Source organism: Scyliorhinus torazame, chromosome 5 (assembly GCF_047496885.1).
Source record: "Scyliorhinus torazame isolate Kashiwa2021f chromosome 5, sScyTor2.1, whole genome shotgun sequence".
Taxonomy (NCBI): Eukaryota; Metazoa; Chordata; class Chondrichthyes; order Carcharhiniformes; family Scyliorhinidae; genus Scyliorhinus; species Scyliorhinus torazame.
Window position 1 is genome coordinate 177,760,317 of NC_092711.1, and position 1,062,864 is coordinate 178,823,180.

At 48.8% G+C, this 1,062,864-nt stretch overlaps 19 protein-coding genes, 7 long non-coding RNA genes, 1 other non-coding gene and 1 pseudogene across 43 annotated transcripts in view; 12 read left to right on the forward strand and 16 right to left on the reverse strand.

Moving 5' to 3' along the window:
* Nucleotides 1-12,389, forward strand: part of LOC140422476 (uncharacterized) — a 12,966-nt gene extending 577 nt beyond the window's left edge. For 3 of the 7 annotated variants that reach the window (XM_072507490.1, XM_072507492.1, XM_072507494.1), the window contains 2 exons: nt 1-13; nt 7,880-12,389. The exon at nt 1-13 is cut by the window's left edge. In XM_072507490.1, the coding sequence (XP_072363591.1) occupies nt 8,043-8,969 (927 nt within the window). In that variant the 5' untranslated portion in view covers nt 1-13; nt 7,880-8,042 and the 3' untranslated portion in view covers nt 8,970-12,389. Of the gene's footprint in view, nt 14-195; nt 291-2,990; nt 3,120-7,879 lie in introns of those variants that run through there. The other 4 variants (XM_072507491.1, XM_072507495.1, XM_072507496.1 and 1 more) reach the window with 4 other exon arrangements.
* A 28,234-nt stretch (nt 12,390-40,623) lies between these two features.
* LOC140422563 (uncharacterized) lies at nt 40,624-56,023 on the reverse strand. Its single transcript, XM_072507576.1, has 2 exons — nt 54,707-56,023; nt 40,624-44,245 (listed from the first exon to the last, which is right to left on the reverse strand). Exons 1-2 carry the CDS (start codon nt 55,629-55,631, stop codon nt 43,356-43,358), a joined length of 1,815 nt encoding a protein of 604 aa, XP_072363677.1. The 5' UTR covers nt 55,632-56,023; the 3' UTR covers nt 40,624-43,355.
* Nucleotides 56,024-76,012: 19,989 nt separating this feature from the next.
* Nucleotides 76,013-81,541, reverse strand: LOC140422500 (uncharacterized). The gene is made up of 2 exons (XR_011947498.1): nt 80,683-81,541; nt 76,013-76,875 (listed from the first exon to the last, which is right to left on the reverse strand). It is a non-coding gene; the product is annotated as an uncharacterized lncRNA (long non-coding RNA).
* Nucleotides 81,542-81,560: 19 nt separating this feature from the next.
* Nucleotides 81,561-331,913, forward strand: LOC140422470 (uncharacterized). 2 transcript variants are annotated; one of them, XR_011947482.1, is made up of 2 exons: nt 81,561-81,754; nt 330,446-331,913. XR_011947482.1 is itself a non-coding variant. In XM_072507481.1 (2 exons), the coding sequence occupies exon 2, from the start codon at nt 84,861-84,863 to the stop codon at nt 85,968-85,970; it is 1,110 nt and encodes a 369-aa protein (XP_072363582.1). In that variant the 5' UTR covers nt 81,629-81,754; nt 84,506-84,860; the 3' UTR covers nt 85,971-86,523. The 2 variants fall into 2 exon arrangements, 1 of the variants encoding a protein (XP_072363582.1); XM_072507481.1 differs by lacking the exon at nt 330,446-331,913 and adding an exon at nt 84,506-86,523 and having other exon boundaries at nt 81,629-81,754.
* LOC140422495 (uncharacterized) lies at nt 142,588-144,772 on the reverse strand. The gene is made up of 2 exons (XR_011947490.1): nt 144,645-144,772; nt 142,588-143,546 (listed from the first exon to the last, which is right to left on the reverse strand). It is a non-coding gene; the product is annotated as an uncharacterized lncRNA (long non-coding RNA).
* Nucleotides 144,896-160,930, forward strand: LOC140422468 (uncharacterized). The gene is made up of 2 exons (XM_072507477.1): nt 144,896-144,965; nt 147,711-160,930. Exon 2 carries the CDS (start codon nt 148,087-148,089, stop codon nt 149,428-149,430), a length of 1,344 nt encoding a protein of 447 aa, XP_072363578.1. The 5' UTR covers nt 144,896-144,965; nt 147,711-148,086; the 3' UTR covers nt 149,431-160,930.
* On the reverse strand, nt 160,596-169,764 carry LOC140422503 (uncharacterized). The gene is made up of 2 exons (XR_011947502.1): nt 169,345-169,764; nt 160,596-162,372 (listed from the first exon to the last, which is right to left on the reverse strand). It is a non-coding gene; the product is annotated as an uncharacterized lncRNA (long non-coding RNA).
* Nucleotides 212,277-232,051, reverse strand: LOC140418064 (uncharacterized; the record flags this gene model as incomplete). The annotated part of the gene is made up of 2 exons (XM_072501491.1): nt 212,277-217,254; nt 230,407-232,051. A coding segment is annotated over one exon (1,071 nt), but the record flags the coding sequence as incomplete, so codon positions are not given.
* Nucleotides 280,494-286,807, reverse strand: LOC140422472 (uncharacterized). Its single transcript, XM_072507485.1, has 2 exons — nt 286,710-286,807; nt 280,494-284,218 (listed from the first exon to the last, which is right to left on the reverse strand). The coding sequence occupies exon 2, from the start codon at nt 283,855-283,857 to the stop codon at nt 282,904-282,906; it is 954 nt and encodes a 317-aa protein (XP_072363586.1). The 5' UTR covers nt 283,858-284,218; nt 286,710-286,807; the 3' UTR covers nt 280,494-282,903.
* Nucleotides 299,591-310,859, reverse strand: LOC140422481 (uncharacterized). 3 transcript variants are annotated; one of them, XM_072507505.1, is made up of 2 exons: nt 310,686-310,859; nt 299,591-301,126 (listed from the first exon to the last, which is right to left on the reverse strand). In XM_072507505.1, exon 2 carries the CDS (start codon nt 300,765-300,767, stop codon nt 299,922-299,924), a length of 846 nt encoding a protein of 281 aa, XP_072363606.1. In that variant the 5' UTR covers nt 300,768-301,126; nt 310,686-310,859; the 3' UTR covers nt 299,591-299,921. The 3 variants fall into 3 exon arrangements, with proteins under 3 accessions (XP_072363606.1, XP_072363604.1, XP_072363605.1); XM_072507503.1 differs by lacking the exon at nt 310,686-310,859 and adding an exon at nt 304,882-305,191; XM_072507504.1 differs by lacking the exon at nt 310,686-310,859 and adding an exon at nt 304,675-304,843.
* On the forward strand, nt 310,977-315,113 carry LOC140422478 (uncharacterized). 2 transcript variants are annotated; one of them, XM_072507498.1, is made up of 2 exons: nt 310,977-311,227; nt 311,986-315,113. In XM_072507498.1, exon 2 carries the CDS (start codon nt 312,304-312,306, stop codon nt 313,216-313,218), a length of 915 nt encoding a protein of 304 aa, XP_072363599.1. In that variant the 5' UTR covers nt 310,977-311,227; nt 311,986-312,303; the 3' UTR covers nt 313,219-315,113. The 2 variants fall into 2 exon arrangements, with proteins under 2 accessions (XP_072363599.1, XP_072363600.1); XM_072507499.1 differs by lacking the exon at nt 310,977-311,227 and adding an exon at nt 311,232-311,342.
* Nucleotides 315,274-406,636, reverse strand: LOC140422491 (uncharacterized). Its single transcript, XM_072507514.1, has 4 exons — nt 406,090-406,636; nt 403,896-404,998; nt 346,547-347,389; nt 315,274-319,692 (listed from the first exon to the last, which is right to left on the reverse strand). Exons 2-4 carry the CDS (start codon nt 404,640-404,642, stop codon nt 318,979-318,981), a joined length of 2,304 nt encoding a protein of 767 aa, XP_072363615.1. The 5' UTR covers nt 404,643-404,998; nt 406,090-406,636; the 3' UTR covers nt 315,274-318,978.
* Nucleotides 325,604-328,288, forward strand: LOC140422485 (uncharacterized; annotated as a pseudogene).
* trnan-guu (transfer RNA asparagine (anticodon GUU)) lies at nt 380,115-380,188 on the reverse strand. The gene has a single exon. It is a non-coding gene; the product is annotated as a tRNA-Asn (tRNA).
* LOC140422490 (uncharacterized) lies at nt 381,474-411,032 on the forward strand. Its single transcript, XM_072507513.1, has 3 exons — nt 381,474-382,293; nt 383,185-384,326; nt 407,049-411,032. Exons 2-3 carry the CDS (start codon nt 383,549-383,551, stop codon nt 408,212-408,214), a joined length of 1,944 nt encoding a protein of 647 aa, XP_072363614.1. The 5' UTR covers nt 381,474-382,293; nt 383,185-383,548; the 3' UTR covers nt 408,215-411,032.
* Nucleotides 411,033-425,690: 14,658 nt separating this feature from the next.
* LOC140418065 (uncharacterized) lies at nt 425,691-595,950 on the forward strand. Its single transcript, XM_072501492.1, has 6 exons — nt 425,691-425,850; nt 427,915-428,935; nt 430,790-430,916; nt 568,611-568,866; nt 589,319-589,418; nt 589,514-595,950. Exons 2-6 carry the CDS (start codon nt 428,265-428,267, stop codon nt 590,586-590,588), a joined length of 2,229 nt encoding a protein of 742 aa, XP_072357593.1. The 5' UTR covers nt 425,691-425,850; nt 427,915-428,264; the 3' UTR covers nt 590,589-595,950.
* On the reverse strand, nt 446,557-451,808 carry LOC140422501 (uncharacterized). The gene is made up of 2 exons (XR_011947499.1): nt 451,626-451,808; nt 446,557-450,069 (listed from the first exon to the last, which is right to left on the reverse strand). It is a non-coding gene; the product is annotated as an uncharacterized lncRNA (long non-coding RNA).
* On the reverse strand, nt 478,497-484,480 carry LOC140422494 (uncharacterized). 3 transcript variants are annotated; one of them, XR_011947489.1, is made up of 4 exons: nt 484,407-484,480; nt 483,815-483,940; nt 481,562-483,424; nt 478,497-480,880 (listed from the first exon to the last, which is right to left on the reverse strand). It is a non-coding gene; the product is annotated as an uncharacterized lncRNA (long non-coding RNA). The 3 variants fall into 3 exon arrangements; XR_011947488.1 differs by having other exon boundaries at nt 483,749-483,940; XR_011947487.1 differs by having other exon boundaries at nt 481,562-483,940.
* Nucleotides 569,957-588,515, reverse strand: LOC140422471 (uncharacterized). 2 transcript variants are annotated; one of them, XM_072507483.1, is made up of 3 exons: nt 588,106-588,515; nt 584,771-585,959; nt 569,957-572,186 (listed from the first exon to the last, which is right to left on the reverse strand). In XM_072507483.1, exons 2-3 carry the CDS (start codon nt 585,616-585,618, stop codon nt 571,214-571,216), a joined length of 1,821 nt encoding a protein of 606 aa, XP_072363584.1. In that variant the 5' UTR covers nt 585,619-585,959; nt 588,106-588,515; the 3' UTR covers nt 569,957-571,213. The 2 variants fall into 2 exon arrangements, with proteins under 2 accessions (XP_072363584.1, XP_072363583.1); XM_072507482.1 differs by lacking the exons at nt 584,771-585,959; nt 588,106-588,515 and adding an exon at nt 576,195-576,411 and having other exon boundaries at nt 570,603-572,601.
* Nucleotides 595,951-604,757: 8,807 nt separating the features above from the next.
* On the forward strand, nt 604,758-609,063 carry LOC140422482 (uncharacterized). Of its 2 annotated transcripts, none has more exons than XM_072507506.1 (2): nt 604,758-604,869; nt 606,408-609,063. In XM_072507506.1, the coding sequence occupies exon 2, from the start codon at nt 606,766-606,768 to the stop codon at nt 607,606-607,608; it is 843 nt and encodes a 280-aa protein (XP_072363607.1). In that variant the 5' UTR covers nt 604,758-604,869; nt 606,408-606,765; the 3' UTR covers nt 607,609-609,063. The 2 variants fall into 2 exon arrangements, with proteins under 2 accessions (XP_072363607.1, XP_072363608.1); XM_072507507.1 differs by having other exon boundaries at nt 604,762-604,869; nt 606,420-609,063.
* Nucleotides 609,064-659,487: 50,424 nt separating this feature from the next.
* LOC140422466 (uncharacterized) lies at nt 659,488-661,828 on the reverse strand. Its single transcript, XM_072507471.1, has 2 exons — nt 661,707-661,828; nt 659,488-661,036 (listed from the first exon to the last, which is right to left on the reverse strand). Exon 2 carries the CDS (start codon nt 660,945-660,947, stop codon nt 659,535-659,537), a length of 1,413 nt encoding a protein of 470 aa, XP_072363572.1. The 5' UTR covers nt 660,948-661,036; nt 661,707-661,828; the 3' UTR covers nt 659,488-659,534.
* An 87-nt stretch (nt 661,829-661,915) lies between these two features.
* LOC140422502 (uncharacterized) lies at nt 661,916-665,372 on the forward strand. 2 transcript variants are annotated; one of them, XR_011947500.1, is made up of 3 exons: nt 661,916-662,003; nt 662,549-662,748; nt 663,161-665,372. It is a non-coding gene; the product is annotated as an uncharacterized lncRNA (long non-coding RNA). The 2 variants fall into 2 exon arrangements; XR_011947501.1 differs by lacking the exon at nt 661,916-662,003 and adding an exon at nt 662,129-662,217.
* A 67,035-nt stretch (nt 665,373-732,407) lies between these two features.
* On the reverse strand, nt 732,408-740,952 carry LOC140422475 (uncharacterized). 2 transcript variants are annotated; one of them, XM_072507488.1, is made up of 2 exons: nt 740,801-740,952; nt 732,408-739,396 (listed from the first exon to the last, which is right to left on the reverse strand). In XM_072507488.1, exon 2 carries the CDS (start codon nt 739,045-739,047, stop codon nt 738,118-738,120), a length of 930 nt encoding a protein of 309 aa, XP_072363589.1. In that variant the 5' UTR covers nt 739,048-739,396; nt 740,801-740,952; the 3' UTR covers nt 732,408-738,117. The 2 variants fall into 2 exon arrangements, with proteins under 2 accessions (XP_072363589.1, XP_072363590.1); XM_072507489.1 differs by lacking the exon at nt 740,801-740,952 and adding an exon at nt 739,479-740,790.
* An 83-nt stretch (nt 740,953-741,035) lies between these two features.
* On the forward strand, nt 741,036-744,784 carry LOC140422474 (uncharacterized). The gene is made up of 2 exons (XM_072507487.1): nt 741,036-741,272; nt 742,581-744,784. The coding sequence occupies exon 2, from the start codon at nt 742,938-742,940 to the stop codon at nt 743,880-743,882; it is 945 nt and encodes a 314-aa protein (XP_072363588.1). The 5' UTR covers nt 741,036-741,272; nt 742,581-742,937; the 3' UTR covers nt 743,883-744,784.
* Nucleotides 744,785-776,434: 31,650 nt separating this feature from the next.
* LOC140422542 (uncharacterized) lies at nt 776,435-872,273 on the forward strand. Its single transcript, XM_072507567.1, has 4 exons — nt 776,435-776,576; nt 804,992-806,314; nt 853,468-854,158; nt 868,714-872,273. The coding sequence occupies exons 2-4, from the start codon at nt 805,329-805,331 to the stop codon at nt 869,632-869,634; spliced, it is 2,598 nt and encodes an 865-aa protein (XP_072363668.1). The 5' UTR covers nt 776,435-776,576; nt 804,992-805,328; the 3' UTR covers nt 869,635-872,273.
* Nucleotides 872,274-891,775: 19,502 nt separating this feature from the next.
* On the reverse strand, nt 891,776-894,914 carry LOC140422531 (uncharacterized). Its single transcript, XM_072507554.1, has one exon. The coding sequence runs from the start codon at nt 893,801-893,803 to the stop codon at nt 892,961-892,963; it is 843 nt and encodes a 280-aa protein (XP_072363655.1). The 5' UTR covers nt 893,804-894,914; the 3' UTR covers nt 891,776-892,960.
* Nucleotides 894,915-990,185: 95,271 nt separating this feature from the next.
* LOC140422547 (uncharacterized) lies at nt 990,186-991,633 on the reverse strand. Its single transcript, XR_011947513.1, has 2 exons — nt 991,368-991,633; nt 990,186-990,941 (listed from the first exon to the last, which is right to left on the reverse strand). It is a non-coding gene; the product is annotated as an uncharacterized lncRNA (long non-coding RNA).
* Nucleotides 991,634-992,778: 1,145 nt separating this feature from the next.
* LOC140422532 (uncharacterized) lies at nt 992,779-998,678 on the forward strand. Its single transcript, XM_072507555.1, has one exon. The coding sequence runs from the start codon at nt 993,130-993,132 to the stop codon at nt 993,970-993,972; it is 843 nt and encodes a 280-aa protein (XP_072363656.1). The 5' UTR covers nt 992,779-993,129; the 3' UTR covers nt 993,973-998,678.
* The last annotated feature ends 64,186 nt before the right edge of the window (nt 998,679-1,062,864 follow it).

Consider the following 1,062,864-nt stretch of genomic DNA (forward strand, 5'->3'; position numbering starts at 1 on the left):
TTCAGGAAGTAAAGTAAGGAAAAAAAACCGAAATTACAGGCCAGTGAGCCTAACCTCACTGGTAGGGAAACTTTTGAAAAAATTCTGAGGACCAGAATTGATCTCCACTTGGGGAGGAAAGGATTAATGAAGGATAGTCAGCATGGTTTTGTCAGGGGAGATCATGTCTCACAAATTTGACGTGACGTTTTTCAGGAGCTGTAGTACAATACGGTAGTACAGATCATGTAGACTACAGGGACTTCAGTGAAGCATTTGACAAGGTCTCACATGGGAGACTGGTCAAGAAGGTAAGAGCCCATGGGATCCAGAGCAATTGGCAAATTGGATCTAGAATTGACTTGGTGGCAGGAAGCAGAGGGTGATGGTTGAAGATTGTTATTCTGACAGGAAGCCCGTGTCCAGTGGTCTTCAATATGGATCAGTGCTGGGGCCTTTGCTGTTGTAGTGTACATTAATGATCTGGATGTGAAAGGAGGAGGTATGATCAAGTAAGTTTGCAGATGATACAAAAATTGGTTGTATGATAAGTAGTGAGGAGGAAAGATTAAAGGGTGATATAGTCGGGCTGGTTAAATAGACAGAACAGTGGCAAATGGAATTTAACCCTGAAAAGTGTGAGGCAATAAGACCATAAGACAGGAGCGGAAGTAAGGCCATTCGGCCCATCAAGTCCACTCCACCATTCAATCATGGCTGATTTCAACTCCATTTACCCGCTCTCTCTCCATAGCCCTTAATTCCTCGAGAAATCAAGAATTTATCAACTTCTGTCTCAAAGACACTCAACGTCCCGGCCTCCACCGCCCTCTGTGGTAATGAATTCCACAGACCCACCACTCTCTGGCTGAAGAAATTTCTCCTCATCTCTGTTCTAAAGTGACTCCCTTTTATTCTAAGGCTGTGCCCCCGGGTCCTAGTCTCCCCTGCTAATGGAATCAACTTCCCTACGTCCACCCTATCTAAGCCATTCATTATCTTATAAGTTTCTATTAGATCTCCCCTCAACCTCCTAAACTCCAATGAATATAATCCCAGGATCCTCAGACGTTCATCGTATGTTAGGCCTACCATTCCTGGGATCATCCGTGTGAATCTCGCTGGACCCGCTCCAGTGCCAGTATGTCCTTCCTGAGGTGTGAGGCCCAAAATTGCTCACAGTATTCTAAATGGGGCCTAACTAGTGCTTTATAAAGCTTCAGAAGTACATCCCTGCTTTTATATTCCAAGCCTCTTGAGATAAATGCTTTCTTAATTACGGACTCAACCTGCAAGTTTACCTTTAGAGAATCCTGGACTAGGACTCCCAAGTCCCTTTGCACTTCAGCATTATGAATTTTGTCACCGTTTAGAAAATAGTCCATGCCTCTATTCATTTTTCCAAAGTGCAAGACCTTGTTGAATTTCATCAGCCATTTCTTGGACCACTCTCCTAAACTGTCTAAATCTTTCTGCAGCCTCCCCACCTCCTCAATACTACCTGCCCCTCCACCTATCTTTGTATCATCGGCAAACTTAGCCAGAATGCCCCCAGTCCCGTCATCTAGATCGTTAATATATAGAGAACAGCTGTGGCCCCAACACTGAACCCTGCGGGACACCACTCGTCACCGGTTGCCATTCCGAAAAAGAACCTTTTATCCCAACTCTCTGCCTTCTGCCTGACAGCCAATCGTCAATCCATGTTAGTACCTTGCCTCGAATACCATGGGCCCTTATTTTACTCAGCAGTTTCCCGTGAGGCACCTTATCAAAGGCCTTTTGGAAGTCAAGATAGATAACATCCATTGGCTCTCCTTGGTCTAACCTATTTGTTATCTCTTCAAAGAACTCTTAACAGGTTTGTCAGGCACGACCTCCCCTCACTAAATCCATGCTGACTTGTCCTAATCCGACCCTGCACTTCCAAGAATTTAGAAATCTCATCCTTAACGATGGATTCTAGAATCTTGCCAACAACCAAGGTTAGGCTAATTGGCCTATAATTTTCCATCTTTTTTCTTGTTCCCTTCTTGAACAGGGGGGTTACAACAGCGATTTTCCAATCCTCTGGGACTTTCCCGGACTCCAGTGACTTTTGAAAGATCATAACTAACGCCTCCACTATTTCTTCAGCTATCTCCTTTAGAACTCTAGGATGTAGCCCATCTGGGCCTGGAGATTTATCAATTTTTAGACCTCTTAGTTTCTCTAGCACTTTCTCCTTTGTGATGGCTACCATATTCAACTCTGCCCCCTGACTCTCCTGAATTGTTGGGATATTACTCATGTCTTCTACTGTGAAGACTGACGCAAAGTACTTATTTAGTTCCTCAGCTATTTCCTTGTCTCCCATCACTAGATTGCCAGCGTCATTTTGGAGCGGCCCAATGTCTACTTTTGCCTCCCGTTTGTTTTTAATGTATTTAAAGAAACTTTTACTATCATTCCTAATGTTACTGGCTAGCCTACCTTCATATTTGATCCTCTCTTTCCTTATTTCTCTCTTTGTTATCCTCTGTTTGTTTTTGTAGCCTTCCCAATCTTCTGACTTCCCACTACTCTTTGCCACATTATAGGCTTTCTCTTTTGCTTTGATGCATTCCCTAACTTCCTTTGTCAGCCATGGCTGCCTAATCCCCCCTCTGATAACCTTTCTTTTATATGGGATGAACATATGTACTGTGTCCTCAATTACTCCCAGAAACTCCTGCCATTGCTGTTCTACTGTTTTTCCCACTAGGCTCTGCTCCCAGTCGATTTTCGTCAGTTTCTCCCTCATGCCCCTGTAGTTACCTTTATTTAACTGTTACACCTTTACATCTGATTCTACCTTCTTTCTTTCAAATTGCAGACTGAATTCTACCATATTATGATCACTGCCTCCTAAGTGTTCCCTTACTTTAAGATATTTTATCAAGTCTGGCACATAGGAGCGAAAGCAACAGGGTAATTGTTATGGGGGACTTTAACTTTTCAAATATTGACTGGAAAGGCTATAGTTCGAGTACATTAGATGGGTCTGTTTTTGTCCAATGTGTGCAGGAGAGTTTCCTGACTATGTAGATAGGCCAACGAGAGGCGAGGCCATCTTGGATTTGGTACTGGGTAATGAACCAGGACAGGTGTTAGATTTGGAGGTAGGTGAGCACTTTGGTGATAGTGACCACAATTCGATTACGTTTACTTTAGTGATGGAAAGGGATAGGTATCTACCGCAGGGCAAGAGTTATATCTGGGGGAAAGGCAATTATGATGCGATGAGGCAAGACTTAGGATACATCGGATGGAGAGGAAAACTGCAGGGGATGGGCACAATGGAAATGTGGAGCTTGTTCAAGGAACAGCTACTGCGTGTCCTTGATAAGTATGTACCTGTCAGGCAGGGAGGAAGTGGTCGAGTGAGGGAACCGTGGTTTACTAAAGCAGTCGAAACACTTGTCAAGAGGACGAAGGAGACTTATGTAAAGATGAGACATGAAGGTTCAGTTAGGGTGCTCGAGAGTTACAAGTTAGCTAGGAAGGACCTAAAGAGAGTGCTAAGAAGAGCCAGGAGGGGACATGAGAAGTCTTTGGCAGGTAGGATCAAGGATAACCCAAAAGCTTTCTATAGATATGTCAGGAATAAAAGAATGACTAGGGTAAGAGTAGGGCCAGTCAAGGACAGTAGTGGGAAGTTGTGCTTGGAGTCCGAGGAGATAGGAGAGGTGCTAAATGAATATTTTTCATCAGTATTCACACAGGAAAAAGACAATGTTGTCGAGGAGAATACTGAGATTCAGGCTACTAGACTAGAAGGGCTTGAGGTTCATAAGGAGGAGGTGTTAGCAATTCTGGAAAATGTGAAAATAGATAAGTCACCTGGGCCGGATGGGATTTATCCTAGGATTCTCTGGGAAGCTAGGGAGGAGATTGCTGAGCCTTTGGCCTTGATCTTTAAGTCATCTTTGTCTACAGGAATAGTGCCAGAAGACTGGAGGATAGCAAATGTTGTCCCCTTGTTCAAGAAGGGGAGTAGAGATAACCCTGGTAACTATAGACCAGTGAGCCTTACTTCTGTTGTGGGAAAAATCTTGGAAAGGTTTATAAGAGATAGGATGTATAATCATCTGGAAAGGAATAATTTGATTAGAGATAGTCAACACGGTTTTGTGAAGGGTAGGTCGTGCCTCACAAACCTTATGGAGTTCTTTGAGAAGGTGACCAAACAGGTGGATGAGGGTAAAGCAGTTGATGTGGTGTATATGGATTTCAGTAAAGCGTTTGATAAGGTTCCCCACAGTAGGCTACTGCAGAAAATACGGAGGCATGGGATTCAGGGTGATTTAGCAGTTTGGATCAGAAATTGGCTAGCTGGAAGAAGACAAAGGGTGGTGGTTGATGGGAAATGTTCAGACTGGAGTCCAGTTACTAGTGATGTACCACAAGGATCTGTTTTGGGGCCACTGCTGTTTGTCATTTTTATAAATGACCTGGAGGAGGGCATAGAAGGATGGATGAGTAAATTTGCAGATGACACTAAAGTCGGTGGAGTTGTGGACAGTGTGGAAGGATGTTACAAGTTACAGAGGGACATAGATAATCTGCAGAGCTGGGCTGAGAGGTGGCAAATGGAGTTTAATGCAGAAAAGTGTGAGGTGATTCAATTTGGAAGGAATAACAGGAAGACAGAGTACTGGGCTAATGGTAAGATTCTTGGCAGTGTGGATGAGCAGAGAGATCTCGGTGTCCATGTACATAGATCCCTGAAAGTTGCCACCCAGGTTGAGAAGGTTGTTAAGAAGGCGTACGGTGTGTTAGCTTTTATTGGTAGAGGGACTGAGTTTAGGAGCCATGAGGTCATGTTGCAGCTTTACAACACTCTGGTGCGGCTGCATTTGGAGTATTGCATGTAATTCTGGTCGCCGCATTAAAGGAAGGATGTGGAAGCATTGGAAAGGGTGCAGAGGAGATTTACCAGAATGTTGCCTGGTATGGAGGGAAGATCTTATGAGGAAAGGCTGAGGGATTTGAGGCTGTTTTCGTTCGAGAGAAGAAGGTTAAGAGGTGACTTAATTGAGGCATACAAGATGATCAGAGGATTGGATAGGGTGGACAGTGAGAGCCTTTTTCCTCGGATGGTGATGTCTAGCACGAGGGGACATAGCTTTAAATTGAGGGGAGATAGATATAAGACAGATGTCAGAGGTAGGTTCTTTACTCAGAGAGTAGGTGGGGCGTGGAATTCCCTGCCTGCAACAGTAGTGGACTCGCCAACACGAAGGACATTCAAATGGTCATTGGATAGACACATGGACAATAAGGGAATAGTGTAGATGGGCTTTAGAGTGGTTTCACAGGTCGGCGCAACATCGAGGGCCGAAGGGCCTGTACTGCGCTGTAATGTTCTATAGGTTCTATTACATAACACTAAGTCCAGAATGGCCTGTTCCCTCGTGGGCTCCATCACAAGCTGTTCCAAAAAGCCCTCCTGTAAACAGTCAATGAATTCCCTTTCTTTGGGTCCACTGGCAACATTATTTACCCAGTCAACCTGCATATTGAAGTCCCCCACGATCACTGTGACCTTGCCTTTCGACATGCCCTTTCTATTTTGTGGTGCATTTTGTGCCCCTGGTCCTGACCACTGTTAGGAGGCCTGTACATAACTCCCATTATGGTTTTTTTGCCTTTGTGGTTCCTCAACTCTACCCACACAGACTCCACATCATCTGACCCTATGTTGTTTAGTGCTATTGATTGAATTTCATTCCTAATTAACAAGGCAACCCCGCCCCCTCTGCCCACCTCTCTGTCTTTTCGATAGGTTGTGAATCCCTGGATGTTTAAATGCCAGTCCTGAACCCCCTGCAACCACGTCTCTGTGATGCCTACCACATCATAACTGCCAGTCACAATCTGGGCCACAAGCTCATCTACCTTGTTCCGTACACTGCGCGCATTTAAATACATTTTGGGAGGATGAAACGGCAAGGGAATATAAAAGAATGGAAGGACCCTAGGAAGTACAGAGGGTCAGAGGGACCTTGATGTGCCTGTCCATAGATCCCTGAAGTCAGAAGGAAAGGTAGATAAGGTGGTGAAGAAGGGATATGAGATACTTCTATTAGCTGAAGTATAGCATTTAAGAGCACAGAGGTTACGATGGAGCTATATAAAGCACTCGTTAAGCCATAGCTGGAGTACTGAGTGCAGTTCTGGTTACCACACTAGAGGAAGGATGGAGAGGATGCAGAGGAGATTCATAAGCATGTTGCCGGGGCGTTTCAGCGATGAAGAGACCCTGGTTAGGAGTTTCCTGGGAGCAGAGGAGGCTGGGGGATATGTGGTTTGGGCGACACAGTAGCACAGGTTTATGAAGGACATAGCTAGAGTAGATAGGAAGAAAGCTTTCCCCTTAGTTGTCAGGTCAGTAAACAGTGGGCATAAATTTAAGCTAAAGGGCAGGGGATTGAAAGGGATTTTGAGGAAAAGCATTTTACCAGAGGGTGGTGGGAATCTGGAACTCGCTGCCTGAAAGTGTGGCAGAGGCGGGAACCCTCATAACATTGAAGAAGCATTGAGATGAGCAATTGATAGGCCAAGGCAATGGTCCAAGTGATTGGGATTCATACGTGCTTGATAGCTGGTGCAGAAATGATGGGCCAAAGGGCTTCTTGCTCTGCTGTAAAACTCTCTGTTTTCATCGAATCCCTACAGTGCAGAAAGAGGCAATTGGGCCCATCGAGTCTGCACCAACCCTCCAAAAGAGCACCTCACCGAGGCCCAAGCCCCCACCCTATCCCCATAACCCCAGCTCATGTTTTTGGACACTAAGGGGCAATTTAGCATGGCTAATCCACCTAATCTGCACATCTTTGGAATGTGGGAGGAAACACGAGCTCCTGGAGGAAACCCACGCAGACACGGGGATAAAGTGCAAACTCCACACAGACAATCACCCAAGGCTGGAATTGAACCTGGCTCCCTCATGCTGTGAGGCAGTAGTGCAAACCACTGTGTCTCACCGTGTGTTATATGCTACAGATTAGATATATTACTGATGGTTCTGAAATAAAATACATTAATTATTCTTGTCTAGTACTGTAGCTACATTATATATTTCCAGTCAGATTTATAACCGACGAGGGCAGCACGGTGGCGCAGTGGTAGCACTGTAGTCTCACGACGCTGAGGTCCAGGTTCGATCCCGGCTCTGGGACACTGTCCCTGTGTAGTTTGCACACTCTCCCCGTGTTTGCGTGGGTTTCACCCCCACAACCCAAAGATGTGCAAGGTAGGTGGATTGAACACGCTAAATTGCCCCTTAATTGGAAAAAATGGATTGGGTAGTCTAAATTTTAAAAAAGAAAAAAAAAGATTTATAACAGAAGAGAAGGAGTCCATTGGACATTTTGCGTCGAGGCCAACTCCTTGAGCAATTCTGTCAGTGTCGAGTGGATCCCATTCTGTAACCCTGCAGCACCCATCCAATTTCATTTAGAAATTACTAATCATCTCTGCTTGACTCCCCTCAGAGTCAGCAAGTTCAAGGACATGATCAGTCACAACCCCCTGTATCTTAACCAACTGGAACAGTCCTAAACATCAAAACATTTTTAGTCCAGTAATATTGACATATATCTGCCTGTCAGCCTGCATGAAGATTTTCAGGTCTCCGTGTCCAGGACAGGAAGCAGTGAGCGGGGATCTGTCAATCAGCCTGAATCAGCACCTTCAGGAGAATTGGGAGGGTGAATATTAGATACAGCAGAGTGAGAATGCAGGGTGAGTGTGTGGGATGGAGATTTACAGATTTGGGAAATGAGAGAGGAAAGAATGTTCCATAGAGACTAGAATTGTCTGTTCTGAATTTCTATCCTGTACTGACAGAGATGATTTTTGTAAACTCCTTTTACAGGATATTAGAAGTGTTCCAGAGCACTGACTGTGGAAAGAGCTTTAACCAGTTACACAGCCTGAAAGAACATCGCACCATTTACAGCGGGGAGAGAAAGTACCCGTATCCTGTGTGAGACTTTAACTGATTTTCCGACCTGGAGAGACACCAGGACACCAGCAACATGGAGAAACGGTGGAAATGTAGGGACTGTGGGAAGGGATTTAGGTTCCCATCTGTGCTTGAAACCCATCGACACAGTCACACTGGGGAGAGGCCATTCACCTGCTCTGTGTGTGGGAAGGGTTTCACTCAGTTATTTCACCTGCAGAGACACAATTTCACTCACACCAATGAGAGACCCTTTAAATGCTCTGACTGTGGGAGTGGCTTCAAAAGCTCTCAAGAACTGATGTCCCACCAACGAATTCACACTGGGGAGAGGCCGTTCAGCTGCTCTCAGTGTGGAAAGGGATTCGCTCACTTATCTAACCTGCGGAGACACAGTGTCACTCACACCAATGAGAGACCCTTTAAATGCTCTGACTGTGGGGGTGGCTTCAAAAGCTCTCGAGAACTGATGTCTCACCAGCGAGTTCACACTGGGGAGAGACCGTTCACCTGCTCTCAATGTGGGAACGGATTCTCTCAGTTATCCACCCTGCAGAGACACCAGCAAGTTCACACTGGGGAGAGGCCATTCACCTGCTCTGACTGTGGGAAGGGATTCTCTCGGCTATCCATCCTGCAGACACACCAGCAAGTCCACAGTGGGGAGCAGTCATTCACATGCTCTGATTGTGGGAAGGGATACACTCAGTTATCTGGCCTGCTGGCGCACCAGCGTTTTCACACTGTGGAGAGGCCACTCACCTGCCCAGACTGTGGGAAAGGATTCACTCTGTTATCCACCCTGCAGAAACATCAACAAGTTCATACTGGGGAGAAGCCATTCGCCTGCTCTCAGTGTGGGAAGGGATTCAGTCATCCAGCCCACCTACGGAGTCACCAACGTGTTCACACTGGGGAGAGACCTTTCATCTGCTCTCAATGTGGGAAAGGATTTTGTGTTTCATCGCACCTGCTGAGACATCAACAAATTCACAAGTGAACAAGGGGTTGGATTCTGCTGTTAATATTTCTGCTCTTAATTACAGCCAGGACTGCATTATGGTCATTCTGTCAGTTGGTCAACGGGGAGGGTTGGAGGGTTTCTTTCTGCTGGACTGGCCGGTCTCATGACTTTGCCTCCAGTGGGCTGATGCTCTTTGAGCTTTGTTGTGAATACCTGGTTCCAAGTTTCACGAGGACCAGAGTGATAGGGTATTTGGACGTTGGAAGATATTTTGTTCCCATTTCTGTTTGGAACCCCCAAAGCATGCTATATTGCCACGAAGATGGGCTATGGTGGTTAATTAGTTATTTTGTTTAATTTTTCGGGTGTTTCTCACAAGGAAACTGTCAAGGTATGAGGGGCAAATTGTCTGTGGCAGATTGTGAACTTACAATAAAAAGTGTGACAATAGATAGACAATTGCTAGCATTTAAAATATTATTACATATTTACATCAAATATAAATTCCTTTAAGAAACAAAACTCCAACAGGAAACGTGAAGGAACCGTGGCAAGCAAAGTTTAAGATTCCCATTAGTTCAAAGGAAGAGGTTCATAAAGTGGGTAAGAGCATAGTAAGGCTGAGGATTGGGGACTTGTTTAGAATTCAGAAAAGGAGGTCCAAGAAACTGATGATGAGAAATTAGAATATGAGAGCAAACTCCGAATAGTCAACATGGAGTTAGGAATAGGAAATCATGTTTGAGCAACCTTTTGTAGTTTTTGAGGATGTTACTAACAGAATTGATAAAGGGGAGTCTGTGGACGAAGTACACTTGGATTTTCAGAAGGTTTTGATAAACACCCCCAGGAGGTTAGTTAGCAAAAGGAAAGCACATGGGATAGGAGGTAATATACTGGTGATGCAGTGGTTAGCCCTGCTGCCTACGAAGCTGGGGACCCGGGTTCGATCCTGACCCCAGGTAACTGTCCATGTGGAGTTTGCACATTCTCCCCGTGTCTGCGTGGGTTAGGTGAATTGACCATGATAAATTGCCCTTAGTGACCAAAAAGGTGAGATGGGGTTATTGTGTTACGGGGATAGGGTGTAAGTGAGGCCTTAAGTGGGTCGGTGAAGACTCAATGGGCCAAATGGCCTCCTTCTGCATTGTATGTTCTATGTTCTAAACCCCCACAACCCAAAGATGTGCAGGGTAGGTGGATTGGTCACGCTAAATTGCCCCTTAATTGGGAAAAATAATTGGGTACTCTAAATGTAATTTTTGTTTTTAAAAAATGTCAATTTAGATTCTCTGCCATTTCTCTATTCCCCCTACTATGGCGAGAAACATAAAAAAAGACTGGTAAAGCTCCTATAGGAATGTGAAAAGGGGGGGAAACGATTCGCAAAGACCAATGTGGGTCCATTCCAGGCAGAATCAGGAGAGTTTATAATGAGGAATAAGGAAATAGCTGAGAACTTGGAAATATTACATTGACTCTCCACATCCAAATCATTGTATAAACTGTGAACAGCTGGGGCCGAAGTACTGATCCTTGTGATACCCCACTAGTCACAACCTGTGAGAATGACCCATTTATTTCTGCTCTCTGTATTCTGCTGTTAGCCAATTCTCAATCCATGCCAGTATATTACCTCCTATCCCATGTGTTTTCATTTTGCTGACTAACCTCCTGTGGGATGTTTATCATAAACCTTCTGAAAATCCAAGTGTGCCACATCCACGGACTCCCCTTTATCAATTCTGTTTATAACATCCTCAAAAACTCCAAAAGGTTCGTCAAACATGATTTCCTATTCCTAAATCCATGTTCTATTTTCCCAATACTGATGTCAGGCTAACAGGTCTGTAGTTCACCATTTTCTCTCTCCCTCCCTTCCTGAATATAGGGCTGACATTTACCACCTTCCAATCTGCAGGAGCCATTCCAGAATCTATAGAATTGTGGAAGATGATCACCAATGTATCCACTATCTCTATAGCAACCTCTTTCAACACTCTGGGATGTAGAATATCAGGTCCTAGGGCTTGTCAACTTTCAGCCCCATTAATTTCTCCAATACAGCCTTCTTACTAATACTTATTTCCTTCACAATTTATCGTTCTCCCATGTCCCTTGGATCGCTAACTCCGAGAGATTTCTTGTATCTTCCTCAGTGAAGACGGACACAGAGTAATCATTTAGATTCTCTGCCATTTCTCTATTCCCACTACTATAAATTCTCCTGTCTCTCCCTGTAATGGACCCACATTTGTCTTAGCCAAATATTTCCTTTTTACGTACCTATAGAAGCTTTTACAATGCACACAAAACCACTACTGTTTGCAACTCTTACCAATGTTTGCTGCCCTCTGCTGTTTCTTAGCTCCACCTAAACAGTTTCCACATATTGTATTCCTGTTCTGAGATCCTCCCTTACTAATGTACTGACGCCACCCCTTGTTTTCGGCGCAGCATCACCTCTTTTTCCTTTTTGCCGCAGTATTAGCAAACGTAACGATCAGGCCTTCAGTCCCTTCATCAAAATCATTTATATAAATTTTGAAAGTTAAGGTCCCAGCACTGATCCCTGTGACACACCACTCGTTACATCTTGCCAACCAGAAAATGACCTATTTATGCCTACTCTCTGTTTTCTGGTAGCTCGCCAATCATTCGCTGTGAAAGACAGTTCTGGGTTAAAGCCTGCAGATTGGGAAAAGAAAAGAACGGAAACCTTGGGAATGAATAATCACTTTGGACTGGTTCTGAGACAATTAAGTTTCGACTTCTGGGGTAGAGTGGAGAATAATTGTAGAGTGGAATTTTAGATTGTGTAAAAGGGAAAAGTTATATTTTATACTTTAATGTGTAGGTTTCCTTCAAAAATAGTGATTAGTTAATGTTGCTTCTATTTTGTTTGTGCAGCAAAATCATCAAGAAGTCTTGTCATGTGATCCTTTAAATTGTTGACTGGGAATTAGATTTTTTAATATTGGTTACTAATCATCTGAGATCCGAATCCACAATTTTGACTTCCCATTTGAGCCTCTGGCACCTTTCTGTCTCTCTATTGCTCACATCAGTGACAGTCAGGCGACGGAGCTGAGGACTAATTTAGCTGGGGCCTGCGCTCCAGTTGGGAAATTGTCACGGGTGTGACACTAATAAAGAGACAGGAAAGTGCTGGAGGACTGACTGGAAAATGGACCCCCAACCAATCGGGGTTCGGCGGTGGGGTAACTGGAGCTGATGGGGCTGTGACCCCCAGGTTCTGTGCCCCTGTGTCCAATGTGGGGAGTCACGGGAGCAGGGTACAGGGGAGCTGAAGAGAAACATTTGGGTCTCGAACTTTGTGAACGTGTTTTTATTCTGGTTATTCTTTTACTCTGGTTGCCTTTGATCCTCAAGTCATTTTCTGATTTCTTTAAACCCATGTTCTGTTTTATTAATAAACTTGTTTCATTAAAAATATTTGGGATTTTTGGGGTCTTTTTCTGATTAAATTCATTCACTTTGGGGAATGTGGGTGAGAGGGGTTGGCAGACTCTTTACCAGAGAGTGAGCCCCTCTAAGGTAATTAGCAAAGGAGCCAGAGGGGCGGAGGAGACCTTTTCTTTTGACACACAATGTTTAAAAATGCGATTCAGGGATGAACTAATTGATGCAGGCTGTTTTAGGAAGTAACAAGGAATGTCAATAAAGAGGAACCTGGAGATGTGGTCTGTTTAGATGTTTAGAAGGTATTGTCCAAGATTGCTGCACAAAATAGGAGCTCATGGTGTGGGGGTAATATATCAGCAGCGATAGAGGATCGGTTAGCTCACAGGAAGCAGAGTGTAGGTATAAATGGGTCATTTCTGGGTTGGTAAGGTGTGACAAGTGGAGTATCACAAGGATCAGTGCTAGGCCCTCAACTATTTACAATCTGTATTAATGAGTTGGATGATGGGATTAAAGGATGGCGGCTAAATTTTCTGATGACGCAAAGATAGTTCGGAAAGTAATTTGTGAAGTGGACAAATGTTGCTAACTTTTGGTTAGCTCTTAATTTTGTTCTGTTTAATCACGTTTGCTCAAGAGTCGCCAGGTATCTTTCGACACCGGTACAAGGTTCAGAACCGAATACTGATCAATGATTCGACACACCAGTTAGTAAGTTCAAAAGCAATGCTCATTTATTTACACACAGTCAAATCTACTCATGCATAAACTCTACAAACTAAATGACCACTATTACTAAAGCCTATACTTAACTTCGGGCGCCCACTCAGTCAGAGGAATAATGGCCGTTGCTCGGTTCTGAGGTTGCTGGGTTGAGCTGTTTACAGAGTAGCAACTAGGAGCGTCTATCTCGTATCGTGCGTTGACTTGGGACTTACTTGGCCTGGTGCAGCTGCTAGGCAGGTCTCTCTCTTCAGTGAGAGCCGAAGCCAAAAGAGGGCGTTTCTCCCTTGGGGGATACCTTTTATACGGAAAAGGGCTTTGCGCGCTTTTGGGCAGGCCTTGAACTTGGCCTCAACTAATTGGGTCTTTCCCAATCATCTGTATCGACTTTCCTCCAATAGAGGGGTGGTTCCCTGATCGCTGGGCGTGTCCTGGTGACTGTCAATCTGCTTTGTCTTAGCTTCTTCTGGCGCCGGGGAGTCTGCCTTAACATTGTGTATCTAAATGTTTCCCTTTTGTCCCCGGAGATGGCTCATTAGTATGTAGATTGTTTGGTAGTTTCTGTCCTGTCTGAGAGCTTATGGTTCTAATCAACAGACAGAGCTTGCACCTGCTTGTTTCTTAGCATTGCCCAATTTTCCCTGCATTCTTTGCAGGTGTCCATTTTGTAATCGGGATGTGGCCATCTCAGATGGCTACACACCCTCCTTGTGATCCTCACCGCGAAGGATCACATTACTATGGTGTCTTCATCCTCTGATCACTGGGGCACCCATGCTTAGGCTCTACACTGTCCTATGCAACACAATTTTACCTAAACCATTTAAAATAAATTCATTATCATAAAATTCTACGGGGCGCTATGACATTAATACATGCATTACAGAAAAAACAAAACTGGAACCTCTAACTATTCTCAATAAACTATCCTCATTCAAACAATCCAAAAATACAGAAACAATCTATACATCTTAAACTGTACAAAAATAGCAGCACACAAATTTCTCTGGCCTGGCAGTCGGACACAGAGGTTTACATCTCTTTATTCCAGAGAATCCATCAAACAAATGGATGCTCTTTAATCCGTCCCAATGGGTTCCAGGGTCTGGTGAAATCCGAAAATGGGGGACCTAAATCTATACCGGGTGCGAGAGCGATATGCTCTCTTTCGCCATTTTTTGACTCTAAACGTTTGCACGACACTGCAAAGTATCGCCAGCACTAAGAGTGCTTCGACTACATATGAGAGTGAGTACCAGGTGATAAACTTATCACACCAGTCGGGGTACTGCTAGCAGTTGCTGGGCTAGTTATCTCGGGGTTCCGTGTATTACAGGGGTGAGAGTCATTTATGGTTTGTGTGGTCGGGGTCAGGGGGATAGTGTCCGGGCGCAACTGAAGGGATCCCGTTAAGATCCATGTGAACACGAAGGCTGTCTTCATCTTTGTCGGACTTCTTTGTCTTCCACTGGGGTTCCTGAGGTTCTGGAGTTCTGTGAACACAAGCATAATTTCTGTTATTATCTTGCTTAAGATCTCGTATGTTGGTCTGTCTGTCCTTTATTGCCAATTTCCCTTACTAATTGGTCACCATCTGTGACTCCCTCATTTTTTTTTTAAACCGAATATTTGGACTAGACATTTAAGAAAAATACTGTCGTACTGCGAGCCGCCTCGCAGCCTGTGTGATTTACCATCCCAATGTTTGAGGATGTAAATAGCATACGGAAGCAACCTAAGGGTTGCCAAAACCAAACAAAATAATTTTGAACGTAACAAGCCAAAATGGGTGCGTATGGGCCGCGGCAGGTAAGAAATGTGTGGAATCCCCGGGTAGGACGGTGATCAATGCCATATGTGCTCTACCCGAGCACAGCTGACCAGAGGGGGGTCCTCAGGCAGGGCGGGGACCAGTGCCGTTTCTCCACTGCCTGAGCAACCGGCAAGAACGGGTAAGAATGTGGTCGTCGTAGGGGGCTGCCTCTCGAATTAGGAGAGCAACTATGAGTTGTGTTCTGTAGACATACTAGTTCCTCTGAACTATTGGCTGGGACAAACTTGTACCTTTAACAAGGTTCTGGTGACAAACTAGTTCCTCTAACAGCCATTGGGCGTCAAAGAGGGTGGTGACGTGGGGCCATGAAAACTTTCCGAATTTACACACAACACTTAACGTTAACACTAACGAACAAACATTCAACAAACATGGTGCAGGTTCCATCAGAAAGGACACCGTATTTCTCCATCGGTTCCTTTTTCTGCATCATCTGGACACCTCACTGCTCAATAGAGAACAGGGTCGCAAAGGGATTCATTTGGTGGTAGTCAGACTCTAAGTCATCATCTTCTCCCGGCTGCCAAACTCTTGTCTGTAGTAACCGTGCTAAAGCTGCTTGGGGCGAATTGGGGTCCATCTCATTCCGGATGAGCCTGAACGAATTGTCTCGGTGCCAGAATCGTGTGTCGAGGTTGGAGCTACTATGCTTCAATCCATAATCATCGGGCGGTGGGTCTGGGTCAGGGGCTTTGATATAAGTGATCTCGAATGGGTCAGTAGAATCATGCTCAGATTCACAGGGAGTGGGGCCTGGTGCAGGGGTGTAGTCGTAACCTGATGTGCTGTGGCTATCGTCATTGTGATCGCTATCACTGTCGCTGCTGGTTGAGGGAAGGGAGAGGCGGAGTCGTGCTTCCGGGGGTGGAGTTGAAGTCGTGTCTGAGGGCGGGCTGGAGTGGTTGGGGGAGGGTAGGAATATGTCATCTGTGGGTGGGGCATGATCATCTGCTGCTGCGAGCAGGATGTGGTGTGTGTGGTTATTCTGTGAGCCATAAGCCTTGAGCTGGTTTATATGAAACCACGCAGACTTACCATTGGGATAGGTTATTTTGTATACTGAGGGGCTGACTTTGTCCGAAATGGAGTACGGTCCGGAAGATTTGGGGGAAAGGAATGAACTGGGGTTGTAAAGGGAAAGCATCACTTGTTGCCCTACTGTAAACTCAATGGCGTGTACTGTCTTGTCGAAACAAGCCTTGCTCTGTTTCTTCCTGGTTCCAAGTCTCACTGCTGCGGCGAGTTGGGTTGCCTTTATGTTCTGTAGTAGTTGTTTAACCGCGTTTTCATGTGTGAGGGCTGTATCTGCGGGGCTGGCCAAATCCAGTCCTAATAGATACTCAGTGCCTTTCATGGGGTGTCCGGTCATGAGGGTGTGGGGGGTGTATCCTGTGGATGTAGATACCGTGTTTCTTAAAAACATCAAAGCAAATGGGAGTACTGAATCCCAGGTGTTGTTATTCTGCTGTACCATTTTCCTGAGGGTGGCTTTCAATGTCTTATTCATTCGTTCTACAATACCACTTGACTGGGGGTGGTATGCAATATGGAACTTTTGTCTAATGCCAAAAATCATGAGGACGTTTTTCATTACATGTCCGGTGAAATGGGAGCCTTTGTCAGACTCTATACTGCGAGGGAGGCCCCATCTTGTAAAGATGTGGTGTGTTAATATTTTAGCCGTCGTCTTGGCCATATTAGTTCGTGATGGAAATGCTTCCACGCATTTTGTGAAGGTGTCTATGACCACCAACACATACTTGTAACCATTTCTGCACAGGGGTAGGGGTCCTATATAATCTATCTGGAGATTTGTCCAGGGTCCATTAACGGGGCGGGTATGGCTAAGTTGAGCCTTTTTAGCATATCTGTCCGGATTGTTCTGGGCACAGATTAAGCAATTCTCTACGTAGTGTGTGACATCGATTTTTAAATCAGGCCACCAGCAAAGCGGTCTGAGATGGGCTAGGGTGGGTTCAATTCCTTGGTGTCCATGATTGTCATGGAACTGACAAATGATCTGGTTCCTGTTCTGGCTGGGAACTATATAAAGGCCATCCTTTAAAATCACACTGTCGTGTGTGGTGATTGCATTTTTAAACTTGTCGTACGGGGCTGGGAAGGTTCCCTTTAAAACTTCCCTGAGTTTCTCGTCCTCTTTCTGGGCCTTCGCTAAATCTTGAATGTTAGTCTGTGAGATCTGAACTGCATGTACTGGGGTGCTTTCGGGGGGGGGTTCCAAAATTAACCATGCCTGGAGCCTGCCTTCGCTAGGGCGTCTGCTTTAACGTTACCAGGGGGGAAGAACGGTGATGACTGCGAACCTTAATTATTCCGTATTTCCTATCCTTCGCTGTCTCTAAGATTTGGCGGAGTAATGGGGCTGAGGGTAGGGGTTTACCGTCCGCGGAAACAAATCCTCTTGTTTCCCAGAGTGGTAGGAATTCTGTCAAACTATTGCAGACATACAAGCTGTCTGAGTAGATGTCTGCTGGGGTAGGGAACGAGTCTGGGTGGTCTACAATATACGCAATTGCTGCCAGCTCTGCTGCCTGCGAGCCTAAGTGTCCTGGCAACTTTAAGGAAATTTCATCTAGGGCGCATCCTGCGTGTCCTCCACATATATACCGCAACCGGTAATTCTCTCTCCGTTTAACACTGGATGAGCCATCCACATTTTTCTTCATGGGTGCGCACGTGTCTGTGGGCTGGGGTCTGTGGGATGTACTACCTGTTTTCCTGGGGGGTGTTTTGGGAATAAATGGGCCTGTGTTCTGTTTAGTGGTGATGATCTCACATTCATGAGGGGTGCCTGCATATACTGTAAATTATCAGCAAGGAAGGTGTGGGTTTTGGTTCTCTTTACCATGATGTCCCGTCCCTGTAAAAGAAGGGTCCAACGGGCTGCGTGGATTTGGCTGACTGTGCCATCTTTAAGTCGGCCGTCTAACAATAGCTGTGTCGGTGTGTGTTCTGTGAGGATGGTGATGGGGTTGAGTCCTGTAATGTAGGCGAAGTATTGTACTGCCCAAAAAACTGTGAGCAGGTACCTTTCACAGGCAGAAAATCCTTGCTCTACGGGGTCTAACATGCGTGAGGCGTATGCAACGGGGCGTAACTGGTCATGGCGTTCCATGGAGTTCGGTCGGTGCTTGCTACCTCGATAGCGTACGGGGAATGTGGATCTGGGACCTGTAGTGCGGGGGCTGTGCTGAGTGCTCTTTTTAAAGCATCCACGGCATCTGTATGCTGTGGAAGCCATTCCCAAGGTGCCTGCTTTTTGAGAAGTTCGGAAAGGGGCGCTGCTTTAGTGGCGAAGCCGTCAAAATAGTTTCGGCAGTAGCCAACCAATCCTAAAAATGACCGGAGGGCTGAGACATTGTGGGGCAGGGGCAATTTGATGATCGAGTCAATTCTCTTGTGCTCGATCTCGCGTTTACCATGAGTGACCACTGTTCCCAAGTAAATCACTTTTTCTTTCAGAATCTGGGCCGTCTTGGGGTTCACTTTACAACCAATTTCTTTTAGGGGTGCTAGTGTAGAATCCCAAGTTTCTTTACCCGTCAGTCTGGCCTCAATAAAAGTCGAGATGGATTTGCAGGTACAGCAATAGTTATTTTATTTAGCTTGCAAGCGTTCCTCAATTCTCAGGAGCACGAAGCACATTGTGCTCCATGGACTTCTGGAATCAAGTGAGGATATGGAACAAAGGAGTCTGTACTGATACATTCAAATGGCATCAAGTTTCACATACACGATGCCCATAGGTCATCCTATATCCCTCCTGACCTGTTGATCTATTCTGATTGGCTCACTTCCAATCCCTTCCTCTGGCCCCTATTACCCAGCATCCTTTTCTCCTGCTTTGGTGAACACACCTCTTCCTGCTTTTCCATGCGGTCTGAAATCCTTTGTCTGTGAACTCACCAGAATTAAACTGGCCTACCTCTACATTACATTAACTAATATCTCTAAAGTAACTATTTTATATCACATTCGTCATTCCCTCCTTTTAGCATTCCATAATAACCAAACTATCCAATCCATAGCTACGGTTCCTCACCTAAAAAGATCCGTCGCTGCATTTCCAATTCCTGGCTTAGCCCCCCCTCATCTGCTGCACCCTCATGGATTTTAACAGTTAAGATTTTAGGGGCGTTGATCTGTTCCAGTGCACCCCGCATTCTACCCAACACATATTTAAGGATAGCTAGGCCCACAAAGATGCAGCCGATAGCCACCACTAAATACATGGCCATATTTATCAACCAGTCCTTCCAACCCCCAAATCCCCAGTTACCCCAAGAGCCAGGATCCTGCATTCCATCCAGGTGATCCCATATGTGATCCATAAATTTAGTGATGTTAGCGGTCAAGTCCTGAACTCCCATGATACACTTGCCCTGCACTATGGCGCATACCCCACCCTCACGGGCCAGAAGATAGTCAAGAGCATACCGGTTCTGCATTGCAAACAACCGCAGCTGAGACAATTCCTTGGTTATTGCCCCGAGGGCTCCCAAGGTTTCATTTCCCAAGATGGTAAGGCCACAAATAAAATAATTCCTATCGCTGACAGCCAAGGAACCCCCCACACCTCCCAGTGTCAAGACGCTCAGAATCCCCCATCCGGCTGAGTGGCCCCGGTTGGGTGCGAGAACCTGAGGTTTTTTCCAGTTCTCGCAAAATTCAGCAGAGACTGCCCGGCGTGCTAACTGATTATGCAGCTTCCACGCCGAAGGGCAGGGGACTGTGGTAGGGACTAGAGTCCCTATAGCAATTTGGCGGGGAAATGGGGGTGACAAAACATTGGTCGCTGTGCCATTAAATAAAAAGTAGTATCCTTGCTCCGTGTGCAGGCTAGCATCACAATCAGTGTATCGGTTGCGTAAGGATCCCCCAGTAGCCCAGTTTATCCAGCTTCGAAACGCCCATTCGGGCCACCTAGCAATGCGGAAAGCCCTAGTCCCAACAGTGATATGAGAGACATTCGCCCAGCCACAAAGGAGCTGGAGGCCGGCGTTCAATGGAACGCAAGTGGTGTTGTAACAAACGCATTGGCCAGACGCCTGGGTGATATGGCACCTTCTGCCCGTACAGGTGGGGAACAGACATGTTATATTCGTGTCCACCTCTACCAGCAAACAGCCGTATCCTTCACTGCTGAAACAATTCTCGTACGACCGGGAATCCCTATTGGGAGTGAAGTGGCTAGGTATGTACGCCCTCCACCGTTGCAGCCTATCATATTGTGAATGGGAATTATCCCGAGGAAGGGGAAGGCAAATAGCCGGTGGTGCTGAACCCGGATCGTAAGGAAGAGTGACTTGCTCGGGCAGTGGCTCGGAATGCTGACAATGAACCACCGTTTGGGGAGTGCCCCAAAGCGGTGAAACAGAAAATAACCTAGACACTGCTGCGGGGTTCGGGTAGCAGACAACCCGTCCGTGGCCATACAAGCGGTGGTAAATCTGGTAGAAGAGATTCATACTACCCAGGTTTTCCTCAGTTCGGCCTTTAACTAACTTAAGTGTATCTCCCGGTAACCTACGTTCTAGCTGTACTTCCCTTCTCACACGCCCCGTCCTCTCTCTAGTCCCTCTCTCTTTCTCATAGCCTCTTCCTACGCTCTCCTGACGGCCTGATGTTACCTTTATCGCACCAATCTTAACACATCCAAAATCAAATTTACATGTATTCCAAAAACAAGGCAATGTCCATATAATATTCCCTTCCCATCGCCGGGACCGGTGCAATTCATGAGTCCTGCATTCTCCTTAACTTTGACGACCTTCCATGAGTCGATACCATGTCCTCGTATATGGGGGCAGCGAAGAACATCACCTTTGCATAGGTGATGTATCCTTGTAGATTGGTTGGGGTTACAAATATAAATAATATTCTCCTTTTCCATATCCATCGCCAATAACACTCCAAGCGAAGTGAGGCCAAATATCACACAGACGGTGCGTAGCCACTCCATCATGCTCCACACCTGGAAAATAGCACTGGAGAAGGGAGGCAGGTTAATCTGTCCAAGAAAATGAGGCCCATTATCAGAACTTAACTGAGCTGGTATACCGTACCGGGGAATGATTTCCCGCATCAAGACTTTAACCACAGTAGCAGCTTTATTATCGATAGTCGGATACGCCTCGACCCATCTGCTGAACACATCCACAATGACCAAAACATATTTATAACATTGACACCTTTCCAACTCAATGTAATCCATTTGGAGCGTCTCAAAGGGACCACTGGGCAACGGGGTTTGCCCCATCCCACAAGGGATACCTTTGCCGGTGTTATATTGCTGACAAATCAAACACCGATTACTGATACTCTGGGCCAACCCCTGCATTTTAGGGTGCCACCAAGTGTCCAGCAACAAATCACTAGTCCCCCGAGCCCCACAATGAGTTGCAAAGTGTACACATTCGATGACCCATAAAGCCAGTACATCAGACATACAAGTCTGATGTGCTGGCGTGGTCCATAAAGAGGAAACAGAATCATATGTACAACCTAACCGTTTCCACATTTGTTTATCACTCTCAGGAGCGTCCTCCTGTAACCTTATGACGTCTTGGATGGTTGGCATTGACTTGTCAGAAGCAGACATATTTATAGTAGATCGTTTAGTCTGACTTAACATTTTAGGCACCATCACTTGCTGAATTTGCGCGGCTGTCCGCGCTGCACAATCTGCTTGTTCATTACCAACGTCAACTGGGGTCTTACCATTTGTGTGGGCAGCGCATTTAATAACGGAAATCTGTGCGGGCATAAGGAGGGCCTGCAGTAAGTCATTAACTAAACCCCGGTGGGATATTTGACCACACATAATCATGTCAGGTTGTTCTGACGAAATGTCACTCAAATCGTCCCTTATTGTTGTAGTTTCCTGAATCAAGGCTAAACAGTCGTGACCATGTGCGTCCTCATGGACAGGGGGACCACTAAGAAAACAGGCTGGATTGATAGTGGTACAATATTTAAATGTCAGACGTGGATTGTTCAAAAGGTATATCTCATACCTCTTCTGACGAGCTGCGGTAAGATGCTGAGTCTGCAGTTGCCCCAATAGTGCGATTACCGAGTGGGAGCTATACACCGTAATATCCTGTTGCAACAGCTCTTGAATTAATTTGTCTATAGACGGAGCAGCTTGGGATTTCAGGGGGTATTGCCGAATGGAAGGTAGCTTCACATGATCCTTAATCATCACCTTAATAGGTGTAACATTTGTCTTTCCCACTTGTGATGGGTATTCCGCCCAGACCTGTGGATTGACATATTCCAACACATCATGTCCCCAGTGATGCTGCAGTCGAGTGTTAATTGTTTCAGGGACCTCAAAATATTTTATGGTAGTGCCGTCCGGCATGATTTGAAGTGCGTACTCTGTTGGATGCGAATGATCCACTGCCCTCCTTACCATAGGCCCCAAATCCCTGGCATGGTACTGGTCGTGGACCTGACGTGTAATATGAGGGCTTACCGAAGCTGACTGTGGCCATAAATGTGGTGATATTGTAACAAAATCAGCTGTACCTTCTTTTCCCGTGACTGTGGCTGTAACTTTGACTAGCCATTCGGTCCAAATTAATGGCCGGTATTTGTCCTCCAACTCCCTGTTTTGTCCGGTTCAGTCATAGGCCAGGGTAACGTGATGCAGTGAATGTTCAATGTCTAACGTCCACCACTGGGGGGTGATAGAAATATAGCACTGTTGTCTCATCCTCCATGATTTAACCATTACCCCCTCGTCTCCGCACTCTAGCTGTAGCTGGAAGATACACAGTAAATCTCGGGCCAACAAGTTACAGTCCAATCCAGTAGTCACTACAAACTGATGATCTGCAGACTTATTCTCGTAAGTGACTGTCACAGGTTCAGAAATAGGATACTCACACACCTGTCCTTAGAACCCCGACAATTGCTGCGTGTGGTCGGATAGTGGTAGTCGAAGTTCTGATTGCACAGAAGACATGGCTGCTCCAGTGTCGTTTACAAATGAGTGATGTTCATCTCCTATCTGCAGAGAGATAATAGGTTCCCTGTCCAATTGGAGAGTCCTTATGACTAAATTAGCTAGTCAATCCTGTGTTGGGAAAGGGTTTGCCTGGGAGAAGTCAGTGTATCTCGTCTGTCTTCCCCTTGGTGGGTACCCCCTCCTTCTGCTGCCTGTCTTTTAAAGGGGCATTCCTGTTGCCAGTGATCTGCACGGCCGCAATTAAAACATGCATTGCTCCCTCTATATCTGCCCCGTCATCTTCCCCCAGTAGACCAATGGCCCCTCAGAGGGGGCGGCGGTTGTAAAGCTGTTGATGCATACGGTGGGCCATAAAAAGGAGCTGAGGGTCCCTTTGGGGGGTTTGGTATCCTCCTAATCGGCAACTGTCTCCGAGTCTCATCAGGGGGCACTCTAGCTATTTCCTCTGGTTCTTCCAAGACTTCGACGTCCCTCCCTGTCACTAGAGGGAGTTCTTTCTCTTCAAAATCATCTGTTGCAGCTCCCTTTGTTCTGAAATTTGCGGTTTCCCCTTGGTTTGGAGGGATTTAGGTGGTATGCTTAATTGTTTTTGGTTAGGATCAAGCCCTTCTCTCGCTGTCCGAGATCTGGTCCTAGAGCTAACTGGGCTTGCGGAACAGAGCTCCTCTTTCTCTACTGATCGTGAAGATGGTAAATCAGGACCCACACTATCACCCAAAAGGGCTGGAGTTACTGGCATGATTGGAATCTGGGAGCAGTGACTGGATATCAATTATTATACTCTGGTGGTTCTGGAATTAGTGCAGACAATGCTACAGGTGCAGTCGGAACCTTTTAGTGACTTTTCTAAATTATTGAATTTATCATTTTCTGTCAATTCAAGGCCAGCCATTGAACTACGTAGCTCATCTTTTGTTTGACCCGTGCCTTTCCTGTCTCTACTTGCGCGTTTTTTGTTTTATCTTTTTTTTTCTTGGCAAACCGATTGAAAAGGTTCTAACAGTGTTTTTTTTTTAAAACTTAAAAATGTTTGAAAATTCAAATTGAATTACTGCAACTTGCAAGCTTAGCTCTGATCTCATCTCAGAACTAAATTTACGATTTGCTTAACACAAACTTGTATAACATTTACAACTTAATTAATTCTTTATCTTAACAATTTTTCTTTTAACAAGTTTTTCTTACATTCACAAAAATGTTGGCAAAGTCAACTATCATCTCCAGATTTACACTTTTTAAAATGGTGTCCGTGATCTTCTTTAAGTTTCTATTAATTCACAAATAAAATGAGATAAACATTATTTCAAGTAAGTAAAACTTAAGATTCTGGCAATTTCAATCAATTGCTTTCGAAAATAATAACTTTTATCAAAGAGGTGGAGAAACCCACTGGTTTCCTTTAATTAATTCAAAACGTAACTTTGCTGGAGTTCACTGACTCAAAGGAAAGGTATCCGATTACACTACAGGCTGCTGCTGTTATCTCAAGGCCTGAGTGAGAAGCACAGTCTGTCATACATACATAGAATACATAGAACATACAGTGCAGAAGGAGGCCATTCGGCCCATCGAGTCTGCACCGATCCACTTAACCCCTCACTTCCACCCCATCCTCGCAACCCACTAACCCCATCTAACCTTTTTGGTCACTAAGGGCAATTTATCATGGCCAATCCACCTAACCTGCACATCTTTGGACTGTGGGAGGAAACCGGAGCACCCGGAGGAAACCCACGCAGACACGGGGAGAACATGCAAACTCCGCACAGACAGTGACCCAGCAGGGAATCGAACCTGGGACCTTGGTGCTGTGAAGCCACAGTGCTATCCACTTGTGCTACCGTGCTGCCCTGTTTCTATGATTCACTTTAGATATGAAAGGTTGACCTATGAGGTGAGATTAAACTGTTTGGGCTTATATGCGCTGGAATTTAGAAGGATGAGAGGGGATCTGATCAAGGTATATAAGATACTAAAAAAGATTGATAAAATAAACATAGACCAAATGTTCCCCTTTGAAGGGCAATCTTGAATGAAAGGGCACAAATATAGATTGAGAGGCAGTAGATTTAGAACTACTTCTCGCAGAGGGTGTTGAATTTGTGGAACTTACTGCCCCATTGTGCGGTGGAACCCGAGTCCTTAAATGGTTTCAAGAAGAAGATAGATATATTCATGATTTTTAAAAACGGGTTAAGGAGCTATGGGGAACAGGTCAGGAGGTGGATTTGAGACCAGGATGAGATCAGTCATGATCCAATTGAATGGCGGAACAGGGTCAAAGGGTTGATGGGCAGCATGGTATCACGGTGGTTAGCACTGTTGCTTGACAGCGCCAGGGTCCCAGGTTTGATTCCCGGCTGGGGTCACTGTCTGTGCGGCTTTTAACTTTGGCTGCTGCTGTTAACCCTTTGAGAGACTTCTGCTTCAACCAATATGCAGCATTCCACACAATCTCAACTAGTCCTCAGAACTGCGCCCTTCGCCACCACAGTCCAAGGGTACAATTTTAGCCGAATCAACTATATATTTAAAACACTCACACATGGAGTTGAACCATCTTCAGATTTAAAAACAGTTATACTGGACTGAACCCTCACTACTGAAGTCCCATCAGCCTTAAAAACACTTATACTTGGAATTGAATCATCATTTGAGATGTCACATCAACCCAAAAACCTAACCCAAGCCGAATCACAGATTTAAAAACAGTTATACTGGACTGAACCCTCACTACTGAAGTCCCATCAGCCTTAAAAACACTTATACTTGGAATTGAATCATCATTTGAGATGTCACATCAACCCAAAAACCTAACCCAAGCCGAATCAACAATATGAAATCCCATCAATTAAATTGCTAATCCCCAGACTGACCTTTGATTTCGTCGAGACGATCTTTCCGTACCAACCGCGAGTGACCAGACTAATCAGACGATAAGAAGAGGGGAAAAATCAATGCGTGGTCATTTTCCAGTTCTACATTGTGGGCCCTCTTTCCCCATCCTCCTGTTCATAATCAGTCTAATTCTGATTTCGCAGTTGGTCAGAACCGTCTTGAGAAATCCTGGGTTTTCGGCACCAAATGTAGAATCCCAAGTTTCTTTACCCGTCAGTCTGGCCTCAATAAAAGTCGAGATGGATTTGCAGGTACAGCATTAGTTATTTTATTTAGCTTGCAAGCGTTCCTCAATTCTCAGGAGCACGAAGCACATTGTGCTCCATGGACTTCTGGAATCAAGTGAGGATATGGAACAAAGGAGTCTGTACTGATACATTCAAATGGCATCAAGTTTCACATACACAATGCCCATAGGTCATCCTATATCCCTCCTGACCTGTTGATCTATTCTGATTGGCTCACTTCCAATCCCTTCCTCTGGCCCCTATTACCCAGCATCCTTTTCTCCTGCTTTGGTGGACACACCTCTTCCTGCTTTTCCATGCGGTCTGAAATCCTTTGTCTGTGAACTCACCAGAATTAAACTGGCCTACCTCTACATTACATTAACTAATATCTCTAAAGTAACTATTTTATATCACATTCGTCACTAGGAGTTCGGCGAGAAGCAAAATGTGCTCTCCCTTTGTGTCTGTCTGTAGTAACAAGTTGTCTACATACTGGACCAGACAATCGGGGCGGGAAAATTTTGCTAATCCATTTGCCAGCTGTCGGTGGAAAATGGAGGGGGAGTTGTGAAAGCCTTGTGGAAGGCACGTCCACGTGTATTGTTGCCCTTGGAATGTAAAGGCGAATTTGTACTGGCACGCTTTAGCCAATGTCCAAAGGTTATGGGAGCTCATGAAATCGATCCCAAGGATATGTTCTGCTGTCTGGGGCAGATCAACTAAAACTACGGGGTGCTTGGTTGTAATGTTCCCTATCTGTATTGCTATAGGGGCTGTGATGTGTCCCTGTTGTAAATGGCCTGTAAAGCCGCTGAGTGTGATGGTGTCTGTTGTGGGCCACGTGTCTCTCTGAAACATCGTAGAGGAATTGAGTGTGGTGTGCGACACTTCTGTGTCCCAAAGAAATTCTACGGGTTGTCCCCGAACTTTGCCTGCTACTACCAGTCCACCGGACTTGTCCCAAAGGGTGTCGCAGACCCAAGTTGGGGAGCCCGAACACCGTCAGTCGGTGCCGTTCATGTCTGTACTCTCTGAACGGGCGCTAACGCAATGGATCGGCTTTGCCCTATTCTTGTTTAGGGTGCCTGTCTGTTGGTTTCTCTGCTGCTTCTGGGGTGCGTTGCACTCTCGTGCAAAGTGTCCTAGGTGTCCACAATTATAACATTCTTGAGGTTTTGGCTGGGGTTGGCTGTTCCTGCCTTCATTTACCCATGCGGGGTTCTGGTGCGCTTTAACTGGGTTCATTTCTGCCTGCTCTTCATCGGGTGTTATAAATGCGGTTTTGCCTGCAACTGATTGCCCCCAAGCGCGGGACAATCTCTTCAAAACCCATTTTTCATTGTGGGCCTCATCTGAGGGGTCATAATTTGCGCAAGCTTTTCGTCCTGCTTCTGTGGCGTGGGAGACTAGAATCCGGGTCCATTTGGCCATATTATCTGAGGACAAATGGGCGGGGGCTAACTCTCCAAAAACTGCAGTGAAGTGAATCCACAAACGTCCAGCAAACGCTGTGGGGTGGCCTGTCTTTTGCCTACACTTATTTAGGCCTTCTACAGGATCTCCTCTGTTAAAGCCGATCACATCAAGGATCGCTGTGTGCATCTCTTGGAGTGTGCCTCCTCCCAAATTCTGTGGGTCGGGAAGGGCTGCTACGACTGAAGGGTCGAGGCTCAAAACCGTGAGCTTCACTTGCTCCTTTTCGTCCAGGCTGCTTGCCTGTTGTTTGACATTCGTGAAAAATTGGTGGGGTTCTGAAGTGGGAAGGAACGGTGTAATTTTTCCACATGCGTCCCGTAATTGGGTCAGGGTTAACGGGGTTGTGTAAAGGAAATCTGCTTCTCCTTCTGTGGCCCTGCGGTGTGTGGTCACAGGATTCATGGGGGGGGGGGGGGTTCTGCCTGTTCGGTTGGGGGTTGGGGCGCTGTCCTTTTCTGGAGTTTTTCCTGTGTACATGTCCCATGTACGTATCTATGGGCAGTCTCGTTCAATTCCTGCCAATCGGGGCCGTTTTCTTGATCTAATTGGGGTCCGAATGTACTCTGAAATCCATTTTGCACGGACAGCAGAGATTGCAATTCTGCAATTTGCTTCCGTCACTTTGCGTGGTCTACTGAGCTTTGCCTTTGTTCCGTCGTGGAAGTATGGAGTGTTCGTAGGGCTGCTTTTAAATCATTGCACTGTTTCTGCAATTTCTCAACTTGCTGTTCTGTTTCTTGTCTTACCAAGATCGCACGTTGCGTGTCCTGGTAGGCCTTATCATATTGTGTCTGAAAACTATTCAAATGCGCGAGACAAGACTGATGTGCCCTCTTGGCATCATCCACCTCTCTGTCCCTTGCTGCTATCTGCTCTTTTAAATCTCGATTCTCCTTCTCTACATCCCTCACATCTACCTCGCTGGTTCTGTCTCTCCTCTATCTCTCTACGGAGCGTCCTAATGACCTCCTCTGTGCCTCGCAACTATGCCAAACAGGGCACGATTGCCATCGGCTTGCGAGCTTTTCCCAAGCTCTTCTTGTGTATCTCTGACAGATTCTCCCACCAAGTATGTCCTATACTCCCGGGTCCTGTTTCCTCATTATCACAGAATTCACTCCAAAGGGGCCATCCTTTCCCTTTGAGGTACTTTCTGATCTCTTCTTCCTAAACGGGACACTGTCCTACTCTACTGGTCGCTGCGACCTTGAATTCCTGGGGGTTCATAAGGCGTTCCATTGCCTTCATTGCCATTTTCTCTACTAGGATCTCTACCAAATTTGGAACGGGGGTGATAAAGTGGTGATGTAAACACGGGTACGGCTTACGCTAATTTCCGGCCTACAAAACTCCCGACAGTTTTTCGCAACAAAATCTCTTAGGTTTACCTTATATCCCTGTTAGTACGCATGCATTAACACACTTCCGAATCTCAGCGGCTTGATCGCTGTTTTGAAGCTTGTGGTTTTTATGTTCCCAATTGGATTCTAAATTCAAATTTTGGGTTCTCTCGGAGTAGTTAGGCCACTTCTTTATTTAAAAAAAATATATTTATTAAAGTTTTTTAACACAATTTTTTCCCCTTACAAACAATAACCCCTCGTAACAAAAAAAACGAGAAATCGCGCAGAGCAAGATATATACATGGCAAAATGATATATTTACACAGCTTTGTACACTGGCCCTCACCCGTACGTGCCAGTTTCCCCAACCCTTCATGTTATCTCTTGCTCATCCACCCTCCCAGGCAGTCCCCCCTTTCCCCGCCCCCTCCCCCCCCCTCCCAGAACGTCCCCCCCCCCCTCCCAGGACGTCCCCTCCCCCCCCCCAAGGTTGCTGCTGCTGCTGACCGACCTTCCTCTAACACTCCGCGAGATAGTCTAGGAACGGTTGCCACCACCTGTAGAACCCCTGCGCAGACCCTCTCAAGGCGAACTTAATCCTCTCCAACTTTATGAACCCAGCCATATCATTTATCCAGGCCTCCAGGCTGGGGGGCTTCGCCTCCTTCCACATTAACAAGATCCTTCGCCGGGCTACTAGGGACGCAAAGGCCAGAATGCCGGCCTCTTTCACCTCCTGCACTCCCGGTTCGTCCACTACTCCAAATATTGCTATCCCCCAGCTTGGCTTAACCCGGACTTTCACCACCTGAGATATTGCTCCCGCCACTCCTCTCCAGAACCCCTCCAGTGCCGGGCATGACCAAAACATATGGACATGGTTCGCCGGGCTCCCTGAACATCTTCCGCATCTGTCCTCTACCCCAAAGAACCTACTCAACCTCGCCCCCGTCAAGTGCGCTCTGTGGACCACCTTAAATTGTATCAGGCTGAGCCTGGCACACGAGGAGGAGGAATTAACCCTACCTAGGGCATCAGCCCACAGACCTTCCTCGATCTCGTCCCCCAGCTCCTCCTCCCATTTACCCTTCAACTCTTCTACCAGCGCTTCCCCCTCTTCTTTCAACTCCTGGTGTATTTCCGACACCTTGCCCTCCCCGACCCATACACCCGAGATCACCCTATCTTGAACTTCTTGTGCCGGGAGCAACGGGAATTCCTTCGCCTGTCGCCTCACAAAAGCCCTCACCTGCATATATCTAAAGGCATTTCCCGAGGGTAACTTGAACTTCTCCTCCAGTGCCCCTAGGCTCGCAAACGTCCCGTCGATTAACAGGTCCCCCATTCTTCCAATCCCCGCCCGATGCCAGCTCTGGAACCCCCCGTCCATCTTCCCTGGGACAAACCGGTGGTTACCCCTGATCGGGGCCCACACCGATGCTCCCATTCACCCCGGTGCCGTCTCCACTGGCCCCAGATCCTTAGCGTTGCGGCCACCACCGGGCTCGTGGTATACTTTGTCGGCGAGAGCGGCAGCGGTGCCGTCAGCAACGCCCCCAGGCTCGTTCCTTTACAGGACGCCATCTCCAACCTCTTCCATGCCGCCCCCTCTCCCTCCATAACCCACTTGCGGATCATCGCCACATTTGCTGCCCAGTAGTAGCTCCCCAGGTTTGGCAGCGCCAACCCTCCTCGGTCCCTACTGCGTTCCAGGAACCCTCTCCTTACTCTCGGGGTCTTATTCGCCCACACAAACCCCATAATACTCCTGCCTACTCTCTTAAAAAGGCCTTAGTGATCACGATGGGAAGGCACTGAAACACAAACAGAAACCTCGGAAGGACCACCATTTTGACCGACTGCACTCTACCCGCCAGCGAGAGCGGTAACAGGTCCCATCTTTTGAAATCCTCCTCCATTTGCTCCACCAACCTCGTCAGATTCAGTTTATATAGGGTCCCCCAACTCCTGGCTATCTGGATCCCCAGATACCGAAAGCTCCCCTCGCCCTCCAGAGCGGTAGGTCCCCTATCCCTCTTTCTTGGTCCCCCGCCTGTAATATAAAGAGCTCACTCTTCCCTACATTGAGCTTATAGCCCGAAAACTCCCCAAACTCCCTTAGAGTCTGCATGACCTCCACCATCCCCTCCATTGGATCCGCCACATACAGCAACAGGTCATCCGCATATAGCGACACCCGATGCTCTTCTCCCCTTCAGACCACCCCTTCCATTTATTAAACTCCCTCAATGACATGGCCAATGGTTCGATCGCCAATGCGAACAACAGGGGGGACAGGGGGCACCCCTGCCTCGTCCCTCGGTACAGTCAAAAGTACTCCGACCTCCGCCGGTTCGTCACTACACTCGCCATCGGGGCTCTGTAAAGGAGCTTAACCCAATTGATAAACCCTCCCCCGAACCCAAACCTACGCAGCACCTCCCAGAGGTACTCCCACTCTACTCGGTCAAAGGCCTTCTCCGCGTCCATAGCTGCCACTATCTCCGCCTCTCCCTCCTCCGATGGCATCATTATCACGTTTAAGAGCCGCCACACATTGGTGTTTAGTTGCCTGCCCTTTACAAATCTCGTCTGGTCCTCGTGGATTACCCCCGGGACACAGTCCTCGATTCTCGGGACCAGCACTTTTGCCAGCAACTTTGCATCCACATGGAGGAGCGAGATTGGCCTGTACGATCCACATTGCAGTGGGTCCTTGTCCCGCTTTAGGATCAAAGAAATTGTCGCTTCCGACATTGTCGGGGCCAGGGTCCCCTCCTCTCTTGCCTCATTAAAGGTCCTCACCAGTAGCGGGGCCAACAGGTCTGCGTACTTCCTGTAGAACTCCACCGGGAATCCGTCCGGTCCCGGGGCCTTCCCCGCCTGCATGCTCCCCAAACCCTTGCTCAGCTCCTCCAACCCAATTGGTGCCCCCAAACCAGCCACCTCTTGCTCCTCCACCCTCGGGAATCTCAGCTGATCTAGGAATCGTCTCATCACCTCTTCCCCCGCTGGGGGCTAGGATCGTCACCGTCCAGTCCCCCACCTCTTCTGTGTCCCATTCCCTTTTGGCCAGTGCAGCAGCAACCCTTCCCTCCCCCCCCACCCACTTCACCCCCTCACCTCCCCCCCGCTAGACCCCTGTCTAGCTTTTTTGCTCCCCCCATGTCACTCCCGTAAGTCAGCTGACGCCTGCTGACCCCGGCTTCCCCCGCCGTCCCATTGACCTCCCCGCGTGGGAGTCTCCCAATCCATATGCATTCCTTCATTCCCCTTCCCGCCTTTCTTCCCGCGTGCGGGAAAAAAAACCGCGCTTTCCAAAGCCCGCTCCGCCCCCTCTGGCGCAGCTCCTGTCGCGACCTTGTCTCTCTCCCCCAGCCCATGTAACATTTCCTGCGCGTGATTGACCCCCCTATATACAACAACCACCACACATCAAACCCCAAAACATCCCCCCTACCCTCACAAACCCTCAGTTAGAGTCCAACTTTTTGGCTTGTACAAAGGTCCACGCCTCTTCAGGCGTTTCGAAGTAATAGTGTTGGCCCTTGTATGTGACCCACAGTCACGCTGGCTGCAGAATTCCGAATTTCACTTCTTTCCGGTACAACGCCGCTTTGGCCCGGTTGAAACCCGCTCTCCGCTTTGCAACCTCAGTGCTCCAGTCCGGGTATATTCGGATCTCTGCATTGTCCCACTTACTGCTCCGCTCCTTCTTGGCCCATCTCAGGACCCACTCTCTGTCCGTGAACCGGTGGAACCTCACCACCATCGCCCTTGGCGACTCATTTGCCTGGGGCTTCTTCGCCAGCACACGATGTGCCCCGTCCAACTCCAGCGGCCTCGAAGGGGCCTTCGTGCCCATCATCGCCTCGAGCATCGTGCTCGCGTATGCCCCGGCATCAGCCCCCTCCTCTCTCAGGGAGACCCAGGATTCGCAGATTCTTTCTCCTCGACCTGTTCTCCAGGTCTTCGAGTCTTCCCGCCCACCTCATGTGTAGCGCCTCGTTCTGCTCCACTCTCACCGTCAGGCCCACGAGCTCGTCCTCGTTCTGACTGACTCTTTTCTGTACCTCCTGGATCTTAGCTTTGTGGGCCTTCTGGGTGATCCCGAGTCCTTCAATTGCCGAAAACATAGGTGCCAACATCTCTTTGCGCATCTCCTCGCGCTGGTCCTCGAAGCAGTGCTTGATGAACTCCTGCAGCTTCCCTTTGTCCCTGGCTGCCGCCATTTTGTTTTCTTTCCCTTGCTTCTCCCGTTGCTCCAGTGCCGCTCCTTTGGCCGTTACACTTCTGGTCCATTTCATAGAAGTTGGCAGTGTTTGCTTCACCAGTCTGCCCCAAAAAGTCTATGGAAACTCCTGAAAAAGGTCTGAGAGTCGGTTCCAGGCGGGAGCTGCCGAATGCGCGACCTACTCCTCCATGGCCGCCACCAGAAGCCTCGTCCCTGCTTCTTCAATGGACTTGGTAGATCCTTTCACAGTTGTTCCCTCCGCTGCCAGAACCCACCCTTGATAGAGTCAAGCCAGATTGCAGCTTTAAGCTTGCCCTTCCCCCGCCTGCATGCTGGAAGAGGCTCTGTTTATCCTGCAGTTAAAGCCAAATCTTTTACTGTCTCTGCCGGGTCTGGTATCCAAAAGACACAACATTCCTGGGGGACACTGTCAGGGGAATGCTGCAGTCTTCTTGCCACACCGGGAAATGTCAAACAAATGCCGTGGGGGCCCTGTAAAAGAGCCCAAAAGTCCGTTCCAAGCGGGAGCTGCCGAATATGCGACCTAGCTCTGCATAGCCGCACCCGGAAGTCGTTAGGCCACTTCTAAGTCGAGTCCAGTCAGATGTCGCCAGTAAATGTTGCTAACTTTTGGTCGGCTCTTAATTTGGTTCTGTTTAATCACGTTTGCTCAAGAGTCGCCAGGTATCTTTCGACACCGCTACAAGGTTCAAAACCGAATACTGATCAATGACTCGATACACCAGTTAGTAAGTTCAAAAGCAATGCTCATTTATTTACACACAGTCAAATCTACTCATGCATAAACTACAAACTAAATGACCACTATTACTAAAGCCTATACTTAGCTTTGGGCGCCCACTCAGTCAGAGGAACAATGGCCGTTGCTCGGTTCTGAGGTTGCTGGGTTGAGCTGTTTACAGGGTAGCAACTAGGAGCGTCTATCTCGTAGCGTGCGTTGACTTGGGACTAACTTGGTCTGATGCAGCTGCTAGGCAGGTCTCTCTCTTCAGCGAGAGCCAAAGCCAAAAGAGGGAGTTTCTCCCTTGGGGGATACCTTTTATACGGAAAAGGGCTTTGCGCGCTTTTGGGCGGGCCTTGAACTTGGCCTCAACTAATGGGGTCTTTCCCAATAATCTGTATCGACTTTCCTCCAATAGAGGGGTGGTTCCCTGATCGCTGGGCGTGTCCTGGTGACTGTCAATCTGCTTTGTCTTAGCTTCTTCTGGCGCCGGGGTGTCTGCCTTAACATTGTGTATCTAAATGTTTCCCTTTTGTCCCCGGAGATGGCTCATTAGTATGTAGATTGTTTGGTAGTTTCTGTCCTGTCTGAGAGTTTATGGTTCTAATCAACAGACAGAGCTGGCACTTGCTTGTTTCTTAGCATTGCCCAATTTTCCCTGCATTCTTTGCAGGTGTCCATTTTGTAATCGGGACGTGGCCATCCCAGATGGCTACATAGAACATAGAAAATACAGCACAGAACAGGCCCTTCGGCCCACGATGTTGTGCCGAACCTTTGTCCTAGATTAATCATAGATTATCATTTAATTTACAGTGCAGAAGGAGGCCATTCAGCCCTTTGAGTCTGCACCGGCTCTTGGAAAGAGCACCCTACCCAAACTCAACACCTCCACCCAACACCAAGGGCAATTTGGACATTAAGGGCAATTTATCATTGGCCAATTCACCTAACCCGCACATCTTTGGACTGTGGGAGGAAACCGGAGCACCCGGAGGAAACCCACGCAGACACGGGGAGGACGTGCAGACTCCGCACAGACAATGACCCAAGCCGGAATCGAACCTGGGACCATGGAGCTGTGAAGCAATTGTGCTATGCACAATGCTACCGTGCTGCCCTTAAGAACAAATAAATCTACACTATATCATTTTACCGTAATCCATGTACCTATCCAATAGCTGCTTGAAGGTCCCTAATGTTTCCGACTCAACTACTTCCACAGGCAGTGCATTCCATGCCCCCACTACTCTCTGGGTAAAGAACCTACCTCTGATATCCCTCCTATATCTTCCACCTTTCACCTTAAATTTATGTCCCCTTGTAATGGTGTGTTCCACCCGGGGAAAAAGTCTCTGACTGTCTACTCTATCTATTACCCTGATCATCTTATAAACCTCTATCAAGTCGCCCCTCATCCTTCTCCGCTCTAATGAGAAAAGGCCTAGCACCCTCAACCTTTCCTCGTAAGACCTACTCTCCATTCCAGGCAACATCCTGGTAAATCTTCTTTGCACCTTTTCCAGAGCTTCCACATCCTTCCTAAAATGAGGCGACCAGAACTGTACACAGTACTCCAAATGTGGCCTTACCAAAGTTTTGTACAGCTGCATCATCACCTCACGGCTCTTAAATTTAATCCCTCTGTTAATGAACGCGAGCACACCATAGGCCTTCTTCACAGCTCTATCCACTTGAGTGGCAACTTTCAAAGATGTATGAACATAGACCCCAAGATCTCTCTGCTCCTCCACATTGCCAAGAACTCTACCGTTAACCCTGTATTCCGCATTCATATTTGTCCTTCCAAAATGGACCACCTCACACTTTTCAGGGTTAAACTCCATCTGCCACTTCTCAGCCCAGCTCTGCATCCTATCTATGTCTCTTTGCAGCCGACAACAGCCCTCCTTACTATCCACAACTCCACCAATCTTTGTATCGTCTGCAAATTTACTGACCCACCCTTCAACTCCCTCATCCAAGTCATTAATGAAAATCACAAACAGCAGAGGACCCAGAACTGATCCCTGCGATACGCCACTGGTAACTGGGATCCAGGCTGAATATTTGCCATCCACCACCACTCTCTGACTTCTATCAGTTAGCCAGTTTGTTATCCAACTGGCCAAATTTCCCACTATCCCATGCCTCCTTACTTTCTGCATAAGCCTACCATGGGGAACTTTATCAAATGCCTTACTAAAATCCATGTACACTACATCCACTGCTTTACCTTCATCCACATGCTTGGTCACCTCCTCAAAGAATTCAATAAGATTTGTTAGGCAAGACCTACCCCTCACAAATCCGTGCTGACTATCCCTAATCAAGCAGTGTCTTTCCAGATGCTCAGAAATCCTATCCTTCAGTACCCTTTCCATTACTTTGCCTACCACCGAAGTAAGACTAACTGGCCTGTAATTCCCAGGGTTATCCCTAGTTCCTTTTTTGAACAGGGGCACGACATTTGCCACTCTCCAATCCCCTGGTACCACCCCTGTTGACAGTGAGGATGAAAAGATAATTGCCAACGGCTCTGCAATTTCATCTCTTGCTTCCCATAGAATCCTTGGATATATCCCGTCAGGCCCGGGGGACTTGTCTATCCTCAAGTTTTTCAAAATGCCCAACACATCTTCCTTCCTAACAAGTATTTCCTCGAGCTTACCAATCTGTTTCACACTGTCCTCTCCAACAATATCGCCCCTCTCATTTGTAAATACAGAAGAAAAGTACTCATTCAAGACCTCTCCTATCTCTTCAGACTCAATACACAATCTCCCGCTACTGTCCTTGATTGGACCTACCCTCGCTCTAGTCATTCTCATATTTCTCACATATGTGTTCAAGGCATTGGGGTTTTCCTTGATCCTACCCGCCAAAGATTGTTCATGCCCTCTCTTAGCTCTCCTAATCCCTTTCTTCAGTTCCCTCCTGGCTATCTTGTATCCCTCCAATGCCCTGTCTGAACCTTGTTTCCTCAGCCTTACATAAGTCACCTTTTTCCTCTTAACAAGACATTCAACCTCTCTTGTCAACCATGGTTCCCTCACTCGACCATCTCTTCCCTGCCTGACAGGGACATACATATCAAGGACACGTAGCACCTGTTCCTTGAACAAGTTCCACATTTCACTTGTGTCCTTCCCTGCCAGCCTATGTTCCCAACTTATGCACTTCAATTCTTGTCTGACAACATCATATTTACCCTTCCCCCAATTGTAAACCTTGCCCTGTTGCACGTACCTATCCCCCTCCATTACTAAAGTGAAAGTCACAGAATTGCGGTCACTATCTCCAAAATGCTCCCCCACTAACAAATCTATCACTTGCCCTGGTTCATTACCAAGTACTAAATCCAATATTGCCCCTCCTCTGGTCGGACAATCTACATACTGTGTTAGAAAAGCTTCCTGGACACACTGCACAAACACCACCCCATCCAAACTATTTGATCTAAAGAGTTTCCACTCAATATTTGGGAAGTTAAAGTCACCCATGACTACTACCCTGTGACTTCTGCACCTTTCCAAAATCTGTTTCCCATCTGTTCCTCCACATCTCTGCTACTATTGGGGGGCCTATAGAAAACTCCTAACAAGGTGACTGCTCCTTTCCTATTTCTGACTTCAACCCATACTACCTCAATAGGGTGATACTCCTCGAACTGCCTTTCTGCAGCTGTTATACTATCTCTAATTAATAATGCCACCCCCCCACCTCTTTTACCACCCTCCCTAATCTTATTGAAACATCTGTAACCAGGGACCTCCAACAACCATTTCTGCCCCTCTTCTATCCAAGTTTCCGTGATGGCCACCACACCGTAGTCCCAAGTACCGATCCATGCCTTAAGTTCACCCACCTTATTCCTGATGCTTCTTGCGTTGAAGTATACACACTTCAACCCATCTCCGTGCCTGCAAATACTCTCCTTTGTCAGTGTTCCCTTCCCCACTGCCTCATTACACGCTTTGGCGTCCTGAATATTGGCTACCTTAGTTGCTGGACTACAAATCCGGTTCCCATTCCCCTGCCAAATTAGTTTAAACCCTCCCGAAGAGTACTAGCAAACCTCCCTCCCAGGATATTGGTGCCCCTCTGGTTCAGATGCAACCCGTCCTGCTTGTACAGGTCCCACCTTCCCCAGAATGCGCTCCAATTATCCAAATACCTGAAGCCCTCCCTCCGACACCATTCCTGCAGCCACGTGTTCAACTGCACCCTCTCCCTATTCCTAGCCTCGCTATCACGTGGCACCGGCAACAAACCAGAGATGACAACTCTGTCTGTCCTGGCTTTCAACTTCCAGCCTAACTCCCTAATTTGTTTATTACCTCCACACCACTTTTCCTACCTATGTCGTTGGTACCAATGTGCACCACGACTTCTGGCTGCTCCCCCTCCCCCTTAAGGATCCTGAAGACACGATCCGAGACATCCCTGGCCCTGGCACCCGGGAGGCAACATACCTTCCGGGAGTCTCGCTCGCGACCACAGAATCTCCTATCTATTCCCCTAACCATTGAATCTCCTACAACTATTGCTTTTCTATTCTCCCCCCTTCCCTTCTGAGCCCCAGAGCCAGACTCCGTGCCAGAGACCTGACCGCTAGGGCCTTCCCCCGGTAGGTCATCCCCCCCAACAGCATCCAAAACGGTATACTTGTTTTGAAGGGGAACGGCCACGAGGGATCCCTGCACTGTCTGCCTGTTTGTTTTTTTCCCCCTGACTGTAACCCAGCTATTCTTGTCCTGTACCTTGGGTGTGGTTACCTCCCTGTAACTCTTCTCAATCACCCCCTCTGCCTCCCGGATGATCCGAAGTTCATCCAGCTTCAGCTCCAGTTCCCTAACACGGTCTTTGAGGAGCTGAAGTTGGGTGCACTTCCCGCAGGTATAGTCAGTGGGGACACTGGTGGTATCCCTCACCACCCACATCCTACAGGAGGAGCATGTAACTGGCCTAGCCTCCATCCCCTCTTACCTTACAGAATATAGCTGCTGTGTGGACTAACTAGATCTCCGCCCTCCGACTCTGCTCCCAGTCAGCTACACTTCCTGTAAACTCCTGGCTCTCTTCGCACTCTTTGCGGAAATGTCGGAAACAAAATGAAAGGAGCACATTACTCCCTCCTCACCTAACTCCCTCGGTCACCAAACTCTCACTATCGCACTCAAAAAGCACCAAATTCAGCACTCAGTGCAAACCTCAGCACTCAGTGAGGCTACACATAACAAGTCTGCAAAGGACATTAAGTGAGTGGACAAAACTTGACAGATGGAGGATAATGTGGGAAAATTATCCCACAATGTGAATTGTCCACTTTGGCAGGAAGGATTAAATAAAACAATATTATTTAAATGGTGAGACATTGCAGAACGATGAGGTATAGAGGGATCTGGGCGTCCGTGTACAGGAGTCACAATAAGTTAGTTTGCAGGTACAGCAAGTGGCTTGATTGAGTCCTTGAACAGTTTAATCTGGCTTTATCGAGTGAGTTGAAATCACTTGGGAAGCACAATGGAATGTTGTGTATGGCAAAGCGACTGGAATATAAAAGTCGGGATGTTTTGTTGCAGTTGTACAGGACCTTGGTGAGACCATATTTAGAGCACTGGGTACAGTTGGGTCTCCTTATTTCAGAAATGAGGTAATTGCATTAGAAGCAGTTCAGAGGAGGTTGACCCCCAGATTCCTGGAATGAGGGGGTTATCCTCTGAGGAAAGGTTTGACAGGTTGGGACTGTGTCCATTGCAGTTTAGAAGAATGAGAGAGGATCTCGTGTGTTTCAATAAGATCATGAGTGGAATTGGCAGAGAGATTGCTGAGAGAAATGTTTCCCCTTGTGGCAGAGACTAGAATTAGGGGACACTGCTTAAATATTAGGGGTCTTCCATTTAAGACGCGGATGAGAATGTTGTTTTTCTCCTGAGGGCCGTGGGTCTGTGAATCTCTCTTTCCCCAGGGAGTGCTGGAAGCAGGGTCAGTGAATGTTTCGGATTGAATTTGATAGATTCTTGATTGACGAGGGAGTGAAAGGGTGGAGGAAGGAAAGTGGAGTTAAGACCACAATCAGATCAGCCCTGATCTTATTGAATGGCAGAGTGGGCTCGAGGGGCCAAATGGCCTGCTCCTGTTCCTGAGCTGTAATATCAAAGTGCAGCAGCATTCCCATTACACTCTGGGTCGAAGCACCATCTCCAGGTAAATGCTCCCTGCTCTGCCCCAGATGCCATGGTCCCAGTCAGTGGAATGTGGAAAACCTCAACAAATCTCTGTGCTCGGGGAATCCCTTCTTATTACATCACAAAGTCTATGGAGACTGATTTAACCCAATCATTGCCGAGCTAACATTTGAACGGACCAATTACAAAGCCTGTCATTGAACCATCTGTACCCACCCAAGTCACGTCAAACTTGCAAACAATTGTCTTCCCCACACTCCGTCCCCGGTACAGGGAGTCAGCATTCCCATGCCAAGCAGTGAAAACATGGTGGCCTTGACACCCAGGTGTTGTCCAGGATTCCAGGCACTCTCGTTTTCTCTGTCCGCTGGGAGCTGTTTATCTCTCTATTCCCACACAGCAAGTCGTCTGTTCTCAGCTCTGCTCGACTTCTGCTGGGGTTTGGTCCCTTTTACACCTTTCGGATCAATAAAACATTTGGTCAGTGAAGACCCAAACCACAATTTCCCATCCTGTCGCCTGTCAACCATCCTTATCCAGAGCGTAATAAAAACAGGAGAAGTGTAACAATCAAATTCAAAATAAATCCTCAGCCAGTCATAGAATTTAATTTAATGTTCACTAATAAGCAAGAAAACCCAAAGTAGGGAGTCCCCCAGGATTCTTACAGCCTTAGAATAAAAGGGAGTCACTTTAGAACAGAGATGGAGGAGAAATTTCTTCAGCCAGAGAGCGGTGGGTCTGTGGAATTCATTGCCACAGAGGGCGGTGGAGGCCGGGACGTTGAGTGTCTTTAAGACAGAAGTTGATAAATTCTTGATTTCTCAAGGAATTAAGGGCTATGGAGAGAGAGCGGGTAAATGGAGTTGAAATCAGCCATGATTGAATGGTGGAGTGGACTCGATGGGCCGAATGGCCTTACTTCCACTCCTATGTCTTATGGTCTTATGGTCCACACCTTGAGGGGGAGGAGAACTCTCTCTCCGACCCCTCACTCAATTTCACTCCGTTATCTTCGAGTTCTGTTCTGGCTCCGCCTGCATCAACTCGATCTTTTCTTCCCCTCAAGGAATGCCGTGAGTTCTATGTCACTGGTGCATAAGGACAGATGCTTCAAGCAACATATCAAGCATGGATGTGAAAGATTCTCCAGCTCTCTCTTCCCCTATCTAACTGGTGGACAGTTCTTACTCATGATTACTTCTCAGAGACCCTTAATTGTCCCAATCAAAGTTTTCACCACTGGCCTGGCCCAGCATTTATTGGCCATTCCTCGATGCCTTTGGGAACGTGGTGGTGAGCTTCCTTCTTGCATTGCTGCAGTTCTTGTGGCGCTGATACATCCACTGTGCTTTAGAGATGGAATTCCAGGACCCAGCGGCAGTGAAGGAACGCTGATTTGTTTACAAATCAGGATGGTGTGGGGGAGCTTCTCCCAGGTGGTGGTGTTTCTCTGTGTCTGCTGTCCTTGTCCTATATGGTAGTGGTCATGAGTTTGGAAGGTACTGCCTGAGGAGCCTTGGTGAGTTCCTACTGTGTATCTTGTAGATGGGACACACACTGTGCCTTGGTGGTGGAGGGAGTGAATGTTTGTGGCTGGGGTGCCAATGAGGTGATCTGCATTGTCCTGGATGGTGTCAAGCTTCTTGAATGTTGGATCTGTACTCAGCCAGGTAAGTGGAGAATGTTCCATCACATTCCTGACTTGTAGACGTGGATAGGCTTTGGGGAGTCGGGAGGTGAGTGACTCACAGCAGGATTCCCAGCCTCTGACCTACTCTTGTAGCCACAGTATTTATCTGGCTAGTCCGCTTCAGTTTCTGGTCAATGGTAACCCCCAAGATGTTGACAGTGGGGAAATTCAGTGATGGTAATGCCATTGAATGTCAAGGGGAGATGGTGAGATTCTCTCCTGATGGAGGTGGTCGTTGCCTGGCACTTGTGAGGCTCAAATGTTACTTGCAGGACTGCTGAGCTTAGTTCTGATCCATTGGTGGTGGGATAGTTTAGCTCGGTCTAATACGTGCTGCTTACGATGTTTGGCATCCAAACAGTCCCGTTTCATTCATAATAACACTGCTTCCTCACAACATGAGGAATACATGAATAGGATGGGAATAGAAGGATACGGGCCCTGGAATGGGAATAGGATGGGAATAGAGGGAATTCAGACCCCGGAAGAGGAATAGGATGGGAATAGAGGGATACAGACCCCGGAAGAGGAATAGGATGGGAATAGAGGGATACTGACCCCAGAAGAGGAATAGGATCGGAATCGAGGGATACGGACCCGGAAGTGTAGAAGATTTTCGTTTAGACGGGCAGCATGGTCAGCACAGGCTTTAAGGCTGAAGGGCCTGTTCCTGTGCTGTCCTTCTCTTTGTTCTTTGTTTGTTGTCGGGGACCCGGGTTCGATTCCAGCCTTGGGTGGCTGTCTGTTTGCATGTTCTCCCCCAGGGTTTCCTCCGGACCCTCCATTCCTCCCACAGTCCAAAGATGTGCAGGTTAAGTGGGCTTATAAGGATAGGGTGGGGGAAAGGGACCTAGGTAGGGTGCTGTTGGGAGGGTTGGTGCCTCTCAGTGGGCCGAATAGCCTCTTTCTGCACTGTAAGGATTCTATTCTCTGGAATAGACTTCTTAGTGGTTTCTTGCAACTCAGTGCTGGGTCATTTCAGGTGATATTTAAAAGTCAACCACATTCTGTGGACCTGGAGTCACATGTAGTCCAGACCAGGTAAGGACGGCAGTTTTCCTTCCCTCAAGGACATTTGTGAACAACAATTGGCAATGGTTTCATGGTCTTCATTAGTCTTGTAGTTCCAGGTTTTTATTGATTGATCTCCATTGGTGGGATTTGACCCTGTGACCTTGGAGCATGAACCTGGGTCTCTGGATTACAATTCCAGTGACAATTGCACTCAGACACTGCATTCCATAAATACTCGCCCTCAACTGTCTAGATCACTTAATGCAGTTTCCCAATCTATCACTGCTAACAGACTCAATCCTGTGAGAAACACCCAGAGAAATTAAACAGAGGAACATCGAATGATCACAGCGCATTTCCATGGCAACCCAGCATGCTTTGGGGAGTCCCAGTTTTAAACTCTATCTTTTACATTCCAAAGATATTCTGTGATGCATACAAAATATTAAACTAGAAACTCACAACAATTCTCAAAAAAGCATCAACCTCCAGGAAGCAAAGTCACGAGACTGGTCTGTTCTTCAGAGAGAGACCTACTGACCCTCCCAACAATCAGAATGAACATGGTTCAGTCCTGGAAGAGATCAACAGCAGCAGGAACAGTAAAATCCAAAATCTGTAATCACTTGTGACCTTTCTGGTGTCTCCGCAGGCTGGATGACTGAGTGTATCCCTTCCCACACACACAGCAGGTGAATGGTTTCTCCCCAGTGTGAACATGTTGGTGTGTCAGCAGGTTAGATGACTTAGTGAATCCCATCCCACACTCTGAGCAGATGAATGGCCTCTCGCCCTTGTGAACCCGCTGGTGTATCAGCAGAGTGAATGATTCACTGAATCCCTTCCCACACATGGTGCAGATGAACGGCCTCTCTCCAGTGTGAACCCGCTGGTGTGACAGCAGATGGGATAACTGACTGAACCGCTTATCACACTCGGAGCAGGGGAATGGTCTCTCCCCGGTGTGAATGCGCTGGTGTGTCTGCAGGCTGCATAACCGACTGAATCCCTTCCCACACGCAGAGCAGGTGAATGGCTTCTCCCCATTATGAACTCGCTTGTGTGTCAGCAGGTTCCATGCGGTAGTGAATCCTTTGCCACACTCCGAGCAGGTGAATGGCCTCTCCCTGGTGTGAACCTGCTGGTGTCTCAAGAGGTGGGATAACTGAGAGAATCTTTTCTCACACTCAGAGCAGGTGAACGGCCTCTCCCCAGTGTGAACTCGCTGGTGTGTCTGCAAGTGGGATAAATGAGTGAATCCCTTCCCACAGTCAGAGCAGGTGAATGGCCTCTCTCCAGTGTGAACTCGCTGGTGTGTCTGTAGGTTGCATAAATGAGCAAATCCCTTCCCACAGTCAAAGCAGGTGAATGGCCTCTCCCCAGTGTGAATACGTCGATGAGTTTCCAGCTCAGACGGGAACCGACATTCCTTCCCACAGTCCCCACATTTCCATGGTTTCTCCATGATGCTGGTGTCTTTGTGTCTCTCCAGGTTCAGCGAGCTGCTGAAGGCTTATCCACACACACAAGACAGGCAATGTCTTTCCCTGATCCAAAGTATACCAAGTTTTTTTCAGGCTGTGTAACAAGTTAAAGCTCGATCCAAAGTTAGTGCAGTGGAACAGTCTCACTCGGGTTTGTATGTTGTGGTGCTTTTCCAGTCACACTAAGGTTTCAACTCTTTGGAGGCAAAACCAAACAGACAAACATTTCTCCTTCTAGACCGATGATAATCAGGTCCTGATGAATTGAGTGACCGAGTCAGATCTTGACATGAGATTTGGATTGACACGATGATCAGTAAATCTATTCTCACCTTCTCATCTCCTGTAAAAGGAATTTGCAAATGTCAATACAAGGTAGAACAAACAATCCTCATTGCTATGCCACATTCTTTCCTCTCTATTTTTCATTCTTTCATGGTACCTGGGCTGGGCCACGATGTTTTCCCCCATTCTTATTCGCCCTTCAGTAGCACGTGGTGAGCTGCCAACTTGAAGCTCAGGAGTTGGATGAGGCCATTTTGTCCATCAAACATTTTGCAAAATCCTCTCCCATTCCCTCAGCTGGCAGCCCAGCATGCGGTCAGACGGTATTAAAAATAATACAGTAGTGATATTGTCACTGGCCTAATAATCCGGGGACCCAGGTTAACGCTCTGAATCTCACCATTACAGACAGTGAAATTAGAATTCCAGTTTGGCGAATATTGTAAATATCCGGTTCCATGTCCCTTCGGAGGGAAATCTGCTGTCCTTACCCAGTTATTTTTTCCAATTAAGGGGCAATTTAGTATGGCCAATCTACCTACTCTCCACATTTTTGGGTTGTGGGGGCGAAGACCACGCAGACACGAGGAGAATGTGCAAACTCCACACTGACAGTGACCCAGAGCTGGGATCGAACCTGGGACCTCAGCGCCGTGAGGCACCTGTGCTAACCACTAGGCCACCGTGCTACCCTCATATTACAATATTAAAGAAAATAAATGTACTTTCCTAGAGAATCATCTGGGAGGTACCAAATGAGACTACACTTCCCAAGACAAGTCCTACTTTATTATACAACACCAGGTTAAAGTCCAACAGGTTAATTTGAAATCACTAGCTTTCGGAGAGTAGCTCCTTCATTAGGTGAGTCCTTCATTATTCACCTGAGGAAGGAGCTGCGCTCCAAAAGCTAGTGATTTCAAATAAACCTATTGGATTTTAACCTGGTGTTGTAAGACTTCTTACTGAACCCATCCGTCCAACGCCGGCATCTCCACATCATGGCTACTTTATTATAGTCTGCACCCTCCCTGGATTCACTTCCTTTCCCTTCAGTTGCTGCAAGTGACCAATTGAAGGTCAGAATGAGAAAAGCAATGGAAAGGGGGAGAAAAGAAAGTGTTTTGCTCACAGATGTGGGATGCCGGAGGAAGTTTCAGACTGTGTGAAGCTAGAGGAGCAGCAGCTTTGCTGGGCACACTGGAAGAATCTCCGTGCAGCTATTGGTACAGATCCCGGACTCTGATTGGCTAGAGGACGATCGCGCTTCCGGTCCTTTACGGATTTCTATTGGTTGCTCCATCTCATGGCAACTATCAGGGAGCGGGTCCCCAGCCCACGTGGGGACGGGGCTGACTTTTTCTCGTGTCGCTCTGAGCTGGTGTCCAATCCTCAGAATCTTGTTTCTGCGACCGGAGCTATCTCTCCCAATGGGACTGTGAAGTCATTGTGACGTCACAAAAGCGACCAGCCAGAATCAGCCAATAGGAATCACACCTCTACGATGACCCGTCTGGCTTCCAGTGCGCAGGTCCGGGCGTGGTCACGGAATCCCTGCCCGACCATTTGCGAACTCTCCTCCAGAGCAGGTTTCCAGGCAACTGGCTGACGCTCCGGCCAGAGCGAGAAGCCGCTCGGTGATCTCCGCTTCCCCCCGGCCCGGGATTGCCCAAGACCAAAACCGAGAGAAGTGAAGCTGCGTATGTGCAGGGCGAGCGCCCACCCCATGACCTTCCTGCTGAGGTATTGACCAATGGCAAGTGTCGGAGGACCAGAATGACTCGGGTCCTCCAGCCAATCAGAGCGCGGTCTTTGTGTAAATGAAGATTGAGCTTCACACATATTGAAACCTCCTCCTGTCTCCAACACTTTCTTTTCTCCCCCTTTCCATTGCTTTTCTCATTCTGACCTTCAATTGGTCACTTGCAGCAACTGAAGGGAAAGGAAGTGAATCCAGGGAGGATGCAGACTCTGGAAAGGTTGTTCCAGGTCTCTCTCTCTTAAAGACATTGACATCCTTTGCTGCCTCAACTTGACAATTTTGGTTTATTTCCAAATTTTCACAATTAAACGGCTGGTTTCTCCAGGAGATGGCTGACATTTAAGAGGACAGTAAACTAATATAGGATGTCAATTGTTGTTATATGGTATAAATTAGGTATATATTTTTTTGACTCTAATAAAGTATGTTTATTATTATTTCCAGTGTAATATATACTGTGGCATGCTGACACTGTGGAACAATCCAGTCAGTTCCATTCCACCTTGATATCCCCAATCCACTGCAAGTTTATTTACTTAAAATACCAATTTCATATTAAAGTCGTAAATCCACCCCACTGCCATCTCCCTTGTATAAAACGAATTCCAGGTCACGACCACTCGATATCTAAATAAACTCTTCCTTAGATTCTCCTGTTAACTCAAATCAGTAAATATGCTTATATGTATATGTTGAAGTGAGTTCCCAGTTGTTAGAGGTGAAAATATTCACACACAGGCCTTTGTGAATGAGTAAAGAAGCAGTTTATTATATCTGAGCTCTGAGAGAAAGATCTGAAAGCTCCCCAGCTTGGCAGCACTCTTTCCCACTTGAGCCATGGTTCGCATTGGGTTAATATACAGATTCAAGGGGCGGAATTAGTTGCATTCTCATTTGCATATCAATCAACTCTATTCACATCACAATTCATTACATGCAGTCAATCAATTTTCTTGGCATCCCAGTTATCACATATGTGGTTAAAGTGGGTGTTGTCTTACCTGCCTCTAACTTCATGCAAAAGTCACTCAAGATTAACATAAAGATATCTGTCTGCAGCTGGAGATCTTGAGCTATTGTGTGAAGTTATCAGTGGCTGTTAACATACTCCCTAGAAATACCCATGTCTAGTTCCCATGAGGTAGCCTACACAGCTTGCAACCCATTGTTCAGGAATGTGGCTAGTTCAGACATTTTGTGTCTTTAGTATTGCTATCTTAGCTAACAGCCATTTTGTGTCCCTTCTGATATTAGTAAACATTGTGTATACACTGTCTATTCCTACAAATTGCCTCTTCTGAACAGGCATCTAAGCCAATGAGTACCTTTTGTCTCAGCAGAACTATTCAAAAGTAATATAGGAGCAAAAATGTAGTTGCAGAGCCAACTATAATTTATATCATAGTCCAATATCAGAAAATGTCCCCCAACAATTCCTCCTTTTGGTCCTGGAAGAAGTTTACTGAATCCCAGATGATCACAATGATTCGATATGAGGGCAGCAGGGTGTGTTTTAATACGGCCTTTGGGGCATGTAACCTCCCTGATGTTCCATACGTACACCGTGCCTGTGATTCAAAGATCACCCCTCAAAAGAACCCATGTATGTCACGTTTAATGCCTTGATATCAATCATTCCTGCCTCCCTGACTAACTCTGCTGTCTGTAATTAAATGATGTTATTCATACCAGTTTGCAAGTAAGCTCATCTTACACTCCCACACTCTCTGCCACCAACTTTCACTCTGAAGTAGTTCCTCGTGTGGTTTTTTTCAAAGCATAGATTTTTTTCATTAACTGGTAGTAAAGCTTAACTGATTGACTGATCTTGAGTCTTCGTTCCCTCAGAGTTTCTGCAAGATGTGGGACCATCTCTGGCTCTTTATAATCCTAACTCAAATGATCCTTGCTAGGCCTTAGCTAGGTGGACCTAAGGAGAACAAAAGTTATAGCGATAGGAGGTTATGATGGTGGAGACGCAGTATTTTCCTTTTCCTCGTAAACTTAAAATGCATGGGGGCAGGTGTAATCTCTAAGGCACAACCATGAGTTCTGATTAACCCACATTCGTCCAACTCTCCCTGTCCTACCGGGTGGGGCACACTTTAATGTCCCCTTTCTGTTTACACCCCAAAGAACAAAGAAATGTACAGCACAGGAACAGGCCCTTCGGCCCTCCAAGCCCGTGCCGACCATGCTGCCCGACTAAACTACAATCTTCTACACTTCCTGGGTCCGTATCCTTCTATTCCCATCCTATTCATATATTTGTCAAGATGCCCCTTAAATGTCCCTATCGTCCCTGCTTCCACTACCTCCTCCGGTAGCGAGTTCCAGGCACCCACTACCCTCTGCGTAAAAAACTTGCCTCGTACATCTACTCTAAACCTTGCCCCTCTCACCTTAAACCTATGCCCCCTAGTAATTGACCCCTCTACCCTGGGGAAAAGCCTCTGACTATCCACTCTGTCTATGCCCCTCATAATTTTGTATACCTCTATCAGGTCTCCCCTCAACCTCCTTCGTTCCAGTGAGTGAGGGAGATCCCATATATTATTCCTGCGTATAGCAGAGGTCTCGGTGAGATAGTACCTGAGGGAGGTGTTAGCCCGTACGATTCCAATGTTCTCCAGTTGGTTGTGAGGGAATGGCCCTGAGTCCTGTGTGATGATCGGGATCATCAGGACCATCTCTAGCCCCGTTATCTCGTCCATTTTGCAGTTGAGGATCGCTGAGTATACTCTGGTTACTCTCTTCAGAGTAGTTGTCCAGCGTCCCTTGTCATTTGGCTAGCTTAGCCAGTTGAGGGCTGTCTATTCAAGCTGCCCCTGTCAGAGCCTTCCAGGTGTCTCCGTTTCTCGGTCGATGAGTATATTAATTATTGTTGATTGTCTTAGTGTGTGTCCCAAACACTGTTGTCCTATTCAATTGTATATCCAGGCCATCTTCTCATAGACCTTTCTCTGGTTTCTCTAATATTCCCTTCCTTATTCCTTTAACTTGTTCCACCTTTGCATTTATCCCTTGTATGTCGAGTGACTTTACCAGAGAAGTTTCTGTGTTAAGTCAAGTCACTGCATCATTGATTATGCCTCTTCTTACCCTGTGTAGATTGTCATGCCCTCAAAATCTAGTGGCACCCGTGTCATTGGCAGCCTGCTTCATAACAACTTTACTTAAAACACAATGCATATTTATTTCATATTATAAACAATACCTGAACCTGCGAGAAGTACAGTGACAATTTGTATACGCATCGGCTGTCTTTCCCCAAATGTACCTGCAGCCACACATTAAAATAAGTTCTACCATTGTTCCAGTCTCTGGCTGCTGGGATCAATATTCCGTCAATAAAATTATATAAAGCACCATAGTTCATATAGCTACCTTCATCCTGTGTCCGTTGTGAAATCAATGATTTCCTGCGCTCTTATTTGCTCGTAGTTGTATTGAGATCTCAAGAACCATCACGAGTCCCCACAACCTCCGCTGTCGTTCCAGCCTGTTTTGGATGTTTAATCTGAAAATTTAAAGGAAAAGTGTCCTGGTCGTCACCAGGTGTTAGGTGTTGTCCGTACTAAGCTTGTTCCTGTATGGGCCGAACACGTCTGTTATCCAGGGGTTAGTAGTTCTCATATTTTACAATCTTTTCATATCTATTTTCCTCGTGGTTGCGTGCCTGTTTCTGTTGGGCTTGAACCCGACCCTGACATGCTTGTGCCTGTTTAGTTAGCCGTTTGCTATAACCCAACTATCTCAAATCCCTGAAGCTACTGCAAATCGTGTTCCACTTGCAGTTACCTGTAAAGTAAAACACAAAAGATCCATTCTGCTTGGGACAGAGTGGGTTAGCTAATCTGAATATATCTGACAATTCAAAACTTAAAATTTGTAAGTTCCAATTAAAAATACATCTTCAGCTGTTTTTTAAAATTACTTTATCAGAATTACAAAGCCAGAGCTGAGTATGGACAGGGGCAAACCCTGAATCCAGCTCCTCGCCTGCTCCAAAAACCAATTCAAATTGAACCCAATTCATGGTCCCCGCAAGAGTGACATACCAGATCCAGGCATTAAAAAGCACGGGTCAATTCTCTGCTGGTTTGAAAAGGGGTGGAGTAAGAGTTCTCTACCAGACCTCATTTTGTCACCACCCTTCTTTTGTTTAAACAAGAAACATGAACATGGACATATTTTGTTTACCCATCTGTCCTTTACACTTAATTCTGCAATCTCAGAATTAATACATCTGCGTTGTGTCAGGGAAGTTTTAACGCTGGACTAATCCAACACCGGATTGGTCAAATGTATTTCAACTATCCTAACTTCCAATGAACACCATAAAACTAATATTTTCTTATTCTTACACACGTGATTTTATATCCTGATTAAAATTCTTTGTGTATCAAAATTACCCTTAAAATGTCAATGATAATTTTTGAAAAGAAAAATTTGTTAATTACACTCAAATCACTCAAACTATGATCTTTAAATCACAATTTCAGATGACACACAAATATCACCACACTCACAAAGGAAACCTAGCACTTCAGTGCTTTAACCAAAATTAGTTTGGTAAAAATCCTTATGGTTCCTATTCTAAAGTTCCAAATTATAAACTCAAGGTTACTTCTCAGAAGATAAATTTTAGCAGAGATATATGAACATTCATAAACCAAACACACACATTATCACAGCTCGCAAATATCATAGTTAACTGTTAGCCCTTTCTCATGGCTACAGATTCTTGAAGAGACAGCAATTTCACAATCACTTAATTAAAATACTGAACAAGATCCTCCATTCTCCTTCATCACAAAACTTTATCTATGTTATTCCATTTAAGTCAATTTCCACTAATTGATTTTATAGGCATTAGCTATTCTTAGAGACATATATGTTTTTACAGATCAACTGCTTGCTGTTAAATTTTGTACGGAACCTAAGGGGGCGGAGAACTTGGAACGATGCCAATTGCGTCTTTTACATGATCTAAAACTTTATTTATTCTGTCCTTTCATTTCACTCAAATGTCTTTCTTGTTCTTGAAACTGATTTCAATTTTCAATGTTCGCTATTTAACCAGTGTTTGAAAGAAATCTTACAAGTTTTTTTAAAACTCAAATGAATTGAATTACTGCTGAATTTATCTGGACGGCTTGAGTGGCTTAATCTCAAACGGAAATCCGATCTTGCAAATTTGAAACGATCTGAAGTTCTTCTCGACAAGAGCCCATTTGTTAAGTTTCTAACCATAATCTTGTATTTACATTACTCCCCTTTTTTTGTTTTGGGAGGGGATTTGTCATTCTCAGATATTTCTGAACAAAAAGCTTATTGAGCTTTTCAGCCCCTTTTTTTTTTTTACTATGCCACAGTCTGTCTTATTGAAATCCACCCGGCTTCCACATTTTATTAATTGGGTTACAATGCTTCTGGATGAGCAAAAGGGACATTGTACCTTCCCTCTTCATTCCTCAATGACCACGAGGTCTGACCTTTTGGATTTAACTTCATTTTATTTTATTTTATTTCCCTTTTGACATGTCTGAACTTTAGATAGTTTAAAATGTCCATCCCCAGGGAGCCTGTTTCTTTCCCGTCTCCTTGAGCCATTCCAGGAATGCTGCATGATCTTTTGGGCTAATTGAGTTAGATTTCCCGAATTCTGTCTTATGCCAGCAACTGTGACTGTGGTGTCCTGATTTCCCGCAATGTTTACAGTTCCCTTTCTTTACCCTACAGTCCTTAGCCATAATTGTAACAGTTTCCTGTGTATCTTTTGTCTGTTTGTACAATCTGTACTGCCGCTATCTTTTCTCGCTATATTTCTATGCTTAAAATGATTTGGTGTGAATGTGGGAGAGTGAGAGCTCAATTCCTTTAATTTAGCCTGTTTTTCTAATGGTGTGAAGGCTTTATATCTGTCGTTTACATTATTAGCGTAACGCTGCACGGGGACGCACTTCATTTCTGTCATTTGCTCTTCTAACTGGTGAACTAAGATGACTCCTACCTTATTTTTTTTGCCGGATCTCGCTTTTGTTTATCCCACCAGTTTCTTTGTTCTACGGGGGCTGCTTCGGGATCTCACCCATCTCTGATCATTGTTTTTTTGTATCAGAGTATTTTGCCTTGTGCCTCTCTTTTCCATGATGTGTTAACCGTGTCATATCTATCAATCGCGTATCCGGTGTACTAGGCAACTGTGCTCAGAGGCTTTTACCTATCATGCACTCCCGTAGGGTGGCGGTCCTGGCTTGTCGCGGTGTCACGCCAAATTCCGCGACTGTTAACACTCAACAGTCTGTGCGTCCCGGGTTCCCAAATAACTCTGGCCTTCACGTGAGAGGCCCAAATAAAATCTGACAAAATGCGAGCCATTCGAACCGTGGCATTACAAAATCGAATGGCACTTGACTATGTGTTAGCCGAAAAAGGTGGCACCTGCGCCCTGATTGGTGCGGAGTGTTGAACTTTCATTCCAGATAATTCAAAAGAAGTTAAAGATCTGGCAGCACACATTCAAGAAGAAGTCCGAAAGCTTGACACACCCTCAGATATCTCTATCTGGGAGAAACATTGCGGGTGGTTGGGAGCCACAGGAATGTCCATAGTACAGGGACTATTTTTCTTTTGTGTAGCAGGATTCATCATCTACGTAACATTCCTGTTGATCAAATGCGTTAGCCAACTATTCATGAAATGCAGGGCCCCACCAATCAGAACGATTCACATTAATCCCACTGCACCACCAGTTAATGAAATGGAACTAAAATATCATTCTTGAACCGTTACTAACCTATCAATTATTTGACTTAATTACTAATGCATTGCTAAAAGATTACTGAATCAGCAGAATCAAATTCAATTAATTGATTAATTGTTATTGAATAATAATAATTTTAAAAGAATTTTTGCTGCAATGCTTGAAATGCAAAGCTTGCACGCTCTATTGTTGAAGGCTGTTTTCAAACAAGGAAACTATCAAAGACAATATGAATGAGTTCCTCTTTGCGCTTTTACCTATCCTATCGTATTTCTCCTTCCTTTTATTTTACTATGACACATCTCACTTAATCTTTCGATCTATCAAAGGGAGGACTGAAGGAAACCAGCTATTTCTGATAGGTAAAAGGATCATTGATTTAGCCATTTTGTTTTAAATACAACCCAGTTTAAAAACCATTTTAAATGGTTTCTCTACTAAACCACAGAGTTTAATCAGTTTCATTACAATTTAAAAAAAACATAGCTTACAGAGAAATCTGCAAAGCATACAGAATTCATTTGAAACCTTTGCAGTCTAACTAGAAGCAATATTACAGGGGTAGGGACAGATGGACTCAGATTGATAACATTTTCCTTCAAGGTAGTGGTCCTGGCAGACATTTTCCATTCTAGAATCACTCTCTACTATTTGCCCAGCTGTCTACTATCTTTATTTCGTATTTTCATATTTCTACTCTAACCCTAAGTCTGCGCAAGCTGTTTTGCTTTGAGCAAGAAAACATTATTGTATTTTGAAAGTTCAGATCGTTTGTAATGCACATCATAAAACATCTAATCGGGTGGGGGGGGGGGCACCAAAACAGTTGCTTCATAGCTCCAGGGACCCAGGTTCAATTCCCGGCTTGGGTCACTGATTGTACCGAGTTTGCACTTGCCGTGACTGCGTAGATTTCCTCCGGGTGCTCCGGTTTCCTCCCACAGTCCAACGATGTGCAGGTCAGGTGGATTGGCCATGCTAAATTGCCCTTAGTGTCCAAAAAAGGTTGGATGGGGTTACTGGGTTACGGGGATAGGATGAGGGTGTGGGTAGTAGGTAGGGTGCTCTTTCCAAGGGCCAGTGCAGACTCGATGGGCCGAATGGCCTCCTTCTGCAATGTAAATTCTATTAAAATAGCAATTGACACGTTTCTGTCCTATATTAGTTATAGTTCCCTTAAATGTCCGCTAACTCCTGGGAAACCAGTCCTTTAATTATGAACATTAGGAAAGAGACCATCCTTTTAGCCAGACAAATAAATGTGTAAAGAGGGAGTGAAGGATGTCAGAATGGGCGACATGGTAACACCGTGATCAGCATTGTTGCTTCACAGCTCCAGGGTCCCAGGTATGATTTCCAGGCTTAGGTCACTGTCTGTGCGGAGTCTGCACGTTCTCCCTGTATCTGTGTGAGTTTCTCCGGATGCTCCGGTTTCTTCCCACAGTCCAAAGATGTGCAGGTTGATAAATTGCCCCTAGTGTCGAAAAAGGTGAGGTGGGGTTATGGGGATAGGGTGGAGGTGTGGGTTTAAGTGGGGTGCCCTTTCCAAGGGTCGGTGCAGACTCGATGGGCCGAATGGCCTCCTTCAGCACTGTAAATTATATGAATGAACATGGTTGATCCTGGATGTGATTAACATCAACACCGACAGCTGAATCTGACCCCGTGTAATCATCTGTGAACTCTTTGGTGTGACTGCTGGTGGGATAACTGAGAGAATCCCTTCCCACACACAGAGCAGGTGAATAGCCTCTCCTTGGTGTGAACTCGCTGGTGCCTCTGCAGGTTTGATAAATGAATAAATCCCTTGCCACAGTCAGAGCAGGTGAACGGTCTCTCCCCAGTGTGAACTCGTTGGTGTGTCGTGAAGTGGATTGAATGGTTGAAGCCCTTCCCCCACACAGTGCAGGTGAATGGCCACTCCCCGGTGTGAACTGTCTGGTGTGTCTGCAGGTGGGATGGCCGAGTGAATCTCTTCTCACACTGAGAGCAGGTGAATGGCCTCTCCCCAGTGTGAATGCGCTGGTGTTGCAGCAGGCTGGATGACTGAATGAAATTCTTCCCACACACAGAGCAGGTGAATGGCCTCTCCCCGGTGTGAACTCGCTGGTGTACCAGCAGGCTGGATGACTGAATGAAATTCTTCCCACACACAGAGCATCTGAACGGCTTCTCACCTGTGTGATGTCGCTGATGAATCAGCAGGCTAGATGACTGAGTGAATCTCTTCCCACATTGAGAGCAGGTGAACGGCTTCTCCCCTGTGTGAACTCGCTGATGTCTCTGCAAATTGGGTAAGTGAGAGAATCCCTTCCCACACTGAGTGCAGGTGAATGGCTTCTCCCCAGTGTGAACTCGCTGGTGTGTCTGCAGATTGGGTAACTGAGTGAATCCCTTCCCACACTGAGAGCAGGTGAACGGCCTCTCCCCAGTGTGAACTCGCTGGTGTGGCCGCAGGCAGGATAACAGAGCGAATCCCTTCCCACACTGAGGGCAGGTGAATGGCCTCTGCCCAGTGTGACTGCGCCGATGAGCTTCCAGTGCAGATGGAGTCCTGAATCCCTTCCCACAGTCCCCACATTTCCAGGGTTTCTTCATGTTTTGGGTGTCCTCGTGTTTCTCCAGGTTTGACGATCAGTTGAAGCCTCGTCCACACACAGAACTCGTGTGTGGTCTCTTCCCGCTGTGAATGGTATGATGTTTTTTCAGGCTGTGTAACTGGTTAAAACTCTTTCCGGTCAGTGCTCTGGAACACTCTCACTCGGGTGTGTGTGTCTCGAGGCTTTTCCAGTCACACTGATGGTTAAAATCTTTTGAAGCCGTCAGTACAGAGAAACATTTTCTCCTTCTAGATTTAACAGCTTATGATATTCTAGTCCCAGCGAATGGAGCGAGTCCACCAGATCTTGATGTGACGTTTGGTTTGAGATTTCAGTCTGTAGATTCTAACCTTCTGATATCCTATAAAAGATGTTTACAAAAGACATCACTGTCAATCCAAGACAGAAATTCAGAACAGACAATTCTAGTTTCTCTGGAACATTCTTTCCTCACTCGTTCCCCAAATGTTGTAAATCTCCGTACCACACACTCTCCCTCCATTCTCACTCTGCTGTGTCTAATATTCATCCTCCCAATTCTCCTGAGGGGCTGATTCATGAGGGATCCAGGCTCACTGTTGAAGAAGTGAAAATCTTCATCCAAGCGTCTTTTGATTAGATAAAGGGGGGGGGGGTCTAATAATAATCTTTTATTAGTGTCACAAATTGGTTTACATTAACACTGCAATGGAGTTACTGTGAAAATCCCCTAGTCGCCACACTCCGGCGCCAGTTCGGGTACACTGAGGGAGAATTCAGAATGTCCAATTCACAAAACAAGTGTCTTTTGGGAATTATGGGAGGAAACCGAGGAAACCCAGGCCGACACTGGAAGAAAGTGCAGACTCCATAGTGACCCAAGCCAAGAATTGAACCCAGGTCCCTAGCACTGTGAAGCAACAGTGCTAACCACTAATCATTTGTCTGACTAAAAGGATGCTCTCTTTCCTAAGGTTCACAATTGAACGGCTGATTTCTCCAGGCAATGGCTGACATTTAAGGAGACAGTAAATTAATACCGGACAGAGACATGTCTCGTGTTATATGGTACAGATTAGATATATTATTTATGGTTCTGTAATAAAATACATTTATTATTATTTCCAGTTGTGTAATATTGTACTGTAGTTATGTTATATATTTCCAGTCATCTCCTCCCTCAGAGGGTTGTTAGTCTCTGGATTTCTTTTCAACAGGGACCAGTGGGGTGTGGGGCTCATTGAATATATTCATGGATGAGTTGGACAGATTTTTAATAAGTTGTTATGTTTAAATCATTTTTTAAACAATGAGTGTTACAGAGTAACAGAAAAAATGCTGGAAAATGGGCACAGAGTGGAACAAGAGATATTGCCAACATAAATCCAAGCAACACATTGCAGAATTAATTTGGAACAGGATATTTGAGGGACCAGAGCCTCGAGATGAAATGCCAGATCAATTGAAGAACCAGTTAACAGGTTAGAATAGTGAGTGGGGAAAGAGGGTAAGATTATATAATAACAGAGGATAACAATTCAGTTTGTAAAATATTACAAACAGACTAACAGCATATACAAATTAAAATGAATAACACAACATAGATGACATAGAACTCCTACAGTGCAGAAGGCCATTCACCCCTCAGGTCTGCAGTGAGCCTCGGAAAGAACACTTCACTGAAGCCCACTCACCATTCTATCCTCATAACCCGGTGCATTGATCATGGTCAAGCCACCTAACTTAAACATCTTGGACACAAAGGGGCAATTTAGCGTGCGCAATCCACTTTAGCTGCACATCTTTGGAAAGTGGGAGGAAACCGGAGCAACCGGAGGAAACCCACAAAGACACAAGGAGAATGAGCAAACTCCACACAGACAGCCACCCAAGGCTGGAATTGAACCTGGGTCCCTGGCGCTGAGGTAGCAGCATTAACCACTGTGCCCTACTCCCGGCCTAAGTTAAATTGAATTCACTCATGGCAAGTCAGTCACATTGGAGCGTATGTATTTGAGATAGGAGTCCCATACTTTACCCAATGCATCAGACTCGGAATGAATTATAGAAATTGCATGGAGATGCATTCCATAATCAGCCTATCCCAGTTTTGGATCGAGGGAGACCTGACTGGTCTGCTTCTGTATTGAGCCAGATGAATGTTGGGTCCATCCTACCCCAATCCCTTATGAACCTAAGACGAGAGGCCAATTGATGAAGCCTGATTTTCGGGAGACCATACCCTCCCTTAGCTCCTGGTGATTGGAGCTTAACAAACTTGAGGCAAGGTTTCTTTTTGTTCCAGGTAGAGTCATAGATGTTTACAGCTTGGAAACAGGCCCTTCGGCCCAGCTTGTCCATGCCGGCCAGTTTCTATCACTAAGCTAGTCCCACTTGCCAGCATTTGGCCCATATCCCTCTATACCCACCCTGTCCATCTAACTGCTTTTTAAAGGAAAAAATTGTACCCGCCTCTCCCACTGCATCTGGCAGCCGTTCCAGATGCTCACCACCCTCTATGTGAAGAAATTTCCCCTCTGGTCTCTTTTGTATCTCTCTGCTCTCACCTTAAACCTATGCCCTCTAGTTCTAGACTCCTCTACCTTAGGGAAAAGATGTTGACTATATACCTTCTCTGTGCTCATTATTTTATAGACTTCTATAAGATCACACCTAACCCTCCTACGCTCCAGGGAAAAAAGTCCCAGTCTATCCAGCTTCTCCTTATAACTTAGACCATCAAGTCCTGGCAGCATCCTCGTAAATCTCTTCTGCACTCTTTCTAGTTTAACAATATCCTTCCTATAATAGGCTGACCAGAACTGTTCCTCATCATCCAGATGAGTTTTCTGCACTAAGGTTATGTCGACTTTCTCCTTAAGAAAGGAGAGGATCTTTTTCCTTCTGATAGGGTGATGGATGCCCCGTACATTCCCTGAGAAAATTTGCAGATTAACTGCCGCTATTAGTTAGGCGATAGAGAGACAGGAACAGATTTTCACGCCTCAATCGGGCGTGCGCCATTACCCCCTCCTCCAACTCTCTTTACACCAGAGGCACCAAAGTCTCCCCAAACTGCTCCTTTTACAGATAAAAGCCCCGTCTGTACCAGAGTAGGATAAAGTCAACAACACATAAATCCTCCCATAATAACAAAAATACAAAAGAATCACCACCACAATAGATCCAAGGGGACATTCCTCAATAAGACTGAGGACCCGGAGGATTAACCCCACGGCCAGACTGTCGTTACCCTCAGGATACCGTCTCCAAACTGAGGAGAAGAAAAGAAGGGCCAACAAGGGAATGGGGATCGAAGGTCCCTCCCGCATTTTATACCCACCCGTGAAGACCTGCATCCACCACCACCCACCCTTCAGCAATGGCGCCACTCGGTTCTGCCATGATTAACGCTCGGATAATAGTAGAAAGACACGGCCCCAGATAAGATAATATGAGTTCCTGTAACACTCGAGGAGAAGACATTCAATCAGCGCTCACAGAATAACAACTCCCTTCAACAGGATAAAAGATAACAAATTCAGGCAACAACACCACGACAGGGAAAGAGTCCGGATTAGAGCCTGAGTTAGTCTGAGCTGCAAACCATCACTCCAAATCCTTGTCCTTCACGGATTTAACGAAGGCCAAGGCAGTAGTGGGATTATCAAAAGACTTGACGGAGTTGTCAGATACAATTTTCAGGGTCTCAGGATAAAGCAACATAATTCACTCCCACAGCCTTGAGTTCCCTTCAAACTTCATCGAAGCCTCGATGCTTCGTTTGTGTGGCTGCCGAAAAGTCCTGGAAGAAGGAAATCCTCACTCCCTCATGGAGCCGGGTCCCACCTCACCTTACCCATCTCCAGGACCCTCTGGTGATCTTTCAAGTTGTGGAAGCGAATGATTACAGGCCTGGGATGAAAACTATCCCTCGGCGTCAAAGACAGGATCCGATGCCCTTTCTAATTTGAAACACCCAGGCTTCACATCTAGCTTGAGAAAACGTGGCAGCCGGTCCTCGAAGAACCTAACGGGAGCCTCACCCTCCACACCTTCTGGCAGCCGACAACTCAGATGTTTTTTCTCTGACCCTCGTTCTCCAAGTCCTCCAGGAGTCCCCCACATCACTCGGCCGGTTTTCCAAGGAGTGAATTCTTACCTTGTGAGGAGGCATCTTGCTCAACTTTCAAGAATTTCTCCTCGGTATCATCGAGTCTCTTTGTGGTGTTTTACAGCTCGGCCTCATGACCGCACAGATATTGAGTCAGCTCACTCAGCCTCTGGTCAATAACACGGAGAGCCGGTCCTCTTTCAACACCAAAGAGGTGGCTGTCGGGATAGTGGATACATTGGTGATCATCTTTCAAAATTCAATAGATTCTGGAATGGTTCCTGCAGATTGGAAGGTGGTAAATGTAATCCCACTATTTAAGGAGAGAGAGAAAACGGGAACCACAGACCCATTAGCCTGACATCAGTAGGAGGGAAAATGCTACAATCTATTAAAAAGGATGTGATAACATACGAATTAGGAGCAGGAGTAGGTCACTTGGCCCCTCGAGCCTGCTCCACCATTCAATAAGTTCCCGGCTGATCTGATTGAAACCTCAACTCCACATTCCTGCCTACCCCCCGATAACCTTTCATCCCCCTGCTTATCAAGAATCTGTCCAGCTCTGCCATAAAAATATTCAAAGACTGCCCTTTGAGGAAGAGAGTTCCAAAGACTCACGACTCTCCGATAAAAAAGTTCTCCTCTGCCTTAAATGGGCAAGTTATTACTTTTAAAGTGACCCCAGGATTCTCCCAGAAGAGGAAATATCCTTTCCACATCCACCCTGTCAAGGCCCCTCAGGATCTTTTACGGTTCAATCAAGTCACCTAAACCCCATTGGACACAAGCCGAGCCTGTCCAATCATTCCTCATAAGACCAGCCTCCAATTCCAGGTATGAGTCCAGTAAACCTTCTCTGAACTGCTTCCAACACATTTACGTCATTCCTTAAATGAGAGCGATACTGCACACAGTGCTCCAGATGTGGTCTCACACAATGTCCTGTATAACTGAAGCATAACCTACTTTTGTATTCAATTCCCCTCACGATAAACAATAACAGTCTATTAGCTTTCCTAATTACTTGATGTTCCTGTATACTCGCCTTTTGTGATTCATGCTCTTGGACACCCAGATCCCTCTGAATCTCAGAGCTCTGCAATCTTTCACCATTTCGATCATAAGCGTTTTTTATTCTTTCTACCAAGCTGGACAATTTCACATTTTTCCCTTATTATACTCCGTTTGGCAGATTTTTTCCCACTCACTTAACCTATCTAAATCACTTTAGTCTCCTTATGTCCCCTTCACAATTTACATTCCTACCTATCTTTGTACCATTGGAACATAGGAGCAGGAGTTGGCCATTCAGCCCATCGAGCCTGCTCCACCATTCAATATGATCATGGCTGATCATCCACTTCAATGCCTTTTCCCCCCACACTATCCCCATATCCCTTTGTGTTATTGGGATTTAGAAATCTGTCAGCCTCTGCTTTAAACACACTCAATGACTGAGCTCCCACAGCCCTCTGGGGCAGCCGTCAGGGATCATTTGTTTTGCAGCTTGGGGAGATGAGGTCATTGCTGGGTGGAACAAAGGAAGGCAGAAAGACATTTTAAAAATCTTTAGAGAGCAAATTTTGGAGAAAGATTTGGAGAGAGGAGTTGAATTCTAGGTCCACAATTCTCCACAGTAAAATAGATTGAGGGCTGTATCTTTGTTTTCCTGTTGTTTAATGGGAGATTGAGTAGTAATGTTGAAATGGGTAATTGTAAGCTGTTGTTTTTGGGTGTGAAGTTAAAATGTTTAATATTGTAGCCACAATAAAGTTTTATTTTTAAAATAACAAAGCCCTATTTCTTCATGCAATCACTCCTGGAGCGAATCAGTCCTTCCGCACAGTCACACAAATAAACTGAAATATTGGGGTTTTGGTCCAGTATCCTAGCCACTGTTGGGGTCTGGTCTGGGATCAGAATAGTGACCGATGTAAAAATTGGTTGGAGGCCCATTTCCCAGTCAGTTCTCCAGCACCTTCCTGCCTCCCGATTACTGTGACACACTTGACAGTTTCCCAACTGGGGACACAGGCCCCATTATTCTCAGCTAAATTGAGCCTCAGCTCCATAGCCTGACTGTCATTGACACGAGCTATAGACAGAAAGGTGCCCGAGGAACCAGTGGAAAGTCAAAACTTATGGCTCTAAATCAACACCTCAACATTTGTCAGTCAAATTCATTTATTATTTATACTGGGTCTTTAATGATTAGATTTAGGCACTGGAGGTAAAGGATTGGGTACCGAGGTACAATGAAAAGTATTTTTCTGCGAGCAGCTCAACAGATCATTAAGTACATGAAAATAAAATAAAATAAAATACATAATAGGGCAACAAGGTACATAATGTAACTACATAAGGCAGCACGGTAGCATTGTGGATAGCACAATTGCTTCACATCTCCAGGGTCCCAGGTTCGATACCAGCTTGGGTCACTGTCTGTGCGGAGTCTGCACATCCTCCCCGTGTGTGCGTGGGTTTCCTCCGGGTGCTCCGGTTTCCTCCCACAGTCCAAAGATGTGCAGGTTAGGTGGATTGGCCATGATAAATTGCCCTTAGTGTCCAAAATTGCCCTTAGTGTTGGGTGGGGTTAGTGGGTTATGGGGATAAGGTGGAGGTGTTGACCTTCGGTACGGTGCTCTTTCCAAGAGCCGGTGCAGACTCGATGGGCCGAATGGCCTCCTTCTGCACTGTAAATTCTATGATGATCTATGATAAACACCGGCATCGGGTGAAGCATACAGGGGTGCAGTGTTAATCAGATCAGTCCACAAGTGGGTAGTTTAGGAGTCTGGTAACAGCGGGGAAGAAGCTGGATTTGAACTGTTCTTGCGTGCTCTCAAACTTTTGTATCTGCTGTCCGATGGAAGGGTGAGTACGGGTGGAGGGTTTTAAAGTATAACTTTTTCTTTCTAACTAGTGTCTGCCTTGGCTCAGTGGGCAGCACTATCACCTCTGAGTCAGACGTTTAAGACCCAGTTGGGGTCCTGTGGACAAAAGCCAGTTCCAACATTCCTCATCCCAGCACTGAGGGAGTGCTGCACTGTCAGAACAGCCTTCTTTCAAATAAGATGTTAAACTGAGGCCCTGTCTGCCCCACTCAGGTGGGTGTAAAAGTTCTCACAGCCACTATTTTGAAGAAGAGCAGGGGAGTTAGCCCCGGTGTCCCGGTCAATATTTATCCCTCAATCAACATCACCAAAACCAGATCATCTGCTCATTATCACATTGCTGTGTGTGGGATCTTGCTGTGTGTAAATTGGCTGCTGTGTTTCCTACATTACAACAGTGACTGCACTTCAAAACCACTTCTTTGGCTGTAAAGCACTTTGGGACGTCCTGTGGGTGTGAAAGACACAATAGAAATGCAAACTGAAGATTTCTGTTATCTGATCTTGTTATCTGGAATTTAATTGATGTCAGCCACCCCCAACTTACCATTTAATAAATTCACTTTGGTTCAGACAAGACTTTAACCAATTGAGGCACATTCAGAATCCTCGGGATAGTAAATTTTAAAAGTTTATTAAATGAAAAATATTTACTGAACAGCTTTAAGACATTGACTTTTACAACTTCGTGTGGGTGATCAGTCTGTAGAAGCGTAACCCTCTCTGGCTCCTTCTCTGACAATAATTCTTGTGGAATTCAGCCTCGGGAGTCTGGCTCCTTCTTTTACAGTAATTTCCTTGGAATTTGACCTCGGGAATCTTCAGTACTTGGCCAGCAAGGAAGACCTTCAGAACCTCTACTTTTATCCACAAAGTGACCATTAACTCACGTCAGAGTTGGGCCTGTTGTAACATGATCATTCGTCAATTTGGTCACTAGATTAATTTAATTGGATCCCCAATTACTGACATCACCTTCTCTCATTATCTCAGACAGGAATACAATAGAACTGTTACATACTATCCCTTTATCTGATTCTATAAAATCCCTTATTCATACAGTTTCAAATTTTGAGGCTAATCTGAGTTTAAAGGCCTTTCTCACCAGAACATTTGTCTTCATTTCATATTCTTTACATACACAGCAGTTAAGCTTTGACATTATTACAGCAAATAAAACTTTGTCTTTCACTATAACTACTGATTCAAGATGGATTCATTAGTTGCAATTCGATTAAGGCTCCCGAGGTATTATTGCTACTGGCTGGTAGCTAATTAATACAGTAATCTAATTCATACATTTGGTTAATACAAGATACACTGGTTTAAAAAGACAGTTTGTGGAAGGCAATAGCTTTCTTTTTTACTAATCTTGATCAGGTTGAATAATAAGCTTATTCTTGAACCAGACTTGGGTAGAATATGATAGCCCGCTATTTAGAAAAATATGATAAACGATTTCTGCTAGCTCTGCAGTTTAGAAACATTTGGGTTTGTACAATCTTAATTTATAAAAGAACAATTCAGCCATTGCAATATTATCTATTATATTGTTTCGCAAATTATAAATTATATTGAATAATCAACTGTTTGGTGACTGGCTTCTAATATGAAATCAATAAGTGATTAATAAAGAAATGTTACATAATCTGTGTAAGAAGCTAGATGTTATAGTTTAAAATGGCTTCCTTGACCTTGTTACTTATAACCATGAATGTGGTGCAAAAGTGATGGAATTATAAAATTAAATGGATTTCCCAGTCCTACCTACAGTTTTGTACATTACAACAATGACTGCACTTAGCACTACACTCATTATGCTTTGTAGGAATCTATAATTTATGGGATCTTAACCTGTCGAACTACGCCAAGTTTGGGGGAAGCTTAGTTGATGAATCAAGTCCTGGCGCAATACGACAAGTTGTAAGATTTGTAATATTTCTGGACTATGCCAAGTTGTTCGATTCCTTGTATTATTCGACTGTGTAAAGTTGAAGGAATTTATATTATCTCTGCTATTCGGTTATCAGTAGCACTTTGCGAATACTGGAACTCAGCAGAAATTTCAGTTAAAACTTCTCAGGTGCCAAAAGAATTGTTTTATTTTGCAGTCGCTTGATTACAATTTGAAAGTCATTTAAAAGGCAATTCGTAGACAATTCGAAGCTTTCAGAGAATTACGGACATTATCTTTCTTTGCTTAGGCAGACAGCTCGAAAGTAACTTTTAAAAGGTCAAAGTCTGGCAATGAAACATGAAGAGAGAGAGAAAGCTAAACTTCAGCTAAACTCAAACTCAAAGTCAAAAGTGGACTAACATCACTGACACAGACTGTTAGACTGACAGAACCCCCAAAAGACATCTCTAAAATGGAGACTATTAAGGACAAAACTGACTAAACTAACAGAAAGACAACACAAAGACAACACAGCACAACACACACCAAAGACAAACACAACTACACACATTAAGGACAGACAACACACTAAAATGGCGGGCGGAAACTTTTCAGTTATACACTTTCATATCTGTCTTAAGTCATCTAATCACACCCCAATATAATCCTAATTGGTTTGGGTTAGACTCAAACACATTTGATTTGATGGCAAGCCGTCCATCTTCAATGTGCAACATTAGCTTTTCTGACCCAGCTGTTATCTGCATTCTGAACAATGGTGCCTTCATGTTGCTGTGTATTCAGTCCCTGGCCTTGACAATTAGCACAAGCAGTGTCAAATTGTTTTGCAACTGTGCTGTTTTAATGTCACACTGTCTTTGAAAATATGCATTTGCCAGAACAACGGACTTCAGTAAAAGTGAATTATGCTGTATAAATGGGTATTTAAAACTGGGGCCTAATATTTATGCTTAAACAGCTATCTTTTACCTATACTAGTTGTATTCGAAATACCTGGCTTCTACATGCTTCACCCGATGTCTATGTATTTACATTGTGTATTTATTGTATGTCCTATGCTTTTCTTGTATGGAACAATCTGCCTGGACTGTACGCAGAACAGTACTTTTCACTGTACCTCAGTGCACCTAACAATATATCTAAATCTAAAATCAAAATCTTTTGGAGGGGCTGTGATACTATACAAAAGGATTTTTAAAAATATTTTCCTCAAACTTGGTGCCCTCATCAAAATGTTGTTTTCCAATTAAGGGGCAATTTAGCGTGGCCTACCCCATACATCTTTGGATTGCGGGGGTGAGACCCACGCAGACATGGGTAGAATGTGCAAACTCCACATGGACAGTGACCCAGGGCTGGGATTCGAACCCGGGTCCTCAGCGCCGTAGTCCCAGTGCTAACCACTGCCCCACCGTGCTGCCCTGATTGAGCTTTAATTTTGAGTAAAATTGTGATTCTCTTCGAAATTCTCAATGAAAATCCAAACACACAATAACCTCATGTTTTTAAAACACAGGCAAGTTGTTGTGATCAGGAGTGCTCCGAAAAGGGTGCAAGAAACAGATTCAACTATTTCCTTCAAAAGGGAATTGGACAGGTCCTTGAAAAGAAAAGAAAATTTCTGGACAATGGGATTAATTGGTTGGCTCTTTCACAGATCTGGCATTAGCACGATCGGCCGAATGGTCTCCCTCTGTGTGACCTGAGCTTCGTGTGCTGTCAACATGGGTGAGAATAGTGGTAAAGGGACCTGGGTATAAATGGACCCGGGCGCCCTGTCAATAAGTCACCGAAGGATAACCTGCAGGTGCAGCAAGCTATCAGGAAGGTTAATGGGATGTTGGCCTTTATTACAAGAGGATTTGAGTACAGGAGTAGTGAAGACTTGCTTCAATAATATAGAACCTTGGTTAGACCACAGCTGGAGTACTGTGTGCAGTTTTACTCCCCTTACCTTAGGAAAGGTATTATTGCCACAGAGGGAGGACAATGAAGACTGTTCTGAGCAAGATCGGACTGTCCTATGAAGAGAGACTGGGGAACCTGGGCCTCTTTTCTCCAGAATTTTGAAGGAGGAGAGGGGATTTCATTGAAACCTACAAAATCCATAAAGGAATAGACAGGGTGGGTACAGATGAGATGTTTCCCCTGGTTGGGGAGTCTGGAACCAGAGGACACAATTTCGAAATAAGGGGGAAGCCACTTAGGACCGGTCTCGGAGGAGACATTTCTTTACTCCAAGGGTTGTGAATCTTTGGAATTCTCTACCCCAGAGGGCTGTGGGAGCTCAGTCACTGTGTGTGTTTAAAGCAGAGACTGACAGATTTCTAAATACCAATAACACAAAGGATGTGGGGATAGTGTGGGGAAAAAGGTATTGAAGTGGATGATCAGCCATGATCGTATTGGACTTGAAAACATTAGCTCTTTTCTCTCCTTACAGATGCTGCCAGACTGGCTGAGGATTTCCAGCATTTTCTCTTCTGAAAATATATAACGTAGCTACAGTACTATATTACACAACTAGAAATAATAATAAATGTGCTTTATTACAGAACCAATAATATATCTAATTTCTGTGGAACCAGCCCTTTAATTGTGAACACTAGGAAAGAGACCATCAGGGGCAGCAAAGTAGCACAGAGGCTAGCCCAGTTGCTTCACAGCTCCAGGGTCCCAGGTTTGGTTCCCGGCTTGGTTCACTTTCTGTGCGGAATCAGCACATTCTCCCCTTGTCTGCGTGGGTTTCCTCCGGGTGCTCCGGTTTCCTCCTACAGATCAAAGATGTGCAGGTTAGGTGGATTGGCCATGCTAAATTGCCCTTAGTGTCCAAAACGTTTAGGTGAGGTTATGGGGATGAGGTGGGTTTAAGTGTGGTGGTCTTTCCAAGGGCCGGTGCAGACTCAATGGGCCAATTGGCCTGCTTCTGCACTGCAAATTCTATGAATCCTTTTAGCCAGACAAATAAATGTGTCGAGCTGAGGGAGCAAAGGATGTCAATGTCTTTATGAGAGAAAGAGAGACCTGGGCCAAGCTTTCCAGAGTCTGCACCCTCCCTGTAATCAATTCCTTTCCCTTCAGTTGCTGCAAGTGACCAATTGAAGGTGAGAATGAGAAAACAAATGTAAAAGGAGAGAAAAGAAAGTGTTTTACTCACAGATGTTGGAGACAGGAGGACGTTTCGGTTTGTATGAAGCTTTGTCATTAACATAAAGGCCGCTCTGGTTGGCTGGAGGACCAGAGTCCTTCCGGTCCTCCAAGTCTTCCCATTGGTTGCTGGCCGTCTGGGAAAAAATGGACAACGGATGTCACGTGGTCAATGATGCCCTTTTGACCTCAATGCGAATAACCGTCACTGCGCATGCGCATCCTCTCATAGAACATAGAACGATACAGCGCAGTACAGGCCCTTCGGCCCACGATGTTGCACCGAAACAAAAGCCATCTAACCTACACTATGCCATTATCATCCATATGCTTATCCAATAAACTTTTAAATGCTCTCAATGTTGGCGAGTTCACTACTGCTGCAGGTAGGGCATTCCACGGCCTCACCACTCTTTGCATAAAGAACCTACCTCTGACCTCTGTCCTATATCTATTACCCCTCAGTTTAAAGCTATGTCCCCTCGTGCTAGCCATTTCCATCCGCGGGAGAAGGCTCTCACTGTCCACCCTATCTAACCCCCTGATCATTTTGTATGCCTCTATTAAGTCTCCTCTTAACCTTCTCTCTGACGAAAACAACCTCAAGTCCATCAGCCTTTCCTCATAAGATTTTCCCTCCATACCAGGCAACATCCTGGTAAATCTCCTCTGCACCCGCTCCAAAGCCTCCACGTCCTTCCTATAATGCGGTGACCAGAACTGTACGCAATACTCCAAATGCGGCCGTACCAGAGTTCTGTACAGCTGCAACATGACCTCCCGACTCCGGAACTCAATCCCTCTACCAATAAAGGCCAACACTCCATAGGCCTTCTTCACAACCCTATCAACCTGGGTGGCAACTTTCAGGGATCTATGTACATGGACACCTAGATCCCTCTGCTCATCCACACTTTCAAGAACTTTACCATTAGCCAAATATTCCTCATTCCTGTTATTCCTTCCAAAGTGAATCACCTCACACTTCTCTACATTAAACTCCATTTGCCACCTCTCAGCCCAGCTCTGCAGCTTATCTATGTCCCTCTGTAACCTGCTACATCCTTCCGCACTGTCGACAACACCACCGACTTTAGTGTCGTCTGCAAATTTACTCACCCACCCTTCTGCGCCCTTCTCTAGGTCGTTGATAAAAATGACAAACAGCAACGGCCCCAGAACAGATCCTTGTGGTACGCCACTTGTAACTGAACTCCATTCTGAACATTTCCCATCAACCACCACCCTCTGTCTTCTTTCAGCTAGCCAATTTCTGATCCACATCTCTAAATCACCCTCAATCCCCAGCCTCCGTGTTTTCTGCAATAGCCTACCATGGGGAACCTTATCAAACGCTTTACTGAAATCCATATACACCACATCAACTGCTCTACCCTCGTCTACCTGTTCAGTCACCTTCTCAAAGAACTCGATAAGGTTTGTGAGGCATGACCTACCCTTCACAAAGCCATGCTGACTATCCCTGATCATATTATTCCTATCTAGATGATTATAAATCTTGTCTCTTATAATCCCCTCCAAGACTTTACCCACAACAGACGTGAGGCTCACCGGTCTATAGTTGCCAGGATTGTCTCTACTCCCCTTTTTGAACAAAGGGACCACATTTGCTATCCTCCAGTCCTCTGGCACTATTCCTGTAGCCAATGATGACATAAAAATCAAAGCCAAAGGCCCAGCAATCTCTTCCCTGGCTTCCCAGAGAATCCTAGGATAAATCCCATCAGGCCCCGGGGACTTATCTATTTTCAGCCTGTCCAGAATTGCCAACAGCTCTTCCCTACGTACCTCAATGCCATCTATTCTAATAGCCTGGATCTCAGCATTCTCCTCCACAACATTATCTTTTTCCTGAGTGAATACTGACGAAAAATATTCATTTAGTATCTCGCCTATCTCTTCAGACTCCACACACAACTTCCCATCCCTGTCCTTGACTGGCCCTACTCTTACCCTAGTCATTCTTTTATTCCTGACATACCTATAGAAAGCTTTTGGGTCTTCCTTGATCCTCCCCTTCAGACTCCCCCTGTCCGTCCGTCCCCATTCCAGGTGGATAGAGAGGTTTCCCCGTCGCGGGGGACTATGGGAGATTCAGCCGCCAGTACCCATCCGGAGCCCAGTCTCCAAACACCTGGGACTGGGATTAAAGTGGGAGTGGAGGGCAGTGACCCCAGACACAAAGGACATGTCACTGCGTTTGTTTTCTACAGGGGACGTCACAATCAGTTTGTCAACTTCAGACACCTGGGTGACATATTGGGGAGAGCAATAGGTGAGAGTGAAACTGAACCCGAGAGTCAGCACCTTCAGGGGAGGAGAATTGGGGAAAAGCAGGAGGAGAATAGTGGGATGAATTGGTGATACAATTAACAGGGAGGGAGTGTGTGGAGACAGAGTCAGAGAGAAGCAGTATTTTCTGTCACATGATCATGAGCTTGGACAATTTTACCAAATAATTTGTGAAACCTGGATTTACAATGACCCCGTTAAACACCTTGGGAAATTTAATTACATTAAATGTGCTGTATAAATGCAAATTAATCTGTTATTGAAGGCTGTCACTTGGGCTCCTCCACTACCCTGAACACCAAGTCCCCGATCATGGACAGCATGATTAACCAGCTTATTCACACACATCAGACCAGCCCACCCATTCTCAGTGAAATTTGCTTTTCTCAGACTCCCTTGTAACTCTATCCCTGTTTTCACTGTGCTGATCTCAAGTGCGAACAAAGCATTTATTTATTTATTTTTAAATATATGTTTTATTGAATTTTTTTTCCAAACAACAGTTTTTCCCTCTTACAAAGCAAACGAAACAATAACAAAACAGAAATTTGTAACAATACACAGGTAACAAAACCCCATTGTCTATTGACCTAAACTAAACTAAAAACCCCCATCCGCGCCCCCCCCCCCCCCCCCCCCCCCCCCCCCCAGGTTGCTGCTGCTGGTCATCTGTCTTCCCTCTAACGTTCCCCTAGGTAGTCGAGAAATGGCTGCCACCGCCTGGTGAACCCTTGAGCCGATCCTCTCAGGGCAAACTTTATCTGCTCCAGTTTAATGAACCCCGCCATATCATTTACCCAGGCCTCCAGTCCGGGGGGTTTCGCCTCCTTCCACATGAGTAGGATCCTGCGCCGGGCTACTAGGGACGCAGAGGCCATGACATCGGCCTCTTTCGCCTCCTGCACTCCCGGCTGTTCCGCAACTCCAAATAGAGCTAACCCCCAGCCTGGTTTGACCCGGGCCTTCACCACCTGCGAAATCACTCCCGTCACTCCCTTCCAATACCCTTCCAGTGCCGGGCACGCCCAAAACATATGTGCGTGGTTTGCCGGGCTCCCGCCACACCTCCCACATTTGTCCTCCACTCCAAAGAACCTGCTCAATCTTGCCCCCGTTATGTGTGCTCTATGTAGCACCTTAAATTGAATCAGGCTAAGCCTGGCGCATGAGGAAGAGGAATTTACCCTGCTTAGGGCATCAGCCCACATACCCTCCTCTATCTCCTCCCCTAATTCTTCTTCACACTTTCTTTTTAGTTTGGCCACCGACTCCTCCTCCTCTTCCCTCATCTCTCTATAAATCTCTGACACCTTGCCCTCTCCGACCCACACCCCTGAAAGCATCCTGTATCCCCTGTGTCGGGAGCAACGGAAATTCCCGCACCTGTTGTCTAGTAAACGCCCTCACCTGCATATACCGCAAGAAATTTCCCCGGGGCAACTTATACTTTTCCTCCAATGCTCCCAAGCTCGCAAAAGTCCCATCTATAAATAAATCTCCCACCTTCCTAATTCCCAACTGGTACCAGCTCTGAAATCCTCCATCCATTCTTCCTGGGGCGAACCTATGGTTGTTCCTGATAGGGGACCCCACCAGGGCTCCCCGCACCCCTCTCTGTCGCCTCCACTGTCCCCAGATATTCAGTGTTGCCGCCACCACCGGGTTCGTGGTAAACTTTTTAGGTGAGAACGGTAGCGGCGCCGTCACCAGCGTCTCTAAACTCGTCCCTTTACAGGACTTTCTCTCCAGTCTTTTCCACGCCGCTCCCTCACCCTCCATCATCCATCTATGTATCATTGCCACATTGGCAGCCCAATAGTAATCTCCCAAGTTTGGTAGTGCCAGTCCTCCTCTGTCCCTACTACGCTGAAGGAACCCCCTCCTTACTCTCGGAACTTTCCCTGCCCACACGAAGCTCGTGATGCTCCTATCTATTTTATTAAAAAAGGTCTTGGTGATTAGTATAGGGAGACATTGAAATACAAATAAGAACCTCGGGAGGACCATCATCTTAATTGCTTGCACCCTGCCCGCCAGTGATAGAGGCTGCATGTCCCACCTCTTGAAGTCCTCCTCCATTTGTTCTACCAGCCGTGTCAGATTAAGTCTGTGCAAGGTTCCCCAGCTCCTCGCGATCTGAATCCCCAGGTATCGGAAGTTTCTTTCCACTTTCCTTAGCGGTAAGCCTTCTAGCTCTCTACTCTGGTCCCCTGGATGTATCACAAATAATTCACTCTTCCCCATGTTTAGCCTATACCCCGAGAATTCCCCGAACCCCCTCAAAATTCGCATAACCTCTATCATCCCCCCCGCTGGGTCCGACACGTATAACAATAGGTCATTTGCGTATAACGAGACTCGGTGTTCTTCTCCCCCTCTAATCACCCCTCTCCATTTCCTGGAGTTTCTCAACGCCATGGCCAGAGGTTCATTTGCCAACGCGAACAACAATGGAGAAAGCGGGCATCCCTGTCTTGTTCCCCTATATAATCGGAAATACTCCGATGTATGTCGACCTGTAACTACGCTTGCCGTTGGAGCCCCATAAAGAAGTCTAACCCAGCTAATAAACCCGTTCCCAAACCCAAACCTCCTTAACACTTCCCATAAATACTCACACTCCACCCTATCAAATGCCTTCTCTGCGTCTATTGCCGCCACTATCTCTGCCTCCCCCTCCACTGGGGGCATCATTATCGCCCCTAATAGTCGTTGCACGTTAACATTCAGTTGTCTCCCTTTTACGAACCCTGTCTGGTCTTCGTGCACCACCCCCGGGACACAGTCCTCTATCCTCGATGCCAGTACCTTTGCCAGCAATTTGGCGTCCACGTTCAATAGTGAAAAAGGTCTATAGGACCCGCACTGCAACGGATGCAAACAAAGCATTTATGTATTCAGATTATTACTGTGACAGGGTGAAACCTATCAGGAGGCAATGAATAGGCCAGTCACTGTTCTCATCAAACCACAAAGCTTAGGGGCTAATGGAGGGCTGTAATTATGAAAGATTTCGATACACATGGAGAACGTTTTCATTTGTAAGGGTAAGAGAAAAACTAGAAGCTAGGAATGTGAGATAATCTAATCAGGAATTCCGGAGAAATTGCTTCCCCAGAGAGTGGTGGGATTGTGGAACTCGCTACCACAGGGATTGGTGGAGATGAATAACATCAATATATTTATGGGGAAGCTGGATGAACAGAGAGGGAGAAATGAACAGACGGATACACTGATCAAGTCAGATGGGAAAGCATGAGAGGAAACTCAAATGAAGTATAAACACTGGCATGAATATTGGGCTGTTTCTATGTTGTATATTCAATGTAATTTAGCCTGGTATTGCCTTTAACTCTCACATAGTCGAGTCTGGGTTAAAGCGAAACAGTTTCACTCCCAGAAAAACATTTCAGTTCATTGTTTCCAACTATTGTCCAATCAGTGCCTCTTGTCAGCCAGGTGTTCGTGTGAGGAGTCAAGGTATTCAATTCAACTACAAAGATTTCCTGTAATTTGCACCAATATATCCAAGAAGAGCAAGTCTTTTTTTCAAATGGACTGGATTATTTAAATTTATTAGGATTTACTCAATTCTTTAAAGTGCTTAATTATCAGACAATCTGATTCAAATCGGAGAGTTTGTTTTATACAAGACAAAGTAGGCACATGATCAGCACCCCATTCACCATCTCCACCATTGAAACCCAGTGGCAGCAGTGTGTAGCATCTACAAGCGGCACAGTAGCACAGTGGTTAGCACCGTTGCTTCACATCGCCAGGGACCGAGGTTTGATTCCCGGTTGGGTCACTGTCTGTGAGGAGTCTGCACATTCTCGCTGTATCCACGTGGGCTTCCTCCGGGTGCTCTGGTTTCCTCCCACAAGTCTTGAAAGATGTGCTGTTAGGTGAATTGGACATTCTGAATTCTCCCTCTGTGTACCCGAACAGGTGCCGGTGTGTGGCAACAAGGGGATTTTCACAGTAACTTCATTGCAGTGTTCATGTAAGCCTACTTGTGACAATAATAAAGATTATTATTATAATAAAGAATATTATTACTATCTCCCAAGATTTATTTTGTAAGGGGCCTCTGTGGAGTTGAGGTGTCAATCAGATCAGCCGGGAACTTATTGAATGGTGGAGCAGGCTCGAGGGGCCGAGTGGCCTACTCCTGCTCCTAATTCGTATGTTATCACATCCTTTATAATAGATTGTAGCATTTTCCCTCCTACTGATGTCAGGCTAATGGGTCTGTGGTTCCCTGTTTTCTCTCTCCCTCCTTAAATATTGGGGTTACATTTACTGCCTTCCAATCTGCAGGAACTATTCCAGAATCCACAGAATTGTGAAAGATAATCACCAATGTATCCACTATCTCTACAGCCGTCTCTTTCAACACTCTGGGATGTAGAGCATCAGCTTTTGGGGATTTATTAACATTCAACCACATTAATTTCTCCAGTGCTACTTTTTCACTAATACTAATCTCTTTCAGTTCCTCATGCTCACTGGTCCCCTTGGTTCTCTAGTATTTTGGGGACAATTTCTGTATCTCCCTCTGTGAAACAGACATTGTTTAGTTTATCTGCCATTTCCTTATTCCCCATTATAAACTCTCCTGTCTCTGTCTGGAATGGACCCACATTGGTCTTTGCGAATCTTTTCCTTTTCACATTCCGATAGGAGCTTTTCCAGTCGGTTTTTATGTTTCTCCCCAGTTTGCTCTCATATTCTATTTTCTCTCTATCAGTTTCTTGGTCCTCCATTGCTGAATTCTAAACAAGTTCCCAAGCCTCAGGCTTACTACTATTTGGGCCACTTTATGAGTCTCCTCCATTGATCTGATGGAATCTTTAACTTTTCCTGTTCACCATGATAGCTTCACTTTTCCTGTTCAATTTTTGCTTCTTAAAGGAATCTATATTTTATATAAATAAAATGCTAGTGGTTGCCTGTCTATTGTCTATCGTCATACAAAGAACAACATAGAGCAAAGGACAGTACAGCACAGGAACAGGCCCTTCAGCCCACCAAGCTTGCTCAGATCATGATGTCTGACTAAACTAAAACCTTCTGTGCTTCCAGGGTCTGTATCCGTCTATTCCCATCCTATTCATATATTCGTCAAGATGCCTCAAACGTCACTATCACACCTGCTTCCACCACCTCCTCCGGCAGCGAGTTCCAGACACTCACCACCCTCTGTGTAAAAAAAATTCCCTCGCACATCTCCTCTAAACTTTGCCCCTCGCACCTTAAACCTGTCACCTGGTAATTGACTTTTCAAACCTGGGAAAAAGCTGCTGACTATCCACTCTGTCCGTGCCACTCATAACTTTGTAAATTTTTATCTGGTCGTCCCTCAACCTTCTTCGCTCGAGTGAAAACAATCTGAGTTGATCAAACCTCTCCTCATAGCTAATACCCTCCAGATAAACCTCCTCTGTATTCTCTCCAAAGCCTCCACATCCTTTAGGTAATGTGGTGACCAGAATTGGAGGCAATATTCCACGTGTGGCCTAACTAAGGTTCTGTACAGCTGCAGCATGACTTGCCAATTTTTATACTCAATACCCCGACCAATGAAGACAAGCATGCCGTCTGCCTTCTTAGCTCCTTATCCACCTGCGTTGCCACTTTCAGTGATTTGTTTACTGTAATTTCCCAATCTACCACAGACAACTTGCCCCTCATACCGTGACAGTTTCCTTCTGTGAGAAACACCCAGATAAATTAGACAAAAGAACCCTGTAACCACCACAGCCCATCTTCATGGCAACGTGGCTGCTTTGGGAACTAAATATCTTCCAACGTGCAAACACCTTTTCATTCTGTGCTCATCGTCAAACTTGGAACCGCAACTAGGTAATCGCAACTAGCCTCAAAAATGGAGGCAGAGGTGTTAGACCAGCCAGTCCAGCAGAAAGAAACCCTCCAATCATCACCATTCACCAGATGTCAGAATGAACAAAATGCAGTCCTGGATGTCCGTGAGAGCAGAAACCATAACAACGGAGCCAACATCTGTAATTTATTGTGAACTTGTTGGAGTCACAACAGGTGTGATGAATCACAAAACCCCTCCCCACATTGAGAGCAGATGAATGGTCTCTCCCCAGAATTAACTCGCTAGTGTCTCCGTAGTTGGGACAGATCATTGAATGTCTCCCCTGCTCAGAGCTTCTTCCAGGCGTGAACTCACTTGTGTTCCTGCAGGGCGTCTGGATATCTGAATCCCTTCTCTCATGAAGAGCAGGTTAATGGCTTCTCCCCTGTGTGAACTCGCTGGTGTGTCCACAGGCTGGATAACTGAGTGAATTCCTTCTCACACTGAGAGCAGGTGAATGGCCTCTCTCCAGTGTGAACCCGCTGGTGTGTCTGCAGGTCTGATGATTGAGTGAATCCCTTCCCTCACACAAAGCAGGTGAACGGCCTCTCCCCAGTGTGACTGCGTCAATGAACATCCAGCTGAGATGGAGCCCTGAATCCCTTCTCACAGTCCCCACATTTCCACGGTTTCTCCAGGGTACGGGTGTCCTCGTGTCTCTCCAGGTTTGTCGATCAGTTGAAGCCTCGTCCACACACAGAACACGTGTACGGTCTCTCCCCACTGTGAATGGTGTGATGTTTTTTCAGGCTGTGTAACTGGTGAAAGCTTTTTCCACAGTCAGTTCTCTGGAACACTCTCATTCGGGTGTCTGTGTCTCGGTGCTTTTCCAGCCACACTGATGTTTAAAATCTCTTGAGGCCGACAGACAAACATTTCTCGTTCTCGATTCAAAGTCCGGTGATATTCAGTTCCAAGGAATTGACACAGTCAGATTGAGACGTGACGTTTGAGATTTCTGTCTGTAATTCCTCCTCTTCTAATATTCTGTAAAAACAATTTACAAAACACATCACTGTCAGTACAGAATAGAAATTCAGAACAGACAGTTCTAGTTTCTCTGGAACATTCTCTCCTCTCTCATTCCCCAAATGCTGTAAATCTCCATCCCACACACTCTCCCTCCATTCTCGCTCTGCTGTAGCTAATATTCACCCTCCCAATTCTCCTGAAGGTGCTGATTCAGGCTGATTGACAGATCCATGCTCACTGCTTCCTGTCCTCGGCACAGAGATCATAACAAATAGGAGCTGCAGTTGGCCATTCGGCCCATCAAGCCTGCTCGTCTATTCTGCAGGATCATTGGCCGATCTATGTCAGCGATATTATCCGTGTTATTGACCAGAGGCTGAGTGTGCTGACTCAATATCTGTGAGCTCATGAGGCCGAGCTGTAAAACACCAAGGATCGACAATTCCGAGAAGAGAATCCTGAATGTTGAGCAAGATGCCACCTCGGCGGAGGCAAGAATTAAATCCTTGGAAAACCGGCGGTCAGAGAAAGAATATCTGAGTCGTCGGCCTGCCAGAAGGTGTGGAGGGCGAGTCTCCCGTTAAGTTCTTCGAGGATCCGGCTGCCACGTTTTCTCAAGCTGGATGTGAAGCCTGGGTGTTTCAAATTAGAAAGGGCATCGGATCCTGTCTTTGAGGCTGAGGGACAGTTTTCATCCCAGGCCTGTAATCATTCACTTCCACAACTTGAAAGATCACCAGAAGGTCCTGGAGACGGGTGAGGTGAGGTGGGACCTGGCTCCATGAGGGACTGAGGATTTCCTTCTTCCAGGACTTTCCGGCAGCCACACAAACGAAGCATCGAGGCTTCGATGAAGTTTGAAGAGAACTCAAGGCTGTGGGAGTGAATTCTGTCGCTTTATCCTGAGACCTTGAAAATTATATCTGACAACTCCGTCAAGTCTTTTGATATTCCGACTACTGCCTTGGTCTTCGTTAAACCTTGAATGGCAAGGATTTGGAGGGATGGTTTGCAGCTCAGACTAACTCAGGCTCTAATCCGGACTCTTTCCCTATCATGGTGTTGTTGTCTGAATTTGTTATCTTTTATCCTGTTGAAGGGAGTTGTTATTCTGTGAGCGCCGATTGAATGTCTCCTTCTTCTCTTCAAGTGTTCCAGGGACTCGGATTATCTTCTCTCAGTTACGGTAGATGGCCGTTTGCTTATTATCCGTCGTCTTTCTTCTATTATCCGAGCGTTAATCATGGCAGAACCGAGTGGCGCCATTGCTGAAGGGTGGGTGGTGGTGGATGCAGGTCTTCACGGATGGGTCTAAAATGTGGGAGGGACATTCGATCCCCATTCCCTTGTTGGCCCTTCTTTTCTTCTCCAAAATGAGGAGAAGGTATCCTGAGGGTAACGACAGTCTGGCCGTGGGGTTAATCCTCCGGGTCCTCAGTCTTATTGAGGAAATTCCCCTTGGATCTATTGTGGTGGTGATTCTTTTGTATTTTTGTTATTATGGGAGGGTTTATGTGTTGTTGACTTTATCCTACTCTGGTACAGACGGGGCTTTTATCTGTGAAAGGAGCAGTTTGGGGAAACTTTGGTGCCTCTGGTGTAAAGTGAGTTGGACGAGGGGGTAATGGCGCACGCTCGATTGTGGTGTGAAAATCTGTTCCTGTTCTCTCTGTTGCCTAACTAATGGCGGCAGTTAATCTGCAAATCTTCTCAGGGAATGTACGGGGCATCCATCACCCCATCAGAAGGAAAAAGATCCTCTCCTTTCTAAAGGAGAAAGTCGACATAGCTTTATTGCAGGAAACTCATCTGGATGATGAGAAACACTTTAAATTGAGACGGGATTGGGTGGGGAAGATTTTGTTCCTCCTCCAGTTCATCAAGGAGCAGGGGTGTGACAATCCTTATTTATAAAATATCCCTTTTAAGGTTGAAACCTGCACCAAGGACAAAGGAGGTGGATATGTGATCATTAGAGGTTTGGTGAATGGAGATGTTGTTTCAATAATGAATGTTTATGGATCCCCGATTGACTCCCTGGAGTTCATTACAAAGGCTGTTGCAAATTTTGCAGAATTAGCTTCGACTAACTCTTTTGTGGTTGGTGACTTCAACTGCCACTTAAATCCTCTGGTAGATAAGCTCCCGGTTACCAGGACCACCCCCCCCCCCCCCCCCCCCCCCCCCCCCCCCCCCCACACACACACACACACACACACTGCAAGCTAAGGCATTGGCCTCGGCTTGTGAGGAGGTGGGTTATGTGGATGTTTGGAGAACTTTGCACAACTTTTTTGTGTCAAGGACAATCCTACACCTGGTGTCCTCTTTCACCGTAGTGAACATCGATTGTGGACCATCTCCCATTTCTCTGGAATTTCTACTCGAGGGCTCACCCCCAGGTCGAGAATGTGGAGGTTTGCTGCCTCCCTGAGAAGAGGTACTTCATTTACTACACATTCTAAGAAAGTGTTTGAGTTCTTCCTTCTGGTTAACTCAGCCCCTGGTATTCCCCTCCATTTTATGGGAGACATGTAAAGTTTATGCTCAGGGGATTATCATTTCTTACACTGCTAATAAAAAGCACAGGATTCTGAACAACCAGCAGCGTCTGGGGTTTGTTTCCTGAAGGCCGAGCAGAATTATAAGGAGATCTTGAGGAAGCAAGCTATTGCTGAAGGAGGTTAATGTGGCAAGAATGGCTTTGGACTCCCTATTGACTCAGCAGATTGGGAAAAGTTTGCGAGGTCGAAGTTGTACGAATTTGGGAATAAACCGAACAAATACTTGGCCTGTTTGACAAAGAAAAAGATCAACTTGGAGCGATTCCTTTTGTGCGTCTTGGGGAAGGGAAAAGGGTTGTGAGGACAGAGGAGATAAACAGGGATTTTGGAAATTCTCTGCAGGATTATACAAGTCTGAGAAGTCTGATGATGTGCTGGTGGATATGGATCATTTATTCTCTTCCTTGAAGCTTCTGCAGACCTCAGAAAGCCAGTGTGAGTCTCATAATGTTCCCCTTTCTATGGGACATGTGTCAACGGCCATGAAGGAGCTGCAGCCGGTTAAAGCCCCAGGACTGGATGTCTGTGGGTGTGAGTTTTATCAGGGGTTTGAGGATTTGTTGTTGGACCCATTGGTGGGTATGCACTGTCACTCTTTTGACTCGGGGATGCTTAAACCGACTTTTCGTGAGGCTAATATCTCTTTGATTCTAAAGGTAGGCAAAGACCCAGAGGAGTGTGCCTCTTATTGGCCAATCTCTCTTTTGAATCTTGACTTGAAACTGCTATCTAAAGTTTTGGTGAGAAGGCTGGAGGACATCCTTCCATCAATTGTGCGGGAGAACCAGACTGGGTTTATCAGGGGGATGATTTTCCAGTAACAATGTTAGAAGGTTGCTGAATGTGATTCAGGCTTTTCAGAAATGTACAATGGATGGGCTGGTGATTTCCTTCGATGCAGAGAAAGCTTTTGCTCGAGTGCTCGAATTATCTGGTGTATACTGTTATGGACCAGGGTTTAGAAAACTCCAAAGTATATCATGGAGTTCACCTGACCTACAATTGTTTATTGATTTTGGTTCCGATGAGTACAAGGGCTGCCTTTCAGGTGTTATTCAACAGAGGCCTTAACCACTTTTAATCAAAACAAGCTTTATTCTACGAATTTAGTTAACATTTTTATAAACACACACAGTAAGCATTTTTATCAACTACAAACATAAATACCCCACACAGCTACAGTAATCTATGTATAACCCTTCATAAATTCCCCCCTTTAACTGTTCCAATTTAATAACAAAATCCCATAAACCAGTACCTCATTTTCAAAGGTGTGGCCCAGCACACAGCACTCAAGACCTCGTTTGGATGCTCTTGTTTCCTTTCCAAAACTGCAGGGATGAATTCTTTCCAGGAAGCAGTTATTTCTTTTCAAATTATCAAGCAGTCTGGAAACAGTTTTAAAAATGCAGATAGAGAGAAAAAAAAACTTATTTTTCAACCTGTGCTGTACAAACCAGTTCAAACTCAAAGCGGAAGTAAAACTCAGGGCCACAGCCCAGCTGCACCCACACAATGACATCACTGAAGCCATGTGATAAGACAGAAACATTTCTTAAAGGGACACTCCCATGACAATATGGTGCGAGGCTTCGGATTGGGTGAGGATTATAGCGAGTTGATTCAATTGTTATATTAAAGGTAAAGTCGCCAGCGTTGCAGATGACCATAGGCTGCTTTCCCCTTTGAGAGGTAGAGCTGACTGGTGGTGATTTAACCTGAGGATCAACACTCCTCAGATGAGGGACAAGGTGAGAAAGTGGTGCTTTCATGAATAACCTCAGCCGGAAATTAAATCCACCCTGCCCTCGCTCTGCATCACGAACCAACTGAACTAAACCGGCCCTTGTTATATTACAGGCTGGCAAGGGGCAGGGCTCATGGATGGTTTATGGTCGTCATTTATGAGCTTCAGGGAGGGTCAAGACAAACAAATGTGTCCAGCTGAGGGAGCAAATGATGTCAATGTGTTTAAGAGAGAGAAAGAGAGGCCTGGGCCTCTCCAGAGTCCGCACCCTCCCTGGATTCTCTTCCTTTCCCTTCAGTTGCTGCAAGTGACCAATTGAAGGTGAGAATGAGAAAAGAAATGGAAAGGGGGAGAAAAGAAAGAGTTTTACTCTCAGATGTTGGAGACATGAGGAAGTTTCAGTTTGTGTAAAGCTCAATCTTCAGTCACACAATGACGGGATTGGCTGGAGGACGAGAGTCCTTCCGGTCCACCCACTCTTCCCATTGGTGAACACCGCAACAGGAAGGTCAGGAGGCGGGCTCTCCCTTGCACATGCGCAAGCGGAAATTGGAGGTAAAATGTCCTCCTGTCTCCAACCTCTGTGAGTAAAACACTTTCTTTTCTCCCCCTTTCCATTTATTTTCTCATTCTCACCTTCAATTGGTCACTTGCAGCAACTGAAGGGAAAGGAAGAGAATCCAGGGAGGGTGCAGACTCTGCAAAGCTTGGCCCAGGTCTCTCTCTCTCTTAAAGACATTGACATCCTTTGCTCCCTCAGCTTGACACATTTATTTGTCTGGTTAAAAGGATGGTCTCTTTCCCAATGTTCAGAATTAAAGGGCTGGTATCTCCAGGAGATGGCTGACATTTAAGGGGCAGTAAATTAATATCGGACAGAGAATGTCCAGTGTTATATGGTACAGATTAGATATATTATTTATGGTTCAGTAATAAAGTACATTTATCATTATTTCTAGTTGTGTAATATTGTACTGTAGCTACGTTGTATATTTCCATCATCGCTTCTCTCAGAGGGTTGAGAGCCTCTGAAATTCTCTTCCACAGGGACCAGTGGAGTCTGGGAGTCAGTGAATATTTTCATGGATGAGTTCGACAGACTTTTTTAAACGCATTTTTCATATTGTTTTTTTTTTACCATTCGATGACAACAAACACAACAGAGTAACAGAAACGTTGGTAGAAAATGGGCACAGAGCAGAATTGGGCAGCATGGTAGCATTGTGGATAGCACAATTGCTTTACAGCTCCAGGGTCCCAGGTTTGATTCCGGCTTGGGTCACTGTCTGTGCGGAGTCTGCACATCCTCCCCGTGTGTGCGTGGGTTTCCTCTGGGTGCTCCGGTTTCCTCCCACAGCCCAAAGATGTGCAGGTTAGGTGGATTGGCCATGATAAATTGCCCTTAGTGTCCAAAATTGCCCTTAGTGTTGGGTGGGGTTACTGGGTTATGGGGATAGGGTGGAGGTGTTGACCTTGGGTAGGGTGCTCTTTCCAAGAGCTGGTGCAGACTCGATGGGCCAAATGGCCTCCTTCTGCACTGTAAATTCGATGAAGAGATATTGCCGCATAAATAATAGCAACATATTGCAGAATTAATTCAGAACAGGATATTTGAGGCACCTGAGCCTCGAGATGAAATGCCGGATCAATTAAACAACCAGTAATCGTGTTAATATGGTGAGAAGGGAAAGAGGGTTAGATTCTATAAAAACAGAAGGATAACCATGCAGGTCGCACACCCCAAAATATTGTGAAACAAACAAACAACATAGTCGACTTAAAATGAATAAGGTGAATTGAATTCAGTCATGGAAAACCCAGGAGGAGTAAGTCAGCTGAATTGGAGCCTATGTATTTGAGATATGGCTTCCATACTTTACACAATATATCAGACAGAGCAGAGTACAGATGTTAAAAATTCCATAGGGATGCATTCTGTAATCTGCCTATGTCGGTTTTGGATGGAGGGGAAGGTGTCGCTAATCTAGGAGCAGAGGATATTTTTCTGAGGTGCCAAAGGTCAGGATATTATATATTAGCTTTTTTCATTAGAATTGGTGATTCGCCCACCTAGGAGACCCAGGATCAGGGGTACAGGTCTAGATTCTAAGGCTCTCTCAAAAATATCTCCAACTCCCTGACTACATTTGACCAATAGGATTGAATCTTTACACAGCTCCATAGACAACGTATATAGTCACTCTCAACTACCAGGCACATTGGGGTAGAGTGGGCTCAAACCCGTGTCTAAGTCTAGACGTAATATTTAGACTGTGTAGTATCCTGGGGCTGGTTTAGCACACTGGGCTAAATCGCTGGCTTTTAAAGCAGACCAAGGCAGGCCAGCAGCACGGTTCAATTCCTGTACCAGCCTCCCCGAACAGGCGCTGGAATGTGGTGACTAGGGGCTTTTCACAGTAACTTCATTTGAAGCCTACTTGTGACAAGCGATTTTCATTTCATTTTTTTCATTCGTGAACCGGGTCTCCTTCATTTTACTGCAATTGTCTATCCTAACCCAATCCCTTCTGGATCCTAGACGAGAGGCCAATTAATAATAGCCTGATATTCAAGAGACACAACCCTCCCTTAGCTCCAGGAATTGGAGCTGAACAAACTTGAAGCACGGTCTCTTTTTATTCCAGATAAACGCACAAATCATTCCATTAATTCCCCTAACGACACTGGTTGACAGCAGTATGGGCAGCATCTGCCGAGGGTACAACAGTCTGGGCAACACATTCATTTTAATGAAGGCAATCCTACCTCGCCATGAAATCGGAAGAGCCGACCACTGGGCAAGGTCCCACCTAATAGTCACCATCAGCTGTGGATCGTTGTCCCCATAGAGGTGTCTGAAAGATTTTTAAAATCAATTTTGAGTATCCAATTTTTTTTTTTCCGATTAAGGGCCAATTTAGTGTGGCCAATCCACCTACCCTACACATCTTTGGGTTGTGGGGGTGAGACCCACGCAGAACGGGAGCATAAACTTTATACGACTCCCACAAAATGGAGTGGGAAATACCAGGGTTCGAGTTAACAGAAAGGAAGAGCTCAATCTCTTTCTTAAAGTGCGTAGTAAATGAAGTATCTCTTATCAGAGTGGCAACAAAACTCCACATTCTCGACCCGGGGGTGAGCCCTCAAGCATAAGATCCAGAAAAACGGGGGGGGGGTGGTCCACGATTAGGATGCTCCCGATGGTGCAAGAGGACACCAGGGGTCGGATTGCCTTTGGCAGAAAAAAGTCGGCGATTCCAGTGTGACATTGATGTGAGGGTGGAAAAAGGGTAAAACTGACAATGATGTCTTTTATAAATTGTTTTTACAGGATATTAGAGGAGGAGGAGTTACAGACAGAAATCTCAAACGTCACGTCTCAATCTAACTGAGTCACTCGATTCCTTGGGACCTGAATGTCTTCGATCTATGAATGCAGAAGGAGAAACGTTTGCCCGATCTGCCGGCTTCAAAATATTTTAAACATCAGTGTGAAAAGCACCGAGACACACCCACCCGAGTGAGAGTGTTCCAGTGCACTGAATTGTGGAAAGAGCTTTAACCAGTTACAAAGCCTGAAAAAACATTGCTCCATCCAGAGTGGGGAGAGACCGTACACGTGTTCTGTATGTGCACGACGCTTTAACTGATTGTTCAACCTGGAGAGACACGAGGAAACCCAAAACATGGAGAAACCGTGGAAATGTGGAGACTGTGGGAAGCGATTCAGAGTCCCATCTGCACTGGAAGCTCATCAGCGCATTCACACTGGGGCAAGGCCCTTCAGCTGCTCTCAGTGTGGGAAGGGATTCAGTGATCCATCCACCCTGCAGACACACCAGAGAGTTCACACTGGGGAGAGGCCATTCACCTGCTCTCAGTGTGGGAAGGGATTTAGTCATTCATCCACCCTGCGGATACACCAGCGATTTCACACTGGGGAGAGGCCATTCACCTGCTCTCAGTGTGGGAAGAGATTCAGTCGTTCATCCACCCTGAGGTCACATCAGCGAGTTCACACTGGGGAGTGGCCATTCACCTGCTCTCAGTGTGGTAAAGGATTCAGTGATCCATCCAGCCTGCGGTTACACCAGCGAATTCATACTGGGGAGAAACCATTCATCTGCTCTCAGTGTGGGAAGGGATTCACTCAGTTATACAACCTGAAGACACACCAGCGAGTTCACACTGGGGAGAAGCCATTCACCTGCTCTCAGTGTGTGACAGGATTCACTACTTTATCCAGCCTGAAGACACATCTGCGAGTTCACACTGGGGAGAAGCTACTCGCCTGCCCAGAGTGTGGTAAGGAATTCACTACTTTATCACTCCTGCAGAGACACCAGCGAGTTCACACAGGGGAAAGGCCATTCACCTGCTCTCAGTGTGGGAAGGGATTTATTCAGTTATCCCACCTCCAGAGGCACCAGCGAATTCACACTGGGGAGAGGCCGTTCACTTGCACTCAATGTGGGAAGGGATTCACTCTGTTATGCAGCCTGCAGAGACATCAGCAAGTTCACACTGGGGAGAAACCATTCACCTGCTCTCAGTGTCGGAAGGGATTTACGAGGTTATCCACCCTGAAGTCACATCAGCAGGTTCACACTGGGGAGAAGCCGTTCACCTGCTCTCAGTGTGAGAAGAGATTCACCAAGTTATCCAGCCTGAAGTCACACCAGCGAATTCACACTGGGGAGAGGCCGTTCACCTGCTCTCAGTGTGGGAAGGGATTCAGATATTCATCCAACCTGCGGAAACATCAGCAAATTCACACTGGGAAGCGGCTGTTGTAGAAGTGGGCCCAGGATGGAGGTACCTGCAATATAAATCTATATGTATATTAAATGTATAACGTATTGTTTTGTAGACACACACTAACAATGTATCGTCCTAGGTTAAAATGTCGTGTAGCAGCCTCTGAGGCATCATGAGGTAGCCAGCTGACTTGGCCACATTCCCTGTGAAGGAGATCGCACAGAGCTGAACTCCCCTTGCCTGTAACTCCCAGGCAGCTGCCTGTGAGGAATGGTGCCTGTAACACCAGTCCGTAATGTGGTTAAGACAAGAGAGTCTTATCAAGACGACTCAAGGTCAGTTGTTAAGGGGCCTGCAATATACCACGAAGGGACCTCTGTCTGTTTATGATCTCTGACCACACAGCCCCATGCTGCTAGTAACCAATAATTGTTGCGATTGGATTGTGTCCAGCCGAGGTGGGCTGTGTAACTGTTCGAATTGTATAAATATTGATGATTTTCTTTGTGCATTCAGCGAAGCGCATGGTGAGACCAGCGACTTGCTCCCCGCCAGTGTTAAATCAATAAAGTTTTTGACGTTTGGAGCAGACGCAAGTGTTGCGTGATTCTTTTGTATTTATTCCCGTTAACACCGTTCATCTTCTCTCAATGTAGGAAGGGATTTTGTGATTCATGGCATCTGGTGTGACACCAACAAGTTCACAGTTGATCACAGGGGTGAAAGGGTGTTTGGAAGTTGAAAGACATTTGTTTCCTATTTCTGTTTGGAACTCCCCAAAGCATGCCACGTTGCCATGAAGCTATGGTGGTTATGTGGTTCCAAAAGAGAAAATGCTGGAAAGTCTCAGCAGGTCTGGCAGCATGTGCAGGGAGAGAGAAGAGCTAACGTTTCGAGTCCAAATGACCCTTTTTCAAAGCTTTGACAAAGGGTCATCTGGACTTGAAATATTAGCTCTTTTCTCTCCCTGCAGATGCTGCCAGACATGCTGAGATTTTCCAGCATTTTCTCTTTAGGTTTCAGATTCCAGCGTCCGCAGTAATTTGCTTTTATCCAGTGGTTATATGGTTGTTTTGTTTAATTTATCTGGGTGTTTCTCATAAAAAGAAACGATTGAGGTATGAGGGACAAGTTATCTGTGTTAGATTGGGTCATTACAATTAAACGTAAGACGACAGGGAGGCACTCACTAGCAGTTCAGAAATTATTCCATATTTACATAACGTATAGATTCCTTTAAGAAACAAAAATCCAACAAGAAAAGTGATGCCACCGTGGCTAACAAGAAAAGTTAAAGATTCCATTAGATCAAAGGAAGAGGCTCATAAAGTGGCCAAAATAGTAGTGAGCCTGAGGAGTGCAAATTAGTTTTAGAATTCAGCAGAGGATGAAGAAACTGATAAAAGAAAATAGAATATGAGAGCAAGCCAGCAAGAAACATAAAAATTGACTGGCAAAGCTCCTATAGGAATGTGAAAAGGAAAAGATTAGCAAAGACCAATGTGGGTCCATTCCAGACAGAGACAGGAGAGTTTATAATGGGGAATAAGGAAATGACAGGGAAACTAAACAGTGTGTGTCTGTCTTCACGGAGGACGATACAGAAATTGTCCCCAAAACACTAGAGAACCAAGGGACCAGTGAGCACGAGGGAATGAAAGAGATTAGTATTAGTGAAAAAGCAGTACTGGAGAAATTAATGTGGCTGAAAGTTAATAAATCCCCAAAAGCTGCTGCTCTACATCCCAGAGTGTTGAAAGAGGCGGCTGTAGAGATAGTGGATACATTGGTGATCATCTTTCAAAATTCTATAGATTCTGGAATGGTTCCTGCAGATTGGAAGGTGGTAAATGTAACCCCAATATTTAAGGAGAGAGAGAGAAAACGGGGAACCACAGACCCATTAGCCTGACATCAGGAGGAGGGAAAATGCTACAATCTATTATAAAGGATGTGATAACATACAAATTAGGAGCAGGAGTAGGCCACTCGGCCCCTCGAGCCTGCTCCACCATTCAGTAAGTTCACAGCTGATCTGATTGACACCTCAACTCCACAGAGGCTCCTTAGAAAATACATCTGAGGAGATAGTTATGGGGAATAAGGAAATGGCAGAGGAGTTAAACAGGTATTTTGCATTAGTCTTTATGGTTGGAGAGACTTCAAATATTCCATTTATACTAAAGAGTATGGAGGAGGAATTAAATATCATTTCTAGAGATGCAGTATTCAACAAACTAATGGGGCTAAAGACAGATAAGAACCCTATCCCTGATAACTTACACCTTAGGATCCTAAAGAAATGCCTACAGAGATAGTGGATGTGGTGAGACCACATCTGGAGAACTGTCAGCAGTTTTGGTCCCCTTATTTAAGGAAAGATATTATTTTATTGGAGGAGGGTTAGAGAGGATTCACTAGGATGATCCCCGGTATGAAGGGATTGTTTTAGAAGTAAAGGTTAAACAGGTTTGGACTCTACTCATTGGAATTTAGACGAATGAGAGGTGATCTCATTGAAACATACAGGATTCTTAAGGAGCTTCACAGGGTAAATGCTGAGAGGAGGTTTCCCCTAATGGGAGTCTAGGGCCAGAATAAAGAGATGTGAATTTAAGACTGAGATGAGGAGGAATTTCTTCTCTGAGGGTTGTGTGTCTTTGGAACTGTGAGAGCTGTGGGGACAGAGTCCCTGTGTATATTTAAAGCTGAGATAGATTCTTGACCAGTGAGGGAATGAAGGATTACAGGGAAAGGGCAGGAATGTGGACGTGAGAAATGTTGGATCAGCCATGATCCTATTTATAGGCCGAACAGCCTCCTCTTTTTCCTATTTCATATGGTCATATGATGGTCTTACCCCCACCTACTGTCCCGATAACCTTTCATCCCCTTGCTTAACACAAATCTATCCAGCTCTGCTTTCTAAATATTCAAAGACTTTGCTTCCACTGTCCTTAGGAAGAGAGTTCCAAAGACTCAGTACCCAGTGCGAGAAAAAAAGTTCTTCTCTGCCTTAAAAGGGCAAGTTGCTACTTTTTAAAAATTCCAATTAAGGGGCAATTTAGCCTGGCCAATCCACCTACGCTGCTCATCTATGAGTTGTGGGAATGAGACCCACGCAGACACGGGGAGAATGTGCAAACTTTACACGGACAGTGACTTGGGACCGGGATCAAACCCGGGTCCTCAGTGCCGTGAGGCAACAGTGCTAACCACTGTTGTTTCTTTAAGATGACTTCAATTTCTAGATTCTCCCACAAGAGGAAACAGCCTTTCCACATGCAACATCAAGGTTCAATCAAGTCACCTAAACTCCATCGGACACAAGCCCAGCCTGTCCAATCGTTCCTCATAAGACCAGCCTCCAATTCCAGGTATGAGTCCAGTAAACCTTCTCTGAACTGCTTCCAACACTTTTACATCATTCCTTAAATGAGAGCAATACTGTACACAGTGCTCCAGATGTGGTCTCCCCAATGTCCTGTATAACTGAAGCATAACCTCCCTACTTTTGTATTCAATTCTCCTCACAATAAACAATAACATTCTATTAGCTTTCCTAATGACTTGCTGTACCTGTATACTCGCCTTTTGTGATTCATGCTCTTGGACATCCAGATCCCTCTGAATCTCAGAGCTCTGCAATGAATACAAAAGTAGGGAGGTTATGCTTCAGTTATACAGGACATTGGTGACACCACATCTGGAGCACTGTGTACAGTATTGCGCTCATTTAACGAATGATGTAAATGTGTTGGAAACAGTTTAGAGAAGGTTTACTGGACTCATACCTGTAATTGGTGGCTGGTCTTATGAGGAATGATTGGACAGGCTGGGCTTGTGGTCGATGGAGTTTAGGTGACTTGATTGAACCGTATAAGATCCTGAGGGGCCTTGACAGGGTGGATGTGGAAAGGATGTTTCCTCTTGTGGGAGAATCTAGAAATTGGAGTCATCTTAAAATAACAACTTTTCCTACATTGTACTCCATTTGGGAAATTTTATCCCACTCATTTAACATATATTTTTGTAACCTCCTCATGTCCTCTTCACAATTTAATTTCCTACCTCTCTTTGTAACATTGGAACATAGGAGCAGGAGTTGGCCATTCTGCCCATCGAGCCTGCTCCACCATTCAATACGATCATGGCTGATCATCCACCTCATTGCCTTCTTCCGCACACTATCCCCATATCTCTTTGTGTTATTGGTATTCAGAAATCTGTTAGTTGGGCGGCACGTTGGTGCAGTGGTCAGCACTGCTGCCTCACAGCGCCAAGGACCCGGGTTCGATCCTGGCCCTGGGTCACTGTCCGTGCGGAGTTTGCACATTCTCCCCATGTCTGTGTGGGTCTCACCCCCCAGTACCCAAAGATGTGCAGGGTAGGTGGATTGATACTGGTTCTTGCAAATCAGTCCATAATTTTCCATGTTTTTTAATTCTATCTGGAATAATTCATTCTATAAGCTTGTCCACCAATGATGTTAAACTAACTGATCTGTAATTGCTGGGGCTATCCTTATTGAACAAATGCATAAGATTTGTAATTCTCTAGTCCTCTGGCACCTCCAGCAAAGACTGGGAAATTATTGCCAGCTCCACTGTTGTTTACATTCTCACTTTAAAACTTCCTCCCTATCAATTAAAAATAGTAATAATTTTTATTATTGTCACAAGTAGGCTTTTATCAACATTGCAATGAAGTTACTGTGAAAATCCCCTCGTCGCCACACTTTGGCGCCTGTTCGGGTACACGGAGGGAGAATTCAGAATGTCAAATTAACCTAGCAAGCATGTCTTTCAGGACTTGAGGAAGGAAACCGGAGCACCTGGAGGAAACCCACGGAGACACAGGGAGAACATGCAGACTCTGCACAGGCAGTGACCCAAGCCGGGAATCGAACCCGGGACCCTGGCGCTATGGAGTAACAGAGCTAATCACTGTGCTACCGTGCCGCTCCAGCGACAAAGTTTCTTAGTCTGCTTCCATGGCCTGGGTAGCATCTGTATTCTTGGTAAAGTCAGACAGTGACTTCATTTTCATTTTGAATAGGGTGTCAGTTACTGTGTCTCATTCTTGAAAAGCCCCTTCTTCACATTTAAACAGGTAATGGTAAGTGGGGGGAAAATGATGCACAGTGACCCAAAAACAAGATACTGTCGACATTCAGATAAAAGCAAATTACTGCAAATGCTGGAATCTGAAACAAAAGCAGTAAAAACGCAAGTATTTCAGCAGGTCTGACAGCATCTGGGGAGAGAAAGGGAGCTAATGTTTCGAGTATGGATGGCTTTGACATCCAGTCATCCAGACACAAAACATTTGCTCCCTTTACTCTCCACAGATGCTGTCAGACCTGCTGAGATTGTCCAGCATATTCTGTTACTGGAGACATTCCCCGTCTGCCCAGTTCTATTTTGAAGTCAGCCCCTGAATTGTGTGGACATAGTTTCAGATTTCCACATTTGAGGAACAAACATTGAAATATTTGCTCCACACCCACAGGGTCTCATCTGTTTAAAGCCACAAACAGGAAGGTCCAGTTTTCTCCTGGAGTTTGAGACAAATCAGCTTAAAATGATGCAGAGTTTCAGCCAATGTGGGAGATCCTGGTTTATCCCCGCCCCTCACGCACTCTGATTGGTTGGAGGACCAGCTGCTCCCGTTCAGTCATCCAGGCCCGTCCCCTCTTCCTATTGGTCTGGTGCTGCCGTCAATCAACCTGGCATTGCGATGCAGAGCATGCGCAATGCGGCTGCTATAGTTCGACATCAGTACGCAGGCGCGGGAACGGAGTTTGGAGCATGCGCAATTCCAGTGTTGACCTCGGGAAGGGACTCCTTTGTCCCGGAGAAGCGGAGTCAGCGTCAGGCGGTGAGTGGGAGGATCCGCAAACCCTTCAGAATCATTGTCAGCTCCCTGGTTTGCAGCTGCCGGGACCAGGCCCAGGTTAACCCTCCTACTTCAGCGACTGGAGGATGGTTCACACCAGAGGAGGGGGGACAGTGAATAAGAGCTGACACTTTGGACTCAAATCAATGAGGATTCTGGGGCAAGAGAATCGCCGGTTGGCGGGCCCCCCCTCTCGATTCTCCGGCCCGGATGGGCCAAAGTCCCGCCGATAAATTGCCTGTCCCGCCGGCGTAAATTAAATCACCTACCTTACCAGGGGGACAAGGCGGCGCGGGTGGGCTCCTGGGGGGGGGCGCGTGGCGATCTGGCCCCGGGGGGTGCCCCCACGGTGGCCTGGCCCGCGATCGGGGCCCACCGATCCGCGGGCGGGCCTGTGCCGTGGGGGCACTCTTTCCCTTCCGCCTCTGCCACGGTCTCCACCATGGCGGAGGTGGAAGAGACTCCCTCCATTGAGCGCATGCGCCGCGGGAGATGTCATTTCTGCGCCAGCTGGCGGGGCAACAAAGGCCGTTTCCGCCAACTGGCGGGGCGGAAATTCCTCCGGCGTCGGCCTAGCCCCTCAATGTTGGGGCTCGGCCCCCAAAGATGCGGAGCATTCCGCACCTTTGGGGCGGCGCCATGCCCGTCTGATTGGCGCCGTTTTGGGCGCCAGTCGGCGGACATCGCGCCGTTTCGGGAGAATTTCGCCCCTGATCTCTGGAATGGAAGGAAACCCTGGCAGGTGGGCGGGGAGGATTCACAAACACCCGCTGGAGGCCCCAAACCCCCAATAAGAACCTGCAGGTCCCGAGTTTGCAACTCCCGGGGCTTGTTTACTTCTTGTGTGCCCAAGTGGACGGGGCATCAGGGTGCCAGTGACCAGGACAGAAAATGATTGATTAATTGATTTTATTCTCACTTTGCAAAGAGGCTTGAGAACTGAACCCAGCCAGAGTGGAGGCAGGAGGTAAACTGTAAGGAAAATAATTGTGAAGGTGCTGTGCTGGGTTTGACGGGCTGACCAACTCTCATGGTGAAGATTAACGGTGGTGTTTGCCAGAGCTGTTGGAACATAGAAGCGGTAAGGAACATGGTTCTGTGCATTGACAAAGATCCAATTTATAGGACAGGCAGCGTCCAGGCAGCATGCAGACTGGGACAGTGGACTCAGATGCATTTCTGTAAAATATGGGACTATTAGACACCCTGGGATTTTCTTTCAGCACAGGGAGCAAGAGAGTGTATGGGAGTAGGATTTACTGTTTTGCAGGTACAAATGAAGAAAATATGTTGTATAGAAAATAAAATTGTATGTTCAGGATTTCTCTATATATAACGCTTTGTAAACTTATTTTCCAGGACACGAGAATGGGTGGATTTACAGATAGGAAGCTCAAACTGAACATCACAGCATGATCTGACAGAGTCACTGAGTCGCCACGGCCAGAATATCATTAGTCATTGAATTTGGAAGGAGAAAGGTTTGCGTGTTCTACCTGTGTGACACCATTTCAAACATCATTGTGACTGGAAAAGCATCAGGACACACAATGGAATGAGAGTGTACCGGTACATTGACTGTACAAAGAGCTTTAACCAGTGAAACAGCCTGTAAAAAAATCACACGATTCGCAGCAAGGAGAAACCGTACAGGTGTTCTGTGTATGTGGAAAAAGCTTCAACTGACTGTCCAAACTGGAGAGATATGAGGAAACTGACACCATGAAGAAACCATGGAAATGTGAGGACTGTGGTAAAGGATTCAATTCTTCACCCCGGCTGGAAATCCATCGACGCGTTCACACTGGGGAAAGGCCGTTCAGCTGTTCTGTGTGTGAGAGGAGGTTCACTCAGTCATCTGCCCTTCGCTTACATCAGCGAGTTCACGCTGAGAAGAAACCATTCAGCTGCACAACCTGTGAAGAGAAATTCAAGTCTTTATCCATCCTCACTGAACACCAGCGAATTCACACGGGTCAGAAACCATTCATTTGCTTTGTGTGTGGGAAGGGATTCACTCAGGTATTCACCCTCCAGACACACCACCAAATGCACACAAACGAGGAACCATTCAGGTGCATCACCTGTGGAGAGAGTTTCAGCCAGTCAACTGACCTCAGTGAGCACCAACGCACTCACACTGGGGAGAAGCCGTTCACCTGCTCCGTGTGTGGGATGGGATTTCCTTGGGCATCCCAACTGCTGACACATCAGTGGGATCACACCGGGGGCAGACGGTTCTCCTGCTCCTTGTGTGGAGCTGGATTCACTCAGTCACAACACCTGCTGAGACACCAGCGAGTTCACAAATGACTGCAGGGATTGGAATCTGCTGTTTTGCTGCTGCTAATCACATCCAGGATTGATAGTCTGACAATATCTGGTTTGATTCTGCTGATGTTAACAATCTCTATAACTGGCTGCAGTTTAATATTCTGAAAATGTCACTGATTTTTGGGGCTGCAATGTCCCTTTTTAAAAGCCCCATCTGTGATATTTCTCCTTAATTCAAGAAATCTCAACAGAAACACATTTAGGGTAAAATTATGAACTTGTATTTCAATCCTAACTTGATCTTTGATGCAAATCAGTGTCTGAAAGGTTCCACTGATTAACATCTCCAATTACAAAGTGCAGATTAATCAATCTTACTGACGTCTTCAGTGTTATGTCCATTATGATATTAAATTAAATTGTTAAGGAAGCAAAACAAACAGTGAAACATTATACAGGCACTGTAAAAACGTACAGAAAAACTTGAACATCAACAATCATACTGATGAAGTTTGGAAGTCGCTGAGATGAATCATTTCTGACACAGCAGCAGCAACATTTCAGGAAGCGTAGTGGAGAACATGCCCCTGTCTACATCAATGGGAACGAAGTAGAAAGGGTCAAAGGTTTCCGGTTTTTAGGTGTCCAGATCACCAACAACCTGTCCTGGTCCCCCAATGCTGACACTATAGTTAAGAGAGCCCATCAACGACTCTACTTTCTCAGAAGACGAAGGAAATTTGGCATGTCACCTACGACTCTCACCAACTTCTACAGATGCACCATAGAAAGCATTCCTTCTGGTTGTATCACAGCTTGGTATGGATCCTGCTCTGCCCAAGACCGCAGGAAATTACAAAAGGTCGTGAATGTAGCCCAATCCACCACGCAAACCAGCCTCCCATCCATTGACTCTGTCTACTATTCCCACTGCCTCGGAAAGGCAGCCAACATAATTAAGTATCCTACGCACCCTGGACACACTCTCTTCCACCCTCTTCGGTCAGGAAAAAGATACCAATGTTTGAGGTCACGCACCAACCGACTCAAGAACAGCTTCTTCCATACTGCCATCTGACTTTTGAATGGACCCTGCCTTGTATTAAGTTGATCTTTTCTCTACACCTTGCTATAGCTGTAACATTATATTCTGCTGTCTCTCCTTCCTTCCCTATGTACGGTATGCATTGTTTGTACAGCATGCAAGAAACAATACTTTTCACTGTATACTAATACTTGTGATAATAATAAATCAAATCAAATTTGGCAAAGGTGGAACCGACAACAAAGACTGATTTGAGATCCACTCAGCAGAGATGACATCATATTGAAGCAAAAAGCAAAGTCGACCTGATGTGCAACATAAACCCAACAGCTAGAACACCGCATCACGTGAAAGTACCCAAGACAGTTGTGTAAACATCAGGGAGATCCTGTGCAAATAAACATTGGACCAGCCTCTGTCAATAATTCCAAGCTGCCTGTGACAATGGAAATCTACGACTGATGGGGTGAAGGGGGATCTTTGTCCGACCATCACCAAAGTTGCCCGGCTGAAATTGGCAGCTGGTGAAGTTCTTACCAACAGAAGTAAACAGATGTCCTGCTGGGTTGATCACGACTGTGAGCTGGACGTCTCCCAGACTCTGATTGTCTCCATTGCAGCTTCCATGGTTGAGTTGGACAAGGAACCCTCACCAGTTGAGCTGGAAAAGGCCATTGATTGCTGCGCAAGCAGAAAGGTACCCGGCAAGGATGGGATTCCAGCTGATCTGCTTACACACGGAAAGTCCCTTCGGCTGTCACACCTTCATGACCTCCGACGTCTCTGATGGGTGACAGGAACCATTCCATACGTGTGATGCAAAATCATCACAATATATAAAATCAGCAGTGACAGAGGAGATTCCAACAACTACAGGGACATCTCACTCCTTAACATCACTGGGAGGACCTTCACTAGGGTCATGTCTAAAAGATCCATCTACTTGCAGATTGATGTATCCAGAAGCACAGTGCGGTTTCTCTGCTGACAGGTCTGCAGTGAACATGATCTCCACACACCAGCTATAAGAGAAGTGAACAATTGGTATTTAATCTAAAATGTCTATGCTGAGAAAAGTGAAACGTTATCATTACTGAGTGAAAGTGAACCTTTCAGTGTGAATCACAATTTAATTGTACAATTGGAAAAGGCACCAAAATGTTTGATTCCCTCAAGACAAACTTCACCCTCACATAGAAACATAGAAAATAGAAGCAGGAGGAGGCCATTCGGCCCTTCGAGCTTGCTCCATCATTCATTATGATCATGGCTGATCATCCAACTCAGTAACCTGTTCCCCGCTTTCCCTCCACATCATTTGATCCCTTTTGCCAGAAGAGCTGTATCTAACTGCTTCTTGAAAGCAGACGATGTTTTGTCCTCAACTCTTTCTGTGGTAGTGAATTCCCCAGGCTGACCACTCTCTGGGTGAAGAAATTTCTCCTCATCTCTGTCCTAAGTAGTCTACCCCATACCCTTAAACTATGATGCATGGTGCTGGACTTCCCGCATTTACTCTGTCTAGTCCTGTTAGAATTTTATAGGTTTCCATAAGCTCCCTCTCATTCTTCTGATCTCCAGCGAACATAATCCTAACTGGCTGAATCTCTCCTCATTCGTCAGTCCAGCCATCCCAGGAATCAATCTGGTAAACCTTCGCTGCACTCCCTCTACAGGAAGAACATCCTTCCTCAGATAAGGAGACCAAAGCTGCAGACAATATCCCAGGTGTGGCCTCACCAAGGCCCTGTATAATTGCAACAAGACACCCCTGCTCCTGTACTCAAATCCTCCTGCTAATAAGGCCAGCATACAATGTTTCTTCTTTACCACCTACTGTACCTGCATGCTTACCTTCAGTGACTGGTGTGCGAAGACACCCAGGTCTCATTGCACATTCTCCTCTCTTAATTTATAGTTATTCAGATAATCTGCCGTCCTGTTTTTGCTACCAAACTGGATAACCTCGTATTTATCCACATTATACTCCATCTGCCATGCATTTTTCCACTCAGCTTGTCCAAATAACACTGACACATCTCTGCATCCTCCTCACAGCTCACTCTACCACCTAGTTTTGTGTCATCTGCAAATTTTGAGGTTTTACATTTATTCCCTCATCTAAATCATGAATATATATTGTGACTAGCTGAGGTGCTGGTACCGATCCTAGTGGTACCCCACTGGTCACAGCCATTCAGAAAAATACTTGTTTATTCCTCCTCTTTATTTCCTGCCTGCCAACCAGTTTCCTATCTATCTCAATATATTATCCCCAAACCCATGCGGATTAACTTTACACACTAATCTTTGATGTGGAACTTTGTTGAAAGCCTTCTGAAAGTCCAAATAAACCACATCCACTGGCTTCCCCTCATCAGTTACATCCTTGAAGAATTCCAATCGATTTATCAAGCATGATTTCCCTTTCCCAGGATGGTATGTTGCCTCCCTGGTGCTAGGGTCAAGGATGTCTCTGAACGAAGACAGGACATCCTGAAGGGGGAGGGTGAACAGCCAGAGGTCATGGTATACATAGGTGCTAATGACATAGGCAGGAAAAGGGATGAGGTCCTGCAGAAGGAGTTCAGGGAGTTAAGCAGTAAGCTAAGAAGCAGGACCTCTCGGGTTGTAATCTCAGGATTACTCCCTGTGCCATGTGCCAGTGAGGCTAGAAACAGGAGGATATTGCAGCTAAACACGTGGCTAAACCAGTGGTGTAGGAGGGAGGGTTTCAGATTTCTGGACCACTGGGATCTCTTCGGAGGCAGGTGCGACCTGTACAAGAAGCGGGCAGCACGGTAGCATGGTGGTTAGCACAATTGCTTCACAGCTCCAGGGTCCCAGGTTCGATTCCTGGCTTAGGTCACTGTCTGTGCGGAGTCTGCACGTTCTCCCCATGTGTGCGTGTGTTTCCTCCGGGTGCGCTGGTTTCCTCCCACAGTCCAAAGATGCGCAGGTTAGGTGGATTCGCCCTTAGTGTCCAAAATTGCCCTTCGTGTTGGGTGGGGTTACTGGGTTATGGGGATAGGGTGGAGGTGTGGGCTTGGGTAGGGTGCTCTTTCCAAGAGCCGGTGCAGACTCGATGGGCCGAATGGCCTCCTTCTGCACTGTAAATTCTATGAAGAAGGACGGGTTGCATCTAAACCCGAGGGGCACCATATCCTGGCTGGGAGGTTTGCTAGTGTCACTCGGAGGATTTAAACTAATATGGCACGGGGTGGGAACCAGAGCGTTAGCTTAGAAGGTGCCATAACTGAAGGGGAAATAGAGAACAAAAATAATAGAACATCACCCTCAGGCAGAACAAAAAAGGTGACAAGTGTGAGAAGGGAGGTGGTCAATGCAGGACTGAGGGTATTGTACCTTGATGATCGCAGGATACGGAACAAGGTAAATGAGCTTGTTGCGCATAATGAAATTGGCCGGTACGATGTGGGCATCACAGAGACGTGGCTACAAGGGGATCAGGGCTGGGATCTAAATATACAAAGTGCTGGTGGACAAGGATAAGAGTGGACCTTGGTTGAATGTGCTAAATTGGGGGAAGGCTAATTATAACAATATTAGGCAGGAACTGAAGAACATAGATTGGGGGCGGATGTTTGAGGGTAAATCAACATCTGACATGTGGGAGGCTTTCAAATGTCAGTTGAAAGGGGCAGCGCGTTAGTATTGTGGATAGCACAATTGCTTCACAGCTCCAGGGTCCCAGGTTCAATTCCGGCTTGGGTCACTGTCTGTGCGCAGTCTGCGCATCCTCCCCGTGTATGCGTAGGTTTCCTCCAGATGCTCCGGTTTCAGCCCACAGTCCAAAGATGTGCAGGTTAGATGGATTGGCCATGATAAATTGCCCTTAGTGTCCAAGATTGCCCTTAGTGTTGGGTGGGGTTACTGAGTTATGGGGATACTGTGGAGAAGTTGACCTTGGGTAGGGTGCTCTTTCCAAGAGCCGGTGCTGACTCGATGGGCTGAATGGCCTCCTTCTGCACTGTAAATTCTATGAAAGGAATTCAGGACCGGCATGATCCTGTGCGGAAGAAGGAAAATTTTGGGAACCTTGGATAACAAAAGATATCGTAGGTCTCATCAAAAAGAAATAGGAGGCATTTGTCCGGACTAGAAGGCTGGGAACAGACGAAGCCTGTGTGGAATATAAGGAAAGTAGGAAGGTACTTAAGCAAGGAGTCAGGAGGGCTAAAAGGGGTCACGAAACGTCATTGGCAAATAGGGTTAAGGAAAATCCCAAGGCTTTTTTTTAAAATAATATATTTTATTCAACTTTTTCGGCCAAACAAAACAGTACAAAGGTTTTTCCCCTTTTTACAACAGCAAAACAATATAAATAACCGTGACCGTATTTTAACAAATAAATAAATAATATATAAACTAAATGGCAACTGCCATAACAAAAATAATAGCTCTCCCAAATAATAAAATCAGCAATTCAATATACATAACCAAGTACCAATATCTTTACAAAAACACCCCTGAGGACCCACCTGGGCCCTCCCCCCCCCCCCCCCCCCCCCCCCCCCCTCCCTGGGTTGCTGCTGTTACCTTCCCATTTCCTTTATCATTCTGCGAGGTAGTTAATGAACGGTTGCCACCGCCTGGTGAACCCCTGAGCCGAACCCCTGAGTGCAAACTTTATCCGTTCCAGTTTTATAAACCCTGCCATGTCGTTTATCCAGGTCTCCACGCCCGGAGGCTTGGCTTCCTTCCACATAAGCTGTACCCTTCGCCGGGCTACTAGGGACGCAAAGGCCAAAACATCAGCCTCTCTCGCCTCCTGCACTCCCGGCTCTTCTGCAACCCCGAATATAGCCAGCCCCCAGCCCGGCTCGACCCGGACCCCCACCACCTTTGAAAGCACCTTCGCCACCCCCACCCAGAACCCCTGCAGTGCCGGGCATTACCAAAACACGTGGGTGTGGTTTGCTGGGCTTCTCGAGCATCTCCCACACCTATCCTCTACCCCGAAAAATTTACTGAGCCTTGCTCCGGTCATATGTGCCCTGTGCAAAACCTTAAATTGTATCAGGCTAAGCCTGGCGCACGAGGACGAAGAGTTTACCCTACGTAGGGCATCTGCCCACAGCCCCTCTTCAATCTCTTCCTCCAGCTCTTCCTCCCATTTTCCCTTCAGCTCATCCACCATGTTCGCCCCCTCATCTCTCATTTCCCTGTATATATCTGACACCCTACCACCCCCCATCCATGTCCCTGAGATCACTCTATCCTGAATCTCCTGCGTCGGGAGCTGCGGGAATTCCCTCACCTGTTGCCTCGCAAAAGCCCTCAGTTGCATGTATCGAAATTCATTCCCTTGGGGCAACCCATATTTTTCCGTCAGCGCTCCCAGACTCGCAAACGTCCCGTCCAGGAACAGATCCCTCAGTTGCACAATCCCAGCTCTCTGCCATGCTCCAAATCCCCCATCTATTCTCCCCGGGACAAACCTATGATTATTTCTTATCAGGGACCGCACCGAGGCTCCCGTCATTCCCCTATGCCGTCTCCACTGCCCCCAAATTTTCAGTGTTGCCACCACCACTGGACTTGTGGTGTATTTCTTCGGGGAGAACGGCAGCGGTGCCGTCACCAGTGCTTGTAGGCTGGTTCCTTTGCAGGACGCCATCTCCAATCTCTTCCACGCCGCTCCCTCCCCTTCTCCCATCCACTTACACACCATTGAAATATTGGCGGCCCAATAGTACTCACTTAAGCTCGGTAGTGCCAGTCCCCCCCTCTCCCTGCTACGCTGCAAGAACCCCCTCCTCACTCTCGGGGTCTTCCCAGCCCACACAAAACTCATGACGCTTTTCTCGATCTTCTTGAAAAAAGCCTTTGTGACCATCACCGGGAGGCACTGAAACACAAAAAGGAATTTCGGGAGGACTACCATTTTGACCGCCTGCATCCTCCCCACCAGTGACAGGGGCACCATGTCCCATCTCTTAAAATCCTCCTCCATCTGTTCCACCAATCATGTTAAATTAAGCCTATGTAAGGTTCCCCAACTCCTGGCTATCTGGATCCCCAAGTACCGGAAATCCCTTGTTACCGTACTCAGCGGTAAATCCTCTATTCCCCTGCTCTGCTCCCCCGGATCTACCACAAACAACTCACTCTTCCCCATGTTCAATTTGTACCCCGAGAATTCCCCAAACTCCCCGAGCGTCTGCATTATCTCAGGCATCCCCTCCACCGGGTCCGCAACATACAGCAGTAAATCATCTGCATACAATGATACCCGGTGTTCTTCTCCTCCCCTTAGTACTCCCCTCCACTTCCTGGAGCCCCTCAGTGCTATGGCCAGGGGCTCAATTACCAATGCAAACAGTAACGGAGACAGGGGACACCCCTGCCTCGTCCCTCTATGAAGACGGAAGTAGTCAGACCTCTGCCTGTTCGTGATCACACTTGCCACAGGGGCCCTATATAGCAGCTGTACCCTTCGCCAAAACCAAATCTCCTCAACACTTCCCACAGGTAGTCCCACTCCACCCTGTCAAATGCTTTCTCGGCATCCAACGCCACCACTATCTCCACCTCCCCCTCTGGTGGGGGCATCATCATCACCCCTAGCAGCCTCCGTATGTTCGTGTTCAGCTGTCTCCCCTTAACGAACCCAGTTTGATCCTCATGGACCACCCCCGGGACACAATCCTCTATCCTCGTCACCATTCCCTTGGCCAGGAGCTTAGCATCTACATTCAAAAGGGAAATGGGCCTGTAGGACCCACACTGCAGCGGGTCTTTATCCTTCTTCAAAAGTAACGATATTGTCGCCTCCGACATAGTCGGGGGCAACTTCCCCCTTTCCCTGGCCTCATTAAAGGTTCTCGTCAAGAGCGGGGCCAATAGGTCTATATATTTCCTATAAAATTCCACCGGGAACCCATCCGGTCCCGGGGCCTTCCCTGCCTGCATGCTCCCAATCCCCTTTACCACCTCCTCAACATCCATCTGTGCTCCCAGTCCCGCCCTCTCCTGTTCCTCCACCCTCGGGAATTCCAGCTGATCCAGGAAATGCATCATTCCCTCCTTCCCTTCCGGGGGCTGAGCCTTATACAACCTCTCATAGAATGTCTTAAACACCCCATTCACTCTCTCCGCTCCCCGTTCCATCTCTCCCTCCTCATCCCTCACCCCATCTATCTCCCTCGCTGCCCCTCTTCCTCAATTGTTGGGCCAGTAATCGACTCGCCTTCTCTCCATACTCATACTGCACTCCCTGTGCCCTCCTCCACTGTGCCTCTGCCTTACCCGTGGTCAGCAGGTCAAATTCCACATGTAACCTTTGTCTTTCCCTGTGCAGTCCCTCCTCTGGTGCCTCTGCATATTGCCTGTCCGCTCTCAGAAGTTCTCTCAGCAATCGCTCCCTTTCTTTACTCTCTTGCTTCCCTTTATGTGCCCTTATGGATATCAGTTCCCCTCTGACCACCGCCTTCAACGCCTCCCAGACCACTCCCACCTGAACCTCTCCATTGTCATTAAACTCCAAGTACCTTTCGATACACCCCCTCACCCTTAGACATATCCCCTCATCCGCCAACAGGCCCATATCCATTCTCCAGAGTGGGTGCTGTTCCTTTTCCTCTCCCACCTCCAGATCTACCCAGTGTGGAGCGTGGTCCGAGATGGCTATGGCCGTGTACTCCGTCCCTGTCACCTTCGGAATCAGTGCCCGTCCCAGGACAAAAAAGTCTATCCGTGAATATACCTTGTGAACATGGGAGAAGAATGAGAACTCCTTACTCCTAGGTCTGATAAATCTCCAAGGATCTACTCCTCCCATCTGCTCCATGAAGTCCTTAAGCACCTTGGCCGCTGCCGGCCTCCTCCAGGTCCTGGACCTCGACCGGTCCAGCCCTGGATCAAGCACTGTATTGAAATCTCCCCCCATTACCAACTTTCCCGCCTCCAGGTCTGGGATACGCCCCAACATACGCCTCAAGAAGTTTGCATCATCCCAGTTCGGGGCGTATACATTCACCAGAACCACCGCCTCCCCTTGCAGTCTGCCACTCACCATCACGTATCTACCCCCACTGTCCGCCGCTATGGTCTTTGCCTCAAACATAGAACATAGAACATAGAAAAATACAGCACAGAACAGGCCCTTCGGCCCACGATGTTGTGCTGAACCTTTGTCCTAGATTAATCATAGATTATCATTGAATTTACAGTGCAGAAGGAGGCCATTCGGCCCTTTGAGTCTGCACCGGCTCTTGGAAAGAGCACCCTACCCAAACTCAACACTTCCACCCAACACCAAGGGCAATTTGGACATTAAGGGCAATTTATCATTGGCCAATTCACCTAACCCGCACATCTTTGGACTGTGGGAGGAAACCGGAGCACCCGGAGGAAACCCACGCAGACACGGGGAGGACGTGCAGACTCCGCACAGACAGCGACCCAAGCCGGAATCGAACCTGGGACCCTGGAGCTGCGAAGCAATTGTGCTATCCACAATGCTACCGTGCTGCCCTTGAGAACAAATAAATCTACACTATCATTTTACTGTAATCCATGTACCTATCCAATAGCTGCTTGAAGGTCCCTAATGTTTCCGACTCAACTACTTCCACAGGCAGTGCATTCCATGCCCCCTCTACTCTCTGGGTAAAGAACCTACCTCTGATATCCCTCCTATATCTTCCACCTTTCACCTTAAATTTATGTCCCCTTGTAATGGTTTGTTCCACCCGGGGAAAAAGTCTCTGACTGTCTACTCTATCTATTCCCCTGATCATCTTATAAACCTCTATCAAGTCGCCCCTCATCCTTCTCCGTTCTAATGAGAAAAGGCCTAGCACCCTCAACCTTTCCTCGTAAGACCTACTCTCCATTCCAGGCAACATCCTGGTAAATCTTCTTTGCACCTTTTCCAAAGCTTCCACATCCTTCCTAAAATGAGGTGACGAGAACTGTACACAGTACTCCAAATGTGGCCTTACCAAGGTTTTGTACAGCTGCATCATCACCTCATGGCTCTTAAATTCAATCCCTCTGTTAATGAACGTGAGCACACCATAGGCCTTCTTCACAGCTCTATCCACTTGAGTGGCAACTTTCAAAGATGTATGAACATAGACCCCAAGATCTCTCTGCTCCTCCACATTGCCAAGAACTCTACCGTTAACCCTGTATTCCGCATTCATATTTGTCCTTCCAAAATGGACAACCTCACACTTTTCAGGGTTAAACTCCATCTGCCACTTCTCAGCCCAGCTCTGCGTCCTATCTATGTCTCTTTGCAGCCGACAACAGCCCTCCTTACTATCCACAACTCCACCAATCTTCGTATCGTCTGCAAATTTACTGACCCACCCTTCAACTCCCTCATCCAAGTCATTAATGAAAATCACAAACAGCAGAGGACCCAGAACTGATCCCTGCGGTACGCCACTGGTAACTGGGATCCAGGCTGAATATTTGCCATCCACCACCACTCTCTGACTTCTATCGGTTGGCCAGTTCGTTATCCAACTGGCCAAATTTCCCACTATCCCATGCCTCCTTACTTTCTGCAGAAGCCTACCATGGGGAACTTTATCAAATGCCTTACTAAAATCCATGTACACTACATCCACTGCTTTACCTTCATCCACATGCTTGGTCACCTCCTCAAAGAATTCAATAAGATTTGTAAGGCAAGACCTACCCCTCACAAATCCGTGCTGACTATCCCTAATCAAGCAGTGTCTTTCCAGATGCTCAGAAATCCTATCCTTCAGTACCCTTTCCATTACTTTGCCTACCACCGAAGTAAGACTAACTGGCCTGTAATTCCCAGGGTTATCCCTAGTCCCTTTTTTGAACAGGGGCACGACATTCGCCACTCTCCAATCCCCTGGTACCATCCTTGTTGACAGTGAGGACGAAAAGATCATTGCCAACGGCTCTGCAATTTCATCTCTTGCTTCCCATAGAATCCTTGGGTATATCCCGTCAGGCCCGGGGGACTTGTCTATCCTCAAGTTTTTCAAAATGCCCAACACATCTTCCTTCCTAACAAGTATTTCCTCGAGCTTAACAATCTGTTTCACACTGTCCTCTCCAACAATATCGCCCCTCTCATTTGTAAATACAGAAGAAAAGTACTCGTTCAAGACCTCTCCTATCTCTTCAGACTCAATACACAATCTCCCACTACTGTCCTTGATCGGACCTACCCTCGCTCTAGTCATTCTCATATTTCTCACATATGTGTAAAAGGCCTTGGGGTTTTCCTTGATCCTACCCGCCAAAGATTGTTCATGCCCTCTCTTAGCTCTCCTAATCCCTTTCTTCAGTTCCCTCCTGGCTATCTTGTATCCCTCCAATGCCCTGTCTGAACCTTGTTTCCTCAGCCTTACATAAGTCACCTTTTTCCTCTTAACAAGACATTCAACCTCTCTTGTCAACCATGGTTCCCTCACTCGACCATCTCTTCCCTGCCTGACAGGGACATACATATCAAGGACACGTAGCACCTGTTCCTTGAACAAGTTCCACATTTCACTTGTGTCCTTCCCTGCCAGCCTATGTTCCCAACTTATGCACTTCAATTCTTGTCTCACAACATCGTATTTACCCTTCCCCCAATTGTAAACCTTGCCCTGTTGCACGTACCTATCCCTCTCCATTACTAAAGTGAAAGTCACAGAATTGTGGTCACTATCTCCAAAATGCTCCCCCACTAACAAATCTATCACTTGCCCTGGCTCATTACCCAGTACTAAATCCAATATTGCCCCTCCTCTGGTCGGACAATCTACATACTGTGTTAGAAAGGCTTCCTGGACACACTGCACAAACACCACCCCATCCAAACTATTTGATCTAAAGAGTTTCCACTCAATATTTGGGAAGTTAAAGTCGCCCATGACTACTACCCTATGACTTCTGCACCTTTCCAAAATCTGTTTCCCAATCTGTTCCTCCACATCTCTGCTACTATTGGGGGTCCTATAGAAAACTCCTAACAAGGTGACTGCTCCTTTCCTATTTCTGACTTCAACCCATGCTACCTCAATAGGGTGATACTCCTCGAACTGCCTTTCTGCAGCTGTTATACTATCTCTAATTAATAATGCCACCCCCCCACCTCTTTTACCACCCTCCCTAATCTTATTGAAACATCTATAACCAGGGACCTCCAACAACCATTTCTGCCCCTCTTCTATCCAAGTTTCCGTGATGGCCACCACATCGTAGTCCCAAGTACCGATCCATGCCTTAAGTTCACCCACCTTATTCCTGATGCTTCTTGCGTTGAAGTATACACACTTCAACCCATCTCCGTGCCTGCAAGTACTCTCCTTTGTCAGTGTTCCCTTCCCCACTGCCTCATTACACGCTTTGGCATCCTGAATATCGGCTACCTTAGTTGCTGGACTACAAATCCGGTTCCCATTCCCCTGCCAAATTAGTTTAAACCCTCCCGAAGAGTACTAGAAAACCTCCCTCCCAGGATATTGGTGCCCCTCTGGTTCAGATGCAACCCGTCCTGCTTGTACAGGTCCCACCTTCCCCAGAATGCGCTCCAATTATCCAAATACCTGAAGCCCTCCCTCCTACACCATTCCTGCAGCCACGTGTTCAACTGCACTCTCTCCCTATTCCTAGCCTCGCTATCACGTGGCACCGGCAACAAACCAGAGATGACAACTCTGTCTGTCCTGGCTTTTAACTTCCAGCCTAACTCCCTAAACTTGTTTATTACCTCCACACCCCTTTTCCTACCTATGTCGTTGGTACCAATGTGCACCACGACTTCTGGCTGCTCCCCCTCCCCCTTAAGGATCCTGAAGACACGATCCGAGACATCCCTGGCCCTGGCACCCGGGAGGCAACATACCTTCCGGGAGTCTCGCTCGCGACCACAGAATCTCCTATCTATTCCCCTAACCATTGAATCTCCTACAACTATTGCTTTTCTATTCTCCCCCCTTCCCTTCTGAGCCCCAGAGCCAGACTCAGTGCCAGAGACCTGGCCGCTAGGGCCTTCCCCCGGTAGGTCATCCCCCCCAACAGCATCCAAAACGGTATACTTGTTTTGAAGGGGAACGGCCACGAGGGATCCCTGCACTTTCTGCCTGTTTGTTTTTTTCCCCCTGACTGTAACCCAGCTATTCTTGTCCTGTACCTTGGGTGTGGTTACCTCCTTGTAACTCTTCTCAATCACCCCCTCTGCCTCCCGGATGATCCGAAGTTCATCCAGCTTCAGCTCCAGTTCCCTAACACGGTCTTTGAGGAGCTGAAGTTGGGTGCACTTCCCGCAGGTATAGTCAGTGGGGACACCGGTGGTATCCCTCACCACCCACATCCTACAGGAGGAGCATGTAACTGGCCTAGCCTCCATCCCCTCTTACCTGACAGAATATAGCTGCCCTGTGGACTAACTAGATCTCCGCCCTCCGACCCTGCTTCCAGTCAGCTACACTTTCTGTAAACTCCTGACTCTCTTCGCACTCTTTTCGGAAATGTCGGAAACAAAATGAAAGGAGCACCTTACTCCCTCCTCACCTAACTCCCTCGGTCACCAAACTCTCACTATCGCACTCAAATGCACCAAATTCAGCACTCAGTGCAGTACCCGTTTCCCCACTAAAATAGCCATCCCCCTATTCTTCGCATCCAAACCCGAATGAAACACCTGTCCCACCCATCCTTTACGTAATCTGACCTGGTCTGTCAGTTTCAAATGCGTCTCCTGCAACATAACCACATCTGCCTTTAATTTCTTTAGGTGTGCGAGTACCCGCACCCTTTTAATCGGCCCATTCAGCCCTCTCACGTTCCACGTGATCAACCGGGTTGGGGGGCTCTTTACCCCCCCACCTTGTCGACTAGCCATCCCCTTTTTTACCCCGGTTCCCACGTACCCGAATACCCCACCGACGGTGCCCTCCCGCCTCGACCACCCCGCCCCATAACAGCTCCCCCTTCCCCTTAGCAGCAGCAACCCAGTTAGCTCCCCCCCCCTCTGCTAGATCCCCCTCTAGCGTAATTACACCCCCCATGTTGCTCCCAGAAGTCAGCGAACTCTGGCTGACCTCGGCTTCCCCGTTTGCCCTCGGCCTCTCACTGTACGAGGCCCCCACCTTCCTGCGTCCCTGTTCCCGCCTTAATTACCATAGCGCGGGAACGAGGCCCGCGTTTCCCACTCAGCCCCACTTTCCTACCCACCAGCGCCCACAGTTCCTCATACTACACCCCCCCCCCCAAATGAGGGGAAGAGAGAAAATTTACAGGATTAAAGAGTTAACAATTGAAAAATCATCCCCCCCCCCTTCCTCGTCCCACATAGTCACCCCACCACTTTGCCCCAGAAGCTCTTTCTCTCGCCAGACTATTCCAGCTTCTCGTCCACTATGAATGTCCACGCCTCTTCTGCCGTCTCAAAGTAGTGGTGCTTCCCTTGGTATGTGACCCACAGTCTCGCCGGTTGCAGCATTCCAAATGTCACCTTTTTGTGAAGCACCGCCTTAGCCCGATTGAAACTTGCCCTCCTTCTCGCCACCTCCGCACTCCAATCCTGGTATACGCGGATCACCGCGTTCTCCCACCTGCAGGTTCGAGTTTTCTTCGCCCATCTTAGGACTATCTCTCTGTCATTATAGCGGTGAAACCTCACCACTCTGGCTCGAGGTATTTCTCCTGCCCTTGGTCTTCGCGCCATAACTGGATACGTTCCCTCCACCTCCAAAGGGCCCGTCGGGGCCTCCGATCCCATTAGCGAGTGAAGCATTGTGCTCACGTATGCCCCGACGTCCGCCCCCTCTGCGCCCTCGGGAAGACCTAAGACTCTTAGATTCTTCCTCCTCGAATTATTCTCCAGGGCTTCCAACCTCTCCACACACCTCTTGTGCTGCGCCTCATGCATCTCTGTCTTCACCACCAGGCCCTGAATTTCATCTTCATTTTCAGCAGCCTTTGCCTTCACGACCCGAAGCTCCAGCTCCTGGGTCCTCTGCGCCTCCTTTAGCCCTTCAATCGCCTGTAGCATCGGGGCCAACACCTCCTTCTTCAGCTCTTCCACACAGCGCCGCAGGAACTCTTGTTGCTCCGGGCCCCATACCAAACAGCCACCTTCCGACGCCATCTTGCTTCGAGCTTCCCTTCCTTGCCGCTGCTCCGAAGGATCCACTGCAATCCTGCCGCTATCCTCTCCTTTGTCCATCAACGTCCGGGGGGGTTCCCTTCTATTTCACCGCACAGTGATTTTGGCCATTTAAAATTGCCGTTGGGTCTCTTATCAAGAGCCCAAAAGTCCGTTCCAACGGGAGCTGCCGAAACGTGTGGCTTAGCTGGTCATCACCGCACCCGGAAGTCTCCCAAGGCTTTTTACATGCACATAAAAAGCAAGAGGGTAGCCAGGGAAAGGATTGGCCCACTGAAGGACAGGCAAGGGAATCTATGTGTGGAGCCAGAGGAAATGGGCGAGGTACTAAATTAATACTTTACATCAGTCTTCACCAAAGAGAAGGAATTGGTGGATGTTGAGTCTGGAGAAGGGTGTGTAGATAGCCTGGGTCACATTGAGATCCAAAAAGACGCCTCGTTGGGCGTCTTGAAAAATATTGAGGTGGATAAGTCCCCAGGATCTGATGGGATCTATCCCAGAATACTGAAGGAGGTTAGAGAGGAAATTGCTGAGGCCTTAACAGAAATCTTTGGATCCTCACTGTCTTCAGGTGATGTCCCGGAGGACTGGAGAATAGCCGATGTTGTTCCTTTGTTTAAGAAGGATAGCAAGGATAATCCAGGGGACTACAGGTCAGGGGGCCTTACGTCAGTGGTAGGGAAATTACTGGAGAGAATTCTTCGAGACAGGATCTACTCCCATTTGGAAGCAAGTGGACGTATTAGCGAGAGGCAGCACGGCTTTGTGAAGAGAGGTCGTGTCTCACTAACTTGATAGAGTTTTTCGAGGTCGCAAAGCTGGTTGATGCAGGTAGGGCAGTAGATGTTGTCTATATGGACTTCAGTAAGTCCTTTGACAAGGTCCCTCATGGGAGACTGGTACAAACGATGAAGTCACACGGGATCAGATGTGAGCTGGCAAGATGGATACAGAACTGGCTAGGTCATAGAAGGCAGAGAGTAGCAATGGAAGGGTGCTTTTCTGATTGGAGGGCTGTGGACTCGTGGAGTTCCGCAGGGACCAGTGCTGGGACCTTTGCTGTTTGTAGTATATATAAATGATTTGGAGGAAAATGTAACTGGTCTGATTAGTAAGTTTGCAGATGGCATAAAGGTTGGTGGAATTGCGGATAGCGATGAGGACTGTCAGAGGATACAGCAGGATTTAGATCGTTTGGAGACTTGGGCGGAGAGATGGCAGATGGAGTTTAATCCGGACAAATATGAGGTAATGCATTTTGGAAGGTCTAATGCAGGTAGGGAATATACAGTGAATGGTAGAACCCTCAAGAGTATTGACAATCAGAGAGATCTGGGTGTCCAGGTCCACAGGTCACTGAAAGGGGCAACACAGGTGGAGAAGGTAGTTAAGAAGGCATTCGGCATGCTTGCCTTCATTGGCCGGGGCATTGAGTATAAGAATTGGCAAGTCATGTTGCAGCTGTATAGAACCTTAGTTAGGCCACACTTGGAGTATAGTGTTCAATTCTGGTCGCCATACTACCAGAAGGATGTGGAGGCTTTGGAGAGGGTGCAGAAGAGATTTACCAGGATGTTGCCTGATATGGACGGCATAAGCTATGAGGAGAGGTTGAATAAACTTGGTTTGTTCTCGCTGGAACGACGGAGGTTCAGGGGCGACCTGATAGAGATCTGCATAGACAGAGTGGATGGTCAGAGTGAAGGGGCCAATTACTAGGGGGCATAGGTTTAAGGTGCGAGGGGCAAGGTTTAGAGGAGATTTACGAGGCAAGTTTTTTACACAGAGAGTAGTGGGTGCCTGGAACTCGCTACCGGAGGAGGTGATGGAAGCAGAGACGATAGTGACGTTTAAGGGGCATCTTGACAAATACATGAATAGGATGGGAATAGAGGGATACGGACCCAGGAAGTGTGGAAGGTTTTAGTTTAGACAGGCAGCATGGTCGGCGCAGGCTTGGAGGGCCGAAGGGCCTGTTCCTGTGCTGTACTTTTCTTTGTTCTTTCATAAATCCATGTTGACTCTGTCCAATTCTGCCACTGTTTTCTAAGTACTCCACTATAAAACCTTTGATTATGGACTTTAGAATTTTCCCCACTGCCGTTATCCCGTTGATTGGTCGATACTTTGGCTTTGATCTTTAAGTCATCTTTGTCTACAGGAATAGTGCCAGAAGACTGGAGGATAGCAAATGTTGTCCCCTTGTTCAAGAAAGGGAGTAGATTCAACCCCGGTAACTATAGACCAGTGAGCCTTACTTCTGTTGTGAGCCTTACTTCTGTTGTGGGCAAAATCTTGGAAACGATTATGAGAGATAGGATGTATAATCATTTGGAAAGGAATAATTTGATTAGAGATAATCAACACGGTTTTGTGAAGGGTAGGTCGTGCCTCACAAACCTTATTGAGTTCTTTGAGAAGGTGACCAAACAGGTGGATGAGGGTAAAGCAGTTGATGTGGTGTATATGGATTTCAGTAAAGCGTTTGATAAGGTTCCCCACGGTAGGCTACTGCAGAAAATACGGAGGCATGGGATTCAGGGTGATTTAGCAGTTTGGATCAGAAATTGGCTAGCTGGAAGAAGACAAAGGGTGGTGGTTGATGGGAAATGTTCAGACTGGAGTCCAGTTGCTAGTGGTGTACCACAAGGATCTGTTTTGGGGCCACTGCTGTTTGTCATTTTTATAAATGACCCGGAGGAGGGCGTAGAAGGATGGGTGAGTAAATTTGCAGATGACACTAAAGTCGGTGGAGTTGCGGACAGTGCGGACGGATGTTGCAAGTTACAGAGGGACATAGATAAGCTGCAGCGCTGGGCTGAGAGGTGGCAAATGGAGTTTAATGCAGAAAAGTGTGAGGTGATTCATTTTGGAAGGAATAACAGGAAGACTGAGTACTGGGCTAATGGTAAGATTCTTGGAAGTGTGGATGAGCAGAGGGATCTCGGTGTCCATGTACATAGATCCCTGAAAGTTGCCACCCAGGTTGATAGGGTTGTTAAGAAGGCGTACGGTGGGACTTCCGGTGGCGCCCTCGAGGAAGCAGGTCGCAGGTCGGATCGCTCCCGCCCGCGATGGGCAAACGGACCTGTTTTGCAGGATTTCTTCGGGACCTGGCGGCCTGAATCGGTGGAGGAGACGAAAAGAAGAGGTTTTCCTCCCGGGGTATGGACAGTCGGACCAGAAGTGGTCGAGTGGAGCGGCGAAGTTCGAAGCAGGAGCAGCGGGGACCTCTGACCGAGGAAGCTGGACTTGAACTAACGGACATTTGGTTTGTTTTTCAGTGCTCTACAGTGGCGGCGGGTTGTTAACCTAACTTGTTTTGACTAGAAATGGACTTTTATTAAAAGAAGAAGCTGGACTTGAACTAAAGGACTCTGGGCTCACAGAGCTGTTGTGTGGCGGCGGTCCGTTAAATTATCCTGCACTGTAATATTTTATTTAAGATTGTATTCAACCGGGGCCTCTGATAGGGGGATGGGCTAGGGGCTGGGTAAGGGACTTGAAAGGGCACAGGGAGATACAATCAGGTTAATGGGTCTTTGGGGTGTGGGGGGAGGGCCCGAGCATTCGGGCGGGAGACAGCCAGGCGCTAAGGGCAGGGGTCAACGCAGTTAGCGTAGGTCGGGGGGCACCCGGGAGAGTAGGAGAAGGGGCGGGCTAGGGCCAAGCGCGGGGCGGACCTGGCAGGGCAAGCCTCGGGGGGGTCGGGAGGGGGGGGGCAGCCGGGAGGGAGAGCAGAGAAGATTTAAGAGGGTAAAGGGGGGGGGGGGAGGGATCAGAAATCCCCGGGGGAGATAGTTGCTTGCAGGGAATAGCATAGGAAACCGACAGCAGCAGCACCCGGGGGGAGGGGAAGTGGGGGGGGGGGGTGGTTAGAGCCAGATTAGGTTAGTTGAGCACGTGGGGCATGGGTAAATAGAGCTGGTTGGGGAAGTGCTTTATTAATATGTTTATTCTCTCCCACTGTTCGTTTTCAATATGTTAAGGCTTTTGTATATGGCCTTTTTTCTCTGTAAATGTTACAAATCTGTTTTAAATAAAAAATTTCAACAAAAAAAAAAGAAGGCGTACGGTGTGTTAGCTTTTATTGGTAGAGGGATTGAGTTTAGGAGCCATGAGGTCATGTTGCAGCTGTACAAAACTCTGGTGCGGCCGCATTTGGAGTATTGCACGCAATTCTGGTCACTGCATTATAGGAAGGATGTGGAAGCATTGGAAAGGGTGCAGAGGAGATTTACCAGGATGTTGCCTGGTATGGAGGGGAGATCTTATGAGGAAAGGCTGAGGGACTTGAAGCTGTTTTCATTAGAGAGAAGAAGGTTAAGAGGTGACTTAATTGAGGCATACAAGATTATCAGAGGATTGGATTGGGTGGACAGTGAGAGCCTTCTTCCTCGGATGGTGATGTCCAGCACGAGGGGACATAGCTTTAAATTGAGGGGAGATATAAGACAGATGTCAGAGGTAGGTTCTTTACTCAGGGAGTAGTAAGGCCGTGGAATGCCCTGCCTGCAACAGTAGTGGCGTCGCCAACACTAAGGGCATTCAAATGGTCATTGGATAGACATCTGGACGATAAGGGAATAGTGTAGATGGGCTTTAGAGTGGTTTCACAGGTCGGCGCAACATCGAGGGCCGAAGGGTCTGTACTGCGCTGTTATGTTCTATGTTCTATAATTGCGTTTACTTTCTACCTCCCTTTTTAAATAGTGGGGTTACATTAGCCACCCTCTAATCTGTAGGAACTGTTCCAGAGTCTATACAATCTTGGAAGATGGCCACCAATATATCCACTTTTCCTTGAGTCACTTCCTTAAGTATTTAGATTATCAGGCCCCGGAGATTTATCGACCTTCAATCTCATCAATTTCCCCAACACCATTTCTCTACTCTGATTTCCTTCAGTTCCTCCCCTCTATGAACCCTGCATTCCCCAACATTTCTGGTATGTTATTTGTGTCGTCCTTTGAGAAAACAGAACCAAAGTATGTATTGAGTTGCTCAGCCATTTGTCTTCACCAATCTCTTTCTCTTCACGTATCTATAGAAACTTTTGCAGTCAGTTTTTTATGTTCCATGCAAGCTTCCCTCGTACGCTATTTTCCCCTTCCTAATCAATCTCTTGGTCCTCCTTTGCTGAATTCTAACCTGCTCCCAATCCTCAGGTTTGTTATTTCTCCTGGCCAATTTGTGGGCTTATTCCTTGGATCTTGAAGTAATGTTTCAGAACTCACAAACTGTGGGAGGCTCCACCCTCTTTAAGAAGGTTGAAGCTTACCTGTGAAAGCTAATGTTCTTGCTTTATTTTTCTTCAGGTTTATTCCTGTGATTTGGAAAGGTGCCTCAAGGAGAATGGGGGGGAAACAGTCACAATTGGGCAAAGCTGAAACCCCCTTCCCAAAAGAATTGGAAAACAAAGTTTCAAATGGTGTTTGGTTCATCTTTGATCTGAAAAGAAAAGTCACCTAAAGTCAGCACAATTGGGCAGAGTTGGGAATGTTTGCAAACAAACCGAGAAGTTAACCCTTTCCACTGACAGCACGGTGATAATTTGCCTTTTAAAGATTTGGCTTTATCCCATTTCTTATCTTTCAAAACAGGGTGTTTGAGAACGGGAGATATGGGAGTTATCTCCTAACTGATTTCAAATATTTGTGTCTCTGATATACAAAGACAATATTGTGTGACTGCAATACTATTGGACAGTAAAGTTTCTCCAGGACTCCTGAATGAGACTGATAATAATTAATAGGATGGCCCACTCAGAATAAGATCGAGAAAATCACGTTACCCAATGGAAATTGGAATAACTCACCCCGGGGAGAGCTCAATAGAATAGATCAATGTTATATCGATGTACATTCTAGTGAAAATCAGTGTAGATCAGACAAATAAATTGATAACTTTCTCTTGGAGATAAATGTGTCCCTGCCTCTGAACTTTAAAAGATAAACTGAATTGATTGGCCATTGACTGAGGCATTGGAGCCATGCAGGGAGAGAGAAGTACAGATCCTCCGACAGAGATCCCCCCCCACCCCACCATCCCCAACCGCGTGCCAGATTTTTTGGTAAGATCACCTGAAAGTCCAAGAGTGACGTGTATGGCACATGGAGCCTGATACTGGGATACCAGTGTGGGTGTGCTGATGTGGAAATGCATGGTGAAGCTGGAAGCTGCACTGAAGAACGGGTCCCAGACATGCTCAGCTATTCGATAACAGAACAACATCGAGCGATTAATGTGGTCAGTAGAATGAGACAACATTTTAAATCATTATGATATTGACACATATTCCACTGGAAAACTGACTTTAAAACAATCAGAATCTAATTATACACACTTGTATCTGTCAGAGGGAGTGAAATTAAAGTGAAGAGGGATCGAGAATCTGGATTTAGAAAATATCCACAAGCTGGAGGTAGGTGAACAGAGAGCTGGAGAATCTTTAAAGTCCGTGCATGAACTTCTGTTTGAAGCTGATGTATTTTCTTTTTTTTAATTAAATATTTTATTGAAAATTTTTGGTCAACCAACACAGTACATTGTGCATCCTTTACACAATATTATAACAACACAAATAACAATGACCTATTTTATAAACAAAAAAAAATGAATAAATAATAAATAACAAAAATGAAAACTAGCCCTAATTGGCAACTGCCTTATCACAAGTAACACTCTCCAAAAATATAATTTAACAGTCCAATATATAATTATCTGTCGCAACGACCTATACATATTATACAGTATATATTAACAACCCTGAGAGTCCTTCTGGTTCCTCCTCCTCCCCCCCCTCCTCCCCCCCCCCCCCCCCCCCCCCCCCCCGATCCTGGGCTGCTGCTGCTGCCTTCTTTTTTCCATTCCGTCTATCTTTCTGCGAGGTATTCGACGAACGGTTGCCACCGCCTGGTGAACCCTTGAGCCGACCCCCTTAGGACGAACTTAATCCGCTCTAGCTTTATAAACCCCGCCATGTCATTTATCCAGGTCTCCACCCCCGGGGGCTTGGCTTCTTTCCACATTAGCAATATCCTGCGCCGGGCTACTAGGGACGCAAAGGCCAAAACATCGGCCTCTCTCGCCTCCTGCACTCCCGGCTCTTGTGCAACCCCAAATATAGCCAACCCCCAGCTTGGTTTGACCCGGACTCCTACTACTTTTGAAAGCACCTTTGTCACCCCCATCCAAAACCCCTGTAGTGCCGGGCATGACCAAAACATATGGGTATGATTCGCTGGGCTTCTCGAGCACCTCGCACACCTATCCTCCACCCCAAAAAATTTACTGAGCCGTGCTCCAGTCAGATGCGCCCTGTGTAATACCTTAAACTGAATCAGGCTTAGCCTGGCACACGAGGACGACGAGTTTACCCTGCTTAGGGCATCTGCCCATAGCCCCTCCTCGATCTCCTCCCCCAGCTCTTCTTCCCATTTCCCTTTTAGTTCATCTACCATAGTCTCCCCTTCGTCCCTCATTTCCCTATATATATCTGACACCTTACCATCCCCCACCCATGTCTTTGAGATCACTCTGTCCTGCACCTCTTGTGTCGGGAGCTGCGGGAATTCCCTCACCTGTTGCCTCGCAAAAGCCCTCAGTTGCATATACCTGAATGCATTCCCTTGGGGCAACCCATATTTCTCGGTCAGCGCTCCCAGACTCGCGAACTTCCCATCCACAAACAGATCTTTCAGTTGCGTTATTCCTGCTCTTTGCTACATTCCATATCCCCCATCCATTCCCCCCGGGGCAAACCTATGATTGTTTCTTATCGGGGACCCCCCCAAGGCTCCAGTCTTTCCCCTATGCCGTCTCCACTGTCCCCAAATCTTCAGTGTAGCCACCACCACCGGGCTTGTGGTGTAGTTCCTCGGTGAGAACGGCAATGGGGCTGTCACCATAGCCTGTAGGCTAGTCCCCCTACAGGACGCCCTCTCTAATCTCTTCCACGCCGCTCCCTCCTCCTCTCCCATCCACTTACTCACCATTGAAATATTAGCAGCCCAATAATACTCACTTAGGCTCGGTAGTGCCAGCCCCCCCCTATCCCTGCTACGCTGTAAGAATCCCTTCCTCACTCTCGGGGTCTTCCCGGCCCACACAAAACCCATGATGCTCTTTTCAATCCTTTTAAAAAAAGCCTTCGTGATCACCACCGGGAGGCACTGAAACACAAAGAGGAATCTTGGGAGGACCACCATCTTAACCGCCTGCACCCTCCCTGCCAGTGACAGGGATACCATATCCCATCTCTTGAAATCCTCCTCCATCTGTTCCACCAACCGCGTTAAATTTAACCTATGCAATGTGCCCCAATTCTTAGCTATCTGGATCCCCAGGTAACGAAAGTCCCTTGTTACCTTCCTCAACGGTAGGTCCTCTATTTCTCTACTCTGCTCCCCTGGATGCACCACAAACAACTCACTTTTCCCCATGTTCAATTTATACCCTGAAAAATCCCCAAACTCCCCAAGTATCCGCATTATTTCTGGCATCCCCTCCGCCGGGTCTGCAATGTATAGTAGCAAATCATCCGCATACAAAGGTACCCGGTGTTCTTCTCCTCCCCTAAGTACTCCCCTCCACTTCTTGGAACCCCTCAACGCTATCGCCAGGGGCTCAATCGCCAGTGCAAACAATAATGGGGACAGAGGGCATCCCTGCCTTGTCCCTCTATGGAGCCGAAAATATGCAGATCCCCGTCCATTCGTGACCACGCTTGCCACTGGGGCCCTATACAACAGCTGCACCCATCTAACATACCCCTCTCCAAAACCAAATCTCCTCAACACCTCCCACAAATAATCCCACTCCACTCTATCAAATGCTTTCTCGGCATCCATCGCCACTACTATCTCTGTTTCTCCCTCTGGTGGGGCCATCATCATTACCCCTAACAACCTCCGTATATTCGTGTTCAGCTGTCTCCCCTTCACAAACCCAGTTTGGTCCTCGTGGACCACCTCTGGGACACATTCCTCTATTCTCATTGCCATTACCTTGGCCAGGATCTTGGCATCTACATTTAGGAGGGAAATAGGTCTATAGGACCCGCATTGTAGCGGGTCCTTTTCCTTCTTTAAGAGAAGCGATATCGTTGCTTCAGACATAGTCGGGGGCAGTTGTCCCCTTTCCTTTGCCTCATTAAAGGTCCTCGTCAGTACCGGGGCGAGCAAGTCCACATATTTTCTATAGAATTCGACTGGGAATCCATCCGGTCCCGGGGCCTTTCCCGCCTGCATGCTCCTAATTCCTTTCACCACTTCTTCTACCTCGATCTGTGCTCCCAGTCCCACCCTTTCCTGCTCTTCCACCTTGGGAAATTCCAGCCGATCCAAGAAGCCCATCATTCTCTCCCTCCCATCCGGGGGTTGACCTTCATATAATTTTTTATAAAATGTCTTGAACACTCCATTCACTCTCTCCGCTCCCCGCTCCATCTCTCCTTCCTCATCCCTCACTCCCCCTATTTCCCTCGCTGCTCCCCTTTTCCTCAATTGGTGTGCCAGCAACCTGCTCGCCTTCTCCCCATATTCGTACTGTACACCCTGTGCCTTCCTCCATTGTGCCTCTGCAGTGCCCGTAGTCAGCAAGTCAAATTCTACATGTAGCCTTTGCCTTTCCCTGTACAGTCCCTCCTCCGGTGCTTCCGCATATTGTCTGTCCACCCTCAAAAGTTCTTGCAGCAACCGCTCCCGTTCCTTACTCTCCTGCTTCCCTTTATGTGCCCTTATTATAGAATCATAGAAGTTTACAGCATGGAAACAGGCCCTTCGGCCCAACCAGTCCATGCCGCCCAGTTTTTTACCATTAAGCTAGTCCCAGTTGCCCGCACTTGGCCCATAACCCTCTATACCCATCTTACCCATGTAACCATCTAAATGCTTTTTGAAAGACACAATTGTACCCGCTTCTACTACTACCTCTGGCAGCCCATTCCAGACACTCACTACCCTCTGAGTGAAGAAATTGCCCCTCTGGGCCCTTCTGAATCTCTCCCCTCTCACCTTAAACCTATGCCCTCTAGTTTTAGACTCCCCTACCTTTGGGAAAAGATGTTGACTATCTACCTTATCTATGCCCCTCATTATTTTATAGACCTCTATAAGATCACCCCTAAGCCTCCTACGCTCCAGGGAAAAAAGTCCCAGTCTATCCAGCCTCTCCTTATAACTCAAACCATCAAGTCCCGGCAACATCCTAGTAAATCTTTTCTGCACTCTTTCTAGTTTAATAATATCCTTTCTATAATAGGGTGACCAGAACTGCACACAGTATTCCAAGTGTGGCCGTACCAATGTCTTGTACAACTTCAACAAGACGTCCCAACTCCTATATTCAATGTTCTGACCAATGAAACCAAGCATGCCGAATGCCTTCTTCACCACCCTGTCCACCTGCGACTCCACCTTCAAGGAGCTATGAACCTGTACTCCTAGATCTCTTTGTTCTATAACTCTCCCCAACGCCATACCATTAACTGAGTAGGTCCTGGCCTGATTCGATCTGCCAAAATGCATCACCTCACATTTATCTAAATTAAACTCCATCTGCCATTCGTCGGCCCACTGGCCTAATTGATCAAGATCCCGTTGCAATCCTAGATAACCTTCTTCACTATCCACTGTGCCACCAATCTTGGTGTCATCTGCAAACTTACTAACCATGCCTCCTAAATTCTCATCCAAATCATTAATATAAATCACAAATAACAGTGGACCCAGCACCGATCCCTGAGGCACACCACTGGTCACAGGCCTCCAGTTTGAAAAACAACCCTCTACAACCACCCTCTGCCTTCTGTCGTCCAGCCAATTTTGAATCCAATTGGCAACCTCACCCTGGATCCCGTGAGCTTTAACCTTCTGCAACAACCTACCATGCGGTACCTTGTCAAAGGCTTTGCTAAAGTCCATGTAGACAACGTCTACTGCACTACCCTCATCTACCTTCTTGGTCACTCCCTCAAAAAACTCAATCAAATTTGTGAGACATGATTTTCCACGCACAAAGCCATGCTGACTGCCCCGAATCAGTCCTTGCCTCTCTAAATGCTTGTAGATCCTGTCTCTCAGAATACCTTCTAGCAACTTACCTACTACAGACGTTAGGCTCACCGGTCTGTAGTTCCCAGGCTTTTCCCTGCTGCCCTTCTTAAACAAGGGCACAACATTCGCCACTCTCCAATCTTCAGGCACCTCACCTGTGGCTGCCGATGATTCAAATATCTCGGTTAGGGGACCCGCAATTTCCTCCCTAGCCTCCCACAACATCCTGGGATACATTTCATCAGGTCCCGGGGATTTATCTACCTTGATGCGCTTTAAGACTTCCAGCACCTCCTCCTCTGTAATATGCACACTTCTCAAGACATCACTATTTATTTCCCTTAGTTTCCTAACATCCATGCCTTTCTCCACCGTGAATACCGATGAGAAATATTCATTCAGGATCTCACCCAACTCTTGTGGCTCTGCACATAGATGCCCTTGTTGATCCTTAAGAGGCCCTACTCTGTCCCTAGTTACTCTTTTCCCCTTTATGTATCTGTAGAATCTCTTTGGATTCTCCCTTGCATTATTTGCCAACGCCATTTCATGTCCCCTTTTTGCCCTCCTGATTTCCCTCTTAACTCTATTTCGACAATCTCTATACTCTTCAAGGGATCTACTTGATCCCAGTTGCTTATGTACGTCATATGCCTCCTTCTTCTTTTTGACCAGAGTCTCAATATCTCGAGTCATCCAGGGTTCCCTACTTCTACCAGCCTTGCCCTTCACTCTAAAGGGAATGTGCTTACCCTGCACCCTGGTTAACACATTTTTAAAAGCCTCCCATTTACCAGCCGTCCCTTTGTCTGCCAATAGTCTCCCCCAATCTACCTCTGCAAGTTCCTGTCTGATACCATCAAAATTGGCCTTGCCCCAATTAAGAATTTTAACTCTTGGGCCAGACCTATCATTCTCCATAGCTATCTTAAAACTAATGGAATTATGGTCACTTGTCCCAAAGTGATCCCTCACTAGCACTTCTATCACTTGCCCTTCCTTATTTCCCAAGACGAGGTCAAGTTTTGCCCCCTCTCTAGTCGGTCCATCCACATACTGAATGAGAAATTCCTCCTGAATACACTCAACAAATTTCCCTCCATCCAAGCCCCTAATGCTATGGCTGTCCCAGTCAATGTTGGGAAAGTTAAAGTCCCCTACTACTACCACCCTATTATTCTTGCAGCTATCTGTAATCTCCTTACATATTTGCTCCTCAATTTCCCGCTGACTATTTGGGGGCCTGTAGTACAGTCCTACCAAGGTGATCTCTCCCTTCTTATTTTTCAGTTCCACCCATATAGACTCAGTGGGCGAACCCTCGGATATATCCCCTCTAAGTACTGCCGTGATGTTCTCCCGAATCAAAAACGCCACTCCCCCTCCTCTCTTACCTCCTGTTCTATCCTTTCTATAGCATCTGTACCCCGGAACATTGAGCTGCCAGTCCTGCCCCTCCCTTAGCCATGTTTCAGTCATAGCTATAATATCCCAGTCCCATGTGCCCATCCATGCCCTGAGTTCATCCGCTTTGCCCGTCAGGCCCCTTGCATTGAAATAAATGCAGTTTAATGTAGACCTTCCTTGCTCTCTGCCCTGCTTTCTCTGGTCATGCTTTACACACTCTCCCTTCCTGCCTTTTGTTTCTGTCCCCACTGACTTCCTACATCGGTTCCCATCCCCCTGGCACATTAGTTTAAACCCTCCCCAACTGCACTAGCAAACACCCCCCCGAGAACATTGGTTCCGGTCCCACCCAGATGCAGACCGTCCGATTTGTACAGGTCCCACCTCCCCCAGAATCGGTCCCAATGTCCCAGGAATTTGAAACCCTCCCTCTTGCACCATCTCTCAAGCCACGTATTCATCCTAGCTATCCTGTCATTCCTACTCTGACTATCACGTGGCACTGGTAGCAATCCTGAGATTACTACCTTTGAGGTCCTACTTTTTAGTTTAACTCCTAACTCTCTAAATTCAGCTTGTAGGACCTCATCCCGTTTTTTACCTATATCGTTGGTGCCTATATGCACCACGACAGCTGGCTGTTCACCCTCCCCCTCCAGAATGCCCTGCAGCCGCTCCGAGACATCCTTGACCCTTGCACCAGGGAGGCAACATACCAACCTGGATTCTCGTTTGCGTCCGCAGAAACGCCTGTCTATTCCCCTTACAATTGAATCCCCTATCACTATAGCTCTGCCACTCTTTTTTCCCGCCCTTCTGTGCAGCAGAGCCAGCCACGGTGCCATGAACCTGGCTGCTGCCACCTTCCCCTGGTGAGCCATCTCCCCCAACAGTTTCCAAAACGGTAAATCTGTTTTGGAGGGAGATGACCGCACAAGGCGCTCCACAAGAAATGGCAGGAGCGGTTCGAGGAGATGGAGAATCGGTCGAGACGGAAGAATCCGCGGATTCTGGGCCTCCCGGAGGGGCCAGACGTGGGGGCCTATGTGGTCACCATGTTGAACTCGCTGATGGGAGCGGGGTCCTTCCAGGGGCCCCTGGAGCTGGAAGGGGCCCATAGAGTGTTGGCGAGGAGGCCCAAGGCTAACGAATCTCCGCGGGCGTGCTGGTGCGGTTCCATCGGTTCGTCGATCGGGAGTGTGTGCTCAGGTGGGCCAAGAAGGAGAGGAGCAGCAGGTGGGAGAACGCGGAGGTTCGGATATATCAGGACTGGAGCGCGGAGGTGGTGAAGAGGAGGGCCGGGTCCAATCGAGCGAACGCGGTGCTGCACAGGAAGGGGGTGAAGTTTGGCATGTTGCAGCCGGCGCGACTGTGGGTTACCTACAAGGACCGGCACCATTATTTTGAGTCTCCGGAGGAGGAGTGGGCCTTTGTTCAGGTCGAGAAGCTGGACACAGACTGAGGGTTGGGATGGGCGATTGGGGACTGCGGTGGATATGTTATGCCTATTATTGGTTTTGGGGGGGGGGGCCTTTGCATTGTTTTGGGTTTCTTTTTCTCTGTGTTTTTCTCTTTCGGGTTGGGGAGGGTGGATAGGGCGGGTTGGGCACTGTTTTGGTTGGTGGCGGGGCCTGGTAGGTGGAGAGCGCGGGCTTTTTTCCCGCGCCAAAGACTGTGGGGGGGGAACCGAGGCGGGGAAGCGAGGATTGTTTCCCGCGCTTCGAACGGAGTGGGGAGGGGAGAGCCTGTGGATGGGGAGCGGGAGAGGAGGGTGTGCCACACAATGGGAGGAGTCGAAGGGGAGGCGGGAGTGGCCGGGGTCAGCAGGACTCAGCTGACTTGCGGAAGTGCAATGGGGGGAGTAAACCAGCTAGGATGGGTCCTAGCCAGGGGGGGGGGCGGTAATCGAGTTGCTGCTGCTAAGGTCAAGGAGGAGCTGGAGCGAATGGGGGGGGGGTCGAGACGGGAGTATGCCGCTGTGGGGAACGGGCCAGGTGTGGGGTGCGGGCGCGTGGCTGGCCGAGGAGGGGTCATGGCTAGTCGGCAGGGGAGGGGGGCGGGTAGCCCCCTGATCCGGCTGATAACCTGGAATGTAAGGGGATTGAATGGGCAGGTTAAGCGGGCCCGCGTGTTCGCACACCTGAAGGGGCTCAAGGCGGATGTGGTTATGCTCCAGGAAACACACCTGAAGGTGGCAGACCAGGTAAGACTGAGGAAAGGGTGGGTAGGTCAGGTGTTTCACTCGGGGCTAGATGCCAAAAATCGAGGGGTGGCGATCTTGGTGGGAAAGAGGGTGTCGTTCGAGGCGTCGAGCATTGTGGCAGATAATGGCGGTAGGTGCATAATGGTAAGTGGTAAGCTGCAGGGAGGGAGGTACTGGACAATGTGTATGCTCCGAACTGGGACGATGCGGGTTTTATACGGCATATGTTGGGTCGGATCCCAGACTTGGAAGTGGGGGGCCTGATAATGGGGGAGACTTTAACACGGTGTTGGATCCGGCACTGGATCGCTCCAGGTCTAGGACGAGTAGGAAGCCGGCGGCGGCTAGAGTGCTGAGGGGGTTTATGGACCAAATGGGAGGGGTGGACCCTTGGAGATTTGCAAGGCCGGGGGCTAGGGAATTTTCATTCTTCTCACATGTCCAAAAGGCTTATTCTCGAATCGACTTTTTCATTTTGAGTACGGCGCTGATAGCGAGAGTAGAGGATACCGAGTATTCGGCAATAGCCATTTCGGACCACGCCCCGCATTGGGTGGACTTGGAGATGGGGGAGGAGAGAGACCAACGCCCACTGTGGCGCTTGGAGGTGGGGCTGTTGGCGGACGAGGAGGTGAGCGAGCGGGTCCGAGGAAGTATAGAGAGGTACTTGGAGACCAACGACAACGGGGAGGTCCGAGTGGGGATGGTATGGGAGGCACTGAAGGCGGTGGTGAGGGGAGAGCTGATCTCCATTAGGGCCCACAAGGAGCGGGGGGAGAGGGAGAGGCTTGTGGGGGAGATGGTGAGGGTAGACAGGAGGTATGCGGAAGAGCCTGAGGAAGGATTGTTGAGGAAGAGGCGCAGCCTCCAGGCCGAATTCGACCTGGTGACCACCAGGAAGGCGGAGGTGCAGTGGAGGAAGGCCCAGGGGGCGGTCTACGAGTATGGGGAAAAGGCAAGCCGGATGCTGGCGCATCAGCTTCGGAAGCGGGACGCAGCTAGGGAGATCGGGGGAGTTAAGGACAGGGGAGGGAGCGTGGTGCGGAGTGGGGTTGGCATCAATGGGGTCTTCAGGGACTTCTACGAGGAATTGTACTGATCCGAGCCCCCATGGGAGGAGGGAGGGATGGACTATTTCCTGGACCAATTGAGGTTTCCAAAGGTGGAAGAGGGACTGGTGGCGGGACTGGGGGCCCCGATTGGGCTGGAGGAGCTGATCAAAGGGATAGGAAGCATGCAGGCAGGGAAGGCACCGGGGCCGGACGGTTTCCCGGTCGAGCTCTATAAAAAATATATGGACCTGTTGGGCCCGCTGTTAGTTAGGACCTTTAATGAGGCAAGGGAGGGGGGGCTTTACCACCGACGATGTCCCGGGCACTGATCTTGATCCTGAAGCGGGACAAGGATCCCCTGCAATGTGGGTCTTGCAGACCGATTTCCTTGCTAAATGTAGATGCCAAGGTGCTGGCGAAGGTCTTAGCCACGAGGATTTAGGATTGTGTGCCGCAGATCATCCATGAAGACCAGACGGGGTTTGTGAAGGGGAGACAGTTGAACGCAAATGTGCGGAGAATTTTGAACGTTATCATGATGCCAGCGAGGGAGGGGGAGGCGGAGATAGTGGTGGCGATGGACGCTGAGAAAGCCTTTGATAGGGTAGAGTGGGGTACCTGTGGGAGGTGTTGAAGAGGTTCGGGTTTGGGGAGGGGTTTGTCAGGTGGGTTAGGCTGTTGTATGAGGTCCCGATGGCGAGTGTGGCCACAAATAGGAGGAGGTCCGAGTACTTTTGGTTGCACCGAGGGACGAGACAGGGGTGTCCCCTGTCCCCACTGGTCTTCGCACTGGCGATTGAACCCCTGGCTATGGCACTGAGTGAGTCGAGGAACTGGAGGGGGTTGGTGCGGGGTGGGGAGGAGCATAGGAGCTTTATGCGGATGACCTGTGGGAGGAATGCCAGAGGTAATGAGGATCCTTAGGGAATTCGGGGACTTTTCGGGGTACAAGCTCAATATGGGGAAGAGCGAGCTGTTCGTAGTTCAGCTAGGGGACCAGGAGAGGGGGACTGGTGAGCTCCCACTAAAAAGGGCGGAGAGGAGCTTCAGGTATTTGGGGGTCCAGGTGGCCAGGAGCTGGGGGGCCCTGCATCGGCTTAATTTTACAAGGCTGGTGGAGCAAATGGAGGAGTTCAAGAGGTGGGACGTGTTGCCGCTGTCCTTGGCGGGTAGGGTGCAGTCAATCAAAATGACGGTGCTCCCAAGGTTTTTGTTCCTGTTTCAGTGCCTCTCCGTGTTTATCCCGAAGGCTTTTTTCAGGCGGGTTAACAGGAGTATAATGGGGTTTGTGTGGGCGCGAGGGACTACGAGGGTGAGAAGGGTGTTCCTGGAGCGGAGTAGAGATAGGGGGGGCTGGCGCTGCCCAACCTCTGTGGGTACTGCTGGGTCGCCACTGCAACAATGGTGCGCAAGTGGGTGATGGAGGGGGAGGGGGCTGCATGGAAGAGGCTGGAGACGGCGTCCTGTGTGGGTACGAGTCTGGGGGCGCTGGCAACCAAGGAGGTATACCACGAGCCCGGTGGTGGTGGCGGGCCTCAATATTTGGGGGCAGTGGAGGCGGCATAGGGGGGAAGTTGGGGCCTTGGCGTGGACTCCATTACGGGGGAACCACCGGTTTGCCCCAGGAATAACAGGTGGAGGGTTTTCGGGGTGGCACAGGGCAGGGATAGGAAAGTTGGGGGACCTGTTTGTGGACGGGAAGTTTGCGAGCTTGGGTGAGCTGGAGGAGAAGTACGGGCTCCCCCGGGGAACACCTTCAGGTACTTACAGGTAAGGCCGTTTGCCAGACGGCAGGTGGTGGAATTCCCGCGGCTACTGCCACACATAGTACAAGACAGGGTGCTCTCGGGGGGTGTGGGTGGGAGTGGGGAAGATCTCGGAAACTTACCAGGTGATGCAGGAGGAGGAGGAGGCCTCGGTGTGGAGTTGAAAGGTAAGTGGGAGGAGGAGTTGGGAGAGGAGATCGAAGAGGGGACGTGGGCAGATGCCCTTGGGGGGGGGGGGTGAATTCTTCCTCTTCGCGCGCGAGGCTCAGCCTCATACAGTTTAAGGTGCTGCACAGGGCACACATGACTGGGACAAGGATGAGCCGGTTCTTTGGGGGTGAGGACAGGTGTGTTAGGTGCTCAGGGAGCCCAGCAAATCACACCCATATGTTCTGGGCATGCCCAGCGCTGGAGGAATTTTGGAAGGGCGTAGCGAGGACCGTGTCGAGGGTGGTAGGATCCAGGGTCAAACCGGGCTGGGGGCTCGCAATATCTGGGGTGGCAGAGGAGCCGGGAGTGCAGGAGGCGAAAGAGGCCGGAATGCTGGCCTTTGCGTCCCTGGTAGCCCGGCGAAGGATTCTCCTTCAGTGGAAAGATGCGAGGCCCCCAAGCGTGGAATCCTGGATCAACGATATGGCAGGGTTCATTAAATTGGAGAGGGTGAAATTCGCCTTGAGAGGGTCGGTACAAGGGTTCTTTAGGCGGTGGCAACCGTTCTCAGACTTTCTGGCAGAACGATAGACATTGGTCAATGGCAGCAGCAGCTCGGCGGGGTGGGGGGGGGGGGGGGTTTGCTTTATTTTTGTTTATGTTATTTACACTGGAGGGTCTGAGGGGATGTATACACCTGTTGTGTTAAGTCGGGGTGTTAATGTTAATTTATTATTTATGTACAGGGGGAGGGGTTTGTGGGGTTGCTTTTTTAGATTGTGTTTTGTACTTAACCCTGTTGGGGTTTTTTTTCTCATTTTGTTATTGATATTTTATGAAAACCTTTAATAAACATTTTTGTTATTTTTTAAAGGTGTGCTGACTGAGTAAATCCCTTTCCACACACGGAGCAGTTGAACGGTCTCTCCCCAGTGTGACTGCGTTGATGAGCTTCCAGCAGGGATGGAGATTTGAACCCCTTCCCACAACCTCCACATTTCCACCGTTTCTCCATGGTGCCGATGACCTTGTGTCTCTCCAGATTGGAGCCTCATTCACACACAGAACATCGTGTACAGTTTCTCGCTGCTGTGAATGATGGGATGTTTTTTCAGGCTGTGTAACTGGTTAAGGCTCTTTTCACAGTCAGCTCACTGGAACACATTCACTTGCATATGTATGTGTCTCGGTGCTTTTTCCAGTCACACTGACCTTCCCACAGATAGAAGACAAACATTTCTCCTTCCACATTCAGGGGCCGATGATATTCATATCCTGACAAATCAAAGGCTCTCAAAAACCTTGAGTTTTCTGTCTGTAAGTCTTTCCATTCCAATACCCTGTAAAAAGAATCAAAGTAGAATGAAACTCAATAGACAGCACAAAAACAGATCATTGTACCCAGTGTCAGTGTATATATTCCCCATGAGCCTATCGCTTCTCTCTGTCAGCAGGTCTTTCTATTCCTTTCTCTCTTGTGTCTGCAACTTGCTAAGTGCATTCATGCTGTTTTCCTCAACCAGTCCCTGTGGCACCAAGTTCCACACCCTCTGTATAAAGACATTGAATCTAACCAGTACTATCCTGTGTGGCCGCAGAGCAATGCTGCCTCTTTCCTCAATTTCCTGCAGAGGCTGAATCATTGTTGATGAAAAAGCGTTGAGCCCAGCAGCATTATTCTTGTCTGATCATCTCTGGAAAGCAGGCGTACCAGCAAAGGTAGCTCAGCCTTCACAACACTCAGAATAAAGCCGATACCTTGTCAAGGAACTGCAATGAACCACAAACAACTATTTGTAGGAACCACTGTCTGCCTATCCTCCGGTAAAACACCTTGAGATGTTAATGGCGATATGTGAATAAGATGAGGTGTTTCTTCATTCAAGTTTGTCAATTGGAATTCTACACCCTTGAAGGCTGTGGATGCTCAGTCGCTGAGTATATTCAAGACTGAATTCAAGAGATTATTGGATACAGAGGGAAAGAAGGAAAATGGCGACAAGGAGAAAAAGTGGAGCAGGCTCTATGTCCTCCAACTGCTCCTGTTTATTCTGCTCTTAAGTGGCTCTTGATGGACCGTGTCCTCTTTACATTTAGTAAAATGACCAATAACGATTTCGGATGTTATTTTGGTTCCATTCATGTTCCGAGAATCGTAGAGATGCATTGCACAAGAGGGGGCGATGGGGGTTGTTCAGCCCATCTTTCCTGTGCTGACGTTTAGAAAGAACGGACTTGTTCAGTCCCTCATTCCCGTTTCATGTCCCTCGCCATGCACCTTCTCATACTCAGGTAACTATCCACCTCTCTTTTAAAATTAATTAGTGAATCATATCGCTGCCTTTTCAGGCAGATCCTGGAACTCACTGAGTTTTGTTCAACTGCCATTGTGATACAGGTAGTTCAATTAAGGTTTTGCAGTGGGCAGTACGAGAGTATTTCAAAAGTATCAACAGAGAAATATGTTTGAATATTAAAATTATTGGATGGGAGGGTAGAGCTGGTCCAGGGATCAGAATGATTTTTCCCTTGGTCACTGGGACCCTGAAACCTCCACTTCCTGTTCCCTCACCAAAATGGCCGCACATGCGCCGTTTCTACCAAGTTTCTACTTTGTTTCTACCAAGATGGCGGCTGGTCACCCTGGGTCAGGGCGGCTGTCAATCTGGTCTGTCACCGAGGGGTAAATACGGGGTCTGTGGTCTCTTACTCGAGGCTTTAGGTCTTCACCGGTGCTTATGGACATATTCAGCCCTCTCCCGATCCCTGTTCCACATAATCTCTTTACCGCCTGCCGGAACCATCTCTTCCGCCTCAGTCCGTCACCACCACGGCCACCACGCATGCTCAGACCACCGGCTGATACTGCACCGGCGCACTTGACGCCTGTAATCATTGATAGGGGACTTTCTGACCCGCGAGGGCCTCTGGGTAAATGGATCACCATTTAATTGTGAATTGCTATCAGGACAAATGTTTGTCACCCCCTGGAGATTACGGGCTGAGAGGCAATAACCAAAAATCAATTCATAAAATATACAGAAATATACGATGGTCACCACTTTTCAGTTACTCATTCCAATCACTAATTTAATTGCTCAGTGTTTACCCACTATGTTTTCTGAATCAAGGGCAGGCCTGTCGTTAAGAGAAAAGGTTAGGAGGCCTTGTTCATTTGTATACTATCATCGAAGATTCTTTTAATTTCTTTAATCAATTGGGAGAAATATATTTTTCAAGATGGAAAGTGGTGAAAAAGCTATTGCCAATGCATCATCCATGGGACAGAGAAATCCACGTTATCAATCCACCTACTATAGGGCTCAGTATCAACTCCCTCCATCCACTGGTCCATTGTCTCTGCAGTGTGTACAGTTCACAAAATATGTTGAGGTGCAGAAAGTAGAATGAATGGAGAGATGGCTACAAAACAGAACTCTATTAAGAGGCGTTTCTCTTTTGCACTGGAATGCTCAGCTTTATGGTTCTCACCCTTTGAGATGAATGAATTATCCAGTTTGTGGGGACAGAGGGGTGGAATAATGTTCAGGCTATTGTGCAATTATCTTGGGAGTAGATTAATGCCTAGGACATTCTATTGCAACGGCCTCTTTAAATGTTTACCATTTACACATGGCACAGTGATTATGTTAGCACAGCTGCCTCACAGTGCCAGGGACCTGGGTTCAATTCGTGCCTTGGGTGACTGTCTGTATGGAGTTGACACATTCTCCCCACATCTGCGTGGGTTTCCTCCGGGTGCTCCGGCTTCTTCCCACAGTCCAAAGATGTGCAGGTTCGGTGGATTGGTCATGATAAAACCCCTTATGTGTAGGTTAGATGGGGTTGTGGGGATACGGTGGGGGAATGGGTTGGTAGGGTGCTTTTTCAGATGGTTGGTGCAGACTCAATGGGCCTTCTGTACTGTAGAGATTCTATGTTTCTATTTAGTTTATATACTGCCTCTCCTCATTCTTCCTTCCAAAATCCATAATTGACTGAATCGCTTTGGGATGCCCGGAGGGTGCTAAATGAACACAAAAACCTTTGTCCATTTTTGTAACTGATAACAATCTCAGCAGGATTGCAGCATCTGTGAAGAAAGAAGGGAGCTAACGTTTCAACTCTGGACCACTCATCGTCAAAGCTGCCTTGGGTGACTGTGTGGAGTTTGCACATTCTCCCTGTGTCTGCATGGGTTTCTTCCAGGTGCTCCGGTTTCCTCCCACAGCCCAAAGATGTGGTTAGGTGGGGTTATGGGGATAGGGCACGGAAGTGGTCCTCGGTCAGGTGCTCTTTCATTGGGTCCGTGCAGCCCTGGTGGGCCGAATGGCCCTTTCTGCACTCTAGTTGATTAAATGGACTAACTCCATATATGGTCCACGAGGAAGTTCTGGTGCAGTGGGACTGGGCCAGGGATTAGAAAACACCAAAGTATATTATGGAGTTCATCTGGCCTATAACTGTTTATTGATGTTGGTTATGATGAGCAGAAGGGCCTGCCTTTCAGGTTTTATTCAACAGAATTCTTAGGCACTTCTAATCAAAAAACAAGCTTTATTCTATGAATTTAGTTAACATTTTTATAAACACACACAGTAAGAATTATTATCAACTACAAACATAAAGACCCCACGCAGCTACAGTAATCTATGTATAACCCTTAATGAATACCACCTTCACTGTTCCAATTTAATAACAAGATCCAAGTAAAAACCAGAACCCCCTTTTCAAAGGTGTGGCCCAGCACACAGCACTCTTACTGGTAGAAGACTTGGTATTGATACTTTTGTTTCCTTTCCAAACAGCAGGTTTGAATTCCTACCAGAAAGCAAAGATCTCTTTTAAGTTATCAAGCAGCCTGGAAACAGCTTTTAAAATGAAGATAGAGAAATACTTCTTTCAACCTGTGCAGTTCAAAACAGCCCAAAACTCAAAACGAAAGTAAAACCCAGAGCCACCGCCCAGCTCCACCCACACAATGACATCACTGAAACCATGTAATAAGACAAAACATTTCTTAAAGGGTCACTCCCATGACAGGACCAAAATCCATGTTTAAATTACCAACAAAAAGATTGGATTAATCAGTCCGATTACTGTTTGTAGAATATGATTTTGAGCAAAATGGCTGTCGTGGAACAGTAACAACTTGTATTTGTATAATTCAATTAATATAATAAAATGTTCCAGGTTGCGTCAGAGGAAGTTCATAAAGAATAAATTGACACTGAGTCACAGAGGGTGATATTTGGGTAGATAACCAAAACCTTGATTGGAGAGGAGATTATAACAGGCATCTTTCAGCACAATAGCATAGTGGTTAGCACTATGGCTTCACAGCGCAATGGTCCCAGGTTCGATTCACGCTTGAGTCATTGTCTGTGCGGAACCTGCACCTTCTCCCCCTGTCTGCGTGGGTTTCCTCCGGGTGCTCCGGTTTCCTCCCACAAGTCCGAAAGACATGCTATTAGGTAATTTGGGCATTCTGAATTCTCCCTCTGTATCCAAAGAGGCGCCGGAATGTGGCAACTCGGGGTTTTTCACAGTAATTTCATTGCAGTGTTAATGTAAGCCTACTTGTGACAATAAAGATTATTATTAATCAGGAGAGGAGCTGGAGATGTTTAGATTTCATGCCTCAGCACTGCCACCAGTAGTGGAATAACTGAAATCAGGATGACAAGCCAGAATGATGAAAATGCAGATATCTCAGAGGTTTGTGCTACTGGAGATTATAGAGATAGGGAGGGACAAGACCATGGAGGAACTTGTAAACAAAGATCCAAATTTTAAAATCAAGACATTACTTGACCTGGAGCCAATGGAGGTCAGTGAATGGAACTTGGTGTCAGAAAGTACAAGGGCAGCCAGTTTAGGATAATCTCACGTTTCCGTGTGGGAGTGGGGTCAATGAGGATGGTCAGGAATGTATTGGAATCATCAGTCTAAAGGTAACCCAGGCATGGATGAGGGTTTCAGCAGGAGATGAGCTCGGATGGAGTGGTGACAGGCGAGATTATGGAGATTGAAATATCTGGTATTCGTGTTGGTGTGGATATGTGGTCGGACACTCATCTTGGGGTCAAATCTGACACGGAGATTGTGCAGAGTGTGGTTCAGCCTCAGACTGTTCCCAGGGAGAGGGATGGACTCGGGAGTTTGGAACACAATTTGTGGTGGTGACTGAAGGCAATGGCTTTGGGCTTCCCAATTTTTAATTGGAGGAAATTTAGGCTCATCCATACTGGATGTGGGAGAAACAGTTTGATAATTTAGTAACAGTGGAGGAATGGAGAAGGATGGTGGTGGGGTAGATGTGGGCGTTGTCAGTGTACATATGAAAACCAACACCGTGCTTTTGGATGATGTCACCTAGTGACAGCATGCAGATGAGAAATAGGAGGGGCCGAGGATAGATCCTTGGGGAACACAAGTACAAGGACTTCGGAGAGGAAAGGGAGGTTGGAGCTGGGGCAATAGTTGTCAATTACAGTGGGGGTCGAAAGTTCTTTTTTGGATGGGTGGTGACAGTGGATTTAATGGCGACATGAACTGAACCACATGAGAAAGAGAATTGTGAACAACATCAACTAATGTGGAGAAATTGGGTGATCAGAGTTTAGCAAGAATTGGGTCAAGAGAGCAGAAGGCAGGCCTCGTGGACAAGGTGAGCTCTGAGGGAGAGAGAGGTTAGGAGAGAAACTGGAGAAAGATGTGAGTTCAGGGCCCAGGCAAGGGGGGACTAGAGAGACAGTTTGACCTGGTGAGCTGGTGGGAAGAAAGCAGTAGAGGCAACTGATCAGATTGTTTCAATCTTAGTGACAAAAAAGCTCCAACAGCTCATCACACGCGTTGTTGGAGGAAAGGATGGAGGAGACATTTCAAAAGGAACTAACTTGTATAAAAGATATTGAAAAGATTTGCCAGCGTGTGTTTAACTTAATTAACTTTTACCAAGAATATTGACACCGATAACTGCAATGGAATTTATTAACAACAGAAACAGAATTCAATCCCAGCAGTCACTGTGAAGTCACCAATGTGTCAGCAGGTTGGATTTCAGAGTGAATCTCTTCCCACACACGGAGTAGGTCAAAGGCCTCTCTCCAGCATGAACTCTCTGATGTACAGTGGGATGAGATGATCGTCTGAATCCAGTTTCACAGTGAGAGCACCTGAACGGTCTCTCATCTGTGTGAACACTTTGATGTAGCATCAAGTCCCTGGAACATTTATAGCGTTTTCCACAATCTGGACATTTAAAAGGTCTCTTTTCAGTGTGAACTCGCCGGTGTGAAATGAGTTGAGATGATCGCCTGAACCCTGTCCCACACTGGGAGCACTTGAATGGTCTCTCGTCAGTGTGAACACGGTGATGGAGCATCAGTTCACCAGCACATTTATAGCACTTCCCACAGTCTGGGCATTTAAAAGGTTTGTCTTCACTGTGAACCCGCTAATGCGTCATGAGTTGGGATGATTGAATGAAACCTTTGCCACACTCGGAGCAGGTGAACAGCTTTTCCTCAGTATGAACTCACTGGTGTATCTGTAGGGTGTACGGAGGGAATCCTTTCCCACACATAGAGCAGGTGAACAGCCTCTCCCCCAGTGTGGCTGCGTTTGTGAATTTCTAGTTCATATGGGTAATTGAATCTTTTCCCACAGTCCCCACATTTCCATGTTTTTTTTTTCTCCGGTGTGACTGCACTTATGTCTCGACAGGACAGCTAATCGGCTGAAGCTTCGTCCACACACAGAACATGTGTATGGCTTCTTCCCACTGAGAACGGTGCTTTTCCTTCCATGTTCAAAATATATTCCGGTTCCGATAAACTGGGATATTCCATCAGATCCTGATGTGATTAGCACTGCTGCCACACAGCGCCGATCCTGGCCCCGGGTCACTGTCCGTGTGGAGTTTGCATATTCTCCCCATTTCTGTGTCTCACCCCCACAACCCAAAGGTGTGCAGGGTAGGTGAACTGGCCGTGCTAAATTGCTGCTTTATTGGAAAAAAATAATTGGGTACTCTAAATTTACTAAAAAAAAATATCCTGAGGTGATGTTTGATATAAGTTTCCAGAGGCAAATCCTCCCCTTGTAACACCCTGTGAAATAGATTTAAAATAGAAAAAAGGGAGCGAGAGAGAACCCACAAAAACACAAAGACAGGGGGCGAAATTCTCCCCCAACGGCGGGATGTCCGCCGACTGGCGCCAAAGTCGGCGCCAATCAGACGGGCATCGCGCCGGCCCAAAGGTGCGGAAGGCTCCGCAATTTGGCGGCCTAGCCCCAACATTGAGGGGCTAGGCCGACGCTGGAGGGATTTCCGCCCCGCCAGCTGGCGGAAATGGCGTTTGTTTCCCTGCCAGCTGGTGCGGAAATGCGGCGCATGCGTGGGAGCGTCAGCGGCCGCTGTCAGTTTCCCGGCGCATGCGCGGGAGCATCAGCGGCCGCTGTCAGTTTCCCGCGCATGCGCAGTGGGGAGAGTCTCTTCCGCCTCCACCATGGTGGAGGCCGTGGCGGAGGCGGAAGGGAAAGAGTGCCCCCACAGCACAGGCCCGCCCGCGGATCGGTGGGCCCCGATCGCGGGCCAGGCCACCGTGGGGGCACCCCCCGGGGCCAGATCGCCTCGCGCCCCCCCCCCAGGACCCCGGAGCCCGCCCACGCCACCTGGTCCCACCGGTAAATACCAGGTTTGATTTACGTCGGCGGGACAGGCAATTCCTGGGCGGGACTTCGGCCCATCCGGGCCGGAGAATCCAGCGGGGGGTCCCGCCAACCGGCGCGGCTGGATTCCCGCCCCCGCCCAATCTCCGGGAGCGGAGACTTCGGCGGGGGCGGGATTCACGGCGGCCAACGGCCATTCTCCGACCCGGCGGGGGGGGTCGGAGAATGACGCCCAGGATGTGAAATTGAGCTGAATGAATCTGGTAATTTGTGGGGCTGGGATTGGGAAAAAGTGGCCATGAAAACGGCTGGATTGTCATAAAAACCCAACTGGTTCAGTAATGTCCTTCAGGGAAGGGAAGCTGACACCCAGTGTGGGCCTACACTAGACTCTGGACACTTTGGGAACAGAAGGGGACAAATAGAAGTAGAGAGACAGGAGGTGAAGGAGACAGATTTTATACAACTACAACTTGAACAATAACTTTGACAGAATCTCAAACCCCCAACTTCCCCAAAGTAAGAGGTGTATATGAAAACCACCACCTCCAATTCACACATCGTCCTGACTTGTCTGACATCCAGAATTGGGTGAACAGACATTTCCTCCAATTAAACATTGGAAATAGTGAAGTCATTGAGTTTGCACATTCTCCCAGTGTCTGCGTGGGTTTCATCCCCACAACCCAAAGATGTGCAGCGTGGGTGGATTGGCCACGCTAAATTGGAAAATAATAAGTGGGTACTCTAAATTTATTTTAAAAAATAAATAGTGAAGCCATTGTCTTATGGCCCTGCTACAAACTCCACTCTCTAGTCACCATCCGCCTCCCTGGCAACTGTGTTTATTTTATCCTTTCACAGGGAGTGGATATTGCTGGGAGAAATCATTGCCCACTCCTAATTGCCCTCGAGAAGATGGTGGTGAGTTGTCTTCCCAAACCGCTGTAATACATGATGTGTAGGTTGAGCCACAGCGTAGCCAGGGTGGGAGTTCCAGGATTTTCACCCAACAACAGTGAAGGAACAGTGACATAGTTCCAAGTCAGGATGTTGTGTGGCTTGGAGGGGAACTTGCAGGTGATGGTGTTCTCATGTGTCTGCTGTTCTTGTCGTATGAGGTGGTCACGGGTTGAAAAGTACTGTCTAAAGAGCCTTGATGAGTTGCTGCAGTGCATCTTGTAGGTGGTACGTGCACTGTGTGCGACTAATGCAGATTTCAATGTCATATTTGACAAGATGAGCTTTTGACTACATATTTGCACCATCACTAAGACTGTTTATATCCAGCTCAATAATATTGCCCGCCCTAGCCCTCACCTCAGTGTGTCTGCTCTGAAACCAACATCTATGCAACTGTTATCTTTAAACTTGATGATTGCAACATACTCCTGACCAGCATCCCAACTTTTATCATCTGTAAACTTGAAAATAATTTGCTGCCCATTTTCACACTTTTACCAATTCCCTTTTCACTTGGCGCAGTCTTATCAACTGGTTGAACTGTTGATTACCAGAGGCAGCAGCAACACATCCAGCTCTACCTGGCCCTGCTCGCCTCTGCCTAAACTGGTCACTATTTCTGGATTGTTCCTGGAAGCAAGGACAACCCAGATTCTGTTCTTCATGATCATCTTCTTAAATCTCTCTCCTGACTTCAAACAAGTGCAAGGAGCTCATTGATTTCTTTGTCACTGACACTGAGATCATCCGTTCAGCTGAATCTACTCCCAAAAGTTATTTGAACTCGCCTGTGTCTCATTAGGTTTTGTGACAGCGTGAATCTCTTCCCACACATGGAGCAGTTGAAAGGCCTCTACCCAGTGTGAACTCTCTGGTGTGTTAGAAGGTCAGATGAAATAGTAAATCTCTTCCCACACTTGAAGCAGATGAACGGTCTTTCCCCAGTGTGACCACGTTTGTGTTTCAGTAGGTGTGATGAACTGCTGAATCCCTTCATACACACAGAGCAGATGAATGGCCGCTCTCCAGTGCGAATTCACTGGTGAGTGCGAAGGTTGAACAATCGATTAAATTGTTTCCCACACATGGAGCAGGTGAAAGGTCTCTCCCCTGAGTGACTACGCAGATGAGTTTCCAGTTGGGATGGAGATATGAATGCCTTCCCACAGGCCCCGCATTTCCAAGGTTTGTCTGTGGTGTGGATGTCCTTGTGTCTCTCCAGGTTGGACAATTTCACACCTGTAGATTTCAAATTTCCCATAAAAAGAGTTTATAAACATCATCATTGTCAATACTGAATAAAAATGAAGGAGAGACAATTCTCGTTTGTATGGAACAGGTTTTCTGCACTTCTTTCTGCGAAACAGTAAATCCTCATTACATCCATTCTCCCTCCTCCCTATGCTGGAATCCAAACCCCAGGGTGACAAACCAGCCCACATTTTATGGGTCATATTTGAATCCACTGAGATTTGCTGCTTGGGTGTCTGACTCGTCAACTGGACCTATGTAGAACTCTGTTCCAACCATTCTGGCAGCCAACCACCCCCTCCCTGGCCTCACATTTCTGTCAGCAGCCCACCCAACACCGCCCACCTCTTCACGCAGACCCATGCAGGCTTATCTTTAATTTTCACCATGAGAGTTTGTCAGTCTGCCAAACCTTTCTAACCATCTTCAAAATTCCTTTCCTTACAGTTTACCCGCTCCCTTCACTCTGGCCGGGTTCAGTTCTCAAATCCCTCTGTGCCGTGAGAATAAATCGGTAATTTTCTCTCCTGGTCACTGGAATCCTGATGCTCCGCCCACTCTGTTGTTTCACCAAGATGGCCGCAGCTGAAGCAAACAAGCCCCGAGAGCTGCAAAATCAGGATCTGTGGGTTTGGGGCCTCCAGCAGGTGTTTACGAATCCTCCCTGCCCACCTCCCAGGGTTTCCTTCCTTTCCAGAGATCAGAGTCCTCATTGATTTGAGTGCAAAGTGTGAGCTCTTATTTATTGTCCCCCCTCCCCCATCCTCTGATGTGAACCATCCTCCAGTCGCTGAAGCAGGATGGTGACCTGGGCCTGTTCCCAGGAGGGAGAAGCCCCGCAGATGCAAACCAGGGAGCTGACAATGATTGTGAAGGGTTTGCGGATCCTCCCTCCCATCGCCTGATGCTAACTTTGCTTCCGCGGGACAAAGGACTCTCCTCCAGACGAACAATAGCATTGCACCTCAAGGGACAGGGGTTCGTCTCAGTGATTTACAGGAGCGTTTTAGGGGTTACGGCGAAGTGGGAGGAAAAAATGGGTGTGGCGCTGGAGGAGAGGGTGTGCTGCGGAGGCTAAACGCCTCGACTTTGTGTGCGAGGCTGGGGCTGATACCGCTGAAGGTGGTGTACAAGGTGCACCTTACAAAGTCTTGTGGTCTTGGCACCTTCAGGTGAAGCCACCTAAGACAGAGTAAATAAAATTAGGAATATTCAGGAAGTGTCAATTCGTGGAGCATAGATCTCTCAGAGAAAACAAAGGAATAGATCAGAGTTTTAGCAACAGATGCTCTGAGCCTTGGCTGGAGTCAGGCAATGTTACTGAGGTGGAATCCAGTCTTCAAGATGATGTAAATATGTGGTTGGGAGCAAGTCACGGGGTCAAATATCACACCAACCATTTGGACAATCTCTTTCAAGCTCAATCTCAAAACAATGACCAGGGTGAGGGATGGAGTCAGTGGCTAATAAATGGAGTTTGTTACAGGGGCTGAATGCAATGTCTTCCCAATATTGAAGTGGAGAAAGTTTCTGCTCACCAATTACTTACTGTCAGAACTGTGTGTGCCTTGGAGGGGAACCTGGATGTGATGGTGTTCACAGACCCAATATCCTGGTCCTTCAAGGAGGCGGAGGTTGAGGGGTTGGGAGATTCTGTCAATGTTCTGGTTAGATTTTGGAAATATAAATTCCCTCTCCTTCTCCTTCTCTGCTCTCAATCTTTTCTCACTCTCCTCCCCCACAGAGGCCTGAAACTTTTCTGGCCCAGACCTGTGGAAGATTCCCTTCCCTGAACGACATCAGTGAATCAGTTGTTCTTTTGTGAACATCTGGCATTTTTCAAGGTCACCTTTTCCTAGTGCCAGCCTCACAAATGACCAGATTTCAGCTTTATTTCACAATCCACCTTTGTGTTTTTCTGGATTTTCTCTCACTCCTTTTTTTTTGTCTAAACTGATTTCACAGGATATTGGAAGGGGAAGGTTTGCATTTGGGAAACATCACATCAGGATCTGACGGAGTCGCTTAAGTTATCGTTACTGAATATCAGCAGGTTTTGAACATAATATAATATAAGAACTGGAAGCAGGAGTAGGCCATCTGGACCTTCGAGCTTGCTCCGCCATTCAATGAGATCATGGCTGATGTATTGTCGACTGAGCTCCACTTTCGCACCAGAACACCATAACCCTTTATTCCTTTATTCTTCACAAAACTATCTATCTTTATCTTGAAAACATTTAATGAAGGAGCCTCAACTGCTTCAATGGGCAGGGAATTCCATCGATTCTCATGGAAGGAAAAAGCACCGTTCACAGTGGAGAGAAACCATACATGTGTTGTGTGTGTGGACGAGGTTTCAGCCAATCTTCTGGCCTGTCAAGACACAAGCGCATTCACACTGTCGCAAAACCGTGGAAATGTGGGGATTGTGAGGCGGCATTTGGTTTCCCATCTGAGCTGGAAACTCATCGACACACTCACACTGGGGAGAGACCATTCATCTGCTCCGTGGGTGGGAAGGGATCTACTTGGTCATCAAACTTGCTGACACAACAGCGGGTTCACATTGGAGAGATGTTGTTCACCTGCTTTGTGTGTGGAAAAGGATTGACTGATTCATCCAAGCGACTGAAACAGCAGCGAGTTCACACTGGGGAGAGACCATTTGCCTGTACTGAGTGTGGGAAGGGATTCACTCATATATCCACCCTGCTGAGACCCTGTCAGTTCACACTGACAAAATACCTTTTAAATGTCTAGACTGTGGGAAGTGCTTTAAAAGCTCTGGAAAACAGATGTACCATCAACATGTTCACACTGATGAGAAACCTTTTAAATGCCCAGCCGATGTGAAATGTTATGAAGGCTCGTGGGAGCTGACGTCCCACCAATATATTCACACTGATGAGAGACCGTTCAGGTGCTCTCACTGCAGGGCTGGGATCAGGCGATCATCTAAACTCACTGCCCACCAGCGAATTCACACTGGGGAGAGGCCATTCATCTGATTGTGGGAAGGGATTCGTCCACCTTGCTGAAACATTAGTGGGATCATATTGGGGTGGTACAGCAGCACAGTGGTTAGCACTGTTGCTTCATAGCACCAGGGTCCCAGGTTCGATTTGCGGCTTGGGTCACTGTCTGTGCGGAGTCTGCACGTTCTACCCGTGTCCGCATGGGTTTCCTCCAGGTGCTCCGGTTTCCTCCCACGAGATCCGAAAGAGGTGAACATAGAACAATATGCAAGAGCAGCACGGCGGTGCAGTGGTAGCACTGCAGTCTCACGGCACCGAGGTCTCAGGTTCAATCCCAGCTCTGGGTCCCTGTCAGTGTGGAGTTTGCATATTCTCCCCGTGTTTGCGTGGGTGTCACCCCCACAACCCAAAAAATGTGCAGGGTAGGTGGATTGAACATGCTAAATTGCCCCTTAATTGGAACAGATGAATTGAGAACTCTAAAAAAAATGTAAAAACAGAACAATACAGCACAGGAACAGGCCCTTCGGCCCTCCAAGCCTGCGCCGACCCTGGTACCTGCCTAAACTAAAACCGTCTGCACTTATGGAGTCCATATCCTTCCATTCCCACCCTATTCATATATTTATCTAGTTGTCCCTTAAATGCCGCTACCGTACCTGCTCCCACCACCTCCCCAGGCAGCACGTTCCATATATTTCCCACCCTGTATAAAAAACCTGCTTTGCACATCTGTTCTGAACTTTTCCCCGTGCACTTTAAACCTATGTCCCCTAGTACTTGACTCTCCTACCCTAGGAAAGAGCATCTGACTATCCACTCTGTCCATGCCACTCATAATCTTGTAGACCTCTATCAGCTCGCCTCTCAACCTCCGTCGTTCCAGTGAGAACTGACCGAGTTTATCTAACGTGCTGTTGGGTAATTTGGACATTCTGAATTCTCCCTCCGTGTACCCGAACAGACGGCAGAATGTGGCGACTCGGGGCTTTTCACTTCATTGCAATGTTAATGTGAGCTTACTTGTGACAATAGAGATTATTATTATTAAAGACAGACCTTTCAAATGTTTAAACTGTGGGAAATTCTATAAAACGTCCGGGGAACTGATGTCCCATCAGCTTGTTCTCACTGATGAGAGACCGTTCAGGTGCTCTCACTGTGGGACTAGATTCAGCAACTCACTGTACACCAGCGAATTCACACTGGAGAGTTCCAAACTTTCCTCATAGTTAAAATTCTCCATCCCTGGTAACATCATCATAAATCTTCTCTGCAACGGGCAGCATGAGGTCCCAGGTTCGATCCCGACTCTGGGTCACTGTCCGTGGGGAGTTTGCACATTCTCCCCGTGTTTGCGTGGGTTTCGCCCCCACAACACAAAGTTGTGCAGGGTAGGTCGATTGGCCACAATAAATTGCCCCTTAATTGGAAAAAATTAATTGGGCACGCTAAATTTAAATAAATAAATCTCCTCTGCAGTCTCTCTCGGATGATCACATCCTTCATGTAATATGGCTGTGGTCTAACTGGTGTTTGATGCAGTTCCAGCACAATCTCCCTGTTCTCATAATCTCAACTCTCGGCTACCAAAGGAAACTATCCCACCTGCCTTCCTAAGCACTGAAGAGAGAGAGTGAGAGGCAGCTGAGAGAGACAGAGGGAGAGGGAGGAAGCAGAGGGAGTGAGAAGCACCAGAGAGAGAGAGGAACACCAGAGACTGAGAGAGGCAGGAGAGAGAGAGGAGAGAAGAGAGAGACAGTCTAGTCAGTAACAAAAATAAGTAATGGAATTGAGTTCAGCTACGGATCTGCATGAACTGACACCACTTTATTTACAGATTGACAAGGTAGTCACTGTACTTGAATCAATGTTATTCACTTTTGGAATTGAATGAACAAAGGGTCAGATTAACTATATCACAATCACCCAGATTCAAATAGGTCTGTTTAATACAGAACAGGATTAAACCCAGTGTCCAATATTACAGGTGTCTGTGGCTGTTTGATGCCTGGTTTCATTGTACAGCTGACGAGCCCACAGCTTCAGTGAACTCGTCTCCCCAGGGTCTGTTTCTAAACCCTCATCACAACATAATACCTGGTTAGCTATTTATAAATGGTCAGCCTGGTTGGACAGCTAACACAAAGCTCAACCAGAAACTATGGTTCTTCTTTCAACTGATTCCAGCTCCAACAAGGGGTCACAGCATCTCCAGCCTTCAGCTCTGTTACTGGGCTGTCATTGACATGAGCAAAAGAGAGACAGCAAGTTGCCTGAGGCTTAAATGGGAAGTTGAAACTTGTGACTGAAAACCAACTGTGTAAGATCTCTGAAAAGATCAGGAATTTTAAAAGATAAATTCTAAACCCAGTGAACAAATTAATGAGTCATGAGACAAAAACTTCAGGTTTTATGACTTTCCTGCAACAAACTAGAAGCAACAATGCCTAAACACTATTTTTATAGGGAACGTATCCCTTAAACTACGAATAGAATGTAGCCCTTTTACTTTTAAGACAATCAAAAATCACACTCCATGGTTTCGTCGCTGAGGTTGTCACTCAATTCTCCTGGAACCAGCCCAATGTGACTCTTCGTTCCTGTGTTTACTTCCATTCTGTTCCTTTGCCTGACTGGCAATCCTTAACCCCAGAAGTGTCTTTTGCAGTGATGGTTCTCCTGATGATATTCAGGTCCCGATAAACCAAGTGACTCTTCCAAATCCTGAAGTGGCGTTAGGTTTTTTTCTGCAAATCTTCATCTAATATCCTGTAAAAGGAATTTACAAATGGAAATTGAGAACAGGCAATTCTAGTTTCCATCCAACACTCTCCCTCCATTCTCACTCTGCTGTAATATTCATCCTCCTAATTCTCTAAAGGTGCTGATTCAGGCTGACTGACAGATCCCTGCTCCCCGTCTTGGAGAGGCCTGAAAATCTCCATGCAGGCTGCCAGACGGAAATATGTCTATGTTACTGAACTCAAAATGTGTGGAACATACAGACTGGATTCACTTCCTTTCTCTTCAGCTGCTGCAAGTCACCAATGTCCCCTCAGAATGAGAAAAGAAATGGAAAGATAAAGTAGACTTGGAGCAGCTGCTGCCTCTTGGGCATTCCAGAACGAGAGGTAATACTCGTCTTACAATACGCGGTAGCAAATTCAAAACAGTTTTAATTTAAAAAATTTTTTTTTTAGAGTACCCAATTTTTTTTTTTCCAATTAAGGGGCAATTTAGTGTGACTAATCCACCTACTCTGCACATCTTTGGGTTGTGGGGGTGAAACCTACGCAGACACGGGGAGAAAGTGCAAATTCCACACAGTGACCCGGGGCCGGGATCGAACCCAGGTCCTCAGCGCCGTAGGCAGCAGTGCTAACCACTGGGCCACAGTGCTGCCCTATTCAAAACAGTGTTGAGGAGAAGCTGCTTTTCCCAAGGGCTGTGAATCTGTGGAATTCACTACCCCAGAGTGCGGAGGAGCTGGGACAATGAGTACATTTAGGGAGAAGTTAGACAGATTTTTAATCGGGTTGAAGGGTTCTGAAGAACTCTCAGGACGGTGGAGATAAGGCCAGGATGAGATCAGCGATGGTCGAATGGCGGAGCAGACTCGATGGGCCAAATGGCCTAACTCTGTTCTTATATCGTATGACCTTCTGAAAGGGGCAGACATTGATTTGCTCCCAGATGTTTCCCAGAGGAGGAAGTTTTAATCTGAAACTCATTGTCCAACCTCCACATTGTGACATCACAAAGGTGCTCATCCTCTAAATCAGCCAATAGGAATCCACTCGCTCCGTGGTGACGTCACTGCATTAGTGCGCACACGCCAGCGCGCGGACACGCGAGTGCCGCCCCCACCCTCTGTTCCGTCTCCCCCAACACATCCTCGAGACGGTTTCCAGCAACCGGCTGACAGTTCCGGCTGTCGGTGATCTTTCCTCCCTGATCCGGGACTGCGCATGTCTCAGGGAGAGAGACTGCTGCGCATGCGCATGCGTCGGTGAGCTCACTTCCCCTGACCTTACGTCTCATGTGTTGACCAATGGGAAGACTTGGAGGACCGGAAAGACTCTGCCCCTCCGCCAATCAAAGCTCCCCCATTGTCTCGATGCGAAAGCTGTTGTTCCCCCCAACCCTGAATGAGCTTGAGCTGCACACAGACTCCTGTCTGCAACATCTGTGAGTAAAACACTTTCTTTTCTCCCCCTTTCCATTTATTTTCTCATTCTCACCTTCAATTGGTGACTTGCAGCGACTGAAGGGAAAGGAAGTGAATCCAGGGAGGGTGCAGACTCTGCAAAGCTTGGCCCAGGTCTCTCTCTCTCTCAAAGACATTGACATCCTTTGCTCGACACATTTATTTGTCTGGCTAAAAGGACGATCTCTTTCTTAATGTTCACAATTAAAGGGCTGGTTTCCCCAGGAGATGACTGACATTTAAGGGGTCAGTAAACAGGCCAAATCCGACCCAGCCAATTCCCTGTCGGAATACTCTCCATCATCAACAAAGTAATGGAAGGAGTCATCAAAGGTCCTATTAAGTGGCACTTATTCTGCAATAACCTGCTCCAGGGCGCTCAGTTTGGGTTCTGCCAGGGCCACTCAGCTCCTGACCTCATTACAGCCTTAGTTCAAACTTGGACGAAAGAGCTGAATGCCAGAAATGAGGTGAGAGTGACTGCCCTTGACATCAAGGCAGCATTTGACCGAGTATGGCATCAAGGAGCCCCAGCTAAACTGGAGTCAATGGGAATCGGGGGATAATTCTTCACTGGTTGGATTTATACCTGGCACAAAGGAAGATGATTGTGGTGATTGGAGGTCAGTCATCTCAGCTCCAGGACATCACTGCAGGAGTTCCTCAGGGCAGTATCCTAGGCCCAACCATCTTCAGCTGCTTCATCAATGATCTCCCTTCCATCATAAGGTGAGAAGTGGTGATGTTTGCCGATCCGCAAACATGTTCAGCACCATTCTCAACTCCTCAGATAATGAAGCAAATGAAGCAGTCCATGCCCAAATTCAGTAAGACCTGGACATTATCCAGACTTGGGCTGATAAGTGGCAAGTTACATTCATTGCTACAAGGCAATGACCATCTCCGACGAGAGGATCTAACCACCACCCCTTGACATTCAGTGGCATTCCCATCGGTGAACCCCCACAACCAACATCCTGGGGGTTACCATTGATCAGAAACTGAACTGGACTAGCCATATTAATACTGTAGCTACCACGGCAGATCCAGGGCTGGGAATCCTACGGCGAGTAACATGCCTCCTGATGCCCCAAAGCCTGTCCACCAGACATCTACAAGCACAAGTCAGGAGTGTAATGGAATACACTCCACTTTGCTGGATGAGTGCAGCTCCAACAACACGTAAGAAGCTCGATTCTATCCAGACAAAGCAGCCTGATTGATTGCATCGCCTTCCACAAACATTCAAACCTTCCACCACCGACAAACAGTCACAGTCGTGTATACCATTTACAAGATACACTGCAGTAACCCGGGAAAGGTTCCTCAGACAGCACCTTCCAAACCCACAACCACTACCATCTAGAAGGACAAGAGCAGCAGAAACCTGGGAAGTCCACCACCTGGAAGTTCTCCTCCAAGTTACTCACCACCTTGACTTGGAAATATATTGCCGTTCCTTCACTGTCCCTGGGGCAACATTCTGGAATTCCCTCCCTAACAGCACAGGGGATGTAGGGCAGCATGGTGGAGCAGTGGTTAGCACTGCTGCCTCACGGCTCCGAGGTCCCAGGCTCAATCCCGGCTCTGGGTCACTGTCTGCGTGGAGTTTGCACATTCTCCCCGTGTTTGCGTGCATTTCGCCCCCACAACCCAAAGATGTGCAGGGTAGGTGGATTGGCCATGCTAAATTGCCCCATAATTGTAAAAAATGAATTGAGTACTCTAAATTTATAAAAAAACAAATGAAAAAAAAACAGCACAGGGGATGTACCTACACCTCAAGGACTGCAGCAGTTCAAGAAGGCAGCTCACCACTACTTCGGAAGGGCAACTGGGGATGGGCAATAAATGTTGGCCTAACCAGCATTGTCCACATCCCCTAAATTAATTTTTAAAAATTTAATATCGGACAGAAATATGTCTAGTGTGTGTTATATGGTCTGTATTTATATATATTATTGATGGTTCCGTAATGAAATACATGTATTATTATTTCTAGTTTTGTAAATAGTACTGTATCTACATTATATATTTCCAGTCATACAGTCATTGCAGCACTGACAGAATCCATTTGGTAACTCAAGTCAATGCTGACTCTCTGTACAGCAATCCAGTCAGTCCCATTCCCCCTCGATATCCCTGTTCCCCTGCAAGTTTATTTTCTTCAAGTGACCATCCTATTTTATTTTAAATTATTGATCATCTCGACTTCCACAACCCTTGTGGGCAGTGAGTTCCCTGTCATGACCACTCCATGACTAAAGAAAATTCTTACTCCGAATTTCCCTATCTCTAATCAGTACTTATATGGAGATTCTCTACTCTTGTACAGGTTTTAGTGAGTTTAGATTTGTTGATCAGCACCGTCAGGAAAATTGGGAGGGAATGTAAGTGAATACAGTCTGTTTATTACACACATTTTTCATCCAGTAATATAGACATATATCTGTCTGGCAGCCTGCATGAAGATTTTCAGGTCTCTGTGTCCAGGACAGGAAACAGTGAGCTTGGATCTGTCAATCAGCCTGGTTCAGTGCCTTCAGGAGAATTGGGAGGGTGAATACTGGATACAGCAGAGTGAGAATGGAGGGAGTGTGTGTGATTGAGATTTAGAGCATTTCAGGGGAAGAGAGAGGAAAGAATGTTCGATAGAATCTAGAATTGTCTGTTCTGAATTTCTATCCTGTACTGACAATTATTACTATTGTAAAATCTGTTTGCAGGAAGTTCGAACGAGAGGAGTTTGAGGCCGATACCTCAAACTATATATCACGTCAAGAACTGACTGAGTCACTCAATTCTTGGGATCATCGGCCTTAGAATCTAGAAGGAGAAATGTTTGTCTATTCTGTCTGCTTCACAAGATTTTAAACAACAGTGTGTCTGGAAAAGCACCGAAACACCCCCCCCCCCCCCCCCCCCCCCCCCCACCGTGTGAGACTGTTACAGAGCACTGACTGTGCAAAGAGCTTTAACCAGTGACACAGCCTGAAAACATACTTCACCATTCACAGCAGGGAGAGACTGTATAGGTCTTCTGTGTGTGGACGACGCTTCAACTGATCGTCCAACGCGGTGAGACGCAAGATCACCCGGATCATGGAGAAACCATGGAAATGTGAGGATTGTGGGAAGGGATTTAGAGCCCCACACGAGCTGGCAACGCATCAACGCAGTCACACTGGAGAGAGGCCTTTCACCTGCTCAGTGTGTGGGAAGGAATTCACTCAGTTATCCATCCTGCAGACACACCAGCGAGTTCACACTGGAGAGAGGCCTTTCACCTGCTCTCAGTGTGAAAAGAGATTCACTGACATTGGCAGCCTGCGGCAACACGAACGAGTTCACACTGGAGAGAGGCCTTTCACCTGCTCTCAGTGTGAAAAGGGATTCGCTCAAATTGGCAACCTGCAGAGACACGAACGAGTTCACACTGGAGAGAGGCCTTTCACCTGCTCTCAGTGTGAAAAGGGATTCACTCAAATTGGCAACCTGCAGAGACACGAACGAGTTCACACTGGAGACAGGCCTTTCACCTGCTCTCAGTGTAAAAAGGGATTCACTGACATTTGCAACCTGCGGCAACACGAACGAGTTCACACTGGAGAGAGGCCTTTCACCTGCCCTCAGTGTGAAAAGGGATTCACTGACATTAGCAGCCTGCGGAAACACGAACGAGTTCACACTGGGGAGAGGCCGTTCACCTGCTCTGACTGTGGGAAGGGATTCACTCAGTTACACCACCTGCAGAGACACCAGCGAGTTCACACTGGAGAGAGGCCTTTCACCTGCATTCAGTGTGAAAAGGGATTCACTGACATTGGCAGCCTGCGGAAACACGAACGAGTTCACACTGGGGAGAGGCCGTTCACCTGCTCTGACTGTGGGAAGGGATACACTCAGTTATCCCACCTGCAGGCACACCAGCGAGTTCACACTGGAGAGAGGCCTTTCACCTGCATTCAGTGTGAAAAGGGATTCACTGACATTGGCAGCCTGCGGAGACACAAACGACTTCACACCGGGGAGAGGCCGTTCATCTGCACTGTGTGTGATAAGGGATTCACTGTTATTGGTAACCTTCGGAGACACGAACGACTTCACACCGGGGAGAGGCCTTTCATCTGCACTGTGTGTGTGAAGGGATTTGCTCAATTATCCAGCCTGCTGAACCACAATGCCACTCACACCAAGAGCAGGCCCTTTAAATGCTCTGACTGCAGGAGGGGTTTCAAAAGCTCACAGCTACTGATGTCCCACCAGCGCGTTCACTCTGAGGAGAGACCGTTCAGCTGCTCTCACTGCACAAAGAGGTTTAGAACCTCATCCAACCTGATGAAACACGAGCAAGGTCACACTGGGGAGAGCCCGTTCACCTCTCCGACTGGGAAAAGATTCACTCGGTCATCACTTGCTGAGCCACAATGTCACTCACAGCAATGAGAGACCCTTTAAATGCTCCGACTGTGGGAAAGGGTTTAAAAGCTCTCGGGTACTGAAGTCCCACCAGTGCATTCACACTGAGGAGAGACCGTTCAGATGCTCTCACTGCACAAAGAGGTTTCAAACATCATCCACATTGCGGAGACACCAGCGAGTTCACACTGGAAAGAAGCCATTCACCTGCTCTCACTGTGGGGAGGGATTCACTCAGTCGTCCAACATGCTGACACACCAAAGGATTCACAAGTAATGTCGGGTTGGATTCTGCTGTTATTCCTGCAGTTAATCACATCCAGGACTGAACCTGGTGTGGGTGGAGGGGTTTGTCTCCTCGCCAACTCCTGGTGCTCGGATGTGGCGACCCTGGCGAACTACTGCTCCCTGGACCTGGAATACCCGACTGTGAAGTGCCGCCCATACTACCTTCCATGGGAATTCTCTTCTGCCATCATCACGGCGGTCTACATCCCACCCCAGGCGGAAGTGAAGACGCCGCTTGATGAATTGTAACCGCTATAAATAACAATGAAGCCGAATACCCGGAGGCCTTGTTCATTGTGGCCGGGGACTTTAACCAGGCCAACCTCGAGTGCACTGCCAAAATTCCGCCAACACATCTGTCCCGACAGGGGCCCCAACATCCTTGACCACTGCTACACAAACATCAAGGGCGCCTGATGATCCATCCCCTGACTGCACTTCGGAAAATCGGACCACGATACGGTGCTCCTTCTCCCGGCGTACAAGCAGAAACTTAAGCGGGAGAATCCGGTTAAGAAATGCTGGTCTGAGGCAACAGAAGAGCTCCTGCGCGACTGGTCCATATTCAAGAACTCGACAGTTAACTGAAACGAGTATACCAGCACCATCACAGACTTCATCAGTAAATGTGTAGAAGATTGTGTGTCAAAGAAGGTAGTACATACGTTACCCAACCAGAAACCGTGGTTTAATCGATAGAGTTTCACTCCCGACTGAAGGCCACGTCTGAGGTGTTCAAGTCAGGCAACCCTGACCTGTACAAAAAAAAATCTAGGTATGACTTCTGCAAAGCCAACAGGGATGCCAAGAGACAACAGAAGAGCTGTCCAGACTGAGCTAGAATCATGGACTCTCATCGATTGTGGCGAGGCTTAAACAACATAATGCGCTAAAAAGCAAAGCCGAGTACCCCTTCCCAGCAAACTCAATGCATTCTATGCTTATTTCGAGCAGGAAACCAACAAACCTTTGTCATCTGCCCCAGCAGCCTTGGACACACCCAGGCCCACCGTCACAGCGTACAAAGTCAGATTGGCCTTCTTGAAAGTGAACCCTCTGAAAGCGGCGGGTCCAGGCGGAGTTCCTGCCATGCACCCAGATCCTGCGCGGACCAACTGGCGGGTGTGTTCGCGGACATCCTCAACCTCTCCCTACTCCGTTCTGAGATTCCCACCTGCTTCAAGAAGACCACCAGCATACCGGTGCCAAAGAAGAACCAGGCAATGTGCCTCAATGAATACCATTCGATGGCCTTGACATCGATCATTATGAAATGCTTAGACCACAGCTGGAGTAATGTGTGCAGTTTTACTGCCCTTACCTCAGGAAAGGTATTGCCACAGAGTACAGCAACAAAGTTTGACCAGACTTGTTCCGGGTTTGGCAGGGCTGTCCCCTGAAGAGAGATTGGGGAAACTAGGCCTCTTTTCTCTAGAGTTTCAAGGATGAGAGGGGATTTCATTGAAACTTACAAAATCCATAAAGGAATAGACAGGGTGGGTGCAGGTGAGATGTTTCCCCTGGTTGGGGAGTCTGGAACCAGGGGACACAATTTCAAAATAAGGGGGCAGTCACTTAGGACGGGTCTCGGAGGAGACATTTCTTTACTCCGAGGGTTGTGAATCTTTGGAATTCTCTACCCCAGAGGGCTGTGGGAGCTCAGTCACTGAGTGTGTTTAAAGCAGAGACTGACAGATTTCTTTCTCTTTGTTTAATAAATTATGTTTTTCTAATTAAGGGGCAGAGTGGCGAGGTCAATTCACCAATGCTGCACAACAAGTTCGGTTGTGGATCTGAGACCCACAAGGCACTGGGAGAATGTGCAAACTCCACATGGACAGTGACCCGGGGACAGGATCAAACTCAGGTTCTTGGTGCCGTGAGGCAGCAGTGCTAACCACTGGGCCACCGTGCCACCCAACTGACAGATTTCTAAATATCAATAACCCATATGGATATGGAGATAGTGTGGGGAAAAAGACATTGAATCATAGAATTTACAATGCAGAAGGAGGCCATTCGACCCATTGAGTCTGTACCGGCCCTTGGAAAGAGCACCCAACCTAAGTCCAGAACCCCACCCTATCCCCGTAACCCAGTAACCCCACCCCACCTTTTTGGACACTGAGAGCAATTTAGCATGGCCAATTCACCTAACCTGCACATCTTTGGACTGTGGGAGGAAACCGGAGCACCCGGTGGAAACCCACGCAGACACGGAGAAACTGCAAACTCCACACAGACAGTGACCCAAGCCGGGAATCGAACCTGGGACCCTGGAGCTGTGAAGCAACTGTGCTAACCACTGTGCTACCGTGAAATGGATGATCAGCTATGATCGTATTGAATGGCGGTGCAGGCTCGATGGGCTGAATGGCCTACTCCTGCTCTGACGCTCCGATGGTATAAAGATAGGTAGGAAAGTAAATTGTGAAGAGGACATACGGAGACAACAATGGATAGAGGTAGGTTACGTGAGTGGGAAAAGATCTGCCAAATGGAGAATAATGTGAGAAAATGTGAAATTGTCCATGTTGCCAGAAGAATAAAACAGTTTCTGATCTGAATAGTGAGAGATTGTAGAGCTCTGAGACTCTGAGGGATCTGGGTGTCCAAGAGCATGAATCACAAAAAGGGAATTGAATACAAAAGTAGGGAGGTTGTGCTTCAGTTATACAGGACATTGATGAGTCCACATCTGGAGCCCTGTGTACAGTATTGCTCTCATTCAAGGAATGATGTAAATGTGTTGGAAACCGTTCAGAGAAGGTTTACTGGACTCATACCTGGAATTGGAGGCTGGTCTTATGAGGAATGATTGGACAGGCTGGGCTTGTGTCCGATGGAGTTTAGGTGACTTGATTGAACCGTATAAGATCCTGAGGGGCCTTGACAGGATGGGTGTGGAAAGGATGTTTCCTCTTGTGGGAGAATCTAGAAATTGGAGTCACTTTAAAAGTAATAACTTGCCCATTTATGACGAATGTGATATAAAATAGTTACTTTAGAGATATTAGTTACTGTAATGTAGAGATAGGCCAGTCTCATTCTGGTGAGTTCACAGACAAAGGATTTCAGACCGCATGGCAAAGCAAGGAGGAGGTGTGTCCACCAAAGGAGGAGAAAAGGATGCTGGGTAATAGGGGCCAGAGGAAGGGATTGGAAGTGAGCCAATTAGAGTGTATGGATAGGTCAGGAGGGGTATAGGATGACCTATGGGAATCGTGTATGTGAAACTTGATGCCAATTGTGTGAGTAGTAGAGATCCCTTTGTCCTACAGACTCACTTGATTCCAGAGGTGTACGAAGCAAGATGTGCTTTGTACTTGCTGTGAATTGAGAAAGGCTTGCAAGCCAAATAAAATAACTAATGCTGTACCTGCAAATCCATCTCGACTTTTATTGAGGCCAGACTGACGGGTAAAGAAATTTATATTTTGTCATTTGGTGCCGAAACCCGGGATTTCTCAAGACTGTTCTGACCAACCGCGAAATCAGAATTAGACTGATTATGAACAGGGAGAGTGGGAAGAAGGGGCCCACAATGTATAGCTGGAAAATGACCGCGCATTGCTTTTTCCCCTCTTATTATCGTCTGATTAGTCTGGTCACTCGCGGTTGGTACGGAAAGATCGTCTCGACGAAATCAAAGGTCAATCTGGGGATTAGAAAATTAAACTGATGGGATATCATAATTGATAGTTCAGTTTTGGGTTAATTGTGTTGTTGACGACTGATGTGACTTCAGCAGATGAGGGTTCAGTTAAATAAGTGTTTTTAAATCTGAAGATGGTTCAATTCCATGTGTGAGTTCCGATTCGGCTTGGGTTAGGTTTTGGGTTGATGGGACATCTAAAACGATGTTTCAATTCCATGTATAAGTGTTTTTAAGGCTGATGTGACTTCAGTAGATGAAGGTTCAGTTAAGTAAGTGTTTTTAGGGCTGATGGGACTTCAGTAGATGAAGGTTCAGTTCAATAAGTGTTTTTAAATCTGAAGATGATTCAATTCCATATGTGAGTGTTTTAAATCTATAGTTGATTAAGCTAAAATTGTACCCTTGGACTGTAGTGGCGAAAAACGCAGTTCTGAGGACTAGTTGAGATTGTGGGGAATTGCTTGGATAAATTTCAAGACAAAGACATCCATAGAGCTGGATGCTGCATGTTGGTTGAAGCAGAAGTCGCTCAAAGGGGTAACAGCAGCAGCCAAAGTTATAAAGACGACAGACAGTGCTTCTCACTCAGGCCTTGAGATAACAGCAGCAGCCTGTAGTGTAATCGGATACCTTTCCTTTGAGTCAGTGAACTCCAGCAAAGTTACGTTTTGAATTAATTAAAGGAAACCAGTGGGTTTCTCCACCTCTTTGATAAAAGTTATTATTTTCGAAAGCAATTGATTGAAATTGCCAGAATCTTAAGTATTACTTACTTGAAATAATGTTTATCTCATTTTATTTGTGAATTAATAGAAGCTTAAAGAAACTCTGATACCATTTTAAAAAGTGTAAATCTGGAGATGACAGTTGACTTTGCTCCGGTATACATCACCGCAGCTAACTGCTCCCTCATTGGTAGCAGCCAACATTTTTGAGAATGTAAGAAAAACTTGTTAAAAGACAAATTGTTAAGATAAAGAATTAATTAAGTTGTAAATGTTATCCAAGTTTGTGTTAAGCAAATCATAAATTTAGTTGTGAGTTGAGATCAGAGCTAAGCTTGCAAGTTGCAGTAATTCAATTTGAATTTTCAAACATTTTAAGTTTTAAAAGAACACTGTTAGAACCTTTTTCAATCATTTTGCCAAGGAGCAAAAATTGCCATTATAAATAAGCAAATAAAAAAAAATATATAATTAAAAAAAAAGAAAGAGCCAAAGTATGAAAGCTAAAGAGTTAATTAGATTATGGAGACAATATTGTCAAGAGGAAAGAGATAGGATCATGTTATCAAGTTGGCAGGACAATGCCCTTAAAATGGGAATTCCAATTAGTGAACAGGGTTAAAAAAAAAAACATTACAGGTCTTGAAAAAGGAATGTGCATTAAAAAAAAAACGTGCAAGTAAAGACAGGAAAGGCTCGGGTCAAACAAAAGATGGGCTACGTAGTTCAATGGCTGGCCTTGAATTGATAGAAAATGATCAATTCGATGATTTAAAAATGTCAGTAAAAGTTCCGACTGCACCTGTAGCATTGTCTGCACTAATTCCAGAACCACCAGAGTATAATAATTTATATCCAGTCACTGCTCCCCAGATTCCAATCATGCCAGTAACTCCAGCCCTTTTGGTTGATAGCGTGGGTCCCGATTTACCATCTTCACGATCAGTAGGGGAAGAGGAGCTCTGTTCCGCAAGCCCAGTTAGCTCTAGGACCCGATCTCGGACAGCGAGAGAAGGGCTTGATCCTAACCAGAAACAATTAAGCATACCACCTAAATCCCTTCAGACCAAGGGGAAACCGCAAATTTCGAGAACAAAGGGAGATGCCAGGATTGAAAGAGAAAGATCTCCCTCTAGTGACAGGGAGGGACGTCGAAGTCTTGGAAGAACCAGAGGAAATAGCTAGAGTGCCCCCTGGTGAGACTCGGAGACAGTTGCCGATTAGGAAGATACCAAACCTTGACGCCAGGGCCCAGCCCACGATAGACGTTTATTTCCCATGGACACCCAGTGAGATGATGGCTATTATGGCTACAATCCCAGATAGAAAAGAATCTCCTGCTGCTTTCGTGGATTCCCTGAGAACTACCATCTCAATTTATCAAGCTGATTCTAGGGACCTCTGGGCCCTAGTCCAGCAGGTTTTAACCCCAGCAGAGTACCGCAATCATCTTAATCACTTGAATTATGCTAGCCACGCCGCACTTCAGCAAGCCCATGCGTTAGATTACGATAGAGGGACACAAATCCTGAATGCGTTGAATAGCACATTTCAAAAGCCCATAAATATTTCTGCTATCTTAGACCTAAAACCTAAGAAGATTGAAGAGCCAGAGGAATTTCTGGAACGTTTTAATGAAATCTACCATGGGCAGTCAGACGACTTGCCATATCAAAATGGTCAGAATTCCCCTCAATATTGTGCTATGTTAATGCATTGCCTACCACCTTCCGTGGCTACTGCTGTGAAATGTAATAACATGAATTGGACAGAGAACGACCCTTCCCAGGTGGCAAGGGCAGTCAGATTTTATTGGAAGGAGGGTGTAGGCCAGAAAGGAGGCTCAGTTACAAAGGTTAAGACTGAGTATGTAATGAAAAAGGATGATCTGTGACCCCAACAAGCGGCAGAAATGGTAGCTTACCAGCTGGAGCCCCAATATTGTGACTTTGGGTGGGTGGATCAGCGCGGGGGAGGATATCAAACCCACCCAAAGGGACCCTCAGCTCCTTTTTATGGCCCACCGTATGCACCAGCAGCTTTACAACCGCCGCCCCCTCTGAGGGGCCATTGGTCTACTGGGAGAAGAGGACGGGGCAGATATAGAGGAAGCAATGCATGTTTTAATTGCGGCCATGCAGATCACTGGCAACAGGAATGCCCCTTTAAAAGACAGGCAGCAGAAGGAGGGGGTACCCACCCAAGGGGAGGACAGACGAGATACACTGACTTCTCCTAGGCAAACCCTTTCCCAACACAGGATTGACTAGCTAATTTAGTCATAAGGACTCTCCAATCGGACAGGGAACCTATTATCTCTCTGCAGATAGGAGATGAACATCACCCATTTGTAATCGACACTGGAGCAGCCATGTCTTCTCTGCAATCAGAACTTCGCCTACCACTATCTGACCACACCCAGCATTTGTCGGGGTTCCAAGGACAGGTGTGTGAGTATCCTATTTCTGAACCTGCGACAGTCACTTACGAGAATAAGTCTGCAGATCATCAGTTTGTAGTGACTACTGGATTGGACTGTAACTTGTTGGCCCGAGATTTACTGTGTATCTCCCAGCTACAGCTAGAGTACGGAGACGAAGGGGTAACGGTCCAATCATGGAGGATGAGACAACAGTGCTATATTTCTATCACCCCCAGTGGTGGACGTTAGACATTGAACATTCACTGCATCACGTTACCCTGGCCTATGACAGAACCGGACAAAACAGGGAGTTGGAGGACAAATACCGGCCATTAATTTGGACCGAATGGCCAGTCAAAGTTACAGCCACAGTCACGGGAAAAGAAGGTACAGCCGATTTTGTTACAATACCACCACATTTATGGCCACAGTCAGCTTCGGTAAGCCCTCATATTACACGTCAGGTCCACGACCAGTACCATGCCAGGGATCTGGGACCTATGGTAAGGAGGGCAGTGGATCATTCAGATCCAACAGAGTACGCACTTCAAGTCACGCCAGACGGCACTGCCATAAAATATTTTGAGGTCCCTGAAACGATTAACACTCGACTGCAGCCCTGTCTATGGACAAATTAATCCGAGAGCTGTTGCAACAGGGTATTTTGGTCCCTTGCCAATCAGAATGTAACACCCCCATACTTGTGAGAGAGAGAGAGAGGGACTAGAGAGAGGACGGGGCGTGTGAGAAGGGAAGTACAGCTAGAACGTAGGTTATCGGGAGATACACTTAATTTAGTTGAAGGCCACACTGAGGAAAACCTGGATAGTATGAATCACTTCTACCAGATTTACCACCGCTTGTATGGCCATGGACGGGTTGTCTGCTACCCGAACCCCGCAGCGGTGTCTAGGTTATTTTCTGTTTCACCGCTTTGGGGCACTCCCCAAACGGTGGTTGTCAGCGTTCCGAGTCACCGCCCGAGCAAGTCACTCTTCCTTACGATCCGGGTTCAGCACCACCGGCTATTTGCCTTCCCCTTCCTCGGGATAATTCCCACTCACAGTATGATAGGCTGCAACGGTGGAGGGCGTATATACCTAGCCACTTCACTCCCAATAGGGATTCCCGGTCGTACAAGAATTGTTTCAGCAGTGAAGGATACGGCTGTTTGCTGGTAGAGGTGGAAACGAATATAACATGTCTGTTCCCCACCTGTACGGACAGGAGGTGTCATATCACCCAGGCGTCTGGCCAATGCGTTTGTTACAACACCACTGGTGTTCTATTGAACGCCGGCATCCAGCTCCTTTGTGGCTGGGCGAATGTCTCTCATATCACTGTTGGGACTAGGGCTTTCTGCATTGCTGGGTGGCCCGAATGGGCGTTCCAAAGCTGGATAAACTGGGCTACTGGGGGATCCCTACGCAACCGATATACTGATTGTGATGCTCACCTGTACACGGAACAAGGATACTACTTTAAAAAAAATGGTACAGCAACTAATGTTTTGTCACACCCATTTCCCCACCAAATTGCTATTGGGACTCTAGTCCCTACCACAGTCCCCTGCCCCTAGGCGTGGATGCTGCATAATCAGTTAGCACGCCGGGCAGTCTCAGCTGAATTCTGCGAGAACTGGAAAAAACCTCAGGTTCTCGCACCCAACCGGGGCCACTCAGCCGGGTGGGGATTTCGGAGCGTCTTGACACTGGGAGGTGTGGGGGGTTCCTTGGCTGTCAGCGATAGGAATTATTTTATTTGTGGCCTTACCATCTTGGGAAATGAAACCTTGGGAGCCCTCGGGGCAATAACCAAGGAATTGTCTCAGCTGCGGTTGTTTGCAATGCAGAACCGGTATGCTCTTGACTATCTTCTGGCCCGTGAGGGTGGGGTATGCGCCATAGTACAGGGCAAGTGTATTATGGGAGTTCAAGACTTAACCGCTAACATCACTAAATTTATGGATCGCATACGGGATCACCTGGACGGAATGCAGGATCCTGGCTCTTGGGGTAACTGGGGATTTGGAGGTTGGAAGGACTGGTTGATAAATATGGCCATGTATTTAGCAGTGGCTATTGGCTGCATCTTTGTGGGCCCAGCTATCCTTAAATGTGTGATGGGTAGAATGCGGGGTGCACTGGAACAGATCAACGCCCCTAAAATCTTAGCTGTCAAAATCCATGAGGGTGCAGCAGATGAAGGGGGGCTACGCCAGGAATTGGAAATGCAGCGACGGATCTTTTTAGATGAGGGACCGTAGCTATGGATTGGATAGTTCAGTTATCGTGGAATGATAAAAGGAGGGAATGACGAATGTGATATAAAATAGTTACTTTAGAGATATTAGTTACTGTAATGTAGAGATAGGCCAGTCTCATTCTGGTGAGTTCACAGACAAAGGATTTCAGACCGCATGGCAAAGCAAGGAGGAGGTGTGTCCACCAAAGGAGAAGAAAAGGATGCTGGGTAATAGGGGCCAGAGGAAGGGATTGGAAGTGAGCCAATTAGAGTGTATGGATAGGTCAGGAGGGGTATAGGATGACCTATGGGAATCGTGTATGTGAAACTTGATGCCAGTTGTGTGAGTAGTAGAGATCCCTTTGTCCTACAGACTCACTTGATTCCAGAGGTGTACGAAGCAAGATGTGCTTTGTACTTGCTGTGAATTGAGAAAGGCTTGCAAGTCAAATAAAATAACTAATGCTGTACCTGCAAATCCATCTCGACTTTTATTGAGGCCAGACTGACGGGTAAAGAAATTTGTATTTTGTCATTTAAGGCAGAGGAGAACTTTTTTCTTTCAGAGTTGGGAGTCTTTGGAACTCTCTTCCTCAAAGGGCAGTGGAAGCAGAGTCTTTGAATATTTTGAAGACTGAGTTAAATAGATTCTTGATAAGCAAGGGGGTGAAAGGTTATCAGGGGGAATGTGGAGTTGAGGTTACAATCAGATCAACTTCTTAAATGGTGGAGCAGGCTCGAGGGGCCGAGTGGCCTACTCCTGCTCCTAATTCTATGTTATCACATCCTTTATAATCGATTGTAGCATTTCCCCCCCATCTGATGTCAGGCTAATGGGTCTGTGGTTCCCCATTTTCTCTCTCTCTCCTTAAATAGTGGGGTTACATTTACCACCTTCCAATCTGCAGGAACCATTCCAGAATCTATCGAATTTTGAAAGATGATCACCAATGTATCCACTATCTCTCCAGCCGCCTCTTTCAACACTCTGGGATGTAGAGCAGCAGCTTTGGGGATTTATTAACTTTCAACCACATTAATTTCTCCAGTACTGCTTTTTCACTAATACTAATCTCTTTCAGTTCCTCGTGCTCACTGGTCCTTTGGTTCTCTCGTGTTTTTGGGACGATTTCTGTATCCTCCTCCATGAAGACAGACACACATTGTTTAGTTTCTCTGTCATTTCCTTATTCTCCATTATAAACTCTCCTGTCTTTGCCTGCAATGGACCCACATTGGTCTTTGTGAATCTTTTCCTTTTCACATTTTGCAGGAACTTTTCCAGTCGTTTTTTTATGTTTCTCGCCAGTTTGCTCTCATATTCTATTTTCTCTTTATGAGTTTCTTGATCCTCCTTTGCTGAATTCTAAAACAAGTTTCCAATCCTCGGTGTTACACTTATTTTGGCAACTACATGAGTGATAAGATCTTTTATTTTATCTTCAAAAATGAGCCCAAGATCTGGTTGATTGGAGGTGTCCAAAAATGCAACTTTATTGTTAATTATCCACCTTGATTCTCTTCCATAAAAATAAATCAAAATTCAGATCAAATAATACATCAAAACATAATAAAAAGAGTTAAACAAAGACATAAGAAAATATTAGGAAATGAATAGATGGTTCAGAATTTCTTAAAGCAGGAATACAGAACAAACTTTAGTCATGAAACTTTATTCTTAAAGAAATTCTTATCAATGGTTTATTGGTTTCAAATTCTCAGCTGAGGCTTCCTGATTTTATTCAAAAAATTCTGTCACTTGGAACATGATTTGTTATCCAGGCATTGGTCATTACTTAAGATTCATTAATGTCTATCAAATTAATTAAATGTCTACATGCTCCTGCCACATGTACCAATCCTCTGAAGATAAGGTGTACTGCATTAACCTTGTTGCTAAGGCTTTGCTACATTTTGTAAATGTTTCTGTTGCTAAGGCTGCGATACTTTTTTCATTGCTAGATGTATTTGTAGAACAATGGTTTATTCGTTACGAGGGCTTTTATGCAACTTTTCTTGAAACTGTGTTAAATTCTGACATATTAAGTTGCTGTGCAGCAATACTCATATTTTTTATGAAAAAATGACTTTGCCTTGTGGATATTCCATTTTCTGTCTGTATGTATACTGAATTTAAGAATTATACTGCATTGATTCTTCAAGGTACCAATAAATCAGTGAAGCAATAAATCTGTAATCCATTAATGAGCCTCTTCCTTTGAGCTAATGGAATCTTTAATTTTTCTTGTTAACCACGGTTGCGTCACTTTTCCTGTTGGATTTTGTTTCTTAAAGGAATCTATATTTTATGTAAATATGTGATAATTCCTTAAATGCGACTGCCTGTGTATCATTACACATTTTATTGTAAGTTCTCAATCAACTTGCCCCTCATAGCTTGACCGTTTCCTTCTGAGACAGAACCATGTAACCACAATGTAACTACCAAAGCCGATCTTCATCTGAACTGCATGCTTTGGGGTTCCAAACAGAAACAGGAACTGCATGCTTTGGGGTTCCAAACAGAAACAGGAACTGCATGCTTTGGGGTTCCAAACAGAAACAGGAACTGCATGCTTTGGGGTGCCAAACAGAAACAGGAACTGCATGCTTTGGGGGTTCCAAACAGAAACAGGAACTGCATGCTTTGGGGGTTCCAAACAGAAACAGGAACTGCATGCTTTGGGGTTCCAAACAGAAACAGGAACTGCATGCTTTGGGGTTCCAAACAGAAACAGGAACTATCTGTCATCTACCTTCCAAACACCCTTTCACTCTGTGATCCTTGTGAAATTTGAAGCCAAGTATTTGCCACAAGGCTCAAGAGCATCAGCCCACTGGAGGCAAAGTCGTGAGACCGGCCAGTCCAGCAGAAAGAAACCCTCCGACCCTCCCCATTGACCAACTGACAGAATGAACACAATGCTGTCCTGGGTGTAATTGAGAGTAGCAACAATAACAGCAGAATCCAACCGCTGTAATCACTTGTGACCTTGTTGGTGTCTCAGCAGGTACAAGGAAACACAGAATCCCGTCCCACATTGAGTGCAGGTGAATGCTCACTCCCCGGGGTGAACTGGCTGATGTCTCCGCAGGGTGGATAAATGTCTGAATCCCTTCCCACACTGAGAGCAGGTGAACGGCTTCTCCTCCGTGTGAACTCGCCGGAGGGACGTCAGGCTGGCTAATTGAATCTCTTCCCACACTAAGAGCAGTTCAATGGCCTCTCCCCAGTGTGAACCCTCTGGTGTGTTACAGGGTGAATGACTGACTGAATCCTTTCCCACACTGAGAGCAGCTGAATGGCCTCTCCCAGTGTGAATGTGCCGATGAGCTTCCAGTGCAGGTGGGGCTTTGATTCCTTCCCACAGTCCCGGCATTTCCACGGTTTCTCCATGTTCTGAGTCTCCTTGTGTCTCTCCAGGTTAGACAATTGAAGCCTTACTCATACAGAGAAGACATGTACAGTCCCTCCCCGCTGTGAAGCTCTGTAACTAGTTGAAGCTCTTTCCACAGTCAGTGCTCTGGAACACTCTCACTCGGGTGTGTGTGACCCAAAGAATCAAGTGACTCTGTCAGATCAAGATGTGATGTTTGGGATTTCTGTCCGTAATTCCTCCTTTTCTAATATCCTGGAAAACAATTTACAAAATACATCACTGTCAGTACAGGATAGAAACTCAGAACAGACAGTTCTAGTTTCCATGGAACATTCTTCCCTCTCTCATTCCCCAAAAGCTGTAAATCTCCATCCCACACACTCTCCCTCCATTCTCACTCTGCTGTATCTAATATTCTCCCTCCCAATTCTCCTGAAGTGCTGATTCAGACTGACTGACAGATCCATGCTCACTGCTTCCTGTCCTGGACACAGATTATAACAAATGGGAGCTGCAGTCAGCCATTTGGCCCACAGAACTTGCCCCATCCTTTAATGAGCTCAATGGCCAATCTCCCTCAGCACCATTTACACACACTACTCTCCTATTCCTTGGTAGCTTCAATGTTTCGGTGAGGGGGCCGGGGGGTGGGGGGGGGGGGTTGGGGGTTACAATCAAATCCAGTGACTACCTGCATGTACTTTGTGTCAGGTTAGGTCAATGCCCCCCCCCCCCCAACTTTTCATCCAGCAGCTTGTCCCCAGTAGCTCAGCAACAGAATGAGGCTGCGGGGAGAAGCCGGGCTCTTATAAAGGCGGAGCTAGAAGTTGGCAGATCCAACCAGGACCCGGGACCTGTCAGCCAATAGCCTCTCGGCTTCACAGGTACCACATTACCCCTAATACATACCACCACATTCACCCCTTGTTAAAAAAGAACCCGGCGGGGTGGTGGTTCGCATGGTGGTAAGGGTTTACAAGGCTGGCCCTGGAACAAATTTCGGACAGTGTTACTACAACTTTAGCCCTACACTGGGCTATGTACAAGTTTGTGAGAACTATTTACAATACGAGCAAAAAAAATTTTTGTTGCAACAACATTCTTGCTTTCTTGGTGTCATGCGGATTCCACGAGTCGAGCGGGCGGTCTGGTCTTTCTCGTCGATCACCTCAGCCCCGGTAGTGGTGCAGGTGCTTGCTCGGGCGTTGTCGTCTCCGGGAGCGTTTTCCTGTTTGTTCCTGTTTTACTCCTGGGCGGGCACGGGAGGAGGACCGATCCCCCCGGGAAGGGGGCGGTCGCGGGGTGCGCCGGTGGCAGGGAGGGGGTGATCGGTGTCGGGGGTGTGTGTGTGTTGCCGGCGGGTGCCAGGTGTCCGCAGGGAGACCGTGTCCTGTTGGCCGTCGGGGTACGCCACATCGGCGTACTGCGGGTTCGCGTGGAGAAGGTGGACCCTCTCGACCAACGGGTCCGATTTCCGGAGCAAGATGGGTCCTGGGGCCGCCAGCCAGGTCGGCAGCGACGTTCCGGAGGACTTCCTGGGGAAGACAAGGAGGCGCTCATGAGGCGTTTGGTTAGTGGTGGTACACAGCAGCGACCGGATGGAGTGGAGAGCGTCCGGGAGGACCTCCTGCCACCGGGAAACTGGGAGATCCCTGGACCGGGAAACTAGGAGATCCCTGGACAGTAGGACGGTCTTCCAGACCGTGCTGTTCTCCCTCTCTACTTGCCCGTTCCCCCGGGGGTTGTAGCTGGTCGTCCTGCTCGAGGCTATGCCCTTGCTGAGCAGGAACTGCCGCAGCTCGTCACTCATGAAGGAGGACCCCCTGTCGCTATGGATATACACGGGGAAACCGAACAGTGAATATGGTGCCAAGGGCTTTAATGACTGGCCGCTTTCATGTCGGGGCAGGGGATGGTGAAGGGGAAACAGGAGTACTCCTCCACCACGTTCAGGAAGTACGCGTTGCGGTCGGTGGAGGGAGGGGCCCGTTGAAATCCAAACTGTGGCGTTGAAAGGGGCGGGAAGCCTTGATCAGGTGCGCTCTATCCGGCCTGAAAAAGTGCGGTTTGCACTCTGCGCAGATGTGGCAGTTCCTGGTGACTGTACAGACCTCCTTCACAGAGTAGAGGAGGTTGCGGGACTTTACGAAATGTTAGAATCGAGTGACCCCCGGGTGGCAGAGGTCCTCGTGGAGGGCTTGGAGGCGGTCTATTTGTGCGTTCGCACATGTGCCGCGGGATAGGGCATCGGACGGCTCGTTCAGCTTTCCAGGACGATACAAGATCTCATAATTGTAGGTGGAGAGTTCGATCCTCCACCTTAAGATCTTGTCATTCTTAATTTTGCCCCACTGTGCATTATCGAACATAAAGGCTACTGACCGTTGGTCGGTGAGGAGAGTGAATCTCCTGCCGGCCAGGTAATGCCTCCAATGTCGCACAGCTTCCACTATGGCTTGGGCTTCCTTGTCCACTGAGGAGTGGCGGATTTCTGAGGCGTGGAGGGTCCGGGAGAAAAAGGCCACGGGTCTGCCCGCTTGGTTAAGGGTGGCCGCCAGAGCTACATCGGATGCATCGCTCTCGACCTGGAAGGGGAGGGACTCGTCGATGGCGCGCATCGTGGCCTTTGCGATATCCGCTTTGATGCGGCTGAAGGCCTGGCGAGCCTCTGTCGACAGGGGGAAGGTAGTGGACTGTATTAGCGGGCGGGCCTTGTCTGCGTACTGGGGGACCCACTGGGCGTAATATGAAAAGAAGCCCAGGCAACGTTTCAGGGCTTTGGAGCAGTGGGGGAGGGGAAATTCCATAAGGGGGCGCATGGGGTCGGGGCCTATTACTCCATTGCGCACTACGTATCCCAGGATGGCCAAATGGTTTGTGCTAAAAACGCATTTTTCCTCGTTATATGTGAGGTTCAGGGTGTTAGCGGTCTGGAGGAACTTTTGGAGGTTGGTGTCGTGGTCCTGCTGATTGTAGCCACAGATGGTTACGTTGTCGAGATACGGGAACGTGGCCTGCAATCCGTGCTGGTCAACCATTCGGTCCATCTCCCGTTGGAAGACCGAGACCCCGTTTGTGATGCCAAATGGGACCCTTAGGAAGTGGTATAGCCGCCCGTCTGCCTCGAAGGCGGTGTACTTGCGGTCACCTGGGCAGATGGGGAGCTGGTGGTAGGCGGACTTGAGGTCCACGGTGGAAAAGACCTTATACTGAGCAATCCGATTGACCATGTCGGATATGCAGGGGAGAGGGTACGCATCTAGCTGCGTGTACCTGTTGATGGTCTGACTAGTCGACGATCATCCTTTGCTTCTCCCCGGTCTTTACGACTACCACCTGGGCTCTCCAGGGACTATTGCTGGCCTGGATTATGCCTTCCTTTAGTAGCCGCTGGACTTCAGACCGAATAAATGTCCGGTCCTGGACGCTGTACCATCTGCTCCTAGTGGCGACGGGTTTGCAATCCGGGGTGAGGTTTGCAAACAAGGACGGCGGTTCAGACGACTTCCGGTGACGGCGGGCGGGAGGCGGCCGCACAATGGAGAGCTCCCGCTCGGGAACGGCATTTTCGGGGCTTTAAGCTCGGTCCCAGGGTCCGCGGAGGCGGCAGAAGCAGGGAGAAGGCACGGAGGAGACACAGTGAAGACACAGGAGGGAAAAAAACCCAAAGAAAAATGTTGAGGGTGAGCAAGAAAACGGCCGGAAAAAAACCAGCTGGAGGTCCGTTGGGGAGTGGAAAGGTCACCGCGGGGTCACCAGGAAAAATGGAGGCTGGAGCACCAGGGAAGGCCGCACTGCTTACGGCTGAAGAAATAACCAAGGTGATGGCTGCGGAATTTAAAAAGCAGTTGGCACAGATTGCGAAATGCATGGAGACGGTGAGGAAGGAGATGAGGGAGGTTTTGAGTGTGCTGGTGGAGGAGGCAGTTTCCCCGGTGAGGACGGAGGTGGCGAGCGCAGTGGCGGAGTTGCGAGAGCAAGGGGAGGCACTGAAGGAAGTAGAGGAGACGTTATTGCAGCACAGTGATCAACTTGCCTCGATGGGGAAAGAGATGCGGAAGGTGATGGATACTAACAAGGTTCTGCGAGGAAAAATGGAAGACCTGGAAAATAGATCCAGGCGACAGAACTTGAGGATTGTGGGGCTGCCCGAAGGAGTTGAAGGACCGAAGCCGACTGAGTATTTTGCCGCGATGCTGGCAAAACTATTGGGGGAGGGGGAGGATCCCTCCCGATATGAACTGGATTGGGCTCATCGGTCGTGGAGGCCTGTACCAAAGGCGAGTGAGCCGCCAAGGGCAGTGACTCTGTGCTTCCGTAGGTACAGGGTGAAGGAGAAGGTCCTGAGCTGGGCCAAGCAGAAGCGGGTGGTGCAGTGGGCTGGAGCTGGTATGCGTGTATACCAGGACTTTACGGTGGAGCTGGCAAGGAGGCGGGCTGCCTTCAACCGGGTGAAGAGGGCACTGTACATTAGCAAGGTGCGGTGCGGCATTGCATATCCAGCGAAGTTGAGGGTGACTTACAAGCTCAGGGACTTTTATTTTGGAACGGCGGAAGCAGCGGAGGAGTTTGCGAAAGCAGAAGGACTGTGGCAGAACTGACAAATTGAGGAATGGCCATGTGCCGATGTAACCTCATGACTGTATTTTCTTCTTTTTTCTATCACTGCGCGCAGGTGTAGAGACTAAAGGAGCCAATGTTGTATATATTTGGACAAGGGAAGGGATGGGACTTTCACTCAAAATGAGGGTTCTTTGGGGCGTATGTGGATATGCGGGGTTTGTGTGCTGAAAGGGGATCTTTGGGCTTTCCTGGGGCCGGGCAAGTGGGAAAGGGACCCGGGTGGGGGCCTCCATGCTGGCCAGTTTAAGCCGGCCAGTGAACGGGAGTGAGGTGGGGGGAGGGGCTGCGGCCATCGGAGCCTGGCAGAACAGGGTCCGAGTGGTCTAGCCGGGGTGGAAAGTTGGGGGGGAAGGAACCGAGGTTGGGGGGAGGAGTTTTACAGAAGGCAGTGGACGGGAGGAGTTGGAGAAGGGGGGGGGGGGGGGGGTGTTTACAACTCTTGGGTATCATGTACGTGGACGGGAGGAGCTGGAGACCTGGGTGGGGGGTGGGTGGGGGGGAGCTGTGTAAGATTAAGGGTGACTACGGGTAATCCCTGATTCCTTTTTGTCATTTGTTTTTTGTAAACATGCGGGTTGAGGTTTGGAGGTTGGTGCGTAGATGGGATCGTTGTTATTATGGGGACTGACATATCTTGCTGATTATTGTTTATTGTTGATGGATGTAAATGTGGGAGAAAATGTGAAAATGGAGGAGAATAAAAAAACATTTTTTTTTAAAAAGGACGGCGGTTCAACCTTGAGAGTTGCGAGGCCACAGATAGTGAGTGGGGGTATTGGGCCGCCGAATTGGAATGTTAGGATCTGACGGTTACATTGGAAGTCTAATCCCAGTAATGTGGGCGCGCAGAGTTGGGGCAGGACGCAGAGCCTGTAGTTCTTAAACTCCCTCCCTTGCACCGTTAGGTTTGCGATGCAGAACCCTTTGATCTCCACTGAGTGGGATCCTGCAGCGAGGGAAATCTTTTGCGTGCTTGGATGGATGGTCAGAAAACAGCGTCTTACCGTGTCTGGGTGAATAAAACTTTCAGTGCTCCCGGAGTCGATCAGGCACGGCGTCTCGTATCCGTTGACCAGCACCGTCGCGGCGTCTTCTTCGGACCCCGTGGAGCCGTCGATGCTGGGGTCCTTTATTGTCAACCAAGATGGTGGCGTCCATGAATCGCACGTGGCCGGGGGTGGACAAAATGGCTGCCCCCATGGGTCGCACGTGGTCGGGGGTGGACAAAATGGCCGCCCCCATGAATTGCACGTGGCTGGGGTTCACAAGATGGCGGCGCCCATCCTCCCCTCGTGGTGCCCGGGACCCAAAATGGCGATGCCCGCGGGTCGCACATGGGGCGCTGGGGGGTGTTCGGGATCTGTTGTCCTCGTTCTTCTCCGGGGATTGAGGCGACCCCCCGAACCGGCACACTGCCGCGAAATGGCCCTTTCTACCGCAGCTTTTACAAGTAGCTGCGCGGGCCGGGCAGCGCTGCCGGGGGTGTTTCACTTGTCGTCAAAAATAGCAGCGCCCCCCCCCCCCCGGGATGGTCTGGCGCTTTAACCGCGCACGCTTGCGGGGGGGGGGGGTGCGCCGGGGAGTTGGTCGCGACGGGGGTCCACTGAGCCCAAGGGGCTGCCGCGCGGTCGGAGACATAAGCGCGGGCATTTTGGGAGGCCACATCAAGGGAGGCTGCAAGGGCCCGTGCCTCTGAGTCCTAGCGACTCTCTTTCTAAAAGTCTTTTAGACTTGGGGAGAGTTCATACCTGCCACGAATGCATCACGAATTAGCAGGTCCGTGTGTTCAATCGCGTTCACCGGCGGGCAGTTGCAGCCTCGTCCCAAAATTAGCAGCGCGCCGTAGAATTCCTCGAGCGATTCTCCGGGAATTTGCCGTCTCGTCGCGAGTCGGTGGCACGCGTAGACCTGGTTTACGGGCCGAATGTAGATGCCCTTCAGCAATGCGAGCGCCGTCGGGAAATCCTCTGCGTCTTCTATAAGCGAGTAAATCTCCGGGTTTACCCTCGAATGCAGGACCTGCATTTTCTGCTCTTCCGTGGTCCGGCCGGGGGCCGTTCGGAGGTAGCCTTCAAAGCATGCTTGCCAGTGTTTGAATACGGCCGCCGAGTTCGCTGCGTGGGGGCTGATCCGCAGGCACTCCGAGGCGATCCGGAGCTCCATAGTCTTTTAAGCTCGCTTAATAAATTGTAGCGCACAATGACTTATGTGAGACGAGAAGCGATGGAAGTCGATCTAGGCTTTATTAAGCGAGACTTGTCCCCAGCAGCTCAGCAACAGAATGAGGCTGCGGGGAGAAGCTCGGGCTCTTATACTCCGCCATCAGGGCGGAGCCAGAAGTCGGCAGATCCAACCAGGACCCGGGACCTGTCAGCCAATAGCCTCTCGGCTTCACAGGTACCACATTACCCCTAATACATACCACCACAGGGAGCAAAGGATGTCAATGTCTTTAAGAGAGAGAGAGACCTGGGCCAAGCTTTCCAGAGTTTGCACCCTCCCTGGATTCACTTCCTTTACTTCAGTTGTTGCAAGACACCAATTGAAGGTCAGAATGAGAAAATAAATGGAAAGGGAGAGAAAAGAAAGTGTTTTACTCACAGATGTTGGAGACAGGAGGATGTTGCAGTCTGTGTGAAGCATCATTCAATCTTCATTCACACAAAGGCAGTGCTCTGATCGGCTGGAGGACCAAAGTCCTTTTGGTCCTCCCAGTTTCTCAAGAGCCAATACCTGAGCAGGAAGGTCAGAGGGTGGGCTCTCCTCTGCACTGCGCAGTTCCCTACCTCCCTTGGACATGCGCAGTCCCGGGCAGGGTGAATATGGAGATCACTGGGCGAGTTCTCGCTCTGGCCGGAAGCGTCGGCCGGTTGCCAGGAAACCTTGTCTGCAGTAGAAGGGAGAGGGGGAACAAAGGGAGGGGGCGGGGATCTCGTGTGCGCCCGCCGGTCCTGCGCACTGGAATCCGGAAACGTCACCGCGGAACAGAGTAATTCAGGCAGGGCTCCTTTGGAACGTTACAATGACTCAGAGGGGCGTTCCCAGCACACAGTTTCCCATTGGGAGCAGCACCCCTAGTCACAGAAACAAAATACTCCGGATTGGATAACAGCTCAGCGTCGAAAGGTCAAATACCCACCCACCCCGACGAGGGCCGAGGTCCGCCCCCTCATTGTTCCATGAGGGAGTTTGACCAATAGGAACCTGTGGACGACTGGACAGGCGCTGATCCGCCAGCCAATCAGAGTCTGGGGCCTGTGTCACTGGCTGCACGAAGCTTCCTTCACTATCTGCCCAGCAAACCTGCTGTTCCTCCAGCTTCACACAGACTGAAACTTCCTCTCACCTCTGTAAGTAAAACACTTCCTTTTCTCCCATTAAATTTATGTTCTTATTCTGCCCTTCAATTGGTGACTTGTTTAAATCCTCAGGCCCAGATGAGATGTTTCCCAGGCTGCTGTGGGAAGCAAGAGAGGAGATTGCAGAGGCTCTGACAACAATTTTCAAATCTCTGGTCACAGGAGCAGTGCCAGATGACTGGAGGAGAGATAATGTGGTTCCATTATTCAAGTAATGAAGTAGGGAAAATCCAGGAAATTACAGACCAGTGAGTTTAACGTGAGTGGTCAGGAAATGATTGGAAAATATGGGACAGAATTAATCTCTGTTGCGGAGGCAAGAATTAATTAAGGATAGTCAGCATGTCTGCGGGGGTTTCACCCCCACAACCCAAAGATGTGCTGGTTAGGTGGTTTGGCCATGCTAAATTGTCCCTTAATTGGAAAAAAAATAATTGGGTACTCTAAATTTATTTTTTAAAAAGGATAGTCAGCATGGCTTTGTCAAAGGAAGGTTATGTCTTACAAAGACCGACCCAAACAAAGACTGTAGCAGGTTTCTAAGCAGTAATAGCAGTGCCTCTGGTTCTGCACCAGAACAAGGAGATGGAGCAGAGGCTGTGGACAGGGCACGTTCTGCACAATGTCCTCTGCCAATTTGGAGACTTGGAGCCAGACCTCTACATGCTACTTGACAGTGGAGGAGACTGTCTGACAAGCCAGCCAATCCACCCAGCATCTCAATATACACCCTCATCAATGCCTATTAAAATCCTCATCTGATCCACCCGTAGCAGCACCCATCTCTGACCATACCCTCCAATGAACTGGCAAGCAAACTATATTTCACCCTGACCTGAATCCAGTTCCAGTGTTTTACCACAGTTGATCCCAACTCTATAGTGGCTGCTAAGTTTGTGCAGTGTCGCATCTGAGCTGGTGGCAGAGAGGGACAGATCAAATGGCTACGTGTCTTCATGAAGTGCTGAGCTGTTGCACTCTCTTTTAATCTTTGACCTGCTAGGGCTGAACAGGCAGCATTTTCACGATGGGCCGAAGAGCATCTTTCTGTGCTGTAAAACTCTATGACTCTTAAGTTTGTGGGTCTCTGAAAGCAGGAAATCAGAAGGAGAAATTTGGTTTGAAGGAAGTGGGCGGGGGGTTGGAAAGGAAGATATCTAAGGTGTACACTGTGTGGAGTTTGCTTGTTCTCCCCTTGTCTGCGTGGGTGTCCTTCGGGTGCTCCAGTTTCCTCAAACAATCCAAAGATATGCAGGATCGGTGGATTGGCCATGAACAATTGCCCCTTTAGTGTCCGAAAGGTAGGTGGGTTTAAGGGGATAGAGATGGGGAGTGGACCTGGGTCGGAGGGTCGGTGCAGAAGGATTCTGTGGATTCTTATTTCATTTGAATTTTCCGAGGAGGTGACCAAGTGTGTAGTTGAGGGTAGTGCAGTTGATAATAATCTTTATTGTCACAAGTAGGCTTACATTAACACTGCAATGAAGTTACAGTGAAAATCCCCTAGTCGCCACATTCTGGTACCTGTTCAGGTACACTCAGAATTCAGAATGTCCAATTTACCTAACAAGCAAGTCTTTCGGGACTTGTGGGAGGAATCCAGAGCACCCGGAAGAAACCCACGCAGACACTGGGAGAACGTGCAGACTCCGTACAGACTGTGACCGAAGCCGGGAATCGAACCTGGAACCATGGAACTGTGGAGCAACAGTGCGACCCACTGTGTTTCCTTGCCGCCCACATGTAGCCCAGAAAAACTTCAGTAAGGTTTGTGACAAGGTCTGACATGGGGGACTGGTCAAGATGGGATCCAGGGCAAATTGACACCAAAATTGGCTTCCTGGCAGCAGGCAGAGGGAGATGGTCAAAGATTGTCTTTGTGACTGGAAGCCTGTGTCCAGTGGTGTTCCACTGCGATCGGTGTTGGGTTCCATGGTGTTCGGAGCGTACATCAATGATCTGGATGTGAATGTTGGAGATCTGATAAGTTAGCAGATGACAAAAATTGGGGGGGTGGGAAATGGTGAGGAACGCCTCAGATTACAGGATGATATGGACGGGCTGGTTCGATGGCCGAACAGTGGCAAATTGAATTTAATCCTGAAAAGTGCAACAGGTCAAATTTGAGTAATCGCTCCTAACTCAGCAACTGGAGCTGTGTATATAGTTAATGTTAAATAAAATCAGTTTTTTGTTTTCTGTACAACTCAGTGTTATATTCTTCATTGTCCCTTATTAAATACCCATATCCCCACACTCTCCTGCCACTCAACCAATTTCCTAACCGTGTCAATAATTTGCCCTCAACTCCGAGGGCTTCCACCTTAGCTAACAGTCTCTTGTGTGGGACTTTATCAAATGCCTTCTGGGAATCCGTATAAATGACATCCATAGACATTCCCCTGTCCTCTACCTTCGTCATATCCTCAAAAAATTCAGGAAATAAGTCAGGCTGATCGAGCAAAGTTTTTCAAAGTGATCAGTTACCCCATACCTAATTATACATTCCAGCAGTTTCCCCACCATAGATGTTCATAATAATAATCTGTATTAGTGTCACAAGTAGGCTTACATTAACACTGAGGGAGAAGACAGACTGTCCGATTCACCTATAAGGACGTCTTTTGGGACTTGTGGGAGCACCAGGATAAAACCCACGCAGACACGGGGAGAACGTGCAGACTCCACACAGACGGTGACCTAAGCCGGGATTCGAACCTGGGTCCCTGGTGCTGCATAGCAACAGTGCTAACCATTGTGCTACCATGTCGTGTTCGGCTAACTGGTCTGTAATTCCCTTTTTTTCGCCTTCTTAAATATTGAATCCCTTCCCACACTAAGAGCAGGTGAATGGCTTCTCCCCAGTGTGAACTCGCTGGTGTATCCGCACTTCAAAAAGTGCAGTTTTCCAATCCAGAGGGACTACTGAACTAGGGAACTCTGGACGATTATCGTTGGGGCATCTACAATGTGCTCCCCGACTTCCTTTAACAGCCTCAGATGGAAACCGTCAGGTCCTGGGTATTTGTCACTCTTTAGTTCCATTAGTTTCCTAGTTAGTGATGGTATCGTTATGTTAATTGTATTAAGTCCCTGTCCTCTATCGACTATTAATTTCTGGCAAGTTATCCACTTTTCAACTGTAAATCCTGAGGCAAAGTAATTGTTCAACATGTCTGCCATTCCCCCATTATCACTGACAATATCTCCATTTTCAGCTTTTACTGGCCAGACATTGCTCTTCACCACCCGCTTTCCCTTTATATAACTAAACATTTCTTCTCAGTGATATTGATGTCCCTTGCAGGTTTCCTTTCATAAACCCTTTTAGTCGCTCTTACAAGCTGCTTTGTGACCCTTTGCTGGTCCTTGTACCTGTCCCATTCGTCTGGATCTGTACTATGTCTTGTATTTTTGTGCGCCCTTTCTTTTAGTTTTAAGCTGTCCCTAATCTCTTTATTTGTCCGTGGCTGGTTTTTTTTGTGAAGTGGAGCCTTTTCCTCTCAGGGGTATATACTTGCTCTGAATCTCGTTAAATGTTTCTTTAAATATTCTCCACTGATCCTCAGTTGTTTGACCCATTAACGGATCTCCCCAGTTTACCGAGGACAGTCTCTGTCTCATCCCGTTAAAGTCAGCCTTACCCAAGTCTAAAATTCTACTGTCTGTAACGTGCTTTTCACTTTAAAACACTACACTGAATTCAATCATGTTGTGATCACAGTTAGGCTACTAATTAAATTGGGCTCATTACTCATAACTAAATCTAATATTGCCTGTCCCCTTGTTACATCTGGAACATATTGCTGCAGGAAACTATCCCGGACACATTCCAGAAATTCACTCCCTTTCTGACAGTTGCTTGTCTGCCCCTCCCAATCTGTGTGTCAGTTATAATTCCCCATTAATACTACTCTGCCTTTGCTACACACTCGCCTAATTTCTGCCTTTATACAATCTAGTGCCTGAGAGCTAACCAGACGGTCGATACACAACACCCATTACAGTTTGAGATTTTTTTGTTCCTCAGTTCCACCCATGTGGGAGGGGATTCTCCGTCCTGGCAGCTGGCCAATGGGGTTTCCCGTTGTGGGCACCCCAATGCTGTCGGGAAGTCCGCGGGCATGAGTGCGCTGCCGGAAAGCGGAGGATCTCGCCGACGGAGAATCCAGCCCATAGTCTCCGCTGGATCCTTCCCCTCATTATATCCTCCACAGCAGATGCCATCTCCCAGGCGCTACACTCCTCTGGAGCATCTCGACAACAAGGACTCCGACATCAGACTCCTATTCATTGACTACAGCTTCAAATTCCGAGGTGTGCACATCACCAACAATCTGTCCTGGTCCACCCACGTCGGCACTACGACCAAGAAAGCACAACAGCGCCTATACTTTTTCAGGAAACTAAGGAAATTTGGCATGTCCACATTGACCCTTACCAACTTTTACAGATGCACCATAGAAAGCATCCTACTGGGCAGCATCACAGCCTGGCCTGGCAACTGCTCGGTCCAAGACTGTAAGAAATGACAGAGTCGTGAACACTGCCCAGTCCATCACACAAACCCGCCTCCCATCCATTGACTCTGTCGACACCTCCCGCTGCTTTGGGATAGAGGGCAGCATATTCAAAGCCCCCTCCCACCCGGCTTGATCACACTTCCAACTTCTTCCATCGGGCAGGAGATACAAAAGTCTGCGAACACGTCCAAAGATGTGCAGGTTAGGTGGATTGGCCATGATAAATTGCCCTTAGTGACCAAAAAGGTTAGGAGGTGTTATTGGGTTATGGGGATAGGGTGGAAGTGAGGGCTTAAGTGGGTCGGCGCAGACTCGATGGGCCGAATGGCCACCTTCTGCACTGTATGTTCTAACAGATTCAAAAACATCTTCTCCGCTGTTACCAGACTCCTAAACAACCCTCTTATGGACTGACCTGATCTCTTCACACATCCCGTCCACTGAGTAGTGCTACACTCCTGTATGCTTCACCCGATGCCTGTGTCTATGTATTTACATTGTGTATTGATGTTTGCCCTGTGTATTCTCATGTATGGAATGATCTGTCTGAACTGTACACAGAACAATACTTTTCACTGTATCTCTGTACACGTGACAATAAACAAATCCAATCCTCACCATGGAGGTGATAGTATTTCTAATCAGTGAGGCTACTCCACCCCCTCTGTCATATTCTCTGTCCCTCCTGTAAACTTTATAACCGGTATATTTGGTACCCAGTCCAGACCATCTTGCTACTTGTTTTTGAAACTGTGTTGAGTTCCCCTGAGGCCTTCCTCTCCCCCATCATTTGTTAGTTTAAAGTCCTTCTGACCTCCCTATTTATCCTTTCCACGAGGACACTGTTCCCAGATCGGTTCAGGTGGAGACCGTCCCAACGGTACAGATCCCTCCTGTCCCAATACTGATGCCAGTGCCCCATGAAATGGAACCCCTCTTTCCTGCACCACTCCTTTAGCCTCGTGTTTACTTCCCTAATTTTCTCATCCCTATGCTAATTTGCACGTGGCTCAGGGAATAATCCAGAGATTATAATCCTTGGGACCTGTTCTTTAGTTCTGTTCCTAGTTCCTGATATTCCCAAACAGGGCCTCTTTCCTAGTCTTGCTGATGTTGTTTGTCCCAACGTGGACCACAACAACTGGATCCTCCCCCTCCCTCTCCAATATCCTTTCAAGCCAGTTGGGCTACACCCTGTATGCTTCATCCGATGCCAGTGCTTATGTAGTTACATTGTATATGTTGTGTTGCCCTATTATGTATTTTCTTTTATTCCCTTTTCTTCTCATGTACTTAATGATCTGTTGAGCTGCTCGCAGAAAAATACTTTCCACTGTACCTCGGTAAATAAACAAATCCAATCCAATCCAGATGCCCCTCACCCTGGCACCGGGCAGGCAACATACCATGTGGGACTCTCGGTCCTGCTTCCAAAGGATGTTATCAGTTCCCCTAATTATAGAATCCCCGACAACTACCACTTCCTCCCCCCCGCTTGAATGGCCTCCTGTACCAGGGTGCAGTGGTCAGCTAGCTCATCCTTCCTACAGTCACTGCTCCGATACCCTGCCCCTCCGATTCCGCTCCCCGGAGACTCGGCTGCGAATCCCCGAGATAAGGTTTCTGTACTCACAGCTCCGAAACTCCGTCCCTCCGAGTCCGCTCCCCGGAGACTAGGAATGGGGAATAGGTATTGGAGACGAGGTATTGGGGAATGAGAGGAAGGAATGTTCCATAGAAACTAGAATTCTCTGATCTGAATTTCTATCCTGTACTGAGTGTTGACTTTTGTAAACTCCTTTTACAGATATTACAAGAGGAGGAATTGCAGACAGAAATCTCAATTGTCACGTCTCGGTCCCACAGAATCACTCGATACCTTGGGATCTGAGTATCACCGGCCTTTGAATCTAGAAGGAGAAATGTTTGCCTGATCTGTCGGCATCAAAAGATTTTAAACATCAGTGTGACTGGAAAAGCACCGAGACACATCCGAGTAAGAGTGTTCCAGAGCACTGACTGTGGGAAGAGCTTTCACCTGTGACACAGCCTGAAAAAACATCACACCATTCACAGCAGGGAGAGACCGTACACGTGTTCTGTGTGTGGACGAGGCTTCAACTGATTGTGTGACCCAGAGAGACTCGAGGAGACCCAAAACATGGAGAAACCATGGAAATGTGGAGACTGTGGGAAGGGATGCAGATCTCCATCAGACTTGGAAACTCATCGACGCATTCACACTGGGGAGAGGCCATTCATCTGCTCTCAGTGTGAGAAGGGATTCACTCAGTTACAGAATCTGAAGATACATCAGCGGGTTCACACTGGTGAGAGACCGTTCACCTGCTCTCAGTGTGGGAAGGGATTCACTCAGTTATCCAACCTTAAGATACACCAGCGAGTTCACACCAGGGAGAGGCCATTCACCTGCTCTCAGTGTGAGAAGGGATTCACTCAGTTATCCAGCCTGAAGAAACACCAGCGAATTCACACTGGGGAGAGGCCGTTCACCTGCTCTCAGTGTGAGAAGGGATTCACTGAGTTATCCCACCTGCGGACTCACCAGCGAGTTCACAACGGGGAGAAGGCAATCACGTTTTCTGAGTAGGGGAAGGCAATTAGTGATCCATCCCACCTGCAGAGTCACCGGCGAGTTCACACTGGGGAGAGGCCGTTCATCTGCTCTGTGTGGGAAGGGAATCCATTATTCATCGCACCTGCTGAGTCACCAACATGTTGCCAAGTGATTATAGGGGTTGGAGTCTGCTGTAACTGTTGCTGCTCTCAATATATACAGGACTGCATTTTTGTTCATTCTGATAGTTGGTCAATGGGAAGGTCGAAGGGTTTCTTTCTGCTGGACTGGCCGGTCTCACGACTTTGCCTCCAGTGGGCAGACGCTCTTCGAGCCTTGTGGCAAATACCTTGGTTCAAATTTCACAAGGATCACAGAGTGAAGGGGTGTTTGGAAGTGAGAAGATATTCAGTTCGCATTTCTGTTTGTATCCTCCAAATTCATGTCACATTGCCATGAAGATGGGCCCTGGTTACTTCGGGCGGGATTCTCCCATTGCCGACTCCGAAAATGCGTTCGCCGGTCGGCCAGAGAATCCATTCTCGCCCCGAAATCGGGGCGGCCCATTTTTCCGATGCTCTGCCCCCTCACAAATGGCGTGCTCCAGTGCCGCCACAATCGGGGGGGGGGCAGGGGGAGCCGTTCCGCTGGCAGGGGGGATTCGGCGGGGTGAATGGTGGGGGTGGTCCGGTGGCTGAGAGGGGGGTGACGGGAGGGGGGTGACGGGGGGCAGTTTTTGGCAGGCCGGGTCTGCGCGCGGCTGGCACCATGTTATATGGCACGGCTGCCGCATGCGGGCAACAGACCCGGCCATTCTGCATCTGTATCGGCAAGGAATGCCCGGGGCTTTACGTGGCGCGGCTGCTGGTCCCCCACCAGACGTATCATCGGGGGGGGGACACGTTTTGGTTGTTGCAGAATCGGAGAATCCAGCCCATGTTTTTTTTGTTTCATTCATCTCACAGAAAAAAGCTATCAGGGTGTGCGGGCCAAGTTGTCTGAGGGGCACTGGGAAACCACATTAAATGGTATGATGGGAGACAGACAATAGCTAATATTTAATGAATTATTATATATCTACCAGGGAGGGGGGGGGGGGTCAGGGAGCTCAGTTGGCTGGATGGCTGGTTCACAATGCGGAGTGACTCCAAGAGCAGGGGTGCAACTGTCGTACTGGCTGAGGTGATCCATGAAGGGTCCACCTTCTCAACATTGCCCCTCGCCTGAGGTGTGGTTACCCTCAGGTTAAATCACCAGTTATCTCACGCTCTCTCGATCTCTCTCTCTCTCTCAAGGGGCAGAGCAGCCTATGGTCCTCAGGGACTTTGGAAACTTTCATTTCACACATATACACCAAATATAGATTCCTTTAGAGAACAAAAATCCAACCGGAAAAGTGATGCCACCGTGGCTAACAAGAAAAGTTAAAGATTCCATTAGATCAAAGGAAGAGGCTCATAAAGTGGCCCAAAATAGCTGTAAACCTGAGGACTGGGAACTGGTTTTAAAATTCAGCAAAGGAGGACCAAGAAACAGATTAAGAGAAAATAGAATATGAGAGCAAACTGGGGAGAAACATAAAAAACGACTGGAAAAGCTCCCAGAGGAATGTGAAAAGGAAAAGATTAGCAAAGACCAATGTGGGTCCATTCCAGGCAGAGACAGGAGAGTTTATAATGGGGAATAAGGAAATGGCAGAGGAACTAAACAATGTGTGTCTGTCTTCACAGAGGAAGATACATTGTCCCTAAAACACTGGAGAAGCAAGGAATAAGTGAGCATGAGGGAATGAAAAAGATTAATATTGGTGAAAAAGTAGAACTGGAGAAATTGATGTTTGCCCTGTGTATTCTCATGTATGGAATGATCTGTCTGAACTGTACGCAGATCAATACTTTTCACTGTATCTCGGTACACGTGACAATAAACAAATCCAATCCTCACCATTGAGGTGATAGTATTTCTAATCAGTAAGGCTACTCCACCCCCTCTGCCGTATTCTCTGTCCCTCCTGTAAACTTTATAACCGGTATATTTGTCCAGTCCAGACCATCCTGATACTTGTTTTTGGAACTGTATTGAGTTCCCCTGAGGCCTTCCCCTCCCCCTCCATTTATTAGTTTAAAGTCCTTCTGACCTCCCTATTTATCCTTTCCACGAGGACACTGGTCCCAGATCAACTTTTCTTTAACATCCCACCTGTATGTTAGCCTTCGGTGACTTATTGACAGGACACCCAGGTCCCTTTGGACATCTACACTTTCTAATCTCTGACCATTTCAGAAATACTCTTCTCATCTGTTCCTCCTACCAAAGTAATAATCTTACATTTTTCCACATTATTTTCCATCTGCCATTTCCTTGTCCACTCACTAAGTCTGTCCAAATCCTCCTGTAGCCGTTTTACATCTTCCTCACAACACACATTCCCACCCAGCTTTGTGTCATCTGTGAACTTGGAAATATTACATTTGGTCCCCACATCCTAATCATTGTATAAACTGTGAACAGCTGGGGCCCAAGTACTGATCCTTGTGATACCCCACTAGTCACAACCTGCTAAGGTGAGAATGACCCATTTATTTCTGCTCTCTGTATTCTGTCTGTTTTTTGCCTCAATCCATGCCAGTATATTACCTCCTATCCCATGTGTTTTAATTTTGCAAACTGACCTCGAGTGGCAGTGGTTAGCACAGCGCCAGATACCTGGGTTCGATTCCAACTTCAGGCGGCTGTCTGTGTGGAGTTTGTACTTTCTCCCTGTGTCGGCGTGGGTTTCCTCCGGGTGCTCCGGTTTCCTCCCACAGTCCCAAGAAGTGCAGGTTAAGCGGATTGGCCATTCTATATTGTCCTGAGGTAGGGTTACGGGGATAGGCTGGGGAATTGTGTCTCGGTACAGTGCTCTTTCACAGGGTCAGTGCAGACTTGATGAGCCAAATGGCCTCCTGCACTATAGGGATTGTTGATTCTATGAGCTCCTGTGGTGTGTTTATCAAAAGCTTTCTGAAAATCCAAGTGAACTAAATCCACAGTCGCCCCTTTATCAATTCTGATAGTAACATCCTCAAAAACCCCAAATGGTTCATCAAACATTGTTTCATATTCCTAAATCCATGTTGACTATTCTTATCCAGGTGTCCATTTATCACATCCTTTATAATAGATTCTGGTATTTTCCCAATACTGATGTCAGGCGAACAGGCCTGTAGTTCACCATTTTCTCTCTCCCTCCCTTCCTGAACAATGGGGTGACATTTGCTACCTTCAATCTGCAGGAACCATTCCAGAATCTATAGAATTGTGGAAGATGATCATCAATGCATCCACTCTCTTTATATTATCACTTTTGACTGGTTCTGTGACACTTCAGTTTGGATTTCTGGTGCAGAGTAAAGTATAACCGTGGAGTGGAATTTTAGATTGTGTAAAAGGACAAGTTCTATTTTATAAATAAAGGTGGCGGTTTCTGGCAAAAAAAGTGTTTAGTTAACGTTGCTTCTAAGGCATCAAGGTGATGCAGTGGTTAGCACTGCTGCCTCACGGCACCGAGGACCCAGGTTCGATCCCGGCCCAGGTCACTGTCCGTGTGGAGTTTGCACATTCTGCTCGTGTCTGCGTGGGTCACACACACCCAGAACCATAAGATGTGCAGGATAGGTGGATTCGCCGCACTAAATTGCCCCTTAATTGGAAAAATTAAAAACAAAATGTTGCTTCTAGTTTGTTTGCTGCAGTAAAAGCCATAAAACCGTAAGTCCTGTTGTGTGATCCTTTACATTGTTGACTTGGAATTGATTTTTTAAAAAAAATTATTGATCTGTGCAGAGATCTTAATTCACAAGTTTTGACTTCCCATTTGAGCCTCAGGCAGTTTTCTGGCTCACTATTGCTCGTGTCAGTGACAACCAGGAGATGGAGCTGAGGCTGAATTTAGCTGAGAATAACAGGGCGTGCATCCCAGTTGAGGAAATTGCCATGGGCGTCGCACTAATAGAGAGATAGGAAGGTGCTGGAGGACTGACTGGGAAATGGTCCTCCAACCATTAGGATACAGGAGGGGGTGACCGGAGCTGGTAGTGACTTGACCCCCAGTATTCAGTGCCCGTGTCCAAAGTGGGGAGTCACGGGAACAGAGAAACCAAAGAGAAACCATTTGGGTACTGAACATTGTGAACATCCTTTTACTCAGCTTGCTATTTATCTTCAAGTAATTTTCTGTTTGTTTTTTTAACCATGTTGTTTCATTAATAAACAATTAACAGTAAAAATATTTGATTTGGCTGGATTTTTCATGATTAGATTGATGTAGTTCAGGGAAAGTGGGTGAGAGGTAGAGAGGCTCTTTAACAGAAAGTGATTCCCTCTAAGGTGATTGGCAAAGGAACCAGAGGGGTAGAGGAGATTTGATTTTTCTTTTGACATGTAAAATGGGGTTCAGGAAGTCAATTTTGATTGACTCATTTATTGAGGCTCCTTGAGGGAGTAACATGGGATGTCAATAAAGGGGAACCTGCAGATGTGGTTTATTTAGATTTCCAGAAGGTATTTCCCAAGGTGCCACATCAAAGGTCACTGCACAACATAAGAGGTCATGGTGTAGACGAGAGGGCAACATATCAGCAGGGATAGAGGATTGGACAGCTCACAGGAAGCAGAGAGTGGGTATAAATGGGTCATGTTTGGGTTGGTAAGATGTGACAAGTGGAGTATCACAAGGATCAGTGCTGGGCCCTCAACTATTCACAATCTATATTAATGAGTTGGATGGGGTTAAACTTGCTGATGACACAAAGAGGGATTGGAAATTAATTTGTCAAGTGGACTTCAGGAGAATGCAAAGGGCATCAAATAGGTTAAGTGAGTGGGAGCAAATTGACAGATGGAGCATAACCTGGGAAAATGTAAACGTGCCCACTTTGGCAGGAAGGATTAAATAAAACATTATTTAAATGGCGAGATTACAGAACTCTGAGGTACAGAGGGATCTGGGTGTCCTGGTACAGGAATCACAAGTTAGTTTGTCGTGTTACAACACCCTGGGCTAGTGCGCGGTCAATTCCAGCCCCACGTGCCCCGGAGTCACAGCACTAGTTAATTAACCAATAATTCTTATGAAAATACCCTGGGCTGGATGCTCCGCCGCCGGGATGCTCCGTTTTGCCGGCAGCCCGGGGGTTTCCCGACAGCGTTGGACTGCTGGCCCACAATGGGAAACCCCATTGATCAGCTGGCAAAATAGAGAATACTGACGGCATACTGAATCAGAAATCTGGCACGGTGGCACGGAGAATCCAGCCCCCTATGTCTTTGGCCCTTGGCTGCCCAATAATCAGTCACCATGGTTGCAAATGTAAACACAATTACTGTTTATTTATAACAAGAACAATAATAAAATATGCAGCAAACACAACTGATTAACTATGAACCAATTCCTAATTCCCACTTTAACTTGCCCCCAGCCTCTACACACACACATAGGCAGACAAACACAGAGGGGTTGAAAGGGATAAAATCATAAGTGAAATAAATTATTTTTTTTAGATGATGGTTTTTAGCACACCTTTGTTCACCGCAAGCTTGCAGATTAAAGTCTTCAGTTTACAGCCTGTACTGATCTTCTCTGTAGATTAATTTGTTCAGGTTCTCTGAGGTTTAGAAATGCAGTACTCACACTTTTCTGGAGAGGCACCTCATCTCTGTTCAAATGTTTCTTTCAGTTTGTGGTTTATATTCAGGTCTCCATGGTTTCAGGAATACAGCACCCACAGGCTATCTGGGAAGAGAGATAGCACTCACAGCTGCCTTCAGGGGAGAGAGGTAGTCAGTTCTGCCTCTTTTGTTGCTAGAATCAAACTGAACACTTGGGACTCTGAAAAACATCCCAGTGGGATCGGATCCAATCACCACCTGTTACCTCGGAGCACAGCCTTTTGGACCAATTCATTGGCCACCAGCGAATCAATCAAACCGAGTCCCAACCCCAATTCTCACACTGGTGCCTAAAGGTCTGCAGCTCCAGTTTAAACCGGCACAGACGCCTGGATTCTTCTGCTTGAATTAAAGATACAGGCTGCTTGCCTTAAAGTGACTTGTCCATTAATCATCCATGGACCAAAAATGTAACGGCAGAAATAATAGGGGAAATAAGGTTATGAAAAGAAAGGGCCCTTACAGCCGGTACAGCAAGTGATTAGGAAGGTGAATGGAATATTGTTGTTTATTGCAAAGGAACTGGAATATAAAAGTTGGGATGTTTTGCTGCAGTTGTACAGGGCCTTGGTGAGACCATGGGCTGGATTCTCCACTGGCGAGATTCTCTGTTGCACCGGCAGCGCACTCACACCCGGGGATTTCCAGACGACGGGCTGGCAACAATGAGAAACCCCATTGGCCACTGTTGGGGGGGGCGCCTCAGGATGGAGAATCCCACCCCCTATTTAGAGCACTGTGTACAGTTTGGGTCTCCTTATTTCAGAAATGAGATAGTTGCATTAGAAGCAGTTCAGAGAAGGTTGATTTCCTGGATTCTGGAATGAGGGGGTTATCCTCTGAGGAAAGGTTTGACAGGTTGGGAATGTATCCATTGCAGTTCAGAAGAATGAGAGATGATCTTATTGAAGCACATGAGATCCTGAGTGGATTGACAGAGAGAATGCTGAGAGAATGTTTCCCTTGTGGCAGAGACTAGAAATAGGGGAGACCCAGTTAAAATCGGAAATGTCCGAGCAGCCACTCCGTTCAAGGGCAATAAATTCTGGTCCAGCGACTCCCACATCCCATTACGGATTTACAAAACTCTCTCCACAAAACCTCACTCAATTTCACTCCATTATTGTCCAGTTCTGGCTCCACCTGGGGTAACATCTACTCCATATTTTCTTCTTGTGCGGGGAGTTCCAGGTTACTGGTACATTAGGACAGATGCTTCAAGCAACAGATCAAACATGGATGTAAAAGATTCTCCAGCTCTCTCTTTGTGGACAGTTCTTACTCAGTATTATTTCTCCGAAGCCCTTCATTGTCTCATTATCGCTTTAATTTCACTCCCACTTTGACCATGTCCAGTGTGTTTAATTCGATCCTGATTGTTGTAAAGTCAGTTTCTCTCTGGAGTGTGTCAATGTCTTGATGATGTCACAATGGTGTCTCAATCTCCTGGCCACATTAACCATTTCATCTCCTGCTGTGTCTCCAGTAGCTGTGTGTGTTGGGACCCGGTCTTCAGTCCATTTCACCATGAATCTAGGCTTGTTATTTTTCACATGTAACAAATCACATCTGTACACCCACACCGGTATCCCAAAATCATGTCACATATTCTTAACTCTCAGATGCGCTGAAGATCAAAGTGAGTGTCTGGCTGTCTTATCTGCCCTGTTATGGTGCTGATATTTCATGTCGTGGCCGGGCTTTAAAATGTGGATTTCTTTAAAACAAAATTCATGGGCCAGGATGCAAATATTTCCAGGAGAAAGTGATCAATTTATTAATCCCATCTAAACATTCCAGACTTTCACTAGAACACAGGTGGATACCAGATTGATATAGGTTTGCCTTTCAGTAGTCAATGGTCAGACGCCCTGTACCATTTGCCAAACTGGACTATTTGACGAACTGCGTGTTTTAATTAACATCCCTCTTTCCTCCAGTTGCTCTACTGTGGGTAAAATCCCTTCGGTTGAGGACGGGTTGATGGGTATCGTTTGGTACACGGTGGAACATTACCAGTGAATGATGCTGGTTCCATCTGTAATTATCCACAATCATTCTTATCTTTTGCCACATTGGATGTTCATAAAGCTGATCTTTCCTGATGGTTCTGATTGACCATGTTACTTTCACATTTTCAAAGCTTAAGGGAGAATTCAATAAGGATAAAATATCCAGACCCAGAATAGCCTGGTCCACTGGGCCTATCCAGACTGAAGATATCAGAGAGAGAGAGAGCGAGGGAGATGACTGGTGGTTTAACCAGAGGGTAACCACACCTCAGACGAGGGGCAATGTTGAGAAGGTGGATCCTTCATGAATAACCTCAGCCAGTACGACAGTTGCACCCCAGCTATTGGAGTCACTCCGCATCGTGAATCAGCCATCCAGCCAACTGAGCTAACAGACCCCCCCACCCTGTAGATGAACAATAATGCCTTAAAATATTAGCTATTGCCTGTCTCCAATCATACCATTTAATACAGTTTCCCAGTCTACCTCAGACAACTTGCCCCTCATACCCTGATTGGGTGTTCACCCAGATAAATTAAACAAAAACATGTAACCACCAATGCCCATCTTCATGGCAATGTGGCATGATTTAGAGGGATCCAAACAGAAATGCAAACTGAATATCTTCTCACTTCCAAACACCCCTTTACTCTGTGATCTTTGTGAAATTTGAACCAAGGTAGTCGCAACAAGGCTCAAAGAGCGTCAGCCCTCTGGAGGCAAAGCCATGAGACTGCCAAGTCGAGCAGAACAAAACCCTCCGACCCTCCCCATTGACCAACTGACAGAATGAATAAAATGCAGTCCCGGATGTAACTGAGAGCAGAAACAATAACAGCAATAGCCCCTGTAATCACTTTGAACTTGTTGGTGTCTCGGCAGGTACGAGGAAACACCACATTCCTTCCCACATTGAGTGCAGGTGAATGCTCACTCCCCGGGGTGGACTCACTGGTCTGTCTGCAGGCGGGATGGAACACTAATTGCCTTCCCTTACTCAGAGAACGTGATTGCCTTCTCTCCACTATGAACCCGCAGATGTGTCTGCAGGTTGGATGAATCACTGAATCCCTTCCCACACTGGGAGCAGGTGAACGGTCTTTCCCTAGTGTGAATTCGCTGGTGTGTCTGCAGGCTGGATAACTGAGTGAATCGATTCCCACACTGAGAGCAGGTGAATGGCCTCTCCCCAGTATGAACTCGCTGGTGTGTCCGCAGGTTGGAGAACTGAGTGAATCCCTTCCCACACTGGGAGCAGATGAAAGGTCTCTCCCCAGAGTGAACTTGTTGGTGACTCTGCAGGTTGGATGATTTACTGAATCCCTTCCCACACAGAGAGCAGATGAACGGTTTCTCCCCAGAGTGAATTCGCTGATGACTCTGCAGGTGGGATAACTGAGTGAATCCCTTCCCACACAGAGAACAGGTGAATGGCCTCTCCCCAGTGTGAACTCGCTGATGTGTCTTAAGGCTGGAGAACAGAGTGAATCCCTTCTCACACACAGGGCAGGTGAATGGCCTCTCCCCAGTGTGAATTCGCTGGTGTGTCTTAAGGCTGGAGAACAGAGTGAATCCCTTCTCACACACAGGGCAGGTGAATGGCCTCTCCCCAGTGTGAATTCGTCGATGAGTCTCCAGCTGAGATGGGAATCTGTATCCCTTCCCACAGTCCCCACAGTTCCACGGTTTCTCCATGTTTTGGGTCTCCTCGTGTCTCTCCAGGTTGGACAATCAGCCAAAGCCTTGGCCACACACACAACACGTGTACGGTCTCTCCCCGCTGTGAATGGTGCAATGTTTTTTCAGGCTGTGTAACTGGTTAAAGCTCTTTCCACAGTCAGTGCTCTGGAACACTCTCACTCGCGTGTGTGTGTCTCGCTGCTTTTCCAGTCACACTGATGTTTAATATCTTTTGATGCCGGCAGATTGGGCCAACATTTCTCCTCCTAGATTCACAGGCCGATGATATTCAGGTCCAAAGGTGACTCTGTAAGACCAAGATGTGACAATTGAGATTTCTGTCTGTAATTCCTCCTCTTGTAAAATCTGTAAAAGAAGTTTACAAAATTCAACATTCAGCACAGGATAGAAATTCAGAACAGATAATTCTAGTTTCTATGGAACATTCCTTCCTCTCACTCCCCAATACCTCGTCTCCAATACCTATTCCCCATACCTAGTCTCCGGGGAGCGGACTCGGAGGGATGGAGTTTCGGAGCTGTGAGTACAGAAACCTTATCTCGGGGATTCACAGCCGAGTCTCCAGGGAGCGGACTCGGAGGGGCAGGGTATCGGAGCAGTGACTGTCGGAAGGATGAGCTAGCTGACCACTGCACCCTGGTACAGGAGGCCTTTCAAGCGGGGGGAGGAAATGGTAGTTGTCGGGGATTCTATAATTAGGAGAACTGATAACATCCTTTGGAAGCAGGACCGAGAGTCCCACATGGTGAGTTGCTTGCCCGGTGCCAGGGTGAGGGGCATCTCTAACCGGCTTGAAAGGATATTGGAGAGTGAGGGGGAGGATCCAGTTGTTGTGGTCCACGTTGGGACAAACAACATCAGCAAGACTAGGAAAGAAGACCTGTTTGGGAATATCAGGAACTAGGAACAAAATTAAAGAACAGGTCCCAAGGGTTATAATCTCTGGAGTTTGACACGAGCCATGTGTAATTTGACACAGGGATGAGAAAATTAGGGAAGTAAACACGAGGCTAAAGGAGTGGTGCGGGAAAGAGGGGTTGAATTTCATGGGGCATTGGAATCAGTATTGGGACAGGAGGGATCTGTAACGTTGGGACGGTCTCCACCTGAACCGATCTGGGACCAGTGTCTTCGTGGAAAGGATAAATAGGGAGGTCACAAGGACTGTAAACTAACAAATGGAGGCCGGGGGGGGGGGGGGGGGAGGGGGGGGGGCTCAGCGGAACTGAACACAGTTCCAAAAATAAGCAGCAGGACGGTCTGGACTGGGTAACAAATATACCGGTTATAAAGTTTACAGGAGGGACAGAGAAGATGGCAGAGGGGGTGAAGTAGCCTTACTGATTGGAAATACTATCACCTCAATGGTGAGGGAGGATATAATGAGGGGGAAACATCCAGCGGAGACCATGGGCTGGATTCTCCGTCGGCGGGATCCTCCACTTCGCCGGCAGCGCGCTCACGCAGATTTCCCAACGGCATGGGGGTGCCCACAATGGGAAACCCCATTGGCCGACGGGATGGAGAATCCCGCCCCATATGGGTGGAACGGAGGAACAAAAAAATCTCAAACTGTAATGGGTGTTGTGTATCGACCCCCTGGTGGCAGTTCTCAGGTGCTAGATTGTATAAAGGCAGAAATTAGGCGAGTGTGTAGCAAAGGCAGAATAGTATTAATGGGGGATTATAACTAACACACAGGGAGAGGCAGACAAGCACCTGTCAGAAAGGGAGTGAATTTCTGGAATGTGTCCGGGATAGTTTCCTGCAGCAATATGTTCCAGATGTAACAAGCGGACAGGCAATATTATATTTAGTTATCAGTAATGAGCCCAATTTAATTAGTAGCCTAACTGTGCGCAAACATTTATCAAATAGTGATCACAACATGATTGAATTCAGTGTAGTGTTTGAAAGTGAAAAGCACGTTACAGACAGTAGAATTTTAGACTTGGGTACGGCTGACGTTAACGGGATGAGACAGAGACTGTCCTCGGTAAACTGGGGAGATCTGTTAATGGGTCAAACAACTGAGGATCAGTGGAGAATATTTAAAGAAACATTTAACGAGATACAGAGCAAGTATATACCCCTGAGAGGAAAAGGCTCCACTTCACACAAAAAAGCAGCCAGGGACAAATAAGAGGTTAGTGACAGCATAAAACTAAAAGAAAGGGTGCAAAAAATACAAGACACAGGACAGATCCGGACGAATAGGAAAGGTACAAGGACCAGCAAAGGGTCATAAAGCAGCTTGTAAGAGCGACTGAAAGGGATTATGAAAGGAAACTTGCAAGGGACATCAATATCACTGAGAAGAAATGTTTAGTTATATAAAGAGAAAGCGGGTGGTGAAGAGCAATGTCTGCCCAGTAAAAGCTGGAAATGGAGATATTGTCAGTGATAATGGGGGAATGGCAGACACGCTGAACAATTACTCTGCCTCAGTATTTACAGTTGAAAAGGAGGATAACTTGCCAGAAGTCCCCAAAAAATTAATAGTTGATAGAGGACAGGTACTTAATACAATTAACATAATGATACCATCACTAACTAGGAAACTAATGGAACTGAAGAGTGACAAATCCCCAGGACCTGACGGTTTCCATCCGAGGGTGTTAAAGGAAGTCGGGGAGCACATTGTAGATGCCCCAACGATAATCGTCCAGAGTTCCCTAGATTCAGGAGTAGTCCCTCTGGATTGGAAAATTGCACTTTTTGAAGTGCGGATACACCAGCGAGTTCACACTGGGGAGAAGCCATTCACCTGCTCTTAGTGTGGGAAGGGATTCATTTTTTAAGAAGGGGAAAAACTGGGAATTACAGACCACGAACAGAACACGGCATGGTAGCACAATGGTTAGCACTGTTGCTACGCAGCACCAGGGACCCAGGTTCGATTCCCGGCTTAGGTCACTGTCTGTGTGGAGTCTGCACGTTCTCCCCGTGTCTGCGTGGGTTTTATCCTGGTGCTCCCACAAGTCCCAAAAGACGTCCTTATAGGTGAAACGGACAGTCTGTCTTCTCCCACAGTGTTAATGTAAGCCTACTTGTGACACTAATACAGATTATTATGAACATCTATGGTGGGGAAACTGCTGAAATGTATAATTAGGGGTGGGTGAACTGAACACTTTGAAAAACTTTGTTCGATCAGGGACAGCCAGCCTGACTTAATTTACTAAATGTTTTGAGGAGGTGACTGAGGTAGAGGCCATGGAATGTCTATGGATGTCATTTATATGGACTCCCAGAAGGCATTTGATAAAGTTCCACACAAGAGACTGTTAGCGAAGGTGGAAGCCCTCGGAGATGAGGGCAAATTATTGACACGGTTAGGAAATTGGTTGAGTGGCAGGAGAGTGTGGGGATATGGGTATTTAATAAGATACAATGAAGAGTATAACACCGAGTTGTAGAGAAAACAAAACTTATTTTATTTAACATTAACTATATACACAGCTCCAGTTGCTGAGAGATTACTCAAATTTGACATGTTGCACTTTTCAGGATTAAATTCAATTTGCCACTGTTCTGCCATCTAACCAGCCCGTCCATATCATCCTGTAATCTGAGGCGTTCCTGTAGCCAGTTAAAGTGGCTCACTCCCGATTAGAATGGCCAAACTCTGATTTAAAATGGCAAATGGAAGAGGATGGGAAAATCAGCCAACAGGACTCAAACAGGCAGCTGCAGGTAAAACTGTGTATTCGCCTCTGGGGAGGCCAGACAGAATCGATACCTGCAGCCATCAACATAACAACACACCAGCCATCTGAATATAAATTAGCAATCCCCGGGAACAATGTGCAACAAATTAAACACACAAAGCCAACCCAGACTTTTCGGCGCCAGCAGGAGCCTACACAAAGAGAGGTGAATGACCACCCCCAAAACCGCCCATCGATCAAGGAATCGCTCCAGCATTGGAGAATATTGAACCAAGTGATTGGGACGAAGTCCGATCACTTGGAACCAGGTACAGGGTCCGCCCCGAAAGGCGGGAAGCCCCTGGGGACTATAAGAATAGAGTCCAAGTTCAAATCAACCCTTCTTCTCCTCTCTCCATCCTACCGCACCCTTCGAGACCCTTCGACAACAGCCGCTAGAATCGTTAGTCTTACTCCAATGCTCGCTACGAGATAGGCGCTCCTGGCTATCAAACTGTACCAGCTTTGAATCCCGCAGGCTCAGAACCCATACGAAAGGCCATTTGTTTCCCTGACCTGGTGGGCCATTTCCAAAGTTAAGTATTGGCCTGTTAGTTGTAGGAAGTAGCTTAGAAGTAGAATTAATGTATAAGTATTGATTACGGTATAAAATAAATGTGCGTTGATTTAACTCTTACTAAGTGGTGTGTTGGATTATTAATCATTACTCGGACTTGAACCACGTGGCGCTGTCAGAAAGATACCTGGCGACTCAAGAGCAAAGGTGATAGAACAAGAGCAATTAAACTAAGGCTAAAACGAGCAACATTCCTCACCATTTCCCACACCCCCAATTTTTATGTCATCTGCTAACTTATCATATCTCCAACATTCACATCCAAATCATTGATGTACGTCCGAACAACATGGAACCCAACACCGATCGCAGTGGAACACCATTGGACACAGGCTTCCAGTCACAAAGACAATCTTTGACCATCTCCCTCTGCCTGCTGCCAGGAAGCCAATTTTGGTATCAATTTGCCCTGGATCCCATCTTGACCAGTCTCCCATGTGAGACCTTGTCACAAACCTTACTGAAGTCGATATGGGCTACATGTGGGCGGCACGGAAGCACAGTGGGTAGCACTGTTGCTCCACAGTTCCATGGTTCCAGGTTCGATTCCCGGCTTGGGTCACTGTCTGTGTGGAGTCTGCACGTTCTCCCCGTGTCTGTGTGGGTTTCTTCCGGGTGCTCTGGGTTCCTCCCACAAGTCCTGAAAGACGTGCTTGTTAGGTGAATTGGACATTCTGAATTCTCCCTCCATGTACCCAAACAGGCACCAAAATGTGGTGACTAGGGGATTTTCACAGTACCTTCATTGCAGTGTTAATGTAAGCTTACTTGTGACAAAAGATATTATCAACTGCACTACCCTCAACTACACACCTAGTCTCCTCCTCGGAAAATTCTAATGAAATCGAATCCACAGAATCCTTCTGCACCGACCCTCCAAAAGAGCATACTACCCAGGTCCACTCCCCATCTCTATCCCCTTAAACCCACCTACATTTTGGACACTAAGGGACAATTGTTCATGGCCAATCCGCCTATCCTGCACATTTTTGGACTGTGGGAGGAAACTGGAGCACCCGGTGGAAACCCACGCAGACACGGGGAGAACGAGAAAACTCCACACAGTGTAGACCATAGATCTCTTCCTTTCAAATTCCCCACCCTCTTCTTTCAAACCACCTTTCCCCTTCTGATTTCCTGCTTTCAGAGACCCACAAACTTAAGAGTCATAGAGTTTTACAGCACAGGAAGATACCCTTTGGCCCATCGTGAAAATGCTGCCTGTTCAGCCACAGCAGGTCAAAGATGAAAAGAGAGAGCAACAGCTCAGCACTTCATGTAGACACATAACCATTTGATCTGTCCCTCACTGCCACCAGCTCAGATACAACACTGCACAAACTTAGCAGCCACTATAGAGTTGGGATCAGCTGTGGTGAAACACTGGAACTGGATCCAGGTCAGGGTGAAATATAGTTTGCTTGCCAGTTCATTGGATGGTGAGATCAGAGATGGGTGCTGCTATGGGTGAACTCAGATGAGGATTTTAATAGGCACTGATGAGGGTGTACATTGAGATGCTGAGTGGATTGGCTGGCTTGTCAGACAGTCAGTCCCCTTCACTGTCAAGCAGCATGTAGAGGTCTCACTCAAAGTCTCCAAATTGGCAGAAGACATTGTGCAGAACATGCCCTGTCCACAGCCTCTGCTCCATCTCCTTGTTCTGGTGCAGAACCAGAGGCACTGCTATTGCTGCTCACAAACCTGTTACAGCCTTTATTTGGGTCGGTCTTTATAAGACATAATCTCCCTTTGACAAAGCCATGCTGACTATCCTTGATTAATTTTTGCCTCCGCAACAGAGATTAATTCTGTCCCTCAGGATATTTATTTCCTGACCACTCACGTTAAACTCACTGGTCTGTAATTTCCTGGATTTTCTCTACTTCTCTTCTTGAATAATGGAACCACATTATCTGTCTTCCAGTCATCTGGCACCGCTCCTGTGACCAGAGATTTGAAAATTATTCTCAGAGCCTCTGCAATCTCCTCTCTTGCGGCCCACAGCAGCCTGGGAAACATCTCATGTGGGCCTGAGGATTTAAACAAGTCACCATGTGAAGGTGAGAATGAGAACATGAATTTAATGGGGAGAAAAGAAAGTGTTTTACTTACAGGGGTTAGAGGCAGTTTTTGTCTGTGTGAAACTGGAGGAACAGCAGCTTTGCTGGGCAGAGAATAAAGGAAACTCCATGCAGCCACTAACATGGGCCCCAGACTCTGATTGGCTGGAGGATCAGCGCCTGTCCGGTCCTCCACAGGTTCTTATTGGCCAATCTCCCTCATGGAGACAATGAAGGGGCGGACCTCGGCCCTCATCGGGGTGGATGGGTATTTGACCTCCCTACGCTGAGCTGTTGTCCAATTAAGAGTGTTTTGTTTCTGTGACCAGGGATGTTGCTCCCAATGGGGACTGTGTGCTGGGAACGCCCCTCTGAGTCATTGTGACGTCCCAATGGAGCCCTGCCTGAATCACTCTGCTCCGCGGTGATATCTCAGGGCTCCAGTGCGCAGGCCCGGCGGGCGAACTCGGCACCCACCCCCACCCACCCAATCCCATGCACCTCAGCAGACAAGGTTTCCAGGCAACCGGCTGACGCTTCGGGCCAGAGCGAGAAGCCGCTCGGTGATCTCTATCTCCACCCAGCCCGGGACTGCGCATGACCAAGGGAGACAGGAAACTGCGCAGTACAGAGAGCCCACCCTCTGACCTGCCTGCTCAGATGTTCCCCAATGAGAAACTGGAAGGACCGGAAAGACTCTGGTCCTCCAACCAATCAGAGCGCGGGTTTGTGTGAATGACGATTGAGCTTCACAACTACTGAAACGTCCTCCTGTCTCCAACACCTATGAGGAAGACACGTTCTTTTCTCCCCCCTTTCCATTTCTTTTCTCATTCTGACCTTCAATTGGTGACTTGCAGCAACTGAAGGGAAAGGAGGTGAATCCAGGGAAGGTGCAGACTCTGCAAAGCTTGGCCCAGGTCTCTCTCTAAGATGCCGGCGTTGGACTGGGGTGAGCACAGTACGAAGTCTTACAACACCAGGTTAAAGTCCAACAGGTTTGTTTCGATGTCACTAGCTTTCGGAGCGCTGCTCCTTCCTCAGGTGAATGAAGAGGTATGTTCCAGAAACATATATATAGACAAATTCAAAGATGCCAGACAATGCATTGACAGGAAGACATTGACATCCTTTGCTCCCTCAGCTTGACACATTTCTTTGTCTGGCTAAAAGGATGGTCTCTTTCCTAATGTTCACAATTAAAGGGCTGGTTTCCCCAGGAGATGGCTGACATTTAAGGGGACAGGAAATTAGTATCATACAGAGAAATGTCCAGTGTTGTTCTATGGTACAGATTAGATATATTATTTATGGTTCTGTAAAGTACATTTATTATTATTTCTAGTCTTGGAATATTGTACTGTAGCTACATTATATATTTTCAGTCATCTCTTCCCTCAGAGGGTGTTAATCTCCAGAATTACTTTCCCCCAGGGACCAGTGGAGTCTGGGAGTCATTGAATATATTCAAGGATGAATTGGACTGAATTACTTTTTTGAATTTAAAGTGCCCAATCTTTTTTTTTTTTCAATTGAGGGCCTCTCTCCCTTGGACATGTGCAGTTCCGGTCACCCGCTCTCCCGTGCGGTGGATAGAGCAGTTTCTTCAGCACGGGAGGGATTGTGGGAGCTGAGGCCACCATTACTTCTCCAGGAGCCCAGTCTCCAACCTCCTGCAACTGGGAGGAAAAGTGAGGGGGTGGACATTGACCTCAACATAACACAAAGTACATGTGGCGAGTAATTAGATTTGATTGTGACACCCCACCCCCCTCACCAAAACATCTTTTTTAAAATTTAAATTACCCAATTCATGTTTTGTCCAATTAAGGGTCAATTTAGTATGGCCAATCCACTTACTCTGCACATCTTTGGGTTGTTGAGATGAGACACACGCTGACACGGGGACTTTGTGTAAACTCCACATGGATCAAACCTGGGACCTCGGTGCCGTGAAACTAGACAGATTTCTGATTGACGAGGGAGTTGAGGGTCACGGGGAACAGGTAGGAAAACGGACTGAAAAATTAAGATGAGGAGTGAATTCTTCACTTGAGGATGTGGTGAAGCTTTGGAATTCTCTACTCCAGAGGACTGTGGAGTCTCAGTCATCAAGTATTTTCCAGATCGCGATTGATAAGTTTTGTGATGTTGAAGTCACCAAGGGACATGGGGGAGTGTGGGGAAATGGTGCTGAGCTAGATCGGCCATTGGGCTCTTTACAGGGTTGAGCAAGTTCAATGGGCCAAATAGCTGACTGCAGCTCCTATTTGTTATGGTCGCTGTGTCCAGGGCAGGAAACCGTGAGCATGAATCTGTCAATCAGCCTGAATCAGCACCTTCAGCAGAATTGGGAGGGTAATATTAGATAAAGCAGAGTGAGAATGGAGGGAGAGTGTGTGGGATGGAGATTTACAGCATTTGGGGAATGAGTGGAAAGAATGTTCCAGAAGAACTAGAATTGTCTGTTCTGAATTTCTATCCTGTACTGACAGTGATGTATTTTGTAAATTGTTTCAACAGGAGATTCGAAGAGGACGAATTACAGACAGAAATCTAATACATGTTGTCTGGATCTGACAGTCACTCAATTCCTTGGTACCTGAATATCATTGGCCTTCGAATCTAGAAGGAGAAATGCTGGTCTTATCTGTCAGCTTCAACAGATTTTAACCATCAGTGTGACTGGAAAAGCACCGAGACACACACACCCGAGTGAGAGTGTTCCAGAGCACTGACTGTGGAAAGAGCTTTAACCAGTTACACAGCCTGAAAAACCATCGCACCATTCACAGCGGGGAGGGACTGTACACGTGTTCTCTGGATGAGTAAGGCTTCAATTGTCTAACCTGGAGAGACACAAGGAGACCCAAAACATTGAGAAACAGTGGAAATGCCGGGACTGGGAAGGATTCAAAGCCCCATCTGCACTGGAAGCTCATCGGCGCATTCTCACTGGGAGAGGCCATTCAGCTGCTCTCAGTGTGGGAAAGGATTCAGTCAGTCATTCACCCTGCAAACACACCAGAGGGTTCACACTGGGGAGAGGCCATTGAACTGTTCTCAGTGTGGGAAGAGATTCAGACATTTATCTACCCTGCAGAGACATCAGCGAGTTCACACTGGGGAGAGGCCGTTCACCTGCACTCAATGTGGGAAGGGATTCTGTGTTTCCTTGTACCTGCTGAGACACCAACAAGTTCACAAGTGATTACAGGTGTTGGATTCTGCTGTTATTGTCTCTGCTCTCACTTACACCCAGAACTGCATTTCGTTCATTCTGACACTTGGTGAAGTGGGAGGGTTGGAGGGTTTCTTTCTGCTGGACTGGCCGGTCTCACGACTTTGCCTCCAGTGGACTCCAGTAACAAGAAAAATTAAAGATTCCATTAGATCAAAGGAAGAGGCTCATTGATAGATTACAGGTTTATTGCTTCACTGATTTATTGGTACTTTTAAGAATTGATATAGCATAATTCTTAAATTCAGTATACATACAGACAGAAAATGAAATATCCACAAGGCAAAGTCATTGTTTCAGATTAAAATATGAGAATTGCTGCACAGCAACTTAATGTGTCAGAATCTAACATGGTTTCAAGAAAAAATGCATAAAAACCCTCGTAGTGAATAAACCATTGTTCTACAAATATATCTAGTAATGAAAAAGTATTGCCGCCTTAGCAACAGAAACATTTACAGAATGTAGTAAAACCTTAGCGACAAACAAGGTTGATGCAGAACACCTTATCTTCAGAGGATTGGTACACGCGGCAGGAGCATGTAGACATTTAATTAATTTGATAAACATTAATGAATCTTAAGTAATGACCAATGCCTGGATAACAAATCATGCTCCAAGTGACAGAGTTTTTTGAATAAATCAAGAAGCCTCAGCTGAGAATTTGAAATCAATAAGGGGTTAGACCATTGATAAGAATTTCTTAAAGACTAAAGTTTGTTCTGAATTCATGCTTTAAGAAATTCTGAACCATCTATTGATTTCCTAATATTTTCTTATGTTTTTGTTTAACTCTCTTTATTATGTTTTGATGTTTTATTTGATCTAAGTTTTGATTTATTTTTATGCAAGAGGATCAAGGTGGATAATTAGCAATAAATTTGTATTTTTGGACAATTCCAATCAACCAGATCTTGGGCTCATTTTTGAAGATGAAATAAAGTGATCTTATCACTGATATAGTTGCCAAAATAAGTGTAATCCTGAGGATTGGAAACTTGTTTTAGAATTCAGCAAAAGAGGATCAAGAAACTCATAAAGAGAAAATAGAATATGAGAGCAAACTGGCTAGAAACATAAAAACGACTGGAAAAGCTCCTAAAGGAATGTGAAAAGGAAAAGATTCGCAAAGACCTATGTGGGTCCATTCCAGACAGAGACAGGAGAGTTTATAATGGGGAATAAGGAAATGGCAGAGAAACTAAACAATGTGTGTCTGTCTCCATGGAGGAAGATACAGAAATCGTCCCAAAACCACGAGAGAACCAAGGGACCAGTGAGCATGAGGAACTGAAAGAGATTAGTATTAGTGAAAAAGCAGTACTGGAGAAATTAATGTGGTTGAAAGTTAATAAATCCCCAAAAGCTGCTGCTCTACATCCCAGAGTGTTGAAAGAGGCGGCTGGAGAGATAGTGGATACATTGGTGATCATCTTTCAAAATTCTAGATTCTGGAATGGTTCCTGCAGATTGGAAGGTGGTAAATGTAACCCCAATATTTAAGGAGAGAGAGAAAACGAAGAACCACAGACCCATTAGCCTGACATTAGTAGGAGGGAAAATGCTACCATCTACTGTAAAGGATGTCATAAAATACGATTAGGAGCAGGAATGGACCACTCGGCCCCTCGAGCCTGCTCCACCATTCAATACGTTCACGGCTGATCTGATTGTAACCTCAACTCCACATACCCGCGAACCCCCCAATAACCTTTCACCCCCTTGCTTATCAAGAATCTATCCAGCTCTGCCTTCAAAATATTCAAAGACTCTGCTTCCACTGCCCTTTGAGGAAGAGAGTTCCAAAGACTCCCAACTCTGAAAGAAAAAAGTTCTCCTCTGCCTTAAATGGGCAAGTTATTACTTTTAGAGTGACTCCAATTTCTAGATTCTCCCACAAGAGGAAACATTCTTTCCATATCCACCCTGTCAAGGCCCCTCAGGATCTTATACAGTTCAATCAAGTCACCTAAACTCCATCGGACACAAACCCAGCCTGTCCAATCATTCCTCATAAGACCAGCCTCCAATTCCAGGTATGAGTTCAGTAAACCTTCTCTGAACTGCTTCCAACACATTGACATCATTCCTTAAATGAGAGCGATACTGTACACAGTGCTCCAGATGTGGTCTCACCAATGTCCTGTATAACTGAAGCATAACCTCCCTACTTTTGTATTCAATTCCCCTCACGATAAACAATAACATTCTATTAGCTTTCCTAACTACTTGCTGTACCTTTTGTGATTCATGCTCTTGGACATCCAGATCCTTCTGATTCTCAGAGCTCTGCAATCTCTCACCATTTAGATAAGAAGCTTTTTTATTCTTCTGGCCAACATGGACAATTTCACATTTTCCCACATTATTCTCCATTTGGCAGATCTTTTCCCACTCACTTAACCTACCTATATCACTTTGTAACCTCCATATGTCCTCTTCACAATTTACTTTCCCACCTATCTTTATATCATTGGAGCCAGAGTTGGCCATTCAGCCCGTTGAGGCTGTTCCACCATTCAATACGATCATGGCTGATCATCCACTTCAATGCCTTTTTCCCCACACTATCCCCATCTCCCTTTGTGTTATTGGGATTTAGAAATCTGTCAGTTGGGTGGCCCAGTGGTCAGCACTGCTGCCTCACGGCACCAAGAACCTGGGTTCGATCCTGGCCCCGGGTCACTGTCTGTGTGGAGTTTGCACATTCTCCTCAAGTCTTGTGGGTCTCAGCCGCACAGCCCAATTAGATGTGCAGTGTAGGCGAATTGGCCACGCTACAATGCCCCTTAATTCAAAAAAAATAATTGGGTAATTCTGCTTTAAACACACTCAGTGACTGAGCTTCCACAGCCCTCTGGGGTCGAGAATTCCAAAGATTCACAGCCCCCTGAGTAAAGAAATGTCTCCTCCGAGACCCGTCCTAAGTGGCTTCCCCCTTATTTTGAAATTGTGTCCCCTGGTTCCAGACTCCCCAACCAGGGGAAACATCTCACCTGTACCCACCCTATCTATTCCTTTATGGATTTTGTAAGTTTCAATGAAATCCCCTCTCATCCTTGAAACTCTAGAGAAAAGAGGCCTAGTTTCCCCAATCTCTCTTCACAGGACAGTCCTGCCAAACCCGGAACAAGTCTGGTGAAACTTTGTTGCGGTTCCTCTGTGGCAATACCTTTCCTAAGGCAAGGGGAGTAAAACTGCACACATTACTCCTGCTGAGGTCTAAGCATTTCATAATGATCGATGGCAAGGTCACCGGACAGTATTCATTGAGGCACGTTGCCTGGTTCTTCTTTGGCACCGGTATGCTGGTGGTCTTCTTGAAGCAGGTGGGAATCTCAGAACGGAGTAGGGAGAGGTTGAGGATGTCCGCGAACACACCCGCCAGTTGGTCCGCACAGGATCTGGATGCGTGGCAGGGACTCCGTCAGGACCCGCCGCTTTCCGAGGGTTCACTTTCAAGAAGGCCAATCTGACTTTGGAGGCTGTGACAGTGGGCATGGGTATGTCCAAGGCTGCTGGGGCAGTTTGTTGGTTTCCTGCTCGAAATAAGCATCGAATGCATTGAGTTTGTTGGGAGGGCTGCGCTGTTGCTGGAGACTACTCGGCTTTACTTTGTACCCATTATGTTGTTTAAGGCCTGCCCCAACCAACGAGAGTCCATGTCGGTAATCTGTGATTTTAGCTTCGTCTGGTATTGTCTCTTGGAGTCCGTGATGGCTTTGCGGAGGTCATACCTAGATCTCTTGATTAGGTCAGGGTCGCCTGTCTTGAACTCCTCAGACATGGCCTTCCGCCGGGAGTGAATCTCCCGATTAAACCATGGTTTCTGGTTGGGTAACGTACGTACTACCTTCTTTGACACACAAACTTCTACACATTTACTGATGAAGTCTGTGATGGTGCTGGCATACTTGTTTAGGTTGGCTGCTGAGTTCTTGAATATGGACCAGTCCACTGACTCCAAGCAGTCGCGTAGGAGCTTTTCTGTTGCCTCGGACCAGCATTGCACAATCTTCTTAATCGGATTCTCCCGCTTAAGTTTCTGCTTGTATGCCGGGAGAAGGAGCACCGTCTTGTGGTCCAATTTTCCAAAGTGTGGTCCGGGGATGGATCATCAGGCGCCCTTGATGTTAGTGCAGGATGTTGGGGCCCCTGTCGGGACAGAAGACGTGTTGGTGGAATTTTGGCAGTACACTCTTTATTTTGGCCTAGTTAAAGTCCCCGGCCACGATGAACAAGGCCTCCGGGTATTCTGTTTCATTGTTATTTATAGCGGTTACAATTCATCAAGCACCTTCTTCACTTCCGCCTGGGGTGGGATGTAGACCCCCGTGATGATGGCAGACGTGATTCCCGTGGAAGGTAGTATGGGTGGCCCTTCATAGTCAGGTATTCCAGGTCCAGGGAGTAGTAGTTCACCAGGGTCGCCATGACGGAGCACCAGAAGTTGACGAGGAGGCAAATCCCACCACCCACTCCAGGTTCAGTCCTGGATGTGATTAACAGCAGGATTTACAGCAGAATCTAACCCGTCATCACTTGTGAACCCTTTGGTGTCTCAGCGTGTTGGATGACTGAGTGAATCCCTTCACACAGTGAGAGCAGGTGAATGGCTTCTTTCCAGTGTGAACTCTCTGGTGTGTCAACAGGGCAGATAATCACAGAATCTCTTCCCACAACCAGAGCAGTGAATCAACTCTCCCCAATGCAAACTCGCTGGTGTCTCCGCAATGTGGATGATGTTCTACACATCTTTGTACAGCGAGAGCAGCGAAACGATCTCTCCTCAGTGTGAATGCGCTGGTGTTCCATCAGTACCTGAGAGCTTTTAAACCCACTCCCACAGTCGGAGCTTTGAAAGGGTCTCTCATTGGTGTGTGACATTGTGGCTCAGCAAGTGATGACCGAGTGAATCTTTTCCCAGTCGGAGAGGTGAACGGGCTCGCCCCAGTGTGATCTCGCTCGTGTTTCATCAGGCTGGATGAGGTTCTCTCCTCAGAGTGGATGCGCTGGTGGGACATCAGTAGCTGTGAGCTTTTGAAACCCCTCCTACAGTCAGAGCATTTAAAGGGCCTGCTCTTGGTGTGAGTGACACTGTGGCTCATCAGGTTGGATAATTGAGTGAATCCCATATCACACACAGTGCAGATGAATGGCCTCTCCCCCGTGTGAACTCGCTGGTGGCTCTGCAGGTTGGGTAAATGAGTGAATCCCTTATCACACACAGTGCAGGTGAATGGCCTCTCCCCGGTGTGAACTCTCTGGTGTCTCTGCAGGTGGGATAATCGAGAGAATTCCTTCCCACAGTCCGAGCAGGTGAATGGCCTCTCCCCAGTGTGAACTCGTTCGTGTCTCCGCAGGTTGCCAATGTCAGTGAATCTCTTTTCACTCTGAGAGCAGGTAAACAGCTTCTCTCCAGTGTGACTGCGTTGATGCCTTGCCAGCTCATGCGGGGCTGTGAATCCCTTCCCACACACCGAGCAGGTGAACAGTCTCTCTCCATTGTGAATATGTTGATGCCTTTCCAGCCCGTACGGGCCTTTGAATCCCTTCCCACAGTCCTCACATTTCCATGGTTTCTCCATGGTCAGTGATCTTGCGTCTTACCACGTTGGACGATCAGTTGAAGCCTCAACCACACACAGAACAGTCTATACAGTCTCTCCCTGATGTGAATGGTGTAGTATTGTTTCAGGCTGTGTCACTGATTAAAGCTCTTTCCACAGTCAGTGCTCTGTAACAGTCTCACTCGGGTGTGTATGTGTGTGTGTGTCTCAGTGCTTTTCCAGACACACTGATGTTCAAAATCTCTTGAAGCAGACAGAATAGGCAAACATTTCTCCTTCCAGGTTCAAAGGCCGATGATATTCAGTTCCCAAGAATTGAGTGACTCAGTCAGTTCTTGATGTGATATTTAGTTTGAGATATCGGCCTCAAACGCCTCTCGTTCTAACTTCTTGCAAAAAGATTTTACAAAAATCATCACTGTCAGTACAGGATAAGAAATTCAGAACAGACAATTCTAGTTTCGAGCGAACATTCATTGCTCTCTCTCTTTCCCTCAAATACTCTAAATCTCCATTCCACACACTCTCCCTCCATTCTCACTCTGCTGTATCTAATAGTCAACCTCACAATTCTCCTAATGATAATCTTTATTATTGTCACAAGTAGACATTAACACTGCAATGAAGTTACTGTGAAAAGCCCTTGGTCACCACACTCCGGCATCTGTTGGGAGGACACAGAGGGAGAATTCAGAATGTCCAAAGCACCTAACAAGCACGTCTTTCGGGACTTGTGGGAGGAAACCAGAGCACCTGGAGGAAACCCATCACTCCTGCAGTTGTGCCCTGGAGCAGAGATCATTGACTTCCAACCACCGTCCTTTGTGCCAGGTATGACTCCAACCAACGGAAAGTTTTCCCTCAGATTCCCATTCACTCCAGTGTAGATAGGGTTCCTTGATGCCATACTCGGTCAAATGCTGCCTTGAAGTCAAGGGCAGTCACTCTCACCTCTGGCATTCAGCTCTTTTGTCCATGTTTGAACCAAGGCTGTAATGAGGTCAGGAGCTGAGTGACCCTGGTAGAACCCAAACGGCGCTTCCATGAGCAGGTTATTGCTAAGCAAGTGCCACTTGGTAGCACTATTGATGGATCCAACCATCACTTTGCTGATGATGGAGAGTATTCCAACATTCCCTGGCTGGTTTGGATTTGTCCTGTTTTCCTTAAATGTCAGCCATCTCCTGGAGAAACCAGTCCCTTAATTGTGAAAATCAGGAAAGAGACCATCCTTTTAGCCAGACAAATAAATGTGTCAAGCTGAGGGAGCAAAGGATGTCAATGTCTTTACGAGAGAGAGTGAGAGACCTGGGCCAAGCTTTGCAGAGTCTGCACCCTCCCTGGATTCACTTCCTTTCCCTTCAGTTGCTGCAAGTGACCAATTGAAGGTGAGAATGAGAAAAGAAATGGAAAGGGGGAGAAAAGAAAGTGTTTTACTCACAGATGTTGGAGACACGAGGATGTTTTAGTCTGTGTGAAGCTCCAGCTCATTCAGGGTTGGAGGAACAACAGCTTTGCTCGGCAGAAACCTCCATGTCCAGCTTCCGCAATGAGACAATGGGGGAGCTCTGATTGGCGGAGGAGCAGAGTCCTTCCGGTCCTCCTATCTTCCCATTGGTCACAACTCAGCAGTAAGATAACCGGAGGTAATCTCCCCAGCACATGCGCAGCTTTCCCTCTCCCCGAGACATGCGCAGTCCCGCACCAGGGGAGATCACCGAGCGGCTTCTCGCTCTGATCGGAGCTGTCAACCGGTTGCCTGGAAACCGTCTCCGGGAAGAGGGAAGAAAGGGTGGGGGGCGGGGCTCCAGTGTCTGCGCGTCGGGCCTGTGCGCTCTAATGCAGTGACGTCTAGCGAAGCGGATGTATTAAGGCTGATTTAAGACGAGCTCATTTGGGATGTCACAATGTGGAGGTTGGACAATGAGGTTCAGACTAAAACTTCCTCCTCTGGGCAACATCTGGGAGCAAATCTATGTCTGCCCCTTTCAGAAGGTAATAAGATATAGGAGCAGAATTAGGCCATTTGGCCCATCAAGTCTGCTCCATCAGGATGAGATCATGGCTGATCTTATCCTGGCCTTAACTCGACCATCTTACCACTTCTCCATGATCCATCAACACATTAACAATTAAAAATCTGTCTCACCCCTCCTGAAATTTACTCACTGTCCCAGCTCCACCACACTCTGAGCAGCAAATTCCACAAATTCACAACCCTTTGGGAGAAGCAGTTTTCCTCAACTCTTTAGAATTTGCTACCTGTTTTTTTAAATAATAGTGCTGTTTAGCACTGGGCTAAATCGCTGGCTTTGAAAGCAGACCAAGGCAGGCCAGCAGCCGGTTCAATTCCCGTACCAGCCTCATCGAACAGGTGCCGGAATGTGGCTTTTCACAGTAACTTCATTTGAAGCCTACTTGTGACAATAAGTGATTTTCATTTCATTTCATTTTCAAAGTAGGCTTACATTAACACTGCAATGAAGTTACTGTGAAAAGCCCCTACGCGCCACATTTTGGCGCCTGTTCGGGCACACAGAGGGAGAATTCAGAATGTCCAAATTATCTAACAGCACGTCTTTCAGGCCTTGTGAGAGGAAACCGAAGCACCCGGAGGAATCACAGAATTTACAGTGGAGTCTGCACCAGCACCCCATCCCAGCCCAGTCCTCCACCCCATCCCAGTAACCTAAGACACTAGGTTACACTAAGGACTAAGGACAATTTATCATGGCAATCCACCTTTTATCATGGTCAATCCACCTAACCTGCACATCTTTGCACTGTGAGGAAACCGGAGCACCCGTACGAAACCTACTCAGACACAGGGAGAACGTGCAGATTCCACACGGAGACCCAAGCCAGAATCGAACTTGGGACCCTGGAGATTTGAAGCAACTGTGCTAACCACTGTGCTACCAGGCTGCCCATCTTATCATCAGCTTATTACCTCTCGTTCTAGAATGCCTGAAAGACGTGGTGTTAGGTGAATTGAACATTCTGAATTCTCCGGAGGGTGCCGAATAGGGGAGTTTCACAGTAACTTCATTGCAGTGTTTTTGTTAAAATTTAGATTACCCAATTCATTTTTTCCAATTAAGGGGCAACTTAGCGTGTTCAATTCACGGACCCTGCTCATCTCTTGGGTTGTGGGGGCGAAACCAAACGCAAACACGGGGAGAATGTGCAAACTCCACACGGACAGTGACCCAGAGCCGGAATCGAACCTGGGACCTCGGTGCCGTGAGGCCGCAGTGCTAACCCACTGCGCCACCCTGCTGCCCCAATTATTATTATCAAGAGGGAGTAGCCTCTCCAAGTCTACTTTATCTTTCCATTTCTTTTCTCATTCTGAGGGGACTTTGGTGACTTGCAGCAACTGAAGCGAAAGGAAGTGAATCCAGTCTATACGTTGCATCCATTTTGAGTTCAGTATTATAGACATATTTCTGTCTGGCAGTCTGCATGGAGATTTTTAAGCCTCTGTCCAGCCCGGGAGTGAGAGCATGGAATCAGTCAGCCTGAATGAGCACCTTTAGAGAATTGGGAGGATGACTATTACATATAGTAGAGTGAGAATGGAGGGAGAGTGTGGTGGATGGAAATTTACAGCTTTTGGAGAATGAGAAAGGAAAGAATGTTTTATAGAAACTAGAATTGTCTGTTCTCAACTTACATTTTACAGGATATTAGACAAAGAAACAAACATCCCTTCAGGATTTGGAAGAATCACTTGGTTTATCGGGACCTGAATACCATCAGGAGAACCATCACTGCAGAACACACCTCTGGGTTAAGAGTTGCCAGTCAGTCAAAGAAATAGAATGGAAGTAAACACAGGAACGAAGCATCGCATTGGACTGGTTCCAGGAGAATTGAGTGACAATTTCAGCGAGGTAACCATGTAGTGCGATTATTAAAGTAAAAGGAAGAAGTCTTACAACACAAGGTTAAAGTCCAACAGATTTGTTTCGAATCACTAGCTTTCGGAGCACTGCTCCTTCCTCAGGTGATTGAAGAGGTGGGTTCCAGAAACATATAGAACATAGAAAAATACAGCACAGAACAGGCCCTTCAGCCCACGATGTTGTGCCGAACCTTTGTCCTCGATTAATCATAGATTATCATTGAATTTACAGTGCAGAAGGAGGCCATTCAGCCCATTGAGTCTGCACCGACTCTTGGAAAGAGCACCCTACCCAAAGTCAACACCTCCACCCAACACTAATGGCAATTTTGGACACTAAGGGCAATTTATCATGGCCAATCCACCTAACCTGCACATCTTTGGACTGTGGGAGGAAACCGGAGCACCCGGAGGAAACCCACGCAGATACGGGGAGGATGTGCAGACTCTGCACAGACAGTGACCCAAGCCGGAATCGAACCTGGGACCCTGGAGCTGTGAAGCAATTTTGCTATCCACAATGCTACCGTGCTGCCCTTAAGAACAAATAAATCTACACTATATCATTTTACCGTAATCCATGTACCTATCCAATAGCTGCTTGAAGGTCCCTAATGTTTCCGACTCAACTACTTCCACAGGCAGTGCATTCCATGCCCCCACTACTCTCTGGGTAAGAACCTACCTCTGACATCCCCCCTATATCTTCCACCATTCACCTTAAATTTATGTCCCCTTGTAATGGTTGGTTCCACCCGGGGAAAAAGTCTCTGACTGTCTATCTATTCCCCTGATCATCTTATAAGCCTCTATTAAGTCGCCCCTCATCCTTCTCCGTTCTAATGAGAAAAGGCCGAGCACCCTCAACCTTTCCTCGTAAGACCTACTCTCCATTCCAGGCAACATCCTGGTAAATCTCCTTTGCACCTTTTCCAAAGCTTCCACATCCTTCCTAAAATGAGGTGACCAGAACTGTACACAGTACTCCAAATGTGGCCTTACCAAAGTTTTGTACAGCTGCATCATCACCTCACGGCTCTTAAATTCAATCCCTCTGTTAATGAACACTAGCACACCATAGGCCTTCTTCACAGCTCTATCCACTTGAGCTGTGCCACAGCCACAGGTGAGGTGCCTGAAGATTGGAGAGTGGCGAATGTTGTGCCCTTGTTTAAGAAGGGCAGCAGGGAAAAGCCTGGGAACTACAGACCGGTGAGCCTAACGTCTGTAGTAGGTAAGTTGCGAGAAGGTATTCTGAGAGACAGGATCTACAAGCATTTAGAGAGGCAAGGACTGATTCGGGGCAGTCAGCATGGCTTTGTGCGTGGAAAATCATGTCTCACAAATTTGATTGATTTTTTTGAGGGGGTGACCAAGAAGGTAGATGAGGGCAGTGCAGTAGACGTTGTCTACATGGACTTTAGCAAAGCCTTTGACAAGGTACCGCATGGTAGGTTGTTGCAGAAGGTTAAAGCTCACGGGATCCAGGGTGAGGTTGCCAATTGGATTCAAAATTGGCTGGACGACAGAAGGTGGTTGTAGAGGGTTGTTTTTCAAACTGGAGGCCTGTGACCAGTGGTGTGCCTCAGGGATCGGTGCTGGGTCCACTGTTATTTGTGATTTATATTAATGATTTGGATGAGAATTTAGGAGGCATGGTTAGTAAGTTTGCAGATGACACCAAGATTGGTGGCACAGTGGATAGTGAAGAAGGTTATCTAGGATTGCAACGGGATCTTGATCAATTAGGCCAGTGGGCCGACGAATGGCAGATGGAGTTTAATTTAGATAAATGTGAGGTGATGCATTTTGGCAGATCGAATCAGGCCAGGACCTACTCAGTTAATGGTATGGCGTTGGGGAGAGTTATAGAACAAAGAGATCTAGGAGTACAGGTTCATAGCTACTTGAAGGTGGAGTCGCAGGTGGACAGGGTGGTGAAGAAGGCATTCGGCATGCTTGGTTTCATTGGTCAGAACATTGAATACAGGAGTTGGGACGACTTTTTGAAGTTGTACAAGATATTGGTACGGCCACACTTGGAATACTGTGTGCAGTTCTGGTCACCCTATTATAGGAAAGATATTATTAAACTGGAAAGAGTGCAGAAAACATTTACTAGGATGTTACCGGGACTTGATGGTTTGAGTTATAAGGAGAGGCTGGATAGACTGGGACTTTTTTCCTTGGAGCGTAGGAGGCTTAGGGGTGATCTTATAGAGGTCTATAAAATAATGAGGGGCATAGATAAGGTAGATAGTCAACATCTTTTCCCAAAGGTAGGGGAGTCTAAAACTAGAGGGCATAGGTTTAAGATGAGAGGGGAGAGATTCAGAAGGGCCCAGAGGGGCAATTTCTTCACTCAGAGGGTAGTGAGTGTCTGGAATGGGCTGCCAGAGGTAGAAGTAGAGGCGGGTACAATTGTGTCTTTTAAAAAGCATTTAGATAGTTACATGGGTAAGATGGGTATAGAGGGTTATGGGCCAAGTGCGGGCAACTGGGACTAGCTTAATGGTAAAAACTGGGCGGCATGGACTGGTTGGGCCGAAGGGCCTGTTTCCATGCTGTAAACTTCTATGATTCTATGAGTGGCAACTTTCAAAGATGTATGAACATAGACCCCAAGATCTCTTTGCTGTTCCACATTGCCAAGAACTCTACCGTTAACCCTGTATTCCGCATTCATATTTGCCCTTCCAAAATGGACAACCTCACACTTTTCAGGGTTAAACTCCATCTGCCACTTCTCAGCCCAGCTCTGCATCCTATCTATGTCTCTTTGCAGCCGACAACAGCCCTCCTCACTATCCACAACTCCACCAATCTTCGTATCGTCTGCAAATTTACTGACCCACCCTTCAACTCCCTCATCCAAGTCATTAATGAAAATCACAAACAGCAGAGGACCCAGAACTGATCCCTGCGGTATGCCACTGGTAACTGGGATCCAGGCTGAATATTTGCCATCCACCACCACTCTCTGACTTCTATCGGTTAGCTAGTTTGTTATCCAACTGGCCAAATTTCCCACTATCCCATGACTCCTTACTTTCTGCAGAAGCCTACCATGGGGAACCTTATCAAATGCCTTACTAAAATCCATGTACACTACATCCACTGCTTTACCTTCATCCACATGCTTGGTCACCTCCTCAAAGAATTCAATAAGACTTGTAAGGCAAGATCTACCCCTCACAAATCCGTGCTGACTATCCCTAATCAAGCAGTGTCTTTCCAGATGCTCCAAAATCCTATCCTTCAGTACCCTTTCCATGACTTTGCGTACCACCGAAGTAAGACTAACTGGCCTGTAATTCCCAGGGTTATCCCTAGTCCCTTTTTTGAACAGGGGCACGACATGCGCCACTCTCCAATCCCCTGGTACCACCCCTGTTGACAGTGAGGACGAAAAGATCATTGCCAACGGCTCTGCAATTTCATCTCTTGCTTCCCATAGAATCCTTGGATATATCCCGTCAGGCCCGGGGGACTTGTCTATCCTGAAGTTTTTCAAAATGCCCAACACATCTTTCTTCCTAACAAGTATTTCCTCAAGCTTACCAGTCTGTTTCACACTGTCCTCTCCAACAATATGGCCCCTCTCATTTGTAAATACAGAAGAAAAGTACTCGTTCAAGACCTCTCCTATCTCTTCAGACTCAATACACAATCTCCCGCTACTGTCCTTGATCGGACCTACCCTCGCTCTAGTCATTCTCATATTTCTCACATATGTGAAAAGGCCTTGGGGTTTTCCTTGATCCTACCCGCCAAAGATTGTTCATGCCCTCTCTTAGCTCTCCTAATCCCTTTCTTCAGTTCCCTCCTGGTTATCTTGTATCCCTCCAACGCCCTGTTTGAAACTTGTTTCCTCAGCCTTACAGAAGTCTCCTTTTTCCTCTTAACAAGACATTCAACCTCTCTTGTCAACCATGGTTCCCTCACTCGACCATCTCATCCCTGCCTGACAGGGACATGCATATCAAGGACACGTAGTACCCGTTCCTTGAACAAGTTCCACATTTCACTTGTGTCCTTCCCTGACAGCCTATGTTCCCAACTTATGCATTTCAATTCTTGTCTGACAACATCGTATTTACCCTTCCCGCAATTGTAAACCTTGCCCTGTTGCACGCACCTATCCCTCTCCATTACTAAAGTGAAAGTCACAGAATTGTGGTCACCATCTCCAAAATGCTCCCCCACTAACAAATCTATCACTTGCCCTGGTTCATTACAAAGTACCAAATCCAATATTGCCTCTCCTCTGGTCGGCCAATCTACATACTGTGTTAGAAAAGCTTCCTGGACACACTGCACAAACACCACCCCATCCAAACTATTTGATCTGAAGAGTTTCCACTCAATGTTTGGCAAGTTAAAGTAACTCATGACTACTACCCTGTGACTTCTTCACCTTTCCAAAATCTGTTTCCCAATCTGTTCCTCCTCATCTCTGCTACTATTGGGGGGCCTATAGAAAACTCCTCACAAGGTGACTGCTCCTTTCCTATTTCTGTCAATCATGCAAGACGATACTGTTGAATGCGAGTCTTTGCAGGTAATTAAGTCTTTACAGGTCCAGACAGAGCAACTGGAGAGAGGGGTAATCACAGGTTCAAGAGATGTGAATTGTCTCAAGCCAGGACAGTTGGTTGGATTTTGCAAGCCTAATAATGCAGAATCGCCGAGCAGAAACTTATAGCCAATTTCCGCACACATGAGTACGGCCTCAACCAAGACCTTGGATTCATGTCGCATTACATGACCCCCCACCATCTGGCCTGGGCTTGCGAAATCCTACCAACTGTCCTGGCTTTTTCACACCTCTTTAACCTGAGGTTATCCCTCTCTCCAGTCACTCCGTCTGGACCTGTAAAGTACATTTATTATTATTTCTACTCTTGTAATATTGTACTGTAACCATGTTATATATTCTCAGTAATCTCTTACCTCAAAGTTTATCTTTGGAATTAGTTTCCTACAGGGACCAGTGGAGTCTGGGAGTCCTTGAATATTTTCAAGGATAAGCTTGACAGAATTATTTGTTTTATTATAAGTGCCCAGTCATTTTTTTCAATTAAGGGCCCCTCTCCCTTGGACATGTGCAGTTCCAGACCACCCATCCACCTGGGATAGAGCAGTTTCTCCAGCATGGGAGGATTGTGGGAGCTGGGTCCGCCATTACTTGTCCAGAGCCATCTCCAACCTCCTGAGACTCGGATGAAAAGTGAGGGGGTGGACATTGACCCCAACCTGACACAAAGTACATGTGGGTAGTCACTGGATTTGATTGTGACGCCAAACCCTCTCACCAAAACATCTTTTTTTAATTTGAAATACCCAATTCAAGTTTTTTCCAATTAAGGGCCAATTTAGTATGGCCAATCCACCTACCCTGCACATCTTTGGGTTGTGGGGATGAGACCCAAACAGACACGGGGAGAATGTGCAAAACTCCACACGGACAGTGTCCCGGGGCTGGGATCGAACTTGGGTCCTTGGTGCCGTGAAGTTAGACAGAATTCTGATTGATGAGGGAGTTGAGGGTCACGGGGAACAGGTAGGAAAATGGACTGAAAGTTAAGATGAGGAGTGAATTCTTCACTCGAGGATGTGGTGAAGCTTTGGAATTCTCTCCCCCAGAGGACTGTGGAGTCTCAGTCATCAAGTATTTTCCAGATCGAGTTGATAGGTTTCGAGATGTTGAAGTCACCAAGGGATATGGGGGATAATGTGGGGAAATGGTGCTGAGCTAGATCGGCCATTGAGCTCATTACAGGCAAGTTCAATGGGCCAAATGGCTGACTGCAGCTCCTATTTCCACTGGAAGCTCATCGGTGCATTCACACTGCTCTCAGTGTGGGAAAGGATTCAGTCAGTCAGTCACCCTGCAAACACACCAGAGAGAGTTCACACTGGGGAGAGGCCATTGAACTGCTGTGTGTGGGAAGGGATTCTGTGAATCATCCACACTGCGGAGACACCAGCGAGTTCTCACTGGGGAGAAGCCGTTCACCTGCTCTCAATGTGGGAAGGGATTCTGTGTTTCCTCATCCCTGCTGAGACACCAACACGTTCACAATTGATTACAGGGGTTGGATTCTGCTGTTATTGTTTCTGCTTCAATTACATCCAGGACTGCATTGTGTTCATTCTGTCAGTTGGTCAATGGGGAGGGTCGGAGGGTTTCTTTCTGCTGGACTGGCCTTCTCATGACTGATGCTCTTGAGCCTTGTGGCAAATTTCATAAGGATCACAGAGTGAAAGGGTATTTGGAAGGTAGATGACAGATAGTTCCTGTTTCTGTTTGGAACCCCAATGCATGCAGTTCAGATGAAGATAGGCTTTAGTGGTTACATGGTTCTGTCTCAGAAGGAAACTGTCAAGCTATGAGGGGCAAGTTGATTGGGAACTTACAATAAAATGTGCAATGATACACAGGCAATCGCATTTAAGGAATTATCACATATTTATATAAAATATAGATTCCTTTAAGAAACAAAAATCCAACCGGAAAAGTGACGCAATCGTGGCTCACAAGAAGAATTAAAGATTCCACTGGTTAAAGGAAGAGGCTCATTGATAGATTACAGATTTATTGCTTCACTGATTTATTGGTACCTTGAAGAATCAATGCAGTATAATTCTTAAATTCAGTATACATACAGACAGAAAATGGAATATCCACAAGGCAAAGTCATTGTTTCAGATAAAAATATGAGAATTGCTGCACAGCAACTTAGTGTTAGAATCTAACACGGTTTCAAGAAAAGCTGCATAAAAGCCCTCGTAGTGAATAAACCACTGTTCTACAAATACATTTAGTAATGAAAATGTATTGCAGCCTCAGCAACACAAACATTTACAAAATGTAGCAAAGCCTTAGCGACAAACAAGGTTAATGCAGAGCACCTTACCTTCAGAGGATTGGTACACGGGGCGGGAGCATGTAGACATTTAATTAATTTGATAGACATTAATGAATCTTAAGTAATGACCAATGCCTGGATAACAAATCATGCTCCAAGTGAGAGAGTTTTTTGAATAAATCAGGAAGCCTCAGTTGAGAATTTGAAACCAATAAGGGGTTAGACCATTGATAAGAATTTCTTTAAGAATAAAGTTTCATGACTAAAGTTTGTTCTGTATTCATGCTTTAAGAAATTCTGAACCATCTATTGATTTCCTAACAGTTTCTCATGTTTTTGTTTAACTCTCTTTATTAGGTTTTGATGTATTACTTGATCTGAATTTTGATTTATTTTTATGTAAGAGAATCAAGGTGGATAATTAGCAATAAAGTTGCATTTTTGAACACCTCCAATCAACCAGATCTTGGGCTCATTTTTGAAGATAAAATAAGAGATCTTATCACTCATATAGTTGCCAAAATAAGTGTAATCCTGAGGATTGGAAACTTGTTTTAGAATTCAGCAAAGGAGGATCAAGAAACTCATCAAGAGAAAATAGAATATGAGAGTAAACTGGCGAGAAACATAAAAAAACGACTGGAAACGTTCCTGGAAAATGTGAAAAGGAAAAGATTCGCAAAGACCAATTGGGTCCATTCCAGGCAGAGACAGGAGAATTTATAATGGGGAATGAGGAAATGACAGCGAAACTAAACAATGTGTGTCTGTCTCCATGAAGGAAGATACAGAAATTGTCCCAAAAACACAAGAGAACCAAGGGACCAGTGAGCACGAGGAACGGAAAGAGATTTGTATTAGTGAAAAAGTAGTACTGGAGAAATTAATGGGGTTGAAAGTTAATAAATCCCCAAAAGCTGATGCTCTACATCCCAGAGTGTTGAAAGAGGCGGCTGGAGAGATAGGGGATACATTGGTGATCACCTTTCAAAATTCGATAGATTCTGGAATGGTTCCTGCAGATTGGAAGGTGGTAAATGTAACCCCACTATTTAAGGAGGGAGAGAGAAAACGGGGAAACACAGACCCATTAGCCTGACATTAGTAGGAGTGAAAATGCTACAATCTATTATAAAGGATGTAATAACATACAAATTAGCAGCAGGAGTAGGCCACTCGGTCCCTCGAGCCTGCTCCACCATTTAATAAGTTCCCGGCTGATCTGATTGTAGCCTCAACTCCCACCACCCCCCGATAATTTTGCTTATAAAGAATCTATTCAGCTCCATCTTCAAAATATTCGCAGACTCTGCTTCCACTGCCCTTTGAGGAAGAGAGTTCCAAAGACTCCCAACTCAGAGAAAAAAGTTCTCCTCTGCCTTAAATGGGCAAGTTATTACTTTAAATCTGTCAGTTGGGTGGCACGGTGGCCCAGTGGATAGCACTGTTGCCTCACGGCACCAAGAACCGGAGTTCGATCCTGGCCCCGGGTCACTGTCCATGTGGAGTTTGCACATTCTCCCAGTGTCTTGTGGGTCTCAGATCCACACCCGAACTTGTTGTGCAGCATTGGTGAATTGGCCTCGCTACACTGCCCCTTAATTAGAAAAAATAATTTATTAAACAAAGAGACAGAAATCTGTCAGTCTCTGCTTTAAACACACTCAGTGACTGAGCTCCCACAGCCCTCTGGGGTAGAGAATTCCAAAGATTCACAACCCTCTGAGTAAAGAAATGTCTCCTCCGAGACCCGTCCTAAGTGACTTCCCCCTGATTTTGAAATTGTGTCCCCTGGTTCCAGACTCCCCCACCAGGGGAAACATCTCACCTGCACCTACCCTGTCTATTCCTTTATGGATTTTGTAAGTTTCAATGAAATCCCCTCTCATTCCTCGAAACCCCAGAGAAAAGAGGCCTAGTTTCCCCAATCTGCTTTCATAGGACAAACCCGGAACAAGTCTGGTCAAACTTTGTTGCTGTTACTCTGTGGCAATACCCTTCCTAAGGTAAGGGGAGTAAAACTGCACACATTACTCCAGCTGTGGTCTAAGCATTTCATAATGATCGATGTCATTGAGGCACGTTGCCTGGTTCTTCTTTGGCACCGGTATGATGGTGGTCTTCTTGAAGCAGGTAGGAACCTCAGAACGGAGTAGGGCGAGGTTGAGGATGTCCGCGAACACACCCGTCAGTTGGTCCGCACAGGATCTGGGTGCATGGCAGGGACTCCCGTCAGGACCTGTCGCTTTCCGATGGTTCACTTTCAAGAAGGCCAATCTGACTTCGGAGGTTGTGACGGTGGGCATGGGTGTGTCCAAGGCTGCTGGGGCAGATGACAGAGGTTTGTTGGTTTCCTGCTCGAAATAAGCATAGAATGCATTGAGTTTGTTGGGATGGGGTGTGCTGTTGCTAAAGATTCTACTCGGCTTTGCTTTTTAGCGCATTATGTTGTTTAAGCCCTGCCACAATCGATGAGAGTCCATGATTCTCGCTTAGTCTGGGCAACTCTTCTGTTGTCTCTTGGCAACCCTGTTGGCTTTGAGAGGTCGTACCTAGATTTTTTTGTACTGACTTGAACGCCTCAGACGTGGCCTTCAGTCGGGAGTGAATCTCCCGATTAAACCATGGTTTCTGGTTGGGTAACGTACGTACTACCTTCTTTGACACACAATCTTCTACACACTTACTGATGAAGTCTGTAATGGTGCTGGTGATGGTGCTGGCATACTCGGTTAACTGCCGAGTTCTTAAATATGGACCAGTCACGTAAGAGCTCTTCTGTTGCCTCGGACCAGCATTGCACAACCTTCATAACCAGATTCTCCAGCTTAAGTTTCTGCTTGTATGCCGGGAGAAGGAGCACCGTCTTGTGGTCCGATTTTCCGAAGTGCGATTAGGGGATGGATCATCAGGTGCCCGTGATGTTTGTGTAGCAGTGGTCAAGGATGTTGGGGCCCCTGTTGGGACAGGAGATGTGTTGGTGGAATTTGGGCAGTGCACGCTTGAGGTTGGCCTGGTTAAAGTCCCCGGCCACGATGAACAAGGCTCCGGGTATCCTGTTTCATTGTTATTGAAAGCGGTTACAATTCATCAAGCGCCTTCTTCACTTCCAGCTGGGGTGGGATGTAGACCGCCGTGATGATGGCAGGAGTGAATTCCGTGGAAGGCAGTATGGGCGTCACTTCACAGTCGGGTATTCCAGGTCCGGGGAGCAGTAGTTCGCCAGGGTCCGCAATTACAGCACCAGGAGTTGACGAGGAGACAAACCCCTCCACCCACTCCAGGTTCAGTCCTGGATGTGATTAACAGCAGAATCCAATCCAACATCACTTGTGAACCCTTTGGTGTCTCAGCATGTTGGACGACTGAGTGAATCCCTTCACACAGTGAGAGCAGGTGAATGGCTTATTTCCAGTGTGAACTCGCTGGTGTCTCCGCAATGTGGATGATGTTTGAAACCTCTTTGTGCAGTGAGAGCAGCTGAACGGTCTCTCCTCAGTGTGAATGCGCTGGTGGGGCATCAGTACCCAATAGCTTTGAAACACACTCCCACAGTCGGAGCATTTAAAGGGTCTCTCATTTCTGTGAGTGACATTGTGGCTCAGCAAGTGATGACCGAGTGAATCTTTTCCCAGTTGGAGAGGTGAACGGGCTCTCCCCGGTGTGACCTCGCTCGTGTTTCATCAGGTTGGATGAGGTTCTAAAGCACTTTGTGCAGTGAGAGCAGCTGAACGCTCTCCTCAGTGTGAACGCGCTGGTGGGACATCAGTCGCTGTGAGCTTTTGAAACCCCTCCAGCAGTCGGAGCATTTAAAGGGCCTGCTCTTGGTGTGAGTGACATTGTGGCTACGCAGGCCGGATAATTGAGTGAATCCCATATCACACACAGAGCAGATGAACGGCCTCTCCCCGGTGTGAACTCTCTGGTGACTCTGCAGGTTGGATAACTGAGTGAATCCCTTCCCACAGTCAGAGCAGGTGAATGGCATCTCCCCGGTGTGAACTCGTTCGTGTCTCCGCAGGTTGCCAATGTCACTGAATCCCTTTTTACACAGAGCAGTTGAAAGGCCTCTCTCCAGTGTGAACTCGTTCGTGTTTCCGCAGGTTGCCAATGTCATTGAATCTCTTTTCACACTGAAAGCAGGTGAAAGGCCTCTCTCCAGTGTGAACTCGTTCGTGTTGCCGCAGGCTGCCAATGTCAGTGAATCCCTTTTCACACTGAGAGCAGGTGAACGGCCTCTCTCCAGTGTGACTGCGTTGATGCTTTTCCAGCCCGTATGGGCCTTTGAACCCCTTCCCACAATCCTCACATTTCCATGGTTTCTCCCTGGTCCGGGTGATCTTGCGTCTCACCACGTTGGATGATCAGTTGAAGCCTCGTCCACACACAGAACACCTATACAGTCTCTCTCTGCTGTGAATGGTGTAGTATTGTTTCAGGCTGTGTCATTGTTTAAAGCTCTTTCCATAGTCAGTGCTCTGTAACAGTCTCACACGGGTTGTCTGTGTGTGTCTCGGTGCTTTTCTAGACACACTGATGTTTAAAATCTCTTGAAGCAGACAGAATAGACAAACATTTCTCCTTCTAGATTCAAAGGCCGATGATCCCAAGAATTGAGTGACTCAGTCAGTTCTTGACGTGATATTTAGTTTGAGATCTCGGCCTCAAACTCCTCTTGTTCGAACTTCCTGCAAACAGATTTTACAATAGTAATCATTGTTAGTACAGGATAGAAACTCAGAACAGACAATTCTAGTTTCTATCGAACATTCTTTCCTCTCTCTTTCCCTGAAATGCTCTAAATCTCAATCCCACACACACTCCCTCCATTCTCACTCTGCTGTATCTAATGTTCCCCCTCCCAATTCTCCTGAAGGTGCCGATTCAGGCTGATTGACAAATCCAAGCTCACTGCTTCCTGCCCTGGACAGAGAGATCTATATTCACTTACTTTCCCTCCCAATTTTCCTGAAGGTGTTGATCAACAAATCTAAACTCACTAAAACCTGTACAAGAGTAGAGAATCTCTATACAAGTACATTTACTGGTTAGAGATAGGGAAATTCTGAGGAAGAACTTTATTTGGTCATGGAGTGGTCATGACATGGAACTCACTGCCCACAAGCGTTGTGGAAGTCCAGATGATCAATAATTCAAAATAATATATGAAGAAAATAAGCTTTCAGGGGAACAGGGATATCGAGGGGGAATGAGACTGACTGGATTACTGTAGAGAGTCAGCATTGACTTGAGTTCCCAAATGGATTCTGTAAGTGCTGCAATGACTGTATGACTGGAAATATATAATGTAGGTACAGTACTATATTACAAAACTAGAAATAATGATACATGTATTTTATTACAGAACCATCAATAATATATCTAATACATTCCATACAACACTAGATAATATAACATTATTAAAAAATCATTTACAGGATGTGAGAGTCGCTGGTTCAGCCAGCATTTATTGCCCATCCCTAGTTGCCCTTCAGAAGGTGGTGATGAGTTGCCTTCTTGAACCATTGCAGTCCTTGAGTTGTTGCTACATCCCCTGTGCTGTCAGGGAAGGAGTTCCAGGATGTTGCCCCAGCAACAATGAAGGAAGGGCGATATATTTCCAAGTCTGTCTGGTGAGTGACTTGGAGGTGAACCTCCAGGTGGTGGGGTTCCCAACTATCTGCTGCTCTTGTCCTTCTAGATAGTAGTGGTCATGGGTTTGGAAGGTGCTGTCGGAGGAACCTTGGTGAGTTACTGCAGTGCACATTGTAGATGGTATACACGGCTGCCATTGTTCGTCGGTGGTGAAGTGTTTGAATATTCGTGGAATGGGGAGCAGTCAAGCAGGCTGCTTTGTTCTGGATGGTGTAGAGCAGCATCATGAGTGTTGTTGGAGCTTCATTCAACCAGGCAAGTGGTAATTATTCTATTACACGCCTGACTTGTACCTTGTATATGGTGGACAGGCTTTGGGGGTCAGGAGGTGCATTATTCGCTGTAGTCTTTGGCCTGCCCTGATGGCCACCGTATTAATATGGCTAGTCCAGTTCAGTTTCTGATCAATGGTAACCCTCAGGATGTTGGCTGTGGAGGATTCAGCAAAGCTAATGCCACTGAATGTCAAGGGGTGGTGGTTAGATCCTCCTTTATAGGAGATGGTCATTGCCTGCCACTTGTGTCGCACAAATGTAACTTCCACTTATCAGCCAACATCTAGATACTGTGTAGGACATGCTGCATTTGGACATGGACTGCTTCATTATCTGAGGAGTCACGAATGGTGTTGAACATTGTGCAGTCATCCACAAACATTCCCACTTCTAGCCTTGTGATGAAAGGGAGGCCATTGATGAAGCAGCTAGAGATGATTGGGCCCAGGAGTGTGCCCTGAGGAACTCCTGGAGTTGAGATGATTGACCTCCAACCACCAGTCATCTTCCTTTGTGCCAGGTATGACTCCAACCAGCGGAGAGTTTTCCCCAATTCCCATTGACTGCAGTTTAGCTGGGGCTCCTTGATGCCATAGTCAGTCAAATGCTGCCTTGATACCAAGGGCAGTCACTCTCACGTCCCCTCTGGCATTCAGCTCTTTTGTCCATTTTTGAACCAAGGCTGTAATGAGGTCAGGAGCTGAGTGACATTGGTTGGACCCAAACTGAGCGTCCGTGAGCAGGTTTTGCTGAGTAAGTACCACTTGCTAGAGCTGTTAATGACTCCTTCCATCACTTTGCTGATGGTGGAGAGTATTCCGACAGGGAAGTAATTGGTTGGGTTTGGTTTGTCCTGTTTACTGTTCCCTTTAACGTCAGCCATCTCCTGGGGAAACCAGCCCTTTAAATGTGAACATTAGGAAAGAGACCATCCTTTTAGCCAGACAAATAAATGTGTCAAGCTGAGGGAGCAAAGGATGTCAATGTCTTTCAGTCAGCCAGACCAATTGAAGGTCAGAATGAGAAAAGAAATGGAAAGGGGGAGAAAAGAAAGTATTTAACTCACAGATGTTGGAGACAGGAGTCTGTGTGCAGCTCAAGCTCATTCAGGGTTGGAGGAACAACAGCTTTGCTCGGCAGAAACCGCCATGTCCAGCTTCCGCATTGAGACAATGGGGGAGCTGTGATTGGTGGAGGAGCAGAATCCTTCCGGTCCTCCAATCTTCCTATTGGTCAACACCTCAGCAGTAAGGTCAGCGGAAGTGAGCTCCCCTGCACATGCGCAGCTGCCCCTTCCCTGAGACATGCGCATCCCGGGTCAGGGGAGGGGTAGATCACCGACGGCCGGAACTGTCAGCCGGTTGCCTGGAAACCTCTTCTGGAGAATATGTGGGGGAAGGGGAACAATGGGTGGGGGCGGGGGCGGGGGATGCCGCGTCTGCGCGTTGGGCAGTGACGTCACCACGGAACAGACTTATTCCTATTAGTTGAGTTTGAGGACGAGCTCCTTTGTGATGTGACAATGTGGAGGTTGGACAGAGTTTCAGACTAAAACCTCCTCCTCTGGGCAACATCTGGGAGCAAATCAGTGTCTCCCCCTTTCAATAGTTCATAAGATATAGGAGCAGAGTTAGGCCATTTGGCCCATCGAGTATAACCCTTCAACCCGATTAAATATCTGTCTAACCCTTCCCTAAATTTACTCACTGTCCCAGCTCCACCGCACTCTGGGGTAGTGAATTCCACAGATTCACAGCTCTTGGGAGAAGCAGTTTCTCTTCAACTCTTTAGAATTTGCTACCTCTTTTTAAAAATAATCTTTATTGTCACAAGTAGGCTTACATTAACACTGCAATGAAGTTACTGTGAAAAGCCCCTACGCTCCACATTTTGGCGCCTGTTCGGGCACACAGAGGGAGAATTCAGAATGTCCAAATTATCTAACAGCACGTCCTTCGGGGCTTGTGGGAGGAAACTGAAGCACCCGGTGGAATCATAGAATTTACAGTGCAGAAGGAGGGCATTCAGCCCGTCGATTTTGCACCAACCCCTGGAAAGAGCACCCCACCCCAGCCCACGCCCCAACCCACGTCTCCACCCCATCCCTGTAACCCAGGAAACACACCTAACCTTTTTGGACACAAAGGGCAATTTATCATGGCCAATTCACCTTTTATCATGGCCAATCCACCTAACCTGCACATCTTTGAATGTGGGAGGAAACCGGAGCACGGGTACAAAATCTACAGAGACATGGGGAGAACATGCAGACTCCACACAGCCAGTGACCCAAACCGGAATTGAACCTGGGACCCTGGAGATATGGAGCAACTGTGCTAACCACTGTGCTACCATGCTGCCCATCTTATCCCAAGACTATTACCTCTCCTTCTAGAATGCCTGAAAGACGTGCTGTTAGGTGAATTGAACATTCTGAATTCTCCTTCTGTGTACCCTAACAGGCGCCAGAATGTGGCGACTTGGGGAGTTTCACGGTAACTTCATTGCCGTGTTTTTTTAAAATTTAAAGTACCCAATTCATTTTTTCCAATTCAGGGGCAATTTCATAGATTATCATAGAACTTACAGTGCAGAAGGAGGCCATTCGGCCCATCGAGTCTGCACCAGCTCTTGGAAAGAGCACCCGACCCAAGGTCAACACTGGGCTAAATTGCTGGCTTTGAAAGCAGACCAAGGCAGGCCAGCAGCACGGTTCAATTCCCGTAACAGCCTCCCCGAACAGGCGCCGGAATGTGGCGACTAGGGGCTTTTCACAGTAACTTCATTGAAGCCGACTTGTGACAATAAGCGATTTTCATTTTCACCCTATCCCCATAACCCAGTAACCCCACCCAACACTAAGGGCAATTTTGGACACTAAGGGCAATTTATCATGGCCGCTCCACCTAACCTGCACATCTTTGGACTGTGGGAGGAAACCGGAGCACCCGGAGGAAACCCACGCAGACACTGGGAGAATGTGCAGACTCCGCACAGACAGTGACCCAAGCCGGAATCAAACCTGGAACCCTGGAGCTGTGAAGCAATTGTGCTATCCACAATTTAGCGTGGCCAATCCACCTCGGCTGCACATCTTTGGGTTGAGGGGGCAAACCCACTCAAACAGGGGAGAATGTGCAAACTCCGCACGGACAGTGACCCAGATCCGGTATCGAACCTGGTACCTCGGCGCTATGAGGCAGCAGTGCTAACCACTGCACCACCGAGCTGCCCCATTGCGGTGTTAATGTAAGCCTACTTGTGACAAAAATAAAGATTATTATTATTATTAAGTGGGAGTAGCCTCTCCAAGGCGGCCTTCAGGACGCACGACAAAGCAGAATCGCCGAGCACAAACTTATAGCCAAGTTCCGCACACGAGTGCGGCCTCAACCGGGACCTTGGATTCATGTCTCATTACATTCATCCCCCCCCCGCACCCCCCCCCCCCCCCCCCCCCCCCCCCCCCCACCACCAACCATCTGGCCTGGGCTTGCAAAATCCTACCAACTGTCCTGGCTTGAGACAATTCACACCTCTTTAACCTGTAATTATCCCTCTCTCCAGTCACTCCGTCTGGACCTGTAAAGACTTAATTACCTGCAAAGACTCACATTCAAAAGTATCGTCTTGCATCATTGACTTTGTCTCTGTACATGTTTCTGGAACCCACCTCTTCATTCACCTGAGGAAGGAGCTCCGAAAGCTAGTGATTCGAAACAAACCTGTTGGACTTTAACCTGGTGTTGTAAGACTTCTTACTGTGCTCACCCCAGTCCAACGGCGGCATTGCCACATTAAAGTAAAAGGGCAAAGTGGCAGCACGGTAGCGCCGTGGTTAGTGCTGCTGCCTCACAGCGCCGAGGTCCCAGGTTCGATCCCGGCTCTGGGTCACTGTCCGCATGGAGTTTGCACATTCTCCCCGTGTTTGCGTGGGTTTCACCCCCACAACCCAAAGATCTGCAGGGTAGGTGAACTGGTAATGCTAAATTGCCCCTTAATTGGAAAAGATAAATTGGGTACTCTAAAATTGAAAACAAAAGTAAAAGGGCAAAGACTATTTATAGTTTAAGAGATACATTCCTAATAAAAATAGTGTTCAGGCATTGTTACTTCTAGTTTGTTGCAGAAAAAGTCATCAAACTTGAGGTTTTTGCCTTACGACTCTTTAATTTGTTCACTGGGTTTAGAATTTATCTTTTAAAGTTACTGATCTTTTCAGAAATCTTACACAGTTGATTTAGAGCTACAAGTTTCAACTCCCCATTAAGCCTCAGGCAACTTCTGTCTCTCTATTGCTCATGTCAATGACAGCCCAGCAACAGAGCTGAGTGCTGGAGATGCCGTCACTCCTTTTAGGAGCTGAAATCAGAAGAAAGATGAACCAAAGTATCTGGTTGAGCTTTGTGTTAGCTGTCTGACCATGATGACCATATATAAATAGCTAACCAAGTAATATGTTGTGATGAGGGTTTAGAAACAGACCCTGGATAGAAGAGTTCACTGAAGCTGTGGGCTTGTCAGCTGTACAATGAAACCAGGCATCCAACAGCCACAGAGACCTCTAATATTGGACACTGGGTTTAACCCTGTTCTGTATTAAACAGACCTATCTGATACTGGGGGTGATATAGTTAATCTGACCCTTAATTCATTCAATTCCAAAGTGAATAACATTTATTCAAGTATAGTGATTACTCTGTTAATCTGTGAACAAAGTGGTGTCAGTTCATGCAGATCCGTGTCTGAACTCAATTTCATTACTTATTTTTGTTACTGACTAGGGTGCCTCTCTCTCTCTCCTCTATATCTCTCCTGCCTCTCTCAGTCTCTGGTGCTCCCCTCTCCCTCTGGTGCCTCTCTCTCCCTCTGTCTCTCTCAGCTGCCTCTCACTCTCTGTTATCAGTGCTTAGGAAGGCAGGTGGGATAGTTTCCTTTGGTAGCTGATGGCCAAGAATATAAGAGCAGGGAGATTGTGCTGGAACTGGATCAAACACCAGTTAGACCACAGCCAGAGCACTGTGGACAGTTCTGGTCACCACAGTTCTGGGGGTGCTATCCACGAGTAGCGCCGTGGAACAACTTAGGAAGGCGAGGGGAGTGGTGTATGAGCATGGGGAGAAGGCCAGCAGATTGCTAGCGCAGCAACTCAGGGGAAGAGGGAGGCAGCCAGGGAATTAAGTAGAGTGGTTGATGGGGAGGGGAGCAGAGTGGAGGACCCAGCAGGACTGAATAAGGTATTTCGGGAGTTCTATAGTAAACTGTACACTTCAGAACCCCCGGAAGAGCCAGAGGAGATGAAAAGGTTCCTGGATGGACTAACCTTCTTAAAAGTAGGCGGGGGACTAGTGGATAGGCTGGGGGCACCGATTAGAGCGGAGGAGGTATTGGGGGGCCTAAAGGCCATGCAGTCGGGGAAAGCCCCGGGACCGGATGGATACCCAGTAGAGTTTTACAAGAAGTTCTCGGAGATAGTGGGACCGGTCCTGACAAGGGTTTTTAATGAGGCAAGGGACAGAGGGACCCTGCCACCGACGATGTCGCAAGCCACCATCTCGCTGATACTAAAGCGGGACAAGGACCCGGAATCCTGCGGGTCATACAGGCCAATCTCCCTGATCAATGTGGATGCCAAGCTCCTGGCCAAGGTCCTGGCGATTAGAATTGAGGACTGCGAACCATCGGTGATTGGGGATGATCAGACAGGGTTTGCGAAAGGCAGGCAGCTGACAGCTAACTTGAGAAGATTGCTTAATGTGATCATGATGCCCCCGATGGGCAAGGAGGTGGAGGTAGTGGTGGCAATGGACGCTGAGAAGGCCTTCGACCAGGTGGAGTGGGGCTATTTGTGGGAGGTGCTTGGACGGTTTGGGTTTGGGGAGGGACTGGTTAATTATCATAGAATATACAGTGCAGAAGGAGGCCACACGGCCCATCGAGTCTGCACCGGCTCTTGGAAAGAGCACCTTACCCAAGGTCAACGCCGCCACCCTATCCCCACAACCCAGCAACCCCACCCAACACTAAGGGCAATTTTGGACACTAAGGGCAATTTATCACGGCCAATCCACCTAACCTTCACATCTTTGGACTGTGGGAGAAAACCGGAGCACCCGGAGGAAACCCACGCACACACGGGGAGGACGTGCAGACTCCGCACAGACAGTGACCCAAGCCGGAATCGAACCAGGGACCCTGGAGCTGTGAAGCAATTGTGATATCCACAATGCTACCGTGCTGCCCACGGTAGATTGGGTCAGACTATTGGGTCAGACTATTGTACCAGGCCCCAAAAGCTAGGTGTTAGGGTGAACAGGATAATGTCAGATTACACCACGGGACCAGACATGGGTGCCCACTCTCCCCGTTGCTGTTCGCACTGGCCATAGAGCCGTTGGCGATTGCGTTGAGAGCTGCGAAGGGGTGGAAGGGAATGACTAGGGTGGGGGGGGTTGGAACATAGGGTCTCTCTCTATGTGGACGACCTGCTCCTGTACGTGTCGGACCCACTGGCCGGGATGGAAAATATACTGGAAACATTGAGGAAGTTCAGCCGATTTCAGGGTACAAATTAAATATGACCAAGAGTGAGATGTTTGTGGTGCAGGCACGGGGCCAGGAGAATAGACTGAAGGAGCTGCCATTTAGGCTGGTGGAGGAAAGTTTCCGGTACTTGGGAATACAGGTGGCACGAGACTGGGGCAGGTTACATAAGTTAAATTTGACTAGGGTGGTGGAACAAATGAAGAGGGAGTTTTGGAGATGGGATGCACTCCCGCTGTCACTGGTGGGGAGGGTGCAGACTGTAAAGATGACAATCCTCCCTAGATTTCTGTTCATCTTCCAGTGCCGCCCGATCTTTATCCCACGGTCCTTCTTCAAAACGACCGGCAAAATCATCATGAGCTTTGTCTGGGGGTGGGGAAGATTAGGGTAGAGTAGGAGGGATAAATAGGGTAGTGTCTAGGGGAGAGGAGCGGGCATGTGCAGTATGGTTTGATTGAAGTAGTGGTTTTATATTGATGTTTGCACATTTCTGTTAGCTGTAACTGTTTACAATGCCAAAAAATACCTCAATAAAATGGTTTGTTAAAAAAAAAAAAACTTTGTTCTTGTGGGGGGATGGTGGGTGGAATTTTCTTCTTGGTGTTTGTTGGGAATTGTTATGTTTTGTATCTGTATGTTCGGGGGGGGGGGATTAATGGGGGTAGGATGCTTGGCGCCATGGGCGGGGGTTATCAGGCTAGCTGGGTGGGCTAGCTCAGTGGGGCCCGAGCAGGTGACCAAGTTTGGTATGGGGGGGGGGGGTTGAGATTGCTGTTTCGTTAGTGTGGCGGGGGGGGGGGGGGGGGGGATTGTTCTGCTGACAGGGGACTGGCTTTGGGAGATAAATTGGAGGCCGATGACGGTGGGCGCCAGTGGGCGGGCCTGAGGAGGCGCGGGACACGAGTTGGAGGCTGGCCTAAGAAGGGTGATGGTTGATCGGCGGGGGGGGGGGGGGGGGGGGGATGTGCCCCCGACCACGCTGATCACATGGAACGTGAGAGGGCTGAATGGGCCGGTCAAGAGGGCTTGTGTGTTCGCACATTTGAAGAGGTTGAAGGCGGACGTGGCAATGTTACAAGAGACACACCTGAGGGGAGTGGATCAGACTAGGCTGAGGCACGGGTGGGTCGGGCAGATATTTCATTCGGGGCTAGACTCTAAAACTAGGGGCGTTGCGATCTTTTTTTTAATATAAATTTAGAGTACCCAATTAATTTTTCTCCAATTAAGGGGCAGTTTAGCGTGGCCAATCCACCTAACCTGCACATCTTTGGGTTGTGGGGGTGAAACCCACGCAGACATGGAGAGAAAGTGCAAACCCCACACGGACAGTGACCCAGGGCCGGGATTCAAACCCGGGTCCTCAGCGCTGCAGCCCCAGTGCTAACCACTGCGCCACATGCCGCGCCTCAGGGGGTTGCGATCTTGATTAATAAGCGGGTGTCATTTGAGGTCAGGAATATAGTGGTGAACTCAGGGAGTAGGTACATCATGGTGAGTGGGAAGCTGGAGGGGATGACGATGGTATTAGTGAATATTCACGCACCAAATTGGGACTACGTGAAGTTTATGAGGCAAGTGTTGGGGAAGATTCCGGACCTGGATTTGCATCAGCTGATCATGGGGGGGGCGGGGGGACTTCAATACAGTTCTAGATCAGAGGTTGGATCGGTCGCGTTCAAGCACAGGGAGGGTGCGAGCCTAGGCAAAGGAGCTCAAGGGATTTATAGAACAAATGGGGGGGTGGGGGGTAGATCCGTGGAGGTTTGGACGGCCAAGAGCGAAGTGTCATAATATCCACGTATGTATATAATGAGATGCAGACAGGCAGTGATTGACACACAGGATGACCAGTAAGCACACAGCACAGTGCAGCCAATCACCAGACAGAACACTACCACTATAAAGCCAGAGGGCACTAGGTTTCCCGCTCTCTCGGGACCCAGCCACTGAGACAGTCATAGTCCACGAGCTAGCACAGTGCAAACACCATGCGGTAGCGAGTAAGTCTGGTCAGGCTAGTACAAGGTCTCCAGTCAGTTCAGTACAGTGTAGACCCACAGTTAAATATGTATGTTAGTTCTATCGTTCAATAAAACCGTGTTGGATCCTCTACAGTGTTAGAGGTCTGTTTCTCGCATCGCTGCAGCAAGTGCAGTCCACACCGAACCGACCTGCCTAACACATCACAAAGGAGTTTTCTTTTTTATCCCACGTGCACAAAGTGTATTCCCGGATTGATTTTTTTCATTTTGAACAAGGCTTTGCTGGCGGGGGTGGTGGATACCAAGTATTTGGCGATTGTTGTATCGGACCATGCCCCACACTGGGTGGATCGACGGGTGAGCAAGGAGTAGGGTCAGCGACCGCACTGGAGATTGGATGTAGGATTGTTGGCGGACGAGGGGGTGTGCGGGCGGGTGAGGGAGGCCATCTAGAATTATTTGGAGATAAATGACATGGGAGGTTTCGGCAGCAACGGTGTGGGAAGCGCTGAAGGCGGTGGTTAGGGGGAAGCCAATTTTGATACGGGCTCATAGGGAGAAGGTGTAGCGGGTAGAGATGGATAGGCTGGTTAGGGAAATACTCCAGGTGGACAGAAGGTATTCTGAAGCCCCAGAGGCAGGGTTCTTGAAGGAGCGGCAGAAGCTGCAGATGGAGTTTGGTCTGTTATCCACAGGGAAGGCGGTGGGGCAGCTGACGAAGGCGAGGGGGCGGTTTATGAGTATGGGGAGAAGGCCAGTCGGATGCTAGCACACCAGCTAAAGAAGAGGGAGGTGGCCAGGGAGATAGGAAGAGTGAAGGACAGAGGGGGGAACACGATCTTGGACCCAGCGGGGGTGAATGGGGTGTTTAAGGAGTTTTATAGTCGGCTGTATGAGTCGGAACCCCCAGCTGGGGTGGAGGGGATGAGGCAGTTTGTGGAAGGGTTGGAGTTTCTGAAGGTGGAGGAAAGGTTAGTTGAGGGGTTGGGAGACCCGATCGGGATTGTAGAAGTAATAGAGGGAATGGAGGCCATGCAGTGGAACACAGGGTCATTATATGCAGACGACCTACTCCCATACATTTCTAACCCGTTAGGGGGGATGGGGGAGATTATGTGGATCTTAGGGGAATTTGGCCGGTTCTCGGGGTACAAATTGAAGATGGGTAAGAGCGAGGTTTTTGTGATCCAGGCGAGCGGGCAGGAGAGGAGACTGGGGGAACTGCCGTTTAAAATGGTGGGAGTTTCCGTTACTTGGGAATTCAGGTGGCACGGGGATGGGAGCAGTGACATCAATTAAATTGGACCCCGTTAGTCGAACAAAGAAAGAGGACGTTCGGAGGTGGGACAGGCTCCCGTTGTCACTGGCGGGGAGGGTACAGACCGTAAAAATGACAGTCCTCCCGAGATTTCTGTTTGTTTTCCAGTGCCTCCCTATTTTTATACCAAAGGCCTTTTTTAAGCGGGTGAACAGGGTGATTTCTGGTTTTGTGTGGGCAGGTAAAACCCAGCGAGTAAAGAAGGTGCTGTTCGAGCGGAGCCGCGGGGGGGGGGGGGGGGGGGGGGCACTGCCGAACTTCAGTAACTACTACTGGGCGGCAAATATAGCCATGATCAGGAAGCGGGTAGCGGGGGAAGGGTCAGTGTGGGAGTGGGTAGAGGCGGAATCATGTAAGGGCACAAGTTTGGGGGCATTGGTAACGGCTCCTCTGCCATTCTCCCCAGCCCGGTACTTCACAAACCCAGTGGCAGTGGCGGCTCTGAGAGTTTGTGGGCAGTGGCGGAAGCATACAGGAGTGGAGGGAGCGTCGGTGTGGGCTCCAATTTGTGGCAACCACTGGTTTGCCCCGAGGAGGCTGGATGGAGGGTTTCGGAGGTGGCAGAGAGCAGGGATTGAGAGGCTGGGGGATCTATTTATTGATGGGAGCTTTCCACATTTCGAAGATTTGGAGGAGGAGTTTGAATTGCCGGGAGGGAATGGGTTTCGTTATCTGCAGATAAGGATTTTGCGCTAAGGCAGGTTTCGACCTTTCCGCTTCTCCCGCCACAGGGGATACAGGACAAGGTGGTTTCTGGAACGGGGGTGGGGGAGGGGGAGGTTTCGGAAATTTACAAAGAACTTATGGAGTGGGAGGAAACCCAGTTAGGTGAGCTAAAGTGTAAATGGGAAGATGAGTTGGGAGGGGAGGTAGAGGCGGGTCTGTGGGAGGATGCTCTGAACAGAGACAACACGTCCTCATCATGTGCCAGGCTCAGCCTGATACAATTCAAGGTGGTTCATCGGACACACATGACGGTGTCCCGGATGAGCAGTTTTTTGGCATAGAGGACAGGTGTGTGAAGTGGAGGGCCTGCAAACCATGTCCACATGTTTTGGGCATGCCCGAAGCTTAGGGGACACTGGCAGGGATTTGCGGATATCATGTCCATTGTGCGAAAAATAAGGGTGGCGCCGAGTCCAGAGGTGGCGATTTTTGGAGTTGAGGAAGATCCAGGAGTTCAGGGGACGAAAGAGGCTGACGTCTTGGCCTTTGTCGCCTTGGTAACCCGGAGACGGATATTGTTAGCATAGAGGGACTCGAAGCCCCCGAAATCAGGGGTTTGGGTTAGCGACATGTCTGGGTTTCTTAAGACTTGAGAAAATTAAGTTCACCCTGAGAGGATCAACGTTAGGGTTCGTTCGGAGGTGGCAGCCGTTTATCGACTTCTTCAGAGAAAACTAAACTGTCAGCAGAGGCAATAAAGGGGGGGGGCGGGGGTGATGGGATAGGGGGGAGTTCGGCTATGTTGTGTCTAGAGTAGGCGGGAGCAGTGGGAGATGGAGGGATGTTTACGCACTGAACTATGTTTACATTTGTATTTGTATTGCTTATTGTTATAAAAGCATAAATGCCTTAATAAAATGTTTTTTTAAAACTTTTCCCCTCGCACCTTAAACCTCTGTCACCTAGTAATTGACTTTTACAACCTGGGAAAAAGCTTCGGACTATCCACTCTGTCCGTGCCACTCAGAATTTTGTAAACTTTTATCAGGTCGTCCCTCAACCTCCGTCGCTCGAGTGAAAACAATCCAAATTTATCCAACCTCTCCTGACAGCTGATACCCTCCAGGCCAGACAACATCCTGGTAAACCTCCTCTGTACTCTCTCCAAAGCCTCCACATCCTTTAGGTAATGTGGTGATCAGAATTGTAGGCAATATTCCACGTGTGGCCTAACTAAGGTTCTGTACAGCTGCAGCATGAATTGCCAATTTTTATACTCAATGCCCTGACCAATAAAGACAAGCATGCCGTCTGCCTTCTTAGCTCCTTATCCACCTGCGTTGCTACTTTCAGTGATATGTTTATTGTAATTTCCCAATCTACCAGACAACTTACCCCTCAGACCATGATAGTTTCCTTCTGCGAGAAACACCCAGATAAATTAGGCAAAAGAACCCTGTAACCACCACAGCCCATCTTCATGGCAACGTGGCTGCTTTGGGAACTAAATATCTTCCAACGTGCAAACACCTTTTCATTCTGTGCTCCTCGTCAAACTTGGAACCAGGTTAATCGCAACGAGGCTCAAAAATGGTCAGCCCACCGGAGGCAGAGGTGTTAGACTGGCCAGTCCAGCAGAAAGAAACCCTCCAATCATCACCATTCACCAGATGTCAGAATGAACAGAATGCAGTCCTGGATGTCAGTGAGAGCAGAAACAATAACAACGGAGCCAACATCTGTAATTTATTGTGAACTTGTTGGAGTCACAACAGGTGTGATGAATCACAAAACCCCTCCCCACATTGAGAGCATATGAATGGTCTCTCCCCAGAATTAACTCGCTAGTGTCTCCGGAGTTGGGACGGATCATTGAATGTCTCCCCTGCTCAGAGCAGGTGAATGGCTTCTTCCAGGTGTGAACTCGCTAGAGTTCCGGCAGGGTGTATGGATATCTGAATCCCTTCTCTCACTCAGAGCAGCTTAACGCCTTCTCCCCTGTGTGAACTCGCTGGTGGCTCTGCAGGTGGGATAACTGAGTGAATCCCTTCTCACACTGAGAGCAGGTGAATGGCCTCTCCCCAGTGTGAACCTGCTGGTGTCTCTGCAGGTGGGATAACTGAGTGAATCCCTTCTCACACTGAGAGCAGGTGAACGGCCTCTCCCCAGTGTGAACTCGCTGGTGTGACAGCAGGCTCGATGAAGTAGTGAATCCCTTCTCACACTGAGAGCAGGTGAACGGCCTCTCCCCAGTGTGAACTCGCTGGTGTGACAGCAGGCTCGATGAAGTAGTGAATCCCTTCTCACACTGAGAGCAGGTGAACGGCCTCTCCTCAGTGTGAACTCGCTGATGTCTCCGTAGGTTGGATGATTGAGTGAATCCCTTCTCACACTGAGAGCAGGTGAACGGCCTCTCCCCAGTGTGAATTCGCTTGTGTGCCAGCAGGCTGGATAACCGAGTGAATTCCTTTTCACACCGAGAGCAGATGAACGCCCTCTCCCCAGTGTGAACTCGCTGGTGTCTCCGCAGGCTCGATGAAGTAGTGAATCCCTTCTCACACTGAGAGCAGGTGAACGGCCTCTCCCCAGTGTGAACTCGCTGGTGTGTCTGCAGGCTGGATAACCGAATGAATCCCTTTTCACACCGAGAGCAGATGAACGGCCTCTCCCCAGTGTGAACTCGCTGGTGTCTCCGCAGGCTCGATGAAGTAGTGAATCCCTTCGCACACTGAGAGCAGGTGAACGGCCTCTCCCCAGTGTGAACTCGCTGATGTATCTGCAGGGCGGTTGAATCACGGAATTCTTTCTCACATTGAGAGCAGGCAAACGGCCTCTCCCCAGTGTGAACTCGCTGGTGTGTCTGCAGGGCGAATAACCGAATGAATCCCTTCTCACACACAGAGCAGGTGAATGGCCTCTCCCCAGTGTGACTGCGCCGATGAGCTTCCAGCTGAGATGGGGTCCTGAATCTCTTCCCACAGTCCCCACATTTCCACCGTTTCTCCAGGGTGGGGGTCTCGTGTCTCTCCAGGTTTGTCGATCAGTTGAAGCCTCGTCCACACACAGAACACGTGTACGGTCTCTCCCGCTGTGAATGGTGTGATGTTTTTCAGGCTGTGTAACTGGTTAAAGCTCTTTCCACAGTCAGTGCTCTGGAACACTCTCACTCGGGTGTGTGTGTCTCGGGGCTTTTCCAGTCACACTGATGTTTTGAAGCCGACAGAAAACACAAACATTTCTCCTTCTTGATTCAAAGTCCGGTGATGTTCAGTTCCAAGGAATTGAGAGACTCAGTCAGATTGAGATGTGATGTTTGAGATTTCTGTCTGTTATTCCTCCTCTTCTAATATCCTGTAAAAACAATTTACAAAAGTTACTTTTCTTCTTCTCATTTTGGAGAAGGTATCCTGAGGGTAACGAGTCTGGCCGTGGGGTTAACCCTCCGGGTCCTCAGTCTTATTGAGGAATATCCCCTTGGGTCTATTGTGGTGGTGATTCTTTTGTATTTTTGTTATTATGGGAGGGTTGATGTGTTGTTGACTTTATCCTACTCTGGTACAGACGGGGCTTTTATCTGTGAAAGGAGCAGTTTGGGGAGACTTTGGTAAAGAGCGTTGGAGGAGGGGGTAATGGCGCACGCCCGATTGTGGTGTGAAAATCTGTTCCTGTCTCTGTCACCTAACTAATGGCAGCAGTTAATCTGCAAATTTTCTCAGGGAATGTACGGGGCATCCATCACCCTATCAGAAGGAAAAAGATCCTCTCCTTTCGAAAGGAGAAAGTAAACAGAGTTTTATTACAGGAAACGCATCTGGATTATGAGGCACACTTTAAATTGAGGCGGGATTGGATTGGGCAGTTTTTTTCACCTCTTTTGCATCGAGTCGCAGAGTTGCGGCAAAGCTTATTATACACTATCCAAGCAGTCAGGGTAACTCTGCTGATTACAATGTGCATGTCAAATTCCTTTGTGCCGGTCCCCCCATCTCCCGTCCCTCCCCTCCGCCCCCTTCACTTGTCGTTTCAGGGTCCTTTCCTGGGCCCTTCACTGTACAATGGGAGTTATCTGTTATTTACAAGTGGACGGTGCCCTACCTTCCCCCCCATTGATGGGCCTCCCCCCTTCCACCCCGCGCACTCCCTGTCCTGTTTTAAACCTTCCCTTGGGGGTTCCTCTTCTTGTGTTTTTGTTCTAGGCTCTCTGGTCTCTGTGTCAGTTTGTTTCTGGTTCTCCCTCCTTGTCCCAGTAGCCCCCCCCCCCCCCTTTCCTGTCTGCTCCCTGTGATCCCGTTGGCCCCCGTACGCCCACCTCCCTCCCCAGTGTTCCATTGGCCGCTGGCTTCAAACAGGTCCTGGAACAAGTTAGTGAATGGCCTCCACACTTTGTGGGAACCATCCTCTGACCCTCGGACGGTGAGCTTGATCTTCACCAGGTGGAGAAATTCCGATAGGTCTGCCAGCCAGTCTGAGCTGTGGGTGGTGCTGCTGATCGCCAGCCGAGCAGGATTCTCCAGCGGCCAATTAGAGAAGCAAAGGCAAGGGCGTCCGCCCTCTTCCCCATAAATAGTTCTGGCTGGTCTGATACCCCGAAGACTGCCATTTGTGGGCACGGCCCCGCCCTCATAACCATGGACATTGCGTCTAAATAGGAATTCGACAAGTCTGGGGCATACCCAGAACAGGTGGGCACGGTTTACCAGGCCCCGCTGGCTACATTCACATCTGTCCTCCATCTCCGAGAAGAACCTGCTCATTCGGGTTCTTGTCAGGTGCGCTCTGTGCACAACATTCAGCTGCATGAAGCTTAGCCTTGCGTAGGAGAAGGTGGAGTTGGTCCCATTCAGTGCTTCGCTCCAGAGTTCCCACCCTATTTCCGTCCCTCGCTCTTCTGCCCATTTTTCCTGGGTTTGGTCAAGTAAGGATCGCATCCTTATTAAGAGTTGGCAGTACAGGTCCCCAGTTTCCCTTCCCCAGACTGTCTGCTTCCAGTAACTCCTCTTGCATTGTACTTCTCAGGGTTCCTGGGTATGCCGGTGTCTCCTTGTGGAGAAAGTTTTTGACCTGGAGCTCATCCCCGTTTGGTAGGTCCAGTCTCTCCGTCAGCACCTCTAAGGTCGCTAGTCTATTTCCCGTGTGAAAGTCCCTGACCATCAGTGTTCCCCCGTCCTGTCTCCACCTCTTGAAGGTGGTGTCGAGAATGGCTGGTGCAAACCTATGGTTGCCGCAGATGGGGGCCATGAAGGACACATCGGTCAGACTGAAATGCTGCCACATCTGGTTCCAGGTTCTCAGGGTAGCTACCACCACTGGACTGGTGCTGGCGGGGATGGGAGTGTTGCCTTGGCGAGGGCCCGGAGGATCATTCCTGTACATGCGGACTCGTCCATCATCAACTATTCCATGTCAGGGTCCTTTACCCATCTCCTCACTCTTTCGGCCGTGGCTGCCCAGTGATAGTATTGCAAGTTCGGGAGGGCCAGGCCTCCCATGTTTCTTCTCCATTGTAGTACTGTTTTAGGGATTTTTGAATTCTTGCCCCTCCGCACAAACGCCATAATCACCTTATCTATTGAATGGAAAAAGGCCTTGGGGATGTAGATCGGTAAGGGTCGAAACAGGAAGAGGAACCTGGGCAGTACGTTCATCTTGATCATCTGCATCCTTCCCGCCAGGGAAAGCAGGAATCCATCCCATCTCTGTGGGTCGTTTTTGACTTCCTCCGCCAGACTGGTCAGCTTCCACTTGTGGATCCGTGTCCACTCGTGGGAAACCTGGATCTCCAGGTAGCGGGATTTGTTTTGGGCTATTTTAACTGGGAGGCCCTCCAGCTCTGCCCCTCCCCCTCACCGGGAAATCTTTGTTTTTGCCCAGTTGGGTTTGTAGCCCAAGAAGATTCCGAACTCTCTCCGGGGAAGAGGGGAGGGGGGGGTTCCCGGTGGTGTACAGTCCCCTGTCGAAGGCCTCGAATGCTTGGTTGACCTTTTTTGGTTGGGCTACGGGACGGCTATGGTTGGGCGGCACGGTAGCACAGTGGTCAGCATTTTTGCTTCACAGCGCCAGGGTCCCAGGTTCGATTCCCGTCACTGTCTGTGTGGAGTCTGCACGTTCTCCCCATGTCTGCGCGGGTTTCCTCCGGGAGCTCCGGTTTCCTCCCACAAGTCCTGAAAGGCATACTGTTAATTTGGACATTCTGAATTCACCCTCAGTCTATCCGAACAGGTGCCGGAGTGTGGCGACTGGGGGATTTTCACAATAACTTCATTGCAGTGTTAATGTAAGCCTACATGTGACAATTATAAAGATGATTATCATATCAGTCTGCCTCTGTTATCCTTTACCTGGGCTATTTCCCTCGTGGCTGCCTTCTTTCTCAGCTGGTGAACCAGCAGGCGGCTAGCCCTCTCCGTGCTCATAAAAGGTCCCCCGTGCCTGGCGGAGTTGGTGCACTGCCTTCCTGGTGGGGAGCAGGTCAAAGTTCTTTTGCAGCTTCTTCCTCTCCAGCAGAAGCTCTTTGGTCAGAGCCTCGGAGTATCGTCTGTCAACCTCCAGAATGGAGTTGATCAGTTGCTGCCTAACCGCTCTCTCTTCCCTGTCTCTACGAGCCTTTTGGCGATTATTTCTCCCCTAATCACAGCCTTCAGTGCCTCCCAGAACATGGAAGGTGAGACTTCCCCATTCTGGTTGTTAGTGATGTACTTACCGATGGCCGGTGATGTTTTCTGGCAGAAGACCTTGTCGGCCAAGAGGGTCGTGTCCAACCTCCATGTGGGGCATTGGGCTTGGCCCGTCTCCAACCTCACATCCATGTAATGTGGAGCGTGGTCTGAGATGACAATCATGGATTATTCCACTCTGACTATTTCTGGAGGCACCGATTTCCCCACAACAAAGAAGCTGATGTGAGTGTAGACCTTGTGCACTGGTGAGAAGAACGAGAATTCCTTGGCCTCCGGGTGTAAGAATCGCCAGGGATCCACTGCCCCGGTCTGCTCCATGAACCACCAGGGATCCACTACCCCCAACTGCTCCATGAACCGCCAGGGATCCACTGCCCCCGTCTGCTCCATGAACCACCAGGGATCCACTACCCCCATCGGCTCCATGAACTGCCAGGGATCCACTGCCCTGTCTGCTCCATGAACCGCCAGGGATCCACTACCCCCATCTGCTCCATGAACTGCCAGGGATCCACTGCCCTGTCTGCTCCATGAACCGCCAGGGATCCACTACCCCCATCTGCTCCATGAACCGCCAGGGATCCACTGCCCCCATCTGCTCCATGAACCGCCAGGGATCCACTACCCCCATCTGCTCCATGAACCGCCAGGTGTCCACTGCCCCCATCTGCTCCATGAACCGCCAGGGATCCACTGCCCCCGTCTGCTCCATGAACCGCCAGGGATCCACTACCCCCATCTGCTCCATGAACCGCCAGGTGTCCACTACCCCCATCGGCTCCATGAACTGCCAGGGATCCACTGCCCCCATCTGCTCCATGAACGTTCTCAGTTCCCTCGCCATGCCTGTCATTTTCCCTGTTCTGGGATTGATGTGTCAGTAAATGGATCCTGTAAACAGGTGTGAAGTTCCCCCTCCCATGATCAGACCGTATCCCCCCCTTCCATCTCCCCCCCCCCCCCCCTCCTACTATAGAACATAGAATTCCTACAGTGCAGAAGGTCATTCGGACCATCGGGTCTGCACCGGCTCTTCGAAAGAGCACCCTACATAAGCCCATGTCTCCATCCTATCTCTGTAACCCGTTAACCCCACCTACCCTTTAATGGAAGCCTACAAAGGCTCTGTCTCCCTGCTCCAACCCCACGCCTACTCTGCGTTCGCCGCCCAATAATAGTATAACAGGTTCAGCAGGGCCAAGCCGCCTGACTGTCGCCCTCTCTGAATCACCGTCTTCCTAATCCTTGCCACCTTATCTGCCCACACAAACGATCAAACCAACCAATCCACCCCCATAAAGAACAATTTCGGCAAAAAGACCATTAGGCACGGAGATAAAAATAAAAACCACAGCAAAATGTTCATCTTAACCAGCTGCGCCCGATTGTGGACAGATTTAGTGCCTTCTCTGGTTAGAAGATGAATTTTACTGAGTCCGAGGCCATGCTGGTGGGGGGAGGGGGGTGTTGAAGGGTAAGCCCCGTCCTCTTGCTAAGTTTCCAATCAGGTGCTCCCCTCTTGGGATTTAAATATCTGGGAATGTCAATGACACCTCTTTCAGACAGCTATATGCGGCCACCTTTCCACAGCTGATGGTGACTATTAGGTGGGACCTTGCCTGGTGGTCGGCTCTTCCGATTTCATGGTGAGGAAGGATCGCCTTCATTAAAATGAATGTGTTGCCCAGACTGTTGTACCCTCTGCAAATGCTGCCGGTACTGCTGTCGACCAGGGTCATTAAGGAAACTAATGGAATGATTAGTACATTTATCTGGAAATAAAATAAACCTTACCTCAAGTTTGTTAAGCTCCAAATACCAAGAGAGGGGGGGTGTGGGGAGGGGTGGGGGGGGTCTCTCCCGAATGTCAGGCTTTATCAATTGGCCTCTCATCTCAGGTTCACACGGAATTTGGTTAGGATAGACCCAACATCCATCAGGCTCGATATGGAAGCAGGCCAGTCAGTTCTTCCTCTATCCAAAACTGGCATAGACTGATTACGGAATGTATCCCATTGGAATTTTTTATGTCTACTTCATAGAACATAGAACGATACAGCGCAGTACATGCCCTTCGGCCCACGATGTTGCACCGAAACAAAAGCCATCTAACCTACACTATGCCATTCATTCTAAGTCTGATGCATTTGTTAAATTATGAGACCCCTATCTCAAATACATGTGCTCCAATCTGGCTGACTTGCTCCTCCAGGGCTTTCCATCAGCGAATTCAATTCAAGTGAGCCCAGAGTAGGGCACAGTAAGGCACAGTGGTTAGCACTGCTGCCGCACAGAGCCAGGGACCCAGGTTCGATTCTTTGAGTGGCTGTGTGGAGATGCGCTTTCTCCCTGTGTCTGCGTGGGTTTCCTCCGGGTGCTCTGGTTTCCTCCCACAGTCCAGAGATGTGCAGGTTAAGTGGATTGGTCATGCTAAATTGCCCCTTAGTGTCCAAAGATGTTAGGTTAGGTGGGTTGACAATGATCAATGCACTGGATTATGGGAATAGGGTGGGGAGTCTGTCTCGGTGAGTGCTTTTTCGGAGGGTCAGTGCAGACTTGATGAAGCGAATGGCCTCCCTTCTGCACTACAGAGATTCTGCGTCATCTGTTATTTTAATTTGACTATGCTGTTAGTCTGTTTTGTAATATTTTGGGGTGTGCATTGTTACCCTTCTGTTTTTATATAATCTTACCCTCTTTCCCCACTCACTATGTTAACCTGTTAACTGGTTGTTCAATTGATCTGGCATTTCACATAGCAGCTCTAGTCCCAAAAATATCCTGCTACAAATTAATTCTCAATGTGTTGCTTGTATTTATGCGGCAATATCAGTTGTTCTACAATATACCTATTTCCCATCAATATTTCTGTTAGTCTGTTCTTGCATTCATTATTTAAAAAATAGTTAAAAAAACAGAACAAAATAAATATTAAAAGTCCATCCAACTGATCCTTGAACGTATTCAGTGACTCCCAGACTCCACTGGTCCCTGTGGAAGAGAAAGCCAGAGACTAACAACCCTCTGAGGGAAGAGATAACTGGAAATATAGAAATAGGGACAGTTCAATATTACACAACCATAAATAATAATCAATGTATTTTATTACAGAACCATAATTATCTAATCTGTACCATTTAAAAATACCAGACATATCTGTTGCATATTAATTTACTGTCCCTTAAATGTCAACCATCTCCAGGGGAAACCAGCCCTTTAATTGTGAACATTGGGAAAGAGACCATCCTTTTCGCCAGACAAATAAATGTGTCAAGCTGAGGGAGCAAAGGATGTCAATGTCTTTAAGAGAGAGAGACCTGGGCCAAGCTTTGCAGAGTCTGCACCCTCCCTGGATTCACTTCCTTTCCCTTCAGTTGCTGCAAGTGACCAATTGAAGGTCAGAATGAGAAAAGAAATGGAAATGGGGAGAAAGGAAAGTGTTTTACTCACAGATGTCGGAGACAGGAGGAAGTTTCACCTCCAAGGTCCGCTTAGTGACGTCACGAGAACCCCTGAATCAGCCAATAATAATAATCACTTGTCACAAGTAGGCTTCAATGAAGTTACTGTGAAAAGCCCCTAGTCGCCACATTCCGGCGCCTGTTCGGGGAGGCTGGTATGGGAATTGAACCGTGCTGCTGGCCTGCCTTGGTCTGCTTTCAAAGCCAGCGAGTTAGCCCTATGCTAAACCAGCCCCAGAATCACTCTGCTCAACAGTGACGTTTTGGGGTCTCAGTGCGCAGACTCGGCACGCGGACACGGAGCCCCACCCCCACCAGTTTTCACCCTGTACCTCCTCGAGACAAAGGTTTCCAAGAAACCGGCTGACGGCTCCAGCCAGAGCGAGAAGCAGCTCGATGATCTCCCCCTGGCCCAGGATTGCGCATGTCCCAAGGAAGAGGGGAAGTTGCGTAGGGGGAGGGGAGAGCCCGCCTCCTGACCTTCCTTCTGAGGTTTAGACCATTGGAAAGAGTTGTGGAACCGGAAGGACTCTCGTCCTCCAGCCAATCAGCGCCCGGGCTTTGTGTGAATGAAGATTGAGCTTCACACAGACTGAAACCTCCTCCTGTGTCTCCAAGTGAGTAAAACACTTTCTTTTCTCCCCCTTTCCATTTATTTTCTCATTCTCACCTTCAATTGGTCACTTGCAGCAACTGAAGGGAAAGGAAGTGAATCCAGGGAGGGTGCAGACTCTGCAAAGCTTGGCCCAGGTCTCTCTCTCTTAAAGACATTGACATCCTTTGTTCCAACAGCTTGACACATTTATTTGTCTGGCTAGGATGGAGGGAGTGTGTGTGGGATGGAAATTACAGTTTTGGGGGAAACAAGATGGAAAATAATATTCCATAAAAACAGAATTGTCTTTTCTGAATTTCTATCCTGTGCTGAGTAATGAATTTTGGAATCTCCTTTTACAGGATGTTTCAAGAGGATGATTTACAGACAGAAATCTCAGACCAGACATCATGTCAGCATCTGCCAAAGACATTCAGATTCACAGAGCCTGAATATCATTGGCCATTGAGTCTCGAGGGAGAAATGTTTGTTTTGACTACTTCAAAAGATTTTAATCATCAGTGTGACTGAAAGAGCACTGAGCCACACACCGAAGTGAGAGTCTTCCAGTTAACTGACTGTGGAAATAACTTAACAGCCTGAAAAAAACATCACACCATTCATAGCAGGGAGAGACCATACGTGTTCTGTGTGTGTGAGCCAAGCCGTCAACTGATTGCCAAACCTGGCGAGTCACGTAAACACCTGCCGAATGGAGAAACCATGGAAATGTGGGGACTGTGGGAAGGGATACAAAGCCCCATCTGAGCTGGAAAGTCATCGACGCAGCCACACTGGGGAGAGGCCGTTCACCTGCCCTGAGTGTGGGAAGGGATTCACTCAGTCATCCCACCTGCAGACACATCAGCGAATTCACAATGGCGAGCGGCCTTTTACTTGCTCTGAGGGGATTCCCTCAGTTATCCAACCTGCTGTCACACCAGTGGGTTCACAGTGGGGAGAGGCCTTTCACATGCTCTATGTGTGGGAAAGGATTCATTGATTCATCCACTCTGCAGAGACACCAGCAAGTTCACACCGGGGAGAGGCCATTCACCTGCTCTGAGTGTGGGAAGGGATTCGCTCAGTCTTACCACCTGCAGACACACCAGCGAATTCACACCGGGGAGCGGCCTTTTACTTGCTCTGCGTGTGGGAAGGGATTCACTCAGTCATCCCACCTGCAGATACACCAGCGAGTTCACAGTGGAGAGAGGCCGTTCACCTGTTCTGTGTGTGGGAAGGGATTTATTTGTTCATCTGAGCTGCTGAGACACCGGGGCAGTCACACTGATTAGAGACATTTTAGATGCTCTGACTGTGGTGTTAGTTGTATCTGTTGGGTTTCAGTATCCACAGTATTGATTGGATGGTTACTTGAGCAAATATAAAGAGCCATTCTTCATGCCCAGTGGGCACTGCGGGGGTTGGGCTGCATCATTGACTCACAAGATAACATTTTCGTTTCAAGTTTTATAACTTTACTTTGGTAATTTGTTTTTTGTTTCACTGCCCAGTCAATGTTATTGTTTGTTTTAAAGGAGCAGAAAGAGACACTGACTGACATCAGGTGGTGGCAGGTGGTGTATGAATGGAACATTTCACTCTGTGAACAAATCCACACCAAATAGAGATTGAGTCCACCCGAAGGCTGGATTATTAATGGAGGTTCGAGCTCACACCAAACTGAAAGGTGAAGAAGAAAATGCCACCACTTATAAGGGGGAGATCAGGAATCAAAACCTCCATTCTGTTTACAGACCAGTAGAGAGAGGAGAAATCAGGGCTGTTTAAATTAATTCCCCTCCTTTCTGTAACAAGACACACTTACAGACATGGAGTGGAGTGGGGTCAGGAGATATCTACCTGTAATGTTTCACTCTGTGAATAAATCTATACCAAGTACAGATTGGCTCCAGTTTCTTCCTTCACCATAAAGCTCTCAGGATTATAACATGGGAACACAGAACGCCTGCTGGATGGTGAAGGTTGGAAAATAACATTTCAGACAGAATCTTACAATCCCAGTAGTTTTTGTGAGAAATAACTGAAGCAAGTGGAAATTGTCAGGGTCTAATTACTCGCCGATGTTCTCGGAGTCTGAGCCATACGACCAGTGGAAGAATGAAGTGGAGATGTGGACAGGGGTTACGTCCCCACCAAGGAGGAAACAAGGTCTGGCCTCGACATTCTCACTTCCTAACAAAAGGAAAATCAGAAGCAAAGTATTCTGGGAGCTGGGCTCCCGTCGGTTGGATCCTGATTAAAGTTTTGATTTTCCATGAGGGTTTTGTTGATGAGGTTTACAAGAAAGATGATCTATTGGATGTCTATGATGCACAGTTGGACTTGGACAGATTGTGAATGAGGGTGAAAGCATCTTTTGCAGATCCAGATATAACAACAAAAGACAGAATTGGAACAGCACTAATAGGTGAATGAACCCCAGGAATGACTGGCGAACAATTAGCAGGAGTTTCAGGTCCGACTGAAAATATAATTATGAGATGAACTGCCCAAATTGGAAAACCAGGGTCATCAAAGTGACACATGGCAGAGTGAATTCTGAGGCTGAAGGTGATGATGATCAATCTGAAGGAATTGTCTTCATCACAAGGAGCTTTGATCCAGTATTTTATTTAGCGAATGCAAAGTCCCCAAGCCAAGCAGTTTCTTCCGGTCCTGCTGTGTTGAGTACGGATAGGCCTCCACTGAGTGCGGATTGGACCATCTTGTATGATGTGTGCACAGGGGGCTGCTACTAATGCCCCATCTGTGGAGGTTGGTCAAGCAGGGGCCCTGGCCGGTTCTGAACCTGTTAAGTGTGGACACTCTTTCCTGGGAAGGTTGAAAGCAGGCAGCTGTTGGGTTGGGTTTGAGACCAGGTACTTGTTTGTCAAGTCCAATGATTCCCATTCATTCGCCCAGGTGGAATTTGCGTTGACATCCCGTGTGGGAGGATTTTTCCAGATTGGCCTTCTTGATGGGGGAGACATACTTTGGGTGGGCTGAATACATAGAAACATACATAGAAAATAGAAGCAGAAGGAGGCCATTCAGCCCTTCGAGCCTGCTCCACCATTCATTATGATCATGGCTGATTATCAAGTTCAATAAGGGCAAGACTTCTGGTGGTGGCGAACGCACATCAGGTGGCTCTCCACCCAAACAAACCCAACAGAGGCTATTTATCGGGAATTCCGGTTTAAGAAGCCAGCGAACTGAACACCCTAACCCCCCCCCCCCCCACACACGCGGGGGGGGACTAATGGAGAATGGTGCTGAAAAGGGAGCTAAACGCCATGAAGGAGGCGATCAGGACGGAGTTCCACATGATGATGAAGGAGCTGATGTCGGAGGCGACAAACACAATGCAGCGAACCATCGAAGGCCTGGGAAGGAAGGTGGAGGCACAGGAGAAAACAATCCTGGAATTGGAGAAAGCTCCCTTGGACCAGAGCGACAGGATCGGAGCTCTGGAAACTGAGGCGAGAAGGTTGGTGACAGCCCAAGGGAACCTAAGAGGGAAAGTGGAGGACCAGGAAAACAGGTCCAGACGGCAGAACGGCAGAATAGTGGGTCTGCCAGAGAGGATAGAGGGTAGGTTAGGTGGGGTTACGGGGATAGGTTGGAGGTGTGGGCTTAAGTGGGGTGCTCTTTCCAAGGGCCGGTGCAGACTCGATGGGCCAAATGGCCTCCTTCTGCACTATAAATTCTTTGATTTTATGAATAACCTGAGCCTTCCCTCCATATCCATTGATCCCTTTAGTCCCAAGAGCTGTCTAATTCCTTCCTGAAATTACACAACGTTTTGGCCTCAACTAACTATTTTCTGTGATAGTGAATTGCAAAGATTCACTACTCTCTGGGTGAGGAAATTTCCCCTCGCCTCAGCCCTAAAAGGTTTACTACCCATTTTCCTCGAATTATGACCCCCAGTTCTGGACTCCCCCACCATCGAGAACGTTCTTTCTGAATCTGTCCTGTCTAATCCTGTTAGAATTTTGTAGGTCAGACTGGTTTCTATTGATGTGATCTGATCAGTATGGTCGGAGAGGCTGTTACGATCCGATCAGTATAGTCGGAGAGGCTGTTACGATCCGATCAGTATGGTCGGAGAGGCTGTTAAGATCCGATCAGTATGGTCGGAGAGGTTGTTACGATCCGATCAGTGTGGTCGGAGAGGCTGTTACGATCCGATCAGTATGGTCGGAGAGGCTGTTACGATCCAATCAGTATGGTCGGAGAGACTGTTATGATCCGATTAGTATGGTCGGAGAGGTTGTTACGATCCGATCAGTGTGGTCGGAAAGGCTGTTACGATCCGATCAGTAGGGTCGGAGAGGCTGTTACGATCCGATCAGTAGGGTCGGAGAGGCTGTTACGATCCGATCAGTATGGTCAGAGAGGCTGTTATGATCCGATCAGTATGGTCGGAGAGACTGTTACGATCCGATCAGTATGGTCGGAGAGACTGTTACGATCCGATCAGTATGGTCGGAGAGGCTGTTACGATCCGATCAGTATGGTCGGAGAGGCTGTTATGATCAGATCAGTATGGTCGGAGAGGTTGTTATGATCAGATCAGTATGGTCGGAGAGGCTGTTGCGATCCGATCAGTATGGTCGGAGAGGCTGTTATGATCCGATCAGTATGGTCGGAGAGGCTGTTACGATCTGATCAGTATGGTTGGAGAGACTGTTACGATCCGATCAGTATGGTCGGAGAGGCTGTTATGATCAGATCAGTATGGTCGGAGAGGCTGTTATGATCAGATCAGTATGGTCGGAGAGGCTGTTACGATCCGATCAGTAGGGTCGGAGAGGCTGTTACGATCCGATCAGTAGGGTCGGAGAGGCTGTTACGATCCGATCAGTATGGTCAGAGAGGCTGTTATGATCCGATCAGTATGGTCGGAGAGACTGTTACGATCCGATCAGTATGGTCGGAGAGGCTGTTACGATCCGATCAGTATGGTCGGAGAGGCTGTTATGATCAGATCAGTATGGTCGGAGAGGCTGTTATGATCAGATCAGTAGGGTCGGAGAGGCTGTTATGATCCGATCAGTATGGTCGGAGAGGCTGTCATGATCAGATCAGTATGGTCGGAGAGGCTGTTGCGATCCGATCAGTATGGTCGGAGAGGCTGTTATGATCCGATCAGTATGGTCGGAGAGGCTGTTACGATCTGATCAGTATGGTCGGAGAGACTGTTACGATCCGATCAGTATGGTCGGAGAGGCTGTTATGATCAGATCAGTATGGTCGGAGAGGCTGTTATGATCCGATCAGTATGGTCGGAGAGGCTGTTACGATCCGATCAGTATGGTCGGAGAGGCTGTTATGATCCGATCAGTATGGTCGGAGAGGCTGTTACGATCCGATTTGTATGGTCGGAGAGGCTGTTACGATCTGGTCAGTGTGGTCGGAGAGGCTGTTCCCAGCTTTTCTCGGTGGCACCACGTGTTTCCAGGATTTTACTCAGATTTTCCCATTTTGCAGAGCTATGAGCCGGGGCCTCCTCGACCGATTTCTTTAATTCCACCGCCAAGCTTTGGTGATGTTTCTCTAATCCGTCCACCACAATGTGGTCAACGTAGCCGATGGCTGATGATATAGTCGGCAGGGGAGAGGGAGAGCCAGCCCTTGCCACCTTGTTACTTGCCGAGCCCTGCGACACCTCAGAATCTGAAGAGTAATCGCACCTTTCTTGTTTTTTCCCTCCCTGGGCATTTTCAGGGGGTTTGTATCTTCACCAATCAGGTTGTTGGGTTTGGAAGTTCCCGTAAGCGTCTGTTGTACCTGAAAATCTATATTTAGAATTTGTGAGTCCCCCTCTCCTAAATACGTCACTGAAGTCCCCCAGACTCACATTTCTGTCCGCGGCCTGCTGCAATGTTCCGGAGAAGCCCAACACAAGCTGGACGAACAGCCCCTCATCTTCCGATGAGGCACTTTACAGACTTCTGGACTCGACATAAGAACATAAGAACTAGGAGCAGGAGTAGGCCATCTGGCCCCTCGAGCCTGCTCCACCATTCAATGAGATCATGGCTGATCTTTTGTGGACTCAGCTCCACTTTCCGGCCCAAACACCATAACCCTTAATCCCTTTATTCATCAAAACACTATTTATCTTTATCTTAAAAACATTTAATGATGGAGCCTCTACTGCTTCACTGGGCAAGGAATTCCATAGATTCACAACCCTTTGGGTGAAGAAGTCCCTCCTAAACTCAGTCCTAAATCTACTTCCCCTTATTTTGAGGCTATGCCCCCTAGTTCTGCTTTCACCCGCCAGTGGAAACAATCTGCCCGCATCTATCCTATCTATTCCCTTCATAATCTTATATGTTTCTATAAGATCCCCCCCTCATCCTTCTAAATTCCAACAAGTACAGTCCCAGTCTACTCAACCTCTCCTCGTAATCCAACCCCTCCAGCTCTGGGATTAACCTAGTGAATCTCCTCTGCACACCTTCCAGTGCCAGTACGTCCTTTGTCAAGTAAGGAGACCAAAACTCAACACAATACTCCAGGTGTGGCCTCACTAACACCGTATACAATTGCAGCATAACCTCCCTAGTCTTAAACTCCATCCCTCTAGCAATGAAGGACAAAATTCCATTTGCCTTTTTAATCACCTGTTGCACCTGTAAACCAACTTTTTGCGACTCATGCACGAGCACACCCAGGTCTTTCTGCATAGCAGCATGTTTTAATATTTTATCATTTAAATAATAATCCCTTTTGCTGTTATTCTTACCAAAATGGATAATCTCACATTTGTCAACATTGTATTCCATCTGCCAGACCCTAGCCCAATCACTTAGCCTATCCAAATCCCTCTGCAGACTTCCAGTATCCTCTGCACTTTTTGCTTTACCACTTATCTTAGTGTCGTCTGCAAATTTGGACACATTGCCCTTGGTCCCCAACTCCATATCATCTATGTAAATTGTGAACAGTTGTGGGTCCAACACTGATCCCTGAGGGACACCACTAGCTACTGATTGCCAACCAGAGAAACACCCATTAATCCCCACTCTTTGCTTTCTATTAATTAACCAATCCTCTATCCATGCTACTACTTTCCCCTTAATGCCATGCATCTTTATCTTATGCAGTAACCTTTTGTGTGGCACCTTGTCAAAGGCTTTCTGGAAATCCAGATATACCACATCCATTGGCTCCCCGTTATCTACCGCACTGTTAATGTCCTCAAAAAATTCCACTAAATTAGTTAGGCACGACCTGCCCTTTATGAACCCATGCTGCGTCTGCCCAATGGGACAATTTCCATCCAGATGCCTCGCTATTTCTTCCTTGATGATGGATTCCAGCATTTTCCCTACTACCGAAGTTAAGCTCACTGGCCTATAATTACCCGCTTTCTGCCTACCTCTTTTAAACAGTGGTGTCACGTTTGCTAATTTCCAATCCGCCGGGACCACCCCAGAGTCTAGTGAATTTTGGTAAATTATCACTAGTGCATTTGCAATTTCCGTAGCCATCACTTTTAGCACTCTGGGATGCATTCCATCAGGGCCAGGAGACTTGTCTACCTTTAGCCCCATTAGCTTGCCCATCACTACCTCCTTGGTGATAACAATCCTCTCAAGGTCCTCACCTGTCATAGCCTCATTTCCATCCGTCACTGGCATGTTATTTGTGTCTTCCACTGTGAAGACCGACCCAAAAAACCTGTTCAGTTCCTCAGCCATTTCCTCATCTCCCATTATTAAATCTCCCTTCTCATCCTCTAAAGGACCAATATTTACCTTAGCCACTCTTTTTTGTTTTATATATTTATAGAAACTTTTACGATCTGTTTTTATATTCTGAGCAAGTTTACTCTCATAATCTATCTTACTCTTCTTTATAGCTTTTTTAGTAGCTTTCTGTTGCCCCCTAAAAATTTCCTAGTCCTCTAGTCTCCCACTGATCTTTGCTACTTTGTATGTTTTTACCTTCAATTTGATACTCTCCCTTATTTCCTTAGATATCCACGGTCGATTTTCCCTCTTTTTACCTTCCTTTTTGTTGGTATAAACCTTTGCTGAGCACTGTGAAAAATCACTTGGAAGGTTCTCCACTGGTCCTCAACTGTTTCACCATAAAGTCTTTGCTCCCAGTCTACCTTATCTCATCCCATTGTAATCTCCTTTGTTTAAGCACAAAACACTAGTGCTTGATTTTGCCTTCTCACCCTCCATCTGTATTTTAAATTCCACCATATTGTGATCGCTCCTTCCGAGAGGATCCCTAACTATGAGATCCCAAATCAATCCTGTCTCATTACACAGGACCAGATCTCGGACCGCTTGTTCCCTCGTAGGTTCCATTACATACTGTTCTAGGAAACTATCGCGGATACATTCTATAAACTCCTCCTCAAGGCTGCCTTGACCGACCTGGTTAAACCAATCGACATGTAGATTAAAATCCCCCATGATAACTGCTGTACCATTTCTACATGCATCAGTTATTTCTTTGTTCATTGCCTGCCCCACCATAATGTTACTATTTGGTGGCCTGTAGACTACTCCTATCAGTGACTTTTTCGCTTTATTATTCCTGATTTCCACCCAAATGGATTCAACCTTATCCTCCATAGCACCGATGTCGTCACTTACTGTTGCCCGGATGTCATCCTTACCATCCACTCTGTCCTTCCGAATAGTTTGATACCCTTGGATATTTAACTCCCAGTCGTGACCATCCTTTAACCATGTTTCAGTAATGGCCACTAAATCATAGTCATTCACGATGATTTGCGCCATCAACTCACTTACCTTATTCCGAATACATTGAGTTCAACAACTTCAGACCCTGAACTCTCTCCTCCGTTTTGATTTTTTTTTTGCCAAGTGCCAGTCTGCATCTTGTTTCCCTGTTTTTTGCTTCCAGACGGAGCTGTCCTTTATTCTGCCATTAACACTTACTCTGGACCAATGCTTTGTTTCTTTACCACAATCATTACCTCTCCCTTTGCCATTTGTTCCAGGATATTTTTGACATTTAATCTCACCCACCCTCTAACCAATTGCTGACTGATGGATCTCCGTGTCTATTCGGAACCCTGGATGTCTGTTATCCATTCTCAGTTCCCAAATAACAGAGGTCAAGTCTGTGCTTTTTGGCAAAGTCCACTTGGACTTTATTTGTCAGCTTGTGCCACTGGTAAACATGTTTTCAATACAAAATTTAGAAAGTTTTCAACCAGCCCTGCAGCAAGCTAGTCAGATTGATTGTCTTTAGCGAATACGGTAGTGAGTTTTCATTCAATTACAGATCGTAGTAATTCTTCAAATCATAATACACAGGATAAAATAACTAAGTAATTTAAACAAAAGAAAGATGGTGATTAGCAAAAACAAGCAGCAAAGAAAATAGGTTTCAGAAATATAGATGGGATGATCCCAGGATGCGTTTTTCCATCCCGGCAAGTGATTTTTAAGGACATTGTTATCTTAATGTCTCACCTTCTTTTTACTTCTGATTGGCTTTAACTAATTTATAATTACTCAATTCGGCCAAAATGTCTGTCCCTGAATTTAAGAGATATTGTATTTAAATGTACTGGTGCAAATTTTCCATTCCATTGCTTGCCAATTTTCCAAATTATCCACACCTGCATCTAACATTAATTGAAAAACACAGTTTTCGTTAAGACATTATCACCCTAGACTGGCTGTTACCATAGAAACTGGACTACTCGTTCTTAGGATAGCAGCACCAGTTCTTATGATACAATGGGGCCTTTTAGCCAGTTGACATCACTGACCTTGCAGATGTGAAACCTAAGAAATTAAAGTATATGATCTGGATTAACCCTTCGTGGATTCCCAGCTATTGTTGCACTCAAGTAATAATGAAATGAAAATCGCTTATTGTCACAAGTAGGCTTCAAATGAAGTAACTGTGAAAAGCCCCTAGTCGCCACATTCCGGCGCCTGTTCGGGGAGGTTGGTACAGGAATTGAACTGTGCTGCTGGCCTGCTTGGTCTGCTTTAAAAGCCAGCTATTTAGCCCTGTGCTAAACCAGCCCCTAATATGCTTAATATGATTATAGTTAATTATTCTTAATGAGTTATCATTTAACCCTTTTACCTCTATCACCTTCCCTTACTCTCATGGTTATAGCTGACTAGAAAGTGGCCGCGCCGTCGTGAACGCCGTCGAGGTTCACGACGGCGCGAAATGGCCCCGATCCCGACCGATTCAGGCCCTGCCAATGGGCTAGGATCGGGGCCGCGTCATCTACACGTGCCAGGCCTTGTCGCCCGTGCAAAGGCGGCGCTGCATAGATGACGCGGCCGGCGCCGCATAACTGGCGTCATGGTTGCCGTCCTCTCTAAGTCCGCCCCGCAAGAAGATGTCAGACGGATCTTGCGGGGCTGCAGAAGAAAGGAGGTCCTCCTTCAGAGAGGACGGCCCTACGATCGGTGGGCACCGATCGCGGGCCACCCCACATTTCAGGTACCCCCCCGGTGCAGGATTCCCCCCCCCCCCCCCAGCGTTCACGCACCGTTCACGATGGCAGCGACCAGGTGTAGACGGCGCCGGGGAGAACCCGCCGTTTTGGCCTGGCCGCTCGGCCCATCCGGGCCTGAGAATAGCGGGGGTACAGGAGAATCGCCATTTTGGGTGTCTCCGGCGATTCTCCGGCCTGCGGCCCACGGAACTCGACTGGGCCGTTCCCGCCGCTTGGGAGTATCGCGGGGTGTCGGACCGGCGTCCCGGGAAATTTTGGCGGCCCAGGAGATTCTCCCAACCGGCGCGGGAGTGGAGAATCGCGCCCACTGACTTTCCCTTTTGTTCTACCTGACCCTCCCCCTTTCTCACCAGCATCAAATCCATCACATTTCTCCCTCTCTTTAGTTCTGAAGTAGAGATACATTGGACATGAAACGCTAACTCTGTTTCTCTCTCACTGATGCTGTCAGACCTGCTGCGTTTTTCCAGTTCTTTCTGTATTTATTTTACATCTGTCTGTAGTGGGGGGAAAACACGATTTACAATCCAGTAAATTCAGCTTTTGTGGATCATTTCAGTGGATATGTTCTCTCCCAGGCTCAAAGAGCAACAGCCCACTGGAAGCAAACCCAGTGAAACGGGCCAGTCCAGCAGAAAGAAACCCTCCAACTTCACTCACTGTCAGAATGAACATGGTTCAGTCCTGGATGTGATTAACAGCAGCAATAACAGCAGAATCCAACCCCTGTCATCACTTGTGAACTCGCTGGTGTTTCAACAGATAGGATGACCGAGTGAATCCCTTCCCACAAACAGAGAAGGTGAATGGCCTCTCCCCAGTGTGAACTCGTTGGTATCTCAGCAGCTGTGATGAAACACAGAATCCCTTCCCACACTGAGAGCAGGTGAACGGCTTCTCCCCAGTGTGAATTCGTTGGTGTTTCCGCAGGCTGGATAACTGAGTGAATCCCTTCCCACACTGAGGGCACGTGGATGGCTTCTCCCCAGTGTGAATTTGCTGATGTGACTTCAGGTTGGATAACTGAACGAATCCCTGCCCACACACAGAGCAGGTGAAAGGCCTCTCCCCAGTGTGACTGGGTCGATGAGCTTCGAGCCTTGATGGGAAACTGTATCCCTTCCCACAATTCCCACATTTCCACGGTTTCTCCATATTTTGGGTCTCCTCGTGTCTCTCCGGGTTGGACTGTTGAAGCCTCGTCCACACACAGAACACGTGTACGGTCTCTCCCCGCTGTGAATGATGTGATGTTTCTCCAGGCTGTGTAACTGGTTAAAGCTCTTTCCACAGTCAGTGCTCTGGAACACTCTCACTCGGGTGTGTGTGTCTCGGTGCTTTTCCAGTCACACTCATGTTTAAAATCTTTTGAAGCTGACAGATCCGGCAAACATTCCTCCTTCTAGATTCAAAGGCCGATGATATTCAGGTCCCAAGGAATCAAATGACTCTGACAGATCCCAGATGTGGCATTTGCGACTTCGGTCTGTAATTCCTCCTCTTCTAATCTCCGGAAAAAGGAGTCATTCTTGTCAGTACAGGATGGAAATTCATAAACAGACAATTCTAGTTTCTCTGGAACATTCTTTCCTCTCTCATTCCCCAAAAGATGTAAATCTCCATCCAACACACTCTCCCTCCATTCTCACTCTGCTGTACCTAATATTCCCCCTCCCAATTCTCCTGAAGGTGCTGATTCAGGCTGATTGACAGATCCCTGCTCACTGCTTCCTGTCCTGGACACCGAGATCGTAACAAACAGGACCTGCAGTCGGCCATTCAGCCCATCGAGCCTGCTGAACCATTCAATGAGCTCATTGCCGACCTACCTCAGCACCATTTTCCACACCATTCCCCATATCTTAGGGGCTGGTTTAGCACAGGGCTAAATCGCTGGCTTTGAAAGCAGACCAAGGCAGGCCAGCAGCACGGTTCAATTCCCGTACCAGCCTCCCCGAACAGGTGCCGGAATGTGGCGACTCGGGGCTTTTCACAGTAACTTCATTTGAAGCCTACTTGTGACAATAAGCGATTTTCATTTCTTTTTTTCATTCGTGAACTGGGTCTCCTTCAGGGCAGCACGGTAGCATGGTGGTTAGCACAATTGCTTCACAGCTCCAGGGTCCCAGGTTCGATTCCGGATTGGGTCACTGTCTGTGTGGAGTCTGCACATCCTCCCCGTGTGTGCGTGGGTTTCCTCCGGGTGCTCCGATTTCCTCCCTCATTCCAAAGATGTGCAGGTTAGGTGGATTGGCCGTGCTAAATTGCCCTCAGTGTCCAAAATTGCCCTTAGTGTTGGGTGGGGTTACTGGGTTATGGGGATAGGGTGGAGGTGTTGACTCGATGGGCCGAATGGCCTCCTTCTGCACTGTAAATTCTATGATATCCCTCGCTATCTTCAATATCTAGAAACCTATCAATCTCTGTCTTGAAAATACGTGATGACTGAGGCTCCACAGCCCTCTGGTGTAGAGAATTGGGGCAGCATGGTAGCACAATGGTTAGTACTACTTCCTCACAATACCAGGGTCCCGTGTTCAATTCCAACCTTGGGTTAATGTCTGTGTGGAGTTTGTACGTTCTCCCAGTGTCTGCGTGGGTTTCCTCCAGGTGCTCTGGGTTCTCCTAGATGTACGGGGTAAGTGGATTGGCTGTGCTAAATTGCCCCTTCGTGTCCAGGGATGTGCAGATTAGATTATGGGGTTGCAGGGATAGGGTGGAATATGGATCCGTGCAGGCTCGATGGGCCGAATGGCCTCCTTCTGCACTGTAGGGATTCTAAGAATTCCAAAGCAGCACCACATCCTCGAGTGAAGAAATCCCTCCTCATCTCAGCTTTCTCTCCATTTTCCTGCCGGTTGCTCATAATCCTCTATCATCTCGTCAATCGGAAATTGGTCGTAAAGTGGGCGCGGGAATAGCTGCTTTTCCGCAGGTTCTGGTGCCACTCGCCGAGAATCCGTCATTTATCCCGATTGCCCAGCACTCACCTACCTCATCTTGAATTAATATTTGTTGCCATGTCCCTCGAACGCTTCGGATTAGGTTTGGTAAGATTATGCTGAAAAACATCAAGAAATCCGTCGATAAAAGAATGCAGGCGGATTCAGCGGGGCTGAAGCCACATTTTCAACATGGCGGCCTGACCCTCAGGAGGTCTCGCGACCCCGCGCTCTCCGGGACTTTCTCGGAGGCGGTGAAAATGATGACTGCCGACATTCTCCGTGTTCTTGACCAGAGGCTGAGTGACCTGACTCAATATCTGTGAGCTCATGAGGCCGAGCTGTAAAACACCATGAAGAGACTCGATGATCCAGAGGAGAGAATCCTGAACGTTGAGCAAGATGCCTCCTCAGCGGAGGCAAGAATTCAATCCTTGGAAAACCGGCCGAGTGACGTGGGGGACTCCTGGAGGACTTGGAGAACAGAGGGTCAGAGAAAGAACATCCGAGTCGTCGACCTGCCAGAAGGTGTGGAGGGTGAGGCTCCCGTTAGGTTCTTTGAGGACCGGCTGCCATGTTTTCTCAAGTTGGTTGTGAAGCCTGGGTGTTTCAAATTAGAAAGAGCACATCATGGACTTCCAGTAGCAGCCACGGAGTGAGTGGGCGCACACAGGGCGGCTCAGCCACGGAGTGAGTGGGCGCACACAGGGCAGCTCAGCCACGGAGTGAGTGGGCACACACAGGGCAGCTCAGCCACGGAGTGAGTGGGCACACACAGGGCAGCTCAGCCACCGAGTGAGTGGGCGCACACAGGGCGGCTCAGCCACGGAGTGAGTGGGCGCACACAGGGCGGCTCAGCCACGGAGTGAGTGGGCACACACAGGGCGCTCAGCCACGGAGTGAGTGGGCGCACACAGGGCAGCTCAGCCACGGAGTGAGTGGGCACACACAGGGCAGCTCAGCCACCGAGTGAGTGGGCGCACACAGGGCGGCTCAGCCACGGAGTGAGTGGGCGCACACAGGGCGGCTCAGCCATGGAGTGAGTCGGCGCACACAGGGCGGCTCAGCCACGGAGCGAGTGGGCGCACACAGGGCGGCTCAGCCACGGAGCAAGTGGGCGCACACAGGGCGGCTCAGCCACGGAGCGAGTGGGCGCACACAGGGCGCTCAGCCACGGAGTGAGTGGGCGCACACAGGGCGGCTCAACCACGGAGTGAGTGGGCGCACACAGGGCGCTCAGCCACGGACTGTGTGGGCGCACACAGGGCGGCTCAGCCACGGAGTGAGTGGGCGCACACAGGGCGGCTCAGCCACGGACTGTGTGGGCGCACACAGGGCGGCTCAGCCACGGAGTGAGTGGGCGCACACAGGGCGGCTCAGCCACGGAGCAAGTGGGCGCACACAGGGCGGCTCAGCCACTGAGTGAGTGGGCACACACAGGGCAGCTCAGCCACCGAGTGAGTGGGCGCACACAGGGCGGCTCAGCCACGGAGTGAGTGGGCGCACACAGGGCGGCTCAGCCACGGAGCAAGTGGGCGCACACAGGGCGGCTCAGCCACTGAGTGAGTGGGCGCACACAGGGCGGCTCAGCCACGGAGTGAGTGGGCGCACACAGGGCGGCTCAGCCACGGAGCGAGTGGGCGCACACAGGGCGGCTCAGCCACGGAGCGAGTGGGCGCACACAGGGCAGCTCAGCCACGGAGTGAGTGGGTGCTCACAGGGCGCTCAGCCACGGAGCAAGTGGGCGCACACAGGGCAGCTCAGCCACGGAGTGAGTGGGCGCACACAGGGCAGCTCAGCCACCGAGTGAGTGGGCGCACACAGGGCGGCTCAGCCACGGAGTGAGTGGGCGCACACAGGGCGGCTCAGCCACGGAGCGAGTGGGCGCACACAGGGCGGCTCAGCCACGGAGCGAGTGGGCGCACACAGGGCAGCTCAGCCACGGAGTGAGTGGGCGCACACAGGGCGGCTCAGCCACGGAGCGAGTGGGCGCACACAGGGCGGCTCAGCCACGGAGTGAGTGGGCGCACACAGGGCGGCTCAGCCACGGAGTGAGTGGGCGCACACAGGGCGGCTCAGCCACGGAGTGAGTGGGCGCACACAGCACGGCTCAGCCACGGAGTGAGTGGGCGCACACAGGGCGGCTCAGCCACGGAGTGAGTGGGCGCACACAGGGCGGCTCAGCCACCGAGTGGGCGCACACAGGGCGGCTCAGCCACGGAGCGAGTGGGCGCACACAGGGCGGTTCCTGCTCGAAGGTGTTGGTTTTGTCCCTTTTTGCCTGAGTTCCGGGTACATTCAGTGGTAATGTGGAGCGGAGAGTGCAGGGCAAGAGGTTCTCCCCTGGATGGGCATGTTTATGGGCTATCAGACCCGGCTGAAGACAGGTAAAGAGCTGGTGAAAGAGTTGGGGAGACTCTTGGCGCTGTTCCAATTACAAAGGAGGGGGTGGGGAGTGGGGGGGGGAGGGTCGTTGACAACGGGCAAACTGCAGATGGAGCAACTGATGGGCTTCATTAAAGAGGAGATTGGGCAGCAGAGGGAATGCAGAGCGACTGGTCGAGGCGATTGAGGGGGCAGTGGCACCACTTCGCGGGACCCTGGAACGGTGAGAAAGTGCCTCGAGATGCAGGGGGTGATGATCCGGGAAGTGGAGAAGGTGGAGACCGATCAGAGTGACCGTATTGTGCTGTTGGAGGCGGCGATCCTGAGGGAGTTGTGTAAGTCGCTTCCAACGAGGGTGGAGGAGCAGGAGAACAGGTCCAGGTGGCAAAATCTGTGGATTGTGGGTCTGTCGGAGGGAGTGGAGGGAATGAGTGCTACGAGCTAGGTCGCCAGGATGCTGGCCAAGTTGGTGGAGGAGAAGGTGTTGGACAAGGCCCCAGAGGTGGATCAGGCCCATTGGTCCCTGAGACAGAAGCTGAGAGTGGGGGAGCGGCCGTGGGCAGTGATCGTGCGGATGTACAAGTTCCAGGACAAAGAAAAGATCCTGCGATGGGCCAGGGCACGCAGGACTGTGAATGGGAGGCAAACCGAATCAGGATATATCAGGACATTGGAGGGGAGCTGGCCAGGAGGCGGGCGGGGTTCAACAAGGCCAAGGCAGTGCTGTACCCGATTCGGAGTGCTGTACCCGATTCGGGGTGCTGTACCCGGCCAGACTTTGGGTGACCTGTGGGAACCGGGAATATTATTTTGAGCCGCCGGAGGAGGTAAATTACTTTATCAAGGAACATAAGCTGGGGGAGAGCTGAAAGGTTACTCTGAGTGGAGGAGTTCTGGGGGGGGGGGGGGGGGGAACGGACGCGGAGAGAGCTGAAAAGTTGTAAGGGGAGCAATTACAGCCCCCCCCCCCCCCCCCCCCCGGACCTTTGTTGTGTTTTGTGTATTTTTTCTGGACGTGTTGGTATTTTCAGTCTTTACTGTAGTCCGGTGCTTGTTGCACGTGGTCACGTTTCTACGAAAGGTCAATGCAGGTTGTATGGAGGCTGGGCTTGGGGCCTTCAGGCGGGAGTCACCACGTTAGCAGGTAATGCCAGTGAACGGAAGTGTAGTGAGGCAGAAGGGGGAAACCCACGCACACACGGGGAGAACGTGCAGACTCCGCACCGACAGTGACCCAAGCCGGGAATCAAACCTGGGCCCCTGGAGTTGTGAAGCAACTATGCTAACCACTGTGCTAGCTTGCTAATGGGGCAGTAGGGGTGGAATCATGATCTCGGACCATGCACCGCACTGGTTAGGTGTGAGGCTTTGATCGGGACAGGGTGCTGAGACCGGGGTGGGGGTTGAATTCTAGGCTTTTGGCTGATAAGGAGTTCTGTGGGAAGGTGAGGACAGTGATTAAGAACTAGGTTGAGCTCAACCAGAATGGGGAGGTGTCGGTGGCCATGTTGTGGGAGGCCCACTATCCGAATGTTCTGTCACCTTGGCCGATTCTCCTGGTCCTCAGCCTTTTCCAGCTCTCGAACTGTGCTCCCCTGGGCTTCCAGTTTCCTCCACATGCCATTGAGCACCTTCTGCGTGGCGGCTAGCACCTCCGCCAGCTTGGCCGTCACGCTTAACTCAGCCTCAATGTCATCCTTCATTGCGTTTAGTTCCTTGGTTAGGAACATCCTCCATCCATCGCCTGGTCGGGGGGGGGGGGGGGTGGGGGGGGGGTGGGGGTGGGGGGGGGCTTGTTTTCTGGGTCGCCGGTCTCCCTCTCTCGGGAAGACTGGAGACCCCTCGCCTCGTGGGGCCGCCGACCCGCTTGCTCGCCGCTCCTGTCCCTTGCTGCAGTTTCTGTGACTCTGCAGCCTTTCGAGCTGTTGCTTCCTGGCATTTTGTTGTCCGCACTATTGTTGAGGGTGAGGGGATGTTTAGGTCTGATTTTGCGGATAAATTCGGCCGACACTGCCTATTTTTCTGTTGTATGGAGAAGAGCCACCTGATGTGGGACTACTCCGCACATCCCCGTCACAAGTTCCCTCTCTTTTGAATGTTGACTTGAAACTGCGATCTTATGTTTTGGCGATAAGGCTGGCGGACATCCTTCCGACAATCGTGCGGGAGGACCAGACTGGGTTTATACGGGGAAGAGTTTCCAGTAACAATGTTGGAAGGTTGCTGAATGTGATTCAGGCTTTTCAGAAATATCCATTGGATGGGCTGGTGATCTCCTTCGGTGCAGAGAAAGCTTTTGCTCGAGTTGAGTGGAATTATCTGGTGTATCCGCTGCGAGGCTTCGGGTTGGGTGAGGATTATATTGAGTGGATTCAATTGTTACATCACAGACCGGCAGCGGCGGTGCTTACTAATGGTTTAAGAGCGTCGAAGTTTGAGCTTCAGAGAGGGACTAGACAGGACTGCCCTCCGTCCCCCTTGCTGTTTGCGTTGGCCATTGAGCCCTTGCCGGAGGTTATTAGATCGGAGTCTCTGATATCGGGCCTGGAGGGTGGGGTGAGGCAGCACAAGATCACTCTGTGTGCAGATGACGGGCTGCTGCTTGTGTCGATCCCCAGTATTTCAGTCCTGGCCATTATTGGAGTAGTGGATAGATTTAGTATCTTCTCTGGTTACGAGATAGGTTTTATTGAGTTTCCTTCCTCTTGCTAACTTCCCCTTCAGTTGGATCTCCCGAAAATCATGCTCTATCAATTGGCCTCTCGTCTTAGGTTCATAAGGGATTGGGTTAGGATGGGCCCAACATTCATCTGGCTCAATATAGAAGCAGACCAGTCACTTCTCCCACTACAGGTCTTGTTGTTTTAGGGTGACATTAGGACTAAGTGTGATAATCCTGTTATTATTAATACTCTCAGAGTGTGGAGATTGGCCCACCAATTAGAAGGGAGATCAATGTCTTCCCCTCTCTTTCCTGTTCAGGGCAGTCCAGACTTTCCACCCGGTCTCATCGACCATGGATTTGATACCTGGAGAGATAGAAGCTTTTGGAGGCTGGGAGACATGCTCGGAGATGCTTCCTAGTCATCCTTTGAGTAGTTATGTCAGCAATTTGACATCCCTAGGCTGTCCTTTTTAAGTACTTACAGCTTAGAGACGTTATCTGTCACAGGACATCTTTTGTGTAGATTCTTCAATTTCCCCAGCGGAAAGAACCCTGAATGCTGTGGAGCCTAAACAATTGAGCCAATTCTATGATGCTCGAAATTCTATATCCTGAATTTTAATACTGAGAGCCTCGCAGTCATGCGATAGTGACTTAGCAGTCAATATTGATGAGGAGATACAGAGTAACATGTGGGACTATGGCTGGTGAAATTTTGATTTGCAATAAAATGAAGGCGGCCCAGTTGAAGATACTACTCAACCTTCATATGATGCCTAGTCTTAGACACAGGTTTGATGCTACTATATCCCCTATGAGCCTAAAGTGCCTGGCAGTCGAGGGTGACTATATACATTGTCTATGGAGCTGTACCAAGATTCAATCATAGAATCCCTACAGTGCAGAAGGACGCCATTTGACCCATTGGGTCTACATCGACCATTTGAAAGAACATCCTACGGTCCCCTCCCTATACCTGTAACCTCACATAACCTTTGGACACTTATGGGCAATTTAGCATGACCAATCCACCTAACCTGCACATCTTTGGACTGTGGGAAGAAACCGAAGCATCCGGAGGAAACACATGCAGACACAGAATGTGCAAACTGCACACAGACAGTCACCAAAGTCGGAATCTAACCTGGGTCCCTGGCACTGTGAGGCAGCAGTGCTAACCACTGTGCCGCCCAATCCTATTGGTCAGATGTAGTCAGGGAACTCGAGAGGATTTTTGATAGAACTGACCCTGTATTCCTGATCCTGGGTCTCCCAGATGGGGGCAAACATTGATTCTAATGAAAAAAGGTCACTCGTAAAAACATCCTCTGCTCCTGGATTAGCGAAAACTTCCCCTCTATCCAAAACTGGCATGGGCTGATTATGGAATGCATCCCAATGGAATTATTAACATCTGCATTTCATTCTAAGTCTTATGTTTTCCATAAAGTATGGGACCCCTATCTCAAATGCATCGGTTCCAATTCGCCTGACATGCTTCTCCTGGGCTTTCCATGAGCGAATTCAATTTAACTTATTCATTTGAATACAACCATGTTTTGCAAAACAATGGGTGTACAACCTGTATGGTCATCCTCCTGTTTATATATGATCTGACCCTCTTTCCTCACTCATTGCGTGCAATCCAATGGCGAAGCTGCGCCGGCAAGGTAGCTGGGTGTGGTGCAGCATGGCCAATGAAGGCCACCCTACAGGGATTCAACCCATTCGCCTCAGAGATCTCGGGCGGGCGCTGTTCAGCACTGGTCCCCCACAAACTGGGACCAGGTGGAACAGCATTTGTGGGGGTCTCCCAGGGGATCGGAGGCCCCGAACTGCATGCTGTTTGGGCAGGGTGGTGCCCTGGCACTTCTGGTGCCACCTAGGCACCTGGCAGTGCCACCTGGGCACCCTCGCAGTGGCAGTCTGGTACTTTGTTGGTGCCATTTGGGTGCCAGCCTGGCACTGCCAAGGTGTCCAGGTCGCACTGCCAATAGGTTGGCACTTTGAGGTGCCAAGCTGGCAATGTTTGCATGCGTGCAATTAGGCAAGAGGTGCCCGGTGTGAGTCTTGAGGATGGTACGTGTGGGGCCGGCGACCCTCCCATAGTGCATTTGGGCTGGTGCGGGGTAGAGGGCAGGTCGGGGTTCATTTTGGGGGGTCCCAGAGATCGAGACACCATTTGAAAATGGCCACCCGATCTCTCGCTACACTGGGGAGTTCTGGCCAGCGGAGCTCCCCACTGTACAAAATAGGGCTATGTGCAGCCTCGGCCACGCATTCCCCGTTCAGGTCCCTTATACAACGTGAGTCGCGTTGAATAGCCATGTGTTTCTCAGCACAGCGAATGGTGGGAAACACGCAGCTAAACGTGCTGGCTAGGGCTCGCTCTTTGTTCCCTCTTCGTAGAATTGCGTCCTCTATGTAAATATGTTAACTAGATAGATAGAATTTACAGTGCAGAAGGAGGCCATTCGGCCCATCAAGTCTGCACTGGCTCTTGGAAAGAGCACCCTACCCAATGTCAACACCTCCACCCTATCCCCATAACCCAGCAACCCCACCCAACACTAAGGGCAATTTTGGACACTAAGGGCAATTTATCATGGCCAATCCACCTAACCTGCACATCTTTGGACTGTGGGAGGAAACCGGAGCACCCGGAGGAAACCCACGCACACACGGGGAGGATGTGCAGACTCCGCACAGACAGTGACCCAAGCCGGAATCGAACCTGGGACCCTGGAGCTGTGAATCAATTGTGCTATCCACAAGGCTACCGTGCTGCAACTGTTCAATTGCTCTGGCATTTCATCTGGATACCCTCGATTCCTCAAATATCTTGTTCTGAAATAATTCTGCAATACGTTGTTGTATTTATGCCGACTATATATCTTGTTCTACTCTGTACCCATTTTCCACCAATTTTGTTACTTTAAAAAAAAATTACTTTATCAGAGTAACGAAGCCAGGGCTCAGAGTGTGAACAGGGGCAAACCCCTGATCCAGGTCCTTGTCTGTTCCAAAACCAATTCAAATGAATGAAATGAAAATCGCTTATTGTCACAAGTAGGCTTCAAATGAAGTTACTGTGAAAAGTGCCTAGTCGCCACATTCCGGCGCCTGTTCGGGGAGGCTGGTACGGGAATTGAACCGTGCTGCTGGCCTGCCTTGGTCTGCTTTCAAAGCCAGCTATTTAGCCCTGTGCTAAACCAGCCCCTTGAATCCAGTTCATGGTCCCCACAAGAGAGACATACCAGATCCAGGCATTACACCTGACCTCACGCTCATCTAAGCCAAAAGGCCGAGAAGCGATCAATTTTGTTACTCTGTTGTGTTTATTGTCAAACAAAAATAAAAAACAGATTTAAAACAATCTGTCCAACTTATCCCTGAAAATATTGAATGACCCTCCTGGCCTTCACTAGTCCTTGCGGAAGAGAAATCCAGAGACTAACAACCCTCTGAGGGAAGAGATGACTGGAAATATATAACGTAGCTACAGCACAATATTACACAACTAGAAATAATAATAAATGTACTTTATTGCAGAACCATCAATAAAATATCTAATCTGTAGCATATAACAACACTGGACATCTCTCTGTCCGATATCAATTTACTGTCCCCTTAAATGTCAGCCATCTCCTGGGGAATCCAGCCCTTCAATTGTGAACATTGGGAAAGAGACCATCCTTTTAGCCAGACAAATAAATGTGTCAAGCTGAGGGAGCAAAGGATGTCAATGTCTTCAGGAGAGAGAGACCTGGGTCTGCACCCTCCCTGGATTCACTTCCTTTCCCTTCAGTTGCTGCAAGTGACCAATTGAAGGTCAGAATGAGAAAAATGGAAATGGGGAGAAAAGGAAAGTGTTTTACTCACAGATGTTGGAGACAGGAGGAAGTTTCAGTCTGTGTGAAGCTCAATTTCGTCAACACAAAGCCCGCGCGCTGATTGATGGGAGGACCAGAGACCTTCAGTCCTCCAAGTCTTTCCATTGGCCAGTACCTCAGAAGGAAGGGCAGGGCTAGCCCAACCCCGCAAAACGCAACTTTCCCTCTTTCTTGGACATGCGCAGTTCCGGGCCAGGGGGAAGGGGAGACCACCGAGCGGCTTCTCGCTCTCGCCGGATCCGTCAGCCGGTTGCCTGGAAATCTTGTTTCTTGGTGATGTAATGCAGGGGTGGAGGGGGGGCCATGGGCGGGGGGCGGGTCTCGGTGCTCCCTTGTCGGCGCGCCGGGCCTGCGCACTGGAACCCGTAGACGTCACCGCTGAGTGATTCCTATTGGCTGATTCAAGCAGGTTTCCAGATGACGTCACAAAGCGGATGTTGGAGGTAAAACTTCCTCCTGTCTCCAACATCTGTGAGTAAAACACTTTCTTTTCTCATTCTCACCTTCAATTGGTCACTTGCAGCAACTGAAGGAAAAGGAAGTGAATCCCATCCAGGGAGGGTGCAGACTCTGCAAAGCTTGGCCCAGGTCTCTCTCTCTCTCTCTTAAAGACATTGACATCCTTTGCTCCCTCAGCTTGACACATTTATTTGTCTGGCTAAAAGGATGGTCTCTTTCCCAATGTTCACAATTAAAGGGCTGCTTTCCCCAGGAGATGGCTGACATTTAAGGGGACAGTAAATTAATATCAGGTATAGTCATGTCTCGTGTTATATGGTACAGATTAGATATATTATTGATGGATCTGTAATAAACTATATTAGTTATTCCTTCCAGTCAGGTAATAATCATCACTTAATATTAAAAAACCTGGGAAATGCGGTCAAAACGTTTCATCTTCAGGACAGATGCAAGAATTCCGAAGGGAACACTTTGTATTTCTTCAGAAAACAGGATCTGATTGGTTGGCAAATCCTAACTGATTGGATAATTCTTGGATAAGTCCCTGTCTTATGTGTATTCAAAAAAGGTGCTAAATAGCCAGATAATTTAAATCCAGTACTTTAAATAACTACCAGGTCTCCGTTTCTTGCATGGGAAGCAGTGAGCATGGATCTGTCAATCAGCCTGAGTCAGCACCTTCAGGAAATTTGGGAGGGTGGGTGATGGAAAGTGAGTCACAGCAGAGTGAGAATGGGGGGGCGGGGGGGGGGGGGGGGGAGATTTAAAGCTTTTGGGGAATGAGAGGAAAGAATGCTCCACAGAAACTAGAATTGTGTGTTCTGAATCTCTATCCTGTAATAACAGTGATTAATTTTGTCAACTCCTTTTAAAGGATATCAGAAGGGGAGGATTTGCGGACTGAAATCCCAATTCAAACATCACATCAAAATATGACAGAGGCACTCGACTCATCAGGTCCTGAATATAATCAACCTTGGAATCTGGAAGGAGATGTCTATTCCGTCTGCTTCTGAAGGGTTTAAACATCAGTATGACTGGAAAAGCACCAAGACACTCAAAAACACACCTGAGTGAGAGTGTTCCAGTGAACTGACTGTGGAAAAAGCTTTCACCAGGTTTTTTTTTATTCGTTCATGGGCTTCGCTGGCTGGGCCAGCATTAATTGCCCTTGAGAGGACAGTTAAGAGTCAACCATATTGCTGTGGGTCTGGAGTCACATGTAGGCCAGACCAGGTAAGGGCAGCAGATTTCCTTTGTAAAGGACATTAGTGAACCAGATGGGGTTTTACGCCAATCGACAATGGTTTCATGGTCATCTTTAGACTTCTTTGGAATTCAAATTTCACCATCTGCAGCAGTGGGATTCGAACCGGGGTCTCCAAAGCATTACCCTGGGTTTCTGGTTTACTAAGGCAGTGACAATGCCACTGCGCCATTGCCTCACCATAGTTACACAGCCTGATAAACATCATACCATACACAGCAGGGAGAGACAGTACTCGCGTTCTGTGTGGACATCTCATGTGGTCTTCAAACCTTGAGAAACATAAGGACACCCGCACCATGGAGAAACTGTGGAAATGTGGGGACTGTGAAAAGGGCTTCAGATCCCCATCAAAGCTGGAAACTCATCGACGCAGTCACAATGGGGAGAGGCCGTTCACCTGCCCTGAGTGTAGGAAGGGATTCAGTTCTGCAACCCACCTGAGGACACACCAGCGAGTTCACACAGGGAAGAGACCTTTCACCTGCATTGAATGTGGGAAGGGATTCACTCAATCATCCAGCCTGCAGACACACCAGCGAGTTCACACCGGGGAGAGGCCTTTCACCTGCTCTGTGTGTGGGAAACAATTCACCCAGTTATCCGGCCTGCTGAAACACAATGTCACCCACAGTAATGAGAGACCCTTTAAATGCTCTGAATGTAAGAGTGCTTTTAAAAGCTCTCAGGTACTGATGGAGCACCAGCGCATTCACACCGAGGAGAAGCCGTTCAGCTGCTCCCACTGCACAAAGAGGTTCAGAATGTCATCCAGCCTGTGGAGACATCAGAAAGTTCACACTGGGGAGAGGCCATTCAGCTGCACTATTTGTGGGAAGAGATTCACTCAGTTAACGCATCTGCAGAAACACCAACGAGTTCACACTGGGGAGAAGCCTTTCACTTGCTCTCAGTGTGGGAAGGGATTCACTCAGTTATCCAGCCTGCTGACACACGAGCGGGTTCATACATGTTTACGTTTGGATTCTGCTGTTATTGCTGCTGTTAATCACATCCAGGACTGAACCATGTTCATTCTGACACTTGGTGAAGTGGGACTGGCCGGTCTCATGTCTTTGCTTCCAGTGGGCTGATGCTCTTTGAGCCTGGGAGAGAACATTTCCACTGAAATGATCCACAAAAGCTGATGAAGGACATTTATTTTATCCTGGAGAGTAAATAGTTTTCCCCCACTAAAGGTAGATCTAAAATAAATGAAGAAAAAAAATGAAAAAACACAGCAGGTTTGGCAGCATCTGTGAAGAGAGAAACAGAGTTAATGTTTCACGTCCAATGTAACTCTACTTCAGAACTAAAGAGAGAGAGAAATGTGATGGGTTTGATGCTGGTGAGAAAGGGGGAGGGTCAGACAGAACAAAAGGGAAAGTCAGGGATTGGTTAGAGGGTGGGTGAGATTAAATGACAAAAATGTCCTGGAACAAAAGACAAAGGGAGAGGTAATGGTTGTGGTAAAGAAACAAAGCATTGGTCCAGAGTAAGTGTTAATGGCAGAATAAAGAACAGCTCTGTCTGGAAGCAAAAAACATGAAAACAAGATGCAGACTGGCACTCGGCAAAAAACCAAATCAAAATGGAGGAGAGAGTTCAGGGTGTGAAAAAAATAAAAATCGCTTGTCACAAGTAGGCTTCAAATGAAGTTACCGTGAAAAGCCCCTAGTCGCCACATTCCGGCACCTGTTCGGGGAGGCGGTTATGGGAATTGAACCGTGCTGCTGGCCTGCCTTGGTCTGCTTTCAAAGCCAGTGATTTAGCCCTGTGCTAAACCAGCCCCAGCTGTTGAACTCAATGTTGAGTCCAGAAGGCTGTAAAGTGCCTCATGGGAAGATGAGGGGCTGTTGGTCCAGTTTGTGTTGGGCTTCTCCGGAACATTGCAGCAGGCCGAGGACAGAAATGTGAGCCTGAGAGCAAGGTGGTGAATTCTAATGGCAGCAAGCGGAAGGTTAGGGTCATGCTTGTGGACTGAGCGGAGGTGTTCCACAAAGAGGGCAGGGAACAGGCTACAGATGAATTAAAGAGAAACCATTTGGGTCCAGAACATTGTCAACATCCTTTTACTCTGGTTGTCTTTGATTCACAAGACATTTTTTTTTAAACGGTGGTCTGTCATTAATAAACTTTTATCAGTAAAAATATTTGATATTTCTGGATTTTACATGATTAGATTGATGCACTTTAAGGAAAGTGGGTGGGAGGGGTTGACAGGCTCTTTAACAGAAAGTGAGTCCCTCTGAGGTAATTGGCAAAGGAGCCAAAGGGGGAGATGAGATTTTATCTTACTTTTGAACGCAAAGAGTTGTTCTGATCTGCCTGAAAGCAGATTCAAGGGTATCTTTCCAAAGGATAAATACTTGAATGGGAAGAATTTGCAGGGTTGTGTGGATAAAGCAGAGCAGTTGGATGAATGGGAGAGTCCTTTCAAATAGATAGGGGTACGATGGGCTGAATGGACTCCTCCTGCAGCCTGTGAATCCGGGCCTCCTGTTTTTGTGCAGGTTAAAAGGGACAGATTCATTGCAGCCTTTTCCCTGTATATGTATTTAAAGAGACGGGTTTCTCTTTAGCTCTGAGTGACCGATATAACAATTGGTTGGAGGCCCATTTCCCAATCAGTCCTCCAGCACCTTCCTATCTCTCAGTGTGACGTCCATCTGGTGCACAGGCCCCATTATTCTCAACTAAATTCAGTCTCAGCTCTGTCGCCTGGCTGTCATTGACACGAGCAATAGAGACAGAAAGGTGCCCAAGGCTCAAATGGGAAGTTGAAACTTGTGGCTCTGAACCAACACTTCAAGATTTGTCAGTCGAATCCATGTTATTTATACTGGGGGCGTTATTATTAGATAGATGCACTGGAGGCAAAGTGTGCCGGGGGGGTGGGTGCATCGGGTATAATGGGCGGCACGGTAGCACCGTGGTTAGCACTGTTGCTTCACTGCACGAGGGAGCCGGGTTCGATTCCTGCTTGGGTCACTCTGTGCGGTGCCTGCAAGTTTTCCCGTGGCGGCGTGGGTTTCCTCCGAATACTCCGGTTTCCTCCCACAAGTCCTGAAAGACATGGTTAGTAGATGAATTGGACATTCGGAATTCTCCCTCTGTGCACCCGAACAGGCGCTGGAGTGTGGCGACTTGGGGATCTTCACGATAAGTTCATTGCAGTGTTAATGTTAGCCTACTTGTGACAATAAAGATTATCACTAAGATTAAAGGAAGTGACAACATACGAATTAGGAGCAGGTGTAGGCCACTCGGCCCCTCGAGCCTGCTCCACCATTCAATAAGATCACGGCTGATCTGATTGTAACTTCAACTCCACATTCCCGCCAACCCGCCGATAACCTTTCACCCCCTTGCTTATTAAGAATCTGCACCCGAACAGGTGCCGGAATGTGGCGACTAGGGGATTTTCATGGTAACTACATTGCAGTGTTAATGTAAGCCTACTTGTGACACTAATTATAAAGGGTAACTTTGCCTTTCTAACTTTGTATTGTTTATAGTGTCAGCCGTGGCTCAGTGGGCAGCTCCCTCACCTCCTGAGTGAGAAGGTTCTGGGTTCAAGTCCCAGTCCAGGGACCCGAGGACAAAAATCACATCAATATTCCTCGTCCCAGCACTGAGGGAGTGCTGCACTCTCAGAGCAGCCTTCTTCCATCAGAACTATGAGCAGGAGTAGGCAATTCAGCTCCCAGAACCTGCTCCGCCATTCGATACGACCAAAGCTGACCTCTTCCGGGCCTCATCTCCACCTTCCTGCCCGCTCCCCATAACCCTTCATCCCGTTACTAATTAAAAACCTATCTATCTCCTCAAATTTGTTCAGTGTCCCAGCATCGAGAGGAGAGATTTCCAGATTCACGACCCTTTGAGAGAAGTGATTCCTCCAAATTTCTGCTTTAAATCTGCCCCCCTTTCACCTAAATCTATGTCCTCTTGTTCTCGAATGTCCAACAAGGGGAAACATCTGCTCTATGTCCACCCTGCCAAGGCCCTTTAGCATCTTGTAAACCTCAATTTGATCTCCTCTCATTCTTCTAAACTCCAGTGAGAATAGGTTCAAACTGCTCAATTTCCTTCATAAGACAAGTCCTTCATCCCTGGAATTAATGTAGTGAACATTCTCTGAACCCCCTCTCAAGCATTTACATCCTTCCTGAAGTAAGGAGACCAAAACTGTGCACAGTACTCCAAATGTGGTCTCACCAATACCCTATATAGTTGTGACCACACCTCCCTACTTTTTATACTCTATTCCATTAGCAATGAATGCCAAAATTCCATTTGTCTTCCATATTACCTGCTGCACCTGCAGACTAACTTCCTGTGATTCATGCACAAGGACACCCAGATCCCTCTGCACAAAACATTTAGAAGTTTCCCTCCATTTATATAAGTTGTCTTTTTATTTCTCCAACCAAAATGTATAACGTCACACTGATCCACTTTAAAATTTGTCTGGCAAATGTTGCCACTCAATCTTGTTATATTACTTGTTTGTAATATGTTGTTACTCTTTGCTTTACTTCCAGAATGGTTAGATTTCAAAGAAACTACCAATCTTCAATTCAAAGCAAAATAGGTTTAATGAATAACGAATTAAATACTAATGAGTTTGTTCAGTCTTAGAGATCTATAACTGGTGATAAAGTAAATCAGAATAAGTATTTTTTTTTTAAAAATATTGTTATTGAAGCATTTGCAAACTTTTTATAACAATAAAAAAACAAAACAATAATAACATAAATATCAACATAGTAAACTAGACATTTCCCACCCAACCCCTTCTGCACATTCCTTAATCATATTGCACCTACCCACCACCCCCGCTTCAGAATACTGCTTCTGTTGACATATTCATTTTCCCCGAGAAAGTCGACGAACAGCGGCCCCCTCCGAGAGAACCACAGCATTGACCCCCCTCAAGGCAAACTTTATTTTCTCGAGACTGAGAAACCCAGCCATGTCACTAACCCAGGTCTCTACACTCAGGGGCTTCGAGTCCCTCCACAGTAAAAGGATCCGTCGCTGGGCTGCCAGGGAGGCAAAGGCCAAAATGTCGGCCTCTTTCACTCCCTGAACTCCCGGGTCTTCTGATACTCCAAAGATCGCTATCTCTGGATTCGGCACCACCCGCGTACCCAGCACCTTGGACATTGCCGTGGCAAACCCCTGCCAGAATCCTCCAAGCTTCGGGCATGCCCAAAATATGTGGACATGGTTTGCTGGGCTTCCCGCACACCTCGCACATCTATCTTCTACTCTGAAAAACTTGCTCATCCTCGCCGCCATCATGTGTGCCCGGTGGACCACCTTAAACTGTATTAGACTGAGCCTAGCACATGATGATGAGGAATTAACCCTGCTTCGGGTGTCCGCCCACAGATCCGCCCCTAACTCCCACCTAGCTCCTCCTCCCACTTGCCCTTCAGTTCCTTCACTGGGGTCTCCTCCGCCTCCAACAACTCCAGATAGATATGGAGTTCTATATGGAGTTAGAACTCCATATAGAGTTCTATTCCCCTCCCCCACCCAGGTACCGAACACTACTCTGTCCTGTATCCCCCGTGGCGGGATCAACGGGAAAGCCAACACCTGTTTTCCTCAGAAAGTCCCGGAATTGTAAATATCTGAAACCATTCCCCGGCGGCAGCTTGAACTTGTCCTCCAGCACCTTCAGACTGGGAAAACTCTCATCTATGAATAGATCTCCCAACCTCCTAATTCCTGCTCTCTGCCAACTTCGGAACCCGCCATCTATCCAGCCCAGCGCGAACCTGTGGTTGTTGCAAATCGGAGTCCAGACTGACGCACCCTCCACCTTCTTCTACCTCCTCCATTGCCCCCAGATCGTCAATGCCGCCACCACCACCGGGCTAGTGGAGTACCGGGCCGGCGAGAACGGCAGAGGTGCCGTTACCAGTGCTCCCACACTGGTGCCTTTGCATGACGCCGCCTCCATCCGCTCCCATGCCGACCCCTCCCCCATTACCCACTTCCTAATCATCGCTATATTCGCCACCCAGTAGTAGTTGCAGAAGTTCGGCAGCGCCAACCCCACCCTCCCCCCGACTGTGCTCCAACATTTTCTGCACCCGCGGGGTTTTATTCGCCCATACAAAGCCCGAAATAATCTTGTTTACACGCTTGAAAAAGGCCTTAGGGATGAAGATGGGGAGGCACTGGAAGACAAACAAAAATCTGGGGAGCATGGTCATTTTTACGGTCTGTACCCTCCCCGCCAGCGATAGCAGGATCATATCCCATCTTTTAAAGTCCCCCTCCATTTGCTCCACCAGCCGGGTTAGGTTGAGCCTATGTAATGCCTCCCATTTCCGAGCCACCTGTATTCCCAAATAGCGAAAGCTCCTCTCTACCATCCTGAGTGGCAGCCCCTTCAGTCTCCTCTCCTGCCCCCTTGACTTGATCACGAACAATTCACTTTTTCCCACATTTAATTTGTGCCCCGAAAACCTGCCAAATTCCCCCAAGATCTGCTTAACCTCCTCCATCCCCTCCACCTGGTCCGAGATGTACAAGAGCAGATCGTCTGTGTACAGCGAAACCGCTCCACCCCCCCCCCCCCGAACCAGCCCCTGCCACTTCCTTGATGCTCTGAGCGCCATGGCCAACGGCTCTATAGCCAGAGTGAACAGCAATGGGGAGAGGGGGCACCCCTGCCTCGTCCCATGGTGTAGCTTAAAGTACCCCGACCTCAGCCGGTTCGTGCACACACTCGCTACCGGCGCCTGGTAGAGCGATCGCACCCAGTCGATGAAGCCCTCCCCAAACCCAAACCTTCCCAGTGTCTCCCAAAGATACTCACACTCTACCCGATCAAAAGCCTTCTCCGCGTCGATCGCAACCACCACCTCCGCCTCCTCTCCTTCGGAGGGCAACATAATTACATTCAAAAGTCTCCGAACGTTAGCATTGAGCTGTCTACCCTTAACAAATCTGTTTTGGTCCCCCCCTATCACCCCCGGGACATAGTCTTCTATCCTAGTGGCCAAAATCTTAGCCAGCAGCTTGGCATCTACGTTCAAAAGCGAGATCGGCCTATATGACCCACATTGCTCTGGGTCCTTTTCTCGTTTAAGGATGAGCGAAATCGAGGCCTGTGACATTGTTGGGGGGAGGATTCCCCTCTCTAGCCTCATTAAAGGTTCTCATCAGCAGTGGGCACAACACCTCTGAGAACTTCTTATAGAATTCTACCGGGTAACCATCCGGTCCCGGAGCCTTGCCCGACTGCATACCCTCCTGTCCTTTAACAATTTCCTCTGCCTCAAACGGGGCCCCCAGCCCCTCCACCAGGTCCTCCTCCACCCTCGGGAACCTCAACTGATCTAGGAATCGCCTCATCCCTTCTATACCAGGCGGGGGTTCTGACTCATATAATTTACTATAAAATTCTTTTAAAACATTGTTCACCCCCCCCCCCTGAGTCCAACACCATGTTGCCCTCTCTATTCCTTACTCCCCCAATCTCCCTGGCCACTTCTCTCTTCCTAAGCTGGTGCACCAACATCCTGCTCGCCTTTTCCCCATATTCGTAGACCCCCTTGCCCTCCTCAACTGCTCCACCGCCCTCCCCGTGGTCAACAACTCAAACTCTGCGTGTAGTTTCCGACGCTCCCTCAGGTGCCCTGCGCCCGGGGCCTCCGCACATCTCCTATCCACTCGAAGTATCTCCTCCACTAATCTCTCCCTCTCTGCTCGTTCCACCTTTTCTCTATGGGACCGAATCAAAATTAGTTCCCCTCTTACAATTGCTTTCAGAGCCTCCCAAACTACCGCTGCTGATACCTCACCCGTATCGTTTGTATTCTGGATGGACTTATTCACCCGCCCGCAGACCGCTTTGTCCGCTAACAACCCCACATCCAGTCTCCACAGCGGGCGCTGCCCTCTCTCCTCACTCAACTGCAAATCCACCCAATGCAGGGCATGATCAGAGACTGCAATTGCCGAATATTCCGTCCCTGCCACCTTCGGAATTAGCGCCCTGCTCAGAACAAAAAAATCAATGCGGGAGTAAACTTTATGGACATGAGAAAAAAAAAAGGAAAACTCCTTCGCCCTCGGCCGTTCGAATCACCACGGGTCTACCCCCCCCCCCCCCCGATCTGCTCCATAAAACCCCTCAACTCCTTCGCCACGGCAGGCCTCCTTCCAGTCCTGGATTTTGACCGGTCCAGATCGGGATCAATGACCAGATTAAAGTCTCCCCCCATGATCAGGCCGTGAGACTCCAGGACCGGGATCTTGCCTAACACCAGTCTCATAAATCCCACATTGTCCCAGTTCAGAACATATACGTTCACAAGCAACCCCGTACACCCTCCAACTTCTCACTCACCTTAATATATCTACCCCCCCTTATCTGCCACAATTCTTCCAGCCTCAAACGCCACCCCAGATAGGATGCTTTCTCTGGTGTATCTGTAATAATTAGTAACATTCAATGTGGACATACTGAATTTCCTTAGCTTCCTGAGGAAGTTTAGGCGCTGTTGTGTTTTCTTGGTCGTAGTGTTGACGTTGGTGGACCAGGACAGCTTGTTGGTGATGTGCACACCTCGGAATTTGAAGCTGTCAACCATCTCCACCATTGATGCAGACGGGTGTTTATGATATTTTGCTTCCTGAAGTCAATGACCAGCTCCTTAGTTTTGCTGACATTGAGGGAGAGATTGTTGTCATTACACCACGCCACTAGGTTCTCTATCTCCCTCCTGTACTCTGACTCATTGTTGTTGAGATCCGACCCACAATGGTTGTGTCATCAGCAAACTCGTATATGGAGCGGGAGCCAAGTTTTGCCACAGTCGTGTGTGTACAGGGAGGATAGGGAACTAAGTACTCAACCTTGTGGGATCCTGGTATTGAGGACTATCGTGGAGGAGTTGCTTATCCTTACTGATTGTGGTCTATGTATCAGGAAGTCGAAGATCCAGTTGCAGAGGGAGGAGCCAAGTCCTAGGTTTTGGACTTTTGGCTGGGATTATGGTGTTGAAGGCGGAGCTGTAGTTAATGAATAGGAGTCTGACATAGGAGTCCTTGTTGTCGAGGTGCTCCAGGGATGAGTGTAGGGCCAGGGAGAAGGCACCTGCTGTGGACCGGTTGCTGCAGTATGCGAATTGCAGTGGATCAAGGCACTCTGGGAGTCTGGAGTTGATGTGTCTCATGGTTGAGGCACGTTGCCTGGTTCTTCTATGGCACCGGCATGATGGTCGTCTTCTTGAAGCAGGTGGGTACCTCGGAATGGAGTAGGAAGAGGTTGAGGATGTCTGGAAACACATCCGCCAGTTGGTTTGCGCGGTATCTGAGTGCACGGCCAGGGATCCCGTCAGGACCCGCCGCTGACCGAGGGTTCCCATTCAAGAACGCAAATCTGACTTTGGAGGCTGTGACGGTGGGTATGGGTGTGTCCAAGGCTGCTGGGGCAGTTGACAATGGTTTGTTGGTTTCCTGCTTTAATGCATTGGGTTTGTCGGGGAATGGTGCGCTGTTGCCAAAGATTTTACTCGGCTTTGCTTTGTAGGATGGTGAAGGAGGGAGGGTTTCAGATTTCTGGATAATTGGGGCTCATTCTGGGGTCGGTGGGACCTCTACAAACGGGATGGTCTACACCTGGACCAGAGGGGTACCAATATCCTGGGGGGGAAATTTGCTAATGCTCTTCGGGAGGGTTTAAATGAGTTCAGCAGGGGCTTGGAAACCTGAATTGTACCTCCAGTATACAGGAGGTTGAGAGTAGCGAGGTCATGAGTAAGGTTTCAAAGTTGCAGGAGTGTACCGGCAGGCAGGAAGGTGGTTTAAAGTGTGTCTTCTTCAATGCCAGGAGCATCCGGAATAAGGTGGGTGAACTTGCAGCATGGGTTAGTACCTGGTACTTTGATGTTGTGGCCATTTTGGAGACATGCATAGAGCAGGGACAGGAATGGTTATTGCAGGTGCCAGGGTTTAGATATTTCTGTAAGCTCAGGGAAGGTGGTAAAATAGGGGGAGCGGTGGCATTGTTAGTCAAGGACAGTATTATGGTGGCAGAAAGGACGTTTGATGAGGACTTGTCTACTGAGATAGTATGGGCTGAGGTTAGAAACAGGAGAGATCAGCCTTGTAGGGGTTTTCTATAGGCCTCCGAAAAGTTCCAGAGATGTAGAGGAAAGGATTGCAAAGATGATTCTGGATAGGAGCGAAAGCAACAGGGTAGTTGTTATGGGGGACTTTAACTTTCCAAATATTGACTGGAAACGTTATAGTTCGAGTACTTTAGATGGGTCCGTTTTTGTCCAATGTGTGCAGGAGGGTTTCCTGACACAGTATGTAGAAAGGCCAACGAGAGGCGAGGCCGTATTGGATTTGGTACTGGGTAATGAACCAGGACAGGTGTTAGATTTGGAGGTAGGTGAGCACTTTGGTGATAGTGACCACAATTCGATTACGTTTACTTTAGTGATGGAAAGGGATAGGTATATACCGCAGGGCAAGAGTTATATCTGGGGGAAAGGCAATTATGATGCGATGAGGCAAGACTTTGGATGCATCGGATGGAGAGGAAAACTGCAGGGATGGGCACAATGGAAACGTGAAGCTTGTTCAAGGAACAGCTACTGCGTGTCCTTGATAAGTATGTACCTGTCAGGCAGGGAGGAAGTGGTCGAGCAAGGGAACCGTGGTTTACTAAGGCAGTCGAAACACTTGTCCAGAGGAAGAAGGAGGCTTATGTAAAGATGAGACGTGAAGGTTCAGTTAGGGCGTTCGAGAGTTACAAGTTAGCTGGGAAGGACCTAAAGAGAGAGCTAAGAAGAGCCAGGAGGGGACATGAGAAGTCTTTGGCAGGTAGGATCAAGGATAACCCTAAAGCTTTCTATAGATATGTCAGGAATAAAAGAATGACAAGGTTAAGAGTAGGGCCAGTCAAGGACAGTAGTGGGAAGTTGTGCTTGGAGTCCGAGGAGATAGGAGAGGTGCTAAATGAATATTTTTCGACAGTATTCACACAGGAAAAAGGACAAACTTGTTGAGGAGAATACTGAGATTCAGGCTACTAGGCTAGAAGGGCTTGAGGTTCATAAGGAGGTGGTGTTAACAATTCTGGAAAATAGATAAGTCCCCTGGGCCGGATGGGATGTATCCTAGGATTCTCTGGGAAGCTATTGAGGAGATTGCTGAGCCTTTGGCTTTGATCTTTAAGTCATCTTTGTCTACAGGAATAGTGCCAGAAGACTGGAGGATAGCAAATGTTGTCCCCTTGTTCAAGAAGGGGAGTAGAGACAACACCGGTAACTATAGACCAGTGAGCCTTACTTCTGTTGTCGGCAAAATCTTGGAACGGTTTATAAGAGATAGGGTGTATAATCATCTGGAAAGGAATAATTTGATTAGACATAGTCAACACGGTTTTGTGAAGGGTAGGTCGTGCCTCACAAACCTGATTGAGTTCTTTGAGAAGGTGACCAAACAGGTGAATGAGGGTAAAGCAGTTGATGTGGTGTATATGGATTTCAGTACAGCATTTGATGAGGTTCCCCACGGTTGGCTACTGCTGAAAATACAGAAGCATGGGATTCAGGGAGATTTAGCAGTTTGGATCAGAAATTGGCTAGCTGGAAGAAGACAAAGGGTGGTGGTTGATGGGAAGTGTTCAGACTGGAGTCCAGTTACTAGTGGTGTACCACAAGGATCTGTTTTGGGGCCACTGCTGTTTGTCATTTTTATAAATGACCTGGAGGCGGGCGTAGAAGGATGGGTGAGTAAATTTGCAGATGACACTAAAGTCGGTGGAGTTGTGGACAGTGTGGAAGGATGTTGCAGGTTACAGAGAGACATAGATAAGCTGCAGCGCTGGGCTGAGAGGTGGCAAATGGAGTTTAATGCAGAAAAGTGTGAGGTGATTCATTTTGGAAGGAATAACAGGAAGACAGAGTACTGGGCTAATGGTAAGATTCTTGGCAGTGTGGATGAGCAGAGAGATCTCGGTGTCCATGTACATAGATCCCTGAAAGTTGCCACCCAGATTGAGAGGGTTGTTAAGAAGGCGTATGGTGTGTTAGCTTTTATTAGCAGAGGGATTGAGTTTCGGAGCCATGAGGTCATGTTGCAGTTGTACAAAACTCTGGTGCGGCCGCATTTGGAGTATTGCGTGCAATTCTGGTCGCCACATTATAGGATGTGGAAGCATTGGAAAGGGTGCAGAGGAGATTTACCAGAATGTTGCCTGGTATGGAAGGAAGATCTTATGAGGAAAGGCTGAGGGAATTTTGTAAATCTATATTTATTAAAGTTTTTCAACAAAACAATTTTTTTCCCCTTACAAACAATAAACCCCCCCCCCCCCGTAACAAAATAACACAAAATCGCCCTGAACAAGGTATATACATGGCAAGATGATATATTTACATAGCTTTATACACTGGCTCTCGCCCATTCGTGCCAGTTTCCCCCACCCTCCATGTTATCCCCCGCTCATCCGTCCCCTCAAGCAATCTCTCGTTCCCCCCCCCCCCCCAGGGTTGCTGCTGCTGCTGACCGACCTTCCTCTAACGCTCCGCGAGGTAGTCTAGGAACGGTTGCCACCGCCTGTAGAACCCCTGCGCAGACCCCCTTAAGGCAAACTTAATCCTCTCCAACTTTATGAACCCAGCCATGTCGTTTGTCCAGGCCTCCACGCTAGGGGGCTTCGCCTCCTTCCACATTAACAAGATCCTTCGCCGGGCTACTAGGGACGCAAAGGCCAGAATGCCGGCCTCTTTCGCCTCCTGCACTCCCGGTTCATCCACTACTCCAAATATAGCTAGCCCCCAGCTTGGCTTGACACGGACTTTCACCACCTGAGATATTGCTCCCGCCACTCCTCTCCAGAACCCCTCCAGTGCCGGACATGTCCAGAACATGTGGACATGGTTCGCCGGGCTCCCTGAACATCTTCCGCATCTGTCCTCTACCCCAAAGAACCTACTCAACCTCGCCCCCATCAGGTGTGCTCTGTGAACCACCTTAAATTGTATCAGGCTGAGCCTGGCACATGAGGAGGAGGAATTAACCCTACCCAGGGCATCAGCCCACAAACCTTCCTCGATCTCCTCCCCCAGCTCCTCCTCCCATTTACCCTTCAACTCTTCTGCTAGCGCTTCCCCCTCTTCTTTCATCTCTTGGTGTATTGCCGAAACCTTGCCCTCCCCGACCCATACACCCGAGATCACCCTGTCTTGAATTTCCTATGTCGGGAGCAGCGGGAATTCCCTGACCTGTCGCCTCACAAAGGCCCTCACCTGCATATATCTGAATGCATTTCCCTGGGGTAGCTCAAACTCCTCCTCCAGCGCCCCTAGGCTCGCAAATGTCCCGTCGATGAACAGGTCCCCCATTCTTCTAATCCCCGCCCGGTGCCAGCCTTGGTACCCCCAGTCCATCTTCCCCGGGACAAACCGGTGGTTACCCCTGATCCTTGACGTTGCCGCCGCCACCGGGCTCGTAGTGTACTTTGATGGCGAGAGCGGCAGCGGTGCCGTCACCAGCGCCCCCAAGCTTGTTCCTTTGCAGGACGCCATCTCCATCCTCTTCCATGCCGCCCCCTCTCCCTCCATGTCCCACTTACGGATCATCGCCACGTTTGCTGCCCAGTAGTAGCTCCCTAGGTTTGGCAGCGCCAGCCCTCCTCGGTCCCTACTACGCTCCAGGAACCCTCTCCTTACCCTCGGGGTTTTGTTCGCCCACACAAACCCCATAATACTCCTACCTACTCTCTTGAAAAAGCCCTTGGTAATCACGATGGGGAGGCACTGGAACGCAAACAAAAACCTCGGAAGGACCACCATTTTTACCGACTGCACTCTACCCGCCAACGAGAGCGGCAACATGTCCCATCTTTTGAAGTCCACCTCCATTTGGTCCACCAACCTCATCAGATTCAATTTGTGTAGGGCCCCCCAGCTCCTGGCTATCTGGATCCCTAGATACCGAAAACTCCCCTCCGCCCTCCTCAGCGGTAGGTCCCACATCCCTCTTTCTTGGTCCCCTGCCTGTAGTACAAAAAGCTCGCTCTTCCCTACATTGAGCTTATAGCCCGAGAACTCCCTCAAAGTCTGCATGACCTCCACCATCCCCTCCATTGGGTCCGCCATGTACAGCAGCAGGTCGTCCGCGTATAGCGACACCCGATGCTCTTCTCCCCCACGGACCACCCCCCTCCATTCATTAGACTCCCTCAGTGATATGGCCAAGGGTTCGATCGCCAATGCAAACAACAGGGGGGACAGAGGGAACCCCTGCCTCGAAAGTACTCTGACCTCCGCCGGTTTGTCACTACACTTGCCACCGGGGCGCTGTAAAGGAGCTTAACCCAGCTAATAAACCCTCCCCTGAACCCAAACCTACGCAGCACCTCCCAGAGGTACTCCCACTCTACTCGGTTAAAGGCCTTTTCCGCGTCCATGGCTGCCACTATCTCCGCCTCTCCCTCCTCCGATGGCATCATTATCACGTTTAAGAGCCGCCGCACATTTGTATTTAATTGCCTGCCCTTTACAAATCCCGTCTGGTCCTCATGTATCACCCCCGGGACACAGTCCTCAATCCTCGTGGCCAGCACTTTTGCCAATAGCTTAGCGTCCATATTAAGGAACGAAATCGGCCTGTACGATCCGCATTGCAGTGGGTCCTTGTCTCGCTTCAGAATCAAGGAAATTGTCGCCTCCGACATTGTCGGGGGCAGGGTCCCCTCCTCTCTTGCCTCGTTAAAGGTCCTCACTAGTAACGGGGCCAACAGGTCCGCATACTTTCTATAGAACTCCACCGGAACCCGTCCGGCCCCGGGGCCTTCCCCGCCTGCATGCTCCCCAAACCCTTACTCAGCTCCTCCAACCGGATTGGTGCCCCCAAACCAGCCACCTCTTGCTCCTCCACCCTCGGGAACCGCAGTTGGTCCAGGAATCTTCTCATCCCCTCTTCCCCCCCTGGGTGCTGGGATCTGTACAGCTCTTCGTAGAAGGCCTTGAATACCTTGTTTATTTCCATTGCACTCTGGGCCATGGCTCCCCCACCATCTTTGACTCCCCCTATTTCCCTTGCCACCGCCCTCTTACGGAGCTGGTGTGCCAGCATCCGACTGGCCTTTTCCCCGTACTCGTAGGTCGCCCCCTGCGCCTTCCTCCACTGTGCCTCCGCCTTCCCCGTGGTCAACAGGTCAAACTCCGTCTGGAGCCGTTGCCTTTCCCCAAGTAATCTTTCCTCCGGGGCCTCTGCGTATCTCCTGTCCACTCGCAAAATCTCCCCCACTAACCTCTCCCTTTCCATACCCTCTGTCTTCTCCCTATGAGCCCGGATGGAGATTAGCTCTCCCCTGATCACCGCCTTCAATGCCTCCCATACCACCCCCACTCGCACCTCCCCGTTGTCGTTGGCCTCCAAGTACCTTTCAATACACCCCCTTACCTTCCCACACACCACCTCATCTGCCAGCAGTCCCACATCCAACCGCCATACCGGGCGTTGGTCCCTCTCCTCTCCCAGCCCCACTTCCACCCAGTGCGGGGCATGGTCCGAAATGGCTATGGCCGAATACTCCATCCCCTCCACCCTCGGGATGAGCGCCCTCCCAACACAAAGAAGTCTATCCGAGAGTAAGCCTTGTGCACGTGGGAGAAGAAAGAAAATTCCCTGGCCTGCGGTCTTGCAAACCTCCATGGGTCCACTCCCCCCATCTGGTCCATAAACCCCCTGAGCACACTGGCCACCGCCGGCCTCTTTCCTGTCCTTGATCTGGAGCGGTCTGGTGCTGGATCCAGCACTGTATTAAAGTCCCCTCCCATTATCAGTCCTCCTACCTCCAGGTCCGGGATGCGCCCCAACATGCGCTTCATGAATCCAGCATCATCCCAGTTCGGGGCGTATACATTTACCAACATCACCCACGTCCCTTGCAACCTACCACTCACCATCACGTATCTCCCTCCATTGTCCGCTACGATAGTCTTGGCCTCAAATGACACGTTTTCCCACCAGAATTGCCACCCCTCTATTTTTCGCGTCCAGTCCCGAGTGAAATACCTGTCCTCCCCATCCCCTTCTTAACCTAACCTGGTCCGCCACCTTCAGGTGTGTCTCTTGGAGCATAGCCACGTCTGCCTTCAGTCCCTTTAAGTGCGCGAACACTCGAGCCCTCTTCACCGGCCCGTTCAGGCCCCTCACGTTCCACGTTATCAGCCGGACTGGAGGGGCTCTCCCCCCCCCCCCGACCCCCGCCGACTAGCCATCTCCTTTTCTGGGCCAGTCCGGTGTCCGCGTCTCCCTCACCCTCCAGGCCCCCAACCGGGGGACCTCCGTCCCGGCCACCTCTTCTGTGTCCCATTCCCTTTCGGCCAGTGCAGCAGCAACCCTGTTTCCCCCCTCGTCCCCCCCCCCCCTCCCCACCCTTCCCTCTCCCCCGCTAGATCCCTGTCTAGCTTTTTTGCTCCCCCCATATCACTCCCGTAAGTCAGGTGACGCCTGCTGACCCCGGCTTCCCCCGCCATCCCTTTGACCCCCCCGTTTGGGAATCTCCCCATCAGTAGACATTCCTACGTTCCCCCTCCCACCTTTCTTCCCGCGCGCGGGAGAAAAACCCTGCGCTTTCCAGAGCCTGCCCCGCCCCCCCCGACGCAGCTTCTGTTGCGGCCTTGTCTCTCGTCCCCAGCCCATATAACATTCCCTGCGCGTGCTTGCCCCCCTATATACAACCGCCATCATACTTCAACCCTCAAATACCCCCCACTCTCACAAACCCTCAATTAGAGTCCAACTTTTCAGTTAGTATAAAGGTCCACGCCTCTTTGGGCGTTTCGAAGTAGTGGTGTTGGCCGTTATATGTGACCCACAGTCGCGCTGGCTGCAACATTCCAAATTTCACTCCTTTTCGATGCAGCACCGCTTTGGCCCGGTTGAAACCCGCTCTCCGCTTAGCGACCTCCGCGCTCCAGTCCGGGTATATTCTAATCTCAGCGTTGTCCCACTTGCTGCTCCGCTCCTTCTTGGCCCATTTCAGGACCTTCTCTCTGCCTGTGAACCGTTGAAATCTCACCACCATCGCCCTTGGCGGCTCGTTTGCCTTGGGCTTCCTCGCCAGCACCCGGTGCGCCCCTTCCAGCTCCAGCAATCCCGGGGGGGGCCTCCGCGCCTATCAGCGCCATTTTGGTTTTTTTACCCTGCTTCTCCCGTTGCTCCAGTGCCACTTTTCTGGCCGTTGCACTTCGGGTCTGTTTCATAGGCGTTGGAGGGGGACCTTCTCCTCCCTTCCCCATGGGTTTTTGTCGACAAAAGTTTCGTTGGGGCTCCTCTAGCGAGCCCGAAAGTCCGTGGTAGCGGGAGCTGCCGACTCGTGCAGCTTAGCTCCGCATCGCCGCACCCGGAAGTTCAAGGCTGAGGGACTTGAGGCTGTTTTCATTAGAGAGAAGAAGGTTAAGAGGTGATTTAATTGAGGCATACAAGATGATCAAAGGATTGGATAGGGTGGACAGTGAGAGCCTTTTTCCTCGGATGGTGATGTCTAGCACGAGGGGACATACCTTTAAATTGAGGGGAGATAGATATAAGACAGATGTCAGAGGTAGGTTCTTTACTGAGATAGTAAGGGTGTGGAATGCCCTGCCTGCAACAGTAGTGGACTCGCCAACACGAAGGGCATTCAAATGGTCATTGGATAGACATATGGACAATAAGGGACTAGTGTAGATGGGCTTTAGAGTGGTTTCACAGGTCGGCGCAACATCGAGGGCCGAAGGGCCTGTACTGAGCTGTAATGTTCTATGTTCTATGTTGTTTAAGCCTTGCCACAACTGACGAGAGTCCATGTCATTAGTCTGTGATTCTAGCTTTGCCTGGTATTGTCTCTTGGCATCCCTGTTGACTTTGCAGTGGTCGTACCTAGATTTCTTGTACAGGTCAGAGTCGCATGTCTTGAATGCCTCAGACCTGGCCTTGAAATGAATCTCCCGATTAAACCATGGTTTCTGGTTAGGTAACGTACGTACTACCTTCTTCGACACACAATCCTGGCATACAAGCAGAAACTTAAGTGGAGAATCCGGTTAAGAAGGTCGTGCAATGCTGGTCCGAGGCAACAGAAAAGCTCCTACCCTGACACACAATCTTCTACACACTTGCTGATGAAGTCTGTGATGGTGCTGGCATACCCGTTTAGGTTGGCTGCTGAGTTCTTGAATATGGATCAGTCCACTGACTCCAAGCAGTCGCGTAGGAGCTTTTCCGTTGCCTCGGACCAGCATTGCACAACCTTCTTAATCGGATTCTCCCGCTTAAGTTTCTGCTTGTACGCCGGGAGAAGGAGTGCCATCTTGTGGTCCGATTTTCCAAAGTGCGGTCAGGAGATGGATCATCAGGCGCCCTTGATGTTTGTGTAGCAGTGGTCAAGGATGTTGGGGCCCCTGTTGGGTCAGGAGATGGGTTGGTAGAATTTTGGCAGTACACTCGAGGTTGGCCTGGTTAAAGTCCCCGGCCACAATGAACAAGGCCTCCGGGTATTCTGCTTCATTGTTATTTATAGCGGCTACAATTCATCAAGCGCCTTCTTCACTTCCACCTGGGGTGGGATGTAGACCGCCATGATGATGGCAGAAGTGAATTCCGTGGAAGGTAGTATGGATGGCACTTCACAGTCGGGTATTCCAGGTCCGGGGAGCAGTAGTTCGCCAGGGTCATCACATCCGAGCACCAGGAGTTGATGAGGAGGCAAACCCCTCCACCCACTCCAGGTTCAGTCCTGGATGTGATTAACAGCAGGAATAACAGCAGAATCTAACCCATCATCACTTGTGAACTCTTTGGTGTCTCAGCATGTTGGACGACCGAGTGAATCCCTCCCCACAGTGAGAGCAGGTGAATGGCTTCTTTCCAGTGTGGACTCGCTGGTGTGTCAACAGGGCAGATGAACCACGGAATCTCTTCCCACAATCAGAGCAGGTGAATTGACTCTCCCCGGTGTTAACTCACTGGTGTCTCCAGTGTGGATGATGTTCTAAACCTCTTTGTTCAGTGAAAGCAGCTGAACATTTTCTCCTCAGTGTGAATGCGCTGGTGAATCATCAGTACCTGAGAGCTTTTAAACCCACTCCCACAGTCAGAGCATTTAAAAGGTCTCTCATTGGTGTGAGTGACATTGTGTTTCAGCAAATGGGATGACTGAGTGAATCCCTTCCCACAGTTGGAGCAAGCGAATGGCCTCTCTCCGGTGTGAACCCGCTGGTGTTTCATCAGGTTGGATGAAGTTTTAAACCTCTTTGTGCAGTGAGAGCAGCTGAACGGTCTCTCCTCAGTGTGAATGCGCTGGTGGATCATCAGCGCCTGAGATCTTTTGAAACTCTTCCCACAGTCAGAGCATTTAAAGGGTCTCTCATTGGTGTGAGTGACATTGTGGCTCAGCAGGCTGGATAACTGAGTGAATCCCTTCCCACACTCCGAGCAGGTGAATGGCATCTCCCCACTGTGAACTCGCTGGTGTGACTGCAGGTGGACTAACTGAGTGAATCCCATATCACACACAGTGCAGATGAATGGCTTCTTCCCGGTGTGAACTCGCTGGTGTGTCCGCAGGTGGGTTAACCGAGTGAATCCCTTCCCACACACAGTGCAGGTGAATGGCCTCTCCCCAGTGTGAACTCGACGGTGGACCAGCAGGTTGGGTAACTGAGTGAATCCCTTATCACACACAGTGCAGGTGAATGGTCTCTCCCCGGTGTGAACTCTCTGGTGTCTCTGCAGGTGTGATAACCGAGTGAATTCCTTCCCACAGTCAGAGCAGGGGAAGGGCCTCTCCCCGGTGTGAACTCGTTCATGTCTCCGCAGGTTGCCTATGCCAGTGAATCCCTTCCCACACACAGAGCAGGTGAACGGCCTCTCTCCATTGTGACTGCGTTGATGCCTTTCCAGCCCGTACGGGCTTTTGAATACCTTCCCACAGTCGTCACATCTCCATGCTTTCTCCATGGTCCGGGTGATCTTGCGTCTCACCACGTTGGACCATCAGTTGAAGCCTTGTCCACACACAGAACACGTATACAATCTCTCCCTGATGTGAATGGTGTATTTTTTCAGACTGTGTATCTGGTTAAAGCTCTTTCCACAGTCAGTGCTCTGTAACAGTCTCACACGGGTGGGTGTGTCTCAGTGCTTTTCCAGACACACTGCATGTTTAAAATCTCTTGAAGCAGACAGAATAGACAAACATTTCTCCTTCTAGATTCAAAGGCCGATGATATTCGGTTCCCAAGAATTGAGTGACTCAGTCAGTTCTTGACGTGATATTTAGTTTGAGATATCGGCCTCAAACTCCTCTCGTTCGAACTTCCTGCAAAAAGATTTTACAAAAATCATCACTGTCAGTACAGGATAGAAATTCACAACAGACAATTCTAGTTTCTATTGAACACTGTTAGCGCTCTCTCTTTCCCTCAAATGCTCTTTATCTTCATTCCACACACACTCCCTCCATTCTCACTCTGCTGTATCTAATATTCACCCTCCCAATTCTCCTGAAGGCACTGAATCAGGCTGATTGACAGATCTAAGCTCACTGCTTCCTGTCCTGGACACAGAGGCTGCCAGACAGATATATGTCTCTGTTACTGGATGCAAAATGTGTGTAATATACAGACTAGATTCATTTCCTTCCCCTCCCAATTCTCCTGAAGGTGCTGATTGATGCTGATCAACAGATCTCAACTCACTACAACCTGTACAAGAGTACAGACTCTCCATCTAAGTATATTTACTGATTAGAGATGGGGTGATTCTGAGGAAGAATTTTATTTAGTCATGGAGTGGGCATGAGCAGGAACCCACTGCCCACAAGGGTTGTGGAAGTCGAGATGATCAATAATTCAAAATAAAATATGAAGAAAATAAACTTGCAGGGGAACAGGGATATCGAGGGGGAATGGGACTGACTGGATTGCTGTACAGAGAGTCAGCATTGACTTGAGTTCCCAAATGGATTCTGTCAGTGCTGCAATGACTGTATGACTGGAAATATATGATGTAGGTACAGTACTATTTACAAAACTAGAACTAATGATACATGTATTTTATGACAGAACCATCAATAATATATATAATACATTCCATATAACACTAGATACATCTCTGTCCGATATAACATTTTTAAAAATTAATTTACAGGGTGTGGACATCGATGATTAGGCCAGCATTTATTGCCCATCCCTAGTTACCCTTCAGAAGGTGGTGATGAGTTGCCTTCTTGAACCATTGCAGTCCTTGAGTTGTAGGTACACCCCCTGTGCTGTCAGAGAAGGAGTTCTAGGATGTCCCCCCAGCAACAATGAAGGAAGGGCGATATATTTCCAAGTCCGGTTGGTGAGTGACTTGGGGGTGAACCTCCAGGTAGTGGGGTTCCCAGGTATCTGCTGCTCTTGTCCTTCTAGATAGTAGTGGTCATGGGTTTGGAAGGTGCTGTCTGAGGAACCTTGGTGAGTTACTGCAGTGCACATTGTAAATGGTATACACGGCTGCCACTGTTTGTCGGTGGTGGAGGGTTTGAATATTTGTGGAATGGGGAGCAGTTAAGCAGGCTGCTTTGTTCTGGATGGTGTCGAGCAGCATCTTGAGTGTTGTTGGAGCTGCACTCAAACAGGCAAGTGGTGATTATTCTATTATACGCCTGACTTGTGTCTTGCCTTGTATATGGTGGACAGGCTTTGGGGGTCAGGAGGTGCGTTACTTGCTGTAGTCTTTGATCTGCCCTGGTGGCCACCGTATTAATATGGCTAGTGCAGTTCAGTTTCTGATCACTGGTAACCCTCAGGATGTTGGTTGTGGGGGATTCAGCGATGCGAAATACACTGAATGTCAAGGGGTGGTGGTTAGATCCTCCTTTATAGGAGATGGTCATTGCCTGGCACTTGTGTACCACAAATGTAACTTGCTACTTATCAGCCCATACCTGGATACTGTCCAGGTCATGCTGCATTTCAACATGGACTGCTTAAATATCTGAGGAGTCGCAAATGGTGCTGGACATTGTGCAGTCATCCATAAACATCCCCAGTTCTCACCTTTTGTTAGAAGGGTGGTCATTAATGAAACAGCTGAAGATGGTTGGGCTGAGGAAACTGCCCTGAGGAACTCCTGCAGTGATGGCCTGGAGCTGAGATGATTGACCTCCAATCACCACAACCATCTTCCTTTGTGCCAGGTATGACTCCAACCAGTGGAGAGTTATCCCCCGATTCCCATTGACTCCAGTTTAGCTAGGGCTCCTTGATGCAATACTCAGTCAAATGCTGCCTTGATGCCAAGGGCAGTCACTCTCACCTCACCTCTGGCATTCAGCTCTTTCGTCCATGTTTGAACCAAGGCCATAATGAGGTCAGGGGCTGAATGACCCTGGCGGAACCCAAACTGAGCGTCTGCGAACAGGTTATTGCTGAGTAAAGTGCTGTTTGATTGCACTGTTGATGACTCCTTCCATCAGTTTGCTGATGATGGAAATAAACTGATAGGAAAGGAATTGGCTGGGTTGAATATGTCCCATTTACTGTCCCCTCAATGTCAGCCATCTCCTGGGGAAAGCTGCCCTTTAATTGTGAACATTGGGAAAGAGACGATCCTTTTCGCGAGACAACTAAATGTATCAACCTGAGTGAGCAAAGGATGTCAATGTCCTTAAAAGAGAGAGAGAGAAAGAGACCTGGGCCAAGCTTTCCAGAGTCTGCACCCTCCCTGGATTCACTTCCTTTCCCTTCAGTTGCTGCAAGTCTCCAGTTGAAGGTCAGAATAAGTAAATAAATGGAAAGGGGGAGAAAAGAAAGTGTTTTACTCACAGAGGTTGGAGACAGGAGGATGGTTTAGTCTGTGTGAAGCTCCAGCTCATTCAGGGTTGGAGGAACAACAGCTTTGCTCGGCAGAAACCTCCATGTCCAGCTTCCGCATTGAGACATTGGGGGAGCTCTGATTAGCGGAGGAGCAGTGTCCTTCCGGTCCTCCAATCATCCCATTGGTCACAACTCAGCAGTAAGGTCTGCGGATGTGAGCTCACGTGCACATGCGCAGCTGCCCCTGTCGCTCAGACATGCGCAGTCCCGGGCCAGGAGAGGATATCATCGACAGCCGGAGCTGTCAGCCGGTTGCCTGGAAACCGTCTCGAGGAAGTATTGGGGGAGGGGAACATAAGGCGGGGGCGGGGCTCCCGTGGCCGTGCGCTGGGCGTGTGCGTCCCAACGCAATGACGTCAGTGCGGAGCGGATTTATTCCTATTGGCTGATTTGGAGGACGAGCTCCTTTGTGATGTCACAATGTGGAGGTTGGACAATGAGTTTCAGATTAAAACCTCCTCCTCTGGGCAACATCTGGGAGCAAATCAATGTCTCCCCCTTTCATAAAGTCATGAGATATAGGAGCAGAATTAGGCCATTTGGCCCATCGAATCTGCTCTGCCATACGATGAAGGCTGATCGCAACCTGGCCTTATCTCTACCATCCTGAGATTTCTCCATAACCCTTCAACCCAATAAAAAATCTGTCTAACTCCTCCCTACATTTACTCACTGTCCCAGCTCCACCGCATTCTGGGGTAGTGAATTTCATAGATCCACAGCCCTTGGGAGAAGCAGCTTCTCAACTCTGTTTTGAATTTGCTCCCTCTTCTCGTTCTAGAATGCCCCACAATAGGGAGCAGCTGCTCCAAGTCTACTTTATCTTTCCATTTCTTGTCGCATTCTGGGGGGGACGTTGGTGACTTGCAGCAACTGAAGAGAAAGGAAGTGAATCCAGTCTGTATGTTGCACACATTTTGAGTTCAGTAATATAGACATATTATAGACATATAGACATAGACAGTGAAAACAGCGGCGGAGGAGAGAGCCGGGAGATTTAAAAAGCGCGGGAGGAGAGCGCCGGGACAGCGAAAACAGCGCCGGAGGAGAGAGCCGGGAGATTTAAAAAGCGCAGGAGGAGAGAGCCGGGACAGTGCTGGGAGAGGTGAGTTGCACAAAAGGTGTGGCAGGAGTGCCTTTCGTCCCGGAGTGCTGATTGGAACAGAGTGCATCTGAGTTTAGGTGAGTGACTGAGTTTGGGTGAGTGGCGAGAGAGGGCTGTGTTTTTGTTGGTGTTCGGGTTTATCCTTGAGGTTCTATAAAGAATTTTTTTTAAAAAAAATATTTAAAATAATTAACCAGTTGAATATGGCTAGACAGGTGATGTGCTGTTGCTGTATGATGATGGAACTGGTGGATCCCATTGAGGCCGTCAGTGACCACATCTGCAGCAAGTGTTGGCTGCTCGAGGAATTTCGGCTCAGAATTGATGAGCTGGAGACCGAGCTGCACACACTGCGGCACATCAGGGAGGGGGACCATTACCTGGACGCTTTGTTTCAGGAGGCAGTCACACCTGGTGGAATAAGTTCTGTTAATTCGGACAGTGGTCAGGGACAGAGTGGTGTGAGTGCAAGGGAGGCAGGTAGGGGGATCCTGAGTTTAGGAGTTGAGGAGCCTCAGCCCTTGACCTTGTCCAACAGGCATGAGGTACTTGCTCCCTGTGTGGATGAGGAAGAGGGCTATAGGAAGGATGCGTTGACTGACCACTGCACCGTGGTACAGGAAGCCGTTCAAGAGGGGGGAGCAAAAAGACAAGTGGTAGTTTTAGGGGATTCTATAATTAGGGGGATTGATGGCATCCTTTGTAAGCCAGATCGAGAGTCCCGCATGGTATGTTGCCTGCCCGGTGCCAGGGTGAGGGACATCTCTGATCGGCTTGAAAGGATTTTGGAGAGGGAGGGGGAGGATCCAGTTGTTGTGGTCCACGTTGGGACTAACAACATAGGTAAGACGAGGAAAGAGGACCTGTTTGGGGATTATCAAACACTAGGGACTAAATTAAAGAGCAGGTCCTCCAGGGTTATAATCTCTGGATTACTACCTGAGCCACGTGCCAATTGGCATAGGGTTGAGAAAATTAGAGAAGTTAACACGTGGCTAAAGGAGTGGTGCGGGAAAGAGGGATTCCATTTCATGGGGCATTGGCATCAGTACTGGGGCAGGAGGGACCTGTACTGTTGGGACGGTCTTCACCTGAACCATTCTGGGACCAGTGTTCTAGCGAATAGGATAAATAGGTTGGTCACAAGGACTTTAAACTAGCAAGTTGGGGGGAAGGGAAGTGTAAAGCTATGGACAGTATAATGGTTAATGGAGATCAAGGCAGCAGGTTACGTGACAGGTTATTATGTAGAGATATGGGTTCAAAGACAAGGAAAATTAGGAGAAAGGGTAAGAGGAAAAATAAATTGTGAAAAGTTACTGATCAAGGTGTTAGGATTCATAACAAAGACATAAAAAACAGCATAAGTGTACTTTACCTGAATGCTCGTAGTATACGAAATAAGGTAAATGAGTTGATTGAGCAAATCATCGTGAATGACTATGATTTAGTGGCCATTACTGAAACATAGTTAAAAGATGGTCACGACTGGGAGTTAAATATCCAAGGGTATCAGACTATACGAAAGGATAGAATGGACGGTAAGGGCGGTGGTGTAGCTTTGTTGTTTAAGGATGGCATCCGGGCAATAGTAAGGGATGATATTGGTGCTATGGAGGACAAGGTTGAATCAATTTGGGTGGAAATCAGGAATAGTAAGGCGAAAAGGTCACTGATAGGAGTAGTCTATAGGCCACCAAATAGTAACAGGATGGTAGGGCAGGCAATAAGCAAAGAAATAACGGGTGCATGTAGAAATGGTACAGCGGTTATTATGGGAGATTTTAATCTGCATATCAATTGGTTTAACCAGGTTGGTAAAGGCAGCCTTGAGGAGGACTTTATAGAATGTGCCCGGGATAATTTCCTGGAACAGTATGTAATGGAACCTACAAGGGAACAAGCGGTCCTAGATCTGGTCCTGTGGAATGAGGCAGGATTGATTAATGATCTCATAGTTCAGGATCCTCTTGGAAGGAGCGACCACAATATGGTGGAATTTAAAATACAGTTGGAGGATGACAAGGTAAAATCAAACACTCGTGTTTTGTGCTTAAACATAGGTGATTACAATGGGATGAGAGAAGAACTAGCTAAGGTAGACTGGGAGCAAAGACTTCATGGTGAAGCAGTTGAGGAACAGTGGAGAACCTTCAGAGCGATCTTTGACAGTGTTCAGAAAAGGTTCATACCGACAAAAAAGAAAGACGGTAGAAAGGGGAAAAATCGACCGTGGATATCTAAGGAGGTGAGGGAGAGTATCAAATTGAAGGAAAAAACATACAAAGTGGCAAAAATTAGTGGGAGACTAGAGGACTGGGAAGTCTTTAGGGGACAACAGAAAGCTACTAAAAAAGCCATAAAGAAGAGTAAGGTAGACTATGAAAGTAAACTGGCTCAGAACATAAAAGCAGATAGTAAAAGCTTCTACAAATATATAAGACAAAAAAGAGTGGCTAAGGTAAATATTGGTCCTTTGGAAGATGAGAAGGGAGATTTAGTAATAGGAGACGGGGAAATGGCTGAGGAGCTGAACAGGTTTTTTGGGTCAGTCTTCACAGTGGAGGACACAAATAACATGCCAGTGACTGATGAAAATAAGGATATGATAGGTGAGGACCTTGAGATGATTGTAATCACTAAGGAGGCAGTATTGGGCAAGCTAATGGGGCTAAAGGTAGACAAGTCTCCTGGCCCTGATGGGATGCATCCCAGAGTGTTAAAAGAGATGGCTAGGGAAATTGTAAACACACTAGTGATAATTTATCAAAATTCACTAGACTCTGGGGTGGTCCCAGAGGATTGGAAATTAGCAAACGTGACACCACTGTTTAAAAAAGGAGGTCGGCAGAAAGCGGGTAATTATAGGCCGGTAAGCTTAACTTCGGTTGTAGGGAAAATGCTGGAATCTATCGTTAAGGAGGAAATAGCGGGGCACCTGGAGGGAAATTGCCCCATTGGGCAGACACAGCATGGGTTCACAAAGGGTAGGTCGTGTCTGACTAATTTGGTAGAATTTTTTGAGGACGTTACCAGTGCAGTAGATAACGGGGAGCCAATGGATGTGGTATATCTGGATTTCCAGAAAGCTTTTGACAAGGTGCCACACAAAAGGTTGCTGCATAAACTAAAGATGCATGGCATTGAGGGTAAAGTGGTAGCATGGGTAGAGGATTGGTTAACTAACAGAAAGCAGAGAGTGGGGATAAATGGGTGTTTCTCTGGTTGGCAACCTGTAACTAGTGGGGTCCCTCAAGGATCAGTGTTGGGCCCGCAGTTGTTCACAATTTACATAGACGATTTGAAGTTGGGGACCAAGTGCAATGTGTCAAAGTTTGCAGACGACACTAAGATGAGTGGTAAAGCAAAAAGTGCAGAGGATACCGGAAGTCTGCAGAAGGATTTGGATAGGTTAGGTGATTGGGCTAGGGTCTGGCAGATGGAATTCAATGTTGCCAAGTGTGAGGCTATCCATTTTGGGAGGAATAACAGCAGAATGGATTATTATTTAAACGGTAAGATGTTAAAACATGCTGCTGTGCAGAGGGACCTGGGTGTGCTGGTGCACGAGTCGCAAAAAGTTGGTGTGCAGGTGCAACAGGTGATTAAGAAGGCTAATCGAGTTTTGTCTTTCATTGCTAGAGGGATGGAGTTCAAGACTAGTGAGGTTATGCTGCAATTGTATAGGGTGTTGGTGAGGCCGCATCTGGAGTATTGTGTTCAGTTTTGGTCTCCTTACCTGAGAAAGGACATATTGGCACTGTAGGGAGTGCAGAGGAGATTCACTAGGTTGATCCCAGAGTTGAAGGGATTAGATTATGATGAGAGGTTGAGTAGACTGGGACTGTACTCATTGGAGTTTAGAAGGATGCGGGGGGATCTTATTGAGACATATAAAATTATGAAGGGAATAGATAGGATAGATGCGGGCAGGTTGTTTCCACTGGTCGGGGAAAGCAGAACTAGGGGGCATAGCCTCAAAATAAGGGGAGGTAGATTTAGGACGGAGTGTAGGAGGAACTTCTTCACCCAAAGGGTTGTGAATCTCTGGAATTCCTTGCCCAGTGAAGCAGTTGAGGCTCCTTCTTTAAACGTTTTTAAGAAACGTTTCATTAAAACGATTCCATGATCTCATTAAATGGTGGAGCAGGCTCGAGGGGCCACATGGCCTACTCCTGTTCCTAGTTCTTATGTTCTGTCTGGCAGTCTGCATGGAGATTTTCAGGCCTCTCCAAGACTGGAAGTGTCATAATATACATCAGTACATTGTGGTGCAATCACATACACACACTGATGGACATGCAGTAGGACCAACCAGCGTACATAACACCGCAGCCAATCACCAGTGAGAGCACAAGCACTATAAAGACAGGGGACAGGAGAGTTCCCGCTCATTCTAGCAGCAGCCAGCTCAGAACACAGAGCTCACAGCCTGTAACACAGACATTCACCATGTGCTGAGTGCCTCACCATAGTGATAGGAAAGGGCCCACAGTTAAACTGGTATTGCTTATACCCACATTTACAGTGTTAACGTAGTTGTACAGTTAATAATAAGTGTTACACCACTTCCAGCATTGTTGGCTTGTTTGTAAACCAGAACACCCAACACGACAGGAAGCAGTGAGCATGGATCTCTCAGTCAGCCTGAATCAGCATCTTTAGAGAATTGGGAGGATGAATATTACATACAGCAGAGTGAGAATGGAGAGTGTGTTGGATGGAGATTTACAGCTTTTGAGGAAAGAATGTTTCATAGGAACTAAAATTGTCTGTTCTTAATTTCCATGTTGAATACCTTTTACAGGATATTAGTCGATTTGCAGAAAAAAAGACTTCAGGATTTGGAAGAGTCACTTGGTTATGGGCGGCATGGTAGCACAGTGCTTAGCACTGTTGCTTTACAGCGCCAGGGTCCCAGGTTCGATTCCTGGCTTGGGTCACTGTCTGTGCGCAGTCTGCACATTCTCGTGTCTGCGTGTGTTTCCTCCGGGTGCTCCGGTTTCCTCCCACAAGTCCCGAAAGGTGTGCTGTTAGGTAATTTGGACATTCTAAATTCTCCCTCTGTACCTGAACAGGTGCCGGAATGTGGCGACTAGGGGCTTTTCACGGTAACGTCATTGCAGTGTTGATGTAAGCCTACTTGTGACAATAAAGACTTTGTTATTATATCAGGACCTGAATATCATCAGGAGCACCATGACTGCAAAAGACACTTCTGGGGTTAAGGGTTGCCAGTCATGCAAAGGAACAGAATGGAAGTAAACACCGGAACAAAGAATCACATTGAGCTGGTTCCAGGAGAATTGAGTGACAACTTCAGCAACATGGAAAAAAACAAACAGGCAGACAGTGCAGGGATCCCTCGTGGCCGTTCCCCTTCAAAACAAGTATACCGTTTTGGATGCTGTTGGGGGGGATGACTTACCGGTGGAAGGCCCTAGCGGTCAGGTCTCTGGCACGGAGTCTGGCTCTGGGGCTCAGAAGGGAAGGGGGGAGAATAGAAAAGCAATAGTTGTAGGAGATTCAATGGTTAGGGGAATAGATAGGAGATTCTGTGGTCGCGAGCGAGACTCCCGGAAGGTATGTTGCCTCCCGGGTGCCAGGGCCAGGGATGTCTCGGATCGTGTCTTCAGGATCCTTAAGGGGGAGGGTGAGCAGCCAGAAGTCGTGGTGCACATTGGTACCAACGACATAGGTAGGAAAAGGTGGAGGTAATAAACAAGTTTAGGGAGTTAGGCTGGAAGTTGAAAGCCAGGACAGACAGAGTTGTCATCTCTGGTTTGTTGCCGGTGCCACGTGATAGCGAGGCTAGGAATAGGGAGAGAGTGCAGTTGAACACGTGGCTGCAGGAATGGTGTAGGAGGGAGGGCTTCAGGTATTTGGATAATTGGAGCGCATTCTGGGGAAGGTGGGACCTGTACAAGCAGGACGGGTTGCATCTGAACCAGAGGGGCACCAATATCCTGGGAGGGAGGTTTGCTAGTACTCTTCGGGAGGGTTTAAACTAATTTGGCAGGGGAATGGGAACCGGATTTGTAGTCCAGCAACTAAGGTAGCCGATATTCAGGACGCCAAAGCATGTAATGAGGCAGTGGGGAAGGGAACACTGACAAAGGAGAGTATTTGCAGGCACGGAGATGGGTTGAAGTGTGTATACTTCAACGCAAGAAGCATCAGGAATAAGGTGGGTGAACTTAAGGCATGGATCGGTACTTGGGACTACGATGTGGTGGCCATCACGGAAACTTGGATAGAAGAGGGGCAGAAATGGTTGTTGGAGGTCCCTGGTTATAGCTGTTTCAATAAGATTAGGGAGGGTGGTAAAAGAGGTGGGGGGGTGGCATTATTAATTAGAGATAGTATAACAGCTGCAGAAAGGCAGTTTGAGGAGTATCACCCTATTGAGGTAGTATGGGTTGAAGTCAGAAATAGGAAAGGAGCAGTCACCTTGTTAGGAGTTTTCTATAGGCCCCCCAATAGTAACAGAGATGTGGAGGAACAGATTGGGAAACAGATTTTGGAAAGGTGCAGAAGTCATAGGGTAGTAGTCATGGGCGACTTTAACTTCCCAAATATTGAGTGGAAACTCTTTAGATCAAATAGTTTGGATGGGGTGGTGTTTGTGCAGTGTGTCCAGGAAGCTTTTCTAACACAGTATGTAGATTGTCCGACCAGAGGAGGGGCAATATTGGATTTAGTACTGGGTAATGAACCAGGGCAAGTGATAGATTTGTTAGTGGGGGAGCATTTTGGAGATAGTGACCACAATTCTGTGACTTTCACTTTAGTAATGGAGAGGGATAGGTACGTGCAACAGGGCAAGGTTTACAATTGGGGGAAGGGTAAATACGATGTTGTCAGACAAGAATAGAAATGCATAAGTTGGGAACATAGGCTGTCAGGGAAGGACACAAGTGAAATGTGGAACTTGTTCAAGGAACGGGTACTACGTGTCCTTGATATGTATGTCCCTGTCAGGCAGGGAAGAGATGGTCGAGTGAGGGAACCATGGTTGAAAAGAGAGTTTGAATGTCTTGTTAAGAGGAAAAAGGTGACTTATGTAAGGCTGAGGAAACAAGGTTCAGACAGGGCATTGGAGGGATACAAGATAGCCAGGAGGGAACTGAAGAAAGGGATTAGGAGAGCTAAGAGAGGGCATGAACAATCTTTGGCGGGTAGGATCAAGGAAAACCCCAAGGCCTTTTACACATATGTGAGAAATATGAGAATGACTAGAGCGAGGGTAGGTCCAATCAAGGACAGTAGCGGGAGATTGTGTATTGAGTCTGAAGAGGTAGGAGAGGTCTTGAATGAGTACTTTTCTTCTGTATTTACAAATGAGAGGGGCGATATTGTTGGAGAGGACAGTGTGAAACAGATTGGTAAGCTCGAGGAAATACTTGTTAGGAAGGAAGATGTGTTGGGCATTTTGAAAAACTTGAGGATAGACAAGTCCCCCGGGCCTGACGGGATATATCCAAGGATTCTATGGGAAGCAAGAGATGAAATTGCAGAGCCGTTGGCAATTATCTTTTCATCCTCACTGTCAACAGGGGTGGTAGCAGGGGATTGGAGAGTGGCAAATGTCGTGCCCCTGTTCAAAAAAGGAACTAGGGATAACCCTGGGAATTACAGGCCAGTTAGTCTTACTTCGGTGGTAGGCAAAGTAATGGAAAGGGTACTGAAGGATAGGATTTCTGAGCATCTGGAAAGACACTGCTTGATTAGGGATAGTCAGCACGGATTTGTGAGGGGTAGGTCTTGCCTTACAAATCTTATTGAATTCTTTAAGGAGGTGACCAAGCATGTGGATGAAGGTAAAGCAGTGGATGTAGTGTTCATGGATTTTAGTAAGGCATTTGATAAAGTTCCCCATGGTAGGCTTATGCAGAAAGTAAGGAGGCATGGGATAGTGGGAAATTTGGCCAGTTGGATAACGAACTGGCTAACCGATAGAAGTCAGAGAGTGGTGGTGGATGGCAAATATTCAGCCTGGATCCCAGTTACCAGTGGCGTACCGCAGGGATCAGTTCTGGGTCCTCTGCTGTTTGTGATTTTCATTAATGACTTGGATGAGGGAGTTGAAGGGTGGGTCAGTAAATTTGCAGACGATACAAAGATTGGTGGAGTTGTGGATAGTAAGGAGGGCTGTTGTCGGCTGCAAAGAGACATAGATAGGATGCAGAGCTGGGCTGAGAAGTGGCAGATGGAGTTTAACCCTGAAAAGTGTGAGGTTGTCCATTTTGGAAGGACAAATATGAATGCGGAATACAGGGTTAACGGTAGAGTTCTTGGCAATGTGGAGGAGCAGAGAGATCTTGGGGTCTATGTTCATACATCTTTGAAAGTTGCCACTCAAGTGGATAGAGCTGTGAAGAAGGCCTATGGTGTGCTCGCGTTCATTTACAGAGGGATTGAATTTAAGAGCCGTGAGGTGATGATGCAGCTGTACAAAACTTTGGTGAGGCCACATTTGGAGTACTGTGTACAGTTCTGGTCGCCTCATTTTAGGAAGGATGTGGAAGCTCTGGAAAAGGTGCAAAGAAGATTTACCAGGATGTTGCCTGGAATGGAGAGTAGGTCTTACGAGGAAAGGTTGAGGGTGCTAGGCCTTTTCTCATTAGAGCGGAGAAGGATGAGGGGCGACTTGATAGAGGTTTATAAGATGATCAGGGGAATAGATAGACAGTCAGAGACTTTTTCCCCGGGTGGAACACACCATTACAAGGGGACATAAATTTAAGGTGAAAGGTGGAAGATATAGGAGGGATATCAGAGGTAGGTTCTTTACCCAGAGAGTAGTGGGGGCATGGAATGCACTGCCTGTGGCAGTAGTTGAGTCGGAAACATTAGGGACCTTCAAGCAGCTATTGGATAGGTACATGGATTACAGTAAAATGATATAGTGTAGATTTATTTGTTCTTAAGGGCAGCACGGTAGCATTGTGGATAGCACAATTGCTTCACAGCTCCATGGTCCCAGGTTCGATTCCGGCTTGGGTTATTGGCTGTGCGGAGTCTGCACGCTCTCCCCGTGTCTGCGTGGGTTTCCTCCGGGTGCTCCGGTTTCCTCCCACAGTCCAAAGATGTGCGGGTTAGGTGAATTGGCCAATGATAAATTGCCCTTAATGTCCAAATTGCCCTTGGTGTTGGGTGGAGGTGTTGGGTTTGGGTGGGGTGCTCTTTCCGGGAGCCGGTGCAGACTCGGGGGGCCGAATGGCCTCCTTCTGCACTGTAGGTTCAATGATAATCTATGATTAATCTAGGACAAAGGTTCGGCACAACATCGTGGGCCGAAGGGCCTGTTCTGTGCTGTATTTTCTATGTTCTATGTATTACCATGGAGTGTGATTTTTGATTGCGTTACAAGTAAAAGGGCAACGTTCTATTTATAGTTTAAGGGATACGTTCCCTCTAAAAATAGTGTTTAGGCATTGTTGCTTCTAGTTTGAATGTTGCAGGAAAAGTCATAAAACCTGAAGTTTTTGTCTTCTGGCTCGTTTATTTGAAATGAAATGAAATGAAAATCACTTATTGTCACAAGTAGGCTTCAAATGAAGTTACTGTGAAAAGCTCCTAGTCTGGGTTTACAATTTATTTTTTAAAATTACTGATCTTTACAGAGATCTTGCACAGTTGGTTAGAGCCACAAGTTTCAACTTCCCATTTAAGCCTCAGACAACTTGCTGTCTCTCTATTGCTCATGTCAATGACAGCCCAGCAACAGAGCTAAGGGCTGGAGATGCCATGACCCCTTGTAGGAGCTGGAATCAGTACAAAACAGAACTGTAGTTTCTTTTTTTTTTCAAAAATATTTTATTAAGGCATTTATAATTGTAACAATTTTAACCATCAGGTATCAAAAGGAACAAAACAAGATAAACAACACACCCATCCAGTAACAAACCCCAGCCAACATGGCTTACACAAACAGGACCTCCTTCCCCAGCCCCCCTTTCCACTGGTCTTCCTAACCTTACTGAAACCCCCATGCCCCCCCACCCCTGCTGACAGCTTAATTTTCTTGAAAAAGTCAATGAACGGCAAACCCCTGTAGTGATCTCAAGGCGAACTTGATTTTCTCGAGTCTGAGAAATGCCATCATGTCACTAACCCATAACCCCGACCTTGGGGGTTCCGAGTCCCTTCATCCTAGTAGGATCCGTCTCTGGGCCACCAGAGAGGCAAAGGCCAGAACATCGGCCTCTCCCACCCCCTGGGCTCCCGGATCTTCCGACACATCAAAGATCGCCACCTCTGGACTCGGTACCACCTTCGCCTTTAATACTTCTGACATGAGGTCAGCAAACCCCTGCCAGAAACCTCTCAGCCTCGGACATGCCCAGAACAAATGAACATGGTTCGCAGATCCCCCCCGCACAGCGCCCACACCTATCTTCTACCCCCTCAAAGAATCTGTTCATCCGCTCCCCTGTTCTGTGCACCCTATGGACCACCTTGAATTGTATTAGGCTGAGCCTGGCACAGGACGAGATGCATTGATATGCCTCATGGTCTCCTCCCATAATCCGGTCTCCAACTCCCCACCCAGCTCTTCCTCCCCCTTTTGCTTCACCTCCCTCAGGGCTCCCTCCCACTCCATCAGTTCCTTGAGGACCTCTGAAACCTTCCCTCCCTTACTCCTACTCTCGACACCACCTTATCCGGTAGCCCCTGGGTGGAGGGGTGGCAGGTGCAGGAAGGGAAAAACCATAGTTTCTGGTTGAGCTTTGTATGAGCTATTCGACCATGATATATATAAAACTAACCAGGTAATATGTTGTGATGAGGGTTCAGAAACAGGCCCTGGGTACATGAGTTCACTGAAGCTGTGGACTTTTCAGCTGCGCAGTGGAACCAGGCGTCCAACAGCCACAGAGACCTGTAATATTGGACACTGGGTTTAACCCTGTTCTGTATCAAACAGACCTATCTGATACGGGGGTGATATAGTTAATCTGACCCTTAATTCATTCAATTCCAAAAGTGAATAACATTGTGTGATTCAAATACAGTGACTACCTTGTCAATCTGTCAATAAAGTGGTGTCAGTTCATGCAGATCTGTGTCTGAACTCAATTTCATTACTTATTTTTGTTACTGACTGGACTGTGTCGCTTTTCTCTCCAGCCTCTCTCTCTCCCTCTGCTGCCTCTCTCTCTCTGTCATCAGTGTAACATAACTTGGGGGCTCAGGTCCCTGGACTTTGGAATGGTAGACGCCGATGATTTGGTTACAGTATAATTTTAAAAGACACACCAAGTTTGTAGTGGTATAAGGATGGCTCTGGAGGCTGCTAAGATTTTTTTTCAGGTGGATGACCTGTCTTTGGTTTCTTGAAAAGGGTTTCAAAAGCTGGTGAATTGACAGTTGAATGAAAATAGGGATGCCAGCTAAAGCTAGGAAGGCAGGGATATAAGATGTATTGGTTGAATATGTGGGTCTGTTAGAAACGCAGGAGAGCCCACATGGTTCTGAGACTCGGAGGGATCTGGGTGTCCAAGAGCATGAATCACAAAAGGGGCTAGTTTAGAACAATGGGCTAAATAGCTGGATTGTAATGCAGAACAATGCCAGCAGCGCGGGTTCAATTCCCGTACCAGCCTCCCCGAACAGGCGCTGGATTGTGGCGACTAGGGGCTTTTCACACTAACTTCAATGAAGCCTACTTGTGACAATACGACTATTATTATAAAGGCAAGAATATAGGTGCAGCAAGTAATTAGGAAAGCTAATAGAATGTTATTGTTTATTGTGGGGGAATTGAATACAAAAGTAGGGAGGTTATGCTTCAGTTATACAGGACATCGGTAAGACCACATCTGGAGCACTGTGTACAGTATTGCTCATTTACCGCCAGTCCAGCAGAACAAAACCCTCCGACCCTCCCCATTGATGAACTGTCAGGATGAACAAAATGCCGTCCTGGATGTAATTGAAGCAGAAACAATAACAGCAAAATCCAACCCCTGTAATCACTTGTGAACTTGGTGTCTCAGCAGGCGCCATGAATCATGGATTCTCTTCCCACATTGAGAGCAGGTGAACGTCCTCTACTTAGTGTGAATCCGCTGGTGACTCTGCAGGTTGGATAACCGAGTGAATCCTTTCCCACACTGAGAGCAAGTGAACGGCTTCTCCCCAGTGTGACCTCGCTGATGTTTCCGCATGTTGGATAATTGACTGAATCCCTTCCCACACTGGGAGCAGGTGAATGGTCTCTCCCCAGTGTGAACTCGACGGTGTGATTTCAGGTTGGATAACTGAGTGAATTCCTTCCCACACTGAGAGCAGGTGAACGGCCTCTCCCCAGTGTGAACTCGCTGGTGTGACTGCAGGTGGATTAACTGAGTGAATTCCTTCCCACACTGAGAACAAATGAACAGCCTCTCCCTGGTGTGAACCCGCTGGTGTCTCCGCAGGCCGGATAACTGAGTGAATCCCTTCCCACACTGAGAGCAAGTGAACAGCCTCTCCCCAGTGTGAACTTGTTGGTGTGCCCGCAGGTTGGATAGTTGAGGGAATCCCTTCCCACACTGAGAGCAGGTGAATGGCCTCTCCCCAGTGTGAACTCGCTGGTGTGTCTGCAGGTTGGATAACTGAGTGAATCCCTTCCCACAGTGAGAGCAGGTGAACGGCTTTGCCCCTGTGTGAACTTGTTGGTGTGTCTGCAGGTTGGATAACTGAGTGAATTCTTTCCCACACTGAGAGCAGCTGAATGGCCTCTCCCTGGTGTGAACCCGCTGGTGTGTCTGCAGATTGGATAACTGAGTGAATCCCTTCTCACACACTGAGCAGGTGAATGGCTTCTCCCCAGTGTGAATGCGCCGATGAGCTTCGAGCTGTGATGGAGATCTGAATCCCTTCCCACAGTCCCCACATTTCCACGGTTTCTCCATGTTTTGGGTCTCCTCGTGTCTCTCCAGGTCGGACAATCAGTTGAAGACTCGTCTACACACAGAACACATGTACAGTCTCTCCCTGCTGTGAATGGTGTGATGTTTTTTCAGGCTTTGTAACTGGTTAAAGCTCTTTCCACAGTCAGTGGTCTGGAACACTCTCACTCGGGTGTGTGTGTCTCAGTACTTTTCCAGCCACACTGATGGTTTAAATGTTTTGATGCAGACAGATCGGGTAAACATTAATTCTTCTGGATTCAAAGGTCGATGATATTCAGTTCCTAACGAATCAAGTGGCTCTTTCAGATCGAGACGTGACGTTTGAGATTTCTGTCTGTAATTCCTCCTCTTGTAATATCCTGCAGAAGGAGTTTACAAAGTCAACTCAGTATCGGATACAAATTCAGAACAAACAATTCTAGTTTCTCTCTCATTCCCCAATACCCCTTCTCCAATACCTATTCCCCATACCTAGTCTCCAGGGATGGATGGAGTATTGGAGCAGTAAGTATAACAACCTTACCTCGGCATTCATGGCCTAGTCTCCAGGGAACAGACGCGAAGGTGCTGAGTATCTGAGCTAAGAGTATAAAAACCTTAATGTGGGGATTCTAAAGTCCATGTAGACTAAATCAACCGCACTACCCTCATCTACACACTTAGTCACCTCTTCAAAAAATTCAATCAAATGTGTAAGACATGTTCTCCCTTGTTTAATCCTTGCCTCTCCAGGTGGAGGTTAATTCTGTCCCTCAGAATGTTTTCCAGTAGTTTCCCTGGCAGTGAAGTTAGACTCACTGGCTTGTAATTTCCTGGTTTGTCCCTACTTGCCTTCTTGAATAATGGCACCACATTAGCTGTCTTCCAGTCCTCAGGCACCTCTCCTGTGGCCAGAAAAGATTTGAAAATGTTTATCAGAGCCTCTGCAATCTTCTTCCTTGCCTTCCACAGCAGCCTGGGATACATCTCATCCGGCTCTGTATTTATCCACTTTCAGACCTGGTAAAACTGTTCATACCTTCTCCCTCTCAATGTTAAGTTGTTCAAGCAAATCACAATATGCCTCTGTGATTTCTATACCTACATTATCCTTCTGCATAGTGAACACAGATGCAAAGTGTTCATTTAAAACCTCACCTATATCTTCCAGTTCCATGCACACATTGGTCCGTACTCTTACCCTGGTCAACCTCCTGCCCCATTTTCCATGCTTCCTCTTTGCTCTCCAAATTCCTTTTTTCAGTAATCCTTTGCACTTTCTATGTTCCTCTCGGACTTACACTTTGAGCCCTCTTATCTGTGATAAGAGTCACCTTTAATTCCTTACCCAACTCTGGATATCCCTTGACATCCAGGGATCCCTGGACTGATTGCTGCCATCCTTCACCATCATGGAAACATGGAATTTACAGTGCAGGAGGAGGCCATTTGGCCCATCGAGTCTGCACCCGCCCTTGGAAAGGGCACCCCACTGAGCCCACACCTCCACCCTATCCCCGTAACCCCATCTAATGTTTTTGGGCACTAAGGGCAATTTAGCATGGCCAATCCACCTAACCTGCACATCTTTGGACTGTGGGAGGGAACACGAGCACCCGTAGGAAACCCACGCAGACACGGGGAGAACGTGCAAACTCCACACAGACAGTGACCCAAGCCGGGAATCGAACCTGGGACCCTGGAGCTGTGAAGCAACAGTGCTACCCACTGTGCTACCATGCTGCCATGTGTGCTCTCTGTGAATCCCACTGCTCTGATGTAGATTTTTCAACAAGTGGCTGCTCCCAGTTGATTTTGTACAGATCCTGTCTTATGTTTTAAAAATGTGCCCTCCCCATTCTGCAATGTATGAGACCCCACCTCAAATTCAGATGTTTCAATTTTATTGGCTTGCTCTTCCTGGGCTTTCCATGAGCGAATTCAATTTATCCATTTCAAGTTGACTCTGTTGTTAGTCAGTTTGCCAATATATTAACGACCTAGATGATGGGACTGGGGGCATTCTGGCTAAGTTTGCCGATGATACAAAGATAGGTGGAGGAGCAGGTAGTATGAAGGTGGGGAGGCTGCAGAAAGATTTAGAAAGTTTAGGAGAGTGGTCCAAGAAATGGCTGATGAAATTCAACGTGGGCAAGTGCGAGGTCTTGCACTTTGGAAAAAAGAATAGAGGCATGGACTATTTTCTAAACGGTGACAAAATTCATAATGTTGAAGTGCAAAGGGACTTGGGAGTCCTAGTCCAGGATTCTCTAAAGGTAAACTTGCAGGTTGAGTCCGTAATTAAGAAAGCAAATGCAATGTTGTCATTTATCTCAAGAGGCTTGGAATATAAATGATGTGGAGATGCCGGCGTTGGACTAGGGTGAGCACAGTACGAAGTCTTACAACACCAGGTTAAAGTCCAACAGGTTTGTTTAGATGTCACTAGCTTTCGGAGCGCTGCTCCTTCCTCAGGTGAATGAAGAGGTCTGTTCCAGAAACACATATATAGACAAATTCAAAGATGCCAAACAATGCTAGGAATGCGGGCATTAGCAGGTGATTAAATCTTTACAGATCCAGATATGGGGTAACCCCAGGTTAAAGAGGTGTGAATTGTCTCAAGCCAGGACAGTTGGTAGGATTTCGCAGGCCAGATGGTGGGGGATGAATGTAATGGAACATGAATCCCAGGTCCCGGTTGAGGCCACATTCATGTGTGCGGAACTTGGCTATAAGTTTCTGCTCGGCGATTCTGCGTTGTCGCGGGTCCTGAAGGCCGGGGAGTCACTGCCGGAAGTCGGGGAACACTTCAGCAGTCAAGGGCATTCAGCCTGTGATCTCCGGGTAAGCGTTCTCTAAGGCAGCCTTCAGGACCCGTGACAACGCAGAATCGCCGAGCAGAAACTTATAGCCAAGTTCCGCACACGAGTGCAGCCTCAACCGGGACCTGGGATTCATGTCACATTACATTCATCCCCCACCATCTGGCCTGCGAAATCCTACCAACTGTCCTGGTTTGAGACAATTCACACCTCTTTAACCTGGGGTTACCCCATCTCTGGATCTGTAAAGATTTAATCACCTGCTAATGCCCGCATTCCTAGCATTGTTTGGCATCTTTGAATTTGTCTATATATGTGTTTCTGGAACAGACCTCTTCATTCACCGAAGGAAGGAGCAGCGCTCCGAAAGCTAGTGACATCGAAACAAACCTGTTGGACTTTAACCTGGTGTTGTAAGACTTCGTACTTGGAATATAAAAGCAGGGATGTACTTCTGAAGCTCTATAAAGCATTAGTTAGGCCCCATTTAGAATACTGTGAGCAATTTTGGGCCCCACACCTCAGGAAGGACATACTGGCACTGGAGCGGGTCCAGTGGAGATTCACACGGATGATCCCAGGAATGGTAGGCCTAACATACGATGAACGTCTGAGGATCCTGGGATTATATTCATTGGAGTTTAGGAGGTTGAGGGGAGATCTAATAGAAACTTACAAGATAATGAATGGCTTAGATAGGGTGGACGTAGGGAAGTTGTTTCCATTAGCAGGGGAGACTAGGACCCGGGGGCACAGCCTTAGAATAAAAGGGAGTCACTTTAGAACAGAGATGAGGAGAAATTTCTTCAGCCAGAGAGTGGTGGGTCTGTGGAATTCATTGCCACAGAGGGCGGTGGAGGCTGGGACGTTGAGTGTCTTTAAGACAGAAGTTGTTAAATTCTTGATTTCTCGAGGAATTCAGGGCCATGGAGAGAGCGGGTAAATGGAGTTGAAATCAGCCATGATTGAATGGTGGAGTGGACTCGATGGGCCGAATGGCCTTACTTCCGCTCCTATGTCTTATGGTCTTAATACTTTGGGGTGTGTGACCTGCATTGTTATCCTCCTGTTTTTATAGAATCTAACCCTCTTTCCCCACTCACTGTGTGAACATGTTGACTGGTTGTTGAATTGCTGACATTTCATCTGGAGGCTGTGCTCCCTCAGATATCCTGTTCCGAATGAATTCTCAATGTCTGGTTGTATTTCTGCGGCAATATCTCTTGTTCTCGGGGCCCATTTCCCGCCAGTTTTTCTGCTGCTTTCATTGTTCAAAAAATGTTGAAAAGAAAATAAATAAAAATATTTACATTTGTGGGTGTTTGGCGGGAGCCGCTTCAGCTCTTTCCGTGCGGCCTGGTCAAGCTGCCGAGAGCCTCGGGACTCGCTGCTCGGTGTCGCCGGTCGGTGCTGCGGGTCTGACGGGGGAACAACCCAGTCAGTGACCGTCCCCTCCCTGCCCGGGACTGCGCATGTGCGGGGAAGAAATGAAGCTGCGCAATATGGCCTAGGGCCTCCCCCACGACACTCCAGCAGACGTATTGACCAATGGGAAGAGTTGGAGGACCGGAAGGACTCTGGTCCTCCAGCCAATCAGAGCTCGGGCTTTGTGTGGTCAGGATTGAGGTTCACACAGGCTGAAACTTCCTCCTGTATCCAACATTTGTGAGGAAAACACTTTATTTTCTCCCCCTTTCCATTTCTTTTCTCATTCTGACCTTCAATTGGTGACTTGCAGCAACTGAAGGGAAAGGAAGTGAATCCAGGGAGGGTGCAGACTCTTTAAAGGTTGGCCCAGGTCTCTCTCTCTTAGTCTCTTGAAGACATTGACATCCTTTGCTCCCTCAGCTTGACACATTTAGTTCTCTGGCTAAAAGGATGGTCTCTTTCCTAATGTTCACAATTAAAGTGCTGGTTTTCCCAGGAGATGGCTGACATTTAAGGCAACAGTAAATTAATATCGGACAGATACATAAATGTCCAGTGTTGTTATATGGTACAGATTAGATATATTATTGATGGTTCTGTAACAAAGTACATTTATTATTATTTCTAGTTGTGTAATATTGTTCTGTATCTCCGTTATATATTTCCAGTCATCTCTTCCCTCAGGGCGGAGAGCCTCTGGATTTCTCTTCCACAGGGACCAGTGGAGTCTGGGAGTCAGTGAATATTTTCACGGATGAGTTTGACAGATTTTTTAAAACGCATTTTTCGCATTTTTTTAACCATAGACACAACAGTACAATAAACAGAGTAACAGAAAAAATGGTGGGAAATGGGTACAGAGCAGAACAAGAGATATTGCTGCATAAATACAAGCAACAGATTGCAGAATTAATTCGGAACAGGATAGTTGAGGGACCAGGGTCTCTAGATGAAATACTGGATCAATTGAACAACCAGTTAGCATGTTAACATGGTGAGAGGGGAAAGAGGGTAAGAGTTTGTAAAAACAGGAGGACAGCAATGCAGGTTGCACACCCCAAAGTATTATGAAACAGACTAACAACATAGTCAACTTAAAACGAATAAGGTGAATTGAATTCAGTCATGGAAAGCCCAGGAGGGGTAAGTCAGCTGAATCGGAGCCTATGTATTTGATATATGGCTCCAGTACTTTACACAATATATCAGACTTAGAGCAGAGTACAGATGTTAAAAATTCCATAGGGATGCATTTCATAATCAGCCTATGTCAGTTTTGGATAAAGGGGAAGTTGTCGGTAATCCAGGAGCAGAGGATATTTTTACGAGTGGCAAAGGTCAGGATATTATATTTCCTTTTAAAATTAGAATTGGTGATTTGCCCACCTTGGAGACCCAGGATCAGGAATACAGGTTTAGATTCTAAAGCTCTCTCAAAACCCCTCTCCAGTTCCCTGACTACATTTGACCAATAGGATTGAATCTTTACACAGCTCCATAGACAACGTGTATAGTCACTCTCAACCACCAGGCACACTGGAGTGGAGTGGGCTCAAACCGGTGTCTAAGACTAGACGTAATATGAAGACTGTGTAGTATTGCACAGTCTCCTTCATTTTATTGCAAATCAAAATTTCACTGGCATAGTCCCATGTTACCCCATGTCTCCTCTTCAATATTGACTGCTAAGTCCTTGTCCTATGACTGCAAGGTTCTCAGCATTGAAATACAGGATCTGGAATTTAGTATATCATAGAATTGGCTAATCAATTGTTTAGGCTCCACAGAATCCAGGATTCTTTCCACTGGGGAAATTGAGGAATCAAGACACAAAGATGTCTTGTTACGAATAACATTTCTGAGCTGTAAATACTTAAAGGATTGTCTTGTGATGTCAAATTGCTGACATAGCTGCTCAAAGGATGACAAGGAAGTGTCTCTGAACATGTCTCCCAGCCGACAAACGCCTCTATCACTCCAGGTATTGAATCCGTGGTCTTTGAATTCTAGACTTTGAATCTAGAAGGAGAAATGTTTGCCTCATCTGTCGGCTTCAAAAGATTTTAACCATCAGTGTGTCTGGAAAAGCACTGAGACACACACACCCGAGTGAGTGTTCCAGAGCACTGACAGTGGAAAGAGATACACTGCCTGAAAAAACATCACACCATTCACAGCGGGGAGAGACTCTACACGAGTTCTGTGTGTGGACGAGGCCTCAACTGATTGTCCGACCTGGAGAGACACGAGCAGACCGAATACATGGAGAAACCGTGGAAATGTGGGGACTGTGAGAAGGCATTCAGAGTCTCATCTGAACTGGAAGCTCATCGTGCATTCACACTGGGGAGAGGCCCTTCAACTGTTCTGTGTGTGGGAAGGTATTCACTCATTTATGCATCCTAAAGGCACATCAGCGAGTTCACACTGTGGGGTAGCTACTCACCTGCCTTCAGTGTGGGAAGGAATTCACTACTTTAACTAGCCTGCGGAGACACCAGCGAGTTCACACTGGAGAAAGGCCATTCACCTGCTCTGACTGTGGGAAGGGATTCACTCAGTTTCCCCATCTGCAGACACACCAGCAAGTACACACTTGCTGGGGGAGAGACAGTTCACCTGCTCTCAGCGTGGGAAGGCATTCACTACGTTATCCAGCCTGAAGTCACACCAGCGAAATCACACTGGGGAGAGGCAATTGTAGAAATGGACCCAAAGTGGAGGTATCTGCAATATATATCTATATGTATATGAAACGTATAATATTTCAAATATGGATTATTTTCTAGATTCACACTAACAGTGTATAATCCTAGTTTAAAATGTCATGTAGTAGCCTCTAAGGCATCATGGGTACCCAGCTGACTTGGCCACATTCATGTGAAAGAGTTCACACGGAGAGTTGAACTCCCCTTGCCTGTAACTCCCAGGCAGCTGCCTGTAAGGAATGCTGCCTGTGGCACCAGTATGTAATGAGGTTAAGATAAGAGAGACTATCAAGAAGACCCAAGGACAGTTGATAAGGGGTCAGGAATACACCACGAGGGGGCCTCTGTCTGTTTATGACCTCTGACCACATAGCCCCATGCTGATAGTAACCAATAATTATTACAATTGGATTGTGTCCAGCCGAGGTGGGCTGTGTAACTGTTCGAATTGTGTAATTATTGATGATTTTCATTGTGCAGTCAGAGAAGCGCATGGTGAGACCCGTGACTGGCTCCCTTCAGGTGTTCAATAAACTATTTGACGTTTGGGGCAGACCCGAGTGTTGAGTGATTCTTTCAGAGTAATTCCCGCGAACACCATTCAACGTGGGAAGCGATTTTGAGATTCATGGCATCCGGTGAGACACCAACAAGTTCACAATTGATTTCAGGGGTTGGATTCTGTTACTGTTTCTGCTTTTAATTACATCCAGGACTGCATTGTGTTCATTCTGACACTTGGTGAAGTGGGAGGGTTGGACGGTTTATTTCTGCTGGACTGACCGGTCTCACAACTTTGCTTCCAGTGGGCTGATGCTCTTTGAGCCTTGTTGCGAATGCCTGGCCCAAATTGTACGAGGGCAAAGACTGAAAGGGTGTTTGGAAGTTGAAAGATATTTGGTTCCCATTTCTGTTTGGAACTCCCTAAAGCATGCCACAGTGTCATGAAGCTGGGCTATAGTGGTTATATGGTTATTTTGTTTGATTTATCTGGGTGTTTCTCACAGAAGAAAACTGTCAAGGTATGAGAGGCAAGTTGTCGGTGTCAGATTGGGTCATTACAATTAAACGCAAGACAAAGAGAGGCACTCCCTAGCAGTTCAGCAATTATTACATATTTACATAACATATAAATTCCTTTAAGAACAAAAATCCATCAGAAAAAGTGATGCAATCGTGGCTAACAAGAAAAGTTAAAGATTCCATTAGATAAAAGGAAGAGGCTTTTCCAGTGGCAAAAATAGTAGTAAGCCGGAGGATTGGGAACTAGTTTTAGGGGATGGCACGTGGCATAGTGGGTTAGCACTGGGACTACGGCGCTGAGGACCCGGGTTGGACTCCCGGCCCTGGGTCACATTGGTCTTTGCTAATCTTTTGCTTTTCACATTCCGAGAGGAGCTTTTCCAGGTGTTTTTTTAATGTTTCTCGCCAGTTTAATCTCACATTCTATTTTCTCTTTATCAGTTTCTTGATCTTCCTTTGCTGAATTCTAAAACTAGTTCTTTTTTCTTCTTCTTTTAAAAAAAATAAATTTAGAGTACCCAATTATTATTTTTTGTCCAATTAAATGCCAATTTAGCCTGGCCAATCCACCGAACTTGCGCATGTTTGGGTTGTGGGGTGAGATCCACACAGTCATGGGGAGAATGTGCAAACTCCACACGGACAGTGACCCGGGGCCAGAATCGAACCCGGGTTCTCAGTGTCGTAGGCAACAGTGCTAACCACTGTGCCACCGTGCCGCCACATGGTCTTTCTTCCGATTTCATGGCGAGGGAGGATCGCCTTCATTAAAATGAATGTGTTGCCCAGACTGTTGTACTCTCTGCAGATGCTGCCTGTACTGCTGTCGACCAGAGTCGTTAATAAATTAATAGAACGATTCGTATATTTATCTGGAACAAAAAGAGACCTTGCATCAAGTTTGTTCAGCTCCAATCACCAGGAGCTAAGAGACGGTTGGGTCTCCCGAAAATCAGGCTATATCAACTGGCCTCTCATCTGAGGTTCATAAGGGATTGGGTTAGGATGGACCCAACATCCACCTGGCTGAATGTAGAAGCAGACCAGTCAGTTCTCCCTCTACAGGTCTTGTTGTTTATGGCGACATTAGGACAGGTTCTGCTAAGTGTGATAATCCTGTTATTATTAATACTCTCAGAGCGTGGAGGTTGGCCCACCGATCAGAAGGGAGTTCTAAATTGATTTCCAGTCTCTCTCCTGTCCACGGCAGTCTAGACTTTCCACCCAGTCTCATTGACCATGGATTTGATACCTGGAGAGATAGAGGTGTTTGTAGGCTGGGAAACAAGTTCAGAGATGCTTCCATATCATCCTTTGAGCAACTCTGTCAGAAATTTGATATCCTAAGACAAACCCTTTTTAAGTATTTACAGCTCAGGCACTTTATTCTTAATAAGGGATCTTTGCCTCATGATTCCTCAATTTCCCCAGTGGAAAGAATCCTGAATTCTGTGGAGCTGAAACAATTGATTAGCAAGTTCCATGATACTCAAAATTCCAGATGCTGCATTCCAACGTTGAGAGCATTGCAGTCATGGGAAAGGGACTTAACAGTCAATATTGCTGAGGAGATATGGGGTAACAAATGGGACTATGTCTGTAAAAATTTTGGTTTGCAATAAAATGAAGGAGATCCAGTTCAAGACACTGCACCATCTTCAAATTACGTCTAGTCTTAGACTATATCCTCGATGGGAACATTAGGAACATTAGGAAAGAGACCAGTGTCTGGATTAGCACAGTGGGCTAAACAGCTGGTTTGCAATGCAGAACAATGTCAGCAGCAGGGGATTCAATTCCCGTACTGGACACCCCAAACAGGCGCCGGAATGAGGTGACCCGGGGCTTTACACAGTAACTTCATTGAAGCCTACTTGTGGCAATAAGTGATTATTATTGTATTATTATATTATCCTTTTAGTCAGACAATTTTAGTGAAGACAATCTTCACTCACACAAAGCTCGCGCTCTGATTGGCTGGAGGACAAGAATCCTTCCGGCGCTCCAATTCTTCCCATTGGCCAACATCTCAGCAGAAAGGTCAGGAGGCGGCTCCCTCCCGAACGTGCGCACCTGTCCCTCTCCTTTAGGCATGCGCAGTCCCGGGCCGCGGGGAGATCACCGAGCGGCTACTCGCTCTGGCCGGAGTCATCAGCCGGTTGCTGGGAAACCTTGCATTTCGGTGGTGTGGGGGGAAGGGGAACAATGGATGGGGGCGGGGCTCCCGTGTCCGTACCGGGCATGCGCACTGGAATCTGGAGACGTCATTGCGGAGCAGCGTGATTCCTATTGGTTGACTCAGGCAGGACTCCACTGTGAGGTCAGAAAGCGGAAGTTGGACAAGAATTTTAGACGAAAGCTTCCTCCTCTGGGAGGAAATCAATGTCTCCACCTTGCCATTTATTTTTTCATTGCGGGGGACATCGGTGACTTGCAGCAACTGAAGGGAAAGGAAGTGAATCCAGGGAGGGTGCAGACTCTGGAAAACTTGGCCCAGGTCTCTCTCCCTCAAAGACATTGACATCCTTTGCTCCCTCAGCTAGACACATTTATTTGTCTGGCTAAAAGGATGGTCTCTTTCCTAATGTCCAGGAGATGGCTGACATTTAAGGGTAAATTAATACTGAACAGATTTATGTCCAGTGTTGTTACATATTACAGACTCGATATATTATTTACAGTTCTCTGTAAGATGCAATGATTATTATTTCCAGTCTTGTGATATTATTCATTACTTGGTACTACTGAACTAAGCATTGCTTTTAAAAAAAGGGACTTCTGTTGAAACTTTTCATCTTCACTCATCAGGACAGATGCAAGAATACCAAATTTCAAAGGGAACAGTGTATAATGCCTTGAAAGTAGGTCCGGATTAGTTGGCAAGTCAGAATTGATTGGGTGATGCTTTGCTACGGTGAATGAAACAGTTTGATCACCAATCTTTTGAGTATTGATAAAAGGTGCAAAATATCTATCTAATTTTATTCCAGTTTTATATATGATTATCAGGACTCTGTTTCTTGGACCGGAAGTGGTGAGGAGTGGCCTGTTCACCAGAATGTACTGGCACCTTTTGGAGATTTGGGAGGCTGTGTGTTAGATAAAGCAAAGTGTATATGGAAGAAGAGTGTGTGAGACAGAGATTTACTTTTGGGGAGCAAATGAGGAAAGAATGTTCCATAGAAACTAGAATTGTGTATTCTAAATTTCTATCCTGTACAGACAGTGCTGAATTGTTGTCAACTTATTTTACAGGATATTAGAAGGGAAGATTCAGAGACCGAAATCTCAAACGCAACGTCACAGGAAGATCTGACAGAATCTTTTGATTCATTGAGACGGAAATATTATTGGCCTTGGAATCTTCAGTATAAGTTGTTTGTTTGTCCTGCCTGATTAAAAATATTACAATCATCAGTGTGACTGGGAAGGGTCTGAGACTCACAGACCCCCGAGTGAGAGTGTTCCAGAGCATTAACTGTGGAAAGATCTTCAACCAGTTACACGTGTCGTGTGTGTGGACAAGGTGTGAATAAATCGTTGACCCTGGAGAAACACGTGGAAACCTGCACCATGGAGAAACCGTGGAAATGCGAGGACTGCGGGAAGGGATTCAAAGGCCCATCGCAATTGGAAATTCATAGACGCAGTCACACCGGGGAGAGGCCGTTCCCCTGCTCTGCGTGTGGCAAAGGATTCAGTCAGCTATCCAATCTGCAGACCCACCAGCGAGTTCACACCAGGGAGAGGGCATTCTCCTGCTCTGACTGTGGAAAGACATTCACTAGGTTATTCGCCCTGCTGAGACACCAACGGGTTCACACTGGAGAAAGACCGTTCACCTGCTCAGTGTGTGGGAAGGGATTCAGTCAGTCATACAACCTGCTGAAACACCAGGACAGTCATAACCGTGAGAAACACTTCAAATGCTCTGACAGTGATGGTGGCTTTAAGAACTCTGTGGACCAGATGTTCTACCAGCACATTCACACTGAGGAGAAGAGATGGTTCAGCTGCTCTCACTGTGCAAAGAAGTTTAAAACGTCATCCACCCTGCTGATACACCAGCGGATTCACACTGGGGAGAGGCCATTCACCTGTTTGCAGTGTGGCAAAGGATTCAGCCAGTCATCCACCCTGCTGCTCCACCAGCGAGTTCACACAGGGGAGAGGCCGTTCACCTGCTCTCAATGTGGGAAGGGATTTACTCAGTTATCCAAATTGCAGACACACCAGCGAGTTCATACTGGGGAGAGGCCATTCACCTGTGCTCAGTGTGGGAAGGGATTCAGTCAATCGTCCACCCTACAGAGACATCAGCGTGTTCACACTGGGGAGAGGCCGTTCCCCTGCTCTGACTGTGGGAAGACATTCACTCTATTACACAATCTGCGGAAGCACCAGCGACTTCACAAGTCTTCACAGGGATTGGATTCTGCTGTTATTGCTGCCGTTGGTGACATCCAGAGTGAACCATGTTCATTCTGACAGTAGGGAAATTGGGAGGGTTGGATGGTTTCATTCTGCTGAACTGCCCAGTCTCACCACTTTGCTCCCAGCCTCAAAGATCATCCGTCTCCTTGAGGCATTTTAAGAATGTCATTCAAATGCTTTTTATGTTCAAACGACAAGCTTTGATTTTCCTGTTCTGGAGCAAATGGGATCTTGGGCATCAGAAATAGAGGGATTGAGAACAGAAGCAGGGAAGTTATACTGAACCTTTCTAAAGCTCTGGTTAGGTCACAACTAGAGTATTGAGTCCAATTCTGGGTCACCACACTTTAGGGAGGATGTAGAGGAGATTTACCAGAATGGTTCCAGGGATAAGAGATTTCAACCACGAGGTTCGGCTGGAGAAGCTGGGGTTGTTCTCCTTGGAGCAAAGGAGGTGGGGGGGGGAGATTTTATGAGGTGGACAAGGTTATGATAGGTTTACATAAGGTGGACAGAGAAAAGCTGTTCCCATTAGCTGATGGTATAAGGATGAGGAGGACACAGATTTCAGGTTATGTATAAGAGCTATATCTCTATCACAGCGTGGACTCAGTGGGTTGAATGGCCTCCTTCTCTGACCAATGACTGTGATATAATGGGAACAATTTCAGCTTCTCCAATCTCTCCAATTAACTGAAGTCCCTCATCCCTGGTACCATTCTCGTAAATATTCTCTGTACCCTCTCTGAGAACTTCACATTTCTTAAAGTGTGGGGCCCACATATAAGGTTCCAATCTAGAGGGATAGAACTGAAAAGGTTATGTTCAGCTTGTTTAGACCCAGGGTTAGACTACACTGGGAGTACTGTCAACAGTTGTGATCTCCATATAGTGTGATGAATGTATGTATTATATGCATCTGGTACCAGAATGGTTACAAGCCAGGTTAGTGTGTGTACATATCTGCTGCAGTATTAAAACAAATCCTGGTTTAAAAGACAGGCAGACACTGTGGCTACTAAAACAGGTAATTAAGGCTTCATAAAAATGAGATCATCCTTATTTCAAGCATGTTAATGTGTAAAAGGACAAACCTAATGGATGTTTGTTGTGATTTCTGTGGAGTAGATAATTAGAAGCATTTCATAGAATTTACAGTGCAGAAGGAGGCCATTCGGCCCATCGAGTCTGCACTGGCCCTTGGAAAGAGCACCCTACCCAAGGTCCACACCTCCACCCTATCCCCATAACCAAGTAACCCCACCCAACACTAAGGGAAATTTTGGACACTAAGGGCAATTTATCATGGCCAATCCACCTAACCTGCACATCTTTGGACTGTGGGAGGAAACCGGAGCACCCAGAGGAAACCCACACACACACGGGGAGGATGTGCAGACTCCGCACAGACAGTGACCCAAGCCGGAATCTAACCTGGGACCCTGGAGCTGTGAAGCAATTGTGCTATCCACAATGCTACCGTGCTGCCCATTGTGTTTAAACCTAATTGATCTGGTCATGGGATTTGAGTGGGGTATGGATTATGTAACTAATGGAAGGAGCTAGGTTTGTACCATGCCTCTAGCATTGAGTCAGTCAGTTGAGATTTGGCTGTGAACAGAACAGCAGCTTTTGGAAAGTTAAACAGTGGTTTGACACAGGCAAGAATCTGAGGGCTGTTTCTCTCTCCAGGGATCCTCTCTCTACAAGCAGTCTTTGAAAGTAATTATTTATTCAGAGGCTGGCCTGTATTCCTGTGTTTGCTCACTGTATTTAAAATGGGCTTTGACCTGAAATGGGTTTTGCCTGATTGGAGATGAAGATGATAGCAGTTAGGAGTTTGTGTTTCATTTTATTGTTAAGCATTGTTTAACTCCCAATTTTAAGGTATTTATGTTATAATGTTAAAGTTAGTTTAATGCTGTGGTAATAAAGTTTGTCTTAATAAACCATTTCCCTATCTGTGTGTGGAAACACTCCTGGAACAAAGTATTATTTCTTCACAGCTATTGTTATGGGCCAGGGTTCAGAGAACCCCAAAGTGTATCATGGAGTTCACCTGACCCACAACTTTTACTAGATTGTGGTATGGGGAGCACACGGCCCAATCTACAGGTATGGTACAGCAGAAATGAAAGAGTATTTTTTAAAGCAAAACAATGTTTATTCTCTGAACTCAAGTTAACCTTTTTAAACCATACAGTGAACATCTTAGCAACCTTCAATCCAAATACAACCCACAAAGAATACAACACTAAGTAATCCTTAATAAATTCCCAAACAACATTCAGAAGACAAAATACCCTTTTTAAACACAAAGATCGGGTTTAAATTCACTATTGAGAACATTTACTACTTTGAAAATCCCAAATGAACATTCATAAGCTTGCAGCGATTCACACACATCCTGCTGTGATTTCAGCTTCTCCAAAATTAAAATGAAACCAAACCCACCTTGCAGCAAACAGGCTAAAGCGAAAGTAAAAAGCTGACAGCCCAGCTCCACCCACTCTCTGACATCACTGCAGTAATAAACACCCATTTCTTAAAGGTACTCCCACTACAGATACTTATATACACACCCATTTATAAACACCCATGACACTACAAATAAAAAATAAATTTCTGTCCTGGGTAATAACAGAAAAAGGAAATTGAGGCACTGGAGAAGATGCAACAAATATTCACAAGAATAATACCAGAACTGAGAATATTTATCATAGAATTTACAGTGCAGAAGGAGGCCAATAGGCCTATCGAGTCTACACCGGCCCTTGAAAGAGCACCCTACTTAAGCCCACACCTCCATCCTATCCCCATAACCCAGTAACCCTACCTAACCTTTGGACACTGAGGGCAATTTAGCATGGCCAATCAACCTAACCCACACATCTTTGGACTGTGGGAGGAAACCGGAGCACCCGGAGGAAACCCACGCACACACGGGGGGGACGTGCAGACTCCGCACAGACAGTGACCCAAGCCGGGTATTGAACCCGGGTCCTTGGCACTATGAAGCAACAGTGCTAACCACTGTGCTACCTGCCTTCCCCATTGCACAATAACCCTCAGGAAAGGCTGGGGCTGCTTTTCGCTAGATAAAAGACTAGAGGGTGATCTGATGGAAGTCCTTAAGATTATGAAGGGGTTCAATAATCCAATAGGAATTTCAATCAGAAACCTCTTTACCCAGCGAGTGGTGAGAATGTGGAACTCACTACCACAGCGAGTGGTTGAGGGGAACAGCATGAATACATCGGAAGGGAACCGAGATTCATAGAATCATTGAATTTACAGTGTAGAAGGAGACCATTCGGCCCATCGAGCCTGTACTGGCCCCTGAAAGCGTTCATGAGGGAGGAAGGAGATGCTGATGGGGGAGATGAAGAGGGCTGGGTGGAGGCTCATGTGGAGCATAAATACTGACAGAGACCAATTGTGTTGTTGCGCTCCGAGGTTCAAAGAGCATCAAACTAATCAAGATTTTGACCAATGAAATAATTTTATTTCCCTATTGAGGGGCAATTTAGTGTGGCCAATCCACCTACCCTGCACATCTTTGGGTTGTGGGGTGAGACCCACGCAGACACGGGGAGAATGTCCACACGGACAGTGACCCGGAGCCGGGATCAAACCCGAGTCCTCGGCTCCGTGAGGCAGCAGTGCTAACCACTGCACCACCGTGCCGCCCTGACATCAGCTATTTGTGAAGGGGATATGATAATGCACGGTTTGAATAAACTGCACATACACTGTATTTCCCCAAATAATTCCATTATGTTCCTCCATGTCCAGTTGTATCTGTGCCTTTTCCATGTAAGGTTTACTGAGCAGTAAGGATATCTCCTCAGATCAGTGATGGCAGACTCGGCTAGTGAGTGGGCCGCATGAGTGACCCTCATTCATCTCTGTGTCGGCAAGATTGAAATCCACTAACTGTGACCTATCTATCAGATTAAATACATTTAATACACACCAAATATTTCATAATGAGTTATAGAAAATGCTCCATCATTTCTATTTTAATTGAACTATCAACTTCAAATGTTAAAAATAAAATATTTACACTTTGGATGCAGAGGGAGTGCACGGCTCACAGTTAATGTTGTGCAATCAGAATGCTCCTCACTTCACTTCCCCTCGCTTTACATGTGTCAAGTCAAGTCGCCATAGTGCCAGTTGACCACAGGCTGCCTTCCCCTTTGACAGGGAGAGCTGAGATATGGTGATTTAACCGGAGGATCACCATACCTCAGGTGAGGGCCAAGGTTGAGAAGGCAAAGCCTTCATGAATAACCTCAGCCAGTACGGGAATTGAACACGTGCTGTTGGCCTCGCTCTGCATCATAAACAAGCTGTCCAGTGGATCACTTCAGTAATACCGGTAGAAAAAAACTATGTGGATGGGAATCGGTGGAATATGGCAACCCTGCCTGTGGGCAACAGTCAGCAAAATGTCTTGTGGGCCGCGCTCAGAACCCCGATGGGCTGCATGTGGCCCCCAGGCCGCTGGTTGCCCACAGCTGCATTCAAGACTCCACCAGTCCAGATCAAGTGGCTGACTCCAGCTATTTTGCTTGCAATCCCGACTCATTTAGTGACTTGTGTGTGTGTTAAGAAGGCAAGTGGAACTTTCATACTCTTTGTCTTGAGTCTCACTCGGAGGTGAATCTGGGTTAGATTTTAACCAATCTGATCCACATACTGTCGAGGTGCAGCCACTGTCTAACACAGCACAGTTAATTGAGTCTGTGACTGACACATTCACCACTGCACCAAAGCTCCTTCTAACATTCATTCAGATTGGTTATCTTCAGAGAGAATTCTCTGTGCCATGTGTCACTTTGAAGACCCTGATTTTCCGCTTTGGGCAGGTCATCACACAAGGATATTTTGAGTCAGACCTGAAACTCCTGTTAATTGTTCCTCGATCATTCCTGGGGTTCATTCACCCATTAGTGCTGTTCCAATCCTGTCTTTGTTGGGCTATCCAGATCTGCTAAAGATTCTTTCACCCTCATTCGAAACGTGTCAAAGTCCAACCGCACTTCATGGGAACCCAATAGATCATCTTTCTTGTAAATTCCATCAACGAACCGCAATAGAAGATCCAAACTTTAATCAGAATGTAAGCATCAGGCGCCCAGCTTCCCAAATACTTTGCTTCTGATTTTCCTTTTGTTAGGAAGTGAGGATGCCGAGGCCAGACCTTGTTTCCTCCTTGGTGGGGACGTAACCCATGTCCACATCTCCACTTCATTCTTCCACTGGTCCAAAGGCTCAGACTCCGAGAACAGCAGCAGGTAATCGGACCCTGACAATTTCCACTTGCTCCAGTTATTTCTCACAAAAACTACTGGGATTGTAAGATTCTGTCTGAAATGTTATTTTCCCACTTTCACCATTAGACAAGCGTTCTGTGTTACCATGTTATAATCCTGACAGTCTTATGGTGAAGGCAGAAACTGCAGGCAATCTTTACCTGGTATATATTTATTCACGGAGTGAAACATTACAGGTATATACCTCCTGACTCCAGTCTATGTCAGTAAGTCTCTCTTTATATGTGCTCATGAAACGAGCCAATCAGTGCCGTCCACCTGTATTCACTGTACCTCAATTGATACAATTCGCATCCACAGTCAGAGCATCTAAAAGGTCTCTAATCAGTGTGACCGCGATGGTATCTCAGCTAGTTGCATGAATCAGTGAAATCCTTCCGACGTTCAAAACAGGTGAACGGCCTCTCTCTAGTGCGAACGTGCTGGTGTGTCCGCAGACCAGATGGTTCAGCGAATCCTTTCCCACTCATGATCAGGTGAACAGACCCCCTTCAGTGTGAACCCGCTGGTGTCTCAGCAGGTTGGATAACCGGGTGAATCCTTTCCCACAACGGGAGCAGGTGAACGGCCTCTCCCCGGAGTGAATTCGCCGGTGCGTCAGAAGGTGGGATGATTGAATAAATTTCTTCCCACAGTCAGGGCAGGTGAACGGCCTCTCCCTGGTGTGAACTCGCTGGTGGGTCAGCAGGTTGGACGATCGAGTGAATTCCTTCCCACAGTCAGGGCAGGTGAACAGAGCCTCCCCTGTGTGAACCCGCTGGTGTATCAGCAGGTGGGATGAGAGAGTGAATCCATTCCCACACTCGGAGCAGATGAAAGGCCTTTCCCCGGTGTGAACCCGCTGGTGTGTCAGGAGGGTGGATGGCTGAGAGAATCCCTTCCCACACTCGGAGCAGGTGAATGGCCTCTCCCCGGTGTGAACCCGCTGGTGTGTCAAGAGGTGAGATGAGAGAGTGAATCCCTTTCCACACAGTGAACAAATGAACGGCCTCTCCCCAGTGTGAACTCGCTGGTGTGTCTGCAGGTGGGATGACTGAGTGAATCCCTTCCCACACTGAGAGCAGGTGAATGGCTTCTCCCCAGTGTGAATTCGCTGGTGTTTCAGTAATGTTGATGACTGAGTGAATCCCTTCCCACACACTGAGCAAGTGAACGGCCTCTCCCCAGTGTGACTGCGTCGATGAATCTCCAGCTCAGACGGGACTTTGAATCCTTTTCCACAATTCCCACATTTCCATGGTCTCTCCATGATGTGGGTATCCTGGTCTCCCTCCAGATTTACTGGTCAGTTGAAACCTTTTCCTCATTTAGAACAGAGATAAGGCCTCTCTCCGCTGTGAATGGTGCAATGTTTTTCAGGCTGTGTAACTGGTTAAAGCTCTTTCCACAGTCAGTGCTCTGGAACACTCTCACTCGGGTGCGTGTGTCTCGGTGCTTTTCCAGTCACACTGATGTTTAAACTCTTTTGAAGCAGTCAGAACAGATACACATTTCTCCTTCCACCTTCAAATGCCAATGATATTCCGGTCCAGATGAATCGAGTGACTCTGTCAGATCTTGATGTGATGTTTGGTTTGAGATTTACTTTCTGTAAATCCTCAGCTTTCTAATATCCTGTAAAAGGAGATCACAAAATTCATTCCTGTCATTACAAGCTAGAAACATAGAACAGACAATTCCAGTTTCTATGGAACATTCTTTCCTCTCTCATTTCCCAAAAGTAAATTTCCATCCACATCCCTCTGGCCAGTGTCACTGTGCAGTACCTAATATTCCATTCCAATTCTCTTCTCACACCTAGTGGTGCACCAAGGCAGACTTTTGTCTGTTTCCGTAGCTAGTTATTCCGAAAACAGATAATATACACCCTCCAAATTCTCCTAAAGGTGCTGATTCATCCAGCTTCACAGATCCATGCTCACCACTTCCTGCCCAAGAAAGCAGAGACCTGATAATCATTGGTATTACTGCAATAAAATTAGCTGGACATTTTTCACCACTTTGGTTACACAAAAATATTGGGAGTCAATTGCTCAGTGTTGCAATCACCATGGCAAAGAATCGCCCAATCAATTCTAGTTTGCCAAACGATCAGGACCTGTTTTCAAAAAAATTGTTCCCTTTGAAATTTAGTATTCTTGGATCTGTCCGGATGAGTGAGGATGAAAAGCCTCGACTGCTGGTCCCTCTTTTTAGCAACACACAGGTTCTATGGTACCGAGTGACGAATAATATTACAAGACTGGAAATAATCGGACTTCCAGTGGCGGCCATGGAGTGAGTGATTGTACATTTGGCAGCTCCTGCTCGAGGTGGATGTTTTGGTCCTTCTCCCCAGTTGCCGGGCGGATGTTTTGAAGGAAAATGGTGTAGGAGTGGTGGAGGAAGTCTTTACTCCACCGGTGAATGGATTTGTGGGCCAGAAGTGGGTTTAGAAGAAAGGAGCTGCAAGAGCAAGAAACCCTTTGTGTGACACAGGGAAAGATGGCAGAGAGCTAGGGGTCGACCGTCCAGCTCAATGGTCGGTGGAGCAGCTGGTTGACTTTCTGAATGAAATTTTCAGCCAACAGAGGAGGGAGGCTCTGGAGGATCTGGAGAAGGCGGTACACCCGCTGAGAGCGGGGATCGATCGTGTGGAGCTGAGGCTTGAGATCCAGAGCCAGGCGATCCAGAAGGTGGGGGAGCACGAGGTGTAGCTTACCTTGTTGGTGGCCGAGATCGGGATGATGCGAGAGACCCAGAAGCGGCTTAAGGAGAAAGTGGAGGACATGGAGAACTGCTCCCGGAGACAGAATTTAAGAATTGTGGGGATGCCAGAGGGCATTGAGGGAGCGGTGCAGGCTCTTGTGTCGCCAGAATGCTGGAGACGTTGATGGGGGAGGGGGCCTTTGGCTGGCCCCGGAGTTTGATCGGGCGCACAGGGCGCTGATGAGGAAACCGCAGGCGAACGAGCTGCCGAGGGCTATGGTGGCGAGGTTACACCGATTCCTGGATAAGGAGAAGATCTTGAGGGGGGCCAGGCAGACGAGGAGATGTACCTGGGAGGGTAATGAGCCCTGGGTATACCAGGACCTGTGTGTGGACCTGGCCAAGAAGAGAGCGGGATTCAACCGAGTCAAGGCTGCCCTCTATAAGAAGGGGGTGAAGTTCGGGATGCTGTACCCTGCCCACCTCTGGGTGACCCACAATGGTCGTGAGGATTATTTTGGAGCGCCGGCGGAGGCGATTGAGTTTGTGAGAGACAATGGACTGGCAGGAGAAGACCATTGAACTTTGGAGGAGGTGTGAGGAGATGCTGATTCTCTTTGTCCCATTGTGGTTGTTGTTTTTTTATTGTATTGTTTTGTTTGGGGTGACGGTCAGGGAAGAAGCTCGTTTCACTCAGGGATCGTTTCTCTTTCTTGCGAGGTTCTTTGCTGGGAGGCTGGAGGATCAGGTTGGGTGAGGTCCTCTTTTATTTTCTTATTGTTATTGTTGATTGCACCATGGAAGTGCTGGGGGGGGGGAGATCAGTGGGGGGTAGGAAGTTTGGCGCTGTGGGCGGGTCAGCCAGGCTAGCTGGGCGAGCTAGTTCACAGGAGCGCAGTGGGGGGTGAGCAGGTGATCAGAGTATTCGAGGGGATTGAGATTGTGTTGTTCAGGGTGGGGGGTACTGTTGATGGAGGTGGTGCTGTTGAAGTGCGATAAGGAGGGGGTTGGTGACGGTGGGCATCAGAGGGCGGGCCTGGAGAGTTGCGTGATATGGGCCGGGGCTGGCCCAAGAGAAGCTATGGCTGATCAGCGGGGAGGGGGAGGGGCACGCCCCCTGACCAGTTGATCACAGGGAGAGTGAGAGTGCTGAATGGGCCGGTCAAACAGTCGTGCATGTTCGCCCACTTGAGGAGCTTAAACGCGGATGTGCCATTTTTACAGGAAACACATTTGAAGATCGAGGACCAGACTAGGCTAAGGAAAGGGTGGGTAGGCTACGTCTCTCACTCAGGGTTAAATATGAAGACATGGTGGGTGGCAGTGCTGATAAATAAGTGGGTAGCGTTTGAAGTGGGGAATATAGTAGCAGATTCGGGGGGAGGAGGTTCATGGTGGTGAGTGAGAATTTGGAGGGGCTGCCAGTAGTCTTGGTGAACGTCTATGCCCCAAATTGGGATGATGTTGAGTTCATGAGGTGGGTGTTGGGGAAATCCAGGACCTGGACTTGCACCGGTTAATTTTTGGGGAGGGGGATTTTATTCCGGTTGTCGAGCCGAGATTGGACTGGTCGGGTCCGTGGTCGGCGAGGGTGCCGGCAGTGATGAAGGAGTTGAAGCAGTTCATGGAGCGCATTGGGAGGCCATGGGTGAAGGAATTTTCGTACTTCTCCCATGTGCACAGGCTCCTGGATCGATGTGGGATTATTAGCAGAGGAGGAAGTGTGTGAGCGGGTGAGCCGCCACTCAGGGGTATGTGGAGCTGAATGATACAGGTGAGGTTTCGGCTGCCACACTACGGGAAGCGCTTAAGGCAGTGGTCAGGGAGGAGTTTATATCAATACAGGCACACAGGGATAGGACAGAGCGGGCAGACATGGCCAGGCTGGTGGACAAGATCCTGCAGGTGGATAGGAGTGATTCGGAGGCCCCGGAGGCTGGGCTGATGAAAGAACGGCGGAAACTCCAGATGGAGTTCGGGCTGGTGTCTACGGGTCAGGCGGTGGGGCAGTTGCGGAAGGCCAGGGGGTCAGTCTATGAGTATGGGGAGAAGACGAGTAGGATGCTGGCTCATCAACTGAGGAAGCAGGAGGTGGCGAGGGAGATCGGAAAGGTGAAGGATGGGAGGGGAAGAGTGGTCTGAGACCCGGTGGAGGTGAGTGGGGTTTTCGAGGCCTTTTACAAGAGATTATATGAATCAGAGCCCCTGGCCCGGGGAGAGAGAATGAGGTATTTTCTGGGTGGTTTGGCGTTCCCCAACGTGGAGGAGGACTTGGTCGAAGGGCTGGGAACACCCACTGGACTGATGGAGGTGATGGAGGGTATGGGGCGATGCAGGCAGGGAAAGTCCCGGGCCCCGACAGCTTCCCCGTAGAACTTTATGAAAAGTTTTTGAGAAACAGAGGAGAAGGGAGAGTTCCCCTCCACGTTATCACAGGCCTCAATATCTTTAAGTTTGAAGAGGGATAAGGACCCAGAGCAGTGTGTGCCCGATATAACTGTTGAATGTAGATGCCAAATTGTTGGCGAAGATCTTGGCCTCGCGGATTGAGGACTGTGTGCCGGGTGTGATAGGGGAAGACCAGGTGGGTCTGTAAAGGGGAGGCACTTGTCAGCTAACGTTAGGCGCTTGCTGAATGTTATAGTGATGCCCCCGGAGGGACAGAAGCTGGAGGTGGCGGTCACTCTGCACGCGGAGGAGGCCTTTGATCGGGTAGAATGGGAATATCTGTGGGAGATACTGGGGCGGTTTGGGTTCGGGCAGGGGTTTGTGGATTGGGTCCGGTTGTTGTATCGGGCGCCGGCAGAGCTTGTAAGGACACATCAGCTGAGTTCAGGGTATTTCGGCACCGTAACACAGTGGTTAGCACTGTTGCTTCACAGTGTCAGGCACCAGGGTTCAATTCCTGGCTTGGGTCACTGACTGTGCAGAGCCTGCACCTCTCTCCTTGACTGCGTGAGTTTCCTCCGGATGCTCCGGTTTCCTCCCACAAATCCCGAAAGACGTGCTGTTATGTGAATTGGACATTCTGAATTTTCCCTCAGTGTACCCGAACAGGCGCCGGAATGTGGCAACTAGGGGCTTTTCACAGTAACTTCATTGCAGTGTTAATGTAAGCCTACTTGTGACAATAATAAAGATTATTATTATTTCTGGCTGCATCGTGGGACAAGGCAGGGTTGCCCACTCTCCCCGTTACTCTTTGCCTTGACGATTGAGCCACTGGCAAAGGCACTTAGAGCAACAGGAAGTTGGCGGGGGGAAGAGGAGCTGTGGAGCACAGGGTCTCGCTATATGCGATCTGTTGCTTTACATATCGGACCCACTGGAAGGTATTGGGGGGATCATGGGCATTTTAGAGGCATTCAGCCGGTTCTCTGGATACAAGTTAAACATGGGGAAAAGTGAGGTCTTTCGGATCCAGGCAAGGGGGCATCCAGGTGGCGCGGGGATGGGAGCAATTACACAAATGGAATTTGGCCCAGTTGGTGGAGCAAATGAAGGGGGATTTTAAGAGGTGGGATGGGCTCCTGCTGTCATTAGTGGGGTGGGTGCAGTCCGTGAAGATGACGGGTGATGGGCAGCACGGTAGCATTGTGGATAGCACAATTGCTTCGCAGCTCCAGGGTCCCAGGTTCGATTCCGGTTTGGGTCACTGTCTGTGCGGAGTCTGCACATCCTCCCCGTGTGTGCGTGGGTTTCCTCCGGGTGCTCCCGTTTCCTCCCACAGTCCAAAGGTGTGCAGGTTAGGTGGATTGGCCATGATAAATTGCCCTTAGTGTCCAAAATTGCCCTTAGTGTTGGGTGGAGGTGTTGATCTTGGGTAGGGTGCTCTTTCCAAGAGCCGGTGATGACTCAATGGGCCAAATGGCCTCCTTCTGCACTGTGAATTCAATGATAGTCTATGATTAATCTAGGACAAACGTTCGGCACAACATTGTGGGCCGAAGGGCCTGTTCTGTGCTGTATTTTTCTATGTTCTATGACTCAAGTGACTGAATGGACTCCTGTGTTGAAATAAAATTGTGAACTTATTCACAGAACTATATCAGAAGACAAGAAATTATAATACATGGCTTAACCCCTTTAATGTGAACATTATGAAACAGACCATTCTTTTAGCCAGACAAATAAATGTGTCAAACTGAGGGAACAAAGGATGTCAATGTCTTTAAGAGAGAGAGAGACCTGGGTCAACCTTTCCAGAGTCTGCACCCTCCCTTGATTCGATTCGCTTTCTGCGTTGTAATGTTCTGTGTTCCTTCAGTTGCTGCAAGTCACCAATGTCCCCCCAGAATGAGACAGGAAATGGAAAGGGGGAAACACTGAGCTCCCAGATGAGGAGGAAGTTTTAGTCTGAAACTCACTGTCCAACTTCCGAATTGTGACGTCACAATGGAGCCCAACCTGAATCAACCAATACCAAATCACTCTGCTCCACGGTGACGCCTGCGGGTTCCAGTGCGCAGTCCCGTCCCCATTGTTCCCCCTCCCCCGACACCTCCTCCAGACACGGATTCCAGGCAACCGGCTGACGGCTCCCGCCAGTGCACAAAGCCTCTCGGTGATCTCCCCTCAGGTCCGGGACTGCGCATGTTCAAGGCATGGGGTAGGTGCGCATGTGCGGGGAGACCCCGCCCCCTTGACCCTCATGCAGAGGTATTGACCAATGGCAAACTGGGAGGACCGGAAGGACTCTTCTCCGCCAGCCAATCAGAGTTCCTTCATTGTCTGCTTGCGGACTATTGAGCTTGTTAACCTGCTCATTCCTGCCCAGCAAAGCTGCTGCTCCTCACTCTGAATGAGCTTGAGCTTCACACCTCCTGTCTCCAACATCTGTGAGTAAAACACTTTCTTTTCTCCCCCTTTCCATTTCTTTTCTCATTCTCACCTTCAATTGGTGACTTGCAGCAACTGAAGGGAAAGGAAGTGAATCCAGGGAGGGTGCAGACTCTGCAAAGCTTGGCCCAGGTCTCTCTCTCTTAAAGACATTGACATCCTTTGCTCCCTCAACTTGAAACATTTTTTATTTGGCTAAAAGGATGGTATCTTTCCCAATGCTCACAGCTGATACTCTGCCCCTCCGAATCCGCTCCCTGAAGACGACGTATGGGGTAGTTTTTGGAGACTAGGTTTTGGGGAATGAGAGAGGAAAAAATGTTCCATAGAAACGAGAGTTGTCCGTTTTGAATTTCAATCCTGCATTTTTGTAAGCTCCTTTTGTAAACTCTTTTTATAGGATATTAGAAGAGGAGGAATTACAGACAGAAATCTCAAACGTAACCTCTTGATGTGACGGAGTCACTCTATTCCTTGGGACCTGAATATCATCAGCCTTTGAATCTAGAAGGAGAAATGTTTGTCTGTTCTGTCGGCTTCAAAATATTTTAACCATCAGTGTGACTGGAAAAGCACCGAGACACACACACCCGAGTGAGAGTGTTCCAGAGCACTGACTGTGGAAAGAACTTTAACTAGTTACACAGACTGAAAAAACACCACACCATTCACAGCGGGGAGAGACCGTACATGTGTTCTCTGTGTGGACGAGGCTTCAACTGATTGTCTGACCTGGAGAGACACGAGGAGACCCAAAACATGGAGAAACGGTGGAAATGTGGGGATTGTGGGAAGGGATTCAGGGTTCCATCAGAGCTGGAAGTTCATCGACGCAGTCACACTGGAGAGAGGCCATACACCTGCTCTGTGTGTGAGAAGGGATTTGCTGTGTTATCCATACTGCGGACACATCAGCGAGTTCACACCGGCGAGAGGCCATTCACCTGCTCTCAATGTGGGAAGGGATTCGCTCAGTTATCCCACCTGAAGAGCCACCAGCGAGTTCACACTGGGGAGAGGCCGTTCACCTGCTCTCAGTGCGGGAAGGGATTCACTGAGTTATCCAGCCTGAAGAAACATCAGCGAGTTCACACTGGGGAGAGGCCGTTCACCTGCTCTCAGTGTGGGAAGGGATTCCGTGTTTCATCTTTACTAGTGAAACACCAGCGAGTTCACACTGGAGAGAGGCCATTCACCTGCTCTGCTTGTGGGAAGGGATTTACTGAGCTATCCATATTGAAGAAACACCAGCGAGTTCACACTGGGGAGAGACCATACACCTGCTCTCAGTGTGAGAAGAAATTCACTCGGTCAGACACCCTGCAGTCACATCAGCGAGTTCACACAGGGTAGAGGCAATGCACCTGTCCTCAGTGTGGGAAGGCATTCCGTGTTTCAACCAGCCTACGGTCACATCAGCGAGTTCACACTGGGGAGAGGCCGTTCACCTGCTCTCAGTGTGGGAAAGGATTTATTCACTCATCCAGCCTGCGGACACAACAACGACTTCACACCGGATAAAGGCCACTCGTGCCCACAGCCTGAGAAGGGAATCTGTGATTCATTGCACCTGCTGATTCACCACCAAGTTCACAATTGATTACAGGAGTTGGATTCTGTTATTGTTTCTGCTTCAATTACATCCAGGACTGCATTTTGTTCATTCGGACAGTTGGACAATGTGGATGGTCAGACGGTTTCTTTCTACTGGACTGGCAGCTCTCACGACATTATCTCCAGTGGGCTGATGCTCTTTGAGACTTGTTACAATTGCCTGGTTCTAAATTTCACAAGGACCACAGAGTGAACGAATGTTTGTAAGTTTGAAGATATTTAGTTCCCATTTCTGTTTGGAACCCCCAAAGCATGCCACGTTGCCATGGAGATGGTGGTTATATGTTTTTTTCTGTTTAATTTATTTGGGTATTCCTCACAGAAGAAAACTATGAGGGTATGAGGGGCAAGTTGTTTGAGGTGGATTGGGAAACTGATGGGAAACAGGGACTAGCTAATATTAAAGGAAATATTACATATTTACCAGGTGGTCAGTTAGCTCAGTTGGCTGGTTCATGATGCGGAGCAACGCCAACAGCATGGGTTCAATTCCCGTACAGAGAGGTTATCAATGAAGGCCCTGCCTTCTCAACATTGCCCCTCACCTAAAGTGTGGTGACCCTCAAGTTAAGTCATCAGCAGTAAGCTCTCTCTCTCTCAATGGGGAGAGCAGCCTATGGTCCTTTGGGACTTTGGTGACTTTCATTTTACAGAATACAAAAAATATAGATTCCTTTAAGGAACAGAAATCAAAGTTAAAGATCCCATTAGAAGGAAGAGGTCCTTGAAGTGGCCAAAATAGTAGTAAGCCTGAGGATTGGGAACTTGTTTGGAATTCAGCAAAGGAGGACCAAGAAACTGATTTTAAAAAATAGAACATGAGAGCAAACTGGCAATAAACATAAAAACCCATTGGAAAAGCTCCTATAGGAATGTGAAAAGGACAAGATTAGCAAAGACCAATGTGGGTCCATTCCAGGCAGAGACAGGAGAGTTTATAATGGGGAATAAGGAAATGGCAGAGAAACTAAACAATGTGAGTCTGTCTTCATGGAGGAAGATACAGAAAACCCCTAAAAAATCTCAAGGGAACCAAGGAATTAGTATTCAAGAGGGACTGAAAGAGATTAGTATTAGAGAGTAACAAAGTAGTATTGGAGAAATTAATGTGGGTTGAAAGTTAATAAATCCCCAAAAGCTGCTGCTCTCCATCCCAGAGTGTTGAAAGAGGTGGCTGTAGAGATAGTGGATATATTGGTGATCACCTTTCAAAATTCTATAGATTCTGCAATGGTTCCTGCAGATTGGAAGGTGGTAAATGTAACCCCAATATTTAAGGAGGGAGAGAGAAAACGGGGAACCACAGACCCATTAGCCTGACATCAGTAGGAGGGAAAATGCTACAATCTATTATAAAGGATGTGATAACATATGAATTAGGAGCAGGAGTAGGCCACTCGGCCCCTCGAGCCTGCTCCACCATTCAATACGTTCCCGGCTGATCTGATTGTAACCTCAAATCCACATTCCCGCCACCCTCCCGATAACCTTTAACCCCCTTGCTTACCAAGAATCTATCCAGCTCTGCCTTCAAAATATTCAAGACTGTTTCCACTGCCCTTTGAGGACGAGAGTTCCAAAGACTCACGACGCTCCCAGCAAAAAGTTCTCCTCTGCCTTAAATGGACACGTTATTACTTTTAATGTGAGTCCAATTTCTAGATTCTCCCACAAGAGGAAACATCCTTTCCACATCCACCCTGTCGAGGCCCCTCAAGATCTTATATCGTTCAATCAAGTCACCGAAACTCCATCGGACACAAACCCAGCCTGTCCAATCATTCCTCATAAGACCAGCCTCCAATTCCAGGTATGAGTCCAGTAAACCTTCTCTGAACTGCTTCCAACACATTGACATCATTCCTTAAATGAGAGCAATACTGTACACAGTGCTCCAGATGTGGTCTCACCAATGTCCTGTATAACTGAAGCACCACCTCCCAAATTTTGCATTCAATTCTCCTCACAATAAACAATAACATTCTATTAGCTTTCCTAATTACTTGCTGAACCTGTGCACTCGCCTTTTGTGAGTCATGCTCTTGGACACCCAGATCCCTCTGAGTCTCCGAGCTCTGCAATCTCTCACCATTTAGATAATAAGCCGTTTTTATTCTGTCTACCCAGATGGACAATTTCACCTTTTCCCACATGATTCTCCATTTGGCAGATTTTTTCCCACTCACTTAACCTACCTATATCACTTTAGTCTCCTTCTGTCCCATTCACAATTTACTTTCCTTCCTATCTTTGTATAATTGGAACATAGGAGCAGGAGTTGGCCATTCAGCCCGTCGAGCCTGCTCCACCATTCAGTACGATCATGGCTGATCATCCACTTCAATGTCTTTTCCCCCACACTATCCCCATATCCCTGTGTGTAGGGGCTGGTTTAGCACAGTGGGCTAAAACAGCTGGCTCGTAAAGCAGAACAAGGCCAGCAGCAAGGGTTCAATTCCCGTACCAGCTTCCCCGAACAGGCGCCGGAATGTGGCGACTAGGGGCTTTCTAAATAACGCCTACTTGTGACAATAAGCGATTTTCATTTCATGTTATTGGGATTTAGAAATCTGTCAGCCTCTGCTTTAAACACACTCAATGACTGAGCTTCCACAGCCCTCTGGGGTAGAGAATTCCAAAGATTCACAACCCTCTGAGTAAAGAAATGTCTCCTCCGAGACCGGTCCTAAGTGGCTTCCCCCTTATTTTGAAATTCTGTCCCCTGGTTCTAGACTCTCCAACCAGGGGAAACATCTCACCTGCATCTGTTACCAATTATTTTTGGCTGTCCTCAACAGACACAGAATACAAAGCAGCTGATAAATGTGAAGAACAGATGATGAATGCTGCAGCATCGATAGCAACCTGTCTGACCATCAAGAGAAGAATTCTGCTGTCAGAGCCAGGCAACTACATATCACTGAATTGTTGAAGCTTTTCTTGTGTAATCTTGGAGGCTGCCCCGGTCTTTGGAAATCTAGGAGTGGGTAAATTTATGCTCACGACTGTGACATGTGAGAAGACTAAAATGGATTATACTCACGTGTATGTTAGCCTGTTGAAAAATGTAAAATAATATTATAGAGTATAAGTTGCATGTAATCATAAGAAATGTTTAAAATTAAAAAGGTTTTTAGAAAAATAAAGTCATCTGCGTACATTGCTGGTTCATTTTTTTTAAAGGGGGAGGTGTGACGATTGGAAAATTTTAGGAAAATTTGGTTATAAATGTATTGGGCAATTTTAAGGGTTAAAAGCGTGGGGTTAGAGTGCGGTTCACTGCAGAGGTCCTGTTTTTATTTGAAAGAAGGATCCTGTTTTGCAGGGCCTGGGTGTTTTTAGTAGCCGGAAGGTGAAATTGACAAAGGAATGTGTTTTTCAGTCTGGGCTAATGGACTGTGGTTTGACTGGGAAAGTATTTGTGGAATTAATGTTCTTTGCAGCCGGCAGAGATCATTTGTTTGCCAGCTTGGAGAGATGAGGGCATTGCTGGGTGCAACCAAGGAAGGCAGAAAGACATTTAAAAAGTCTTTAGAGAGCAGTTTTTGGAGAAAGATTTGGAGAGAGAAGTTGAATTTTTGGTCCACAATTCTCCCACAGTAAGATAGATTGAGATCTGTATCTTTCTTTTCCTGTTATTTAATGGGAGATTGAGTAGTAACGTTTAAATGAGTAATTGTAAACAGTTGTTTTTGGGTGTGAAGTTAAAAAGTTTAAATTGTAGCCATAATAACGTTTTATGGACTTCCGGTTGCGGCTATGCGGAGCTAAGTCACACATTCGGCGGCTCCCGCAAAAACGGACTTTGGGGCTCTTTTCAGGGTCCCCAAAGGCACTTTTCCGACGTCTCCCGGTGTGGGAAGGAGGTCACAATAATTCCCCGATAGTATATGGCTTCTACCAGGATCGGGGCGACAAAAAAGGTGGTGGTGGACCCGAAGAAGGTGCGAGGGAAGAAGAACAAAATGGCGGCGGGCGGAGACCAGGCAGCGTGAATGCAGTGGGCGCAGGAGCAACAGGAGGGTATCCAGCGCTGCTTCAGAGAGATTAAAGCGGACCTGCTTGAGCCGATGAAGGCTTCTATCGATAAGCTGCTGGAGACACAGACGGCCCAGGGGGTGGCGATCCGCGAGGCCCGACAAAAGATCTCTGACAACGAGGACGAGATCTTATAAAGGTGGAGGCGCTCCACAAGAAATGGCAGGAACGGTTCGAGGAGATGGAGAATTGGTTGAGGCGGAAGAATTTGCGGATTCTGGGCCTCCCGGAGGGGCTGGAGGGGTCGGACGTGGTGGCCTATGTGGTCACCATGTTGAACTCGCTGATGGGAGCGGGGTCCTTCCAGGGGCCCCTGGAGCTGGAAGGGGCCCATAGAGTGTTGGCGAGGAGGCCCAAGGCTAACGAGCCTCCGCGGGCGGTGCTGGTGCGGTTCCATCGGTTCGCTAATCGGGAGTGTGTGCTCAGGTGGGCTAAGAAGGAGAGGAGCAGCAGGTGGGAGAATGCGGAGGTTCGAATATACCAGGACTGGAGCGCGGAGGTGGCGAAGAGGAGGGCCGGGTACAACCGGGCGAAGGTGGTGCTGCACAGGAAGGGGGTGAGGTTTGGCATGTTGCAGCCGGCGCGATTGTGGGTCACCTACAAGGACCGGCACCATTATTTTGAGTCTCTGGAGGAGGCGTGGGCCATTGTACAGGCCGAGAAGTTGGACAAAGATTGAGGGTCGGGATGGGCGTTTGGGGACTGTGGTTGATAAGATACTTTTTGAGTGGGGGTCCTTGGCTCTTGGTTTCTTTTTCTTTGTGGTTTTCTCTTTCTGGTCGGTGAGGGTGGTTAGGGCGGGTTGGGCACTGTTTTGGTCGGGGGGGGGGGCTCTTGGAGGGGGGTAAGCAAATGGAATAGGTGTGGATGGCTGGCGGTGAGATGGGGCCCCGTGGGGGAGGGGGAGGCCCGAGTCGGGGGTGAGGGGACTGGGCCTGTAATAGGAGCTGCGTCAGAGGTGGCGGGGCCGGGTAAGTGGAAAGCGCGGGCTTTTTCCCACGCCGAAGACTGGAGGGGGTGGGGCCGGGGCCGGGAAGCGAGGGTTGTTTCCCGCGCTTAGGATGGAAGGGGTAGGGGGAGAGCCTGTGGATGGGGAACGGAAGAGAAGGGTGTGTCACACTATGGGAGGAGTCGAAGGAGAGGCAGGAGTGGCCGGGGTCAGCAGGAGTCAGCTGACTTGCGGAAGTGCAATGAGGGGAGTAAAACGAGGATGGGTCCTAGCCGGGGGGGGGGGGGGGGATCGAGATGCTGCTGCTATGGTCAAGGGGGAGCTGGAGCGAATGGGGAGGGGGTTGAGACAGGGGTCTGCCGCCGTGGGGAAGGGGTCGGGCATGGGGTGCGGGCGCGTGGCTGGCCGAGGAGGGGCTATGGCTAGTCGGTGGGGGAGGGGGCGGGTAGCCCCCTGATCCGGCTAATAACCTGGAATGTAAGGGGACTGAACGGGCCGGTCAAGCGGGCCCGGGTGTTCGCGCACCTGAAGGGGCTGAAGGCGGATGTGGTTATGCTCCAGGAGACACATCTGAAGGTGTCAGACCAGGTAAGATTGAGGAAAGGGTGGGTAGGTCAGGTGTTTCATTCGGGGCTGGATGCCAAAAATCGAGGGGTGGCGATCTTGCTGGGAGAGAAGGTGTCATTCGAGGCGTCGAGCATTGTGGCAGACAATGGCGGTAGGTACGTAATGGTAAGTGGTAAGCTGCAGGGAGAGAGGTACTGGTCAATGTGTATGCCCCGAATTGGGACGATGCGGGTTTTATGCGGCGCATGTTGGGTCGGATCCCAAACTTGGAAGTGGGGGGCCTGATAATGGGGGGAGACTTTAACACGGTGCTGGATCCGGCACTGGATCGCTCCAGGTCGAGGACAGGTAGGAAGCCGGCGGATGCTAGAGTGTTGAGGGGATTTATGGACCAGATGGGAGGAGTGGACCCTTGGAGATTTGCAAGGCTGGGGGCTAGGGAATTTTCATTCTTCTCACATGTCCATAAGGCTTATTCCCGAATTGACTTTTTTATTTTGAGCAGGGTGCTGATAGCGAGAGTAGAGGACACCGAGTATTCGGCAATAACCATTTCGGACCACGCCCCGCATTGGGTGGACTTAGAGCTGGGGGACGAGAGGGACCAGCGCCCGTTGTGGCGCTTGGAGGTGGCGCTGTTGGCGGACGAGGAGGTGAGCGAGCGGGTCCGAGGAAGCATAGAGAGACATCTGGAGACCAACGATAACGGGGAGGTCCGAGTGGGGATGGTATGGGAGGCGCTGAAGGCGGTGGTTAGGGGAGAGCTGATCTCCATCAGGGCCCACAAGGAGAGGAGGGAGCGGGGGCGGGGGGGGAGAGAGAGGCTGGTGGGGGAGATTTTGAGGGTAGACAGGAGGTATGCGGAGGTGCCCGAGGAAGGATTGTTGAGGAAGAGGTGCAGCCTCCAGGCCGAATTCGACCTGGTGACCACCAAGAAGGCGGAGGTGCAGTGGAGGAAGGCCCAGGGGGTGATTTACAAGTATGGGGAAAAGGCAAGCTGGATGCTGGTGCATCAGCTTCGGAAGCGGGACGCAGCTAGGGAGATCAGGGGAGTTCAGGACAGGGGAGGGAGCGTGGTGCGGAGTGGGGTTGACATCAATGGGTTCTTCAGGGACTTTTATGAGGAATTGTATCGGTCCGAGCCCCCATGGGAGGAGGGAGGGATGGGCTGCTTCCTGGACCAATTGAGGTTTCTGAAAGTGGAGGAGGAACTGGTGGTGGGATTGGGGGCCCCGATTGGGCTAGAGGAGCTGACCAAAGGGATAGGAAGCATGCAGGCGGGGAAGGCACCGGGGCTGGACGGCTTCCCGGTCGAATTCTATCATCAATATATGGACCTGCTGGGCCCGTTGCTAGTTAGGACCTTCAATGAGGCAAGGGAGGGGAGGCTTTGCCCCCGACGATGTCCCGGGCACTGATCTCCTTGATCCTGAAGCGGGACAAGGATCCCCTGCAGTGTGGGTCTTCCAGACCGATTTTGTTGCTCAATGTAGATGCCAAGGTGCTGGCGAAGGTCTTAGCCTTGAGGATTGTGTGCCGCAGATCATCCACGAAGACCAGACGGGGTTCGTGAAGGGGAGGCAGTTGAACGCGAATGTGCGGAGGCTTTTGAACGTTATCATGATGCCGGCGAGGGAGGGGGAGGCGGAGATAGTGGTGGCGATGGATGCTGAGAAAGCCTTCGATAGGGTAGAGTAGGGGTACCTGTGGGAGGTGCTGAAGAGGTTTGGGGAGGGGTTTGTCAGGTGGGTTAGGCTGTTGTATGAGGTCCCGATGGCAAGTGTGGCCACAAACAGGAGGAGGTCCGAGTGCTTTCGGTTGCACCGAGGGACGACGCAGGGGTGTCCTCTGTCCGCCGTGCTCTTCGCACTGGCAATTGGACCCCTGGCTATGGCACTGAGGGAGTCGAGGAACTGAAGGGGGTTGGTGCGGGGTGGGGAGGAGCATAGGGTGTCGCTCTATGCGGACGACTTGCTACTATATGTGGCGGACCTGGTGGGGGGAATGCCGGAGGTAATGAGGATCCTTCGGGAATTCAGGGATTTTTCGGGGTACAAGCTCAACATGGGGGAGAGCGAGCTGTTTCTGGTTCACCCAGTGGACCAGGAGAGGGGGATTGATGAGCTCCCACGAAAAAGGGCGGAGAGGAGCTTCAGGTATTTGGGGGTCCAGGTGGCCAGGATCTGGGGGGCCCTGCTTAGGCTTAATTTCACAAGGCTGGTGGAACAAATGGAGGAGGAGTTCAAGAGGTGAGACGCGTTGCCGTTGTCCTTGGCGGGTAGGGTGCAGTCAGTCAAAATGACGGTGCTCCCAAGGTTTTTGTCCCTGTTCCAGTGCCTCCCCGTGTTTATCCCGAAGGCCTTCTTTAGGCGGGTCAACAGGAGTATAATGGGCTTTGTGTGGGCGCGAGGGACTCCGAGGATGAGAAGGTTGTTCCTGGAGCGGAGTAAAGATAGGGGGGGGGCTGGCGCTGCCCAACCTCTGTGGGTACTACTGGGCTGCCAATGCGACGATGCTGCGCATGTGGGTGATGGAGGGGGAGGGGGCTGCATGGAAGAGGCTGGAGACGGCGTCTTGTGTGGGTACGAGTCTGGGGGCGCTGGCAACGGCGCCGCTGCTGTTCCCTCCAAGGAGGTATACCATGAGCCCGGTGGTGGCGGCTGCCCTCAAAATCTGGGGGCAGTGGAGGAGGCAAAGTGGGGAAGTTGGGGCCTCGGTGTGGACCCCAATACGGGGGAACCACCGGTTCGTCCCAGGGAGAGCAGATGGAGGGTTTTCGGTGTGGCACAGGGCAGGAATACGAAGGTTAGGGGACCTGTTTGTGGACGGGAAGTTCGCGAGCATGGGCGAGCTGGAGAGGTACGGGCCCCCCCCCGGAGAACACCTTCAGGTCCTTACAGGTAAGGGCGTTTGCCAGGCGGCAGGTGGTGGAATTCCTGCGGCTGCTGCCACACACAGTACAGGACAGGGTGCTCTCGGAGGGGTGGGTGGGAGTGGGGAAGATCTCAGAAACTTCCCAGGTGATGCAGGAGGACGAGGAGGCATCGGTGGTGGAGGTGAAAGGTAAGTGGGAGGAGGAGTTGGGAGAGGAGATTGAGGAAGGGACGTGGGCAGAAGCCCTAGGGAGGGTGAACTCTTCCTCTTCGTGCGCGAGGCTCAGCCTCATACAGTTTAAGGTGCTGCACAGGGCACACATGACCGGGACAAGGATGAGCCGGTTTTTTGGAGGTGAGGACAGGTGCGTTAGGTGCTCAGGGAGCCCAGCAAACCGCACCCATATGTTCTGGGCGGGCCCAGCGCTGGAGGAATTTTGGAGGGGCGTAGCGAGGACGGTGTCGAAGGTGGTAGGATCCAGGGTCAGACCGGGCTGGGGGCTCGCAATATTTGGGGTGGCAGAGGAGCCGGAAGTGCAGGAGGCGAGAGAGGCCGGAATTCTGGCCTTTACGTCCCTGGTAGCCCGGCGAAGGATTCTCCTTCAGTGGAAGGATGCGAGGCCCCCAAGCGTGGAATCCTGGATCAGCGATATGGCAGGGTTCATTAAATTGGAGAGGGTGAAATTCGCCTTGAGAGGGTCGGTACAAGGGTTCTTTAGGCGGTGGCAACCGTTCTTAGACTTCCTGGCAGAACGATAGACATTGGTCAATGGCAGCAGCAGCTCGGCGGGGGGGGGGGGGGGGTTACTTTATTTTTGTTTATGTTATTTACACTGGAGGGTCTGAGGGGGTGTATTTGTTGTGTTAAGTCGGGGTGTTAATGTTAATTTATTATTTATGTACAGGGGGGAGGGGGGTATGGAGGGTTGCTTTTCTGGACTGTGTTTTGTACTTAACCCAGTGGGGTTGTTTTTTTCATTTTGTTATTGATATTTTATTAAAACTTTAATAAAAGTTATTTTACAATAAAGTTTTATTTTTAAAATAACCAAGCTCTATTTCGTCATGCGATCACTCCTGGAGCGAATCATTCTTTCTGCAGTCTGACAAATAAACTGAAATATTGGGGTTTTGGTCCAGTATCTCAGCCACTGTTGGGGTCTGGTCTGGGATCGGAAGTGACCAATGTAACAATTGGTCGGAGGCCCATTTCCCAGTCAGTCCTCCAGCACCTTCCTGTCTCTATTAGTGCGACGTCCATGGCAGTTTCCCAAATGGGGCACAGGTCCCGTATTTCTCAGCTAAATTCAGCCCTCAGCTCTGTCGCCCGGCTGTCATTGACACAAGCGACAGAGACAGAAAGGTGCAGAGGAGGAAGTGAGAAGTTAAAACTTGTGGCTCAAAATCAACATTTGTCAGTGAAATATATGTTATTTACACTGGGTTTTTAATTATTAGATTTAGGCATCGGAGGCAAAGGGTGGAGGGTTTTAAAGCGTAACTTTTCCTTTCTAACTAGTCATGGCTCAGGGGGCAGCACTATCACCTCTGGATCAGAAGGTTAAGACCCAGTTAGGGACCTGTGGACAAAAACCAGTTCCAACATTCCTGGTCCCAGCACTGAGGGAATGCTGCCCTGTCAGAACAACTTCTTTCAAATAAGATGTTAAACTGAGGCCCTGTCTGCCCCTCTCAGGTGGATGTAAAAGTTTCCACAGCCATTATTTTGAAGAGCAGGGGAGTTATCCCCGGTGCCCTGGTCAATATTTATCCCTCAATCAACATCACTAAAAACAGATCATCTGCTCATTATCACATTGCTGTGTAGGATCTTGCTGTGTGTAAATTGGCTGCTGAATTTCCTACATTACAACAGTGACTGCGCTTCAGAAATATTTCATTGGCTGTAAAACACTTTGGGACGTTCTGTGGTTGTGAAACGTGCGAAAGAAATGCAAGTTTTAAAATTGAAGTTTATGTTATCTGATCTTGTTATCTGGAACTTTATTGATTTCAGCCACCCCCAATTTACCATTTAATAAATTCACTTTGGTTCAGACAAGACAAATTAACCAATTAAGACAAAGGCAGAATTCTCTGGATGGTAAATTTAAAAATAAGTTTATTGAATGAAAAAGGTTTACTGAATAACTTTAAGACATTTACCACTTCATGTGGGTGATCAGTCTGTAGCAGTGTAACCCTTTTGTGGCTCCTTCTTTGACAGTAATTCTTCTGGAATTCAGCTTCGGGAGTCTGGCTCCTTCTTTCACAGTAATTTCCTTGGAACTCGACCTCGGGAGTCTTCACTACTTGGCCAGCAAGGAAGACCTTCAGAACCTCTACTTTCATCCCCAAAGTGACCATTACCTCACGTCAGAGTTGGGTCTGTTGTAACATGATCATTGGTCAATTTGGCCATTTGATTAATTTAATTGGATCCCCAATTACTGACTCCACCTTCTCTCATTATCTCAGACAGGAATACAATAGAACTGTTTCATACTATCCCTTTATCTGATTCTATACAATCCCTTATTCATAGTTTCAAATGTTGAGGCTAATCAGAGCTTGAAGGTCTCTCTTGCCAGTACATTTATCCTCATTGCACATTCTTTAGACACAGCAATTAAGCTTTTACATTTTTACAGCAAATGAGAATCAGGGCACGATCGAATGGCCATGATGCGCAAGGCGCGAATCCAAGCGCGCCAGTTAGATCGCAGGAGAGTCCGAAATTGGGCACCAAGCGCCAGTCGGTATCCGATCTAACCGGCCGATTCCCATTGGCGAGATCTGGATACAATTAAGGCCAATCTCCATCCCATTAATGGGAAGGACCCCCTATCTAAAGGCCTTACTTGATTTAAGCAACTCCCCGGTCGGTCACATGGACGCCGATTAGAATTGGCCCACACAGACAAGGCAAGGCGTCACGGTACACTAGGGGTTCTCGGGCCATTAGAGACCCCCGGGTGGTCAGGGATAGGGCATGGTGGCCCCAGGAGCAGCCCCTGGAATGTGCACACCTTGGCACTGCCAGACTGGATCCTTGGCACCGCAAACCTGGGTATTTCACACTCTGCCCATTCATGAGGATCACTCATGAAGACTGAGTCTTGATTTTGTGCAACAACCATGTCTTTTTCTCCATTTCAAATCCCGTGTGAAAATCCAAACACAACGTATTGTGAAATTATTAGATTTAAAACAGAACGACTTGTTGAGATTCACTGCCTGACAAAGGTACAGGAAGGAAATTCAACTGTAACTTTCACAAGGGAACTGGACAGATTCTGTAGGAAAAGAAACTTGCCGGGCAATGGGACTAATTAGATACCTCACTCAAAGAGCTAGCATGGGAACAATGGACAGGATGGCCTCTTTCTGTGCTCACTGAGACTCGTTTGCATTTGAAGAAAGTGGGAAATACCTGGAAGCCACTTCCTACGATGCGGGTAGAAGCAGAATGATGGAATGTTTCCAAAGGGAAATTGGATGGGCTTTTGAGGGAAATAAACTGACAGGGATACGGGGATAGAACGGGGCAATGGTTTGATCTACAAGTTGTGAATCTTTGGAATTCTCTACCCCAGAGGGCTGTGGGAGCTCAGTCATTGAGTGTGGTTAAGACAGAGACTGACAGATTTCTAAATACCAATAACACAAAGGGATATGGGGATAGTGTGGGGGAAAAGGCATTGAAGTGGATGATCAGCCATGATCGTATTGAATGGTGGAGCAGGCTCAATGGGCTGAATGGCCAACTCCTGCTCCTATCTTCCAATGATACAAAGATAGGTAGGAAAGTAAATTGTGACAAGGACATAAGGAGGTTAGATGTTAAATGAGTGGAATAAGATCTGCCAAATGGAGAATAACGTGGGAAAATGTTTTGTCCATGTTGGCCAGAAGAATAAAAAAGCTTATTATCCAAATGGTGCGAGATTGCAGAGCTTTGAGACTCAGAGGGATCTGGGTGTCCAAGAGCATGAATCACAAAAGGCGAGTACACAGGTACAGCAAGTAATTAGGAAAGCTAATAGAATGTTATTGTTTATTGTGAGGGGAATTGAATACAAAAGTAGGGAGGTTATGCTTCAGTTATACAGGACATTGGTGAGACCACACCTGGAGCACTGTGTACAGTATTGCTCTCATTGAAGGAATAATGTCAATGTGTTGGAAGCAGTTCAGAGGTTTACTGGACTCATACCTGGAATTGGAGGCTGGTCTTATGAGGAATGATTGGACAGGCTGGGCTTGTGTCCGATGGAGTTTAGGTGACTTGATTGAACCGTGTAAGATCTTGAGGGGCCTCGACAGGGTGGATGTGGAAATGATGTTTCCTCTTGTGGGAGAATCTAGAAATTGTGGTCACTACAAAAGCAATAACTTGCCCATTTAAGGCGGAGGAGAACTTTTTTCTCTCAGGGGGTTGGGAGTCTTTGGAACTCTCTTCCTCAAAGGGCAGTGGAAACGGAGTCTTTGAATATTTTTAAGGCAGACCTGGATAGATTCTTGAAAATCAAGGGGTGAAAGTTTATCGGAGGTAGGTGGGAATAAGACCACACTAAGACCATAAGGAATAGGAGTAGGCCATTCAGCCCTTCCGGCCTGCTCCACATTTCAATAGGATCATGGCTGAAACCAACATTCCTCACGTTCACTTTCCTTCTCTTTCCCCGGAATCCTCGGTTCCCTGACTGATCAAGAATCTATCTCAGCCGGGCAGCACGGTGGCGCAGTGGTTAGCACTGCTGCCTCACGATGCCGAGTTCCCAGGTTCTATCCCGGCTCTGGGTCACGGTCCGTGTGGAGTTTGCACATTCTCCCCTTTTTGCGTGGGTTTCGCCCCCACAACCCAAGGATGTGCAGCGTAGGTGGATTGGCCACGCTAAATTGCCCCTTAATTGGAAAAAAATGAATTGGGCACTCTAAATTTACATTTAAAAAAACAAACAAAAAAAAAGAATATCTCAGCCTTAAATATACACAAGGATTTTGTCCCCACAACTCTCTCAGTTCCAAAGACTCTCAGAAGAATTTCCTCCTCATCTGTCTTAAATTGACATCTCTTTATTCTGAGGGTATGCCCTCTGGTCAACACTCCCATGAGGGAAACATCCTCTCAGCATTTACCCTGTCAAACTCCTTAAGAATCCTGGATGTTTCAATGAGATCACCTCTCATTGTTCTAAATTCCAATGAGTAGAGTCCCAACCTGTTTAACCTTTGCCCCGAAGACAATCCCTCCATAATGGGGATCATCACAGTGAACCTTCTCTGAACAGCCTCCAATAAAATAATATATTTCCTTAAATAAGGGGACCAAAACTGCTCTCTGTTCTCCAGATGTGATCTCACCAGCACCTTGTGCAGCTGCAGCAAGACTTCCCGACTCTTATACTCCAACCCCCTTGGAATCAGGGCCAACATTCCATTAGCCTTCCTGATTACCTGCTGCACCTGTCTGCTAGCTTTCTGTGTTTCGTGTACAAGTCCCCCAAGTTGTGTTGCAGCTTTCTGCAGTTTTTCTCCATTTAAATAATACTGTTCCTTTGTTCTCCCTTCCAAAATGAACTTCACATTTTCCCACATTATGCTCCATGTGGCAACTTTTTGTCCACTTACCTAACCTCTCAATATCTCTTTGCAAACTGTTTGTATACCCCTCGCAACTTGCCTTTCCACCTATTTTTGTGTTGTCTGCAAATTTGGGCACAGTACGTTCGCTTCCTTCCTCCAAGTCATTAATATAAATTGTACACAGTTACGGTCCCAGCACTGACCCCTGTGGAACCCCACTGGTTACAGGTCACCAACCTGAAAAAGAACCCCTTATCCCCACTCGCTGTTTCCTGCTCATTAGCCAATTCTCTATCCATGTCAATATACTACCTCCAACTCCATGGGTTCTTATCTCATGACTTAACGTTTTGTGAGGTACCTTGTCAAAGACCTTCTGGAAGTTTAAATATAACACATCTACTGGTCCCCCTCTATCCACTCTGGTTGAAACTTCCTCGAAACACTCTGATATATTAGTCAGACACGGTTTCCCTTTCACAAAGCCAAGCTGACTCTGCTTGATTAGATTATGATTTTCTCAATGTGCTCCTATTACTTCCTAATAATTGATTCCAACATTTTTTCAATAATAAATGTTAGGCTAATCGTCCGATAGTGTCTCGTTTTTTGCCTCCCATTTTGAATCGGGGGTTGTCACATTGACAGTTTTCCAATCCTCTGGTACTACTCCAGAATCCAAGGATGTTGGGAAAATTACAATCAATGCATCCCGTATCCCTACAGCCATTTCTTTTAGGATCCTAGTTTGCAGCCATCCAGGGGACTTATCTTATCCCCATTAGTTTGTCCAATACAACTTCTCCAGTGATGGTATTTAATTGCTCCATTCGTATTCTTTAGTATTAATGGGATAGTCAAAGTATCTTGCACCATAAAGACTGATGCAAAAAAATCTGTTTTAACTCCTCTGCCATTCATTCCGTAGGGCATGGACTCACTTCAGGTATCTGGGGGTGCAGGTTGCCCGGGAGTGGGGGAGGCTTCGCAGGTACAACATCACTAGTTTGGTGGGGAGAGTGAAAGCCGATCTGGCAAAGTGGGATGGTCTCCCTCTGTCACTGGCGGGTCGGGTACAGGCGGTTAAAATGAATGTGTTGCTGCGATTTCTGTTTATTTTTCAATGCCTGCCGATTTTCCTGCCAAAGGCTTTTTTCAGGGAGATTGAGGGAAGGATTACCTCGTTCATATGGGAAGGGAAGGTGGCCAGAGTGAGAAAGGTGCTGCTACAGAGGGGAAGGCAGGCAGGGGGTTTGGTTCTCCCGAACCTGATGTACTACTGCTGGGCGGCGAATGTGGAGAAGGTGCGGGGCTGGGTCAGAGGGGTTGATTCCCATTGGGTCAGAACGGAGGAGAGTTTGTGCAGGGGGTCGGGACTGAAAGCACTCGCAACAGCGCCGCTCCCGATAGCTCCGGGGAAATACTCAGGGAGTCTGGTAATAATAGCTTCATTGAAAATCTGGAGGCAGTTTCGCCAACACTTCGGGTTGGGGGCAGGGTCAAGGAAAATGCCGATTCGGGGGAACTACAGATTTGAGCCAGGGAGGTGGGATGGAAGTTTTCGGAAATGGGAAGAGAAGGGGATTAAGACGCTAAAAGATTTGTTTCTTAGGGGTCTGTTTGCAGGATTGAGTAAGCTGGAAGCGAAGTATGGGCTGGAGCAGGGAGAAATGTTTAGATACACGCAGGTTCGAGATTTTGCCAGAAAGGAGATACAGAGCTTCTCGGAGGAACCGGCCTCCACATTGCTGGAGGAGGTGCTGACGACAAGGGGACTGGAGAAGGGGGTAGTGTCAGCGGTGTACGGAGCTATTTTTTGGAAGAGGATAAGGCACCACTGGAGGGGATCAAAGCGAAGTCGGAGGAAGAGTTGGGAGAGGTTATAGAGGAGGGGGTCTGGTGTGAGGTGCTCCGGAGAGTAAATGCCTCCACCTCATGTGCGAGTTTGGGGCTGATACAGCTGAAGGTGGTATACAGAGCACACCTCACGAGGGCAAGGATGAGCCGATTCTTTGAAGGGGTAGAAGATGTATGTGAATGTTGCGGGGGGGATGTTGAGGGGAAGGACGGAGGGGTTCGACAAGTCATGGGCATTATTCATTATGCACTTTCGAGAACTGGATAACATCGAACATTAGTTGGGGGGGTGGGTGGGAGCGTTGGGGGACTGTGTGTATTAAGGGTGACTATGGGTAATCCCTGATTCCTTTTTGTAATTTGTTTATGTAAACATGCGGGCTGATGTTTGGGGGTTGGTGGGATTTTTGTTATTGTTATGGGGATTGACATATTTGTTGCTGATTATTGTTTATTGTTGATGGGTGTAAATGTGGCAGAAAATGTGAAAAAGGAGGATAAAAATATTTTTAAAAAAAACAAAACTCTTCTGCCATTTCCTTGTTCCCCATAACTGACACAGCGGCGTGGAGGCACAGTGGTTAGCACTGTTGCTTCACAGGTCCAGGGACCCGGGTTCAATTCCTGGCTTGGGTCACTGTCTGTGCGGAGTCTCCACGTTCTCCCCAAAACTGCGTGGGTTTCCTCCCACAAGTCCCAAAAGACGTGCTTGTTAGGTGAATTGGACATTCTGAATTCTCCCTCTGTGTACCCAAACAGGTGCCGGAGTGTGGCGACTGGCGGATTTTCACAGTAACTTCATTGCAGTGTTAATGTAAGCCTATTTGTAACAATAATAAAGATTATAATAATAAATAATATTATTACTATCTCCTCAGATGTATTTTCTAAGGGACCTCTGTGGATTTGAGGTTACAATCAGATCAGCCGGGAACTTATTGAATGGTGGAGCAGGCTCGAGGGGCCGAGTGGCCTACTCCTGCTCCTAATTCGTATGTTATCACATCCTTTTTAATAGATTGTAGCATTTTCCCTCCTACTGATGTCAGGCTAATGGGTCTGTGGTTCCCCGTTTTCTCTCGCCCTCCTTAAATATTGGGGTTACATTTACCACCTTCCAATCTGCAGGAACCATTCCAGAATCTATAGAATTTTGAAAGATGATCACCAATGTATCCACTATCTCTCCAGCCACCTCTTTCAACACTCTGGGATGGAGAGCAGCAGCTTTTGGGGATTTATTAACTTTCAACCACATTAATTTCTCCAGTGCTACTTTTTCACGAATACTAAACACATTGTTTAGTTTCTCTGCCATTTCCTTATTCCCCATTATAAACTCTCCTGTCGCTGCCTGGAATGGACCCGTATTGGTCTTTGCTAATCTTTTCCTGTTCACATTCTGATAGGAGCTTTTCCAGTCAGTTTTTATGTTCCTCCCCAGTTTGCTCTCATATTCTATTTTCTCTTTATCAGTTTCTTGGTCCTTTGCTGAATTCTAAACCAAGTTCCCAATCCTCAGGCTCACTAATATTTTAGCCACTTTGAGTCTCCTCCATTGATCTAATGGAATCTGTAATTTTTCTTGTTCGCCACGATAGCTTCATTTTGCTGTTTAATTTTTGCTTCTTAAAGGAATCTATATTTTATGTAAATAAAATGCGAGTGGTTTCCTGTCTATTGTCAGACATAGAACAAAGAACAAAGGACAGTACAGCACAGGAACAGGCCCTTCGGCCCACCAAGCCTGCTCGGATCATGATGTCTGTCTGAACTAAAACCTTCTGTGCTTCCAGGGTCTGTATCCGTCTATTCCCATCCTATTCATGTATTCGTCAAGATGTCTCTTAAACGTCACTATCATACCTGCTTCCACCACCTCCTCCCGCAGCGAGTTCCAGGCACTCAACACCCTCTGTGTAAAAAAACCTCCCTCACAGATCTCCTCCAGACTTTGCCCCTCGCACCTTAACCCTCTGTCACCTGGTAATTGACTTTTCCAACCTGGGAAAAAGCTTCTGACTATCCACTCTGTCCATGCCACTCAATTTTGTAAACTTTTATCAGGTCGTCCCTCAACTCTGTCGCTCTAGTGAAAACAATCCGAGTTTATCCAACCTGTCCTCATAACTAATACCCTCCAGGCCAGGCAACATCCTGGTAAACCTCCTCTGTACTCTCTCCAAAACGTCCACATCCTTTTGGTAATGTGGTGACCAGAATTGGAGGCAATATTCCACGTGTGTCCTAACTAAGGTTCTGTACAGCTGCAGCATGACTTGCCAATTTTTATACTCCATGCCCCGACCAATGAAGACAAGCATGCCGTCTGCCTTCTTAGCTCCTTATCCACCTGCGTTGCCACTTTCAGTGATATGTTTATTGTAATTTCCCAATCTACCACAGACAACTTGCCCCTCATACCGTGACAGTTTCCTTCAGTGAGTAACACCCAGATAAATTAGGCAAAAGAACCCTGTAACCACCATAGCCCATCTTCATGGCAACGTGGCTGCTTTGGGAACTAAATATCTTCCAACGTGCAAACACCTTTTCATTCTGTGCTCCTCGTCAAACTTGGAACCAGGTAATCGCAACGAGGCTCAAAAATGGTCAGCCCACCGGAGGCAGAGGTGCTAGACTGACCAGTCCAGCAGAAAGAAACCCTCCAATCATCACCATTCACCAGATGTCAGAATGAACAAAATGCAGTCCTGGATGTCAGTGAGAGCAGAAACAATAACAACGGAGCCATCATCTGTAATTTATTGTGAACTTGTTGGGAGTCACAACAGGTGAGATGAATCAGAAAACCCCTCCCACATTGGGAGCAGATGAATGGCCTCTCCCCAGAATTAACTCGCTAGTGTCTCCGTAGTTGGGACGGATCATTGAATGTCTCCCCTGCTCAGAGCAGGTGAATGGCCTCTTCCAGGTGTGAACTCGCTAGTGTTCCTGCAGGGTTTATGGATATCTGAATCTCTTCTCTCACAAAGAGCAGGTTAACGCCTTCACCCTGTGTGAACTCGCAGGTGTCTCTGCAGGTTGGATAACCAAGTGAATCCCTTCTCACACTGACAGCAGGTGAATGGCCTCTCCCCAGTGTGAATTCGCTGGTGTGTCCGCAGGTTGGATAACTGAGTGAATCCCTTCTCACACTGAGAGCAGGTGAACGGCCTCTCCCCAGTGTGAACTCGCTGGTGTGTCCGCAGGCTGGATAAGTGAGTGAATCCCTTCTTACATTGAGAGCAGGTGAATGGCCTCGCCTCAGTGTGAACTCGCTGATGTCTCCGCAGGCTGGATAACTGAGCGAATCCCTTCTCACACTGACAGCAGGTGAACAGCCTCCCCTCAGTGTGAACTCGCTGATGTCTGCGCAGGTCGGATGATTGAGTGAATCCCATCTCACACTGAGAGCAGATGAACGGCCTCTCCCCAGTGTGAACTCGCTTATGTGCCAGCAGGCTCGATGAAGTAGTGAATCCCTTCTCACACTGAGAGCAGGTGAACGGCCTCTCCCCAGTGTGAACTCGCTGATGTATCTGCAGGTCGGATGATTGAGTGAATCCCTTCTCACACTGAGAGCAGGTGAATGGCCTCTCCCCAGTGTGAACTCGCTGATGTCTCCGTAGGTTGGATAACTGAGTGAATCCCTTCTCACACTGAGAGCAGGTGAACGGCCTCTCCCCAGTGTGAACTTGCTGGTGTTTCCGCAGGCTCGATGAAGTAGTGAATCCCTTCTCACACTGAGAGCAGGTGAACGGCCTCTCCCCAGTGTGAACTCGCTGATGTATCTGCATGGTGGATGAATCACCAAATCCCTTCCCACACTGAGAGCAGGTGAACGGCGTCTCCCCAGTGTGAACCCGCTGGTGTGTCAGCAGGGTGGATAACTGAATGAATCCCTTCTCACACACAGAGCAGGTGAACGGCCTCTCCCCAGTGTGAATGCGCCGATGAGCGTCCAGCTCAGATGGAACCCTGAATCCCTTCCCACAGTCCCCACATTTCCACGGTTTCTCCATGTTTTGGGTGTCCTCGTGTCTCTCCAGGCCAGACAATCAGCTGTGGCCTCGTCCACACCCAGAACACGTGTACGGTCTCTCCCCGCTGTGAATGGTGTGATGTTTTTTCAGGCTGTGTAACTGGTTAAAGCTCTTTCCACAGTCAGTGCTCTGGAACACTCTCACTCGGGTGTGTGTGTCTCGGTGCTTTTCCAGTCACACTGATGGTTTAAATGTTTTGATGCCGACTGATCGGGTAAACATTAATTCTTCTGGATTCAAAGGTCGATGATATTCAGATCCTAACGAATCAAGTGGCTCTTTCAGATCGAGACATGACGTTTGAGATTTCTGTCTTTCATTCCTCCTCTTGTAATATCCTACAGAAGGAGTTTACAAAGTCAACTCAGTATCGGATAGAAATTCAGAACAAACAATTCTAGTTTCTATATAACATTCATTCCTCTCTCATTCCCCAATACCTCGTCTCCAATACCTATTCCACACATCTAGTTTCCAGGGAGGGATATGGAATTGGAGCAGTAAGTACAACAACCTTACCTCGGGATTCACGGCCTAGTCTCCAGGGAACGGACTCGGAGGTGCGGAGTATCTGAGCTAAGAGTATAAAAACTTTACCACGGGGATTCGCGGCCTAGTCTCCAGGGAGAGGACTCGGAGGGGCAGAGTATCTGAGCTAAGAGTATAAAAACCTTAATTTGGGGATTCTAAAGTCCATGTAGACTAAATCAACTGCACTACCCTCATCTACACACCTCGTCACCTCTTCAAAAGATTCAATCAAATTTGTCAGACATGCTCTCCCTCGTTTAATCCTTGCCTCTCCAAGTGGAGATTAATTCTGTCCCTCAGAATGTTTTCCAGTAGTTTCCCTGGCGGTGAAGTTAGAATCACTGGCTTGTAATTTCCTGGTTTGTCCCTACTTGCCTTCTTGAATAATAGCACCACATTAGCTGTCTTCCAGTCCTCAGGCACCTCTCCTGTGGCCAGAGAAGATTTGAATTTTTTTTTCAGAGTCTCTGCAATCTTTTTCCTTGCCTCCCACAGCAGCCTGGAACACATCTCATCTGGCCCTGGGGATTTATTCACTTTCAGACCTGGTGAAACTGTTCATACCGTCTCCCTCTCAATGTTAAGTTGTTCAAGCAAATCACAATGTGCCTCCGTGATTTCTATTCCTACATCATCCTTCTCCGTAGTGAACACAGATGCAAAGTGCTCATTTAAAACCTCCCCTATGGGTATGTGGGCTGATGCCCTAAGCAGGGTAAATTCCTCTTCCTCATGCGCCAGGCTTAGCCTGATTCAATTTAAGGTGCTACATAGAGCACACATAACGGGGGCAAGATTGAGCAGGTTCTTTGGAGTGGAGGACAAATGTGGGAGGTGTGGCGGGAGCCCGGCAAACCACGCACATATGTTTTGGGCGTGCCCGGCACTGGAAGGGTATTGGAAGGGAGTGACGGGAGTGATTTCGAAGGTGGTGAAGGCCCGGGTCAAACCAGGCTGGGGGTTAGCTCTATTTGGAGTTGCGGATGAGCCGGGAGTGCAGGAGGCGAAAGAGGCCGATGTTGTGGCCTTTGCGTCCCGAGTAGCCCGGTGCAGGATCCTACTCGTGGAAGGAGGCGAAACCCCCCGGACTGGAGGCCTGGGTAAATGATATGGCGGGGTTCATTAAACTGGAGCAGATAAAGTTTGCCCTGAGAGGATCGGCTCAAGGGTTCACCAGGCGGTGGCAGCCATTTCTCGACTACCTAGGGGAATGTTAGAGGGAAGACAGATGACCAGCAGCAGCAACCCAGGGGGAGGGGGGGGGGGGGGGGAGGGGGGGTTTAGTTTAGGTCAAAGATAAAGGGGTTTTGTTACTTGTGTATTGTTTAAAATTTCTGTATTGTTATTGTTGCGTTTGCTTTGTAAGAGGGGAAAAATTGTTGTTTGGGAAAAAAATTTCAATAAAACATATTTTAAAAAAATAAATAAATAAAACCTCCCCTATATCTTCCAGTTCCATGCACACATTGCCACATTGGTCCCTACTCTTACCCTGGTCAACCTCCTGCCCCAAATATACTTATAAAACTTTGTTGGATTTTCCTATATTTTACCCGACAGTGCTTTTCCATGCTCCCTCTTTGCTCTCCTAATTCCTTTCTTAAATAATCCTTTGCACTTTCTATGTTCCTCTAAGACTTCCGTTTTGAGTCCTCGGTATCTGTGATAAGACTCGCCGTTAATTCCTTGACATCAAGGGTTCCCTGGACTTATTGCTCCCATCCTTCACTATCATGGGAACATGGAATTTACAGTGCAGGAGGCCATTTGGCCCATCGAGTCTGCAACCGTCCTTGGAAAGGGCACCCCACAGAGGCCCACACCTCCACCCTATCCCCGTAGGAGGGATGAATGTTATACTTGTAGGTACTTGCAGCTGGAGCTTGTTAATTAGTTAATTGGATTAAGCCAGTTTTCAGAGGCTAGATTCACAGTATAAAAGTGATCCCCTACAGTGCAGACTTTGTTTGCACTGAGTGCTGAATTTGGTGCATTTGAGTGCTATCGTGAGAGTTTGGTGACTGAGGGAGTTAGCTGAGGAGGGTGTAAGGTGCTCCTTTCATTTCATTTCCTACATTTCCGCAAAGAGCGAGAAGGGAGCCAGGAGTTTACAGAGAGTGCAGCTGACTGGGAGCAGAGTTGGAGGGCGGAGGTCCAGTTGGTCCACAGGGCAGCTATATTCTGTAAGGTAAGAGGGGATGGAGGCTAGGCCAGTTGCATGCTCCTCCTGTAGGATGTGGGTGATGAGGAATACCACCGGTGTCCCCGCTGACTATACCTGCGGGAAGTGCACCCAACTCCAGCTCCTCAAAGACCGTGTTAGGGAACTGGAGCTGGATGAACTTCGGATCATCCGGGAGGCAGAGGGGGTGATAGAGAAGAGTTACAAGGAGGTAACCACACCCAAGGTACAGGACAAGAATAACTGGGTTACAGTCAGGGGAAAAAAACCTAACAGGCAGACAGTGCAGGGATCCCTCGTGGCTGTTCTTCAAAACAAGTATACTGTTTTGGATGCTGTTGGGGGGGATGACCAACCGGGGGAAGGCCCTAGCGCCCAGGTCTCTGGCACTGAGTCTGGCTCTGGGGCTCAGAAGGGAAGGGGGGAGAATAGAAAAGCAATAGTAGTAGGAGATTCAATGGTTCGGCGAATAGATAGGAGATTCTGTGGTCGCGTGCGAGACTCCCGGAAGGTATGTTGCCTCCCGGGTACCAGGGCCAGGGATGTCTCGGATCGTGTCTTCAGAATCCTTCAGGGGGAGGGGGAGCAGCCAGAAGTCGTGGTGCACATTGGTACCAACGACGTAGGTAGGAAAAGGGGTGTGGAGGTAATAAACGAGTTTAGGGAGTTAGGCTGGAAGTTAAAAGCCAGGACAGACAGAGTTGTCATCTCTGGTTTGTTGCCGGTGCCACGTGATAGCGAGGCTAGGAATAGGGAGAGAGTGCAGTTGAACACGTGGCTGCAGGAATGGTGTAAGAGGGAGGGCTTCAGGTATTTGGATAATTGGAGCGCATTCTGGGGAAGGTGGGACCTGTACAAGCAGGTGGGTTGCATCTGAACCAGAGGAGCACCAATATCCTGGGATGGAGGTTTTCTAGTACTCTTCGGGAGGGTTTAAATTAATTTGGCAGGGGAATGGGAACCGGATTTGTAGTCCAGCAACTAAGGTAGCCGATATTCAGGACCCCAAAGCATGTAGTGAGGCAGTGGGGAAGGGAACACTGACAAAGGGGAGTACTTGTAGGCACGGAGAAGTGTGTATACTTCAATGTAAGAAGCATCAGGAATAAGGTGGGTGAAGGCTAAGGCATGGATTGGTACTTGGGACTACGATGTGGTGGCCATCACGGAAACCTGGATAGAAGAGGGGCAGAAATGGTTGTTGGAGGTCCCTGGTTATAGATGTTTCAATAAGATTAGGGAGGGTGGTAAAAGAGGTGGGGGGGGTGGCATTGTAAATTAGAGATAGTATAACAGCTGCAGAAAGGCAGTTCGAGGAGTATCTGCCTCCTGAGGTAGTATGGGTTGAAGTCAGAAATAGGAAAGGAGCAGTCACCTTGTTAGGAGTTTTCTATAGGCCCCCCAATAGTAGCAGAGATGTGGAGGAACAGATTGGGAAACAGATTTTGGAAGGGTGTAGAAGTCACAGGGTAGTAGTCATGGGTGACTTCAACTTCCCAAACATTGAGTGGAAACTCTTTAGATCAAATAGTTTGGATCGGGTGGTGTTTGTGCAGTGTGTCCAAGAAACTTTTCTAACACAGTATGTAGGTTGTCCGACCAGAGGGGAGGCCATATTGGATTTGGTACTTGGTAATGAACCAGGGCAAGTGATAGATTTGTTAGTGGGGGAGCATTTTGGAGATAGTGACCACAATTCTGTGACTTTCACTTCAGTAATGGAGAGGGATAGGTGCGTGCAACAGGTTTACAATTGGGGGAAGGGTAAATACGATGTTGTCAGACAAGAATTAAAGTGCATAAGTTGGGAACATAGGCTGTCAGGGAAGGATACAAGTGAAATGTGGAACTTGTTCAAGGAACAGGTACTACGTGTCCTTGATATGTATGTCCCTGTCAGGCAGGGAAGAGAAGGTCGAATGAGGGAACCATGGTTGACAAGAGAGGTTGAATGTCTTGTTAAGAGGAAGGAGACGATTTATGTAAGGCTGAGGAAACAAGGTTCAGACAGGGCGCTGGAGGAATATGATAGCCAGGAGGCAACTGAAGAAAGGGATTAGGAGAGCTAAGAGAGGGCATGAACAATCTTTGGCGAGTAGGATCAAGGAAAACCCTAAGGCCTTTTACACATATGTGAGAAATATGAGAATGACTAGAGCGAGGGTAGGTCCGATCAAGGACAGTAGTAGGAGATTGTGTATTGAGTCTGAAGAGATAGGAGAGGTCTTGAACGAGTATTTTTCTTCTGTATTTACAAATGAGAGGGGCCATATTGTTGGAGAGGACAGTGTGAAACAGATTGGTAAGCTCAAGGAAATACTTGTTAGGAAGGAAGATGTGTTGGGCATTTTGAAAAACTTGAGGATAGACAAGTCCCCCGGGCCTGACGGGATATATCCAAGGATTCTATGGGAAGCAAGAGATGAAATTGCAGAGCCGTTGGCAATGATCTTTTCGTTCTCACTGTCAACAGGGGTGGTACCAGGGGATTGGAGAGTGGTGAATGTCGTGCCCCTGTTCAAAAAAGGGACTAGGGATAACCCTGGGAATTACAGGCCAGTTAGCCTTACTTCGGTGTAGGCAAAGTAATGGAAAGGGTACTGAAGGATGGGATTTCTGAGCATCTTGAAAGACACTGCTTGATTCGGGATAGTCAGAACGGATTTGTGAGGGGTAGGTCTTGCCTTACAAGTTTTATTGAATTCTTTGAGGAGGTGACCAAGCATGTGGATGAAGGTAGAGCAGTGGATGTAGTGTACATGGATTTTAGTAAGGCATTTCGTAAGGTTCCCCATGGTAGGCTTATGCAGAAAGCAAGGAGGCATGGGATAGTGGGAAATTTGGCCAGTTGGATAACAAACTGGCGAACCGATAGAAGTCAGAGAGTGGTGGTGGGTGGCAAATATTCAGCCTGGATCCCAGTTACCAGTGGCATAACGCAGGGATCAGATCTGGGTCCTCTGCTGTTTATGATTTTCATTAATGACTTGGATGAGGGAGTTGAAGGGTGGGTCAGTAAATTTGCAGATGATACAAAGATTGGTGGAGTTGTGGATAGTGAGGAGGGCTGCTGTCGGCTGCAAAGAGACATGGATAGGATGCAGAGCTGGGCTGAGAAGTGGCAGATGGAGTTTAACCTTGAAAAGTGTGAGGTTGTCCATTTTGGAAGGACAAATATGAATGCGGAATACAGGGTTAACGGCAGAGTTCTTGGCAATGTGGAGGAGCAGAGAGATCTTGAGGTCTATGTTCATACATCTTTGAAAGTTGCCTCTCAAGTGGATAGAGCTGTGAAGAAGGCCTATGGTGTGCTAGTGTTCATTAAGAGGGATTGAATTTAAGAGCCGAGAGATGATGATGCAGCAGTACAAAACTTTGGTAAGGCCACATTTGAAGTACTGTGTACGGTTCTGGTCGCCTCATTTTAGGAAAGATGTGGAAGCTTTGGAAAAGGTGCAAAGGAGATTTACCAGGATATTGCCTGGAATGGAGAGTAGGTCTTATGAGGAAAGGTTGAGGGTGCAAGGCCTTTTCTCATTAGAACGGAGAAGGATGAGGGGTGACTTGATGGAGGTTTATAAGATGATCAGGGGAATAGATAGACAGTCAGAGACTTTTTCCCTGGGTGGAACAAACCATTACAAGGGGACATAAATTTAAGGTGAATGGCGGAAGGTATAGGGGGGGATGTCAGAGGTAGGTTCTTTACCCAGAGTAGTAGGGGCATGGAATGCACTGCCTGTGGAAGTAGTTGAGTCGGAAACATTAGGGACCTTCAAGCAGCTATTGGATAGGTACATGGATTACGGTCGAATGCTATAGTGTAGATTAATTTGTTCTTAAGGGCAGCACGGTAGCATTGTGGATAGCACGATTGATTCACAGCTCCAGGGTCCCAGGTTCGATTCCGGCTTGTGTCACTGTCTGTGCGGAGTCTGCACATCCTCCCCGTGTGTGCGTGGGTTTCCTCCGGGTGCACTGGTTTCTTCCCACAGTCCAAAGATGTGCAGGTTAGGTGGATTGGCCATTATAAATTGCCCTTAGTGTTGGGTAGGGTTACGGGGATAGGGTGGAGGTGTTGACCTTGAGTAGGGTGCTCTTTCCAAGAGCCGGTGCAGACTCGATGGGCTGAATGGCCTCCTTCTGCACTGTAAATTCTTTGATAATCTATGATTAATCTGGGACAAAGGTTCGGCACAACATCGTGGGCCGAAGGGCCTGTTTTGTGCTGTATTTTCTATGTAACTCCACCTAACCTTTTTGGACACTAAGGGCAATTTAGCATGACCAATCCACCTAACCTGCACGTCTTTGGACTGTGGGAGAAAACCCACGCAGACACGGGGAGAACGTGCAAACTCTTCACAGACAGTGACTCAAGTCGGGAATTGAACCTGGGACCCCGGAGCTCAGAAGCAACAGTGCTAACCACTGTGCTACCGAGCCACCGTGTGTGCTCCCCATTTCCTTTTTGAATGAATGCCACTGCTCTAATGTAGATTTTTCGACAAGTGGCTGCTCCCAGTTGATTTTGTACAGATCCTGCCTTATGTTTTTTAAATTTGCCCTCCCCATTCTGTAACATATGAGACCCCAACCTCAAATTCAGATGTTTCAATTTTATAGGCTTGCTCTTACTGGGCTTTCCATGAGCGAATTCAATTTATCCATTTCATGTTGACTATGTTGTTAGTCAGTTCCCCAATACTTTGGGGTGTGTGAGCTGCATTGTTATCCTCCTGTTTTTATAGAATCTAACCCTCTTTCCCCACTCACTATGTGGACATGTTGACTGGTTGTTGAATTGCTGACATTTCACCTGGAGGCTGTGCTCCCTCAGATATCCTGTTCTGAATGAATTCTCAATGTCTGGTTGTATTTCTGCGGCAATATCTCTTGTTCTCGGGGCCCATTTCCCGCCAGTTTTTCTGCTGCTTTCATTGTTCGAAAAATGATGAAAACAAAATAAATAAAAATATTTACATTTGCGGGTGTCTGGCGGGAGGTGCGCGGCTTCCCTTCCGACAGGGAGCCGCTTCAGCTCTTTCCGTGCAGCCTGGTCAAGCTGCCGAGAGCCTCGGGACTCACTGCTCGGTGTCGCCGGTCGGTACTGCGGGTCTGACGGGGGAACAACTCAGTCAGTGACCTTCCCCTCCCCCCGGCCCGGGACTGCGCATGTGCGGGAAAGAAGGGAAGCTGCGCATGTGCGGGAAAGAAGGGAAGCTGCGCATGTGCGGCGGAGCGCCCACCCCTGACCTTTCTGCTGACGTATTGACCAATGAAAAGAATTGGAGGACCGGAAGGACTCCGGTCCCCCAGCCAATCAGAGCTCCGGCTTTGTGCAAATGAAGTTTGAGCTTCACACAGACGGAAACGTCCTCCTGTCTCCAACATCTATGAGTAAAAATCTTTCTTTTCTCCCCCTTTCCATTTCTTTTCTCATTCTCACCTTCAATTGGTCACTTGCAGCAACTGAAGGGAAAGGAAGTGAATCCAGGAAGGGTGCAGACTCTGCAAAGGTTGGCCCAGGTCTCTCTCCCTCTGAAAGACATTGACATCATTTGCTCCCTCAACTTGACATGGGGAGAACGTGCAGACGCCGCACAGACAGTGGGACCAGGCTTTTGGGCCGAACCCCTGGGTGGTTCCAATGTGCTTGGCCCGGCGGTCACCTGAAGGGTCTCCTGTTCCTGACCCACACTTGGGCCGAGGTGTTTATGTCACAAAGGCCCCTGGGTTAAGGGGGTAGCTGCTCGTGTCATCCAGGTAGATTGTACTCGGATGAGGCCTGAGGGAATGTGAGGTTGCAGATCCCTTGGTCTCCTGTAGGGTTATAACCTGGGAAAACGATGCTGAGGTAGAGGGGCCAATTATCTCATCGAATGGTTGAGCAGGCTTGATGGGCCAAATGCAGCTCCTATTTATTCTGTCTTGAAGCGCATGATAGCACAGTGGGTAGCAGATTTGATTTCCGGCTCGAGTCACGGTCTGTGCGGAGACTGCACGTTCTCCCCGTGTCTGCGTGGGTTTCCTCCGGGTGCTCCGGTTTCCTCCCACAAGTCCCGAAAGACATTCTGAATTCTCCGTCTGTGTACTCGAACAGGTGCCGGAATGTGGCGACTCGGGACTTTTTACAGTAACTTCATTGCAATGTTAATGTAAGCCTACTTGTGACAATAAAGGTTATTATTATAAAGCAGGGAACATGGATCTGTCAAACAGCTTGAATCAGCACCTTCAGGAAAATTGGAAGGGTGAATATTAGATACAGCAGAGTGCGAATGGAGGGAGAGTGTGTGGAATGGAGATTTACAACTTTTAGGAACATAGCAACAGGAGTAGGCCATTCAGCCCCTGGAGCCTGTCCCGCTATTCAATGAGATCATGGCTTATCTGTGACTGAACTCCATATACCTGCCTTTGGCCCATATCCCTTAATATCTTTGATTTACAAATTTCTATCTATCTCATTTAAAATTAACAACTGATCTAACTTCGACTGCAGTTTGTGGGAGAGAGTTCCAAACTTCTACAACTCTTTGAGAGAAGAAGTGCTTCCTAACATCTCTCTTGAACGGTCTCGCCCTAATTTTTAGACTATGGCCCTTAGGTTTAGAATCTCCAACCAGGGGCTTCCGGTGGCGGCCATGGAGTGAGTGGTCACACATTTGGTGGCTCCCGCTCAAGAATTTTTTTTGTGGTCTTTTCCTGCCTGAAGGCCTTGTTATTTGAAGGCAATAGGTACAGGAGTGCCCGGGAAGGCAATACTCCTCTGGTGTGGTTGGTGGATGGATCTGCGGACAAGGAGTGGTGCAAAAAAGAAAGAGCAGTGGGAGCAGGAGAGTCTATGTGGTGTGCCATAGGAAAAGATGGCGGAGGACAAGTGGGGCGCGTTGCCTGCCCTGTGGTCGACGGAGCAGTTGGTAGAGTTTCTGAACAATAACTTCCTACAACAGAGGAAAGAGGCCCTGGAAGACCTGGCCAAGGTGATGGAACCTCTGAGATCTGGGATCGAGCGAGTTAAACAAAGGCTGAAGTCCCAGGGCCAGGCAATCCAGAAAGTGGAGGAGACGGTGGGGGAAGCACGAGGAGCAGTTGGCCTCGTTGGTGGCGGAGGTGGGAGTGATGCTGGAGAGTTTGAAGAGGCTGAGGGAGAAAGTGGAGGATCTGAAGAATCAATCTAGCAGGCAAAATTTAAGGGATGCCTGAAGGCATTGAAGGTGTGGAGGCCGCTGTGTATGTGACAAGGATTCTGGAGAACATGATGGGGGGGAGAGCCTTCGAATGGCCTCTGGTGGTGGACCGAGTGCACAGGCCGTAAGGAGGAGGCCGCAGGCGGTCGTGCCACCGAGGGCAATGCTGGTGCAGTTGCACCGCTTTCTGGTCAAGGAGAAGATCCTTTAATGGGTGAGGCAGACCAGAAAATGTACCTGGGAAGGGACTGAGCTGCGGGTGTACCAGGACCTGGGTGCGGAGCCGGGGAAGAGGAAGGCCGGGTTTAATCGGGTTAAGGCTGCCGTCTTTGAAAAGGGGGTGACGTTTGGGGTATTATACCTGGCCCACCTGTGGGTGACTTTCCAAGAACGAGAGCTTTATTTCGACATGCCAGAGGAGGAGATAGAATTTATGAGAGGCTATGGACTGAGAGGAATGCGAGGACATTGAACTTTGGAGGAGTTGTGAGTGGTTTCTGAAGTGTCTGGGGGTGGGTATTCTGGGGCGGGGAGCCTCCCGACTTTCCTGGTCATGTGGAACGTGAGGGGGTTGAATGGGCCGGTTAAACGGTCGCGTGTGTGCATGTATTTGAGGAGTTTGAAGGCGGACGTGGCTTTTTTTGCAGGAGACGCACCTGAAACTGGGGACCAGACAAGACTGAGGAAGGAGTGGGTGGGGCAGATGTTCCATTCGGGTCTGGATATGAAGACGAGACGGGTGGCAGTATTGGTTAATAAGAGGTTTGTGTTCGAGGCGGGGAGTATTGTACACGATCGGGGGGGGGGGGGGGGGGGGGGGAATTGGGATGTGGTGGATTTTATGAGGCAGATGTCAGGGAAGGTTCCGGACTCGCGTCGGTTGATTAAAGGGGTGATTTAATTTGCGGTCATAGATCCGAGCTTGGACCTGACTAATCCCAAGTCGTTGAGGGTGTCATTCACCTGAGGAAGGAGCAGCGCTCTGAAAGCTAGTGACATCGAAGCAAACCTGTTGGACTTTAACCTGCTGTTGTAAGACTTCGTACTGTGCTCACCCCAGTCCAACGCCGGCATCTCCACGTTGAGGGTGTCGACAGTGGCCAAGGAGCTGAGGGGCATTATGGGGGAGGGAGGGAGGGGAGGGGGGACCTTGGGAGGTTTTGGAGGCTGAGAGTGATGGAGTTTTCATACTTCTCCCATGTGCGCTGTGTATACTCCGGATTGACTGGGGTGAGGGCTGCTATTTGGGGCTACGTGGAGCTGAAAGACACGGGGAAGGTCACAGCCACCCATGCTGTGGGGGGCACTTAAGGCCGTAGTCAGGGGGGAGTTTGTATCAATTCAGGCGCACAGGGAGAAAATGGAGCAGGAGGAGAGGGCAAGGCTGGTGGATGAGATTTTGAAGGTGGACAGGAGATATTCGGAGGCACCGGAGGCAGGTCTGTTGAAGGAGAGGCAGATGCTGCAGATGGAGTTTGGGCTGGTTTCCACGGGGAAGGCAGTGGGACCATTGTGGAGGGCCAGAGGGGCAGTGTATGAGTACGGGGAAAAGGAGAGCAGGATGTTGGCCCATCAGCTGAGACAGTGGTAGGCAGCGAGGGAGATTGGTAGAGTGAGGGATGACAAGGATCAGGTGGTGATGGACCGGGGAGGGTGTGAATGGGGTGTTTGAGGCTTTTGAGAGGAGGCTCTATGAGTAGGAGCCCCCGACCGGAGGGGCTGGTCCAGGGTGGGGGCCCCAATTGGGCTGAGGGAGGTGATGGATGGTATGGGGGCGATGCAGGCAGGACTGAGGGAGGTAATAGATGGTGTGGGGGTGATGCAGGCAGGGCTGAGGGAGGTGATGGATGGTATGGGGTGATGCAGGCAGGGCTGAGGGAGGCAATGGATGGTGTGGGGGCGATGCAGGCAGGGCTGAGGGAGGTGATGGACGGTATGGGGGCGATGCAGGCAGGGCTGAGGGAGGTGATGGATGGTGTGGGGCGATGCGGGCAGGGCTGAGGGAGGTGATGGATGGTGTGGGGGCGATGCAGGCAGGGCTGAGGGAGGTGATGGATGGTATGGGGGCGATGCAGGCAGGGCTGAGGGAGGTGATGGATGGTGTGGGGGCGATGCAGGCAGGGCTGAGGGAGATGATGGATGGTATGGGGGCGATGCAGGCAGGGCTGAGGGAGGTGATGGATGGTGTGGGGGCGATGCAGGCAGGGCTGAGGGAGATGATGGATGGTATGGGGGCGATGCAGGCAGGGCTGAGGGAGGTGATGGATGGTATGGGACGATGCAGGCAGGGCTGAGGGAGGTGATGGATGGTATGGGGGCGATGCAGGCAGGGCTGAGGGAGGTGATGGATGGTATGGGGGTGATGCAGGCAGGGCTGAGGGAGATATTGGATGGTGTGGGGGCGATGCAGGCAGGGAAGTCCCAGGGGCCGGATGGGTTCCTGGTGATGGTGTATAATGAAGCGTGAGAGAGGGGGGAATTCCCCTGACATTGTCGCAGGCTTCCAGCTCTCTGCTTTTAAAGAGGGACAAGAACTCGGATCAGTGCGGGTCATACCGCCCGATATCAAGATTGAATGTAGATGCCAAGGTATTGGCGAAGATGTTGCCCTCACAAATTGAGGACTGTGTACCGGGGGTGATGGGACGAGGCAGGGGTGCCCGCGCTCCCCATTGCCATTCCCCTTCGACCTGTGATATATTTCAGACTCGGTGGGCAGCATCGGAGGCATCATGGAAAATGTGGGAAAGAGCGACGACAACCTCAAATTCCTAGGTGTGCACATCACCAACCATCTGTCCTGGTCCACCAACGTCAGCACAACAGCGCCTATACTTTCTCAGGAAACTAAGGAAATTCAGCATGTCCACATTAACTCTTACCAACTTTTACAGATTTACAGATGCACCACAGAAAGCATCCTATCTGGCTGCATCACAGCCCGGCCTGGCAACTGCTCGGTCCAAGACCGTAAGAAACTACAGAGAGAGCCGTGAACACAGCCCAGTCCATCACACAAACCCACCTCCCATCCATTGACTCTGTCAGCACCTTCAGCTGCTTTGGGATAGCGACAGCATAATCAAAGATCCCTCCCACCCAGCTTATTCACACTTCCAACTTCTTCCATCGGGCAGGAGATACAAAAGTCTGAGAACACGTCCAAAGACGTGCAGATTAGGTGGATTGGCCATGATAAATTGCCCTTAGTGATCCAAAAGGTTAGGAGGAGTTATTGGTTACATGGATAGGGTGGAAGTGAGGGCTTAAGTGGTTCGGTGCAGACTCGATAGGCCGAATGGCCTCCTTCTGCACTGTATGTTCTATGTTCTAACAGATTCAAAAACATCTTCTTCTCCGCTGTTACCAGACTCCTTATCGATCCTCTTATGGACTGACCTGATCTCATCACACATCTCCTCCACTGAGTAGTGCTACACTCCTGTATGCTTCACCCGATGCCTGTGTCTATGTATTTACATTGTGTATTGATGTTTGCCCTGTGTGTTCTCATGTATGGAATGATCTGTATGAACTGTACACAGATCAATACTTTTCACTGTATCTCGATACACGTGACAATAAACAAATCGAAATCCTCACCATTGAGGTGATAGTATTTCTAATCAGTGAGGCTACTCCACCCCCTCTGCCATATTCTCTGTCTCTCCTGTAAACTTTATAACCGGTATATTTGGTACCCAGTCCAGACCGTCCTGCTACTTGTTTTTGAAACTGTGTTGAGCTCTGTGGCTTCACAGCGCCAGGGTTCCAGGTTCGATTCCCCGCTGGTTCGCTGTCTGTGCGGAGTCTGCACGTTCTTCCCGCGTGTGCGTGGGTTTCCTCCGGGTGCTACGGTTTCCTCCCACAGTCCAAAGACGTGCAGGTTAGGTGGATTGGCCATGATAAATTGCCCTCAGTGACCAAAAAGGTTAGGAGGGGTTACTGGGTTAAGGGGATAGGGTGGAAGTGAGGGCTTAAGTGGGTCGGTGCAGACCCGATGGGCCGAATGGCCTCCTTCTGCACTATATTAGTTCTATGTTCCCCTGAGGCCTTCCCCTCCCCCACGATTTGTTAGTTTAAAGTCTTTGTGACCTCCCTATTGCAACTGTATTTAAGTTGGGCAGTTTTGAAACCATAGACACTACACTTGTAGTGTCCCCCACCCTTCCACCTCCTTTAACCTAAGGGGTAGAATGAATAACAGGGAAGCTCTTTCTTTTTCTTTTTTTATCTAGAGGGGATGGCAGGGAAGGGAGTGCAATGTTCCTCCTGCAGAATGTTTGAGGTGAGGGACGCCGTCAGTGTCCCTGCTGATTTCACCTGTGGGAAGTGCACCCATCTCCAGCTCCTCAGAAACCACGTTAGGGAACTGGAGCTGGAGCTGGATGAGCGTCGGATCATTCGGGAGGCAGAGGTGGTCATAGATAGTAGCTTCAGGGATGTAGTTACTCCGAAGAATCAAGGTAGATGGGTGACAGTGAGAGGGGCTGGGAGGAAGCAGTCAGTGCAGGGATCCTCTGTGGTCGTTCCCCTCAGTAACAAGTATACCGCTTTGGATACTGTTGAGGGGGACGACCTACCAGGGGTAAACCACGGTGAGTCCGTCCCTGTGGCTCAGAAGGGAAGGAGGGAGAGCAGGAGAGCAATAGTTATTGGGGATTCGATAGTTAGAGGGACAGATAAACGGTTCTGTGGCAACGAAAGAGACTCACGGATGGTATGTTGCCTCCCGGGTGCCAGGGTCCGTGACGTCTCGGACCGTGTTTTCAGAATCCTTAAAGGGGAGGGGGAGGGGGAGCAGTCACAAGTCGTGGTACACATCGGTACCAACGACATCGGTAAGAGAAGGGACGGGAATTTAAAACAGGAATTTAGGGAGCCAGGGTGGAAGCTGAGAGCCAGGACAAACCATGTTGTCATCTCTGGTTTGTTGCCGGTGCCACGTGCTAGCGAGTTGAGGAACAGAGAGAGAGTGCAGATAAACACGTGGCTGCAGGGATGGTGTAGGAGCGAGGGTTTCAGTTACGTGGATAATTGGAGCACATTCTGGGGAAGGTGGGACCTGTACAGACAGGATGGTTTGCACCTGAACCAGAGGGGCACCAATATCCTGGGAGGGAAATTTGCTACGGCTCTTCGGGGGGGGGGTTTAAACTAATTTGTCAGGGGGCTGGGAAAACGAGCTGTAGTCCAGAAGCCAGTGTTGAGAGTAGTGAGGTACTGAGGAGGGTATCAAGGTTGCAGGAATGTACCGGCAGATAGAAAGGTGGGTTGAAGTGTGTATACTTCAATGCAAGGAGCATCCGGAATAAGGTAGGTGAACTTGGAGCGTGGATTGGTACTTGGGACTACGATGTTGTGGCCATTATGGAGACATGGTTAGAACAGGGACAGGAAGTTCAGTAAGAGTAGGGAAGGTGGTAAAAGAGGTGGAGGAGTAGCATTGTTAATCAAGGATAGTTTAACAGCTGCAGAAAGGCAGTTTGAAGGGAATCTGCCTACTGAGGTAATATGGGCCGAAGTTAGAAATAGGAAAGGAGCAGTCACATTGTTAGGAGTTTTCTATAGGCCCACCAATAGTAATAGAGATGTGGAGGAAGAAATTGCAAAACAGATTATGGATAGGTGTGGAGGTCTCAGGGTAGTTGTCATGGGTGACTTTAACTTTCCAAATATTGATTGGAACCTCTATAGGTCGAACAGTTCGGATGGGGCAGTTTTTGTACAGTGTGTGCAGGAGGGTTTACTGACACAATATGTGGATTGGCCGACAAGAGGGGGGGCCACATTGGATTTGGTACTAGGTAATGAACTGGGCCAAGTGTTAGATTTGTTTGTGGGCGAGCACTTTGGAGATAGTGACCACAATTCGGTGTCTTTCACTATTGCAATGGCGAGGGATAGGGCCATTCGGCAGGGCAAGGTTTATAATTGGGGGAGGGGTAATTATGATGCGATTAGGCAAGAATTAGGGAGCATAAGATGGGGACAAAAACTGTCAGGGAAAGGCACAAATGAAAAGTGGAGCTTGTTCAAGGAACAAATATTGTATGTTCTTGATAGGCATGTCCCTGTCAGGCAGGGAGGAAATGGCCGTGTGAGGGAACCATGGTTCACAAAAGAGGTTGAATGTCTTGTCAAGAGGAAAAAGGAAGAGTATGTAAGGATGAGAAAACCAGGTTCAGTTGGGTCGCTTGAGGGTAGCAAGGTAGCAAGGAATGAGTTGAAAAAAGGGCTTAGGAGAGCTAGGAGGGGGCATGAGAAGTCCTTGGCGGGTCGGATCACGGAAAACCCCAAGGCTTTTTACTCTTATGTGAGAAATAAAAGAATGACCAGGGTGAGGGTAGGGCCGGTCAAGGACAGTAGTGAGAACTTGTGCATGGAGTCAGAAGACATAGGAGAGGCGTTGAATGAATACTTTTCTTCAGTGTTCACAAAGGAGAGGGGCCATGTTTTTGAGGATGAGTGTGTGATTCAGGCGGGTAGGCTGGAGGAAGTAGATGTTCTGAGGAAGGATGTATTAGCAATTTTGAAAAACCTGAGGGTCGACAAGTCGGCTGGGCCAGATGGGATATACCCAAGGATTCTTTGGGAGGCAAGGGATGAGATTGCAGAGCCTTTGGCTTTGATCTTTGGGTCCTCGCCATCCACGGGGATAGTGCCAGAGGACTGGAGAGTGGCGAATGTTGTTCCTCTGTTCAAGAAAGGGAATAGGAATGGCCCTGGTAATTATAGGTCAGTTAGTCTTACTTCGGTGGTCGGGAAGCTAATGGAAAAGGTCCTGAAGAATAGGATTTATGACCACTTGGAAAGATGCATCTTAATCCAGGATAGTCAACACGGATTCGTGAAGGGTAGGTCTTGCCTCACAAATTTGATTGAATTCTTTGAGGAGGTAACTAAGTGTGTCGATGAAGGTAGAGCAGTTGATGTCGTATACATGGATTTTAGTATTAGTAAGGCGTTTGATAAGGTTCCCTATGGTCGGCTCATGAAGAAAGTAAGGAGGTGTGGGATAGAGGGAAATTTGGCCAACTGGATAAGTAACTGGCTATCACATAGAAGGTGGTGGTGGTGGATGGAAAATTTTCAGACTGGAGACCAGTTACCAGCGGTGTACCACAGGGATCTGTGCTGGGTCCTCTGCTATTTGTGATTTTTATCAATGACTTGGAGGAGGGGGCTGAAGGGTGGGTCAGTAAATTTGCTGATGACACCAAGATTGGTGGAGTAGTGGATGAGGTGGAGAGCTGTTGTAGGCTGCAAAGAGACATTGATAGGATGCAGAGCTGGGACGAAAAATGGCAGATAGAGTTTAACCCTGATAAGTGCGAGGTGATTCCTTTTGGTAGAAAAAATGTCAATGCGGATTACAGGGTTAACAGCAGGGTTCTGAGGAATGTGGAGGTACAGAGAGATCTTGGGGTTCATGTCCATAGATCTCTGAAGGTTGCCACTCAAGTGGATAGAGCCCTGAAGAAGGCTTATAGTGTGTTAGCGTTTATTAACAGGGGGTTTGAGTTTAAGAGCCGCGGGGTTATGTTGCAACTGTACATTTGGAGTATGTGTGCAGTTCTGGTCACCTCATTTCTGAAGGATGTGGAAGCATTGGAAAGGGTGCAAAGGAGATTTACCAGGTTTGCCTGGTTGGCAGGATAGGTCTTATGAGGAAAGGTTGAGGGAGCTAGGGCTTTTCTCTTTGGAGCGGAGGGGGTTGAGAGGCGACTTAATAGAGGTTTATAAGATAATGAGGGGGATAGATAGAGTGGACGGTCAGAGACTATTTCCTCGGCTGGATGTAGCTGTTACAAGGGGGCATAACTATAAGGTTCAGGGTGGGAGACATAGGAGGGATGTCCGAGGTAGGTTCTTTACTCCGAGAGTGGTTAGGGTGTGGAATGGACTGCCTGCTGTGATAGTGGAGTCGAAAACTTAAGGAACTTTCAAGCGGTTATTGGATAAGCACATGGTGCACACCAGAATGACAGGGAGTGGGATAGCTTGATCTTGGTTTCGGACAATGCTCGGCCCAACATAGAGTGGCTATCTAGAGGGCCGAAGGGCCTGTTCTGTGCTGTACTGTTCTATGTTCTATACACACCCACGTTCCCTGTACTGGCATCTCCAAAGTTCAATATTCTCACAAGTCCCCCAGTCCATGGGCTCTCTTGGATTTACTCTTCCCCTCTGGCGTACCCCCCCAAAATTCCTGATTCTGGTGCGTGACCCACAGACGAGCAGGATATAACACCCCGAGCATCACTCCTCTCTTGTAGAGGGTGGCTTTGACCCGATTGAATCCAGCCCACCGCATGGCCAAATCTGCACCCATGTCCTGGCAGATACCACGTTTCCTTCCCAGGTACCCTCTCTTGTCTGCTTAGCCCACTGCATAGAACATAGAACGATACAGCGCAGTACAGGCCCTTCGGCCCACGATGTTGCACCGACATGGGAAGTCAAAAAACAAAAGCCATCTAACCTACACTATGCCATTATCATCCATATGCTTATCCAATAAACTTTTAAATGCCCTCAATGTTGGCGAGTTCACTACTGTTGCAGGTAGGGCATTCCACGGCCTCACCACTCTTTCCGTAAAGAACCTACCTCTGACCTCTGTCCTATATCTATTACCCCTCAGTTTAAGGCTATGTCCCCTCGTGCTAGCCATTTCCATCCACGGAAGAAGGCTCTCACTGTCCACCCTATCTAACCCCCTGATCATTTTGTATGCCTCTATTAAGTCTCCTCTTAACCTTCTTCTCTCTGACGTAAACAACCTCAAGTCCATCAGCCTTTCCTCAGAAGATTTTCCCTCCATACCAGGCAACATCCTGGTAAATCTCCTCTGCACCCGCTCCAAAGCTTCCACGTCCTTCCTATAATGCGGTGACCAGAACTGTACGCAATACACCAAATGCGGCCGTACCAGAGTTTTGTACAGCTGCAACAGGACCTCATGACTCCGGAACTCAATCCCTCTACCAATAAAGGCCAACACTCCATAGGCCTTCTTCACAACCCTATCAACCTGGGTGGCAACTTTCAGGGATCTATGTACATGGACACCTAGATCCCTCTGCTCATCCACACTTCCAAGAACGTTACCATTAGCCAAATATTCCGCATTCCTGTTCTTCCTTCCAAAGTGAATCACCTCACACTTCTCTACATTAAACTCCATTTGCCACCTCTCAGCCCAGCTCTGCAGCTTATCTATGTCCCCCTGTAACCTGCTACATCCTTCCGCACTGTCGACAACACCACCAACTTTAGTGTCGTCTGCAAATTTACTCACCCACCCTTCTGCGCCCTCCTCTAGGTCATTGATAAAAATGACAAACAGCAACGGCCCCAGAACAGATCCTTGTGGTACACCACTTATAACTGAACTCCATTCTGAACATTTCCCATCAACCACCAGCCTCTGTCTTCTTTCAGCTAGCCAATTTCTGATCCACATCTCTAAATCACCCTCTATCCCCAGCCTCCGTATTTTCTGCAATAGCCTACCCGTGGGGAACCTTATCAAACGCTTTACTGAAATCCATATACACCACATCAACTGCTCTACCCTCGTCTACCTGTTCAGTCACCTTCTCAAATAACTCGATAAGGTTTGTGAGGCATGACCTACCCTTCACAAAGCCATGCTGACTATCCCTAACCATATTATTCCTATCCAGATGATTATAAATCTTGTCTCTTATAATCCCCTCCAAGACTTTACCCACAACAGACGTGAGGCTCACCGGTCCATAGCTGCCGGGGTTGTCTCTACTCCCCTTCTTGAACAAAGGGACCACATTTGCTATCCTCCAGTCCTCTGGCACTATTCCTGTAGCCAATGATGACATAAAAATCAAAGCCAAAGGCCCAGCAATCTCTTCCCTGGCTTCCCAGAGAATCCTAGGATAAATCCCATCAGGCCCCGGGGACTTATCTATTTTCAGCCTGTCCAGAATTGCCAACACCTCTTCCCTACGTACCTCAATGCCATCTATTCTAATAGCCTGGGTCTCAGCATTCTCCTCCACAACATTATCTTTTTCCTGAGTGAATACTGACGAAAAATATTCATTTAGTATCTCGCCTATCTCTTCAGACTCCACACACAACTTCCCATCCCTGTCCTTGACTGGCCCTACTCTTACCCTAGTCATTCGTTTATTCCTGACATACCAATAGAAAGCTTTTGGTTTTCCTTGATCCTACCTGCCAAATACTTCTCATGTCCCCTCCTTGCTCGTCTTAGCTCTCTCTTTAGATCCTTCCTCGCTACCTTGTAACTATCAAGCGCCCCAGCTGAAACTTCACTCCTCATCTTCACATAGGCCTCCTTCTTCCTCTTAACAAGAGATTCCACTTCTTTGGTAAACCACGGTTCCCTCGCTCGACGCCTTCCTCCCTGCCTGACCGGTACGTACTTATCAAGAACACGCAGTACCTGTTCCTTAAACAAGCTCCACATATCCAGTGTGCCCAACACTTGCAGCCTACTTCTCCAACCTACCCCCCCCCCCCCCAAGTCATGTCTAATGGCATCATAATTGCCCTTCCCCCAGCTATAACTCTTGCCCTGCGGGGTATACTTATCCCTTTCCATCACTAACGTAAACGTCACCGAATTGTGGTCACTGTCCCCAAAGTGCTCACCTACCTCCAAATCTAACACCTGGCCTGGTTCATTACCAAAAACCAAATCCAATGTGGCCTCTCCTCTTGTTGGCCTGTCAACATATTGTGTCAGGAAACCCTCCTGCACACATTGTACAAAAAACGACCCATCTAATGTACTCGAACTATCTCTTTTCCAGTCAATATTTGGAAAGTTAAAGTCTCCCATAATAAGTACCCTGTTACTTTCGCTCTTATCCAGAATCATCTTCGCCATCCTTTCCTCTACATCCCCAGAACTATTTGGAGGCCTATAGAAAACTCCCAACAGGGTGACCTCTCCTTTCCTGTTTCTAACCTCAGCCCATGCTACCTCGGAAGAAGAGTCCCCATCTAGCATCCTCTCCGCCACCGTAATACTGTTTTTGACTAGCAGCGCCACACCTCCCCCTCTTTTGCCTCCTTCTCGGAGCTTACTAAAACACCTAAACCCCGGAACCTGCAACAACCATTCCTGCCCCTGCTCTATCCATGACTCCGAAATGGCCACAACATCGAAGTCCCAGGTACCAACCCATGCTGCCAGTTCCCCTACCTTATTTCGTATACTCCTGGCATTGAGGTAGACACACTTCAAACCACCTACCTGAACACTGGCCCCCTCCTGCGAAGTCAATTCTGTGCTCCTGACCTCTACACTCTCAATCTCACGTACCCTAAAACTACAATCCAGGTTCCCATGCCCCTGCTGTATTAGTTTAAACCTCCCCAAAGAGCACTAACAAATCTCCCCCCCCAGGATATTTGTGCCCCTCAGGTTCAGATGTAGACCATCCTGTCTGTAGAGATCCCACCTTCCCCAGAAAGAGCCCCAGTTATCCAGAAATCTGAATCCCTCCCGCCTGCACCATCCCTGTAGCCACGTGTTTAATTGCTCTCTCTCCCTATTCCTCATCTCATTATCACGTGGCACGGGCAACAACCCAGAGATAACAACTCTGTTTGTTCTCGTTCTGAGCTTCCATCCTAGCTCCCTGAAAGCCTGCCTGACATCCTTGTCCCCTTTCCTACCTATGTCGTTAGTGCCAATGTGGACCACGACTTGGGGCTGCTCCCCCTCCCCCTTAAGGACCCGGAAAACACGATCCGAGACATCACGTACCCTTGCACCTGGGAGGCAACATACCAAACGTGAGTCTCTCTCGCTCCCACAAAATCTCCTATCTGTGCTCCTGACTATCGAGTCACAAATTACTAATGCTCTGCTCCTCTCCCCCCTTCCCTTCTGAGCAACAGGGACAGACTCTGTGCCAGAGGCCCGTACCCCTGGTAAGTCCCCCCCCCCACAAGTATCCAAAGCGGTATACTTGTTACTCAGGGGAACGACCGCAGGGGATCCCTGCACTGACTGCTTCTTCCCAGTCCCTCTTAGTTACCCATCTATCTCCAATCTTTGGTGTAACTAATTCCCTGAAGCTGCTATCTATGACCCCTTCTGCCTCCCGAATGATCCGAAGTTCATCCAACTCCAGCTCCAGTTCCCTAACTCGATCTTGGAGGAGCTGGAGATGGCTGCACTTCCTGCAGGTAAAATCAGCAGGGACACTAACGGCATCGCTCACCTCAAACATCCTGCAGGAGGAACATTGCACTCCCTTCCCTGCCATCCCTCTAACCTCCACCCAAGATCTAGTTAATAAATAAATAAATTAATTTAAAAAAAATAATAATGATATGGCACTTACCTCACACCAATGGGTCTTATTATTAGGTTACAGGAGGAGGGTGGGTGGGAGACACTACACGTGTAGTGTCTCGGGTTTCCTCTCCACCAGAATTTATTGGTTGGGGTGGGGGGGGGGCGGCCTTCCCAGAAGTCCGCGGGTCGATCCTCCGGTTCCCGCCTTATATTAAAAAAATATATAACAAAATAAAACAGAAATCTTTTCTTTATCCAAAAAATGATGCAGCCGCACCACCATCGCCCTCCACTGCTCCCCCACCTTTGGCCTCCTCCTCAATGCCCTGGGTGCCCAATCCACCTCGGTCAAAGACCCCCTCCCCCCACCAATGTCTTGAACATATTTGCCACATACTTTGTGGCCTGCATTCCCTCAATCCCTTCAGGCAGTCCCACAAGCAGAGATTCCACCCCCTGAAGCGATCCTGCAGGTCATGCACCTTCTCCCTCAGCTGCTTCTAGCCCTCTGCCACGAGCACTGTCTCTGCCTCCAACGAGGTCAACCGGTCCTCATGATCCACCACCGACTCCTCCACCTTCTGGAGCGCCGATCTCGGCACCTCCAGTCTCTCAATAACTGCCTTGATCAGCTCCAACACCTTTTCCAGGTCCTCTGAGGCCTCTTAACTCTGCAGTTGGAACTTGCTGTTTCAGAAACTCCACTAATTGGTCAGTAGACCACTGGGCAGGCAACAACGCCCCAGAGCTCTCTGCCATCTTTCCCTCTGTCGTACTTCAAAAGCCCTCCCGGCCAGACTGCTATCCCTTGATCATTGCACTCCTTGTTTAGAAAGCCATTAACAGGCCCCACCGGAGGAGAATTTCTCTCAGTGTTCCTGCTCTTTGTACCAGCTTCGGACGCTGCAACACATTAGGGAGGGGGTGAGGTACCTGGAAAGATTCTTGCACCTTGTGTGGATGGGAGCTGGGATTACAGGGAGGTTGACCAAACTGACCACAGCACCGTGGGACAGGGAGCTGTTCAAGTGGGGGGAAAGAAAGAAATGTAGTCGTTATTGGGGGTAGTATAGTTCGGGACGTTTACATTATTCCGATGGGACGGTCTTCATCTGGATCATACTGGGACCAGAATCCTGGTGAATCACATAACTAGGGCTCTAGATACAATTCTGGATTTGATGATGTGTAATGAGGCAGACTTGATTAGGAAACTTAAGGTGAAGGAACCCGCAAGCAGAAGTGACCACAATTTGATAGAATTTACCCTGCCGTCTGAGAGGAAGAAGCTGAAATCAGATGTCATGATATTACAATTGACTGAAGGTAATTACAAAGACATGAGGGAGGAGCTGGCAAGCGTTGATTGGAAGGGGAGCCAAGCAGGGAAGACAGTGGAACAGCAATGGCAGGAGTATTTTGGGGTTATTCGGGAGGCACAACAGAAATTCATCCCAAAGAGGAGGAAACATGCTAAGGGAAGGACGAGGCATCTTAAAATCATAGAATTTACTGTGCAGAAGGAGGCCATTCGGCCCATCAAGTCTGCACTTAGAAAGAGCACCCTACTTTTTTTTTAATAAATGTTTTTCATTGGGTTTTTGAACAAAGTATATTTACCGTTTTGTACACAGAATAAGATATATATAGAAGAGAAGAACACACACAAACATACCAAAAATAAATAAAATGAAATAAAATAACTGGTAGGGTATTATGCCCCAGCTCAACAGCAGCAACTCTGTACAATTGGCAATATTATTTTTAACACATAAGTAGGCATCTGTTTGTTGGGGGGAGGGGGGAAACTGGGGAGGTAAATATACATTTGGGTGCCAGAGAAACAATTACAAAGGGCAATACTCGAATGGGTCTGGTGTTGGTGTTGTCACTTGCTTCTCCTGGACGGATTTCGTTGCCGTTGTCGTCTCGCGTTCACCTCCGCTTCAGCCGTTCGTCCTGTCTTTCGCCCGGATTTTCCTTGCTCTCTGTCCCTGTAGATGCCAAGTTTGTTATCGTTTCCCGTGCCCTCCTTCCGGCTGTCATTCCCCTGTCTCCTCCCCACCTCTCTGGTTCCCCTCTATGTTCCCTGTCTCCTCCCTCTTCCCCCCCCTCCCCCCCCTTCTCCTGTGGTTTGTCTTTCTGACCTCTTAGGTTTAGCTGTCCCCGCCCACCCCCCTCCCCCACCTTGGCTATATTCCCCTGATTCTTGGCTACCTGGCTATTCTTCTGCTTGTTCATTGGCCACAAACAGGTCCCGGAACAATTGGGTGAATGGCTCCCACGTTCTGTGGAAGCCGTCGTCTGACCCTCTGATGGCGAATTTGATTTTCTCCATTTGGAGAGATTCCGATAGGTCGGACAGCCAGTCTGCATCTTTGGGTGGTGCTGCTGACCACCAGCCGAACAGGATTCTACGGCTGGCGATCAGGTCGGCAAAGGCAAGGGCGTCCGCCCTCCTCCCCAGGAATAGATCTGGCTGGTCTGATACCCCAAGACCACCACTTTCGGATATAGAACATAGAACATTCCAGCACAGTACAGGCCCTTCGGCCCTCGATGTTGCGCCAACCTGTGAAACCACTCTAAAGCCCATCTACACTATTCCCTTCTCGTCCATATCGACCTCCAATGCTCACCTCTGTGTTATGGCTCCACCCTCATCCCCTCCACTTTGGACATTGCCTCGAAGAAGGCTGTCCAGTACCCTGCAAGCCTGGGTAAAGACCAGAACATGTGGGCATGGTTGGCCGGGCCTCCTTGGCACCGTTCACATCTATCCTCCACCTCCGGGAAGAACCTACTCATACGGGTTCTTGTTAAGTGGGCTCTATGTACCACTTTTAGTTGCGTCAGGCTGAGCCTTGTGCACATGGAGGTGGAGTTGACCCTAAGCAGTGCTTCACTCCAGAGTCCTCACCCTATTTCAATCCCCAGGTCTTCCTCCCATTTCTTTCTTGTTGCGTCCAGTACGGTGTCGTCCCTCTCTACCAGTCGGTCATACATGTCGCTACAGTTCCCTTTATCTAGTATGCTTGCGTCCAGTAACTCTTCCAGTAATGTCTGTCATGGCGGTTGTGGATACGTCCTTGTCTCCTTTCGTAGGAAGTTTTTGAGTTGCAGGTACCTTAGCTCGTTCCCCCTGGCTAGCTGGAATTTCTCTGTCAGTTCGCCCAGTGTTGCGATCCTGCCGTCCGTGTATAGGTCCCTGACTGTCAGTGTCCCTCTGTCCTGTCCCCACCTTTTGAAGGTGGCGTCAGTCAGCGCTGGTGTGAACCTATGGTTGTTGCAGATGGGAGCTTTGTCCGACATTTTGGTCAGGCCAAATTGCTGCCGTAGTTGGTTCCAGGACTGGAGGGTGGCTATTATCACCGGGCTGCAGGAGTGTTTTTTGGGTGGGGATGGGAGTGCTGCCGTGGCGAGGGCCCACAGGGAGGTCCCCTTGCAGGAGGCCTCTTCCGCGTGCACCCACTCGGCTTCTGGCTCCTTGATCCATCCCCTTATTCGCTTGGCCGTCGCCGCCCAGTGGTAGAATTGTAGGTTTGGGCGGCCTAGCCCCACCCCTAGATTTTGTTTTTTGTAGGACCTTCTTTAGAATGCTAGCATTCTTTCCCCACCCCCCTCATACGAACGCCATGATTATTTTGTCTAGTGCTTTGAAAAAGGCCTTGGGGATGTAGATCGGAATGGATCTAAGTAGGAAGAGGTACCTGGGCAGTACGTTCATTTTGATCGTCTGGACCCTCCCCGCGAGGGAGAGTGGGAGTGTGTTCCATCTTTGCAGGTCCCTTTTTACTTCCTCTGTCAGACTGGTGAGGTCCCATTTGTGGATCCCTTTCCAGTCATGGGCTATTTGGATACCCAGGTAGCGGAATTTGTGTCGGGCTTGTTTAAGCGGCAGTCCCGTTAGTGCTCCCCGCCCCTTCCTTGTGGGTGTACCGGGAAGATCTCGCTTTTGCTCATGTTGAGTTTGTAGCCCGAGAAGGCGCCAAACTCTTTCAGGACCGCGATGATTCTGTCCATGCTGCTTTGTGGGTCCGAAATGTAGAGGAGCATGTCATCTGAATAGCGTGAGACTGTGCTCTCTGCCGCCCCTTCGGATCCCCCTCCAGCTTTTTGTTGCTCTGAGCCCAATTGCTAGTGGCTCGATTGCTAGGGCGAACAGCAGCGAGGACAGTGGGCATCCTTGTCTGGTGCCCCTGTGCAACTGGAAGTAACGGGAGTGGTGCTGTTGGTCCATACGCTCGCCATGGGAGCATTGTATAGTTTTATCCAGGAGGTGAATCCTGTTCCAAGCCCGAACCGCTCCAGTACCTCGATGAGGTATTTCCATTCAACTCTGTCGAAGGCCTTTTCTGCGTCTAGGGAGACGATCACCTCTGGTGTTCTCTCCCCGGATGGGGTCATTATCACGTTCAGCAGGCGCCTAATGTTCGAAGTAAGCTGTCTACCTTTGACAAAGCCCGTCTGGTCCTCTGCGACCACCTCTGGCACGCAGTCTTCCAGCCTTTTGGCTAGAATCTTGGCCAGTATTTTGGCATCTGCATTCAGCAGTGAGATGGGTCTGTCTGACCCACATTCCGTTGGGTCTTTGTCCTTCTTAGGTATCAGCGAGATTGAGGCCTGTGCTAGCGTGGACGGCAGCGTGCCCCTCGCTAGCGAGTCTGTGAACATCTCCCGCAGGTGCGGGGCCAGTGCTGTCGCAAATTTTTTGTAGAAGTCCGCCGGGAACCCGTCTGGTCCCACCACCTTCCCCGCCTGCATGGAGCTAATGCTGTCCATGATCTCTCCCAGTGCTAGTGGTGCTTCCGGGTCCCGTTTTCTGTCCTCCCCAATAACTGGCATGTCCAGTCCGTCGAGGAACCGTTTCATCCCGGACTCCCCCATTGGGGCTCTGAGGTGTACAGCCCTTGGTAAAAGGCCCTGAAGGCTTTGTTGATCTTTTCTGGCTCTGTTTCTAATGTGCCTCTAGTATCCCTGATTTGTGCAATTTCTCTGGTGGCTGCCTGCTTTCTCAGCTGGTGTGCCAGCAGGCGGCTGGCTTTGTCTCCGTGTTCATATAGGGTCCCACGTGCTTGGCGGAGGTGAAGCACTGCTTTCCTGGTGGAGAGCAGATCAATTCCTTTGTAATTCTTTCCTCTCCGCCAGGAGTTCTACGGTTGGGGCCTTGGAGTATTTACGGTCCACCTCCAGTATGGAGTCGACCAGCTGCTGCCTCGCCACCCTTTCCTCCCTATCTCTTTGTGCTTTGAAAGCGATGATTTCCCCTCTTACTACGGTCTTTAACGCTTCCCAGAACGTGGAGGGTGAGACCTCCCCGTTCTGGTTGTTCTCCGTGTACTCTGCTATGGCTCGCGATATCTTTTCGTTGAAGGCCTGGTCAGCTAGTAGGAGAACGTCCGACCTCCATGTGGGGCGTTGGGCCCTGCCCGTCACCAGCCTTACGTCCATGTAGTGTGGAGCGTGGTCTGATATCACAATTGTGGAGTATTCCACTTTGTCTATCCCCGGAAGCACCGTTTTCCCCACCACAAAGAAGTCAATTCTGCTGTATACGTTGTGTACTGGGGAGAAGAAGGAGAATTCCTTCTCCCCCGGGTGGGCGAACCTCCAGGGGTCCACTGCTCCATTCTGCTCCATAAAGTGACTGAGTTCCCTTGCCATGCTTGAGGTTTTCCCCGTTTTGGGGTTTGATCTGTCGGTCTTTGGGTCCTGTACACAGTTGAAGTCCCCCTCCCCATGATTAGTCGGTGCGTCGCTATGTCGGGGATTTCTGCCATGGTCCTCTTGATGAAGCTCGAGTCGTCCCAGTTGGGCGCGTACACGTTAACTAGTACTACCGGTGCCCCATCCAGGGCCCCGCTGACCATGATGTACCGTCCCCCCGGGTCCGTAACCGTCTTTGTCGCCCTAAACATCGTCCATCTGCTGATCAGTATTGTCAACCCCCGGCCCTCGTCCAGTAACAGGAATGGTGGGTCTGTCCCACCCAGCCCTTTCTTACCCGCAGTCGGTCCCACTCTGTCAGGTGCGTCTCCTGAAGGAAGATTATGTCTGCCTTCATGTTTCTTAGGTAGTTGAGGACTCTGGATCTCTTCACTGGGTCGTTGAGTCCCCTTACATTCCAGGTGACTATCCTGGTGGGGGGCTTCTGTCCTGGATTAACCATATTCACTGGTAGACGCGCACCTGCCCTCCGGGGTTCCCCGTTATTAGGGGCCGTCCAGCATGGCCGCTGTCACTGCTCTCTCCATGCAGTCGGACCCCTGCGCTCCGGGGTTTCCCTTCGTCCAGGGGGGCTCCCGACATGGCTGTACAACTGCCACGACGCGGGTAGCCCCCTGCACTCTGGGGTCTCCCTTCGCCCAGAGACCGTACTGGGTGGATGCTTGCAGCGATTCCTTGTTCCGAGCCCTTGGTTGTGGCACTTTGTAGCCCTATTCCTTTTCTAGCCTTGTTTATCCCTCCGTCCCTGTGTTCCGCCTCCCCCCCCCCCCACCCTGTTCCCTCTCTTCCTGTGCCCCCCCCCCCCCCGGTCCCTTCCTTCCCTCCCCCTTTCCCCCCCCCCCCCTCTCCCGTATATCCCTCCTTTGTCCCTTTTCCCCTGCTCCTATCCCCGTTTGCTCTCCCGCCTCTGTTGAGTGGTTCCCCCCCTCTGCCTGGCAATATCCCCCTATTGGGGGCACGCTGCGGCCCTGCTTTTTTGCATGTCCCGGTGCTAGCTTTCTTGCTGGTGCAGTGACCCCCCCTTTAGGGAGTTACTGTCTCGCTTCTCCCTTGCCCAGCCTCTGCGCTTTTCCGCCCGCTCTTCCCCCGTCCTACCCTGCGCTCCCCCCGTTTGCTCACCCTTCTCTGCTACCCTCGTGCTGGGGCCTGGTTTCCCACCTGTGGCGGCTCGTTGGGTAGCGGTTTGCTTTTTGTTCAGGGTACACTCGCCATGGTGGGGGGGGGGGGGCTGGCGTTGCCTCACCCCCCCCCTCCCCCTCCCCCTCCCTGTCGGCGCGTTGTTGTCCCTTGCCAGGGGCCCCGCATTTCTACCCTCGCTGTTGGTTTTCCAGCCTGTGTTCCTCGATAAACTTGTTGACGTGGGCGGGGGTAAAGAAATACTCTCTTTCTTGGTATGTGACCCAGAGTTTCGCTGGGTACAGCATACCAAAACGCACATTGTTCTTGTGAAGAGCTGCTTTCGCTCTATTGAATTCGGCACATCTCCTGGCGAGGTTTGCCCCAATGTCCTCGTACACTCTAATGAAGTGTCCTTCCCATTTGCAAGTTCTGTTATGCCTGGCCCAACGCAGGTTTGTTTCCCTGTCTTTGTACCGGTGCAGTTTAGCTATAACTGCCCTCGGGTGGTCCCCTGCCCTGGGCTTCGGGTGCAGCGACCGGTGTGCTCTGTCCATTTCTGGTGGGTTGGGGAAAGTTTCCCTCCCCACTAAGTTGCCCAGCATCTCGGCCACGTAGACCGTGGGGTTTCTACCCTCGATCCCCTCTGGTAGGCCCACTATCCTGACATTTTGTCTTCTTGAGCGGTTTTCCTGGTCGTCCACCCTCCCTTCAGGCTCACTTGCGCTGTGCCCAGTCTCGCCACCTCTTTCTCCAGGGCCGTGATCCGGTCGCTCTTGTCAGTCGCGGCTTTTTCCAGCTCCTTAATGGTCGCCTCTTGGGTTTCCAGTTTCTTCTCTGCTCTGCCTAGGGCGAGCTGCACCTCCGCCAGGGCCTTGGCCATTGCTGTCTGTACTGCGGCCTCTATGTCTGCTTTGGTCCCTGCCTTGCTTTCCTGCTGGTGTTCCCTCAGTGCCTTGGCAAAGGCTGCCTTCCAGTTCCCCTCTGGCCCAGGGGGAAAATGCTCCTGTCAGTCCAGTTCTTTTTGTTGCGGCGAGGCTTCCATTCCGCCGCTTCGTGCACTGATTAGCTCGTCTGAGTGGGCTTGTGTATTGGCCCGTTTGCTTTTGGTGCCCTTTCTGTCTCTGCCTTGGCTCCCTTCTGGCATGGGGTTGGTTAGGGGCTGGTTTAGCACAGGGCTAAATCGCTGGCTTCGAAGGCAGGCCAGCAGCACGGTTCAATTCCCGTACTGGCCTCCCCGAACAGGCGCCGGAATGTGGCGACTAGGGGCCTTTCACAGTAACTTCATTGAAGCTTACTTGTGACAATAAGCGATTTTCATTTCATTTTCATTTCTTTCCCCCTTTTCTTTTCCCCCCATCTTTTCCTTTTCTTTTTTCCCCCCCCTTTCTTTTTTCTCCCCCTCTCCCTTCGAAAAAGACTCTTTTCAGGTAAGTTTGGTTTCTATTAATGATAAACGTGGAAAGAGAGAGGGAATTTTCTGTCCCTTTAACAGTTTCCTTTTCAAAGTCCCCCCCCCCCCACCCACCCCCAAAAAGAGGAAGTTCTTGTTTTCTTTTTCTCCTCCTCACTCACCCAGGGACCAGAGAGAGAGAGAGAGAGAGAAAGGCTTCTCGTCGGGCCGGGAGTCCCCCTTTGTTCTGCCGCTGCTTGCCTCGTGGTGGTTGCCGCCGGTGGGGGGTCGGATCTCGTTGCTGGCTCGGTCCCCGCTTTGGGTCGGGCCGCCGCTCCTCCTGCCCCGCGTTGTTTCCCCGTGCCCTGCTGCCGCGTGTGGGGGGGGGGGCTCGGTCGGGCCGACTCGCAGGCCCGCGCTCCGATGCGCTAGCTCCGTTCGGGGGGGGGGGGGGGGGCGCGACTCTCTCCGGCCGCTTCCAGGTCTCCGGCCCCGGCTCTTCTCGCACACCTTTCCTCCCCTGGGCCACAGCTTACCAGTCTGGTCCCTTGTGGCCTCTTCCCCTTCACCCTGGGGGGGCTCTCTCTTTGTCGCTCGCTCTGCTCCTGAGCGCTCAGGTCTCCGACTTTGCTCCATTTTGGAGTCCGGGTCGCTCCTCTTCTTCCGCACTCTCTTGCTGTGCAGTCGGGCAAGTTTGCGCACTTAGACGCAAGTTCTTCGCGGGGAACGGGACGCAACTGTGTTCCCCCCTCAGGAGCTCTTCTATCCCCGGCCGCACTCTTCCCCCCGCGGGAAGCCGAATCCCAAGAGCACTCTATCTTGGCCCACGCCCCGTCCTATCCTCGTAACCTACCCAACTTTTGGGACACTAAGGGACAATTTATCACGGCCAATCCACCTAACTTGTACATCTTGGACTATGAGAGGAAATCGGAGCACCAGGAGGAAACCCATGCCACCACGGGGAGAATGTACAAACTCCACACAGTTACCCAAGACTGGAATTGAACCGGGGACCCTGGTGCTATGAAGCAGCTGTGCTGACCACTGTGCCGCCCTTTGTATATTCTCTTGTCCTGTTAGTCCTCCCAAAATTTATTAACTCACTGTTTAGGGTTAAATTCTATTTTACGATCTAATCAGCCCGTCTATATAGTGCTGCATTCTAACGTTTTCCTTCTCACTATTTTTCACACCACCAATTTTGTGCCATATGTGAACTTACTTATCATACCTCCTACATTCACATCCAGATCATTGAGGTACATTACAAACAACAAGGGACTCGGCACCGATCCCTGCGGAATACCACTGGACACAGGCATCCAGTCACAAAGGTCATCTTCGACCATCATCCTCTGCCTCCTGCCGCCAATTTAGCTAATTTTGGATCCTAATAGCCCTGGCTCCCATGGGCTCTTACCTTCTTGGCCGGTCTCCCATGTGATACCTTGTCAAGAGTCTCACTTAAGTCCATGTAGACTACATCAATTGCACAATCTTTATCTATACACCAGGTCACCTCCTTGAAAAATTCAGATCAAATTGGTAGGACATGATCTCCTCCTGACCATCCTTGATTAATCCTTGCCTCCCAAATGGAGATTAATTCTGTCCATCAGAAATATTCCAATATTTTCTCTACCTACAGCGGCAATGGGTAGCACAGCTGCCTCACAGCGCCAGGGACCTGGCTTCAGTTCTGACCTTGGGTGACTGTCTGTGTGGAACATAGAGTAGAACATAGAACATACAGTGCAGAAGGAGGCCATTCGGCCCATCGGGTATGCACCAACCCACTTAAGCTCTCACTTCCACCCTGTCCCCACAATCCAATAACCCCTCCTAACCTTTTTGGCCACTAAGGGCAATTTATCATGGTCAATCCACTTAACCTTGGATTGTCCTTGGGCTGCGGGAGGCAACCGGAGCACCCGGAGGAAACCCACGCAGACACAGGGAGAAGGTGCAGACTCCGCACAGAAAGTGACCCAGGGGGGAATTGAACCTGGGACCCTGCCGCTGTGAAGCCACAGTGCTAGCCACTTATGCTACCGTGCTGCCCAAAATGTAGGAACAAACAGCGTCCCTGGGTGGTCTTGAACCACCAACCCTTCGGTTAACAGCCGAACGGGCTAACCAATTGCGCCACAGAGACTTGGATAAGTTTGCACGTTTGGAGTTTGCACGTTCTCCCTGTGTCTGTGTGGGTTTAATCCGGGTACCCCCGTTTCTTCCAAAGATGTGCAGGTTAGGTGGATCGGCCATGCTAAATTGCCACTTAGTGGCCAAGAGATGTGCAGATTAGGTTCCGGGGATAGGGCGGGGTGGCTTGAGAGTGGACCTAGGTAGAGCACGGTCGATTCAGACTCAACGGGCCGAACAAGCTCCTTCTGAACTGCAGGGATTCTGTGATTCCACTGAAGTTAGACTCACTGATCTGTAATTTCTTGGTTTTCCCCTACTTCCCTGATTTGTTATGCTCTAAGTGTAGCATAAGCGGCTTCCTTGTGGTGCACTTGACAAAGGAAGGTTGAGACGTGGAGATAACTTCAACATGTTTATTAAACTATTTACACTTCTATTACTCAGGTTCAACACTACTGCTAATCCTACTATAACTACCCAGGCTGACTAACCAGTTGCTGCAATCCACGTGGTGAGAGTGATATTGAATCAACCCTCTGTCTGTACTCACTGACTGTCTCCACTGGAAAGAGGCAGATCATGTGTGTGGTGTCCTTTATATATGGGTTGGTGTAATGCCCTCCTGTGGTCGTGTCACCTCTGTGTGTATCGTGAATGTCCATTGGTCGTGTCCTATCTAACTGATCTATTGGTTGAGTGTGTGTGATGTCTCTGGTGTGCCCTCTAGTGTCTAGCTAGCCTACATGTATTTACATAACCCCCCCCCCCCCCCCCGTGTACCCACAGTGATGCACATCACCACATTCCCTTCATGAATAATGGTACCTCAGTCGCTATCCTCCAATCCTGTGACCAGAGAAGCTTCGAAAATTGTCAAAGCCTCTGCAATCTCCTCCCACAACAGCCTGGGATACAGCACGGTAGCATTGTGGATAGCACAATTGCTTCACAGCTCCAAGATCCCGGGTTCGATTCCGGCTTGAGTCACTGTCTGTGCGGAGTCTGCACATCCTCCCCATGTGTGCGTGGGTTTCCTCCGGGTGCTCCGGTTTCCTCCCACACTCCAAAGATGTGCAGGTTAGGTGGATTGGCCATGATAAATTGCCCTTGTCCAAAATTGCCCTGAGTGTTGGGTGGGGTTATTGGGTTATGGGGATAGGGTGGGGGTCTTGACCTTGGGTAGGGTGCTCTTTCCAAGAGTCGGTGCAGACTCGATGGGCCGAATGGCCTCCTTCTGCACTGTAAATTCTATGTCTATGACATCTCATTTGGTCCTGGGGATTTAAACATGTCAACAACCGAAGGTGAGAATGAGGAAAGAAATGGAAAGGGGGAGAAAGGAAAGTGTTTTACTCACAGATGTTGGAGGCGGGAGGAAGTTTCAGTCTGGGTGGAGCTCAATCTTCACTCGGACAGAGGAGCAGCAGCTTTGCTGGGCAGACAGTGGAGGAAGCTCCCTGCAGCCACTGACACAAATTCCGGACTCTGATTGGCTGCAGCACCCCTGGTCCTCCAAGAGTTCGCATTGGCCAGGTTGTCTGATGTCGACAATTGGAGGCAGTTCCCAATCCCAGGGGTGGGAGGAACTCTGACCTGCGGTCGCACTGAGCTGTTATCCAATCCGCAGTGACGCGTTTCTGTGACCAGTGATATTGCTCCCAATGTGTGCTGGCAACGCCCCTTGACACATTGTGACGTCACAATAGAGTCCTTCCTGAATCAGCGAATAGGAACTTCTCTGCTCCGCGGTGACGTCTCCGAGTTCCAGTGTGCAGACCCGGCGCGCGGCACGGGATCCCCACCTCACCCCCGCCCTTTACTCCCCCTTCACCTCCTCGAGACAAGGTTTCCAGGCAACCGGCTTCGGACAGAGCGAGAAGGCGCTGGGTGCTCTCCCCTGGCCCGAGACTGCGCATGTCCAAGGGAAAGGGGAAGCTGCGCATGTGCGGGGTAGGGTTCAGTCTCTGACCTTCCTGCTGAGATATAGACCAATGGGAAGAGTTGCCGGACCGGAAGGACTCTGCTCCTCCAGCCAATCAGAGCGCGGGCTGTGTGTGCGTGTGAATGAAGATTGAGTTTCACTCAGACTGAACCTTCCTCCTGTCTCCAACCTCTGTGAGTAAAACACTTTCTTTTCTCCCCCTTTCCATTTATTTTCTCATTCTCACCTTCAATTGGTGACTTGTAGCAACTGAAGGGAAAGGAGGTGAATCCAGGGAGGGTGCAGACTCTGCAAATCTTGACCCAGGTCTCTCTCTCTCTCTTAAAGACATTGACATCCTTTGCTCCCTCAGCTTTTATTTGTCTGGCTAAAAGGATGGTCTCATCCCAATGTTCACATGAAAGGACTGGTTTCCCCAGGAGGTGGCTGACATTTAAAGGAACGGTGAATTAATATCGGAGATATGTCTAGTGGTGCAAAGTAGATCTGTTATTTATGGTTCACAAAAAGATGCATTGATTCTTCTTTACATTTTTGGAATAATGTTTGTCACTTGGTACCACAGAACTTGAGTATTGCTAAAAAGAGGGACTTGCTGTTGAATCTTTTCATCTGCTCTCATTGGGATAGATGCAAGAATACCAAATTTTAAAGGGAACAATATATTATGCTTCAGAAAATAGGTTCTGATTGGTTGGAAAGTCAGAATTGATTGGGTGATAGTTTGTTTGGTGAATGCAACAGGGAGGTATTGACCACCAACCTTTTGTGTATTGACAAAAGGTGCAAAATATCCAGCTAATTGTATTCCAGTTCTATGTATGATCATCTGGTCTCTGTTTCTTGAATGGGAAGTGGTGAGGATTGTCCTGTTGATGAGAATGAACCAGCACCTTCTGGAGAATTGGGAGGTTGTTTATTAAATACAGCAGAGTAAGAATGGAGGAAGAGTTTGAGACACAGAAATTTATTTTGGGGGTACGAGTGAGGAAAGAATGTTCTGTTTCTGTTCTGAATCTCTATTTTGTACCGGCAGTGATGAATTTTGTGAACTTCTTTTACAGGATATTAAAAGAGTGGTATTCAAGAACAGAAATCTCAAACCCGACGTCATGGCAAGATATGACAGAATCTCTTGATTTATTGGGACCGGAACATTATCGACTTTGGAATCTTCATGAAAAGTTGATTGTTTGTCCTACCTGGTTAAAAGTATTATAATCATCAGCGTGACTGAAAAAGATCTGAGACTCACAGACTCCCGAGTAAGAGTGATCCAGAGCACTGACTATACACTGAGTTTTAACTATTTACACAACCTGAAAAACATTGTACCAGTCACAGCGGGAGAGACCGTACACGTGTTCTGTGTGTGCATGGTGCTTCAATAGATCATCAAAGCTGGAGAGATACGAGGACACTCGCACTATGGAGAAACCCTGGAAATGTGAGGACTGTGGGAAGGGATTCAAAAACCCATCGCAGTTGGAAATTCATCGACGCAGTCACACTGGGGAGAGACCATTCACCTGCCCTGTGTGTGGGAAGGGATTCACTCAGTCATCCCACCTGCATACGCACCAGAGAATTCACACCGGGGAGAGGGCGTTCACCTGCTCACAGTGTGGAAACAGATTCACTCGGTTATCCCACCTGCATACCCACCAGCGAGTTCACACTGGGGAGAGGCCATTCACCTGCTCCGTGTGTGGGAAGGGATTCAGTCAGTTATCCAACATGCTGAGACACCAAGGCAGTCATAACAGTGAGAAACTCTTGAAATGCTCTGACAGTGTAGGTGGCTCTGTCGACCTGATGTTCCATCAGCGCATTAACACTGAGGAGGAGAGACCATTCAGCTGTTCTCAGTGTGCGAAGAAGTTTAAAATGTCATCCGACCTGCTGGTCCACCAGCGAATTCACACTGGGGAGAGGCCATTCACCTGCTCTCAGTGTGGGAAGGGATTCACTAAGTTATCCAACCTGCTGGTCCACCAGCGTGTTCACACTGAAGAGAAGCCATTCATGTGCTCTGTGTGTGGGAAGGGATTCAGACATTCATCTACCCTGCGGACACACCAGCAAGTTCACAATGGGGCGAAGCCTTTCACCTGCTCAGAGTGTGGGAAGAGATTCACTCATTTATCCAAATTGCAGACACATCAGCGAGTTCACACTGGGGAGAGGCCGTTCACCTGCTCTGACTGTGAGAAGAGATTCACTCTATTACGGAACCTGCGGAAGCACCAGCGACGTCACAAGTCTTCACAGGGGTTGGATTCTGCTGTTATTGCTGCCGTTAATGACAGCCAGACTGAACCATGTTCATTCTGACAGTTGGTGAAGTGGGAGATTCCGAGGGTTTCTTTCTGTTGAACTGTCCCATATCACCACTTTGCTCCCAGCCTCAAAGAGCGTCCGTCTCCTTTCGGCATTTTAAGCATGCCATTCAATTTCTTTTCATGTTCAATCCAAAAAGTATCATATTCCTGTTTGGAGCAAATGGGATCTTGGGCTTCAGGAATAGAAGGATTGAGAACAAAAGCAGGGAAGTTATGCTGAACCTTTCTAAAGCTCTGGTTAGGCCACAACTAGAGCATTGAGTCTCGGTCTGAGTCACCACACTTGAGGGAGGATGTGCGGCTCCTCGAGAGGTTGGAGAGGCGATTTACCACAATGGTTCCAGGGTTGAGGGATTGAAACCACAAGGTTCGGTTGGAGAAGCTGGGGTTGTTCACCTTAGAGCAAAGGAGGTCGAGGGAAGATTTGATAAAGGTGGACAAGATGTTTAGATAAAGTAGATAAAGAAAAGCTGTTCCCTTTAGCTGATGGGACAAGGATGAGGGGGACACAGATTTCGGATTTTGTACAGTTTTGCAAACCGTTTTGGTTCCGTTATCTGAGGAATGATTTACTGGCATCAGAAGAATTCCAGAGAAGGTTCACGGGAATGGAGTGATTTTCTGATCAGGAGAGGTTGCGGAGGTTGGGCCTGTACTCGTTGGAGTTTAGAAGAATGAGAAGCGACCTTATTTAGACATATAGGATTCTCGGGGGGCTTGACAGGATAGATGCTGAGAGGATGTTTCGTCTTGTGGGAGAGTCTAGGTCCAGAGGCTATAATCCTAGAGTAAGAGGCTGCCCATGGGCAGCACAATCGTTAGCACTGCTGCCTCATGGCACCGAGGTCCCAGATTCGAACCCAGCTCTGGGTCACTGTCCATGTGGAGTTTGCACATTCTCCCTGTTTTTGCGTGGGTTTCACCCCCACAATCCAAAAATGTGCAGGGTAGGTGGATTGGCCACGCTAAATTGCCCCTTAATTGGAGAAAATGAATTGTGTACTCTAAATTAATTTTTTTTTTTTAAAAGAGGTCACCCATTTCAGACAGAGATGAGGAGGAATTTATTCTTTCAGAGGCTAGAGAATCTGTGGAATTCTTTACCACAAGAGAGCTGTAGAGGCTGGGTCGCGAAATATATTCAAGGCGGGGATAGACAGATTATTAATCAGTAAGGGAAGCAAGGGTTATGGGGATAAGGCAGGAGACTGGAGTTGAGGTCACATCAGATCAGCAATGATCTTATGAATGGCAGAGCAGACTGAATGGGCCGAATGGCCTACTTCTGCTCCTATGCCTTATGGTCTAGTGTACTCGAGCTATATCTAAATCATAGCCTGGAATCAATGGGCTGAATGGCCTCCTTCCCTGCCCTAATTACTCGGTGATATAAAGAGAATAATTTCAGCTGCTCCATTCTCTCCAACTCACTGAAGTCCCTCATCCCCGGTGCCATTCTCGTAAATCTCCTCCGCACCCTCTCTGACAACTTCACATCTTTCCTGAAGTGTGGGGCCCACATCTAGGGCTCCATTCCAGAGGGATAGAATTGAAAAGCAGGGAGATTATATTCAACTTGTTTGGAAACAGGGTTAGACTACACTGGGAGCACTGTCAATGTTTGTCATCTCCATTTAGAAAAAGGAAATAGAGGCACGGGAGATGGTGCAACAAAGATTCACAAGAATAATACCAGAACTGAGAGCATTTCACCCTTGGGAAAGGCTGGGGCTGTTTTTCTCCAGAAAAGAGAAGACTGAAGGGTGACCTGATGGAAGTGTTTAAAATGATGAAGCGTTTCAATAATCCAATAGGGATTTCATGAGAAACCTCTTTACCCAGCGAGTGGTGAGAATGTGGAACTCGCTACCACAGCGAGTGGTTGACGTGAACAGCATGAATACGTTGAAGGGGAAGCGAGATACATACATGAGGGAGAAAGGAATAGAAGGAGATGCTGATGGGGGAGATGAAGAGGGGTGGGTGGAGGCTCATGTGGAGCATCAATACTGACAGAGACCAATTGTGTTGATGAGCTCTGAGGCTCAAAGAGCATCAGACTAATGAAGATTTTGACCAATGAAGGAAGGAGTTGTTGACACAAAAATAAGCCATTTTGAACTTGCTGTCTCCAAAAGAGAATCCAAAATGTTTATGTCTGGGAAATGAACTGAAAAATGAATCTCCAAAGCTTCAAGGGGGGAACTATAAACATGGAAGAAAATAAAGTTCAAAATGTGAACTCTGAACAGACTGTTTTCAAAACTGAACTTGAAAACTCACATCTGAGCAGCAACGAGGACTCTCGTCTCGCAGAAGGACGTTTGGACGATAATTATTGGAAGAAGAAAACTTTCAGAAAACACAGCAAGCAGTAATGTTTTCCACCTTCAGTGGACTGTGATTCCTGGACATGGAATTCAGCAGTGTGCTGTTAGCAAGATAGACTTGTGAAGGGGACAATGGAGGGATTATTATGTCTATTGCAGATTATCAGATATTTAAACACAGGAAAACATCGGATCAGGAGCAGGATTAGGCCAATCGGCCCTTCGAGCCTGCTCCACCATTCAATAAGATCATGGCTGTAGTTAAGATGTACAGCACATTGGCGCAGTGGTTAGCACTGCTGCCTCACTGTGCCGAGGACCCGGGTTCGATCCCAGCCACGGGTCACTGTCCATGTGGAGTTTGCACATTCTCCCTGTGTCTGCGTGAGTCTCACCCCCACAACCCAAAGATGTGCAGAGTAGGTGGATTGGCCACGCTAAATTGCCCCTTAATTGGAAAAAAAAAAGATGTACAGCACATTGTAAGTTGTAACATTCTAATTAGGATATTATGAGGGTGATACCTTTTCATTTCTTCCTTTGGGAGGATGTTGTGAATATCAAGTTTAATAATCAATGTTTATTTTGGGAATGGGACTTTTAAAAATGTAAAATAAATGGAAAACCTGTGTTGCGAATCTCACCGTCAGGAAACCTGTGTTGTGAAACACCCTCAGGGAATTTGCAATCACAAGGGCCTAAGATGTCAAAGCTGGAAGGGTAAGCGCTGTAAAAGGGCAGCTGGGCTCTTTTAGCTGGAGACCGGGAGACATCGGGTCTGATAATTGTTGTCCTGTAATTGTTCCAGAGGTGAATTCTTCATGCAGACCTCAGGGTCGAAAGGTTTGGTTTTGAAGCTAAAAGCTGATTAATTGAAACATTTGTTGTACAGCCCAATGAGTCTGTGTTACATGGGGACAGGTGATTCAGGGTGGAGCCTTGGTTGGAATTCTCAATGTTTCTCACAGAAAGCAGGCAGTCTGCAGTTAGCTTGGAAGCAGTCAGCTTTGTGGGGGCAGGAGCTGTGAGCCAGCTGTGGGAGCAGGAGCTGTGAGCCAGCTGTGGGAGCAGGAGCTGTGAGCCAGCTGTGGGAGCAGGAGCTGTGAGCCAGCTGTGGGAGCAGGAGCTGTGAACCAGCTGTGGGAGCAGGAGCTATGAACCAGCTGGGGGGGAGCAGGAGCTGTGAACCAGCTGGGGGGGAGCAGGAGCTGTGAACCAGCTGGGGGGGAGCAGGAGCTGTGAACCAGCTGGGGGGAGCAGGAGCTGTGAATCAGCTGGGGGGAGCAGGAGCTGTGAACCAGCTGGGGGGAGCAGGAGCTGTGAACCAGCTGGGGGGAGCAGGAGCTGTGAACCAGCTGTGGGACGAGAAGCCGAGAGGGCCATGAGGAACCAGGGATGTTTAAATCCCTCAGCAAGAAGGCAGTGAAGCTCACGCTTGGGACAGAGGAGTCCACAGTTTTGAGGTTAACGGAAAGTTGAAGAATGATTTAGATGAAAACTAATGGAAGGACCCCCATAAAATCTTGGAGCTTGGAGAATAGCTGGAATATGGAGGAGAATTAAAGTGAATTCTGGAGAGCTTTGTCATACCTTTGGAATGGTCCCAGGAACAGAAGTGAATGAATCTTTTAAGATATTGTTAAGTATAAGCGAGCTATTGTTGGGAAGTTAACGAGTAGAACTTAGTTTATAGCGCAAGTCATTCTAAACTACAGTGTCAAGTTTGTAGAGCTGTTTTTAAATTTTCTTTTGTTTTATATAAACAGCAAAATTTGTTTTTTCAAAAACATGGAATCTTGTGACAAAATTTGTTCTGTTAATCACTAAGTGTTCAAATTTTACACTTTAATGGTCCTGACATGGATCGTAACAATACGCACAAATAATATTTCAAAACACATCGAGGAAGAAAAGAAAACAAGATTTTCCTTATTTTAAGCAAAGCATGACATAACACCCCTCTTCAATGCCTCAATCTGCTAATAAAGAACACCGTATAATTAAAGTCACCAGAGTCCCTTTGAAGGGCAGAGCTGACTGGTGGTGATTTAACCTGAGGATCGTCACACCTCAGGCAAGGGTGAGAAAACAGGGAGTCACGGGAACAGGGTACAGAGGCGCCGAAGAGAAATGAAAATGAAAATCGCTTATTGTCACAAGTAGGCTTCAATGAACTTACTGTGAAAAGCCCCTAGTCGCTACATTCCGGCGCCTGTTCGGGGAGGCTGTTACGGGAATTGAACCGTGCTGCTGGCCTGCCTTGGTCTGCTTTCAAAGCCAGCGATTTAGCCCTGTGCTAAACAGCCCCAAATGAAACCATTTGGGTCCAGAACATTGTGAACATCCTTTTAGTCTGGTTGTCTTTGATCCTCAAGTCACTTTCTGTTCTTTTTTTAACTATGTTTTGTTTCATTAATAAACTTTTATCAGTAAAAATATTAGATTTTTCTGGACTTTTCATGATGAGATTGATGCACTTTAGGGGAAAGTGGGTGCGAGGGGTTGACAGGCTCTTGAACAGAAAGTGAGTCCCTGTAAGGTAATTGGCAAAGGAGCCAGAGGGGAAGATGAGATTTTATTTTATTTTTTGACACAGCAAGTTGTTCTGATCTGCCTGAATGCAGATTCTATAGTATCCTTCCAAAGGGTAAATACTTGAATGGGGGAAGAATTTGCAGGGTTGTGGAGAAAGAGCAGAGCAGTTGGATGAATCAGAGACCGTTCAAAGAGATAGCAGGGTATGATGGGAATTCCAGACATTATTGACATCACCGTACATATTGACATAGACATAAAACATACAGTGCACAAGGAGACCATTCGGTCCATCGAGTCTGCACCGACCCACATAAGCCCTCACTTCCACCCTATCCCCGTAACCCAATAACCCCATCTAACCTTTTTGGCACTAAGGGCAATTTATCATGGCCAATCCACCTAACCTGCACGTCTTTGGACTGTGGGAGGAAACCGGAGCACCCGGAGGAAACCCACGCAGACACTGGGAGAACGTGCAGACTCCGCACAGACAGTGACCCAGCGGGGAATCGAACCTGGGACCCTGGCGCTGTGAAGCCACAGTGCTAACCACTTGTGCTACCCTGCCGCCCCACACACTATTGCAGACACATTTATTTATCTGTGATCACAGAATCACCACACAGGAGCCCATTCGGCCCATCGTGCTGGCTCTTTGAAAGAGCTACTCAGTTAGTCCCATTATCCTGCCCTTTCCCCATGAATCCTGCAAACTAGTCCCCTTCCAGTATTTATCCAACTCCCTTTGTTGAATCTGCTTCCACCAGCCTTTCAGGCAGTGCATTCCGGATCACAACCCCTCACTGTGTAAAGATTCATCTTCCTCATTTCCCCTCTGGCTTTTATATCAAACACCTTAACTCTGTATCCTCTGGTTAACAACCCTTTTGTCAGTGGAAACAGTTTCTCTTTATTTATTTGATATCAACCATTCATGATCTTGTATAAACTCAAATAATAGATCCTGAACAATCCCATTTCACTGAAACGATGGAGGTTGAGGGGCGATCTGAGAGAGGTTTATATTATGTGTCATGGATAGAGTGGATAGTCAGATGCTTTTTCCCAGGGTGGAAAAGTCAATGACTAGGGGACATAGGTTTAAGGTGCGAGGGGGAAGGTTTAGAGGAGATGTGAGAGGCAAGTTTTTGTACACCGGGTGGTGAGTGCCTGGAATGTGCTGCCGGGGAGGGTGATGGAAGCAGTATGATAGTGACGTTTAAGAAGCATCTTGACAAATATATGAATAGGATGGGAATAGAGGGATACAGACCCCAGAAATGCAGAAGTTTTTCGTTTCGATAGACATCACGATCGGTGCTTGCTTGGAGGAACAAAGGGCCTGTTCCTGTGCTGTACTATTCTTTGTTCCTGTTCTGCTCCATGGAACAATTTACATCAATGGTTAAATCCAATAAAATTAACCCAGTAATAAGAATGAGCAATTGTCTGATGACAACAGATCTGATTCGAGATGAGGTAATGTTAATTCAGGGGGTAAAATTGGGTTTCAAGAACCATCTTGGGCTCTGCAAGTTGGACTCCAGTCGTGGAGATACTGAGTGTCCCTGGGGCAGGATTTTGGGAAATCGCTGTTGGTTCAGGAACCAGAAGGAAGATTCCCACTTCTACCTGGGCTGGTCAGCCAATTCAGCTGGTGAAATTCACTCGTGTCTTTCATCAATATACCATCTAAAAAAATTGATATATTGATATATTTTTTAAAATTTGGAGTACCTAATACTTTTGTTTATCCAATTAAGGGGCAATTTGGTGTGACCAATCCACCTACCTGCGCATCTTTTGGGTTGTGGGAGTGACACACGCTGGAGAATGTGCAAATTCCACGCGGAGAGTGACCCGGGGCTGGGTCGAACCCAGGTCCTCGGCACTGTGAGGCAGCAGTGCGAACCACTGCCCCACCCCTAAATAAATATTGATATTATTTGCTATTTTAGTGTACTTTATGGGACAATTTGGAATTACATAACTACAACTAAATTGAACTGAATCTAGTGATTCGAAACAAACCTGTTGGACTTTAACCTGGTGTAAGACTTCTTACAGTGTTGACTAAAACTACAGACAGATCAAAAATAAATTCAGAAAAAACTGGAAAAACACAGCAGGTCTGGCCAGCATCTGCGGAGAGAGAAACAGAGATAACGTTTCATGTCCAATGTAACTCTACTTCAGAACTAAAGAGGGAGAAATGAGGGAGACATTGTGAACATCCTTTTACTCTGGTTGTCTTTGATCATCAAGCCATCTTCTGATTTTTTTAACCATGTTCTGTTTCATTAATAAACTTTTATCAGTAAAAGTGTTTGATTTTTCTGGACTTTTCATGATTAGATTGATGCACTTTAGGGACAGTGGGTGAGAGGGTTGACAGGCTCTTTAACAGAAAGTGAGTCCCTCTGAGGTAATTGGCAAAGGAGCCAGAGGGAGAGATAAGATTTTATTTTATTTTTTGACACAGCGAGTTGTTCTGAACTACCTGAAAGCAAATTCAATAGTACCTTTCCAAAGGATAAATATTATACAATTACAATAGATTATAGAATATAATTAAATTTTCTTGTTGTACAGATCACCTCACTCGAGTGCTGCAGAAAGTAAATAAAGATCAAGAATAATGAGACAAGGGTGAAGATGACTCACAAGTTGAACTGGCATTTTATCCCCATCAGAATTAATGAATGAAATAAATAACACATAACCTCGGTACACTTGACAAGAAACAAATCCAAAATCCGAAAGAAACTCTCCGATCCTCCCACTTCACTAAGTGTCAGAATGAACATGGTAATAGTAATAATCTTTATTGTCACAAGTAGGCTTACATTAACACTGCAATTAAGTGACTGTGAAAAGCCCCTAGTCACCACATTCCGCCGCCTGTTCGGGTACTCAGGGAGAATTCAGAATGTCCAAATTAGCTAACAGCATGTCTTTCGGGAATTGTGGGAGGAAACCGGAGCACCCAGAGGAAACTCACACAGACACCAGCAGACTCCACACAGACAGTGACTCAAGCTGGGAATGGAACCTGGGACCCTGGCGCTGTGAAGCAACAGTGCTGACCACTGTGCCACCATGCTGCCCCAGGTTCAGTTCTGGATGTGATTAACAGCAGCAGTAACAACAGAATCCAATCCCTGTATTGACTCATGAACCCTCTGAGTAAAGAAATGTCTCCTCCGAGACTGTTCCGAAGTGGCTTCCCCCTTATTTTGAAATTGTGTCCCCTGGTTCTAGACTCCCCAACCAGGGGAAACATCTCACCTGCACCTACCCTGTCTATTCCTTTAAGTATTTTGTAGATTTCAATGAGATCCCCTCTCATTCTTCAAAATTCTGAAGAGACCCAGTCCCCAATCTCTCTTCATAGGACAGCCCCGCCATCCCACGAACAAGTCTGGTGAACCTTCATTGCCCTCCCTCTGTGGCAATAATATCTTTCCTAAGGTAAGGGCAGTAAAACTGCACACAGTACTCCAGCTGGGGCCTAACTAAGGTTCTAAACAATGGGTATATTCTGGCCAATCTCACAACTTTGCTTCCAGTGGGCTGATGCTCTTTGAGCCTGGGAGAGCACATTTCCACTGAGTGAGGTGATCTGTACAAGAACCCAGGGGGAAGGGAGTATTCCTTTTTCTCACAGGTTTATAGGGTGTATTCAAGAATCAACTTTTTTGGGTGAGCCGTGAGGTATTGGTTAGGTGGGGGGGGGGGGGGGGGGGGGGAGGGGGCAGAGTATGCAGGGAAAGTAATCTCGGATCATGCGGCCCACTGGCTGGAGATTCAGCTTAGATTGGGACGGGAGCAGAGGCCGGGGTGGAGGCTCGATTCGGGGCTGTTGGCAGAGAGAGGGTTTTGAGACAAAGTGCGGGCTGTGATTAAAGATTATGTAGAATTGAACCAAAACAGGGAGGTGTCGGTGGCCATTTTTTGGGAAGTGCTAACAGCGGTGGTCCACGGAGAGATTATCGTGTACAAGGGAAAGGAAGGAGGAATATGAATGGTTAATGAACGAAATAGTGGAGGTAGATAGGGAGTACGCGAGGGCACCCACCACGGATTGGCAAGGAAGAAAAAGGGGCTGGTTTAGCACACTGGGCTAAATCGCTGGCTTTTAAAGCAGACCAAAGCAGGCCAGCAGCACGGTTCAATTCCCGTACCAGCCTCCCCGAACAGGCGCCGGAATATGGCGACTAGGGGCTTTTCACAGTAACTTCATTGAAGCCTACTTGTGACAATAAGCGATTTTCATTTCATTTTCATTTCAAAAGTTGCAGGAGCAATTAGATAGGGTGACGAAGGGGAGGACAGCAGGACAGCTGCATGGGGCCAGGGAGAGGCAGTATGAACACAGGGAGAAGGCGAGTTGAATGTTAGAGCATCAGTTACGAGGACGGGCTGCGACCAAGGAAATATTGAAGATACTGCCTGGGGCAGGGGATGTGGTGTCAGAGCCGGGAAAGATAAACAAAGCATTCAGGGATTATTATAAGGAGCTGTACAGGGCGACCCGGGGGGTGAAGAGGGGGATATGGAACGTTTTTTAGACGAACTGGAGTTTCCACAGTTGGAGGATGAGAAGAGGCAGGTGCTAGAGGAGCCCTTGGGGCTGAGGGAGATAGAGGACAGTATAAAGGATATGAAGTTCGGGTGGCCCGGTGACCCGACGGAATTTTATAAGGAGTTTGCGACGGACCTGGCACCACATCTCCTGGGGGAGTTTAATGAGGTGCTGGAAAAGGGGGAGCTGCCGGAGACGATGATGCAGGCAACGATCACGTTAATACCAAAGAAGGGGAAGGACCCATTGGAATGTGGGTCGTATAGGCCCCTATTGCTGTTAAATACGGATGTGAAAGTACTCGCTACGTTGGTGACGGGAAGGATGGAAGGTAGTGTCCTGGGGGTGTTCGCGGAGGCCCAAGCAGGCTTCGTAAAGGGCTGGCCGAGTTCTAGTAATATAAGGAGCCTGTTAAATGTGGTCATGATCCGTCGAGAGTCCAAGTACTGGAGGTAGTGGTGTTCACGTACGTGGAAAAGGCATTTGACCGGATGGAGCGGCGGTACCTGATTGAGGTCCTGGGAAGGTTCGGGTTTGGGCCGAAGTTTGTGGCATAGATGAACTGGTTATACGTGGCAACGGTGGCGAGTGTACGGACCAATGAGCCAACCTAGGGGGGTTGCCATTTAAGGTAGCCAGAGACAGGTTTAAATACCTGGGGATTCAGGTAGCGAGGGAATGGACGATGCTACACAAATGGAATCTAACAAAGCTGGTGGAGGAGATCAAGGAGGATCTGAAGAGGTGGGACACACTGCACTTGACTCTGGCAGGGAGGGTCCAACTGGTGAAGATGAACATTCTGCCGAGGTTCCTGTTCATATTCTTTGTACCGAAGGCCTTCTTTCGAAAACTAATTATCTCAGACTTTGTATGGGCAGAGAAGGTGCCAAGGGTTAAGAGGGCCCTGTTACAGAGACAGAGGCAGAAGGGAGGGATGGCATTGCCGAACCTGCTACATTATTACTCGGCGGCGAATGCGGAGAAGGTGAGGTGGTGGTGGGAAGGAGAGGGGGCAGAATGGGTTAGGATGGAGGACGAATTCTGTAGGGAGTCATGCTTGAGGGTTATGGTGACAGCGGCATTGCCAATGTCGCCAAGGAAACACTCGGAGAGCCCTGTTATGTAGTCCATGGTGTAGATCTGGCACCAGCTGAGGAGGCACGTTAGGATAATGGGGATGTTGGTGTAGGCGCTGTTGTACTAAAACCACGGTTTCGAACCGGGGAGGATCGACGGTATGTATAGGAAGTGGAGAGAAGTGGGACTGGTTAGGATGAGGGATCTGTATCTGGGCGAGGGGTTTGCCAGTATAGAGGAACTGAAGGAGAGGGTAGAGCTCCCGCGAGGAAGTGAGTTTAGGTACCTGCAGGTAAGGGGCTTCGCACGGAAGATTTGGAATGAGTTCCCCAGGTTACCGAGGTTCACCCTGTAATGTTCCTTGATTGGGTTGAACCTTGATATTGTAGTGTGAATAAAGAACATTAGACTTTGTTTCATAATCAAAGTTATTTATTACTAACACTACACTAACAACTTACCAAAATGTCTAAGATTAATACAGTTGGAAATAATGGTTGAACATTAACTTACATTAAGATATTACAGAGCTATTCTAATATGCGACTACTACAAACATCTTGCTAACACCTTCTCCTGGAACACATGGGGCTGGATTCTCTGCAGCTCCATGCCAAAATTGCGTTCGGCGCGGGGCATAGAATCCATTTTCACGCCGAAATCGGGCCTGGTGCCAGTCCGGCGATTCTCCGGGACCCGAGAATCCACGTTTTCGCGAAGTACGCCGCGCGGCTGGGGGCCCATTGACAGAGGCCCGCCCAGCGATCCTCCACTCCCGACCGCCGAGTTCCCGACGGCGTGGCACTAACCATCTATTGCCAGTTGGGATGCTGGTGTGACGGCTGCGGACTCAGTCCGTGGCTACCCAGGCGGGGGGGATCGGACACCGGGGGGGCGGGGCCTTACAGGCATGCGGGGAGTGCTTGTGCACGGTTAGATGCACGGCGCTCAGCCGATCGGGGGTGTCTAACTTTTGCGTCTGGTTCTGATGTTTCTGGCCTTGGCCTCTTTGATTTCCCGGTGAAGAATTTTCTTGGAGTGGCGGTCAGCAACGTCAACGGGGGTGGTGGCCTGGCTGGGTGACTTATACTAAAAATAATCTTTATTGTCACAAGTCGGCTTACATTAACACTGCAATGAAGTTACTGTGAAAAAACCCTCGTCGCCACATTCCGGCGCCTGTTCGGGTACACAGAGGGAGAATTCAGAATGTCCAAATTACCAAATAGCACGTCTTTCAGGACTTGTGGGAGGAAACCGGAGCACCCGGAGGAAACCCACGCAGACACAGGGAGAACATGCAGACTCCGCAAAGACAGTGACTCAGCGGGGAATCGAATCTGGGGCCCTGGCGCTGTGAAACAACAGTGCTAACCACTGTGCCATTATATGACTCTCTTCGGCTGGAAAATATCAAATACGAATTAAGGGGTCCAGTGGAGGGCTTTGGGATGTTTGTGGCCGCGTTTGAGAAGTTGTCGTCACTTTGGGGGGGGGTGCAAAAAAGGGAAAAATTTGTACAAACTGCATAGTTGGGTGTTGGGGAATTCGCTCCCTGAATTGTTTATGTTTGGCAACATATAGATTTACAGGGGCTGGTTTAGCACAGTGGGCTAAACAGCTGGCTTGTAATGCAGAACAAGGCCAGCAGCACGGTTCAATTCCCGTACCGGCTCCCCGAACAGGCGCCAGAATGTGGCGACTGGGGGCTTTTCACAGTAACTTCATTGAAGCATACTTGTGACAATAAGTGATTGTTATTATTTGGAATAAAATACATTAAAAAAAAAACATCTCGGCGCAGTAATTCGCTCGCTGCCAGCAGTCTGTCCAGTAGGGTGTGTCCGGTAGCTGGGGAAACATTGCCGTCTCCTTGCGGAGGAAGTGCCTCGGTTGTAGGTATCGGAGCTCGTTTCCTTTGGGAGTTGGAACTTTTCCCCGCTGCTCTACCATGCACGTACAGGTCCCTTCCTGTCAGCAACCCTTCGTCCTGTGTCAACGTTTTGAAGGCAACGTCAATTTTCCGCGGGATGCATTTATAGTTTCTGCAGATGGGAGCTGCAGCGGACAATGCACCGAGATTGAAAGGGTGCCTGGGCTTGTTCCAGGTCCTCAGCATGACCACTAGCACTGGGTTTCTTGAGTATTTGGCTGGGGGGGGGGGGGCGCGGGGAGTGGTGCTGTGGCCAGTGCTCGAGGGGATGTCCCTCTGCAGGAGGTCTTCTTCACCTGTACCCATTCCGCCTCTGTCTCCCTCACCCACCCCCACACTCTTTCTGCATTCGCAGCCCAGTAGTAGAGGAGGAGGTTCAGCGGTGCCAAGCACCCCGCCCCCCCCGCCCATACTCCTCCTTCTTTGTAGCATGCTTTCGCGGATTCTGGGTCTTTTTCCCGCCCACACAAACGGCATCACTAATTTATCTACTTTGGTGAAGAAGGTCTTGAGAATGAAGATCGGGAGGGTTCCGAATAGGAAGAGGAATCGTGGCAGCACGTTCATTTTTCTTGTCTGCACCCTCCCCGCCTGGGAGAGCGGAAGCGAGTCCCACCTCCGCAGGTCTCTCTTTGCCTCCCCTATTAGGCTCAACAGGTTCCGCTTATGGAACCGCGTCCAGTCGTGGGCTATCTTGATCCACAGGTATCAGAACTTGGTCTGGGCCATTTTGAACGGCAGAGGCTCCAGCTCCGGTTCCCCTCTTGGGGTTCAGGGGGAAGATTTTGCTCAGGTTGAGTTTGTAACCTGAGAAAGCTCCGAAGTCCCTTACAAGTTCCGTTATCCTTCCCATACTGTCTAGGGGGTTTTGAGATGTAGAGAAGCAGGTCATCCGTGTAAAGTGAGACTCTGTGCTCTCTATTTCCCCTTTGACTGGCTCTCCACCCTTTTGCCGACCTGAGAGTGATAGCCAATGGCTCGATTGCCAGGACAAATAGCAGTGGGGACAATGGTCATCCCTGCCTCATGCCTCTGTGCAGCCGGAAATATTCAGTGGTGGTGGCGTTTTGTCTATATGCTCGCCATGGGGCTGCTGTATAGTAGTTTCACCCACGAGGTGAACCCAGGCCCAAACCCAAACAATTCCACCACCACCATGAGGTTCCTCCATTGGACTCTGTTGAAGGCCGTCTCTGCTCCAGGGAGAGGATCACTTCTGGTGTCTCCTCCCCAGGTGGAGTCAAAATCACGGGCAGCAGGCCTCTGCTGTTAGCTGTCTGTCCTTGACAAGCTGAGTCTGATCTTCCGCGATTACATCTGGCACGCAACTCTCCAGTCGCCTCGCAAGAGCCTTCGCCGGGACTTTGGCATCAGTATCAGAAGTGAAATCGGTCTGTAGGACCCGCACCCCATTGGGTCTTTTTTGTAAATTCAAGAGTACCCAATTTTTTTAAATTAAGGGGCAATTTAGCGTGGCCAATTGACCTACCCTGCACACCTTGGGGTGTGGCGGTGAGACCCACGCAGACACGGGGAGAATGTGCAAATTCCATACGGACAGTGACCCGGGGCCAGGATCGAACCCGGGTCCTTGGCGCCATGAGGCAGCAGGGCTAACCCACTGTGCCACCGTGCTGCCCAATTCTCAGGCTCTGTCAATCGGACTTATTCCCCTGGTCTCTCCACTTTCCCCTCAAACACTTACTGGGTCTTCACCAACTTTGCTACCTCGGATTCGAGCGAGGCAATCCGCTCGTCTTGGTCAGTGGCCGATTTCTCGAGGTCCCACACTGTCGCTTCCTGGGTCTCCAGTCTCTGCTCTGTCAGTTGCTTCCTTTACGGGGAAATTTGCGGTTTCTATTGCCATCTTAGTGGCCGACATAAGGTCCCCTTTTATTGAGTCTCTGGCTCTATCGAGAGAAGATCCATCAACTGCTTCATCCATGGGTGGTCTGGTGTTGGTGACCCTGTTGGGTCTGTCATGTTCCAATCTGGTTTGGCCCTCCTTTCCCCATGTTCTGAGGTTTTGGTTCTTCTTTCCCCATGTTCTGGGGTTTTGGTTCTTCTTTACTGACTCTTGCTGTTGTTGCGGCTCTGTAGCTAGTTTGAGGGCATTTCGGTCAGCTGGGCATTGGTTGGGGGGTTTTGAGGTATTTTTGTGCCTTTTGATGGGTTAAAAGGGCCTTGTGAGAAGTTCCCAAGAGAGAGACACCTTTTGTGCGGTCGCTCAGCTCATGGCCGCCACCAGAGGTGAACACCCAGATAAATAAAACAAAGGAATCATATTATTGCCTCTCTTCATGGCAACGTGGCATGATTTGAGGGATTCCAAACAGAAATGCGAATTAAATATCTTCTAACATACAAACGCCATTACACTCTGCGCAGGTCAAAGAGACACAGCCTGAGTGAGTAAGACACATCCAGAGTGGGAATTTGAAACTTGGTAATTTGGTGCAGTGAGGTAATTCGGTGCAGAGTGGGAGAAGGTGCTTTTTCCCTACTGTTTTGTCTTCTCTCTTTCTTCAGGCCTAGTTTCGGGAGCTGTTCGGAGGAGGAGGAGCAGTCTCTGTGAGTATAAAAACCTAACGGTAACTTCCTGTTTTCCACTTATTTTTTCAAAAGTGACGTCAGCGGGAAGCTGTGATCTGATTGATTGATAGCAAATCTGCCCCAAATTATTTTTAAAACACAGCTAAACTCGTAAACTTAAATTAAACTAATTAATTAATTAGAGATGGCTGGTCAGGTGATGTGCTTGAGCTGCTTGATGTGGGAGCTGGCAGATCCCATTGCGAGCTGCAGCGACCACATCTGCAGTAAGTGTTGGCTGCTTGAAGAGCTCCGGCTCAGAGTTGATGAGCTGGAGTCTGAGCATCAAACAATGAGGCACATCCGGGAGGGGGAGACTTACCTGGACACTGTGTTTCAGAAGGCAGTCACACCTGTCAGAGTAAGTAGTTTAAATCCTGCCAGTGGCCAGGGACAGCAGGGTGTGACTGCAAGTCAGGCAGGTAAAGGGAACCAGCAGTCAGGAACTCAGGAGCCTCAGCCCTTAACCCTGTCCAACAGGTACGAGGCACTTGCTCCCTGTGTGGATGGCGAACAGGGCTGCAGGAAGAATGAGTCAGCTGACCAAGGCACCATGGTTCAGCAGGCCATTCAAGGGGAGGGAGTAAATAGGCAAGTTGTAGTTGTAGGGGATTCTATTATCAGGGGGATAGATAGTATCCTTTGTGAGCAGGATAAAGAGTCCTGCATGGTATGTTGCCTGCCCGGTGCTAGGGTGCGGGACATCTCTGACCGGCTTGAAAGGATACTGGAGAGGGAGGGGGAGGATCCAGTTGTTGTGGTCCATGTCGGTACCAACAACATAGGCAAGTCTAGGAAAGAGGACCTGTTTAGAGATTATAAAGAGCTAGGATTCAAATTAAAAAACAGGTCCTCAAGGGTCATAATCTCCGGATTACTGCCCGAGCCACGTGCAAATTGGCATAGGGAGGCAAGAATAAGGGAAGTTAACACGTGGCTGAAAGAGTGGTGTGGGAAAGAGGGGTTCCTTTTCATGGCACACTGGCATCAGTTTTGGGACAGGGGGGACCTATATCGTTGGGATGGTCTCCACCTGAACCGAGCTGGGACCAGTGTCCTGGCGAAAAGAGTAAATAGGGTGGTCAATAGGACTTTAAACTAGAGATTGGGGGGAAGGGAAAGTCAGGGAACCAAGAGGTGAAGTAATCAGTGGGAAGCGTAGCTGCTTAGGAATACAAAAAAGCACGAAAAGACAAAACTCAGGAGAGGTTACGATAGTCCCCATCTCACAAAATATGACACAATGTATGGAAAGGCTCAGTAAACCAAGGTCCACCACACGAAGAAAACAAGAAGGGACGGTCAATAGAGAATTAAAGGTGCTATATTTAAATGCACGCAGTGTACGGAACAAGGTAGATGAGCTTGTGGCCCAGATTGTGACTGGCAGGTATGATGTGGTAGGCATCACAGAGACGTGGTTGCAGGGGGTTCAGGACTGGCATTTAAACATCCAGGGATTCACAACCTATCGAAAAGACAGAGGTGGGCAGAGGAGGCGGGGTTGCCTTGTTAATTAGGAATGAAATTAAATCAATAGCACTAAACGACATAGGGTCTGGTGATGTGGAGTCTGTGTGGGTAGAGTTGAGGAACCACAAAGACAAAAAAAACAAAATGGGAGTTATGTACAGGCCTCCTAACAGTGGTCAGGACCAGGGGCACAAAATGCACCACAAAATAGAAAGGGCATGTCAGAAAGGCAAGGTCACAGTGATCATGGGGAACTTCAATATGCAGTGGACTGGGTAAATAATGTTGCCAGTGGACCCAAAGAAAGGGAATTCATTGAATGTTTACAGGAGGGCTTTTTGGAACAGCTTGTGATGGAGCCCACGAGGGAACTGGCCATTCTGGACTTAGTGTTATGTAATGAGCCAGACTTGATAAAAGATCTTAAAGTAAGGGAACACTTAGGAGGCAGTGATCATAATATGGTAGAATTCAGTCTGCAATTTGAAAGAAAGAAGGTAGAATCAGATGTAAAGGTGTTACAGTTAAATAAAGGTAACTACAGGGGCATGAGGGAGGAACTGACGAAAATTGACTGGGAACAGAGACTAGTGGGAAAGACAGTAGAACAGCAATGGCAGGAGTTTCTGGGAGTAATTGAGGACACAGTACAGAGGTTCATCCCAAAGAAAAGAAATGTTATCAGAGGGGGGATTAGGCAGCCATGGCTGACAAAGGAAGTTAGGGAATGCATCAAAGCAAAAGAGAAAGCCTATAATGTGGCAAAGAGTAGTGGGAAGTCAGAAGATTGGGAAGGCTACAAAAACAAACAGAGGATAACAAAGAGAGAAATAAGGAAAGAGAGGATCAAATATGAAGGCAGGCTAGCCAGTAACATTAGGAATGATAGTAAAAGTTTCTTTAAATACATTAAAAAACGGGAGACAAAAGTAGACATTGGGCCGCTCCAAAATGACGCTGGTAATCTAATGATGGGAGACAAGGAAATAGCTGAGGAACTAAAACGAGTACTTTGCGTCAGTCTTCACAGTAGAAGGCATGAATAATATCCCAACAATTCAGGAGAGTCAGGGGGCAGAGTTGAATATGGTAGCCATCACAAAGGAGAAAGTGCTAGAGAAACTAAGAGGTCTAAAAATTGATAAATCACCACGCCCAGATGGACTACATCCAAGAGTTCTAAAGGAGATAGCTGAAGAAATAGTGGAGGTGTTAGTTATGATCTTTCAAAAGTCACTGGAGTCCAGGAAAGTCCCAGAGGATTGGAAAATCGCTGTTGTAACCCCCCTGTTCAAGAAGGGAACAAGAAAAAAGATGGAAAATTATAGGCCAATTAGCCTAACCTCGGTTGTTGGCAAGATTCTAGAATCCATCGTTAAGGATGAGATTTCTAAATTCTTGGAAGTGCAGGGTCGGATTAGGACAAGTCAGCATGGATTTAGTATGGGGAGGTCGTGCCTGACAAACCTGTTAGAGTTCTTTGAAGAGATAACAAATAGGTTAGACCAAGGAGAGCTAATGGATGTTATCTATCTTGACTTCCAAAACGCCTTTGATAAGGTGCCTCACGGGAGACTGCTGAGTAAAATAAGGGCCCATGGTATTCGATGCAAGGTACTAACATGGATTGACGATTGGCTGTCAAGCAGAAGGCAGAGAGTTGGGATAAAAGGTTCTTTTTCGGAATGGCAACCGGTGACGAGTGGTGTCCCGCAGGGTTCAGTGTTGGGGCCACAGCTGTTCTCTTTATATATTAACGATCTAGATCAGGGGGCATTCTGGCTAAGTTTGCCGATGATACAAAGATAGGTGGAGGGGCAGGTAGTATTGAGGAGGTGGGGAGGCTGCAGAAAGATTTAGACAGTTTAGGAGAGTGGTCCAAGAAATGGCTGATGAAATTCAACGTGGGCAAGTGCGAGGTCTTGCTCTTTGGAAAAAAGAATAGAGGCATGGACTATTTTCTAAACGGTGACAAAATTCATAATGCTGAAGTGCAAAGGGACTTGGGAGTCCTAATCCAAGATTCTCTAAAGGTAAACTTGCAGGTTGAGTCCGTAATTCAGAAAGCAAATGCAATGTTGTCATTTATCTCAAGAGGCTTGGAATATAAAAACAGGGATGTACTTCTGAAGCTTTATAAAAGCACTAGTTAGGCCCCATTTAGAATACTGTGAGCAATTTTGGGCCCCACACCTCAGAAACGACATACTGGCACTGGAGCTGGTCCAGCAGAGATTCACACGGATGATCCCAGGAATGGTAGGCCTAACGTACGATGAATGTCTGAGGATCCTGGGATTATATTCATTGGAGTTTAGGAGGTTGAGGGGAGATCTAATAGAAACTTACAAGATAATGAATGGCTTAGATAGGGTGGACGTGAGGAAGTTGTTTCCATTAGCAGGGGAGACTAGGACCCGGGGGCACAGCCTTAGAATAAAAGGGAGTCACTTTAGAACAGAGATGAGGAGAAATTTCTTCAGCCAGAGAGTGGTGGGTCTGTGGAATTCATTGCCACAGAGGGCGGTGGAGGCCGGGACGTTGAGTATCTTTCAGACAGAAGTTGATAAATTCTTGATTTCTCGAAGAATTAAGGGCTATGGAGAGAGAGCGGGTAAATGGAGTTGAAATCAGCCATGATTGAATGGTGGAGAGGACTCGATGGGCCGAATGGCCTTACTTCCACTCCTATGTCTTATGGTCTTATGATCCTTGTGAAATTTGAAACCAAGCATTCGCAACAAGGCTCAAACGGCATCACTCCACTGGGTAAGACCAGCCAGTCCAGCAGAAAGAAACCTTCCCCATTGACCAACTGTAAGAGTGAGAAAAATGCAGTCCTGGATGTAATTGAAGCAGAAACAGTAACAGCAGAAAACAACCCCTGTAATCAATTGTGAACTTGTTGGTGTCTCAGCAGGTTCGATGAATCACGAAATCCCTTTCCACACTGAGAGCAGGTGAATGGCCTCTCCCCGGTGTGAACCTGCCAGTGTCTGCGCAGGTGGAATGGATCACTGAATTCTTTACCACACTGAGAACAGGTGAACGGCCTCGCTCCGCTGTGAACGCGTCGGTGTCGTCTCAGGGTGGATGAATCACTGAATCCTTTACCACACTGAGAGCAGGTGAATGGTCTCTCCCCGGTGTGAACTCGCTGGTGTGTCTGCAGGGTGGTTGAAACACTGAAACCCTTTCCACATGTAGAGCAGGTGAATGGTTTCTCCCCAGTGTGAACTCGCTGGTGTGTCTGCAGGGTGGATGAGTCATTGAATCCCTTCCCACACACAGAACAAGGGAATGGTCTCTCCCCTGTGTGAATTCGCTGGTGTTTTAGCAGGCTGGATGACTGAATGAATCCCTTCCCACACTGAGAGCAGAAGAATGGTCTCTCCCCTGTGTGAATTCGCTGGTGTGTCCGTAGGAGGGAAGACAGAGTAAATCCCTTCCCACACACACAGCAGGTGAAGGGCTTCTCCCCAGTGTGAATTCGCTGGTGTCTCTGCAGGGTGGATGAATCACTGAATCCCTTCTCACACTGAGAACAGGTGAAAGGCCTCTCCCCGGTATGACTACGTCGATGAACTTCCAGCACAGATGGAGATCTGAATCCCTTCCCACAGTCTCTACATTTCCACGGTTTCTCCATGTTTTGTATCTCCTTGTATTTCTCCAGGCTGGACAATCAGTTGCAGCCTTGCCCACACACAGAACACGTGTATGGTCTCTCCCCGCTGTGAATGGTGCGATGTTTTTTCAGGCTGTGTAACTGGTCAAAGCTCTTTCCAGTCAGTGCCCTGGAACACTCTCACTCGGGTGTGTGCGTTTCGGTGCTTATCCAGTCACACTGATGTTTAAAATCTTTTGAAGCCGACAGATTGGGCAAACATTTCTCCTTCTAGATTCAAAGGTCGATGATAGTCAGGTATCGAGGAATCAAGTGACTCAGTCAGATCTAAATGCGGCTTTTGAGATTTCTATCTGCAATTTCTCCCTCCTAATATCCTGTAAAAACAATTTACAAAAGACATCACTTGTCAGTACAGAATAGAAATTCAGAACAGACAATTCTAGTTTCTAGAGAACACTCTTTCCTCTCTTACTCCGCAAAGCTGTAAATCTCCGTCCCACACACTCTCCCTCCATTCTCACTCTGCTGTATCTAATATTCACCCTCCCAATTCTCCTGAAGGTGCTGATTCAGGCTGATTGACAGGCTGTTTCCTGGGCACAGCGACCATAACAAATCGGAGCAGCAGTCAGCCATTTGCCACATCGAGCCTGTTCAACTATTCAATGAGATTATAGGCCGATCTACCTCAGCACCATTTCCTCAAACTATTCCCCATATTGTTTGATGTCGTCAATATCTAGAAAGCAATGAGTCTCTTTCTTCAATATAATTGATGACTGACGCTCCACAGTCCTCCGGCGTTGAGAATTCCAAAGTTTTACCACATCTTCAAGTGAAGAAATCCCTCCTCATCTCAGTTATCTCTCCATTTTCCTGCTGGTTCCTCATAATACTCGACTCTCTCGGCATCAAAAATCTGCCTAACACATCCTTTAGTATATTCAACGCCCCCCAGCCTCCACTAGTCACTGTTGACGAACAATCCAAAGATTGACAAGTCAAGTCCAAAGATGTATAGGTTAGGTGGAATAGTCATGCTCAAATTGTCCCTAAGGTTGCTACAGGACTCTAATACACGGCTAGAAATATAAATAAATGTACTTTATTACAAAACCATAAATAATATATCTAATCTGGAGCACATAACAACACTAGACATATCTCTGTCTGATATTAATTTACTGTCCCTTTAAATGTCAGCTATCTCTTGGGGAAAGCAGCCCTTTAATTGTGAACATTGGGAAAGAGACCATCCTTTTAGCCAGACAAATAAATGTGTCAAGCTGAGGGAGCAAAGGATGTCAATGTCTTTAAGAGAGAAGAGAGAGACCTGGGCCAAGCTTTGCAGAGTCTGCACCCTCCCTGGATTCACTTCCTTTCCCTCCAGTTGCTGCAAGTCGCCAATTGAAGGTGAGAATGAGAAAATAAATGTAAAGGGGAGAAAAGAATGTGTTTCACTCACAGAGGTTGGAGACATGAGGACGTTCCAGTCTGTGTGAAGCTCCATAGTCATTCACCCAAAGCCCGCGCTCTGATTGGTTGGAGGACCAGAGTCCTTTCGGTCCTCCAATTCTTCTGATTTGTCAACACAACAGCAGGAAGGTCATGGGGCGGGTTCTCCTCCGCACATGCGCAGCTTCGCTCTCCCTTAGACATGCGCAGTCCCGGGCCGGGGGGAGGGGGAGATCACCGAGCTTCTCGCTCTGGCCGGAGCCGTCAGCCGGTTGCCTGGAAACCTTGGTGGAAGAGGAGGAGGGGGGGCATAACGGGTGGTGGCGGGGCTTGCGTGTCCGCGCGCCGGACCTGCGCACCAGTTGACGTCACCGCGGAGCAGGGTGATTCCCATTGGCTGATTCAGGCAGCGCTCCATTGTGACCTCACAAAGCGGACGTTGCAATTTAGACTGACTTCCTCCTCTGGGCAACATCTGGGAGGAAATCAATGTCTCCCCTTTCCATTTCTTATCTCATTCTGGGGGGACATTGGTGACTTGCAGCAACTGAAGGGAAAGGAAGTGAATCCAGGGAGGGTGCAGACTCTGGAAAGGTCTCTCTCTCTCTTAAAAACTTGTGACACCCGAGTGAGAGTGTTCCAGGGCACTGACTGTGGAAAGAGCTTTAACCAGTTTCAGCCTGAAAATCATCGCACCATTCACAGCGGGGAGAGATTATACATGTGTTCTGTGTTTTCTTGAGGCTTCAACTGATTGTAGAACCTGGAGAGACAAGGACACCCTCACCATGGAGAAACCGTGGAAATGTGGAGGCTGTGGGAAGGGATTCAAAGCACCTTCTGAGCTCGAAACTCATCGACGCAGTCACACTGGGGAGAGGCCGTTCATCTGCTCTGAATGTGGGAAGGGATTCACTCAGTCATCCAACTTGCTGGCACACGAGCGAGTCCATGCTGGAGAGGGGCCAGTCACCTGCTCCATCTGTGGGAAGGGATTCACTCAATTACCAACTCTGCTGCGACACCAGGCAGTTCACACTGTGGCGAGGCCGTTCACCTGCTCTGAGTGTGGGAAGGGATTTACGAGATCATCCAGTCTGCTGACACACCAGCGAGTTCATGCTGGAGTGAGGCCATTCACCTGTGCTGATTGTGGGAAGGGATTTACAAGGTCATCCTGTCTGCGGACTCACCAGCGGGTTCACACCGGGGAGAGGCCATTCACCTGTACTGAGTGTGGGAAATGTTTTGGGGATGCATCCAGCCTTGCGAGACACCAGCGAGTTCACACTGGGGAGAGATCATTCATCTGCTCAGTGTGTGGAAAGGGATTTAATCTTTCATCCAACCTATGGAGACACAAGCGAATACACACCAGGGAGAATCTGTTCAGCTGCTCTGAGTGTGGGAAGGGATTCAGTAATTCATCTGCCCTGCAGAAGCACCTGCGAATTCACATCGGGGAAAGGCCGTTCACCTGCTCTCAATGTGGGAAGGGATTCACTCGGCCATCCCACCTGCAGACACACCAGCGAGTTCACACTGGGGAGAGGCCGTTCACCTGCTCTGTGTGTGGGACGGGATTCAGTGAATCATCCAATCTGCTGGCCCATATTCGAGTTCACACTGGAGAGAGACCATTCGCCTGCTCAGTGTGCGGGAAAACATTTACTCAGTTATCAACCCTGCTGCGGCACCAGGCAGTCCACACCGGAGAGAGGCCGTTTCCCTGCTCCGTGTGTGGGAAGGGATTTACTCGGTCAACCAATCTGCTGACACACCAGCGCGTCCACACTGGGGAGAGACCGTTCACCTGTTCTGTGTGTGGGAAGAGATTTGGAGATGTCTCCAGCCTCGGGAGACACCAGCGGGTTCACACTGGGGCGAGGTTGTTCACCTGCTCCTTGTGTGGAAAGGGATTCACTTTTTCATCCAACCTTCGGAGGCACCAACGAATACACGCCAGGGAGAGGCCATTCACCTGCTCTGACTGTGGACAGGTGTTCACTGAGTCATCCAGCCTGCAGAAACACAGTGAAGTGCACACAGAGGAAAGAGACCATTCACCTGCTCTGAGTTTGGGCAAGGATTCACTGAGTCACCCTACTGCTGAGACACCATGGCAGTCACAGTGAATCGAGACCTTTCACACTCAGACAGGATGTTAATTGTGTCAATTGTGGTTAAGTCTCTACAGGTGGAGGCATTGATTGGTTATTTGAGCACATATAATGTTTTTCCATAGAGTTTGTACCCCCTCCTATAATGCGAGGTACAATTCCCTGTTGGGGAGGCTCGGAGTTGTGCAAATGCTCCATCTGGTTCCTCCTGTGGCCTTGTGTATGTAGGTCACTTAACTCGTAAACCACAAACCTAGAGCAAGGTTCCAGGTTTTCCCACCAGGGTAGGTGGTAAAAACCATTCTGTGGCAGGCTAGGTGAGCTCATGAATATGCATCGGGGACCCTGGGTGGAGGGTACTGCATGCAGCAGTCCCATACAACCATAGGTTGTATTGGTTCACGGAGTTCACAAGATACCCATGTTCTTCTGCGGCCTTGGGGAGTCTGTGGACCCTGTGTGTGTAAGTTGTAATAGATTGCATCCCCTTCTCAGTTATTTCAAAAAACTTTTACTCCAGTTTTGTTTTCACTTCCGTCTCATGCTCCTGATCTTCAGGCACCTGGTGTGCAATGGGGTGGGGTTGTGTGCATTGAGGGAGGAGGAGCCCCTCGTGACCCTGCTCCTGGGCCAGGCCAAACTTGTCATGCACAAGTCCAGGCAGCGGGCCATCGAGGGGGTCATCTGCACAACTATCTGTCCCTTCTCTGTGACTATATTCATAGCTGGCTGCCCTTGGAGAGGAAGCACGAGATGTCTGCCGGCAACATTGAAACTTCCCATACCCAGTGGGCACCGTGGGGATTGAGGTGTTTTATTGAGCCCTCTTGTCACATTTTGTTCTGTTGTTTAATGCTTCCTTTGTGATTTGTTTGGATGCAGTGTCCCTTTAAGCGGCGGCTCTTTTCATTTGTCCCTTTGTTTAATTTGATTTAATTGGTTTGTCGTTTTGTGAAAACGGCTAAGCTGGCCAGTAACACGTCCATGCAGCTGGCAGTCGAGAGGGTTGTCCAACCTGACTCTGCCTCCGTCCCGTGTCTCTGTTCAAGGATGGGTGCCCCTGGAGCATTCAGTGTCCACCAGCACGTTGGAGGCCGTTCCTGGCCGTGGGGGCTGGGGTGCATCATCACCCCCAACCCTCCCATCATCATGGGGTGCATCATCACCCCCACCCCCGTGTAGCACAGGTGGTTAGCACTGTGGCTTCACAGCGCCAGGGTCCCAGGTTCGATTCCCCGCTGGGTCACTGTCTGTGCGGAGTCTGCACATCCTCCCCGTCTCTGCGTGGGTTTCCTCCGGGTGCTCCGGTTTCCTCCCACAGTCCAAAGATGTGCAGGTTAGGTGGATTGGCCATGCTAAATTGTCCTTAGTGACCAAAAATGTTAAATGGGGTTATTGGATTACGGGGATAGGGTGAATGTGAGGGCTTAAGTGGGTCGGTGCAAACTCGATGGGCCGAATGGCCTCCTTCTGCACTGTATGTTCTATGTCTAACCCCCCCCCCCCGCCAATTTGGACATTTTCTTTGGGATTTATGCTTTTAGTTGGTGTTACTGTAAAAAAACACCCCACCTTTTCTTTTATTAACTTATCCAGCAGTTCATTTGTCCTTTGTGTTAATTGTCTGTTCTGTTTTATATATAAGGACATAAGAACTAGGAACAGGAGTAGGCCATCTGGCCCCTCGAGCCTGCTCCGCCATTCAATGAGATCATGGCTGATCTTTGTGGACTCAGCTCCACTCTCCGGCCCGTACACCATATCCCCGAATCCCTTTATTCTTTAGAAAGGTATCTATCTTTTTCTTAAAAACGTTTAAAGAAGGAGCCTCAACTGCTTCACTGGGCAAGGAATTCCAGAGATTCACCACCCTTTGGGTGAAGAAGTTCCTCCTAAACGCGTTCCTAAATCTACTTCCCCTTATTTTGAGGCTATGCCCCTAGTTCTGCTTTCCCCGACCAGTGGAAACAACCTGCCCGCATCTATCCTATCTATTCCCTTCATAATTTTATATGTTTCAATAAGATCCCCCCACATCCTTCTAAACTCCAATGAGTACAGTCCCAGTCTACTCAACCTCTCGTCATAATCTAATCCCCTCAACTCTGGGATCAACCTAGTGAATCTCCTCTGCACTCCCTCCAGTGCCAATATGTCCTTTCTCAGGTAAGGAGACCAAAACTGAACGCAATACTCCAGATGTGGCCTCACCAACACCTTATACAATTGCAGCATAACCTCACTAGTCTTGAACTCCATCCCTCTAGCAATGAAAGACAAAACTCGATTAGCCTTCTTAATCACCTGTTGCACCTGTTTTGCTGAAAAAGAGCACAAAGGCACACATACCAGGTGCAGAGGGGGTATGAGGATGGACGAGGCGCTCCTTAGAAACCTGCTCCTGGGCCTGGCCAAGGTAACCATTAACAGATCCTGGAGGTCAGTGATCGAGGGGGTCATGTAATCTGATCGCCCCTCTTCTGTGGCTATGTTTGCAGCCGGGTGTCCCTGGAGGAGGAGTACCTGGTGGCCACGGCAAGGCTTAAGGCCTCCCATGACCAATGGGCATCGTGGGGGCTGGAGTGCATCATCAGCCCCGGAACAACATTTTAATTTAGATTTGTGAGTTTCCTTTTAATGTTTTGTTATTGTTCCAGTATCCTGTTCCAGTATCCTATCAGGGTTGTCACCCCCTTTTATGAGTTCATTTTATTTATTTCCAGTTTTCCATAAAAGGTCATATGAAGCCACACTTACTGACGTGGAGTGGAGTGGGGCCAGGAGGTATATACCTGTAACGTTTCATTCTGTAAATAAAGCTATATAAAGTAAAGATTGGCTGCAGTTTCTTCCTTCACCATGAGGCTGTCCGTGTTATAAAAGCAAATTACTGCAGATGCCGGAATCTGAAATCAAAGAGAAAATGCTGGAAAATCTCATCAGGTCTGGCAGCATCTGTAAGGAGAGAAAGGAGCTAACGTTTCGAGTCCAGGTGACCAAGGCTTTGAAAAAGGGTCATCTGGACTCGAAACATGGCTCTTTTCTCTCCCTACTGATGCTGCCAGACCTGCTGAGATTTTCCAGCATTTTCTCTTTGGTGTCAGTATTATAACATGGTAACAGAGAATGCTTGTCTAATGGTGAATGTTCAAAACTAAAGGAAAATAACATTTCAGACTCACAATCCCAGTAGTTTCTGTGATATATGCCTGAAGGCAAGTGGAAATTGTCATGGTCTGATTACTCGCCGATGTTCTAGGAGTCTGAGCCGTACGACCAGAGGAAGAATGAAGTGGCGATGTGGACGCGGGTTACGTCCCCACCAAGGAGGAAACAAGGTCTGGCCTCAGCATTCTCACTTCCTAACAAAAGAAAATTCGGAAGCAAAGTATTTGATGAGCTGGGCGCCGGTCAGTTGGATCCTGATGAAGGTTTGGATCTTCTATTTGCAGTGATCTGGGTGATGATAGCCAGTGTGGCAGGAAGGGACAGAGAGAACTAACTATAGAGAGCACCAGCAGTTAAGACCAGAGAATGGAAACATAATAAAAAGACAGCGTTAAAGGCAGGGGTGGGGTTTTGTGCTTGCATTTATTTTATTTTGTGCTGTAATGTTTTGTAAATGTTAAAAACATGAATAAAAATACTTTTAAAAATAATAAGATCATGGCTGATATGTTTGCATTTCAAATTCCATGACCCCGATAACAAAGAACAATACAGCACAGGAATAGGCCCTTCGACCCACCAAGCCTGCACCGGTCATGATACCAACCTTGGCCATAATCCTCGGCACTTCCTTGTGCCGTATCCCTCTATACCAGCACAGTAGCACAAATGGATAGCACTGTGGCTTCACAGCGCCAGGGTCCCAGGTTCGATTCCCCTCTGGGTCACTCTCTGTGCGGAGTCTGCACGTTCTCCCCGTGTGTGCGTGGGTTTCCTCCGGGTGCTCCGGTTTCCTCCCACTGTCCCAAGACGTGCAGCTTAGGCGGATTGGCCATGATAAATTGCCCTTAGTGTCCAAAAAGGTTAGGAGGGGTTATTGGGTTACAGGGATAGAGAGGAAGTGAGGACTTAAGTGGGTCGGTGCAGACTCCTCGATTGGCAGAATGGCCTCCTTCTGCACTGTATGTTCTATACCCATCCTATCCATGTGTTTGTCAAGATTTCTTTTGAATGCCGTTTGCCATTTGATCCCTTTTCCTGACAAGAATGTATCAACCTCTGTCTTAAGAATATTCAATGACCCCCCTCCCCCAACTCCTTCTGAGGCAGACAGTTCCAAAGTCACATATTTATTCTCATCTCTGTCCTAGAGAAGTGATCCTTAATTTAAAAACAGTGTCCCTTAGCTCTGGACTCACACACAAGAGAAAATGTCCTTTCCACGTCCATTTTGTTCCGAATGCTGCACACATTCAGATACAGAGCCTTTAACTCTGTCTTTTTACCATGTTTCCACTCTCTGGTCTTATCTGTTGGTGCTCTTTATAGTTAGTTCTCTCTGTCCTTTCCTGCCACACTCTGGTTATCATTACCCAGATCACTGCTCTGCTCCGTTACCTCCTTGATTCCCTTTGATTTACCTCACCTTCTCTTGTCCCTTCCCCCACTCATCAGTTTGAATCCCTCTCGACCACCCTGGTTAAACCACCACCGGTCAGCTCTCCTCCTCAAAGGGGAAAGCAGCCTATGGTCACCTGGAACTATGGTAACTTTACCTTTTTTTAAATAAATTTAGAGTACCCAATTCATTTTTCCAATTAAGGGGCAATTTAGCGTGTTCAGTGTTGTGTTGTGGGGGCGAAACCCACGCAGACACGGGGGAAATGGGCAAACTCCACACGGACAGTGACCCAGAGCCGGGCTCGAACCTTCGACCTCGGCGCCGTGAGACTGCAGTGCTAACCCACTGCGCCACCGTGCTGCCCTAACTTTACCTTCACTGTAATGCAGCTTTAAGAATTTTTAAAAACTGGTGTTAAGATCAGGAAGGGGTCAGAGTACCAGCTATTCCAGGATATCCTGTTTTGACACAATTTTTAGTTCACAGTGCGAATGGACGCCATGCCGATTGGATCAATTTGTGAAATATTTGATGAAGAAGTCGAACAGCTGCACAAACAAAACAATCCAGTCAGTCCCATTCCCCCTCGATGTCCCCATTCCCCTGCAAGTTTATTTCCTTCCAGTGCCCATCAATTTCATTTTCAAATTGGTCGTTATCTCCAATTCCTCCACCTTTGTGAAGTGAGTTCCAGGTCATTACCACTCGCTGTGTAAAAATATTCTCCCTCACATCCCCCTAAAACACTTGCCCAAAACCAGAAATCTGTGTCCCCCTCATCCTTGTCCCATCAGCTAATGGGAACAGCTTTTCTTTATCCACCTTACCTAACTCTATCATAACCTTGTCCACCTCTATCAAATCTCCCCACAACCTCCTTTGCTCCAAGGTGAACAACCCAAGCCTGACATCGACAATAAAGAATAAACAAACAGAATATGTTAATACCTGGGATCAGGTGGGAATGTTTGATTGTCCTGAACAGTGAAGGAATTGGAATAACTCACCTTGGGTGTAGTTAACTGGAATGTATCAATCTGGTATCCACCTACATTCCAGTGAGATTCCAGAAGTGTAGATGAGATGAATAAGTTAATACCTTTGTCTTGGTAATATTTCTACCATTTGCCTCAGAACCCTTTACTTTTAGAGGAAAACCATGTTTTAAGATCTGAGGTGCTGCCTGAATCATCAGGATGATAAAGGGAGAGATAAGCAAAGCTTGTGAGACAGACACCCCCTGTGGAGTTTTGATAAGATTGTGTGACATGTTGAGGGACTAAGATCTCACCCTGGATATTCTTTCTATAAAATATATTGAGACATGGTCACTGCACAAAGACGAAATTGGCTGAATCTATGTCTGTCTGTGACTCTCAAACAAAAGGAGCTGTCTGGTGGTCTGGGAAAATCTGCATCTCGTTATCCCTGAAGGGTCACTAAAGACATTGTGGGCCACACAGACCAAATTCAAATAAAACTATACAAAAGCCATCTGCATTTCATATCCCAGGCTGCCCAACAGGAGTGTGCTCATCAGCTAAAACAAAGAGCCCCACAGCCTTCCTTCCAATTCTTAATGGTTGACACATTCAACAATCTTGGGGGGGACTGGATGAGAGATACATGTCCTTTGTCAAAGGCAGTGTGGAGAGATAGGAGTGATGTGACATGAGCCTCTTGTTTGTGAGACCCGTAGTATTGGCTTGCTGCACTGCAGTCTCAGTCTGCCTTTTTTGACATCTAACCAGAAGCATCACAGACTGGGCGCTCTGGCCCAGGTTGGACAGCTGGCTCCACCAACACTGCCTCTGCTGGACATTCTGTACCATCGGCAACAAGACTGATTCATCTCCGCATGTCTATCTCATTGCATGAAATCAACACCACTCTGCTGCCTGCCACGTCTGCTGGGTCTCCTTGCATTTTGTCTCCCTTCTGCCAGGTAGCCCCTTTTGTTCAAGTTCAATGTGATTCACGTGGTTTGTGGGGGAGAGAGAGTTGCACTTGGAGGGGGAAAAGGATGTTCTCTGATCACTATACACCTAGCCTGGCCCAGGCAGGGAGGGGCAACACTTGAGGGACTCTCGATTCTCCCCATTCCATAACTTCCTGATGGTTCATGGAACCCACTATTTGCAGCATAGAATCACCAAATGCTCACAGCACAGAAGGCGGCCATTCAGCCCATCGTGTCTCTGCCATCTCTCAGCAAGTGCTGCAGAGCTAGCGCCACTCCCCTGCCTTTCCCCCCGTAACCCTGCCAATTCTTTCCCTTCATAGCATTTACCCAATTCCCTTTAGAAAACCGTGATTGGATCTGCCTGCACCACACTCCCAGACAGAACCTTCCACATCCTCACCACTCGCTGTATAAACAAGGTTTCCCTCATGTCGCCTTTGGTTCCTTTGTCAATTTGAGTGTCAATGTGTGCGTGACTTTAAGGGGAAGCTGGATAAGTCCATGAAAGAGAACGGAACAGAGGGATTTGCAGATTGAACAAAAGACATGTATTTATTTTTAAAAATATTTTTTAAATTAAAGTTTTGCAAAGTTTTTCACAATAAATAGTAATAATCCTAACACAGCAAAATAGAGTGAACATTAACATAGTGCAAAAAGGGAATATACAATAGCAATTGACTAGACGTGACCCCACGCGCCTCAGTCTTCCCACACCCTCCCAACGGAGCACTCACCCCCACTCTCCTACGGGTCGCTGCTGACGTTTTAATTTTCCCTGAGAAGCCATCAGACGGTATTAAGCCCCCGCTCAACAGCAGCAGCTCTGTACACTTGGCAAAATTATTTACACACATAAGTAGGCATCTGTTTGTGGTGTTGTCGTCCCTTGCTTCTCCCAGACGGAGTTCGCTGCCGTTGTCGTCTCATTCCGCTTCTGCGCACTTCCGTCTTCCATGTTTTCTCTGTTCCTGTGGACGTTAAGTTTGTTAACGTTTCCCTGCCTCCCCCCTCCCCCTCCCTGGCTCTCCTCTATTGTTCCGTCTCTTCCCTCTACCCCCCCTCTACCCGCTCCTGCCCCCAATCCCCCCCCCCCTGTGGCTCACCTTTCCTTCCTCTTAGATTCAGCTGTCTCCCCCCCCCCCCCCCTTCCCCTCCAAGACTTGTATTTATATAACACTTTTCAGGGCCACTGGAATTCCCGATGCACTTTCCAGCCAGTGATGTACTTTCTGAAGTGTCGTCACTGTTACGATGGAGGAAATGTGGCAGCAAATTTAGGCAAAACCAGATAGGAACACAGAAGCAGGAGTAGGCCATTCAGCCCTTCGAGCCTGCTGCTCCATTCTATACGATCATGGCTGATCTGGTTGTGATCCCAGCTCCACTTTCCTGTCTCACCCCCAAAACCCTTGACTCCTCTGTCAAAACTCTGACTAACTCTGCCCTGAATATATTCAATGACCCAGCCCCACTGTTCTCTGGGGAAGAGAATGCCACAGACTAAACACCCTCTGAGAGAAAAATATTCTCCTCAATCTCCGTCTGAATGGTGGACCTCATATTGATAAACTGTGCCCCCTGGTTCTAGCATCTCCCACAAATCATAGAACTTACAGTGCAGAAGGAGGACATTCGGCCCATCGAGTCAGCACCAGCTCTTGGAAAGAGCACCCCATTTAAGCCCACACTTCTAACCTATCCGCTTAACCCAGTAACCCCACCTAACCTTTTTATACTCTGAGGGCAATTTAGCATGGCCGATCCACCTAACTTGCACATCTTTGGACTGTGGGAGGAAGCCGGAGCACCCGGAGGAAACCCGGGCAGATACGGGGAGAATGTGCAGACTCCGCACAGACAGTGACCCAAGCCAGGAACTGAACCTGGGACCCTGGAGCTGTGAAGCAACGGTGCTAACCACTGTGCTACCGTGCTGCGCCTCCTGACTTCGACCCTATTAAATCCCCTCAGGATTGTAAATGTTTCTATAAGATCACCTCTCCTTCATCTAAACTCCAGTGCGTATGGGCCCAATGCTTTCAACCTGTGATGAATATCATGTCCGCTGCAGAATTAATACAAGCAGCATTTTAATTCAAAGTGGAATAAAACCACTTCAGCTAAAGGTCATGTATAGGTTATCACCAGCTGGGAGAAACTCGGAGCTGGTTTCAAAGGCTCATTAATACAAACAATTACAGGATAAGAAAGACCTTCCATTGACACACCATAAATTCTTTGGGATCACTCCCTACACGTATAAATATTCAAATCATGGGGACAGGAAATACTTCAGATAAATAATACACAAATCCTTCCTTAACTGTATAACTCTTGACACTTAGAATTACACCCTCACAAAAAGTCTGTTTTGGTATCTGAGAAACATGACAACACTGAAAAAAGACAGGCCTTTATACGAGTCCCCTTTGCCAATATATCTTAAGACACCTGACATTTACACAGACCCTACGATCATTAAAATATGTATTGATGATAATACATCCAATTAGCCATTTGGCTATAGGTAATTAACCAACAATAAGTGACAAGATAACAGATGCAGTCCTTGACTGATAAGAGAATTTTATGTACATAAAAAGAGAGGCATTTTAGCAGAGAGATACCCTTCTCACTCCCCTGCAGGAGTGTGGGTAAAAGCTCTGTTCTTCAAGCTTGCCTCGTCAGGCAAAACCTCAGGTTTTGTAAGTATGCTTTTATTTAACTTTTTAGAAATGTATTAAGAAATTGATAGGAGATACTTTAGGATTTTCCATGTTTCAGATATATCATTCTATTGAGAGAAGTTAGTGTGTTCGCACATAACAAAGGGCTGTTAACAGGTTTTATATTGTCAGCAGATAACATAGGACTATTAACGATTTAATATTATTAACAGATAACTAAAGACTGTTAATCAATTTATATTTTTAACTCTGCAATTCTGTATGCATCTTTTGGGAGTATTTTTACAATAAAAATACTTCGATTAAAATTATACTGTGTAAGAATTACTCTCAAAGTTGAAACTCCTAGACACTCATTCAGGAAGCCTTTTTTTTATTTTTTTATTTTATGAACAAACTTTATTGAAACAAAAAAGAAAACAATATTTAAACTTTTACTTAAGGTAACACTGACATATTACATGCAGTTTCTTAACCTTAACGCACTAGTTCCCATTAGACAATACCTTAACAGAACAGGCAGCTCTCAGGCAGTCAAATTACTTGCAATAACGTAGCAACTTTCCTTCTGCTAGAGACATTTGTTCTGAACTTTCGTGACCACCCTGGTCGATTCCACAGCCTTCTCTTGCATTCAGGAAGCCTTAAATGACGAGGACCACGACGATAGAGGTAACGATTTAGTTATGAGTGATGCATCTGAACTTTTCTCATTAAAAAGTAACTGAGATCCTGTATAACTGTCTGAGACCCGGAAAAGCATTCTCCCTTTGTGAGATCTATTCTGAGCCTTGGCAGGAAAACAGGTTTCCCTCTTTTGGGAGTTAACCTAGAGCTTGGTTATTAATAAAGTATTATCAGGTCCGGAATAACCTAAATCCTTCACGAACCTTTCTTCATAAGAGGAGCCCCTCATCCCGGGAATGAGTCGAGTGAACCTTCTCTCAACTGCAGCTAACACAATTATATCTTGGTTTTTCAAACAAGGTGAAGATGCAGTGCACAATATTTCAGATGTGGTCTCACCAAGGCCCTGCACAGCTGTAGCTTCCATTTCTCCTTGTTAGAAACACTAATATTCCAGTTGATTTCCTTGTCACTTGCTGTTCCTGTGCACTAACTCATTCTGAATCCTGTGCCAGATCTCTCTGTAACACTGAGAATTGCAATCTCTCTCCATTTAAATAGGATACTGCTTCTCTATTCCTCCTGCCAAAGTGAACACATTCATATTCTCTGAGAATATTATAGCCGTATTGTGGGAGGACACCTCGGAGGGCTCATACAATGAGGCAATCTGGGTAGAGCTCAGGAACAGGAAGGGGGCACTCACAATGTTGGCCGTTTATTACAGGACCCCAACTGCCAGCAAAAGATAGAGGAGCATTTAGGTTGAAAGATTTTGGATCGGTTTTGGATAGGTGCAAAAGTAACAGGGATGTTGTGGTAGGGGATTTTAATTTCCCCTATATTGACTGGGACTCACGGAGTGCTAGGGGTTTGGATGGGGCAGAGTTTGTAAGATGTAGCCAGGAAGCCTTCTTGATGCAATATGTAGATAGTCCAACTAGGGAGGGGCAGTGCTGGACATATTATTGTGGAATGAGCCTGGACAGGTGGTTGAGGTTTCAGTCGGGGAACATTTTGGGAGTAGTGACCACAATTTCATAAGTTTTGGGGTACTTTTGGACAGGGATGAGGGTAACCCTCGCATTAAGGTGCTAAACTGGGGAAAGGCAAATTACGATAACATTAGACTGGAATGAAAGAATTTGGATTAGGTGCGGCTGTTGGAGGGTAAATCAACATCGGACATGTGGGAGTCTTTCAAGCGACAGTTGATTAGGATTCAGGAATAGTCACGTTCCTGAGAGAATGAAGGATAAGTATGGGAAGTTTTGGGTGCCTTGGAAAATGAGGGTCATTCTGAGCTTCGTCAGAAAAAAAAAGGAGGCTTTTGTACGGTCTAGAAGGGTGGGGACAGTTGAAACCCTTGAGGAATATAAAGAAAGTAGGAAGGTACTTTAAAAAAAAAAAATTTAGAGTACCCAATTCATTTTTTCCGAGTAAGGGGCAATTTAGCGTGGCCAATCCACCTACCCTGCACATTTTTGGGTTGTGGGGGCAAAACCCACATGAACACGGGGAGAATGTACAAACTCCACACGGACAGTGACTCAGAGCCGGGATCGAACCTGTGACCTCGGCGGCGTGAGGAAACAGTGCTAACAACTGCGCCACCATGCTAAGTAGGAAGGTACTTAAGCGGGAAATCAGGAAGGCTAGGAGAGGTCATGAAAAGTCTTTGGCAAGTAGGATTAAGATGAATCTTAAAGCTTTTTATTCATATGTAAAAAGCAAGAAGGTGGCCAGGGAAAGGATTGGACCACTTGAGCACAGTGGGGAGAATCTATGTGTTGAGCCAGAGGAAATGGGCGAGATACTAAATGAGTACTTTGCATCAGTGTTCACCAAAGAAAAGGACTTTGTGGAAGATGATTCTAGGGTAGGGTGTGTGGACAGGCTGGGTCATGTTGATATCAAAAAGGAGGAGGTATTGGGTCTTTTAAAAGATATTAAGGTAGATAAGTCGCCTGGGACGGATGAGATTTACTCCCGAATACTGAGGGAAGCAAGGGAGGAAATTGGGGAGGGGAGGGGAGGGCGGTGGATGTTGTTTACATGGACTTCAGTAAAGCCTTTGACAAGGTGCCTCATGGCAGACTGGTACAAAAGGTAAAGTCACATGGGATCAGAGGTGAGGTGGTAAGATGGATACAGAACTGGCTCGGTCACAGAAGGCAAAGGGTAGCAGTAGAAGGGTGTTTTTCTGAATGGAAAGTTGTGACTAATGGTGTTCCACAGCGATCTGTGCTGGGGCCTCTGTTGTTTGTAGTGTACATAAATGATTTGGAGGAAAATGTAGCTGGTCTGATTAATAAATTTGCGGATGACACCAAGGTTGGTGGAGTAGCAGATAGTGTTGAGGATTGTCAGAGGATACAGCAGGACACAGATAGGTTGGAGGCTTGTGCAGAGAAATGGCAAATGGAATTTAATGTTTAACAAATGCCTAATATTGCCCGACAAACGCCTCCCCTTAACAAACCCTGTCTGGTCTTTTCCTATCATCCCCAGCACATAGTCCTCAATCCGTGAGGCTAAGATCTTAGCCAGCAACTTGGTATCTTCATTTAGCAATGAAATTGGAAGGTCGGACCCACACTGCTCCGGGTCCTTATCCTTCTTTAAAATTAAGGAAATCGGGGCCTGCAACATGGGGGGAAGCTCCTCCTTCTCCTTTGCCTAATTTAATGTCCCTACCAGCAGGGGCCCCAGGTCCCCCGAGAATTATTTGTGAAATTCCACTGGGAAGCCATCCGGGGCCTTCCCCACCTGTATCACCCCCATACCCTCCATCACCTTCATCAATTCAATGGGCGCTCCCAGCCCTTCCACCAGGTCCTCCTCCACCTTGGGGAACTCCAACCTGTCCAGAAAATACCTCTTTGCCTCCACCCCGGCCGGGGAGTTCGAATCATATCGTCCCTTGTCGAAGTCCTCAAATACCCCATTCACCCCCACCGGGTCTAAGCCTTTGTTCCCTCTCCTATCCTTCAGCTTTCCAATCTCCCTCGCCACCTCCTTTTTCCTCAATTGGTGTGTCAACATCCTATTCGCCTTTTCCCCATTGTCATTGACTTCCTCAACTGCCCTACTGACTTACCCGTAGACACCAGCCCAAACTCCATCTGGAGTTTCTGCCACTCTTTCAACAGCCCAGCCTCTGGGGCCACCGAATACCTCCTATCAACCTGCAGGATTTTATCCATCAACCTCACCATCTCAGCCCGCTCCATCTTGTTCCTATGTGCCCATATCGATATAAACCCCCCCTGACCACGGCTCTCAGCACCTCCCATAGTGGTGGCCGAGACCTCCCAGATCATACAGCCCCACATACCTCCAAATAGTAGCCCTCACCTGCTCACAAGCCTCCTCATCTGCTAATATCCCACATATAACCTGCACTGCGGATGCTGCCCCCCCCCCCCCCCCCCCCCCCACCCCGGGCGCTGTCCCCCCCACTCCTCCAATCCACCTGCAAATCCACCCAATGCAGTGCATGGTCTGAAATCGCAATCGGCAAGTACTCTTGAGCTGACCACTCCCGCCAACAACGTCCTATCCATCACAAAATAGTCGATCCGGGAGTACATCCTATGTACATGGGAGTGAAACAAAAATTCCTTTGCCCTCGGCCTACCAAACCTCCATGGGTCCAATCTTCCCATGCGCTCCATAAACCCTTTCAATTCCCTCGCCCCGCTGATACCCTCCCTGACTTCGGACTCAACCATTCCAATTTCAGCAAAATAACTGCATTAAAATCCCTCCCCATCACCAGCTGGTGCGAGTCCAGGTCTGGGATTCTCCCCAGCACCCGCCTCATAAACTCAACATCGTCACAGTTCGGGGCATAAATGTTCACCAGGACCACCAGCAACCCCTCTAATTTCCCGCTCATCATTACGAACCTCCACCCGAGTCTGCTACTATATTCCCCACCTCAATCACTACCCGCTTATTTATTAGGACGTCACATCCCACGTCTTAATATCTAATCCTGAGTGGAAGATGTGACCTACCCACCCTTTCCTTAGCCTGGTCTGAACCTCAATCTTCAGGTGTGTTTCCTGCAAGAATGCTACATCCGCCTTTAAGCTCCTCAAATGCGCAAACACGCGTGACCTCTTGACCGGCCCATTCAGTCCTCTCACATTCCATGTGATCAACCTGATTGGGGGACTCCCCATCCATTCATCCATTCCCCCCACCAGCCAACCAACCATAGTCCCTCTTGCCCCAGCATCCGGCCTACGTCACGCAACCCTACAGGCCCGCCCTCGGATGTCCACCGTCATCAACCCCTTTCTTATCGTACTTCAAACGCCCACCCCTGTCAGCAGCCCCCCCAAACAAAACAACAATCTAAACCCCTACTAACACACTAATCACCTACTCACCCCACTTCATTACCCTCCCAGGTGCTTTGCCTCGCCTGCCTGGCCCACCTCAAGATCTTTTCTTTATCAAGGAACCTGTGCAACCACGCCACCATCGCCCTCAGCGGCTCGTTCGCCTGCGGCTTCTTCATCAGTGCCTGTGCGCCCAATCAACCTCCCGGGGCTGGTTGAAGGCCCCCTCCCCAGAAGCTTCTTCAGCATTTTGGCTACACAAGAGCCAGCGTCTGCTCCCTCGATGCCCACTGGCAACTCATAATCCTCAAATTCAGCCTCCGGGAGCGGTTCTCCACGTCCACCACTTTCTCCTTGTGGCACTTCTGAGTATCGCTCAACATCCCAACGAATGTAAGCTGCTCCTCGTGCTTCCCCACCTCCTCTTCCACTTTCTGGATCGTTTGACTCTGGCTGTCCAACCTCAGCTCCACACAATCGATCCCCGCTTTCAGCATGTCTACTGTCTTCGCCAGGTCCTCCAGAGCTTCTCTTCTCTGCTGGCTGAACTTCCTATCCAAAATGTCCACCAGCTGCTCCATCGACCATTGAGATGGTAGGGTCGGGCCCTTGCTCTCCGCCATCTTTCCCTGTGTCGCAGGAAAAGTTTCTTGCTCCAACAGCTCTTTTCTTCTAAAACCATTCCTGGTCCACAAATCCATTCACCAATGGAGTATGGTCTTCCTCCACCACTTTTTTGATTAAACCATCCGCCATTTAATCGGCGAAAAGGACCAACAAAACCACCTTGAGCAGCAGCCGCCAAATGTGCGACCACTCAATCCATGGCCGCCACCGGAAGTCGGAAACAGATACATTAACAGTGTTCAAAAGGCATCTTGACAAATAGGTGGATAAGATGAGTACAGAGGGATACGGTGCTAGGAAGTGCTGAGCGTTTTGGCCAGGGATGGTATCATGACCGGTACAGGCTTGGAGGGCTGAAGAGCCTGTTCCTGTGCTGTATTGTTCTTTGATTTTTTTTTCTCCCACATTATACTGCATCTGCAAATATTTCCCATTTACTTAACCTGTTTGTATCCTTTTGTAGACTCCCCACAACCTATTGAGAAGGAACAGCAATGTGATAATGAACAGATGATGTTTTTGTGATGTTGATTGAGGGATAAATATTGACCAGGACACCGGGGATAACTCCCCGGCTCTTCTTCAAAAATAATGTGAGGTGTTTTAAATCTAACCAAGCAGATAAAGCAGGCCTCACTAACATCTCACCTGCAAGACGGACTTCCAACAGAGGAGCACTCCCTCAGCACTGCACAAGAGGGCAGGCATGAGTCATGGAGGTTTATAGCTTGGAAACAGGCCCTTTGGCCCAACTTGTCCAAGCCGCCCAGTTGTTACCACTAATCTAGTCCCAATTGCCCACATTTGGCCCATATCCCTCTATACCCACCTTTCCCATATAACTGTCCAAATGCATTTTAAAAAAACAAAATTGTACCCGCCTCTACTACTGCCTCTGGAGTTCCAGACACTCACCACAAAAAATTGCCCCTCTGGACCCTTTTGTATCTCTTCCCCCCTCACCTTAAACCTGTGCCCTCTAGTTTTAGACTGTCCTACCTTTGGAAAAAGACGCTGACTATCTAACTGATCTATTCCCCTCATTATTTCAGAGACCTCTATAAGATCAGCCCTCTGACTCCTATGCTCCATGGAAAAAAGTCCTAGTCTATCCAGCCCCTCCTTATAACTCAAACCATCAAGTCCCGGTAGCATCCTAGTAAATCTTTTCTGCACTCATTCCAGTTTAATAATATCCTTTCTATAATAGGGTGACCAGAACTGTACCCAATATTCTAAGTGTGGCCTTACTAATGTCTTATACAACTCCTGTATTCAATGTTCTGACCAACAAAATCAAGCATGCCGAATGTGTTCTTCACCACCCTGTCTACCTGTGTCTTTCAAGGAGCTATGAACCTGTACTCCTCGATCTCTTGTCCCATAACTCTCCCCAACAGTCTACCATTAACTGAGTAGGCCCTACCCTGATTCAATCTACCAAAATACATCATTTCACATTTATCTAAATTAAAAACCATCTGCCATTCATTGGCCCACTGGCCTGATTGATCAAGATCCCGTTGCAATCCTAACCTTCTTCACTGTCCACTATGCCACCAATCCTGGTGTCATCTGCAAACTTACTAACCATGCCTCCTAAATTCTCATCCGAATTATTAATATAAATCACAAATAGCGGTGGACCCAACACTGATTCCTGAGCCACACCACAGGAGTTTTATTCTCCAGTCCTGAATGGGGACATGACCTCAGACTGAGCTCTGGCTGACAGGGAAGGTGAAGAGGACTGGGAAGAGGCATACGTTGAGTGTAACAAACATCACAGACCAGGTGAGCCGAATGGTCTGTTTCTTTGATGTCCATTTTATGTCATTTCAATCAGCGGAACATTTCAGACTTGGAATTGTCAATTCCACAGCAAGGATTTGTTTGGGTGCGATGCTGAAAATGAACAGTTTGATTGTAAATTGATTTCAGCTGAGAGTCCTGAATGAATGAGGAGAAATCACAAACAGCAGTTCTTAAAGAGAAACTGAGCACCCAGCAAGACACAACTGATCCCACATCAAGGACATGACACGGTGTTCAATCCAAAACTGATTAGACGTCCATTCAGAATATTAAATTCCAGCCCAGTTACAGAGACCACTAACATCAGCAAAAATAAACCCCAACTGTCAGGGTTAATTTGGTTTAGTCGTGGGCAGCAGTAAAACAGCAAAATCATTTTCCCTCTAAAATAATAAATATCTGTCCCCCCAAACGCTCCCTTGTCTTTATTAATTTTAACAATAATTCATCCCACTATCCTGCTCCTGCTTTCCCCCAATTCTCCTCCCCTCAAGGTGCTGACTCTCTGGTTCAGTCTCACTCTCACCTGCTGCCCTCCCCAATGTGTCACCCAGGTGTCCAAATCTTCACACCTGAAGTTAACAAGCTGTGTTGCTAAGGGGGGGGACGTCACAATCCAATCCAGTGACTACCCAGATGCCCCGCCCCCCTTTCCATTCCAGTCCCAGGAGTTTGGAGGCTGGGCTCCGGATGAGGCCCCAGCTCCCATAATCCCATTGCGCTGGGAGAACCGCTCTAACCACCGCGCGAGCGGGCGTCCCGGGGCTGCGCATGGTAGAGGATATGATGCGCATGTGCGGGAGGGTGCGTTTCCTATTGGCCAAATACCTGGCGTACTTGATGTCAACAGTGACTTCCGTTGTCTATTGTCTTCAGACGCCGGGTAACCAATGGATAAATTTGGAAGACCGGAAGGACTCTAGTCCTCCAACCAATCACGGTGCGAGTTTTGTGCGATGAAGATCGAGCTTCACAGAGATTGCATCTTCCTCCTGTCTCCAACATCTGTGAGTAAAACATTTTCTTTTCTTCCCCCTTTCCATTTCTGTTCTTATTCTGAACTTCAATTGGTGACTTGCAGCAACTGAAGGGAAAGGAAGTGAATCCAGGGAGGGTGCAGACTCTGCAAAGCTTGGCCCAGGTCTCTCTCTCTTAAAGACATTGACATCCTTTGCTCCCTCAGCTTAACACATTTATTTGTTTGGCTAAAAGGATGGTCTCTTTCCCAATGTTCACAATTAAGGGGCTGCTTTCCCCAGGAGATGGCTGACATTTAAGGGGACAGTAAATTACTATTGGACAGAGAAATGTCTAGTGTTATATGGTACATGGAACTGTACTGTACAGCACAGCACAGTACAGGCCCTTCGGCCCACGATGTTGTGCCGAACTAGTCTGAACCTAAGATCAAATCAACCTACTCCCAATCATTCTAGTGCACTCCATATGCCTATCCAATAACCGCTTGAAAGTTCTAAAAGCTGGGAGTGTGTTCCACGCCCCAACCACTCTGAGTAAAGAACCTTCCTCTGACATCCCTCCTATATCTTCCACCATGAACCTTATATTATGCCCCCTTGTAACAGCTACATCCACCCGAGGAAAAAGTCGCTGAACGTCCACTCTATCTATCCCTCTCATCATTTTATACACCTCAATTAAGTCGCCTCTCCTCCTTTGCTCCAATGAGAAAAGCCCTAGCTCCCTCAACTTTTCCTCATAAGACCTACCCTCCAATCCAGGCAGCATCCTGGTCAATCTCCTTTGCACCCTTTCCAATGCTTCGACATCCTTCCTATAATGAGGTGACCAGAGCTGCACACAAAACTCCAAATGTGATCTAACCAAGGTCTTGTACAGTTGCAGCATAACCTCACGGCTCATAAACTCAATCCCCCTGTTAATAAATGCTAACACACTATAGGCTTTCTTCATGGCTCTATCCACTTGGGTGGCAACTTTCAGAGATCTATGGACATGAATTCCGAGATCTCTCTGATCCTCCACATTCTTCCGAACCCTGCCGTTAACCCTGTAATCCGCATTCAAATTTGTCCTACCAAAATCAATCACCTCACACTTATCAGGGTTAAACTCCATCTGCCACTTTTCAGCCCAGCTCTGTATCCTATCAATGTCTCTTTGCAGCCTACAACAGCCCTCCACATTATCCATTACTCCACCAATCTTGGTGTCATCAGCAAATTTACTAACCCAACCTTCAACACCATCATCCAAGTCATTGATAAAAATCACAAATAGCAGAGGACCCAGCACTGATCCCTGTTGTACACCGCTGGTGACTGGGCTCCAGGATGAAAATTTACCATAAAATTTTATATTTATTATTTATGATTCTGTAATAAAGTACATTTCTTCTTATTTCTAGTTGTGTAATATTGTACTGTAGCTACATTATATATTTCCATTCATCTCTTCCCTCAGAGAGTTTTTAGTCTCTGAAATGCTCTTCCACAAGGACCAGTGGAGTTAGGGATCATTAAAGAGATTCAGGGATAGGTAAGGCAGGTTTATGATTGACAAGTTAGTTCGGGGTTATGGGAAACAGGTCAGGAAATGGAAAGAAAACTAACATAAGGAGAGGATGTGGAATCCTTTATTCAAGGATGTGGAATTCTTTACTCCAGAGGACTGTGGAGCCTCAACCATCAAGTAGTTTCAGGACAGAGATTGATAAGTTTCCAGAAATTGAAGACATCAAGGGATTTGGGGATGGTGTGGGGAAATGGTGCTGAGATAGATCAGCGAATGGTCTCATTGAATGGTTGTGCAAGCTTGATGGGCCAAATGGCTGACTGTAGCTTCTAATTCTTAAGACAGGAACCAGTGAGCATGGATCTGTCAATGAGCCTGAATCAGCACCTTCAGGAGAATTGGGAGGGTGAATATTAGATACAGCAGAGTGAGAATGGAGGGAGAGTGTGTGGGATGGAGATTTACATCTATTGGAGAATGAGAGAGGAAAGAATGTTCCAGGGAAGCCATAATTGTCTGTTTTGAATTTCTACCCTGTACTGATGGTGATGTCCTTTGCAAATTATGTTTCACAGGATATTAGAAGAGGAGGAATCTCAAATATCACGTCTCGATCTGGCAGAGTCACTTGGTTCCTTGGGACCCGAATATCACTGGTCTTTGAATCTAAAAGGAGAAATGTTTGTCCGATATATCTCCTTCAAAAGATTTTAAACATTAGTGTGACTAATAAAGATCCGACACACACACACACACACCCCTGAGTGAGAATGTTCCAGTGCACTGACTGTGGAAAGAGGTTTAACCAGTTACAGAGCCAAAATAAATCACACCATTCAGAGCGGGGAAAGATTGTACACGTGTTCTGTGTTGTCAAGGTTTCAGCTGATTGCCCAACCTGGAGAGATACAAGGAGACACAAAACATGGAGAAACTGTGGACATGTAGAGACTGTATGAAGAGGTTCAAAGCCTCCAAGGAGCTGGCAGCTCATCGACGCATTCACACGGGAGAGAGGCCATTCACCTGCTCTCAGTGTGGGAAGGGATTCACTCTGTCATCCACCCTGCAGAAACACCAGCGAGTTCACACTGGGGAGAGGCCCTTCATCTGTTCTCAGTGTGGGAAGGGATTTACTCAATCATTCCACCTGCTGAGACACCAGCAAGTTCACACCGGGGAGAGGCCCTTCACCTGCTCCACATGTGGGAAGGGATTCACTCTGTCATCCCACCTGTTGAGACACCAGCAAGTTCACACTGGGGAGAGGCCGTTCACCTGCCCTGAGTGTGGGAAAGGATTCAGTGATTCATCCAGCTTGCAACTACACCAGCGAGTTCACACTGGGGAGCGACCATTCACCTGCTCTCAGTGTGGGAAGGGATTCACTCTTCTGGGCAACCTGGTGAGACACCGGCGAGTTCACACTGGGGAGAGGCCGTTCATCTGCTCTCAGTGTGGGAAGAGTTTCAGTGTTTCATCCAACCTGCAGAATCATAAGCGAGTTCACACTGGGGAGAGGCCATTCACATGCTCTCAATGTGGGAAGGGATTTCGTGATTCATCGCACTTGCTGAGACACCAACAAGTTCACGAGTGATTACACGTGTTAGATACTGCTCTCAATTACATCCAGGACTTTGTTTCATTCATTCTGGCAGTTGATCAGTCGGGTGGGTCGGATGGTTTCTTTGTGCTGGAATGGTCGGTCTCACGACTTGGCCTCCAGTGGGCTGATGCTCTCTGAGCCTTCTTGCGAATACATGGTTTGAAATTTAACAAGGATGACAGAATGAATGGGTGTTTGGCGGTGTGAAGATATTTTCTTCCCATTTCTGTTTGGAATCATCAAACTCATGCCACATTGCCGTGAAGATGGGCTATGGTGGTTCCATGATTCTTTTGTTAAATTTATCTGGATGTTTCTCACAGAAGAAAACTATCAGGATATGAGGGGAGGTTGTCTGAGTTGGTCTAGTAAACTAATTAAGAGGTATGATGGGAGACGGACAGTAGCTAATTTTTAAGGAATTATTACATATTTACAAAGGGTCAGGTAGCTCAGTTGGCTGGACGACTGGTTTAAATCCCGTACCAGCTGAGGTTATCCATGAAGATCCGGCCTTCTCAACATTAACCTCGCCTGAGGTGTGGTGACCCTCAGGTTAAATCACCACCAATCAGCTCTCTCTCTCTCAAAGGGGAGATCAGCCAATGGTTCTCTGGGACTTTGATGACTTTCATTTTACATAAATACAACAAATATAGATTGCTTTAAGGGACAAAGATCCTACAGGAAAAATGATGCAATCTGCGAAACAAGAAAAGTTACAGATTCCATTAGATCAAAGGAAGAGGCTCATAAAGTGGCCAAAATAGTAGTAAGTCTGAGGATTGGGAACTTGTTTTAGAATTCAGCAAAGGAGGACCAAGAAACTGATGAAGAGAAAATAGAATATGAGAGCAAACTGGGGAGAAGCATAAAAACTGACTGGAAAAGCTCCTATAGGAATGTGAAAAGGAAAAGATTCGCAAAGAAGGAAATGGCAGAGAAACTAAACAATGTGTGCCTGTCTTCACAGAGAAAGGTAGAGAAATAATTCCAAAAATACTAGAGAAACAAGGGACTCGTGAGCACGAGGAACTGAAAGTATTGGTATTAGTGAAAAAGTAGTACTGGAGAAATTAATGTGGTTGAAAGTTAATAAATCTCGAAAAGCTGATGCTCTCCATCCCAGAGTGTTGAAAGAGTGGATACATTGGTGATCATCTTTCAAAATTCTGTAGATTCTGGAATGGTTCCTGCAGATTGGAAGGTGGTAAATGTAACCCCAAAATAAAGGAGAGAGAGAAAACGGGGAACCGCAGACCCAGTAGCCTGACATCAGTAGGAGGGAAAATGCTACAATCTATTACAAAGGATGTGATAACATACAAATTAAGATCAGGAGTAGACCACTCGGCCCCTCGAGCCTGCTTCCCCATTCAATAAGTTCACGACTGATCTAGCGCAGTACGGCGATGCAGTGGTTACCTGCTGCCTCACTGCGCTGAGGATCCGGGTTCGATCCCGACCCTTGGTCACTGTCTGTGTGGAATTTCCACATTCTTCCCGTGCTTGCATGGGTTTCACCCCCACAACCCAAAGATGTGCAGGGTAGGTGGATTGGCCATATTAAATTGCCCCTCAATTAGAAAAAATGAATTGGGTACTCTAAATTTTTAAAAAAAGTTCACGGCTGATCGGATTGTAATCTCAGCTCCACATTCCTATTAGGATTTAGAAATCTATCAGTCTCTGCTTTAAACACACTCAATGACTGAGCTCCCACAGCCCTCTGGGGTAGAGGATTCCAAAGATTCACAACCCTCTGAGTGAAGAAATGTTTCCTCCGAGACCAGTCCTAAGTGGCTTCCCCCTTATTTTGAAATTGTGTCTCCTGGTTCTAGACTCTCTAACCAGGGGAAGCATCTCACCTGCACCTATCCTGTCTATTCCTTTCAGGATTTTGTAGTTTTCAGTGAGATCACTTCTCATTTGTTGCATTCTCTCTGTGGCAATAATATCTTTCCTAAGGTAAGGGGAGCAAAACTGCACACAGTACTCCAGCTGCGGTCTAACCAAGGTTCGAGACAATGGGCATATTCAGGTTGGTCTCATAACTTTGCTTCCAGTGGGCTGATGCTCTTTGAGCCTGGGAGAGCACATTTCCACTGAAATCATTTACAAAAGCTGATGAAGGACATTTAATTTTCCTGGATAGTAAATAGTGTTTTCCCCCCACTGCAGGTAGATCTAAAATACATACATTTGTCTCTGTTCCATTGAGTCTACAGCACAGGGCCAGGCCAGTCGGCTCAATTGGTCTCTGTCAGTATTAATGCTCCACATGAGCCTCCACCCACCCCTCTTCATCTCCCCCCGTCAGCATCTCCTTCTATTCCTTTCTCCCTCATGTATGTATCTCGCTTCCCCTTCAATGTATTCATGCTGTTCACCTCAACCACTCGCTGTGGTAGCGAGTTCCACATTCTCACCACTCGCTGGGTAAAGAGGTTTCTCATGAAATTCCTGGTGGATTATTGAACTCCTGAAAATGGATTCAAAATGCACGTAGCATTTGTAACCAAGGGATGAATTGTCAGCGCGGATAGAGATAAATGTGTGTCCTGATAGACATTACACAGACTTGGTTGAAACGTGACCAAGGCTGGGATCTAAATGTTGAATGATACTTGACAGATCGGAATGGCACGAAGCTCGGTAGGTGATGGGATCGCCCCTGTTTATTATGGATTACATTAGTTCAGTACTGAGAGACCACCTTAGCCTGAAAGATGAGGATGTGGAATCAATTTGGGTGAGATCAGAATAATAAAGATTTGATGTCTTCTGGGAGTAGTTAATGGGGCTCCTGACAGTATTTACACTGTACGTAGAGTGAACAGGAAGTGATAAATAAGGCTTGTAATTAATGTATCAAAATAATCATGGGTAACTTTAATTGAATGTAGATTGGAAGAATCAAATTGGCAAAGATAGCCTGGAACATGGGTTCATAAAGTATTTTGGGGAGAATTTCTTAGAGCTGTTTCTTCTAACCAATCGGAGCAATCTATCTGAGACCTCAATGTGCTGTGAGACAGGATTAACGAATAAACACTTTGTGATGGAGCATCTAGGTAACAGTGATCATAATGTTGTAGCAAAGTCCATATTATCATTTTAATAGTTTTGGTTTAGTTATGTTCGGTTATCACAGAATCAAAGTGTATGAATCAATTCACTCAATACGGAATTGTACTATGTGAGTCTCTGTCTTCAGGTGCACTCCTCCTTGACAAGTGACCTGTGCCACATTGTCTTAGGCCAAAGTAAGGTTACAGGACTAATGCTGAATGAGAATCTCGGTTACATTTTCTTGCAGGATTAGGGATTTCATGTGATGTTTTTGTCGTGTAATTGTGTGTGTCAATGCTGGAGAAATACTGTCTTAAATTGTATTTGCTTTTTAGCTGAAAGATTAATGTCACTCCTTCAAAGTATATACAGATTTTTTGCATTAGTGTTGGTTTTATTACCAGTTTCTGTAATATTGTAATTATGTAGTTTCTGTGACTTTTATTTTAATTTTATTTCTTATGAATTATGTAATTTATTAATAGAAAATGGTGTTTTGTGATATGTATCTTGCTGCTTGAACTTTGGCACACCGATCACCTTTATGCGTTTATTTTCTATGTTCTGTAGTAATTGCTGTATTAGTTTAAGTTTGTGTATCTCTTGTACTTTAAGTTCTTTGTATTTTAGTAACTTGCTTCCGGCATCAGCAGTCACTGAGAAGTTACACATAACACTTGAGATGTATCAGTTAGGACGATGAGCCTGACGAACATCAATCATGAGGAAATGATCCCACACATCCTCTTCTTACAAGTGCGTAGACACACAAATGACCTGTGTTGCCTTGTTATTTGAGAGGAAAATCGAGAAACTTAATAAAAACAGCCTGGAACAGCAGTCGCTTCTCAGCCTATTGGCTAAGATCAAGCTTCGATCTTGTAATGTCTCTCTTGTGGAGACAGTGAGTTGGATTCAATTTGTATTGGTTTTTGTAACAAGCACCGAGATGGATTAAGGCCTTGTCCTGTCCACTCTGTGCATTGGCTTTGTAACTTTAAGGATGGGATCAAATAAATTAAAAATAAAGAAAGGATGGTATCGCAAGTGACTGAGATCCTGGGCAACCAATTAGGAGTTAATGGAAAATAACATCAGCAAGCATGACCAAATTAATAGGAAGTGACATCAGCAAGGTGGCCAAGTTAATGGGAAATGACATCAGCAAGGTGACCAACATCCTTCAGAGACCAATCAGACATTGATCGTACACCATTTAACCAATCAGGGACTGATCATTTGCTTGGGCCAATCTGAACTGCAGGATACGACTGACAACGCATCAAGGTAGTTGCTGGAAAGGGTTCATGAGCTACAATTCTTTGGAGCTCAGTGCACAACACATGACTAAGAAGATAGACTGGTCAGCTGAAATCGCCACAGTCACCCAGAAGTCAAGAGCTGGTGATCCAGAGTGACCGGGCTGATCCACTGACTTTGTTAAGTATTGTGATTTTGTACATATTTCAATTAACTTAATAAATTCTGTGACAACGTCCTTGTACCCGGAATGGTCTGTAATGGTCAGGAGCTGCAGGTTCCTTTTAGATACTTGATACTTGACCTCATCCTCACCAATCTGCCTGCTGCAGATGCTTGTGGGGCTGTTTAGCACAGGGCTAAATCGCTGGCTTTGAAAGCAGGCCAGCAGCACGGTTCAATTCCCGTACCAGCCTCCCCGAACAGGAGCCAGAATGTGTGACTAGGGGCTTTTCACAGTAACTTCATTGAAGCCTACTTGTGACAATAAGCGATTTTCATTTCATATTATTTTTTCATATGTCCATGACAGTATTGGTAGAAGTGCTAACCGCTGCGCCACATGCTGCCCCATTTCACAACACATTCTGACGTGTAATTGATTTGAGTATTACAATTGAGATTGGAGGATGGCATGGTGGCGCAGTGGTCCAGTATTTAGCACTGCTGCCTCACAGCGCCGAGGGCCCGGGTTTGATCCCGGCCATGGGTCACTGTCCATGTGGCTTTTGCACATTCTCCCCGTGTCTGTGTGGATCTCACCCCACAACCAAAAGGAATGTTCAGGGTAGGTGGATTGGCCATGCTAAATTGCCCCTTAATTGGAAAAAAAAGAATTGGATACTCTAAATTTCTTTTAAAAAAAAAGAAACATCATTCAAAACACAGACAAACTTATTTAACTTCCAAAGTCTTCCATCTACATCTGGCACCTTCTCAGGAAGTTGCAGAAACACTGCCCTCGGGAGGTGATCCGAGCACAAATGCAGCTTTTATGTTTCTGAATGAAAAATGAAAATGAATGAATGAAAATCGCTTATTGTCACAAGTAGGCTTCAAAATGAAGTTACTGTGAAAAGCCCCTACTCGCCATATTCCTGCTCCTGTTCGGGGAGGCTGGTACGGGAATTGAACCGTGCTGCTGGTCTGCCTTGGTCTGCTTTAAAAGCCAGCAATTTCGCCCAGTGTGCTGAACTGACTTGCATTCCGAACTTCCCAACTAAGCTGCATTCCTAACTAAACTGACTTGCATTCTTGACTTACATTCGCAAGAAAATGTCACAAAAAGAGCCAAAGAAATTTCAGAATGACTTTTCCTGCTGTGGGTGAGTCCATAGGTTCGTAAGATATAGGAGCAGAATGAGGCCATTCGGCCCATCGAGGCTGCTCTGCCATTCGATCATGGCTGATATGTTCCTCATCTGCTACCTACAATGTTACAGGCCAAGAGCTGGATTGCAAAATCAGCCAGATCATCTCCTTCCTAGAATACATGACCTAGGAGCGGGAGTGGGCAATTTAGCCTCCCGAGCCCAACACCCTCAATATGATCATGGCTGATCCCATCCTGGCCCTGACTCCACCATCCTGCCTGCTCTCCACAACTGTTCAACCCATCACCAATCAAAACTCCATCTAACTCCTCCCTAAATTTACTCGATGTCCCTGCATCCACCGCACTCTGGGCCAGCGAATTCCACAGATTCACAGCCCTTTGGGAGAAGCAGCCCCTCCCCAAATTGGTCCCAAATCTGTTACCCCTCATTCCAAGACCTCCTGTCCCAGAATGCCCCATAAGAGGAAGCATCAGCTTCACGTCTACTCTGACCCCTTTATCTCCTAAGAGTTCTTCAAACCCCCAGCCACTAACCTTTCCTTTCCTTTGCCTTAAGTTCCATCCGGTTGGACCTTTTCTGCTCAGATGCATCGATGTGATGATGCTGGTTGACCTTTATCTGGGACCTCTGAACACACACCAATCTCTCTCCTACTGCCTAACTCTTTCTGTTTAGTCTCCCGTACGGCTTTATCCCCTCATTTGTCGGCAGCTACAAAACCCTCTCGGTGACGGGGACTTCAGCATTGCCCCAAACACATCCTTGGTATAAAACCGACAATTCCTGTCTGAAATGTTCCAGTTATTGAAATGACATTGAATGGACATCAAAGAAACAGACCAGAAACAGCTCCCTGAGGTTCTGAGGAGGCCCCAGTGGGCAGTCAGACTGAACTAAACACGGGTGGTATAAAACAAACAATACTCACCCCGGTATCTGCTGTCCACGGGGTCTTTCCTTTAATCAGAGCCGTCAGTGGATCCTGTTCCTGACACCAGGTTGTTGTGGGACAAATGTCACTCGGAGTCCAGAGTTGGTTAAAGTTTGGGAATCTTTATTACAAACATGCAGGGAATGCTTCAGCGAACCGAAGCATCTGTGGGAGTAGTTACAATAACACACGTTTATACACAGTACAGTTGCAGCTGTTTTGTCTGTAAGTTAGTGGGAAAGTACAGGATGTAAAGGAAACAACTCGAAAACAGCTCAGAATTATTGGCTATAGTGACTTTATCTTTTCCAAAACATTTCTAGGAAAACAATAGCCAGACTAGTAATCCAAAGACCCAGGGTAATGCAATAGGGCTCCAGGTTCAGCAGATGGTGAAATTTGAATTCACTAAACATCTGGAATTAAAACTCATCAATCACCATGAAAGCATTGCCGATTGTTGTAAAATCCCATTTAGTTCACTGATGTCTGTTAGGGAAGGAAATCTGCCATGCTGACCTGGTCTGGTCTACTTGGGACTTCAGATCCACAGCAATGTGGTTGACTCTTAACTGCAGCCACTCAGTTCAAAGGCAATTAAGGATGGGTAACAAATGCAGCCTAGCCAATAATGCCCACATCCCATGAATGAAGAAACAAAGAGCAGATGTGCAGGTCAATGGTTCTGGTGGAAAATACAGAGAGAGAGACAGAGAGGGTTTTCATAAATATAACTCACTTTATTTTTTTTTAAAGATATATTTTATTCAAGATATTTTGGCAAAACATAACAGTACATAGTGTTTCCTTTATACATCAATAAAACAATATAAATAACAATGGCCAGTTTTAAACAAATAAAGAAATAATATTTGAACAAAATCAAAAACAAAACTAAATGGCAACTGCCTTGTCCACAATAAATACTCTCCAAAAATACAATCCAACAATCCAATATACAATTACATATACCAAATACCTATGCATATACAATAACATCCCTGAGAGTCCTTCTGATTCCTCCCCCCCCTCCCGGGTTGCTGCTGCTGTCTTCTTCTTTTTTCTTCTTTTCCATTCCCTCTATCTTTCTGTGAGGTATTCGACGAACGGTTGCCACCGCCTGGTGAACCCTTGAGCCGACCCCCTTAGAACGAACTTAATCCGTTTCAACTTTATAAACCCTGCCATGTCATTTATCCAGGTCTCCACACCCGGGGGCTTGGCTTCCTTCCACATTAACAATATCCTGCGCCGGGCTACTAGGGATGCAAAGGCCAAAACATCAGCCTCTTTCGCCTCCTGCACTCCCGGCTCTTCTGCAACCCCAAATATAGCCAGCCCCCAGCTTGGTTCGACCTGGACCCCCACCACCTTCGAAAGCACCTTTGCCACCCCCACCCAAAATCCCTGTAGTGCCGGGCATGACCAGAACATGTGGGTGTGATTCGCTGGGCTTCTCGAGCATCTCGCACACCTATCCTCTACTCCAAAAAATTTACTGAGCCGTGCTCCAGTCATATGCGCCCTGTGTAACACCTTAAATTGTATCAGGCTTAGCCTGGCACACGAGGACGATGAGTTTACCCTACTTAGGGCATCAGCCCACAGCCCCTCCTCAATCTCCTCCCCCAGCTCTTCTTCCCATTTCCCTTTCAGCTCATCTACCATGATCTCCCCTTCGTCCCTCATTTCCCTATATATGTCTGACACCTTACCGTCCCCCACCCATGTCTCTGAGATCACTCTATCCTGCACCTCCTGCATCGGGAGCTGCGGGAATTCCCTCACCTGTTGCCTCGCAAAAGCCCTCAGTTGCATATACCGAAATGCATTCCCTTGGGGCAACCCATATTTTTCCGTCAGCGCTCCCAGACTCACAAACGTCCCATCTACGAACAGATCTCTCAATTGTGTTACCCCTACTCTTTGCCATGCTCCAAATCCCCCATCTATTCTCCCCGGAACAAACCTATGGTTATTTCTTATCGGGGACCGCACCGAGGCTCCCGTCTTTCCCCTATGCCGTCTCCACTGCCCCCAAATTTTCAGTGTAGCCACCACCACTGGGCTTGTGGTGTATTTCTTCGGTGAGAACGGCAACGGCGCCGTCACCATAGCTTGTAGGCTAGTCCCCCTGCAGGACGCCCTCTCCAATCTCTTCCACGCCGCTCCCTCTTCTTCTCCCATCCACTTACACACCATTGAGATATTGGCGGCCCAGTAGTACTCACTTAGGCTCGGTAGTGCCAGCCCCCCCCTATCCCTACTACGCTGCAAAAATCCCCTCCTCACTCTCGGGGTCTTCCCGGCCCACACAAAACTCATAATACTCTTCTCAATTCTTTTAAAATAAGCCTTCGTGACCACCACTGGGAGGCACTGAAACACAAAAAGGAATCTCGGGAGGACCACCATTTTAACCGCCTGCACCCTCCCTGCCAGTGACAGGGACACCATGTCCCATCTCTTAAAGTCCTCCTCCATCTGCTCCACCAACCGCGTTAAATTTAGCCGATGCAATGTACCCCAATTCTTGGCTATCTGGATCCCCAAGTACCGAAAGTCCCTTGTTACCTTCCTCAGCGGTAAGTCCCCTATTTCTCTGCTCTGCTCCCCTGAATGCACCACAAACAACTCACTTTTCCCCATGTTCAATTTATACCCTGAAAAAACTCCAAACTCCCCAAGTATCCGCATTATCTCTGGCATCCCCTCCGCCGGGTCCGCCACATATAACAACAAATCGTCCGCATACAGAGATACCCGGTGTTCTTCTCCTCCCCTGAGTACTCCCCTCCACTTCCTGGAACCCCTCAATGCTATTGCCAGGGGCTCAATCACCAGTGCAAACAATAATGGGGACAGAGGACATCCCTGCCTCGTCCCTCTATGGAGCCGAAAATATTCAGACCCCCGTCCATTCGTGACTACGCTCGCCATCGGGGCCCTATACAGCAGCTGTACCCATCTAATATACCCATCTTCAAAGCCGAATCTCCTCAGCACCTCCCACAAATAATCCCACTCCACTCTATCAAATGCTTTCTCGGCATCCATCGCCACCACTATCTCCGCTTCCCCCTCTGGTTGGGGCATCATCATTACCCCTAGCAGCCTCCGTATATTCGTATTCAGCTGTCTCCCCTTCACAAACCCAGTTTGGTCCTCATGGACCACCCCCGGGACACAATCCTCTATCCTCATTGCCATTACTTTGGCCAGAATCTTGGCGTCCACGTTCAGGAGGGAAATAGGCCTATAGGACCCGCATTGCAGCGGGTCTTTTTCCTTCTTTAGGAGGAGCGATATCGTTGCCTCTGACATAGTCGGGGGCAGCTGCCACCTTTCCCTCGCCTCATTAAAGGTTCTCATCAGTAGCGGGGCGAGCAAGTCCACATATTTCTTGTAAAATTCAACTGGGAATCCGTCTGGTCCCGGGGCCTTCCCCGCCTGCATGCTCCTAATTCCTTTCACTACTTCCTCCGTTTCAATCTGTGCTCCCAGTCCCACCCTCTCCTGCTCCTCCACCTTAGGAAATTCCAGCTGGTCCAGAAAACACATCATTCTCTCCTTCCCATCCGGGGGCTGAGCTTCATATAATCTTTCATAGAATGCCTTGAACACTCCATTCACTCTCTCCGCTCCCCGCTCCATCTCTCCCTCGTCATCTCTCACTCCCCCTATCTCCCTCGCTGCTCCCCTTTTCCTCAGTTGGTGGGCCAGCAACCTGCTCGCCTTCTCCCCATATTCGTACTGTACACCCTGTGCCTTCCTCCACTGTGCCTCTGCAGTACCCGTAGTCAGCAAATCAAATTCTACATGTAGCCTTTGCCTTTCCCTGTATAGTCCCTCCTCCGGTGCCTCCGCATATTGCCTGTCCACCCTCAGAAGTTCTTTCAGCAACCGCTCCCGTTCCCTACTCTCCTGCTTTCCTTTATGTGCCCTGATTGATATCAGCTCCCCTCTAACCACTGCCTTCAGCGCCTCCCAGACCACTCCCATCTGGACCTCCCCATTATCATTGAGTTCCAAGTACCTTTCAATACACCTCCTCACCCTTAAGCACACCCCCTCGTCCGCCAATAGTCCCATGTCCATTCTCCAGGGTGGACGCTGTTCTTTTTCCTCCCCTATCTCCAAGTCCACCCAATGTGGAGCGTGATCCGAAATAGCTATAGCCGTATACTCCGTCCCCGTCACCTTCGGGATCAGCGCCCTTCCCAAAACAAAAAAGTCTATCCGTGAATAAACTTTGTGGACATAGGAGAAAAACAAAAACTCCTTACTCCTAGGTCTACTAAATCTCCAGGGGTCTACTCCTCCCATCTGCTCCATAAAGTCCTTAAGCACCCTAGCTGCTGCCGGCCTCCTTCCGGTCCTGGACCTCGATCTGTCCAGCCCTGGTTCCAGCACCGTGTTAAAATCTCCCCCCATTACCAGCTGCCCCGCCTCTAGGTCCGGGATACGTCCTAGCATGCGCCTGATAAAGTTGGCATCATCCCAGTTCGGGGCATATACGTTCACTAAGACCACCGCCTCCCCCTGTAATTTGCCACTCACCATCACGTATCTGCCCCCACTATCCGCCACTATGGTCTTTGCCTCAAACATTACCCGCTTCCCCACTAGTATAGCCACCCCCCTGTTTTTCGCATCCAGCCCCGAATGAAACACCTGCCCCACCCATCCTTTGCGTAGTCTGACCTGGTCTATCAGTTTCAAATGCGTCTCCTGTAGCATAACCACATCTGCCTTAAGTTTCTTTAGGTGTGCGAGTACCCGTGCCCTCTTTATCGGCCCGTTCAGCCCTCTCACATTCCACATGATCAGCCGGGTTGGGGGGCTCTTTACCCCCCCCCTTGTCGACTAGCCATCCCCTTTTTTAACCAGCTCCTCACCCGGTTCCCACGTAGCTGTGTCCCCCCAGGAGGCGCCCCCCCCGCCCCGCCCACCCCACCCCATACCAGCTCCCCCTTCTCCCCAGCAGCAGCAACCCAGTTAACCCCCCCCCCGCTAGATCCCCCACTAGCGTAATTGCACCCCCCATGTTGCTCCCGGAAGTCAGCAAACTCTGGCCGACCTCGGCTTCCCCCGTGACCTCGGCTCGCACTGTGCGACGCCCCCTCCTTCCTGCTTCCCTGTTCCCGCCATAATTATCATAGCGCGGGAACAAAGCCCGTGCTTCCCTTTTGGCCCCGCCCCCAATGGCTGACGCCCCCAGCTCCTCCACCTCCCTCCCTCCCTCCCCCACAACAAGGGGAAGAGAGAAAAGTTACCGGGTCGCAGGATTAACAACTTAAAAATCATCTCTCCTCTCCCCCCTTTTTCCCCCCTCTTCGCCCCCCATATTCGCCCCACCACTTTGTCTCAAAAGTTCTTTTTTTTTATATAACCCACTTATTCCAATTTCTCTTCGACAATAAATGTCCATGCCTCATCCGCCGTTTCAAAGTAGTGGTGTTTCCCTTGATGTGTGACCCACAGTCTTGCCGGCTGCAGCATTCCAAATTTGACCTTCCTTTTATGAAGCACCGCCTTGGCCCGATTGAAGCTCGCCCTCCTTCTCGCCACCTCCGCACTCCAATCCTGATATACGCGGATCACCGCATTCTCCCACCTACTGCTCCGAGTTTTCTTTGCCCATCTGAGGACCATCTCTCTGTCCTTATATCGGAGAAATCTCACCACTATGGCTCGGGGAATTTCTCCAGCCCTCGGTCTTCGCGCCATAACTTGATAGGCTCCCTCCACCTCCAACGGACCCGTCGGGGCCTCCGATCCCATTAACGAGTGCAGCATCGTGCTCACATATGCCCCGACGTCCGCCCCCTCTGCACCCTCGGGAAGACCAAGAATCCTTAAATTCTTCCTCCTCGCATTATTCTCTAGCACCTCCAGCCTTTCCACACACCTTTTATGGTGTGCCTCGTGCATCTCCGTCTTCACCACCAGGCCCTGTATATCGTCCTCATTCTCGGCAGCCTTTGCCTTCACGACCCGAAGCTCCTGCTCCTGGGTCTTTTGCTCATCCTTTAGCCCTTCAATCGCCTGTAATATCGGGGCCAACAGCTCCTTCTTCATCTCCTTTTTAAGTTCTTCCATGCAGCGCTTCAAGAACTCGTGTTGTTCAGGGCCCCATATTAAACTGCCACCTTCCGACGCCATCTTGGTTTTTGCTTGCCTTCCTTGCCGCTGCTCTAAAGGATCCACCGCAATCCGGCCACTTTCCTCTCCTTTTTCCATCCGTGTCCAGGGGGGATTCCCTTCTGGTTTAGCGCACAGTGCTTTTAGCCGTTAAAATTGCCGTTGGGGCTCTTATTCAGAGCCCAAAAGTCCGTTCCACCGGGAACTGCCGAAACGTGTGACTTAGCTGGTCATCGCCGCACCCGGACGTCTATAACTCACTTTATAACTCATCTCAATCATATTAACACTTCATTCCCATATCACACTCGATGGGCTGAATGGCCTCCTTCTCAGAGCTATCCATCTGATTGAGCAGCTGAAATTGTTCCTTTTCCATCTCTCCAACTCACTGAAGTCCCTCATCCCTGGTGCCATTCTCGTAATCTCCTCTGCATCCTCTCTGAGAACTTCACAACTTTCCAAACGTGTGGGCCCATATATCGGGTTGCATTCCAAAGGGATAGAATTGTAGCTACTTAGATAGCTAACACTGCTGCCTCACAGTGCCAGGGACCCGCATTCAATTCCAGCCTTGGTTGACTGTGGAGTTTTCACTTTCTCACCTTGTCTGCGTGAGTTACCTCCAGGTACTCCAGCTTCCTCCCACAGTCCAAAGGTGTGGAAGTTAGCTGGGTTGGTCATGATAAAAGATTGTGCCTTATTGTCCAATGAATTGGACCGGGTGCTGGAAGGTGGGATTAGAAAGGTCACCTCGAAAGGTCTGGTGGGGGTTCCCTTGGTTGCCGGAACACACCCTGCTGGAGCGACTGCTGCTTCCGGATGTGGAAGGGGAGGGAAAAACTGGGAATATATATAAGTGGCTGGGGGAGCAGGGAGGTGAGCGGGTGGTGAAGATCAAGGAGAAATGGGAAGCAGAGTTGGGAATGGAGATCAATTGGGGAGTATGGAGTGAGGCACTGTGAAGGGTAAATGGGACCTCCTCTTGTGCAAGGATGAGCCTGATAGAGTTTAAGGAGGTGCACAGGGTGCATATGACTGGGCGAGAATGAGTGGGTTCTTCCAGGGGGTAGCAGATGAGTGTGAGAGGTGTGGGCGGGGGCCAGCGAATCCCGCGCACATGTTTTGGGGTTGCGAAACATTGGAAAGATTCTGGGCAGGAGTGTTCGCAGTCTTAGCCAGGATAATGGAGGAGGTGGAGGACCCGGACCCTTTGGTGGTGATATTTGGGGTTTCAGAGAAGCCGGAGCTCATGGAGAGGAGGAAGGCTGATGTCGTGGCCTTCGCCTCTCTGATTGCACAGTGGCAAATTTTGCTGTAGTGGCGGTCGGCATCGCCACCGGGGGTAGCGGCTTGGTTGGGTGACCTGTACGGCTTCCTACGGTTAGAGAAGATAAAGTACGAGTTAAGGGTGCAGCAGGGGAGTTTGAGAAAAGGTGGGGGATGTTTGTGACCATGTTTGAGGAGCTGTTCGTCGCAGTGGGGTGGGGGTTGAGAAAGGGAAAAATTCTGTACAGACAGTATAGTTGATTGTTGGGAAGTATGTTTCCCGGGGTGTTTACTTGCTGTCACCTGCTTTGATACATGTTTGTAATAAAATACGTTTAAGAAAAAGAAAAGCCAACTGGGTGTTGGCTAATGTGGAGCATCAATACTGACAGAGAGGGATTGAGCCAACTGGCCGGGCCCTGTGCTGTAGACTCAAAGGAACAGAGACAAATGTATTTATTTTAGATCTACTTGTAGTGGGGGAAAAACACTGGTCTGGATTCTTCCTAGCCCCGTGCCGAAATCGCGTTTGGCGCGGGGGCGGAGAATCATCTTTCCCAACGAAATCGGGCCCAGTGATTCTCCGGGTGCCGAATATCCGCCCGTTCGCGAATTACGCCGTGCGGCTGTGGGGCCATTGCCAGGGGCCCGCCCAGTGATACTTCGCTTCCAACCGGCCGAGTTCCCGACGGCTTGGAACTAACATGGTTTGGCCGGTCAGGATGGTGCTGGTGGGGGGCGTGTAGTCATCTGGGATGGCCACTTCCCGATTACAAAATGGACACTTTGCAAAGATTGCACGGAAAATGGACAATACCGAGAAAGCAAACAGGTTCAGGGTTTGTCTGTATATTGGAGCCGCAGCTCCCAGACAAGACCAAAACTGCAAACCCATTAGCATACTAATGGCCCATCTCCGGGGACAAAAGAGTAACATTTGAGTAACCGATACTAAGGCAGACACCCCGGCGCCAGAGGAGACCAGAACAAAGCAGGCCAATGCCCACCTAGGACACGCCCAGCCATCAGGGCACCCACACCTTTATTGGAGGAAATCAATAGGAACGATTGAGAAACGGCCAAATTCAAGGCCCGCCCAAAAGCGCGCAAAGCCCCTTTTGGGTATAAGAAAGATCCCCCGAGAGAGAATCGCTCTCGTGGCTCCGGCTCTCACCAAAGAGAGACCTTCCCAAAAGCTGCACCAGAACAAGTTAGTCCAAGGTCAACGCACGCTACCAGACAGACGCCCTTAGCTGTTATCCCATACCAGTTCCACCCCAGCAGCCTCAGAAGCGAACAACGACCACTGTTCCTCTGACTGAATGGGTGCCCGAAGCTAAGTCTAGGCTTTAGCAGTAGTGATAGGTTAGTCTGTAGTATTTCGTGCATGAGTAAATATTGCTGTGTGTGTAAATAAATAGTATTGACTTTGAACTAACTAACTGGTGTACCGACTCTTTGATCAGTATTGGGGTTTGAACCTTGTGGAGGTATCGAAAGATACCTGGCGACTCCAGAGCAAAACGTAATTAGAACTAAGGAAGGCGACCATATGGGCCGCCATATTCAGAGCCAAATAAAGAGAAACACAATTAGCAACAGGCGGGGGGTCGGGCGCCAGGGTGGGGCCTTATGGGCGGCCGTTGGGAGAGATCGAGCTGGATGGATGGATGGATCCTCGGGCTGAAGGCCTACATCTTCAGGTGCCTCCGTGGTCCGCCATGGCCCTCAGTGTGTCTGCTGGAGGCCGCCACCGTGCGCACGCGCGGACTCTGAACCGGAAGTGCGGGGGCCTACATCTGCAGCAAAAGCTGTGTGAAGCACTCCGGGTCCCTGCTAGCTCCCTGAAGGCAAGTGAATCGGGTTCGATTTTTTTTCAGGAAACCCAGGAGTGCAGTGGCGACTGAGCCCCATTTTGGGAGAATCCACCCCACTATTTACTATCCAGGATTAAATAAATGTCCCTCACCAACTTTTGTGGATCATTTCAGTGGAAACGTTCTCTCCCAGGCTCTTGTACAGCACAGGAAGAGGCCATTCAGCCCACCTTGTCTGTGCCAGCCTAAGGACACCCAGGTTCCCTTTCTAATCCACCTTCCTGCACCCGGTCCATTGCCCTGTAGCTTACAGCACTTACGGTGCAGGTCGAGGTACTTTTAAAAAGAGTATAGGATCTCTGCCTCCACCACCATCCCGGGCAGTGAATTCCAGAGTCCCACTACACTCTGCGTAAGTACGTTCTTCCTCATGTCTCCTCTACACCTGCTGGCACTTATCTTGAATCCATGTCCCCTGGTTCTAGAATTCTCCACCAAGGGAAACAATTTTATCCTGTCCACCCTATCTCTTCCCCTCATAATTTTGCACACCTCAATTAAGTCACCCCTCAGCCTCCTTTGTTCCAAGGAAAATAACCCCAATGTATCTAATCTCTCCTCGTAGCCACACGTTTCTAGCCCTAGGAACATTCCTGTAAACCTCCTCTGCACTCTCTCCAGAGCAATAACATTCGTCCTGTAATGTGGCGACCAGAACTGCACACAATATTCCAGTTGTGGCCTCACCAGTGTTTTATACAATTCTAACATTATATCCTTACTTTTACTTTACTGTTCTCCTTGTCGCCTAACTAATCGCAGCAGTTAATCTTAAAACTTTCTCATGGAATGTACAGGGCATCCATCACCGTTTCAGAAGGAAAAAGATCCTCTCCTTTCTTAAGGAGGAAGTCAATATAGCTTTATAACAGGAAACTCATCTGGATGATGAGGAACACTTTAAATTGAGGCGGGATTGGGTGGGGCAGGTTTTTTCACCACCTTTTCCTCAAGTAGCAGGGATGTGGCAATCCTTATTAATAAAAATATCCCTTTTAAGGTTGAAACCTGCACCAAGGACATCAACTAGCATCAACCCACTGGAGGCAAAGTCATGAGACAGGCCAGAATCTACCCATTGTACAGAACCTTGGTTAGATCGCAGCTGGAGTAGTGTGTGCAGATTTGGGCCTGTTAGCTTAGGAAATATATTATTGCCAGTGAGGGAGTGTAATGAATGTTCACCAGACTTGTTCCAGGGATGGCGGGGCTGTCCTATGAAGAGAGATTGGGGAAACTGGGCCTGTATTGTTTAGAGTTTTGAAGAATGGGACATGATCTCATTGAAACCTACCAAATACTGTAAGGAATAGACAGGGTAGGTGCAGGTGAGATGTTTCCCCTGGTTGAGGTGTCTAGAACCAGGGGCCACAATTTCAAAATAAGGGGAAGCCACTTAGGACGGGTCTCGGAGGAAACATTTCCGAGACATTTCTTTACTCAGAGGGTTGCGAATCTTTGGAGGGCTGTGGGAGCTCAGTCATTGAGTGTGATTAAAGCAGAGACTGACAGATTTCTAAACACTAATAACACAAAGGGATATGGGGATAGTGTGGGGGAAAAGGCGCATTGAATGGTGACCTGAAGTACGCTTATGTAATCTGTTGGGTATCCTAACTTGGAACACTGGTTCGTCGAGGTGTATAGTTTTATTTTGCTTTGGTGTCAGGAGACAAATAAAACCCCGGTGAGGATAAATAGCCCAGTCGTTATGCAACAACTATTAAAGACTATTTATTAAAGTAATGAAAAGACAAATACACACAAACAAGACAATCTACTGACGCAATTAAAATGCATAAATTACTAAACGCCCACAGTTTATATAGAACTTACACCTGGTTACAAAATATATCAACAATATCTGAACTCTGTAAGACCTCCCCTGTTCCCAAACAACATCCAAGTTAAATAACCAGGTGTAGTTACCACACGTACAGGGATGGTACGCGAGTCTGGGAAATTGTCTTTCTCTGGTCCAGCGAAGAAATTTCAAAATGCTGTTCTGAAGGTTTTCTGCACTGCCTTAGCTCCAAAATGTAAAAACTTTGTCTTCTGGCTGTGTGGCTGGAGCCTGCCTGTCTTTGTGCGACTCCTCGATGTTGACTGCCTCTCTTTGTCTCTCAGGGTCTGGCTGACAAGACCTTTTTTGTTCTATGATTTTACTTTCTGTGTATTCAGCTGTCTGCCCCGATCAACCTTCTTGTCTAATGGTTCCCCATTTTCTCTCTCCCTCCCTAAATAGTGGGGTGACATTTATCACCTTCCAATCTGCAGGAACCATTCCAGAATCTATAGAATTTTGAAAGATGATCACCAATGTATCCACTATTTCTACAGCCTCATCTTTCAGCACTCTGGGATGTAGAGCATCAGCTTTTGGGGATTTATTAGCTTTCAACCACATTAATTTCTACAGTACTTTTTCATTATTACTAATCTCTTTCAGTCCCTCGTGCTCACTGGTCCCTTGTTCTCTAGTGTTTTGGGGACAATTTCTATATCTTCCTCTGTGAAGACAGACACACATTGTTTAGTTTCTCTGCCATTTCCTTATTCCCCATTATAAACTCTCCTGTCTCTGCCTGGAATGGACCCACATTGGTCTTTGCTAATCTTTTCCTTTTCACATTCCTATAGGAACTTTTCCAGTCAGTTTTTATGTTTCTCACCAGTTTGCTCTCATATTCTATTTTCTCTTTATCAGTTTCTTGGTCCTCCTTTGCTGAATTCTAAAACTAGTTCCCAATTCTCAGGGTTACTACTATTTTGGCCACTTTATGAGCCTCTTCCTTTGATCTAATGGAATCTTAACTTTTCTTGTTCGCCAAGGTTACATCACTTTTCCTTTTGGAGTTTTGTTCCTTAAAACAATCTATATTTCATGTAAATATTGAATAATTCCTTAAATGCTAGCAATTGTCTGTCTGTCGTAATATGTTTTATTGTAAGTTCCCAATCTCCCATCGACAACTTGCCCTTTGTACCTTGACATTTTCTTCTGTGCAAAACACGCAGATAAATTAAACATAAGAAACATATAACCACCATAGTCCATCTTCAGGGCAACGTGGCATGATTTAGAGGGGTTTCAAACAGAAATGGGAACTAAAGGGCAGCACGGTAGCATAGTGGTTAGCACAATTGCTTCACAGCACCAGGGTCCCAGGTTCGATTCCCAGCTTGGGTCACTGTCTATGTGAAGTCTGCACATCCTCCCAGTGTGTGCGTGGGTTTCCTCCGGGTGCTCCAGTTTCCTCCCACAGTCCAAAGATGTGCAGGTTAGGTGGATTGGCCATGCTAAATTGCCCTTAGTGTCCAAAATTGCCCTTAGTGTTGGGTGGGGTTACTGGGTTATGGGGATAGGATGGACTTGGGTAGGGTGCTCTTTCCAAGAGCCTGTGCAGACTCGATGGGCTGAATGGCCTCCTTCTGCACTGTAAATTCTATGAAATAAATATCTTCAAACTTCCAAACACCTTTTCACTCTGTAATTCTTGTGATATTTGAAGCCAGATATTCACAACAAGGCTCAAAGAGCATCAGCCCACTGGAGGCAAAGTCATGAGACCATACTGGGGTGGCATGGTGGCACAGTGGTTAGCACTGCTGATTCACAGTGCCAGGGACATGGGTACGATTCCGACCTCGGGTGACTGTCTATCTGGAGTTTTGCACTTTCTCTCCGTGTCTGCGTGGGTTTCCTCTGGGTGCTCCGGTTTCCTCCCACAATCCAAAAATGTGCACGATAGGTGGATGGCCTTTTAAAATTGTCCCTTAGTGTCCAAAAGGTTCAGTGGGGTTATGGGGGAAGAGGGTCGGTGCAGACCCAATGGGCCGAATGGCCTCCTTCTGCACTGTCGGGATTCTATGAGACTGGCCAGTCCAGCAGAAAGAAACCGTCAACCATCCCCATTGACCAACTGTCAGAATGAACAAAATGCAGCCCTTGATGTAATTGAGGAGCAACAGTAACAGCAGAATCCAACCCCTGTAATCACTTGTGAACTTGTTGGTATCTCAGCAAGTGCGAGGAAACACAGAATCTTTTCCCACACTTCTCCTCAGTGAAAGCATGACAGTGTCTCTGCAGGTGGGATGGATCACTGAATGCCTTAATCTACTCAAAGCAGGTGAATGGCCTGTTGTGAACTCGCTGGTGTCTCCGTAGGTTGGAAGAATCACTGAATCTCTTCCCACACACGGAGCAGCTGAATGGCCTCTCATCGGTGTGAACTCGCTGGTGTTTCCGCAGGTCGGATAACTGAGTGAATCCTTTCTCACACTGAGAGCAGATGAACGGCCTCTCTCCAGTGTGAATTCGCTGGTGTCTCAAAAGGTGGGATACCCGATCAAATCCCTTCTTACACTGAGAGCAGGTGAACGGCCTATCCCCGGTGTGAACACGTGGCTGTGCCTGCAGGCTGGAGAAGAGAGTGGCTTCCTTCCCATGATGACAGCAAGTGAAAGGACTCTCTCGTGTCTGAACTCGCTGATGTCTCAGCAGGCTGGATAATTGAGTGAATCCCTTCCCACACTGAGAGCAGGTGAACGGCCTCTCCCCAGTGTGAACTCGCTGGTGTGATTGCAAGTGGGATAACAAAGTGAATCGCTTTCCACATTGAGAGCAGGTGAACGGCCTCTCCCCAGTGTGAACTCGCTGGTGTGTCTGCAAGTGGGATAATTGAGTGAATCTCTTCCCACACTGAGAGCAGGTGAACGGCTTTTCCCCAGTGTGAACTCGTTGGTGTTTCTGAAGAGTGGATGAATCACTGAATCCCTTCCCACACACACAGCAGGTGAACGGCCTCTCCCCAGTGTGAATGCGTCGATGGGCTTCTAGCACAGATGGAAATCTGTATCCCTTTCCACAGTCCCCACATTTCCATGGTTTCTCCATATTATGTGTCTCCTTATGTCTCTCCAGTTTGGAAAATCATTTGAAACCTTGACCTCACAAAGTATGTCTCTCCCTGTTGTGAATGGTGCAATGTTTTTTCAGACTGTGTAACTGTCAGTTCACTGGAAGACTTACTCGGGTGTGTGTGTGTCTCAGTGCTTTTCCAGTCACACTGATGTTTGAAATCTTTTGATGTTGCCAGATCGGGCAAACATTTCTCCTTCTAGGTTTAATGGCCAATGATATTCAGGTTCCAAAGAATCGCGTGACTCAGTCGGATCGAGATGTGACATTTGAGATTTCTGTCTGTAATTTCTCCTCTTCTAATAGCCTGTGAAAACAAGTTACAAAAGTCGTCATTGTCAGTTCGGGATAGAAATTCAGAACAGACAATTCTAGTTTCTGTGGAACATTCTTTCCTCTCTCATTCCCCAAAAGCTGTAAATCTCCATCCCACACACTCACCCTCCATTCTCACTCTGCTGTATCTAATATTCATCCTCCCAATTCTCCTGAAGGTGCTGATTCAGGCTGATTGACAGATTCATACTCACCATTTTCTGTCCTGGACACAGAGATCATAAGAAATATAAGCTTCAGTTGGCCATTCGGCCCATTCAGCCTGCTCAACCATGCAATGAGATAATTGGCCGATCTACCTCAGCACCATTTTCCACACTATCCCCCATATCCCTCAATATCTTCAATATCTAGAAACCTATTAATCTCTGTCTTGAAAATACGATGACTGAGGCTCCACAGTCCTCTGGGGTAGAGAATTCCAAAGCTTCACCACATCCTCGAGTGAAGAAATCCCTCCTCATCTCAGCTTTCTCTCCATTTTCCTGCCTGGCCAATCAGAAATCGATCAAACTCATCATTGAATATATTCAATGACCCTCAGACTCCACTGGTCTCTGTGGAAGAACATTTCAGAGTCTAACAACCTTTGAGGGAAGAGATGACTGGAAATATATAACATAGCTACAGTACTATATTACATAACTGGAAATAATAATAAATGTGCAAATTGGGACCAATCCGAGACTGACAGAATAGCTCGAAAGGGAGTCGGCATCAACTCAAGTTGGCCAGGGGACTCTTTTTGTGCATTAATGACTCTCTAACTTGAAACAGAAAATGTAGCTACAGTACGCAATTCCAAAACTAGAAATAATAATAATCATATTTTATTACAGAAACACAAATATTATGTGTAATCTGTACCATATAACACAAGACATACCTCTGTCCGATATTACAACTCTCCCCATAGCAAGATGGCGCCAGAGGTAGCAACTCTCTCGAGCTCTCTCACACAGATCCTCTTCCGACAGCTCTTATAACCGTACTAACCTTTTAAAATGTAGTTCTAACACTAATACTATCTCTAACCTTTCTCTTTTGTGTTCTCTTGCAGGTCTGAAGCTCTTCACACATCTTCTCTACTGAGTAGTACTGCACTCCGTATGCTCACCTGTTGCCTGTGCATTTACATTGTGTATTTATGTATGTCCTATTTTTTTTTTTAATGTTTGGAATGCATCTGTCTGAACTGTTCGCCGAACAATACTTTTCACTGCACTTTGGTACACGTGACAATAAAACAAATCCAATCCAATATTATGTTCCTGTCCCTTTAAATGTCAGCCCTCTCCTGGGGAAACCAGCCCTTTAATTGTGAACATTGGGAAAGAGACCATTCTTTTAGCCAGACAAATAAATGTGTGAAGCTGAGGGAACAAAGGATGTCAATGTCTTTAAGAGAGAGAGACCTGGGCCAAGCTTTGCAGAGTCTGCACCCTCCCTGGATTCACTTCCTTTCCCTTCAGTTGCTGCAAGTCACCAATTGATGGTCAGAATGAGAAAAGAAAGTGTTTCACTCACATATATTGGAGAGAGCAGGAAGTCAGTCTGTGTGAAGCTCGTTCGTCATTCACACAAATCCTGATTGGCTGGAGGACCAGAGTCCTTCCGGTCCTCCAACTTTTTCCATTGGCCGGAGCAGGTCGGAAGTTGTGAATCGAAGGCGCGCGCATGTTTGGGGGAGGAATGCGCATGTGCGGGGGTGAGGCGGGGATCGGGACAAAGCCGGCGCACTGACTATTGTGTTTCCGGGTCTTCCAGCCTTTCCCATTGGACACCAGCTCAGCGCGGCTGGAGGGAAAAGTCTCTCTCCCCACGTGGGGTTCCGCCCCTCATTGTCTGTCTGCGGGAGGGGACGGGACGGGACTGACCAATGGGAAACCGGGAGGACTGACCAATGGGAAACCGGGAGGACCGGAAGGACTCTTCCTCCAGCCAATCGGAGCGCCCGTTGTTTGAATTCGGAAGTTGGACAATGAACTTGTTGACCTCATTACTGCCCTGCAAAGCCGCTGCTGTTCTTGCTGAATGAAGAGTCAATTTCACAAAGACTGAAATTTCGTCCTGTCTCCAATATCTGAGTAAAACTCTTTTCTCCCCCTTTCCATTTCTTTTCTCATTCTCACCTTCAATTGGTAACTTGCAGCAACTGAAGGGAAAGGAAGTGAATCCAGGGAGGGTGCAGACTCTGCAAAGGTTGGCCCAGGTCCCTCTCTCTCTCTTAAAGACATTGACATCCTTTGCTCCCTCAGCTTCACACATTTATTTGTCTGGCTAAAAGGATGGTCTCTTTCCCAATGTTCACAATTAAAGGGCTGCTTTCCCCAGGAGATGGCTGACATTTAAGGGACAGTAAATTAATATCAGACAGAGAAATGTCTATTGTTATATGGTACAGATTAGAGATATTGTTTATAAGAACATAAGAGCTAGGAACAGGAGTAGGCCATCTGGCCCCTCGAGCCTGCTCCGCCATTCAATGAGATCATGGCTGATCTTTGTGGACTCAGCTCCACCCTCCGGCCCGTACACCATATCCCCGAATCCCTTTATTCTTTAGAAAGGCATCTATCTTTTTCTTAAAAACGTTTAAAGAAGGAGCCTCAACTGCTTCACTGGGCAAGGAATTCCAGAGATTCACAACCCTTTGGGTGAAGAAGTTCCTCCTACACTTCGTCCTAAATCTACCTCCCCTTATTTTGAGGCTATGCCCCCTAGTTCTGCTTTCCCCGACCAGTGGAAACAACCTGCCCGCATCTATCTTATCTATTCCCTTCATAATTTTATATGTCTCAATAAGATCCCCCCGCATCCTTCTAAACTCCAATGAGTACAGTCCCAGTCTACTCAACCTCTCGTCATAATCTAATCCCCTCAACTCTGGGATCAACCTAGTGAATCTCCTCTGCACTCCCTCCAGTGCCAATATGTCCTTTCTCAGGTAAGGAGACCAAAACTGAACACAATACTCCAGATGCGGCCTCACCAACACCCTATACAATTTCAGCATAACCTCACTAGTCTTGAACTCCATCCCTCTAGCAATGAAAGACAAAACTCGATTAGCCTTCTTAATCACCTGTTGCACCTGCACACCAACTTTTTGCGACTCGTGCACCAGCACACCCAGGTCCCTCTGCACAGCAGCATGTTTTAACATCTTACCGTTTAAATAATAATCCATTCTGCTGATATTCCCCCCAAAATGGATAGCCTCACACTTGGCAACGTTGAATTCCATCTGCCAGACCCTAGCCCATTCACCTAACCTATCCAAATCCTTCTGCAGACTTCCGGTATCCTCTGCCCTTTTTGCTTTACCACTCATCTTAGTGTCGTCTGCAAACTTTGACACATTGCACTTGGTCCCCAACTCTAAATCGTCTATGTAAATTGTGAGCAACTGCGGGCCCAACGCTGTTCCTTGAGGGACCCCACTAATTACAGGTTGCCAACCAGAGAAACACCCATTTAGCCCCACTCTCTGCTTTCTGTTAGTTAACCAATCCTCTACCCATGCTACCACTTTTCCCTCAATGCCATGCATCTTTAGTTTATGCAGCAACCTTTTGTGTGGCACCTGGTCAAAAGCTTTCTGGAAATCCAGATATACCACATCCATTGGCTCCCCGTTATCTACTGCAATGGTAACGTCCTCAGAAAATTCTACCAAATTAGTCAGACACGACCTACCCTTTGTGAACCCATGCTGCGTCTGCCCAATGGGACAATTTCCCTCCAGGTGCCCCGCTATTTCCTCCTTAATGATAGATTCCAGCATTTTCCCTACAACCGAAGTTAAACTTACCGGCCTATAATTACCTGCTTTCTGCCGACCTCCTTTTTTAAACAGTGGTGTCACGTTTGCTACTTTCCAATCCTCTGGGACCACCCCAGAGTCTAGTGAATTTTGATAAATTATCACTAGTGCGTTTACAATTTCCCTAGCCATCTCTTTTAACACTCTGGGATGCATCCCATCAGGGCCAGGAGACTTGTCTACCTTTAGCCCCATTAGCTTGCCCAATACTGCCTCCTTAGTGATTACAATCATCTCAAGGTCCTCACCTATCATATCCTTATTTCCATCAGTCACTGGCATGTTATTTGTGTCCTCCACTGTGAAGACTGACCCAAAAAAACCTGTTCAGCTCCTCAGCCATTTCCCCGTCTCCTATTATTAAATCTCCCTTCTCATCTTCCAAAGGACCAATATTTACCTTAGCCACTCTTTTTTGTCTTATATATTTGTAGAAGCTTTTACTATCTGCTTTTATGTTCTGAACCAGTTTACTTTCATGGTCTACCTTACTCTTCTTTATGGCTTTTTTAGTAGCTTTCTGTTGTCCTCTAAAGACTTCCCAGTCCTTTCGTCTCCCACTAATTTTTGCCACTTTGTATGTTTTTTCCTTCAATTTGATACTCTCCCTCGCCTCCTTAGATATTCACGGTCGATTTTTCCCCTTTCTACCGTCTTTCTTTTTTGTCGGTATTAACCTTTTCTGAACACTGTGAAAGATCGCTCGGAAGGTTCTCCACTGTTCCTCAACTCCTTCACCATAAGTCTTTGTTCCCAGTCTACCTTAGCTAGTTCTTCTCTCATCCCATTGTAATCGCCTTTGTTTAAGCACAAAACACTAGTGTTTGATTTTACCTTGTCATCCTCCAACTGTATTTTAAATACCACCATATTGTGGTCGCTCCTTCCAAGAGGATCCCGAACTATGAGATCATTAATCAATCCTGCCTCATTACACAGGACCAGATCTAGGACCGCTTGTTTCCTTGTAGGTTCCATTACATACTGTTCCAGGAAATTATCCCGGGCACATACTATAAACTCCTCCTCAAGGCTGCCTTTACCAACCTGGTTAAACCAATCGATATGCAGATTAAAATCTCCCATGATAACCGCTGTACCATTTCTACACGCATCCGTTATTTCTTTGCTTATTGCCTGCCCTACCATCCTGTTACTATTTGGTGGCCTATAGACTACTCCTATCAGTGACCTTTTCGCCTTACTATTCCTGATTTCCACCCAAATTGATTCAACCTTGTCCTCCATAGCACCAATATCATCCCTTACTATTGCCCTGATGCCATCCTTAAACAACAAAGCTACACCACCGCCCTTACCGTCCATTCTATCCTTTCGTATAGTCTGATACCCTTGGATATTTAACTCCCAGTCGTGACCATCTTTTAACCATGTTTCAGTAATGGCCACTAAATCATAGTCATTCACGATGATTTGCGCCATCAACTCATTTACCTTATTTCGTATACTACGAGCATTCAGGTAAAATACACTTATGCTGTTTTTTATGTCTTTGTTATGAATCCTAACACCTTGATCAGTAACTTTTCGCAATTTATTTTTCCTCTTACCCTTTCTCCTAATTTTCCTTGTCTTTGAACCCATATCTCTACATAATAACCTGTCACGTAACCTGCTGCCTTGATCTCCATTAACCATTATACTGTCCATAGCTTTACACTTCCCTTCCCCCCCCAACTTGCTAGTTTAAAGTCCTTGTGACCAACCTATTTATCCTATTCGCTAGAACACTGGTCCCAGAATGGTTCAGGTGAAGACCGTCCCAACGGTACAGGTCCCTCCTGCCCCAGTACTGATGCCAATGCCCCATGAAATGGAATCCCTCTTTCCCGCACCACTCCTTTAACCATGTGTTAACTTCTCTAATTTTCTCAACCCTATGCCAATTGGCACGTGGCTCGGGTAGTAATCCAGAGATTATAACCCTGGAGGACCTGTTCTTTAATTTAGTCCCTAGTGTTTGATAATCCCCAAACAGGTCCTCTTTCCTAGTCTTACCTATGTTGTTAGTCCCAACGTGGACCACAACAACTGGATCCTCCCCCTCCCTCTCCAAAATCCTTTCAAACCGATCAGAGATGTCCCTCACCCTAGCACCGGGCAGGCAACATACCATGCAGGACTCTCGATCTGGCTTACAAAGGATGCCATCAATCCCCCGAATTATAGAATCCCCTACAACTACCCCTTGTCTTTTTGCACCCCCCTCTTGAATGGCTTCCTGTACCACGGTGCAGTGGTCAGTCAACACATCCTCCCTACAGCCCTCTTCTTCATCCACACAGGGAGCAAGTACCTCATACCTGTTGGCCAAGGTCAAGGGCTGAGGCTCCTCAACTCCTAAACTCAGGATCCCCCTACCTGCCTCCCTTGCAGTCACACCACTCTGTCCCTGACCACTGTCTGAATTAACAGAACTTATTCTACCGGGTGTGACTGCCTCCTGAAACAAAGCGTCCAGGTAATGTTCCCCCTCCCTGATGTGCCGCAGTGTGTGCAGCTCGGTCTCCAGCTCATCAATTCTGAGCCGAAGTTCCTCGAGCAGCCAACACTTGCTGCAGATGTGGTCACTGACGGTCTCAATGGGATCCACCAGTTCCATCATCATACAGCAACAGCACATCACCTGTCCAGCCATATTCAACTCGTTAATTAATTTAAATAATTTTTAAAAATTGTTTTATATAACATCAAGGATAAACCCGAACACCAACAAAAACACAGCCACTCACCCGAACTCAGTCACTCACCTAAACTCAGATGCACTCTGTTCCAATCACCACTCCATGTCTAAAGGCACTCCTGCCACACCTTTTGTGCACTCACCTCTCCCAGACAATTGGAAGGTGTTTCACTCTACTGGCACGATCAATCACTTCATGCCGTGCTGTCTGCCAAATAGTGTGCATGCATGGGACCTGCTCTTCAATGCATAATGGCAAGTAATTTCAAACCCTTGAAAGGGGCTACTTTGAACTGCCTAATAGTTACTTCACATGTAACTTATCTGCACATTTACACAGTGCCCAAAATGTCATGCCACGCATTCTTGAACTCTTTGTCTTATCAAAAGATCTCAAAGTTATTGCTTATCTCTGCACATATATGGTCCTGATGCCTCAGGTGGTAACCAGCGTATCAAATTTTGTTCTCTTAAATAAAAACATAGACAAGGACACAAGTATTCTCAGGAGAAAGTTTTTATCAATGTACCAACTTCCTTAAGATTGTCCTCTCCTAATGCCTAATTCTGGATTAAGGAGTGGTGGGAGACCTCCAATAGGTTACCTGGAATGTTCGAGGTCTGAATGGCCCAGATAAAACTTTTTGAGGGCATTAGCTCATCTTAAAAGCCTAAACTCTGATGTTGTCTTCTTGCAGGAAACCCACTTGCGAGTCAAGGACCAGACCAGGTAGGGGCAGCAAGGCGGCGCAGTGGTTAGCACTGCTGCCTCACGGCGCTGAGGTCCCAGGTTCGATTGCGGCTCTGGGTCACTGTCCGTGTGGAGTTTGCACATTCTCCCCGTGTCTGCGTGGGTCTCACCCCCATAACCCAAAGATGTTCATGGTAGGTGGATTGATCACGCTAAATTGCACTTTAATTGGAAAAAAAGAACTGGGTCTTCTAAATTTATTTTATTAAATAGGACTAGACCTGTTTACATAAGAGTTGGAGCGGGCAGGTTTTTCACTCCAGTTTTAATGGCAGGACTATTCAATTCTCCTCCTCTCCGATTATAGCCGACCCTAATGGTCGTTATACTATTGTTGGTGGCTCCCTGGGAAACATTCGGGTAATGATGATTAACATTTATGCCCCTAACTGGGATGACACAAATATAAATTCTCTTCTGAACTCTCTCCTCAACCTTGACTCGCACCAGAGGATTCTAGGAGGCGACCTGAACCGTGTTTTGGACCTTAAATTGTATTGTTTCCAACCTAAATCTCTTGTCCCATCTGGGATGGGCAGGGGTTTGTCCTCCTTTGTGGTACAGAGGCAAGCAGGGGGAGGTGGCTCTCTGGTGCTCTTTGCACCCAAACAATAAGGATTTTTCTTTTTTTCTTCATGTCCATGTGTATTCCTCATTGACTTTCGATTTTTGATAGGGCTCCCCTCCCTTTGGTGATTGCGGCTGATTACTCAGCGATTGTTATCTCTGAGCACACCCCACATTTTGTCGAACTACTGTTAGAGTCAGCTCAGTCCAACCCTCACCCTGAAGACTATGCACCACTCTGCTACCAGACAATACATTTTGTGAGCATTTGTCTCCCTCCATAGAGGATTATATTAAACTAAACAAGTCAGACTCAATCTCTCCCTCCATGCTTTGGGAGGAGCTTAAGGCCGTCATTAGGGGAGAAATGATTTCTTATGGGGCGTATTTGCTGAAGACAGTGAAATTGAAGAAGCAGAGGCTGGTGGATTCCATCCTAAGGTGGACCACCAATACTCAAAGAACAAAGAAAAATTACAGCACAGGAACAGCCTGCGCCGATCCAGATCCTCTATCTAAAACTGTCGCCTATTTTCTAAGGATCTGTATCCCTCTGCTCCCTGCTCCCTGCCCATTCATGCACTTCATACAACTGTCTTCTACCCCAAAAAATGTGCTCATTCTCGCTGCCGTCATGTGTGCCCGGTGGACTACCTTAAATTGAATTAGACTGAGCCTGGCACATGATGAGGAGGAATTAACCCTGCCCAGGACCTCTGCCCACAGACCCGCTTCCAACTCCTCACCTAGCTCCTCCTCCCACTTGCCCTTTAGCTCCTCCACCGGGGTTTCCTCCGCCTCCTGTAGTTCCTGGTAGTTTATCCCCTATTAGAAACAATTACCTCTTCTTACCTTCTGGTTTGGGCCCAACATTTAAATCTTGGCAGGCAAAGGGACTTTCATATTTTGGATCTATTTGCTGAGGGCGGATTTGCCAGTTTTGGGGAACTGGCTTACAAACTTCAATTGCCCAATTCTAGCCTCTTTCATTATTTTCGCATTTGCGACTTTCCCTGTAAGGTTTGTCCTTCCTTTCCTTTGGTCCCGCCCTCCTCGTTGGAGAAGGTTTTATCCTTGGCGTAAGCCATGTCGGTCTGTTTGGCTATAATCTCTCAGCGGATCCTGCCCCATTCGATGGGGTGAGGGCGAGATGTGGGAGGGAGCTGGGTTCGGTGCTTACTGGTGAGGCCTGAAGGGAGGCCATCCACAGGGTCAACTCCACATCCCCTTGTGCCCGGCTGAGTTTAATCCAGTTCAATGCGTTGCACGAGACGCACTTGACCAAGGCAAGGATGAGTGGGTTTTTCCCAAACGTGGAAGACGAGTGTGATCGTCATTCACTTGCTTCAGCTAACCACACGTATGTTTTGGTCCTGCCCCATAATTTCTGGATTTCCATTTTTAACATTATATCCATTATATTGGAGATTCTTCAGGTGGTTCTAGAACCATGTCCATTGGTAGCCACATTTGGGGTCTCAGACACACTGGCGTTTCACTCTGGGATAGGGGCGGATGCTGTTACCTTTACCTCACTGGTAGTCCGGAGATGAATATTGCTCAGCTGGAGGTCTCCCATCCCACCCAGTGCTTCTGCTTGGCTGGGGAATTTAATGACATTCCTGCACTTCGAAAAAGTTTTTAAAAACATCAGGGCGTCATTGGGGAAGTTCTACCTGAGATGGCAATCTTTAATTTCCTTTTTTAAAGCATCTAGACACCGTCAGTTGTTCGGGGATTTAGTTATAATGTTTAGGTTTTAGTTTATTAGTGGGGATTTATTTGTTACTTTTTGACTTTGAACCATAATTGCTTCATGGTTGATTATTATATGGTTATTATATAAGTAAAGTCGCCATTGTCCCAGATGATCATAGGTTGCTTTCCTCGTTGATGGTGAGAGCTCCTTGGTGGTGATTTAACCTGAGGATCGATCACCACACCTCAGGTGAAGGGCAAGTTTGAGAAGGCAGAACCTTCATGAATAACCTCAGCCGTTACGGGTGCTGAACTCGCGCTATTAGCCTCGCTCTGCATCATAAACCAGTTGTCCAACCACAATCTGGTCCCCAATATAAAACTATAGATAAAACTTCAATAAATGTACTTTTGAGAAAAAAAAATCTGCTTTCAGGCAGATCAGAATAACTCGCTGTGTCAAAAAATAAAATAAAATCTCATCTCCCCCTCTGGCTCCTTTGCCAATTACCTCAGAGGGACTCACTTTCTGTTAAAGAGCCTGCCAACCCCTCTCACCCACTTTCCCTAAAGTGCATCAATCTCATCGTGAAAAGGCCAGAAAAATCAAATATTTTTACTGATAATGGATGATGTCCGAAACTTCTTTGTGCAGCGAGAGCAGCTGAACGGTCTCTCCTCAGTGTGAATGCGCTGGTGGGACATCAGTACCCGAGAGCTTTTGAAGCCCCTCCCCCAGTCAGAGCATTGAAAGGGTCTCTCATTGGTGTGAGTGACATTGTGGGTCAGCAGGTGAGATGGTGGAGTGAATCTTTTTCCACAACGGCGCCGTTGACCGGCCTCTCCCTGGTGTGAACTCGCTGGTGTATTTGCAGCCTTGATAATCGAGTGGATGCCTTCCCACACACAGTGCCAGTGGCCGGCCTCTCCCCGGTGTGAACTCGCTGGTGTAGTAGCAAATTGCATGACTGAATGAAACTCTTCTCACACAGAAAGCATTTGAATGGATTCTCACCCATGTGTATGTCCTGATGTGTCAGCAGGTGGGTGAATCCCTTCCCACACTAACAGCAGGTTAATGACCTCTCTCCAGTGTGAACTCGCTGGTGTGTCCGCAAATTGGATAACTGAACGAATCCCTTCCCACACTCATTGCAGGTGAACGACCTCTCCCTGGTGTGAACTCGCTGGTGTCTCTGCAGTGTGGGATGTCTCACTGAATGCCTTCCCACAGCAAGAGCAACAGAATGGCCTTGTCCCGGTGTGGGTGCGTCAATGAGTTTCCATTGCAGATAGGAATCTAAATCCCTTCCCGCAGTCCCCACATTTCCACCCTTTCTCCGTGGCAGAGGTATCCTTGCGTATGTCTAGTTAGACAATCAGTTGAATCCTCGTCCACACTGTCTCTCCCCGCTATGACTTGTGCAATTTTTTATCCCTGACTGTGCAACTGGTTAAAACTCTTTCCACAGTGTGAAGTCTTCAGAAGCAGACAGAACATAGAATTTAAGTGCAGAAGTGGCCATTCGGCCCATTGAGTCTGCACCGGCTCTTGGAAAGAGCCCACGCCTCCACCCTATCCCCGTAACCCAGTAATCCCACCTAACATTTTTTTTTGGACACTAAGGTCAATTTATCATGACCAATCCATCTAACCTGCACATCTTTGGACTGTGGGAGGAAACCGGAGCACCCGGAGGAAACCCACGCAGACACGGGGAGAACGTGCAGACTCCGCACAGACAGTGACCCAGCGGGGAATCGAACCTGGGACCCTGGAGCTGTGAAGCAACTGTGCTCCCGTGCTGCCCAGAAACATTTCTCCTTTTCGATTTGAAGGCTAATAATATTCAGGCCTCGCTTTTTCCCAAGGTAGAAAAGTCAATTACCAGGGGATATAGGTTTACCAGGCCAGGTGTTGGATTTGGAGGTAGGTGAGCACTTTGGTGATAGTGACCATAATTTGGTTACGTTTACTTTAGTGATGGAAAGGGATAGGTATATACCGCAGGGCAAAAGTTATAGCTGGGGGAAAGGCAATTATGATGCGATTAGGCAAGATTTAGGATGCATAGGATGGGGAAGGAAACTGCAGGGGATGGGCACAATTGAAATGTGGAGCTTGCTCAAGGAACAGCTACTGCGTGTCCTTGATAAGTATGTACCTGTCAAGCAGGGAGGAAGTGGTCGAGCGAGGGAACCGTGGTTTACTAAAGTGATTGAATCACTTGTCAAGAAGAAGGAAGCTTATGTAAAGATGAGACATGAAGGTTCAGTTAGGGCGCTTGAGAGTTACAAGTTAGCCAGGTAGGACCTAAAGAGAGAACTAAGAAGAGCCAGGAGGGGACATGAGAAGTCCTTGGCAGGTAGGATCAAGGAAAACCCTAAAGCTTTCTATAGGTATGTCAGGAATAAAAGAATGACTAGGGTAAGAGTAGGGCCAGTCAAGGACAGTAGTGGGAAGTTGTGCGTGGTGTCCGAGGAGATAGGAGAGACGCTAAATGAATATTTTTGTCAGTATTCACACAGAAAAAAAAAAATGTTGTCGAGGAGAATACTGAGATACAGGCTACTAGACTAGACGGGATTGAGGTTCATAAGGAGGAGGTGTTAGCAATTCTGGAAAGTGTGAAAATAGATACGTTCCCTGAGCCGGATGGGATTTATCCTAGGATTCTCTGGGAAGCTAGGGAGGAGATTGCAGAGCCTTTGGCTTTGATCTTTATGTTGGCATTGTCTACAGGAATAGTGCCAGAAGACTGGAGGATAGCAAATGTTGTCCCCTTGTTCAAGAAGGGAAGTAGAGACAACCCCGGTAACTATAGACCAGTGAGCCTTATTTCTGTTGTGGGCAAAGTCTTGGAAAGGTCTTATAAGAGATAGGATTTATAATCATCTCGAAAGGAATAATTTGATTAGGGATAGTCAACACGGTTTTGTGAAGGGTAGGTCGTGCCTCACAAACCTTTATTGAGTTCTTTGAGAAGGTGACCAAACAGGTGGACGAGGGTAAAGCAGTTGATGTGGTGTATATGGATTTCAGTAAAGTTTAATAAAGTTCCCCACAGTACGCTATTGCAGAAAATTCGGAGGCATGGGATTGAGGGTGATTTAGCGGTTTGGATCAGAAATTGGCTAGCTGTAAGAAGACAGAGGGTGGTGGTTGATGGGACATGTTCAGCTTGGAGTTCAGTTACTAGTGATGTACCACAAGGATCTGTTTTGGGGCCACTGCTGTTTGTCATTTTTATAAATGACCTGGAGGAGGGCGTAGAAGGATGGGTGAGTAAATTTGCAGATGACACTAAAGTCGGTGGAGTTGTGGACAATGCGGAAGGATGTTGCAGGTTACAGAGGGACATAGATAAGCTGCAGAGCTGGGCTGAGAAGTAGCAAATGGAGTTTAATGCGGAAAAGTGTGAGGTGATTCATTTTGGAAGGAGTATTAGGAATAGAGTACTGGGCTAATGGGAAGATTCTTGGTAGTGTGGATGAGCAGAGAGATCTCGGTGTCCATGTACATAGATCCCTGAAAGTTGCCACCCAGGTTGATAGGGTTGTTAAGAAGGCGTATGGTGTGTTAGCTTTTATTGGTAGAGGGATTGAGTTTCAGAGCCATGAGGTTATGTTGCAGCTGTACAAAACTCTGGTGCGGCCGCATTTGGAGTATTGTGTGCAGTTCTGGTCGGCGCATTATAGGAAGGATGTGGAAGCATTGGAAAAGGTGCAGAGGAGATTTACCAGGATGTTGCCTGGTATGGAGAGAAGGCTGAGGGACTTGAAGCTGTTTTCGTTAGAGAGAAGAAGGTTAAGAGGTGACTTAATAGAGGCATACAAGATGATCAGAGGATTAGATAGGGTGGACAGTGAGAGCCTTTTTCCTCAGATGGTGATGGCTAGCACGAGGGGACATAGCTTTAAATTGAGGGGAGATAGATATAAGACAGATGTCAGAGGTAGGTTCTTTACTCAGAGAGTAGTAAGGGCGTGGAATGCCCTGCCTGCAACAGTAGTGGACTCACCAACATTAAGGGCATTTAAATGGTCATTGGATAAACATGGATGACAATGGAATAGTGTAGATGGGCTTTAGATTGGTTTCACAGGTCGGTGCAACATCGAGGGCCGAAAGGCCTGTACTGCGCTGTTCTATGATGTTGAGCACCTGGAACATGTTGCTGGTGGAGCTGGTGGAAGCAGATATGATTTTGGTAGCACAGGTGGATAGCACTGTGGCTTCGCAGCGCCAGGGTCCCAGGTTCGATTCCCCGCTGGGTCACTGTGCGGTGTTTGCACGTTCTCCCCGTGTCTGCGTGGGTTTCCTCCGGGTGCTCCGGTTTCCTCCCACAGTCCAAAGACGTGCAGGTTAGGTGGATTGGCCATGATAAATTGCCCTTGGTGACCATAAAAGATTAGGTGGGGTTGTTGGGTTGCGGGGTTAGTGTGGCAGTGAGGGCTTAAATGGGTTGGTGCAGACTAATGGGCCAAATGGCCTCATTCTGCACTGTTTGTTCTATGTTCTATGATAGCAGCATTCAAGAGGCATCTTGACAAACAAATGAATATGATGGAAATAGAGGGATACGCACTCCGGAAGTGCAGAAGGTTTTAGTTTAGATAAGAATAATAGGCATCATGATCGGCACAGGCTTGGAAGGCTGAAGGGCCTGTTCCTGTGCTATACTTTTCTTTGTACCCTTTGTCAGTTCAGATGCATCGAGTGACTGTCAGATTTTGATGTGAAGTTTAGTTTGAGAATTCTGACTGTAAATCCTTACCTTCTGAAATCCTCACCTCCTGAAAACCTGTTTACAAAAGCCATCACTGTCACACTGAAAATCTTCACGCAGGCTACCAGACATGTCTATATTACTGGCTTTAAAATGTGTTTAATGAACAGGATTGTTTCAGTTGGTGAAGATACAGCACAATTTTCCTGCAAAATGGGAAAGGCTGGACGATCCGGACACACAATGGTCAGTGCGCCGGGTTTGTCCCGCCTCATCCCGCACATGCGCATTCCTCCCGCAACACTTTCAATTCACAGCTCTGACCAATGAATCAGCCAGTAAGAATCACTCTGCTCCCCGGTGACGTCTCCGGGTTCCAGTGCGCAGGCCAGGGAATCCCACCCTCCTTTAACCCCCTCCCTCCCTCCCCGCACCCCCTCGAGACAAGGGGCGGGATTCTCCACTCCCGCGCTGGTTGGGAGAATCGCCGAATTTTCCCACGACGCCGGTCCGACGCCCTCCCGCGATTCTCCCAAGCGGCGAGAACGGCCCCGTCGAGATTTGCGCGGCGCAGGCCGGTGAATCGACCGAGACACCCAAAATGGCGATTCTCCGGCACCCCTGCTATTCTCAGGCCCGGATGGGCCGAGCGGCCAGGCCAAAACGGCGGGTTCCCCCCGGCGCCGTCCACACCTGGTTTCTGCCGGCGGGAACAGCGCGGGAACGCTGGGGAGGCGGCCTGCGGGACGGGGGGGGGGGGGGGGGGAGGGGATCCTGCACCGGGGGGGGGGGGGGGGCCTCAAATGGGGTCTGGCCCGCGAACGGTGCCCACCGATCGTCGGGCCGTCCTCTCTGAAGGAGGACCTCCTTTCTTCCGCAGCCCCGCAAGATTCGTCTGACATCTTCTTGTGGGGCGGACTCGGAGAGGACGGCAACCATGCATGCGCCTTTACGTGGCGACAAGGCCTGGCGCGTGTAAATGACGCGGCCTCATTCCTAGCCCATTATTGGGCCCTGAATCGGGCGGGATAGGGGCCGTTTCGCGTCGTCGTGAAACTCCACGGCGTTCACGACGGCATGGGCACTTCGACGCGGGCGTGGAGAATCCCACCCAAGGTTTCCAGGCAATCGGCTGACGGCTCCGTCCAGAGCGAGAATCCACTCAATGATATACCCTTCCCCCGGCTCCAAGGGAGACGGGAAACTGCGCACACGCATAGGAGCGCCCCCCCGTGACCTACCTGCTGGGGTATTGACCAATAGGATGCTGGGAGGACCTGAAGAATTCAGTCCTCCAACCAATCAGAGCGCGGTCTTTGTGTGAATCAAGATTGAGCTTCACACAATCTGAAACTTCCTCATGTCTCCAACATCTGGGAGTAAAACACTTTCTTTTCTCCCCTTTCCATTTCTTTTTTCATTCTGACCTTCAATTGGTGACTTGCAGCAACTGAAGGGATAGGGAGTGAATCCAGGGAGGGTGCAGACTCTGGAAAGCTTGGCCCAGGTCTCTCTCTCTTAAAGACATTGACATCCTTTGCTCCCTCAGTTTGACACATTTATTTGTCTGGCTAAAAGGATGATTTTTTTTCCTGTTCACAATTAAAGGGGCTGGTTTCCCCAGGTGATGGCTGATAAATAACAGCACAGTAAGTTAATATCAGACAGAGGTATGTGTCGTGTTGTTATATGGTAGGTGAATTGGACATTCTGAATTCTTCTGTGTACCCAAAATGGCGCTGGAATGTGGCGACTAGGGGCTTTTCACAGTAACTTCATTGCAGTGTTAATGTAAGCCTACTTGTGACAATAAAGATTATTATTATTAGAGGTAGGAAAACCGGCATTCCGGCACCTGTTTGGGTACACAGAGGGAGAATTCCAAATTACCCAATAGCACGTCTTTCCGGACTTGTGGGAGGAAACCGGAACACCCGAAGGAAACTCACGCAGACACAGGGAGAACATGCAGATTCCACACAGGTAGTGATCCAAGCTGGGAATCGAACCTCGGATCCTGGAGCTGTGAAGCAACAGCGCTACCCACTGTGCTACGATGCCGCCCTTGTGTCTTGGGCAGGAACCAGTAAGCAAGGGTCTGACGATTAGCCTGAATCAGAACCTTCAGGAGAATTGGGAGGGTGAATATTAGACACAGCAGAGTGAGAATAGAGGCAGAATGTGTGGGATGGAGATTTACAGCTTTGGGGGATCGAGAGGGGAGATAATGTTCCATGGAAACTAGAATTGTCTGTTCTGAATTTCTATCCTCTACTGACTGATTATTTTTGGAAACTTTTTACAGGATGTTTAAAGAGGAAGATTTACACACACATCTCAAACCAGACATCGTGTCAGGATTTGACATAGTCACTCAGTTTCACAGGGGCTAAACATCATTGGCATGTGTGTCTAGAGGGAGAAATGTTTGTTCTGTCCACTTCAGATGATTTAAAACATCAATGTGACTGGAAATGTACTGAGAGACACACACCCATATGAATGTTCCAGAGCACTGACTGTGGAAAGAGCTTTTACTAGTTATAAAGCCAGAGGAAGCATTGCATCATTCACAGCGGGGAGAGACTTTTCACATGTTGTATATGTGTGTGGCTGAGGTGTGAACTCATTGGTAAACGTGGAGGAGCACAAGGATACCCGTCCCATGGAGAAACCGTGGAAATGTGGAGACTGTGGGAATGGATTCAAAGCCCCATCTGAGTTGGAAATTCATTGACATACTCACACTGGGGAGAGACCATTCACCTGCCCTGATTGTGGGAAAGGATTCACTCGGTTATACCACCTGCAGACACACCAGCGAATTCACACTCTGGAGAGGCCATTCACCTGTTCTGAGTGTGGGAAAGGATTCATTATGTCATCCAGTCTGCTGTCACACCAGAGGGTTCACACTGGAGAGAGGCCGTGTACCTGCTCTCATTGTGGGAAGGGATTTATTGATTCATCTAGTCTTCCAGAAACACCAGCGTGTTCACACTGGGGAGAAGCCTTTCACCTGCTCGGAGTGTGGGAAGGGATTCACTCGGTCATCCCACCTGCAGACACATCAGCGAATTCACACTGGGGAGAGGCCGTTCACCTGCTCCATGTGTGAGAAGGCATTCATTGATTCATCCACCTTGCAGGGACACCAGCGAGCTCACACTGGGGAGAGGCCATTCATCTGCTTTCAGTGTGGGAAGGGTTTCACTCAGTCATACCACTTGCAGACACATCAGCGGATTCACAATGGGGAGCGGCCTTTTACCTGTTCCAAGTGTGGGAAGGGATTCACTCAGTCATCCCACCTACAGACACACCAGCGAGTTCACACTGGAGAGAGGCCGTTCTCCTGCTTTCAGTGTGGGAAGGGATTCACTTCTTCATCCGAGCTGCTGAGACACCAGGGCAGTCACACCGATTAGAGACATTTTAGCTGCGTTGACTGTGGGTGTTGATTATAACTGTTGGGTTTCAGTATACACAGTATTGATAGGAAGGTTACTTGAGCACATATAGAGAGATATTTTCCACACCGGGCACTGCGGGGGTTGGACTGCATCATTGATCCACAAAACAACATTTTAGTTTCAAGTTTTATAACTTCACTTTGGTAATTTTTGTATTACTGCCCATTCAAGGGGCCATTCCCCCCAGTTGTATTAATTGTATGTTTCAACAGAGCATAAAGAGACACTGACTGACATTAGGTGGTGTCAGGTGGTATCTAACTGTATTCACTCTGATTAAATCCACACCGAATAAAGATTGACTCCGCCCGAAGGCTGGATTTGAGCTCAGACCAAACTGACAGGTGAGGAAATATATACCACTACCTATAAAGGGGGAGATCAGAAATCAACAACTCTGTTCTGTTTACAGACTGGCAGTCAGAGGAGAAATGAAGGCTGTTCAAATTAATTCCCCTCCTGTCTGTAACAAGAGACACTTTCTGACATGGAGTGGTGTGGGGTCAGGAGGTATTTACCTGTAATGTTCCATTCTGTGAATAAATTAATACAAAGTAAAGATTGGCTCCAGTTTCTTCCTTTACCATAAGGCTTGTCTAATGGTGAATGTTGGAAAATAACATTTCTGACAAAATCTTACAATCCCAGTAGTTTTTGTGAGAAATTACTGAAAACAAGTGGAAATTGTCAGGGTCTGATTACCCACTGCTGTTCTCGGAGTCTGAGCCATACGACCAGTGGAAGAATGAAGTGGAGATGTGGACACGGGTTCCGTCCCCACCAAGGAGGAAACCAGGTCTGGCCTCTGCATTGTCACTCCCGAACAAAAGGAAAATCAGAAGCAAAGTATTCTGGGAGCTGGGTTCCCGTCAGTTCTATCCTGATTAAAGGTTAAATCTTCCATTAGGGTTTCATTGACGTTTACGAGAAAGATGATCTATTGGATGTCTAAGATGCATAGTTGGACTTTGACAGGTTGTGAAAGAGGGTGAAACCATCTTCAGCAGATCTGGATATCACAACAAAAGACAGGATTGGAACAGCACTGAGGATTGGAACAGCAATAATGGGTAAATGAACTCCAGGAATGATCAGAGAATAGTTTCAGGTCTGACTCAAAGTATCTTATGCGATGAACTGCCCAACCACCCTTTCACTCTGTGATCCTTGTGAAATTTGAAGCCAGATATTTGCAACAAGATTCAAAGAGCATCAGCCTTTGATGGAAGATGGAAGATATTTGGTCCTGTATGAGGGAAATTAATGAATATGGTTCATTAAGGCAGACAACAATCATAGATTATTAAGGGATCTTAGGTGGGTTTTGGAAACTATGCAGTGCATTAGAAAGATTCAGTAAAATTCCACAGACAGGGTGAAGACACCACTCAGCTAACATGCTGATGTAACAAAGACACAGACACTGTGAGTTGAATGTAGCTCATATCAGTAGCTTGAATGCCTGGTGACCTCTGTAATACCTCAGCGGCCTGAGGTAGCAGACAAAGCTGGCAGTGCAAGGTCGGGCCTGTAGCAACAAGCACCAGGGAAGAGATTAGGAGGAGCCACTGAGAGATAAGAGTGACAGATAATTCTTCGGGTAGCAGATATCCTGCTTTGTGAACATCTGCAAATTGTTTAATATGAAACCTAAAACAGGCAATGTTGAAATGTAAGCAACGCTTTGCCTACGTGACGTACAATATATAAATATTGTATGATTCTTTCGCTCGGTAGAGTCTACTTCAGAGGCTTCTCCCGATGCATTGGCTAATAAAATGAAATGAAAATCGCTTATTGTCACAAGTAGGCTTCAAATGAAGTTACTGTGAAAAGCCCCTAGTCGCCACATTCCGCCGCCTGTTCGGGGAGGCTGGTACGGGAATTGAACCGTGCTGCTGGCCTGCTTTGGTCTGCTTTAAAAGCCAGCAATTTAGCCCAGTGTGCTAAACCAGCCCTTTATAAATGATTGCTCTATACCTGGGTCTCCTGAGATTATTTTGCCTGACAATCTGCTCCACTACAATTGGTGTCATGGACAGGAGACTGTGTCGGACCAACAGAACGGCTCTGCAGAAAGGGTGAGTATATTTTATTTGTCTGAAAACGGTCTGGTCGAGTATCAAAGAATCTGGGGGAGGAGAACTCGGGACAGAGGGAGAGGGCAAAGCTGTTCAGGCGGGCTGCGGGGCCGAAGCCACATGAGATAGGCCAAGCCACTACTGAGTAATTGAGAGCACAGGCAGGCCGCTTTAGTTGAAGCCGTGCAGGCGGACATTCGGTCAAGAAAAACAAAGTCAAAGCCCCACCGGCGAGCTGACGTCAAGTCGAGCATCTGGTTGGAGCCGCACTGATTAGGTGCTGTCAAAACAAAGAGACGGCAGCTGAAGCCACGCTGATTATATCAGACCACTCATTTGTTAAAACTCAAAGTTAAAATGTAACAAAGGACTTTTGTTTGAAAATGGCTTATTGTCACGAGCAGGCGTCAATGAAGTTACTGTGAAAAGCCCCTAGTCACCACATTCCGGCTCCTGTTCGGGGAGGCTGGTACAGGAATTGAACCGTGCTGCTGGCCTGCCTTGGTCTGCTTTAAAAGCCAGCGATTTAGCCCAGTGTGCTAAACTAGCCCCTTGAGATTTGAGATGTGCTGGCAGGAGTTTTATTATTGTGCTGTTTGGTCCCCTAAAAGAAATTGTAAAATTAGTTTGGATGGGAAACTAAACTTCATTTAATTCGAAATGCTGTGAAATTCTGTTTAAACAAAATTTAAACTGTGTTGGCTTGTTCCTAAAACAAAGATGATCCAGCAGTTTGGCAGCAATCCAATTTGAATGTCCCAACGCTTTTGAGTTAAAGTTGGGTAAACAACACGTTTCACAAAGTATTTCTTGCAACTTTGGTTAAGTAGCAAATTTTGGAAATTGAAAATCGGTTCAAAGGAGAAGAAGGATAGACAAAAGAAATGTCATTAAATTGAAGCAAATAGAACAAGAACAAGTGATGTAATTGTGTGCCAGATTTATTCCACCCACACTCCTCCCCCTTAAGGATCTGTAGAAAAATTAACCATTTCAGCAGACAGTTGGTTTGTTTTTGAATCGCCCAGCAACTTGCCTGTCTGTGATTAAGTTTGATTTATTCAAGGTTTAACAGCGGGTTTGTGGGAATTCCACAACACCAGTTAAATGTGGACATTTTAAGCATGGTCTGGAGGAATGTGGAATAAGCGAGAGTATTTTATTGTGTTGTCACATCACCCCCAGGTAAAGAATAAATCTTTTTCAGATGGTAACTTATTTGGTTGAGAATGCAGCTGAGATAGTGATTAGCACTGGGACTGTGGCACTGAGGTCCCAGGTTTGAATCCCGGCCCTGGGTCACTGTCCGTGTGGAGTTTGCACATTCTCCCCGCGTCTGCGTGGGTTTCACCCCCACAATCCAAAGATGTGCTTGTTGGGTGAATTGGCCGCGCTAAATTGCCCCTTAATTGGAAAAAAAAATAACTGGGTACTCTAAATTGTTTTTAAAATAGAGAATGCAACTGAGATTTTGAATCAACAAAGAATAGGTGAAGCCGATAAAATCAGGCATTGGAAATCAGTTTAAAGGGAGCAAAAACTAATTGAAGTTATAGTGAAGTTAAAAGGGGAATTGGGAAACCAGCAATGTGAGTAGTGTCAGTTACAGGAGGTGGCATGTCAATGGGGTGACACACCAGCTGTCTGTGTGCCTTAACAAAATGTAAAACAATCTGCTTCCCACATTCAAAATCACACCCAGTCACCAGTAAGGTTAAGATCATTAGGAGAAAGTAAGAAATTGAGTTCATAGCCCACATTATAGTTCAGATACTGTGTGAAGAGGCTCGGTGGTACAGTGGGTAGCACTGTTGCCTCACAGTACCAGGGTCCCGGGTTCATTGTAGCACAGTGGTTAGCACTTGATTTGCAGTGCCAGGGTCCCAGGTTCAATTCCTGGCATGGGTCACCTTCTGTGTGGAATCTGCACGTTCTCCCCCTGTCTGTGTGGTTTTCCTCCGGGTGCTCCAGTTTCCTCCCACAGTCCTGAAAGACGTGCTATTTGGTAATTTGGACATTCTGAATTCCCCCTCTGTGTACCCGAACAAGCGCCGAAATGTAGCGATTCAGGGCTTTTCACAGCAACTTCATTGCAGTGTTAATGTAAGCCTACTTGTGACAGTAAAGATTATTATTATCATTCAATTCCAACCTCGACTGACTGTGGAGTTTGGACGTTCTCCCCTTGTCTGTGTGGGTTTCCTCCCACCGTCCAAAAATGTGCAGGTTAGGGGATTGGCCATGATAAATTCCCCCTTAGTGTTCAAAGATGTGCAGATAAGGTGGGGTTACAGGAATAGGGTGGGGGAGAAGTGTAAGGAACGTCAGATAATCAAATGAAAGGTAAAGAGAAGACAGAAATATTGATTTCTGTAAATGCTACCTTGATAAGTGTCAATCGGGAAAATCAGAGGGAGGGCCACTAACTCATTAAAAGAGACATTACTACAGGAACAAGAGGCCCTTTGAACCAGACTTACCCACAACAGAAAAGGGAGTTAATTCTTTCTGACAGCAGCTCGAACCTTGAGACTGAGACTGCTACCCTTCACTCTCCTATGGCTCCCCCTCCCCCCCACCTCACATCCTCTGCCACCCCTCAGGGTGCCATCCAACACACCCTGCATTCCCACCCTCAGCCGCAGTAGAGGCTCCTGGGCATCAGACCCCAGACACTCACTGCTACCATTACTTGGATCAGGTGCTGGTTCCCTCACCAGTGCACACACCCACCTCTGGTCGCGGGGATGTCCCCAGTGCTGAGGCCTACCTCAGGTAGGCTTCTGCGGTGTTGAAGCCTCTGGTGTTCAGGCGAAGTGTCCAGGCCTCACAGTCTGATTGGGCTGTTAGGCAATAACTCTCACCTGTGACGTGGCCCGTCTACTCACGGGAATTCACTTGGGTATAATTTAGTTTAATAACAGTTCCATGATACAAAGACCAGAACAAATTACAGAACAAACAGCGATACACTGAAATTACCCACTATACACCATACACAAAAAAAATCAATAACCAATCAGCAATTTTTATTGCATCAGGGTTTTATTGCATCCTTTTTAGATCTAGTGTCCTCGCTGATTTATTCCTGAAATTTCTGCTCTGTTATATTGTGGTTAAGGAATCATTGACTGGATCCTGCAAAGGTACAGACAGGTCTTGTACCCGAGATTCGGACGTAAGGATGTGTTATTGATGCCTCTGGTTTGACTGGAGCTGGGGGAGATGTGTTCTGACACCCGCCCGAACCTGGCACCGTGATCTTATCCTGGACTCTGGTGGGCGGTGCGAGCACTCGCTACATAGGGTGTGCACCTTTCACCACGTTTTCATGGCCTTTTCCTCCTCTCCCTTGTTCTCCAGTATATCCATTGGTACATACGGAGGCACCAAGCTTAATGATTACATTGATCCATCTGTGTTGTCGTCCTCCTGTCCTCTCCTGTATTTCTGTATTGCTGAGACATCCCTCTGAAGGAACATTCCATTAGACTTTGGATTCTGGACACATGGAAAACCCATAACTTGTATTTTATTGTGGTCATTCCCGGAACCCTCTTCCTTTTCCCTTATCCCCCGTTTATTGTGTGAGTGCAAAAAGGGGGCGGACATTGTAAACCCCTCCCACCCCGGTGTGTAAAAATAAACCAACCTCTTTATTTAATCTCACCTTGAGTTTGCTGCGCAGGTTATTCACAGAGAACTGAAACACTCAAAATTTAAGGGGTGGGGAAATACACCACCATTTATTTTATTATTTTTTTAAATTTAGAGTACCCAATTCATTTTTTTTCCAGCACAGGGCTAAATCGCTGGCTTTTAAAGCAGACCAAGGCAGGCCAGCAGCACGGGTTCAATTCCCGTACCAGCCTCATCGAACAGGTGCCGGAATGTGGCGACGAGGGGCTTTTCACAGTAACTTCATTTGAAGCCTACTTGTGACAATAAGCAATTTTCATTCATTCATTGATTCATTAAGGGACAATTTAGCATGGCCAATTCACCTAGCTTGCACATCTTTGAGTTGTGGGGCGAAACCCATGCAAACACGGGGAGAAAGTGCAAACTCCACACGGACAGTGACCCAGAGCCAGAAACGAACCTGGGACCTCGGTGCCGTGAGGCAGCAGTGCTAACCACTGCGCCACCGTGCTGCCTCACCACCATTTATACAGGGGGAAATCAGAATAAAATCAAATCCGCAGCAATATGGTTGACTCTCAAACGTCCTAAGAAATGGAGGGTGGTCAGGGCTGGGCAGTAAATGCTGGTCCAGCCAGCAACACCCATATCACGTAAATGAGTAAAAATGGAATCAGAGATCCTGGACTGGATTCTCCGATTCTGCGGCTATGTCCACAGGATCCGTCTGGTCTTATGACCAAAATGTCGGAGCCGCCCCCGCACTGATGCTCCACCCGGTGCAGGCCTAGCAGCCGCGCCACATAAAGCCCCCGGCTTTACAGCCGATACGGAAGCAGAATAGCCGGGTCTGTGGCCGTGCATGCGCACGGCGGCCTGCGGCAGCCGGTCCATACAATATGGCACCGGCCGTGCACAGACCTGGCCTGCCAGAAACAGCCCCCTGTAACACCCTTCGCCACCCCCGGACCAGCCCCCCCCCCCAGCCTCCGCTGACACCCCCCCCCCTGCCAGCGGAACGGCGCTGGACAGTCAGCAGCCACCACGCTAGAACCCCGAAAGTTGAGGGGACAAGTGCCCCACCCCATCGGGGACTCGGCCCACCGAGAGCGGAGCATCGGAGGGAGTGCCTAAGGTGATGTGCTGAGACCGTCCCGATGGCGTGCGTTTTTGAGGGGGCGGAGCATCGGAAAAATGGCACCGTCCCCGATTCTGGCGCAAAAAGGGATACTCCGGTCGATCGCGATTTTGCATCGGCGATCAGAGAATCCAGCCCTCTGTCCCTGGAACAAAACAGAGATCCCGTTCCTTAATCAGAGAGACCCGGGTGGGATTCTCCGTCGGCCGATGCAGGAATCGGGAAACATGATTGGGTGGTGCTGAGGTTGGCACCAGGTGCCAAATGTCATGCCATGCTCCAGCACGCCGGTGTGGGCATGCAAATTGTACAGTAAAGGCCATTGGCATATCATTAACTGGTGCGACCCAGGATTTTCGGGTCTTCCGCGATGCTCCGTTTCCACTAGGAACAATTACCGATGGCGAGGTTCACTTGTGGTGTTTCAAATCAGGAAACAGGCATCGTGGCTGCTGAGGATGCGGAGAGGGGGTACAGTGTCCAACATCGCTGCAGTGTGCTGACAGTTGAACCGCCGAGGGTGGGAGCGGGGGGTGAGGGGCGAGAGCTGCTGGCAGGGCCTGGGGGAGTGGTGGCTGGGAGAAGGGTCGGGGTCACCGGGCATGGACTGTCGTTGTCCGCAGCCAGCTAGGTAGTCACACAGCTGCGCAAGCCGCTGACTGCCCAGTGGGAACTTAGCGCAATGGTTCCCCCCCCAGGCCATCCGCCTAGGTACCTTCTGCCCCAGCCGACCCATCAAGGGGATGGGCGTGCTCTGGCGCAACCAGTTTGGCTAGGATCAGGGTCGGCATGCTTTAGAATAGCACAAGATCTACGTGGCGCTGGTGAATCGCTCAGGCACCGCTTTCGTCCACATAGAACATTCGCATCAGTCCCGGCATCAGCACTTAGTCTCTCTAACGTAGAATCCCACCCTTATTCCTGGAACAGAGCAGCAGATATCCTGTCCCTTTAATCAGAGAGAGATCCTGGGCGGGATTCCCATTCCTGACGCGATTTCATAATCAGCGATCGGGGCGGAGAATCCCTTTTTACGATGGATTCGGGGCCGCCGCCTGTTTTTGCATGCTCCGCCTCCTCCAAAACGGCGTCATCGTGGTACGCACCGCTTGGACGGCCTCATGACGTCACCTGAGGGCCGGCCCCCGATGCTCTGAATTCCCGACTGCGAGGTTGACTCATCGTCTCAACAGCCGGAAGCCCGGCTGCAGACTGTGTCCAGCGCCGCCAGTCGGGCGGGAACCAAGCTGCTTGCGGGGGGCACGAGGGCTGGGGGGGACCTTTGGAGGGTGGCACTCTCTGGTAGGTCGGGACCGCGTTCGGCTGTCGCCATGTTGTACAGTGGGACCGTTGCAGATCATCGCCGTGCACGTGTGGCCGCGGACCCGGCCATTCCCTGGCTGTTTTGGTTGTGGAGGCCGTTCATTTTACGTTGCGCGGCTGCTAGCCCCTCACCTTACGGAGGATCGGTGCTGTGGCAGCGCCAATTTTTTGGGCGTAAAACGCCACGGATCCTCCGGACATAGCCTCAAAATTGGAGAACCCAGTCCCTTGTCCCTGGAACAGAACAGAGATCCTGTCCCTTTAATCAGAGCGACCCTGTCCCTGGAACAGAACACAGATCCTGTCCCTTTAATCAGAGAGTGACACTGTCCCTGGAACAGAACAGAGATCCTGTCCCTTTAATCAGAGAGTGACACTGTCCCTGGAACAGAACAGAGATCCTGTCCCTTTAATCAGAGAGTGACACTGTCCCTGGAACAGAACAGAGATCCTGTCCCTTTAATCAGAGAGAGACCCTGTCCCTGGAACAGAACAGAGATCCTGTCCCTTTAATCAGAGAGAGACCCTGTCCCTGGAACAGATCAGAGATCCTGTCCCTTTAATCAGAGAGAGACCCTGTCCCTGGAACAGAACAGAGATCCTGTCCCTTTAATCAGAGAGAACCCTGTCCCTGGAACAGAACAGAAATCCTGTCCCTTTAAACAGAGAAAGACCCTGTCCCTGGAACAGAACAGAGATCCTGTCCCTTTAATCAGAGAGACCCTGTCCCTGGAACAGAACAGAGATCCTGTCCCTTTAATCAGAGAGACCCTGTCCCTGGAACAGAACAGAGATCCTGTCCCTTTAATCATTGAGAGACCCTGTCCCTGGAACTGGCCAGAGATCCTGTCCCTTTAATCAGAGAGACGCTGTCCCTGGAACAGAACAGAGATCCTGTCCCTTTAATCAGAAAATGACCCTGTCCCTGGAACAGAACAGAGACCCTGTCCCTTTAATCAGAGAGACACTGTCCTTGGAACAGAACAGAGATCCTGTTCCTTTAAACAGAGAGAGACCCTGTCCCTGGAACAGAACAGAGATCCTGTCCCTTTAATCAGAGTGACCCTGTCCCTGGAACAGAACAGAGATCCTGTCCCTTTAATCAGAGAGACCCTGTCCCTGGAACAGAACAGAGACCCTGTCCCTTTAATCAGAGAGACACTGTCCTTGGAACAGAACAGAGATCCTGTCCCTTTAATCAGAGAGACCCTGTCCCTGGAACAGAACAGAGATCCTGTCCCTTTAATCAGAAAATGACCCTGTCCCTGGAACAGAACAGAGATCCCGTCCCTTTAATCAGAGACTCTGTTGCCGCTGTTTAGCACAGGGCAAAATCGCTGGCTTTTAAAGCAGACGACGACAGGCCAGCAGCACGGTTCGATTCCCGTAACAGCCTCCAAGAACAGGCGCCGGAATGTGGCGACTAGGGGCTTTTCACAGTAACTTCATTTGAAGCCTACTTGTGACAATAAGCGATTTTCATTTCATTTCCCGGTAACAGACCAGAAATCCTGTCCCTTTAAACAGAGAGAGACCCTGTCCCTGGGACAGAACAGAGACCCTGTCCCTGGAACAGAACAGAGACCCTGTCCCTTTAATCAGAGAGACCCTGTCCCTGGAACGGAACAGAGACCCTGTCCCTTTAATCAGAGAGAGACCCTGTCCCTTTAAACAGAACAGAGATCCTGTCCCTTTAATCAGAGAGACCCTGTCCCTGGAACAGAAGAGATCCTGTCCCTTTAATCAGACACCCTGTCCCTTTAATCAGAGATACCCTGTCCCTGGAACAGAACAGAGACCCTGTCCCTTTAATCAGAGAGACCCTGTCCCTTTAAACAGAACAGAGATCCTGTCCCTTTAAACAGAACAAAAATCCTGTCCCTTTAATCAGAGAGACCCTGTCCCTTTAAACAGAACAGAAATCCTGTCCCTTTAATCAGAGAGACCCTGTCCCTGGAACAGAACAGAGATCCTGTCCCTTTAATCAGAGAGACCCTGTCCCTGGAACAGAACAGAGATCCTGTCCCTTTAATCAGAGAGACCCTGTCCCTCGAACGGAACAGAAATCCTGTCCCTTTAATCAGAGAGAGATCCTGTCCATGGAACAAAACAGAAGACATCCTATCCCTTTAGCAGGGAGAGACTCTGTCCTTTTAATCTGAGAGATTCTGCCATCAGAGAGCGAGAGACCATCTTCCACTCCCAGAAACTTCTGTGATGGTCAAAGCCATTTTGAAATTCCAACCCGTCCACCTCCAGCACTTGATTAGTCGAGGATTCACAAATCCCTCTGAAATTCCAGGCTTTCTGATCCTACAAAGAGCCTCACATTGTTACAATCCCAGCAGATGCTATTACTGAACAAGTCAGATCCCAGAATGGAACCTGGATTGAACGGTCACTATTTTTATTTTGTTTAGAAACATGGGGTGTATTTACTGAACAGATGCACAGGGGTCTGCAGGTAATATTTAAACAAAAGGATGAAACATTTATTGAACAAGGAACAATAACTAGACACCAGTAACACACTAAAGATTTTCAATTCAGATACTAGGAGAATAAATAATTCAGTCTCCCTCTTCCCTTTCATCCCAGCAGTAATCTCTTCAGATCCAATTCCGCTGGAGCTGGGTCACTATTCCATTGCAAAAAGACTTATTTTCCCGGCAGACCGCTGTAAAATTGGTGTTGACCTGAGATCCAGAACCCTCACTCTGACTTCACTGTTACTGTAACTTCAGAGCAGTGCATATAAGATCCATGAACTTATTCTCTCAGCAATTGGATAACATGTCCAGCAAGAGAGAGAGATTTAGACTGAGGTGTCTTCACACCAACTGAACTCAAACTGCCTTTCTATTTCCCTCTGTGTGGCTGTGGACCTCCTGCTGTTAGGCAACAGCAGTTTCTTTATCTACTTTGTTTCAACTTCCTTCAGCTACTTACCCCCTTGATAACCCAGCCCTTCACTTCAAAAGTTGTAAAACCTCATTAAAAAAGCAGGGTCTATGGAAAAAGTTCCATACCCACAGGCCCAAACAGTAAAGTGAATCCAAAAGCCAGGCTTCAACCTTGTGAACACACAAAATAGAAGCAAAAACGTAAAGCTATAGTTTATTTCTAACACACATGTATAGCCTACCTAAAACCAAATCTAGTTCCTAATGCCTCCCCAAGAGTTGCCTTATCTGATGAAATCTTGAAGTTTAATACATTTTGTGACTAAGCAAATGTATGCCACAGCCCTCTGGAATTTACTTTGATTTCTCCCAGATTCCCAGTCTGGCACTTAGAACAAAGAAAAGTACAGCACAGGAACAGGCCCTTCGGCCCTCCAAGCCCATGCTGCCCGACTAAACTACAATCTTCTACACTTCCTGGGTCCGTATCCCTCTATTCCCATCCTATTCATGTATTTGTCAAGATGCCCCTTAAATGTCACCTTAAACCTATGCCCCCTAGTAATTGACCCCTCTACCCTGGGGAAAAGCCTCTGACTATTCACTCTGTCTATGCCCCTCATAATTTTGTAGACCTCTATCAGGTCGCCCCTCAACCTCCGTCGTTCCAGTGAGAACAAATCGAGTTTATTTAACTGCTCCTCATAGCTAATGCCCTCCATACCAATAGACTTCCAGAGTTCTTTTGCTCTGTGAATGTTCCACTGCCTTCTTGAGTTGACGTTGGACAGACCGCCTTTTGTCCATTCGGCTCCCACAACCTCTTCACAGCCCATTCCAAGCTTACTGTTCAAGCCGACTGCTTTCTGCCACAAGGCTAACTGCCTCTCACTATGGGAACCCCAGATTTATTCCTCTAGCTTCAAGCTGGGTAAAGCTTCCAATTTATTTTTCTGTCACGAAACTCAAGTAAATTAGCTGACCAAAGATAAAATATGTAACTGTGTTCTGTAATAAACATGTGGATAAATGAAACGAAAGAGCATACTATCCCCCCACAGACCATCTCCATGACAATGTGGCATGCCTTTGGAGGTTCTAAACAGAAATGGAAACTAAATACACTTAACTTTGAACTTTCAGACCAGCCTTTGATTTTCTGATCCAGATCAAATACGAAACAATATTTTTTGCAACAAGATACAAAGAGCATTAGCCCACTGGAAGCAAAGTTGTGAGACCGGCCAAGCTAGCAGAAAGATGCTCACTGACCATCCTGCTTCTTCAACTGTGATAATGAATATGGTTCAGTCCAGGATGTGATTAACAGCAGCAAATCAGCTTAATCCAACCCATGTAATCACTTGTAGAATTGCTGGAAGAATAAGCAAATCCCTTCCCACACTGGGAACTAGTGAACGGCGCTCCCCAGTGTGAACTCGCTGATGTGTCTGCAGGGTGGATCAATCACTGAATCCCTTCCCATACACAGAGCAGGTGAATGACCTCTCCCCAATGAGAATTCGTAGCTGAATTTCCAGCTCAGATGAGGTTTTGAATCCCCCACAGTCCCTATATTTCCATGTGTTCTCCATGGTGTGGGTGTCCTTGTCTGTCTCCAGGTTTGATGATCAGTTGAAGCTTCGTCCACACACAGAACACGTGTACAGACTGCCCCTGCTGTGGACGGTGTGATGTTTTTTCAGGCTGTGTAACTGGTTAAAGCTCTTTCCACAGTCAGTGCTCTGGAACACTCACTCGGGTGTGTGTGTCTCGGTGCTTTTCCAGTCACACTGATGTTAAACTCTTTTGAAACAGACAGATTTGGCAAATATTTCTCCTTCTAGATTCAATATTTAGGTCCCAATGTACTAAGTGACTCTGCCAGATCTAGATGTGATGTTTGGTTTGAGATTTCGATCTGTAAATCTTATTCTTCTAATATCCTGTAAAAAAAGTTTACAAAGCTGATCACTGTCAGTACAGGATAGATTCAGAACAGACAATTCTAGTTTCTCTGGAACATTCTTTTCTCTCTCGTTCCCCAAAAGCAGTATATCTCCAACTCACACACTCTCCCTCCATTCTCACTTTGCTGTATCTAATATTCACCCTCTCAATTCTCCTGAAGGTCCTGATTCACAGTGATAAACAGATCCCTTACTTTTCCTGGCAGGTCACAGACCTGAAAATAATCATGCGGTTGTGATCCATATGTTTATATTACTGGACTAAAACTGTGTGCAATATACAGAACCGTGTCCCTTGATGAGAGTTACAGGGGATATAAGGAAGAGCTTTTCTTCGGCAGTTACTGATCAGGACCATGATCTTTATGTTTATGAAGCTAGTTGAATCAGAGATGATCAATAATTTCAGACTGAAATTGAATGGACTCTTGAAGCTGGTGGTGAGCTGCCTTCTTGAACCTCAGCTGGCAGAGTAAATCATTGGCCCATTAAACATTCTTAAAAATCCCTCTCTTCTCATTCCCTCAGCTGGCAGCCCAGCATGCAAAGGCAGAAAGAGTACTTATTACAACATTAGAAATCATAACAAATGTAATTTACCAGAGAACCATAAATATTTAGTACGCACCATATAACACTACACATATCCAAACCTACCTTACTACATTGTCCACTTAAATATAAGCCATTCTCTGGGAAAATCACCACTTTAATTGTGAACGTCAGGAAAGAGATCATCCTAGCTTGACAAATAAATTCATCCCATCGTGCTCATGCTGGCATTCAGAATGAGCTCGCCCATTTATCCCATTTTTCCCTTTCCAGAGTCTGTCCCGTTTCCGTTTGAAAGATGCAGTTGAATTTGCTTCCTGCACCATCCTCAGGCAATGAATTACAAATAACAACTTTCTTCATCAGTTTCTTGGTCCTCCTTTACTGAATTCTAAAACTAGTTCCCAATCGTCAGGGTTACTACTATTTTGGCCACTTTTTGAGCCTCTTCCTTTGACCTCATGGAATCTGTAATTTTTCTTGTTAGCCACAGTTGCATCATGTTTCCTGTTGGATTTAAAGTCCTTAAAAAAATCAACATTTGATGTCAATATGTGATAGTTCCTTAAATGCAAACGATTGCCTGTCTATCGTCACACCTTTATTGTAAGTTTGCAATCTACCACGGCCAACTTGCCCCTCATACTTCGACAATTTCCTTCTGTGAGAAACACACAGATAAATTAAACAAAATAATCATGTAACCACCACAGCACATCTTCATGGCAACGTGGCATGCTTTCGGGGGTTCCAAACAGAAATGGGAACAAAATATCTTCCAACTTCCAAACATTCTTTCACTCTGTAATCCTTATTAAATTTGATGCCAGGTATTTGCTACAAAGTGCATTGGCCCACTGGAGGAAAAGTCGTGAGATCAACCATCCAGCAGAAAGAAATCCCTGACCACCCCCATTGACCAACTGTCAGAATGAACGAAATGTAGTCCTGGATGAAACTGAGAACAGAAACATTAACAGCGGAATCCAACCCCTGTAATCACTTGTGAACTTGCTGGTGTCTGAGCAGGTGTGATGAAACACAAAATCCCTTCCCACACTGAGAGCAGATGAAGGGCCTCTCCCCAGTATGAGCTCGCTGGTGTGACTGCAAGTGTGATAACTGAGTAAATCCCTTCCCACACTGAAAGCAGGTGAACGGCTTCTCCCCAGTGTGAACTCGCTGGTGTCTCTGCAGGCTTGATAACTGAGTGAACCCCTTCCCACACTGAGAGCAGGTGAACGGCCTCTCCCCAGTGTGAACTCGCTGATGTGTCTGCAGATTGGATAACTGAGTGAATCCCTTCCCACACTGAGAGCAAGTAAAAGGCCTTTCCCTGGTGTGAATTCGCTGATGTGACTGCAGGTGGGATAACTGAGTGAATCCCGTCCCACATTGAAGGCAGGTGAACGGTCTCTCACCAGTGTGAACTCGCTGATGTCTCTGCAGGCTGGATGACTGAATAAATCCCTTACCACACTGAGGGCAGGTGAACGGGTTCTCCCCAGTGTGAACTCGCTGGTGGGACCGCAGGTGCGATAAATAAGCCAATCCCTTCCCACACTGGGGGCAAGTGAATGGCCTCTCCCCAGTGTGAATGCGTCGATGAATTTCCAGCTCTGATGGCGTTCTAAATCCCTTCCCACAGTCCCAACATTTCCACGGTTTCTCCATTTTTTGGGGGTCTCCTCGTGTCTCCGGATTGGACAATCTGTTGAATCCTCGTCTACACACAGAACACGTGGATTAAAGCTCTTTCCACAATCAGTGCACTGGAACGCTTTCACTCGGGTGTGTGTGTCTCTGTGCTTTTCAAGTCACACTGATGGTTAAAATCTTTTGAAGGCAACATTTCTCCTTCTCGATTTAAAGGGTGATGATATTCAGGTTCCAATGAATCGAGTGACTCTATCAGATCTAGATGTAACGTTTGAGATTTCAGTCTGAAATTTCTCCTTTTTAAATATCCTGTGAAAATAATTTACAAAAGACATCAGCGTCAGTACAGGATAAAAATTTCAGAACGACAATTTTTGTTTCTATGGAAAATTCTTTCCTCTCTTATTCTGCAAAAGCTGTATATCACTGTCCCACACACTCTCCCTCCATCCTCACTCTGCTGTATCTAATATTCACCCTCCCAATTCTGAAGGTGCTGATTCAGACCGATTGACAGATCCATGCTCACTGCTTCCTGTCCTGGACACAGTGACCATAACAAACAGAAGATGCAGTCGGCAATTCGGCCCATCATCTTGTTCAACCATTCAATCAGATAATTGGATGATCTACCTAAGCACCATTTTCCAACACTTTTATATATTTTGACATTCTTTTACATCTTCAATATCTAGAAACCTATCAATCTCTGTCTTGAAAATATTTGATGACTGAGGCGCCACAGTCCTCTGGGGTAGAGAATTCCAAAGTTTCACCACATCGTTTAGTGTAGAAATCCTTCCTCATCTCAGACTCCACTGGTCCCTGTGGAAGAGAAATGAAAATTCTAACAACACTCTGAAAATAGATATAACTGGAAATATGTAACATAGCTACGATTCAACATTGCAAAAACAAGAAATAATAATAAATGTACTTTATTACAGAACCAGCAATAATATATCTAATCTGTACCATATAACACCATTGGATGTATCTCCGATAATAATTTACTGTCCCCTTAAATGTCAGTCATCTCCTGGGGAAAGAAGCCCTTTAATTGTGGACATTGGGAGAGTGCATCCTTTTAGCCAGACAAATAAATGTGTCAAGCTGAGGGAGCAAAGGATGTCAATGTCTTTAAGAGAGAAAGAGACCTGGACCAAGCTTTGCAGAGTCTGCACCCTCCCTGGATTCACTTCCTTTCCCTTCAGTTGCTGCAAGTGACCAATTGAAGGTCAGAATGAGGAAAGAAATGGAAAAGGGGGAGAAAATAAAGTGTTTCACTCACAGATGTTGGAGACAGAAAGAGGCTTCCTTTTGTATGAAGCTCAATTTTCACTCCCACAAAGCCCGCGCTCTGATTGACTGGAGGACCAGAGTCCTTCCGGTCCTCCAATTCTTCATATTGGTCAATGCCTCAGCTGGACGGGAAGGCGGCGGACACTCTTCCGGACATGCGCAGCCTCCCCTTTCCCTTGGACATGCGCACTCCTGGGTCGCCCGCCCGCGCGGCGGATAGAGCGGTTTCTTCAGCGCGTGGGATTGTGGGAGTTCAGGATATCATTACTCAACCGGAGCCCAGTGTCCAAACTCCTGGGACTTGAATGAAAAATGGGGAGGGAGGGCAATGACTCCACCCTGACACAAAGTAACGTGGGCAGTCACTAGATTTGATTGTGACGTCCTCCTTAGCAAAACAGTTTGCTAACTTCAGGTGTTAGCCGGTTTAGCTCACTTCGCTGGAAAAGCTGGTTTGTGATGCAGGGTAATGCCAACAGCGCGGGTTCAATTCCCGGACGTGCTCATAGATTCTCAACCTTGCCCCTCGCCTGAGATGTGGTGATCGCTCCTCAGGTTAATTCACCACTATTCAGTTCTCCCCCTCAAAGGAGAAAGCTCTGTGGTCATCTTGGACTATGGCAATTTTACCTGAAGATTTATACTCCTGGGTGACATATTGGGGAGGGCGATATCATAGAGTTAGAGTTTACAGTACAGAAGGAGGCCATTCGGCCCATCGAGTCTGCACCGGCTCTTGGAAAGAGCACCCTACCCAAGGTCAACACCTCCACCCTATCCCCATAGCCCAGTAACCCCACCCAACACAAAAGGCAATTTTGGACACTAAAGGCAATTTATCATGACCAATCCACCTAACCTGCACATCTTTGGACTGTAGGAGGAAACCAGAGCACCCGGAGGAAACCCACGCACACACGGGGAGGATGTACAGACTCCACACAGACAGTGACCCAGCGGGGAATCGAACCTGGGACCCTGGAGCTGTGAAGCAATTGTGCTATCCACAATGCTACCGGGCTGCGATAGGTGAGTGTGAAACTGAACCCGAGAGTCAGCACCTTCACGGGAGGAGAATTGGGGGGAAAGCAGAAGGAAGATAGTAGGATGAATTAGAGTTAAAGTCATTAGGGAGCAGGGATGCATTGAGGACAGAGATTTATAGTTTGTAAGAAAGAAGGATGAGTAGAATTGAGAGTTTGGATTTCTTTACTTTTGCTTTCTGTGATGTCTTTCACAACCGACTTTGACCAGCGATTTGTCCGGACAATTTGCAGACAGGAAACGCAAACCAAACATCACGTCAAGATCTGATAGAGTTACTCTCCTCATCAGTACTTGAATCACTAATGCTTTAATCTGAAAGGAGAAATGTTTATCTGTTCTGTCCATGAGAAAGATTTCAGATGTCGGTTTGAGGCTTCAACTCATCATCCAACCTGGTGATGGATAGCTATAATCGGACTGAGGATGAACTCTATAAAGATGGTATTTGAAGGGTGTTGGGAGGCAGTAGGGAGCTCATGTGACCTCCTTGAAAAATACAACTTGTAATTATCTGGGGCGAGATTCTCCGACCCCCCGCCGGGTCGGAGAATCGGCAGGGGCTGGCGTGAATCCCGCCCCCGCCGGTTGGCGAATTCTCCGGCACCGGATATTCGGCGGGGGCAGGAATCACGCCACGCCGGTTGGCGGGCCCCTCCCCTGCGATTCTCCGGCCCGTATGGGCCGAAGTCCCTCTGCTAAAATGCCTGTCCCGCCGGCGTAGTTTAAACCACCTACCTTAACGGCGGGACAAGGCTACGCGGGCGGGCTCCGGGGTCCTGGGGGGGGCACGGGGCGATCTGCACCGGGAGGGGGGGGGGGGGGGGGGGCCCACTGTGGCCTGGCCCGCGATCGGGGCCCACCAATCCGCGGGCGGGTCTGTGCCGTGGGGGCACTCTTTCCTTTCCGCCTTCGCCACGGTCTCCACCATGGCGGAGGCGGAAGAGACTCCCTCCACTGCGCATGCGCGGGAATGCCGTCAGCGGCCGCTGACGCTCCCCCGCATGCGCCGCCCGGAGATGTCATTTCCGCGCCAGCTGGCGGGGCACCAAAGGCCTTTTCTGCCAGCTGGCGGGTCGGAAATTAGTCCGGCGCGGGCCTAGCCCCTTAAGGTTGGGGCTCGGCCCCCCAAGATGCGGAGCATTCCGCACCTTTGGGGCGGCGCGATGCCAGACTGATTTGTGCCGTTTTGGGCGCCAGTCGGCGGACATCACGCCGATACCGGAGAATTTCGCCCCTGTATCCTTTAAAGTAACAGAATATCCAGAGGTGTTTCACAGGGGCATCTGGAACAGAGTTTAAGAGTCACACATGGAGATAAGGGAGTAGATATCAAAAAGCTGAGTCTGTAAAAGTAACTCTCTTGCTCACTGAACCCTCATCAATGTCTTCATCACCTCCAGACTCAACTCCTCCAACCCATTCCCAGCTGGTCTCCCACATTATACCCTCCATAAACTTCAGCTCATCCAGTTAAAATCACACCGAGTCCCATTCACCCATTGCCCAGCACTCACTGACCAACATTAGCTCCCGGTCCAACAATGCCTCGATTTTAAAATTCTCATCCTTGTTTTCAAATCCTTCCCTCGCTTAATCTCCTCCCCATCTCTGAAATGTCATTCAGCCCCACAACTCTCCGAGCTATCCCTCCTCCTCTGATTCTAGTCATAGAGTCATAGAATCATACAGCACAGAAAAGGCCCTTCGGCTCATTGCATCTGTCAAAAACAACCACCTAACTGTTCTAATCCATTTTCCAGCACTTGTGACCCCAGGGCATTCAAGGCTGTGGGCCAAGTGTAATCTAAATACTTCCGAAATGTTATGCCTTCATTACCCTTTCAAGGCAGCGAATTCCAAGCTCCCACGACCCTCTGGGTAAAAAATACTTTCCTTACAACCCCTCAACCTCCTGCCACTTACCTTAAATCTTTGCCCCTTGGTCATTGACCCCTCCACTAAGGGGAAAAGTTTGTTCCTGTCTACTCTATCTATGTCCCTCATAATTTTATACATCTCAATCATGTCCCCCCTCAGTCTCCTCTGCTCCAAGGAAAACAGTCCAAGTCTATCCAATCTCTCTTCATAACTAAAACTCTCCAACCCAGGAAACATCCTGGTAAATCTCCTCCGCACCCTTTCCAGTGCTATCCCATCCCTCCTATAATGTGGATTCCAGAACTGCACACGATACTCTAGCTGTGGCCTAACCAATGTTTTATACAGTTCCAGCATAACCTCCCTGCTCTTAAACTCTATGCCTCTGTTAATAAAGGCAAGTATACCATATGCCTTCTTAACCACTGCATCCACCGGCTCTGCTACCTTAAGGGACAGTTATACATGCACACCAAGATTCCTCTGATCCTTCCCAGGGCCCTGGCATGTATCATGTATTCCCTTGCTTGATTTGTCCTGCCCAAATGAATCACCTCAGACTTAACTGGATTGAAATCCATTTGCCACAGATCAGCCCATCTGACCAGCCTGACTATATCCTCCTGTAATTGGAGGCTATTCTCCTCACTACTTACCACCCCACCCATTTTTGAATCATTTGCAAACTTACGGATTAACCCTCTATCATTTATATCTAAATCATTTATATAAACCACAAACAGCAGGGGCCCCAACACTGATCCCCGTGGGACCCGACTGAACACAGGTTTCCAGTCAGAAAAACACCCCTCAATTATCACCCTCTTCTTCCTGTCACTCAGACAATTTTGGATCCAATTTCCAAATTTCCTTGGATCCCATGGGCTCTTATCTTCGCTATCAGTCTCCCATATAGGACCTTATCAAAAACCTTGCTGAAATCCAAGTAGACTACATCAAATGCATTTTCCTCATCGACAACCAGGCCACGTTTTCGAAAAATTCCATCAAGTTCATCTGGACTAACCTCCTTCTTCTATACTCACTAGCACTGGAAGTAATCCAGAGATTACTACCTTCTGGGTCCTGTTTTTTAATCTACTTCTGAGCTGCATAAATTCTGCTTTCAGGACCCCATCCCTTTTTCTGCCTATATCTTTGGTACCAATATGTACCATGATATCTGTCTGTTTGCCCTCCCCCTTCAATATGCCCTGTAGTGACATCCCTAACCCTGGCACCAGGGAGACAACATACCATCCTGGAGTTTATTTTGTGGCCACAGAAATGCTTGCCTGTTTCTCTTACAATTCAATCCCATACCACTGTAGCTCTGACATTTTTCCTCCTCTCTTCTTGTGCAGCAAACTCACACTTGGTGCCATAAAGTTAGCTGCCACTGCATTACCCTACACAGTCATCGCCCCCAACAGTATCCAAAATAGTATATCTATTAGAAAGGGTGGTGGCCACAGGGGACTCCTGCACTACCTGCTTTCCTCTACTCTGCCTGGTGGCCACCCATGCACTTTCTGTCTGTTCACTCCTCACCTGCGGTATGACCATCTCACTGAACGTGTTATCCATAACATTTAAGCATCACGGATGCTCCAGTGAATCCACCCTCAGCTCCAGCTCTGAAATGCAGTAAGCCAGTAGCTGCAGTTGGACACACTTCCTGAACACGTGGTCACCAGAGACAACTGAAGCTTCCATGATTTGCCACATAGCACTGGAGGAGCTTCTCACGGGTGCAAACTCTGCTGCCATGACTACCCTCAAGTCCCTTATTTACTCCCTTTTAAGGACTTCCGGTTGCGGCTATGCGGAGCTAAGTCGCACATTCGGCGGCTCCCGCAAAAACGGACTTTGGGGCTCTTTTCAGGGCCCCCAACGGAACTTTTTCGACGATTCCTGGTGTGGGAAGGAGATTACAACAATTCCCCGATAGTATATGGCTTTTACCAGGAGCGGGGCGACTAAAAAGGTGGTGGTGGACCCGAAGAAGTTGCGAGGGAAGAAGAACAAAATGGCGGCGGGCGGAGACCAGGCAGCGTGAATGCAGTGGGCGCAGGAGCAACAGGAGGGTATCCAGCGCTGCTTCAGGGAGATTAAAGCGGACCTGCTAGAGCCGACGAAGGCTTCAATTGATAAGCTGCTGGAGCCACAGACGGCCCAGGGGGTGGCGATCCGCGAGGCCCGACAAAAGATCTCCGACAACGAGGACGAGATCTTAGGCCTGGCGGTAAAGGTGGAGGCGCACGTGATGGCAGGAGCGGTTCGAGGAGATGGAGAATCGGTCGAGGCGGAAGAATCTGCGGATTCTGGGCCTCCCGGAGGGGGTGGAGGGGCCGGATGTGGGGGCCTATGTGGTCACCATGTTGAACTCGCTGATAGGAGCGGGGTCCTTCCAGGGGCCCCTGGAGCTGGAAGGGGCACATAGAGTGTTGGCAAGGAGGCCCAAGGCTAACGAGCCTCCGCGGGCGGTGCTGGTGCGGTTTCATCGGTTCCCTGATCGGGAGTGTGTGCTCAGGTGGGCCAAGGAGAGGAGCAGCAGGTGGGAGAACGCCGAGGTTCGAATATACCAGGACTGGAGTGCGGAGGTGGCGAAGAAGAGGGCCGGGTACAATCGAGCGAAGGCGGTGCTTCACAGGAAGGGGGTGAAGTTTGGCATGCTGCAGCCGGCACGACTGTGGGTTACCTACAAGGACCGGCACCATTATTTTGAGTCTCCGGAGGAGGCGTGGGCCTTCGTTCAGGCCGAGAAGTTGGACACAGATTGAGGGTCGGGATGGGCGTTTGGGGACTGCGGTGGATATGTTACTTTTTGAGGGGGGGGGTCCTTTGCTCTTGTTTTTTTCTTTCTGGTTCGGTGAGGGTGGTAAGGGTGGGTTGGGCACTGTTTTGTTGGGATGGTTGGGGGGGGGGGCTCTTGGAGGGGGGGTAAACAAATGGAATAGGGGTGGATGGCCAGCGGTGAGATGGGGCCCCATGGGGGAGGGGAGGCCCGAGTCGGGGGTGAGGGGACTGGGCCTGTAATAGGAGCTGCGTCAGAGGTGGCGGGGCTGGGTAGGTGGAAAGCGCGGGCTTTTTCCCGTGCTGAAGACTGGAGGGGGCGGGGCCGGTCCGGGGAAGCGAGGTTGTTTCCCGCGCGTAGGATGGAAGGGGGAGGGGGAGAGCCTGTGGATGGGGAACGGAAGAGGAGGGTGTGTCACACAATGGGAGGAGTCGAAGGAGAGGCAGGAGTGGCCGGGGTCAGCAGGAGTCAGCTGACTTGCGGAAGTGCAATGGGGGGAGTAAAACAGCTAGGATGGGTCCTAGCCGGGTTGGGGGGGGGGGGGGGGGGATCGAGTTGCTGCTGCTAAGGTCAAGGGGGAGTTGAAGCGAGTGGGGGGGGGGTCAAGACGGGGGTCTGCCACCGTGGGGAATGGGCCGGGCGTGGGGTGCAGGCACGTGACTGGCCGAGGAGGGGTTGTGGATAGTCGGTGGGGGAGGGGGCAGGTAGCTCCCTGATCCGGCTGATAACCTGGAATGTAAGGGGACTGAACAGGCCGGTCAAGCGGGCCCGCGTGTTCGCGCACCTGAAGGGGCTGAAGGCGGATGTGGTTATGCTCCAGGAGACACATCTGAAGGTGGCAGACCAGGTAAGACTGAGGAAAGGGTGGGTAGGTCAGGTGTTTCATTCGGGGCTGGATGCCAAAATTGAGGGGTGGCGATCTTGGTGGGAAAGAAGGTGTCATTCGAGGCGTCGAGCATTGTGGCAGACAATGGCGGCAGGTACGTAATGGTAAGTGGTAAGCTGCAGGGAGAGAGGTACTGGTCAATGTGTATGCCCCGAATTGGGACGATGCGGGTTTTATGCGGTGCATGTTGGGTCGGATCCCAGACTTGGAAGTGGGGGGCCTGATAATGGGGGGAGACTTTAACACGGTGTTGGATCCGGCACTGGATCGCTCCAGGTCTAGGACGGGTCGGAAGCCGGCGGCGGCTAGAGTGCTGAGGGGGTTTATGGACCAGATGGGAGGGGTGGGCCCTTGGAGATTTGCAAGGCCGGTGGCTAGGGAATTTTCATTCTTCTCCATAGGGCTTATTCCCAAATCGACTTTTTTATTTTGAGTAGGGCGCTGATTGCGAGAGTAGAGGACACCGAGTATTCGGTGATAGCCATTTCGGACCACGCCCCGCATTAGGTGGACTTGGAGCTGGGGGAGGAGAGGGACCAGCGCCCGTTGTGGCGCTTGGAATTGGGGCTGTTGGCAGACGAGGAGGTGAGCGAGCGGGTCTGAGGAAGTACAGAGAGGTACCTGGAGGCTAACGATAACGGGAAGGTCCGAGTGGGGATGGTATGGGAGGTGCTGAAGGCGGTGGTTAGGGGAGAGCTGATCTCCATTAGGGCCCACAAGGAGAGGAGGGAGCGGAGAGAGAGGGAGAGGTTGGTGGGGGAGATGGTGAGGGTAGACAGGAGGTATGCGGAGGTGCCCGAGGAAGGATTGTTGAGGAAGAGGCGCAGCCTCCAGGCCGAATTCGACCTGGTGACCACCAGGAGGGCGGAGGTGCAGTGGAGGAAGGCCCAGGGGGCGGTCTATGAGTATGGGGAAAAGGCAAGCAGGATGCTGGCGCATCAGCTTCGGAAGCGGGACGCAGCTAGGGAGATCGGGGGAGTTAAGGACAGGGGAGGAAGTGTGGTGCGGAGTGGGGTTGGCATCAATGGGGTCTTCAGGGACTTTTATGAGGAATTGTACCGGTCCGAGCCCCCACGGGAGGAGGGAGAGATGGGCCGCTTCCTGGACCAATTGAGGTTTCCGAAGGTGGAGGAGGGACTGGTGGCAGGATTGGGGGCCCCGATTGGGCTAGAGGAGCTGACCAAAGGGATAGGAAGCATGCAGGCGGGGAAGACACCGGGGCTGGACGGTTTTCCGGTCGAATTCTATAAAATATATATGGACCAGTTGGGCCCGCTGCTGGTTAGGACCTTCAATGAGGCAAGGGAGGGGGGGCTTTGCCCCCGATGATGTCTCGGGCACTGATCTCCTTGATCCTGAAGCGGGACAAGGATCCCCTGCAGTGTGGGTCTTCCAGGCCGATTTCATTGTTAAATGTAGATGCAAAGGTGCTGGCGAAGGTCTTAGCCACGAGGATTGAGGATTGTGTGCCGCAGATCATCCACGAAGACCAGACGGGGTTCGTGAAGGGGAGGCAGTTGAACGCGAATGTGCGGAGGCTCCTGAACGTTATCATGATGCCGGCGAGGGAGGGGGAGGCGGAGATAGTGGTGGCGATGGACACTGAGAAAGCCTTCGATAGGATAGAGTGGGGGCACCTGTGGGAGGTGCTGAAGAGGTTTGGGTTTGGGGAAGGGTTTGTCAGGTGGGTTAAGCTGTTGTATGAGGTCCCGATGGCAAGTGTGGCCACAAACAGGAGGAGGTCCGAGTACTTTCGGTTGCACCGAGGGGCGATGCAGGGGTGTTGCACTGGCAATTGAACCCCTGGCTATGGCACTGAGGGAGTCGAGGAACTGAAGGGGGTTGGTGCGGTGTGGGGAGGAGAATAGGTTGTCGCTCTATGCGGACGACTTGCTGCTATATGTGGCGGACCCGGTGGGGGGAATGCCGCAGGTAATGAGGATCCTTAGGGAATTTGGGGATTTTTCAGGGTACAAGCTCAACATGGGGAAGAGCGAGCTGTTCGTGGTTCACCCAGGGGACCAGGAGAGGGGGATTGGCGAGCTTACACTAAAAAGGGCGGAGAGGAGCATCAGGTATTTGGGGGTTCAGGTGGCCAGGAGCTGGGAGGCCCTGCACAGGCTTAATTTCACAAGGCTGGTGGAGCAAATGGAGGAGGAGTTCAAGAGGTGGGACGCGTTGCCGCTGTCCTTGGCGGGTAGGGTGCAGTCAGTCAAAATGACGGTGCTCCCAAGGTTTTTGTTCCTGTTCCAGTGCCTCCCCGTGTTTATCCCGAAGGCCTTCTTTAGGTGGGTCAACAGGAGTATAATGGGCTTTGTGTGGGCGCGAGGGACTCCGAGGGTGAGAAGGTTGTTCCTGGAGCGGAGTAAAGATAGGGGGGGGGGGGGCTGGCGCTGCCCAAACTCTGTGGGTACTACTGGGCCGCCAATGCGACGATGGTGCGCAAGTGGGTGATGGAGGGGGAGGGGGGCTGCATGGAAGAGGCTAGAGACGGTGTCTTGTGTGGGTACGAGTCTGGGGGAGCTGGCAACGGCGCCGCTGCCGTTCCCTCCAAGGAGGTATACCACGAGCTCGGTGGTGGCGGCTGCCCTCAAAATCTGGGGGCAGTGGAGGCGGCATAGGGGGGAAGTTGGGGCCTCGGTGTGGACCCCAATACGGGGGAACCACCGGTTCGTACCAGGGAGAACAGATGGAGGGTTTTCGGGGTGGCACAGGGCAGGGATACGAAGGTTGGGGGACCTTATTGTGGACGGGAAGTCCGCGAGCCTGGGTGAGCTGGAGGAGAAGTACGGGCTCCCCCCGGGGAACACCTTCAGGTACTTACAGGTAAGGGCGTTTGCCAGGCGGCAGGTGGTGGAATTCCCGCGGCTGCTGCCACACACAGTACAGGACAGGGTGCTCTCGGGGGGGGGGGGGGGGGGGGGGGCGCGGGGGGGGGGGGGGTGGTGTAGAGTACTCGGAAACTTACCAGATGATGCAGGAGGAGGAGGAGGCCTCGGTGGTGGAGGTGAAAGGTAAGTGGGAGGATGAGTTGGAAGAGGAGATTGAGGAAGGGACGTGGGCAGAAGCCCTAGGGAGGGTGAACTCTTCCTCTTCGTGCGCGAGGCTCAGCCTCATGCAGTTTAAGGTGCTACACAGGGCACACATGACCGGGACAAGGATGAGCCGGTTCTTTGGGGGTGAGGACAGGTGTGTTAGGTGCTTAGGGAGCCCAGCAAATCACACCCATATGTTCTGGGCGTGCCCAGCGCTGGAGGAATTTTGGAAGGGTGTAGCGAGGACGGTGTCGAGGGTGGTAGGATCCAGGGTCAAACCGGGCTGGGGGCTTGCAATATTTGGGTTCGCAGAAGAGCCGGGAGTGCAGGAGGCGAAAGGGGCCGGAATTCTGGCCTTTGCGTCCCTGGTAGCCCGGCGAAGGATTCTCCTTCAGTGGAAGGATGCGAGGCCCCCAAGCGTGGAAACGATATGGCGGGGTTTATTAAGTTGGAGAGGGTGAAATTCGCCTTGAGGGGGTCGGTACAAGGGTTCTTTAGGCGGTGTCAACCGTTCTTAGACTTTCTGGCAGAACGATAGACATTGGTCAATGGCAGCACACTCGGCGGGGTGGGGGGGGGTTACTTTATTTTTGTTTATGGTATTTACACTGGAGGGTCTGAGGGGATGTATATACCTGTTGTGTTAAGTCGGGGTGTTAATGTTAATTTATTAATTATGTACAGGGGGAGGGGGGTATGGAGGGTTGTTTTTCTGGACTGTGTTTTGTATTTAACCCTGTTGGGTTCCTTTTTCATTTTGTTATTGATATTTTATGAAAACCTTAATAAAAATTATTTAAAAATTTTTTTTTACTCCCTTTTAACAAAAGATTAAGCTATATAAGAGTCTATTTAGTTACCTCCCTTACGCTAACCTTCCTTTCCCCATCCTACTTTGTTATATTACTTCATTATAATGACCCTGACTTACACTTATTTGTGCTGTTTCTCAGTTAGTCCCCACCTCCCAAAAAAAACCGAAAACATAGGTCATAGGTCATTAACTTTTTATATGCACGACTGTCTCACTGTGCTCCTGGCTGCGGTGTCAATGAGAACAGGAATCCAACCTTGGTGTTCACAAAACTCAGCTGTGTTCTGCTCCTGTCCGGACTGAGCTCCACACTCAAGTCTTTTCAGTTTCACCTTCTCCCAGTTTCACCTAACTCTCTGTTTTCACCCAACTCCAAAAGCACTCACAGTGCAGACACTGATTAGTGTCTCTTTTTATAGGCCTCAAATTACAACGCTTTGGAAACTAGATTATACCAGTTGCACAGTTAACCAGTTACAGCTGCAGTTGAGTATGATTCAGCTGACTCCTGTTTCAGGAATGCAATTACATTACAATAATCAAAACCACTGTTTTTAATTACCCGATTAAAGAACTAACCTAGCTTGCAATTGACCATTCCTGATTTTAAGCACTCCACCATTGGTGGTCATGTCTTCAGCTGCCTGGAACCTGAACTTGGGAATTCCCTCCTTAAACTTCAACCCTTCTCTAAATCAAAGCTGGCACTCTCGGTGTCAGTTCTGAGGGAGTGTTGCACTGTCAGAGGTGCTGGATCTTGGACAAGAGCTAAAACTGAGGTCTCAACTGCCCTCTCATAGTAAGTGATGTTATGGGCCAGTGTTTAGAGAATCCCAAAGTGCATCATGGAGTTCACCTGACCCACAACTTGTAATAGATTGTGATATGGGGAGCACACGGCTCACTCTACAGGTATGGTACAGCAGAAAATGGACCAGTGGTTTTTTAAAACAAAACAATGTTTATTCTGTGAACTCAAGTTAACCTTTTTGAAACAAACAGTGAACATCTTAGCAACCAGTAAATCAAATACACCCCCCAAAGAATACAACATTAAGTAACCTGTATGCTGTCCTTTTACACCCAAAAGACTGAACAAACCTTCAAATAGGAGCACATTAGGTTTACATTCAATATTTTTTTTAAAAAAAATTTATTAAAGGTTTTCATAAAATATCAATAACAAAATGAGAAAGAAAAAAGAACCCAACAGGGTTAAGTACAAAACACAATCTAAAAAAGCAACCCCCCAAACCCCTCCCCCACTGTACATAAACAATAAATTAACATTAACACCCCGACTTAACACAATAGGTGTATACACCCCCTCGGACCCTCCAGTGTAAATAACATAAACAAAAATAATGTAAACCCCCCCCCCCCCCCCCCCCCCCGCCCGCCGAGCTGCTGCTGCCATTGACCAATGTCTATCGTTCTGCCAGAAAGTCTAAGAACGGTTGCCACCGCCTAAAGAGCACTTGTACCGACCCTCTCAAGGCAAATTTCACCCTCTCCAATTTAATGAACCCTGCCATATCGCTGATCCAGGATTCCACGCTTGGGGGCCTCGCATCTTTCCACTGAAGGAGAATCCTGCTGGGCACCCTGAGCACCAAACACACCTGTCCTCACACCCAAATAACCGGCTCATCCTTTTCCCGGTCATGTGTGCCCTGTGCAGCACCTTAAACTGTATGAGGCTGAGCCTCGCGCACAAGGAGGAAGAGTTCACCCTCCCTAGGGCATCCGCCCACGTTCCCTCTTCGATCTCCTCTCCCAACTCCTCCTCCCACTTACCTTTCAACTCCACCACCGAGGCCTCCTCCTCCTCCTGCATCACCTGGTAAGTTTCCGAGGTCTTCCCCGCTCCCACCACCCCCCCCCCCCCCCCCCCCCCGCCCCCCGAAAGCACCCTGTCCTGTACTGTGTGTGGCAGTAGCCGCGGTAATTCCACCACCTGCCGTCTGGCAAACGCCCTTACCTGTAAGTACCTGAAGGTGTTCCCCGGGGGGAGCCCGAACTTCTCCTCCAGCTCACCCAAGCTCGCGAACTTCCCATCCACAAACAGGTCCCCCAACTTTCGTATCCCTGCCCTGTGCCACCCCGAAAACCCTCCACCTGTTCTTCCTGGGGCGGGTTTACATTCAATATTGAGACCATTTTACAATTCTGAGTTCGCCAAATGATCCATAGATAGTCTTTGGATGGCAGAGATCACAGCAGTGCAGCTCACTGAAAAACACAGACACACCCAAGCTCTTTCTCAAACTGAAACTCAAGAAGCAGAAGTAGAGCTAAGCTCCACCCACACTCTGACATCACTCCAATAACATGAGCAGCTCCATTTCTTAAAGGTACATTGCTTAAACACCCATTTCTTAAAGGTTACTCTCACATGACAGTGAATACATTTACAGTGGAGAAGGAGGCCATTCAGTCTATCATTTCTGGGCCAGACTGAAAAGAACAATCTAGTCTACTCCCACTTTCCAGCTCTTGGTTTATCACCCCGGAGGTTACACCACCTCAGTTCATCCCAAGTGTTTTTTTTAATCCTGATGAGGGTTTTTGCCTCTATCATCCTTTCAGGCAGTGAATTCCAGACCCCACCACCCTCTGGATCAAAATATTACTCAAATATCCTTTAATCCTTCTACTAATTACTTTAAATCTATTCCTCCAGTTGCTGAGCTCTCTGCTGAGGGAAATATTCACTCTATCTGAGCCCCTCAGAATTACACACAACTCAATTCAATCTCCCCTCAGCCTCCTCTGTTCCAATGAGAACAACCCCAGCCTCTCCAATCCTTCCTCATAGTTAAAATTCTCCATCCTGGGTAACATCATCATAAATCCCCTCTGCAGCCTCTCTCGTGTGATCACATCCTTCCTGTAATGTGGTGACCAGAACTGTCCGCAGTGCTCCGGCTGTGGTCTAACTGGTGTTTGATCCAGTTCCAGCATAACCTCCCTGCTCTTATATTCTTGGCCCTCGGCTACCAAAGGAAACTCTCCCACCTGCCTTCCTAACCACCTTATCTACCCGCGCTGCTACCTTCAGGGACCTGTAGACAGACACTCCCAAGGTCTCTCTGATCCTCTACACTTCTCACTCTCCTGCCATTTATTGTGGATTCCCTTTGCCTTGTTAGCCTTTCCCAAATTCATTACCTCTCTTCTCCAGGTTGAACTGCATTGACCACTTTTCTGCCCACCTGACCAGTCCATTGATATCTTCCTGCAGACTACAGCTTTCTTCATCACTATCAAACCCACGGCCAATTTGTGAATCATGTGCAACCTCCTGAATCATGACCCCTACTTTTAAGTATAAATCACTGATATTACCATGAACAGTGAGGGAGCCAATACTGTTACTGCTGAACCTCACTGGAAACAGCCTTCCAGTCACTCAAACATCCATCCACCCTTTGTTTCCTGCTGATACTGGATGGAACTTGCCACTTCGCCTTGGATCCCAGGAGTGTATAATTTACAGATCAGTCTGCCATACGGAACTTTATCAAAAACCTTGCTGAAATCCAGATGGACTACATCAACTGCATTACCCACCTGACCAGTGTATTGATACCTTCTTGTAGCTTTCTTCATCACCATCAAACCCATGGCTAATTTGTGTCTCATGTGCAACCTCCTGAATCATGACCCCCACGTTTAAGTCTAAATCACTGATATATACCCCATCGAGCCTCTTTGTTCAATCGATTTAGTCAGACATGGCCGCCCCTTAACAAATCAATGCTGATTGTCCTTGATTAATCTGTGCCTTTTTTTTTAATAAACATTTTATTGAGGTATTTTTTGGTTTTACAGCGACAACAAAATAAAGAATTTACATGAATCTATGAACAAAGTGCAAAAGCCATCTTCCTCCCTTACAGATCCCACCTTCATTAACCCCTTACTCTAAGCCAAGCTAAACCCCACCCCCAGCCCTCTGCTGATTTTCCGTAAAGAAGTCGACAAACAGTTGCCATCTCCGGGCGAACCCTAACAGTGACCCTCTCAAGGCGAACTTGATTTTCTCCAAACAGAGAAAGCTAGCCTTGTCCAATAGCCAGGTCTCTGACTTCGGGTCCCTCCAAGCTAATAATATCCGTCTCCGGGCTAACAGGGAAGCAAAGGCCACCCCCCTAAAATCACCACCTCTGGACTCGGTGCCACCCTTGTTTTTAACACCGTGGACATGACATCTGCAAACCCCTGCCAGAATCCCCTAAGCTTTAGACATGTCCAGAACATGTGGACATGGTTCGCTGGCCCCCCCCGCACATTTCACACACCTATCCTCCACCCAAAGAGTCTGCTCATCTGGGCCACTGTTATGTGAGCTGGTGAATGACCTTGAATTGTATCAGGCTGAGCCTGGCACATGTTGAGGACGCATTGACTCTACTCAACGTGTCCGCCCATCGACAATCCTTTATCTCTCCTCCCAACTCCTCTTCCCACTTGCGCTTCAGCTCCCCAGTCTGCGTCTCCTCTGACCCCATAAGTTCCTTGTAAATGTCAGAGACCCTCCCTTCTCCCACCCACCCTCTGGAAATTACCCTGTCCTGTATCCCCCCTTAGCGGTAGGAGCGGGAAGGTTGACACCTGTCTGTGTAGGAAGTCCCGCACCTGCAGGTACCTGAATTTGTTTCCCCTCGTCAACCCAAATTACTCCTTCAGCTCCCTCAAGCTGGGAAAGTTCCCCTCTATAAACATATCCCCCATCCTCTCAAACCCTGCTCTCTGCCATCTCCGAAACCCCCCGTCCATCCTTCCCGGGACAAACCGGTGATTATTACAAATTGGAGACCAGACCGATGCTCCCTCTGCTCCCACATGCCTCCTCCATTGCTCCCAGACTCCCAGGGCCGCCACCACCACGGGGCTGGTGGAATACCGTGCCGGCGGGAACGGCAGAGGGGCCGTTATTAACGCCCCTAAGCTGGTGCCCTGACATGAACCCGCCTCCATACGCTCCCATGCCGACCCTCCCCCGCCACCCACTTCCTGATCATGGCTATATGCACCACCCAATAGTAGTTACTGAAGTTTGGCAGCGCCAGCCCGCCCTCTCCCCGACTCCGCTCAAGCATCCACCTCCTTACTCGCGGGGTCTTTCCCGCCCATAAAAGCCAGTGATCACTTTGTTGACCCGTTTAAAAAAGGACCGCGGGATAAAGATGGGGAGACACTGAAACACAAACCGGAATCTCGGGAGGACCGTCATCTTCACCGACTGCACCCTCCCAGCCAGAGACAACGGGAGCGCGTCCCACCTCTGAAAATCGTCCTTCATTTGGTCTAGTAGTCAGGCCAGATTTAGCTTGTGCAGCCGTTCCCATTCCCGCGCCACTTGGATGCCTAGGTACCGAAAGCTTCCCCCACCACTCTAAATGGCAGTTCCCCAGCCGCCTCTCCTGTCCCTTCGCCTGGACCGCAAACGTCTCACTTTTCCCCATATTTAGTTTGTACCCCGAAAACCGGCCAAATTCCCCCCAAATCCTCATGATTTCTTCCATCCCCTCTGCGTAAAGCGAGACTCTGTACTCCCCACCCCCCCCGGACCGGCCTACTCCAGCCCTTTGAGGCTCTCAGTGCAATTGCCAGCGGCTCTATGGCTAATGCGAACAACAGTGGGGAGAGGGGGCACCCCTGTCTTGTCCCCCGATGCAACCTAAAATAGTCCGATGTTGTCCTATTCATCCATACGCTCACCACAGGAGCCCTATACAGCAACCTGACCCAGTCAATAAAGCCCCGCCCAAATCTGATCCATCCCAGTACCTCCCACAGATATTCCCACTCTACTTGATCAAAGGCCTTCTCTGCGTCCATTGTGACCACTACCTCCACCTCCCTACCTTCCGGGGACATCATGATCACATTTATTATTCTTCTTACATAGGCTACCAACTGCCTTCCCTTAACAAACCCCGTCTGGTCCTCCCCAATAACATCTGGAACGCAATCCTCAATCCTAGAGGACAAAATCTTGGCCAGCAGTTTGGCGTCCACGTTCAATAGGAATATCGGCCTGTAGGACCTACACAGCTCCGGGTTCTTGTCCCGCTTCAGGATCAGCAAAATCGTGGCCTGTGACATCGTTAGGGGAAGAACCCCTCTCTCCTTCGCCTCATTGAACATCCTCATCAACAACGGCCCCGATATCCCAGAGAACCTTTTATAGAACTCCACTGGGTACCTGTCCGGCCCCGGGGCTTTACCCGACTGCATGACCTTCAGACCCTCCGCTATCTCTCTTCCATCCCGATCGGGGCCCCCAGCCCTTCTACTAACCCCCGTCCACCTTCGGGAAATTCAGCACCCCGAGGAAGTGCCTCATCCCCTCCGGCCCCATTGGGGGTTCTGACCCATACAGCCTACTGTAAAACTCCTTAAACGCCTTATTCACCCCTGCTGAGTCTCTAACCAGGTTCCCATCTCCATCCTTTATTTTCCCCATCTCCCTGGCTGCCTCCCTCTTTCTAAGCTGCTGTGCAAGCATTCTGCTGGCCTTCTCTCCATACTCATAGATCACCCCCCTCGCTTTTCTCAGCTGCTCCGCCGCCCTCCCTGTTGTGAACAAGCCAAACTCCACCTGTAGCCTCCGCCGTTCCCTTAAAAGTCCTGCCTCTGGGTCTCCGCATACCTCCTGTCGACCTGCAGTATCTCCTTTACCAGTCGGGCCGTCTCTGCCCTGTCTATCTTCTCCCTGTGGGCCCGTATCAAGATCAGCTCCCCTCTAACCACCACCTTCAGTGCTTCCCAGACCACCGTTGCCGAAATTTCCCCCGTGTCGTTGACTTCCAGGTAGTTCTGAATACATTTCCTCAGCCGCCCGCACACCCCTTCATCGGCTAACCTCCAGTGCGGGCGCTGGTTACTGTCTTTACTGACCTGTAGGTCATCCCAGTGCGGAGCATGGTCTGAGATTGTGATCGCTGTCTACCCCGTGTCCACTACCCCCGTCACTAAGGCCCTGCTCAGAATAAAGAAATCAATCCGGGAGTACACTTTATGCACCTGTGAGTAGAAGGAGAACTCCTTCACCCTCAGCTGCCCAAACCTCCATGGATCCACCCTCTCCATCTGCTCCATGAACCCTTTTAGTTCCTTAGCCATTGCTGGCATCCTGCCCGTTTTTGACCTGACCGGTCCAAGCCAGGGTCAATAACTGTGTTAAAGTCCCCTCCCATGACCAACTTATACAAATCCAGGTCCGGTATCTTCCCCAGCATCCTCTTTATAAACTCCACATCGTCCCAATTTGGTGCATACACATTTACTAGTACCACCTGCACCCATCCAATTTCCCACTGACCATAACATACCGGTCTCCCACATCCGAAACTATTCTTACCGCCTCAAACACCAACCGCTTGTTGATCAGGATCGCAACCCCTCTCGTCTTCGAGTCCAGTCTCGTGTGAAAAACCTGTCCAACCCAACCTTTCCTTAATCTAATCTGGTCAGCTACTCTAAGGTGCGTCTCCTGCAGCATTACTACATCCGCCTTCAGTCCTCTCAGATGCGTGAACACGCATTTTAAAAAATATATATTAATTCAAATTTTTACATATTTTCAACAAACCCCCCCCTTACAGAAAAAAGAAAAACAAAGAACACATAAATAAACATCTTACAACAACTTCACGAATTCCCCCAATATACAAACCCCCCATTAAGCAATAATAAACACAGTAGTAAACACAAAGTACACCCCCCCCCCCCCCCCACCCCCGGGTTGCTGCTGCTGCTGACCACCTCCTAACGCTCCGCTAGAAAGTCTAGGAACGGTTGCCACCGCCTGAAGAACCCTTGCACAAACCCTCTCAAGGCAAATTTTACCCTCTCCAATTTAATGAATCCACGTTTGCCCTCTTGACCGGCCCATTTAGCCCTCGTGCATTCCAGGTGATCAGCCCAGTTGGGGGGCTCATCGCGTCCCCTCCCCCTTCGCCAATCAGCCATCACCTTTCTTGGGCCAGTCTCCAGCCCGCATCCTGCGCCTGCACTGGCCCGCCCCCAGGCAGCCTCTGACCCCGACCACCTCTCTGTCCCTCAGCAACAGTCCCTCTCTCGTCAGCAGAACATTTTCTCCCCCTACCCCCTAGTAACAGCACAATGTAAATCGACCCCTTTGATAAGCCTAACATCTGCTCACCCCCCACTACCCTTCCGTGAGCTAGCCCACCCAGCTAGCTTGGTGGCCCCCACCCCTGGCGCCAGACATTCTCCCACCTATTGTCCCTCCCCACCTTCCCCCCCACTCATACACACATATTCAAATGACAAACAATCCCAACACAATTGCCCGACAGAAAAGAAAACGTGAAATAAAGAAAAGATCAAGCAAGAGATCCAGCATCTGAACAAACACACCTCCATCCTCCAACAGTGCAAATGTAAACTTTAACTCACTCAGCTCTGCAACTGGCCCCAAATCAATACAGAAAGCATTACAAATAGCATCCACAAAACAAAAAAAAACAAGAATTTTTTAAAACATGAACGTTGCAGCAAAGTTCAAAGGTTCTCAGTCCGCCACCAGTCCTTTCCTTTTCGCAAAGTCCAGTGCTTCCTCAGGTGACTCGAAACAAAAATGTTGCTCCTCGTACGTGACCCAGAGACGGGCTGGATACAGCAGTCCAAACTTCACCTTTTTCTTAAAAAGGGTCGACCTGATCTGGTTAAAACCCGCTCTTGTCCTGGCCTCCTCCGCACTCAGGTCCTGATAGATCCGCAGGATACTGTTCTCCCATTTACAGCTCCGTGTCTGCTTGGCCCACTGTAAAATACGCTCCTTATCCAAATACCTGTGGAATCTCACCACCATTGCCCTCAGGGGGTCTCCCATTCACGTCTTCCTCGCGAGCGCTCCGCGAGCCCCGTCCCCCTCCAAGCGTGGGGAGAATTCCCCACCCCCCAACAGCCTCTCGAACATGTCCGCTATGTATGCCCCAGCGTCTGCCCCCTCGGACCCCCCCGGGAGCCCTTCGACTCTCACGTTCTGCCGGCGGGATCTATTATCTAGGTCCTCCAACTTCTCCAGGAGCTTTTTCTGCTGGTCTCTCAGCATCCCCACCTCAAACTCCACCGCAGTTTGATGTTCCTCCTGGTCAGCCAGCACCTTCTCTACTTTCTGGATCGCCGGATCTTGGGCATCCAATCTAAGCTCCAGCCACGCAATTGACTCTTTAATCGGGTCCAAGCAGTCCCGCTTCTGCTTGCCGAAGCCCAGTTTTTAAATACCTATTTTAAATTCACTCATAACCTCAGGTCATCTCAAAACATACAGAGACACTAAACAGCATGAAATAGCATAATTCCATTATAGATTTATACAGCACATTTGCAAGACAGTTTGACACTATACTTGTGCTGTCAGATCAAGGACAGAGCAACACCATAGTAATATGAAGGCACCATTGTTCACAATGCAGATAACAGCTTAGTCAGCAGAAGACCAGTTTAAGCTGGTCGCAATAACAGCACAGAATCGCATTCCATAACATGCACAAGTATTCAGACATGAAACAATTAAAACTAATGTTGCACATTGAAAATTGACAGCTAACCGTCAAATCAAACTCATTTGATTCTAACCCAAACCAATTAGGATTACATAGGGGTGTAGATAGATGGCTAAAGACTGATATGATTTAGTATAACCGTGCTGGTCTGTACGGCCATTTTTATCCGGATCATTCTATACTTTGATCTAAACTATTCTCTATCTCTATATTTTCACTTTTCCACTCTGACTCTTGAAGTAAATGCAAGCTGTTTGCCGTAAGCAAGAAACCATTTCTGTATTATTTTAAAAGTAAAATTGTGTACGAGTTGCTTCTCTTTAAGTCCTTTTTGCTAGCCGGACTTATTAGAGAATAAGATTTGAGTGATTTTCAATTGTAATCAAATAGAGGCAATAAACAATTCTTATTTGCACCCAAGAAGTTTTAACTCAAATTTCTATTGAGTTTTAGTGTTCGCAAGTGCCACTAAATCCGCATGGTAGATCTCTTACGCATGGTAGATCTCTTACACTCTGATGGGGATTGTTTTGACTTCCCAAATTTCCTGATATTACTTCCTTAATAATGGATTCTAACAATTTCCCAATCACAGATGTTAAACTAACTGGTCTATAGTTTCCTACATTCTGCCTCCCTCCCTTTTTGAATAAGGGTGTTATATTCATATTTTTCCAATCAACTGGAACCTTTCCCATGTCCAAGGAATTTTGGGATAATATAACAAATCGATCCACTATCTCTGCTGCCACTTCCTTTAACACCCTAGGATGGAGGCCTTAAGGCCCAGGGGACATGTCTGCCTTCAATCCCAATAATTTGTAGAGTACTGTTCCCCTATTGATGCTCATCGTTCTATGTTTCCCCCTTTCTATTACCTCTGAATTACCCATTCCTATGGGGATCGTGCTAGTGTCCTCCACCATGAAATCTGAGGCAAAGTATTGATTTAGCATCTCCACAATCTCTGTGTTCCCCACTATAAACTCTCTGGTTTCATCTTCCAACGGGCCAACATTCATTTTAGCAACTCTCTTCCCTTTATGCACTTATAGAAGCTTTTGCTATCCTTTTTGATATTTTGCACTAGCTTTCTTTCATAATTTACGTTCGCTCTTTTTATTACTCTTTTAGTAACCCTTTGTTTATGTTTGAAAGTTTCCAAATCTTCCAGCCTGCCACTGGCCTTTGAAACATGGTATGCCTTAGTTTTTGACTTTATATTGTCCTTAGATTCCTTGCATAGCCCACACAAATCTCAGCCAGAAACTATGGTTCTTCTTTCTACAGATTTCAGCTCCTACAAGGGGTCACATCATCATCAGTTCTGACCTTCCCATCCCATTCCCCTAATTGGTTGGAGGCCCATTTCCCAGTCAGTACTCCATCCAGCACCTTCCTGTCTCTCTGTTCAAGTGGCAGTTTCCCAACTGGGGCCTTCAGCTCCATCACCTGGTTGTCATTGACACAAGCAATGGAGAGACAGAGCAGTGTCAGAGGGTCCAATGGGGAGTCGAAACTTGTGGCTCTAAACCAACTGTTACGATCTCTGTAAAGACAGTAACTTCTACAAATAAATTCAAATTCCCAGTGAATAATTTAAAGGATCACATGACAAAACTTCCAGTTTTACGTTTATTGCAACGACAAAAACAGAAACAATAATGGTAAAACACTACTTTTGTAGGACATGCATACTTTAACCTATAATAGATCTTTGCCCATTTACTTTCAGCACCATCAAAAATCCCACTGCATGGTTATACTTTAATCTGCTCCTGAATTTGAAATTTAATTCTCCTAGAAGCAGTCCAAAATGATTCTTTGTTCCTGAGTATATAGTTCTATTATTTTCCTCTCCCAGTCTGGCAACCATTAACCCCAGAACCATCTTTCACATGAAATTTCTCCTGGGAATTCTCCCTCTCACTCAAGCTAGGCGAATCTTCCAGCCTTGTTTTAAATCATCTCAAATTTGGTCATTTCAATCAAGTGCGAGGTCCCACCCCCATTCTTGCGTGGTGAACAATACAGGCTTGCAGCCTCTCTCAGCTCACTCTGTTCCTTTCTCAGATCCTAGCAGACTGATATGTCTGTGAAACTCAGGGATATCTTTTAGGAGTACCTTCCAATCCTACTTGGCTTCCGATGGACTCTTCCCATATCAAGTTCTATCTCCATGGCAAAGTGAATCACATGGGCCTTGCATCCAGGTAGACCTGCTGATTAGGTATCATTTAGACTCCAAACTTCATTCTATCTTGAAATAACTATACACTTAAAATAACATCATTTAGAAATTCTAATATTTTTAACATATTGGAGACCAAACGTTGTGACGATTGGAAGACTTTCGGAATATTGGATTCTAAGTATTGGGCACTTAAAGGGTTAAAAGCCTGGGGTTAGAGTGTGTTTGACTGCAGTGGTCATGCTTGTTTAAAAATAATTCTGTTTTGTAGGGCCTGGATGCTTTTAGTAGCCAGAAGGTGAAATTGACAAAGGAATGTGTTTTCAGTCTGGACTAATGGACTGTAGGTTGACTGGGAAAGTCCCTGAGGAGTTAATGTGCTTTGAAGCCCGCAGAGATCATTTGTTTTTTTAGCTCAGGGAGATTAGTTCATTGCTGGATGGAGCCAACAAATGCAGAGAGACATTTTGAAAAGCTTTAGAGAGGCAGTTTTTGGAGAAAGCTTTGGAGAGAGGAGTTGAATGCTGATCTGACTTACGTTGAGTCCAAAATTCTCCCACAGATTATTTTCCTGTTGTTCAATAGGAAATCTAGTAGTAGTGTTTAAGGATAATTGTAAGCTGTTCTTTTCATGTGAAGTTCAGGAGTTTAATATTGTACTCATAATAAGGTTTTGTTTTAAAAATACCAAATGCCTATTTCTTCATGCAATCATCCCTGGAGCAAATCATTATTTCCGCAAAGCCTTAAAAAATAAACTAAAAGGTTTTGGTCCAGTACCCTAGCTACTGTTGGGTCTGGGATCGTATTAAAGTCAATTCACTATCAGCACAAATGCCTTTCTCCTTGTCTGCATCGTCTTCCCAGTCAAATAACCCCAAAACTCCTTTTAACCATGAACAATCAAACACCCAGGTATGACATCGGCAGAATTCAGAACAGGTCACATGACACTCCCTTAATTCCTCCATTTTATCCAAAATTAAAGACACAGCCTCAAAATATAACAATCTTAGAACAAAACCACATTTTTCAATCAAATATATACATTTATACTGGGGGTTTTATTATTAGATTTGGGCACTGGAGGCAAAGGGTGGGGGATTTAAAGGGTAACCTTCCCTTTCTAACTTTGTATTGTCTATAGTGTCAGCTGTGGCTCAGTGGGCGACTCTCTCACTAGGGAGAGGCCATTCAACTCTTCCCAGTGTGGGAAGGGATTCACTCAATTATCTGTCCTGCAATCACACCAGCGATTTCACACTGGGGAGAAGCCTTTCACCTGCTCGCAGTGTGGGAAGGGATTTTATGATTCATAGCGCCTGCTGAGACACCAGCGAGTTCACAAGTGATGACAGGGGTTGGATTCTGCTGTTATTGCTGCTGTTAATCACATCCAGGACTGAATCATGTTCATTCTGACACTTGGTGAAGTGGGAGGGTCGGAGGGTTTCTTTCTGCTGGACTGGCCGGTCTCACAACTTTACCTCCAGTGGACTGATGCTCTTTTAAAAAATATATGTTTTTATTCCACTTTATCATTTTATACCAAAAAATGCAAAAGTACAAAAAAATACAAATAACAAAAATAAACCAAAGAAAGAAAACCATAACCTAGGAAACCAGGGCCCTTACTCTCTCCGCCCCCTACTCTCCCTGGAACAGTTAACAATGACTAATTCCTTGAAATAGATTATGAACATTCACCAACTCCAGTCACCACCGTCAATTGACCCCCTCACGGTGTGTTTGAGCTCCTCGAGGGGCAAAAACTCCATTAAATCACTTAGCTACGCCGAGGGTGGCGCCACCAGTCTCCAACTCAACAGGATTCGCCCTCGAGCAACCAGCGAGGGAAAGGCCAGGACATCTGCCCCCGCATCCATCCGCAATTCTGGCTGGGCAAATACCCCAAATATACCCAGTAAAGTTTCCAGCCCGATATTCAGGATTACCGATATGGTGCTTAAATAAAGAGACCCAGAAATTCACAAGCTTGGGACAGGACCAGAACATATGCATGTGATTTGTGGGCTCTCTCGAACAGCGCTCGCACCTATCCTCAACCCCCGCAAACAAATGATTCACCCTGGCTTTAGTGAGGTGTGTCCTAAACACTACCTTGAACTGGATCAGGCCTAGCCTCACACAGGATGACGGACCGTCCCCCATGCGGAGGGGCTCGCTCCACACCTCCTCCAATATAGGCCCCAGCTCCTCCTCCCAATTGACCTTCACACCTTCCACTGAGACCAGATCCTCCCCCAAAATCCATCCATATAAGCCGGACATATTACCCTCTTCCGACTCTGAACAGGAAAGGATCCTCTCCAGCAAGGATTATGGCAGCATCACTGGGAATGTCGGAAACATCGTTGAACAGAATTTCATACCTGGAGGTACCGGAGCAAGCCTGAGAGCCTGAATTTCTTTTTCAATTCTTCCTGATGGCAAACCAAAACTCGAGGAATAAATCACTCACTCTCTCAGCCCCTTACCCTCCCGCCCCACACCACATGTAGCATCCAACTTTGACAGCTCAGAGGAGTGGTTCACACAAATGGGGGAGCTGATCCCAGCTTGAAATGCTGATGGAGTTACCTCCATTTTTTAAGTGGAGACAACAACCGGGTTTGATAAATACTTTGCTGGAGCAAATGGCTGAGACGCCGTCACCAGTGCCCTCAAACTGGAGCCTCGACACGACCCAGATTCCACCCATACCCAGGTAGACCCCGGGTCTCCACACCACCCCAACACCTTCTCCACATTGGCAGCTCAGTAATAAACGATCAAATTTGACAGTGCAAGACCCCTCCCCCACCTCCCCGACTGTCTATACCTCTGGAGGACGCCCCTCTGAATCCTTGGAGACTTTCCCGCCCATATGAAGCCTGATATAAGCTGCTCAAACCCCTGGATAAATGATTTGGGTAGAAATACCGGAAGACACTGAAATAGGAACAGGAATCTTGACAAAATGTTCACCTTGATTGATTAAACCCGGCCCGCCAAGGGCCACATTTGCAGGTCAACTTTGACCCTACTCACCAGGCTGATTTAATTCAATGTGGGGAGCCACTCCCAATCCCGGGCCACCTGGACCCCCAGATACCAAATGCTAGTCCCGCAGATAAAGAGGCCCAGAAATTCACAAGCTTGGGACAGGACCAGAACATATGCATGTGATTTGTGGGCTCTCTCGAACAGCGCTCGCAATTATCCTCAACCCCCGCAAACAAATGACTCACCCTGGCTTTAGTGAGGTGTGTCCTAAACACTACCTCGAACTGGATCAGGCCTAGCCTCACACAGGATGACGGACCGTTCCCCATGCGGAGGGGCTCACTCCACACCTCCTCCTCCAATATAGGCCCCAGCTCCTCCTCCCAAGGAGCCTTGCACAACAAACGCACCCACAACACAAACCCAGGGCCAAACCCAATCTTCTTAAAAACCGCAAAGATGTACCCCCATTCGGTCTGATCGCACGCTTTTTATGCAACTAAAGACACGCTTATCTCTGGTTCCGGCCCAGTGGCTGGGGTGAGAACCACATTCAACAGTCACCTCACGTTGGGCAACAATTTTGGGCCCCTTACAAATCCCTCTGGTCCTCCCTAACTACCACTGGGAGACAGAGTTCCAGCCTTAGTGCTAGAATCTTGGCCAATAGCTTTGCGTCCACATTAAACAATGAAATTGGGAAATAGGACTCGCACTCTGTGAGAGCTGTATCCTTTTTCAGGAGAAGGGAGATTGATGCTTGCCCAGCATCAGGGAGGAAGCCCCATGCCAGAGAGTCATTAATCATCCCTATCAATAACGGAACTAGATAATTTGTAAACCTCTTGTAGGAGTCCTCTGGCTCCGGTGCCTTCCCTGGCTGTTCGAATCTCCTCCAAACCCAGTTGTGCCTCCAGCTCTTCCCACAATTCCTTCCCCACCTTGGGGAACTCCAAGCATTCTACAAACTCTGCCATTCCCAACTTGTCCTTTGGTGGCTCCAACCTACAAAGCCTCTCATAAAAGACTCAATGCTCCATTCACCTTGCCCAGGGTCGAAACCAGCCTACCCTCCAAATCCTTAACCTGGATTATCTCCCTAGCAGCCTCCTGCTGCCTTAGCCGGTGAGCCAATAGACGACTGGTCTTTTCCCCATACTCATACACCAGCCCCTTCAAACACCTCAGCTGGCGCACCGCCCTGTCAGTCGAAAACTGCATTTGCAGCTTTTTCCTGCATGCAAATAGTTCTGGAAATGGGTCGCTCGCTTGGTCCACTCCCAGGATCTCATCAACTAACTTCTACCGCTCCTTCCTAGCCTCCCCATCCGTGTGTGCCTTATACTATATAATCTCCCCTCTAATTACCACCTTTAATGCCTCCCACAGAATAGAGGGTGAGACTGTCCTAGTCGGCACATCTTTTAATGCATTTCCCCAAACCACCTCAGCCAATTTGTCCCTCACACCGTCATCATTTCCTTTGTTCAAATTTAACACCCTGGCTTCAGATTGAAATACCTCACATTCAAACTTCATGTAAAATTCTATCATATTGTGGTCACTCATCCCTAAAGGTTCTTTTACAACAAGATTATTAATTTGGCCTTTATTGTTCCATAATACTGGATCTAAACCAACCTGTTCTCGAGTCGGTTTCTCAACTAACTGCTCTAGATCCATCCCCAACACACTCCAGAAACCTGGGGGGCGATTCTCCGCAGCGCGGACCACGTGCCCGCGCTGTCGTGAACGCCGTCGCGTTGCACGACAGCGCGAACAGGGCCCGGGCACAACCTATTCTGGCCCCGGCGCTGGAGTGGTTCACGTGGTGCCAAATGGGTGCCGCGCCAACCCGCGCATGCGCGGGGAACTTCTTATGCGCGCCAGCCCCTCACCAACATGGTGCTGGTGTTCTGGGGCCGCGCGCGGAAGGAGGTAGGCCCGGAGGGGGGGGGGGGGGGAGGGAAAGAGAGGCCGGCCCACCAATCGGTGGACCAGACCCCAATGGAGGCTCCCCCAAGTGAAGGAGCCCCCCCTCCCCCAGGCCGCCCCGCCCCCAGCGTTCCCGCAGACTTCCCGCCGGCAGCGACCAGGGGTGGACGGCGCCGGCGGGAACCTGTCAAGTCGTAGCGGCCGCTCGGCCCATTCGGGCCGGAGAATCGGTGCTCGGACGATTCTCCGAGCAGCCCGGCGTGAATCGCGCGGCGCTGGTTTCGGGGGGTGGGAGAATCGCGTGCGGGGCTCGGGGCGACGTGGTGCCCCGACGATTCTCCCACCCGGCATGGGGGGGGGGGGGGGGAGAATCCCGCCCTTGTTCTCCACAGCATCAGTGCTCATTAGGTTTACCCAGTCCATAATCAGATTGAAGTCACCGTGGGCAGCATGGCAGCACAGAGGTTAGCACAGTTGCTTCACAGCTCCAGGGTCCCAGGTTAAATTCCCGGCTGGGTCACTGTCTGTGCGAAGTCTGCACGTTCTTCCCGTGTCTGCGAGGGTTTCCTCCGGGTGCTCCGGTTTCCTCCCACAGTCCAAAGATGTGCGGGTTAGGTGGATTGGCCATGCTAAATTGCCCTCAATGTCCAAAAAATGTTAAGTGGGGTTGCTGGGTTAGGGGGATAGGGTAGATACGTGGGATTCAGTAGGGTGCTCTTTGTAAGGACCGGTGCAGACTCGATGGGCCGAATGGCCTCCTTCTGCACTGTAAATTCTATGATGACTGTTTGACCCCTGCTACATGCTTCTCCAATCTGATTAATACCAAGCCCCTCACTACCACTACTGTTTGGTGCTTTATAAACAACTGTTCTCAATATTTCCTCCCCATGCTGTTCCTTAGCTTCACCCAAACAGATTCCATATTTTGTATTCTTGATCTGAGATCCTCCCTTATTAATGTACTGATGCCGCCCCTTATTATCAGAGCAACACCACCTCCGTTTCCTTTTTGCCTGCATCATCAGCAAACGTAAAGATCAGGGGCGGGATTCTCCACCCCCACGCTGAAGTGGCCGCGCCGTCGTGAACGCCGTCGAGGTTCACGACGGCGCGGAACGGCCCCAGTCCCGACCGATTCAGGCCCTGACAATGGGCCAGTATCGGGGCCGCATGCGTGGTTGCCGTCCTGTCCAAATCCGCCCCCCAAGAAGATGGGGGACGGATCATGCGGGGCCGCAGAAGGAAGGAGGTCCTCCTTCAGAGAGGACGGCCGACGATCGGTGGGCACCGATCGCGGGCCACCCCACATTCAAGGTGAAGCCCGGTGCAGGATCCCCCCTCGCCCCCCCACAGGCCAGGTGTGGACGGCGCCGGGGGGAACCCGACGTTTTGGCCTGGCCGCTCGGCCCATCTGGGCCTCAGAATAGCGGGGGTGCCGGAGAATCGCCATTTTGGGTGTCTCCGGCGATTCTCTGGCCTGGGGCCCGCGAAACTCGACCGGGCCGTTCCCGCCGCTTGGGAGAATCGCGGGAGGGCGTCGGACCGGCGTCCCCGGAAATTTTGGCGGCCCAGGCGATTCTCCCAACCGGCGCGGGAGTGGAGAATCGCGCCCCAGACCTTCAGTCCCATCATCCAAATCATTGATATAAATTGTAAAAGGTTGAAGCCCCAGCACTGATCCCTGTGACACACCCCTCGTTACACCTTGCCAACCAGAAAATTACCAATTTACGCCTACTCTCGGTTTTCTGGTCACTGTCCAATCTTTCACTGTGAAAGACAGTTCTGGAGTTAAAGGCTGCTAGATTGGGAAAAGAAAAGAACGGAAGTAAATGAATCATCACTATGGACTGGTTCTGAGGAAATTAAGTTTTGACTTCTGGGGCAGAATAAAGTATAGTTGTGGAGTGGGATTTTAGTTCCATTTTATAGTTACAAATCTTTGCAGAAAACCTCATCCACACGTTTTGTCTTCCCATTTGAGCCTCGGGCACCTTTCTGTCTCTCTCTTACTCATGTCAATGACAGCCAGTTGATGGAGCTGAGGACTGAATTTAGCTGAGATGAACGGGGCCTGCAACCCAGTTGGGAAGCTGCCATGGGCGTCGCACTAATAGAGAGACAGGAAGGCATTGGAGGACTGACTGGGAAATGGACTTCCAACCAATCAGGGCACAGGAGGGGGTGACCGGGGCTGACGGTGACATGACCCGGGGGTTCAGTGCCCCTGTATCCAAAGCAGGAAATGATAGGAAAGGAGACAGAGAAGCCAAAGAGAAACCATTTGGGTTCAGAACATTGTGAACATCCTTTTTACTCTGGTTGTCTTTGGACCTGAAGACATTTTTATAAACCATGCTCTGTTCCATTAATAAACTTTTATCAGTAAAAATATTTCATTTTTTTGGTCTTTTTCTGATCAAATGTATTCACTTTAGGGAAAGTGGGTGAGAGGGGTTGACAAGCTCTTTAACAGAAAGTGAGCCTGTCTCAGGTAATTGGCAAAATAGCCAGAAGGGAAGATGAGGTTTAATTTTTCTTTTGACGCACAATGTTTGAAAATGGGGTTCAGAGAGTTAATCATAATTGACTAATTTATCACGGTTCTTTGGGGAAGTAACGAGGGATATCAGTAAAGGGGAGCCTGCAGATGTGGTTAATTTCAGTTTCCAAAAGGTTTTCCGAAGGTGCCACGTCAGAGGTAACTACACAAAATAGGAGCTCATGGTTTGGGGGGCAACATATCAGAATGGATAGAGGATTGGTTAGCTCACAGGAAGCAGAGAATAGGTATATATGGGTCATTTTTGGGTTGGGAACATGTGACAAGTGGAGTGTCACAAGGATCAGTGCTGAGTCCTCAACTGTTTACAATCTATATTAACAAGTTGGATGAGGGGATTAAATGTATGGCAGCTACGTTTGCTGATTACACAAAGATAGGTCGTAAAGCAATTTGTGAAGTGGACTTAAGGGCCGGGATTTTCTCCCCCCCTTGCCGGGTTGGAGAATCCCTGCGGGCAGACGCGAATCCCGTACAGCTGCCCTATTCTCTGGCGCTGTTTTACGGGCGGCGGCGGGATTCTCGCCACGCCGGTCGGGGGTCGTTAACAGCGTCCACCACGGCGATTCTCCGTCCCCGATGGGTCGAGCGGCCGTCCAGTTTTGGTCAGTCACGCCGCCGTGAATTACTCACCTCACGCACGGCGGGACCTGGCAGGTAAGTGTGCGGGGCTGGTCCTTGGGGGGGGGGGGGGGGAGGGACCCGACCCCGTGGGGGGGGGGGGCCTACAGTGGCCTGGCCCGCGATCGGAGTCTACCGACCTGTGGGTGGGCTTGTTCCGTGGAGGGACCTCTTTCCTCCGCGCAGGGCCTCGCCATATTGCCCAGGGGCCAGCGCGGAGGAGAGAACCCCCGTGCATGCGTGGAAATACGCCGGCCGGTCTGCGCATGCGCGGACATACGCCGGCTGGACCACACATGCGAGAACTCGCGCCGGCCCTTCGTGCCAGCTGGAGCGGCACCAACCCCTCAGCCGTCCACCTAGCCCCTGAAAGATTGGAGAATTCCTCACTTTGCGGGGGGCTGTTGGCGCCGGAGTGGTTGGCACTGGTCTTCCCGGAGCTGCCATACATTTAATCCCATCATCCAACTCATTAATATAGATTGTAAACAGTTGAGGGCCCAGCACTGATCCTTGTGACACTCCAATTGTCACATCTTACCAACCCAAAAATGACCCATGTATACCTACTCTCTGCTTCCTGTGAGCTAACTAATCTATCCATTCTGATATGTTGCCCCCCAAACCATGAGCTCGTATTTTGTGTAGTTACCTCTGACGTGGCACCTTCGGAAAACCTTCTGGAAACTGAAATAACTTAGTCCCCAGAAGGGAAAATCCCGCCCAAAGAGTCTGCAAAGGACAACAAATAGGTTAAGTGAGTGGCCAAGAAAGTGACGGATGGAGCATAACGTGAAAAAATCTGAACTTGTCCACTTTGGCAGGACGGATTAAATAAACAGAATATTATTGAAACGGAGAGAGATTGCGGAACTCTTTCAAAAAAAAAAATGTTTTTTTAAAAATTCTCCTCCATTTTCACATTTTCTCCCACATTTACATCCATCAACAATAAACAATAATCAGCAAGATATGTCAGTCCCCATAATAACAACGATCCCATCTACTCACCAAACCTCAACCCGCATGTTTACATAAACAAATGGCAAAAATAAATCAGGGATTACCCGTAGTCACCCTTAATCTTACACAGCTCCCCCCCCCCCCCCCCACCCCCACCCCCTCCCCCCCTAGGCCTCCAGCTCCTCCCGTCCACTGCCTCTTGTAAAACTCCTCCTCCTACCCTCGGTTCCTTCCCCCCCCAACTTTCCACCCCGGCTAGACCACTCGGACCCTGTTCTGCCAGGCTCCGATGGCCGCAGCCCCGCCCCCCACCTCACTCCCATTCACTGGCCGGCACAAACCGGCCAGCGTGGAGGCCCCCGCCCGGGTCCCTTTCCCACTTGCCCGGCCCCAGGAAAGCCCAAAGATCCCCTTTTAGCACACAAACCCCGCATATCCACCTACACCCCAAAGAACTCTCATTTCGAGTGAAAGTCCCGTCCCTTCCCTTGTCCAAATATATACCACATTGGCTCCTTTACTCTCTACACCCGCACGCAGTGATACAAAAAAGAAAATACAGTCATGAGGTCACATCGGCACATGGCCATTCCTCAATTTGTCAGTTCTGCCACAGTCCTTCTGCTTTCGCAAACTCCTCCGCTGCTTCCGCCATTCCAAAATAAAAGTCCCTGAGCTTGTAAGTCACCCTCAGCTTCGCTGGATATACAATGCCGCACCGCACCTTGCTAATGTACAGTGCCCTCTTCACCCGGTTGAAGGCAGCCCGCCTCCTTGCCAGCTCCACCGTAAAGTCCTGGTATACACGTACACCAGCTCCAGCCCACTGCACCACCCGCTTCTGCTTGGCCCAGCTCAGGACCTTCTCCTTCACCCTGTACTTACGGAAGCACAGAGTCACTGCCCTTGGCTGCTCACTCGCCTTTGGTACAGGCCTCCACGACCGATGAGCCCAATCCAGTTCATATCGGGAGGGATCCTCCTCCTCCCCCAGTAGTTTTGCTAGCATCGCAGCAAAATACTCAGTCGGCTTCGGTCCTTCAACTCCTTCGGGCAGCCCCACAATCCTCAAGTTCTGTCGCCTGGATCTATTTTCCAGGTCTTACATTTGTCCTCGCAGATCCTCGTTAGTATCCATCACCTTCCGCATCTCCTTCCCCATCGAGACAAGTTGATCACCGTGCTGCAATAACGTCCCCTTCACTTCCTTCAGCGCCTCCCCTTGCTCTCGCACCTCCGCCACTGCGCTCGCCACCTCCGTCCTCACCGGGGAAACCGCCTCCTCCACCAGCACACTCAAAGCCTCCCTCATCTCCTTCCTCACCGTCTCCATGCATTTCGCAATCTGCGCCAACTGCTTTTCAAATTCCGCAGCCATCACCTTGGTTATTTCTTCAGCCGTAAACAGTGCGGCCTTCCCTGGTGCTCCAGCCTCCATTTTTTCTGGTGACCCTGCGGTGACCTTTCCACTCCCCGACGGACCTCCAGCTGGTATTTTTTCGGCCGTTTTTCTGCTCACCCTCGACATTTTTCTTTGTTTTTTTTTTCCCTCCGGTGTCTTCTCAGTGCCTCCTCCGTGCCTTCTCCCTTCTTCTGCCGCCTCCGCGGACCCTGGGACCGGGCTTAAAGCCCCGAAATTGCCGTTCCCGAGCGGGGGCTCTCCATTGTGCGGCCGCCTCCCGCCCGCCGTCACCGGAAGTCGAGATTGCAGAACTCTTGAGGTACAGAGTGTTCTGGATGTCCTGATACAGGAATCACAATAAGTTTGTCTGAAAGTATAGCAAGTGATTAGGGAGGTAAATGGAATATTGTTGTTTATTACAAAGGGACTGGAATATAAAAGTTGGGAAGTTTTGCTGCAGTTGTACAGGGCCTTGATGAGATCATATTTAGGGCACTGTGTACGGTTTGGGTCACCTTATTTCATAAATGAGATAATTGCATTAGATGCAGTTCTAAGAAAGCCACTTAGTTCAAGGGCAATAAATTCTGGTCCAGCGACTCCCACATCCCATTAAGAATTTACAAAACTCTCTCCACAAATCCTCACTCAATTTCACTCCATTACTGTCCAGTTCTGTTCTGGCTCCGCCTGGGGTAACATCTACTCAATCTTTTCTTCTCCTGAAGGAGCGCCGTGAGTTCTAGGTTACTGGTACATAAGGACAGATGCTCCAAGCAACAGATCGAACATGGATGTAAAAGATTCTCCTGCTCTCTCTTTCCCCTATCCAAATTGTGGGCACTTCTTAATCAGTATTATTTCTCCAAAGATTTTAATTGTTCCAATCTAAATGTCATCTCTTTTACTATAACTGTACTCACTTTTTGACCATGTCCAGTGTGTTTAATTCTATCTTGATTGTTTTGAAGTCAGTTTCTCTCTGGAGTGTGTGTTGCAATGTTTAATGGGCTGGGGATTGCAATAAACTGGCTGTCGTTCACTAAGTTCAACAGTTTACATGGTTGTCCAAATACAAAACGATGTCATCAGATTCTCCGCAAAAACAGAAAAGGAATGAAACACGTAGCACTTCTTTGAATCTAACTTTACACACAATATATCTCTATTCAAACCTGGACGGTGAATCCGTTTGCCAGGAACAAAGCAACACAGTATATAGCAGCGACAGTCCTTCAGGAGGGCAAGGCGGAGGCAAGGTCAAGACCCAGACAAAGGTCAGATTACCAGAGCGGGTTCTCATAGAGGTCAAAGTTTGGTCTAAATCGGGGTTTTTGTCCAATCCGAGGTCAGCAACATTGTGCACTAAGCAAATTCTTCACTCCCCCAGGCACCTCTATTTATGTCATCTCGGAAGGCCTGAGGTTTTCCATCAGTCTGTCATGTGACTTCCGGGTCGACTTCCTGTGGCCGCCTTAGTTGGAAACTCTATCAAGAAACGAGAAAATCTTATGAGAAAAGTATCGTCCTCCCAGCTCACGGCCCCCGGCGGCAGCACAGTGTCAATGCCTTGATGATGTCCCAATGTTGTTGTGGTGAACCACTGTAATAGGAGATGTAAGGTAGGTCCTGTACTACAGGTTCGCCGGTAGCTCCTGCCGGCTGGCTCCGCCCATGGAGAACTGTATAAATATGCATGATCTCCAGTGCCCTGCCATTTCGCCAGCTGCAGCAGGAGGCCATGCATCTGACTGTAATAAAGCCACAGTTGTACCCAACTTTAGTCTTTGTGCAATTGATCGTGCATCAATTTATTAGTCAGATTTGCCACAGAATGGATATCCGAATTAAGCCCGATCGCCTGCAGCTAGATCCGCACTCGCTCGACGCCAGGAAAGACTTTGTTCACTGGCTAGCATGTTTTGAGGCTTACATCAACGCGGCGGACCCCGCGCCAACGGAGGCTCAGAAGATAAACGTCCTGTACTCCAGACTGAGCTCCAGCGTGTTCACGTTGATCCAAGACGCCACGAATTACACAAAAGCAATGGAACTCCTTAAGGAACACTACGCGCAGAAGGCGAGCACGCTCTTCGCCAGGCATGTACTCGCCACCCGCTCGCAACTACCTGGTGAGTTCATCGAAGACTTCTGGCGGGCCCCAATTCCACTTGTCCGGGACTGTGACTGTCAGGCCGTTACAGCCGGCGAACACGCAAATCTCCTCATGCATGATGCCTTCGTGACGGGGATTGCGTCGGACCGCATCCGAGAACGATTGCTGGAAGGGGCCACGCTCAAACTGGCGGAGACGAAAACCTTGGCGCTCTCCAATTGTACCCCTCCCGCCGCGCTGCCCACCCTTCTACTCCTTCCTACCCCTCCTGGACCCCGCCGACAACCTCCTCAGCCGGGGCCATGCCTTCCCAATACGCCTGTGCCGCACGCCGATCCGCGGACCTCGGGGTCCCCGCTGCTACTTCTGCGATCAGCAGAAGCACTCCCGCCAACGCTGCCCGGCCCGCACTGCAGTTTGTAAAGCTTACAGTAAAAAGGGCCACTTCGCGGCTGTGTGCCAGGCCCGCGCTGTCGCTGCGATCGTGCCCGCTATCTCCCCCTCCCTCACGCCAGATGCACAATGAGAGCCGCCATCTTGTCCCGCTTCGGCCACGTGCGCCCCATGGGCGCCGCCATCTTGTCCCGACCCCGCAATGTGCGCACCATGGGCGCCGCCATCTTGTCCCCCGCAGGTTCTCCGGACATCCCGACATCGGAACCGCACACGCTCGCCACCCGAAGCATCCGATGGCTACCCGCAGCTCGTTTCGATGACGTTGGACCAATCTCACTCGCACAAACTGGCCACCACGTCGATGACGGTTAAAATCAACGGCCACGCGACCTCGTGCCTGCTGGACTCCGGGAGCACCGAAAGCTTCGTTCACCCAGATACGGTAAGGCACTGCTCCCTCGCGGTCCACCCTGACAATCAAAGGATCTCCCTAGCCTCCGGATCCCACTCCGTCCCGATCCGAGGCTTTTGTACAGTCACCCTCACAGTCCAGGGCATAGAATTTAGTAACTTCCGCCTCTGTGTCCTTCCTAATCTCTGCGCTGCACTCCTGTTGGGCCTGGACTTCCAGTGCAACCTCCAGAGCCTCACCCTCAAATTCGGCGGGCCCTTACCCCCCCTTATCATTTGAGGCTTCGCGACCCTCAAGGTCGATCCCCCCTCCCTTTTTGCCAATCTAACTGCGGATTGCAAACCCGTTGCCACTAGGAGCAGATGGTACAGCACCCAGGACAAGACGTTCATCAGGTCCGAAGTCCAGCGACTGCTTAAGGAGGGTATTATTGAGGCCAGCAACAGTCCCTGGAGAGCCCAAGTGGTAATGGTTAAAACTGGGGAGAAACACAGGATGGTCGTGGACTACAGCCAGACCATCAACCGGTACACGCAGCTCGACGCGTACCCCCTCCCACGCATATCTGATATGGTCAATCAGATTGCGCAGTACCGGGTCTTCTCAACAATTGACCTGAAATCCACCTACCACCAACACCCCATCCGGAAGTCGGACCGGCCATACACTGCCTTCGAGGCAGACGGTCGCCTCTACCACTTCCTTAGGGTCCCTTTCGGTGTCACAAATGGGGTCTCGGTCTTCCAAAGAGAGATGGACCGAATGGTCGACCAGTACGGTTTGCTGGCTACCTTTCCGTACTTAGATAATGTCACCATCTGCGGCCATGACCAGCAGGACCACGATGCCAACCTCGATAAATTCCTCCGCACTGCCACTCTTCTCAACCTGACCTTCAACAAAGAGAAGTGTGTGGTCAGCACGACCCGGTTAGCCATTCTCGGCTATATAGTCCAAAACGGACTTCTCGGGCCCGACCCCGACCGCATGCGCCCCCTCATGGAACTTCCACAAGGCCCTCAAACGCTGCCTGGGGTTCTTTTCCTACTACGCTCAGTGGGTCCAAAACTATGCGGACAAGGCCCGCCCACTCATTCAGTCCACCCAATTCCTCCTCGCGGCCGAGGCACAACACGCTTTCGCCCACATCAGAGCAGACATCGCCAAGGCCGGGATGCGCACAGTGGACAAGTCACTGCCTTTCCAAGTAGAAAGCGACGCTTCAGACGTCGCCCTTGCCGCCACTCTAAACCAGGCAGGCAGATCCGTGGCATTCTTTTCCCGCACCCTTCATGCCTCTGAAATTCGACACTCATCCGTCGAAAACGAGGCCCAAGCAATCGTTGAAGCTGTGCGGCATTGGAGGCATTACCTGGCCAGTAAGAGATTCACTCTCCTTACGGACCAACGGTCGGTAGCCTTCATGTTCAATAACACACAGCGGGGCAAGATCAAAAATGATAAAATCTTGCGGTGGAGATTCGAGCTCCCCACCTATAATTACGAGATCTTGTATCGCCCCGGTCAACCCAATGAGCCCCCAGACGCCCTCTCCCGAGGTACATGTGCCAGCGCACAAGTGGACCAACTCCGGGCCCTACACGACAGCCTTTGTCACCCGGGGGTCACTCGATTGTACCATCTGGTCAAAGCTCGCAATCTGCCCTACTCCGTCGAGGAAGTAAGGAGTCACCAGGGATTGCCAGGTCGGTGCGGGGTGCAAGCCGCACTTCTACCGGCCAGAACGTGCGTGCCTGGTGAAGGCTTCTCGCCCCTTTGAACGCCTCAGCGTGGATTTCAAAGGGCCCCTCCCCTCCACCGACCGTAACACGTACATTCTCAGTGTGGTCGATGAGTACTCCAGATTCCCCTTCGCCATCCCATGCCCCGATATGACATCTGCCACCGTCATCAAGGCCCTCAGCACCATCTTCGCTCTGTTCGGTTTCCCCGCCTACATCCAGTGACACGGGATCCTCATTCATGAGCGATGAGCTGCGTCAGTTCCTGCTCAGCAGCGGTATAGCCTTCAGCAGGATGACCAGCTACCACCCCAGGGGAAACGGGCAAGTAGAACGGGAGAATGGGACAGTTTGGAGGGCCGTCCAGCTGGCCCTACGGTCCAAGAACCTCTCAGCCTCTCGCTGGCAGGAGGTCCTCCTTGACGCTCTACACTCCATCCGGTCACTATTGTGCACCGCCACTAATAACACACCCCATGAACGTGTTTTTACCTTCCCCAGGACCGGTCCTTCTCTGTAGGCACGTCTGACTCCACAAGGCGGACCCCTTGGTGGACAGGGTTCACCTGCTCCACGCCAACCCTCAATATGCCTACATTGAGTTCCCCGACGGCCGCCAAGATACTGTCTCACTCAGGGACCTGGCACCGTCAGGTTCCAACCCCCCCCCACCCACCGCGCCGCCAATATTGACCCCACCAGACCACCCCCCCCATCCCCTTTTCCGCACAAGAGGACGAAGAGGACTTCGGCACGCTCCCGGGCTGGCCAGCATCAGCACCGCCACCACTGCCATCGGTGCCACCTCCACCACCGCCAGCACCGACTTCGCCGCCACCATTACGCCGATCCCAACGAAGCACCAAAGCACCGGACCATCAACATGGACTTTTCTTTTCCTACCACTGCACATAATTGCACTAATTGTGTATAGTTTCACGTCACCCCCGCCGGACTCATTTTTAACAGGGGGTGAATGTGGTGAACCACTGTAATAGGAGATGTAAGGTAGGACCTGCACTACAGGTTCGCCGGTAGCTCCTGCCGGCTGACTCCGCCCACAGAGAACTGTATAAATATGCATGACCTCCAGTGTCCTGCCATTTCGCCAGCTGCAGGAGGAGGCCACACAAATGACTGTAATAAAGCCACAGTTGTACCCAACTTTAGTCTTTGTGCAATTGATCGTGCATCAGTTGTCTCAATCCCCTGGCCACATTAACCATTTCATCTTCTGCTGTGTCTCCAGTAGCTGTGGGTGTTTGGGACCCGAGCTTCAGAGCAAGTTAGCTGTGAATTTATGCTTGTTAGTTGCTTCACATGTAACAAATTAATCTGTATACTCGCACCAGTCTCCCAATACCAAACCATTCAGACGCTCTCATCAAATTATCAATGTGGGTGTCAGTATCGAGATCTTCACTGTATTTCAGGTCGCGACCAGCATATAAAATGTGGTTTTCTTTAATGAAATAAATCACAGGCAAAGTATACAAAGGACACGATTCAGCGGACTTGAAACGTTTAGTGCAGCGTTTCTCAGCATTGCAACGCTGGGAAACACCCCGCTTTTCAATGGCACTTTGCCTTTTGTTGGCCTCAGGGAGTTTCGTTCCGCTGAGGCTCCACTTAGTGATTTCCGGCTGGTGAGCATTAGATCAGGGCGACATATTGACCGGCTGCCCTGATCTCTTTCCCCCACCTTCCAGGTCCGCCCCCTCCCACTGCTTTATTCACCCCCATCATCTCCCCAACCTTGGAGAAGGCCCTAGGAACGCCCCTCACTCCCTCTCCAAGTGGAAAGGCCCCCCCCCCGGGCCTGACCCCAAGCAGTGCCAGCTTGGCACCCTGCGATCTAAAGAGAGCAATTTCTATATATCAATCTTTCTATATATCTGTAGCTGCTCCACTCCTTCCAACTTACTGAAGTCCCTCATCTCTGGTGCCCTTCTCTGAAAACATGGTAGCATAGTGGTTAGACTGTTGCTTCACAGCGCTAGGGTCCCAGGTTCGATTCCTGGCTTGGGTCACTGTCTGTGCAGAGTCTGCACGTTCTCCCCGTGTGTGCGTGGGTTTCCTCCGGGTGCTCCGGTTTCCTCCCACAAGTCCCGAAAGATGTGCTGTTAGGTGAATTGGACATTCTGAATTCTCCCTCCGTGTACCCGAACTGACACCGGAGTGTGGCAACTGAGTGATTTTCACAGTAACTTCATTGCAGTGTTAATGTAAGCCTACATGTGACAACAAAGATTAACATAAATCTCCTCCGCACCCTCTCTGAGAACTTCACATCTTTCCTGAAGTGTGGGGCCCATATACAGGGTTTCATTCTCGAGATAGAATTGAAAAGGAGGGCAGTTATGATCAACTTGTTTAGAGCCAGGGTTAGACTACACTGGGAGTCTGTCAACATTTGTGATCTCCATTTAGAAAAAGGAAATAGAGGCTCTGGAGAAGGTGCAACAAAGATTCACAAGAATAATACCAGAACTGAGAGCATTGTGCAGGTCAAAGAGTCACAGCCTGAGTGAGAGAGATACAGACCGAGTGAGAATTTGGTAATTTGGTGCAGTGAGGTAATTAGGTGAAGAGTGGGAGAAGGTGCTTTTTCCCGACTGTTTTGTTCTCTCTCTTTCTTCAGGCCTAAGTTCGGGAGCCGTTCGGAGGAGGAGGAGCAGTCTCTGTGAGTATAAAAACCTAACGGTAACTTCCTGTTTTCCAGTTTTTTCCCCAAAAGTGACGTCAGAGGGAAGCTGTGATCTGAGTGGGTGATAGCAAATCTGCCCCAAATTTAAAAAAAAACACAGCTAAACTCATAAACTTAAATTAAACTAATTAATTAATTAGTGATGGCTGGACAGGTGATGTGCTTGAGCTGCTTGATGTGGGAGCTGGCAGATCCCATTGCGAGCTGCAGCGACCACATTTGCAGTAAGTGTTGGCTGCTCGAAGAGCCCCGGCTCAGAGTTGATGAGCTGGAGTCTGAGCTTCAAACACTGAGGCACATCCGGGAGGGGGAGACTTACCTGGACACTGTGTTACAGGAGGCAGTCACACCTATCAGAGTAAGTAGTTTAAATCCTGCTAGTGGCCAGGGACAGCAGGGTGTGACTGCAAGTCAGGCAGGTAAAGGGAACCAGCAGTCAGGAACTCAGGAGCCTCAGCCCTTGACTCTGTCCAACAGGTATGAGTCACTTGCTCCGTCTGTGGATGGCGAACAGGGTTGCAGGAAGGATGAGTCAGCTGACCAAGGCACCATGGTTCAGCAGGCCATTCAAGGGGAGGGAGTAAATAGGCAAGTTGTAGGTGTAGGGGATTCTATTATCAGGGGGATAGATAGTATCCTTTGTGAGCAGGATAAAGAGTCCCGCATGGTATGTTGCCTGCCCGGTGCTAGGGTGGGGGACATCTCTGACCAGCTTGAAAGGATACTGGAGAGGGAGTGGGAGGATCCAGTTGTTGTGGTCCATGTCGGTACCAACAACATAGGCAAGTCTAGGAAAGAGGACCTGTTTAGAGATTATAAAGAGCTAGGATTCAAATTAAAAAACAGGTCCTCGAGGGTCATAATCTCCGGATTACTGCCCGAGCCACGTGCAAATTGGCATAGGGAGGCAAGAATAAGGGAAGTTAACACGTGGCTGAAAGAGTGGTGTGGGAAAGAGGGGTTCCTTTTCATGGGACACTGGCATCAGTTTTGGGACAGGGGGGACCTATACCGTTGGGATGGTCTCCACCTGAACCGAGCTGGGACCAGTGTTCTGGCGAAAAGAATAAATAGGGTGGTCAATAGGACTTTAAACTAAAGATTGGGGGGGAAGGGAAAGTCAGGGAACCAAGAGGTGAAGTAATCAGTGGGAAGCGTAGCTGCTTAGGAATACAAAAAAGCACGAAAAGACAAAACTGAGGAGAGGTTACGATAGTCCCCATCCCACAAAATATGACACAGTGTATGGAAAGGCTCAGTAAACCAAGGTCCACCACACTAAGAAAACAAAAAGGGACGGTCAATAGAGAATTAAAGGTGCTATATTTAAATGCGCGCAGTGTACGGAACAAGGTAGATGAGCTTGTGGCCCAGATTGTGACTGGCAGGTATGATGTGGTAGGCATCACAGAGAAATGGCTGCAGGGGGTTCAGGACTGGCATTTAAACATCCAGGGATTCACAACCGATCGAAAAGACAGGGAGGTGGGCAGAGGGGGCGGGGTTGCCTTGTTAATTAGGAACAAAATTAAATCAATAGCACTAAACGACATAGGGTCAGATGATGTGGAGTCTGTGTGGGTAGAGTTGAGGAACCACAAAGGCAAAAAAACCATAATGGGAGTTATGTACAGGCCTCCTAACAGTGGTCAGGACCGGGGGCACAAAATGCACCACGAAATAGAAAGTGCATGTCAGAAAGGCAAGGTCACAGTGATCATGGGGGACTTCAATATGCAGGTGGACTGGGTAAATAATGCTGCCAGTGGACCCAAGGAAAGGGAATTCATTGAATGTTTACAGGAGGGCTTTTTGGAACAGCTTGTGATGGAGCCCACGAGGGAACAGGCCATTCTGGACTTAGTGTTATGTAATGAGCCAGACTTGATTAAAGATCTTAAAGTAAGGGAGCACTTAGGAGGCAGTGATCATAATATGGTAGAATTCAATCTCCAATTTGAAAGAAAGAAGGTAGAATCAGATGTAAAGGTGTTACAGTTAAATAAAGGTAACTACAGGGGCATGAGGGAGGAACTGACGAAAATCGACTGGGAGCAGAGCCTAGTGGGAAAGACAGTAGAACAGCAATGGCAGGAGTTTCTGGGAGTAATTGAGGACACAGTGCAGAGGTTCATCCCAAAGAAAAGAAAGGTTATCAGAGGGGGGATTAGGCAGCCATGGCTGACAAAGGAAGTTAGGGAATGCATCAAAGCAAAAGAGAAAGCCTATAATGTGGCAAAGAGTTGTGGGAAGTCAGAAGATTGGGAAGGCTACAAAAACAAACAGAGGATAACAAAGAGAGAAATAAGGAAAGAGAGGATCAAATATGAAGGTAGGCTAGCCAGTAACATTAGGAATGATAGTAAAAGTTTCTTTAAATACATTAAAAACAAACGGGAGGCAAAAGTAGACATTGGGCCGCTCCAAAATGACGCTGGTAATCTAGTGACGGGGGACAAGGAAATAGCTGAGGAACTAAATAAGTACTTTGCGTCAGTCTTCACAGTAGAAGACATGAGTAATATCCCAACAATTCCGGGGAGTCAGGGGGCAGAGTTGAATATGGTAGCCATCACAAAGGAGAAAGTGCTAGAGAAACTAAGAGGTCTAAAAATTGATAAATCTCCGGGCCCAGATGGACTACATCCTAGAGTTCTAAAGGAGATAGCTGAAGAAATAGTGGAGGCGTTAGTTATGATCTTTCAAAAGTCACTGGAGTCCGGGAAAGTCCCAGAGGATTGGAAAATCGCTGTTGTAACCCCCCTGTTCAAGAAGGGAACAAGGAAAAAGATGGAAAATTATAGGCCAATTAGCCTAACCTCGGTTGTTGGCAAGATTCTAGAATCCATTGTTAAGGATGAGATTTCTAAATTCTTGGAAGTGCAGGGTCAGATTAGGACAAGTCAGCATGGATTTAGTAAGGGGAGGTCGTGCCTGACAAACCTGTTAGAGTTCTTTGAAGAGATAACAAATAGGTTAGACCAAGGAGAGCCAATGGATGTTATCTATCTTGACTTCCAAAACGCCTTTGATAAGGTGCCTCACGGGAGACTGCTGAGTAAAATAAGGGCCCATGGTATTCGATGCAAGGTACTAACATGGATTGACGATTGGCTGTCAGGCAGAAGGCAGAGTTGGGATGAAAGGTTCTTTTTCGGAATGGCAACCGGTGACGAGTGGTGTCCCGCAGGGTTCAGTGTTGGGGCCACAGCTGTTCTCTTTATATATTAACAATCTAGATGACGGGACTGGGGGCATTCTGGCTAAGTTTGCCGATGATACAAAGATAGGTGGAGGGGCAGGTAGTATGGAGGAGGTGGGGAGGCTGCAGAAAGATTTTGACAGTTTAGGAGAGTGGTCCAAGAAATGGCTGATGAAATTCAATGTGGGCAAGTGCGAGGTCTTGCACTTTGGAAAAATGAATAGAGGCATGGACTATTTTCTAAACGGTGACAAAATTCATAATGCTGAAGTGCAAAGGGACTTGGGAGTCCTAGTCCAGGATTCTCTAAAGGTAAACTTGCAGGTTGAGTCCGTAATTAAGAAAGCAAATGCAATGTTGTCATTCATCTCAAGAGGCTTGGAATATAAAAGCAGGGATGTACTTCTGAAGCTTTATAAAGCATTAGTTAGGCCCCATTTAGAATACTGTGAGCAATTTTGGGCCCCACACCTCAGGAAGGACATACTGGCACTGGAGCGGGTCCAGCGGAGATTCACACGGATGATCCCAGGAATGGTAGGCCTAACATACGATGAACGTCTGAGGATCCTGGGATTATATTCATTGGCGTTTAGGAGGTTGAGGGGAGATCTAATAGAAACTTACAAGATAATGAATGGCTTAGATAGGGTGGACGTAGGGAAGTTGTTTCCATTAGCAGGGGAGACTAGGACCCGGGGGCACAGCCTTAGAATAAAAGGGAGTCACTTTAGAACAGAGATGAGGAGAAATTTCTTCAGCCAGAGAGTGGTGGGTCTGTGGAATTCATTGCCACAGAGGGCGGTGGAGGCCGGGACGTTGAGTGTCTTTAAGACAGAAGTTGATGAATTCTTGATTTCTCAAGGAATTAAGGGCTATGGAGAGAGAGCGGGTAAATGGAGTTGAAATCAGCCATGATTGAATGGCGGAGTCGACTCGATGGGCCGAATGGCCTTACTTCCACTCCTATGTCTTATGGTCTTATTTCACCCTCAGGAAAGGCTGGGGCTGCTTTTCTCTAGAAAAGAGAAGACTGAAGGGTGACCTGATGGAAGTCTTTTAAGATTATGAAGGGGTTCAATAATCCAATAGAGATTGGACAGCACGATGGCGCAGTGGTTAGCACTGCTGCTGGGGACCCGGGTTCGATCCTGGCCCCGGGTTCGATCCTGGCCCCGGGTCACTGTCCGTGTGGAGATTACACATTCTCCTAGTGTCTGGGTGGGTCTCACCCCCACAACCCAAAAAGATGTGCAGGGTAGGTGGAGTGGCCACACTAAATTTCCCTTCAATTGAAAAAAGAATTGGGTAATCTAAATTTATTTAAAAAAGTAATCCAATAGGAATTTGATGAGAACCCTCTTTACCCAGCGAGTGGTGAGAATGTGGAACTCACTACCACAGCGAGTGGTTGAGGTGAACAACATGAATACATTGAAGGGGAAGCTAGATACATACATGAGGGAGAAAGGAATAGAAGGAGATGCTGGTGGGGGAGACGAAGAGGGGTGGGTGGAGGCTCATGTGGAGCATCAATACTGACAGAGACCAATTGAGCCAACTATCAGAAAGAACATTGGTCCTAGTGTGGTGAACCACTGTATTATATTGTACATACTGTTCTTACTTATTGTACTTACTGTTTGTTACATGTCTGGGTTTGTCCCTGCTGGCTCCGCCTGTGGCTCCGCCCCCTCGGGTTCAAGTATAAAGGTAGCTAACCTCCAGCCCTACCCTTATTCTGGGACCGGCTGCCAGCAGCTATCTTTTAGCTGGTTAAAGCCACAGTTTACTCTTCCAACTCTCGTCTGTCGTCATTGATGGTACATCAATGTAATCAGCTAAAATTTCAAGATGGATCCATCGCTCAAGCCTGATCGCCTGGAGCTGGACCCCCAAGCAGCCGATGCCACTGCCACGTCTGAACACTGGCTAAGCTGCTTCGAATCTTCCATTGATTCCTCCGCTGCCGCTGAGACTCACAAGCTGCGAGTCCTCAACTCCCGGGTGAGTCCGCGAAATGTCCTTCTTATCAGAGACGCTACCTCGTACGAGGATGCGATAACGCTGTTGAAGGGGCAGTATGTTAAGGAAGTCAACGAGGTGTACGCTAGGCATCTCCTTGCCACGAGGCGATGGCGCCCCGGAGAATCGCAAGCTGAATTTCTGCGCGCCTTGCGGGTACTCGGCTGGAACTGCAGTTGTAAGGCAGTATCGGCTGTCAAGCACACCGAATTGCTGATCCGGGACACCTATGTCGCAGGCATAAAATCTAATTACATCCGCCAGCGCCTACTAGAAGGGGGTACACTCAACCTCCAAGACACAGTACAACTGCTGGACTTGTTGTTGGAAGTGGCCTTCCATAACATGGATTCTTACACCTCTGACCACGCGGCACCCTCGTGGACGTCGTGGGCACCGCCATCACCCGACCCAGGGGCGCCGCAAGCCTGTGCCGTGCATCGACCCGCCAACTCCGGAGGCCCGGAATGTTACTTCTGTTGGCCAGGGTAAGCACCCCAGACAACGCTGCCCAGCAAGGAGTGCGATCTGCAACGGGTGCGGAAAGAAGGGCCACTTCTCTAAAGTCTGGCAGGCCCGACCTGTTTCTAAACCCAGCAGCGCTGCGTGTAGCGCGCGGGGACCGCCCCCATCTTCGACGCTATCTGCCACGTGCGACCCATGGGGGCGAGCCATTTTGGAATCACCCCTCCGCCTCCCGGAGCCCCTGCTCACCAGATCGTACGCTGGCCTCCGCTACCCTCGATCCGCCCACCCGAACGCCTGCGTCACCCTCGACCAATCGCGACCTCATCACCTCACTAAATCCATGATGGCCGTCCGGATCAACGGCCACGAGACGACCTGCCTCTTCGACTCCGGGGGCACGGAGAGTTTCATTCACCCAGATACAGTATGGTGCTGCTCCCTCCCAATTTTACCCGCGACCCAGAAAATCTCCCTGGCTTCCGAATCACATTCCGTGGAAGTCCGTGGGTACTGTGTCGCAACCCATACAGTACGGGGCAGTCGAGTACAAAAATTTCAAGCTCTACGTCCTCCCCCAACTCTGCGCTGCCCTACTACTAGCTCTAGATTTTCAATGCCACCTCAAATGTTTTACCTTGGAATTCGATGGACCCCTGCCCCCTCTCACCATCTGTAGCCTCTCGACCCTTAAGGTCTTTGCTAACCTCATCCCGGACTGTAAACCCGTCGCCACTAGGAGCAGACGATACAGTGCTCGGGACAAGGCCTTTATCAGGTCGGAGGTCCAGTGACTCCTGCAGGAAGGGATCATAAGAGGCCAGTACTAGCCCCTGGAGAGCCCAAGTGGTGGTCGTCAAAACTGGGGAGAAGCACCGGATGGTCATCGACTACAGTCAGACCATCAACCAGTACACGCAGCTCGATGCGTACCCTCTCCCCTGCATATCTGACATGGTCAATCAAATTACGCAGTACCAAGTCTTCTCCACTATTGACTTGAAATCCGCGTACCACCAGCTCCCTGTCCGCCCAGAGGACTGCCAATACACTGCCTTCGAGGCAAATGGCCACCTTGACCACTTCCTCAGGGTCCCCTTCGGCGTCACCAATGGGGTCTCTGTCTTCCAAAGAGAAATGGACCGAATGGTTGACCAGTAAGGGCTGCGGGCCACATTCCCGGATCTGGATAATGTCACCATATGTGGCCATGACCAGCAGGACCATGACGCTAACCTCCAACATTTCCTCCACACCGTCAAGCTCCTTAACCTGACATACAATAAGGAGAAATGCGTTTTCCGCACAACCTGCCTCGGCATCCTTGGCTACGTTGTGGAAAACGGAGTCCTAGGGTCCGATCCCGACCGCATGCGCCCCCTCCTGGAACTTCCACTCCCCCACTGCCCCAATGAAGAGATGCCTGGGGATCTTTTCTTACTATGCCCAGCTGGTCCCCAATTATGCGGACAAGGCCCGCCCACTCATTAAATCCACCATTTTTCCCCTGACGGCTGAGGCCCGCCAGGCCTTCAACCACATCAAAACAGATATTGCCAAAGCCACGATGCACGCAGTAGATGAGTCCATCCCGTTCCAGGTGGAGAGCGATGCATCTGACTTTACTCTGGCCGCTAGCCGCAACCAGGCGGGCAGGCCCGTGGCTTTCTTCTCCCGTACCCTCCAGCGCTCCGAAATTCGACACTCCTGTGTCGAAAAGAAAGCCCAGGCCATTGTGGAAGCAGTGCGACATTGGAGGCAGGCGATTCACTCTCCTCACTGACTAACGGTCAGTTGCCTTCATGTTTAATAATACGCAGTGGGGCAAGATCAAGAATGACAAGATCCTAAGGTGGTGGATCGAACTCTCCGCCTATAATTATGATATCTTGTATCGACCTGGGAAGCTCAATGAGCCCCCAGATGCCCTATCCCGCGGTACATGTGCCAGCGTACAAGTAGACCGACTTCGGGCCCTCCACAATGACCGCTGTCACCCGTTATTTTTTCATTTTATCAAGGCCCGCAACCTGCCTTACTCCATGTGGATTAACAGCAATAATAACAGCAGAAACCAACCCCTGGAATCATTTGTGAACTTGCTGCTATCCCAAAAGTTTGGAAGACCGAGTAAATCCCTTCCCACACTCAGAGTAGGTGAATGGCCTCTCCCCAAAGTGAAGTCGTTGGTGTTCCTGCAGGTTGGATGACCACCTAAACCTCTTTGTGCAGTGAGAGCAGCTGAACGGATTCTCTTTAGTGTGAATGCGTTGGCGGAACATCGGTTCCCATGAGCTTTTGAAGTCACTCCTGCAGTCAGAACATTTAAAAGGTCTCTCATTGGAGTCAGTGACATTGTGTTGCAGCAGGTTGGAAAACTGAGTGAATCCCTTCCCACACTGGGAGCAGGTAAACGGTTTCTCCCCAGTGTGAATTCGCTGGTGTGTCCGCAGGGTGTATGAATCACGGAATTCATTACCACACTCAGAACAAGTGAAGGGTCTCTTCCCAGTGTGAACTGATTGGTGGCTCAGCAGGTGGCATGACTTACTGAATCCCTTCCCACGGTCAATGCCGGTGAACGGCCTCTCCCCAGTGTGAATGCATCGATGCGTTTCCAATGCAGATGGGGCTCTAAATCCCTCCCCACAGTCCCCACATCTCCATGGTTTCTCCATGTTTTGGGTCTCCTCGTGTCTCTTCAGGTGGGGCAATCAGCTGAAGTATCATCCACACACAGAACACGTGTACGGTCTCTCCCCGCTGTGAATGGTGCGATGTTTTTTCAGGCTGTGTGACTGGTTAAAGCTCTTTCCACAGTCAGTGCTCTGTAACACTCTCACTTGGGTGAGTGTGTCTCGGTGCTTTTTCAGTTACACTGATGTTTACAATATTTTCAAACAGACAGAAGAGACAAACATTTCCTCGTCCATGTTTAAAGGTCAATGATACCCAGTTGCCAATAAATCAGACAATCTCACCGATCTACACATTGTCTCCACTACTGATATTCTGTAAAAGGAATTTACAAAAGTCAGCACTGTCAGTACAGGATAGAAATTCAGAACAGACAATTCTAGTTTCTCTGGAACATTCTTTCTTCGCTCATTCCCCAAAAGCTGTAAATCTCCATCCCACACACTCTCCCTCCCACACACTCTCCCTCCATTCTCACTCTGCTGTATCGAATATTCACCCTCCCAATTCTCCTGAAGGTGCTGATTCAGGGTGATTGAAGATCCATGCTCATTGCTTCCTGTCCTGGACACAGAGAACTGAAAATCTTCATGCAGGCTGTCAGATAGATGTATGTCTCTATCACTGGACTAGAAATATGTGCAATATACGCACTGGATTCACTTATTTTCCCTTCAGTTTCTTCAAGTCAACAATTTCTGCCCTGAATGAGAAAAGAAATGGAAAGGGGGAGAAAAGAAAGTGTTTTACTCACAGATGTTGGAGACAGGAGGGAGTTTCAATCTGTGTGAAGCTCAATTTTCATTCACCCAAAGCCCGCGCTCTGATTGACTGGAGGACCAGAGTCCTTCTGGTGGTCCCATTGGTCAGCACCTTAGCTGGAAGGGCAGGGGTGGACTGTCCTCTGCACATCCCCTTGGACACGTGCAGTCCCGGGCTGCCCGCCCGAGCGGCAGATAGAGCGAGCAGCACGATGGCACAGAGGTTAGTACTGCTGCTTCACAGCTCCAGGGTCCCAGTTTCAATTCCAACCTCGCTAACTTGACTTACCAAATGGAGTCCGCAAGTGTTGTAATAACTCTATGACTTAAATATATAAAGTAGCTACAATACTATTCAGTATGGGCGGCAGGTTGGCGCACTGCTGCCTCACAGTGCAGGGACCTGAGTTCAATTCCAGCCATGGGTCACTGTCTGTGTGGAGTTTGCACTTTCTCCCCGTGCCTGCGTGGGTTTCCGCTGGGTGCTCCGGTTTCCATACAAAGTCCAAAGATGTGCAAGTTGGGTGGATTGGCCATGATGAATTGCCCCTTAATGTCAAAAAGGTTAGATGGGGTTACTGGTATAGGATGGAGGTCTGGGCTTAAGTTGGGTGTTCAATTGGCCGAATGGCCTGCTTCTGCACTGTAGGGATTCCATGATTCTAAGTCTTAATTATGGCTGCAGGTCATTTTAAATATCCCACTGTGTTCACCATGCGTACACCTCCAGCTGCCTTGGGGAAGCGGGCAGCATAATCAAAGACCCCTTCCACCCAAGTTATTCTCTCTTTCAACCTCTTCCATTGGGCAGGACACATAAAAGTCTGAGAACACGCACTGACAGATTCAAAAACAGCTTCTTCCTGGCTATTACCAGACTCCTGAATAAACCTGTTATGGACTGTACTGATCTCTTCACACATCTTCTCTACTGAGTAGTACTGCACTCCATATGTCTCACCCGATGCCTATGTCTATGTATTTACATTGTGTATTTATGTATGTCCTATTTTTCATGTATGGAATGATATATCTGGATTGTACGCAGAACACATTTCACTATACCTTGGTACACATGACAATAAATTAAAGCCAATTCCCCACAGCTACAAGACTCCGCAACGACGCCCCCTCAGACTGATCTGATCCCTGTAAGATCACTATTCGTGATGCCCTATGCTGCACTTGCTTATGTATTTGCTTTGTTTGCCCCCTTGTTCCGCACTGCAACCAACCACTGTTTGGTCGATGTACCATTGGTCAATGTTCTCTGTTGATTATTCTTGTGTTTACTATGTACGTACTGTGTACGCTCCTCGGCCGCAGAAAAATACTTTTCACTGTACTTCAGTACATGTGACAATAAATCAAATAAAAATCAAAAATCTAATTGTGAACATTGGGAAAGAGACCATCCTTTTAGCCAGACAAATAAATGTGTAAAGCTGAGGGAGCAAAGGATGTCAATGTCTATAAGACAGGAAGAAGTATTACAACACCAGGTTAAAGTCTAACAGGTTTGTTTCGAATCACAAGCCTTCTGAGCACTGCTCCTTCCTCAGGTGAAGCATTCTTACTATGCTCACCCCAGTCCAACGCCGGCATCTCCACAAGTCTTTAAGAGAGAGAGAGACCTGGGCCAAGCTTTGCAGAGTCTGCACCCTCCCTGGATTTACTTCCTTTCCCTCCAGTTGCTGCAAGTGACCAATTGAAGGTCAGAATGAGAAAAGAAATGGAAAGGGGGAGAAAAGAAAGTGTTTTACTCACAGATGTTGGAGAGAGGAGGAAGTTTTAGTTTGTGTGAAGCTCAATCCTCATTCATACAAAGCCCGCGATCTGATTGGCTGGAGGACCAGAGTCCTTCCGGTCCTTAGTGTCTTCCCATTCGTCAACACCTCAGCAGGGTCAGAGGGTGGGCCTTCCCTCTGCACATGCGCAGCTTCTAGTCTCCCTCAAACATGCGCAGTCCCGGACTCGGGGGGGGGAGGGGGAGACCACCGAGCTGCTTCTCGCTCTGCCGGAGCCGTCAGCTGGTTGCCTGGAAGCCTTGTCTCGAGGAGGTGAAGGGGGAGGTGGAAGAAAGAGTGGGGGCGGGGTCCCGTGTCCGCGCGGCCGGGCCTACGCACTGGAACCCAGTGACGTCACCGCGGAGCAGAGTGATTCCTATTGGCTGATTCAGGCGAGGGTTTTTTGTGATGTCACAACGCGGAAGTTAGACTAAAACCTCCTCCTCTGGGCAACATCTGGGAGGAAATCAATGTTTCCCCCTTTCCATTTCTTATCTCATTCTGGGGGCACATTGGTTATTTGCAGCAACTGAAGGGAACGGAACTGAATCCAGCCTGTATGTTACACACATTTTTCGTCCGGCAATATAGACATATATTTGTCTGGCAGCCTGCATGAAGCTTTTCAGGTCTCTGTCTCGGACAGAAAGCAGTGAGCAGGGATCTGTCAATCAGCCTGAATCAGCACCTTCAGGAGAATTGGGTGGGTGAATATTAGATACAGCAGAGTGAGAATGGAGGGAGAGTGTGGGGGGTGGAGATTTACAGACTTTGGGAAATGAGAGGAAAGAATGTTACATAGAAACAAGAATTGTCTGTTCTGAATTTCTATCCTGTACTGACAAGAATGAGCTTTGTAAATTCCTTCTGCTGGATGCTGGACGGGGAGGATTTACAGACGGAAATCTCAAACCAAACTTCATGCCGAGACCTGATGGCCACTCATATCATTGTGGCCTGAACATCATCAGCCTTCAAATCTAGAAGGAGATATGTTTGCCTGCTTCAAAAGATTTTGAAGGTCAGTGTGACTGGAAACGCACCGAGCCACACAGACTCCCAAGTTAGCCTGTTCCATTGTACAAATTGTGGAAAGAGCTTCAAACAGTTAAATAGTCTGAAAAAAATATTGCACCATCACAGTCTGGAGAGACCGTACATGTGTTTGTTCGTGGGTGAACAAGGTTTAAAACATCTTTGAACCCGAGGAGACACAAGGACTCCCATCATGGAGAAACCATGGAAATGTGGGGAATGTGGGAGGGGATTTATTTGCCCTTCCCAGCTGGAAATCCATCGACGCCGCCATACCGGGGAGAAGCCATTCACCTGCTCTGATTGTGGACAGGCATTCACTGAATCATCTACCCTGTCGAGACACCTGCGGGTTCACACTGGGGAGAGGCCGTTCACCTGCTCCAATTGTGGGAAGAGATTCGCTGATTCATCCACCCTGCTGAAACACGAGCGAGTTCACACTGGAGAGAGGCCGTTCCTCTGCTCCGTGTGTGACAAGGGATTTAATCAGTTATCCGCCCTGCGGAAACACCAGCGAGTTCACACTGGGGAGAGACCATTCACCTGCTCTCAGTGTGAGAAGAGATTCGCTGATTCGTCAAACCTACTGAAGCACCAGCAAGTTCACACCGGGGAGAGGCCGTTCACCTGCTCCGTGTGTGGGAAGGGATTCAGTCGCTCATCCACCCTGCTGACGCACCAGCGAGTTCACACAGGGGAGAGACCATTCACCTGCTCCGACTGTGGGAAGGGATTCACTCAGTTAGGCCACCTCAGGACACACCAGCGTGTTCACAAACAATAGGGTGATTTATGGGGTACAGTTTTGTTTTCAATAAATCTTCACTGCGAATTACATCAAGTTATGCAAGACTTAACCATCCAGTCAGAATGAACACTTCAAATGGTAAATTCATAGGATTCATTAACTGTTAAGAGGTAGAAAGGCAACAAGTTAAAAAGTATTAAAAAAACACATGGGCGGTACAGTGGCGCAGTGGTTAGCACTGCTGCCACATGGGGCCGAGGACCCAGGTTCAGTCCCGGCCCCAGGTCACTGCCCGTGTGGAGTTTGCACATTCTCCACGTATCTGTGTGTGTCTCACGCCCACAACTCAAAGATGTGCAGGGTCGGTGGATTGGCGACACTAAATTGGCTTTTAATTGGGGAAAAAAAGAATTGGGTACTCTAAATTTATTAGGAAAAGATAAAGTTTCACTTAAAAGTATGTCACCTTCAAGACGGGAATAAAGTATGTGTGTCAGCTGGACTACTTTTCAAGTATTTTTATGAATGTTTTTCAAAATGCACAATTGCTGAGCTAACGAGATGGCTCCAGCTGGTCACACGCTGGCTTCTGGAAGTTTCTGAGCAGTTTCAAAGTGAACAAAGGCTAACGGCTCAAACGTCCTGGAATGTGACGTACCTCGCATCACATGAACATTCCAGCCGAGCTAACACTCTGTCCCAGCAGACGGGCTGTCTGCCCAGCCAGTTACCAACAAAGGCATCTGGTTGCAAGTCCTAATCTCCAATAATGGTGCCAATGGCCTCAGCATTAACTGTTCCAACACAGAGGTTTCAACAAGGGGGCCACATTTAGTCAACCTGCAACCAGTGTCTCCAAGAATAAAAGGAATCCGGATTCCAAGTGAACACCTCAAGTTTCCAGCCCTGGGAAAAGAAATCTTTTGTCCAACATCTCGGAGTAACGGTGGGAGGTGTGTTACATGACGTTTCCTAAGCCGCTTGCACTTAGAATGTATTGTTTTGACCTCTAACACTACTCATCACTTAATCCTTTTTTTTACCCTGATGCACACCTCACCATTACTTGTTTTTGGTGCTTTTGGAAGATCCTGACTAGATTTTGGCGATGAGGAGCCGCGTTAAGTGAAAAAGTTCTTGTTTGATTGAGGTGGTGGGGGTGGGTTGGGGTGGGGCCCAGCTTGCAGTGGGGGTTATGCTGGTGAGGGGGTCGACACTCCAGCAGTGCTGTCAGCATCGTGATGATGGCTACCATTGTGAATGATGTGGACAATGGTCTCAGCTCCGTGGTCCAGGTGGTTGGTGTTCGCTTTGATGAACTGTGAAATATCCTTGAGAAAATATTGGAAGCAGAGAAGATAATCCTGTTGCTCGATGGGGCAATCTCCCTGGTGAGGACTCATCTTCAGTCCTTGGAAATCCTGTTGCATGGTGTCGTTTATCCTGACCGACTCAGGGAGTCAGGGCTGGATGGGGAGTGTTCGCGTGCCCAGTCCCTTGAGGGGAACGAGTTCCCGGCTGAATTTGAGAATTAGCTGCCATGCTTTCACAATCTTGACTTGAAGTCTGATCTTTTCGAGTTTGACAGCACGTCGTGTCCGGTCTTTGAGGCCTGAGGTCAGTCCGAGGTCACGACCGCTGGTCTGATTGTCTTGTCATCGATGTTCATCAAGGGGAATTCAAGGCGGCTGGACACATAGCTACCCTGCCTCCCTCTAGGGCTGTGGTTTCTTGCTGTCTGGGCGGCGGGCCGACAGAGTGACGGAGGTGAAGCCGCTTCGTTCGATGGAGCTTGGGAGGGATCCTGAATATTGTTCGATGATCATGTCCTGGCTTTGGCCTTTCCAGACTCCATGGATGGTGTTATTATCCTGCAGTTCATCAATAATCCTCAACTTCATTCCCTTGTGACTATACAGCTGATTTATGATGTTGTCTATTCTCCTCACAAGGGTGTGGGATATATTAGCTCCGAGGCGGTGGTCGCCTGTTATCCTGTTCTGGTAAAAATCATCCTGAGTCGGCAGGGGGACATGAAGTTTGTGCAGAGTCTTGTCTTTTTTTTCTCTGATGTGCTGTAATGTTTGTATTTACAAAGAGGGAGACATTTTCAATACCCCTCACCTCACATTTTAGAGATGAGAAGCCACATGGCAGGGTGGTGGGTGGATGGTCGGTGTGGTGGTGGGTGATATGGTTTTGTAAGTCCTCACTATGGATGACGAAAGCCCCCAGTTAGAACTATCTGTGTCGTTTTATTTTTGTTATTTTGGGGTTATGGAATCAGTGCTTATTTCCCACGAAAGTCCGGATAGATCATGTATCCTGGAGAGGACTGGGTTTCTGGTGATTCTTCCCTATGGTTGGAGTCTCTGCAGTTGCTGGAGTTGGGGGAAATGTGTAATGGTGCACGCCTGGGTGTGGATGGTTAATCCCCGTTCAACTTGTCTTCTTCAATATTCTCTTGGCTGCCTGGGTAGTGGCAGTGGTCACTTGATCGGGGAGGGCAGGAGTAACTGTGTTTACCTGGGTCTGGCGGAGGGTCTGTTGGGTGGTGGAGTGAGTCTCCCTTCCCCAAATTGCCCCCTTTTGGGGGCTCCTGGTCTGCTCCCCCTTCTTGGGAAAGGTTCCAATGGGAAAATAATAGCCTGTGGGTTGGAGGGTTTGATTGAGAGTTTGTGTTGTGGATTGAGGTTGTTGGAGCCCTTCTTCTGTCAGAGGGTGAGGCTGAGTGGGGGGGGATAGACGTCCTCCTCCAACTGGTCTTGTATAGTGACTTCCTGAATGCCCTCCTTGTTGAAGCCGGGCTCCCCTGGGGAGGCAGTGTTTAGTCTTCGATGGAGCTATGCTGCCCTGCTCCGAGTATCCTTTTTGTGATGGTGCACGGTGCTGGTCCCTGTCTGGCATCATTTGGCTAATCCTGGTGTTCCTCTCTTTTGGGGGTTTCTTTTCCTTACTTGGGGTGTGGTGGAAGGGGTAGCGTGCTGATGTAGGCCCCGATTTGGTATATTGTGTCTCGGGGGAGAGGGGGGGTTTAGAGGGGGTGGGGGAGTGCTATCCTTGCCGTGTCCGTGCTGTGCAGGGGGAAGGTCCCCCAGTTGGGTGACTTGATGAATATTCGTCTCCTTGGTGGAGGACGGCATCAATCCTCATGTGTCGACGGGGACGGTGCGCTGCCCTCAGATGTGGTGGGCGAGGAGTGAGGTTGGGTGTGTAGTGAGTCCTGGCATGGTGTGACTATCCTTGATTTCTTAACTCCTGTATACGAGGGTGTACAGGGCCGGGCCAGGTCTTGTACTGTGGTCACTTTCCTGTTGCCCCCTTTTGTTTAGGAGGGTCCTTCTTGGGCGGGGTGTCCTGAGAGGCTGAGTGAGGTTTCGAATGAGCAGCCTTGTCCCTTTTTGTCTTGTGGTGAGGGGCGTGCGCCAGGGGACCGTGTGCTCAGGGCTGTATCTTAGTCCCTGTTATCCTGAGATCCTCTGCTTTTGGTAGTACTTTCTAAATCCTGTCATTGTTGGTCTCTTGGGAGGCGCTGACTGCATCAATTAGAATCTGAACCAATTGTGTGAATATTTGCTGCTCTTCTCTGTGCAATTGTGTGGAGTGATGATCGTTCTGTGCTGTGCTGGAGTTGGGGGATTTGTTGCGTCTGGTGGTTTTATGTAATAAATCCTTTTTAAGACGAGTGTACTCACTGATTTTTTCTGAAATTTTGTCTCTGTTATTTTGGTATTAAAGAATTGTTGACTGGTTCCTACAAAGGTATAGACTGGTCTTGTACAGATGGGGACGTAAGGATGTGTTATTGATGCCTCTGGTATGACTGGAGCTGGGGGAGATGTGTTCTGACACCCGCCCGAACCTGGCACCGTGATCTTGGGCGTCATTCTCCGACCCCCCGCCGGGTCGGAGAATGGCCATTGGCCGCCGTGAATCCCGCCCCCGCCGAAGTCTCCGGTACCGGAGATTGGGCGGGGGCGGGAATTGGGCCGCACCGGTTGGCAGGACCCCCCGCTCAATTCTCCGGCCCGGATGGGCCGAAGTCCCGCCCAGAAATTGCCTGTCCCGCCGGCGTAAATCAAAGCTGGTATTTACCGGCGGGACCAGGCGGCGTAGGCGGGCTCCGGGGTCCTGGGGGGGGGGGGGGGGGGGCGCGGGGCGATCTGACCCCGGGGGGTGCCCCCACGGTGGCCTGGCCCGCGATCGGGGCCCACCGAACCGCGGGCGGGCCTGTGCCGTGGGAGCACTCTTTCCCTTCCGCCTCCGCCACGGCCTCCACCATGACGGAGGCGGAAGAGACTCTCCCCACTGCGCATGCGCGGGAAACTGTCAGCGGCCGCTGACGCTCCCGTGCATGCGCCGCATTTCGGCGCCAGCTGGCGGGGCAACAAACGCCATTTCCGCCAGCTGGCGGGGCGGAAATCCCTCCGGCGCCGGCCTAGCCCCTCAATGTTGGGGCTCGGCCCCCAAAGATGCGGACCTTTGGGCCGGCGCGATGCCCGTCTGATTGGCGCCGTTTTTGGCGCCAGTCGGCGGACATCGCGCCGTTGGGGGAAAATTTCGCCCCTAATCCTGGACTCTGGTGGACGGTGCGAGCACTTGTTCCCTGGGGAAGCTGTAAACCGTAAGACTTATCAGTAGAATTAGGCCATACGGCCCATCGAGTCTGCTCTGCCATTCAATCATGGCTGATATGTTTCTCATCCCCATTCTCCTGCCTTCTCCCATAACCCCTTATCCCCTTGTTAATCAAGATCGTATCTATCTCTAAAGACACTCAGTGATTTGGCCTCTGCAGCCTTCTGCAGCAAAGAGTTCCACAGATTCACCACCCTCTGACTGAAGAGATTCATCCTCATCTCTGTTTTAAAGGATCGTCCCTTTAGTCTGAGATTGTGTCCTCTGGTTCTAGTTTTTCCTACAAGTGAAAACATCCTCTCCACATCCACTCTATCCAGGCCTCGCAGTATCCTGTGAAGTTTCAATAGGATCCCCCCTCATCCTTCGAAACTCCAACGAGTACAGAGTCCTCGATCGTTCCTCATACGACAAGCTCTTCATTCCAGGCATCATTCTTGTGAACCTCCTCTGGACCCTTTCCAAGGCCAGCACATCCTTCCTTAGATAGGGGGCCCAAAACTGCTCACAATACTCCAAATGGGGTCTGACCAGAGCCTTATACAGCCTCAGGAGTACATCCCTGCTCTTGTATTCTAGCCCTCTTAACGTGAATGCTAACATTGCATTTGCCTTCTTAACTGCCAACTGAACCTGCATGTTAACCTGAAGAGAATCCTGAACGAGGACTCCTAAATCTCATTGTGCTTCTGCTTTCCTAAGCCTTTTCCCATTTAGAAAATAATCTATGCTTCCGACCAAAGTTCATAATCTCACACTTTTCCACTTTGTATCTGCCACGTTTTTGCGCACTCTCCTAGCCTGTCCAAGTCCTTCCACAGCCCCCCTCCCCCAGCTTCCTCAACACTACCTTCACTCAGTGTATCTTTGTATCATCTGCAAACTTTTTCACTTATCAACAGTGCTTTCAGTTTTTTCTTCCAGATCGTTAATGTATATTGTAAAACGTTGTGGTCCTAACACTGACCCCTGAGGCACACCACGAGTCACCGGCTGCCATCCTGAAAAATACCCCTTTATCCACACTATTTGCCAGTAAGCCAATCCTGTATCCATGCCAGGGTCTTACCCTTATCACCATGGGCTCTTAACTTATTTAACAGTCTCCTATATGGCACCTTGTCAAAGGCCTTCTGCAAATCTAAATAGATCTCGTCCACTGGTTCTCCTTTGTCTAACTTTCTTGTTACCTCTTCAAAGAACTCTAACAGATTTGTCAGACATGACCTCCCCTTGACGAAGCCAATGCTGACTCAGTCTTATTTTATCATACACTTCCAAGTACTCCGCAATCTCATCTTTAATAATGGACTCTCCTCCCTCCCTTCTTAAACAGCAGTGTTGCATTCACCATTTTCCAGTACTCTGGACTCTTCCTGCCTCCAGTGATTCCTGAAAGATCACCACCAATGCCTCCATAATCTCCTCAGCTTCTCCATTAGAACCCTGGGGTGTAGTCCATCCGGTCCAGGTGATTTATCCACCTTCAGACCTTTCAGCTTCCCCAGAATCTTCTCCTTAGTGATGGCCACTGCACTCACCTCAGCACCCTGACTCACTTGAAGTTCTGGTATCCCACTGGTGTCTTCCACCGTGAAGACTGATGCAAAGTAAGTAGTCAGTTCCTCTGCCATTTCTTTGTTTCCTATTACTACTTTACATTTTCCAGTGGTTCAATGTTTCTTCTTGTCTCTCTTACCTTTTATATATTGAAAAAAACTCTTGCTATCTTCTTTTATATTACTTGCTAGCTTACATTCATATCTCATCCCCCCCCCCCCCCCCCCCCCCCCCCACCCCACCACCACCACCACCACCATTTGCGGAGTTTCAACACGTTTTCATGGCCTTTTCCTCCTCTCCCTTGTTCTCCAGTATCTCCATTGGTACATACGAAGGCACCAAGCTTAATGATTATACTGATCCATCTGTATTGTCGTCCTCCTGTCCTCTTCTGTATTGCTGAGACATTTATGCTGTGCTGCACCAATCCTGAGTTTTTGTTGGGATTTGTTAAAATGGAAATGCTTCAATAAAAATATATATTAAAAAACCCGCAAAGTGCTGAAACATTGGAACTTGTGCCTCCCAGACTGACTCACTCTCCGTGTCTTCCCCCATCGTGGAAGTCTCACTGCTGGAAAGACGGATCTCCCGCAACAGTAAACCTCCCTCTGAAGAAACATTCCATTGGACTTCGGACTCTGGACACATGGAAAACCCATAACTTGTATTTTATTGTGGTCATTCCCGGAACCCTCTTCCTTTTCCCTTATCCCCCGTTTATTGTGTGAGTGCAAAAAGATGGCGGACATTGTGAAACCCCTCTCGCCCCCGTGTGTGTAAAAAAACAACCTCTTTATTTCATCTCACCTCGAGTTTGCTGTGCAGGTTATTCACAGAGAATTGAAACATTCCGAATTTAAGGGTTGGTGAAAATACGTCACCATTTATAAAGGGGAAAATGAGAATAAAGTAAAATCCACAGCAATCTGGTTGATTCTCAAATGCCCTCTGAAATGGAGGGTAGTTAGGGATGGGCAATAAATGGAGGTCCAGCCAGAACATCCACATCCTGCAATTGAGTAAAAGTAGAATCAGAGATCCTGCTCCTGGAACAAAAGAGAGATCCTGTCCCTTTAATCAGAGAGACCCTGTCCCTGGAACAGAACAGAGATCCTGTCCCTTTAATCAGAGAGACCCTGTCCCTGGAACAGAACAGAGATCCTGTCCCTTTGATCAGAGAGACCCTGTCCCTGGAACAGAACAGAGATCCTGTTCTTTTAATCAGAGAGACCCTGTCCCTGGAACAGAACAGAGATCCTGTCCCTTTAATCAGAGAGACCCTGTCCCTGGAACAGAACAGAGACCCTGTCCCTTTAATCAGAGAGACCCTGTCCCTGGAATAGAACAGAGACCCTGTCCCTTTAATCAGAGAGACCCTGTCCCTGGAACAGAACAGAGACCCTGTCCCTTTAATCAGGGAGAGACGCTGTCCCTGGAACAGAACAGAGACCCTGTCCCTTTAATCAGAGAGAGACCCTGTCCCTGGAACAGAACAGAGATCCTGTCCCTTTAATCAGAGAGACCCTGTCCCTGGAACAGAACAGAGACCCTGTCCCTTTAATCAGAGAGAGACCCTGTCCCTGGAACAGAACAGAGATCCTGTCCCTTTAATCAGAGAGAGATCCTGTTCCTGGAACAGAACAGAGACCCTGTCCCTTTAATCAAAATGTGGAGATGCTGGTGTTGGACTGGGGTGAGCACAGTAAGAAGTCTTACAACACCAGGTTAAAGTCCAACAGGTTTGTTTCAAACACTAGCTTTCGGAGCACTGCTCCTTCCTCTGGTAATCAAAGAGAGATTCTACCATCAGAGAGCAAGAGACCATCTTCCACTCCCAGAAAAGTCTCAGTGATGGTCAAAGTCATTCTGAAATTCCAACCCGTCTATTACTTCACAGTAAAACACGTTCCTGTGCCCAGAAACTCCACCTCCAGCACTCGATTAGTCGAGGATTCACAAATCCCTCTGAAATTCCAGGCTTTCTGATCCTACAAAGAGCTCTCACATTGTTACAATCCCAGCTGATGTAATTACTGGACAAGTCAGATCCCAGAATGGAACCTGGATTGAATGCTGACTATTTTTATTTTGTTTAGAAACATGGGGAGTATTTACTGAACAGATGCACAGGGGTCTGCAGGTAATATTTAAACAAAAGGATGAAACATTTATTGAACAAAAAACAATAACTACGCTACACTAGATAACAAACACACTGGAAAGATGTTCAATTCAGACATCAGACGAATAAATAATTCAGTCTCCCTCTTCCTGTTTGCTCCAACTGTAATCTCTTCAGATCCAATTCCACTGAAACTGGGTCACTATTCCCACACCGAGGGAACAGCTGATTCAATTGCAAAAATACTTCTTTTCCCAGCAGACTGCTGTAAAGTTGGTGTCGACCTGAGATCCAGAACCCTCACTCTGAATTCACTGTTACTGTAACTTCAGAGCAGTGCATATAAGATCCGTGAACGTCTGCCCACAGCAATCGGATAGTTTGTTCAACAAGAGAGAGAGGTTTAGGCTGAGGTGTCTTCACCCTGTCTCTCACACCAACTGAACTCAAGCTGCCTTTCTTTTTCTCCCTTGTGGCTGTTGCTAGGCAACAGCACAGTTTCTTTATCAACTTTGTTTTAACTTCCCTAAGCCACAGATCCCGTTGATAATCCAGCTCTTCACTTCAAGGGTCGTAAAACCTCATTAAAATGCAGGAAGATGAACAATGCCCATACCCACATGCCTCAGCTCTAAAATGAAACCAAAATTCAGGCTTCACCTTTCTGGATACACAAAATAAAATAAATTAATTAAACATGAAGCTTTAGCTTATTCCTAATAAACACACATTTAACTTAAAACTATCTCTGGGTCCTAACATCCCCTCAATATTTCCCTTTTCTTAGGAAATCTTGAAGGTTTATTCACTTTCTTTTCTCATTCTGACCTTCAGTTGGTCACTTGCAGCAACTGAAGGGAAAGGAAGTGAATCCAGGGAGGGTGCAGACTCTGCAAAGCTTGGCCCAGGTCTCTCTCTCTCTCTTAAAGACATTGACATCCTTTGCTCCCTCAGCTTGACACATTTATTTCTAAAATAAGAGAAAATGCTGGGAAATCTCAGCAGGTCTAGCAGCATCTGTAGGGAGAGGAAAGCGGTAACGTTTCGAGTTCAGATGACCCTTTGTCAAAGCTAAAAGACATAGAAAATGGGAGATATTTATACCGTGCAGTGAGGGGATGAAAGATGAGTCATAGCCACAGAAACCAAGGGGACAGAGTGCTAATGGCAAATATCTCCCACTTTCTATGTCTTTCAGCTTTGACAAAGGGCCATCTGGATTCAAACGTCAGCTCTTTTCTCTCCCTACAGATGCTGTCAGACCTGCTGAGATTTTCCAGCAGTTTCTCTTTTGCTTTCAGATTCCAACATCCACAGTAATTTGCTTTTATTAGGTAGTTTTAAGGGATTCATATTTGTCTGGGTAAACATTAGAAACAAGTTATAGTTTGAGATAGGTTTAATTTGATATTTCTCTGTCTGGAAGGGAGCTGTAGTTAGATTTCTAAGGTTGTCAATTTGGGGGTTAGCTTCAATCCCAGCTGCGATACTATTGTTTTTAGAGAGCTCCGGTGTGAAGAAAAGATAGTTGCTTAGCAACCAGAGAAGTCCTGTAAGGTTGCAAATAGTTTTCTTTTGTTCTTTAGTTTTTTTTGCTGAAAGCAAGCAGCAGTTGCAGGCAGTTGGAGTCAGGTCACGGAGCAGTGAACAGCTCCCAACTCTGCTAGGAGAAGCTAGAGAGAGAAACCAACTCTCAGCTTTGCTATAACAAAGGCTGTACATTGGAGTAATGTGCAGGAAAGCAAGTCTCTGTCAGGGACTGTTGGGTCTTAAACCTGGAAATAGAACAGGTTTCTGTTCAGGGACATCAGTCAAAGATGAGAAGGAACCAGTTGGTGAGAATACAATATCCTGGAACAAAAGGCAAAGGGAGAGGTAATGGTTGTAGTAAAGAAACAAAGCATGGGTCCAGTGTAAGTGTTAATGGCAGAATAAAGGACATCTCCGCCTGGAAGCAGAAAACATGAAAACAAGATGCAGACTGGCACTCGGCAAAAGAACAAATCAAAATGGAGGAGAGAGTTCATGGTCTGAAGTTGTTGAACTCAATGTTGAGACCAGAAGGCTGTAAAGTGCCTCATCGGAAGATGAGGGGCTTGAGGCACGATCAATTGAACAAAGACTAGAGTTGGATACAACTGAGGCTTTATTGCTCTCAGATGTGTGGCCTCCCACAACAGCTGGCAAAATGGCTGCTGAATGGAGGACACGCATATTTATACTCCGCCTACTGGGTGGAGCCAGCAGGCAGGGACTACCGGCGAACCTATAGTACAGGTCCTACCTTACATCACCTAATACAGGTGCAACAGTGGTTTACCACATTCACCCCCTGTTAAAATTGAGTCCGGCGGGGGTGGTGGAGAACTATATACAGCAATTAATTTATATTTACAGTATTTGATCAGAAAAAAAATGTCTTTTGAAGTCCGGGTGCCAGTTAGAAATTTAACCGGTCTTGTGCCTTGATGTTCTGCTGGGAGCGACGTAGTGGTGGCGGCGATGTCGATGCTGGCCCGATGTTCGGTGACTCCGGGAGCGTGCCAAAATCCTCTTCATCCTCGGTCGTGGGCAGGGGAAGGACGGGTGGTCCTGGTGGGGTTAATGCTGGGAGTGCCCGGGGAGGGGGGGGGGGGGGTGGAACCGGGCCGGAGAGGTGTGTGTGTGTGGAACCTGCTGGTGCCAGGTCCCTGAGGGAGACAGTATCTTGGCAGCCGTCGGGGTACGCCACCTAGGCATACTGGGGGTTGGCATGGAGCAATTGCATCCTTTCCACCAACGAGTCCGCCTTGTGGAGGCGGACGTGCCTACGGAGCAGGACTGGTCCTGGAGCTGCGAGCCAAGTTGGGAGCGACACCCCGGACTTGGACTTGCTGGGGAAGGCAAAAAGACGTTCATGGGGTGTGTTGTTCGTAGCAGTGCACAGCAGTGACCGGATGGAGTGGAATGCATCAGGGAGGACCTCCTGCCAGCGAGAGGCTGGGAGGTTCCTGGACCGTAGTGCCAGTTGGACGGCCCTCCATACCGTCCCGTTCTCCCTCGCTACCTCCCCGGGGGCTGGTCGTCCTGCTGGAGGCGATACCCCTTCTGAGCAGGAACGGACGCAGCTCATCGCTCATGAATGAGGATCCCCTGTCAATGTGGATGTAGGCGGGGAAACCGAACAGAGCGAAGATAGTGTTTAGGGCTTTCATGACGGTGGCAGACGTCATGTCGGGGCATGGGATGGCGAAGGGGAACCTGGAGTACTCATTGACCACACTGAGAATATACGTGTTTCGGTCGGTGGAGGGGAGGGGCCCTTTGAAATCCACACTGAAGCGTTCAAAGGGGCGGGAGGCCTTCACCAGGCACGCACGGTCCGGCCGGTAGAAGTGCGGCTTGCACTCCGCACAGACCTGGCAGTCCCTGCTGATTGTCCGTACTCCCTCGATGGAGTAGGGCAGGTTGCGGGCCTTTATGAAATGGTGCAACCGAGTGACTCCCGGGTGACAAAGGCTGTCTTGCAGGGTCCGGAGTCGGTTTACTTGTGCGCTGGTACATGTACCTCGGGATAGGACGTCTGGGGACTCGTTGAGTTTGCCGGGGCGATACAAAATCTCGTAATTATAGGTGGAGAGCTCGATCCTCCACCGCAAGATTTTATCGTTTTTGATCTTGCCCTGCTGTGTGTTATTGAACATGAAGGCTACCGACCGTTGGTCAGTGAGGAGAGTGAATCTCCTGCCGGCCAGGTAATGCCTCCAATGCCGCACAGCTTCAACGATAGCTTGGGCCTCTTTTTCGACAGCTGAATGCCGAATTTCTGAGGTATGAAGGGTGCGGGAAAAGAATGCTACAGGTCTGCCTGCCTGATTGAGGGTGGCGGCTAGGGCGGCGTCCGATGCATCGCTCACTACTTGAAAGGGCAGTGTCACGTCTACTTCGTGCATCCCGGCCTTGGCGATATCGGCTCTGATACGGGTGAAGGCCTGCTGTGCCTCGGCCGTCAGGGGAAAATGGGTGGACTGAATGAGTGGGCGGGCTTGTCCGCATAGTTTGGGACCCACTGGGTGTCGTACAAGAAGAACCCAGGTAGCGTTTGAGGGCCTTGGGGCAGTGGGGGAGGGGACACTCCATGAGGGGGCGCATGCATTCGGGATCAGGCCCCAGAACTCCGTTCTGGATCACATAGCCAAGTATGGCTAAGTGGTTTGTGCTAAACACGCACTTCTCCTTGTTGTAGGTGAGGTTGAGGAGAGTGGCGGTGTGGAGAAATTTGGCAAGGTTGGCATCGTGGTCCTGTTGGTCATGGCTGCAGATGGTGACGTTGTCTAGGTATGGGAAGGTGGCCCGCAAACTGTACCGGTCGACCATTTGGTCCATCTCCCTTTGAAAGACCGAGACCCCGTTACTGACGCCGAAGGGAACCCTGAGGAAGTGATAGAGACGACCGTCCGCCTCGAAAGCGGTGTATGGACGGTCTGATTTGCGAATGGGGAGCTGGTGGTAGGTCGATTTGAGGAATACCATTGAGAAGACCCGGTACTGTGCAATCTGATTGACCAAATCAGATATGCGTGGGAGGGGGTACGCGTCGAGCTGCGTGTACCGATTGATGGTCTGGCTGTAGTCCACGACCGTTCTGTGTTTCTCCCCAGTTTTAACGACTACCACTTGGGCTTTCCAGGGGCTGTTGCTGGCCTCGATGACGCCTTCCCGAAGCAGCCGCTGGACCTCGGACCTGATGAAGGTCCTGTGCTGGGTGCTGTACCGTCTGTTCCTGGTGGCGACGGGTTTGCAATCCGGGGTTAGATTGGCGAAGAGGGAAGGCGGATCGACCTTTAAGGTAGCGAGGCCGCACACAGTGAGGGGTGGTAGGGACCCGCCGGATTTGAGGGTTAGGCTCTGGAGGTTGCACTGGAAGTCCAGGCCGAGGATTAGTGCAGCGCAGAGGTTAGGGAGGACGTAGAGGCGGGAGCCACTGAATTCTATGCCCTGGACCGTGAGTGTGACCATGCAGAACCCCCGGATCGTGACGGAATGGGATCCGGAAGCCAGGGAAATTCTTTGGTTGGTGGGGTGTACCGCGAGGGAGCAGCGCCTTACCGTATCCGGTTGTATGAAGCTTTCGGTGCACCCGGAGTCCAGCAGGCAAGAGGTCACGTGGCCATTGATTTTCACACTGGTCGATGCGGTGGCCAGGATTTGTGGACGAGACTGGTCGATCGTCACTGAGGCGAGTCGTGATTGGTCGTCGCTGACGTCGGATGATGGGGAGCCTTGGGGGCCCTGGCCCTGGAATGCTGTCGGTGTCCATGTCCCGTGGGGGAGACAAGATGGCGGCGCCTGAAGATCCTGTGGGGGACAAAATGGCGGCGCCCATGGGCCGCACGTTGCAGGGGTTGGACAAGATGGCGGCGCCCATGGGCCGCATGTGGACTGAGGGGGAGAAGTGTTACTCTCTTTGGTTGGCTCTGAATATGGCTGTCAATATGGTCGCCTTCCTTAATCCTAATTACGTTTGCTCTAGAGTCGCCAGGTATCTTTCGATACCGCCACAAGGTTCAAACCGAATACTGATCAAAGACTCGATACACCAGTTCGTTAGTTCAAAGTCAATACTATTTATTTACACACACAGTAATATCTACTCATGCACGAAATACTACAGACTAACCTATCACTACTGCTAAAGCCTATACTTAGCTTCGGGCACCCATTCAGTCAGAGGAACAATGGCCGTGAAGATGGCGGCGCCCACTGGCCGCGTGTGGCCCCGGGAGGTGAAGATGGCGGCATCCACTGGCCACTCGTGGTCCAGGGAGGTGAAGATGGCGGTGCCCACTGGCCACTCGTGGTCCAGGGAGGTGAAGATGGCGGCACCCACTGGCCACTCGTGGTCCGGGGAGGTGAAGATGGCGGTGCCCATTGGCCGCGCGTTGTCCGGGGAGGTGAAGATGGCGGCGCCCACTGGCCGCGTGTGGCCCCGGGAGGTGAAGATGGCGGCACCCACTGGCCACTCGTGGTCCGGGGAGGTGAAGATGGCGGTGCCCATTGGCCGCGCATTGTCCGGGGAGGTGAAGATGGCGGCGCCCATTGGCCGCGCGTTGTCCGGGGAGGTGAAGATGGCGGTGCCCATTGGCCGCGCGTTGTCCGGGGAGGTGAAGATAGCGGTGCCCATTGACCGCGCGTTGTCCGGGGAGGTGAAGATGGCGGTGCCCATTGGCCGCGCGTTGTCCGGGGAGGTGAAGATGGCGGTGCCCATTGGCCGCGCGTTGTCCGGGGAGGTGAAGATGGCGGTGCCCATTGGCCGCGCGTTGTCCGGGGAGGTGAAGATGGCGGCGCCCATTGGCCGCGCGTTGTCCGGGGAGGTGAAGATAGCGGCACCCATTGAGTGTAGGCTAGGGGGGTGGGGGTGATAACGGCGACTGCGCGGGCCTGGCACACCGCTGCGAAGTGCCCCTTTTTGCCGCAAGCCTTGCAAAGGGCCGCGCGGGCCGGGCAGCGTTGGCGAGGGTGCTTCTGCTGGCCGCAGAAGCAACATCGGGGACCCCCGGGGTGCGCAGGCTGGCATGTGGCGCAGGCGTACTGACTGAGTAAGGCCCCCGCCGGGCGGCCGTCTGTGGGGTCCACGAGGGGTAGGAGGGGTGGACCGCGTGGCTGGTGGGGTCGGCCTGAATGTTACGCGAGGCGACCGTCATAGAGAGCGCTAGCTTCTTTGTTTCAGCTCAGTCAAGCGTGGCCCCTTCTAACAGTCTTTGGCATATGAGATCCGACCCAATCCCCATTACAAACGCATCCCGCATAAGAAGGTTGGAATGTTCGGTGGCCGTAACGGCCTGACAGTCACAGTCCCGGACGAGTCAGATTTGGGCCTGCCAGAAGTCTTCTATGGACTCACCAGGGAGTTGAGAGCGAGTGGCGAGTATGTTACTGGCGAAGAGCGTGTTCACCTTCTGTGCGTAGTTTTCGTTGAGAAGCGCCATGGCGTCGGCGTAGTTCAGGGCGTCCTGGATCAGCGGAAAGACGCTGGAGTTCAACCTTGAGTACAGGATCTGTATCTTCTGAGCCTCCGGAACAGGGGTGGTCGCTGAGTTGATGTACGCCTCGAAGCAGGCGAGCCAGTGATTAAAGTTTTGGTGTCGCTTGATTGCGGATCCAGCTGCAGGCGATCTGGTTTGATTCGGAGGTCCATCTTTTAGAAAATCTTAGAGCAATAAATTGATGCACGATCAATTGAACAAAGACTAGAGTTGGATACAACTGAGGCTTTATTGCTCTAAGATGTGTGGCCTCCCACAGCAGCTGGCGAAATGGCTGCTGAATGGAGGACACGCATATTTATACTCCGCCTACTGGGCGGAGCCAGCAGGCAGGGATGACCGGCGAACCTGTAGTACAGGTCCTATCATACATCACCTAATACAGGTGCAACAGTGGTTTACCACAGGGCTGTTCGTCCAGCTTGTGTTGGGCTTCTCCGGAACATTGCAGCAGGCCGAGGACAGAAATGTGAGCCTGAGAGCAAGATGGTGAATTCTAATGGCAGCAAGCGGAAGGTCAGGGTCATGCTTGTGGACTGAGCGGAGGTGTTCCACAAAGAGGGCAGGGAACAGGCTACAGATGAATTAAAGAGAAACCATTTGGGTCCAGAACATTGTGAACAACTTTTTACTCTGGTTGTCTTTGATCCTCAAGCCATTTTCTGATTTTTTTTTTACCATGTTCTGTTTCATCAATAAACATTTATCAGGAAAAATATTTGATTTTTCTGGACTTTTCAAGATTAGATTGATGCACTTTAGGGAAAGTGGGTGCGAGGGGTTGACAGGCTCTTTAACAGAAAGTGAGTCCCTCTGAGGTAATTGGCAAAGGAGCCAGAGGGGAGATGAGATTTTATTTTTTGACACAGTGAGTTGTTCTGATCTGCCTGAAAGCAGATTCATTAGTATCTTTCCAAAGAGTAAATACTTGAAAGGGAAGAATTTGCAGGGCTGTGGGGAAAGAGCAGAGCAGTTGGATGAGTCAGAGAGTCCTTTCAAAGAGATAGTAGTGGCAGGATGGGCCGAATGGGCTCCTCCTGCAGTCTGTGAATCTGAGCCTCCTGCTTTTGTGCAGGTTAAAAGCAATAGATTTAATGGTGGGATGGTGGTGCAGTGGTTAGCACTGCTGCCTCACGCCACCGAGGACCTGGGTTCGATCCTGGCTCCAGGTCACCCTCCATGTGGAATTTGCACATTCTCCTCGTGTCTGCGTGTCACCCCCCCACAACCCAAAGCTGTGCAGATTAGGTGGATTGGCCACGCTAAATTTCCCCTTCATTGGGAAAAAAAAGAATTGGGTACTCTGAATTGGAAATAAATTAGAAAGAAAAGTGACAGACTTCACTATATGTATATGTATTTAACGAGACGGGTTTCTCTTTAGCTCTGAGTGACCGATGTAACAATCGGTTGGAGACCCATTTCCCAGTCAGTCCTCCAGCACCTTCCTGTCTCTCTATTAGTGCGACGCCCATGGCAGTTTCCCAACTGGGGCACAGGCCCCATTATTCTCAGCTAAATTCAGCCCTCAGCCTCGTCTCCTGGCTGTCATTGACACGAGCAATAGAGACAGAAAGGTGCCCAAGGCTCAAATGGGAACTCAAAACGTGTGGCTCTAAACCAACACTTCAGCATTTGTCAGTCAAATCCATGTTATTTATAATTTAAAAATTTTTTATTCGCCTCCTTTTTCACATTTTCGCCCAAATTTGCAATAAACACTAATCAGTAACGAATACAGAGTCAATCCCCATATCAATAACAACGATCCCATCCTCCCATCAAGCCCCAGACATTGGCCCGCATGTCAACATAAGCAAATAACAAAAAGGAATCAGAAATCACCCATAGTCACCATTAACACACACCGCCCCCGCCAACCCTCCCAGCCCCCAACCCCCCTAATGTTTGATGTTATCCAATTCCCGAAGTGCCAAATGAATAACGCCCTTGAATTGTAGAACCCCTCCATCCGTCCCCTCAGTTCAAATTTGACCTACTCAAGAGTCAAGAATTCCAGCAGGTCCCCCCGTCATGCCAGGGCACAGGGTGGAGAGGTTGCTCTCCATCCCAACAGGATCCGCCTTTGGGCGATCAACGAGGCGAAGGCTACAACATCTACCTCTGCACCCGTTTCCAACCCTGGCTGGTCCGACACCCCGAATATGGCCTCCCGGGGGCCCGGGTCCAGTTTCACGTGCACCTCTTTCCAGATTACCCTAAAAACCTCCTTCCAGTAATCCTCCAGCTTTGGACAGGACCAAAGCATATGAAAGTGGTTTGTGCCCCCCCCCCTTAACGTTCACACACGTCTTCTACCCCCTCAAAGAATCGGCTCATCCTCGCCCTTGTAAGGTGCGCTCTATACACCACCTTCAGCTGTATCAGCCCCAACCTCGCACACGAGGTGGTGGCGTTCACCCTCCGGAGCACCTCACACCAGAACCCCTCCTCCATACCCTCTCCCAACTCTTCCTCTCACTTTACCTTGATCCCTTCCAGTGGTGCCTTCTCTTCCAAAATAGCCTGGAAACCGCCGATACTACCCCCTTCTCCAGCCCCCCTGTCGTCAGCACCTCATCCAGCAATGTGGAAGCCGGCTCTACTGGGAAGCTCCGTGTCTCCTTTCTGGCAAAGTTTCGAACCTGCATGTATCTAAACATTTCCCCCGGCTCCAGCCCATACTTCGCTCCCAGCTCCTTCGACCCCCAAGAAATAAATCTTTTAGTGTCCTCATTCCTTTCTCCTCCCATCTCCGAAAATTTCCATCCCACTTCCCTAGCTCAAATCTATGGTTCCCCTGAATCAGCATTTCCCTTGACCCTGCCCGAATCCGAAGAGCTGGCGAAACTGCCTCCAAATTCTCAACGAAGCTATTCCTGCCGGACTCCCTGAGTATCTCCCCAGGGCCGTCAGGAGCGGCACTGTTGCTAACGCCTTCAATCCTGTCCCCCTGCACAAACTCTCCTCCATTCTGATCCATTGGGAGTCTACCCCTCTGACCCAGCTCCGTAACTTCTCCACATTCACTGCCCAGTAACAATACATCAGATTTGGATGACCCAAACCCCCTGCCTGCCTTCCCCTCTGTAGCAGCACCTTTCTAACTCTGGCCACCTTCCCTCCCCATATGAACGAGGTAATCATCCCTTCAATCTCTCAAAAAAATGCCTTTGGCAGGAAAATCGGCAGGCGTTGGAAAATAAACAGAAATCGCGGCAGCATATTCATTTTAGCTGCCTGTACCTGACCCGCCAGTGACAGAGGGAGACCATCCCACCTTGCCAGATCAGCTTTTACCCTCCCCACCAAACTAGAAATGTTGTACCTACGGAGCCCCGCCCCCAATCCCGGGCAACCTGCACCCCCAGGTATCTAAAGTGAGTCCCTGCCCTACGGAATGGCAGCCTCCCCAACCCTGCCCCCACCCCCGGCCGAGACACCACAAAATATTCACCCTTGTCTAGGTTTAATTTGTACCCCAAGAAAGACCCAAACACCCGAAGCAGCTCCAGTGTTGCCCCTGTTGACACACTCGATTACGACACATATAACAGCAAATCATCGGCATATAAGGACACCCGATGCTCTATTCCCCTCCCGCCCCCTCGCACTATCCCTTTCCATACCTCCAAACTTCTTAATGCGATGGCCAACGGCTCAATCGCGAGTGCAAACAGCAGGAGGGACATAGGACATCCCTGCCTAGTCCCACGGTGGAGAGGAAAGTATCTCGAGCTGCTGTTGTTTGTGCGGACACTCGCCCTCGGCTCCTTATATAGTAGCTTTACCCAGTCCACAAATCTTGGTCTAATCCCAAACCGCTCCAGAACTGCCATCAAGTACCCCCATTCTACCCGGTCAAACACTTTCTCAGCGTCCAATGCCACAACCACCTGTTTCCTTCCCCTCTGCCGGTGCCATAACTATGTTCAATACCCTTCTAAAGTTCGAAAAGAGCTGCCTCCCTCTCACAAACCCCGTCTGATCCTCCCCTATCACCTTCGGGAGGCACTCCTCCAGCCTACCTGCCAGTACCTTCGCCAATATCTTTGCGTCCACGTTTAAAAGTGATATGGGCCTATACGACCCACACTCCGTTGGATCCTTAAGCTACAGGGAAATCGATGCCTCCCCTAAAGTTTGTGGTAACACCCCCTTCCCTATCGCCTCCTCAAACATCCCCACATCAGGGGTGCCAGCTTATCCTTGAATTTTTTATAATATTCCACCAGAAGCCCATCCGGCCTTGCCACCTTCCCCGACTGCATCCTCCCAATCGCATCCTTTATCTCCTGCTCCACTATCGCTCCTTCTAATGTAGCCCTGTCCCCCTTCCCTAACCTCGGGTACTCCAACCCATCTAGAAATTCCTGCATCTCCCGGCCTCCCCCAGGTGACTCTGACCTGTACAACCTCTCATAGAATTCCTTAAAGACCTTGTTAATCTGATCTGGAGCTACCACCAACTTCCCTGCCCTGTCCCTCACCTGAACAATTTCCCTTACCGCTGCCTCCCTCCAGAGCTGACCCAACATACACCTCGCCTTCTCTCCATGCTCGTAAACAGCCCCCCTTGCTCGCCTCAGTTGGCTCACCGCCTTCCTGGTAGATAGTCGGTCATAGCTCGCCTGTAGTTCCTTCCTCTTCTCCAACTTCGCTGGGTCCCCATCTTCTGCAAACTCCTATCTGCCTCCAACATCTCATCTTTTACCCACTGCCGCTCCAACCTCTCCTCTTTGTCTAGCCTAGCCTTGAACGACACCACCTCACCCCTCACCACCGCCTTTAGAGCCTCCCAGACAACAGCCTTCGACACCTCACCCCATGCAGTTAAAACCTACATATTCCTTGATTACTTTTTCAATTTTGTCACAGAATCATCCGTCCCCCAACAGTCCTACATCTAATTTCTGGTCTCTGTACCACCCCCTTCTCCAGTACCATATCCACTCAATGCGGAGCATGATCTGATATTGCAATTGCTGACCCCTTAAGCAGGGGCAGCACGGTAGCCTTGTGGATAGCACAATTGCTTCACAACTCCAGGGTCCCAGGTTCGATCCCAGCTTGGGTCACTGTCTGTGCGGAGCCTGCACGTTCTCCCCGTGTCTGCGTGGGTTTCCTCCGGGTGCTCCGGTTTCCTCCCACAGTCCAAAGATGTGCAGGTTAGGTGGATTGGCCATGATAAATTGCCCTTAAGTGTCCAAAATTGCCCTTAGTGTTGGGTGGGGTTACTGGGTTATGGGGATAGGGTGGAGGTGTTGACCTTGGGTGGGGTGCTCTTTCCAAGAGCCGGTGCAGACTCGAAGGGCCCAATGGCCTCCTTCTGCACTGTAAATTCTATGATAATCTATAAAACCTCAGCTCTAGCAGCACATTCCCCACCACAAAAAAGTCGATCTGCGAGTACACCTTATGGACCGCTGAGAAAAACGAGTACTCCCGCTCCCTCGGGTGCAGAAACCTCCAAGGGTCCACCCCTTCCATTTCCACCATTAGCCACGCCAACACCTTCGCCCCCCCCCCCCCCCCCCCCCGACTGGACCAGCGAGCACAGCCATGACCTGTCCAATCTTGGCTCCTGCACCAAGTTCCAGTCCCCTCCACTATCAATTTGTGTGTGTCCAAGTCGGGGATGGCCCCACACACCTGCTTCGCAAATCCCACATCGTCCCAATTGGGATGACATACACTTACCAGCGCCACTAGCCTCCCCTCCAGCGCCCCTGTCACAATCACCCCCTGATCTGCAACCACCTTCTCCATCTGGAAGCGTACCCTTTTGCTGACCATTACCTCTACCCCTTGAGCCCTTCCTCCAAATCCAGAGTGAAACACTGGCTAACCCAGCCCTTTTTAAGTCTCACCTGGTCCTTCATCCTCAGGTGAGTCTCCTGCAGCATTGCTACATCGGCCTTCAAACCTTTAAGATGTGCAAGCACCCTTGACCTCTTGATTGGACCTCCTAACCCTCTCACGTTCCACGTGACTATCCTAACTGGGGATCTTTCACCCTCCCCCTGCTTATCCACCATCATCATACCACCGAGCCCTGCCCCATGAGCCTGACCCGCCCCTATCCATTATTGACATTGAATACCCTCCACCACCTCCCAGAATCCCCCCTGCCCTTCCACTTGAAAACATCTCACCCAGTACCGGTCCTCCTTCCCCCCCCCCCACACCTTGTTCGCTTTGTAGGCCCATCAAAACCTACTAACCAGGCTCAATGTCCGAAGCCCTCCTCTCACCTGTTCACTAGCCGACTTTAGTTAGCTTGCGCAGGTGCCCTCTCCCCCAAGGCATACCGTCTCCTCCCACTCAGTCCCAGAAGAAAAAGAAACACAATCTAACTGTTGAAATCTACCCATGGTTAAGTGCAGTCTTGTACACACTTAACAAAGTAGAAATTCAAGCTCCACGTCTCGGGCGCGCAAAATGAAATCTTTATTGTGTCTATTGATTATAATTGAGAGTTTGAAATCTTCTTGTGGTTACAAATCAAATGTTCTCAGGAAAGCCCCTGCCAGCAGAAGACTAAGAGATATAATTTAACTTAGTAGCGTACAAACAAATTGAACTTTAAAAATACAGTAATTCTTGCTCAAAGCAAAACAGCTTGCGCGGACTTATAAGAGTTAGAATAGAAATATGGAAATAAGGATAGCGAGTAGTTAGATAATGATATAGAGTGATTTCGGAATGGAAAATGGCTACCCAGACCTCTATCTTTAAGGAAAATGTTATCAATCTGACTCCATCTGTTCCTACCCTTGTAACGTGCTGATTGGCTTGGATGAGTCTGAAATGCATTTGATTGGATGGTTAGTTGTCAATCATCAATGTGCAACATAGATATGACTATGTTGCATCTTTGGGTGTTTTCTGTGTGTTGGAATGTAACTTACACTTTTTGTCAGGTCTGGTATTTGCTGACTGCTATACTATTCACATTTTGAACAATGGTAGATTCATGTTAACTCTGGTGCTCATTTTGACCATCAGTAGAATTGTTTCATTTGCTTCTAGTTCGACTGCAAAGGTTTCAAATCCATGCTTTTATTATTGCAAGCCATACGCTTTTTGTCTTCTGAGGTTGTATTTGCAGTCTTACGATGAGATTCATTTTAAAAATGAATTTTGAACTGGGCTTTAGTATTTACATCAAAATGGCTGAATCAATGATCCTTTTACCTATCAGAAATAGCAGGTTTCCTTCACTAACCCATACAATTCAAGAAAATAACATATAACCGTTGCAACAAAAAAAAGGAACAAGTTGACAATCAAACCAAACAAAAAATTAAACTCTATATATTACAATGTGAAGTCAAGTAAGTTACCATATAGGTCAATGAAAATAAAGTGATAACATTTATACATTTTCCAGCTCCCCAATCGCAGTCCACGATCTCTCTTCCAGCTCCGCTCCTCACTTCTGTGCCAAGCCTTCTGCCTTCATAAACGCCTCAGCCGCCTCCACTGTTTCAAATTAAAAAATCTTTGGTGTTGTACGTCACCCTCAGCTTTGCCGGGTATACCATACCAAATCGCACCACCTTGATGTACAGTGTCATCTTCACTCGGCTGAACGCCGCTCGTCTCTTCGCCAACTCCACCGTCAAGCCTTGGTAAATCCGAACTCTAGCACCATCCCACTGCACCTCGCGCTTCTGCTTCGCCCAGTTTAACACCTTCTCCTTCATGTGGTAGTTTTGGAGCAGATAATTACTGCTCTCGCCGGCTCATTTACTTTGGGTTTCGGCCTTAACGACCAATGAGCTCGGTCCAGTTCATACCGGGAGGTGCCTTCACCCTCCCCCATCAACTCCGCCAGCATCTTAGCGATGTACTCTGTTGGCCTTGAGCCCTCTGCCCCTTCGGGCAAGCCCACAATTCTCAGATTGTGCCACTTTGAGCGGCTCTCCATGTCCTCGAGCTTTGCTCGGAGTCCTCTGATAGCCTCCACCACCCTCCGCAGCTCGCCCCCATCGAGGGTGAGCTGGTCACTGTGCTGTGACATGGCCACCTCCACTTCCTTCATCTTCTCACCCTGCTCTCTCACATCAGCCAATGTCTTTGCCACATCTACCCTCACCGGGGAGATTTCCTCCTCCACCAATGATTTCAGTGCAACCGCCATCTCCTTCCTCAACGCCTCGATGTGCCTCGCAAACTGCTTCTCCAGCTCCACAGCCATCACCTCGATAATCCTTTCCACTGTAAGTAGTGCGGCCCCATCACGCAGTCCGGCATCCGCCATCTTGTCACCGCTTTTACTTGTCCTCTCATTCAACAGAGAACCCGCGTTTTCTCCCTTCTTCACAGCTGTTTTTGGCATCCTTTAACGACTTATTATTTTTCCCCTTCTTTCTTCAATCTTAAAATAAATAAATAATAAAAAAGAAAAAGAAAACAATTCAAAAATCAGAAAATCACTTCCTCCCGGACTGGACTTCAAACTTCTCAAACATTCATTTTCAGCGGGAGCCAGCCGATGTGCTCTACTCCCCCTCTACATCGCACCCTGGACTTGGGCCTGCCACTTCGACTGCCTCGCCTGGTGCCATGCTCCGCCCCCGCCGCTCACTTCGGGCTCAATGCCCCCCGCTCCGGCCGCCGGGCACTCCCGCGGGGCTCCTTACCGGCTCGACCCCGGGGCCCGTCCCTCAGGCCCCAAAGGTTGAAGAAATTTGAATCGAAAAAACAACTGGGAAAACACCCGAAAAAGACGGAAATATCGCAGACCGGCAGGAGCCTCTTCTTAACGCGGCCGCGCCACTCGCGAGCACCACTGGATGTCCTTATCTCGGGTTTAACCCCTCATTTACTTTCATTGGTTTCTAATTCTCAGCTGAGACCTCCTGGTTTGTTCAAATGAATGTCTGTTATTTAGAGGATGATTTGTTAATGAAACATTGGACGTTACTTAAGATTGACTGGTGCCACAATAGAGGAGAGCCAGGGAGGGGAAGGGGGGGGGGGAGGCATGGAAACATTAACAAACTTAACGTCCACAGGAACAGAGAAAACGGGGAAGACGGGAGGGCCGCAGAAGCGGAAGTGCGCAGAAGCGGAACGAGACAACAACGGCAGCGAACTCCGTCTGGGAGAAGCAAGGGACGACAACACCACGAACAGATGGATACTTGTGTGTAAATAATTTTGCCAAGTGTACAGAGCTGCTGCTGTTGAGCGGGGGCATAATACAGTCTGATGGCTTCTCAGGGAAAATTAAAACGTCAGCAGCAGCAGCGACCCGTAGGGGAGTGGGGGTGAGTGCTCCGTTGGGAGGGTGTGGGAAGACTGAGGCGTGTGGGGTTATGTCTAGTCAGTTGCTATTGTATATTCTCTTTTTGCACTATGTTAATGTTCACTCTATTTTGCTGTGTTAGGATTATTACTATTTATGAAAAACTTTGCAAAACTTTAATTTAAAATTTAAAAAAAAAAAGATTGACTGGTGCCGAACAAAACAAGCTTAGCGTCTGTGTGAGCAGTTTTAGGAAAAGTACTGCATGTTTTCTCACATTTTGCTATGTCTCATAGCTTGGCAGGGACCTTAAGAAATGATTAGTTGATTAGACAGAGAACAATATGTTGTTCTCAGTGTTGAATACACTGGAACACAAATGGTTGATACATTAAATGAGATACTGACTGAGTTCACACAGTAAACACACTTTAAATATTTAGCTTCTTCAGCTGTATGCATTCAACCCCTACATGAATAAAACTATGAATAAAACTAGACTCTATCACAGAGAATTCTGAGGCTGAAGGTGATGATGATCATTCTGAAGGAATGGTACTAGTTACAAGAGATTTGGTTCAGTGATGAGTGTGTTCGTCCCAGATGCATTCAACTGTGCTGTGTTAAGACAGTGGCTGCACTTCAACAGGATGTGGATCAGATAGGTGAAAATGAGATGCTCCTTGCAGTGAAGATCAATACAAGATGAAGGAGATAGCTGGAGTCAGTCAGTTTATCAGGACTGGTGTAGTCTCTGGTGAGATATGCTTTATGTGGAGTAAACCTTCCATAAAAATACACAAATACAATTGGACATGGAGCGAGATAAAGCAATTGTTTTTGGAAAGTCAGTGATGTGCAGTTTACACAATGCGGACATTATCGTATCGCGTTAACAAGAGCTGAAGTTTCTAATCTGTGTTTGAGAAGAATTGACGGCATCAGGTGTTAGGAATCATAGAGAAACAGCATTAAATACACACATTAATCATTTCCCCATTGTCCAATGAAATTCACTCATCTTTCAGCTCTCTGCTGATTCCACGTCCAGTTTAAGATGAATAATGTCACTTTTTACCTGGTTTTCTGAAAGTTTGCTTCTTCCAGTCAAAGGTCTGAGTGCAACAGAAGATTACTCGTTGTTCTGCACAGATGAATTTTCAAACTCAGTCTTCAAAACAGACTGTGCTGAATTCAGCTTTTAAATGTTGTCCTTTTTCTCTCAGAAGGTCGTGCAACTTTGGCCCTCTCTGCCTCAGCAGGTGGAGGCAGGTTCACTAAATATTTTTAAGGTGGGGGTAACTGGGTTCTTGCTCGGCCAGAGAATCGAAGGTCATCTGGGGGAATGTGGAACTGGCGACACGACCAGGTCAGCCATGACCTTATCAAACAGTGGAACAGGCTCGAGGGGCCGAAGGCCCTATTTCTGCTCCTATTTCATATGTACTCATCTTTCAACTCTACAAAGAATGGCTCAAGTTAATTCCATAGTTAACTTGTCTCTCTCTTCATTACCTGTTGTCGTACAGTCATATAGACAGACTGGGATTGGTTCAGCTGGAGGTTAGGAGAGACGGGGGGTTGATCTGATTGAAGTAAATAAGACCCTGAACGGTATTGACCAAGTGGACGTGGAAACGATGTTTCCTGTAGTGGGCGTGTCCTGAAATCGGGGGCACTGGTTTAAAATTAGGGGCCGCCCTTTTAGGACAGAGACAAGATTCTTTCTCCCTCAGAGGGATGTGTGACTTTGGAACTCTCTGCCTCTGAAGGCGGGGTCACTGAATATTGTTAACACAGAGGTAGATAGATTCTTGTTAGGTAAGAGAATCAAAGGTTATCGGGAACGTGGAGCTATAAATACAATCGGATCAGCCATGATCTTATCAAATGGCGGAGCAGGCTCGATGGGTCGAATGGCCGGCTGCAGTTCCTAATTCATAGTTTCAGATTAAAGTTCATTTTCCAGCCTTAAACATTTTAAATTTTCTTTTTGAGATAAGTTCAAAATGGCTTCTTTTCGAACCAAGAACTGGTTCTTTATTTGGCCAAGATCTTCCTTGCGCCACTTTAAGAACATCATCCAGATGCTGTTTCTGCTCAAGCAGAAAGGTTTGATATTCTCGTTTGGTCTGAGCTTTAAACAATTCTCAATCTGTCAGTTTCTCCTGATCCCATTCAGATCGGATTCCATTGAATTATTTCTGAGCAACATCAACAGCCTCCCCGTTTTGGATCTTGCATTTTCTTTCTGATACTTTGAACGTTGCACACATTTCAACCAATCAGTTTACACCAATCGTTCTGAGGTTGTGACTGGTCTTTTGATCTCAGTCCAGTGGTTTGGATTTTTTCCAGCTGTATCCTGTATCTCACTAACAGGACCATTTAGTTCAGTGTTAATGGTCATTAACCCTTTCTGCTCATTCTGAGATCTGGATGGTAGGATGCTATTAAAATGAATGTCTTGTTTTTTGCACAAGTAAAATCAAACAGCCAAGTATTTTGTAATCCATGTTTGTGCAGTAACTAAGAGAACAGAAGGAACAGGAAAGAATAGGGAATAGGCTGTTCTTTGCAATTGATACATGTGAGCCAGGAAGCCGGTTGGTCATCGATCATTTTCTTTGCTGAATCGAAGACCATTCCAAAGTCCTGGTCACTTAGGCCGTACCGTGTGGTAGTTACTGGCTAGATTTGACCAATAGATTTATGGTTGGAGAGATCACGGTTGACTTAAAAAATGTAAAAAAAAACAAAAAAAAAACAAGTACCCAATAATCTTTTTTCCAAGGGGCAATTTAGCGTGGCCAATCCACCTGCCCTGCACATCTTTGGGTTGTGGGGGTGAGACCCACGCAAACACGGGGAGAATGTGCGAACTCCACACGGACAGTGACCCAGGGCCGGGATCGAACCCGGATCCTCAGCGCTGTGAGGCAGCAGTGCTAACCACTCTGCTGCCCCTGGATCAAGGTAGAGTTGAGGATTATGTGGGAAATAGATGCCTTTGTGTTCCCTGTCTTTGAGAGGCTAAGTGCTCACTGTTAATGTGCCGAAGTATAAGATTGTTCTTTGTAGCGTTTCATTATCTTTCTTCTACTTTACTAAATACTTTTACTGTTGTTTAATGAAAGAGGTTTGTGTTCTCACCATTTCCGCAGACCTGTCTCATTCATTTCCAGAACAAATACACCAAACAAACCAGTGTTTCATTCTCCCACTTCCAGAGGGTTTCGTATCAGGTTTGGCAGCACGGTAGCATTGTGGTTAGCACAATGGCTTCACAGCGCAAGGGTCCCAGGTTCGATTCCCCGCTGATTCACTGTCTGTGCGGAGCCTGCACGTTCTCCCCGTGTCTGCGTGGGTTTCCTCCGGGTGCTCCGGTTCCCTCCCACAGTCCAAAGATGTACAGGGGTAGGTGGATTGGCTGTGCTAAATTGCCCTTAGTGTCCAAAAAAAGGTAAGGTGGAGTTATGTGGATAGGGTGGAGGTGTGGGCTTAGGTAGGGTGCTCTTTCCAAGGGCCGGTGCAGACTCGATGGACCGAATGGCCTCCTTCTACACTGTAAATTCTGTGATCCTGTGGAGGTTTCAGTCCTTTTTATGCCAGCGTTTGATTTGAAAATTCTGCAATAACATTTTGCCACCTCTTTACTGTCCGTTACTAGAATTGTTCCATCGGTATATTTTCTTCCATCAGAAAGGAATAGAAGTAGAGGCTAATGGGGGTGGGGGTGGGGGGGGGGGACAGAGTGGTTGGTGGAGGCTCATGTGTGTGACAATATCTATATTGTAAGGTAAATGAAGGCTTAACAATTTAATGTGAATGCATCCAACCACTAGATGGTGATCAAGAGTGTACACTTGAATCACATGATACCCTTGATTCAGGGAGTAGGTGATTAGGCAGGTCAGAGAGAAGTTGTGTTTTCAGAAGCTCTGTAGATAGAATCGTAGTTTAATTTAGCTGAAGTCTTGTAAATCTTAATTAGCAATTTGAATCTATTTAATTATGGTGTTCATAAATTAGCTTTGTTAAAAACATAGCTCGATGTTCTTTGTGAGACACTACATTTCGAAGCCATCCTCATCCGCAAAGCAAAGAACATCACATGGTACCAGGTTTGTTTGCTAAGATGGATAGAAAGGTTCAGCAAGAGAAGATAAGTTTGAAAAAAAAAATCTCCATGAAACAAACTTAAAAACAATTCAACCAGACTCTGACTGCATCGCTGACGTCCAAGAACTTCCCAGTTGAAGCGAGGTGGAAGGTCTACAAACTCCACGGCAGTTTAGTACTTTGGGTAAAGCAGACGTTAATTGGTGCAATTTCAAGCAGCAGTTTGAATTGTATATCTCTACCCTAGACCTAGAAGCAGCCAGCGAAAAAGTGCTGTTTCTAACAGTGGCTGATTCGCAAGCCCTAGAAATTTTCCACCCATTCCGATTTGAGGATGAGGCAGAAATTGTACAATAAAGTAATTGAGAAGTTCCACAAGCACTGTCAGTTGCAACAAAACAAAACGTTTGAATGGTATGTGTTCAGGCAAAGGGTGCAAAAAGGTGAAATGCTTGACTGCTTCATAATGGATCTGAGACTTACAGCGCAGACATGTAATTTTTTGATTCTCCTCGACTCACTTCAGCGAGATCATAGTCTCCAGAGTAAAAAGTGACAAACTGCGGGAAAAGCTTTTGAGACAGTCTGATTTGACGTTAGAAGGCACAATCAGTATGTGTCGAGCAAGCAAAATTGCCAGAAATCAGTTCTCAGAAATGTTGGTCGGAGAAAGTGGTGCGAAAACTAACAACATGGCCGACGCATTAATGCGGTGGCGCGCCTAAAAAAGAAACCTGCTCCAGACAGCAGCCATTTTGCGCATGACGTCACGAGCATCATGACGCGTAAATGATGTAGCAACGCCCATCAGATAAAGAAATACCCTGCGTTTGCAAAAACCTGTGCAAAGTGTCATAAATTAAACCACTATTCATCTCAATGCAGATCGGGAACAAATTAGCAGCAGTTTAAGAAGTTTAGTACAGTGAACAAGGGAAGTGCTGTTCAGGAAATAAGCATTAAAAAACATGTTAATCAAGCGATCAAACCTGACACTGTGGAAGATGTATTTGATCTAGAAGAGTCTTTCTTTGTCGAAACAGTGGAAAGCGTGGCAAAAGCAAAACAGGAAACTTTAGATTTGGAAATGTCAACATAGATTTCCATTATTCAAGATAATTATGATCGGATGATTCCTTTGACAATAAACGGAACGAACATGCAAACGAAGTTGGATACCGGTGCACGAGCTAATCTCATTAATCAGACAGACTTGGCCAAATTAAAAACAAAATCAATAATTGATGAAGGCTACAGGACTATAATGGCAGTGTGATTACCACAATGGGTACCTGCTACTTAACAGTTGAGGTAAAAGAGAAAAAGATTCCGATTAAATTTGAGATAGTAGAGCCAAAACGACCTTCACTATTGGATGTTCAGGCATGCGAGATTCTTCAGCTTGTGAAACGCAATTACAGCTCTGACAGGATTTCAGCCAATAGCAATGATTGAGGCCATTATTCAGAGATGTCTTTCATGGAATGGGAACAATACCATAAAATCCAGCTAAAAGCTAAGAGCTAATGCCAGACCAGTAATTCATCCACCAAGGAGGGTTCCTGCTCCTTTGGGGGAACATTTAAAAATGGAGCCTGAGTGTATGCAGCATAGAACATAGAACAATACAGCGCAGTACAGGCCCTTCGGCCCACGATGTTGCACCGAAACAAAAGCCATCTAACCTACACTATACCATTATTTAGATTATCATAGAACTTACAGTGCAGAAGGAGGCCATTCGGCCCATCGAGTCTGCACCGGCTCTTGGAAAGAGCACCCTACTCAAGGTCAACACCTTCACCCTATCCCCATAACCCAGTAACCCCAACCAACACTAAGGGCAATTTTGGACACTAAGGGCAATTTATCATGGCCAATCCACCTAACCTGCACATCTTTGGACTGTGGGATGAAACCGAAGCACCCGGAGGAAACCCACGCACACACGGGGAGGATGTGCAGACTCCGCACAGACAGTGACCCAAGCCGGAATCGAACCTGGGACCCTGGAGCTGTGAAGCAATTGTGCTATCCACAATGCTACCGTGCTGCCCCATTAGTAGAGTCGAACCCATTGAGAACTGTGCTAATAGTTCAATAAAACACATTGAACTCACTTCAAAGTCTGGAGCATCTTTTACTCAAAACTGCATCAAGTGGCAGCTTGTGTTATTCCAAATTACATAACACAACAAGCTACCAGGAGTCTGTTCAATCTAGTTCGTTCAACTCAGCAAGATCCGTGACGACCAGCGAATGTATACCGGCACAATGGAACAGATTCAAGGTCCTCACCAGCTCAGGACCTCCGGCAATCTCAGTGCCAACTGGCGGACATTCAAGCAAAGTGGAAGAACCAACTGACTGGGTCAGTTCTATGGTTTGTGTGAAGAAAGCCAACGGTGACCTGAGAATCTGTATCCATCCCAAGCATCTAAATCAGAATATTAAGCGGGAACACTTACCCGATTCCAAAAAGAGAGGAAATCATGAGTGAGATGGCAGGTGGCAAGATCTTTACCAAGCTAGATGGATCCAGGGTTTTTTTTAGCAACTAAAGCTAGATGATGCAAGTAGGAAACTCTGCAGGTTCAACACACCATGCGGGATATAGTGCTTCAATAGAATGCCTTTCGGGATTATTTCGCTTCCCAAATCTTTCATCGGGCTATGGAACAGATGGTCGAAGGTATTGCAGGCGTACGGGTGTACGTGGATGACATCATCATTTGGTCATCAAATGAAGAGGAATATAATGCACGACCTCTGCAAGTCATGAAGCGAATTAAAAAGTTTGGCCTCAAACTGAACAGAGCCAAATGCCAATTTGGCAGCTCCAGACTAATTTTCTTGGATGATCAACTGTCAGCTCAAGGAGTCCAGCCAGACAGTGAACAGATTGCAGCTATCACCAAAATGTCCAAAAGACAAAAAGGTAGTACTTCGAATGCTCGGTTTCGTAAACCTTTTGGGGAAATTCATCTTGACATCTCGCGTATCACGGCACTAAGGCAGCTAATTCAAAAAAACGTGACTTTCACTTGGTTAGCACTGTTCATCACAGCTCCAGGGTCCCAGGTTCGATTCCCGGCTTGGGCCACTGTCTGTGCGGAGTCTGCACGTTCTCCCCGTGTCTGCGTGAGTTTCCTCCGGGTGCTCCAGTTTCCTCCCACAGTCCAATGATGTGCAGGTTAGGTGGATTGGCCATGCTAAATTGCCCTTAATATCCAAAAAGGTTAGGAGGGGTTATTGGGTTACAGGGATAGGGTGGAAGTGAGGGCTTAAGTGGGTTGGTGCAGACTCGATGGGCCGAATGGCCTCCTTCTGTACTGTATGTTCTAATATGTATATTGTAAGGTAAACGAAGGGTTAACAATTTAATGTGAATGCATCCAACCACTAGATGGTGATCAGGAGCATACACGTGAATCACATGACACCCTTGATTCAGGGAGTAGGTAATTAGGCGGGTTAGAGAGTAGTCGCGTTTTCAGAAGCTCTGTAGATAGAATCGTAGTTTAATTTAGTTTAATTTTAATCTATGTTCTATGCTGCATACACTCAGGCTCCATTTTTAAATGTTCCCCCAAAGGAGCAGGAATCTTAGTTAGCAATTCAAATCTATTTAATTGTAATGTTAATAAATTAGCTTTGTTAAAAACATAGCTTGATGTTCTTTGTGAGACACTACACTTTGAAGCCATCCTCATCCACAAAGCAAAGAACGTCACAATGTGGAGCATAAATACTGACATAGACCAATTGAACCGACTGACCTGACCCTGGTGCTGTAGACTCAGTGGAACATGGACAAATGTATTGATTTTAGATCGACCTTTAGTGGAAGGAAAAACACTATCTAGGATAATATAAATGTCCTTCGGCAGCTTTTGAGGGTCATTTCAGTAGAAATGTGCTCTCCCCGGCTGTTACGATCCCGGTAGGGACTGTTAATGTTTAAAGAGAAATCCAAACACTCAGTCATTAACTGAAAGAACTGAACCACAAGATTATGTTCCTTTAAGCAAAAACAAACTTTAATGTAAATTAAACAAAATAAAGTTCACACTCTAACCTAACACTATGTTTTGTAATTATTTATGTTGCTTACCCCATTCTACATTCAGTTCCACTCAAGGGTTCCCTTACACATTCAGCGATTTTTACTTTAACCAGGACAAGACCAAAGGTATGCCACAGCCAGAGAAACATAGAAGATAGGAGCAGGAGAAGGCCATTCGGCCCTTCGAGCCTGCTCTGCCATTCATTATCATGGCTGATCATCAAGTTCAATACTCTGATCCCGCCTTCCCCATATCCCTTAATCCCTTTAGCCCCAAGAGCGATATCTAATTCCTTCTTGAAATTACACAATCTGGAATTCACTTTGACTTCTCCTCCATTTTCCATCTACCTTCCCAAGGATTCCTTGATATATTTATTTTTATTAAATAAATTTAAAGTACCCAATTTTGTTTCCCAATTAAGGGGCAATTTAGTGTGGCCAATCCACCTACCCTGTACATTCTTGGGCTGTGGGGGGGGCGAGACCCAAGCAGACACGGGGAGAATGTGCAAACTCCACACGGCCAGTGACCTGGGGCCGGGAGCGAAACCGGGTCGACGGTGCCGCGAGGCACCAGTGCTAACCCACTGTGCCCCCATGTCACCCCCCCCCCCCTCGATGTATTTACATCAGCTTTTAATGAACTAACATTCCAAAATTTCTTCAGGATCCCATGACTGTTGATTCCTCAGCTCAGTCTTGAGCCTCACCTTTGGCCCTAACTTTGAACAGAGACTGTTTCTCCCTGCCTGCTCCCACAGCTTCTTCACAACTCTTTCCAAGCTAAATGTTCCAACTTGATTGCTTTCTGCCACAAGACTTTCACTGTGAGGGTGACTGTAGATTCTTCCTCCAGCTCCAAGCTCGGCAAATCTTCCAGCTAATTTTCCCCCAATAACTCCCCAAGTTAGATGCAAACGAGAGAAGGCCAACATTTTCATTGTTTTCTGTGAGAAGCAACCAGATAAATTAAACAAAACAACCTTCTACTCACCGCAGCCTATCATTAGGCATTGTGGCATGTTTTGAGTTCAAGACAGAAATACAATTTACCTACAAAGGATCATTTCCTTCTGTGAATCACGTGAAATTTGAACCTAAAGTTTTGCAACAAAGCTGGAGAAACATCAGACGAGCCAAGTTGAGAGATCGACCAGTCCATCAGAAACTCTCTGGCCCTCTAACTTTGCCAACTGTCAGACTGATTGAACATATTTCATTCCTGAATGTGATGAACAGCAGCAATGACAGCAGAATCCAAACTCTCTGCTTGTTTGTGAACGCGTTGGTGCCTCCGCAGGGTGGATGGCCGAGTGAATCCCTTCCCACACTCTGAGCATTTGAAGGGCCTCTTCTCGGCATGAAGCTGCCGGTGCCTCAGCAGGCTGGATGAATCACTGAATCCCTTCCCACACTCAGAACACATGAGCGGTCTCTCCCTGGTGTGAACTCGCTGGTGAGTCAGCAGGCTGGATGAATTACAGAATCCCTTCCCACACTCAGAACACATGAACGGTCTCTCCCCTGTGTGAACCCGCTGGTGTGCCAGCAAGGTGGATGAAACGGTGAAACCTTTCCCACACTCAGAACAAGTGAACGGCCTTTCCCCGGTGTGAAGCCGCCTGTGTTTCTGCCGGTCAGATGAATTACTGAATCCCTTCCCACACTCGGAGCAGGTGAACGGTCTCTCCCCGGTGTGGACGCGCCGGTGTATCCGCAGCTGGGTTGAATTCCTGAATCCCTTCCCACACTCGGAGCAGGTGAACGGCCTCTCCCCGGTGTGAACTCGCTGGTGCCTCAGCAAGTTGGATGAATTGGTGAATCCCATCCCACACTGAGAGCAGGTGAACGGTTTCTCCCCAGAGTGAACTCGCTGGTGTGACTGTAGGTGTGAAAACTGAGTGAAATCCTTTCCACAATCAGAGCAGATGAACTGCCTTCCCCCGGTATGAACTCTCTGGTGCATCAGCAGGTTTGATGAATCACTGAATCCTTTCCCACATATAGAGCAGGTGAATGGCCTCTCCCCGGTGTGAACTCGCTGGTGTGTCCTCATGTGGGATGAACTGGCGAATCCCTTTCCACACACAGAGCAGACGAACGGCCTCTCCCCAGTGTGAACTCTCTGGTGTGTCTGCAGGGTGGATAAATGAGTGAATCGCTTCTTGCACTCGGAGCAGGTGAATGGCCTCTCCCCAGTGTGACTGCGTCGATGAACCTCCAGCTCGGATGGGGATTTTAATCCCACCCCACAGTCCTCACATTTCCACGGTTTCTCCATGGTGTGGTTATCGTTTTCTTCCTCTAGATTCAACGGTCAGTTAAGTCCTATTCCAAACACAGATGTTTCTCCTCACTGTGAATGGTGCGATGTATTTTCAGTCTGTGCAACTGGTAAAAGCTCTTTTTACAACTAATGCAATAGAACCCTATCACTCTGTATACCTTTCCTCTCACACTGATGTTTAAAATCTACTGGAGCAGGCAGACAAACGTTTCCCCTTCTATCTTCAAAGACTGAAGATATTCAGCTCCACAAATCGAATGATGGTCAGATCTTGATCTGATGTTTGGTGTGTCTGCAAATCTTCACCCTCTGATATCCTGTAAAAGGAGTTTACACTGTCAGTACAGGATCGAAATTCAGAACAGACAATTCTAGTTGGGAACGGAACATTCTTTCCTCTTTCATTCCCCAAAAACTGTGAATCTCCGTCCCACACACTCTCCCTCCATTCTCACTCTCCTGCATCTAACAGACATCCAATAGTACGAATATCAAATGTGTGTAATGTACAGTGCTCGATTACATCATTAGAGACACATGGAGCTGTGAGCGAGAACTTTATTTAGAACATAGAACATAACAGCGCAGTACAGGCCCTTCGGCCCTCGATGTTGCGCCGACCTGTGAAACCACTCTACAGCCCATCTACACTATTCCATTATCATCCATATGCTTATCCAATGACCATTTAAATGCCCTTAGTGTTGGCAACTCCCTGAGTAAAGAACCTACCTCTGACATCTGTCCTATATCTATCTCCCCTCAATTTAAAGCTTTGTCCCCTCGTGCTAGACATCACCATCCGAGGAAAAAGGCTCTCACTGTCCACCCTATCCAATCCTCTGATCATCTTGTATGCCTCAATTAAGTCACCTCTTAACCTTCTTCTCTCTAACGAAAACAGCCTCAAATCCCTCAGCCTTTCCTCATAAGATCTTCCCTCCATACCAGGCAACATTCTGGTAAATCTCCTCTCCACCCTTTCCAATGCTTCCACATCCTTCCTATAATGCGGCGACCAGAATTGCACGCAATACTCCAAATGCGGCCGCACCAGAGTTTTGTACAGCTGCAACATGACCTCATGGCTCCGAAACTCAATCCCTCAACCAATAAAAGCTAACACACCGTACGCCTTCTTAATAACCCTCTCAACCTGGATGGCAACTTTCAAGGATCTATGTACATGGACACCGAGATCTCTCTGCTCATCCACACTGCCAAGAATCTTACCATTAGCCCAGTACTCTGTCTTCCTGTTATTCCTTCCAAAATGAATCACCTCACACTTTTCTGCATTAAACTCCATTTGCCACCTCTCAGCCCAGCGCTGCAGCTTATCTATGTCCCTCTGTAACTTGTAACATCCTTCTGCACTGTCCACAACTCCACCGACTTTAGTGTCATCTGCAAATTTACTCACCCATCCTTCTACGCCCTCCTCAAGGTCATTTATAAAAATGACAAACAGCAGTGGCCCCAAAACAGATCCTTGTGGTACACCACTAGTAACTGGACTCCAGTCTGAACACTTCCCATCAACCACCACTCTTTGTCTTCTTCCAGCTAGCCAATTTCTGATCCAAACTGCTACATCTCCCTGAATCCCATGCTTCCGTATTTTCTGCAGTAGCCTACCGTGGGGAACCTTATCAACGCTTTACTGAAATCCATATACACCACATCAACTGCTTTACCCTCATCCACCTGTTTGGTCACCTTCTCAAAGAACTCAATCAGGTTTGTGAGGCACGACCTACCCTTCACAAAACCGTGTTGACTATGTCTAATCAAATTATTCCTTTCCAGATGATTATACACCCTATCTCTTACAAACCTTTCCAAGATTTTGCCCACAACAGAAGTATAGTTACCGGGGTTGTCTCTACTCCCCTTCTTGAACAAGGGGACAACATTTGCTATCCTCCAGTCTTCTGGCACTATTCCTGTAGACAAAGATGACTTAAAGATCAAAACCAAAGGCTCAGCAATCTCCTCCCTAGCTTCCCAGAGAATCCTAGGGTAAATCCCATCCGGCCCAGGGGACTAATCTATTTTCACACTTTCCAGAATTGTTAACACCTCCTCCTTATGAACCTCAAGCCCTTCTAGTCTAGTAGCCTGAATCTCAGTATTCTCCTCGACAACATTGTCTTTTTCCTGTGTGAATACTGATGAAAAATATTCATTTAGCACCTCTCCTATCTCCTTGGACTCCAAGCACAACTTCCCACTACTGTCCTTGACTGGCCCTACTCTTACCCTAGTCATTCTTTTATTCCTGACATATCTATAGAAAGCTTTCAGGTTATCCTTGATCCTACCTGCCAAAGACTTCTCATGTCCCCTCCTGGCTCTTCTTAGCTCTCTCTTTAGGTCCTTCCTAGCTAACTTGTAACTCTTGAGCGCCCTAACTGAACCTTCATGTCTCATCTTTACATAAGCCTCCTTCTTCCTCTGGACAAGTGTTTCGACTGCCTTAGTAAACCACGGTTCCCTCGCTCAACCACTCCTCCCTGCCTGACAGGTACATACTTATCAAGGACACGCAGTAGCTGTTCCTTGAACAAGCTCCACATTTCCATTGTGCCCATCCCCTGCAGTTTTCCTCTCCATCCAATGCATCCTAAGTCTTGCCTCATCGCATCATAATTGCCTTTCCCCCAGATATAACCCTTGCCCTGCGGTATATAATTGGCCCTTATTTAGGTAGCAATTGGTGTTGAGTCTGCAAGGTGAAGGAATTGGAGATGATCAATGATTTCAAAATGAAATTGGATGGGAACCTGAAGGAAATAAACTTGCAGGGGAATGGGGACATAGAGTTGGAATGGGACTGATTAGATTATTGTACATAGAGTCGGCAATGACCGGAATTACTGAATGGGCTACGTCTGTGCTGTAATGACTCTATGACTGGACATATATAATATAGCTACAGTATTGTAATCCAAAATAATAATAATTTGACTTGATTACAAAACTACAAATAAAAAATCTAAAATGTCCCCACATTAGACATCTCTCTTTCCTACATTACTCTATTGTCCTGGGTCACAACTGCTGGGAAAAGATACAAAGCATACTTCAACCACAGGACCAAGGGGTGGCTGGTAGAATGTTGGTCAGCAAGTGAGTGGGTTGGGGACAGGGGTCGAGTTTCAATATGAAAGGACATGAGGTGGAGGGGAGTTTAGGCAATACCAGTTATAGGAGAGGGATTCAAAATCAACAAAACGTCACAACGGATCTTGTTCAGTCGCAACATTATCATCTCTCTGCTGGCAACTCACTTGCAGTCCCACTCAAAACACCCTGGAAAATCCTGGGACCGGATTTCCACAAGCCGAGATACACAGGAGAATTGGCAAAATAAGGAGCAGTCACCCTGATATTGCCCCTTTAAATGTCAGTCATCTCCTGGGGAAACCAGCCCTTTAATTGTGAACATTAGGAATGATGGGCAGCACGGTGGCGCAGTGGGTTAGCCCTGCAGCCTCACGGCACCGAGGTCCCAGGTTCGATCCCGGCTCTGATTCACTGTCCGTGTGGAGTTTGCACATTCTGCCCGTGCTTGCGTGGGTTTTGCCCCCACAACCCAAAGATATGCAGGTAGGTGGATTGGCCATGCTAAATTGCCCTTAATTGGAAAAAATGAATTGGGTACTCTAAATTTATTTTAAAAAGGAAAGAGACCATCCTTTTAGCCAGACAAATAAATGTGTCAAGCTGAGGGAGCAAAGGATGTCAATGTCTTTAAGAGAGAGAGAGAGAGACCTGGGCCAAGCTTTGCAGAGTCTGCACCCTCCCTGGATTCACTTCCTTTCCCTTCAGTTGCTGCAAGTGACCAATTGAAGGTGAGAATGAGAAAAGAAATGGAAAGGGGGAGAAAAGAATGTGTTTTACTCACAGATGTTGGAGGCGGGGAAGTTCCAGTTCGTGTGAAACTGACTCTTTATTCAGAGAGAGCAGCAGCTTTGCTGGGCAGCAATGAGCAGGTTAACAAGCTATTGCGCATCCTCCGCATTCAGACAATGAGGGAGCTCTGATTGGTTGGGGAAGCAGAACTGTACAGTCCTCCCGGTTTCTCATTGGCCAGCCCCCCGCTGACAGACAATGAGGGGCGGAACCCCGTGTGGGGATGGGAGAGACTTTTCCTTCCAGCCGCGCTGAGCTGGTGTCCAATGGGAAGACCCGGACACGCAATGGTCAGTGCGCCGGCTTTGTCCCGCCTCACCCCGCACATGCGCATTAGTCCTGATAACTGCACATGTGCACTTCTGACTCGCAGCTCTTCAACACCTCTGGACATTGACAAAAGTTTGAAAACCGGAAGTAGTCTGGTCCTCCAGCCAATCAGAGCGTGGGCTTTGTGTGAATGAAGATTAAGCTTCACTCAGACTGAAATCTCCTCCTGTCTCCAATATCTGTGAGTTAAACACTTTCTTTTCTCCCCGTTTCCATTTCTTTTCCCATTCTGACCTTCAATTGGTCACTTGCAGCAACTGAAGGGGAAGGAAATGAATCCAGTCTGTATGTTACACACATTTTTAGTCCAGTAACATTGACATATATCTGTCTGGGAGCCTACATGAAGATTTTCAGGTCTCTTTGTCCAGGACAGGAAGCAGTGAGCAGGGATCTGTCAATCAGCCTGAATCAGCACCTTCAAGGAGGGAGTTAATGACATTTTGGTACTGTCACTGCACTGATAATCCAGAGATCAAGACAATGCTCCAGGGATCCGGGTCCGAACCCCAGCGCACCAGATGGTGAAATCTGAATTCAATAAAAATCTGGAATTAAAAGATAACCATGAAACCATTGCCGATTGTTGTAAAAACTCAACTGGTTCATTAATGTGAACATCCTTACCTGGTCTGGCTTATATGTGACTCCAGATGGACAGCAATGTGGTTGACTCTGAAATGCCCTCTGAAATGGCCGAGCAAACCACACAGATCAAGGGAAATTAGAGATGGGCACTAAGTGCTGGCCCATGACAAATTTTTAAAAAGGAGAATTGGGAGGGTGTATGTTAAATAGAGAAGATTGAGAACAGAGGGGAAGTGTGTGGGACGGCGATTCAAAGCTTTTGGCGGATGAGAGGAAAGAATATTCCAAAGAAACTAGAATTGTCTGTTCTGAATTTCTATCCTGTTCTAATAGTGATGAATTTTTAAAAATTCCTTTTACAAGACATCGGAAGGAGAGGATTCACAAATAGAAATATCAAGCCAAACCTGACCTCAACATCTGACAACGTCGCTCAATTCATCGAGATCTGAATATTATCGGCCTTTCAACCTAGAATGAGAAATGTTTGTCTGTTCTGTCTGCTTCAGAAGGCTTTAACCATCAGTGTGACTTGTAAAGCACCGAGACACACACACCCGAGTGAGAGTGTTCCAGAGCTTTAACCAGTTACACAGCCTGAAAAAACATCACACCATTCACAGCAGAGAGAGACCACTGAGAGTAGCTTCAAAAGCTCTCAGGGATTGATGATCCACCAGCGCATTCACACTGAGGGGAGAACTTTCAGCTGCCCCCACTGCACAAAGAGCTTTAGAATGTCGTCTGCACTGCAGAGACACCAGCATTCACCTGCTCTCACTGTGGGAAGCTATTCACACAATTATCCACCCTGCTGTCACACCAGTGAGTTCACACTGGGGAGAGGCCATTCACCTGCTCTGAGTGTGGGAAGGGATTCACTGAGTTATCCCACCTACTGACACATGAGCGAGTTCACAGCGGGGAGAAGCCATTCACCTGCTCTGACTGCGGGAAAGGATTCTCTTAATTATCCAACCTGCTGAGACACCAGCGAGTTCTCAAGTGATGAGAGAAGTTGGAATTTGCTGTTATTGCTGCTGTTAAATCACATCCAGGACTGAACCATGTTCATTCTCACAGTTGGCTATTCCCTCAAGTGCCCATCCAATTTCCTTTTGAAATCCATCCATCATCTCTGCTTCTGCTGCCCTCGTAGATGGTAGGTTCCAGGCCATTACCACTCGCTTTGCATCATACACTGTGTACCTTGTGTTGCCCTATTATGTATTTTCTTTTATTTCCATTTCTTTTCATCTACTTAATAATTTGTTGAGCTGCTCGCAGAAAAATACTTTTCACTGTACCTCAGTACACGTGACAATAAACAAAATCCAATACAAGGCCCATAGAGCGCAGAAGGAGTCCATTTGGCTCCTTTTTGCCCATGCCAGTTCTTTGTACATCTACCCATTGTCTGACTATTTTGTTTTCGTTTTAAGAATGCGTTGAATTCCCTTTTGAAAGGTACAGTCCTAACAGTTTCCAGCACCATTTTACAGGCAGTGTATTCCAAATCACAGCAATTCTTTGTGTTTAAAAACAAATAAATCAGGATATAGTGAGTCTGGAGTCTCACAGAATTATCAAAATGGTGTTCGAGACATGTTTATTCCACAAAATTAAGACTCAATCTTCATCAATGATTTTGCTGAGGACACTGAGTGTAATATATCCCAGTTTGTAGACAATTAGAAAAAGATTGCATTTCTGTAGCACTTCTCACGACCACTGGACCTCCTAAAGTGTTTTACAGCCAATTACGTACTTCTGAAGCGCAGTAACATTTGTAATACAGGAACTCATAAGTATGCATGAATAATTAAATTTAGTTTTAAGTAACAAGGTCAAGGAAGCCCTTTTAATCTTTAACATGTGGCTTCCTGCAGCCACTTCAAATTCTGTATCTTCTATATATTAACTATGTTTGATTTCATATCAAAAGCCAGCCATGAAACTAATGATTATTCAGTAGTGAACATTGATTATCATTAGTGAATTGGTGTAATAGATAATTATATTGTAAAAGCAGAATCTTTATTTTAAAAATTAACACTATATCTGTGATATGGTACGAATAAAGTAATGGCATGATGGGAAAACTGGTCAATGGGAAGACTGGTCAAAATATTTGATACAATGTAAGAAATGCTGCCCTAACCATTTCAGACCCCTGTAAGACTAATAAGGCCGACTCTGCATAACTTGAAGTATGAATATGATCAGAGAAGGTCAAGCCATTCCAAAATACCGGACCTCGGCAACTCCTGATAAGACTAACTCGTCATAACCCAGGGCCGTAGGAATAAGACAAGATAAGGTCAGGAAGAAATAAGTCTCCTCCGATCTCTCAATGTTCCCTCCAAGGACAAGATAATGGTATGAGTGATGCGACAAAGAGCCCAATAAGGTCAGCAGGCATTGCTTCAGTTTCTACTTCCGATCGAATTCCTGACTAAGCTGTAGTCACGCAATCTTGATAATGATAATGTATAAATACTGAACTGATTTTCTGTAAAAGCGCGGACTTGAGAAGGAATCAGCAAGTTTCACTAACTGCTCTCTGACCTCAAGTTTCAGCCATTACTGCATGCAGCCTCTTCATAAATAAAGCCTTGTTATTTTGTCTCAACGAGCGTTATTGAATCTTTCTACTACAGAAGCAGGAAAATATTGACTACAACATATCAACCAAAATGTTTTTAGAAACTGCACAGCCAGCAGAATTTGTTTGAAAAATAAATTATTTTATAATTTTGATTTGTTGCATGATATCATATTCTGCCAAGAATGTGTGAGCAAGGCAGTAGCATAGTGGTATTGTCACTGGACTAGTGATCCAGGTTCGAATCTGGCTATAGCAGATGGTGAAATTGAAATTCAGCAAAAGCTGCGAATTAAAATTCGAATGATGACCATGAAACCATTGTCAATTGTTGTAAACATGCATCTGATTCAGCAATGCCCTTTAGGGAAGGAAATCTGCCGTCCTTACCTGGTCTGGCCTACATGTGACTCCAGATCCACTGCAATGTTGTGTTGACTTGTAAGTGCCCTCTGAAATGGCCTCGCAAACCAATCAGTTCAAGGGCAATTAGGGATGGGCAATAAATGCTGGCCCAGCCAGAGATGCCCACATTCCCAAGAATGAATGATTAAAAAAAAGGCTCATAGTTCAATCTGAAGATTTGTAGGAAACAAACTTCCACACACTGTCTTATTGAACCATTGTACCTTGTATGAACCAAATGTATTAGTTACTGGTCAGTAACAGATGATTGAGCCGCAATTGAGTGACAATTAATTTATCAATAATGAATCAGTAGTTATCGTGAAAAGTCTACACATGGACTCGATGGGTAGAATGGTCTTCTCCACTGTCTAATAACTCTCTGATCTATGTGGAGACCGCTAACTTATTAAATGAAAGGAATCCCCACGACACTAATGGAAAGAAAATCAATGGACAAAATTGCACTTTTACAAACTTTTACTGCAACAAACCAGCTAAAATCAACGCAAACATTAATTAACAGGCACTGGATATTTCACAGAACAAGGGAAATTTCACTTTAAATAGTCGATACAACAAAGATACATCTCACGTTGTTATGAGCCCTCACATTATTTCCTGCAGAAACGTTGCACCATGGACAATCTCAGTCTTCCCAATCTCCTTCTGCAATGTCGGATCCCTCACTTCCCACCCAATGGATTTGGCCTTCGAGTCACTCCCACCAGCAACTGAATTCTATCCAAGGTCCATGGATATGGTGAACACCAGCAAAGTGCACATCTGCAAATGCTCTCTCTGTTGGGTTGTTACTACCGATATCCCCAGAGACTCCCTTCTTCGACCTCTTTGAACAGTATGGTTGGATTTAGCATAACTTAAATAGAAGGAAGTAGTCTTTTCCAATCCACAACCCCCTGCTCTCCTAGCCTCAGCTCGCTGTCTTTCCAACTGTGTAACACACGTTGTAACACAGACCCTGCTGTATTTTCAGTGCACTGTTTGAACACCCGGACCTGTTGGAAGCTCCACGTTGATTGAACTGCAGGTTCTCTTTTATTTAAAATTCAGAGTACCCAATTATTTTTTTGCAATCAAGGGGCAATTTAGCGTGGCCAGTCCACCTGCCCTGCACATCTTTTGGGTTGTGGGGGTGAGACCCAAGTAGACACAGAAAGAACATGCAGACTCCACATGGACAGTAACCCGGGGCCGGGATCGAACCTGGGTCCTCGGCGCCATGAGACCTCTTCAGAAGAATCTCCAATTTAATTTTAGTCTTAAAGGGGTCATTGCACATAAAATCCTTTCCCCAAAGTACATGGGTCATCACATGCCCTCCCATCCCCAAGGAATAATGCTTCCTGAAGTAAGCATGCTTTCAGAATCCTTTCATGCTATAACACATTTTAACATACTAAACACCGTAACATGGACCTTATGACACACTGTACAGATAATAGTTGCTATCTGTCACATTTTACAATGAAACATATCACCTTGGCAACACTATAAGCTTAACCCAGAACAAAGCTAACCCAGTATGATAATGAGGCTTTAAAGTTTAGCTTGCTCGAGTTCTCAGAGTCCCAGGGCTCTTGTCAACAAGAGTTCATTTTACTTTTGGTTGATTCACTTTCTTTGAACCTTCCAAAGAGATCTTCTGACCCAGGTCACACAGTCTTCCCAGTTTTCCCATGTCCTTGGTTAAGAGGTTGTGCTTCCTGTTGATGTATAAATTCCCGATCGGATTGTGTACAGTCTGGACCCTGGGATAGGATTTGTGACGGCTCCAAAGATTTTCCATATCTGAGGTCTGGTTAACGTGGTCAGGAACCGCACTGCTGATTGCTGGCGATCCATTTGGATTTTGAGAGCTGCCCGTGAGGAATTGGACTTTGAGAGGAAATTCCATCATGTTGCTTTTTCCCTCCGAGTTCAGCAATTTGTGTGGACACAGCGGGATACAGTCGGGAGGGAGTGACCTTGGGAGTTCTCAACATTGACTCTGGACCCCAAGAGGTCTCGTGACATTGGGTAAAATATGGGCAAGGAAACCTCCTGCTGATTATCGCCGACCGCCCCATCCCGCTGGTGAATCAATATTCCTTAATGCTGAACATCACTTTGAGTCAAGGACACAGAAGGTATTCTGGATGGGGGATTCCAATGTCCATCACTGGCTCAGTAGCTTCACTACTAAGCGAGCTGGCGGAGTCCTAAAGGACAGAGCTGCTCGACTGGGCCTCCAGCAGGTGGTGTGGGAAGCAACACGAGTGAAAAACCTCCTGAACTTCATCCTCAGCAACCTGCCTGTCGCTGATAGATCCGTCTGTGACGGTATTGGGAGGAGTAACACCACACAGTTCTTGTGCTGACAAAGTTCCATCTTCACATGGAGAATCCACCCCCATCGTGTGGGGTGGCAGTACCACCGTGCCACATGGGATAGATTTTGGACAAATCGGGTAACTCAAAACTGGGCATCCATGAGTCTCTGAGGACCATCATCAGAATTATATTAAACCACAATCTGCAACCTCATGGCCTGATATATCCCCCACTCGACCATTACGATTATGCCAGGGGATCAACCCTGGTTCAATGAAGAGTGCAGGAGGGCATGCCAGGAGTGGCACCAGCCATGAGGTGTCAACCTGGTGAAGCTACAACACAGGACTACTTAAATGCCAAAATGCGAAAGCAACTTGTTATAGAAAGGGCCCATATCGAAGGGATCAGATCTAAGTTCTGCACACCTGTCACATCCACTGGGAATGGTGATGGACAATTAAACAACGAACAGGAGGAAGAGGCTGCACAAATACCCCCATCTTCAATGATGAGGGAGCCCAGCACATCAATACAAGGCTGAAGCATTCGCAACAAGCTTCAGCCTGAGGTTGATGATCCATCTCCATCTCCTCCGGAGGCCCCATATCTCAGACTTCAATCAATCCAATTCACTCAGAAACTGAACTGGACCAGCCATATAAATACTGTGGCTACAAGACGAGGTCAGAGAATGAGGATCCTGCAGCGAGTAACTCACCTCCTCACTCCCCAAAGCTTGTCCACCATCAGCAAAGCACCAGTCAGGAGTGTGATGGAAATCTCTCTACTCTCCAAATCTGCAATTTGGATAACTGGATGAATGCAGCTCCATCAACATTCAGGAAGTTCGACACCATCCAGTACAAAGCAGCACGGTACCACAAGTGGATAGCACTGTGGCTTCACAGCGCCAGGGTCCCAGGTTCCATTCCCCGCTGGGTCACTGTTTGTGCGGAGTCTGCACGTTCTCCCTGTGTCTGCGTGGGTTTCCTCCGGGTTCTCCGGTTTCCTCCCACAGTCCAAAGAGTGCAGGTTAGGTGGATTGGCCATGATAAATTGCCCTTAGTGACCAAAAAGGTTGGGAGGGGTTATTGGGTTACCGGGAGAGGGTGGAAGTGAGGGCTTAAGTGGGTCGGTGCAGACTTGAGGGGCCGAATGGCCTCCTTCTGCACTGTATGTTCTATGTTCTAAAGCAGACCACTTGATTGGAACCCCATTCAACACTCACTCCCTCCACCACCATCACACAGTGGCAGCAGTGTGTGTGCTATCGACAATATTCACTGCGGGAACTCACCATGACTGTATCACAAGCAACTTCCAAACCCACGGCCTCTGCCACCTAGAGAAGGACAAGAGCTACAGACACATCGGAACACCATCATCTGCAAATTCCCCTCTGAGCCACACATCATCCTGACTTGGAAGCATCTTGCTGTTCCTTCACTGTCGCTGGGTGAAAATCCCAGCACTCCCTTCCTAACAGCACGGTGGGTGCACCTACAGCACATAGACTGCAGCAGCTCAAGGTTGCGGCTCATCACCACCTTCAAGGACAATCAGGGATGGGCAGTAAATGCTGGAATAGTTAGCGGCACCCACATCCTGTAATGAATAAAAAGAGAAGACTGAAGGGTGACCTGAGGGAAGTCTTTAAGATGATGAAGGGGTTCAATAATCCAATAGGGATTTGATGAGAAACCTCTTTACCCAGCGAGTGGTGAGAATGGGGAACTCGCTACCACAGCGAGTGGTTGAGGTGAACAGCATGAACACATTGAAGGGGAAGCTAGATGCATACATGAGGGAGAAAGGAATAGAAGGAGATGCTGATGGGGGAGAAGAAGGGGGTGGGAGGAGGCTCATGTGGAGCATCAATACTGACAGAGACAAATTGAGCCGACTGGCCTGGCCCTGTGCTGTAGACTCAATGGAACAGAGACAAATGTATTTATTTTAGATCTACCTGTAGTGGGGAAAAACACTATGTACTGTCCAGGATAAAATACATGTCCTTCATCAGCTTTTGTGGATCATTTCAGTGAAAATGTGCTCTCTCCCAGGCTCAAAGAGCATCAGCCCACTGGAAGCAAAGTTGTGAGACCGGCCAGTCCAGCAGAAAGAAACCCTCCGACCCTCCCACTTCACCAAGTGTCAGAATGAACATGGTTCAGTCCTGGATGTGATTAACCGCAGCAACAACAGCAGAATCCAAACCCTGTCATCACTTGTGAACGCGCTGATGTCTCTGCAGGTGGGATAACTGAGTGAATCCCTTCTCACACACGGTGCAGGTGAATGGCCTCTCCTCAGTGTGAACCCGTTGGTGTGTAAGCAGGCTAGATGACTGAGTGAAACCCTTCCCACACTGAGAGCAGGTAAATGGTCTCTCCCCAGTGTGAACTCGCTGATGTGTCCGCAGGTTGGATGAATCACAGAATCCCTTCCCACAGTCAGAACAGGTAAATGGCCTCTCTCCAGTATGAACTCGCTGGTGCATCTGCAATTTGGATAACTGAATGAATCCCTTTGCGCACACAGAACAGGTGAACGGTCTCTCTCCAGTATGAACTCGCTGGTGTCTCAGCAGGGTTGATGAATCTCTGAATCCCTTCCCGCAATCAGAGCAGGTGAATGGCCTCTCCCCACTGTGAATTCGTTGGTGCATCTGCAGTTTGGATAACTGAATAAATCCTTTCTCACACTCTGAGCAGGTGAACGGCCTCTCCCCGGTGTGAACTCGCTCGTGTTCCAGCAGGTTGGATGACGATCGAAACCTCTTTGTGCAGTGCGAGCAGCGGAACGGTCTCTCCTCAGTGTGAATGCGCTGGTGGATCATCAATCCCTGGGAGCTTTTAAACCCACTCCCACAGTCAGAGCATTTAAAGGGTCTCTCGTTGGTGTGAGTGACATTGTGGCTCTGCAGGTGGGATAATTGAGTGAATCCATTCCCACACACAGAGCAGGTGAACGGCCTCTCCCCAGTGTGAACTCGCTGGTGTCTCCGCAGGCTGATTAACTGAGTGAAACCCTTCCCACATTGAGAGCAGGTGAATGGCCTCTTCCTGGTGTGAATGCGTCGATGAGTTTCCAGCTTTGATGGGGTTATGAATCTTTTCCCACATTCCTCACATTTCCATGGTTTCTCCATGGTACAGGTGTCCGTGTGTCTCTCCACATTCAACTGAGGTGTCCACACACAGAACAGGTGGATTGTCTTTCCCTTCTCCAATTGATCATGTTTTTTTCAGACTGTGTAACTGGTTGAAGCTCTTTCCACAGTCAGTGCTCTGGAACACTCTCACTCGGGTGTGTGTTTCGGTGTTTTTCCAGTCACACTGATGGTTAAAATCGTCTGGAGCAGACAGGACAGACAAACATTTCCCTCAAAGGCTGGTGTTATTCAGGTCCCTTGGATTGAGTGATTCTGTCAGCTCTTGGTGTGATGTTTGGTCTCAGTGTCTTCCCTGTGAATCTTCCCCTTCTGATATCCTGGAAAAGGAGTTTACAAAATTCTTCACTATCAGTACGGAATAGAAATTCAGAACACACAATTCGAGTTCCTGGGCTGAATTCTCCGCCGTCGGGATGCTCCGTTTTGCCGGCAGCCCAGGGGTTTCCTGACAGCGTGGGAGTTCCCCACAATGGGAAACCCCATTGACCAGTCGGTGAAACAGAGAATCCTGATGGCATGCCACACCAGATTTCTGGACGAAGAAACCAGCCCCCTATGTTTTCCAGAGCATTAGAGTGAGCACCTCCCTATGTCAATGTATAAACGAGGATGTGAGCATGCGTAAATGGGCATATGTGAAAATTATCAGCAGAGTGGGCTTTCGGGTTAAGTCTTTGATTGAGATCTGTGTAACTAGTTGATCCATCTCTCCCTCAATGTCAACAAAACTAAGGAGCTGGTCATTGACTTCAGGAAGCAAAGTATCGTACACATCCCTGTCTGCATCAATGGTGCCGAGGTGGAGATGGTTGACAGCTTCAAATTCCTAGGTGTGCACATCACCAACAATCTGACCTGGTCCACCCACGTCAACGCTATGACCAAGGAAGCACAACAGCGCCTATACTTCCTCAGGGAAATTTGGCATGTCCACTTTGACTCTTCGCAATTTTTAAAGAAAATAAAAAGCATCCTATCTGGCTTTGTGTATTTATGTATGTCCTATGTTTTTTTCATGTATGGAATGATTGGTCTGGACTGTATGCAGAACAATACTTTTCACTGTACCTCAGTACGTGACAATAAAACAAATCCAATCCAATCCAATTTCTGAGTTCACACTATAGAACATTGTTTCCTCTCTTCTTCTGCAAAAGTTGTACATCCCTGTCCCACACACTCCCCCTCCATTCTCACTCTTCTACACCTCGTATACAAGCTCTCAATTCTATTGAAGGAGCTAATTCATGTTGATTGTTAGATTCATGTTTACCACTTGTGCTCGGCACAGAGACCTGAAAATCATAATGCAGGCTGCTGGCTGATATACCTCGACTGAATGTGTGTGTCATTTACAAGATTGCATCATTACAGGTACGAGGAGAATGTGAAGAGGACGTTTATTTTGGTTGAAAGTGGCCATGTCCTGGAACTCCCTGTCTCTGAGCACAGTGGAAGCAAAGGCAATCAATTTTTCAAAATGAAATTGGATGGGCACTTGAAGGAAATACACTTACAGGGAAACCGAGACAAAGAGAAGGAATGTGGACTCTTTTGGTGTTGCAATAACTCTATAACAGGAAATATATATGATATAGCTATAGTGCTATATTAGAAATCAAGAAATAATCAAAGACCCCTCCCACCCGGCTTACTCACTCTTCCAACTTCTTCCATCGGGCAGGAGATACAAAAGTCTGAGAACATGCACAAACAGACTCAGAAACAGCTTCTTCCCCGCTGTTACCAGACTCCTGAACAACCCTCTTATGGACTGACCTGCTTAAGACTACACCTCTGTATGCTTCAACCGATGCCGGTGTCTGTGTAGTTACATTGTGTACCTTGTGCTGCCCAATTATGTATTTTCTTTTTAATTTTCTTTTCTTTTCATGTACTTAATGATCTGTTGAGCTGCTCTCTGAAAAATACTTTTCACTGTACCTCAGTACACGTGACAATAAACCAATCCATCCATCCATAATAAATGCTCTTTATAAGAACTAGGGGTAGGCCATCTGGCCCCTCGAGCCTGCTCTGCCATTCAATAAGATCATGGCTGATCTTTTTCTGGACTCAGCTCCACCTACCCACCGCTCACCAACACCATTAATTCCTTTGATGCTCTATATTACAGAACCATAAATAATGTTATTATTAACATGGCCCTGTCCAATATTACTCTACTGTCCCCTTAAATGTCAGCCATCTCCTGGGGAAACCAGCCCTTTAATTGTGAACATTGGGAAAGAGACCATCCTTTTAGCCAGACAAATAAATGTGTCAAGCTGAGGGAGCGAAGGGTGTCAATGTCTTTAAGAGAGAGAGAGAGAGACCTGGGCCAAGCTTTGCAGAGTCTGCACCCTCCTTGGATTCACTTTCTTTCCCTTCAGTTGCTGCAAGTGACCAATTGAAGGTGAGAATGAGAAATGGAAAGGGGGGAAAAGAAAGTGTTTTACTCACAGATGTTGGAGACAGGAGGAGGTTTCAGTCTGTGTGAAGCTCAATATTCAGTCACACAAAGCCCGCGCTCTGATTGGCTGGAGGACGAGAGTCCTTCCGGTGCTCCCATCTTCTGATTGGCAGAAATCGGTGAGATGTTGTGACTCGTAATTGCATTTGTGCCGATTGTCGGTTGTGTAATGCTCATGTGCGGTTTTGAGGAACAATGCGCATGTGCAAATATCAGGAGCGGTGCGCATGTGCGAATTTTGGATGCGGAATGCGCATGTGCGGGTGTGAGGCGGGGGACAAAGAGGCGCCCTGACCATTGTGTGTCCGGGTCTTCCAGCCGTTCCCATTGAAGCTCAGCGCGGCTGGAGGGAATAGTCTCTCCCAGCCCCACGTGGGGTTCCGCCCCTCATCGTCTGTCAGCGGGGGACCAATGGGAAACCGGGAGGACCGGAAGCACTCTGATCCTCCAGCCAATCGGAGCTTCTCCATTGTCTGAATGCGGAAGCTGGACAATGGGCTTGTGACCTGCTCATTCAAAGAACAAAGAGCAATGCAGCAGAGGAACAGGCCCTTGCCCTCTAAGCTGCGTGAGTGAAGATTGATTTTCACACAGACTGAAACTTCCCCTGTCTCCAACATCTGTGAGTAAAATACTCTTTTCTCCCCCTTCCTTTACTCATTCTGGCCTTCAGTTGGTGACTTGCTGGAACTGAAGTGAAAGGAAGTGAAATGAATGAAAATGAAAAATCGCTTATTGTCACAAGTAGGCTTCAAATTAAGTTACTGTGAAAAGCCCCTAGTCGCCACATTCCAGCGCCTGTTCGGGGAGGCTGTTACAGGAATTGAACCGTGCTGCTGGCCTGCCTTGGTCTGATTTCAAAGCCAGCGATTTAGCCCTGTGCTAAACAGCCCCTACAGAAGTGAATCTGTATGTTACACACATTTTTAGTTCCGTAATAGACTTACATCTGTCTGCAGCCTGCATGAAGATTTTCGGGTCTCTTGTGACCAGGAAAGGAAGCAGTGAGCATGGATCTGTCAGCCTGAATCAGCACCTTCAGGATAATTGGGAGGGTCAATATTAGATACAGCAGAGTGAGAATGGAGGGAGTGTGTGAGATGGAACTTTACAGATATGAGAGAGGAGAAATGTTCCATAAAAACTAGAACCGAATTTCTGTCCTGTACTGGGAATAATTACTTTTGTAAACGTCTTTCACAGGATACTGGAAGGAGAGGATTTACAGACAAAAATCTCAAACGCCACGTCAAGATCTGGTGTTCACTCAGGTTCGCTATGACCTGAATCTAGAAGGAGATATGTTTGTCTGTTCTACCTGCATCAAAAGATTTTAAACATCAGTGACTGCAAAAACGAGACATACAGACATCAAGTTAATGTGTTCCATTGAACAAACTGTGGAAAGAGCTTTAAACAGCTACACAATCTGAAAGAAACATTACAGCATTCACAGCGGAGAGAGACTGTACATGTGTTCTGTGTGTTTCGAAGAGGCTTCACATCATCTTTGAACCTGGAGAGTTGCAAGGGCATCCGCACCATGGAGAAACCATGGAAATGTGGGGATTGTGGGAGGGGATTTATTTGCCCATCTCAGCTGGAAATTCATCGACGACGCCATACTGGGGAGAAACCATTCACCTGCACTGATTGTGGGCAGGCATTCACTGAATCATCTACACTGTTGAGACACCTGCGGGTTCACACTGGGGAGAGGCCATTCACCTGCTCCGATTGTGGGAAGAGTTTCGCTGATTCATCTACCCTGCTGCAACATGGACGAGTTCACACTGGAGAGAAGCCTTTCCTCTGCTCCGTGTGTGACAAGGGATTTAATCAGTTATCCGCCCTGAGGAAACACCAGCGAGTTCACACCGGGGAGAAACCATTCACCTGCTCTCAGTGTGAGAAGAGATTCGCTGATTCATCCAACCTGCTAAAACACCAGCGAGTTCACACTGGGGCGACACCGTTCACCGGTTCCGACTGTGGGAAGGGATTCAGTCGCTCATCCACCCAGCTGACGCACCAGCGAGTTCACACTGGGGAGAGACCGTTCACCTGCTCCGACTGTGGGAAGGGATTCAGTCGCTCATCCATCCTGCTGAAACACCAGCGAGTTCACACTGGGGAGAAGCCCTTCCTCTGCTCCGTGTGTGAGAAGGGATTCAATCAGTTATCCGCACTGCAGAAACACCAGCGAGTTCACACCGGGGAGAGACCATTCACCTGCTCTCAGTGTGAGAAGAAATTCGCTGATTCATCCAACTTGCTAAAGCACCAGCAAGTTCACACTGGGGAGAGACCGTTCATCTGTTCCGACTGTGGGAAGGGATTCAGTCGCTCATCCACCCTGCTGATGCACCAGCGCGTTCACACCGGGGAGAGACCGTTCGCCTGCACTGACTGTGGGAAGCGATTCACTCAGTTAGGCCACCTCAAGACGCACCAGCGAGTTCACAAACAATAGGGTGATTTATGGGGTACAGGTTTTTTTCAATAAATCTCCATTGCGAATTAAATCAAGTTTTACAAGACTGAACCATCCAGTCAGTATGAACACTGTAAATTGTAAATTCAGTGAATAGTAAACTCAAATAGTAAATTCATAACATTAATTAGCTGATAGCAGGTAGAAAGTTAACGGTTAAAAAGATAAAAAACATAGTTTAAATTAAAAGTAGGTCACTGTAACGGGCGGCACAGTGGATAGCACTGTTGCCTCACAGCGCTGAGGATCCAGGTTCAGTCCTGGCCCCGGGTCACTGTCCGTGTGGAGTTTGCACATTCCCTCCATGTGTAGTGGATCTCACCCCCACAACTCCAAGATGTGCACGGTAGGTGAATTGGCCATGCTAAATTGCCCCTTAATTGGGAAAAATAAATAATTGGGTACTCTAAAATTATTTTTTTAAAGTACGTACCGTCACGACGGGAATATATATGTCAGCTGGACTACTTTATAAAGTCTTTTTATTCATGTCTTTCAAAATGTACGATAGCTGAGCTGATGGGATGGCTCCAGCTGGTCACATGCTGGTTTCTGGAAGTTTCTGAGCAATTTTGAAGTGCACAAAGGCTAACGGCTCACACGTCCTGTAATGTGACACACCTTGCATCACATGAACATTCCAGCCGAGCCCACACACTGTCCCAGCAGACGGGCAGTCTGCCCAGCCAGCTCCCCACAAAGGCTGGTTGCAAGTCCTAATCTCCAATAATGGTGCCAATGGCCTCAACATTAACTGTTCCAACACAGAGGTTTCAACAAGGGGGCCCAATGAGTCAATCTGCAGCCAGTGTCTCCAATAATAAAAGGAATCCTGATCCCAACTGAACACCTCATGTTTCCAGCCCTGGGAAAATGCATCCTTTGTCCATCATCTCGGAGGATTGGTGGGAGGTGTGTCTCATGACATCCCCTAAGCTGCTCGCACTTGTAATGAGTTCTCTTGAGCACTTGAGGCTGCTCATCATTTAATCCTTTTTTATCCTGATGCATATCTCATAAGTACTTGCTTTTGGTGCAGATGACTAGATTTTGGCGATGAGGAGCCAAGTTAAGTAAAAAAAAACCTTGTTTGATTGAAGGGGTCGGAGGCAGCTGGGGTGGGGCCTAGCTTGCCGTGGGGGATTTGCTGGTGAGCAGGTCTATAACTTGGCGTTGCTGTTGGCATCGTGATGATGGCTGCCATTGCGAATGATGTTGTGGACAATGGTCTCCACTCCCTGACGCCGGTTGTTCACTTTGATGAACTTCGAAATATCCTTGAGAAAATAGTGGAAACTGAGAAGAGAATCCTGTTGCTCGAAGGGGCAATCTCCCTAGTGAGAGCTCACCTTCAGGAAGCCTGTTGCATGATGTGTCATTAATCCTGACCAACTCGGGGAGTCCTTTGAGGTGAGCGGGGAACGAGTTCCCGGCTGAATTTGAGAATCAACTGCCATGCTTTCACATTCTTGACTTGAAGTCTGGGCGTTTCGAGTTTGACAGCACATCGTGTCCGGTCTTTGAGGCCTGGGGTCAGTCCGAGGTCGTGACCGCTGGTCTGATTGTCTTGTCATCGATGCTGGCCGAGAGGAATTGGAGGTAGTTGGACACATCGGGTTATTGCCTCTCGCCGGGGCCGAGGTTTCTTGCTGCCTGGGTGCCGGGACGACAGAGTGACGGAGGTGAAGCCGCTTCGTTCGATGGAGCTTGGGAGGGATCCTGAATATTGTTCGATGATCATGTCCTGGCTTTGGCCTTTCCAGACTCCATGGATGGTGTTATTATCCTGCAGTTCATCAATAATCCTCAACTTTATTCCCTTGTGACTATGCCACTGCTTTTATGTTGTTGTCTTTTCTCCTCACAAGGGTGTGAGATATATTAGCTCTGAGGAGGTGGTCGCCTGTTATCCTGTTCTGGTAAAAATCATACTGAGTCGGCAGGGTGACATGAAGTTTGTGCAGAGTCTTGTCTTTTTTTCTCTGATGTGCTGTAATGTTTGTATTTACAAAGAGGGAGGACATTTTCAATACCCCTCACCTCACATTTTAGAGAAGATGAGTAGCCCCACGGCAGGGTGGTGGGTGGATGGTCGGTGTGGTGGTGGGTGATATGGTTTTGTAAGTCCTCACAATGGATGACGAAAGCCCCCAGTTCGAACTATCTGTGGTTCTTTTATTTGTATTTTTGTTATTTTAGGGTTTATGGAATCTGTGCTTATTTCCCACGAAAGACCTGACACATCATGTATCCTGGAGAGGACTGGGTTTCTGGTGATTCTTCCCTGTGGTTGGAGTCTCTGCGGTTGCTGGAGTTGGGGGAAATGTGTAATGGCGCACGCCTGGGTGTGGATGGTGTGGATCCCCGTTCAACTTGTCTTCTTCAATATTCTCTTGGCTACCTGGGCAGTGGTCACTTGATCGGGGAGGGCAGGGCAGGAGTAACTGTGCTTACCTGGGTCGGGCGGAGGGTCTGTTTGATGGTGGAGTGAGTCTCCCTTCCCCAAGTTGGCCCCTGTTGGGGGCTCCTGGTCTGCTCCCCCTCTCGGGATGGGGTTTCACTGGGGAGGGTTGGAGGGTTTGAGTGAGAGTTTGAGCGTTGTGGATTGAGGTTGTTGGAGCCCTTCTTCTGTTGGAGGGTGAGGCTGAGTGGGTGGGGATAGACGTCCTCCTCCAACAGGTCTCATATCGTGACTTCCTGAATGCCCTCCTTGTTGAAGCCGGGGCACCCCTGGGGAGGCAGTGTTTAGTCTCCAATGAGGCTACACAGCTCTGCCCCATGTCTTTTGGGAGGTGGTAACTGCATAGATTAGAATCTGAACCAATTGTGTGAATATTTGCTGCTCTTCTCTGTGTAATTGTGTGGAGTGATGATCGTTCTGTGCTGTGCTGGAGTTGGGGGATTTGTTGTCTGGTGGTTTTATGTAACATACCTTTTTCGGACGAGCGTCCTCGCTGATTTCTTTCTGAAATCTTTGTCTCTGTTATTTTGGGGTTAAAGAATTGTTGACTGGTTCCTGCAAAGGTATAGACAGGTCTTGTACAGATGGGGACATAAGGATGTGTTATTGATGCTTCTAGTGTGACTGGAGCTGGGGGAGATGTGTTCTGACACCCGCCTGAACCTGGCACCGTGATCTTATCCTGGACTCTGATGGGCGGTGCGAGCACTCGCTACGTGGGAAAGTGTGCACCTTTTCACCATCTTTTCGTGGCCTTTTTCTCCTCTCCCTTGTTCTCCAATATATCCATTGGTACATACGGAGGCACCAAGCTTCATGATTATACTGATCCAGTGAGGAAATAAATACCTAACAAATGGATATAGATCGGTTAGGAGAGTGGGTCAAAATGTGGCAGATGGAGTTTAACGTGGACAAGTGTGGGATCATGCATTTTGGTTGGGAAAAATGGGAAGCCAATTCCTTATCTAAATGGGGAGAGACTTTGGTGGGCTCCGGTTCTGGGGGTCCTTGTGCATCAGTCACAGAAAACTAGCATGCAGGCACAGCAGATTATGAAAAAAGTGAATTGGAATGTTGGCATTTTTTGCTGAAGGAATAGAGTATAAAGGTACAAAATTGGTGAAGTATTGATTTATTCATAGTTTTAGGTGCCAATTGAATGCATGTAGCTGAGAGGTAAAATTATTTAAAGTGTCTAGACTGATAATCCAGTCACTGTTTCACATAATAAATTAGACTGTGGGAATTCAGACATTGTTTCAGTCAATGTTTCACATAGTGAATTCCAGTGTGTCCAGCAATAAGAACGTATCAACTAATCAGTTACAGCAAGGTCTCCGGCCCGGGCTGTGGCATGAGAAACATATCCAGTAATTTTCCGAAGACTGCACACGCAGATGCTGAGCCAGTCTTGATAGGCACCAGTCACTCTTAAGTAATGTCCGATGTTTGATTAATAAATCATCCTCTAAGTAACAGACATCCATTTGAACAATCCAGGAGGTCTCAGTTGAAAATGAGAAACCAATGGGAGTAAATGAGGGATTAAACCAGAGGTATGAATTCCCTTAAGAGTAGGACCTTGTGGTCGAGGCCTTGTTCTTGATTTGCTGCATTCCTGAATTCTTGAATCAGCGACCTGTGTCTTTGTGTTTAAAGTGATTTCTTTACGCTTTTATATTTTCTGCTTTTTTGCCACGAGTTCCTCCCTTTTATGTTTGTTTGATATTTCATTTCTAAAGTTTAGATTCAGTTCTTAACCAAGTGTATTCAAGTGAATAATAATTGTATTTTGATTCCTCCAATCAACCGGACTATCAACTCTTATTAGAAGGGAAAATAAGAGCCCCAACAGAAGTGTTGCTGCACTATCAAAGCATTGGTGAGAACACATCTGGAGTATTGTGCACAGTTTTGGTCCCCTTACTTAAGGAAAGGTGTAGTAGGGAGGCAGAGGAGGTTCACTAGGTTGATTGCAGAGATGGACACTTTGTTGTATGAGGAGAGATTGAACAGTTTAGGCCTATACTCGCTATAGAGTTTAGAAGAATGAGGGGAGATCAAATTGAGGTGTACAAGATGCTAAATGACGTGGATAAAGTAGACGTGGAGCAGATGCTTTCTCTTGTGGGGCATTCTAGAACAAGAGGTAACAGTCTTACGATAAGAGTTGAGGAGAAGCTGCTTCTCCCAAAGGGCTGTGAATCTGTGGAATTGACTTCCCTAGAGTGCGGTGGACCTGGGGCAGTGAGTAAATTTAGGGAGGAGTTAGACAGATGTTTAGTTGGTAATGGGTTGGAGGGTTATGGAGAACTGGCAGGACGGTGAAGTTAAGGCCAAGATGAGATCAGCCATGATCGAAGGGGGAAGCAGACTCGATGGGCCAAATGGCCTAATTCTGCTCCTATGTCTTATGAACTTATCCATCTGTCATTCTCCTGTCCTCTTCTGTATTGCTGAGACATTTATGCTGTGCTGCACCAATCCTGAGCTTTTGTTGGTTATTTGTTAAAATGGAAAAACTTCAATAAAAATATATATTAAAAAACCCGCAAAGTGCTGAAACATTGGACCGTGTTCCTCCCAGACTGACTCACTCTCCGTGTCTTTCCCCATCGTGGAATTCTCACTGCTGGAAAGACGGATCTCCCGCAACAGTAAACCTCCCTCTGAAGAAACATTCCATTAGACTTTGGATTCTGGACTCTGGACACATGGAAAACCCATAACTTGTATTTTATTGTGGTCATTCCCGGAACCCTCTTCCTTTTCCCTTGTCCCCCGTTTATTGTGTGAGTGCAAACAGATGGCGGACATTGTGAAACCCCTCTCACCCCCGTGTGTGTAAAAATAAACCAACCTCTTTATTTCATCTCACCTCGAGTTTGCTGTGCAGGTTATTCACAGAGAATTGAAACACTCTAAATTTAAGGGTTGGGGAAATACACCACCATTTATAAAGGAGGAAATGAGAATAAAATAAAACACACAGCAATGTGGTTGACTGTCAAATGCCGTCTGAAATGGAGGGCAGTTAGGGATGGGCAATAAATCAAAGACCCTGTCCCTGGAACAGAACAGGGATCCTGTCCCTTTAATCAGAGAGACCCTGTCCCTGGTACAGAACAGAGACCCTGTCCCTTTAATCAGAGAGACCCTGTCCCTGGGACAGAACAGAGATCCTTTCCCTTTAATCAGAGAGACCCTGTCCCTGGAACAGAACAGAGATCCTGTCCCTTTAATCAGAGAGAGACCCTGTCCCTGGAACAGAACAGAGATCCTGTCCCTTTAATCAGAGATTCTGCCATCAGAGACTGAGAGACCATCTTCCACTCCCAGAAACGTCTAAGCAATGGTCAAAACCATTTTGAAATTCCAACCCATGTATTCAAAAATGAAGGATAGAAATGGCAGGATTCGGGAACCATGGATGACGAGGGAAATTGTAAGCTTAGTCAAAAGGAAGCTTACAATAGGATTCGGCATCTAAAAACCGATAAAGCCCTTGGGGAGTACGGTGAAAGTAGGAAGGAACTTAAACATGGAATTAGGGCTAAAAGGGGCCATGAAATGTCCAGCAAATACGGTCAAGAAGAATTCCAGTCTTTTTATGCATAAATTAGGAGCAAGAGAAAGAGTAAGCCCACTCCAGGACATTGAAGAGAAGTTATGTGTGGAACCACAAGAAATAGATGAAATCCTTAATGAGTACTTTGTATCGGTATTCACCAGGGAGAAGAACATGAATGTTGAGGGCAGGGATAGGTGTGTGAACAATCTTGAGAATGTCAGTAAAACAAAGGAGGAAGTGCTGAGTATCCTAAATTGCATTAAGGTAGACAAGTCCCCAGGGACGGATGGGATCTATATACTGTGAGAGGCAGTTGGGGCCTTAACATATCTTCTCATCCTCATTGACCACAGGTGAGGTCCCAGAGGACTGGGGAATAGCCAATGTTGTTCCCTTGTTTAAGAAAGGAAGCAGGGACAATCCAGAAAATTATAGACCGGTGAGCCTGACATCAGTGGTGGGGAAGTTTTTGGAAAAGATACTGAGGGACAGAATACATGCACATTTGGAGGAAAATGGACTAGTTAGTGAAAGGCAGCATGGTTTTGTAGGGGGAAGGTCATGTCTCACCAACTGACTGAGTTTTTTGAAGAGGTGACAAAGAAAATTAATGACGGAAGAGCTGTGGATCCAATTTATATGGACTTTAGTAAGGCATTTGACAAGGTCCCACATGGCAGACTGATCCAAAGACTAAAATTTCATGGGATTCGGGTTGGGCTGGCGAATGGATACAGAACTGACTTGGTTACAGAAGACAGTGTAGCGGTGCAAGGGTGTTTTTCAGAATGGAGATTTGTAGCTAGTGGTGTCCTGCAGGGATCAGTGCTGAGGCACCTGTTGTTTGTAGTATATGTAAATGATCTGGAGGAAAATGTGGGTGGTCTGATTCGTACGTTTGCGATGACACGAAGATTGGCAGAGTTGCTAATAGTGCCAAGGATTATCAGAGGATACAATAGGATATAGATGGATTGGAGACTTAGGCATGTATATGGCAGATGGAGTTTAAGAACAAAGAACAATACAGCACAGGAACAGGCCCTTCAGCCCTCTAAACCTGTACCGTACATGACACCAACCTTGGCCAAAACCCTCAGCACTTCCTTGTGCCGTATCCTTCGATACCCATCCTATCCATGTGTTTGTCAAATGCCTTTTGAACGCCATTAATGCATTTGCTTCCATAACCTCCCCTGGCAACTCATTCCTGGCACTCACTACCCTCTGTGTAAAAAAAAAAAAAAAAAAAAAGAACCTACCTCGCACATCTCTAAACTTTGCCCCACGGACCTTAAACCTATGCCCCTTGGTGACTGACCCCTCTACCCTGGGAAAGACTGCCTGCCCATCCACTCTATCCATGCCCCTCATAATCTTGTAGACCACTATCAGGTCACCCCTCAACCTCCGTCGTTCTAATGAAAACAGTCCGAGTCTATTCAGCCTCTCCACAGATATGTCACACTCCGTATCCATCCTGTCGTGGCAAGCCCTTCGACTGTATTCAATTCTCCACCCAAAGCATAAGCGGCAGGATTCTCAGTTCCTGAGACTTAAGTGTTGAGGCCGAGGCAGGATTCGTGGACTTCCACAGCAGCAAAACTGTTGCCGAGCCTGGACGATTCAACGACTGTGGAGGGGCAAGGAACACAATCGATTCCAATGAAAAATGGTGCAGGATTCGCCAGCTCCGTGATTGACGTTCGAGGCTGACAAGGTGCAGCCACATATTCACATTACACTCCCCACGCACACTCATCACAGCCAACACGATGGCACTGGTTGAGCTTGAGCACACCCATACTGATGGGTCAGCTGGGGCCAGAGGGCACCTAGGGGCACCCATATGACCAATGGCCCTAAGTTCACAGCGGTTTTAGTAGCGAGCACAGCTCATGGCTGCCTTTCCAGTTGCGGCAATGATGTTCCGTGCCTGTCCACCTTGACCTCACAGCCCACCTCCTGGCCGCCCCCTGCTACTTCCCCCGGCCCTGGCAGACGCCTCCCGGCCAGTGGCACAACTGTCAGCAAACTATGGCAATGTTGGACACTTTCCCTACCCCCTCTCGCCCTCAGCCGCCACGACGCCGTTCCACAATTTTTAAAAGCCCATCGGAGACAGAGAATCGCGGAGGCCCCGGAGAATACCGGGTCGGGTCCGCTAATGATATGCAAACAGTGTTTACTGTACATGCATTGTCCAAGTAATGGTGAATTGCGATTTGGCATCAAATTGGCGCCCACCTTGATTTTTGGCTTCGGAACCTATTCTTGCCCAATCGCATTTCCCGATTTCGCCGGCACCTGATGGAGAAACCTGCCCAAGTTTTTTTACCGTGCTAGATATTTCCAGTGGATCTTTGGCAATATTCCTCGATCAGGGATCTCAATCCAAGTTTACCTTCACCGTCGGGAAATGACAAAACACCCAGAACCGAGCCCCGCAGGGATTTCATAAAATCTTTCACCAGAATATGGCCAATGCCATGAGGGGATAGACTTAACCGGGATGGAAGGGGTTCTACTACAAAATGTGGACAACCTCCTTTTAGCCTCGATGAACTCCAGGAGCTACTATTTGAGCTTGTAGAAATATTACGAGTTATTGAGGAGGCAGGATTAAAAATCAACCCAACAAAGGCACAATTAGGACAATTAACTGTTACTTATCTGGAATATTTAATCTCCCAGGGAATCAATACTTTACCCCTCCCCAATGAGTGAAAACAGGTCATTCAGTCCCTTCCAATTTCCTGGGCAGTCCAGGATTACGGTAGATATAGGGATTGTTTATCTATTGCCGGAACTTTAAAGATAGCATTGCAGCAATAGTCAGCCCAACTCAAAATCTGGTAAAAGGGCGGCGGGTGTCCATTGAAGAGTCACAAAAGGCAGAGTGGACAGAGGAGTGCCAACGTCCATTCACCAGCAATTTAAACAGTGATTGCCAACAACCCCTGCTCTCGGGCTGTCAGATTTAGAACATAGAACATTACAGTGCAGTACAGGCCCTTCGGCCCTCGATGTTGCGCCGACCTGTGAAACCACTCTAAAGCCCATCTACACTATTCCCTTATCGTCCATATGCCTATCCAATGACCATTTGAATGCTCTTAGTATTGGCGAGTCCACTACTGTTGCAGGCGGGGCATTCCACGCCCTTACTACTCTCTGAGTAAAGAACCTACCTCTGACATCTGTCCGATATCTATCGCCCCTCAATTTAAAGCTATGTCCCCCCGTGCTGGACATTTGACTCGCCTATTCCACACTTGTTACCACAGTAATGGGAATGACTGCACTGTTATGGTAACCCACAGGCTGTAAGCGGCCTGTAGCTTATTATATCATTGTAGTGTTAATGTAAGCTTACTTGTGACACTAATAAAGATTATTATTATTCTAATAAGCAATCAGCAGTAGCTGCAGGACTAACTGTATGTATGTAAGCTTTGGATTGTGCCGCGTGGGCAGTTAAAGTGAGTGAGCCGATTACAATGTTTGGGGACGTGATCTTACACACAAAACATGCCTTAGTGCAAATTCTGAACATGGGAAGGTTGAAAACAGTAACCGAGGCGAAAAGGGCTCAATGGGAGAGTTTATTGTAGCACAGTGGGTAGCACTGTTGCTTCACAGCTCCAGGGTCCCTGGTTCGATTCCCGGCTTGGGTCACTGTCTGTGTGGAATCTGCACGTTCTCCCTGTGTTTGTGTGGGTTTCCTCCGGGTGCTCCGGTTTCCTCCCATAAGTCCTGAAAGACGTGCTGTTAGGTAATTTGGACATTCTGAATTCTCCCGCTGAGTACCCGAACAGGCGCCGGAATGTGGCGACTAGGGGCTTTTCACAGTAACTTTGTTGCAGTGTTAATGTAAGCCTACTTGTGACAATAAAGATTATTGAAAAAAAATTAAAGCCGTGCAGTTGGGCCTCACACAGTGGTGCTTAATTACACCAGAGACAGAGATCATCTCTGGAGGCTTGATTTGTGAAAGGAATCACAGTTTCTGTTTGCAAGTTACAGATGCATTCACTGTGGGAGAATTCCACGTGTCCGGGAAGACGTCCGGATACTCGTTTGGTGCCTGGTGGGATGACTGGGTGTATATCGACGAAACCCCAGGGAAGGTGATCCGACAAACCATGCAGAGAGCTACAGGAATTGCTCAATAATATGTCGGGTGTTCTAAAGAACAGACCAGTAAGGGGCAAATACAGGTGAAGCCAGCTACCCAGACTACCACCAGACTGAAACAATCAGAGATACACCATTGGTGGGATATATTTGTTCTGGGAACAGCAGGGAATGTCTAACTATTTGGTGGGAAATAACTAGAATAGGGATGAATGTTGCCACAGCGATGTTGCTCACTGTGTGCTGCTGGCTAACAGGACTGCCCAACACCCAGGCCACGTCTCTTTACATCCCAAAGGCACCCTTACAACTGTGCAAAGGGGAAAGGTTAGAAGCTGGCATTTTGAGCAGTTTAGATTAGAGTGCCTCCTGAGATCTAAAGGACTGGCCATCCGAAGGATCCAAGGGGCAACCTCAACATAAAATTGGCCTGTTTTGGGTAAACCAAAGGCCACTAGTGGGGGACTAAAAGGGTTAATAAATCAAACCATATTGGTTTATGTAAAAACCTATTTAAAATAAAACCTAAGCGCTCACATGGGCTGCTGCTTGCTATATTCGGGAGTTTGAATTCCCACAGGCAGAAACAAGTTAACAGTGAAAATAGAAGATAGGAGCAGGAGGAGGCTTTTTGGCCCATCGAGCCTGCTCCACCATTTATCACGATCATGTCTGATCATCCAACTCAATAGCCTAATCCTGCTTTCTCCCCGTAGCCTTTGATCCCATTCACCCCAAGTGCTATATCCAGCCGTCTCTTGAATATATTCAATGTTTTAGCATCAACTACTTGAAAATGAAATGAAAATCGCTTATTGTCACAAGTAGGCTTCAAATGAAGTTACTGTGAAAAGCCCCTGGTCACCATACTCTGGCGCCTGTTCGGGGATGCTGGTAAAGGAATTGAACCATGCTGCTGGCCTGCCTTGGTCTGCTGTGAAAGCCAGTGATTTAGCCCTGTGCTAAACCAGCCCCTACTTTCTGTGGTAATGAATGCTCACCACTCTTTGGCTGGAGAAATGTCTCTTCTCTGTCCGAAATGGTTTACCCTGAATCCTCAGACTGTGCGACCCCTGGTTCTGGACCCACCCACCATTGGGAACATCTTCCCTGCATCTCCCCTGTCTCGTCCTGTTAGAATTCTCTAAGTCTCTATGAGATCCTCCCTCATTCTTCTGAACTTCAGCGAGAACAATCCTAACCTAGTCAATCTCAGTTCTGGTATCATCCCTGTGAATCTGTTGTGGGTGTTTCACGGCTCTGACCATCTGGCCAGATGCTACAATAACAGATAAGCATTCAAGGATTTTTAATTTCAGCAAGGATGTGGACACACAGGATTATGGGGGAAGGAAGGGACGGTTGGATGAAATGGATATCGGTAGAGTGCTCGTTCGAAGGGTCGGTTCAGACTCGATGGGCTGAATAGCCTCCTTCTACACCATAGGGATTCTATGAAGGATAGAGGACAGGCAATGGCAGGAATTCAAGGAACGAACAGATGAACTCCAAAAGTTGTTTATTCCTATTTGGCGCAAGAACATTAACATAAACAAATAAATAGGAATCACCCATAGTCACCATTAACACATTAAGTCCCCCTCCCCCAACCCTCCCAATCCGCCTCCTCCCAATGCTTGATGTTATCCAATTCTTGAATGTGCATAATGAATAACGCCCATGAATTGTAGAACCCGTCCATCCATCCCCTCAGTTCAAACTTAACCTTCTCAAGAGTTAAGAATTCCAACAGATCCCCCCCGCCACGCTAGGGCACAGGGTGGTGAGGTTGCTCTCCAACCCATCAGGATCCATCTTCGGGCGATCAACGAGGCGAAGGCTGCAACATCTGCCTCCGCACCCGTTTCCAACCCCGGCTGGTTCGATACCCCGAATATGGCCTCCCGAGGGCCCGGGTCGTTTCATGTGCAATACTTTAGAGATTACCCTAAAAACCTCCTTCCAGTAATCCTCCAGCTTTGGACAGGACCAAAACATATGAACGTGATTCGCGGGACATCCCCGCAATGTTCACACACATCTTCTACCCCCTCAAAGAGCCGGCTCAATTACTATGTAAAGTGAAAGAGCATGAGATTGTGGATAGCGTCTTGAGATGGACAGAAAGCTGGTTAGCAGACAGGAAACAAAAAGATGGAATAAATGGGTCTTTTTCTGATTGGCAGGGAGTGGCTAGTGGGGTACCAAAGGGATCTGTTCACATTATATATTAATAATTTGCATGAGGGAACTAAATGTATAATCTCCAAATTTGCAGGTGATACAAAGTTGGATGGGAGGGTAAGTTGTGATGACACAGATGCTTCAGCAGGATTTGGACAAGCTGAGTAAGTGGGCATATGCATGGCAGATACAGTATAATGTGGATCAACAGGAGGTTATCCACTTCGGTAGCAAAAATGGGAAGACAGATTATTATTTGAATGGAGGTAAATTGAGAGAGTGGATACTCAGTGAGACCTTGTGCACCATTCGCTGAAAGTGCGTAGGTACAGCAGGCAGTAAAGAAGGCAAATGGTATGTTGGCCTTTATAGAGAGAGGATTTGAGTATTGGAATAGGGATGTTTTGCTGCAATTGTCTTGGGCATTGATGAGGCCACACCTGGAGCATTGAGTGCAGCTTTGATGTCCTTGTCTGAGGAAGGATGTTCTTGCTGTGGAGGGAGTGCAGGGAAGGTTTACCAGGCTGATTCCTGGGAAGGCGGGACTGTCGTATGAGGAGAGACTAAGTTGGTTAGGATTATATTCATTGGAGTTGAGATGAGTGAGAGGGGATCTTGCAGAAACTTATAAAATTCTAACACAATTAGGCAGAATCGTTTCAGAAAGAATGTTCACGATGGTGGGGGAGTCCAGAACTAGGGGTCAAAGTTTGAGGTTGAGGAGAAAACCGTTTAGGACTGAGATGTGGAGAAATTTCACCAAGGGAGTGGTGATATGTGGAATTCACTACCACAAAAAGTGGTTGAGACCAAAACATAGTCTAATTTCAAGGAGTTAGATATAGCTTTCGGGGCTAAAGGGATCAAGGGATATGGGGGTGGGGGGGCGGGAGGTGGGATCAGGGTATTGAACTTGAAGATCAGCCATGATTGTGAGTCACCGCACAACCCAAAGATGTGCAGGGTAGGTGAATTGGCCACACTAAATTGCCCCTTAATTGGAAAAAGATCAGCCATGATCATGAATGGCTGAGCAGGCTGAATGCCTTCCTCCTGCTTCTATTTTGTATGTAGGTTTCTATGTATGATAGATTGAACAGGCTGTGGATATTTTCTCTGTGGAAGAGGAGGCTGAAGGCTGACCTAATAGAGACTTTAATGGGTGTGATGGGGTTGACATCATCAAGTTATCACTGCGATTACAGGATAGACATTTGGAACTGACAATTCTAGTTGTGACAGAAAATCTTTCTTCCTCTCAAACTATAAATCTCTGTTCCCCCCAGCCACTCCCTCCTCCCTATTGATTTAACACTACTTCATCCCACTATCCTGCTCCTGCTTTCCCCCCAATTCTCCTCCCCTGAAGGTGCTGACTCTCTGGTTCAGTCTCACTCTCACCTGCTGCCCTCCCCAATGTGTCACCCAGGTGTCCAAATCTTCACACCTGAAGTTCACAAGCTGTGTTGCTAAGGGGGGGGGACGTCACAATCCAATCCAGTGACTACCCAGATGCCCCGCCCCCCTTTCCATTCCAGTCCCAGGAGTTTGGAGGCTGGGCTCCGGATGAGTAATGGCGGCACCAGCTCCCCACAATTCCCCGCATAGGTTAAGCTCTATCCGCCACGTGGGCGGGCGGTCCGGTACTGCGCATGTCCAAGGGGAAAGGAAGGCGGGCATGTGCGGAGAAAGGTGATTTCCATTGGCCAAATGGTCCGCGCTTTTTGGGGGTCAAAGGTTCTTCCATGGCCACGTGACATCCGGTGCCCATTGTCTTCAGTCGGCGGGCAGCCAATGGTAAGAATTGGAGGACTTGAAGAACTCTGGTCCTCCAGCCAATCAGAGCGCGGGCCTTGTGTGAATGCAGATTTAATTTCCCACAACTGACACTTCCTCCAACATCTGTGAGTAAAACACTTTCTTTTCTCCCCCTTTCCATTTCTTTTCTCATTCTGACCTTCAATTGGTCACTTGCAGCAACTGAAGGGAAAGGAAGTGAATCCAGGGAGGGTGCAGACTCTGGAAAGCTTGGCCCAGTTCTCTCTCTCTTAAAGACATTGACATCCTTTGCTCCCTCAGCTTCTCACATTTATTTGTTTGGCTAAAAGGATGGTCTCTTTCCCAATGTTCACAATTAAAGGGCTGCTTTTCCCAGGAGATGGCTGAACATTTAAGGGGACAGTAAATTAATATCAGACAGAGAAATGTTGAGTGCTGTTATATCGTACAGATTAGGTATATTATTTATGGTACTGTAATAATATACATTTATTTCTACAAGTGTAATATAGAATCCCTACAGTGCAGAAGGAGGCCATTTGATCCGTCGAGTCTGAATGAAAATGAAAATCGCTTATTGTCACAAGTCGGCTTCAATGAAGTTACTGTGAAAAGCCCCTAGTCGCCACATTCCGGCGTCTATTCGGGGAGGCTGTTACGGCTGTTACCAACCCTTGGACTCATATCCACTTCCCCCCTCTAATAATCCTGTACCCATAACCTGACCTGCACATTGCTGGGCAGTCAGGGGCAATTTAGCATGGCCAATCAACCTAACCAGCACATCTTTGGGCTGTGGGAGGAAACCGGAGCAAACCCAAGCAGGCACGGGGAGGATGTGCAAACTCCACACAGACAGTGACCCAAGCCGGGATTTGAACCCGGGTCCCTGCACTGTGAAGGAAGTGAATCCTGTCTGTATATTACACACATTTATCGTCCAGTGCTAACCACTGCACCAACCTGCCGCCCAGACTGAATAGTATTGTAGCTACTTTATATATTTCTAGTCATAGAGTTATTACAGCACTTACGGACTCCATTTGGTAAGTCCAGTTAATGCTGTCTCTCTGTAAACAATCCATCAGCCCCATTTCCCTCTATATCCCTGTTCCCCGACAAGTTTATTTTCTTCAAATGCCCATCCTATTTCATTTTGAAGTTATTGATAATCTCCACTTCTGCCACCCTTGTGGGCAGCGAGTTCCCAGTCGATGCCGAAATAAAATTCTTCCCTAGAACCTCCCCAACTCTTATCAGTTAATGTACTTAGATGGAGATTCTCTACTCTTGCACAGGTTGTAGTGTGAGTTTGGATTTGTTGATCAGCATCAATCAGCTCCTTTATGAGAATTGGGAGGGGAAGGAAGTGAATCCTGTCTGTATATTACACACATTTATCGTCCAGTAACAGAGACATCTATCTGTCTGGCAACCTCTGCGTCCAGGACAGGAAGCAGTGAGCATGGATCTGTCAATCAGCCTGATTCAGTGCCTTCAGGAGAATTGGGAGGGTGAATATTAGATACAGCAGAGTGAGACTGGGGTGTGTGATGGAGATTTAAAGCTTTGGGGAAATGAGAGAGGAAAGAATGTTCCAGAAAAATTAAATTTGTCTGTTCTGAATTTCTGTTGTGTACCGACATTGATAACCTTTTGTAAGCTCCTTTTACAGGATTTTAGAACGGAAGGAGTTTGAGACCAATATCTCAAAACAATCATCACGTCAAGAACTGACATAGTCACACAAGTCTTGGGAATTGAATAACATTGACCTTTGAATCTAGAAGGACAAATGTTTGCCCAATCTTTCGGCATTGCGAGATTTTAACTCTCATAGTGACTAGAAAAGCACCGAGACACACACACCCGATTGAGTGATCCAGTGCACTGACTTGGAGCTTTAACCAGTTACACAGCCTGAAAAAAACCATTGTACATTTCATAGCAGGAAGAGGACGTCCCTGTGCTCTGTGGGTTCATGATCGTCAAACGTGGAGAGACACAAGAACATCTGCATCATGGAGAAACCATCAAAATGTGGGCACTGTGGAAAGGGATTCACAGACCCGTATGAGCTGGAAAGGCATCAACACAGTCACACTGGAGAGAGACCATTCCTATGTTCTGAGTGTGGAAAGGGATTCATTCGGCTATCTCACCTGCAGACACATCAGCGAGTACACACCAGGGAGAAGCCATTCACCTGCTCTCAGTGTGGGAAGGGATTCACTCAGTTATCTCACCTGCTGCAACACCATGTCACTCACACCAATGAGAGACCCTTTAAATGTTCTGACTGTGGGAGTGGGTTTAAAAGCTCTCAAGTACTGATGATCCACCAGCGCATTCACACTGAGGAGAGACCGTTCAGCTGCTCTCACTGCACAAAGAGGTTTAGAACATCATCCAATCTGATGAGACACCAGCGAGTTCACACTGGGGAGAAACCATTCACCTGCTCTGAGTGTGGGAAGAGTTTCACTCGGTCATCCCACTTGCTGCAACACAATGTCATTCACAAAAATGAGACAACCTTTAAATGCTCTGATTGTGGGAGTGGCTTCAAAAGCTCACAGGAACTGATGATCCACCAGCGCATTCACACTGAGGAGAGACCGTTCAACTGCTCTCACTGCTCAAAAAGATTCAGAACCTCATCCACACTGCAGAGACACCAGCGAGTTCACACCGGGGAGAGGCCGTTCACCTGTCCTGACTGTGGGAAGAGATTCAGTGATTCATCTGCCCTGTTAATACACCAGCGAGTCCACACAGGAAAGAGGCCATTCATCTGCTCTGAGTGTGGGAAAGGGTTCACTCAGTCATCTAACCTGCTGAGACACCAACAGGTTCACAAGTGATGACAGGGGTTGGATTCTGCTGTTTTTGCTGCTGTTAATCACATCCAGGACTGAACCATGTTCATTCTGACACTTGGTGAAGTGGGAGGGTCGGAGGGTTTCTTTCTGCTGGACTGGCCGGTCTCACGACTTTGCTCCCAGTGGGCTGATGCTCTTTGAGCCTGGGAGAGCACATTTCCACTGAAATAATCCTCAGAAGCTGATGAAGGACATTTAAGAATAATAAACAGTGTTTCCCCCCACTACAGTTGGATCTAAACTAAATACATTTGTCTCTGTTCCATTCAGTCTACAGCACAGGGCCAGGCCAGGCAATTGGTCTCTGTCAGTATTAATGCTCCACATGAGCCTCCACCCACCCCTCTTCATCTCCCCCATCAGCATATCCTTCTATTCCTTTCTCCCTCATGTATGTAACATGAGGCAGAGGGGGTTATAGAGAAGAGTTACAGGGAGGTAACCACACCCAAGGTGCAGGACAAGAGTAGCTGGGTTACAGTCAGGGGAAAGAAAGCGAACAGGCAGACAGTGCAGGGATCCCTTGTGGCCGTTCCCCTTCAAAACAAGTATACAGTTTTGGATGCTGTTGGGGGGGATGACCTACCGGGGGAAGGCCCTAGCGGCCAGGTCTCTGGCACTGAGTCTGGCTCTGGGGCTCAGAAGGGAAGGGGGGAGAATAGAAAAGCAATAGCAATAGTAATATGAGATTCAATGGTTAGGGGAATAGATAGGAGATTCTGTGGTCGCGAGCGAGACCCCGGAAGGTATGTTGCCTCCCGGGTGCCAGGGCCAGGGATGTCTCGGATCGTGTCTTAAGGATCCTGAAGGGGGAGGGGGAGCAGCCAGAAGTCGTGGTGCACATTGGTACCAATGACGTTGGTAGGAAAAGGGGTGTGGAGATAATAAACTAGTTTAGGGAGTTAGGCTGGAAGTTAAAAGCCAGGACAGACGGAGTTGTCATCTCTGGTTTGTTGCCGGTGCCACGTCATAGAACATAGAAAATACAGCACAGAACAGGCCCTTCGGCCCACGATGTTGTGCCGAACCTTTGTCCTAGATTAATCATAGATTATCATTGAATTTACAGTGCAGAAGGAGGCCATTCGGCCCTTTGAGTCTGCACCGGCTCCTGGAAAGAGCACCCTACCCAAACTCAACACCTCCACCCAACACCAAGGGCAATTTTGGACATTAAGGGCAATTTATCATTGGCCAATTCACCTAACCTGCACATCTTTGGACTGGGAGGAAACCGGAGCACCCGGAGGAAACCCACTCAGACACGGGGACCTTGGAGCTGTGAAGCAATTGTGCTAGCCACAATGCTACCGTGCTGCCCTTAAGAACAAATTAATCTACACTATATCATTTTACCGTAATCCATGTACCTATCCAATAGCTGCTTGAAGGTCCCTAATGTTTCCGACTCAACTACTTCCACAGGCAGTGCATTCCATGCCCCCACTACTCTCTGGGTAAAGAACCTACCTCTGATATCCCTCCTATATCTTCCACCTTTCACCTTAAATTTATGTCCCCTTGTAATGGTTTGTTCCACCCGGGGAAAAAGTCTCTGACTGTCTACTCTATCTATTCCCCTGATCATCTTATAAACCTCTATCAAGTCGCCCCTCATCCTTCTCCGTTCTAATGAGAAAAGGCCTAGCACCCTCAAACTTTCCTCGTAAGACCTACTCTCCATTCCAGGCAACATCCTGGTAAATCTTCTTTGCACCTTTTCCAAAGCTTCCACATCCTTCCTAAAATGAGGCGACCAGAACTGTACACAGTACTCCAAATGTGGCCTCACCAAAGTTTTGTACAGCTGCATCATCACCTCACGGCTCTTAAATTCAATCCCTCTGTTAATGAACGCGAGCACACCATAGGCCTTCTTCACAGCTCTATCCACTTGAGTGGCAACTTTCAAAGATGTATGAACATAGACCCCAAGATCTCTCTGCTCCTCCACATTGCCAAGAACTCTACCGTTAACCCTGTATCCCGCATTCATATTTGTCCTTCCAAAATGGACAACCTCACACTTTTCAGGGTTAAACTCCATCTGCCACTTCTCAGCCCAGCTCTGCATCCTATCTATGTCTCTTTGCAGCCAACAACAGCCCTCCTTACGATCCACAACTCCACCAATCTTCGTATCATCTGCAAATTTACTGACCCACCCTTCAACTCCCTCATCCAAGTCATTAATGAAAATCACAAACAGCAGAGGACCCAGAACTGATCCCTGCGGTACGCCACTGGTAACTGGGATCCAGGCTGAATATTTGCCATCCACCACCACTCTCTGACTTCTATCGGTTAGCCAGTTCGTTATCCAACTGGCCAAATTTCCCACTATCCCATGCCTCCTTACTTTCTGCATAAGCCTACCATGGGGAACCTTATCAAATGCCTTACTAAAATCCATGTACACTACATCCACTGCTTTACCTTCATCCACATGCTTGGTCACCTCCTCAAAGAATTCAATAAGACTTGTAAGGCAAGACCTACCCCTCACAAATCCGTGCTGACTATCCCTAATCAAGCAGTGTCTTTCCAGATGCTCCGAAATCCTATCCTTCAGTACCCTTTCCATGACTTTGCCTACCACCGAAGTAAGACTAACTGGCCTGTAATTCCCAGGGTTATCCCTAGTCCCTTTTTTGAACAGGGGCACGACATTCGCCACTCTCCAATCCCCTCGTACCACCCCTGTTGACTGTGAGGGCGAAAAGATCATTGCCAACGGCTCTGCAATTTCATCTCTTGCTTCCCATAGAATCCTTGGATAAATCCCGTAAGGCCCGGGGGACTTGTCTATCCTCAAGTTTTTCAAAATGCCCAACACATCTTCCTTCCTAACAAGTATTTCCTCGAGCTTACCAATCTGTTTCACACTGCCCTCTCCAACAATATCGCCCCTCTGATTTGTAAATACAGAAGAAAAGTACTCGTTCAAGAAGAAAAGTACTTGTTCAAGATAGCGAGGCTAGGAATAGGGAGAGAGTGCAGCTGAACACGTGGCTGCAGGAACGGTGTAGGAGGGAGGGCTTCAGGTATTTGGATAATTGGAGCGCATTCTGGGGAAGGTGGGACCTGTACAAGCAGGACGGGTTGCATCTGAACCAGAGGGGCACCAATATCGTGGGAGGGAGGTTTTCTAATACTCTTCGGGAGGGTTTAAACTAATTTGGCAGGGGAATGGGAACCGGATTTGTAGTCCAGCAACTAAGGTAGCCGATATTCAGGACGCCAAAGTGTGTAGTGAGGCAGTGGGGAAGGGAACACTGACAAAGGAGAGTACTTGCAGGCACGGAGATGGGTTGAAGTGTATATACTTCAATGCAAGAAGCATCCGGAATAAGGTGGTTGAACTTGAGGCATGGATCGGTACTTGGGACTACGATGTGGTGGCCATCACGGAAACTTGGATAGAAGAGGGGCAGAAATGGTTGTTGGAGGTCTACGGTTATAAATGTTTCAATAAGATTAGGGAGGGTGGTAAAAGAGATGGGGGGGTGGCATTGTTTATTAGAGATAATATAACAGCTGCAGAAAGGCAGTTCGAGGAGGATCTGCCTATTGAGGTAGTATGGGTTGAAGTCAGAAATAGGAAAAGGGCAGTCACCTTGTTGGGAGTTTCCTACAGGCCCCCCAATAACAGCAGTGATGTGGAGGAACAGATTGGGAAACAGATTTTGGAAAGGTGCAGAAGTCACAGGGTAGTAGTCATGGGTGACTTCAACTTCCCAAACATTGAGTGGAAACTCTTTAGATCAAATAGTTTGGATGAGGTGGTGTTTGTGTAGTGTGTCCAGGAAGCTTTTCTAACACAGTATGTAGATTGACCAGAGGGGAGGCCATATTGGATTTGGTACTTAGTAATGAACCAGGGCAAGTGATAGATTTGTTAGTGGGGCAGCATTTTGGTGATAGTGACCACAATTCTGTGACTTTCACTTTAGTAATGGAGAGGGATAGGTGTGTGCAACAGGGCAAAGTTTACAATTGGGGGAAGGGTAAATACGATGCTGTCAGACAAGAAATGAAGTGCATAAGTTGGGAACATAGACTGTCAGGGAAGGACACAAATGAAATGTGGAACTTGTTCAAGGAACAGGTACTACGTGTACTTGATATGTATGTCCCTGTCAGGCAGAGAAGAGATGGTCGAGTGAGAGAACCATGATTGACAAGCGAGGTTGAATGTCTTGTTAAGAGGCAGAAGGAGACTTATGTAAAGCTGAGGAAACAAGGTTTAGACAGGGCGCTGGAGGGATACAAGATAGCCAGGAGGGAACTGAAGAAAGTGATTAGGAGAGCTAAGAGAGGGCATGAGAAATCTTTGGCGGGTAGGATCAAGGAAAACGCCAAGGCCTTTTACATATATGTGAGAAATATGAGAATGACTAGAGCGAGGGTAGGTCCGATCAAGGACAGTAGCGGGAGATTGTGTATTGAGTCTGAAGAGATAGGAGAGGTCTTGAACGAGTACTTTTCTTCAGTATTTACAAATGAGAGGGGGCATATTGTTGGAGAGGACAGTGTGAAACAGACTGGTAAGCTTGAGGAGATACTTGTTAGGAAGGAAGATGTGTTGGGCATTTTGAAAAACTTGAGGATAGACAAGTCCCCCGGGCCTAACGGGATATATCCAAGGATTCTATGGGAAGCAAGAGATGAAATTGCAGAGCCGTTGGCAATGCTCTTTTCGTTCTCTCTGTCAACAGGGGTGGTACGAGGGGATTGGAGAGTGGCGAATGTCGTGCCCCTGTTCAAAAAAGGGACTAGGGATAACCCTGGGAATTACAGGCCAGTTAATCTTACTTCGGTAGACAAAGTAATGGAAAGGGTACTGAGGGATAGGATTTCTGAGCATCTGGAAAGACACTGCTTGATTAGGGATAGTCAGCACGGATTTGTGAGGGGAAGGTCTTGCCTCACAAGTCTTATTGAATTCTTTGAGGAGGTGACCAAGCATGTGGATGAAGGTAAAGCAGTGGATGTAGTGTACATGGATTTTAGTAAGGCATTTGATAATACAAAGATAGGTGGAGGGGCAGGTAGTATGGAGGAGGTGGGGAGTCTGCAGAAAGATTTAGACAGTTTAGGAGAGTGGTCCAAGAAATGGCTGATGAAATTCAACGTGGGCAAGTGCGAGGTCTTGCACTTTGGAAAAAAGAATAGAGGCATGGACTATTTTCTAAACGGTGACAAAATTCATAATGCTGAAGTGCAAAGGGACTTGGGAGTCCTAGTCCAGGATTCTCTAAAGGTAAACTTGCAGGTTGAGTCCGTAATTAAGAAAGCAAACGCAATGTTGTCATTCATCTCAAGAGGCTTGGAATATAAAAGCAGGGATGTACTTCTGAAGCTTTATAAAGCATTAGTTAGGCCCCATTTAGAACACTGTGAGCAATTTTGGGCCCCACACCTCAGGAAGGACATACTGGCACTGGAGCGGGTCCAGCGGAGATTCACACGAATGATCCCAGGAATGGTAGGCCTAACATACGATGAACGTCTGAGGATCCTGGGATTATATTCATTGGAGTTTAGGAGGTTGAGGGGAGATCTAATAGAAACTTACAAGATAATGAATGGCTTAGATAGGGTGGATGTAGGGAAGTTGTTTCCATTAGCAGGGGAGACTAGGACCCGGGGGCACAGCCTTAGAATAAAAGGGAGTCACTTTAGAACAGAGATGAGGAGAAATTTCTTCAGCCAGAGAGTGGTGGGTCTGTGGAATTCATTGCCACAGAGGGCGGTGGAGGCCGGGACGTTGAGTGTCTTTAAGATAGAAGTTGATAAATTCTTGATTTCTCGAGGAATTAAGGGCTATGGAGAGAGAGCGGGTAAATGGAGTTGAAATCAGCCATGATTGAATGGCGGAGTGGACTCGATGGGCCGAATGGCCTTACTTCCACTCCTATGTCTTATGGTCTTATAAGGTTCCCCATGGTAGGCTTATGCAGAAAGTAAGGAGGCATGGGATAGTGGGAAATTTGGCCAGTTGGATAACCAATAGAAGTCAAAGAGTGGTGGTGGATGGCAAATATTCCGCCTGGATCCCAGTTACCAGTGGCGTACCGCAGGGATCAGTTCTGGGTCCTCTGCTGTTCGTGATTTTCATTAATGACTTGGATGAGGGAGTTGAAGGGTGGGTCAGTAAATTTGCAGACAATACAAAGATTGGTGGAGTTGTGGATAGTGAGGAGGGCTGTTGTTGGCTGCAAAGAGACATAGATAGGATGCAGAGCTGGGCTGAGAAGTGGCAGATGGAGTTTAACCCTGAAAAGTGTGAGGTTGTCAATTTTGGAAGGACAAATATGAATGCGGAATACAGGGTTAACGGTAGGGTTCTTGGCAATGTGGAGGAGCAGAGAGATCTTGGGGTCTATGTTCATGGATCTTTGAAAGTTGCCACTCAAATGAAATTTAAAAAAAAAATGAAAATCGCTTATTGTCACAAGTAGGCACAGTGGATAGCACTGTGGCTTCACAGCGCCAGGGTCCCAGGATCGATTCCCCGCTGGGTCACTGTCTGTGCGGAGTCTGCACGTTCTCCCCGTGTCTGCGTGGGTTTCCTCCGGGTGCTCCGGTTTCCTCCCACAGTCCAAAGACGTGCAGTTTAGGTGGATTGACCATGATAAATTGCCCTTAGTGACCAAAAAAGGTTAGGAGGGGTTATTGGATTATGGGGATAGGGAGGAAGTGAGGGCTGAGGTGGGTCGGTGCAGACGCGATGGGCCTAATGGCCTCCATCTGCACTGCATGTTCTATGTTCTAAAGTTGCAGTTCTATTGCACCTGTCATGACCACTGGATCTCCTGAAGTATTTTACTACAATGAAGTGCTTTTCAGTCGAAATGTTCTCCTGTTTCATACTGTTGAACAAGGAAACGGGTTTTAGGGGGGGGCTCGGGATGTGCGGGACCCGAGGGTGGGGGTTGTGATAGTGGGGTGCTAGTGCAGCTGTGCCTTATTGGGATGGTGCCGGATTCGTGGTTATCAGGAGCGAGCCCGGATTTGGATCCTTACCAGCTGATTATAGGAGGCGGGAATTTTAATTGTGTATTGGAGCCGAAGTTCGATAGGTCAAGGCCTAAGTCAGTGGGGAGGTCGAGAATGGTGCGAGAGCTGGGAGGGTTTATGGAGAGGATGGGGGTGGTGGATCCGTGGAGGTTTGGGCACACAGGAGAGAAGGGAGTACACCTCGCATGTGTTTAGGTATATTCTGGATTGACTTTTTGTAGTGAGCCGGGCATTGCTATGGGGGTGGGAAATGCAGAATATGCGGGAATAGTGATTTCAGACCACGCCCCGCACTATCTAGATGTGAGAGTTTGTTCGGGACAGGCGCAGAGGTTGAGGTGGGGGCAGGATTCGGAGCTTTTGGCCAACAAGGAATTCCGTGGGAAGGTAGCAACGGTGATTAAGAATTATGTTGAGCTTAATCAAAATGGGGAGGGATTGGCAGCCACGCTTTGGGAGGCCTTGAAGGCGGTGGTCCGGGAGGAAATTATTTTGTCCAAAGTCCAGAAGGATAAGGTGGGGAGGGAGGAGCATCGGCGACTGTTGGACGAGGTAGTTGAGGTGGATAGGAGGTATTCTGTGGCCCTCTCAAGAGAGTTGTTGGCGGAAAGAAAGAGGTTGCAGGGGCAGTTTGATCGGTTGACGATGGGAAGGGCGGTGGGTCAGCTGCGGAGGGAGCGAGGGGTGCAGGGGGAGAAGGTGAGTCACACGCTGGCCCACCAGCTTTTGGCGACTGACAGCGGTGAGGGAAATTATTCCGGTGAAGCTGGAGTGGGGGGGAACATGGTGTCGGATCCGGAGAGTATAAATGAGGTGTTCAAGGCCTTTAATGAGGGCCTGTGTAGAGCCGAGCTGGGGAGGGAGGAAAGGGGGGGGGGGGGATATGAGGCTTTTAGATGGGCTGGACTTCCTGGAGTTGGAGGAGGGCAAGAGGCAGGCACTGGAGGAGCCACTAGGGCGAAAGGAGGTGATGGCGTGCATTGGCATGATGCAGTCAGGTGAGGGATCAGATGGCTTCCTGGAGGAACTTTATAAGCAGTTCCCGACGGAGAACGGGGGGTTTCCGGCTATGTTGGCGCAGGCGTTGTTTTCGCTGATCTCAAAAAGGGGGGAGAATCCATTGGAATGCGGGTCCTTTAGGGCCATTTTGCTGCTGCATATGGATGTGAAAGTCCTGGCAAAGGTACTGGTGAGAAGGGTGGGTGTGATCTCAGAGGATCAAGAACATACAGTGCAGAAGGAGGTCATTCGGCCCATCGAGTCTGCACCGACCCACCTAAGCCCTCAATTCCATCCAATAACCCCTCCTAACCTTTTTTGGTCAGACAGGTTTGTGAAGAAGAGACAGCTCTCCTGCAATAGTAGGAGGTTGTTAAATGTAATTATTGCCCTGCGCGGGGGGTGGGCGGGTGCAGTGCCAGGGTTGATTGTTTCAATGGATGCAGAGAAGGCCTTTGACTGGGTAGAGTGGAAGGCTCTGTTGCGAAGGAAGGGGGACTGGCATTCTCAAATTGTTGCATTACAATTGGGCAGCGAATGTGGAGAAGGTGAGACAAATGGGGGGGGGGGGAGGGGGCAGGGGCAGATTGGATTAGGTTAGGGGAGGGGTCTTGCAAGGGTACAAGCCCGAGGGCTCTGGTGATGGCGTCACTGCCTTTCGCCCCGAGGAAGCATACGGGGAGTCTGGTGGTGGAGTCGTCACTAAAAATCTTGAACCAGGACTTCTGGTGGCGGCCATGGTGTGAGTGGTCGCACACATGGCCGCTTCCGCTTGAAGGCACAGAGAGAGCTCTTCTTGCCCGAAATCGGTGTAACTTCAACGGAAAAGTGTCACTGAATGTTGGAGAAGTGTCCCCCCCCCGGGAGTGGTATGTCTGCTGGTTACCAAACCCGGCAGAAGGTGAAAGACCTGGCCAAGGAGTTGGAGGAGGCCTGTGGCTCAGCAGACAGTGGAAGGATAGCGGAGAGGGAAGGGTCAGTGCAAGTTGGAAAGCCCCAGATGGAACAGTTGACATCAAGGAAGAGTTGCATCTACCGTTTCGGGGACGGGCCTCGGTTGAATGGGTGTCGAGGGCCCATTGAAAAGACGTCGTCGTCCCCCCCCCCAGGTCAGGGATTTATCCGGTAACTTCTCTTTAAGTTCCCTATTCTGGGTCAGAAGATCTTTTACTCTGAAGTTCTGATACTTCTGCTTTAAGCTGTGTATTTTCCCATGTTAACTCGCTATTTACTAATTTGAGCTCATCTCTTTCTGAGTTTGAATTGGTATGGCTTGATTTCAGGTCAGAGACTTCACGTCTGAGTCTCTCAACGTCTTCTAAACTTTCTTGCTTTTCAATTTTGGGTTTCTCTCGCTTTAGCTCCTCTCAGACTACCCGCAATTGCTCCTTCTGTTTTATTATTTAATCATATTTGGTACTTTCTATAATCTCGGAGCTGGCTCATAATCAGGGGCCGTTTTGTTCGGTCTTTATCTCTCGTACAGATAGCTTTTCCCCAAACTCTCCTTATATCATCAGGGAACCATTGTCCTGTGGGAGTATTGTACTTTAGACATTTCTGTGCAATCTCTGTACCGGTTTCAGTCAAATTGCTGTCCAATGTAACTCTTTGTTATCTGGAACATTTCTTCTGCAGAAAAATCTGGTGGAGCCCGGCCACCCCGAGACGTCCTAGGCAGATCCTCAGCTGCCATTTCAACTCCAAAATAGTATTTTCTAATCCCGGGCCTCAAGTCGTAGACTATTCTTTTCGTCGGAAGGATCGCAATATATATATACCTATAATGTGGTATAATACATAGAACATTACAGCGCAGTACAGGCCCTTCGGCCCTCGATGTTGCGCCGACCTGTGAAACCACTCTAAAGCCCATCTACACTATTCCCTTATTGTCCATATGTCTATCCAATGACCATTTGAATGTCCTTAGTGTTGGCGAGTCCACTACTGTTGCAGGCAGGGCATTCCACTCCCCTACTACTCTCTGAGTAAAGAACCTACCTCTGACATATGTCTTATATCTATCTCCTCTCAATTTAAAGGTATGTCCCCTCGTGCTAGACATCACCATCCGAGGAAAAAGGCTCTCACTGTCCACCTTATCCAATCCTCTGATCATCTTGTATGCCTCAATTAAGTCACCTCTTAACCTTCTTCTTTCTAACGAAAACAGCCTCAAGTCCCTCAGCCTTTCCTATATACCATCGTCAGGTGCCTGTCCGTTACTGGGACTTGGGCCAATTTCAACCCAGACATTTTCGTAAGGGAGGAGGTCACCCAACTCTAAACGGCCGGATGCCTCAATGTAGTAATCGCTCTCTTCCTTTTAGCACTCCTGTCTGGCTCGCCAAATTGTGGGACTCTTATTTTTCCTTCTAATAAGACTCTGTCGTCCGGCTGGTGGGAGATGTCAGAAATACAACTTTACTATTAGTTAATTACTCTCTTGAATACACTTGAGTAAGAACTGAATAAAAACTTTGAACCGAAATGTCAAACAATATACAAAAAATGTCACCCGCATGGCAAAAAGCATAAAGCACAAAAGGAAATCACTTTAACACAAATAGGTAGATGATTCAAAACTTCAGCAACAAAGACCTCGACCACAAGGTCCTACTTTTAAGGGAATTCTTATCTCTCTTTTTCACCCCCTCATTTACTTTCATTGGATTCGAATTCTTAGCTGAGACCTCCTGGTTTGTTCAAATGAATGTTCGTTACTTAGAGGATGATTTGTTCATCAAACATTGGACATTACTTAAGATTGACTGATGCCTATCAAAACTAGCTTAGCGTCTGTGTGCGCAGTCTTAGGAAAATTACTGCATGTTTTCCACATTTTGCTTTGTCTCATAGCTTGGCAGAAACCTTAAGAATTGATTAGACAGAGAACAATACCATTTCAGTGCTGAATACACTGGAACACAATAGTTAATTCACTACATGAGACATTGACTGGATTCCCACAATCAAGACACTTTTAATATTTTTACCTCTTAACTACATGCATTCTACTAGCCCCTATATGAATAAAACTAGACTCCTATCAGCCACACCGCCGAGGGTTGCGGCATGTTGGGAGACTCACGATTTCTCAGGTTGGAGGAAATCAAATTTTCCCTAAGGGGATTGGAGGAGGGCTTCGCGGTAAGGTGGAGGCTGTTTATAGCGATGTTTGAGAAGATGTTTGTTATGGGAGGAGTAAATGTGGGGAAAAATGTACAAACTGTATATTCTCTTGGATGTTAAGGTTATGTTATGTTGATTATGTTTGGAACAAAATATCTTTTTTTTAAATGAAGTACTTTTCCAGTGTAGTCGCTGTTGTAAAGTAGGAAACTGTAAGTACACACGTGTAATCAAATTTAGTTTTAAAATTCAGTCACTTTCATAGCGTATTCACTGTCATCAGTAACAAGGTTGAGCAAGTCCTTTTAACCTCAAACGTGTGGCTTCCTGCAGCCATTTCACATTGTATCTTTTCTATATTAACTCTGTATTGATTTCTTATCAAAAACCAGTCATTAAACTAATGATTATTGATAATGAACATTGATCAACTTATTAACAAATCAGCGCAATAGATAATTAAAATAATTGGATCTTTAATTTAAAAATTACCACTATCAGCAATAATATTTCTAGAAACTGCAGAGCTGGCAGAAATTGTTTGAAAATACAATTATTTTCTAATTTTGATAAGCTACAGGATATCATATTCTGCCAAGAATAAAGCTCATTGTTCAATCCGATCAAGATCAGTAAGAAAGAAAGCTCTTGTCTGCCACAAACTGTCTTTTTGAATCACTGTACCTTGCGTTAACTAAATGTATTAATTAAAGATTACTGTATTTTTAGCTATCAGGAACAGGTGAGTCAATAAATGGTGATCCTGAATTGAATAACAATTAATGAATCAGTAATCACAGTAAAAAACTTGAGTTTTATTTTCTGTAAAAGTTTAATTGCTGTGTGTGTAAAGAATGTGCAATGAGGATAAATGTGCTGGCAAGAGAGACCTTCAAACTCTGATTAGCCTCAACATTTGAAACTGTATGAATAAGGGATTGTACAGACTCAGATAAAGGGATAGTATGAAACAGTTCTATTGTATTCCTGTCTGAGATAATGAGAGAAGGTGGAGTCAGTAATTGGGGACCCTGACTTCCGGTGACGGTGATGTGCTGAGTGGACGCGAATCAAGACGCTCTCCACCAAACAAGAATCAAATAGGCTCTGCTCCAGACAAGAATTTGGTGAAATTTGTAACTCAATTAAGGATCACTACTTATTAACTCACCTGTTCCTGGTAGCTAAAATACAGTAATCTTTAATTAATACATGTAGTTAATGCAAGATACAGTGATTCAAAAAGACAGTTTGTGGCAGACAAGAGCTTTCTTTCTTACTGATCTTGATCGGATTGAACAATGAGCTTTATTCTTGGCAGAATATATCCTGCAGCTTATCAAAATTAGAAAATGACTTTTTTCAAACAATTTCTGCCAGCTCTGCAGTTTCTAGAAATATTATTGCTGATAGTGGTAATTTTTAAATTAAAGATCCAATTATTTTAATTATCTTTTGGTGAATTTTGCTTGAAAAATTCAAAAGTAACTGAACCCCAATTGCGAAAAGAGAAGAGAACCAAAATGCCAGTGAACGGGAGCTCAAGGGGTCGAAGGAATGGCAGAAGTGGTGGAAAAAGCCACGAACAGCAGGCAAACGAGCCGGCGGACCCACACCCAAGAGTGAGGGAGGGAGTCCGACGACCCGAGCATCAGCCTCCCATCCCCCCATCCCACTCCTCCACCCACCACCACCTGGAGACGGAAGGAGAGCATTCCTTATGAAGGAAGTGGCCGCAAAGAAAGAGAGGATTAAGGTCGAAATCCAAGGGGCGATGGTCACTATACAAAAAGCGATCGACGGATTGCGGGGGGGGTCGAAGCACAGGAAAAATCAATCCACGAGTTGGAGAAAACATCAGCAGACCAGACCGACACGATCGCCGCCCTGGAGGCAGAAATCAAGAGGTTGGTGCCGGCCCAAGGGAACTTAAAAAGGAAAGTCGAGGACCAAGAAAATGGGTCCCGATGTCAGAACTTTCGGATTGTGTGCCTGCCGGAGGATATTGAGGGCAGGGACCCAACGGGTTATGTCATCCAAATGCTGGGTAACCTAGTCAGGAGAGACAGCTTCCCCGGAGATCGACAGAACGCACAGGTCACCCCGGCTGAAACCCAAGGCGGGGGAACAACCGAGGGCGGTCATCGTTAAGCTACATCGATACCAGGGGCGAAATTCTCCCCAAACGGCGGGATGTCCGCCGACTGGCGCCCAAAACGGCGCTAATCAGACGGGCATCGCGCCGCCCCAAAGGTGCGGAATGCTCCGCATCTTTGGGGGCCAAGCCCCAACATTGAGGGGCTAGGCCAGCGCCGGAGGGATTTCCGACCCGCCAGCTGGCGGAAACGGCGTTTGTTGCCCCGCCAGCTGGCGCGGAAATGACATGTCGGGGCGGCGCATGCGCGGGAGCGTCAGCGGCCGCTGACAGTTTCCCGCGCATGCGCAGTGGGGAGAGTCTCTTCCGCCTCCGCCGTGGTGGAGACCGTTGCGGAGGTGGAAGGGAAAGAGTGCTCCCACGGCACAGGCCCGCCCACGGATCGGTGGGCCCCGATCGCGGGCCAGGCCACCGTGGGGGCACCCCCCCGGGGTCAGATCGCCCCCCCCCCCCCCAGGACCCCGGAGCCCGCCCACGCCGCCTTGTCCCGCCGTTAAATAGGTACTTTAATTTACGCCGGCGGGACAGGCAATTTCTCAGCGGGACTTCGGCCCATCCGGGCCGGAGAATCGAGCGGGGGGGGGGGCCCGCCAACCGGCGCGGCACGATTCCCGCCCCCGCCCAATCTCCGGTACCGGAGACTTCGGCAACCGGCGGGGGCGGGATTCACGGCGGCCAACGGCCATTCTCCGACCCGCTGGGGGGTCGGAGAATGACGCCCCAGGATCGCGAGAGGATCCTGCGGTGGGCGAGACAGACCAAGGCGAGTACCTGGGAAGGACACAAAATCTGGATATATCAGAACATTGGGATGGACTTGCTGAAACGCAGGGTCAAAATTAATCAGGCAAAATCAGCCCTGTACAATAACGGGGTAAGGTTCGGACTGCTGTTACCAGTCAGGCTCTGGGTCACGCTTCAGAATAACAAGCATTACTTCCAACACCCTGGCAGAGGCGAATGAAGTTGTGCGGTCAAACGGGCTAGACGAAGGGCAGGCGAGGCAGCGATGAAGGTGGAACAAAAGAGGATAGTGAAAGAGAAATAGACTTCTTGGGCATTTGATATATTTGTGCGGGACTGTGCTGCCTTGCTCTGTGCAAATAGACCGGGTCACAGGGAAGAGCGAGGATAGAGGAAGGCGGGTGAGGCACACGTTAGAGGGAGCGGTCACACAGCAGGCATAAGATCATCCCCACCACTCTAGCAGGGATAGTTAGCACAGGAAGTGAGGGGTGCCGCGACGCACCTCCCGGCAGGGAGGGAATGCTTGGCTCGGGGGAGGGGGGTGGGAACACACACAGGGAGGGGGTGACATCGGGAGGGGGGATGGTCTGGGGGGGGGAGACCAAGAAAACACGAAGGGAAGAAAGGGACAGTTTTCAGTTTGGCTTCAGCAGGTAAGGTGCAGGTTGAAGGAACAAGATGGCGCCGCAAGCAGCCACTTTGGAGGGTCCCTGAACAAAGGGAAACCCTGGCAGGGGCTCACCCACATGGCGGACATGCAGTTGGCGGCCATGTTGGGTGATCGCTGTACAAGGACAAACCCTGAAGCACAGAGACCCGACCTCATGGTGAGAATGGCGACCGTGGCCATTTTGGACGGTCCCCTAACAAAGGGAAACCCAGGAGTGCAGGGGCACATCCACCATGTAAATATGGTTCATTCTGCAGGAAGTGGGGGGACAAAACCTCCCAATAGGATAGTCACCTGGAGCGTCAGGGGACTTAACGGCCCAGTGAAAAGATCCAGAGTCTTCACCCATCTAAGAAGTTTGAAGGCCAACATAGTCTTCCTGCGAGAGACGCACCTGAGGGAGAAGGACCGACTGCGGGTAAGTAAAGGCTGCGTGGGACAGACTTATAACTTGTGTTAGGGGATGAGGGCCAGGGGGGTAGCTATACTGATTAGTGAGAGGACATTGTTTACGGTGACAAGGACGGTCATGGACCCAGCGGGACGGTACGTAAAGGTCTATGGTGCCCTGGACGGGGCGCCGGTAGTTTTGGTAAACGTGCAGGTTCCCAACTGGGACGACACACATTTCATAAAAAAGACCATGGCAGAAGTCCCCGACCTGGAGACACACACCGACTGATCATGGGAGGCGACTTCAACTGTATTCAGGACCCATTGACGGACCAATCAAGCCCCAGATAGGCATGGCTGGGGAACTGGGAACATTCATGGAGCAGATGGGGGGGGGGGGGGGGGTGGACCCATGGCGGTTCCTACACCCCGGTGAGGAGGAATTTGCATTAATTTTGCCGGTGCACAAAGTATACACATGCATTTACTTCTTTGCAGCGGGGAATCGGTGCTTCCAGGAATAGTAAGGGTGGAATACTCACCGATAGTCATCTCCAACCATGCTCCACATTACACGGATGGGAGGTTGGAAACAGGCCGTGCCCAATGCCCCGCATGGAGGTTGGACACACCTTTTGGTCGATAAGGGTTTCTGCCAGAAAATATCACAGGCCATGGGTGAGAACATTACTAACAACCAGAATGGGGAAGTCTCAGCTTCCACGATCTGGGAGGCACTGAAGGCGGTGATCAGGTGAGAGATTATAGTATAAATTCTCCCACTTTCTATGTCTTTTAGCTTTGGCAAAGGGCCATCTGGACTCGAAACATTAGCTCTTTCCTCTCCCTACAGTTGCTGCCAGACCGGCTGAGATTTTCTCGCATTTTTCCACCCTACTTAAGCCCACCTAACCTTTTTTTATTCACAGAATTTACAGTGCAGAAGGAGGCCATTCGGCCCATTGAGTGCACCGGCTCTTGGAAAGAGCGCCCTACCCAACCACACACCTCCACCCTATCCCCACAACCCAGTAACCCCACCAACACTAAGGGCAATTTTGGACACTAAGGGCAATTTAGCATGGCCAATCCACCTAACCTGCACATCTTTAGACTGGGAGGAAACCGGAGCACCCGGAGGAAACCCACGCAGACACGGGGGAACCTGGGACCCTGGAGCTGTGAAGCAATTGTGCTAATTGCTATGCTACCGTGCTGCCCGAATTTAGAATACTCAATCATTTTTTCCAATGAAGGGGCAATTTAGCGTGGCCAATTCACCTACCCTGCACATATTTGGGTTGTGGGTGCAGACTGGGGGAGAATGTGCAAACTCCACACAGACAGTGACCCGGGGCTGGGATTGAACCCGTGTCCTCAGGGCTGTAGGCAGCAGTGTTAACCACTGTGCCCCTTTCTGACACTTTAGCATGGGCAATTTAGCATGGACAATCCACCTAACCTACACGTCTTTGAAATATTAGTGTAAGCTCGCTAGTAATACAAAAGAGTTTTTTTCGATATATAAAAGTTGAGAGAGGCTAGAATGGAGATTGGACCACTGGAAAATGACGTTGAACAAGTTGTAATGGGCAACAAAGAAATGGCAGAGGAACTGAGCAGGTACTTTGCATCAGTCTTCATGGTGGGAGACAGCAGAGGCATACGAGAACTTCAAGAGAGTTAGGGAGGAGATGATGGGAACGCTTAAACAATTGATAGACAATTTATTGGTCCCAATATTACTGGGTAGCACTTTGATTCTTTTTGTAAGCGGATGTTACATTGTTATATCTGCTAATAATAAAGTCTCAGTTTATCACATGAATCCGTACTACATGGGTCTCTGCTCCATGTCTCGCTCTCTTGGAAAGATTTTGCTCCCACACCGCTGGCAGGGAGAGGTGTTGAAGAGGGTGGAGGAGACATTGTTATGGCACAGCGACCAGCTCGCCCCGATGGGACAGGAGCTGTGGAAGGTGGAGGAGAGCCAAAGTGGAGGACCCGGAGAACAGGTCATGGCGGCAGAATCTAAGGATCATGGGGCTGCCTGAGGGGTTGGAGGGCCGAATGCCGACGGAGTACTTTTCGGAGATGTTTGCCAAGTTGTTGGGAGGAGGAGAACATCTCCCTCTTTCAGCTGGATAGGGCTCATTGGTCGCTCCGGCCAAAGGCGAATGATCCACGAAGAGCAGTGACAGCCTGTTTTCAGAGCTATCAGGTGAAGGAGAAGGTCTTGAGATGGGACAAGCAGAATCGGGAAAGGGGAAGGCAGTGTTATTCCTATGTACGAGGGCGTCACAGTGGAGCAGGCAAGTTAATTGGCAGCCTTTAACATGACGAAGGCTGTGCTTTATAAGAGTATTGTGCGGTTCAGGGTGGTCTGCCCAGTGACATTCAGGGACTATTTCTTTGAGAGAACGGCGGAGGCGTTCATGGGGGCTGAAGGATTAGGGGTGAACTGAGATTGGACTTGGTTTGGGAGGGGTTGGTTTGGGGACAGAGGGATGATGTATTAGGAGGGTTTTTTCTTTCCCCTTTTCTTTTGGGTTTATCATGTTTGGCTGGTTTCGAAGGGCTGGGTGTGGGGGATTTTTCTGTAGGTATGTGGGGGGAGGGGGCTCTGGCAGGGGCCACCTCACTAGCAAACTATAATTAGCTAGTGAATGGGAATGACGTGGAGGGGAGGGGCCGCAGCTGGCAGAATCTGTGTTGACAGGTTTCGATAGACCTGGGAGGTGTGAATGGAGTGGGGATGGGGAGTATACAGAGAGGAGCGGGTTTGAGAGGGAGCGGTTGGGGGGGCGGGGGGGGGGGTAGCTGGCTGACGATGACTACAGGTAGGATGTGGTGCCACTTGTGGGGTGGGGCCGGGGGCGTGGCCATGGTTGACAGGAGAGACCCCCAGTCCGAATGATAACGTGGAATGTGAGGGGATTGGGTGGACCAGTGACATGGGTGAGAGTCTTCTCGCATTTGAAAAGTTTAGGAGACCCATTTGCGGGTGAAGGATCAAGTTAGATTTCGAAAAGGTTGGGTAAGTCAGGTGTTCCACTCAGGCTTTGATATTAGGGCCTGGGGGTAGCGGTATTCATGGGCAAGAGAATTAGGTTTCAGATGAAGAAGGTGGTGGCAGGTGAGGAGGACAGATACGTTACAGTAATGAGAGCTTTGTGGATGTGGTCCTGGAGAGGAGGCCGGTACAGGGGCCAGTGTGGAGGTTGGATGTGGTCCTGGAGAGGAGGCTGGTACAGGGGCCAGTGTGGGGGTTGGATGTGCTCCTGGATAGGAGGCCGTTGTGGAGGTTGGATGTGGGGCTGCTTGCTTGTGTGAGGATGGCAAAGGTGATTACCGATTGTGTGGGTTTAATAAGAATTTGCGAGGTCTCACCATCGGTGGTTATGGAGGCGCTGAAGGTGGTGGTAAGGGGTGAGATCATCTCGTATAAGGTGCATGTGGAAAGGGAGACAAGAGGAACGGCAGTGGCTGGTGGATGAAACTTAGAGGTTGATGGGAAGGATGTGGAGGAGCTCACTCCGGAGCTTTTGGTCAGTGGAAAGGAACTGCAGATGCAGTTTGACCTTTCGTCTACAGGGAAGGCAGTGCACCAGTTGAGGCGGGCAAAGGCTGTGGTGTACAGGGAGACGGCTTTATTACTTGGAACTACGATGTTGTTATCATTACAGAGACATAGTTGAGGGAAGGACAGGATTGGCAGCTAAATGTTCCAGGAATTAGATGTTTCATAGAATCCCAACCATGCAGAAGGAGACCATTCGGCCCATCGAGTCTACACCGGCTCTGGGAAAGAGCACACTACCTAGGTCCATTCTTCCACCCTACCCCCGTAATCCAGTAACCCCACCTAATCTTTTGGACACTAAGGGGCAATTTAGAATGGCCAATCCACCTAATCTGCACATCTTTGGACTGTGGGAGGGAACTGGAGCACCCGGAGGAAACCCACGCAGACACGGGGAGAAAGTGCAAACTCCAGACAGTCTCCCGAGACCGGAATTGAACTCGGTTTCCTGGAGCTGTGAGGCAGCAGTGCTAACCACTGTGCCACCGGATAGAGGGGTATGTAAAAGTGGTGGGGGAGTTGCACTACTGGTTAAGGAGACTATCCCAGCTGTACTGCAGGAGGATACCTCAGAGGGCTCATGCAGCAAGGCAATATGGGTAGAGCTCAGGAATAGGAAGGGTGCAGTCACAATGTTGGGGGTTTAGGCCTCCCAAACAGCCAGCGGGAGATAGAGGAGCAGGTATGTAGGCAGATTTTGGAACAGTGTAAAAGCAACAGGATTGTTGTGGTGGGTGATTTTAATTTCCCTTCTATTGACTGGGACTCACTTAGTGCTAGGGGCTTGGATGGGGAAGAGTATACAAGGAGCATCCAGGAGGGCTTCTTGAAACAATATGTAGATAGTTCAACTAGGGATGGGGCCGTACGGGGCCTGGTATTGGGGAATGAGCCCGGAAAGGTGGTCGAAGTTTCAGTAGGGTAGCATTTTGGGAACAGTGACCAGAATTCAGTAAGTTATAAGGAACTGTTGGACAAAGATAAGAGTAGTCCTCGGGTGAAGGTGCTAAATTGGGGGATGGCTAATTATAACAATATTCGGCAGGAACTGAAGAATCTAGATTGGGGACGGATTTTTGAAGGTAAATCAATCTCTAGCATGTGGGAGGCTTTCAAATGTCAGCTGATAGGAATTCAGAACCAGCATATTCCTGCAAGGAACAGAGATAAGTATGGCAAGTTTTGGGAAACTTGGATAATGAGGCATATTGTGAGCCTAGTCCAAAAGAAAAAGGAAGCATTTGTAAGGGCTAGAAGGCTGGGAACAGATGAAGTCCGTGAGGAATATAAGGAAAGTAGGAAGGAACTTAAGCAAGGAGTCAGGAGGGCTGAAAGGGGTCACACAAAACGTCATTGACAAACAGGATTAAGAAAAATCCCAAGGCTTTTTACATGTATATAAAAAGCAAGAGGGTAGCCAGGGAAAGGGTTGGCCCACTCAAGGACAGGGGAGGGAATCTATATGTGGAGCCAGAGGAAATGGGTAATGTACTAAATGAATACTTTGCATCAGTATTCACCAAAAAAAGGACTTGGTGGATGATGAGTCTGGGGAAAGGTGGGTAGACAGTCTGAATCACATTAAGATCAAAAAGGAAGAGGTGTTGAGGGTCTTGAAAAACATTTAGATAGGTAAGTCCTCAGGGCCTGATGAGATCTACCCCAGAATACTGAAGGAGGCTAGAGAGGAAATTGCTGAGGCCTTGACAGAAATCTTTGTATTCTCACTGGCTACAGGGGAGGTCTCAGAGGACTGGAGAATAGCCAATGTTGTTCCTTTGTTTAAGAAGGGTAGCAAGGATAATCCAGGTATTTACATGCCAGTGAGCCTTACGTCAGTGGTAGGGAAGTTATTGGAGAGGATTCTTTGAGACAGGATTTACTCACATTTGGAAGCAAGTGGACGTATTAGCAAGAGGCAGCATGGTTTTGTGAAGGGGAGGTCGTGTCTCACTAACTTAATCAAATTTTTCGAGGGGGTGACGAAGATGATTGATGAAGGTAGGCCAGTGGATGTTGTCTACATGGACTTCAGTAAGGCCTTTGAAAAGGTCCCTCATGGCAGACTGGTACAGAGGTCACACGGGATCAGAGGTGAACTGGTAAGATGGATACAGAACTGGCTAGGTCATAGAAGGCAGAGAGTAGCAATGAAAGGGTGCTTTTCTGAATGGAAGGCTGTGACTACTGGTGTTCCGCAGGGATCAGTGCTGGGACCTTTGCTGTTCGTAGTATATATAAATGACTTGGAGGAAAATGTAACTGGTTTGATTAGTAAGTTTGCTGATGACACAAAGATTGGTGGAATTACACATAGTGATGAGGACTGTCAGAGGAAACAGCAGGATTTAGATCGTTTGGAGACTTGGGCGGAGAGATGGCAGATGGAGTTTAATCCGGACAAATGTGAGGTCATGCATTTTAAAGGTTTAATACAGGTGGGAATTTTCAATAAATGGCAGAACCTTTAAGAGTACTGACAGGTAGAGGAATGTGGATATATAGATGCACAGGTCACTGAAAGTGGCAGTAGAGGTGGAAAAGGTAGTCTCAAAGGCATACAGCATGCTTGCCTTCATCGGCTGGGGCATTGAGTATTGAAATCGTCAAGTCATGTTGCAGCTTTATAGAACCTTAGTTAGAACCTTGGAATAAGAAAGGGCTGGGTGGGATAGACCTACCATTCCTGCTGTGCGACAAGAGCCAGATGAGTAGCCATACTGCTTAATAAAAGGACAGTATTCACCGTGATGAAGATGGTAGCGGACCCAGGGGGCAGTACGTCATGGTCAGCGGTGCCCAGGAAAGGGCAAAAGTGGTCCTTGTTTTTTTAAATTATAAATTAAAAATGCCCAATTCTATTTTTCCAATTGAGGGGCAATTTAGTGCGGTCAATCCACCTACCCTGCACATCTTTTGGGGTTTATGGGGGTGAGACCCACAGAAACAAGGGGAGAATGTGTAAATTCCACACTGACAGTGACCAAGCCGGATCGAACCTGGGCAGTGCTGACCACTGTGCCATCATGCTTCCAGAGGTCCTCGTTAATGTTTACGCTCCCAACTGGGACGACATGGAGTTCATAAAGAGGACCATAGCTGGAATCACTGACATAGACATGCACTGACTAACCATGGGGGAGGGTCATTAACAGTGTACAGGACCCATGGATGGACAGATTAAACTCCAAAACAGGGATGACCTCATATGATGAAAGAACGAAACGCGTTTATGGAATAGATGGGGGCAGTGGACCAGTGGAGGTTCACACACCCAGGGAGAAGGCATTGCCTTTCTTCTCCCAGGTACATAAGGTGTACACGTGAATTGATTTATTTGTGGTGGGGAAAGTGGTGCTTCCAGGGATAATAAGGATGGAATGCTCCACAATCATAATCTCCAACCAGGCTCCACAATACACGGACGTGAAGTTGGAGAAGGGGCACGCCTAACGCCCCCATGGAAGTTGGACACAAGGCTTTTTGCGGGAAAATAACACAGGCGATGGATGGATATATTACCAACAACCAGAATGGGGAGGTCTCGCAGATACAAACAGGAGAGGGTGGCTAGGCAACAACTGGTCAACTTAATAATGGAGGTAGACTGATGATACCCCAAGGCCCTACCATAGAGGTACTGACAGTGAGGAAGGCAGTGCACCAACTCCGCCAGACATGGGGGAACTTTTATAAACATGGGGACAAAGCCAGCTAGCTACCTGTTGGCTTACCAGCTGAGAACACAGGCAGCCACGAGGGCATTAGCTCAGATTAGGGACAACAAAGGCAGACTGGTAGCCAAGCCGGAAAAGATCAACAAAGCATTTGAGGCCTATTGGGGGCTGTACACCTCTGAATCCACCGAAGGGGACTCGAGGATGAAGCAGTTCCTCGATGGACTGGACATGCCAGTCGTGGGGGAGGAGAGGAAGCAGGGGCTGGAAGCACCATTAGAACTGGGGAAGTCATGTAGATCATCAACTTCATGTAGGCAGGGAAGGCACTGGAACCAGATGGATTCCCGGTGGACTTCTACAAAAAATTCATGACAGCCATGGGAGATGTTCACAGACTTGCTAACCAGGGACACTCTGCTTCCAACGCTGGCACAAACCTCAATATCACTGATACCCAAGAAAGACAAAGACTCGACCCAATGCGGGCCATACAGTCCCATCTCGCTGCTCAATGTAGACGCAAAAGTACTGGCCAAGGTCTTGGCTAGGCGACTGGAGAACTGCGTACCAGAGGTGGTTGCAGAGGACCAGACAGGCTTTGTTAAGGGTAGGCAGCTAACATCAAACATCAGATGCCTGCTGAACGTGATAATGACCCATCCAGGGAGCGAACATCCGGGGTGTTGGTCTCTGGGTGGCACAGTAGCACAATGGGCGCCACAGTAGCACAGTGGTTAGCACTGTTCCTTCACAGCGCAGGTTTGCAGGTTCGATTCCCAGCTTGGGTCATTGTGCGGAGTCTGTACATTCTCCCCGTGTCTGCATGGGTTTCCTCCCACAGTCTAAATATGTGCAGGTTAGGTAGATTGGCCATTCTACTTTACCCAGAGAGTAGTGGGGGCATGGAATGCACTGCCTGTGGAAGTAGTTGAGTCGGAAACATTAGGGACCTTCAAGCAGCTGTTGGATAGGTACATGGATTACGGGAAAATGATATAGTGTAGATTTATTTGTTCTTAAGGGCAGCACGGTAGCATTGTGGATAGCACAATTGCTTCACAGATCCATGGTCCCAGGTTCGATTCCGGCTTGGGTCATTGCCTGTGCGGAGTCTGCACGTCCTCCCCGTGTCTGTGTGGGTTTCCTCCGGGTGCTCCGGTTTCCTCCCACAGTCCAAAGATGTGCGGGTTAGGTGAATTGGCCAATGATAAATTGCCCTTAATGTCCAAATTGCCCTTGGTGTTGGGTGGAGGTGTTGAGTTTGGGTAGGGTGCTCTTTCCAAGAGCTGGTGCAGACTCGGGGGGCCGAATGGCCTCCTTCTGCACTGTAAATTCAATGATAATCTATGATTAATCTAGGACAAAGGTTCGGCACAACATCGTGGGCCGAAGGGCCTGTTCTGTGCTGTATTTTCTATGTTCTATGTATTCTAAATTGCCTTTAGTGTCCAAAAAGGTTAGATGGGGTTACCGGGTTACGGGGTGGGGTGCTCTTTTCCAGGGTCGGCGCAGACTCAATGGGCCGAATGGCCTTCTGCACTGTAAATTCTATGTTTATGTCTAGGGATAGAAATAAGGTGGCACACCTAACCAGAACCTGAATAAGCAGGTTCTTCTCGGAGGTGGAGGACAAATGTGAACGGTGCCAGGGAGGCACTGCCAACCATGCCCACATGTTCTGGGCATGTCACAGATCTGTTGGGTTCTGGACAGCCTTGTTCGAGACAATGTCCAAGTTTGTGGGGGTGAGGGTGGAGCCAAGCCCAAAAGCTTCCGGGTATCAGACCAGCCAAGACTCTTCATGGGGAAAGGGGCCAACGCCCTTGCCTTTGCCTCCCTAATCGCCCGCCCGCCCTGCTCTGCTGTCGGTCGGCAGCACCACCCAAAGCTGCAGACTGGCTGTCCAACCTGTTGGAATTTCTCCAACTGGAGAAAATCAAGTTTGCCGTCCGGTGGTCGGAAGAAGGCTTCCACAAGACGTGGAAGCCATTCACCAATTTGTTCCAGGACCCGTTTGTAGCTGACAGCAAATAGAGCAGGTGGAGGGGGAAAGGGGAAACAGATGAGCCACAGATTGTAAAGGAAAGGGAAGGGAAGGGGGGGCAAAAGCCCATTAAAAAGACCATGAGACACAAGGGCATAGCCGCAGGGATCAGGCCCAAGGGGAAGTGAAGAACCAGAGGGACCGGCAATACACTGGGGAATACATGCCAGGGCCAACACTGGGCAGGGCAACTGTAACTGAGCTCAGTCAAATGGGTCCCACAGCCACGGGGGGTGGGGGGGGGGGGGGGGGGGGGGGGGAGAATGTATAGATGTAAATATTGTGATCTCATTTGTTTGTTTTTGTTTTTCTCGCTCTTTGGTCTATCTCTCTTTTGTAATTTTAATTTTGCCTTGGTGTTTTTGTTTGATATTATGCGTGGTTATGACACTTGTAAGTTAACGTATGAACTGAAATGTATGATATAAAGATGTGAAAAACAATAAAAACATTTTTTTTTAAACTTTGTGGGGAGGTTTTCCCAACGTTCTTCGAGACAGGATCTACTCCCATTTGGAAGCAAATAGACGTATTAGCAAGAGGCAGCACTGTTTTGTGAAGGGGCGGTCGTGTCTCACTAACTTGATAAGAATTTTTCGAGGCGGTCACAAAGATGGTTAATGCAGGTAGGGCAGTGGATGTTGTCCATATGGACTTCACAAAGGCCTTTGACAAGGTCCCTCATGGCAGACTGGTACAAAAGGTGAAGTTACACGAGATCAGGGGGGAGCTGACAAGATGGATACAGAACTGGCTAGGTCATAGAAGGCAGAGAGTAGCAATGAAAGGGTGTTTTTCTGATTGGAGGGCTGTGACTAGTGGTGTTCCGCAGGGATCAGTGCTGGGATCTTTGCTGTTCGTAGTATATATAAATGATTTGGAGGAAAATGTAACTGGTCTGATTAGTAAGTTTGCAGACGACACAAAGGTTGGTGGAATTGCGTATAGCGATGAGGACTGTATGAGAATCCAGCAGGATTTAGATCGTTTGGAGACTTGGGCGGAGAGATGGCAGATGGAGTTTAATCTGGACAAATGTGAGGTGATGCATTTTGGAAGGTCTAATGCAGGTAGGGAATATACAGTGAATGGTAGAACCCTCAAGACAGTCAGACAGATCTAGGTGTACAGGTCCAAGGTCACTGAAAGGGGCAACACAGGTGGAGAAGGTAGTCAAGAAGGCATACAGCATGCTTGCCTTCATGGGCCGGGGCATTGAGTATAAAAATTGGCAAGTCATGTTGCAGCTGTACAGAACCTTAGTTAGGCCACACTTGGAGTATAGTGTTCAATTCTGGTCGCCACACTACCAGAAGGTTGTGGTGGCTTTAGAGAGGGTGCAGAAGAGATTTACCAGGATGTTGCCTGGTATTGAGGGCATTAGCTGTGAGGAGAGGTTGAATAAACTTGGTTTGTTCTCACTGGAACGACGGAGGTTGAGGGGGCGACCTGATAGAGGTCTCCAAAATATGAGGGGCATAGACAGAGTGGATAGTCAGAGGCTTTTTCCTTGGGTAGAGGGGTCAATTACTAGGGGGCAAGGTTTAAGGTGCGAGGGGCAAGGTTTAGAGTAGATGTACGAGGCAGATTTTTTACACAGAGGGCAGTGGGTGCCTGGAACTTGCTGCCGGAGGAGGTGGTGGAAGCAGGGACGATAGTGACATTTAAGGGGCATCTTGACAAATACATGAATAGAGGGATATGGACCCCGGAAGTGCAGAAGATTTTAGTTTAGACAGGCAGCATGGTCGGCACAGGCTTGGAAGACCGAAGGGGCTGTTCCTGTGCTGTATTTTTCTTTGTTCTTTGGCGTTTCCAGTGACACCCACCTCCTTGCTGGTGGAGGGGGTGATGTTGGTGATGGGGTTGGAAGGGGAGTGATCTTGACGATTTAGGGGAAGATTTTGGAGGAGGATATGGCATTGCTGGAGGGCGTTAAGGCCAAGTGGGAGGAGGTGCTGGGTGTGGAATTGGAGGAGGGGTTGGGTGTAAGGTGTTGTGGAGGGTGAATGCCTCAACCTCGTGTGCGAGGCTGGAGTTAACACAGTTGAGGGTGGTGCACAGGACTTGCCAATTTTTATACTCAATGCCCCGGCCCATGAAGGCACAAGGTCGAGGGTGAGCCGGTTGTTTGAGAGGCTGGAGGACATTTGCGGGCAGTGTGGAAGACATTCGGCAAACCATGTACATATGTTCTGGTCCTGTCCGAAGTTGGAGAAATTCTGGAGGTCGTATTTCAGCCAATCTTGCACGGGGGGATTTAGGGTGTCGGACTTGCTGGAGCTGCAGACGGGAGCGGGGGCAAACGATTTGGCATTCATCTCGCTGTTTGCTTGCAGGCGGGTCCTGTTGGGGTGAGGGTCAGCTTCTCCACCCTGTGCTTTTGTTTGGCTTGTGGACCTGATGAGTTCCCGTGTTTGGAGAAGGTTGAGGGGTTGCACAAGAGATGGGGGTTTGTTTATTCTTAATTTTAAAGACTTGGTTACCGTCAGCTGCTAGGAGGAGGGAATTTGGGTTGGGATGGGGAGTGCTATTCTTTGAGTTATTAGGGCATTGCTTGGTAGTGTGGGGCATTGGGGAGTTCGAGTGTTCTTGTTTTTCATTGTTTTGTTTATGAATAAAATGTTCAAATTTTAAAACCGAATAAAAATATACATTTTTTTAAATTTATGCCAGTTTTGAATTGAAGGATTCTTGTCACAGATCCAGGAGCAGAGGTATTTTTACCAGCTGCAAAAGTTAGGATGTTATACAGCCTTTTTTCATTAACGTAAATAATTCTCCTATCTGGAAGACCCAGATTTAGGAAGGGTCAAATTCTAAGGCCCTGTCAAATTTCTTCTCAAACTCCTTCACTACAGCAAAATATAGATAGATTGGAGAGTTGGGCAGAGAAATGGCAGATGGAGTTCAATCCAGGCAAATGCGAGGTGATGCATTTTGGAAGATCTAATTCAAGAGCGGACTAAACGGTCAATGGAAGAGTCCTGGGGAAAATTGATATACAGAGAGATCTGGGAGTTCAGGTCCATTGTACCCTGAAAGTGGCAACGCAGGTCGATAGAGTGGTCAAGAAGGCAAACAGCATGCTTGCCTTCATCGGACAGGGTATTGAGTACAAGAGTCGGCAGGTCATGTTACAGTTGTATATGACTTTGGTAAGGCCACATTTGGAATACTGCGTGCAGTTCTGGTCGCCACATTACCAGAATGATGTGGATGCTTTAGAGAGGGTGCAGAGGAGGTTCACCAGGATGTTGCCTGGTATGGTGGGTGCTAGCTATGAAGAAAGGTTGAATAGATTAGGATTGTTTCCGTTGGAAAGACGGAGGTTGAGGGGGGACCTGATTGAGGTCTACAAAATTATGAGAGGTATGGACAGGGTGGATAGCAACAAGCTTTTTCCAAGAGTGAGGGTGTCAATTACAAGGGGTCACGATTTCAAGGTGAGAGGGGGAAAGTTTAAGGGAGATGTGTGTGGAAAGTTTTTTACGCAGAGGGTGGTGGGTGCCTGGAACGCTTTGCCAGCGGAGGTGGTAGAGGCGGGCATGATAGCATCATTTAAGATGCATCTAGACAGATATATGAACGGGCGGGGAACAGAGGGAAGTAGATCCTTGGAAAATAGAAGACAGGTTTAGATAAAGGATCTGGATCGGCGCAGGCTGGGAGGGCCTGTTCCTGTGCTGTAATTTTCTTTGTTCTTTGTTCTGCACCATCAATTGGATTGAATCTTAACACAGGTGCATATGCAGTGTATATAATCAAACTCGACTACCAGGCACTTTAGGCACATCAAGGATATAGCAGGATCAAACCTGTCTCTCAAACTCAGTGTGATGTGCAAATGGGGCAGTATCTCAAAGTGAGCCTCCTTCATTCTGTTGCATACGAAGATTTTATTGGCATAATCCCATCTACTACCCCAAGTCGCCTCATCAATATTAGTTGCCAAGCCTTTTTCCCAAGACTGCAAAGTAACCAATGTACTAACACAGGATCTGGAACACGAGGTGTTATAAAACTTGCCAATTAATCTTTAGGCTCTGCAGAAATGAGGATGTTTTGCACCAGGGAAATAGATGAGTTAAGATGCAAAGTTGTCTTATTAAGGATAAACTCTTTCAGTTGAGATACGTAAAAAGGATTGCCTTGGGATGTCAAATTATTGGCATAGCTCAAAGAATGACAAGGAAACATCTCTGAACCTGTCTCCCAGCCTACAAATGCATCTATCTCGCCAGGTATCAAATCCATGGTGCATAAGATCTGGTGGGAAGTAGAGGGTGTCCTGGATAGGAGAAAGAGTGGAAGTCAGTTCAGATCTCCCTTCTAATTGCCAGACCAACCTTCATGCTCTAAAAGTATTAATAATAATAGGATTTCCACACCTAGCAGAACCTGACCTAATCCCCTTAAAATAACAAGACCTGCAAAGGGTAAACCGACTGGTCTGCTTCAATATCGAGCCAAATGGAGGTGGGTTCCTTTCTAACCTAATCCCATATAAACTTAAGCTGGGAGGCGAATTGGTACAGTCTAATACTTGGGACCCCCAGAACCACCTTTGGAACCTGAGAGCTGCAAATCGGTTAACTTCAGACAAGCTTCTTTTTATTCCAAATCAACAACTAATCATTCCATTGATCTTCTTTAAGACTCGAGCAGGCAGCAAGATGGGCGACATCTCCAAGTGATACACCAATCTAGGAAGCACATAATAATAGGAGCGGCACGATAGCACAGTGATTAGCACTGTTCACAGCACCAAGCTCCCGGGTTTGATTCCCGCTTGGGTCACTGTCTGTGCAGAGTCTGCACGTTTTCCCTGTGTCTGCGTGGGTTTCCTCCAGATGCTCCGGTTTCCTCCCACAAGTCCCGACGTGCTTTAGGTGAATTGGGCGTTCTGAATTCTCTCTCTGTGTACCTGAACAGGCGCCGGAGTGTGGCCACTCGGGGATTTTCACAGTAACTTCATTGCTGTGTTAATTATAACAATAATCTTTATTAGTGTTCGGGTAAATCATGTTAATGAAAGTGATCAGCCACAATATCAGGAGGAAGGACCAAAAAGACAGATCCCATCTAATAGATGCAATGAGCTGAAGGAATTGGCCCATATAATTGTTTGAAAGATAGGGTAATTGCAACACCCAGTTAAGTACCCTGATGTGAAAATTAGTAAGGTGGGGGTGGTTTTCCCTGACTCTCCCAATGGTATAACTTCCGAATTTGTAAAATTAACAGTATAACCGTAGATCAGTGTTCTTCATTTTTTTCCAGGGACCCATTTTTACCAACCGGCCAACCTCCGGGACCCAACCTGGCCGACCTTCGCGACCCACGCCGGCCGACCTGCGCAACCCACCATTTTCTCTTACCTTGTTTGCTGCTGACAAAAATGGAGGAAATGGTTTTGGGTCCCTTTGGCCCTCGTACACGCTCCTCCACTGGAACCTGTTGGATGAAGGTGAAGCCTTCTGGTGTCGGAAAGTATGGCGTCGCCATCTGTCCAAACTACTGAATTTTTTTCCTGTAAAATGTTATCAAATAAACCACCCCCCAAACTTGCAACAAAAAAAATTTTTTTAATGAGTAAAATAAATGAAAAAAATGAATAACCCCCCCCCCCCGAACTTGTAAAAAAAATAAAATGAATGAAAAAAATAAAAATTAAGTGAAAATAAATGAATAAAAACCACTATAGAACTTGTAAAACAAAAAGTTGCAACCGTTAAAAAAAATAGTAGCTGCACTGCGCATGCGCGCCGATCATCGCATGCTCAATGCGGCCGATTTACTTTTTTTTAAACATGTTCGCGGCCGCTTGCAGCCGGCGTTATGAAAAGCCGGCTGTTGCGCAGGGATTTGCGCGATCAGGAGCGCCGTGGACAACAATTCCGCGACCCTCCCGACACCCGCCCGCGGGTCGTGCCCCCGACTTTGAGGAACACTGCCATAGATGGTGCTAAATCTATCCATCTACAGAATTTTGAAAGATGACCACCAATGTATCCACTATCTCTACAGCCGCCTCTTTCAACACTCTGGGATGTAGAGCATCAGCTTTTGGGGATTTATTAACTTTGAAACACATTAATTTCTCCAGTACTACTTTTTCACTAATACTAATCTCTTTCAGTCCCTCGTGCTCACTAGTCCCTTGGTTCTCTAGTGTTTTGGGATGATTTCTGTATCTTCCTCCGTGAAGACAGACACACATTGTTTGGTTTCTCTGTCATTTCCTTATTCCCCATCATAAACTCTCCTGTCTCTGTCTGGAATGGACCCACGTTGGTCTTTGTGAATCTTTTCCTTTTCACATTCCGATAGGAGCTTTTCCAGTCAGTTTTTAAGTTTCTCCCCAGTTTGCTCTCATATTCTATTTTACCTTTATCAGTTTCTTGGTCCTCCTTTGCTGAATTCTAAAACAAGTTCCAATCCTCAGGCTTACTACCATTTTGGCCACTTTATGGGCCTGTTCCTTTGATCTGATGGAATCTTTAATTTTTCTTGTTAGCCACAGTTGCATAACTTCTCCTGTTGGATTTCTGTTCCTGAATAGAATCGATATTTGCTGTAAATATGTAATAAGTTCTTAAATATTAGCTATGTCGAGTGTCATACCTTTTATTGTAATTTCACATTCTACTACAGCCAACTTGCTCCTCACACTGTGCTAGTTTCCTTATGTGAGAACACCCAGATATATTAAACAGAAGAACCATTGTATCTGCCACAGCCCATCTTCATGGCAACGTGGCATCCTTTGTGGGGGTTCCAAACAGAAATGCAAACTAAATATTTATCAACTTACAAACAAACTTCCGTTCTTTGATCATTAATCAATATGACACTAAATATTCACAACAAGGCTCAAAGAGTATCAACGCACCGGAAGCAAAGTTGTGAGACCAGCAGAAAGGGGTCCACCGACCCTCCCATTTGACCAACTATCAGAATTCTGTTTTAATGTGGGCGTCGCTGGCTGGGCCGGCATTTATTTCCCACCCCTAACTGTCCTGCATTTCAGAGGCATTTGAGAGTCAACCACATTGCTGTGGATCTGGAGTCACGTGTAGGCCAGACCAAGTAATGATGGCAGATTTCCTTCCCCAAGGATATTCGACTTTTAATTCCAGATTTTTATTGAATTAAGTTTCACGATCTGCTATGGCGGGATTTGACCCCAGTTACCAAGATCTTGCCTGAATCCCTGGATTACTACTTCAGCGGTAATGCCACTATGCCACCGCCTCCTCTTACATGGTTCAGTACTGGACGTAATTAAGAGCAAGAATAGCTGCAGAATCCAATCATTGCGAGGTCTTCCGGTGATGGGGATGTGCTGAGTAGTCACATATCAGGTGACTCTCTAACGTAAGACAACAAAATAGGCACTTTTGGTCGAATGTAGCCTGCAAAATCGGACTTAAACATCCCCTCACCCTCAACAATGACACGGACGAAAAAAATGCCAGAAGCAGCAGTTTGAGAGTCTGCAGGGACACAAGGAATGGTGGCAAAGGACAGGAGCAGCAAGCAAGCAGGTCAGCGGACCCACGAGTGAGTGATACCCGGTCATCCCCAAGAGGGGATGTCCGGCGACCCAGCAAGCAAGCTCTCCCCACCCCCCCCCCCCCCCCCACCCCACCCCACCCCCAGCCAGATGATGGATGGAAGATGTTCCTAATCAACAAACTAAAAGCGATGAAGGACAATATCCAGACCGAGGCGGCAGTCAAGGTGACAGTGCCGGAGGTGTTAGCCGCCATGCAGACGTTCAACGGTATGGGAAAGATGCTGGATGCCCAAGGGAGCATGATACGGGAGCTGGAAAAGGCATTGATGGACCAGGGCGACTAACTCACCACCCTGGAGGCCGAGATCAAGAGATTGGTGGAGATCCAGGGGTGCCTGAAAGGAAGGTTGAGGACCAGGAGAATCGGTCGAGGTGAATCGTTGGCTTGCCGGAGGGGATTGATGACAGGGACCCAACCGACAATGTGGCCCAAATGCTGGGCAATCTAGTAGGAAGGGGGAGCTTCCCCAAACCGCCGGAGATCAACAGGGTTCACAGGTCACTCCGACCAAAGCCTAGGGCCAGGGAGCATCCAAGGGTGATAATATTCAAGCTGCACAAATAACAGGAACAGGAAAGGATCCTTCACTGGGCTCGACAGACGAAGGCATGCAACAGGAAGGGGCATAAAATCAGAGTGTACCGGGCAGCACAAGTGGGTAGCACTGTGGCTTCACGGCGCCAGGGTCCCAGGTTCGAATCCCCGCTGGGTCACTGGCTGTGTGGAGTCTGCACGTTCTCCCCGTGTCTGCGTGGGTTTCCTCCGGGTGCTCCGGTTTCCTCCCACAGTCCAAAGACGTGCAGGTTAGGTGGATTGGCCATGATAAATTGCCCATAGTGTCCAAAACGGTTAGGAGGGGTTACGGGCGGTAGGGTGAAGTGAGGGCTTAAGTGGGTGCAGACTCAATGTGCCGAATGGTCTCCTTTTGCACTGTATGTTCCATGTTCAATGTCATTGGGGTAGACCTGGCAAAGCGCAGGGCGGACTTCAACCACGCAAAGTCGGACCTATATAAGAACAAAGTCTGATTCGGGATGTTATTCCCAGCCAGGCTCTGGGTAACATACCAGGGCAAAGAACATTCTTTTACTGCCCTGGCAGAGACAGATGGTTTCATCCGTAAGAACCGTTTGGACTGGCAGCGAGAGGCAGTGATGAGGAAGGCACAGAGGAGGCGAAACAAATGGACAATTTTGTGCAGCACTGCATCGCGTCGCTATGAACAGGGGAGCCAGCTCATAGGAAGTCGGGGGTGAGGAGGAGATAGAAGGGACACGAGCAGAGTGGCCGTAGGAGGGGGGTCAGACCCCCTGTGGCGGGGGTCACCACACAAGCGGGAAAGCTGGCACCAGGAGGTGTGAGAGGGGGCCGCAACACATCTCCCAATGGGGAGAGCATCCGATGGGGACAAGACACAGTGGCGGGGTGGGGTGGGGAAGAAGGCAGGAGGTTAGACAGAAGAGGGGAGATACAGGGGGGCAGAAGGGGGAATCAAAAACAGGGGGGGGGGGAACAAAACGACAAGAGGGGGAAGGGCTCTAGACTGGCTTCAGCAGGTTAATCTCGGAAATGTGGGACAAGATGGCACCGTAAGCACCCACTTTGGAGGGTTCCTGAACAAAGTGAAATCCTGGAGTGCAGGGGCTCACCCACATGGCATACACACACCTGGCGGCCACGTTGGATGGCCCCTGGACAAAGGGAAACCCCGGAGCGCAGGGGCCCGACCTCATGTGACAAATGTTGAATTCTTTACCCATCAGTCTGGCCTCAATAAAACTCGAGATGGATTTGTAGACATAGTATTATTTATTTTTAACCAACTTGCAAGTCTGACTCGCTTCACAAAAACCCAGAACACAAGCTGCCTCCTGGGGTCTTCCGAACCGAGTGCTACTGGAGACAAAGGAATCTCTACAAATACATTCAAATGGCATCAAGTTTCACATACACGATTCCCATAGGTCATCCTATACCCCTCCTGAACTGGCCATACATCCTAATTGGCTCACTTCTCATTCCTTAACCCTGGGCCTCTTGTTACCCAGCATCCTTTTCTCCTCCTCTACCAGACACCCCTCCCCCCTTCCTTGCCATGCTTTCTGAAATCCTTTCTGCTTTGTCTTTTGTGAACTCACTAGAATTAAACCAGCCTACATCTACATTACTGTAACTAATATTTAAACTAACTATTTTATATCACATTCGTCATTCCCTCCTTTTATCATTCCATGATAACCGGACTATCCAATCAATAGCTACGGCCCCTCAACTAAAAAGATTCGTCGCTGCATTTCCAATTCCTGTTGCAGCCCCCCTTCATCCGCTGCACCCTCGTGGATCCTAACAGCCAAGATTCTAGGGGCGTCTATCTGTTCCAGTGCACCCCGCATTCTACCCATCATGCATTTAAGGATGGCCAGGCCCACAAAGATGCAGCCGAGTGCCACTGCTAAATACATGGCCATATTTATCAACCAGTCCTTCCAACCTCCAAATCCCCAGTTACCCCAAGAGCCAGGGTCATGCATTCTGTCCAGGTGATCCCGTATGCGATCCATAAATTTAGTGATGTTAGCGGTTAGGTCTTGAACTCCCATGATACACTTGCCCTGCACTATGGCGCATACCCCACCCTCACGGGCCAGAAGATAGTCAAGAGCATACCGGTTCTGCATTGCAAACAACCACAGCTGAGACAATTCCTTGATTATTGCCCTGAGGGCTCCCAAGGTTTCGTTTCCCAGGATGGTAAGGCCACAAATAAGATAATTCCTATCGCTGACCGCCAAGGAACCCCCCACCCCTCCCAGTGTCAAGACGCTCAGAATTCCCCACCCGGCTGAGTGGCCCCGGTTGGGTGCGAGAACCTGATGGGTTTTCCAGTTCTCGCAGAATTCAGCTGAGACTGCCCGGCGTGCTAACTGATTATGCAGCATCCACACCGAGGGGCAGGGGACTGTGGTAGGGACTAGAGTCCCAATAGCAATTTGGCGGGATAATGGGGGTGACAAAACATTGGTCGCTGTGCGATTTTAAAAAAGTAGTATCCTTGCTCCGTGTACAGGCTAGCATCACAATCAGAGTATCGGTTGCGTAGGGATCCCCCAGTAGCCCAGTTTATCCAGCTTTGGAACGCCCATTCGGGCTTCCCAGAAATGCGGAAAGCCCTAGTCTCAACAGTGATATGAGAGATATTCGCCCAGCCACAAAGGAGCTGGAGGCCGGCATTCAATGGAACGCAGGTGGTGTTGTAACAGACGCATTGGCCAGACGCCTGACTGAGGACACCTCCTGTCCGTACAGGTGGGGAATAGACATGTTATATTCGTTTCCACCTCTACCAGCAAACAGCCGTACCCGTCACTGCCAAAACAATTCTCGTACGACCGGGAGTCTCTATTGGGAGTGAAGTGGCTAGGTATGTATGCCCTCCACCGTTGCAGCCTATCATACTGTGAGTGGCAATTATCCCGAGGCAGGGGAAGGCAAATAGCCGGTGGTGCTGAACCCGGATCATAAGGAAGAGTGACTTGCTCGGGCGGTGGCTCGATCGCTGACAATGAACCACCGTTTGGGGAGTGCCCCAAAGCGGTGAAACTGAAAATAACCTAGACACCGCTGCGGGGTTCGGGTAGCAGACAACCCGTCCCTGACCATACAAGCGGTGGTAAATCTGATAAAAGAGATTCATACTACCCAGGTTTTCCTCAGTTTGGCCTCTAAATGAATTAAGTGTATCTCCTGATAACCTACATTCTAGTTGTACTCCCCTCCTTACACGCTCCGCCCTCTCTCTAGTCCCCCTCTCTCTCTCATAACCTCTTCCTACTCTCTCCTGATGGTCTGATTTTACCTTCATGGCACCAATCTTAACACATCCAAAATCAAATTTACATGTACTCCAAAAACAAGGCAATGTCCAGGTAATGTTCCCTTCCCATCGCCGGGACCGGTGCAATTGCTTCATGAGTCCTGCATTGTCCGTTAACCTGATGACCTTCCATGAGTCGATACCATGTCCTCGTATATGGGGGCAACGAAGAACGTCACCTCTGCATAAACAAAATGTCCTTGTAGTTTGGTTGGGTTACAGATGTAGATGATATTTCCCTTTTCCATGTCCGTCGCCGATGTCACTCCAAGCGAGACGAGGCCGAAGATTACACAGGCGGTGCACAGCCACCCCATCATGCTCCACACCTGTAAAACAGCGCTGGGGAAGGGAGGCAGGTTAGTAACCGACCATTTTACAGTGGTGGAGGTGGACCCAATTTACAGTGATGGAGGTGGACCCAAGCACTCCGCCCCTCCACTTTAACTGCAGTGGGGGTGGTAAGGAGAACTTGGAAGGGCCCCTCCCATCGCGGCTCCGACCCAATGTTTTTGACCATGACATAACTACCAGGCTGCACTGAAAGTGAGCTAGGTAATGGGGGCGGTGGCGGGTGAGCCGCGCGGACCTGGCCATGGAGCTCTTTGAGGACCTTAGTGAGGGCTAGAACATAGGTGGTCATTTCTTCAGTCATATGGTGAAACTGAACCAGTCTGGGAACATGCAGGTTCTAGGGAGTTCTAAGTGGCCTGCCATAAAGGATCTCGGCAGGAGAGAGCTGGGCCAGTCCCGCAGGTGTAACCCGCAGCTGGAAGAGGGCAACGGGGAGCAACTTAAGCCATGTCAGTCCTGTGTCTGCTCTTAATTTAGCCAATTTAGTTTTGAGAGTCTGATTGTGTCTCTCAACCAACCCGGTCGCCTGTGGTCTGTTCGCACAGTGTAACTGCTGGCGTATGCCCAACTGGGAGCAGAACTCTCTATTAATCTGTCCAATAAAATGAGGCCCGTTATCAGAACTTAACTGAGCTTTATTATCGGTAGTCGGATACTCCTCAACCCATCTGCTGAACACATCCACAATGACCAAAACATATTTATAACATTGACAGCTTTCCAACTCAATGTAATCCATTTGGAGCGTCTCAAAGGGACCACTGGGCAACGGGGTTTGCCCCATCCCACAAGGGATACCTTTTCCGGTGTTATATTGCTGACAAATCAAACACCGATTACTGATACTCTGGGCCAACCCCTGCATTTTAGGGTGCCACCAAGTGTCCAGCAACAAATTACTAGTCCCCCGAGCCCCACAATGAGTTGCAAAGTGTACACGTTCGATGACCCATAAAGCCAGTACATCAGGCATACAAGTCTGATGTGCTGGCGTGGTCCACAAAGAGGAAACAGAATCATATGTACAACCTAACTGTTTCCACATTTGTTCATCACTCTCAGGAGCATCCTCCTGCAATCTTATGATGTCTTGGATGGTTGGCATTGGCTTGTCAGAAGCAGACCTATTTATAGCAGATCGTTTAGTCTGACTTAACATTTTAGGCACCATCACTTGCTGAATTTGCGCGGCTGTCCGCGCTGCACAATCTGCTTGTTCATTACCAACGTCAACTGGGGTAGGAAATCTGCGCGGGCATAAGGAGGGTCTGCAGTAGGTCTTTAACTAAACCCCGGTGGGATAGTTCCGTGCCAGCCGAGATAAGGAATCCCCTATTCTTCCAGAGCTGTGGGTTGGCTGAAGTAGAGTGTTTCAGGGACCTCAAAATATTTTATGGAAGTGCCGTCTGGCGTGACTTGAAGTGCGTACTCTGTTGGATCTGAATGATCCACTGCCCTCCTTACCATAGGCCCCAGATCCTTGGCATGGTACTGGTCGTGGACCTGATGTGTAATATGAGGGCCCACAGAAGCTGACTGTGACCATAAATGTGGTGGTATGGTGACAAAATCGGCTGTACCTTCTTTTCCCGTGACTGTGGCTGTAACCTTGACTGGCCATTCGGTCCCAATTAACGGCCGGTATTTGTCCTCCAACTCCCTGTTTTGTCCGGTTCTGTCATAGGCCAGGGTAACGTGATGCAGTGAATGTTCAATGTCTAACGTCCACCACTGGGGAGTGATAGAAATATAGCACTGTTGTCTCATCCTCCATGATTGAACCGTTACCCCTAGAGCTCTCCGCACTCAAGCTGTAGTTGCAAGATACACAGTAAATCTCGGGCCAACAAGTTACAGGGGCTGTTTAGCACAGGGCTAAATCGCTGGCTTTGAAGGCAGGCCAGCAGCATGGTTCAATTCCCGTAACAGCCTCCCCAAACAGGCGCCGGAATGTGGCGACTAGGGGCTTTTCACAGTAACTTCATTTGAAGTCTACTTGTGACAATAAGCGATTTTCATTTCATTACAATCCAATCCAGTAGTCACCACAAACTGATGATCCGCAGACTTATTCTCGTAAGTGACTGTCACAGGTTCAGAAATAGGATACTCACACACCTGTCCTTGGAACCCCGACAAATGCTGGGTGTGGTCGGATAGTGGTAGTCGAAATTCTGATTGCACCGAAGACATGGCTGCTCCAGTGTCGATTATAAATGGGTAATGTGGATCTCCCATCTGCAGAGAGATAATAGGTTCCCTGTCCGATTGGAGAGTCCTTATGACTAAATTAGCTAGTCAACCTTGTGTTGGGAAAGGGTTTGCCTGGGAGAAATCAGTGTACCTCGTCTGTCCTCCCCTTGGTGGGTACCCCCTCCTTTCGGCCGGGTAGTCTCCTTCTGCTGCCCGTCTTTTAAAGGGGCATTCCTGTTGCCAGTGATCTGCACGGCCGTAATTAAAACATATATTGTTCCCTCGATATCTGCCCCGTCCTCTTTTCCCAGTAGACCAATGGCCCCTCAGAGGGGGCGGCGGTTGTAAAGCTGTTGGTGCATATGGTGGGCCATAAAGAGGAGCTGAGGGTCCATTTCGGTGGGTTTGGTATCCTCTCCCGTGTTGATCCACCCACCCAAGGTCACAATATTGGGGTTCCAGCTGGTAAGCCACCATATCTGCCGCTGGTTGCGGTCTCAGATCATTCTTTTTCATTACATACTCAGTCTTGGTCTTTGTAACTGAGCCTCCTTCCTGGCCTACACCCTCCTTCCAATAAAATCTGACTGCCCTGGTCATCTGAGAAGGGTCGTTCTCTGTCCAATTCATGTTATTACATTTCACAGCAGTAGCCACGGAAGGTGGTAGGCAATGCATTAACATAGCACAATATTGAGGGGAATTCTGACCATTTTGATATGGCAAGTCGCCTGATTGCCCACGGTAAATTTCATTAAAACGTTCCAGAAATTCCTCTGGCTCTTCAGTCTTTTTAGGTTTGAGGGCTAAGATAGCAGAAATGTTCATGGGCTTTTGAAATATTATATTCAACTCATTCAGGATTTGTGCCCGTCTATCATTGTCCAAGGCATGGGCTTGCTGAAGTGCGGCGTGGCTAGCATAATTCAGGTGATTGAGTTGATTGCGGTACGCTGCTGGGGTTAAAACCTGCTGGACTAGGGCCCAGAGGTCCCTTGAATCAGCTTGATAAACTGAGATGGTTGTTCTCAGATAATCCACAAAAGCAGCAGGAGATTTTTTTCTGTCTGGGATTGCAGCCAGAATAGCCATCATCTCACTGGGTCTCCATGGGAAATAAACGTCTATTGTGGGCTGGGCGGCTGCCGTTACAGCATAAGGGTTTGGTATTTTCCTAATCGGCAACTGTCTCAGAGTCTCACTAGGGGGCGCTCTAGTGGATTCCTCTGGCTCTTCAAAGACTTTGACGTCCTTCCCTTCCACTAGGGGGAGCTCCAGCTCCTCAGAACCATTCCCAACCTCTTTCTTTGTTCTCATACTTTTCTGTTCTACCATATCGGTCTGAAGGGATCTAGGTGGTATGCGTGATTGTTTCTGGATAGGATCAGGCCCCTCTCTCATTGTCCGAGATCGGGTCCTAGAGCTAACCGGGCTTGTTGAACAGAGCTCCCCTTCTCTAACAAACGGTGAAGATGCTGAAATAGGACCCATGCTATCAACCGAAGGGGCTGGAGAGGCTGGCATGATTTGAATCTGGGGAGCAGTGACTGGATATAAATTATGATACCCTGGTGGTTCTGGAATTAGTGCAGACAATGCTAATGGTGCAGTCGGGACTCTACCGACATTGTCCAATTCTCTGGGTCCTCATCTCCTTCTGTCAATGCAAGGCCAGCCATTGAACTACGTAGCTCATTTTTTAACTCGAGTCCATCCTCTCTTTACTTGCGCGTTTTTTGAATACACACTCCTTTTTCAAGATCTCCAGAGTTTTCTGGTTCCCCCTTTAACTAATTGGAATCCCCATTTTAAGGGCATTTTCTTCCCAACTTAATAACATGATCTTATCCCTCTCCTGTTGACAATATTGTCTCCATAATCTAATTAACTCTAGCTTTCATACTTTGGTTCTCTTTTTTAAAAAATTATTTGCCTATTTATAACCAATGGCAATTTTTGTTACTTGGCAAAATTATTTAAAAGGTTTTAACAGTGTTCTTTTAAAACTTAAAATGTTTGAAAATTCAAATTGAATTACTACAAACTGCAAGCTTAGCTCTGATCTCAACTCAGAACTGAATTTACGATTTGCTTAACACAAACTTGTATAACTTTTACAACTTAATTAATTCTTTATCTTAACAATTTTTCTTTTAACAAGTTTTTCTTACATTCACAAAAATGTTGGCTGCTATCAATGAGGGAGCAGTTAGCTGCGGTGATTTATACCGGAGCAAAGTCAAAATGGTGTCAGTGAGTTTCTTTAAGTTTCTATTAATTCACAAATAAAATGAAATAAACATTATTTCAAGTGATTCAAACTTAAGATTCTGGCAATTTCAATCAATTGCTTGCTAAAATAATTAACTTTTATCAAAGAGGTGGAGAAATCCAATGATTTCCTTTAATTAATTCAAAATGTAACTTTGCTGGACTTTCACTGGCTCGAAAGAAAGGTATCTGATTACACCACAGGCTGCTGTTATCTCAAGGCCAGTGTGAGAAGCACTGTCTGTAGTCTTTAACTTTGGCTGCTGTTAACCCTTTGAGAGACTTCTGCTTTAACTAACATGCAGCATGCAGTTCTATGGATGTTCTTTTGTTTTGAAATTTATCCAAACATTTCCCCATAATCTCTAACTAGTGTTTCTTGCCACTACAGTCCAAGGATACAATTTTAGCTTAATCAAGTATAGATTTAAAAACACTCATGGAACTTAACCCTCCTTTCTGAGGTCCCATCAGTTCATCAAAAATACTCACACCTGGAATTAAACCATCATCCGATGTCACATCAATTCCAAAACACACACACGTGGAATTAAACCATCAATTCAATGTCCCATCAATCCCAAAACTACACACATATGGAATTAAACCATCAATTCAATGTCTCATCAATCCCAAAACTACACACATATGGAATTAAACCACCAATTCGATGTCCCATCAATTCCAAAATTAACCCAAAACCGAACTATCAATTTATGATATCCTATCAGTTAAATTTTCTAATCCCCAGACTGACCTTTGATTTCGTCGAGATGATCTTTCCGTACCAACCGCGAGTGACCAGACCAATCAGACCATGAGAAAAGGGGAAAACCAATGTATGTCATTTTCCAGCTACAGACATTGTGGGCCCGTTTCCACTTTCCTTCTCCAAAATCAGTCTAATTCTGATTTTGCAGTTGGTCAGTAACGTTCTGGAGAAATCCCAGGTTTTCAGCACCAAATGACAAATGTTGAATTCTTTACCCGTCAGTCTGGCCTCAATAAAACTCGAGATGGATCTGTAGGCATAGTATTATTTATTTTTAATCAACTTGCAAGTCTGACTCGCTTCACAAAAACCCAGGACACAAGCTGCCTCCTGGGGTCTTCCGAACCGAGTGCTATTGGAGACAAAGGAATCTCTACAAATATATTCAAATGGCATCAAGTTTCACATACACGATTCCCATAGGTCATCCTATACCCCTCCTGAACTGGCCATACATCCTAATTGGCTCACTTCTCATTCCTTAACCTTGGGCCTCCTGTTACCCAGCATTCTTTTCCCATCCTCTACCAGACACCCCTTCCTTGCCATGCTTTCTGAAATCCTTTCTGCTTTGTCTTTTGTGAACTCACTAGAATTAAACTGGCCTACATCTACATTACTGTAACTAATATTTGAACTAACTATTTTATATCACATTCGTCAATGGTGAGAACAGTGATCGTAGCCATTTTGGATGGCCCCCTAACAAAGGGAAACCCCGGAGTGCAGGACGCATCCTCCAGGTAAGTATGGTTGATCCCGCAGGAAGTGTGGGACAGAAACTCCCCATCAGAGAGGTAGAGAGAAAACAGGGAACTACAGACCAATGAGCATAACGGCGGCAGTAGGGAAGTTGCTGGAGTCCATTGTCAAGAATTTTGTAAGACAGCATTTGGAAAGCAGTGATGTAATCAAAGTCAGCATGGATTTACTAAAAAGGAAAATCATGCTTGACAAATCTATGAGAATTCTTTGACGGTGTAACTAGTAGAGTTGACCAGGGAGAACCGGTGGGTGGTTTATTTAGACTTTCAGAAGGCTTTTGGCAAGGTCTCACATAGCAGATTAATATGTAAAGTTAAAGCGCATGGGATTATCGGGAGTGTCTTGAGAGGGATAAAAAGCTGGTTAGCAGACAGGAAGCAAAAAGTTGAACTAAATGGATTGGATTGGATTTGTTTATTGTCACGTGTACCGAGGTACAGTGAAAAGTATTTTTCTGCGAGCAGCTCAACAGTCATTAAGTAACATGGGAAGAAAAGGGAAGAAAAGAAAATACATAGTAGGGCAACACAAGGTATACAATGTAACTACATAAGCACCGGCATCGGATGAAGCATACAGGGTGTTGTGTTAATGAGGTCCGTCCATAAGAGGGTCATTTAAGAGTCTGGTAACAGTGGGGAAGAAGCTGTTTTTGAGTCTGTTCGTGTGTCTTCTCAGACTTCTGTATCTCCTGCCCGATGGAAGAAGTTGAAAGAGTGAGTAAGCCGGGTGGGAAGGGTCTTTGATTATGCTGCACGCTTTCCCCAGGCAGCGGGAGGTGTAGATGGAGTCAATGGATGGGAGGCAGGTTTGTGTGATGGACTGGGCAGTGTTCACGACTCTCTGAAGTTTCTTGCGGTCCTGGGCCGAGCAGTTGCCATACCAGGCTGTGATGCAGCCAGATAGGATGCTTTTTATGGTGCACCTGTAAAAGTTGGTAAGGGTTAATGTGGACATGCCAAATTTCCTTAGGTTCCTGAGGAAGTATAGGCGCTGTTGTGCTTTCTTGGTGGTAGCATCGACGTGGGTGGACCAGGACAGATTTTTGGAGATGTGCATCCCTAGGAATTTGAAACTGCTAACCATCTCCATCTCGGCCCCGTTGATGCTGACAGGGGTGTGTACAGTACTTTGCTTCCTGAAGTCAATGATCAGCTCTTGAGTTTTACCGACATTGAGGGAGAGATTGTTGTCGCTGCACCACTTCACTTGGTTCTCAATCTCCCTCCTGCATTCGGACTCGTCGTTATTCGAGATCCGGCCAACTATGGTCGTATCGTCAGCAAACTTGTAGATGGAGTTGGAACCAAATTTTGCCACGCAGTCGTGTGTTTCCAGGGAGTAGAGTAGGGGGCTAGGTTCGCAGCCTTGTGGGGTCCCGGTATTGAGGACTATTGTGGAGGAGGTGTTGTTGTTCATTCTTACTGATTGTGGTCTGTTGGTCAGAAAACCGAGGATCCAGTTGCAGAGTGGGGAGCCAAGTCCTAGGTTTTGGAGCTTTGATATGAGCTTGGCTGGGATTATGGTGTTGAAGGTGGAGCTGTAGTCAATAAATAGGAGTCTGGTGTAGGAGTCCTTGTTGTTGAGATGTTCTAGGGATGATTGTAGGGCCAGGGAAATGGCGTCTGCTGTGGACCGGTTGCAACGGTATGCGAATTGCAGTGGATCAAGGCATTCTGGGAGTATGGAGGTGATGCGCTTCATGATCAACCTCTCAAAGCACTTCATTACGACTGAAGTCAGGGCCACCGGACGGTAGTCATTGCCTGGTTCTTCTTTGGCACCGGTATGATGGTGGTCTTCTTGAAGCAGGTGGGGACCTCGGAGTGGAGTAGGGACAGATTAAAGATGTACGCGAACACCTCTGCCAGCTGGTCCACGCAGGCTCTGAGTGCACGACCAGGGATCCCGTCCGTATCACAGGGATCTGTGCTCGGACCCCAACTGTTCACATTGTGATCTGGATGAGGGAGCTAAATGTATGATCTCCAAATTTGCAATGATACAAAGTTGGGTGGGAGGGTGACCTGTGAGGAGGATGCAGAGGTGCTTCAGTGGGATTTGGACAGGCTGAGTGAATTGGCACATGCATGACACATGCAGTACAATGTGGATAAATGTGAAGTTATCCACTTTCTTTGCAAAAATAGGAAGGCAGATCATTATTTGAATGGGTGTAAATTGAGAGACCTTGGTGTTCTCGTGCATCTGTCGCTGAAAGCAAGCACTCAGGTGCAGCAAGCAGTAAAAAAGGCAAATGGAATGTTGGCCTGCATAGTAAGAGGACTTGAGTATAGGAAAATAAATATTTTACTGCAAATGTACAGGGCATTGGTGAGGCCACACCTGGAGTATTGTGTGCAGTTTTGGTCTTTATCTGAGGGAGGATGTTCTTCTATGGAGGGAGTGCAGCGAAGGCTTACCATGCTGATTCCTGGGATGGTGGGACTGTAGTATGAGGAGAGACTAAGTTGGTGAGAATTACATTCATTGAAGTTTGGAAGAATGAGAGGGGATCTCATAGAAACTTACAAAATTCGAACAGAATTCGACAAGGTAGATTCAGAAAGAATGTTCCCATGGTGAAGGAGTCCAGATCCAGGGGTCAGTTTGAGGATAAGGGTTAAACCTCTTGGAACTGAGGTGGGGAGAAATTTCTTCACCCAGAGAGTGGTGAATCTGTGGAATTCGCTACCACAGAAAGTAGTTGAGGAACAAATGTTGTGTAATTTCAAGAAGGAATTAGATATAGCTCTTGGGGCTAAAGGGATATGGGGGAAGCCATGATCATAATGAATGGTGGAGCTGGCTCATGGGGTCGAATGGCAGCACGGTAGCATTGAGGGCAGCACGGTAGCATTGTGGATTGCACAATTGCTTCACAGCTCCAGGGTCCCAGGTTCGATTCCGGCTTGGGTCACTGTCTGTGCGGAGTCTGCACATCCTCCCCGTGTGTGCGTGGGTTTCCTCCAGGTGCTCCGGTTTCCTCCCACAGTCCAAAGATGTGCAGGTTAGGTGGATTGGCCATGGTAAATTGCCCTTAGTGTCCAAAATTGCCCTTCGTGTTGGGTGGGGACAGGGCGGAGGTGTTGATCTTGGGTACGGTGCTCTTCCAAGAGCCGGTGCAGACTTGATGGGCCAAATGGCCTCCTTCTGCACTGTAAATTCTATGAGAACGGCCTCCTCCTGCTTCTATTTTCTATCTTTCGAAGAGGATATTCAGCTGGAACATCAGGAGACTTCACGGTATAGTGAAAGGATCCAGAGTCTTCGCCCACCTGAAAGGTATGAAAGCCAACATAATCTTCCTCCAAGAGGTGCACCTCAAGGAGAAGGACCGACTAGGTAAAGAAGGGCTGGGTGGGACAGACCTACCATTCCCGCTGCGTGACAAGGGCTGGTGGCTAGCCATATATATATATATATTTTTAATGTTTTTATTGCCATTTTCAATTTTAGTGACTTTTGTGACGATATTTACAATCTCTACAGTTTCTTCTGTACATCCATCTTTCTTGATATGTCTTCTCCCCCCCCCCCTTCCCCTCCATGGTATCTCCCTCTTCCGCCCTGGATGTTCTCTCGCTGAGTTGCTGTTCTTCACTTTTTTCCCTCCTTCTGTGGTTTTGTTGCAGACCTTGTGGGTTCGGGAAGGGGTGGGGCTTCCTACCTGCTCTCCCCCCCGCACCCCCCTCTCCTCCATGCTTCTCCCTGTAGTTCCCCTGAGTTTCCTCATTTCCTCCCCCCTGTGTACCTCCTGGTGTTATGTGGTCTCGTCTGCTCTCCCCCGTCTCTCCCTAGTCGCTGTTGGCCTCGTAACAGGTCTTGGAACAGGCCGACCAATGGCCCCCACGCTTTGTGGAAGCCCTGGTCCGACCCTCGGATGGCGTACTTAATCTTCTCCAGGTGGGGAAATTCCGTCAGGTCTGCCATCCAGTCTGCAGCTCCAGTGGGTGGTGCTGCTAATCGCCAACCGAGCAGGATTCTCCAGCGGATTCTCAGGATTAGAGAAGCCAAAGCTAGGGCATCCGACCCCTTCCCCCTTTGTAGTTCTGGCTGCTCCGATACCCCGAAGATATCGGGGCTGTTTAGCACAGGGCTAAATCGCTGCTTTGAAAGCAGACCAAGGCAGGCCAGCAGCACGGTTCAATTCCCGTACCAGCCTCCCTGAACAGGCGCCGGAATGTGGCGACTAGGGGCTTTTCACAGTAACTTCATTTGAAGCCTACTTGTGACAATAAGCAATTTTCATTTCATTTCATTTTCATTTAATTTCCATTTCATTTCAAGATTGCCACTCTCGGGCACGGCTCCACCCTCACCCCCACAACCTTGGACATCGCCTCGAACAAAGCTATCCAGAACCCGACATGTCTGGGGCAAGCCCAGAACATGTGGGTGGGGTGGCCGGGCCTCCCTGGCACCGCTCACATTTGTCCTCCACCTCCAGGAAGAACCTGTTCATTCGGGTTCTGGTCAGGTGTGCTCTGTGGACCACCTTGAACTGCATGAGGCAGAGCCTTGCGTAGGGAGGTAGAGTTGGCCCTGGCTAGCCATATTTATAAGTAAGAGGACGGTGTTTACTGTGACGAGGATGGTTACGGACCAATGGGGACAGTGCATCATGGTCAATGGTGTCCTGGATGGGGTACCGATGATACTGGTGAATGTGTACGCTCCCAATTGGGACGTCGCGGAGTTTATAAAGAAGACCATGGCGGAAATCCCCGATGTAGATATGCAACGACTGATCATGGGGCGGACTTTAATTCTGTAATGAACCCACTGACGGACAGATCAAACCCCAGGACGGGGAAAATGGCAAGCATGGCTAGGAAAACGGGAACGTTTCTGGAGCAGGTGTACCCTTGGTGGTGCATGCACCCAGGTGAGAAGGAATTCTCATTTTTCTCGCCAGTACACAGGGTCTATACCCACATCGAATTTGCGGGCACAGTGGTTAGCACTGTGGCTTCACAGCGCCAGGATCCCAGGTTCGATTCCCGTCTTGGTCACTGTCTATGAGGAGTCTGCAAGTTCTCCGCATGTCTGCGTGGGTTTCCTCTGGGTGCTCCGGTTTCCTCCCACTAGTGCCGAAAGACGTGCTGTTAGGCAATTTGGAAGTTCTGAATTCTCCCTCTGTGTACCCGAACAGGCGCCGGAATGTGGCTACTAGGGGATTTTCACAGTAACTTCATTGCTGTGTTAATGTCAGCCTACTGGTGACAATAAAGATTATTATTATTATTGTAGTGGGGAAATCGGTGCTTCCAGAAATAATAAGAGTGGAATATTCCATGATTGTAATCTCAGACCACGCTCCACATTACATGGATGTGAGGTTGAAGACGGGCCAAGCCCAATGCCCCACATGGAGGTTGGACACGACCCTCTTGGCCGACAAGGTCTTCTGCCAGAAAACATCACCGGCTGAGGCGAGTACATTACGAACAACCGGAACAGGGAAGTCTCACCTTCCGCGTTCTGGGAGGCACTGAAGGCGGAGATTAGGGGAGAGATTATAGCCCACAAGGTTCGCAGAGACAGGGACGAGAGGGCGGCCAGGCAACAGCTGATCGACTCCATTCTGGAATTTGCCAGAAAATATTCCGAGGCTCCGACCCGTAGAGCCGCAGGTGCAGAAGAAAAAGCCACAGGTGGACTTTAACTTGCTATCCACTAGGAAAGCAGTGTACCAACTCCGCCAAACACGGGGACCTTTTATGAGCATGGAGACAAGGCTAGCCAACTGCTGGCTCGCCAACTGAAAGAGCAGGCAGCCACCAGGGAGGTAAAGGATAGCAGAGGTAGACTGGTAGCCGAATCAAAAAAGGTCAACAAAGCATTCAAGGCCTTCTTCTGGGGACTGTACACCTCCGAACCCCCGACAAGGACTCGGGGTTGAAACGGTTCCTTCATGGACTGGACAGGTCAGTTGTGGGGACGATAGACTGAGGGAGCTGAAAACACAACTAGGACTGATCTGGACGAAGGTATAGGTGGTCTGATTAGCAAGTTTGCAGATGATACTAAGATTGGTGGAGTTGCAGATAGCGAGGGGGACTGTCAGAGAATACAGCAAAATATAAATAGATTGGAGAGTTGGGCAGAGAAATGGCAGATGGAGTTCAATCCAGGCAAATGCGAGGTGATGCATTTTGGAAGATCTAATTCAAGAGCGGACTATACGGTCAATGGAAGAGTCCTGGGGAAAATTGGTGCACAGAGAGATCTGGGAGTTCAGGTCCATTGTACCCTGAAGGTGGCAACGCAGGTCGATAGAGTGGTCAAGAAGGCATACAGCATGCTTGCCTTCATCGGATGGGGTATTGAGTTCAAGAGTCGGCAGGTCATGTTACAGTTGTATAGGACTTTGGTAAGGCCACATTTGGAATACTGCGTGCAGTTCTGGTCGCCACATTACCAGAAGGATGGGGATGCTTTCGAGAGGGTGCAGAGGAGGTCCACCAGGATGTTGCCTGGTATGGAGGGTGCTAGCTATGAAGGAAAGTTGAGTAGATTAGGAGTGTTTTCGTTGGAAAGATGGAGATTGAGGGGGGACCTGATTGAGGTCTACAAAATTATGGGCGGTATGGACAGGGTGGATAGCAACAAGCTTTTTCCAAGAGTGGGGCTGTCAATTAAAAGGGGTCACGATTTCAAGGTAAGAGGGGGAAAGTTTAAGGGAGATGTGCGTGGAAAGTTTTTCACGCAGAGGGTGGTGGGTGCCTGGAACGCTTTGCCAGCGGAGGTGGTAGAGGCGGGCACGATAGCATCATTTAAGATGCATCTAGACAGATATATGAACGGGCGGGGAACAGAGGGAAGTAGATCCTTGGAAAATAGAAGACAGGTTTAGATAAAGGATCTGGATCGGCGCAGGCTGGGAGGGCCGAAGGGCCTGTTCCTGTGCTGTAATTTTCTTTGTTCTTTGTTCTAGGACTGGGAGAGGTCATGGAGAGCATCAGCTCCATGCAGGCGGGGAAGTCGCCGGGACCCGACGGGTTCCCGGAGGACTTCTACAAAAAACTCTGCGACGGCACTGGCCCCTCAACTGCAGGAGATGTTCGCAGACTCGCTATCGAGGGTCAGCCTGCCTCCAACGCTAACACAGGCCACCATATCGCTGATACCCAAAAAGACCCAACGGAGTGCAGATCATACAGACCCATTTCGCTGCTCAATGTGGCGCGAAAGTACTCGCAGAAGTCCTGGCTAAGCAGCTGGAGAGGGGTCACAGAGGACCAGACAGGCTTTGTGAAGGGTAGACAGCTAAGAACAGCCGACGACTGCTGAACGTGATACTGACCCCATCCGGGGAGAGAACGTCAGAGGTGATTGTCTCCCTGGATGCAGAAAAGGCCTTCGACAGAGTCAGGTGAAAGCCATTGAGGTACGAGAGCGGTTGGGCTAGGGACGGGGTTTACCTCATGGGTGAAACTCCTGTACGATGCCTCCAAGTTGATCGTTCAGACCAACCAGCTCTGAATACTTCCAGCTGCACAGAGGCACAAAGCAGGGGTGCTGCAGTCCCCGCTCTTGTTCGCCCTGGCAATCGAGCCGCTGCCGATTGCCGAGAGCGTTGGGTGGCTGGAAGGGGATTTGAAGAGGAGACAGTGAACACGGAGTCTCACTCTGTGTGGATGACCAGTTCCTCTACATCTTGCACCGACAAAGCAGCATGAAAGAAATCATGAAGCTGCTGGGAAAGTTTGGAGCCTCTTCGGCTACAAACTCAACTTGGGCAAAAGCGAAGTATTCCCAGTGAACCCGAGAGGGGGAAGAGGCAGAGCTGGAGGTTCTACCACGTAAAATAGCTCAAAGCAAATTCTGCAACCTGGGGATCCACAAGTGGAACCTAACCAGTCTGGTGGAGGAAGTAAAAAAGGACCTCCTGAGATGGGATGCACTCCCACTGTCACTGGCGGGGAGGGTGTAGACGATCATGATGAACATACTGCCCAAGTTCGCGCCACATTGAGCATACTCCGGGGCTGGTTTAGCACAGGACTAAATCGCTGGCTTTGAAAACAGACCAAGGCAGGCCAGCAGCACAGTTCAATTCCCATAACAGACGCCGGAATGTGGCGACTAGGGGCTTTTCACAGCAACTTCATTTGAAGCCTACTTGTGACAATAAGCGATTTTCAACTTATACAGCTCAAGTAACTTATAGGGCAGAATCGCCGAGCAGAAACTTAGAGCCAAGTTCCGCACACGAGTGAGGCCTCAACCGGGACCTGGGATTCATGTTGCATTACATTCATCCCCCACCATCTGGCCTGCGAAATCCTACCAACTGTCCTGGCTTGACACAATTCACACCTCTTTAACCTGGGGTTACCCCATCTCTGGATCTATAAAGATTTAATCACCTGCTAATGCTCGTATTCCAAGCATTGTCTGGCATCTTTGAATTTGTCTGTGTATATGTTTCTGGAACAGACCTTTTCATTCACCTGAGGAAGGAGCAGCGCTCCGAAAGCGAGTAACATCGAAACAAACCTGTTGGACTTAACCTGGTGTTGTAACTGTGCCGATCCATACCAATCTACATCCCCAAGGCCTTTTTCCAAATAATAGACAAGATGATTATGCCGTCTGTGTGTGTGGGGGCGGGGTGGTGGGAAAGAATCCCCAAAACAAAACTACAAAGCGACGAAATGTGGGGGGTCTGGCCCACCCGAATTTGCAATACCACCACTGGGCAGCCACGGTGGAAAGAGCGAGGGGATGGGTGAAGGACAGAGACACAGAATGGGTGAGGATGGTGGAGTCCTCCTGTACAGGAACGATCCTGTGGGCCCTTGCCACGGCAGCACTCCCCGCCAGAAAAAAACACTCAATAAGCCCAGTGATGGTACCTACCCTGAGGACTTGGAACCAGATGAAGCAGCATTTCGGTCTGACCGATGTGTCCATCATGTCCCCCATCTACGGCAACCATGGGTTTGCCCCAGCCATTCTCGACACCACCTTTAAGAGGTGGCAATAGGACGGGAGGACACTGGCGGTTAGGGACTCTTACACGGAAGACAGACTAACGACCTTGTAGGAGCTGACGGAGAGACTGGAACCACCAAATGGGAATGAACTCCGACAAACCCCCAAGAAGCAGAATGCTAGAGGAGCTTTGACAAAGAGTCATCGGACTCGAAACGTTACCTCTTTTCTCTCCTTACAGATGCTGCCAGACCTGCTGAGTTTTTCCAGCATTTTCTCTTTTCGTTTCAGATTCCAGCATCCACAGTAATTTGCTTTTATGCTCGAGGAGTTACTGGACGAGGGCAGTCTGGGGAAGGGAAACTGTGGGAACCTGTACAGACGACTTTCAGAAAGGACAAGACACAGGAAAAATGGGAGGAAGAGCTAGGGATGGAAACAGGGTGGGGACTCTGGAGCGAAGCATTGAGGAGGGCCAGCCCCCCCACCTCATGCAGCTGAAAGTGGTGCACAGAGCACACCTGAGAAGGTGCTTCCTGGAGGTAGAGGACAAGTGTGAACGGTGCCAGGGAGGCCCGGCCAACCATGTCCACATGTTCGGGATTGGCAGAGGAAAATGGCATGGATATTGTAACGGCGCGTTTATCCTTACCAAAGTATAGTGAATTAAATGTAAATACTTCAATAAAAACATTTTTTTCCCAAAAGAATCCATGCATTGCAATCAATTGTGAACTCGCTGGTGTCTCAGCTTGTCGGATAACTGGGTGAATCCCTTCCCACACTCCAAGCAGGTGTACGGCCGCTCCCCAGCGTGCACTCGCTGGTGTCTCAGCAGGCTGGATTTCTCAGTGAATCCCTTCTCACATTCCAAGCAAGTGAAAGCCTTCTCTCCAGTGTGAATTCGCTGATGTCTTAGCAGATTGCCTAACTGAGTAAACCCCTTCTCACACTGAGAGCAGGTGAATGGCCTCTCCCCGGTGTGAACTCGCTGGTGTGCCTGCAGGGTGAAGAACTGAGTGAATCCCTTCCCACACACAGAGCAGATGTACGGCCTCTCCCCGGTGTGAATTCGCTGGTGTATCAGCAGAGTGGATGACGTGGCGAATTCCTTCCCACACTCCGAACAGGTGAATGACTTCTCCCCAGTGTGCACTCGCTGGTGTATCTGCAATTTGGGTGACTGAGTGAATCCCTTCCCACACTCAGAGCAAGTGAATGGCCTCTCCACAGCGTGGATTCGCTGGTGCTTGTGCAGGTGGGGTAACTGAGTGAATCCCTTCCCACATTCGGAGCAGGTGAATGGCCTCTCCCCAGTATGAATTCGTTGATGTGTTTGCAGATGGGATAACTGAGTAAAGCCCTTCCCACATTCGGAGCAGGATAACAGCCTCTCCCCAGTGTGAAGTCGCTGGTGTGACTGCAGATGGGCTGACTGAGTGAATCCCTTCCCACATTCAGGGCAGGTAAACGGCCTCTCTCCGGTGTGAATTCGCTCGTGTGACTGCAGTCTGCAAAACCTTGTGAATCCCCTCCCACATTCGGAGCAGGTGAACAGCTTCTCGCCAGTGTGAACTCGCTGGTGTACGAGCAGAGTGGATGAGTCCCTGAATCCCTTCCCACACTCAGAACAGTTGAACGGCTTCTCCCCAGTGTGCCGTTGCTGGTGCCTGTGCAGGTTGGATGAATCAGCGAATCCCTTCCCACACTCAGAGCAGGTGAATGGCCTCTCCCCAGTGTGAACCCGCTGGTGTGTCTGCAGGTGATATAACTGAGCAAATCCCTTTCCACACTGAGGGCAGGTGAACGGCCTCTCCCCAGTGTGGCTGCGTCGATGAATTTCCAGCTCTGATGGCGCTTTGAATCCCTTCCCACAGTCCCCACATTTCCAAGGTTTCTCCATTGGGCAGATGTCCTTGGGCCTCTCCAGGTTGGAGAAACAGTTGAAGCCTCGTTCACACAGAAAACTGGTTTTCTGTAACGGGTTAAAGCTCTTACCACAGTCAGTGCTCTGGAACACTCTCACTCGGGTGTGTGTGTGTCTCGGTGCTTTTCCAGTCACACCGATGTTTAAAATCTTTTGAATCAGATGTGACGTGCAAACATTTCTACTTCTAGATCCTGAGGTCGATGACATTCAGGTCCCAATAAATCAAGTGACCTGTCAGATCGTAATGTGACTTTTGGTTTCAGATTTCTGTCTGTAGATCCTCACCTGCTGATATCCTGTAAAATGAATTTGCAACAAACATCATTGTCAGTAGAGGTACTGATTCTGTCTGATTAACAGATCCACGCTCACTGCCTCCTGTCCAAGACGCAGAGGTCATAAAAGCAGATGGAGTCGGCCAATCAGGTTTGCTCAACCATTCAATGGGATCATTGGCCGATCTACCTCAGCACCATTTTCCCACACTATCCCCCATATCATAATAAATCATAGAATTTACAGTGCAGAAGGAGCCCATTCGGCCCATCGAGTCTACACCACCCCATGGAAAGAGCACCCTACTTCGGCCCACATCTCCAACGTATCCCCGTAACCCCCCGCCCTTACCTTTTTAGACACTAAGGGCAATTTAGTGTGGCCAGTCCACCAAACCTACACACCTTTGGACTATGAGAGGAAACCAGAGCACCCGGAAGAAACCCACACAGGCACGGGGAGAACGTGCAGACTCCGCACAGACAGTGACCCAGCGGGGAATCGAACCTGGGACCGTGGAGCTGTGATGAACAGTGCTAACCACTGTGCTACCGAGAGAGACCTGGGCCAAGCTTTCCAGAGTCTGCACCCTCCCTGGATTCACTTCCTTTCCCTTCAGTTGCTGCAAGTGACCAATTGAAGGTGAGAATGAGAAATGGAAAGGGGGAGAAAAGAAAGTGTTTTACTCACAGATGTTGGAGACAGGAGGAAGTTTGAAGCTCAATCTTCACTCCCCAAATGCCTGGAGCAGAGTCCCTCCGGTCCTCCCGGTTTTTCATTGGTCAATCCCCCGCTGACAGACAATGGGGGAGCTCTGATTGGCTGGAGGAGCAGAGTCCTTCCGGTCCTCCCGGTTTCCCATTGGTCAATCCCCCGCTGACAGACACTGAGGGGCGGAACCCCACGTGGGGCTGGGGGAGACCTTTCCCTCCAGCCGCGCTGAGCTGGTGTCCAATGGGAAAGGCTGGAAGACCCGGACACACAATGGTCAGTGCGCCGGCTTTGTCCCGGTCACCGCCTCACCCCCGCACATGCGCATGCCTCCCGAATATCTGCACATGCGCATTCCTCCCGAATGCCTGTGCATGCGCATCTCGCTACTTCTGGCTCACGTGCGGAAACTATCCTCTGCCCCGCACCTGGTCAGAACTGAAAGGAAGTGAATCCGGGGAGGGTGCAGACTCTGCAAAGCTTGGCCCAGGTCTCTCTCTCTTAAAGACATTGACATCCTTTGCTCCCTCAGCTTGACACATTTATTTGTTTGGCTAAAAGGATGGTCTCTTTCCCAATGTTCACAATTAAAGGGCTGCTTTCCCCAGGAGAAAGCATTTAAGGGGACAGTAAATTAATATCAGACAGAGAAATGTCCAGTGTTGTTAAATGGTGCAGATTAGATATATTATTGATGGTTCTGTAACAAAGTACATTTATTATTATTTCCAGTTGTGTAATATTGTACTGCAGCTATGTTATATATTTACAGTCATCTCCTCCCTCAGAGGGTTGTTAGTCTCTGGATTTCTCTTCCACAGCGACCAGTGGAGTCTGGGGGTCACTGAATATATTCACCGCTGAGTTGGACAGATTTCTGATTGACCAGGGAGTCGAGGGTTATGGGGAACCGGCAGGAAAATGGAGAGAAAGCTGCGATGAGGAGGGATTTCCTCACTCGAGGATGTGGTGAAGCTTTGGAATTCTCTACCCCAGAGGACCGTGGAGCCTCAGTCATCAGGTATTTGCAAGACAGAGATTGACAGGTTTTTCGATATTAAAGATAGCAAGTGATATGAGGGAAAATGTGGGAAAATGGTGCCGCGGTAGATCGGCCAATGATCTCATTGAATGGTTGAGCAGGATCGATGGGCCGAATGGCCAACTCCAGCTCCTATTTGTTATGGTCTCTGTGTCCAGGACAGGAAGTAGTGAGCAGGGATCTGTCAATCAGCCCGAATCAGCACCTTCAGGAGAATTGGGAGGGTGAATGTTAGATACAGCAGAGTGAGAATGGAGGGAGGGTGTGGGGGATGGAGATTTGCAGCTTTGGGGATCGAGAGAGGAAACAATGTTCCAGAGAATCTTATTTTGTTTGTTCTGAATTTCTATCCTGTACTGACAATGACGTATTTTCTAAATTGTTTTTACAGGTAATTAGAAGAGGAGGAACTACAGACAGAAATTTCAAACGTCACGTCTCGATCTGACAGAGTCACTCGATTCATCAGGCCCTGAATATCATCGGCCTTTGAATCCAAAGGAGAAATATTTGCCCGTTCTGCCTACTTGAGATTTTAACCTTAAGTGTGACTGGAAAAGCTCCAAGACACACACACACACCCGAGTGAGAGTGTTCCAGGGCACTAACTGTGGAAAGAGCTTTAACCAGTTACACAGCCTGAAACAACATCACACCATTCACAGCGGGGAGAGACCGTACACGTGTTCTGCGTGTGGACGAGGCTTCAACTGATTGCCTGACCTGGAGATAATGAGGAGACGCAACATGGAGAAATCGTGGAAATGTGTGGACTGTGGGAAGGGATTCAGAGCCCCATCTACGCTGGAAGCTCATCGATGAATTCACACTGGGGATAGGCCGTTCACCTGCCCTGTGTGTGGGAAGGGATTCAGTCGATTATCCCACCTGCAGTCACACCAGCGAGTTCATACTGGGGAGAGGCCGTTCACCTGCTCTCAGTGTGGGAAGGGATTCAGACATTCATCCACCCCGCAGAGACACCAGCGGGTTCACACTGGGGAGAAACCTTTCATCTGCTCTCAATGTGATAAGCGATTCACTGAGTTTTCCAGCCTGAAGTCACACCAGCGAGTTCACTCTCGGGAGAAGCCGTTCACCTGCTCTCAGTGTGGGAAGGGATTCACTTGGTATGCAACCTGCATAGACACCAGCGAGTTCGCACTGGGGAGAGGCCATTCACCTGCTCTGTGTGTGGGAAGGGATTCACTCGGTTATCCAACCTGCTGAGACACCAACAAGTTCACAATTGATTACAGTGATGGATTCTACTGTTATTGTTTCTGCTTCAACTACATCCAGGACTGCGTTGTGTTCAATCTGAAAATGAAATGAAAATCACTTATTGTCACAAGTAGGCTTCAAATGAAGTTACTGTGAAAAGCCCCTAGTCGCCACATTCCGGGGAGGCTGTTACGGGAAGTCAATTGGTCAATGGGGAGGGTCGGAGGGCTTCTTCCTGCTGGACTGGCCGGTCTCACAACTTTGCCTCCAGTGGGCTGATGCTCTTTGAGCTTTGTTGTGAATACTTGGTTTCAAATTTCACAAGGATCACAGAGTGAAAGGGTGTTTTGAAGATGGATAATATTTTGTTCCCATTTCTGTTTAGAACCCCTCAAACCGAAGGACTTCCGCTTGCAGCTATGCAGAGCTAAGTCGCACGTTCGGCAGCTCCCGCTTGGAACGGACTTTTGGGCTCTTTTCAGGGCCCAAAACGGTATTTTTGTGACATTTCCCAGTGTGGGAAGAATTCCCCCGACAGTGTATGGCTTGGACCAGGAGCGGGGCGACTAAAAAAGTGGTGGTGAAGCCAAAGAAAGTGCGAGGGAAGAAGAGCAAGATGGCGGCGGGTGGGGACCAGGCAGCGTGGGTGCAGGAGCAGCAGGAGGTTATCCAGCGCTGCTTCAGGGAGCACAAAGCGGACCTGCTGGAGCCGATGAAGGCTTCTGTTGATAAGTTGCTGGAGACCCAGACAGCCCAGAGGGTGGCGATCCGCGAGGTCCGACAAAAGATCTCAGAGAACGAGGACGAGATCTTGGGCCTAGCAGTAAAGGTGGAGGCGCACGAGGCACTCCACAAGAAATGGCAGGAACGGTTCGAGGAGATGGAGAATCGGTCGAGGCGGAAGAATCTGCGGATATTGGGCCTCCCAGAGGGGCTGGAGGGGTCGGACGTGGGGGCCTATGTGGTCACCATGTTCAATTCGCTGATGGGAGCGGGGTCCTTCCAGGGGCCCCTGGAGCTGGAAGGGGCCCATAGAGTGCTGGTGAGGAGGCCCAAGGCTAATGAGCCGCCGTGGGCGGTGCTGGTGCGGTTCCATCGGTTCGCTGATTGGGAGTGTGTGCTCAAGTGGGCCAAGAAAGAGAGGAGCAGCAGGTGGGAGAACGCGGAGGTTCGAATATATCAGGACTGGAGCGAAGAAGTGGCGAAGAAGAGGGCCGGGTACAACCGGGCGAAGGTGGTGCTGCACAGGAAAGGGGTGAAGTTTGGCATGCTGCAGCCGGCGCATCTGTGGGTCACCTACAACGACCGGCACCATTATTTTGAGTCGCCGGAGGAGGCGTGGGCCTTTGTTCAGGCCAAGAAGCTGGACACAAACTGAGGGTCGGGATGGGGCGTCGGGCGTGGGGATGGTCAGGGGTGGGGATGGTCGGGGATTGTTGTTGTGTTACATTTTGAGCGGGGGGTTCTTTGTTCCTGTTAATTTTCGGTTCGGTGTGGGTGGTTAGGGTGGGTTGGGCACTGTTTTGGTTGGGTCTGTCGGGTGGGCTCTTGGAGGGGGGCACGTAAACGGAGTAGGGGATGGATGGCCGGTAGGGGGGATGGGGCCCCGTGGGGGAGGGGGAGGGGGAGGCCCGAGTCGGGGGTGAGGGGACTGGGCCTGTAAAAGGAGCTGCGCCAGAGGAGGCGGGGCCGGGTAGGTGGAAAGCGCGGGCTTTTTCCCGCGCTGAAGACTGGAGGGGCCGGGGCGGGGAAGTGCGGGTTTTTCCCCGTGCTTGGGATGGAAGGGGGAGGCGGAGAGCCTGCTGGTGGGTAATGGAGGGGGAGGGGAAGTCCCACAATGGGAGGAATTGAAGGAGAGGCGGGAGCGGATGGGGTCAGCAGGAGTCAGCTGACTTGCAGGAGTGCAATGGGGGGAGCAATGCAGCTAGGAGGGATCCTAGCTAAGGGCGGGGGGGGGGGACTGGGTTGCTGCTGGTATGGTCAAGGGGGAGCTGGAGCAAGTAGAGGGGGTTGGGACGGGGTTCTGCCGCCGTGGGGAACGGGCCGGGTGTGGGGTGCGGGCACGTGACTGGCCGAGGAGGGGTCATGGCTAGTCGGGGGAGGGGGGCGGGTAGCCCCCTGATCCGGCTGATAACCTGGAACGTAAGGGGACTGAACGGGCCAGTTAAGCGGGCCCGGGTGTTCGCGCACCTGAAGGTGGCAGACCAGGTAAGATTGAGGAAGGGGTGGGTAGGCCGTGTGTTTCATTCGGGGCTGGATGCCAAAAATCGGGGGGTGGTGGTCTTGGTGGGAAAGAGGGTGTCGTTCAAGGCGTCGAGCACTGTGACAGACAATGGAGGCAGGTACGTAATGGTAAGTGGTAAGCTGCAGGGAGAGAGGGTGGTACTGATCAACGTGTATGCCCCAAACTGGGACGATGCGGGTTTTATGCGGCGCATGTTGGGTCGGATCCCGGATTTGGAAGTGGGGGGCCTGATAATGGGGGGGAACTTTGGATCCGGCACTGGATCGCTCCAGGTCTAGGACGGGTCGGAAGCCGGCAGCGGCTAACATGCTGAGGGGGTTTATGGACCAGATGGGAGGGGTGGACCCTTGGAGATTTGCGAGGCCGGGGGCTAGGGAATTCTCAATCTTCTCGCATGTTCATAAGGCCTAATCCCGGATCGACTTTTTTGTTATGAGCAGGGTGCTGATTGTGAGAGTAGAGGATACCGAGTACTCGGCGATAGCCATTTCGGATCACGCCCCACATTGGGTAGACCTAGAGCTGGGGGAGGAGAGGGACCAGCGCCCGTTGTGGCGCTTGGAGGTGGGGCTGTTGGCAGACGAGGTGAGCGAGCGGGTCCGAGGAAGCATAGAGAGATACCTGGAGGCCAGCAATAAATGGGAGGTCCGAGTGGGATAGTCTGGGAGGCGCTGAAGGCGGTGGTTAGGGGAGAGCTGATCTCCATTAGGGCCCACAAGGAGAGGAGAGAGCAGAGGGAGAGGGAGAGGCTGGTGGGGGAGATGGTGAGGGTAGACAGGAGGTACTCGGAGGTGCCGGAGGAGGGACTGTTGAGGGAGAGGCGTAGCCTCCAGGCCAAATTCAACCTGTTGACCACCAGGAAGGCGGAGGCGCAGTGGAGGAAAGCCCAGGGGGCGGTTCATGAATATTGGGGAAAAGGCAAGTCGGATGCTGGCGATTCAGCTTCGGAAGCGGGACGCAGCTAGGGAGATCAGGGGAGTTGAGGACAGGGGAGGGAGCGTGGTGCGGAGTGGGGTTGGCATCAATGGGGTCTTCAGGGACTTATATGAGGAACTGTATCGGTCCAAGCCCCCACGGGAGGAGGGAGGGATGGGCCGCTTTCTGGACCAACTGAGGTTCCCGAAGGCGGAGGAGGGACTGGTGGCGGGATCGCGAATGTGCGGAGGCTCCTGAACGTTATTATGATGCCGGCGAGGGAGGGGGAGGCGGCGATAGTGGCGGCGATGGACGCTGAGAAGGCCTTAGATAGGGTAGAGTGGGTGTACTTGTGGGAGGTGCTGAAGAGGTTCGGGTTTGGGGAGGGGTTCGTCAGGTGGGTTAGGCTGTTGTACGAGGTCCCGATGGCGAGTGTGGCCACAAACAAGAGGAGGTCTGAGTACTTGCGGTTGCATCGAGGGACGAGGCAGGGGTGTCCCCTGTCCCCCCTGCTCTTCACACTGGCGATTGAACCCCTGGCTATGGCACTGAGGGAGTCGAGGAACTGGAGGGGGTGGTGCGGGGTGGGGAAGAGCATAGGGTGTCGCTCAATGTGGACGACTTGCTGCTGCATGTGGCGGACCCGGTGGGGAGAATGCCAGAGGTAATGAGGATCCTCAGAGATTTTGGGGATTTCTCAGGGTACACCTCAACATGGGGAAGAGTGAGTTGTTCGTGGTTCACCCAGGGGACCAGGAGAGGTGGATTGGCGAGCTTCCACTAAAAAGGGCGGAGAGGAGCTTCAGGTATTTGGGGGTCCAGGTGTCCAGGAGCTGGGGGGCCCTGCACAGACTTAATTTCACGAGGCTGGTGGAGCAAATAGAGGAGGAGTTTAAGAGGTGGGACGCGTTGCCGCTGCCCCTGGCGGGTAGGGTGCAGTCAGTCAAGATGACGGTGCTCCCAAGGCTTTTGTTCCTGTTCCAGTGCCTCCCCATTCTTATCCCGAAGGCCTTCTTTAGGCGGGTCAACAGGAGCATAACGGGGTTTGTGTGGGCACGAAGGACTCCGAGGGTGTTCCTGGAGCAGAGTAGGGAGGGGGGGTGCTGGCGCTGCCCAACCTCTGTGGGTACTACTGGGCCGCCAATGCCGCGATGGTGCGCAAGTGGGTGATGGAGGGGGAGGGGGCGGCATGGATGAGGCTGGAGACGGCGTCTTGTGAGGGTACGAGTCTGGAGGCGCTGGCAAAGGCGCTGCTGCCGCTCCCTCCAATGAGGTATACCACAAGCCCGATGGTGGCGGCTAACCTCAAAATTTGGGGGCAATGGAGGCAGCACAAGGGGAAAGGGGGGGCCTCGGTGTGGACCCCGATACGGGGGAACCTCCGGTTTGTTCCAGGGAGAATAGATGGAGGGTTTTCAGGGTGGCACAGGGCAGGGATAAGAAGGTTGGGGGACCTGTTTGTGGATGGGAAGTGCGCGAGCATGGGTGAGCTGGAGGAGAAGTACGGGCTCCCCCCAGGAAACACCTTTAGGTATTTACAGGTAAGGGCGTTTGCCAGGCGGCAAGTGGTGGAATTCCGCTGCTGCTGCCACGCACAGTACAGGATAGGATGCTCTCGGGGGGGGTGCACTGGAGAGGGGAAGATTTTGGCAACATACCAGGTGATGCAGGAGGAGAAGGAGGCCTCGGTGGTGGAGTTGAAAGGTAAGTGGGAGGAGGAGTTGGGGGAGGAAATCGAGGAGGGGACATGGGCAGATGCCCTAGGGAGGGTGAACTCTTCCTCTTTGTGCGCGAGGCTCAGCCTCATACAGTTTAAGGTGCTACACAGGCCACACATGACCGGGACAAGGATGAGCCAGTTTTTGGGGGGTGAGGACAGATGTGTTATGTGCTCAGGGAGCCCAGCAAACCACACCCATATGTTCTGGGCATGCCCAGCGCTGGAGGAATTTTGGAAGGGCGCAGCAAGGACGGTGTCGAGGGTGGTAGGATCCAGGGTCAAACCGGGCTGGGGGCTCGCAATATTTGGGGTTGCAGAGGAGCCGGGAGTGCAGGAGGCGAAAGAGGCCGGTATTCTGGCCTTTGCGTCCCTGGTAGCCCGGCGAAGGATTCTCCTTCAGTGGAAGGATGCGAGGCCCCCAAGCGTGGAATACCGGATCAACGATATGGCGGGGTTTCTTAAATTGGAGAGGGTGAAATTTGCTTTAAGGGGATCGGTGCAAGGATTTTTCAGGCGGTGGCAACCGTTCTTAGACTTCCTGGCAGAACGGTAGACAATGGGCAGCAGCAGCAGCAGCCCGGGGGTGGGGAGGTTTTATTTTATTTGTGTTTGTCTATACTGGGGGATCTGTGGGGGTGTATATATTTGCTATGTGTTTCGGCGGGTGTTAATTTATTATTTATGCATAGGGGGGAGGGGGGCACTGGGTTGTTTTGTATTTAAGTCTATTGGGTTCCTTTTACATTTTGTTGTTGATATTTTGCAAAAACTTTAATTAAAAATTTTTTTTTTTTTAACAAGAACCCCTCAACCATGCTATGTTGTGTTGCTCTTTTTAGCCTTAGTTTTATTACCTCTGATTATGTCACCTTTGCTCACGAATCGCCAGGTATCTTTCTGATACCGCCACGTGGTTCAAGCTCGAGTTATGATTAATAAGTCAGCACACCACTTAGTAAGATTGAAATCAATGGTCATTTATTATATACAACAATTAATGCTTACACAATAATCCTACTATCTATATCGAAACCTACCACTACTGGCCAATACTTAACTTTAGGAAGGGCCCACCAGGTCAGGGAAACGAATGGCTTATCGAATCGGATCTGGCCCGCAGGATTCAAAAGGCTGATACGGGTCAATGGCTAGGAGTCTTTATCGGGTAGCGATCACTGGAGTCAAACATACAGTTTCTGGTCGATGTTCTTGCGAAGGTCGCGAGCAGGAGAAGAAGGGAGAGAGAGCGAGATCTGAACTTGGCCCCTCACTTTATAGGGCCCAGGGGCTTCCCGCCTCTCTGGGCGGCCCTTGATCCTGAGTCCCAAGTGATTGGACTTGTTCCCAATCACTGGGTTCGATATGCTCCAATAATGGGGCGATTACTCGATTGGGGGGTGGTCGTTCACCTGTCTTTGTTTCGGCCACTGCAGGCGCTGACAGGGCTGGCCCGGCATTCAATTGCTAATATGTTGCAATTGTTCCCAGGGATAGCCGATTAAATGCAGATGTCTGGGTTGATGTGCTGCTCATAGTCGCAGGTATCGATCTGGGCCGACTTCTCCAGAGCCGAATACGCTATTCTGTCTGCAGCTTTCCGTTTGTGTCCTGTTGGCTGATTTCCCCATCAGCCTTTACGGTTAGCCATTTTAAATCGGGTTTTGGCCAAATTAATAGGGAATCAGCCATTTTAGGTGGCTACAGACTCTCCTTGTGATCCTAACGCGAAGCGTGAAGGATCACATAAATTTTATCCTTTCCGTTCCCTGACTGGGGGGGGACACCTATATGGCCACTATTCTGACCCTAGCTATGCACAAAAATTTACCTAAACAATTCTTGAGGGCGCTATGTCAGGCAGGGGCATGTATCTAAAAAAATAAAAAAATTGGAACCTCTAATTTTACCTAAATACACTCATCAAGCATTGCATCATCCTATCTCTCTAAAACATACAACAACAATCATAACATTCCATATATTCTTTCCTGGCTTGGCAGTCAAAGCTCAGGATCATACATTTTTTTCTTGTTACTGGTAGTTTTGTACATCTTTTATTTACAGGAAAACGCAAGTGCTTGTTCTTTATTTTTGTATTATAGGTCGCGGGGGTCTGGGGTCTGGTCATACCCGAATATAGGGGATCGGATCCGATATACTGGGGTTCGAGCGCGGTACGCTCTCCTCCATTTGCGGAGGCGCATAGTCTGTACTGCACAGCAGAGTATTGCTAACGCTAATAGTGCTTCAATAACGTACGACAGGGAGTACCAAGTTATGAACTTGGCACACCAGGATAGTGCAGCGTGGCTGGTGACTGGGCCCTCGGTACTGCGGGGCAGTGAAACATTAACGGCAGGGGTGTTTGAAGTAATGGGGTCCGCGTTCCCGCGCAACCAAATGTCCAAATAAAAGATGTTGAGCACGATGAAAGAAGTCCTCATGGCTGTCCTTTTTCTTTCTTTGTGTTCTCTGTTTTCTCTGGTCCTGGAGCTTCTGGAGTTCTGTAAAACAAGCATAGTATCTGTAACTACCTTGGTATAATATCCGGTATGTTAGTGTGTCTGTCCTTCGGGGCTAATTATTCCCTTATATTTGGTCACTCTATGTGACTCCCTCATTTTTTTTCCCAAAACAAATGTTAGGACACGGCACACTTCCCAATGGTGGACCAGTGCTGATTTATCATCCAAATGTTCTAGGATGTAAATAGCATTTGGCAGCAACCCAAAGGTTGCCTAAATAAATAAAACTGTTTTTGAAAGGAAAAGGTCAAATGAGGTGCGTGTGGGCCGCGACGGGTAAAATTTGGATGGAGTCCCCGGGTAGGACGGCTACCAATACCGTATCTCCACTACCCGAGCGTTTTTGACCAACGGGGGGGGTCCCCAGGCAGGGCGGGTCTCACGCCGTTTCTCCACTGCCTGAGCAACCGACAAGAAGGGGCAAAAATGTAGTCATCATGGTGGGGTTGCTGGTGTAATTCTCCCGTCAAATCAGATCGGGCATCTGACACTTGGACCAGTACCAGTCGAAAAGCTAGTTCCTCTGAACAAGCGTTGGGTGCTGTGCTTCTACCATCGAATCAGAACGGGCGTCTGGTGGCCGAACAGGTATCAGCTAAAGTGTCTGCAGACAAGCTAGTTCCGCTGAACAAGTGTCTGGTCTGTTGACCAGGTATTTGCAGATAAGTTGGTACCACTGAACAGGCGTCTGGCCGTGGTGGGAGTTTTGGAAAGAGCTCAAAAGTTTCAGGTGAATGGGTATGTGACAGTGAGACCCATTCTCCTGTCGGACGAACAACATTTAAACAAACCGACAAACAACGCGAAACATTGTGGACACCTCAGTTCTCTGTTGCGAACAGGGTCGCAAAGGGGTTGGTGGATTGGGGGTCTGACTCGGGGTCGTCCCCTTCTCCCGGGTGTCAAATTCTGGAGTGAATTAATGATGAGAGGGCTGCGTGGTATGAGTTGGGGTTGCTCTCGTCGTTGCGGACGAGTCTGTAGGAGTTGTCGCGGTGCCAATGGCATTCGTCAAGTTGTGTGGGGATAAAGTCGGGGTCGTCCGTGTGGTTCGGTGGTTGGTGGTGTGGTTTGTTTAAGAAAGTGATGAGGAAGGGGTCACTGGAGTTGAACTCGGAGTCGCTGGGTGGGGGACCAGGATAGTAGGGAGGCGCGCTGTGGCTGTCGTCGGAGTCACAGTCGCTGTCTCTGCTGCTGCAGTCTGTGGGCGTTCTGGGGCGGAGTGTAAAGTTTGTGGGTGGAGTCGGGGGCGGGTCCGTGTCTGGGCTGGACGTGGAGGGGGTTGGTGTGGTCACGTTGGCTGTGGGCGGGGTTTGGTCTGCTGCGTCAAGCATGACATGGTGGGCGTGGTTTGACTGTGCTCTATAAGCCTTTAGCTGGTTTATGTGAAACCACGCAATCTTACCATTTTGGTATTTGATTTTGTATACCGATGGGCTTACTTTATCCGTAATGGAGTACGGACCCGAGTATTTCGGAGACAGAAATGTGCTGGGGTTATACACAGACAACATCACTTGTTGTCCTATATTATACTCCGTTGCATGTACTGCCTTATCAAAACAGGCCTTGCTCTGTTTCTTTTCAATGCCCAATTTAACAGCGGCTGCTAACTGAGCCGTTTTAATATTTACAAGTAATTGTTCAATGGCTTTCTCATGGGTGAGGGCCGTAACTTCAGGGCTGGTCAGGTCTAAACCCAACAAGTACTCTGTCCCTTTCATGGGGCGTCCGGTCATGAGGGTGTGTGGGGTGTAACCTGTGGAGGTGGAAACAGTGTTACACAAAAACATCAGCGCAAAGGGGAGGACCGAATCCCAAGTGGTGTTGTTCTGCTGGACCATTTTCCTAAGGGTGGTTTTTAGGGTCCGATTCATGCGCTCCACTATACCACTTGATTGAGGGTGGTACGCAATGTGAAATTTTTGGGTTATGCCAAATATCGTGAGGATGTTCTGCATGACCCGTCCCGTAAAGTGAGAACCTTGGTCCGATTCAATACTGCGGGGGAGTCCCCATCTTGTGAAGATGTGGTGGGTTAGGATTTTGGCTGTGGTTTTCGCGGTGTTGGTGCGGGCTGGAAATGCTTCCACCCACTTTGTAAAAGTGTCTATGACCACCAGAACATATTTATAGCCATTCCTGCAAGGGGGCAATGGACCTATAAAATCGATCTGGAGGTTAGTCCAGGGGCCGTTAACGGGTCGGGTGTGGCTGAGATGTGCCTTTTTGGCATATCTATCTGGGTTGTTCTGAGCGCAGATGAGGCAATTCTCAATGTAATGGGATACATCCTCTTTGAGATTTGACCACCAACAAAGCTGTTTGAGGTGGGCTGCGGTGGGTTTGATTCCCTGGTGTCCATGACCATCATGGAATAAACAGATTATTTGGTTCCTATCCTGCTCAGGAACTACATAAAGGGTGTCCTTTAGCACCGTCGTGTGTGGTTATTGTATTTCTGTACCTCTCGTATGAGGCTGGAAACTTCCCTTTCACGATGTCAGTGAGAGCGCTATCCTGCTTCTGGGCCTCTACTAGATCTTCGATCCTAGTCTGCGCGACCTGAACTGCACTCACTGGCGCACTCACTGGGGCGCTCTCGGGGGGCTTCCAAAAGTACCCATGCCTGGATCCTGCCTTAGCCAGTGCGTCGGCTTTTACATTTCCAGGGGGGGGAAGAACGATGGGGGCTGCGGACTTTTATAATGCCAAAGGTCCGGTTCTAGGCTTTTTTCAAAATATGGCGGAGTAATGGAGCTGAGGGGAGGGGTTTCCCATCCGCGGAAACAAATCCTCTTGTTTCCCAGAGGGGCAGAAATTCGGTGAGGCTGTTGCAGACGTACAGACTGTCTGAATATATGTCTGCTGGGCTGGGGAAGGAATCTGGGTGCTCTACAATGTAAGCGATGGCCGCAAGCTCTGCTGCCTGCGCGCCTAAGTGCCCGGGTAATTTTAATGCGATTTCCTCGAGGGTGCGTCCCTGCGCGTCCTCCACATAAATCCTACAACCTGTTATGCGTTGCCCATCCAGGACCGTGGAAGATCCATCCACATAGATCCTAATGGGGTCACACGTGTCCGGGTGAGGGGGGCTTTGAGATGGAGTGGTTAGTTTTCTGGGGGGTGTTTTTGCTATAAAGGCACCTGTATTATGGTGGGGCGAGATGATTTCACACTCATGGGGGATTCCGGGGTACTGTAGATTGTCCGCTAAGTATGTGTGTGTTGTGGTCCGTTTGACTGTGATGTCCCGTCCTTGTAAGAGAAGGGTCCACCTGGCAGCACGGATTTGGCTGACGGTACTGTCTTTAAGTCGTCCGTCTGGTAAAAGTTGGGTGGGGGTGTGCTCGGTCAAGATGGTGATGGGGTTCAGTCCGGTAATATAGGAAAATTACTGGACTGCCCAGAAAACTGCGAGCAGGTGCCTCTCACAGGCTGAAAATCCCTGCTCCACCGCATCTAAAATTCGCGAGGCATAAGCCACGGGTCTTAGCTGGTCGTGCCGTTCCTGCAGGAGCACGGCTGAAAGGGTGCAGTCTGTGGTCACTACCTCTATGGCGTAAGGGGAAAGCGGGTCGGGAACTTGTAGTGCGGGGGCATCTATGAGCGCCTGTTTTAGGGATTCCACAGCCTCCGTCGGCTGCGGAAGCCATTCCCAGGGGGCTCCTTTCTTTAGGAGTTCCGAGAGGGGCGCTGCCTTGCTGGCGAAACCGTCAATGTGGTTTCAGCAGTAGCCAACCAGTCCTAAAAACGACCGGAGGGCTGAAACGTTTTGGGGAAGGGGCAATTTAGCAATCGAGTCAATTATTTTGTGCTCGATCTCGCGTTTGCCGTGTGTGATGATAGTACCCAAATATATCACCTTTTCTTCTAATATCTGGGCCTTTTTGGGGTTTACTTTACAGCCAATGGAGTGTAGGAACTCCAGGAGTTCGGACAGAAGCTCAATGTGCTCTTCCTTTGTGTCTGTCTGCAGTAGTAGCTCGTCTACATACTGTACCAGACATTCGGGGCGAGAAAATTTTGCTAGTCCATTTGCCAGCTGTCGGTGGAAAATGGAGGGGGAGTTGTGGAAGCCTTGTGGCAGGCATGTCCACGTGTACTGCTGAGCTCGGAAAGTGAAGGCAAATTTGTACTGGCACGCCTTTGCCAATGGAATGGACCAGAACCCATTACTGACGTCCAAAACCGTGAAATATCAGGCATGGAGTCCCTGTTTGAGCATGGTCTCGGGAATTGTTGCAATGGTGGGGGCTGCTGCAGGGGTGACTTTATTGAGTTCCTGATAATCTATGGTCAAGCTCCATGATCCGTCGGGCTTCCTTACTGGCCAAATCGGGGCATTGTTAGTTGAGGCTACCGATCTTAGGACGCCCTGCTCTAATAAACTTTCTATAACCTTTAGGATTTCGCCCTCTGCTTCTAGGGGGAATCCGTACTGTTTCTGGGGTCTTGGCTCCGGTCCGGTTATCTGTATGGAGCCGGTCATCCGTCCACAGTCGTGTTTGTGGGTCGTGAATGATGCCCTGTTTTTTTTTGCAGGACTGCCCTAACCTGTCGGTCCATGCTGAGTGTGGTGGGGTTGAACCAAAACTCGCCTACTGCGCTAATTTTGTTCATATAATCCCCTATATTGAGTGTTGCGGGGGCTCTAGCGGATTTCGCCACCTTCCAGACACACTGGTTGACTGGATCGAAAGAGAGGTGATGAGAATTCATGAAGTCGATCCCCAAAATGTGCTCTGCTGTTGGGGGCAGGTCGACTAACACTACGGGGTGTTTTGCATTAATGGTTCCGATTTGGATGGGTACAGGGGTTGTGATATGTCCCTGTTGTGAGTGGCCTGTGAGCCGCTGAGGGTGATAGTGGCTGTGGTGGGCCACGTGTCCTTACCAAGGGTGGAGGAATTTAAGGTTGTGCGGGACCCTCCTGTGTCCCAGAGAAGCTCGATCGGCTGTCCCCTAACCTTTTCTGCGACTACGGGTCGTCCTGACCTATCCCACAGGGTATCGCAGACCCAGCTGGGGGAGCCTGTACACCGTCAGTCCATTCCGGTCAAGTCTGTCTGATCGGACTGGGCGCTAACGCTATGTATGGGCTCTGCCTTTTTCTTATTGGGAGTGCCTGTCTGTTGGGCTCTCTGTGGCTTTTTAGGGCATTGCATTCTTTGGCAAAATGTCCCAATTGTCCGCAATTGTAGCATTCTTGCGGTTTTGCTGGGGGCTGCTCTTTCCCTCGTTTACCCAGGCGGGGTTGTGAAGAGTGGTTCTTACTGCCTGCACGTCTGCGGCGGCTTGTTTTTCCTCAGGGGTTCTAGCTGCGGGTTTACTGTGAGCCGCTTGTTCCCAAACGCAGGACAATCTTTTGACCACCCACTTCTCATTATGAGCTTCTTCCGACGGGTCATAATTACTACAGGCATTCTGTCCTGCTTCCATGGCATGGGAGATAAGGGTGCGGGTCCATTTGGCCATATTGTCTGCCGACAAATGGGTACGGTCTACATTTCTGAAAACGGCTTCAAAGTGAATCCACAAGCGTCCTGCGAACGCTGTGGGGTGTTCAGACTTTTTCTGTCTGCACTTATTTAGGCCATCTACGGGGTCACCCCGGTTATACCCGATCGCATCCAGGATCGTGGTATGCATTTCTGCAAGGGTGCCTCCTCCTACATTCTGTGGGTCGGGGAGGGCTGCTGCAACCGATGGGTCTAAGCTGAGGACCGTGAGCTTTAGCTGCTCTTTCTCATCCAGGCCGTACAAGGTCGCCTGGTGTTTGACGGTGGCAAAGAAATGGTGTGGGTCTGAAGCGGGGAGGAACGGTGTGATTTTTGCACACGCGTCCCGTAATTGGGTCACTGTGAGGGAGGTGGAATATAAGACTTCCGCCTCGTCTGCTGTGGCGGTGCGGTGGGTTGTTACAGGGTTCATGGGAGCCTGTATTACCTGCTGTGTGGGGGGTGGGGGTGCTCTCCTCCTTTGGGGCTTTCCCTGTGCACATGTTCCCTGAGCATATCTCTGCGCTGTCTCTTGCAGTTCTTCCCAATCAGGGCCGTCTTCCTGTTCTAAACTTTCCCCAAAGGTGTCTTGGAATCCCTTTTGGACAGAAAGCATTGATTGCAGGTCTGCAATTTGCTTTCGGCACTTCGCATGGTCTAAGGTACTCTGCCTTTGTTCCGTGGTTGCAGCGTGGAGCGTTCTCAAGGCTGCCTTGAGATCACTACATTGCTTCTGTAGCATCTCCACCTGCTTCTCTGTCTCTTTCTTAACCAGGACGACAACACGCTGTGTGTCCTGATAAGCCGCCTCATACTGGGATTGAAAACTGCTTAAATGCGCCAGACAAGACCGGTGACCCCGTTTGGCGTCAGCCACCTCTTCGTCCTTGGCTTCTAACTGCCTTTTCAATTCCAGGTTCTCTTTTTCCATCTCGCATACATCGATTTTACTCATACGATGTATGCCTTCTATTTTTTTTCGGAGCGTCCTGACGACCTCCTCTGTGCCTCGCAATTGTGCCATGCAGGACACGATTGCCATCGGCTTGCGCGCTTTCGCTAAGCTTTTCTTATGAATTTCACTCATGTTCTCCCACCAAGTATGCCCTATACTTCCGGGACCTGAGTCGTCGTTATTACAGAAACCGCTCCACACGGGCCATCCTTTGCCCTGCAGAAATTTGCGTATTTCCACTTCCCAAATGGGACACTGTCCCACTTTAATGCTGCTGATCGGTGCGACCGCAAATTCTTTGGGGTTCATGAGGCGTTGCATTGCCTGCATGGCCATCTCTCTTATCTGCTCGCTACGTTCAAATTTGGAACAGGGGGCTAAGGTGGTGTCGTAGATGCGGGTACGGCTTGCGCTAATTTCCGAAAATACCGACTTCCGACAGTTTTGACGCAACAATAATCTATCAGTTTTACCTTGTAACCCTGTTAGTTACGCATGCATACACACACTTCCGAATTGTGAATTTTAACCAGAACCGCTTGAACACTTGTGGTTTTTTTTTGTTTCCGATTGGGTTCTATTCAAATTTCAGGGGTTCTCCCGGAGTGGTTTTCCACTTCTGTGTCGGGTCCCACCAGAGTCGCCAATTATGTTGCTCTTTTTAGCCTTAATTATTAATATAACTATAATAATATAGTTATTAATATAACTATATTAAATATAATATATTTATTATATATATATAATAAATAATTATTATCTCTAATTATTTTATTAGAGATAATAAAATATTAGTTATTACCTCTGATTATTTCACCTTTGCTCACGGGTCGCCAGGTATCTTTCTGATGCCACCACGTGGTTCAAGCTCGAGTTATGATTAATAAGTCAGCACACTGCTTAGTAAGATTGAAATCAACGGTCATTTATTATATACAACAATTAATGCTTACACAATAATCCTACTATCTATATCAAAACCTACCACTACTGGCCAATACTTAACTTTAGGAAGGGCCCACCAGGTCAGGGAAACAAATAGCTTATCGAATCGGATCTGGCCCGCGGGATTCAAAAGGCTGATATGGGTCGATGGCTAGGAGTCTTTATCGGGTAGCGATCGCTGGAGTCAAACTTACAGTTTCTGGTCGATGTTCTTGCGAAGGTCGCGAGCAAGAGAAGAAGGGAGAGAGAGAGCGAGATCTGAACTTGGCCCCTCACTTTATAGGGCCCAGTGGCTTCCCGCCTCTCGGGGCGGCCCTTGACCCTGAGTTCCAAGTGATTGGACTTGTTCCCAATCACTGGGTTTGATATGCACCAATAATGGGGCGATTCCTCGATCGTGGGGTGGTTGTTCACCTGTCTTTGTTTCGGCCACTGCAGGCGCCGACAGGTCTGGCCCGGCATCCAATTGCTAATATGTTGCAATTGTTCCCATCAACCTTTTCGGTTAGCCATTTTAAATCGGGTTTTGGCCAAATTAATAGGGAATCAGCCATTTTAGGTGGCTACAGTTGTCATGGTGATGGGCTATGGTGGTTACATGGTTATTTTGTTTCATTTATCTGGGTGTTTCTCACAGAAGGAAGCTGTCACGGTGTGAGGGGCAAGGTGTCTGTGGTAGATTGGAAACTTACTATAAAAGGTATGACAATAGACAGGCAATCGCTAGCAGTTAAGGAATTATTACATATATACAACAAATATAGATTCTTTTAAAGAATAAAATCGAACAGGAAAAGTGATGCCACCGTGGCGAACAAGAAAAGTTAAAGATTCCATTCGATCAAAGTAAGAGGCTCATAAAGTGGCCAAAATAGTAGTGAGCCTGAGAATTGGGAACTTGTTTTAGAATTCAGCAAAGGAGGACCAAGAAACTGATAAAGAGAAAATAGAATATGAGAGCAAACTGGCGAGAAACATAAAAACCGACTGGAAAAGCTCCTATTGGAATGTGAAAAGGAAAAGATTAGCAAAGACCAATGTGGGTCCATTCCAGGCAGAGACAGGAGAGTTTATAATGGGGAATAAGGAAATGGCAGAGAAACTAAACAATGTGAGTCTGTCTTCATGGAGGAAGATACAGAAATTGTCTCAAAAACACTAGAGAACCAAGGGAGTAGTGAGCATGAGGAACTGAAAGAGATTAGAATTAGTGAAAAAGTATTACTGGAGAAATTAATGTGGTTGAAAGTTAATAAATCCCCAAAAGCTGCTGCTCTACATCCCAGAGTGTTGAAAGAGGTGGCTGGAGAGATAGTGGATACATTGGTGATCATCTTTCAAAATTCTATAGATTCTGGAATGGTTCCTGCAGATTGGAAGGTGGTAAATGTAACCCCATTATTTAAGGAGGGAGAGAGAAAACGGGAACCACAGACCCATTAGCCTGACATCAGGAGCAGGGAAAATGCTACAATCATAGAATTCCTACAGTGTAGCAGGAGGCCATTTGGTCCATCGAGTCTGCACTGACCCTTCGAATGTGCACTCTACCCATGTCCACCCCACCCTATCCCCATAACCCAGTAACCTAACCTGCACATCCCTGGACACTAAGGAACAATTTATCATGGCCAATCCACCTAACCTGCACATCTTTGGACTGTGGGGGAAACCGGGGCACCCGGAGGAAACCCACGCAGACATGGGGAGGCTATACAAACTACACACAAACTGTTACCCAAGGCTGGAATTGAACCTGGGTCCCTGGCACTGTGAGGCAGCAGTGCTAACCACTAAGCCACCATGCCGCCCCAATATATTATAAAGGATGTGATAACATGCAAATTAGCAACAGGAGTAGGCCACTCGACCCCTCGAGCCTGCTGCACCATTCAATAAGTTCACGGCTGATCTGATTGCAACCTCAACTTCACATTCCCGCTGACACCCGATAACCTTTCACCCCCTTGCATATCAAGAATCTATCCAGCCTTCAAAATATTCATGGACTCTGCTTCCATTGCGCTTTGAGGAAGAGAGTTCCAAAGACTCACGACCCTCTGAGGGAAAATGGTTGTGCTCTGCCTTAAATGGGCAAGTTATTACTTTAAAGTGACTCCAATTTTGAATGATCCCACAAGAGGAAACATCCTGTATGTAGGAAAATAGTTGAAAACCAACTTTTCAAAATATTGTGTGTGTGTGAAAGTACCCCATCAGCCTAATCTCCAATGCTGCAAGTATACTGTGGGAACACATCCATTTTACAGAACCCAGACTGCAGGTGTGACAACGTAACAAAGTGAGTCCAGCCAGTAAATCAGATATCAATGTGAGTGATGGTAAAGACCACTATTCGAAGTCACAATTCCAAGGATCCCCCGGATCCTCGTCTCTTATTTGAAAAATAAGAGGTCCTACAATTTGGCGCTGCGAGCAGGGTCGCTAAGAGGGAAATGGAACCGAAGATCTGGACAAAGGGTCTATTCGCAGAAGTAAGGACACCTTTTTATTTCAAAAAGTCCCCGGCCATTGTTTAGACTCTGTAACCCTCTTACGTGACCCCAAAATTCTCCGGTGTGGTAATTGGCTCAAGTTCCTAAACAGACGTCTGGATTTCGGCGATGTACAGGGTAGATATACCAGCCTGGCAGAAAGAAGCCATACGGCTTGAGTCTAAACATAGGTACTAGGCCAGAGGAACAGAACAAATAGTTGCTGACCACACTCAAAGGCAGGCAAACCCTGCCGGATGTTTCCATAGATGAGATCTTTCAGCAATTAAAGGAGTGAATAGTGCAACAGTTTGACTTGGCCAAAACCTGTACAGAGATTGAAGAAAAGTATGGTGCCTCCAAAGGACAATGGTCCTTGGAAGACATTAAAAGAATCTGGAGAAAAACTACCCGGATGAAAGAAAAGGACCAAACCAAATGGTCCCGAGTCGTTATGGGCCAGGTTCAACGGCGAAATGAAATTACGAGTCAATCCCAACATGATCGCGCACTTACCAGTTGAAGGCAGTAAGCAAACAGTTAAGAAAGGAAAATTTTAAATCGGAAAAGTCAGAAGCCGAAGTAAAAGATCTTTTAGCACAGTACGGGCAGCACGGTAGCATAGTGGTTAGCACAATTGCTTCACAGCTCCAGGGTCCCAGGTTCGATTCCCGGCTGGGTCACTGTCTGTGCGGAGTCTGCACGTTCTCCCCGTGTGTGCGTGGGTTTCCTCCCACAGTCCAAAGATGTGCTGGTTAGGTGGACTGGCCATGATAAATTGCCCATAGTGTCCAAAATTGCCCTTAGGGTTGGTTGAGTGGGGTTACTGGGTTATGGGGATAGGGTGGAGGTGTGGGCTTGGGTAGGGTGCTCTTTCCAAGAGCCGGTGCAGACTCGATGGGCCGAATGGCCTCCTTCTGCACTGTAAATTCTATGATCTTAAGTCAGAAGTTAAGGAACTTAAGTCCGAAATCAAACAACTTTAAAATCAATTTTCCCAAGAACTAAAAACCCCACCAACATCGAAAAGGCCAGGTACACCCCTCAGGTACAATTTGTATCCTTGCCTAGATGAAATAGCGAAACAGCGAAAAGCCACACCCATCTGCGTGGGCCCAGTGGGACAAACCCTTCTGGGAATGGATGTACTAATTCAATTGAATTCCTCAATGCATTGTGAAGATGGCCAAGTCACATGGTCTATCAGGAGCTTGAAGAAGGAGAAATTGGACTTCCGGGTGCGGCGATGACCAGCTGAGTCGCACGTTTCGGCAGCTCCCTGTGAAACGGACTTTTGGGCTCTTGATAGGAGCCCCAACGGCAATTTTAACGGCTGAAAACACCGTGCGGTAAACCAGAAGGGTGTTCCCCCTGGACACGGATGGAAAAAGGAGAGGAAAGTGGCCGGATTGCAGCGGATCCTTTGGAACAACGGCAAGGAAGGCAAGCAGAAACCAAGATGGCGTCGGAAGGTGGCAGTTTCATATGGGGCCCTGAACAACAAGAGTTTTTGAAACGCTGCGTGGAGGAGATAAAAAAGGAAATGAAGAAAGAGTTGTTGGCCCCGATATTACAGGCGATTGAAGGGCTGAAAGAGGAACAAAAGACCCAGGAGCAGGAGCTTCGGGTCGTGAAGGCGAAAGCAGCAGAGAATGAAAACGATATACAGGGTCTGGTGGTGAAGTCGGAGATACAGGAGGCACACCAGAAACGATCTGTGGAGAGGTTGGAGGCACTGGAAAATAACGCAAGGAGGAACAACTTGAGGATTCTTGGCCTTCCTGAAGGTGTGGAGGGGGCGGACGTCGGGGCATATGTGAGCACGATGCTGCACTCGTTAATGGGAGTGGAGGCCCCGACGGGTCCGTTGGAGGTGGAGGGAGCATACCGAGTTATGGTGCGAGGATCGAGAGCAGGAGAAGCTCCCAGAGCCATAGTGGTGAGATTTCTCCGTTTTAAGGATAGAGAAATGGTCCTTAGATGGGCGAAGAAAACTCGGTGTAGTAAATGGGAGAACGCGGTGATCCGCGTCTATCAAGATTGGAGTGCGGAGGTGGCGAGAAGGAGGGCGAGCTTTAATCGGGCCAAAGCGGTACTTCACAAAAAAAAGATAAAGTTTGGAATGCTGCAACCGGCAAGACTGTGGGTCACATATCAAGGGAGGCACCACTACTTTGAGACGGCGGATGAAGCGTGGACTTTTATTGTAGAAGAAAAATTGGAATGATTGGACTACGAAAATGAACGTTTGGACAAAGTGGTGGGACGAGTGGGGGGGGGGGCGAAGAGGGATTGTATGATTAATCCTGCGGTATGGTAACTTTTCTTTCTCCCACAGGTGGTGATGGGGGGAGGTGGGGAGGGAGAGGAGATGGGGCGTTGGCCATGGGAGGCGGGGCCGAGGGAGAGGCGCGGGCTTGGTTCCCGCGCTATGATAATTATGGCGGGAATAGAGAAGCAGGAAGGAGGGGGCGCCGCACGGGGCGAGCCGTGATCACGGGGGGAAGCCGAGGTCAGCCAGAGTTTGCTGACTTCTGGGAGCAACATGGGGGGAGTAATTACGCTAGCGGGGGGTCTAGCGGGGGGGGGGGGGAGGGGGGAATTACTGGGTTGCTGCTGCTGGGGAAAGGGGGGAGTGGGTACGGGAAAGGATGGGCGGGGGGGCACCGTCTGGGAGAAATACAGCTGCGTGGGAACTGGGCGAGAAGCTGGAAAAAGATGATGGCTAACCGGCAAGGGGGGGGGGGGGGGTGGGAAGCCCCCCAACTCGGCTGATCACGTGGAACGTGAGGGGGCTTAACGGGCCGATAAAGAGGGCACGAGTACTCGCACACCTTAAGAAACTTAAAGCAGATGTGGTCATGTTACAGGAAACGCACCTGAAACTGATAGATCAGGTTAGGTTGCGCAAAGGATGGGTAGGGCAGGTGTTCCATTCGGGGCTGGATGCGAAAAACAGGGGGGTGGCTATATTAGTGGGGAAGCGGGTAATGTTCGAGGCAAAGACTATAGTGGCGGATAACGGGGGCAGATACGTGATGGTGAGTGGCAAATTACAGGGAGAGATGGTGGTGTTGGTAAACGTGGATGCCCCGAATTGGGACGATGCCAATTTTATGAGGCGAATGCTAGGACGCATCCCAGACCTAGAGACCGGAAAGCTGATAATGGGGGGAGACTTTAACACGGTGTTGGAACCAAGGCTGGATAGGTCGAAGTCCAGGACTGGTAGGAGGCCGGCAGCAGCCAAGGTGCTTAAGGATTTTATGGAGCAGATGGGAGGGGTGGACCCATGGAGATTCAGTAGACCGAGGAGTAAGGAGTTCTCGTTTTTCTCCTATGTCCATAAAGTCTATTCACGCATAGACTTTTTTGTGTTGGGTAGGGCATTGATCCCGAGGGTGAGGGGAACGGAATATACGGCTATAGCCATTTCGGATCATGCCCCACACTGGGTAGACTTGGAGATAGGGGAGGAAACAAGAGGGCGTCCACCCTGGAGAATGGACATGGGACTAATGGCGGATGAGGGGGTGTGCTTAAGGGTGAGGGGATGCATTGAAAAGTACTTGGAACTCAATGACAATGGGGAGGTTCAGGTGGGAGTGGTCTGGGAGGCGTTGAAGGCGGTGGTTAGGGGGGAGCTGATATCAATAAGGACACATAAAGGGAAGCAGGAGAGTAAGGAACGGGAGCGGTTGTTGCAAGAACTTTTGAGGGTGGACAGACAGTATGCGGAAGCACCGGAGGAGGGACTGTATAGGGAAAGGCAAAGGCTGCATGTGGAATTTGACTTGCTGACCACAGGCACTGCAGAGGCACAATGGAGGAAGGCGCAGGGTGTACAGTATGAATATGGAGAGAAGGCGAGCAGATTGCTGGCACACCAATTGAGGAAAAGGGGAGCAGCGAGGGAAATAGGGGGGGTGAGAGACGAAGATGGAGAGACGGAGCGGGGAGCGGAGAGAGTGAATGAAGTGTTTAAGACATTCTATAAAAAATTGTATGAAGCTCAACCCCCGGATGGGAGGGAGAGAATGATGGAGTTTTTGGATCGGCTGGAAATTCCCAAGGTGGAAGAGCAGGAAAGGATGGGATTGGGAGCACAGATCACGGTAGAAGAAGTGGTGAAAGGAATTAGGAACATGCAGACGGGAAAGGCCCCGGGACCGGACGGATTCCCAGTTGAATTTTACAGAAAATATTTGGACTTGCTCGCCCCGCTACTGACGAGGACCTTTAACGAGGCAAAGGAAAGGGGACAACTGCCCCCGACTATGTCAGAAGCAACGATATCGCTTCTTTTAAAGAAGGAAAAGGATCCGCTACAATGCGGGTCCTACAGACCAATCTCCCTCCTCAATGTAGATGCCAAGGTCTTGGCCAAGGTAATGGCAATGAGAATAGAGGAATGTGTCCCGGGGGTGGTTCATGAGGACCAAACTGGGTTTGTGAAGGGGAGACAGTTGAACACGAACATACGGAGGTTGTTAGGGGTAATGATGATGGCCCCACCAGAGGGTGAAACGGAGATAGTAGTGGCGATGGATGCCGAGAAAGCATTTGATAGAGTGGAGTGGGATTATCTGTGGGAGGTGTTGAGGAGATTTGGGTTCGGAGAGGGGTATGTTAGATGGGTGCAGCTGTTGTATAGGGCCCCAGTGGCGAGTGTGGTCACGAATGGACGGGGATCGGCATATTTTCGGCTCCATAGAGGGACAAGGCAGGGATGTCCTCTGTCCCCATTACTGTTTGCACTGGCGATTGAGCCCCTGGCGATAGCGCTGAGAGGTTCCAAGGGATGGAGGGGAATACTTAGGGGAGGAGAAGAACACCGGGTATCTTTATATGCGGATGATCTGCTACTATATGTGGCGGATCCAGCGGAGGGGATGCCAGAAATAATGCGGATACTTGGGGAGTTTGGGGATTTTTCAGGGTATAAATTGAACATGGGGAAGAGTGAGCTGTTTGTGGTGCATCCAGGGGAGCAGAGTAGAGAAATAGAAGACCTACCGTTGAGGAAGGTAACAAGAGACTTTCGTTACCTGGGGATCCAGATAGCTAAGAATTGGGGCACATTGCACAGGCTAAATTTGACGCGGTTGGTGGAACAGATGGAGGAAGATTTCAAGAGATGGGATATGGTAGCATTGTCAATGGCAGGGAGGGTGCAGGCGGTTAAGATGGTGGTCCTCCCGAGATTCCTCTTTGTGTTTCAGTGTCTCCCGGTGGTGATCACGAAGGCTTTTTTCAAAAGGATAGAAAAGAGTATCATGGGTTTTGTTTGGGCCGGGAAGACTCCGAGAGTGAGGAAGGGATTCTTACAGCGTAGTAGGGATAGGGGGGGGCTGGCACTACCGAGCCTAAGTGAGTATTATTGGGCCGCTAATATTTCAATGGTGAGTAAGTGGATGGGAGAGGAGGAAGGAGCGGCGTGGAAGAGATTAGAGAGGGCGTCCTGTAGGGGGACCAGCCTGCAGGCTATGGTGACAGCCCCATTGCCGTTCTCACCAAGGAACTATACCACGAGTCCGGTGGTGGTAGCTACACTGAAGATTTGGGGACAGTGGAGACGACATAGGGGAAAGACCGGAGCACTGGGGGGGTCCCCGATAAGAAACAACCATGGTTTGCCCCGGGGGGAATGGATGGGGGATATGGAATGTGGCAAAGAGCAGGTATAACGCAATTGAAAGATCTATTTGTGGATGGGAAGTTTGCGAGTCTGGGAGCGCTGACCGAGAAATATGGGTTGCCCCAAGGGAATGCATTCAGGTACATGCAATTGAGGGCTTTTGCGAGGCAACAGGTGAGGGAATTCCCACAGCTCCCGACACAAGAGGTGCAGGACAGAGTCATCTCAAAGAAATGGGTGGGGGACGGTAAGGTGTCGGATATATATAGGGAAATGAGAGACGAAGGGGAGACTATGATGGACGAACTAAAAGGGAAATGGGAAGAAGAGCTAGGGGAGGAGATTGAGGAGGGGATGTGGGCAGATGCCCTAAACAGGGTAAACTCATCGTCCTCGTGCGCCAGGCTAAGCCTGATTCAGTTTAAGGTATTACACAGGGCACATATGACTGGAACACGGCTCAGTAAATTTTTTGGGGTGGAGGATAGGTGTGCGAGGTGCTCGAGAAGCCCAGCGAATCATACCCATATGTTTTGGTCATGCCCGGCACTACAGGGGTTTTGGATGGGGGTGACAAAGGTGCTTTTGAAAGTAGTAGGAGTCCGGGTCGAACCAAGCTGGGGGTTGGCTATATTTGGGGTTGCACAAGAGCCGGGAGTGCAGGAGGCGAAAGAGGCCAATGTTTTGGCGTTTGCGTCCCTAGTAGCCCGGCGCAGAATATTGCTAATGTGGAAAGAAGCCAAGCCCCCGGGGGTGGAGACCTGGATAAATGATATGGCGGGGTTCATAAAGTTAGAGCGGATTAAGTTCGTCCTAAGGGGGTCGGCTCAAGGGTTTACTAGGCGGTGGCAACCGTTCGTCGAATATCTTGCGGAAAGATAGATAGGGGAGAACAAAGAAGGCAGCAGCAGCGGCCCAGGACTTGGGGGGGGGGGGGGAGGGATGGGGGGGGGATGGGGGGGGGTGTGTGGCCTGAGACAAGGCAGTTGCCAAATAGGGCTAGTTTTTATTTTTTGTTATTTAATATTTATTTATTTGTTGTTGTTTTTGTTTAAATTTAAAAAGGTCATTATTATCTGTATTGTTACAATGTTGTGTAAAGGATGCACAATGTACTGTGTTGGTTGACCAAAAATTTTCAATAAAATATTATTTTTAAAAAAAAGAAGAAGGAGAAATTGGAAGACCACCCAATATGGGTCTCAGATAAGAATGATTGCAGCCTACTCCACATGAAATTGGCATAATTTACTGGGATTGCACCACAGTGTACCAATCAGTACCCCATCAGCCTAACCTCTATTTCTGGCATCTTGCCAGTCATCCAACAACTAGAGGAGCAAGGTGTCCTGATAAAAACACATAGTTCCTCTAACATATGGCCAGTACAGAAACCCAATGGAACTTGGCACCTGACCATCAATTACAGAAAGGTCAATCAGTGTATTGATCAAAGGGCACCTTTGGTAGCCGATCCCTCCACCATCCTTAATGCTCTAACACTGGAACATAAATAGTTCTCGGTAATAGATAAGGCAAATGGATTTTCGTCGGTACTATTGGCACCGGAGGTTCGACCGTGATTTCGTCTTTACTGTTCAACAGCAGCTGGACCAGACGACCACAGGGCTTTCACAACAGCTCGATGGTATTTCATTTCCTATTTATTGACTACAGCTCCGCCTTCAACACCATAATCACAGCCAAGCTAATGTCAACGATCCAAAACCTAGGACTTGGCTCCTCACTCTGCAACTGGATCCTTAACTTTCTAACCCACAGGCCACAATCAGTAAGAATAAACAACAACACCTCCTCCACAATAGTCCTCAATACCGAGCCCCCGCAAGGCTGCGTACTTAGCCCCCTACTATGCTCCCTGTACACACACGGCTGCGTGGCAAAACTTGGTTCCAACTCCACCAACAAGTATTGCTGATGATACGACCACAGTGGCCAGGATCGCGAATAACGACGAGTCAGAATACAATGGGAGATAGAGAACCTAGTGGAGTGGTGCAGCGACAACAATGCATCCCTCAATGCCAACAAAACTAAAGAGCTGGTCATTGACTTCAGAAAGCAAAGTACTGTACACAACACTGTCAGCATCAACGGGGCCGAGGTGGAGATGGTTAGCAGTTTCAAATTCCTTGGGGTACATGTCTCCAAACATCTGTCCTGGTCCACCCACGTCGACGCTACTACCAAGAAAGCACAACAGCGCCTATACTTCCTCAGGAAACTAAGGAAATTCGGCATGTCCACATTATCTCTTACCAACTTTTACAGATGCACCATAGAAAGCATCCTATCCGGCTGCATCACAGCCTGGTGTGGCAACTGCTCGGCCCAGGACCGCAAGTCTTCAGAGAGTCATGAACACAGCCCAGTCCATCACATGAACTTGCCTCCCATCCATTGACTCCATCTACACCTCCCGCTGCCTGGGGAAAGCGGGCAGCATAATCAAAGACCCTTCCCACCCGGCTTACTCACTCTTCCAACTTCTTCCATCGGGCAGGAGATACAAAAGTCTGAGAACACGCATGAACAGACACAAAACAACTGCTTCCCCGCTGTTACCAGACTCCTAAACGACCCTCTTATGGACTGACCTCATTAACACTACACCCCTGTATGCTTCACCTGATGCCGGTGTTTATGTAGTTACATTGTGTACCTTGTGTTGCCCTATTATGTATTTTCTTTTATTTCCTTTTCTTTTCAGGTACTTAATGATCTGTTGAGCTGCTCGCAGAAAAATACTTTTCACTGTACCTCGGTACACGTGACAATAAACAAAATCCAAATCCAATCCACTCGGCCTTGCAAAGCCATTTGAGAGAGTTACCTACCATGCATTCCATGGTTATCCAGTACGTGGATGACATCCCGTTAGCATCCAATATGGAAGAACAACGCGAACAAGACCTGCGTACCATGCTGCACCACCTCCACCTGAGAGGTCACAAAGCCAGCATTGCCAAAGCACAAATTGCCTAAGCAGTGGTTGTGTACCTGGGACAAATGATTTCGGAAGGAAAGAGAGAACTTACCCAGGATAGGACAACGGTATTCGGACATCTAACCAGCCCACTACCATCCAGGAATTCAGATACTTTTTGGGTTTGTGTAACTTTAACCGAAATTTACTACTACTGGGCGGCGAATGTGGAGAAGGTGCGGGGCTGGGTCAGAGGGGTTGATTCCCAGTGGGTCAGAATGGAGGAGAGTTTGTGCAGGGGGTCGCGATTGAAAGCACTAACAACAGTGCCGCTCCCGATAGCCCCGGGGAAATACTCAGGGAGTCCGGTAATAGTAGCTTCATTGAGAATTTGGAGGCAGTTCCGCCAACACTTCGGGTTGGGGGCAGGGTCAAGGGAAATGCCGATTCGGGAAACCACAGATTTGAGCCAGGGAGGTGGGATGGAAATGTTCGGAAATGGGAGGAGAAGGGGATTAAGATACAAATAGGTTTGTTTCTTAGGGGTCGGTTTGCAGGATTGAAGGTGCTGGAAGCGAAGTATGGGCTGGAGCAGGGAGAAGTGTTTAGATATATGCAGGTTCGAGATTTTGCCAGAAAGGAGATACAGAGCTTCCCGGTGGAGCCGGCCTCCACATTGCTGGAGGAGGTGCTGACGACAGGGGGACTGGAGAAGGGGGTACTGTCAGCGGTTTACGGAGCTATTTTGGAAGAGGAGAAGGCACCACTGGAAGGGATCAAAGCAAAGTGGGAAGAAGAGTTGGGAGAGGTTATGGAGGAGGGGGTTCTGGTGTGAGGTGCTCTGGAGAATAAATGCCTCCACCTCGTGCACGAGGTTGGGGCTGATAGAGCTGAAGGTGGTATACAGGGCACACCTCATGAGGGCGAGGATGAGCCGATTCTTTGAAGGAGTAGAGGATGTGTGTGAGCGTTGCGGGGGTGGGGGGGGGGAAGGGGGGGCGGCTGGTGGGGGGGGGCGCTAATCACGTTCATATGTTTTGGTCCTGTCCAAAGCTAGGGGATTACTGGAAGGAGGTTTTACGGGTAATTTCCAAGGTGGTGCGCGTGAAACTGGACCCGGGCCCCAGGGAGGCCATATTCGGGGTGTCGGACCAGCCAGGGTTGGAAACGGGTGCGGAGGCAGATATCGTATCCTTCGCCTCGTTGATCGCCCAAAGGCAGATCCTGTTGGGATGGAGAGCAGCCTCTCCACCCAGTGCCCTGGCGTGACGGGGGGACCTGTTGGAATACTTGACCCTTGAGAAGGTTAAGTTTGAACTGAAGGGAAGGACGGAGGGGTTCTACAAGTCATGGGCATTATTCATGATGCACTTTCAAGAACTGGATAACATCGAACATTAGTTGGGGTGGTGGGTGGGAGGGTTGGGGGGAGGGGGGCTGTGTGTGTTAAGGGTGACTATGGGTGATTCCTGATTCCTTTTTGTCATTTGTTTATGTAAACATGCGGGCTGATGTTTGGGGGTTTGGTGGGAGGATGGGATCATTGTTATTGATATGAGGATTGACATGTTTGTTGCTGATCATTGTTTATTGTTGGGTGTAAATTTGGGAGAAAATGTTAAAAAGCAGGAGAATAAAAATATTTTTTTAAAAAACTTTAACCAAAATTGGATTGACTCCTACACACAGCTGGCTCAACCACTGGATTGACTCCTACACACAGCTGGCTCAACCACTGGATTGACTCCTACACACAGCTGGCTCAACCACTGAATGACCTTTTGAAGGACAAGTGAAAATCCAAAGAAACCATTTCCATCACGGAAGAAGAACTGGAGGCCTTCGCGAACCTAAAAAAGGCCTTGTGTTCGGCACCGACTCTGGGCATCCCCGGCAATGGCAGGCCTTTTATCTTGTTTGTACGCGGCAGCAGTACTGGCACCAGAACATGGGGACCGACAGAGGCCCATTGGGTACTATTTGGGAAAACTGGACACAGTAACCCTCGGAAGTGGAAGTTGCCTGAGGACCATGGAAGCCCAATGTCAGACTGCAATGGGCACCGCGGGTCTAGCCCGAGACCGCAAGTTAACAGTCAAGTCCTCTCACGTCACACACATTCTGTTGTCTATGAACAGAATATCACAGGTGACTGTCATGATATTCAAACACACACATCATGATGGACACACTAACAGGCAAATCAGAGTACACAACACCACAACCAATCACAGACAAGAACACCAACCACATAAAAAGCACGAGCACGACACCTGGAGGTCAGTAGGTCTGGGGAGAAGGAAACATGAAAGAGCTGTTGAAACACCACAAGCAGGGAGCCCCCCACGTGCAGAGTGCAAAGACCAAGTTGTAAATAGTGAGTTTAAATAAAGAAGCGTTGTACCATATGCAACTGTGTTGGCTCTTCTGTGTGTCAGAACACCCAACACCACATGGTACAGGAGTGGATCGATACCTGCCTACTAACCTGCCATTCTGGACATGGACCACACCGGCAAACCGCAGCCGATGCAAGTCACGGGGAACCTAGGCACCAACTGGAAGCTCTACAGGCAGCGATTTGACTTGTACATCCGTGCCACCGAAAAACAGAATGTCTCGGATGATTCGAAGATTGCAATGCTCCTCTTCTACGCAGGCCCCCACCCAAACGATGTCTTTAATTCACTGGTGTTCGAGGAAGGCGAAAACCAGGCCAAATATGACACGGTCATCCTCAAAATGGACCAGCACTTTCAAACTGAAGTAAACGAAACTTTCGAAAGATACATCTTTCAGCAACGCCTGCAAGGTAAGGAGGAGCTTTTTCAACCCTTTTTGACGCACCTCCGGATTCTAGCGCAGTCCTGCGGTTACGGCACCACCACAGAGTCCATGATCAGGGACCAGATTGTTTTTGGCGTTGCCTCTAGTGGCCTACGCCAGCAGCTTCTTAAAATAAAGAGCCTCACCTTAGCGTCTGCTGTGGAAGCCTGTGTCCTCCATGAAAATGCTGCCTGCCGTTTTGCCCGATTTCAGGCGTCCGAGTTGGCACGGAGGGGGTCCCCAGCCGTCGAATCGGCAAGCCAGGCCGCCCACGACGTTGAACGCATCCAGGCCGTCGATTTCTTCCCGCCCCACGGCCCGGACGACAGCGGCCGCTTCCCGCGCTTTTCGCGGTCTCCCGCGCAGGTGCGCGCCAAGAATAACGGCCACAACGAGGGACGCACTGCGCAGGCGCGCCCACCGCAAGATCGCACTGCGCATGCGCAGTGGCGCAACGAACGTCGTGACGTCATGACGTGCAGCAAGTGTGGAGGTCTACACTTAAAAGGGCAATGTCCTGCAAAATACCGACAGTGCAACAGATGTGCCATGATGGGCCACTACGCAGCCCGCTGTCGTGCGGCTCAACCCATGGATCCGGCGCATCCTCGACAACCTCGCGCACGAGTCAGGACCGTCCAGCCCACGCATCACGACTTCCAGTTAAGTGATGCAGATGACCAGGATGACTTCCGAGTTGCCGTCATTGATGTCAACAAGGTCAATGCCATCAATCCAGACGATGAGTGGTGTGCCACCCTGACGGTCAACCGATCGCGCGTCGCCTTCCGTCTGGACACCGGCGCATCCGCCAACCTGATTGCTTACTCTGCAGTCCAGGCCATGAAGGTCAAACCACCCATCACACCATCCCGGCTTAAGATGGTTGACTATAACGGGAACGTTATCCCGTCCGTAGGATCTTGCCAGCTACAGGTGACTCACAAGAGGTACACGGCCACACTCCCCTTCGAAGTTGTGGGCTCATCAAAGGACTCGTTACTGGGCGCACAAGCGTGTAAGGTCCTTCACCTGGTACAGCGCATCATGTCTCTCTCTCCAGATGAGATATCCGACTTCCCGGATGCTGAGTTCCACGCGAATCTCCATTCCCTCCTCGCTCACAACCAGGAGGTTTTTGAAGGCATGGGGACATTGCCACACACGTACAAGATTCGACTCAGACCGGACGCCATCCCTGTCGTTCACGCACCTCGCAGGGTTCCTGCGCCTCTCAAAGACCGCCTCAAGGCACAACTGCAGATTCTTCAGGACCAAGGGGTCCTATCCAAGGTCACGGAGCCCACGCCATGGGTCAGCTCCATGGTCTGTGTAAAGAAGCCCTCTGGTGAGCTCCGTATATGTATAGATCCAAAAGATCTGAACAACAACATCATGCGGGAGCACTATCCCATCCCGAAACGAGAAGACCTCACCAGCGAGATGGCGCGAGCCAACATATTCACTAAATTGGATGCGTCCAAAGGATTCTGGCAGATCAAACTGGACCCGGCCAGCCGAAGACTATGCACATTCAACACCCCTTTTGGCAGATTCTGCTACAACCGGATGCCATTCGGCATCATTTCGGCATCTGAAGTATTCCACCGCATTATGGAGCAGATGATGGAAGGCATCGAAGGGGTACGTGTATATGTGGACGATATCATCATTTGGTCCACCACTCCGCAGGAACACATGCATCGTCTTCGACGTGTCTTCACCCGCATACGGCAAAATGGCCTGCGTCTCAACCGTGCGAAGTGTGCTTTCGGCCAGACGGAGCTGAAATTCCTCGGGGACCACATCTCAAGGTCCGGGGTCCGTCCCGATGCAGACAAGGTTAGCGCCATCACAGCCATGCCACGACCGGCTGACAAGAAGGCTGTCTTAAGATTCCTGGGCATGGTCAACTTCCTTGGGAAGTTCATTCCCAACCTGGCTTCTCATACAACAAACATGCGCCATCTCGTAAAAAAATCGACGGAATTCAACTGGCACCAGTCGCATCAGCGGGAATGGGAGGAGCTCAAGCACAAACTGGTCACGGCACCAGTGCTGGCCTTCTTTGACACGACTCGCCCTACAAAGATCTCAACAGACGCCAGCCAATCTGGTATTGGAGCGGTACTCCTGCAAAAAGACAGCACGTCATCATGGGCCCCGGTTGCGTATGCCTCACGAGCCATGACCCCTACCGAACAGCGCTACGCGCAAATCGAAAAAGAATGCCTGGGCTTGTTAACTGGACTGGACAAGTTCCACGACTATGTGTATGGCCTGCCACGATTCACGGTCGAAACTGACCACCGCCCCCTGGTCAACATCATTAACAAAGACCTGAACGGCATGACTCCTCGCCTCCAGCGCATCTTACTCAAACTCAGGAGGTACGATTTTGAACTGATCTACACTCCGGGGAAGGAACTCATAGTGGCGGACACTCTTTCCCGAGCAGTGAGCACACCACCAGATGCGGAGGGGTTCGTGCGTCAAATTGAGGCACACGTGACTCTGACAGCAGCAAACATGCCAGCTGATGATCCTTGTCTGGCCCACATACGCGCAGAGACGGCGACTGACCCTCTGCTGCAGCGAGTGATGCGCCACATGACGGAAGGGTGGCTAAAAGGGCAGTGCCCCCAGTTTTATAATGTGCGAGATGATCTCACCAATATAGACGGGGTCCTTATGAAATCGCATAGGATCGTCATTCCACACAGTGTGCGCCAGATGATTCTTCGTCAACTACACGAAGGCCACTTGGGCGTCGAAAAATGCAGACGAAGGGCCCGGGAGGCGGTATATTGGCCGGGTATTAATGAAGACATAGCCAACATGGTGCTCAACTGCACAACCTGTCAGAGGTTTCAGCCAGCGCAACCTCCGGAAACACTTCTACCACACGAGATGGTGACGTCCCCCTGGGCGAAGGTGGGTGTTGACCTATTTCACGCGCTCGGCAGAGATTACATTGTTATTATAGACTACTTCTCAAACTACCCGGAAGTCATGCCTCTCCATGATCTGACGTCGTCCGCAGTCATTGGGGCCTGCAAGGAAACGTTTGCTCGCCACGGCATTCCAAGGACTGTCATGTCAGACAATGGACCTTGTTTTGCCAGCCGTGAATGGTCGTCCTTTGCCGCAGCATATGGTTTCACTCATGTGACATCCAGCCCTCTGCATCCACAATCGAACGGGAAGGCTGAAAAGGGTCTCCACATCGCAAAGCGGCTCCTGTGCAAGGCGGCTGATGACGGATCGGACTTTAACCTTGCCTTGCTGGCCTATCGATCGGCCCCGTTATCCACGGGCCTCTCGCCAGCGCAGCTACTAATGGGTCGCTCCCTCAGGACGACGGTACCTTCCGTCCTGGCACCGACAACAGACCATGAGGCGGTTCTTCGGAACATGCAACTGCAGCGTGATCGCCAGAAAGGTCGGTACGACACACGAGCGACGGACCTGCCCCCCCTGTCCTCCGGAGACAAAGTACGCGTCCATCAACCGTATGGTGGCTGGTCAGCACCGGCCGAAGTCCTCCGACAAGTGGCTCCCCGCTCGTTCCTGGTTCGCATGCCGGATGGTTCCGTGCGTCGCCGCAATCGGCGCGCCCTTCGCCGACTTCCACGCTCACAGCCACACAACACGCCAGATCCTCAACAGGCTTCCGAGGATGACTTTGTGGAGCTGCCGCACATCACGCCCTTTCCATCGCCACCCATGGCCATGCCTGCACAGCAGCCGGTGGTTCTTGATCCACCCTTAAGGCGGTCAACCCGAATTCGTCGCAAACCCATTAGAATGGACTTATAATACAGTTCATATGTTTAATAAGTTGGACAATTTTACATGATAACCTGTTGTTGTTTATCGTTCCAGATGTCGTCTGACTGGACAACTGTTCAAATTTTTTTTCTTCTTCTCTCGTTCGCATTTCTGTTATGTTATGGTACAACTGGATTCATGTGACGCACTCGACATCGCCCCATGTACATAGTTCCGTCATAGACACATGCTGCACACGACACACACACACTCTTAGATGCACTCACGTCACGATCATATTTATTACCACGTAGGCACATATCTTTGTAAAAAGGGGGGATGTCATGATATTCAAACACACACATCATGATGGACACACTAACAGGCAAATCAGAGTACACAACACCACAACCAATCACAGACAAGAACACCAACCACATAAAAAGCACGAGCACGACACCTGGAGGTCAGTAGGTCTGGGGAGAAGGAAACATGAAAGAGCTGTTGAAACACCACAAGCAGGGAGCCCCCCACGTGCAGAGTGCAAAGACCAAGTTGTAAATAGTGAGTTTAAATAAAGAAGCGTTGTACCATATGCAACTGTGTTGGCTCTTCTGTGTGTCAGAACACCCAACACCACAGTGACTGCAGCCTGATGGACTAGACGGAGAGTGAACTTGGAGGCCCCAAACTCCACATTGTCCGGGCTAGCCCGATAAACCCACCATCTATGCTCCCGCTTCCCAAGGAGCAAGAAGGGGGTGGAAAAGGGCATGAATGTGTTGAGATCTTGAACGAAACGGGGAATCAAGCATGGCAGCCCAAGAAAGATTGCACAACCCAGACCTGACCCTATTTACAGACGTCTGTGCAGAGTCTGCATGATCTCCCCGTGTCTGCGTGGGTTTCCTCCGGGTGCTCCTGTTTCCCCCACAGACCAAAGAATTGCAGGTTAGGGGATTGTCCATTCTAAATTGCCCTTAGTGACCAAAAAGAAAAGTTGGGTGTCATTACTGGGTTACAGGTGGAGGCGTGGACTTAGGTAGGGTGCACTTTCCAAGGGCCTGTGCAGACTCAATGGGCCGAATGGTCTCATTCTGCACTGTAAATTCTATGACTCCTCTTTTGTTGACAGGGGCATCCGGAAAGCAGTCACAGGCCTGCACAAGATGGTGGCAAAGGGTTGTCTGCCCTCAGGGACGTCAGCCCAACAGGCTGAGTTACGGGCCCTGGCGGAGGCATGCCGGACAGCAAAAGGAGACAGCTAACATCTATACAGACTCAAGGTACAGCTTTGGAGGTGCTCATGACTTTGGCCAGTTATGGTGGAGAAGAGGATTTCTCACCACTGCAGGTACACCTCTCCAAAATGGAAGGAGGTACGAGACTTACTAGAGGCCATACAACTACCACGTGAAGAGTCCATTTTGAAGTGTAGAGAGTGATAGTCACCACTAGCTGTATTATATGTATTACGGTAAGACACATATACTAGAGGTACAATGGTGAATCCCCTGCCTGCTGGCTCCGCCCAGTAGGCGGTGTATAAAAGTGTGTGCGCACCGGTGCTGCAGCCATTCTGGTAGCAGCGACAGGAGGCACAACATCTTTGCTCAATAAAGCCTCGATTATTCCACTGCTATCGTCTTTGTGGTAATTGATAGTGCATCACAGAGCCTAAACCAAGGAAAAGACAACAGAAGCACAAGGAAAGGCCCAGCCGACAAGGCAGCCCAAAGAGGCCGCCTCACAATGTGCTCCAGAGGAACCAACACAAACATGCAAACATGGAGCAATCAGTGTAACTCGAGACCGACAGACAACGCAAGGCAAATGTACCGAGACTAAAAGTGGACATGGATTGAGGCAGGAATGAAGCTAGATGATGAAGGAATCTGGAGACAAAGACACGCCAACATGCCAGTCGCGCCACAAGCACTGATGCCCTATGTAGCCCAACAGATCCATTCATGGGGCACCAGAGAAGCTGGTGGGGTCGAGGATTCAAAAACACACCCAGTTGGTAGCTGCGTGATCGGCCAGAAGAACAATCCTGGACCTATCACGTTTATGCCCCAGCTGAGGTCCCCTGCTCCAGCGGGACCAACCCAGCATTTGCAGGTCGACTATATCTCCCTTCCTCTCAAGGATACACCGATGTTCTTATGGTGGTTGACAAGTTCTCAAGGTGGGTGGTTTCACTGACCAAGGAGCGGGGCTGAGCGGGAGGAATTCGATCAGCAGCCTGGGAATGTCGGTGGTTTCTGATGCACGATCAATTGCACAAAGACGAGAGTTGGATACAACTGAGGCTTTATTACACTGAGATGCGTGGCCTCCTACAGCAGCTGGCGAAATGGCTGCTGTATGGGGAGCACACATATTTATACTCAGCCTACTGGGTGGATCCAGCAGGAAGGGACTACCGCCGTACCTGTAGTACAGGGCCTTACCGCACATCTCCTAATATATACAACAGTGGTGATTGCCACAATTTCACTGACCAGGGAGCAGGGCAGAGCGGGAGGAATTCGATCAGCAGCTTGGGAATGTCGGTGGCTTCACTGATTCACTGACTGAGTGTTCCGACTGGTGGAAAAAAAGTGGAAGGTGGCATCACAGGAAGGCTGTGATTTGAATGGCTAATAAGGAATCTGTGCAAATTTGAAAATGCATTTTAAATGACTGGTTATAAATTGTGTTCAGGCGGATGGCACGGTGGTGCAGTGGTTAGCACTGCTGCCTCACGGCGCCGAGGACCCGGGTTCGATCCCGGCTCTGGGTCACTGTCCGTGTGGAGTTTGCACATTCTCCCCGTGTCTGCATGGGTCACACCCCCACAAACCAAAGATGTGCAGGGTAAGTGTATTGGCCACGCTAAATTTCCCCTTGGAAAAAAAGAATTGGGTAGTCTAAATGTAATAAATAAATAGTGATCAGATTGAGGTGATGGGGAGGAATATTTTTTTAAATGTTTTATAAAGTTAAAAAAAAACAAATTAAAAACAAATTAAATAAAATAAATTTGGAGGGTCATGTGATCTGTTGTTCCTGCATGATGTGGGAGCTGGTGCACTCCATTGTGGTTCCCAGTGAGCACGTCTGTAGTAGTGTTGGTTGCTCGAGGAGCTCAGGCTCAGAGTTCAAGAGCTGGATTTTGAGCTTTGGATGCTGCGACACATCAGGGAGGTGGAGAGGTACCTGGACACTGTGTTCCAGGAGGCAGTCACACCCATCAGATTGAGTTCGGCCAGTGGTCAGGGACAGGAGGGTGGGGCTGCGAGTTCAGACATGGAGGAGCCTCAGCTCTTGACCTTATCCAATAGATACGAGGTACTTGCTCCCTGTGCGGATGAGAAAAACAACTGTAGGGAGGATGACCTAGCTGACCACTGCACCCTGGTACAGGGGGCCATTCAAGCGGGGGGGGGAGGAAGTGGTAGTTGTCGGGGATTCTATAATTAGGAGAACTGATAACATCCTTTGGAAGCAGAACCGAGAGTCCCACATGGTGTGTTGCCTGCCTGGTGCCAGGGTGAGGGGCATCTCTAACCGGCTTGAAAGGATATTGGAGAGGGAGGGGGAGGATCCAGTTGTTGTGGTCCACGTTGGGACAAACAACATCAGCAAGACTCGGAAAGAGGACCTGTTTGGGAATATCAGGAACTAGGAACAAAATTAAAGAACGGATCCTCAAAGGATATAATCTCTGGATTATTACCCGAGCCACGTGCAAATTTGGCACAGGGATGAGAAAATTAGGGAAGTAAACACGTGGCTAAAGGAGTGGTGCGGGATTTGAAAATTGAGTTGGGAGGGGAATTTTGCCACACAGTCATAGGTGTATAAGGAGTATAGTAGAGGGCTGAGGACACAGCCTTGTGGGGCACCGGTGTTGAGGATGATCGTGGAGGAGGTGTTGTTGCCTACTTTACTGATTGTGGTCTGTGGGTTAGAAAGTTCAGGATCCAGTCGCAGAGGGAGGAGCCGAGGCCAAGGCCATGGAGTTTGGAGATGAGTTTCGTAGGAATGATGGTGTAGAAGGCTGAGCTGTAGTCGATAAATAGGAGTCTGACAGAGGTGTCTTTGTTATCTAGGTGTTCCAGGGAAGAATGCAGGGCCATGGAGATGGCGTCTGCTGTGGACCTGTTGCAGCGGTAGGCGAACTGTAGTGGATCAAGGCAATCCGGGAGGCTGGAGTTGATTCGTGTCGTGACTAACCTTTCGAAGCCCTTCATGATGATGGATGTCAGAGCCACTGGACGATAGTCATTAAGGCACGCTACTTGGCTTTTTTTTGGTACAGGGATGATGGTCGTCTTCCTGAAGCAGATAGGGACCTCAGATTGTTGTAAAGAGAGGTTGAAGATGTCTGCGAATACCCCCGCCAACTGATCCGTGCAAGACCTGAGTGCTCGCCCAGGTACCCCATCCGGGCCAGTGGCTTTCCGTGGGTTGACCTTCGAGAAGGCTGCTCTGACGTCTGCAGTGGAGATCTCAGATACAAGTTCATCCGAGGCTTCTGGGATGGAGCGCTCGCTCTCGCTGACCTCTTGCTCAAAGCGGGCATAGAATGCGTTGAGCTCATCAGGGAGGGGTGCGTTGGAGCTGGCGATTTTACATGCCTTCATCTTGTAGCCTGTTATGTCTTGCAGACCTTGCCATAAACGGCAGGGATCCGTGTGGCTAGCCTGGGACTCGAGCTTGGTCCAGTACTGTTTTTTGGCATCTTTGATGGATTTCTTTAGATCATATCTGGCTTTCTTGTAGAGGTCAGGGTCGCCTGACTTGAACGCCTCAGACCTAGACTTCAGCAAGCAATGGATATCCCTGTTCATCCAGGGTTTCCGGTTGGGAAACACGCGGATTTGCTTCTTTGACACACAGTCTTCTACACACTTACTAATGAAGTCAGTTACTGTAGTGATGTACCCATTCAGGCTGGTCCCAGAGTTTTTAAATACTGACCAGTCCACTGACTCTAAGCAGTCCCGTCGGAGATCATCCGATTCCTCAGACCAACAATGCACAACTTTCTTTGACGGATTCTCCCGCTTCAGTTTTTGCTCATAAGCCGGGAGCAGGAGCACAGCCTTGTGGTCAGGTTTGACAAAGTGTGGGCGGGCGATAGAGGGGTAGGCATGTTTGATATTTGTGTAGCAGTGGTCCAGGATGCTTGGGCCTCTGGTGGAGCAGGTGACGTGTTGGTGGTACCTTGGTAGTACGCTCTTGAACTTGGCCTGATTGAAGTCTCCAGCTACAATGAACAAGTCCTCGGGATGTTTCGTTTCAAGGCTATTTGAGGTGGTGACTATTTCGTCCAGTCCGATTTTCACGTTCGCATGGGGTGGGATGTAAACTGCCGTCAGGATAACGGAGCTGAACTCCCGCGGAAGGTAGTAGGGGCAGCATTTTAGCGTCAGGTATTCAAGGTCTGGGGAGCTGAAACTCGCCAGTGTTGCTACATCGAGGCATCAGGAGGTGTTGATTAGGAGGCAGACCCTACCTCCCCCAGCCTTGCCTGAGGCCGCCGTACGGTCCATTCGGTAGATTGAGAAGCCCTCTGGTTGTAGGGCACAGTCCGGTGAAGCAGGAGTGAGCCATGTCTCTGTGAAACAGAGCACACAGCAGTCCCTTAGTTCTCTTTGAAAAGTGAGTCTGGCTTTAAGTTCGTCCAGCTTGTTTTCGAGAGATTGGACATTAGCTCGGAGTAAGCTGGGCAGAGGGGCTTTGGGGCCGCGTTGTTTCACTCTCACCTGCAGGCCTGCACGTTTTCCACGCTTCCTGGAGTGACTGCTTCTTTTCGAGCCAGGGAGACGGTGCGAGTATGCAGCGTTAAGGGAATAGTTGTGTCCAATGAGGTTATTCACTCTGGTCGGTGTGTGGATGGAGGATTTGTTGCCTTGCTTGCGGTTCCTGCGTCGGTAGGTGGGTCTGCGCGGTCGAGCGTTCCGGGTCACTGTCGGGCTGCGGTTTGTCTTCACAGGTCGGTGATGGGGTGAAGGCAGGTAAGTGGATGACGTCTCTGGGATCGCGGTTGCGGATGAGGCGATGGCCGGGTCCATGTGTTGGGGTCTTAATTGGGAGAAAAAAAATTAGGTACTCTAAATTGTTTTTAAAAGGCTGTATTACGACATGGTATTGGCTGTTAAAGGTAAAAATATTCACACGAAGGCCTGAGTATAAGTAAAAAAGCAGTTTATTATGTCAGAATTCTGGGAGACAAGGTCTGAGACTCCGCAGCCTTTGACAGCACCTTCTCTCACTTGAGCTAAGTCTCACACGGGTTAATATGCAGATTCAAGGGGTGGAATTAGTTGCACTCTCATTTACATACTGATGCGCAATCACTCTCGAGACAAGGTGAGTCATAACTAATAGGCTTTAATCTGCTAGAACTGTTCCCAGCAGCTGCGATACAGGAAGTGAAGGCTGCTGGGATGGCATCGGTTCTTATACCCCGCCTCTCAGGGCGCAGTTATGTACGTTAGCCAATGGTAGACTCCTGGGTCTAGCCAATGGTCATTCACCTCTCAGGTACCGCAATACCTGGTATTACCACATTCACCCCCTGTTAAAAAAGAACCCGGCGGGGTGATGGCCAGCGTAAATGTTGCCTTTCGCATGGTAGGACCAGGTATTGAGGTACCGTGATGTTGAGGGTAATAGAAAAGTGTTCATGGTGCAGCAATCAGTCGGTCGGGTGGCCTGGTTGTCCTTCTGGAGCGTCTGAGCTTTGGCGGTGATCCTGATGGGGGCCCCGGCGGTTGCGACTCCAGGAACGTGGTGTCATCCTCCCAGGCAGCTTCGTCACCCCTAGGCGGCGCTGTTGGGGCGAAAAGTGGGCAGGGGGGAGTGGCGCCTGCAGGGGGCGTCGGTGCTTGTCCGGGCCTGGGTAGGGGCGGCGGCAGTACTGACCCTCCGGCGGTCAGGTGCTGCGGGGAGAGTGGGGGTGGGGGCGGTGGTGTGGGTGCGCATGGGGCTCCGGCGGGCGCCAGGTCCCGAAGGGAGATGGTGTCTTGGCGGCCATCAGGGAACACTACATAGGCGTACTGGGGGTTGGCATGCAGCAGGTGGACCCTCTCAACCAACGGGTCCGACTTGTGCACATGTCTCCGAAGCAGGATGGGTCCGGGTGTCGCTAGCCAGGTTGGGAGCGAGGTCCCGGAGGAGGACATCCTGGGGAAAACAAGGAAACGTTCATGAGGTGTCTGATTTGTGCTAGTGCAGAGCAGTGACCGGATGGAGTGGAGGGCGACCGGGAGGACTTCCTGCCAGCGGGAGGTTCCTGGACCGTAGGACCAGCAGGACGGTCTTCCAGACCGTTCCGTTCTCCCTCTCAATCTGCCCGTTTCCCGAGGGGTTGTAACTGGTCGTCCTGCTGGAGGCGATGCCCTTGCTGAGCAGAAATTGACGCAGTTCGTCGCTCATAAAGGAGGACCCCCTAACACTGTGGATGTATGCGGGGAAATCGAACAGCGTAAAGATCCCCTGGAGGGCCTTGATGACGGTGGTTGTGGTCATGTCTGGGCAGGGAATGGCGAATGGGAACCGGGAGTACTCGTCAATCACGTTAAGGAAATACGTGTTGCGGTCAGTGGAGAGGAGGGGGCCCTTGAAATCCATGCTGAGGCGTTCAAAGGGACGGGAAGCCTTTATAAGGTGCGCCCTCTCTGGCCGGTAGAAGTGCGGTTTGCACTCCGCGCAGATTTGGCAGTCCCTGGTGGCTGTCTTGACCTCCTCGATGGAGTAGGGCAGGTTGCGGGTCTTGATGAAGTGAAAGAAACGAGTGACCCCCGGGTGGCAGAGGTCCTCGTGGAGGGCTCGGAGGCGGTCCACTTGTGCAGTGGCACAAGTGCCGCGGGACACGGCATCAGGAGGCTCGTTCAGCTTCTCGGGACGGTACAAGATCTCGTAATTGTAGGTGGAGAGTTCTATCCTCCACCGCAAGATCTTGTCGTTCTTAATCTTGCCCCGCTGTGCATTATCGAAAATGAAAGCAACCGACCGTTGGTCCGTGAGGAGAGTGAACCTCCTGCCAGCCAGGTAATGCCTCCAGTGTCGCACAGCTTCCACTATGGCCTGGGCCTCCTTTCGACCGAGGAGTGGCGGATTTCGGAAGCATGGAGGGTGCGGTCTGGAGAAATTTTCGGAGGTTGGTGTCGTGGTCCTGCTGGTCATGGCCGCAGATGGTGACATTATCGAGATACGGGAACGTTGCGCGTAAGCCGTACCGGTCAACCATTCGATCCATCTCACGCTGGAAGACCGAGACCCCATTCGTGACAGCGAAGGGAACCCTTAAAAAGTGATAGAGCCGCCCGTCTGCTTCGAAGGCAGTATACTGGCGGTCACCATTACGGAGTGGTAACTGGTGATAGGCAGACTTGAGATCCACCGTGGAGAAAACCTTGTATTGTGCAATCCTGTTTGCCAGGTCGGCTATACGGGGGAGAGGGTACGCGTCCAACTGCGTAAACTTGTTGATGGTCTGGCTGTAGTCGGTGACCATCCTATGTTTCTCTCCGGTCTTTACCACCGCCAATTGAGCCCTCCAGGGGCTATTGCTCGCTTCGATGACCCCTTCCCTCAGCAGCCTTTGGACCTCCGACCTGATAAAGGTCCGGCCCTGGGCACTGTACCGTCTGCTCCTGGTGGCGACGGGTTTGCAATCCGGGGTGAGGTTCGCAAACAGGGAGGGTGGGTCGAGCTTAAGGGTCGCGAGGCCGCAGACAGTAAGGGGGGGGGGGGTATAGGACCGCCGAATTTAAAGGTCAGGCTTTGTAGATGGCACTGGAAATCCAGCCCAAGGAGGGTGGCTGCGCAAAGGTGCGGCAGAACGTACAGGCGGAAATTGCGGAATTTCCTGCCTTGGACAGTGAGGTTCGCTAGGCAGAACCCCTTTATCTCCGCTGCGTCTGACCCGGAGGCCCGGGAGATCCTTTGGTTTACGGGATGGGTGACAAGAGAGCAGCGCCTTACCGTGCCGGGGTGAACAAAGCTTTCCGTGCTCCCAGAGTCGATCAAGCACGACGTCGCGTGGCCGTTGATGGCGATCGTTGTAGTAGCTTTCGCTAGCGTCCGGGGCCGACTCTGGTCCAGAGTCACCGAGGCCAGCTGCAGTAAAGGAGAGTCCTGGTCGGGCAGTGTGTAGTCGGCTGTGCTGGGGGCCTGAGGCCCCATCCAAGATGGTATCAGCCATGGGTCGCACATGGAGTCCGGGGAAGCCGAAGATGGCGGCGGTGAGGGACAAAATGGCGGCGCCCACCCGTCCAGCGTGGTGGCCGGGGGGCAAAATGGCCACGCCCGTGGGTCACACGCGGCCTGGGGATAGGAGGGCGGCGGTGGACTTTGGACGGCCGGGACCTGAACGAAAGGCTGCCGATAGTCGCTGGAGACTGCGGCCACAGCGCGGGCCTGGCAGACCCCGGCATAGTGGCCCTTCTTGCCGCACCCTTTGCAGGTGGCGGTGCGGGCCGGACAGCGCGGGCCGGAATGATTTGCCTGCCCGCAGTAAAAGCAGCGTTGGCCGGCGGCGATAGTGAGCCGTCACGTCGCGCAGGTTTGCGGGGTTAGGGGATAGGTCTGGGGGGCTGCCGTTACGGGGTGCCACGCAGCCCAGGGGGCGCCGCGCGTCCGGGGGCAAAAGCCAGCACGTTGTTATACGCAACGTCCATAGACCCCGCCAGGGTCCGTGCCTCAGTAAGTCCCAGTGTGTCCATTTCTAGGAGCCTTCGGCGGATGTCGGGAGAAGTCATACCTGCCATGAAAGCATCCCTAATCAAAAATTCTGTGTGCTCGTTCCCCGAAACTGGCAGGCATCCACAGTTCCGGCCCAGCACTAGCAGTGCCCGATAGAAGTTCTTCAGGGCTTTGCCTTCTAGTTGCCAGCAGGTGACGAGCATAGACCTGGTTCACAGGTCGGATATAATGTCCTTCTAGCAGCTCGATCGCTGCAGCATAATTCTCCGCCTCCTAGATCAGAGGGCAGATCGCAGGGCTGACCCGTGAGCTTAGAAGGTGCATTTTCTGCCTTTCCGTGGGGCTGTCGGCGGCCGTGTCGATGAAGCTCTTAAAACACGCCAGTCAATGCTTGAAGATAGCAATGGAGTTGTCCGCGTGGGGGCTGAGCTGAAGGCACTCCGGTTTGATACGGAGATCCATCCTTCACTGAAGTAATAGCTGATTAAATTGATGCGCAAGAGACAAGGTGAGTCATAACTAATAGGCTTTAATCAGCTAGAACTGTACCCAGCAGCTTCGATACAGGAAGTGAAAGCTGCTGGGACGGCATTGGTTCTTATACCCCGCCTCTCAGGGCGGAGCTATATACGTTAGCCAATGGTAGACTCCTCGGTCTAGCCAATGGTCATCCACCTCTCAGGTACCGCAATACCTGGTATTATCACACAGACAATCAATCAACTATATCCGTGTCACACTTATAACATGCAGTCAATCAATTTTCCTCGCTTCCCAGTTATCACATATATGGTTAAAGTGAGTGCTGTCTTACCCGCCCCTAACTTCATACAGACGTCATTCAAAACTAACGTAATGTTGTGTCCTGTCTACAGCTGTAGACCTTGAGCTTTATCAATGATACAATGCATGTCTTGTTCTGTAAAGTTGTTATCAGCGGCTGCTGGGATACTCCCTCGATGCACGATCAATGACCACTAAAGCGAGGTTGTAGTCCAACTGAAGGTTTTAATAAGCTAGATGTTTCCCCCAGCAGCTCAGGTACAGAAAGAAGGCGGTTGGGGCGGCACGGGCTCTTATACCCCACCTTGCAGGGCGGAGCTACCATACAGCTTGACCAATAGGAAACATACAATATCTACCAATGGTGTTCCAGCATTACCAGGTACCGTAATACCTCTACACAGACTACCACATTCACCCCCTGTTAAAAAAGAGTCCGGCGGGGGTGGTGGTGACGAATGTGATATAAAATAGTTGCTTTAGAGATATTAGTTACTGTAATGTAGAGATAGGCCAGTCTCATCCTGGTGTGTTCACAGACAAAGGATTTCAGACCACATGGCAAAGCAAGGAGGAGGTGTGTCCAGCAAAGGAGGAGAAAAGGATGCTGGGTAATAGGGGGCCAGAGGAAAAGATGAGAAGTGAGCCAATCAGGATGTATGGCCAGGTCAGGAGGGGTATAGGATGACCTATGGGAATCGTGTATGTGAAACTTGATGCCATTTGAATGTATTTGCAGAAATTCCTTTGTCTCCTTCTTCATTCATTTTCCAAGGGTCTAGGAGACTAGTCCTGTGTCCTGTGCCTCTGTGAAATGAATCAGGCTTGCAAGTCAAATAAAATAACTAATGCTGTACCTGCAAATCCATCTCGACTTTTATTGAGGCCAGACTGACGGGTAATGAAATAATGTTTTGTCAGTGGCTTGATATGACAACATGGTAACGTGGTAGAAATTATATTTATGGAGGTACCGTAATACCTCAGTACAGCGTTTTGTAACTATTTACAATTCTATTTACTATTTACAATTCATGATTCATAATTAACTATACACTTTAAGGGGACTTCCGGGTGCGGCGATGACCAGCTAAGTCGCACGTTTCGGCAGCTCCCGGTGGAACGGACTTTTGGGCTCTTAATAGGAGCCCCAACGGCAATTTAACGGCTAAAAACACTGTGCGGTAAACCAGAAGGGAATTCCCCCTGGACACAGATGGAAAAAGGAGAGGAAGGTGGCCAGATTGCAGAGGATCCTCTAGAGCAGCGGCAAGGAAAGCAAGCACAAAGCAAGATGGCGTCGGAAGGTGGCCGTCTAGTATGGGGCCCTGACCAACAAGAGTTCCTGCGGCGCTGTGTGGAAGAACTGAAAAAGGAGATGAAGAAGGAGCTGCTGGCCCCGATATTACAGGCGATTGAAGGGCTAAAGGAGAAACAAAAGACCCAGGAGCAGGAGCTTCGGGTCGTGAAGGCAAAGGCCGCGGATAATGAAGACGAAATACAGGGCCTGGTGGTGAAGACAGAGATGCACGAGGCACAACACAAAAGGTGTGTGGAAAGGCTGGAGGTGTTGGAGAATAATGCGAGGAGGAAGAATTTAAGGATTCTTGGTCTTCCCGAAGGTGCGGAGGGGGCGGACATCGGGGCATATGTGAGCACGATGCTTCACTCGTTAATGGGATCGGAGGCCCCGACGGGCCCATTGGAGGTGGAGGGAGCTTATCGAGTTATGACGCGAAGACCGAGGGCTGGAGAAATACCTCAAGCCATAGTGGTGAGATTTCTCCGATATAATGACAGAGAGATGGTCCTCAGATGGGCGAAGTGAACTCGGAACAGTAGGTGGGAGAACGCGGTGATCCGCATATATCAAGATTGGAGTGCGGAGGTGGCGAGAAGGAGGGCGAGTTTCAATCGGGCCAAGGCGGTGCTTCACAAAAGGAAGGTCAAATTTCGAATGCTGCAACTGGCAAGACTGTGGGTCACACACCAAGGGAAGCACCACTACTTTGAGACGGCAGAAGAGGCGTGGACATTTATTGTGGAGGAGAAGCTGGAATAGGCGGGCCAGAAAAAGAACGTTTGGGACAAAGTGGTGGTGTGATTACGTGGGGTGAAGGGGGGAAAAAGGGGGAAGGGATGATTTCTCAAGTTGTTAATCTTGCGACCCTGTAACTTTTCTCTCTTCCCATGTCGTTGGGGAGGGGGGGGGGGGAAGGATGAGGAATTGTGGGTGCCGGTTATTAGGGGCGGGGCCAAGTGGGAAACACGGGCTTTGTTCCCGCGCTATGGTAATCACAGCGGGAACAGGGAAGCAGGAAGGAGGGGGCCTCGCACAGTGTGAGCCGAGGTCACGGGGGGAAGCCGAGGTCAGCCAGAGTTTGCTGACTTCTGGGAGCAACATGGGGGTGCAATTACGCTAGAAAAGGATCTAGCGGGGGGGGGGGGAGGGGGGGGATTAATTGGGTTGCTGCTGCTGGGGAGTAGGGGGAGCTGGTATGGGGTGGGGTGGTCGAGGCGGGAGGGCGCCATCAGGGGGAGATACGGCTACGTGGGAACCGGGTGAGGAGCTGGATTAAAAAAGGGGATGGCTAGTCGACAAGGGGGGGCGGGGGGTAAAGAGCCCCCCAACCCGGCTGATCACATGGAATGTGAGAGGGCTGAACGGGTCGATTAAAAGGGCACGGGTACTCGCACACCTAAAGAAATTAAAGGCAGATGTGGTTTGAGACGCATTTGAAACTGATAGACCAGGTCAGACTACGCAAAGGATGGGTGGGGCGGGTGTTTCATTCGGGGTTAGACGCAAAGAACAGAGGGGTGGCTATATTAGTGGGGAAACGGGTACTGTTTGAGGCAAAGACCATAGTGGCGGATAGCGGGGGTAGATACGTGATGGTGAGTGGCAGATTGCAAGGGGAGGCGGTGGTTCTAGTGAACGTATATGCCCCGAACTGGGATGATGCCAATTTTATGAGGCGAATGTTGGGACGTATCCCGGACCTAGAGGCGGGAAAGTTGGTAATGGGGGGAGACTTTAATACGGTGCTGGACCCAGGGCTGGACAGATCGAGGTCCAGGACCGGGAGGAGGCCGGCAGCGGCTAGGGTGCTCAAGGACTTCATGGAGCAGATGGGAGGAGTAGACCCCTGGAGATTTAGCAGGCCTAGGAGTAAGGAGTTCTCGTTTTTCTCCTATGTCCATAAAGTATACACGGATAGGCTTTTTTGTGCTGGGAAGGGCGCTGATGCCGAAGGTGACAGGGACGGAGTACACGGCAATAGCTATCTCGGACCACGCTCCACATTGGGTGGACCTGGAGATAGGGGAGGAAAAAGAACAGCACCCGCCCTGGAGAATGGACATGGGACTATTGGCAGATGAGGGGATATGTTTAAGGGTGAGGGGGTGTATTGAAAGGTACTTGGAGCTTAACGACAATAGGGAGGTTCAGGTGGGAGTGGTCTGGGAGGCATTGAAGGCAGTGGTTAGAGGGGAGCTGATATCTATTAGGGCACATAAAGGAAAGCAGGAGGGTAGGGAAAGGGAGCGGTTGCTGAAAGAACTTTTGAGGGTGGACAGACAACATGCGGAGGCACCGGAGGAGGGACTGTACAGGGAAAGGCAAAGGCTACATGTAGAATTTGACTTGTTGACTACGGGTAATGCAGAGGCACAATGGAGGAAGGCACAAGGTGTACAGTATGAATATGGGGAGAAGGCGAGCCGGTTGTTGGCCCACCAACTGAGGAAGAGGGGAGCAGCGAGGGAGATGGGGGGGTGAGAGACGAGGAGGGAGAGATGGAGCGGGGAGCGGAGAGAGTAAATGGTGTGTTCAAGGTATTCTACGAAAGATTATATAAAGCTCAGCCCCCGGAAGGGAAGGAGAGAATGATGTGCTTTCTGGATCAGCTGGAATTCCCTAAAGTGGAGGAGCAGGAGAGGGCGGGACTGGGAGCACAGATTGAGATGGAGGAGGTAGTGAAAGGGATTGGGAGCATGCAGGCGGGGAAGGCCCCGGGACCAGACGGATTCCCGGTGGAATTTTATAGGAAGTATATGGACTTGCTGGCCCCGCTTCTGACGAGAACCTTTAATGAGGCTAGGGAAAGGGGGCAGTTGCCCCCGACTATGTCAGAGGCAAAGATATCGCTCCTCCTAAAGAAGGAAAAAGACCCGCTGCAATGCGGGTCCTATAGGCCTATTTCTCTTTTAAATGTGGATGCTAAGATTCTGGCCAAGGTAATGGCGACGAGGATAGAGGACTGTATCCCGGGGGTGGTACATGAGGACCAGACTGGGTTTGTGAAGGGGAGACAGCTGAACACGAACATACGGAGGTTGCTAGGGGTAATGATGATGCCCCCGCCAGAGGGGGAAGCGGAGATAGTGGTGGTGATGGATGCCGAGAAAGCATTTGACAGAGTGGAGTGGGATTATCTGTGGGAGGTGCTGAGGAGATTTGGCTTCGGAGATGGATATATCGGATGGGTACAGCTGCTGTATAGGGCACCGATGGCGAGTGTGGTTACGAATGGACGGGGGTCTGATTATTTCCGGCTTTACAGAGGGACGAGGCAGGGATGTCCCCTGTCTCCGTTATTGTTTGCACTGGCGATTGAGCCCCTGGCCATGGCACTGAGGGGTTCCAGGAAGTGGAGGGGAGTGTTTAGGGGAGGAGAAGAACACCGGGTATCTCTGTATGCGGATGATTTGTTGTTGTATGTGGCGGACCCGGTGGAGGGGATGCCAGAGATAATGCGGATACTTGGGGAGTTTGGGGATTTTTCGGGGTATAAATTGAACATGGGGAAAAGTGAGTTGTTTGTGGTGCATCCGGGGGAGCAGAGCAGGGAAATAGAGGATTTACCGCTGAGGAAGGTAACAAGAGACTTCCGATACTTGGGGATTCAGATAGCCAAGAATTGGGGAACCTTGCACCGGCTTAATTTAACACAATTGGTGGAACAGATGGAGGAGGACTTCAAGAGGTGGGACATGGTGTCCCTGTCACTGGCGGGTAGGGTGCAGGCGGTTAAAATGGTGGTTCTCCCGAGATTCCTCTTTGTGTTTCAGTGCCTCCTGGTGATGGCCACGAAGGCTTTTTTTAAGAGAATTTAGAAAAGCATTATGAGTTTTGTGTGGGCCGGGAAGACCCCGAGAGTGAGGAGGGGGTTCTTGCAGCGTAGTAGGGATAGGGGGGGGGGTTGGCACTACCGAGCCTAAATGATTATTACTGGGCCACCAATATCTCAATGGTGTGTAAGTGGATGGGAGAAGGGGAGGGAGCGGCGTGGAAGAGATTGGAGAGGGCGTCCTGCAAGGGGACCAGTTTACAAGCAATGGTGACGGCACCGTTGCCATTTTCACTGAAGAAATACACTACAAGCCCGGTGGTGGTGGCAACATAAAAAATTTGGGGGCAGTGGAGATGACATGGGGGAAGGACGGGAGCCTCGGTGCGATCCCCGATAAGAAATAACCATAGGTTTGTTCCGGGGAGAATGGATGGGGGATTTGGAGCATGGCAAAGAGCTGGGGTAGTACAATTAAGAGATCTATTTGTAGATGGGACGTTTGCGAGCCTGGGAGCGCTGACGGAAAAATATGGGTTGCCCCAAGGGAATGAATTTCGATACATGCAACTGAGGGCATTTGCGAGGCAACAGGTGAGGGAATTCCCGCAGCTTCCGACGCAGGAGGTGCAGGATAGAGTGATCTCAGAGACATGGGTGGGGGATGGTAGGGTGTCGGACATATACAGGGAAATGAGGGACGAGGGGGAGATCATGGTAGATGAGTTGAAAGGGAAATGGGAAGAAGAGCTGGGGAAGGAGATTGAGGAGGGGCTGTGGGCTGATGCCCTACGTAGGGTAAACTCGTCGTCCTCGTGTGCCAGGCTAAGCCTGATACAATTCAAGGTTCTACACAGGGCGCATATGACTAGAGCACAGCTCAGTAAATTTTTTGGGGTAGAGGATAGGTGTGGGAGATGCTCGAGAAGCCCAGCGAATCACACCCACATGTTCTGGTCATGTCCGGCATTACAGGGGCTCTGGGTGGGGGTGGCGAAGGTGCTTTTGAAGGTGGTGGGGGTCCGGGTCGAGCCAAGCTGGGGGTTGGCTATATTCGGGGTTGCAGAAGAGCCGGGAGTGCAGGAGGCGAGAGAGGCTGATGTTTTGGCCTTTGCGTCCCTAGTAGCCCGGCGCAGGATATTGTTAATGTGGAAGGAAGCCAAGCCCCCGGGCGGGCTCTTAGGGATGTCATTGTATATGTATAGATATTTGCTATAGGTAATGTATATTGGACTGTTGGATTGTATTTTTGGAGAGTAACTATTTTTGACAAGGTTGCCATTTAGTTTTGTTTTGTTTCTGTTTATATATTATTTATCTACTTGTTTAAAACTGGCCACTGTTATTTATATTGCTTTATTGTTGTTTAAAAGAAAAACCATGTACTGTTATGTTTGGCCAAAAAATCTTGAATAAAATATATATTTTTTTAAAAAACTATACACTTTAAAATGAAGCAATCAGTCGATCGGGGGCCCTGGTCGTCCTCTGTGATCGTCGAAGCTTTGGTGGTGACGCCAGTGGAGGCTCGGGCGTCTGTGACTCCGGGAGCGTGGCCTCGATCTCTGTGGCAGCTTCAACACCCCTAGACAGCGCTGGTGGGGAAAACGGTTGACCTGGGAAGGGAGTGTCTGCGGGGTGCATCGGTGGGTGGGAGGGCCTAGACGGGGCCGGCGGAAGGACCGATCCTCCTGTAAGGTGCACGGGTGGGAGGGAGGGTGGGACTGGTGGCTGGGGTGCACCTGGGGATCCGGCGGGCGCCAGGTCTCATTGGGAGACCGTATCTTGTCGGCCGTCGGGGTACGCCACGTAGGTGTACTGGGGGTTAGCGTGGAGAAGATGGACCCTTTCGACCAACGGGTCCGACTTGTGCGCCCGCACGTGTTTTCACAGCAGGATGGGTCCGGATGCTGCCAGCCAGGTCGGGAGCGAGGTCCCAGAGGAGGACTTCCTGGGGAAGACAAGGAGACGTTCGTGAGATGTTTGGTTGGTTGTGGTACAAAGCAGTGACCGGATGGAGTGGAGGGCATCCGGGAGGACTTACTGCCAGCGGGAGATTGGGAGATTCCTGGACCGTAGGGCCAGTAGGACGGTCTTCCAGACCGTTCCGTTCTCCCTCTCTACCTGTCCGTTACCCTGGGGGTTGTAACTGGTCGTCCTGCTCGAGGCGATGCCCTTGCTGAGCAGGAATTGACGCAGTTCGTCGCTCATAAAGGAGGACCCCCTATCACTGTGTATGTAAGCGGGGAACCCGAACAGTGCAAAGATGCTATGGAGGGCCTTGATGACGGTGGTTGCGGTCATGTCGGGGCAGGGGATGGCGAATGGGAACCGGGAGTACTCGTCAATCATGTTCAGGAAGTACGTGTTGCGGTCGGTGGAGGGGAGGGGGCCTTTGAAGTCCATGCTGAGGCGTTCAAAGGGACGGGAAGCCTTTATTAGGTGCGCTTTCGCTGGCCGGTAGAAGTGCGGTTTGCAGTCCGCGCAGATTTGGCAGTCCCTGGTGGCTGTCCTGACCTCCTCGATGGAGTAGGGCAGGTTGCAGGTCTTGATAAAATGGAAAAAGCGAGTGATCCCCCCGGGTGGCAGAAGTCCTCATGGAGGGCTCGGAGGCGGACCACTTGTGCGTTGGCACATGTGCCGTGGGACAGGGCATCAGGAGGCTCGTTTAACTTCCCGGGACGATACAAGATCTCGTAGTTGTAGGTGGAGAGTTTGATCCTCCACCGCAAGATCTTATCATTTTTTATCTTGCCCCGCTGTGCATTATTGAACATGAAAGCAACCGACCGTTGGTTCAGTGAGGAGAGTGAATCTCCTGCTGGCCAGGTAATGCCTCCAATATCGCACAGCTTCTACTATGGCCTGGGCCTCCTTTTCGACTGAGGAGTGGCGGATTTCGGAAGCATGGAGGGTACGTGAGAAGAAGGCCACGGGTCTGCCCGCTTGGTTGAGGGTGGCCGCCAGAGCTACGTCAGACACGTCACCCTCGACCTGAAAGGGGAGGGACTCGTCGATGGCATGCATCGTGGCCTTTGCAATGTCTGCTTTGATGCGGCTGTAGGCCTGGCGGGCCTCTATCGACAGGGGAAAAACTGGATTGGATCAGGGGACGGCCTTGTCAGCATAGTTGGGGACCCACTGGGCATAGTAAGAGAAAAACCCTAGGCAGCATTTCAGGGCCTTGGAGCAGTGAGGGAGGGGGAACTCCATAAGGAGGTGCATGCGTTCAGGGCCGGGGCCTACTACTCCATTTCGCACTACGTAGCCGAGGATGGCTAGGCGGTCGGTGCTAAACGCGCATTTATCCTTGTTATATGTAAGGTTAAGGATTTTTGCGGTCTGGAGAAATTTTCGGAGGTTGGTGTCGTGGTCCTGCTGGTCGTGGCCACAGATGGTGACATTATCGAGGTATGGGAATGTTGCCCGTAAACCGTACCGGTCAACCATTTGGTCCATCTCGTGCTGGAAGACCGAGACCCTGTTGGTGCACCGAAGGGAACCCTTAAGAAGTGATAGAGCCGCCCATCTGCCTCGAAGGCAGTGTATTTGCGGTCACTGGTGCGGATGGGGAGCTGGTGGTAGGCGGACTTAAGATCCACCGTGGAGAAGACCTTGTAATGCGCGATCCTGTTTACCAGGTCGTATATGCGGGGGAGAGGGTACACGTCCAGCTGCGTAAACCTGTTGATGGTTTGACTGTAGTCGATGACCATCCTATGCTTCTCCCCGGTCTTTACCACCACTACTTGAGCTCTCCAGGGGCTGTTACTGGCTTCAATGACCCCTTCCCTCAGTAGCCTTTGGACCTCTGACCTAATAAAGATCCGATCTTGGACACTGTACCATCTGTTCCTGGTGGCGACGGGTTTGCAATCCGGGGTGAGGTTCGCAAACAGGGAAGGCGGACCGATCTTGAGGGTCGCGAGGCCGCAGACAGTGAGGGGGGGTATAGGACCGCCGAATTTGAAAGTTAGACTTTGGAGATTACACTGGAAGTCTAAACCTAGGAGTGTGGCCACGCAGAGGTGGGGAAGGATGTAGAGCCGGTAATTTTTAAACTCTCTTCCCTGGACTGTGAGGTTTGCTACACAAAACCCCTTTATCTCTACTGAGTGGGAACCGGAGGCCAGGTAGATTTTTTGATTAACGGGGTGGACGAGGACAGAACAGCGCCTTACCGTGTCGGGGTGTATGAAACTCTCCGTGCTCCCAGAGACGATTAAGCAGGACGTGCCCGTTGATTAGCACTGCTGTTGTAGCAGTTGAGAGTGTTCGAGGCCGGGACTGGTCCAGGGTCACCGAGGCTAATCGCAGCAGTTGAGTGTTCTCTTCGGGTGGTGTGCGGTCAGCCGAGCTGGGGTCCTGGGAGTCCATCCAAGATGGCGGCTCCCATTGGTCGCACATGGCTGGGGTGCACAAAATGGCGGCGCCCATCCATCGAACGTGGCGTCCGCGGGACAAGATGGCGGTGCACGGGGGCCGCACATGGCCCTGGAGGAGGAAGATGGTGGCGCCCGCTGGCCGCACGTGGACCGTGGAGAGGTTTGTGGTGGCGGTCCGCATTCGCCGCCAGAGACCGCGGCGACCGCACGGGCCTGGCATACCACCACGAAGTGGCCCTTTTTACCGCATCCCTTGCGATGGATGCGCGGGCCGGGCAGCGCTGCCGGGGGTGCTTGGCCTGCCCGCAAAAGTAGCAGCAGTGCCCCCCGGGGCTGCCAGGCCACCTTGCAGCACAAGCTTGTGGGGGGATGGGGAATGTCTCGGGGTCGGCTGTGGAGGGGTTGCACGCTGCCCAGGGGGTGCCACGCGGTCGGGAATGTAAGCGCGGGCGTTTCTGGAGGCCACATCCACGGAGCCTGCAAGGGTCCGTGCCACCTTGAGGCCTAGGGTGTCTTTTTCCGGCAATCGCTGGCGGATTTGGGAGGACAGCATACCTGCCACGAAAGCGTCCCGGATCAAGAGTTCTGTGTGGTCGCTCGCCGAAACCTGCGGGGAGCTGCAGTTTCTCCCCAACACCAGGAGCGCACGGTAGAATTCTTCCAGCGATTCCCCAGGGGTTTGTCGCCTCGTTGCTAGCAGATGTCGGGCGTAGACCTGGTTTACCGGGCAAATATATTGTCATTTTAGCAGCTCCATTGCTGCATTGAAGTCTTCCGCATCCTCGATGAGGGTGTAAATTTCCGGGCTCACCCTCGAGTGCAGGACTTGCAATTTCTGTTCTCCCGTGGGTGTGTTTTCGGCCGTTCCGAGATACCCTTTAAAGCAGGCCAGCCAGTGCTTGAAGGTTGCCGTTGAGTTCACCGCGTGGGGGCTGAGTTGCAGACACTCCGGCTTGATTCAGAGCTCCATCCTTTTAAAACTAGCTTATTAAATTGATGCACGATCAATGCCCACGAAAGCGAGGTTGTAGTCCAACTGAAGGCTTTAATAAGCTAGATGTTTCCCCCACAGCTCAGGTACAGAATGAAGGCTGCTGGGGCGGCACAAGCTCTTATACCCCACCTTGCAGGGCGGAGCTACCTTACAGCTTGACCAAAAGGAAACATACAATATCTACCAATGGTGTTCCAGCATTACCAGGTACCGTAATACCTCTACACAGACAAGAATACATACCCATGGTTGGTTTCATGAGACAGTTTACAGGGAATGTGGCTTGTTCAGCCATTTTGTGTAATTAATATCACAAAATAGCTAACAGCCATTTTGTGTCTTTTCTGATGTTAACAGCATTGTGTATACACTATTTATTTCTACAAATTGCCTCTTTTAAACAGGCATCTAAGCCAATGAGTACCTCTTGTTTCATCAGAACTATTCAAAATTAATATAGGAGCACAAATGTAGTTACAGAGCCACCTATAATTTATATCATAGTCCAGTATCACAAAATGCCCTCCAACGATAACGGTGGAAATAAAAAGCAAGGGAAAAAGCTCCGTGGTAGGAGTATTTTACAGCAATACTGCCGAAGTGCGGCATTGTATAAACCAGTAAATAATGAGGGCTTATGAGAAGGGCACAACAGTAATCATGGGTGACTTTAGGAGGCATATTGACTGGATTCAGCAAATTGGCAAGGGTAGCCTCGAGGGAGATTTCATAGAGTGCATGAGGGATTGTTTCTTAGAGCAATATGTTAGGGAGTGAACCAGGGAGCAGACTATTTTAGATTTCATTTTCTGTAACGAAGAAGGGTTGATAAATAGTCTTGTCATTCAGGATCCTCTTGGAAGGAGTGATCACAGCATGCTAGAATTTCAAATTCAGATTGAGCGAGGGAGGCCAGAGTACCATACCAGAGTTTTAGTGTTGGGAGAGGTAATTGTACAGGCCTGAGGAAAGAGTTGGCCCAAGTAGACTGGCACAGATAATTGAGGGTAGGACAGTTGAGGAACAATGCTGGATGTTCAGAGTGATAATAGACACCTCTCAATTAAAGTATATTCCTCAGAGGAATTGTAAAAGGGAGAAAAATGTTCCAAGGCTAAACAAGGAAGTCAAGGAGAACATACAGGCAAAACCTAGGCATACCATACTGCAAAAGCTAGTGGTAAACTGGAGGATTGGGAAAACCTTAGCGGTCAGCAAACATCAACTAAAAATAAATTCAAAAGAGTGAAGACGGACTACGAAAGGAAACTAGCAGAAAACATAAACACTGATACCAAAGGATCCATAAGTATCTAAAGAGGAGGAGAATAGGTAAAGTAAATATTGGCCCTTTAGTGGATGATACTGGTGAGGTAATAATGGGGAACACAGAGACGGCGGAGGCACTGAACCAATATTTCCAAGAACTACAGTTAATGCAGAGGAACTTAGTGCTATAACCATCACTAGTTATTGAATAAATTAATGGGACTAAAGGCAGACAAGTCTCCAGGACCTGATGGCCTGCACCCTGGGTTATTAAGGGAGGTGGCAGCAGAGACAGTGGATGCATTGGTTCTGATATTTCAATGATGTGGAGATGCCGGTGTTGGACTGGGGTGAGCACAGTACGAAGTCTTACAACACCAGGTCAAAGATGCCAGACAATGCTTGGAATGCGGCCATTAGCAGGTGATTAAATCTTTAAAGATCCAGAGATGGGGTAACCCCAGGTTAAAGAGGTGTGAATAGGCAGCGGCCTTCCGGAGTGGTCCAATTCGACTCTTTCCTCTTCGGTTGCCGCACCGCAGATCTCTCGGTCTGCTGTTCCGGTTCATTGATAGTCTGCTTGGGTTCGCTGTTGGCCTCTTGGGATCTGTGGAAGAATTCCCAGAGCCTCATTCGCCTGATGAATTCCTCCGTGTCTGCCGCGAGACTGATGGGGTCTTTGAATTTGTCTATACATATGTTTCTGGAACATACCTCTTCATTCACCTGAGGAAGGAGCAGCGCTCCGAAAGCTAGTGACATCGAAACAAACCTGTTGGACTTTAACCTGGTGTTATAAGACTTCGTACTATGATATTTCAAAATTACCTGGATTCCAGTGGATTGAAAACATGCTAATATAACTCCCCTATTCAAAAAGGGAGTGAGAAGGGCAGCACGGTAGTGCAGTGGTTAGCAGTGCTGTCTCACGGCTCCGAGGATCTGGGCTCGAGCCCGGTCCCGGGTCACTGCCCGTGTGGATTTTGCACATCCTCCCTGTGTCTGTGTGGGTCTCAACCCCACAACCCAAAAAGATGTGCAGGGTAGGTGAAAATGGCAGGCTAAATTGCCCTTAATTGGAAAAAAAGAATTGGTACTCTAAATTTTATTGAAAAAGAGAGAGGCAAAATGTAGGAAACAATAGACCGGTTAGCTTGTGTCGGGAAGTTGCTGGAATCAATGATTAAGGATGAGATGACTGAACATTTGGAAAGACAAAGCTCAATCCACCCTTGTCAGCATGGTTTCATGCCGGATAGGTCATGTTTGAGTTCATTGAGGACATAATCAGCAAGACGGATAATGGGCAACTTGTGGATTTGGTTTGTCTAGACTTCCAGAAAGCGTTCGACAAGGTGCCGCACAAAAGACTGATCCAGAAGGTGAGATCGCAGTGGGGTTGGGGATAGAATACTAGATTGGATTGAGGATTGGCTGAGCAACAGAAGCAGAGGGTCGGGTTAAATGGGTCCTTCTCTACGTGTCGAACTGTAACCAGTAATAATAATCTTTATTTTTTTAATAATGATCTTTATTGTCACAAGTAGGCTTACATTAACACTGCAATGAATTTACTGTGATAAGCCCCTAGTCGCCACATTCCGGCGCCTATTCAGGTACATGGAGGAAGAAGTCAGAATGTCCAAATTACCCAACAGTACGTCTTTCGGGACTTGTGGGAGGAAACCGGAGAACCCAGAGGAAACCCAAGCAGACACGGGGAGGATGTGCAGACTCCGCACAGACAGTGACCCAAGCGGGAATCGAACCTGTGACCCTGGAGCTGTGAAGCAACAGTGTTACCCACTGTACTACCGTGTTGCTTAGTGGGATGCCATAGAGTTCAGTCCTCGGACCTCAACCGTTTGCAATTTATATAAATGATCTGCAAGGGGGCGGCAATTTGGCGCAGTGGTTCGCACTGCGACCTCACAGTGCCAAGGACCTGGGTTCGATCCTGGCCCCGGGTCACTGTCCGTGTGGAGTTTGCACATTCTCCCCGTGTCTGCGTGGGTCTCACCCCCACAACCCAAAGATGTGTAGGTTAGGTGTATTGGCCCGTGCTAAATTGCCTCTTAGTGTCAAAAAGGCTAGGTTGTGTTACGGGCATAGGGTGGAGGTGTGGGCTTAAGTAGGATGTTCTTTCCAAGGGCCAGTGCAGACTTGATGGGCTGAATGGCCTCCTTCTGCACTGTTGGGATTCTATAATTCTATTCTAGGTGGATTGGCCACGCTAAATTGCCCCTTAATTGGAAAAAAAAGAATTGGGTACTCTAAGTTTATTTTTCAAAAGTGCTGGTCTAAGACCAGTGTTTTAAACGTAAATAAAGAGAACTCTGAAGGGTATGAAGGGAGAGCTGGCCAAAGTGAACTTGGGAAACTAGGTTAAAAGTTGGGACATCAGTCTGGAAGTGGATGACTTTGAATAACTTTCACCAAAGATTTATCTCAGTGAGAAAGAAAGGTTCTTTGCGAAGAATGCATCATCCTTGGTTAAATAAGGAATTCAAGGATTATTTTCGATTGGAACAAACACTGTCCAAATCAGGAAAGGTTTTTTCAAAGGTTGGATAGATTTTAAGAGCCAGCAAAGGATGACCAAAAAGATATTAAAGAAAGTGATAGTAAAGAAAGCTCTCCTGGGAGAGCACTCAGATCTTGCACAGATCAGCTGGCGAGTGTATTTGCAGACATCTTCAACACTTCACTTCTGCGCTCCGAGATTCCCACCTCCTTTAGGAAGACTACCATAATACTAGTGCCAAAGAAGAACAAGGTAGCATGCCTCAATGACTACTGACCGGTGGCCCTGACGACTGTTATCATGAAATACTTTGAGTGGCTAGTCATAAGAAGGATCAACGCCAGCCTCCCAGACGGTCTCGATCCACTGCAGTTTGCCTATCACCGCAACTGGTCCACAGCAGATGCTATCTCTCTGGCTCTACAATCAACACTCGAACACCTTGACAACAGGGACACCTACGTCAGACTGCTATTCATAGACTACAGCCCGCCTTCAACACCATTATCCCGACAAGACTAATAACCAAACTCTGCAATCTTGGACTTGACCCCTCCCTGTGCAGCTGGATCCTTGACTTCCTCACCAACAGACCGTAATCTGTCAGGATAGGCAACAGCACCTCCTCCACAATAGTCCTCGACACCGGGGCCCCGCAAGGATGTGTGCTGAGTCGCCTACTGTACTCCCTATACACAAGGCTGTGTGGCAAGATTTGACTCCAATTCTATCTTTAAATTTGCAGATATTACGATTGTGGTGGGTCGTATCTCAAACAACTACGAGTCAGACTACGAAAGGGAGATAGTTCACTTGGTTGCATGGTGTATTGAAAGCAACCTCTCTCAATGTCAGCAAAATCAAGGAACTGATCATTGACTTCAGGAAACATAGTGTGACACATGCCCCTGTTTAAATCAATGGCTCCGAAGTGGAGATGGTCGATAGCTTTCGGTTACAGGGGATCACCATCACCAACAATCTGTCCTGGTCCACTCACGTTGATGCAACTGTCAAGAAAGCACAACAACGTCTCTACTTCCTATGGAAGCTAAAGAAATTTGGCATGTCCGCATCGACTCTCACAAACATCTACAGATGTGCCATAGTAGAGAGCATCCTATCCGGCTGCATCACAGCCTGGTATGGCAACTGCTCGGCCCACGATCACAAGAAACTGCAGAGTGTGGTGAACTCAACCCAACGCATCACAAAAGCTTGCCATCCTCCCACTAATTCTGTCTCCACCTCCTGCTGCCTCAGGAAGGCAGACAGCATTGTCAGAGACCCCTCGCACCCAGGCTTTTCCCTCTTCCAGATCCTTCCATCAGACAGAAGATACAAAAGTCTGAAGACTCGCACATCCAGACATAGGAACAGCTTCTTCCCCACAGCTACTAGTCTCCTCAACGACTCCCCCTCGGACTGATCTGTTCCCTGTCAGACACTTTCATGATGCTCTATGCTGCCCTTGCTTATGTCGTATTTGCTTTATTATTTTGCCCTTGTTCCATACTGTAACTAATTATTTAATTGTCGATGTACTGTGTACTTTTTCGCATTCACTGTAATTATTATTTTTTGTCTACTGTGTACGTTTCCTTGGCCGCAGAAAAATACTTCTCACTGTACTTCACTGTGACAATAAATCAATCAAATCAAAGCGGCAGAAATTAGAGTATGAGGGTAAACATTCTAGGATTATAAAAGTATATAGTAAAAGTTTCTGGAAGTATTTGAAGAATATAAAAATGACTAAATCCAGGTTGGTCCTCTGGAGAGTGAGTCTGGGGAATTGATCATGGAAAACAAAGATATGACGGAGGCTATAAACAGGTATTTGGGGCTGGGTTCTCTGATCGGCGACGTCAAAATGGCATTCAGTGATCGGCCGGAGAATCCCTGTTTACGCCGGAATTGGGGGGTCGGCGCAGTTTTTGCGAAGCTCCGCTCCCTCAAAAACGGTGTACAGACAAACACAGAGGGGTGGAAAGGGGTAAAAATAAAATCGAAAGTTGAGGGAAGAAAGAGTCTTTGTCCCGGATTATGGCTTCAGCACACCTTTCTTCACAGCAAACCTGCAGATTAAAGTCTTTGGTTTGCAGCCTGTAATGATCTTCTTTGTAGATTCATTCATTCAGGTACTCTCTACTTTAAAAAGGCAGCACTCAAAACTTTTCTGGACAGGCACCTTATTTCACAACAAACTTTTATTTCAGTCTGTGGGTTGTCTTTCGGCCTCTGCAGTCTCAGAAATACAGCACTCACCAGGCCTTCTGGAGAAAGAAGCAATCCTCATAGTGGCCTTCTGGGGAGAGTTAGCTGGATCTTTTTGGAAAGAGTTAGCTAGATCCTTTCAGCATGCTGCCAGAATCAAAACTGAAACCAAACTGAAGTCTTGGGACTCAGGAAAGCATTCCAGCGGAATAATGTCCAATCACCACCTGTCCCTGGGCTGAGCACAGCTTTTCGGGCCAATTCAATCAAACCAAGTCCCAACCCAGCCCTCTCACTGATGCGCGCCAGTCTGAAACTCCTGTTCAAACCAGCACAGCATTTTGGATTCTTCTATTTGAATGAAATGTACAGGCTGTTTGCCTTAAAGACAGATGTCCATTAATCATCCATGGATCAAAAATGGGACGGCAAAAATAAAACAAAGAGGACATAAGGGAATAAATGGGAAATAAACAGGAAGGACCCATACATACCTCTACCCACCCAACCACCCCCTCAAAAAAAAAAATGAAACCTCAGTGTATGGACGTTTCATTAGGAGGTATGCAAGACATAAATCACAAACACATATCCATCCAATCCATCCCCATTATACAAGTTCCCTTCCCAGTCTCTACACTGGTATCTAGTCAGCCTATAAACCCATGATGATGCATCTGCAATCACATTGTTGTTTTTGGGAGTGTGTACAGTTGTAACACTGAACTGTTGTAATAACAAATTTCAAAAGCCGAGCTGGGGGCTAGAACTATTTGGGGTATCGGACGAGCCGGGAGTGCAGGAGCTGAAAGAGGCCGGAGTTCTGGCCTTTGCGTCCCTGGTAGCCCGGCGGAGGATCCTGCTAATGTGGAGTGATGCAAAGCCCCCGAGCCTGGAAGCTTGGATCAATGACATGGCAGGGTTCATTAAGTTGGAGAGGATAAAGTTTGCCCTGCGAGGGTCTGTGCAGGGGTTCTCCAGGTGGTGGCAACCGTTCCTAGACTTTCTTGTGGAACGTTAGGTCGAGGTCGAAACAGCAGCTACCCGGGGGGAGGGGGTTGGTTTATATTTTTGTTAAAAGGGAGCGTTTCCCCAAATTTTGTATTTATTTGTTAAATAGGGTTAATGTATCTTTGTTTGATTCCCTATGTACAATTTTATTTTCCTTTCTTTCTTTCTGGAGTGTTTGGTTGAAAATTGTTGAAAATTTTGAATAAACATATTTTAAAAAATATAAAATAAACTCCAATGGGATAATCTTGCGATCCAGTCTTTAAACGTCTATATAAATGCAAGTAGATTCTTGTCTGTGTAAACTAAGCTTTGCTGATTGTCATGTTGGACATGTACTACGAAGTGCTGAAGGGCTAGTAGCAAGGCCAAGGCTTCCTCTTCAATGTTGGAATACTTTCTTTGATACAGACTTACTTGTTTCTAAAAATACCTCCTGTGGTAGTATGCATTAGGGGTCATGTGGGACTGTGAAGCCGTGATGTCATTGGCTGACAGATCCCGGGTCCTGGTTGGCTGTTGTGTGCTACACCTCCCTAGCCTCTTTATTCCTGCATCATTGTCCTGTAGTAGCACTGCCCCGACTCCCAGGTTACTGGCCTCTGTGGCCATTTTAAATGGTCTGGAAATGTCTGGGGTGGCAAGCATTGGTTCGCCCACCAACATGGCCGTCAATCTGTCAATTAGCGTTCTGTGGATCACTGCACATTTGGTTGTTTCAGCTACAAAAACAACGTGCATTTTATTTCAGTTTCTAACTGAGGAGGATGTGGCTTTATTCATTCATAGTTTCTGATGTCTGCTTCATGATTTGTTAACCAAGTGCCCCCCGGTGTTTCCCTTCAACTCTGTTCATACCTTTACAATATCTTTATGATATCTGCCCTTTTCTATCTCTCGTGTAATACAGTCAGTCTTTTCTGATTGTCCAATGAATGTTTATCCAAATTTCAAGGAACTCCTACAGTCAAACTGGAAACAATATTGTCAATGCTGAGGGAAATAGTTGGTTCATTTTTAATCAATAAACCCTCTTCAACCCCTTCAGCTTTACATGCTCTCTTTTCTTGCACATGGTTACTTTCAGCAATAAGAGCCATTCTTTGTTTTACAGCTTCTACCTCCTTGTTGGAGTTTTCATAATCAAAACTCTTATCTCCATTTAGCAATACAGACTGAAACAACTTGTGTTTTCCAGATTCCAATTGTTCTTCTTTACTTTCAGAGGATAACACATTGTTGGTTCCACCCACTTTCTGGTTTTTGTTACCAGATGTGGTTGCAGAATCACGACATAGATCTCCATCCATCTTCCTCTTAGTTTTTAAAGGTATTGATGACTGATAATTTCATCTCCTTTGCCATTTGCTCCCTTTAAGAGGCACTGTGGATCTTTAAAAGGATGTGGGTGAACCAGATTCATGCCCACTTCATGGTCCTTACTGTCCTCATCCTGACTAACTGATTCTGTGCTATCATGTATACTTTGCTTCAAAGCAGGCATGCTCCATGAAATATCTGCACCTGAAGGGGATGGCAATGGGTTTATTGCAAGGGGCTGTAACAAATCACTTCCAGGAAAGTCCAATTCACTTTCTTACTCCAATTTGCTGTCTTTGTCCTAGCTTTGGGAGAATTACTTGCCATTTGCCCAAGGTCAGTTAGTGACAGGTCTATTCGGTAACAGATGTTCATCATCAGAACTGAAATCGGATTTAGTACTCTCGTCTGAATCTACAGCGCTGCCACTACTATTAAATTCAAACTCCCCTTTCCTATGGTCACCTACAGTCATAGAATTCTGAGAATCTGACACTACCATTGTCATTTGATCTGTGATTAACATCTTTCAACATTTATTTCTTTGAGTCATTTAATGCCCAATGAGTTTTCCTAATTCCCACATGCCCTACGCAAGTGGGCAACACAGTGGCACAGTGGTTAGCACAGTTGCTTCACAGTTCCAGGGTCCCAGGTTCGATTCCCGGCTTGGGTCACTGTCCGTGTGGAGTTTGCACTTTCTCCCCATGTCTGCGTGGGTTTCCTCCTGGTGCTCCGGTTTCCTCCCGCAGTCCAAAGATGTGCAGGTTAAGTGGATTGGCCATGCTAAATTGCCCTTAGTGTCCGGAAAGTAGGTGGGGTTACTGAGTTACGGGGATAGGGTGGAGGTGTGGGCTTAGGTAGGATGATCCTTCCAAGGGCCGGTGCAGACTCGATGGGCCGAATGGCCTCCTTCAGCACTGTAAATTCTATGATTGTATCTTTGGTATTTCATGTGATAACTGCAGTAATTCCCTCAGATCCTCTGTTATCACGGGGGAAGCTACAACCTTCACTCCTGCAAAATCAGTCCCCAAAAGTAAGTCTAATCCATCTACTGGAAATTTCTTAGCCAGCCCAACAACTACTGGACCTGACACTAGATCACACTCCAATTGTATGGGACTGGGATACAATCTCCACTTATCCCATTCACTAATACGTCAGTGTTCATTACATGCTCTGAAGGAAAAGCCAAATCCTTCTCCAGTAAGAGACTTTGTAAAGTCCCTTAAGGTTGTTATGGGGTTGGCTACAAGTTGGACATGTGAAGTCGCAGTGTTGGTGGCTGAAGAAGAGTACTGGAAAAACAGACTTAGTAAAATAGGATAAGCCAGTGGGGCTCATTAAAGTAGGGGGAAACCATTATCCCAGTGGAAAAGGTGCAACAGAGTGTAGAGCCTGTTGAAAGTTTGGTGACAAGCAGATAGCAGAACTTTTTAAGATTTAATTTGTGAGTGCAAGGTGGAGTAGGTAAGGAGATTCAGATCTTAATGGATACAGGATCGAGTCAATCTTTAATGGTGAGAAATAGTCTGGAAATAGTATTGCCAGAAAGGTGGTAATATGTGGAATTTGTGGTGAGAGCAGTAGTGTGTCACTATGTAAGGTACGGTTAGAGAGTCCAGTGAAAAGTGGTGGTAGGAAGTTTATCCCAGGTAATGATGTAGCTGGATCACATGTGGGAGTACACCCTACTATGGTTGAAAAGCCAGTGGAAAGTCAAACAACTGAGATGATACCAGAACTATATCTGGGAGTGTTTCCTGATTGTGTGGTAAACAGATCACAAAGCCACAGGTTAAGACAGGAGGATGAAAATTTGAGGAGTGTCAATAGGGAGGCTGAGGTTAGTTGTCAGAAACCATGTTTGATCAAATAGCTGGTAAAAAGAAGATCAGGTGGTGGATGAAACTGACATCTTTAGTTCAACCACGTTGGTTAAATTACAACAGAAAGATTCAGAGATAAAGCAGTTGTATCAGAAAGCATATACGGAAATACCAGAGTATTATTACATTAGAAATAATGTACTAATGAGAAAGTGGAAACCATTACATGTTCAAGCAGACGTAAAATGGGCAGTAGTTCATCAAGTGGTATTACCAATGAGTTATAGAAAGGAGGTTTTGCAGGTAGTACATGAGGTTCTAGTAAGTGGTCATTTAGGTGTGAGGGAAATTCAAGCAAACATACAAAAGTACTTTTATTGACCTCGACTGCATAAGGACGTAATTAAATTTTGCCATACATGTCATATATGTCAGGTAATAGGGAAACCTCAGGTGGTAATCAGACTAGCACCTTTAATCCCATTTCAGCATTTGACGAACGTTTTACTATGGTGCTAATTGATTGCGAGGGACCCCTGCCTAAAACAAAAAGTGGAAATCAGTATTTGTTGACTGTAATGAATATGTCCAATGGATTTCCGGAGGCAATTCCATTGAGAAACATTACATCTAAGAGGGATATAGAGAAGGTAAACAATTTCTTTTACTGGATATGGACTACAAAAATAAATTCAATCAGTTCAGGGATCCAATTTTATGTCAAAGTTATTCAACAAAGTTATGGATAGCTGAGGAAGAAAGCAATTTACCTCAATGGTGTATCATCCAGAATCACAAGGGAATTAGATAGATGGCTGGTTTAGCACACTTGGCTAGTCAGCTGGTTTGTGCTGCAGAGCAGGGCCAGCAGCTCAGGAATTCCCGTACTGGCTGAGATTATTCATGAAGGCCCCACCTTCTCAACCTTGCCCCTCGCCTGAGCTGTGGTGATCCTCAGGTTAAATCACCACCAATCAGCTCACCCCCTCAAAAGCGAAAACAACCTATGGTCATCTGGGACGATGCAACTTTTCCTTTACCTGGAAAGATGGCATCAAATTCTAAAGATGATGTTGAGGACATACAGTCAGGATTATCCAGAGGATTGGGATAAAGGAATTCCATTTGTACTATCTTCAACTAGGGATGCACCAAATTAATCAACTAAATTCAATCCATTCAAATTGATTCTGGGTCATGAGGTGAGAGGACCACTTAAATTGATCAAAGAGAAATTGGTCAGTCAGCGTTCGGAGATTATATTGTTGGGCTGTATGTCAAACCTTAGGGAGAGAATAACTAGGGCTGGTGAGTGTCGTGTTGTTCACCCTGGGGTAACACGGATTGCACACGATGCAATTACCTGATCAAGTATACACCAAACGAAGGCGTTGGTTCAATATGAGATTTATTGAACTCCAGTAACAAAACACACAGCTGCCTGTGGGTTGACTCTCTACTACTCTAAGTAACTAAACCTCACTCTCTAGACCAGGCTAGCTCTGATCCACATGTAGAAGGTGTTGAATGATTTGTGCACCCTGACTGTCACTATAGCTATCACCAGTGGAAAGAGGCAGAGTGCTGATGCCTCGTGTGTTTCATAGGTGGAAGCCCCCCCTCTGGTGTCCCGTCTAGTGATAGGTTGTGTTCTGTTCTGTATATTGATTGGCTCACCTGGGTGTCTGTCACTGCCTGCATTTACCTCATGATGTGCATGGGTGCATATTATGACAGTGAGTTGGCTGGGAAACATTTAAAATTGTCGCGGATGATGAAAAAAGTGATGGATAAGAAATCCAAAATTTGTAGTTTTGTTAGTGGGGAGAAAGTATTAGTATTGTTATCATTGGTATGTGAACCATTCAAAGCAAGATTTAGTGGGCCTGATCAAATTGAAAGGAAATTGAGTGATGTGAATTATTTGGTAAGAATGCCAGACAGAAGGAAAACTCAGAGTGTGACATGTTCATATGCTCAAAAGGTATTTTGATAAAGAAGGAGGAAGTGTGGGGTGGTCAAAAAGATAAATCCAGATGATTCTGAATTTGACATTCCTGAAATTAAATTGAATCATGAGGAAGTATTAAAAAAGTGGGATAGATTATTGAGTTACCTTCTGGAGAAAAATCAAAATTACCTAAAAGAGTGAAAACAGTCACGTAGAGCTGTATGTGGGGAATAAATTGGGAAGTACGAAATTAATTATTCATGATATAGATGTAGGAATTGCTATTCTCATGAAATAACATCCATATAGGCTCAATCCATTAAAGTTAGCACAGGTACAAACGGAGATTGCTGATTTACGTAAATGCCAAACAGAACTCCTTGACATAGTTAAGGAAGAGCTGAAGGCTTGGGAGCAGTTGGCTTTGGAGCCTCATCGAGCAGAAGGTACCAGTAATGGCTACACAGAAGAGAAAATGAGCTTGGATAGGCAGATTCGGAAGAAAACTGAGATCCAGCATCAAATCGAACAGGAACTCCAGCACACCAGCAATCGTCTGCACGAGCTAGAAGAGGAGTGACAACAACTTCAACAAGAAAGGGTATTAATCACAACACAAGAGGTGAATGAAAGAAAATGCAGGATCGGCAGAGCTCCAAGAGCAGTCAAATTCCTATCATGATAGAGACATAAGAGGCGATGATACTAGTATTTGGTCAGGAGGGACAGATGAAGGACTGGATCAGTCTCACCATTTCACAGAAAGCATTTTCACTGGTGGAATACTGGATCCAGAGGTTGAAGAGCTTGTACCAATGTAGCCAGAATATTCAAAATGCTTTTTTTACAGTGACTGGTGTCTCGCACTGTCCGAATGCACCAGCTGACACCAATTATTTTTGGCGATCCTCAACAGACACCAAACGAAGCAGACTATAAAGCAGCTGATAAATGTGAAGAACTGATGAGGAATGCTGCAGCACGATCAACAACCCATCTTACCCTCAAGTGAAGAATCCTAGGGCAGCATGGTGGCATTGCTGCCTCACAGCGCCGAGGTCCCAGGTTCGATCCCGGCTCTGGGTCACTGTCCATGTGGAGTTTGCACATTCTCCCCTTGTTTGCGTGGGTTTCACCCCCACAACCCAAAGATGTGCAGGTTAGGTGGATTGGCCTCGCTAAATTGCCCCTTAATTGGAAAAAATGAATTGGGTACACTAAATATATTAAAAGAAAGTAATGGATCCTGCTGTCAGGGTCAGGCAACTGCATATCACCGAATTGTTGATGGAACTTTTATTGTGTCATCGCCCAGGTCTTTGAAAATCTCTCGCTCGAAGGAGTGGATAAATTTATGCTCGCGACTGTGACATGTGAGAAGACTAAAATGGACTGTACTCACGTGTATGTTTGCCTGTTGAAAAATGTAAAATGATATTATAGAGTATAAGTTGCATGGTTCATTTTTTTTCCAAGCGGAGTTATGATGATTGGAAGATTTTAGGGAAATTGGGTTATAAATGTATTGGACAATTTAAGGGTTAAAAGCGGCGTTAGAGTGTGGTTCACTGCAGTGGTCCTGTTTTTTAAAAAGTAGGATTTTGTTTTGCAGGGCCTGGGTGTCTTTAGTAGCCAGAAGATGAAATTGACAAAGGAATGTGTTTTTCAGTCTGAGTTAATGGACTGTGGTTTGACTGGGAAAGTGCTCGTGGAATTAATGTGCTTTGCAGCCGTCAGAGATCATTTGTTTCCCAGCTTGGGGAGACGAGGTCATTGCTGGGTGCAACCAAGGAAGGCAGAAAGACATTTTAAAAATCTTTAGAGAGCAGTTTTTGGAGAAAGATTTGGAGAGAGGAGTTCAATTCTGGGTCCACAATTCTCCCACAGTGAGATAGATTTGAGAGCTTTGTCTTTCTTTTCCTGTTGTTTAATGGGAGATTGAGTAGTGATGTTTAAATGGGTAATTGTAAGCTGTTGTTTTGGGTGTGAAGTTAAAAAGTTTAATTTTGTAACCAAATGAAGTATTATTTTAAAAATAACCAAGCCCTATTTCTTCATGCGATCACTCCTGGAGCGAATCATTCTTTCCGCACAGTCTGACAAATGAGTTGAAATATTGGGGTTTTGGTCCAAGTATCCAAGCCTCTGTTGGGATCTGGTCTGGGATCGGAAGTGACCGATGTAACAATTGGTTGGAGGTCCATTTCCCAGTCAGTCCTCCAGCACCTTCCTGTCTCTCTATTAGTGCGACGTCCATGGCAGTTTCCCAGCTAAATTCATTCCTCAGCTCCGCCGCCTGCCTCAGTGGGTCGCACACTAACCTGCGTCAGGAGGTTGTTGGTTTAAGTCCCAGTGTCAGAGACCGACGGACAAAAAACATTTCCAACATACTTCCTCGCGGCAATGAGTGCTGCACTGTCAGAACAGCCTTCTTTCAAATAAGATGTTAAACTGAGGCCCTGTCTACCCCTCTTTGGTGGGTGTAAAAGTTCCCGCAGCCACTACTTTGAAGAAGAGCTGGGGAGTTATCCCAGGTGTCCTGGTCAATATTTATCCCTCAGTCAACATCACTAAAAACAGATCATCTGCTCATTATCACATTGCTGTGTGTGGGATCTTGCTGTGTGTAAATTGGCTGCTGCGTTTCCTACATTACAACAGTGACTACACTTCAAATGTACTTCACTGTACTTGGCTGTAAAGCACTTTGCTACGTCCTGCGGTTGTGAAAGGATCTTTTATATTGAAGATTTCTGTTATCTGATCTTGTTATCTGGAACTTAATTGATTTCAGCCACCCCCAATTTACCGTTTAATAAACTCACTTTGGTTCAGACAAGACTTTAAACAAGTAAGACAAAGGCAGAATTCTCTGGATAGTAAATTTTAAAATGTTTATCAAATGAAAAAGGTTTACTGAATAACTTTAAGACATTGACTTTTACAACTTCATGCGGGTGATCAGTCTGTAGAAGCGTAACCCTCTCTGGCTCCTTCTTTGACAGTAATTCTTGAGGAGTCAGCCTCGGGAGTCTGGCTCCTTCTTAGACAGTAATATCCTTGGAACTCAGCCTCGGGAGTCTTCAGTACTTGGCCAGCAAGAAAGACCTTCGGAACCTCTACTGCTAGCCCCAAAGTGACCATTACCTCACGTCAGAGTTGGGCCTGTTGTAATATGACAATTGGTCAATTTGGTCACTGGATTCATTAATTGGATCCCCAATTATTGACTCCACCTTCTCTCATTATCTCAGACAGAAATACAATAGAACTGTTTCACACTATCCCTGTATCTGATTCTATACAATCCCTTATTCATGCAGTTTCAAGTGTTGAGTCGAATCAGAGCTTGAAGGTCTCTCTTGCCAGTACATTTATCTTCATTGCACATTCTTTACATACACAGCAATTAAGCTTTTACATTTTTACAGCAAATGAAACTCAGTCTTTCACTATAACTACTGATTCATGATGGATTAATTAGTTGCAATTCGATTCAGCCTCACTAGGTATTATGTTACTGGCTGATAGCTAATTAATACAATAATCTAATTCATGCATAAGGTTAATTCAAGATATACCGTTTTTTACTCATCTTGAATCAGGTTGAATAATAAGCTTATTCTTTAGCCAGACGTGGGTAGAATATGAAAGCCCGCCATTTATCAAAACACTTTCTTTGTATAATGATTTCTGCTAGCTCTACAGTTCAGAAACATTTGGGTTTGCACAATCTGAATTTATAAAGAACAATTCAGCCATTACAATATTTTCTATTACATTGTTTCGGGAATTATAACTTCATCAAAGTTCATTGTTGAATAATCAACAGTTTTGGGACTGGCTTCCAATTTGAAATCAATAAGTGATTAACAAAGAAATGTTACATAATCTGAAATGGTCGCAAGAAGCTAGATGTTAGAATTCAAAATGGCTTCCTTGACCTTGTTACTTATATCCATGAATATGGTGCAAAAGTGATGGCATTTTAAAATTAAATGGATTTCCCAGTCCTACTTACAGTTTTGTACATTACAACAATGACTACAGTTCGCACTACACTCATTAGGCTTCACCCGATGTCTGTGTATCTCCATTGTGTATTTATCGAATGTCCTATGCTTTTCATGTGTGGACTGATGTACCTGGACTGTATGCAGAAAAATACTTTTCACTGTACCTCGGTACACGTAACAATAAATCTAAATCTAAAATCAAAATCTTTTGGAGGTTCTATGATGTTATAGCAAAGGATTTTTAAAAAACTTTCTTCAAACTTGGAATATATTACAGTTGATCCCCTCATCAAAATTATTGAGCTTTAATTGTGAGTAATTTTTGATTCTCTCCGAAATTCTGAATGACAATCTAAACACACAATATCCTGAATAATTTGTTTTTAAAACACAGGCAAATTGTTGTGATCAGGAGAGCGTTACCTGAAAAGGGGGCAAGGAACAGATTCAACCCTTTCTTCCCAAAGGGAGTTGGACAGATCCTTGAAACGAAAAGAAAATTTCTGGACAATGGGATTACTTGGTTGGCTCTTTCACAGATCTGGCATTAGCACAATTGGCCGAATGGTCTCCCTCTGTGCAACCTGAGCTTCATGTGCTGTTAACATGGGTGGGAATAGTGGTAAAGGGACCTGGGTGTGAATGGACCCGGGCGTCCAGTCAATAAGTCCCTGAAGGCTAATATACAGGTGCAGCAAGGTATTAGGAAGGCCAATGGGATGTTGGCCTTGAGGATTTGAGTACAGGAGTAGTGAAGACTTGCTTCAATAGTATAGAACCTTGGTTAGACCACAGCTGGAGTACTGTGTGCAGTTTTACTCCCCTTACCTTAGGAAAGATATTACTGCCACAGAGGGAGGGCAATGAAGGTTCACCAGACTTGTTCCGGGGATGGCAGGATTGTCCTATGAAGAGAGATTGGGGAAACTGGGCCCTTTTCTCAAGAATTTTGAAGAATGGGAGGGGATCTAATTGAAACTTATAAAATACTTAAAGGAATAGACAAGAGAGATGCAGGTGAGAGGTTTCCCCTGGTTTGGAGAGTCTGGAACCAGGGGACACAATTTCAAAATAAGGGAGAAGCCACTTAGGACCGGTCTCGGAGGAGACATCTCTTTACTCAGACGGTTGTGAATCTTTGGAATTCTCTACCCCAAAGGGCTGTGGGAGCTCAGTCATTGAGAGTGTTTAAAGCAGAGACTGACAGATTTCTAAATACCAATAACACAAAGGGATATGGGGACAGTGTGAGGAAAAAGGGCACTGAAGTGGATGGTCAGCCATGATCATATTGAATGGGGGAGCAGGCTCGATGGGCTGAATGGCCAACTCCTGCTCCTATGTTCCAATGATGCAAAGGTGGTAGGAAAGTCAATTGTGAAGAGGATATAAGATTACAAAGTGATATAGGTAGGTTAAGTGAGTGGGAAAAGATCTGTCAAATGGAGAATAATGTGGGAAAAGTGAAATTGTCCATTGTGGCAGTAAGAATTAAAAAAGCTTATTATCTAAATGGTGAGAGATTGCAGAGCTCTGAGATTCAGAGGGATCTGGGTGACCAAGAGCATGAATCACAAAAGGCGAGTATACAGGTACAGCAAGTAATTAGGAAAGCTAATAGAATGTTATTGTTTATTGTGAGGGGAATTGAATACAAAAGAAGGGAGGTTATGCTTCAGTTATACAGGACATTGGTGAGATGGATTATGGACAATGGATTATTATTTAAACGGTAAGATGTTAAAACATGCTGCTGTGCAGAGGGACCTGGGTGTGCTGGTGCACGAGTCGCAAAAGGTTGGTGTGCAGGTGCAACAGGTGATTAAGAAAGCTAATCGAGTTTTGTCTTTCATTGCTAGAGGGATGGAGTTCAAGACTAGGGCGGTTATGCTGCAATTGTATAGGGTTTTGGTGAGGCCGCATCTGGAGTATTGTGTTCAGTTTTGGTCTCCTTACCTGAGAAAGGACATATTGGCACTGGAGGGAGTGCAGAGGAGATTCACTAGGTTGATCCCAGAGTTGAGGGGATTAGATTATGACGAGAGGTTGAGTAGACTGGGACTGTACTCATTGGAGTTTAGAAGGATGCGGGGGGATCTTATTGAAACATATAAAATTATGAAGGGAATAGATAGGATAGATGCGGGCAGGTTGTTTCCACTGGTCGGGGAAAGCAGAACTAGGGGGCATAGCCTCAAAATAAGGGGAAGTAGATTTAGGACGGAGTGAAGGAAGAACTTCTTCACCCAAAGGGTTGTGAATCTCTGGAATTCCTTGCCCAGTGAAGCAGTTGAGGGTCCTTCTTTAGACGTTTTTAAGAAAAAGATAGATACCTTTCTAAAGAAAAGGGATTCGGGAATATGGTGTACGGGCCGGAGAGTGGAGCTGAGTCCACAAAGATCAGCCATGATCTCATTAAATGGCGGAGCAGGCTCGAGGTGCCAGATGGCCTATTCCTGTTCCTATTCTTATGTTCTTATGAGACCACATCTGGAGCACTGTGTACAGTATTGCTCTCATTTAAGGAATGATGTCAATGTGTTGGAAGCAGTTCAGAGAAGGTTCACTGGACTCATACCTGGAATTGGAGGCTGGTCTTATGAGGAATGATTGGACAGGCTGGGCTTGTGTCCGATGGAGTTTAGGTGACTTGATTGAACGGTATAAGATCCTGAGGGGCCTTGACAGGGTGGATATGGAAAGGATGTTTCCTCTTGTGGGAGACTCTAGAAATTGGAGTCACTTTAAAAGTAATAATTTGTCCATTTAAGGCAGAGGAGAACCTTTTCCTCTCAGAGTGTTGGGAGTCTTTGGAACTCTCTTCCTCAAAGGGCAGTGGAAACAGAGACTTTGAATATTTTGAAGGCAGAGCTGGATAGATTCTTGGTCAGCAAGGGGTGAAAGGTTATCGGGGGGTCGGCGGGAATGTGGAGTTGAGGTTACAATCAGATCAGCCGTGAACTTATTGAATGGTGGAGCAGGCTCGAGGGGCCGAGTGGCCTACTCTTGCTCCTAATTCATATGTTCTCATATCCTTTATAATAGATTGTAGCATTTTCCCTCCTACTGATGTCAGGCTAATGGGTCTGTGGTTCCCTGCTTTCTCTCTCTCTCCTTAAATATTGGGATTACATTTACCACCTTCCAATCTGCAGGAACCATTCCAGAATCTATAGAATTTTGAAAGATGATCACCAATGTATCCACTATCTCTCCAGCCGCCTCTTTCAACACTCTGGGATGTAGAGCAGCAGCTTTTGGGGATTTATTAACTTTCAATCACCTTAATTTCTTCAGTACTGCTTTTTCACTGATACTAATCTCTTTCAGTTCCTCGTGCTCACTGGTCCCTTGGTTCTCTGGTGTTTTGGGGGCAATTTCTGTATCTTCCTCCGTGAAGACAGACACACATTGTTTAGTTTCTCTGCCATTTCCTTATTCCTCATTATAAACTCTCCTGTCTCTGCCTGGAATGGACCCACATTGGTCTTTGCTAATCTTTTTCTTTTCAGATTCCTAAAGGAGTTTCTCCAGTCAGTTTTTATGTTTCTCCCCAGTTTGCTCTCATATTCTATTTTCTCTTTATCAGTTTCTTGGTCCTCCTTTGTTGAATTCTAAAACAAGTTCCAATCCTCAGGCTCACTACTATTTTGGCCACTTTGTGAGCCTCTACCTTTGATCAATGGAACGTTTAACATTTCTTGTTAGCCACGGTTGAATCACGTTTCCTGATGGATTTTTAATCCTTAAAGAAATCTATATTTGTTGTACAGATTTGAAATGAAGGTCACCAAACTCTCAGAAGACCATACACTGCTCTCCACTTTGAGGCAGAGAGAGAGAGAGAGTTGACTGGTGGTGATTTAACCTGAGGGTCACCACACCTCGGGAGGGGAGGGGAGTGGGGGGCAATGTTGAGAAGGCAAGGGCTTCATGGATAACCTCAGCAGATATGGGAGTTGAATCCCTGCTGTTGGAGCTGGTCCGCATCACATACCTGCCATCCAGCCAACTCAGCTAACTGACCCTTGGTAAATATATAATCCCTTGAATATTAGCTATTCCCTATCTCCTATCAGTTTCCAGTCCACTTCAGACAACTTTCCCCTCCTATCTAGATAGATTTGTTCTGTGAGAAACACCCAGATAAATTAAACAAAGAAAAGCATAAAATCCCCATTGTCCATCTTCATGGCAATGTGGCATGCTTGGGGGGGGGGGTTCCAAACAGAAATGGGAACTAAATATCTTCCAACGTCCAAACACCTTTTCACTCGGAGATCCTTGTGAAATTTAGTACCAGGTTATTGCAACAAGGCTCAAAGAGCATCAGCCCACTAGAGGTAAAACTGGGAGGCCAGCCAGTCCGGCAGAAAGAAACTGTTCCACCATCGCCACTGTCCAACTGTCAGAATGAACAAATTGCAGTCCTGGATATAATTGAGAGCAGAAACAATAACAGCAGAATCCAACCCCTGTAATCAATTGTGAACATGTTATTGTCTCAGCAGGTGCGATGAATCACGGATTCCCTTCCGACATTCAGAGCAGGTGAACGGCTTCTACTTAGTGTGAAGTCGCTGGTGTCTGCACAGGTTGGATGAGTAAATAAATCCTTTCCCACACTGAGAGCAGGTGAACGGTCTCTCCCCAGTGTGAAGTCTCCGGTGTGACTTCAGGTTGGATAACCGAGTGAATCCTTTCCCACATTGAGGGCAGGGAAACGGCCTCTCCCCAGTGTGAACTCTCTGGTGTGACTTTAGGCTGGATAACTCAGTGAACCCCTTCCCACACTGGGAGCAGGTGAATGGCCTCTCCCCAGTGTGAAGTCTCCCGTGTAACCCCAGGCGGGATAACCGACTGAATCTCTTCCCACATTGGGAGCAGGTGAATGGCTTCTCCCCCGTGTGAACTCGTTGGTGTCGCCGCAGGTTGGATAACTCAGTGAATCCCTTCCCACACTGAGAGCAGGTGAATGGCCTCTCTCCAGTGTGAACTCGTTGGTGTGTCCGCAGGGTGACTGAATGACTGAATCCCTCCCCACACTGAGAGCAGGTGAATGGTTTCTCCCCAGTGTGAATTCGCTGGTGTGACTTCAGGCTGGATAACTGAGTGAAACTCTTTCCACACTGAGAGCAGGTGAATGGCTTCTCCCCAGTGTGAACTCGCTGGTGCGACTTCAGGTGGGATAACTGAGTGAATCCTTTCTCACACTGAGGACAGATGAACGGCCTCTCCCCAGTGTGAACTCCCTGGTGTCTCTTCAGATGGGATAACTGAGTGAATCCCTTCCCACACTGAGAGCAGGTGAACGGCCTCTCCCCAGTGTGAACTCGCTGGTGTTTCTTCAGGTCGGATAACTCAATGAATCCCTTCTCACACTGAGAGCAGGTGAACGGCCTCTCTCCAGTGTGAATGCGTCGATGAATTTCCAGCTGAGATGGGACTCGGAATCCCTTGCCACAATCCCCACATTTCCACCGTTTCTCCATGTTTTGGGTCTTCTGGTGTCTCTCCAGGTTGGACAATTCAGTTGAAGCCTCGTCCACACACAGAATACGTGTACGGTCTCTCCCTGCTGTGAATGGTGTGATGTTTTTTCAGGCTGTGTGACTGGTTTAAGCTCTTTCCACAGTCAGTGCTCTGGAACACTCTCACTCGGGTGTGTGTGTCTTGGTGCTTTTCCAGTCACACTGATGTTTACAATCTTTTGAAGCCGACAGATCGGTCAAACATCCGGATTCAAAGGCCAATTATATTCAGATCCCAAGGAAGCGAGTGGCTGTCAGATTGAAATGTGACATTTCAGATTCTGTCTGTAAATCCTCCTCTTCTAATATCCTGTAAAAGAAGTTTACAAAAGTCATCACTCAATACAAGATAGAAATCCTGAACACACAATTCCAGTTTCTATGGAACATACCTTCCTCTCTCATTTCCCAAGATCTAGCCTCCAATACCTAGTCTCTAGGGAGAGAACTCGGAGGACGGAGTATCACAGCTGTGAGTTTAAAAACCTTACCTCGGGGATTCCAGGCCGAGTCTCCAGGGGGCAAACCCAGAGAGACGGAGTATCGCTGCTGTAAGGATAAAAACCTTACCCTGGGGTTTTACGGGTTAGTCTCTCGGGAGCAGACCTGGAGAAGCAGAGTACTGGAGCAGTGAGGCATAAAAACCTTGCCTCAGGAATTTGCGGCCTAGCCTCCAGGGAACGGACTTGGAAGGGCGGAGTATTGGAGCTGTGAGTTTAAAATCTTACCTCGGGGATTCACGGATGAATTTCTAGGGAGCAGACTTGGAGGGGCGGAGTATCGGAGCAGTGACTGTAGGAAGGATGGGCTAGCTGACAGGGACAGCAGGGTGTGACTACGAGTGAGGCAAATAGAGGGATCCTAAATTCAGACATGAAGGAGTCTCAGCTCTTGACCTTGTCCAACAGGTACAAAATACTTATTCCCTGCGTGGATGAGGAAAAGGGACTGTCGAGCTAGCTGACCACTACACGTGGTACAGGAAGCCATTCAAGCGGGGGAGAAAAAAGACAAGTGATAGTTGTAGGAGATTCTATAATTAGGAGGACTGACAGCATCCTTTGTAAGCAGGACCGAGAGTCCCTCATGGTATGTTGCCTGCCCAGTGCCAGAGTGAGGGTCATCTCTAACCTGTCTGAAAGGATGATGGAGAGGGAGGGCAAAGATCCAGTTATTGCGGTCTGCTTTCGGACAAACAACATCGGCAAGACGAAGAAAAGGACTTGTTTGGGGTATATGTTTGGGAACTAGGAACAAAATTAAAGAACAGGTCCTCAAGGATTATAATGTCCGGATTATTGCCTGAGGCACCTGCAAATTGGCATTGGGATGAGAAATCAGGGAAGTAAACAGATGGCTAAAGGTGTGGTGCGGGAAAGAGTGGTTTCATTTCATGGGATGTTGGCATCAGTATTGGGACAGGAAGGAACTGTACCAGTGGGACGGTTTCCACCTGAACCGATCTGGGACCAGTGTCCACGCAGAAAGGATACATTATGGGGTGGTCACAATCACTTTAAACTGGAGGGGGTTGGGGGGGAGGCCTCAGGGGAACTCAATGCAGTTTCAAAAGCAAGTAGCAGGGCAGAGAGTAAATAAATAGTCAGGAACCTAACTTCAGGAACTGCAGCTAATGGCAAAACTACAAGTGACCAATTGCAGGTCAGAATGAGAAAATAAATGGAAAGGGGAGAAAAGAATGTGTTTTACTCACAGATGTTGGAGACAACAGGAAGTTTCAGTCTCTATGAAGCTCCACCTTAATTTCTGATTGACTGGAGGACAAAAGTCCTTCCGGTTCGCAACTCTTCCCATTGATGAACAACCTTAGGTGCACGCATCGGAATTGCTCTGCTCCACCGTGACGTCTCCGGGTTCCAGTGCGCAGGCACGGGAACCCCGCCCCGCCCCGCCCCCACCCATTGTTCCCCTTCAGCTCCTCCAGACAAGGTTTCCAGGCAGTCGGGTGATCTCACCCCCCACCGGATCGGGTCTGCGCATGTCCAAGGGAGAGGAGAAGCTGCACATGTACGCGTCAGAGCCCGACCCCTGAACTTCCTGCTCCGGTGTGGGAACAGTTGGAGGACCGGAAGGACCCGAGTCGTCCTGCCAATCAGAGCGCGGTATTTGTGTGAATGAAGATTGAACTTCACGCAGACTGGAACTTCCTCCTGTGGTGAACATCTGTGAGTAAAACACTTTCTTTTCTCCCCCTTTCCATTTCTTTTCTCATTCTGACCTTCAATTGGTCACTTGCAGCAACTGAAGGGAAAGGAAGTGAATCCAGGGAGGGTGCAGACTCTGCAAAGCTTGGCCCAGGTCTCTCTCTCTCTTAAAGACATTGACATCCTTTGCTCCCTCAGCTTGACACATTTATTTGTCTGGCTAAAAGGATGGTTTCTTTCCCAATGTTCACAATTAAAGGACTGGTTTCCCCAGGAGATGGCTAACATTTAAGGGGACAGTAAATTGATATTGGACAGAGATATGTTCACTGTTGTTATATGGTAGAGATTTGATGTGTTATTTATGGTTCTGTAATAAAGTACATTCATTATTTTTTCTAATCATGGAATATAGTACTGCAGTAATGTTATATATTTACAGTCATGAAAATGAAATGAAAATCGCTTATTGTCACAAGTAGGCTTCAAATGAAGTTACTGTGAAAAGCCCGTAGTCACCACATTCCGGCGCCTGTTCGGGGAGGCTGGTACGGGAATTGAACCGTGCTGCTGGCCTGCCTTGGTCTGCTTTAAAAGCCAGCAATTTAGCCCAGTGTGCTCAACCAGCCCATGCTAAGCTCATAGAGTCATTGCAGCAGAGATGGGGTCCATTAGACATGCTAAATTGCCACTTAGTGTCCAAAAGGTTAGACGGGGTTACTGGGTTAACCCAGGGATAGGGTGGGGAGGGCGGGCGGCTTAAGTTCTGGGCTCTTTCCGAGGGTTAGTGCAGACTCTATGGGCCAAATGGCCTCCTTCTGCACTCTAGCGATTCTGTGAACTCGAGTCCATGCCGATTCTGTCTGTCTTGAGTGGGCCCCATTCTGTAAACCTGCAGTGCCTGTCTAATTTAATTTAGAAATTATTGACCATCTCTGCTTGACTACACTCAGAGGCAGCAACTTCAAGATCCTGATCAATCACAACCCCCTGTTTCCTAACCGACTGAAATGATCCAGAACATTAAACATATATAAGTCCAGTATTACATTTATACATATATTTCTGTTAGGCTGGCAGTCTGCATGAAGATTTTCAGGTCTCTGTCCAGGACAGGAAGCAGTGAGCATGGATCTGTCAATCTGCCTGAATCAGCATTGTCAGCAGAATTAGGAGGGTTTGCTACGGCAGTGAGAATGGAGGGAGAGTATGTGGAATGGAGAATTTCAGCTTTTCAGCAAATCATAGGAAATCACAAAAACAAGAATTGTCTGTTCTGAATTTCTATCCTGGATTGACATTGATGACTTTTTAAAACTCCTTTTACAGGATATCAGAAGGAAGATTTGCAGACAGAAATCTCACACCAAACATCAGCTGCAGATCTACTAGAGTCGCTCTATCCATTAGCCTTTAATTGTTGGATAAATGTTTGTCTATTCTGCCTGCTGCAGAAGGATTTCTGAATCAATGTGACTGGAAAAGCACCGAGACACACACACATCCGAGTGATAGTGGCCCAGTGCACTGAATGTGGAAAGAGCTTCAATCAGTTATACAGCTTGAAGAAAACATAAAGAATTTGTGCTGGGAAAGACCCAACTGTGCGTGCGCGTGTGTGTGTGTGTGTGTGGACAAGGCTTCAACAAATCATTGAATGTTGAGAGACACAAGGGCACTTGCACCATGGAGAAACAATGGAAATGTGGGGAATGTGGGAAGGGATTCATATCCCCATCAAAGCTGGAAATTCACCAACGCAGTCACACCGGGGAGAGGCCATTCATCTGCTCTGTGTGTGGGAAGGGATTCTCTCATTCATCCCACTTACTGAGACATCAACGAGCTCACACTGGGGACAAACCATTCACGTGCTCTGACTGTGGGAAGGGATTCAAACATTCATCCAGCCTTCTGATACATCAGCGAGTTCACACTGGGGAGAGACCGTTCACCTGCCCGAAGTGTGGGAAGGGATTCAGTGAATCATTCAGTTTTCTGACACACCAGCGAGTTCACACAGGGGAGAGGCCTTTCACCTGCATTGTGTGTGGGAAACGATTCACTCGTTCTTCTAACCTGCGAACACACCAAGTCACTCACACCAATGAGAGACCCTTTACATGCTCTGACTGTGGGAGTGGGTTCAAAAGCTCTCGAGAACTGATGTTCCACCAACGCATTCACACTGAGGAGAGACCGTTCAGCTGCTCTCACTGTGCAAAGAGGTTTAGAAGGTCATCCAACCTGCTGGAACACCAGCGAGTTCACACTGGGGAGAGGCCATTCACCTGCACTGAGTGTGAGAAAGGATTTATTCAGTTGTCCAAACTGAAGATGCACCAACGAATCCACACCGGGGAGAGACCATTTACCTGCTCTGAGTGTGGGAAGGGATTCAGAGATTCATCTACCCTGGTGAGACACCAACGAGTTCACACTGGAGAGAGGCCGTTCATCTGCTCAGTGTGTGGGAAGGGGTTCACTCATTTATCCAGCCTGCTCAGACACCAACAGCTTCACAACGGGGAAAGACCATTCACCTGCTCCGAATGTGGGAATGGATTCTGTGATTCATCCACCTTGAAGACACACCAGCGAGTGCACAGTCGAGAGAGGTCATTCATTTGATTTATTTGTAGAAAAGGATTCCCTCTACTATGCATCCTGTTGAGGCACCAGTGAATTCAGAAGTGATGACAGGGGTTAGATTCTGCTGTTAATGCTGCTGTTAATCAGATCCAGGACTGTACCGTGTTCATTCTGACATTTGGTGAAGTGGAGGGGTCGGAGGGTTTCTTTCTGCTGGACTGACCGGTCTCCCGACTTTGCTTCCAGTGGGTTGATGCTCTTTGAATCTAGGAGAGCAAATTTCCACCGAAATCATCCACAAAAGATCATGAAGGACATTTATTTCATCCTGGATAGTAAATAGTGATTTTCCTACTGCTGAGTACGAAAGATGGCTGACATTGTGCTGTGAGGCATGATGGTAAAAGAGACCAACATATTTGTGTGTGGGTGGACACTAGCTTAAGCAGAACAATTTTTGTGGGAAGAGGCGGAAGGACAGATTACAACCGGGAACTTTACTGATAGCATTTTGTTTTGGAACAGCGAGAACAAGGCTCGCTCAAGGATGAATGATGCCTATAAACTACAAGCTAAACATGATAAAATAGCAGGGACTTCCGAGATTCAACAGTGATAACCCCAGAATCAACCTTTGCAAGATCAGACCTGCGTTTGGAAGCTCAAAGGTAAACTCTCCCCCAGAGCAAGCCTGGCCGAGTTCTCTCTATCTGGGTAGAATGTTTTTGTTCAAGTTGTGAGTCTTGAAATTATGTAACTGTTCAAATAAACACACAGCTAAAGTCTGAGTTTAAAAAAGTTATTGATATAAAAGTAAATCAAACTTGCAGTGAGTATTCTGAATTCTCCCTCAGTGTACCATGCAGATGCTGGAATGTGGCAGTAACTTCATTGCAGTGTTAATGTCAGCCTACTTGTGACAATAAAGATTATTATTATGATATTGAATTTGTCTGTTTTTGTTTGAGTCGCGGCCAGAATGGGAAATGGCACTTGGGGAACACCTGAACCATTGATGCCAGCTGAGGGAGCAACATATTGGCACCCCAGGTGGGGCACGTCTAAAACCTTAGTTTAGTCTAAAACCTTGGTGCGGTTCTGAATTAAACACCTCAATCACCCAGCCTGAACCTGAATTAAGAGGGTAGTAGCCCCACGTGAAGGCCAGGATTAAGTGGGTAAAGAGAGCATAAACTGGCTAAGTTTGTGGATGATACAAAGATAGGTGGAGGGGCAGGTGGTATTGAGGAGGTGGGGAGGCTGCAGAAAGATTTAGACAGTTTAGGAGAGTGGTCCAAGAAATGGCTGATGAAATTCAACGTGGGCAAGTGCGAGGTCTTGCAGTTTGGAAAAAAGAGTAGAGGCATGGACTATTTTCTAAACGGTGACAAAATTCATAACGCTGAAGTGCAAAGGGACTTGGGAGTCCTAGTCCAGGATTCTCTAAAGGTAAACTTGCAGGTTGAGTCCGTAATTAAGAAAGCAAATGCAATGTTGTCATTTATCTCAAGATGCTTGGAATATAAAAGCAGGGATGTACTTCTGAAGCTTTATAAAGCACTAGTTAGGCCCCATTTAGAATACTGTGAGCAATTTTGGACCCCACACCTCAGCAAGGACATACTGGCGCTGGAGCGTGTCCAGCGGAGATTCACACGGATGATCCCAGGAATGGTAGGCCTAACATACGATGAACGTCTGAGGATCCTGGGATTATATTCATTGGAGTTTAGGAGGTTGAGGGGAGATCTAATAGAAACTTACAAGATAATGAATGGCTTGGGTAGGGTGGACGTAGGGAAGTTGTTTCCATTAGCAGGGGAGACTAGGACCCAGGGGCACAGCCTTAGAATAAAAGGGAGTTACTTTAGAACAGAGATGAGAAATTTCTTCAGCCAGAGAGTGGTGGGTCTGTGGAATTCATTGCCACAGTGGGCAGTGGAGGCCGGGACGTTGTGGGTCTTTAAGACAGAAGTTGATAAATTCTTGATTTCTCGAGGAATTAAGGGCTATGGAGAGAGAGCGGGTAAATGGAGTTGAAATCAGCCATGATTGAATGGTGGAGTGGACTCGATGGGCCAAATGGCCTTACTTCCACTCCTATGTCTTATGGTCTAAAGGACTGGGTAGCCGATTAGTTCTGAGGATGTGTTTGAACTGTTGACGGTGCGGACAAAATGTTTGAGTAAAAGGTTATCCAATTATCTCCAGTAATCAGCCTTGAGGGGTATTCCGCAACCTCAAGTGTGTAGACAAGAGGGCAGCACGGTGGCGCAGTGGGTTAGCACTGCGGCCTCACGGCGCCGAGGTCCCAGGTTCGATCCCGGCTCTGAGTCACTGTCCGTGTGGAGTTTGCACACTCTCCCGTGTTTGCGTGGGTTTCGCCCCCACAACCGAAAAGATGTGCAGGTTAGGTAGATTGGCCACGCTAAATTGCCCCTTAATTGGAAAAAAAATGAATTGGGTTAAAAAAAATGTAATTTTTAAAGTGTGTCGACAAGGAGTGACTGGATGGAAAGTTAGTGACAAGGCTATCTAGAAAGGAGTTTAAAAGGATTATTCGTAGAATTTACAGTGCAGAGGGAGGCCATTCGGCCCATCTAAACTGCACCGGCTCTTGGAAAGAGCACCCTACCCAAACCCACACTTCCACCCTATCCCCATAACCCAGTAACCCCACCCAACACTAAGGGCAATTTTGGACACTAAGGGCAATTTATCATGGCCAAACCACCTAACCTGCACATCTTTGGACTGTGGGAGGAAACCGGAGCACCCGGAGGAAACCCACGCACACACGGGGAGGACGTACAGACTCCGCACAGACAGTGACCCAAGCCGGGAATCGAATCTGGGATCCTGGAGCTGTGAAGCAATTGTGCTATCCACAATGCTACCGTGCTGAGCACGGAGATTAAGGAGAGACACTCTCTTGTCTTCCTCTCCGCCAAGATTGAGTCGGACCCCAAACAGAGTCAATTACTGTGTTGATTAACTGAGTTGAGAAGTGGCTGAGTCTCGGTGAGAATGGGAAACGGCACTCAGGGAGTACCTAAACCGTAAATGGCCCAAGTGGATAGACAGTTTGGGGAGAAAATTAAAGGGTCTGGGACCTGTGGACAGAGACAGTGGGAAGATGCCCACTCAGGGCTTCAACAGGAAAACGTGAGTCTAAATCTGAGACAGCCATAGCTATACTTAGTTGCATGTGAGAGTTAAAAGACATGGAGATAGAAAATGTAAGACAAGAGTTGAAAGCTGCAAAATCAGATTTACTCGCACACGTGCAAAACAATCAGATGTATTTGGGAAATAGGAGCAAATTCCACATGGAAACTGAGAAAGCTTATTGAGAAAAGGAGCGAGCTGTTAGTCAATGAGGCTGAGCACAGAAAGAAATTAAAAGGTTGAATAAGAGATGTGCTAACTTATAAGCAACCTAAAAACATTTCATCAAACGAATAAACCCTTTCGACATCAAACCACTAACCACAGATGTCAGCATGAGATGGGTAAGTTGACGCCACAGCTCTAGATCAGGAGGGATCTGATGTGCACCATTGGAGCTGCAGAATCAAAGAATACGGGGGAAGGTGGGATAGATTGGGGTGTCCTGGGCGAAGCTGGAAAAAAAGTCCAGCGAGCGGGAGGACGTTGAGAGGCCTGACCCTCTTCCTTGGTCTGAACATCCTGACCCCAGCACTCCGCAACCAATTCCCAAAACCCCATCACAACACAGACTGGGGGCATTAAGTCTGACACACCACATACTGTGGCTCAGTCAGCAGAAATAGCAAAAAAAGATCCCGGGATTTGAACCATCTGCAGATCCTCACGAGTTCTTCAATTACGTCCATCAACGGCGGTGGGGGGTTCTTCATGGTTTAGATGCAGATGAGGAGAGGAAACTTTTGTTGATATGTCTAGGGTCGACTGTTTGTTGAGCATTACCAGACCGGGGGGGTTAGGGTTAGGTGGATAAGGGCTTTGAAAATAGACCAAACGTATGAAGCTCTCACAGAAATTATAATTTTGGAGGAGTTTAAAAATTCAGTTCCTGGTGTAGTCAGAACTCATATGGAAGAGCAGAGGGTTAAAATTGCGAGATTAGCAGTGGAAATGGCAGATGATTGTGAATTAGTTCATAATTCAAAGCTTGGTTTCCGACATCAGTTTCAGCCGGTGAGGGATAGAAACTGGGGACATGAGAAATACTCAAGTGGTAAAGGTAAAGGTGATCTGATGGGAGATAATAAGGAGAGTGTACCTCAGGTTTAAAAAAAGATCCAAGAGGGTGGAAAAGAAATGAAAAGTCTCAGATGTTTTCATTGTAATAAACTAGGCCATGTAAAGTCACAGTGTTGGTGGTTGAAGAAAAGCACTGGGAAGGCTGATGTGGTAAAACAGGATAAGACAGTGGGCTTTGTTAAAGTGATGAAGGAAAGCCCAAGTGAAGCGAAGGAGGTGCAAAAGATTGTACAGCCTGATCAAGAGGTGATTGATAAGGTGCCAAATGTCTTTAAAGAATTTACTTGTGTGGGTAAAGTTTACTCGTGTGTATCAGGAGGAGCAGGTAAATAAGTCACAATTATAAGAGATACGGGAGCTAGTCAATCTTTAATGGTAAGAGATGAGGAATAATGTAGTTTGGGAAGAATATTGCCAGAAATGGTGGTAATATGTGGAATTCAGGGTGAGAGGAGTAGCGTTCCATTATATAAGGTAAGGTTGGAAAGTTGTTGCTCTCTTTGTTTGTTTCTAAATATGGCGGTCAATATGGTCGCCTTCCTTAATTCTAATTACGTTTGCTCTAGAGTCGCCAGGTATCTTTCGATACCGCCACAAGGTTCAAACCCGAATACTGATCAAAGAGTCGGTACGCCAGTTAGTTACTTCAAAGTCAATACTATTTATTTACACACACAGTTAAATATAATCATGCACAAATACTACAGGCTAAACTATCACTACTGCTAAAGCCTATACTTAGCTTTGGGCGCCCACTCAGTCAGAGGAACAATGGTCGTTGTTCAGTTCTGAGGTTGCTGGGGTCGAAGTGGTGAAGGGGATCAGCTAAGGTCGTCCGTCTGGTAGCGAGCGTTGGACTTACTTGCTTCTGGTGTTGCTAGTGGAAGGGTCTCTCCGCTTTGAGAGCCGATTCCAAGAGAGCGATTCTCTCTCAGGGGTTTCTTCTTATACCCGGAAGGGCTTCGTGTGCTTTTGGGCGGGCCTTAAACTTGGCCCCACTTAATTGGGCCGCATCCTGATCACTGGTATTGATCTTGACCAATAAAGGGGTGGGTGCCCTGATGGCTGGGCATGTCTTAGGTGGCCGTTGGCCTTGCTTTGTTTGCGCTTTCGGTTTGGGGAACTGGCGCCGCGATGTCTGGAGCTAGATCGGTTACTTAAGTCTCATCCTTTGTTCCCAGAGATGGGCCATCCATATGCTAATGAGCCTACAGTTTCAATCTTGTCTGGGAGCTGCGGCTCCAATATGCAGACAGGCTCTGTGCCTGCTTGCTTTCTTAACGTTGTCCATTTTTCCCTGCAATCTTTCCAAATGTCCATTTTGTATTCTGGAAGTGGCCATCCCAAATGGCTACCATCCCTCCTTGTGATCCTCAACGCGAAGCGTGAAGGATCAAATTACCGCGTCGTCTTTGTTCTCCTCCTAAGTCGGGCACCCATAAGCTCTACAGGCTCTACACTGCTCTGTCCTATGAATTGCAATTTTACCTAAATTATTTTATGTACATACATCATTATAAAATTCTATGGGGCGCTATGACATTCAGGCATGCATTACAAAATTTAAAAACTGGAACCTCTAACTGTCCTTAACTAAACTATCCTTAATCAATGAAAACTTGTACAACATTTTAAACTATACAGCAGCAACAACACAGATCTGTCTGGCTTGGCAGTCAAGCACAGAGTTTTACATTTCTTTTATTAGAACAAACAAACACAAAACAAAATAGATGCACTTTAATTCACTTAAAGAGGGTGGGGGGGGGGGTTTGTTGAAGTCCAAAAATAGGGGATCTGAATGTGTATACCGGAGTGCGGGAGGCTTTCCTCCGCCATATCCTAAGCCTTAGTTTCTGAACGACACTGCAAGTACAAGTTACAAGTACTAATAGTACTTCTACAACGTAGGACAGGGAATACCAGGTGATGAACTTGTCACACCAGGTTGGTCTATCGGTTACTATCTCGGGGTACAGTGTATGTACGGGGTCGGAAACATTTATGGCCTGTGTGGTAGGGGTCAGGGGGATCGCGTCCGCGCGCAACTATAGGGATCCCACGAAGATCCAAATGTACACTATGATGGTTGTCTTCATGTTCTTCTTTCTTTCGTAATCTTCCTGAGGCTTCTGTGGTTCCGGAGATCTGTGGACACAAGCACAATGCCTGTTATTATCTTGATTAAGATCTCGTATGTCTGTCTGTCTGTCCGTTTATTGCCAATCACCCATTATAATTGGTCACCATATGTGACTCCCTCATTTTGATTTTTTTAAAACCAAATATTTGGGACCAGACACCCGAGAAAAAAACTGACACAGCGCGAGCAGTCTCGCAGCCTGTGTGGGCGATGCGGTGTCTGTACCACCCCAGTGTTTGAGGATATAAATAGCATACGGAAAGCAACCGAAGGGTTGCCGTAAACCAAACAAAAGAGTTTTGAACTAAGAGTTCCAAATGGGGTGCGTATGGGCCGCGGCGGGGCAAGAATGGGTGAAATCCCCGGGTAGGACGGTGACCAGTGCTGTATGTGCTCTACCCGAGCGTAGCTGACCAGATGGGGGTCCTCAGGCAGGGCGGGGACCAGTGCCGTTTCTCCACTGCCTGAGCGACCAGGCAAGAACGGTAAGAATTTGTGGTCGTCGTGGGGGGGGTGCATTTTGTGGCTATCTTCCACCTTCAAAGCAGAAGAGTAGCTATGAAAGATTGTCTGTGGACAAACTAGTTCCTCTATCAGCCATTTGGCATCAAAAGAGTAGTTCTGGCTGCATCAAGATGTGGCGTGGGGCCATGGAAACTTTAAATGAACAAACAACATTCAACATTCACAATAACAAACATTTAACGTAACACACAAACAGAACAAAAATCGTGCAGGTTCCATCAGAAAGGACACTGTAAACCACATTTGGCTTGGGGTGTAACTAGCTTTTGAAGTCAGTGTAGTGTGACCGAAGAAGAGAGGAAGGAGGAGAGAAACAAAAATGAAGTGGCATTGCTGAGGTGTCCCTGCCATGAGAAGTGGTGGGTGTAGCGCACAAAGACTCCATGAGACGAAAAGAGTGAAGTCGATGAGGCTTTATTAAGCGTGTCTGTTCCCCAGCAGCCCGATAGTAAACTGGCCTGCGGGGGAAGGCACCGGCTTCTTATACTTCGCCTTCAGGGCGGAGTATGAGGTCAACGGCCAACCAGGACCCGGGATCTGTCAGCCAATGACATTAGGGCTTCCAGTCCCACATGACCCCCAATACATACTACCACAGTGGGTAAGTGCATACAGTTTGCATGGGGCAACTGGGACCTTGCAGCTGTGGTGGGTGGTGTTCTCTTTCATATCTGGGGGCTAGTCTAGTTAGTAGTGGGGGTCTCCTGCAATCTCGGGCGAAGTGCCCCGACTGCCCACAGTTGTAACTTGACCCCTGGGGCACGTAAGGTGGAGCAGGCTCTCTGGGGTATTGCTCCCTTGGGTATAGTTCCCTGGGTGGGGGGTTGGGGCTATTGGTGTCGTTGCTGGTTCGGGGGGCATGTGTGGGCTGATTCCGTTGCTGTTTCAGGGGGGCTTGACATTCTCCTGCGTAATGTCCTAACTGTCCACAATTGTAGCATTCTTGGGATTTGGTTTGCTGTGGGCTGTTTCTTCCCTCATTTACCCATGCGGGGTTCTGGTGTGTCCTAACTGGATGCATGTTAGCATCTGCCTGCTCTTCCTCTGCTTTACCATAAGCTGATTTTCCCTGAACGGACTGTTCCCAAGCTCGGGACAATCTCTTTAGTACCCATTTCTCATGTGGGCCTCGTCTGAGGGGTCGTAATTTGCGCAAGCTCTCTGTCCTGCTTCTGTTGCATGAGAGATTAGGATGCGAGTCCATTTGGCCATATTATTTGTGGTCAAATGGGTGCGAGCTAACTCTCCAAACACTGCTGTAAAATGAATCCACAAGCGTCCAGCAAACGCTGTGGGGTGCTCTGTCTTTTTCTGCCTACACTTGTTTAGGCCTTCTACGGGTTCTCCTTTGTTATAGCCGATCGCATCTAGAATCGCTGTGTGCATTTCTTGGAGGGTGCCTCCTCCTACATTCTGTGGGTCGGGAAGAGCTGCCACGACTGAAGAGTCGAGGCTTAAAACTGTGAGCTTCACTTGCTCCTTTTCATCCGGCCATACATGGTCACCTGTTGTTTTACTCTTGCAAAGTAATGGTGGGGGTCCGATGTGGGTAGGAACGGTGTTATCTTGTCGCATGCGTCCCGTAATTGAGTGACGGTTAATGGGGTGGTGTATAGAAAATCTGTGTCTCCTTCCGTTGTGGCCCTGCGCTGTGTGGTGACAGGGTTCATAGGGTTGTGCTCTGCCTGTGCAGTCCGGGGTTTGGGTGCTTTTCTCTTTTGTGGCTTGTCCTGTGTACATATCTGTGCGCAGTCTCGTTTAGCTCCTGCCAATCGGGGCCATTTTCTTGGTCTAATTGGGGTCCAAACGTGTCCTGGAACCCATTTTGGACAGAAAGCAGAGATTGCAGTTCTGCAATTTGCTTCCGGCACTTTGCGTGGTCTACCTGAGAGTTTGGCTCAAGATGGAATAGAACTTTATGGGAAAATAAAATGTTAGATAGAGCTTTGTGTGCTGGAATGTCAAGACAGGCTTTTGTAGCAAGCTGTGTAATCACTTCTGATTTTGTACCAGACAAATTGCAGTAACGGCCTTGGGAATGGATATATTAACTTGAAAGATAACTATAGCTAAGACTGAAAGCAACAGAATGCCAGGGGGCTGTTCTCAGAAATGAAACAGTGTCATAAAATGCATATAAACTGCTGTTGGATGTATTAACTTCGGCTTGCTGTTGTAGCTCTCCGAGATACAGTGGTGTAGCTCTGTCCGAGAATAAACGTACGAAAAGAAACTTGGTGTTCGATTGATTATTTCATCCGGATTAAAGGGAAACTAATTCACATACCGAGCTCTGCCTTTGTTCCGTCGTGGAAGTGTGGCGTGCTCGTAGGGCTGCTTTTAGATTGTTACATTGCTTTTGTAACTGCTCAACTTGGTGTTCCGTTTCCTCTCTTACCAACACCGCGCGTTGCGTGTCTTGGTAGGCTTTGTCATATTGCGACTGAAAGCTGCTCAAATGGGCGAGACAAGATTGGTGTGCCCGCTTGGCATCAGCCATCTCTTTGTCCTTCGCCGCTAACTGCTCTCAGTTCCCTGTTCTCGTTCTCATATTCATTCACATCTCCTTCACTATTCTTGTCTCTCTCCTCAATCTCTCTACGGAGCGCCCTCACGACCTCCTCTGTGCCTCGCAATTGTGCCAAGCAGGACACGATTGCCATTGGCTTGCAAGCTTTCCCTAAGCTCTTCTTATGGATCTCTGTCAGGTTCTCCCACCAAGTGTACCCATTTAGCAGTTTGGATCAGAAATTGGCTAGCTAGAAGAAGACAAAGGGTGGTGGTTGATGGGAAATGTTCAGACTGGAGTCCAGTTACTAGTGGTGTACCACAAGGATCTGTTTTGGGGCCACTGCTGTTTGTCATTTTCATAAATGACCTGGAGGAGGGCATAGAAGGATAGGTGAGTAAATTTGTGATGACACTAAAGTCGGTGGAGTTGTGGACAGTGCGGAAGGATGTTACAAGTTACAGAGGGACATAGATAAGCTGCAGCGCTGGGCTGAGAGGTGGCAAATGGAGTTTAATGCAGAAAAGTGTGAGGTGATTCATTTTGGAAGGAATAACAGGAAGACAGAGAACTGGGCTAATGGTAAGATTCTTGGCAGTGTGGATGAGCAGAGAGATCTCGGTGTCCATGTACATAGATCCCTGAAAGTTGCCACCCAGGTTGAGAGGGTTAGTAAGAAGGCGTACGGTGTGTTAGCTTTTATTGGTAGAGGGATTGAGTTTCGGAGCCATGAGGTAATGTTGCAGCTGTACAAAACTCTGGTGGGCCGCATTTGGAGTTTGCGTGCAATTCTGGTCGCAGCATTATAGGAAGGATGTGGAAGCATTGGAAAGGGTGCAGAGGAGATTTACCAGAATGTTGCCTGGTATGGAGGGAAGATCTTATGAGGAAAGGCTGAGGGACTTGAGGCTGTTTTTGTTAGAGAAAAGAAGGTTAAGAGGTGACTTAATTGAGGCATACAAGATGATCAGAGGATTGGATAGGGTGGACAGTGAGAGCCTTTTTCCTCGGATGGTGATGTCTAGCACGAGGGGACATAGCTTTAAATTGAGGGGAGATAGATATAGGACAGATGTCAGAGGTAGGTTCTTTACTCAGAGAGTAGTAAGGGCATGGAATGCCCTGCCTGCAACAGTAGTGGACTCGCCAACACTAAGGACATTCAAATGGTCATTGGATAGACATATGGACGATAAGGGAATAGTGTCGATGGGCTGTAGAGTGGTTTCACAGGTCGGCGCAACATCGAGGGCCGAAGGGCCTGTACTGCGCTGTAATGTTCTATGTATACGCCCGGGGCCTGTCTCATCATTGGCGCAGAATTCACTCCAAAGGGGCCATCCTTTCCCTTTGAGATATTTTCTGATCTCTTCTTCCCAAACGGGACATTGTCCTACTCTACTGGTCACTGCGACCTCAAATTCCTGGGGATTCATAAGACGTTCCAGTGTCTTCATTGCCATTTTTCTCTATCTATGGGGTTTCTACTGAATTTGAAACAGGGGGTGATAAAGTGGTGATGTAAACACGGGTACGGCTTACGCTGATTTCCGGCCGACAAAACTCCCGACAGTTTTACGCAACAAAATCTCTCAGGTTTACCTCATATCCCTGTTAGTACGCATGCATTAACACACTTCCAAATCTTGGAGGTTTGATCAGTATCGTTCTTACACTTGTGGTTTTTCTGTTTCCAATTGGATTCCAATTCAAATTTGGGTTCTCTCGGAGTGACTAGGCCACTTCTAGGTCGAGTCCCGTCAGATGTCGCCAGTAAATGTTGCTCTCTTTGGTTGTTTCTAATTATGGCGGTCAATATGGTTGCCTTCCTTAATTCTAATTATGTTTGCTTCAGAGTCGCCAGGTATATTTTGATACCGCCACAAGGTTCAAACCCCAATACTGATCAAAGAATCGGTACACCAGTTAGTTTTTTCAAAGTCAATACTATTTATTTACACACACAGCAATATCTACTCATGCATGAAATATTACAGACTTGTCTATCACTACTGCTAAAGCCTATACTTAACTTCGGACGCCCACTCAGTCAGAGGAACAATGGCCGTTGTTCGGTTCTGAGGCTGCTGAGGTCGAAGAGGTAACAGGAGAACAGCTAAGGTTGTCCGTCTGGTAGCGAGCGTTGACCTTGGACTTACTTGCTTCTGGTGTAGCTGGTGGACGGGTCTCTCCGCTTTGAGAGCCGATTCCAAGAGAGCGATTCTCTCTCGGGGGTTTATTCTTATACCCGGAGGGGCTTCGCGCACTTTTGGGCGGGCCTTAAACTTGGCCCCAATTAATTGGACCGCATCTTGATCACTCGTATTGATCCTGACCAATAAAGGGGTGGGTGCCCTGATGGCTGGGCGTGTCCTAGGTGGCCGTTGGCCTTGCTTTGTTTGCGCTTTTGGTTTGGGGAATTGGCGCCGCGATGTCTGGGGCCAGATCGGTTACTTAAGTATCTTCCTTTGTTCCCGGGGATGGGCCACCCATATGCTAATGAGCCTACAGTTTCAGTCTTGTCTGGGCGCTGTTTCTCCAATATGCAGACAGGCTCTGTGCCTGCTTGCTTTCTTAAAATTGTCCATTTTTCCCTGCAATCTTTGCAAATTTCCATTTTGTATTCTGGAAGTGGCCATCCCAGATGGCTACAAGGTCCAGTGAAGAGTGGTGAAGTGGTAGGAGGAGTAATAGAGAAACTATCTTGTCCAGGAATGCATTTTATCTTGGGAAATGATATCACTGGATTGCAGGTGGGAGTGATGCCTACTATGGTTGTTAAGCCAGTGGAAAATCAGACAACTGAAGTGTTGAAGGACTAATATCCTGGGATCTTTCCGGATTGTGTAGTAACAAGGTCGCAAAGTCACAGGTTAAGACAAGAGGAGAAATCTAAGAGTGAAGATGAAGTTGAAGTGCAATTATCAGAAACGATTTTTGATCAGATGGTTGAAAAAGAACAAGAACAGGTGGAGGATGAGGCGTATATTTTTAGTTCAGGAAAATTGGCGGAGTTACAACAGAAAGATGTAGAAATAAAATGGATATATCAGAAATCATATACGGAAAAGGAATCTGAGAGTATACCAGAGTGTTATTACCGTAAAAGTGATGTCTTGATGAGAAAATGGAGACCTTTACATATGCAGGTGGATGAAAAGTGGGCAGAAGTTCATCAAGTAGTATTGTCGATAGGGTACAGAAAGGAGGTGTTGCGAGTGGTACATGAGGTACCAGTGGGAGGTCATTTGGGGATAAGGAAAACTCGAGCTAAAATCCAGAAACATTTTATTGGCCTGGACTACATAAAGATGTAGTTAAATTATGGACGCGGAGAAGGCCTTTGACCGAGTAGAGTGGGAATACCTCTGGGAGGTGCTGCGTAGGTTTGGGTTCGGGGGAGGGTTTATCAGTTGGGTTAAGCTCCTTTACAGAGCCCCGGTGGCGAGTGTAGTGACAAACCGGCGGAGGTCGGAGTACTTTCGGCTGTGCCGAGGGACGAGGCAGGGGTGCCCCCTGTCCCCCCTGTTGTTCGCATTGGCGATCGAACCATTGGCCATGTCATTGAGGGAGTCTAACAAATGGAGGGGGGTGGTCCGAGGGGGAGAAGAGCATCGGGTGTCGCTATATGCGGATGACCTGTTGCTGTATGTGGCGGATCCAATGGAGGGGATGGTGGAGGTCATGCAGACTCTAAGGGAGTTTGGGGAGTTTTCGGGCTATAAGCTCAATGTAGGGAAGAGTGAGCTCTTTGTATTACAGGCGGGGGACCAAGAAAGAGGGAGAGGGGACCTACCGCTGAGGAGGGCGGAGGGGAGCTTTCGGTATCTGGGGATCCAGATAGCCAGGAGTTGGGGGGCCCTACATAAACTGAATCTGACGAGGTTGGTGGAGCAAATGGAGGAGGATTTTAAAAGATGGGACATGCTACCGCTCTCGCTGGCGGGTAGAGTGTAGTTGGTCAAAATGGTGGTCCTTCCGAGGTTTTTGTTTGTGTTTCAGTGCCTTCCCATCGTGATCACTAAGGCCTTTTTTAAGAGAGTAGGCAGGAGTATTATGGGATTTGTGTGGGCGAATAAGACCCTGAGGGTAAAGAGAGGGTTCCTGGAACGCAGTAGGGACTGAGGAGGGTTGGCGCTGCCAAACCTGGGGAGCTACTACTGGGCAGCAAATGTGTCGATGATCCGCAAGTGGGTTATGGAGGGAGAGGGGGCAGCATGGAAGAGGATGGAGATGGCGTCCTGCAAAGGAACGAGTCTGGGGGCGTTGGTGACGGCACCGCTGCCGCTCTCGCTGACAAAGTATACCACGAGCCGGTGGTGGCGGCAACGCTAAGGATCTGGGGCCAGTGGAGGCGGCACAGGGGTGCAATGGGAGCATTGGTGTGGTCCCCGATCAGGGGTAACCATTAGTTTATCCCGGGGAAGATGGACGGGTGGTTCCAGAGCTGGCATTGGGTGGGGATCAGAAGAATGGGGGACCTGTTCATTGACGGAACGTTTGCGAGCCTAGGGGCACTGGAGGAGAAGTTTGAGTTACCCCCGGGAAATGCCTTTAGATATATGCAGGTGAGGGCTTTTGTGAGGCGACAGGTCAGGGAATTCCCGTTGCTCCCGGCACAAGAAATTCAAGACAGGGTGATCTCGGGCGCATGGGTTGGGGAGGGTAAGGTGTCGGAAATACACCAGGAGATGAAAGAAGAAGGGGAAGCGCTGGTAGAAGAGTTGAAGGGTAAATGGGAGGAGGAGCTGGGGGAGGAGATCGAGGAAGGTCTGTGGGCGGATGCCCTAGGTAGGGCTAATTCCCCCTCCTCGTGTGCCAGGCTCAGCCTGATACAATTTAAGGTGGTTCACAGAGCTCACCTGACGGTGGCGAGGTTGAGCAGGTTCTTTGGGGTAGAGGACAGATGTGGAAGGTGCTCAGGGAGCCCGGCGAACCATGTCCATATGTTTTGGTCATGCCCGGCACTGGAGGGGTTCTGGAGAGGAGTGGCGGGAGCAATATCTCAGGTGGTGAAAGTCCGGGTCAAGCCAAGCTGGGGGCTAGCAATATTCGGAGTAGTGGATGAACCGGGAGTGCAGGAGGCGAAAGAGGCCGGCATTCTGGCCTTTGCGTCCCTAGTAGCCCGGCGAAGAATCTTTCTAATGTGGAAGGAGGCGAAGCCCCCCAGCGTGGAGGCCTGGATAAATGATATGGCTGGGTTCATAAAGTTGGAGAGGATTAAGTTCGCCTTGAGAGGGTCTGCGCAGGGGTTCTACAGGCGGTGGCAACCGTTCCTAGACTATCCCGCGGAGCGTTAGAGGAAGGTCGGTCAGCAGCAGCAGCAACCTGGGGGAGGGGGAAGTCCGGGGAGGGGGGGGGGAGGGGGAGCTGCCTGGGGGGGTGGATGAGCAAGAGATAACATGAAGAGTCAGGGAAACTGGCACGTACGGGAGAGAGCCAGTGTACAAAGCTATGTCAATATACTATTTTGCCATGTATATATCTTGCTCCGCGCGATTTCTCGTTTCTTCTTTTTGTTACGGGGGGGGGGGTTATTGTTTGTAAGGGAGAAAAATTGTGTTAAAAACTTTAATAAATATATATTTTTTTAAAAGATGTAGTTAAATTTTGTCAATCATGTCACACATGTCAAGTGATAGGGAAACCTCAAGCAGCGATAAAACCATCACCCTTAATACCCATTCCAGCATTTGAGGAACCTTTTACAAAGGTCCTAATTGATTGCGTAGGACCGCTTCCTAAAACAAAAAGTGGGAATCAATATCTTTTGACTATAATGGATGTGTCTACTTGGTTTCCAGAGGCCATTCCGGTACGTAATATTACAGCTAAAAAGATTGTGGAGGAGTTACTTAAATTCTTTACTAGATATGGACTACCCACAGAAATTCAATCGGATCAAGGATCAAATTTTACATCAAAGTTATTCAAAGAGGTTATAGATAGCTTAGGAATAAAACAATTTAAATCAACTGCATACCATCCAGAATTGCAGGGAGCATTAGAAATATGGCATCAGACATTAAAGACAATGTTGAGGGCTTATTGCCAAGATTATCCAGAGGATTGGGATAAAGGAATTCCATTTGTACTGTTTGCAATTAGGGATGCACCTAATGAGTCAACCAAATTTAGTCCTATTGAACTAATTTTTGGTCATGAGGTAAGAGGACCACTTAAATTGATTTAAGAAAAATTGGTGGGTGAGAAATCGGAAGTTCCACTATTGGATTACGTGTCAAATTTTAGGGAACGATTAAATAGAGCAGGTGAATTGGCTAGACAACATTTGAAAATTGCACAAAATGTGATGAAACGGGTAGCGGACAAGAAATCCAAAGTTCGTAGTTTTGCCAGTGCAGATAAAGTTTTGGTGTTGTTACCAGTGGTAGGTGAACCTTTAAAAGCTAGATTTTGTGGACCTTATCAGATTGAAAGGAAATTAAGTGAGGTGAATTATGTGGTAAAAACACCAGATAGAAGGAAGACTCACCGAGTGTGTCGTGTGAATATACTTAAAAGGTACTTTGAAAGAGAAGGAGAGAAAAAGGAAGAGGTTTTAATGACTCTAACTCAAAATGACAAACCAAATCCAGATGACTGTGAATTTGACAACCCTCAAATTAAATTGGAAAATGAGGATGTTCTTAAAAATTGGGATAAATTGTTGAGTTATCTTCCAGAGGAAAAATGAACTGACCTAAAAGAGTTATTAATATCACATGGGCAAGTTTGTAGAGATAAATTGGGAAGTACTAAAATGGCTATACATGATGTAGATGTGGGAAATGCTGTTCCAATCAAACGACATCCATAAAGACTTAACCCTTTAAAATTGGCACAGGTTAACAAAGAGATTGAGAGTATGCTTAAAAATGGCATAATTGAAGTGGGTTGCAGCCAATGGAGCTCACCCATAGTGATGGTACCTAAACCAGATGGTACCCAACGGTTGTGTGTGGACTATAGAAAGGTGAATGCAGTTACAAGAACGGACTCATATCCTATCCCACATTTGGAGGATTGCATTGAGAAAGTGGGACAATCCGCTTTTATTTCCAAATTGTATTTACTTAAAGGTTACTGGCAGGTACCTTTATCCGAAAGGGCGAAGGAGATTTCAGCTTTTGTGACTCCAGATGGTATATACCAATTCAAAGTTATGCCATTTGGCATGAAAAACGCCCCAGCCACATTTCATCGGTTAACTAATTCAGTCGTTTCAGGATTACCCAATTGTGTGGTATATATCGACGATCTGGTAGTTTTCAGCCAGACATGGAAAGAACATTTAAAACATCTTATGGAGTTATTCGATCGACTTCAGGAGGCGGGGTTGTTGATAAGCCTCGCCAAAAGTGAATTTGGAAAAGCCCGAATCACTTTCGTTGAGGAGTTTCTGATACCCTCAAGACGAAGGGAAATAATGCGATTTCTTGGCATGTGTGGATTGGATCAAACTTTTGTGCAAACGTTTTGTAGCGTGGTTGCTCCACTGACGGACTTGCTGAAGAAACGTATTTAAAAATTTCAATGGACAGCGGAGTTTCAACATGCATTTGACTGCCTGAAAGCTGTGGTAACCGATACGCCTGTATTAGAGAATTGCAAGGGACTCTGTGATCAGATTGAACTGAAGTATCTAACTTTAGATAACTTTTCAAGAGTATTGAAAGTCAGAGATGTCTAGGTGTACAGGTCCACATGTCACTGAAAGGGGTAACACAGGTGGAGGAGGTAGTCAAGAAGGCATACGGCATGCTTGCCTTCATTGGCCGGGGCATTGAGTATAAGAATTGGCAAGTCATGTTGCAGCTGTATAGAACCTTAGTTAGGCCACACTTGGAGTATAGTGTTCAATTCTGGTCACACCACCAGAAGGATGTGGAGGCTTTAGAGAGGGTACAGAAGAGATTTACCAGGATGTTGCCTGGTATGGAGGGCATTCGCTATGAGGAGCAATTGAATAAACTCGGTTTGTTCTCACTGGAACGAAGGAGGTTGAGGGGAGACCTGATAGAGGGCTACAAAATTATGAGGGGCATAGACAGAGTGGATAGTCAGAGACTTTTCCCCAGGGTAGAGGGGTCAATTACTAGGGGGCATAGGTTTAAGGTGAGAGGGGCAAGGTTTAGAGTAGATGTACGAGGCAAGTTTTTTACCCAGAGGGTAGTGGGTGCCTGGAACTCGCTACCGGCGGAGGTGGTGGAAGCAGGGATGATAGTGACATTTAAAGGGCATCTTGACAAATACATGAATAGGATTGGAATAGAGGGATACGGACCCAGGAAGTGTAGACGATTGTAATTTTGTCGGACAGCATGGTCGGCACGGGCTTGGAGGGCCGAAGGGCCTGTTCCTGTGCTGTACTTTTCTTTGTTCTTTGTTCAAAGAGAAATGCCGAGGCGTAGAGGAATGGATAGATCGTGCGGAGACCTTCTTGTTCAAAGAGACTGTTAATTGAGAAGGATTTTGTTGGAGGAAGAAGAACGAAGAAAAATAAATGGGCTATATTATTATACCTGTTTGCGTGTGTTGTTTTTTTGAAACGAAAAAGTATTTTTACTGTGTGCATTACTTAATTGATGGTGCAAGGTTAAAAATGAAACTATCTTGAAGTTGATGGGTTTTTTTTCTTGGGGGGAGGTGTCATGTGAGAGTACTTTTAAGAAATGGATGTTTAAGCAATGTACCTTTAAGAAATGGAGCTGATCATATGACTGAAGTGATGTCAGAGGGTGGGGGGGAGCTGAGCTGAGCTCATTTCTGCTTTTGGTTTCAGTTTGGGGAGAAAGCTGGGAGTGTCTGTGTGTTTTGCTGAGAAATGCAGGAAGACAACACAGCTGGTCTGTTGATGTCTGCAAATCCAAAGACTATAAATATATTGAATGTAACCTCATGTCTGTTTTTGAAGGTTGAAGTCTTTTGGATGTTTAAAGGAACAGTTTGAATGATTATTTAGTGTTGTAGTCTTTTGGGGTTATCTTTGAAGTAATGGGTGTTAAGATATTCTTTTATTTTAAAATAATTTTTATTGAGGTTTTCACAAAATATCAACAACAGAATGGAAAAGGAACTCAACAGAATTAAATGTAAAACACAGTAAAGCGACCCCCGTGCCCCCCTCCCCCTGTACATAAATAATAAATTAACACAGATCAAACATAGCAAATATATACACCCCCTCAGATCCCCCAGTGCAAATAACAAAAATAGAATAGAACCCCCCCCCCCCACCTCGGGTTGCTGCTGCCACAGGCCATTATCTATCGTTCTGCCAGGATGTCCAAGAACGGTTGCCACCGCCCGAAGAACCCTTGTACCGATCCCCTAAGGCGAATTTCACCCTCTCCAATTTAATAAACCCCGCCATATCGTTGATCCAGGATTCCACGCTTGGGGGCCTCGCATCCCTCCACTGAAGAAGAATCCTTCACCGGCCTACCAGAGACGCAAAGGCCAGAATACCGGCCTCTTTCGCCTCCCCAAATATTGCGAGCCCCCAACCCGGCTTGACCCTGGATCCTACCACCCCGGCCACCGTCCTCGCTACGCCCTTCCAAAATTCCTCCAGCGCTGGGCATGCCCAGGACATATGGGTGTGGTTTGCTGGGCTCCCTGAGCACCTAACACACCTGTCCTCACCCCCAAAAAACCGGCTCATCCTTGTCCCGGTCATGTGTGCCCTGTGCAGCACCTTAAACTGTATGAGGCTGAGCCTCGCGCACAAAGAGGAAGAGTTCACCCTCCCTAGGGCATCCGCCCACGTCCCCTCTTCGATCTCCTCTCACAACTTCTCCTCCCACTTACCTTTCACCTCCACCACCGAGACCTCCTCCTCCTCCTCCATCACCTGGTAAGTTTCCGGGATCTTCCCCACTCCAACCCACCCTGTCCTGTACTGTGCGTGGCAATAGCCGTGGGAATCCCACCACTTGCCGCCTGGCAAACGCCCTTACCTGTAAATATCTGAAGGTGTTCCCTGGGGGAGCCCATATTTCTCCTCCAGCTCCCCCAGGCTCGTGAACTTCCCATCCACAAACAGGAACCCCCAGCCTTCTTACCCCAGCCCTATACCACCCCGAAAACCCTCCATCTATTCTCCCTGGGACAAACTGGTGGTTCCCCCGTATTGGGGTCCACACCGAGGCCCCAACTTCCACCCTGTGCCGCCTCCTCTGCCCCCAGATTTTAAGGGTGGCCGCCACTACCGGGCTCGTGGTATACCTCATTGGAGGGAGCGCCAGCGGCGCTGTTGCCAGCGCCTCCAGACTCGTACCCTCACAAGACGCCGTCTCCAGCCTCTTCCATGCAGCTCCCTCCCCGTCCATCATCCACTTGCGCACCATTGCCACACTGGCGGCCCAGTAGTACCCACAGAGGTTGGGCAGTGCCAGCGCCCCCCATCCCTACTCCGCTCGAGGATCACCCTTCTCACCCTCTGAGTCCCTCACGCCCACACAAACCCCGTTATGCTCCTGTTGACCCACCTAAAAAAGGCCTTCGGGATAAACACGGGAAGGCACTGGAACAGGAACAAAAACCTTGGGAGCACATTCATCTTAACTGACTGCACCCTACCCGCCAAGGACAGCGGCAACGCGTCCCACCTCTTGAACTCCTCCTCCATTTGCTCCATCAGCCTTGTGAAATTAAGTCTGTGCAGGGCCCCCCAGCTCCTGGCCACCTGGACCCCCAAATACCTGAAGCTCCTCGCCGCCCTTTTTAGTGGGAGCGCGTCAATCCCCCTCTCCTGGTCCCCTGGGTGAACCACGAACAACTCGCTCTTCCCCATATTGAGCTTGTACCCTGAGAAATCCCCGAACCCCCTGAGGATCTTCATTACCTCCGGCATTCCCCCCACCGGGTCCGCCACATATAGCAGCAAGTCGTCTGCATAGAGCGACACCCTATGCTCCTCCCCACCCCGCACCAACCCCCTCCAGTTCCTCGACTCCCACAGTGCCATAGCCAGGGGTTCAATTGCCAGTGCGAAGAGCAGGGGGGTGCAGGGGACACCCCTGCCTTGTCCCTCGATGCAACCGAAAGTACTCAGACCTCCTCTTGTTCATGGCCACACTCGCCATCGGGACCTCGTACAACAGCCTAACCCACCTGACAAACCCCTCCCCAAACCCGAACCTCTTCAGCACCTCCCACAAGTACCCCCACTCTACCCTATCGAAGGCCTTCTCAGCGTCCATCGCCACCACTATCTCCGCCTCTCCCTCCCTCACCGGCATCACAATAACGTTCAGGAGCCTCCGCAAATACGCGTTCAACTGCCTCCCCTTCACAAACCCCGTCTGGTCCTCATGGATGACCTGCGGCACACAATCCTCAATTCTCGTGGCTAAGATCTTTGCCAGCACCTTGGCATCTACGTTTAATAGCGAAATCGGCCTGGAAGACCCACACTGCAGGGTATCCTTGTCTCGCTTCAGGATCAAGGAGATCAGTGCCCGGGACATCATTGGGGGCAAAGCCCCCCCTCCCTTGCCTCATTGAAGGTCCTAACTAGCAACGAGCCCAGCATGTCCACATATTTTTTGTAAACTTCGACCGGGAAACCGTCCGGCCCCGGTGCCTTCCCCGCCTGCATGCTCCCTATCCCTTTGATCAGCTTCTCCAGCCCAATCGGGGCCCCCCAATCCCGCCACCAGCCCCTCCTCCACCTTCGGGAACCTCAATTGGTCCAGAAAGCAGCCCATCCCTCCCTCCTCCAGTGGGGGCTCGGACCGATATAGTTCCTCATAAAAGTCCCTGAAGACCCCATTGATGCCAACCCCACTCCGCACCACACTCCCTCCCCTGTCCTTAACTCCCCCTATCTCCCTAGCTGCGTCCCGCTGCCGAAGCTGATGCGCCAGCATCCGGCTTGCCTTTTCCCCATACTCGTAGACCGCCCCCTGGGCCTTCCTCCACTGCACCTCCGCCTCCGGATTCGGCCTGGAGACTACACCTCACCCTCAACAGTCCCGCTTCCAGCACCTCCGCATACCTCCTGTCTACCCTCACCATCTCCCCCACCAGCCTCTCCCTCTGCTCTCTCCTTTCCTTGTGGACCCTAATGGAGATCAGCTCTCCCCTAACCACCGCCTTCAGCGCCTCCCATACCATCCCCACTCGGACCTCCCCGTTATCATTGGCCTCCAGGCACCTCTCTATGCTTCTTCGGACCCGCTCACTCACCTCCTCGTCCGCCAACAGCCCCACCTCCAAGCGCCACAACGGGCGCTGGTCCCTCTCTTCCCCCAGCTCTAAGTTTACCTAATGCGGGGAGTGATCCGAAATGGCTATCACCGAGTACTCGGTATCCTCTACTCTCCCTATCAGCGCCCTACTCATAATAAAAAAGTCGATCCGGGAATAGGCCTTATGGACATGTGAGAAGAATGAAAATTCCCTATCCCCCGGCCTTGCAAATCTCCAAGGGTCCACCCCTCCCATCTGGTCCATAAACTCCCTCAGCACCTTAGCCGCCGCCGGCTTCCTACCCGTCCTAGACCTAGAGCGATCCAGTGCTGGATCCAACACCGTGTTAAAGCCCCCCACCATTATCAGGCCCCCCACTTCCAAGTCCGGGATCCGACCCAGCATTCGCCGCATAAAACCCGCATCGTCCAGTTCGGGGCATACACGTTGACCAGCACCACCCTCTCCCCTTGCAGCTTACCACTTACTATTACGTACCTGCCGCCATTGTCTGTCACAATGCACGACGCCTCGAACAACACCCTCTTTCCCACCAAGATCGCCACCCCCCGATTTTTGGCATCCAGCCCCGAATGAAACACCTGACCTACCCACCCCTTCCTCAATCTTACCTGGTCTGCCACCTTCAGGTGTGTCTCCTGGAGCATGACCACATCCGCCTTCAGCCCCTTCAGGTGCACGAACACCCGAGCCCGCTTGACCGGCCCGTTCAGCCCCCTTACATTCCAGGTTATTAGCCGGATCACGGGGCTACCCGCCCCCTCCGCCGCCGACTAGCCATAACCCCTGCTCGGCCAGCCAGGCGCCCACACCCCACGCCCGGCCCGTTCCCCACGGCGGCAGACACCCGTCCCAACCCCCTCTACTCGCTCCAGCTCCCCCTTGACCATAGCAGCAGCAACCCGGTTCCCCCCCACCCACCCCCCACCCCCGCCTAGCTAGGACCCCTTCTAGCTGCTTTACTTCCCTCATTGCACTCCCGCAAGTCAGCTGACTCCTGCTGACCCCGGCTACTCCCGCCTCTCCTTCGACTCCTCCCATAGTGTGACACACCCTCCTCTTCCATTCCCCATCCGCTGGCTCTCCACCTCCCCCTTCCGTCCCAAGCGCGGGAAACAACCCTCGCTTCCCCGCCCCGGCCCCGCCCCCTCCAGTCTTCAGCGCGGGAAAAAGCCCGCGCTTTCCACCTACCCGACCCCGCCACCTCTGACGCAGCTCCTTTTACAGGCCCAGTCCCCTCGCCCCCAACTCAGGCCTCCCCATCCCCCGCGGGGTCCCATCCCCCCTACCGCCCATCCACCCCTGCTCCATTTACTTACCCCCCTCCGAGAGCCCCCCAACAGACCCAACCAAAACAGTGCCCAACTCACCCTAACCACCCTCACCGAACCAAAAGAAACAAGAGCAAAGAACCCCCCCTCAAAATGTAACACATCAACAGCAGTCCCCAACCGCCCATCCCGACCCTCAATTTGTGTCCAGCTTTTCGGCCTGAACAAAGGCCCACGTCTCCTCCGGAGACTCAAAATAATGGTGCCGGTCCTTGTAGGTGACTCACAGTCGTGCCGGCTGCAGCATGCCAAACTTCACCCCCTTCCTGTGCAGCACCGCCTTCGCTCGATTGTACCCGGCCCTCTTCTTCGCCACCTCCGCACTCCAGTCCTGGTATATTCGAACCTCTTCGTTCTCCCACCTGCTGCTCCTCTCTTTCTTGGCCCAGCTGAGCACGCACTCCCAATCGACGAACCGATGGAGCCGCACCAGCACCGCCCGCGGAGGCTCGTTAGCCTTGGGCCTCCTCGCCAACACTCTATGGGCCCCTTCCAGCTCCAGGGGCCCCTGGAAGGACCCCATTCCCATCAGCGAGTTCAACATGGTGACCACATAGGCCCCCACGTCCGACCCCTCCAGCCCCTCCGGGAGGCCCAGAATCCGCAAATTCTTCCGCCTCAACCGATTCTCCATCTCCTCGAACTGTTCCTGCCATTTCTTGTGGAGCGCCTCCACTTTTACCGCAAGGCCTAAGATCTCGTCCTCGTTGTCGGGGATCTGTTGTCAGACCTCACGGATCGCCACCCCCTGGGCCATCTGTGTCTCCAGCAGCTTATTGATTGAAGCCTTCATCAGCTCCAGCAGGTCCGCTTTAATCTCCCTGGAGGAGCGCTGGATAACCTCCTGCTGCTCCTGCGCCCCCTGCATCCACGCTGCCTGGTCCCCGCCTGCCGCCATTTTGCTCTTCTTCCCTCGCACCTTCTTCGGGTCTACCACCACTCTTTTAGTCACCCCGCTCCTGGTACCAGCCATATACTGTCGGGGAACTATTGCAATCTCCTTCCCACACAGGGAAACGTCGAAAAAGTGCCGTTGGGGGCCCTGAAAAGAGCCCAAAAGTCCGTTTTTAGCGGGAGCTGCCAAATGTGCGACTTAGCTCCCCATAGCTGCAACCGGAAGTGGGGTGTTAAGGTATTCAATGTTTGTTTTTTAAAGGTTAAATTGAGTTCATAGAATAAACATTGTTTTGTTTTAAAAACCATTTGTCCATAATTGCTGTTTCACACCTGGAGAGTACGCCGTGTGCTCCCCACACCACAATCTATTAAAAGTTGTGGGTCGGTTGAACTCCATGAAACACTTTGGGGTTCTGTAAACCCGGACCCATAACAACGGCCATACTAACGGCTGTGGGATATAGTAGAGAGGACCCAGTAGAAAGTCTGAATCAGTGCAGGCAAAGGAAAAGGGAACATCCCACATCCTTTGTTAATGGCCTGTGGACACTAATGTTCCAGGACTGTGACACTACAGTTAAGAGCATCAGAGCATCTACCTTTCTCACAGACAATCCCAGCTACGAAGAGGAACAGCACGAATGTCAGGTTTTTACAGTGGACGATCCCATGGGACCCTTCATGCCAAAACAAAAAGGGAGGGAAGCCCGGGGCACCAATACCTGGGCCGGAGATGCCGGAGCCATCACCCCCCTCCTTTAAAAGTTTTTGTCGAGGCACAGAAGGCAGATGGGGATTTGAAACAAATCAGGAATGAAGTGTTTCCAGCATCTTGTAACAAATGAGCTGAAATAGAAATCGAGGACGGTCTCGTCCTTCAGGACAGAAGTTATGTGGTGCCAATCCAGGATCGGAACCAGATCATCCATCAATGTCACAATGTCCAGGGATTCCAAGGTGTGAATACAACTACAGAGAGAAGTAAAAGTTCATGTTGGTGGCCCGAACTAGATGGAGACGTAAAGCGGTGTGTGGAAAATTGTCTGGTTTGTGTCCAGAATGATCCAGACCACTGCTGAGAAAGAAGAGCTTAGACACAACAGGCTGGTAAATGAGCCATAGACAAATTTACAAATAGACTACGATTTGACTCTTGGTTAGCACTGCTGCCTCACGGCACCGCGATCCCAGGTTCGATCCCGGCCCTGGGTCACTGTCCGTGTGGAGTTGGATTGGATTTTGTTTATTGGAGTTTGCACATTCTCCCCGTGTTTGCGTGGGTTCCGCCCCCACAACCCAAAGATGTGCAGGGGAGGTGGAATTGGCCTCGCTAAATTGCCCCTTAATTGGAAAAAATGAATTGAGTACTCTAAATTTATTGTAGAAAAAGAAAAAAATTAAAATTTCACTCTTTAGCTGTGCATTCAATTAGCACTTCGAACTATGAATAAATCAATAATGAATCGGAAAAAGAAGGGCAGCGAAGCAAACTTTGATGAGAAGATCAAGCCTGTGGATTATGAGATTGAGAATAAAGTCATGCTCCAAATTCATGAACCAGAAAATGCCCCTAAGTATTGTGGACCACATTCTATAGTAGACAAAACAGGTCCCTCGGTTCACAAAGTCTTGTTAAACTCTGGTAAAAACGGCTGGTACCATGTAAACCAGTTAAAGCTATTCAACCCTAAGGGCAATCACCAGCCCCATGTATTGCTGGATGTGGGTGAGGAAGACACAGTTCCACCTTTTGCTCCTCCCTTGTAGAGAATTGAAAAACAGGGAGATTATGTTCAACTTGTTTAGAACCAGGGTTAGACGACACTGGGAGCACTGTCAACATTTGTAATTTCCATTTAGAAAAAGGCATGGGTGAAGGTGCAACAAAGCTTCACCAAGACTGGGAGAATTTCATAGAATCCCTTCAGTGCAGAAGGAGGCCATTCAGCCCATAGTGTTTGCACTGACCCTCTGAAAGAGCAAACCAACAAGCACAATCCCCCAGCCCTATCCCAATAACCCCTTAACATAACCGCCACGCATCCCTGGACACTAAAGGGCAATTTAGCACGGCCAATCCACCTAACCTGCACACCTTTGGACTGTGGGAGCAAGCCGGAACACCCGGAGGAAACCCACGCAGACACGGGGAGCAAGTGCAAACTCCACACAGTCACCCAAAGCTGGAATTGAAGCCAGCTCCTTAGAGCCCCAGGAAAGGTTGAAGAGATTGGGGGACTATTCTCTATAAAAAAGAGAAGACTGACCTGAGGGGAGTTTGAAGCTTTTGAAGCAACAGAGGAACATCGGAGTTAGGAGCAGGAGTGGGCCATTCGGCCCTTCAGTGTTAAGAAAGAGTTGATCTTCCCCAGTGCTTAAGTTAGAATTGGAGTTTTAATTGTGTAATAGACCACACTTGTGACTGCACATATGTATAAAAGGTATATAGGTGGCACTGTGGTGTTGTTTGAGAAGTGATTGCAGAGCACAATAAAATTGCAGTTGAAGAAGTGAAGACTTGCTTTCCATTTCTTTAGAATAGAGGTACCTTTGGAGCTAAACATTTGAGCCTGCTCCACCATTCAACAAGATCATGGCTGATCTGACTATGGTCTCAGCTCCACTTTCCTGTCTGACCCCCACCCCCACAATCCAGATTCCCTTGGTCTGTCAATAATTTGTAAAACTCAGCCTTCACTTTAATACCCCCTGAGAGATAAAGAATATCTCCACATCACTGCACACCTTTGTGTCAGACCTCGTATTCTTAAACTGCAGTCCCTTCAGGATCTTGTATGTTTCAATAAGATCCTCTCGTTCTGTTAAACTCCAGTGGGTAAAGGACCAAACTGTTCAACCTTTCTTCATAAGCCCTTCAGCCCAGGAATGAGTTGAGTGAACCTTCTCTGAACTGCTTCAAAATCAAAATTTCCTTCTAGATTCAAAGTCCGATGATATTCAGATCCCAAGGAATCAGGTGAATCTGTCAGATGTGACATTTGCTTTTGAATTTCTTTCTGATCCTCACTTTCTAAAATCCTGTACGTTAGTACAGTGGTTGTCACTGTTGCTTCACAGCACCAGAAAATCATAGAATCATAGAATTTACCGTGCAGGGGGTCATTCGGCCCATCGAGTCTGCACCGGCCCTTGGACAGAGCACCCCACCTGATCCCACACCTCTACCCTATCCCCGTCACCCCACCTAACCTTTTTTGGACACTAAGGGAAATTTAGCACAACCAATCTACCTAACCTGCACATCTTTGGACTGTGGGAGGAAACCGGAGCACCCGGAGGAAACCCACGCAGACACGGGGTGGATGTGCAGACTCCGCACAGACAGTGATCCAAGCCGGGAATGGAACATGGGACCCTGGAACTGTGCTGACCACTGTGCTACCGTGCCGCCCTGGGTTCAATTCCCCGCTTGGTCACTGTCTATGCGGAGTCTGCACGTTCTCCCTGTGTCTGCGTGGGCTTCCTCCGGGTGCTCTCGTTTCCTCCCACAAGTCCCGGAAGACGTGCTTATTAGGTGATTTGGACATTCTGATTTCTCCCTCAGTGTACCCTTACAGGCGCCGGAATGTAGCAACTAGGGACTTTTCACAGTAACTTCATTGCAGTGTTAATGTAAGCCTACTTGTGACACTAATAAAGATTATTATTAAAAGGGGTTTACGAATATCACAATATTACGAATGTCAATACAGAATAGAAATTCAGAACAGACAGTTCTAAATTCTATGGAAGATTCTTTCCTCTCATTCCCCAAAAGCTGTAAATCTCCATCCCACACATTCTCCCTCCATTCTCACTCTGTTGTATCTAATATACACCCATTGTAATGTTCTTGTTGGATGGTCTGATTTATATTACAAGAGTGCTTGTAGCTGAAGCTATCAACATTAATTGTGGGTATACTATATACAAGACAGGAGATGAATAATAGTAAGATCAAGCACAAGCAACCTCTCTCCAGCTTCCTCCAGCCAGTCTGAGGGGTCACCTGACTCTAGCATTCACTTATATGCTAATAAGACTCCTAGTGGTCAGTCGGTGAATTACAACTCAACCATGATATCACTACACCAGTTTAAAGTCCAACGGGTTTGTTTCAAATCACTAGCTTTCGGAGCACTGCTCCTTCCTCAGGTGAATCGAGAGGTAGGTTCCGGAAACATTTATATAGACATAACATCAAAGATGCCAGACAATGCTTTGAATGCGAGCATTTGCAGGTAATTAAGTCTTTACAGAGCCAGGGAGAGGGGTAACCCCAAGTTAAAGAGGTGGGAATTGTCTCAAGCCAGGACAGTTGGTATGATTTTGCAAGCCCAGGCCAGATGGTGGGGGGGTGAATGTACTGCGACATGAATCCAAGGTCCCGGTTGAGGCCGCACTCATGCGTGCGGAACTTGGCTATAAGTTTCTGCTCTGCGATTCTGCGTTGTTGCGCGTCCTGAAGGCCGTCTTGGAGAACTCTTACCCCAAGATCAGAGGCTGAATGCCCTTGACTGCTGAAGTGTTCCCCGACTGGAAGGGAACATTCCTGCCTGGCGATTGTCAAGGGCATTCACCTGAGCAGTGCTCCGAAAGCTAGTGATTTGAAACAAACCTGTTGGACTTTAACCTGGTGTTGTAGACTTCTTACTGTGCTCACCCCAGTCCAACGCCGGCATCTCCACATCATGATATCACTACACCATTTTTAAAAAAAATAAAATATTTTATTGAAAATTTTTGGTCAACCATCACAGTACATTGTGTATCCTTTACACAATAATATAACAGTATAAATAACAATGACCTGTTTTATAAACAAAGAATAAATAATATATAACAAAAACGAAAACTAAATGGCAACTGCCTTGTCTCAGATAAACACTCTCCAAAAATATGATTTAACAGTCCAATATACAATTATTTATAGCAACGACCTATGCATATTATACATATATATTAACAACCCTGTGAGTCCTTCTGGTTCCTCCCCCCCCCCCCTCCCCCCCGAGCTGCTGCTGCTGCCTTCTTCTTTTCCATATCACTACACCATTGACGAGTGAAGGCAACCTGCTATTTCTGATTGGTAAAAGGATCATTGATTAGCCATTTTGTTATAAATACTAAAGCCCAGTTCAAAAATCATTTTAAAATGGACCCCATGATAGCACTGCAAAAATGATCAAACATAACCTCAGTTTGCAAAAGCACATCGCTTGCAGAAATAAAAGCACAGCATTTGAAACATTTGCAGTCGAATTAGAAGCAAATGCAACATTTCTACTGCGGGTCAAATTGACATTATAGTTCATATGAACTCTCCATTGTTCAAAAGAAAGGAATTGCAGATTGCAGCACATACCAGTTCAATGATAAAAGCAGAGTTTGCATTCCAATACACATTTAAGAATTCCACATGCAGTATTTATATTAACTTTAAAGTTCAGCGAAATAACATTGCATACTGACAACCCAATCATCGAATCAAATGTATTAGAAACTCACCCAAACCAATCAGCATGTTACAGGGGTAGGAACAGATTGACTCCGATTGATAACAAATCCCTTAAAAATAGAGGTCTGGGCAGCCATTTTCATTCCAGAATCACTCTATACTATTTGCTTGACTATCTACTATCTTTATTTCGTATTTCTATTCTAACTCTAAGTCTGCGCAAGCTGTTTTGCTTTGAGCAAGAAACCATGACTGTATTTTCAAAGTTCAAGTCGTTTGTAAGCTACTAAGTTTAATTATATCTCGGAAAAGTCTTCTGCTGGCAGGGGCTTTCTTGAGAACATTTGATTTGTAACCACAAGAAGATTTCAAACTCTCAATTATAATCAATAGACACCCAATAAAGATTTCATTTCGCATCCGAGACGTGTAGTGCAAATTTCTACTTAGTTAGGTGTATACGAGACTACACTTAACCACGGGTAGATTTCAACAATGAGGCAGTGAGGGAGAACTTTATTTCTGCTGATGACCTGGAATTCACTACCTAATGGTGCAAGTTGAGACGATAAAATTATTTGAAACTGAACTTGGAAGGGCACGTTAAAGAAATAAACTTGCAGAGGAATGGTGATATTGAGGGGGAATGGGACTGGCTGGGTTGTTCTACAGAGTCAGCATAGACTCGAGTGACTGAATAGACTCCTTCTGTGCTGTAATGGAATAGAGAACTTATTCACAGAAGAAATAATAATAAATGGCTTAACCCTTTTAATTGCAACACAGTAGCACAGTGGTTAGCACTGTCGCTTCACAGCGTCAGGGTCCCAGGTTCGATTCCCGGCTTGGGTCACTGTCTGTGCGGAGTCTGCACATTCTTTTGTGTCTGGGTGGGTTTCCTCCGGGTGCTCCGGTTTCCTCCCACAAATCTCGAAAGACGCGCTGTTAGGTTATTTGGACATTCTGAATTCTCCCTCTGTGTACCCGAACAGGTGGCGGAATGTGGCGACTAGAGGCTTTTCACAGTAACTTCATTGCAGTGTTAATGTAAGCCTGTTTGTGACAATAAAGTTTATACCCAAAAAAATTGTGAACACTGAGAAAGAGACCATCCTTTTAGCCAGACAAATAAGTGTGTCAAGTTGAGGGAACAAAAGATGTCAATGGGCGCTTTGTCCAGCCACGTTGCGCTCAAGTGAGAGCACAACATGGCTGGAGAATCCCAGGAGAGGCTTCCAGCGAGCCTCCCGACAGGCTCTGCGCCTCGTGAGATTCTTCAAAGTCCCGCGAGACATTGGAGTCTGAACTCCACCCCAAATAGGCCTACCCAAACTCTGCTCTCGGAAGTAGGTCGTAAACCTACTTAAGACCTACTCACGCAAGATCCACCGGCCTCCCTCGATTCTTTGGCCTCCCCAGGGGGGCTGCAGCCAGGCGCCAATCAGTGCTGGTCCACACAAATGTGGACCAGGCGGACCGGCACCTGAGGGGGTCTCCCGGGCCATCGGAGCCCTCTGGGTGGTCAGGGTAAATGCAGGGTGGCTCCCTGGCCCTCCCCCTGGAACATGGGGATCTTGGCACTGCCACCCTGACACTACCAAGGTGGCACTGCCAAGCCAGCAGGAGCATTGCCTGGGTGCCAGTGCAAGGGTGCTCGAGTGCCAGGGTGGCACTGCCAAGGTCTAGGGGGGCCATGCCCATAAAATGAGAGTGATGGGGTGCTTTGAAGGGTGGGAGAGTGCAGGGCAGGTACATAGGGGCCTCTGGAGGTTGATGGGGTGATGGGTAGGGGTCCTGGAAGGGAGGGGGTGCTGGATGGGAGCTTTGGGGGGTCTGAAGAGGGGGGATGCCAAGGGACTCCACAGTAGAGTGTCCTCGCTTGGAGGTTGTGGGGTAGTGCCCATGTGCGTGAGGGGTGACATTACCCATGGGTGTGGGGGATCCACAACCTCACTTGGAGTTCGGGGCATCCTTTCAAAATGGCGGCCCGATCTCTGAGTTCAGCTCCCCGGGGCAGGTGTCACCTGTACAAGTCTGGGCTAAACCGGTGAGCAACTCCCCAGGGCCCAAAAAAGTGACAAATGTTATTGAATAGCAGTGGGAAATTCGCCGGCAGAACTGGCAGGAAACACCCTGAAAAACCCACCATAAATTAACTTCGAAATTTTGGGGGAGAATTGTACCAATTGGCTGGATTCTCCGCAGCCCCACGCCAAAATTGGGTTTGGCGTGGGGGCGGAGAATCCACTTTTACGACAGGATTGGGCCCGGCGCCTCTTCCTCGATTATCCGGTCCCAGAATTGCTCGCGTGCCATTTGTGCGGTGTGGCCATTGCCAGAGGCCCTCCCAGCGATGCTCCGGTCCCGATGGCACGATGCTAACCACGTCTGACTGGTCGGGACTCAGCCCACGGCCACCCTGTGGGGGGCGGCGGGATCAAGTAAGGCAGGAGGAGGGCCTTATGTGCGGCTAGGCAGCAATCAAGATAGATCAAGCGGCGCGGGACAGATCATTGGGACCTTCTTTGTCGGTCCAGGTCCGCCGGCTGAGCCTGCCATCGTGTTCAGCTCGGCCGCTGCAGGCCGTCACCGTGCACATGCACAAACTCGCAACCGGAAGTGCGGGGGCCCGTATCAGCAGCTGAAGCTGCGAGAAGCACTGCCAGCCCCTTCGAGGTAGGTGAATAGTTGTAAATCTTTTTAAGGCGAGTCTGGTGTGTAACGGATTACACCGGCCTGGGAACATCAGCCCATTGTTGGAGAATCCAGCCGACTGTCTTTGAGAGATACTTGGGCCAAGGTTTTCAGAGTCTGCACCCTCCCTGGATTCACTTCCTTTCCCTTCAGTTGCTGCAAGTCACCAATTGAAGGTCAGAATGAGAAAAGAAATGGAAAGGGCGAGACATTGATTTCCTCCCAGATGTTGCCCAGAGGAGGAAGTTTTAGTCTGGAACTCATTGTCCAACCTCCACATTGTGATTATGGAGCCCTGTCTGGATCAACCAATAGGATTCACTCTGCTCCATGGTGACGTCACCGGGTTCCAGTGAGCAGGCCAGGCGCACAGACACGGGAGCCCCGCACCCACCCATTGTTCCCCCTCCCTCTGCACCTCCTGGAGACAATGCACCGGCCAGAGCGAGATCCCGATCCACGACTGCGCATGTTCAAGAGTCGGGCAATGTGCGCATGTGCGGGGAAAGCCCTTTCCCCCTTGACCGGCACACAAAGGTATTGACCAATGGGAAACTGGAAGGACCGGAAGGACTCTTCTTCACCAGCCAATCAGAGTTCCCTCATTGTCTGAATGTGGCAGTCGGACATTGATTTGTGAACTTGCTCATTCTGGCCCCGCAAAGCTGCTGCTCATCTCTGAATGAAGATTGAGCTTCCTCCTGTCTCTGTGAGTAAAACACTTTCTTTTCTCATTCTGACCTTTACTTGGTGACTTGCAGCAACTGAAGGAAAAGGAAGTGAATCCAGGGAGGGTGCAGACTCTGGAAAGCTTGGCCCAGGTCTCTCTCTCTCTCTTAAAGACATTGACATCCTTTGCTCCCTCAGCTTCACACATTTATTTGTCTGGCTAAAAGGATGGTCTCTTTCCCAATGTTCACAATTAAAGGGCTGGTTTCTCCAGGAGATGGCTGACAGTTAAGGGGACAGTAAATTAATATCAGACAGAGATATGTGTGTTATATGGTACAGATTAGATATGTTATTTATGATTCTGCAATAAAGTACATTTATTGTTCTAGTCTTTTAATATACTGTTACTATGTTATATATTTCTAGTCATTTCTTCCCACAAAAGGTTTTCTACTCCCTCTCTGAAGCTCAAAATTCAATGCCCTTATACCACTTCTGAGCATTGCCACTGACGGTCTGAGATATAACAATTGAATCCACTCAATATAATCCTCAGGACCTCGCAGCGTATGCACCAAATAATTCCACTTGACTCAAGCAGAAGCTTTCACTGAATCAAAGGAGATCACCAGCCCATCCAATGCATATTTCTGAAAAGCCTGTAATGTTGTGACTGGAAAATCTTCCCCTTGTAGTCTGATCCTCCTGCACAGTTGTGCACACTTCCAATGAGATCGAGAAGACACATCCAGAGTGAGGTACATCGAAGAGTGAGTTTTGGAGCTGAGAATTTGAAGCTCGGTAGAAATTCGAGGCTGGGTGGGAGGAAGTGCTTTTTACTCCTTGATTTGTCACACTCACATTTCCAGTGAGTGGCCTTGCCCTGCTGCAGGTGACTACAAGGGAGAGAGCTAATTGGTGAGTCGCAAGCAAGGCAGGTAAGTCCTTCACATCGGAAGCGGAGCTGAGCGGGAGAAATCTGGAGTGCAGTTTGGGAAGGTAAGTGGTATTTGTGTCTGTCTGTCTTTTAGATTATGGGAGGAAAGAACGGAGAAGTGATGTCACAGTAAAGCTGTGACCTGATTGGCTGATAGGGAATCTGCGTTAAATTTGAGAAAAAAACATTGCAAAAACAAATTTTAATTAATTAATTAACTAGGTGATGCACGATCAATGACCACTAAAGCGAGGTTGTAGTCCAGCCGAATGCTTTAATAAGCTACATGTTTCCCCCAGCAGCTCAGGTACAGAATGAAGGCTGGGGTGGCACGGGCTCTCATACCCTGCCTTGCAGGGCGGAGCTACCATACAGCTTGACCAATAGGAAACATACAATATCTACCAATGGCGTTCCTGCATTACCAGGTACCGTAAGACCTCTACACAGACTACCACACTAGGTAGAGGAGTAACTAAACCTGAAGGTGGAGATTAGTATTTAGCATTTAATTTTACAGTAGATATCTAGCGCCAGGGACCATATAGTTAATTGTAACTTAAGCTAATAATTGAATAAGTATTTATTTTAAATTAATTAACCAGTGCTTAAATGTCACTCAGTGGGGTGCAGTGCTCCAACTGTGATGTGAGAGATAGTGACGCTTCCAGCGTTCCGGTCAACCACACAGCAGGAAGTGTATCCAATGGAAGCTCCTCACAGACCGCGTGGTTCGGTTGGAGCAGCAGTTGGATGCACTTGGGAGCATGCTGGTGGTGGAAAATGTCATAGATAGGAGTTACAGAGATGTGGTCACACCCAGGGTGCAGGCAGACAGCTAGAAAGGGCAGGCAGTCAGTGCTGGAATCTCCTGTGGCTGTCCCCCTCTCTAACAAGTATACTGTTTTGGATACTGTTGGGGGGGGGATAGCCTATCAGGGGAAAACAACAGCAGCCAAAACAGTGGCACCACAACTGGCTCTGATGCTCAGCAGGGGAGGACAAAGTGCAGGAGAGTGATAGCTACAGGGGACTCTATAGCAAGGGGCGCAGGTAGGCGTTTATGTGGATGTGAAAGAGACTTCAGGATGGTATGTTGCCTCCTTGGTGCCCCAGGGTCAACGATGTCTCTGAGTGAACACAGGACATCCTGAAGAAGCAGGGTGAACAGCCAGAGGTCGTAGTACACATAGGTACTAACGGCATAGGCAGGAAGAGGGATGAAGTCCTGTAGAAGGAGTTCAGGGAGTTAGGCAGTAAACTAAAAAGCAGGACCACTGGGATTGTAATCTCAGGATTACTCCCTGTGCCACGTGCCAGTCAGGCTAGAAATAGGAGGATAGTGCAGCTAAATACGTGGCTAAACTGGTGGTGTAGGAGGGAGGGTTTCAGATTTCTGGATCATTGGGATCTCTTCCGGGGCAGGTGGAACGTGTACAAGAAGGACGGGTTGCATCTAAACTGGAGGGGCATCAATATCCTGGCTGGGAGGTTTGCTAGAGTCACTCGGGAGGATTTAAACTAATATGGCAGGGGGTGGGAACCAGAGCGCCAGCTTAGAAGGTGTAATAAATGAAGGGGAAATAGAGAACAAAAATAAGAGAACAGCACATCACCCTGTCTGCTCAAACGCAGTGGCCTAAAATGTATTTGTTTCAATGCCAGAAGTAGAGCAGGTAAGGCAGATGAACTTAGAGCATTGATTAGTACTTGGAACGACAATGTTGTGGCTATCATAGAAACATGGTTAAAGCAAGGGCAGGATTGGCAGTTGAACGTTGGAGGATATAGATGCTTCAGGAGAGATAGAGGGGGAGGTAAAAGGGGTGGGGTGGTCACGTTGCTGGTTAAGGAGAATATTATAACTGTACTGCGGGAGGACACCTCAGAGGGTTCATACAATGAGGCAATCTAGGTAGAGCTCAGGAACAGCAAGGGGGCAGTCACAATGTTGAGCGTTTATTATAGGCACCCCAACTGCCAGCAAGAGATAGAGGAGCAGATAGGTAGAGAGATTTTGTATAGGTGCAAAAGTAACAAGGTTGTTGTAGTAGAGGATTTTAACTTCCTCTATATTGACCGTGAATCACTTGGTGCTACTGGCTTCAATGGGGTAGAGTTTGTAAGGTGTATTCAAGAAGGCTTCTTGATGCAATATGTAGATAGTCCACCTAGGGAAGGGGCAGTACTGGATCTGAGATTGGGGTATGCGCCTGGACAGATGGTTGAGGTTTCAGTCGGGGAACATTTTGGGAGTAGTGACCACAATTCCATAGGTTTTAGAGTACGTTTTGGAGAAGGATGAGGGTAACCCTTGTGTTAAGGTGCTAAATAGGGAAAGACAAATTATGATAACATTAGACAGGAATTAAAGAATTTGGATTGGATGCGACTGTTGGAGGGTAAATCAACATCGGACATGTGGGAGTCTTTCAAGTGACAGTTGATTAGTATTCAGGAAAGTCCTGAGAGAACGAAGGATAAGTATGGGATGTATAGGGAGCCTTGGATAACGAGGGATATTGTGAACCTCGTCAAAAAGAAAAAGGAGGCTGTTGTATGGCTTAGAAGGGTGGGGACAGTCAAAACCCTTGAGTATAAAGAAAGTAGGAAGGTACTTAAGCGGGAAATTAGGAGGGGTCATGAAAAGTCCTTGGCAAGTGGGATTAAGGAGAATCCCAAAGCTTTTTATTCACATGTAAAAAAACAAGAGGGTGGCCAGGGAAAGGATTGGACCACTTGAGCACAGTGGGGAGAATCTATGTGTTGAGCCAGAGGAAATGGACGAGGTACTAAATGAATACTTTGCATTAGTGTTCACCAAAGAAAAGGACTTTGTGGAAGATGATTCTTGGGTAGGGTGTGTGGACAGTCTGAGTCATGTTGACATCAAAAAGAAGGAGGTATTGGGTGTTATAAAAGACATTAAGGTAGATAAGTCTCCTGGGCCGGATGGGATTTACCCCAGAATACTGAGGGAAGCAAGGTAGGAAATTGCTGCGGCCTTGACTGATATCTTTGCATCCTCATTGTCTACAGGTGAGATCCCAGAGGACTGGAAAATAGCTAATGTGATACTGCTGTTCAAGAAAGGTAACCGGGATAATTCAGGAAACTATAGGCCGGTGAGCCTCACGTCGGGAGTAGGTAAATTATTGGAGAGAATTCTCAGGGACAGGATTTGTACCCATTTGGAAACAAATGGACTCATCAGTGATAAGCAGCATGGTTTTGGGAAGGGGAGGTCGTGCCTCACTAACTTGATTAAGTTTTTTGAGGAGGTGACAAAGCTGATTGGTATGGGGAAGGGCGGTGGATGTTGTTTCCATGGACTTCAGTAAAGCCTTTGACAAGGTGCCTCATGGCAGACTGGTGCAAAAGGTGAACTCACACGGGATCAGAGGTGAGGTGGTAAGATGGATACAGAACTGGCTCGGTCACAGAAGGCAAAGGGTAGCAGTAGAAGGGTGATTTTCTGGATGGAGGGTTGTGACTAGTGGTTCCACAGGGATCTGTGCTGGGGCCTCTGTTGTTTGTGGTATACCTGAACGATTTGGAGGAAAATGTAGCTGGTCTGATTAATAAATTTGCGGATGACACCAAGGTTGGTGGAGTGGCAGATAGTATTTTTGTTTTTTAAATTTTATTCTCTTTTTTCACATTTTCTCCCAAATCTACAACAATAAACAATAATCCGTAACGAATGTAATGTCAATCCCCATATCAATAACAACGATCCCATCCTCCCACCAAACCCCCAAACATTAGCCCGCATGTTAACATAAACAAATGACAAAGAGGAATCAGGAATCACCCATAGTCACCACTAACAAATACAGTCCCCTCCCCACAACCCTCCCAGCCCCCAAAACCCCCTAATGTTCGATGTGATCTAATTCTCGAAAGTGCATAATGAATAACGCCCATGAACTGTCGAACCCCTCCATTCTTCCCCTCAGTTCAAATTTGACCTTTTTAAGCGTCAAGAATTCCAGCAGGTTCCCCCCGCCACGCCAGGGCACAGGGTGGAGAGGTTGATCTGCACCTTAACAGGAGCCGCCTTTGGGCGATCAACGAGGCAAAGGCTACAACATCTGCCTTGTACCCGTTTCCAACCCCGGCTGGTCAGACACAATATGGCCTCCCGAGTACCCAGGTCCAGTTTCACTTGCACCACTTTAGAGATTACCCTAAAAACCTCCTTCCCGTAATCCTCCAGCTTTGGACAGGACCAAAACATATGAACATGGTTTGTGGGGACCCCCCCCCCCCCCCGTAACGTTCACACACATCCTCTACCCCCTCAAAGAGCCGGCTCATCCTCGCCCTTTCAGGTGCGCTCTATACACCACCTTCAGTTATATCAACCCCAACCTCGCACACGAGGTGGAGGCACACGAGTTCACCCTCCGAAGCACCTCACACCAGAACCCCTCCTTCATACCCTCTCCCAACTCTTCCTCCCTCTTTGCCTTGATCCCGTCTAGTGGCGCCTTCTCCTCCTCCAAAATAGCCTGGAAACCGCCGCTACGACCCCTTCTCCAGCCCCCCTGTCGTCAGCACCTCCTCCAGCAATGCGGAAACCGGCTCTACTGGGAAGCTCCGTGTCTCCTTTCTGGCAAAGTCTCGAACCTGCATGTATCTAAATATTTCCCCCTGCTCCAGCCCGTACTTCACTCCCAGCTCCTTCAATCCCGCAAAACGACCCCCAAGAAACAAATCTTTTCTCCTTTCTCCTCCCATCTCTGAAAATTTCCATCCCACTTCCCTGGCTCAAATCTATGGTTAGTGGCAGATAGTGTTGAGGATTGTCACAGGATACAGCAGGACATGGATAGGTTGGAGATTTGGAGAGAGAAATAGCAAATGGAGTTGAATCCAAACAAATGTGAAGTAATGCATTTTGGTAGGTCTAACATAGAGGGGAAATATACTGTAAATGAAATGAGTGAAAATCGCTTATTGTCACAAGTAGGCTTCAAATGAAGTTACTGTGAAAAGCCCCTAGTCGCCACATTCCGGCGTCTGTTCGGGGAGGCTGTTACGGGAATTAGGGCAGCACGGTAGCCTTGTGGATAGCACAATTGCTTCACAGCTCCAGGGTCCCAGGTTCGATTCCGGCTTGGGTCACTGTCTGTGCGGAGTCTGCACATCATCCCCGTGTGTGCGCGGGTTTCCTCCAGGTGCTCCGGTTTCCTCCCACAGTCCAAAGATGTGCAGGTTAGGTGGATTGGCCATGTTAAATTGCTCTTAGTGTCCAAAATTGCCCTTAGTGTTGGGTGGGGTTACTGGGTTATGGGGATAGGGTGGAGGTGTTGACCTTAGGTAGGGTGCTCTTTCCAAGAGCCGGTGCAGACTCGATGGGCTGAATGGCATCCTTCTGCATTGTAAATTCTATGAATTGAACCGTGCTGCTGGCCTGCCTTGGTCTGCTTTCAAAGCCAGCGATTTAGCCCTGTGCTAAACAGCCCCTGGCAAAACTCTTTGGAATATAGAAAGTCAGAGAGATCTGGGCGTGCATGACCACAGGTCTTTGAAAGTGGCAACACAAGATAGCACGGTGGGCGCAGTGGGTTAGCCCTGCTGCCTCACGGCGCCAAGCTCCCAGGCTCGATCCCAGCCCTGGATCACTGTCCGTGTGGAGTTTGCACATTCTCCTCGTGTTTGCGTGGGTTTCGCCCCCACAGCCCCTGTGCAGGCTAGGTGGATTGGCCACGCTAAATTGCCCTTAATTGGAAAAAGATAATTGGGTACTCTAAATTTATTTTTTTAAAAGGAAGAAAGTGGCAACACAAGTGGGCACGGTAGCCAAGAAAGCATCCGGAATGCTTGCCTTCATTGGAAGGGGCATCGAGTATAAAAACTGGCAAGACATGCTACAGTTGTATAGAATCTTGGTGAGGCTGCATTTGGAATATTGCGCACAATTCTGGTCGCCACACTACCAGAAGGATGTGGAGGCTTTGGAGAGGGGACAGAGGAGGTTTACCAGGATGCTGCCTGGTTTGAAGGGTGTTTGCTCTGTGGAGATGCTGAAAAGACGGACTGTTTTCATTAGAAAGACGGAGGTTGAGGAGCGACCTGACGGCGTCTACAAGATTATGAGGGGCGTGGCTAGAGTGGTTGGGCAGGCAGTCTTTCCCAGGGTAGAGGGGTCAGTCACTGGGGGGCATGTGTTTAAGGTCCGTGGGGCAACGTTTAGAGGAGATATGTGAGGCAGGTTTTGTTACACAAGAGGGTGGTGAGTGCCTGGAACGTGTTGCCAGGGGAGGTTGTGGAAGCTGATACGTTAATGGTGTTCAAAAGGCATCTTGACAAATACGTGGATAGGATGGGTATAGAGGGATATGGTACAAGGAAGTGCTGAGGTATTTGGCCAAAGGTTGGTATCATGACCGGTACAGACTTGGAGGGCCAAAAGGCCTGTTCCATATTGTTCCTTGTTCTTTGTTTTACTTTTCGTTTTCTTAAGTTTCATTTGAGTCATTTGGAAAGATGCCTGAAGAAAGAGGGAAAAACGCATTTGGGCAAAGCTGAAAAAGTTGCCAAAAGAAGTGAGAAAACGCATTTTAAAATGGTGTTTGATTCATCTTTTATCTGGAAATAAAGTTAGGTAAAGTAAACAGTTGTACACAATTGAGAACGTTTTCTCCAACACCTTTGAGAGCAGAGAGGTTAACCCTTTCCACTGACAGCGATGATGATTTGGACTGAAGACATTGTGTCTTTTAAAGATTTAGCCTCATCCTATTTCTTAACTTTGAAGAAAAAGTGTTTGAGAACAGGAGATATAGGAGTTCTCTCCAAACTGTTTGCAAGTTCCTGTTCTTCAATCTCTTATCTACAAATGTATTATGTGAATAGTAAATTGGACAGGAAAGTTCCTCCAGCACTCCAGTGGTTAGCACTGCTGCCTCACAGAGACAGGGAGTCGCATTCGATTGACCAGATTGTCTGTGTGGAGTTTGCACGTTCTCCCCGTGTCTGTGTTTGATTCCCTCCGGGTGCTCCGGTTTCCTCCCACAGTCCAAAGACGTGCAGGTTAGGTGGAGCGGCCATGATAAATAGCCCTTAGTGACCAAAGATGTACAGGTTAGGTGGGGGTAATGGGGTGGGGGAGTGGGCTTCGAGATGGTGCTCTTTAGGAGCGTCACTGCCAACTGAATGGGCTGAATGGTCTCCTCCTGAACTGTAGGGATTTTGTGGATTTGATATTTCACAAATTCCATGATTCCATAATCCTCCCAAACACCTGTGGTCGCCATTTTGAATACTTCCCTCTGTCGCAAAATGTTTGTTTACAGGTGCAGCATGTAATTAAGAAGGGAAATGGAATTTTGTCCTCCATTGCTAGAGGGATGGAGTTTAAAAGCAGGGAGGTTATGTTGCAGTTGTATGGGGTGCTGGTGAGGCCTCACCTGGAGTACTGTGTACAGTTTTGGTCTCCTTACTTGAGAAAGGATGTACCGGCACTGGAGGGTGTGCAGAGGAGATTCACTCGGTTGATTCCGGAGTTGAGAGGATTGGCTTATGAAGAGAAACTAAGTAGACTGGGACTATACTCATTGGAATTCATAAGAATGAGGGGGGGATCTTATAGAAACATGTAAAATTATGAAGGGAATAGATAGGATAGGAGCAGGGAGGTTGTTTCCACTGGCGGGTGAAACTATAACTTTTTTTATTTGTTAGATGTTTTTTATTGGGTTTTTAATAGCTGGTATATTTACAGATGTACACAGAGAAACCAAAAAGAGATAAGTGAAACGAGAACTTTAATCTCATTAATTGTTTGTAAGGCAAAGGTCGGTAAATTTTTGAACAGTAAAGGAATTAAGGGTTATGGAGAGCGGGCGGGTAAGTAGAGCTGAATTCACACAAGATCAGCCATGATGTCATCGAATGGCGCAGCAGGCTCGAGGGGCCAGGTGGCCTACTGCCCCTGGTTCTTATGTTGTCGGATTGATGTCCGCCAGCCTTCCCGCCAAACTCACCTGATGAAGGAGCTATGTTCCGAAAACTCGTGATTCCAAATAAACCTGTTGGAATTTAACCTTGTGTTATAATATATATGGGGCTGGTTTAGCACTGTGGGCTAAATAGCTGGCTTGTAATGCAGAACAATGCCAGCAGCACGGGTTCAATTCCCGTACCAGCCTCCCCGAACAGGCGCCGGAATGTAGCGACTAGGGACTTTTCACAGTAACTTCATTGAAGCCTATTTGTGACAATAAACGATTATTAATAATATTATTATAATATTATTATTAAGACTTCTTACTGTGCACAACCCAGTCCAACGCCGGCATCTCCACATCGTGGCCAAAACTTTGGACAGCTGTTTCAAGTCAACATTCAAAAGCGAGATTGGGCGATGAGAGGCCCACTCCTCTGGGTCCTTGCCCACCTTCAGAATCAAAGAGATATTAGCCTCACGAAGAATCGGTGGCAGCACGATAGCACAATTGCTTCACAGCTCCAGGGTCCCAGGTTCGATTCTGGCTTGGGTCACTGTCTGTGCTGAGTCTGCACATCCTCCCCGTGTGTGCGCGGGTTTCCTCCGGGTGCTCCGGTTTCCTCCCACAGTCCAAAGATGTGCAGGTTCGGTGGATTGGCCATGATAAATTGCCCTTAGTGTCCAAAATTGCCCTTAGTGTTGGGTGGGGTTACTGGGTTATGGGGATAGGGTGGAGGTGTTGACCTTGGGTAGGGTGCTCTTTCCAAGAGCTGGTGCAGACTCGATGGGCCGAATGGCCTCCTTCTGCACTGTAAATTCTATGATAATCTATCCCAGAGTCAAAAGAGTGACAATACATATCTACCAACGGGTCCAACAACAAATCCTCAAACCCCCGATAAAACTCACAGCCACAGCCATCCAGTCCCGGGACTTTACCCGACTGCAGCTCCTTCATGGCCTTTGACACCTCTTCCCTGAAAAGGAGAGCATTAAGAGCCTCACACTGGCTTCCTGAGACCTCCGGAAGCTTCGAGGATGAGTCGACTTGCTCCACATCCATCAACACATCACCAGATTGCTCAGATTTGTATAATTCCTGAAATCCAAGTTTATCTCTTCCGTCTTCATGACCCTTTTCCCTCCCCCAAGCCGCACAGAGGGAATCTCTCTAAAGTAGGCCATTTTCTTTGTCAAACAGACCAAGTATTTGCTCGGCTTATTCCCAAACTGGCACAACTTCTGCCTCGCAAACTTTCAACATTTTTGTGACCTGCTGAGTCATAGGAACTGGAGCTGGCCATTCAGCCCCTGGAGCCTGTCCCGCCATGAGATCATGGCTGATCTGTGACCTAACTCCATCTACCTGCCTTTGGCCCATTTCCCTTAATATCTTTGCTTAACAAAACCTCTCAATCTAAGATTTAAAATTAGCAACTGATCTAACTTCAACTGCCGATTGTGGGAGACTTCCAAATCTCTACCACCCTTTGAGTGAAGAAGTTCTTCCCAACATCTCTCCTGAACCGTTTAGTCCATGTCCCCTAGTTGAATGAAATGAATGAAAATTGCTTATTGTCACAAGTAGGCGTCAATGAAGTTACTGTGAAAAGCCCCTAGTCGCCACATTCCGGCGACTGTTCAGGGAGGCTGGTACGGGAATTGAACCGTGCTGCTGGCCTGCCTTGGTCTGCTTTAAAAGCCAGCGATTTAGCCCAGTGAGCTAAACCAGCCCCTAGTTTTAGAATTTCCTACCAGAGCAAATAGTTTATCATCTACCCTGTCTTTCCCTGTTAATATCTTGAATATTTTGATCACATCACCCCTTGTTCTTCTAAATTCCAGTGCAAACAGGTCTAAATTGAGTAATCTCTCCTCGTAATTCAACCGCTGTAATCCAGGTATGATTTTTGTAAACCTACGATGCACCCCCTCCAAGGCCAAAATATCCTTCCTAAGGTGTGGTGCCCAGAACTGCTCTCAGTCTCCAAGTGGAGTCTAACCAGGGTTTTGTATAGCTGCAGCATAACCCCTGTGTCTTTGTGTTCCAATCCTCTAGATATAAAATCTAGCATTCCATTTGCCTTTATTATTATTTTCTGCACTTGTTCCTGCTATTTTAAGGATCTGTGCACCTGAACCCCCCCAAGTCTCTTTGGACATCCACTGTACCTGTTTCCATTTAGAAAGTACTCTGCTCTATCCTTCTTTTGGTCCAAAATGGATAACCTCACATTCGCTTACGTCAAATTCCATCTGCCATAATGTTGCTCATTCACCTGGTCTATCAATATCTCCTGGCAATTTTCTGCTATTATCCACTGTCTACAATGCCCCCTAACTTTGTATCATCCACAAGTCTAGATCTATGACTTTCTTTGCCATCATCCAAGTCAATAATGAATAGTGTGAATAATTGATGCCCCAACGCAGATCCCTGTGGTACACCACTACTCACCTCTTGCCAATTAGGGTAATTACCCTCCCGGATGTAACACAGTGTCCGAAGCTCAGACTCCAGCTCATCAACTCTGAGCCGAAATTCCTCGAGCAACAAACACTTGCTGCTGATGTGGTCACTGCAGCTCACAATGGGATCTGCCAGCTCCCACATCGCCTGCCCAGCCGTCTCCACTTCGCGAATTAATTAGATTTTTAATGTTTCTTTTTCAAATTTAGTGCAGATTCCCGACCAGCCAATCCAGTCACAGCTTTCCTGTGACGTTACTTTTTCAGCTTCAGTGACAAGGTCCTGGAACAGGTTGGTGAATGACCTCCATGTCGTGTGGAAGCCCTCTTCCGACCCCCGGATGGTGAATTGGATTTTCTTCAGTTCGCGAAATCCTGACCGGTTGGCCAGCCAGCCTGCAGCTGAGGGCGGTGCTGCTGATCGCCAGCCGAGCAGGTGTCTTTGGCGGGCGATTAGGGAGGCAAAGGCAAGGGCGTTCGCCCTCCTCCCCATGAATAGTTCTGGTTGGTCCGATACCCCGAAGACTGCAACCCTCACTCCACAACCTTGGGCATTGCCTTGAAGAAGGCGATCTCTGGTACCACTTTCAGCTGCATTAGGCTTAGCCTTGCACATGAGGAACTGGAGTTGACCCTGTTCAGTGCTTTGCTCCAGAGTCTCGGTGTCCATGTACATAGATCCCTGAAAGTTGCCACCCAGGTTGAGAGGGTTGTTAAGAAGACGTACGGTGTGTTAGCTTTTACAAAACTCTGGTGCGGCCGCATTTGGAGTATTGCGTGCAATTCTGGTCGCCGCATTATAAGAAGGAAGTGGAAGCATTGGAAAGGGTGCAGAGGAGATTTACCAGAATGTTGCCTGGTATGGAGGGAAGATCTTATGAGGAAAGGCTGAGGGACTTGAGGCTGTTTTTGTTAGAGAAAAGAAGGTTAAGAGGTGACTTAATAGAGGCATACAAGATGATCAGAGGATTAGATAGGGTGGACAGTGAGAGCCTTTTTCCTCAGATGGTGATGGCTAGCACGAGGGGACATAGCTTTAAATTGAGGGGAGATAGATATAAGACAGATGTCAGAGGTAGGTTCTTTACTCCGAGAGTAGTAAGGGCGTGGAATGCCCTGCCTGCAACAGTAGTGGACTCGCCAACACTCAGGGCATTCAAATGGTCATTGGGTAGACATATGGACGATAAGGGAATAGTGTAGATGGGCTTTAGAGTGGTTTCACAGGTTGGCGCAATATCGAGGGCCGAAGGGCCTGTACTGCGCTGTTATGTTCTATGTTCCCCACCCTATTTAAAATCAGAGCACTTCCTCCCATTTTTCTCATGTCTTGACCAGTGGGGAGCATGCTTTATCTCACCTGTCACCCATACAAGTTCCCACAGCTTCCACCCTACGTTGCCCCCTGTCAAACTGTTCTTCTAATAGTGATTGTCCCGGTGCCCGCGGGTATGTCCTTGTTTTCCTACGGAGGACGTTTTTGACTTGCATTTGTCGTAACCTGTCCCCCTGGTCAGTTGGAGCCTCTCCGTCAGTTCTTCTAGCATTGTCAGTCTGTTGTCCGTGTGGCCGTCACTAACTGTCAGTGTCCCCCCCCCCCCCGTCCTGTCTCCACCTTTTGAAGGCGGTGTCCATTTTGGCTGGCGCGAACCTGTGATTGTTGCAGGTGGGGGTAATAGTGGGACATTTCGGTCAGACCAGAGTTTTGTCTTGGTTGTTTCCACGTCCGGAGCGCGTCTACTGCCACTGGGCTTGCGGAGTGCTTGGCCGGTGGGTATGGGAGTACTGATGTGGTCAGGACCTGGAGGAACATCCATGTGCAGGAACTCTCCTCCATTTTTACCCATCAGTTTCTGCTCATTTTACCTATCCCCTCACTCTTTCCGCTGTGGCTGCCCAGTGGTAATATTGCAGGTTTGGGAGGGCCAGGCCCCCACGGCTTCTTATTCTTTGCAAGACTTTTTGGGGGATCATTGGTATGCACACAAGCACTTGCACGCACTCGTCTGCACCCTCCCCGTCAGGGAGAGTGGGAGTGTGTCCCACCTCTGCAGGCCCTTTTTTACTTCCTCCAGCCAGGTTCCATTTGTGGATCGTGACCAGTCGTGGCTAATTTGGATCCCCAGGTAGTGGGATTTGTTTCGGGCTTGTTTAAAAGGCAGTCCCTCCAGCTCTGCCCCGCTACCTTGGGCGGTTCACCGGGAAGATCTTACTTTTGCTCAGATTGAGTTTCTATCCCGAGAAACGCTCCAAACCCTTTCAAGAGCGCCATGATTCCCTCCATGCTGCTTTGTGGGTCTGCAACATAGAGGAGCAGGTCATCCACATAGAGCGAGACTCTGTGCTCTCTGTCTCCCCTCCGGATCCCCTTCCAGTTTTCGCCACTCTGAACGCGATCGCTAGAGGCTCGATTGCCCGGGTGAATAGCAGCGGGGACAAGAGGCATATCCCGGCCTTGTGCCTCTGTGCAGCGGGAAGTACTTAGAGCTGGTGGTGTTGGTCCGCACGCTCTCCATACAGAAGTTTCACCCATGTTGTGAACCCTGCTCGAAACCCGAACCCCTCCAGTATCTCGATGAGGTACTTCCACTCGACTCTGTCGACGGCCTTTTCTGCGTCCAGGTAGATGATCACCTCTTATGTTCTCTCCCTGGATGGGGTCATTTTCCCGTTTAGCAGACGCCTGATGTTCAATGTTTGCTGTCTATTCTTGACAAAGCCTGTCTGGTCTTCTGCCACCACCTCTGGTACGCAGTTCTCCAGTCACCTGGCTAGGACTTTGGCCAGTATTTTCACAGCTACATTGAGTAACAAGGTGGGTCTGTAAGACCCGCATTCGATCAGGTCTTTGTCTTTCTTGGGCATCAGCGATATTGAGGCTTGTGCCAGCGTTGGCGGCAGGGTGTCCCTTGTTAGCGAGTCTGTGAACATCTCCCGCGGGTGCGGGGCCAGTGCTGTCATGAATTCTTTGTAGAAGTCCACCGGGAATCCATCTGGTTCCAGTGCCTTCCCTGCCTACATGAAGTTGATGATCTACATGACTTCTCCCAGTTCTGATGGTGCTTCCAGCCTCCCACTTCCTATCCTCCCCCACGACTGGCATGTCCAGTCCATCGAGGAACTGCTTCACCCTCAAATCCCCCTCTGAAGGCTCAGAGGTGTACAGCCCCCAGTAGAAGGCCTCAAATGTGTTGTTGATCTTTTCCGACTCTGCTACGAGTCTGCCTTTGTTGTCTCTAATCTGAGCTATTTCTCTCGTGGCTGCCTGTGTTCTCAGCTGGTGAGGCAGGCGGCTGGCTTTGTCTCTGTATTCGTAGAAGGTCCCCCGTGTCTGGCAGAGTTGGGGCACTGCTTTCCTCATGGAGACCAGGTGAAAGTCCATTTGTAGCTTTTTCCTCTCCTCCAGAAGCTCTACGGTGTGGGCCGCGTGGTATCATCTGTTCCCTGGCCACCCTCTCTCCCCTGGCCGCCCTCTCTCCCCTGGCCGCCCTCTCTCCCCTGGCCGCCCTCTCTCCCCTGGCCGCCCTCTCTCCCCTGGCCGCCCTCTCTCCCCTGGCCGCCCTCTCTCCCCTGGCCGCCCTCTCTCCCCTGGCCGCCCTCTCTCCCCTGGCCGCCCTCTCTCCCCTGGCCGCCCTCTCTCCCCTGGCCGCCCTCTCTCCCCTGGCCGCCCTCTCTCCCCTGGCCGCCCTCTCTCCCCTGGCCGCCCTCTCTCCCCTGGCCGCCCTCTCTCCCCTGGCCGCCCTCTCTCCCCTGGCCGCCCTCTCTCCCCTGGCCGCCCTCTCTCCCCTGGCCGCCCTCTCTCCCCTGGCCGCCCTCTCTCCCCTGGCCGCCCTCTCTCCCCTGGCCGCCCTCTCTCCCCTGGCCGCCCTCTCTCCCCTGGCCGCCCTCTCTCCCCTGGCCGCCCTCTCTCCCCTGGCCGCCCTCTCTCCCCTGGCCGCCCTCTCTCCCCTGGCCGCCCTCTCTCCCCTGGCCGCCCTCTCTCCCCTGGCCGCCCTCTCTCCCCTGGCCGCCCTCTCTCCCCTGGCCGCCCTCTCTCCCCTGGCCGCCCTCTCTCCCCTGGCCGCCCTCTCTCCCCTGGCCGCCCTCTCTCCCCTGGCCGCCCTCTCTCCCCTGGCCGCCCTCTCTCCCCTGGCCGCCCTCTCTCCCCTGGCCGCCCTCTCTCCCCTGGCCGCCCTCTCTCCCCTGGCCGCCCTCTCTCCCCTGGCCGCCCTCTCTCCCCTGGCCGCCCTCTCTCCCCTGGCCGCCCTCTCTCCCCTGGCCGCCCTCTCTCCCCTGGCCGCCCTCTCTCCCCTGGCCGCCCTCTCTCCCCTGGCCGCCCTCTCTCCCCTGGCCGCCCTCTCTCCCCTGGCCGCCCTCTCTCCCCTGGCCGCCCTCTCTCCCCTGGCCGCCCTCTCTCCCCTGGCCGCCCTCTCTCCCCTGGCCGCCCTCTCTCCCCTGGCCGCCCTCTCTCCCCTGGCCGCCCTCTCTCCCCTGGCCGCCCTCTCTCCCCGGGCCGCCCTCTCTCCCCGGGCCGCCCTCTCTCCCCGGGCCGCCCTCTCTCCCCGGGCCGCCCTCTCTCCCCGGGCCGCCCTCTCTCCCCGGGCCGCCCTCTCTCCCCGGGCCGCCCTCTCTCCCCGGGCCGCCCCCTCTCCCCGGGCCGCCCCCTCTCCCCGGGCCGCCCCCTCTCCCCGGGCCGCCCCCTCTCCCCGGGCCGCCCCCTCTCCCCGGGCCGCCCCCTCTCCCCGGGCCGCCCCCTCTCCCCGGGCCGCCCCCTCTCCCCGGGCCGCCCCCTCTCCCCGGGCCGCCCCCTCTCCCCGGGCCGCCCCCTCTCCCCGGGCCGCCCCCTCTCCCCGGGCCGCCCCCTCTCCCCGGGCCGCCCCCTCTCCCCGGGCCGCCCCCTCTCCCCGGGCCGCCCCCTCTCCCCGGGCCGCCCCCTCTCCCCGGGCCGCCCCCTCTCCCCGGGCCGCCCCCTCTCCCCGGGCCGCCCCCTCTCCCCGGGCCGCCCCCTCTCCCCGGGCCGCCCCCTCTCCCCGGGCCGCCCCCTCTCCCCGGGCCGCCCCCTCTCCCCGGGCCGCCCCCTCTCCCCGGGCCGCCCCCTCTCCCCGGGCCGCCCCCTCTCCCCCGACTCTATGTGCTTTAGAGGCAATAATCTCTCTCCTGATCACCGCCTTCAGCACCTCGCAGAACGTGGAGCGTGAGACCTCCCCATTCTGGTTGTTGGTAATGTACCAGTCAGTGGCCTGTGATATTTTCTCGCAGAAAGCCCTGTCGGCAAGAGGTCCGAATTCAACCTCCATGGGTTGGATATGGCCCGTCACGAACCTCACGTCCATGTAGTGTGGAGCGTGGTCGGAAATCACAATCGCGGAGTATTCCACTCTTAATACCGCTGGAACCCCTCCCTTTCCCCACAAAGAAATCAATGCGTGTGTATACCTTATTTACTTGGGAGAAGAAGGAGCACTCCTCCCCTAGGTGCCTGAACCTCCATGGGTCCACTGCTCCATAAATGTTCTAAGTTCTTTTGCCATGCTGGAGGTCTTTCCTGTTTTGAAGTTTGGTCCTGTACACAGTTAAAGTTCTCTCCTCCACCCCCACCTGCCCCCGCCCATGATGAGTCGGTGTGTGTCTATGTCAGGATTCCACCATGGTCTTCTTCAGAATCTCCGTGTCAGCCTAGTTGGGAGCATACAAGTTCACCAGGTCACCGCTGACCATGACGTACCGTCCCCCTGGGTATGTAACTGTCCTCAGCGTATTAAACGCCATCCTCTTACTGAGCAGTATGGCTACCCCAAGCTCTGGTCCCGTAGCAGGCATGGAAAGCCTGTCCCTCCCAGCCCTTCCTTACCCGCAGTCGGTCCTTCGCCCTCAGGTGTGTCTCTTGGAGGAAGACTTTGTCGGCTTTCATACTTTCAGGTAGGCGAAGAATCTGGATTTTTTTCACTGGGCCTTTAAGTCCCCTGACTTTCCAGGTGACTATTCTGATGGGGGATTTTGTGTCTCCCTGATAGATTCGTATGTGGTTTCCCTCCCAGTGACAGGTTCTCCTCTGTCTGGCTCATCTCAGGATTCTCTCCCAGTCTTAGTGCCGGTGCAGCTTCGCAATAATTGCCCTTGGCAGTTCCCCAGCCCTGGGTTTTGGTCACAGCGACCTGTGTGCCCTGTCTATCTCTGGCGGGCTGTGGAAACTGTCCCTTCTCATCAGGGTTCCCAGTATCTGGGCCACGTAGTCCGTGGGATTTCTACCTTCAGTTCCGTCTGGCAATCCCACTATTCTGAGTGCCTGGCGTCTCGACCAGTTCTCTTGGTCCTCGACCTTCTCTTTCATGTTTTGCTGGTGTGATATTGTCATACATGAAGACAATGCAAGGGTTAATGAAATGTATACAGACAGCCACTGAGGGAGCTAATCCTGAGAGTATATAAGGGATGATGCTGAGCCTTGTGGGGCAGATGGAGAAGCTTAGGAATACAAAAAAGCACGAAAAGACAAAACTCAGGAGAGGTTACGATAGTCCCCATCCCACAAAATATGACACAGTGTATGGAAAGGCTCAGTAAACCAAGGTCCACCACACTAAGAAAACAAAAAGGGACGGTCAATAGAGAATTAAAGGTGCTATATTTAAATGCGCGCAGTGTACGGAACAAAGTAGATGAGCTTGTGGCCCAGATTGTGACTGGCAGGTATGATGTGGTAGGCATCACAGAGACATGGTTGCAGGGGGTTCAGGACTGGCATTTAAACATCCAGGGATTCACAACCTATCGAAAAGACAGGGAGGTGGGCAGAGGGGGCGGGGTTGCCTTGTTAATTAGGAATTAAATTAAATCAATAGCACTAAATGACATGGGGTCAGATGATGTGGAGTCTGTGTGGGTAGAGTTGAGGAACCACAAAGGCAAAAAAACCATAATGGGAGTTATGTACACGCCTCCTAACAGTGGTCAGGACCGGGGGCACAAAATGCACCACGAAATAGAAAGTGCATGTCAGAAAGGCAAGGTTACAGTGATCATGGGGGAGTTCAATATGCAGGTGGACTGGGTAAATAATGCTGCCAGTGGACCCAAGGAAAGGGAATTCATTGAATGTTTACAGGAGGGCTTTTTGGAACAGCTTGTGATGGAGCCCATGAGGGAACAGGCCATTCTGGACTTAGTGTTATGTAATGAGCCAGACTTGATTAAAGATCTTAAAGTAAGGAGCACTTAGGAGGCAGTGATCATAATATGGTAGAATTCAATCTCCAATTTGAAAGAAAGAAGGTAGAATCAGATGTAAAGGTGTTACAGTTAAATAAAGGTAACTACAGGGGCATGAGGGAGGAATTGACGAAAATCGACTGGGAGCAGAGCCTAGTGGGAAAGACAGTAGAACAGCAATGGCAGGAGTTTCTGGGAGTAATTGAGGACACAGTGCAGACGTTCATCCCAAAGAAAAGAAAGGTTATCAGAGGGGGGATTAGGCAGCCATGGCTGACAAAGGAAGTTAGGGAATGCATCAAAGCAAAAGAGAAAGCCTATAATGTGGCAAAGAGTAGTGGGAAGTCAGAAGATTGGGAAGGCTACAAAAACAAACAGAGGATAACAAAGAGAGAAATAAGGAAAGAGAGGATCAAATATGAAGGTAGGCTAGCCAGTAACATTAGGAATGATAGTAAAAGTTTCTTTAAATACATTAAAAACAAACGGGAGGCAAAAGTTGACATTGGGCCGCTCCAAAATGACGCTGGTAATTTTGTGATGGGAGACAAGGAAATAGCTGAGGAACTAAATAAGTTCTTTGCGTCAGTCTTCACAGTAGAAGACATGAGTAATATCCCACCAATTCCGGAGAGTCAGGGGGCAGAGTTGAATATGGTAGCCATCACAAAGGAGAAAGTGCTAGAGAAACTAAGAGGTCTAAAAATTGATAAATCTCCGGGCCCAGATGGGCTACATCCTAGAGTTCTAAAGGAGATCGCTGAAGAAATAGTGGAGGTGTTAGTTATGATCTTTCAAAAGTCACTGGAGTCCAGGAAAGTCCCAGAGGATTGGAAAATCGCTGTTGTAACCCCCCTGTTCAAGAAGGGAACAAGGAAAAAGATGGAAAATTATAGGCCAATTAGCCTAACCTCGGTTGTTGGCAAGATTCTAGAATCCATTGTTAAGGATGAGATTTCTAAATTCTTGGAAGTGCAGGGTCAGATTAGGACAAGTCAGCATGGATTTAGTAAGGGGAGGTCGTGCCTGACAAACCTGTTAGAATTCTTTGAAGAGATAACAAATAGGTTAGACCAAGGAGAGCCAATGGATGTTATCTATCTTGACTTCCAAAAGGCCTTTGATAAGGTGCCTCACGGGAGACTGCTGAGTAAAATAAGGGCCCATGGTATTCGAGGCAAGGTACTAACATGGATTGACGATTGGCTGTCAGGCAGAAGGCAGAGAGTTGGGATAAAAGGTTCTTTTTCGGAATGGCAACCGGTGACGAGTGGTGTCCCGCAGGGTTCAGTGTTGGGGCCACAGCTGTTCTCTTTATATATTAACGATCTAGATGACGGGACTGGGGGCATTCTGGCTAAGTTTGCAGATGATACAAAGATAGGTGGAGGGGCAGGTAGTATGGAGGAGGTGGGGAGGCTGCAGAAAGATTTAGACAGTTTAGGAGAGTGGTCCAAGAAATGGCTGATGAAATTCAACGTGGGCAAGTGCGAGGTCTTGCACTTTGGAAAAAAGAATAGAGGCATGGACTATTTTCTCAACGGTGACAAAATTCATAATGCTGAAGTGCAAAGGGACTTGGGAGTCCTAGTCCAGGATTCTCTAAAGGTAAACTTGCAGGTTGAGTCCGTAATTAAGAAAGCAAATGCAATGTTGTCATTCATCTCAAGAGGCTTGGAATATAAAAGCAGGGATGTACTTCTGAAGCTTTATAAAGCATTAGTTAGACCCCATTTAGAATACTGTGAGCAATTTTGGGCCCCACACCTCAGGAAGGACATACTGGCACTGGAGCGGGTCCAGCGGAGATTCACACGGATGATCCCAGGAATGGTAGGCCTAACATACGATGAACGTCTGAGGATCCTGGGATTATATTCATTGGAGTTTAGGAGGTTGAGGGGAGATCTAATAGAAACTTACAAGATAATGAATGGCTTAGATAGGGTGGATGTAGGGAAGTTGTTTCCATTAGCAGGGGAGACTAGGACCCGGGGACACAGCCTTAGAATAAAAGGGAGTCACTTTAGAACAGAGATGAGGAGCAATTTCTTCAGCCAGAGAGTGGTGGGTCTGTGGAATTCATTGCCACAGAGGGCGGTGGAGGCCGGGACGTTGAGTGTCTTTAAGACAGAAGTTGATAAATTCTTGACTTCTCGAGGAATTAAGGGCTATGGAGAGAGAGCGGGTAAATGGAGTTGAAATCAGCCATGATTGAATGACGGAGTGGGCTCGATGGGCCGAATGGCCTTACTTCCGCTCCTATGTCTTATGGTCTTCTGGTCTTATTAGAGAAGATGGTGAGGCATGAGAGAGAGCGGAGTTGTGCACTTGAGAGTTCTGCAGTTAGAGTTAGCACAGGTTAATATAGAAACCTTCTACTTTAAGAATGTAAACAAATCTTAGTAGTGTAATAAATTAATAGTTTTGGGCAATGAAAGTTTACGCATGACGTCATGAACGTGATGGCGTGCAGACTTTGTGGCCACAGCCACTTAAAAAAAAAAAAAAAATGCCTGGCAATAGGAAACACAAGTTTAAAAGGCACCAAACAGAAGCATTTTGCCTCGCAAAGCAGAACATTGCCTGAATTTGAACCAATAGCTGAAGAAGATTTTTGCAGCACCATTGACCAAGCAGTTTACACAATGAAAATCCCCACAGGGAGGGCAGTGAAGGACCCCAGAAAGAGAGCAGTGAAAGAAGATGACAATTTTAACCAATATGAGAATACAGGAGGTAACTCGTACATTGAAGACTATTATTCAGATATGGTGGAAATATTCTCTACTAAAGGTAGATGAATCCAATACATTGATGGAATTGCATACTTTTGCGACATCAGATAGCAGTAATCTGACAGGTGAACAACCAGAAGAAAACTGGTGGGACCAGTACAAACCGGATGGTCTGCACCTGGGGCGGGACGGTCTGCACCTGGGGCGGGACGGTCTGCACCTGGGGCGGGACGGTCTGCACCTGGGGCGGGACGGTCTGCACCTGGGGCGGGACGGGGCGCTCCGCACCTGGGGCGGGACGGGGCGCTCCGCACCTGGGGCGGGATGGCCTGCACCTGGGCGGGACGGTAACCGATGTCCTTGGGGGGGCGTTTGCTAGAGCTGTTGGGGAGGGTTTAAACTAATATGGCAGGGGGATGGGAACCAATGCAGGAAGTCGGAGGGGAGTAAAATGGGGACAGAAACGAAAAGCAGTAAGGGGGAAAGTGTAAGGCAGGGAAGCCATAGTCAAAAATGAAAAAGGGCGTCAGTACAAGGTACAGTGACTGAGGAGCTCAGTGAATAGGACCAGGAATACTAAAAGGAGTAAAACGGTAAATAAAAACATAAATGGAAAGCGACGCGCCAGGTTGTTACATGAAGATAAGGGTTCTACGATAAGGAAAATTAGGAGAAAAGTTAAAAGGAAAAATAACTTAGGAGAGGTTACTGATAGAGGTGTTAAGATTCAAAACGGAGGTATAAAAGCCAACGTAAGTGTACTTTACCTGAATGCTCGTAGTATTCGGAATAAGGTAAATGAGTTAATGGCGCAAATCATCGTGAATGACTATGATTTAGTGGCCATTACTGAAACATGGTTAAAGGATGGTCACGACTGGGAGTTAAATATCCGAGGGTTTCAAACTATTCGGAAGGTCAGAGTGGATGGTAAGGGGGGTGGTGTAGCTCTGTTATTTAAGGATGACATCCGGGCAATAGTAAGGGATGACATTGGTGCTATGGAGGATAAGGTTGAATCCATTTGGGTGGAAATCAGGAATAGTAAGGCGAAAAAGTCACTGATAGGTGTAGTCTATAGGCCACCAAATAGTAACATTACGGTGGGGCGGGCAATAAATGAAGAAATAACTGATGCATGTAGAAATGGTACAGCAGTTATCGTGAGGAATTTTAATCTCCATGTCAATCGGTTTAACCAGGTCGGTCAAGGCTGCCTTGAGGAGGGGTTTAAAAATGTATCCGCGATAGTTTCCTAGAACAGTATGTCATGGAACCTACGAGGGAACAAGCGGTCCTAGATCTGGTCCTGTATAATGAGACAGGATTGATTAATGATCTCATAGTTAGGGATCCTCTCGGAAGGAGCGATCACAATATGGTGGAATTTAAAATACAGATGGAGGGTGAGAAGATGAAATCAAACACTAGTGTTTTGTGCTTAAACAAAGGAGATTACAATGGGATGAGAGAAGAACTAGCTAAGGTAGACTGGGAGCAAAGACCCGTAACAGCCTCCCCGAACAGGCGCCGGAATGTGGCGACTAGGGTCTTTTCACAGTAACTTCATTTGAAGCCTACTTGTGACAATAAGCTATTTTCATTTCATTTTCAAGACTTTATGGTGAAACAGTAGAGGAACAGTGGAGAACCTTCCAAGCGATTTTTCACAGTGCTCAGCAAAGGTTTATGCCAACAAAAAGGAAGGATGGTAGAAAGAGGGAAAATCGACCGTGGATATCTAAGGAAATAAGGGAGAGTGTCAAATTGAAGGGAACAACATACAAAGTGGCAAAGATTAGTGGGAGACTAGAGGATTGGGAAATCTTTAAGGGGCAACAGAAAGCTACTAAAAAAGCTATAAAGAATAGTAAGGTAGATTATGAGAGTAAACTTGCTCAGAATATAAAAACAGAGGAAAACTTTCGACAAATATATAAAGCAAAAAAAGAGTGGCTAAGGTAAATATTTGTCCTTTAGAGGATGAGAAGGGAGAATTTAATAATGGGAGATGAGGAAATAGCTGAGGAACTGAACAGGTTTTTTGGGTCGGTCTTCACAGTGGAAGACTCAAGTAACATGCCAGTGACTGATGGAAATGAGGCTATGACAGGTGAGGACCTTGAGAGGATTGTTATCACCAAGGAGGTAGTGATGGGCAAGCTAATGGGGCTAAAGGTAGACCAGTCTCCTGGCCCTGATGGATTGCATCCCAGAGTGCTAAAAGTGATGGCTACGGAAATTGCAAATGCACTAGTGATAATTTACCAAAATTCACTAGACTCTGGGGTGGTCCCGGCGGATTGGAAATTAGCAAACATGACACCACTGTTTAAAAAAAGAAGGAAGGCAGAAAGCGGGTAATTATAGGCCAGTTAGCTTAACGTCGGTAGTAGGGAAGATGCTGATTGGATTGGATTTGTTTATTGTCACGTGTACCGAGGTACAGTGAAAAGTATTTTTCTGCGAGCAGCTCAACAGATCATTAAGTACATGAGAAGAAAAGGGAATAAAAGAAAATACATAATAGGGCAACACAACATATACAATGTAACTACATAAGCACTGGCATCGGATGAAGCACACAGGGTGTAGTGTTAATGAAATCAGTCCATAAGAGGGTCATTTAGGAGTCTGGTGAATCTAGTCTGGAATCTATTATCAAGGAAGGAATAGCGAGGCATCTGGATGGAAATTGTCCCATTGGGCAGACGCAGCATGGGTTCATGAAGGGCCGGTCGTGCCTAACTGATTTAGTGGAATTTTTTGAGGACATTAACAGTGCGGTAGATAACGGGGAGCCAATGGATGTGATATATCTGGATTTCCAGAAAGCTTTTGACAAGGTGCCACACAAAAGGTTGCTGCATAAGATAAAGATGCATGGCATTAAGGGGAAAGTAGTAGCATGGATAGAGGATTGGTTAATTAGTAGAAAGCAAAGAGTGGGGGTTAATGGATGTATCTCTGGTTGGCAATCAGTAGCTAGTGGTGTCCCTCAGGGATCAGTGTTGGGCCCACAACTGTTCACAATTTACATAGATGATTTGGAGTTGGGGACCAAGTGCAATGTGTCCAAGTTTGCAGACAACACTAAGATGAGTGGTAAAGCAAAAAGTGCAGAGGATACTGGAAGTCTGCAGAGGGATTTGGATAGGCTAAGTGAATGGGCTAGGGTCTGGTCGATGGAATACAATGTTGACAAATGTGAGGTTATCCATTTTGGTAGGAATAACAGCAAACGGGATTATTATTTAAATGATAAAATATAAAAACATGCTGCTGTGCAGAGAGACCTGGGTGTGCTAGTGCAAGAGTCACAAAAAGTTGGTTTACAGGTGCAACAGGTGTTTAAGAAGACAAATGGAGTTTTGTCCTTTATTGCTAGAGGGATGGAGTTTAAGACTAGGGAGGCTATGCTGCAATTGTATAAGGTGGTAGTGAGGCCACACCAGGAGTATTGTGTTCAATTTTGGTCTCCTTACCTGAGAAAAGACGTACTGGCACTGGAGGGTGTGCGGAGGAGATTTACTAGGTTAATCCCAGAGCTGAAGGGGTTGGATTACGAGGAGAGGTTGAGTAGACTGGGACTGTACTCGTTGGAATTTAGAAGGATGCGGGGGGATCTCATAGAAACATATAAAATTATGAAGGGAATAGATAGGATAAATGTGGGGACGTTGTTTCCACTGGCGGGTGAAAGCAGAACTAGGGGGGCATAGTCCTAAATCTACTTCCCCTTATTTTGAGGCTGAGTTTGGAGGAACTTCTTCACCCAAAGGGTTGTGAATCTATGGAATTCCCTGCCCAGTGAAGCAGTAGAGGCTCCTTCATTAAATGTCTTCAAGATAAAGATAATAGTTTTTTGAAGAATGAAGGAATAAAGGATTATGGTGTTCGAGCCGGAAAGTGGAGCTGAGTCCACAAAAGATCAGCCATGATCTCATTGAATGGCGGAGCAGGCTCGAAGGGCCAGATGGCCTACTCCTGTTCCTAGTTCTTATGTATGAAGGTCTATCTTCTATATTTGATGAGCCAGAAATAGAAGACTATGAAATTATATCCACTGTATTTGCCAATAAGGACAACAGTGAAGAAACAAATGATGAGCAACAAAAAGAAAGCTATGACAGTCGATCCACTTTATTTGCGACGAGTGATGAAATGATCACAAATAGCATACAAGCTGTGCAGGACGAAAGCAAGACTGACAGATCTCAGCTGGACTGTACAAAGGCTGACAGTCAGAGTGCAACAATGAACAGGTCAATTGAGAGAACATCAATTGTGAATAACCAACAAGAACGTAGCAATGAAAGCGCAACAGTGATCAAATCAGTTGAGAACACCTCAATTGTGAAGAGCTTACAAGAAAATGACATCTTGGAGAAGTTGACTGCAGATGAGAAGCACCAAGAGATCACAGATACATCAGATTACCCAAAAGGAACTGCTATCACAAAGTTCAAAGATACATCAGATAATACAAAGGACACTGATAGTATAAAGGTTGAAAATGAATCAGACAAGCCAGAAGGAATGGATTTTGAGCACACAAAGCATAACTACGGAACAACAGAATGTACACAAAGGTATCGAACAAAGAAATGTACAGCACAGGAACAGGCCCTTCGGGCCTCCAAGCCTGTGCCGACCATGCTGCCCGTCTAAACTAAAATCTTCTACACTTCCGGGGTCCGTATCCCTCTATTCCCATCCTATTCATTTATTGGTCAAGAGGTCCCTTAAACGTCACTATGGTCCCTGCTTCCACCACCTCCTCCGGTAGCGAGTTCCAGGCACCCACTACCCTCTGTGTATTAAAAAAAAAACGTGCCTCGTACATCTCCTCTAAATCTTGCCCCTCGCACCTTCAACCTTTGCCCCCTAGTGATTGACCCCTGCACCCAGTAAAAGAGTCTCTGACCATCCACTCTGTCTATGCCCCTCATTTTGCAGACCTTTATCAGGTCGCCCCTCAACCTCCGTCGTTCCAGTGAGAACAAACCAAATTTATTCAACCTCTCCTCCTAGCTTATACCCTCCAGTCCAGGCAACATCCTGGTAAATCTCTTCTGCACCCTCTCTAAAGCCTCCACATCCTTCTGGTAGTGTGGCGACCAGAATTGAACACTATACCTCAAGTGTGGCCTAACTAAGGTTCTTTACAGCTGCAACATGACTTGCGAATTTTTATAAACAATGCCCCGGCCAATGAAGGCAAGCATGCCGTATGCCTTCTTGAATACCTTCTCCACCTGTGTTGCCCCTTTCAGTGACCTGTGGACCTGTACACCTAGAGATCTCTGACTGGCAATACTCTTGAGGGTTCTACCATTCACTATATATTCCCTACCTGTATTGGACCTTCCAAAATGCATTACCTCACATTTGTCCGGATTAAACTCCATCTGTCATCTCTCCGCCCAAGTCTCCAAACAATCTAAATCCTGCTGTATCCTCTGACAGTCCTCATCGCTTTCCGCAAATCCACCAACCTTTGTGTCGTCCGCAAACTTACTAATCAGACCAGTTACATTTTCCTCCAAATCATTTATATATACTACAAATAGCAAAGGTCCCAGCACTGATCCCTGTGGAACACCACTGGTCACAGCCCTCCAATCAGAGAAGCACCCTTCCATTGCTACTGTCTGCCTTCAATGACCTAGCCAGTTCTGTATCCATCTTGCCAGCTCACCCCTGATCCCGTGTGACTTCACCTTTTGTGCCAGTCTGCCATGAGGGACCTTGTCAAAGGCCTTACCGAAGTCCATATAGACAACATCCACTGCCCTACCTGCATCAACCATCTTTTCGACCACCTTGAAAATCTCTATCAAGTTAGTGAGTCACACTTGACAGACCATACAGTATGGAAAGCAATCCAGGTGGCAGCCAAGCAAGGGACTGCAGGACAGTGTATGAAAAACAGCAACAGTCAAGATAAAACCGACAAATGCGTGCGTTGACTCTACCAAGTTCATGCATAATGGTACCAATGTCAGGAAGGACACGACATTGTTTGGAAAGAAACAATGACATTCCAATGGTCTGGAAGTGATGGTTCTTGCTGGAAAAAACAGATACCAAATAGGTTTTGAAGGCAAAGGAAACACGAAAGCAACACCACAAGCACAGAAAAAGATCACGTCAGACAACGAACATGGTTCAACCATTCGAACATTTGGTGGATTGGACTGATGACTTGTTGGTACTGTAACACACTGCCACAGAGCTGTTTAGCACAGGGCTAAATCACTGGCTTTGAAAGCAGACCAAGGCAGGCCAGCAGCACAGTTCGATTCCCGTAACAGCCTCCCCGAACAGGTGCCGGAATGTGGCGACTAGGGGCTTTTCACAGTAACTTCATTTGAAGCCTCCTTGTGACATAAGCATTTTTTCACACTGAAGACTGAGTACATACTCACATTTGTGGACTGTAACAAATTTCAAAAAAAGTTCTTTAAAAAATTGTTAACTAGTACACGACTACTTGTATTGATCTGACAATGTTTTTGATATATGTTTGCAACAATCTCCATTTATCTTACAGACAAGAAACAGGAACAAGGGGATAGTATGATATGTGTAGTCATTAGTAATGGAACAGGGGCAGTTCCTTGCACGGCTTGCTGGTCCCTCTCTTTCAGGTGCTGCCAGAGTTTTCTCGCCTCGTGGGCCGCCGTCTCGCTCACCAGTTTCTCCAGGCTCCCGTTGCCTCTTGTTTCCTTGCAGCCTCTAGTGCAGCTGTTGTTCGGCATTTTTGCAAATATCCTGTACCTTGTGTGGGTTGGAAAAGGATACTTTTTTTCCTCTGTTCTGGTCGGCTATTTTGGATAAAATTGCCTCAATTCGATTTCCTCGGAGGAGCGCCACCTTCTGTGCGCCGCTCAACACATCCCAGCCTGATGTTAGGCTTTAATACTCACAGCTCTGATACTCCACCCCTCCGAGTCCGCTCCCTGGAGACTAGGCCGCGAATCCCTGAGGTAAGGTTTTTATACTCACCGCTCCAATACTCCGGCCCTCTGAGTCCGATCCCTGGAGACTAGGTATTGGGGAATGAGAGAGGAAAGAATGTTCCATCAAAACTAGAATTCTCTGTTCCGAATTTCTATCCTGTACTGACAGTGATGTCTTTTGTAAACTCCTTTTTACAGGATAATCGAAGAGGAGGAATTGCAGGCAGAAATCTCAAACGTAACCTCTTGATGTTACGGAGTCACTCGATTCCTTGGGACCTGAATATCATTCAATCTAGAAGGAGAAATGTTTGCCCGATCTCTCAGCATCAAAAGATTTTAACCATCAGTGTGACTGGAAAAGCTCCAAGACACACACACACACCCGAGTGAGAGTGTTCCAGAGCACTGACTGTGGAAAGAGCTTTAACCAGTTACGCAGCCTGAAAAAACATCACACCATTCACAGCGGGGAGAGACCGTACACGTGTTCTGTGTGTGGACGAGGCTTCAACTGATTGTTACCTGGCGAAACATGAGGAGACGCAACATGGAGAAACCATATAAATGTGGGGACTGTGGGAAGGGATTCAGAGCCCCATCTACACTGGAAGCTCATCGACGCATTCACACTGGGGATCGGCCGTTCACCTGCCCTGTGTGTGGAAAGGGATTTACTGTGTTATCCAACCTGCGGACACATCAGCGAGTTCACACTGGAGAGAGACCATTCACCTGCTCTCAATGTGGGAAGGAATTCAGTGATTCATCCAGCCTGCGGAAACATCAGCGAATTCACACCGGGGAGAAGCCGTTCACCTGCTCTGACTGCGGGAAGGGATTCAGTGATCCATCTGGCCTGCGTTCACACCAGAGAGTTCACACTAGGGAGAAGCCATTTATTTGCTCTCTGTGTGGGAAGGGATTCAGTGATTCATCCACCCTGCGGGTACACCAGCGAGTTCACACTGGGGAGAAGCCGTTTACCTGCTCTCAGTGTGGGAAGGGATTCAGACAGTTACATGACCTGCGTGTACACAAGCGAATTCACACTGGGGAGAGGCCGTTCACCTGCTCCCAGTGTGGGAAGGGATTCCGTGTTTCATCTGAGCTAGTGAAACACCAGCGAGTTCACACTGGGGAGAAGCCGTTCACCTGCTCTCAGTGTGGGAAGGGATTCACTGAGCTATCCATACTGAAGAAACACCAGCGAGTTCACACCGGGGAGAAGCCATACACCTGCTCTCATTGTGGGAAGGGATTCAGTCAGTTATCCAACCTGCAGTCACATGAGCGAGTTCACACTGGGGAGAAGCCATTCACCTGCCCTCAGTGTGGAAAGGCATTCCGTGTTTCAACCAGCCTCCGGTCACATCAGCGAGTTCACACCGGGGAGAAGCCGTTCACCTGCTCTGAGTGTGGGAAAGGATTCAGTCAATTATCCCACCTGCAGTCACACCAGCGCGTTAAGACTGGGGAGAGGCCATTCACCTGCTCTCAGTGTGGGAAGGGATTCGCTCGGTCAACCAATCTGAAGTCACACCAGCGACTTCACACTGGAGAGAGACCTTTCACCTGTTCTCAGTGTGGAAAAGGATTTATTCACTCATCCAGCCTGCGGACACACCAGCGACTTCACGAGTAAGGCCATTCACGTGTGTTCAGCCTAGGAAGGAAATCTGTGATTCATCGCAACGGTGGAGACACCAACAAGTTCACAAGTGATTACAGGAGTTGGATTCTGTTATTGTTTCTGCTCTCAATTACACCCAGGACTGCATTTTGTTCATCCTGTCAGTTGGTCAAGGGGATGATCGGAGGGTTTCTTTCTGCTGGACTGGCCACTCTCGCGACTTTGCCTCCAGTGGGTTTATGTGCTTTGAGCCTTGTTGCGATGACCTGGTTCTAAATTTCACAAGGGTGACAGAGTGAAAGGGTATTTGGAAATTTGAAGATATTTAGTTCCCATTTCTGTTTGGAACCTCCAAAGCATGCCACGTTGCCATGGAGATGGGCTGTGGTGATTACATGTTTTTGATTTGTTTAATTTATTTGGGTATTCCTCACAGAAGACAACTGTCAGGGTATGAGGGGCAGGTTGTCTGAGGTGGGCTGGGAAACTGATGGGAAACAGGGAATAGCTAATATTTAAAGAATGATTGCATATTTACAAGGGGATTGGTTAGCTCAGTTGGCTGGATGGCTGGTTCGTGATGTGAAGCAACGGGGGCGGCACGGTGGCGCAGTAGTTAGCACTGCTGCCTCATGGCGCCGAGCACCTGGATTCGATCCCGGCTCTGGGTCACTGTCCGTGTGGAGTTTGCACGTTCTCCCCGTGTTTGCATGGATTTCGCCCCCACAACCCAAAGATGTGCAAGGTAGGTGGATTGGCCACGCTAAATTGGCCCTTAATTGGAAAAAAAATAATTGGATACTCTTTTTTTAAAAAAAAATTTAAAAAAAAATTTTTTTTTTTTAAAAACATGATGCGGAGTGACGCCAACAGCATGGGGTCAACACCCGTACCGGGTGGTTATCCATGAAGGCCTCATCTTCTCAATATTGCCCTTCACCTGAGGTGTGGTGACCCTCAGGTTAAATCACTACCAGTCAGCTCTATTTCTTTCAAAAGGGGAGAGCAGCCTATGGACCTCTGGGACTTTGGCGACTTTCCTTAAACATATATACAACAAATATTGATTCCTCTAAGGAGCAAAAATCTCAACAGGAAATTTGGCTAACAAGAAAATTTAAAGGTTCCATTAGATCAAAGGAAGAGGCTCATAAAGTGGCCAAAATAGTAGTAAGTCTGAGGACTGGGAACTTGTTTTAGAATTCAGCAAAGGAGGACCAAGAAACTGATAAAGAGAAAATAGAATATGAAAGCAAACTGGGGAGAAACATAAAAACCGACTGGAAAAGCTCCTATAGGAATGTGAAAAGGAAAAGATTAGCGAAGACCAATGTGGGTCCATTCCAGGCAGAGACAGGAGAGTTTATGATGGGGAATAAGGAAATGGCAGAGAAACTAAACAATGTGTGTCTGTCTTCACAGAGGAAGATACAGAAATCATCCCCAAAACACTAGAGAACCAAGGGACCAGTGAGCACGAGGGACTGAAAGAGATTAGTATTAGTGAAAAAGTAGCACTGGAGAAAATAATGGGATTGAAAGTTAATAAATCCCCAAAAGCTGATGCTCTACATCCCAGAGTGTTGAAAGAGGTGGCTGTAGAGATAGTGGATACATTGGTGATCATCTTTCACAATTCTATAGATTCTGGAATGGTTCCTGCAGATTGGAAGGTGGTAAATGTAACCCCAATATTTAAGGAGAGAGAGAGAGAAAACGGGGAACCACAGGCCCATTAGCCTGACATCAGTAGGAGGGAAAATGCTACAATCTATTATAAAGGATGTGATAACATACGAATTAGGAGCAGGAGTAGGCCACTCGAGCCTTCTCCACATTCCCGCTGACCACCCGATAACCTTTCACCCCCTTGCTGATCAAGAATCTATTCAGCTCTGCCTTCAAAATATTCAAAGTCTCTACTTCCGCTGCCCTTTGAGGAAGAGAGTTCTGATGACTGATGACCCTCAGAGAAAAAAGTTCTCCTCTGCCTTTAATGGACAAGTTATTACTTTTAAAGTGACTCCAGTTTCTACATCTTCCCACAAGAGGAAACATTCTTTCCACATCCCCCCTGTCAAGGCCCCTCAGGATCTTATACAGTTCAATCAATTCACCTAAATTCCATCGGACACAAGCCCAGCCTGTCCAATCATTCCTCATAAGACCAGCCTCCAATTCCAGGTATGAGTCCAGTAAACATTCTCTGAACTGCTTCCAACACATTGACATCATTCCTTAAATGAGAACAATACTGTACACAGTGCTCCAGATGTGGTCTCACCAATGTCCTGTGTAACTGAAGCATAACCTCCCTACTTTTGTATTCAATTCCCCTCACAATAAACAATAACATTCTATTAGCTTTCCTAATTACTTGCTGTACCTGTATACTCGCCTTTTGTGATTCATGCTCTTGGACACCCAGATCCCTCTGAATCTCGGAGCTCTGCAATCTCTCACCATTTAGATAATAAGCTGTTTTATTCTTTCTGCCAAAATGAACAATTTCTCATTTTCCCACAATGTACTCCATTTCCCAGGTCTTTTCTCGCTCACTTAACCTAATCTTGTAGTCTCCTTATGTCCCCTTCACTATTTAAGTTTCTACCTATCTTTGTATCATTGGAATATAGGAGCAGGAGTTGGCCATTCAGCCCTTCAAGCCTGCTCCACCAGTCAATACGATCATGGCTGATCATCAACTTCAATGCATTTTCCCCCACACTATCCCCATATCCCTTTGTGTTATTGGTGTTTAGAAATCTGTCAGTCTCTGCTTTAAACACACTCAGTGACTGAGCTCCCACAGCCCTCTGGGGTAGAGAATTCCAAAGATTCACAACCCTCTGAGTAAAGAAATGTTTCCTCTGAGACCGGACCCAAGGTAATCCCTTATTTTGAAATTCTGTCCCCTGGTTCTAGACTCTCCAACCAGGGGAAACCTCTCACCTGCATCTCCCCTGGCCTTTAAGGTTTTGTAGGTTCAGTGCGATTACTTCTCATTTGTTGCACTTCCTCTGTGACAATAATACCTTTCCTAAGGTAATGGTCCAAAACTGCACGCAGTACTCCAGCTGTAGTTTAACCAAGGTTCTATATAATAAGTTTATTCTGGCAGGTTTCACAATTTTGCTTCCAGTGGGCTGATGCTCCTTGAGCCTCAGTGTGAACATTTCCACTGAAATGATCCACAAAAGTTGATGAAGGACATAAATCCTGGACAGTAAATAGTGTTTTTCCCCCACTGCAGGTAGATCTAAAATAAACACATTTGTCTCTGTTCCATTGAGTCTACAGCACAGGGCCAGGCCAGTCGGCTCAATTGGTCTCTGTCAGTATTTATGCTCCACATGAGCCTCCACCCACCCCTCTTCATCTCCCCCATCAGCATCTCCTTCTATTCCTTTCTCCCTCATGTATGTATCTCGTTTCCCCTTCAATGCATTCATGCTGTTCACCTCAACCACTCGCTGAGTTAGCGAGTTCCCCATTCTCACCACTCGCTGGGTAAAGAGGTTTCTCATCAAATCCCTATTGGATTATTGAACTCCTGAAAATGGATTGAAAATGCACGCAGCATTTGTAACCAAGGGATGAATTGTCAGCGCGGATAGAGATAAATGTGTGTCCTGATAGACATTACACAGACTTGTTTGAAAGGTGACCAAGGCTGGGATGGAAATGTTGAATGATATTTGACAGATCGGAATGGCACGAAGCTCGGTAGGTGATGTGATTGTTCCTGTTTATTAAAAATTACATTAGTTCAGTACTGAGAGACCACCGTAGCCTGAAAGATGAGGATGTGGAATCAGTTTGGGTTGAGATAAGAATAGTAAAGACACGAGGTCCCTTGTGGGAGTAGTTAATGGGCCTCCAAACAGTAGTTACACTGTAGGTGGAGTGTACAGGAAGTGATAAACCAGGCTTGTCATTAATGTACCAAAATAATCATGGGTAACTTTAATTGAATGTAGATTGGAAGAATCACATTAGCAAAGATAGCCGGGAACATTGGTTCATAAATTTTGGGGGGGGGGGTTATTTCTCAGAGCAGTTCCTTCCAGAGCCAAGCAGGAGCAAAGCTATCTGACATCTCAATGTGCAGTGAGATCATAATAATCTTTATTAGTGTCACAGGTAGGGTTACATTTACAGTGCAATGAAGTTACTGTGAAAACAGGATTAATCAATAAACACATTGTGATAGAGTATCTTGGTAACAGTGATCATAATCATATTAGTCATTTTAATCGTTTTGGTTTTGTTATGTTCAGTTATCACAATCAAAGTGTATGAATCAATTCGCTCAATACGGTATAACACTCTGTGAGGCTCTGTATTCAGGTGCACTCCGCTTGACAAATGACTTGTGCCATATTGTCTTAGGCCAAAGTAGGATTACGTTTTATGGTTTTACCACAGGACTAATGCAGGATGAAAATCTCGGTTATCGTTTATTGCAGGATTAGGAGATCTGTGTGATGTTTCTGAATTAAACTATGTTTTAAATTGTATTTGTTTTTTAACTTAAAGCTTAATGTCACTTTCCTTCAAAGTGTGCACAGAATTTCTCCATTGGTGTGAGTTTTATTATCAGTTTCTGTAATGGTGTTGTAGTTATGTAGTTTGTGATTTTTATTTCTTATGAACATGTAATTTCTGAATAGAAAATGGTGTTTTGTGATGTGTATCTTGCTACTTGAACTTTAACATACCAATCCCCTTTATGGATTTATTTTCTATGTTCTGTAGTTAATGCTGTATTAGTTTAAGTTTGTGTATCTCGTGACTTTTAGTTATTTGGATTGAAGTAACTTGCTTTAGGCATCAGCAGTCACTAGGAAGTTCCACATAACACCTGAGATGTGTCAGTTAGGACGATGAGCCTGACGAACATCAGTCATGAGGAAGTGACATCACACATCCTCTTATTACAAGTATGTAGACACACAAATTACCTTATGTTGTCTTGTTACTTGAGGGGAAAAGCGAGAAACTTAATAAAACAGCAGAGAACAGCAATCACTTCTCGGCCTTTTGGCCATCCATGATCAAGTGTTAGATCAAACCCAAGGTGAGATGCAATGCCTTTTCTTGTCAGCTTGGATCTTGTACATCTCTCTTGTGGAGACCATGAATTCGATTCAATTTGAATTGATTTTTGGCACAAGCAATGAGATGGCTTAGGGGCTTGCGCTGTCCACTCTGCATTGGCTGTGTAACTTTTAAGGATGAGATTTATTTTTTTTAAAGTTAAAAATAAAGAAAAGGATATTCCCACAAGTAACTGAAATCCTGGGCAACCAATTAGGAGTTAATGGGAAGTGACATCAGCAAATGTGACTGAATTAATAGGAAGTGACATCAGCAAGGTGACCAAGTTAAGGGGAAGTGACATCAGCAACATGACCACCATCCTTCAGCGATCCGAGATTGATTGTGCCCCATTTAACCAATCAGGCACAGATCATTTGCTGCTTGGGCCAATCAGAACTGCAGGATATAACTGACCATGCGTGGAGGTAGTTTCTGGAAAGGGTTAATGAGCGACAATTCTCTAGAGCTCGGTATGCAACACAATATGAAATAAGAAGATAGTCAACAGAACAAGAGACAGCTCCACAGTCACCCAGAAGTCGAGAGCTGGTGATCCAGAGTGAACGGACTGATCCACTACCTTTGTTAATTATTGTGATTTTGTACTTATTACAATTAACTTAATAAATTCTGTGACAACATTCTTGTGCCCGGAATGATCTGTAACTAGTCAGGAGCTGCAGCTTCCTTTTGGGTAACTTTCACAACACAGTCTGACGTGTAATTGATTTGAGGATTACAATTGAGATTGGAGCCAAACCCGGACCTTACAATAGGATCGAATTTCACATTCCGGGTATCCTGCACTAACAGTGATGGCTTTTGTAAACTCCTTTTACAGGATATTAGAAGGGGAGGATTTACAGACAGAAATTTCACACCAAACATCAGGTCAAGATCTGACAGTCACTCAATTCATGGGAGCTGAATATCATTGATCTTTGAATCTAGAAGGAGAAATGTTAAGTTATTCTGCTGAAAGAGATGTTTAAACATCACTCCGTGTACAGACACTGAGACAGGCTCCAGCCAGTGAGAGGCATCACTAAAAACAACCATTCTATATTCTTCAGCTCACCCAAAGATGGAAATTTCAGCACACATTTCTCCATCTTGTATTTTTTAATGTTTTGTTTGCCCGTTAAATATCCTCGAGTTCTGGATGTTTCATTACAGAACTCAGCTCGAAGACATCAAAACTTGTATCCGGCCTTGCCTGTGTGCCCCATTTGTCAATTCAACTTTGCAGCAGCTCAGTCCCAGCTTTGGAAACACCTTCCTCTTTCTGTGTGTCCCTGACTGTGACAGGGTTGATACTGTCTCATAAAAGCATAGAAAATAGAAGGATGCCATTCGGCCCTTCGAGCCAGATCGAACATTCATTGTAATCATGGCTGATCATCAAGTTCAATACCCTGATCCCCCCTTCCCCCCCATATCTCTTGACCCCCAAGAGCTATATCTAATTCTTTCTTGACATTACACAATGTTTTAGCCTCAACTATTTTCTGTGGTAGTGAATTCCACAGATTACCACCCGCTGGGTGAATAAATTTCTCCTCACTTCTCCATGAGATTGTTGATGGAAAGTCACATCAGACCCACACTGTCTGATTTCCAATCCAATTTATCTAAAGGCCCCAGAAGCCTGACTCCGAACCTTCAATGTTGTTGTTTTGGAACTCACTAGTGCCACCACATAGGTAGTCATCAACATGCATCATAAAGATGCCCGACAGTCTCCCGCCACTACCAAAAAAGCACGGCAGCTTCTGTCTTCAGGTGGGGACAACGCGTCTTTAACAAAACTGATCTAACTGAGAAGTACCGTACACTGAAACATTGTTCAATGGGATGGTCCAGTGTTTAGCACTGCTGCCTCACAGCACCAAACACCCGGGTTCGATCCTGGCCCCGGGTCACTGGCCCTGTGTAGATTGCACATTCTCCCCGTGTCTGCATGCGTCTCACTCCCACAAACCCAGAAAGATGTGCAGGGTTTTTCCAATTGCCCTTAATTGGGGGGGAAAAAAAGAAATGGGTACTTTAAATATATTTTTTTTAAAAAGAAACATTCAAACAGAGACAAACTTATTTAACTTCCAAAGTCTTTCGTCTACATCTGTCACCTTGGGAAGTTGCAGAAATACTGCCCTCGGGAGGTGACCCCCCAGCGCAAATGCAGCATTTATGTTTCTTGTCAAAAGTTCCGAGAAAATGTCACCAAACGGGCCAAAGAGATTTCAGAATGACCTTTCCCGCTCTGGGTGAGTCCACTCTTATCTCTTTATCCCCAAAGGGTTCTTCAAATCCTCGAGCGACTAACCTCACCTTGGGCCTGATAAGTTGCATCCGGTTGGACCTTTTCTGTGCAGATCCATCGATGTGATGATGCTGGCTGACCCCGATCTGGGACCTCTGAACACACGCCAAACTCTGTCCAACTGCCAAATCTTGCTGTTTAGTCTCCCGTACGCCTTTATTCCCTCATTTGTCGGCAGCTACAAAACCCTCTTGGTCACGGGGACTTCAGCATCGCCCCCAAACATATCCTTGAAAACCGACAATTCCCTGTCTGAAATGTTCCAGTTATTGAAATTACATTGAATGGACGTCAAAGAAACAGACCAGAAACAGCTCCCTGAGGTTCTGAGGAGTACCCAGTGGTCAGTCCGACTGAACTAAACATGGGTGGTATAAAACAAACAATACTCACCCCCAGTGTCTGCTATACACGGGGACCTTCCTTTAATCAGAGCCGTCAGTGGATCCTGTTCCTGACACCAGGTTGTTGTGGGACAAATGTCACTCGGAGTCCAGAGTTGGTTAAAGTTTGGGAATCTTTATTACAAACATGCAGGGAGTGCTTCAGCGAACTGAAGCATCTCAAGGAGCAGTTACAATAACACACGTTTATACACAGTACAGTTGCAGCTGGCCGGGCTGTTTTGTCTGCAAGTCAGTGGGAAAGTACAGGACATAAAGGAAACAACTCGAAAACATTTCTTGGCGATTCAAAGGCCGAGATATTCGGGTCCCAAGGAATCAAGAGACTCTCAGATCGAGATGTGACATTTGCGGTTTCTGTCCGTAATTCCTCTTCTAATATCCTGTAAAAAACAATTTGGAAAAGACATCACTGTCAGTACAGGATAGAAATTCAGAACAGATAAATTTAGTTTCTATGGAACATTCTTTTCTTTCTCGTTCTCCTAAATCTCCGTCCCACACACTCTCCCTCCATTCTCACTCTGCTGTATTTAATATCCACCCTCCCAATTCTCCTGAAGGTGCTGATTCAGGCTGATTGACAGATCCCTGCTCACTGCTTCCTGTCATGCCATTCAGCCCATCGAGCCTACTCAACCATTCAATGGGATCATGGCCGATCCACCTCAGCACTATTTTCCCACACTATCCCCCATACCCCTCGATGTCTTCAATATTTAGAGAACCATCAATCGCTGTCTTTGAAAATATTTGCTGACTAGGATGGTTAGCACTGCTGCCTCACGGTGCTGATGACCCAGGTTCAATCCCGGCCCTGGGACAATCCCTCATGAATGGGTGGGGGGGGAGTGACCCCACCCTGACACAAAGTACATGTGGGTAGTCACTGGATTTGATTGTGATGCCCCCTTAACAAAACAGCTTGTCAACAACTTCAGGCGTAAAGTTTAGACACCTGGGTGACATATTGGGGAAGGCGGTGAGAGAGACTGAACCCGAGAGTCAGCACCTTCAGGGGAGGAGAGTAGTGGGATGAATTAGTGTTAAAATTAATAAGGACAAGGGAGAGTTTGGGGGACAGATATTTATTATTTTAGAGGGAGAATGATTTTGCTGTTTTATTGCTGCCTTGATGTGGGATCAGTTGTCTCTTGCTGGGTGCTCGGTTTCTCTTTAAGAACTGCTGTTTGTGATTTCTCCTCATTCATTCAGGACTCTCAGCTGAAATCAATTTACAATCAAACTGTTCATTTTCAGCATCGCACCCAAACAAATCCTTGCTGTGGAATTGACAATTCCAAGTCTGAAATTTTCCACTGATTGAAATGACATAAAACGGACATCAAAGAAACAGACCATTCGGCTCACCTGGTCTGTGGTGGTTTTTACACTCAACACATGCCTCTTCCCAGTCAGTCAGGGCTCAGTCTGAGGTCCAGTCCCCATTTAGGACTGGGAACAAGCCTCCCAGCTGCCCCCTTGTGCAGTGCGGAGGGAGCGCTGCTCTGTTGGAAGTCCCGTCTTTCAGGTGAGATGTTAGTGAGGCCTACTTTACCTGCTTGGTTAGATTTAAATCACCTCACGTTATTTTTGAAGAAGAATCCCTGGTGTCCTGGTCAATATTTATCCCTCAATCAACATCACTAAAAACAGATCATCTGCTCATTATCACATTATTACTGTTTGTGGGATCTTGTTAATTACCAATAGGTTGGAATTTTCTTTCTTTTCCCATGTACACAAAGCCTACTCCCGGATAGATTTTTTTTTGTTCTGGGTAGGGCACTCAGCCCGAGGGTGGAGGGGACGGAGTATTCGGCCATAGCCGTTTCGGACCATGCTCCGCACTGGGTGGAACTGGAGCTGGGAGAGGAGAGGGACCAATGCCCGCTGTGGCGGCTGGATGTGGGACTGCTGGCGGACGAGGTGGTGTGTGGGAAGGTGAGGGGGTGTATCGAAAGGTACTTGGAGGCCAACGACAACGGGGAGGTGCGGGTAGGGGTGGTGTGGGAGGCGGTGGTCAGGGGAGAGCTAATCTCCATTAGGGCTCATAGGGAGAAGACAGAGGGCATGGAAAGGGATAGGTTAGTGGGGGAGATTTTGAGAGTGGACAGGAGATACGCAGAGGCCCCGGAGGAAAGATTACTTGGGGAAAGACGACGGCTCCAGACGGAGTTTGAACTGTTGACCACAGGGAAGGCGGAGACACAGTGGAGGAAAGCGCAGGGGGCGACCTACGAGTATGGGGAAAAGGCTAGTCGGATGCTGGCACACCAGCTCCGTAAAAGGATGGCAGCGAGGGAAATAGGGGGAGTCAAAGATGGAAGGGGAGCCACGGTTCGGAGTACGACGAAAATAAACGAGGTATTTAAGGCCTTCTATGAAGAGCTGTACAGATCCCAGCCCCCAGCGGGGGAAGAGGTGATGAGACGATTCCTAGACCAACTGAGATTCCCGAGGGTGGAGGAGCAAGAGGTGGCTGGTTTGGGGGCACCAATTGGGTTGGAGGAGCTGAGCAAGGGTTTGGGGAGCATGCAGGCGGGGAAGGCCCTGGGACCGGACGGGTTCCTGGTGGAGTTCTACAGGAAGTACGTAGACCTGTTGGCCCCGCTACTAGTGAGGACCTTTAATGAGGCAAGAGAGGAGGGGACCCTACCCCTGACAATGTCGGAAGCGACAATTTCTTTGATCCTAAAGCGGGACAAGGACCCACTGCAATGTGGATCGTACAAGCCGATCTCGCTCCTTAATGTGGATGCAAAGTTGCTGGCAAAAGTGCTGGCCACGAGGATCGAGGACTGTGTCCCGGGGGTGATTCACGAGGACCAGACAGGATTTGTAAAGGGTAGGCAGCTAAACACCAATGTGTGGCGGCTCTTAAACGTGATAATGATGCCATCGGTGGAGGGAGAGGCGGAGATAGTGGCAGCTATGGACGCGGAGAAGGCCTTTGACCGAGTAGAGTGGGAATACCTCTGGGAGGTGCTGTGTAGGTTTGGGTTCGAGGGAGGGTTTTTCAGCTGGGTTAAGCTCCTTTACAGAGCCCCGGTGGCAAGTGTAGTGACGAACCGGCGGAGGTCGGAGTACTTTCGACTGTACCGAGGGACGAGGCAGGGGTGCCCCCTGTCCCCCCTGTTGTTCGCATTGGCGATCAAACCATTGGCCATGTCATTGAGGGAGTCTAATAAATGGAGGGGGGTGGTCCGAGGGGGAGAAGAGCATCGGGTGTCGCTATATGCGGAAGAGCCTGTTGCTGTACGTGGTGGATCCAATGGAGGGGATGGTGGAGGTCATGCAAACTCTGAGGGAGTTTTCGGGCTATAAGCTCAATGTAGGGAAGAGTGAGCTCTTTATATTACAGGCGGGGGACCAAGAAAGAGGGATAGGGGACCTACCGCTGAGGAGAGCAGAGGGGAGCTTTCGGTATCTGGGGATCCAGATAGCCAGGAGTTGGGGGGCCCCACATAAACTGAATCTGACGAGGTTGGTGGAGCAAATGGAGGAGGATTTCAAAAGATGGGACATGTTACCGCTCTTGCTGGCGGGTAGAGTGCAGTCGGTCAAAATGGTGGTCCTTCCGAGGTTCTTGTTTGTGTTTCAGTGCCTTCCCATCGTGATCACTAAGGCCTTTTTTAAGAGAGTAGGTAGGAGTATTATGAGGTTTGTGTGGGCGAATAGGACCCCGAGGGTAAGGAGAGGGTTCCTGGAACGCAGTAGGGACCGAGGAGGGTTGGCGCTGCCAAACCTGGGAAGCTACTACTGGGCAGCAAATGTGGCGATGATCCGCAAGTGGGTTATGGAGGGAGAGGGGGCGGCATGGAAGAGGATGGAGATGGCGTCCTGTAAAGGAACGAGCCTGGGGGCATTGGTGACGGCACCGCTGCCGCTCTCGCCGACAAAGTATACCACGAGCCCGGTGGTAGCGGCAACGCTAAGGATCTGGGGCCAGTGGAGACGGCACAGGGGTACAATGAGAGCATCGGTGTGGTCCCCGATCAGGGGTAACCACCGGTTTGTCCCGGAGAAGATGGACGGGGGGTTCCAGAGCTGGCATCGGGCGGGGATCAGAAGAATGGGGGACCTGTTCATTGACGGAACATTTGCGAGCCTAGGGGCACTGGAGGAGAAGTTTGAGTTACCCCCGGGAAATGCCTTTAGATATATGCAGGTGAGGGCTTTTGTGAGGCGACAGGTGAGGGAATTCCCGTTGCTCCCGGCACACAAAATTCAAGACAGGGTGATCTCGGGTGTATGGGTTGGGGAGGGCAAGGTGTCGGAAATACACCAGGAGATGAAAGAAGAGGGGGAAGCGCTGGTAGAAGAGTTGAAGGGTAAATGGGAGGAGGAGCTGGGGGAGGAGATCGAGGAAGGTCTGTGGGCTGATGCCCTAGGTAGGGTTAATTCCTCCTCCTCGTGTGCCAGGCTCAGCCTGATACAATTTAAGGTGGTTCACAGAGCTCACCTGACGGGGGCGAGGTTGAGCAGGTTCTTTGGGATAGAGGACAGATGTGGAAGGTGCTCAGGGAGCCCGGCGAACCATGTCCATATGTTTGGTCATGCCCGGCACTGGAGGGGTTCTGGAGAGGAGTGGCGGGAGCAATATCTCAGGTGGTGAAAGTCCGGGTTAAGCCAAGCTGGGGCCTAGCAATATTCGGAGTAGTGGACGAACCGGGAGTGCAGGAGGCGAAAGAGGCCGGCATTCTAGCCTTTGCGTCCCTAGTAGCCCGGCGAAGGATCTTGCTAATGTGGAAGGAGGCGAAGCCCCCCAGCGTGGAGGCCTGGATAAACGATATGGCTGGGTTCATAAAGTTGGAGAGGATTAAGTTCGCCTTGAGAGGGTCTGCGCGGGGGTTCTACAGGCGGTGGCAACCGTTCCTAGACTATCTCGCGGAGCGTTAGAGGAAGATCGGTCAGCAGCAGCAGCAACCTGGAAGGGGGGACGGGGACGGGGGGGGACGTCCTGGGAAGGGGGGGGGGGGAAGGGGGGACTGCCCGGGAGGGTGAATGAGCAAGGTATAACATGAAGGGTTGGGGAAACTGGCACGTATGGGAGAGAGCCAGTGTACAAAGCCATGTAAATATATCATTTTGCCATGTATATATCTTGCTCTGCGCAATTCCTCATTATTTTGTTACGGGGGGGGGGGGGTTTATTGCTTGTAAGGGAGAAAAATTGTGTTAAAAAACTTTAATAAATATATATTTTTTAAAATTACCAATAGGTTGTGGGGAGTCTACAAAAAGATACAAACAGGTGAAGTGAGGGTAAAGATTTGCAGATGGAGTATAATGTGGGAGAATGTGAATGTGCTCACTATGGCAGGAGGAACAGAGAAGCAGTGTCCTATTTACTTCGGTAGTAGGTAAATTATTGGAGAGAATTCTCAGGGACAGGATTTATACCCATTTGGAAACAAATGGACTCATTAGCGATAGACAGCATGGTTTTGGGAAGGGGAGGTCGTGCCTCACTAACTTGATTGAGTTTTTTGAGGAGGTGACAAAGATGATTGGTGAGGGGAGGGCAATGGATGCTGGTTACATGGACTTCAGTAAAGCCTTTGACAAGGTGCCTCATGGCAGACTGGTACAAAAGGTAAAGTCACACGGGATCAGAGGTGAGGTGGTAAGATGGATACAGAACTGGCTCGGTCACAGAAGGCAAAGGGTAGCAGTAGAAGGGTGTTTTCCTGAATGGAAGATTGTGACTAGTGGTGTTCCACAGGGATCGGTGTTTGGGCCTCCATTGTTTGTGGTGTAGGGGCTGGTTTAGCACAGTGGCCTAAATAGCTGGTTTGTAACGCAGACCAAGGCCAGCAGTGTGAGTTCAATTCCTGTACCAGCCTCCCCGAACAGGTGCCGGAATGTTAAAACCGCTTCCAGCTCTTCCGAGAAGCCACAGACAGGGAGAATGAATCGGACACCAGGAAGATCCCCCTCCTCCTCTCCACGGCGGGGCAACCTGCCATCCACATCTACAACACCCTGGCATTCGCGGAAGGCAAGGACAAGACGAAATACAAGACGGTCCTTCTAAAGTTTGAGGAACACTTCAGCGTGGAAGTTAATAAGAGCTTCGAGAGGTACCTCTTCCAGCAGTGCCTGCAGGGTAAGGATGAGCTTTTTCAATCTTATTTGACACAACTCGGTATCCTCGCGCAGTCCTGCGGCTATGAGGCCTCCTCCGACTCGGGATCAGATAGTTTTTGGGGTCGCCTCGGACACCCTACGCCAGCAGCTCCTCAAAATAAAGCGCCTCACCCTAGCCACCGCCATCGAGACCTGCGTCCTCCACCAGCCGGTACTCCCAAATCCAGGCGGCCGAATCGGCACGGCAGGAGTCCTACGAGGCCGAGCGGGTCCAGTCGATCGAGCTCCTTCCGGTCCCCGGCCCGGACGAGGGCGGCCATTTCGCGCGCTTTCCGAGGCCTCCCGCGCTTGTACGCGCCAAAAGAGGGGACGTCGCGCAGAGGGACGGGATGCGCAGGCGCGCTCTATGCAGGACCGCACCACGCATGCGCGGTGGCGCAACGAACGCCATGATGTCTCGACATGCGGCAACTGTGGATCCGCACACTTAAAGCGGCAATGTCCGGCCAAAGCGCGACAATGCCTCCGCTGTGACAGGATGGGCCACTACGCTGCCTGCTGTCGAGCAGCTCAACCTGCCGACTCTCCTCAATTCCGCCAGCCTCGCAGGGACGTGCGGGCCATTCAGCCCCCATACACTGAGTCATATCCTGACAACATGCAGACCTGTGATACCGACGACCGGGAACCCTTCCGCGTTGCGGTAATAAACAAGAACTGGATGTCCTCAAGTCGGAACCACCAGCTGATGCCAGTGCACAGCATTGATCCGGGCGTTGAGTGGTGTGCCACCCTAACGGTCAACCCATCACCCATCACATTTCGCTTGGACACTGCTGCCTCCGCCAATCTCCTCGCATGGTCAGCCTTCCAGGCCTTGAAGGTTAAACCACCGATTCTGCCATCCCACTGTCAGCTGGTTGACTATAACGGAAAAGTTATCCCAGCCACGGGGTCCTGCCAGCTCGAGGTTACACACAACTCACATAAAGCCACATTTTCTTTTGAACTAGTTGGATCCTCGAAGGACTCTCTGTTAGGCGCACAGGCGTGCAAGATCCTCCACCTTGTTCGGCGTGTACACTCTCTTTCTCTAGAAGGCACGTCCGATTTCCCGGATGCAGACTTTAGGGCGCAGCTCCACTCACTTCTCGCGCACAACCAGGAGGTTTTCGAGGGCATGGGTACACTGCCCTACACACACAGAATACGGCTCAAATCGGACGCCACCCCGGTCATTCACGCACCTCGTATAGTCCCAGCACCACTCAAGGACCGCTCAAGCAGCAGCTGCAGGGCCTGCAGGATCAAGGAGTGCTTTCACGGGTCACGGAGCCAACGCCATGGGTCAGCTCCATGGTGTGCGTCAAGAAGCCCTCCGGCGAGCTCCAGATCTGCATTGACCCAAAAGACCTGAACAACAACATCATGAGGGAACACTACCCCATACCCAAATGGGAAGAAATCACGAGCGAAATGGCTCGGGCAAAAATTTTCACCAAGCTTGATGCCTCAAAGGGTTTTTGACAGATTCAATTGGATCAGTCCAGCAGGAAGCTGTGCACTTTCAACACTCCATTTGGCAGATACTGCTACAATAGGATGCCGTTTGGCATCATCTCGGCCTCCGAAGTGTTCCATCGCATCGTGGAACAGATGATGGAGGGCATCGAAGGGGTATGCGTCTATGTAGACGACGTTATCATCTGGTCCACCACACCACAGGAGCACATCAGTCGTCTCCAGTGTGTCTTTGCAAGGATACGAGATCAGGGTCTGCGCCTCAACCGAGCCAAGTGCTCTTTTGGCCAGACTGAGCTAAAGTTTTTGGGGGACCACATATCCCGGTCAGGGGTGCGGCCGGCTGCCGACAAAGTGGCAGCCATCGCAGCCATGCAGCAGCTGGCAGACAAGAAGGCAGTGTTGCGCTTTCTTGGGATGGTCAACTTCCTGGGGAAGTTTATTCCCAGCCTTGCCTCCCACACAATGGCTCTTCGCCACCTGGTCAAGAAGACAACGGAATTCCAGTGGCTGCCCGCACACCAGCGTGAATGGGAGGAGCTCAAGGTCAAGCTCACCGCCGCCCCGGTACTGGCGTTTTTCGATACCACTCGGGACACCAAGATCTCGACTGACGCCAGCCAGTCCGGCATTGGGGCGGTACTCCTGCAACGGGACAACACCGCATCATGAGCCCCGGTCGCCTGTGCCTCGCGGGCCATGACCCCCACAGAACAGCGCTATGCACATATTGAAAAGGAGTGCCTAGGCTTGTTGACCGACATCGACAAATTCCACGATTATGTATATGGTCTTCCGCAGTTCACTGTGGAGACCGACCATCGCCCCCTGGACGGCATCATTCAGAAGGACCTCAACGATATGCCCCCTCGCCTCCAGCACATTCTGCTCGAGCTCCGGAGGTACGGCTTCCAACTTGTCTACACCCCGGGAAAGGACCTCATCATCGCGGATGCTCTGTCCAGAGCAGTGAGCACACCGCCCGAATCAGAGGGGTTTGTTTGTCAGGTCGACACACAAGTAGCCTTCACATCGGCCAATCTGCCGGCTACTGACGCACGTCTGGCCCACATTCGCCGTGAGACTGCGGCTGACCCCCTTCTACAGCGTGTAATGCGCCACATGACGGAAGGGTGGCTCAAGAGGCAGTGCCCACAATTCTACAATGTCCAGGACGACTTGGCCGTCATTGACGGTGTCCTCCTAAAGCTGGACCGGATTGTGATCCCACACAGCGTGCACCGGCTTGTCCTCGAACAACTGCACAAAGGCCATCTCGGAGTTGAAAAGTGCAGGCGGAGGGCCTGGAAGCTGTGTACTGGCCGGGCATCAGCGACGACATCGCTAACATGGTGTTCAACTGCCCCACCTGCCAAAGGTTTAAGCCGGCGCAACCCCCTGAGACACTTCAGCCCCATGAGTTGGTCCCGTCCCCCAGGGCGAAGGTGGGTGTGGGCCTCTTTCATGCGCTCGGCAGGGACTACATTATTCTGATGGACTATTTTTCAAATTATCCGGAGGTCATACGCCTGCACGACATGACATCATCAGCTGTCATCCGGGCATACAAAGAAACCTTCGCTCGCCATAGAATTCCACTCACCGTCATGTCTGACAACGGGCCTTGTTTTGCGAGCCAAGAATGGTCTTCTTTTGCCACTTCATACAACTTCACACACGTGACGTCCAGTCCTTTACATCCCCAGTCAAATGGCAAGGCGGAAAAAGGCATCCACATCGTGAAGTGGCTCCTCTGCAAGGCTGCTGATGCCGGATCTGACTTCTGTTTAGCCCTGCTGGCCTATCGCTCGGCCCCACTGTCCACGGGCCTGTCGCCAGCCCAGCTGTTGATGGGTCTTACCCTCAGGACCACTGTGCCGTCCATTCATGTTCCTGAACCCGACCATGCTCCAGTACTGCGGAGGATGCGACAGCAGCGTGCTCAGCAGAAGGTGGCACATGACGCTCGGGCAACTGATCTTCCTGCCCTGGCGCCTGGAGACAACATCCGCATCCACCTACCGGAGTGTGGCTGGTCGGCAACCGCCGAGGTTCTCTGCCGCGTGGCTCCCCGCACGTTCCTGGTTCGCATGCCTGATGGCTCCATTCGCCGATGTAATCGGCGGGCCCTTCGGCTGCTTCTGCGCTCGCTACGAGATCATGCACCAGTGCCACGCCCTCCTGTTGTCCCTGATGTCGACTTTGTTGAGCTTCCTGCCACTCTGCCTATTCCTCTCTCGCCCGTGGCCAGGCCCATTCCTCAGCCGGTGGATCCTGACCCACGCTTGAGGCGGTCAACCCGAATTCGTCGCCCACCTGATAGACTGGACTTATGAGCCTGTTAGCACATTGGACTCACTGAATTGTTTTACAATAATGTTAACGTGTTTCTTTCTTGTCGTTCCAGAAGTTCTCTCTCGTCGTTTGCGGATTGCACTTGTTTAGTTGGTGGTACAACCTCGTTGTTCTGTTGTACCTGACACCTTCCTCTGTATGTAGTTTAGCCCCATGTACATGTTGTAAATATTGCACACACATACTCAGATGCACTCAGTACACACTAATATTTATTAGCATGTAGGCACATATCCTTGTGAAAAGGGGGGGATGTCATGATATCCACATTAGCATATCATAGGCTGTTTAGCACTGGGCTAAATAGCTGGCTTTGAAAGCTGACCAAGGCAGGCCAGCAGCGCGGGTTCAATTCCCGTAACAGCCTCCCCGAACAGGCGCCGGAATATGGCGACTAGGGGCTTTTCACAGTCACTTCATTGAAGCCTACTTGTGACAATAAGCGATTTTCATTTCATTTTCATTTTCATTTTTCATGGTGCAATCACACACACACTGATGGACAGGTAGTTGGACCAACCAACACACACACAACATCGCAGCCAATCACCAGTGAGAGCACACGCACTATAAAACAGGGAACACCACAGTTCCCGCTCATTCTACCAGGAGATAGCTCAGAGCACAGAGCTCACAGCGTGCCACTCAGACATACACCATGTGCTGAGTGCCTCACTAAGATAGTGATAGGGCTGGGTCCACAGGTTAGCTGGTGAAGTACGAACCACAGCCAGAAGTTAATAGTTATTATTGTGCAGAATAATAAAACAGAGTTGTACCATCTACAACCGTGTTGGTTCGTTTGTGTATCGGAACACCCAACACGACAGTGGCTGGTCTGCAACCGCTGTGGTTCTTCGGCAGGTGGCCCCCCCCCGCTCGTTCCTGGTTCGTCTACCGGCTAGCTCCATTCTGCGCCGCAATCGACGTGCCCTTCGTCTCGTTCTGCGCTCGCTACGTGATCCTCCACCATTGCCACGCCCTCCTGTTGACCCTGACCTGGACTATGCAGAGATTCCGGTCACTCTGCATCCGCCTCACTGTGTCGCAGTCCAGCCCGCTCCTCAACCGGTTTCTCCCGACCCACCCTTGAGGCGGTCAACCAGAATTCGTCGCCCACCTCAAAGACTTAATTTGTGAACTTTGTGGACTTATGGACCTTCTGATTCGTTCTGTTCTTCCGTTTAATCGTTCAAGTGGTTTGTATATTGTGTTCATCTCGTTATTCTTGTGACGCACTGTTTTTCTGCACCAGGCACCTTCCCATGTAAATAGCTTAGTTTTATGTACATAGTCCTGTAAATATTTCGCACACACGTAGTCAGGAACATTCATCATACACTATTTATTGCCACGCAGGTATATTTTTTATAAATGGGGGGATGTCATAATATACACCAGTATATCATGGTGCAGACACACACTGATGGACACACAACAACACCGCAGCCAATCATCAGTGAGAGCACACGCACTATAAAGACAGGGGGCATCAGAGCTCCCGCTCATTCGAGTTGCAGCTAGCTAGGAGGACAGAGCTCACAGCCTGCAATGCAGACATTCACCATGTGCTGAGTGCATCGACTGGTTAGGACAAGGCAAAGATCTTTAGTTAAAGCTAGTATTGTATAAACCCACAGTCTGAGTATGTTAAACAGTTAATGATTCAATAAAATAGTGTTGCACTATTTCAAGTGCTGGTGACCAGTATGTGACCCAGAACACCCGACACATCAGAGGAGTATGTTTTTCTCTCAGAAGGTCTTCAGTCTGTGGAATTCTCTTCCCCAGAGAGCAATGGAGGCTGGGTCATTGAATATATTCAGGGCAGAGTTAGTCAGAGTTTTGACAGAGGAGTCAAGGGTTTTGGGGGTGAGACAGGAAAGTGGAGCTGGGATCACAACCAGATCAGCCATGATCGTATAGAAAGGGGCAGCAGGCTCGAAGGGCTGAATGGCCTACTCCTGGGCCACAGTACCACCATCCACCCGGACCATCCCTGCATGCGGCTGTGACACTGCAGCGCACGGTCCCGTCCTCTGCCCGGGGGGATGTTGATGGCGGCCCAGGGGGAAGGGGGCAGACTCATCTGAGGCTGAGGTAAGACCACCCCTCACACACACACTTGCGCTCAACGTACATGACACCCCCGCATGCTTTGGACAGAGCACAAAGGAAGCTTCTGTAGGTGTAACATTGACTTTAATAACGAACGGAGTTCATGCACGAGCCCTAGCCCCTAAAACTCATCTGTGCCCTGCACCCTTGCCAACTTACGCAGTGTCTAGTTGTTTGGCCTTACGGACCCTATGACTACGTCTACGTGGTTCCCCAGACGGTACAGCAGAACTGGAGGTGGACTCCTGTGATTCCTGCCCTCTGACACGGGATCCCTTTGGCGGCCGTTGCCTGAGGCGTCCTGGCCTAGATGGGCCAGGCTGCGGCCCGGGCGACTGGGATGGCGAGCTGCCAGCCTGTCCTGCCCGTTGCCCACCCGATGCACCTGGGACGGAAGGGGGGGAGTCCGAGGTGTCGCGGTGTTCCGGGACCTCCCCTACAGGGGGACCCGGGATGGACCACAGCACCTCCTCCTCCCTCGGGGTGCCCGATGGCCCCCAGGCCTCTACATGGGTGGGGGATGTGAACGGACTGGCCATCCGACGCCCCCCCGACATCTGGCGCTGCCAGTCCTGGAGGCCCGTGCTGGTATCGACAGGGGTCTGCAGGTTTACAGCCATGGAGCTCAGGGGGTTGGCAAACCCTGTCTGTGACTGTGCGACGCCGGCTCGCACATGGGCAATGGCGCCGATGCCCTCAGCGATGGCCTGCAGAGACTGGGCTATGGCCTGCTGAGACTGGGCCATGGCCTGCAGAGACTGGGCTATGGACTGCTGAGACTGGGCCATGGCGTTGAGCGCCTCTGCCATCTGCCGCTGGCGCTGGCTCATGGCCTCCTGTGAGAGGGCAGCCATGTCCTGGGCCACAGACGCCGCCTGCACGGAAAGCCCCAGGCCTCGCAAACCGTTCCCCATGTCTGACACCGTCGCACCCATTGCCTCCACTGCGGACGCCACCCGTGCGGTGTCAGCCTGGGTGGCACGCATGACCGGGACCACTCCCAGCTCCTGGATGCGGGTGGATTCCTCCACCTGCCACTGCAGCCGCCGCAAGCCGCCCGTCACCCTCTTCGCTCGTCTCCGGGTCGGTGGTTGCATCGGATCTATGTGTGGGTGTGGAAACTCCAGGAACCCGGGATCCATCTGGGCGGCAGATGCTCGCTTGGTCTGGGCTGCGCTCCGACCGCCCGGCCCCTCTGCTGCTCCTACCTCCACCTGCTGTACCGGGACGGCTGTGTTGTGCGCACCAGTGAGTGTACCAGACGCCTCATCACTAAAGTGCCCAACCGAGGTGAGTGTTTCTGCGATGGTGGAGGGTGTTGGTGACAGCAGTGGCGTTGTGTCGTGCTCTTCGTCCCACTCTGAGTCCATGGCACTTTGGGGTGGAGGTTCGTCTCCACCCATCCAATCTGTGTCACTGTCCGGTATTTCGTTTTCCTGGGTAGTGCTGTCCCGGGTACGGGTGTCCTGGGTAGGGGTGTCCTGGGTAGTGGTGTCCTGGGTAGGGGTGTCCTGGGTAGTGGTGTCCTGGGTAGTGGTGTCCTGGCTCGGCTGTGACGGTGGCCTGTGGCTGCCCCTCTCGTCGCTGGGTGGCACACGCCTGCGTCGTCGCACCCGCACGAGACAGGGGCGTTGTCTCCCTGTTGCTCCAGGTCTCTCCGTCTCCAGTGGTCTCCAAGGGACATCCTGCGGGCGTCGTATGCCGGAGGGTCCGGGTCTCTCCGTCTCCCGTGGTGTGCGAGGGGCATCCTGCGGGCGTCGTATGCCGGAGGGTCCGGGTCTCTCCGTCTCCCGTGGTGTGCGAGGGGCATCCTGCGGGCGTCGCATGCTGGAGGGTCCGGGTCTCTCCGTCTCCCGTGGCCTCCGAGGGGCATCCTGCGGGCGATCTGCATCTGCGGGGATGGGTGCCTCGATGTTTGCTCCTGCGATACACAATGAAGCATGCATGGTTAGACACGCAGGCAGTGATCAGGTGATATGGGGGAGGGGGATATAGGGGAGGGGGGATATGGGGACGGGCTGTCGGTGGCTCACTTGCTGGTGGGCCCCCGACCTCTGCATCAGCAACCTCCCGGTCCTCAGGTCCACCAGCCAGTTCCAGGGCCCTTTCCTCGTGTTCGGTCAGTGGCCTCTCATCAGCGGGGCCTCCTCCAGTCCTCACATGCTCCCTGGTGTTGTGTGCTCGTTTCTCCTGTGGGGGGGGGGGTAAAAGGCAACAGTGTTAGACAGGTATATGAATGCACGCCATCGGTTGCGCGTGCATTGCAGAGGTTAAGGTTAGGGCTGGATTCACTTGGGGAAATGGGGGAAGGCGGATATGGGGGAGGGGGGATATGGGGAGGGGTATAGGGGGGATATGGGGGAGGGGGGATATGGGGGATATGGGGGATATGGGGGAGGGGGGATATGGGGGATGGGGATATGGGGGAGGGGGGATATGGGGGAGGGGGATATGGGGGATATGGGAGAGGGGGGATATGGGGGGGAGGGGGGACATGGGGGGGAGGGGGGATATGGGGGAGGGGGGATATAGGGATGGGGGATATGGATATCGGGCGGGGGGGGGAGGCTCACCCTGGCTGCTCTGACGAGGTCGTTCACCTTCTTGTGGCACTGGGTGCCTGTCCGTGGTGTCAGGGCCGCAGCGGTGACGGCCTCTGCCACTTCCCTCCACAGACGCCGGCTGTGGCGTGGGGCAACTCTGCGGCCGTGCCCGGGATACAGGGCCTCCCTCCTCTGCTCCACTGCGTCCAGGAGCGCCTCCACATCCCCCGACTCGAACCTCGGGGCTGAGCGGCGGCCATCCCGGTCGGGTGTTCCGGTCGGGTGTTCCGGTCGGGTGGGGGGGAGCAGCGCGTCCTGATGAGCCGTCACGCCGTGAAGCACGTGAGCAAGCGCGGGTCCCGTCACGTCGCTGCTAGCCCATTCCGGGCCGGAGACTTTGCGACGTTTGGGGCGGCGTGATGAAGGTCGGATTTGCGCCGTTTTTGGCGCTGATTGGCGGACTTTGCGCCGATAACTTTGCGCTACACTAGCCACCTGTGAACTATTTTAAACTGGAAACGGCTAAACCTTGCACATGCCGAGTGTTATGATAAATTGCCCTCAGTGTGAAAAATTGCCCTTAGTGTTGGGTGGGGTTATGGGGATAGGGTGGAGGTGTTGACCTTGGGTAGGGTGCTCTTTCCAAGAGCCGGTGTAGACTCGATGGGCCGAATAGTCTCCTTCTGCACTGTAAATTCTATGATCTGATCTGTTATGATATGCAGACATACAGATAATGATATACAGACAGGCACAGACAGGCAGCTAATGAAAAGAGAACAGGACATGACCAATGAACAGGCAGGACACTCAGGGGTGGTATCTTATTCTAAAAGGCACGAGGCACTCACACTCCGCCTCTTTCCATTGATGAACATCTACAGAGTGAGTCAGGGTGTATGTACAGTATCACACCTCCAGCACGTGCTAGTCTGGTTCAGTCAGACAGAGTAGGGTTAGCAGAGAGTCGAACTCGTAGAGAACTGTGCTACTGGTTCAATAAATCAGATTGAACTAACTTCAAGGTCTGGAGTATCTTTTGGTTAAAGCTGCATCCAGTTGCAGCCTGTGTTACCCCAGAGTACATAACACATCACTGAGGATGCTTGCACCCTCCTCAGGACCTCCTTCCACATCCCGGCCTCCATTTCTCCCCCAGTTCTTCCTCCCATTTCCATTTGACTTCTCCTATTGGGGCTCCCTCCCAGTCCATTAGCTCCTTATAAATCTCAGACACCCTACCCTCACCCACTCCATCCCTCGATAGCACCTTATCCTGCAACCCCCAAGGGCGGAGACCGGGAAGGGCCGGCACCTGCTTCCTCACAAAGTCCCGAACTTGAAAGTTATCAAAACCCATTCCCGCGGGGCAGCTCATCTTCCTCTTCCAGGTCTTCTCAGCTCGTAAAGCAACCCCCCTCCCTCTCCACAAACAGGTCCTCAAACCGCTCGATCCCTGCCTGCCGCCACCCCCAAAACCCCACATCCAGCATCCCCCCGCCCGGTGTAGTCCTGGATCGGTGACCACACAGAGGCATCTTCCAACCTCAGGTGCTGCTGCCACTGTCCCCGCACCCTCACGGCTGCCAACACCACTGGGCCTGTGGAGTACCTGGCCTGCGGGAATGGCAGAGGTGCCGTCAACAATGCCCCTGGACTTGTACCCCGACAAAAGGCTGCCTCCGTCCGCCCCCACACCTTTCCCAGTACCCACTTCCTAACCATAGCGATATTACTTGCCCAGTAATACGTAATTATGTTTGACAAGGCCCCCTCCCCCCCCGCCTTCTTAACCCGCGGGGTTTTCTCTGCCCACACAAACCCCAAAATTAACACGTTGACCTTCTTAAAAACTGACTTTGAGTTGAAGATCGGGAGGTTCTGAAACACAAATAAGGGCCTTGGCAGCACCGTCATTTTCACTGTCTATACCCGCCCCGCCAGCGACAATGGCAGCACATCCCACCTCTTAACATCTCCCTTCATCTGCTCCACCAACCGAGCCAGATTCAGTTTATGCAGCTGCGCCTATCCCCACGCCACCTGGATGCCCAGGTATCTGAAGCTTGCCCCCACCACCTTGAAAGGCAGCTCTCCCAGCCTCCTCCTCTGACCCTGACCTCGAACGGGAACACCTCACTCTTCTCCATATTTAACTTGGATCCGGAAAACCGGCCAAACTCCTCCAGGATACTCATGATTCCCCCCATGCCCCCCAATGGGTCTGAGATATGCAGCAACAGATTGTCTGTATACAGCGAGACCCTGTGCTCAACCACCTCCCAACAGAATCCCTCTCCAACTCCTTGACGCTCTAATCACCATTGTCAATGGCTCAATTGCCAAGGCAAAAAGCAACAGGGAGAGTGGGCACCCCTGCCTTGTCCCACAATGTGACCCAAAGTACCCCGAGCTCACCCGATTTGCCCGCACGGCCGCTACGACCGCCTTGTACAGCAGCCGGACCCTCTCCGCGAACCCCTGCCCGCAACCAAACTGTCCTAACACTTCCTACAGATACTCCCACGCCACCTGATCGAAAGCCTTTTCTGAGTCCATTGCCGCTGCCACCTCCACATCCTGTCACTCCAGGGGCATCATTATCACGTTCAGTAACCTCCTAACATTCGTGGACAATTGCCTCCCCTTTCCAAACCCCGTCTGGTCTTCCCCTATGACCGCAGGCGCACAGTCCTCAATACACGAGGTCAGGGTCTTCGGTAACTTAGCGTCCACATTTAACAACAATATCGGGCGTTAGCCCCACACTGCTACAGTTCTTTGTCTTTCCTCAGTGTTAGGGATATGGACGTCTGCGATAGTGTGGGGGGGGAGAGGTCCCCCTTTTCCCTTACCTCATTATATCCCCTCACCAGCAGAGGCCCCAGATCCCCCCCAATCTGCTTATTAAATTCCACCGGGAACCCATCCAGGCCCGGGGCCTTCCCTGCCTGCATTGCCCCCATATTCTCCATTACCTCCACCAGTCCAATGGGGGCCCAGCCCCTCCCCCAGTTCCTCCTCCATCTTGAGGAACCCCAACCTGTCCAGGAACCGCTGCATTCCCTCCCCCTCCCCCCTCCCCTCTGTGTGTTGTTCTCTGTTTTCTTGGTAAGGATAGCTTTGATGTGTAGTGTTCAACAAAGAACATCAAGCTAATTTATTAACACTACTTATAACTAGATTCGAACATCTTCCGAAGTACAACGGTTGCTAAATAAAATATGCTCTAACTATATCTAGAGCACACAACTACTCTCTCAACTTTCTCCCCGTACTCCTATACCGCCGCTCTGGCCCTCCGCAACTGCCCTACTTATTTAATAAATTTAGAGTACCCATTATGTTTTTTCCAATTAAGGGGCAATTTAGCGTGGCCAATCCACCTACCCTGCACATCTTTGGGTTGTGGGGGCGAAACCCACACAGACACGGGGAGAATGTGCAAACTCCACACGGACAGTGACCCAGAGCCGAGATCGAACCTGGGACCTCGGTGCCTGAGGCAGCGGTGCTAAACACTGCACACCGAGCTGCCCCTGCAGTTGCCCTACTATCTACCCTGTGGACACCAGCCCAAACTCCATCTGGAGCTTCTGCCTCTCCTTCAGCAATCCTGCCTCTGGGGCCTCCGAGTACACCCTGTCCACCCGCAAAACCCCGTCCACCTCTGCCCATTCCTTCTTTTCCCTATGCTCTTGAGTCGAAATGAACTCCCCCCTAACCTCGGCCTTGAGCATCTCCCATAATAATAATAATCGCTTATTGTCACAAGTAGGCTTCAATGAAGTTACTGTGAAAAGCCCCTCGTCGCCACATTCCGGCGCCTGTTCGGGGAGGCCGGTACGGGAATTGAACCCGCCCGGCTGGCCTTGTTCTGCATTAAAAGCCAGCTGTTTAGCCCGCTGTGCTAAACCAGCCCACAGCGTGGCGGCCGAGGCTTCCCCTGTGTCATTCAGTTCCACGTACCCCCGGATGGCGGCCCTCATCCACTCACACACCTCCTCATCTGCTAGTAACCCCACATCCAACCCCACTGTGGGCGCCGTGCCCCCTCTCCCAGTCCACTCGCAAACCTACCCAGTGCGGAACGTGGTCTGAGACCATGTCCACCGAGTACCCCGAGTCGATGACCCCCCACCAGTAGCGTCTTATCCACCACAAAAAAGTCAATCCGAGAGTTCACCGTGTGCACATGGGGGAAGTACGAGAACTCCTTCACCCTTGGCCTTCCAAAGCCCCACTGATCCACCCACCCTCATTGGCTCCATGAACCCCTTCAGCTCCTTCACCACTGCTGACACGCTCCCGACCTCGGGCTCACCTGCCTCATAAACTCCACATCATCCCAGAAAGCTGCATGATTGCTTTCATGCCGTTCTGTGGGTCCGACACATAGATTAACTTAGATTATCATAGAATTTACAGTGCAGAAGGAGGCCATTTGGCCCATCGAGTCTGCACCGGCTCTTGGAAAGAGCACCCTACCCTATCCCCATAATCCAGTAACCCCACCCAACACTATGGGCAATTTTGGACACTAAGGGCAATTTATCATGGCCAATCCACCTAACCTGCACATCTTTGGATTGTGGGAGGAAACCGGAGCACCCGGAGGAAACCCACGCAGACACGGGGAGGAAGTGCTGACTCCGCACAGACAGTGACCCAAGCCGGAATCGAACCTGGGACCTGGAGCTGTGAAGCAATTGTGCTATTCACAATGCTACCGTGCTGCCCTAAGGAGCAGGTCATCTGCATAGAACGACACTCTGTGCTCGCCGACCCTCTTTGGATGCCCTTCCAGCTTTTCGCATCTCGCAGGGCAATTGCCAGGGGTTCAATTGCCAGGGCGAACAGCAGCGGGGACAATGCGCATCCCTGCCTCGTGCCTCTGTGCAACTGCAAGTATTCAGAGCTGGTGGTGTTGGTCCAAACGCCCTTGGGGGCGTTGTGTAAGAGCTTCACCCAGGAGGTGAACCCTGATCCTGGCCCAAACCACCCCAGTACCTCAGGTACTTCCATTCAACTCAGCCAAAGACCTTTTCTGCGTCCAGGGAGACGATCCCCTCTGGTGTTCTCTCTTTTTTGGATATCAGCAACATCGTGGCCTGTGTTAGCGTAGGAGGGAGGGTGCCCCTCGCTGGCACCTATGCGAACATGTCCCGTAGGTGTGGGGCCAGGGCTGGTGCAAATTTCTTATAGAGGTCCGCCAGGAACCCGATGGGTCCCGGCACATTCTCTGCTTGCATGGAGCTGATACTCTCCATGATCTCTCCCAGTCCTATTGGTGCTTCCATTCCCCCCCCCACCCCCCCCCCCCACCGCCTATTGTCCCCCATGACTGATATGTCGAGTCCATCGATGAACCGTTTCATCCCCACGTCCCCGTCGGGGGGTTCGGAGGTGTACAGCCCTTGTAGACGGTATCAAATGCCGTATTGACCTCTTTGTTTCTCTGTTGCCCGTCTGCCTCTGCTATCGTTTACCTGCACTCTCTCCCTCGTGGCTGCCTGCTTTCTCAGCTGGGAGCCAAAAGGCGGCCTGTCTTTTCCCTGTGTTCATAGAAGGTCCCCCATGCCGGCAGAGTTGGTGCACTGCTTTCCTGGTGCAGAGCAGGTTAAAGTCCATCTGTAGCTTTCCCAGAGCTTCCCAGAAGCTCCACAGTCGGGGCCTCGGAGTATTTTCTGTCGACCTCCAGAACAGAGTCGATCAGTTGTTGCCTGGATGCCCTCTCTTCCCCATCTCTACGCTTCATGTAGGCTATAATCTCTCCCCTAATCACCGCCTATAGTGCCTCCCAGAACGTGGAAGGTGAGACCTCCTCACTCTGGTTATTTGTAACGTACTCACCTATGGCTTGTGATATGTTTTGGCAGAAGACCTTATCGGCCAATACGTCCGTGTCCAACCTCCATGTGGGGCGCTGGGCAGGGCCCGCCTCCAACCTCGCATCCACGTAATGTGGAGCATGGTCAGAGATCACTATCGCGGAGTATTCCACTCTTACTATTCCTGGAAGAACTGCTTTCCCCACTGTTGGGAAGTCAATTCTTGAGTATGCCTTGTGGACCGGCGAAAAGAATGAGAATTCCTTCTCACCTGGGTGTAGGAACGGCCATGGGTCTACTGCTCCCATCTGCTCCATGAATGTTCCCAGCTCCGTAGCCATTCCCGTCCTTTTCCCCAATCTGGGGTTCGATCGGTCCATCAGTGGTTTCTGTACACAATTGAAGTGTCCCCTCCCATAATCAGTTGGTGTGTGTCAGTGTCAGGGATTTCCACCATGGTCTTTTTAGTTACATCTGTGACGTCCCAGTTGGGCGCATACACATTTACCATGACTACCAGTGCCCCGTCTAGGACACCGCTGACCATGAAACACCATCCCCCTTAGTCCATAACCGGCCTTGTTCCCGTGAATCTCGTCCTTTTGCTAATCAGTATGGATACATCCCTAGCCTTCGTCCCTTCGCAGGAATGGTAGGTCTGTCCCACCCAGCCCTTTCTTACCCACAGTCGGTCCTTCTCCCTCAGGTGCGTCTCTTGGAGGAAGATTATGTCAGCCTTCAAACTTCTCAGGTGGGTGAAGACTCCGAGTCTTTTCACTGGGCCCCTGACAGCCCAGGTGATAATCCTGATGGGGGATTTTTGTCCCCCACTTCCTGTGGAATCAACCATATTACCTGGTGGACGCTGATGAGTTGGGTAGGCTGGGTCGATGTGGATTGCACTTGATGCAGTGTAGCGAGAGACAGACCTCCAACACTTGATAAGATGCAACACGATTTTGTTTAACATCTAAACTTTTTTTTTTTTAATAAATGTTTTATTGAAATTTTTTTCCCAAACAACAATTTTTCCCCTCTTACAAAGCAAACGCAACAATAACAATACAGAAATTTTAAACAATACACAAGTAACAAAACCCCTTTATCTTTGACCTAAACTAAACCCCCCCCCCCTCCCCCCCCCCCCCCTCCCCCTGGGTTGCTGCTGCTGGTCATCTGTCTTCCCTCTAACGTTCCCCTAGGTAGTCGAGAAATGGCTGCCACCGCCTGGTGAACCCTTGAGCCGATCCTCTCAGGGCAAACTTTATCTGCTCCAGTTTAATGAACCCCGCCATATCATTTACCCAGGCCTCCAGTCCGGGGGGTTTCGCCTCCTTCCACACGAGTAGGATCCTGCGCCGGGCTACTAGGGACGCAAAGGCCACAACGTCGGCCTCTTTCGCCTCCTGCACTCCCGGCTCTTCCGCAACTCCAAATAGAGCTAGCCCCCAGCCTGGTTTGACCCGGGCCTTCACCACCTTCGAAATCACTCCCGTCACTCCCTTCCAATACCCTTCCAGTGCCGGGCATGCCCAAAACATATGTGCGTGGTTTGCCGGGCTCCCGCCACACCTCCCACATTTGTCCTCCACTCCAAAGAACCTGCTCAATCTTGCTCCCGTTATGTGTGCTCTATGTAGCACCTTAAATTGAATCAGGCTAAGCCTGGCGCATGAGGAAGAGGAATTTACCCTGCTTAGGGCATCAGCCCACATACCCTCCTCTATCTCCTCCCCTAGTTCTTCTTCCCACTTTCCTTTTAGTTCGCCCACCGACTCCTCCCCCTCTTCCCTCATCTCTCGGTAAATCTCTGACACCTTGCCCTCTCCGACCCACACCCCTGAAAGCACCCTGTCCTGTATCCCCGGTGTCGGGAGCAACGGAAATTCCCTCACCTGTTGTCTAGTAAATGCCCTCACCTGCATATATCTCAAGAAATTTCCCCGGGGCAACTTATACTTTTCCTCCAATGCTCCCAAGCTCGCAAAAGTCCCATCTATAAATAAATCTCCCACCCTCCTAATTCCCAACTGGAACCAGCTCTGAAATCCTCCATCCATTCTTCCTGGGGCGAACCTATGGTTGTTCCTGATTGGGGACCCCACCAGGGCTCCCCGCACCCCTCTCTGTCGCCTCCACTGTCCCCGGATATTCAATGTTGCCGCCACCACCGGGTTTGTGGTAAACTTTTTAGGTGAGATCGGTAGCGGCGCCGTCACCAGCGCCTCTAAACTCGTCCCTTTACAGGACTTTCTCTCCAGTCTTTCCCACGCCGCTCCCTCACCCTCCATCATCCATTTACGTATCATTGCCACATTGGCGGCCCAATAGTAATCGCCCAAGTTCGGTAGTGCCAATCCTCCTCTGTCCCTACTGCGCTGAAGGAACCCCCTCCTTACTCTCGGAACTTTCCCTGCCCACACGAAGCTCGTGATGCTCCTGTCTATTTTATTAAAAAAGGTCTTAGTGATTAGTATAGGGAGACATTGAAATACAAATAAGAACCTCGGGAGGACCATCATCTTAATTGCTTGCACCCTGCCCGCCAGCGATAGAGGCTGCATGTCCCACCTCTTGAAGTCCTCCTCCATTTGTTCTACCAACCGTGTCAGATTAAGTCTGTGCAAGGTTCCCCAGCTCCTAGCGATCTGAATCCCCAGGTATCGGAAGTTTCTTTCCACTTTCCTTAGAGGCAAGCCTTCTATCTCTCTACTCTGGTCCCCTGGATGTATCACAAATAATTCACTCTTCCCCATGTTTAGCCTATACCCCGAGAAATCCCCGAACCCCCTCAAAATTCGCATAACCTCTATCATTCCCCCCGCTGGGTCCGACACGTATAACAATAGGTCATCCGCATATAACGAGACTCAGTGTTCTTCTCCCCCTCTAATCACCCCTCTCCATTTCCTGGAGTCTCTCAACGCCATGGCCAGAGGTTCAATTGCCAACGCGAACAACAATGGAGACAGCGGGCATCCCTGTCTTGTTCCCCTATATAGTCGGAAATACTCCGATCTATGTCGACCTGTAACTACGCTTGCCGTTGGAGCCCCATAAAGAAGTCTAACCCAGCTAATAAACCCGTTCCCAAACCCAAACCTCCTTAACACTTCCCATAAATACTCCCACTCCACCCTATCAAATGCCTTCTCTGCGTCCATTGCCGCCACTATCTCTGCCTCCCCCTCCACTGGGGGCATCATTATCACCCCTAATAGTCGTCGCACGTTAACATTCAGTTGTCTCCCTTTTACGAACCCTGTCTGGTCTTCGTGCACCACCCCCGGGACACAGTCCTCTATCCTCGATGCCAGTACCTTTGCCAACAATTTGGCGTCCACGTTCAACAATGAAATGGGTCTATAGGACCCGCACTGCAACGGATCTTTATCCCTCTTCAAAATTAACGATATCGTCGCCTCCGACATCGTCGGGGGTAGAGTCCCCCCTTTCCTGGCCTCATTGAACGTCCTCACCATCAACGGGGCCAACAAGTCCATATATTTTCTGTAATACTCTACCGGGAACCCGTCTGGTCCTGGGGCCTTCCCTGCTTGCATGCTTCCCAGTCCCTTAATAACCTCGTCCACCCCAATCGGTGCCCCCAGGCCTACCACCCCCCGCTCCTCCACTTTCGGGAACCTCAATTGGTCCAGGAACTGCCGCATCCCCTCCACTCCCTCTGGGGGTTGAGACCTATACAGTTCCTCATAGAAGGTCTTGAACACCTCATTTATCTTTCCTGCCCTTCGCACCGTGTCTCCCCTTTCGTCTCTAATTCCTCCTATCTCCCTCGCTGCTGCCCTCTTTCGGAATTGATGAGCCAACAGGCGACTCGCCTTTTCCCCATATTCATACCTCCTCCCCTGTGCCTTCCTCCACAGTACCTCCGCCTTTCTGGTGGTCAGAAGGTCAAATTCTGTCTGGAGTCGTCTCCTCTCCCTGTACAATTCCTCCTCCGGGGTCTCTGCAAATTCCCTATCCACCCTTAAAATCTCCCCCAGTAATCTTTCCCTTTCCTTGGCCTCTGTTTTCCTTTTGTGGGCCCCAATGGAGATCAGCTCTCCTCTGACCACCGCTTTTAGTGCTTCCCATACCATTCCCACAGGGACCTCGCCGTCGTCATTGACCTCCAGATATCTCTCAATACACCCCCGCACTCTTGCACACACTCCCTCATCCGCCATCAGTCCCACATCTAATCGCCAGAGTGTTCTCTGCTCCCTTTCCTCTCCTAATTCCAGGTCCACCCAATGTGGGGCATGATCCGAAACCGCTATGGCTGAGTACTCAGCTTCTTCCACCCTAGAGATCAACGACCTTCCCAAAACAAAAAAATCTATCCGGGAGTACACTTTATGGACATGGGAGAAGAAGGAAAACTCCCTAGCCCTAGGTCTAAGAAATCGCCATGGATCCACTCCCCCCATTTGGTCCATAAACCCCTTAAGTACCTTGGCCGCTGCCGGCCTTCTTCCGGTCCTTGAGCTGGATCTATCTAGCCCCGGGTCCAGCACCGTATTAAAGTCCCCTCCTAAAATCAAGTTTCCTACCTCCAGGTCCGGTATACGCCCCAGCATCCGTCTCATAAATCCCGCATCGTCCCAGTTTGGGGCATACACGTTAACCAACACGACCTCCATTCCCTCCAGCCTGCCACTCACCATTACATATCTACCTCCGCTATCTGCTACGATGTTCTTTGCTTCAAATGCGACCTGTTTCCCCACCAAAATAGCCACCCCTCTATTCTTTGCGTCCAGTCCTGAGTGGAACACCTGTCCCACCCATCCTTTCCTTAGCCTAACTTGGTCCGCCACCTTTAGGTGCGTCTCTTGGAGCATAACCACGTCTGCCCTTAGTCCTTTCAAATGCGCGAGCACTCTGGCCCTTTTTATCGGTCCGTTCAGGCCTCTCACGTTCCACGTGATCAGCCTCACTAGGGGGCTACCTGCCCCCCTCCCGTGTCGACTAGCCATTACCTTCTCTAGGCCAGTCCCATATCCCGCCTCCGCGCTCCCGCTCGCTCCCCCAGCGTCGCACACCATCCCCGCCCACCCACTCTTTAGCCATTTCCTTTTGGATTTCCGCAGCAGCAACCCAGTTGTCCCCCCCCCCCCCTCCCCCTCCCTCCCCCCCTCCCCGCTAGATCTCTTTCTAGCATGATTGCTCCCCCCATATTACTTCCGTAAGTCAGCTGACTTCAACTGACCCCGGCTACTCCTGCTCACTCCTCGACCCCCCCCATGTGGGGAACTCCCATCCGCCTTGCGCCTGTCTTCCCGCCTTATTCTTTCTGGTGCGGGAACATCCCTTTACCTGACCCGCCTCTTATGGCGCAGCTCCCTTTCCCCTCCCCCTCCCCTTCCCCATTCTCCAACTATGTCCCGCCTTTCCCCCCTCACCGGCGCCCACATTTCCCCAATGTCTCCCCCCTTCCCTGTTTACTTCTCAATTAACTTCCACCATAACATTAACAATAACATTTCCTGCAGCATCAGTCCCTCAGTTCCGATCCAATTTCTCTTCTTTGATGAAGGTCCATGCTTCCTCCGCCGTCTCGAAATAATGGTGTCTCTCCTGATACGTGACCCATAGTCTTGCCGGCTGCAGCATCCCGAACTTCACCTTCCTTTTATGCAACACCTCTTTGGCTCGGTTGAAGCTCGCCCTCCTTCTCGCCACCTCCGCACTCCAATCCTGGTATACCCGTACCACTGCATTCTCCCATCTGCTACTCCGCACATTTTTAGCCCATCTCAGGACCTCTTCTCTATCCTTAAGGCGGTAAAATCGCACGATTATCGCCCTGGGTGGTTCTCCCGCTTTTGGTCTTCTCGCCGGAATCCGATTTGCCCACTCCACCTCCAAGGGGCCCGTAAGGGCCTCAGCACCCATCAGTGAGCTCAGCATCGTACTTGCGTACGCTCCACAGTCCACTCCTTCCACACCCTCAGGGAGACCCAGTATCCGAAGGTTCTTCCTTCGCGCTCCATTTTCTAGGGCTTCGATCCTTTCAGTACACTTTTTATGAAGTGCCTCGCGCGTCTGTGTCTTAACCGCCAGGCCCAGGATCTCGTCCTCAATATCTGTCACCTTCTGCTCCACCACACGGAGCTCTGTCTCCTGGGTCTTTAATGTCTCCTTGAGCCCCTCAATTGCCTGTAGCAACGGGGTCAGCACCTCCCTCTTCAGCAGCTCCACGCACCGTCTCACAATTTCATGCTCAGGCCCCCATGTCGCCTGCGCTTTCTCCGCCGCCATCTTGTACTTCTCTCTTTCTGACCCTTTGGTCGACGATTCCTCGCGCTGCAGCCGCCGCCGCCGGTTTTTTCCTCCTTCGTTTGGGGGGGGCTCCCTTCTCACACGCCCCACACCGGGTTGCGTCGTCGAAAAATTCCCCGTTGGGGCTCTTAAAAGAGCCCGAAGGTCCGTCGGAGCTGGAGCCGCCGAAGCGTGCGGCTAGCTAGGCATCACCGCAACTGGAAGTCCCTTCAGTGGCCTTGATGAGGTCTTTTCACAGTTGTTCCCTCTGCTGCTAGAATTCACTTTTGATACAGGCCCTCAGGTCAGCTTGCAGCTTTCAGCTTGCCCTTCCCCCGCCTGCATGCTGGAAGAGGCCCTGTTTATCCTGCAGTTGCAGCCAAATCTTTTACTGTTTCTGCGTGTGTCTGGCAACCAAGAGACATACCCTTCCTGGGGGACACTGTCGGGGAAATATTGTAGCCTTCTTCCCACACCGGGAAATGTCAAACAAATGCCGTGGGGGCCCTGTAAAAGAGCCCAAAAGTCCGTTCCAAGCAGGAGCTGCCAAATATGCGACCTAGCTCTGCATAGCCGCACCCGGAAGTGGTTTAACATCTAAACTATTATACATGTTCAACTGTGGGTTGACACTATGCTGACTTGACTGGAGACCTGATACTAGCCTAACCAGACTTACTAGCTACCACATGGTGTTTGCACTGGCCAGCTTACTAACTCTGACTGTCCCAGAGGCTGAGTCCCGAGAGAGCGGGAAAACTGGTGCCCTCTGGTTTTATAGTGGTCGTGTCCTGTCTGGTGATTGGCTGCTCTGTTCTGTGTGCTTACTGGTCATCCTGTGTGTCAATCACTGCCTGTCTGCACTCCATTATATACATAGATGTATATTATGACAGACGCAAGCCTGCACTTTGGGATTTCTCTTTGTTAAGGAGGCGTCCAAAACGGCCACAGTCACCAATCTCACCCTGAGTCGGGCCCCTGCGCTCTGGGGTTTCCCTTTGTCCAGGGGGCACAAACATGGCCGCCAACTGTCTGTATGCCACATGGGTGCGCCCCTGCACTCCGGGGTCTCCTTTTATTTGGGGACCCACCAAGCTGCTTGTTTCCTCAGCCTATTCCTCACCCACCAAAGCCATTATGAAACCCAACTCATTGCGCTGTAGTGATCCTATGATTCAATGATCCTCAAGTCATTTTCTGTTTTTAACCGTGTTCTGTTTCATTCGTAAACTTTTATCAGTAAAAATATTTGCTTTTTCTGGACGTTTCATGATTAGATTGATGCACTTTAGGGAAAGTGGGTGAGAGGGGTTGACAGGCTCTTTAACAGAAAGTGAGTCCCTCTGAGGTAATTGGCAAAGGAGCCAGAGGGGAGATGAGATTTTATTTTATTTTTTGACACAGTGAATGGTTCTGATCTGCCTGAAAGCAGATTCAATAGTATCTTTCCAAAGAGTAAATACTTGAAAGGGAAGAATTTGCAGGGCTGTGGGGAAAGAGCAGATCAGTTGGATGAATCGGAGAGTCCTTTCAAAGAGATAGCAGGGGCACGATGGGCTGAATGGACTCCTCCCGCATCCTGTGAATCTAAGCCTCCTGCTTTTGTGCAGGTTAAAAGGGACAGATTTCATTGCAGCCTCTTCCCTGTATATGTATTTAAAGAGACGGGTTTCTCTTTAGCTCTAAGTGACCGATATAACAATCAGTCGGAGGCCCATTTCCCAGTCAGTCCTCCAGCACCTACCTGTCTCTCTGTTAGTGCGACGCCCATGGCAGTTTCCCAACTGGGCACAGGCCCCGTTATTCTCAGCTAAATTCAGCCTCAGCTCCGTTGCCTGGCTGTCATTGACACGAGCAACAGAGACAGAAAGATGCCCGAGGCTCAAATGGGAGTCAAAACTTGTGGCTCTAAACCAACACTTCTTCATTTGTCAGTCAAATCCATGTTATTTATACTGGGGGGTTTATTATTAGATTTAGGCACTGGAGGCAAAGGGTGGGGGTTTTTAAAGGGTAACTTTCCATTTCTAACTTTGTATTGTCGATAGTGTCAGCTGTGGCTCAGTGGGCAGCTCTCTCACCTCTGAATCAGACGGATGTGGGATCAAATCCTAGGTGGAACCCGTGGGAAAAAAATCACATCAAATATTCCTCGTCCCAGCACTGAGGGAGTGCTGCACTGTCAGAACAGCCTTCTTTCAAATAAGATGTTGAACTGAGGCCCTGTCTGCCCCTCTCAGGTGGGTGTAAAAGTTCCCACAGCCACTATTTTGAAGAAGAGCAGGGGAGTTATCCCCGGTGTCCTGGTCAATATTTATCCCTCAATCAGCATCACTAAAAACAGGCAGTGGTATTGTCACTGGACTAGTAATTGATAGACCCAGGATAATGCTCTGGGAGTACGGGTTTGAATCTCATGGCAGATGATGAATCGGAGAGTCCTTTCAAAGAGATAGCAGGGGCACGATGGGCTGAATGGACTCCTCCCGCATCCTGTGAATCTAAGCCTCCTGCTTTTGTGCAGGTTAAAAGGGACAGATTTCATTGCAGCCTCTTCCCTGTATATGTATTTAAAGAGACGGGTTTCTCTTTAGCTCTAAGTGACCGATATAACAATCAGTCGGAGGCCCATTTCCCAGTCAGTCCTCCAGCACCTACCTGTCTCTCTGTTAGTGCGACGCCCATGGCAGTTTCCCAACTGGGCACAGGCCCCGTTATTCTCAGCTAAATTCAGCCTCAGCTCCGTTGCCTGGCTGTCATTGACACGAGCAACAGAGACAGAAAGATGCCCGAGGCTCAAATGGGAGTCAAAACTTGTGGCTCTAAACCAACACTTCTTCATTTGTCAGTCAAATCCATGTTATTTATACTGGGGGGTTTATTATTAGATTTAGGCACTGGAGGCAAAGGGTGGGGGTTTTTAAAGGGTAACTTTCCATTTCTAACTTTGTATTGTCGATAGTGTCAGCTGTGGCTCAGTGGGCAGCTCTCTCGCCTCTGAATCAGACGGATGTGGGATCAAATCCTAGGTGGAACCCGTGGGAAAAAAATCACATCAAATATTCCTCGTCCCAGCACTGAGGGAGTGCTGCACTGTCAGAACAGCCTTCTTTCAAATAAGATGTTGAACTGAGGCCCTGTCTGCCCCTCTCAGGTGGGTGTAAAAGTTCCCACAGCCACTATTTTGAAGAAGAGCAGGGGAGTTATCCCCGGTGTCCTGGTCAATATTTATCCCTCAATCAGCATCACTAAAAACAGGCAGTGGTATTGTCACTGGACTAGTAATTGATAGACCCAGGATAATGCTCTGGGAGTACGGGTTTGAATCTCATGGCAGATGGCGAAATTCGAATTGAATAAAAATCTGGAATTCTTTCTTCTTTATCACATTGCTGTGTGTGAGATCTCGCTGTGTGTAAATTGGCTGCTGTGTTTCCGACATTACAACAGTGACTGCACTTCAAAAGTACTTCATTGGCTGTACAGCACTTTGGGATGTCCTGTGGTTGTGAAAGGCGCTATAGAAATGCAAGATTTAGGGGAGGCAGGTGGCACAGTGGTTAGCACTGTGACTATGGCGCCGAGGACCCGGGTTCGAATCCAGGCCCTGAGTCACTGTCCGTGCGGAGTTTGCACATTCTCCCCATGTCTGCGTGGGTTTCATCCCCACAACCCAAAATTTGCAGGTTAGATGGATTGGCCATATCTTTTTATTAAAACAGTAAAAATATATACAAGGCCAAACGGTACAAACACTAATTTTGTATAGGAGAAACAGGGTACCCTCCCCTCAGTACCAATGTACGGGGAGGTGGGGGGGGGGGGGGGTGGGGGGGGGGGGTGGATACTCTGATTATTGAAACAATTCACAACACATTTCTACAAAAAAATAAATGGTACAAGCACTAAACTTTGCACTGGAGAGACCAGATGCCCTCGCCTCTGTACCAACAGAAGGGAAAGGAGGATGGTGGGGAGGGAGGGAGTCGGGGTGGATTGGCCAGGCTAAATTGCCCCTTAATTGGAAAAGAAAAATAATTGGGTACTCTAAATTAAAAAAAAAAAAGAAATGCAAGATTTAAATTGAAGATTTCTGTTATGTGATCTTGTTATCTGGAATTTAATTGATTTCAGCCACCTCCAACTTACCATTTAATAAACTCACTTTGGTTCAGACAAGACTTTAATCAATGAAGGCATAGGCAGAATTCTCTGGATAGTAAATTTAAAAATAACTTTATTAAATGAAAAAAGGTTTCTGAACAACTTCAAGACATTGACTTTTACAACTTCATGCGGGTGATCAGTCTGTAGAAGCGTAACCCTCTCTGGCTACTTCTTTGACAGTAATTCTTGTGGAATTCAGCCTCGGGAGTCTGGCTCCTTCTTTCACAGTAATTTCCTTGGAACTCGGCCTCGGGAATCTTCAGTACTTGGACAGCAAGGAAGACCTTTGAAACCTCTACTTTTATCCCCAAAGTGACCATTACCTCACGTCAGAGTTGGGCCTGTTGTAACAGGACAATTGGTCAATTTGGTCACTGGATTCATTTAATTGGCTCCCCAACTATTGACACCACCTTCTCTCATTATCTCAGACAGGAATACAATAGAACTGTTTCATACTATCCCTTTATCTGATTCTATACAATCCCTTATTCAGGCAGTTTCAAATGTTGAGGCTAATCAGAGCTTGAAGGTCTCTCTTGCCAGTACATTTATCCTCATTGCACATTCTTTTTATATGATGTGGAGATGCCGGCGTTGGACTGGGGTGGGCACAGTAAGAAGTCTTACGACACCAGGTTAAAGTCCAACAGGTTTGTTTCGAATCACTAGCTTGCGGAGCGCTGCTCCTTCCTCAGGTGAATGAAGAGGTTGGTTCCAGAAACACATATATAGACAAATTCAAAGATGCAAGACGATACTTTGAATGCGAGTCTCCACATCATGGCTACCATCGACACAGCAAACTGCCGGATCAAAGTGGAGAGGATCTCCAAGAAGATCGCGGATGTAGACACTGACATTAAGTTTCTACAAAGATGCAAGAAAGCAGACAAGATTCCGAAAGAGCGACAGAACACAAACCCACTCAAGTCGACCTACAACACAGACTATGCTGACAGACTCTGCGGTCGCAACACTCTCACACTCCTCAACCACCTCGTACGCCAGCTCTACAGCAGATGCCGCAACCTGGAAACCAAGATAGAGGCCATATTCTCATCCTCTGCTCAGGACGCAACAGACCAGCTGCTGAACACCGCCAAACAGATGAGACAACGATACTATGCCACCTATATGCACACCAAGAACAGGAAGCTTGAGAAACTCGGCATCACCACCAGCAGCAACCAAACCTCCCTGGTACCACAGTAGAAAACAATACAGGGAAATCTATTGTCAACTTGTCAGACTACACCCTTCAACCAGACAAAATCAAAGTCCTCAGCAGAGGGCTCAATTTCTGCACCACCACCAAAATGGACGCCATCAGTCTCGCGGCAGGCAGGGAGGAATTCATCAGGCGAATGAGGCTCCGGGAGATCTTCCACAGACCCCAAGAGGCCGACAGCAAACCCAACGAGACAACCAATGAACTGGAACAGCAGACCGAGAGATCTGCGGTGCGGCAACTGAAAAGGAAAGATTGGACCTCTCCGGAAGGCTGCTGCCCTAGACTCAAAGAGCGTCAGTCCACTGGAAGCAAAGTCGTGAGACCGGCCAGTCCAGCAGAAAGAAACCCTCCGACCCTCCCACTTCATCAAGTGTCAGGATGAACACGGTTCAGTCCTGGATGTGATGAACAGCAGCAAAAACAGCAGAATCCAACCCCTCTTATCACTTGTGAATTTGTTGGTGAGTCTGCAGGCAGCATGACCTAGTGAATCCCTTCCTACACATGGTGCAGGTGAACGGTCTCTCCCCAGTGTGAACACGTTGGTGTGTCCGCAGGGTGGATGAATGTCTGAATCCCTTCCCACACATGGAGCAGGCAAATGGCTTCTCCCCTGTGTGAACTCACTGGTGTCTCAGCAGGTGGGATAACCGAGTGAATCTCTTCCCACACTGAGAGCAGATGATTGGCCTATCCCCAGTGTGAACCTGCTGGTGTATCTGCAGTTTGGATAACTGAATGACCCCTTCCCACACTTAGAGCAGGTTAATGGCCTCTCCCCAGTGTGTGTTTGCCGGTGTTCCCGCAGGTTGGACGGCCACGTAAAGCTCTTTGTGCAGTGGGAGCAGCTGAACGGTCCCCCCTCAGCGTGAATGCGCTGGTGGATCATCAGAGCCTGAGAGCTTTTAAACCCACTCCTACAGTCAGAGCATTTAAAGGGTCTCTCATTGGTGTGAGTGACTTTGTGTCTCAGCAGGTAGGAAGATTGAGTGAATCGCTTCCCCCACACACACAGCAGATGGCTGGTCTCTTTGATGATTCAGCAGGGTGGACGAATGAACAAATCTGATCCACGCTCAAAGAAGGTGAATGGCCTCTCCCCAGTGCGACTGCGTCGATGTATTTCTAGCTTTGATGGGGAAGGGAATCTCTTCCCACATTCCCCACATTTCCAAGGTTTCCCTATGGTGTTGACGTTTGCGTGTCCCTCCATGTTCAACAATGAATTGTGTGAGTCTCAAAGCTTTTCCAGTCACACTGATGTTTAAGATCTTCTGAAGCTCACAGAACAAACATTTCTCCGACATTTAAAGGCTGATAATATTCAGGTCCTCATGATTTAAGTGTCTTGGTCAGGACTTGGCGCGATATTTGGCTCAATTTCCTGCCCCTAAATCCTCGCCTTCTGATATACTGTAAAAGGAGTTCACAAAATTCATCACAGTCACTACTGGATAGAAATTCAGAACAGATAGTTCTGGTTTATGTGGAACAATTTTTCCTCTCCCATTCCTCAAAAATAAACTCTCCCTCCATTCTCACTCTCCTGTACCTAATATTCACCCTACCAATTCTCCTGAAGGCGTGATTCATGCTGATCCACAGATACAGGGTCACTGCCTCATATCCCGGAGACAGACACCTAAAAATCTTACTGCAGCGACTATTAGGGGTGATAATGATGCCCCCAGTGGAGGGGGAGGCAGAGATAGTGGCGGCAATGGACGCAGAGAAGGCATTTGATAGGGTGGAGTGGGAGTATTTATGGGAAGTGTTAAGGAGGTTTGGGTTTGGGAACGGGTTTATTAGCTGGGTTAGACTTCTTTATGGGGCTCCAACGGCAAGCGTAGTTACAGGTCGACATAGATCGGAGTATTTCCGACTATATAGGGGAACAAGACAGGGATGCCCGCTGTCTCCATTGTTGTTCGCGTTGGCAATTGAACCTCTGGCCATGGCATTGAGAGACTCCAGGAAATGGAGAGGGGTGATTAGAGGGGGAGAAGAACACCGAGTCTCGTTATATGCGGATGACCTATTGTTATACGTGTCGGACCCAGCGGGGGGAATGATAGAGGTTATGCGAATTTTGAGGGGGTTCGGGGATTTCTCGGGGTATAGGCTAAACATGGGGAAGAGTGAATTATTTGTGATACATCCAGGGGACCAGAGTAGAGAGATAGAAGGCTTGCCTCTAAGGAAAGTGGAAAGAAACTTCCGATACCTGGGGATTCAGATCGCTAGGAGCTGGGGAACCTTGCACAGACTTAATCTGACATGGTTGGTAGAACAAATGGAGGAGGACTTCAAGAGGTGGGACATGCAGCCTCTATCGCTGGCGGGCAGGGTGCAAGCAATTAAGATGATGGTCCTCCCCAGGTTCTTATTTGTATTTCAATGTCTCCCTATACTAATCACTAAGACCTTTTTTAATAAAATAGACAGGAGCATCACGAGCTTCGTGTGGGCAGGGAAAGTTCCGAGAGTAAGGAGGGGGTTCCTTCAGCGTAGTAGGGACAGAGGAGGATTGGCACTACCGAACTTGGGCGATTACTATTGGGCCGCCAATGTGGCAATGATACGTAAATGGATGATGGAGGGTGAGGGAGCGGCGTGGGAAAGACTGGAGAGAAAGTCCTGTAAAGGGACGAGTTTAGAGGCGCTGGTGACGGCGCCGCTAACGATCTCACCTAAAAAGTTTACCACGAACCCGGTGGTGGCGGCAACATTGAATATCTGGGGACAGTGGAGGCGACAGAGAGGGGTGCGGGGAGCCCTGGTGGGGTCCCCAATCAGGAACAACCATAGGTTCGCCCCAGGAAGAATGGATGGAGGATTTCAGAGCTGGTTCCAGTTGGGAATTAGGAGGGTGGGAGATTTATTTATAGATGGGACTTTTGCGAGCTTGGGAGCATTGGAGGAAAAGTATAAGTTGCCCCGGGGAAATTTCTTGAGATATATGCAGGTGAGGGCATTTACTAGACAACAGGTGAGGGAATTTCCGTTGCTCCCGACACAGGGGATACAGGACAGGGTGCTTTCAGGGGTGTGGGTCGGAGAGGGCAAGGTGTCAGAGATTTACCGAGAGATGAGGGAAGAGGGGGAGGAGTCGGTGGGCGAACTAAAAGGAAAGTGGGAAGAAGAGCTAGGGGAGGAGATAGAGGAGGGTATGTGGGCTGATGCCCTAAGCAGGGTAAATTCCTCTTCCTCATGCGCCAGGCTTAGCCTGATTCAATTTAAGGTGCTACATAGAGCACACATAACGGGAGCAAGATTGAGCAGGTTCTTTGGAGTGGAGGACAAATGTGGGAGGTGTGGCGGGAGCCCGGCAAACCACGCACATATGTTTTGGGCATGTCCGGCACTGGAAGGGTATTGGAAGGGAGTGACGGGAGTGATTTCGCGGGTGGTGAAGGCCCGGGTCAAACCAGGCTGGGGGTTAGCTCTATTTGGAGTTGCGGAAGAGCCGGGAGTGCAGGAGGCGAAAGAGGCCGACGTTGTGGCCTTTGCGTCCCTAGTAGCCCGGCGCAGGATCCTACTCATGTGGAAGGAGGCGAAACCCCCCGGACTGGAGGCCTGGGTAAATGATATGGCGGGGTTCATTAAACTGGAGCAGATAAAGTTTGCCCTGAGAGGATCGGCTCAAGGGTTCACCAGGCGGTGGCAGCCATTTCTCGACTACCTAGGGGAACGTTAGAGGGAAGACAGATGACCAGCAGCAGCAACCCAGGGGGAGGGGGGGGGGGGGGGAGGGGGGGGGGTTAGTTTAGGTCAAAGATAAAGGGGTTTTGTTACTTGTGTATTGTTTAAAATTTCTGTATTGTTATTGTTGCGTTTGTTTTGTTAGAGGGGAAAAATTGTTGTTTGGGAAAAAATTTTCAATAAAACATTTATAAAAAAAAAAAATCTTACTGCAGTACGTGCATTTATCCATCTCTCTGCATTATTCACTGTACAACAAAACACCTGATATATCATAGATTATCATAGAATTTACAGTGCAGAAGGAGGCCATTCAGCCCATCGAGTCTGCACCGGCTCTTGGAAAGAGCACCCTACCCAAGGTCAACACCTCCACCCTATCCCCATAACCCAGCAACCCCACCCAACACTAAGGGCAATTTTGGACACTAAGGGCAATTTTAGCAAGGCCAATCCACCTAACCTGCACATCTTTGGACTGTGGGAGGAAACCGGAGCACCCGGAGGAAACCCACGGACGCACGGGGAGGATGTGCAGACTCTGCACAGACAGTGACCCAAGCCGGAATCGAACCTGGGACCCTGGAGCTGTGAAGCAATTGTGCTATCCACAATGCTACCGTGCTGCTATAATACTGTATATCACAGTGAGGATCTGTGCGAGGAAGAATTTAGTTTAGACAATGAGCGAACATCATCTGAAAATCTCTTTGTGCGCCGGTGGTGGAAGTGGAGAAGAATAATTTTAAAATGAAATTGGATGCGGGCTAGAAGGAAACTAACTTGCAGGGACACAGGGAGATAGAGGGGGAATGGGACTGACTGGATTGCACTTTCATGAATCAGCATGGACTGACTCGAGGGAATGAACTCACTCTGTGTCATAATGACGGCAAGGCTGGAAATATATCACATAGCTACAGTACGTTATTACAAAACTAGAGATAATAATAAATGTACTTTATTACGAACTATAAATGATGTACCTAATCTGTACCAAAGACAATTGACATGTCTCTGTCCGATATTAATTTACTGTCCCCTTAAATGTCAGCCATCTCCTGGGGAAACCAGCCCTTTGATTGTGAACATTGGGAAAGAGACCATCCTTTTAGCCAGACAAATAAATGTGTCAAGCTGAGGGAGCAAAGGATGTCAATGTCTTTCAGAGAGAGAGACCTGGGCCAAGCTTTGCAGAGTCTGCACCCTCCCTGGATTCACTTCCTTTCCCTTCAGTTGCTGCAAGTGACCAATTGAAGGTCAGAATGAGAAAGGAAACAGAAAGGGAGGAACATTGATTTTCTTCCAGAGAGGGGGAAGCTGTGTCCAATTTCCGAGTCGTGACGTACAATGGAGCGCTGCCTGAATCAGCCAATAGGAATCACTCTGCATCCTTGGTGACGTCTCCGCGGTCCAGTGCGCAGGCCCGGCACGCAGGAGCCCCGCCCCCACCCATTGATTCTCCCTCCCCCCACACCTCTTCAAGGCAAGGTTACCAGGCAACCGGCTGACGGCTCCGGACAGAGCGAGAAGCCGCTCGGTGATCTCCCCTCCACTCCCACCCCCGGCGAGGAACTGCGCATGTCCAAGTGACAAGGGCAGGTGCGCATGTGCGCGGCAGTGCCCCCACCTGACCTTCAAACTGACGTATGGACCAATGAAAAGAGTTGGGACCGGAAGGACTCTGCTCCTCCAGCCAATCAGAGCGCGGGCTTTGTGAGAATGAAGATTGAGCTTCACATAGACCAACTTCTTCCTGTCTCCAACATCTGTGAGTAAAACACATTCTTTTCTCCCCCTTTCCATTTATTTTCTCATTCTCACCTTCAATTAGTCACTTGCAGCAACTGAAGGGAAAGGAAGTGAATCCAGGGAGGGTGCAGACTCTGCAAAGCTTGGCCCAGGTCTCTCTCTCTCTCTTAAAGACATTGGCATCCTTTGCTCCCTCAGCTTGACACATTTATTCGATGGGCCGTATGGCTGACTGCAGCTCCTATTTGTTATGGTTTCTGTGTCCAGGACAGAAGCAGTGAGCAGGGATCTGTCAATCCGTCCCAATCAGCACCTTCAGGAAAATTGGGAGGGTGAATATTAGATACAGCAGAGTGAGAATGGAGGGAGAGCGTGGGCTGGAGATTTGCAGCTTTTGGGGACCGAGAGAGTAAAGAATGTTCCAGAGAAACTAGAATTGCCCGTTCTGAGTTTCTGTCCTGTCTTGACAATGATGACTTTTGTAAATTGTTTTTACAGGATATTAGAAGAGGAGGAATTACAGACAGAAATCTCAAACGGCACATCAAGATCAGACAGAGATACTCCATTCACTGGGATCGGAATATCGTCGGCCTTTGAATCTAGAAGCAGAAATGTTTGTCTGTTCTGTCGGTTTCAAAAGATTTGAAACATAACTGAATCCAGTTTGTCTTTTACATAGATAAAAGCAAATTACTGCGGATGCTGGCATCTGAAACAAAAAACACAAAATACTGGACAATCTCAGCCAGTCTGACAGCATCGGTGGAGAGAGAAGGGAGCTAATGTTTTGACTCTGGATGACTCTTTGTCAAAATATGTTGTATATTACACATTTCTAGTCCAGTAATATGGACATATATCCGTCTGGCAGCTTGCATGAAGTTTTTCAGGTCTCTGTGTCCAGGACAAAAGCAGTGAGCATAGATCTGTCAATCAGCCTGAATCAGCATCTTCAGCAGAGTGAGAATGGAGTGAGAGTGTTTGGGATGAAGAGTTACAGCTTTTGGGGAATAAGTGAGGAAAGAATGTTCCATAGAAACTAGAATTGTCTGCACTGGATTCCTATTCTGCACAGAGAGGCATGACTTTTATCAGTTCCATTTACAGAATATTAGAAGAGGAGGATTAGCAGACAGGAAGCCAAAGCAAACATCACATCAAGGTTTGAAAGTGTTTCTCAATTCATCGCGACCTGAATGTCTATCTCAAAAAAAATTCAGCTATCATTATGACTGGACAAACACCAAGACACACAGGTCTGAGTGAGAGTGTTCCAGTGCACTGACAGTTGCACACAGCTGAAAAAAACGCTGCACCATTCATAGTGGGGAGAGACCGTACACGTGTTCTGTGTGTGGACGAGGCTTCAACTGATTGTCCGACCTGGAGAGTCTCTAGGAGACTCAAAACATGGCAAAACCATGGAAATGTGGGGACTGTGGGAAGAGGTACAAAGTCCCATCTGCGCTGGAAGCTCATCGACGCAGTCACACTGGGGAGAGGCCGTTTACCTGCTCTGTGTGCGAAAAGGGATTCACTCAGTTATTCTGTCTGCAGTCACACCAGCGAATTCACACTGAGGAGAGACCATTCACCTGCTCTGTGTGTGGGAAGAGATGCAGACATTCATCTGCTCTGCAGAAACATCAGCGAATTCACACCGGGCAGAGGCCGTTCACCTGCTCTCAGTGTGGGAAGGGATTCAGTGATTCATCCCACCTGCGTACACACCAGCGAGTTCACACTGGAGAGAGGCCATTCACCTGCTCTCAGTGTGGGCAGGGATTCAATAATTCATCCAACCTACTGAGACATGAGCGAGTTCACACTGGGGAGAAGCCATTCACCTGCTCCCAGTGTGGGAAGGCTTTTGTTCAGTCATCCGAACTGCTGACACACCAGCAGGTTCACAGTGGGGAGTGGCCATTCACCTGCTCTCAGTGTGGTAAAGGATTCATTCGGTCGTCCAGCCTGAAGTCACACCAGCGAGTTCACACTGGGGAGAGACCCTTCATCTGCTCTGAGTGTGGGAAGGGATTCAGTGATTCATCCAACCTGCAGAGACACCAGCGAGTTCACACTGGGGAGAGGCCATTCACCTGCTCTGAGTGTGGGAAGGGATTCAGTGATTCATCCAATCTACTGAAACACCAGCGGGTTCACACTGGGGAGAGACCATTCACCTGCTCTCAATGTGAGAAGGGATTCACTCACTTATCCAATCTGCGGGTGCATCAGCGAGTTCACACTGGGGAGAAGCCGTTCAGCTGCTCTCAGTGTGGGAAGGGATTTAACAATTCATCCAACCTGCGGGTACATCGGCGAGTTCACACTGGGGAGAGGCCGTTCATTTGTTCTCAGTGTGGGAAGGGATTTAAGGATTCATCCACCTTGCAGAAACATCAGAGAGTTCACACTGGCAAGAAGGGATTGTGTGATTCATCACGCCTGCTGAGACACCAACAAGTTCACAAGTGATTACAGGGGTTGGATTCTGCTGTTAATGATTCTCCTCTCAATCACATCCAGGACTGCATTTTGTTAATTCTCACAGTTGGTCAATGGGGATGGTTGGAGGGTTTCTTTCTGCTGGACTGGCCGGTCTCACAACTTTACCTCCTGGGGGCTGATGCTCTTTGAACCTTGTTGCGAATACCTGGTTTCAGATTTCACAAGGATCACAGAGTGTTAGGGTGATTCAAAGTTCCCATTTCTGTTTAGAATTCCACAAAACATGCCAGGTAACTATGGAGACGGACTGTGGTGGTTACATTTTTCTTTTGCTTAATTTATCTGGATGTTTCGCACAGAAGAAAACTATCACAGGGCAGGTTGTCTACGGTGGACTGGGAAATTGCATTTAACGGTATGAAGGGAGACAAGAAATTGCTGATGTTTAAGGAATTATTACATATTTACAAGGGGATCAGTTGGCTGGACGGCCGGTTCGTGATGCGGCACAGCACCAACAGTGTGGGTTCAACTCCCGTACCAGCTGAGGTTACCCATGAAGGGTAACCTTCTCAACATTGCCCCTCGCCTGAGATATGGTTACCCTCAGATTAATCAACACCAGTCAGCACTCTCTCTCATAGGGGACATCAGCCTATGGTACTCTGGGACTTTGGAGACTTTCATTTCACAATTATACAACAAATATAGATTCCTGTAAGGCTCAAAATTCCAACAGGAAAAGTGATGTGACAGTGGCGAAGAAAAGTTAAAGATTCCATTTCATCAAAGGATGAGGCTCAAAAAGAGGCCAAAATAGTCGTAAGTCTGAGGATTGGGAACTTGTTTTAGAATTCAGCACAGGAGGACCAAGAAACTGATAAAGAGTTAGTAGAATATGAGAGCAAACTGGGGAGAAACATAAAAACTGACTGGAAACGCTCCTATAGGAATGTGAAAAGGAAAAGATTTGCAAAGACCAATGTGGGTCCATCCCAGGCAGAGACAGGAGAGTTTATAATGGGGAATAAGGAAATGGCAGAGAAACTAAACAATGTGTGTCTGTCTTCATGGAGGAAGATACAGAAATCGTCCCGAGAACCAAGGGACTATTGAGCACGAGGAACTGAAAGAGATTAGTATTAGTGAAAAAGTAGCACTGGAGAAATTAATGTGGTTGAAAGTTAACGAATCGCCAAAAGTTGGTGCTCTGCATCCCAGAGTGTTGAAAGAGGCGGCTGGAGACCTTTGGTACCTCTTTCTCTTCCAAACTCCAGCAGATACAAGTCCGGCCTGTCCAACCTTTCCTCATAAAAAATCCACCCCTTATAGGTATTAATGTTGTAAACCTTCTCTGAACTGCTTCCAACACATTTACATCATTCCTTAAATGAGAGCAATACTGTACACAGTGCTCCAGATGTGGTCTCACCAATGTCCTGTGTAACTGAAGCATAACCTCCCTACTTTTGTATTCAATTCCCCTCACAATAAACAATAACATTCTATTAGCTTTCCTAATTACTTGCTGTACCTGTATACTCGCCTTTTGTGATTCATGCTCTTGGACACCCAGATCCCTCTGTGTCTCCGAGCTCTGCTCACTCACCATTTCGGCAATACGCTTTTTAGTTCTGGTCAAAATGTACAATTTGACATTTGTCTCCCATTTTTCTCAATTTGCCAATTCTTTGCCCACTGCCTGATCTATATCTTTCTGTACTCTCCTTGTCCTTTTCTCACTTTCCTACCTATCTTTGTGCCATTAGCAAATTTAGGAACCATCCCTTCAGTTACTTCATCTCCGTCTTTTATATAAATTGTAAAATGTTGGAGCTCCAGCACTGTGCCGTGTGGCACACCCGTTGTGGCATCTTGCCAATCAGAAAATGACCCATTTATGTCCACTCTGTTTCCTGTTAGTGAGCTAATCTTCAACCCAAGCCAATTGTAAGGGATTTTCCTGTTGCTTCTCTTAATTCCCCTTTCTTTATTTTTGCTGTTATCATTTTGATCCATGGATGCTTAATGGACATATGTCTTTAAGTCGAGCAGGGGGATTGAGAATTTAAAAGTTACAAACAACACTGCTAGTGTTCGGACAGCAGAACTCAAGACTTTTCGGCACCTGAGAGATCGGTGGGACTCAGTTTGATTTTGTTTGGCTGGTGACCAATGAATTAGCCAAAAGGGTGTTTAACGCCCGGTAACAGGCGGTGATTGGGTATGATTTTCAGAGACCCAGGGTTTGAATCCTGGACACTCAGAGGAAAGGATCTGCTCTCTCCCTCCCTCATGTTTTCTCCAGAAAAGCTGCTGTATTTCTGAAACTGCAGAGACCTGAACGAATCTACAGTGAAAACCATTGCAGACTGAAACCAGAAATCTCAAACTGAAAGCCTGGATTGAAGAAAGGTGTGCTAGACACACCCAACTGAAACAGAGACTCTTATTGTTTTACTTTCATTATTATTTTTACACCCTCTTCCCCATCTCTGTGTTTGTCTGTCTGGTGTGTGTGTAAAGGGTGGGGTGCGTTTAAGTGGCAGTTCAGGTGAGGAATTAGATAATATGTAACCTATTGTATTTGCTGTATATTTAAGTATAGTTACTGTTATTAATAAAATTAATTGTGTTTAAATTTACAAACCTGGTGAATGTAGGTATTCGGCAGTCAAGGGTCAAAGACTTTGGATGCTATTCTAAGAATTTTTGTTTTTTAGAAATTATTTTATTGAGGTATTTATAATTTTAACAATTTTAGACATCAAATTTCAATAAAAACAAGAAACACAATAATATACCCAACCACCCCCCCCCCCCCCCCCCCCCAGGTCACAAACCCCAGCCAACAGCTTACACAAACAGTGCCACCTTCCTCAAGAATTATTTATTTTAATTATGTGCAACTCTGGGTCAAGTTCGGCTGTAATTGACTGTGCACGGGCCCAGAAACTCGTAAGATAATTTGGGGTCTCGGGTCCGTGATCTTTGGAGTGGTAGATCGTGACGTTTGGGTTATGGTATAAAATAAAAAGCGACACCAGGTTTGCAGCAAAAAACAGGATGGCTCTGGAAGCTGCTCAGAATTGTCTTTAGGTGGACAACTTAGTTCATAGAATTTACAGTGCAGAAGGAGGCCATTCGGCCCATCGAGTCTGCACCGGCTCTTGGAAAGAGCACCCTACCCAAGGTCCACACCTCCACCCTATCCCCATAACCCAGTAATCCCACCCAACACTAAGGGCAATTTTGGACATTAAGGGCAATTTATCATGGCCAATCCACCTAACCCACACATCTTTGGCCTGTGGGAGGAAACCGGAGCACCCGGAGGAAACCCACGCACACACGGGGAGGATGTGCAGACTCCACACAAACAGTAACCCAAGCCGGAATCGAACCTGGGACCCTGGAGCTGTGAAGCAATTGTGCTATCCACAATGCTACCGTGCTGCCCACTAACTTGTCTTTGGTTTATTTAAAATGGCTTCAAAAAAACAGGCAAATCAAATGGGCAGGCAAATTAAAAATAGAGGTACCAGCTGAAGGTGGAAGGCAAATATACATGATTTACTTGTTGAACACTTGCGCCTGTTAGAAACACGGGACGGAATTCTCCGACCCCCCGCAGAGCGGAGAATCGGCGTGGTCGGCACGGCGGCGGTCGGGGTATGCGCCGACTCTCCAGCCCGGATGCGCCGAGCGGCCGTCACAATGAATCAGATCCCGCCAGCGCCATTCTAACATCCTCTGAGCCGGCGGGACTTGAGCGTTGAAGAGTCCGGGGCGGCCTGTGGGAGGGGGGAGGGGGGGTCCGACCCCGGGTGGGGGGGGCCTCCGTAGTGGGTGGCCCGCGATCGGGGCCCATCGATGGGCGGGCCGGCCTCTGGCTGGGGGCCTCCTTTCCACCGCGCCGGCTCCTGTAGCCCAGCGCCATTTGGCGTCGGGGCCGGCGCAGGGAAGAAGGCCACTGCACATGCGCGGACCCCGCGGCGCTGGGTTCACACCGAGATCGGCAGCTGGAGCGTCGTGGGCCGCTCCAGCGCCATGCTAGCCCCCTGTGGGCCGGAGAATGGTGTCCCGGAACGGGCACCGACGCCGGAGTAACACACTCCCGTTTTTACGCCTGCGTCGACACTTAGCCGCCCGATGGGGGAATCCCACCCATAGTGTTCTGTTTTGTAACTTAAATTCTCAATCCCCCTGCTCGAGTTAAAGACATATATGTCCATTAAGCATCCATGGATCAAAATGATAACAGCAAACATAAAGGGGAAATAAGAGAATCAACAGGAAAGGCTTTTTCATGGAGAGCCCATGAAGTAGTGTAGCATCAAATACATTTTCTGGTGGGGAAACTGAGCTGGAGAAAGTTTGGTTGCAGTTCGAGCAGGAGAGGGAATGGAGAAAGAAATAGAAATGCGACAAAAAGAAAAAGATAGAGCTTTTCAAATGGAAATTGAAATGAGGTCGGAATTGGAGAGCGAGGAAAAAGCAAAAGAGAGTGAGTTCCAGCTTAAGGCACTGGAAATCAAGAGGGAGCTGCCAGGAGCTAGAGGAGGGCTTAACCCGAGAACAGAGCCCAGTGGTGATGAGTTCACATTTATACAGGCCTTCCCAAAGTTTGAAGAGAAGGAAGTAGAAACCTATTTTAGGGCATTTGAGAAATGAGTGACCCAAATGGAGTGGCCAAAAGAAAAGTGGACATCACCCATACAAAGTAAATTGACGGGGTGGGCACAGGAAGTTTATGCTTCCCTGTCAGAGGGGATGTCTAAAGATTATGACATGGTTTAAAAAAAAAGTCTGTTCTGGGTGCATTTGAATTGGTTCCCGAGGCATATAGGCAAAGGTTTTGGAATTTAAGGAGACAGCCGGGACAGATATCTGCCAAATTCGAAAGGGTTAAGCAGGACAATTTCTTGCACATTCTCCCCGTGTTTGCAAGGGTTTTGCCCCCACAATCCAAAGATGTGCAGGGTAGGTGGATTGGCCATGCTATATTGCCCCTTAATTGGAAAAAATGAATTGGGTACTCTAAATTTTAAGAAAAAAAAGTAGAACAATTTTAATTGATGGGTACGAGCATTGGGAGTTGAAACTACCTATGTGGCACTGAGCGAGGTCATTCTCTTTGAAGAATTTAAGAATTCCCTACCTTCTGTGATAGGAACCCATGTTGAAGACCAAAGGGTGACAACCGCCTAGCAAGCAACAGTAATGGTTGTCGATTATGAGCTGATCCATAAATTTAAAACTTTGTTTCACCATCACCATAATTTTGAAAAGGATGGCATGTGGGAGTGAAAGGAAGGCATGTGGGAACCATGGTGAGGAATGGAGAGATGGGAATCCTCCGTGATCTCCACCTCAGACCAGGAAGGAAGGTACTGAGAGCAAAGGTGAGGCTCAAAGGCTTACGTGTTACCAATTTAATAAGGTGGGACACGTTCACACATTATGTTGGCAGTAGAGAAGAATGCCCATGGGACTTGGAGGTCATAAGGAGGATTCTGAAGAGGTAACTGATGCGACCATCAATTCACTCAAGGACTCGTGTCGGAGTAAAACAGTGGTTTTAATTAACTATCAACTTTGCCTGCCTGCGACTGGTACATACTGAGGACATTCCCACAGGCCAACCACTCTTATACTCCTTCAAAGGGGCGGAGCCATGTGCTGAGCCCGTACATGCTCCAACATCTCCCCCTGTGGGTGAAGTCATACAATGGCCCACAGATAAAACCCACAGGGTTAATAACATGTAACATAACTGGTGAATTAACTGTATTTACAAACATAGAACATAACTGGTGAATTAACTGTATTTACATTCGCCACAGTAACAAAAGTGGAGAATATTACGCAAATTATCTTACTGGAGAAGGATTTGGCTTTCCCTCAAGAGAGGTCAATGAAAGCTAAGTCCGAAGTCTTACAACACCAGGTTAAAGTCCAACAGGTTTGTTTCGATGTCACTAGCTTTCGGAGCGCTGCTCCTTCCTTCACCTGAGGCAGGAGCAGCGCTCCGAAAGCTAGTGACATCGAAACAAACCTGTTGGACTTTAACCTGGTGTTGTAAGACTTCGTACTGTGCTCACCCCAGTCCAACGCCGGCATCTCCACATAATGAAAGCTAAGGTAATAGTGAAGGGGATAGGTGGAGATAATATCCTGGTTCCATTTTATAAAGTATAATTGGAGTGTCATTTAGTGTCAGGTCCAGTTGGCAAAATGGTTTAAAAGTTTTACCAGTGGATGGAATCGACTTACTTTTGGGGAATAATTTGGCAGAAGTGAAGGTTGTCGCTTCAACCATGATTACAGAGCGTCTAAGGGAAGTACTACGGATAGTGCATGAGACACCAATGGCAGGACAGATGGGAATTAGGAAAACTCATTTGGCATGAAATGACTCAAAAAAAGAAAGACATTAATCACACATCGAATGACAGTGGTAGTGAATCTCATTCTGCTGATACTGATGAAATTATCTCAAGAGAATAATTCCTCCCAGAAGTTTGTGAAAGATATAGAAAAACAGATTCTGGGAACTCCCAAGACTGAAGGCGATCCTGAGAAAGAGGATTTGTATTCTGTGATGCGACCATCAATTTACTGAGAGACACGTTGAGAAGTAAACCGTGGTTTCAATCAGCTTACAACTGAGCCTGCCTGAGACCGGTACAACAATGAATGCGGCCCCGCAGGTCAGCTGCCTTTATACTTCCTATAAGGGGTGGAGCCATGGGCGAGCCCGTACATGCCCCGACATATCTCCCTGTGGGTGAAGCCGGACAATTATACATAGGTGGAGCCCACAGGGTTAAACACATAACGTAACATGATACAGCAGTAACATATCACAGTGCACTGGTGAATTAACAGTCGTTCCATTCACCACATTCACCCCCTGTTTAAAAAATGAAGTCCGGCGGGGGTGACGGGTTTACAGATTCAGTCGGTCTGGTACCCGGATCGTATGTTGCGACCGCCGAAGCACTGGTGTTGTAGCCGTTTCGGGTGGCTGTGGAGCTGGGCCCGGAGCAGGCACAGGCGTGGACTCCTGGAGCGGCTCTTCCAGAGCTTCATTCCTGTGGACCGGTGCGACGGGTGGGAGGGAGCGCGAGAACCATATCGGGGTAGGGGCGCTGAACATGGGAGGTTGGATAGGGGTAGGGGCGCTGAACATGGGAGGTTGGATAGGAGTAGGGGCGCTGAACATGGGAGGTTGGGCGGGTCCTAGTGTGGGGGATGCAGTAGTGGTCGTGGTGTCGGAGCCTGCGGGCGCCAGGTCCCGGAGGGAGACGGTATCCTGCCGGCCATTGGAGAGTCTGATATACACATAGTGTGGGTTGGAGTGCAGGAGCTGGACCCTCTCTACCAGGGGGTCGGTCTTATGGCTCCGAATATGTTTTCGGAGGAGGACTGGACCCGATGTCATCAGCCAGGGTGGAAGCGAGGCCCCTGAGGTAGCTCCCCTTGGGAAAACAAACAAGCGGTCATGAGGGGTCTGGTTTGTGGCCGTGCAAAGGAGAGACCTAATAGAGTGGAGCGCATCGGGGAAGACTCCTGCCAGTGAGAAACCGGGAGATTCCTGAACCGTAGGGTCAGTAGGACGGTCTTCCAGACTGTCGCGTTCTCCCTCTCCACATGCCTGTTTCCCCTGGGGTTATAGCTGGTCGTCCTGCTCGAGGCAATGCCCTTACTGAGCAGGTACGGACGCAGTTTGTCGCTCATGAACAACGAGCCCCTGTCGCTATGGACATAGCTGGGGAAACCGAACAGGGTGAAGACACTATGCAGGGCTTTGATGACTGTGGGAGTGGTCATATCGGGGCAGGGAATGGCGAACGGAAAACGGGAGAACTCGTCTATGATGTTCAGGAAGTACGTGTTGCGATTATTGGAGGGGAGGGGCCCTTTGAAATCGATACAAATGCGTTCCAAGGGGCGGGATGTCTTTACCAGGTGGGCCTTATCTGGTTGATAGAAGTGCGGTTTACACTCCGCACAGATTTGGCAGTCTCTGGTTACAGCTTTGACCTCCTCGATGGAGTAGGGCAGGTTACGGGCCTTGATGTAGTGGGCGAGCCGGGTGACTCCGGGTGGCAGAGGTCATCGTGGATAGCACGTATTTGGTCATCTTGCGCGCTGGCGCACGTGCCGCGGGACAGGGCATCTGGAGGCTCGTTGAGCTTCCCAGGACGATATACTATATCGTAGTTATCGGTGGAGAGTTCGATCCTCCACCTCAAGATCTTGTCGTTCTTGATCTTGCCCCGCTGCGTATTGTCAAACATAAAGGCAACCGATCGTTGGTCAGTGATGAGGGTAAACCTCCTACCAGCGAGGTAGTGCCTCCAGTACCGTACGGCTTCCAAGATGGGCTTGGGCTTCTTTTTTGACCGAGGAGTGTTGAATTTCAGAGGTGGTGGGGGTGCGGGAAAAGAACGCTACCGGTCTGCCTGCTTGGTTGAGAGTGGCGGCGAGGGCGACCTCTGAGGCATCGCTCTCCACCTGGAAGGGGGCGGACTCGTCCACCACGCGCATTGCAGTTTTGCCGATGTCCGCCTTGATGCAGTTGAAGGCCTGGCGAGCCTCGGCTGCCAGTGGAAAAATGGTGCCCTTAAATAGTGGGCGGGTTTTGTCCGCGTACTGGGGGACCCACTGTGCGTAATAGGAGAAACCAAGGCACCTCTTCAGGGCCTTCGGGCAGTGAGGGAGAAGGAATTGGAGGAGGGGGCGCATACGGTCAGGGCTGGGCCCTAGGACCCCGTTTTCCACGACGTAGCCGAGGATGGCTAGCCTGGTTGTGCGGAAAATGCATTTCTCCTTTTTGTAGGTGAGGTTGAGTTTTTGGGCGGTTTGGAGAAATCGGTGGAGGTTGGCGTCGTGGTCCTGCTGATCATGGCCGCAGATGGTTACATTGTCCAAGTACGGAAACGTGGCCCGCAGCCCGTACTGGTCCACCATTCCCGTACCAGCCTCCCCGAACAGGCGCCAGAATGTGGCGACTAAGGGCTTTTCACAGTAACTTCATTCGAAGCATACTTGTGACAATAAGCGATTTTCATTTCATTTCATTCGGTCCATTCGGTCTGATAGTAACAGTGATGAAGATTCAGACGATTTGGATTCTGAAGATATTTTGAAGCTATGTTAAACAACTACTACTGAAGAGACCTGTCATTAACTGATCCTGAACAGACGGCAAGTAATTCTTCCAAAGCTAAGGAAGAAGACAGCACAGTGGAAGAAAAAAGTGAATTGGACTTTCCTAAAGATAACCTGTTACTGCCTCTTGCAATAAAACCACTGTCTTGAAGAAAATATACATAATAGCTTGGCATCAGCTATTGAGGATGAGGACAGCAATAACTGAAATGACACCAAGCAAACAGCTGTTTAACCACATTCTTTAAATGCCAACAGTGCCTCCTCAAGGTAAAGGAAGCAAATAGCAAAGGAGATGAAATAATTCATTATCAATTCATTTGAAAATGAACACAGCAAGAAGTCTTACAGCACCAGGTTAAAGTCCAACAGGTTTGTTTCAAATCACTGGCTTTCGGAGCACTGCTCCTTCCTCAGTCGGGGAACACTTCAGCAGTCGAGGGCATTCAGCCTCTGATCTCCGGGTAAGCGTTCTCCAAGGCGGCCTTCAGGACGCGCGACAACGCTGACTGGCCGAGCAGAAACTGATAGCCAAGTTCCGCACACGTGAGTGCGGCCTCAACCGGGACCTGGGATTCATGTCGCATTACATTCATCCCCCACCATCTGGCCTGCGAAATCCGACCAACTGTCCTGGCTTGACACAATTCACACCTCTTTAACCTGGGGTTACCCCATCTCTGGATCTGTAAAGATTTAATCACCTGCTAATGCTCGCATTCCAAGCATTGTCTGGCAGCTTTGAATTTGTCGATATATATGTTTCTGGACCCTACCTCTTCATTCACCTGAGGAAGGAGCAGTGCTCCGAAAGCTAGTGTTTGAAACAAACCTGTTGGACTTTAACCTGGTGTTGTAAGGCTTCTTACTGTGCTCACCCCAGTCCAACGCCGGCATCTCATTTGAAAATGAGAGGAAGGTGGATGAAAAGCACACAGTGATTCTGCAACCACATCTGTTAACAAAAAGCAGAAAGTACATGTATCTGCAATTTGGATAACTGAATGACCCCATCCCACACTTAGAGCAGGTGAATGGCCTCTCCTCAATGTGAACTCGCTGGTGTATCAGCAGGGTTGATGAATCTCTGAATCCCTTCCCACACTCAGAGCAGGCAAATGGCGAATTGGTGCATCTTCAGTTTGGAAAACTGAATGAATCCCTTTCCACAGACAGAGCAGGTTAATGGCCTCTCCCCAGTGTGTGTTTGCCGGTGTTCCCGCAGGTTGGATGGCCACGTAAAGCTCTTTGTGCAGTGAGAGCAGCTGAACGGTCTCCCCTCAGCGTGAATGCGCTGGTGGATCATCAGAGCCTGAGAGCTTTTAAACCCACTCCCACAGTCAGAGCATTTAAAGGGTCTCTCATTGGTGTGAGTGACTTTGTGTCTCAGCAGGTAGGAAGATTGAGTGAATCACTTCCCCCACACTGGTCTCTTCCCGGTGTGAACTCATTGATGATTCAGCAGGGTTGATGAATGAACAAATCTGATCCCACACTCAACGAAGGTGAATGGCCTCTCCCCAGTGCGACTGCGTCGATGTATTTCTAGCTTTGATGGGGAAGGGAATCTCTTCCCACATTCCCCACATTTCCAAGGTTTTCCGAAGGTTTGGATTGGATTGGATTTGTTTATTGTCACGTGTACCGAGGTACAGTGAAAAGTATTTTTCTGCGAGCAGCTCAACAGATCATTAAGTACATGAGAAGAAAAGGGAATAAAAGAAAATACATAATAGGGCAACACAACATATACAATGTAACTACATAAGCACTGGCATCGGATGAAGCATACAGGGTGTAGTGTTAATGAAATCAGTCCATAAGAGGGTAATTTAGGAGTCTGGTGACAGTGGGGAAGAAGCTGTTTTTGAGTCTGTTCGTGCGTGTTCTCAGACTTCGGTATCTCCTGCCCGATGGAAATGTGTTGACGTTTGCGTGTCTCTCCATGTTCAACGATGAATTGTGTGAGTCGCAAAGCTTTTCCAGTCACACTGATGTTTAAGATCTTCTGAAGCACACAGAACAAACATTTCTCCTACATTTAAAGGCTGATAATATTCAGGTCCTCATGATTTAAGTGTCTCAGTCAGAACTTGGCGCGATATTTGGCTCAATTTCCTGCCCGTAAATCCTCTCCTTCTGATATACTGTAAAAGGAGTTCACAAAATTCATCACAGTCACTACTGGATAGAAATTCAGAACAGACAGTTCTGGCTTCCGTGGAACAATTTTTTCCTCTCCCATTCCTCAAAAATAAACTCTCCCTCCATTCTCACTCTCCTGTACCTAATATTCACCCTCCCAATTCTCCTGAAGGCGTGATTCATGCTGATCCACAGATACAGGGTCACTGCCTCATATCCCGGAGACAGACACCTAAAAATCGTAATGCAGGCGACGAGTACGTGCATTTATCCAACTCTCTGCATTATTCACTGTACAACAAAACATCTGATATATAATACTGTATTTCACAGTGAGGATCTGTGCGAGGAAGAATTTAGTTTAGACAATGAGCGAACATCATCTGAAAATCTCTTTGTGCGCCGGTGGTGGAAGTGGAGAAGAATAATTTTAAAATGAAATTGGATGCGGGCTAGAAGGAAACTAACTTGCAGGGACACAGGGAGATAGAGGGGGAATGGGACTGACTGGATTGCACTTTCATGAATCAGCATGGACTGACTCGAGGGAATGAACTCCCTCTGTGTCATAATGACGGCAAGGCTGGAAATATATCACATAGCTACAGTACGTTATTACAAAACTAGAGATAATAATAAATGTACTTTATTACGAACTATAAATGATGTACCTAATCTGTACCAAAAACAATTGACATGTCTCTGTCCGATATTAATTTACTGTCCCCTTAAATGTCAGCCATCTCCTGGGGAAACCAGCCCTTTAATTGTGAACATTGGGAAAGAGACCATCCTTTTAGCCAGACAAATAAATGTGTCAAGCTGAGGGAGCAAAGGATGTCAATGTCTTTAAGAGAGAGAGACCTGGGCCAAGCTTTGCAGAGTCTGCACCCTCCCTGGATTCACTTCCCTCTCCTTCAGTTGCTGCAAGTGACCAATTGAAGGTCAGAATGAGAAAGGAAACAGAAAGGGAGGAACATTGATTTTCTTCCAGAGAGGGGGAAGCTGTGTCCAATTTCCGAGTCGTGACGTACAATGGAGCACTGCCTGAATCAGCCAATAGGAATCACTCTGCATCCTTGGTGACGTCTCCGCGGTCCAGTGCGCAGGCCCGGCACGCATGAGCCCCGCCCCCACCCATTGTTTCTCCCTCCCCCTACACCTCCTCTCGACAAGGTTACCAGGCAACCGGCTGACGGCTCTGGACAGAGCGAGAAGCCGCTCGGTGATCTTCCTTCCACTCCCTCCCCGGCCACGGACTGCGCATGTCCAAGCGACAGGGGCAGGTGCGCATGAGCGCGGCAGTGCCCCCACCAGACCTTCAAACTGACGTATGGACCAATGAAAAGAGTTGGGACCGGAAGGACTCTGCTCCTCCAGCCAATCAGAGCGCGGGCTTTGTGAGAATGAAGATTGAGCTTCACATAGACCAACTTCTTCCTGTCTCCAACATCTGTGAGTAAAACACATTCTTTTCTCCCCCTTTCCATTTCTTTTCTCATTCTCACCTTCAATTAGTCACTTGCAGCAACTGAAGGGAAAGCAAGTGAATCCAGGGAGGGTGCAGACTCTGCAAAGCTTGGCCCAGGTCTCTCTCTCTCTTAAAGACATTGGCATCCTTTGCTCCCTCAGCTTGACACATTTATTCGATGGGCCGTATGGCTGACTGCAGCTCCTATTTGTTATGGTTTCTGTGTCCAGGACAGAAGCAGGGGGCATGGATTTGTCAATCAGTCCCAATCAGCACCTTCAGGAAAATTGGGAGGGTGAATATTAGATACAGCAGAGTGAGAATGGAGGGAGAGCGTGGGATGGAGAATTACAGCTTTTGGGGACCGAGAGGAAAGAATGTTCCAGAGAAACTAGAATTGCCCGTTCTGAGTTTCTGTCCTGTCTTGACAATGATGACTTTTGTAAATTGTTTTTACAGGATATTAGAAGAGGAGGAATTACAGACAGAAATCTCAAACGTCACATCAAGATCAGACAGAGATACTCCATTCCCTGGGATCTGAATATCGTCGGCCTTTGAATCTAGAAGCAGAAATGTTTGTCTGTTCTGTCGGCTTCAAAAGATTTGAAACATAACTGAATCCAGTTTGTCTTTTACATAGATAAAAGCAAATTACTGCGGATGCTGGCATCTGAAACAAAAAACACAAAATACTGGACAATCTCAGCCAGTCTGACAGCATCGGTGGAGAGAGAAGGGAGCTAATGTTTTGACTCTGGATGACTCTTTGTCAAAGTATGTTGTATATTACACATTTCTAGTCCAGTAATATGGACATATATCCGTCTGGCACCCTGCATGAAGCTTTTCAGGTCTCTGTGTCCAGGACATAAGCAGTGAGCATAGATCTGTCAATCAGCCTGAATCACCATCTTCAGCAGAGTGAGAATGGAGTGAGAGTGTTTGGGATGAAGAGTTACAGCTTTTGGGGAATAAGTGAGGAAAGAATGTTCCATAGAAACTAGAATTGTCTGCACTGGATTTCTATTCGGCACAGAGAGGCATGACTTTTATCAGTTCCATTTACAGAATATTAGAAGAGGAGGATTAGCAGACAGGAAGCCAAAGCAAACATCACGTCAAGGTCTGAAAGTGTTTCTCAATTCATCGTGACCTGAATGTCTATCTCAAAAAAATTCAGCTATCATTTTGACTGGACAAACACCATGACACACAGGTCTGAGTGAGAGTGTTCCAGTGCACTGACTGTGGAAAGAGCTATAACCAGTTGCACAGCTGAAAAAAACGCCGCACCATTCACAGTGGGGAAAGACCGTACACGTGATCTGTGTGTGGACAAGGCTTCAACTGATTGTCCGACCTGGAGAGTCTCTAGGAGACTCAAGACATGGCAAAACCATGGAAATGTGGGGACTGTGGGAAGAGGTACAAAGTCCCATCTGCGCTGGAAGCTCATCGACGCAGTCACACTGGGGAGAGGCCGTTTACCTGCTCTGTGTGCGAAAAGGGATTCACTCAGTTATCCTGTCTGCAGTCACACCAGCGAATTCACACTGAGGAGAGACCATTCATCTGCTCTGTGTGTGGGAAGAGATGCAGACATTCATCTGCTCTGCAGAAACATCAGCGAATTCACACCGGGCAGAGGCCGTTCACCTGCTCTCAGTGTGGGAAGGGATTCAGTGATTCATCCCACCTGCGTACACACCAGCGAGTTCACACTGGAGAGAAGCCATTCACCTGCTCTCAGTGTGGGCAGGGATTCAATAATTCATCCAACCTACTGAGACATGAGCGAGTTCACACTGGGGAGAAGCCATTCACCTGCTCAAGGTGTGGGAAGGGATTCAGACATTCATCCACCCTGAAGAAACATCAGCGAATTCACACCGGTCAGAGGCCGTTCACCTGCTCTCAGTGTGGGCAGGGATTCAATAATTCATCCAACCTACTGAGACATAAGCGAGTTCACGCTGGGGTGAAGCCATTCACCTGCTCCCAGTGTGGGAAGGCTTTTGTTCAGTCATCCGAACTGCTGATACACCAGCAGGTTCACAGTGGGGCGAGGCCATTCACCTGCTCTCAGTGTGGTAAAGGATTCATTCGGTCGTCCAGCCTGAAGTCACACCAGCGAGTTCACACTGGGGAGAGACCCTTCATCTGCTCTCAGTGTGGGAAAGGATTCAATGATTCATCCAACCTGCAGAGACACCAGCGGGTTCACACTGGGGAGAGGCCATTCACCTGCTCTCAATGTGAGAAGGGATTCACTCACTTATCCAATCTGCGGGTGCATCAGCGAGTTCACACTGGGGAGAAGCCGTTCAGCTGCTCTCAGTGTGGGAAGGGATTTAACAATTCATCCAACCTGCGGGTACATCGGCGAGTTCACACTGGGGAGAGGCCGTTCATTTGTTCTCAGTGTGGGAAGGGATTTAAGGATTCATCCACCTTGCAGAAACATCAGCGAGTTCACACTGGCAAGAAGGGATTGTGTGATTCATCACGCCTGCTGAGACACCAACAAGTTCACAAGTGATTACAGGGGTTGGATTCTGCTGTTAATGTTTCTCCTCTCAATCACATCCAGGAATGCATTTTGTTAATTCTCACAGTTGGTCAATGGGGATGGTTGGAGGGTTTCTTTCTGCTGGACTGGCCGGTCTCACAACTTTACCTCCTGGGGGCTGATGCTCTTTGAACCTTGTTGCGAATACCTGGTTTCAGATTTCACAAGGATCACAGAGTGTTAGGGTGATTCAAAGTTACAAGATATTTAGTTCCCATTTCTGTTTAGAATTCCACAAAACATGCCAGGTAACTATGGAGACGGACTGTGGTGGTTACATTTTTCTTTTGCTTAATTAATCTGGATGTTTCGCACAGAAGAAAACTATCACAGGGCAGGTTGTCTACGGTGGACTGGGAAATTGCATTTAACGGTATGAAGGGAGACAAGAAATTGCTGATGTTTAAGGAATTATTACATATTTACAAGGGGATCAGTTGGCTGGATGGCCGGTTCGTGATGCGGCACAGCACCAACAGTGTGGGTTCAACTCCCGTACCAGCTGAGGTTACCCATGAAGGGTAACCTTCTCAACATTGCCCCTCGCCTGAGATATGGTTACCCTCAGATTAATCAACACCAGTCAGCACTCTCTCTCATAGGGGACATCAGCCTATGGTACTCTGGGACTTTGGAGACTTTCATTTCACAATTATACAACAAATATAGATTCCTGTAAGGCTCAAAATTCCAACAGGAAAAGTGATGTAACCGTGGCGAACCAGAAAAGTTAAAGATTCCATTTCATCAAAGGAAGAGGCTCAAAAAGAGGCCAAAATAGTCGCAAGTCTGAGGATTGGGAACTTGTTTTAGAATTCAGCATAGGAGACCAAGAAACTGATAAAGAGAAAGTAGAATATGAGAGCAAACTGGGGAGAAACATAAAAACCGACTGGAAACGCTCCTATAGGAATGTGAAAGGAAAAGATTAGCAAAGACCAATGTGGGTCCATTCCAGGCAGAGACAGGAGAGTTTATAATGGGGAATAAGGAAATGGCAGAGAAACTAAACAATGTGTGTCTGTCTTCATGGAGGAAGATACAGAAATCGTCCCGAGAACCAAGGGACTATTGAGCACGAGGAACTGAAAGAGATTAGTATTAGTGAAAAAGTAGCACTGGAGAAATTAATGTGGTTGAAAGTTAACGAATCGCCAAAAGTTGGTGCTCTGCATCCCAGAGTGTTGAAAGAGGCGGCTGGAGAGATATTGGTACCACTTTCTCTTCCAAACTCCAGCAGATACAAGTCCGGCCTGTCCAACCTTTCCTCACAAAAAATCCACCCCTTATAGGTATTAATGTTGTAAACCTTCTCTGAACTGCTTCCAACACATTTACATCATTCCTTAAATGAGAGCAATACTGTACACAGTGCTCCAGATGTGGTCTCACCAATGTCCTGTATAACTGAAGCATGACCTCCCTACCTTTGTATTCAATTCCCCTCACAATAAACAATAACATTCTATTAGCTTTCCTAATTACTTGCTGTACCTGTATACTCGCCTTTTGTGATTCATGCTCTTGGACACCCAGATCCCTCTGTGTCTCCGAGCTCTGCTCACTCACCATTTCGGTAATACGCTTTTTAGTTCTGGTCAAAATGTACAATTTGACATTTGTCTCCCATTTTTCTCAATTTGCCAATTCTTTGCCCACTGCCTGATCTATATCTTTCTGGACTCTCCTTGTCCGTTACTCACTTTCCTACCTATCTTTGTGCCATTAGCAAATTTAGGAACCATCCCTTCAGTTACTTCATCTCAGTCTTTTATATAAATTGTAAAATGTTGGAGCTCCAGCACTGTGCCGTGTGGCACACCTGTTGTGGCATCTTGCCAATCAGAAAATGACCCATTTATGTCCACTCTGTTTCCTGTTAGTGAGCTAATCTTCAACCCAAGCCAATTGTAAGGGATTTTCCTGTTGCTTCTCTTAATTCCCCTTTCTTTATTTTTGCTGTTATCATTTTGATCCATGGATGCTTAATGGACATATGTCTTTAAGTCGAGCAGGGGGATTGAGAATTTAAAAGTTACAAACAACACTGCTAGTGTTCGGACAGCAGAACTCAAGACTTTTCGGCACCTGAGAGATCGGTGGGACTCAGTTTGATTTTGTTTGGCTGGTGACCAATGAATTAGCCAAAAGGGTGTTTAACGCCCGGTAACAGGCGGCGATTGGGTATGATTTTCAGAGACCCAGGGTTTGAATCCTGGACACTTAGAGGAAAGGATCTGCTCTCTCCCTCCCTCATGTTTTCTCCAGAAAAGCTGCTATATTTCTGAAACTGCAGAGACCTGAACGAATCTACAGTGAAAACCATTGCAGACTGAAACCAGAAATCTCAAACTGAAAGCCTGGATTGAAGAAAGGTGTGCTAGACACACCCAACTGAAACAGAGACTCTTATTGTTTTACTTTCATTATTATTTTTACACCCTCTTCCCCATCTCTGTGTTTGTCTGTCTGATGTGTGTGTAAAGGGTGGGGTGCGTTTAAGTGGCAGTTCAGGTGAGGAATTAGATAATATGTAACCTATTGTATTTGCTGTATATTTAAGTATAGTTACTGTTATTAATAAAATTAATTGTGTTTAAATTTACAAACCTGGTGAATGTAGGTATTCGGCAGTCAAGGGTCAAAGACTTTGGATGCTTTTCTAAGAATTTTTGTCTTCTAGAAATTATTTTATTGAGGCATTTATATTTTAACAATTTTAGACATCAAATTTCAATAAAAACAAAAAACACAATAATATACCCCCCCCCACCCCGGTCACAAACCCCAAAAATCTCTTTTACCAGTCGGTCCGTCTCTGCCCTGTCCGTCTTGTCCCTGTGAGCCCGGATCGAGATCAGTTCCCCTCTCTCCACTGCCTTCAGCGGTTCCCAGACCACCGCTGCTGAGACTTCCCCCGTATCGTTTACCTGCAGGTAATTTTGCATGCATTTCCTCAGCCTCTCGCACACCGCCTCGTCTGCCAAAAGCCCTACATCTAACCTCCATTGCGGGCGCTGATTACTTTCTTTACTAACCTGCAGGTCAACCCAATGTGGAGCATGGTCTCAGATAGTAATCGCCGAGTAGCCCGTGTCCATCACCCCTGCCAGTAAAGCCCTGCTCAACATAAAGAAATCAATCTGAGAATATACCTTATGTACATGGGAGTAGAAGGAGAACTCCTTCACCGTAGGTTGCCTAAATCTCCATTGATCCACCCCCCCCCGCCATCTGCTCCATGAACCCTTTCAGTTCCTTTGCCATTGCTGGTACCCTGCCCGTATTAGAGCATGACTGATCCAGGCTGGGATCAATAACTGTATTCTTTACGAATTCCACGTCATCCCAATTTGGCGCATATACATTAACCAAAACTACCTCCATCCCCTTCAACTTACCACTAACCATAATATATCGACCTCCCACATCCGAAACTATTCTGCCCATCTCAAATATCACCCGCTTACTAACCAAGATCGCGACCCCTCTAGTATTTGTTTCCAGCCCCGAATGAAAGACCTGACTGACCCAGCCTTTCCTCAATCTAACCTGGTCCGCTACTCTAAGGTACGTCTCCTGCAACATCACCACGTCCACCTTCAGTCCCCTCAGGTGTGCGAACACACCATAAGACCAGAAGACATAGGAGCGGAAGTAAGGCCATTCGGCCCATCGAGTCCACTCCACCATTCAATCATGGCTGATTTCAACTCCATTTACCCGCTCTCTCTCCATAGCCCTTAATTCCTCGAGAAATCAAGAATTTATCAACTTCTGTCTGAAAGACACTCAACGTCCCGGCCTCCACTGCCCTCTGTGGCAATGAATTCCACAGACCCACCACTCTCTGGCTGAAGAAATTGCTCCTCATCTCTGTTCTAAAGTGACTCCCTTTTATTCTAAGGCTGTGCCCCCGGGTCCGAGTCTCCCCTGCTAATGGAAACAACTTCCCTACGTCCACTCTATCTAAGCCATTCATTATCTTGTAAGTTTCTATTAGATCTCCCCTCAACTTCCTAAACTCCAATGAATATAATCCCAGGATCCTCAGACGTTCATCGTATGTTAGGCCTACCATTCCTGGGATCATCCGTGTGAATCTCCGCTGGACCCGCTCCAGGGCCAGTATGTCCTTCCTGAGGTGTGGGGCCCAAAGTTGCACACAGTATTCTAAATGGGGCCTAACTAATGCTTTATAACGATTCAGAAGTACATCCCTGCTTTTATATTCCAAGCCTCTTGAGATAAATGACACATTGCATTTGCTTTCTTAATTACGGACTCAACTTGCAAGTTTACCTTTAGAGAATCCTGGACTAGGACTCCCAAGTCCCTTTGCACTTCAGCATTATGAATTTTGTCACCGTTTAGAAAATAGTCCATGCCTCTATTCTTTTTTCCAAAGTGCAAGACCTCGCACTTGCCCATGTTGAATTTCATCAGCCATTTCTTGGACCACTCTCCTAAACTGTCTAAATCTTTCTGCAGCCTCCCCACCTCCTCCATACTACCTGCCCCTCCACCTATCTTTGTATCATCAGCAAACTTAGCCAGAATGCCCCCAGTCCCGTCATCTAGATCGTTAATATATAAAGAGAACAGCTGTGGCCCCAACACTGAACCCTGCGGGACACCACTCGTCACCGGTTCCCATTCCGAAAAAGAACCTTTTATCCCAGCTCTCTGCCTTCTGCCTGACAGCCAATCGTCAATCCATGTTACTATCTTGCCTCGAATACCATGGGCCCTTATTTTACTCAGCAGTCTCCCGTGAGGCACCTTATCAAAGGCCTTTTGGAAGTCAAGATAGATAACATCCATTGGCTCTCCTTGGTCTAACCTATTTGTTATCTCTTCAAAGAACTCTAACAGGTTTGTCAGGCACGACCTCCCCTTACTAAATCCATGCTGACTGGTCCTAATCTTACCGTGCACTTCCAAGAATTTAGAAATCTCATCCTTAACAATGGATTCTAGAATCTTGCCAATAACCGAGGTTAGGCTAATTGGCCTATAATTTTCCATCTTTTTCCTTGTTCCCTTCTTGAACAGGGGGGTTACAACAGCGATTTTCCAATCCTCTGGGACTTTCCCTGACTCCAGTGACTTTTGAAAGATCATAACTAACGCCGCCACTATTTCTTCAGCTATCTCCTTTTGAACTCTAGGATGTAGCCCATCTGGGCCCGAAGATTTATCAATTTTTAGACCTCTTAGTTTCTCTAGCATTTTCTCCTTTGTGATGGCTACCATATTCAACTCTGCCCCCTGGCTCTCCTGAATTGTTGGGATATTACTCATGTCTTCTACTGTGAAGACTGACGCAAAGTACTTATTTAGTTCCTCAGCTATTTCCTTGTCTCCCATCACTAGATTACCAGCGTCATTTTGGAGCTGCCCAATGTCTACTTTTGCCTCCTGTTTGTTTTTAATGTATTTAAAGAAACTTTTACTATCATTCCTAATGTTACTGGCTAGCCTACCTTCATAATTGATCCTCTCTTTCCTTATTTCTCTCTTTGTTATCCTGTTTGTTTTTGTAGCCTTCCCACTACTCTTTGCCACATTATAGGCTTTCTCTTTTGCTTTGATGCATTCCCTAACTTTCTTTGTCAGCTATGGCTGCCTAATCCCCCCTCTGATAACCTTTCTTTTCTTTGGGATGAACCTCTGTACTGTGTCCTCAATTACTCCCAGAAACTCCTGCCATTGCTGTTCTACTGTCTTTCCCACTAGGCTCTGCTCCCAGTCGATTTTCGTCAGTTCCTCCCTCATGCCCCTGTAGTTACCTTTATTTAACTGTAACACCTTTACATCTGATTCTACCTTCTTTCTTTCAAATTGGAGATTGAATTCTACCATATTATGATCACTGCCTCCTAAGTGTTCCCTTACTTTAAGATCTTTTATCAAGTCTGGCTCATTACATAACACTAAGTCCAGAATGGCCTGTTCCCTCGTGGGCTCCATCACAAGCTGTTCCAAAAAGCCCTCCTGTAAACATTCAATGAATTCCCTTTCCTTGGGTCCACTGGCAGCATTATTTACCCAGTCCACCTGCATATTGAAGTCCCCCATGATCACTGTGACCTTGCCTTTCTGACATGCACTTTCTATTTCGTGGTACATTTTGTGCCCCTGGTCCTGACCACTGTTAGGAGGCGTGTACATAACTCCCATTATGTTTTTTTGCCTTTGTGGTTCCTCAACTCTACCCACACAGACTCCACATCATCTGACCCTATGTCGTTTAGTGCTATTGATTTAATTTCATTCCTAATTAACAAGGCAACCCCGCCCCCTCTGCCCACTTCTCTGTCTTTTCGATAGGTTGTGAATCCCTGGATGTTTAAATGCCAGTCCTGAACCCCCTGCAACCACGTCTCTGTGATGCCTACCACATCATACCTGCCAGTCACAATCTGGGCCACCAGCTCATCTACCTTGTTCCGTACACTGCGCGCATTTAAATATAGCACCTTTAATTCTCTATTGACCATCCCTTTTTGTTTTCTTAGCGTGGTGGACCTTGGTTTACTGAGCCTTTCCATACACTGTGTCATATTTTGTGGGATGGGGACTATCATAACGTCTCCTGAGTTCTGTCTTTTCGTACTTTTTTGTATTCCTAAGCAGCTACGCTTCCCACTGATTACACCTCTTGGTTCCCTGACTTTCCCTTCCCCCCCAATCTCTAGTTTAAAGTCCTATTGACCACCCTATTTACTCTTTTCGCCAGAACACTGGTCCCAGCTTGGTTCAGGTGGAGACCATCCCAACGGTATAGGTCCCCCCTGTCCCAAAGCTGATGCCAGTGTCCCATGAAAAGGAACCCCTCTTTCTCACACCACTCTTTCAGCCACGTGTTAACTTCCCTTATTTTTGCCTCCCTATGCCAATTTGCACGTGGCTCGGGCAGTAATCCGGAGATTATGACCATTGAGGACCTGTTTTTAATTTGAATCCTAGCTCTTTATAATCTCTAAACAGGTCCTCTTTTCTAGACTTGCCTATGTTGTGGTACCGACATGGACCACAACAACTGGATCCTCCCCCTCCCTCTCCAGTATCCTTTCAAGCCGGTCAGAGATGTCCCGCACCCTAGCACCGGGCAGGCAACATACCATGCGGGACTCTTTATCCTGCTCACAAAGGATACTATCTATCCCCCTGATAATAGAATCCCCTACAACTTGCCTATTTACTCCCTCCCCTTGAATGGCCTGCTGAACCATGGTGCCTTGGTCAGCTGACTCATCCTTCCTGCAGCTCTGTTCGCCATCCACACAGGGAGCAAGTGCCTCATACCTTTTTTTTTTTATTAAATATTTTATTGAAAATTTTTGGTCAACCAACACAGTACATTGTGCATCCTTTACACAATATTATAACAACACAAATAACAATGACCTATTTTATAAACAAAAAATGAATAAATAATAAATAACAAAAATGAAAACTAGCCCTAATTGGCAACTGCCTTGTCACAAGTAACACTCTCCAAAAATATAATTTAACAGTCCAATATATAATTATCTGTAGCAACGACCTATACATATTATACAGTATATATTAACAACCCTGAGAGTCCTTCTGGTTCCTCCCCCCCCCCCCCACCCCCGATCCTGGGCTGCTGCTGCTGCCTTCTTTTTTCCATTCCGTCTATCTTTCTGCGAGGTATTCGACGAACGGTTGCCACCGCCTGGTGAACCCTTGAGCCGACCCCCTTAGGACGAACTTAATCCGCTCTAGCTTTATAAACCCCGCCATGTCATTTATCCAGGTCTCCACCCCCGGGGGCTTGGCTTCTTTCCACATTAGCAATATCCTGCGCCGGGCTACTAGGGACGCAAAGGCCAAAACATCGGCCTCTCTCGCCACCTGCACTCCCGGCTCTTGTGCAACCCCAAATATAGCCAACCCCCAGCTTGGTTCGACCCGGACTCCTACTACTTTTGAAAGCACCTTTGTCACCCCCATCCAAAACCCCTGTAGTGCCGGGCATGACCAAAACATATGGGTATAATTCGCTGGGCTTCTCGAGCACCTCGCACACCTATCCTCCACCCCAAAAAATTTACTGAGCCGTGCTCCAGTCATATGTGCCCTGTGTAATACCTTAAACTGAATCAGGCTTAGCCTGGCACACGAGGACGACGAGTTTACCCTGCTTAGGGCATCTGCCCACAGCCCCTCCTCGATCTCCTCCCCCAGCTCTTCTTCCCATTTCCCTTTTAGTTCATCTACCATAGTCTCCCCTTCGTCCCTCATTTCCCTGTATATATCTGACACCTTACCATCCCCCACCCATGTCTTTGAGATCACTCTGTCCTGCACCTCTTGTGTCGGGAGCTGCGGGAATTCCCTCACCTGTTGCCTCGTAAAAGCCCTCAGTTGCACATACCTGAATGCATTCCCTTGGGGCAACCCATATTTCTCGGTCAGCGCTCCCAGACTCGCGAACTTCCCATCCACAAACAGATCTTTCAGTTGCGTTATTCCTGCTCTTTGCCACATTCCATATCCCCCATCCATTCCCCCCGGGGCAAACCTATGGTTGTTTCTTATCGGGGACCCCCCCAAGGCTCCAGTCTTTCCCCTATGCCGTCTCCACTGTCCCCAAATCTTCAGTGTAGCCACCACCACCGGGCTTGTGGTGTAGTTCCTCGGTGAGAACGGCAATGGGGCTGTCACCATAGCCTGTAGGCTAGTCCCCCTACAGGACGCCCTCTCTAATCTCTTCCACGCCGCTCCCTCCTCCTCTCCCATCCACTTACTCACCATTGAAATATTAGCGGCCCAATAATACTCACTTAGGCTCGGTAGTGCCAGCCCCCCCCTATCCCTGCTACGCTGTAAGAATCCTTTCCTCACTCTCGGGGTCTTCCCGGCCCACACAAAACCCATGATGCTCTTTTCAATCCTTTTAAAAAAAAGCCTTCGTAATCACCACCGGGAGGCACTGAAACACAAAGAGGAATCTCGGGAGGACCACCATCTTAACCGCCTACACCCTCCCTGCCATTGACAGGGATACCATATCCCATCTCTTGAAATCCTCCTCCATCTGTTCCACCAACCGCGTTAAATTTAACCTATGCAATGTGCCCCAATTCTTAGCTATCTGGATCCCCAGGTAACGAAAGTCCCTTGTTACCTTCCTCAACGGTAGGTCCTCTATTTCTCTACTCTGCTCCCCTGGATGCACCACACACAACTCACTTTTCCCCATGTTCAATTTATACCCTGAAAAATCCCCAAACTCCCCAAGTATCCGCATTATTTCTGGCATCCCCTCCGCCGGGTCCGCCACGTATAGTAGCAAATCGTCCGCATACAAAGATACCCGGTGCTCTTCTCCCCTAACTACTCCCCTCCTCTTCTTGGAACCCCTCAACGCTATCGCTAGGGGCTCAATCGCCAGTGCAAACAATAATGGGGACAGAGGGCATCCCTGCCTTGTCCCTCTATGGAGCCGAAAATATGCAGATCCCCGTCCATTCGTGACCACGCTCGCCACTGGGGCCCTATACAACAGCTGCACCCATCTAACATACCCCTCTCCAAAACCAAATCTCCTCAACACCTCCCACAAATAATCCCACTCCACTCTATCAAATGCTTTCTCGGCATCCATCGCCACTACTATCTCCGTTTCTCCCTCTGGTGGGGCCATCATCATTACCCCTAACAACCTCCGTATATTCGTGTTCAGCTGTCTCCCCTTCACAAACCCAGTTTGGTCCTCGTGGACCACCCCCGGGACACATTCCTCTATTCTCATTGCCATTACCTTGGCCAGGACCTTGGCATCTACATTTAGGAGGGAAATAGGTCTATAGGACCCGCATTGTAGCGGGTCCTTTTCCTTCTTTAAGAGAAGCGATATCGTTGCTTCAGACATAGTCGGGGGCAGTTGTCCCCTTTCCTTTGCCTCATTAAAGGTCCTCGTCAGTACCGGGGCGAGCAAGTCCACATATTTTCTATAGAATTCGACTGGGAATCCATCCGGTCCCGGGGCCTTTCCCGCCTGCATGCTCCTAATTCCTTTCACCACTTCTTCTACCTCGATCTGTGCTCCCAGTCCCACCCTTTCCTGCTCTTCCACCTTGGGAAATTCCAGCCGATCCAAGAAGCCCATCATTCTCTCCCTCCCATCCGGGGGTTGAGCTTCATATAATTTTTTATAAAATGTCTTGAACACTCCATTCACTCTCTCCGCTCCCCGCTCCATCTCTCCTTCCTCATCCCTCACTCCCCCTATTTCCCTCGCTGCTCCCCTTTTCCTCAATTGGTGTGCCAGCAACCTGCTCGCCTTCTCCCCATATTCGTACTGTACACCCTGTGCCTTCCTCCATTGTGCCTCTGCAGTGCCTGTAGTCAGCAAGTCAAATTCTACATGTAGCCTTTGCCTTTCCCTGTACAGTCCCTCCTCCGGTGCTTCCGCATATTGTCTGTCCACCCTCAAAAGTTCTTGCAGCAACCGCTCCCGTTCCTTACTCTCCTGCTTCCCTTTATGTGCCCTTATTGATATCAGCTCCCCTCTAACCACCGCCTTCAACGCCTCCCAGACCACTCCCACCTGGACCTCCCCATTATCATTGAGTTCCAAGTACTTTTCAATGCACCCCCTCACCCTTAGACACACCCCCTCATCTGCCATTAGTCCCATGTCCATTCTCCAGGGTGGGCGCCCTCCTGTTTCCTCCCCTATCTCCAAGTCCACCCAGTGTGGAGCGTGATCCGAAATGGCTTTTGCCGTATACTCCGTTCCCCTCACCTTCGGGATCAATGCCCTACCCAGCACAAAAAAGTCTATTCGCGAGTAGACTTTATGGACATAGGAGAAAAACGAGACCTCCTTACTCCTAGGTCTGCTAAATCTCCACGGGTCTACACCTCCCATCTGCTCCATAAAATCTTTAAGTACCTTGGCTGCAGCCGGCCTCCTTCCAGTCCTGGACTTCGACCTATCCAGCCCTGGTTCCAACACCGTATTAAAATCTCCCCCCATTATCAGCTTTCCCATCTCTAGGTCCGGAATGCGTCCTAGCATCCGCCTCATAAAATTGGCATCATCCCAGTTCGGGGCATATACGTTTACCAAAACCACCGTCTCCCCCTGTAGTTTGCCACTCACCATCACGTATCTGCCCCCGTTATCCGCCACTATAGTCTTTGCCTCGAACATTACCCGCTTCCCCACTAATATAGCCACCCCCCTGTTTTTCGCATCTAGCCCCGAATGGAACACCTGCCCCACCCATCCTTTGCGTAGCCTAACCTGGTCTATCAGTTTCAGGTGCGTTTCCTGTAACATAACCACATCTGCCTTAAGTTTCTTAAGGTGTGCGAGTACCCGTGCCCTCTTTATCGGCCCGTTCAGCCCTCTCACGTTCCACGTGATCAGCCGAGTTGGGGAGCTTCCTACCCCCCCCCCCCTTGTCGATTAGCCATCACCTTTTTCCAGCTCCTCACCCGGTTCCCACGCAGCTGTATCTCCCCCAGGCGGTGCCCCCCCGCCCATCCTCTCCCATACCAGCTCCCCCCTCTCCCCAGCAGCAGCAACCCAGTAATTCCCCCCTCCCACCCCCCCCGCTAGATCCCCCGCTAGCGTAATTACTCCCCCCATGTTGCTCCCAGAAGTCAGCAAACTCTGGCTGACCTCGGCTTCCCCCCGTGACCTCGGCTCGCACCGTGCGACGCCCCCTCCTTCCTGCTTCTCTATTCCCGCCATGATTATCATAGCGCGGGAACCAAGCCCGCGCTTCTCCCTTGGCCCCGCCCCCAATGGCCAACGCCCCATCTCCTCCACCCCTCCTCCCCCCATCACCACCTGTGGGAGAGAGAAAAGTTACCGCATCGCAGGATTAGTACATAAAACCCCTCTTTGCCCCCCACATTCGCCCCACCACTTTGTTCGAACGTTCTTTTTAATAACCCGCTCATTCCAGTTTTTCTTCCACAATAAAAGTCCACGCTTCATCCGCCGTCTCAAAGTAGTGGTGCCTCTCTCGATATGTGACCCACAGTCATGCCGGTTGCAGCATTCCAAATTTTATCTTCTTTTTATGAAGCACCGCCTTGGCCCGATTAAAGCTCGCCCTCCTTCTCGCCACCTCCGCACTCCAGTCTTGATAAACGCGGATCACCGCGTTCTCCCATTTACTACTCCGAGTTTTCTTCGCCCATCTAAGGACCATTTCTCTATCCTTAAAACGGAGGAATCTCACCACTATGGCTCTGGGAATTTCTCCTGCTCTCGGTCCTCGCGCCATCACTCGGTATGCTCCCTCCACCTCCAACGGACCTGCCGGGGCCTCCGCTCCCATTAACGAGTGCAGCATCGTGCTCACATATGCCCCGACGTCCGCTCCCTCCACACCTTCAGGAAGACCAAGAATCCTCAGGTTGTTCCTCCTTGCGTTGTTTTCCAGTGCCTCCAACCTTTCCACACATCGTTTCTGATGTGCCTCCTGCGTCTCCGTCTTCACCACCAGGCCCTGTATATCGTCCTCATTCTCGGCTGCCTTTGCCTTCACGACCCGAAGCTCCCGCTCCTGGGTCTTTTGTTCCTCCTTTAGCCCTTCGATCGCCTGTAGTATCGGGGCCAACAGCTCTTTCTTCATTTCCTTTTTGATCTCTTCCACACAGCATTTCAAGAACTCTTGTTGTTCAGGGCCCCATGTTAAACTGCCACCTTCCGACGCCATCTTGGTTTTTGCTTGCCTTCCTTGCCGCTGTTCTAAAGGATCCACTGCAATCTGGCCACTTCCCTCTCCTTTTTCCATCCGTATCCAGGGGGGATTCCCTTCTGGTTTACCGCACAGTGTTTTTAGCCGTCAAAATTGCCGTTGGGGCTCCTATCAAGAGCCCAAAAGTCCGTTTCACAGGGAGCTGCCGAAATGTGCGACTCAGCTGGTCATCGCCGCACCCGGAAGTCTCAAGTGCCTCATACCTGTTGGACAGGGTCAAGGGCTGAGGATCCTGAGTTCCTGACTGCTGGTTCCCTTTACCTGCCTGACTTGCAGTCACACCCTGCTGTCCCTGGCCACTGGCAGGATTTGAACTACTTACTCTGACAGGTGTGACTGCCTCCTGAAACACAGTGTCCAGGTAAGTCTCCCCCTCCCGGATGTGCCTCAGTGTTTGAAGCTCAGGCTCCAGCTCATCAACTCTGAGCCGGAGCTCTTCGAGCAGCCAACACTTACTGCAGATGTGGTCGCTGCAGCTCGCAATGGGATCTGCCAGCTCTCACATCAAGCAGCTCAAGCACATCACCTGACCAGCCATCTCTAATTAATTAATTAGTTTAATTTAAGTTTACGAGTTTAGCTGTGTTTTAAAAAAAATTGGGGGCAGATTTGCTATCAACCAATCAGATCACAGCTTCCCTCTGACGTCACTTTTGAAAAAAAACTGGAAAACAGGAAGTTTTACACCTCTTGGTTCCCTGACTTTCCCTCCCCCCCCAATCTCTAGTTTAAAGTCCTATTGACCACCCTATTTACTCTTTTCGCCAGAACACTGGTCCCAGCTCGGTTCAGGTGGAGACCATCTAAAACCATAAAACCATAAAAACCGTTAGGTTTTTATACTCACAGAGACTGCTCCTCCTCCTCCGAACGGCTCCCGAAATTAGGCCCGAAGAAAGGGAGAGAACAAAACAGTCGGGAAAAAGCACCTTCTCCCACTCTTCACCGAATTACCTCACTGCACCAAATTACCCAAATTCTAACTCTGTCTGTGTCTCACCCACTCAGGCTGTGTCTCCTTGACCAGCGCAATGCTTACTAAGTACGCTTTCTGTCTGTCTTTTATACAGACTTTAGGATGACTCACACTAAAACTTCAAAGAGAAGAATACAATGTGTACCTTTGTGCCCCTTAACAGGCCTCAGGTGACTGCCAGATAACTGCCTCTCAGCAATTAGGGTGGGGGCAGCTTCAGCCAATCAGACATTAATCTACACTGCACTTTTAACTGAAAAACAGCACAATTAGATTAACCACTTACCTTTCCTGGTTACCTCACTGCACCAAATGACCAAATTCTCACTCTGTCTGTGTCTCACTCACTCAGGCTGTGTCTCCTTGACCAGCGCAATGCCCTCTTAACCGGCCCATTTAACCCTCGAACATTCCAAGTGATCAGCCTAGTTGAGCGGCACAGTGCCCCCCCCCCCCTCCGCCGATCAGCCATCCCCTTTCTTGGGCCCACTTCCAGCCCGGGGGCCGCGCCTCCTCCGGTCCACCCCCCGGCAGCCCCCACCACTGACCTCCTCTCTGTTCCTCAACCCAAGTCCCTCCCTCGACAGCAGAACAACTACCTCCCTTTCCCCCAAAGCAACACCACTCTGTAACCTAACCCATTCAATAAATTAAACATATACACACCCCCCCCCACTGCGCTTCCGTGAGCTAGCTCACCCAGCTAGCTTGGTGGCCCCCGCCCCGGTGCCAGATAGTCTCCCACCTATTGTTCCCTCGCTCCCCTAGCCCCCGCTCATACAAACAAATTCCCTCATCTAACAATCCCCACACAATCACCCAATGAAAAGAAAAACACCGAAATCCAAACAAGCACGTCTCCATCCCACAAATGTGCCAATCAAAGCAAAAGGCACTGCCAACATCCCCCGAAATGAAAACCCAAAAATGAAAAGCTTTCCCCCCCCCCCCCCCCCCCCCCGCTTCTTAAACAGAACTCGAAAACAGAAGAGGAACAAGACAAATATAAGCCAAACCATTGCATCATATTTCAAAAGTTCTCAGTCCACCACCAGCCCATTTCTTTTTGCGAAGTCCAGCGCGTCTTCGGGCGACTCAAAATAATAATGCTGGTCCTCATATGTGACCCAGAGACGAGCCGGATACAGCAGTCCGAACTTCACCTATTTCTTGAAAAAGATTGCCTTAACTAGGTTGAAGCCTGCCCTTTTCCTGGCCACCTCCACACTCAGGTCCTGGTAAACCCGCAGGATACTGTTGTCCCACTTACAGCTCCGCATTCGCTTGGCCCACTGAAGGATACATTCCTTGTCCAGGAACCTGTGGAATCTCACCACCTTAACCCTTGGAGGGTCCCCCGTTCGCGGCCTCCTCGCAAGCGCTCTATACGCCCTGTCCACCTCCAAGGGACGGGAAAATGCCCCATCCCCCGGCAGCTCCTGAAACATACCCGCTATGTATGCCCCAGCATCTGCTCCCTCAGGGAGCCCGACAATTCTTAAGTTCTGCCGACGGGACCTATTCTCTAGGTCCTCCAGCTTCTCCAGAAGCCTTTTCTGCTGGTCCCACAGCATCCCCACCTCCAGCTCCACAGCTGTTTGATGCTCCTCCTGCTCAGCCAGCGCCTTCTCAACCTTCCGGATTGCCTGACCCTGGGTGTCCAATTTGTGTTCCAGCCACTTTTATCGGGTCCAGGCAGTCCCGTTTCTGCTTGGCAAAGGCGTCCTGGATGACCTGCACCAACTGCTCCGTTGATCGCTGGGCCGACACCCCAGGGGCCCGGTCCTCGGCCATGCTGTCTCCTGCTGCAGCTTCAACCCAGCCCTTGCCTGTCTTTTATTTCTGCCTTTTCGTGCACTTCTGGTTCTTTTCTCCATACACCGATACGTGGAGACGGTGCCCAATTGCCTCAGCCTTCGAATTCACCGTTTAAAACCGGAAAAGTCGGGGGGAAGGTCCAAACGTCCGGCCAGAGTGGGAGCCACCAAATGTGCGATCTACTCCTTCATAGCCACCACCGGAAGTCGGAATTAGATAATAGTTAACCTATTGTATTTGCTGCATATTTAAGTATAGCTACTGTTGTTAATAAAATTGTTTAAATTTACAAACCTGCTGACTACTTATTGGGCAGTCAAGGGCCAAAGACTGGGTGTTTTTCTAAGAATTATTTATCAATATTAAATGTGTTGCGACTCCGGATTAGCTGGGACCGGAATTGACTGCGCACTAGCCCAAGGGGCCATAACACAATATGTAACCCACTACACCATGAACGTTTATTTCCTGCAGTAACCGTTGATGTGGCTTCTTCGACAAATAATTTCTGGAAACCGAAGTACAACATACCCATCGGTTCCCCTTCCTCCAGTTCCTCATGACTTCCAATAGATTGGTTAAGTATGATCCCTCTCGCAAAACCATGTGAGTCTGCCTGATTATCTTCCATTTTTCCAAGTGGCCTGTTATAACATCTTTACTAATAGCTTCTAACATTTTCCTTGTGACATCTGACAAGCTAACTGGTCTGTAGTTTTCTGCGTTCTGTCTCCCTCCCTTTATGAATAAAGGATTTACATTCACTATTTTCCAATCTAATGAAATTTGACACAAACCTAGGGAACTTTAGAAAATTGAACAACTATCTCACTAGCCACTTCTGTTCAGACCCCAGAATGAAGTCCAGCATGACCTGGGGGCTCGTCAGCTCACAGCTCCAACAATTTGCTCAGTACCACTTCTCTGGTGATTTAATTTTTTCAGAGCTCGTCCCAAACTTCCCTTTTCTGATTTATAGCTGTTTCTGGGCTATTCTCTACATCCTCTACAGTGAAGACTAATGTGAAATTCCAGTTGAATTAATCTGCCACCTCCTTATTTTTCATTATTAACTCCTAGACACACTTTCTATAAGACCAGCACTCAATTTGTTAGCTCTTTCCTTTTTCTTAAACACCCACAGAAACCCTTATTACCTGTCTTTATATTTCGAGCTTGCTTCCCCTTATACTCTCATTTTTCTTTCCTTATCAATCTTTTGGACATTTTTTGCCATTTGTTCATATTCCGTCCAGTATTCTGACCTGCTGCTCATCATTGCACATTTATCAGACCATAAGAAATAGGAACCGGAGTAGGCCCCTTGAGCCTGTTGCACCTTTCTTTTGTCTCATGGCTGATCCAACATTCCTCACATCCACTTTCCTACCCTCTCCCCGTAACCCTTGATTCCCTGACTGATCAAGAATCTATCTCAGCCTTAAATATGCACAAGGAATTTGTCCCCACAGCCCTCTGTGGCAAAGAGTTCTAAAGACTAACAATCCTCTGGGAGAAAAATTATCCTCATCTCAGTCTTAAGTGGACACCTCTATATTCTGTGACTATGCCCTCTGGTCCTACTCTCTCATGAGGGGAAACATCCTCTCAGCATTTGCCCTGTCAATCCCCTTAAGAATCCTGTATGTTTCAATGAGATCACCTCTCATCCTTCTAATTTCCAATGAGTAGAGTCCCAACTTGTTTAACCTTTGCTCATAAGACAATCCCTCCATACCGGATCATCTAGTGAACCTTCCCTGAACTGCCTCCAATAAATGTATAACTTTCCTAAGCTTAAAACAAGGATAGTGGGCCCTCCCAGTTCACTTTAGCTAACTCTGCATTCATGGCCTCATAATTGCCCTTTCTTAGTGTAAAATACTAGTCTTGGACCCATTCTTCTCTCCCTCAAACTAAATGTAAAATTTAATCATATTATGATTACTGTGACTGAGGAACACCTTCGCTATGTCATTAATTTATCATGTCTCATGGGACGCAGGTCCTGTATACCCTGCTGATTGGATCCAGAACAGGCCACTGCAAGATCCTGAAACCTTTCTGTGAACTCCCCATCAAGGCTATATTTGGCCACCTGATTTTTCCAGTGTATATGTAAATTAAAATCCCCCATAGTTATCCCCATATCTTTCTGACAAGCTCCCATTATTTCTTCTCTTGTATTCCGTCCTATCATGTGAATACTATCAGGGGCCTGTACACCACTCCCAAACTGACTTCTTGCCTTTATCATTTCTCATCTTGATCTGAACCACTTCTATATCCTCATTTCCTGAATTTGGACCATCTTTCCCTAATGCGCTAATGCCATAATTAATACAGTGCCACCCATCCACCTTTTCCTAGCTTCTTGGGCTTCTTAAATGCCATGTATCTTTCAATATTCAGCTAGTCTGTTTCTCGCGAAAGCCCCAATAAGCATTAATAACGTCAGATTTTGTCAATGGTTATGCTTTGTCTATTTAACTTCCAGTTAGGAATCCGATTTTAATCATCAGGTCTACCTGGATAGAAGGTCTATGTGATTCACATTGCCATGGAGATGGGCTTTAACTGAGGACGCGTGCATAGGAAGCCACCGTAGCATCGGCTGAAAGGTTCTGTTAAAGCTGGGTCTGAATCTCACAGACAGATCCGCCTGTTAGGATTCGAGAGGGGCAGACGAAGGAGACAAGTCTCTATGATTCATCACATAGGAATCTGGATGGGACCTTATGCTTAGCTGAAAAGATCACAAGGACTCAAAACAATATTCACTTGACTTGAGATGGAGGTAAAATCTCCACGAAAACGTCACTGTGAAAGACAGTTCTGGGGTTAAAGTTCCCCAGATTGGTAAAGGAAATGAATGGGAGTAAACCATCTGAATTATCATAGAATTTACAGTGCAGAAGGAGGCCATTCAGCCCATCAAGTCTGCACCGGCTCTTGGAAAGAGCACCCTACCCAAGCTCAACACCTCCACCCTATCCCCATAACCCAGTAACCCCACCCAACACTAAGGACAATTTTGGACACTAAGGGCAATTTATCACGGCCAATCCACCTAACCTGCACATCTTTGGACTGTGGGAGGAAACCGGAGCACCCGGAGGAAACCCACGCACACACGGGGAGGATGTGCAGACTCCGCACAGACAGTGACCCAAGCCGGGAATCGAACCTGGGACCCTGGAGCTGTGAAGCAATTGTGCTATCCACAATGCTACCGTGCTGCCCGTGAAGCAAAGAATCGCTTTGGTTCTGGGAGACTTGAGTGTCCACTTTGAGGAAAAAGTGAAGTATAACCAGGAGTGGGATTTTTGGTTCTGTTAAAAAGGGGAAAGGTCTGTTTTTTAAGGTATACATTTCCTGCAAAAATAGTGTTTACTCATTGTTCCTTTTAGTTTGTTTGTTTCCGTAAACGTCATAAAACTTGTAACCTTGTTGTATTATCTTTTAATTTGTTCACTGGAAATTTGAATTATGTGAGAAGTAACCGGTTTTTACAGATTTTTAATTTTGTTTTAAATTAAGGGGCAATTTAGCATGGCCAATCCACCTACCCTGCACATCTTTGGGTTGTGGGGGTTGGACCCACGCAGACACAGGGAGAAGGTGCAAACTTTTTTAGAACATAGAACATACAATGCAGAAGGAGGCCATTCGGCCCATCGAGTCTGCACCGACCCACATTAAGCCCGAACTTCCACCCTATCCCCGTAACCCACTAACCCCTCCTAACCGTTTTGGACACTAAGGGCAATTTAGCATGGCCAATCCACCTAACCTGCACATCTTTGGACTGTGGGAGGAAACCGGAGCACCCGGACGAAACCCACGCAGACACGGGGAGAACGTGCAGACTCCGCACAGACAGTGACCCAAGCCGGGAATCGAACCTGGGACCCTGGCATTGTGAAGCCACAGTGCTATCCACTTGTGCTGCCCAGAGATTCCAACAGTTATTCGCAAACCACAAGTTCTGACTTCCCATTTGAGCCTCGGGCACCTTTCTGTCTCTATTGCTCGTGTCAATGACAGCCAGACGACGGAGCTGAGGGCTGAATTTAGCTGAGAATAACAGGGCCTGCGCCAATTGGGAAACTGCCATGGGCGTCGCACTAATAGAGACAGGAATGTTCTGGAGGACGGACTGGGAAATGGGGTTGCAACTAATCGGGGCTCAGGATAGGGAAACCAGGGCTGATGGTGACGTGACCACCGGGGTTCAGTGCCCGTGTCCAAAGAGGGGAGTCACGGGTACAGGATACAGAGGAGCCAAAGAGAAACGATTTGGGTCCAGAACATTGTGAACATCCTTTTATTCTGGTTGGCTTTGATCCTCAAGTCATTTTCTGTCTTTTTTTAAAACCGTGTCTCATTTTTTATGTCTCATTAAACTTTTACCAGTTTAAAAATATTTTATTTTTCTGTAATTATCGTGATAAAATTGATGCACTTTAGGGAAAGTGGGTGAGAGGTGTTGACAGGCTCTTTAACAGAAAGTAAGTTCCTCTAAGGTAATTGGTAAATAAGCCAAAGGGACGATGAGATTGCATTTTTGACACAGATAAGTTATATGAAATGAAATGAAAATCACAAGTAGGCTTCAAATGAAGTTACTGTGAAAAGCCCCTAGTCGCCACATTCCGGCGCCTGTTTCGTGGAGGCTGGTGCGGGAATTGAACCGTGCTGCTGGCCTGCCTTGGTCTGCTTTCAAAGCCAGCGATTTAGCCCTGTGCTAAACCAGCCCCTAAATTAACCCTTTCTCCCCTTTTCTCAAACTCTGAAATGATTCACAGTATTGGTGGCAGTAATTAGATCATTTTCAGTACCAAAGAGGGCAGCACGGTAGCACAGTTGCTTCACAGCTCCAGGGTCCCAGGTTCAATTCCGGCTTGGGTCACTGTCTGTGCGGAGTCTGCACGTTCTCCCATTGTCTGTGTGGGTTTCCTCCGGGTGCTCCAGTTTCCTCCCACAGTCCAAAGATGTTCAGGTTAGATGGATTGGCCATAATAAGTTGCCCTTAGTGTCCAAAAAGGTAGGGTGGAGTTACGGGGATGTGGTGGACACACGGGCTTAAGTGGGGTGCTCTTTCCAAGGGCTGGTGCAGACTCAATGGGCCGAATGGCCTCCTTCTGCACTGTAAATTCTATGACACATGCTAATTAAAAAAAAAAATATTCGTTCAGCGGATATGGGTGCCGCCGGCTGGGTGGGTCAGCATTCTCCCTAATTGCCCTTGAGGGGCAGTTAGAGTCAACCACTTTGCTCTGGGTCCGGAGTCACGTGTGGGCCACACCAGGGAAGGATGGCAGATTTCATTTCCTAAAGGACTTTAGTGAACCAGATGGGTTTTTACAACAATCGGCAATAATTTCATGGTCATCAATAGACTTTTCATTCCAGATTTTTATTAAATTGGGAACCTGGGACCCCAGAGTACTCTGGGTCGCTAGATTACTAGTCCAGTGACAATACCACTACGCCACGGCCTCCCCTAATACCTGAGCAGTAGTATCAAAGTGCAGCAGCATTACCATTACACTCTGGGTAGAAGCACCATCTCCAGGTAAATGCTCCCTGCTCTGCCCCAGATGCCATGGTCCCAGTCAGTGGAATGTGTAAAACCTCAACAAATCTCTGTGCTCGGGGAATCCCTTCTTATACTTTATTACATCACAAAGTCTATGGAGACTGATTTCACCCAATCATTGCTGAGCTAACATTTGAACGGACCAATTACAAAACCTGTCATTGAACCATCTGTACCCGCCCAAGCCACGTCAAACTCTCAAACAATTGTCTTCCCCACGCTCCGTCCCCGGTACAGGGAGTCAGCATTCCCATGCCAAGCAGTGAAAACATGGTGGCCTTGACACCCAGGGTGTGGTCTAGGATTCCAGACACTCTTGTTTTCTCTGTCCGCTGGGAGCTGTTTATCTCCCTGTTCCCACACAGCAAGTCGTCTGTTCTCAGCTCTGCTCGATTTCTGCTGGAGTTTGGTCCCTTTTACACCTTTCGGATCAATAAAACATTTGGTCAGTGAAGACCCAAACCACAATTTCCCATCCTGTCACCTGTCAACCATCCTTACCCAGAGCGTAATCACAACAGGAATAAAAACAGGAGAAGTGTAACAATCAAATTCAAAATAAATCCACAGCCAGTCATAGAATTTAATTTAATGTTCACTAATTAGCAAGAAAACCCGAAGTAGGGGGTCCCCAGAATTCTTACAGACCACACCCATGGGAAAGTATTCCAATTAATTTATTGTCCAGGACAATATTCCCAGTATCTTAAAAACAGAAATTGAACATTTCCGTCCGATCCCAGGTATTCACATATTCTGTTTGTTTGTTCATGTCAGGCTGGGATTCTTCACCTCGGAGCAAAGGAGGTCGAGGGGAGATTTGAAAGAGGTGGACAAGATTAAGACACATTTAGGTCAGGTGGATAAAGAAAAGCTGTTCCCATTAGCTGATGGGACAAGGATGAGGGGGACACAGATTTCAGGTAAGAGATGCAATGGGCAGAGGAGTGCGGGGGGGGGGGGGGGGGGGGGGGGGGGGGAATATTTTGATGCAGCGAATGGTAATGACCTAGAACTTGCTGCCAGTGAGGGGGGGGTGGAAATGAAGACAATGGAGGATTTCAAACGGAAATTGTATTGACATTTGAGGGAACTAAACTTGCAGAGCTACAGGGATAGAATGGGGCAAGGGACTGATTGGTTTGCTCCAGAGAACCAACATGGAATCGAAGGGCTGAATGGCCTCCTTCTCTGCCCTCATGGCTCTGATTCAAAGGGAACAATTTCAGCTGCACCAGTCTCTCCCACTCATTGAAGTCCCTTATCCCCGGTGCCATTCTCGTAAATCTCCTCCACACCCTCTCTGAGAACTTCACATCTTTCCTAAAGTGTGGGGCCCATATATAGAGTTCCATTATGGAGGGTTAGAATTGAAAAGCAAGGAGGTTATGTTCAACTTGTTTAGAACCAGGGTTAGACTACACTGGGAGCACTCTCAACATCTGTGATCTCCATTTAGAAAAAGGAAATAGAGGCTCTGGAGAAGGTGCAACAAAGATTCACAAGAACAATACCAGAACTGAAAGCATTTCACCCTCAGGAAAGGCTGGGGCTGCTTTTCTCTAGAAAAGGGAAGACTGAAGGGTGACCTGAGGGGGCTCAATAATCCAATAGGGATTTGATGAGCAACCTCGAGTGGTGAGAATGTGGAACTCGCTACCACAGCGAGTGGTTGAGGTGAACAACATCAATACATTGAAGGGGAAGCTAGATACATGCATGAGGGAGAAAGGAATAGAAGGATATGCTGATGGGGGAGATGAAGTGGGGTGGGTGGAGGCTCATGTGGAGCATCAATACTGACAGAGACCAATGGAGCCAACTGGCCGGGCCCTGTGCTGTAGACTCAATGGAACAGAGACAAATGTATTTATTTTAGATCTACCTGTGGTGGTCGGAAAAACACTATTTACTATCCAGGATAAAATAAATGTCCTTCATCAGTTTTTGTGGATCATTTCAGGGAAATGTTCTCTCCCAGGCTCAAAGAGCATCAGTCTACTGGGAACAAAGTTGTGAGACCGGCCAGTCCAGCAGAAAGAAACCTTCCAACCCTCCCATTTCACCCACTGTCAGAATGAACATGGTTCAGTCCTGGATGTGATTAACAGCAGCAATAACAGCAGAATCCAACCCCTGTCATTATCTGTGTACTCGCTGGTGTGTCCATAGGTGGGATGACCGTCTAAACCTTTTGGCACAATGAGAGCAGCTGAACGGCCTCTCCCCAGTGTGAATGCGCTGGTGGATCATGAGATCCGTAGAGTTTTTAAAGACACCACCACAATCAAAGCATTTAAAAGGTCTCTCATTGGTGTGACTGCGCTGGTGTCTCAGCAAGCTGGATGACTGAGTGAATCCCTTCCCACACTCAGAACATGTGAAGGGTCTCTCCCCAGTGTGAATCCGCTGGTGTGTCAGCAGGGCTGATGACGTTCGGAACCTCTTTGCACAGTGAGAGCAGCTGAATGGTCTCTCCTCAGTGTGGATGCGCTGGTGAATCATCAGGCCAGCAGTGCTTTTGAAGCCACTCCCACAATCAGAGCATTTAAAGGGTTTCTCGTTGGTGTGAATGCCCTGGTGTCTCAGCAGGTTCGACGACTGAGTGAATCCTTTTCCACACACAGAACAGGTGAACGGTCTTTCCCCAGTGTGAACTGGCTGATGTCTCAGCAGGTTGGATAACTGAGTGAATCCCTTCCCACACTCAGTACAGGTGAACGGCCTCACCCCCGTATGAACTCTCTGGTGTTTCCAAAGGGCTGAGGAATCACTGAATACCTTCCCACACTGCGAACAGGTAAATGGCCTCTCTCCGGTGTGAACTCGTTGGTGGTTTTGCAGGGTGGATAACTGAGTGAATCCCTTCATGCACTCGGAACAGGTAAATGGTCTCTCACCGGTGTGACTGCGGTGATGAATTTCCAGCTCACATGGGGATCTGAATCCCTTCCCACATTCCCCACATTTCCATGGTTTCAGCATATTTGTGTCTCCACAGGTTTGACGATCAGTTAAAATCTTGTCCACACACAGGACACGGATACGGTCTCTCCCCCACTGTGTAAGGTGCAATGCTTTTTCAGACTGTGTAACTGTTTAAAGCTCTCTCCACAGTCAGTGCTCTGGAACACTCACTCGGCTTTGTGAGTCTCGGTGCTTTTCCAGTCACCAAGATGTTCAAAATCTTTTCCCAAAGACTAAAAATTCTCTTTCCACATTCACAGGCCGACGATATTCAGGTCCTGAGGAATGGAGTGAATCTGTTAAATATTGATGTGAAGCTTGATTCCAGTTTCCCATCTGCAAATCTTCCCTTGTAATACCTTGAAAAAGGAGTTTACAAAAACCATGGCTGTCAGTCGCAGATAGAAATTCAGAACAGGCAATTCTCGTTTCTGTGGGACATATTTGCCTCTTATTCCTCTAAAGCTGCAAATCTCCATCCCACACACTCTCCCTCCTGCCTGGGCTGAAATCTGAACCCATCCCTTCTCACAATCACCACCATTTTTTTCCTCCACTCCCAGTTTTCTCCCTCTCTCTCCTCTGCCTGAGTTCAGCTCACCAGCTCCTGTCTGCTGACTGAATAAAACCATTGAATCTTAATGGGGGGGTGGAGGAAGGTTGGGGCCTCCAGCGGGTGTTTCTGAATCCTCCTCGCCCACCTCCCAGGGTTTCCTTCCTTCCCAGAGATCAGAATCCTCATTGATTTGAGCCCAAAGTGGAACCTCTGATTTATTGTCCCCCCTCCCCCATCCAGAACAATGGGGTCAGGGGCGGGGCTGGAGGTCTCAGACTGGCACATGGTCCTCCAACCAATCAGAGTGAAGGAGGGGTGGGGCTTAACCTCGTTTCTTTCCCTCGCCCACCGTCCAACCAAGATGGAGGCCGTTAACCTGGTTGCGGGAGGGTGAAGCCCTGCATCGGTGAACCAGGGCCCTAACAATTATGAAATATGTTCCCAAACCCTCCCATCCACCTCCTAATTTTCCCACGGCTTCTGCGGAACGAACAGGCCCAACAATCTCAATGTGCCTTATCGAAGCACCGGGACCTGAGCTAAAAGCTGCAATGCGCATGTCCAAAGGTGACGGGTAGCTGCGCATGTGCAAGAAGGGCTCACCCGACCTTCAGGCTGAGGTGTTGACCAATGGGACGAATGGAACATCTCCAGCCAATCAGTTCTTTGTGTGAATGAAGACGAGCTTCACACAGACTGAAACCTCCTCCTGTCTCCAACAACTGTGAATAAAACACTTTCTTTTCTCCTCCTTTCCAGTTCTTTTCTCATTCTGACCTTCAATTGGTGACTTGCAGAAGGGAAAGGAAGAATCCAGGGAGGATGCAGACTCTGGAAAGGTTGGCCCAGGTCTCTCTCCTTTGCTCTCAGCTTGACACATTTAATTTTTCTGGCTAAAACGAAGGATGGTCTCTTTCTCAATGTTCAGTTAAAGTGCTGGTACCGTAGGGCAGCACGGTAGCATAAATGGCTAGCACTGTGGCTTCACAGCGCCAGGGTCCCAGGTTCAATACCCTGCTGGCTCACTGTTGGTGCGGAGTCTGCACATTCTTCCCAGGGTGCTCCGGTTTCCTCCCAAAGTCCAAAGACGTGCAGCTTCGGTGGACTGGCCATGCTAAATTGCCCATCGTGTCTAAAAAGGCTAGGAGGGGCTATTGGGTTACGGGGATAGGGTGGAAGAGAGGGCTTAACTGGCTCGCAGACTCGATGGGCTGAATGGCCTCCTTCTGCACTATATGTTCTCTGTTCCCCAGGAGATGGCTGGCATTTGAGGTGACAGTAAATTAATATCGGACAGAGATATGTCTAATATATGCTACATATTAGATATGTACTCTTTAGTTCAGTTGGCTGGACAGCTGGTTTGTGATGCAGATCAAGGACAACAGCATGGATTGAATTCCCGTACTGGCTGAGATTATTCTGAACCATGCCCCTTGCCTGAGGCGTGGCGATGCTCAGGTTAAATCACCATCAGACAGCGCTCCCCCCTCAAAGGGGAAAGCAGCCTATGGTTATCCAGAACTATGGCAGCTTTACTTCCTTCACTATGAGATGTATTATTTTTGTGAGGGCCACGAAGAATCCAGCACGAGTTTCAAGGATACAAAGTAATAACATTTATTTACAATAACATATATATATAACAGCAGCAGCAACTTCCCTTGCTGCACACTCCTTCCTGCCGGTTCCTAAACTGGCCAGCTTTATTTATACTAGGAGTTTACTAATGGTTTCTCCGCCCCCCTCATTGGGGAAGCTCATACTCCCACAGGATTGTGGGATTGTCATTAGTCCCCAGCCAATGGTAGGTAGGCAGGTTATAACATCCCTCCTCCCCAAAGTCCAAGGAATCCACCGAAGACCCTGGCGAAGGAGGGCGTCGGACTCGTTTTGCCGCAGGCTGGACACCATTTGCATGCGGCGCTGGATCAGGCGGCGTGTAACGAGACGGAGACCGGTGCTTCCGTGATGAACGGCGCAACGGTTGTACATCCACGGCCCGTGGACCCGAGGATTCCCCCTCTGATGCATCCTGTGTCTCCATCTCGGAGTCCGAGTCTGCTGCCTCTGTCATGTCAGCGTCTCGATCTCCATTCGGTTCTGTAACGACCTGCGCAGGCTTCGAGTGAGGCACCAGTGGAAGATTGTGAGGACTACCTTCCCTTGTCTCTGGTCTCTGCGGCTGTAGAAATGAGCTCCGGGGGCGGGGAATCTTTTGAGGGGATAGTCTTCTGGACCGAACGTGGTCTACATGTTTGCGCTGGAGACGACCCTGGGCTTGCACCTGGTAAGATATAGGGCCCGTTTGGCGAAAGATTACATCAGGAACCCACTGGGCACCACCAGCAAAATTCCGAACGAACACTGGGTCACCGGGCGCAAACTGCCGAATCGGCCGATGCCGAGAAAATCCCTGTCCCTGCCGTTCTTGTGTGCGGTGTACTTTTGCGCCAATGTCCGGGAAAACCATACTAAGGCGGGTGCGAAGTCTCCGGCCCATTAGGAGTTCTGCGGGAGCTACCCCAGTCACCGCACGGGGGGTGGTCCTATACGTAAACAAAAAGCAAGCCAGTCTCGTGTCCATTGATCCGGAACACTGCTTCTTTAGGCCTCTTTTGAATGTCAGCACTGCGCGCTCTGCCAACCCATTTGAAGCCGGGTGGTAAGGGGCAGTGCGGATATGGCGTATGCCGTTCATCTTTGTGAACCTCGCAAACTCCTCACTCGTGAATGGAGTGCCGTTATCCGTGACCAGCACCTCGGGGAGGCCATGCGTACTAAACGACAAACGCATCTTTTCAATTGTTGCGCAGGACGTTGTCCCCTGCATCTTATGCACCTCTAGCCATTTAGACTGGGCGTCAATTAATAGAAGGAACATGGATCCTTGAAAAGGGCCTGCGAAATCTGCATGCAAGCGTGCCCAAGGCCGCCCTGGCCATTCCCAGTGATGTAGGGGCACGGCCGGCGGAAGCTTCTGATGCTCCTGGCAAATGGAGCAGTTTTGGGCCACCTTCTCAATGTCGGTGTCGAGGCCTGGCCACCAGACATAACTCCGGGCCAACATTTTCATTTTGGTCACACCTGGATGCCCATTGTGCAAATCTGTTAGTATCAGCTCCTGGCCTTTTTCCGGGACAATCACACGCGTCCCCCACAAGAGGATGCCGTCTTCCACGCTGAATTCTGACAGCTTGGAGGAAAATGCCCACAACTCGCCTGGGAGCTGTCTATGCTGCCCACCATACAGGACTATGTGCCGAACCTTTGACAGGACTGGCTCCGTCTGGGTCCACTCACGGATCTGTGATGCCGTGACAGGCAAGGTGTCCATAAAATTTAGGGTTGCAACCACCTCACCGGTCATGGGGGTCGACATGGGGCCGGTCGATAAAGGCAATCGGCTCAGTTTGTCTGCATTTGCTATCTGCGTACCTGGTTTGTGCTCCAGAGAATACTCGTATGCAGCAAGCAACAAAGCCCAGCGCTGGATCCGTGCGGAAGCAATAGGCAGTATTGGCTTATCCTCTCGGAAAAGTCCCAACAGAGGCTTATGATCAGTCACGATAGTGAAATGGCGGCCATACACGTACTGGTGGAAGCATTTCACCGCAAAAACCACTGCCAGGCCCTCCTTCTCGATCTGCGCGTACTTTTTCTCCGCTGCAGTCAATGTGCGGGAGGCGAAAGCTATCGGTCGCTCGGCCCCGTTCTCCATCTTGTGGGACAGGACGGCCCCAATACCATACGGGGATGCATCACATGTGACGAGCAAAGGCTTTCCAGGATCGTAGTGGGTTAGTAACCCAGACGACGACAATTGTTGCTTCACCCGCTGGAAAGCAGTTTCTTGCGGCTGACCCCAAACCCAGGTGTGATTTTTCTTTAGCAGAAGGTGCAAAGGGGCCAGCGTAGTTGCCAGATTGGGGAGGAACTTCCCGTAATAGTTTACGAGACCGAGAAAAGAACGAAGATGCGAAGTGTCAGTCGGGGCCGGGGCCTGTTGAATTGCACGCACCTTCTCTGCGATGGGTGCAAACCTTCGCGGTCCACCCGATAACCTAGGTAGACTACTTCCTTTGCCTGAAATACGCACTTTGTGCGACGTAAACGGACTCCAGCCTCCGAAAGGCGTCTAAGGACAGCCACCAGATTTTCCAAATGTTCCTGCTCCGACGTCCCTGTAATCAAAACGTCATCTAAGTAGACAGCAACACGTGGTAAACCTCTCAAAATGCCCTACATAACACGTTGAAAAATTGCGCAGGCAGAGGATACTCCAAAGGGCAACCGTGTATATTCATACAGGCCCCGGTGTGTATTAATCATTACATATGGTCGGGAGGCAGGGTCCAGCTCCAACTGCAGGTAGGCGTGACTCATATCTAAGTTTGTGAACGAGAGTCCACCTGCAAGCTTCGCGTAGAGATCCTCTATGCGAGGCATTGGATATCAGTCGAGTCGGGAAGCCGTATTCACTGTAAGTTTATAGTCGCCACACAAGCGAACTGTGGCATCTGGCTTCATTACAGGTACAATTGGTGCTGCCATTCAAGGCGTAAGGCACCGGGCGCGCCCGGAAATAGCGCGGCGTGGCTCCTGGTTCGACTTGGATACGGGCTACGGCCCCTTTTATTTTCCCCAAACCAGGCTGGAATACATCTGGGTATCGTCCTAGCACCTCAGTCAACCCTTCAGAAACTGTTTGGAGGATGTGCTGCCATTGCAACCGCAAATGGCGCAACCAGTCCCGACCTAACAGGCTGGGCCCATGGCCGCGCACCACGATAAGTGGGAAACGCCCCTCCTGGCGTCCATAAACAGGGGTCATTGTAGTTCCTGCAATGTCCAGTGGTTCCCCCGTGTAGGTGGCCAACCTGGCCTGTGAGTCGGTTAATGTAAGGGTCTGTATACCCTGCTTGATGCGGTCGAATGTCCTCTGGGCGATCACGGAGACCGCTGCGCCAGTGTCCAACTCCATCTCAAGCTGGTGACCATTGACCCGTACTGTCACCTTAATGGGGGACACACGGGGAGCTGCCACACAATGCAACTGCAGGCAGTCGTCCTCCGACTCCACATCCTCATGAGTAGTTGCCGCAGGTTCATCCACATGGAAGGTACGGCCCCTGGGCTGGTCACTGTTACGGCCCCTGGGCTGGTCCCAGTTTCGGTCAGAACGACGGCGCCTCTGGCGCCCCCAGGACCGCCGTCCGCGACGGGGTCGGCGCCTACAAGTCTGACACGGACATGGCTCCTCACCCATTGGTTCTGGAGAAGGCTCCCTTTGGGGAGGAAAGTCCGACGGCCACTGGCGTCGGTCTGGACGTTGCCTCGCCCAAGGTACCGCAGGAGTGGGGGGGGGGGACATTTTCAGACGGAAGGGGTTGCGCCCCAAGGCATGCACTTCCATTCCCTGTAGCTCCTGCACTCCTCGTTCTGCGCTCACTCGGGACAATACTATTTGAATGGCCTGTTGAAAAGTCAATGTTGGCTCCGCTAACAACTTTCTCTGGGTGGCCGCATTGTTAATACCGCAAACCAAACGGTCGCGTAACATTTCTGACAAGGTCTCACCATAGTCACAGTACTCCGCAATCCTGCGGAGCCTGGATAGAAAGTCGGCAAGGGATTCTCCTGGGGCCCTCTCAGCGGTATTAAACCGGTAACGCTGGACTATCGTGGACGGGGTTGGGTTAAAATGTTGCCCCACTATATTCACAAGTTCATCAAACGTTTTGGTGTCCGGCGCAGCTGGGTACGCAAGGCTCCTAATCACCCCAAACGTATGCGGGCCGCAGGCGGTGAGCAATATGACCACCTGGCGCTCATTTTCAGTGATATTATTTGCCTGGAAATAGTAACGCATCCGTTGTGCGTACTGGTTCCAGCTTTCCAGCGCAGCATCAAAAACATCCAAACGTCCGTACAGAGGCATGGTATAATAGAAAACAACTTCCAACCTGTATCCAACAAAAATCCAGGGAGGTGGCTTCAGCAGTGTAGACAGCTATTCACTTTAACTTTCGTCGCCAGTTTTGTGAGGGCCACGAAGAATCCAGCACGAGTTTTAAGGATACAAAGTAATAACGTTTATTTACAATAACATATATAACAGCAGCAGCAACCTCCCTTGCTGCACACTCCTTCCTGCTGGTTCCAAACTGGCCAGCTTTATTTATACTTGGAGTTTACTAATGGTTTCTCCGCCCCCCTCATTGGGGAAGCTCATACTCAGGAGACTCCGCACAGACAGTGAACAAAGCCGGGAATCGAACCTTGGACCCTGGAGCTGTAAAGCAATTGTGCTAACTACCATGCTACCGTGCTGCCCAATTCTAGTAACGGACACTACGGAGGCAGCAAAAGCTTTTGTAGAATTTCCAAATCAAACGCCGGCACAGAAAGCACTAAAACCTGATACAGAACACGTGGAAGTTAAATTTGAGAGTGTTTCAGCCTGGTTTCTCCGTGTGTATGTTTTTGGATATTAGTGAGAAATGTCTGTGAGAACCCAAACCTTTCTTTCATTAAACAACAATAAAAGTATTTATTAAAGTAGAAGAAAGATAATGGAACATTACAAAGAACAATCTTATACTTCAACACATTAACAGTGAACACATACTCCGTCTGATAGTAATCGACTACTTCCTGATAAATCTGATAGGTAAAAGGCGGCTAGTTAGTGTAAATATTAAGCTCCAGTTTTAATACCCATTTAAAATGAAGATTTCAGCACTCATAACCTCAGGTCATGATAAAACACACAGCTTCAACAGAGGCACAAAAGCCTGACATATGCATAAACTAATTGGAGATTAAAACAACATTTTCACTGAGCAAGATGAAAAAACTATTATTCTAATAAACATATTTTCAAAGACAGTTTGACATTAAGAAATGAGCTGTACCTGTAATCAGACCAAGGACAAAGCAGGCACCATAGCAACATGAAGACACCATTGTTCACAATGTGGATAAAGCAAAGTCAGCAGAAAACCAGTCGAAACCAGTCTTGATAATAGCACAGAATCGCATTCCGTAACATACACAAATATTCAGACATGAAACATTCAGAACTTATGTTGCACATTAAGGATTGACAGCTAACCATCGAATCAAATATGTTTGATTCTAACCCAAACCAATTAGGACGACATAGAGGTGTAGATAGATGCTTAAAGTCTGATAAGAGTCTCCTTAAACATGATGGTCCGTACTGCCATCTTTATCCAGGATCATCCTATACTTTGATCTAACTACTTGCTATCCTTATTTTCATGTTTTCACTTTTCCACTCTAACTCTTGAAGTAAGTGCAAGCTGTTTTGCCGTGAGCAAGAAACCATTTCTATATTATTTTGAAAGTTAAATTCTTTATAAGTTACTTCTCTTTAAATCCTTTTGCTAGCCGGACGTTATTGAGAATAGATTTAAGTTTCTCTCAATTGTAATCAAATAGAGGCAATAAAGATTCTTGTTTGCATCTGAGAAGTTTAACTCCAATTTCTACTGAGTTTTAGTAGTCGCGAGAATTCACTAATTCCTCATGGTAGATCTCTTTCACCCTCAAAGAGTGGAATACAGCACAGGAACAGGCCCTGGACCTCCAAGCCTGCGCCGATCATGATGCCTGTCTAAAATAAAACCTTTTGTACTTCTGGGGTCCATATCCCCCTATTCCCATCCCTATTCATGTATTCGCCAAGATGCCTCTTAAACGTCGCTGTTGTATTTGCTTCCACCACCTCCCCCAGCAGCACGTTCCAGGCACTCTTTGTGTAAAATCACCTGTCTCACACATCTCTTCTAAACTTTTCCGTTGCACCTTAAATATGTCCCCCAGTCTCCACCCTGGGAAAAAGCGTCTGACTATCCATTCCGTCCATGGCACTCATAATTGTGACAATCTCTATCAGGTCGCCCCTCAACCTCCGTCGTTCTAGTGAAAACAATCTGAATTTATCAAACCTCTCATAGCTAATGTCCTCCATACCATACAACATCCTGTTAAACCTCTTCTGTAACCTCGCCAAACTATCCACATCCTTCTGTTAGTGTGGCGACTAGAATCGTACGCAATATTCCAGGTGTGGCCTAACTAAGGTTCTGTACAGCTTCAGCATGACTTGCCAATTTTTATACTCAATTCCCTTCCAATGAAGGCAAACCTGTAGGCCTTCTTGATTATCTTATCCACCTGCGTTGCCACTTTCAGTTCTCTGTGGACTTGTACGCCCAGACCTCTCTGCCTGTCAATACTCATAAGGATTCTGCCATTTACTATATAATTCCCACCGGATTAAGCTTCATCTACCATTTCTCTTCCCAAATCTCCAACCGATCTGTATCCTCTGATGGCATGGTAGCACAATGGTTAGCACAGTTGCTTCACATCTCCAGTGTCCCAGGTTCGATTCCCGGCTTGGGTCACTGTCTGTACACGCTCTCCCCTTGTCTGCGTGGGTTTCCGCCGGGTGCTCCGGTTTCCTCCCACAGTCCAAAGATGGGCCATGCTAAATTGCCCTTAATGTCCAAAGAAGGTTAGGTGAGGTTACTGGGTTACGGGAATTGGGTGGAGGTGTGGGCTTAGGTGGGGTGATCTTTCCAAGGACCGGTGCAGACTCGATGGACCGAATGGCCTCCTTCTGCACTGTAAATTCTATGATTCTGACAATCCTCTTCACTATCTGCAACTCCACCAATCTTTGTGTCATCCGTAAACTTACTAATCAGACCAGCTATATTTTCCTCCAAATCAGTTATATATGCTACAAACAACAAAGGTCCCAGCACTGATCTGTGCAGAACACCACGAGTCACAGCCTTCCATTCAGAAAAGCACCCTTCCATTGGTACTCTCTGTCTCCCAAACAACAACCATAAATCTATTGGTCAAATATAGTCAATAATTACCGCATGGTACTGCCGAAGTGACCAGGACATGGGAATGGTCTTCAGTCCAGTGAAGAAAATTATCTTCTGTACAAACTGGCCTTTTGTCTTCAGCACTTTATCTCTAGCTGACCTGTTTCCTGGGGATGGCTGTCCCTCTCCCTCTGCGGTTGTTTCTTCAACACCTCCTCTGTGACCAGCCTGCTTCCTGGCTCACAGCACTCGACTGAATGTATCAATTGCAAAGAACAGCCTGTTCCCTATTCTTTCCTGTTCCTTCTGTTCTCTTCGTTGCTGCCCAGACATGGTTTACAAAGTACTTGGCTGTTTGATTTTACTTGTGCAAAAAACAAGACATTTGTTTTAATAGCATCCTACCATACAGATCTCAGAATGAGCAGAAAGGGTTAATGACCATTAATACTGAACTAAATGGTCCTGTTAGTGAGATGCAGGATACAGCTGGAAAAAATCCAATCCACTGGACTGAGATCAAAAGACCAGTCACAACCTCAGAACGATTGGTGTAAACTGATTGGTGAAATGTGTGGAAGATTCAAAGTATCAGAAAGAAAATGCAAGATCCAAAACGAAGAGGCTGTTGATGTTACTCAGAAATAATTCAATGGAATCCGATCTGAATGGGATCAGGAGAAACTGACAGATTGAGAATTGTTTAAAGCTCAGACCAAGCGAGAATATCAAACCTTTCTGCTTGAGCAGAAACAGCATCTGGATGATGTTCTTAAAGTGGCCCAAGGAAGATCTTGGCCAAATAAAGAACCAGTTCTTGGTTCAAAACGAAGCCATTTTGAACTTATCTCGAAAAGAGAATTTAAAATGTTTAAGGCTGGAAAATGAACTTTAATCTGAGTCTATGAATTAGGAACTGCAGTTTGCCATTTGGCAAAATAATGATATTTTCAGTCTGACCTGAAACTCCTGCTAATTGTTCGCCAGTCATTCCTGGGGTTCATTCACCTATTAGTGCTGTTCCAATTCTGTCTTTTGTTGTGATATCTCGATCTGCTAAAGATTCTTTCACCCTCATTCACAATCTGTCAAAGTCCAACTGTGCATCATAGACATCCAACAGATCATCTTTCTTGTAAACCTCATCAATGAAACCCTAATGGACGATCCAAACTTTAAGCAGGCTCCAACTGACGGGCACCCAGCTCCCAGAATACTTTGCTTCTGATTTTCCTTTTGTTAGGGAGTGACAGTGCCGAGGCCAGACCTGGTTTCCTCCTTGGTAGGGATATGGCCCATGTCCACATCTCCACTTCATTTTCCACTGGTCGTATGGCTCAGGTTGAAAGACTTGGTGAATCCTCTCCCACACTCAGAGCAGGTGAACGGCATCTCCTCAGTGTGAATATGTCGATGAATTTCCAGCTAAGATGAGGCTTTCTATCCCATCACAGTCCCTATATTTCCACAGTTTCCCCATTGGGCAGGTGTTTATGAGACTCTCAAGGTTTGATAATTAATTGACTTCTCAGCTCATACACACAGAACACGTGTACAGTCTCTCCCCGCTGTGAATGGTGTGATGTTTTTTCAGGCTGTGTAACTGGTTAAAGCTCTTTCCACAGTCAGTGCTCTGGAACACTCTCACTCGGGTGTGTGTGTCTCGGGGCTTTTCCAGTCACACTGATGGTTAAAATCTTTCGAGGTAGACAAAACAAACATTTTTCCCTCTCGACTCAAAGGCCAATGATATTCAGGCCCTGTGAAACTGAATTCCTATGTCAGATGCTGACATGATATCTGGCTTGCGAGTTCTTGAGTGTTCTGTCTGAAAATTTCCTCCTTTAAACATCCTGTAAAAGGAGTTTCCAAAAATAATTACTCAGTACAGGATAGAAATTCAGGAAAGACAATTCTGTTTTTTATGGAATATTCTTTCCCCTCTCGTTCCCCAAAAGCTGTCAATCCCCATCCCACAAACTCTCCCTTCATTCGAGCCAGACAAATAAATGTGTCAAGCTGAGGGAACAAAGGATGTCAATGTCTTTAAGAGAGCGACCTGGTGTAGCACAATCAATCACTCATGAGATGGGATAAGAAGGAGTCGAACGATGGCTTTATTACGAAGACTTGTTCCCCAGCAGCACAGTTACAGAATGCGGCTGCTGGGAGAACCCGGGCTCTTATACTCCGCCTTACTGGGTGGAGCCAGTAGGCGGCTGATCCAATCGGGATCCAGTGTCTATCCACCAATAGCCTCTCGGCATCACAGGGTACCTTAATACCCCTAATACATACCACATTCACCCCTTGTTAAAAAAGAACCCGGCGGGGTAGTGGGCCGTATGGTGGTAGGGGTTTACAGAGTCGGTACTTAGGATGCCGCTAACACGGCGGCTTCGCTCCGATATCACTACTAGTACTACTTACAATGCCGCTTTTACTGGGCAACCCAAAAAATTATTTACAGAGGCATTTCTTGCTTTACTATGCTGATTCGATGAGTCGAATGGGTGCCCTGGTCGTCCTCACCGATCGCCTTAGCCCCGGTGGTGATGCAGGCGCTGGTTCGGCCCCGTCGTCTCTGGGAGCGTTGCAATGCCTCTTCCCGCTCCAATACCCCTATTCGGGGCCGGGGGAAGGACCGATCCACCCGGGAAGGGGGCGGCTGTGGGGTGCGCCGGTGCGAGGGAGGGGGTGATTTGTGTTTGGGGGGGTTGTGGAGCTCCAGAGGGGGTGACTGGTGTTGGGGGGGTGTGTTGAGCTCCGGCGGGTGCCAGGTCCCGCAGGGAGACCGTGTTCTGTCGGCCATCGGGGTACGATTGGAGGAGATGACCCTCTCGACCAACGGGTCCGATTTGCGCATCCGCACATGCTTTCGGAGCAGGATGGGTCCCGGGGCTGCCAGCCAGGTCGGAAGTGACATTCCGGAGGAGGATTTCCTAGGGAAGACGAGGCGTTTGTGAGGTGTTTGATTCGTTGTTGTACACAGCAGCGACCGGATAGAGTGGAGGGCATCTGGGAGGACTTCCTGCGAGCGGGGAACTGGGAGACTTCTGGACCGTAGGGCCAGCAGGACAGTCTTCCAGACCGTTCCGTTCTCCCTCTCTACCTGACCGTTCCCCCGAGGGTTGTAACTGGTCGTCCTGCTCGAGGCGACGCCCTTTCTGAGCAGGAATTGACGCAGTTCGTCTCTCATGAAGGAGGACCCCCTATCGCTATGTATGTAGGCGGGGAAACCGAACAGTGTAAAGATGGTGCAGAGGGCTTTAATGACCGTGGCCGCGGTCATGTCGGGACAGGTGATGGCGAAAGGGAACCGGGAGTATTCGTCAATCACGTTCAGGAATTAGGTGTTGCGGTCGGTGGAGGGGAGGGGGCCTTTGAAGTCCAGACTGAGGTGTTCAAAGGGACGGGAAGCCTTTCCAGGTGCGCTTCATCTGGCCGGTAGAAATGTGGCTTGCACTCTGCGCAGATCTGGCAGTTCCTGGTGGCGGTCCTGACCTCCTCGATGGAGTAGGGCAGGTTGCGGGTCTTTACGAAGTGACCCCCGGGTGGCAGAGGTCCTCATAGAGGGTTCGGAGACGGTCCACTTGTGCATTGGCACATGTGCCGCGAGATAGGGCATCGGGGGGCTCGTTCAGCTTTCCGGGACGATACAAGATCTCATAGTTATAGGTGGAGAGTTCGATCCTCCACCGCAAGATCTTGTCGTTCTTGATCTTGCCCCGCTGTGCATTATCGAACAGGAAGGCCACCGACCGTGAGTCAGTGAGGAGAGTGATTCTCCTACCGGCCAGGTAATGCCTCCAATGCCGCACAGCTTCCACTATGGTCTGGGTCTCCTTTTCCACTGTGGAGTGGCGGATTTCTGAAGCGTGGAGGGTGTGTGAAAAGAAGGCCACGGGTCTGCCCGCTTGGTTGAGGGTTGCCGCCAGAGCTACGTCGGACGCGTCGCTCTCGACTTGGAAGGGGAGGGACTCATCGATCGCGTGCATCGTGGCCTTTGCGATATCCGCTTTGATGCGGCTGAAGGCCTGGCGGGCCTCTGTCGACAGGGGAAAAACCGTGGACTGGATTAGCGGACGGGCCTTGTCCGCGTAGTTGGGGACCCACTGGGCGTAATAAGAGAAAAAGCCCAGGCAGCATTTCAGGGCCTTGGAGCAGTGGGGGAGGGGGAACTCCATGAGGGGGCGCATTCGTTCGGGGTCTGGGCCTATCACCAGAGGATGGCTAGACGGTCAGTGCTAAACACGCATTTCTCCCTGTTGTATGTGAGATTCAGGGCATTCGCGGTCTGGAGGAATTTGCGGAGGTTGCCGTCGTGGTCCTGCTGGTCGTGGCCGCAGATGGTGACGTTGTCGAGGTACGGGAACGTGGCCCGCAAACCGGACAGGTCAACCATTCAGTCCATCTCCCGTTGGAAGACCGAGACCCCGTTAGTGAACCCTTAAAACGTGATAGAGCCGCCCATCCCGGGGTCCTTAGCTGTCAGCCAAGATGGCGGCGTCCACGGGGCGCACACGGTCGGGGGTGGACAAGATGGCGCCGCCCATGGATCGCACGTTGTCGGAGGCATGGAGTCCGGGACACAAGATGGCGGCGCCCGTTGGCCGCACATGGATCGCTGGGAGGGTTGAGTTTGGGGTTCTCCCCCGGAGATTGCGGCTACCCCCGGGCCTGGCACACTGCTAAAAAGTGCCCCCTTTTGCTGCACCCTTTACAGAGGGCCGAGCGGGCCGGGCAGCGCATTCGGGGGTGTTTCCCCTGCCCACAAAAGTAGCAGCGGGGCCCCCCCCCCGAGTGATCTGCCGCTCTGGCAGCGCAGGCCTGCGGGGGGGTCCCGGGGGTTCGGTCGCGGCGGGGGTCCACGGTGCCCAAGGGGCTGCCGCGCGGTCGGGGGCGTAGGCACGGGCGTTCTGTGATGCCACATCGAACGAGGGCTAGAAGGGGTCACAAAAAGTAATTGGCAAATAGGGTTAAGGAAAATCCCAAGGCTTTTTACACGTACATAAAAAGCAAGAGGGTAGCCAGGGAAAGGGTTGGCCCACTGAAGGATAGGCAAGGGAATCTATGTGTGGAGCCAGAGGAAATGGGCGAGGTACTAAATGAATACTTTGCATCAGTATTCACCAAAGAGAAGGAATTGGTAGATGTTGAGTCTGGAGAAGGGTGTGTAGACAGCCTGTGTCACATTGAGATCCAAAAAGACGAGGTGTTGGGCGTCTTAAAAAATATTAAGGTAGATAAGTCCCCAGGGCCTGATGGGATCTACCCCGAATACTGAAGGAGGCTGGAGAGGAAATTGCTGAGGCCTTGACAGAAATCTTTGGATCCTCACTGTCTTCAGGTGATGTCCCGGTGACGAATGTGATATAAAATAGTTACTTTAGAGATATTAGTTAATGTAATGTAGAAATAAGCCACTTTGATTCTGGCAAGTAGAGACAAAGGATTTTAGACCGCATGGAAAAAGCAGGAAGAGGTGTGTCTATGAGAGTGATGCTGCATTGATAGGGGCCGGAGAAAGGCATTGGAAGTGAGCCAATCAGAATAGATCAAACAAGTCAGGAGGGACATAGGATGACCTATGGGTGTCGAGTATGTGAAACTTGATGCCATTTGAATGTATGAGTACTGATCTCTTTGTCTGGGACCTTCACTTAGTTCCCGGGGCTGCAGAAAGCAACATGTTATCTGTATCACTGTGGACTAGGTAGCTTGCAAGCTGAATAAAATAACTTCTTTTTACTTGCAAATCCATCTCGATTTTTATTGAGGCCAGACTGACGGATAAAGAAATTTGGGAATCAACATTTGGTGCCGAAAACCGGGATTTCTCAGGGCGATCCTGGTCCAACTGCGAAATCAGAATTAGACTGATTATGAACAGGAGGATGGGGAACGAGGGCCCTCAATGTAGAACTGGAAAATGACCGCGCATTGATTGTTCCCCTCTTCTTATCGTCTGATTAGTCTGGTCACTCGCGGTTTGCACAGAAAGACCGCCTCGACGAAATCACAGGTCAGTCTGGGGATTAGCATTTTAATTGATGGGATTTCATATTGTTAATTCGGCTGGGGTAGGCTGTATTGTTGATGTGACATTTAAAATATAAATCGTTCAACTTCATTTGTGCGTTAATTCGGCTGGGGTAGGCTGTATTGGTGATGTGACATTTAAAATATAAATGGTTCAACTTCATTTGTGCGTTAATTTGGCTGGGGTAGGCTGTATTGTTGATGTGACATTTAAAATATAAATGGTTCAACTTCATTTGTGAGTTAATTCGGTTGGGTTACGTTATGGGAGTTTGATGCAACATTTGAAATTGAAAATGGTTCACCTCTATGTGTGTGTGTGTTAAAAATATAGTTGATTAAGCTAAAATTGTCTCCTTGGACTGTATTGGCAAAAAACGCATTCCGAGGACTAGTTGAGATTGTGGGGAATGCTGCATATTGGTTGAAGCAGAAGTCTCTCAAAGGGTTAATAGCAGCAGGCAAAGTAAAAGACAGACAGTGCTTCTCACTCAGGCCTTGAGATAACAGCACCAGTCTGTAGTGTAATCGGATACCTTTCCTTTGAGTCAGTGAACACCAGCAAAGTTACGTTTTGAATTAATTAAAGGAAACCAGTGGGTTTCTCCACCTCTTTGATAAAAGTTATTATTTTCGAAAGCAATTGATTGAAATTGCCAGAATCTTAAGTTTTACTTACTTGAAATAAGGTTTATCTCATTTTATCTGGAGATTAATAGAAACTTAAAGAAGATCATGGACACCATTTTAAAAAGTGTAAATCTGGAGATGATAGTTGATTTTGCTAATACTTATGTGTATGTAAAAGAAAAAAAACTTGTTAAAAGAAAAATTGTTAAGATAAAGAAATAATTAAGTTGTAAATGTTGTACAAGTTTGTGTTAAGCAAATTGTAAATTTAGTTCTGAGTTGAGATCAGAGGAGCTAAGCTTGCAAGTTGCAGTAATTCAATTTGAATTTTCAAACATTTTTAAGTTTAAAAAAAAAAGCGCAAGTAGAGGAAGGACATGGGTCACACAAGAGATGAGCTACGTAGTTCAATGGCTGGCCTTGAATTGACAGAAGAAGAAAAATTCAATAATTTGGAAAAGTCAGTAAAAGTTTGGTCTGCACCCATAGCATGGTCTGCGCTCATTCCAGAACCACCAGAGTACAATAATATATACCCAGTCATTGCTCCCCAGATTTCAAATATGCCAGGAACTCAAGCCCTTTTGGATGATAGTGTGGGTGATAGTGTGGGTCCTGATTTACCAACTTCACAACCGGAAGAGCAAAAGGAACTCTGTCCCACAAGCCCCGTTAGCTCTAGGACAAGATCTCGGACAGCGAGAGAGGGGCTTGACGCTCACCAGAAACAATTAAGCATATCACCTAAGTCTCCCCAAACTAAGGAGAAACCACAAGATTCAGGAACAAAGGAAGCTGAAACAACTTCTTTTGAAGAGAAAGAACTCCCCCTAGTGACAGGGAGAGACGTTGAAGTCTTGGAACAACCAGGGGAAATAGCTAGAGTGCCCCCTGGTGACATTCGGAGACAGTTACCGATTAGGAAGATGCGAAACCCCGACGCAGTGACTGTGGGAGCGAACCCCACGATAGACGTTTACTTCCCATGGACACCCAGTGAGATGATGGCTATTATGTCTACAATCCCAGATAGAAAAAATCTCCTGCTGCCTTCATGGATTCCTTGAGAACTACCATCTCAATTTATCAAGCTGATTTAAGGGACCTCTGGGCCCTAGTCCAGCAGATTTTAACCCCAGCAGAGTACCGCAATTATCTTAACCACCTGAATTATGCTAGTCATGCCGCACTTCAGCAGGCCTATGCGTTAGACGACGATAGAAGGACACAGATCTTGAATGCGTTGAATAGCACATTTCAAAGGCCCATAAATCTTTCTGTTATCTTAGACCTAAAACCTAAGAAGACTGAAGAGCCAGAGGAATTTCTGGAGCGTTTTAATGAAATCTACCGGGGGCAGTCAGGCGATTTGCTGTATCAAAATGGTCAGAATTCCCCTCAATATTGTGCTATGTTAATGCATTGCCTACCACCTTCTGTGGTTACTGCTGTGAAATGTAATAACATGAATTGGACAGAGAACGACCCTTCCCAGATGGCAAGGGCAGTCAGATTTTATTGGAAGGAGGGTGTAGGCCAAGAAGGAGGCTCAGTTACAAAGGTTAAGACTGAGTATGTAATGAAAAAGGATGATCTGCGACCTCAACAAGCGGCAGAAATGGTAGTTTACCAGCAGGAGCCCCAATATAGTGACTTTGGGTGGGTGGATCAGCGAAGAGGAGGATACCAAACCCACCCACAGGGACCCTCACCCCCTTTTTATGGCCCACCGAACGAATCAATAGCTCTACAACCGCAGCCCCCTCTGAGGGGCCATTGGTCTACTGGAAGAAGAGGACGGGGCAGCCATGTCTTCTGTGCAATCAGCACTTAAATTACCATTATCCGACCACACGCAGCAATTGTCAGGGTTCCAAGGACAGGTGTGTGAGTATCCTATTTCTGAACCTGTGACAGTCACTTAGGAGAATAAGTCTGCAGAGCATCAGGTTGTAGTGACTACTGAATTGGACTGTAACTTGTTGGCCCGAGATTTACTGTGTATCTTCCAGCTACAGCTAGAATGCGGAGATGAGGGGGTAACGGTTACATCATGGAGGATGAGACAACAGTGCTATATTTCTATCACCCCCCAGTGGTGGACGTTAGACGTTGAACAGTTACTGCATCACGTTACCCTGGCCTATGACAGAACTGGATGAAACAGGGAGTTGGAGGACAAATACCGGCCATTACTTGAGACCGAATGGCCAGTCAAGGTTACAGCCACAGTCACGGGAAAAGAAGGTACAGCCGATTTTGTTACAATATCACCACATTTATGGCCACAGTCAGCTTCGGTGAGCCCTCATATTACACGTCAGGTCCATGACCAGTACCATGCCAGGGATATGGGGCGAATGGTAAGGAGGGCAGTGGATCATTCGGATCCAACAGACTACGCACTTCAAGTCATGCCGGACGGCACTACCATAAAATATTTTGAGGTCCCTGAAACGATTAACACTCGACTGCAGCATCACAGGGGACATGATGTGTTGGAATATGTCAATCCACAGGTCTGGGCGGAATACCCATCACAAGTGGGAAAGACAAATGTTACACCTATTAAGGTGACGATTAAGGATCATGTAAAGCTACCTTCCATTCGGCAATACCCCCTGAAATCTCAAGCTGCTCCATCAATAGATAAATTAATTCAAGAGCTGTTGAAACAGGGTATTTTGGTCCCTTGCCAATCAGAATGTAACACCCCCATACTTGCTGTGCCGAAACCAGCCAAACCAGACCAGTACCGATTAGTACATGATGTACGTTCAATCAATGCCATCGCACAGCCGTTACATGCTCTCACCCTCCAACAGGATTACGGTGTATAGCTCCCACTCGGTCATCGCACTACTGAGGCAACTGCAGACTCAGCATCATACCGCAGCTCGTCAGAATAGGTATGAGATATACCTTTTGAACAATCCACGTCTGACATTTAAATACTGTACCACTATCAATCCAGCCTGTTTTCTTAGTGGACCCCCTGTCCATGAAGATGCACCTGGCCACGACTGTTTAGCCTTGATTCAGGAAACTACCACAATAAGGGGCGATTTGAGTGACATTTCGTCAGAACAACCTGACATGATTATGTGTGGTCAAATATCCCACCGGGGTTTAGTTAATGACCTACTGCAGGCCCTCCTTATGCCCGCGCAGATTTCCGTTATTAAATGCACTGCCCACACGAATGGTACAACCCCAGTTGACGTTGGTAATGAACGAGCAGATTGTGCAGCGCGAACAGCCGCGCAAATTCAGCAAGTGATGGTGCCTAAGATGTTAAGTCAGACTAAACGATCTACTATAAATATGTCTGCTTCTGACAAGTCAATGCCAACCATCCAAGACGTCATAAGGTTACAGGCGGACGCTCCTGAGAGTGATAAACAAATGTGGAAATGGTTAGGTTGTACATATGATTCTGTTTCCTCTTTATGGACCACGCCTGCACATCAGACTTGTATGTCTGATGTACTGGCTTTATGGGTCATCGAATGTGTACACTTTGCAACTCATTGTGGGGCTCGAGGGACTAGTGATTTGTTGCTGGACACTTGGTGGCACCCTAAAATGCAGGGGTTGGCCCAAAGTATCAGTAATCGGTGTTTGATTTGTCAGCGATATAACACCGGAAAAGGTATCCCTTGTGGGATGGGGCAAACCCCGTTGCCCAGTGGTCCCTTTGAGACGCTCCAAATGGATTACATTGAGTTGGAAAGGTGTCAATGTTATAAATATGTTTTGGTCATTGTGGATGTGTTCAGCAGATGGGTTGAGGCGTATCCGTCTATCGATAATAAAGCTGCTACTGTGGTTAAAGTCTTGATGAGGGAAATCATTCCCCGGTATGGTATACCAGCTCAGTTAAGTTCTGATAATGGGCCTCATTTTATTGGACAAATTAACAAGGAGTTTTGCTCCCAGTTGGGCATACGCCAGCAGTTACACTGTGCTTATAGACCGCAGGCGGCCGGGTTGGTTGAGAGACACAATCAGACCCTCAAAACTAAATTGGCTACATTAAGAGCAGACACGGGACTGACATGGCTTAAGTTGCTCCCCGTTGCCCTCTTCCAGCTGCGGGTTACACCTGCGGGACCGGACCGGCTCTCTCCCGCCGAGATTCTTTATGGCAGGCCCCTTAGAACGCCCTGGAGCCTGCAGGTTCCCAGACTGGTTCAGTTTCATCAGATGACTGAAGAGATGACCACCTATGTTCTAGCCCTCACGCAAGTGCTCAAGGAACTCCATGGCCAGGTCTGCGCGGCTCACCAGCCATTGCCCCCAGTACCTAGCTCACTTTCAGTCCAGCCCGGTAGTTATGTCATGGTCAAAAATTGGACTAGGAAGGGGTCGGAGCCGCGATGGGACGGGCCCTTCCAAGTTCTCCTTACCACCCCCACAGCAGTTAAAGTGAAGGGGCGAAGTGCTTGGGTCCACCTACATCACTGTAAATTGAGTCCATCTCCACTACTGTAAAAGGTCGGATACTAACCTGCCTCCCTTCTCCAGTGCTATATTACAGGTGTGGAGCATGATGGAGTGGCTACGCATCGTCTGTCTAATATTTGGCCTCACTTCGCTTGGCGTGTTATTGGCGATGGACATGGAAAAGGGGAATATTATGTATCTGTGTAGCCCCAACCAATCTACAAGGTTACATCACCTCTGCAAAGGTGATGTTCTTCGCTGCCCCCATATACGAGGACATGGTATCGACTCATGGAAGGTCATCAAAGTTAAGGAGAATGCAGGAGTCATGAAGCAGTTGCACCGGTCCCGGCGATGGGAAGGGAACATTATATGGACATTGCCTTGTTTTTGGAATACATGTAAATTCGATTTTGGATGTGTTAAGAGTGGTGCAATAAAGGTAATATCAGGCTGTCAGAAGAGCGTAGGAAGAGGCTATGAGAAAGTGAAAGGGACTAGAGAGAGGACGGGGCGTATGAAAAGGGAAGTACAGCTAGAACGTAGGTTACCGGGAGATACACTTAAGTTAGTTAAAGGCCAAACTGAGGAAAACCCGGGTAGTAAACCTTGGGAGCCCTCGGGGCAATAACCAAGGAATTGTCTCAGCTACGGTTGTTTGCAATGCAGAACCGGTATGCTCTTGACTATCTTTTGGCCCGTGAGGGTGGGGTATGCGCCATAGTGCAGGGCAAGTGTATCATGGGAGTTCAGGACTTGACCGCTAACATCACTAAATTTATGGATCACATATGGGATCACCTGGACAGAATGCAGGATCCTGGCTCTTGGGGTAACTGGGGATTTGGAGTTTGGAAGGACTGGTTGATAAATATGGCCATGTATCTAGTGGTAGCTATCGGCTGCATCTTTGTGGGCCTGGCCATCCTTAAATGTGTGATGGGTAAAATTTAACCAAAAAAAAAAAATTTAACTGTTAAAATCCATGAGGGTGAAGCAGATGAAGGGGGGCTGAGACAGGAATTGGAAATGCAGCGACGGATCTTTTTAGATGAGGAACCGTAGCTATGGATTGGATAGTTCGGTTATCATGGAATGATAAAAGGAGGGAATGACGAATGTGATATAAAATAGTTACTTTAGAGATATTGGTTAATGTAATGTAGAAATAAGCCACTTTGATTCTGGCAAGTAGAGACAAAGGATTTTAGACCGCATGGAAAAAGCAGGAAGAGGTGTGTCTATGAGAGTGATGCTGTATTGATAGAGGCCGGAGAAAGGGATTGGAAGTGAGCCAATCAGAATAGATCAAACAAGTCAGGAGGGACATAGGATGACCTATGGGTGTCGAGTATGTGAAACTTGATGCCATTTGAATGTATGAGTACTGATCTCTTTGTCTGGGACCTTCACTTAGTTCCCGGGGCTGCAGAAAGCAACATGTTATCTGTATCACTGTGGACTAGGTAGCTTGCAAGCTGAATAAAATAACTTCTTTTTACTTGCAAATCCATCTCGATTTTTATTGAGGCCAGACTGACGGATAAAGAAATTTGGGAATCAACACCGGAGGACTGGAGAATAGCCAATGTTGTTCCTCTGTTTAAGAAGGGTAGCAAGGATAATCCAGGGAACTACAGGCCAGGGAGCCTTACTTCAGTGGTAGGGAAATTACTGGAGAGAATTCTTCGAGACAGGATCTACTCCCATTTGGAAGCAAATGGATGTATTAGTGAGAGGCAGCATGGTTTTATGAAGGGGAGGTCGTGTCTCACTAACTTGATAGAGTTTTTCGAGGAGGTCACAAAGACGATTGATGCAGGTAGGGCAGTGGATGTTATCTATTTGGACTTCAGTAAGGCCTTTGACAAGGTCCCTCGTGGTATACTAGTACAAAAGGTGAAGTCACACGGGATCAGGGGTGAGCTGGCAAGGTGGATACAGAACTGGCTAGGTCATAGAAGGCAGAGAGTAGCAATGGAAGGATGCTTTTCTAATTGGAGGCTGTGACCAGTGGTGTTCCGCAGGGATCAGTGCTGGGACCTTTGCTGTTTGTAGTGTCTATAAATGATTTGGAGGAAAATGTAACTGGTCTGATTAGTAAGTTTGCAGATGACACAAAGGTTAGTGGAATTGCGGATAGCGATGAGGACTGTCAGAGGATACAGCAGGATTTAGATTGTTTGGAGACTTGGGCGGAGAGATGGCAGATGGAGTTTAATCCGAACAAATGTGAGGTAATGCATTTTGGAAGGTCTAATGCAGGGAGGGAATATACAGTGAATGGTAGAACCCTCAAACATATTGAAAGTCAGAGAGATCTAGGTGTACAGGTCCACAGATCACTGAAAGGGGCAACACAGGTGGAGAAGGTAGTCAAGAAGGCATAGGCATGCTTGCCTTCATTGGCCGGGGCATTGAGTATAAGAATTGGCAAGTCATGTTGCAGCTGTATAGAACCTTAGTTAGGCCACACTTGGAGTATAGTGTTCAATTCTGGTTGCCACACTACCAGAAGGATGTGGAGGCTTTAGAGAGGGCGCAGAAGAGATTTACCAGATGTTGCCTGGTATGGAGGGCATTAGCTATGAGGAGCGGTTGAATAAACTCGGTTTGTTCTCACTGGAACGACGGAGGTTGAGGGGCGACCTGATAGAGGTCTACAAAATTATGAGGGGCATAGACAGAGTGGATAGTCAGAGGCTTTTCCTCAGGGTAGAGGGGTCAATTACTAGGGGGCATAGGTTTAAGGTGAGAGGGCAAGGTTTAGAGTAGATGTACGAGGCACGTTTTTTACACAGAGGGTTGTGGGTGCCTTGAACTCGCTACCGGAGGAGGTGGTGGAGGCAGGGACGATAGTGACATTTAAGGGGCATCTTGACAAATACATGAATATGATGGGAATAGAGGGATACGGACCCAGGAAGTGTAGAAGATTGTAGTTTAGTCGGGCAGCATGGTTGGTACGGGCTTGGAGGGCCGAAGGGCCTGTTCCTGTGCTGTACAATTCTTTGTTCTTTGAGGCCGCGAGGGCCCGTGCCTCTTTGAGGCCTAGTGTGTCTCTTTCCAGCAATCGCTGGCGAATTTGGGATGAAAGCATACCTGCCATGAACGCATCTCAGACCAGTAACTCTGTGTGTTCGTTAGCCAAAACCAATGGGCAGTTGCAGTTTCTCCCCAGTATTAACAGCGCACTGTAGAATTCGTCCAGTGATTCCCCAGGGATTTGCCGTCTCGTTGCGAGCTGGTGGCGTGCGTGGACCTGGTTGACGGGCCGAACGTAGATTCCTGTCAGCATGGCGAGCGCCGCCTGGAAATCGTCCGCATCCTCTGAGAGTGTAGATTTCAGGGCTCACCCTGGCATGCAGGACCTGCATTTTCTGGTCTTCTGTAGGTATGCCAGGGGCCGTTCAGAGGTATCCCTGAAAACATGCTAACCAATGTTTAAAAGTGGCCGCTGCGTTTGCCGCGTGGGGGCTGATTCGCAGACACTCCGGAATGATTCGGAGCTCCATGTCCTTTAAAGTTTGCGTAATAAATTGTAGCACAATCAATCGCTCACGAGATGGAATGGGATGGGATGGGATGAGGAGTCGAACGATGGCTTTATTACGCAGACTTGTTCCCCAGCAGCACAGTTACAGAATGCGGCTGCTGGGAGAACCCGGGCTCTTATACTCCGCCTTACTGGGTGGAGCCAGTAGGCAGCCGACCCCATCGGGATCCAGTGTCTATCCACCAATAGCCTCTCGGCATCACAGGGTACCTTAATACCCCTAATACATACCACCACACCTGGGCCAAGCTTTGCAGAGTCTGCACCCTCCCTGGATTCACTTCCTTTCCCTTCAGTTGCTGCAAGTGACCAATTGAAGGTGAGAATGAGAAAATAAATGGAAAAGGGGGGGAAAAAGTGTTTTACTGACAGATGCTGGAGACAGGAGGAGGTTTCAGTCTTTGTGAAGCTCAATAGTAATTCACATAAAGCCCGCGCGCTGATTGGCTGAAGGCTCAGAGTTTTTCCGATCCTCCAATTCTTCCATTGGCCGGAATCAGTGCGAAGCTGTCAATCGAAATTGCGCAGGTGCTGGTTGTTGGTTTCGGAATGCGCATGTTCAGCTTTCCGGGACGAATGCGCATGTGCGGGGTGAGGCGGGGACCGGGACAAAGCGGCGCACTGACCATTGTGTGGCCGGGTCTTCCAGCCTTTCCCATTGGACACCAGCTCAGCGCGGCTGGAGGGAAAGGTCTCTCCCAGCCCCACGTGGGGTTCCGCCCCTCATTGTCTGTCAGCGGGGGACTGACCAATGGGAAACCGGAAGGACTCTGCTCCTGCAGCCAATCAGAGGTCCCCCGTTGTCTGAGTCGGGAAATTGGACAATGAGCTTGTGAACGTCCTCATCAGTCACCAGCGAGATGCTGCTCCTCGCTCTGGGTGAAGATTGAGCTTTGCACGGGCTAGAACGTCCTCCTGTCTCCAACATCTGTGAGTACAACACTTTCTTTTCTCCCCCTTTCCTTTTTTGTCTCATTCTGGCCTTCAATTGATGACTTGCAGGAATCATAGAATCCCTACAGTGCAAAATGAGACCATTCGGCCCATTGAGTCTGCACTGACCCTCTGAAAAAGCACTCAACCCAAGCCCGCTCCCCCACCCTATCCCAATAGCCCCTTAACCGAACCTACACATCTTTAGACACTAAGGGGAAATTTAATATGGCCAATCCACGTAACCTGCACATCTTTGGACTGTGGGAGGAAACCGGAGCACCCGGAAGAAGCCCACGCAGATGCTGGGAGAAAGTGCAAACCCCACACAGACAGCCACCCAAGGCCAGAATTGAACCTGGGTTCCTGCCACTGGGAGGCAGTGATGCTAACCATTGTGTTACCATGCCGGAACTGAAGGGAAAGGAAGTGAATCCAGTCTGTATGTTACATACATTTTTAGTTCAGTAATATAGACATATATCTGTCTGGCAGCCTGCATGAAGATTTTAAAGTCTCTGTGTCCAGGACAGGAAGCAGTGGACATAATAATAATAATCTTTATTGTTGTCACACATAGGCTTACATTACCACTGCAATAAAGTTACTGTGAAAATCCCATAGTCGCCACACTCCGGCGCCTGTTCGGGTACATAGAGGGAGAATTCAGAATGTCCAATTCATCTAACGAGCACGTCTTTCGGGACATGGATCCATCAATCAGCCTGAATCCGCACCTTCAGCAGAATCGGGAGGATGAATATTAGATACAGCAGAGTGAGAATGGAGGGAGAGTGTGTGGGATGGAGATTGACACCTTTTCACTAAATGAAAGAAGAAAGAGTGTTCCATAAAAACTAGAACTGAATTTCTCTCCTGTACTGGCAGTAATGACTTTTATAAACTCCTTTCACAGGTTACTGGAAGGGGAGCGTTGACAGACAGAAATCTCAAACAAAACGCCACGTTGAGATCTGACAGTCACTCAGTTCATCGTGACCTGAATATCATCAGCCTTTGAATCTAGAAGGAGAAATGTTTGTCTGCTCCACCTGCTTCTAAGGATTTTAAACATCAGTGTGACTGGAAAATCACTGAGTCACACATACACAAGTTAGCGTATTCCATTGTATGAACTGTGGAAAGAGCTTTAAAAAGTTACACAGTCTGAAAAGAACATTGCACCATTCACAGTGGGGAGAGATCGTACGGTGTGTGTGCACAAGCTTCAAATTGTCATTGACCTGGAGAGACACAAGGACACCTGCATCATGGAGAAACCGTGGAAATGTGGGGAATGTGGGAGGGGATTTATTTGCCCTTCCCAGCTGGAAATCCATCGACGCCGCCATACCGGGGAGAAGCCATTCACCTGCTCTGATTGTGGCCAGGCATTCACTGAATCATCTACACTATCGAGACACCTGCGGGTTCACACTGGGGAGAGGCCATTCACCTGCTCCGATTGTGGGAAGAGATTCGCTGATTCATCCACCCTGTTGAAACATGGGCGAGTTCACACTGGAGAGAGGCCGTTCCTCTGCTCCGTGTGTGACAAGGGATTTAATCAGTTATCCGCCCTCCAGAAACACCAGCGAGTTCACACCGGGGAGAGACCATTCACCTGCTCTCAGTGTGAGAAGAAATTTGCTGATTCCTCCAACCTGCTAAAGCACCAGCAAGTTCATACCGGGGAGAGACCGTTCACCTGCTCCGTGTGTGGGAAGGGATTCAGTCGCTCATCAAACCTGCTGACGCACCAGCGCGTTCACACCGGGGAGAGACCGTTCGCCTGCACTGACTGTGGGAAGGGATTCACTCAGTTAGGCCACCTCAGGACACACCAGCGAGTTCACAAACAATAGGGTGATTTATCGGGTACAGGTTTTTAAGAAATCCCCCTGCAAATTAAATCAAGTTTTGCAAGAATCATCCATTCAGCCAGAAAGAACACTTCAAATGGTAAATTCAAAAGATTAATTAACTGTTATGAGGTAGAAAGGCAACAAGTTAAACAGATTTTTAAAAAAAGTTTCAATTAAAAGTTTGACACCATCAAGACGGGGAGGAAATATATATATATGTATGTCAGCTGGACTACTTTATAAAGTCTTTTATAAAATGCTGTTCAAATTGCTGGGCTGACGGTATGGTCACATGTTGGTTTCTGAGCAGTTTCAAAGAGAACAAAGGCTAACGGCGCAAACGTCCTGGAATGTGACACACGTCGCATCACATGAACATTCCAGCCGAGCCCACACACTGTCCCAGCAGACAGGATGTCTCCAACCAGTTACCAACAAGTGCATCTGGTCCTAATCTCCAATAATGGTGCCAATGGCCTCAGCGTTAACTGTTCCAACATGGAGGTTTCAACAAGGGGGCCCAATTAGTCAACCTGCAGCCAGTGTCTCTAAGAATAAAAAACAAAACCCGGATTCCAACTGAACACCTCAAGTTTCCAGCCCTGGGAAAATACATCCTTTATCCAACATATCGGAGGAATGGTGGGAGACGTGTCACATGATCTCGCCCAAGCTGCTCGCACTTGTAACATTGTCCTGTAGAACTGAACTCAGGCAGTCGCTGCTGGATCTCTGAAGGGAAGAGTAGCTCCAGGCAAGCAGACTGTGCTGTCCACATCTTACCATCAAGCGCGTGGCAGCAGTAAGAACTCTGACCCTCATCAAAACTGCAAAGGGCTGAAACATTGGAACTTGTGCCTCCCAGACTGACTCACTCTCCGTGTCTTCCCCCATCGTGGAAGTCTCGCTGCTGGAAAGACAGATCTCCCGCAACAGTAAACCTCCCTCTGAAGAAACATTCCATTAGACTTTGGATTCTGGACTCTGGATACATGGAAAACCATAACTTGTATTTTATTGTGGTCATTCCCAGAACCCGCTTCCTTTATTCTTATCCCCTGTATATTGTGTGAGTGCAAAAAGGGGGCGGACCTTGTGAAACCCCTCCCCTGTAAAAATAAACCAACCTCTTTATTTCAGCTTACCTTGAGTTTGCTGTGCAGGTTAGTCACAGAGAATTGAAACATTCCAAATTTAAGGGTTGTGGAAAATACATTTGTAATGGGGAAAATCAGAATAAAATAAAATCCACAGCAATGTGATTGACTCTCAACTGCCATCTGAAATGGAGGGCAGTTAGGGCTGGGCAATAAATGCTCGATGCCCACATCCTGTAAATGAATAAAACACCAAACTTAGAAGCAACAGCAAGGGAGTCAGGAAGGCACAGAGGTTATAGACCAGTTAAGTCACCAGGGAGTTTGTCAAGATTGGATGGTATTTATTTCAATGCAAGGAATCTGATGAACAAGGCAGATGAGTTGAGGGCCCAGATTAAAACATGGGGAATGATGTCATTGCTGTCACTGAGACATAGTTGAGAGGGGGCAAGATTGGCAGCTCAATACTCCAGGATACAGGATCTTCAGGCAAGACAGCGAAGGAGGTAAAAGAGGAGGGGTTGTCACAATTTTGATCAGGGTATCAATTGCAGCAGTAAGCAGGGATGACATCTTAGAGGGCTCTTCAAACAAAGCCGTATGGGTAGAATTTAAAAAACAAAAAGGAGCAATCACATTGCTGGGAGTGTTCTATCGGCCCCCTAACAGTCCAAGAGAAATAGAAGTGCAGATATATAGGCAAATTTCAGAGCGGTAATAGGGTAGTGATGGGGAATTTCAACTCCCCCAACATTAACTGGGGTAGTCACCGTGTGAAAGGTTTAGAGGAAATGGAATCCTTAAGATGCATCCATGAGAATATTTTAAGACAGTAGGTAGAAAGCCCTACGAGAGGGGACGGTCCTGGACTTCATAGTCGGTATTTATTGGTGAAAGCGCAGGCGTGGGAATAGCAATCAGGAAGAAGCACTATAATAAAATTAAAGAAATTAACAGAGAGAAGGTTCTGAGTGGTCTGGCAGGCTTAAAAGTAGACAACTCTCCGGGGCAGGGGAAATGTATCCCAGGCTGCAACATATAGCTCGTAATACTTTTCAATTCCTCTCTGACCACAAGAGAGGTTCCGGAGGTCTGGAGGATAGCCAATGTGGTCCCATTATTCAGGAAGGGAGCCATCAGGCTAGCTGGGTGGGCTAGTCAATGGAAGCCAGGTGAGGGGGGCTCATATAGTTAGACTAGAGCAGGGGTTAGGTGGTAGGATGGTGTTACTGGGGGGGGGAGGGGGGGAAGTTGATCTGCTGACGAGGATGGAAACTGGACATGGCAACAGTGAGGAGGTCATGGGTTGAGCCAGCCAGGGGGCGGGCCAGAGGAAGCGCGACACATGGATGGGGGGCTGGCCAAGGAAAGGGGATGGCTGATCAGCAAAGGGGGAGGGGGGGGGGGGCGAAGTGCCCCCCAACCAGGTTGATCGCTTGGAATGTTAGAGGGCTAAACAGGCCAGTGAAGAGGGCGCTTGTGTTCGCGCATTTGCGGGTTCTGAAGGCGGACATAGTCGTGCTGCAGGAGACGCACCTGAAAGTGGCAGACCAGGTTAGGTTAAGGAAGGGCTGGGTTGGTCAGGTCTTTCATTTGGGGCTCGACACTAAGATTAGGGGGGTTGAGATCTTGATTAATAAAAGGGGTCAATTTGAGGCGGACTGTACAGTTGCGGACGGGGGCGACAGATTTGTTATGGTGAGGGGTAAGCTCGAAGGGGTGAGAGTAGTCTTGGTCAGTGTGTATGCCTCTAATTGGGACGATGTGGATTTCATCAGGAGGTTGCTAGGGAAGATCCCCGACTTGGACTTGCGCAAGCTGATCATGGGCGGGGACTTTAACACAGTCCTGGACCCGAGCCTGGATCGGTCGTCTTCAAAAACGGGCAGGTTGCCAGCGATGGCAAAGGAACTGAGAGGGTTCATGAAGCAAATGGGGGGAGCAGATCCATGGAGATTTAGCTGACCGTCGGCGAGGGAGTTCTCGTACTACTCCCACATCCACAAGGTGTATTCCCGAATTGACTACTTTGTCATGAGTAAGGACTTGCTGGCCGGGATGGTGGGGGCAGAATATTTGGCAATTGCCATATCGGACCATGCTCCGCACTGGGTAGACCTACGGATTTGTAAGGACAGCTTTCAGCGCCCACAGTGGAGGTTGGAAGTTGGATTGCTAGCAGACGAGGCGGTGCGTGAGAGATTTAGGAAATGCATGCAGAATTGATACCAGAGAAGTCTCAGCAGCAGTGCTCTGGGAGGCACTGAAGACAGTGGTGAGAGGGGAGCTGATTTCAATCCGGGCTCATAGGGACGGGACAGACAGGGCTGAAACGGACCGACTGGTTCAGGAAATTTTACAGACGGACAGGAGCTACGCGGCGCCTCCCGCCAAAGAGGAGGCAGGACAGGGTCGTTTCTAGGGGAGAGGTAGGTGAGGGTAGAGTCTCCGATATTTACAAAGAACTAATGGGAGCAGAGGATACACAGACTGAGGACCTGAAGTTTAAGTGGGAGGAGGAGCTCGGGGTGTGGGGGGGGGGGGGGGGGGGGGGGGGCGGGGGGTGAGAGATGGAGGATGGTATTTGGGCAGAAGCTCTGGGTAGAGTAAACATGACCGCAACATTCGCCAGGCCCAGTCTGATTCAGTTTAAGGTCGAGCACCGGGCCCACATGACGGTGGCCCGGATGAGTAAATTCTTCGGGCTGGAGGACAAGTGTGCCAGATGAGCCGGTGGGCCGGCTAATCACGTCCACATGTTCTGGTCGTGCCCTAGACTCAGGGGGTACTGGCAGGGGTTCGCGGACATCATGTCCCGGGTTTTGAAAACGGGTGGTAATGAGCCCGGAGGTGGAAATCTTTGGGGTGTCGGAGGACCCGGGAGTCCAGGAGGAGAAGGAGGCCGACGTCTTGGCCTTTGCTTCCCTGGTAGCCCGGCGAGTAACACTGTTGGCATGGAGGGACTCAAAGCCCCCGAAGACCGAAGCATGGCTATCGGACATGGCGAGCTTTCTCGGTCTAGAAAAGGTCAAGTTCGCCTTGAGAGGTTCGCTGTCGGGGTTCGCCCAGAGGTGGCAGCCATTCATTGACTTCTTTGCGGAGAATTAATCGGCAGCGCGGGGGGGGGAGCGCTAGGGTAGTGTAGAGTAGGGGGCGGTTCAGGCAGGTCTTTGCGAGAATGGAGTTGTGGTTTGCACTATGTGTTATTTGCTTTCCCTTTTGTACAGTACTCTACGATGTCATTGTTTTATATGCCAAAAATACCTCAATAAAATTGTCTATTAAAAAAAAAAGAAGGGAGGAAGGGATAAACCAGGAAACTGCAGGCCAGTCAGTCTAACCTCAGTGGTGGGAAGCCATTAGAAGCAATTCTGAGAATCAGAATTAATCGGCATCTGAAGAGGCAGGGATTAATCAAGAACAGTGTTGTATCTGCTAAATCTCAGATACTTTGACAATTTTTATCAATCAAAGTTCCCAGGTGCCCTTAGTTGCGAGATGGACAAAGGACAAACACAAGTAAAAGTTCAATAAGTTTATTAACAATAATAGTATTAACCCTTGAATTACTCACTTAAAATGAGAGGATACCCCAGATTCAAGTATTTGCACAGGATAGTGGCGGGAAAGATTTCTTTTGGATTGTCTCAAGTAATAAAAAATGGCGATGGTGTGCAACAATTATTCTAAACAGTGAAAAAAAGTCTGTCAAGTAATAGTTTGGGCATGACCTTCTATTTCAGTAACCATAAGGGTACTTGTAAAGTAAATGTAACTTGTAAAGTAAAGTAAATGTAAATCGCTTATTGTCACAAGTAGGCTTCAATGAAGTTACTGTGAAAAGCCCCTAGTCGCCACATTCCGGCGCCTGTTCGGGGAGGCTGGTACGGGAATGGAACCCGAGCTGCTGGCCTTGTTCTGCATTACAAGCCAGCTGTTTAGCCCACAGGTCCTGGCCCTGTTCTCAGCCAAATCTCCCTCGCCACCTTGCTGAGTGTTTTCATTTAAGCTGTCCAAGGTCTGTTAAACTTGTCGGGTTAGGACTCTGAGCTTATTATCCAAATCAGCCAGATCCAGGGCGTTAATGATGGATACCCCCGCCCTGTATGCAGGATTTCCCTCCTCTTGCGCCCCTTTGACCTGGGCGTCTCTTCCTCCTTGTGTGTCCCAGTCTTTCGGCTCTGGGTCAAGTGGAGGTACAATTTTCTAAGTGGGAAGGGACACCAGTCTGGTAATTGTGTTCCGGCTAAATCTACCACTACTGGTAACAATTTGTAGTGTGTGTTGTCCCTGTATGTTTTAGTATCAACCCATTTTGGGGCCCTGGGGTGGTTTCAGGCCAAGTGAGGAGGGATGTGCAAACTATTGGTCTCAACCCATTCTTAATTTCATAGTATATGTACTTCTGAATAACCTTACCAGGGCACTTCTTTCCTAAGTCCAGCCCTTTTTCTGGGCCATGGGCTAGACAGGCTAGCTCCATTTACCCATGGTTAGTGTAGCTCCATTTACCCATGGTTAGTGTAGCTCCATTTACCCATGGTTTGTGGAAGCCCACCAATCACTAGTGAGGGTCATCTTTCGGGAGCAATAATCGGAGCTCTCATTATCTTTCATGTACACCACTCTTTAGTTGTTACACCCACAGGTGACACTCTTATTGGGGTGTACCCATAGTATGCCATTCTCACATTTGCCTGCATCTGGTGGGGTGAACCACATATATCCAGGGTATCTTAGCCTGATCTTCTGGTCTTCAGTTGATGTGGCGTCTGTGGTTCGATCCTTCTGTGTCTATTCTGAGATGAGGAGTCCCAGATAGCAAGGAAGCATGTAGTTCATTCTGGGGGAGGTCAAGGTAGCACCTGTTAATTCTTATTAATACCTCTTTTCCTTTTCTTTACTAGAATGTCGTATGGCTCCCCTCTTTTAAAAAAAAAATCAAAGAAATAAGTAAATGAATAATAAAGACCCAATAGTGTCATTCAAAGGGTTGGTCGACAATCGGTGTTTAATGGGGTTGAGTGGGGTTGGAATTTGCAAAGCGTGCCCAGCAGGAATTGCCTGGTATCAAGTGAATTTCCACAGGATAGTGGCGGGAAAAATTTCTTTCGGATTGTCTCAAATAATAAAAAATGGCGATGGTGTGCAACAGTTATTCTGAACAGTGGAAAAAAAGTCTGTCGATTAATTTAAAAAAAAGATTTGGGGTATGTGGCAACATTGGCGTCAGCTTTTTCCTCCACTGTTGGAGTGGTATATGCGCCGTCTGCGGAAAAGGGAAAGGGAGAGAGAGGAGAGAGAAAAAAATGTGTGTAGTGTTGCCTGTACTTTCGGGGAAGCCAACGTACGAGACCCTTGGAATGTGGGATGTGTCCTTGTTGTCGGAGGTGTTATGGGCCAGGGTTTAGAGAACCCCAAAGTGTCTCATGGAGTTCACCTGACCCACAACTTTGAATAGATTGTGGTTATGGGGAGCACACGGCCCACTCTACAGGTGTGGTCGAGCAGAAATGGAAACGTATTTTTTAAAGCAAAACAATGTTTATTCTGTAAACACAAGTTAACCTTTTTAAAACATGAAATGAAATGAAAATCACTTATTGTCACGAGTAGGCTTCAATGAAGTTACTGTGAAAAGCCCCTAGTCGCCACATTCCGGCGCCTGTTCGGGGAGGCTGGTACGGGAATCGAACTGTGCTGCTGGCCTGCCTTGGTCTGCTTTAAAAGCCAGCGATTTAGCCCAGTGTGCTAAAGCAGCCCCTGCTAAACCAGCTGGAAGACTGATACAGTGAACATCTTAGCAACCATCAATTCAAATACAACCCCCAAAGAATACGACACTAAGTAACACTTTAAGCTTTCATAGAATCATATCATAGAATTTACAGTGCAGAAGGAGGTCATTCGGCCCATCGAGTCTGCACCGGACTTAAAACACCTTTTACCAGAAGCACATCAGGTTAAAGTTATTACTGTTATTAGTTTTAAAACACCAGAATCGATTTACAGTCTTTAGATTACAGAGAGAGACTGTAATACACCTTCTGGATGTGACTGCAGCTCTCCAGCTCTGAAAACGAAACTAAAACACACCCTGCAGCAAACAGCCTAAAACGAAAGTAAAAAGCTGACAGACAGCCCAGCTCCACCCACTCTCTGACATCACTGCAGTAATAAACACCCATTTCTTAAAGGTACTCTCACGACAGATACTTATAAATACACCCATTTATAAACACCCATTTCTTAAAGGTACTCTCGCATGACAGAGGATTGTGGCACAGTAGAACAATACATTCTTCATCCCACAACCAAACTGTGGTGCGTTGGAAGATTATGGCGCTGTATAATGTGGGCAGATAAGAAGCTCTTTTCAATTGGGTGATGCGTGGAGTGGGCAGATAAAGCTATTTACAATTTTGACCCTGATTCCTCCTCAGCGGAGGGAACCTACGTGGGCGGGCTTTGGCGCCGGGTGCCCACTGCTTTACCACCTCTTGGAGTGAGGGCCGGGTCAGGCAGTTCTGGGAGTCCCTGTACCAGGGGCGGTAAGGTTTGCGGTTGCCCCATCCTTTCTGTCAGGGTCCCCTGGACCGGGGTTTTATTCCTGAGGCCCTGTAAATTGGGGCGGGAACCGGGGGAACGTGCGCTGGTCCCGGGGGTACCGGGTAAGGGTTGATAACCCATGTTACAGGTTTGGGTCCGGTGATATGGGGTGAGGGTTGGGGCCCCCTTGGGCTCAAAGATTCCTTCCAGGGTGACGTGGTATTGATGAAAGTTTTGCTGTGAGCCGAATGCCTTCATTTGGTTCGCATGGTACCAGTTTTCTGTGGTCTGCCTTGTACACCGACGGGCTGGTCTTATCTACCACCGGATAGGGTCCGCTGTGTTGGGGGACAGGAACGGACCAGGCTGGAAGACTGATCATTATCTGTTGCACCAACCTCATATTCGATGGATTTTACCTTACCAATGTGCTGTCAGTGGCCACTACTTCAAGGGCAAAGGAGAGTTCAGGGTTGTGTACCTAGGCCATTTAAAACATGACATTGGGTGATTTGGTCAAAGAGAGCATTTGGATCCCCGGAGGGTTCGAATACTCCAATCGCTTCAGCTACGTCAGTGAGTTGGGTCATGGTGTATGGAATTACAGAAGTCACATTGGGGTTCTGTCCATCCTGTCGGCGGGTGGTGACCGCATTCATTGGTACGAGAACCCGATTAGTGACTGGAGTTATTGGGATGGGAATCGGACTAGGGGTGGGATCTACTGGGATGGCAGTCGGACTAGGGGCAGGGACTACTGGGGTGGGAACCGGACTAGGGGCTGAGACTGAGTTTTCCGGGATGGGGGCTGTTGGTTCCATTGTCGGGAATGGAGGTGGGGGTCCGCAGTCGGCAGTGGCGCTAGCTGTTGCATGATGGCAGGCACCCTCTTCTAATCCCCCCCCCCCACTCTACCCCTGGGTCACTATCCCCGGTGTATGCACACTTTGTATGGTTAGTTGTGATTTTAAATCTTCAATCTCGCACAGGCATTTGGAGTGGTCGGTTGCGCGGGCAGTATTTTCTTTTCCTGCTTGGTGCAAAACCTTTACTGCAGCCTGCAGGTCGCTGCATTTATGTTTAACTTCCTCTACCTGTTGCAGCATGGCCTCTCTCTCACTGACAGCGCGCTGTGCCTTTTGGTCCTTTCCTCTTGTGTGCCTACCTCCGCTTCCAATTGTTGTATGTGCGCGGTAGCACTCATCAAGTCCTGCTTTAGTTGGGTTACCTGGGCTTCTCTGTCCCATTTGGGGGTAGCACAGTAGCATAGTGGTTAACACAGTTGCTTCACAGATCCAGGGTCCCAGGTTCGATTCCGGCTTGGGTCACTGTCTATGCGGAGTCTGCACATCCGCCCCGTGGCTGCGTGGGTTCCCTCCGGGTGCTCCGGTTTCCTCCCACAGTCCAAAGATGTGCAGGTTAGGTGGATTGGCCATGCTAAATTGCCCTTAAATTCCAAAATTGCCCTTAGTGTTGGATGGGGTTACTGGGTTACGGGGATAGGGTGGAGGTGTGCGGTTGGGTCGGGTGCTCTTTCCAAGAGCCGGTGCAGACTCGATGGGCTGAATGGCCTCCTTCTGCACTGTAAATCCTATGATAAATTTAACCCGGATAATCTCCGCTTCTAGACAACTGGCCATCGCAATTGCCTTATTAAGCTTGGAAGCCCCTTTACCCACTTATGGGCATGACTCCAACAATTCTCTCCCTCGGATCCCAGATCTGGTTTTGGGGCGTCACACCACTGCGCCCATTTGGGCTGTTTGTGGTTCAATTATATTCGGAGGAATTCCTTCTATTCGGTATGACTGGCCTTAATTATTTCCATTTTAGGGTTCGCCACGTGGGTATGGGTAAGGGATCGGGGCAGGGGTCCGGTTTTCACTAAATCCCCTCCTGTAGATTTTCTCCAAACTCCCTTGACTATCCTATTTCTGACTGCACAGTTTGTCCACCTCGTGTTCCAGAGAACTGGTTTGTGGCCCAATTTTACTGGTCGAATCTGCATTCGTCCTTCACTCACTTAAGACTGGCCGTTACAAAGAACAAAGAACAAAGAAATGTACAGCACAGGAACAGGCCCTTCGGCCCTCCAAGCCCGTGCCGACCATACTGCCCGACTAAACTACAATCTTCTACACTTCCTGGGTCCGTATCCTTCTATTCCCATCCTATTCATATATTTGTCAAGATGCCCCTTAAATGTCCCTATCGTCCCTGCTTCCACTACCTCCTCCGGTAGTGAGTTCCAGGCACCCACTACCATCTGCGTAAAAAACTTGCCTCGTACATCTACTCTAAACTTTGCCCCTCTCACCTTAAACCTATGCCCCCTAGTAATTGACCCCTCTACCCTGGGGAAAAGCCTCTGACTATCCACTCTGTCTATGCCCCTCATAATTTTGTATACCTCTATCAGGTCGCCCCTCAACCTCCTTCGTTCCAGTGAGAACAAACCGAGTTTATTCAATCGCTCCTCATAGCTTATGCCCTCCATACTAGGCAACATTCTGGTAAATCTCTTCTGCACCCTCTCTAAAGCCTCCACATCCTTCTGGTAGTGTGGCGACCAGAATTGAACACTATACTCCAAGTGTGGCCTAACTAAGGTTCTATACAGCTGCAACATGACTTGCCAATTCTTATACTCAATGCCCCGGCCAATGAAGGCAAGCATGCCGAATGCCTTCTTGACTACCTTCTCCACCTGTGTTGCCCCTTTCAATGACCTGTGGACCTGTACTCCTAGATCTCTTTGACTTTCAATACTCTTGAGGGTTCTACCATTCACTGTATATTCCCTACCTGCATTAGCCCTTCCAAAATGCATTACCTCACATTTGTCCGGATTAAACTCCATCTGCCATCTCTCCGCCCAAGTCTCCAGACAATCTAAATCCTGCTGTATCCTCAGACAGTCCTCATCGCTATCCGCAATTCCACCAACCTTTGTGTCGTCTGCAAACTTACTAATCAGACCAGTTACATTTTCCTCCAAATCATTTATATATACTACAAAGAGCAAAGGTCCCAGCACTGATCCCTGTGGAACACCACTGGTCACAGCCCTCCAATGAGAAAAGCATCCCTCCATTGCTACCCTCTGCCTTCTATGGCCTAGCCAGTTCTGTATCCACCTTGCCAGTTCACCCCTGATCCCGTGTGACTTCACCTTTTGTACTAGTCTACCATGAGGGACCTTGTCAAAGGCCTTACTGAAGTTCATATAGACAACATCTACTGCCCTACCTGCATAATCATCTTAGTGATCTCCTCGAAAAACTCTATCAAGTTAGTGAGACACGACCTTCCCTTCACAAAACCGTGCTGCCTCTCACTAATACGTCCATTTGCTTCCAAATGGGAATAGATCCTGTCTCGAAGAATTCGCTCCAGTAATTTCCCTACCACTGAAGTAAGGCTCACCGGCCTGTAGTTCCCGGGATTATCCTTGCTACCCTTCTTAAACAGAGGAACAACATTGGCTATTCTCCAGTCCTCCGGGACATCCCCTGAAGACAGCGAGGATCCAAAGATTTCTGTCAAGGCCTCAGCAATTTCCTCTCCAGCCTCTTTCAGTATTCTGGGGTAGATCCCATCCGGCCCTGGGGACTTATCTACCTTAATATTTTTTAAGACACCCAACACCTCGTCTTTTTGGATCACAATGTGACCCAGGCTATCTACACCCCCTTCTCCAGACTCAACATCTACCAATTCCTTCTCTTTGGTGAATACTGATGCAAAGTATTCATTTAGTACCTCGCCCATTTCCTCTGGCTCCACACATAGATTCCCTTGCCTATCCTTCAGTGGGCCAACCCTTTCCCTGGCTACCCTCTTGCTTTTTATGTACGTGTAAAAAGCCTTGGGATTTTCCTTAACCCTATTTGCCAATGACTTTTCATGACCCCTTCTAGCCCTCCTGACTCCTTGCTTAAGTTCCTTCCTACTTTCCTTATATGCCACACAGGCTTCGTCTGTTCCCAGCCTTTTAGCCCTGACAAATGCCTCCTTTTTCTTTTTGACGAGGCCTACAATATCACTCGTCATCCAAGGTTCCCGAAAATTGCCGTATTTATCTTTCTTCCTCACAGGAACATGCCTGTCCTGTATTCCTTTCAACTGACACTTGAAAGCCTCCCACATGTCAGATGTTGATTTGCCCTCAAACATCCGCCCCCAACCTATGTTCTTCAGTTCCCGCCTAATATTGTTATAATTAGCCTTCCCCCAATTTAGCACATTCATCCTCGGACCACTCTTATCCTTGTCCACCAGTACTTTAAAACTTACTGAATTGTGGTCACTGTTACCAAAATGCTCCCCTACTGAAACATCTACCACCTGGCCGGGCTCATTCCCCAATACCAGGTCCAGTACCGCCCCTTCCCTAGTTGGACTGTTTACATATTGTTTTAAGAAGCCCTCCTGGATGCTCCTTACAAACTCCGCCCCGTCTAAGCCCCTGGCACTAAGTGAGTCCCAGTCAATATTGGGGAAGTTGAAGTCTCCCATCACCACAACCCTGTTGTTTTTACTCTTTTCCAAAATCTGTCTACCTATCTGCTCCTCCATCTCCCGCTGGCTGTTGGGAGGCCTGTAGTATACCCCCAACATTGTGACTGCACCCTTCTTATTCCTGATTTCTACCCATATAGCCTCACTGCCCTCGGAGGTGTCCTCTCGCAGTATAGCTGTGATATTCTCCCGAACAAGTAGCGCAACTCCGCCTCCCCTTTTACATCCCCCTCTATCCCGCCTGAAACATCTAAATCCTGGAACGTTTAGCTGCCAATCCTGCCCTTCCCTCAACCAGGTCTCTGTAATGGCAACAACATCATAGTTCCAAGTAGTAATCCAAGCTCTAAGTTCATCTGCCTTACCCGTAATGCTCCTTGCATTAAAACATATGCACTTCAGGCCACCAGACCCGCTGTGTTCAGCAACTTCTCCCCGTCTGCTCTGCCTCAGAGCCACACTGTCCTATTCTCCCTCAATGCTCTCACCTTCTGACCTATTGCTCCCGTGCCCACCCCCCTTACGTGGGGCAGTTTCCCTCTTAATTCAGGCTCAGATGTAGTGTTGGAGAATACTGGGTTGAAAGTTTGACTTTGGAGCATCGTATCGCTTCTTATCGGAGGACCGTCTGAGGTCCCAAATGTTGTATCTGCTAAATCGAAGATACTTTGACCAGTATGTCAATCAAAGTTTTACTCAGGTGCCCTCAGTTGCAAGATGGACAAAGGACAAACAGCAGTAAAGGTTCAATAAGTTTATTAATAATAATACTATTAACTCTTAAGGGAGGGTTTCTTTTGGGCTGGCGTTTGGGTGAAGGTGTTTTTTTTCTTCCCTATTTGTGTTTTTAAATGTTATATGGGGGGTTATTGTCTATGGAGGAAATCCAATGTATAATTTCTGATTGTTGTGTTCTTATTTCTTTCTTTTGGTTGGAGGGGGGCGGTTTTGTTGAAAATTTGAATAAATATATATATATTTTAAAAGGTACATCTCATTGGCAGCTTCCATCTTCTCTGGTCAAGGTCACCTCCCTCGTCGAGTCTTCGCTGCCGATATGTCTGAGATGCGTACCTTTATCCCCATCCCTCCCTCCCCGCCTTTCCAGAAACTTCTTTGGGCAGCACGGTAGCACAAATGGATAGCATTGTGGCTTCACAGCGCCAGGGTCCCAGGTTCGATTCCCCGCTGGGTCACTGTCTGTGCGGAGTCTACACGTTCTCCCCATGTGTGCGTGGGTTTTCTCCAGGTGCTCCGGTTTCCTCCCACAGTCCAAAGATGTGCAGGTTAGGTGGATTGGCTATGATAAATTGCCCTTAGTGACCAAAAAGGTTAGATGGGGTCATTGGGTTACGGGGATGGGGTGGAAGCGAGGGCTTATGTGGGTCGGCTTGTGCACTGTCTGTTCTATATGTTCTCTGGGGTCTGGCCAATGAGGTCTTGGGAGGGGGTCCCAACACCCATGGGTTCCCTGACGTCTGCCTGACAGGACACCGGGGCCCGCCCTCAGGTGACCCTCTCCATGGTGTTGCTTACATTTAACCTGTTGCCATTTAAGCTAACGGCAGGAACTTTAGTGACAGAAAGTCTGGCCCGATCTGGGCTTCTAACAATAGGCCGGTGGATTTCAATGAGGTGCGATGACCTCCTGCTGGGTCTCAGTAGAGTGTGATGATCTTTGATGGGTGATTGATGGGACAGGCCCTGACATGTTCCTGCATCTTTGTATATTTGACCGTAGTCAAGTTTGGCCCTCCTGAGACTGTTTGATTTTAATATGCCGTAATTCTTTAATTTAGGATATCCAATTTAATCGGCCTGAAACCTAGGCCCTGATTATATTGCCACAACAGTCAGCATGGGCTTCTGGTGGCGGCCATGGCATAAGCGGCCGCACACAGGGTGGCTCTGACTCGGAAACAACAGTTTTGGCACTTTAAACCCCAACAATGGGTCACCACCGAGAAAAAAAGGGTCCAAAAATTGAAGAAGACTGAACATCCGCCGGCAGAAATCGCTTAAAAACCTGGCCCAAAAAGTGGAGGGAACTTGAGGCAAATGGCGGCAGAAGGAGGAGAGTCGACACCGGAGGGAAAAGCTCAGACAGAGCAATTAATGGCTTTTATTAAGGGCGAACTCTGGCACCAAAGAAGAGGTATGCAAGGGGACTGGTCAAGGGTTATTGAGGATACAGTCGCACCTCTCCAGGTAACAATGGACCGCGTGGAAAAGTCCCTCGAGGCACAAGGAGTGAAGCTGCGAGAGGTGGAGGCAGTGGATCCGATCAAAGTGATCAGATCGTATCCCTGGAGGCGGAGGTGGGAGCCCTGGGGGACGAATGTAAATCACTCAAGGTGACGGTTGAAAAGCACAAAAATAGGCCCCGACGGCAGAACCTTCGAATCGTGGGGCTGCCAGAAGGCCACGGAGGGGACGAGCGCCACAAAATATGTGACAAAGTTGTTGGCCGGTCTGGTGGGGGAGCGAGTGCTGGAAAGGGCCCCAGAAGTGCATAGTGCACACAGGTCCTGAAGGCAAAGGCCGAGAGCGGGGGAGCCGCCATGGGCAATGATTGTGTGGATGCACAAATTTCTGGAAAAGAAAAAATCTTGCAATGGGCCAGTGAGACGCGTGATTACAAATGGGGAGTCCTCCCCATTTACCAGGATCTCGGGACAGACTGGCGAAGAGGTGTACGGGTTTGAACAAGGCCAAGGACAAAATTTGTTTCGAGGTTTTATGCCCTGAGAAACTGTGGGTCACTTTGAAGGCCGAGAATACTACCTCGAAACACCAGACCAGGTGAACAGATTTATGAGACCATAAGCTGGGGGAGGTCTGTGGTGGTTTTTTGGGGGAGGGGGCCATTTTTCTGCACTATCCTCCATATCCCTCGCTATCTTCACTATCTAGAAACCTATCAATCTCGGTCTTGAAAATACTTGATGACTGAGGCTCCACGGTCCTTGGGGGTAGAGAATTCCAAAGCTTCACCACATCCTCGAGTGAGGAAATCCCTCCTCATCTCAGCTTTCTCCCCATTTTCTACCGGTTCCCCATAACCCTCGGCGCCCTCGTCAATCAGAAATCTGTCAAACTCATCCTCAAATATATTCAATGAGCCTCAGCGACCACTGGTCCCTGTGGAAGAGAAATCCAGAGATTAACAGCCCTCTGAGGGAAGAGATGACTGGAAATATATAACACAGCTGTTGTGTTCTATGCTGTGGCCATAAAGCAGATGCACCCAGAACATCTAGTTTCATGACTAGTAAGATGATTTATTAATAAGATGAACATATGGAAAGATAACTGATGAACTATGATACAAACAGTAACGAATAAATGAATTCAGTGAATTCTCCTGGTGCTACTTCTACTGCGACCATTCTCTTCTATGACTTACTGCCAACTGCCCGATATCTCGAGTCACAGGGTAGATCTCTATAGCCACCAGCTGGTTGGATATCGCATCGATATCTATATACATTGATGGATACAAAACTGTGCACAGGCATTTCACCACAGTAGCTACAGTAAAATATTACACAACTAGAAATAAAATTAAATGTTCTTTTTTTAATACATTTAGAGTACCCAATTGTTTTTTTTTTCAATTAAGGGGCAATTTAGCGTTACAATCCATCTAACCTGCACATCTTTGGGTTGTGAGGGCGAAACCCACGCAGACACGGGCAGAATGTGCAAAACTCCACACGGACTGTAACCCAGGAGTCCTCAGCGCCATAGGTGGCAGTGCTAACCACTGTGCCACATGCCACCCCGTAAATAATATACCTAATATGCACCATATCAGGACTTCCAGGGGCGTTTGCGAGCGGGTCAGCCACATCGAGTGGAGCTCCCTCCAGTGGCCACTATTTGCAGCGCTTTCGGGGATTTCCCTGATTCTTCACTCTACCCCCCCCCCCCCCTCCCGATTATTGTCGGCCTTTGTGGCCATCCCGGGCATCAAGCGGGGCCGGTTTGAAAACCGGCGAGGAACCCCGCGCGGGTGTCGGGCGGCTGGTGCTGAGGCGTCGGGCCCAGTGCGCACTCGGAGGTCATAGCAGCGGGGGAGGAGCCAAACGGAGGTCGGGGCGGCAGGCCCGAAGCCAGGGCGCGATGTAGGTGAGATGTCCCACATCGGGTGGCTCCCGCCTAGAATGTTGTAAGAAGACTGAAGTCTGGTCCCAGGGAAATTCTGGAGGAATACAAAAAAGAAAAGAAGTTTTAAAGAAACTTGGTAAGTTTTTTTTTTCTTTTTATTGAAGGAAGAATTTTTTGTTTTTCTATTTAAAAAAAAGATTGAAGGGTGAAAAAAAGAGGAAAAATAATAAGTCGTTAAAGGATGCGAAAAGCAGCGTCGGGAAAGGGAGGAAACGCGGGCTCGCCGTTGAATGAGAGGATCAGCAAAAGCGCTGACAAGATGGCGGATGCCGGACTGCATGGTGGGGCCGCACTACTTACAGTGGAGAAGATGACCGAGGCGATGGTGGTGGAGCTGGAAAAGCAGTTTGCGAGGCACATGGAGGCTTCGAGGAAGGAGATGGCGGTCGCATTGAAGTCATTGGTGGAGGCAATCACCCCGGTGAGGATAGCTGTGGCAAAGACATCGGCCGAGGTGAGAGAGCAGGGCGAGAAGATGAAGGAAGTGAAGGAGGCCGTGTCGCAGCACAGCAACCAGTTCACCTCGATGGGGGACGAGCTGCAGAGGGTGGTGGAGGTCAACAGAGGACTCCGAGCAAAGCTCGAGGACGTGGAGAACCGCTCGAGGCGGCACAATCTGAGAATTGTGGGCTTGCCCGAAGGGACAGAGGGCCCAAGGCCAACAGAGTACTTCGCTAAGAAGTTGGCGGAGTTGATGGGGGAGAGTGAGAACCCCTCCCAGTATGAGCTGGACCGAGCTCATCGGTCATCAAGGCCGAAGCCCAAAGTGAATGAGCCGCCAAGAGCAGTAATTATCTGCTTCCATAAGTACTGCATGAAGGAGAAGGTGTTGAGCTGGGCGAAGCAGAACGCGAGGTGCAGTGGGATGGTGCTGGAGTTCGGATCTACCAGGACTTGACGGTGGAGTTGGCAAAAAGACGAGCGGCGTTCGGGCAATTGAAGGCGGCACTGTACAAAAAGGGGGTGCGATTTGGTGTGGTGTACCCTGTGAAGCTGAGGGTGACGTATAATGCCAAAGACTTTTATTTTGAGACAGCGGAGGCGGCTGAGGCGTTCGTGAGGGCAGAAGGCTTGGGACAGACGTGAAGAGCGGAGCTGGAAGTGAGACTATGGACTGTGATTGGGAGCTGGAAAATGTATAAATGCTACAACTTTCTTTTTACTGATTTGTATTGAAATTTACTTCTCTTCACATTGTTACAAAGTTCAAGTTGTTGTTTGGGTTCATTGGCATTCTGTGTTGCGACGGTTATATTTTATTTTAATGAATTGTATGGGTTGGATTGTTGTTTTTGTTTTTTCTTTCTCAGGGACTAGGTGGGGGAGGACGGGAAAGCGTGGCGGTGGGAGCCATCCGCGCTAGCTAACTAAAGGTGGCTAGTGAACGGAGGTGAGGTGAGAGGGCTATGGACATTGGAGCCTGGTGAGCAGGTTTTGATGGGCCTACGAGGCGAGCGAGGAGGGGGGGGGGATTGATGCTGGGAGATGTTTTTTCGAGAGGAAGTGCCGGGGGGCGGGGGGGGGGGGGGGGGGGGGGGGTTCTGGGAGGGGGTGGAAGGGGTTCGAAGTTAATAATGGATAGGGGCGGGTCAGGCTCATGGGGCAGGGCCCGGTGGTATGAGGATGGTGGATAAGAAGGGTGGGGGGAGGGTGAGAGACCCTCAGTTAGGATAGTCACGTGGAACGTGAGGGGTTAGGAGGTCCGGTCAAGAGGTCAAGGGTGCTTGCGCATCTTAAAAGTTTGAACGCCGATGTAGCAATGCTGCAGGAGACTCACTTGAGGGTGAATGAAAATGAAAATGAAAATCGCTTATTGTCACAAGCAGGCTTCAAATTAAGTTCCTGTGAAAAGCCCCTAGTCGCCACATTCCGGCGCCTGTTCGGGGAGACTGGTACGGGAATTGAACCGTGCTGCTGGCCTGCCTTGGTCTGCTTTAAAAGCCAGTGATTTAGCCCAGTGTGTTAAACCAACCCATGCTGGACCAGGTGAGACTTAAAAAGGGCTGGGTCAGCCAGGTGTTTCACTCTGGATTTGACAGAAGTGCTCGAGGGGTAGTGGTAATGGTCAGCAAAAGGGTACGCTTCCAGATGGAGAAGGTGGTGGCAGGTCAGGGGGGTAGGTTTGTGATTGTGACAGGGCGCTGGAGGGGAGGTTAGTGGCGCTGTTAAGTGTACATGGTCCCAATTGGGACGATGTGGGATTTGCAAAGGTGGTGTTTGGGGCTGTGCCCAACTTGGACACACACGAACTGATAGTGGGGGGGACCTGGAACTTGGTGCAGGAGCCAAGGTTGGACAGGTCACGGCCGCGCTCGCTGGTCCCATTAGGGAGTACTTGTTTTCCTCATCAGTCCATAAGATATACTCGCGGATCGACTTCTTCATAGTGGGGAAGGCTTTGCTGGCTGGGGTTAAGGGGTTGGAATACTCGGCAATTGCAGTGTCAGGTCATGCTCCGCATTAGGTGGATATGGTACTGGAGAAGGGGTTGGCGCAGAGGCCGGGGTGGAAATTAGGTGTGGGTCTTATGGGAGACCAAGTGTTCTGTGACAAAATTGAAAAGGTAATTGAGGAATATGTAGGTTTCAACTGTACGGGTGAGGTGTCGAAGGCAGTTGTCTGGGAGGCTCTAAAGGCAGTGGTGAGGGGTGAGGTGATTTCGTTTTTAAGGCCAGGGTGGACAAAGAGGAGAGGTTGGAGCGGCAGAGGGTAATAGATGAGATGTTGGAGGTAGATAGGAGGTATGCAGAAGATGGGGACCCGGCGAAGCTGGAAAAGAGGAAGGGACTACAGGCGAGCTTTGACCGACTGTCCACCAGGAAGGCGGTGAGCCAACTGAGACGAGCAAGGGGTGCAGTTTATGAACATGGATGTTAGCAGGTCAGCTCCGGAGGGAGGCAGGGGTAAGGGAAATTGTTCAGGTGAGGGATAGGTCAGGGAGGTTCAGTGGTGGCTCCGGATCTGATTAACAAGGTTTTTGAGGAATTTTATGAGAAGTTGTATAAGCCAGAGCCACCTGGGGGAGACCGTTGTCATAATATACACCAGTATATCATGGTGCAGATACACACACTGATGGACACACAGCAAGACCAATCAACACACACAACACCACAGCCAATCACCAGTTAGAGCACACTCACTATAAAGACAGGGGGCATCAGAGTTCCCGCTCATTTGGGATGCAGCCTCCTACAAGGACAGAGCTTACAGCTTACAGCACAGGTCCTCACCATGTGCTGAGTGCATAGACTGGTTCGGACAAGTTTAGTTTAATCTTTAGTTTAATCTAACATCGTGTTAACCCACAGTGAAAGTATGTTCAACAATTTCTAACATCGTGTTCCACTATTTTAAGTGTTGGTGGCCTGTATGTGTTTCACGGATCCAGAGCACCCAACACATCATGATACCAGGAGTTGAGGGATATTAGAACTTCTTAGACCTACCTGCAAGTGATCTGCCTTCCACCAGCATACAGCCATCCTGCAAAATGGACAGCGTCCGCCCGCCGCCGCCGCTCCGCATCACCGGTAACCTGGGGGCCAACTGAAGATATTCAAACAATGCTTCCAGCTCTACCTGGAAGCCACAGACCGGGAAGATGCCTCGGACACCAAGAAGATCGGTCTCTTCCGATCCATAGCCGGAGACCATGCCATCCACATTTTCAATTCTCTCACCTTTGCTGATGATGAGGATAAATCAAAATTCAAGACGGTCCTCCTCAAGTTTGACACTCACTGCAACCTAGAGGTGAATGAAAGTTTTGAGCGCTATGTGTTCAAACAGTCTATGTATTCCAGTCCTTTCTCACCCACCTCCGCATCCTTGCGCAGTCCTGTAATTACAGGCCCACCTCCGACTCCATGATACCCGACCAGATTGTTTCAGTGTTCAGTCGGACCCCCCACGCCAGCAGCTCAAGGTAAAGCAGCTCACCCTAGCGACCGCCATCGAGGCCTGTGTGCTACACGAACATGCCACTAGTCGGTATTCCCACATCCAAGCGGCTGAAATGGCACGACAAGGTCCCCATGAGGCAGAACGGGTCCACGCAATCGAGCAACTCCAGGGCCTCGGCCTGGATGAGGGCGGCCATTTCGCGTGCTTTTTGCGGACTCCCGCGCTTGTGCGCACCGAACGTACTGCGCAGGCGTGCACCACGTACGGCCGCACCGCGCATGCGTGGTGGCGCAGCGAACGCACTGACGCTACAACGTGCTATTAGATTATAATGGCAATGCCATTGCTGCCAGTGGCTCGTGTCAACTTGAAGTGACGCACAGGTCACGCAGAGCCATCCTTCCTTTTGAAATCGTGGGCTCCTCGAAAGCCTCCCTGTTTGGCGTGCAGGCATGCAAGCTGTTGAACCTAGTTCAGAGAGTTCACTCTCTCTCTCCTGCTGACGCGTCTGCCTTTCACGACACCGACTTCAGGGCGCAGCTCGACGCCATTATCAACCAGTACCACGATGTCTTCGAGGGCATGGGCACACTCCCGTACGCCTACAAGATTTTATTAAAACCGAATGCCACGCCTGTGGTGCACGCACCTCTCAGGGTCCCAGCACCCCTTAAGGACTGCCTCAAGCAGCAGCTGCAGGACCTCCAGAACCAAGGAGTGATTTCCAAAGTCACGGAACCGACCGACTGGGTCAGTTCCATGGTATGTGTAAAAAAGCCTTCCGGCGAATTGAGAATTTGCATTGATCCCAAGGATCTAAATCGCAATATGAGGGAGCATTATCCAATTCCCAAGCGCAAAGAGCTCACATGTGAGATGGCTCGCGCCAAGCTCTTCACCAAACTCAACGCCTCAAAGGGATTCTGGCAAATCCAGCTCGATAAATCCAGCAGGAAACTTTGCACATTTAATACCCCCTTTGGCAGATATTGTTACAACAGGATGCTGTTCGGGATCATATCTGCATCAGAAGTGATCCATAGGATTATGGAACAAATGATGGGAGGCATTGAAGGTGTTCGCGTCTATGTCGATGACAATCATTTAGTCCACCACCCCTCAGGAGCATGTTAGTCGCCTCCAACGCGTATTCAGACGTATACATGAGCATGGCCTCCACCTCAACAGGGCCAAATGCTCTTTTGGTCAGATGGAACTCAATTTGCTCGGGGACCACATCTCCCAATTGGGTGTGCAGCCGGATGCGGACAAGGTAGCTGCCATCGCAGCTATGAAAACACCAGAGGACAAGAAGGCGTTCCTCCGATTTCTGGGCCTGGTCAATTCTTTAGGGAAATTTATCCCTAACCTCGCCACTCATACCACGGCTCTCAGGAACCTGGTCAGGAAGATGACAGACTTCCAATGGCTCCTTGCCCACGAGCGCGAATGGAGAGAACTCAAAGCAAAACTGACCACAGCCCCGGTCCTAGCTTTCTTTGATCCAGTAAAGGAGACCAAAGATTTTGACCGATGCCAGTCAATCCGGCATTGGGGCAGTGCTCCTGCAACGTGATGAGGCCTCATCATGGGCCCCCGTTGCATATGCGTCACGTGCGATAAGCCCCAAGAGCAGCGCTACGCGCAGATAGAAAAGGAGTGCCTGGGCCTTCTGACCGGTATGGTTAAGTTTCATGATTATGTGTACGGACTTCCTCAATTCACCGTCGAGACCGACCATCGCCCGCTTGTCAATATAATACAGAAAGACTTGAACGATATGACACCTCGCCTCCAGCGTATTCTTCTCAAGCTCCGGCGATATGACTTCCAGCTGGTATACACCCCAGGCAAAGACCTCATCATTGCTGATGCTCTCTCCAGGGCGGTCAACACTCCGTGTGACCCAGCGGGATTTGTCTGCCAGGTTGACGCCCATGTGGCATTCGCGGCCTCCAATCTACCTGCCTCGGATGAACGCCTCGTCCAAATTCGCCGCGAGACGGCGGCTGACCCTTTGCTACAGCGTGTCATGCGCCACCTAACGGACAGGTGGCTCAAGGGCCAATGCCCTCAGTTCTATAATGTCAGAGATGATCTAGCGGTAGTAGACGGGGTTCTTCTAAAACTGGACCGCATTGTCATCCCGCATAGCATACGCCAACTTGTCCTGGAACAACTCCATGAGGGCCACCTTGGCGTGGAAAAGTGCCACCGACGAGCCCGAGACGCAGTGTACTGACCCGGCATTAATGAGGACATAGCCAACACAGTGCTCAACTGCCCCACTTGTCAGCGCTTCCAGCCGGTCCAACCACGTGAGACCCTGCAGCCCCATGAGTTGGTCACGTCACCATGGACCAAGGTCGGCATCGACCTGTTCCACGCGCTGGGTAGAGACTATGTCCTGATCGTGGACTACTTTTCGAATTACCCGGAGGTGATATGGTTGCTCGACATCACCTCGTCTGTTGTCATTCGTGCATGTGAAGAAACATTTGCTCGACACGGCATCCCGCTCACGGTTATGTCGGACAATGGCCCCTGCTTCGCCAGCCAGGAATGGTCCAACATTGCCAGGCGGTACAATTTTGCCCATGTGACATCGAGTCCCCTGTACCCCCAATCCAACGGCAAAGCGGAGAAGGGAGTACATATAGTCAAACGGCTCCTCTGCAAGGCTGCCGATGCTGGGTCCCATTTCTACCTCGCCTTGCTGGCCTTTTGCTCCGCCCCACTGTCCAGTTACTCATGGGTCGTACCCTGAGGACGACGGTGCCGTCCATCCATATGCCAGACCTCGACCACGTTCCGGTCCTTCACCGGATGCAGCTATCTCATGCACAGCACAAGGTGGCTCATGACTCCCGTGTAGCTGATCTCCCTGCTCTGGCTCCAGATGACAACATCCGCGTCCATCGTCCGGATGGGGGCTGGTCTGCAACCGCTGTTGTCCTTCAGCAGGTGGCCCCCCGCTCGTTCCTGGTTCGTCTGCTGGATGGCTCTATTCTGCACCGCAATCGACGTGCCCTTCGTCTCGTTCCACGCTCGCCACGTGATCCTCCACTGTCGCCTCGCCCTCCTGCTGACCCTGGCACGGACTATGCAGAGCTCCCTGTCACTCTGCATCCCCCTGACTCTGACGCAGTCCAGCCCGCTCCTGAACCGGCGGCTCTCGACCCACCCTTGAGGCGGTCAACCAGAATTCGTCGCCCATCTCAGAGACCTAATTTATGAACTTTGCGGACTTATAGACTCTCTGAATTGTTTTGTTGCTTTGTTTGATCGTTTCCCTGGTTTGTATATAGTGTTGATCTCGTTATTCTTGTTGCATACTGCTTCTCTGCACCAGGCACCTTCCCATGTAAATAGCTTAGTTCTCACATACGTAGTCCTGTAAATATGTCTTCGCACCCCACACGTAGTTAGGAACATTCTCACCATACATTATTTATTGCCACACACATACATTCTTTTATAAAAGGGGGATGTCATGATATACACCAGTATATCATGGTGCAGATACACACACACTGATGGACACACAGCAAGACCAATCAACACACACAACACCGCAGCCAATCACCAGTTAGAGCACACTCACTATAAAGACAGGGGGCATCAGAGTTCCCGCTCATTCGGGATGCAGCCTCCTACAAGGACAGAGTTTACAGCTTACAGCACAGATCATCACCATGTGCTCAGTGCATAGACTGGTTCGGACAGGCATAGGTCTTTAGTTTAATCTGACATCGTGTTAACCCACAGTGAAAGTATGTTCAACAGTTTCTAACTTAATAAAATAGTGTTGCACTATTTTAAGTGTTGGTGGCCTGTGTGTGTTCCACGGATCCAGAGCACCCAACACATCAACCGTGAGATGCAGGAATTTCTAGATGGGTTGCAGTACTCAAGGTTAGGGGAGGGGGACAGGGCTACATTAGAAGGAGCGATAGTGGAGCAGGAGATAAAGGATGCGATTGGGAGGATGCAGTCGGGGAAGGTGGCAGGACCGGATGGGTTTCTGGTGGAATATTATAAAAAATTCAAGGATAAGCTGGCACCCCTGATGGTGGGGATGTTTGAAGAGGTGATAGGGAGGGGGGTGTTGCCGCAAACTTTGGGGCAGTCATTGATTTCCCTGTTGCTAAAAAACGATGAGGATCCGACGGAGTGTGGGTCGTATAGGCCCATATCACTTCTGAATTTGGACGCAAAAGTATTGGCGAAGGTACTGGCGGGTAGGCTGGAGGAGTGCCTCCCGAAGGTGATGGGTGAAGATCAGACGGGGTTCGTGAGAGGGAGGCAGCTCTTTTCGAACTTTAGAAGGGTATAGAACATAGTTATGGCACCGGTGGAGGGGAAGGAAACAGAGGTGGTTATGGCATTGGACGCCGAGAAAGTGTTTGACCGGGTAGAATGGGGGTACTTGATGGCAGTTCTGGAGCGGTTTGGGATTGGACCAAGATTTGTGGACTGGGTAAAGCTACTATATAAGGAGCCGAGGGCAAGTGTCCGCACAAACAACATCAGCTCGAGATACTTTTCTGTCCACCGTGGGACTGGTCAGGGATGTCCTATGTCCCCCCTCTGTTTGCACTCGCGATTGAGCCGTTGGCCATCGCATTAAGAAGTTCGGGGGTATGGAAAGGGATAGTGTGGGGGGGGGGGGGAATAGAGCATAGGGTGTCCTCGTATGCCGATGACTTGCTGTTATACGTGTTGGAACCGAGTGTGTCGATAGGGGGAATATTGGAGCTGCTTTGAGTGTTTGGGTCTTTCTCGGGGTACAAGCTAAATCGAGACAAGAGTGAATATTTTGTGGTGTCTCGGCCGGGGGTGGGGGCAGAGGTGGGTGGGGGCTGCCATTCCGTAGGGCAGGGACTCACTTTAGGTACCTGGGGGTGCAGGCTGCCCTGACGTGGTGGTGGGGGGGGGGGGGCTCCGTAGGTACAACATTTCTAGTTTAGTGGGGAGAGTGAAAGCTGATCTGGCAAGGTGAAACGGTCTCCATCTGTCATCGGCGGGTAGGGTACAGGCGGTTAAAATGAACGTGTTGCCGCGATTTCTGTTTATTTTTCAATGCCTTGCCGATTTTCCTGCCAAAGGCTTTTTTCAGAGCAATTGAGGGAAGGGTTACTTTGTTCATATGGGGAGGGAAGGTGGCCAGAGTTAGAAAGGTGCTGCTACAGAGGGGAAGGCAGGCAGGGGGTTTGGGTCTTCCGAACCTGTTGTATTACTACTGGGCGGCGAATGTGGAGAAGGTGCGGAGCTGGGTCAGAGGGGTTGATTCCCAGTGGGTCAGAATGGAGGAGAGTTTGTGCAGGGGGCCGGGATTGAAAGCATTGGCAACAGCGCCGCTCCCGACAGCCCCGGGGAAATAGTCAGGGAGTCCGGTAATAATAGCTTCATTGAGAATTTGGAGGCAGTTTCGCCAACACTTCGGGTTGGGGGCAGGGTCAAGGGAAATGCCGAATCGGGGGAACCACAGATTTGAGCCAGGGAGGTGGGATGGAAGTTTTCGGAAATGGGAAGAGAAGGGTATTAAGACGCTAAAAGATTTGTTTCTTCGGGGTCGGTTTGCAGGATTGACAGGGCTGGAAGCGAAGTATGGGCTGGAGCCGGGAGAAATGTTTAGATACATGCAGGTTCGAGATTTTGCCAGAAAGAAGATACAGAGCTTCCCGGGGGAGCCGGCCTCCACATTGCTGGAGGAGGTGCTGACGACAGGGGGACTGGAGAAGGGGGTAGTGTCAGCGGTTTACGGAGCTATTTTGGAAGAGGAGAAGGCACCACTGGAAGGGATCAAAGATGAGTGGGAGGAAGGGTTGGGAGAGGATATGGAGGAGGGGTTCTGGTGTGAGGTGCTCCGGAGAGTGAATGTCTCCACCTCGTGCGCGAGGTTGGGGCTGATACAGCTGAAGGTGGTATACAGAGCACACCTCACGAGGGCGAGGATGAGCTAATTCTTTGAAGGAGTAGAAGATGTGTGTGAACGTTGTGGGGAAGAGGCCCCGCTAATCACGTTCATATGTTTTGGTCCTGTCCAAAGCTAGAGGATTACTGGAAGGAGGTTTTTAGGATAATTTCTAAAGTGGTGCATGTGAAACTGGAACCGGGCCCCCGGGAGGCCCTATTCGGAGTTTCAGACAAGCAGGGTTGGAAACGGGTGCGGAGGCAGATTTGTAGCCTTCGCCTCGTTGATCGCCCAAAGGCGGATCCTGATAGGCTTGGAGAGCAACCTCTCCACCCTGTGCCCTGGCATGGCGGGGGGACCTGTTGGAATTCTTAACTCTTGAGAAGGTTAAGCTTGAACTGAGGGGAAGGATGGAGGGGTTCTACAATTCATGGGCATTATTCATTATGCACTTTAAAGAACTGGATAACATCGAACATTAGTTGGCAGGGATGTGTGGGAGGGTTGGGGGAGGGGGGCTGTGTGTGTTAATGGCGACGATGGGTGATTCCTGATTCCTTTTTGTCATTTGTGTATGTGAACATGCGAGCTAATGTTTGGGGTTTGGTGGGAGGATGGGATCATTGTTATTGATATGGGGATTGACATATTTGTTACTGATTATTGTTTATTGTTGGTGGGTGTAAATTTGGGAGAAAGTGTGAAAAAGGAGAATAAAAATGTTGAAAAAAAAAAAATGCACCATATCACAACACTGGACATATCTCTGTCCGATATTAATTTACTGTCCCTTTAAATGTCAGCATCTCCTGGGGAAACCAGCCCTTTAATTGTGAACATTGGGAAAGTGACCATCCTTTTAGCCAGACAAATAAATGTGTCAAGCTGAGGGAGCAAAGGATGTCAATGTCTTTAAGAGAGAAGAGAGACCTGGGCCAAGCTTTCCAGAGTCTGCACCCTCCCTGGATTCACTTCCTTTCCCTTCAGTTGCTGCAAGTGACCAATTGAAGGTGAGAATGAGAAAAGAAATGGAAAGGGGGAGAAAAGAAAGTGTTGTACTCACAGAAAGGCGGCACGGTGGTGCAGTGGTTAGCACTGTCAGCTCCTTGGGGCGGGATGCTCTCGGATGGAGGGGCAGGGAACACACGCGACATCGGTGATCCATCTTGTAATGGTCGATTATTGAGATAATACAAGGCTTGTGGCAAAACCTTCAGCCACCCTTGGAGAGTGTGTTGTGGTGTGAGTAATTTAACCTGCTGTTTTAGCAGCCTATTCATTCTTTCTATCAAGCCAGCGGCTTGGGGGTAATACGGAATGTGAAATACCCACCGTATTCCATTGTTGTACCTGTTTCCCTGCAAAGTGTGAACCATTATCTGATTGCACCTCCGTTGGTTCCCCATAGTACGAAATCAATTGTCCAAGACCTTTGATCATATTGATTTGATTGGCAGGGAATGCCAAGACGAGTCCTGAGTAAGTGTCCACAATTGTCATGACATATTGGTAAATTGCTGCAATGGCACGGTCTAATATAATCAATCTTCCAAATCTGGGCTGGTTGGTTGGTCACCCCTCTCGATTTGTGCCAATGGCTTCCTCGATAATGGGTCTTGCTTCACTTGTTGGCATGTGTCACACTCTTTGGTTACTTTTCTAGCCAGATCCGTTTGTAAATGGATTCCTCGGTCTCGGGCCCATAGTATGGCACCATAATATCCCAAATGTCCAGCCTTCTCTTATAGGCAGGGCGTGGAATGCCCTGCCTGCAACAGTAGTGGACTCGCCAACATTAAGGCATTCAAATGGTCATTGGATAGACATATGGACGATAAGGGAATAGTGTAGATGGGCTTTAGATTGGTTTCACAGGTCGGCGCAACATCGAGGGCCGAAGGGCCTGTACTGCGCTGTAATGTTCTATGCCAACTTGGCCATTTGAGGACTCACGGGTTCAGCATCTGTCACTCGTGCCCTCACTATGGTGTCTACGTTATGTTGTACGGCCGGTGTGGCACCCTTGGTGTGAGTGGCCACATGGTGTATGGTGATGGCCAACCTTTGGGCTTGTTGCCAAATTATTCTTAACAGGTCCTCACCCCAAATAGGTTTACTACCTATTGTCCAGTCATGGCTTCGCCAGGTAGTCATCCATACTGCCATGCCATTGGCCATGTCCCACGGGTCAGTATATATGTGCCATTGCTCAGTTTCTTCTTCCAATGCTCAGACGACAGCGGCCAATTCAGCATATTGACTTAAGCCACCTTCTCCCTCTCAATGCAAGATAGCCTGGGTGCCAGGATTGAAGGCGGCTGCCCTCCAGTGCCGACATCCTAGATGCCAAGTTGCTGAGCCCTCGGTGAACCGTGCGTGTTTTCTGGCATCTCCTGACAAATCTTCATAGGGGACATTGTACTGGTGATGTTCTCAGGAGGTCCTCAGTCTGTAACGATGATGAAGCCTCAATGGGTAACTTGCAATCCGTTCATGTAGCTTTGTAACTGCTTCCTTGCCTGGCTCAATGCGATCAGCGATATACCATTTGCACTTAACAATCGAGCTGTGTTGGGCTCTTACTGCCTTGTGGTAGTAGCCTGTGAGCGCACCCATGTTAGTATCTGTAGCTCCAGACAGAGCACTGTAGGCTCCCCCCATCACCGGTCACTCCCTCCATCTGTACCAGTGCCCAATAACACGCTAGCATCTGCTTTTCAAATGGGATATAGCGATGTAGAGATTTACCATGCGGATCTAGTGAAGTCTCGCAACACTAAAACTCAGTAGAAATTTGATGCAAACAAGAATCTTTATTGCCTCTATTTGATTACAATTGAGAGAAACTTAAATCTATTCTCAATATAGTCTGGCTAGCAAAGGACTTAAAGAGAAGTAACTTATAAACAATTTAACTTTCAAAATAATACAGAAATGGTTTCTTGCTTACTGCAAAACAGCTTGCATTTACTTCAAGAGTTAGAGTGGAAAAGCGAAAATATGAAAATAGAGATATCGAATAACTAGATCAAAGTATAGAATGATCCCAGAATAAAGATGGCCATATGGACCATCATGTTTAAGGAGAATTTTATCAGTCTTAAGCCATCTGTCTACACCTCTATGTCGTTCTAATTGGTTTGGTTGAGAATCAAATACATTTGATTCGATGGTTAACTGTCAATCCTCAATCTGCAACATAAGTTCTGAACGTTTCATGTTTGACTATTTGTGTATGCTATGGAATGCGATTTTGTGCTATTATCAAGACTAGTTTTTACTGGTTTTCTGCTGACTTTGCTTTATCCATATTCTGGACAATGGTGCCTTCACATTACTACGGTGCTTACTTCGACCTTGATCTCGATTACTGGTACAGCTTATTTCTTAATGTCAAACTGACTTTGAAAGTCTGTTTAGTAGAACAATAGCTTGTTCATGTTGTCAGCAAAATTGTTGTTTTACTCTCCAATTAGTTTATGCATGTGTCAGGCTTTTGTGTCTCTGTTGAAGCTGTGTGTTTTGTCATGACCTGAGGTTATGAGTGCTGAAATCCTTATTTTAAAATGGGTATTAAAACTGGGCTTTAATATTTACATTAAAATAGCCTTTTTACCTAACAGAAAATAGTTGATTACTATCAGTCTGCCCTTTGATAAATCGAAAGATTGAGTGAGATACATCACAATAAGATAAAACAAAGGAGTAAATGCGATAGGATAGGTAAAAGCGCGAAGAGGAACTCATTCATATTGTCATTGCAATCCTCAACAATAGAGTGGGCAAGCTTTGCATTACAAGCATTACAGCAAAAATTATTAAAATTATTAAATTATTATTATAAAACAACAATTAATCAAATTTGATTCTGCTGATTCCGTATTAATCTATTAGCAATATGTTAATAATAGTCAAATAATTGATTGAGCAGTAACATTTCAACAAAAATATTGCAGTTCTATTTCATCTAATGGTGGTGCAGTGGGGTTAGTGTGAATCATTCTGACTGTTGGGCCCTTGCGTTTAGTGAATAGTTATTTAATGCACTCGATACACTGGCATGTTATGTGAATGATGAATCCTGTTACACTGGAGAAAAAGATTATTCTTACTGTGGACATTCCAGTGTGTCCCAACCACCCGTAAGGTTTCTCCCAGATCGAGATACCTGGGGGTGGATCAAGTTTTTTGACTTCCTTTTGGATATGTAATGCCAGATCTTTAACTTCCTTTGAGTTATCTGGAATGAAAGTGCACCACTCCGCACCAATCAGGGCGCAGGTGCCACCTTTTTTGGCTGGCACATCGTCAAGTGCCATTCGATTTTGTAATGCCACAGTTCGAATTGCTCGCATTTCATCAGAGATTCTATCTAGGGCAGTGGTGGTGTAATCGGCTACATTTTGTATGATGGTTCTTATTTTATTCAATTCGTTGGCCACCCTTGTCTCCCAATAAAAAGGAATAAGTTTCGCATAAATTGCATCTTGTAAGGTTATGGCACGTTTATTTCTTTAGTGGCTGGTTCTGAAACATAAGGGAGAAGAGGAAGATGACGGATGGCAGGTATTACGTATCCTAAATAGCAAGATCCTGACCAGTATTTGGGGAGCCAGGAATATGCTTTGTCATTACAAATAAAATAAGTTCCATTATAAGCAGAGTGTAAGTAAATATCTTCGAAGTACCAGTGATCTGAGAATGTTTTATTATTTGTGATGTTATATATGCCTGCTATTGTTGAGGATCGTTCAGTTCTTTGTTTTACATTATTGGTACATTTATAGACTGTGTTAACATCAAAATAATTGATACAAACACTATTGCCCATTTCCATCCCTTTAGAGTGATTACTAGTGAGGCATGTTGATCCTTTTTGTTTAATATTAGTTGGGAGGTTAATATATTTAGGATTTTTGTTTGGGTTATATTTAAGTTGGTGCCATCCTGAAAAGGTGTTTAGTGGATAGCCTGCAAATTTCCATAAGTTAATAAATTTCCTTAAATAAATCTTGTACCTTCCTTTTTCACATGAATATGCTCCAGAACGGACCACGACAGAGCGATGGACACTTTGATAGATGTACCATTCTACTGTTTCTGAAGCATTAAAGGGGCTAGTTAAGAAGGGAATACCTTCTCCTGAGTTAGTCGGGGTTGCAATGCATACCCAACAATTGGAAATGTTGAAATTTTTAGCATATATCTTAGATGTGTAAAGGAATGTGTTCTCATTCAGTTCTGGTGCAACATTTACAAAGCCAATCAAATAACTGAAAATGAATATTACGGCAAACATTTTTACAGATCTTAATACTTATATGCGCGCTTCACATATGATGCGTGGATCCAACTTTTCTTTCCTTAGTACTGCTTAAAACATTGATATACTGATTGAAAATTGATATCATGGTTACATAATTCAGGAATAAACAATTAATAATAATAATTTCATATAATAAAATGATTATACAGTACAATAACTGAAGTTGAGTATATGATTTAGTAATAAATGGTAAAATGATTATCAAAATTGACTATGTAATTCAGTCATAAAATTATTAATAATTATTCACTAATAAATGAATAATAATGCAGTAAATAATAGTTCAACAGAAACTTTCTATTTTGATGTTATTGGCCGATGGTGTATATGAATTAATATGAACCATGTGGATTGGTGGGGCACTATGGGTAGGCATGCATTAGCCAAAGCATCTGATAAGCAACATTAGTACGTAAATGATAAGTCCAAATTTGCAAAATGGGAAAAGTCCCTGAATGATGTTAATTCCTGTGCCACCCAACCATCCGGAAAGCCAACCCCAAAGGGTTGGTTAAGTTTTTAAAAAACTTTGTATTGGATGTGAATTGTCAAGTCTTTGACATCTTCTGGATTATACACAAAAGCCTGAAAGGGTTACTTTTCCTGCAGAAACAAAAAGGGGCGTACAGCTTGGAATGATGCCATTCACATCTTTCTCAAATTTTAAAAAATATATATGTCACTCAAATGGACTGGGAGTAAAAGTTGGATTGCTGCCAAATTACTGCTTATCAATTGTCTTAGAACGGTGTGTTCTCAAACATAGATTTGCTTTTAATCAGAGTTTTTTTTCCCTTAAAAACAGCTTCCACATTGTCTGATGTTTTAATTTCCAAGCTAATTTTAAACATTTATTTAAAAATATCAAACACAATAACCTATTGAATATCGGACTGAACCAATCTTGCGCTGAATGAACTTGGTTTCCTGTAGATGAATTCTTCGGCTCTGTTGAAGAAAGCATAGCTAACAAGATTCGTTAATTTCTTAAAATTAATAAAGCAACATTCAAAATAATGACAGTTTTCTGAAGTTGATAGTTCTTGGCAATGTTTTGGAAAAACGTGACTCAGGGCGTATCGCTGTAGCCAGGAGGCGGGCCTTCATTGTAGGCGTCCAGTTTGCAATCATGAAATCTTAAATTCACAAAATGGCCGTCTTCAACACAAGAAAGGAATTTCATATCTTTTCTGGAATTCTTTTTCAAAGTGAGTAAAGGGGTTGGATTTGTCGTTAATGGAGGAGGAGAAGTAACGATTGATGTGCTATTTTTAGCAGTTGCTGTTTCGGACTGAGGTCTGGGTAGGATCAAGTTTAAAGCTGCAGACAGTTCTGGTTTTAAACCAGTGACAAAATGTGTTTTAGATGATAGATCTTTTAAATGGTTTAAAACCCAGGCTGTTGTCTTTATCACTTCAACTCCAAGCTGTTTGGTGCTTAATAGGTTAAGTTGTATTACACTTTGTTTGCCACTAGGTTTGTTGCTCAACCGAACAGGCTTTTCTTGTTTAAAAATATCACAGTCTACTAAAGCTGCATGAGAGGCTTTTGGATCGGGGCCAGCAGCATTTCCTGGTCGGTTTCAGAGTAAGATAACGGTTTGTTCTGGGGAGAAAGTGGCCTTGAACCCGGAACGGACAGATAGTCCATTTGGCCACACTCCCCCTGTGGAACTTCGATCAGTGTATTCATTGTTTTCATGTTAATAGCAGCTTGCAATAATGCAGAATTTTACCAGTCTTAAGCCATCTGTCTGCACCTCGGTGTCGTCCTAATTGGTTTGGGTGAGAATGAAATGTATTTGATTTGATGGTTAACTGTCAATCCTCAATGTGCAACATAAGTTCTGAATGTTTCATGTTTGAATATTTGTGTATGTTATGGAATGCGATGTTGTGCTATTATCAAGACTGGTTTCTACTGTTTTCTGCTGACTTTGCTTTATCCATATTCTGGACAATGGTGCCTTCATATTACTGTGGTGCTTACTTCGACCTTGATCTCGATTACTGGTACAGCTTATTTCTTAATGTGAAACTGACTTTGAAAATCTGTCTATTAGAACAATCGTTTGTTCATTTTGTCAGCAAAAATGTTGTTTTAATCTGCAATTAGTTTCTGCATGTGTCAGGCCTTTTGTGCCTCTGTTGAAGCTGCGTGTTTTGTCATGGCCTGAGGTTATGAGTGCTGAAATCCTCATTTTAAAATGGGTATTAAACTGGGCTTTAATATTTACATTAAAGTAGCCTTTTAACCTATCAGAAAATAATTGATTACTATCAAGCGGGTAGCTGCATCTGGCAATTTCCTCGACCAGAACCCGCTTGATGTTGCCACAGGCTCCATGCAGCCACACCATTGGGCATTGACGCATGTAGTTCGATGCTGAGCCCTGAATTCCCGGTGCTTGGGGCAGTGATGCGGCTACTACCTCTTTTGCCGTCTCAAACGCCTTCTGTTGTTCGGGACCCCATTCAAATTGAGTCTTCTTGTGGGTGACAGAATAAATCAGTCGCAGGAGAGCAGTTAAATGGGGAATATGCCTGCGCCGATACCCCAGAGCCCACAAATTTCTGAGCCTCGGTTTTGCTCGTAGGAGCAGTCACCTCCATTATCTTGTTCAGGGATGATTTTGTTCCCTTTAGTCCACAGGATGCCCCAAAACTGAACTGCTCAGGAGGGCCCGAAATTGAACTGCTGGGGAGGGCCCGAAACTGAACTGCTGGGGAGGGCCCGAAACTGAACTGCTCGGGAGGGCCCGAAACTGAACTGCTCGGGAGGGCCCGAAACTGAACTGCTCGGGAGGGCCCAAAACGAAAATGCTCGGGAGGGCCCAAAAATGAACTGCTCGGGAGGGCCCAAAACTGAACAGACGTGGAGGGCCCAAAACTGAACTGCTCGGGAGCGCCCAAGACTGAACTGACGGGGAGGGCCCAAAACTGAACTGCTCGGGAGAGCCCAAAACTGAACTGCTCAGGAGAGCCCAAAACTGAACAGACGGGGAGGGCCCAAAACTGAACTGCTCGGGAGGGCCCAAAACTGAACTGACAGCGGGGAGGGCCCAAAACTGAACTGCTCGGGAGGGCCCGAAACTGAACTGACGGCGGGGAGGGCCCAAAACTGAACTGCTCGGGAGGGCCCAAAACTGAACTGCTCGGGAGGGCCCGAAACTGAACTGCTCGGGAGGGCCCAAAACGAAAATGCTCGGGAGGGCCCAAAAATGAACTGCTCGGGAGGGCCCAAAAATGAACTGCTCGGGAGGGCCCAAAACTGAACAGACGTGGAGGGCCCAAAACTGAACTGCTCGGGAGGGCCCGAAACTGAACTGCTCGGGAGGGCCCAAAACGAAAATGCTCGGGAGGGCCCAAAAATGAACTGCTCGGGAGGGCCCAAAAATGAACTGCTCGGGAGGGCCCAAAACTGAACAGACGTGGAGGGCCCAAAACTGAACTGCTCGGGAGGGCCCGAAACTGAACTGCTCGGGAGGGTCCAAATCTGAACTGCTCGGGAGGGCCCAAAACTGAACTGCTCGGGAGGGCCCAAAACTAAAATGCTCGGGAGGGCCCAAAAATGAACTGCTCGGGAGGGCCCAAAACTGAACAGACGTGGAGGGCCCAAAACTGAACTGACGGGGAGGGCCCAAAACTGAACTGCTCGGGAGGACCCAAAACTGAACTGGCGGTGAGGGCCCAAAACTGAACTGCTAGGGAGGGCCCAAAACTGAACTGACGGGGAGGGCCCAAAACTGAACTGACGGGGAGGACCCAAAACTGAACTGACGGGAAGGGCCCAAAACTGAACTGACGGGGAGGGCCCAAAACTGAACTGCTCGGGAGGGCCCAAAACTGAACAGACGGGGAGGGCCCAAAACTGAACTGCTCGGGAGGGCCCAAAACTGAACTGACGGGGAGCGCCCAAAACTGAACTGACGGGGAGCGCCCAAAACTGAACTGCTCGGGAGGGCCCAAAACTGAACTGCTCGGGAGGGCCCAAAACTGAACTGACGGGGAGCGCCCAAAACTGAACTGCTTGGGAGGGCCCAAAACTGAACTGGCGGAGAGGGCCCAAAACTGAACTGCTCGGGAGGGCCCAAAACTGAACTGACGGGGAGCGCCCAAAACTGAACTGACGGGGAGGGCCCAAAACTGAACTGCTCAGGAGAGCCCAAAACTGAACAGACGGGGAGGGCCCAAAACTGAACTGCTCGGGAGGGCCCAAAACTGAACTGACAGCGGGGAGGGCCCAAAACTGAACTGCTCGGGAGGGCCCGAAACTGAACTGACGGCGGGGAGGGCCCAAAACTGAACTGCTCGGGAGGGCCCAAAACTGAACTGCTCGGGAGGGCCCGAAACTGAACTGCTCGGGAGGGCCCAAAACGAAAATGCTCGGGAGGGCCCAAAAATGAACTGCTCGGGAGGGCCCAAAACTGAACAGACGTGGAGGGCCCAAAACTGAACTGCTCGGGAGGGCCCGAAACTGAACTGCTCGGGAGGGCCCAAAACGAAAATGCTCGGGAGGGCCCAAAAATGAACTGCTCGGGAGGGCCCAAAAATGAACTGCTCGGGAGGGCCCAAAACTGAACAGACGTGGAGGGCCCAAAACTGAACTGCTCGGGAGGGCCCGAAACTGAACTGCTCGGGAGGGTCCAAATCTGAACTGCTCGGGAGGGCCCAAAACTGAACTGCTCGGGAGGGCCCAAAACTAAAATGCTCGGGAGGGCCCAAAAATGAACTGCTCGGGAGGGCCCAAAACTGAACAGACGTGGAGGGCCCAAAACTGAACTGACGGGGAGGGCCCAAAACTGAACTGCTCGGGAGGACCCAAAACTGAACTGGCGGTGAGGGCCCAAAACTGAACTGCTAGGGAGGGCCCAAAACTGAACTGACGGGGAGGGCCCAAAACTGAACTGACGGGGAGGACCCAAAACTGAACTGACGGGAAGGGCCCAAAACTGAACTGACGGGGAGGGCCCAAAACTGAACTGCTCGGGAGGGCCCAAAACTGAACAGACGGGGAGGGCCCAAAACTGAACTGCTCGGGAGGGCCCAAAACTGAACTGACGGGGAGCGCCCAAAACTGAACTGACGGGGAGCGCCCAAAACTGAACTGCTCGGGAGGGCCCAAAACTGAACTGCTCGGGAGGGCCCAAAACTGAACTGACGGGGAGCGCCCAAAACTGAACTGCTTGGGAGGGCCCAAAACTGAACTGGCGGAGAGGGCCCAAAACTGAACTGCTCGGGAGGGCCCAAAACTGAACAGACGGGGAGCGCCCAAAACTGAACTGACGGGGAGGGCCCAAAACTGAACTGCTCGGGAGAGCCCAAAACTGAACTGCTCAGGAGAGCCCAAAACTGAACAGACGGGGAGGGCCCAAAACTGAACTGCTCGGGAGGGCCCAAAACTGAACTGACAGCGGGGAGGGCCCAAAACTGAACTGCTTGGGAGGGCCCAAAACTGAACTGACGGCGGGGAGGGCCCAAAACTGAACTGCTCGGGAGGGCCCAAAACTGAACAGACGGGGAGGGCCCAAAACTGAACTGCTCGGGAGGGCCCAAAACTGAACTTACGGCGGGGAGGGCCCAAAACTGAACTGCTCGGGAGGGCCCAAAACTGAACTGACGGGGAGAGCCCAAAACTGAACTGCTCGGGAGGGCCCAAAACTGAACTGGCGGGGAGGGCCCAAAACTGAACTGCTCGGGAGGGCCCAAAACTGAACAGACAGGGAGAGCCCAAAAATGAACAGACGGGGAGAGCCCAAAAATGAACAGACGGGGAGAGCCCAAAACTGAACTGGCGGGGAGGGCCCAAAACTGAACTGATCGGGATGCCCCAAATCTGAACTGCTCGGGAGGGCCCAAAACTGAACAGATCGGGAGGGCCCATAACAGAATTGCTCGGGAGGGCCCAAAACTGAACTGAGCGGGAGGGCCCATAAACTGAACTGACCGGGATGGCCCAAAACTGAACTGACCGGGAGGGCCCAAAACTGAACTGACCGGGAGGGCCCAAAACTGAACTGACCGGGAGGGCCCAAAACAGAACTGCTCGGGAGGGCCCAAAACAGAACTGCTCGGGAGGGCCCAAAACGGAACTGCTCGGGAGGGCCCAAAACGGAACTGCTCGGGAGGGCCCAAAACGGAACTGACGGGGAGGGCCCAAAACGGAACTGCTCGGGAGGGCCCAAAACTGAACTGCTCGGGAGGGCCCAAAACTGAACTGCTCGGGAGGGCCCAAAAGTGAACTGCTCGGGAGGGCCCAAAACTGAACTGGCGGGGAGGCCCCAAAACTGAACTGCTCGGGAGAGCCCAAAACTGAACAGACGGGGAGGGCCCAAAACTGAACAGACGGGGAGGGCCCAAAACTGAACTGACCGGGAGGGCCCGAAACTGAACTGACCGGGAGGGCCCGAAACTGAACTGACCGGGAGGGCCCGAAACTGAACTGACCGGGAGGGCCCGAAACTGAACTGACCGGGAGGGCCCAAAACTGAACTGACCGGGAGAGCCCAAAACTGAACAGACGGGGAGGGCCCGAAACTGAACTGCTTGGAAGGGCCCAAAATTGAACTGCTCGAGAGGGCCCAAAACTGAACTGACGGCGGGGAGGGCCCAAAACTGAACTGCCTAGGAGGGCCCAAAACTGAACTGACGGGGAGCGCCCAAAACTGAACTGCTCGGGAGGGCCCAAAACTGAACTGGCGGGGAGGCCCCAAAACTGAACTGCTCGGGAGAGCCCAAAACTGAACAGACGGGGAGGGCCCAAAACTGAACTGACCGGGAGGGCCCGAAACTGAACTGACCGGGAGGGCCCGAAACTGAACTGACCGGGAGGGCCCGAAACTGAACTGACCGGGAGGGCCCAAAACTGAACTGACCGGGAGGGCCCAAAACTGAACTGACCGGGAGGGCCCAAAACTGAACTGACCGGGAGGGCCCATAACAGAATTGCTCGGGAGAGCCCATAACAGAATTGCTCAGGAGGGCCCAAAACTGAACTGACGGGGAGTGCCCAAAACGGAACTGACCGGGAGGGCCCGAAACGGAACTGACTGGGAAGGCCCAAAAGTGAACTGCTCCCGCAGGAGGGCCCGAAACTGAACTGCTCGGAAGGGCCCAAAACTGAACTGCTCGGGAGGGCCCAAAACTGAACTGACGGGGAGCGCCCAAAACTGAACTGACGGGGAGCGCCCAAAACTGAACTGCTCGGGAGGGCCCAAAACTGAACTGCTCGGGAGGGCCCAAAACTGAACTGACGGGGAGCGCCCAAAACTGAACTGCTTGGGAGGGCCCAAAACTGAACTGGCGGAGAGGGCCCAAAACTGAACTGCTCGGGAGGGCCCAAAACTGAACTGACGGGGAGCGCCCAAAACTGAACTGACGGGGAGGGCCCAAAACTGAACTGCTCGGGAGAGCCCAAAACTGAACTGCTCGGGAGAGCCCAAAACTGAACAGACGGGGAGGGCCCAAAACTGAACTGCTCGGGAGGGCCCAAAACTGAACTGACAGCGGGGAGGGCCCAAAACTGAACTGCTTGGGAGGGCCCAAAACTGAACTGACGGCGGGGAGGGCCCAAAACTGAACTGCTCGGGAGGGCCCAAAACTGAACAGACGGGGAGGGCCCAAAACTGAACTGCTCGGGAGGGCCCAAAACTGAACTTACGGCGGGGAGGGCCCAAAACTGAACTGCTCGGGAGGGCCCAAAACTGAACTGACGGGGAGAGCCCAAAACTGAACTGCTCGGGAGGGCCCAAAACTGAACTGGCGGGGAGGGCCCAAAACTGAACTGCTCGGGAGGGCCCAAAACTGAACAGACAGGGAGAGCCCAAAAATGAACAGACGGGGAGAGCCCAAAACTGAACTGGCGGGGAGAGCCCAAAACTGAACTGGCGGGGAGGGCCCAAAACTGAACTGATCGGGATGCCCCAAATCTGAACTGCTCGGGAGGGCCCAAAACTGAACTGCTCGGGAGGGCCCAAAACTGAACAGATCGGGAGGGCCCATAACAGAATTGCTCGGGAGGGCCCAAAACTGAACTGAGCGGGAGGGCCCATAAACTGAACTGACCGGGATGGCCCAAAACTGAACTGACCGGGAGGGCCCAAAACTGAACTGACCGGGAGGGCCCAAAACTGAACTGACCGGGAGGGCCCAAAACAGAACTGCTCGGGAGGGCCCAAAACAGAACTGCTCGGGAGGGCCCAAAACGGAACTGCTCGGGAGGGCCCAAAACGGAACTGCTCGGGAGGGCCCAAAACGGAACTGACGGGGAGGGCCCAAAACGGAACTGCTCGGGAGGGCCCAAAACGGAACTGCTCGGGAGGGCCCAAAACTGAACTGCTCGGGAGGGCCCAAAACTGAACTGCTCGGGAGGGCCCAAAAGTGAACTGCTCGGGAGGGCCCAAAACTGAACTGGCGGGGAGGCCCCAAAACTGAAATGCTCGGGAGAGCCCAAAACTGAACAGACGGGGAGGGCCCGAAACTGAACTGACCGGGAGGGCCCGAAACTGAACTGACCGGGAGGGCCCGAAACTGAACTGACCGGGAGGGCCCGAAACTGAACTGACCGGGAGGGCCCGAAACTGAACTGACCGGGAGGGCCCGAAACTGAACTGACCGGGAGGGCCCGAAACTGAACTGACCGGGAGGGCCCGAAACTGAACTGACCGGGAGGGCCCGAAACTGAACTGACCGGGAGAGCCCGAAACTGAACAGACGGGGAGGGCCCGAAACTGAACTGCTTGGAAGGGCCCAAAATTGAACTGCTCGAGAGGGCCCAAAACTGAACTGACGGCGGGGAGGGCCCAAAACTGAACTGCCTAGGAGGGCCCAAAACTGAACTGACGGGGAGCGCCCAAAACTGAACTGCTCGGGAGGGCCCAAAACTGAACTGGCGGGGAGGCCCCAAAACTGAACTGCTCGGGAGGGCCCGAAACTGAACTGCTCGGGAGGGTCCAAATCTGAACTGCTCGGGAGGGCCCAAAACTGAACTGCTCGGGAGGGCCCAAAACTAAAATGCTCGGGAGGGCCCAAAAATGAACTGCTCGGGAGGGCCCAAAACTGAACAGACGTGGAGGGCCCAAAACTGAACTGACGGGGAGGGCCCAAAACTGAACTGCTCGGGAGGACCCAAAACTGAACTGGCGGTGAGGGCCCAAAACTGAACTGCTAGGGAGGGCCCAAAACTGAACTGACGGGGAGGGCCCAAAACTGAACTGACGGGGAGGACCCAAAACTGAACTGACGGGAAGGGCCCAAAACTGAACTGACGGGGAGGGCCCAAAACTGAACTGCTCGGGAGGGCCCAAAACTGAACAGACGGGGAGGGCCCAAAACTGAACTGCTCGGGAGGGCCCAAAACTGAACTGACGGGGAGCGCCCAAAACTGAACTGACGGGGAGCGCCCAAAACTGAACTGCTCGGGAGGGCCCAAAACTGAACTGCTCGGGAGGGCCCAAAACTGAACTGACGGGGAGCGCCCAAAACTGAACTGCTTGGGAGGGCCCAAAACTGAACTGGCGGAGAGGGCCCAAAACTGAACTGCTCGGGAGGGCCCAAAACTGAACAGACGGGGAGCGCCCAAAACTGAACTGACGGGGAGGGCCCAAAACTGAACTGCTCGGGAGAGCCCAAAACTGAACTGCTCAGGAGAGCCCAAAACTGAACAGACGGGGAGGGCCCAAAACTGAACTGCTCGGGAGGGCCCAAAACTGAACTGACAGCGGGGAGGGCCCAAAACTGAACTGCTTGGGAGGGCCCAAAACTGAACTGACGGCGGGGAGGGCCCAAAACTGAACTGCTCGGGAGGGCCCAAAACTGAACAGACGGGGAGGGCCCAAAACTGAACTGCTCGGGAGGGCCCAAAACTGAACTTACGGCGGGGAGGGCCCAAAACTGAACTGCTCGGGAGGGCCCAAAACTGAACTTACGGCGGGGAGGGCCCAAAACTGAACTGCTCGGGAGGGCCCAAAACTGAACTGACGGGGAGAGCCCAAAACTGAACTGCTCGGGAGGGCCCAAAACTGAACTGGCGGGGAGGGCCCAAAACTGAACTGCTCGGGAGGGCCCAAAACTGAACAGACAGGGAGAGCCCAAAAATGAACAGACGGGGAGAGCCCAAAAATGAACAGACGGGGAGAGCCCAAAACTGAACTGGCGGGGAGGGCCCAAAACTGAACTGATCGGGATGCCCCAAATCTGAACTGCTCGGGAGGGCCCAAAACTGAACAGATCGGGAGGGCCCATAACAGAATTGCTCGGGAGGGCCCAAAACTGAACTGAGCGGGAGGGCCCATAAACTGAACTGACCGGGATGGCCCAAAACTGAACTGACCGGGAGGGCCCAAAACTGAACTGACCGGGAGGGCCCAAAACTGAACTGACCGGGAGGGCCCAAAACAGAACTGCTCGGGAGGGCCCAAAACAGAACTGCTCGGGAGGGCCCAAAACGGAACTGCTCGGGAGGGCCCAAAACGGAACTGCTCGGGAGGGCCCAAAACTGAACAGACGGGGAGGGCCCAAAACTGAACAGACGGGGAGGGCCCAAAACTGAACTGACCGGGAGGGCCCGAAACTGAACTGACCGGGAGGGCCCGAAACTGAACTGACCGGGAGGGCCCGAAACTGAACTGACCGGGAGGGCCCGAAACTGAACTGACCGGGAGGGCCCAAAACTGAACTGACCGGGAGAGCCCAAAACTGAACAGACGGGGAGGGCCCGAAACTGAACTGCTTGGAAGGGCCCAAAATTGAACTGCTCGAGAGGGCCCAAAACTGAACTGACGGCGGGGAGGGCCCAAAACTGAACTGCCTAGGAGGGCCCAAAACTGAACTGCTCGGGAGGGCCCAAAACTGAACTGGCGGGGAGGCCCCAAAACTGAACTGCTCGGGAGAGCCCAAAACTGAACAGACGGGGAGGGCCCAAAACTGAACTGACCGGGAGGGCCCGAAACTGAACTGACCGGGAGGGCCCGAAACTGAACTGACCGGGAGGGCCCGAAACTGAACTGACCGGGAGGGCCCAAAACTGAACTGACCGGGAGGGCCCAAAACTGAACTGACCGGGAGGGCCCAAAACTGAACTGACCGGGAGGGCCCATAACAGAATTGCTCGGGAGAGCCCATAACAGAATTGCTCAGGAGGGCCCAAAACTGAACTGACGGGGAGTGCCCAAAACGGAACTGACCGGGAGGGCCCGAAACGGAACTGACTGGGAAGGCCCAAAAGTGAACTGCTCCCGCAGGAGGGCCCGAAACTGAACTGCTCGGAAGGGCCCAAAACTGAACTGCTCGGGAGGGCCCAAAACTGAACTGACGGGGAGCGCCCAAAACTGAACTGCTCGGGAGGGCCCAAAACTGAACTGCTCGGGAGGGCCCAAAACTGAACTGACGGGGAGCGCCCAAAACTGAACTGCTTGGGAGGGCCCAAAACTGAACTGGGGGAGAGGGCCCAAAACTGAACTGCTCGGGAGGGCCCAAAACTGAACTGACGGGGAGCGCCCAAAACTGAACTGACGGGGAGGGCCCAAAACTGAACTGCTCGGGAGAGCCCAAAACTGAACTGCTCGGGAGAGCCCAAAACTGAATAGACGGGGAGGGCCCAAAACTGAACTGCTCGGGAGGGCCCAAAACTGAACTGACAGCGGGGAGGGCCCAAAACTGAACTGCTTGGGAGGGCCCAAAACTGAACTGACGGCGGGGAGGGCCCAAAACTGAACTGCTCGGGAGGGCCCAAAACTGAACAGACGGGGAGGGCCCAAAACTGAACTGCTCGGGAGGGCCCAAAACTGAACTTACGGCGGGGAGGGCCCAAAACTGAACTGCTCGGGAGGGCCCAAAACTGAACTGACGGGGAGAGCCCAAAACTGAACTGCTCGGGAGGGCCCAAAACTGAACTGGCGGGGAGGGCCCAAAACTGAACTGCTCGGGAGGGCCCAAAACTGAACAGACAGGGAGAGCCCAAAAATGAACAGACGGGGAGAGCCCAAAACTGAACTGGCGGGGAGAGCCCAAAACTGAACTGGCGGGGAGGGCCCAAAACTGAACTGATCGGGATGCCCCAAATCTGAACTGCTCGGGAGGGCCCAAAACTGAACTGCTCGGGAGGGCCCAAAACTGAACAGATCGGGAGGGCCCATAACAGAATTGCTCGGGAGGGCCCAAAACTGAACTGAGCGGGAGGGCCCATAAACTGAACTGACCGGGATGGCCCAAAACTGAACTGACCGGGAGGGCCCAAAACTGAACTGACCGGGAGGGCCCAAAACTGAACTGACCGGGAGGGCCCAAAACAGAACTGCTCGGGAGGGCCCAAAACAGAACTGCTCGGGAGGGCCCAAAACGGAACTGCTCGGGAGGGCCCAAAACGGAACTGCTCGGGAGGGCCCAAAACGGAACTGACGGGGAGGGCCCAAAACGGAACTGCTCGGGAGGGCCCAAAACGGAACTGCTCGGGAGGGCCCAAAACTGAACTGCTCGGGAGGGCCCAAAACTGAACTGCTCGGGAGGGCCCAAAAGTGAACTGCTCGGGAGGGCCCAAAACTGAACTGGCGGGGAGGCCCCAAAACTGAAATGCTCGGGAGAGCCCAAAACTGAACAGACGGGGAGGGCCCGAAACTGAACTGACCGGGAGGGCCCGAAACTGAACTGACCGGGAGGGCCCGAAACTGAACTGACCGGGAGGGCCCGAAACTGAACTGACCGGGAGGGCCCGAAACTGAACTGACCGGGAGGGCCCGAAACTGAACTGACCGGGAGGGCCCGAAACTGAACTGACCGGGAGGGCCCGAAACTGAACTGACCGGGAGGGCCCGAAACTGAACTGACCGGGAGAGCCCGAAACTGAACAGACGGGGAGGGCCCGAAACTGAACTGCTTGGAAGGGCCCAAAATTGAACTGCTCGAGAGGGCCCAAAACTGAACTGACGGCGGGGAGGGCCCAAAACTGAACTGCCTAGGAGGGCCCAAAACTGAACTGACGGGGAGCGCCCAAAACTGAACTGCTCGGGAGGGCCCAAAACTGAACTGGCGGGGAGGCCCCAAAACTGAACTGCTCGGGAGGGCCCGAAACTGAACTGCTCGGGAGGGTCCAAATCTGAACTGCTCGGGAGGGCCCAAAACTGAACTGCTCGGGAGGGCCCAAAACTAAAATGCTCGGGAGGGCCCAAAAATGAACTGCTCGGGAGGGCCCAAAACTGAACAGACGTGGAGGGCCCAAAACTGAACTGACGGGGAGGGCCCAAAACTGAACTGCTCGGGAGGACCCAAAACTGAACTGGCGGTGAGGGCCCAAAACTGAACTGCTAGGGAGGGCCCAAAACTGAACTGACGGGGAGGGCCCAAAACTGAACTGACGGGGAGGACCCAAAACTGAACTGACGGGAAGGGCCCAAAACTGAACTGACGGGGAGGGCCCAAAACTGAACTGCTCGGGAGGGCCCAAAACTGAACAGACGGGGAGGGCCCAAAACTGAACTGCTCGGGAGGGCCCAAAACTGAACTGACGGGGAGCGCCCAAAACTGAACTGACGGGGAGCGCCCAAAACTGAACTGCTCGGGAGGGCCCAAAACTGAACTGCTCGGGAGGGCCCAAAACTGAACTGACGGGGAGCGCCCAAAACTGAACTGCTTGGGAGGGCCCAAAACTGAACTGGCGGAGAGGGCCCAAAACTGAACTGCTCGGGAGGGCCCAAAACTGAACAGACGGGGAGCGCCCAAAACTGAACTGACGGGGAGGGCCCAAAACTGAACTGCTCGGGAGAGCCCAAAACTGAACTGCTCAGGAGAGCCCAAAACTGAACAGACGGGGAGGGCCCAAAACTGAACTGCTCGGGAGGGCCCAAAACTGAACTGACAGCGGGGAGGGCCCAAAACTGAACTGCTTGGGAGGGCCCAAAACTGAACTGACGGCGGGGAGGGCCCAAAACTGAACTGCTCGGGAGGGCCCAAAACTAAACAGACGGGGAGGGCCCAAAACTGAACTGCTCGGGAGGGCCCAAAACTGAACTTACGGCGGGGAGGGCCCAAAACTGAACTGCTCGGGAGGGCCCAAAACTGAACTGACGGGGAGAGCCCAAAACTGAACTGCTCGGGAGGGCCCAAAACTGAACTGGCGGGGAGGGCCCAAAACTGAACTGCTCGGGAGGGCCCAAAACTGAACAGACAGGGAGAGCCCAAAAATGAACAGACGGGGAGAGCCCAAAAATGAACAGACGGGGAGAGCCCAAAACTGAACTGGCGGGGAGGGCCCAAAACTGAACTGATCGGGATGCCCCAAATCTGAACTGCTCGGGAGGGCCCAAAACTGAACAGATCGGGAGGGCCCATAACAGAATTGCTCGGGAGGGCCCAAAACTGAACTGAGCGGGAGGGCCCATAAACTGAACTGACCGGGATGGCCCAAAACTGAACTGACCGGGAGGGCCCAAAACTGAACTGACCGGGAGGGCCCAAAACTGAACTGACCGGGAGGGCCCAAAACAGAACTGCTCGGGAGGGCCCAAAACAGAACTGCTCGGGAGGGCCCAAAACGGAACTGCTCGGGAGGGCCCAAAACGGAACTGCTCGGGAGGGCCCAAAACGGAACTGACGGGGAGGGCCCAAAACGGAACTGCTCGGGAGGGCCCAAAACTGAACTGCTCGGGAGGGCCCAAAACTGAACTGCTCGGGAGGGCCCAAAAGTGAACTGCTCGGGAGGGCCCAAAACTGAACTGGCGGGGAGGCCCCAAAACTGAACTGCTCGGGAGAGCCCAAAACTGAACAGACGGGGAGGGCCCAAAACTGAACAGACGGGGAGGGCCCAAAACTGAACCGACCGGGAGGGCCCGAAACTGAACTGACCGGGAGGGCCCGAAACTGAACTGACCGGGAGGGCCCGAAACTGAACTGACCGGGAGGGCCCGAAACTGAACTGACCGGGAGGGCCCAAAACTGAACTGACCGGGAGAGCCCAAAACTGAACAGACGGGGAGGGCCCGAAACTGAACTGCTTGGAAGGGCCCAAAATTGAACTGCTCGAGAGGGCCCAAAACTGAACTGACGGCGGGGAGGGCCCAAAACTGAACTGCCTAGGAGGGCCCAAAACTGAACTGACGGGGAGCGCCCAAAACTGAACTGCTCGGGAGGGCCCAAAACTGAACTGGCGGGGAGGCCCCAAAACTGAACTGCTCGGGAGAGCCCAAAACTGAACAGACGGGGAGGGCCCAAAACTGAACTGACCGGGAGGGCCCGAAACTGAACTGACCGGGAGGGCCCGAAACTGAACTGACCGGGAGGGCCCGAAACTGAACTGACCGGGAGGGCCCCAAACTGAACTGACCGGGAGGGCCCAAAACTGAACTGACCGGGAGGGCCCAAAACTGAACTGACCGGGAGGGCCCATAACAGAATTGCTCGGGAGAGCCCATAACAGAATTGCTCAGGAGGGCCCAAAACTGAACTGACGGGGAGTGCCCAAAACGGAACTGACCGGGAGGGCCCGAAACGGAACTGACTGGGAAGGCCCAAAAGTGAACTGCTCCCACAGGAGGGCCCGAAACTGAACTGCTCGGAAGGGCCCAAAACTGAACTGCTCGGGAGGGCCCAAAACTGAACTGACGGGGAGCGCCCAAAACTGAACTGACGGGGAGCGCCCAAAACTGAACTGCTCGGGAGGGCCCAAAACTGAACTGCTCGGGAGGGCCCAAAACTGAACTGACGGGGAGCGCCCAAAACTGAACTGCTTGGGAGGGCCCAAAACTGAACTGGCGGAGAGGGCCCAAAACTGAACTGCTCGGGAGGGCCCAAAACTGAACTGACGGGGAGCGCCCAAAACTGAACTGACGGGGAGGGCCCAAAACTGAACTGCTCGGGAGAGCCCAAAACTGAACTGCTCGGGAGAGCCCAAAACTGAACAGACGGGGAGGGCCCAAAACTGAACTGCTCGGGAGGGCCCAAAACTGAACTGACAGCGGGGAGGGCCCAAAACTGAACTGCTTGGGAGGGCCCAAAACTGAACTGACGGCGGGGAGGGCCCAAAACTGAACTGCTCGGGAGGGCCCAAAACTGAACAGACGGGGAGGGCCCAAAACTGAACTGCTCGGGAGGGCCCAAAACTGAACTTACGGCGGGGAGGGCCCAAAACTGAACTGCTCGGGAGGGCCCAAAACTGAACTGACGGGGAGAGCCCAAAACTGAACTGCTCGGGAGGGCCCAAAACTGAACTGGCGGGGAGGGCCCAAAACTGAACTGCTCGGGAGGGCCCAAAACTGAACAGACAGGGAGAGCCCAAAAATGAACAGACGGGGAGAGCCCAAAAATGAACAGACGGGGAGAGCCCAAAACTGAACTGGCGGGGAGAGCCCAAAACTGAACTGGCGGGGAGGGCCCAAAACTGAACTGATCGGGATGCCCCAAATCTGAACTGCTCGGGAGGGCCCAAAACTGAACTGCTCGGGAGGGCCCAAAACTGAACAGATCGGGAGGGCCCATAACAGAATTGCTCGGGAGGGCCCAAAACTGAACTGAGCGGGAGGGCCCATAAACTGAACTGACCGGGATGGCCCAAAACTGAACTGACCGGGAGGGCCCAAAACTGAACTGACCGGGAGGGCCCAAAACTGAACTGACCGGGAGGGCCCAAAACAGAACTGCTCGGGAGGGCCCAAAACAGAACTGCTCGGGAGGGCCCAAAACGGAACTGCTCGGGAGGGCCCAAAACGGAACTGCTCGGGAGGGCCCAAAACGGAACTGACGGGGAGGGCCCAAAACGGAACTGCTCGGGAGGGCCCAAAACGGAACTGCTCGGGAGGGCCCAAAACTGAACTGCTCGGGAGGGCCCAAAACTGAACTGCTCGGGAGGGCCCAAAAGTGAACTGCTCGGGAGGGCCCAAAACTGAACTGGCGGGGAGGCCCCAAAACTGAAATGCTCGGGAGAGCCCAAAACTGAACAGACGGGGAGGGCCCGAAACTGAACTGACCGGGAGGGCCCGAAACTGAACTGACCGGGAGGGCCCGAAACTGAACTGACCGGGAGGGCCCGAAACTGAACTGACCGGGAGGGCCCGAAACTGAACTGACCGGGAGGGCCCGAAACTGAACTGACCGGGAGGGCCCGAAACTGAACTGACCGGGAGGGCCCGAAACTGAACTGACCGGGAGGGCCCGAAACTGAACTGACCGGGAGGGCCCGAAACTGAACTGACCGGGAGAGCCCGAAACTGAACAGACGGGGAGGGCCCGAAACTGAACTGCTTGGAAGGGCCCAAAATTGAACTGCTCGAGAGGGCCCAAAACTGAACTGACGGCGGGGAGGGCCCAAAACTGAACTGCCTAGGAGGGCCCAAAACTGAACTGACGGGGAGCGCCCAAAACTGAACTGCTCGGGAGGGCCCAAAACTGAACTGGCGGGGAGGCCCCAAAACTGAACTGCTCGGGAGAGCCCAAAACTGAACAGACGGGGAGGGCCCAAAACTGAACTGACCGGGAGGGCCCGAAACTGAACTGACCGGGAGGGCCCGAAACTGAACTGACCGGGAGGGCCCGAAACTGAACTGACCGGGAGGGCCCACAACTGAACTGACCGGGAGGGCCCACAACTGAACTGACCGGGAGGGCCCAAAACTGAACTGACCGGGAGGGCCCAAAACTGAACTGACCGGGAGGGCCCATAACAGAATTGCTCGGGAGAGCCCATAACAGAATTGCTCAGGAGGGCCCAAAACTGAACTGACGGGGAGTGCCCAAAACGGAACTGACCGGGAGGGCCCGAAACGGAACTGACTGGGAAGGCCCAAAAGTGAACTGCTCCCGCAGGAGGGCCCGAAACTGAACTGCTCGGAAGGGCCCAAAACTGAACTGCTCGGGAGGGCCCAAAACGGAACTGACGGGGAGGGCCAAAAACGGAACTGCTCGGGAGGGCCCACAACGGAACTGCTCGGGAGGGCCCAAAAGTGAACTGCTCGGGAGGGCCCAAAACTGAACTGACGGGGAGGGCCCAAAACGGAACTGCTCGGGAGGGCCCAAAACGGAACTGACGGCGGGGAGGGCCCAAAATTGAACTGCTCGAGAGGGCCCAAAACTGAACTGACGGGGAGCTCCCAAAACTGAACTGCTCGGGAGGGCCCAAAACTGAACTGGCGGGGAGGCCCCAAAACTGAACTGCTCGGGAGAGCCCAAAACTGAACAGACGGGGAGGGCCCAAAACTGAACTGACCGGGAGGGCCCAAAACTGAACTGACCGGGAGGGCCCAAAACTGAACTGACCGGGAGGGCCCAAAACTGAACTGTCCGGGAGGGCCCAAAACTGAACTGTCCGGGAGTGCCCAAAACTGAACTGTCCGGGAGGGCCCAAAACTGAACTGATCGGGATGCCCCAAATCTGAACTGCTCGGGAGGGCCCAAAACAGAACTGATCGGGAGGGCCCAAAACTGAACTGCTCGGGAGGGCCCATAACAGAATTGCTCGGGAGGGCCCATAACAGAATTGCTCGGGAGGGCCCAAAACTGAACTGACCCGGAGGTCCAAAACTGAACTGACCGGGAGGGCCCAAAACTGAACTGACCAGGAGGGCCCAAAACGGAACTGACCGGGAGGGCCCAAAACTGAACTATCCGTGAGGGCCCAAAATGGAACTGCTCGGGAGGGCCCAAAACGGAACTGCTCGGGAGGGCCCAAAACAGAACTGCTTGGGAGGGCCCAAAAGTGAACTGCTCCCGCAGGAGGGCCCGAAACTGAACTGCTCGGAAGGGCCCAAAACTGAACTGCTCGGGAGGGCCCAAAACTGAACTGCTTGGGAGGGCCCAAAACTGAACTGCTCGGGAGGGCCCAAAACTGAACTGATGGGAAGGGTCCAAAACTGAACTGATGGGGAGGGCCCAAAACTGAACTGGCGGGGAGGGCCCAAAACTGAACTGCTCGGGAGAGCCCAAAACTGAACTGCTCGGGAGAGCCCAAAACTGAACAGACGGGGAGAGCCCAAAACTGAACTGACCGGGAGGGCCCAAAACTGAACTGATCGGGATGCCCCAAATCTGAACTGCTCGGGAGGGCCCAAAACTGAACAGATCGGGAGGGCCCATAACAGAATTGCTCGGGAGGGCCCATAACAGAATTGCTCGGGAGGGCCCAAAACTGAACTGAGCGGGAGGGCCCAAAACTGAACTGACCGGGAGGGCCCAAAACTGAACTGACCGGGAGGGCCCATAACAGAATTGCTCAGGAGGGCCCAAAACTGAACTGCTCGGGAGGGCCCAAAACTGAACTGACGGGGAGGGCCCAAAACGGAACTGCTCTGGAGGGCCCAAAACGGAACTGCTCGGGAGGGCCCAAAACGGAACTGCTCGGGAGGGCCCAAAACTGAACTGCTCGGGAGGGCCCAAAAGTGAACTGCTCCCGCAGGAGGGCCCGAAACTGAACTGCTTGGAAGGGCCCAAAATTGAACTGCTCGGGAGAGCCCAAAACTGAACTGACGGGGAGCGCACAAAACTGAACTGCTCGGGAGGGCCCAAAACTGAACTGGCGGGGAGGACCCAAAAAAAAACTGGCGGGGAGGCCCCAAAACTGAACTGCTCGGGAGAGCCCAAAACTGAACTGACCGGGAGGGCCCGAAACTGAACTGACCGGGAGGGCCCGAAACTGAACTGACCGGGAGGGCCCAAAACTGAACTGACCGGGAGGGTCCAAAACTGAACTGACCGGGAGGGTCCAAAACTGAACTGTCCGGGAGGGCCCATAACAGAATTGCTCGGGAGAGCCCATAACAGAATTGCTCAGGAGGGCCCAAAACTGAACTGAGCGGGAGGGCCCAAAACTGAACTGCTCGGGAGAGCCCAAAACTGAACTGACCGGGAGGGCCCGAAACTGAACTGACCGGGAGGGCCCAAAACTGAACTGACCGGGAGGGCCCAAAACTGAACTGACCGGGAGGGCCCAAAAGTGAACTGTCCGGGAGGGCCCATAACAGAATTGCTCGGGAGAGCCCATAACAGAATTGCTCAGGAGGGCCCAAAACTGAACTGAGCGGGAGGGCCCAAAACTGAACTGACCCGGAGGGCCAAAACTGAACTGACCGGGAGGGCCCAAAACTGAACTGACCGGGAGGGCCCAAAACTGAACTGCTCGGGAGGGCCCAAATCTGAACTGACAGGGAGGGCCCAAAACGGAACTGACCGGGAGGGCCCGAAACTGAACTGACTGGGAAGGCCCAAAAGTGAACTGCTCCCGCTGGAGGGCCCGAAACTGAACTGCTCGGAAGGCCCCAAAACTGAACTGCTCGGGAGGGCCCAAAACTGAACTGACGGGGAGGGCCCAAAACGGAACTGCTCGGGAGGGCCCAAATGTGAACTGCTCGGGAGGGCCCAAAACTGAACTGACGGGGAGGGCCCAAAACGGAACTGCTCGGGAGGGCCCAAAACTGAACTGACGGCGGGGAGGGCCCAAAATTGAACTGCTCGATAGGGCCCAAAACTGAACTGACGGGGAGGGCCCAAAACTGAACTGCTCGGGAGAGCCCAAAACTGAACTGGCGGGGAGGGCCCAAAACTGAACTGACCGGGATGGCCCAAAACTGAACTGTCCAAAAGGGCCCAAAACTGAACTGACCGGGAGTGCCCAAAACTGAACTGTCCGGGAGGGCCCAAAACTGAACTGATCGGGATGCCCCAAATCTGAACTGCTCGGGAGGGCCCAAAACTGAACAGATCGGGAGGGCCCAAAACTGAACTGCTCGGGAGGGCCCATAACAGAATTGCTCGGGAGGGCCCAAAACTGAACTGAGCGGGAGGGCCCAAAACTGACCTGACCCGGAGGGCCAAAACTGAACTGACCGGGAGGGCCCAAAACTGAACTGACCGGGAGGGCCCAAAACTGAACTGACCGGGAGGGCCCAAAACTGAACTGTCCGTGAGGGCCCAAAACTGAACTGTCCGTGAGGGCCCAAAACTGAACTGCTAGGGAGGGCCCGAAACTGAACTGCTCGGAAGGGCCCAAAACTGAACTGCTCCGGAGGGCCCAAAACTGAACTGCTCCGGAGGGCCCAAAACTGAACTGACGGGGAGGGCCCAAAACGGAACTGCTCGGGAGGGCCCAAAACGGAACTGCTCGGGAGGGCCCAAAACGGAACTGCTCGGGTGGGCCCAAAAGTGAACTGCTCCCGCAGGAGGGCCCGAAACTGAACTGCTTGGGAGGGCCCAAAACTGAACTGCTCCGGAGGGCCCAAAACTGAACTGACGGGGATGGCCCAAAACTGAACTGACAGGGAGGGCCCAAAACTGAACTGACGGGGAGGGCCCAAAACTGAACTGACGGGGAGGGCCCAAAACTGAACTGACGGGGAGGGCCCAAAACTGAACTGTCGGGGAGGGCCCAAAACTGAACTGACGGGGAGGGCCCAAAACTGAACTGACGGGGAGGGCCCAAAACTGAACTGACGGGGAGGGCCCAAAACTGAACTGTCGGGGAGGGCCCAAAACTGAACTGACGGGGAGGGCCCAAAACTGAACTGACGGGGAGCGCCCAAAACTGAACTGACGGGGAGGGCCCAAAACTGAACTGACGGGGAGGGCCCAAAACTGAACTGACGGGGAGGGCCCAAAACTGAACTGACGGGGAGGGCCCAAAACTGAACTGACGGGGAGGGCCCAAAACTGAACTGACGGGGAGGGCCCAAAACTGAACTGACGGGGAGGGCCCAAAACTGAACTGACTGGGAGGGCCCAAAAGTGAACTGCTCCAGCAGGAGGGCCCGAAACTGAACTGCTCGGAAGGGCCAAAACTGGACTGCTCGGGAGGGCCCAAAACTGGACTGCTCGGGAGGGCCCAAAACTGAACTGACGGGGAGGGCCCAAAACTGAACTGACGGGGAGGGCCCAAAACTGAACTGACGGGGAGGGCCCAAAACTGAACTGACGGGGAGGGCCCAAAACTGAACTGACGGGGAGGGCCCAAAACTGATCTGACCGGGATGCCCCAAAACTGAACTGCTCGGGAGGGCCCAAAACGGAACTGATCGGGATGCCCCAAATCTGAACTGCTCGGGAGGGCCCAAAACTGAACAGCTCGGGAGGGCCCAAAACTGAACAGATCGGGAGGGCCCAAAACTGAACTGCTCGGGAGGGCCAATAACAGAATTGCTCGGGAGGGCCCAAAACTGAACTGAGCGGGAGGGCCCAAAACTGAATTGACCCGGAGGGCCCAAAACTGAACTGACGGGGAGGGCCCAAAACTGCGCTGCTCGGGAGGGCCCAAAACTGAACTGCTCGCGAGGGCCCAAAACTGAACTGGTCGGGAGGGCCCAAAACTGAACTGACGGGGAGGGCCCAAAACTGAACTGACGGGGAGGGCCCAAAACTGAACTGACGGGGAGGGCCCAAAACTGTACTGATGGGGAGGACCCAAAACTGAACTGCTCAGGAGGGCCCAAAACTGAACTGACCGGGAGGGCCCAAAACTGAACTGACTGGGAGGGCCCAAAAGTGAACTGCTCCAGCAGGAGGGCCCGAAACTGAACTGCTCGGAAGGGCCCAAAACTGAACTGCTCGGGAGGGCCCAAAACTGAACTGCTCGGGAGGGCCCAAAACTGAACTGCTCGGGAGGGCCCAAAACTGAACTGCTCGGGAGGGCCCAAAACTGAACTGCTCGGGAGGGCCCAAAACTGAACTGCTCGGGAGGGCCCAAAACTGAACTGCTCGGGAGGGCCTAAAACTGAACTGACGGGGAGGGCCCAAAACTGAACTGCTCGGGAGGGCCCAAAACTGAACTGCTCGGGAGGGCCCAAAACTGAACTGAAGGGGAGGGCTCAAAACTGAACTGACTGGGAGGGCCCAAAACTGAACTGACGGGGAGGGCCCAAAACTGAACTGACGGGGAGGGCCCCAAACTGAACTGCTCGGGAGGGCCCAAAACTGAACTGCTCGGGAGGGCCTAAAACTGAACTGACGGGGAGGGCCTAAAACTGAACTGACGGGGAGGGCCCAAAACTGAACTGCTCGGGAGGGCCCAAAACTGAACTGCTCGGGAGGGCCCAAAACTGAACTGCTCGGGAGGGCCCAAAACTGAACTGCTCGGGAGGGCCCAAAACTGAACTGCTCGGGAGGGCCCAAAACTGAACTGAAGGGGAGGGCTCAAAACTGAACTGACGGGGAGGGCCCAAAACTGAACTGACTGGGAGGGCCCAAAACTGAACTGACTGGGAGGGCCCAAAACTGACCTCACTGGGAGGGCCCAAAACTGAACTGACTGGGAGGGCCCAAAACTGAACTGACGGGGAGGGCCCAAAACTGAACTGACGGGGAGGGCCCAAAACTGAACTGACGGGGAGGGCCCAAAACTGAACTGACGGGGAGGGCCCAAAACTGAACTGACGGGGAGGGCCCAAAACTGAACTGACGGGGAGGGCCCAAAACTGAACTGACCGGGATGCCCCAAAACTGAACTGCTCGGGAGGGCCCACAACGGAACTGATCGGGATGCCCCAAATCAGAACTGCTCGGGAGGGCCCAAAACTGAACAGATCGGGAGGGCCCAAAACTGAACAGATCGGGAGGGCCCAAAACTGAACTGCTCGGGAGAGCCCATAACAGAATTGCTCGGGAGGGCCCAAAACTGAACAGATCGGGAGGGCCCAAAACTGAACTGCTTGGGAGAGCCCATAACAGAATTGCTCGGGAGGGCCCAAAACTGAACTGAGCGGGAGGGCCTAAAACTGAACTGACCCGGAGGGCCCAAAACTGAACTGACCGGGAGGGCCCAAAACTGAACTGACCGGTAGGGCCCAAAACTGAACTGACCGGGAGGGCCCAAAAGTGAACTGCTCCAGCAGGAGGGCCCGAAACTGAACTGCTCGGAAGGGCCCAAAACTGAACTGCTCGGGAGGGCCCAAAACTGAACTGCTCGGGAGGGCCCAAAACTGAACTGCTCGGGAGGGCCCAAAACTGAACTGCTCGGGAGGGCCCAAAACTGAACTGCTCGGGAGGGCCCAAAACTGAACTGCTCGGGAGGGCCTAAAACTGAACTGACGGGGAGGGTCCAAAACTGAACTGCTCGGGAGGGCCCAAAACTGAACCGCTCGGGAGGGCCCAAAACTGAACTGCTCGGGAGGGCCTAAAACTGAACTGACGGGGAGGGCCCAAAACTGAACTGCTCGGGAGGGCCCAAAACTGAACTGCTCGGGAGGGCCCAAAACTGAACTGCTCGGGAGGGCCCAAAACTGAACTGAAGGGGAGGGCTCAAAACTGAACTGACTGGGAGGGCCCAAAACTGAACTGACTGGGAGGGCCCAAAACTGAACTGACTGGGAGGGCCCAAAACTGAACTGACTGGGAGGGCCCAAAATTGAACTGACGGGGAGGGCCCAAAACTGAACTGACGGGGAGGGCCCAAAACTGAACTGACGGGGAGGGCCCAAAACTGAACTGACGGTGAGGGCCCAAAACTGAACTGACGGGGAGGGCCTAAAACTGAACTGTCGGGGAGGGCCCAAAACTGAACTGACGGGGAGGGCCCAAAACTGAACTGACGGGGAGGGCCCAAAACTGAACTGACGGGGAGGGCCCAAAACTGAGCTGACGGGGAGGGCCCAAAACTGCACTGACGGGGAGGGCCCAAAACTGAACTGACGGGGAGGGTCCAAAACTGAACTGACGGGGAGGGCCCAAAACTGAACTGACGGGGAGGGCCCAAAACTGAACTGACGGGGAGGGCCCAAAACTGAACTGACTGGGAGGGCCCAAAAGTGAACTGCTCCAGCAGGAGGGCCCGAAACTGAACTGCTTGGAAGGGCCAAAACTGGACTGCTCGGGAGGGCCCAAAACTGGACTGCTCGGGAGGGCCCAAAACTGAACTGACGGGGAGGGCCCAAAACTGAACTGACGGGGAGGGCCCAAAACTGAACTGACGGGGAGGGCCAAAACTGAACTGACGGGGAGGGCCCAAAACTGAACTGACGGGGAGGGCCCAAAACTGATCTGACCGGGATGCCCCAAAACTGAACTGCTCGGGAGGGCCCAAAACGGAACTGATCGGGATGCCCCAAATCTGAACTGCTCGGGAGGGCCCAAAACTGAACAGCTCGGGATGGCCCAAAACTGAACAGATCGGGAGGGCCCAAAACTGAACTGCTCGGGAGGGCCCATAACAGAATTGCTCGGGAGGGCCCAAAACTGAACTGAGCGGGAGGGCCCAAAACTGAATTGACCCGGAGGGCCCAAAACTGAACTGACGGGGAGGGCCCAAAACTGCGCTGCTCGCGAGGGCCCAAAACTGAACTGCTCGCGAGGGCCCAAAACTGAACTGGTCGGGAGGGCCCAAAACTGAACTGACGGGGAGGGCCCAAAACTGAACTGACGGGCAGGGCCCAAAACTGAACTGACGGGGAGGGCCCAAAACTGTACTGATGGGGAGGACCCAAAACTGAACTGCTCAGGAGGGCCCAAAACTGAACTGAGCGGGAGGGCCCAATACTGAACTGACCGGGAGGGCCCAAAACTGAACTGACTGGGAGGGCCCAAAACTGAACTGACCGGGAGGGCCCAAAACTGAACTGACTGGGAGGGCACAAAAGTGAACTGCTCCAGCAGGAGGGCCCGAAACTGAACTGCTCGGAAGGGCCCAAAACTGAACTGCTCGGGAGGGCCCAAAACTGAACTGCTCGGGAGGGCCCAAAACTGAACTGCTCGGGAGGGCCCAAAACTGAACTGCTCGGGAGGGCCCAAAACTGAACTGCTCGGGAGGGCCCAAAACTGAACTGCTCGGGAGGGCCCAAAACTGAACTGCTCGGGAGGGCCTAAAACTGAACTGACGGGGAGGGCCCAAAACTGAACTGCTCGGGAGGGCCCAAAACTGAACTGAAGGGGAGGGCTCAAAACTGAACTGACTGGGAGGGCCCAAAACTGAACTGACGGGGAGGGCCCAATACTGAACTGACCGGGAGGGCCCAAAACTGAACTGACTGGGAGGGCCCAAAACTGAACTGACCGGGAGGGCCCAAAACTGAACTGACTGGGAGGGCACAAAAGTGAACTGCTCCAGCAGGAGGGCCCGAAACTGAACTGCTCGGAAGGGCCCAAAACTGAACTGCTCGGGAGGGCCCAAAACTGAACTGCTCGGGAGGGCCCAAAACTGAACTGCTCGGGAGGGCCCAAAACTGAACTGCTCGGGAGGGCCCAAAACTGAACTGCTCGGGAGGGCCCAAAACTGAACTGAGCGGGAGGGCCCAAAACTGACCTGACCCGGAGGGCCAAAACTGAACTGACCGGGAGGGCCCAAAACTGACCTGACCCGGAGGGCCAAAACTGAACTGACCGGGAGGGCCCAAAACTGAACTGACCGGGAGGGCCCAAAACTGAACTGTCCGTGAGGGCCCAAAACTGAACTGTCCGTGAGGGCCCAAAACTGAACTGCTAGGGAGGGCCCGAAACTGAACTGCTCGGAAGGGCCCAAAACTGAACTGCTCCGGAGGGCCCAAAACTGAACTGCTCCGGAGGGCCCAAAACTGAACTGACGGGGAGGGCCCAAAACGGAACTGCTCGGGAGGGGCCAAAACGGAACTGCTCGGGAGGGCCCAAAACGGAACTGCTCGGGTGGGCCCAAAAGTGAACTGCTCCCGCAGGAGGGCCCGAAACTGAACTGCTTGGGAGGGCCCAAAACTGAACTGCTCCGGAGGGCCCAAAACTGAACTGACGGGGATGGCCCAAAACTGAACTGACAGGGAGGGCCCAAAACTGAACTGACGGGGAGGGCCCAAAACTGAACTGACGGGGAGGGCCCAAAACTGAACTGACGGGGAGGGCCCAAAACTGAACTGTCGGGGAGGGCCCAAAACTGAACTGACGGGGAGGGCCCAAAACTGAACTGACGGGGAGGGCCCAAAACTGAACTGACGGGGAGGGCCCAAAACTGAACTGTCGGGGAGGGCCCAAAACTGAACTGACGGGGAGGGCCCAAAACTGAACTGACGGGGAGCGCCCAAAACTGAACTGACGGGGAGGGCCCAAAACTGAACTGACGGGGAGGGCCCAAAACTGAACTGACGGGGAGGGCCCAAAACTGAACTGACGGGGAGGGCCCAAAACTGAACTGACGGGGAGGGCCCAAAACTGAACTGACGGGGAGGGCCCAAAACTGAACTGACGGGGAGGGCCCAAAACTGAACTGACTGGGAGGGCCCAAAAGTGAACTGCTCCAGCAGGAGGGCCCGAAACTGAACTGCTCGGAAGGGCCAAAACTGGACTGCTCGGGAGGGCCCAAAACTGGACTGCTCGGGAGGGCCCAAAACTGAACTGACGGGGAGGGCCCAAAACTGAACTGACGGGGAGGGCCCAAAACTGAACTGACGGGGAGGGCCCAAAACTGAACTGACGGGGAGGGCCCAAAACTGATCTGACCGGGATGCCCCAAAACTGAACTGCTCGGGAGGGCCCAAAACGGAACTGATCGGGATGCCCCAAATCTGAACTGCTCGGGAGGGCCCAAAACTGAACAGCTCGGGAGGGCCCAAAACTGAACAGATCGGGAGGGCCCAAAACTGAACTGCTCGGGAGGGCCAATAACAGAATTGCTCGGGAGGGCCCAAAACTGAACTGAGCGGGAGGGCCCAAAACTGAATTGACCCGGAGGGCCCAAAACTGAACTGACGGGGAGGGCCCAAAACTGCGCTGCTCGGGAGGGCCCAAAACTGAACTGCTCAGGAGGGCCCAAAACTGAACTGAGCGGGAGGGCCCAAAACTGAACTGACCGGGAGGGCCCAAAACTGAACTGACTGGGAGGGCCCAAAACTGAACTGACCGGGAGGGCCCAAAACTGAACTGACTGGGAGGGCCCAAAAGTGAACTGCTCCAGCAGGAGGGCCCGAAACTGAACTGCTCGGGAGGGCCCAAAACTGAACTGCTCGGGAGGGCCCAAAACTGAACTGCTCGGGAGGGCCCAAAACTGAACTGCTCGGGAGGGCCCAAAACTGAACTGCTCGGGAGGGCCTAAAACTGAACTGACGGGGAGGGCCCAAAACTGAACTGCTCGGGAGGGCCCAAAACTGAACTGCTCGGGAGGGCCCAAAACTGAACTGAAGGGGAGGGCTCAAAACTGAACTGACTGGGAGGGCCCAAAACTGAACTGACGGGGAGGGCCCAAAACTGAACTGACGGGGAGGGCCCCAAACTGAACTGCTCGGGAGGGCCCAAAACTGAACTGCTCGGGAGGGCCTAAAACTGAACTGACGGGGAGGGCCTAAAACTGAACTGACGGGGAGGGCCCAAAACTGAACTGCTCGGGAGGGCCCAAAACTGAACTGCTCGGGAGGGCCCAAAACTGAACTGCTCGGGAGGGCCCAAAACTGAACTGCTCGGGAGGGCCCAAAACTGAACTGCTCGGGAGGGCCCAAAACTGAACTGAAGGGGAGGGCTCAAAACTGAACTGACGGGGAGGGCCCAAAACTGAACTGACTGGGAGGGCCCAAAACTGAACTGACTGGGAGGGCCCAAAACTGACCTCACTGGGAGGGCCCAAAACTGAACTGACTGGGAGGGCCCAAAACTGAACTGACGGGGAGGGCCCAAAACTGAACTGACGGGGAGGGCCCAAAACTGAACTGACGGGGAGGGCCCAAAACTGAACTGACGGGGAGGGCCCAAAACTGAACTGACGGGGAGGGCCCAAAACTGAACTGACGGGGAGGGCCCAAAACTGAACTGACCGGGATGCCCCAAAACTGAACTGCTCGGGAGGGCCCACAACGGAACTGATCGGGATGCCCCAAATCAGAACTGCTCGGGAGGGCCCAAAACTGAACAGATCGGGAGGGCCCAAAACTGAACAGATCGGGAGGGCCCAAAACTGAACTGCTCGGGAGAGCCCATAACAGAATTGCTCGGGAGGGCCCAAAACTGAACAGATCGGGAGGGCCCAAAACTGAACTGCTTGGGAGAGCCCATAACAGAATTGCTCGGGAGGGCCCAAAACTGAACTGAGCGGGAGGGCCTAAAACTGAACTGACCCGGAGGGCCCAAAACTGAACTGACCGGGAGGGCCCAAAACTGAACTGACCGGTAGGGCCCAAAACTGAACTGACCGGGAGGGCCCAAAAGTGAACTGCTCCAGCAGGAGGGCCCGAAACTGAACTGCTCGGAAGGGCCCAAAACTGAACTGCTCGGGAGGGCCCAAAACTGAACTGCTCGGGAGGGCCCAAAACTGAACTGCTCGGGAGGGCCCAAAACTGAACTGCTCGGGAGGGCCCAAAACTGAACTGCTCGGGAGGGCCCAAAACTGAACTGCTCGGGAGGGCCTAAAACTGAACTGACGGGGAGGGTCCAAAACTGAACTGCTCGGGAGGGCCCAAAACTGAACTGCTCGGGAGGGCCCAAAACTGAACTGCTCGGGAGGGCCTAAAACTGAACTGACGGGGAGGGCCCAAAACTGAACTGCTCGGGAGGGCCCAAAACTGAACTGCTCGGGAGGGCCCAAAACTGAACTGCTCGGGAGGGCCCAAAACTGAACTGAAGGGGAGGGCTCAAAACTGAACTGACTGGGAGGGCCCAAAACTGAACTGACTGGGAGGGCCCAAAACTGAACTGACTGGGAGGGCCCAAAACTGAACTGACTGGGAGGGCCCAAAATTGAACTGACGGGGAGGGCCCAAAACTGAACTGACGGGGAGGGCCCAAAACTGAACTGACGGGGAGGGCCCAAAACTGAACTGACGGTGAGGGCCCAAAACTGAACTGACGGGGAGGGCCTAAAACTGAACTGTCGGGGAGGGCCCAAAACTGAACTGACGGGGAGGGCCCAAAACTGAACTGACGGGGAGGGCCCAAAACTGAACTGACGGGGAGGGCCCAAAACTGAGCTGACGGGGAGGGCCCAAAACTGCACTGACGGGGAGGGCCCAAAACTGAACTGACGGGGAGGGTCCAAAACTGAACTGACGGGGAGGGCCCAAAACTGAACTGACGGGGAGGGCCCAAAACTGAACTGACGGGGAGGGCCCAAAACTGAACTGACTGGGAGGGCCCAAAAGTGAACTGCTCCAGCAGGAGGGCCCGAAACTGATCTGCTTGGAAGGGCCAAAACTGGACTGCTCGGGAGGGCCCAAAACTGGACTGCTCGGGAGGGCCCAAAACTGAACTGACGGGGAGGGCCCAAAACTGAACTGACGGGGAGGGCCCAAAACTGAACTGACGGGGAGGGCCAAAACTGAACTGACGGGGAGGGCCCAAAACTGAACTGACGGGGAGGGCCCAAAACTGATCTGACCGGGATGCCCCAAAACTGAACTGCTCGGGAGGGCCCAAAACGGAACTGATCGGGATGCCCCAAATCTGAACTGCTCGGGAGGGCCCAAAACTGAACAGCTCGGGATGGCCCAAAACTGAACAGATCGGGAGGGCCCAAAACTGAACTGCTCGGGAGGGCCCATAACAGAATTGCTCGGGAGGGCCCAAAACTGAACTGAGCGGGAGGGCCCAAAACTGAATTGACCCGGAGGGCCCAAAACTGAACTGACGGGGAGGGCCCAAAACTGCGCTGCTCGGGAGGGCCCAAAACTGAACTGCTCGCGAGGGCCCAAAACTGAACTGGTCGGGAGGGCCCAAAACTGAACTGACGGGGAGGGCCCAAAACTGAACTGACGGGCAGGGCCCAAAACTGAACTGACGGGGAGGGCCCAAAACTGTACTGATGGGGAGGACCCAAAACTGAACTGCTCAGGAGGGCCCAAAACTGAACTGAGCGGGAGGGCCCAATACTGAACTGACCGGGAGGGCCCAAAACTGAACTGACTGGGAGGGCCCAAAACTGAACTGACCGGGAGGGCCCAAAACTGAACTGACTGGGAGGGCACAAAAGTGAACTGCTCCAGCAGGAGGGCCCGAAACTGAACTGCTCGGAAGGGCCCAAAACTGAACTGCTCGGGAGGGCCCAAAACTGAACTGCTCGGGAGGGCCCAAAACTGAACTGCTCGGGAGGGCCCAAAACTGAACTGCTCGGGAGGGCCCAAAACTGAACTGCTCGGGAGGGCCCAAAACTGAACTGCTCGGGAGGGCCCAAAACTGAACTGCTCGGGAGGGCCTAAAACTGAACTGACGGGGAGGGCCCAAAACTGAACTGCTCGGGAGGGCCCAAAACTGAACTGAAGGGGAGGGCTCAAAACTGAACTGACTGGGAGGGCCCAAAACTGAACTGACGGGGAGGGCCCAATACTGAACTGACCGGGAGGGCCCAAAACTGAACTGACTGGGAGGGCCCAAAACTGAACTGACCGGGAGGGCCCAAAACTGAACTGACTGGGAGGGCACAAAAGTGAACTGCTCCAGCAGGAGGGCCCGAAACTGAACTGCTCGGAAGGGCCCAAAACTGAACTGCTCGGGAGGGCCCAAAACTGAACTGCTCGGGAGGGCCCAAAACTGAACTGCTCGGGAGGGCCCAAAACTGAACTGCTCGGGAGGGCCCAAAACTGAACTGCTCGGGAGGGCCCAAAACTGAACTGCTCGGGAGGGCCCAAAACTGAACTGCTCGGGGGGGCCCAAAACTGAACTGCTCGGGAGGGCCCAAAACTGAACTGCTCGGGAGGGCCCAAAACTGAACTGCTCGGGAGGGCCCAAAACTGAACTGCTCGGGAGGGCCCAAAACTGAACTGCTCGGGAGGGCCCAAAACTGAACTGCTCGGGAGGGCCTAAAACTGAACTGACGGGGAGGGTCCAAAACTGAACTGCTCGGGAGGGCCCAAAACTGAACTGCTCGGGAGGGCCCAAAACTGAACTGCTCGGGAGGGCCTAAAACTGAACTGACGGGGAGGGCCCAAAACTGAACTGCTCGGGAGGGCCCAAAACTGAACTGCTCGGGAGGGCCCAAAACTGAACTGCTCGGGAGGGCCCAAAACTGAACTGCTCGGGAGGGCCCAAAACTGAACTGAAGGGGAGGGCTCAAAACTGAACTGACTGGGAGGGCCCAAAACTGAACTGACTGGGAGGGCCCAAAACTGAACTGACTGGGAGGGCCCAAAACTGAACTGACTGGGAGGGCCCAAAACTGAACTGACGGGGAGGGCCCAAAACTGAACTGACGGGGAGGGCCCAAAACAGAACTGACGGGGAGGGCCCAAAACTGAACTGACGGGGAGGGCCCAAAACTGAACTGACGGTGAGGGCCCAAAACTGAACTGACGGTGAGGGCCCAAAACTGAACTGCTCGGGAGGGCCCAAAACTGAACAGATCGGGAGGGCCCAAAACTGAACAGATCGGGAGGGCCCAAAAGTGAACTGCTCGGGAGAGCCCATAACAGAATTGCTCGGGAGGGCCCAAAACTGAACAGAGCGGGAGGGCCCAAAACTGAACTGACTGGGAGGGCCCAAAACTGAACTGACTGGGAGGGCCCAAAACTGAACTGACTGGGAGGGCCCAAAACTGAACTGACTGGGAGGGCCCAAAACTGAACTGACGGGGAGGGCCCAAAACTGAACTGACTGGGAGGGCCCAAAACTGAACTGACTGGGAGGGCCCAAAACTGAACTGACTGGGAGGGCCCAAAACTGTACTGACTGGGAGGGTCCAAAACTGAACTGACTGGGAGGGCCCAAAACTGAACTGACTGGGAGGGCCCAAAACTGAACTGATGGGGAGGGCCCAAAACTGAACTGACGGGGAGGGCCCAAAACTGAACTGACGGGGAGGGCCCAAAACTGAACTTACCGGGATGCCCCAAAACTGAACTGATCGGGATGCCCCAAATCTGAACTGCTCGGGAGGGCCCAAAACTGAACAGATCGGGAGGGCCCAAAACTGAACTGCTCGGGAGGGCCCATAACAGAATTGAACGGGAGAGCCCAAAACTGAACTGAGCGGGAGGGCCCAAAACTGAACTGACCCGGAGGGCCCAAAACTGAACTGACCGGGAGGGCCCAAAACTGAACTGACCGGGAGGGCCCAAAACTGAACTGACCGGGAGGGCCCGAAACTGTACTGCTTCGAAGGGCCCGAAACTGAACTGCTCGGGAGGGCCCAAAACTGAACTGCACGGGAGGGCCGAAAACTGAACTGACCGGGAGGGCCCAAAACTGAACTGACCGTGAGGGCCCAAAACTGAACTGACCGGGAGGGCTCGAAACTGTACTGCTCGGAAGGGCCCAAAACTGAACTGCTCGGGAGGGCCCAAAACTGAACTGCTCGGGAGGGCCCAAAACTGAACTGACGGGGAGGGCCTAAAACTGAACTGACGGGGAGGGCCCAAAACTGAGCTGCTCGGGAGGGCCCAAAACTGAACTGCTCTGGAGGGCCCAAAACTGAACTGACGGGGAGGGCCCAAAACTGAACTGACGGGGAGGGCCCAAAACTGAACTGACGGGGAGGGCCCAAAATGAACTGACGGGGAGGGCCCAAAACTGAACTGACGGGGAGGGCCCAAAACTGAACTGACGGGGAGGGCCCAAAACTGAACTGACTGGGAGGGCCCAAAACTGAACTGACTGGGAGGGCCCAAAACTGAACTGACTGGGAGGGCCCAAAACTGAACTGACTGGGAGGGCCCAAAACTGAACTGACGGGGAGGACCCAAAACTGAACTGCTCGGGATGCCCCCAAACTCAACTGCTCGGGAGGGCTCAAAACTGAATTCTCGGGATGCCCCAAAACTGAACTGCTCGGGAGGGCCCAAAACTGAACTGATCGGGAGGGCCCCAAAACTGAACTGACAGGGAGGGCCCCAAAACTGAACTGACCGGGAGGGCCCAAAACTGAACAGACAGGGAGGGCCCAAAATTGAACTGCTCGGGAGGCCCGTGTACCTTTTTTGGATTGATTTCCCTTCCGCGCCCTTTCACATGCTACACTAGCGTAGCCAAGGCTTCAGCCACAGCTGCTTCTGTCGGTCCCCGTATAAGATGTCATATAATGTGCTATCTGCATTTGGGGGACCAGAATACACATCTCGATGTCCGGAGCCACCAAACCATGACAAAGAGTTGGTCTATGGGCAGCATAGTAACACATTGGGTAGCACTGTTGCTTTACAGCGCCAAGGTCCCGGATTCGATTCCCAGCCTGGGTCACGTGCGGAGTCTGCACGTTCTCCCAGTGTCTGCGTGGGTTTCCTGCGGGTGCTCCGGTTTCCTCCCACAAGCCCCGAAAAACGTGCTTGTTAGGTGAATCGGACATTCTGAATTCTCCCTCAGTGTACCCGAACAGGCGGCGGCGTGTGGCGACGAGGGACTTTTCACAATAACTTCTTTGCAGTGCTAATGTAAGCCTCCTTAAGAAAGATGATTATTATTATCGCAACGATGCCGGACATTGCCACTGATAAGGGAGGAACATACTTGTTTAACTGTCTGTAGTCTACAGTCATCCGCCAGCAGCCGTCTGTTTTTTTCACAGGCCTTACCGGGCTATTATATGCTAACACAGCAGGTGTTATTCCTGCCGTCAACAATCCCTGTATTGTGTCTCCAATTTTTTGGGCCATCCGGGGATAAGGTATTGTTTCATGGTGTCATGTGAGTGTACTTTTAAGAAATGGGTGTTCATAAAACTATCTGTAGTGGATGTAACTTTAAGAAATGGGTGTTTATCAGTGATGTCAGAGTGTGGGTGGAGCTGGGCTGTCTCAGCTTTTTACTTTCACTTTGGGCTTGCAGCTACATGGTGTGTTTAGTTTTGTTTTAGATTTGCAGAAGCTGCAGTCACAGTAAGATGTGTATGAACCTCTGCAAGCTTATGAATGTTCATTTGGTGATTTCAAAGTGGTAACTGTTCTCAGTAGAGAAGTTAAACCTGATGTATTTCTGTAAAAGGGTTCTTTTTGTCTTATGGATGTTGCAAGGAAAGATTAAGAGTTACTTATAGAGTACTGTATTCTTTGGGGGATTTATTGGTGTTGATAGTTGGTAAGATGTTTACTGTGGGTTTATAAAGTGTTAACTGGTTTCATAAATACACAGTGTTGTAATTTAAAAGGACTGTAGATCTCTGTTGCATCACGCCTGCAGAGTAGGGCCGTGTGCTCCCCATAACCACAATCTATTCAAAGTTGTGGGTCAGGTGAACTCCATGATACACTTTGGGGCTCTCTAAACCCTGGCCCATAATAATGGGCACTACCTGGGAGGATGCTGGTATCACCAGTTCCCACTTTGCTTGCCCTGCTGTAACGGTAACTGCACGTACCCCAAAGGCAAACTTTCCCATAGGTGTATGCAACATCAATCCCTAGGCCACACTTGGAGTATAGTGTTCAATTCTGGTCGCCACACTACCAGAAGGATGTGGAGGCTTTAGAGAGGGTGCAGAAGAGATTTACCAGATGTTGCCTGGTATGGAGGGCATTAGCTATGAGGAGCGGTTGAATAAACTCGGTTTGTTCTCACTGGAACGACGGAGGTTGAGGGGCGACCTGATCGAGGTCTACAAAATTATGAGGGGCATAGACAGAGTGGATAGTCAGAGACTTTTCCCCAGGGTAGAGGGGTCAATTACTAGGGGGCATAGGTTTAAGGTGAGAGGGGCAAGGTTTAGAGTAGATGTACGAGGCAAGTTTTTTTTACACAGAGGGTAATGGGTGCCTGGAACTCGCTACCGGAGGAAGTGGTGGAGGCAGGGACGATAGTGACATTTAAGGGGCATCTTGACAAATACATGAATATGATGGGAATAGAGGGGTACGGACCCAGGAAGTGTAGAAGATTGTAGTTTAGTCGGGCAGCATGGTCGGCACGGGCTTGGTGGGCCGAAGGGCCTGTTCCTGTGCTGTACATTTCTTTGTTCTTTGTTATTTGTTCTTTAATACATCCATGCCTAGAATATTTTCACCCACCTGATGAAGGAGCTACGCTCCGAAAGCTCGTGATTCCAAACAAACCTGTTGGACAGCCCCACCAAACCCATTTATTGTCATCCTCAGCCGATCAGGGTTTCCATGTATAATTGTCATTTCTGCACCGGTATCAAGGAGGGCAGTGCTCTGCTGACTGTTCCCTTTCCGCCAATACATTGTAATCGGAACATGTGGCCTCAGCTCTCCGGCAGTCTCATGATACACACATATCCCTGGCCACACCCCGAATCCCAGGGATGGCTGGTTGCCATGGGGACCTATACTCGTCCAGAGAAGTGTATAGTGAGAGTATGGGGGCTTTCCCGCTCCTCTTATCCTTTGTCCTCCACATCTGACTTGCTCTCTCTCACCTCCTTACCACATTTGTCTTTCCACATGTCAAACATATCTGCCTTGGGTATCCCAACTATCTTTTCTCCAGGCTCCCCGCATTTCAATAAAGCCACAAACATTGCCGTCCTAGTCACTCTTCGTTTTCATATTGCACTAGTCGTCCCGATCCCCATCTGCGCTGCCCGAGCCTATCTAGGCTTGTCGTCAACATCCTCCAACTGTACTAACAATAATCCTACCAGTCCCACTGTCTGTCCCTGGCCCGGTCCCAGGAGCGCCAATAATCACCCCCATCCATCCACTCGTATTCCGAGTCGCACAAATACCAAATAATAATCTTTATTAGTGTCACAAGTAGGCTTATTAAAGTTACTGTGAAAAGCCCCTAGTCGCCACATTCGGGTACACAGAGGGAGAATTCAGAATGTCCAATTCACCTAACAAGCACGTCTTTCGGGACAACAGGGAGGAAACTGGAGCACCCGAAGGAAACCCATGCAGACACGGGGAGAATGTGCAGACTCCGCACAGTGACCCAAGCCGGGAATCGAACCTGGGACCCACTGCGATGTCATTAACGTGCACACATTTACTGGGTCCATTTGTTCCTGCTCGCCTTCTATCGCTGTTGTACTGTTGCTAGTCGACATGCTACTTTTTCTTGCTGTGGCTCTGCCCTATCCACCCTTTCCTGAGCCGTTCTTACGGCTTCTGCTGACATTAGCTTTTGGTGTTCTAAGTCCCGGACAGCCGCAAGCAATTTTTCATTTTGTGTTTGTACTTCCTTCATCTGCCGACACACACACTGGAGCGCAGTGAGGAGGGTCCATCCCATCCGCAATATACTCCGCTTATTCTTCCGGAAACCTGCTTCTTCCCACTTTCACTTCACCTCCTCTATCGGGGCTCTCTCCTATTCCATGAGCTCTTTATGAATTTCCGAGACCTTTCCCTCCCCCACTCCTATTTTCGACATTATCTTGCCCTGTACCCCTTGGGGAGGCAGGTGCGGAAAGGCCGGAACCTGTTTCCGCTCAAAGTCCCTCGTCTGCAAGTAGCGGAACCCATTCCCACCAGGCAGCTCAAACTCCTCCTACAATTCCTCCAAACACAGAAAGACCCCATCAATAAACAAGTCCCCAAACCGCTCGATCCCCGGGCGCTGTCACCCCCGAAACCCCCCATCCAGCCTCCCCCCCCGGTGCAAACCGATGGTTGCCAGAAATTGGTGCCCATACCAACACCCCCTCCAACCCCATATGCTTCGGCCACTGACCCCACACCCTCAGGACAGCCACTACTACCGGGCTTGTGGAGTACTGAGCCGGCGAGAACGGCATAGGCGCTGCTAAAGTGCCCCGAAACCTGTGCCCCTACATAAGGCCGCCTCCACCCACTCCCACATCGACCCCTCCCCGACTACTTCCTGACCATTGCCAAGTTTGCCGCCCAATAGTAGTTTCCAAAATTCCGTAGGGCCAGCCCCTCCCCCACCCTGCTCCAGCAACACCTTCTTTGCCCACGGGGTTTACCCACATTCACCCTCTTAAAGAAAGCCTTGTGGATAAAAATCGGCAGGCACTGAAATATTAACAAAACCCTCAGGAGAAGCATCATCTTCACTGCCTGCACCCTCCCCGCCAGTGACAACGGGAGCATGTCCCACCTTCTGAAGTCCCCCTTCATCTGCTCCACCAACCAAGCGAGATAACAAATTAGCTATTGAGTAGAAACCTTCCTGGAACATCGAAGGTCTCAGGTTCAGGCTCCTTAGGTTTCTGTCCCTTTCTCCAAGACATTGCTACCAAATCCTGTTTTGACACCAAGTGTCCTGGATTACTCCAAGGATTCTTTATGGTTTGGACATGATGGAGTAAGGAAAACAAGAACAGAAGTTTGTCTACTCTACTTTATTGATCAGAATAATGGGATAAGAATAATATAAGAATATAATACATATATAATATAATAATAATGGGGATATAAAACAAGAATATAAAACAATAACCTCACACCCTTCTGCTTGTAGGGGACCCCTGGGTTGACGCCGGTTGCGAGATTCGGCTCCTGGCACCTGTTGCGACTCTCGTCCAAGGTGAAGTTCCGCGAACAAGCAGAAGAGCGTCTCAGATATACAGTGGAATAAACAAGTCTGATAATAGTCAGCAAAATACACGAGAACGCTTGAATACTTGTTTATTGATGGGGTCTTACTTTGTCTCATGTTCCAGTAAACATTCTAACTGTGGAAAGCTGCCACGTATTCTCACAGTGAGCAGTATCAAGGCTGCCCAGCATTCTCTCAGGGGAATCATTAACCCATTCCCGACACCATGGTGCAGGTGTCCTTGTGTCTCTCAAGGTCAATCAGTTGAAGGCTCAGACAGACCAGTCTCTCCCCGCTGTGAATGGTGCAATGTTTTTTTCAGGCTGTGAATCTGGTTAAAGCTCTTTCCACAGTCAGTTCACTGGAACACCCTCACTCGGGTGTCTGTGTGTGTGTCTCGGTGCTTTTCCAGTCACACCAATGTTCAAAGCTTTCGGACGCAGACAGACAAACATTTCTCCTTTTAGGTTCAGCTCCAATGAATTGAGTGACTCTCAGATTCTGATGTGAAGTTTGGTTTGAGATTTCTGTCTGTAAAATCCTCCTGTAAAAGGAGTTTACAAAGGGTATCACTGTCAGTACAGGAAAGAAACTCAGACAAGTCAATTCTAGTTTTGATGGACCATTCTTTCCTCTAGTTTCCCAAACCGTGTAAATCTCCATCCCACACACTCTCCCTCCATTCTCACTCTGCTGTGTCTAATATTCACCCTCCCAATTCTCCTGAAGGTGCTGATTCAGGCTGATTGACAGATCCATGCTCACTGCTTCCTGTCCTGGACACAGAGACCTGAAAATCTTCATGCAGGTTGCCAGACAGATACATGGCTAGATTACTGAACTAAAAATATGTTTAATGGATAATGATTCAATTGGTGAAGTTACAGCAGAATGTTCCTTCAAGTGACCAATTGAAGGCCAGAATGAGAAAAGAAATGGAAAGGGGGAGAAAAGAAAGTGTTTTACTCACAGATGTTGGAGACAGGAGGTAGTTTCAGTCTCTCTGAAGCTCGATCTTCATTCATTGACAGAGGAGCAGCAACTCCACGGATTTCCATTGGTCAGTATCCCTCATGGAAACATTAAGGAGGCGTGGCCCGGGCCCACAGAGAGACTGTCTCTCCCACCCACACCTCCTCGAGACGAGGTGTCCAGGCAACCGGCTGACGGCTCCGGCCAGAGCGAGAAGCCGCTCTGTGATCGCCCCCTTCCCTCGGCCCGGGACAGCGCATGTCCAACGGAGAGGGGAAGTTGCGTATGTACGAGGGTGAGTACATCCCCTGACCTTCCTGCTGAAGTGTTGACCAATAGGCAGACTTGGAGGACCAGAAGGACTCTGGTGCTCCAGCCAATCAGAGCGCGGGCTTTGTGCGAATGAGGATTGAGCTTCACACAGACTGAAACTTCCTCCTGTCTCCAACATCTGTGAGTAAAACTCTTTCTTTTCTCCCCCTTTCCATTTCTCATTCTCACCTTCAATTGGTCACTTGCAGCAACTGAAGGGAAAGGAAGTGAATCCAGGGAGGGTGCAGACTCTGCAAAGCTTGGCCCAGGTCTCTCTCTCTTAAAGACATTGACATCCTTTGCTCCCTCAGTTTGATACATTTATTTGTCTGGCTAAAAGGATGGTCTCTTTCCTAATGTTCACAATTAAAGGGCTGCTTTCCCCAGGAGATGGCTGACATTTAAGGGTACAGTAAATTGTTTTCGGACAGAGATATGTCTTGTGTTGTTATATGGTAGATATATATTATTTATAGTTTTATTCACATTTATTATTATTTCTAGTCTTGTAATATGTACTGTAGTTATGTTATATATTTCCAGTCACTGAGTCATTGCAGCACAGAAGGAATCCCTTGGATACCGATGCCGACTCTCTGTCGAGCAATTCTGTCAGTGTCGAGTGGATCCCATTCCGGAAACCTGCAGCATCCATCCAATTTAATTTCAAAATGATTGATCATCTCTGCTTGACTCCCCTCATAGGCAGCAAGTTGAAGACCGTAAACATTCACAACTCCCTGTATCTTAACCAACTGAAACAATTGTATCAATTAAACACATTTTAATCCAGGAATATAGACATATATCTGTCTGGCAGCCTGCATGAAGATTTTCAGGTCCCTGTGTCCAGGAGAGGAAGCAGTGAGCAGGAAACTGTCAATCAGCCTGAATCAGTACCTTCAGGAGAATTGGGAGGGTGAATATTAGATACAGCAGAGTGAGAATGGAGGGAGAGTGTGGGGGATGGAGATTTACAGTATTGGGTAATACTGTAAGAGAAGAAAAAATGTTCCATAGAAAGTGGAATTGTCTGTTCTGAATTTCTTTCCTGGACTGACAGTGATGACTTTTGTAAACTCCTTTTACAGGATATTAAAAAGAGAGGATTTACAGACAGAAATCTCAAACCAAACGTCATGTCAAGATCTGATAGTTCATCAGGACCTTAATATCATCGGCCTTTGAATCTAGAAGGAGAAATGTTTGTCTGTTCTGTCTACTTGAGAAGATTTTATACATCAGTGTGACTGGAAAAGTACCGATACATACATAACGAGTGAGAGCGTTCCAGTGCACTGACTGTGGAAAGAGCTTTAACCAGTTACACAGCCTGAAAAATTATTACACCATTCACAGGGGGAAGGGGAGAAGGGGGGGCAAACATATGTTCTGTGTGAGACTTCAACTGATTGCCTAACCTTGAGAGACGCAAGGCAATTCGCACCATGGAGAAACAGTGGAACTGTGGGGACTGTGGGAAAGGATTTAGGTACCCATCTGAGCTGGAAATTCATCGACGCAGTCACACAGGGGCAAGGCCATTCACCTGCTCTGTGTGTAGGAAGGGATTCAGTGATTCATCCAACCTGCGGTCACACCAACGTGTTCACACTGGGGAGAGGCCATTCAACTGCTCTGTGTGCGGGAAGGGATTCAGTCGTTCATCCCGACTGCTGACGCACCAGAGAGTTCACACCGGGGAGAGACCATTCACCTGCTCTGTATGTGGAAAGGGATTCACTCGGTTACCCAACCTGCTGAGCCACAATATCACTCATACCCAGGAGAGACCCTTTAAATGTTCTGACTGTGGGAGTGGCTTCAAAAGCACTCGGGACCTGATGATTCACCAGCGCATTCACACCGAAGAGAGACCATTCAGCTGTTCTAAATGCGCAAAGAGGTTTAGAACGTCATCCGCACTGCAGAGACACCAGCGAGTTCATACCAGGGAGAGGCCATTCACCTGCTCTGACTGTGGGATGGGATTCCCTCGGTCATCCCACCTGCAGACACACCAGCGAGTTCACACTGGGGAGAGGCCGTTCACCTGCTCTCAATGTGGGAAGGGATTCACTCAGTTAGCCAATCTGCTGACACACCAGCGAGTTCACACTGGAGAGAGACCATTCACCTGCACTCCGTGTGGGAAGAGATTCACTCAGTTATCCAGCCTACGGACACACCAACTAATTCACACTGGGGAGAGGCCGTTCACCTGCTCCATGTGTGGGAAGGGATTCACTCGGTCAACACTCCTGCTGAGACATCAGCAGGTCCATAAATGATGACAAGAGATTGGATTTTGCTGTTGTTGTTGCTATTAATCACTAAATTTAGATTTAGATTTATTGTCTCATGTACCGCGGTACAGTGAAAAGTATTGTTCTGCGTACAAAACAGGCATATCATTCCATACATAAAAAACATAGGACATATGGTAAATACATAGACATAGGCATTGGGTGAAGCATAAGGAGTATAGTGCAAGAAGATGCATGGAGAGGTCAGTCCATAAGAGGGTCATTCAGGAGTCCGGTAAGTGTGGGGAAGAAGCTGTTTTTGAGTCTGTTGGTGTGTGTTCTCAGACTTTTGAATCTTCTGTCCAATGGAAAAGGTTGAAAGAGAGAATAATCCGGGTGGGAGGGACCTTTGATTATGCTGCCCACTTTCCCAAGGCTGCGTGAGGTATAGACAGAGACAATGGATGGGAGGGAGGTTCGTGTGATGGACTGGGCTGTGTTCACGACTCTCTGTGGTTTCCTACGGTCTTAGGCCGAGCAGTTTCCAGACCAAGCTATGATGCAGCCAGATAGGATGCTTTAGAACAGGGACATAGAATAGCACAGGCCCACGATGTTGTGCCGACCATTTATCCTAATCTAATGTCAACCTAACCTACACCACTCCAATTTACTGCTGTCCATGTGCCTGTCGAAGAGTTGCTTCAATGTACCTAATGACTCAGACTCCACCACCTCTGCTGGCAGTGCATTCCATGCACCCACCACTCTCTGTGTAAAGAACCGACCTCTGACATCTCCCCTATACCTTCCTCCAATCACCTTAAAATTATGTCCCCTCATGACAGCCGTTTCCACCCTGGGGAAAAGTCTCTGGCTATCCACTCGATCCATGCCTCTCATCACCTTGTACATCTCTATCAAGTCCCCTCTCTTCCTTCTTCGCTCCAGTGAGAAAAGCCCTAGCTCCCTCAATCTTTCTTCATAAGACATGCCCTCCAATCCAGGCAGCATCCTGGTAAATCTCCTCTGTACCCTCTCCAAAGCATCCACATCCTTCCTATAATGAGGCGACCAGAGCTGGACGCAATATTCCAAGTCTGGTCTAACCAGGGTTTTATACAGCTGCAGCAAAATCTTGTGGCTCTTAAACTCAATCCCCCTGTTAATGAAAGCCAACAGACCATATGCCTTCTTAACAACCCTATCAACCTGGGTGGCAACTTTGAGGGATCGATGTACGTGGACCCCAAGATCCCTCTGATTCTACTCACTTCCAAGAATCCTGCCTTTAACCCTGTATTCAGCATTCAAATTCGACCTTCCAGAATGTATCACTTCACATTTATCAAGGTTGAACTCCATCTGCCACTTCTCAGCGCAGCTCTGCATCCTGTCAATGTCCTGTTGTAACCTGCAACTGCCCTCAATACTCTCGACAACTCCACCAACCTTTGTGTCATCGGCAAGTCATTTATAAAAACCACAAAGAGCAGAGGTCCCAGAACAGATCCCTACGAGACACCACTGGTCACCGACCTCCAGGCGGAATACTTTCCATCCACTTCCACTCACTGTCTTCTTTCGGCCAGCCAATTCTGTATCCAGACCGCCAAATTTCCCTGTATCCCATGCCCCTTAACTTTCTGAATGAGCCTACCATGGGGAGCCTTATCAAATGCCTTACTGAAATCCATATACACCACATCCACTGCCTGACCTTCATCAATCTGTCTCACACATCCTCAAATAATTCAATAAGGTTTGTGAGGCATGACCTGCCCCTCACAAAGCCATGCTGACTATCTTTAATCAAACTATGTTTTTCTAAATAATCATAAATCCTATCTCCCAGAATCCTTTCCAATATTTTGCTCACCACAGATGTAAGACTGATGGGTCTGTAATTCCCAGGGATTTCTCTATTCCCTTTCTTGAATAGGGGAACAACATTTGCCTCCCTCCAATCATCCGGTACTCCTCCAGTGGAGAGTGAGGACGCAAAGGCGCAGCAATCTCCTCCCTCGCTTCCCGTAGTAACCTTGGGTATATCCCGTCAGGCCCAGGGGACTTATAAATCCTGATGCTTTTCAAAATTTCCAGCACATCCTCCTTCTGAACATCAACCTGTTCGAGTCTATTAACCTGGTTCACACTGTTCTCATGAGCACCAAGGTCCCTCTCTCTAGTGAATACAGAAGCAAAATATTCACTTAGGGCCTCCCCCATCTCCTCAAACTCTAGGCACAAGTTCTGTCCACTATCCCTGAACGTCTCTACTCTCACTCTGATCATCCTCTTATTTCTCACATAAGTGTAGAACGCCTTGAGGTTTTCCCTAATCCTTCCCGCCAGGGCTTTTTCATGCCCCCTTCTAGCTCTTCTAAGTCCATTTTTGAGTTCCTTCCTGGCTACCTTGTAACCCTACAGAGCCGAGTCAGATCCTTGCTTCCTCAACCTTACGTAAGCTTCCTTCTTCCTCTTGACTTGAAGCTCCACTTCTCTTGTCATCCAAGGCTCCTTCACCTTACCATTTCTTCCTCCTCTCAGTGGGACAAAACTATCCAGCACTCGCAGCAAGTGTTCCTGAAACAACCCCCACATTACTGTTGTGCATTTCCCCAAGAACAATTGTACCCACTTTATGCTCCTCAGCTCCTGTCTAATGGCAGTATAATTTCCCCTTCCCCAATTAAATACCTTCCCATACTGTCTGTTCCTATCCCTCTCCATGACTATGGTAAAGGTCAAGGAGTTGTGGTCACTGTCAGCTAAATGCTCTCCCACTGAGACATCTGAAACCTGGCCTGGTTTGTTGCCAAGCACCAAGTCCAATATGGCCTCCCCCTAGTCGGCCTAACTACATATTAAGTCAGGAATCCTTCCTGTACACACCTGACAAAATCTGCTCCATCCAAACCATTTGCAGTAAGGAGGTTCCAGCCAATATTAGGGAAGTTGAAGTCACCCATGACAACAACTCTGTTACTTCTTCACCTTTCCAAGATCTGCCGCCTAATCTGTTCCTCCATTTCTCTGCTACTATTGGGGGGGGGGGGTCTATAGAAAACTCCCAATAAATTGACTGCTCCTTTCTTGTTTCTGACTTCCACCCATACTGACTCAGTAGACAAACTCTCCTCAACTACCTCCTTTTCTGTAGCTGTGATGCACTCCCTAATTAACAGTGCCACTCCCCATCCTCTTTTACCTCCCTCTCTATTCTTCTGAAAACATCTAAACTCCAGAACATCTAACATTCCTGCCGCTGTGAAATCCATGTCTCCGCAATGGCCACAACATCGTAGTTCCAAGTACTGATCCATGCTCCAAGTTCATCTCCCTTATTCCTGACACTCCTTGCATTGAAACAGACACACTTTAACCCATTCCACTCAGAGCAACTTTGCCCTCTCAACTGTCTATCCTTCCTCACAGACTCGCTGCATACTATTTCTGCCTGTTCAACAGCTACCCTATCCTCTAATCCATAGCTCTGGTTTCCATCACCCTGCAAAACTAGTTTAAACCCTCCCGAAGAGCTCTAGAACCCACCCAGGATATTGGTGCCCCTCCAGTTTAGGTGCAATCCGTCCTTCATATACAAGTCCCATCTTCCCCAGAAGTTATCCCAATGATCTACATATCTGAAGCCTTCCCTCCTGCACCAGCCCTGTAACCACGTGTTCAGCTGCACTCGCTCTCGGTTCCTTGCCTCACTTGCACGTGGCACCGGTAGCAACCCTGAGATCACTACTCTGCTTGTCCTGCTCTTTAGCTTCCAACCTAACTCCCTAAAATCACTTTTTAGATCCTCCTCCCTTTTCTTAGCTATGTCGTGGTGCCTATGTGCACCACGACTTCTGGTTGCTCACCCACCCCCTTAAGAATCCTGTAGACTCGATCCGAGACATCCCTGGCCCTGGCACCCGGGGGGCAACATACCTTCCGGGAGTCTCGCTCGCGACCACATAATCTCCTATCCATTCCCCTAATCATTAAGTCTCCTATCACTATTGCTTTCTATTCTCCCCCCATTCCTTCTGAGCCACAGAGCCAGGCTCAGTGCCAGAGACCTGGCCCCTAGGGCCTTCCCCCGGTAGCTCACCCCCCCAACCCCCCAACAGCATCCAAAGTGGTATACTTGTTTTGAAAGGGAACGGCCACGAGGGATCCCTGCTCTGTCTACCTGTTCCTTTTCCTTCCCCTGACTGTAACCCAGCCACTCTTGTTCTGTACCTTGGGTGTGACTACCTCCCTGTAACTCTTCTCTACCACCCCCTTTGTCTCCCGAATGAAGTTCGTCCAGCTCCAGTTCTCTAACACGGTCTCTGAGGAGCTGGAGTTGGGTGCACTTCCTGCAGGTGTAGTCAGCGGAGACACCAGTGGTGTCCCTCACCACCCACATCCTACAGGAGGAGCGTGCAACTGCCCTAGCCTCCATCCCCTCTGATCAGAACTCCCGAAGAGATTTAAAGCAGGCATTGTCAAACTCGGGGGCGCGACCTGCGGGTGGGTCGTGGGAGGGTCGCGGAGCCGTCCGCCGCAGCGCTCCCGATCGCGCAAATCTGTGCGCAACAGCCGCAGCAACCGGCTGTTAACAACGCCGGCTGCAAGCAGCCTTCAAAATGGCCGCGAAAATGTTTTTAAAAATGCAGCCGCACAGCGCATGCGTGCCCGATCATCGGTGCGCATGCGCAGTGCGGCCGCTGTTTTTTAAAACGGTAGCAGCTTTTTGTTTTACAAGTTCAGGGGGGGGTTTATTCATTTATTTTAATCATTTTATTTTAATTTTTTTTATAAGTTCGGGGGGGGGGGCGTTATTTGATAAAATTTTACAGGGAAAAGTGCAGAACTTTGGACAGATGGAGACTCCATACTTTCCGACACCAGAAGGCTTCACCTTCATCCAACAGGTTCCATTGGAGGAGTGTGTACGAGGCCCAAAGGGACCCAAAACCATTTCCCCCATTTTTGTCAGCAGCAAGCAAGGTAAGAGAAAATGGTGGGTTGCGCAGGTCGTCCGGCGTGGGTCGCGAAGGTCAGCCGGCGTGGGTCGCGAAGGTCGGCCGGCGTGGGTCGCGAAGGTCGGCCGGCGTGGGTCGCGAAGGTCGGCCGGCGTGGGTCGCGAAGGTCGGCCGGCGTGGGTCGCGAAGGTCGGCCGGCGTGGGTCGCGAATGTCGGCCGGCGTGGGTCGCGAAGGTCGGACGGCGTAGGTCACAAAGGTCGGCCGGGTTGTGTCCCGAAGGTTGGCCGGTTGGTAAAAATGGGTCCCTGGAAAAAAAGTTTGAAAAACACTGATTCAAAGGGGAAAAAAAAGATGGAACACCCGTTTGGCCCTTAAAAAAAATATATATATTTATATACTGCTACTTCTCTCCCAAGTGAACTCTCTAAAATTAGTGATTCTGCTAAATGATACAAGAATAGCTTGCTGCCCCCAAAAAACAAAACAAAACACAAAAATAAAAAATAATTTAAAAAAAACAAACAACTCTTACCTTACAGAATATAGCTGCCCAGTGAACTAACTGGAACTCCACCCTCTGACTCTGCTCCCAGTCAGCTGCACTCTCTGTAAATTCCCAGCTCCCTTCACGCTCTTTGAGGGAATGTAGGAAATGAAATGAAAGGAGCACCTTACTCCCTCCTCACCTAACTCCCTCAGTCACCAAACTCTAATGCAAACAAAGTCAGCACTGTAAGCTGGCTCACCTTGATACTGTGTGACTCTAGCCTCTGAAAACTGGCCTAATCCAATTCACTAATTAACAAGCTGCAGCTTTCTACGATGCATCTGTAAAAATTGGTGAGAGTCAAACTGAACATGTTGAATTACCTTGGACTCCTGAGGAAGTATAGGCCTTGTTGTGCTTTTGTGGTCGTGGCGTCGACGTGGGTGGACCAGGACAGATTGTTGGGGATGTGCACACTTAGGAATTTGAAGCTGTCAACCATTTTCATTTGGCAGCTGGTGAAGTGGGGGGATTTATTGCTGCGGAACTGGTCAGTCTCACGACTTTGCTGATGCACTTTGAGTCTGGGAGAGCACATTTCCACTGAAATGATCCACAAAAGGGATGAGGGACATTTATTTGAACCGGGATAGCAAATTGTGTCGTTAATACCACTGCAGGTAGATCAAAATTAAATACCGGCTTTTACAGAGATCCTGACAGTTGGTTTAGAGCCACAAGTTCTGAGTTCCCATTTGAGCCTCGGGCACCTTTCTGTCTCTATTGCTCGTGCCAATGGCAGGCAGGCGACGGAGTGAATAATGGGGCCTGCTCCCCAGTTGGGAAACTGCCATGGGCGTCGCACTAATAGAGAGACAGAAAGGTGGTGGAGGACTGACTGGGAAATGGGACTCGACCAGTCGGGGCACGCGAGTGGGGTGACCGGGGCTGAGGCGATGTGACCCCTTGTAGGAGCTGGAATTAGTAGAAAGAAGAACCATAGTTTCTGGTTGAGCTTTGTGTGAGCTGTCCTGCCATGATGATATATACAATAGCTAACCAGGTAATATGTTGCGATGAGGGTTTAGAAACAGACGCTGGGTAGACGAGTTCACTAAAGCTGTGGATTTGTCAGCTGTACAGTGAAACTCGGCATCCAACAGCCAGAGAGACCAGTAATATTGGACACTGGGTTTAACCCTTGTGGTGAACGTATTCACCATAATGCATGACGCTGTAACCATGTGTGGTGGTATGTATTAGGGGTAGTACGGTACCTGTGATGCCGAGAGGCTATTGGTAGACAGACACTAGGTCCTGGTTGGATCTGCTGCCTGCTGGCTCCACCCAGCAAGGCAGAGTATAAGAGCCCGGGTTCACCCAGCAGCCGCATTCTGTAACTGAGCTGCTGGGGAACAAGTCTTGCTTAATAAAGCCTCGATTGACTTCATCACTTCTCGACTCGTGAATAATTGTTGTGCTACAATTTATTAAGCAGACTTAAAAAGACGATGGAGCTCCGAATCGCCCCGGAGTGTCTGCGAATCAGCCCCCATGCAGCAAACTCGGCGTGCATGTTTAAACACTGGCTAGCATGCTTCGAAGGTTACCTTCGAACGGCCCCCGGCCGGACCACGGAAGACCAGAAAATGCAGGTCCTGCATTCCAGGGTGAGCCCGGAGATCTACACGCTCATTGAAGACGCGGAGGATTTCCCGACGACGCTCGCCATGCTGAAAGGGGTCTACATTCGGCCCATAAACCAGGTCTACGCACGCCATCAACTCGCGACGAGACGGCAAATCCCCGGAGAATCGCTGGACGAGTTCTACAGCGCGCTCTTGATTTTGGGAAGGAACTGCAACTGCCCGTCGGTGAGTGCAAACGAACATACGGAGCTCCTAATCAGGGATGCTTTTGTGGCAGGTATGACTTCTTCTCAAATTCGCCAGAGACTGTTAGAGAGAGACTCGTTAGGACTCACAGAGGCACGGGCCCTTGCGGCCTCCCTCGACGTGGCCTCACAAAATGCCCGCGGCTACGGCCCTGACCGCGTGGCAGCCCCTTGGGCTCCGTGGACCCCCGTTGCGACCAACCCCCCGGCACCCCCCACCCCCTCACAAGCCTGCGCGGCCAGAGCACCAGACCATCCGGGTGGGCCCCGCTGCTATTTTTGCGGGCAGGCGAAACACCCACGGCAGCGCTGCCCGGCCCGCTCAACCATCTGTAAAAGCTGCGGCAAAAAGGGGCACGTCTCAGCGGTGTGCCAGTCCCGGGGGGTCGCAGCTATCTCCGGGGGAGAACGGGGACAGCAGACTCAACACCCCAACTACCCATGTGCGGCCCGCGGGCACCGCCATTTTGGGTCCCGGACACCACGCGGGGAGGATGGGCGCCGCCATCTTGTGACGCCCCCCCCGGCCACGTGCGATGCATCATAGAATTAGAATTTACAGTGCAGAAGGAGGCCATTCGGCCCATCAAGTCTGCACCAGCTCTTGGAAAGAGCACCCTACCCAAGGTCAACACCTACACCCTATCCTCATAACCCAGTAACCCCACCCAATACTAAGGGCAATTTATCATGGCCAATCCACCTAACCTGCACATCTTTGGACTGTGGGAGGAAACCGGAGCACCCGGAGGAAACCCACGCACACACGGGGAGGATGTGCAGACTCCGCACAGACAGTGACCCAAGCCGGAATCGAACCTGGGACCCTGGAGCTGTGAAGCAATTGTGCTATCCACAATGCTACCGTGCTGCCCACATGGGGCGGCCATTTTGTCCACCCCCGACCGCGTGCGATCCATGGACGCCGCCATCTTGGCTGATAGCCAAGGACCCCAGCATAGACGGCTCCACGGGGTCTGAAGAAAACGCCCCGATGCAACAACCACGACTGGCTTCGGTGATCCTGGACCAATCGCGGCCCCGGACGCTCCAAAAGGCAACAACAACGGTGCTGGTCAACGGGTACGAGACGCCATGCCTGATCGACTCTGGGAGCACGGAAAGTTTTATCTACCCGGATACGGTAAGACATTGTTTTCTTTCCATTCGTCCGAGCACCCAAAAGATTTTCCTAGCAGCGGGATCCCATTCCGTAAAGATCAAAGGGTTCTGCATCGCGAACCTAATGGTGCAAGGCAGGGAGTTTAAGAATTATCGGCTTTATGTCCTTCCCCAATTCTGCGCTCCCACTCTCTTAGGGTTAGATTTTCAATGTAACCTCCAGAGCCTAACGTTCCAATTCGGCGGCCCTATACCCCCACTCACTATCTGCAGCCTCGCGACCCTCAAGGTTGAACCGCCTTCCTTGTTTGTGAACCTCACCCCGGATTGCAAACCCGTCGCCACTAGGAGCAGACGATACTGCGCCCAGGATCGAACGTTTATCCGGTCTGAAGTCCAACGGCTGCTGAAGGAAGGCATAATCCAGGCCAGCAACAGTCCCTGGAGAGCCCAGGTGGTAGTTGTGAAGACCGGGGAGAAGCAGAGGATGGTCGTAGACTATAGTCAGACCATCAATAGGAACACGCAGCTAGACGCGTACCCTCTCCCCCGCATATCCGACATGGTCAATCGGATTGCACAGTACAAAGTCTTTTCCACCGTGGACATCAAGTCCGCATACCACCAGCTCCCCATCCGCCCGAGTGACCGCAAGTACACAGCCTTCGAGGCAGACGGGCGGCTCTACCATTTCTGAAGGGTCCCGTTTGGCGTCACGAACGGAGTCTAAGTCTTCCAACGGGAGATGGACCGAATGGTTGACCAGCACGGGTTGCGGGCCACGTTCCCGTATCTCGACAACGTAACCATCTGTGGCCATGACCAGCAGGATCACGATGCCAACCTCCGCAAATTCCTCCAGACCGCTAACGCCCTGAACCTCACCTATAACGAGGAAAAATGCGTTTTTAGCACCAACCGTCTGGACATCCTGGGATACATAGTGCGTAATGGAGTGATAGGCCCCAACCCTGAACGCATGCGCCCCCTTATGGAATTTCCCCTCCCCCACTGCTCCAAAGCCCTGAAACGCTGCTTGGGCTTCTTCTCGCACTACGCCCAGTGGACTCCCCAATACGCAGGCAAGGCCCGCCCGTTAATCCAGTCCACTACCTTCCCCCTGTCGACAGAGGCCCGCCAGGCCTTCAGCCGCATCAAAGCAGATATCGCAAAGGCCATGATGCACGCAATCGACGAGTCCCTCCCCTTCCAGGTCGAGAGCGACGCATCCAATGTAGCTCTGGCGGCCACCCTCAACCAAGCGGGCAGACCCGTGGCCTTTTTCTCCCGGACCCTCCACGCCTCAGAAATCCGCCACTCCTCAGTGGAAAAGGAAGCCCAAGTGGAAGCTGTGCGACATTGGAGGCATTACCTGGCTGGCAGGAGATTCACTCTCCTCACTGACCAGCGGTCAGTAGCCTTTATGTTCGATAATGCACAGCGGGGCAAAATCAAGAATGACAAGATCTTAAGGTGGAGGATTGAGCTCTCCACCTTCAACTACGAGATTTTGTATCGTCCCGGAAAGCTGAACGAGCCGTCCGATGCCCTATCCCGCGGCACATGTGCCAACGCACAAATTAACCGCCTCCAAACCCTCCACGAGGACCTCTGCCACCCGGGGGTGACTCGATTCTACCATTTTGTGAAGTCCCGCAACCTCCCCTACTCTGTTGAGGAGGTCCGTACAGCCACCAGGCACTACCAAATCTGCGCAGAGTGCAAACTGCACTTTTTCAGGCCAGATAGAGCGCACCTGATAAAGGCCTCCCGTCCCTTTGAACGCCTCAGTTTGGATTTCAAAGGCCCCCTCCCCTCCACCGACCACAACACGTACTTTCTAAACGTGGTGGACGAATACTCCCGTTTCCCCTTCGCCATCCCCTGCCCCGACATGACCGCGGCCACAGTCATTAAAGCCCTCTGCACCACCTTTACACTGTTCGGTTTCCCCGCGTACATCCATAGCGACAGGGGGTCCTCCTTCATGAGCGACAAACTGCGTCAGTTCCTGCTCAGCAAGGGCATTGCCTCGAGCAGAACGACCAGTTACAACCCCCGGGGGAACGGTCAGGTAGAGAGGGAGAACGGCACGGTCTGGAAGACCATCCTACTGGCCCTACGGTCTAGAAATCTCCCAGTTTCCCGTTGGCAGGAAGTCCTCCCGGATGCCCTCCACTCCATCCGGTCGCTGCTGTGTACCACCACTAATCAAACGCCTCACGAGCGCCTCCTTGTCTTCCCTAGGAAGTCCTCCTCCGGAACGTCGCTGCCGACCTGGCTGGCAGCCCCAGGACCCATCTTGCTCCGAAAGCATGTGCGTGCGCACAAATCGGACCCGTTGGTTGAGAGGGTTCACCTTCTCCACGCAAACCCTCAGTACGCCTACGTGGCGTACCCTGACAGCCGACAGGACACGGTCTCCCTGGGGGACCTGGCGCCCGCCGGAAACACACACACTCCCCCAACACCAATCACCCCCTCCCTCCCACCGGCGCACCCCACGGCCGCTCCCTTCCCGGGTGGATCGGTCCTCCGCCCGTGCCCGCCCAGGAGGAAGGAAACAGGGACGAACAGCGCAACGCTCCCAGAGACGACCGTGCCCGAGCCAGCACCTGCACCACCACCGTGGCTGAGGCGATCGACAAGGACGACCAGGGCACCCGCTCGACTCGTGGAATCCGTGTGACAGAAATCTGTAAATAATTCTGACAAAACCTATAAATAGTTAACTGTTGAGCTCCATGCACAGCCACTGTATGAAAATAGTTCCAGGACCAGCTTTGTAAACCCCTACCATCATGCGACCCACCACCCCGCCGGGTTCCTTTTTAACAAGGGGTGAATGTGGTGGTATGTATTAGGGGTAGTACGGTACCTGTGACGCCGAGAGGCTACTGGTAGACAGACACTGGGTCCTGGTTGGATCTGCCGCCTGCTGGCTCCATGCAGCAAGGCGGAGTATAAGAGCCCGGGTTCTCCCAGCAGCCGCATTCTGTAACTGAGCTGCTGGGGAACAAGTCTTGCTTAATCAAGCCTCGATTGACTTCATCACTTCTCGACTCGTGAGTAATTGTTGTGCTGAGCCATGGTATCCACCTAATGTAACCTATGACCTGGAAGTGGTGATACGAGCTGCTTTCAGGTACTGTACTGTTACCCCGGTGGGCTCCACCTCTGGCTCCGCCCTCACGGGGGCCATATATAACCCGGCCACCTACGGGTGGCACTCATCTGCATAACCGACTCTGGCTAGGCAAGTTCACGACTAATAATAAAGCCTCATGTTCACTCGCTCTCTCGGCCTCATGGTGAATTGAAGGTATATCAACCCTGTTCTGCATTAAACAGACCTATCTGATACTGGGTGATTGTGATATAGTGAATCTGACCCTTAATTCATTCAATTCCAAAAGTGAATAACATGGATTCAAGTGCAGTGATTACTCTGGTAATCTGTCAATAAAGTGGTGTCAGTTCATGCAGATCCGTGTCTGAACTCAATTTCATTACTTATTTTGTTACTGGCTGTGGCCTCTCTCTCTCTCTCACATTCAGTTTTCCTCTCAGTACACTGACTTGTCTCTCTCTCACCCTCTTTTTCTCTCAGTCCACTGACTGGAATCTCTCTCTCACACACACAGTTTTTTCCTCACTACACTGACTGGCGTCTTTCTCGCTCGGTTTCACTCAGTGTTCCGATTGCGGTCTCTCTCTCGGTTTCTCTCAGTACACTGACTGGGGTCTCTCTCTCTCACAGTCTCTCAGTACACTGACTGGGTTCTCTCTCACAGTTTCTCTCAGTACACTGACTGGGGTCTCTCTCTCTCTCGGTTTCTCTCAGTACACTGACTGGGTTCTCTCTCTCTCTCTCTCAGTACACTGACTGGGGTCTCTCTCTCTCTCTCAGTACACTGACTGGGGTTTCTCTCAGTACACTGACTGGGGTCTCTCTCTCTCACAGTCTCTCTCAGTACACTGACTGGGTTCTCTCTCTCTCTCTCTCAGTACACTGACTGGGGTTTCTCTCAGTACACTGACTGGGGTCTCTCTCTCTCTCTCAGTACACTGACTGGGGTTTCTCTCAGTACACTGACTGGGGTCTCTCTCTCTCACAGTTTCTCTCAGTACACTGACTGGGTTCTCTCTCTCTCTCTCTCAGTACACTGACTGGGGTCTCTCTCTCTCTCTCAGTACACTGACTGGGGTCTCTCTCTCTCACAGTTTCTCTCAGTACACTGACTGGGGTCTCTCTCTCTCACAGTTTCTCTCAGTACACTGACTGGGTTCTCTCTCTCTCTCGCTCTCAGTACACTGACTGGGGTCTCTCTCTCTCTCTCTCTCAGTACACTGAGTGGGGTCTCTCTCTCTCACAGTTTCTCTCAGTACACTGACTGGGGTCTCTCTCTCTCTCTCTCTCAGTACACTGACTGGGGTCTCTCTCTCTCACAGTTTCTCTCAGTACACTGACTGGGGTCTCTCTCTCTCACAGTTTCTCTCAGTACACTGACTGGGTTCTCTCTCTCTCTCGCTCTCAGTACACTGACTGGGGTCTCTCTCTCTCTCTCTCTCAGTACACTGAGTGGGGTCTCTCTCTCTCTCTCAGTACACTGACTGGGGTCTCTCTCTCTCACAGTTTCTCTCAGTACACTGACTGGGGTCTCTCTCTCTCACAGTTTCTCTCAGTACACTGACTGGGTTCTCTCTCTCTCTCGCTCTCAGTACACTGACTGGGGTCTCTCTCTCTCTCTCTCTCAGTACACTGAGTGGGGTCTCTCTCTCTCACAGTTTCTCTCAGTACACTGACTGGGGTCTCTCTCTCTCTCTCTCTCAGTACACTGACTGGGGTCTCTCTCTCTCACAGTTTCTCTCAGTACACTGACTGGGTTCTCTCTCTCTCTCGCTCTCAGTACACTGACTGGGGTCTCTCTCTCTCTCGCTCTCAGTACACTGACTGGGGTCTCTCTCTCTCGCAGTTTCTCTCAGTACACTGACTGGGGTCTCTCTCTCTCACAGTTTCTCTCAGTACACTGACTGGGGTCTCTCTCTCTCTCGCTCTCAGTACACTGACTGGGGTCTCTCTCTCTCACAGTTTCTCTCAGTACACTGACTGGGGTCTCTCTCTCTCTCAGTTTCTCTCAGTACACTGACTGGGGTCTCTCTCTCTCACAGTTTCTCTCAGTACACTGACTGGGGTCTCTCTCTCTCTCGCTCTCAGTACACTGACTGGGGTCTCTCTCTCTCACAGTTTCTCTCAGTACACTGACTGGGGTCTCTCTCTCTCACAGTTTCTCTCAGTACACTGACTGGGGTCTCTCTCTCTCTCGCTCTCAGTACACTGACTGGGGTCTCTCTCTCTCACAGTTTCTCTCAGTACCCTGACTGGGGTCTCTCTCTCTCTCAGTTTCTCTCAGTACACTGACTGGGGTCTCTCTCTCTCTCTCGCTCTCAGTACACTGACTGGGGTCTCTCTCTCTCACAGTTTCTCTCAGTACACTGACTGGGGTCTCTCTCTCTCACAGTTTCTCTCAGTACACTGACTGGGGTCTCTCTCTCTCTCTCAGTACACAGACTGGGTTCTCTCTCTCTCTCTCTCAGTACACTGACTGGGGTCTCTCTCTCTCTCTCTCTCTCTCAGTACACTGACTGGGGTCTCTCTCTCTCACAGTTTCTCTCAGTACACTGACTGGGGTCTCTCTCTCTCTCGCTCTCAGTACACTGACTGGGGTCTCTCTCTCTCACAGTTTCTCTCAGTACACTGACTGGGGTCCCTCTCTTTCACAGTTTCTCTCAGTACACTGACTGGGGTCTCTCTCTCTCACAGTTTCTCTCAGTACACTGACTGGGGTCTCTCTCTCTCTCTCACAGTACACTGACTGGGGTCTCTCTCTCTCACAGTTTCTCTCAGTACACTGACTGGGGTCTCTCTCTCTCTCGCTCTCAGTACACTGACTGGGGTCTCTCTCTCTAACAGTTTCTCTCAGTACACTGACTGGGGTCTCTCTCTCTCACAGTTTCTCTCAGTACACTGACTGGGGTCTCTCTCTCTTACAGTTTCTCTCAGTGCACTGACTGGGGTCTCTCTCTCTCACAGTTTCTCTCAGTACACTGACTGGGGTCTCTCTCTCTAACAGTTTCTCTCAGTACGCTGACTGGGGTCCCTCTCTCTCACAGTTTCTCTCAGTACACTGACTGGGGTCTCTCTCTCTCTCTCTCAGTACACTGACTGGGGTCTCTCTCTCTCTCTCAGTACACTGACTGGGGTCCCTCTCTTTCACAGTTTCTCTCAGTACACTGACTGGGGTCTCTCTCTCTCACAGTTTCTCTCAGTACACTGACTGGGGTCTCTCTCTCTCTCGCTCTCAGTACACTGACTGGGGTCTCTCTCTCTCACAGTTTCTCTCAGTACACTGACTGGGGTCTCTCTCTCTCACAGTTTCTCTCAGTACGCTGACTGGGGTCTCTCTCTCTCACAGTTTCTCTCAGTACACTGACTGGGGTCTCTCTCTCTCACAGTTTCTCTCAGTACACTGACTGGGGTCTCTCTCTCTCAGTACACAGACTGGGTTCTCTCTCTCTCTCAGTACACTGACTGGGGTCTCTCTCTCTCTCTCTCTCAGTACACTGAGTGGGGTCTCTCTCTCTCTCTCAGTACACTGACTGGGGTCTCTCTCTCTCAGTACACAGACTGGGTTCTCTCTCTCTCTCAGTACACTGACTGGGGTCTCTCTCTCTCTCTCTCTCAGTACACTGAGTGGGGTCTCTCTCTCTCTCTCAGTACACTGACTGGGGTCTCTCTCTCTCACAGTTTCTCTCAGTACACTGACTGGGGTCTCTCTCTCTCGCAGTTTCTCTCAGTACACTGACTGGGGTCTGTGGTAGTATGTATTGGGGGTCATGTGGGACTGGAAGCCCTAATGTCATTGGCTGACAGATCCCGGGTCCTGGTTGGCCGTTGACCTCAAGCTCCGCCCTGAAGGCGGAGTATAAGAAGCCGGAGTCTTCCCCCGCAGGCCAGTTTACTATCGAGCTGCGGGGGAACAGACACGCTTAATAAAGCCTCATCGACTTCACTCTATTCGTCTCATGGAGTCTTTGTGCGCTACAATTTATTAAGCGTGCTTAAAAAGGACTATGGAGCTCAGGATCATTCCGGAATGCCTGAGGATCAGCCCCCACGCAGTGAACGCGGCAGCAGCCTTCAAGCACTGGCAGACTTGCTTCGAGGCCTACCTCAGAATGACCACCGGCCGAGTCTCAGACGAACAAAAACTGCAGGTCCTGCACTCGAGGGTGAGCACGGAGATTTTCTCCCTCATCGAAGACACCGACGATTTCCAGACGGCGTTCACAGCACTCAGAAGTCTCTACGTTCGCCCAGTTAACCAAATCTACGCTCGCTACCAGCTCGCGACGAGACGGCAAGGTCCCGGAGAATCGATGGACGAGTTCTACGCCGCGCTGCTGATTTTGGGACGAGCCTGCAGCTGCCCGTCGGTGAACGCAAACGAACACACGGACATGTTAATGCGCGATGCTTTTGTGGCAGGTATGCAATCCTCCCAAATCCGCCAAAGACTTCTAGAAAAAGAGTCGCTTGGACTCTCAGAGGCACGGGCCTTAGCAGCCTCCCTAGACGTGGCCGCGCGTAATACCCGCGCCTACGGCCCCGACCGCGCAGCAACCCATTGGGCCCCGTACGTGCCCGTCGCGGCAAACCCCCTACCCCCCCCCCCCCCGGACACCCCACAGGCTTGCGCGGTCCAAACGCCGAGTCGCACCGGGGGCACCCGCTGTTATTTCTGCGGCCAGGCGAAACACCCCCGGCAGCGCTGCCCGGCCCGTGCAGCAATCTGCAAAAGCTGCGGGAAAAAGGGCCATTATGCGGTTGTGTGCCGGTCCCGCGAGGTCGCCGCTGTCCCGGGAGCACAGGGAGCCCTGCTAGCAGTCTACGCGCCCCAACCCCCCCAGCACGCCATGTACGACCCGCAGGCGCAGCCGCTCTGGGTCCCGACCACCACGGTCCCGGGAGAACAGGGAGCCCTGCACACCGCCTACGCTCCCCAACCCCCCTCCCCGCAGCCCATGTATGACCCGCCGCCGGCGCTACCGCTTTGGGTCCCGGCCAACACTCTCCACAGAGAGGAGGGAGTTTTCCGCGTCCCTAACGCCACCCTAAACCCCACCCCGCGCCCTACGCCTGACCCGCCGGCGCCACCTACTTGGGCCCCGACCACCGCTGTCCCCGGTGAGGGAGCTCCGCGCGGTCCTAGCGCTCGCGGTCCTAGCGCTCGCTGTCCTAGCGCTCCCCAGCCCCCCCAGCGCCCCATGTGCGACCCGCAGACGCTGCCATTTTGGGTCCCGGCCACCACGAGTGGAGGAGGGGCGCCGCCACCTTGGACCACCCCAGACCTGTATGACGCATGGGGGCGGCCATTTTGTCCACCCCCGCCGCCATCTTGTGACCCCCCAGCCACGTTCGATGTATGGGGGCGGCCATTTTGTTCATCCCCGACGCCATCTTGGACGGCAACAACGGACCCCACTCCACTACTACAACCACGGCTCGCTTCGATTACGCTCGATCAAGCTCGGCCCCGGACACTCCAGACGACGACGACAACGGTACTAATAAACGGCCACGAGACGCCATGCCTAGTCGACTCCGGGAGCACGGAAAGCTTTATACACCCCAACACGGTAAGACGCTGTTCCTTGACCACCTATCCCAGCGCACAAAAGATTTGCCTAGCTGCAGGATCCCACTCCGTACAGATCCAGGGATTCTGCATAGTTACCCTAACGGTGCAGGGGAGGGAGTTCAAAAACTACAAACTAAACGTCCTTCCCCAACTCTGTGCCCCCACCTTGCTGGGATTAGATTTCCAATGCAATCTACAGAGCCTTACGTTCAAATTCGGCGGCCCCATACCCCCACTCACTATCTGCGGCCTCGCAACCCTCAAGGTGCAACCCCCGTCCTTGTTTGCGAACCTCACCCCGGATTGCAAACCCGTCGCCACTAGGAGCAGACGGTACAGCGCCCAGGACCGGACCTTCATTCGGTCCGAAGTCCAGCGGCTACTAAAGGAGGGCATAATCCAGGCCAGCAATAGTCCCTGGAGAGCGCAGGTGGTAGTAGTGAAGACAGGGGAGAAACAAAGGATGGTCATTGACTATAGCCAGACCATCAACAGGTACACACAACTAGACGCGTACCCTCTCCCCCGCATATCCGACATGGTCAATCGGATTGCCCAGTATAAAGTCTTCTCCACCGTGGACCTCAAGTCTGCCTACCATCAGCTCCCCATCCGACCAAGTGACCGCAAGTACACAGCCTTCGAGGCAGACGGGCGCTTATACCATTTCCTACGGGTCCCTTTTGGCGTCACAAACGGGGTCTCGGTCTTCCAACGGGAGATGGACCGAATGGTTGATCAACATGGGTTGCGGGCCACGTTCCCGTATCTCGACAATGTAACCATCTGCGGCCACGATCAGCAGGACCACGACGCCAACCTGCAAAAATTCCTCCAGACCGCCAAAGCCTTGAACCTCACGTACAACGAGGACAAGTGCGTTTTTCGCACCGACCGGCTAGCCATTCTGGGCTACGTAGTGCGCAATAGGATAATAGGCCCCGACCCCGAACGTATGCGCGCACTCATGGAATTTCCCCTCCCGCACTGCCCATAAGCCCTGAAACGCTGCTTGGGGTTCTTTTCGTACTACGCCCAGTGGGTCCCCCAGTACGCAGACAAGGCCCGCCCCTTAATACAGACCACGACCTTCCCTCTGTCGACAGAGGCTTGCCAGGCCTTCAGTCGCATCAAAGCGGATATCGCAAAGGCCACGATGCGCGCCATCGACGAGTCCCTCCCCTTCCAGGTCGAGAGCGACGCCTCCGACGTAGCTCTAGCGGCCACCCTTATAAAGCGGGCAGACCCGTGGCCTTTTTCTCCCAGACCCTCCACGCCTCAGAAATCCGCCACTCTTCAGTAGAAAAGGAAGCCCAAGCCATAGTGGAAGCTGTGCGACATTGGAGGCATTACCTGGCCGGCAGGAGATTCACTCTCCTCACGGACCAACGGTCGGTAGCCTTCATGTTCGATAGTGCACAGCGGGGCAAAATCAAAAACGACAAAATCTTAAGGTGGAGGATCGAGCTCTCCACCTTCAACTATGAGATTTTGTATCGTCCCGGAAAGCTGAACGAGCCGTCCGATGCCCTATCCCACGGCACATGTGCCAACACACAAATTAACCGCCTCCAAACCCTCCACGAGGACCTCTGCCACCCGGGGGTCACTCGGTTTTACCACTTCATCAAGTCCCGCAATCTCCCGTACTCTTTAGAGGAGGTCCGTACAGTCACAAGGGACTGCCACATCTGCGCGGAATGCAAGCCGCATTTTTTCAGGCCAGGTGGAGCGCACCTGATTAAGGCTTCCCGCCCCTTTGAACGCCTCAGTCTCGATTTCAAAGGGCCCCTCCCCTCCACCGACCGCAACGCATATTTTCTTAATGTAGTGGACGAATACTCCCGCTTCCCTTTTGCCATTCCCTGTTCTGACATGACCGCGGCCACAGTCATTAAAGCCCTGAACAGCATCTTCACACTGTTCGGTTACCCCGCATACGTCCACAGCGATAGGGGGTCCTCTTTCATGAGTGACGAGCTGCGCCAGTTCCTGCTCAGCAAGGGCATAGCCTCAAGCAGGACGACCAGCTACAACCCCCGGGGGAACGGGCAAGTAGAAAGGGAGAACGGCACGGTCTGGAAGGCCGTCCTACTGGCCCTACGGTCCAGGGACCTCCCAGTTTCACGGTGGCAGGAGGTCCTCCCGGACGCTCTCCATTCCATCCGGTCGTTATTTTATTTATTTATTTATTTTTGACTTTATATAAATATTTTATTGAAAATGTTTGGTCAACCAACACAGTACATTGTGCACCCTTTACACAATATTATAACAACACAAATAACAATGACCTATTTTATAAACAAAAAATGAATAAATAATAAATAACAAAAATGAAAACTAACCCTAATTGGCAACTGCCTTATCACAAGTAACACTCTCCAAAAATATAATTTAACAGTCCAATATATAATTATCTGTCGCAACGACCTATACATATTATACAGTATATATTAACAACCCTGAGAGTCCATCTGGTTCCTCCTCCCCCCCCCCCGCCCCCCCCTCCGATCCTGGGCTGCTGCTGCTGCCTTCTTTTTTCCATTCCATCTATCTTTCTGCGAGGTATTCGACGAACGGTTGCCACCGCCTGGTGAACCCTTGAGCCGACCCCCTTAGAACAAACTTAATCCGCTCTAGCTTTATAAACCCCGCCATGTCATTTATCCAGGTCTCCACCCCCGGGGGCTTGGCTTCTTTCCACATTAACAATATCCTGCGCCGGGCTACTAGGGACGCAAAGGCCAAAACATCGGCCTCTCTCGCCTCCTGCACTCCCGGCTCTTGTGCAACCCCAAATATAGCCAACCCCCAGCTTGGTTCGACCCGGACCCCCACTAGGTTTGAAAGCACCTTTGTCACCCCCATCCAAAACCCCTGTAGTGCCGGGCATGACCAAAACATATGGGTATGATTCGCTGGGCTTCTCAAGCACCTCACACACCTATCCTCCACTCCAAAAAATTTACTGAGCCGTGCTCCAGTCATATGCGCCCTGTGTAATACCTTAAACTGAATCAGGCTTAGCCTGGCACACGAGGACGATGAGTTTACCCTGCTTAGGGCATCTGCCCACAGCCCCTCCTCGATCTCCTCCCCCAGCTCTTCTTCCCATTTCCCTTTTAGTTCATCTACCATAGTCTTCCCTTCGTCCCTCATTTCCCTATATATATCTGACACCTTACCATCCCCCACCCATGTCTTTGAGATCACTCTGTCCTGCACCTCTTGTGTCGGGAGCTGCGGGAATTCCCTCACCTGTTGCCTCGCAAAAGCCCTCAGTTGCATATACCTGAATGCATTCCCTTGGGGCAACCCATATTTCTCGGTCAGCGCTCCCAGACTCGCGAACTTCCCATCCACAAACAGATCTTTCAGTTGCGTTATTCCTGCTCTTTGCCACATTCCATATCCCCCATCCATTCCCCCCGGGGCAAACCTATGGTTGTTTCTTATCGGGGACCCCCCCAAGGCTCCAGTCTTTCCCCTATGCCGTCTCCACTGTCCCCAAATCTTCAGTGTAGCCACCACCACCGGGCTTGTGGTGTAGTTCCTCGGTGAGAACGGCAATGGGGCTGTCACCATAGCCTGTAGGCTAGTCCCCCTACAGGACGCCCTCTCTAATCTCTTCCACGCCGCTCCCTCCTCCTCTCCCATCCACTTACTCACCATTGAAATATTAGCGGCCCAATAATACTCACTTAGGCTCGGTAGTGCCAGCCCCCCCCCCCCACCCCCCTTATCCCTGCTACGCTGTAAGAATCCCTTCTCACTCTCGGGGTCTTCCCGGCCCACACAAAACCCATGATGTTCTTTTCAATCCTTTTTAAAAAAAGCCTTCGTGATCACCACCGGGAGGCACTGAAACACAAAGAGGAATCTCGGGAGGACCACAATCTTAACCGCCTGTACCCTCCCTGCCAGTGACAGGGATACCATATCCCATCTCTTGAAATCCTCCTCCATTTGTTCCACCAACCGCGTTAAATTTAACCTATGCAATGTGCCCCAATTCTTGGCTATCTGGATCCCCAGGTAACGAAAGTCCCTTGTTACCTTCCTCAACGGTAGGTCCTCTATTTCTCTACTCTGCTCCCCTGGATGCACCACAAACAACTCACTTTTCCCCATAGATTATCATAGATTATCATAGAATTTACAGTGCAGAAGGAGGCCATTCGGCCCATCGAGTCTGCACCGGCTCTTGTAAAGAGCACCCTACCCAAGGTCAACACCGGCACCCTATCCCCATAACCCAGTAACCCCACCCAACACTAAGGGCAATTTTGGACACTAAGGGCAATTTATCGTGGCCAATCCACCTACCTTGCACATCTTTGGACTGTGGGAGGAAACCGGAGCACCCGGAGGAAACCCACGCACACACGGGGAGGATGTGCAGACTCCGCACGGACAGTGACCCAAGCTGGAATCGAACCTGGGACCTTGGAGCTGTGAAGCAATTGTGCTATCCACAAGGCTACCCATGTTCAATTTATACCCTGAAAAATCCCCAAACTCCCCAAGTATCCGCATTATTTCTGTCATCCCCTCCGCCGGGTCTGCCACGTATAGTAGCAAATCGTCCGCATACAAAGATACCCGGTGTTCTTCTCCTCCTCTAAGTACTCCCCTCCACTTCTTGGAACCCCTCAACGCTATCGCCAGGGGCTCAATCGCCAGTGCAAACAATAATGGGGACAGAGGGCATCCCTGCCTTGTCCCTCTATGGAGCCGAAAATATTCAGATCCCCGTCCATTCGTGACCACGCTCGCCATCGGGGCCCTATACAACAGCTGCACCCATCTAACATACCCCTCTCCAAAACCAAATCTCCTCAACACCTCCCACAAATAATCCCACTCCACTCTATCAAATGCTTTCTCGGCATCCATCGCCACTACTATCTCCGTTTCCCCCTCTGGTGGGGCCATCATCATTACCCCTAACAGCCTCCGTATATTCGTGTTCAGCTGTCTCCCCTTCACAAACCCAGTTTGGTCCTCGTGGACCACCCCCGGGACACATTCCTCTATTCTCATTGCCATTACCTTGGCCAGGATCTTGGCATCTACATTTAGGAGGGAAATAGATCTATAGGACCCGCATTGTAGCGGGTCCTTTTCCTTCTTTCAGAGAAGCGATATCGTTGCTTCAGACATAGTCGGGGGCAGTTGTCCCCTTTCCTTTGCCTCATTAAAGGTCCTCGTCAATACCGGGGCGAGCAAGTCCACATATTTTCTATAGAATTCGACTGGGAATCCATCCGGTCCCGAGGCCTTTCCCGCCTGCATGCTCCTAATTCCTTTCACCACTTCTTCTACCTCGATCTGTGCTCCCAGTCCCACCCTTTCCTGCTCTTCCACCTTGGGAAATTCCAGCCGATCCAAGAAGCCCATCATTCTCTCCCTCCCATCCGGGGGTTGAGCTTCATATAATTTTTTATAAAATGTCTTGAACACTCCATTCACTCTCTCCGCTCCCCGCTCCATCTCTCCTTCCTCATCCCTCACTCCCCCTATTTCCCTCGCTGCTCCCCTTTTCCTCAATTGGTGTGCCAGCAACCTGCTCGCCTTCTCCCCATATTCGTACTGTACACCCTGTGCCTTCCTCCATTGTGCCTCTGCAGTGCCCGTAGTCAGCAAGTCAAATTCTACATGTAGCCTTTGCCTTTCCCAGTACAGTCCCTCCTCCGGTGCTTCCGCATATTGTCTGTCCACCCTCAAAAGTTCTTGCAGCAACCGCTCCCGTTCCTTACTCTCCTGCTTCCCTTTATGTGCCCTTATTGATATCAGCTCCCCTCTAACCACCGCCTTCAGCGCCTCCCAGACCACTCCCACCTGGACCTCCCCATTATCATTGAGTTCCAAGTACTTTTCAATGCACCCCCTCACCCTTAGACACACCCCCTCATCTGCCATTAGTCCCATGTCCATTCTCCAGGGTGGGCGCCCTCCTGTTTCCTCCCCTATCTCCAAGTCTACCCAGTGTGGAGCGTGATCCGAAATGGCTATAGCCGTATACTCCATTCCCCTCACCTTCGGGATCAATGCCCTTCCCAGCACAAAAACGTCTATTCGCGAGTAGACTTTATGGACATAGGAGAAAAACGAGAACTCCTTACTCCTAGGTCTGCTAAATCTCCACGGGTCTACACCTCCCATCTGCTCCATAAAATCTTTAAGTACCTTGGCTGCTGCCGGCCTCCTTCCAGTCCTGGACTTCGACCTATCCAGCCCTGGTTCCAACACCGTATTAAAATCTCCCCCCATTATCAGCTTTCCCATCTCTAGGTCCGGAATGCGTCCTAGCATCCGCCTCATAAAATTGGCATCATCCCAGTTCGGGGCATATCCGTTTACCAAAACCACCGTCTCCCCCTGTAGTTTGCCACTCACCATCACGTATCTGCCCCCGTTATCCGCCACTATAGTCTTTGCCTCGAACATTACCCGTTTCCCCACTAATATAGCCACCCCCCTGTTTTTCGCATCTAGCCCCGAATGGAACACCTGCCCCACCCATCCTTTGCGTAGCCTAACCTGGTCTATCAGTTTCAGGTGCGTTTCCTGTAACATAACCACATCTGCCTTAAGTTTCTTAAGGTGTGCGAGTACCCGTGCCCTCTTTATCGGCCCGTTCAGCCCTCTCACGTTCCACGTGATCAGCCGGGTTGGGGGGCTTCCAACCGCCCCCCCCCCCTTGTCGATTAGCCATCCCCTTTTTCCAGCTCCTCATCCGGTTCCCACGCAGCTGTATCTCCCCCAGGCGGTGCCCCCCCGCCCATCCCCTCCCATACCAGCTCCCCCCTCTCCCCAGCAGCAGCAACCCAGTAATTCCCCCCTCCCACCCTCCCCGCTAGATCCCCCGCTAGCGTAATTACTCCCCCCATGTTGCTCCCAGAAGTCAACAAACTCTGGCCGATCTCGGCTTCCCCCGTGACCTCGGCTCGCACCGTGCGACGTCCCCTCCTTCCTGCTTCTCTATTCCCGCCATGATTATCATAGCGCGGGAACCAAGCCCGCGCTTCTCCCTTGGCCCCGCCCCCAATGGCCAACGCCCCATCTCCTCCACCTCCCCTCCTCCCCCCATCACCCCCTGTGGAAGAGAGAAAAGTTACCACCTCGCAGGATTAGTACATAAAACTCCTCTTTCCCCAATTTTAACCCCCCTCTTCGCCCCCCACATTCGCCCCACCGCTTTGTTCAAACGTTCTTTTTAATAACCCGCTCATTCCAGTTTTTCTTCCACAATAAAAGTCCACGCTTCATCCGCCGTCTCAAAGTAGTGGTGCCTCCCTCGATATGTGACCCACAGTCTTGCCGGTTGCAGCATTCCAAATTTTATCTTCTTTTTATGAAGCACCGCCTTGGCCCGATTAAAGCTCTCCCTCCTTCTCGCCACCTCCGCACTCCAGTCTTGATAAACGCGGATCACCGCGTTCTCCCATTTACTGCTCCGAGTTTTCTTTGCCCATCTAAGGACCATTTCTCTATCCTTAAAACGGAGGAATCTAACCACTATGGCTCTGGGAATTTCTCCTGCTCTCGGTCCTCGCGCCATCACTCGGTATGCTCCCTCCACCTCCAACGGACCCGCCGGGGCCTCCGCTCCCATTAACGAATGCAGCATCGTGCTCACATATGCCCCGACGTCCGCTCCCTCCGCACCTTCAAGAAGACCGAGAATCCTCAGGTTGTTCCTCCTTGCGTTGTTCTCCAGTGCCTCCAACCTTTCCACACATCGTTTCTGATGTGCCTCATGCGTCTCCGTCTTCACCACCAGGCCCTGTATGTCATCCTCATTCTCGGCTGCCTTTGCCTTCACGACCCGAAGCTCCCGCTCCTGGGTCTTTTGTTCCTCCTTTAGCCCTTCGATCGCCTGTAGTATCGGGGCCAACAGCTCTTTCTTCATTTCCTTTTTGAGCTCTTCCACACAGCATTTCAAGAACTCTTGTTGTTCAGGGCCCCATGTTAAACTGCCACCTTCCGACGCCATCTTGGTTTTTGCTTGCCTTCCTTGCCGCTGTTCTAAAGGATCCACTGCAATCCGGCCACTTTCTCCTCCTTTTTTCATCCGTATCCAGGGGGGGATTCCCTTCTGGTTTACCGCACAGTGTTTTTAGCCGTCAAAGTTGCCGTTGGGGCTCCTATCAAGAGCCCAAAAGTCCGTTTCACCGGGAGCTGCCAAAACGTGCGACTCAGCTGGCCATCGCCGCACCCGGAAGTCGTGGATCAGAAATTGGCTAGCTGAAAGAAGACAGAGGGTGGTGGTTGATAGGAAATGTTCAGAATGGAGTTCAGTTACAAGTGGCGTACCACAAGGATCTGTTCTGGGACCGTTGCTGTTTGTCATTTTTATCAATGACCTAGAGGAAGGCGCAGAAGGGTGGGTGAGTAAATTTGCAGACGATACTAAAGTCGGTGGTGTTGTCGACAGTGTGGAAGGATGTAGCAGGTTACAGAGGGATATAGATAAGCTGCAGAGCTGGGCTGAGAAGTGGCAAATGGAGTTTAATGTAGAGAAGTGTGAGGTGATTCACTTTGGAAGGAATAACAGGAATGCGGAATATTTGGCTAATGGTAAAGTTCTTGGAAGTGTGGATGAGCAGAGGGATCTAGGTGTCCATGTACATAGATCCCTGAAAGTTGCCACCCAGGTTGATAGGGTTGTGAAGAAGGCCGATGGAGTGTTAGCCTTTATTGGTAGGGGGTTTGAGTTCCGGAGTCAGGAGGTCATGTTGCAGCTGTACAAAACTCTGGTACGGCCGCATTTGGAGTATTGTGTACAGTTCTGGTCACCGCATTATAGGAAGGACGTGGAGGCTTTGGAGCGGGTGCAGAGGAGATTTACCAGGATGTTGCCTGGTATGGAGGGAAAGTTTTATGAGGAAAGGCTGATGGACTTGAGGTTGTTTTTGTTAGAGAGAAGAAGGTTAAGAGGAGACTTAATAGAGGCATACAAAATGATCAGGGGGTTAGATAGGGTGGACAGTGAGAGCCTTCTCCCGCGGATGGAAATGGCTGGCACGAGGGGGACATAGCCTTAAACTGAGGGGTAATAGATATAGGTCAGAGGTAGGTTCTTTACGCAAAGAGTAGTGAGGCTGTGGAATGCCCTACCTGCAACAGTAGTGAACTCGCCAACATTGAGGGCATTTAAAAGTTTATTGGATAAGCATATGGATGATAATGGCATAGTGTAGGTTCGATGGCTTTTGTTTTGGTGCAACATCGTGGGCCGAAGGGCCTGTACTGCGCTGTATCGTTCTATGTTCTATGTTCTATGTCTGGGACGTCCTTGTCAATCAGCCACCAGGAGATAATCATTTCCATTCGTAGATTTGCTTTGGGTTACCCAAATTGAGCCAGACTTTCTGGCACCCAGAGTTCTCACTGTTTCCTTATATGGCAACAGATTACATGCAAACAGCATTACCAGAGATGGACACCTGGGGGCAGGCCCCAGTGTCCCACTGATCGGCCATCACCAAGTCCATTGGTATTGGGACCCCCTCAAGAGACCTCGTTGGCAGAAGGCCAAAGAAGTTTCTGGAAAGGCACGAAGGAAGGGGGATAAAGGTAGACTCCCAGGACACACCCTAGGGAAGACATGGTGTGAAGATGACCGTGGTGGTTCGGAAGACTGACCAAAGACGGAAGGAAGTTGCCAGCGAAACCCACCTTCACCACGAAGGTCCTGAGGATCGTGAGACTCAGAATCCGACCCGTGGCACGACGGAGACCGTCAGTGCGGGTAGTATTATGAATCTAAGGGCATTTTAATGAATGTGATCATTTAAGGTTTAAATTATCTAAGGAAGGATGTGCTGGCCTTGGAAAGGGTCCAGAGGAGGTTCACAAGAATGATCCCTGCAATGAAGAGTTTGTCGTATGAGGAACGGTTGAGGACTCTGGGTCTGTATTCATTGGAGTTTAGAAGGATGAGAGGGGATCTTATTGAAACTTACAGGATACTGCGAGGCTTGGATAGAGTGGACGTGGAGAGGATGTTTCCACTTGTAGGAAAAACTAGAACCCGAGGCCACAGCCTCAGACTGAAAGGACGATCCTTTAAAACAGAGATGAGGAGGAATTTCTTCAGCCAGAGGGTGGTGAATCCGTGGAACTCTTTACCGCAGAAGGCCGTGGAGGCAAAATCACTGAGTGTCTTTAAGACAGAGATAGATAGGTTCTTGATTAATACGGGGATCAGGGGTTATGGGGTGAGGGCAGGAGAATGGGGATGAGGAAATATCAGCCATGATTGAATGGGCGGAGCAGACTCAATGGGCCGAGTGGCCTAATTCTGCTCCTATGTCTTATGGTATTAATGTTATTGTGCAAAATAAATTTGATTGAGTTTTACACTTCTGTTGTCCTCTGTTCACCTCATCAATAAAGACATCTGGGTAAAATGTTTGATTAATAAACTGGTCAAAGAGTCTGAGGTTTTACAGACAACATTGGCATCCTTGGATCGTCTTCGATAAGGAGTAACCTAGTTTCTCCGAAGTCGAATCCACCAACCTCGTATTCTCCAACACTCCGTCGGAGCCTGAATTAAGAGGACAAATGCCCCACGTGAAAGTCAGTGTTAAGTGAGTGAAGGGTAGTACAGGTTTCTGATCAGTAAATTAGACCAGAAACTGGGGCGGGATTCTCCACTCCCGCGCCGAAGTGCCCACGCCGTCGAGGTTCACGGCGGCGCGAAACGGCCCCTAACCCGACCGATTCAGGGCCCGATAATGGGCTAGGAGCGGGGCTGCGTCATCTACACGCGCCAGGCCTTGTCGCCGTGTAAAGGCGGCGCCACATACATGACGCGGCCGGCGCCGCATAACTGGCGTCACCCGCGCATGCGTGGTTGCCGACCTCTCCGAGTCCGCCCCGCAAGAAGATGGGGGACGGATCTTGCGGGGCAGCGGAAGGAAGGAGGCCCTCCTTCAGAGAGGACAGCCCGACGATCGGTGGGCACCGATCGCGGGCCACCCCACATTTGAGGATCCCCCAGCATTCCCGTGCTGTTCCCGACGGCAGCGACCAGGTGTGGACGGTGCCGGGGGGAACCCGCCGTTTTGGGCTGGCCGCTCGGCCCACCCGGGCCTGAGAATGGCAGGGGTGCGGGAGAATCGCCATTTTTGGTGTCTCGGGCGATTCTCCGGCCCGCGGAACTCGTTGGGGCTGTTCCCGCCGCTTGGGAGGGCGTCGGACTGGCGGCGCGGGAAATTCTGGCGGCCCAGGTGATTCTCCCAACCGGCGCGGGAGTGGAGAATCTCGCCCCAGGTGTCTGTAACACGAGGTGTACAAACTGCGTATCTAGACCTAGGATAGTCAAAGGAGTTGAGTAAACTCTGTGGGAGGGAATTTAGTGTGAACCGGAACCCCATCCCGACCAATTCCCACACACCAGTGCTGAACCGGAGAGGGAGAGAATTAGACATGGCCAGCCGCGCTGAATGAGAGGAAACCCTCAGAAGTTATCTGAATAAGAAATGGCTCAATTGGGTGACAGTGGGCACAACATAGAACATAGAACATAGAAAATACAGCACAGAACAGGCCCTTCAGCCCACGATGTTGTGCCGAACCTTTGTCCTAGATTAATCATAGATTATCATTGAATTTACAGTGCAGAAGGAGGCCATTCGGCCCTTTAAGTCTGCACCGGCTCTTGGAAAGAGCACCCTACCCAAACTCAACACCTCCACCCAACACCAAGGGCAATTTGGACATTAAGGGCAATTTATCATTGGCCAATTCACCTAACCCGCACATCTTTGGACTGTGGGAGGAAACCGGAGCACCCGGAGGAAACCCACGCAATCACGGGGAGGACGTGCAGACTCCGCACAGACAATGACCCAAGCCGGAATCGAACCTGGGACCATGGAGCTGTGAAGCAATTGTGCTATCCACAATGCTACCGTGCTGCCCTTAAGAACAAATAAATCTACACTATATCATTTTACCATAATCCATGTACCTATCCAATAGCTGCTTGAAGGTCCCTAATGTTTCCGACTCAACTACTTCCACAGGCAGTGCATTCCATGCCCCCACTACTCTCTGGGTAAAGAACCTACCTCTGATATCCCTCCTATATCTTCCACCTTTCACCTTAAATTTATGTCCCCTTGTAATGGTGTGTTCCACCCGGGGAAAAAGTCTCTGACTGTCTATCTATTCCCCTGATCATCTTATAAACCTCTATCAAGTCGCCCCTCATCCTTCTCCGTTCTAATGAGAAAAGGCCTAGCACCCTCAACCTTTCCTCGTAAGACCTACTCTCCATTCCAGGCAACATCCTGGTAAATCTTCTTTGCACCTTTTCCAGAGCTTCCACATCCTTCCTAAAATGAGGCGACCAGAACTGTACACAGTACTCCAAATGTGGCCTTACCAAAGTTTTGTACAGCTGCATCATCACCTCACGGCTCTTAAATTCAATCCCTCTGTTAATGAACGCGAGCACACCATAGGCCTTCTTCACCGCTCTATCCACTTGAGTGGCAACTTTCAAAGATGTATGAACATAGACCCCAAGATCTCTCTGCTCCTCCACATTGCCAAGAACTCTACCGTTGACCCTGTATTCCGCATTCATATTTGTCCTTCCAAACAACTCCAATACCAGATCTACGATTCGAACCACGCCCATAAAGAGGTGGGGAAATGGGCTTCCAGGGTTAGTAAGGTGATTGTGATGGTGATTGCGGGAGAGAGATGGAGGTTGTAAAATTGAAACAAGAATTGGATGACGCTACACTGCACATACTAGAGCATGAAGGAGGGATGAGGGAGGAGCGGAAGCTCGGTCTAAATAACTGTCCATGATGTGGAGATGCTGGCGTTGGACTGGGGTGAGCACAGTAAGAAGTTTTACAACACCAGGTTAAAGTCCAACAGGTTTGTTTTGATGTCACTAGCTTTCATAGAACATAGAACATAGAACAATACAGCGCAGTACAGGCCCTTCGGCCCACGATGTTGCACCGAAACAAAAGCCATCTAACCTACACTATGCCATTATCATCCATATGTTTATCCAATAAACTTTTAAATGCCCTCAATGTTGGCGAGTTCACTACTGTAGCAGGTAGGGCATTCCACGGCCTCACTACTCTTTGCGTAAAGAACCTACCTCTGACCTCTGTCCTATATCTATTACCCCTCAGTTTAAAGTTATGTCCCCTTTCGGAGCACTAGTGATATCGAAACAAACCTGTTGGACTTTAACCTGGTGTTGTAAGGCTTCTTACTGTAAATAACTGGCAGCAGAAGAAAGGGGGACACCCAACGGCCTCCGCTCAGACAGCTAAACAGAGCCCCCCTAGACCCACACCTCCTGTCCACGTGGATCCGGACGCTCATCTCACATGACACCAAAGAGAGTCGGAAGGCATGTGAGAACTTTGACCCAGCCAACAACACCCACAATGAGGCATGGGCCAGATGGAGGCTGACCTGTGCCTGGGAGAGGGGGGTAAAAGAGATCGAGACTCCCAAACCAACAAAGCCGGGGAAAATGAACCCCGTCCACCTAAACACACACCCTAGCCCAGTCTGGCGGAACGAAGGGGGGGGGGGGACAAGAATAGGGGACATGGTCACCCGGGAAACCCACCCCATACACTCCTCCCAACCCCGAGAACAGAGAGCAGCAGCCCCGAGCGGACCTCAGGCATCCTCCTAACCCCAGACACCAGGAGCAGTCCAGAGCCGACCCAGATATTCATCCACACAGGGGCGGTTGTCATAATATACACCAGTATATCATGGTGCAGACACACACTGATGGACACACAGTGGGACCAAGCAACACACACAACATCGCAGCCAATCACCAGTTAGAGCACACGCACTATAAAGACAGGGGGCATCAGAGCTCCCGCTCATTCGAGTTGCAGGAGGACAGAGCTCAGAGCCTGCAGCACACACATTCACCATGTGCTGAGTGCATCGACTGGTTAGGACAAGGCTTTAGATAAAGCTAGTATCGTGTAAACCCACAGTCTGAGTATGTTAAACAGTCAATGATTCAATAAAATAGTGTTGCACCATTTCAAGTGTTGGTGACCAGTATGTGTTCCACGGATCCAGAATACCCGACACATCAGTGGTGTCACAATTGTGGCCAGTCAGGCCATTCCGTTAGAGAATGCAGGGCACCCCGCCAATACACACTAACCTGACAGCGGCTCCCCACCCAGGGGCTCCGACCCATACTACTAGAGGGACCTGCCCGACAGGCCACTATAATCTCGATTATGGAAGACCTGGATAACTCCTACAATCTGTACCCTCATTTGGACACAGAACAGAATGCATGACAGCGTCAGGCCTCACCGATTTGGATATGCAACGTCAAATGGAATAGTGTGGGGAGATCCCTGGTACAAGGCGAGGTAGGGGGCTGCCCCACCTGTCATGATATTTAGATCAGAATATCATGGTGCAATCACACACACACTGATGGACATGCAGTAGGACCAACCAACACACACACAACATCGCAGCCAATCACCAGTGCGAGCACACGCACTGTAAAAACAGGGGACACTACAGTTCCCGCTCATTCCAGCAGCAGCCAGCTCAGAGCACTGAGCTCAGAGCCTGCCACTCAGACATTCACCATGTGCTGAGTGCCTCACCCAGATAGTGATAGGACAGGGTCCACAGATCAGCTGGTAATGCTAACCCAAGTTAGCAGTGTGCTGTTACAGTTGAGTAGTTAATAAAATTGAGTTACACCATCTCCAGCCGTGTGGATCGTTTGTACATCAGAACACCCAACACAACACCACCAAGTTCCTATGGGACACAGGAGGATCCCGCATTGCCCTCAACATAATTCTGCGATCTTGGTAAAACATGGCAAACCTGAAAAAATAAAATTTAAGTGTCTTCACAGGCCACATACAGGAAGGGTCAGAAACTGACCCGATAGAATTCAGGCTTGGAGATGTGGTGTGCTACCTCCCAGCCATCTTAGTCATGCTGCACCTCGAGGCGGAACATGTCCTGGGCTCCGGCCTCATGTGAAAATGCAATCTTTTGTTCGATCCCGCTAACTGCTGTGTGTGGTTAATGGCACCAACACATGAAATCCCGGATTGAGGTAGCCTCACAGGGAAAAATGTGGACAGAATTTCCACCATTTTGGAAATATGGATCGAACCCACCGAGATGACCGACGAACCAGGAGGACAGGGAATATTTGCAAAATAGACGTGGGCATTCGCGAACCACAAACATGACTGTGGCCAATGTCAGGGGAAGTCATCATCGAAGGCCCCGAACCAAAACCCCAAAGACCGTACGGCTTCCCTGAGCAAGTTCAGGGGGAAGTGGCCAAAGTAATTTGTAGCTTATGACAAATAAGGAGGTCCTGTGTCCCGTTGCTTCCACCAATAATTCCCCGATTTGACCGGTAAGAAAACCGGACGAGTTTTGGAGGCTAACGATTGACTACCGAGCACTGAACGAAACCAATCCAACCACAGCCTCCACAGTGGCGACTAGGCCTGAAGCCATCATGAGGCAGACCCCACATGTTGTGTTTGGTCCTTTGTACTTCACGGAGGAATCCACCAAACACTTCAACTTGTCCAAACCAGAATCTTTTATTGAGTCTCGTGTGGTAAGATAGTAATACTTCTGACACTGAGCACGTTATCATGGAGTCTGCTAACTCCTCCTCTGGAACTTGCACCTCGCACTGACCATTCACACGTATGTCTTATTACCCTCCCAATCCTCTTCTGAATGTGGCCGGATATGTCTCCCTTTATAGCAGAGTCACAATAACATGACCTTGGTCCAGAGACCGCATGGTGTGTCTGTACTGCCACCTGCTGGTTGGAGGTCATAGAATCATAGAATTTACAGTGCAGAAGGAGGCCATTCGGCCTATCGAGTCTGCACCGGCTCTTTGAAAGAGCACCCGACCCAAGCCCACACCTCCACCCTATCCCCATAACCCAGTAACCCCACCCAACACTAAGGGCAATTTAGCATGGCCGATCCACCTAACCTGCACATCTTTGGACTGTGGGAGGAAACCGGAGCACCCGGAGGAAACCCACGCACACACGGGGAGAACGTGCAGACTCCGCACAGCCAGTGACCCAAGTCGGAAATCGCACACAATCCATCTATGATGTAGCCCATAGGCATATGACCACACCACAGACCGGCAGTGCCAGTATACGTTTGCCTTCACATTCCAGGGGCAACAATACACTTAGACGTGTCTGCTGTAAGGCTTCCACACCTCCCCCTCCATATTTCACAAGCAACTTGCTAAGTGGCTGGAAGGGTTTTGAAAACCCAAATGTTTGGTTCAGCATGTGGACGATCTCCTCCACCAGACCGAAACCAGGGGGGAACATCTTAAACTGCTAAAGGAACTGCTGAACCTCCTCACTACTTCAGGCCTGAACGTAAATCCAAGAAACCCAGATTATGAGATCACAAGTCTCTGACTTGGGGACTGTAGTGACTGAGGGGAAGCACGAGGTAGAAATAAACGAATCGAGCCGGTAACATGCCTTTCCCTTACCACAGGACGTGAGCTCGTTGTGCTCCTTTCTGGGCTTGGCGGGGCACTGCTGAACCCACATCGATGTTTCGTCCCAAAGCCGCCCCCTTTCAGACCTTTTAAAAGAGAATGCCCCATGGGAATGGATCGAGCACCGCGCACAGGCTGTCTCGGAGCTGAAACAGGCCCGAACACAGACCCCAACGCTACAAGTGTCGTGTTGGGTGCTCTGCTACACAGACGAACCAACACGGTGGCGGATGGTACAACTCAGTTTTATTACTAACAATAACAACATCTGTAAACTGGTTACTGTGGTTCGTTCACTACCCTCTAACCTGTGGACCTATCCCTAAGACTATCTTAGAGAGGCACTCAGCACATGGTGAATGTCTGAGTGGCTTGCTGTGAGCTCTGTGCCCTGAGCTGTCTCCTGCTGGAATGAGCGGGAAGTGTCGTGTTCCCCGTTTTATAGTGTGTATGCTCTTGCCTGTGATTGGCTGTGATGTTGTGTGTGTATTGATTGGTCCGTTGATCTGTCCATCAGTATGTATGTATGTTTGCACCATGATGTTTATCTGAATAACATGACATCCCCCCCTTTTTTTACAAGAATATGTGCCTATGTGGTAATAAATATAGATGTGTACTGAGTGCAGCTGAATGTGTGTGTGCAATATCGACAGCATGTACATGGGGCTAAACTATATACATAGGAAGGTGTCAGGTGCGACAAAGCAACGAGGTTGTCCCATAAACAAAACACGTGTAAACACTAAGCATCAAAACGAACTCCTGTAACGACAAAAAGAGAAACATATTAACATTGTGGCATAATACGTCAGTGAGTTCAATGTTCAAACAGGCTCATAAGTCCAGCCTAGTAGGTGGGTGATGAATTCGGGTTGACCGCCTCAAGGGTGGGTCAGGATCCACCGGCTGAGGAATGGGCCTGGCCATGGGCGACGACGGAATGGGCATGGTGGCAGGAAGCTCCACGAAGTCGACATCAGGAACAACAGGAGGGCGTGGCACCGGTGTATGATCACGTAGCGAGCGCGGAAGCTGGCGAAGAGCCCGGCGATTGCGCCTGCGAATGGAGCCATCAGGCATGCGAACCAGGAACGAGCGGGGAGCCACGCGTCGGAGAACTTCGGCAGTTGCCGACCAACCACCCTCTGGTAGGTGGATTCGGACGTTGTCTCCAGGCGCCAGGGCAGGAAGATCAGTTGCCCGAGTGTCATGTGCCACCTTCTGTTGAGCGCGCTGCTGTTGTATCCTTTGCAGTACTGGAGCATAGTTGGGTGTAGGGACCAGAATGGATGGCACAGTGGTCCTGGGGGCGCAACCCATCAACAGCTGGGCTGGTGAGAGGCCAGTGGCTAGTGGGGCCGAGCGATAGGCCAACAGGGCTAAGCAGAAATCCGATCCGGCATCAGCAGCCTTGCAGAGGAGCCGCTTGACGATATGAACGCCCTTTTCCGCCCTGCCATTTGACTAGGGATGCAGAGGGCTGGACCTCACATGTGTGAAGCCATACGAAGCGGCAAAAGAAGACCATTCATGGCTGGCAAAACAGGGCCCATTGTCCGACATGACAGTAATCGGAATGCCCTGGCGAGCGAAGGTGTCTTTGCAGGCCCTTATGACAGCGGACGATGTCAAATCGTGCAGGCGTATGACCTCTGGATAGTTTGAAAAGTAATCAATGATGATTACATAGTCCCTGCCAAGCGCGTGAAAAAGGTCCACACCCACCTTCGCCCAGGGGGACGTCACCAGCTCATGGGGCTGAAGCGTCTCAGGAGGTTGCGCCGGCTGAAACCTTTGGCAGGTGGGGCAGTTGAGCACCATATTGGCAATGTCATCACTGATGCCCGGCCAGTATACCGCCTCTCGGGCCCTCCGTCTGCTCTTCTCGACTCCCAGATGGCCTTCGTGTAGTTGGTCGAGGACCAGCTTGTGCATGCTGTGCGGAATCACAATCCGGTCCAGCTTTAGGAGGACACCGTCAATGACGGCCAAGTCGTCCCGGACATTGTAGAACTGCGGGCACTGTCCTTTGAACCACCCTCCCGTCATGTGGCGCATCACACGTTGTAGAAGGGAGTCAGCTGCAGTCTCCCGGCGAATATGGGCCAGACTTGATGTAGCACCGTCAATATGACGCGAGGCAGGTTGAGGTAATGTCAATTGAAGGCTTTATTAAGCAGAACTTTATCCCCAGCAGCGTGGTTACAGAATGCAGCTGCTGAGGGAAATGGAGGGAAAAGCTGGGTTCTTATACCGGCATTTCTGGGTGGAGTCAGTAGGTGGCAGATCCTATCAGGACCTGGCATCCCTCCACCAATAACCTGTCGACACATGGTGTACCGTATTACCCCTAATACATACCACCACACTTGAATCATCAGCTGGCAGATTTGCCGATGTGAAGGCCACCTGCGCTTCGACCTGACAGACGAACCCCTCCGAGTCGGGCGGTGTGCTCACTTCTCTGGATAGGGCATCCGCAATGATGAGGTCCTTTCCCGGGGTGTAGACCAGTTGGAAGTCGTACCTCCGGAGCTTGAGCAGGCTGCGCTGGAGGTGAGGGGTCATCTCATTCAGATCCTTATGTATGATGCTGACCAGGGGGCGATGGTCGGTTTCCACAGTGAACTGGGGGAGACCATACACGTAGTCGTGGAACTTGTCTATGCCGGTTAACAAACCCAGGCACTCCTTCTCGATCTGCGCATAGCGCTGTTCTGTGGGGGTCATGGCCCGCGAGGCATAGGCGACCGGGGCCCATGATGCAGTGTCATCCCGTTGCAGGAGTACCGCCCCAATGCCGGACTAGCTGGCATCAGTCGAGATCTTCGTAACATGAGAGGTGTCGAAGAACGCCAATACCGGGGCTGTGGTGAGCTTAATTTTGGTGTGCGGGCAGCCACTGGAACTCCGTGGACTTCTTTACTCGGTGGCGAAGAGCCGTTGTGTGGGAGACAAGGTTGGGAATGAACTTCCCCAGGAAGTTGACCATGCCTAGAAAGCGTAGCACTGCTTTTTTGTCTGCCGGCTGCGGCATGGCTGTAATGGCGCTCACCTTGTCTGCATCCGGACAGACCCCTGACCGGGAAATATGGTCCCCCAGAAACTTTAGCTCAGTTTGGCCGAAAGAACACTTGGCCCGGTTGAGGCGCAGGCCATGTTCCCGTATCCGCGCAAAGACACGCTGGAGACGACTGATGTGCTCCTGTGGTGTGGTGGACCAGATGATGACGTCGTCCACGTAGACGCGCACCCCTTCAATGCCCTCCATCATCTGTTCCATGATTCTGTGAAATACCTCGGATGCCGAGATGATGCCGAACGGCATTCTGTTGTAGCAGAACCTGCCGAAAGGAGTGTTGAAGGTGCACAGCTTCCTGCTGGACTGATCCAGTTGGATCTGCCAAAAACCCTTCGAGGCATCAAGCTTTGTGAAAATTTTAGCCCGGGCCATTTCGCTCGTGATGTCTTCCCGTTTGGGTATGGGGTAGTGTTCCCTCATTATGTTGTTGTTGAGGTCTTTCGGATCAATGCAGATCCGGAGCTCGCCGGAGGGCTTCTTAACACACACCATGGAGCTGACCCATGGCGTGGGCTCCGTGACCCGGGATAGCACCCCTTGGTCCTGGAGATCCTGCAGCTGCTGCTTGAGGCGGTCTTTGAGTGGTACTGGGACCCTAAGAGGTGCGTAAATGACTGGGGTGGCATCCAGTTTGAGCCGTATTCTGTAGGTATAGGGCAGTGTGCCCATGCCCTCGAATGCCTCCTGGTTGTGGGCGAGGAGCGAGTGGAGCTGTGCCCTAAATTCCACATCCGGGAAGTCTGACGTGCCTTCTGGAGACAGAGCGTGGACCCGCTGCACGAGGTGGAGAACCTTGCACGCCTGTGCGCCTAGCAGGGAGTCCTTCGATGATCCAACTATCTCAAAGGACAGTGTGGCCTTGCATGTATTGATTGTCACCTGGAGCTGGCAGGATCCCATGGCCGGGATAACGTTTCCGTTGTAGTCAACCATCTTACAACGGGATGGCCGAATTGGTGGTCTGACCTTCAAGGCGTAGAAGGCTGACCATGCTATCAGGTTGGCGGAGGCACCAGTGTCCAGACGGAATGTTATCGGTGATCGGTTGACCGTTAGGCTGGCACACCATTCATCACCCGGATTGACACTGTTCACTGGCATCGGCTGGTGGGTCCTGCTTGGAGACATCCGGTTCCTGTCGATGACCGCAACACGGAAGGCTTCCCGGTCGTCTGTATCATCGGTTTGTATATCATCCGGGTATGACTCGGAGTACGGAGGCTGAATGGTCTGCACGTCCCTGCGAGGCTGTCAGAATTGGGGAGCGTTGGCAGGTTGAGCTGCTCGGCAGCAGGCAGCGTAGTGGCCCATCTTGCCACAGCGGAGGCATTGTCGGTTCTTTGCCGGACATTGCCGCTTTAAATGTGCGGATCCACAGTTGCCGCACGTCGTGACGTCATGGCATTCATTGCGCCATCGTGCATGCGCAGTTCGGTCCTGCGTAGAGCGCGCCTGCGCGTCATGTCCCTCTGCGTCGATGTCTCTTTTGGCGCGTACAAGCGCAGGAGGCCGCGGAAAGCGCGCGAAATGGCCGCTCTTGTCCGGGCCCCGGCCGGGAGGAACTCGATGGACTGGACCCGCTCGGCCTCGTAGGACCCCTGCCTTGCCGAATCGGACGCGTAGGACCCATGCCGTGCCGATTCGGCCGCCTGGAATTGGGAGTAGTGGCTGGTCGCGTTTTCATGCAGGACACAGGCTTCGATTGCGGTGGCTAGGGTGAGGCTTTTAATTTTGAGGAGCTGCTGGCGTAGGATGCCCGAGGTGACCCCAAAAACTATCTGGTCCCGAATCATGGAATCGGAGGTGGCCTCGTAACCGCAGGACTGCGCAAGGATACGGAGGTGTGTCAGGAAAGATTGAAAAGGCTCATCCTTACCCTGCAGGTGCTGCTGGAAGAGGTACCTCTCGAAACTCTCATTTACCTCGACGCTGAAGTGTTGCTCGAGTTTGAGAAGGACCGTCTTGTACTTCGTCTTGTCCTCACCTTCCGCGAACACCAGGGAGTTGTAGATGTGAATGGCGTGTTGCCCTGCCGTGGAGAGGGGGAGGGCGATTTTCCTGGTGTCCGAAGCATTCTCCCTTTCTGTGGCTTCCAGGAAGAACTGGAAGCACTGCTTAAACAGCTTCCAGTTGACGCCGAGGTTTCCAGCGATTTGGAGCGGCTGCGGCGAGCTGATGGTGTCCATGGCGCAGGATGGCGGATTCCTGAGGATGCATGGGTAGGTCTCACAGTTGCTGGGTTCCAATCCTGGTACTATGTCGTGTTGGGTGCTCTGCTACACAGACGAACCAACACGGTTGCGGATGGTATAACTCAGTTTTATTACTAACAATAACAACATCTGTAAACTGGTTACTGTGGTTCGTTCACTACCCTCTAACCTGTGGACCGAGCCCTAACACTATCTTGGAGAAGCACTCAGCACATGGTGAATGTCTGAGGGGCTTGCTGGGAGCTCTGTGCCCTGAGCTGTCTCCTGCTGGAATGAGCGGGAAGTGTTGTGTTCCCCGTTTTATAGTGTGTATGCTCTTGCCTGTGATTGGCTGTGATGTTGTGTGTGTATTGATTGGTCCGTTGATCTGTCCATCAGTGTGTATGTATGTTTGCACCATGATGTTTATCTGAATATCATGACAACAAGTACCCGACCCAGACCTCCCCTTCGCACGGGAAGAAGCATCCACGGACAGCACACTTGCAGATGTACTTCTGCAGGAGTGCCATGGGAGACTTGGATCAGTGGCCTCTGCCTCACTACTCACCCCAGTCAAACAGGGTTCTCAGTGTGCGAAATGCACCTTTCAGCAGTTTTCTGGGCGGTACATTATATCTTTGGTCTAAACCCATTAACCATCCTCATGGAGCACCTCCCCAGACAGCTACTGTTGGCCGGCAAGATCAAAGACAGGACGGATGGTCAAAACCGTCCAACGCACTGGACCCTCATTCTCCAGGCCCGCAACACCGAGGGACAGTGTACCTGAGCCCCAGCCTTCCTCGTAGACAATTGGAGTGACGAAGGGCAACCTCGTTAGTGCCAGGTCACCACAATAAATGACCCCAAAGGGCCATTCGTGACAAAACAAAAGTGGGGAGGACCCAGGGAAAGAAATGATCAGGCTCTGAAAATATATGTATCCGGTTCCTCTATGGTGGGAGATGGGAACAGGGAAACAGGGTGCGGCATTTATGTGGAAGGCCAGTCCCTGAGGGAAATAGCCTTAAAACCTCCCACCCGTATGAGTGGCCAGGCTGTGGAGTCAGCCACCCTGACCAGTTGCCCAGACTGACACTCAGACAGTTTGTATGTCTGCAATTGTTTAATGGACCTCCTGCCACTAGGGGGAGTGAGGAGATTTGTCTCGGCAGATGGGAATTCTCTGGCATCTGTGCCTTTATTAAAATGTATTTTTCAAACCAAGGCCTTGAGTACGGCATCATTAAAGTTAAGGCCCATCATTGGACCTCCCCAATTGGGTATATAAGGGTGGATGAATTGGCCAAGCAGGGTGTAGCACAATCAATCACTCACGAGACGAGATGAGATGAGATGAGAAGGAGTCGAACGATGGCTTTATTGCGCAGACTTGTTCCCCAGCAGCACAGTTACAGAATGCGGCTGCTGGGAGAACCCGGGCTCTTATACTCCGCCTTACTGGGTGGAGCCAGCAGGCGGCTGATCCAATCGGGACCCAGCGTCTATCCGCCAATAGTCTCTCGGCATCACAGGGTACCTTAATACCCCTAATACATACCACCACCCAGGGCGCCTGGGAGGGAGAACCATGGCAACCGCCCGTTACCGAACAAATTAACGCTGTGACCGCCAGCCAGACTAAGGTCGAAGATCTGTGAAGGCTCACAGCAGCGACCAGGACCTGAGACAAATCCAGGAAGGGGCACACCCCACCCCCTTTGACAAATGGCAGGACTCAATCACTGTACAGGACGGGCTAGTCCTTAAAGACGGCCTGTATGTGGTCCTGACCAGGTACCAAAACCAAATCTTACACCAAAACACGATGTCCAGGGCCGCCAAGAGGCAGGAACCACAGGTGAATGCGTCAAGGGATTGTGCTGATGGCCAGACATAGACCGGGACGTACAACGTTACATTGATAATCATATCGTCTGTGCACAAACCAATCCCAACAAACATGCTCACAAAGGAGAACTGAGGCACTCCCGCCTTGTAGAAGGCCCCTGGACTAATTTACAAATTGATTACATTGGTCCCTTACCGCCTGGCCCGGGAGGTTACAAATACATCCTGGTTATTATAGACACCTTTCGGAAGGGGGTTGAAACCTTTCGCACCTGGACCAATTTGGCCAAGGTCAGGGCTGATATCCTCGTGCAGCAAATCTTCACCAGTGGGGTCTCCCCCGCAGTTTAGATTCAGACCACTCACTTCACCGCCCAGGTGATGCAGCGGGTAATGAGGTTATTTGGAATACAACAAAAATTCCACATTGTGTATCATCCTCAATCCAGTGGGATTGTTAGCCGAAGATTCTGATACTTACCCGCCCGGTGACTTGGTTAGAATTGTGTGATCCAGTTCACTGATGCTCACTGGATAAAGAAGAGGGACTGTGGACAACAGCCTGCATTTTAGGCCTGATAAAATTGGTTACTTTAAATTCAGAATTGGACATTTTAAATCAAACCACAGTCAGCTCCAGGCAGGTTGGTGGGAGTTCAAATACACTAAACACAGACAAGCTGCCAGGACATGTCTGGACCTGCCCTATCAATCGCCCATCAAGAGGCAATAGGCTCTGTAAATATGGTTGAGTAAATCAATCACCCGCCAAGAGGTAATCATCTCTTTCATGCATCGATTGTTCTGAGTAGACATGGTTACAGAACAAACAATGTACCAGGAAATCAGCCCTGTGGACAGATTCCCCGTGTCCTGCTGATTGGCCATTAGTACCTCTCATTGGGTGGTGCCACTCCCACCCTGTGACCTCATTGGCTGGGGGCTGGAGAACATTCTGACAGGACACAGGGTATAAGATTCGAACCCCCAAACCTCCCAGCAGCGAAGGCTCCATGCGGAGATAATCAAGACAACAGACCAGAGACGGAAGGAAGCAGCGAGCAAGACCCACCTTCCCGTAAGAAGACCCTGGGGCACCGAGACTCAGAGAACTGGATCTGCAGCTCATCGACACAGGGAGTATTCAGAATCTGCCGGTTGTTCCTAGTGGGTAATTTGAAGATTAATTTAAGGGTAACTGTTTTACTGTTGAATAAAGTTACGTGATTTATACACATACATTGTCCTTTGTTCGCCTCGTCATTAAAGATACCTGGGCAAAACGTTTGATTGATAAACTGGTCGACGTGTCTGAGATTTTACAGACACGACAATAGTGTCAGCGGTGCCTTAGTGGGTGCCCTCTGACTCAGAATGTTCTGTGTTCAAGTCCCAGTCCAGGGACCTGAGGACAAAGATCACATCCAACATTCCTCGTCCCAGCACTGAGGGAGTGCTGCACTGTCAGGGCATCCGTCTTTCATAAGGACACAAGAACCAGGAGCAGGAGTGGGCAATTCAGCCGTCAAGTCTGCTCCACCATTCAATAGGATCATGGCTGATCTCACCTCAGCCTCATCTCCACCTTCCTGCCCGCTCCACATAACCCTTCATCCTGTTACTAATTAAAAACTATGTATCTCTTCAAAATTGTTCAGTGTCCCAGCATCCACTGCACTCTGTTTAAAAAGAGGTTGATTGAGTGAAAAATGTTTACTGAACAGCTTCAAGACATTTTGTGGGATTCTCCACGTCGGCATGATCCTCCGCTTCACTGGCAGTGCACCTATGGTTTCCCAACAGCGCGGGGGTGGCCACAATGGGAAAACCCATTGGCCGGCTGCAGGAACGGAGATTCCTGCTGCCGGTGGGGTGTGCCATGCTGGAAAACGGGGCAGGACGGAGAATCCCGCCCATTGACTTGTACAACCCTCTCTGGCTCCTTCTTTGACAGTAACTCTTGTGGAATTCAGTCAGCAAGGAAGACCTTCAGAACCTCTAGTTTTATCCCCAAAGTGACCATTACCTCACGTCAGAGTCGGGTCTGTTGCAACATGACCATTGGTCAATTTGGTCACTGGATCAATTTATTTGGATCCCCAATTACTGACACCACCTTCTCTCATTATCTCAGACAGGAATACAATAGAACTGTTTCATACTATCCCTTTATCTGATTCTATACAATTCCTTATTCAGACAGTTTCAAATGTTGAGGCGAATCAGAGTTTGAAGGTCTCTCTTGTCAGTACATTTATCCTCATTGCACTTTATACATTTTACATTTTTACAGCAATTAAAATTCAGTCTTTTACTGTAACTATTGATTCATTAATTGTAAATCAATGAAGGCTCATTACTTATTTAATCGTCTGTTACTGACTGGTAGCTAATTAATATAATAATAATCTTTATTGTCACAAGTAGGCTTACATTGTTAACAATGAAGTTACTGTGAAAAGCCCCTAGTCGCCACATTCCGGCACCTGTTCGGGTACACTGAGGGAGAATTCAGAATGTCCAATTCACCGAACAAGCGCGTCTTTCAGGACTTATGGGAGGAAACCGGAGCACCCGGAGGAAACCCACGCAGACACGGGGAGAACGTGCAGACTCCGCACAGACAGTGACCCAAGTGGGAAACGAACCTGGGACCCTGGCACTGTGAAGCAACAGCGCTAACCACTGTGCTACTGTGCCGCCATAATTAATTCAGTAATCGTTAATTAATACATTTAGTTAATACAAGATATGTTAGTTCAAAAAGACAGTTTATAGCAGACAAGAGCTTTCTTTCTTACTAGTTGTGATCGGATTGAACAATGAGACTTCTTCTTGACAGAATATGAGTTCGAAAATAATTTATCTTTTCAAACAAGTTCTGCTCACTCTGCAGTTTCTTGAAACATTTATGTTCTTGTAGTATTATTTAAAAGCACAACCCAGCTGTGAAAATATAATTATCTATTACATCGATTCGTTGATGATAAATTAATCAAGGTTACGGTTTCTGGAGTCTGAAAGAAAAACAGAAACTACTGGACATCTCAGCAGGTCTGACAGCGTCTGTGGAGAGAGAAGTGAGAACTAACTTTTCGAGTCTAGATGACCCTTTGTCAAAGCTTTGTCAGATTTTGTGAGTTTCATGACTGGCTTTTGATATGAAATCAATACAGAGTTGTTTAAATATTTTTTATTCTCCTCCTTTTTCACATTTTCTCCCAAATTTACACCCACCAACAATAAACAATAATCAGTAACGAATGTAATGTCAATCCCCATATCAATAACAACGATCCCATCCTCCCACCAAACCCCAAACATCAGCCCGCATGTTTACATAAACAAATGTTCACCCATAGTCGCCATTAACACAAACAGCCCCCCTCCCCCAACCCTCCCACCCATCCTCCCCAACTAATGTTCAATGTTTGAACATTACTTGAGTATAATATAATTATACTTGAGTATAAGAATTGGCAAGTCATGTTGCAGCTGTTTGAGTATAAGAATTGGCAAGTCATGTTGCAGCTGTATAGAACCTTAGTTAGGCCACACTTGGAGTATAGTGTTCAATTCTGGTCGCCACACTACCAGAAGGATGTGGAGGCTTTAGAGAGGGTGCAGAAGAGATTTACCAGAATGTTGCCTGGTATGGAGGGCATAAGCTATGAGGAGCGATTGAATAAACTCGGTTTGTTCTCACTGGAACGAAGGAGGTTGAGGGGCGACCTGATAGAGGTATACAAAATTATGAAGGGCATAGACAGAGTGGATAGTCAGAGGCTTTTCCCCAGGGTAGAGGGGTCAATTACTAGGGGGCATAGGTTTAAGGTGAGAGGGGCAAGGTTTAGAGTAGATGTACGAGGCAAGTTTTTTACGCAGAGGGTAGTGGGTGCCTGGAACTCACTACCGGAGGAGGTAGTGGAAGCAGGGACGATAGGGACATTCAAGGGGCATCTTGACAAATATATGAATAGGATGGGAATAGAAGGATACGGACCCAGGAAGTGTAGAAGATTGTAGTTTAGTCGGGCAGTATGGTCGGCACGGGCTTGGAGGGCCGAAGGGCCTGTTCCTGTGCTGTACATTTCTTTGTTCTTTGTTCTTTGTTATCCAGTTCTTGAAAGTGCATGATGAATAATGCCCATGATTTGTAGAACCCCTCCATCCTTCCCCTCAGTTCAAACTTAACCTTCTCAAGAGTCAAGAATTCCAAGAGGTCCCCCCGCCACGCCAGGGCACAGGGTGGAGAGGTTGCTCTCCAGCCCAAGAACCGCCTTCGGGCGATCAACGAGGCGAAGGCTACAACATCTGTCTCCGCACCCATTTCCAATCCTGGCTAGTCTGACACCCCGAATCGGGCCTCCCGGGGTCCCAGGTCCAGTTTCACGTGCACCACTTTAGAAATTATCCTAAAAACCTCCTTCCAGTAATCCTCTAGCTTTGGACAGGACCAAAACATATGAATGTGATTAGCGGGGCACCCCCCGCAACGTTCACACACATCTTCTACTCCTTCAAAGAATCGGCTCATCCTCGCCCTTGTGAGGTGCGCTCTATATACCACCCTCAGCTGTATCAGCCCCAACCTTGCGCACGAGGTGGAGACATTCACTCTCCGGAGCACCTCACACCAGAACCCCTCCTCCATATCCTCTCCCAACCCTTCCTCCCACTTTGCTTTGATCCCTTCCAGTGGTGCCTTCTCCTCTTCCAAAATAGCTCCGTAAACCACTGACACTACCCCCTTCTCCAGTCCCCCTGTCATCAGCACCTCCTCCAGCAATGTGGAGGCCGGCTCCACTGTATCTCTTCTGTATCTCCTTTCTGGCAAAATCTCGAACCTGCATGTATCTAAACATTTCTCCCTGCTCCAGCCCATACTTCGCTTCCACCACCTTCAATCCTGCAAACCGACCCCTAAGAAACAAATCTTTTAGTGTCTCAATCCCCTTCTCCTCCCATTTCCGAACATTTCCATCCCACCTCCCTGGCTCAAATCTGTGGTTCCCTTAAATCGGCATTTCCCTTGACCCTACCCCTAACCCGAAGTGTTGTCGAAACTGCCACCAAATTCTCAATGAAGCTATTATTTTTTTTTTTTATAAATATTTTATTGAAAATTTTTGGTCAACCAACACAGTACATTGTGCATCCTTTACACAATATTATAACAACACAAATAACAATGACCTATTTTATAAACAAAAAATGAATAAATAATAAATAACAAAAATGAAAACTAACCCTAATTGGCAACTGCCTTATCACAAGTAACACTCTCCAAAAATATAATTTAACAGTCCAATATATAATTCAACGACCTATACATATTATACAGTATATATTAACAACCCTGAGAGTCCTTCTTGTTCCTCCTCCCCCCCCCCCCCCCCCCCCCCGATCCTGGGCTGCTGCTGCTGCCTTCTTTTTTCCATTCCATCTATCTTTCCGCGAGGTCATTTATCCAGGTCTCCACCCCCGGGGGCTTGGCTTCTTTCCACATTAACAATATCCTGCGCCGGGCAAAGGCCAAAACATCGGCCTCTCTCGCCTCCTGCACTCCCGGCTCTTGTGCAACCCCAAATATAGCCAACCCCCAGCTTGGTTCGACCCGGACCCCCACTACTTTTGAAAGCACCTTTGTCACCCCCATCCAAAACCCCTGTAGTGCCGGGCATGACCAAAACATATGGATATGATTCGCTGGGCTTCTCAAGCACCTCGCACACCTATCCTCAACCCCATAAAATTTACTGAGCCGTGCTCCAGTCATATGCGCCCTGTGTAATACCTTAAACTGAATCAGGCTTAGCCTGGCACACGAGGACGACGAGTTTACCCTGCTTAGGGCATCTGCCCACAGCCCCTCCTCGATCTCCTCCCCCAGCTCTTCTTCCCATTTCCCTTTTAGTTCATCTACCATAGTCTCCCCTTCGTCCCTCATTTCCCTATATATATCTGACACCTTACCATCCCCCACCCATGTCTTTGAGATCACTCTGTCCTGCACCTCTTGTGTCGGGAGCTGCGGGAATTCCCTCACCTGTTGCCTCGCAAAAGCCCTCAGTTGCATATACCTGAATGCATTCCCTTGGGGCAACCCATAATTCTCGGTCAGCGCTCCCAGACTCGCGAACTTCCCATCCACAAACAGATCTTTCAGTTGCGTTATTCCTGCTCTTTGCCACATTCCATATCCCCCATCCATTCCCCCCGGGGCAAACCTATGGTTGTTTCTTATCGGGGACCCCCCCAAGGCTCCAGTCTTTCCCCTATGCCGTCTCCACTGTCCCCAAATCTTCAGTGTAGCCACCACCACCGGGCCTGTGGTGTAGTTCCTCGGTGAGAACGGCAATGGGGCTGTCACCATAGCCTGTAGGCTAGTCCCCCTACAGGACGCCCTCTCTAATCTCTTCCACGCCGCTCCCTCCTCCTCTCCCATCCACTTACTCACCATTGAAATATTAGTGGCCCAATAATACTCACTTAGGCTCGGTAGTGCCAGCCCCCCCCTATCCCTGCTACGCTGTAAGAATCCCTTCCTCACTCTCGGGGTCTTCCCGGCCCACACAAAACCCATGATGCTCTTTTCAATCCTTTTAAAAAAAGCCTTTGTGATCACCACCGGGAGGCACTGAAACACAAAGAGGAATCTCGGGAGGACCACCATCTTAACCGCCTGCACCCTCCCTGCCAGTGACAGGGATACCATATCCCATCTCTTGAAGTCCTCCTCCATTTGTTCCACCAACCGCGTTAAATTTAACCTATGCAATGTGCCCCAATTCTTGGCTATCTGGATCCCCAGGTAACGAAAGTCCCTTGTTACCTTCCTCAACGGTAGGTCCCCTATTTCTCTACTCTGCTCCCCTGGATGCACCACAAACAACTCACTTTTCCCCATGTTCAATTTATACCCTGAAAAATCCCCAAACTCCCCAAGTATCCGCATTATTTATGGCATCCCCTCTGCCGGGTCTGCCACGTATAGTAGCAAATCGTCCGCATACAAAGATACCCGGTGCTCTTCTCCTCCTCTAAGTACTCCCCTCCACTTCTTGGAATCCCTCAACGCTATCGCCAGGGCTCAATCGCCAGTGCAAACAATAATGGGGACAGAGGGCATCCCTGCCTTGTCCCTCAATGGAGCCGAAAATATGCAGATCCCGTCCATTCGTGACCACGCTCGCCATCGGGGCCCTATACAACAGCTGCACCCATCTAACATACCCCTCTCCAAAACCAAATCTCCTCAACAACTCCCACAAATAATCCCACTCCACTCTATCAAATGCTTTCTCGGCATCCATCGCCACTACTATCTCCGTTTCCCCCTCTGGTGGGGCCATCATCATTACCCCTAACAGCCTCCGTATATTCGTGTTCAGCTGTCTCCCCTTCACAAACCCAGTTTGGTCCTCGTGGACCACCCCCGGGACACATTCCTCTATTCTCATTGCCATTACCTTGGCCAGGATCTTGGCATCTACATTTAGGAGGGAAATAGGTCTATAGGACCCGCATTGTAGCGGGTCCTTTTCCTTCTTTAAGAGAAGCGATATCGTTGCTTCAGACATAGTCGGGGGCAGTTGTCCCCTTTCCTTTGCCTCATTAAAGATCCTCGTCAATACCGGGGCGAGCAAGTCCACATATTTTCTATAGAATTCGACTGGGAATCCATCCGGTCCCGGGGCCTTTCCTGCCTGCATGCTCCTAATTCCTTTCACCACTTCTTCTACCTCGATCTGTGCTCCCAGTCCCACCCTTTCCTGCTCTTCCACCTTGGGAAATTCCAGCCGATCCAAGAAGCCCATCATTCTCTCCCTCCCATCCGGGGGTTGAGCTTCATATAATTTTTTATAAAATGTCTTGAACACTCCATTCACTCTCTCCGCTCCCCGCTCCATCTCTCCTTCCTCATCCCTCACTCCCCCTATTTCCCTCGCTGCTCCCCTTTTCCTCAATTGGTGTGCCAGCAACCTGCTCGCCTTCTCCCCATATTCGTACTGTACACCCTGTGCCTTCCTCCATTGTGCCTCTGCAGTGCCCGTAGTCAGCAAGTCAAATTCTACATGTAGCCTTTGCCTTTCCCTGTACAGTCCCTCCTCCGGTGCTTCCGCATATTGTCTGTCCACCCTCAAAAGTTCTTGCAGCAACCGCTCCCGTTCCTTACTCTCCTGCTTCCCTTTATGTGCCCTTATTGATATCAGCTCCCCTCTAACCACCGCCTTCAACGCCTCCCAGACCACTCCCACCTGGACCTCCCCATTATCATTGAGTTCCAAGTACTTTTCAATGCACCCCCTCACCCTTAGACACACCCCCTCATCTGTTATTAGTCCCATGTCCATTCTCCAGGGTGGGCGCCCTCCTGTTTCCTCCCCTATCTCCAAGTCTACCCAGTGTGGAGCGTGATCCGAAATGGCTATAGCCGTATACTCCGTTCCCCTCACCTTCGGGATCAACGCCCTTCCCAGCACAAAAAAGTCTATTCGCGAGTAGACTTTATGGACATAGGAGAAAAACGAGAACTCCTTACTCCTAGGTCTGCTAAATCTCCACGGGTCTACACCTCCCATCTGCTCCATAAAATCTTTAAGTACCTTGGCTGCTGCTAGCCTCCTTCCAGTCCTGGACTTCGACCTATCCAGCCCTGGTTCCAACACCGTATTAAAATCTCCCCCCATTATCAGCTTTCCCATCTCTAGGTCCGGAACGCGTCCTAGCATCCGCCTCATAAAATTGGCATCATCCCAGTTCGGGGCATATACGTTTACCAAAACCACCGTCTCCCCCTGTAGTTTGCCACTCACCATCACGTATCTGCCCCCGTTATCCGCCACTATAGTCTTTGCCTCGAACATTACCCGCTTCCCCACTAATATAGCCACCCCCCTGTTTTTCGCATCTAGCCCCGAATGGAACACCTGCCCCACCCACCCTTTGCGTAGCCAAACCTGGTCTATCAGTTTCAGGTGCGTTTCCTGTAACATAACCACATCTGCCTTAAGTTTCTTAAGGTGTGCGAGTACCCGTGCCCTCTTTATCGGCCCGTTCAGCCCTCTCACGTTCCACGTGATCAGCCGGGTTGGGGGGCTTCCTACCCCCCCCCTTGTCGATTAGCCATCCCCTTTTTCCAGCTCCTCACCCGGTTCCCACGCAGCTGTATCTCCCCCAGGCGGTGCCCCCCCCCCCCCCGCCCATCCCCTCCCATACCAGCTCCCCCCTCTCCCCAGCAGCAGCAACCCAGTAATTCCCCCCTCCCACCCCCCCCCGCTAGATCCCCCGCTAGCGTAATTACTCCCCCCATGTTGCTCCCAGAAGTCAGCAAACTCTGGCCGACCTCGGCTTCCCCCCGTGACCTCGGCTCGCACCGTGCGACGCCCCCTCCTTCCTGCTTCTCTATTCCCGCCATGATTATCATAGCGCGGGAACCAAGCCCGCGCTTCTCCCTTGGCCCCGCCCCCAATGGCCAACGCCCCATCTCCTCCACCTCCCCCCATCACCACCTGTGGAGGAGAGAAAAGTTACCACATCGCAGGATTAGTACATAAAACTCCTCTTTCCCCCCTTTTTAACCCCCCTCTTTGCCCCCCACATTCGCCCCACCACTTTGTTCAAACGTTCTTTTTAATAACCCGCTCATTCCAGTTTTTCTTCCACAATAAAAGTCCACGCTTCATCCGCCGTCTCAAAGTAGTGGTGCCTCCCTCGATATGTGACCCACAGTCTTGCCGGTTGCAGCATTCCAAATTTTATCTTCTTTTTATGAAGCACCGCCTTGGCCCGATTAAAGCTCGCCCTCCTTCTCGCCACCTCCGCACTCCAGTCTTGATAAACGCGGATCACCGCGTTCTCCCATTTACTGCTCCGAGTTTTCTTTGCCCATCTAAGGACCATTTCTCTATCCTTAAAACGGAGGAATCTCACCACTATGGCTCTGGGAATTTCTCCTGCTCTCGGTCCTCGCGCCATCACTCGGTATGCTCCCTCCACCTCCAACGGACCCGCCAGGGCCTCCACTCCCATTAACGAGTGCAGCATTGTGCTCACATATGCCCCGACGTCCGCTCCCTCCGCACCTTCAGGAAGACCAAGAATCCTCAGGTTGTTCCTCCTTGCGTTGTTCTCCAGTGCCTCCAACCTTTCCACACATCGTTTCTGATGTGCCTCATGCGTCTCCGTCTTCACCACCAGGCCCTGTATGTCGTCCTCATTCTCGGCTGCCTTTGCCTTCACGACCCGAAGCTCCCGCTCCTGGGTCTTTTGTTCCTCCTTTAGCCCTTCGATCGCCTGTAGTATCGGGGCCAACAGCTCTTTCTTCATTTCCTTTTTGAGCTCTTCCACACAGCATTTCAAGAACTCTTGTTGTTCAGGGCCCCATGTTAAACTGCCACCTTCCGACGCCATCTTGGTTTTTGCTTGCCTTCCTTGCCGCTGTTCTAAAGGATCCACTGCAATCCGGCCACTTTCTCCTCCTTTTTTCATCCATATCCAGGGGGGATTCCCTTCTGGTTTACCGCACAGTGTTTTTAGCCGTCAAAATTGCCGTTGGGGCATCTATCAAGAGCCCAAAAGTCCGTTTCACCGGGAGTTGCCGAAACGTGCGACTCAGCTGGTCATCGCCGCACCCGGAAGTCCAATGAAGCTATTATTACCGGACTCCCTGAGTATTTCCCCGGGGCTATCGGGTGCGGAGCTGTTGCTAGTGCCTTCAGCCTCGACCCCCTGCACAAACTCTCCTCCATTCTGACCCATTGGGAGTCAACCCCTCTGACCCAGCTCCGCACCTTCTCCACATTCGCCGCCCAGTAGTAATACAACAGGTTCGGAAGACCCAAACCCCCTGCCTGCCTTCCCCTCTGTAGCAGCACCTTTCTAACTCTGGCCACCTTCCCTCCTCATATGAACGAAGTAACCCTTCCCTCAATCGCTCTGAAAAAAGCCTTTGGCAGGAAAATCGGCAGGCATTGAAAAATAAACAGAAATCGCGAAAACACGTTCATTTTAACCGCCTGTACCCGACCCGCCAGTGACAGAGGGAGACCATCCCACCTTGCCAGATCAGCTTTCACTCTCCCCACCAAACTAGAAATGTTGTACCTAAGGCGCCCCCCCCCCCCCCTCCCTCCGGGCAACCTGCACTCCCAGGTACCTAATGTGAGTCCCTGCCCTACGGAATGGCAGCCCCCCCACCCCTGCCCCCAACCCCGGCCGAGACACCACAAAATACTCACTCTTGTCTAGATTTAGTTTGTACCCCAAGAAAGACCCAAACACTCGAAGCAGCTCCAATATTCCCCCTATCGACACACTCGGTTCCGACACGTATAACAGCAAGTCATCGGCATATAAGGCCACCCTATGCTCTATTCCCCCCCTCCTGCACTATTCCTTTCCCTACCCCCGAACTTCTTAATGCGATGGCCAACGGCTCAATCGCGAGTGCAAACAGCAGGGGGGGACATAGGACATCAATACAGAGTTAATGTAGAAAAGATACAGAATGTGAAATGGCTGCAGGAAGCCACATGTCAGAGGTTAGAGTGGCTTCCTTGACCTTGTTACTTCGAACGGTGATTCTGCTGCGAAAGTGATTTAATCTTAAACTAGTCGCGAGAGGCTACAGAAATGCAATTCTATTCCAATTGTTTGCAAGCTAGAATATATTACACTTGGTGCCCTGATCAAAATCGTTGATAAAGATTGAATCATAATTTTCTGTAATATTGTCTTTGACACCATGGAGAATCTGTGAAACTCCGGACACACTATACCCACAATTATTTGTTGTGAAACACAGCAAGGTGTTGTGATTTGGAATGCACTGTCTGTAAATGGTGCTGGGAGCTGGTTGGACTGTACTTTCTGAAAGGGAATTTCATGCATTCTGGAAAAGAAAACAAAAAAGTCGAACAGTGGGATTAAGTGGGATGCTTTACAAAGAACCAGAATGGAAAAAATGGATAAAATGGACTCCTGTGCTCTGGGAGCCTTGTCTACATGTATAATGGCCTGGAACCTATGTCCTCGGAGGGCAGCAGAAGCAGAGCGGATGGAAGGATTTCACAAGGAAATTGGATGGGGACTTGAGGGAAATACACCTACAGGGATTCAGGAATAGAACCAGGCAATGGGACTGAATGACTAACTCAACAGAGAACTAGCATGGATTCAATGGGCTGAATGGTCACCTTCAGATTCTGTGATCTCAGGAGAGAAATTTCAGCTGCTCCAGTCTCTCCAAGTCCCTCATTCCCAGTGCCATTTCCGTAAATCTCCTCCACACCCTCTCTGAGAACTTTACATCTTTCCGAAAGTGTGGGGGCCATATATAGGGCTCCATTCTCGAGGGATAGAATTGAAAAGCAGGGAGATTGTGTTCAACTTGTTTAGAACCAGGTTTAGACTACACTTGGAGCACTGTCAACATTTGTGATCTCCACTTAGAAAAAAGGAAATAGAGGCTCTGGAGAAGGTGCAACAAAGATTCACAAGAATAATATCAGAATGTGGCGACTAGGGGCTTTTCACAGTAACTTCATTGCAGTGCTAATGTGAAATGAAAATCACTTATTGTCACAAGGAGGCGTCAAATGAATTTTCTGTGAAAAGCCCCGAGTCGCCACATTCTGGCCCCTGTTCGGGGAGGCTGGTATGGGAATTGAACCGTGCTGCTGGCCTGCCTGGGTCTGCTTTAAGAGCCAGCTATTTAGCCTAGTGTGCTAAACCAGCCTACTTGTGACAATAAAGTGAGCCTACTTGTGACAATAAAGATTATTATTATTATTGCCTGTCTCCCATCATGCCATTTAATGTGGTTTCCCAGTCCACCTCAGATAACATGCCCCTCATATCCTGATAGTTTTCTACAGTGAGAAACACCCAGATAAATTAAACAAAAGAACCCCATATACCACCATAGCCCATCTCCATGACAACGTGGCATGCTTTGGAGGGTTCCAAACAGAAATGCAAAACTAAATATCGTCTAACTTCCAAACACCTTTTCACTTTGTGATCCTTATGAAATTTCAAGCCAGGTATTCGCAACAAGGCTCAAAGAGCATTAGCCCACTGGAGGCAAAGTCGTGAGACCAGCCAGTCCAGCAGAAAGAAATCCTTTGACTATTTTCATTGACCAAATAACAGAATTAACAAAATTCCGTCCTTGATGTAATTGAGAGCAGAAACAATAACAGCAGAATCCAACCCCTGTAATCACTTGTGAACTTGTTGGTGTCTCAGCAGGTGTGATGGATCACTGAATGCCTTGCCACACTGAGAGCAGATAAATGGCCTCTCCCTGGTGTGAACTTGCAGGTGTGTCTGCAGGCTGGATATCTCAACTAATATTTAAGGAATTATTATCTATCTAGCAGTGTGTCAGTTAGCTCATTTGGCTGGATGGCTGATTCATGATGCAAAGCAGCCAATAGCATGGCTTCAGTACTGGCTGAGGTTATCCATGAAGGGTGCAGCTTCTCAACATTGCCCGTTGGCTAAAGTGTGTTGACCCTCAGGTTAAATCATCACCTGTCAGCTCACTCTCTCTCTGTCAAAGGGGAGAGCAGTCCTCTGGGACTTTCATTTCAGATATATTCAACAAATGTAGATTTTTTAAGGAACAAAAATCCAACAGGAAAAGTGATCTAACTGTGGATACCAAATAAAGAGAAAGATTCCATGAGATCAAAGACTCACAAAGTGGCCCAAATAGTAGTGAGCCTGAGGATTGGGGACTTGTTTTAGAATTCAGCAGAGGAGGACCAAGAAACTGATAAAGAGAAAATAGAATATGAGAGCAAACTGGGGAGAAACATAAAAACTGACTGGAAAAGCTCCTATAGGAATGTGAAAAGGAAAAGATTAGCAAAGAGCAATGTGGGTCCATTCCAGGCAGAGACAGGAGAGTTTATAGTGGGGAATAAGGAAATGGCAGAGAAACTAAACAATGTGTGACTGTCTTCACAGAGGAAGATACAGAAATTGTCCCAAAAACACCAGAGAACCAAGGGTCGAGTGAGCACGAGGAACTGCAAGCGATTAGTATTAGTGAAAAAGTAGCACTGGAGAAATTAATGTGGTTGAAAGTTAATAAATCCCCAAAAGCTGCTGCTCTACATCCCAGAGTGTTGAAAGAGGTGGCTGGAGAGATAGTGGATACATTGGTGGTCATCTTTCAAAATCTATGTTGTTTATGTAAATGACAAACAATAGGGGACCTGGCACAGATCGCTGTGGTATGCCACTGGACACTAAAGCAGCCGTCTGTCATCACCCTCTGTCTCCTACAGCTGAGCCAATTTTGAATCCACCTTATCAAATTACCCTGTATCCCATGTGCATTTACCTTCTTTATAAGTCTCCCATGTGGGATCTTGTCAAATGGGACCATGTCTACATCCATTTATACTACATCAACTGCACTATCATCTATACATCTAGTCACATGCTCTAAAGAATTCAATCAAATTTGTTAGGCATGACCTTCCACTGACAAAGCCATGCTGACTATTCCTGATCAAGCCTTACTTCTCCAAGTGGTGATAGATATTCTCCTTCATAATTTTCTCCAATAGTTTCCCTACCACTGATGTGAGACTCACTGGTGTGTAGTTCCCTGGCCTATCTTATCTCTACAACCTTTCTTTTTTTTTTAAATTTAGAGTACCCAATTCATTTTTTCCAATTAAGGGGCAATTTAGTGTGGCAATTTAATCTACCTACGCTGCACATCTTTGGGTTGGGGGGGGGGGGGGGGGAGGAGGAACCCACGCAAACACGGGGAAAATGTACAAACTCCACACAAACAGTGACCCAGAGCCGGCAATGAACCTGGGACCTCAGCGCCGTGAGGCAGCAATGCTAACCACTGCTCCACCGTACTGCCTCCATATCATTTCTTAAATAGTGGGACCACATTAGCTGTTCTCCAGTCCTCTGGCACCTTTCCCGAGGCCAGAGAGGAATTAAACGTTTGGGTCAGAAACCCTGCAATCTCCTCCTTCATTTCCCACAGCATTCTGGGACACAATTTATCCCGACCTCGAGATTTGCCCACTTTTAAGCCTGCCAACATCTCCAATACCTTGTCACTCCCTGTGACAATTTGCTCAAGAACCTCACAATCTCTCTCCGAGTTCCATACGTACCTCCTCATTCTCTTGGGTGAAGACAGATGTGAAGAATTTGTTCAACATCCTGCAATGTCATCTCGATCCACCCACAGATTTCCCTGCTGATCCCGAATGGACTCTACCGTTTCCCTGCTTTTCCTCTTTCCATTGATATACTTATAGAATATCTTGGGATTTTCTCTACTTTTACCAGCCAGAGCTTTCTCATATCCTCTTTGTTCTCCTAATTGCTTTCCAAAACTCCATCCTGCACTTTCTATACTCCACTAATGCCTTTGTTGATTGCTCCCCTTGTACTTGCTAAAAGACTCTCTTTTCCTTCTCATCGTATCCTGAATATCTGTGGTCATCCATGGTTCTCTGGGATTGTTACTCATTCCTGTTACTCCAGAGGGAACATGTCCAACCTGTACCCTCGCCATTTCCTTTTTGAATGTACCCCACTGCTCTTCAGCAGATGTTCCCACAAGTAACCCTTCCCAGTCTACCTTGACCAGATCCTGCCTTATTTTACTAAAAACCGCCCACCACAATCCACAACCTGTTTTTGCAACTTGTCCACATATTTGTCCATAACAAACTTAAATTGCACCATGTTGTGGTCGCAATTACCAAAATGCTCCCCCATCAACATATCAACCACCTGTCCAGTTTCATTCCCCAGAATTAGGTCCAGCACTGCACCATCTCTTGTTGGACCCCATACATATTGAGCTAAAAGGTTCTCCTGTATACATTTTAAGAACTCCATTCCATCTAAGCCCTTAACATAGTGACTATCCCAGTTAATGTTGGGAAAGTTGAAATCACCTAATATAATTACCCTATTATTATTTGTAGTCAGCTCTGCGAATTGCACACATATTTGCTCCTCAATTTCCCGCTGACTATCTAGAGGACTATAATAAACACCTAGCAATGTGGCTTCCATCTTTTGTTCCTTAGCTCTACCAACAAAGCTTCATTTGGTGCCCCCTCCAAGATATCATCTCTCCTTACTGTAATAACTGACTCCTTATCTAATAAAGCCATGCCTCCTCCTCTTTCATTCCCTACTCTGTCTTGCCTGAAGAGTATATATCCCGGGATGTTGAGCTGCCAAACCTGTCCCTCCCTCAACCACATTTCCATGAATAGAGAAGCAGTTTCCCAATCTCTCTTTATAAGACAGTCCCGGAAGAGGTCTGGTGAACCTTGATTGCACTCCCTCTATTGTAATAATATCTTCCCTCAGGTAAGGACAGTAAAACTGCACACACTACTCCAGCTGTGGTCTAACCAAGGTTTTATACAATGGGTATATTCTGGCCGGCCTCATGACTTTCCTTCCAGTGGGCTGATGCTCTTTGACCCTGGGAGAGCACATTTCCACTGAAATGATCCACAAAAGCTGATGAAGGACATTTATTTTATCCTGGATAATAAGTAGTGTTTTTCTCCCACTACAGGTAGATCTAAAATAAACACATCTGTCTCTGTTCCATTGAGTCTACAGCACAGGGCCAGGCCAGTCGGCTCAATTGGTCTCTTTCAATATTAATGCTCCACATGAGCCTCCACCCACCCCTCTTCATCTCCCCCCCATCAGCATCTCCTTCTATTCCTTTCTCCCTCATGTATGTATCTAGCTTCCCCTCCAATGTATTCATGCTGTTCACCGCAACCACTCGCTGTGGTAGCGAGTTCCACATTCTCACCACTCGCTGGGTAAAGAGGTTTCTCATCAAATCCCTATTGGATTATTGAACCCCATCATCATCTTAAAGGTTCCCCTCACGTCACCCTTCAGTCTTCTCTTTTCTAGAGAAAAGCAGCCCCAGCCTTTCCTGAAGGTGAAATGCTCTCAGTTCTGGTATTATTCTTGTGAATCTTTGTTGCACCTTCTCCAGAGCCTCTATTTCCTTTTTCTAAATGGAGATCACAGATGTTGACAGACTCCCAGTGTAGTCTAACCCTGGTTCTAAACAAGTTGAACATAACCTCCCTGCTTTTCAATTCCACCCCTTAGACCAGAACCCTATACATGTGCCCCACACTTTCGGAAAGATTTTATCAAAGAACAAAGAAAAGTACAGCACAGGAACAGGCCCTTCGGCCCTCCAAGCCTGTGCCCATCATGATGTCCTAACTTAAAAAAAACCTTCTGCCCTTACTCGGTCCGTATCCCTCTATTTCCTCCCTATTCATGGACCCATCCAGATGCCCCTTAAATGTTGCTAATGTACCTGCATAAAAGCTGCGATTGTGCTGGGGGGTCACCTCCAGGGGTCAGTGTTTCTGTAACCTCCTAAGAAATGCCAGATGTAGACGGAAGACTTTAGAAGTTAAATAAGTTTGTCTATGGTTTGAACAATGTTTCAGAGTGTATGGCACTTCTCAGTTAGATCAGTTTTGTCCAAGTCGGGTTGTCTCCACCTGAAGGCAGAAGCTGCTGTGCTTTATTGGTACCATGGCGGGAAACTCTCGGGCATCTTTATGATGCATGTTGATGACTGCCTATGTGGTGGTACTCGTGAGTTCCAAAACAATGTTACTGACAGGATCAGAACAACATTTAAGGTTGGAGCCAGGCTTCTGGGACCTTTAAATAAATTGGATTGGAAATCGGGCAGTGTGGGTCTGACGTGACTTTACATCAACAATCTCAGGGAGACAGTATGAACCCTGTCACAGTCAATGGGGCCGGGGCCTCACAGAAAGATGAAGATGTTTCCAAAGCTGAGACTGAGCTGCTGCAAAGTTGAATTGGCCAATTGGATTGGCTGGGCACACAGACAAGGCCGGATACAGATTTTGATGCCTTTGAGCTGAGTTCTGTAATGAGACGTTCAAAGGTCGAGGACATTTAACAGGTGAATCATAGAATTTACAGTGCAGAAGGAGGCTATTCGGCCCATTGAGGCTGCATCGGCCCTTGGAAAGAGCACCCAACTTAAGCCCACACCTCCACCCTATCCCCGTAACCCAGTAATCCCACCTATCCTTTTTTGGACACTAAGGGCAAGTTAACATGGCCAATCCGCCTAACCTGCACATCTTTGGACAAAACATTTAAAAAATACAAGGTGGAGAAATGTGTGCTGCAATTTCCATCTTTGGGTGAGCTGAAGAATATAGAATGGTTGTTTGTCGTGATGCCTCTCACTCGCATGGGCCTGTCTCTGTGTCTGTACACTGAGTGATGTTTAAACATCTCTTTCAGCAGAAGAACAAACATTTCTCCTTCTGGATTCAAAGGTCGATGATATTCAGCTCCCATGAATTGAGTGACTCTGTCAGATCTTGACGTGATGTTTGATGTGAAATTTCTGTCTGTAACTCCTCCCCTTCTAATATCCTGTAAAAGGAGTTTACAAAAGCCATCACTGTTAGTGCAGGATACCCGGAATGTGAAATTCGATCCTATTGTAAGATCCGGGTTTGGCTCCAATCTCAATTGTAATCCTCAAATCAATTACACGTCAGAATGAGTTATGGAAAGTATCTAGAAGGAACCTGCAGCTCCTGACTAGTTACAGACCATTCCGGGTACAAGAATGTTGTCACAAAATTTATTAAGTTAATTGTAATAAGTACAAAATCGCAATGCTTTACAAAGGCAGTGAATCAGTCCATTCACTCTGGATCACCAGCTCTCAACTTCCGGGTGACTTTGGTGATGTCTCTTGTGCTGGTGACTGAAGTCTATCTTCTTACTTCATGTTATGTTGTGCACCGAGCTCCAGAGAATTGTAGCTCATTAACCCTTTCTAGCAACTACCTCTGTGCGTTGGTCGTATCCTGCAGTTCTGATTGGCCCAAGCAGCAAATGATCAGTCCCTAATTGGTTAAATGGTGCACAATCAATGTCTGATTGGTCTCTGAAGGATGTTGGTCAACTTGCTGATGTCACTTCCTATTAACGTGGACACCTTGCTGATGTCACTTCCCATTACCTCCTAATTAGTTGCCCAGGATTTCAGTCACTTGTGGCAACATCCTTTTGTTTATTTTTAATTTTTTTTTTTTAACTCCCATCCTCAAAGTTACAAAGCCAATGTAATGTGGAAAGGGCAAGCCCCTAATCCATCTCATTGCTTGCTCCAAAAACCAATTCAAATTGAATCCATTTCATGGTCTCCACAAGAGAGACATACAAGATCCAAGCTGGCAAGAAAAGGCATTGCATCTCACCTTGGGTTTGATCTGATTCTTCATCTTAGCCAAAAGGCTGAGAAGCGAATGCTATTTCCTGCTGTTGTATTATGTTTCTAGCTTCTGCACTAAGATAACAAGGCAACACAAGGTAATAATAATAATATTTTTTAGTGTCATAAGTAGGCTTACATTAGACTGCAATGAAGTTACTGTGAAAATCCCCTAGTCGCCATACTATGGCACCTGTTCGGATACAGTGTGTCTACGCACTTGTAATAAGAGGATGTGTGGTGTCACTTCCTCAGGATTGATGTTCGTCAGGCTCATGTCCTAACTGATACATCTCAAGTGTTATGTGTAACTTAGTGACTGCTGATGCCGGAAGCAAGTTACTTAAATACAAATAACTAAAAGTACAAGAGATACACAAACTTAAACTAATACAGCCATTACCTATATAACATTGAAAATAGAAAATAAACCCATAAAGGTGATTGGTGTGCTAAAGTTCAAGTAGCAAGATACATATCACAAAACACCATTTTCTATTCATAAATTACATGTTCAGACGAAATAAAAGACAGAAACTACATAACACCTTGCAGAAACTGATAATAAAACCCACACCAATGGAGAAAATCTGTGCACACTTTGAAGGAAAGTGACATTAAGGTTTAAGTTAAAAATTGAAGACATTTCTCCAGCATTGACACGCACAATTAAACTACAAGAAACATTACGTGTATCCCCTAATCCTGCCATTAAACGAAACAGAGATTCTCATTCAGCATTATCCTTGTGGTAAAACTGTAAAACATAACCTTATTTGGCCGAAGATAATATGGCACAAGTCACTTGTCAAGGGGGGGTGGCATGGTGGCACAGTGGTTAGCACTGCTGCCTCACAGCTCCAGGGTCCCAGGTTCAATTCTGAGTGACTGTGTGCAGTTTATACTTTCTCCCCCGTGTGTGCGTGGGTTTCCTCCGGGTGCTCCGGTTTCCTCCCACAGTCCAAAGATGTGCAGGTTAGGTGGATTGGCCATGCTAATTGCCCTTTAGCGTCCAAAAAGGTTAGGTAGGGTTACTGGGAGATAGAGAGACAGAGACCCCGGGAAGAGTGCACAAAATGTCCGCTTTTGTCAATGTGGAGGCATTGCATCCGGGAGATGGCCTGAACACTCTCCACCTCGTGGGAGGCTTGTTGTTCACTTTCTGCCGTTTTGTACTGTGAATAGCGATTTTTAGAGTGCTCATGCACAGTACACGTTTCAATCGCGACTGGCAGGGTCATGTGCTTGATTTTCAACAATTGCTCTCACAGAGGATCAGAGTGGACTCCAAAAACGATTTGGTCTCTGATCATGGAGTCAGTGATATCACCGAAGTTGCAGGATTGCGCTCGCAGTCTAAGGTTAGTTAGAGTTGAAGGATTCGTCTTTACCTTGCATCCTCTGCTTGAAGATGCAGCGCTCGAAGATTTTGTTGGTGTCCACCTCAAGTGGCTGTCGAATTTGTCCAGGATGGTTTGGTACTTCGTTTTGTCCTGCCCTTTGGAAAAGTGAAAGGAGTTGAGGATCTCTATTGCATGGTCACCCGCAGTGGTGAGTAGAAAAGCTATCTTCTGAGCATCGGTCGCGCCATTGAGGTCGGTGCTTCCACGTATGGTTGAAATTTCTGCTTGAATGATCGCCAGTTGGCACTAAGATTGCCGGTGGTCCTGAGCTGGTGAGGAGCCTGAATCTTGTCCATTGTGCCTGTTGTCAGTAGCTGGTTGTCACGGATCTCGCTGAGTTGAACTAAATAGATTTAATAGTCACTCCTGGTATCATGTTAGATCATAGATCATAGAATTTACAGTGCAGAAGTAGGCCATTCGACCCATCGAGTCTGCACCAGCTCTTGGAAAGAGCACCCTACCCAAGGTCAACACCTCCACCCTATCCCCATAACCCAGTAACCCCACCCAACACTAAGGGCAATTTTGGACACTAAGGGCAATTTATCGTGGCCAATCCACCTAACCTGCACATCTTTGGACTGTGGGAGGAGACCGGAGCACCCGGAGGAAACCCACGCACACACGGGGAGGATGTGCAGACTCCGCACAGACAGTGACCCAAGCCGGAATCGAACCTGGGACCCTGGAGCTATGAAGCAACAGTGCTAACCACTATGCTACCGTGCTGCTTTGGATAACACCGGCTGCTACTTGATGCAGTCTTAACTAAAGGATGCTCCAGACTCTGAAATGAGTTCAACGTGTATATTGAACTATTAACACAGTGCTCAAATGAGTTCGACTCTCTGCTAATCTAACTGTAGTAACTCAGTCCAAGTGTACCAGCTTGCTCTAAGCCACGTGCTGGGGTGTGATGCTGCTGATTAACCCTATCTAGCTCTCTAGATGTCTGTCTGTGGAAAGAGGCAGGGTGTGAGTGCCTCATCCCTTTTATAGTGTTTATGTCATGCCCCCTTGTGGTGATGCCACCTCTGAGTGTCCTGACTGCCCATTGGTCGTGTCCTATTCTGAGTGTTCATTGGTTGCATGTTTGCATATCATGACAGATACTGGGTGGAATTTTGATGAAAAGGCGTAGGTGAAGGTTGGAGTAGTTTGTCCGCTGGTTACCAAACCCGGCAGAAGACGGTGAGAGACCTGGCCAGAGAGTTAGAGGAAACCTGTGCTGCAGCAGCCAGTGTGAGGATGGCTGCGGGGGAAGGGCTACTGCAAGGTGAAAGGCCCCAGGTGGAGCAGTTGATGGCTTTTATGAAGGCGGAATTCTGGCAGCAGAGGAAGGAAATGCGGGAGGATCATTCGAAAGCGATCAAAGGAGCTGTGGCACCTCTGAAGTGTTCGATGGAACGAGTGGAGAGGTATTTGGAGGTGCAGGGGTCGAACATTCGGGAGATTGAAGCAGTGATCTCGGACCACAGCAATCGTGTGGCTCTGGAGGTGGAAGTGCGGCTCCTAGGGGACCCGTGTAAAATGTTGAGGGCAAAGGTGGAGGAACAGGAGAATACCTTGAGAAGGCAGAACCTGCGAAGAGTGAGCCTGCCTGAAGGAGTGGAAGGTGTGAGTGCCACGAGGTACGTCTCGAGGATGCTGGCGGGGCTGGTGGCGGAAGGGGTGCTAGATAAGGCACCTGAAGTGAACCGAGCGCATCAGTGCCTGAGGCAGAAGCCTAGAGCTGGGGAGCTGCCGCGGGCGGTGATCGTGAGACTCCACAAATTTGTGGAGAAGGAAGATTTGGTGTTGGGCCAGGGAGAAGCGTAGCTGCGACTGGGAGGGGAATAAGGTCCATTTTTATCAGGACATCGGAGCCGAGTTGGCAAAGCGGCGGGCAGGGTTCAACAAGGCCAAGGCGGTGCTGTACCTGCGGCTTTGGGATGCTCTACCCGGTGAAAGTATGGGTGACGTTCGGAGGCCGGGAGTACTATTTCAAAACCCAGAAGCGGCCGAAGATTTCATTAAGGAGCAGAAACCGGGGGAGAGCTCAGCGGACAATGTTTGGGAACCGGGGTGCTGGCACTTTGTAATGGTTGGGAGCATGTCTGAAGTGGGGGTAGGGATTGGGGGATTTTCGTCCCCTCCGATTTGGAGGGGGTCCTTTTTGAGGTTTGTTGTTTACTGTTGGGATTGTAGGGGGTGAAAGGTTTATGTGGGGATGGATGTTCCCATCCCCCCCCCCTTTCCTGTTTTACGGGATTGTTTGTGTTCAGCATTTGTTTGTTTGCTTTTGGGGGGGGGCGGCCTGGAGTTCAGGAAGAGTGTTTGTTTGGGTGGGGGAAGGTCAAGGTTGACAGGGAGCCTTCTTCCTTGAGCTGAGGAGTGTGGGGCGGTGCCTTTGGGCAGGGGCTGTCACGCTAGCAGGCGATGCTGGTGAACGGAAGTGAGGTGGTGGGGGAGAAGGCCGAGAGGGGTGGCCGGCAAAGATTGTTGTGACTTGGCAGGGGGTGAGGGATGACATGGTCAGGGGCGGAGAAAGGGGCCATTTGGGATGGGCTAGGTGTAGGGTGGAATTAAGTGGGTGGGAGTTAAGTGGGGAAGATGATGGATAGTAGAGGGGACTGGAGGTGTAAGCCTCCGGTAAGGCTGGTAACCTGGAAGGTCCGGGGACTGAATGGGCCAGTTAGAAGGTTGCATGTGTTTGCGCACCTCAGGAGCTTGAAAGTGGGAATGGTCTTTCTGCAGGAGATGCACCTCCAGGTGAAGGACCAGGTTAGGTTAAGTAAGGGGTGCGTCGGGCAGGTTTTTCACTCAGGGTTTGATTCGAAATCGAGGGGATTTTAGTGAGCAAAAAAAAAAAAAAAGGGATTTGTGAGTGCGAAGGAGGTGAGTGATCTGGGTGGGAAATATGTGATTGTGAGTGGGGTATTGGAAGGGGCACCGGTAGTGTTGGTGAATGTGTATGCCTCAAATTGGGCTGATGTGGGTTTTATGAGGGGGTTGCTGGCAGCAATCCCGGATTTGGCGATGTACCAGTTGATCATGGGAGATTTTAACTGTGCCCTGGAGCCGAGGGTGGCTAGATCGAGCCCCAGGTCGATGGGTAGGGTACGAATGGCAAGGGAGCTGGGCGGGTTTATGGAGAGGATGGGTATGGTGGATCCATGGCACTTTCAGAACCCAGGGGGAAGGGAGTATTCCTTCTTTTCACACGTCTATAAGATGTATTCAAGGACTGATTACTTTGTAGTGAATGAGGGGATTTTGGTTGGGGTGGAGGGGCCAGAGTATGCGGGGATAGTTATCTCGGACCATGCGCCCCACTGATTGGAGTTTCGGTTTAGGTCGGGACGAGAGCAGAGGCCGGGGTGGAGGTTTGATTTGTGGATGTTGGCGGATGGGGTTTTTTGTGATAAGGTGCGGGCGGCGATTAAGGAGTATGTGGAGTTGAATCAGAATGGGGAGGTGTCGGCGGCCAATTTTTGAGAAGCACTGAAGGCAGTGTTCCGGCGGGGGGGGGGGGGGGGCGGAATTATTTAGTTTAAGGCTCGTGCGGATAGGGAAAGGAGAGAGGAACATGACCGTCTAGTGAGCGGGATAGTGGAGGTGAACAGGGAGTATTCGAGGATACCCATCACGGAGGGATTGGCGAGGAGGAAAAAGCTGCAGGGGCAGTTTGAAAGGTTGGCAACGGGGAGGGCGGTAGGGCAACTGCAAGAGGGGTGCAATATAAGTATGGGGAGAAGGCGAGTCGCATGCTGGCGCACCAGCTGCGTAGGCAGACCGCGTACTGTCTCCCCGAACAGGCGCCGGAATATGGCGACTCGGGGCTTTTCACAGTAACTTCATTTGAAGCCTACTTGTGACAATAAGCGATTTTCATTTCATTTCCAAGGCAATATTGCAGATACGGAGTAGGGCGATGTGATGTCAAAGCTGGGAAGATAAATGAGGCATTTAGGGAATATTACCAGGGACTGTACGAGGCGACCCCGGGGGAAGAGAAGAGGGACATGATGCGGTTTATGGACGAGCTGGAATTTCCCCAGGTGGAGGAAGCAAAGAGGCAGGCGTTGGAGGAGCACCTGGGGCTGAGGGAGGTGCTGGATAGTATCAGGAGTATGAAGTCGGGGAAGGCCCCAGGGCACAAGGGGTACCAGGCGCAATTTTATAAGGAATTTGCGACGGACCTAGCACCACATCTGTTGGGGACGCTCAAGGGCACTGGAGGAGGGGGAGTTGCCGGAGACGATGAAGCAGGCAGTAATCAGACTAATTCCGTAAAAGGGGAAGGACCCGGTGGAATGTGGGTCAGACAAGCCAGTGTTCTTCAAAGTCAGGGGCGCGACCTGCGGGAGGGTCGCGGAGACGTTGTCCGCGGCGCTCCCGATCGCGCAAATCCCCGCGCAGCAGCCGCGAACATATTAAAAAAACAATTCGGCCGCAATGCGCATGCGGGCCGATAATCGGGCACACATGTGCAGTGTGGCCGCTATTTTTTTTTTTAAACGGTTGCAGCTTTTTGTTTTACAAGTTCTGTAGTGGTTTTTATTCATTTCATTTTTTTTTTCAGTTATTTTATTCATTTTATTTTTTTTACAAGTTCGGAGGGGTTTTATTCATTTTTTTCATTTATTTTACTCATTTTTTTTTTACATGTTCGGGGGGGGGGGTTATTTGATAAAATTTTATAGGCAAAAATTCTGAACTTTGGACAGATGGCGACGCCATACTTTCCGACACCGGAAGGCTTCACCTTCATCCAACAGGTTCCAGTGGAGGAGCGTGTACGAGGCCCAAAGGGACCCAAAACCATTTCCTCCATTTTTGTCAGCAGCAAACAAGGTAAGAGAAAATGGTGGGTTGCGCAGGTCGGCCGGTGTGGGTCGCGAAGGTCAGCCGGCGTGGGTCGCGAAGGTCGGCTGGGTTGGGTCCTGAAGGTTGGCCGGTTGGTAAAAATGGGTCCCCGGAAAAAAAGTTTGAAGAACACTGGTATAGACCCATATCACTGTTGAACACGGATATGAAAGTATTGGCTAACTTGCTGGCGGGGAGGATGGAGGAGTGTGTCCCCGGGGTGGTGGCAGAAGATCAAACAGGCTTCATGAAGGGTAGGCAGCTCACGAGTAATATAAGACGGCTGTTGAATGTGGTTGAATCCATCGGGGGCTCTGGTAACTGAGGTGGTGGTGTCCATGGACGCGGAGAAGGCATTTGATCGGGTGGCGTGGCGGTACTTGTTCGAGGTTTTGGGAAGGCTTGGGTTTGGGCCGAGATTTGTGGCATGGGTGCAGTTGCTGTATGTGGCACCAAGGGCGAGGGTGAGGACAAATAATATGAGTTTGCGGAGCTTTAATTTACTCAGGGGTGTGAGGCAAGGCTGTCGCCGTTATTGTTTGCGCTGGCCATAGAGCCATTGGCTCTCAGGGGGCTGGCGGAGTAGTGGGGCTAATGAGGAGACAGAGGGAGCATTGGGTGTCGCTCTATGCCGATGACCTCTTGCTGGATGTTTCGGATCCGCTGGAGGGTATGGGAAGGATTATGGGCCTGCTGGGGAGGTTTGGAGGGCTCTCGGGATATAAACCGAATGTAGGGAAAAGCGAGGTATTCCCGAGCAAGGTATTCCCGGTGAATGAGCTGGCACAGCTGGCTAATTTAGGGGGAATGCCATTTATGGTAGCGAGGGATAGTTTAGGTATTTGGGGATTCAGGTAGCGAGGGAATGGACGGAGCTCCATAAGTGGAACTTAACAAAGCTGGTGGAGGAAGCCAGGGGGGATCTCTAGAGGTGGGATACACGCACTTAACACTGGCAGGGAAGATCCGAGTGGTGAAAATGAATATTCTGCCGAGTTTTTGTTTATCTTTCATGTTCTCCCAATCTTTATTCCAAAGGCCTTTTTTCTGATAGTGGACACGATCCTTTCTGACTTTGGATGGGCGGGGAAGGTGCCGAGGGTGGGGAGGACCCTGCTACAGAGGCAGAGGCAGCGGGGGAGGGGGGGGGGGGTGTGAAGAAGGGAAAATATTTGTACAGACTGTATAGTTGATTGTTGGGAAGTATGTTTCCTGGGATGTTAATGTGCTGTAACCTGTTTTGATACAAGTTTGTAATGAAATACATTTTTTAAAAAGAGGGATTTGATGAGAAACCTCTTTACTCAGCGAGTGGTGAGAATGTGGAACTCACTACCACAGCGAGTGGTTGAGGTGAACAACATGAATACATTGAAGGGGAAGCGAGAGACATACATGAGGGAGAAAGGAATAGAAGGAGATGCTGATGGGGGAGATGAAGAGGGCTGGGTGGAGGCTCATGTGGAGCATCAATACTGACAGAGACCAATTGAGCCGACTGGCCTGGCCCTGTGCTGTAGACTCAATGGAACAGAGACAAATGTGTTTATTTTAGATCTACCTGTAGTGGGGGGAAAAACACTACTTATTATCCAGGATAAAATAAATGTCCTTCATCAGCTTTTGTGGATCATTTCAGTGGAAATGTGCTCTCCCAAGCTCAAAGAGCATCAGCCCACTGGGAGCAAAGTCATGAGAGCAGCCAGAATATGCCCATTGTCTTGAACCTTGGTTAGACCACAGCTGGAGTACTGTGTGCAGTTTTACTGCCCTTACCTTAGGAAAGGTATTATTGCCACAGAGGGAGGGCAACAAATGAGAAGTGATCTCACTGAAACTATCAAAATACTTTCAGGACTATACAGGGGAGGTGCAGGTGAGATGTTTCTCCTGGTTGGGGAGTCTAGAACCAGGGGACACAATTTCAAAATAAGGGGGAAGCCACTGAGGACGGGTCTCGGAGGAGACATTTCTTTACTCAGAAGGTTGTGAATCGTTGGAATTCTCTACTCCAGAGGGCTGTGGGAGCTCAGTCATTGAGTGTGTTTAAAGCAGAGACTGACAGATTTCTAAATAACAATAAAACAAAGGGATATGGGGACAGTGTGGGGAAAAAGGCATTGAAGTGGATGATCAGCCATGATCGTATTGAATGGTGGAGCAGGCTCGACGGGCTGAATGGCCAACTCCCGCTCCTATGTTCCAGTGATACAAAGATAGGTAGGAAAGTAAATTGTTAAGAGGACATAAGGAGACTACAAAGGGATATAGATGGGTTAAGTGAGTGGGAAAAATTCTACCATATTGAGTATAACGTGGAAAAATGTGAAATTGTCCATTTTGGCAGAAAGAATAAAAAAGCTTATTATCTAAATGGAGAGAGATTGCAGAGCTCTGAGATTCAGAGGGATCTGGGTGTCCAAGAGCATGTACCAGAAAAGGTGAGTATACAGGAACAGCAAGTAATTA

Coding starts and splice junctions, on each gene's coding strand:
- LOC140418065 (XM_072501492.1), top strand. CDS start 428,265: ATGGAGAAACTGTGGACATGTAGAGACTGTATGAAGAGGTTCAAAGCC. Junction 430,917..568,610: donor GCAATAATATCTTTCCTAAG/GTAAGGGGAGCA, acceptor GCTATGGAACAG/ATGGTCGAAGGTATTGCAGG. Junction 568,867..589,318: donor AATGTCCAAAAGACAAAAAG/GTAGTACTTCGA, acceptor CGTCTTTCACAG/GATACTGGAAGGAGAGGATT.
- LOC140422475 (XM_072507488.1), bottom strand. CDS start 739,047: ATGGAGAAACGGTGGAAATGTGGGGATTGTGGCAAGGGATTCCGAGTC.
- LOC140422478 (XM_072507498.1), top strand. CDS start 312,304: ATGGAGAAACCGTGGAAATGCGAGGACTGCGGGAAGGGATTCAAAGGC.
- LOC140422470 (XM_072507481.1), top strand. CDS start 84,861: ATGGAGAAACCGTGGAAATGTGGAGACTGTGGGAAGCGATTCAGAGTC.
- LOC140422468 (XM_072507477.1), top strand. CDS start 148,087: ATGGAGAAACCATGGAAATGTGAGGATTGTGGGAAGGGATTTAGAGCC.
- LOC140422531 (XM_072507554.1), bottom strand. CDS start 893,803: ATGCTGAAACCATGGAAATGTGGGGAATGTGGGAAGGGATTCAGATCC.
- LOC140422482 (XM_072507506.1), top strand. CDS start 606,766: ATGGAGAAACCATCAAAATGTGGGCACTGTGGAAAGGGATTCACAGAC.
- LOC140422471 (XM_072507483.1), bottom strand. CDS start 585,618: ATGGAGAAACCATGGAAATGTGAGGAATGTGGGAAAAGATTCATAACC. Junction 572,187..584,770: donor CGGGTTCACACTGAGGAGAG/GCCATTCACCTG, acceptor CACTGGGGAGAG/GCCATTCACCTGCTCCGAGT.
- LOC140422532 (XM_072507555.1), top strand. CDS start 993,130: ATGGAGAAACAGTGGAACTGTGGGGACTGTGGGAAAGGATTTAGGTAC.
- LOC140422490 (XM_072507513.1), top strand. CDS start 383,549: ATGGAGAAACCCTGGAAATGTGAGGACTGTGGGAAGGGATTCAAAAAC. Junction 384,327..407,048: donor GCCGTTCACCTGCTCTGACT/GTGAGAAGAGAT, acceptor GAGAGGGGCCAG/TCACCTGCTCCATCTGTGGG.
- LOC140422472 (XM_072507485.1), bottom strand. CDS start 283,857: ATGGAGAAAGCATGGAGATGTGACGACTGTGGGAAGGTATTCAAAAGC.
- LOC140422481 (XM_072507505.1), bottom strand. CDS start 300,767: ATGGAGAAACCGTGGAAATGTGGGGACTGTGGGAAGGGATTCAGATCT.
- LOC140422491 (XM_072507514.1), bottom strand. CDS start 404,642: ATGGAGAAACCGTGGAAATGTAGAGACTGTGGGAAGGGATTCAGATCT. Junction 347,390..403,895: donor ACCTGCTGAGACACCAACAA/GTTCACAATTGA, acceptor CTGACACACCAG/CGGGTTCACACTGGGGAGAC. Junction 319,693..346,546: donor ACCTGCAGAGACACCTGCGA/GTTCACACAGGG, acceptor TCTGAGCTGGAG/ATTCATCGACGCAGTCACAC.
- LOC140422563 (XM_072507576.1), bottom strand. CDS start 55,631: ATGAAGAAACCCTGGAAATGTGGGGACTGTGGGAAGGGATTCAGGACT. Junction 44,246..54,706: donor ACACCAAAGAGTTCACAGAT/GATTACACGGGG, acceptor TGTGTGGATAAG/CCTTCAGCAGCTCGCTGAAC.
- LOC140422474 (XM_072507487.1), top strand. CDS start 742,938: ATGGAGAAACAATGGAAATGTGGGGAATGTGGGAAGGGATTCATATCC.
- LOC140422542 (XM_072507567.1), top strand. CDS start 805,329: ATGAGGAGACGCAACATGGAGAAACCATATAAATGTGGGGACTGTGGG. Junction 806,315..853,467: donor TGTGGGAAGGGATTCGCTCG/GTCAACCAATCT, acceptor GAAGAGATGCAG/ACATTCATCTGCTCTGCAGA. Junction 854,159..868,713: donor ACAATTCATCCAACCTGCGG/GTACATCGGCGA, acceptor TCTGCTCTGCAG/AAACATCAGCGAATTCACAC.
- LOC140422466 (XM_072507471.1), bottom strand. CDS start 660,947: ATGTCATCGACCTCAGGATCTAGAAGTAGAAATGTTTGCACGTCACAT.